Raw genomic sequence first — 1,153,433 nt, 5'->3', positions numbered from 1 at the left:
AGCCCAGGGTTGACCCTACTTAGCTTCCGAGATTGGACAACATTGGGTTTGTCTGGGCTATACACTGTAAGAAAGCAATCAGAATCAAGTGTACTATTGCAAGAGAATATTTGGTCTCTTACCTCCCCTGTCTGGTTGTAAGAACAGGAGGAGGAAGAAAGTCCTGATCTGCTGCTTCTGTTTTCACACTGAACTTAATACCTAGATAGAAATAAAAGGCTCCCCCCACATTTCCAGAAACATCCTTTGTGATTTCTTTTGTTGTTTTCACATGCTTTGTACTTTGCCACAAAGCAACAATTAGCAATATGACTCCAATGTGCTGGTGTTTTCAATTTCTGCTTTATAAGCATATGCTTGCTTTCATCCCTGAAGCACACAGCCTTCCTGAAATCATTTCTGGAAGGGAAATGCCCCTGAACTGAAAAAGAACAAGAAATTGACAGCACATATCCATGTTGTTGTGTGAACAAGGGCGTCATAAGTCTTGAGAAGCTATACATGGACGGTGGGTAGAAGAATTCCCCACTCTAATTAGCCACAAAAATGTGGACGTGATGTTAACAGTTAGCAGTGAACTCACAAGATCAAGAAAAATACTGATTTGAAGGTGGGAATTGACAGCACTTAGAATAATTATGAAAGTCATGCATACACAACTGCTTTACACAAAAGACTTCACAAACTGATAAGGGATTTTCCACACTGAGGTTTTGCTAATGCCTGCCTTCTAAACCATACCACCCCCTTTTTTACACAGTACTGTTTACATGTGTTTATTGGTTATATATTTTTGTACCACCTTTTCTCAGACTAGTACAGTAAAAAAATCTGGAAGAAAAACCAAGAAAGCAATGTCTGGCAAATGATATTGTGTGGGGGCAGGATGGGGAATGATGCAGTTAAGAGTTGTAGCAAATGCTTGGCATGGAAAAGCCCATGGTGAAAATATTTTCATATTCTCACAGGAAGAAGGTCACAGCCAAAGGAGGGGGGGCAGAAACAAAACATAAGAATTTTTTACCCCAAAAAAGAGAAGAAAGAATGCACAAAATGACAGCAGTCACTTGAAGTAATAGCAAGGGACAGTGGATTCAAGTAGTTCCTTTATCTTTTTCATTGCTTCAGCTTTTACACTTTGTGAAATTGTTTCAAGTCAACATTTTAGAAAGTTTGCAAGTGGAACGAAGGAGCAAAAACCTAAAGTGGTAGGCGAGGCCCGAATAGTGTATCAATATCCTATAAAGTAGCGATCCCCAACCTGTGGGCCATGGACCACATGTGGTCCTTCGACTAATTGGAGGTGGGCCCCGAAGGACGCCTTCTCCCTCCCGGCCCTTTACTTCATCCCCCCAGCCCTTTACAACACACTTCATTGTTGTGGCGTGTCTGTATCTTATTTTGAAGGGATATTTAAACATTAACATAGCGATCAGAGAGCGCTAGGGCAGTGGTTGAGAGTAGAGGAGTAAACTACCCCCCCCACCGGGCCTCAGTAAAAGGCATTGAGTGGTCCCCGGTGAGTGGTCCCCGGCGTTGAGTGGTCCCGGTGATAAAAAGGTTGGGGACCACTGCTATAAAGCATGAACCGCCCCCATCACTGCCTTCTGATTCCGCAAAAGTTTATCCTTGAGTTTATGGGATCCACATGGATTAACAGGTACATGGATAAGGAGGCTGCTCTGAGGAGGAAGAGATGGGCAAAATGGCTGCTTCTTCTTCCTTCTGCAAGCAGAGCTCCCCTGATGGAAGAGAGATTTTGTTTCTTCCCCCCCTTGTGAAGAAACTTTGCATTTTAAAATGTTTTTCTCTCTGGGATGAGAAAAAGTAAGAAGCATGAAGTTACTTCAATTGCTTTTCCAGACTATTCTCCGCTACCTTTTTAGAAATGCTAATAGGCCTAGCTAGAGACAACAAAATGGTCAAGCTTCTCCCCTACAAGCAGGGAACAGAGATTTAGAGGATTTAAGACAAGAAAGACTTCAGGAAGAAAGTCCTGGAAACTTCAGGAAAAAGTTCTCTGACCCAGCCTGACCTGGTGGATGGGTGGGAAAAGAGAAATGGTAAAACTCCTGGGAACGCGGAGAAAGGGGCTTTGGATGGTGATTCAACTGAAGCAGACAGAACTCTTAATGGAGGTCTGGGGAAGGCAACTATTGTCATGTGCTGGTATGCACACCTGAAGGAATCTTGAAGGTAATGGAACTCCTGTAAAATTGATAACTTTCTAAGCCAAGGAGACTGCCTTATATTTAGCATCTGATAGAGCATGTATAGAGGGAAGGGTAGAGGAACAGCATTTGCCATTTTCTTTTGAATCCTTTGCTCAATTTGGTGCTAGGCTAAAAGTGTGCCTTTGAATACTTTTTTTTAAAAAAATAATGCTTTATAATGTTTGATTCTGGTAGTGGTTCTCTGTGTCATATAGACCTTCACCATCTTGAACATCTGTAAACAGCCCGTGGCGCCACGGGCGCCACGGACTGTATAAAGGAGTAAGGGGTAGTGGGGAGGAGTTAGGGCGGGACCGGTCCGGGATAAAAACTCGGGGGGGGCCAATCAGGAGCCGCGAAGCGGCTCCTGATTGGCCCCTCCGAGTGTCAATCCCGCCCCAAGCAGACAATGGGGAGCCGCGCGAAGCGCGGCTCCCCATTGCCTGCTTCACTCGCTCGGAAAATGGCGGACCGCCTGGTGAGAGCCTCGGCTGGGGGGTGGGCCGGGAAGCCTTCTCTTGGCCGGCGGAGCGGCCTCGCAGCGTTGTGGACGCTGCGAGCCCGCTCCGCCGGCCGAGAGAAGGCTCCAGAGAGCCTCGGGGGGTGGATGGGTGGGGGGGGGGGAAGGGAAGCCTTCTGCCGCCGGCCGCAGCGGGCTCACAGCGTCGTAGACAGAAAAAAAAACCCTGTAGGAGCCTTTCGCAGATCCAAGCAGCAGAAAACAAAACCCTGAAGGAGCCTTTCCCAGCTCCAAGCAGCAGAAAAAAAAACCCCTGTAGGAGCTCCAAGCCGGCACGCCCACGAGAGCTAGCAGAAAAAAAAAACCCTGTAGGAGCCTTTCACAGCTCCAAGCAGCAGAAAAAAAAACCCTGTAGGAGCCTTTCCCAGCTCCAAGCAGCAGAAAACAAAACCCTGAAGGAGCCTTTCCCAGCTCCAAGCAGCAGAAAACAAAACCCTGAAGGAGCCTTTCCCAGCTCCAAGCAGCAGAAAACAAAACCCCTGTAGGAGCTCCAAGCCAGCACGCCCACGAGAGGCAGCAGAAAAAAAAAACCCTGTAGGAGCCTTTCCCAGCTCCAGGCAGCAGAAAAAAAAAACCCTGTAGGAGCTCCAAGCCGGCACGCCCACGAGAGGCAGCAGAAAACAAAACCCTGTAGGAGCCTTTCCCAGCTCCAGGCAGCAGAAAAAAAAAACCCTGAAGGAGCTCCAAGCCGGCACGCCCACGAGAGGCAGCATAAAAAAAAAACCCTGTAGGAGCCTTTCACAGCTCCAAGCAGCAGAAAACAAAACCCTGAAGGAGCCTTTCCCAGCTCCAAGCAGCAGAAAAAAAAACCCTGAAGGAGCCTTTCCCAGCTCCAAGCAGCAGAAAAAAAAAACCCTGTAGGAGCCTTTCACAGATCCAAGCAGCAGAAAACAAAACCCTGAAGGAGCCTTTCCCAGCTCCAAGCAGCAGGAAAAAAAACCCTGTAGGAGCCTTTCCCAGCTCCAAGCAGCAGAAAAAAAAAACCCTGTAGGAGCTCCAAGCCAGCACGCCCACGAGAGGCAGCAGAAAAAAAAAACCCTGTAGGAGCCTTTCACAGCTCCAAGCAGCAGAAAAAAAAACCCCTGTAGGAGCCTTTCCCAGCTCCAAGCAGCAGAAAAAAAACCCCTGTAGGAGCCTTTCCCAGCTCCAAGCAGCAGAAAAAAAAACCCTGTAGGAGCCTTTCCCAGCTCCAAGCAGCAGAAAAAAAAACCCTGTAGGAGCCTTTCGCAGATCCAAGCAGCAGAAAACAAAACCCTGTAGGAGCCTTTCCCAGCTCCAAGCAGCAGAAAAAAAACCCTGTAGGAGCCTTTCGCAGATCCAAGCAGCAGAAAACAAAACCCAGAAGGAGCCTTTCCCAGCTCCAAGCAGCAGAAAAAAAAAACCTGTAGGAGCCTTTCGCAGATCCAAGCAGCAGAAAACAAAACCCTGAAGGAGCCTTTCCCAGCTCCAAGCAGCAGAAAACAAAACCCTGAAGGAGCCTTTCCCAGCTCCAAGCAGCAGAAAAAAAAAACCCTGTAGGAGCTCCAAGCCAGCACGCCCACGAGAGGCAGCAGAAAAAAATTAACCCTGTAGGAGCCTTTCGCAGCTCCAAGCAGCAGGAAAAAAAACCCTGTAGGAGCCTTTCGCAGCTCCCAGCAGAAAAAAAAAAAAAAACCCTGTAGGAGCTCCAAGCCGGCACGCCCACGAGAGCTAGCAGAAAAAAATTAACCCTGTAGGAGCCTTTCGCAGCTCCAAGCAGAAGAAAAAAATTAACCCTGTAGGAGCCTTTCGCAGCTCCAAGCAGCAGGGGAAAAAAACCCTGTAGGAGCCATTCGCAGCTCCAAGCCGGCACGCCCACGAGAGCTAGCAGAAAAAAAAACAAACCCTGTAGGAGCCTTTCACAGCTCCAAGCAGCAGAAAAAAAAAACCTTTAGGAGCCTTTCCCAGCTCCAAGCAGCAGAAAAAAATTAACCCTGTAGGAGCCTTTCGCAGATCCAAGCCGGCGCTCCCACGAGAGCTAGCAGAAAAAAAAAAACCCTGTAGGAGCCTTTCGCAACTCCAAGCAGCAGAAAAAAATTAACCCTGTAGGAGCCTTTCGCAGCTCCAAGCCCACGAGAGGCAGCAGAAAAAAAAAAACCCTGGAGGAGCCTGTCGCCGCTTCAAGCCGGCGCCCTGGGAGCCCCGGCAGCCGCCCACAGCGCTGCTGCTGGCGGCTCCCTGCCCTCATGGCCCCAGAACACAATGGAGCCGCCGGGAAAGCCGCAGAAGAACAAAAAAATGCAGAGGAGCCGCCGCAGCCCAGCGCACCACACCTGGTGCTCCTCGGCAAAAACTACGAGACGCCGAGGAGCCGCCGCCCGCCTCCTCTTTCAGGTAGCCTGTCCCTCGCTCTGTCCCTCGCCTGCCGCTCGCTCTGGTCCCCACCTGCTAGCGCCCATTGTCTTCTTCATACAATGGGCTTTTTTACTAGTGATATTATAAAAGGAGTGCCAGGAGAAAGACAAGGGCAGTCAATTGGCAAGTGGCTACTCCCCCAGTGATGCACCAAGCTGTAAGATCCCATGGTGACCAGACACTGGTTAATGGAAAGCACAGAGATAAGGGTTCAGAACTTGGAAGGGAATTGTGACCCTCTCTGTGGGCAATTTCTACAAAGGTCATGCAGCAGTGGCAGTTGAACAGAGAAAGAGAAAAAACAATCCAGGTGTTGTAAAAATGTTGTAGGGCAGGGTGGAACAGAGGTTGCAGGCCAGAGCATTCTACCACACAGCTAATTACCTTACTTTATATAATTAATTTTCTAGGGGGGGGAGAGAAACCTATGCTATGAAGTCAAATTAAACGATCTTGTTTTCTAGTTTCAAGAAACTTATTTCCTTAGTTAATATTTGTTTGTGGTAAAAGGTATTGGCTGAAAGTGTGCTGATACCCTGATTAATTCTTTTTTTTTGCTTGATCATTTATTGAGCCTCAAAAGTTAAATTTTTGTCATTATAATGAACTCAGGAAGGAAACTAGATTACTGATTTGATATATTAGACATTATTTTAATAATCTATTTAAGTCTTCCATAATATCTGTCTTTTGTGGCTGGAATCTGAAATGATCTCAACAAATCAAGAGGTTTGCTTTTCAGATGAACTTCCCTGCAAAAGTTTTCAATTTTAACTGATTACTGATTTTTAAAATGAGTGTCAGAATCTGATCCATGCTGCTTCTTCCCTGGACTTTTGGCAGATGTTCTCTGAATCTAAAAGTATGTGATGGAGAATGCCTTTAGTTGTCCCCTTTTCTATGTTCCGGGGCCATCTGAGGCCCTTGAGAACTATAGAGGTGCTGGTCTAACAGTGACCCCATAATGTTAGAAAGTGGTTCTGGGGGGCTATTGAGATAAATAATTAAATGTCTCCAAATAAATAGATGCATTAACTATTTAACAAAATGAGTGACTGTTTTACCTGTATTGATCATATACCTAAACTGATTATAAGAGATATACAATGAATTATCCAAAATATTCTCTCTCTCTCTCTTGCTAATTAACCTTGAAATTATCCAAAACTATGTTTTTGGTCATCACACCATCTTGTCCCTATACTAAAAGTTGTTGTTCTTCCCCCACTAAAATTTAAAATGGATTGCTTGGCACTGTAGAAAAAGAAATCCTTGCTCAAGAAAGCTGCCTTGGAATCTTCCCTGAGTGCATATCTCTCACATGAGAGTGGTCACCAAGCAAGCCACTCATTTCAGTAGGTATTCACATAAATATGAGTTTTCATATGAATTGGCCCTCTGTTGTCAGCAGGCAAATAAAATAATCCTGAAGTAACATTAAGATTTCTTTGCCATTTTCATAATGGGGCGCAAGATGACTTATGGCTGAGATTCATAACCATTACATCCTTGGGGTGGAAGATACAGTGAATAATTCTGGTGATTACTCTTTGTGTATATCTTTTGTCTTTTCAGCATTGCTCCTGACAGACTGGCATCTCTGCTAATGGTCCTACTAGTAGCGTTCATTAATTACTATGTGAAGAGTGCTTTGTACATTTTCTGTTAAATGTCAACAACAAAAGAGTTTAGACAGAAATGTTGTAATGTTGTCGAAATGTTATAAGTGCCTCCAATTCATAGCTTTAAGTCTGCTGATTAATAGCCTAATTCTAGGCTTTCACTGGTTGCAAATACAGTTTTGAGAGAGGATAGCAATTGCTCTGGAGGTACAGTGTAATACTACTAAGACATTGTGCTGCTATTGCATGAATGTTATTTTTGTAACAACCAAGTTAGCCGGACAATCTGGGCATTTCAAGAGACAAAGGAGCAAAATACAACCAGGACTGACAGGAAACCATCCCAAGCCCATTATGGGGAGGAGCAAAACAGAAAACAAACAAACAAACAAATAAATAAATACAGAAATAAATATTAACCCTAAATAGGGATGCTGCAATTTTTGCCACATATGTGTTCAGCATGTTTGAAGCTGTGTCAGAACTGAGTTGATCATCCAGTCTCTTTGGTTTATGCTGAACAACTGCAAACACCTGCCAAACTGGATTGTATTGGCTATTTTAAATTTTTTTACAAAACTAATATGCAAAGACACTGCCAGTTCAAGCTGATTGGTGGCCATTAGCATCACTAAGAACTTCTTAGACATGCACCGAAGAATAGAATTTTATTGAAACACAGCCTATATTTATAAGTGATTTATATGGTGTGTGAGAGTGATCTAATTGTCTATTCAAACTATTGCCAGCTAAGTGGAGCAGTTATGCAGTAAAAATGGGAGGGGGGTCGTGGAATATCATGCTGTGTGATAACATGCGAAAATCAAATTACCTTATACTGCATGGTTAGGAAGGAATACAGTGAGGCAACCTGTCAAACACCAATGAACATACCAATGAACTATGAACTGTTCATCAAAAAATCAGGTCCCTGTTTGGAACTGTTGAACAGGATACTAGCTGAATTAGCGTGCTGAATCCTAGTGGTTTTAAAGATATATAATTCTATGTATGATTGCACTCAGAGTTTATTCATGCTTATCAATTGTCTTTTTCCATAATTATTGCCTATTGACAGTTAAAACCGCTTCTAAAATTTTCATATACATTTTTATTTACTTATTTATTTATTTTATTTATTAGGTGTTTATACCACCCTTCCATACATCTCAGGACAGTTAACATATAATGTTATGGGAGGATACATGAAATGACCTAACATATAATGTTGTCAAAAATAACATAAACAATAATCCTACAGTGGTTCTGAATCTTAATCAACAACAATATAACAGGAATGATAACTTAGATAGGCCCCCAGAGAGGTCAGCCTGGTTCTGGCTAAAGTTTCTGGGGGGGGGGAATAGGGGTGATCATCCATCAGGAGGAAGAACTGGGTATCATCTGCATATTGGTGGCAACCCAGCCCAAACCTCTGCGCCAGGTGAGCAAGAAGGCTCATGAAGATGTTAAATAACATAGGAGAGAGGACTGCTCCCTGTGGGACTCCACATGTGAGCTGATGACAGTTGGATACCCTCTCTTCCATTTCAACCCTTTGTCCATGACCCCAGAGGAAGGAGATCAGCCATTTGAGGGCTGTCCCCTATATCCCAGTGTTGGCAAGGCAGTGACCTAGGAGCTCGTGATCTACAGTATCAAATGCTGCTGACAGATCTAATAGTATAAGCAGCACTGACCCGCCTCAGTCTAGCTGGCAATGGAGGTCATCCATCAGGGCAACTAGCACATTTCCATCCCATGGCCAGGCCAGAAACCCAACTAAAATGAGTCAAGGGTTGAAGTTTTCTCCAGGAATGCTGATATTTGGTCCGCAGCTAACTTTCAATTAACTTCCCAGAAACACTAGATGTGAGACAGGGCGCTAGTTGTCAGGCTTCTGCAGGTCCAGGGATGGTTCTTTGAGCAACAGGCATACCACTGCTTCTTTTAGTCCTTCCAGGAATTCTTCCATTGAGAGAGATATATATGCAATTTTTTAAAAGGTAGATGTTGTATTGTGTAGAGATAGGAGTTTAAAAGGAAGAAAGGTCTTGATTCATGGACACGTGATATCAACACAATATGAGCTTCAGTGGGAGGATGTATTTGCTTGCTTCTTTATCAAGCTGGTCAATTTCAATGACCCCAGTGAAGCAGATTCAATTGGGTAGCCATGTTGGACTGAAGCAGCAGAACAAATTTTGACTCCAGTAGCACATTTTAGTTCAACAAAATTTTATTCAAGATACTAGCTGCATCCATTCCTAAGAACAGCCCTTGAAAGGGTCCCCTGGCCAGGCAGCTTAAGGTGGCTTTGGGCCACAGCACACAGCCGGATCAAGTGGGGCAGGTGGGGGCTGGCCGGGGCTGGCCAGCTCATTAGCAGGCCCAGGACAGAGCTCCTTAGCAGTCAGTCAGCAGGCTGGGAGGCCCTCGTTAGCAGGCCCTTTGCCCAGGGCCCTCTCCCCTTACCTGCTGCTGGCCCCAGGGACTGAAGCATGTCTGAGAGCAAAGAGGCTAGAGTCCAGGGACGGAGGGCGGGAGCTGCAGGGGCAGGGCCAATCAGGGCCTGATTGGCCCTATTCCATCTTGGACAGCTGGACATGTTCCACCCCCCAGGCTGTTTCACAAATATATAGAGGAACCATGGATAAGGATGAGCTTTCGTGTGCACACACACTTCATCAGGTACAATGAAGTAGATAAAGAATAAGAATGTTTGCTAATTAGGACACGAGGGACAGGAACTCCCTTTTCCACTATACATCTTTTCATCCTCCACACCTAAGAAATAATTTGCCTTATGGGCAATGTTTAAGATTAGATGGAAATTCTTCCAACCTGTTAGATTCCCCAAAAGCTGCTCATAAACTGAGTAATCAGTTAGAAGAACATGGCCATTGATAGAGTCAATATGATTCCTAGAGAACTAGAATTTGTGAGCATAGCTCCAAAATCAGGAACAAACAAGTTGAGGATCCTTTTTGGTTAGCCATTATTTAGAAGCTGGCCATAATGAAAATGATACCCACTGTAATTTGGGTTAACAAACTGCACTCCTTTAACAGACTGGACAATAAGATTCAATTCCTGAAAAAAGAAGCATTTTTGATACACAGGTTGCAGACATTATCGCCTTCTAATTTAAATTCAGCTTGGGACCTTGGATGTTCTTCATAAATGGTTTCTTGTACTGACTGGTTTTCTCTTTTTTGTAAGACACTGCATTAATGAACTGTCCCGTTAAAATTTTATACAAGATTTTTGCTTTAAGAAACTGAGCTCTTCCTGCACTGTTTACACATCACTGCCTGTTTGCTTGCTATTTAAGCTTGTAAATTGGTATTGTAGTTTGAAGGGCATGAGCAATTGCCACTGCATGTTCCTAGAGACAGAGAGAACTAGAGCATTTGCCAAATATATCTCTTTTTGTCCATTTGTGAGGTTTGTAATCTCTTTTGGAGAGCAATTTAGTATCTTTAGTGATAGCTGCATCCCCATTTCTTTAGACTTTTTGCTAATGGTGGAATATTCATTATCTTTTTAAACATTTTGATACAGATTGTATTATACATTGATGATGAAGTATATCAAAACAAGGGCAACTCACTGGGACTTGTTTGTTGAACATTGTATTGTTGAAAATGGTGTTGAATTTTGGTACTCTCCAATTAGGAGGGTTTTTTTCCTGTTAACTGTTTATTGAGCCTGCAGGGATTCATTTATTTACTTGTTACACAGGAATCTGTGTAACCATTACCTCATAGGATGGCCTCAGGATAACAGAAAGAAGCCCTCTAACAATAATTAAAACATCAGTCTGTCAATCAGAACATTCAGGTAAGTTGAATACTGCAGTGAGAACGAAGCTAGTGTAAAAGCAAACAAGGCTGTTCTGTTGCATGTCATGGTTTGGATAACCCCTGCAGAGTTCAGCCAATCCAGAATAGATGGTTGATTTCTGTTGGTTTCATAAATCTAGGTTGGGTTGGGTGGGGTAAAAAGCTATAGAGTAAAATAAATAAAAATAAATAAAATTTATAAGGAAAGTTGGTTGTGGGATTTGAACCCCTCTGGACAAAGCCGGTTTTGGCTCCACAAATGTGTCCAAAGATTATCTATAAATGCCATGCAGCAAGATGTCTCAGGCTGCAAGATGTCTGGGAACATGCCATTATGTCTCTTGGGTTGGAAGACAGCCCATTGATGATGACACCAGCTAATGTGTTTCATGGGTTATGAGTGATTGGCTGTTCGTTTTCTTGTCCCCATGAGGCTATTCAGCACCTCTACACTTAGCTGATATGTCTCAGCCTATTAGAGAATATTATTCAAGGTAGGCCAGGGCTTCTAGGTATTTTGTAGTTGTCTCTGTTAGGAAAGCAACTGAAGCAGAAAGCATGATATAGGACTACAGGGACAATTTTGGCTTCTGATCTAACATAAAACCTAGGAGAATTCCAGTTGTGAAGACTTCTTACAGTGCAGGATGGGTAGTGATAGATTGTTAGGATCTTGGTTGTAATAGATAGGTCTGAACAGAGCATATCTGTTCTTTTAAAGTATCTGGTTGAACCGATTCTTTTAAAGTATCTGGTTTAATTGCTTCTCTTGTGCACTCAGCTTGTGGTATGTGGAGTTTTTGCCTAGTCTGATGACACAGGGAGAAAGAGACAAAAGCAGCTACAAGCCATTATCTGTTATTTTCTTGGGCCTAGGTTTCATCAGGCACCTCTCCTTGTGGATTTTTTGCTGGTTATTTTATAGATAGTATGGCTGCTTGCACAGAAGCACCATTGCTAATGCCAGTATTAATAATTTCTGAGAAGCCCATAAGCATCGCTGTGTGCATACCACCATTTCCCACAGATAAAAATTCAAAATGTGGCATTGAGGACAAAATTGAATGGTCTAGACACTGAATTTTCATTTTTGTAGCATTTAACACTTATCTGTCTATTTGGATTTTTTGTTGACCAGGTGGAATTTTATTCCTGCAGAAGAAGCTATAAAGCTTGCTTACTTGCACAGTTAAAATAATTTATGCCCGAGACTCAGTGCTCCTATAGAGGGAGTAGTCCTTGGTGGCAACTCAATTGTAAGTAGAATAATTTATTATCACCAGTGATAAATGCCAGTGTTTTCACACTCTGACACCTCAGCATGCCTGACGATGCCTCTGTGCAAAAGCATCCCTAGGGTAGTGATCATATTGATGGCCATAGAACATCACATGTATCACAATTTACTGAGGAAAGAATTAAACTAGCCTCAGGTCTGTCTTGTCAAATAAAACCCTCCTCCTTAAAAAACAAACAAAACCTCAGACTATTGTGGTTTCCGTCTCATAAAAATCTATATACAAGAACCACAACAAAGTTAGATTTTTTCTCCTTCTCCTTCATAATCCCATGCAAGAAACTGAGCTTTCTCTTATTAATCACTATTGCATTGTAACAATAATGCTCACATCCCTAACTGCAGAATGATTATGCCACTTTTGAAGAAAAATCCATACCGTATCATGAACCTATTCTGGATGTTCTCTGTGCATGCAGGAGCCTGGTTTACACAAAAATCTTTGATGTGTGACAGATCTTTTCCATTCAGTGCTATAGCATGCTCTCTCTATATGTCTCATTTTAGTAGAAAAAGCAGGTATCTTGGACCATGTAGGGGCATGTAGGAGACATCCTCCTTCTGAAAGAAACACATAAATCCACTATCTCCCATGCATTCTGCTAAGGTTACCATTACATGTACTATCAAGGACCCTTTTAAATCACAGAGGTCTGTATTTCCATTCAGGCAGGGGTACTTTAATCTCTTGAGATCACTCCCAGCCTACAATAGCTCTGAAAACACCTCTGCACTACATGTATCTCCAAAGGCCCTAGATATTGTGGAGAACAGGAAAGGCCATATATATTCTATATATTTCTATATATATACACATATATACCCTGTGCTGAGACTAGGGGTATGTAAAATAAATTGGATTTTCAGGTTCAGATGTATTGGACCCTGTATTCAGAGCCAGGATTTTTTCGGAATCCCAATTCTTTTTTGCTCCATTATACCCTAAGAGGATCATCATAGTTAATGGTCCCCATAGACCCTGGGGGTGTTTGAGATAGAGGCATAAAATTTGCAGCATAGCTAAAAATACCTCTTATCAAAAAATCCTATATTTCAAAAAGACTGAACCCAGGGGTCCAATTCTATTGGCCCCCAAAGAAGGGGCCCCCATCCTTTATTGTTTTCAATGGAGAGGAAAAGTACATTTAAAGCAATCATGCTCTTTTTAAAAACCTCCTGCAAACTGTGATTGAACTCAAAATACCTTCTCCAACAGGATATTTAACTCCACAGGCATTTAGAGAGACCAAGAGTCCTTTAAAGGCCCTTTAACTGTGACTATCCAGCATTCCCGGAATGGCCAAAAATAGAGTCTGATCAGTATTTAGCTGAGAAAATACCAAAGAAAAAAAATCAGATAAGGTATTTTTGTTTTTTTCTAGCTCAGATATAACTGAATACACATCCTTAGCTGAGATATCCAGATATCCCCCAAAGGAGCTCACATCAATCCAAGTAAATAACCACTTGTTTTTAGGCTTATCACCTAAAAATGCAAGACATTGAAGGGAAGGGGAGTAAAGGGAACAGGTAGAGGAATTCAGTCATGTCCTGTGAAGTGAGCATTAATAGGCCATTCTTACCTAACTGATCTTCTGGGATGTTATTTTCCTTAATAGGGAGGAGGGAAGCTCCACTCCACACTACTTGGTCCTTTTTTCTGTTTGCACCATGAAAGAGGAAGGAAAGTGAACCGAAATGCTTCGATGGTCTCTTTCATATCTTTTCTTTCAGTTGGTTATGCCACTGCCACCAGATGAAGGTCTATTTTTTTTCTTGACTACATTTTCTTAGCATTTTCTTTCTTTGTAACTGTATATGTTTCTTGGTTTCCAACCAAGTCACAGTTGCCAGATAGAGTGGGGTAATTTTAAACTGGTTTTAGAGACTTACAGTGCCTACTTAAGCAAAGCTACACTCCCCTAAGTCCCCTGCAGTCAATTGGTTTAAAAGGGTGTAACTTTTCTTAGAACTGCATAACAAAGTGCTTTTGCAACAAGGTCACTTTTGTACTGAAGATTTTTAAAAGCATCAAGGTACATCTTAAAGCTGGAAATAAGCATTTGTAAAAATCTTAAGAACATTAGGGGTAAGAAAACATGGGAAATGGCATCCAGCTAAACCTAACTATACTGTTCTCTATCCTGGAAGAGTCTGAAACAATTTCTTTTAAATCAACTTGCTTCTCTTCTTAGGTCAACTTGTTGCTTTTCTTCTAGCAGTCACATTTTCTATCAAATAATTTATTTTAGTTCTCTTTTCTGGTGGTCTGACTTGTCCTCTTTCTCCTTTCTCCTTAAATTCTGGTTAGTTTTGTTTATATAGGTTATATATGGCATTCATTCCCATATCTTTAACAATCAGTGATGACAACCCAAACTTTCAGTTGACTGTTTATACACAAACCTATTATCTAGACTTTGTTTTCTAGGCTGACCTTATGAGTGGTGGCAGAACCTGATCAAAGCCATTTTCCTATAAAGACAACATTCTAAACAAATCCAAAATTGAACAAATGTTTCCATGCTTTTGTAGTCCTGGCTCAGCCTGACTGTGGAGGTTTCTGATGGGGGGGCGTGGTTCCCAAGATTGTATGGAAAGCAGATAATGTCCTGCCTCTGGAGGGCCACAGTTTTTGAACCAAAGTATCTCAAAAGAACTGTGGTGGAATGGGCCTGCTTAAGCCTGCAGGCCCTAGTCCAACCCGCCCACTCCAAGTAATTTTTGACACCTGGAGAGACTAGTCAGTTTCTTTTTTAAGGGTAACTTTGCTGCCACCACTTTAGCTCTGGGTGGAATTGCCCACTGAGTGGGTCAGGACTCCCAGCTTATCTTCCAAATTCTGAGGTCTCCCACTGCCCAGTGCCTGTTAACAATGGGGACAGTTTACTGCTCTGTGTGGCCTTGGAGGAATAACCACTTGCCAACTGCCAGACTTTTTCCTGGCACCATTTCAATAGTGTGTCCCAAACAAGGGAGGTCTCACGTGGTAAAGAGAACCATTACCGGGAGACCTCAAGATGGCGCCATAAGAAAGCTGGACTTTAGTTCAGCTCTTAAGCCATGCCGAGGGTCAGGGGCTTATGCACCTGGCTGACCTGAACAGATACGCAAATCTGCTCACCGGTCGCCCCAGGAACCGGGAACGGTGACCTGAGGGTCCTACAGATCCGTAGGGAGAAGCAAGACCTCCCTGGATTAATAGCGGCTTGAGCTCAAGGTCAAGATGGCGTCTTTGTCGCAAACAACTTTACAAGCTTGAAACGACCAGCCGACCTCACATTCTTCCCAGACCATCATTTACCAGATCGATAGGAGCAGAAGCTGACAGAAGCTGGAACCTACAACAGTAAGAATTGAAAGCTTTCTGGCTTTTCTCTCTCTCCTCTCACAAGCTCTTCCCTCCCCCCCCCCTCAACCAATTTACAAGCGAATTCCTTCTTTCCCCGAGTGAGAGACTCCCAGCTAATTACACCCATTAACCAAACAAAGAGAGTGCTTTGAAGATTTATGGGTGAACGTTCAGTGGGAGAATTTGACTTGATACGGAGATCGACAAACTGATAATTTGGGATCGCTCGTGCTCCCGCGAGACCTCACGAGACTTTCTGTTTATAGTTTGTGACTGCCTAGAACTATGGAAGAATTAACAAAGACACAGCTTTTCCATTTGTTATGCAAAGGAAACTCAGAGATACTGAAAGCAGTCAATAAGCTGGAAAAGGAAATTCGTGGGACTAAGGGGGAGTTTTTGGATGGAGCCCAAGATCCGGAGAGACCAGCTGATGACGCAGCTCAGCTAACAGTAAATCAAGTGAAACTTCAGGAGGGAGAGAGTGCCAGAGATGTAAAAACCCAAAGTATCTTTAAAGAACCCGGGAAAACAGATTCATGGAAGGAAAGTACCAAAAACCTGGAAGTCTATTCAGAGCAGGAAATGACTTGGATCAGCAAAATAAAAAGAGTCTACTCAAAAGCGACAACAACTAGGAAGCTATCAGGAGAAATTTCTGTGCGATCAGAGGAAGAGATCCAGATTGACAAAGGACTCAGAGCCCCCCCAAAGGCGACTACAAGCAAGAATCAAGCAAGAGACTTCTCTGGCCCTGACAGAAGGACAATCAGAAACACTCTACTATGGAAAAAAATACAATTTCATTTTCTGCGACCACCTGAAAGATGAGCTGAACAATGGAGTATTCTCCTGGCTTCTTGTGAGAAAAAAAAAAAGCAGTAGCAACCTTTAGGACAGGTCTAATATATGAAGGGAACTGACTTTATATCACTTAAGACAATAATAGAATATATCCTTATAATAGATTATACCTTCCTATGTAACAACAACTACTGTGTTAAGAAAGATGGTAATAACCCCTAGATCAGGATTAATATGCGCTGGGAATTGAATATGTATGTTAATATGTATGCCAAAAGAGGATGACAAACTATATTTTATAGGCATTAACAAGACAACAGTAGTAATTCGTGGGTTAGTGCCAACTTATGAAGGAGACTGACCTAATATCATTTAAGATAATAACAGAATGTACTCCTATAACAGATCTCATATGTATTAATAATCACTTGGCTAAAAAATGTGGTAAAAACTTCTAGACTAGGAATAATATGTGATGAGAACTAAATATCTATGTTAAAAGAGATGGCAAACCATATCAACTGGTCGCTTTCTCAATACAACTTCTCTGTAAATGCTCTATATAATAATAAACAATAAAATTATTATTAAAAAAAAAAAAGAGAACCATTACCAGCACCAAAAATTATAAAGAATTTATTTAAAAGACAATGTTTATTTAAAATAATCATACTTTTAGCATAACATCAAATTGAGCAAAGAAGCCCAACGAATTATGTAAAAAGCAATTCCTCTGTCCTATAAATGCCCTATAAGACCTTAAAATATAGAACAGGCTTTTATTTTTTAGGCAAATATATTTTGTAGTACCATCATCAGAGGCCCAATGAAGTAGATGAGAATGGAAGATCCATAATGGGATTTCACAATGTTTTTATTTCTTATTAAAAGCAGTTGTGACAGAGTGTAATTGGATTGAAAGTTTGACTCTGAAGGAGATGCTCTTCCCCCCATTCTGTTCTTTTTTTATATAACCTAAATGGATATTTTATCCCAGAAAGGAAATAGTAACTTGGAAGAAGATTATTTAGATCAGGCAAATTTCACTTGGAGGAAGGATTCAGTCCTCATATTTAAACATAATGTTTTCAATTGAATCTACCCCTGCTGTGGTTGAATCTACCCCTGCTGTTTTAAAAAACGTTAACCTGGTTTACATGTTACTGGGAACACCCAGACCATTTCTGCACAGAGGGGTAAAACACGAGTAGCTTTCTGCTTGCAAACACGGGATTGTAAATCTCGCATTTGCAGCCCTCCTCATGGGGAGACCCCTCCTGCGTTTTCCCTCTGCATTGTCATGGCTTTTTACCTCCTGATGAGGCTGCAAGGGAAACCAAGCCGAACATCTCCCTCTGCTCCTTGGCTTGTCAATCACAACAAGCCACCAATCACAGCCCAGCAGTTCATGCAATGGTCACTTCTGTAACTCACAGTATGTGGGCTGACCTTTGTCTTTGATCCAGAAACTTCAGCTGATACAGAATGCAGCTGCCAGGGTCCTTACTTGGAGGGCCCACATTCAGACTGGCCTGCTGATTTTGGTGGCCGAAAGCCACCTTAATCTTCCTGGCTGGGGGGCCAGGGGAGGGGACCCTTTCAAGGCCAGTTATTAGGAATGGCCTTTGAAGCTAGTAAATAAAAACACAGTGCTCAGACCCCTATATGATTGGGAGAAGGCTGCCTGATCACCCTCCCTCTCTTTCCTAGCTCATTGCCCACTTCCAGAAAACAGAAAAGGGGCTGGGATTTGCCTGCCTAATCCCAAAAAGACCATGGACACTTTAAAGAAGATTTTATTTTACCTTTGACAATGTAGGTTTGTGGTCGCATTGCCACACAGACCGTGCCATTTAAAATTTAAAAAATTATTCAGAGTAGGAAATGGAGAGGGTAGAGTGGGTGCAAAGGCAGGACAAAGTAGCAAAGACTATAACAAGTTTTCCCCTCCATATGGGCTTATCCTTGGTTGCTCACCGATGGGACGCGTGATTTAGGCATGTAAATTCAGTTTTGGCAATTCCCAAAACTGCAAGTTAAAAACGCCCAAAACTTGACTCAGCTACTGGTCAGCTTCAGGATGCAGGCATCATCATGTGGAGGGAACTGTAAAACCTGCCAACACCTGGAGGCTGACCAGGAACAGATTCCTTCTGTGGAAATGGTAATATACATCCTGCACATGAGTATGTTCTTTTCTGTGTTAGTTAAAGGTAACACATCACAAATGAAACTGGGTAACACATCACAAATGAAACTAAGGATAGGCATGAACTGAACTTCATAAGTCAAGTCAGAGCTAAACCAGAGGAAACACCAACCTCCTGATGCACCTGGAATATGACTCCCTAGGACTGCTATTATAAGGGCACATACTAAATTATTGGCTGCTTGCCATCATTTTCCAGAAATTATATATTCTGATTTTTCCTTAGATGCAAGTTTTTGCCCCTTCCCCAACACTGAACAAAGTCCAGAATCCTAAGAGTCCCTGGGATACGGAGGATTAAGAAGTAAGAATAATAACTGCACTCTAATGTGCTAGAGTAGGAAGGTGGTGGTGGTGGGGGGAAGACCATAGGTAGTTAAAATAGCTAGTTGGTACTAGATTGTTGATATTGATATTTAATTCTGAGTAAGATTATTTTTGATAGAGCCAGGAATAGGGAGGAGATGTCAACTGCTTTAAAATCAAAGGCTGGGAAAGGTGGGTAGGGGTGGTAGATGGGGGGAGAGGGAGGTCCAAAAAGAGCCAGGGATCCCAGCCTTATGGGGGTATGTTGATGGAGAAGAGTGATCAAATGAAAGGGCTTGAGGTAAGGATATGCCTGGACCCCACGGATGTCCTGTGGCTGGGTAGGAAAAGGTCAGATGAGGAAGCACGCCTCCCCTGCCTCAACCGAGTGCAATTAACAACATCAGAAATTTGGGGTGATCTTCAACACCTCCTTAACACCTCCACCAGGCTGAACTAAGATCAGAATTGTGACCACCGCCGCTATATGTTATGTTATATGTAACTTTTAATTGGGGTTTTTATGGGGATTTTATTGTGTTTTAACTATTTATGTTGTAAACCGCCCTGAGACCTATTGGGAGAAGGGCGGTCTAGAAATTAAATAATAATAATAATAATAATAATAATAATAATAATAACAATGGAGGAACAGATCTCTAAGGTAGCTCACTAGGTATTCTTCCATTTTTATTAGGCAAATAAATTGACCCTGGAAGTCCCTTCCAACTCTATGATCCTATAAGTCTATCATAGAATCATAGAGTTGGAAGAGGCCATACAGGCCATCTTGTCCAGCCCCCTGCTCAACGCAGGATAAGCCCAAAGCATCCTAACGCATCCAAGAAAAGTGTGTATCCAACCTTTGCTTGAAGACTGCCAGTCAGGGGGAGCTCACCACCCCCTTAGGCAGCCTATCCCACTGCTGAACTACTCTGACTGTGAACTTTTTTTCCTGATATCTAGCCTATATCGTTGTACTTGTAGTTTAAACCCATTACTGCGTGTCCTTTCCTCTGCAGCCAACGGAAACAGCATCCTGCCCTCCTCCAAGTGACAACCTTTCAAATACTTAAAGAGGGCTATCATGTCCCCTCTCAACCTCCTTTTCTCCAGGCTGAACATTCCCAAGTCCCTCAACCCAACTTTATAGGGCTTGGTCCCTTGGCCCCAGATTATCCTCGTTGCTCTCCTCTGTACCCTTTCAATTTTATCTACGTCCTTCTTGAAGTGAGGCCTCCAGAACTGCACACAGTACTCCAGGTGTGGTCTGACCAGTGCTGTATACAATGGGACTATGACATCTTGTGATTTTGATGTGATGCCCCTGTTGATACAGCCCAAAATGGCATTTGCCTTTTTTACCGTTGCATCACACTGCCTGCTCATGTTTAACTTACAATCCACAAGTACCCCAAGGTCTCGTTCAAACACAGTGTTACCTAGAAGTGTATCCCCCATCCAGTAGGCATGCTTTTCATTTTTCTGACCCAGATGCAGAACTTTACACTTATCTTTATTAAATTGCATCTTGTTCTCATTTCTCCATTTCCCCATTGTGTTCAGATCTTGTTGAACTCTGTCTCTATCTTCCGGAGTATTTGCCAGTCCTCCCACTTTGGTGTCATCTGCAAACTTGATGAGTAGTCCCTCCATCCCTTCATAGATCACTAATAAATATCTTAAATAGTACCGGACCGAGCACCGAGCCCTGAGGTACCCCGCTACTCACCTCCCTCCAGTCTGATGAAACACCATTGACAACAACTCTTTGAGTGCGGTTCTCTAACCAATTCCCTATCCACCTATCTGAAAATCCAGAATGCAGTCTTTCAATTTATCCATCAGAACATCATGGGGAAACTTATCAAAAGCTTTACTAAAATGACATCAACTCTGTGGATCTATTGACCTTAACCCAGAAACTTCAGGTGGTACAAAATCCAGCTGCACAAGTTCTCACTATGACACTACAGAGGACACATATTTGACCAGTCCTTCAGCAACTGCATTGGTTTGCCAGTTGTGCTGGTTTTAACTTTCAAGGCCTTGCACAGTCTGGGTCCTGCATGTCAAAGGGATCGCACTCCCAATATACCCCCAGATGAACTCTAAGATCTACAAATGGTCCTAAGGAAATGCAGCTGGCCTTGACCAAAGCCAGGGTCTTTTCGTCCCTTTTCCCAGCCTTATAGAATATGTTGCCAGCAGAAACAAGGACCCTAATGGAACTACTGAAGTTCTACAGGGCTTGCTGCTATTTCACCAGAACAGAAAGCAAGAGTTTAAAGGGATTCCAAATCCCCTTAAACCCTTCCTTTCTGTTCCCCAGTCAAGATGCAGAAAGAACATAGCTGTTTCAGGCTTTCTTGAGCAGTCCCTTTAAACTTTGTGTGTCTATGGCAACTTATGAACAGTGCTAGTTTGTACTCTGTATCTTGTGAACAGAAGATTTGATCATAGATATCCTGAATTCTATATTTTGGTCTTGAAATTCATCGACTGGAGATGCTGCTGAAACTTCCTAGCATCTCCCTGCATGCACAGACTGTTCCAAACATTAGGAGATTTAAATGGATTAGGACTGGAAAGAATTAGGGAGCAATCTGAAACAAATAAATTCAGAATAAAGTCCCACATGATTTTGTGGGATTTACTCCCAGCTAAAGGTCCTTAGGATTGTAGCCTTGGTCACCTTGATACTTTATAGCAGGGATTCCGAACCAGGGGTATTCAGGATCTCTGGAGGGGGTCTGCAGCCTTTCCCTTCCTACCATAATGGACTCAGCCACAAGCTAGAAAACTGACCACTTCCACAGCTCCTCTCCCCCCTATATCCCGAGCATGAGTTCTCTTGTAGTTTCTGTGCCTGGGAAGGGGCAGAGCATGCAGGCCTACTCTCACCTTAAACTGCCTCTCGTATCTCCCTCCCTCAGTCCTCCTTGAGCCTACCTGCTAACACGGTGGTGATGTCGCTTCCAGTGACATGTCAATTCTAGGTGCATTGCAGGTAGGTGTGGTAAGCTGAAATCACTTCCAGGGTTGCTCAAAGCCTGAAAAAAATATTTCTCCTCCTCCATGGTCAAAATGTTGAAAAAGGCTGCTTAATCTTTTGCTGTGCAACATCTGCAATGCAATTTTGTGAAAGAATTGTGAACCCATGATGATGGGGTATAAGAAGCAATGAAAGTGAGTATTTAAAAAACAAACAAACCTCCCATTATGTGTTCCAGCTACTTTAAGGTTAATGATGATCCAGACTGAAATGTTATGCTAGTTGTTTCCTCCTCTGGAGATGATATGAAGAGTAAATCGTATCACCTCTATGATTTTGTATAGACATCAGACAAATCTGTTGGGAAAAGAGGTGCAAAGTTGTTAAAACTTTTGTTTACAAATGCACTTGGAAATACCCTGTGTTAGTTCTATGTGTTGCACATTGTAAAGGAGCAGCAAAAGTCCACTGACATTTGACTTAAGTAGCCCTGAACATAAAGCCCTGAACATTTTCTAAGTATTAATGAGAGTCTGTGAGACTGTTAAGAGCCTGAGGTGAAACCTTAGGCCATTAACCCCAGCTGGTCATTAAACCTCAGGAAATGCCCTGGGCCGAGGTCATTACAATTATTTTGACTCTGCAAGGTATCCCACCCTCAACACTTCTATGTTTTGCTTTAGTATCAGCGATGTTATTCCTTCAGTTTGCTTATTTAATTTGATTATATTACTGTCATAGTGAAGAATGATAGGATATTTCATGGTTTGTAATGCTTTCCATGTCTCAAAAAAAAAAAAAACTCAGGGAAAGTTTGTTCTGACAGGTATTTCAGAGTTATGTTCTATAAATTGGAAATAATTCTGAGAATGCTAATTTGGTAGCAAATAGATAGCTTGGAAAAGTTACAAGATAATGCCAGCCTTAGAGACTGAAAGGTAGAAAAAGGAGGATTTTAGGAATTTAAATTGAACAAGGGCAGTGATTAAAATAGAGTCCAATAGCACCTTTAAGACCAACAAAAATTTATTCAAGGCGTGAGCTTTCGAGTGCAAGCACTCTTCCTTAGATGTTATCACTGGAAGGACCATGCAAACTGCAACAGGAGGGTCTATGTTTCTACTTGAAAGTTTGGAAAATTGGCTATGCCACCCCCCCCCTAATATCAGATGCTGGTACTGGGCTAGACTCTATGGCTGTTTCCTTCTCCAGGATTGCCTTAGGGGAGAAACCTCATAAAAGGACTGGGGCTACATCATCCTCTACCTGGTTTCCTTAGATTATCTGGCCATTTATCTCCCAGGATACACCCCCGGTCTGGGGACGGTACCGGGCTGTGGCTCCTCCTCCTCCCTGGCTGCTGCCTCAGGGGCTGCCCTGCCACTCTGCCACCAGCTCACGTTTGGTGCTCTCTCTGGCAGTTGCCATGGCTGGGGCTCCCCCTCAGCGTGGCACTGTGCAGCTGCTACTGGTAGCGCTCCCCAGTGGGCCGCGATCAGGGGTGCTGGTGGGAAAGCAAGAGGAGCAGGGGCTCAGGTGGCAAAGGCAACGTCCCTCAGCAAAAGACTACCCCCTGGGCCTTAGTAAAATGGTCAAGCATTGAGCGGTCCCCGGTGATAAAAAGGTTGGGGACCACTGTTTTAAGGGATTGCCTGGGGTGGGAAAACTCTGCCTCATGCTTCAGTTGCTGGTCAGCCCCTGACCTGCCTGGCATTTGGAGGCATACTGGCAAGCTGGGAAGCTGCTCCTGTAGCATCACATAGAGGTTCTGCAGCCTCTGTCTCATTGGAACTAAGTGCAGGGCTGGGAAGTCTGATCCTGGGCAACTCCTATCCCAGAATTCTAGATAGAAAGGGAGGTCTCACGTGGTCTCACCCCTGACTTTGGCTGTGGTCCACAACACAGCAGGTTCTCTCCTTGTGACTCCTTTGGAACAGGGAGAGAAGAAACAATGCCTAACTCTGCAAAGGCTTTCTTTCAAATTATTTGCAAGTTGAGAGCCTGACTAGGCAAAATGGTCTTCAGCATATTTCAAGGTATACTTCTGATGCTGGGAACAAAAGGATTCTTTCTGCATCCTATCTGTGTACCTTGATCCCAACCGATGACAAAGCTCCGCAATAGTCTGGAAAGACCGTATGCCACCATAGCATAGTATAGACAGGTTCTAAATTGATTATTCAAAGACCTATTAACTGATTGGCACTTAACACATTAAGCTTGAAAATTGTACAGTAAGGTTTTAGGAGGTGAACAGTTGAAAGCAGCCCAAAATGCTGAAAATTTGCCAGGTGATTGGGTCCTATCATTGGTAAATGGCTGAATAGGGAAGCAATGTTATAGCAAAAAAACTGATTGGCTTCAACCCAGGATCATTTAGGTCCATTCTGCATAAGTTTAATGTAGCAGAAGGGTTGCAAATTGTAATCGCTACTAATATGCAGTTATGCACAATGTCGTACACAATGTGCCACACTCCTGAAAGTCCCGCTAAAAGCAATTCGTTGAAGCCCTTCTAGGGAAATCCCAAAAAGTGGATTCACCCTCCAAAAAGCGCTACACTCTTGCAAGCAATCTGCAACACTAGCGAAAAAGACCTGTGCGTTAACATTGTTGCGGTTTCAGCAAAGTCCCTCCCCCTGGCTCTCTCCTCTGAACTTCCGGCAAACTGTTCGCCATTTTTTTTTCTTTGCGGGCACCGATACCAACGAATAAGCGAGGAAGCGCCTGGCTTTCCAGCACGATCTCATTTGGAAATTGTGCCCGAAAAGCACAATAGTATTTGAAAAGCACCGTACCACACACCGACACAGCCCCAAAATATGCTCGTAGCGCCAAACCCTGTCCACCATCAGCCAGACCTTTGGGTAGCAGAGTCACCATTCACTGAGCATTTTAAAAAAATTATATCTTTGTGTATCAATGAATAATCGCTGACTGCAGTTTACCATCTTGGTCTGCCTTATGTTTTGCTTGGGGGGGGGAATAATGAGGGAGTGTTTCTGTGCTGTGCTTGTGCTTGCCGACAACTTAGAACCCCTGCCACCACTTCCGTCCGGCAAAGTCACCATTCACGGAGCATTTTTAAAAAATTATATTGTTGCATATCAACAAATTATCGCTGATCGCAGTTCACATGCTTTTTTTGTCTTGAGTTTTGCTTGGGCAGGCGAATATGATTAGGGAACTGTTGTGTGTTTTGGTTGTGCTTGCTGTGGATAGACCACCGGCGTGCATTTGTGTAATGGCGGACAGTTCAGTAAAATGGCTGCTGCTGCATGTCCATACTGCTCTTCTCGCGTGTAAACGAATCTGCACATGCAGTAAGTCAAACAATAAGAGCGCCAAGCTGGCCACTAGAGACGGCTCTGGTTCCCGCATGAGAAGTTTTGAACGTAACATGTGACCTCATGTGGCCAATGCCCCCGACTGCCCCCCATCCAATCAGAAGGCAAAAAGTCCTTTTGTCTTTGTGTGTGGGAAGGTATATGTCCTGTGGCACACTGCACCTTCCACCTCCATTTTGCTTAGCCACTTGCGAAAGCAGTATGGACTCCACTTCTCAGTCGTCGTCCATCCAGGTAACCGGCAGGGGACCCACATGGAGGGATGCGGAGATCTGGGACTTGATGGCCATCTTTGCCGAGGAGAAAATCCACTAACCATGTGCTCACTAGGCCTTTTGGGGAGTATTATTGTAACTAATAGGAAAAACCCACTAACCATGTGCTCACTAGGCCTTTTGGGAAGTATTATTGTAATGAATAGGAAAAAAACCACTAACCATGTGCTCACTAGGCCTTTTGGGGAGTATTATTGACACTAATGTTTCAAATTCTGTTTTTTCCACAGAGGTTCTTTCTTTCTGAGGAGGAAGCCCCCCTGGGTCCTGCCAGCCCCCCCCCCATGATGTCCCTAGAGGGGCACTGCCAGCAGAGGAGAGGCTACAGAGGGAACGCACGAGACAGAGGCGTGTCTCCCTTCTGACCAATGTTGGCCAGTGCCTCCTGGAGAAGTGCGACTAGTACATGCGCTGTTCTGCCGCTTTTGAGCAATCCATGATGGATCTCGAGCTCCAGGAGGGAAGGCACATGAGGGAAGTCTTCCGTGAGACAAACGAACCCCTCCGTGAAAGCGTGCAGGAAATGCGTCTCATCAGGCAACTAGTAGAGAGGGTGGTTGTGGTCATGGAGGCGAGAGAGGACAGGGAGAGCACAAACCCTCCTCAAATCAATGTCACCATGACCCCCCCACCTACTCCACCAACCCCCTCTCAGAACGCTGGTACCCAGACGCATAGGAGGACAATTCTGGGGAAGAGGAAAGTTCGCACAGCGAACAAGTACTGTCCCTCTTAGCTTAAATAAATTCCTAAAATGTGTTATCTTGTTTTGAATGTGTTATCTGTTGGGTTTTGTTTAACAAATAAAGTTTATATTTTTGCTTATGTCTCAGTGTACCTTACTGTAGAATTAGGCAGGCCAAAAGCGGCCTTTCTAGTGAATGTGTTTAAACTGGTTGTGTGGTGTGGGTGTGTGGTGAAAGGGGTGTGAGTTCAAGGAGTCACACTGGAGCCTTTTTTTAAAACAGTATAACACAGTTTATTTTTAATAAATAGAAAACAAACATTAGCAAACAGGGAATGTAACTTGGAGCCCCCCACCCCCACCCCACCCCAACTCACAAATCTAAACACCCCTCTCCAGCACCACCTTCTTCTTCTTTGGGTCCCCCTCCCCATTTCCCCTTAAATTTTCCCCCCTCATTTTTTCTTGCGGCCACCTTTGGCTCTGAGGGACTTTTTCCTCCCCCCTCCTTCATCTCCCTCAGCTGGCGCCCAAGCCGGGACATTGTGCCCCGAGCTTTCCTCCTCCATTGGTCTTCCTCCTCTTTCTCCTCCTCCTTCTTCTTCACTGTGTAGGGAGGAAAAACCGTTACACATTAATGCCACAGATATTTTTTAGACTTGAGTTTACATGGTTTCCGTTTTTAGGGAACTTAGCCGCAGTGTGTGGTAGTTTTTTTTTTGGGGGGGGGATTCAGAACCTTCATTCCTCTTCCTCCTTCTGCCACATTAGCTGCCTCTGACTCTCCAGCTTCCCTCTTAGTTCTGCCACGGCTGCCTGCCCTGCAAATGGTTGGAAAACAGATAGTAAGCCATATACATATATATAGGCATTAGGAACACAACCCACACCACAGCACTGGTTCACAACTCACACTCTTTCCTGTGTCTCTCCAAGAGCCCCTCCATGGATGCCAGCCTGGCCTCCATTTTCTGCATCTTGGCCCTCATTGTGTCCTCTATAAAATACAAATAAAAGGATCACAGCAGGCTCCATTATGGCTTTTTTGGGTGTACACACACATGGGTCTCCCTTAAAGAATGATAGTTCGCACCTGCTGCTTTGGTAGAGGTGGAAGGACCCTCCTCCTCCTCCTCCTCCCCACCTTCCTGCTGGCTGGCTGTGGCCTGGGAAAGTTTTACTGGGGACTGTGTGGCTGTGTAGAGGAAAGAAGATCTCATAAATTTAAGCACGCCAACCCAACATAACACAAACTTGAAGACTACACTGCAATCAGAGCCTTGAGGATTATGGCATCAGCCCTATGGTAAAGTCTTCTAGCAGTGCATTAACAAAGAAACATGGTTTTAGTCTTTTATTTTATGGTTTTACATTAATGGCTGGCAATCTCTGACAGCATCTTAATGCTGTCTCAAAGTAGATAGAAACAGTTGTGGGAAGAAGCTTCTAACAGTCAAGTCATTTGTAAGAGCAAAAGTATAAGCAGAAGAAAGTTAGAACTCACCCATATGTCTTCTCATTTCGAGGGAGGGCTACACAGCCTTCTCCCAAATCTGCATCATCAGGTTGTGGAAGACTGTTCTTCCACTCGGCTGCGGAAACCCCCCCCCCCACTGTTCAATACTATTTAAAAATCAAGCTTGATCTGCTTGAACTTTGTCCGGACCTGCTCCCACGTCCGGACGTAGCCCCTCTCCCTCATCCTCGTGGCCAGCACCTGATATGCCCCCTTGTGTGGCAGTGGGTGCTGGCCATAAGGCGGCCAATGCTTTTGGACTGGAGAACCAGCTCCAAAAGGGCCTCAGCCTCTGCTTGCTGCCAGAATGATCCCTTTCGTGGCTTCGACATCTTTGGAATGACGGTTAGGCAACGAATATGCGTTGCTCCCATCAGCCTCCAAAAGTTTAAATGTATCAATGCTGTCCAGCAATGGAATTACTCCCTGGAACATCAAATACAATCAGCGCCTCCTCCAGTGTAATAGGTGTCGCTAGCACTTCCTCCCCAACCCTTGCCTGTAAAGTGCTTCCGTATTGTGTTTGTCAATTTCACTGGGGAGTTACTAAAGTGAGGCGGTGAGGACCGTCAAAGTGCTTTCGGACCAGAGAATCGCCGGTTGTTAGATGGCTACTTAGTCAAACAACACAAAGAAAGTGGCTGCATACAAGGTTGAACAAAGAACATTAAACTTTATTTAACACATAACACATTAGGAAAAAATCACAATTAAAAACGTCTCCTATTTCTGTAAAGGTAACAGCTATAGCATCCCGAACCTTGCACCCCTCCGCATAGATCCTTTTTCCCCTGGCTTCAGGGATGGCTGCTGCATCCTCAAGGACTACAGGTTCTGGTTCAGCCACAGGGAAGGGGATGTGGTGTCCCTTGTCCTCGCAGATGTTGTGCAAGATGACACATGCGATGATCAATGGTGTCACATTGTCTATATGCACATGTAGTCTGGACATCAAGCAACGGAACCGAGCCTTCAAACGGCCAAAGGCACGCTCCACAACATTCCTTGCCTGAGAGTGCCTGAGGTTGTAGTAGCTCTGAACAGTTGTCCTTGGTCGCTTATAGGCAATCATGAGCCAGTGGCGTATGGGGTAGGCACCATCTCCGAGCACCAATGCTGGAACACGCACTCCCTCTATGGTGGCGGTGGGGTTGCCAGGGACAAAGACCCCTTCGTCTATGGTTGCCCTGAGGTTCAACTCACGGAAAACAAGGGCATCATGCCTCCTCCCACTCCACCCCAACTCGGCATCTATAAACTGCCCAGAGAAGTCCACGGTTCCTTGAAGGAGAACAGAACAAAAGTCCTTTCTGTTCCCGTACTCCTTTATGCTTTCCTCAGGTGCTCGGATTGGGATGTGGGTACCATCAACCGTGGCAAAACAATGTGGGAACCCCAGCTGAGCAAACCCATCCATACTCTAAGGAAAGAAAAATAAAAGAATAGACACCAGGGATCAAAGTGAACGTACGGCACATCGAGTATTCATTGCTCACCTGTCAAAAGTAAAAAAAAATAAAATAAAGGGCAAAGGGAATATAAGGACACCCACTGCTTCAAGCCGGTCTCCAAGGCACACCACTTTGCTGTACAATTCAGCCTCCATGGTGAAGCAGAACTCCAGCAGGATCTCGCCAACCATGGAGACTCCTAATCCGAATTGCTGGGCAACTGTCCAGAAGTACTGTGGGGTGGCCAAGTACCACAAGGCATCTGCCACCCTTTTTCCCACAGGAATAGGGCACCGCATGCCAGTTACTTGCCTCGCCATACCAGCGTTTCCTGGCCGCCACACGTGCCTTTAGAGATTTGTTTCTAGTGATGCCCCTCCTTCTGTCCACACATAGTCTGTAATCCGAGTAAGTAGACCTCATCCACGACACGGAGGCACGGACACGCTGGGCTATGGCTAGCATCTTAGGCAGCAACATAAGAATAAGCTTCTCCATTGCTACGTTTAGCTGTGCGGTGGCCACGAGGCTAGGAGACCAAAGAGTGAGGCCGACCACATGTTTGCCTAGGTACCCATAGGCAGGTAATCTGTGGGTGTGTACTGTGGGCGTGTACTTTGAAACTTTTTTCATAGGAAACATTGTAAACCCTGTCCAATGCACCAATGATGTATCGATGGTTCGTTGCTACATGTTTTCCGGTTGTTTTTTTTTAAGGGAAACCCCCCTATTGCGGCTTGTGGGTGGAGGTCAAAGGTGTCCCAGCTGTTTGATTGATGGCCACGGGAAGCCAGAAGCGCTAAAAAGGGACCTCCTTTGTGGCGAGAAGACTGAGTCTGGAAACCTGTGGGTTACGAAAATACCGCAAAGTGAAAGTGACAAATTCAGCAAAAACCACAGCTGTGCGTAACTGACCATTTTCGCTACTTTAAGTAGTGATTTCAAAAGCGGCAACCAAGTAGCCACTTTTAAGTTTGTGCGGAATGGACCTTAGTCTTCCTACATTTCACTGCATTTCAATTATATGATAACCCATATTTTGACTCCAGGCTTCTGTGCCTCTGCCTGCATTTCTCAGGCATGGTCAACAAGGCCATAGCTGTCTTCCTTAGTAGGTACGGCTGCTGCCACACTTCCTGTTGGGTCTTTTATGAGACGAAATAAAAGGAACACTTATTTCTCCACACCCAGCAAGGAAGTGTTTACCATCCAATCCAAGTGTATCTATTTTGTTTATGCATTGTTAGTTTGATGCAACAAAAGCCACTATTTTCAGTTCAAAAGTCTATAATCATTACTTCTGTAAAATGAATCTCATGAATTATTATTTGGCCCATTGAAACTCTGCATGATGTTCCATCAATGGGGCTTACACTTAGGAGAGTACACGGAGGACAGCATTGCAAGAGTGATGGCAAAAAGCTGCCTTCTTTGATAGGCAGAGTTGGTCAGTGGAAGGAGTTAGGAAAATTACCATTTTGGAAGGAGGTGCCAGTTGTTTTTAACTAGGAATCATTGTGTTTTTTAAATTTTTTAAAAATAGGAGCTGTTATGTAAATAATATATTTAAATAATAATTTCATGACTAAAAAACCCTTAATGTGAATCGCATGAGAGTTGACGTGATTGTCTAGTTTTCAATTTCTTTGAGTCACTCACATTAGCATTTAATGCCTGGGAGTAAAATTTCTATTCCAAGTCCTGGTTATTCAGCTGGGTTCCAGAAATCATAGTGAGTATAGATTCTGAGAATGCAAGCTTAAATGGACTCCGGGGAATGGTAGAGGACAGGAAGGCCTGGAGGATCATTGCCCATGGGGTCGCGATGGGTCGGACACGACTTCGCACCTAACAACAACAACAACACCCTTTCCCGGTTTGCAAAGCATCATGCAATTTTAGGATCTGAAATGCTCAAAGGATTTTCTGGCAGAAAACTTTCCATATCTGTACTAAAAAGAGAACTTTAGGCCCCTGAGGTAACCTGTCTAGACAAGCAATAAAGTACCTAATGTGCCCTTATAAAGTTAATTAAAATGAATTTTACTAAAGGGCTCAGATTAACCATGGCCAATACATATTAGTATATATAGTGAGGATTGTCCCTCAGCCTCAGAGGTCTAGTATGCTAATGAAAGCCAAGTTGTATAATTAGGAAATATATTGACTGTTTAATTTCTTACACAGGATGATGCCTATCATGAAACTGGAGAAGCTGTCTGAAGATGCCCATATGTAATTTAAGTATATTGATTGAATTAAAGAAGCAGCTGGACCAAACATTACCAGTTTTCTTCCTAGGATTAGTTTCCTCACATAAAATGCACTTCAAGTGGGAGGTGTTAGTTGGAAGACCAAGCACAGATAATCATATGCACTGATTTTTGACTGAATTTATACAATGTGTAGGAAGGGGCATTCAAGAAGAAGAAGAAGAAGAAGAAGAAGAAGAAGAAGAAGAAGAAGAAGAAGAAGAAGAGTTGGTTCTTATATGCCACTTTTCTCTATCCGAAGGAGTCTTGAAGTGGCTTACATTGACCTTCCCTTTCCTCTCCCCACAACAAACACCCTGTAAGGTAGGTGGGGCTGAGAGAACACTGATATTACTGCTCAGTTAGAACAGCTTTATCAGTGCTGTGACAAGCCCAAGGTCACCCAGCTGGCTGCACATGGGGGAGCATGGAATCAAACTCAGCTTGCCAGATTAATAGTTCGCACTCCTAACCACTACACCAAGCTGGCTCCTACACCAATTTCCCTCCTAGAGGAAGTATATAAATACAAACGCACAGGGTGTTGTTTTTTTGTCATGTATGCTAATGTACATCTGAGTTTGCTATTTCCCACAAGGAAGTTATTCCCAAGGAAACTGAGAATGATCAGAGCCCAAGGGTCTGAAGCAAAATCCCCAAAACTAAAAACAAAAAATGAAATACCTTGATTAAGACTAATCAAATACCACAAAATAGTGTACAAGTTTTTCAGAACTCTTCAGGCTGGATGGAGGAAGGTGATAATGAAGTGACTTTTAGTACTGTAAAAGGAGCCTCCTAATTTACAGAGTCTGGTAGAATTAGAGAAGTAATTATCAGGATGGTGGTCTGTCCTCTCCTGAAAAAACAAATGCTGGACCTGCGAGACCCTGCCAACTACAGCCTAGTGTTGGATCTAGCGTTCCTCAGTAAGGTGGTGGAAAGGGCCATGGCAGACCAGCTCCTGGCATTCTTGGAAGAAACTTCGGCACTCTATCCATATCAGTGTGGCTTCCGTCCTGGCCACAGGGTTGAGATGGTATTGGTCGCCCTGCTGGATGATCTCCATTGCCAGCTGGATAGAGGCGTGCTGGTACTCTTAGATCTGTCGGCGGCTTTTGACATCGTGGGCCATATGTTATTAGTCCACCGCCTCACCGGCACGGGGATACAGAACACAGCCTTGCACTGGAGCTTTGGGCTGGGTTGCCATCAGTACGCTGATGACACCCAGCTCTATCTCCTTATGGATGGACTCTCCCCCGGAACCATTTGTCAGATGTTTGGAAGTGGTGACAGAATGGTTTGAGCAGAGTCGCCTGAAACTCAACTCCTCCAAGACGGAGGTCCAATGGCTGGGAGGTAGGGGGTGGGACAAGGAAGTGCATTTACCCACCCTGGCAGGGGTGCAACTTACCATCGCATCCCAGGCCAGGAATTTGGGTGTGACCATTGATGCCTCCCTGACTATGGAGATGCAGGTAAAAAAAGTAGCCACCCAGGCATTTTTCCATCTCTGCCAGGCCTGACTACTAGCACCTTACCTGTCCCCCGGACACTTGGCCACAGTGATCCATGCAATGGTCACCTCCAGAATAGATTTCTGTAACTCGCTTTACTTGGGCCTACCCTTGTCCTTGATCCGGAAACTCCAGCTAGTGCAAAATGCAGCTCCTAGGGTCCTCAGTGGCACACCTTGGAGGGCCCACATCCAGCCTGTGCTGAGGCAGCTGCATTGGTTGCCAATTGCTGCCCGGATCCAGTTCAAGGTTTTGGTTCTAACCTTCAAGGCCTTACACGGGTTGGGACCCACATACCTGAGGGACCGCCAATTGCCCCATGCCCCCCACAGGGCTTTGCGCTCTGCGGGTGAGAATTTATTGGTTGTTCCTGGCCCTAGGGAAGCACGCCCAGCCTCAACCAGGGCCAGGGCCTTTTTGGTCCTGACCCCTGCCTGGTGCAATGAGCTCCTGGGTGAGCTGCGGGCCCTGCGGGATCTACCAGTGTTCTGCAGGGCCTGAAAAATGGAGCTATTCTGCCAGGTCTATGGTTGAGGCTGGGGTTGGTGAGGTACACCTACTGCCCCCCCCCGGGCTTTTGGAGTGAGCTCCTTCTCTACCCCCATTAATATTAGGGGGTAGGAAGGGGTTTTTCCACCATGTTAAGATGATTTTAATGGGAGTTTTAATGGGGTTTTAAGACATTGTGACCTGCCACGAGCCATCTAGGGAGTGGCAGGAAATAAATAGAATAAATAAATAAACAAACAGAACAGAGCTCATGTAAGCAATGCCATTTTCAGTATCTGACATTGGCAGAATAAGGCCTATGAAAGCAATGAGTAGATGTCTTATTTTAAAAGCAAAAGAAGATGCCAAACCCTTCTCACATTGGTTTCTCATCTTCCTGTAGCTTTCCTCCCTCAGCTGTTTATCAGATGGGTGTCATTTTGGATACCTCCCTTTCAATGGATGCCCAGGTTAGCCCACATTGAAATTTACCAGGTGAGGCTACTAGTGCCCTACCTGCCCTTGGAATGTACTTGGACTGTGATCCATGCAACGGTCACCTCCAGATTAAATTTCTGTAACTCGCTCTATGCGGGTCTACCCTTGTTTTTACCCAGAAATTATGGCTGGTACAAAATGCAGCTGCCAGAGTCCTCATGGGTACATCTTGGAGGGCCCATATTCAGCCTTTCTTAAAGCAGCTGCATCGGTTGCCAGTTATGGCCTGGATCAGATTCAAGGTATTAGTATTAACCTTTAAGGCCATCTACCTGTCTGAGGGACTGCTTGTATGCTTATGCAGGGTAGTCCCCAGCCCCAGAGAAGCATGTCTGGCCTCAACTTAGGCCAGGGCTTTTTCGGTCCTTGCCCCAACCTGGTAAAATGCGCTACCGGAAGAGCTGAGGGCCCTGACGGAGCTGTCTCAGTTCCGCAGGGCCTGTAAAATGGATCTCTTCTGCCAGGTCTTTGGTTGAGGCTGGGTTTCATGGGCAACTGGGGCCCTTCCTCTGGCCAATGCTATTCCACTCTGTGAACCTGTACCTGTGATTGTTTGACTGTAATTTGGGGAAGGATTGGGGATTATGCTGCCGTTTTATGGATTTTTATGGGTTTTAAAGTTATTAGGGAATCATGATTGATTTTAATGGGGTTTTAATTTGTTTTCAGGTAACCCACCATGAGTCTTTGGAGAGTGTCAGGATAAAAATTAAAATAATAAATAAATAAAATACATAAACCCAGTAAGAATAAATTTGGCACAGAGAGACTGCACGGGCAGGGAAGGGTGGGCCAGCAGTTATGCAGGATGCTGGTGCTGTCTGTCAGCCCTGGCCTGTTTTAGGGCCTCTAATGGGCTGTGGTAAGGGAACGCAAATTCTTCTGCATTCTATTTCTTGCTGCGGCAGCCATCAGAGGCCTGGTCGAGCCAGACCCATGCATCCTCCCCACCTACGGTGTCCCGCCAGGGACACGATATGCACTGTTCGGCTTCATGGTGCTACAGAGCTGAATGGGGTATTTCTACACCCCCTCATGATGGTGGGATAGCCGCATGCTGCTATCCCACTATCCTGTGGTGGCACTCTTGTGCCCCTCCCCCTGATGCTGCTGTGAGGTGTGTGCGCATGCCCCAGAGTGGTGTGTGCGCATGCACGACTCTGGGGTGAACTGTGTGCACTGGGGGATTTCATCCCCCATGCGTACACAGGAAGCAGTGGGGCACGGTGCCCCACCGCGAGAAACTGGCAGCAACCTGGTGTGGCTGTGGCCATGCATAATTGGTCAGAGAGAAGTGAGAAAGAAATTAGCCAGCAAAGGAAGAGTTTGGCACTCTCACTCTCTGCTGTAAAAATCAGACACTCTTCTTTGCTAACTGATTTTGTTATTCTGTGTTTAAACATATAGAATTGTTGCCATCAAGTCTTGTTTGTCCCTGAGTAATTCCACAGTTGGCAGCAAAAATAGATTGTGACTTAAGACCATAAACAAGAAAGCACAGCCACAAGATCCTTTCATTTGCTGCATTTCATGAAGCTGATAGTTCTGCAGAACAGCCTGAGCAATCCACCTCCAAATCCTAGATACGTTTGAGACCCGCAAATAAGCCTCTAGAAGAGTTATATAAATAACAACCAGTCTTCCAATCTTGGACTAGAGGAGATTTGAACAATATTTAATGTTTTGCTTTTGAATTGATTCTGATTTTATACTTTTAATTTCCTCTTGTCCAAATTAGTGCATATTGTTTTGTAGACTAAGAATAGATTTCCTTTAATGGTTTATAATTTCAACAAAATCTCTCCATTCATCCGGAGACTTGATTCCAGTGTTGCCATCACAGAGTATTATTTCCTGCTTTGAGCTGCCCCCGCCCAACTCTTTGGAAGATGTGTTTAACAGTGCCTTTGTTTTTTTGGGGGGGGATGAATGTAGCAATCACAAATCTTTGAGCATGGTAAGCTTCACCCCCCCCCCCATGTACTATTTACCACCTGAGGGTTTTCTTCGTTTCTAGAAGATGCTATTATCTCAAATGGCCTATTTCTAATTGTGATGGATTTAATTGCCTGGATACACAAGTCTGTTGCTAGCTGCACAGATTTCAGAAATAAAGGCTATCAGGGTACACATGTCTCAGGATGAAAAGGGAATGCTGCTTATTGCTTCTGTCCTTAATGGCGGTGGATGTCACCAGGTTTATGACACCATTTCTGGAATTATTGTTCCCTTAAGAAGTATTTCAATTCCAGACCATCTCAGTGGGAGATCTTTATAAAGAAGCTTCCTTTGACTGTTTCTTTCCACACTTTGTGCTTTTTGTGAAATGTGTAGCATCAGGTCAGCAACTTACTGCCAACCAGTGGAGCTTCAACTGATTTTGGAAAGCTGACAACAAAAGCACATATGTCAATATTTCTTGCTTTGGGAAAAAACAAAGAAGTGTAGTTCAAGTAGAAGAGTCTGCATTAAAATCCACACTGCCATTCCTAAACTCCTTAAAAAGAATGCTGTCAGAGCATGGTTACTTACTTTAAAAGTTTGGTTTCCTTGTTGTTTTGACTGCCTGTAATCTGTGCATACATTCTATGAAGATTTGTAAACAGCCCAGTTCATGAAGGATGTACACAGTTTGCACATCTTATTTTTTAAAAGAGCTGTATATTGTTTTTCTTATGTCACAGGGTACTTGTGGAATATATGCAGTCATATTGTATCATGTGAAACGGTTTGTAATTGTACCGCTGCTCAAGCCAGTTTTAGGATAGTTCACAAACATGCATTGATCTCCCTGTTCAAAATGGAAAAGCTTAGCATGTTGCCGGCACATTGGAAAAGAGTCACTATATTAAAAGCTGTAATGTGAACTGGCCCCAGATCAAAGGCTTGAACAGGATTAAGCCATAATTTACCTGGCTCAAATATCCTTAAGAAGAGCGGAGAAGAGGATTTAAGCAGATCTTAGACCAGCACTGGGAGACTTTCCATTGTCATCCAGAGAACTTGGTCCCATGGAAGTAAGCAATTAGCAGCAAAATTCTTCATGATGTTGCTGCCATGAAGATGGGAAAAAAATCCAAGCTAGTAAATCTGTTTGAGAACCATGACTCCTTGTTTATGAGCTCTTTTGAATTTCTATTTATCAGCTGAAGACTGCTTGCAGGATGCTGGGTGTTACTTTTATGAGGGAAGGATCTGATTGTCTTTGCCCAGCTGTGATTATGCATGAAAAACAAACAAACATGCAGACAGGAACTGACAGTGTTTTAAATGGGCTTTACTGCCTTTGCAAAACCAGAAGAAAACAGAAATACATCTGTATTGTCATGCACAAGAAATACAGCCAGTGCATGTCACAAACACTGACTCCTTCCTATTTTTACAATGATCTTCTATAGCATAAATGAGTTTTTGATACTTTTCATTTGCTACCAAAATCACCAATGCAGTTAAAATTCCTAATTTAATGATCTATTACTGTTATCAATAAAATTGGAGATGGCTTCTAATCATCATCATATATTTTAATAGTAAGTTCAGCCACACCTGAGAAGTAGAGTTGGTTTTTAAACCCCACTTTTCACTACCTGGAGTCTCAAAGTGGTTTACAATCTTCTTCCCTTCCTCTCCTCACAACAAACACCCTGTGAGGTAGATGGAGCTGAGAGAGCTCTGAGAGAGACTGCTCTGGATCCATACCTGGACACACACACTAAAGAAAGCCAATATGATCAAAGGAACTCCTGTAGTTTTAAGAAATTGGTTTCTTCAGTAGCTGCTACTAGGCATCCGCAGCATTCCAGGCTTGTTGTTTGTGAGTAAAAGGCTGGGGGCATGGCAGGGTCCCTTCTCAAGCTTAAACATAAAGGATCCCCTGTGCAAGCACCAGGTCATGTCTGACCCTTGGGGTGACGCCCTCTAGCGTTTTCATGGCAGACTCAATACGGGGTGGTTTGCCAGTGCCTTCCCCAGTCATGACCGTTTACCCCCCAGCAAGCTGGGTACTAATTTTACCGACCTCAGAAGGATGGAAGGCTGAGTCAACCTTGAGCCGGCTGCTGGGATCGAACTCCCAGCCTCATGAGCAGAGCTTTCAGACTACATGACTGCTGCCTTACCACTCTGCGCCACAAGAGGCTCTTTCTCAAGCTTATTTTTGTCTTTGAGAGAGAACTGATTAGAGCCCCAACTGCCAGCAACCTCGGGGTGACTTGATACCATCTCTTTGCATGATTCAATTAGGCATTGATGCTTGTTATTATTCAACAGCTGGCACCCTGTGAAAGCTAGTGTTGTGTAGTGGTTACAGCAGCCTTTCCCAACTTTGTTACCCTTGAGAACCCCCTGAAACATTCTTCAGTCTTCAATAAATGCCAGGAATGGCATGATCATGCAAAATATGGTTGGGAAGCATAGCTGTATATATGCCCACCTGGGACAACTCCCATTCCCACCCCCTCCAGTCCCATCATTGGCCATTTTGGGAGGGGTGAGTCAACATGACCATATATGGTCATACCTCCCAATTAATGTGTGTGTGTGTGTGTGTGTATACTCCCACCCATTCATAAAGCCCTTCCAGGGCTGCCAAGAAACCCTGGTTGAGAAAGCCTAGGTTAGTGCTTCAGAGTAGGGACTGGGATATACAGGTTCAAATCCCCCATCCCCAATAACAGACCAGGGTTAGAAGACACTGGTGCTGCCCTCCTGGGACAGGACTCTGTGAGGGGACTGGATTTTTTACTTGGAGACAAGTTTTCCCAGTTCTCTGTGGGGAGAAAGCTTCGCCCACCCCCTCACACAAAGAGTACCCCTTCCACCCACTTTCATGCTTGTAGTGTTCACTGAGCCCCTCTGCTCAGCATTAATGCAGGAAGGACAGAACCAGATCCCTAATTCCAGAAAACTCCCACACTTCCACAGCAGGGAGCACACCAGATTACTAACAAGAGAGAAGGGATAGAAAGGCACATAACAGCTAAGTCTCAGGGCTCAGTGTGAGTATAGGAAGAGTAGGACTGGATCCCTAGTTCCAGAAATTCCACCACTGGGAGCCTAGCAGCTTAGTAGCAGGAGGGGTGAGGAGGAAAGCCACAATATCTAGGTACCTGTGCTGAAAGTCAGAGCTCAGAGTCTACCACGGCACCATAATCCCAAACCCCAACAAGAGATAGCAGATCAAGCAAAAAACAGCAAAATGATGAATCAGCTCTGCTAGCTCCTTGTCTGTCTTTTGGTTCACCAATCAACCAAGGAGGGGGATGGAGGAGAATTCACACAATATAAAGTATTCTGTCTCTACAGAGCACAATGGGAACTATGTTCCTGGCAGCCAACAGTGCTTGTCCAGCTTTGGGAGACTCCTATTGATGTTTCCAAGACTAGAGGATTTCTGCCCATTGTTGCCTTGAAGTTTTCTTAACAGATTAATTTATTGGTGCCAGTCTGTCTGCACACATGGACTGATACCAACCACCATGAACTGTGCTCAAAGTTCATGAAAAATTGTGACAAGGACTCCATGGACATTGCTTCATGGACCGCCAACTGACCATAATGCGTGACAAACATTTGTTTATGAACTGATTTGTGTCAATGCTTAATGTCAATGCACAATTGTTATCTATATTTATTTTATTTTGAGATTTTTATATCCTGCTCTCATGAATGGTACATCCAGATATTGATAAGATTGCAAAGTATTCAGTCCATTGGGTTACTGGAGGTGGACATTTATCTCTCCAGTGTTGTAATATAAATGTTTTAGCAACAATAAGGGCACCGAGGATCCATTTTCATTGACCAGCAGTTAGTCTCCAGGAGACAGACAAATAGTTTAAAAATACATAAGCAACTTCATAGATCAATGAATATTCTAACATAAAATTGATATGAGTAATTACTTCCCCCCAAAGGACTACATTACTGGACAGGCCCAAATCACATGTTTAAGAGACACATCTTGTAAACTACAGAACTAGCAATTAGATACTTTACTTAATCCTTTACTAAAAAGCCACTGTCATGTCCAGTTATCCTAAGCAGAATTTTTTGCTGAGGTGGTCACATAGAAAAAAACATTAAAAATTTAGGGCTGTATCACATTGCTTTGACAAAACAGGACAGTTTAGTTCCTTATTACTTTCATTTCTGAGACTTTGCACATTATATTTAATGACTGCAAGCATATATTTATTAATAAATATTGTCAGTTTCTTCTTATGTATTTATTCAATGAATGTTTAATTATGGGAATTGGAAGTAGCAGGCATACTAAGGGCCATTCTGCACAAAGAAAGAGCAAGGAGACTCTTACCTTCTGCAGATGCTTTTTTTGGTGGTTTTAAACGATGCTGTCAGCCTCCTGCCTCCTCCCAGTGCTGATCTCACTATATCTTCCAATTTGTAGCGAGATCAGTATAAACCCAAAAAGTGGATTCCCCTGGGGAAATCCCGCCAGCTGCCATGAGCAGCCAGCCAAGGGAGAGTCAGGAGGCAAGGGTAGTAGTCATCACGCAAGGAGATGTCCCGCCCTCGCTTCCTCCCCCTTCATTTCTGGGAGTGGGGTTTCGCTATCTTTTAAAAAAATGGCATAGCCACAGGAGCAACTAACAGGTGTTTGCAAGGCTGCAAGATGGTTTAAAAACATGTCCCAGTTCTGGAAGTGGGGTTTTGCTGTCTTTAAAAGAAAAAAGGCAAAGCCACTGTAGCAATGAATAGGTGTTTGCAAGGTTCCAAGGTGGTTTAAAAACAGGTCCCAACAAATGCATATGTGACTAAATGGATTCTTGTTTCATCACATCATTCATATTTATTTTAAAAAAGAATCCGCGGAAAGCCACAGGGATTTAAAGTGCCATGCTGCAAGGTGATTGGTTGTCAGCAGTGATTGATGGACGCAAGCTGGGGGAGGCACTGGAAGATCATAGTGTGTTCCTCACTCCTTGGAAGGAGGTGAGGAATCCTGCAAATGCTACCATTGCAGAGAGAAAAGCAGGGAGGGCTTTCTAGTGTAAAATGAAGGTAGGACACTACAAAATGTTGCGCTGGCCCATGCAGTGCTGATCACGTTACTTTTCCCTTTGTGCGGAATGGCCATAAGAGTGTGGGGTTAAGCAAAAAGACAAACACAGGGCCAGTGCTGGATGGATTCCTTTACAAACCAGCCTTGAATTTGGATGGGGGGTTGAGCTCAGCTAATGATAAGTTTGGTGTTGGGGGAGAAATTCATTCCCACCCCCCAACTCTTTGTATATATTAATATCTAGGCTCCTGAACTACCCAATTGTATCCAGAGCATACATACTTATAACAGTCACACCTATAATGACACTAAGCTTACTACAACAACTTCTTATTCTTGGCCAAATATTTGCATGTTTTTCACATGCATCAGTAATCCATCTATATCAGTTTCTGGATGCAAGCATGTAGGTGTTAACTGTGGCAGTTAGGACATTCAACTAAGACCAGGGTGACACTTTCAAATCAGCACTTGGCTATCGGGATTTCCAGGTGATCTTGGGCTAGCCAATGTGTCTCAGACTAACCTGTCTCATGGAGTCACTGTGAAGTTAAAATGTCAAACCATGTAAATATACTGTCCTGAGCGATACAAAGGAAGGTCAGGATACAAAGAGGATATTTTTTTAAAAATCTAGTGCTCCATTAGCTAGATTAATACCATTGTGTGGCAACATTAATTTTTAAACTTCTTTTAGTTACTAACATTAACACTATTGCTTTCAGTAAGCATTAATGATCACTCTACTGTATGAAGAGGAGTTGTCTCTTAAGGTCTTTCTCAATGAAATAAGCAGCCAAAGCTTTAACTTCTGAAAGATGCTTTAATATACCAGCAGCTATTCTTCCTTTTCCAACACCACCACTACCCTGAATTTCTATGAGAAGAATGCAAAATGTATTATGTTTGGAAAGCAATGGCATTAGACTCTTGCTACCGAGACATGTTGTGATATACAATGATTTAGATGTCTCTTTGCAATTTTAATCTTGCTTATCTATATATCTTCACATATACCCTCCTCCAAAATAAAAGCAATGAAGTATGTACATCCATAAAAACATCTCTTTTGCCGTATTAAATAAACCACCCCTCTTACATCTGTAATCAGAACAAAATTTAAATGCTGCCTTCACTTGATGAAAAATATTTCCACTTTCCTCCTAAGCTTGGTGCCTTTTAACTGTGAAAAGACAAGGGAAATGGCAGTTCCAAAAACAAAGATTAAAAAAAAATGGTGTTAAGGTCACAGAGTTTCGATATGTGTGCTAAATGTTGTGTATTTCAGGGAGTTTCCAGTTCCATAAGAGAGATTCCTTTAAAACCCACACATACTGTTTTTCCCAGGTGAGAAGCCATGTTAGTCTTCTGCAGCAAAATTAAACTGGAAATGTCTCTCAACATCACCTTGTGTGAGTCAGTCCTCACTTCATTCCACATCACCTTTTGTGAGTCAGTTCTCACTTCATTTTACCGTGATTCAGAAGAAGCTGATGGTGGAATAAATTGTGTTAGTCTTTAAGGTGCCACTAACTTCCCATTTAATGCTGCAGACATACAGTGGCCCTCTAAATAACTGAACATAGGATATTATGGGATATAAAGACACTAAGATTGAGTACATTGTGTGATATATTTAAAGCATGAAGCCAACTCACTAGCCAGTCCTTTATTTTCTCCATGCAATCAAGCCTGTCAATAAGATCATGTGGAAGTCTACTGCCAACATAATCGTAGTTGAAGGCATGGATTCCTCCTGTTCAGAAAACAAATTGGAGACATCTAGAAGGTGACTCAACAATTCCTGATATTGTTAAACTTCAGGTACGCCCCAACAAAAAAAACTGAAAGGATACTGACATTGGATCTGCTCAGCAGTCTCAAACTGGTCCTGCACTGAAGTATGGTGCCAAGATCACAACTAATTGAGAAGAAAGGCTTCAGCAACCTCAGTGAATGCACTTAACAAGAGGAGGGATACACTGAGGAGTGGGAATTGAGTAAAATCTGTAAAAATAAAAGTTCTACAGAACGCCCTGAGCTGCACTGATCTCCAGTTTTTTCAATGGCTTCTTCATGGGAACCTGCACAATGGAAAAATGGCAGAAGGGGCAATGTATATGAATAAATGCCATGAACACTCTAAGCACGACCCTAGTGGATGACAAACCAAAACTGGTAGGCTTGATAAAGAAACATTCATTAAAAATATAATTCATACAAGACTCCATCCTTAAAAAAAATCAAATGGACTCAAATAGCATGAGATTGGTTTAAGGTAATATGGGTTTCTTAACCTGCTTCCCCTTTCTAAGCCTCTAGCACATGTAATCATGATGTTCTCAAGTATATCCCCACGATGGCAGGAGAACAGAACAGACAAGGTTCACTGGATTTGAAACTTTTGTCCTCATCTAAAATGCATGCATGCATTCAAAGGTAAAGGCAAATATCCAGAAAATCAGCACAGATGCTGTTTTCCAGTTGCTGATGCCCCCCCCCCCGACAAGTTCTAAATAATTCATGAGCATGTTGCTGTTGTCTTCGGGAAAGGTGGTATCCATGAATGCCATCGCCTTATTTTTCAAAGTAGTTATTCAATATCTGACATTTCACTCTGTGCTGGTTTTTATAGCAACAGATACAATTGTGTTGAATGCCCTTTTAAAACAGAAATTGTTCAACAATTATATTCCACATGAGTTGGGAGTCCATCACATACAGCAAGCAGTCCCTTTTGATCGTTCCCAGGTAAAAGATACAGAGAACTTTATTCACGTTCCTCATATTCATTTCACTATTACAGGCCATTCTACTATGGAGTAGATGGCATAAAGGGTGCCATCCTATGCTTACAAAAACCAATGGCAAAATTTCCAGTAATTCAGACGGACAACATCTTCAGGACAAAGTGAATCAATATAAAAAACACAATGACCTGAAGAAGAAGGCAGATAGGTGCTAAAGAATCCCTTTGTGATCCCTTTGGTACCAATGCATTATAGTAAACTCGATATTAAGCCTGCTGTACAAAAAATACAGCGAGCGCTAGCGGAGTGGGTGGATGGATGGATGGATGGATAGAAGGAAGGAAGAAAGGAAGAAAAGTAGAAAGGCAGGAAGGCAGAAAGAGAGCAAGTGCGAGGGAGAGAAAGAGGCAGATAGAGAGAGGCAGAAAGGATAGAGAGAATTTGAGGAAGGAAGGAAGGAAGGAAGGAAGGAAGGAAGGAAGGAAGGAAGGAAGGAAGGAAGGAAGGAAGGAAGGAAGGCAGGCAGGCAGGCAGGTGCCATGAAAGGGGACGGGACAGGGGGGGAAGGAAGGGGGGGAAGGCTCCACTGGGTGGGGGGGGAGTCATGAGGGGGGAAAGAGTTGGGGGTTGAGAAGGGTGGGTGGCTGGGTGTTTGGGGCGGGGAAGCGGTGGCAGTGGAGCAGGGGTTGAGTGGCGAGACGGGGAAGAGTTGGGGTTGAGAAGGGTGGGTGGCTTAGTGTTTGTGGGTGGGGAAGCGGTGCTGACGGAGTGTGGGGTTGAGTGGCAAGGGGGGGCGGGGGGAAGAGGGCAGGATTGAGAAGGGTGAGTACCTACCTGCCTTGTTGGCAGGCAACCGCGTAATGGCAGTTGTTGGCTGAAGGTGGTGCAGCTTGGGGGTGGACGTGTTGGGAGGCGCTTTGCACCTCCCAACTTGTCAGTCCAGGGGCAAGGGCCAATCGTTGCCCCCCCCATCCCGGACTGAGCCCGCCCCCACACTCCTTACTGCTTTATTTATACCGCTCCCGTGGAGTGGTGTAAAGATGTCAGAACAGCCTTTTATGTGCCATAGCAAAGTGGCATAATCCTCATGGGGGGATGTGTGTCTGGCTACATACAACCCTCATGTATGTGGTCTATGCTGTGTTTAGAAGGTGCATGATGAAACAACCTTGTTGAAATAAAGCTGGTTTGGGTCTAAATGGCAGGCCCTTGTGAACCTCATGCTCATTATATTGAACACTCTGGCAGAAGAGCAGCATGTATGTTTTCTTTCTTCTTTTATTCTTTAGCTGGCGATTGGTGGAGCAGGTTGTTCTCATAAATCAATCCATCAACAAATGTAGTCGAGCAACTCCAAAGGCACACTGATCACAGACTTACAGAATGCCTTTCCTTTCATGAGTTAAGGTCTATCATTTCCTTCACTACAACTGCTCATAGCAACGCATCATTTGTTCATTTCTAGGCATTTACAGCACCCTTTTAACCCACAAACCATCCAGTCTTTTGCCCCGACAGACAGCAGGTAAATAACACTGTGCCCCATCTGGAACAATATTCCATTTTGACTCACATTATTCTAGTAGCCCAACAGGTTGCACTTTTTCGAAGGATGCTATATTGCAACGATTGGATTGTACTCACCTGCACATGACCCAACAGTTACAACCATAACAGTGAGGTTAAGAGTGCTGCATCCTTGTGCTTCTTTGGAGGATGTTTCAAGAGGAATTATGTGGGTGTTCTCTGCATTTGTCCTTTATCACTGTATGAACTCTGTGGTTCTTGCAGAAGTAGCTTTCAGGAGCTTTGTTCTACCGAAAGAGTCCCACAGCAGATGTGATTACTCCAAGTTTATACTCCATCTCTGGATGTTCAGTTCCACTGAAGGTTGGGAGAGAAATTATATTCCAGGGAACTCCTAGGATCTATTTTTCAGATGGAATGCTTATTAAAAATAATTTTTTTTCAAACTACTCAAACCAAGTAGTTTGAGTTTCAAACCAGATTAGATTGTGTAAGATCATTACTAACATCTTCCCAATGTTTTAAAAATTTAAATAGTACATACAGGGTTGCAATTTTGACTGGGGCCACCTGAAAACAGAGGGTTCACAGTTTTCTCTTTATAGTTACTTCTCCCTTGCTCTTTTATTATCCCTTCAAGGAAAAGAGATGGGATTTCTGTCTTTTCCCTTTGAGAGCTAAACCGTAGAGCTGGTCAGGGGACTTGGTCAGTTAGGATTAATGGAACTCCGCAGGGGGTGGAATCAAGTGCCCTTTTGTCATGCTGTGTAGTCCTAATCTGGATTGTGCCATTTGATGATGGATCTTCTAGCATCTTGTCTGTTTTGACCCTGGATTTTCAAGTCAAGAATTATAAATGATAAAATAGCTGAACAACTAAGAAGCTCTGCTTAGAGCCTTTTAACAGAATGCTTACATCTCTGAACAGAGAGAAGAGGGTTATTACTCTAGCTAATGTGACTCCATCAAGGTCAGTGTTGTGTACTTAGAGTGGCAGCAGTTCACCAGGGTCTCAGGCAAAGGTCTTTTACATCACCTTCGGCCTGGTCCTTTTTTTCTGATAGAAGATTGTTGTTGTTGTTGTTGTTGTTGTTGCTGTTGTTGCTGTTGTTAGGTGCGAAGTCGTGTCCAACCCAACACGACCCCATGGACAATGATCCTCCAGGCTTTCCGGTCCTCTACCATTCCTCGAAGTCCATTTAAGTTTGCACCGACTGCTTTAGTGACTCCATCCAGCCACCTCATTCTCTGTCGTCCCCTTCTTCTTTTGCCCTCGATCGCTCCCAGCATTAGGCTCTTCTCCAGGGAGTCCTTCCTTCTCATGAGGTGGCCAAAGTATTTGAGTTTCATCTTCAGGATCTGGCCTTCTAAGGAGCAGGCAGGGCTGATCTCCTCTAGGACTGACCGGTTTGTTCGCCTTGCAGTCCAAGGGACTCACAAGAGTCTTCTCCAACACCAGAGTTCAAAAGCCTCAATTCTTTGACGCTCAGCCTTCCTTACGGTCCAGCTTTCACAGCCATACATTGCAACTGGGAATACCATAGCCTTGACTAAATGCACTTTTGTTGGCAGGGTGATGTCTCTGCTTTTTAGGATGCTGTCTAGATTTGCCATAGCTTTCCTTCCCAGGAGCAAGTGTATTTTAATTTCTTTGCTGCAGTCCCCATCTGAAGGGATCTTAGAGCCCAGGAAAATAAAATCTGTCACTATCTACATTTCTTCCCCATCTATTTGCCAGGAATTGAGAGGGCTGGATGCCATGATCTTTGTTTTCTTGATGTTGAGTTTCAAGCCAACTTTTGCACTCTCCTCCTTCACCTGCATCAACAGGCTCTTTAGTTCCTCTTCGCTTTCTGCCATTAGAGTGGTATCATCTGCATATCTGAGGTTGTTGATATTTCTTCCTGCTATCTTGATCCCAATTTGTGATTCATCTAACCCCGCCTTTCTCATGATGTGCTCTGCATACAAGTTAAATAGGCAAGGCGGCAGTATACAGCCTTGCTGAACTCCTTTCTCAATTTTGAACCTATCAGTGATTCCATGCCCAGTTCTCACTGTTGCTTCTTGACCTCCATATAGGTTTCTCAAGAGACAAATAAGATGCTCTGGTATTCCCATCTCTTTAAGAACTTGCCACAATTTGTTGTGCTCCACACAATCAAAGGTTTTAGCATAGTCAATGAAGCAGAAGTAGATGTTCTTCTGGAACTCCCTAGCTTTCTCCATGATACAGCGTATGCTGGCAATTTGATTTCTAGGTCCTCTGCCTCTTCAAAATCCTGCCTGTACTTCTGGAAGTTCTCGGTCCACATATTGCTGGAGCCTAGCTTGTAAAATTCTGAGCCTAACTTTGCTAGCATGAGAAATGAGTGCAATGGTGCAGTAGTTTGAACATTCCTTGGCATTGCCCTTCTTTGGGACTGGAATGTAAACTGACCTTTTCCAATCCTGTGGCCATTGTTGAGTTTTCCAAATTTGGTGGCACTGATAGAAGATGTAAGGGGTTAAACCTGGGAGCTTCTGCATGCAAAGCAGAGGCTCTTCCACTAAGCCATAACCCTCCCTTTTCACATGGAACTTCCAAAATGTAAACCTTTACTTGAGACTTAGAAATACTATAAAAATTTCTTCAGGGTAATATTTTAAATATTGGCAGGACTTGTAACTGATGTTCTACCCTTTGGTTCTTGCAGGCTTTCTCTGGGACTGGTCTTATTGCCAGCCTTTCATTAAAAGGGCATGTAGGCAGTTTAAAATGAGCCAGTAGATATAAAAATAAATAAATTATGCCCCACACTATGTCATTTTAAAATAAGCGCTGCAGAATCTGTCCATTAGTGTTAGACCTGATTCATGAGACTGCCGTATCTGGCTGATTTGAAGGGTGAGGTGGGAGCTGCTGTGTTCTGAATTAGGACTACTAGCCTGGAGCACTCAATGCACACCCAAGTGAGTGATGCTGGCAGGCTGTCCTGAATAAAAATAAAGAGTGGAATGTGAAACTACAGGGAATATTTGTTTGTGAACAGACTAGCCTGAAGGGATACCACATGTTAGGACTTGAGGATGTAAATGTGGCTTATGGCACAGGACACAAGGGACTTTGGGGCTTTTATGCCAAATCTTGGGGCGGGCTCTAGTTATCTGTTCATTCCTTTCTAAGCAGATGTCACATTCTTTCATGGGGCTGCATGTACAGTGGGGGCTAAGGGAACTTTGAATGTATGCAATAAGAATACCCAGTTACAGTGAGCTCAGGATACGCTTTTCTGAAATGTTAAAGAATTTGGGGATTTCTTGATACATTTTCTGATCACCCTTTAGTTCATTTTAAAAGAAGCCTAACCACTGATAATGATGATAATATAATTCAAATAGATGTCTATTGAAAATTTCAGCAGACAATAAATTCTTTTAGAAAAGAACAGACTGGGTGTCGGATAGAAAAAGATAGAAAAAGGAAGATGAGAGAAGTGGAGGAAAAAAAGCAGCTGAAAACAATGAAGGTTACACGTATCCTGGGTTTGTGAGCAAAGGGAGCCGAGATAGATGAACAGTGTGCATTCCTTTCCCAGTGGCATTTTGCAAAATGTAGCTCATGATTAAAAGAGAAAAGGTTTTATGCAACTCCTTTCTGTCTCCCCAGAGGTATGCCTACATTTAATCTTATTTTCACACAAAGTGAATGTCTCCACATTCTGAAATAGCTAAAGGGTACAAAGCTAAAGAACAGTATGTGGGCTATCCAAAAGATGGGAGACAAGAGGAACAATGATCATGAGGCAAGGCTCTTGCCTCTAAATGAACTTCATTCCCCAATGTCTTTCTTTGTTATCAAATCTAATTGGTAGATATCTAACATAACTAGCGATTTCAGGTTTTCATTGTCTACTCTTACCAACAGATACTGTGTCACCAGTATTTACAGTGGTCAAAAACAAACCAAGAAGCATTGTGTATTTACGGAGGTCCAGGGCTGTTAGGTGGGGAACATGAAGGTTACAAAATCCCTCTGCTCAGGCCACTTGGAACAGGAGAACCCAAGATATCCACCTGTTTTGCTTTGTTCTAATATTCTCACGCAACTGAATGCCTATAATCTTGATGTCTGTTTAGGAGTTATCGTCATTTTAAACCTTTTTTGCAACAAAATCATAGCAAGTGAGCAATCTAATAATCTAATAATAATTAGGGATTGCTAAGAAGACTTTTTAAATAGACATTCCACCAAAAGATGCCTTGCACCATTATTAGCTGTATCTGTTGGAAAGCCATCCATTCAAAGCTACAGATTCCTTGGCCAGTTGTCCAGTTTTCAGTGGGGGGAGATGAGTACCTTCCCTCTCTCCCCTTCTTTCATTTTCTCTCTTTGTCTCCTTCCCTCCCCTTTACAAACATGAGGAACCCAGTTGAATATTTTTCAAAGGGACAATGCTTCTTAAAGTCTAGACATACTGATGATTCTAGCTACACTATCTTACAGGACCATTCTCACCACAATCATGCTATAGGTTCCCCCCTCAATGTTATCAGCACCAGGAAATTGAATCACCAGCCTAGAGATTTCTCAAGACAGCTTACTTTGCATTGGTTGAGCTGCTGTCTACATTGTATCAGTTTCAACTTACGCAATATGCCATATGTTACCCTTGGGGCTCTGCATGTTGTACAGCGCTCCCCCTCCCCCAAAAACTGGAGTTGAATCCTCCTTTGCACAGGCAGAATTAAGAATGGAGAGAAGTTTCTTTTGGTGGAATGGTTATAGGCCACGGAAAAATACAATCATTCATTAAACAGACTTGTGCAAATCTATAGTGGGATTTAAGCAGTTTTTCTGCTGTTGAAAAAACAGCTTTTGGAAAGGAAGAAAACCAGTAGCATGCTTCTTTCCCATTCGAAGTGTGTGTGTATGTGTGTGTGTGTGTGTGTGTGCGCACATGCGCATGTGAAATATGAGGAAGACTGACAGAACAGGAAGGGTGCAGGTGCCATAATTTCCCCATCTAAAATAAGGTCTTTCCGGCACATAAAGGAAGAGAAAAGCTACTGCTGTAGCTAAGAAAGTCCTTACAGCAGCACTGGGAGAGCAGAGCTCCTTTCAATGGCTTGGGTTGTGATTGGTGACCTTCAGTCTACCATCACCGTGGGACACAAACAGTGCAATCCTAAACTACTGTGGTATAACCGTACTTAGGACTGCACTGCTATGTAGTCAGGACGGTGTGCTCCACTTATCAACCTATATAATTACAAAGCCATTTAGGACATCCTGGGAGATAGTCGTACACCAGAGGAAGTACTTGCCATAACTTCTATAATTTGATTCTGCAGCTCAATCTAGAATGGAATGCTGAAGCAGGATGATCTTAAGAAAGACACAAGCTCCATCCAGATCTCTGCACTAGTCAAGGGCTCTTCCATATATGGCTGCAATTATTTCTAAACATCCACAGAGACATCCACAGAAACATCCACAAAGACTACATATAATTTCATATTTTATCAGAATTTGGCCCAGGAGGCCATCCTCTCTCCTGCCTCTTATGCTAGCTAGTATTCACTGGAGTGATGTGAATATCTGTAGCTTGCAAATGAGGTTCAATTTTACTCTAAATTAATATGTGCAAATTGTTTTAAACATTGATTGCCAGTGTTTGCATGGTAGAATCAAAATTGATAATTTGCCGAATTATTTGCCCAACTCTTGTAACGTTTTTCACTCTTAACATTTTTCAGGAAGAAAATCCTGATCAAATATAAACTGCACATAGCTTTCCCCTTCAGAATATTGAGCTGTCTTATCTCACACTGATATTCACACACAGCTCTCATTAACATTAATGGCAGTTACATGAAGATATCAAGGGAACAATATAAGTCCTTAAATGATAGCACTTCATGCTCTAAACAGATGAGGCTATTAGCAGAATATATGTGATTTTCTTCATATTCCTGCTTTCTGATTCTGGAAATACAGTCATTTTCCTTCATAAGGTACACTCATCTGTCTCCTGTGGTTCTTAAATGTGCCTATATGTGACTATTTATTAATAATCAGATATGTAATACATGCATATATGTGTTAAATAAAAAAGAAAACCTCCTTTGTTAATATGAATGAACCATATTCCTCTATGGATACACTCTTCAACTGTTTATACATACCAAGCACGTTCTTATTTTATGGTAATTATCCCTATTTTGTCTACTGGGTACATTACTTTTTAGAAAGTTTGCTAGTGAGCAGAAGACATCCAATAGAGTACTTCAAATTTCAGCCACCCTTCCTAAGTTGTTAGAGGCTAAAGTCTAACAGGGAAACAGGGAGAGTAAAAGCATACAGTTTCAAAGTCTGGTCTGCAGTAGCTCAAGATTTTTAGAGCGGTTGTCCCCAACCACCGGGCCTCGGTCTGGTGTCGGGCCGCAAAGGCCCTGGCACTGGGCCGCGGCTCCCTCTCCCCGCCCCTCACAGTAAGAAACTTCCCAGGCCGCAAGCAAATCGGCCGCAAAAGCGGCTGATTTGCTTGTGGCCTGGCAAGCTTCTTTTTGTGGGGGGGTGGGGGTGGAGAGGGAAGCAGGGCCGCACATGGGCAATGCACATGTGGCATGCATGACCAAAAACGTGCATATGCAGCACTTTTGCGCATACGTGCATGCACGGAAGTGCCGCACATGCACATTTTCGACCACACACTGTGCAAATGTGCATGCACGGCCTGGCTGTGCATGCGCATTGCCCATGCACGGCTGCACATGCGCTGCTCCGCAGCCAGGCGATTGCTCTCCCCGCTGCTGCTGGCCCGCAGCCTATAAAAGGTTGCGGACCACTGTTTTAGAGTGTATGCTTTCAAAAGTCAATGCCCCCTTTGTCAAATATGAGTAGAAATAAAGCTATAAAGCTGTGGTCCTCAACCTTCCTAATGCCATGACCCTTTAATACAGTTCCTCATGTTGTAGTGACCCCCAACCATAAAATTATGCAAGTGTTCTTTCACAGAAATTAAACCGAAACTGACCAATGGCGTGAAGATCCATAGTTCATGATTGTATATAAATTGGTTTTTTTTCTGGGGTTTCTCAGTTCGGTTCTGCCTCTTGTCCCACCAAGCTGTGCTGCCACCTGGAGCGCCTGGGAGGAGACTGCGCTGCACTGGAGGCACTGCTGGAGCGGCTGGCAGCCAAGTGCGGGCGCCTGCAGGAGGAGCGGCAACAGTGGCAGTGCCCCCCCACCTGGTCAAGCTGCTTGCTCTGCCATGACCCCTGTGAAAGGATTGTTCGACCCCCAGGTTGAGAACCACTTCTATAAAGGTTTGGAAATCTTCATTCCTACTTGTATTTTATGAAGAGAGTTTTGGCTCTATAAACTTACACACTCAAAATCTTGTTGGCTTTTAATGTCTCATTAGAAGCAAATCTAACTGCAGATACATACAGAATCTGGTGCAGTTCCATGTTCTGTTTTTTTCTTGTTTGACTTTTAAAAATATTCATTGTTAGGGCTTTTGGGGGGGAACAAGGTTTCCTTTTCTTTCTTGGAGCAGGGTTTTTTTTTTTGCTGAGTTTGCTGAAAAAATCTAAAAAAACTCATTGAATTCCTGGTTCCCTGATTTCGATGTTCTTGATGGCCTCTGACTCACAAGCCCTCACAAACCTACATTTTCCAGGTTTGTTCACACCTTTAATTCTTACCATCATTAGTTATTGCCTAACCAGTTTAATGACCAGACATATTTATACCATGCACCCCAGAACAACATGAGGCAGGCAAGAGTGATCTGTTACCTGGGCCACTTGGGGGAGATCCAAAAAGCCCTGCCCAAACCTGAAGGTAACCAGTAAAATTCATATTGTTTTTTTTTTTTTGGCATGATGGTTGAACCAGCAGCACATTAATTTTATTTATTTAGGAATTTATAAACTGTCCTTCTTAGTTGTACTGGGCGGTTTACAGAACCTAAAATCTAAATAAAACCAATATATTCCACAATCTAAAACAAATTAAAAAATTTAGAACCACAAATTAAACACAGTTGCATCAACCAAGATTACTGGAATTGATAAAAGTTGGTGTTAAATATTAGGACTTGGAAGAGGAAGGGAGGGCAAAAGAGGTGGGAGGAAGACCTGAGATTTAGATAGGCCTCAACCATCGGCCCAAGGAAAGAGTTCCATCTTGCAGGCCCTGGAAAACTCAGAAACCTTTAGTAGGGCCTAGTTCTTCCTGTGGCCCATTATGCACGGTCACATGGAAAACGCGGAGGGGGAAGACGCGAAGCACACCGGTTATGCATGGGACAGGGCGCGATGGCGGCAAAACCCAGAGTAACCGATTATGCACGAGGCGATCCGGGCGCCGCTTCTGGTTGCGCCCCGGTCACCCAGAAGCTGCGCTTTCTTCCACATTTCGCGAACGCGGCTTTATCGGTGGCATGCACCGAAGCTGCGGCCGGTTGCAGCCGGCACCATGCGTTATCGGTGATTTTAGTCGCTGCCATTCCACCCCGAATGTGTGCTAAAACCCCGTGCATAATGGGTCTCTGTCAGGAAAGCAGCCCCTGCTTATATGGTTACCTCTTCAAGTCCTGCTTTTGGATGGACAACCTTACAGCACCTCCAGTAGCCTCTCATATCACATTTGACCAGAGGGGCACAGGCCCAGAATATATTTGCAGTATAAATGAATGGAGCAGCAAAAGTGTAATGGGGATGAAGAGGATAACAGCAAATGATGCTTGATGTGAAATCACAGATCTTATAAGCAAAGCACACAAGAGTGTACTTATTTAAATCTCTGAAATATTGTGTGTGTGTGTGTGTATGGTGGGGTAATGTAATGAATTTAGCCATGAACCACCATGAGGGAAGGGTCCCAATCCAAACAATGCCATAAAAAACTGTATGTGATTAGATATAGATGTCTTGCACAGTTGCCTCAATTCATGGTTGGAGTCCATAGTCTATTTTTGCTATGTACAAGTCTATTTTTGCTATGTTCAAGAACGTGAGTATGTCCACCAAACAGATGATCAGTTCTTGCAGGGAGACACACTGTGGTGAGAAATGCTCTTTTATTGTAATGCAGAGAAGCATTTCCCTAAAGACATATCCTTCTTGCATGCTGAACTGTAAGTGCTCAGCAGGGCATCGGTCATGCAGCTGCTCAGGAAGTGCCTTGGAATACAGCACATCAGCATTATATCGGTTCAACAAGAAAGTTTTAACTGAAACAAAGGAATGTGGAAATAATTTTTGGATTTGTCAGAATAAAGAAGAACTGTATTTTTACTATCCAAAAGAATCTCAGACCAACGTACTCTTCCTCTCCCCACAACAGACACCTTGAGAGGTAGGAGGGGCTGAGAAAAGCAAATGTCAAAACGGAGTGTGTGATGGCACAGAAGGTCACATATTCTAGCTCCTTCCCCCAAATGGACCACTACACTTCACAATAAGTACAAAGGGTAGATTGAAAATAGAGAAAACATGGGCATCGGGTGAGAACTGAATTTATGCATAACAATGATTGCCAATAAAAATCAATAACCAGTGGAATTAATACAATCATATAATTGACTATCATAAAACCATCCAACTGTGTTAAATTATAAGGTAGGGAAAGTGTGCTATTATTGGAGGCCAAAGGGACTAGAAACGTTCAAACTGTCACCTTTTACCTCTTAAATATCATAGTTTCAAATAAATGTTCTAAAAGAGGAAAGCATCACCCACAAGTTCATGTTGGTTATTGATGATGCTTCCAAGGGTATCTCCTGCAATTTGGGGCATGTGAACTGCAGCACTACAGAGAAAGTTCAAGAAGTTAACCAACAACTTTTTGAAAGCAATTACAAAAGACTATTGAAAGAAAGAGGCTTTCCTGGCTTAATATGTGTAGCCAGAAATGAACACTTTTTTTTTTACTGCTTCCTGATTTGATTGGAGCGGCCTTCACTTAGCATCTCTCACTTGACTGATTGTGTGATGGATGTGACCACACAGATTTATTTGGGGCTCTGCTGTGTTAATTTGGGGCATCTGATCCTCACCCAGTACAAACAATTCATCTACATTAATCTCCTGGCTGTCTTCAGGAAGACTGGCTAGTGGGGTCAGTGATGGCAGCACTCTCCATATATGGGAAGAAGCCAGTATCATCCTTCCTCCGACATGCAATGTGGTTCCTTATTCAGGCCCCGCTTTCAATTTCAAAGATGTAAGAAAACAATTTCCCTACAGATACTGTTCAAAATGTGTTTTAGGATACGAATGGAAACCTTTTAGGATGGGAAACTTAATGTACATAATGAATGAATAAGAATTTGAGAAGAGCCTTTCTTGATCAAACCAAGGGTCTCACTAGTCCAGCAATATTCTCCTTCCCCTCACAACATATGTTCATATTGTTTCTGGATACAGAGTTCCATTTTATAGTTGCTGTTACTGCCAGTTGATAGACTGAAGCATGCTTATAACTACAGGACTGGAGTTCTGTGGCTAGAACCTAGAAAGCAACTATGGACTCCAACCATGAATTGAGGCAACTGTGCAAGACACCATGCCATTTCCTGACCATAATTGTCCCCAGTAGGGAAAAAAGATGGTCACTCATTCTCTCGATATCCCTAATAAATCTTAAAGGTGCAGAAATGAGAGACATTTTGCCTGATAAGGCAGCAGTGGTGGAAACACTAAACCCTTTCTCCAGCACTGCAGTCTTACTGATGTCTGTGCATCATTTTCACCTATCAAGGGAAGCTGTTCAGGAAGTCTGTCTCAATACTCAACTAAAAGTCAGCAGTAGGGATGCACACATATTTGTACTGTTTCACTTTCAAAATCTTTGTTCTGTTTTATGGATTCAGTTTTGTTATTCAAGTCACATTTGTTTTCATTGATTTCATAAAGACACATGGGGGATGCATAGTTACGTAGCAGTGTTGGAATATGCAAGATCTGTAATGTGCATGCTGGCACCGAATATGAATAGTGTCCTGCAGAGGGCATTGGAGGAGATGTGTATTTAGCATAGTTAGATTTGGAACTTCCTGGAATTTTTCAGATACTCTTCTCCTGTGTCCTATTTTGTTCATCTGGAGGCTTCCCGCTCCATTGAGCATAATTCCTCCTTGCTTATTTCCAGAATGAAAGCAACAGAATAATTGGACACCTAGCTAGGACTCCCTTGCTCTTTTCTTTCTATGCAAAGTTGTTTTCTCCTCATAATAAAACTATTTATTTCTTTTAAGCAACCTGGTGCTGTGGCCCTCTTTGCATATTTCAACTCGGCCAACAAGCGGCACCCAGTACTTGTGCTGACAAGCAGCATCCCTCCATGTACTTGTGCCAGCAGACTTGTAGCTACATAGGATTATAACCCTAATGGCTCTATTTTTGCCTCCTGAAGTCTCTGATTTCCTAAATTCAGTTTCTTATAAGCCAATATAGTGGCTAGATGGTGATAGGCAGAAATATACTATACTGCCACTAAATTTACACACAACACAATCCTCCCTGTATTTTAAAGAACCCCTTAATTTTCAAACAGATTGAACAAAGTGGATTACAAGAAAACTCCAGAGTGACAGTTTCCAGGGTGGAATGATGGTCCCTAGGCCCAGATAAAATGCTCTGGGATTGGAATGACAGTGTCCAGAATGTAACGGCAGCTTCTAGGTCTAAGACTGCATTCAGTGCTTTGAGGGATTTCATTCCAGTGTCTGAGCATATATACTAGTCCAAGGGGCATCATTCCACTGGGGGAGGGGGGGCATTATTCTAGTCCCAGGCCATATATCTTGACCCAGGGACTGTCATTCCAGTCTGGCTTTATTCTATTTTTTAAACTCTAGTAGCTATGATTTGTAATCAGTCTCACACCCCAGTTTAGCCTGACCTCCTCAGAGCCTGGAAGCTAATAAAGATTGCCCATGGTGAATAGGATAGGAGACCACTAAGGTTGCTGAGGAGAGGAAGATGATGGCAAGCCACCTCTGCTCAGCTCTTGCTCTGAAAACCTCATATTCCTGGGTTTACCGGAGGACACATTAATTTATTAATAATGTGAATTGTAAGCCTCCTTGAAGGAGCCTCCGTGAAGGAGGAGAGTGCAAAAGTTGGCTTGAAACTCAACATCAAGAAAACAAAGATCATGGCATCCGGCCCTCTCAATTCATGGCAAATAGATGGGGAAGAAATGGAGATAGTGACAGATTTTATTTTCCTGGGCTCCAAGATCACTGCAGATGGGGACTGCAGCAAAGAAATTAAAAGACGCTTGTTCCTGGGGAGGAAAGCTATGGCAAATCTAGACAGCATCCTAAAAAGCAGAGACATCACCCTGCCAACAAAAGTGCGTTTAGTCAAGGCTATGGTATTCCCAGTTGCAATGTATGACTGCGAAAGTTGGACCATAAGGAAGGCCGAGCGTCAAAGAATTGAGGCTTTTGAACTCTGGTGCTGGAGAAGACTCTTGTGAGTCCCTTGGACTGCAAGGCGAACAAACCGGTCAGTCCTAGAGGAGATCAACCCTGACTGCTCTTTAGAAGTCCAGATCCTGAAGATGAAACTCAAATACTTTGGCCACCTCATGAGAAGGAAGGACTCCCTGGAGAAGAGCCTAATGCTGGGAGCGATCGAGGGCAAAAGAAGAAGGGGACGACAGAGAATGAGGTGACTGGATGGAGTCACTGAAGCAGTAGGTGCAAACTTAAATGGACTCCGGGGAATGGTAGAGGACAGGAAGGCCTGGAGGATCATTGTCCATGGGGTCGCGATGGGTCGGACACGACTTCGCACATAACAACATAACAAAGCCTCCTTGAACTGAATTGGTTGGGCCAATAATGTGATCCAGAAGGCATCTTCTTGCAGTCTTTTCACCCTGATTCATGTAAAAAAGTGTGACATTTTAATTCAGTTTTTTCCATTTTGGAACAGATTAAATAGCATCCCTTAGGAAGATGTTGCTTAGCAATATCCTGGACTCCCTGCTGGTATCCTTGTTTGGTTGAGTATTATGGCTCTCACAATGGAAGAAAGAAAAGGAAATCTAAATAAAGAAGCAAATGGGAAAAAACCAAAAGATATATTTTGGTATTTTGAGTACAATGCTTGAAAAACTTTAATGTCAGTTTTTATGGGGGTTTTCCAGAAATAAATGAAAAATGTTCTGAAGAGAAATCGAGAAGATATTAAGTCACGGTTGCCACTGACGTAAAGAATCTGTGATCTTATGTTTCTGCATACAATGACACAGATTAGATGCTATTGCCCTAACATTCTGTTGAGGTTGGCCACAAATGTCACTTTTCTGTGACTGGCAAATACTTTAGCCTAGTAGGTAAGCTAGTGACAAATATTTATTACCTATTGACTATGCTAAAGCCTTTGATTGTGTGGAGCACAACAAATTGTGGCAAGTTCTTAAAGAGATGGGAATACCAGAGCATCTTATCTGTCTCTTGAGAAACCTATATGCAAGTCAAGAAGCTACAGTGAGATCCGGGCATGGAATCACTGATTGACTCAAAATTGAGAAAGGAGTTTAGCAAGGCTGTATACTGTTGCCTTGCCTATTTAACTTGTATGTGGAGCACATCATGAGAAAGGCAGGGTTAGATGAGTCACAAATTGGAATCAAGATAGCAGGAAGAAATATCAACAACCTCAGATATGCAGATGATTCCACTCTAAGGGCAGAAAGTGAAGAGGAACTAAAGAACCTTTTGATGCGGGTGAAGGAGGAGAGTGCAAAGTTAGCTTGAAACTCAACATCAAGAAAACTAAGATCATGGCATCTGGACCTCTCAATTCCTGGAAAATAGATGGGGAAGAAATGGAAGTAGTGACAGATTTTATTTTCCTGGGCTCCAAGATCACTGCAGATGGGGATTGCAGCAAAGAAATTAAGACACTTGCTCCTGGGGAGGAAAGCTATGGCAAATCTAGACAGCATCCTAAAAAGCAGAGACATCACCCTGCCAACAAAAGTGCGTCTAGTTAAGGCTATGGTCTTCCCAGTTGCCGAGTGTCAAAAAATTGATGCTTCTGAACTCTGGTGTTGGAGAAGACTCTTGCGAGTCCCTTGGACTGCAAGGCAAACAAGCCAGTCAGTCCTAAAGGAGATCCCTCCTGACTGCTCCTTAGAAGGCCAGATCCTGAAGATGACCACCTCATGAGAAGGAAGGGCTCCCTGGAGAAGAGCCTTATGCTGGGAGAGATTGAGGGCAAAAGAAGAAGGGGACGACAGAGAATGAGGTGGTTGGAAAGAGTCACTGAAGCAGTCGGTGCAAACTTAAATGGACTTTGAGGAATGGTAGAGGACAGGAAGGCCTGGCTTGTAGGATTTTGAGCATAACTTTGCTAGCATGAGAAATGAGTTCAATGGTAGGTAGTTTGAACATTCTTTGCTATTGCCCTTCTTTGGAATTGGAATGTAAACTGACCTTTTCCAATCCTGGGGCCACTGCTGAGTTTTCCAAATTTGCTGGCATATTGAGTGTAGCACCTTTACTGAATCATTTTTTAAGATTTTGAATAATTCAACTGGAATGTTGTCACCTCCACTAGCTTTATTGTTTCTCAGACTTTCTAAGGCCCATTTGACTTCACATTCCAGGATGTCTGGCTCCAGGTCAGTGACTACCCCCTTGTGGTTATCAGGGATGTTAAGAAGAAGTTGGTTCTTATATGCCGATTTACCCTACCTGAAGGAGGCTCAAAGCGGCTTACAGTCACCTTCCCATTCCTCTCCCCACAACAGACACCCTGTGGGGTGGGTGAGGCTGAGAGAGCCCTGATATCACTGCTCGGTCAGAACAGTTTTATCAGTGCCATGGCGAGCCCAAGGTCACCCAGCTGGTTGCATGTGGGGGAGTGCAGAATCGAATCTGGCATGCCATATTAGAAGTCCGCACTCCTAACCACTACACCAAACTGGCTTGTATAGTTCTTCTGTATACTTTTGCCACCTTTTAAAAATTTCTTCTGCTTCTGATAGGTCCCTACCATTTTGGTCCTTTATCATACCCATCTTTGCATGAAATGACTACCAAGAGATATTCAGCTTTAAAGACCTGTCTGTATAAAAAAACAGCTACTTGATTGTGGTAAATTATTGTTTATATTTATTAAAAATTACCTTGTTCTTGTTGCCCGTTCTTCTAAACTTGATACCTACCTGAACATTTCCCTTCAATAGTGAAATAAAGCAGTTTGCTAATTTTGAATTGCCGTCAACTTCTCATGGGCCACTACTAAACAAAGGAAGGATTTTAGTTGGTCTGTTAGTTCCCTGGGCTGGGTCAGCATATATCTGTAGACTAGGTGGAACAGACACTGAAACAAAGAACAGGAAAAATAAACAAAGAAGAAAAAGAGACAAAAAAGAAAAGAAATAGAACTGGGGAACAGAATTAGGGAATTGGGGGAATTAGGTAACTAACCTTGGGGAGTGGTGAAACTAACACCTATTGGCCAGAAAGTGAAAGAAAGATTGCACCTGGAGATAACCTCAGAGATGTTCAAATGACTGCACAGTCATCTATGTGTGGTGTAAATTATGTTATATACCTTGTCTCCTCCCTTGTTTGTATTAACATTAGCTATGCAATATTTATGATATCGTAATGCCCAGGAAATCCCAGTCACAGTGCCACCATAGATTAAATACTATTGACTATACTGACCATAATTTGCTAAGGTTTTAGAACTGAAGATAATTTGCTTTTCTCCCCCATGGGGTCCACATGTAGTTCTGGAATAGAAGGCACTCATCAATAACAGGTAAAATGCTACTGGTAAGTGGAGTGCCTGTTTGATCAATGCAGCAGGAGTCTCTCTGTGTTCTGAAAAAATTCTTTCGCTGACATTTAGAAATGGTACTGTTGAGACAAGGGTTCTTGGGAGCAGTTACTTATGTTGTGTTCCAAATGTGACATAAAACTCTTAATAAAGAGTTCTGTAAGTTCAGTTTATCCTGTCTTAGTTGTGCAAAGAGCACCGTAGAATCATGGGACTATGGACCTGAAAAGAACCTGAAAGTTTTCTAATCCAGCCCCCATAATTTGAGAATGAAGCATTCATATCTAAGTATCCCTAGTAGATTAGATTGTGTAACATATTGCTGGAAGAATTCAGATTATATGGCTATGAAATATGTAAAGTGTATTTGTAATTCATAGAACAAATTTAACTAGACTGCCATATGTTACTATTATTTCAATACCTCATTTGGGCCATCTTTCTCACTGAGACAATGCAATAGGAACATTTTAATATGTACAAGCTGTGAAGAAATGCCTTTTTTGGGAAGTTTGAAATGAGCAAAACCATCACTGAATTTTAAAGCATTGGTCTCTCTCTCTCTCTCTGAGCAGAGAACAGGCAGGAGGGGTGAAATCAGTTCACTTGCTTTCCAGAATTACCTCAGTCCACTTTTATTCAAATGCTAATAGCTCTAGGAAAAGGCAATGGGTGAGCCAAGTTCCTCCTCCTCCCCAGCAGGGAACAGAGATTTTGAGTCATTAAGACATCAGGAGGTAGACTTCAGGAAGAAACTCTTGGAGACATCAGGAAAAGCTTCTTTGACACTACCTGACCAGGGTGTAAACTGCACGGAGCTTTTATTCCACTCCCAGGTCGATTCAGTCCCTCCCGTCTGCACTGAAATCGATTTCCAGTTTGATTTCCATCAATGGAAATTTTTCATCTGCAACCGTCATGCCTCGACCCACATTCATCGTACCTTTGCCTCGGAATATCAGGGAGCGCTTATTTTCCGGAATATCCACCAATCCGCACCGGATGCACCAAAGCAGTGGTCCCCAACCTGCGGGCTGCGAAGGCCATGGCGCCGGGCCGCGGCTCCCTCTCCCCGCCCCCCCCGCAGTAAAAAACTTCCCAGGCTGCAAGCTTGCGGGAGGGCGGGGAGAAGGAATCGGGGCCGGGCCGCGCCCATGCAGGCGCGGCTCGCGGGCGCGGCCCGATGCGCGGGCACGGCCTGCGGGCGCGGCCCGATGCGGGGGCACAGCCCGCGGGCGCGGCCCGATGCGGGGGCGCGGCCCGCAGGCGCGGCCCGATGTGCGGGCATGGCCCGCGTGGGCCGCGGGCCGCGCCCCAATGCCCTGCCGGTCCCCAACCTCAGAAAGGTTGGGGACCACTGCACCAAAGGATCCATGTGTAGATGTCCTCAGCACTCGGATTAACCGGCATTCCTCCCCCCGCTCCTCCCCAATGGTGACGTTATGGAACTGTCTTTTGCTGATTGGTCAACCAACCCCCGCATTTCCAATGCTGACCTTGCATGGTTCTCTCCTGCTGATTGGTCAACAACCCCCCTTTTCCAATGCTGACCGAACGTGTTTATCTCCTGCTGATTGGTCGACTCGCGGAGTCGAAAGAATGGGAGAATAATTGTTTCACGGTTAAATACGCTGTTCAGCTCTGTTTTGATAGCTTAGATTGTTTGAGACAGCACAGAAATGGAAAAGTGTACAAATACGGTAAAAAAAAAAACATATCCAGGCATACTCTGATGGGAAGTACGTCAGAACGTTAGGAATCGATTAAAACTAACATGATGCAGATGACGCAAGTATGTTAAAGCTGTTTCGTTTCGGAAATAATGTTTGTTGCAGATCACTCATAATGCCCGAGCCCGAATCGGGTGGAGATTGGCAAGAATAAAAGCGGGGAAATCAAGAGATGCAGAATAGGCCCTAGTCAGTGGTTGGGGAAAGAGGCAGATAAAACTCCTGGTAGAGAAGGAGCAAAGCCTCTTTTGTGCTGATTTCATTGAGCCAGACAGAGCTCTTAACTGAGGTCTGGAGGAGGCAGCCATTGCCATTCTGCTGGCTTGCAGATTTGAAAGAGGCTTGAAGATAATGGAGCATGTGGTAACATTCTAAGCTAAGGGTCCTGCCTTATAGTTAACTAGCTTCAAAGCCCCTCTCCCCTGGCCAGGCAGTTTAAGGTGGTTTTGGGCTGCAGCTCGCAGCTGGATCAAGTAGGGCAGGCGTGGGTTGGGCAGCTTGTTAGTAGGGCGGGAGGCCCTTGTTAGCAGGCCCTCCACCCCATTCTGGTTGCAAAATTATTTAGGATTTAATAAATCTCAAGAAGACACAACATTTTGCCTATTGGTTTCGTTTGCTTTGGGTGATCTATTATTAAATAGGGCTTTATTTGGGGGCACTTCTGAAACACAATGTTTGAGCAAGATGCATCAAGCAAAGTTTATTGAAGTCACATTTGTTTTGGTGACAGGTAAGATTCTGTTCAAGATGCTAGTCAAGTGTCATGCTCTTTAGAAATGGTAGCAAATATCAATATGTCATTGCTTACATTAGTAATTCCTATGAATCAAGACAGAGCTTCACCAATGTCATTTGGAAATATTTCTGTTGCTGAAGAAATACCAGAATTGAAATAGTTGCAATGGCAAAGGTCCACAGGTAAAAAAAAAAGTTGTTTATATATGATCAGATTGATGATAACTAAGAGTTAAGTTAAATTTGTCCCCTAGTTTTTGTTTGCTTTGTTTCTGTTTGTTGTTTTTGGCTATTTCTGTACTTATGGTTCTTTGCACTTTTACCACTACTGTCTCTATCCATTATAAACATCAATGGGTCCCAAGGTTTGACTATTAAAATTGCTAAAAAAACAGTAGAGATCTTAAATTACTCCCATAGCAAATGCTGATTCGACTAAAAATGCTTCAGCTTCATCCTCCAGAATTTCTTGTAGCCTAGCAGTCCTCTAGATGATCTGGGGTGGACTTGCCTGCAACCCATGTCTTCAGGAACCATGGCTGGAACTTAGGTAGGAATCAGTCATAAATACTTCAGAGTCTTCTATAAAGCCTAGAATATGGACTTTAGTGAAACCAGATGTGTTCATGTTGTTAGGACAGGCTATCTAATAAAGTTCTCCTTCTCTAAAAAGGGAGGTCAAGCATTTCTGCTCAGGAGCCCTCCAAATAATAGTTAGCTAAAGACTGAGCATTCTGCTGCACAGTCAGCACAGAGTGTAAATTCTAATGTTGGTGGATGACTTGTTTTTACAGTCTTTGGTTGAAGAAACTATAGAGCATGTAGCTGTTAATAGGAAACACTATAATGGATTAATAATTTATGTGCCAGGTGAGGTAATAGGCTGAGTACATCCAGACTCAAGGAAGAGAGGGACATGTCTGCCACTTGTCCTACAATATGAGAACGCTGTAAGTACTATTAAAATTAGATTGTTCTTTAAATGTAATAGCAATTAAATATATGGTTCCTTGCCATTGACAAGTAATTTGACCTCCACAAAATGACTTCACTATATAATTTTATATCAAAATTGTAGGCTATGTAGAATAATAGAATTGGAAGGTAACTCCAGGATCATCTAGTCCAATCCTCTGCACAATGCAGAAACTCACAACTACCTGCCTGCCCAAGGTGACCCTAATTTCATGCCCAAGTGATCCCTCCACCAAAAATCTCCAGAATTCAGCCTGGTTTGGAGGAAATTCACCTACCATCCCACAGTGGCAATTAGCATTTCCTTGGATATGCAAGGAGGGGCCACAAGAGACACACTGGCACATCCCTTACTGCCCACCCACTCACAATCAGCACTAAGTTCATAAAATCAGCATTTCTGTCAGAAATGTGTCTTTGACTGTTTACACACTGGGAACTTCAGTGCCCCAGCTCCTATACAGGAGCCCAAATCAGGGGTAGATGAGATCCACCAGGCCAAATGCTCCCCCGTGTGGGTGCAGGAAGAGGTGGGGCAACCTGCCACAACTAAAACTCCAGCCTGCAGCCCAGCATGAAACCCCCAGTGTGTAAACGGTCTTTGAGAAAACATCCTGGTGTAACATTTGATAATGATATGTCTATGGCAACAGCATAGGGTATCTTTTGTCGCTGTACTTCAGAAATAAAAGGCTTTTTCCAGTTATGCCATGTTTTGAGGTTTTTTTAATCCAAAATCTTTGAAATTTAACTTGCAATATAAAAATGAAGCTTTCCAGTAAATGCCATTCTTCCTTTTATATCATCGGAGAAAGAGGTTGCTGCTTGGTAAAAATAAGAAAGCTTTAAAAAAGCAAATCATCTGTCAGGGTTCTGCATCCAAAACAAACAAAATATAAAATAAACCACTGCAAAATCTCCTATAGCTGGCTATTGAGACATCAAATCAAGTCACCATTGCCAGTATTAATAAAGTTCAGGAACTGATTTGGCTGCAGGAAACAACATGCAAGGTATGTAAATATTAGTCCATTTGATTTTCTTTCTCTCTTCCATACACACACACACACGCATAGCATTGTACTTGAGCACTTTGAAAACATCGTTAAGCTAGTCTGTCCACCCCCCCCCCCAATTCTATGTAGAATAACTCTCTCAAAAGACTCTGCTTCCTATTCATTGCATTTGGCAGTTCCCACCACATAGTAAATGATCGCATTATATGCAGCATCCTAATGTTGTGCAGACTGTAGATGCCAGGGAGGATAATGAATAGGGCAATTGGTGAACCAAATTACATTTCCTACTTACAGCCCTGATCAGCCCTAGTTAGCATACTCATAAGTAAAGAGTTAGTTATGGGAAGGGTGCTGGTGATTAAATGAATGAAGAAGCCCATCTGTTTCATAAAGCGGAAGGCAGTGTAATAAATGGCAGCCTTGGACAGCACTCCCAGTGGGCAGAAGTGGGTTCTGCGGAAACTCTGTTCAATGAGAGTCATAATTTTGTTTGTTATTAATAGCCTCTTTACCATTTCAGAGCTGCTTATACATGCAATCCAGCATTTCTTCCCATCTGTTTCCCCTTAATCTGCAGGGTCTGGCTGAATACTGTCAGTTTCAGAATATTACATGTATTAATGGCTTACATGTTGTTTCTAGCTAGTGAGGTATGGGGTGAAGTTTTCTTCCACTGATCACATGATGAAACAGGGTCCCAGTTTTCCACACGGCCAGGAATGTAAAAGGAAACTGAAACGAGCCATATCACAGGATATAGTCACATGACTTTCCCATTTGAGTGCTAAGGGTGAACAATTCAATTTTCAGCCAGAAACCAAAAGGTTGAGCAAAAAAAAAGAAGAAAATTAACTTTTATTTTTAAACGAGTGTACATAATTAGGATTAAAAACTACATACAAAAATATCATTAAAAATTTTAATCAGGTTTACAGCAACCAGGAATATGTTGGCACATCCAATTCTAAAGGATCACATTAATGGTTACACATGCTACATCAAAAGACCCAATGCATTTTGAACCCAAGGGTTTTCTTCAACTGTCACAATTAGATTACACATAAAAACAATAATGATTCCAACATAAAATATCTTTTTAGGGCCAGGGAGGTAGCACATGAGTAACAAAAGAGAAGCCCCAAATAATGGCTGTAAACCAATTCTCATTTGTTGTTGTTATGTGCGAAGTCGTGTCCGACCCATCGCGACCCCATGGACAATGATCCTCCAGGCCTTCCTGTCCTCTACTATTCCCCGGAGTCCATTTAAGTTTGCACCTACTGCTTCAGTGACTCCATCCAGCCACCTCATTCTCTGTCGTCCCCTTCTTCTTTTGCCCTCGATCTCTCCCAGCATTAGGCTCTTCTCCAGGGAGTCCTTCCTTCTCATGAGGTGGCCAAAATATTTGAGTTTCATCTTCAGGATCTGGCCTTCTGAAGAGCAGTCAGGGTTGATCTCCTCTAGGACTGACCGGTTTGTTCGCCTTGCAGTCCAAGGGACTCGCAAGAGTCTTCTCCAGCACCAGAGTTCAAAAGCCTCAATTCTTTGACGCTCGGCCTTCCTTATGGTCCAACTTTCGCAGCCATACATTGCAACTGGGAAGACCATAGCCTTGACTAAACGCACTTTTGTTGGCAGGGTGATGTCTCTGCTTTTTAGGATGCTGTCAAGATTTGCCATAGCTTTCCTCCCCAGGAGCAAGCGTCTTAATTTCTTTGCTGCAATCCCCATCTGCAGTGATCTTGGAGCCCAGGAAAATAAAATCTGTCACTATCTCCATTTCTTCCCCATCTATTTGCCAGGAATTGAGAGGGCCGGATGCCATGATCTTTGTTTTCTTGATGTTGAGTTTCAAGCCAACTTTTGCACTCTCCTCCTTCACCCGCATCAACAGGCTCTTTAGTTCCTCTTCACTTTCTGCCATTAGAGTGGTATCATCTGCATATCTGAGGTTGTTGATATTTCTCCCTGCAATCTTGATCCCAATTTGTGACTCCTCTAATCCCGCATTTCTCATGATGTGCTCTGCATATTAATTAACATTAATTAAGCACAATACCTAATTCTGTCCTAGGCCAAAGTAAATTTCTGGTGTATGTTCTTGTGAGCAAGCAAAAAAGCAAGGTGATCTTTGTCTTTCACATGAGAACACACTCTGGGAGTTTAAGTTTGGCCCAGGACAGAATGAGTTTCTTAATGAATATGAGCTCCTTAATTCAGGCCTGGTTTAAGAATTTGTGGGTCCCATTGCACCAGAGCCAGCGGGGTCCTAGCAGAACACAACTGGAGCTGTTATTTGCACTGCACAAGTAACAGCGGGGCACCCTTCCCAGGGATAGTTGGGAAGTTGGGAAGCAACGGATATCTTCACTTTGCTGAAAACATTTACTAGTATTATCCTGAAGGCTAAACTTCCTTAGCATAAAAAAGAAAACCACCTACTTTTTAAAATTTGAGTATGCTCAGGGACTGTCATCCTCTTTGGGAACCGTAATTCCAGTTCCAGAGCATTAATGTCTCTCCCAGGAATCTTTTGACATGTGCTAGCTACTCACTGTAGTTCAGAGGGTGCTGTCCTGTCTCAGCTGACACCAGCAGCTCCAAGCTGCCCACAGCCTGGCCTCCCAATGCCTTCAGCTTTCCCCTTCAGTGGCCATTCCACATTGGGGTGGGTGGGCTCTGGCATTCCCTTCAAGAGCTTTCTTTTGGGGCAGTCCGTTTCTTTGGCGGCGCATTCCCTCCCCCTTTCTCCTTTGTGCTTTGTGCCTGTGTGTGTGAATGTAGTAAAATGGATGGCAAAGAGTTAACTGAAAGTTGATTAGGAGTAGAGGGAAACTGGACCCCCTGTGTTCTTTTTTCTTAGCTTTCAGTTCTTATGTGAATTGGAGTTGGGTTGCAATAACATTTTGTGTTCTGCAGCTCCTGTGAGTACACTGAGGTGAAAGTGGAGCACCTAAATATGGGGAGGAGGGGAGGGTTACTTGCAAAAGGAAGGCTGCAAAGCCCACCTGCTGTAATGAACAAATCCCCTCAAAGTGATTGATGGGCTAGAATCCAATGACTGCTCCAGATCTGGCTGGCTGATTCACCCACCCCTCTCACCTGCCACTGCCTCCTACTCTGCAGCTTGACGATCCAGGTAATGAGGATCCTTGCCTCAGTCAAAGCTGGTGAGACAGAAGAGTGCTAGAAGCCCCTGACCAGCTGGGAACTCACTGGACACTCTGGAGGTGAGGAAGGCATCAGCTGTGATACAGAATGACCTGCCCTGGCCACAGGAGGTTGTGAAGAACCCTGGGGAGCCAGGCAAAGTGCCACAGGCTCATGATGACAGTGGCAACTCCTGGTAGCCCAGTGTTCCAAAATATGGCATGGGAGCACCGACAAGAGCTACAAGGACAGGAGGGGGCAGGATGGCAGAAGACACCAGGAAGTGGGGTGGAGGTTTTGTACCCTCAGTGAGGTGGGACTGAACATAGGATTGATGGGAGGCAGGCAACTATGAAAAGGATGAGGGGAGAACAGGAGGGGGTTGGACACATGGAGAAGAGAGGAGTGCAGATGACCTCAAGGAGATGAGATGAAATATTGGGAACACAGACAGAGTGGAGTAGAGTAAACTCAGAGTGGAGCAGAGGAGTTGAGCGGGGCTTCCGGCTGGGCATGGCCTGATGCTGGAGCCCAACCAGAAGGTACCCTAGAGGCTGAGCAGGAGGAAGACAAGAACAACCCCTCTCCACCACCCATCCAGCACCCTCTGGAAGGGCGAGTTACCCTACAGCTGTTGGGGTAGGCATTAGGGGGAGCCTTAGTTTCCCAGGCAGGGGAGGGGCCCTCACAGACATATCATGTGATCCAACTCATTGGAGAAAGCAATTATGCTAGGATTCGTATGTGGAAAAAAGAAACCAGGCCGACAGAGGGTATGTTGGTTGGAAGCCATCTGAATGGACACCGGCCAGAACATTGCACGGTTTAAGGAGGCAGTGTGAGATCGGGAATCATGGCAGTGGCTGTGCCTTGGGATCATCAAGAGTTAGAAATAATTGAATGGCTGACAACAACTGTCTAAGGTGAAAGAGCAATAGGCATGGTATCTTTAGTATCAATTTTGTGGTGAGCTAATTTAGTACTGAAGCAGTAGGTGCAAGCTTAAATGGACTCCGGGGAATGGTGGAGGACAGGAAGGCCTGGAGGATCATTGTCCATGGGGTCGCGATGGGTCGGACATAACTTCGCACCTAACAACTACAACAAACTTAGTACTCCAAGGGAAATTTGAAAAGATAAACTGATAGTCTATTGAGGTCACTTGAACATGCCATCATTGGTCTTTGGTTATGATTGGCACTAAGTTAACACTCTCATACCCTTGGTTATCTTCCCTCAATCCGTTAATTCATTTTTCTCTGTATTCCCTATCTCTGGCCATTGGGAGCAGATTACCTTTGTCATGGTAAAGCTTCAACATATTTACATGAAACAATTTACATTGCTCCCCTTCAGGATTTACATTTACTAAATAGTTCTCTCTTGAAACTTGGCTTATAATTTTGAAAGAATCCTCCCAAGCTACTTCCAGCTTGTGCATTCATCAAGTTTTCAGTACAAGGCTTTGGTCGCCTGGCTTAAAGACTCTCTCTCCACTTTTGGCACTGTACCAGGTTCTTTGTTTCTGCTGAGCTTGATGCATGTTTTCTGCAGCAGCAGTTCTTTGTAGCTCCTGTTGGTAGGACACTGCCTCTTTGCTTTCAATGTTCTCTCATTGCACCCATGCTTCTTTTAGGATATCCATTAGTCCCCTCACAATACATCCAAGCAGTAGCTTGGATGGATTGAAACTGAAATTTTCTTGTGACATGGCTTGATAGCCAAATAACAGATGCTGAAACCTTTGATCCCAGTCATTAAGATGTTTCACCATGTAAGTTTTCAAGCTGTGATTCAAAGTGCCATTGAATCTTTTATTGTGGGTGATGAACTGTGGTGGTGAGATGTTTCATTCCACAAGCTTGCAGCCAGTTCTTTATTGAGACATGAAGATTGTTCCTAAAGCTATGATTATTTCTTGAGGAAAGCCTAGCCTAGTGAACACTATCTGCTACTGCTTCTGCTTCAATGTCCCTTAAAGGAATGGCTTAATGACATAATTCACAGTTGTCAATATATATTTATTCCCCTGCTAAGTTGCTCTGGTGACTGGTCCTGCAATGTTTGAGAATGCTTCTAACATTAACCCTTGACAGTCCATCACGCCTACCTTATCTATACCTCCTTTAAGGTTCTGATCTGCAGCTCCACACATATTTTTCAGTATTCTACGTTTACCTTTCCCCCAGTTCTTTCTTCCAGACTTATTCTTCATCTGTACTGAAGCACCTGAATTGTATTGGTCTTATATGAATCATGGTCACCAGTAAAAGGTTCAGGTAACTAGTATATGGGTCTGAAAAATGAATAAACTGTAGATTCTATTCACCCATGTTCTGCCTGAACCAGATCCTGGATAGGCCTAATTCTACCTTGGCTCTATCACAACCTGCTAGATTCCATCTTAGATAATCATCTGACCTTGCAGATACTGCTCGTATTTTGTCTTGGCTTAATTTCCTGGCATTCAGGCTCATTTTACTGTCTTTAGAGTAGTTAGAGACTAGTTAGAGATTACAGCCCATTAACTAATGCAAATACATTCAAGAGAGCAAATTTAGCTATTTTTTAAACATTGCTTTACCAATATTTTGTTCATTTCTCAGTTGGTGTTTGTCTGAAGAAAGTTAAGGAGCATTTCTATAGGTGAAAGGAATAATGTAAGTATCTTTGAGTAATTCATTATACCCATTTGCTGAATTTTCACTGCTATACTGCAATATAAGGTGTGTCTTTCTTAACAATTCAGGCTTAGTCAAGCAACTGAGAGGGAAGAACTAGGGGGCACAAAGTACCATGGCTCTGATAGCCAAGGGAGGCAGGAAAGGTGGTTACTGGTATACAGTATATTTCTGGCTGATCTCTTTGTTAGCTAACCTATCACACAGGGTTGTTCTGAGGATGAGATGGGGAATTCATGAATGTAGCACAGTGCTCCTTGGAGGAAGGCTAGTGAAATATACATCTTAGGAACAGAATGGGGGGGGGGGCAGGTGAGGAAAGGCTTCACCTAGAAATAATCCATTAACATGCTAACAGCCAGTGTGGTGCAGTTGTTAGAGTAGGATGGAGTAAACTGAGTTCAAACCAACCATGTTCATTGAGTGCCCTTGGGTCAGTTAGCTCTAGGGAAGGGTGCAACTGCATTTTTGTGATTTGTTTTTCGTTTGTGGTTGAATCACAAACCCAACCATTAACCCATGTGAACTGGGAGGTTGGTTCACAAACCAACTTTGGTTAGTATTGGTTCGTGAATCATTTACAGTTTAAACCCATGATTTCTGTTCTCCGTGGCTTTTTGCAAGGAACACAAAGCTCTTTGGCTTAAATGACTATGAGCAGAAAGCAGAGGTTTCCAAACAACTCATGGTGGTTTAAAATCCTGGGTTTTGTTCTTCACAAACTGCCATGAACTGCAGCAAAATTAGTGGAAATTCATAGTGGTTCTTCAGTCTGCAAACTTCGCTTCATGAACCATGCACTGGTCAAAATTCATATTACCTAACCTATCACACAGGGTTGTTCTGAGAATGAGTTGGTGACCATGGGAGTTGGTACCACTGAAGTCCAAAGTATGTATGTGTGTGTGTGTGTGTGTGTGTGTGTGTGTATGTATGTATGCATGTATAAATAAGACACATATTTCCCCTCAGGTTCTTGTAAGGGTATAATGGGACTGAGATGCCATGCATAATGCTTCTTGAAAGAGGAGTTGGATCCAAATTTAATCCATAAATGGCATTTGTTTGGGCTATGTCTGAGTAGTGTGAGTTGGGAAATATTTGTCTGGATGCCCTGTGCAGCCTTGGGTCATGTGCATGGGTTCTCAACCTTTTAAAGCCTGTGGGCATTTTTTATAAGGGGTGTTGAGTGCCACTGTAAAAATGGCTGCCACATCAGGTAGAGCTAAACCCAAAATAGGTTCCATAGGATACTGAGAAAGAGAAAAAGTGAATTTTTTTAAAAAATGAAGGAAAGCCTGTGTTGTGGACCTACCTGCTAATATCTCCTTAAATGAAGAGGAGATGGAAGAAGCTGGCGCAAGCCCTCAAATGCTGTAGGAAGACCCACCAGTCTAGGTGAAGACTCTATTAGAACACCTATAGATGGTGCACTGATTGAACAAGAGACAGATCAGATGATTGCTGTTCTTTTACTGGTTCACCTTCCCTATCCCAGTTCACAGAACAAGCAATCAGATGCTCTCTCTTGAAAGCTGGCCGGTTTGTCTCTTTTGGGCCATTAACTGGTCATAATGATTTCTTATTATATTGGATTCCATATTTATTTATTAGATTCACCCCCCCCCCCTGCAGCCCATTCTCTATGGAACTCAGGATGGAGAGCAGGGTCTTTTATACCTACAATAACTCTATGAGGTAGATTGGGGAGGTGGGGGGGGGAGAGAGAGACTCTCTTTATGGCAGAGTTAGACACCTGATATAAATTACAAAATCTTTGTGTTTGTTGGGAAACAATATGAGGGCTTCATATCCCAGATGCATACTGTCTCTTTTCTGTTTGCAGCCACAGAACTTATTGGAATGGGATTTTTTTGCCTTCTCTGTCTCACTACAGCCTGATGTGCTCCCAGAAATGCTGTTCCTAGGAGACAAGACATCTCCTGCTGACACCCAAGAAGGATAAGGGCGAGTCAGTAGAAAATGGAACTCAGTGAAAGTCACCCCCTTCCTTTAGCCAAATCTATTGCTAAATCTATTGCAGGGTCTCCCCTGTCATACTCCAGCTACACGCATACTGAATCATGCATCTTGTGAAGAAGTGCCTTCAGTTTTGGCTCACAAATCAACTTCATGTGGCAACCTCAAGTTTTAATGTAATAAAAGAGGAGAACAAGTAGATGATCCACTCTTTCCATAGCCTTCATCTTTAAACTGCCCGTGGCGCCACGGGCGCCACGGACTATATAAAGGGCTAAGGGGTTCTAGGGCGGGATGTGTCCGTGATGAGGAAGGGTCCGGATTGGACCCTTCCTCTGGACAGACAATCGGAGGGACCAATCGGCGCCTCTCGCCGCGTCAGGCCGCCGGGCAGGGAGCCCCCAGCAGTCGCGCGGACCGCGGCTGCCGGGGGCTCCCCGAAAGAAGGCTGCATGAACGTCCGCGCCTCTCCAAGCTTCAAGCCCGCCACCGCTTGCCCTGAAGACAACCCGCTCTTCAGCCCCACCGCCAGCCTCCCGTCGCCATCTTCTGCCTCGCCACCAACAGCACCGCCGGCCTGCGCCGCTGAGACGTCGACGCGGCAACTGCCGCCCACAAACAACGCGGGGAAGAGCCCGCGCAAAGGACGCCCGCCAGCCGCGCCGCCCGCAACGGCCTGCCGCCCACCAACCTCTCTCCCAGCTCACAGCCCGCTCGCCCACGCCGACACCGGCGCTCCGTGCCCACAGCCAGCCACCCGCTGACATCTCCCTCACCCCAATGACAGGTAGGCGTCGCAGAGAAGACGACCCGCCTCGGACACGCGCGGAGGCGGCTGCGGGGGGGGCTCCCTAAGCCTACCACCAGCCCCGGAAAGCCTCTGCCGGCTGCTAGCGCCTGCTGCATTTCGAGGGCAGCGGGCTTGATTACTAGTCATTTTGTAAATTTCTTTTTTCTCCCCAGTTATCTTTTCCCTTAGCATCAAAACCATTAAATATTTTACTCTTTCCTTGTAGACATCCAGTGCAGCATGATTTCAAATTATGAAATTTACCTGCACCAAAAATGTTTTCCAGCAAACAGAAGTATGAATTTGTAGCTACCACATGGTTTCAAACAGCAAATCTAAGTCCTTCTGTCTCAGGGCTACTAGTATCTATGCAACGATTCCTAATAGTATAATTGTAATTAGAAGCCCAACTCCCAAGAGATAGATTTGCTGAACTATGTTACTTACTTAACCCTGAGCTGAAATGTAGTTGACCACAATGACAATCAATTGGCATCCCTTTGCTGAGAAAGTCTGTTTGCAGCAAGAGATATACAGAGCTTTTCTTTAACTGGAATATATTGCTTCGTTTTGTGACAGCCCTCTGTTTCCATGGCAATGGGCACCTCTGTGCATCCTTATTTAACTGACCTGGAATCTAAAGTTGGGCTGCAAGGAAGAATGTTTTTAATCAAAAGCAAACCTCTAACAAGGGGATAGAAGACTGCTGTTTTTTCCTTTCATATGACTATTTGTTTACCTGTTCTTAAACACAGGTGCTTTATAGAACCATTAATAATTCCATTCCTTTTAAAACAGTCAACTCATGGGGTTTATTCCCTTTCATACTATAGCTGAATGAAATGTAGTTTTTCTCCTTTCTTTGTTCTGTTGTTAGCTCAAGGTAACCTGACGTCAAGATCCAGTTCATAGAACTTCTGATATGAACAAATTAAGGTCTTAAATATTTTTCTCCCTCCTTATTAAGGCTTATAGGTCAGTGTTTAATATTTTCCTGGTCTAGGACTAGCAGCAAGAGGATTTTTAATTGTGGTAGTATGTACATAGTTGCTGTCAAATATTTGAAAGCACTTCTGTAAGGAGGGATGGCTTCTCTTAATATTTCACCTATTGACTATAAATTGAAAAGAAACTTGCCTTTGGTATAAACACATGCATCAACTATCAGAACACTGTTTTGGCCAATTGTCCATTACACCAAAACAATAAGAAGAACCATGGTGGATCAGACCAAAGGCCCATCAAGTCCAGCAGCCTGTTCACACAGACCCATTCAGCACTGGCAGCAATGCACCAGGCTGCTGTTGGGTGTTTGTGCTGGGGTAGGTTGCTGGACCCAGGCTGCCCTGGATTTGTGCCTCCAGATGAGGCAGCTGGGGCAGCGAGGTTCTGCCATGCTGTGGGGGCTGATTAAATTTTTAAGAACGTGGTATTGTGTTACAATGCAACACGCTGTTCTTAAAAAAAAAAAAAGCCCAGGTGGCTCCCCTGCACTGTGTAGCAAAGATGCCCGGTGTATTTTGTGTCCCTTGCGGGATGCCACAGTTATTGGCACCAGTGAGGAGGAGCCAGGATGGTCCAACTCTTCCCTTCCCCATAACCCAGGCCCAACATAGGCCCCATCAGTGTTCAGGGCACAACAGGGAATGTGGATATATCCAAATGAGGGCCTGAGTCAGGCCAGGCCTGGGATGGTCCCAGCCTGGCCACAACATCATGTGGAACTGAGAATTTGCCCTGCCACTGGATGAGTGGTAAGGTTGGGAAAATTCCTGGTATGTACAAGGTCCCAGTGGTCAACCAGTTACCACTAGGAATTGTACAAACAGGAAAGATTGCAACAGCATAATTAGTACTATACCTCTTACCTATTTTGGGGGGTTAGTGTCATGTATATAATTTCTATTAAAGTCTTAAAAGAAATGGAAACACACAGTATTGGCAAAAACAACAACAAAAGGTATACGTGAGTGACAAAAGGGGGCGACAGCAAGGATGGTAGAAAAATGGAACAAAATTAATTGAAAGAAAGCATGTATTGCAGTAACACATGAATAACTTGTGGAGCTCTACCTGTCATCCGAACACCTGGCCACAGTGATCCATGCAATGGTCACCTCCAGAATAGATTTCTGTAACTTTCTCTACACTGGCATGCCCTTGTGCTTGATCTGGAAGCTTCAGCTAGTGCAAAATGCAGCTGCTAGGGTACTCACAGGTACACCTTGGAGGGCCCATATCCAGCCTGTACTGAGGCAGCTGCATTGGCTGCCGGTTATTTTCCGAATCCAGTTCAAGGTTTTGGTTCTGAACTTTAAGGCTTTAGGTGGTCTGGGCCCGGCATACATGAGGGACCACCTGTTGCTCTATGCCCTCTGCAGGGCTCTATGCTCTGCGGGTATGAATGTACTGGTTGTTTCTGGCCCCAGAAAAGCGTGCCTGGCCTCGACCAGGGCCAGGGCCTTTTCGGTCCTGGCCCCGACCTGGTGGAATGAGCTCCCGGAGGAGGAAGTTGAACAAACCTTCAGTCAATTGCCAAACAACAAGGCCCCAGGCATTGACATCATAACCATGGAATTATTGAGATGTGTACCAATCAAAACCATTATAGCTTTATGCCAGAAAATCTGGGAAACTAATAACTGGCCAGATGAGTAGAAACAATCTGTGTTCATCCCACTACTCAAAAAGGGTGACTAAAAAAATGTGCCAATTACCATACAATAGCTCTCATTACTCATGCTGGTAAGATTCTGTGCAAAATCATAAAACAATGCATATCAACAACCATTGAAAGAGAATTACTGGATGTTCAAGCTGGCTTTCGATGGGGGTGTGGCACTCGTGATCACATAACAAACTTGTGCTGGATTTTGGAAAACTCACAGGAATATCAGAAGGATGTCTACATCTGCTTTATTGACTACAAGAAAGCTTTTGATTGTGTGGATCACAACAAATTATGGGAAGCCTTGCAAAATTTGGGGGTGCCAGTATATTAAATCAAACTAATGCAGTTACTCTTTGCTAACCAAGAAGCCATTGTATGTACACCATTTGGTGACACAGACTGCTTCAAAATATAGAAAGGAGTGTGCCAAGGTTGTATTCTTTCCCCGTGGCCTTAGGTATGAACCCATGCATCAGCTATCAGAATACTGTTTTGGCCAATTGCCCACTAGAGCAAACATAAGAAGAGCCATGGTGCATTGTATGCTGAGATCATTATGAGAGAGATTAAACTCAAAGAATCAAACACTGGAATTAAGATTGGGGAAAGAAATATAAATAATCTTAATAATAAATAATCTTTAAACCGCTCCGTGGTATTAAATAAAAGGATAAAGGGTAAGTGGGAGGAGAGTGGGCAGGCGCTGTCTGGGATAAAAATTCGGAAGAGTGAATCAGGAGCCGCAAAGCGTGATTTGCGCCTCCCCATTGGCTACTTGGCCCATCTCCCGAACACCCCAACGGCTACTCTCCAGTCCTCCCGAGCTGCCATCTGAGCTGCTACACTCTCTGGATGGTGAGTCGCCCGCAGACTTCGGCCGAGGACCGGGATGGCCGACGGGGAGGAGGGTTGCCCCACGCCGCTGGACTCAGGGAAACCTGGTTTCCCTCCACCCAGCGACAGCTCTTGACTGCCCAGGGACTTCACCGCTAATCCCGCTGAGCCTCCCCGGCCACCGCCACCACCGCCGTTCCCACTCCGACCTCGACTGTCCCTTGGGGGCCCCCGAAGACTTCTCCCCACCCCGACTTACACTTTGCCGGTTCATCCGCTTTGCCGCCTGTCCCTTGCCTTTGCTGCCAGCACCGCGCCCAGGCCGTGAGGGCCGCATGGCTGCTGCCATGATGGCAGCCCCAACCACGCATGCGCAGCCTTCCATGTGCCGTCCCGCTGCTGCCCGCAGCGCCCCCCAGGCCTCACCGCCCCGCTGTCCACGAGTGGAGGCCGTGCCCGCGCCTGCCAAAGCCGCCGAGCCACTGCATTGCCAGCGCTGCGCCTAGGCCTCAGGGGCTGCACCCCACCACATGTGCACACGCTTCTGCCCTGGCCTCCTTTTGCCCGCTGTTGAGAATGCCCACCAGACCCAGTGAGCCTGCCGCAAGTGAGTTTGGTCGGGAAAAGGGGAGAGGGTCCCCAAAGGGACCGGCCGCTGCAGCAGCGCCCATGCCCAGCCAGACAGCCGCCCGGACCCCCACACTACGGTGGCTAGCGCCCTCTGTATTTACAGCACAACGGGCTTAATTTATAGTCCCCAAATAATTGGGGAAAGAAATATAAATAATCCTCCTGTCAGAAACTAAGGAAGGCCTAGAAGAGCTGATTACAAAGGTCAATGAAGTAGTGTGCTAGTAGCCAAGCTTGGCGTAGATAAAAAAAAAAAGCCCGGCTGGCTACCTTCTTGACCTGAGCCTTGAGTGTTACTGGGCGCCAGCACAAATACACTCCCTGGATGCAAAAAGCAATTAGCAGGCAGAAACTTAGCAAACACCAGAAACTTTAACAGCTACTAGATGGTTTGACTGGTCTATGATTTTATACTGAATGTTATCCCCGGCCCTTTCCCCCCCAGCGAGCCTGTGGCTTCCCTGCAGCCCTCCAAGCACACCCGACGCCATCCCCCACCCCTTTGCCCCCAGCGAGCCCACAGCTTTGAGGCATGAGTGTGCCTGGTGGGGCACAGGGAAGTCATCCCTGGCCCTCTCCCCCATGAGGCCACAGCCTCCCCGCAGCCTCCGTGGGTGGCGGGGAAGCCATTCCCGGGCCGGGCACATGCCCTCCTCACTGGAGGGCCCATGGTCCATGTGGTGTCTGGGTGGCATGGCTGTCCCAATCCGGAAGTGTCCAGCTTCACTGGGTGCATCCAGATTGGGCTGCACGCTGACCCAGATACCACCCGGACAGGGTGGCTATCTGGGCTCGGACAGGTCCGCCTACATAGCTCTTTTAACTTTATTTAAGGGCCAATGGTTAAGATTACAGACAATGGAAAATGTTGTATGGTTTAAAATGTTGTAAACCACCCCAAGCCAGCTATGCAGGGAGGGGTAGTTATAGAAATAAAGTAATAAATAAATAAATATCTCACTGGCTACTATGGGACAGAAGATCATAGATTTAAATCTGTCTGCACAGACTTGGGAAATTCCTCTCTATTCATGGAGCAATTATTTAATTATAAACACTGTAGCAGGATAGCCATCTTCCCCTTGTTCAGACAAAGAAAAGAAGGGTCTTTGGAAGCCCTTCTGAATCACTCTGTATATCCAAGCAATGGAAGAAACTTGAGTATGTAATAGAATTTGGGTGTTTTATTCCGGGCAGGTAAATAGTAAATCTGATTTGCTGTCCTTCGTGTAAGGTGATGGCTGTTTTAGCAGGGATTAGGACACCATTAGGCCACCATTTTGCTTTCCATATTCTTATGATGATAATTTCCCTAGTGGCTGAGGAATATCTAGCATATGCCCTTGTTCTGACTTAAGTGTTGTTGTGCAGAGTCAGGTTTGTTTTTCCTCTCAAAGGATGGCCATAGTTGTGGAAGAGTTTTGTGCAGCAGCAATATTGCTGTATAGTTACAGCCACCCTGATAGGGCAGCAGATATCATGATTATAGCTACAGGAATCTGGCAGCCATATAATTAAACTGCCACTTTTAAAATATGTGCGCCCTCTACATTCCTTTTCCATTTGAAGGTTTAATTCAGATGCTAAAAGTTAATTTAAAATTATGTCTTGTGCATCAATTTCCCTTTTCCTCTTGAAAACTAATTTTGTTAATAAAACATGGCAAAAGCAACCAGCATCAGATGAAAGCATAGGTTGGATACTAAATGGCTCAAGGTATAAAATAGATTTTATGATTATTTTCCTCCCGCCCATTTTAAAAACTTTCTAATATGAGTTTTATATCACAGTTAAGGTTCCAACTATTTTTTCTTTTTTAGCTCACAGTGAGAGGCTCATACCTGTCAGGATCAGTACCTGTTCCTGCCATGAGTTGACCTGGGTTTCTCCATGTTTGTTTGACTTGCATTTTACCTTTCTTTTATTGGGGCCTCTTTGTAACCCAGGGCCCATATATTATGTTTGCATGCCTGAAATCGAAACTGTTTTGCTGCATCCTGTTATCTCAGAGAGCTGTGAAGTGTTTGTCTTTTGAACCTGCCGGCTGGGTCTGCCTTTTGTAACCATAACATCTTATCTTGTCCGGAGACGACCAAGGACGTGTAAGAAGTAACACTATAGTTTATGGCACCTGGTGCCCCTCTTCCCCCTTCCCTGGGAACTTTCAAGGTTTGGGCGGGAGAATGCTCTTGAAAAGGGGTGGCAGTTGTGATCTCGGGCAGAATTGACTTTCTTAGCTTAGGTGTCTGAAGTAACTTCTCAATAAACGCTTTCCTTAATAAAGAAGCTTGTTGTGAGTTCTTGCAACGCTTGACAATACCATCCCCATTCAATCTGTTCCTTTCAGATCTTTTTCCTTATACCTCCAAGGTTGATAATAATGCCTATGCATGGAATCACAGGTGCATAGTGCTTTTGAATGCCACTTTCAAGAGCCACGCTTTGTGCCAGAGGTAAAGGTAAAGGTATCTCCTGTGCAAGCACCGGGTCATGTCTGACCCTTGGGGTGACGCCCTCTAGCGTTTTCTTGGCAGACTCAATACATGGTGGTTTGCCATTCCCTTCCCCAGTCATTACCATTTACCACCCAGCAAGCTGAGTACCCATTTTAGCAACCTCGGAAGGATGGAAGGCTGAGTGAAACTTGACGAAAATAACACAACTGTGGGAGAAATTATGCTAATTGACCTATAATGGTAGTGCTACATGTTTTATTTTGTTTTGGAGATTCTAGATGTCACCACAAATTTGATGTATTATTACCTTAAAGACCAATAGAATTTTTACCAGGTATAAGCTTTTTTGAGTTCACTTCAACAGGTAAGGTGTTACTGTACTCTGATTTTGTTCTTCTACTACAGACTAACACAGCTACCCATCTGAAACTATATCAGATATAGCTGATCTCAACTCTGTGTGCGCCTGATAAAAATACGTTGTATTGTCATTTAGGCATTGTAAGACATTTTTTTTAATGATGCAGAAAAAATACATGAAGCTACATTACTATATTTCTCTGTAATATGGGACAGGTTAGATGTTGCAGGTAACATGCTTCATTCTGGAAATATACAAGAAATTCTAAACTGAGGGCCATTTCGCACGGCTTCAAAATAGCACAATGGTTGCTAATTGGAAACGCTACTAATTTGCCATAACCCACGACGTCGTAGACAATCTGCAACAATCCTGAAACCGACCTGCAAAAAGCGCTTCGTTGTAGCGCTTTCAGGGGAATCCAGAAAAGTGGATTCACCCTCCGGATAGCGATACACTCCTGCAACCAATCTGCAACAGTAGCGCTAAAGACCTGTGCGTTACCATTGTTGCTGGTTCTTCGAAGTCCCTCCCCCTGGCTCTCTCCTCCAAACTTCCGGCGAAGCGATCGCCATTTTTTTTTCTCCGAGCGAGCGGGGATAAACGCACCAGCGAGCCTCTTTCTGTTTAGAGGCTTCCCTGGCTTCAGTCCTTCACCTTTAGTCACTAAGCACAAACCACATAAAAGCCCGTTTGCTGAAATAAAGTCCCTTTATTTTTTACACATAAATTCAGCCGAAAATCGGGCCCGTGAGAGGGGGGGAGGATTTTTTTTTTATCACTCGAGGCAGCGTGCAAACGATCATACAATCAAACGACAGCTCACATTAGGCAGCTGGATGGGTCTCTCCGTAGCAACGAATCTACCTAGATTAATTGCTATGGGTCGTTTTTTTTTTTAAAACCTTTCTTAAAGGGAAAGGGGCTGTTTGGGAGCATGCTAACGGCTGCCCATTGGCTGCTTGACGGCCAGGGGTGGGACGAGCTTGGCAATAGCGCTTCCTTTCTAGCGATTTCTGCCGAGACCGGAAGCCTGTGGGAAACGCTAAAAAACGCAACTGATTCCACTACAAAGGCAGGTATGCATAATGACGAATTCCACTATTTTAAATGGCGATTTTTAATTCCGCAAACAATTTGCAACAAAGATCCCCGTGCGAAAAGGCCCTGAAATTTGGAAGGGGGAAAAAGCTCATCATGAAAAAAACTGCTAAACCTATTTCTCGCTACTGCCATTTAATACACTGCAAAGTCATAAACTTACTTTTAGAAAGTCATTTTCTCAGTTTATAAGAAATGAATTCTGAATGCAGAAGGTAAAAAACCTAGTTAACCTAGCAGGAACAACAGCTGTTCCTTTCAAGTGCTCAGACTGGACAGACATACATCTTTTTTAACAGAAGGTTTCCCTTAATACAGATGTCAGGATAGAATTGTAAAAAGAATGCTGTATTGGGAAAATGGTGAAGTTACAATCCCTAAACGAAACAGGCCTGAGTATGTTAGACAGCACTGAAGAATTCCTTGTGACATTATCTGATTTTTCAAAGGTTCTTACGATTCCAAGTTAATTAATGTCAGTGTGGTTAATTTAAAAAAAAAGAGTTGGCTTGCCAGCTTTTGTGAGACGGCATCTTATCTATGTTACTAGTATGTTCAGTTATTAGAACCAAAGCCCACATTTAACCCGCCCCCCACTAATTTGCTTTAGAACACTTGTGTTGCTTTTACCTTTGAGCCACACTCATTTTGAAAAATGAAAATAGGCACTATTCATTTCAGTTCTGTCTCTCAAGCCTTAGTTGCACAAATAATTCCCCAGGAGATCTTGTCCCACTCTTGCACCATCTACAGAGGGAAATGAAGTCATTTGATTTCAGTGAGAGTTCCTTTGGGGCTGTTTAGAAGTGAGGATTGAAGGATCAGCCTGTTTTATCTATTTATCATCTCTAGGTACTGCCTATGTTTGTGCCTATGATGAACAAAGAAAACATTATTGAGCTTTGTGCAATCTTATTAGTATCTATTTAAATACTGGATTCAAACTAATTTGATTGCAACCTCAAATATCTTTTTTGTTCTTTAAAAGATGCAATCTTAAACAGATTGATTTCTTGATTCAAGAAGAGAAAACCCATCCAGAGGCATGGGATTTCCATGGAAGGGATTTATTTGCTTCTCCCTTCACAAAATGTCCCTTGAAATGCTGCTCCTGGTGAACAAGCCCCTCTGCCCATGAACAGTATGCAAGATCTGCTATGGGAAGGAATAATGGGTGGAAATTGTACAGAAATCCTTTATAGGATTCAAATGTACCCTATGTATACAGCCAATGCAGTGCAGAGGTCTGAATGTCAAACTAGGGAATAAGGAAATCCAGGTTCAAGTTTTCACTCTGTCATAAAGCTCACTGAATAATTTGTTCCAGTCACTTTTTATTAGCCTAACCAACTCATAGACTTCTTGTAAATGAACATGGATGAGAGGAAACTGTGTATACTGCTCTGGGCCTTGGAAGAAGGCTGGGATAACAATGTGTCAGATAGATAAAAAGATCTAAGCTTGAATTGTGATTCATACCTCAGTGGGGAATATCAACAGATGTGGATGACTGTGTGGGTCTCCATCTTTCTTGCAAGCCAAATCTGAATCTCAGTGTCAGCCTGTAGGCTATTGATATTATGTATCCATCCTGCATGACTCTGTACTGGGAAATTATATTGAAAAGAGGCTTGGGAGATGATTTGCAATCATCAGACTTTTTCAGATCATACAATTGGGGGGAAAAATCAAAAGCATTTTTTCATTCTAGACTAATTTGTTCCTAAAAATCACGCAGCAGATAAAACGACTGCTTTTGATTAATCGGTGGAACAATTTGGCCCCACATGTGATAGCTAATCTAACCTGTCCACCTACATTGTAGCCTTTAAATGTCAGTTTAACTTTAGCCCATTATGGCCGGTGTTGAAATATGGATACAAAATATAAATGTGATTATGTTCAGATCACCAATGACTGGATGTCACTTTATTTCTAGCAAAATAAAATTTTAAAAAATTCACAAAAGTCTCTATAAGTACTAAAAGAAAATTACTATAACTTCAAAATGGGTACAAATTCAATCAATTTCTGGTGGGTAGTGTCAGAGTTCTCACTGTCCCATCTAACAGACTCCCAATAGCATTCTACTACACTAATGCAATTAGAGCCTGATTGGAAATGTAGAATGGATCACAGGAATTACTATTGATGAGTATTGATGAAGGCGATCTTATGTAAACAGACAAGTGGTTAAAGACTGCCCAACCCCCCCCCCCATTCAAAGCATAATATGACAGGTAAATATATCAGGGATATATCACAAAATAGGCAGTGCTAAGGCTTGTCCAAAGCAGTTCCCCCAACTAGATACATCCCCTGTTCCCATAGCCAGGTGCCAGGGGCTTTATTTGTTCCTAACCAGCAAAAACTAAATAAAAGGTTTTGAGATAGGCTATAGTTTCTCTAAACAGCTTTAACAGTGGAAAAGAACCATTAGCACAACATCAGGGATACATCTCATGACTGTTAAATAAAAGGAATAGATGTTTACACTAAAACTAAAGGTCTCCGAGATTATACAAAAGGCTCACCAACGAATAACATCTCGGAACTCATTAAGACTTCAACTAACTTTGCTTCTATAATAACTAAATGATTATTTAGCTGAAATAACAGCCTACAAATATCCAGACCTTCAAGGCACATAAAAGGAAGGGAAATGACTTAATCTATTAGAGAAGACCCCCTTCAAGGATCGCTGCCTTGTTGTGGCAAGGGGGCTTGCATAGTTCAGTGAAGCTATGAGCTATGCCGTGCAGGGCCACCCAAGACGGACAGGTCATAGCTGAGAGCTCTGACAAAAGGTGATCCACTGGAGAAGGAAATGGCAAACCACTCCAGTATCTTTGCCATGAAAACTCTATGGACAGTTCCAAAAGGCATAACGATATGACGCTGGAAGATGAGCCCCTCAGGTCGGAAGGTGTCCAATATGCTACTGGGGATGAGCAGACGGCTAGTACGAGTAGCGCCAGAATGAATGAAGCGGCTGGGCCAAAGCCGAAAGGACGCTCAGTTGTGGAAGTAACTGGTGGCGAAAAGACAGTCCGATGCTGTAAAGATTTTTATTCCATAGGAACCTGGAACGTCAGATCCATGAATCAAGGCAAGCTGGACGTGATTAAACAAGAAATGAGAAGACTGAACATCGACATTTTAGGAATCAGTGAACTAAAATGGACAGGAATGGGTGAATTTAATTCAGATGACCATCAGGTATACTACTGTGGACAAGAATCTCGCAGAAGAAATGGAGTAGCCTTCATAATCAATAAGAGAGTAGGAAAAGCAGTCTTGGGATACAATCCCCAAAATGACAGAATGATCTCAGTTCGAATCCAAGGTAAACCATTCAACATCACAGTGATCCAGGTCTACGCCCCAACCACTGCTGCTGAAGAGGATGAAGTTGATCAGTTCTATGAAGCCCTACAACACCTTCTAGAAGCAACGCCCAAAAATGATGTGCTTATCATCATGGGGGATTGGAATGCTAAAGTAGGAAGCCAAAAGATAACCGGGATAACAGGCAAGTTTGGCCTTGGAGTACAAAATGAAGCAGGGCACAGGCTGGTAGAATTTTGTCAAGAGAATACAATGGTCATAGCAAACACTCTTTTCCAGCAACCCAAGAGACGACTCTACACATGGACATCACCAGACGGTCAACACAGAAATCAGATTGACTATGTGCTCTGCAGCCAAAGATGGAAAAGTTCTATCCAGTCAATAAAAACAAGACCAGGAGCTGATTGTGGTTCAGATCATGAGCTTCTTGTTGCAAAATTTAGGCTTAAATTGAAGAAAGTAGGGAAAAGCACTAGGCCACTCAGGTATGAACTAAATCATATCCCCGACGAATACACAGTGGAGGTGACAAATAGATTTAAGGAATTAGATCTGATAGACAGAGTGCCTGAAGAACTATGGACGGAGGTTCGCAACATTGTACAAGAGGTAGCAACTAAAACCATCCCAAAGAAAAAGAAATGCAAGAAATCAAAATGGCTGTCTGAGGAAGCTTTACAAATAGCTAAGGAGAGAAGGGAAGTGAAAGGCAAGGGAGAAAGAGAAAGATACACCCAATTGAATGCAGAATTCCAGAGAAAAGCTAGAAGAGATAAGAATGCCTTCTTAAATGAACAGTGCAAACAAATAGAAGAAAACAATAGAATGGGGAGGACCAGAGATCTTTTCAAGAAAATTGGAGATATGAAGAGAACGTTTCATGCAAAGATGGGTATGATAAGGGACCAAAATGGTAGGGACCTCACAGAAGCAGAAGAGATCAAACAAAGGTGGCAAAATTATACAGAAGAACTATACAAGAGCGAGCTTAACATCCCTGATGACCACAATGGGGTAGTTACTGACCTGGAGCCAGACATCCTGGAATGTGAAGTCAAATGGGCCTTAGGAAGTCTGAGCAACAATAAAGCTAGTGGTAGTGACAGCATTCCAGTTGAACTATTCAAAATCTTAAAGGACGATGCAGTAAAAGTGCTACACTCAATATGCCAGCAAATTTGGAAAACTCAACAATGGCCACAGGATTGGAAAAGGTCAGTTTACATTCCAATCCCAAAGAAGGGCAATGCTAAAGAATGTTCAAACTACCGCACCATTGCACTAATTTCTCATGCTAGCAAAGTTATGCTCAAAATCCTACAAGCTAGGCTCCAGCAATATGTGGACCGAGAACTTCCAGAAGTACAGGCAGGATTTCGAAGAGGCAGAGGAACTAGAGATCAAATTGCCAACATACGCTGGATCATGGAGAAAGCTAGGGAGTACCAGAAGAACGTCTACTTCTGCTTCATTGACTATGCTAAAGCCTTTGATTGTGTGGAGCACAACAAATTGTGGCAAGTTCTTAAAGAGATGGGAATACCAGAGCATCTTATTTGTCTCTTGAGAAATTTATATGCAGGTCAAGAAGCAACAGTGAGAACTGAACATGGAATCACTGACTGGTTCAAAATTGAGAAAGGAGTTCGGCAAGGCTGTATACTGTCGCCTTGCCTATTTAACTTGTATGCAGAGCACATCATGAGAAATGCGGGATTAGAGGAGTCACAAATTGGGATCAAGATTGCAGGGAGAAATATCAACAACCTCAGATATGCAGATGATACCACTCTACTGGCAGAAAGTGCAGAGGAACTAAAGAGCCTGTTGATGCGGGTGAAGGAGGAGAGTGCAAAAGTTGGCTTTAAACTCAACATCAAGAAAACAAAGATCATGGCATCCGGCCCTCTCAATTCCTGGCAAATAGAAGGGGAAGAAATGGAGATAGTGACAGATTTTATTTTCCTGGGCTCCAAGATCACTGCAGATGGGGACTGCAGCAAAGAAATTAAAAGACGCTTGCTCCTGGGGAGGAAAGCTATGGCAAATCTAGACAGCATCCTAAAAAGCAGAGACATCACCCTGCCAACAAAAGTGCGTTTAGTCAAGGCTATGGTATTCCCAGTTGCAATGTATGGCTGCGAAAGTTGGACCATAAGGAAGGCCGAGCGTCAAAGAATTGAGGCTTTTGAACTCTGGTGCTGGAGAAGACTCTTGCGAGTCCCTTTGACTGCAAGGCGAACAAACCGGTCAGTCCTCGAGGAGATCAGCCCTGACTGCTCTTTAGAAGGCCAGATCCTGAAGATGAAACTCAAATATTTTGGCCACCTCATGAGAAGGAAGGACTCCCTGGAGAAGAGCCTAATGCTGGGAGAGATCGAGGGCAAAAGAAGAAGGGGACGACAGAGAATGAGGTGGATGGATGGAGTCACTGAAGCAGTCGGTGCAGACTTAAATGGACTCCGGGGAATGGTAGAGGACAGGAAGGCCTGGAGGATCATTGTCCATGGGGTCGCGATGGGTCGGACACGACTTCGCACATAACAACAACATTAGAGAAGAAATACCATAGAATATATCTGCTACTACTTTATAAGGATATAATCATATAAATAATACTTTCTACCTGCTCAGCCCCACAGGGGAGCTAACCCACGCCCTGTGGGTTGGCCCCCCAAACACCATGGCAATGGCATCCTCATGTCAGGCTCTCCTTCCTATACAACCTTTTGAGGCCATAGAAGCTCAGGAGATATCAGTAGGCTATCCATTTAATTTCTTGTTTGAATTTTGTGGGAGACAATACAGCTATTTGCAGCTTTTTTCTTTTTCCAAACCAAATTCCAAAACTGGTATCCTATTTCAGCTATTACCACTGGATTTGCAAGAGATTCTGAAGTTCAATGCCTTCCCTCTTAAATCCATGAACCTTGGTCTGCTGTAACTTTCCCTTTTCTCAAAACTTACCTGTGGGTGGTGGAAGAATCTCCCAGTATTCTGCCATGATAATTGTGATTGATTCATTTATTCACCTGCCTGATCAGCTGGTGATGTATTGCAGTTCCTAAACTGCCTGGTACCTCAAGGACAAACATGCTTTCGGTTCCCATAGCTTAGCTCATCTTCCCCAGCCTCCCTGTCTCCCGTGCTTTGGTAGTATTTGTTTGCACCGAATGTTTAGGCTCCTTTGAAATGCTGGCCATCACCTTTCCAAGGAAAAGGGGAATGAGGTAAGCTTGGGTTTATCAGAGGAGTCTTTCCCTTGATTCACCATTCTTGTCTATACCTTGTAATGATGTCTACCTCTCTGAATAAAGAAACTTGCTCTTAAAGAAGTTTTCCGATTCAGTTTATCGAGCACTCTTGCAAGTGGCAGCAACAACAATTAAGTCATTTTTAGCATCGGATAGAAAGAGAATGGAGTGTCTGGAACAGCATAGAGACAAGATGGTGGTGGTAAACCAATTACATTAGAAGTCCAGATTAACTACAGCTTGGATTCTAGTAATTATCAACTGGACATAGCTCAATTTATAGTTTGTCCATTTCTAAATGTTGGAACCTCATTAACTGCAATATGCTAAGATTAGTCCCAGCATAAACTAAGTCAACACCACTGCATGGTAAAAGTTCCTGTCCTGACAGCTAATAATCCATCCTGTCCTCTAACTAACAACTGACCATTGAAAAAAAGAACAATGATTAAAGGAAATAATTTCATTTCCCCTTCTTTCTGGAAATATCCTCCTTGAAATTAAAAACATCTCAGTACTCTGTATAAATTGGATTGCATTATTTGCTGACAGTACTCTTAGGAAGAAAGAAGAATATATTTGTTCCTCTCTTGTGGTCTGTAATGGCTTTGCCCAATGAATGACCCTACACAGCAGTGGAAACCTTATTAAGGCATATTTTAATGAATGTCCCTGAGATGTGAGTGCCCTGCTAACAAATGAAAGCGTCAGACACAGTATGACCCTCAAATAACACTAAACTCTGCCAAGATCCATTGAAACATTTACCTCTGGTACTATCCCATGACAGCTTCAAGTAGTGATACAATTATCATGTGCGATGCTGCAGAATGAATTCTTTCATCAGAGAAGGAGGGTGAAAACACCGAGTAAAAATGAAATGTTGTCATAGAACCTTATGATGTACCCATTTCATTAACTCTGAGGACAATTCTGGGGAAGAGAAACAGTGAAACTCTGATAGATACTCACTCAGGCATATCATTTTGTAAAGAGAAAGAAGCAACAATCGAAATCAGGATGAACATCCTTCTCTTTCCCTTTGTTTTAAATGGATAAGCCATAAGCTTCTCATATGAGAAGTGGACATCTCCACTTTGTTCCAGGATTGCCACAAAAGACTTTTTCATCATTACTTCTAAACTGCTCCCCTGGCAATTTTTACATGGTGAGTGGGGGCAGTTATTACTTCTCGCCCAGTGTTGGATGCAACAAGAAATATCAATGAAAAAGTCATAATCATAATGATAGCGGGCCCAAACCAAAGTAATGATAAGCAATAATAATAAAAACAAAATTGCATTTCTCTTCTTTAGGATTTGTACCTCTCTGATTCACTTTAATGCACTCAGGGTGATGGCATTGTACATCCAGGCTGCCACAGTAATTGCAACTCACATTAGTGCCTCATCTATAGATTTGCCCATAAGATTAGATGCTTACGATGTGATCTCTACAAGATAGCAGTAAACATAGGAACCTGTTCCACAACTCACAATAGAGTATGAAAAAACAGTGCTCTACCTTTAGCAGACCCTGTTGTAGATTTGAATGTGAACTACTATGCCCATCTTGTAGTGTGATCCATAAAAGTAGAAGGTAACTACTTGAAGCACCAGCTTAACTTCTGCTGGCAAAAATACCTAAAGGGGCACCAATGATCATCTCAGCTGGCAGCTCCCTCAACTTCCTTCATAAGGAATAATGTGGCCCCCTCAGATTCCCATGAATCACACCATTTCAGTCTTTAAATGTCAACTCTACCACTTTGAATAGTCTGCAGAAACAAATTGGAAATCAATTACACTCTTAGAACACCATTTAAACACTATATCTTCAGTGTGGCAATAGTAGCAAAGGAGAATAGCACAGGTTTGGCCAGTTCAGGTAGGTGGGGAGTGCCTGGTAGTAAGAAATAACTCCACAGACCTGCCCCCCCCTCAGTCTCCACCATAGGCTTTACCAAGAAAACTGAGCAATGAGAAATTATTATTTTCTTTTAGTTATTAACTTTTATTTCTATAATGCTCAGATTATACTTCATTGCACTGAATGCAATCCTGTAGGACTGTCTTTTCACATGAACATATGAAGCTGCCTTATACTGAATAAAATCTTTGGATCCATCAACATCAGTATTTTCTACTTAGACCGACAGCAGTTCTCCAAGGTTTTGGACAAAAGCTTTTGCATCACCTGTTATCCGCTACCTTTAGCTGGATTGAACCTGGGCTTTTCTGCATACCAAGTCAATGCTCTACCACTGAGTCACAGCCTCTTCCAATTTTAAAAACAGTCTCCTGCAGTTCCTGTATGAAGCACAAATCAAGTGAGATTTCCCTCCCCTTTCCAATTTAGCTGGAGACAGTGTTTTATCACAGGGCACGAGAGAAACTTGGATAGTAAAAAGATAGCACTGGAAGAAACAATTGTCCCCTAAGGAAATTTTGACATTCCTAAAAATATGTGATGCTTACATGATGGAGAACATCAGCACATTTAACATGAGCCACTAAAGGGTTATAAATTGGTAATGACTACAGCAAGTCAGAATTTTCATGAGTGACCTGGAAATGAGACTCTTTGTACAGCTATCAGTCTCAGCTACCATTCTCTTGGGCTATGCATTTTCTTGTTATAGTGATAATTACTGTATTTCAATACTCACTGGTAGATATACATGCCAACTGCACTATATTATATTATTTATAAAAGGGCTTTCTTTCCTAAATTTAGTATATAATTATTATTTTGACTTGCTAAGGCTGATTTTACATAATGGACAAAATCATGCTGAGATTATAAAAGTATTTTTAAAATTAAGGGCTTTTCCACATATCTAAAAAAATAGCATCTAGCCAGCAAAATTGCATAATACTATTAAAAATTGCGCCCCCTGCCATTTGTCACCTTCATGCGCTCCCACTTTCTTCTGTTGCTTTTTGCTGCTTCCTAGCACTCTGCACGGCTGCCTGAAATGGCGAAGAAGAGGGAAGCACTATACACACAACTCTTCCCCCGCCTGTCACTCATGGCAGGCAGCCAATCACATTTCTCCTTTTTTTAAAGGAACAGTGACGCAAGCTTTTTTAAAAAGTGAAACTTCTCCGTTGGGATGCCTATATATCTATTCATAGATGCATAGTAGTCATTTTAATGTCACCCCCCAGCCTTGAAGCTCAAGAAAAAAAATGGGGGGGGGGATCTGGGAGGCATGCTTTGTGCAAAAACTGGTGGGGAATTAAAAAAAAATCTGCTTAGGTTAAGCAACAAGTATTCATTGCTCCAGGCAGTTTGCTCCTCCCAGAAAAGCCACATTCCAGGAAGAAGGGAGAGGGAGGCAGGTTCGAGGGCAGGCACTGGAGACAGAGATAGTGCTACTTTGCCCATTTTGGTAATGCACATGTCCTTTGGCTGTGGCTTGCTGGTTGCTCTCTTGCAACTCTTGCAACATGGCTGGGGGAATCAACTTTTTGGGATTCCCAGATATCACTTTAAAATATATAGCGGCCGGTTTGCTACTGGAACACTGGATGTTAGTGATGTTGTGCAAAATGGCAAAAATATGGCGTCTGCATAAGGTGAGTATTTCACTTTTTTATTGGGTGCAGAAAGGCTCTAAGAAACAGTTTGAGCCAACAGTGAACCAATTTCAGGAACAGTATTTGTATTGTGTGTTTATGTAAAGTGTGTCTGTGTGTGTATGTATGTGTTTAGATAGTCATGAGAATAACAGGAATAGGATCAAGTCATCTTTCTATGAAAGAGAAAACTACAGATTGAGGATCTGAAATCTTTCAGCATCTGTCATTCCTTGTAAAAGATTTTAGGTCCATTTAGGTCCATTTCACCTAATATATATTTACCTCCTCCCAATTTGTATTAGATTCCAGTAAGTGAGAAAGAAAGCAAACCCTTCCCTTTCACCTGCAAAGAAAACATAAAGTGATGGGGGAGAGAATTATTTATAAATAAGCTTGTCCGGGGAACTAAACCCTTTGGATATTTAACATATTTCTGTTCTGTACACTTTTTGGTCGAGTCTGCCTTTTGCATTTCAGAAGAGATTAAATTTGGAAGTTGCTTTTCTTCCTTAATGAAGCTGGATACAGGAGCTAAATAAAATGGATACAAGAGCTAAATAAAATTGACTTTATTCTGCCTAAATTTGTCAGTTTTCAGAATTTAATTCTGTGATTTCCTTGAGTACTCCAACCAAAGGTTTGAGGTGGACTGGGTTGTAAATAAATAAGTAAATAAATCAATAACACAAAAACCTTTGGACAGAAGGAGAGAAATACAGAATATTAGAAGATATTACTCCTCCTTGCATGGTCCGATGGATAAAAAACTGAAATTATGTCTCTCAAGGAAGAAAGTGATTTTTACTTTCTAGGCCAGAATGATGTTCCTTATAGATGTTATTTTTTAAAATCAGACTTTGCTATACAGATATGAAATCAGTTATGTAGCTAAGTTATGGGTTCAGACTAGGCTCATGAAATATGCATGCTTTGTACATGCTGCATTTCATTCAGTGTTTATGAGTTGCATGATTTCACTTTCATGGGTAACAAAATGCCAATATTTTTGAGATATATAGTGATCTGGTCTCAATAGTAGCCTTAATGGGAACACTATTGCCAAGTCAATATTACCTACCCTAAATGATCTTTTTCGGTCTCAGATACTCAGGGTAGAAGGTATTAAATAATTACTAGTGTCTAACTATATCAAAAAGGAGCTGCATCTGGGAAGTAAGAGATTACAGAATTGTGGCTGAAGTGTTTAAAGGTCATCAGACCAAGAAATGCTGCTGTTGTGATCACAGGAGAGAGGACATATAGCAAAGCACTTCCTAAAGAAAATCTGTATCCTGGTATAATAAGGTGACCAGATTTTAACATTGGTAAAGCGGGACACCATTGACCGGGGGGGGGGGGGGTGGGTCTTGATTTAAAATTTGGTCTATATGGAGCAACAAAAAGTTTCATAGAACACAAAATTGTATTGTAATATATATATTTCAATATAAGTACAATTTGCCAGGTGCCCCAGATGTCCCTCCAAAAGTGGGACAATCTGGTCACCTTATGGTATAATGAATACAATGCTACATCTACTCTAATTATTTTCCTTGAATACAAAATTAGGAGACAATGTACTTTCAAAGTATTTGAAGTATATCCTAAAAACAGCACTGCAAGTGCAAGAATTATAGAAGGACTGAGGGGTATATCATATCCAAAACTCCGTTATTCCAGGCTTTGAGCCGCACTGCTTGGAAGAGCTTGGAAAGAATTGATTAAATATTGTATTTTCAGAATGGGTCTACCTCTCTCCCCTGTTCTGTCCCCCTGCTGCTCCAGTTTATCTCCTGATGTCAGCACACTAATTTTTATGCCTTGAAATTTAACTTTGTTTTTATTTTCCGCTCCCATTTTTTTCTCAGCTCTTTTGAGACTACTTTTACCCCAATATGTTTCTGGAAACTGACTTTGAATCATTCTTCTCCCCCGTGTGTAATATTTTTATCTGTTTTATTTGTCCCACCCACCCCCAGGAACATCTACCATAGACTCTGGGATGATAGGAGGTTTATCCTAACTAATAAGATCACACTCTTGGACATTATGTGAACTACCCAACTTGTACTTAATCAGAGCATCAGTTTGGCACTTGAAGACTCAGAGATAAAAGGGAGGGGGGAGGAGATGTAAAACATTGTTAAAAGCCTAGGAAGTAGAAATCATCTTGGAAAGTTAATTTGTCAGAAGGGGAGGTTGTCACAGAATCACCATTGGAATAAATGGCCCATCTTCATTATCATCATCTTGCCGTATACAGCTAGAATGGTCTGAAAAACGTGTACGATGTAACATGTACAATGGTTGTGTAACGTGTACAATCTTGTTTCCCATATGCCAACGCTAAGAAATATTGTAGTCTGTAAGGAAATAAATGTAATTAAATAAAATTCAGAAAGTAGTAGATACAGAAACTGGTAGATATAGAAAACAGTAGATACAATGGTCCTCCAAGAATTAGTTATTACCACAGTTAATTGCTGCTTAGATTACTAATGATGTATAACCAAAAATTGCTGGTAATGAATGGTTTCATGGGAATCATTGCTCAATGAATGTTCCTCTACCTATCCCTAGGTAGTTTGTGCAGGCAACCATTTTACTGTCTATTTTAAGACACTAAAAGTCAATTATTGCAAATATTTAAAAGTCTTCTAATCAGATGAAATAGATAATTTTCTGGTAATATAATGCTCTTCTGGGGAAAAGCTATTAATTTGTACTTTCATTCAACAGCCAGAAACCCTGTCATATACCTTAAAACTACTAAATAAGCAAACTGGGGGATAAAGGATTCGATTTCTTGTGGAACAGAAACATGGATTGGAGGACTTAACTTTTTTTGAACTGCAAGCCTTAAAACCAAGTCTGGTGGGTATGGAGTCTCAGACCAGCAGAGAGAGAGAGCTTTTCACGTTTCATTTGGATACCATTTACCCAAAGGAACTCAATTCTACGATGGATTTTACTTGCTTCTTGTAGACCCTTTTTACTCCCTTTGCCCCTTTAAATCAGTATATTACCAACAGCTGGGTTGTCAGGGTGTGCTTAAAATGTGAAGTGGGTGACAAACAGATTGGGCATAATTGAAGAAGTGACCCCTTTACTGAAGAGCTATTGCTAATGTGATACGCTTTACCTTTAGAATTTAAATTAATTCTGGTGATGTTAAATCTTTATATTAAGGTAGGTTGACTATGGATATTGATATATTTTTGTGTAGAATTTATTTTAAAATGAAAGGGTGTGCTTTACTGGCTACAGATGAAAGTATTATTTTGTTACTTTACACAATGTTGTTGCTTTATTATAGACTACAATTGCAATCAGTGAAGAAGTAACAGAAAGTGGGATTGAATACCTGGGATCCCGTTCTGGTTGCAAAATTATTTAAATAACCTAGGACTGCATTTAATAAATCTCAAGAAGAAACCACTTTTTGCCTATTGTTTCATTTGCTTTTGGACCAACATTTTGACAGATACAGGCTATATTTTGTAATGTAAAGTCCTGAGAGTCCTCATATCTGAGTTTTCCCACTAACTTAGAGCAGCTTTGGACTCTTCTGAAGAACCTATAGCCAGTTGAACTCTCATTCTCTGCCTCACTTTGCTGATGGCATTTCTATTTTATTTAGTGATTTATTTAGGATATTTATTTAGGAGAAGAGAAGCTACAGAGAACTAGTCCACGATTCTCTTCAAGTGTTACAAGATGTACTGTGGAAGAACATGTTAATATATGGAAGTTAATATATATTTGATTTTGTGAAGGTGGAAAACCACTTTCAGCTTCATACATTAACAGGTCATTTCCTCCCTTGGTGGTGGGGCATTACTGATATGACAATAATCAATACTATATCACGAGCTTATTTCAAATGTAACCTGAATGATATGGAACCGTCATATCACAGCAACTTCCAATAATTAATTATTTCTGAGGTTGCTCTTGACAGATTCATATACTAAAATGTAACTGTATCCTCCCTGTTAGTATCTTCTCTATTTCCATTGTGTTTTATATCGCAGAGTAAACAAAAAAGAAGCAGTCATCTGCAAGCTAAAATGAAGACTGCTTTTATAAACTTCAGTGGACCATTGCTGAGAAACCTCATTAAAATTAAAAACCAAATACTTTTCATAAATGAGTCCTTATATGTTTGGTAGTTATCTGTTTCCATGACCATCCAAGGAGATTATTACAAGATTCTCTTCAGTAATGATCATCAGAGTCTTCTGATCACAAGCCTAACAGTATCGATAGGCAGCTTATATCCCTGTGCTCTTTCACCCCTTCCTGCTTTCATCTAAATTGCTTTGTGTGGATAAAAATGTGCAAGGGTGTATATTTAGGCTCACAGAGCTGAACTTGTACATTGCCTTAATCTAAGGCATGTTTCTTTTTGTATTAAGCAAATAGCTCCATCATTTGCCTTGCAAAAGGTGTTTCCCCTTTCCATGTATGGTCACTGTTGATTCATTGTCAGTGAATATTTATTCAGCTGATTACATTTTGTATTTAACCACTGAAAAATATAAAGGTAATGTTGTGGCTCTGTTTTTTTTTAACAAAAGGGAAAGGAAGACCTATGTACAAACAGATGGCACATCCTCTGATGAAATTAAAAATCAAAATTAGAAAAATTAAAAACCATCCTTCACTGTCAAACAGAAAGTGGGGGTCATCACACAATAGGATTGGTCTAAGCATTCCTTTGAGCATTGTTGCTTTCACTCAAACACATTCTAGCCACCAAAGGACAATTCTTTAATTTTTAGTGAAGGCCTACCATCTGTGTACACTTTGGACCTCATTCCTCTCTATATAGCTGGGCAAGTGGTATGAAATCAGTAAAAGATCTGTGAACAAATAATCCAAACTGTTTGAACCTTGCTGATTAATAATCATGAATAAAATTATATCATCCCTCTTATTTTAACTATAGCCAGATTTATAATACCTTAAAAATATTGAAAAGCATACAAGAGATTAAATGGACAGTCTGAATTCAGGATGCATTCATACATGTATTGAAAGCACCTAACAGTATGGAATCAATCAACAGAAATTTTCTTTCCAGCAGATAATGACTCAAAATAGGCTTTAAAAACTTTGTCAGTTGAGTTTAATGTGGATCATTCAGGATAAAAATGCAAATGCTAGTTATTTGCACAGTGTTACTAGTTAACACAAGTGCCTCTTCTGGCACAGAATGGTAAGGCAGCAGACATGCAGTCTGAAAGCTCTGCCCATGAGGCTGGGAGTTCAATCCCAGCAGCCGGCTCAAGGTTGACTCAGCCTTCCATCCTTCCAAGGTTGGTAAAATGAGTACCCAGTTTGCTTGCTGGGGGGGTAAACGGTAATGACTGGGGAAGGCACTGACAAACCACCCCATATTGAGTCTGCCATGAAAATGCTAGAGGGCGTCAGACATGACCCGGTGCTTGCACAGTGGATACCTTTACCTTTACTAGTTAATACGCAGTCCTTGAAGAACTTATTAGATTCACAATAACTTGTGGCAGCCTTTTCATTAAAATATCAAAGCAAGCAGATTACACAATGTATCTTGAATAGGCATTATTTATTGTATTGTGAAGCAAATGAAAGGCAAAAGAAAACATAAATTAGCATTATGCCCTAAAATAAAGTAGAGGTTTGTGGGTGGTTGTCAGGTTTTCAAATTAAAGGAAAATCTACCAATTTACTACACATATACTTAGGTCAGAAGTGATCTACGTAAAAATAACATGCAATCTCTTCACAAGAGACTCCAATCAAAGAGGTTACATCTCAGTGGGCTTTGCCTGGAGTAAGTGAATGAGACTTTTGAAAGCTTATATCCTGGAAATACTGTTGATCTTTAAAGTGCTCCAGGAATTGAAATTTGTATAGGGTTGCACTAGAATACAGTTTGATTCCAGTGGCACCTTCAGTGCCATAGGGGTATCACAATGGAGACATGAGTTTATGAACATGAGTCAGCAGTGTGACTCGGTAGCTAAAAAGGCAAATGGGATTTTGGGCTGTATCAAACAGATACAGATCACGGGAGGTGATGGTACCGCTTTACTCTGCTCTGGTTCGGCCTCACTTGGAGTACTCCAAGTACTCCTCACTTGGAGTACTGTGGAGTACTCCAAGTGAGGAGTACTGTGCTCAGTTTTGGGCACCCCAGTTGAAGAGGGATGTAGACAAACTGGAGCATGTCCAGAGGAGGAAAACAAAGATGGTGATGGGTTTGGAGACCAACACATATGAAGAAAGGTTGGAGGAGCTTGGTCTGTTTAGCCTAGAGAGGAGATGACTGAGAGGGGATCTGATAACCATCTTCAAGTATTTAAAAGGGTGCCATACAGAGGATGGAGCAAAATTGTTCTCTCTTGCCTTGGAGGGATGGACCAGAGCCAATGGGATGAAATTAATTCAAAAGAAATTCTGTCTAAACATCAGGAAGAAGTTCCTGACAGTTAGAGCGGTTTCTTAGTGGAACAGGCTTCCTCAGGAGGTTGTGGGTTCTCCATCTTTGGACATTTTTAAACAGGCTGGATAGCCATCTGATGGAGAGGCTCTGTGAAGGATCAAGGGGGTGGCAGGTTACAGTGGATGAACGATAGGGTTGTGAGTGCATAGTGCAGGGGGTTGGACTAGATGACCCATGAGGTCCCTTCCAACTTTATGATTCTATGATTCTATGAAGTGTTTAAAAGAAACTCTGTGGAAGAGCATACAGTGAAAAAAAAGCAGGGGGGAGCAGTACTCTTTGAAATGAGCATAGCATTTCAGAGATGCCTCATTCATAGAAGGAAATGTACTGTATGAATCTCTAATCCCTGTATCATTTGACACAAAATAAGGTCAACAATAAATAACATCTGGTTTAGAATAGTAATGTGAAAAACTTAAAAAACCAAAAATTGTTACTGAGGAATTATACAATTTTAAGTTTGATGATAAAAATGGACATTGTTGTTCTATTCCTTGGTTTCACCTTCGGCCAAAAGGGAGATATCGAACAAGTAGTAAGAATGAGATTTAGAATGGGATGGGAGCTATGAAGGAACCAGCAAAGATCCTTAAGTGCAAGGATGGACTGCTTACAAGCAAGAACAAGTTAATTCATGCCATAGTATTTCCCATTACTAATTATGGATGTGAAACTTGGACAATGAAGAAAGCTGGCAGGAATATATTTGATTCATTTGAAATGTGGTATTGGAGAAGAATTTTATGTATATTGCAGACTGCCAAAAAGACAAATGTATGGGTTTTCTTTCAAATCAAGCCTGAACTCTCCCTAGGAGATAAAATGAAGAAACTGAAGCTATTATCATACTTTGGTCACTGGACAAGAGTCACTGGAAACACATAATGGATTGGCTTGATACAGGAGGCCACAGCCCTCAGTTTGCAGGACCTGAGGAGGTCATTTGAAGGTCATTAGGGCTGCCATAAGTCAAAAGCTACTTGGTGCTTTAACATACACATGCACACATGTAAAATTCAATATCTCAGCATGAAAGGATTAAAATCATCACATCAGTTTGAAACTTCACAAGAGTGCAAAAAGTTAATGAAATGCGGCAGTGCTTGTTTATGCTAGCAATACTAATGAACAGAATAAACCAAAGCATGGCTTTTGGTTCCACATTTCTGCAAATTCCCTAAAAGTTATGGAAATGCAATATTTGACCTAAATTAAAGGTTTTTCTCTCCAATTTTGTGAGCAAAATATATTAAAAACAGTATGATAAAATGGATGGTTGTAGTTAAAAGTGGGGTGTTCCAAAGGCACTTCCTGGTTGGATGCCCTGCTCTGTTTGATTATCGTTCATTTGTGAGCCACAAGCAATGTGCAAGTCCTATTCACAATCCCTGTAATGAAAATAAGCAAATGTTTGCCTCTGCACACAAACACAGTATGAAGCAAAACGTGTTTAGAAGAAAGACTGCCAATTACGCTATGTAAAGTGCAGTGCCCTCCTAGGGAAACATAAAAGCAGGTGATTGGCTGAATGGCTTTTATATTTGTTTGCTTGATAATACCCTTTTTGTTTTAAAGTGAAAACAAATTACTTCAGGGATATGAACCAAAATGGTTTTCCTTATTTGGATAATTCACATTGGAAGGAGAGCCATCCAGAGAAAAGGGAAGAGCTTTCAAAATTTGTTGACAGTTGAGTGGAAAAGGATAGCTAGATTTGTCTTCTCTTGAGTAATAGGGGAGCTGTTTGTTTGGCAACAGCTGTTTATGATGTGATCAGGAGTGAACATCATGGTGGATCCCAGGGGAAATTCTAGCTCCCACCACTGAATGTTACTGAAGGTAAAGGAGGTTGTGGTTTCCTCACCAGAGGACATCAGGAGATGGTGACAGAAATGCCATCACAGCAGCATCAATGGCTTTCACAATCAGGTGCCAGCAAATGATAGATTGTGCTATACATTCGCTATGTCTAGGTGTGTGTATTCCAAAAGTTCTTAGCTGAAACTATACATGAAAATAGTTGTTTCAGTTTGCTACCATGACTTTCCAGAATATTAAACACAGATTGGGGATTCTCCACCTGTGCTACCCTTATCAGCAAAATCAGCTTTTATGACTTTTAGGGCCATTCCATTAGAGGAGTCACAAATTGGGATCAAGATTGCAGGGAGAATTATCAACAATATGCAGATAATACCACTCTAATGGCAGAAAGTGAAGAGGAACTAAAGAGCCTGTTGATGCGGGTGAGAGTGCAAAAGTTGGCTTGAAACTCAACATCAAGAAAACAAAGATCATGGCATCCGGCCCTCTCAATTCCTGGCAAATAGATGGGGAAGAAATTGAGATAATGACAGATTTTATTTTCCTGGGCTCCAAGATCACTGCAGATGGGGACTGCAGCAAAGAAATTAAAAGACGTTTGCTCCTGGGGAGGAAAGGTATGGCAAATCTAGACAGCATCCTAAAAAGCAGAGACATCACCCTGCCAACAAAAGTGTATTTAGTCAAGGCTATGGTCCCAGTTGCAATGTATGGCTGTGAAAGTTGGACCATAAGGAAGGCCGAGCGTCAAAGAATTGAGGCTTTTGTACTCTGGTGCTAGAGAAGACTCTTGCGAGTCCCTTGGACTGCAAGGGGAACAAACCAATCAGCCCTGACTGCTCCTTAGAAGGCCAGATCCTGAAGATGAAACTCAAATACTTTGGCCACCTCATGAGAAGGAAGGACTCCCTGGAGAAGAGCCTAATGCTGGGAGCGATCGAGGGCAAAAGAAGAAGGGAATGAGGTCGCTGGATGGAGTCACTGAAGCAGTAGGTGCAAACTTAAATGGACTCCAGGGAATGGTAGAGAACAGGAAGGCCTGGAGGATCATTGTCCATGGGGTCGCGATGGGTCAGACACAACTTCGCACCTAACAACAACAACAAGGGCCATTCCACACTTGTTAAATAAAGTGAAATCATTACCGTTTGTAAATGCCATTTTTTTGGTGTTTTGCATGATGTTGTGAACATCCAGCATAACATCTGCAAACCAGCTGCTACATCCTCCATTTTATAGCGCTTGGAGGGAAATCCACAAAACTGGATTACACCTGCCATGTAGTGCTAGCAGGATGAGAGCAGCCAGCAAGTCAGGAGCAAAAGAAACGTGCGTTACCAAAGCACCGAGATCTCCAGCTCCAGTGCCCGCTCTCAAGCCCACCCCCCTATCTCTTCACCCGGAATGGGGCTTTCAATTTTTTTTAAACTGCCTGTGGCAATGAATAGGCACACAGTCGCCCAGGCAGAGAGAGAAAAAAAACTTTCCCCACCAGTTTACACTTAAAGCATGCCCCCCCCCCAATGAGAAAAAAAAACAGTTTCAAGGCTCAGGATTCCAAGAGGGGTGGCAGTAAAAAAAGCCCTATGCATCTATGAATAGATGAATAGATGCACAGGCATTTAAATGGAGAACATTAAAAAAAAAAAACATTAGCTGGCCTCATGGTCCCTTTGAATGAGGGAGAAAGGTGATTGGCTGCCTGTCTTGATTGACAGGGGGAAGAGAGGAGTGTGCATAGCATGTTCCCCTCTTCTGCCATTTCAAGCAGCCGTGAAAAATGTCAGGAAGCGCGAGATGGCAGCAGAGGAGCCAGCAGGTGAGGAATTCTGGGTGGTGTCTTTTTAATTAGTGATACACCATTGTGCTAGCATAAGGCTTTTTTCCTGTGCAAAATGGCCCTTCAAATTACCTTCCTGAAGCTGACATGTGACTGATCAAAGGGGCAAACCTGAAAAAAATGTGTAAGTAAACGTATTGTGTACCTTATCCCCCAGACTCCCCCAGACTCCCAATCCTTGGACATTTTCTGCTTTCCTTTTGCGGAATTTCTTAAATAGACATAGTAACAATAAGATACTAATTGAGGTACCTGGACTTGCAGCATGAAGATGTGTCTGATAGCAGTCAGATGATTGAGTCATCAAGTCACACATGCATTTGTTCTGTTTTTGGGAAAAAATGAACCATTTTCAAAGACTGCAAAGACAGAGCATGATACAGGAGATTTTCTGAAAACAACAAAGAAGAGCAGTTTTCAGTGGGAAAGTATTTTTTTCCTGTTAATAATATTTTTATTTTTGTTATATATAAGCACTTACAATGGCATCCTCATGTCAGGCTCTCCTTCCTATACAACCTTTTGAGGCCATAGAAGCTCAGGAGATATCAGTAGGCTATCCATTTAATTTCTTGTTTGAATTTTGTGGGAGACAATACAGCTATTTGCAGCTTTTTTCTTTTTCCAAACCAAATTCCAAAACTGGTATCCTATTTCAGCTATTACCACTGGATTTGCAAGAGATTCTGAAGTTCAATGCCTTCCCTCTTAAATCCATGAACCTTGGTCTGCTGTAACTTTCCCTTTTCTCAAAACTTACCTGTGGGTGGTGGAAGAATCTCCCAGTATTCTGCCATGATAATTGTGATTGATTCATTTATTCACCTGCCTGATCAGCTGGTGATGTATTGCAGTTCCTAAACTGCCTGGTACCTCAAGGACAAACATGCTTTCGGTTCCCATAGCTTAGCTCATCTTCCCCAGCCTCCCTGTCTCCCGTGCTTTGGTAGTATTTGTTTGCACCGAATGTTTAGGCTCCTTTGAAATGCTGGCCATCACCTTTCCAAGGAAAAGGGGAATGAGGTAAGCTTGGGTTTATCAGAGGAGTCTTTCCCTTGATTCACCATTCTTGTCTATACCTTGTAATGATGTCTACCTCTCTGAATAAAGAAACTTGCTCTTAAAGAAGTTTTCCGATTCAGTTTATCGAGCACTCTTGCAAGTGGCAGCAACAACAATTAAGTCATTTTTAGCATCGGATAGAAAGAGAATGGAGTGTCTGGAACAGCATAGAGACAAGATGGTGGTGGTAAACCAATTACATTAGAAGTCCAGATTAACTACAGCTTGGATTCTAGTAATTATCAACTGGACATAGCTCAATTTATAGTTTGTCCATTTCTAAATGTTGGAACCTCATTAACTGCAATATGCTAAGATTAGTCCCAGCATAAACTAAGTCAACACCACTGCATGGTAAAAGTTCCTGTCCTGACAGCTAATAATCCATCCTGTCCTCTAACTAACAACTGACCACTTACAAAAAGAAAGAAAAAAAGAAACAACCAGCTGAGCAAATAATTATTGATACATATAAAGGTATAGTCTGTTATTATCTTAAAGAAGGGAGAAAAAAGAAAGAAGAAAAAAAATAGCCAAGTAATTAATACTTATAAGGGTACAATCTATTATTTCCCCAAATAATATATAGTCAGTTCCCATCGTATATCGGCCTTAACCTAAAGGTTACTGCTGCGTTTCCTAAGAGAGACCAAGTAAATGCTCACATTTAGTGGGAAAGTATTTTTTATTCTCAGTCAATCATGGTTAGACTACATTTTAAAAATGGATGCAACAGTTTTGGGTGTTTTTTTTTTATGCTTGTGGCCACAACTGACACTCTCCTGCCATGCTGCTGCCATTCATTTTCCTCCCAGAATAATCAGTGGAGAAAAGTGCTCCAGTTCTGAGAAGCACCTAATTCTGAGGTCTGTAAAACCAAAGCCCTGTGTTCACTGTGCTTGAAATATTGGGGAGGGGGGGTATTTAGATTAGAGAAAGGACTATGTTCTGTGAATATCTGGTACCAATTTCTTTAAAAACAGCTGTCCCACCCTTAAACCCTCAGTTTGGTTCTCTATTGAAAATAATGTTCCTGAAATTTTGAAATCTGAAAACAAAACAAAACACCCATGTATTTGAATTCCAAACCAGTAATGTCTTACCCCAGAATTAGTAAATTCCACCTCTCCCAATCCTGGATTTGAAATATTTCCTCCCCCTCTGTGCATGTCCCTACCTGTGTTCTATTTCTGCTTCCTGGTGTACTTTAGCATCACACTCCCCTCTCTTTTCAGCACCACTCAGTATTGTGATGTGGAAACTCTCTATACTGACCGTCATAAAGTCCTTACTGGTAGGAACATAGTAGGGACATGACCACTAATAGCTTTGCAGCAGAATCCTTCTGTTGTGGGCTGAAGCTAGGTTCCACCCTAGGCCTTTTCTTTCTTATTCCTTAGAAGTTTTATGTGAGTGTTTTCTTTCTGATAATTACATATTTAGGTTTTTCTCCTCTCAACACAATTAATTTGTCCATGAATCCAGAAGCTCTACACAAAGTACACAACGGACAATACTAACCTTGTAATGTAATTGTGTAGCTAATCTTCAGGGTTGGCTCCCCATGAGAGAGATTTAAGTTCATGCCTGGAAACAATACTTTCTTATGTGGAAGTCATGCACTTAACTTTCATCTATGCTGGAGGTAACTGAGTGAATGGTACCCAGGACACCCTTGGCACTCTTGTTTTTACTATTTCCTGGGAACTGTATTAATCCCTGGGGATCTCCTGGCCTCATATAAAGCCAGCCCCTTTGAAGCTTCCATTAAAGATGTAGTACAAAGCTTATTGGGGTTTGTCCGCACCCCCACCTCAGACTTTTGCATGCAGACAAAATGCTCCTGCCATTGGCATGGAGTTTTCTCAGGACTAGTTTCTGCTCCCCCACTCCCTTGTATTGCCTGCTCCTGCCATCTTCTAACAATTAATGCAGGTGGCAGGAACTGCAGAGTTCCTTCACACTCACTCTCCCATTGTCACGCTCAGCATCCCGCAAAACAAGATTACTCCTGCTGTTAGTGGCCTAGCATCAGTAGCACATGCCAGAGTAGCTGTACAAGCAATGGACAGAGTATTGAGCAGGCAGTGCTGGTGGAGATCAGTGGGCTTTGTATGTCAGCTGCTCACCTTGTTTCTGAGCCACAGTGCAGCACCAGAGTTTCCTGGCAAGCCATTAATATAAGCAGCCACCTTGTGCCTGTGCCCGTGCCTGTGCCTGCCACTGCCTCCCTCTTCTTATCTCCGTCAGTGGGCAGTAACAGCAGCAGTACCTTTCCGGCCCAAGCTGTTTTCCTGGCTGTCTCTCAGGCAGCCAGATCTTGCCTGTACAGCTGTCCTTCCTTCAGACTGCACAGGAAAGATCCACAGCAGCCCGAGAGCAAACAGTGCAGCCAGAGTAACAGAAGACTGCTGTCCAAATATTGTAGGTTGCTACAAGCGTGTAGCAGCAGAGCCGGATCTCTTCTTGCCAAGAGCTGGAGAAGTTGAATCGAAGCCTTTGGAAGGAGCATTATCTCACTGTTTCCTGCACTGGCAGAAGCAGGTTTATTGCAGGTGGAGGGGGGCTTCAATCCATATGTTCCTTCATTAAGATAATTACACATGAATTGGCCCTCTCTGTGCACAAAAAAATGAAGCAACAGCACAGGAAATTATCGTACATAGTGGTGGGCAGACACATGGTTATAAAAAAGCAAAAGGAAAGGGAAAGGTTGGCTGGAGGGCCATTACATTGGTCAGGTTATTTATTTCCCCCTTTCAATCCTGGTCTCTTTAAAACAAAGTGACAAGCTAGATATTCTTCCTTTGAAATTGCACACAGCGCATTCATTTTTTAATCTACCAAGGATGTATCTTTCAAACACTGATTACAGGCTTGCCTGATTGATTTGGATGACAGACTTGCAGCTATTTCTCTGAGAAACCATTCTTAAATCTTCATTCTTTTCCTGACAAGTAATGCCAGATTGTTGCAAATCAATAATCAGTCACTTTGAATATAGCCATTTACTGAGAACCGTTAGGGCTGCCATCCTGGTATTAATAGTGACAACAGCTAAGGTTACAGTTTTGAAGTCTCTGAAGGCCAAGGTGTTTGATGGCTGCTAAGTATTGAGTCTGACTCCCACAATGAACACCAGCCGAGCCCACACTTTATCCACGACTTGAATGATTGATGGTGAAAAGTCAAAAAATGTCATGCAATCCACAGCACATTTGGGTATCTCCTTACTATACTAAAGCAAAGCAACTAAAGCAAGTAACCTATAGGCTGATATCCTCTTTGGGAACAAACTGCATTTAACTCAGAGAGATTATTTTCTGAGCAAACATAAAAGCCCATCAGTGGCAGGAGGAGTAAATGGCCACTATAGAATGGGGTCAGGGTAAATTGCTGCCATGTGTGCAGGAAAAATTGAACTTTCCTACCCACATTGCAGCCATCCAGGATTTACTGTGATCTTTCCTGAAACTTTGAGAAAGATCAAACAAAACCTGGGAAAACCCAGGAAGCTGTAGTAGTATACCACAATACTGTGGGGAAACATGAAAATAAGTCATAGGGGAAAATAACCCATGTGGAAATGGCCTTTCTCTTCCTTTCATGGATAACAGGTTCTATTGAGTAAAGAAATAGCTTTGAAAGGCAGAAGGGGGAGGAGGGAAGTAACTACTTCTTGGGTTGCCAGCTCAGTGCAGAAGGTTGCTATGGCTCAGTTGGTGCTAACAGTGTCATCACTCCCACCACAAACCAGAAGTGAGGTCATAGCTTTCACATGTTGTTCTAGGATTCACCAATCATTCTATGGGAGACTGCTGTGGGGTGGACAAAGACTGCCCAAGCTGATTCACTATTCTCCTCCTGCTCACTCTCTGCTGTGGGGGTAGGAGAAGGAGAAACTGTAGCTTCCTCTCCCTGCTTAGGATTTTAACACTCAGCATGTAGGAGAGAGTTGTGCACCAGCCTTTTTCCCATTCCCTTCTGGCTTCTCCTTTCCTGGACTTTTCCAGAAGATTTCCTGTTGCCTGTCAACCATTGCACTGCTTTTCCAGCAGCACCATAGGCTGGGTAGCCAAGGTAGTCATAGCGTGCTTCTCCACCACTTCTTCTTGGCCCCAGGCTCAATGTGGGGGAATGCAGTAGCACCCCCAAGATCATGGATGCTGGCTTCAGCACTCCCTGTGCCACATGCATTTCAATGGGTTTGTTGGCTGGTCTTGGGGGAACTTGCCAGGATGAAAAAGTTTCCCTTGAGAAGGGAAGTGGTTTAGTGGAAGACTGATCAGACTGAACATGGAAAATAGGCAAGGATGAATATTTTTCTCCTCTCTCCCACCCGTGCTCCTGTAGATAATACAGACATAAATTGCAGTGAAGTTAACAAACACAGAGCCCTTTTGTCATTCAATACGAGACCCTTTTCTCTTTAATTTGGCATCCTAATAATACTTGGAGTCCCTTCCTTCCAGCAAGTCCCTGGCAGATGCTTTATTGTGTCTGTTGTTTTCCCCCTGGGGCTGTACATTAGGTTAAAATATCGCAAATAGCTGCTATTAAAGTGTGAATCACAGTAGCTATAATTTTTCACGACAGTCAACGGAAATGTGACAGGTTGAGGAAACCCTGCCATTGATACTAACACTCTGATCTCCAGGCAAGTGTTTAATGACATACTCAGTATGCTGTGCAAACTTCACTATCTAGCCAACAAAAGGTTACCACTAGGAAGCTATAAATATTTGGAAATGTCAGGGGACAATCACAAAAGAGGCTCTTTATTTCCTGATCAGTGAAGACAAGATGACCATCAAATCCCACCTGCCTCTTTCCCATTCTTTTTGGTCCATTTTATAAATTGCATTGTATATTACTTGGACCAAATCTTCATGTTTGTTGTAGCATGACTGAAATCATCCTAGAGTTGAAGGAAATACATTTCTAACATAAGTAGTAAATCAAATTTAGGAACAGTATTGCTGTCATTAATGTTCCCCAATTGTTGCGGGGGGGGGGTTGTTACACTTTTAGTTGATGTGTTCTATGAAACTGTTTTGTCTTCTTAGCCATCTTGAGAACCACTGGTTAGAAAGGAGATTTTTAAAATCCCCATGAGAAATAAATGTTCCCTTTATTTCTTCTATTCCCCCATAATACATAATATTTTTCTTTGTTAATTTCACTAAAAAGACAGCATTCTTCAACTAAAAAACATTAGGTGAAGGAGTCAGAATGTCTGTTTCCTTTCACAGTTGTAGAACTTGTTAATATGTCTTCTTAAACTTGGATCACTTTTGAACTGTAAGCACAGCTATACCCTAGGTTTATTGTCTTTTTGACACAGAATACCAAGCAGCCTCCATGTTGTACACATCTTAGGGAGCACTCCCTGTATCAGGGTAAACTTCCCTTATGGATACTGAAACCGATGGCATACCCAGACTCCTGCTGGTGTGGCTCACTATCTGTTTGTTGTTCATGAACGGGGAGCCGATTGTTCAGCAGTCTGTTTTCTGTTAATGAGCAGTTTGAGCACATTTGATGAGTTACTTTGCAAGTATTCATTATGAGTACAGTACAGTACAGTATAGAATGATCACCAGTGTTTCCTTAATGCACATTCTCACAGAGCCCTAGGGCAGTATAGTCCTACTTTCTCCCTCACACTCTCTCACAGACCTTTTGACACTAGACACCATTCAAAACCAACATTATAACTAAATAGCAAACAAACCAATTAATCAGTCAGTGATTATAAATAAACGCTCAGCTTAAAAAAATGGTCAGCCTCTTGTGGAGATCTTGTCTAGAGTCTTTCTGAAGCCATCAATGTCTACACCACAGGGTTAGACTTGGGGGTCGAGTTTCCACCTTCATTGACTTGGGTTGTATAGGGACATCTGGGGGCACCTGGCAAATTGTACTTATGTTGAAATTAAAATATATATATTACAATACTATTTTTGCGTTCTATGCATTCTATGAAACTTTTTGTTGCTCCATATAGACCAAATTTTAAATCAAGAACCCCTCCCACCCCCCGGTCAATTTCCCACTTTACCAATGTTAAAATCTGGTAACCTTAATCTTGGTGTAATGGTTAAGAGTGGTGGCTTCTAATCTGGCAAGCCAGTTTGATTCCCCACTCCTTCACATGCAGCCACCTGGGTGACCCTGGGCTTGCCACAGCTGACTGAGCAGTAATATCAGGGATCTCTCAGCCTCACCTACCTCATGGGGTGTCTGTTTTGGGGAGAGGAAGGGAAGGTGATTGTAAGCTATTTTGAGATTCATTCAGGTAGTAAAAAGCGGGGTATTAAAACCAACTTTTCTTCTTGTTGTGGAGTGGGGGGTAGGGAAACCAGATACTTCAGGATAAAGTGCCAGTGCCAGTTTAAAAGTGGAAGTAATCAAAGAAACCTCCAAAGTAGAGCAGCTTACACTGAAATATCCCCTTGATATTGTGATCCTTTTAAAAAATGTAGTGCTGTTTCCCAACATAACCCAACAATGAAATAGGTGGAGCATAACTTCATTATTACCATACATAAATAATTTGCACTAGAGACAGAATTCATACAAGTATTACAGCTTTCTTACATCAAATTTAGCCATACCAGAAACCCATGAAATTCCATGCAAGCCCCTAGGAAACAATGGGGCCCTCTGAAAAGCTCCCTACAGGCCAACAATCTTCTTGCAGTAAAGCACAACAGAGGAAGATTGACAGACGTTTGAGAATTACTGTCTGAAATGACATCAATGCAATGTGAGATGCAAGTCTTTTTTTTTCCTCCTGGAAGCATAATAAAAGATAATGACTGAAGTTGGAGCAGCTTTAAACAAACATTCAAACATACTTACTGAAGTAGACAAGAGACTTCAGGTGTTTGAAGGCAAGGAACTAAGAAATGGATGATCTGATGTGTGCCAAGAGAAACCCTAACACAAGACAGAAAAACAATCCTCAAAAGGGCTGGCAGGAAACAAATATATTAAGCCTTGACTGTTAAATGGAAGAAACATTGTGTGGCGAGAAAATATATCACCCATTTGTTTCACTGGACTAGACTGCTAGAGTCATAGGAACATGCTGTTGCATGAATTGCCACAATCTGGCAGAGGCCCATTATGCACGGAGTGGAAGGTCCGCATTTGGGGTGGAATGACGGCGGCTAAAATCACCAATTATGCACGCTGCAGGCGGCAACCGGGCGCAGAGTCAGCATATGCCGCCAAAAAAGCCACGTTAGCGAGATGCAGAAGAAAGTGGAGCTTCCTGGGACCAGGTTGCAACCAGAAGTGGCTCCGGAATAGCCACATGCATAATCGGATACTCTGGGTTTTGCCGCCATCACATTCCGTCCTGTGCGTAAGCGGTTTGCTTCACTTCTTCCGCCTCCGCATTTTCCATGCCGCCATTTCAGCGGCTGTACATAATAGGCCAGAAAGTTGTAAACCACAAGATCGGACTTCAGATTCATTCTTGGTCAATGGGAGGACTCCAGTATGGAGGATATGAGGACAGTAGCACAGCAAAATTTAAGTCTAATAGCACCCTTAAGATCAACAAAAGTGCTACTGGACTCAAATGTTGTTGTGCTACTTCAGACCAACTTGGCTACCCACTTGAATCTATCTTTATGAGGACAGTAGATGAGTTAGTCTTATGATAAGTCAACTGTAAAGCTTGTGTAACTTTTAAACAACAGGTACAGAGTAAAAAATGTCAGCTGTTCAAAGACAGAAAAGCAATGTAAAACTTTAACAGGAAGACTAAGAAGCAAGGATAATGTACCTAAGTAATGGCATCTTTATAATATTTCAAGCCTGTGAAAAATATCTTCAGCTTCCAGTTTTACTTGATGGGCATAATCAGGATGAAGTAGGCAATTAGGGCCAAATTTATTCACCATTAAGGTATCATTCCTTTACTTACCTCTTATGAGCAAATGATATTCTTGAGCAATGACAAAAAAGAAAATTATTTACTAAAGAAAAATGTGCTAGACAGAAATTTAGAAACCAAGTAGGCTATGCTTGGGTTACTGTCTAGTTTAATAAACATTGGATATATTAAAAGTGTTGTGATCCAGTGTTTTTAAAAAATGGTAACAAAACAATATTCCAGTATTTTGTGAGATAGAGTGTCTAGTTTACTCTGACCACAAGGATACAGACAATCTGAATATGGAATACAATGGAAGCTGTAAGGTGGGCTAGCATTAAGGTGGGTTAAAGCAAATACTTTAAAAGTTTAAAAGGTTGGGGGGCTGTTAGGTGTCATGTATAATGGCAGAGTCTCAGGAGGTAAAAGACCAAAAGAATAATTTGAGCAGATTCTGTAAGAGATGTTATAATCCATTTCTGTGATGCTGTACAAGCAAAACCAAAAGGGCTTGTGTTCCCTGGCCCCAAAGAAACATGTCAAATCTCAACAGGGGCCAGAGCCTTCTCTATCCTGGCCCCCACCTGGTGGAATGAGCTCCCTGAAGAGATCAGAGCCCTCCCTGAACTCCCACAATTCCACAGGGCCTGCAAAAGGGAGCTCCCCCACCAGGCATTTACTTGAGGCCGATCAGCTTAACAACATCCACTGGTTCCCCTTCCCCACAGAAGTATCCATGACCTGAGCCAACCTGATCTCCCTGTAGGGTTCTATTAAAAGTTGTCATTCCTGTTACAGTATTCTTTTGCCAAACCTATAGTAATTACTAGGGAATAAAGCCCATTTATAAAAATGGGCAGAGGTTGGGCATAGTGAGAATGGGCTTCGGAGCGTTTGTTCAAATGGAGGTAGCGGCGCAGGGTGGGCTGGGGGGATGGGGCGAGTCATCGGGAGGCGAAGGACGCGTGCTCGGGTATCCGGGCATGCGTGCAGGAGCATGGGGGCAGGGTGCTTGGGGGGCGGAAGTGCGTTGGGCTCTGCAACCAGGCATGCGCGTGAGTCCGCGCATGCCCGGGTCATTCTAGGGCCGGTGGAGCAGGCGGGCAGAGCAGGGCGGCTGGGGCCAGCGTCGGCGAAATGGGAAGGAAGGGGCCGGGCTGCGGAGGACCAGGAAAGGTGAGCGTGGTGGCGGCGAGGGTGGATCGGCATAGGAAAGGGGTGGTGGGGAAGGCCAGAGACAGGAGCTGGGAGTTATGTCGCGACTGGTTGTTTGGACCTCGTGTCGGGGTGGGAAGGGGTCTGGGTAGTGTGGTGGGGTGATCGGTCGGTGGCAGGGTGGGTAATTGTGTGGTTGGGGGGGGTTCTGGAAATGTCGGAAGCGTTAGCAGGACGGGAAGGGGTCTGGGGAGGGTGAGAGGGTGATCGGATGGTGTGGGCGCGGGTGAGTGTGTGCGCGAAGCATGGGAAGTGGCGGCGGGGTGCGGGGAGGGTGGGGGGGTTAGCGGGCGGCGTGCAGGAGGGTGAGTGTGTGGACAGTTGTTTTAAGGGTGGAATTGGCGGGGACGCGGGAAGGGGGGCTGGTCGGCGGGCTGGTCGGCGGCGGCGAGGTTCTTTCGGCGGGGGCGGGCTGACGCGGCGAGAGGCGCTTCGCGCCTCTCGCTGTGTCAGGCCGCCAGGCAGGGAACCCCCGGCAGCTGCGCTTCACTCCCTGGGTCGCTTCACTCCCTTCGCTCCGCTCCCTTCGCTCCGCTCCGCTCCGCTTCGCTCCGCTCCGCTCCGCTTCGCTCCCTGGGTTGGCGGCCTGACGCGGCGAGAGGCGCTTCGCGCCTCTCGCCGCGTCAGGCCGGGAGGAACTGCGAGCCGCGCGCAGTTGCTGGGGCTGGGAATCGGAGGGACCAATCGGCAGGCGCTTTGCGCCTGCCGATTGGTCCCTCCGATTGTCTGTCGTGAGGAATAATAATCAAGAAGATATCTTCTGTAAAAGCCCTAGCTGCCTTAATCTAGTATCTACTGTCCATTAATCTAGTATGGTATCTTGCTTAAGATAGTACAGCAGACCTTAAGCTTTTTAGGCAAATGTGATCCTTAACCTTAGCTGAAAAGTACTGAGCTTTTAATGACTTTTGGGCATGTTCAGCTCCGAGGAATATATCTGAAATGCAATAAGAGACTCTTATTGACTGTTTATGCACTGGGAATTTCATTGCCCCAGCTCCCGTGAAGGAGCACAAAATGGGGGCGGATGAGGTGCACCAGGCCAAATGCTCCCCCATGTGGGTGCAGGAAGAGGTGGGGCAACCTGCCACAACTAAAACTCCAGCCTGCAGCCTGGCATGAAACCTCCAGTGCATAAACGGTCATTAGCTTTCATTTGAACTGACTTAGGAATGATCAAAGATTTTGAGATCACCAAAATCCTGATAGTAACTGGGGTATTATTTTGGAGTTGAATACCTGGATTGCACCAGAAATATATCTTCCTCCTCATGGGAAGAAGAAATTAAATATCACTCCAGAATCAAGCTAATCTTATTCAATGCAAACTTATGCTGGTGTGATCAGGACTGTTTTCTAAATAGTAGACTTACCTTGTTTTAGCTTCACTTTAGATTTCCTTTAGATGTTGTGAGTCAATTCTAGCCTTCCTGAGAGCCAGTTTGGTGTAGTGTTTAGGAGTGCAGACTTCTAATCTGGCATGGCGTGTTCAGTTCTGCACTCCCCCACATGCAGCCAGCTGGGTGACCTTGGGCTCGCCACAGCACTGATAAAACTGTCCTGACTGAGCAGTGATATCAGGGCTCTCTCAGCCTCACCCACCTCACAGGGTGTCTGTTGTGGGGAGAGGAAAGGGAAGGCAACTGCAAGCCGCTTTGAGCCTCCTTTGGGTAGAGAAAAGCAGCATATAAGAACCAACTTTTCTTCTTTCCTCCCCTCGTTTCCCAGGCTAAAATTTATGATATACCTTCAGCACTTGGACCTACTGTGGCAGCCTCCCATCATGCTTTTCTCATTTGCCTTTTTTCAAATGTGTTTTCCAGAAATTGGTGCCTGCTTGCACCTTGTTTTTATTGTGCCCCTTAATCCTACCATTCTGTGCTCCCTTCCCTCCAAAATGTCCTGAATGTAATTTAAAAAAAATCCCTAGGTTTAAATGTTGCTGTGCAAGATGGCTTTTTTAAAACTTAGGGGGCTTTACGCACGGGGATCTTTGTTGCAAATTGGTCACTGAATGAAAAATCGCCATTTAAAATAGTGGAATTCGTCGTTATGCATACCTGCCTTTGTAGTGGTATCCAGTTGCGTTTTGTAGCGTTTCCCACAGGCTTCCGGTCTCGGCAGAAATCGCTAGAAAGGAAGCGCTATTGCCGAGCTCGTCCCGCCCCTGGCCGTCAAGCAGCCAATGGGCAGCCGTTAGCATGCTCCCAAACAGCCCCTTTCCCTTTAAGAAAGGTTTTTTTTAAAAAACACACACCCATTGTAACGAATCTGTGTAGATTCGTTGCAACGGAGAGACCCATCCAGCTGCCTAATGTGTTTGAGCTGTCGTTTGATTGTATGATCGTGGCCACGCTGCCTCGAGTGAAAAGAAAAAAATCCCCCCTCCCCCCCCTCTCACGGGCCGATTTTCGGCTGAATGACTGTGTTAAATGTGTGTGCTTAGTGACTGAAGGGGAGGGACTGAAGCCGGGGAAGCCTCTGTTTGAGCTGTCATTTGATCGTGGCCACGCTGCCTCGGAGTGGGAAAAAAAAAAACCCTCCCCCCCTCTCACGGGCCGATTTTCGGCTGAATGACTGTGTTAAATGTGTGTGCTTAGTGACTGAAGGGGAGGGACTGAAGCCAGGGAAGCCTCTAAACTGAAAGAGGCTCGCTGGTGCGTTTATCCCCGCTCGCTCGGAGAAAAAAAAATGACGATCGCTTCACCGGAAGTTTGGAGGACAGGCTCAGGAGGAGGGACTTTGAAGAAACCGCAACAATGTTAATGCACAGGTCTTTATCGCTAGTGTTACAGATTGTTTGCAAGAGTGTAGCGCTTTCCGGAGGGTGAATCCACTTTTTGGGATTCCCCTGAAAGCGCTACAACGAAGCGCTTTTTGCTGATCGGTTTCAGGAGTGTTGCAGATTGTCTACGACGTCGTGCGTTAAGGCAAATCAATAGCGTTTCCAATTAGCAACCATTGTGCGATTTTGAAGCCGTGCAAAAAGCCCCTTAGAAACAGCTTTTTAAAAAGGCAGATTTTAGGTGAGGGAGGGAGGGGAATGAAAAGAGGGGGACAGTGATGAGGAAAGGGGTGTGCCCAAATGACTAAAAAGATGGGTACAGTGAAAAATCCAAATCCATGCGTTTCTGCATTTCAGCAGTCCTGATTTAGACCTTGTTAGACCTTGCTTGAAAAGATGAAATTGGATTTTCTGGGGATTCCTTTGCTGTGGGACAAGTGAAAGGGCAATTAGTGTTTGTACTTGAAGAAGTGGATTTCAGTGCAGAAATGGATGAAAAAGTCACCCCTTTAAAAAAAATGCAAATCTGAATGATATCATTAGTGTGGAAACAGTCCAGGAGAGTTTTGAAGCAAAAATAAATCCCTATGTAGCAGAAATTCTTGATGTTCAATATCTGAATTTGCTATAGCCCATCTGGAAAAGCCCCAGGTTGCCACCTTTAGTGAAAACCAAGATTTTTGATTTGTTATAGTTTATTTGTTACTCTTCATCTAGGCAATAATTTTAAAAAGCATTTCTAGAGTTTCTTCAGACCACTCTTGGGGTGGGAGATAAGAATCAAATTATCAGCATGTAGCAGCAAGTGTATTTCTTTTGAAGCTAATCTGGGGGCATGAAACTCTAGAGAAGAAAGACATCATTGAGATATAAATTAAAGAGGAGACAAGCAATCAGACAGCCTTGCCCCACCCCCTATCAATGGTGAAGCCCTTTGAAAGTTGCCCCTTGGCACCACAGCAGATCTGAGCCATAGTATTAGAAGAAGAAGAAGAAGAAGAAGAAGAAGAGTTGGTTCTTATATGCCGCTTTTCCTACCTGAAGGAGGCTCAAAGCGCTTACAGTCGCCTTCCCTGTCCTCTCCCCACAACAGACACCCTGTGAGGTGGATGAGGCTGAGAGTGCCCTGATATCACTGCCCGGTCAGAACAGTTTTATCAGTGCCGTGGCGAGCCCAAGGTCACCCAGCTGGCTGCATGTGGGGGAGTGCAGAATCGAACCCAGCATGCCAGATTAGAAGTCTGCACTCCTAACCACTACACCAAACTGGCTATTAGTGTACAGGGTCTTGATTAGCCATAATAGACTTTTATCAATGGATAAGCCTACCAGTTTCTCCTATAGCTTGCGTTGGCTAACTGAATCAAATACTTCCTTATGGTCCTTAAGGCCTTCCTTAATACTTCCTTAAGGCCACATAAACCTAGCTGTGTATATTTCTGCTAGATGTATATTTCTGCTAGATGAAAAGAATTTAACAGTGATCAGTGTTGGGAAAACCTCTCCTAAAGCCAATTTGTTCCAAGCCCAGGATCTTATTGGTCTCAATCCATTTCAGTCATCTTTGATACAGAAGGGAAGAATATAATTTCTCAACAGATGATAGGAGGCTAATTGGCTGAAAGTTGGCCTGATCAAGCCTATTGCCATTTTTTAAAATGAGAAAGATCACAGGGTGCTTCCAAACTGGGGTAATTTCTCTCATTTGATTTATCCTAGAGAAAGCAGATGCTAGAATTCTTCCCCACCACAAAGGATTTAGTTTGAGAAGGTTAGTCGGGACCTTGCTAGATCTCATTATTCATGTAATGCAGTAGTTTTTATTATCATTGTAACCTGCCTTGAATTTTGTTTTGGAGAAACGTGGGTTTAAAAAAAATAATAACCCATCTTAGTTATGACAGTGATGAGTCTCTCTCATCTAATTTATTAAATGTGTACCTCAGTTTTGTTGATCCTAGTCTACTTAGAACTTGGAGGAAAGGAAGATGATGAAATTGTGATATATATTCAATGATAATTTAGATAAGCCCAGTGTAATACCTGTGAGGGGAAAAGGATGAATAGATCTGGAATGAAATAATCAATAAAGCCAGCCTAGAACTTCAGCAGTAATTAAAATATTCCCTGTAGGAGATAATTGTCTAATTTTTTAAAAAATGAATTGGACAAGCAAACCAGCAAATATTTAACTACAGGTCAATGAATAATGTACTTCCCTTATAAATGTAACAGATCCAGTATTAACTATATGTAATTAAATAAAATTGTGTTACAATCCACAATGAATGATAGGTAGCAAGCTACTACCTACATCAAGAGTAATTAAAGTGATTATGAAGTCTAGATGAGCTGCAATTACTAAAAATATGCAATTTTAAATCTATGGTATAAAATTCTTTAATTTTATATAAAATTCTTTAATTTTATTATACTGATCTTCCATATAAAATTCTTTAATTTTATATGGAAGATCAGTATAATTATTTAAACAAATGGGAAATTACTTTGGCTTGAATGTCCATTATTTCAACAGTAAATCTAAGGAGTGGTCTCCTTTTTCTTTCCTACAGATGATAGTTACAGAAGTACATGGCTATCCAGGTGCTGATATGGTACATACAGTATTGTGTAGGGAGAGATCATGTTGCCAGTGTCGCCAGATGATTATTACAGAGGAGACAACTGGGAATATGCTTCTACAATTGGTATGGCAAAAAATCATGCCTGACCAGATTACTGCAGGAGAACAATGACTCACATACAGCATTGTAGAACCAGTCTGAGCAAGGCAGATTCCAAAGATTTATAGGCTGCCACATGGGGAGAAAAATTACTTTCTGTGACTGTCAGCAGACAGCTGCAACTCTGTAATTTCTGCAGGATTTCACCTTCCTTAGAAACTGTGGGTGTTTCTGCAGTGATTTGAGGCATAATCAAGATAGTAATGTTCATAAAAATATGCTCTTATGGTGAATCTCAATCCACAGATTTTGTAATATGATTCTGGAGGAAAAATGAAATATTAAATAAGGCAATGTCATATTGGGAGGGTAGTACTGAAATTTAATAAATAACAATTCAAGTGTGAGTTGATAGAGCTAGTTAATGGTTATATATTATTGTCATGGATATATGAGTAAAACCACACAGTAACATAGGCACCATGGGAAGCTGAGCTCAAACTAACCAGTAGGAGTTGTACTGCAAAGAATTATCAGTAAAGACACTTGAGAAAAGACAATTGGAAATGTCTGCTAGAGATGACAAAATGATTTAGCCTTTAAAGATAGTTAAGAACCAATGCTGGAAATTCTCTGCACTTTTATAGGCCATTCTGAAGATCTACAATGGAAAAAGCCAGAGATTTCACTGTAACTATATAGACTGTCCTAAGGGAAGGCACTTTCTTAAAACAAGCTCCTGAACAGCTATCATCATCATCATCATCATCATCATCAAACAACAAGAACAACAAGAACAAAAACAAGAACAAGAACAACAAGAACAACAACAATGTTATTTTTCTAACTCGCCCTTCCTAAGAGGCTCAGGGTGGGTAACATCAGTTTATAAACAATCATAAGCAGATAAATCTATCTGTACAAGCACCAATTGATTCAATCACCAGGGGGGTTCTCTTCTTTGGATGATATTTTTCTTTTGATGTTTCCCCTCAATGTTTGAACAGGAGTTCTACCAGAGAGGCTAACCAATCAGATGTTATGGATGTATATTTCTGGCCTCAACCATAGGACTGACAAAATAGCTCTATTTTACAGGCCCTTCAGAACTGATTAAGATCCTGCTGGGCCCTGATCTCAGCATTCTACTAGGCCAGGGCCAGGGCCAAGTTGAGGCCCCAGGACAAGGAAACCTGAGCAAGTTTTGGTCTGCCAACCATAATGTTCTTTGGGGAACATAATGGGAGAGGCAGTCCTACAGATACACTGGTCCCAGACTGTTTAGTGCTTTGAGGATAACACCAAAACCTTGAATCTGATCTGATCTCCAATTTGGAGCCAATGCAGTTAGGCAAGTACCAGTATTATATCTGCCTTCCACTTGGTTCCTACAAAAACCTGTGCTGCTATATTTTGAACCATTTGGAGTCTCTGGGTTAGTCTCAAGGGAAATTCTGAATAGAGCATGTAACAGAAGTTTAGAGTGGAAGACCTTTGCATGGATCACCCTGTCTAGATTGGATGCCAAAAGGTAGGGTGCTAGTTATCTGGTGTAGATGTAAAAATGCCATGGGATGGCATTCTCAATATGGACCTCCATTGATAAGGAGGAGTCCAGGATCACACCCATGTGCTTAGAGGAAGTCACAGATGTCAGCTGGACCCCATTCAGAGCTGGAACCCTCACCATCTACATCATGGCATGCTAGCCCAGCCAGAGGATCTCAGTTTCAGCCAACCCCACGAGCCACTCAACTATGGCCGCTAAGCAGCTGGTCTGTGAGTGTTGATGGATGGCCATCCATTAACATAAACAGCTGAGTGTTGGTAGCAACCCTGCCTGAAACTCTGGATCAGCTGAACAAAGGGGTGCATATAGATGTTAAATAACATCAGAGAGAGTAATATTTTCTGTGAGACCCCACAGTTTAGAGCCTGACACTGGGAGATGCTCCCCCTATTGTCACCATTTGTCCCCAACCATGGAGAAAAGATGGCAGCTATTGAAAGGCCATGCCTCATATCCCCATGCCAGCTAAGTGATGGCCCAGAAGCCCATGATCAACTGTCGAACACTGCCATCAGATCTAACAAAAACAACAGCACCAACTTGTTTAAATCCAGCTTTCTCCAGAGATCATCTGTCAGGACAACCAGGGCTATTTCTTCCCTACGTGCAGGCCTTTAAAAGTAGTAACCGGCACTTTGAACTAGGCCATCTAGCAAATAGCAGTGCTGATGCAGCACTGGAGTTATATGCTCTGAGCAATTGATTCCAGAGACCAACCTTGTGCCACATTTTGCACCAAATAGAGCTTCTGAGACATCTTTAAAATCAGTTCCATATACAGCATGTCACAGTAACCTTATCTGAATGTTGCAGTACTATGGATTGGCATAGCTAGAACAGCAGAGTCTAAATAAGAGCCCTGTGTAACTGAAAGAAAGTACACCTAAGCAACAGTGGTATTTTGGTTTATTAATTAATAAAGGTGGACCAAAAGCACCCCCCCTCAAGTTCTTAACTTGATCTACCATGGAAAACTTAACCCCATATAATCCCATATATGGTTGGGATATTTCACAAGCATCCTAAGGCAACTATTTATGGATGTGTGTGTCCCAAAACAGCTACTCAAACCAGCTTGCCAAAGCACCAAGTGGGAAGTTGAAAAGCACTTGCCCTGTTGATAGCACCCTGGGGTAAGAGTGGCCCATGGCATGAGGACCATATCTGGAAATGGGTAGGGTGCAGAAGGATGCTCTCTTGAGAGTTTGGAGGAAGGTGCCAGGGAGTGTGGGGAAGGGCTAAAAGAGAGGCAGAAGGATTGGTTGGGGAGGAATGAGGCTTGGAGATGCCCAGTGAAGTTGGGATAAGTGGAGCTGACCCTCCCATTCTGAGTTCTTGCCAAAAGACCTCCCCTTCTTACTCCCACAATGTCAAGAGTGGCATTCCTCTGAGTGGAGGCAGTCCTGGACCCAACGCAAGGGTACAACTTTTTGTTTGAAGTCTAGTGCTCTCCTGTGTGGTGGGGTTGTGATAGAGGGTCACATGCCTTTTTCAGAGTACAGTCAAATTATGGCAGGAATACAATTCTGATCTTGGAGTCCTGGTGAGAAGACAAGTAGTATAGATAATAGGGCAACCCAGTAGACAGAATAAGCTGTGCTAATGGCTGGATGGGGTCTGGGAACTGCACTGAACTCTGACCTGCCCCCATTGGCAAAGCTGCCTCCTTGGAGCCGGCTGGGACTCACTCTCGGGGCAGTCGCAATGAGACATGAGTATAAATGAGGCCAAGAAGAGTCATCCATTCTCTGATGGGCCCAGCAGCAGCCAGGGCTATAATTTAGTGATTTAATAGTTGGAAGTGTACCTCATGCTAAAAATAAATGAGACTTTTCAAAGGTAGAACTAATCACATGAGTTGGACACATAATTATAAGAGACTACAGGAGATGAAATTCATATCAGGGACTCCATGCTCATAAAATTCCTGCTGGAACCTCCTAAAGTCACCTTGTAAAGGTCTATTAGAAACTGGCAATTTCTTGATATAAGAAGATTTAAGAAAACTTTATATGGTGGAGAAGATTATTATGGTAGTAAGAAAGACGAAATCTTAACTAGAATAATGCAAGAAGTAAGAACTGAAAGAATAGTTCACTATCTTCAATTCACTGTTGATGAAATGAAAACTATTTAGTATCAAAGGAGATCAGGGATGAGTGAATGTTACAGTTTTAATTATATCTGTTAACTTTTCTGTCAGCAGTACATAGATTAGTTTTGTAGATTAGTTTATATATACAACATTTATATGTGTGCTGAATAACATTTGTAAGCATAATATATGTACATAAGATTTATTGTGCACAAATAAAATTGCTGTCTTTTATGCAAAAAAAGCAGTTCAGTGAAAAACAGTTGTGTAAAAACAGAATCAGAAGTTCAATTACTGTAAAGGAGACACAAAATCGAAATAGAGATTTGGGAGTCAAAACAGATAGTGTTGTGACAAGTATTTAAGGAATAAAAATATTGCTAAGAACCAATACTAGACAAGATATTCTAACTATGGCGTTATGTGTACACAGAGAGAAAATGTTGCTGATGCACAGTGTGTAGTTGTTCTAGGAAAGGTATGGTATAATCCTAAACAGGGTTATATATTTGTAAAACCATTTATTTTAATGGACATAGAAGAGTGTAATGCTTCAGAATGCAATGTTGGTACCTAAATTCATTATTTGGCTTGAAATACAAGAAACAACTCATAGAGAACATTAATACTACAGCACAACTCTGAATCTTCCACCCATCAGCTTCAGTGGATGACACTGGGTACCAGTATTATGAGATAAGCCGTGCGCTCTGTCATTGCCATGCATAATTTTATAAACCTAATGTCTCCCCTTATCTGCCTTTTTTCTTAGGGTAAAAAGCTCTAAACATTTTAATGGATCCTCATAGGCAGCTGCTCTAGCATCCTGATCATTTTGGTTGCTCTTTCTATACCAAACTGATCAGGAGGCTAGAGCAGCTGCCTTATGAGGATCATTTGAATTGTTTAGGTCAGTTTAGCCTAAAAAATGTAAAGAGAAACATACTGGAGGTTTATAAAATTACACATGGTACAGAGGGAATGGACAGGAGCCAGCTTGGTATAGTGATAAACAGCTTATAATCTAGTGAGCCAGGTTTGATTTCATGGTCCTTCATGTGCAACCAGCTGGGTGACCTTGGGCTCATCACAGTACTGATAAAGCTGTTCTGACCAAACGGTAATATCAGGGCTCTCTCAGCCCCACCTACCTCACAGGGTGTGTGTTACGTGGAGATGAAAGGGAAGGTGATTGCCGCTTTGAGACTCCTTCAGGTAGAGAAAAGCGGTATATAAGGAACAACAGAAGTAGCATGTCTCTTTAAATCAGTTCCTGGGGAGTGCAGACAGGGTTCTGCTGCCACAGTCTTTCTGTTTGTGGGCTTCCTAGAGGTAGCTGGTTGGCCACGATATGAACAAACTGCTGTACTAGATGGGCCTCTGATCTCATTCAACATTGTTCTTTTTTATGTTCTTATGTTCAAATCCAATTTTCATTGTTCTCATATGTTTTTTGAATTACCATACAGCACAGGCACTATAGCTACCTGCATATTTTCTTCTTACTAAACAAAAATGGTTTGTCCTTGTTCTCTGTGTTATTGTTGTAATATTGTTTTAATAGGAAAGAAACTTCCACTAATAAAACATAAGTGATAAAAAAATTCAATCAGTGCTACATACACTGTGACCTCAAATAAAATGTAGATCAAATAAAGATAATTGAGTTCATGTAGGTCTTGAGACATATAAAGTCTGTGAGTTGCTCAGTGCTTTAATGTTAATTAAATTATTAACTCATTAGAGAAGCCTGACACATAAAAAGGATCATTACTGCACACATACTTATATAGTCCATCAAAACATAGCAAACACTTTCTAAAATTGTCTCTCCAATCACTTAGCTTCATATTATCTTAACATTTTACAGGGCAGTTGAAAATATAGAACAAGAAGGAAACAAAGCAGAATTGTCATTTTAGCAGTTCTTCTCCATAGATTCTTTGGGTAATTAATACAACATCTGCTTCTTGTAGTTACATTTTACTTTTTCCTTATATTTTATTGAGGTGGGAGAACACCCCATTTTACACCTTGATTTTATTTGCAAAGGTCCTGGTCAAAACTGTAGGACATGCTGCTATAAGACGTGGGTGAGAAGTATATTTACAGTATTACCAACTCCCTCGAGGGGTTCCACAAGGCATAATACTCTTTATCATCTTCATTTGCATATTCTGGCTGCATGGGTAAAATACTTAGGGCCATTTCGCACGGGGATCTTTGTTGCAAATTGTTTGCGGAATGAAAAATCGCCATTTAAAATAGTGGAATTCGTCGTTTTGCACACCTGGCTTTGTAGTGGAATCAGTTGCGTTTTTTAGCGTTTCCCACAGGCTTCCGGTCTCGGCAGAAATCGCTAGAAAGGAAGCGCTATTGCCAAGCTCGTCCCGCCCCTGGCCGTCAAGCAGCCAATGGGCAGCCGTTAGCATGCTCCCAAACAGCCGCTTTCCCTTTAAGGAAGGTTTTTAAAAAAAAAAACAGACCCATAGCAACGAATCTGTGTAGATTCGTTGCTACGGAGAGACCCATCCAGCTGCCTATTGTGAGCTATCGTTTGATTGTATGATCGTTTGCACGCTGCCTCGAGTGATAAAAAAAAATTCCCCCCCCCCTTCTCACGGGCTCGATTTTCGGCTGAATTTATGTGTGAAAAATAAAGGGACTTTATTTCAGCAAACGGGCTTTTAAGTGGTTTGTGCTTAGTGACTAAAGGTGAAGGACTGAAGCCAGGGAAGCCTCTAAACAGAAAGAGGCTCGCCGGTGCGTTTATCCCCGCTCGCTCCGAGAAAAAAAAATGGCGATCGCTTCGCCGGAAGTTTGGAGGAGAGATCCAGGGGGAGGGACTTTGAAGAACCAGCTACAATGGTAACGCACAGGTCTTTAGCGCTAGTGTTGCAGATTGGTTGCAGGAGTGTATCGCTATCCGGAGGGTGAATCCAGTTTTCTGGATTCCCCTGAAAGCGCCACAACGAAGCGCTTATTGCTGATCGGTTTCAGGATTGTTGCAGATTGTTGACGACGTCGTGCGTTATGGCAAATTAGTAGCGTTTTCAATCGGCAACCATTGTGCTATTTTTAAGCCGTGGGAAATGCCCCTTAATGTAAGTAACTGGAATTTCTATTGAAGTATCCATTTTCTCTAAGAGTGTTGATGTCTTTACTCTTGATATGAGCTGTAATTCCTGAGATCCCAAGTTCCTGCATGGAGGCTGGCATCCCTAATGATCTTGCCTTCTGGCTCTGGGATTCAGAGGTCTAGTGCCTCTGAATGTGGAGGTTCTCCTTAGTCATCATAGCTAGTAGTCATCCTCCGTGAGTCAAGCCCCTTTTAAATGGGGCTTCTGTTTATTCCTGTGGCCACTGAGAAGTGGCAAACAAACAAAGAAACATCTAAATAAAATCTGGCAGCAAATTACACATTTCAATCATTCTCAGGGACCATTTCTGAATTAGGAGACATACTTTGTTTTAGCCTCACTATGGATTTCCTTTCGATGATGAGTCAACTCTCTTCCTTATGCATTTGGGCTTTCCTCCTCTCATGTCTTAGGCTGAAATTCGTGATATACTTTCCACACTGAGTTTGACAGAGGCAGCCTACTTTGCTCCTTTCCCCCTTTCAATTTTTTTTTTTTTGCAAAATGGTGCCGGTTTGCATCTTTGTTTTTGCTGCGCTTCTTAATCCCACAATTTTGCATCCTTGATCACCTCCTCCCTTCACCCACAGTGTCCTGAATGTTTTTTTTTAAAGCTCTGGGTTATCTGTAAACTGCGTTTCTCAGTATAAATAAAAGGCTAAGGGGTGTGGGGGTGGGCTCAATCTGGAATGGGGGGGCAACAATTAGCCCCTTGGTCCCGGACTGACAAGTGGAGGGGCCAATCAGAAGGTGCAAAACGCCTTCCAATTGGCCCTTCCACTTGTCAGTCCGGGGCCAATCCGGAGGCATGTGCAGCCAGGGGCCAGGGGCCAAGGGGCCAATCTGATTGGGCCCTCACCAGGACAGACCAGAGTTCCATCCAGTCAGAAGGTGCAAAGCACCTCCCGACCTGCCCACCTAGCCCAGCCAGGGCAATCTGGAGACATGGCTGCCAGTCTGCTCCCGACCACCGCAGGGAGAGGAGGTCAGTAGGGCTGACAAGGGGGATGAGAACAGAGGCTTGGACAGGCTGTGCCAGCCCTTTTCACCCCAAGACTGTCCTAACTGTCAAGTTAAACTGTAAATTGCCTCAGAACCCTGACAGAGCTGGCAGGAGGCTGGTGAGTGCGCTCCCTCCCCCTCCCTTTAGGCCTGCTGAGAAGCAGCCTCTGACAGGCCCTGACTGAGGGGAGGGAGGCATTTCCAAGAGCAATGCAGGGGAGTCTGAGGGCATGGGGGAGGGCATTCCTTTTAAGGGGGGGAGTGTTCCCCTTCTGCCAAACAGTTGGCTGACAGGGAGGCCACAGAAAAGCTCCTTCTCACTTAAAATACTGTTGTGGCCAGCCATGCTGCTGGAGGGAAGAAATAGTCAAGCAACTCTCTGCATATTTGAGACCTACCACACAGGGCTGTTGTGCAGGTGAAACTGGAAGCTGTTGCAGAGGGTCATTTGCCTCCTGTTTCATCTGCACAACAACCGTGTGCAGTAGGCCTCAAGTGATTCAACTCCACAACAACCTGCGTGGGAGACCTTAAATGTTTCTTCTCCTCATCCGTGTCCAAACTTCATAGGAGCCCTTTCTGCTTGGGCAGCTGATATTTATACTCTGCAGATGAGCTGTAATTCCAGGAGCTCTCCAGGCCCCAGCTGGAGGTTGGCTACCCCTAGGTTGGAGATATTCCTAGAGGTTTGGAGGAGGGCCTTAAAATCGTACAATGCCTCAGAGTCCGGCCTCCAAAGTAGCCATTTTTGCCTGCAGAGCTGATCATTATAATCTAGAGATGAGCAGCAATCTAGAGAGGATGGTAGAGGCTCACAGACTGTGGTTGGGGTAGAGTGGTTGTGGGTGTGTCCCTCCTGGGTTATGGGCTTTGGCCAGCCCTTACCAGCAACTGTTTGTATTTTGGGGTGCAGAGAGACAGACAGACAGACCAATATCAATACTGTGTCCGGAAAGTTCAGGAAGATCTAAATAAAGAATATTTACAGACTGAAACTGTAAATAGTGAACAAGTAAATGGCTGGAGAGACATGGGAACTAAAGTGACTTTTTTCAAGCTTGGCTTGGTAAATAAAAACTCCTATGAACTCAAAGACATAAGTGGCCCAGAATTTCAAGTGCATTTAGCTTTACAGGAAAGTAGACAGTGAGACTTTGGTGAAAACTAAGTGTTCAACCTTTATTACGTAACGACTTGGCCTTGCAGACAACAACAGGGACCGCAGTTGCCAGCAGTAGGTCTAAGGTTTCAGAAGGGCAGCCATGCAACCAAGTGGATTCTGGGGCCATGTGCATTCCCTTTGAAGGAGTGCATGAGAGGGAGGAGAGCTTTCTTCTTCTTCTAAGGAGCAGCTGTGAAAGAAGCATTTGGCCACAGAACATTTTATCAACAGTAAAAAAATGGAGACAGAAGAAGCAGGGTAGACACCTGTGTACTGTGACTACTCCACGTGTATTAGGGCAGTGGGACAAGAAGGGAAATAATGCTGAATGGAGAATTGGGAGGAATTGGTTGCCATGTAATTTCCCCCTAAGAAGAGTCTCCAGTCTGATTTCCCCTTCACTTATCTCAATACATGGCTCTGGAAAGCTCATCTGTAACCGCTATGCAGCAATTCCCAAGGGTCAGTCCTCTCCCATACTCAGTGAACATTCCACACCACAGGTTCTTGACACCCATATCTCCACACCCGTGTTCTTATTTGTTACCACGCCACCACAGCCTCCCACACAACACACATTCAACCCCATGCCCTTACAGACTGGACAACTCCTCCCCTTCCTCTTCCAACTGCCAAGCTCTTGCACCCGTTGTAATCTTGGGCTTTGCCTCTAGTAAGGTTATAATGCTGCTGTGCAAGAGTACTTCTTTAAAAACTTAGAAACAGCATTGTAATGCAATCACCTCTATTTTTCAGAATGAAGGGAGGGAAGGGGATGAAAGGAGGGGGAGGGAAGATGGTAACAAGGAAAAGGGCATGCTCAAGCATGTGGGAAAAGTGAGGGTCCAATTTTTTTGCTTTTTGAAGAAAGGATCTCTGAAATATTGGGAGCTAATAGCCATATTGATACTTTAAGTGTGATTTGCTTGATGAAAATTCTACCATTAGGAAGGTATAAAGATTATTGTTTTTCATTTTATAAAGAGTGCCACTGAAGAAGATGTGAACATTGAGGGCCATTCCGCACCAGGATCTATGTTGCAAATTGGTTGCGGAAAGAAAAAACGCCATTTTAAATAGTGGAATTCATCGTTATGCATACCTGCCTTTGTAGTGGAATCGGCAAAAATCGCTAGCCTGGAAACAATATTGCTGAGCTTTGTCTTGCCCCTGGCTGTCAATCAAACAAGCAGCCAATGGGCGGCCGTTATCATGCTCCCGAAAAGCCCCTTTCCCTTTAAGGCAGGTTTTAAAAAAAACACGTTGCAACAAATCTGCGTTGATTCGTTGCAATGGAGAGACCCATCTAGCTAGCAGGTGGTGTTTGAGCAGCCATTTCATTGTTGCCACACTCCCCTGAGTGAAAAAAAAATACCCCCCCCCGCACGGGTGCAATTTTCAGCCGAAAATAAAGGGAAAAATAAAGGGAAAATAAACCAGAAAATGGGGCTGTGTGGTGCTTGGTGCTTGGTGACTTAAAACAGCTCTGGGGAGGGACTGCAGCCAGGGAAGCCTCGCTGGGTAAACGAAGGCTCGCCGGTGCGTTGATCTCCGCTCGCTCCGAGAAAAAAAAATGGCGATCGCTTCGCTGGAAGATCAGAAAAGAGAGCCAGGGGGAGGGACTTTGCAGAAACCGCAACAATGGTAACACAGAGAACTTTCCCGCTAGTGTTGCAGAATGGTTGCAAGAGTGTAGCGCTTTCCGGAGGGTGAATCCACTTTTTGGGATTTCCCTGAAAGCGCTACAACGAAGCGCTTTTTGAGAATCGGTTTCAGGAGTGTGGCAGATTGTCAACGACGTTGTGCATAACTGCAAATTAGTAGCGATTTCAATTTGCCACACTCCTGCTACAAAGAATCTCTGTGGAATGGCCCTGAAAATCCAGAACCTCATTTTAGCAGTTGTACTGCTTTTGATATTTTGTTTGAATACTTATATTCTACATATCTACATAATAAAACAAGAAAGAGTCTTGGAATGTGAAGTTTGAACATATATTGACTTTGCCATATCCTTGAACCTTTTTTTTCAGTCTTCACTCTCCGGGTGGGGCCTGGACTTTCCCCAGAAGTAAGCATCAACTATAGTGATCAGTTTCTCTGGAGAAAATTGTAGCTTCCGAGATGCAGTCATATCACATCTTTACTGAGTCCCCTTGCTAAATTCTGACCTCCTCAGGCACCACTTCCAACTCTTCCAGAATTTCCCAAGCCAGAACTGGCAACCATAGGCTCAGCAGGTGTCTGACTATGGCCCTAAATGGCTATTGTGGAAGGCAATGAAGTTGCAAGCTAGCAAGAACTACTTCATCAGGGATAGAATGATTTCAAATGACATAAAAGTGACCAAGAGCACTGCCCACATTTAGAGAGGATGTTAGCCAATATATGTTAGCCAATAAATAATGACCCAAATCAAAGTGCAAGCTGACTGTAATATGTATTTTTTCATCCTTACAGTAACTTTGCAGAATGGTATACCTTAGCAACAATATGCATTTCTGTCTTTTCAGAAAATTACTCCCAAGTTCCTATAGAATATATCATTTCCTTATAATGAAATACTGGCAGAAACAAGCTGATACCTTTGAACATTCATTTTGTCCATTAAGTACTAGTAAGGCTTGTCTGTCTATAGCTGACTGCTTACGAGGCAGCTTACGTGAGAAAAAACTATTTTCTGCCTTTGCATTACAGCATGAGATTTTTATTTTTATTTTTTACAAAGACAGTCTGTGCCCTTTTGTTGCTTTGAAAGCAAAATGTTTCAGATGGCGACTTGGAACTAGTCTTGAAACACCCTATCAAAGGTCCCATGTTCTGAAAACAGTGCCATCAGTGTAACAACTGGAAATACATCATGATTTGACTATGCAGATGTTACTATACTTTACAGTTCCCCACTGCTGCAAACTAGCCATTCTCTTCAAGAAGTGAGAACATGGGAGGGGGCAAGGAAAGGGGGAACAAAACTCTGTAGAAAGAATAGCTGTAGCCATAAATGTGATGAATGGCTTGCTTGAAACTACATTAAATAGCAGCAATATCAGTTCCAAGATGAGATCTGCAACATTCTTATTGCCAGGCTGTGTGGCTGGATGATTCACTGTGTGCTCACTTTTCATGGTCATCTTTTAATGGTATGTCCCGTGTCACTAGTCATTTGCACTCATACTGTGGAAGAGTCATGTGCTGCTGCCTACCATTCCATCACACTTTTCTCATTTGCCAGAGTGTTATTAAGGGATGGGAAAGAAAATTAGGAATAAGATAGGTTGTGCTTTCCATTTCTTCCATTAACATAGGATTTATTCTCAGCCTTTTTTCTAGCATGGAATTTGGGTTTCTCTGGTGCTTTTGCCAATTAACTTATTTTTCTCTGGTCTCCTACACAATTTAATGTATTATATCACAGCTATCTATAGACAGAAGCTTACGTTTAAGCCTGGCAAACCAGATGTGTCATCTTGGAGGTATGACTTCTTAAAAAATCACTGAAAAGTTCAAATGTTTTAACAGTTCTGATTTTATTGGCTTTCAGAATCAATTTTCTACTCTTCAGATTGTTCATGCGGATCCAGTTAGAGACAGACCTTGTTCATATATTACAGTGAATGCACATTATATCCTACCTGGGACCAATACCTGGATAAATGTGTGGTATGTATAACATGTTCAGCTGCACATGTGTTGATTGCTTTAGGATGCTTAGGGCTAATCCTGCGTTGAGCAGGGGGCTGGACTAGATGGCCTGTATGGCCCCTTCCAACTCTATGATTCTATGATTCTATGATTGTAACATGAAAATTGTGCAATGCCCATATAAAGAGAAATCATGTGTAAATTATATATGGACTGTATGTGAAGTCCCTTTAACTTATAAACAGTCTACAGGGCTAGTAGTCATGTTCCAATGAGACATAGTCATAATTAACATCACATGAATTAGGACTGGTTCATATCACTTGCACACAGTTGTACAATATGTTGCCATTTATCAGAACTCAGAATGTTAAAATTCCATAAATCAGCTAGTGATGATGATGATAATAATCACTTTGCTTATCTTATATTTGAGAAACAGCTTCCTGGGCAGAGACTGTCCAGGACCAGTCCAGGCTGTCCGGACTTTACTTCCTGTCCTGGGAGGCCATTGGCTGGCCCCACTCAGGCCTGCCCCCCACAAACCCAGCAATGTCATTTACCTTCATTTCATTGTTGGATGTCACCGGAGATGGAGGTGGGCTTCTGAAAGCCTCCCAGGGACAGCAGGCAAAGACACCTTCCTGCCCCAGCCCAGCCCAGCCCAGCCCCTCACACTTAAAATATAGATAGCCACTTCACAGAAATGCTGATTTTATTAACTTAGGCAGATTTTATTAACCTAGGCAGCAACAAAGATGATCTGGGGCCAAGGGACCAAGCTCTATGAAGACAGGTTGAGGGACTTGGGAATGTTCAGCCTGGAGAAAAGGAGGTTGAGAGGGGACATGATAGCCCTCTTTAAGTATTTGAAAGGTTGTCATTTGTAGGAGGGCAGGATGCTGTTTCCGTTGGCTGCCGAGGAGAGGACACGCAGTAATGGGTTTAAACTACAAGTACAACAATATAGGCTAGATATCAGGAAAAAAATGTTCACAGTCAGAGTAGTTCAGCAGTGGAATAGGCTGCCTAAGAAGGTGGTGAGCTCCCCCTCACTGGCAGTCTTCAAGCAAAGGTTGGATACACACTTTTCTTGGATGCTTTAGGATGCTTAAGGCTGATCCTGCGTTGAACAGGAGTTTGGACTAGATGGCCTGTATGGCCCCTTCCAACTCTATGATTCTATGATTCTATGATTCTATGATTGTGAGTAGGTGGGCAGGAAGTATTTGTCTCTTGTAACCCTTCCTTGCATACCTAGGAAATTGCTGCTTGCACTGTGGAATGGTAGGTGAATTCTCTCCAGGCCAGGCTGAATTCTGGAGATTTTTGGTTTGTGAGGCATGAAATTGGGTTCACTGTGGTTGGACAGGTAGTTGTGAGTTCCTGCATTGTGCAGGAGGCTGGACTAGAGGGCCCTGGAGGTCTTTTCCAACTGTATGTATGTATGTATGTATGTATGTATGTATGTATGTATGTATGTATGTATGTATGTATGTATACACGCACAATGTATACTTCGTTCCCTTACTGACTCTCCTCATGTAACAAGAAGACTGCCTTTAAAGAAGAGCTGATAGAAGAGCTGTTTTTTGTACCCCATTTTACTACCCAAAAGTCTGGAAGCAGCTTTCAATTCCCTACCCTTCCTCTCCCCACAAGAGACACCCTGTGAGGTAGGTGAGGTTGAGAGAGCTCTGCAAGAAATGCCCTCCCATGGTCTCAGGGTTGCTGTCACTGCTATAGGTATCAGTGTTGCATTATTATTATTTGTAGATTCAAGTTTTAATATTTAAATATGGAAAGCTTCATTATTTAGAATATTGTGATTCGGAGCTGAAATCACCAGTTAATCATGCTGGTGATTATGGAGTACCATTCTCATATATATTGTAAGTCATCACTTACAGTTTTTCTCCTATTTAACATTTGACCTAGGTGATTTATTTTATTGCTTAAGCTGCCCTTAGACCCATATTTTCACTTATAGAAATAGGCCAAACAAAGTCACTAGGGGCTGCAAAATCCTGAAAGGACTTGATTAACTGCTGGAATTATATTTAAAGCTTTTAAAATAAAATTCCTCTCATGGATTTTCTCGATTCAGCCAATAATTATATCATGATAATTCTGATTTTTGGTATTGTTGAAAATTACACAGTAAATCAGCAGGGCTATTTCAGCTATTATAGGGCTGCATGGATATAATTTGATTTCTAACTACCACTTAAAAAAAAAAGCACAGCTTCTTAGAAAACTACTTGGGCTTTAGTGTATTTCAGAAGCTTGGTGCATTGTGAAAAACTGATATTTATTAAAATATTCCCATCCCTCCTAATCCAGAAGAGGATCAAGGTAGTTCACATACTATGATGGCTCCCATCCACTTCCCTCCCTGAGAGGCCAGATTTTCCCTCTGTTTTTCTTTCCCTTTTTGGCTTAGCAGCCATAGTGGTCTGCTTGGTTCTTTCAGGAAAATATCAGAAAAATATCATACTGAGACAGAGTGGGACAGCCAGAGTTTTTCAGGAAAGAATGTATAAGATGAAAAAGCATCCGTGACTTACCGGCAGCCGCCGGTTGATGCAGCAGGCGGCGGGTGGCAGGAAGACGCAGCCGGCGTCGGCCCGCATGCCCCAGAAGGCTGCGAGGGCGAGGGGGCGCGTGAACACGGCGGGGCGGAGCTAGGCGCCTTAAAAGGAGCCTCGTGTCAAGGAGCCGCCATTCCGCCGCCGAGCGCCGCCCGAGACAGCTTCCCTCCCTTCCCCCCCTATGTTGCAAGTTTTGGTTTTGGTTGTTGTTACTGCTATTTTTCGTCACAGTGGCGGGAATGGGCACAAGAGAGACCATTGGTTCAGGGCCCCAGACTGCGAACTTTGGCCCTGAGGGTAGGGGGACCCAATAAGTGCCCGGCTCAACAACGGGTGCGGCCTGCCCAGCTGGGCAGGTCAGGGGCCCGGAGCCAGGCAGGTGAGATGGCTGAATGAGATGGGCGTCCGTCATCCATCTTTGCCTGCTTCCCTGCGGGGACTCTGGGGGCAAGGAGCTGCCCTCCTGGCTGGGAAGCGACAGGTCCAGGGGCCCCCAGAGCAAGTATTGAGCAGCTGGATGGCTGAGGGGTTTTCGGTCTTCTCATACCCATCGGGCCAACCCTCTGGCTGGGAGGAATGTTGGGTTCAATAAAAGCTGTGGCCTTGTTAATGCCAGAACTTGTGTTGCATCATCAGTAGCCCACATGCTGCCCTGCTAATCAATTTGTTTCACATGTGAGGATTTAGTTTCAATATTTCCATACACCTTTTATCTGTTCCCTCTTAATAAAACAGTAAGGGGTGTTGAGGTGGGTTGTGTCCATGATCAAAACTCCCGGATTGGCCCCTTGGCTGACAAGCGCCTTCTGATTGGGCCCTCACCAGGGCAGATCAGAGTTCCAGGGCAATCAGGAGACATAGCTGCCAGTCTGCTCCTGACCACCGTAGGGAGAGGAGGGCAGTAGGGCTGCCAAGGGGGATGAGAACAGAGGCTTGGACAGGCTGTGCCAGCCCTTTTTTGCCCCAAGGCTGTCCTAACTGTCATGTCCAATTGTAAATTGCCTCAGAACCCTGACAGAGCTGGCAGGAGTCTGGTGACTGTGCTCCCTCCCCCTCCCTCCCTTCAGGCCTGCTGAGAAGCAGCCTCTGACAGGCCCTGACTGAAGGGAGGGAGGCATTTCCAAGAGCAACGCAGGGGAACCCGAGGGCTTTCCTTTTGAGGGGGGGGGACTTTACCCTTCTGCCAAACAGTTGGCTGACAGGGAGGCCACAGAAAAGCCCCTTCTCACTTAAAATACTGCTCTGGCTGGGGGTTAGACACAGCCAAGCCATGTTTCTTTCTTCTTTGCAACTCTCTGCAGATTTGAGGCCACTGCACAGCGTTATTCTGCAGACGAAACTGGTCATTTTGTCTCCTGTTTCATCTGCACAACAACCCTGTGCAATAGGCCTCAAGTCTTTCAATTCAACAACAACCTGTGTGGGAGGCTTTAAATGTTTCTTCTCTACCACAACCCTGTCCAAAGTAGCCCTTTCTGCCTGGGGAGCTGATTTTTATACTCTGCAGGTAAGCTGTAGTTCCAGAAGCTCTCCAGGCCCCACCTGGAGGTTGGCTACTCCTGGGTTGGAAATATTCCTGTAGGTTTGGAGGTGGGACTTCAAAATCGTACAATGCCTCAGAGTCCAGCCTTCAAAGGAACCATTTTTTCCTGCAGTTGGGAGGGAGTGGTGCAGGTGTGTCCCTCCTGGGCTGTGGGCTATGGCCAGCCCTTACCAGCAACTGTTTGTATTCTGGGGCACAGACAGCAGACCAGCATCAGTCCTGTTAGTCTGGAAAGTACAGGAAGATCTAAATAAATATTTACAGCCTGAAACTGTAAATAGTGAACAAGGCTGGGGACACATGGGAACTGACTTGACTTTTTCTAACCTTGGCCAGGCAAATAAAAAAACAGTATTAAAAAACCTTACTAAGGTCAAGACTTCTGTGCATAGAGAGTCTTCCTCTTAGGGTTGCTATCTACCCTGTGAAGCTCTCTACCCCACCTCCCTCATCGGGAGTCTGCTATAGGGAGAAGAAGGTAAGATGATTGGAAAATGCTTTGAGACACCTGAGGCCTGCTGGGTCACTGCGACCCATTCCCAGTTCTTCTCAGACCTCTCACAGCCCCACATAACTCTTCCGCTAAGAAGAATCTCCAGTCTGATTTTCCCTTCACATATCTGAAGACATGGCTCTGAAAAGCTCATCTGTAACCACTATGCCGCAATTCCCAAAGGTCAGTCCTCTCCCATACTCAATGAACATTCCACACCACAGGTTCTTGACACCCATGTCTCCACACCCATGTTCGTATTTGCCACTACGCCACCACAACCTCCCACACAACACACACATTCAACCCCATGCCCTTACAGACTGGACAACTCCTCCCCTTCCTTTTCCCACTGCCAAGCTCTAGCACCCATTGTATTCTTGGATAGGGGCTTTGCCCCTAGTTAAAAATAATATGTATATGTGCAAACTTAAGCCAATTCTTATCAGAAACAAGGTGGAGTAATATCACCTTGTTCTGCCATGTTGGCTCTCTTAGCATTCTTAAACTGTCTGATATAAGCTCTGAAAAAGTGGTGGCATCCTCAGGTCCAATCCTCAGATGCTATAACATCTAGTTTAGGCAGATCTATTTACTGAAAAATCCAGAGTATGAAAATTCTACATGCTTTTTCACTTTTTACTCACATTGGAAGCAGATATTGCGATAGCTAGGGAGAGTGAATGTCCCCCCTTTTGTGCCTTTTTATAACCATGTATGTTTTTCCAGTGCTTTCAGTTCTTTTTTTGTTGGTGGTTTTGTAGATTGTTTGTATTGTGTTTGCTATATACTTATGCAATATATATAAGTACCCATTTGTCATTTAAAAGATTAATTGGTTTTTATACCCCACTTTTAACTACCCAAAGGAATCTTAAAACTTACAATCACCTTGTCTTCCTCTCCCCACAACAGACACTCAGTGAGGTAGGTGGGGCTGAGAGAGTTCTGACAGAACTGCTCTATGAGAACAGCTATAACAGGACTGTGACTAGTCCAAGGTCAGCCAGCTGGCTGCATGTGAAGGACTAGGAAATCAAACATGGTTCTCCAAATTAGAGGCTGCCACTCTTAATCCCCTACACCAAGCTGCTATCATCATCATCATTTCTAAACCACCTCTCTCCCATGGGGCTTATATGTACAATTAATAATAGTAATTTACTGATGCAGAAAAATGATGAAATATGTTATATAGACAAACACAAGGAAACCAGAAAATGACATATGTGAAGAATCATTGGGCTGATTTGAACAAATAGCATTGAAATATTTGGGATGAAACAGCAGGGAGGAAGCATTTGAAAGTATCAATTGCTGCATAAATAATTTTAGGTATTAAATACCTGGAGATGTTATTGATATCAGCAGTATTTAAAAGATGATGTTTCTCTGAACACAAAGGCTGGAGATCACAGTTTGCTGAACTTTTTTGCAGTATCCAGTTGGTCCCTGTTGATGAACAAAATATTGAACCAGTAGAACATCTTGTCGGATTCCTTTCTAATCATGCTGCAAGATTACATTGGTTGTGAGAAATATCATCTGGGAAACTGATAAAAAATACCACTTTGTTCATTTTTAATACCAAATAGCCAAAATCCTAGGTATAAACAATAATGAGCTATTCAGCAATGGTTAGCAAAGTAACATACCTGCTTTTTCTTTACCATCTTGACTCAAAAGGCAGGAACTCTTTGTTGATGAACTCTACTCGAAGACTGAAGAAACTTGTCAGTGGTTACTGTCCCCAGTGATACGGCAAAGTAATAGGTTTTCTGTTGTTGACAAGAATATTTTGACATCTGAAATTTAGAACCTTGTCTGAACTTTGTATAATGTTATTGAGGTGGTATATTAGTTCAAGGACCAAAATACTGTTGAAATCCCCAACACATTGTGCACCGCTGTGTGGCCTTCTTAAAGTATCACTTGGTTAAGGAAATTTACCTCTCTTGTGTGACCTCCTGTGAGATTAATACACTGTAATGGTCCATGATACATGGCAGGGTATGTTTGTGTGGTGGTCTAATGTGATCTGCCTGTGTTGACAGGCCATTAAATGATTAGAAAGCCTCTATCTTCGTAAACCATATGGTAGGTGATATGAAAGCACTTAAAAAAAACCTGTTTCTTAGAGATGCTCTTCTCCTGGTGTTCCTTTTAAATCTTTGACCTGATCTGCAAGGAATGATCACTCTGACTGCCTTCCCGAGAGATTTCTGCAAGTTATAGTAATACTTTCAAAAGCAAATAGCAAAGGGGTCTATATTTAGCTTGCAGATCCAGAGACATACTGAGAAAGCTATAAGACCTTTTTAACTCGCATTGCTATGGCCTTTACTTATTGATCTGGGGGTTATTCAGGTTTTCAAGGAGTCATTCTGGGCTGGAGTTTCTTTGAAAACATGTGGGCTGCTGAGAAAGATTAATGCTCTCTTTCTTTTGTAACATTTTTCTAAAACACACACATAAACCTGAATTAAAAATATATAGCAGGAAGCTAAGCCTGAAGGTGAACACAGATAATTGACAAAGTAGTAATTTAGTATGTTGGACAGGTAACCCAGCTTTTTACAAGTGATTTGTAATGTTATTGTTGGATAATTTTGAAAATAAAATACATTATAATTAAATAGCAAGTTTGAAAGTTTTTAAAAAATCTTTCTCTGTGTTTATGTTACTTGTTATTCCTGCAGCAGTCAGCAATATCCACAGCATTTTGTTGTGATAATTAAAAGAGATTTCTTGTCCCTAGCATATCAGTCTCACTGTGGTTGTGTTAACATGAAACATTACACAGCTCTGAGGCCTAGATATTGATTATTTCCAACTATACATCTGCTAATATGAGTTTTGTTGTTGAACAGATTAATGTGTTTATCCACATTACATAGAAACAGATGTGGATCCTACTTTCATAGTATAGAGATTTTTAAAAGAATGAGGAAGGGGAAAAGAAGAATTTAATGACACTATTAAGCAGTTTCTTTCTTCGTATCTCTTGCCTTCTTTTTGTCCCTTTGACTCTGTAACTTACAAGTCAGCAGCATGTAGTCATACTTTCCCTTGGGAAAAAAGAGCATGGAAAAAAGAGCATGTTCTTTGCAGAAGAAAGACAGTTTATAAGATTTACATTTAAATATATATAAGTAGAAGATAATCTGCAGATAGAGAAGCCACTATGTCTATTTTGCTGGTTGTTAAAGAGTTTATACCGCATTAAATCAACTCCGACGGGTTTAATTTTTCAGTGCTTTTACAACCACTAACCTTTCTTATTGAGAAGGTCAATAGGCACAATATGAAGTCTTGTAAATCATAGTCTCGCCATGCCTTTAATATCTAATGTGACCCTCCTCAGTTCACCTTAAAAATTATAAAACCCAGCACATGTTGTATATCAAACAAATAAATCAGGTGCCATAAATATAAGCTTCCTTTTTGCTCTAGACAGAATCATTCACCTGCATTTCCCACATTTGAAATTGTTTTTGGGTTCTTTGGCAAGGGCCCTCTTTTGTATTCAGAAAACAGAGCTCCTGGCTTTAATCTTTTAAAACACTTAAGAGAATCAAAGTGACTCCAAAGCAGTTTTTTAAAAAATGACCCCACTTAAGTTCTTAATGAGTACACACATGAAAGAAATGAAATTATTCCATTGCGATCATTCTTAATTTAATACCTGTTTTTTTTTAAAGGTTAACATTTTAGTTGTGGTAGGTATCTTGATAGTAAGAAGGAATTAAACACAAAATTTTGACCTAATATTCTATTCCAGTATCTCAGGAACAACATTTTTTGTGTTACATTTATAAGAGATTCTTCACATGTAGACTCCAAGCAATACAAATGCACCAGCCTTTTATATGGATTGGTTCAGGGAATTAACTCTCCCACTCTACTATTTGTTTGAGCCAGCTGCTACCACTTGTATTGTAAATCTTCTGTTATACTATTCAGAGTAAACTTCATACTTGGATGAACAAATGCGGACAATCTAAGAGCTTGCTAACATTAACAAAAAATACATTGCTCTGGGACCAATTCAAGGCCACATAGGCCAGTGCACTCTTGTTGCAGTGGAAAATCTGTCAAGAGGCCTATGATCATTTTCTCATGCTAATGATGTTTTCTACTAAATATGTTTCCCCTTCCCTCAACCAAGGTTTATTGCTTGAAAGTGGAGAACCAGTGCAAACCATACTGAAATAAATGAGATTTGTATGGCTGATACAGCTTGAGGATTAGTTTGATAGTTCTAGAACAGTTTCCAGGAGGAGTTATTCCTCTGGGTACAATAGTATAAGGTGACCAGATTTTAACATTAGTAAAGTGGGATACCATTGAGCGGGGGGGGGGGGGTTCTTGATTAAAAATTTGGTCTATATGAAGCAACAAAAAGTTTCATAGAATGCACAGAATGCAAAAATATTATTGTATGTAATATTGTATTTTAATTTCAACATAAGTACAATTTGCCAGGTACCCCCAGATGTCCCTCCAAAAGTGGCACAATCTGGTCACCTTACAATAGTAGCTCTCCAAGAAAATGGTCCCCTGATGAAATTATTACCAAATCCTCTTAAGAAGATTCCCAGAACTGGGTTAGGCAAGGCTTCCAACTGAAATGTTTGAGAGCTAGATATGAAACATGTGATCAATAAACATTGAGCTATCTGGGACAACAGGTTGTTCATCTTCTCAAATTTTAACCAGCTGTAGACTAATCACAGCTTCTATACAATTTCCTACTAAACAGTTTCACACCTTGTGCCTTATATTAATGGAGATAATTTCCAACACTTTCTTCATATAGATATCACCATTCTACACAAGCCAATGGGTGTTTCTGTGCTGTGAAAATTTACAGTTCAGCTCATATGGTAGATTAGTAATACGACACTGTAGTTAAATCAATATCACTGAATGCTGAGAGTTTGTGAAAGCTGGAGTTAAGTGTATTGGCTACTCTGATAAATGCAAGGTACAGTTCTTTCTCTCCAATCAGGATCCAGATATAATTGATAAAGTGGCTAAATTCTTCCAAATGGCAATTAAGCTGTGTGAATTTAACAACTAACTGATTGTATTCTGATTTGTCTTATTTTTATGCCAATAAAGGTTGTTGATTGAGAAGGCTGGAGTTTCTTGTCCCTCGAGACACACTGCAGGTCCAGTCCGATGCTGCTGGGGCCAGCGGCTTCGGGGTGTATTTCGCAGGCGCTGGTGTGCGGAACGCTGGCCAGGCGACTGGCCACCAGCAGTCCTCCGGGACATGACGTTCCTTGAGTTTTATCCGATTCTGGTTGCCATCCTCCTTTGGGGAAAGGAATTTGCAAATAAGAAGGTGGAGTTCCTGTGCGACAACCAGGCAGTGGCTTACATAGTCAATCGACAGTCATCTGGTTCAGCTAGGGTCATGCGCCTCGTGCGGCATTTTGTCCTGGCCTGTTTATTTCACAACTGCACCTTCAGGGCCTGCCACGTGCCGGGGGTTACTAACGAGCTAGCCAATGCTCTCTCTTGGTTTCAGGTCAAGAGGTTTCGTCAGCTTGCTCCCGGGGTGGCCAGGGACCTGGAGGTTTGCCCGGCGGAGACATGGTGTCTTGGAGCGGAGTGATTCTCAACGGCGTCCTCTCTTCATTGTCAGAAGTGACAAGGCGGGCTTACCGCCAAGCGATGGCCAGTCAAAAACCAATCAACGGGGCAGGGGCTGGCACGTTCGACTCCCATCCTTCCGGGGGTCCCCTGATTGCTCCCGCCAGGCTTCCATGTATGGGGCTCACTCATTCCGCATAGGGGCAGTCACCCACGCCTATATGGCGGGCGGCACCCAGCAGGACATTCAAAGGCTGGGGAGGTGGTGTCCTGATGCGTTTAAAATTTACATCCGTCCATGGTAGGATGACTAACATGGTTTTTTCAGGCATTGCTTTGGCAGCATCGGTGGCTATAGTGGGGCACAGCATACCGTTCTGGGCCAGCCGACATGCATCATCGTCAGGGTGGTTACCGAACCAGGGACTGGAGGACTGCTGGCGAATCGCATGGTGGGCTAGACACGGGCTCAAGTGGACGTCCCTGCTGGAGGTCGTGGCCAACGAAGTCCATCGCAGTGGGGTTCTAGACGTTCTGGTCATCCACGGCAAAAATGATTTACCTGCGATGACCGGGCGGCAGCTAAGCCTGAATATAGCAACAGACTTAGCCGTCCGGTAGCAGCGCCTTCCCTGGTCCACGTTACTGTGTGCCGAGATGCTTGACAGATTGTCTTGGCGTGATGCTGTCCGGCAGAAACAGGTGAACTGAGCCAAACAGAAAGCCAACAAGGTGGCCAAAAAGACAATATACGCACTGGGGGGCAGGGTTATTTCGCACCCCGGGATCACGTTCCGTTCCCCGTCCCTTTTCAGGGCTGATGAAGTTCACTTGTCCACAAGTGGCTGTGAGCTCTGGCTGTCTGATGTAAAGGAGGGGTTGTTGAAAGTTTTGGTTTAGGGTTGGCGGGAACAGAAGTAGTCACACCTGTTCAGTGGCGGTTATGCTAGGTAGGGAGCCTGTTGGCAGGGAGCCCGTCTGCGTACGGGACTCCCTGAGGTGGGGGTCTCAATAAGGAGACCGGCATTTACCCGGGTGCGGCCTACCTGGCTGGGAGGCCAGGGGCTCGGGAGCCAAGCAGCAGGGGGACTCAATGGAGGTGGACACCTTTTGGGTCCCTTGTGGCTGCTTCCCTGGATTCCGCGGCGGAAGGCGTCCCATCCTCCTGGCTGGGAGTGAGGCGTGGAGCCGGAGCACCGTGGGGCATGGCAGGCAGCCAGATGGCTGAAGGGACAGGCTCCCTCACCTGCATAGGGCCAACCCTACGTTTGGGGTTGTTTGTTAATAAATGGCTGCGGCCAAATTTGCCAAAAGCTGGAGTCGTGTCATTGCTGGATCAGTCGCCACTTGCCAGTCAACAGGATCTATCAACGTAGAGTAATAAAACTTCATCCTTCTATTGTCTCAAAGTTGCTTCAAGATACAATAAGACCTGCAGCTTACCATGGAGAAATCCAATCTTCAGGTTTTCCTCCTTATTTCTTTAACTTTTCTCTATCTTAGAATATCTGTCAGTTTGTTCCTGTAATTCATAACCTTGCAGTTGGTAGTATAAATTGGACCCTAAAATGTTGCTCAGATGAACCACACTATAAACTGCTGAACACCAATATTTTATGACAAAGAAAGAACAAGTCCCATGAATGATGGTCCTCTAAATATAGACATTTGCACCATAAAGTGAATACCTATTTTCTCTGTGCACAGACAGATATGATTAAAGATACCATGGACAACTTCACCTGTGCTTAATTTTTTTTTGTTACAAACGTGTTATTTTCTCCAAATCCGTATATCACACAGATCAAGCTCATTTCACCTTTAGAGGGTTAGGGAATTACATGGATTGAAACACGTTTGAATAGTTTGGCTAACTAAAATTTTAAAAATCCTAACAGAAGGATGTACAACTAAAACCACTCTGCATGTGGACCTTCTGGGAACAATTGAATAGTGCTACACTGTGATATTAACCCCAGAAACACATTTTGTCACACTTAGCTCAATTACATTTTATGTAATCATACATGCAACAATAGGTGAGTATATAAGAGAAGCCAAGTTAGATCAGGAGAATGGCCCATACAAACAGTGTCCAAAGCCCAAGTGCCATTAGGAGGTCCTCAAATGGTAATGACAATTCACCACCTCATTCACCCCCATAAAAACACTAAGAACATTGGAAGGCCAATGGCAAACAAACCTGAACATCATTCTTCCTCTTTTCTCTAAGTTCCCTACCACCATCAGAAGTGATTGTCCAAAAGTTTCTAATTATTGGGTTATGATTAAGACTCTCAGCAACACATATAGGTCATATTCAATAGAAGCAACCCTTGAGATTCAACACATTATTCTCTAAATCCAAGCTATAAAAAAACACTACCCAGCCACCATTTACCTGGGTACTGCGTCAGATACAGCTTTGGTATTTGTAGAGAGAGAGAGAATCTTTGTCTCTTCTGAACTGTTCTGTAAAGTCTGGAATGCTTCTACATCAGAATATAGGCCATAAGCCATTAGCCACATTGGACAAACAATATTTCTCAGGTAATTCTGAAATATGACATCCCAGGGACCAACAATGGGTTGAAATTAATTCAAAATAATTTTCAGCTAAATATCCAGAAGAATTTCCTGGCAGTTAGAGCTGTTCCTCAGTGGAACAGGCTTCCTCAGGAGGTGGTGGGTTATCGTTCTTTGAAAGTCTTTAAGCAGAGGCTAGAAAGTCATCTGACAGAAATTCTGATTTTATGAACCTAGGCAGTTTGTGAGTGGGTGGGCAGGAAGGGTTGCGTCAGTGTCTATCTCTTGTGGCCCTACCATTGAGGGATGGTAGGTGAATTTTGTCCAGGCCAGGCTAGATTCTGGAGATTTTTGGTGGGGGTGATCACTGGGGCATCAAATTGGGGTCACTATGGGTGGGTAGGCAGTTGTGAATTCTTGTATTATGTAGGAGCTTGGAGTAGAGGTTGGACCCTGGTGGTACCTTCCCCTCTATGATTCTAAGGGGAAGCACTGGGATTGATTTTATATACACATTTGCCAAGAAAAAAAATTCAACATCAGTGAAGTTGTCCATAATATTGCTAATCATATCTGTCTGTGCATAGAGAAAATAGGTATTCACTTTATGGATCAAATGTCTATATTTAGAGGACCATCATTCATGGGACTTGTTCTTTCTTTGTCATAAAATATTGGCGTTCAGCCGTTTATAGCGTGGTTCATCTGAGCTCCCAAGTCCTTCAGTTTTTTTCTCAAGACCATGTAGTCTCCACACATGAATGAGCAGAAAAGGATATCTGTCATTGGGCTTTACAAGTCTTTCTACTCTTTCTCTGACACTTGATTCTCGCACCAGGCAGACAGCAAACTTCTCAAGTCCAGTTGGCACACTTTGGCTTCTACTTCCCTCAATAAGGAATTCCCTATTAGCAGCATGTGTCTCCTAGTACTTATAGGTTGAGGAGCAGAAGAGCTATTCTTCTAATCCGCAGGTACCTGTAAAACATCTTCTGAACTTCGAGGGAGATGGGGGAATAGCCCCTGTGGTCCAGAGTTACTATCTATGGGTAGATCCTGGATTTCTGAGGATCAGAGGGATGATCCTCAGAAATCTCCTTAATTTTTGATACCTCTAGGTAACACTTTTCCATCTGCTGTCCTCTTGTTTTGTGTTCTCTTCTGATTAGTTAGACACCTTTCCCACTTCTTCCAATTGCCCTCCAAAAAGTGCCCCATGAGTTCTTTCTAAGAACTCTTCACCCTCTGTTTTGGACATGCAGTCTTCTAGCTCTTGTACCTTTTCCAGGAGGAGCACTACTAACTTGCACTTGGTGCATGCATATGTGAGGCAATCTTGGGACCCCATCCTGGCTTCCTCTTTCTCTGCCGTGATGTGGGCCTTCCTTCGTTGCTTTTGGTAAAGACACAAAACTCACACAGCTCTCCACAGCAACAGTTTATTCAGCATCAGTTCACACACCCAAGTGTTTCCTCCAAACTGTACCAGCCACCACCCTTTCCTTTTCCCCTCCTTATATTCCCCTGTGCTGTCTCCACCCCCTATTTAGTTACACTCCCTTCCTTCTGACCTCACCCACCTGGCTCTAAGCCCCACTGTGTGTCTTTCCCTCAGCTGTGTTCACCCTTTCTTTCTCTAGCTGGGCATTCAGGTAAGTCAATTTTACTGTCTTCCAGGTTCCATCGCACTCAGGACCTCGGTCTGCCCTTCATGAGAGTGGCAGAGCCGGGGGGTCTACTGTAGTTTTCTCCAGCTCTTCACCCAGCTTGTGGGCTGACAAAGAAACCTCTTCCCAAGCCTTCCTACAGCTCTCCAGAACAGCCTGTTCCCCTTGGTAAGTATTCTTTGCTCTACCTTTATCTTTCTCTCCCTTATTCTCCCTCTTACCTTCCCAACTTCCCCTCTATCTGTCTCTTTGAGTCCGGGCGGGCTTTGGAGCTTTGGTTGCACAATGGGGGTTTTCTCTCTGGCTACGCCCATCCCGCCCAGACAGCGTATTTAAAGTTACCCTGAGATAAACATACAAACATGCCACAGACAGTGCATGTCACCGCCTCAGGTCCATTGTCACGTACACCACTTTGATCTATTAGTGGGAAGAACCAGACCCCTTCTGCAAACTCTGGAATACTTACACTGTCCCATGGATCGATCCACAAGCCAAGAGCCCTTTAGCTCTCATCCTTCAGCATGTGCCAAAGGTGAGCACAAGCTTTTTATAGCATAAAGGCCCACCCAGTAGAGGGTGGAGCTAGTAGTCAGTCCCAAACAAAACTGCCACTTAATGCAAATCAGTTAATATGATTAGCTGTAGTCCCCCATCACCCAGCCGAGGAACAGACAAAAAACAACCTCAAACATCCCCCACTCTCCTGCAACATGTATCATCTCACACACTGTAAGAAAGAAAGCAACTTTCACCAGTAGCTCCCAAGCTGGCTCTTTCTCCTTCTCCCTGCCCATCTGCCCCATCATATACGCAGCAACCTATTTTGCCTAGTTTTTGTGCCAAATAAAAGGACAAGGTTAAATGAGAGAGATTTCTTACTGATTTACCTACCAAAGATTGCTGATTTGAATAATCAAATAGGATTTGGGGTTTAGACTATAAAACAGAACTGAAGCAAAATTAACTTGTCCAAAGTACATGAACTTCTGTGGACAATACTTTATTGTGCTATGGCTTATAATGGAACATAAAAGTTTTGCTAAAAATTTATTTTATGAACATTCTTTTACTGCAGTAGCAGACTAAGCCTTGTGACATTACACAATAACTTTCTTACAAAAATCTCCAAATAATAAACTAACATTTTGGCTGGCTATATAAACTATGAAGATCCAAAATGTCTCTAACATTCTGAAGAACATACTTACCTTTATTGCCTTTATGCATAGATATATTTCATAAATTAGAATGTGATTTTCTCTTTCAAATATTTCAGTGTAACAAATGGTATATCACTGTCATATTGGCTATAGGAGGACTGCATAGAGAAGGTCAAAGAAGTAGCTGTCATTTTCATTTTTTATTTGCTTTCCTTTGCTATGAAATTTTATAAGCTGGATATTCTTTTAAATTATCATTTCGGGGCCCATACTTAAGGGTTATGTATATAATACTGAGTGACATTTACAGGTTAGAAAACACAAGCTGTCTTCAAGATTAAAATTTCAAGCTCTGGAGGACAGCAAAGAAGAACAAAAATATTTCCCAGCTGGAAAAGGGAACCTGTTTGGGATATACAGTAAATGTTATTAGATAATTTTGTGGTTTCAAAATATATTTCGTTGGCCAAGCTGTTCTGCCTCTCTGAACACTAATTCAAGGGATGTTAGATGTTAAAAGAATTTAGTTGCTTAGGAAAGGCTGTATTGATTGCCCATAAGAGTCTTTAGAGACATTCCTCAGAAGTTTAATCAAATGACAGATTTCAGGCAAGGTGAAATGTCACATACATTTTCTTGGGATCAAAGATCAGGTACTGATTTAACATTATTTTTAAAGACTCAGAGAAGGATTAATGTATGGTCCAGAAAAAACTTTGTTGAGAATTCATCAGCAAGCATTTTGAACATGTATCCTAAGTCTCCACTGAGCAAAGCCTAAAAGACTTCCTTCAACCTAAAGGAGACTTCCTGCAGTAGATGAGCTATTTAAGTTGGAGGAATAGTCCTTAGATTGGAGGAAGACTTCTTAGGTTGGAGAATTTCCCCCCAACTTAAGGTAGGATATATGCCAGTAATTGTTATGGCTACAGCTGGATCAGACTGAAGAGTAACACAATTAATTTTTTAGTATCATCATAGTTAATAACTACTGACAGACCCCTATTTTTTGTTGCTTGTCACCCATCCACCGTCTTAAGATTTTATTAGTAACTAGAAATTAAGCCCATTTTATGCCTGAATAAAATGGGCGCTAGGAGCCTGTCTTCTCTCGGCGGCGGGAGCAGCCTCAGGGCGGTGAGGCTCTTCCTAGGGCCGAGAGAAGTCAGAGAGAACCCTGCGGGCCCCTCCCCCCCTCCCGAAAGGCGAAAAAGGCCTCCTGTCGTCCTGGAGGCGGGCTGCCGCGGCCCCCCCGTCCCGAAAGGCCAAAACAGCCTCCTCTCGACCCGGGGCGACAGGAGGCTGGCTGCCAAGCCCCCCCTCCCAAAAGGCCAAAACGGCCTCCTCTCGACCCGGGGCGACAGGAGGCCGGCTGCCGAGCCCCCCCTCCCAAAAGGCCAAAACGGCCTCCTCTCGCCCCGGGAGCGGATTCACCCCTCCCGGGGTGACAGGAGGCCGGCTGCCGAGCCCCCCCGTCCCGAAAGGCCAAAACGGCCTCCTCTCGTTTCAGGGCGTGGCACCGGTAGGTGTTCTGGCTGCGGCTGCCGGGCGGCTCCTGGGCCTCCGGTGGCTGCGGCGGCTTCTGGGGCCGATTCCCGGCCTTTGGAAGGGAGCAAGGGTGCTGGGCGGCTCCTGGGGCTGGGGCGGCGGCGGCAACTTCTGGAGACAATTCCTGCCCTGGCGACTGGAGCAGCTTCTGGGGGCGATTCCCGCCGGGCGGCTCTCGGGCGGCGGCGGCGGGTTCTGTGGCGGGCTGAGGCATCGGGTGGCGCTTCGTGGCTCTGGCAGCGGCTGGCACTGGGCCAGCGTGGCAACTGAAAGCAGCGGCGGGTGGGCGGCAGGTGAGTGTGTCAGCGGGCGAGAAGAAGCCGTTTGGGACGGCGGCAAGGCGGCCTGCTGGCGACAAGAGGAGGCGCAGCTCCAGGGCGGCTTCGCGGCTCCTGATTGGATGCCTCCGAGTTTTTATCCCGGACTGGTCCCGCCCTAACTCCTCCCCATAACCCCTTACTCTTTTATATAGTCCGTGGTGCTCGCGGCGCCACGGGCGGTGTTCAGATTTGGTTATATTCTTGAATCTAAGGCCTGGTTCATGCATATAGGAGAATGAAGTGACAACAGAATTTATTTATTTATATTTTGATTTATATATTGCTCCCTCTCAAGCAAGTCATCTCAGGGCTATGATATGGAAGTAATGTGAAAGAATGGACAATACCAATTCAGACTAGAGTTTCTTAATCCCCATGTTAAAAACTTCCTACAATTAGAAAACAAGCATAACAAGCAAAAAAGTGTGGTTAGAATTATTCTATTTGCATATAGAAGTTTTATATGAAGAAACATATGAAACTGGATTCTACCACTGATAATCAGAAGTCATGCACTTCGTTTTACCACTTCAGTGCTCTGCCATCTCATTACACTCAGTGCTGGCTCATCACAAACCTACCAAAAGTGACAGCAAACTACACAAAGGCCCATTATGCACAGCCGCTGAAATGGCGATTTCGGGTCACATGGAAAATGTGGACGGGGAAAACATGAAGCACACTGGTTATGCACGGGACAGGGCGCGATGGTGGCAAAACCCAGAGTAACCGATTATGCATGCAGCGATCCCGGCGCCGCTTCTGGTTGCGCCCTGATCACCCAGAAGCTGCGCTTTCTTCCGCGTTTCGCTAACGCAGCTTTTTTGGCGGCATGCACCGAAGCTGCACCCGGTTGTAGCTGGCACCGTGCGTTATCGGTGATTTTAGTCGCCGCCATTCCACCCCAAATGTGCGTTATTCCCCCCGTGCATAATGGGTCATAGTAAGGATCTGAAATTGTTCAGAGATGGAGGCTGTAAGTGGGCCAGTTCAGGGCCAAAAGGTATCAGATTAGCAAGGTAGCAGTCTAGTGACACATTATGGGATTGGGCTAGTAATATATTTCATCCAAGACAGAAAGCTTAAATTTCAGTCTAAAACTACAAGCCTTTAATAAACTACTAAGTTATTGGGGAACATTAAAATAAGGAAGATTCCTTATTTCGATGCCTGGAAATAAGGCATTTAAAAAAGCATTTGTTTAAATGATGATACAAAATTGGAGCATGATCTGAAGACCCTGATAAAGAGACTAAAGAAGAAAGTGAAAAGTTGGAACTGTATCTAAATATCAAAAAGATCAAGATCATGACAACTACTAACAGTAGCACCAAAGTCACGATTGACAATGAGAACATTGAATGTATTGCTGATTTCATCTTTCTTGGCTCTATGATCAATCAAATTGGTGGATGCAGCCATGAAATCAAATGGCAAATAACACTGGGCCAGAACGCAATTTTAGGCACGAACCGAATATGGAAGAGTAAGGATATCAGCCTTAATACAAAGTGCCGTCTAGTCAACGCCGTTGTCTTCCCCATAACAAACTATGGATATGAAAGCTGGACTCTGAAGAAGGAAGCCAGGAGGAAAATAGATGCTTTTGAATTATGGTGTTGGAGATGAATGCTGTGAATAGCATGGACAGCCAAAGTTACCAACAAGATAGTTTTAGAGAGGAACAAACCAACTGTTATTAGAAGGCAAGATATTACAGCTAAAGCTCACTTACTTTGGGCACATCATGCAATCAAACTCACTAGAAAAATCATTAGTGCTCGGCATAGTCAGCGGCAAAAGGAAATGTGGTTGCCAAAGGATCTGCTGGCTCAACATGATCAAAGCCAATATAGGGGTGACCATGAACCAACTAAAAGAAGCAGTCAGAGACAGGGGCACATGGTGAAGACTTTCCTATAGAATGGCCGAGGGTCAAACATGACTGAATGGATAACATCATCATCATCATTTATAATGAAAGACAACATGAAATCTTGGTTGTGCACCCCATTTCTTTCTGCTTGGGAAATGCCTTGATGATCTGTGGCCTGTACCTTTAAAATTTCCTTTGTCTGCTTTTCCAAGAAAATCTGTTATAAAAAGCACACCAAGGTGCACTATGTTATATTTTCTCATCCTCAGAGGAAATGAGATTTCCTTTGCACATCTGCCTCTTTCATACAGCTGTATAAACAGGAATTCTGTAAGATGCAAATTGCACAGCTTTTCTCCTCTCATGCCGTATATACTTGTGAAATAATTAGCTGTTTCTATTGTGGAACATAAACCAGCCACATTACAATGCTTCAATGAATTCAAGCATTAATATATTTGTGCCTTCTGCTAAGAAAAGGTTCTGTGTGTTTGTTATAGTGAGATGTCGGCTTCTAAGGAATTCAAGAATGCTAGACTTCAGAGATGCTGAAGATTATTTACCTAAACTATGGAAAGGTAATTCTGTTCATGAAGAACAATAAAGTGCAGAAATTAAGTGCATATTACACAATGAAATTTGAAAGACCTGCAAACTGCTTTGATAAGTGACTGTCACCAGCCTAGCCAATTTGGGAGACAGGATGAAAGCCCTGTGAAAGACAGATTGATGCATGGTAGACAAGTCCTAGGGACAGGAGCCAGAAAGATGCTCACATAACAATAGATTCGAACGGAACCATAGTGGAAGACATGAAACCAAGACAACATCAAAAGGTTTTTCCAAAAAGAAGCACTGATCTCTCACATCTTGTCTTATTCAATGCATTTTTATTATCATATCCTCCTCCTTACTAGGTCAACTTTGCCCAGAGACAGAACCATCTACATCATTAGCATCTCTGAACAGAAGACCCAAGTGTCCAGATGGTGGGAAACAATGGTAGGAAGCTATCAACCTCCATGGACAGCTGCACTTTTTCTTCTGGGTAGGTCATTCTTGCACAACTGGGTAATGAATGTATGACTTGCATACTCTGGATAATGAGTGTATGACTGGATAATGAGTGTATGACTTGCAGGATAGTTATTCCCTGGTGTCCCAGACAAGCACAGCTGATTCCCAAGGGCAGGTTGGAGATCCACCCTGGGCTCCATACCCCCTCTGGTCAGCCTTGGACTGCCAGAAGACAAGGCAAAGCTGCATCATACTGTTGAAAGGAGCAAATCCCTGATGATAATAAATATCTGTAAATTGCAACTTCTCTCAAAACAGGCGAGTTCTACAATATTTCATGTTCTGACAGCAGAAGTGGGACTCCACACCAAACAGAATAACAATTTTCCTTTTCCTTACTTGTCATATTTTAATGGAACCTACCTGGTCAGATCAACCTTAAAACTAAAAGTGATACAAAAGGTCATTTCATGTCTTTAAGTCTTTTGGGTTTCTTTTGTTGCCTTGCCACCCATATTCTCTTTGGCTACCCCAAATTATTTATGACAATTTATGGATGTATTCTGCAAAGTGTCCTTGGGAAATAAAACAACATGTGAAACACATTTTTTATTTTTCAGCAATCTTCACAACAGTTTGTGATTTCATCTTCTCAATGGATTTTGAGATTATCTTACATGTGAGAAACGACCTTCTAACCTATGTGTGACAGTGGCTTGGCTTTTATTAAGTGCTTTGCTCACTAGCAGCATTGGGGCATTACTCATATATATTTGTGTGTTACCTCAGTCAGCTATGGAAAATTATTTTTATATTGTCTCTTGCTTTTGCTACATATCATTTGAGTCCATGAGAAAACTTGCCCATTCAGCTTTCAGAAGGTGATGAAAGAAAGATGGGATCCCTTTTAATATGTATTTTAAACTTGTTTTCAAAATACAGCCTGTATAATGATGCATTGTTACTCCAAGGAGTTCACAGCAGCATTCATTGCTCTCTTCTCTGTTATCTCCTCACAACAATCTTGGGAGTTTGGTTAGGATGGGAGAGTGTTTACTGGTCCAGGATCACCCAGTGAGCTTCAGAACATACTGGGGATTGAATCCGAGCCTCTCTGATTTTACTCCAGCACTCCAGCCACCAGACTGCACTCATATTCTACCTATGCAAATTTACCTATTTAGAGACCTGTAAAGTAGGTTTAAAGAGATGAAGCTATGCCCTCCCCGACTTGTGGTTGTGCCCAAGGAATAATGGATCAGTTTCAACTTCTACAACTTCTAGTTGATAATGGATCAATTCCAACTTCTAGACTTCTACCTAGAGGCAGTGATTTGACAGGAGTGATAGAACTTGTTTGGGATCACCTTCCATCCTTCCCATGCAGTTGCTTACTGCCTGGACTGTACCAATGGCATCTCTGAAGGCTTAACAAGTCTGCACACCATCCCATGAATGACTGTGGTCGTATTTCAGATTCAGAGGGAGTTGTAAAGACTTAAATGGAAAGCTTTATAGCCAATAATTCTGCAAAGGTAGCAAATCTCTCCCATTTTTTACTAATAAGGGCACAATGAGCCCAGTGATTAAATGAAATCATTATTATTCTAAGCTAACAGTAGAAAACAAGAGATAATACACTAAATGTGATTCCCATATTATTGAAAGGCAGAGTGATAAGGTTGCTACCACAAACACAAAGCCAGTTTTATGTAGATCAGTTTTGCAGCTAATTTATATTTCATGCTTTTTAATAAGTAACATCTAATGAGAATTACTTTTAAAAAACTCTACCTTATCAGGAGTTGCTAATAACCAGCTACGCTCTTTTGCATGCAAGTTGCATCTTTCATAACATTTACAGGAGCCTGAGACTTACCAAATAAAGCTGTCACTCAAGCCACATTTCCCCTCTGAGTATACGGAATCAAAATGGACAGTGAATTAATGCTGCATATTGCCTTTTGTTTGATGAGGTCCCCACAAGATCTTTGTTCTGTCACCTTTAATGCACTCTGCTTGAAGGACCTCCTATCTGATTTCTTATCAGATTCATGAAGAGCTGAATATTAGAAAGCTGTTATGAGCCTTATCTAATTTATGCCTTTGAAATGTTTTGCAGGTGTGATAGGAAGCATGTACAAAAACAATGCTGAGGTTTCAATGTTTCTTTTTTCCTCTGGAAGTATGTAACTAAAAAGTTCATTAATTTAAAAATGTATGGACTTAATACACATTTATCTGATTTCTTGAAATTAAAATTAAAGTAATAACTGAAGTGAAGATTACAAAGCCATTATCACTCTTTCCTTCATACAGTAATCAAGTACAGGCATCATCAGTCAGTCTCATGTTTGCTTATGGAAAATAAGTCCCACAGAGTTCAATGGGAATTATTTTCAGGCTAATGTAGATTGCAGCATTAATTCTGATCAGTTTCTTGCTTAGGAGGTGGTCTAATATTTAAAAACAATGGCATCTTCATGCAAATAGGCTAGGTCCCCAGTCTACCAGGAGTAAAATGTATATAAACATCCAAAATACATTTTAGCAGTTATTATATCACAGATAGCCACATTTGACATTGCTTTTGTCTTGTATATTTGCTACATGTGTTTCATTTGATTAATTCTGAGCACACTTTAAATCAGATCCCACCAACTAGTTTAAGATGGATTCATTTTGACCTCACAGAAGCTTATGCCAGGGATCATGGGATCAGAGCATACTAATAGCCCTGCTGAATCAGACTAATGGTCTATCTTGTCCAATATCCTGACTCATACAGTGGCCGACCATTCCTCTGGGCAGCCAACAACATGGCATAGAGGTCGAGGCCTTCCACTGATGACACCTCATGGCTCTGGGATTCAGAGACTTAGTACGTCTGAATTTAGAGGCTGCCCTCAGTCACCATGGCTACTGACAGAGCAATCCTCCATGAGTCTATCTAAATTTTATTGTATTATGGGGTTTTTATTCTATAACCCACCACAAGTCGGTTTGCTGAAAGTGGCGGGAAATCAATTCAACAAACAACAACAACAATAATAAATTCTCTTTAACAACTATTCCTGTGCCCATCACTTCAGCAGCTAACACCAAATTTAATCACTGACTGATCCACATGGGTAAAAGCCTAAAAGGTAGAACTGAAACAGAATTAAGCAAGAAACACTGATAACATCTCAATCCTTTACACTGTGCAGACAATCCACTGTGTTTCCAGGACACAGGCCAAGGAGTAATGCTCAGTGTCTTCAATACTGTTAATTTCAGAAGAAGAATTATCTATTTTCTCTGTATTGATGGTGGGGGTAATTATAGTGCACCCCTCCCCCCACTTTGTCAGATGTTGGTTAAACTGACAATATGTTGAGAAGAATGAGAAGGTGAATATTCCATTTGGCTTCCAAATAAACCAAAGCTGTCAGGCTTTCTTATGATAGTCTACCTACCTATAGGAAGATTTCCACACGTCCTCAGCAGATTGCCAGTTTGAGGAAAGGCATGTACCTTTGATGCGTCTCAACAAAATGGAGTGTAGTTTATTTGAGATGACTTCTAAAATTCAGTGAAGAAAAGGTTAGGTTTGTAACATCAGAGGATATTGTGATGTACTCCTCAGGTTTCATTGCATTGTTACAATGGTTGTTGCAATAAGATGAAGGGAAAGGAGTCTTGCATGGAGTTTAAATGTTCTTCCTTCTACTTTACATTCCCTTCTACTAATTAAGATGTTAAGTACAGGAGAGCTTTAGACTCCCTTGTGGGGTCCCACAGGGTGCAGTCCTCTCCCCCACACTATTCAACATCTTTATGCACCCTCTGGCCCAGCTGGTACATGATTATGGGCTGGCATGTCATCTATATGCAGATGACACCCAGCTCTATCTCCTCATGGATGGCTGCCCTGACTCCCCCCCCCCCCTGGAACTGGAAGATGTTTGAAAATAGTGACTGAGTGTCCTGAGCAGAGCCGCCTGAGATTCAACCCCTCCAAGACGGAGGTCCTGTGGCTAGGGGGTAGAGGAGCAGACTAGGAAGCGCATTTACCATTCCTGGCAGGGACGCAACTTACAAATGCGCCCTAGGTCAGGAACTTCAGTGTGACCATTGACACCTCCCTAACTATGGAGACTCAGGTAAAAAAAGTAGCAGGCGTTTTATCATGTTCGCCAAGCCCAGCTACTTGCACCCTATCTGTCCCCTGAATACCTGCCCACAGTGATCCATGCGATGGTCACCTCCAGAATAGATTTCTGTAACTCGCTCTATGCACACCTGCCCTTGACCCTGATCCGGAGACTCCAATTGGTACAGAACGCAGCTGCTAGGTTCCTCACTGGAACACCATGGAGGATCCATATCCAGCTTTACGCTCTGTGGGTGAAAATTTATTGGTCATTCCCGGCCTGAGAAAGGCATGCCTGGCCTTCACTAGGGCCAGGGATTTTTTGGTCCTGGCCCCAACCTGGTGGAATGAGCTCCTGGGTGAGCTGCAGGCCCTGAGAGCCCTTGCTGTCTTCCAGAGGGCCTGCAAAAAGGAGCTCTTCCACCAGGTGTAAGGTTGAGGCCAGGTTAGTGCAGGAAGAGCAGTTGGGGTCCCCCTGTTGCCAACAACGGACACCATCTGATTTGTGTCTCCCCTCTCCTCTCTCTAGTAAATGAATGGGGGGGGGGGGTTGAGGGTTCCACCATCTTTACTTGCTGTTGATTGTTGCTGTTATTGTCCTTTTAATGGGGTTTTAATAGTTTTTTTAGTGGGACATATGTAAACTGCCACAAGCCTTTGGGAGTGGTGGTCGATAAATTGAATGAATGAATGAATAAATACATACATACATACGTTCAAACATATCTCTAGACCAGTGGTTCTCAACCTTCCTAATTCTGTGACCCTTTAATACAGTTCCTCATGTTGTGGTGACCCCCAACCATAACATTATGCAAGTGCTCTTTTACAGAAATTAAACCGAAACTGACCAATGGTGTGAAGATCCATCGTTCATGATTGTATATAAATTGTTTTTTTTCCTGTTGTTTCTCAGTTCAGTTCTACCTCTTGTCCCACCATGCTGATCTCGCTCTTTTCCGCCTGCAGGAGGAGTGGCTACAGTGGTGGTGCCCCTCCAGTCAAGCTGCTCTTCCTACTGCAACCCATGTGAAAGGGTCGTTTGACCCCCAAAGGGGTCCCGCCCCCCATGTTGAGAACCACTGCTCTAGACTGTCTCCAGACACCCCCCCCCCACACACAAGCTAGTTAAGATGTTTTTCTGTATCTGGATTTGTTTGTTCCTTCCTCACCATCACTCAAGAAATAAAGGTTGTTGCAAACTATATTTGTGGAAATGCATAGCTGGATATTAGACCCAAACCATACACTTCGGTTTTCTACCATTTATGCAAATTAGGATTCCAAGCCAGGGTTAAATGTTATTTCAAATTAGGGGTAGTAGGTGCCTGGGGGGAAATACCATGCCATGAAAAAGTTCAGCTGATCATTTCCATAAATTAAACCTCTATTAAAAGGACAGGTATTATTCTCCAGAACTGCTGGTTATTCTCCAGGACTGCTGGTCATGTCACAGGACATGACATGACATCTTCATTGCGTTCTATCTTTCCCAACCATTTACCCTCAAATCTCCAGAAATGTACCTAGTTAATGTTGGCAACCCCAGTAGTAGTGAGTGTAGTAAGGAGAGGGATTGAGTGAATGAGTGGGAAAATTCTGAAGGGATCAGGGTTAAAGCAGAGAAGAAGAAAAAATAAAAATTTTAAATTATGTATTAAAGCAAGGTCTAATGCCACATAGTCTGCCCTCCAGGGTAGCCAGGCTGGAATATATCTAGTTTGCACCAGCCTTGACGTCGGCAACCCTAGGCTGGATCCAATATACTGGATGTAATATCATGGGAATTGCAGCATACATATAGTTTATAATATTACAGCGATTATCATGACATTTGGCTAAGACCAAAGATCTATAATAAAATAAATAAATATATGAATTGAAGAATAGCCATCAAATGGCTGCCTTGGGAAGACAGGATATGGTGGAAAGTACTGTCAAATCACAGTTGATTTACGGTTTCCAAGGCAAGAGATGTTCAGACGTGGTTTGCCATTGCCTGCCTCCACGTTACAACACTGGTATTCCATGGAGGTCTCCCATTCAACTACTAGTCAGGGACAACCCCGCTTAGCTTCTAAGTTCTGATGACACTGGGTTAGCCCTGGGCTCTCCCAGTCAAGGCAAGACAGGATATAAATGTGCGAAATTCATTAAAACGCTACTGTTTGCTGGTACAGCACAAATTATGTCCAATGTCCTTGTCACTGGTTTATCTCCCATGTTGGCATATTTCCACCCCCCCACTCCCGCTGGAAAACCTGTTTCTTGCACAATTAATAAATTGCTAGTCAGGGACTGTTATTCAAAACTTTGGAATCAGTATCCTTAAATAAATCCTTTTGTTTGGTTCTCTGTTGCTGCAGGCATCACATTTACCCATTCTGTACCTAGCTGGGACTCAGCTTCTGTGAAAACATCAGCCTGCTAAATGTAGGAATGGAAAGTGCTGGAGTAAGCATACTCTAACCAATGTTGTGAATTAGTTTTTAAAAAAGATCCACTTAGATCCTGATTCAGGGAGGTTGAAAAACATTTCTGTAGATAACCATTAGTGCTGAGAATACTTTTCTGCAGATATAGCAACTTCTTATATTCTGTTCCCCCCTCGTAATCATAATGAAAGTACCTCTAAAGGGGGGAGGGGATTTCATATGTCTAGAATTTTTTTAATGGTAAATAACCAATAATCGTAATTTACCCAAAGACTTAAGTACGTGCTGAGCATCCTTTTCCAGGCATTTTAACTGCCCACGAGGCTGGGTTTTAGCTATTGCGTAATTGAAGGGAGACAGCATTTTAAAAAAAACAAAACAATAAACTAGCAATATGAACCAGAAAAGATAAATGTTGCATTATTTAATGCTTTTATTTAATATTGATTTTTTAAAATAGTAACCATAGCTGGAGTTACAATGTGAGCAACTTGTATGATATGAAAATATTTGATGACATAGGGCTTATCACTAGATAATGCATATCAGGGGCTTTGTTAACCACCCTGAGTTTTGCTTCCAGCTGTGTAACTTCTTCAAAGATATTAATTTCATATGTTAATGTCTCTATAATCAAAGGGTCTTATTTACAGACTGGGACTCTCTTAATTTGCACACTATGCTTACCAGCAGAATTTTAAAAAGTTTCAGGCATTAAATGAAGAATTTAGTTGCTTCATAATACAGAAAAGCTTTGTGATAAAGTTCATACTGGCTTGCTATAGGAATATAAAGGATCTAATCATAAAAGGCAGCTTGAAACACTACACAGAAAGGTACTGAGGTAACCCTTTTGTTACTGGATTCATATGCACTATGAATTAATGGGCAGTGTATTTTTATGAATATGCAGTATCCAGTATTCCATGCTTCACCCATGAACACAAAACCAATCACAATGTCTGTATCCATGGGTTAATATTTCCCATCATTCCTGCCTAATAGCCCTCCTTTCATCATAGCAAAAGCTATTTATATTTATTTATTTATATTTATAATTTGATTTATATCCTGCCTCTTTTGACTGGGTCGTCTTGAGGCAGCTTACAAGCAATAAAAACAACATACCCCATAAAACTAGATAAAAGTTAAAAACCCACCAGTCCATACAACAACATCCATACAACAACAGACAAGTAAAGAAGGGGGAAGTTGTAGTAATATATGTTAAGAATCTTTACACTTGTGAAGAAATACAGATGCCTGAGCACGAAAGCCCAGTTGAGTGTATTTGCGTAAATATAAAAGGAGTAGGAAATTAGAATGCTATTATTGTGGGGGTCTGCTATAGACCACCAAGCCAGTCAGAGGACTTGAATGAGATACTCCTAGACCAAATTACACAGTTCTCTAAGAGGGGGGAAACAGTGGTGTGGGTAACTTCAATTACCCGGATATCTTGGAAGACCAACTCTGCTAAAAATACAAACTCCATTAATTTCTTAACTTGACTTGCTGACAGCTTAATTTCCCAGAAAGTAGAGAGGGGAACCAGGGGATCTGCTATTTTAGACTTGATTCTCATCAATAGGGAAGAACTGGTGGATGAGGTGGAAGTACTGGGCACACTTGGTAATAGTGACCATGTGATTTTGGAATTTTCAATTGTGGGAAAGAGTAAACCTTTACGTAATCAGACATATAGACTGGACTTCAGAAAAGCAGATTTTAACAGACTTAAAGATATGTTGGGTAGAGTCCCGTAGTCAGAAAGACTTAAAGAGATGGGAGTCCAAAAGGAGGGCTGGGAGTTTCTTAAAAGTGAAATACTGAGAGAGAGAGAGAGAGAGAGAGAGAGAGAGAGAGAGAGAGAGAGAGAGAGAGAGAGAGAGAGAGAGAGAGAGAGAGAGAGAGATGCTTCAGAAACCACATGCAAGTTCAGGGATACTGACTGCATGGTTCATAATGAAATGTTCCCGTCTAGTAGTTGGGTGTACTACATGGTATCTATCGTATAATTACCAAGTCATTCTGAACTGTGCTAGAAAGAAGGAGCAGGGGCTGGATTCAAGATCCTCTCCTGTCAGGAACAGATAACCAGTCCTTATTGAATTGCATTTGATCATGAAAAGTGCAGTCACACTTTAATGGGTTGGATAGAGGCAGTGAGAAATGTGAGCATAGCTTGATCTGGCATTGGACTGTCGAGCCTTCAAGTTCTCCATGGACCTGCAACTGAATTTGAATGTGAGAAGTGATTACCCGGAAGAATGCTGGAAGCAACAACAGATGTTAACTGGATGATTGACTTATGTTGTATACTGATTTTATTGGTCTACTACTATTATTCTACTTATTTTAAATGTGTATAATTTTAAATGTTGTAAACTACCCCGAGCCAGCTATGCTGGGGGGAGCAATTATATAATAAATATATAAACAAATAAAATAAATGCATATATGAAGCCACTTGATGGTTAACTAGGGATGGAACAATTTTCAAGAGCGAAAGGAGGGGACATTAGACTAAACTGTTCTATCTGCACTGGTCTATGTGGATCTGCTAAATAACTCTCTCTTAATTTGGTACAGCGATTACCTTTGTAAGCAAATGCTTACTGAAAATAAGAACCGGACATGTAATATTTATCTGAGTCAACAGTTGAAATAAGAACTCTACATATGAAGCTCCCATTTTAGTTTTGCAAAAGAAAATATTCAGTCTGAACAACATGCATTATTACAAATACAAATTTGCTTATGTTGTAACTAACGAATTTCTGAAAAATAGCAGAAAGAAGAGGCTTTAAAAAATACAGGAAAAGAAGTGTTTCCTTAGGCTTTCTTCTAATGAAGAAAAAGTGTTCCAAATGTGAACTAATGAAGTACTAAGTAATGAATATTTAATTTGTATAATTTACTGAAGTGTAGTACAGAACTAGAGCTACATTCTTCACAAACATAATGTTCATTAGGCCCTCAGTACAGACTGCATGCAATTACTAGGACCCCCCCCCCCCCGCCGACTATGGTAGTATTATGGAACTGCAAGGGAAGATGAATCTTCCTCTAATGTACAGGTAGCAAATAGCAAAGGGCAGCAGTAGTGTCCACCTAAAAGAAATAAACTACCTGTTTTCACTCATAATTTTAAAAGGGATAAGCAACCGTCAAAGTCAAAAGAAAAATAGAAAAGGTAATAAGGGCTTAGCTTAGCAGGCTTTTTGCCTAGCAGTGAAAACATTATTAAATTAGCTCCACTGATGGAAGAAATCACACAAAAACAGAACAGTATGATGGCTTGGTGTGAGACGGTAACAGTATTAATGGTGGGGAGATAAGTGCTACCAAAACTGTGCAGAACAAACACATCAGACAGAGGCGATCACATTTTTCAAAGCTCTGATGTGATGTGAATTTTAATATGAGTGTGAGGAAAAATGAACATCTAAATAGCACAGGACGCTTGTGGAACAAAGGGGCAAGCTTTCATAGGCTGCAGCTGGAATGGTAAATATCAAGCATAATTCGCTTTTCTATTGAAAAGAATGGTGTTTTGCTCTGCAAGAAATGCCTTGCTTACTAAGCGTGGAGGCTGGCATCAGATTGGATCTTTGCATGAAAGGCTGCTTCATATCTCAGGCAGTCACAGGAACCATGGATTCCTAAAATTGATATAAGCTAACAGACAACAATGCATTGATATTTGGCTTTTCCCATTCTGCTCAGGGTCTGGCATTTCTCTGCCTTCCCCTGGTTAAGATTGTACCAGGTTGCTTGAGTTGTTTCTCCTAAGTTTTAGAATTGCCTGACATGTGTTCTTTGTTTTCATCAAAGCTTATTTAGTAGATTTACAACTTATCTTCCTCACTGGATCACACAGTATAAAACATAACACTTCTGATCAACAATGCCATAGAATTACAAAAGTTAGAAGAACCGAGCAAGAAGCAAACAGTACCAGACATGATAGATCATAAACAATGCAGAAAATCAAATTACAAAAGTAGAAGACATTGCAGGAAGAGCCTAACACATACAATAAACTCTGGAAGTCTAGAGTCCTATTCCTTTTATAAAAATTGTCATCTGTGACTATTCACTTACACTACAGCCCTATTCCCTTTATACGAATGACCTTCTGCTAACAAAGTTTTAGAATGATAGACACATGCGATCCTTCCTGACCTAGGCAGGCCATTCCAAAATGAGGTAGTGACTACAAAGAACGGTATTTGCCTGATGGTCTTATTCATTTGTATGGTAGCACCTTCAGAAGGCTTTGCTTAGGTGAGTTATGGAAATAGGCAATGAGGAAAGAGGAGTTGCATAATGGAAAGGGAAAAGCAGAACTCCCCTGGATAAACTGAAAAATAAAGGCAATCTTGGCTTACTTTCCCCCCTTACTAAGGAACATAGCAGGGGAGCCAGTACTGCAGATATATGGAGCCAAACTCATGAAAGATGTTGTAGGTGGTAAACATTTCCTTGAATTTAACTCGGGAACTGATAGGTAGCAAATGGAGTGACCGCAGAATGGGTGTGAATGCAGAAATGATATTAATAGTGCATACTTCACCTAGGTCCCAATAGTAATCAAGTTGTTACATTCTGTACCCATTGGAGTTTGAGTTGACTTAATGTAGAATTATTTATAGTAGTCTAAAGATCACCATTGTATAATTCCACAAGGCCAGACTGGCCAAGCCAAGATAGAAAGTCATCTTCCAGGCTAACCAAAGATGGTAGGAAACATTGTTTGCCGCCACATTAACTTGCTTCTCCAGCAATAACACTGGGCAGAAAATAAACATTTGAAAAAATCGGATTGTCGCAAAAGATTTTGTGGAAACATCAAACATATAAACAAAACACGTCCTCTGTCAGTCTTCCCTCCCTTCTGTCACCATCTTGTCCCTCCTCCATCTGTCTTCTCTCTCTTCCCTGTCAGTCCCTTGTCATTCCTCTGTCTGTCTTCTTTCCTTCCCTGTCATTCATTCCTCCTTCTTCCATCCTTGCTCCTTTCTCACATCCACTCACCAATATAGACCAAAATAATACAAAAATAAAGTAACAAAACATACTAAGAATAACAAGCCAGGTATATTGACTAAATAAAATCAAAAGTTAAAAGGCACACCAAAGAAAGCTGGTAATCTATGTACAAAGGTTAGTACTGAACAGTCAACATTAATGAATCATAAACTGATTATATGTTAACTTCTTTATCATTCTAGCAGCTAGCCAAGCAAATCTAGCTACTTTGTTAATTCACTGTTTGAATCCAATAGCAATAGTTGCAGATTTTAGTTTCTCAGGCCACAGAGGCAATCTATAATCAATGGTACTAATACTCCTGTATATGTATATAACTCACCCCACCACTGTGCGGTGGGGGGCCCATTCCTCCCCCTCACTTCCTCGCTGTTGCTGCCTCCAGGCAGCGTGTTAGGCTTTCCAGCCCCAATATTTTGTGCCTGTGCATGCTACGCTGGGGCAGCCCGCAAACTCCAGGGGATTCCTCCCGGCAGGGAGGCGGTCACTCAGGTACTCTGGGCCCTGACCATGTATGAAGATAATTACCAAAACCTTTAGCCTGATCTGGAATTCAACTAGCAACCATTGCAAGTGATGGAGGATGGGCCAGATGTGGGATCTCCATGGTGTTGCTGTGAGGATACTGGCCGCTGAGTTTTGGACCAGCTGTAGCTTCCAGGTCAAGGCTAGGGCAGTCCTGTGTAGAGCGAGTTACAGAAATCCAGTCGCGTGGATCACTGTAGCTAGGTGTTCCGGGGCCAGGTAGGGTGCTAGTAGCTTGGCTTGGCAGAGATGGTATAATGCCAGCCGTATAATGGTATAATGCTACCTTTGTAACCTGGGCTTCCATTGTGAGGGAAGCATCCAGAATCATGCCCAGGTTCCTAGTGGAGTGAGCTGTAGAGAGCTCTACACCACCTAGGATGGGCAGATGCGCTTCCTCACATGGGCCCTTCCTACCCAGCCACAGGACCTCCATCTTTGAAGGATTGAGCTTCAGACAACTCTGCTTGATCCATCTTGTCACTGCTTCCAAGCAGCTGGCTAATGCTTCTGGGGGAGAGTCAGGGTGGCCATCCATCAGGAGGAAGAGCTGGGTGTCACCTGCATATTGATGACAGCCCAGCCCAAACTTCTGTACCAGTTTTGCAAGAGGTCACATGAAAATGTTAAATAGTATAGGAGAGAGGACAACACCTTGTGGGACTCCACAAATAAGTAGTTGGCAGTTTGATGTTTTCTCTCCTATTGCAACCCTCTGTCCACAACCCTGGAGGAAGGAGATCAGCCATTGAAGGGCTGTCCCTCGGATCCGGGAGTCGATGAGGCAGTGAGCTAGTAGCTCATGGTCAACTGTGTCGAATGCTGCTGAGAGGTCTAGCAGTATCAGCAGCACCGACCCACCTCAGTCTAACTGGCGATGGAGGGGTAGTGCTGTCTCTACCCCATGGCCAGGCTGGAAGCCAGACTGAGAAGTAGTTATCAGGCTCTCACAGGTCTAAAGATTTTTTTTCAGTAATGGGTATACCACTGCCTCCTTCAGTTCCTCTGGGAATTCTCCCATTGTGAGAGATTAATTATAACTGAATAAAAAGGGATGCCAGGACAGATTATGGTATAGTTTCTGAAAAGGAAAAGCAAGAACAATTGCCTCTAAATCAAGCTTTTTGCCATCTGCAGCTGAAAATGAGGACCGGTATCACTGAGCAGGAGATGAAACTCTGACCCAAGAAGGCCTGAATTACCATAGGAACTATCGTTGCCTAAGGCTGGCACAGTAATCTAATAAGGTATTAAGAAGAACATGATTTTGACAAATTATACATTCTAGGGGTGTAAATAGGCATCACGCTGTGTGCTGCATTTTGTCTCCTGTGCAGCTGAATGAAAGGGTAAAAATTGCCCTTGATATGGGTCACAGTCACCAATTTGCATTCCTTTCCTCAGCACTGCAAGTGAGCAAAAGTACTCCAACAGAAACCATTTCTGGACAGCTGGCAAGCGCCATCCACAGAGAGGCCCCCTGCCTGGCTGATCTAACTTATGCCCGTTGGAAGACAGAGTGGGCAGATAGTTGTACATCATCCAAAAAGATCAGCCTTGGTAGCTCCAGGTATCCACCTATAAAAAGCTTGGCAGGGTTCTGAACTGAAAGCTCCGCCATTTAGCAAACCATTTGCTGGAAACAGCAGGAGGTAAGTTGTCTTCAGCCTAAGAAAGGCAATGGAGACCAGTTCTGCGGTATAAGATCTCAGTTATTTGGGACAGGTTACAGTATGCAAATCATAAAAACAAAAAAACAACAACAAATAAAATGTAGATTAGCAGTGACAATGAGTGTGTTATTATACACATTATTAATTAAATGGAAATAAATGCCTCTGACATGAATTCACATTTTCTAGTAAGCACAATTGCAATTAGATTGCAAACTGCCAACAAGACACATATTGCAAAATAAAACAGAAGTCTGGTGGGCAATTTAGAGAATAACAACATTTATTCCAGCACGAGTTATAACATCTTAATAACAGAGGGAGAAATGGTTCCTAGTTTGCATACTATTCTCTTGTCATTTTGCTGTTTTTCAGCACAGAGTTTACCAGATTCTTAATTCATAGCTTAGTACATATTACAACTGTGTTCACAGGCCAAAGGCAAACCATCTGCAACCAGTTTCACTATCACAGCTTCTCTCGAAGGACTTTGAAATTACAACTTTTAAAGAGAAATTGCTGTGACAGACTCTGCACAGAAAGACCTTCCAGTGTTCATCTGGGAGAGTGTAAAACAGGGCAAACAAATTGGCTGCAAAAGGAAAGTCCAAAGCTGTTTGATTCATATAACAAGAACATAGATCATGAGAAGTGTGAATCAAGGTGAGCTCAAAACTGTAAATCAAAAAATGGAATACTTAAGCATCGCAATCCTGGACTGGAGTAGGACATTTTCAGTAAGGAAGTTACAAAAGCATCTTACTCATGAAATGACAAACACGACAACAGTAGTAGTAATAATAAAAATTAACCCACCCTTCCCCAAAGGTTCAGGGCAGGTAACAACATGTATAAAAACAATAACAATAATTTTCATATTAAAATATGTTATAATCAGATGCCTTTAATTTCCCAGTGTGGTGGTGCAGATAACAACTATGGTGAAAGCCTGATGTTTTGGCCAGGGAGGACAGAGTTATAGTGTCATTTCTGGCCTCAACTTCAGACATGGTGGAACAGCTCTGTTTTACAGGCCCTGTTGTACTGTAAACAGAGTTGCTCTAATACTGAGGTGAGCTGTAGCAGAAGCAGTCAGGGACAGTAGTGCAAAGTCTGACCAAATAATATCAATCAGACCATGGAAAACCTTCAAATAATAATGCTAGGAAAAGCTGAAAGTAGCAGGAAAAGAGGAAGATCCAACATGCGAGAGATTGACTCAATCAAGGAAGCCCCTACCCAGAGTTTGCAAAATCTGAGCAACAAGAGGACACATTGGAGGTCTTTAATCATAGGTCAGAAGAAACTTGACAGCACAACACACAAATTACCATAGGTTTGCACATAGACTTACCTCAAATTGCACAATAACACATATGCATGAGAGTCTTAACAGATTTAGCTAAAGACATAATATTTACTGAATTTGCTTAGAAACCTGCTTTCCCAATCTTACATAGAAGACACAGGCAGCACAAGAGCATAGGGAAAGCAGAAAGACAAAGGAAAGGGAAGGGTGCAAGATTAATTTTAAATAAACCAATTTAAAGCTGTATGTCAAAATAAAATTATTCATTGCATGGTTATTTTTTGTTTTCTCTCTGTTGTTGGTACAGACCACTTCTCCCAGTTTCCATTTCCATTCCTAAGCAATTATAGCTTATCTTTATGGATAGATTTGCATAAATATTTTCCATCAATTGGTGGCCATCTTGCTAGTGATCAGTAACATTTGCATTGGAAAGTCTGCATTGTTTTGGAGATTAGAGAAAGCCACCAGGGCCCAAAGTCACTACAGGAATTTATTGCCAATACAAAAATTGCATGAAAATAATTACATTTGCTAGTAATCTCTTTCTTTGATACTGAACTGGGAAGCCTGAAGTCAGATTGCTGAGGAGAAAACAGGAATCTCTCACATCTCTCTCTCTCAAACACACAATCCCTATTGCTGACAAGGTTTATTTATTTAGATCTTTATACTAAAGTAGTTCACAACATTGTTCTCCCTTGCATCCTGCATCCACCTTCATAAAAACTCTGTGAGGTGGGTTAGACAGAGACAATGTGATAGACCCAAGGTCACCCAGTTTTAAAACCTGGATCACCCCTGTTTCTGGTCTGACACTCTCACCACGACACCTGCTGGCTTTCTGAGCATTGGTTAAGAACTGTTGGACTATCAAAACAAAGGAAAAATAGTTATTATATACATTATATACATTTTGGGATGGGTTAGGTTTATTTTATATTTTTTATTTTATTTTTATATTTATAATACCACCTGCCCCCAAAGGCTCAGGACGGTTTACAGGAAACAGATATACCGTATTTGCCGGCGTATAAGACGACTGGGCGTATAAGACCACCCCCCAACATTTCCACTCAAAATATAGAGTTTGTTATATACTCGATGTATAAGAATACCCCCTCTTCCACACACCAAATAAAACGTAAAAGAGCATCAGAAGGGGGGGGGGGAGAGGGAGAAAGAGAGAGAGCCATAAAAAAAGAAAAGAAAGCAAGAAACTATCCTCAGATTAGTGATTACCTCCCTTCCCCCAAAAAAGGAGGAGAGGGGTAACTCTCTCTCTCTCTCTCTCTCTCTCTCTCTCTCTCTCTCTCTCTCTCTCTCTCTCTCTCTCTCTCTCTCTGAGGCGGCGCCTCTGTGCATTGAACTGAAACAGCTTCCTCTGCTTATTTAACTGCAAACAAAGAGGGAGCGAGCAAGCGAGCGGAGGGCAGATCACGGAGCAGCATTCCCTGTGTGCCGGGCTGGCCGCATGTGCTCTCTTCCTGAATGGGGGCGGCTTCAAAACACCAGAAACTGTGAAAGGGGAAGGGAGGGGAGCAGAGGCTGGTACCTCCCCCCCAGCATCCTCCTCATTTCCACTCCTTTGCTACTGGCTCACCCGGCCAGCCCTTCGGGAGCTTGCTCTTTCTCCCCCCTCCCGCTTCAGAGTATTTTGTGGGAGGGAGGACCCGTCGCTGCTGTGGCGAGGTGGGGCGTGCACGCAGGCACATGTTTGGCGGGCCCAGTGAGTTCCGAGCCGGGAGGAGTTCACAAGACAGCAGCAGAGTTGGTGAGCCCAGTGGGGGGGGGGGAGCACCGCCTCCGCCTCGGCATCCCTTAATTCTGGCCACCTTATACTATGGGTACCGGGCGAGCATCGGGAGCCCACTATGGGCAGCTATGTCTATCCCAACTGAAGTGCACCTGGCGTATTAGAGGCATGTTTTTCAGGGGGAGAAAGTTGTCTTATACGCCAGCAAATATGGTAGATAACATATGATAACACATGTGATAACAGCAATAACATTATAACAATAACCTTAACATGATAACAGCAATAATACGATAGAACTGCAAAGGAGCCCCAGCTGAACTCTTACTGGGACCCAGTGAGTTAGGCAGATTAGTGGCAGTCATAGTAGGAGGGGGGGGTTGGGGGCCAATTAGAAGTGATGGCTTGGGTGGACCTCAACCAAATGTCTGGTGGAAGAGCTCCCTTTTGCAGGCCTGCAGAACTGTTTGGATTCTGTCAGGGCCCTGATCTCCTCTGGGAGCTCATTCCACCAGGTTGGGGCCAGAATGGAGAAAGCTCTGGCCCTGGTTAAGGTCAAGTGGGCTTCCTTGGGGCCAGGGAGCACCAGGAGGTTGGAGGTAGTAGAGCGCAAGGCTCTTTGAGGGGTGTAGGTGGAAAGGCGATCCCTCAGGTATACTGGGCTCAGATCGCTTATGGCCTTAAAGGTGATAACCAGAACCTTAAGACTGGTCCAGAATTCAATCGGGAGCAAGCGCAGCTGCTGAAGGATGGGCCGGATGTGGGACCTCCGAGGTGTTGCTGTGATGACCCTGGCAGCTGCGTTCTGGACCAATTGCAGTTTCCGGATCAAGGATAAGGGCAGGCCAGTGTACAGTGAGTTACAGGAGTCTAGCCTAGAGGTGACTGTCGCGTGGATCACAGTTGTGTGTGGATACAAGAATAGAGGTTGCCTAGGCAATGAATTCCAAACAAAATTAGTTCATCTAAAAATTGAATGGTCCGGGCTAAAAAAAAGGTATGAGAAAAGGTTACAACTTCTTACACAAACTCTTGTACTCAGAATTAGAGTATGAAAGCAAAATGTAAAAGGACTGATATGTGTACAAATGATTAGCAACGGGAATTTTATTCCTTCATAGTCCACACTGTATTTTAAAGAAACCATCAGTTGACTATGAAGCCACAGATCTGATGCATTCATTTCAGAGCCAAATACTTCTTTGAACATTGCCTCACACACCTAACATTTTATATTCAAGCGAGTGCTTTATTTTGCTGGTTCTCTCTGATAGTTGCTGTAAGCATTATTACAGGCTCAGGCTCTTGAGATTAGGAAAATTAGACAATTTAAAACAAATGAAGCCGTTTAGTGGTTTTTCTAATTTGTACCTAGAGTTATGAATCAGACTTTTCTTCAGTGGAGAAACTCTTTGCGCTTGCAATGATCATTATCTCTGTTTCCCTTCCCTTCTCTTTCCCTTCACACTTTCCTGCCTTGTTCCTGCCTTCTGTTCTTCACATGTGACTGCCCTGTAGGAATTTCCAGTTTATTCTTATGGGCTTCATTCCAAACCTCGTCTCCATAGGGCAAACATGATCAGTTGCTGCAGTTAATGATACATGTAAATGATCATTACCAGCTTTTGGAGTGAATGCTTGAATGAGAATAACAGGGGTTGCTGAGCTGGCCTGTTCAGAATATCATCAGGCATCACCATGGCATGCATTTGCTTGGGAAAAAAATTGGGAAGAAGAGATAAAAGCAACTTTTTAAATTAAAAAAAACTAGGCCCAACGGCCTATGAACTACTGCCATGAAACATAGAACCATAAGGTATGGACATCAATGACAGCCACTGGCAGAGATATGTCAGCATTTTCCCATACAGAGAGTTCCATGCAATGGGAGAGGACAGCCACACTTCAGTATATGCATCTTTTATCATTTCTTAAGCTAGAAATAGCAACCAGATGGCTTGACTAATGTCCACTAGATGTATGTCCAACCTTTCCAGTACACCCATGATAAATTACTCATATTATCATGGTTCCCACAGTCCACACTACAAATGCACAGTCAGCATGAAGTCAAAACAAGCCAAGTGGCCTGAACGAAGCAGGCAATATCAGTGCAGGAGAAGCTCCAGAACTGCAGGCTTTTAAAATAATTTTTGAACATTGCTACTCTGCTAATAGTCACAGTATAAACTGAAAGAGCATGGTATGATATTTGGTGCTTACAGAAATAGCAGTATTATCTAGTAGCCTTGTAAATGAGTGAGGAGCAGATTGGTATCAATCCTTGGTAAAATGTATAGTAAGACATAATAGGTAGTGATTGCTGTTAACAGAGGACATTCTTTGGTTGCTGTGAGATGTGGTAATGAAGGAATACTAGAGCTCCCAAAAGGAAAAGAGCACCGGGAGGGAGACCTCATCAGGCTCGTCATGTGAAAGAGAAGCTAGAAATGCTCCTGCCATTTCAGCCATTGGCACAACCTACAACTGATATCCACATGAGCATCCATTGTGCATTTAGGGAGTTTTCAACATAAGTTCTCCCCACAACAGTGCAAAATGCTTGTAATTTTCTAATGAGATAATGTAGGAATCCCAAAGTCTCTCAGGCATGGCACTATTGAAATAATCCATAAACAGAACTCTTGAATGCTAGTTTATAGTCACAGAAATGACTGCCGTGTTACAAATACCAACTTCTGAAATAGTTTGTAATGACAGGCTACTAATATCTTGAATGTACACAACCAGGGTTTGTCTCTCCCTTTCCCTGCTGTTTCTTCTAGTTTGGTATGGTGTTCCTTGCTCATGCATAGCCTAAAATCACCCACCTCATTGATATTAACCTTGCAACAAATTCATCCTTCTAACATCAACCCTTTGCAGTGTTGTTAGAAAACTCCATCTTGTCATTATAGAATCGAAGGTGTAGGAAAGAAAATAACCATAGATTTTTCACTAAAACTGCCATCCATGCAGAATTTCCCAAGAGTAATTTCCATAGGAATAACAAAGTGTTTTTAATCTCCCTATCAATATGAGACATTTCTCCAGCTTATTCTTATCATTTGTATGCATATTCCTTCTTCCAAGGAGAAAATTATTTTTTCAATCTAGCCTTTTTATTTGATGGAATTATTATTCCTTTTGTGCCTCCCCTGCTGTTTCATATCAGCACTGAATGTTTGTTAAGTACAATCAAATTAATGCATTTCTTCACCTGGTTTTGGGGGGAAAGCTTGCTTATTCAGCAAATGGGACTAAAGATGTTACGAGATGATAAATTATGCTATGAAGTGATAAATTAAGAAGTGATAAACTTTGAGCACTGATTCTCTCAAGACCTGAGTAGCCTAAACCACCACAGTGGAGCATGAAAGTCTTGGACACCCATGTACAAAAGGAAAGCCACTCAGCATCATTTAATTTTGTAATCTGCCAGTGAGAAAGGTAGATACTAAATATATAAAAACTTGAAGCCAGCTTGTAGGACTTTGTGAAGCTCCATAATTATTCAGGTTCTACAAAAGCATTGCATTATTATTATATTTATAGATTGCTCATAATCAAAATTTTAAACATCTTATAACTAAAACTCACAACCCAACCCCCTCCCCAACCATTTTCCATCTGACATGCAGACTGGATAGGAACATATGTCCAGCCAAGAAGAAAGGGGGGAAATGCTGTCTCAAATATGGTGGACTGAGCTCCCAGGAGAGATCAGGGCCCCATTGAAACTCACAGAAGTCCACAGGCCTTCAAAGCTTCCTCCAAGCTTATGGTTGAGGCCAGCAATAAAACTGACTGAACATCTTATCCAGGCCTGCTTCCACCCTCCCCTTTTCTCTCCTGTCTCTCTCCCCATGGGGCTAGCAGTTTTAAGTAGAAATAATTTCTAATAACAGTTTATTATGTTAATATTTTTATTGATAACTTATACCTGGTTATATGCATTGTTATAAATTTTGTTGTATACCACCCCAAAGTAACTAATCACAAATACTGAGAGATAAGAGATCTACTTAGGGAATTTTAGGGAGAAACTAAAACAAAAGATAAATTATACTTAGTTATAAAAATATACACCCCTAAGCTTGGTTAACAAAATCATAGAATCATAGAGTTGGAAGGGGCCATACAGGCCATCTAGTCCAACCCCCTGTTCAGAGCTGGATCAGCCCTAAGCATCCTAAAGCATCCAAGAAAAGTGTGTATCTAACCTTTGCTTGAAGACTGCCAGTGAGAGGGAGCTCACCACCTCCTTAGGCAGCCTATTCCACTGCTGAACTACTCTGACTGTGAAAATGTTTTTCCTGATATCTAGCCTATATAGTTGTACTTGTAGTTTAAACCCATTACTGTGTGTCCTTTCCTCTGAAGTTACTCATCATCTAATGTTTAAAGGTTGGGTTGTCTCTCTTATCTGTCTTTTGTACAACAGTTCTGGGGAAATCTCAACCTGTTTCTCTGTCACTGTTTCCACACTGGAGGTTTCGTGCTGGGCTGCCGGCTGGAGTTTGAGCCAGGGCAGGTTGTCCTGCCTCTTCCTGCTCCTGCACAGGGAAGCATTTGGCCTGGTGCACCTCATCTGCCCTGGATTTGTAATCCCACAGGGACAGTGAAGTTCCCAGTGAGGAAACAGTCTCTGTCTCTTTTTTATAGCAAACTAGAGGCAAAGTCCATTGCACCTAGGGAGACAACAAGCGCTAGGATGCATACCTGCACTGGGGACTTCCTGGGGGTTGACTACATGGCAAAAGCTCCTGTCCACCCCTGGACTATTGAGACCCCACCTCTAAACCTTGAGAAACATTCCTAACCCAGGGGTCACCAACCTCCAGGAGTGGCCTGGAAATCTCCTGTAATTGGAAGCCATCTGCAGATTATAGATATCAGCTCCCCAGGGGAAAATGGCTGTTTTGGAGGATAGACTCTGCAATGACAACTCATCTTCAGGCTCCTGGAGATGAAAGGGCTTGCTTTGAAGGGAGAAACTCTGTGGCACTGTGCTCTAGGGAGGTTACAGGATGCCAATCTCCAATTGGGACCTGGGGATTTGCTGTAATGGCAGATCATTTCCAGGCAACAGAGATCAGTTCCCCTGGAGAAAAGGGCTACTTGGGAGGGGAAACTCTCTGGATTTGGATCCCATGGAGGTGAAGGGATGTCAGGCTCCAGGTGGGAAACAAAGAGAAATGCTGTGTGGCAGTAATTGCTTATAATTGCTTATAACAGTAAACATCAAATAATTCATAAACTTATCACAATTTCTTCCGTCAATGAAAATATTTGCTTGAAGAACTAAAACTTTTCAGTCTGTATGTTCTTCAGTTGAGTTCAATATAAAAGTAAATCAAAAATAGTTGTATGTTACAATCAAACTTGAAAACATTGGTTGGTTAAAAACTTACAAAGGGTTTCTTGATTACTGCTTCTACAGTATTTGCTGGTGTATAAGACTACTTTCCCCCCCTGAAAATCATGCCTCCAAGTGGGGGGGTTGTCCTATACGCCGAGTGCACTTCAGTTGGGATAGACATAGCTGCCCATAGTGGCCCATAGAACTGTAATGTAATGTAACAAGCTCTATATTTTGAGTGGAAAAGTTGGGGGGTCGTCTTATACGCAGGCAAATACGGTATGTCAGATTTTCTTAACTGTTTCCTCAACATTTTTACCATTGAGAACCCCCTGAAATATTCTTCAGCCTTTGAGAAACCTCAGAACCGGAATATCCAGGTCTAAGATAGAGGCTAGCATCCCTGCCACTGTTCAGGAATGCCAGCCTCCTAGTGGATCTGGAGAATCCCCAGAATGAAAGCTCCTCTCCAGACTGCAGAGATCAGTTCCCCTGGAGGAAAGAACTGTTTGAGACAGGGATTGGGGCTGTGTAGCACTCCAATCTACACGTGCGTGTGCGTGTGCACGCACACACACACACACACACACACAGAATACAGAAGAGAAAAACATTCCTTCATTCTCAGATTGCAAACCTTATTAGCCACATAATCACCTCTCCATCTAGGAGTACCTGAGTGTCTCCTTCCTTAGATTGCTCTGAGACGGCATTGGCCAGAAGGTCCACATTTAAAGGAAAAGAATCCTATAACAGTCAAAGATTTACACCATCCTCCTGCAACAATTTCCTCTGCCGATGCTCTTAGGTACATCTCTTAGGCAATGACAATTTATGCAGCTTGTTGTAGTGATTAAGAGCAGCAACTTCTAATGTGGTGAGCTGGATTTGATTCCCTGCTCTTCCACATGCTGGGTGACCTTGGGTTAGTCACAGTCCTGTTAGAAACTATTCTCACAGAGCAGTTTTTCTCAGAGCTCTCTCAGCCTCACCTATTTCACAGGGTGTCTGCTGTGGGGAGAGGAAGGGAAGGTGATAAGCCACTCTGAGACTCCTTTGGGCAGTGAAAAGCAGGGTATAAAATCCAACTCTTCTTCTACTGGGAAGGTGCTACTGGGAAGCAGTGTCTCCCCCCTCCACATGTACCCATGGCCTCATTGGGCTTCTGTGCCCCATCTATAGTTTCCCCATCTTCCATGCCATTGGTCACAAATTTGCTTTGTTGTGATAGTCTTGGAAAGACTGCAGCAAGACCAAGGTGGTATCCATATGGAAAAGGGAAAGTCTACATCTTCCCAGTCCCACCTACATCAACATTATTTTCCCTGCTGTGATGGTTACCCCCAAAGCATTCCTCCTTTCTCAGACTGCAAATTGCAAACCTCACATAACTTACTCATGACTAAATGTTTCCAGGGTAGAGGCTTTTCCTGGCCACCCTGGGTCCCAGAGAGCAAGCAGGAGGCTATATCTAGGCCTCTTGCAGCCCCCTCCAGAAGGGAGACAGAGGCTGCCCCAAGAGACAGCTCATTCCCCATCCATATCCTGTAAGTTGAAAGAGCTCAGGAAGCCAGAGCAACTTACTAGAAGTGGGGCATGCTCTGAGGCTGCTAGTCCACCCAGGAAATTTCTGAAACTTGCAGGAAGTTGGAGGTGAAGAGCTGACACCCTTATTAGGCCTATCCAGATGAAGCCTCACTCCTGATTGGGTCTAAACTACCAGGGCAGGCCATTCCCAGCTGAGGGCCATCTCCTATTGGGGGAATATTTTCAGCGGGACCAATCAGGTAAGGAGTGAGTTGTCTGCATGCAATTTGAGCTGATTGGCCCTCATTGACAGAATGCAATTGGAACTGATTGGCCCTCATTGGCAGAGCGCTCTCTCTATTGTCAGCACACCTCCAGGGTCCCCCCCCCTCCATCTTGGCCACATGTAACTTTTAACACACATATTACTGCACATTGACAGCTGTTATTTATATGACTCCAAAGTAAAATATATAATTCCCTTCTTTTATACCCTCCTCTGCCATGAGTTTGTATCCATCACATATAGGGCCTCCTTTACTATTTCTTTTCATTATCAGTTTGGTCATTTCTCATCCTGTGAGAGTTCACCTAAGGGCATCTTGGTTCTTTGAATGGGTTCAGAGCTTGACTGCAGCCATGATGAGATGCTAACAAGAGAATCAAGAGCTGCAGGCTGAAAGGAGACAAAATCAAAAATGATGTGTAAAGGAAAACATGTAAGAATTAACAATTTTTGAACTAATCAAAGTAAAAATCATTTAACAGAACAAAATATAAAATATATTTATATATTTTAAAAGAATTTTATTTTGGCAGTTAGATTAAGAGATTTTTTTTATTGTTAGATATGTATATTGGGGTGGGGTGGGGGGGTTGCTGAAGGAGACCAAAAGTGGCTTGCAACACCATTCTTCCCCCCTCCTCTATTTTATCTTCACAACAATCACCCTGTAAGGTAGGTTAGACTGAGGGACAGTGACTGACCCAATATAACCCACTAAACATCCATGGCACAGTGATTTGAATCCAACCCTATGTGATCCTAGCATCAAAATGCAAGCACAGCCTCATACAAGGGCTTCCATTCCACAAAAATACATTAAACAAATGTCTGCCAATTTTATTTCCTATTCAAAGGTTCTCAAAACTTACATTTTAGGTTATTCCCTCTAGTAAGTTTAAAAATATATTCCTAAGAGTAACTCATTAATCTTGCCAGGTTTTTAGAGATTTTCGTACAGTGTCAACCATTAATTTTCTGTTGTTGAATTTTATTTGAAGGTTTCCATCTTCATTCATCATCATTAGTCTTTACCTGTCATTCCAGTGATGATCCAGTGGCTGAATGAATGTTCTCCTCTCATTGTTTCTTATAAATCTCAGTACCTCCTCCCAAAGTATCATTTCTATCTGTTAATGTTTTCTTTTATTTAGTATTGTTTCTCTTCAGAGTAAGTATCCATTATGTTTTCTGTTTTCTTCCTCAACTGGACTATTGATTGTCAGTTTGCTAATCATTTATAATTTTACTAAGGGCAAAGCCCATTGTATCCAAGAATTTCCTTTGGAAATTGTGGCATAGTGGTTACAGATGAGCTTTCCAGAGCCATGTCCTCAGATATGTGAAGGGAAAATCAGACTGGAGAATCCTCTTAGGGGAAGATTACATGGCAACCAGTTCCCCCCAGTCCTGCGTCATTTCCCTTCTTGTGTGAATTAGGCCACAGACACCAAAATGCCCCTCTGCCCTAATACACATGGGGTAGTCACAGTACACAGATGTACACCCTGTACCTTCTTTTCCATTTTTTCACTGTGGATAAAATGTTATGTGCCCACATGTTTCTTTCATGGTTGCTCCTTAGAAGAAGAACAGATTTTTGTACCCTGTTGTTTACAACCCAAAGGAGTCTCAAAGCGGTTTACAAACACCTTTTCCATTCGTCTCCCCACAATAGCATTTTCCAATCATCTTCCCTTTCTTTCCCCATAGCAAACTCCCCATGAGAGAGGTGGGGTAGAGAGCCTCACATGGAAGATGGCAACCATAAGAAGAAGACTCTCTGGGCACAGCAGTCTTGACCTTAGTAAGGTTTTTTATACTGGTTTTTCATATGCCAGGCCAAGGTTAGAAAAAGTCAATTCAGTTCCCATGTGTCTCCAGCCATTTACTTGTTCACTATTTACAGTTTCAGGCTGTAAATATTTATTTCGATTTTCCTGAACTTTCCAGACTCACAGGACTGATGCTGGTCTGACTGTCTGCAACCCAGAATACAAACAGTTGCTGGTAAGGGCTGGCCATAGCCCATAGCCCAGGAGGGACACACCTGCACCACTCCCTCCCAACTGCAGGCAAAAATGGCTCCTTTGAAAGCTGGACTCTGAGGCATTGTACGATTTTGAAGTCCCACCTCCAAACCTACAGGAATATTTCCAACCCAGGGGTAGCCAACCTCCAGGTGGGGCCTGAAGAGCTCCTGGAATTACAGCTCACCTGCAGAGTATAAAGATCAGCTCCCCAGGCAGAAAGGGCTACTTTGGACAGGGTTGTGGTAGAGAAGAAACATTTAATAACACAGGTTATTGTTGAATTGAAAGACATGAGTCCTACTGCACAGGATTGTTGTGCAGATAAAACAGGAGACAAAAGAACCAGTTTCTTTTGCAGAATAATGCTGTGCGGTGGCCTCAAATCTGCAGAGAGTTGCAAAGAAGAAAGACACATGGTTTGGCTGTGTCTACCCCCTGCCAGAACAGTATTTTAAGTGAGAAGGGGCTTTTCTGTGGCCTCCCTGTCAGCCAACTCTTTGGCAGAAGGGGGAAGTTCTCCACCCTCAAAAGGAATGCCCTCAGACTCCCCTGTGTTGCTCTTGGAAACCCCTCCCTCCCCTCAGTCAGGGCCTGTCAGAGGCTCCTTTGCAGCATGCCTGAAGGGAGGGAGAGGGAGGGAGCACACTCACCATCCTCCTGCCAGCTCTGTCAGGGTTCTGAGGCAAAGTTACAGTTGGATATGACAGTTAGGACAGCCTTGGGGCAAAAAGGGCTGGTGCAGCCTGTGTTCTTATCCCCCTTGACAGCCCTACTGACCTCTTCTCCCTGCGGTGGTCAGGGGCAGACTGGCAGCAATGTCTCCACATTGCCCCTGGCTGGGCTGACTGGTTGGAATTTTGTTCTGGCCTGGTGAGGGGCCAATTGGAAGGCACTTCCCAACTTCTGATTGGCCCCTCCGCTTGTCAGTCCAGGGCCAAGGGGCCAATTCTTGCCCCCCCTCTCATCCCGGACTGAGCCCACCCCAACACCCCTTACTGTTTTATTAACAGGGACAGATAATCAAGCAGCTCAGTTCTTGTTTTCCTGCCATTGAAGTATTCTAAATCTGTTATTGCCCAGGCCCATTGATGAGCAGGCTGAACTAGCAAATGCAAAAGTAGTATGTACAGATAATGGGTTACAGTCTACAGTAGAAAGCTTGATAGAGTCTGTCTGTATCAAGTACTGAGAACAGCAGTTGATGGTCATTACAGTAGTTAAGGTGGAAGGGGAGTGGCAGTACAACCCTTAAAACAGAGCAGCTCCACACCCTTCTGTCATATTCATACCATAGCAATAGCTAGATTTTGAGAAGACATGATAAAGAAGACACTAGATCAGGGGTAGTCAACCTGTGGTCCTCCAGATGTCAATGGACTACATTCCCCATGAGCCCCTGCTAACGTTTGCTGGAGGACCACAGGTTGGAGGACCACATCTGGAGGCTGGAGAACCACATCTGGAGGACCACATGTTGACTACCCCTGCACTAGATGACCTTTTCATAGAGTAACTATACATCACCTTCTCCATTCACCCAGCAAGGAAGACTGGATCAATTGGTCACTTCAATTTTTCCTTAGCAGTGACAGGCTTTCTATTTTTACAAAGAAAGGCTGTCCACAAATGGCTCATCAAATCCATAAATCCAAGTTTTTATTTTGTTGAATGGACTTAGTACATTTTAAGTCCCTTCAGTACTAAATTCAGAAATGTATCTTGGGACTCATAATGAGGAAAAGGTGAATACTGAATGACAAATAGTTGGATACTAAGCTTTATTCAGTTCATGAAAGATTACTGCTGATTTTTCCCTCCCACTGCAGACCTCCATGTTATATCCCATGCTCATCTGAAGAGTTATAGGAGTCATATTGCACAGTGGCCCCCAACTTTTCTATCACCAGGGACTGGTCAATGCTTGACAATTTTACTGAGCCCCGGGGGGGTAGCCTTTTGCTGAGGGACGTTGCTGCTGCCGCCTGAGCCCCTGCTTCACTTGCTTTCCCGCTGGCACCCCTGACTTCCCGCCGCCCGCTGAGGGGTGCTGCCAGCAGCAGCTGAGCAGTGCCATGCCGAGGGGGAGCCCCAGCCATGGTGGCTGCTGGAGAGCACCAAAGGTGAGCTGGTGGCAGAGTGGCAGGGCAGCCCCTGAAGCAGCAGCCGGGGAGGAGGACGAGGAGGAGCCGCAGCCTGGTACTGACTGATTCACGGACTGGGACCGGTCCCCGGACCAGGGGTTGGGAAGTACTGAGCAAGCTGCTATGGGAAAGTTGAGGTCGACAATTCCATTCCTCAAGCACAGCACTATTCTCAGTGCATTGGAACCAATCCAGAAAATTATAGGTTCCATAGGAATCAAAAGTATTGGTGGGTCCTCATGACTTTTCTTTATATCACCAACATGATAGATAACTTGTACTTTTGAAGATGAGACTTGCATGAAAAGGTGTTTGACATAATATAATTAAAATCTACTGTGCTTGGGTAAACATGTAAACACAAAGGCATATTTGTGTTTTAAATGAACCACTTGTCAGACATCCAAAACTCTGAAGAACAAAGTGGAAATGAAAAGCAAACTCTCAAACCCAGAGAGAATCATAAGGATGCAACCCAACCAAATGGTAGAGCATAATCCCAGGGAATCAAACAATATGCAGATTGAGGCAATCAAGAAGGATAACAGGGAAGTGTGATCAAAGTTAAATACTCCTGATATCAATGGCAGTTCTGTTATTATACAAGTGCATGAACACCATGTAACAGCAATAAAAGAGCCTCAACAAAGTAACAGAATCAAAGAATATGGCTCCAAAGGAAGGACTGCATAATAATGTAACAAACGGGAAGCCAACTCTACCTCCCGCAAGCAAGCAATTTGAAGTAGTGCAATTATCAAGACACTGTCAATTAAATTTCCTAAAAGCCAAGTTTTTAAAAGCACTTTTTAAAGGAATTTAATATTGCATTATAAGAATAATATATCCCCCAGGAACAATGCTGCTGTCAATATAATTTCATAAATATTAGTTGGTAGAATTTTGGTGGGCTTTCTTCTTTTTAATATCATAATTATCTTTAGGTGCCATCCTGAGCTACTTTTCAAATGTCCAGTTGCGTTCTGTAGGCATTAATCACAGGTTAGTGTGCACAGGATTTACAGCCAAAGACTTCCTTATGACTCATATATAAAAACTGATAAATTCATGGCTGTGAATGCCTATCAACTGAAGCATAATTACGAACAAGAATTTTATTCATCCTTGGCTCCTTCCTCATCAAGAGTCAACTTTTCAGAACTATCATAGAATTTTTCATTATAAACACTGAACTTTGAAACATTATATTTTTGCAGCCATCCACAGTCTACAAAGTGGCAGCCATTCATGATTTAATTCTGGATGAGAGGGCTGATGTGGTGCATATAACTGAGACTTGGCTATAGGAAGGAAGAAGTGTTAACTTTTTCCAACTCTGCACCCAAGTTATATATCTACATAGGCCTGGCGGACATGGATGTAGTGTCACTGTAGTCTGTTTAGATTCTATCCTCCTTGCTCAGTGCTCTGACTGGAAATATGCTGGGTTTGAGAGCGTGTACCTGCTGGTGGGAGTGCAAGACAGGACTGGGATTCTGTTAGCATACTGCCTACCCTGTGTCAAGAGTTAGACCATGGAGATTGCTGATGAGGCAGAGGACGAGGAAGAGGAGCTACAGGTGAGCAACAATCAAGAAGCTATCAGCAGGAGGGAGCCATTGGAGACTGGCAAAGCTCTCAAGTAATGATAGCATAGGCAGAGACAATCCCTAAGTCTTAGATAGGGAAATATATGGCTAGCTGCTCATTACAACCAAAGATTGGAAGATACACTTAAGTCTTCACAAGATGAAAATTGAAAGGCCTGAACCCCCTCTGTGAGTCTTTGCAGGTGCTGCACATATTCTCAGGCTATGCCTATTTGAGGTCAAGTCACCAAGTGTGCAGTCTGGGTGCAACAAGTGAGACTGCTGCCACATCCACATCTGTGTGCCTGGAATCCTGCCCAGCCTGATTTCCTGCGTAATTTTGATCTGGATTGCCCATTACCTCATTGACAGTCACCTGCCCTTGACTCTTGGACTGCTTTACAACTATGCTGCCTGTCTACCTGCCTGCTGACCTGTGGACTGCCTATCAACCTGCCTGACTTCTGGGTGCCTGCTCACAGACTGGTAAAAAACTCTGTTGCATTTTCAGCTGCTGGCTGAGACTCTGCACACATTGTTTTGCTTTGCTGCTGGCCTCTATCCAGGACTGATAGCAGCATAGTTGAGAATTCGGCCTGCTCAAAGATCAGGATGGGCCAAGTCAAGCAAGCATCTCCAGCCCAGCCCCGGAGACAAGGGATGGACCATCACACCCTGCCCCACAACTGTTTCCCTGTCTGAGCTAGTGTCTTGAATATGGTGTTGAGGCTAGTTGTCTTGGAGGTTCCGACAATCTTGTTGGAAGTGGCAATCCAAGTGGGTAACAAGACAAAGATTTTAGGCTACCCAATCATTTTAAGGCGGTGGGCATCTTAGGAATTTTGGTACAGCATGGTGGGCACAGTCACAAAATGACTGCCACAGCTTATCTTCAGTCACACAGTGAAGATCCTTGAGGTCTGGTGGTAGCCATTGCCAAAGCAGCTTTATTAAGAATCTATACAGCCAATCAAACCTCAAATGGCCAGTCAGAAGCCTTGCTGGACAACTCCCCCAACTGGCTTCTCCCACTTTCTAAAAACAATGGTGAGCACCAGGAAAGGTGCCCATAAACCACACTGGAGACCCTGGAGACCATAAACCACACTGGAGACACATTAGTGATATGTGACCATAGATTCCTAAAACCATGGATTGGGGCATGCTAAACAGATGTTTCTGCAAACTTGTGGCCCTCCTAAGTTTGCAGAAAATTTTGACTTAAAAATACTGAGAACTTTAAATTCCACCCACACAAAAATGTGTTCTTTGTGCATGCACAGGGCTGGTTTGATTTTGAGTAACAAAGAATCATATAATTGGAGGAAGGGGCCACTTAGGCCATCTAGTTCAACCCCCTGCTCAACATAGGAGTTTCATATAGTGAATTTCCTTCCAATAATGAGCCATCTCTGAAGTGTTATTGTCAAACAGTGCCACTCTCCCCCCACTCTCTTTCCCCACATGACCTTTCTTGATTTTTTAAAAATATTGTGCTATAGTGCTAAGCAAATATAGCACTTCTGTTCCTCAGCAACAGCACTGAGATGCCTTGACTCCATTCACTCCATAGTGCTCAACTTAGAATGTTTAAAAAAGGGTTGCAGAAGATTTTGTGGTGAAAAAGAGCAAGGAAACGTGTCATTTGAGGGAGTGCTATACACATTTTAGAGATCACACCATAGCGAATTAGACGTTCAATGAAAGGGCAGAAAATGGAAGAAAGCGGCTCAACCACGCTTTGCTAACCTGATGGAAGCAGGTTTGTATAAACAGGTAAATAAACCCCACTAGCAGCCAGCTACTAAAACAAGTCTCTACGACAGAAAAAAAGCCACTAGCAACCAGTTCCTAAAACAGACTACAAAGGCCCCTTAAAATGGTTATAATAAGATTCATCATTCTATTTTTATTGCAAGGAAGAAGCACAGATCTTTTGAGCAGCTTGGCACAAATCCCGAGAAGCCTAGCTTTGTCTGACTTTACTACTGTCAGGCACAGAGGAAAAGGTGACACACATAGCAGATGCTACTGACAAATACAAGAGACATCAGAAGAAGAAAAAATAGTGGAATGTTCAGGACTGTGAGAAGCAAAACACATCAAGAGTCTAACATATGTGTAATGAAAAAAAAATAAATTGTTGTTGAACCAGAAAGACCTGATTCCCAGTAACCTTGCAGTGATTGCTTTAAGGATGATGTCTGCAGGAGATGTACTGTGGAAAGTCTTACTAATGCATGGAGCCCTGAAGTAATTTATTAACTAACCAAAGGTGTTTACAGTAAATCAATTAGCAGTGTGCAAGTGAATGGGAAACTGACACCTCTGCTTAAAACCACAGTGAGAGTGAAGAATGGATGTAATTTGGCACCTGACCTATCTCTCCTCAGAAAGCCTAATGACAAAGGCATTACAGTCAGTGAAAGCTGAAGTTAATAGCAGTCAGAAGTGGTTTGTAATTTCAGGCATGTGGATGATATAGAATTAATGACCAAGTCTTATCAACAACTGTAAGAGCTTTGCAAATTAAGAACAAAATACACAATTTGGGCCCAGTCTAAAAGAAACCCTAAAAATAACTAACCAGATGGTTTCTATGGATAAGAAATGATACCTCAAGCTGACAGAAAATAGCAAAAGTGTGCCCTGAGCTTTGGATTTCACAAGGCTGCTGACAGGTCACACTTGCATGCTTCTGATTCCCAGAGTGCATTTACCTGTGCCCACAAACATAATGTTTAGTAAAGGAAAAGAAATCAATTCTAAACTTATTTTAGCCTTACTTGCCAAAACACACTAAGGATAAAATGAGCTGTAGAAGTCCACTGTCAGGGAACTAGGCCCTGCAACAGCCCCTCCATATTAGGAGCATTACGGATTGCGTGCCAGCTCCTATCTTTCTTTTTTCGGGGGTGTGTCCTCTTGTTGTTTCCAAACAGCCTAGCTCTGTTGCAACAATAATAAACAGGGAACTTGTAGCACTAATACAATGTTATTCCTATGTATGCTGTCAAAGGCTTATACTGGGTAGAGGTAAGCTTATGGGGGTGTTACGTAAGTGTTGGCAAACCATACTGGAACAAAATTTTGATAGTCTTCAAGGTGCCACAAGACTCTGTTTTAGTTTCCCCAGCTGCACAGATTTATATATAAGCTCCATATTTTCAAAACAACAGTGTCTTCCTTCTCCCCTCTTTTGGGACCTGCAAGTATGTTATTTCTAGAAGAGAACGGCTGGTTATTTGTATCCCAACTTTTACTATCCAAAGGAGTCTCAAAGCAACTTACAATCCCCTGCTCTTCTTCTCCCCACAACAGATGCCCTGTTTATTTTTATTTATTTCATTAGATTTGTAGGCTGCCACTCAGCCAGCCAACCATCTTGCAGCAGTTAACATCACAATTTCAAATCCAGAATTAAAGCAAATAGACACATAATATAGTAAAACAGTATTCAAGCCAATAGCCAATAGAAGAAAAATGCTACCTGGAGAAAAATGCTACCAGGGGAGCAATAGAGGAGGAGGGACCCACAAAGTCCCCTCTCTCTGCATGGCCTCAACCAAAACCATGCTGGAAGAGCTTGCAGGCCTTGCAGAACTGCATTAGTCCCTGCAAGGACCATAGCTCTTCTTGGAGCAAATTCCACCAGATAGGGGCCAGAGTTTAAAATGTCCTGGTTGAGGGCAAGCAAACCTCATGTAGGCTGGGGATCACCAACATGTTGGTATTTGCAGAGTGAAGCAACATGCAAGGAGCATAGGGAATAAGACAGTTCCTCAGATATGCTGGGTCCCGACTGTGGATGGCCAAAACAAGAACACTGAAGTTGATCTGGGATTCAACTGGCAACCAATGTTGCCCCAGCGCATGCTGAACATGGGCTCTCCATGGTGTTTGAGTGAAAACCCTGACAGATGCATTTTCCACCAGCTGCAGTTTCTAGGTCAAAGACAAAAAGGCAAAAAAGGTAAAAAAGGCAAATGCCATTTTGGGCTGTATCAACAGGGGCATCACATCAAAATCACAAGATGTCATAGTCCCATTGTATACGGCACTGGTCAGACCACACCTGGAGTACTGTGTGCAGTTCTGGAGGCCTCACTTCAAGAAGGACGTAGATAAAATTGAAAGGGTACAGAGGAGGGCGACAAGGATGATCTGGGGCCAAGGGACCAAGCCCTATGAAGATAGGTTGAGGGACTTGGGAATGTTCAGCCTGGAGAAAAGGAGGTTGAGAGGGGACATGATAGCCCTCTTTAAGTATTTGAAAAGTTGTCACTTGGAGGAGGGCAGGATGCTGTTTCTGTTGGCTGCAGAGGAGAGGACACGCAGTAATGGGTTTAAACTACAAGTACAACGATATAGGCTAGATATCAGGAAAAAGTTTTTCACAGTCAGAGTAGTTCAGCAGTAGAATAGGCTGCCTAAGGAGGTGGTGAGCTCCCCCTCACTGGCAGTCTTCAAGCAAAGGTTGGATACACACTTTTCTTGGATGCTTTAGGATGCTTAGGGCTGATCCTGTGTTGAGCAGGGGGTTGGACTAGATGGCCTGTATGGCCCCTTCCAACTCTATGATTCTATGATTCTATGACAACGAAAGGCCCACATAGAGCGAGTTACAGAAATCTAATCTGGAGGTGACTGTTGCATGGATTGGTATGGCTAGGTGGTCTGGGACCAGGAAGGGTGCCTTGCCTGGTATAAATGGAAAAATGCCAGCTGCATTGCTTTCTTGACCTGGGCCTTGATAGTCAGGGAGGTATCCAGAATCACCCTCAAGTTCCTGGCTGTGTGTAAGGTTTTAATTACATACCATCCAGGCTGGGCAAGTGCATTTCCTTCTCTGGACCCTTCCTTCTCAGCCACAGGACCTCTCCCTGGGAAGGGTTGAGTTTCAGCTAACTTTGCTTGAGCCAGATCATCACTACTTCCAAACAACTGGCAAATGATTCTGGGAGGAGGCCAGGGTGGAAATCCATCAAGAGAAAGAGCTGGGTGTTTTATGGGGAGGGAATCAATAGAAATCTTCTTTTTACTGTTTTTGAAATATATTGTGGTGATGGCAGAATGCCATCAAGTCACAGCTGACCTATGGAAACCCAATAGGGTTTCAAGGCAAGGGATGAACAGAGATGGTTTGCCATTTCTGGGTGCTACATAGCAATCAAAGTATTCTCTACTGGTCTCCCAGTCAAATACTAACCATGGTCATTACTGCTTAGTTTCCAAGATCTGATGAGATTAAATAGCCTGTTCCATCCAGGTCAGGGCTCTGAAGTATGCAATGTACTAAATACTGAGTGAACCATTTTTGTTTCCAAACCATTGTTCCAGGTATTTTTGTTTCTTCCATTGTTCCAGGTATTTCATGATTTATGATGCTATCTTTCAGAACAATCAAAAGAATTTATATTTTTTTTATCTGATGAGGGTGTCCCATGAACCAATCCAGTGTCCTGGATTGGGCTGCCTGGAAAATTTCCTTAACACAACACAGTATTTAAACTAGTTACAAAAAAAAACGTCAAGACAGAATTGAGGTCCATTCCGCACAGGTTTAATGTAGCAGGAGTGTGGCAAATTGTAATCGCTACTAATATGCAGTTATGCACGACGTCGGACACAATCTGCCACACTCCTGAAACAGTCCCGCTAAAAACGCTTCATAGTAGCGCTTCCAGGGAAATCCCAAAAGTGGATTCACCCTCTGGAAAGCGCTACACTCTTGCAAACAATCTGAAACAGTTTCGAAAAAGTTCTGTGCGTTACCATTGTTGCGGTTTCAGCAAAGTCCCTCCCCCTGGCTCTCTCCTCTGAACTTCCGGTGAAGCGATCGCCATTTTTTTTTCTTGGAGTGAGTGGAGAGCAATGACTGGCGAGCCTTCATTCACCCAGCGAGGCTTCTCTGGCTGCAGTCCTTCCACAGAGCTGCTTTAAAGCTCGCCTCAAGTCACCAAGCACAACACAGCCCCGTTTGCAAGTTCCCTTTATTTTCGGCCGAAAATCATGCCCGTGCACAGGGGGGGGGATTTTTTTCACTCGGGGGAGCGTGGCAACAATGAATCGGCAGCTCACAGGACAGCTGCCAGCTAGATGGGTCTCTACGTTAGGAGGATGCAAGGAATCAAGGAATCAAGGCATATTCGTTGCAACGTGTGTTTTTCTTTTTTTAAAAAACATGTTCTTAAAGGCAAAGGGGCTTTTCCGGAGCATGGTAAGAACCGCCCATTGGCTGCTCGCTTGATTGACGGCCAGGGGTGGGACAAAGCACGGCAAAAATAGCTTCCTTTCTATTTTTTTTTTGCCGAGACCGGAAACCGGTGAGAAACGATTGAAGCACAACTGGATTCCACTACAAAGGCAGGTATGCATTACGCCGAATTCCACTATTTTAAATTCCGTGTTTTCTTTCCGAAAGCAATTTGCCTCATTGAACTTGGTGTGGAATGGGCCTGAGTATTGGCATTCACCTGCAACTTATTGAATCTTCCTAACTCAAAAAATGCCCCATGAGTTGGTACCTGGGACTCAGCTGTGAAAAACAGCAAGCTATATTCCTGATAGAAACTTTGCTCAATATTTTGTATCTCACACTCAGTTGGCAAGCACACTCTTTTATGCTCATGAGCCTTTGATTCTGAATACGTCCTAGAATAGTCTGACAAGTGGAGCTTCAGTACCAGTTTTCCAAAAGTGTTATAGTGGACGCTGTGAAGTGTTAATGGCATTCTTTTAAAGTAACTGCACAGAGAGAAATAAAAAGAAAACTCAATTTTTCTGTTGTGAAAAATGCACAGATTCCTTCTCTATGGCAGTTTGTATCGATACTCTTAAATCCTTGGCATGGATACTAATAAGGTAGGGATACAGAATGCCATTTTTTCACATATCACCACTGAATACATAGCATCCTTATGGTAGTAAGGTAGACGATACGGTAGTTTGTTAATTTGTATAGTTGCAGCCAACTACCTGACTGATTTGCTGTTTCAATGAATGGTACGGTAACATTTGGAAAATGGAATTCTGTAACCTGCCATACTCAAACACTGACCATTTCTGCAGTAGCAATCTCATTTGGATTTGCCTTTTTAAAGGGCCAACTTTTTCTTCTGTTTCTACCTCTACTAAAATCCACCTTTCCAAGCACAGACCTAATTGTCCTCTCACTTACCCCACAGTTAAGGATTTCCCAGTTCCAGCAGTTTCATTTTTAAGGTAGAATCTAATTAGGGCTGCCTAATGAAGAAATGCTTGCATTCAGGTTTTTCCTCCTGGCTACCATTTTGATTCAGCAGCCAATGGAAATCCAAAGTGAGGCTTAAACAAGGTATGTCTTAAATGTGTATGTGGAAATGGTGTATTTCACACACATTTTTCTATTTTGTACAGGGAAAATCTAGCTGCAAAAGCACATTGAAATTGTGAGACATGAGGTATCATGACATCATGAGGGGTGGTATAGATGCCTCAAAATGAATAAATAAAATGGAAGTACTGTTTCATAGGAACTTCTTCAGAAAAGAAATTGTTTAAATTAAATGCTGGGCGTGATTTAGGGCAAAAGAAGAAGGGGATGACAGAGAATGAGGTGGCTGGATGGAGTCACTGAAGCAGTTGGTGCAAACTTAAATGGACTCCGGGAAACGGTAGAGGACAGGAAGGCCTGGAAGATCATTGTCCATGGGGTCGCAATGAGTCGGACACAATTTTGCAATTAACAACAACAATAACTTTCATAAGATTTCTACCCATCATTTTCATAGTGCATTCTTTGTGTGTGTTTCCTATTGGCATTAGATATGAGAATCCTGGAGAATTTATTTTAGTTTTGTCCCAAGCATGGTTTACAGTGGATCATCAGATTATCAAAGCTAAGCATGCAAACCACATTTTATCTTATTTGTAAACCAGATTGTATAATGTCTCAGAGGAAAAAAATAATTATTTGAAATTTCTTTTTAATCCTTTAAAGATAGAATTAACAATTCCTTTAATATAGTTGGGATCCCTTTATATTTTGCTAAAGGGCTTAAAATGAAATACTTGAAGTAATGTGAAACTTAATGTATTTTATTGAAAAGAAAACAGTCCAATGAATAATGGTAACACTCTATAAGGAAAATTAGTGACTGTTACTGATAACTAGATACGATTTATAAGCTTGAAGGGAACCCACCAGGAGGGGGGGAAGATAAATAATCCTCAGGTGGAACCATTAAATAAGGATCAATTGTGACACGTGCAGAGCAGCTTTCCAAAGCTCTGGAGGTGTAATGCCTTTCTCCATACTAATTAAAGATAGTCAACAACTATTACAGAGTTCAGTTGTTTGAGAAGATTCATTTAATGTCTGTTCTTGCAAATATTGCTGCTCTGAATCACATTACTTTTGGGATTTTTCTTGCTTTTTAAAGTAAAAGCAGAACTCACAAATGAAATTTTCCTTTGTCTCCTTATTTGTAGGCTTCTTATGTAAAGTTTCAGGAATCTCCCCAGCTTACTGATACGAATGGTTCAAATTTTACACAGAATGCTTATAGACATTTGAACTTAACCTTTAGACTTTAGGGAATATTTTGAATCAAGCATCTCTTTGACTATTGAATAGGTGTTTCTACAGGATTTCCTGAAATAAGCAAATAGTTAATTTATGCCACAGGGAAGGTGAAGGTTGTGCCTTGGTACAAAAGCTACATTTATAACTTATATATGACAGTTTGTGGTAGCTTTATGTGTTTGCACAGTTAATGCACAGAACCTTCTCAGTTACCATTTAACTCATGCATCTACTAGTCTGATAATTAAAGTGATGTAATATAGCACAGGTCACTTGCAGTTTGCCCTTCCTTTCAACCTGCATAGTCAGAATATACAAATTACCTCCAGTGTACGCACTGCTTTTTGCATCTATACGATTGGTGACATTCATTATCTGTTAAAATCACAGTTTCAGTGAAGCAATACAAAAAGGTGCATGGGATTTCCCCAGACCCTGATGGTTAACAATTTCTTGTTATTAAATAATACCAAGTCAACAGCCACTCACATCTGTAAATCACAAACTATGAAACGTTGAAGAACATGTATCAAGACATAGTTACAGGTCAAGCAAGGGCAAAACATATAAGACTGGGGAATGAATCTTCACTGCCTAGGATAATGAGCCACCATCAGCCCCCGCCAACTAGGAGACAAAGGGACAGAGTCTCCAACACAACTGGGCATCAACAGATCAGTCCTGCAAGTCAAGTTGGGAGTTGTAGCCAATATAGGCCAAATTACTGGATTTAGATTGAAGCTGCAAAACCCAAGTAACACCACAAAAGTATAATTATCAAGTTTTCTTACAAGAATGATATAAATATATGAGCAGTTCAAAACCAGGAAAATTCTAAAATCTAAATAGTTAAAATACTAATGCAGGCATTGGCCATCTGGCCCAGATGTTACCTGACCAGACTGAGACATAGAGTCCAAGTAAAGCTTCAAAGTCCATAATCCAAGAGCATGCATTCCAGTCATGCAATGTTTAATAAAATAAACAATGATTAGAAGTGGGAAAGAATGAAAGATCTTGCTTTATGCTAGACTGCCTACAGCTGGTATGTTTGGCCAGTCAGGTGTGTTGACATGTGACCATATACTTCTGTATATATTACCTGCTTAAAGTCAAGCAACTTACCCCACCCAAGATTACTTTCACTAATAAGATGGAAAGCCAGATGGAAACTCCCTCTTAGTCTCAGCCTTGAACTTCATATGATCTTATTTGCACTTGTGTCCATCTTATCCCCAATCTGTCTCTATGAACTTGCTAGTCATTATGACATTAGGTTCCCAGAGATGGACCTTCTGCAACTTTTAATGAATCCAAAATCCAGAACCAAATATTTGAAAAGACAAGAAACTGCTAAGCAAAACCAATTTCTTGATATTTTTCCCATTAAAAAAGATAAAATAGGGGATCTGTCTCCAAATTTTATCTTCTAAAGCACTTTATTACATACAATAACATAAAAAGATATGGCATGTAATAATGTAGAAGAAGGGTACTCAATAACACCTTCAAGATAATAAAAGAAGCCATGTACCCATCTTAACTAGACTACAGAAACACGACTGACTAAAACAAGGGGAACAGCAGCACTATATGAATGCTGCAGTATAAAATAGGTTTTATAGACTGTTCCATGTATTGTTCTTATGTTATTATGTAAACGGCCCTGAGCCCCCGGGGGAGGGCGGTATATAAATAAATAAATAAATAAATGCAAAGCAGCAAATAATACAAAGCATAGATAGAAAAAGATAATTATTCAGGAACAACATAAGCTCTTGAAAGGTCATCAGCAGGAAGGTTGCCTTTCCATCTCACAGGAACAAGATGGAAGTAAAAATCTTGCATGGCTAAGCTCCAGGGTAACAAATTTTGATGGCGTTTTTCACCTTAGCCTACCAACGTAAAGAACAGTCAGTTAGCAATCAGAATTTTGTACCAAGCCTAAACCATTCCCAGAGACTATTTCTCAACTGTAACTAGATTCATTTCTGGATAACAGCTTCTTACTCAGGAAAACTATAGGATATAATTCTTAATCAAAACCCATTTGTATGAGGATGGCATCAACATCATTGCTTTCTACCACAGAAAACCTGGTCAAAGTAAGGAGCAGGAAAAAACTGACTAGATTTTAAAGTACTTGGCATTTCTGAGACCACTGAACTTTCACAGTTAAAATGTGGGACACATCTTCTGTAATAGACTACCAACCAAAGGAATGATTGGATTTGACAATTAGTCATAAAAATGGGTCGTTATTTAACGTTATTTAACTTTGGGTCTTAGTCTCTATAAGCTTAATAGAACCTTATGGCCTGGATAAACCACTTGACCCAAACTTTTATACTTTAACAATAAGCCCAGCAGCTTGAATTTTGTTGAGGACTTAATAGAGATAAATCAGATGGTCTTCCCAGGTGTCACTGTAAATAAGAGGATCACCAGACTAGGCACCAGCAAGCCTTGCCTTGTAACAAAGACTGATTCTGCATGGAGGCATAAAATGCTCTACAGAAAACAGCGCACTTGCATGCTTCCTGATAGGAGACCCCTCCCATGTTATCCCACTGCCTCATTGTGGCTTCTTGCCTCCTGATAAGGTGGCAGCGAAGCAGGAGGTATGCACAATCTACACTTCTCCCGCTCCTCAGGTTGTCAAACCACCAGTCACAGTGGTTGTTTTGGGGACTCAACCTTCACCCCCCAAGAGTCTCAAGATTATTTTTTTAAAAAACCATAGTTCCACATTGCTATAGGTAAATGCCACAACAGGAAAACATTTATTTTTAAAAAACTTGCACTTCCGCATTGCTTTGGTATCATACCACAAAAATAAAACATTCCCTTAGATCTCTTTTTGGGATTTGTTGTATAATGGTATCTCTGTTTAGTTAGATTTCTGATGGGCTGGCCATGGTAACTGGACCCCTATGACTGTGTATTCACAATAAAGATTTAAAACAAAGAACATGGATGCCAAGCTAATAGGGAGAGGGCTCCTGGATCACTCCCCTCTTTCCCTGTTCACACCCCACTGCCAGAAAACACAAACAGGAATGTCTTTTCATTTCCCAATCCTAATATTACTGTGCTCACTGAAGAAAACATTTTATTTGAAATGAGGGCATATCACTTTGTGGTCCTGTAGCAACATGGACCACAGAATTAAAAAAAAAAAGATAAGGAAATAGAGAGGAGATGGCGGGTGCAAGGGTGAGCAAAACTCTACTGAGGCTGTCACATGTGAATTTCCTCCAGACCTGGCTGGATTCTGGAGATTTTGGGTGAGGGGGATGAAATTGTGGTCACTGCAGGTGGGCAGGTAGTTGTGAGTTCCTTCATTGTGTGTGTGGGGGGGTTGGACTAGATGACTCTGAAGGTCCCTTCTAACTCTACGATTCTATGAGTCTATGACCAGTGGCACACTGGCCACTAACACAATAAGGGTGTGATATAACAGGTGGTTCTTCCCTAGTACAGATACTGTGTATAGCAAAGTTGTTTTTTCCCAGTGGCTTGAAAACACTGCTTTAAATTCATTCTAAACAGCAAGTAGCTAGATCTCTTGGTCAACACTGATTTTAGGCAAAATAAAAATGTCTTTAACCCCACCTCCTTGTCAACTGTGTTCTGTTTCCTTGGCAACAGTCTGCACTGAGAACATGTTAGAGATTCATTCAAAATATTTTTTCAAAGAGTTCACATGACTGATTTCAGGATTGATATGCTCCTTGGGAAAATAACAAAATAATTTACTGGATTCAGCTTCTTAGCAAGAATTCCAATTGACTGACATGCTATTCAAACAGACAGGTTTAAGCATCAGGACTAGGAAAAAACTCTGTCTCTTTATCTATATGAGCATAGAAGTCTCTCTATTTAAACTGAATGCCATTTAAATTTTCTTGGCCTGGTTGCCACATATCTGTTAATGTGCTCTTTGAGAAGACTTAGGGGACTTCTGACTTGTCTGCCAAGTTCATTAGGCAAAAATCCAAGACTTCCTTTTGGTGTGTCATGATAGGTAAAAAGCAAATAAAACACAGCTTGGCCCCAGTCTCCAGGATGGTCTAAAGCATTTTTTCAGCATTTGGACCAAGGTCACATTGAAATGGTCAGTGAGGCCATTGATCCAGTGACAGTAGATTAAACTAACTAGCTATTGGATGGCAGCAATTTCAGACTTCTTTAGCATTAGCTGAGACAGAAACCCAGTTCCCAAATCAGAAGAAGTGTTTTTAGGAAATCCCCAGTGGCAGTAGATAGTCAGCAAAGTCTTGGCCAGACCGGAAACAGTGTTGCAGGCAAGGAGGGAAGAATCACAAAAATGAGAACAAAAGTCTCTCAGCCCAAATAGAACACTTGCCAGATCTCCCTTAAAGAACAGAGTGTATGGTGGTCTTAAGGTGATCTTTGTCATGACCTAATAGCACACATCTGACAATAATGTTTCACATGGATATCGGGCCAATGAAACCATCTAGAAATCTTAGCCAAACTATGTTTAATCCCAAAATATTCAGTTAGGGAATCTTGTGAATCAGATGCAAAACAATAGCTCAATAACTTTGTGACACCACTAATTGTCCCTGAGGGCACCAGTCTGGAGCACATTCTTAGGGGAAAACTCCTGGTATTATAACCTTTGCTCATAAAGAAAGAAAACTCTTCCCATTTTAGATAGAACGGGTGGATCTCCATTTGTTTCATGACAAGATTCCAGAATAGGATCAGCTTTCTGGGCTTCTTTAAATTCAATTGTAGAAAAGTCTTTCCCCTCTTTCTCAGAAGACACAGTCAAAACATTTATATCTTCAGTGACTTGTTTACAAACAGGCTCAAAAGGAGTTTTCTCCCTTTGACTCCTAGTAATTCCAAAAGGTTTTCATTTTCACAGCAGTGGCTTGAGTCAGAGAGGGAAGAATGTATTCTTTGAGAATTTGACAGAGTTAAAGTGTCGGTTGTTATAGGCTTCTTCAGGACCTCAAGCTGAAACAGCCTAAAAGCAAGGTCATTCCAGTTAAAGCAGGGGTAGACCCTTGTCATGAAGTAGCACAGGTAGTTCCCCTTCAAAGTTTTGATATTAGATATGAATTTGAGCTACATCAACTTTCAAGGGATCACAAGCATATGGGGTTGATTCAAAATTCTTTACCTTGTAACCAGATAAAAGCAATACCAGCTCGATTGAAGTCATGTCACTTCCAGCATCACAGCAGACCATCACAGCCACTTTATTGTTTTGGATTGCATGGATAAATAGCATGTTAGCCCCAATCAGCTTGCCTTAGATCAGTCAAAGGGACACTTACTGTCTCTGTAGTTTATAGCTCCCTTTTCTTCAGTGCTTTAGCAATATCACTGGCAGCAGAAGACATGTTCCTGGTCAACACTTGTAGAGTGATAGTGGAGCTGGATGAAGCAGTAGAAGTCTTCTTGATCTTCAGATATCATGGTCTGAGGTGCATCTGCAGATTTTACAGCTCTCATTTCAGGTCAGATTATTTAGGGCCTAGGGCAAACAGCTGATGGGGAAGCAACAGCGATTAATGGGAAACCACACAAAAGCAGCATGATATGTGCATGCTCAATTTGCATTTTCACATACATGCTTTTCAAACACAGTGAAAAGTTTGTTGGACATTTTAAATGCATTTATTCAAGCTTGCAGTTAGATCATAAAGACTGATAATTGTTCATTCTAGTTAGTCTGCCTTTAATAAAGCAGTTTCATGAAACCTGTGTTGAGAGAGCCTAACCTAGACAACCTTATCTCCTTATTTGTTGGTGCTCTCATCTTTTGATAAAGATTTTCAGTATGATTTCTCTACATGTCCTCCCCCCCCCCCAATTTGTTTGTCTAATTAGGGTAAGAGGCTACTGTATTATATATATTTCTATCTGTGGTGATTTATTTGGCAGCCTGGATTAAATGTACAATGTGTAAAGTAGTTTTTAAAATCTCAGTTTTTACAATACTTCAAAAATGAATTTACCCTCATGAAAATGACTTCACACTGTAAGTTAAACAAAAGGTAGCTACACAGAAAAGTCTCTTCAAAAGTGTTTTGAAAACTAGTACGGCATCACTAGAGACACACATAGAGGCTTCCATTACAATTTACTATCATGGGCAACATCAATGGTAACCAGGAACTTATTTCCAGGCAACAAGTTCCAGTCTTATGATATGGTGGAATGCATACTGGGGAAAAGGGGAAGAATTAGAGACCACAGAATTTGTTACTAGACCACATACTGGGGGGTCTCTTGGTTGTTGAACAACAGTAGCTCAAGTGTCAAACAAAGAGGACAAAGACAGGTTAGAAAATGATATGTTAGAATGTGAATGAGGTCCCACTGGAATCATGTTCTGTAGGATCACTGGTGTCATCTTACATTCCAACAGCTTAACAGCAGTGGCCCTGGCACAGGAGACAATGACAGATGCATCATATATGTGACCTTCTCCCAGGTCTGTACCTCTGCTGCTTTGGGGACCCAAGCAGTTGCTTGGGAGATGAAATGATTTGACTATAGGGTGACTTCCACTCTTTATTATTCATGTAACTTCCCCAAGAACCATAATAGTAAGGATTGGTCCAATAAACAAAGCATCAGCCTAGAGACTGTTGCAGTACATATTTGGTGGTTTGCATAATATATTATTTGCATTGGAAAATTTGTACGATGCTGTGTTTTGTTATTCTACATCAGCAATACTGTAAGAGTCAGCATTCCCCATCCTCGCTAGCATATTGAAGGTTAAGACCAAGCCAAAATCGACATAGTCTGATCCATATTCGTCCATCACAATCTGCTTATTAAAATGTCAAGCAATGGTATCCCTCTCTCTGCTTCGAAATCATGATACAACACTGCAAACAGTCTTTTAAACTAGCCAGTTAAACATCTTATGCACCAAACCCCCCTTTAATATATTTTCTGTGAAGTCTGGATATGTATGATTGCCAAAGTATTAAATCCATTTGCATCTTTATTTTTATCCACAGATGATTTCTCCTGCATTTCAGTGTTTTAGATGAATGATATATTTACTGTGTTTAGCAGATGTTAAAGTGTTTGTTATGGTCTGATGCAGATTAGCAGGTTTCATTTTTACTGCCATGTTCCTTATTCTTCTTTTGAGCTGAACAGTTTTTATTTTCTATTACAAGGAAAAAGTCAATCGTATCAGGAAAATATTCTCCCACATCATGCATAAATTTCCATATAATACTTCAAAATGAATTTTAATGCATATGTTAGTTTCATTTCATGTCCCATTAAAGAGCATGAAAGCTATAATCAGACAAATGTCTTGATTCATTTCTAGGGAAAGACATATAAATTGACATAAATACTAATTTGTACTTTGTTATGCATTATGATCTTTTTTTCTCCTCAGTAAATATTTCCTGCATTTAAAAGCACATTGTCTTCTGTACAAAGGAAAAAGGACTGAACCAAACAATGCATTTATATGTTGCTTTTTGCTCAGCTCAAATTAAGGAGTTGATATAACATCTGGAGGACAATTTGGTGATCCAAGGAAGTCAGCATGGATTTGTCTCCAACAGGTCCTGCCAGACCAACCTAGTTTCCTTTTTTGACCAAGTAACAGGTTTGCTGGATCGGGGAAATTCGGTTGATGTCATTTACTTGGAATTTAGTAAAGCTTTTGACAAGGTTCCCCATGATGTTCTGATGGATAAGTTGAAGGACTGCAATCTGGATTTTCAGATAGGTGGATAGGGAATTGGTTAGAGAACCGCACTCAAAGAGTTGTTGTCAATGGTGTTTCATCAGACTGGAGAGAGGTGAGGAGCGGGGTACCTCAGGGCTCGGTGCTCGGCCCGGTACTTTTTAACATATTTATTCATGATCTAGAGGAGGGGGTGGAGGGATTACTCATCAAGTTTGCAGATGACACCAAATTGGGAGGACTGGCAAATACTCCGGAAGATAGAGACAGAGTTCAATGAGATCTGAACACAATGGAAAAATGGGCAAATGAGAACAAGATGCAATTTAATAAAGATAAGTGTAAAGTTCTGCATCTGGGTCAGAAAAATGAAAAGCATGCCTACTGGATGGAGGATACGCTTCTAGGTAATACTGTGTGTGAACGAGACCTTGGGGTACTTGTGGATTGTAAACTAAACATGAGCACGCAGTGTGATGCAGCGGTAAAAAAGGCAAATGCCATTTTGGGCTGTATCAACAGGGGCATCACATCAAAATCACAAGATGTCATAGTCCCATTGTATACGGCACTGGTCAGACCACACCTGGAGTACTGTGTGCAGTTCTGGAGGCCTCACTTCAAGAAGGACGTAGATAAAATTGAAAGGGTACAGAGGAGAGCGACGAAGATGATCTGGGGCCGAGGGACCAAGCCCTATGAAGATAGGTAGAGGGACTTGGGAATGTTCAGCCTGGAGAAAAGGAGGTTGAGAGGGGACATGATAGCCCTCTTTAAGTATTTGAAAGGTTGTCACTTGGAGGAGGGCAGGATGCTGTTTCTGTTGGCTGCAGAGGAGAGGACACACAGTAATGGGTTTAAACTTCAAGTACAACGATATAGGCTAGATATCAGGAAAAAAATTTTCACAGTCAGAGTAGTTCAGCAGTGGAATAGGCTGCCTAAGGAGGTGGTGAGCTCCCCCTCACTGGCAGTCTTCAAGCAAAGGTTGGATACACACTTTTCTTGGATGCTTTAGGATGCTTAGGGCTAATCCTGCGTTGAGCAGGGGGTTGGACTAGATGGCCTGTATGGCCCCTTCCAACTCTATGATTCTATGATTCTATGAAGGAGCTAATAGAAAACAGCTAATAAGCAACTTGGTGGTATTCTTAAATTGATAGTTTGGCATTACATTATCCATTCTATATTTTGTATCTCTCTCACTCTTAAACTTTCCGAAGGTCACATGAGTGCTAATTCTTGGAGAAAACAGAGTTAGAGTATCCTGTTTGACACTGGAAATGGTTAGAGACAATGATAAGGTTAGAATTAGTGTAACACATGGTAAAAATGCATCTGTGAAATATGTTGGGAGGGATATAGTGTACATATTTTAAAATATTTCACAGCTTAATTTGGTGCTCTGGACTGATTGAGTGAGAAGTGAGAAGTGAATTAGGTCATGGTATCTTAATCCCCTCCCAGTCTTTATCATTGTGTCTAGAGGATTTAATTTGCAAAGAGATCATGCTTACGGTGCCATCCTAAACAGAATTACTTCCTTCTAAATCTCCTTAACCAAGATTTAAAACAGGGCTACCTTGCTTAGGATGGTACTATTAATATGCACATACAGAAAATATATATTGATAGTTCACTTTCATTCACAGTATATAGCCCAGAATCATATAATGAGTTTCATAGTTGGGTAGGGATTTGAACCTGGTTCTCCTCAGTTCTAATCCACCACTCTAACCACTGCACCATCCTAGTGCCACAATAATTTTTCTGCTAAAGTTGCCTGCAGTTGGATTGTGTGCTTTGCAGGAGGACTGTTAGTCCCACTTTGATCAGATAGTTGATCTAGATGGAAAAGGACGGGACTTACCCAGGCCGCCCTTTGACGCGGCAGCGGCGGCCGAGGAGAGCGACGTCCGGCTGGCTGGCACGGGCCGCAGCGGCCTGTGTCGCGTGCTCGGGGAGTGCGCAAGCCTATATAAGGCGACGCACAGGGTCCAACGGCCTCTTCGCGCCGCAGCCGGGGCAGACAGACAATAGGCGGGTTATCGGACGAGTGCCGCCTGCTCAGACCAGCGCGGGTCCGATCCCAATTTAAAAAAAACCAAAAAAACGTTGGCGTCAGGGGCGGAGAGCAGCGCGAAGATGCCGAGCCGACATAGGGTGGCTGCGAGGCCATTAGGAGCAGCGCCAAGGGGTGGGAAGGCAGGAGCCACTCCCCTTCCGGCAGCGGGTGCTCGCTTGTCCTCCGATGAGCCCAGGGAGAGGCGGGCCAGTGCATTGCGGGCACGCAGCGCTTGGGCCCTAGCCATTCCAATATCACGGGCTACAATGCAGAGAGGAGAAGGGACATCTGACGAGCTGGAGGGTGAGCCAGGAAGGAACAGGGGCTCCAGCAAGCGCACCGCATCGGGCGGGGCGGGAGCGGAGTCCTCGGACCATGAGGAGAGGGGAGTTACGAGGCCGAAGAGCAATCAGGGGAGGGCCCGAGTGCGGGTAGCCAGAGGGCCAACATCTGGCTCTCGTAATTCACCTTCACAGAGCCCAGTGAGGAGAGGCACCTCAAGGCGAAGGAGTGGCTGGCCTATGGGAAAAGGGGGGCGAAATACCCCATCTCCAGACCACCATAATAGGAGCAGGCGACAAGGGTGTGGACAGCGCAAGTCAAGAGGAAGGGTGGCAGCACCTGCCCCTAGGGCCAGGAGCAGGTCCCAGTCTTCATCTTTAGAACGGACAAGCACGGAAAAATCGCCTGGCTATTGGGAGGGTTATTCGAGAGCAGTGGCTCAGTTCACGAGGGGAAGAGCTTCCAATCGGGCGTTGGCTTGCCCAGTGTCCTCATCGTCAGCCACTGGGGGCAGCAGTTCCGATTCGCTTGTAGCTGAGACAGGATCTGAGGCTAGGGGAAACAGACGTCGGAAAACGCAGAGGAAGCTGTCCCAGAAACGCCGGCGTACATTTAGAGGCAGTCCATCATCTGGTGAGTCATCCTCGTGGGATGAGGGAGATTCCCCAATTCACGACGGATGGTACTGGCTGGAGGGGGCATATGTCCCTGGTCTCCCTCATTGGTTGGCGAACCGAAGGAGAGAGGCCAAGCGGTTCTTGGACGAGGCAGGGGTCAGTAGACGGCACAGGGAGCCCCCCATGGGAATTAAGCTCGGTGAGGCGCCCCCAGGTGTTCATCTGCCAGTTAAAATCAGAGAAAGGGCCCTCGATGACTATTTCGTGGACTTCTTTGAGATGACAAGGGGTCACTCGAAGCCGGATACTGGGAAAAAGCGCGATAGGGAGAAGACCAAAACATGCGACAAGACGATACTCAATTGGTTCAAAGGTTTTATTGAATTTCAAGGCTTGATTTGCGGTGCATACCCAGAAAGGGGGTGGCATCTCAATCGGCATCTGAAGCATGTTGTGGAGGCCTGGGAGACGGCAGGCAAAGAAGCGGCCATTGAATATGACCGGGAATTTAGGGAGCTAGCATCGCACACTGCCGATGCACGTTGGGATCTAAAACTTCACAAGGCTTGGATAGTGCAAGTTGGTCCCAGCGTGCGGCAGAGTAGGGAGAGGGGAAAGTTTAGCACAACCATCCCAGTAAGGAAGCAGACAGGCTTGGTGTGCTGGGATTTTAATCGAATAGGGTGCAAGAGAAGGCGGTGTCGCTTTGAGCATCGATGTGAGTCATGTGGCGGAGGTCACTCGATGGCACATTGTACACAGGCAGGCGGGTCAGGACCCCCTGGCCCATGGATGAGGAGGGGAAAGTTTAGCACAACCATCCCAGTAAGGAAGCAGACAGGCTTGGTGTGCTGGGATTTTAATCGAATAGGGTGCAAGAGAAGGCGGTGTCGCTTTGAGCATCGATGTGAGTCGTGTGGCGGAGGTCACTCGATGGCACATTGTACACAGGCAGGCAGGTCAGGACCTCCCTTTCGAGGGTCCCGATCTTCCGGGAAGAAGGACGGGGGATCGGGGACAAACGCACCTTCAACAACAACTAAGGCTGCATAAGTGGGACAGCCGGCTCAGCAGCTTGGCGCCTACGCCAATCCGGCTGGGTCCCTTGTTATTGTGGTTAAACGGTTATCCAAATAGGGAGGCAGTCGACTATTTGGCCAGGGGGTTTCTGGAGGGCTTTAGGATACCTTTCACTGGGCCCCAAATGGCCACCTCCTGTGGCAATTTAAAATCTGCCTGAGAATTGCCCGGGGTGGTGGCAGCCAAGATTGAAAAAGAACGCTGTGCAGGTCGAATAGCTGGCCCCTTTGAACACCCACCGATGCAGAACTTAAGAGTGTCCCCACTTGGCGTGGTGCCAAAAAAGACCCCCGGCCAGTATAGGCTTATTCAACATCTCTCGTATCCACACGGGGAATCCGTGAACGATTATATTGCACCGGAGAAGTACGGTGAAGTACACATCCTTCGATGCGGCGGTTGCCATGGTCAGAGGGTATGGGAAGAATGCTCTGCTTGCAAAATGTGACATACAATCGGCCTTCTGGCTGCTACCGGTGCACCGTGACGACTTCAATCTGCTGGGCTTACACTTTCAAGAACAATGGTATGTAGACAAAGCCATGCCAATGGGTTGTTCAATCTCATGCGCGGCTTTTGAAACATTTAGTTCGTTCTTGGAGTGGTCAGTGCGGACCAAGGGGCAATTTCAGGAAATTGTCCATTAACTTGATGATTTCCTGATTGCAGGTCCGGGCGGCACGGAAATGTGCTGTGACAGGTTGCACCTCTTCCAACATGTTATGGAGGAACTGGGAGTACCCTTAGCGTGTGAAAAGACCGAGGGTCCAACAACAAGACTTACCTTTTTGGGCATTGAGATAGACACGATAACTGGCACTTCAAGGTTGCCAGAGGATAAGCTGGCTGTTCTCCGGGGACTGTTATCAAGCTTGCTGGCAAAAAGAAAATGTACTTTGCGGGAAATTCAGGTGGTCTTAGGACATCTGAATTTTGCATGCAAGGCGGTGGCACCGGGTCGGGCATTCTGTGCGCGTCTGGCTCACGCAACCCGGGGGGTTCAAAAACCAGCTCATCACATACGTTTGACAAAAGAAATAAAAGGGGATTTACAGGTCAGGGAAACGTTCCTCAATACTTTTAATGGGGTCGCCATATGGCAATCTCCATGGCAACTACGAGATACCCTTCAGGTTCACTCTGATGCTGCGGGTAGCAGTGGCTTTGGAGTATTTTTTAATAATCGCTGGTGCGCTGAGCGATGGCCTTTAGAGTGGTCAGCTGCGGTCCGGCGCGACTTGACCTTTTTAGAATATTTTCCCATCCTCGTGGCCATTACCATGTGGGGGGACATATTTTCTAACAAGAAAGTGGTGTTCTGGTCAGACAATCAGGCCGTGGTTCAGATACTGAATAGGCAGACATCCAGGTCATCCAGGGTTATGCGGCTGGTTAGGCGCATGGTGCTGACCTGTTTGTCTCGCAACATATCATTTTCCGCCCAACACGTGGCGGGAGTGCATAACCAGATAGCCGACGCTCTCTCTCGATTTCAGGAGGAGAGGTTTTATCGGCTCGCTCCCTTCGCGAATCCAGATCCAGAAGTGTGCCCAGAAGAGCTTTGGTGTCTTGGAGTCGAATAGTCATCGGCGGGGTCTTATCGTCTTTGGCACCATCGACTCGCCGAGCCTATGAGAGGGCTGCCTTGGGGTTTCTGGATTTCGCCAAGCGTGCTGGAAGATACACAGCTTGGCCCATGGATGAGGAGATGGCATTAAGCTATTTTGCTTATCTTAGGGGGGAGGGGTTGTCCTGCAGAACATTGAAGGTCACACTGTCAGCCCTGTCATTTTATAGCAAGGCCCTAGGTTCCTGGGACCCGGGGAACTCATTTTTGGCTCGGCGAGCTATTATGGGCTGGGGGCGGCAAACTCCCGCGGCAGCAGATGCCAGGAGGCCGATCTCATCAGAACTGTTGGAAGCCATGTCGAACCAGCTGCCAGGCATTTGTTATTCGAAATATGAGGTTATTTTATTTGAAACCGCTTTCAGTTTGGCTTTTCATGGCGCCTTCAGGGCTAGCGAGCTGGTTGCTTCATCTCGTGCCTCATGTGGGATCAGGGCTCTGGCAATTGCTGACATCGATATAGGAAGCAATTGGGTGTCTTGTACTTTGCGGGCATCAAAGTCTGATCAGTCGGGCAGGGGCTCCTTAGTCACAATACCGGCGGTTATGGGTTGCGGAGTTTGTCCACTCTGCTGCATCACTTCCTACATACAAGTGCGCCCTGGCTTACCAGGTCTGTTGTTCATTCATAAAGACAGTTTTCAGTTTGTCGCAATAATGCGAAAGTGCATCGAACGTTTAGGTTTGCAGCCCACATCATACGGGTCTCACTCATTTCGAATTGGGGCAGCTACGGAAGCATTTGCTTTGGGAAAATCTCCTCAACAGATTAAGCTGTTGGGGAGTTGGAAATCTGAAGCCTATAAGAGTTACATTCGTCCCATGATTTGCAATTAATGTCTGGTCTCCGCAGGTCCACCTAAAGCAAGGCCATCAGTGATTATCGTGGGGCACGGCATCCCTTTTTGGGCCAGTCAATACGCCTTGAGTTCAGGATGGGGTGACCAACTTGGTTTGGAAGAAGCTTGCACTATAAGATGGTCTGGACACTGCGGTTTATGCTGGCCGGCGTTACTTGAAATCGTTTCAGTTGAAGTTTTCCGTTACAAGGCACCCGACTTGCTGGTGATTCATTTGGGCGAAAATGATTTGCCGTTTATTTCCGGGCGCCAACTTAGCGTGAACATCATCACTGATCTGACCCTCTTACATCAACGGCTGCCTAAGACTCGTTTACTGTGGTCAGATATGTTGGACTGATTGACCTGGCGCTCTGCAACTCGGCCAGAAAAGGTCAACTGGGCAAAGCAGAAGGCAAACAAAGTCGCTCGCAAGACAGTGCTAGAGTTGGGCGGGGTGGTTATCCCACACCCGGATATTACTTTTCGTTTACCGTTCCTATATCGCAAGGATGGGGTACACCTCTCTGAGTAGGGGTGCGATCTGTGGCTTGGGGATATTAGGAATGGGTTGTTAGAGTATTTGGTCCCTGAGGGTTGGCGGGAACGGGGCAAGTGGGGGCCCGTTCAGTGGCGGTTTTGACCAGGAAGGAGCCTGTTTGTAGGGAGACCCGTTTGCGTACGGGACTCCCTAGAAAAGGGGTCTCCTTAACGAGGCCGGTCACGTTAAGGGCGCGACCTACCCGGCTGGGAGGTCAGGGGCCCGTGACCAGGCGGCCGAGGTAGTCAGTAGAGGTGGACGCCCGCTGGCCGTCAACAAGTCGCCTCCTGGGCAAGTATTTTGTGTCGCGGTGTGACCTGCCCTCCCGGCTGGGAGTGGGACAGGGCCCCCGAGCGACACGAAGTACAATATGCAAGCAGCCGGACGGCTGGGGGAAATTTTCAGACTCACTTACCTGGTCTTGGGTGCCAACCCTCCGTTGAGGGGGCAAATAAAGGCTGCAGCCATTTCACTGCCAGCAGGAGTCGCTTCTTCATTGGTAGCTCGCCGCTTGCTAGTCAATTCATTTTGGCAGCTTCCAGTATTATACTTCTGAGTCATGTTACTGTCAAACATTGGTGCTTATTGCACATTTTACACCTCAAAAAGTAATCTATAAAGTTGATATAAATTCTAAGTGACATCAAGACTAAGGTATTTTTCTTTTCTTTTAAAGCCACACACAATTGGTAGAACAAACCACAGATAGCTACTATTTTAAGCAAAAGCCCTGGGGGCAAAATGTATCCAATGTTACTTTTCCCATTTGAACTGTATTAAAACTGGCAGCACTTTCATCGTGGTCACCTGATTTTCCAAGTATTAAGATTTTGTATACCATAATGTAATACTATAATGTAATAATATATGATTTTTGCATTAATTGGAATGATTAAGCATTGTCCTCATAGCATAATAATAATTTTGTACAACTCTAGGTAAAAAGTGTTTTAGAAGGATGACACAGCACCCCTGGGCATTGTAGCCCTGTACATATCTACATTGCTCTAGATACATATTTGTGTTATATTTTTAATGAATGGGAGCTTCTCTCTGACTTCTCCCCATGCCCTCTGTCCTACTCCTCCCCATGGCTCTGCAAGCAGGAAGATGCATCTCTAGTTCAGTTTCCCCACTGAAGGCTTTGCACTGGGCTGCAGCCTAGAGTTTGAGCTCAGGCAGGATGCCCCACTTCTTCCTGCTCCCGCACAGGGCCTGGTGCATTTCATCCACCCTGGATTTGTGCCCCACGTGGGAACCAGGGCAGTGAAGTTCCCAGTGTGGAAATGGTCTAGGTCTCTCCTGTAGAAGCTATGTACTCTGACTAGAGTATATGGCATGGGAACTCTAGTCAGCCTGTCAATCTTTTGGTTAAATAGCCATTTAAGATAATGTTCTTTAGATTAGGCTTTTCTCTCGCCTTTTACTGCAACATGGATGTGAACAGATATCTATCTCAATAAGTGTCACCTTTTTTGCTATATATATATTTGTAGTTTGCTATATAGTTTGCTATAACCATATATATATAGTTATAGTTATAGTTTTAGTTTTAGTTTTAGTTTTAGTTTTAGTTTTAGTTTTAGTTTTAGTTTTAGTTTTAGTTACAGTTTTAGTTACAGTTTTAGTTACAGTTTTAGTTACAGTTATAATAGCTATAGTTATAGTTATATAGTTATTTTACTGCATGAAGCAACATGCTTTTAAGACTGAGTAATTCTGCTATATTATTAACTAATATAAATCCCCAATAAAAAGAGTCTAAGACTTGAAGAAATTGCAGTGCAAGATACAAATGGCTTCGGTGCATTTGGGGTTCTCCCACCTCCCCATTTCCAAGCAATCTAATTTAGCAGAGTCACTGATGAAAAATTGGCGGGTTATACTTATTCTATGAAGGTTTTTTCTTTTTAAAAAATTAAGGTTTAGATTTAATGAGTTTAAGTATTGTGTTAATGATGATGAGCTTGAAAACAAGAGACCTAGGGCACTGAGATGCTCAGTACAAAAGCCACTTAGCAACATTCTGCAATCAAATTTGTTTGCATGGATCCCTGTGGCTGATGGATTTTAAAGTATGCCACATTTGTTTTTCCCTTGTTTTCACAGCTTGTGTTACAATTGTAGTGTTGTTTCAACCCTAGGAAAAGTTGTATCCTCTGATTATTTTTACTAGGTGTAGAATTCACTGGAAGGTGTCAGAATTTGGACTAAGACTGAAAACTCACAGAATATTTTCTTAAGATCATGAAACCATCCTGAGATAGTTCCATAAAGACATAAAATAATCTTCACATTTAAACAACCTCAACCATCATCTGAACCAGTAGATTTATATACTTAAAGGTAAAGGTAAAGGTATACCCTGTGCAAGCACTGGAGCATGTCTGACCCTTGGGGTGACGCCCTCTAGCGTTTTCTTGGCAGACTCAATACGGGGTGGTTTGCCAGTGCCTTCCCCAGTCATTACCGTTTATATACTTAGCCACTGGTAAAACTGAACTGTCAAGAATGTTCAGCTAAAAATCTGAATTCTGCCTACATGTCTTATAAAAACTGTTAAAGTACATTAGATACAATAGAAATAGCTCTTTTAGACATAAACCTTTGGGCAGACCTCGTAGGGGACTTTTTCACTCTTTCCAGAGCCTTATGCTATACTATAGAGCACAGTTTTATGAATAAACTGAAAGGTGCCACTGACCTCTAAATCTAGAAACAGTTTATAGCAGTGGTCTCCAACCTTTGTATCACTGAGGGCTGGTCAACGCTTGACTATTTTACTGAGGTCCGGGGGGAGGGTAGTCTACTCCTCTCCTCTCGACCACTACCCTAACGCTCTCTGACTCTGGTCCCTATGGTAATGTTTAAACATCCCTTCAAAATAAGAGACAGATATGGGGGTTGGGAGTTGTTACCTAAACAACAACAAAACCAGTCTGTCAGGCAAGGAAGGGAAGACTGAGAGATACCCAAAAACACCACTGGAAAAGAACAAGACTCCACGATCACTCTGAAAGACTGGCCAGATTTGTGGCAAGGGAGGAGCTTTCATGAGTCACTGCTCACATCTTCAAGGGACTTCCAAAAAGCTCCTCCCTGGCCGCAAACTGCGTTAGTCTTGAAGGTGCTCCTGGACTCTGGTTCTTTTCTCCTGCCATAGACAGATTCCCACGGCCACCTTCAAAAACATCACTTCCTCCCAACACCATGGCCATCTCCACGGCCCTCCTTGTGACCAAGGGAGGTTTGGCAAGTGTCTGTGACCAGTGCCAGGGGAACACACTGCCTCTCCCCCCCCCCCGCAGACTCCTGAGACACTCAAGACTGTGCCACATGCAGGGTTCTGGGCCATACACTGATTTGTCATAAGCATCAGCCTTTCTTTCCCCAAGGATCAAGATCATTTCCCTTGTTTTATAATCTCAGAAGAGGACCTGTCACAGCTTGTCCTCCACGCAGAATTTGTTTGTATCTTCCAGCTTCAAAACAGTTCATGTATTCGCATCCAACGCCAGGAACAGGTCACACTTCTAAAAATAAGCACTGACCTGCAAGTTCTCCTTTGTGCTTCCAACTCCCCCTCCCCCCAGGTTTTTGCTTTTATGAACTTTGGGGAATTAAGTACTGCGTGGAGGGGGGGGTGGAACCCACCACCAGTACAGGGATGGGTCCTGTTTGCCATCAAAATGGGGTCCTTGTGGCTCGTTTCCTAGTGAGGGGGGGCACACACAGCTCCTTGGCCATGTCTTCTCTTCACCAGTCCCCATCTGGGCTACACTCCTTTCTGTGGCTTCCCACCGAACCCAGGAATCGACCTTCTCACAACCAATGCCTGGCTTTCAGCCTCCTCCAGGGGATGCTGGATGCGTTGTCATGAGGACCCCCAGACGTGAGACATTTCTGGACATCTTCATATTCTATTGGGGGGGGGAGATACTTGTCCATCCTCTCTAGCCCACATGCCTGATGGAGAGCCTCCTGGGCCCAGAGCAGACGAAATGGCTGGCTTCAGCACGTGAGCCAAGCCACGGGTCGCAGGTGTCCCCAACCCCCCCAAACCCCTTGCTTCCTCCCTCCCCTTGTGGCTAAGTGGGGAGGGGGGAGAGGGGAGGCCCCTCCCATCCATAGGCCCCAGAGCCGTATAGCGCCAGTCCCTGCCCAACCGCTGATCCTCAGGCTGCTAGGCGGCGGCAGTGGTGCTCCCTGCCGTGGCCTCTGAGCTCCACCAAGCAGGTGCAGAAGAAGCACCTCTGTTGCCAGCTAGCTGTCGGGCTGCGTGGATGACCCACCTTTCTGCAGTCTCCTTCCTGACTCCCTTCCTTCCTTCCCCACCGGGACCTCTGGGCCACCTGCACAACACAGGGGCATAGCAGGGCACAGGGGCAAAGCCGGGGTGGGGCCGGGGTGGGGCAGAGAGGAGCAGGGAGAGGAGGAATGTTGTGAGACAGAAAAAGTCTCCTGGCCCCTCCCTGCAAGGTGGGCAGCTCATTGTGGCTCAGTAGCGACCGGATCCATGGACCGCTACCGGTTTGCGGCCCAGGAGTTGGTGACCACTGCTCTATATTCCAGCTTTGCTGCTGGATCAACAACAACTCCTTTAAAAGCATTAGGTAGAATTATTCAGGCCTAGAGAAGGATGGATCAAATTAATAATTCCATCCAGTCACCTCCTGCAAAAGGAATCACTTTTTAACTCATGGTAAAATCAGCCTTATCTTTGCTATGGGAACTTGTCTTCCACTTTTTTGAAACACCCTTTAAAATCTGGGAACATTATCTGCATGTCTGGCCCATTCATCAATATTCTTTTTTCTAGGCCACATTACAGTACTAGCTTCAGCAAAGAATTTTTCTCTTAGATATTTTTTTGGGTACAAGTTAAAGTGCTGTTTTTTATTTCTAATGCTATAAATGGCTCAAGGCTAGGAAAGAACCTCTTTTTCTCATACTGTTCAGCCCACCAGTTAAGATCCTCCTCACAAGCCTTGGTGTCTGTTCCCAGCTGCAGATGCAAGGTGTGAGACAACCAAGAAAAAGGCTTTGTAGTGGTGACCATTTGCTTTCCCAGTGCCCTGCCTTTGAATTGATCGATGCTTATCCTGGGTGTAAAGTGCACGGAGCTTTTATTCCAACCCCAGATCTATTCAGTCCCTGCTCTCTACACAGAATGCGATTTCCGTTTGGCCGATTTTAATTTTCCTTCCGCAGCAAGTAGGATTGATCCGGAGTGACCCTACCTTTATTGTGCGATATCTCAGACTGCTTTTAATCCTGAATATCCAGCTTGGGAAAGAAAGCTCCGTGATAGAGAACCTCTGATAGGCTACACCTGGTCATGTGACACGCTTGCCTTAAAGGAGAAGCCCCTAATTTCTCTCAACTTCTGTAGGTCCTGGATTTTTCCTCACTCTTCTGCCTTTTTCAATCTTCTCCCCCTCCCCTCCAAGAAGAGAAAGAGGCTCCCTGCCTGGCTCCTCTCCCCCCCTTCAAGAAAAGAAAGAGCTTGACTCCCCCCCACCTTCTGAGCCTCCCTAACCACGTGCAGAACACCTTCCTGTTTCAATGGGGAAGGGGGGGGAGAGAGGAAGACTCAAATTTAAAGTGATCTGAATTCAACAGGATTGACAATGGAATAAAGAAAATAAGTGCAGACTCTGCCCTGGACTCTTTTAGCAACTAGACCATGGGATGTTAAGAATCTAGGCTAAGAGGGATAGATCCTTTAAATCAGTGGTCCCCAACCTTTTTATCACCGGGGACCACTCAACACTTGACAATTTTACTGAGGCCCAGTGTGGGGGGGGGTAGTTTACTCCTCTACTCTCAACCACTGCCCTAACACTCTCTGATCGCTATGGTAATGTTTAAACATCCCTTCAAAATAAGATACAGACACGCCACAACAATGAACATAAGGAACATTTTATTTTCATGGAAATTTTAATTCATGACAATGACAAATCAATGGGAACCCTGAACTTGTTTCTCTGCAATGAGAGAGTGATGGGAGACAATGACACCCAAAGTGTGTTGTAAAGGGCCAGAGGGGGGATGAAGTAAAGGACCGGGGGGGAGGGGAGAGAAGGCGTCCTTCACGGCCCACCTCCAATTAGTCGACGGACCACATGTGGTCCATAGCCCACAGGTTGGGGATCGCTATTTTATAGCACAAAGGCCCACTCAGCAGAGGGTGGAGCTAGCAGTCAGCTCCTGAGTTTTTTGTTCATTTCCAGACTGAAATGCGCCTCTTTTGGCACAGACCCAAATTGCCCCCTCACTTGCCCTGCAGCAAAGGAAACCCCAGAAAACGGGTTTTCATTTTTTAAAGCAGGGACTAATATGGTCTAATTCAGGATAGAAATGTGTTCAATTGGCATTTTCCCCACACCCACCATTTTGAGTTGCTTGGGAACACCCCTTTCCTTGTTGCCATCCTCCCTCCACTCTCCCTCCCTCCATTCCAAAAAAATTGCCTTTAAAAAGTTTTTTTTTTGAAAGCACTGTTATAATGTTACTAGTAGTAGAGCCCGCTGAAACCAAAATTCAGCGGGCGCTAGGGGCCTGGGGAGCTTTTTTCCTCCCCCCCCCATATTGAAAAAAGCTCCCCAGGCCCCTGGGAAGGCGCTCCGCAGCTCTGCGAGCCGCGGATCGCCTTCCCTGCAGCCTGGGGAGCTTTTTTCTCCCCCCCCCATCCTCCAAAAAGCTCCCCGGGCTCCAGGGAAGGCGCTCCGCGGCTCTGCGAGCCGGGGATCGCCTTCCCTGGAGCCTGGGGAGCTTTTTTCTCCCCCCCCATCCTCCAAAAAGCTCCCCAGGCTCCAGGGAAGGCGCTCCGCGGCTCTGCGAGCCACAGATCGCCTTCCCCGGAGCCTGGGGAGCTTTTTGCTTTCCCCCCCGATCCTGCAAAAAGCTCCCCAGGCTCCGGGGAAGGCGCTCCGCGGCTCTGCGAGCCACGGATCGCCTTCCCTGGAGCCTGGGGAGCTTTTTGCTTCCCCCCCCCGATCCTGCAAAAAGCTCCCCAGGCTCCGGGGAAGGCGCTCCGCGGCTCTGCGAGCCACGGATCGCCTTCCCTGGAGCCTGGGGAGCTTTTTGCTTTCCCCCCCGATCCTGCAAAAAGCTCCCCAGGCTCCGGGGAAGGCGCTCCGCGGCTCTGCGAGCCACGGATCGCCTTCCCTGGAGCCTGGGGAGCTTTTTGCTTTCCCCCCCGATCCTGCAAAAAGCTCCCCAGGCTCCGGGGAAGGCGCTCCGCGGCTCTGCGAGCCACGGAGCGCCTTCCCTGGAGCCTGGGGAGCTTTTTGCTTCTCCCCCGATCCTGCAAAAAGCTCCCCAGGCTCCGGGGAAGGCGCTCCGCGGCTCTGCGAGCCACGGATCGCCTTCCCTGGAGCCTGGGGAGCTTTTTTCTTCCCCCCCCGATCCTGCAAAAAGCTCCCCAGGCTCCGGGGAAGGCGCTCCGCGGCTCTGCGAGCCACGGATGGCCTTCCCTGGAGCCTGGGGAGCTTTTTGCTTCCCCCCCCCGATCCTGCAAAAAGCTCCCCAGGCTCCGGGGAAGGCGCTCCGCGGCTCTGCGAGCCACGGATCGCCTTCCCTGGAGCCTGGGGAGCTTTTTGCTTTCCCCCCCCGATCCTGCAAAAAGCTCCCCAGGCTCCGGGGAAGGCGCTCCGCGGCTCTGCGAGCCACGGATCGCCTTCCCTGGAGCCTGGGGAGCTTTTTGCTTCTCCCCCGATCCTGCAAAAAGCTCCCCAGGCTCCGGGGAAGGCGCTCCGCGGCTCTGCGAGCCACGGATCGCCTTCCCTGGAGCCTGGGGAGCTTTTTTCTTCCCCCCCGATCCTGCAAAAAGCTCCCCAGGCTCCGGGGAAGGCGCTCCGCAGCTCTGCGAGCCACGGATGGCCTTCCCTGGAGCCTGGGGAGCTTTTTGCTTTCCCCCCCGATCCTGCAAAAAGCTCCCCAGGCTCCGGGGAAGGCGCTCCGCGGCTCTGCGAGCCACGGATGGCCTTCCCTGGAGCCTGGGGAACTTTTTGCTTTCCCCCCCGATCCTGCAAAAAGCTCCCCAGGCTCCGGGGAAGGCGCTCCGCGGCTCTGTGAGCCACGGATCGCCTTCCCTGGAGCCTGGGGAGCTTTTTGCTTTCCCCCCCCGATCCTGCAAAAAGCTCCCCAGGCTCCGGGGAAGGCGCTCCGCGGCTCTGCGAGCCACGGATCGCCTTCCCTGGAGCCTGGGGAGCTTTTTGCTTCCCCCCCGATCCTGCAAAAAGCTCCCCAGGCTCCGGGGAAGGCGCTCCGCGGCTCTGCGAGCCACGGATCGCCTTCCCTGGAGCCTGGGGAGCTTTTTTCTTTCCCCCCCGATCCTGCAAAAAGCTCCCCAGGCTGTGCGCGGCTGCTGATTGGCAGTTTGGGGCTGGACTGACAAGCCTCCCGATTGGGCCCTCTGCTTGTCAGTCCAGGGGAAGGGGCCTATCGGCACCCTTCCTCATCCCGGACAGGGCCTGCCCTCGGGGCCCTTACTGTTTTATTTCTTCCGCTCCGCCAGGAGCGGTTAAAGATGGTGGGACAAACCTATTGTCTTTAAAGGGATTATAAAGAGGAAACTGTTCAGGAAGTGATGACTTTGGGTACAATCCATTGAGGGTGTGTCCAAGCAAGCACCATTGAAATGGACAAAAACTGTTTTAAAAGTCTATTAGGATTTGCATGGCTATAATACAAGAGAAATTGAAGTCATAAACTGAATAGTGCCTTGTGATTGAGAAATATAACACTATAACATAGTCTTCATTGCTTTGCAAGGTGATGCTGAGAATTTTGAATCGAAAAGAGCTCAAAATAAATTTTATTTGAAGCATACTATGTTTGAGGCGTTCAATGTACATGCTTGGTAAGTTTCCCCAAGTTCTGCCTTTTAAACTCTTTCTTTAACAGCAGAGCAAATATTTTGCCATGTTTCAAGAACAAAATGTTATTTTTTGAAGGATTGTGTGACCGATGGGGTTGAAGCTAAGCTTCTTGAAAAATCCAATGTGGAATAAATTGCCAAATGGGCTTTGTTTTACTTTAGAGAATAACCTCTCTAATATTTCATACTATTTCAATTACGATTCCCAGAACCCAGACTATGTGAATTCTTGTGAAAAATTTAATCAAGCACTCCTTCAAGGTGGAAAAGAACATCTCTTTAGAACTAATGGAAAGAGACAAATGAAATCAGTCCTGTGGATCTTGGGTCTGTCCATTGTATACTGAAGAATGTTCCATAGTCAAGACCTTCAGCAACAACTGAAGCCTGAAACTGGATAATGTAAAAACTTAAAACCATCAGGTATGAAATCTATGAAAAATGGTACACTTCATCTAGACTGTAGAATCAACAAGAATCTAATAAAGTTAATCAGATCATCACCGTTCAAGTGCGCATCAATTTGAATTGTTTCTCCATTATGAAGTGCTTGTCTGTAAATTATTGCAGAGAAAGCCATTTTCAAATTAACGTTTGAGCCATTAGAAAATACAAAGGGCATTTTCATTAATTAGAGACAGCTTTCCCCCCTCTTTCCTTTCATCATTACCTTTGCTACCCAGAATCAGTTTAGAGCTCAGATTTATTGACATATATGATTCAGTGGCATTATTTGCTTATAGTTCACCCTATACCTGGTGGAATAAACTCATTAAGTGTAAATGAATAGTTATGTAGTCATCATCTGAAATGAGTCACTGCAGTTCTCTGAAGTCATTATGAACTGCCTGAACACAGCTGGAATAAAAGTCCCTCTGAAGGTTATTGCTTTCATTCTCCAAGTTTAGCCAACATTTATCTCCATTATTGTCACAAAACAAATCCTAGGCTCCTAGTTAAAGAGAAAGGGGTGCTCATTTTATGAGTGGTGGGTGGTCTTCCATTACATAAAGGACATAAAATCTGGAGGGACCTGGAATTTCTACTACATCCAGCCACAAACAAACAATTGCCATTGGCAAAGTCAATAGCACAGAACATTTGTTTAGTCTGGCATGGAGGTTCCCTGATACATTGATGAGAAACAGTACTTGTTTCTAGATGCAAGCATGTGACTGCATCTAGGTACCAATGTGCAGAGAAAATCTACACACAGGAGCTTCGTACTATAAATGAATATATTTTTCTAGATCAGAGCAACAGGCTATTATCTACAGTTATTCTATCTCATCCTATGACTTTAAGAAGCAATTAGGAAGGCATGAAGATGATAAATAAATACACAAAAATAAGAACAATTTAAAAATGAAAAATATAGGTATTTGTTTGATCTAGCAAAAAGATCCATGATAAAAGGATGCTTCCGCATGGACCGTTTATGCACTGGAGGATTCATGCTGGGTTACAGGCTGGAGTTTTAGTCGTGGCAGGTGGCCCCACCTCTTCCTACACTCACACAGGGGAGCATTTGGCCCAGTGCACCTCATCTGCCCCCTATTTGTGCTCCTGCACGAGAACTGGGGCAGTAAAGTGCCCAGTGCATAAACGGTCATGGCGAACTCCCTTGATGGATTAAGAGCACTTGTTTAAAAAGATATTTATTTATTTATTACATTTGTATACCACCCTCCTCTGAGGCTCAGGGCGATTCACATGGAATATAAAGAACAATACATTGAACTTAGTACCTACACATATCCAGTAGACATACAGAACTGGTTGTGATTAAATCCAGTAAAGACAGATTTTTCTGATGATTGAATCCACTATTAGATATTATGATTGTGCTTAAATACATTAATCAGAGCTGGGTGTTCAATATTGATCTCTGGGCTAATGACTAAAGATTTTGGAGGGAAGAAGATTTTGCTTTCTTACTCTCATTGAAAGGTATTGTCAAGCTGACAATGACAAGTGGCATATTGTTTCAGTGGCATATGCAGAACCCTGTGCAAACATTTCTGGATTGGATACACTGTTTTCATAAGTGCAAAGATGTCTGAATAAATATTTGCATCTAGCCATTTAGCGATTTCCCCCTTTTTAATTAGGTGTCATGAACAACTGACATTTGTCAAGGGGATCATGGAATGTTCTATTTACATTTTATTATTTCATATTATGATTCTAAATAAAGCCTGAAAAATTCTTACAAAATGCATACATCTTCAGAATATAACTTTATGTAACTTTGCAAAGTGGCTTTGGAACAGATGATGCCAAAGGTCCCTGGTTCTAATACAATTAACATATTTTAATAGTGCTCTCATAACTTGTTTCAAGTAATTCAGTTTTCCACTGAGTGATCATTGAGTATTATAAAGCAATGAAGCTTTGTGTCAAGTCATAGATGCTGCTACCATCTGTTTTTTCAGAAATCAATCTTATCATCTTCATTTTCCTGTTAATGGCAGACAGTCTTATGATCACCATACTAACATTTCATTCTTTCTTCACTAATATCTTCTTCAAAATACTTAACAGTATGCTGATAAGTCCCAAATAGGAGGAACAGGAAAGTCTACTGCAGCATATATGTGCGGTATAAACGTTTTGTTGCATAATACCAAGCCAACCCAATGATGTCTACTATGACTAACAAGCATTTATTAGCGTCTCAGGCAGGACATCTTCTGGTGGACGGTGCCGTCAAATCACATCTGATTTATGGTGACCCTAAGTGTTTTTTTAAGCAAGAGACGATCAGAAGTAGTGCTATTGCCTGCCTTTGAATAGCAACCCTCGACTTCCTTGGAGGCCTCCAATTTAAGTACTAACCTAGGTTGATTTTATTTAGCTAACTTTCGAGATTTAACGTGATCAGGCTAGCCTAGGCTATTCAGGTCATATCAAAACACCTAATGCCTGAAATTATTTAATCTGGATTGAAGTTGCGACCATCTCCCCACAAAGCATGTTTCTGACTCTAAATTAATCCTGTCTTACAACACCAACCCAAAGGAAGACAACCTTGAATTGTAAGATTCTATTTACAAATATTGTATTACCAAGTGTAACTGTTGCTTGTATGTAAATTTAAGAAGGCCTACTTTTTGGGGGAGATGTGGAAAAATGCCTAGGGAAAAAGGATAATTTTACAAATATCCCTATAGTTCCAAGCCTTCATCTCCCTCCCTGTATAGATCTATTATTTACCTAAGCCTTTCCCCGCTTTGTATTGTATATAACTGTGGTTTCAAATGTCCAACTTTCCAGAAATTTCGTGTGCTCACAGATTATCACTGAGAATTTATGGCATGTTCTTTAGTGCTTGTACATTTCACATGGATGGGTTCCACTGTTCCCTAGAAAGAATGACCAAGGAAATGTTCTGCCATGATAGACAAACTGGCTTTCAGGGAAGCTTGTACATATTCTGTGTTCTTCATGAAGCAACCCCAGAGAACCTTCCATAATTTCTCAGAAAAGTGGTATTCTGGTAAGATAGAACAGGCATTTGTGGGTTTGTACATCTCAAATACCCTTCATCTTCTATCAAAAAGAATAGTAATTGTGACCCTGGTAGACACAAAGCTAGATAAACAGGCAAATACAACCTGAAGTTACCTTCATTTTGAGGCAAATTATTTATAAAACCTAGACTGCAGTTAGCCGCAAGAAGCACAAGGTTGAGAAGCATTATAAGAAATCATGGAGAGAATTCTGTTTCAGGAAGTACAGTCCAACCAATGTAGAAGAAACAGGGTCTGCATATCTTTGCTTCTGTGCATGAGCAAATCTAATTAGATTTGGATCACTATGACTGATTATGCACAGGTAGGGAAGGACAGGCTGGTGTCTGCAGGGCTCATCCCTGCTTATGCATGACCCTGACGCCATCAGGGCCCCCTCACATCCCTCCACATTCCATTGCTTGTCATGGTGGGCATCAGCTTCTCCCCCCACTTACAATGTCCCTGCAGGGACACAAAATGCCCAGTTCAGATTTGTGGTGCTGTGGAGCCAAATGGGTGTTTCTACACCCTGCTTGATGGTGGGATAGCTGCATGCTGTTATCCCACCATCTTGCAGTGGGACCCCTGGGCCCCTCTCACCTGCTGCAGCTGCTGTCAGAAAACACAGTGGGACCTTCCAGCCCCAGAAGTGTGTGTGTGCATTCACAACTCAGGGACAGACTGTGCGCGCTGGGGGATTTCAACCCCTTTGTGTACATGGGAAGTGGCAGGACATACTGCCCCATTGCGAGAAGCTGCTGGCGGTCCAGCACAGTTGCTACTGTACATAATTGGTCTTTGGCATTAGAACACTGTATTCAAGATATTAATACAGGCACAATCATTTCCCTGATATAAACCTGCTCTATAGTTGTCAGAAAACCTTCCTTTCCTCATCCAACTGCTTTTCATGGCCATTTCTTAATCCCCGGGGGAAGCAATATTGTTTACAACCCATCCTTTGTGGTTCACATATAGCAAGCAATGCAATCAATCTCATTATGAAAAGCTGACACATGACTGATACCAGCATTATTTACTTGTAGGTTTTTTTTGCCCTTGTCAGGAACAGAAATGAAAAAAGTGGTATGCCTCTGATTATGCTATTCTTTCATCATGCTCAAAATTTAAAAGTAGTTCTTCAGGAATATGATACATATCTAGTGATTTACAATCATTAGGAAAATAATATTTCCATACTTTTTTACTTGGCATGCCAACTCATTTACATAAAGAAATAAGTAGGATAAACACAATCCTGACTTTTAGCCAGCATGTGTTAGTTGGCATGTTCACTCACAGGAGTGTCATCCCCTGATTCAAACCTCATTCTTCTTAATTATGACAAAAAGAGATGTAGTCCAGTAAGTTGGTTCCTGGGGTGGGGGTACTAACTTGGATGGACTGACATGCCTGAATTTGTATGCACAGGTATATGGAATAAGATTCCTAGCAAGAGAAGAGGAAGCCCAATCCCTGACTTCTCTTCACTGCATTTATAAATAGGTTTTACATTTTACTAGAGGCAAAGCCCATTGCACCCTACAACAGGCTCTAGCACATAAACCTGCACTGTGACCTTCCTGGGTTCTTGACCTCCTCCCTCCCTCCCTCACTACTTGATCTTCCTGGAAGGAAGGAAGGAAGGAAGGAAGGAAGGAAGGAAGGAAGGAAGGAAGGAAGGAAGGAAGGAAGGAAGGAAGGAAGGCAGGCATCAGTTCTCCTGGAGAAAGCAACTGCTTTGGAGGGGCACTGGCCCTCCTACAGGTCACCACTATCCCTACCTTCCCATCCAACCTCACATCTTCCAAGGGTCAGGCAGGCCATGGATAGGTGTGCGACCACCTTCCTGCCCCCCATCTCCCAAAGGCTAACTTGATTGGGGAAGGCCATAGGGGATGGTCTGCCTCCTTTCCACCCTATATCCCTAAATACTGGCCAGGCAGGGAAGGCAGTGTGTGTGTGGGTGGGCTACCTCCTTCCCACCCCCCACATCTTCCAAAGGGCAGGCTGCATGGGGAAGGACACATGGGGGTGCAATGCCTCCTTTCCTCCCAAATCTACCAAAAGCCTGTCCAGCCAGGAAAGCTTGCGAGCAGGGGGTTGGGCTGCCTCTTTCCCACAGACCAAAAGGCCAGGCTGTTCAAGAAAGGCCAAAGGGGGTGGGATGCCAGCTTCAGACTCCTGACATTTCCCAAAGGCCAGGTCAGGCAAGGAAGGTTGTGGGGGAGGCTGCCTCTGTCCCCCTCCCCCACATCTCACAAAGGCTGGTTCAGGGAGCAGCCACCTTTAGGCCTCTCCCCACATCTCACAAGGTAGATCAAAATCTGGTTGACAGATCATTCCCAACGGGTACTAGTTAATGGTTCAGCATCCTCTTGGAGAAGAGTAACAAGTGGAGTGCCCCAGAGATCTGTCCTGGGGCCTGTGTTGTTCAACATGTTTATAAATGATATGGATGAGGAATTAGAGGGGGTACTTATTACATTTTCAGATGATACTAAACTGGGAGGAGTAGCAAACACAACAGAAGTCAGAATCAGAATACAGGATGATCTTAATAGGCTCGAGAAGTGGGTTAAACTGAATAAAGTGATATTCAGTAGGGACAAATGTAAAATTCTGCATTTAGGTAGGAAAAACCATATACACCAGTATAGGATGGGGGAGACTTGTATTGACAGTAGTATGTGTGAAAAGGATCCAGGAGTCTTAGTAGACCATACATTAAACATGAGTCAGCAGTGTGACTCGGTGGCTAAAAAGGCAAATGGGATTTTGGGCTGTATCAAACGGAGTATTGTTTCCAGATCACGGGAGGTGATGGTACCGCTTTACTCTGCTCTGGTTTGGCCTCACTTGGAGTACTGTGTTCAGTTTGGGGCACCCCAGTTGAAGAGGGATGTAGACAAACTGGAGCTTGTCCAGAGGAGAGCAACAAAGATGGTGAGGGGGTTGGAGACCAAGATGTATGAGGAAAGCATGGTCTGTTTAGTCTGGAGAGGAGATGACTGAGAGGGGAGCTGATAACCATCTTCAAGTATTTAAAAGGCTGCCATATAGAGGATGGAGCAGAGTTATTCTGTCTTGCCCTAGAGGGATGGACCAGAACCAGTCAGATGAAATTAATGCAAAAGAAATTCCATCTAAACATCCAGAAGAAGTTCCTGACAGTTAAAGCGGTTTCTCAGTGGAACAGGCTTCCTTGGGAGGTGGTGGGTTCTCCATCTTTGGAAATTTTTAAACAGAGGCTAGATAGCCATCTGATGGAGAGGCTGATTCTGTGACGGTTGAAGGGGGTGGCAGGTTACAGTGGATGAGCGATAGGGATGTGAGTGTCCTACATAGTGCAGGGGGTTGGACTAGATGACCTAGGAGGTTCCTTCCAACTCTATAATTCTATGATTCTATGGGCTAAACTAGATGGGGAAGCTACAGGGAGGTTCCCTGTTTCTCACTCAGCCTCACATCTCTTAAAGGCCAGGCTGCTTATGGAAGGCCATAGTGGATGGGATGCCTCCTTCCCACCCACCCCATCTCCCAAATGGCAGGTTGGGCAGGGAAAGCCATGGTGGGGGCTGGATCCTTCCTACTCCCCAAATATCTGAAAAGACATGCTGGGTAAAGAAGGCAGTGAGGGGGTGGGCTGCCTCCTTCCTGCCCCCCAATCTCCCAAAGGCCAGGCCTGGCAGGGAAGTTTGCAAGGGTACCACCTCCATCCCATCCCCACATCTATCAAAGACAGGGTGGACAGATAAGGCTATGGATGGGGGTTGCCTCCTCCCAATCTTCCTCCCAAGGGCCAGAGAGCTGCTATATCCCCCCAGGCCCTCTAAGGAGGAGAAGGGTAAAGAAAAGCTAAGAATTCTCCAATGGCCAGCTGCAGGGCCATGGGGATGTTCTGTGAACACAAGTCCTGTTATTAAGGACCAGCAGAGGTGAATGGAGCTGCAGCAAATCAGGGAATAGATTCCATAGTTTTTGCAGGAGCTCTTCATTCCTCTGTCCAGCCTCCAACTGCAGCTCCCTGTCTTGTCAGTTCATCTGGCTCATGAGTCTATTAAGTAATGTGCTGGAAGAGAGCTCTAGTCTAAAAGGCACGACACCACTACAGAAAACTGTGAGTTATCACAGAGTGGGAACTGAAAGTCTACTGACAGCCTATATTAGCTTGAGGTGGATCTTCTTGAGTTGTGGATCTTCTCCTTCTGCTGATGCCCTTGGACTGCCTGATCGAACCTTTGACTCCCTGGAATGATTTAAGACAGTGGTCCCCAATCCCCAGTCCAGGGACCGGGACCGGTCTGTGGATCAGTTGGTACCGGGCAGTGGCTCCTCCTTGTCCTCCTCCCAGGCTGCTGCCTCAGGGGCTGCCCTGCCATTCTGCCACCGGCTCACCTTTGGTGCTCTCCAGTGGCTGCAACAGATGGGGCTCTCCCTCGGTGTGGCACTGCGTAGCTGCTGATGGCAGCGCTCCCCAGCAGGTGACGGAAAGTCAGGGGCACCAGCAGGAAAGCAAGTGGAGCAAGTGGACATTCATTATACTCTGCCTGTTCCTTGGCATTCTGTTTTTGAAAGACTATTTCTCTCTGCTTACTTGTATCAGTTGATCTGTGCTTCTTTCCAGAAGAGAGATGAAACCTGAGACCAACACAGGAGACAATGAAAACAGCTGACTTCCTTCCCTTGCCTGGGAAGGATGGAAGGTAGGAAGAAGCTGAGGATGGGACAACTTACCAGCAGCAGGACCTTTCAGAAAGGTCAGCACCTCTTTCACCCGGCAAGCAGCAAGAAGGTGAAGAGGAGGATAAATAAGCCCTATGATTGGCTCTAATTGGGAGACTGCTTTCTCCCTATTGATGGCACAACCTCAGGGAGGGCCAATCAGGTAGAGACTGAGTTTTCTGCATGCAATATGAACTGATTGGCCTTCATTGGGACAGTGCTTTTTCCCTATGTGCACAATTTGAACTGATTGGCTTTCATTGGGATAGTGCTCTGTCCCTATCTGCATGCAAATTGCACTCTTATGTTTCTTGCTACAGAATTATGTTCAATATAATCAAAATGTATCATTTAAAATTGTAGGAATACATTTATCTAAAATAATAACACTCTTCTCCTTTATTCTCCCTATGGCAGTGGTTCTCAACCTTGGTGTCAGGACCCCATTTGGGGTTGCCTGGCCACTTCCCCAGGGTTGCCAGGTTGTCAGCCACCATGGCGGCAGCAATTGTGGGTGGTGACGCTGGTGGGCAGTGGGTAGCAGTGCCGTCGGGTAGCAGGGTGCGGTGGTGGAGGCGGAGGCGGCAGCCAGCAGAGGTGGGTGGAGGGATGGCAGTGGCTGTGCATTTATTGTTGTGTGCATGCACACGCACACGCACACCACCCACCCCTCCCCCCACCAGCTGCAGGTTGGCGGCTCTTGCCTTCTAGTCGGGTCTGTTTGCCGGCTTGTGTTTGTTTGGTGCCACTGCGTCACGTGAATCTGTTCTGCTCTCACTAGTAACCGAATAATATCCAGCCTTCCCCACTGTGAGCAGAACAGAAAGGAGACAGGGCAGGCAGAGGACAGCCGCTGCTGATCTTCCTCTGCAGCTTCCTGCATCCCTTGACTTTGCAACCCAGCCCCAGCTCGGCTGCCCCTGTGCAATCCATCTCAGCCGGCAACCCCCTCCCAGTTACACCGAGCCCTCCAGCGAGGCAAAGGTAAGCGTGGTGGGACTGATGCACATGACTCCCTGCGCAGCCAGGGCTGCCCCCCCCCGTGCGTTTCCTCGACAACAGCCCGCCTGCCTGCCCGCCTGCTTGCTCACTGCCACCTGCACACCCCATCCGCGTGCGCACTGCCGCCATACCAGCAGCTGCCAAAGTTGGGGTCGCGGCTAAGTAAAGGTTGAGAACCACTGCCCTATGGTTATAAGAGCCAGACCTAGAAATTAAAATTGTGCTGGAAGTTGAACTAACACAACGAAGATTCTCCCTGGGAGGGGTTATCAACTTAGAACAGTTGGTGACACCAAATGGCAATGATACACAGATGGTTATTCCTTTAGTTAATCAAATTGTTTTCATTCACCATTATAGAACTGCACAGAACAAAGAGACCATCTAAGCATTTTTTCAATGATCTCTTCAATGCCTTTTCCAGCAGTGCCTTTCTTTTTACTTTCTTGCAAACTGCTTCGGTTACTCTGGGAGGGAAAGTGGCTTAATATGTTTACTTACATAAAAATATAAACCAACAATCTAGATCAACAAAAGAAAGTAATACGTATTTGGTTGCACTGAGTTCCAGTGAGAGCTGGTTGTCAGTGATTCCTTTGTAAGAGCAGTTGACTAATATGCAAAAGAAGGTCCTCTTACTTTTCTAGGAATGGGGGGAGATTATCGTCTCTCTAAACATGACTTTAGTAGCAGATTATCTTCCCTTCCTTATTTACATGAGTAGTAGATAGTACAAATGTATACATCGAAGTCTTCTAAAAAGCCATAGAACATGTAAGCTAGCTGATGACCCTGAAATTTCAGCCTGCTGTCCTGAGGACCTCCTTGAGTTCTGCCAGCTCTAGAAAATGCCCACTAATTCTTGCTACCATTCAGTGTCAGTTCAGTCAGTTCAGTTGGTCAGGAGGAGGAAAGAGTGTAGAATTTTGTTGGTCTTTCTCTGCCCTCCCAGCTGAACAGGTGGGCCCTGATGAAGCTGATTCAGTTCTGCATACCCTGTAAGACAGAGTTCTTCTGCCAAGTTTTTGGCTGGGGCCGGTTATCTCATAACATCTAATAGCCCCCTTAACCCCTCCTCATATGATGCACCAACAGGTCTACTGATAAGAGATTGTGCTAGAAAAAATACTTATTGCTGATGTTGCTCCTAGATGCAGATGCTGATCTAAGTGGTTTTTAAGTAGTTTTAAACTATTATTAATTGTTTTTAATTTATATTATTGTTACTGAATAGAATGTTGTATTCCACTGCTGAGCTGGGTTGCTGGGAGGGTGGCATATAAATAGAACAAATACCTCAGTCATGCAACCTTCTGACCTGCCTAGCTGGCAATTTCATTTATCAAATGGTAGATGAACCGACAAGAGGTTCAGCCATACAGGACTTAATATTGACCAACAGGCAAGAGTTGGTAGACGAGATGAAGGAGGTGGGGACCCTAGGGGAAGTGACCATGTCCTTATAGAATTCCTTTTGAGATGGGGGAGGGGCAAGGAAGCTTGTAGCCAGACACGGATGTTGGATTTTCGTAGGGCAAACTTTAATAAACTCAGAGACATGATGAGTGTCATACCATGGACAAGAATGCTGGAAGGGAAGGGAGCATGTGAAGGGTGGGTGCTACTCAAACTAGAGCTATTGCATGCTCAATCCATGACTATCCCAAAAAGATGAAAACACTGCAGGAGCTTTACGAAGCCTATTTGGATGAACAGAAAACTTCAAGAGGAACTAAGAAAGAAAAGGAAAATGCTCAGGAAATGGAGGGAAGGACAGAGCTCTAAAGAAGAGTACCTACAGATTACTAGGCACTGTAGAGCAATCATCAGTAAGGTCAAAGCTGAGAGTGAGCTAAGATTGGCCAGGGAAGCCCACTGTAACAAGAAAAGATTTTTCAGTTATGTGAGGAGCAAACGTAAAGGAGGCAATAGGCCCACTGTTGGGTGCAGATGGACAAACTCTAACGGAGGATGCAGAGAAAGCAGAAAGATTCAGCACCTATTTTACATCTGTTTTTTCCCACAGGTCAAAGGGTTTAGGCACATCATGAGATGGCAGTAGCCAAGAGATAGTGTCTGGGTGGCAGGTTGACATGGACAGAGAGGTTGTCGAGAGGCATTTAGCAGCACTGGATGAGTTCAGTTCCCCTGGGCCGGATGAAATGCACCCAAGAGTGCTCAAAGAACTTTCCGGAGAACTTGCAGAACCCTTGTCCATCATCTTTGGGACATCTTTAAGGACTGGAGATGTCCCGGAGTACTGGAAGAGAGCAAATGTTATTCTGATCTTCAAAAAAGGGAGGAAGGAAGACCCGGGAAACTACAGACCAGTGAGTCTGACCTCTGTTGTGGGAAAGATAATGGAGCAGATATTAAAGGGAGCGATCTGCAAACATCTGGAGGACAATTTGGTGATCCAAGGAAGTCAGCATGGATTTGTTTCCAACAGATCCTGTCAGACCAACCTGGTTTCCTTTTTTGACAAAGTAACAGGTTTGCTGGATCGTGGAAATTCAGTTGATGTTGTTTACTTGAATTTTAGTAAAGCTTTTGATAAGGTTCCCCAAGATGTTCTGATGGAAAAATTGAAGGACTGCAATCTGGATTTTCAGATAGGTGGATAGGAAATAGGTTAAAGAACCACACTCAAAGAGTTGTTGTCAATGGTGTTTCTAGTAGCTCGCTTAAACATCTTTCCCTCTTCCTCAGGAGAGATACTGTTTACATGGACGTAGTGTCCCTCACACGTTGTACCATATACTTCTGGTGTGTCCTAAGTTTGAAGTATTTTGTCGCCCGTTAGCTAATTATCTGAAGAAATTGAAATTCAGCTGTGATAACACTGGATTAAAATGATACTAAATGTGAAGGACACAGCAACTATTATAAAAGTAGCAAAGTTTTTAATGGCAATTTTAAATGAAAATCTTTTATGATAGATTTTACATCTGAAAGTGTTTGAAATTTTCATTTTATGCTTTGCAATTTTATGCCAATAAAGGTACTCTGAATCTGAATATGAATGGAGGGAGGTGAGTAGCGGGGTACCTCAGGGCTCAGGGCTTGGTCCGGTACTTTCTAACATATTTATTCATGATCTAGATGAGAGGGTGGAGGGACTACTCATCAGGTTTGCAGATGACACCAAATTGGGAGGACTGGCAAATACTCCGGAAGATAGAGACAGAGTTCAACGAGATCTGAACACAATGGAAAAATGGGCAAATGAGAACAAGATGCAATTTAATAAAGATAAGTTTAAAGTTCTGCATCTGGGTCAGAAAAATGAAAAGCATGCCTACTGGATGGGGGATACGCTTCTAGGTAGCACTGTGTGTGAACGAGACCTTGGGGTACTTGTGGATTGTAAACTAAACATGAGCAGGCAGTGTGATGCAGCGGTAAACAAAGGCAAATGCCATTTTGGGCTGTATCAACAGGGGCATCACATCAAAATCACAAGATGTCATAGTCCCATTGTATACGGCACTGGTCAGACCACACCTGGAGTACTGTGTGCAGTTCTGGAGGCCTCACTTCAAGAAGGACGTAGATAAAATTGAAAGGGTAGAGAAGAGCGACGAAGATGATCTGGGGCCAAGGGACCAAGCCCTATGAAGATAGGTTGAGGGACTTGGGAATGTTCAGCCTGGAGAAAAGGAGGTTGAGAGGGGACATGATAGCCCTCTTTAAGTATTTGAAAGGTTGTCACTTGGAAGAGGGCAGGATGCTATTCCCGTTGGCTGCAGAGGAAAGGACGCGCAGTAATGGGTTTAAACTACAAGTACAACGATATAGGCTAGATATCAGGAACAAATTTTTCACAGTCAGATTAGTTCAGCAGTGGAATAGGCTGCCTAAGGAGGTGGTGATCTCCCCCTCACTGGCAGTCTTCAAGCAAAGGCTGGATACACACTTTTCTTGGATGCTTTAGGATGGTTAGGGCTGATCCTGCGTTGAGCAGGGGTTTGGACTAGATGGCCTGTATGGCCCCTTCCAACTCTATGATTCTATAAATAAAATAATTGCCATAATTCAATTTTCCCATTGGGTACATCTGTGGCTCTACAAATGTGCATGTACAATGTGTTCCATCTGTTCCATCAGAATCCTAAACACACTGGTACCATAATACTTCACTGAAGTGCCATGATTTCAGCTCAAACAGGCATGTTTGGGAGCCTGTAGGACTACCCATGGGCTTGTAGCCCAGGGAGCACTGTGGCATTATTAATGGATGATCCAGTACCACCGTACACCTTCTACTGACTGAATGACTATTGCACAGCTTAGAGTCCACTTCTGTGTTTGTGTTTCCAGAAATGTATCACAAGTCTAGCCCAAAGTCATGTGGCAAAACCTTGATACAAGACTACCAATTTCTTATTGCAGACAGACATTTTTTTCACAACCTGTGTTGTAAAACATAATATAACAGTCTACTTTAACATCCTAGAAAACACAAAAATTAATAGTCTTGCTGAGTATCTATTAAAGCTGTCATAGTAAGCAATTCAAATTAGGTATAATGTCTGTCTTTGCATTTATTTGCAAATGTGTACAGATATGCTTCATGCAAATTAATCCTCCCCCAGCATTATAGGGAAGGAATTATGTTGTGTGGTCAAAAAGGTGGGGTAGAGGTAATCTGATTTAAGCACAGCATGTAAAAATTAATTGAAAGTCAGAACTCCATAGTATTTATTATAAAGTAATTTCACACCAGCTCAGGATTAACATAGTCACAGGTGACAATAGTTGATTACTATGTTAATTGAAAGACAGCATGCTTTAGTAAAACAGGAAAAAACATATTAAAACTCTTTTATATTATTTGGGCATTCAGTAGTGGTTCTGTTAAAATAATCCTTTTCTCATTTTTCTTGAGAAGAGTTTGGATGTGGGTATTCTCTAGAAATGTCAGACATGGCTTGTCTTAAGGCATGCCTACTAATTTCTTGCTCAAAGACATAGCTGTGGATCCCCTGAATCCTAAAATATAAGGTTATGTTCATAGTTACAAACAATAATGTTTTAAATTATGTTGTATTGTATTTTATGCTGTATTACAGATATACTGTAAGCTGCCCCAAGCCGGCTTGTGGGGAGGAGTGGACTACAAATAGTAATAGTAATAGTAATAGTAATAGTTTCAAATTATGATTTGAACAATAGTACATCAGCGCTATTCATTTCCTTGAATTCAGCAAGAAGTGACATTTACCAGTGAATGGAATAAGGTAACAGAGTGCAGCTGAGACTTGGCTCATGAAGATCCCCATTAAACAGCTATGATAGGTCATCTGGGGATTCAGAGTGAGATACCATCCATATGCTGATAATGCTCCGTTTTGCCTTGTCAACAGAATCAGGTCCGTAAGTGGATAGTTGGAATAAGTGCCTGGAAGCTGTAATGGGCTAAATAAAGGTTCATACTTGACAGAACCACTCCAGAATTAGAACAAACAGGTCTGCGACTATCTTATAATTTGGTGTACTTTAGAAAAAGTTGGGAGGAACTTACATTCCAAATATTTAAAATTCTTTCAGAAGAAGAAAAAAAGCTAGAGATACCCTGAGGGACAGGATGGGGGACAACTTAAATCTGAGGAAGAAATTCCTACCTATATTGAAACACATCCCAGGTGGCTAATAAATAGGAAATCCTATTATATTGCAAAAATAAAATCCTATTACATTGGCAAACAACTGCCTGACATTGCACCAGACCATGGGTCAGTCTCATTCCATTAGGCATTGTCTGCCCAAGATAGGTAGGGTACGGGATGTCAAGCACATGTCTCCGAGATCCTGTTGAATGAGGGTGCAGTGCCTCAAACCTGGAACACCTTTTGTCAGTGAACTACAGCCCTTGCTCAAAAGCTGTCCAGTAACAGAACAAGCTTTGAAACTAGATACCAGTAGAAAATTAAAACCATGGTTGAACAGGCACTGGTTGGAGCTTTCACTGTGTATAGAACATCTTGGATGAAATAGTCCTGTTGAGCTGTTTCCCTCATGCAGCTTTATGATTTGACACTGCAGTTCTAAGGTAATGAGTATCTGCATGCGAAATAGTCCTATCCATAATTCTAGATCATTCTTACAGACAACAGGAAAATAAGCATGCTTTTCTCAGTACAGGAGGAAACTGCAGCAAAAAATAGCAGGGCATGTGTATTTGTGTGCAAGGGAGTTTCACAGACAGCATGGGCTGACTTGGGGTTCAGAAAGGTTATCAGGTGGGCATTTATTAGGGTTTCTTTCCCACAAAAGAAGAGAATGCCATCAGTTTGACATTTCTGTCAGAACTGGCATTTGAACCACTGGATGATTCTGACAAATGCCATTGCTGTCATCTGCTTCTCAGCTTTAATTACATCCGACTGAAGCCTTCAATGGGAGCCAGTAGAAAACTTAATTAGCTACTGTAAAGACTGATATACACCACTGGAAGCCTTCAAGCTGCTTTGGAGAATTCCTAGAGTACCTCGAGTATTCCAGTTTTACAATCTGATTATATGAGTAAGAAGGATTGATAGTCCTACACACACAGTATTTTAAGGATGTCAGTCAGAATATATGTCGATAAGGAACACAGACTCCAAAGCAAAACATGTCAAGGAAGTTGCAAATTTGAGTTGTAGATCACCTTAGTTTATAAGGAAGTTTCTGTGCTGGCAGCTTGGGTGAGTCAAAAACTAATGTTAAAGATATGAAGGAAAATACCATACAGTAAAAGGAGCTTCCCTGGAATGAACAGTTATTGCCTTCAAGAGAACATATACCCCTTCAGCAATGGAACATTTGAAAACCCTGAAAAGCTGGCATTTCTCAGTCACCTGTATTCAAATAATCAGCTGTAAATAATCAACAACTGAAATCACCTAAGACTTTGCTGCCAAGGTATTAATACAATGATAAGTCTCCATAACATTTTGAGGAAGAAAAAAAATCAAGCATTAGCAAAGTGCCTTGTGAAATTGACAGTGTGCTAATTCTCACAAGCAGCAGTGGAGAGGGTGAGCTGTGTCTGGGCCTGGTTGAATGCTCCTGCATTACAAGATAATTCCTTGCACATAGACGAAACTTAGAACCTAGTATTCTCCTTATACAGTATGGAAATTCTCTACCTGATTAAGTACATGCATCCAGAGGACAAATGAGGCTTGATGTTACAGGTGGAATAAAAAGAAGCTTTAAAAGATGGCTTCCCACAAAGATAAGGCAACGTGGGGCCATATTCCACCAGTGCTGAAACAACTGCATTGGTTACCATTCTGCTTCTGGATCAATTTCAAGGTTTTGGTTTTGACCTTTAAGGCTACATGTGGCCTAGGTACAACCTATTTGAGGGACCACTTATCTGCTTATGCCCCGCACAGGGCTCTTTGCTCTGCGGGTATGAATTTGCTGGTTGTTCCGGTTCCCCGGGACATTCGCCTGGCCTTGACCAGGGCCAGGGCCTTTTCAGCCCTAGCCCCATCCTAGTGGAATGAGCTCCTGGAAGAGCCAAGGGCCCGGATGGAGCTATCTAGACAGAGCTCTTCCGCTAGGCATTTGGTTGAGGCCAGGGGGGATGACTGGAGTTACGAACTGGGTGTCCTGCCCTATGGGTGTCCTGCCCTATTCCATGCCAAATGCGGAAGATCAGAACCCAGAGTTTACATCATCTAGGATCATGATATTGGTCCTGAGGTTGGCACAGTTGAGTTGGTTTGGGGAAATATTTGTAGAGTTTAAACTGCCATCTTGATGAATGATATGGATTGTGGGTAATTTTTAATTTTTTAATTGGATTTGTATGGGTTACTCTGTTTCATTGTAAGCCACCTTGAGATGATATTTGAGAGAGAAGTGAGATATAAATTTTAAAATAAATAAATAGTAAATAAACAATCCTATCCTTGAGACCCAACATTTATGGTTAGCGGTTCATTGTAGCAAACTCTGATCTGGATTACTGGGTTTGAATCCCTCTCCTTCACATGCAGCCAGGTGACTTTAGGGTAGTAACAGTTCTCTTAGGGCTGTTTTTGTAGAGCAATTATGTTACAGCTCTCGTACCCTACCTACCTCATAGGTTGTCTGTTGTGGGGAGAGAAAGGGAAAGGTGTTTATAAGCCCCTCCAGGACTCCTTTGCGTAGTGAAAAGTGAGGTATAAAAAACAGCTCTTCTTCTTTTCCAAAGTACATATTATATTATATTATATTAGAAACATAACTTACTTCTAGTGAGGAATGTCTAGACCAAAGGATAATAGCAGGGTTCCACAGAGTTGGGAACTGCAATCACTTTATTTCCATTAATCTACCACTACTTTATGGATACATGGATATTTCCTTAATATAACTTATTATTTATAACCTGAGCAGCGTATTTTAGGGTTTTTTTTAGCAAGTCATCTAGTGATCTATGTAACTAGAGGAAAGTAAGATTTCTTGTTTTACCCACAATCAGACCTACCTATTTAGTAAAATGAATCCAAATAATTATGACTGCATTCCATGCTTTATATTTCTTTGGGCAAAACAGTGCAATGATGGCTGTAAGATGTCAGATTGCTTATTACACACACACACACAGTATTTCTGCCCTACTTTGCCGCTGAAAAGCCTCATTACTGTTTTCTCTTTGAGTAGTTGTGAATTGCTTATTGAAAGAGGAAAGTCAGTCAGTGTTCAAGCTCTGCCTTATTTTACCCATAGGGTGAATAGTTGAGGTTGACTAAACTGTTTTTTGTGGCTTTCTGACTTAAAAAAATATTCCTACTTCAACATGCATATTCAACAGCTCCTAGGAAATTGGAATTCAGGAATTTTGGTCCTACTGGCACTCCATTATTCTTTAGAAAGTTTAATCATATAAAAGGTAAACAAGAGCTATAAAAGTATTAAAAATATCCTGTGGTCCCATTCCTTGATAATGCAGTCTAATTTTTGGAGGAGAAAAAGTATATGCAGAGTCATTTGATATCCCATGACTCCCCTCCCAGCTAAGTCACGGCAGGCAAAGAATCATTGTATAAAGCTCATTAGACAATGATCATTTCTTCCCTTTGTAGTGATCATTTCAGAAAAAATCTCTAATCAATTCTTACTTGTCTACGTACTGCATGCTAGTGAGCAAAAGTGTCAAATAAGTCCTTTGTCTTATTATGGAAGAAATGGGATGACAGGGGAAACCATACTCAGAATTAAATGGTGTGCTATGTCGTGGAGCAAGTGACTAGAAAGCCTTCCAAATAAAAATGTTACAGATGACATGGAAGTACAGAAAAAAATAGTTACTAGCATGAATAATTCACCAACTATTGCCTGGCATAAGTCACCAACTAATGTGCACTGCCTGCCATTTAATAGTGGATATAGCTGAAGAAATATGAAAATTGGAATACTTTAATAACTTTCTATATGAAAGATGATGAGACTGCCTAAATGATTAAAAGGAAGATATGTTATAATGAACTAAAACCACTCGAGTGTAAGGTAATTTTAATTCAAACCTCCATCTGCTTATGTATAATTAAGACTCATTTAACAAGTTAATGCCTTACAGAAAGAACTGATAAGTTTAGTATTAAAGAGCTTAAGAGAAGTAAATTGAACTGTCAAGTTGGAGGAGCTCTTATTTTAATTTCCTACACCTGAAACCTCAACGTTACCTTCCAGGGGGCATTTCTTTACTTTAGCCATTCGATTAAGTGGCAATTTTGAAAAGAAACAGGATGGAAATAAAACTGATTGCCCCCCCCACACACACACACACACTTTTCTTTCTTTTTAAAATTCTTGATACAATTTCTTATCAGGGGCCTGACTGTATTTTGACAACTTGAATCTATATGGGATAAAGGAGATACTATGCATGACAACAAGAATAGTTATGCCTTGCTGATATTGCCAGTGGGGTTAAATAACCTATGAAAATGTGAGATATACCTTTGAAGTACAAGAAAAAAGTGAAAGTCAGATTTTGATCTCTGGTAAATTCCATGTGATATTCCCTTTGCATAACTTTTGATTTATTCTTTCTATACATAATCTTCTTTAGGAGGTCCAACAGTCAAAATAGTAACTTGAACCTTTTCATCTTCCATCATACAATTTTAATTTTCTTCTTTTATTGGAGGGAAAGGAGACTTGTCTGCTGTGATGAGAATTTGTTAAATTTACTCCATAATTAAAACTCTCTCTGCCTTTGTCTGCAGAACCAGACATTTACTTGCTTTGCTATTAGCCCTTAATTTCAAAAATGTGTTTGCAAAGCAAATATGAAATCTGTGTGTCCAATTTTAACTGCTGGGTTAATGTTTTTGAATGACTTAAGACAAAAAGTCCAGTTTCTGAAAAGTAGCAAAATGTCAAAAGTGAAGGAACATTTGGATGATTGAGCTCCATCTAAGACAAAAGACTTCAAGACAAATGTTAGACTCAAATTCGTAATCCAAAATGGATGGGGGATACGCTTCTAGGTAACACTGTGTGTGAACAAGACCTTGGGGTACTTGTGGATTGTAAACTAAACATGAGCAGGCAGTGTGATGCAGCAGTAAAAAAGGCGAATGCCATTTTGGGCTGTATCAACAGGGGTATCACATCAAAATCACAAGATGTCATAGTCCCATTGTATACGGCACTGGTCAGACCACACCTGGAGTACTGTGTGCAGTTCTGGAGGCCTCACTTCAAGAAGGACGTAGATAAAATTGAAAGGGTACAGAGGAGAGTGACGAAGATGATCTGGGGCCAAGGGACCAAGCCCTATGAAGATAGGTTGAGGGACTTGGGAATGTTCAGTCTGGAGAAAAGGAGGTTGAGAGGAGACATGATAGCCCTCTTTAAGTATTTGAAAGGTTGTCACTTGGAGGAGGGCAGGATGCTGTTTCTGTTGGCTGCAGAGGAGAGGACACGCAGTAATGGGTTTAAACTTCAAGTACAATGATAGAGGCTAGATATCAAGAAAAAAATGTTCACAGTCAGAGTAGTTCAGCAGTGGAATAGGCTGCCTAAGGAGGTGGTGAACTCTCCCTCACTGGCAGTCTTCAAGCAAAGGCTGGATACACACTTTTTTTGGATGCTTTAGGATGGTTAGGGCTTATCTTGCATTGAGCAGGGGGTTGGACAAGATGGCCTGTATGGCCCCTTCCAACTCTATGATTCTATGATTCTATGTAAGGTAAAGGTAAAGGTATCCCCTGTGCAAGCACCAGGTCATGTCTGACCCTTGGGGTGACGCCCTCTAGCGTTTTCATGGCAGACTCAATATGGGGTGGTTTGCCAGTGCCTTCCCCAGTCATGACCGTTTACCCCCCAGCAAGCTGGGTACTCATTTTACCGACCTCGGAAGGATGGAAGGCTGAGTCAACCTTGAGTTGGCTGCTGGGATTGAACTCCCAGCCTCATGGGCAGAGCTTTCAGACGGCTGCCTTACCACTCTGGGCCACAAGAGGCTCTTCTGTATGATTCTATGATTCTATGTTAAATGGGTGCAATACTTAAAACTACTTAATTCCATTGAATGAAAACTTCTTCACACAAGTCAACCTTCATATTTAGTAGATTACAGCATGATCTAAGCCTCTGACCAACAAACTATTTCAATTAACCATTTATAAACCTAGGGAAGTAAGGGTTGATGTCTGTCCCATTCTGTGCTTGCAAGGAATAACACTGAATAACACACAAAGTTTCCATATACTATGTTTATATCTAGGTAAAAGACTATGATCCTAAAGATGCAAATGCAAGGAATATGCATATTCACACAGGGCCTTTTACATAATATTTCTTTACGGTACCATTCTAGCATAAAAAGTGAATAAAGAGTGATTATTCTATTGATTATTCTAACTCAAATTAGTTCTGAGACAAGTTTTGCTTTGAATCTGTAAAAGTACTACTACTTTTTGGGGGGTGCTGGGGTAGAAGAATCAGGATATTAAAAATACTTTTATCATGAACTTTGAGAAAATGAAAATCTTTTTGATGTTTTTGACAAACAAACCCCATGAGAATAACTAGTAGCTATGGAATAAAATATTGACTGGTAGTTGCTTCAAATTAAAGCAGGAAGGAGAAATCTACAATGGAACATTTGAGATGTTTGTATGGGATAAGTCACCACTTAAATATCTAAGATACAAAGGCATATGGTTGCATGTCTCATCTTATATCTAGGGAAAACTTCCTTTGTCAATTGTAAAACATGGAACCATGGGCAATTAATACTCACTCAACCAGAAGAAGACTGCAATACATTTATCTAAAAGCTCTGAATGCCCCTTTACCACAAAAATTGCCTTACAAACATGATTCATACATGTAAAGACTAAAATAGATATATTCTATTGTGATTTAAAACTAGAAAATGAATCCAAGATGTACTAGAAATCAATCAAAAGATGGTGGCAAATATAATTATTGTCCCCACAAAGACACAAAAATGTTTCATTGTGTTACTAGAAACAGAAAATGGAGCCAATGTGAACATACTTTAAAGTGATAATTCCAGACTGAGTGCCACTCCCATATCCCTTCTTGATTATCTCATATTTGATAGTGTATGTAAAGAAGAAACTTTGATGATGTGCATGTTGCAGTACATGGGCTATTTCATATGGGAAAGGTTATTAGAGGTGTAGAAAATTCAGCACTGAATTTAAAAGAGTAGACCAGCACTTTGAATTGTGCTCACAGTACTTCTTGAAGCCAGTATGGATCTTAATCAAATGCATAATGTGCTCATATTGTCAAAGTCAGGTTAAGCAATTGCTGGATTTAATTTCCAAATGCTTCCAAGGTCGCAGCACCAGAGAAAGAATACTATATGACCCCTGAGATTCCAGCAAGGGGGTAGGAGCTGGGCTTCAAGTGAAGATGGAGTAGCTTGTGTGCTCCAGCTGTAGTCTCTGAACAGGGACTTTCTCATGGTCAGCTGGCCGTGGGATGGCTGGATCTGCTCATGTTGTGCAAATGTTCCTTGCCATGGGGTGTGCTTGCCAATAATGCTTTGGTCCAATTAATTGCCCAAAGATTCACGTGCGTATCCTCCTTTTAGGCCTCCAAGCATGTCCTGCTGAAATGCAAATGTGGCTATGAATTACCGGACATGCAAGCACTGTAGCCAGTCCAGAGGGGAAGAGGTCAGGAGCTGACATGCAGATTGCCAGCCCTAGGCCTTTCAGGGCTAACACCTGTGCAGTTCACTGGCTGATTCCAATGTGTGCACATGTTGGGTGCACCAGCCTTCAGCCTGGCCTCTTGCCTCCACCAATGACCTGGCTTCCTTTTTTTGGCCTCTAGTGTTCTGTGGGCCACAGTCTTGCAGCATTAGGTGAGTCATGGTCATTTTCAGAATGGAGGGAGGGGGAGGAAGGGAGGGAGGATGGTAACAAGGAAAGGGGAGTCCCAAATGATTCAAAATGGCAGGTGTGGCCAAAAAACCATGAATGAGACCCTGTTAGACTTGAAAAGATTAAATTAGGTTTTCTGCGGATTCCTTTGCTGGTGAGCAAGTGGGGCAATTCAGGTCTGTGCCTGAAGAACTGGATTTCCGAGGAGAAACAGACAAAAAAGCAGACCCTTTAAAAATGCAAATCCAAATGATATCACCAGTGTGGAAAATGCTTGCTGAGGAAAAATCAGCATGGCTTCTGCAAAGGGAGCTCTTTGAGAATGTGAACAAGCATGTAAACAACAGTGCCCCAGTAGACATTATATACCTAGACTTTTCAAATACTTTTGATAAGGCACATCACCAAAGACTCCTGAGTAAACCTTTCTTCCTTTCTCCTATTGTAATTCCTGAGTAAACCAAGCAATCACAGGATAACATAATGGGTTGCCTTATAGATAAAAAAACTGGTTAAATTACAGGAAGCAAAGAGTAGGAATCAATGGACAGTTCTCACAATGGGATGGAAGCAAGCAGTGGGGTCCAACAAGGATTGGCATTGGGGCTGGTGTTGTTTAATTGATTCATAAACGATCTGGAACTAGGGGTAAGTGTAGTGTAGTGTAGTGTAGTGTAGTGACACAAAATTATTCAGAATAGTGAAAACCAAGGCTGATAGCTAAGAGTTCCAAGAGGACTTCTACAAACTGGGTGAGTGAGGGACAAATATGGTCATTAAAGTTCAATGTTGTTAAGTCCCAACTTCAAGTATAGGCTAATGAGGTGTAATCATACTGAGACTCAGAGGAGAAAAGATCTTGGGGTTGTAGTGGGTAGTTCAATGGCAGTGTCATCCCAGTTTGCTGCAGCAGTGAAGAAGGCAAGCTCATTATCAGGGAATATTAAGAAAGGGATTGAGAATAAAACAGCCTATATGGTAATGCCCCTGTATAGATCTATGGTGTGGCCTCATTTGGAATACTATGTACAGTTCTGGTCACCATAACTCCAAAAAAACATTGGAGAGTTGGAAAAAGTACAGAAGTTGGAAACCAAAATGATTAATGGGTTGTAGCACTTTCCCTATGAGGGGAGGCTGCAGAGTCTGGGACTTTTCAGTTTAAAAAAGAAATGATAAGAGGGGATATGATAGTTTATAAAATTATGCATGGGGTCGAGAGAATTGAGGGCCATTCCACACAGTGCTAATGTTGCTTAAGTCTAACTGTTGTCTAACACTATTTTTTTAACATTAAGCATGACTTCATACACAATCCGCAACACTCCTGCAAAAATTGCTTCGATGTAGCGCTTTTTGGGGAATCGTAAAAAGTGGATTCCCCTTTAAAAAAATGCTTGACTCCTGAGAACAACCTGCAATACATCCGAAAAAACATGTGCAGTCTCAATATAGTGGTAGGAAGAAGGTTCCTCTTTCGCTCCCGCCCCCAAGCTTCCGGGAGACGGGGAAGGGTAAATCTAAACAGCTACTAGCCATGGTGACTGAGGGGAACTTCCACATTCACTAATCCTCTGAATTCAAGAACCAGGAGGCAACATCAGGGGAAGGCCTCAGCCTCTATGCTCTGTTGTTGGCTATCCAGAGGAACTGGTTGCCCTGTGTGAGACAGGAGGATAGACTAGATGGACCATTGGTCTGATCCAGCAAGGCTCATGTTCTTATAAATTTGAATTCATTCTATAAATTCTTGAATATTTTAAAATATTGGTTAAAATATTATAGCTTTTATTTAAACAGGGCACAAAATGCAATTAAGATATAAGGGCATATTACCACTTTTTAGATTTGCAAATGTTGGGGGAAAGTACTCTCGAACACTCCAGTCAACAACAAAGGAGTGCATTAACTTGCTTTCACATTGTCAAGTGTATCCATGCTTAAAACAAAACAAAACATAACAAAAAACAGATCTTCCATATGTCTTTAGAAACGTCTCAGCTTAGTGGAGAACTACCTTCTTGGTCAAAACCTGAAACTCAAGAGAATTACTGATAGGATATTTTCCTTAAATCCAGATGGTGCTCCATAAGCAGAAATTGTTGTATTCTGGAAATAAATTTCTAATTCTGAACTCCTGTTTTAACCATAGTTGCTAAAATAGAACACAGCTCTAAACAAGAAACTTTTTTACTAACTACTTTTAACACAAATTGTTACTTTTCTTTTTTCATCTAACATAGTAATAACCCACATCCCAATGCTCTGAGTTTGAAGCAGATGCTTAGATTAACTTTGTCACAGCCTGACAAGCTCTTTTTTTGCACCTCCCCCATTTAAGCATTTAATTAACTAGAATAGAGGAAGGGCCATAAAAATCTGTATTAATTGTTAGAAAAAAGAAGCCCAAAGAAAATACAAACAACTCTTTAAAAATTCTTGCTATAGCTACATGATGCTTCCAACATTAAAAATGCCCCTTGGATACAGCTGTTTCTCCCAAGGACATTTTTCCATGGCAAAGGCCACCTGTCCCTTACATTGTTAACTCTTGATGCAAAGAGGCTGTTTATACATTTTAATTCTAAATGGCAGAGATAGGCAGTTCTGCCATAATCACAGCAATATTGTAGGAAATTTACTGTGATCTGTCCATCATTTATGTCAGGTAGCAGCTAAAGGTGCTGGAGTCTCTAGATCAGGGGCCGACAAACTTTTTAGGTGTTGAATTAAAACTGGTTTCAGAACTACATGGATAGCACAGGTTGTCAACTAACTTAAAGTGACTTCAAGGGATTTACAGGGGTGTAAATAACACTCATAAAGAGCCTCTTGTGGCACTGAGCCTCTTAGAGCCTCTTGTGGCGCAGAGTGGTAAGGCAGCAGACATGAAGCCTGAAAGCTCTGCCCATAAGGCTGGGAGTTCGATCCCAGCAGCCGGCTCAAGGTTGACTCAGCTTTCCATCCTTCCGAGGTCGGTAAAATGAGTACCCAGCTTCCTGGGGGGTAAGCGGTAATGACTGGGGAAGGCACTGGCAAACCACCCCGTATTGAGTCTGCCATGAAAACGCTAGAGGGCATCACCCCAAGGGTCAGACATGACTTGGTGCTTGCACAGGGGATACGTTTACCTTTACCTTACATAGAATCATAGAATCATAGAGTTGGAAGGGGCCATACAGGCCATCTAGTCCAACCCCCTGCTCAACGCAGGATAAGCCCTAACCATCCTAAAGCATCCAAGAAAAGTGTGTATCCATCCTTTGACCCGGTGCTTGCACAGGGGATACCTTTACCTAAATAACACTCTTAAGATAGTACTGTCTATGGTAGCAAAATCACATTATTTCTCATCATTTTGCACTCTCCCTCCACCCATATTTCTGTAATCACTTAAAATACTCTTTTGGATAAATTTAACATCATCATTTTTTAATATGAAAATGTTACCTCTAGAAGAAAAAAACTCTTAAATTCTTCATTTGTGCCATAAATACATGTCTTTGTCACATTACTGCTATTACATAGAGAACAGAAATTTTATCTACTTCTCCACAAATTGATAACAATAATTAATCATTAGGAATTTACAAAGAAGGTTTTTATTTTGTTTTTGGATTACCAGTGGTGACATTCATGTAACTGCATTCTTACTCTTCTGATGCTAGGGGAATCCTTTTGCAATGTGTTTTACACACAGCTGCCTTTATATAGGATTTGGAAACTGAAGTTGGTGCAGAAGTTAGGCAGACTTCTATTTAGTGTCAGCAAGTGTGAATTAAATATATCACTATTGAAACAATTGTACATGTTTAATATTTGCTTTGAGAGTAAGTTCAAAGTGCTAGCAATAGTCTTTACATCCTAACAATGCTCCATATAAACTCACTCCTACATGCCCCAAAGTAATCCTGAGTGACTCAAGGCATTAGGGAGACCAGGCATGACAGAACAGTCTTCAGAGTTGCACCACGGCTCTGAAATTCTGTGTTTGGGTCCAGTTATTACAGGCATTCTGCAAGGAGTGAAAACCTGTTTTCCTAGGCTTTTAACTGATATGAATGTTTTAATCTGAGTTTATGACTGGTTAAATACCTATTTCACATTTCAAACTTGTTTATTATTGTGGTTTAGAAATGTCTTAATCTCTGTTGAGTTTTATGATTATTTAATTTTAGCAGCAGCATGATATCAACATTCTGTAAAACAGCTTATAGCAATGAAATTGTTCTGTCTTGCTGCTGGTTTATGTAGTGAACTAATCGATGCAAAGAACAGAAAATGTATAATGAAATGGCTAACAAGTAACCTACAGATATGACATGCATATAGTCAACAACATTTTCATACAAACTCAGCAATGGGAATGCCTTGAGCCACAAAGTCACAAACTAGGCTTAGAAACAAAGAAATACTGCCTTAATTTTGTTTTTAATATTCCATTTGTTCTGGTCACAGACATTCATAATTCCTTAACAGTAGAACATAGAATCAACACAACTTTTGCAGTTTCTTTCAAAGCATTTCCCCCAAACAACCAATGTTGATTTTTAATGCTGAACATAACACTTTTAGCATAAAGATCTGTTAAAAAAGAAAAAAAAACATGACACATTTCATGTTACCATTGATCTTATCTGAAAAAAAATGGAAGGCTTTTTTGGCAAGCAAAAACCCATTTTCCTCCACGAAGATATAGAAAAAGAAAAATGTTATTCAACTGGAAAGTATATCTTCTTTTTCCAAAACATTTCTCAATTACATATTGATGTCTATAAGTTATTACAGAATGAATTTTCTTTTGGTGTGGCAAATTTTGCTAGAGTTATCAGTTCATTTTCCGATTGCACGTGGCTCATTACTGGCATAGGCTGGAAATTAAGTCTGCCAACAATTTGAGAAAAAAATCACATTATTTTCTCATGCCTTAGCACTCCCCACTATAATTCTTCCATTAATAAGTGATTTTTTTTTCAATCCTGGAAGACTGGATAGGCTGTTTTACACACTACAAGCCAGAAACAGAGGTCTGCTACAGCTAGCAATATATAAGTTTAATGTACTTGTGTTTCCAAGCCTGCTTTCCACATTTTCACTTTACAAATTTAGATGTGAGCACTACAATTCTTAGATGTACATCTAGCAAAGACAACCCTTAGCTAATGCACAGCATCATATGAGTAAATCAAGTGGTAGATGTTAAGAATGAGATGCTTACAGGTAATGAAGATGTATGAAAGCGCACACCAAGCTTGGATCAGATCCACAATTTATAGTACCAATTAGGAACATTTGTGTTTCATAGAGCTAGGTCCAGGTTACCTGAAGCCATGCAACTTTAAAAAAAATGAAGACACGTTAAAATGGGCTGGGAATGCCACAACAGAGGGCGGAAACGCTGCTACATCCTTCCCAAGCCATTTTCTACTGCAGAAACAGCATGAGCTAGGAAGTATTTCCCCTGTTTTTTATGTTCTTTGTGGAGCATACAGTGCATGTGGAGTGGCAAAAAAGGTACATCACTCCCCCCCCCATGCAAGGAAAACAGCTTGGGAGGGAGAGAAGAACTTTTCTTTCTCAATGGTGGCATTCTGAGCTTGTTTGGGCTAGCCTTTTTTTAAAAAAGCAATTTGCAGCTGCTGTGTGGCTGTAGTGAATCTGATGTGGGTCTGGGGAACTTGGATCCTACTCCTTAAAAGCACAAAAGTAGTTTGGCTACCAGAATTCACACCTTAATATGCTATGAAGGTATCTCTTGATGGTTGCACGGGCTCATCACAAATATATGTAGTGACAATGTGAGAATCCAGAAAACATGGGGCCATTCCGCACCAGGATCTATGTTGCAAATTGATTTTGGAACGAAAAAACGCCATTTTAAATAGTGGAATTCGTCATTATGCATACCTGCCTTTGTAGTGGAATCCAGTTGCATTTCTATCGTTTCCCACAGGTTTCCGGTCTCGGCAAAAATCGCTAGCCAGGAAGCGATATTTGCCAAGCTTTGTCCCGCCCCTGGCCGTCAATCAAACGAGTAGCCAATGGGCGGCCGTTATCATGCTCCCGAAAAGCCCCTTTCCTTTTAAGGCAGTTAAAAAAAAACATGTTGCAACGAATCTGCGTTGATTCGTTGCAACGGACAGACCAATCTAGCTAGCAGGTGGCGTGTGAGCTGCCGTTTCATCGTTGCCACGCTCTCCTGAGTGAAAAAAAATCCCCCCCGCCGCACGGGCACAACTTTCGGCCAAAAATAAAGGGACAAATAAAGGGAAAATAAACCAGCAAATGGGGCTGTGTCACCACAGCTTGGTGACTTAAAACAGCTCTGGGGAGGGACTGCAGCCGAGGAAGCCTCGCTGGGTAAACAAAGGCTCGCCGGTGCGTTGATCTCCGCTCGCTCTGAGAAAATAAAATGGCGATCGCTTCGCCGGAAGATCAGAGGAGAGAGCCAGGGGGATGGACTTTGCAGAAACCGCAACAATGGTAACACAGAGAACTTTTCCGGGAGTGTTGCAGATTGGTTGCAAGAGTGTAGTGCTTTCTGGAGGGTGAATCCACTTTTGGGGATTTCCCTGAAAGCGCTACAATGAAGCGCTTTTTGCGGATCAGTTTCAGGAGTGTGGCAGATTGTCTACGACGTTGTGCATAACCACATTTTTGTAGCGATTTCAATTTACCACACTCCTGCTCAAAGAATCTGTGTGGAATGGCCCATGATATTATCATCAAAAGCAGGAAGGTATACATGGGTTATTTCAAAAGATAAATAATAAAAATTTGTTTTGAGATTTGCTTGGTCTACAAAACTATATTGTTTCCAAGACTAACACCACCTTCCCAATAGCCTTTGTTCTGCAACCTACTTCTGTCTCCAGATTATATATATACTAGAAATTAAGCCCGCTGTGTGAGAAATACAGCGGGCGCTAGGCATGGGAGAGAGTGTCGAGGGGCCCTGAAGTCAGCGGAGCAGAAGAGTGTTTGGCGGCGGCGGCCAATGCTCCCATGGTCACGGGGGGTCTTGAGGCAAGGGAGGTTGGGGCTATAGTGTCCCCGGGCGCGAAGGTTGCTGGCTGTAGGGCGTGGTCGCTGAGAGTGCAGGGTGGGGGTCTGGGCAGGGAGGGGGCGGAAGAAAGGCGCAGCGACGTGGGAGGATGCGCAGGCATTTTGGAGGTGTGGGGCGGGGCGGGGTAGAGGGGTGGGCATGGGGAGGAGAACCAGGCATGCGTGGACGTCAGCGCATGCCTGGTTCAGTGTCTGTGTTTGGCGTCGGCCGTGCGGGTCGCGCAGCGGCTGTCCGCGGGCATGTATAGGAAGGGGCGTCACAGGGGATGAATGGGTGGCAAAAGGGAAAGGGTAAGTTGGGCGAGGGCATGTTGGTGGGGATTGGGGTGTGGCGACGTCCAAGGGGATGGTGAGGAGAGAGCGAGGGGTGAGCAGTGGGGAGTCGTGGGAGTGGGTGTTGGGTTTCTGTCCCGGGAGAAAGTGTCGGCCAGGGAGTTGGCACGTCGGGGACGTGGGTTTGGGGGATCGAGGTAGGGAGTGGGAGAGTGTTGGCGTGTGGCGGGGAGGCTGGCTGTCGCTGGCGGGTCTCCGTGAGGGCTGGTAGGCGGCGGTTGGAGGAGGATGCTGGCGGTGCTCGGTGGACGAGGTTGAAGCATGTGCCGGGGAGGGAGCCTGTCGGGAGGGCAGAGAAGGCTGGGCGGGCACCACCGGCAAGGCTCGCGGCTGGCGTGGCACGCAGGAGCAGGGCCTGGGTGTCGGGGACACAGGAGGGCCGCCGTGAGTGTGGGCGCCTTCTCAGGAGATAAGGGCGATGGTTCGTCATCGGGAAAGGAGCGGGCCCGCCGTGTCAAAGCCCCGCTCCTTTCCCGGCAGTGAACCATATGGGAACGGAGTGTGGGCAGCGAGTTCGGGACGGGCCAAGTGGCCAATCGGGAGGCACGCTATGCGTGTCTCCCAATTGGCCACTTGGCCCCTGAGTGGCACTCAGAGGGGCCCAATCAGGAGCCGCTTCGTGGCTCCTGAATGGCCCTCTCTGAGCTTTTATCCCGGACGGGTCCCGCCCTAACTCCTCCCCACCAGCCCTTAGTGCTTTATTTAGTCCACGGCGACCGTGGCACCGCAGGCGGTTTAAAGATATATGTATGTGGAACATAGTTGTACTGTTGGAAATCTGCTAAAAACCTAGGTAAAGGTAAAGGTATCCCCTGTGCAAGCACCGAGTCATGTCTGACCCTTGGGGTGACGGCCTCTAGCGTTTTCATGGCAGACTCAATATGGGGTGGTTTGCCAGTGCCTTCCCCAGACATTACCGTTTACTCCCCAAGCAAGCTGGATACTCATTTTACCAACCTCGGAAGGAGGGAAGGCTGAGTCATCCTTGAGCCAGCTGCTGGGATTGAACTCCCAACCTCATGGGCAAAGCTTTCAGACGGCTGCCTTACTACTCTGCACCACAAGAGGCTCTTGCTAAAAATCTAGGGACAAACAAATAAGGATTTAACATGAATATTCATTATGTAATAAACAAATATCTAGCCCTCAAAGATCATGTATGCAGAAGTAATTTAAACTGAAATCAAAGCAGCCCTCAATATTTGTTCTTAAAGATAAGAAATAATTTATTTCTCTTAGATCTTCACAATTAACACAGAGTATCTAGCTACACGACCAATGCCATTACATATCACAGGAGAATTGCTCACCTACACTTTACTTGGACTAAGACAATTGCAATTTAAAAATTAAATGAACTGTACAGTGTGTTATTGGGCAAAATGTCATTCTTAAGCCTCATGAGGTGAGGTATGTGATTTGTGAACAAATGGCATCTACCATGTAAAAAAATTAAACTTGCAATTAGCAAGACAACAGTATAAATCAGTTTTGTTTTGGCATTGGAGTTTTAGTTAAGTATATATAAAAAAGGAAAACTAGAGGAAAAGACCCGGTTCTTAACTTCTGGTACATAAAATTGGTTACGAAAGTAATCAGTTCTTCCCTTTTTGGATTTTTCTTAAATAGAAAGGAATATTATGAATATATTGCAGTATAAAGAAAGACTGCAAAATTACCAGTTAAAGAAAATACTATTGTATGAAAAACAAATGCAAAATTACCAAGCAATTTGCTTACAAAAAAGATCAAACTGTAAACAGTCACAAAATATATAAAAATGCCACTTTGAACGAGGCAATCGTACTCTACCGAAACAGGTAGCAGACTTTTCCACCCCAGAACAGTAGATTTCATACAGTAGTAACTGATAAAAAAGCATTGTGCACTCTTGTGTCATCTGGAGATTTAGCACCATGTGTCATAAGTTCCTGGATGGTCATCCAGTTGTCCAATATCTTCTTATTCCTCTTTTTCATCATCTTTTTGTGACTGAGTTCAATAATATTAATTTCCTTTTTGCCCTCATTGCCACTTTGAGGGCTTTCCTTAAGACACTCTAACCTGCTACGCATCATGAACTCCCGGCGCCTTCTCTGCTCCTTGGCTCGTACTAGGTGCTGCTTCCGTTCCTCTTTGCTCCAGTAACGACCCATCTTCATTTCACTCATTGTATCGTCATCTGTTGTCATTCCACTACGTTCCTCTTTAATCTTTAAGGCACGTTCCTTCAGGATTCTGTCTCTTACTGGTCTTTTTGTAATATACCTTGTCCCATCACTCCTTATTTTCACTTTCCATTCCATCTTGGGCTCTGTACACTTCTGTGACTCTTTGCACATATTCACTAAACTAAGCTGGCTCTGGGCATACTCCACTGCAGATTTTTGTTGGATCAGCTGCATATAGCTTTGATAATGCTTGGCGTGTGCGGGTATGTTCCCAAACCTGTATGAAGAGCTATGGTATGGGGACAGATAAGGAATATGCTCGGGACTTTGCCTTTCTTGCTCTGTTGATTTGCCACTTTCTGAAACCGTTTCCTTTTCTTCAAGAGAACTGTTTTGCTCAGTGGCTTTGGTTTTGTTTGAGGTTGTATCCCTGCTACTGTGTCTTGAAGACAACTGGTTAGCTACAATGGTACTCCTCAGATTTTTCCTATTGGTAATGCTGATCATTCTCTGGAGAGAACTATCAGGAGATCGATCCACATTTAGTGGAGTGCTTCTGCAGCTCTCTGCTGTATTGTAAGCACTGGAAGTGTCTTTGTCGGATTTTTCTGGGTGCTCTATAATGTCATCCAGTTTTCCTCCTTGAAGGTCTATACTGTTATTAAAATTCCTGAATGTACCACTGTGCAATGACCAAATGTCCCCATACTGGTCTTTCACTTTTTTAAGCCGGTGAGCCTGCATAATGTTCTGACACTCCAGTTCAATGTTCCTCAGTTCCTCATTAAGCAACTGCAATTCATGTTCAACCCCACCTTTTTGCCTTCTGTTACATTCTATTGTACTACTTGAGTAATATAGGTCGTACTCTCCATGATTTCTGATCTTGCATTTAAGCTCCAGCAGCTGGCGAAACCTTTCACAGTCCTCGTTCTGGTTATCAATATTATCTGATTCAATATATTCCTCAGGTACTAGGCTCTCTTTGCACTGGAGTTCAATGCTCCCCAAAGTATCCTGACTCTGTCCAAGCTCCTGTTGGCTCTGCAGAGTTGTGGTATTCTGCTCTTCTGGAACATTCTCTTGTTCTGAGCTTTCGTCATTGCGCTGACTCTCGTCGGTGGGTCCTACTCCACTGTCTTTTTCATTGTTATTGGATGATGAGGTAGCAGTGTCTGTGGTGCCCTCTTCTTCCTCATGTTTCTTTGGCTGGGAAAACAAAAGGTTCACAATCACTAAATAATACAGGGTTGTTGTTTTCTGTTTTCTCACATTTAAAAAATTATCAACATCTGTATGCTTATGGGAAATAACTGGAACTGTGGAGTGTGAAAAGGGTACTAAATTTGTCCCGGCAGGAATAGGACTGAGTTCAAATATACATTTATGGGTTGCAAGGTACATGATTTCTGCCTTAGTTGTTCTTCCTGCAAAACAGTAACGAGTGATCTGTCTTCTTAATAAGGTAAAATAAATAAATAAAAGCATTAACCTAACAATTCTATGTTTCCCCCCGTTTGGTTGTATTTCTGCATAATACAAATCAAATTGCTGCATCTTATTCTTTCTAAATGGGGCACAGCTAGTAATATATTCCCAATGAACTCCCTCCTTTTTCTTTTACCTACCCACTAAGAAAGAGGTACACAAATAATTACAGCTTCATGAGTTTTTAAACAGGACATTGTTAACTCTGTGACTCCCTGTTTACTTACAGTTCGGCCTCAATTACAGGTACACAGCAGACTATGCTCAGTTGCACATGTGCTATATGGCACCAATCCAGATACCAATGTTAGCCTTATTGCCTATCCTAGTGCATAAAGGAAACGTTCTTTACAACTCCTTAACACAGTGACCCAAGGATTAGGATTGCATGTGTTATTCTTATATGATAAATGAGGAACAAAGCCCGCTACAGCCTTAAATGCAGCAGGTGCTAGCTGGGCAATGGGTGGGTGGGGGAGGTGGTGGGTGCATGGAGAGGCAGCTGTGGTCAGGCACAGTGTAGCTTCCCTTCCCTTCCCTTCTCTTACCAAGGCAGCGGGGTGCACGCACAACAGCCTTGGGGCTGGCACTCCTCAGCCTGGATGCCTCTGCCTCCTCCTCACCGCTAACATTGCCTCAATGCTGCTGCTGCCTCACTGTGGCACCGTTGCTGCTGGTGGCCGGGTGCAGCAGCAGGCTGGGGAGGCCTCGGCATCTGGTGGGGAGTATGTGGCTGCGAGGCTGTGCGTACAGGTGCTCCAGGGGCCTGTGGAGCAGAAGTGGTGTCCGGACACCCAGACAGGCCCCAGGCACTGCTCCACCCATAGTGGCTCTTCCCAATTATATAGAGCCACTATGTGGTAAAGATATGTATGACCACCACAACTGTAGACATTAAAATGCCTTAGAGTGGATGGTTTACTCTGAATTTTAATGTGAAGATAAGAATTATGTATTTTGTTTAAACTGAAATAAGGTAGTTCTTGGAAGTAGATTTATTTATTTGTTTATTTATTTATTTGGATTTTTATACTGCCCATTCTCTGCAGCTCTGGGTGGTTTAGATAAATTGCTGTGCTTTGCTTTGGATTAACAATCCATTCAATCCATTCAGATTTTATTGTACTAGTCGGTGACTTCTGTAATAAAATGCATAGATGCAGATTCCACATTTCAAAAGTATGCTAAAAATATTTTTCTAGTACATCTTCATAGCAATCAGATTTAATTCATTTTGCTACATTCATGCCTGAACTTTGCTACTGTCAAGAAAACACAACCCAGACTTCCTAATTAAGAATATTAATCATTTCTGATAAATGTGGACCAATAAGATATAATAGATTAAAATGGAAGGTAGACATTGTACATGTAGATGGAATACAAAATAATGCACCAGGTCTGACATGAAACTATCCTCATAAACACAACTTGTTTTCTATTATAATAGGGACCAACTCTGCATGAGGAATTTGCCCCCAGGACAGCCTCTCGTTGGTCTTGGGTTTAGTGATTCTTCCACATGTCATAGGCAGCAACCTGGAGTTTTCAAGTGGCTGGTGCAAGTTTTAGACAAATTTGCTGCACAATGAGGGAAATCGCCAGAACTCGATTTGCCACTTCTTGCTGTGCAGTGATCCTGGGAGCAAACAGGGGCGAGCCTGTGTAGAGGGAGAAGTATATAACAGTCTCGGCAGCGTTTTGCCCGCTATCACTTCCGCCTTCCTCTCTCTATTTCCGAATAATGATTTTTTAAAAAATGGCACGGTCTGTGTTGCTGGGAGACCATGTAAAAATAAAATGTTCTCCTCACTGTGCATGGTCATTTTGGGATTGGGCAGCCAAAGCACATTCCTGTTTGCATTTTCTGATGTAGGGTATGAACAGGGAAAGGGTGTGTGTGTGTGTGTGTGTGTGTGTGATGAAGCAGCCCTCTCTTGATCAGCTGGACATCCATGCTCTTTGTTTTTAAACCTTACAGTGAACACACAACCACTCATTGGGGTCCAGTTACCATGGCCAGCCCATCAGAAATCTACCCAAACATAAATAGAGACTATTACCCGAAGAATCCCCAAAAGCGGGGGTAATGTTTCAGTGTTGTGGTGTTTCTCCATAGCAACGTGGAAGTGCCCTTAAAAAATAATTTCGGGGCTTGGGTGAAGAAGGAAATTTGAGTTCCCGATACAACCACTGTGCAGGGATTGGTAGCTTATGGTGATTGACAAGCCAAGGAGTGGGGGGAGAAGTTTGCGGGAGTCAAAAAGGTGGTGGGAAGACATGGGAGGTCTCCTTTTAGGAAGCATGCAATTGCATGGCTTCCAACTGCATGTTTGCAAGCAGGAGGTGGCGTGAACTTTATGCCTCTATGTGGAATCAGTCATGGTACTGGACAAAACCCTACAAAAAGATATGGAGTATTTGCTGAATTGGATGAGTGAAATCTGTATCTTTATTTCCAAAGCATTTCTTGCCTCAAAAATATTGTGGACAATGCATATGTATATCCAAGTGAAGTCTGATGTCACTCATGTAACTCTTATTGCCATGCAGGGGAATACTTTCTCACCACAAAGACCCAGAACAACAATTTTTTGGCATTAAATAGGCCACAACTTTAATAATCATAACAACCGAGCGTTGGACAGCATGGGATAAAGGAACCAGCCCTCTTGTGGCCCACTGGCCACAAGGCAACCAAATATTAATCCAGCAGGCATGCATGGGGCCCTCTGGTACCCCACCGAGCTCCCCGGGCCCCCAATGGCCTGTTGGATATTATAGGGAGGTGACTGAATTCTGGGAACCCATTGAGGCGTGAACTTCTGCTGAGTTCCGAGCCGCACGGAAATGCGGATCTGCCATCAAGGCACATCCTCCATGAGTGATGGCCACCCGGCTCCACTTACCCACAGCCTCTTATGGAGGCCCCCTCACTAGAGCAGCAAGCACACAGGTTGGGGTCTTTTCTGCCCTTTTACTATAAGGTGAGGGCAGAGGAGGCTGGGAAGAGCCGATCCAGCTTCGTCCACCCCCAGCCTTCTCTTCTGCATAACTGATGCCACTCCCAGGGACTTATGGGACTTGTAGTCCTTAATCTGTGCCTTCTTCAGGCGATGACATAACTGAACCCAAGGAAAGGCTGTAGTAACCACTTATCCCACAAGGAAACCAAACCCTGTTTTCCCATTGGGCATTTCAGATACATTAGGAATGCATTCCACAATAGAAGTAACTACAATGTGTAATGATAATAGGGATAATATTTGTCCTTTGTTGGCTACTACAACGAATATTGCCACTAAATCTGGCACTGTATTAGTATACACTGGCAGAGTGGGTTAGCTTTGCTAAAAATCAAGTCTAATTCAAGCACTAGCTACAATAGTAGTACACACCTGGCAGTGATTTGTTATCTGTGCTTCAGGTGCCATGCGTTTGGGAACATATGTGGTGTCGCTCATCTACCAAAATGGTAGAAGTTACATATTTTGCAGTCTGGTTAAGGAGTTATTGATCCATAATTTCTTGTTAATGTAAGTTCTCTGATTTGAATAGCCAAAAATTGAGGTTGTTATATGTGTTACTGGATTTTCTACAAGGAAAATGTAGAGTTAAAAGTTAAATTCTGGTTTCCAATAGAATTAAAACAAAATGGTCTGCCTACTTTGGTCATTATGTCAAGCATTTTTATAGATCCCTTTTAACTCACCCTGGATTAATTGTACTTATTTATCGCACCTTTTAATGCAGAGAGCACTAGTTGTCAGAGCACTGAAGAGGTGCAGGTTTTTCTTTTTTCAGACTGAGTTGAAGGTATTTTTGTCCCATTTCACTTACCCAGTTTCTCACCCAGAGTGCACACAGCCTATTTAAAATAAAGCTAAATGCGCACAGCACCCAGCAAATGTGCTTTCTCCTTTAAGAGGTATAATTACATAATTAAGCATAATGGCTAGTAATAATAAAATGTGATGGGGGAATGCAGTATACTAGTAACAGGAAACCAAATTCAAAGAGGGTACTCTGTTCGTAATTGCTATTTTCCTCTATCTAGACACACAGTGACGGACAGAGGTGAGGGAAGTTAGTAACATACACACACAAAAGCCTCATTATTACCTTCAAGAGTGCAAGCCCATCAGCTAGTCTTTTATGCAGAGTTGTTAGAAGGGATTGATGCCAATAGGTCACCACAGTTAGAATAAAAGCAATTAAAGTATGTTTGAGTGTAAACTAAATTAAAAATGAAATCAGGAAGTCGGCAAATTGTGGCTACGTGATAACTTCCGCGAGGAGGAAACACTTCAAGGTATCTATCATCAACTCTTCAGTGCCAAGCTACAATCTACTCTTCATGGCAATTTCCACTATTGTGCTGGCATGCATTGGCCTCTCTCATGCCACCTCTTTCAACAAAACAAGACTCTTGAGATTCTAACATGAGAGTTGGCAGGGATAATGTTTGTCTACAACTTTACTGTACCTTCCATCCTGAAAATCATTTCCTCTTAAAGTGTGCACTGCAGCTTGAGCCCTGGCATTAAGCTTCTTTTGAGAATGAATTGTATGGAACTCAGTGCAAAGCAGTCCATGGCAATTATCATATATTGGACAACCATACTGCTACCAACAAGTGGAATATTACTGCAAATGCACTGTACATGAAATGTTAATCACCATTTGATGGAAGAAACATGATCCTCTCAATCTGCTATACAGAATTTAGCACTGCTAGAATTATCTACCAGCTATAGCATAAAACTGATATGCTAGAAGAAACTCTTCAATACTGGGTTATCTTTTCAATGAAGTCATTTCTGTTTCACATACATTGCTCTCACACTCACAGACATAGAGAGTAGAGAATAACAAAGGGCACTCTAACTTATTCTGCTAATTCTCTCCCCCCCCCCAAATATGGTGGCTGTTCTAAGCAAATTAGGCATACTATTCAAACAATAGAACTATAGGTTTACCATAAGTTGCTGTGAATTGACAGGTGCACACGTGCACACATATACATGAGCACACATACACAGTTATTAGATCATTACTAGGGATGTACAATAAGGATCTGGAAGTATTTGAAATTCACAGAATAAAGTATATTTGAAATGTACTGAATGCTTTAAAATATGAATTCTGTGATTCCAATTAAGGACGATGGGAAAAAGATGCAGAGGAGTCATCCTCTGGTTTTGTCAAGGAAGAGGAGATAGGGGTGAGCACAAAGCCCTTAACTGATGTCTGTTGGTACTTGTGGAATCCTGAAGCAAGCACTGACATGAAAAATCACTTTCTCGTTGGTCCTTTCTTTCTGAAGGGTGTGCATAGCTATGTTATAATTTCCCTGCTTATCCACTGACTACTTGCTAGCAGTTAATACCATGCATGTGGAAACAGTCCTTCTTGCCCCCCTTCCTAACACCTCATCCTATACAGGGAAATTTTACATTTAGTTTATACCTCTTCTGATGCATATTGGTCATGATAAGATTTGTTTGATTCATAAACATTATGTATTTAGTATGTGTATGGTGAATGAATGAGTGTGTGAAACACAGAGAGATACATTTTTTGCCTCTCCATGTTCTGATGCAGCTTGAGCACAAAATGTCTGCATGTCTTATAAGTATAAAATATAGATATGGCAGAAGGGATTGGCACATGAGGAAAGCTATAGGATCGCCAACTACACACTCTGTCCAGACTGCTTGGGCACTGCTGTCTAGCAACTGTAGGTGTTGCTATGCATGGGACTGACACAGGAACTAAGAAATGATCACAGATCTGAGACAAAAGTGGCCGTCCTGTTTTTAGTAGAAAACAGCTACATCCTATGGATTTCAATGGAATTCCAATTATTAGGAAATTACAAATTTTTAAAATTCTGTATCTAAATTTTGGTACTGTTGCACATCCTTAAAATAAAGCATCATAATACTAATACCAATGGAAATATATCATTAGATGGAAGCTCAAATTTAAGATTTGCACTCTATCTGTAGTAAAAATAATTTCTATGAATATAGCAGAATGATATTAGACTAAAATATTTTCAGGGGGGACATACCATATTAATTCAGCCTTATGTGAAATTATTCATATAATGTTTGCTACTAGTATTGCACAACCCCAGAGAAAAAGAACTTTGGCATGCTGCAAAGTACATAATTGTCCCAAAATCCTTTAAATACAAGATACCTGTAATACCTGGAACATTGGAATAGCATCCTGATTATATATAGCATTGATGTATGGGGGAAATACCCACACACCAAGGAAATCAGGTTCATTTTTTTAAAGTAGTTAATGCATGCTTCATTACTAAAGATGTGGTATGCACATAAACTTAATACAAAAGAAAACATTTGTGACATACCAAGACATTACTGTGGAAGGCATGGAAGGAATAAGCCAAATTAATGTAGTGAGAAGTCACAATAATAGGAATGCCATGAGCGAATGAAAAATCTTACTCTCCTCTTAATATTTCATGTTTACTTTCTAAATATTTCACTCTCATTTGTTACCATTTGTGCATCTTAGTGGAAATGTTCTAGTGAAGCCTGGGAATACTGTTTCTTATTTTCTTTCATTGCATTGTCTGTTTATTAAAAACATTCACTTCAGAACATTTCAAGCTACACGTCTTATGTCGAGCCTACCTGCTCCACTCCATTGCCTGTGTACTGCACTGCTTCATTATGCTGCTCTTCCAACATTTCTAAGTTTAACTCCTCTAAGAATTCATTCCTTTCATCATCCAGCCATCCTTCTTCCAGCTGTAAAGAATACATTAGTACATTACATGAGGTTAGTGGAAATGCATGCTTAAAATAAGGGAAACCCAAATGGCAATGCCTCACTAGTTCTTTTTATAATAATGACTCTCTTCAGAATACTGAGGTCTTGGGGCTCGCTTTTTGAAAAGGCAGGGGGGAAAAGATGATTAAAAAAATTGGACTCTTAGGCTTTTTATCCTTTCCTGAACCAGTATCACTGATTTTTCTCTCATAATGAGGGAGATTGTACTCCTAGAACATTATTTCCTTTCAAAATGTGCAGAAGACATACCGCATAACCCTGAAACTGTCATGTTCTTTACTTCTGAGAGCATCAGCTTTAAAAGAATCTAGAGCTACTAATATATGGCAATGAGACAGTTGGTTTCTTTCTCCTTAATAGTCTCTACACCAGGAACATGTCTCGCTGCTTGGATTCCCAACAGCACTCTCATCGTATATTTCTATTGCATTTGTCCTACTGATTTCTTTTCAGGTAAACTTCTAGTAACAGCAGCAACAATGGAGCAGAGCGGACTTACCCGTGCCGCTTGTTGGCTGGGGGAGGGCAGGCGTAGGAAGAGGCGGCTTGGCGCACGTGTGCCGGCAAGGAGCACTTGCCGCGGCTGCGGCGTGCGCACATTTGGTGGGCGGGGCTTCAGCGTCTCGTTGGGACGCTGGGCTGTCGCTTTCCCGCCTCTTCGGTTTCATCTGGGTGGGCAGTCAGCGGATTGCTTAGGTAAGGCTCATTCCCCTCGTGTAGCGCCAACCCTCCGTGGGAGGTTTTGATTAAAGCTGTGGCCATTTTAAGCCAACATTCGAGTTGCATCTTCCTTCCACCAGACTGGCCTCATACCAGCCAATACCAACAACAGAATTATTGAATGACAAGGTACCCACAAGGCACACTTTGTTTTTCAACTATTATTTAGGGAGTTCTTTAAAAAAAATGACCAGAGAGTATTCCCTTCAAATATGTTGACTATTTTGTCCACCACAGAATGAGGCCTGTTTTAATAAAATTAACCAGCAAGACATTTACACAGACAAATCTTCATTCTGGATTTGGAATAAGTAAAGGTAAAGGTAAAGGTATCCCCTGTGCAAGCACCGAGTCATGTCTGACCCTTGGGGTGACGCCCTCCAGCGTTTTCATGGCAGACTCAATACGGGGTGGTTTGCCAGTGCCTTCCCCAGTCATTACCGTTTACCCCCCAGCAAGCTGGGTACTCACTTTACCGACCTCGGAAGGATGGAAGGCTGAGTCAACCTTGAGCCGGCTGCTGGGATTGAACTCCCAGCCTCATGGGCAAAGCTTTCAGACGGCTGCCTTACCACTCTGCGCCACAAGAGGCAACGCTTCTGTATAATGAACAAATGTCAAATGAGAGTTGCAGAGAGGGGTACCAGTGTCATCATCCCTTGTTTAAAAAAGCAAATATGCTTTAAGTTTTTAAACTTGGTAATACTGTCTAAACTCTCATCCAAAAAGCGTGTTTTGAGTTCAGCATTTCACCTGCCACCACTGGCCTGTCCATACAGCATCATTATGGATCAAGATGGTACTTTAATAATGTGGTAGGTAGTGAAAAACTGTTTCTGAATGGTAGAACTCCATGCTACAATGATAATTAGGGCTGCCATCTTGTGGTTGGAAAGTACCTGAAGATTTTGGTAGAGTCTGGGAAGGGTATGGGGGAGTGCAGGGTGTAATGCCATACAGTTTACCATTCAAAGTAGATGAACAAGCCTACATTTTCTGGAGATTAATAATAATTCCAGAAGATTTCTATACTATACCTGGAGTTGACACCCCTAATGGTAATGACTGCAATAATGAACTGCATGATTCAGGTGGCTGGCAAAGTAATTAACAGAGCAATGGGACACAACCTGATTAAAGAATAAAGGTTTATTTAGGAAATAGCATACTTGATAGAAAAAAGGAAACACAGGGATAGGTTCCTAACTATGTCCCTAGTGGAGAGGGTCAAAATTAGTGAGTAACTACTGAGAAGAAGGAGGAAGCTACTCTGAGAATAGCAATCTGGAGACAGACTAGGAATACTGTCCTCACTATACACTCTAATTGTCTTCTTGATGCCCCCCCCCCCAGTCAGAGTCTTCTTCTCTCCTTCTTTATACATCAAACATTGTCTTTTCCAACACTTCTTCTCAAGGTCCACAAGATTCATCTTCTTATGTAGAGTTTCCAACTTTCCTCAAGAAAGTCGCTTGGTGAGTGTATCTGAAATCACTGCATCTGTGGGACAGTATTCCAACTCAAAAAGCCCTTTTTCATGTTTCTTACTCATATCCATGTGTTTAGTTCTGGAGTTTTATTTTCTCCACCTGTGTTCATTGTAACCATCCTTGGTTGTCTTTAAAGAGTTGTACTGGTTTCCCTAACCCAAAGTCTTAAATTAGTTACAGTATCAATTTCAGTGTTCTGTATGTTTCTGCTGCAGATACGTACCAACTTCAGTTGAGGATACAGCTAGTGTTTTTTTGCTTCCTAGCACTCCAGTTGACAGCTCCATTGTCATAGAAGAATAAGTGTCACAGAAGATAACTCCATTGCCATAGAAGATAACTACCTTCTGTCTGTAGTTATCTTTTGTCCAGTTAAGATCCATGAATCCCACCAGTCTGGGATTGTCACTTGTGGTAACTTTAATTTCACACATGCAGTGCCATGCAGATACTTCTCCTTTGACTGTATTTCAGTCCCTTCTGCTCAGCGATTTCATCTTTGTGCATAAAATGTCCACAGCTATGGTGATATCAAAAGGCATCAATGTGCTTATGTACAGCAGTCTTCCAATTGCTCTCTATATTTCTTGTTGTCAAGAAGAAGTTCACTACTTCATTGCTGGTTCAAGTAGTTTGTTCCCATAGGAGTGCTTGTTGGCTTAACTCCTTTCCTACTAGCATTCCCATGGTGCCTGGACACATGTGCACCTGAAAACCACCTCTGATGGACTTGGTTGTGTTTACCCTCTTGGAAAAAATCCCTTGTCCCATGGATGTTCTCTTCCCCATGTCTGGTGGTCCAGATGATCCCTGCCAGCAAGATGGGCCTGCAAACATTTGACTCAGTCCTGCTCCAATTGTAGAACTGTGGCTGGGATCCACTGTCCCCCCGCAAATGATGGGCCTGAAGGTTGCAGAGTAAAACCACCCCTGGCATAATTGTTGGAACCTCTGTGTTTGTGTGGGGGGGGGGGAGGGTGGAAGTCTCCCCCACCAAGACCCCCCCTCCTCTATCAAGGTGGACAAGTCCACAGCCACCCATCTTAATGCCCCCAGCATCCCATGAATCGGAGAGGGTTCTGCTGCTGCTGCATCATGAAATGAGCTTGTCCCATCCTTGGATCCAAAGGCCCTGGAACCAGTAGCCACCACCAGCACAGCATGGTTCATCGGTAAATGGGGATTCACTGCCGTGGCCTGCCCCAACCTGCCACCTCCCCCCCCCCAGCATCCTTTTTCTGTGCCATGGTTGCTTGTTCCCCTCTTTTTTTTTTGAAGGGGTAAATATTCCTGCCAAAACAGTCTGTGAGAGGCTTTGTTTTTGTTTTTTTAACAACAATGTCCTGCAGCATGTCTAGCATCCCTTTTCCTTCAAAAAAATAATAATCGCTGGGTTTCCCTGATGTCGCGAGGTGGTTGGGCCAGGAAAAGTGACACATCTTCGAGCAACCTGAGAGGGAAAAGAGACTGAGCAATATCAGGCCATCCTTTTAACAGATGCCTGGCTCAGCCACGCCCCTCCATTACCATGCCAATGTACCTGCTGCCCAGAAGATGCCAGTGCAGGGAATTCTCTCCCACCAGCCAGATCTCAGTTGGCGTTCCTGTCCCGCAGCAGCAATGGCCCCTTTAAATAAGTCCTGGGGGCTTTTAAAAAATGAAGTAGGGTTTTTCTAGAATGTTCTGCTTTTGGTTGAGGAGATTGCTTCTATTTTCTTGATTCAGATGTTGAACTATTTCATCATAGTCCTCCTTGTCGTCATAGCATAAAATCAAAACATCCACATGTCAGAATGTAAGTTTATTTGCTGTCTCTATATCTAGAGTATAGATGATGTTCTGCCTTGCCTTTCTTTGCTCAAATCCTTCCTTGATTAGCATTTGAAGTTTCTCATACCAACATCTTGCAAGCCTGTTTCAGCCCATAGGTGCTTTTTTTTGCAGTTTGCACGTGTGTTGCTTGCTATTGGATTATTCAGATTCTGATAGTTGTTCCATGTAAACATTTTCCTTCATTTCTCCATATAAGAAAGCTGTCTTTATGTCCAGATGCCCCACATGCATATTCCTTGCTTCTGCGATGCTCAAGAGCATTCTTATTGAAGTATGTCTCACAAATGGTGTGAAAATTTCATCATAGTCTTCTCCATACTTCTGAAAGTATCCTTTAACAACTAATCTGGCATTGTATATTTCTACTTTCCTTTCTGTTTCGTTTTGAAGATCTATTTGAATCTTACTGCTTTCTACCCTGGAGGCAGTTCTGTAAGCATCCATGTTTGATTCTTGATCAGAGTACCTGTCTCTTTTTCTGCAGGTTTTCTCCATTTTCTGTTTCTTCTGGTGGCATTCTTACTATGTTTTCCCATGTCCTCTAGGCCAGTGGTCCCCAACCTTTTTATCACTGGGGACCGGTCAAACCTTAACAATTTTACTGAGGCCTGGGGGGGGGGGTAGTCTTTTGCTGAGAGATGCTGCCACCTAAGCTCCTGCTCCACTTGCTTTCCCGCCGGTGCCCCTGACTTCCCGCTGCCCGCTGGGGGCACTGCCAACAGCAGCTGTGCAGTGCCACACCGAGGAGGAACCCCAGCCATGGTGGCCGCCGGAGAGCACCAAAGGTGAGCTGATGGCAGAGTGGCGTAGATCCACTGATACCTATTTTATCCATGTTGCTTGATTTCTCCTTTTCATTAATGTAGACCATATTGTAGAATTGTTTCTGGGTAGAGGATTTTGTATCCTTTGCATCCCAGTGCAAACCTGACAAACATGCCTTCTTCTGCTCTACATTTCATCTTGGTCTGCTTTTCTTTAGCAGTGTAGGAAAGCATTTGATCCAGGCTGGATTTGTGCCCATACTACAGTTCAAATGGTGTACTGCTTGCACCTTTAGTAGGCAATCTGTTTTGCAGGCAGGTAGCAGTGTTGACTATTTCTCCCCAGGAAACAGATAGGAAACAGAAGGTACTGACCTACTATCCTACTATTCTCAGAGAACATACATTTGTACATTTCAGTGAGAGCAATTTTTCCTTTCTGCTGCACCATTATGTTATGGAGTGTATGGGACTGTTAGTTGATGCTCTATTCCTTGTTCAGTCAAATCATTTTTCATTTCATGTCCCACATATTCCCCGTTATTATCAGGGCAGATTGTTAGAGGCTTTCCTTGAAATCTGTTACTATTGCCCTGTATGCTTTAATTTTTTTTCAGCACTTGATTTTTTCATTAATTAGGTATGTCACAGTGTATCTTGAGTAGTCATCAACTGAAATCAACACATATTTATTCCTACTATGGATTTGGCCAATGGATATCACTGAGCATCAGCTCTAGGGGCTGATACATCTCCTTGTGCCATGCTACTTGTTAAAGCTAGGACTTGTCCCCTTCACTGTGACACATCACACACATTTTTCTTCAGCATATCATCTGCTCATTAGTTAAGTTCTGGCTTCTAGGTTGACTAATGACACAATTGTGCCTGTGTTCCAATCACCTGTGCCTTGAACAACCTTTGTGTCTGCATTACTTTGCAAGATTTGCTTTCTGCATCTAAGCATCAAGAGCATACAAATCCTGATTCACAACTCCTGTTGCAATTAATCCTCTTTTCTGTCTGATAAAACATTTGTTCCCAAAAGATGATATCATTCATTGATTTGCAAGTACTCATACAACGTTTATTCACTAGCTTTGGGACATTGATAGTTTGTAATGTGGACTTGTCAGGTTTCTCCATTTGAGAGGTTTCATTTTATTGTTCTGGAACCCATGCCATCAGCCATTATAGAGCATCCATCTGCAGCACTTAATTTCTCTGATTTTTGCTCATCTAATGTTTCAAAAAAAAAAAAAAACTTTGTGAGCATACAAGTGGGCCATGGTCCCATTATCTGTAAACCAAATATCACTTTTTGTGGCTCCTGGTGATAATATAAAACATTTTTTATTGGGTGCTTAAATTTGATCTGCGATTCATTGCCATTTCCCCCTTTTGCTTTGGGAAAGGCTTTCCTCTACTTAGTGATAGAACAGTCCCCCCCAACCAGGGCGTAGTCTGCACAGGGCTTTTTATCCAGTCCCAGTTTGAATGAATCCCTACCATCTACACTGAATTCAATTTTCATTTTGATTTTGGGCACTTTAAATTTTCCCTCTGCAACATCCATGACTAATTCATGGTGAGCCTACCATTCCCTCATGATATCCAGAAGTGTATATAAGCCTCGATATTTGAAAAATCAGCATCAGTAAATGTGCAGCTCTCTTCTTTCTGCGAATTAACTCTGCCTCATGCCTCCAGTCCTGTAACAAAGCAGTCTTTCCCCGACTGGCCAGGGAAGAACATCTTGGAGGACCCACATCCAGCCAGTGCTGCTGTAGCTGCACTGGTTACTGGTTTGCCTTTTTGTCCCTGACCTCAACCTGGTGGAATGAGCTCCTGGAAGAGCTAAGATCCCAATGGAACTACCCAGGTTCTGCAGGGCCTGCAAGATGGAGCTCTTCTGCTAGGTGTATGGTTGAGGCCAGGGGAGGGGGATGACTAGGATTAAGATTAAGATCAGTGGGTCCTGCCCTATGTTGCCGTATGTCAAACCTGCAGGTCAATATTGGTATTACAACCATGAGGCCATGCCATCAGCCAGGCTGGGACAGCTGAGTTGGGTTTCTGGGCCACTAGAGTTATACCTCCATCTGGATATTGTGCATATTGATTTCTTTTTTGTACTGAACTGTATTTTTAGGGATTTTAAAGTTTTAAGTGGTTTTATGGGGACTTTGTGATCGTGTTTTATATTGTAAGCCTCCACAAGGCAACATTGTCATGAGTGGCAGGGTATAAATTAAAGCATAAATAAATAAATAAATAAATAAATAAATAAATAAATAAATAAATAAATAAATAAATAAATAAATAAATAGATAGATAAATAGATAAATAGATAAATAGATAAACAAAGAAACAAAGAAACAAAGAAACAAAGAAAGAAAGAAAGAAATGCATCAGACTGAGTATACAAAGGTAAAAATACATGATTTTTTTCTTTTACAATGCTACACAGATGTATGTATCTGCTATTGTTTATGCTGTGAATTATAATTTTAATTCTGTCAGCATTTAATTTTAAGATTAAGAATTTTAAGATACATACTTATTTAGAAGCAAGATCTAATGAACTCAGTGGAAAAATGCATAAGGTTTTTCTGGAAAAATGCATAAGATTAAGCTGTTTAAGAATATTATTGTGTTCTCTGTATGCATTTAGTAGCATTTACAGTTGAGTCTCTTGTGGCGCAGGGTGGTAAGGCAGCAGAAATGCTGTCTGAAGCTGTCTACCCATGAGGCTGGGAGTTCAATCCCAGCAGCCGGCTCAAGGTTGACTCAGCCTTCCATCCTTCCAAGGTCAGTAAAATGAGTACCCAGCTTGCTGGGGGGGGGGGTAAACAGTAATGACTGGGGAAGGCACTGGCAAACCACCCCATATTGAGTCTGCCATGAAAATGCTAGAGGGCGTCACCCCAAGGGTCAAACATGACCCGGTGCTTGCACAGGGGATACTTACCTTTACCTTTACAGATGTTCATTGTTGGATGACTATCATGAAGTTACTTTACACTGTCAGAGCAGTGGATTCTGAGGGCCATTCCACACATCTAAGAACACAGTGTTAAGCTAGTGCAATTGCTTAACGCTATTAAAAATTATGCCCTCCTCCATTTCTCACCTCCTTGTGCTCTCAATTTCTTCTCCTGCTTTGTTCTGCTTCCTGGCACTCTGCAGTGCTGATTAAAATTGTGGAGGAGTGGGACTCAATATTCCCATGAGTCCTCCACTGTCAATCATGGCAGCCAGCCAATCACCTTTCTCCCAGATTTAAAGGGCAAGCGATGCAAGCAATCTTTTTTTTAAAAAGTGAAAATTCTCTGTTCCTATGCAAACTCTGGCAGGGGCTCATGGAAATTGTAGTCCATGAACATCTGGAGGACCACAGGTTGACTACCCCTGCTCTAGAAAACAGCAGGATTAGACCTCAAAGAGAAACTGAAAATACCTCCAGGTGCCACTTGCAGCAGCAGGAATCTGAATATGATGTACTTCAAAGAAGATATACCTTTACTTCTGTTCCCGGGAAAGGATACTGAAAGTCATATCTTAGAAAGTATGCTCAATCCTTCTATGTTAAGACTATCTTTTCATATTAGCAAGGACAGACTTATGGCAGACTGTTTGTTATATATTTGAATCCACAAAGATGTATCTCATACTAATATAAAAGCCCTTAAGTCTATAAGCAGGGCTGTTTCAGCAACCTTTATAGTTTGGGAGAGTTATCTAAGCCTACAAGAGCCATATCCAAGCAACATAAACCTGCAGTGAATTGCTTTCCTCTGCTTTGGTATACAGCCTCTTTTATTGGGGCCATTTAGAATGTGCAGAACCATAAAGGAAATATATGCTTCAAACGGTGATCTTGTATAACTACTATAGTCAAGGAAGGATTCTGGGTGACACTGACTTATATTTACTCTATGTAATTTATAGAAATTGTGGAGTTATTAGGTCTGAAAGATATCAGATCAATAACATGATGGACAAATAGCAATATAACTAACTTTGCCTAAATCAATGATAGAACATAATATACTTTTTGCTTTGTGGAAAAAATAATATAAAAGGAAGTCCAAACAATTTTCTTCTGCAACTATACCTCCTTTTTATAAGCCTAATATTTCCCTTTGCTCAAACATACACAGAAATCCATATTGATGGTGCTGCAGGAACATTCTGATTCTGTAAACTGCAGAAAGTCACCTTTTGCCAAATGGGACACAGACACACAACAATTTTTATTGTTTCGTCTCATGTAGAAATCTAAATCTTGATGCAAACAGAGTTGCAACAGTGTTATTTTAGTTTTATATAATTCTTAACCTGGTTTTACCTTGGTGAACTATTGTTTTATCGGGTTTTTAGACAATGTAAACCACCTTGAGAAGGGCGGTATATAAATTGTGAAATACATTAAAAATATTAGTGAAATGCCATACAAAAAAGCCACAATCACATACCAGTCAATTTCTAGAACAACAGACTCTGAATAAGGACAGCTAGATTTGAGTCAAGTAGCATGTTAAAGACCAATAAGGTATTTGGAGTAGAAACTTTTGAAACTCAAAGCTCCTTTCAACAGATCTACTGTTCTACTACAGACCATCATGGTTAACCTCTGAAATTAAACAATACAGACTTTAGTAAAATGCAAGACTAGGCTTTCCCCTCAAGTCTGCCATAAAAAAGAGGTACTTTGCTTAAGATGGCATATAAATTACAGTTATGTCAAATAACAATAATATGTTCGTGTGTGTGTGTATAACATTGATGGGATCTTAAATTCAGGGTCATCTTTCTTTCAAACAAATGCAGTACCAGCAGGCCCAGTGATGGAAAGATTAGCAATGAATTTATAACCATGCACAAGCAAGTTTTGTGGGTTTCACTTTCTTTTTGTTAAGCATCTCATTAACTTTAGAAAATCAGATAGATAACTTGTAGGTGAATTTGATTTTAGAGACTCATTAATAATCAAGTTTTCATTAATATTGTTTGCTTCTAGTTATGAAATGGTAAGACTATTTTCACTTTCTCCACATTGACACGAATCTCTGTATTGCTATTTTTCAGCTGTTCATTATCTATGGCGACAAAACAGTCTTGTCTCAATGCATCTATTTACTCTTACCTGCATCTCTGGTCTTGCTACCAGCAACACAATTTTCTTGCATTCATCACTGGAGAGCAATGCCACTGCCTCCTCCCTGTTCTGGACATCTTGGCCATTTATCTAGAAAACAAATGAAAGTGGCACATTAGGTTCCATTTCCGCAACACAAAACACAATATAGAGCAAATATCAGCTCATTTGTGGTAAATGTATGGACAATGAAGCTCACACAATGGACTCATCTCCAGCCTCCCTCAGTGGTAAGTGCCTTCACTCAATTATGCGCTTACTGTAAGAGCAGTATCGATCGTTGAAGGATGGCGGACATCAGAGGAAGCAGTTATGTTCATAAATGTCCAACCTGCACCCTGGCAACATACATCTAGCAACACAATTAACCAGCCCTTGACAGGTGACGTTCATCTTTCTCCGTTCAGAGTAATGGAAGTGTCAGTCTGAGATAATAGTGCTGGTGGAAGCAAGACTGGTAAAACTACAGCTGAAATCAGTCACACCAGAAGCTTAGAGAGAGCCAATTAGAGGTCTACAGCATTATCTCTCACTAAGCAATACTTACAGTCCACTGCTGATTACAGTTTCATTTAATTATTTTATATGTGTGCAAATGCAAATGCACACATATACTACCATCACACATGTGTGGTTGAAGGCCAACATTTATTTTAAAATGGAGGTAAAAAAGGCACCTTCAATAAAAATTATAAGCCATGTTTTCTTCCAACTTCTGAGTGTAAGTTTTGATTGTGCATCCACTCCCTAAACCTTCTGCCAAATCCTTTCCCCCAAATTATCCTTTGGGATGACATCAGGCTTGTACAGAACATTTACAGATATTTGGGTTCACAGCCCAATAGATTGGGACAAAGAGCATCTAGACTCATATTGGCACAAACTGGGAAATTGCAGTTCAGTTCATGGCATGCATGGTTTGCAAACCATGAACTGTTATGAAATTACAGATGTTAAACAAATTGTGATGTGGTAGAACATCCCCGCTCAGTGTGCTATTGAAGAAGAGCTGGTTCTTATATGTCACTTTCTGTACCCGAAGGAGTCTCAAAGCAGTTTACAATTGCCTTCCCTTTCCTCTCCACACAACAGACACCCTGTGAGGTAGGTGAGGCTAAGAGAGCCCTGATATTACAGCTCTGTCAGAACCGCTTTATCTGTGCTGTGGTGAGCCCAAGGTCAGCTGGCTGCATGTGGGGGAGTGGGGAATTAAACCCGGCTCGCCAGATTATAAATCCGCACTCTTAACCACTACACCAAGCTGGCTGTCACACCAAACCCACAGGGATCTCTGGCTGACACCTCTCTAACTGCCCTCCAAGTTTGGTGAAGTTTGTATTTAGGGGGTCTGAGTTATAGTCTCCCAAAGAAGGTGCCAGTAGTAACGTGCTTTCTGGGGAAATGACAAGCACAGGTTCAGGAGTGTATAGAATGGACCCTGTGCTAGCTAGAGACATCAAACTTGCAGGAGACCTCCTCCTCTACATGATTTCCAAGTTATGGACAGATTAGACTTAGGGGAACAGAGTTATGCTCCCCCAAATAAGTTGACCCCAGGAAATGGTTTTTGGGGAAAATATTAGGCACAGATTCAAATGTGTATAAAAATGGACCACATGCAAACTACACAAACCAAATGGACAGGGAACCCCATCCTGCCACCTGCTCCTCTAGAATTTTTCTGATTTGTGGGAAGATTACATTTCTGGAGTCCCAGTTATAGACCCAGAATTTCCCCAGTGCTCTCCCTGGAAAAGACAGCTGTAGTCAAGGGACTCTATGGAACAGCTCAGGAACAAGCCAGTGATCAAACTTAGGGGAAGCTTCCCATGGGCAGGACCCGTTTCCCAGTCAGACAATGGAAGCAAGGCAAGAATCCCCCCAATGCTCACAGCCTCCCAAGTCTCCAAAGGCAGGATCTGAATGATGGAAAGGTCGACATCCCCAGAATTCTGACGGGCTCCCCAAAGTAACCCATGATAGCTTGGCAGGCACTCTAGACATACAATGTGACCAAGGGAAGCATGTCCACAACTTTCCCAGCCCCCCCCCCCCCTGCAGCTGAAACACACAGGTCCAGAGCACACCTATCAACTGTGGAGATCTGAGAAGTGGCCCCCAAAGAAGGTGCCCCCAAGCACAGTTTCAGCAGGGGCACTCAGTAGCCTAAGCCCTGATCCTGTGGCATGAACAGAGAGATGGGGTGGCTCAAAGATTATTTGCTCAATAATAAATCACAGCTTTAGAGTGCGGGCTCTATTAAATAAATAATGTCACTGAATTCCTATTCCCCCACATCTTCATCCTCTTCAGTTACCACCCTCAAATCTCCTCAAATTTATCAAGGTGGAGTTGGCAGCGCTTCTTGTCATCCTATTACTCCCATCAACCTTACTGCAGCCTGATGACATCACTGAGAGTTCTAAATTTTTCAAGTTTGGCTTTCTGCTCTAATAAAATAAATGTTTTGACTATACAGAAGAAAACTATGTCTAAAACGGGATTTGAAGCAAGCAGAAAAGTGGATTTTAGCACAGCAGACCTCTAGAGCAGCTATCATGACTGTTGGGGGATGGCACAGGCCCCAGGAGGAGATAGTATTGCTACTGGGCTACAAAGTGATTACACTGCATAGGCAGGAGATGGATGCAGATGACATGCCATAAACATTTCTGTCATGATACAGAGAAGTCTGAGGAAGTGGGTGGATAGCCACAACATCATTTGTGGCTACATGGTTATGGATGCCGGTACTGACATGTTGGCAGTGGTGAAGGCTGTGCACCTCAAGGGCATGATCTGCCTGGTACATATGCCTCACCTTGTGGTAAGGATGCTCTGGGGTTGAAAAGCACTGCCAAGGTCCCCTGGGTCACTGCCTTCCTCAAGATGCAGTCCTTGGTTGAGACCTGCCAGTGCCTGGCTGCCCACTTCTTGTGCAGCATTAAGTCTTCCCACCTGCTGCATTAGAGGCAGGGGGATTAGGAACTCTACTTATGCCATAATTGTTTGTTTGGTGAAGCAGAAGATTACAGTGTAGGAAGCCATCTCCTTCATGGCCACCTTACACAGGGAAGAGGAGCCCAGAAACAGCTCCAATGGATGGCTGACCCTCTCCCAAATGGTGCATTGTCCTCAAGCCCTTCCAGGATATGTCAGAAGACTGAGGGATTAGATACTCTATATTAGGAATGTAACACAGGCTTCGCTCTAAATGAAACATAACCTGATAGTCCACTTGTTTTTTCTCTAGCTGGGTGGAGCATAGAGGTGCACATGGAGTGTCCTCCAAAAAGTTGTAATGAATGATTAGTACCATCACAAAAACAAACAAAACAATGCATCCTGTCACATCAACATGGACCACATTGCTAGGTTTAGTAAAAAATCTCTGACTTAGTATTTTTACATATTCAGAAATATGTAAAGGTAAAGGTAAAGATATCCCCTGTGCAAGCACTGGGTCATGTCTGACCCTTGGGGTGATGCCCTCTAGCGTTTTCATGGCAGACTCAATATGGGGTGGTTTGCCAGTGCCTTCCCCAGTCATTACCGTTTACTCCCCAGCAAGCTGGGTACTCATTTTACTGACCTCGGAATGATGGAAGGCTGAGTCAACCTTGAGCTCCCAGCATCATGGGCAGAGTTTCAGACTGCATGTCTGCTACCTTACCACTCTGCGCCACAAGAGGCTCTTCAGAAATATGAGGGTAAGTCAAAAAGTCTTGCTACAAAATCATAGAAACCTTTATTAAACAACAATATCAAAATCTGAAGCCATATTTCTTGACATATTGTCCAACTAGGTCTATACACTTCTGAAAGTGGTGTGTCCATCTCTCTAAACCATCTCTGAAGAATTCTGTGTTCTTTGATTTACACCACATAGAAATGGCAGCTTTGGCATCCTTGAGGCTCAAATCATGTTCCTTTTAAATGTTCTTTGAGTTTTGGGAACAAAAACAAGTCTGAAGGGGGCAATATGTCCCAATGTAATTCTTGTAGTACAGCCATTACTTATGCTATTTATTTATACTTTCAGTTTTTATCCTGCCACTCACAGCATTGCTGGTCCACGGCAGCTCACAACAAGCTTAAAATAGTATGCAAACATTAAAACCATATCATAAATTAAAATAGCCCAATAACAGTATCATCTTACAGACTTAATAAAAAATAATTAGGTATACTTCACAACCAATTACATGATTTTATCATCTGTATGGCAATGGGGTGTCTTAGTTTAGAGGAGGGGCCCAAGATGACATTTATTTGCGGATCCTGCAGGCCCTACAGAACTGAGACAGCTTCATCAGGACCTTGAGATCTTTCATGAGCTTATTCTACCAGAGGGGGCCAGGTCTGAAAAGGCCCTGGCCACGGTCAAAGTCAGGCAGACTTCCCTCAGGCTGGGGACAACCCTTGCAGAATGAGCAGGCACATTGTTGTTATGAGAAACAAACAAACAAACTCATCAGAACTTTCCTGCCTTTTTCTCACCAATGCAGGTTTTGATTTTCTTAAAATGTCTTCATAATAAGCCCCTGTGATCATCTTGCATCTTGGGGAAATCATTACATCTTTATCCATGGTTCCTCTATACCCTAGGGGGTGGAAAATGTCTGGCTGTCCAAGTTGGAATAAGGCCAATGATTGGCCCTGCCCCTGCAGCTCCTGCCCTCTGTCCCTGGACTCTAGTCTCTTTGCTCTCAGGTGCACCTTGCTGCCTGGAGCCAGCAGCAGGTAAGGGGAGAGGGCCCTGGGCAAAGGGTTGTGGGGGAGGGCCTGCTAATGAGGGCCTCTAGGCCTGCTAAGCAGGACCTGCTAACAAGAGCCTCCCAGGCTGGGGCTGCTGACGAGGGTCTCCCGGCCTGCTAAGGAGGACCTCTTGGCCTGCTAGGCTGGGCTTGCTAAGAAGGGCCTCCCGGCCTGCTGACTGCCTGCTAAAGAGCTCTGTCCTGGGCCTGTTAACGAGTTGGCCAGCCCCCACCCGCCTCACTTGATCCAGCTGCGAGCTGTGGCTCAAATCCACCTTGAGCTGCCTGGCCCGGAGCCGGGGGAGTGGACCCTATCAAGGCCCATTCTTAGGAATGGCCTTTGAAGCTAGTTCTGAATAAACCCATGCATGTATGAACTGGAACCTTAGTAGCAATACTTTTAAAGTTACCTTGTATAAATGTGAAGTAAAAATAAACAAACCATGAACAACAGTTAAATAGTTGGTTCATTTAATACCACCTTTGATCACAGTCCTGTTAATAATAACTTTTGATACTGACACCACTACACTACACCCAGCCAACGTGCTAGGAACAGAAACAGAGATGACAGCGATTCTACACAAGCAACGGAACAAACATAGGCATCTGTAGATTCAAACTGGATCCTACATGGCTCTTCATTGCTTTATTTTTAGTTGTAATTCAGATCTACCAGAACCACTGGATTCCCCACCATCAACTTCAAAGGGACTACTGAACGGCAACCATTATCCTCCTAATGTACAAATATTTAAAAAATTACACATTATACTGCAAAAAGTACTACATAAATCATGCTAATGGTAGCTTATAAGGAAAATAGGAAATATTTCATTAGAACATCCCATAAAGAAGTAACTTGGTTTTCAGAGATTTCAACTGGCTGTATCAGTAAAATACTGCGATTACTTTAATCCCTGCAAAATAAAATTGCCATATTTTATTCCTCTGATTTTACTCAATGCTAAGCAAGGAGCCAGTACATTGTCCAGTGTGAAAGACATCTGCTCGCCATTCATTGTCATAATCAGACTCCAGGCCATATAGCAGCCCAAATGTATTATTTGCCAAAAGCCATGTCTCTTCTAACAGATTTTTCCATATGTGTTTTTCTCCATCATTAGTTCCAACAGATTATTTAGGCATCAAGTCACATTATAAAAGGTATTCAGTATATGCTGCACTGAATTTGCAATACATTCAAGGACAATCTCATGGGATGCGCCTATACCTACACAAACTACAATGTCCAAAACTTGATATTCCATAAGCACAAGCACACAAAAAGCCCACAGAATTTGGTAACCATGGCAGAATTCAATATGTCCACTTTCATTTCAATATTTCCACTTTCTTTTTTAAAAAAGAAACAAGGTGCTAGTCCTATGCTCTACAAAAATCATGTATGTGGACAATGTTTAACGACTCAAAATGCAAAGAAGGGTCAGAGCTTCTCTCTATAACATGCAAATGTGTGAGACTAGGTTTAGTTTGCATAATTTATACTGATTGTTTTGCCCTGGTATAGATGATTATTTGGGTATTATTTTTAAAAGGACAGTCTATATAAAGCCAATACCTTAATATTAAAACTTGTGCAGTGACACAGACAGATCTGTTAAATCTCCCGCTGCTTTTCAATACTGGTGCATCTGAAATTCATATTACTCAAACATCCAATCAAAGTAGGATACTGAGATATAAGTAATTTTTGCTCCTGTAATTTGTATACCAGGAAGTATTTTTTCATATTATCTACAAGACAACAAATTAAATAATATATCCCAGCACCAGCCATGAAACTCAACCAAGGTTTATTATTTGCATTCGAAGTAAGGGCAATTTCAGTCAGGTAACTTGTACTTCTTATTGTGATCCAGAGATTTGTTTGATTCCCTGACCTGATAGTGCAGCAAGAAATAAAACTATGTTTTCAGCCAAGATGTTTCCTGAGGAAATGAAAGAACTGTTGGGATGGAATCAGATTGATCTGGAAATGTTCAGTGGGCTTTCATGCAAGGTGTATTAATGTATAGCAGTTATAGGAATGTCTGTACAGAACCAACTTGCCATTGCCAACAAACATTACTGGATAAGTGAATGAAAAATGACCCAAGCATCTCCCCTAAAGAATAATTGGCATGAGTATTGGTTAGGAGCAAAAATGAGAAGTATTATATTGCTTGAGAGAAATTCTAAATTTTATGCTTTTGACATCAGCATTGCCAAAATACACGAAATAAGCATGTATAGGTTTTTTAACAACAGTCCTTCCATCTTCCAGCATATTGAGTTCTCAGCCAGCTGTGTAGCAGAGTAAACCGTACTGAACATTCTTTTCAGGATATTTATTGCTAGTAGACCTTGAAAAAGATCTTGTTAGAGAAAACTGTATTACAGTCTGAAGCTTTTATATGTTTCATTTTGCAGGCATACTTTCTAGCTTTCTGGGATCTTCAAATGCAGTTTTTATAGCTTGTAGCCAACCACGTTTCTCCAAAGGCAACAGAAGTGAATGGATCAGAAACAAACTACCATGAAAGTGCTGGTTGCTGCTCCTGGGTATAAACTGCACGGGGCTTTTATTCCAACCCCAGATCAATTCAGTCCCTGCCCTCTACACAGAATGCGATTTCCGTTTGGATTTGGGGCGATTTTAATTTTCCTTCTGCAGTAAGAAGGACTGATCCGGAGTCACCCTACCTTTATTGTGCTTTATCTTGGAGTGCTGAAAATCCTGAATATATTCAGAAAATCGCATTGTTTTGAATCTGGGCTCTTCTCCGTGGTAGAGGACCCGTGATTGGCTACAGGTGGTCATGTGACAAGCCTGCCTTAAAGGAGAAGCCCCTAAGTTCTCTCAACTTCTGTCAGCCTTGGATTTTTTTGTGTGCCTTCTTCGTCCCCCCCCCCCTCAAGAAAAGAAAAGATTTTTTTCCTCCCTCCTCTGACTTCTTGGATCCTCTCCCCCCTTCAAGAAAACAAAGAAAGAGTCTCCATTTGCCCTTCTGAGCCTCCCTAACCACGTGCAGAAGACTTTCCTGTTTCAATGGGGAGGGAAGGAAGAGGAAGACTCGAGTTCAAAGCGATCTGAATTCAACAGGATTGACAATGGAATAAAAAAGTAAGTGCAGACTCTGCCCTGGTTAACAGGAGTAGACAGCTAGCTAGTTCACTACCCAGCACTAAAGAAGTAATGCTTTGGTTGGCCTGGTGACAGGAGCAACTTTCTCATTAGCCACTGCTTGAATTTGGACAGATGGAAGATCTCACAGAACATGCAGGGTTTGATATGTTCTATCAGAAGTGCGGTCTGGCATAATGGCTAGACTGTTGGACCTTAGAAGAAGAGTTGGTTCTTATATGCCACTTTTCTCTACCCGAAGGAGGCTCAGAGAGGCTTACATTCACCTTCCCTTTCCTCTCCCCACAACAGACAGCCTGTTAGGTGGGTGAGGCTGAGAGAGCCCTGATATTACTGCTCAGTCAGAACAGCTTTATCAGTGCTGTGGCGAGCCCAAGGTTACCCAGCTGGCTGCATATGGGGAAGTCCAGAATCAAACTCAGCATGCCAGATTAGAAGTCCAGGCTCCTAACCATAACACCAAACTGGCTTTATTTATTTATTATTTTTATTTATTATATTTATATACTGCCCTCCCCAAGGTTCAGGGAGGTAACTGTGAGATACCAGTTCAAATCACTACTTAGCCATGAAATTACTAGACCACTGACCCTTTCAGTCTCTAGTCTAAGGTTGTTGAAAATCTAACATTGAATGGGAGGGAAAAAATCCTATGTACATCATCTCTAAGCTCTCTGGAGGAAGTATGGAATAAATATGTACAAGATAGATGAAACAGAAAAGCCTCAGCATTCAAGGGAAGGGGCTCTTTAGGATTGGTTTCCTTATTTATTCATATGTCATCTGCTTTTTGAACCCAGACTGTCAACTCCCTACTGCAGGGCCCCCCAAAGGCCCCAGAGGGTCAACTACCTTCCCTGGTACCTGCCAAGTGTTTTGAGAAAGTGGGTGTGACCAGCAGGGCTTCTAATTAGCCACTGGAGATCTGATTGGATGTGTAGATTTTTTAAAAGTTGCTACAGCAACAGCTGCCACTATGGCACAAGGAACTTTACCACATTATTGTGCGTACATGAATGAAAATACTTTTAAACAATATGTTTATTTTAAAAGGCATCCTATTAAACAGAGCTTCTGCCTGAAATGCTGCAAGCATTCTTATCAAAGTTATTCATAATTTCACTCCCTGACATTTTGTGGTTGGCTTCACCTTTTATGGCAGACATTTTGTGATTGACTCTGCCTCCAGTACCAGCCATTTTCTGTTTGGCTCCAATTCTTGCAGCAGCAGTTTGTGTTTGTGCCTTCCATACTGTGTCAGACTTCCAAAGATGCCCTCAGGCTCAAAAGGATTGGGGATCCAGCTTGATATAACGTCAAAAAAGTAAGGTTAAGGGAGGGAGGTTGCAGCAAGAACTTTGTTATATCTTCAAACTGAAATCCAAGCAAACATGACAATCATATGCTTTGTTATTAGTACTGGTGACTAAAATGGAAGGGGAACTTTCACAGGCAGCAGTTTTTCACTCTATGATTCAATAAATTAACAGAAAAAGCCTATATTTGAAGTTTAGTTGAGATGGTGAATAAAATTCATATGAAGTACCCAGTGAAAAATATGATCTCAAATACTAGATATATCTGGTAAAAGCTTATCTATGGAACTTTGTATGTGTTAAGTGCCATCAAGTTGCTTCCAACTTATAGTAACCCTAAAAATTAATAACCTTCAAATCATGTAATAATTAACAACCGTGTGCTGGTTTTGCGAACAAAAGGCCATGGCTTCCTTTATAGGATCAATTAATCCCATATTAGGTCTTCCTCTGTTCTTGCTGTCTTCACCTTTTCCTGGCATTATTGTCTCTTCCAGTAAAACCTTATACCATTGTAAAATAATCAGTCTCTAATGGTTATAGAACTTCTCTATGCAGGAACAGATATTAAGACAGAAATGCTTATTAGGTATACATAAGAAATGTCAAATATACTATTTGCTAAGCACTGGAATAGGAAACAAGGTTTATAGTAACATACCTGTAATATCCGATCTCCTTCGCGGATTCGTCCATCTCGGGCAGCAATACTGTTTGGATCAATCTGCATAGGGCAAAATTTCAAATATTAACTCTAAAAACTTGGCAAATATCTGTCACCTTTGAGAAATTACTCAGGTCCTAAGTTACATATTAATTTCAAGTCAGGTAAATACCTTGTTTCAAAACTCTAAACTTTACTTTAAATCACACTTTGGAAAAACAGTATGGCTTTAAATGGGGTTGCCTTCTCAGTATTTGAGTTGCTGCATTAAATTCTGTCATCATTATTTCCTCACCTCAAGTTTGGTTCTTTAATTTTCCACAGGGAAATGGGCAACAAAATCTTCCCTGCTCTATTTGAGCTGGAAATGTGCTTTCGAGAAAGAAGAGGTTACGAATCAAAACCATACAAGTCTTGTGAAATGCAGTATCAACGGCAGAATTCATAGGCAAAAGATTAGGGTGATACTTGAGAAGCAATAATAGGTAACAGATACTGCTGCCTAGCTACAGTTTCTGCAAGAAGCAGTTTTTCTGTTTTTATAAAATATTTATGGACCTCTATTTTATCTAGCAAAATAAACTCATGGGACCTTAAACACAAAGTAAAATGGAATGGTAAAGCAATTCCAAACTCTTTGTGCATTAACTATTTCATACTAAGTCATAGAATCAGGGTCGTCACAGCAACACCTGGAGGTCCCACATTCGGCCCATGCTTCAACTGCTCTGGCTTCCAGTTGAATTCTGGATCAAGCTTAAGGTTCTGGTAATCACCTTTAAGGCCATTTTGGGTCTGGGCCCAGTGCACCTAAGGTAACCACCGCTCTCTGCCTACACCCCTCAAAGAGCCTTACTCTCTGCTACTACCAACTGCCTGGTGCTCCCTGGCCCCAAGGAAGTTCATTTGACCTCAACCAGGACCAGAGTTTTTCCCATCGTGGCCCCCACCTGGTGGAACGAGTTCCTGGAGGAGATTAGAATGCTAGCGGAGCTTAAACAGTTCTGCAGAGCCTGCAAAAGGGAGTTCTTCCACCAGGCATTTAGTTGGGGTCAACCTGAATTCAATCACAGTCCATTGGCCCCTGAGCCTTCTTCCCATGAAAACCACCACCCACGGGGCCATCAGTATATTACAGTTCAACAGATGTTCTCACTATGTTTTCTTCCATTATTATATTGTCCTGCTGTTAGAACAGGGTGTCTGTTGTGGGGAGAGGAAAGGGAAAGTGACTGTAAGCTGCTTTGAGCCTCCTTCGGGTAGAGAAAAGCGGCATATAAGAACCAACTCCTCCTCCTCCTCCTCCTCCTCCTCCTCCTCCTCCTCCTCCTCCTCCTCCTCCTCTCTTCTTCTTCTTCTTCTTCTTCTTCTTCTTCTTCTTCTTCTTCTTCTTCTTCTTCTTCTTCTTCTTCTTCTTCTTCTTCTTCTTCTTCTTCTTCTTCTTCTTCTGTATTGCTATTGTTCAATTTACCGTGTTATTTGTACTGTTTTTCTCCTGTTCCATATAAACCACTATGAGCCTTAGGGGAGGGTGGTATATAAATATAATCAATAATAAAATAAATAAATTTCCAGAGAGAAAATTATTTTGAAGTGTTCAATCAGTTATGCAAGACAGCATAATTGCACACAATTAAATGAGGAAGAAGAAGAAGAAGAAGAAGAAGAAGAAGAAGGAGAAGAAGAAGGAGAAGAAGAAGAAGAAGAAGAAGAAGAAGAAGAAGAAGAAGAAGAAGAAGAAGAAGAAGAAGAAGAGTTGGTTCTTAAATGCCACTTTTATCTACCCGAAGGAGTCTCAAAGCGGCTTACAATTGCATTCTCTTTCCTTTCCCCACAACAGGCACCCTGTGAGGTAGGTGAGGCTGAGAGAGCCCTGATATTACTGCTCAGTCAGAACAGCTTTATCAGTCCTGTGGCAAGCCCAAGGTTACCCAGCTGGCTGCAAGTGGGGGAGCATGGAATCAAACCCGGCTCACCAGATTAGAAGTCTGCACTCCTAACCACTGGCTCTCTAAAGGGAAAGACTTACCTGGACTAAACTATAATATGGGAATGGAAACCTTTTAAATCTATAAATACAGAGAGGATTGCTTTATCAAATGTTAATGAATGACCTAAAAGGACAATATTATTGGTTGTTTGTCTATTTAATTCCCTTTCAGTTGTATTCGTTTTACTACATTTTTTGAGTTTATGTGCTGTCATTTACAAAAGGCTCACCAGAATGCATAAAAGTCTTTCAGACAAGCTCATTTAGAAGAAGAAAAAGAAGAAGAGTTGGTTCTTATATGGCGCTTTTCCCTACCCGAAGGAGGCTCAAAGCGGCTTACAGTCGCCTTCCCATTCCTCTCCCCACAACAGACACCCTGTGAGGTGGGTGAGGCTGAGAGAGCGCTGATATCACTGCTCGGTCAGAACAGTTTTATCAGTGCCGTGGCGAGCCCAAGGTCACCCAGCTGGTTGCATGTGGGAGAGCGCAGAATCCAATCTGAATGCCAGATTAGAAGTCCGCACTCCTAACCGCTACACCAAACTGGCTGCATGTGGGGGAGCACTGTACAAATAGTTGTACAGTTCTTGTAGAAACCCAGTTTAGATTAACCTCTTGGAATTCTTCTTACCCTACTTTCTTTTCACTATCCTGAATAATCCAGTATCACCATTCAGTTCAGATTTTGATCATTTCTGAACAGGTTAAGAAGTTTGCCCACAGAAACCCACCATTTCCTCCCTCCTGTTATGACATATGGCCATTACCTTATACTTCTTGGTAATTAAACAGTGACTAAACCACCAGGTTGTATATCCTCTTATGTCATAACATCTAGGAATGCTCAATATCTGGCAAGATACTTTGTCAAAAGCTTTTTGGAGATCTAACTGTATCTCTACCCTCATTCCTCTTCATATGCCCAAAGAACTCCAACAGATTGCTAAGGCAGACCTTCCCTTTTAGAAGCCATTTACTTCAGCATACCTAACAAATCTATTTTTATTAATGCTTTCCGCCAATTCACTTGTAACCAAGATGAGGCAAACTATGCTGCAATTTCCAGGATCCTCCTTGATTCCCAATTTTATTTTATTTTATGCTTATACTTTCTAATGCTTTGGTAAGAAGACAAATATTATTGACCAATTATGTATATATTTGTTTGGAGATCAACGATTTCACACTTTCAGTTTTCAAAGAAAATCTGTATTTAAGAAAATAACTTTTAATTTATTAGCTTCAGGCAGAAGGCTGACCATGGACACTGGCCAATTTTTTCAAGCATTCCAGAGATTTAAGACATAAAAACAGAGGCTCTAAGCTATTTGAATTTCAGGGAACATGCAAACATGCATTTTTTTCTTAGTGCTGCTGCTATATTTGAAGCATTATATTAAATGAACATGCTAGTAATAACAGTTATATAGCTCAGGTGACATAATTATACCTGTCTATTTCAATGGACAAACAGCCAGAATTTTGTAGTAAAAAAAAGTTATTTTTCTTTATGCCACCAGATCTTTACCTCACTGATATAGATTCCTGTGTCTTCCTCATCATCTGTGCGGTAACATACAGTCAACCCCAGTTTTTCTTGGCTCTTAACACGACAGAGTTCAATCTCCTGTAGGATAAAATACAATGCACTGAGGCACCTATTTTGGCAACAAATTTTGCAGCAGTTTTTTGATTCAAAGATACTTCAGAATAAGAATAGTGAAAGCTACTTTCCTCAGTATTGTTGTACTTTCTGTTTTATCGCCTGTTGCCTGCTTTAGACACATGTACCCAAAATATATAAAAGTTGGAAAAAAGCAAAATCTGGCACATCAAAATCAGGAATGTTTGTTGAATTTGCAGGGAACCATTAAAAAAAAAAAGGCTGACAATTTCTCACCCAGTCATTGTATTTCTATCACACCAATGGGTGATTTATGGAACAGGAAAAAGTATTCATCAATCAGCCATATGCCAGTGTCAATCTTCCATCAGCCTCAGAGGCTATAAACCAAAATCAGAGTTACCGGCATATAAGAACTAACTCTTCTTCTTCTATGGTGATCTTGTCCTCTTCCTTGCCTCACACATAGCATTTTCCATTTGTTTCTTCTTGCTTGCTTGCTGATCTGTCCTATGTTTTTTCTTATTTGTTAGTCTATGGATATACCTCCCTGTCACATTATTATATATTTTGTTGCTGAGCCAACCCAGGTATTTGGGAGAAGAGACAAAATCATCTGCTGATATTCTACTTCTGTAATTGCACATGTGAGGCTTTTGAAAGTTTAAAATTAAAATATTTAATTTAATGAGGGGAAAAGGTCAGATGGAATCAAGAGTAGGATGTATGATGTGAACTGATAATAAAAAAGTGAAGTAACTTTGTAATAATGCCTAATCCAGCTAATATGTTGCCAACAAGTAAATGTTTTTGCTTTTCAACAAGGTCATTGAAACTTTGAGAAGCTGGTATATTATTTTTATTTTTAAAAATCCCCACTATTATGCTACTGTAAAAATAAAATACCAAAAGACAATGATTAGTTCAAATACTGTACAGTAAATCCTCAGAATCAGAATGGATAATACAAAGGCTAATGTTACAGTCGACTCCATGTTGCTTTTATACTCGAACACCAGAATTTGCAGTGTCATCCTAAACAGAACCAACTGACCTCAAAGAACTTAGAAGGGTATGATTTTGTTTATAATCACACTGTTGGATAACAAAATATTCTGCACTTTACTTTGCAGTCAGCTTAAATGGCCCAGGATCTTTGGGGAGCTCTGTTTGAGAAAGATGAGAACCATGTTTCCATTGCAACAAATCCAGACATTTTACCTATACTGTAATTTAAATATTTTGTGCTTGAACTGAAAAGGTACACTTTGAACCAGTTCCAAATGATCACTACCCTGTTCTTTACCTGCAGAGCTGTCTAATGTACAGTTACTCCAGTTTATTGACTTCAATAGGCATAGACTGGTGTAACTGTACTAGATTTTTAAAATTTATTTCTATTTTAATTTATTACCAATGCTATCTTATGCCAGTTTACATTTAAAATATTAGAATACAGCAGAATACAGTGCTAGTTTAAAACAATAAAAAACCCTTAATGAAAACATAATACAATCCAGTATAGTGACAGAGATTTAATCATTAACAGTTTTCCCTAACAGCAAACTCTGGCTCCACAAACCTCATCACCAGACCCCATTCCTGAAGGCAGGTGGTTGCATGATGTAGCGATGTCTGAGATGTCCAAGACATCAAGAAAGGTAGAAAAACAAGGATCTTCTTGCCCTAGCCTCAACCAACCACCTGGTGGAAGAGTTCTGTCTTGCAGGCTCTACAGAACTGTGATAGCTTCAACAGGTCCCTTAGCTTGTCCGGGAGCTCATTCCACCAGGTGGGGCCAGGACTGAAATGGCCTTGGTCGAAGCAAGGCCCTCCCTCATGTGGGCTGGAGATCACCAGTTTTTAGTACACACAAAGTGAAGAGCTCTGTGGGGTGGGGACATAGGGAAATAAGCAATTCCTCAGATATGTTAGGCCCAGACTGCAAAGGGCCTTAAAGGTCAAAACGAGAACCTTGAACTTGATCTGGAACACCATCGGTAACGAATGCAGCTCTTTCAGCACTAGCTGAATGTGGGACCTCCAAGATGCTCCTGTGAGGATCTCAGCAGCTGTGTTCTGTACCAGTTGGAACTTTGGGTCAAGGCCAAGGGTAGGCCCACATGGAACGAGTTACAGAAATCAAGCCTGGAGGTGACCTGAGCCTGTGTAGATATAGAGGCATCAAAGATCACCCCCAAATTCCTGGAAGAGGGTGAAATTTCTAATTGCACCCCATCCAGGCAGGATAAACATGCTTCCTGATCTGACCCTTTCCGACCCAGCCACATGATCTCTGTCTTGGATGTGTTGAATTTCAGGTGACTCTGATTGCATTCTTGATGTTATTGAAGAAAAGTATGTTTTTCTTCCCACATACTGATTGTATCCTATGGAATGATAAAAGGGAAGCCACGTGAAGCCTGGCTTTCTCCCCTCTTCTCTCCACCAAGTTTCCCATGTTCCATGGAAGGCATTCAGCTAGAAAAGCATTTTTTAAAAACAAACTTCCCTAAATAGTACCTGTTTTAATGCCTTTTTCAACAAAATGAGATGTATATATTTATGTGATATTAAACATTTGGGAATTGGACTTGATGGAGATCTATGCTGACCTTCATAATACAGAATAAAACAAAAAAGAGTTCAGAATGCAGATAACACATATTTTTAAAACAGAAAATGCTGTTAGGTAGTAGCTCTGTTTTTGATCTGCTATATATTCAGAATAATTTATTTGCTCTTAGAAATGCACAAAATCAAGTAGGTTGGTTATTCTTTTTCATTACATGATTATATACATACAGTACTATGAAGAAACGTGAAACCACAGTAAGGGAGTAATCCTAAGTAGGTCTATGGAGAAGTAAGCCTTATTTGATCTAAGGAAGTTTATTTTTAGGAAAGTGTTATGAATTGTTATTTCCAAAAGAAAGAAATAATTAACTGGTAGGGTACAAGGTGAGAAAGAACTAACCAAAAAGTAGGCTTATTCAAAAATTTTAATAATTGAAGTCTGTATCTCAGTGAAGTGAATATTTGACTACAACGGTTAACATTAGGATGAAATTTCAGTAACAAAAATGGCTTCAACTACAGTAACAACATATACATTTCAGAAACAAAAAAAAGCTTGTGACCCCTTTGAAGCCTATAAGGAAGTCTACATATGCGATGAAGGACAGAGACAGAAGCCTTTAAATCATAGCTAACAAGAAATAGCACAGTGGTCCCCTACCCCCGGGTCACGGCCTGGTGCCGGGCCGTGAGAGCCTCAGCAGTGGACCGCGGCTGCTTCTCCCTGCTCCCCCCACAGCGAGAAGCTCACCAGGCTGTGAGCAAATGGGCCGCCAAAGCGGCTGATTAGCTTGCGGCCCGGCAAGCTTCTTGCTGTGGGGGGGGGGGGAGAGGGAAGTGTGGCCGTGGCATGCCGGCAGCGCAAACATGGACGTGCGGCAGTTTCGCACATGCACGCATGGTAGAGCCACCGCGCATGTATGCTTGCACCCCCGCAGGGAGCACAAACGCGCATGTGTGGCAGGTCTGTACATGTGCGTTGGCGCGGGCCTCCAGTCACCCTCTCCCCCACCCCTTGGCAGCAGTCCGCAACCAGAAAAAGGTTGTGCACCGCTGAAATAGCATACAAGCTGAAATCCATATACTTCTGCTGTCCTGTAAATAGAAACTCCTTCAAAGGTAAAAGGAAAAGGTCTGTCTTTTTGTATATCAACATATGTGCTTGTGAGTAATAATAATTCATTGTATGTGATTGCACCGTGGTGCGCTTTCAAGGCCATTCGTTATAAAAATGTTTCTTCAGACCAGAGTTGTGTTAAGAAAAGTTGGCGGGGAGAACGACTGAAGATGGCGCCGTACTAGCTAGGCTTCTGCCCGGCTCTTAAGCCATGCTGAGGGTCAGGAGCAATCGCACCTGGCAGACCTGAGCAGATACGCAAATCTTGCTCGCCAGTCGCCCCAGGAACCGGGAACGGCATCCTGAGGGTCCTACAGATCCGTGGAGACTGAGTTCTCCGGATCGCCGTGGCATGTGCTCAAGGTCATGATGGCACCCTTGTCGTAAATAACTTTCTAAGCCTGAAATGACCAGCTGACCCTACATTCTTCCCAGATCATCTTTTACCAGACTGACAGGAACTGAAGTCTGCAACAGTAAAGACTGTGAGTGTTCTGGTTTTTCCTTTCTTTTCCTCACAAGCTCTTCCCCCCCTCCTCAACCAATTTACAAGTGAATCCTTTCGTTGAGTGGGAGCTCCCAGCTAATCACACCCATTAATCAAACAAAGAGAGAGCTTAAAGAAAAGAGAGACTTTAAAGATTTGTTGGAGAGAGTTCAGTGACTTTATACGGAGATCGACAAACTGATAATTTTGGATCGCTCGAGCTCCCGCAAGACCTCACGAGACTTTCTGTTTATAATTTGTGACTGCCTAGAACTATGGAAGAATTAACTAAGGCACAGCTTTTCCATTTGTTATGCGAAGGGAACTCAAATATACTGAAAGCAGTCAACAAGGTGGAAAAGGAAATCCAAAAGACTAAGAAAGAGCTTTTAGACAGAACCGACGGTTTGGAAAAAACGGCTGATGAAAACACAACTCAGCCAACAATACTTCAAATGAGAATTCAATGTCTGGAAGTTAATCAACAGGAGGGGGAGAGAGCTAGGGACGTAAAAATCAAAAGCACCTTGGAAGAACTTGGGAAAACAGATTTAAGGAAGGAAAGCACCGAAAACCTGGAAGTCTATTTAGAGCAGGAAGTGATTTGGATCAACAAAATAAATAGAGTCTATTCAAAGGTGACAGCACGCAGGAAGCTATCAGGAGATATCTCTGTGCGACCAGAGGAAGAGATCCGGATTGACAAAGTATACAGAGCCTACTTAAAGGCGACTGCAAGCAAGAATCAAGCAAGAGACTTCTTTGGCCCTGACAGAAGGGCCAGAAATACTCTATACAGGAATTATCAGGCGACACTATGGAAAAAAATACAATTTCATTTTCTGCGACCACCTGAAGGATATGATGAACAGTGGAGCATTCTCCTGGTTTCCTGTGGGAAAGACAGCAGCAGTAACTTTTAGGTCAGGGCCAATATATGAAGGGAATTGATTTTATATTACCTAAGACAATAATAGAATATATTCTTATAATAGATTATACTCTCATATGTATCAACAATTACTCTGCTAAGAAAGATGGTAATAACTTCTTGATCAGGATCAATAAGTGATGGGAACTGAATATGTATGCTAATATGTATGCTAAAAGAGGACGGCAAACTATACTTCATATGTATTAACAAGACAGCAGTAGTAACTCTTAGGTTAGGGCCAATATATGAAGGGGACCGACTGTATATCACTTAAGATAATAATAGAATATATTCTTATAACAGATTATACTCTCATATGTATTAACAATCATTTTGCTAAGAAAGATGGTAAAAACTTCTAAATTAGGATTAATATGTGATGGGAACTGAATATGTATGTTAAAAGAGGATGGCAAACCATATCAGCTGATCGTTTTTTTTTTCTCTTTTACTTTTCTGTAAATGCTTTTTATAATAATAAATAATAAAATTATTTTAAAAAAGAAAAAAAAAGTTGGCTTACTTACTTACTTATGTATTTATTTAATAGTTGGTTTGTATCTCACCCCTCACAAAGGTGGATGACAAAATAAGGGTTTACAATAAACCTGAACGTGGAAAAAAATAGATAAAAAGTAAAACAGGAAAAAAAATTCATACAGCTTCTCCATAAAAAACCACAATCAACCCCACTTCATTGGTCCCAGCATGGGCAAATCGGGTGATTCAGGGGAAAGTTGAAAAATTCTTACCCCGGAAAATAAGAGAGGGCAATGTTACATCTATATATGTAGGGGAATGCAGACATAGTATGTGCATGTAGAGGAAGGCTTGACAATGAATGCTATATGCAGCAGGTGTGTACTGACCTCAGTCAAAGGCTTGGTTGAAGAGCTCCATTTTACAGGCCATGCAGAATTGCTGGAGTTTAGGCAGGTTTCTGATCTCACTTGGGAGCTTATTCCACCAAGCCTGGGACAGGGCCAGGCATACCTCTTTGGGCCAAGAGACCACCAGCCTGTTTGCACTGGCCAATGCTCATGGCGGGGCATACTCATATAGGTGGTCCCTTAGATATACTGGACCCAGACTGCAGATGGCCATAAATATCCTGCTTTTCCTTACCCAAAGGAGTCCCAAAGAAACTTACAAACAGATTTCCCTTCCATTCCCCATATGGTTAAAGCAGAGTCACCTGAAACTCAACCCCTCCAAGATGAAGGCCCTGTGGCTAGGCAGAAAGGAGGTAGGACAGGAAGCTCATTTATCTATTCTGGCTGGGATGCAGCTTAACATCATGCCCTCAGCCAGAAATGTGGGTGTGATTCTAGATACCACCCTTTCAATGGAGGCCCAGGTCATAGGTATTAGCCTGCATGGCATTCTACCATCTTCATTGGGTGAGGCTACTAGTGCTCTACCTGCCCTTAGACTGTCTGGCTACAGTGATACATGCAACAGTCACCTCCAGATTAGATTTCTGTAACTCGCTGTATGTGGGACTACCCGGAAATTACAGCTGGTACACACTGGTACATCCTGGAGGGCCCATATTCAGCCTGTCCTGAAGCAGCTGCATTGGTTGCCAGCTGTGGCCCAGATCAGATTCAAAGTTTTGGTATTAACCTTGAAGGCCATCCGCGGCTTTGGCCCTGCCTATCTGAGGGACCGCTTGTCTGCTTATGTCCCCCCACAGGGTTCTTCACTCTGTGGGTACGAATCTGCTTGTGGTTCCAGGCCCCAGAGAAGCATATTTGGTCTTGACCCAGACCAGGGCTTTTTCAGTCCTGTTCCTGACATGGTGGAATGAGCTCCTGGATGACCTGAGGGCACTGATGAAGCTGTCTCAGGGCCATTTCGCACGGCTTCAAAATAACACAATGGTTGCTAATTGAAAACGCTACTAATTTGGAATAACCCACGACGTCGTAGACAATCTGCAACACTCCTGAAACCGACCCGCAAAAAGCGCTTCGTTGTAGCGCTTTCAGGGGAATCCCAAAAAGTGGATTCACCCTCCGGAAAGCGATACACTCCTGCAACCAATCTGCAACAATAGCGATAAAGACCTGTGCGTTAACATTGTTGCGGTTTCTTCAGAGTCCCTCCTCCTGAGCCTGTCCTCCAAACTTCCGGCGAAGCGATCGCCATTTTTTTTTCCCCGAGCGAGTGGAGATCAACGCACCGGCGAGCCTCCGTTTAGCCAGTGAGGCTTCCCAGGCTGCAGTCCCTCCTCAGAGCTGTTTACAGTCACTAAGCACAAGAAGCCCGCAGAAGCCCGTTTGCTGATGTATTTTCCCTTTATTTTTCACACTGTTTCGGCTGAAAATCGTGCCTGTGAGGGGGGGGAGGGGGGGATTTTTTTTTTTCCACTCGGAAGCAGCGTGGCCACGATCAAATGACAGCTCAAACAGAGGCTTCCCGGCTTCAGTCCCTCCCCTTCAGTCACTAAGCACACACATTTCACACATTCCATTCAGCCGAAAATCGGGCCCGTGAGAGGGGGGGGGATTTTTTTTTTCACTCGGAGGCAGCGTGTTAACGATCAAATGATCAAACGACAGCTCAAACACCCCAGGCAGCTGGATGGGTCTCTCCGTTGCAACGAATCTACCCAGATTCGTTACAATGGGTCTGTTTTTTTTTTTTTTAAACCTTCCTTAAAGGGAAAGGGGCTGTTTGGGAGCATGCTAACGGCTGCCCATTGGCTGCTTGACGGCCAGGGGCGGGACGAGCTTGGCAATAGCGCTTCCTTTCTAGCGATTTCTGCCGAGACCGGAAGCCTGTGGGAAACGCTAAAAAACGCAACTGATTCCACTACAAAGGCAGGTATGCATAACGACGAATTCCACTATTTTAAATGGCGATTTTTCATTCAGTGACCAATTTGCAACAAAGATCCCCGTGCAAAAAGGCCCTCAGTTCCGCAGGGCCTGCAAAACAGAGCTCTTCTGCAATGTCTTTGGTTGCGGCCAGGTTACAGGGACAACTGGGGCCCCTCCTCTGGCCAGCACTATACCACTCTGCGAACCTATACCTGTGATGGTTGACTGTAGATCGGGGAAGATTGGGAATTATACTACCATTTTATAGGTTTTTGGGGTATTGGGGAACATGATTGATTTTACTGGGGTTTTAATCTGTTTTTGTGTAACCCGCCACAGAGAGTGGCGGGATATAAGCTAAATAAACAAATAAACAAACAAACAAATAAATAATACCCTGTGAGGTAGGTGAGGATGAGACAGCTGTAACAGAACTGCTCAGCAATAGCAGCCCTAAGTGATCTGTGACTAGGAAAACAAGAGAATCAAACCTGGTTTGAGTCTGGCATTTAACTGTGGAAGAAAGCCCATTTGATTTATTGAAAGGTTTACCTCCCATGAATGTGGGAAAGTAACCCAAGATGCCTCAAAATGTAGCCACATTCTTCCCCCCAGTACAATTTATCTTGATCTTCCGGATACATTGTGAAACAATGATAGTGCTTTAAATAGGCTGGACAATGTACAAATTGAAAGCATGGCACCCAAGAGTAGACTGGGAAGTGAAAATGGTCCTGCAGCATGTGAAGCTGAGTGGTTCCTAAAGTGCTATAAACCAATATTGCAATGTTCGGCACTGCAAACAAGTGACATTAACTTGTTTCCTTTTGCTAGCAGTATTATTAGAAGAAATAATTGGTGAGGTGACAATTACTATTGTTTATGAAGGGTCAGACTCAAATGGCTACTAAAGCACTGATAGAGTTGTTGGATTTATATTTTTTATATCCCACTCTATTTTCATGGGACTCAGGGTAGCATTCATGGTGTTATGGTTAGGATCAAGTTGAATGCTGCTTCCTCTTGATCTGAATCCAACATACTGCCTCTCCACTTATCTAGATACTTGGGCTGAAGAGTTTGACTTTCTGTACTGCTCTATGCAGCTTGGTGAGCATAGTAGTTTCAGTATTTGGCCACAAAACTGACCTTTTAAACAATTAATTAAATGACTGATTTATCCTATGAAAGATGAGAAACTAAGTAAAGGTCATCTTTGAACTGGCAAAGTATGTAAAAGCTGAAGAGGTTATACTCTCAAAGGACAGGATAAGAGGTTAAATTGCTAATCCTCCAGGGTGATGGAATCATGGGTTGAAGACCATAACCTTCTATTACTAGGTTAGAAGTCGTTATTCCCTTCAGCAACTGAGTTAATACTGCAATTTTTTCAGCTGATAGAAGAGTAGGTTGTAAATGTCATCCACTGTGTTAAAAGTTTCCTTGACTTACTTCTTGAAAGAAGACGATTAAGTGCTGTGGTTTGGGATTCTGTAAAAGTTTGCTTTCAAATCATGGTAAAACGCATTAATTTCATGTTAGCAAACAAGAATGTGTGCAAGTAAACTGTTTTAGAAGATACTAGCATCTAGATTCTCTGTACAATTGTCCTGTGTAGAAATGCAAAATCCAGGATTTGCTTATTAAAGAAATATTTCTTTCAAATATTGTTTTAAAATCCTTAAAGGTCAAAAGTTAGGGCAAAAAACCATTTGTAGTCCTGCTGAAACCCAGTGTGACAAAGGCAATTAAAATGGAATTAATGTGAGAATACCTCTTTAGGGAGATGTGATAGTGGTATTCACATTTGCTGGTTGTGTATTTCCCATAGGATTTATTAAATGTTAAATTACTTATTAAGACTAGGCATGGGACACTGCTATATTCTACTAATTCAGACTTCTTTCATTCTAGGAATATATGTAGATAAATTGGATAACTATTTATGTGACCTGACTTATGGTATATTTAATTTTCCATTGCCATAGCAATGGAAGAAAATTCTCTTCAGACTAGGCAGGAAAATTTGTATTATGTATCTATGACAGGTTTTCTCAAATAGGGTTTCCCTCAGTCTTTCCTCATAGGGCTTGGTCCCTAGGCCCCAGATCATCCTTGTTGCTCTCCAATGCACCCTTCACAATTTTGTCCACGTCCTTTTAAAAGGAAGGTCTCCAAAACTGCAAACAGTATTCCCAGTGGGATCTGACGAATGCACTATACAGCGGGACTGTGACATTTCATGATATCAATGAGGCCTCTGTTGATATAGCCCAAGACTGCATTTATCTTCTTTACTGCCACATCACACTGTCTGCTCATATTTAATTTACAGTCTACAACTACTCCAAGACTCGTTCATACATTGCTACCCACAAGTGTCTCTCCCATTCAGTATGCATGCTTCCCATTTTTGTGCCCCAGATATAGAGCTCTGCACTTCTCCTTATTGAATTCCATCTTGTTCTCATTTGCCCACTTTTCCAGCATGTTAAGATCTTGTTGAACTTCTGGAATTTATTTATATTTATTTATTTATAATTTGATTTCTAGACCGCCGCTCCCAGAGAACTGGCTCGTGGCTGTTTACAACATATATATAAAATATCGTACATAAAATCTTACAACAATAAAATCCCCAAATTTTACTCCAATAAAATAAACTTAACAATAAAATTGCCTCTTGTGGCGCAGAGTGGTAAGGCAGCAAACATGCAATCTGAAAGCTCTGCCCATGAGGCTGAGATTTCAATCCCAACAGCCGGCTCAAGGTTGACAGCCTTCCATCCTTCTGAGGTTGGTAAAATGAGTACCCAGCTTGCTGGGGGTAAACGATAATGACTGGGGAAAGCAATGGCAAACCACCCCGTATTGAGTCTGCCATGAAAACGCTGGAGGGTGTCACCCCAAGGGTCAGACATGACTCGGTGCTTGCATAGGGGATACCTTTATCTTTACCTTTACCTAACAATAAAATACAATAAGGCAAGATGGCAGTATAACTGAAAGATCTCCCCAGCCTCCAATACAGTCAATTTGGTGGGCTGGAGTGGCTAGGGGTATGGACACAGCAGGGTAGTTCTGTAGGTCTAATACCCAAGAAATGGGGGGGGGGAGTTTGAAATTCCCCAGTACTCATTGTACCCAGCCTCAACCAAGCGCCTGGTGGAAGAGCTTCATTTTGTGGACCCTGCGGAACCAACAGGGTCCACTGCTCCTCAGGGAGCTCATTCCAACAGGTAGGGGACAAGACTTAAAAGACCCTGGCCCTGGTTGAGGCTAGGCATGCTTCCTGGGGCCTGCATGGATCACTGTAGCCAGGTGTTCCAAGTACAGGTAGGTTGCTAGTAGTCATGTCTAGTGCAGATGGAAAAATGCTGTCTGGGCTACCTTTGTGATCTGAGCCTCCATGGTAAGGGAGGCATCAAAGATCACCCCCAGATACCTGGACAGTGGTGCAGATGTCAGTTGCATGCCATCTAGGCAGGGTAATCATGCTTCCAACTCCTGCCCTGTTCTCCCTAGCCACAGGACCTCCATTTTGGAGGGATTGAGTTTCAGGCAACTCTTCCTGATCCATCCAGCCACTGCTTCCAAACAACTGGCAAATGTATCTGGGGGGAGATCCGGCTGGCTGTCCATTAGGAGATAGAGCTGGGTATCATCAACAAACTGATGACATCCTAGCCCATTAGTATGGACCAGCTGGGCTATAGGGCACTACTCTTCCCAATTTGGTGTCATCTTCAAATGTAATGAGTAGTCCTTTAACTCCCTCATCCAGTTCACTGATAAAAATGTGGAAAAGTAACTGTGATGGCTTGTTCCTGGCTAGGCTGGAAATCCAAGCTTTCTCCTGGTGGGGCCACGAGACACTGTCTGTGCTCAGCTGCACTGACCCTGGAGCTGGCAGGATTCCGTGCTGTGGTTATCAGTTCTGGCAGGAGGCCAGAAGTACAGTGAGAGTCTTACAAAGTCCTGGCCATCTTGCTGGAAACACACAGAGACAAACAGTCTGTTACTAGCAAGCCAGAGCTAAGTTGGTACACAGTCCATAAGTCAAAAGGAAAAAAGGAAGGCAGAATACTATCATGCAGTCCAAGAGGACAAGGCAGGTGGTAAGGAGTCAAAGTCATGGTCAATATGGAGTCAGGAATGGCCAGGAGATCAGGATGGGTAGGAATTTTAGTGTACAGATGTGGACAAGGCAATTATTCCACTTGCTGCACTCAGATTGAGCACTCCATGCCTCAGCCTCAAATAGGCATGGCCAGGGGATAATGCAAGCTCCTACAAAGACATACTGAGTTTGCAGGTCTTTCAATCCTCACTCTGTGAAGAATCAGATGTGTCTTCCAGCCAGAGTTGCCAGAGCAACTGGAGCTGGCAGCTGAGTCAGCTATGGCTGAAGAGGCTGAAGAAACAGGGTATTCTGGCAGGGACACTGGAGAGGGCTGCTCAAGTCAGCCGGGCCCGGCATATGAGAGATCATGGACACTGCCACAGCAGGAGTCTGAATCAGATTCTGATGGATCACCCGAGCGACTCAGACGAAGCCGTAGGGTGGGGTTGGCAGAACGCGGAAGAAGCCAGAGGCTGCAGGCACTCTGCCTTAATAGATGGGGTCCAGCTGGGTTAGCTCCGGGGAGGATGGGTGAGTCACCCCCCAGGTGCAGCTAATTAGCTGGGCTGCATTTAGGAAAACAGAAACGACTTTTCAGGCATGGATGCAATCTATGCAACTACCCCCCCCCCCGGACTGGCTCTGTTCCTGTGAACGTCTCTGGCAACTGACCCCTGGCTTCGTTCTTAACTACGGCATTGGTCAAGTGAAGTGGCTTTGTTTGACTATCGCATTCTCTGGACTTTGACCTTGGGACTGCTCAACTATTCGTTGCCTTGCTCTGCACTGTACTTGTTTAACTCCCTGTGACTTGGACTGAACTCTGACTCTGCTCCGGCTGGGCTTGCCGCCAAGGCTTCTCCGAGACAGCTGCTACTGTGTGTGGCCAGCTAGGGCAGCACACAGCCTCTGGTGATAACAAGCAGCCATCCAGGTACTCTTCCTCCTGCAACGTAAGTCTTGCCTCTGCTTTTGCCATTGTTGCTCCAAAGGCTCCCTTCTGCTAAAGGCTTCCTGCCTGGTGCTTGGTTGAGGCTCATCTTTCTCCACCTCTGCCTCATCACCAGCCTCATCTCCATGGATTGACTCCTGACAGTACTGGACCCAGTACTGCATACCTCCCTCCAATCCGATAAAATACCATTGACAACTACTCATTAGGTGCAGTTTCCCTATCCACCAAATCATCCAAAAATCCAGTCTGCAGCCCTGACAAAAGCCTAAGTGAAATCTAGGTGAACAACATTCACTGAGTTTCCATGATCTAACAAGTAAACCAAGTTGATCTGGCATAATCTGTGGAGATAAATCTGTGCTGACTTCCCCGGATCAACAAATGTCTGTCAGATGTTTGCAGATTACCCCCTTTAAAATCTGCTCCATTATCTTCCCTGCAATTGAAGTAAGATTTGCTAGCCTGTTGTTTCCAAGGTCTTCTTTCCTCCCTTTTTTGATGATTGGCATAAAATTTGCTCCCCTCCAGTCTTCTGGCACATTTCCAGTTTTCTGGCACATCACCAGTCCTCCAAGAAGTCCTAAAGATGATGGACAAAGGTTCCACAAACTCTCCAGAAAATTCTTTAAGCACTTCTGGGTACACACCATTTAGCCTAGTGGAGTCGAACTCATCCAGTGCAACCAGACGCCTCTCAGCAATCTCTGTCAATTCACCACCTAGACACAATATTTTGCCTACTACCATTCCTAGATGTATCCATATTATTTTGAGAAAAATCAGAGACAAATTAGGTACTAAGATTTTCTGCTTTCTCTCTGTCATCTTAGCATGTCTACTGCCTTCTTTACTTTACTAGGGGCAAAGCCCGTTGTACCCAAGAATACAACGGGCACTAGAGCTTGGCAGTGGGAAGAGGAAGGGGAGGAGTTGTCCAGTCTGTAAGGGCATGGAGTTGAACGTGTGTGTTGTGTGGGAGGTTGTGGTGGCGTGGTGGCAAATGAGGGCATGGGTGTGGAGATATGGGTATCAATAACCTGTGGTTTGGAATGTTCATTGAGTGTGGGAGAGGACTGATCTTTGGGAATTGTGGCATAGTGGTTACAGATGAGCTTTCCAGATATGTGAAGGAAAAATCAGACTGGAGACTCTTCTTAGGGGAAGATTACATGGCAACCAATTCCCCCCCAGTTCTGCGTCATTTCCCTTCTTGTATGAATTAGGTCACAGACACCAAAATGTCTCTCTGCCCTAATACACACGGGGTAGTCACAGTACACAGGTGTCCACCCTGTTCCTTCTGTCTCCATTTTTTCACTGTTGATAAAGTGTTATGTGCCCACATACTTCTTTCATGATTGCTTCTTAGAAGAAGAACGGATTTTTTACCCTGTTGTTTACTACCCAAAGGAGTCTCAAAGCGGTTTACAAACTCCTTTTCCATTTGTCTCCCAACAATAGTCCTGTGAGGTATGTAAGGCTGTGAGAAGTCTGAGAGAACTGGGAATGGCCTGTAGTGACCCAACAGGCCTCAGGTGTCTCAAAGTGTTTTCCAAGTCTTCCCTTTCTCTCCCCATAGCAGACTCCCCATGAGGGAGGTGGGGTAGCGAGCCTCACAGGGAAGCTGGCAACCCTAAGAGGAAGACTGTCTGTGCACAGCAGTCTTTATCTTACTATGGTTTTTTATACTGTTTTTTTATTTGCCAGGCCACGGTTGAAACAATTCATTACAGTTCCCGTGTGTCTCCAGCCATTTACTTGTTCACTATTTGCAGTTTCAGGCTGTAAATATTTATTTAGATCTTCCTGCACTTTCTAGACTCACAGGACTGATGCTGGTCTGCTTGTCTGTGCCCCAGAATACAAACAGTTGCTGGCCATAGTAAGGGCTGGCCATAGCCCATAGCCCAGGAGGGACACACCTGCACCACTCCCTCCCAACTGCAGTGAAAAATGGCTCCTTTGAAGACTGGACTCTGAGGCATTGTACGATTTTAAAGTCCCACCTCCAAACCTCCAAGAATATTTCCAACCCAGGGGTAGCCAACCTCCAGTAACAATTAGGAAGGCTAAAGACCTAGGTACTTAATTTCCATGTACCACCAGGGATTTCAGTAGATGTTAAATATTTATTTTCAGTACCATTCTCAAAGATACCGTTTTCAAAGATACCATTTGTGAGCCTTGCGAGAGCTTACTGTGTTCTGCAGGGCCTGTAAAACAGAGCTTTTCCACCAGGTCGTTAGATGAGGCTGGGCTGCAAAGATCTGCCCCCCCCTTATAGCAGCAGTAGCGAAGTGCAATCGGCACCCTCTGTCTCCCATCCCCCCTCTAGAATGGGTAACCTTGGGGTAGTATAGATTAGACTGGAGTTTGTGTTTTTAAAGTCCCCACCTCTCCAAAATCACAGTGCTGATTTTTGCATTCAATATACATTCCATGCTTCTTTCATTCCTTCACACTTGATCATGGCATACAACTAGCTCTGAGTAAACACTGCCCCAAACATTTGATGAACTTGTTTTATTGTGGGAAATGCTGAATCCTGTCTTCACATCACAATTCCCTCCTGTCTTTATTCTCAGTATGTGAAATGCATTAAATCCAGCTCCACTGGATTTGCAATAAAACTAAAATATTTATTTCAATTAGCAGACAAGGGATGTCTCTTGTTTTCAAAACATTCTTCTCCGTGACAAATGGAAGGCCCATAATTGTCAATGCTATCATGTATAATACATGGAGTTCTAGACTGAAAGACGCCTGAGAAGGTGTTGTCACAACAAACTAGCCTATCATATTAGACCTATTATCTCTACAAGAGCAAAGAGGAATCTTCCTTTATGAATTAATAGTTCAAAAAAATAAACACAGCATATTTATATCAAGATTCTGGGATAACCTGCTGGAAGAAGTTTTCCTACTGCTTCCAGACCAACTAGCCTACTGGTACAGGAACTGAAGATTTGTCTTTTTTATTGATATTGCCAAACACTGGCCTTTTCTCTAAGCAATGAAAAGGTCAATGGACAAAGAAGCTTTGGGCATAATTTTGTAATGTTTGTTTTATTTTACATATTTAGCTAGAGCATAACTGGCACAAAGTGCACTTCTGTTAGATACATGTGAGGGAGTACAGAGATTGTGATAGTTACTTTCTGCTGTTTAATGCTCTAATCATCATCAGGTGTCATTTTAAGGCAAAACCACTGCAATAGACCCATTCACAGTAACATGACAATAAACTTGCAAGAATATGAAGAATAGTACAGGGGGTAGCCATGCTCCGCAGCATTCTGTGTTCCCATGGGGGGCTCATTTCAGTGCCGGATCTGCTCCAGCACTGAAATGGGTCCCATGCAATCTTACCTTCCTGCAAAAGAAATAAAAATGCTCTGGTCCACCCTGTGGTGCAGCAAAGCATTGCAAAGCCAACAGAGGCATTTTTTGCCCCCTCTGGGCTACCGTAGGGCAGGGAGGAGCCGGGCCTAGGAGGCCCAGCTCTTCCCTGTCCACATGGGCCTGCCACATGACAAGGCATGTTGAACCCTGCTGCTAAGGGGATGTAGATTTTCTTGTGTTCCCTTAGCCTGTGGCAACTGAGGGCCTAATCTGTCGTAGGCCCAGGAGGGGGCCTGCCCAGTGGTTGCATCACGTGGAAGTGGGGATTAGCCCTTCTTCCCTCTCAGCCTTTTCCACCCGTGCAGAATTGGCGCACGTTAACCTAGATATACACTTGCTCTTAGACATTTTTACTATAGAAGGTAATGAGAATTTTAGGATTGTAGCAGCTCTCATCCTAGTCACCCCTGGAGCTTTTCTGTTTTGCAGAATTTATGACCAATCCTGCTAAAATGTCTATGGTCAGATTAAAGTTCACCCTTTTAAAGCCAGTGAAATCCCACACACGTCAAAATAGCCTAATGAAATACCCAGGTTTTTCCTCTTTAACACAAATTATTATGTAATGCAGATTTTGTGAGTATTTGTATGGAAATAGAAAAGCAAGACAGTCTAGATGTAAACAAGCTGGGACTGCTAGCATCTTTGCAGTTAACAAAATAAAACTGCACTCCCCACTGATTTCTCAGATATAAGTTTTGACAGAGGACGATTCTGGCTTCTTATAAGCAGCACGGCAAAAACAAATCACACTGGGTGCCAATTTTGGCAGAACTTATTTGGTTAGCTGCCTACCAAAAAGAAATAGAGAGTTACAACACTGTAGAAGAAAGATAATTATATCCATGAATTTCTGTCTTAAGATGCAATAAATGTAAAGGTAAAGGTAAAGGTATCCCCTGTGCAAGCACCGAGTCATGTCTGACCCTTGGGGTGACGCTCTCTAGCGTTTTCTTGGCAATACAGGGTGGTTTGCCATTCCCTTCCCCAGTCAGTACCGTTTTACCCCCCAGCAAGCTGGGTACTCATTTTACTGACCTAGGAAGGATGGAAGGCTGAGTCAATCTTGAGCTGGCTGCTGGGATCGAACTCCCAGCCTCATGGTCAGAGCTTCAGACAGCAAGTCACCTGCCTTACCACCCTGCGCCGCAAGAGGCTCTTTAGGATCCAGTAGCCTACCCCCCAAAATTTAATCTGCTTACATTTTCAGTAGACCAAAGACCTGAGATTCTAGAAAGAATCAAACACCAGTATACTGTTTTCTAACTAGAGTTATTAATATGTATGCACTTCTTATCATTGAATCTGGAAGGCAGGAAAAAATAAGCACTGAAGAGTTAAATTTCCCTGTAAATTATGTACTGGGCCTGGAAGGGATTTTATCAATTTTGACAAGTAATGTCTCATGTTATTTGGCAAGTATATTCAATTAATCTTAGGGGAAGTATATGAGGGCTCATGTTGGCTTTGCCTTATTGCATATACAATGGCTTTTGAAGAAAGCAGATATTCCTATTAGATGGGCTGCATTTTGTCCTCTGTGCATTCAGCTTTTACTAAATGCTTTCTATACAGTTAAGTTAATGGGGTGTGAGCTCACATGATATTAATGCCCAGGAAAACTCAATGGGTTGGCTTGACTTTGCTGACACTATCTTTTAAAGTATACTTAAGTCTTGAGCTTATAGATAGCATGGAAGATTCTTTAAGGAGAATGTCTCATAAGTAAGAAAGCAAGGAAAAGATTCCTTAAGGATTATAGACTCCCAAGCTACAAAAACTTCAGCTGCCACCAGCACATCCCCTACTAAGTCACAGGCATCATGAACTCCACTATTTCCTCCCTAATTACTGTGAATGTTCAAATCCTTCCTGAGAGATTAGCATATTATAAGGACAAATGGATATCCTTAAAATAGTGAACCCTCTATGTTTAACAAAAACAAAACCATATCCTATATACCATATATTTCTCTCATCTGAGGCTTTTCTCCATTATCTGAAACTGTTTGGTAGTTCATAGCTCCAGAAATATTTCTTCCACTCTATTTTATCTATCAGTTTATTTTCCTTCCTCTACATTGCAGCATTACTAAAAATGGAGGTATGTTTTCATCCTGACTCCACGACAAATACACAGGTCCATTCCGCACATCTGCCAGTGTTGCTGGATGTCTGCGGTAGCCCGAACCACTACAGTCTGTAGTGGAATTTTGACATTTCGCACAGTGCAAATTGTAGCACAATATTCATGCACCCGTAGCACTTTTTTGGTAACGCACATGTATCCAATCTTGCAGGAATTGCAAACAAATTCAGTAAAGAATCCACCAAGAAAGAATACTCAATCACAACAATACAGTAGTCTATACACATGTTTACATGTGATAATATCTTACAAAAACAAGAGAATGGTATGCATTCTGACAGCACCTGCCATGAATGTTGAGTGCTATGTGAACTGGAATATTTAAAATATAGCTTGATAATTTCCTGAGCATGATAAGGTTCACATATATTACATTGTAAGCCCCATAAGAAGAGCTGTTTTGGTTTTTTTTTCTGTACCCAGCCTTTTATGACCCATAGGAGAAACAGCTTACAGTCACCTATCCTTCCTGCTCCACAGTGAGCGTGGTAAGGCTGAAAGAGCTCAGAGAAAACTGTGACTCGGCCATGGTCACCCAGCTGGCTGCATGTGAAGGAGTGGGGAATCAAACCCAGTTCTTCAGATTAGAGACTGCTGCTCCTAGCCACCACACCAAGCTGGCTCTCATAATAATGTTGTATTGTCATCTTCATAGTAGAGGTTTAAGCAATACCTAATAAGGTCATGGAAGATTTGTGGGGATTTGAACCTGACATTTCCAGATCAGTCTCTTTGGGAGAATGTAGTTTAAGAACAACCAAATAACAAAACAAGAATGCAGTAGCCTGGTTTGGGGATTTAGGGAGCTATAAAATTCTAAATAAATATTATCACCCCAACCGTTTTTTTACCCTCACTGTGAAAGAATGACAAGTAATAACTTGGGAGTGGGAATTCAGGGTATAGAAATGAGAAAGAATCAGTTAAATATTCATACTTCCTACATACCAGTTCTTCTCTTTTAACATGTAGCCTTTACAGCTGTTGAAAATCACCTAAAATGTTGGAAAATTATGGAACTGCATTCTCATACAAGTTCTACTGTCATCCAAGAACCAAACGTTGTCCAAAATTTCCAGCCTATTTTAAGCAGCAAACTCAATTTTCAAGATATGTCTTTTTGTAGACAATAATGATCTTTAGTTACATACAAAATCTCACTTTCAGATCTAATACACTGAACATCAATTTGACAAGTTATAATGGCTGCAATAATTTATGTTTCCTGTGTGACCCCCACCATGTCAATGATTTGTACTTGGCTGTGTAAGCATTGTTAAAGATTTATTTGACTCATCGCTATACTTTAAACATCCAGCCACCCAAACAGAATTTAGGGGAAAAAACAGATGTGCTAACATATGCTCTGAGGAACATTTGTCTAGTGAACAGGGTACATAATGACAATTTCAGAACTGCTACAGTTGCTATAGTTCCACATATTTGAGCATCCTTGAACTAAAATTCTGTGAAAACTATTTTGGCATGTTAATTAAAGTCAAGTTGTAGAGCACAGCACTTGGCTGCTAGACAGCTGTTGGAAACCTGATTATTTGCCTGAATAGCATTTTAGGGCACTTGTACATGACAAATGATGAGAAAGCACCAGCCTAATGGCCACTTCAATCTTTACAGCCTCACACATAGGTCAGTTAAAAAAAACCCACTTCCATGTTGTGGGGGTCCTCACAGCAGGGTCATAATATGCTAAATAGAGAAGGGCATGAATGGTCTCATGAACTAAAGTTCATCACAAATTTTGGGAGGTTCGTAGTTCGAAAAGCAATGTTCACAAACTGAAGAGCTACCATGAACTACCATGAATTTTAATATAGATCTTGGTGGTTCATGAAGAGCAGAAAACAGGGTCTAAATGGCTCAAAGCCATTTCTACTCTTCACAAAAATAGGTTTCTTGGTTTAAATGTCTCAAAGCCATTTAAGAAGTGTCAAAATCATATACTTTGAATAAAACTTTGTTGGTCTCTGGGCTTGAACTTTGTTCAAACACTTTAATCTTAGGGATGAGAAGAAATTGCATTTTTGTGAAGTTCGTAGCTGAGCCATGACCTAATAGATGAATACATAAACCAAACTGGTTTGTATCATTTTTTGAAGCATTTAAAGTTTAGACCCCTGCTTTCTACTCCCTGCATAAAGTAACAGGGAGAAGAAAGCAGGAATTTAAATAGCTCTGAGCCATTTAAACAGCCAGATGAAGTTTCATGGTGCACATGAAAAGCCACAGCAAGAAGAAAGCAGGGGGTAAAATGCTTCCCAGCCATTTTACCCCATACTTTTTGGTCGCTGTGAAATATTGTGGTGAGCAGAAAGTTGGGAGAAATTACTGTCATTTCTGCTTTATGCTCCTTTCTGCTTTTTTAGTTTTAGGTGCTACTCTGTTGGTTTTAAAGGTGCCACTGGACTCAAACTTTGTTCTGCTGATTCAGACCAACATAGCTACCCACATGAATCTAACACAAATGCTTTTCAGTCATTTTTCTCCTCAAGGCTAGCTGGCATTTCTGCAGCACAGCTGAGCATGTCAGAAATAAAGTAGGCATGGCTGGTGTTGTTGATGGCATGGTGGTAAAGAAAATGATTGCAACCTTCTGATTGATCATACAGTTATTAGAAATTGACTATAGATCTGCATATTGGCTTAACTGTTTTTGACATTTAGTTTTTATCAAGATAGTGATATGTTCCTATCTGGAATGCTGCTTCCCCATGAATCGGTGAAGGGAATGTTCTGAACAGAATCAAGCTGGTCTTATCTTGTGCATGAAGGCTAGAAGGCATGATTATGCCATTACAATGTGCAAATCTTGGGGGCTGGAATTGATGCCACGTGATGATCCAGATCCCTGCCAGTAGTTTCTGAAAGGCTGGATCGGGAGCTGCAGGGTGGTCCTGGAGATGGGACAAGGGGTGGAGATCCCAGGTTATTGGCCTGGCCCGTGAGGGCATCACCTTTCCCAGCTTCCAAGGAAAGGGTATTTGTTGCTGTAGTAAATAAATATTAAAAGGCTTTCCACTCAGTGTGATTAATTGGGAGTATTGAACTGGACAAAAGAACCTTGATTAGGTCACAGGGACATTATTGTTGGGATGTATGTGCACATCACGATATGCTGTATATCAGTGGCAATTTTAATCTAAGAACCAGTTCTCTGGTCACCATCATCAGGAGTTGACTTACCACCTTCAGCTCGTTATTTAATCCTATATTTACAGAATTCACATATCCTAAAAAGGCCCCTCTATTAGCTGATTTAACAGAATCTGTATAACACATAACAATAGTGTTAAAGTGTGACTTTTAAAATACAACACATACTTTATAACATTTCTAATACAGTGCGTATCCAATGCATTTGAACCCACAAAAGCCCTGCCTGAACTCCCACAGTTCCGCAGGGCCAGCAAAAGGGAGCTCCTCCACCAGGCATTTGCCAACTTGGAACATCTGCTGGTCCCCCCAGACACCCTGCCATGACTGAACAATTTGATCTCCCCAGCGTTGTTGTTATTCGTGTTGTGTTGTAATTGTTACTGTTAGATTGTGATGTTCTATTGAAAATTATAAAATGGTATAGATTGTTGTAATGTTCCATGTAAATTTATACAGTGTTTTAAGGCCCTCCTCCTTGAGGCCTACTGCACAGGGTTGTTGCCTGTGGGGGGCGACAGCAGAGGAGGAGGCAGTGACAATGGCAGTGGCAAGGAGAGGCAGAGGGCCCCAACCTCCCCCGATTGCTCCAACTTTCCTCTCCCCTCTGTGTTAGATCACTTTTGCGATGGGACTTCCATTACAGAGGGCAAGGGTACCGCTAAAGACATTCTCATATCAAAAATGGAATACAGTTGACTTGGGCCCCAGGAATTTTGTGAGGTGTATGGGTGACCACCTCCCTCTTAAGGTGTGACATGGGGAGGTGCACAGGTGACCACCTCCTAGGAGCAAAGGGGAGATGGGTGTCCCACACCCAGAAACCATGTCCACAATGAGATGATGTAGGGGCTCCACAGTGAATAGCACACCAGGAGACCACCTACTGCACAATGAACCCAGCAAACTGGACTGGCCCATGAACATGGGGGTGGGGTTTCATGTAAGTTTGGGGTTCAAGGTTTGTGACCCCACGAACACCCACAAACCTCAATTTTTCAGGTTTGTGTCTACCCCTTTTTTGAACACTGTGTACAGTTCTGGTCCCCAGATCTCAAAAAGGATATTGCAGAGCTGGAAAAAGGGCAGAGGAAGGCAACCAAGATGATATGGGGGTTGGAACACTTTTCTTATGAGGAAAGTCCGAAGAGTCTGGAACTTTGCAGTTTAGGTCTGATCCAGCAAGGCTCTTCTTATATTCTTAACAACAGGCTTCTTCCTCATGGAAAAATAGATCAAGGTGGCATAGCAGTGCCCAACAATGTCTGCAAAGTTAAGGTCACCTTTCCTCTATGAGGGAAAAATAATAAAACCCTATTTTGCATCATTGACATACAAATTTTGTTTATCTTTCTAGTGAAAAGTGGAGTAACCCTGTGCTCACTTCATGCAGCAAAACTAACTTTATTTCCTTGATGTACTCTGTTCCTAGTACTAAGAAAATGATTAGTGATAACGGTGATGGTTTTGTCAGTTTTGTGTCCTTTTTGCCTCAACCCTAGAGATAATTTCCAGTGAGGGAAACAATTCATGTCCATAAATTGGGATATTCATTATCAGTGACAGCTACAGATGACATCTTATCCACTTTGAATGCCAGTCCTCCCCCCCCCCTCTTTTTATGATAAGCACTTCTAAACAGACATAAAGATAAAGAACAAACAAGCATGACAGGAACTGACCTGATATCCTGACTCACCTCAATGACCCACTTATCCAGATTAGATCAAAAAGAGAGTGTGTGATTTAGTAGCCTAAACATCTGAGACAGCTGGTAGAATTGCTGGCTTGCCATCTCCATTACCAGCTAGGTCTGTGACCTTAGGCAGGTCTCTTAATAGGCCTGTCCTTTGCTGACCCACTTGAAGCACTGATAACAATGCATAAATACATTATATAGTGGTACTGAGTCTCCTTAATGATTATAAAATGAGTTCTCCATTTTAAAAAGAATACACAAGCACTATTATAGTAATAAAAGGCCAACTTACATATTTATGGCCCACTTGTACAACAGTATTTCATATTATCAGGTCTAAAAACAGGGCTGGATACCTCTCATTGGAAAATCCCTCTGAGTCAGCAAGAAACGCAGCTCGGCAGAATAAGATGGATCAGACTGATGGAGTTTGTAATAGTGCCTTTTTGGGGGTGGGGACCCATTCCTACTGATTTTGTTAAGAAACAGCATTTTTTAACAATAGGTTTAAAGCCTTTACACAAAAATTATGAGCTCATAAATGTTAACATAGTTCTGGTGCTTGTGATCAGTATTCTAGTCATGCACTTGCCCCACTCTTGTTATGACCCTGCTTAAATACTCTTAGCACTGGTGTGAGGTCATGGCTTCTTTCTCTGTGTAACAATTATTATAAATAAAATTGAGAGTATTGATGTAGCAGCTGTTATGGCTTTTGTGTGTTTTGATACTACTTCCTTATCTAACAAGCATGTTTTCTTTCCCACTAAAATGTATTTATCAGATTCGTATGGTCTCCATGCATTTGCCATATTGATCCCTTCGTCCTTCACTCCAGTCTTCTTTCTCCTCAAATGTTCCAGGTATAATTGCAGTGGAAAATTACAGCCCTGTTCATGGCTTTCATGACTGTTCTAGGCTATAACAAATATGTCTTTTATTAGGACTGTGGTTAGAGAGCACAATATTTCTTCAAGGCCTTTATTTTAAATTATTTCTGTGGCTGCTGAATTCGGAATCTGACTTTAACTTGCTCAGGGCTCCTTCTGATTTATTTCAAGTTTTAGAAAAAAATGACCTTAGTTGGATATAAAGAAAAAGACTGCAGTTTTGAGTATTGTGAACACAGAAGTTTCCTACAGTTGCCAACTGTACACTTGATAATAGTAGGGGCTGTAGCCAAAGTGAGAAATTCAATGGGTTGTTTCTAATACATAGATGGACAGGCAATTTGTTTATCATTGGAGGTCAAAGTTCTGGTTTTAGAGGTGGCCAATGGGAAGATAAAGCTAGTTTGAAAGACAAAGCTAACTTGTTACTTGCAAAATAAAAATGTCTTGGACTCTAATTTTGATATTTGACAGCTTTGGAGACAGCTGAGGTAATCAGAGAGTAACTGATACAACATTTTTATTCATTTACAAAAATTGTGTGCTACTTTTCTGCCTAGTTAGTCACTAAGGCACCTCACACTTTATGCAAAATATTGTAAAAACATATCAAAACAATCAAAACAATTAAAACTAAAAAACATAACTAAAATATTAAAAGCACACAGAATAGTAATTTAAAACATAGGAATCACCACGGGCAGTGGTCCACAACCTTTCTAAGGCTGCGGACTGGCAGTGGTGGGGAGGGCGATCGCGTGGCCGTGCATGCGCAGCAGGTCCACGCATGGTGCAGCTGCACCATGTGTGGCCGCAAACACGCATGCGCAGCATTTCTGCACATGCACCAAACTACCACACATGCGCAGCCCTGCTTTCCTCTCCCCCCTCCCACAAAACGAAACTTGCCGGGCCGCAAGCTAATCGGCCACTTTTGCGGCCGATTTGCTTGTGGCCTGGGAAGTTTCTTACTGCAGGGGGGGGGGGGGAGAGGGAGCCGCGGCCCAGTGCCAGGGCCTTCACGGCCTGGCACTGGTCCGCAGCCCTATGGTTGGGGACCACTGACTTAGGGAACACCATATGAAATTTTAAAAAATTAAAAAGTCTTCACTCATGGAAAACAGTCATAGAAGGGGATAAATTATTATCTCTAGGAAAAGAGTTCCATAGTCCTGGTGCCACAGCAGAGAAGGCACATATCTCAGAATGTGGGGCATCTTAAGAAGAGTCTTGGAAGATGATCTTTGCAGTCAAGTATATTTCCAGTGGGATAATAATTAAATGAGAATCAGGCAGGAATAAATAAGGAATATTAAATAAGTCTTAAATTATTAAATAACTAGAGGCAAAGCCCGTCGTATCCAGGAATACAATGGGCGCTAGAGCTTGGCAGTGGGAAGAGGAAGAGGAGGAGTTGTCCAGTTTGTAAGGGCATGGGGTTGAATGTGTGTGTTGTGTGGGAGGTTGTGGTGGTGTGGAGACAAATGAGGGAATGGGTGTGGAGATATGACTGTCAAGAACATGTGGTGTGGATTGTTCATTGGATATCGGAGAAGACTGACCTTTGGGAATTGAGGCATAGTGGTTACAGATGAGCTTTCCAGGGCCACGTCTTCAGCTATGTGAAGGGGAAATCAGACTGAAGACTCTTCTTAGGGGGAGATTACATGGCAACCAATTCCTCCCAGTTCTGCATTCAACATCATTTCCTTTCTTGTCCCCCTGCCCTAATACACATGGGGTAATCACAGTACACAGGTGTCCACCCTGCTTCTTCTGTCTCCATTTTTTTACTGTTGATAAAATATCATGTGCCCAAATGCTTCTTTCACAGTTGCTCTTTAGAAGAAGAGCTGGATTTTTGTACCCTGCTGTTTACTACCCAAAGGAGTCTCAAAGTGGTTTAAAAACACCCTTTGCCTTCATATCTCCACAATAGACAACCTGTTAGGGATGTGAGGCTGTGAGAGATCTAAGAAAACTGGGAATGGGCTGCAGTGACCCAGCAGGCTTCAGGTGTCTCAAAACAGTTTCCAATCGCCTTCCCTTCCTCCGTGAGGGTGGTGGGGTAGAGAGCCTCACTTGGAAGACGGCAACTCTAAGAGGAAGTCCCTCTGTACCTTAGTCAGGTTTATGCACACCTAGGTAGTGTGGAATTCCAGAAGATGAATCTACACCAATCTGGCAACCTAACCTCCTCTCTGCAATGTTTTCTTGACCTAAAATAGGTCAGGGTGTGCTAGGTAGCTGTGGGGGCATTACACACTTTTGAGGCCCTAGTTTCAGGCTTCAAGGAATATGTTCAGACCAAGGACAGCCAACCTCCAGGTGGGGCCTGGAATTGCTGCTCATCTCCAGACTATACAGACCAGCTCTGCAGGCAAAAATGGCTACTTTGGAGGGGTGACTGTATAGCATTGTATCCCCGAGGTTTAGGGATGCCAGCCTCCAGGTGGGGTCCGAGAATCCCCTGGAAGTACAGCTCGTCTCTAGGCAGTTAGGCTTAAGGGAAAGCTCTCCCCTCACATGCATCCCTTCAAAAGGAATGCACGTGGCCCCAGAATCCACATGGTTGCTTGGCTGGTGATGTCTGCCCTTCGAAGCCTGAGACCTACTGCTGGCAACTGCAGTCCCTGTTGTTGTCTGCAAGGCCAAATCGTTGCCTAATAAAAGTGCATCACCTAGTTTTCCCCAAAGTCTCAATGTCTATTTTCCTGTAAAGCTAAATACACTTGAAATTCTGGGCCACTTATGCCTTTGAGTTCATAGGAGTTTTTATTTACCCGGCCAAGCTTGAAAAAGTCACTTTAGTTCCCATGTCTCTCCAGCCATTTACTTGTTCACTGTTTACAGTTTCAGGCTGTAAATATTCTTTATTTCAATCTTCCTGACCTTTCCAGACTCGCAGGATTGATACTGGTATGTCTGTCTTTCTGCCTCTCTGCATCCCAAACTAAAAACAGTTACTGGTAAGGGCTGGCCAAAGCCCATAGTCCAGGAGGGACAAACCCGCAAACACTCCACCTCAACCACAGTCTGTGAGCCTCTACCATCCTCTCTAGATCACTGCTCATCTCTAGATTGTTCAGCTCTGCAGGCAAAAATGGCTACCTTGGAGGCCGGACTCTGTAGCATTGTACGATTTTAAGGCCCTCTTCCTTGAGGCCTACTGCACAGGGTTCTTGCCTGTGGGGGGCGACAGCAGAGGAGGAGGCAGTGACAATGGCAGTGGCAAGGAGAGGCAGAGGGCCCCATCCTCCCCCAATTGCTCCAACTTTCCTCTCCCCTCTGTGTTAGATCACTTTTGCGATGGGACTTCCATTGCAGAGGGCAAGGGTACCACTAAAGACATTCTCATATCAAAAATGGAATACAGTTGACTTGGGAATTTTGTACTTGCCCCAGGAATTTTGTACTTTCCCCTCAGTGGCCTGGACTCTGGGAGCCTCTGAACAGCACCATCCTATATTAATTATGTGATACAAACTTACTAATTGTTCTCACTTTTGGCAAATATCCAGAATTAAAATCTGATATCATGATTGAACTAAGCAGTTTTTTTTGGCAAAGTCTGGGTATACAGTTCAATACATCCAGAATCACGTGATAGATGGATTTCTTCATGCAGAAATCCTCTGAACTTTTGTATCAGAAAAGACGGCTATAATCACAAGACAAGTATGGACAATGCTCTGGAATGCAAAGGACTGTGCTGGTGTCTTCGATATCATATCGCTGCTTTTCTTGAATCTCTTATCTTGTATGTTTACAAATCTGAATCAATGAATTATGTAGTTTTATCACTTCCTTACAACAGATTTATGATTATTCTGAGGTTATGATACCATGGTAAACATATATTATAAGGTAATACATTTGTGCAGTGTAGTGCATACACCTGGAATATTAAAATCTACATGCATACATAATCACTGCCTTCTATTTTTACAGCAGAACATACACAGAAGCTTGTGGTGGAAAGAGATATTCATTATTCTGATGTCCCAGAATTCTTGTTGCTTTGACATGGGATGGAGATGGTTGCAGACTTCCCACAGAACAAAACCATCTTCTTTTCTATTTAAATTTCATGTAAAATATTCTTTATTTCAGTCACTTGGTGGCTTTGCCTTGTGCTACTTAATCATCGCTGACAGAAAATTAATGACTAGGATGGTGTGATTAGTAGAGATTACAGGCTACTGAGAACCTACCTGATCATTTACCACTGTCATAATACTTATGCTAGCCATTATTAGGGATTAATAATAGAGATAAAGAGGATATGCTGCCACTGTACTAAGCTCTCTGTGAAATATATAGCTGATATATTGATTACATGGGGGGGAAATAACAAAAAAATAAAACATCTGTGCTTTTTAAAACGTTATTCTAAAACCTTTTTCACATAAAATGATATGTATATAAATGCACAGCCAATTACACAGTAAATGAACTAAAATCAGAGCTTTCATTAGTCTGGTAGCTTTTCCTTGGTCTTTGTAATGCAAGTTGGATTGGGGGAATCTGTTTTCCTACCAATCCCTTAACGATTTATTCAAACAGTTCAAATAAAACTTTATCCTGGATAAGCTTCAGTGAGCCAATGTTATTTCATTTTCCTTTCTCTTTTGGGAAGAACTATAGGCTTCTGCAGTCTTTTAAAGAATGTTTTGTAAGAACAGGATGGGAATATCATTAAAGAGATCCATTTGCCTATTTATCAAGTCCCTGTGAGTGTATTTAGTTTCTAAATATCAAGCAAGGTTTCATTACAAATTTTGAAGGCAGACCAAATAAAAGGAAGATAAATTGCCTTTTCTCCTAATTCCAAGAACTATTGAATGAAACCTACTTAAAGAAAAATAAAAATATCCTATTTGTAGTTTAAATCCATACAAAGCATGAACATATTATATTCATAAACAGGCATACTTGCTTTTTTGCCACTGTGTTTAAAATAAAGATAACAATCTAATGACTGTCAAATAAAGGGTGGCTTTGGATAATGAATATCTAATAAAGGGACACCATTTCTAAAACTCAACTGTTATTTGGGATAAAAGAATGATACATCACAGCTTTTAATAGTGTAGATACTTTAAGGTGTAATAAACAAACAACAGACAGATATTCATGGCAACACATACAATTTGTTCTCATTGTACTATGTACCAAAAGTATTATATAAAAGAATGTTAAAAGCCCTCTTATTCTGAAGCCTAAGCCTTGATCTGTCAAGAACCCTTCACAAGATGCAGTTATAATGCAATACAATAGAAAATGCCAGAATGTTTCTGCTTTTTCACCTTTGAGAATTAACAAAATCTCTAACCCATTTTTAAAAACTGGCTGAATATTTCCACTTCAGAATCATAGTGAAAATCCAAAACCAAACACTCACGACAACATTCTACTTCTTTTATATATAATTCAACCCTTGAGAAGTATAAGACATTTCACACGAATGACAAGTTAGAAGGAAGCTTAGTATTTTTCTTTTTTAAAAAGATTTTTCCTAATTATTATATGTCTCAAAAGTTTTTGATATTAGCTGGGACTATACTATATCAGATATGTATATGGGGGTGTAGTGTGGTGGGCAACATTGTCTTACCTCACACTCAAAGTCCTCAGTTCTGTCTGCATCAGTGGGCAGGCTGGAAAGATACTCATTACCTTCATAAAATTCATGATCCACTGGATGAAGAGAATGGCAGCTATATGAAACAAAGAAGATTAGGTTAGGTATTTGAATCCAGTTTTTCAAATTTAAAAAAGTATTGTAGAAACTTGTTGCATTAGGTTTTTAACATACAGAATGCTATTTGAAATTACTTGAGAGCATGAAATATTTTGTTCCTAACTGTAAAAATGTATTATAATTCTGTCAAGTAGCAGGAAGTACCTATCCAAGAAATGTTATATTTGTTTAATCTTGACTACAACTTTTTAAATACAAAAAAAAACAACTGGACTTTACTTCAGAACACATTCAGAAATTTGTAAGGAAATGTGTATGAAAATGATGAGGCAGCAGACTGATGGCAGTCAACAGGGGTCATGCTTCAGGGACATTGGAAGCAAAACAGCACTACCCAGATCTCTAGGCCTCTAGCGTCAATAGGACAGAATGCATCCTCTGTAGTTCCTTAAGCAGTCTCAAGATATCTCATAGATGATAGATTCTGTGGTCTGTACCCTGTTAATCCTCTCAGAAAAGTCTGAAGCCTTTCCCAATGAAAGGACCTTTTCCCTAACTTAAATGGCTCTTCTGTCACAAGTAGGATCAAGACCTATTTGTTCCATTGCTACCAGTTGTTCGGAAGTAGCGCTATCTCTGCCTCCAATTCCTGCCCTCCCACCCGCCTCCCTCTCCCTTCTCTTAGGGATGTTTTTTTTTTTTAAAGCAAACTGCCTGGAACAATGAATAGGCATTCAATTGTGCAGGCAAAGCAAAACAAACAAACAAGCAAACACCCCCCCCCCGTTAAAACACAAATCATGTCTCTCTAAAGACCCCTCCTCCCAAAATCGGGAATGAGATTAATTTTTAAAAGATTCAAGGCTCATGATTCCATAAGGGGTGGCATTAAAAAAAGCACTATGCATCTATGATTAGATGCAAAGGCATTTCAGTGGAGTAGTTTTACTTTTAAAAATTAGCTGGCATCATGGGCCCTTTTGGGAAAGTGATTGGCTGCCTGGCTTGATTGACAGGAGGAAGAGAGTCACGTGCAAAACACATTGCTCTCTTCTACCATTTCAAGCAGTCATGCAGAATGCAAGAAGTGCAAGAAAGTGGCAGACGAAAGTGAGAGAACCAGAAGGTTAGGAATGGCCGGAGGCGCGATAATTTTTAGTCTTATGCCATTTCACTGACATAACACTATTTTTTTTCAATGTGCTGAAATGTCCTTGGTATTGTCCCTCTTGGAAAAGCAAGACATTGTAGAGGTCCCCATTTAGCACTTAATAGCAGCATTTTGATTCAGAAAATTGTGAGGGGGGAAAGGTTTAAACATCTTTAAACAGTAAGGAGGAAAATGATTAAACACCCATTCCCCGGTACATGTAAAAAAGAAGACCCTGATCATGAATATCTTGTATTGTGATACTATATTTCATCATTTGTCAGTTCAATAGGAAAAAAAATCATACCTGTCTGAAAGCAGGAAGGGACATATTTCAGGTACAGGAGGTGTGGTTGGTCTTAGCTTGGCCAGAGCCATAATATGCTCAAAGGTAATATCTGTCTGTGTGCTAGCATCCGTGAGCTGAACATCCTGTGAACTCCCATGTGCTTTAAGGAGGGGTGCTCTTCGTAGAACTTGAACTACAATGGGTTCCTTCGCATTACGAAAAACCTCCACTGCCTCCTCATGAGTAGCTTTGGAGAGATCTCTTCCATTAACCTTGGAAGAAAAAAAATACTTTCTAGGTTAATATTATGAGAATTGTAGAATATTGAAATCAAACAATTATAACATTTATCAGGTAATTTAACATGTCTTCTGTGTTAACAATAGGGTAGCTAGGTGGAATTGAGCAAGCAACAGGAAGATTTGGGAACATAATCCAGGAGCTCCCCAACATTCTGACATCACATCAAAATGACTTCAGCACATTGGAGATGTTGGGGGCGATGCTATGCCTTTTGGGCAGAGCTTTGTCCAAAAATGCAGAGTGGATGCCATGCCTCCCATCTGCACCCCCCTGACCAAAATGCCACCTGGCACCCTCTTGCCCCCATCTGAAACTTGCAGAGCTGCTGATGGTGTGCAGGGTTTGTGGCAAAGCCACAAATTGCAGCTCCACACATTTTGGGTATGGGGAGCAGGTATGATGGCAGCCGGGGGAGAGGTGCCAAAGTGGATGATTCTCGGCCACAATGGGATCTGGCATCACTAGGTGTCAAAGAAAATAGGTAGAAAATTGTCAGATGAAAAAATAATTGATGTTATGATATTTCCAGAACATATAACATGTCTCTCAAATTAGAAAAATGTCCAAAGCAAAATAAATAGCACAAGTTGTGAGAATCATAGAATCATAGAGTTGGAAGGGGGTCATACAGGCCACCTAGCCCAACCTGCTCAATGCAGGATCAGTGTAAAGTATCCATGATAAGTATCTGTCCAGCCGCTGCTTAGACTGATGCATAGGGAAAAAAGCTTTAAACATTACAAATCATTTAAAGGGTTTTATTTCAATGTAAAATTACACTGAATATAAGTTATAAACTTGTGCACCAATTTAGATCATCACACAGCAACACCCCCCCTCCCCAATTTTCTTTCACAGTGTTATGCAACAACCTGAACTTAACTATGGTTCTAGTCCTTTGGAATGGGCTCCCAGAAGAGGTCAGGAGGTACTCCACTCTAGACCACTGAGGAATAAGTAGTGGGTTTTTATCCATGGCTTTTCACAACCCAAAAAAGTCTCAAACCAACTTACAATTGCATTGCCTTCCTCTCCTCACAACAGTCATTCTGTAAGGTAGATGAGGCTGAGAAAGCTCTGACAGAGCTATTCTTTGAAAACAGCTCTAATGAAACTGTGACTAGCCCAAGGCCACCTGGTCCAAGGCCACATGTCTGCACCTACAGGTTACTAGGCACTGTAGATCAATCATCAGAAAGGCCAAAGCTGAGAGTGAGCTAAGATTGGCCAGGGAATCCCATTGTTACAAGAAAAGATTTTTCAGTTATGTGTGGAGCAAACATAAAGTAAAGGAAGCAATAGGCCCACTGTTGGGTGCAGATGGACAAACTCTAACGGAGGATGCAGAGAAAGCAGAAAGGCTCAGCACCTATTTTACATCTGTTTTTTCCCACAGGTCAAAGGGTTTAGGCACATCTAGAGATGGCAGTAACCAAGGGATAGTGTCTAGGTGGCAGGTTGACATGGACAGAGAGGTTGTCGATAGGCATTTAGTTGCATTGGATGAGTTCAAATCCCCTGGGCTGGATGAAATGCACCCGCGAGTGCTCAAAGAACTTTCCTGAGAACTTGCAGAACCCTTGTCCATCATCTTCAGGACCTCTTTAAGGACTGGAGATGTCCCGGAGGACTGGAAGAGAGCAAATGTTATTCCGATCTTCAAAAAAGGGAGGAAGGATGACCAGGGAAACTACAGACCAGTGAGTCTGACCTCTGTTGTGGGGAAGATAATGGAGCAGATATTAAAGGGAGCGATCTGTAAACATCTGGAGGACAATTTGGTGATCCAAGGAAGTCAGCATGGATTTGTCCCCAACAGGTCCTGTCAGACCAACCTGGTTTCCTTTTTTGACCAAGTAACAGGTTTGCTGGATCGTGGAAATTTGGTTGATGATGTTTACTTAGATTTTAGTAAAGCTTTTGATAAAGTTCCCCATGATGTTCTGATGGATAAATTGAAGGACTGCTATCTGGATTTTAAGATAGTTAGGTGGATAGGGAATTGGTTAGAGAACTGCACTCAAAGAGTTGTTGTTAATGGTGTTTCATCAGACCAGAGGGAGGTGAGTAGCGGGGTACCTCAGGGCTCGGTGCTCGGCCCGGTACTTTTTAACATATTTATTCATGATCTAGATGAGGGGGTGGAGGGACTACTCATCAAGTTTGCAGATGACACCAAATTGGGAGGATTGACAAATACTCCAGAAGATAGAGACCGTGTTCAACGAGATCTGAACACAATGGAAAAACGGGCAAATGAGAACAAGATGCAATTTAATAAAGATAAGTGTAAAGTCCTGCATCTGGGTCAGAAAAATGAAAAGCAAGCCTACTGGATGGGGGATACGCTTCTAGGTAACACTGTGTGTGAACGAGACCTTGGGGTACTTGTGGATTGTAAGCTAAACATTAGCAGGCAGTGTGATGCAATGTTAAAAAAGGTGAATGCCATTTTGGGCTGTATCAATAGGGGCATCACATCAAAATCACAAGATGTCATAGTCCCATTGTATACGGCACTGGTCAGACCACACCTGGAGTACTGTGTGCAGTTTTGGAGGCCTCACTTCAAGAAGGACGTAGATAACATTGAAAGGGTATATTGGGGAGTAATGAGGATGATCTAGGGCCAAGGGACCAAGCCCTGTGAAGATAGGTTGAGGGACTTGGGAATGTTCAGCCTGGAGAAAAGGATGTTGAGAGGAGACATGATAGCCCTCTTTTTGAAATATTGTTGCTTGGAGGAGGGCAGGATGCTGTTCCCATCGCCTGCAGAGGAAAGGATGCACAGTAATGGGTTTAAACTACAAGTACAACGATATAGGCTAGATATCAGGAACAAATTTTCGCAGTCAGAGTAGTTCAGCAGTGGAATAGGCTGCCTAAGGAGGTGGTGAGCTCCCCCTCACTGACAGTCTTCAAGCAAAGGTTGGATACACACTTTTATTAAATGCTTTAGGATGCTTAGGGCTGATCCTGTGTTGAGCAGGGGGTTGGACTAGATGGCCTGTATGGCCCCTTCCAACTTTATGATTCTATGATTCTATGTGGAGGAGAGGGGAATGAAGCCCAGCTCTCCAGATTAGAAGCCACTGCTCTTAACCACTATACCAAGCTGGCTCTCATTGTTGGAAACTGTAAAGTGGCCTTGTTTAAAATGACCTTTGCTACTGAGCAATATTTGGTATTACTGTCTAGCTTGAGCATGAGCTGCATATTACTGTTGGAGGTGCTTTGAATTGCTATAGTGCTTTGAATTGTTATAGTGCAGGTGATTACTGGTTTTAGTAAAACAGCTTGCATCACCATTGGTGATGGAAAAGGTGAGATATAATTGTAAATGCAGCAATAGCAGACAAAAAAGAGAGAAATAGATATAAAAATTAATCTATTTAAAAAGGAAAACATGAAGCATGAAATATTTAATGCTGAACCTATACTTTGGCATGCAGATCATAAAAGTCAAAAGCTGGGGCCAGGCTCAGATTTGGGGGCATGTTTGTACAAATCTGAGTCAGGCCCAGGTTTAACAAAATTCTTCCAAATGATTTTTTTTAATTACACATATAGTAAAATTAATATGTTGTGAGATCTCAATCACCATTTTAAAGGTTGTTTAGAAACAGTCCAATTATTCAAACCATCCCAAGTGCTGAAGGACACCGCTGTAACTAGTAGGAAGAGAATGATGGAGTAGCCTTCAGCCACCATCTGAGCTAGGAAGGCAGATAGGGGAAACAGTGGGAGCTGCAGCTACCCTCTACCAGAACACCACTTGATTAGCCAGAGTACTGGATGCAAAACTGTTGCCACCTCCCTACTGTCACATGAGATAGGCATTGGATGAGCTGCAGGCTGCCTGGGTGGTTGGATCCCTGCCACCACACAAGCCAGGCAGATGGAAGTTCTGTAAGTACGCAGGGTGGCTGGTGAGTGGGTGGCCTGGTGAGAGAGTGAGAGGGGGGTGAAAAAGAATGGGATTACACCTCCCCCCTACTACCAGCTTTGCAGGTTTCCTGCTTAACTTTTCATATTATTCATGCATGTTGTAAAAGTACAATATGCCAGAAACAGTCTGGGATCTGACACCCATGTAGCATCACACTCTGCCTCTTCCATGCTAGTGCTAGATAAAAGACTCCAGGGGATGTAGTTTCCAAAGACAATAGCATTTTGGCATCTGAAAGGTGATACCCTAAGTTCAGTCCTGTTTAACTTGGTGGCCATTGTCATGCCATGCATCCCCCAATAAAATGAGTCCAATATAGCCCAAATAAAGATTCTTATTTCCCATGACCTGCATTGGTAAACTGACTATTTGTTTAAAGAAGTAATGTTGTACCATCTCAGATGTTCCTATCTTTAACAGTTACACAAGTTACCTAATTATATATACAGTAATTAAAATGCTGCTTATATGTGGATACATTGCCTTTCACAATTAGAATGGTGGTTGCCAAAGCCATCCTTCATAATTTTTTTTAAGTTTAAAAATTCCTATGGCCTTTATAATACTTCCATACTCTTATGAGGAAATCACATTGAGTAAATACTTAGGATCAAAGTTCCCTACTCGTAATCATTTTTGAAGTTCCTCAACAGATTGGGTTATCCTGATTGAAGGTCACCAGTCTTGTAAATCATGCCTGTTTCTATATAAACATGAGATAACAGCTACACTATAATAGCAGCCAAGAGGGTACATTCTTTCCCCACGGAACACTGAATATGAATTTTAAAATGTTAACATTTAAACAAAAACTTGTTTAATGATATGGAGTTAACAACATTCCCATTGAAGCTTGCATCATTTTGGTCCTGAGAGGGAACCATAACCATCAACTTTTCTACCTGTTAGCAAATGTCACCACAAATGCTGTTCCTACCCTAATCCCTTGAAACTTGAGCCATGGAGACATATCAGTTCATACCCACAACAATACTCTGCATCTAAGTCCCGTATCTTATAATGGCACTGATCTAAGATGCTTCTTGCTTACAATAACATCCTTTGCTAGTGTGCTTTGGAGGTAAGTTGCCAGTCTTTATAAGTAGAGTTCTGTACTGAAAGGAGATTGCGTTTCAAAGCCAGGAGGCAGACACATAAATAAAACCTCTTAGCTGCAGCTGAAAAGAACAGAGCCCTCCAACCAGTTCAGTGTTATACACGGCATACATCAGTGTAATAAACAAACAAAAATAATTTAAAAGGTGTAGGGATATTGGCCTGTTATCTTGGTCTCTTTTATCTCACAAGAAATAACATTTGTTGGAACAGATGGGCTAATTAATCTATAAGCAATTTGTGAATGTTAAATAAAGCACATATCTCTTCACATGAAAACATACCACTGCCTTGTTTAATACAGCTTATGTTTAATGAACACTCTTCACTTTTTAGATAAACTGTGAAATCTGGGCCACTTGTCAAAAACTTCCCCAGAGTGACTGGTGACCCCTGCTTGGAAGTAAGCCACCCCACTTTGATTATCTCTCTAAATCCAGCCACATGTATAAATTCATCAGTATCAGAAAACCAGTACTTTTTTTGTCTTTGATGCACACACATTCACATAACAACAAGCTCATATTGGCGAGCTGCCATTCCCAAAGGCAGTCACTTTTCAGCCATATCTTTGCCAAGCCCACACAGAAATTTGCAAAATAAAGCACAATAAAGGAAGAGTGGATTATAGACAGATTATTTAAAGACTATAGATAAAATGACTAGCCAATGCTAATTCAAGGTCACTTACAAAATAATCTCACCGGATTTCCCTGCACCGGTCATAATGGCTTACTTGAATTTGGTTTTCTGCTACTAATGTCTTTGTTTGTCTGTTTATCATCGGAAAATTTGCTGTTTCTTTAAGGACTGATGATTCCCGCTAGTCCTAGGGAGCAGAACCAGGAGGAAAACTATGCTAGTTTACATCAAACATTGATCTTGCATTTGGAATGCAAGCAGTTTAATTTGGAAACTATCTCCAATTTAATGAATTAGTGATAAGCAGAACACAACTATTTTCATGGACTAATATTTTAATTTATTTATTTAAGTTATTTTTTATAATTCTTATATCCTATGTTCAAAACTTTTACAATACCATAATATAGGAAAGTTCAGGAGAAAAAAACCCTACAATATGTTCAAATAATATGCAATAAAATGTCAGCATCTGCTCAAAAGAAATCACATAATCTCAAAAATAAATGTAAGGTCTGGAACCTCTTGCAAAATTGCAATTTATTTTTATACTACATTTTTAGCTTGGGGCAGCATATGTGATTCTCTCCGCTATCCTCACAGTGGCTCAATTAGATAGGGTAGGCTGACAGAGAAACTACACGGCCAGAATCCAACAACAATGACTTTCATGCTGGGTCTCACATGTCCTAGTCTAATGGTGTAAACGTCAGAACCCCCCAGGTTCTGCTATGAAATATATATCATATCAAATGTAGTTAAGGGGCTTAGAATTTGGCCTTGTGTAAATTAGAGCAGCCTGTCTCTGATGTGTCGTTTATAGCAGGGGTAGTCAACCTGTGGTCCTCCAGATGTGCATGGACTACAATTCCCATGAGTCCCTGCCAGAAAATGCTGCCAGGGGCTCTTGGGAATTGTAGTCCATGCACATCTAGAGGACCTCCGGTTGACTACCCCTGGTTTATAGGGATCCCATTCCTTCCCTTCATTCCTTCACGTCCCTCCCTTTCACCTTGCACCATCTCCTGCATTTCCCTGCCCCTGTGTCCTGGAATCTTATTAGAATGTTTTGACTCTGCAAAGTTGTCCAGTTGTATGGGATTCCCACAGGAAGGAGAAAGACCAGGGGAACATATATGCAAAGACCTGTAAATTGAACCCCAGTTTCATCAATGCCTTGAATACGTGTACTTGCTGGCTTAATAAATGTAACTTTTGCTTACATAAAGAGCCTGTGTTTTGGCCTAAACAAGATCCCTACAGTAACCACTACACCACACTGACTGGCTATAAAAGAAAGCTGGATTTCTTGACAACACTGGGAAGAGAATGTTTGCATGCTGGAGGAACAAATGAAAAGGTCTTTATTCCACCTTCAACCTTAATTGATGGAAAGATGGACCCACCAACTATCCTTGCTGGATAAATCTTAATCAGTAAACTAATTCATATGAAGAGGAGTTCAACAGAGCTGCCCCAAAAGGCTCCAGAAAATTCTGACTGAACCTCATATAACCCCCTTCCCCATTTTCCATCTTATCTTAACCATTGGCCCTTAAATAAAGTTAAAAGGACCATGTAAGTGCCCCTGTCCGGGCCTGGATAGTGGGCCAATCCGGATGCGCCCAGCAAAGCAGGATCAGCCCTAAGCATCCTAAAGCATCCAAGGAAAGTGTGTATCCAACCTCTGCTTGAAAACTGCCAGTGAAGCAATACTGGGCAGGAGTTGACTGGGACAGAAGGATCCAGGCCATTATTTTTGGGGCCTGACCATGGCTTCTTTTAGTTTTTCTGAGAATGGCTCTGAAGCATGGGGAAAGTTGATAATTTCCAAGAGAGGAACCCAGATCTCCTCACTGCTGGCTTTCACCAACCTTGAGGGACATGGTTGGCTGGACAGCTGCTAGGTCCTTGTTCACATCAGACAAGGAGAGTGGACTGAAGTAGTTCAAAGGAGGACCAAATGGTCAAGGGGACTCTAGTTCACTATCTACATATAGCTTGGCAGGATGGTCCTGGAAGAGCATCAAGATTTACTCTATGAAAAAGCTCATAAAGGCCTCACAACTAATGTCCAGTTGGGTAATTTGGGATGATTCTTTAGATAAGGATGTCAGAGATCTAATTATTTTAAATAATTGAGCTGGGCACAAACTTGTGGAGGCAATAGAGGCTGTTACTTTCACTGCCTTTGTATAGGCATTTGTAAGTGTCTTACAAGATGCTCTTGAGGCTTTTCTGCCAGACTTGCTCTAGTTGTCTCCTGTTTGTCGTTCGCAGCTCCAGTGTATATCAAGAAGCTAATTTGGATAGAAGAGAGGGCATCAGGGGGCAATTTCATAACTGGCTTTGAAAAATCAGAAATGCCAATCTTCCACCAGCTCATTGACTGAGTGACTGCGGGGGGGGGGGGGGGTGGCACTGGATCCTGAAGATCCTGAAGAGCATTCCAGAAACCAACTGGATACCTAATTCTCCTTGGGCAAGCAAAAATCCACTTTTTGCCTTTACAGTGGGGGAGTGCATTGATCTAAGCACTAATTGATTGGACTGGACCAAAGATCACATTTTGGGTGTGGCCTGCTTGGTGTGTGGGACCAGTAATAAATTGGGAGAGTCCCAGCATTGCCATGGCTGACACTAGATCCAAATTCTGTGAGGAGTCAGTTTTTTCCACATTGATGTTGAAGTCCCTCAAGACCAATAGTTTGGGGACCTGGTGCTAAAATTAAAAACAACTGCTGAGAGAAAGACAGGGGCTGAAAATTTCAAGAAGTGATTGTGGCTCACAAGAGACTAGTGTACATTTTCTGATTCCTTAGTTCATATTAGATATCCTGTTATAACAGCTAGTTTTCAATGCTTTGTTTGTATTTGATTGTGTGACAGCACTTCCATGCTGTTGTTAAACAAAATAGGCTGTTGGAAAACTGGAATATATGTAGGATCAGCATATATCGCATCCGGATGATAATCCAAACTCTAGTCTTTCCCAGATGGTGGTTTAATGAGCCTGGAGTGTACTTAATATGCAAATTGCATGTTATATTGACCAACTGATTTTTAATTACTGCAATTCTGCCTTATGGTGATATGGACTCAGCTAGCTGTATTATACATAAAATACATGAAGTTATCATTTAGCATAATTAGAATTTCGCAGTTAATTATTGCAAACTTAAAAATGCTTTATTTTGCTTGGTACTCTAAGCTCCTATATATTGTGAAACCATCACAAAATCTGACAAACAATATTGTCACAAGTAAGAAACATGAATGCATTACAGACCATTTCTTTGTAAGATTACACTTTTTGTGCTTTACAATAAACATTACAATTTCTTTTATGATTTTATTAGCAAGTTGCTAGATAGGTGCCTTTTAGAAGTTTAGATCCAATTAGGAATGTGCAACTGATCTCTAACAGATGACACATTTCACTGCTTTCATGTTCTTTGTATGACCACTTCATCAGAAACATTTCCTCTGTCTCGCCTTTAAAAATAAGTCTCTTTACAACCAATACAGAGATGACAAGCATAGCCATATGAATGGGCCACTTATCACTGTCAAAACAATTCACCCTATTTCCAGTGGTTGAAACTTGGATCTCCTCTGAACTAAAGCAGTTTTAAAAGATAAATGGTTGCCTCCTGGCTAATTGTGGGAGTCTTTTCATTACTCTAAAAAGTCTTTTTATATCTCAAGTGACTTTATAAGCAGTGAATAATGAGACAAAGTCTTTCAAAAAAGAGTCCACTGATCAAATGCTAGGGTAACTTATGGGCATGGTGACCTTTTACTCATTGAGTTACTCCAAACTGCTGCTGTTGGCACATTATTAAAATTATCCATTTACGGAGAGCCAGCTAGCCATGAGGCATTTTTTTCTTTTTTAAGAGAAATATCAATTTGATGTAGTAGAGAGCTAAAAAGAAGTCTTGCATACCTACAGTGACACATCATCCACTTTGCTGACACAAAATGGCACAGGAAAGCCACAAATATCACCAACAGCTGGGCAAGATCACTTGGCACCAACACACACTAACAGTGCCAGCTCCATCACATAATCCTAAGAGGAAATGTGTTACTAACTGTGAGCATATCCATGCCTAGCAATACTTTGTCTTATTCAGCAAGATTACTGGAGCAAAGGTTACATCTGTCAAGCACTGTCACTGTTCCCTTTGGCCATGTCAGAATCCTAGAAGTGCCAACAAATTCTATTCCCACACACAAAGCAACACAGAAGTACCTACAAGGCCTTCTAAAACGTCTCTATTATAGCATATGTTAAGAGAATAAACTTTGAGGCTGGATATCCTTGGTTCAAATTTAGTGCAGCTATGAATTCACTGAGCTGCCTTAGGGAGATGCTTCTCTCAGCTTCAGTGCCTCATTTATAAGATGGATAAAACAACACTGGCCAACTTCAGAGATCCATTACGAGGATATTCTATATATGAAGTACTTTGAATATGCTGAAAAAGCACTATTAATAATAAGGATGGTGCATTTTCACATTTTGGATTATCAATTTCTTAAGCAGGAAGACTACACATGAAATTAGTATGTTAAAATATGTTGAATAGATTGATACTTAAACCCAATCCATATCTTACCCAGGGATTCTCAGCCACATTTTGATACCACTTTTGGCTGTAACAAGGACACAGTAAATGTGATTCAAGTTATTTTAAATCAATCCACTTAGTTCATCATATGCTAAACAGACCCGTTTACTCATGATTTTAATATGGTGATCTAGTCATGTGAATTGGCCCTTAATACTCTCATACAAAATCCCATACCAAATCATCTTTACCACCTTACTGGGATCTGTTATATCAATCATCATTGGCATTGTTTAAACATCAGTTTTGCTGACCACACAACTTTACAATTAAGCCTGATTTCAAGAAAACAAGTATAGCAAGCAGCAGGATCTAGAAGTTTACAAATGCACCCATACCAGGAGGTTTCTCTCTTTCTTCTAATGCCTTTCCTTCATTTGTTTCCCTGCTGTGCCCACCTTTATTCTTTCCTTGTCTCCCTTCTCCATTAGTAAAGAACTCTTGTGTTCCTTTCATGTGCTTTCTGTATGCCCTTTCTCTGCATGATTTCATCCTATTTTTTGGCCTCTACAGGATAGCAGAAGCAGCCACTAAGCAAGGCCACTTTGAAAGAGCAGCAAAGGAGACCTGGTATTAGTTTTTGGACTACGTATAAAAATGTCTTTATGTTGCTGCCAGCATAGCCGGATTCTTTCTGAAAGGGGAACAAATTAATTGGAGAGATCTGATGGTGCTAACTAATGTCTATGACTACTGTTCCAAAACAGGACTTCATGAAGTTCAGTTTCTATATAGTTTAGCTGCTTAATGCCAATAATAAACGCATTGCTGAAAATCATGAGTTGGTGTTCAAAGGTTTATTTCAGATCTTCTCCAACTATCTCTTTTAAAATATCATCAGTTCCGATTCAAATCAGATTATTGCCATTTCAATAATCCCTATTCACTTCATCATATAAAATAATAATCTGGTTTTAGACACATCAGGAAGCTTTCTGTTAATTTTATTTGGAACAAAGAAGAGATTAAAACTTGCAACATTCAGCAAACAGTGCTGAAGAGTTAAGACTCAAATGATCATCACATTAATACTACTGATCCCAATTATGTACATATTATAAGCAAGAAGCCCTCAAAATTAATTTTGAAAAGAGCTAAGTTAAAGAATTGGTGCATTCATGGGAACCATATCAACCATATAGCCTTTCCATTACAGGTCCCCAGATCCCAGCAGTACCCTAGGGAGACCACTGCCAGGTCTTAACTGGGAAAAGTTAAGTGGCTGGCATGGGGGACTCAATGGGTGAAAGCCTCTATCTGGTTCCCATGGCCACCTGGCACTGTGAGCCCCCTTGGCTGCACAACTGGGTTGGCCTCAGGTCACATCCCTGTTGCCTCTTAGGAAGGCCCCAAAGATGGTAAGTCTGATGCACAGAAACCAACAGGTCCCATCCCAGGCCAAAAACTGTCAGCTGTGACAAAAACCTCTAGGCTGGACTTACACAACTCACATTACATGGGCCTTCCCTTGCCCTGGAAATTCTAGCTGGTGCAGAATGCAGCTGCTAGGGTCCTCACAGGAACATCTTGGAAGGCCCATATCCAGCCAGTCCTGAGGCAGTTGCATTGACTACTCATTGCAGTCTGGATCAAGTTCAAAGTTTTGGTATTAACCTTCAAGATCATTTGCAGTCAGAGCCCCACATATCTGTGACCGCCTAACTCCTTATGGCCCCTGCATGGCTCTTTGCTCTGCAGGAGCAAATCTGTTGGTGATCCCCAGACCAAAAGAGGTTCACCTGGCCCTGACCTGGTGAAATCAGCTCCTCTTGACAGCTGAAGACCCTGATGGAACTTTTAAAGTTCTGTGGGGCCTGCAAGATGGAGCCCTTCCACAAGGTCTTTGATTGAGGCCAGGGCAATTAAGATCATTGGTCCTCCACTAGGACTTTGATTGAGGCCAGGGCAATTAAGATCATTGGTCCTCTCCCTGAGTAGTTGGCAAATCAGGCCATCTTCTATCAGACTCCCTGAGACACAATGGGAGCTGCCTGTTGAGTGAGCTGGGGGGGGCATACACCTGTTGTTTTGCTGCGGGAAATGTATTATTTTATACTGTGATGTTATGGGAATTTTATTGAGAGGTTTTTATCATGTCATCTGCCACAAGCCATTTTATGGGTGTGGTGGACTACAAATTAAATAATAAATAATGTGACTGAAACATAAAAACAACTATAAACAGCAATGCTACCAAAACTGTTAGAACAAGGTGAGTGGGAAGCTCCCCACTGTGGCTCAGGGGAGGTAAGAGGCTAGGCAAGCACATGCTGCACCTTTTAAGGAGCCTTAAAGTAGCTTGCACCTTCCTCCCCCCTGCCCTTATGGCACTAGAACACCAGTGCACCATACACAGCAGGACCATGCTGCTGCTGCTACTGGTGCAGCACATCCTCTGCCGCAGTCTGCACCTCTGCTGTGACAATCTGGCAGAGTGCGAGACAACGTTTGTGTTTCTCTTGGATATACTGCAAATGGTCTAATGCTGTAGCACTGATGAAACCCTCCCTATGTTCCTGCTCCCCCCAGACTCCCCCCAGTTGGCATCTCTACACAGAGTAGACTGCAAGTTTCACATGAAGATACACATTTTCAAAGATGTCCTACTTCAATAATTCTTTGTAGCTGAAATACTGCCATCATGGAGGTTTCACAATCATGTGTTATTTTATACATGTAGGACATTTTTAATATGAGAACTGTTTAGTATTACATATCTATACTAGATATTAAGCCCGCTGTGGCCAAAATACAGCAGGAGCTAGCATGGTGGGTAGGTGGACGGATGGGGCGAAGGAAGGAGGAAAGGGAGAAAGACAGAAAGAAAGGGAGAAAGATAGAGACAGAAGAAGAGGGAGAGAAACAGGTAGTGAGAAAGAGGCAGATAGGAGAGAGGAAGGAAGGAAGGAAGGAAGGAAGGAAGGAAGGAAGGAAGGAAGGAAGGAAGGAAGGAAGGAAGGAAGGAAGGAAGGAAGGAAAGGACAAAGAGAATGCTGGGGGGAAGGGAAGGACAAAGGGAATGCTGGGAGGAAGGGAAGGAAAAAGGGAATGTTCAGAGGAAGGCAGTAAGGGAGTCAGGTAGGTAGCATGAAAGGGGACTTTGTGGGCTTTGCGGCCTTCTGCCGGGTCCAGGGGCAGGCTCGCCTGTCCAGGGCCTGGCAGATGGCTCCGGACGGCGGCGGCGGGCTTTGCGACCTTCCCTCAAAGCCTCAAAGCCCGCCACCGCCGTCCAGAGCCTTCTCCAGCAGAAGGCGCCGGACGGCGGTGGTGGGCTTTGAGGCCTTCTGTCAGGCCCAGGGGCAGGCTTGCCTGTCACAGGGCTTGGCAGAAGGCTCTGGGTGGTGGTGGCCTTTGCAGCCTTTTGCCGGGCCCAGGGGCAAGCTCGCCATTCCCAGGACCTGGCAGAAGGCTCTGGACGGTGGCGGTGGGTTTTGCAGCCTTCTGCCAGGCCCAGGGGCAGGCAGGCCAGAGGACTTACCACTGGGTAAAGCTTCTTCCTCTGAGCATGCGACTCCCCGGCTGGCCCAGGCAAGGCCGGGCCAACTAGCCAATGGGGAACCGTATAAATTGTGGCTCCCCATTGGCTGCTTGGCCCTCGAGTGACACTCAGAGGGCCCAATCAGAAGCCGCTTTGTGGCTCCTGATTGGGCCCTCCGAGTTTTTATCTTGGACAGAACCCGCCTTATCTCCTCCACTTTAGCTCTTACTGTTTTATTTTATCCGCTCCGCAGGAGCGGTTAAAGATTTATTTATTTAATTTATATCCCGCCACTCCCGTTAAGCTTGTGGTGTGTCGCGATAAAAACCTCCTTAAAACCCCTAGTACAATAAAACCCATCTAAAGCCCATTACCCCACAACCTACCCAACCAATCCAAGTGGTGGTAGCACTACAGCCCAAAAATTTCTCGAGAGGGAATAAACAAACCAGCATCAGATAGTCCTCTCCCCACTCCACCTGCCATCTGACGTATAGCCCATTTTACTACTGCATTAGGCTACAAGTGTAGGCCAGGTTGTCCTGTGTATCTTTTTAAGGACCTTTCACGAGATGAAACGAAATAGTAGGATGGCTTACAAGGAAAATCTAGGAGAACAGTGATATTTTTAAAATGAAAGTGACCATGGAAAAAATTAATGAGTTTTTAAGTTTCATACAAATATTGTGGACCCAAGTGTGATATTTTAATCTACTGAGAAAAGTTTGAGTCTAGTGGCACACTGCATAAGTGTGCATGCACATGGAAACTTATACCTTGAATTAAACTTTCTTGCTCTTAAAGGTGTCAATGGACTCAACGTTGTTCTGTTGCTTCAGATCAAAACGACTACCCACCTGAATCTTTTTCTTTACTAATACTCCATTCCCCTATCAATGATAGCACAGAGGAGTGCAAGTGATAAACATAGAACTCTGAAAGATGAGAAATGTCTCACACTGGTTTGAAATGGCAGCACAAAATCTGAGCAAATGCTCTACACCTAAGGAGAAGAAGTCTATAAATCATTCTCGACAATCAATTCTGCTGTTTGATTTTGCCCTGACACTTGTTGGGTATAGTCGCTGACATAGAACTGCTGTAAAAAGGCCAGGCCACCAGGGAAATCTGACAACCTCAACATCGGACAGTGAACTAGATGACCTCCTCGCTTCATCCCCCTTAGTATTATTTTTCATCCTTAGCATAATAATATGTTGTCTTCTATGCCTTTCTATAAGATCAGTGTTTTCTGTTACCATTGCCAAACTAGAAAGTATGAGATGGAAAACTATCTTGAAATCAAATTCAAGTTCCTACCATCTGTTCCTTTCAATTGTAGATGTTGGGGAATGAACCTGGGACCTTCTATATGCAAAGCAGCTGCTCTACCACTGAGTCATGGCCCTCATGCTATTTTTTTTAACAAGACTGACTACATCAGGGGTCCTCAAACTACGGCCCGCGGGCCAAATCCGGCCCCCGGACGATTTTTATCTGGCCCGCCGGGTGTTTTTCCCTCCAGCCGCCTGTCAGCAGCCGACTCCCTGCGGTGCGCATGTGTGAAATTTGAGCTGCAATCTCTGAGTCCCGCCTTTTCTCCGTCTCTTCATTCTTCCTCTGTCTCTGGCGTGATTGGAGGGATAACGAGTGTGCCTGTGGAAAGCCAGCGGCTGCCTGATCGAGGTTAAAAACAAGCTAGGATTTTTTTTTTACGTTAGGAGAGCCTTTTTTCTTAAGTTGGTTAGTTGGCTTGAGCTTAGAGTAGCAACAGGAAAATGAGGTTTACAACGCAGCGCAGGGTCTGCAGCGCACAGCGGCTGCCTTAGAAAAACTGCTCTTGCAAGGATTTTAATCTTTACCCCCCCCCCCTACCTTCCCGTCGGATCTCTTTTGCCAAGCTCTTTTTGCTGCTTTCCTCCGAAGAGAGACCCGCCCCCCCACCACGTTAAAACAATTAGGATTTTTTTTTAACATAAGGAGAGCCTTTTTTTGAAGTTGGTTAGTTGGTTGGGGTGGTTTCTAGGTGGGTGGCATAACAATGATAATGCAAACTGTCAGTGCTCAGAGGAAATGCAAATGGTCAGTGCTCAGTGTTATTGCATGGGAACTTAATCCAGCTCTGCAGACAGCGAAGGAGTAGGGAACCCAATTTAATTGACAGTAGAAGAAGAAGAGTTGGCTCTTATATGCCGCTTTTCTTTACCTGAAGGAATCTGAAGCGGCTTACAATCCCCTTCCCTTCCCCACAACAGACACCCTGTGAGGGAGGTGAGGCTGAGAGAGCCCTGAGATTACTGAAGAAGAAGAGTTGGTTCTTCTATGCTGCTTTTCTCTACCCAAAGGAGTCTCAAAGTGGCTTACAGTCACCTTCCCTTTCCTCTCCCCACAACAGACACCCTGTGAGGGAGGGGATGATGAGAGAGCCCTGATATTACTGAAGGAGAAGAAGAGCGGGTTCTTATATGCCGCTTTTCTCTACCCGAAGGAGACTCAAAGTGGCTTACGGCCGCCTTCCCTTTCCTCTCCCCACAACAGACACCCTGTGAGGGAGGGGAGGATGAGAGAGCCCTGAGATTACTGAAGGAGAAGAAGAGTTGGTTCTTATATGCCGCTTTTCTCTACCCGAAGGAGACTCAAAGTGGCTTACGGCCGCCTTCCCTTTCCTCTCCCCACAACAGACACCCTGTGAGGTGGGTGAGACTGAGAGAGCCCTGAGATTCATGCTCAGTCAGATCAGCCTTTATCAGTGCTGTGGTGAGCCCAAGGTGGCTGGCTGCATGTGGGGAGTGCAGAATTGAACCTGGCATGCCAGATTAGAAGTCCACACTCCTAACCACTACACCAAACTGCATTTATATTCTGATTGCTATTCAGTTGTGTATGATGTTGTATGCTGTGTGCTGTGTAAGCCCTGGTTCACACTGTTGTGATCTCTGAGCAGTGCGAGTTCAGCCATGTGCTTGTATGGCTGAACTCACATTAAATTTGGAAGAAAAAAGGCATATGTGCCTTCTTTTTTCCTGCAGTGGAATCTGATTGCATGGGTCTTAATCTCACCTATGCAATCAGATTCCTATGCGAGTTCACAAATCGCAGTGCAGTTTGCACAGGGTAGTGTGAACTGGAATGGTGGTGGAGGGACCGACTCTGTAATTGTGCCGGTTCCCACACCACACCAGTTTGAGCCTGAAATAAAAGTGGAGTTCCACCAATATGGGCACTGGTGAGGCTTCTTCATTTTATCTTCAAAATAAGATATGTGCAGTATACATAGGAAATTGTTCAGTTTTTTTTTTTTAAAAAACGATAGTCCGGCCCTCCAATGGTCTGAGGGACAGTGAACTGGCCCCCTGTTTTAAAAGTTTGAGGACCCCTGGACTACATGATCTGAATGGTTATATTTTGGCATCCCCATTTAAAAAGGAACTCCGTTCATAGGGAGATCGGATGCATCACTTTTAGGCTGTTTTCACACATACTGAATAATGTACTTTTAGTGTGCTTTAAGTGACTATTTGCAAGTTGATTTTCACACTGGAAAATCCATTTGCAAATGATTGCTAAAGTGCACTGAAATTGCCTTATCTAAACTATGAAAGAAACCCTTTGTAAATTACAACAAGATGAGGAGTTGGTTCTTATATGCCGCTTTTCTCTACCAGGAGTCTTAAAGTGGCTTACAATCACCTTCCCTTTCCTCTCCTCACAACAGACACCCTGTGAGGTAGGTGGGGCTGAGAGAGCCCTGATATCACTGCTCGATCAGAACAGCTTTATCATTGCTGTTGTGAGCCCAAAGTCACCCAGTTGGCTGCATGTGGGGGAGTGGGAAGTCAAACCCAGCTCACCAGATTAGAAGTCCACTTCTAAGCCTAACCACTACACCAAGCTGACTCTCAAGCAGAGTGGGAAGAAGGGATGGGGAGAGCCATGGCCAGCAGAGAGGAAGGGTGAAGTGCCCTCTGGGAGGCATTTCAACCATTCCTGTCTGCTGGCTGGGGAAAGGAGACAGTTTACCTCCTATTTTTGCTCCCCTCTCACTTTGAAGTAATAAGGAATAAAACCAGAGGGTTTAATGGCTCAATTTAAACCCTCCTGATCTTCTCCCGGCCACTTCAAGGGGGAGGGACCAGAATAGGAAGATTTAAGTAGTTTAAAGTCATATAAACCCCTGCTTTCTGCTCTCCGCTGCTTTCACGGGGAGTGAAAATGAGAGATTTAAACTTTAAATGTCTTAACAATCTACATAAACTGGTTTGGGAACTGGCATATCAGTTCATGTAGATTCATTGTTCAGTTCACAGTTCAGCCATGAGCCATGAACCAAAGAGCAAAAATAAGGCTTGTGTCCATCCCTATTGAGAGGATAAGTTCAGAAGAGGATAGGAAGGGGTTCTTGACTGGTAGAGGGATAAGTAAACACTGGGATGGAGGAAAATGGTAAATCTTATTTTTTTAAAAAACCCTTACTGGGCCAAATATTTGTTGTTTTAATATTACCAAGGAATGTGCAATGTAGGAGGCAGCTGTGGGAAGCAGTTTGGCCAACTGGAAGGAAGTAACTTGCTTTTTGTTTCCTTCATAATGACACCAAGGTAGAGAAGGCATTGCAGGCTGACATGTGTATTGCAGCAATTTCCAAGCAACATTTCCCCATATAAGATCCTTTCACATTAGATAGCTTAAAAGTTTGGGGATGACATTGGAAATGTGTTATCAGAGACTAGCTTGATGTAGTGGTTAAGAGTGGTGGCTTCTAATCCAGAGACCTGGGTTAGATTTTCTACTTCACATGCAACCAGCTAGTCACAGTCCTGTTAGTAGCTCTTGTTACAAATCTCTAAAGTTAAATAGGCAAGTTAAATAGGCAAGGCGACAGTATACAGCCTTGCCGAACTCCTTTCTCAATTTTGAACCAATCAGTGATTCCATGCCCGGTTGCTTCTTGACCTCGAGACAGATATAGGTTTCTCAAGAGACAGATAAGATGCTCTGGTATTGCCATCTCTTTAAGAACTTGCCACAATTTGTTGTGCTCCACACAATCAAAGGCTTTAGCATAGTCAATGAAGCAGAAGTAGATGTTCTTCTGGAACTCCCTAGCTTTCTCCATGATCCAGCGTATGTTGGCAATTTGATCTCTAGTTCCTCTGCCTCTTCGAAATCCTGCCTGTACTTCTGGAAGTTCTTGGTCCACATATTGCTGGAGCCTAGCTTGTAGGATTTTGAGCATAACTTTGCTAGCATGAGAAATTAGTGCAATGGTGTGGTAGTTTGAACATTCTTCGGCATTGTCCTTCTTTGTAACTGGAATGTAAACTGACCTTTTCCAATCCTGTGGCCACTGTTGACTATTCTAAATTTGCAGACATATTGAGTGTAGCACTTTTACTGCATCGTCTTTTAAGATTTTGAATAGTTCAACTGGAATGCTGTCACCTCCGCTAGCTTTATTGTTGCTCAGATGTCCTAAGGCCCATTTGACTTCACTTTCCAGGATGTCTGGCTCCAGGTCAGTGACTACCCCCTCATGGTTATCAGGGACATTAAGCTAGCTTCTATAATTCTTCTGTATAATTTTGACACTTTAAAAAAATCTCTTCTGTTAGGTCCCTACCATTTTGGTCCTTTGTCATGGAGGTCAGCAATCCCTGGTCTGCGGCCCAGTACCAGGCCACGAAGGCCTTGGTACCGAGCTGCCAGCGGCCATGCCTGCCTCTCCCCCCTGCAGTGAGAAGCTTGCTAGGCCACGAGCTTGCTAGGCTCCCCCACCCCCAGATGCGGTCCTCAACCACAAAAAGGTTGGGAACCGCTGCTTTATCATACCCATTGCTGCATGAAAAGTTCTCTTTCGGCTTTGGCCCAGTTGCTTCATTCATTCTGGTGCTACTTGTACTAGCCGTCTGCTCATCCCCTTATTGGACACCTTCCGACCTGAGGGGCTCATCTTCCAGCGTCATATCATTTTGCCTTTTGAACCTGTCCATTGGGTTTTCATGGCAATGATAATGGAGTGGTTTGCCATTTCCTTCTCCAGTGGATCACCTTTTGTCAGAGCTCTCAGCTATGACCTGTCCGTCTTTGGTGGCCCTGCACGGCATAGCTCATAGCTTCACTGAGCTACCCAAGACTCTTCACCATGACAAGGCAGCGATCCTTGAAGGGGGGCTAATAATATATTGAGATATTATTCATTATATGGGGCCTAAAATGGGAAGAATGCTTTCCACAAGTAGCACAACTGAATGACTTTAGTTCCATTAAAATGGGTAAACCCTGTTGTAAGACTGATGAAGACTGGGTTGAATGCCGAATATAGCGGAAAAATAAGTGATATTACCTTACACTGCTTGCTATGCACAGCCTTACTGTAGCTTTTTAAAAATGTCACATTGAGCTGAGGGTTTTCCCTTCCTTTAAGAGCCTCAAGAAAGATATGTAATTGAGCTCTTACCACAGTCAAACATTTTAGATGGTAGATAGGCTGTTTTTCATTGCTTAAACATAGGTTCACAAACATTGAACAAAATATTTTCTTGGGAAATGATCACTGTTTGAGGCTCGCTCTCAAATGAAAAACAACACTACTAGAAATTTCCTATGATGCTCTTATTGCAGCAGAAATAGTGTGCAAGGCATAATCATAAATCTGTACCAATTCCTGCCTGACTCTGCATTAAGGTTATATCTGTTATCTGCATAAATACTGCTAGGCAAGGGTAAAAAGATAGAGAAGTAAAGAAAAGAAATGATAAACAATTCTTTTTCAATATGTAAACAGTATCACAAGAGAAAAAAAACTTGAGGATCAAGGACTCTCTGGCCATTCTCTCTATACTTCCAAATGTTCCTGTAGCTCACACTTCAGAAGAGTCAGGTAATCATTCCAGAAAGGTACTCAGGACAAAGAAGGGAAAGTCACATCCAGCCTTCTTGTTTCCATGAAACATTCGGAAAGATGTAAGCAGGCATGGTGGTAGGGACCTACTAGCCAGTGCTAAATCAATCAGGAATTATATTCTCTCTTAGATGTATTCAAGTGGGCAGCCGTGTTGGTCTGCAGCAGCACAAAAAAAAAAAAAAAATCAGAGTCCAGTGGCAAGAAAGATTTATTCCAGGCATAAGCTTTGAGGAAGAGTCCTTGCACTCGAAAACTCATGCCTTGAATAAATCTTTGTTGGTCTTAAAGGTGCCACTGGACTCTGATTTTGTTATGGTTCCTCATGGCATTTAAAACACAAGGGTATACTAGGAGGCATAGCCATTATTAAGAAACTTTTATTCTAAGACGGTGGTCCCCAACCATTGGGCTGCAGCCTGGTGCCGGGCTGCGGAGGCCCCGGCACCGGGCCACTGCTCCCTCTCCCCCCACCTGCAGTAAGAAACTTCACAGGCTGCAAGCAAATCGGCCGCAAAAGTAGCCGATTAGCTTGTGGCCCGGCAAGCTTCTTTTTGTGGGGAGGGGGGGAGAGGGAAGCAGGTCCGTGCATGCGCAACAGGTCCGCACATGCGTGTTTGCCTTATGCACGGCCACCAACGCGCATGCGCGGCAGTTTCGTGCATGCCACATGTGCGTTTCTGGCCGCACATGGCGCAAAAGCGCACGATCGCCCTCCTCACCACTGCCGGTCCGCAGCCTTTGGAAGTTTGTGGACCACTGTTCTAAGACACTTTGAACATATACTCAAAATGTGTCATATAAATACAGCTTAAGGTACATGAAAATGTAACATGAATGACAAATTTACATATGTACGTTGTCTCAAAGAAGGTTATAGATCTCCTTTTTGAGACATGTTTTAGTATTAGCCAGTTTTATTTCACTTTTTGCATGATCGTAGGATCAGAGGAAGAGTGCTTGCACTCGAAAGCTCACACCTTGAATAAATCTTCGTTGGTCTTAAAGGTGCCGCTGGACACTGATTTTGTTGTGCTACTTCAGACCAACATGGTTACCCACTTAAATCTATCCATGAGGAACCATGTTAGATATTTAAAATAATTGACACTATTGATGTGGTACAGAAGGATTTAATGTATGTGTGTACATTTTTTTTAGGGAATCTAATAACATACGTGGATTTCACACAGATGAATCTGTAACAAGCAATACTGTTTATAGTTTCAGATTATTTTTAAATAATTTGAGTTTCTTAGGGGGGGAATTCTAAATGCAAAGACTTAAAAAAAACACACGTACAAAGCAGAAAATCCAAACAAACATCAAGAACAGAAATGGAATTCTAAGATTCTGCTGTCAGTTTTGTTTGTAATTCATCCAGGTGTTCAAAGATATCTCCAGGGTCTAGTATAAACATTAAGAGTATGGCATGCATTGCTGTGTGGGGCACATTTAACGCTATAATGTCAGCGTTTAACAATGAACTTGCTTGCTGATGCCAAATTTTCTTCAATTAGAGAAAAGCACAGTACTGTCTGGTCACCAGTTGGCAGACACAGTTGGCACTGCAGATGGACCTGGCTTCCAGATGCAGATTCTGGAGAAAATAAAATCTGCAAAGAAGAACTCCCATAGGATTCAAGCTTAGTGCAGTTCCTACTGGCATAACCAGAAGGATGCTTCTTTTTGGCATGGGCTAGAGAGATGCAGTCTGGAGACCACCTGAGTCCCCATTTGGAAATTCATCTCTTGTAATATGAATAATACACAGTTCAGTCAGGTACTCTGTTTCTATACTTTGCTGTCATAGAGATAAAATATAACATAAACTTCACAAATGGACAGTTGTTAATGCCCATAAATGGACAGGTATTAATCACAATGTTACATGATCATTTTTAATGATGGAAGCTTCCCTTTGTCAGAGAAAATTCATATACCTTGTTTCCCAAATTTCTTATAGAGATATTAGAAGCTGCACTAATAATTAGAGCTTAATTTGTACTGGGATGCACTGGTATTCTATACAGGCACATTTTCAGCCTGCGGAAATTTTGGCCGCAGTCCAGAGGCCAACTGAGATATTCCATTATCAGTGGGTGCAATCCTGGGGTGAAGGGCACAGGAAAGGGTGGGGACAGCTAAGATGTAGCCCCAAAGAAAAGACAGATCAAGCCATACCACCTGGGCAATTGTGAAATTACCATATTAGATTTTTCTTGACAAGCACAAATATATATATAATGTATACAAAACAAACTGTAGTAAGACAAAGAAAAAGAAAAGCCAACCTCTTGACAATGGTCTCCCTAGCCATGCTTTCTGTTTTGTATGCTTTCTCGATGCTGCTGTTTTTGCTATGTTTGGCAGGTATGCTTTTTATATGTCTGTTTCATCAGAATAATTCACATCTGAGGCCTTTGGAAATTATTTTCAACAGTAAACAATCATGCCAAGTCCTAATAAAAGCTCTCCACTGTTCCGTATCTGCACAAATTACACTGCATTTCAGATGATTTTTATGTACATTTAATCACTAAAGATTAATTAGGTGGCATACACAAGCCAGCAAAACTTCACTTTAAGTGCACATGCAGCTAACTTGAGTTTTTAAAGAACAATTTTAATTAAAACTCCTGAAAAAAAATCACCCAGCTGAAAATATTAGGCGCTTTGGGATGGGCTTAGCATAGTTAATTAATTGTATATTTAATCAAAGCAGCCTTTGGCTGTAATTAATAATCTATTTTGCTCTAGTAATAAATATATTAATTCTGTGAAAAAGTATATGTAATTTGCATCATGCCAGGTGTATAGACTATTGATACATAATAATAATAATAATAATAATAATAATAATAATAATAATAATAATAATAATAATAATAATAATAATAAAGGCATCTCCAAACTTTGGAGTCAAGATGGTTTCACTTTTAAATAATTAACAATGTTTTAGAATTGAGTTCTAAATATCCTATTGGAACATCAGCTTTTCAAATAGATTCTTTCCAGTGTTATCAGGAGATCTAAGCTGGCAATCAACATGTTCTTTCTTAGAGACCAATCCTTAAGGAGTCCCTCCTTTGCTTTAGTCAGTTTCCAATGGAGCACCAATCACATTCCTATCAGACCAACCTGAACAATCCTACCAGCAGGATAAAATCTTGTTGAGCAACTGCTGATCAGTTTTGAGAAACCACTGTAACAGTTTAATCAAATAGTCACACATTCTGATAACATATACTAAAAAAACAACTAACAACTGCTTCATAACAAACAAAACAACCTACATAGCATTAACTCACATTTCAGCCTGCTTCAAGGATCATGCAAAATTGTACCTATTGAGATTTAAGAATCTAACAAATACTAATGACCCACACATTCATTAACCATAGAGGGATTTTTCAGGAATAAAAAGGTCACACTTATCTGTTTCACATAATATATTTCTGGTAAGGCCTTGGAGGAGGAGTGTGTCTCATGGCTTAAGTGCCACTCAATGCTTAACACCCACTCAGGGCGGCTGTCCCACCCCTGAGTGCCTCCTCCTCCAACCAGCTTGCCTGTCTGTCCACAGCCAACCAATCGCCTTCCATCCCCAACCACTGACCATCCTTTCCTCCTTCTACTTCCCTCCGATGCTCAGAGACTGCAGATCCCTGCTGCGTGAGAGCTGCCCTTGTTGGTGAGTTCCCTTCCCAGGGGTGTCCAGCCTGCAGCCTTTCCAGGGTGTAAACTGCACGGAGCTTTTATTCCAATCCCAGGTCGATTCAGTCCCTGCCCTCTACACAGAATGCGATTTCTGTTTTGATTTGGGGTAATTTAAATTTTCCTTCTGCAGCAAGAAGGATTGAGCCGGAGTGACCCTACCATTATTGTGCGATATCTTAGAGTGCTTTTAATGCTCAATATATTTTAAAATCACATTGTTTTGAATCTGGGCTCTCCTCCATGGTGGAGAACCCATGATTGGCTACAGGTGGTCATCAATGTATCTGAAGATGTATATATGAAAATGAAGGCTTTTACCCAAAATTAAATTGTGTTGGACTTAAGGGTAGCACAGGACTCAAACTTGCACCTATATAGTCGAATAGAATCCCTGAGACTGTTTACGCACCAGGAATTTGGCCCGAATCACCACTCGTTGCGGATCAGTCCAAATTCCTGCTGTCGCATGATGTTGGTGCCAGTCCAGGGTGGTCCCAAGCCTGGGACCATTTAGGCCCTTTGTTGGCCCATGGAAGTGAATGTGGATAAATCTGCATCCCCTTCTTTGCTGTGGGCCTCATCAGGGCCTATGTCAGGTCTGGGCCATGCATCTGAGGAAGAATTGGGCCACCCTGGCTCAGTTCCAATCCACCCACACCCAAGTATGATGTCCGGGAAGGAAACAAGAAATGCCCCAGGCAGCTCCACCATGCTGTGCAGTGCTGCGGAGCCATCTAGGGCATTTTTTTGTTTGTTTGTTTTAAGAACATGGTATTGCATTGTTACGCCATACCACAGGCCTGTGAGAGCTGGAAGGATCCCAATAAGACTGTATAAGATAGAGCAAAGAAACTTAAATGCTACTGTCAGAGTGAAGCTCCAGGTAAAGACTTTGTTTAATACTGACTATGTTAGAACAGCCCCAGAAAGAGGGACCATGGAGCCATCAATTAATGCCTACTGCTAAACTGGCAAGCACAAAAGTTATGAGCAAGATTCACTCATGAAAACTACTTATTATTTCCTACATTCTTTTAGATTAAGTTTCTGTATTTATTTTCCTCACTGAAGTTCTTATTGTAACTATGTGTCAACGCAGCTGCCGGAGCCCACTCAGGGTGAGAAAGCAGCTGCTAGCCCAGAAGTGCCTTCTGCATTTGGCTCAAATCTAATTTGCTTATGCATGCTATATGTTCATATTGTTTTTACACTTGTAAGGTCACTGTAAACTGATTAACTATTGGTATCACTGCAGCTGCCAGACATGGATCTCATGATGTTTCCAAATTGCTACCAATATTTCCCACACAAAAATCCTGACACTCACCAACCCTCCACAAAATAGCAAACCTCATTAAAATATAGCTAAAATACCATATATACTTGCATATAAGCTGACCTGCATATAAGCCGAAGCACCTAATTTTACCACAAAATCTGGGCAAACTTATTGACTCGCATATAAGCTGAGGGTGGGAAATGCTCCATCATCACAGGATCTCCCATCCAGCCTCCCCCCCAACAAGTACAGAAAAGTCAAGAGGATGAATAGCTGCTGGTTTTTGTACTTCGTTTTTCATTAACCAAAGGAGTCTCAAAGCGGCTTACAATAGCCTTCCCTTTCTCTCTTGATGCCGGACACCCTGAGAGAGCTCTGACAGAACTGTTCTGTGAGACCAACTCTGGCAGGAGAACCAAACAGTGCCCCCCAGGACAGCAAACCAGAGAAGAACAACAGTACCCAAATTTGGCAACCCACTACAACAAGTACAACAGCTACCAAACTGGGAGAATGGACAGCTCTAACTAAACTGCAGTGTCCATCCCCAAACAAAACACTGAAATGAAGAACTGTAAAACTGAACACAAAGAAAGAACTGTAAAAGTCAACTTTTAAAAGAAACACAAGTCAGAGCAAGCTCAGCTTGCAATACACATTTGCAAAAGGCAATGCAATGATTGGCTGGAGCAGGCATTTATTTCAATTACCGTATATACCCGCGTATAAGCCAAGGAGGGCCTTTTCAGTGTGAATAATGGTGCTAAAAACTAGGCTTATATGCAAGTATATAGGGTACATTTTAAAACATATGAGAACAAAACTAATTAAAACACAGTTCAGGAAAGTGGGATCCCTAAAACTATTTCCATATTAGGAGACATACCTTGTTTTTGCCTCATTTTAGATTTTCTTTGGATGCTGTGAGTCAGCCCTAGCATTTCTGCATTTGGGCTTTCTTCCCCTTGTTTCCCAGGCTGATATTCACAATATGCTTATTGCACTTTGTCTGACAGTCCCATCATGCTTTGCTCCCTTCCCCTTTTCAAAAAGTGTGTTTTGCAAAATGGTGCCTGTTTGCACCTTTGTTTTTATTGTGCTTCTTAATCCCATTATTCTGCGTACTTGATCACCTCTCCCCTTCCCCCCAAAGTGTCCTGAATATAATTTTTTAAAACCTGGGTTATCATGTTATAATACTGTTTCTAATTTTTAAAAAGCATTTTTGCAGTCTTACGCAGCAGTGCTGTGATGTTATAACCTTTAAAAAAATGAGAAACAGCATTGTAACACAATCACCCCCATTTTTTTTAAAAAAGGCAGATTTTTCGGAATGGAGGGAGGGAGAGGGAGTGTAACGGTGGGAGGGGGATGGAGAATGGCAACAAGGAAAGGGGCATGCCCAAACTGCTAAAAATGCTGGGCACAAGGAAAAATTCAATTGCATGCATTTCTGCATTGGCCAGCCACAATTTAGACCTTGTTACACCTCACTTCAAAAAATGAAAACCGGATTTCTTGGGGATTCCTTTGCTGTGGTGAAAGTGAGAGGGTAATTTGAATCTGTGCCATAAAATGTGAATTTCAGTCTGGAATTGGATGAAAAACTTGATCCTTTAAAAATGCAAATCTGAATAGCTCTAGTCTGAGAGAAACAGAAGTCTTCACCTACTGACAGAAAACAGCAATAGGAGACAGATAAATTTTCCTGGGTAGAGTTTGACAAAATCTTTGATGCCACGACTAAAAAGGCCCACTCCTGGATTGCTATCTGCATAATCTGTGAAGCCGGGAGCACTCAAAACAGACTTGGTTCATAAGGGAGTAGATGATCTTTCAGGTATGTTGGGCCAAGACTGAAGTGATATAGAATTTATAACTCACTGTAGTCAACATACAAACTGTAGTATTCCATATCAACTGAACTTTCTGAACACTTTTCAAGGGCACTCTCACATGGAGTACATTGCAGGAATCTAATCTAAATGTTACCAGGGCATCTATCAGTCTCCAGGTCTTCTCTATCCATATGTATATACAGCAGGAATCTTATAAACAAAGAATCAGCAAAGAAATGTCACCAAGATATTATTGTACAAACTTCCTAGAAGTGCACCAAGAAAAATATGTGAAAAGAGCTACTAGGATGTTCATAAAACAGCCTCATCTGTTTCCCTCTTAAATTGGTCAAGATAATCCAAATCCATTTTTTCAAGAGGCTGGAAGCTTATTTTATTTTCTCCCCTCTATTTCATAAGAGAATCTGTGAACATATTGTGAAATGGGTAATTTTCTGTGTCAGACACCCACAGTAGCCTTTCTAGCAAAATATCAAAGCTGTTGGAAATCTTTGTTGACCTTGATGGGTATAAACATAGGCAATAACTTGTATGTATCAAATATAGACCATAGATGTACGAGTTCAAATTTACTTTCATAGGCATTCCCCATGCTTCTGAATGGCTGCCTTTATTCTTCCTTTCATTAGCTATAATTATAATTAGCTATTACTAGACAATCTAGTCCCTGAGACTGCATCCATGGGTAATCTACAAATATGTCTCTCATATCAGAAGAAGGAAACAATAATAATGAAACAAGAACTTGGAAGTTTCTTAAGAAAGAGAAGGAAAATTAGGTGTAGAGCTGCTCTCTCCACAACAGTGAGGGAGATGGGAAAGAGAAATTCCTTTCATAATGGTCTCTTGGTGAATGAGGAGACAAAGAGGTGATGGTGGGAGATAGGGAGAGGGCATGAACGAAAGAAGGTGTGCAGGACAGGAGAGGGAGGAAAGGGAAATCCCTATCCCCCTCCCTGCAAGATCCTTGTGCATCCCTGCTAGATTGTCTGCAGAAGAGCCAGTGAATATTGAGGATCAGGTCAAGGGGTGTAATCCTGCACCACCAACCATACATTGATTGTACCCAGAGTTTCAGTTACTTGTTATTTCTGTTATATGTGGCTTAGGTCCAGTGCAAGCAATAACACAAAGGCTGAAGCAAAACAAAATGCTTCAGTTTGATTTTTGTTTTTCTAATGTGCATATGGAAGGATGGAATGTAGCACAGATGGTTTGTATGATGATGTTACATTTGTTCTTGAAATTCTATCAGAAAAAAGACCTCATAGAATGTTTTGCACATGCAGAAAAGATAGTGTAGTGGAAAAGCAAATATATTTATTTTCTTGTTCAGTAAAACATTGATTCAGGCCTGCACCTCCCACCTAGGTCCAAAACTCTGATGTGATTTTAAAACAATATTCTCCAATTAACACTAAGCAGAGTTGTCCTTGCACCTGAAGTCAACAACTGGCTCTGGGGTGGATTTTTGTAGATAAATATTCTCTTCAGCTATTGCCAATTAGCAGTAGTCCTTGATGGTATGAGAGTCTGATCTATTGCAGATGAAGTGATGTCAGCTTTTTAGCCTAGTCCCTGACTGGTTATTAACAGTAACTTGTCGCCTTGGCTACAAGGATTTCATTGGACTAATCTTTAATATATGATTTTGACTGGGCCTTGTTAATTAATTCCGGGTGGGAATTTGTCCATAAGTATCCATCTTTTGCCTATATCAATTGTCTTGCCTCCTTGGTCTTAGCTTTTGGTGACCCCCCCCCCTTTGTTTTCAGGAGCTTTGTTTGTATGTTTGTTTGTTTTTGATCCCTAGGTTTGACCATTGTGTTATTTTGGAACTCTGCTTGTGAGTCTTAAGTATGACAGTTAATGGTATTAAACACCTTTATTATTTTATTCAATGACTAGTATAGCTTGTGTATATTGCACCTTAATAAATATCAATTGTTTTTTTAAACCTTTTGTCTGATTCTTGGAAGTGCTACAGGAAAATACCACCCAATGCCTTCTTGGTTACTACTATGTGCCTATGTTTTGAAGTCTCTCTGCCCTGGACTGGGATTGAGACACTTTTCTTTAGTTTCCTGACAGACTAAGAGTTACCCCTGGACTCTTAAGGTTTGGGAATATTTGGGAATGGTGGTGGCAGCTACCATACAAGGAGTGTGGGATTAAACCTGGCTCTTTCCTTGGTAACTTTGACCCTCCCAGAAAGGAACCAGGGACAGGGGAGTCTGGGCAGATTAAATTCTCCCCCCCCCCAATGGGTTTCTACAGATAGTCAAATCAGAAATACCTTTACTTAGCACAGGCTGACTGGAAGACTTTTTAGCTATTTTGCTTGCAGAAGGACTGCTACAAACATGGAAATCTTCCTTAGGATCCATCCCTGTGTTTACACTTGCCATAATTTTTAGCCTATCATAAGGATTTTTCTTTCTTTCATAAAACAATATTTCCTAAAATAAGGATAGATTCAAATGGGTAGCCGTGTTGGTCTGAAGTAGCACAACAAAATCAGAGTCCAGTAGCACCGTTGTAGTTCACAAAAACATAGGACAAATCAAACTGTCTATGTCAGTGATCAACGACTCCCGCCTTGAATAAATCTTTATTGGTCTTAAAGGTGCTACTGGACTCTGATTTTGTTGTCCTAAAATAAGGGTTAGTGGAGAAACCTCTTATACAATTTATCATTTATTTTTCTTTGCTGCTGAAGAACATCCAAGCAGTTTAATCTATTAAAAGGAAAGAAAAAGGTACACCGATTATGCACAGAGTGGAATGCCCGGGCTGGCAGTGACAGGGCTGCGGGGCTAATCCCTGATTATATCTGACATCGCCGCCATCCCAGCTGCCGCTCAGCCCTGACTCGACTCAGGCCCTCAGATGGCGAGCGGTATGTGAACGAGGATTCTTCTGCATTCCCTGAGTTGCTGCAGGTGCCATTGGGGGCCAAGTCAGGCCAGTGCTGTGCATAAAGGGTCCGGCTCCTCCCCTGACTTACGGTGTCCCTGCAGGGACACCACATGCCCCTGTCAGCTCCACAGAACTTCCATGCTGTGTAACCAACTCCATGGTGCGTCTGGAAACAGATATGTTAATGGTCCAAGATAAAATCTGCCTGCCAGCAATAGGAATGTGGCTGAAATTAATACATAACCCACAGGGTATAGTTTCTTTAACCCTGAATGACAACTTCCAATCTTCTTGGACTAAGGCTGTTCATAGAGGAATCCAAAGTCTGGGCTTATGCATACACTTATTATCCAAATTAGCTCATGATCATTAGTTAAGCAGCGGATACAAGACAATCGACATCAACTGGACCTGAGTAAAGCTCCAACTCTTTTGGCTCCAGTTAAAACTAGATATGTTCTGGCCCCTGCCACTTATCTGTCTGAGATGGTAATAAGTAAGCAAAGAAGGGCATTTACCCTTGCCTTCAGCTCTTGCAGAGGGTCATTATAAGAACATTCCCCTTACACTGAGGCAATGTTTTTGTGGGAGTTGCGAAATTGATACAAGAGAGCATATATTGTTCTACTGCCCTGCTTATGTAGACATTCATAGCAACTTGATTGAACCACTCCTTAAAAAGTTGCCAGAACATCATGATGTAGATCGAGCAAAGAGGTTGCTAAGTGAAGAGTCCCCCCAGGCGACAACTCAGCTGGCTAAGTTTTGTGCCCCCGCCATAAAAATCCGATGCTCTAAAGTAGCATAATTTTAAGTTCTATTTTATGATATGTTTTAAATTGTATTATATCAAATGACCATATTCTTTTAATGTATTAACTTCATATAATTTGGTCTGAACGACTGTAATAAAGTTAGAACTGAACATCAGACTTCAGTTTGGGGCCAACTGAATACTTTTAACATGTCAAAAGTCTTCCCAGTAATCTTGGATATTTAGAGGGCCAACCTTAGAGATGTTTAGAGCAAGCCATAGTTAACCAACTGACAACACAATGACCACTGATAACATTAAGACGAATCACAGTAGTCTACAGTAGTCTACTGTTACATGCTTTCAATGACGATTGGTTATATGTAATAAACTGAAGAGTACATGCACTTGAAAGCTCATGCCTTGAATGAATCTTTGTTAGTCTTAAAGGTGCTATTGGACTCAATTTTTATTGTACTGCTACTACTGTTACATGGCCTCCTTATCTACCACAGCTCTCAGTGACTTTTTATGCAAGCTTTTGCTAGTCTTTCATATTTTGGAATACTTTAATGTATCAAGACCACTTCCTCTTTTCAAGGTTTCTATTGAGGTACATTTTTTATTTAGTATAATGATGACAACTGTCACTTTACTACACATTTTCCCTTACCAGTATTTTTCTACAAGCAAAAAAGATGTTTTACATCCAATATATTTGGTAGATATCATTGTTAATCTGTAGGGCAATACCTTTCCCAAACAACATGAGATTAACTCCTAAAAGTAAATGACTGCTTCAAGCATCAATGGATAAAATTCTATTGATTCCTGTGAGGACTAAGAAATCCAGAAATGACATCTGATGTAATATAATGCAAGGTACAAAACAGAAAATTGTTATGGAGTTATTTTACTGAAACCAGAGACTTCAGATATGAATTTTAGTATATTATTGATCACCATGGACCTTATAGAATTAATGGCAAGGCAATGTTTTGCAACCCAGTGCATTCTTAGCTTCTGATAATGACAAGAACAGCATTTAATGCATTTTTTTTCTTGAGCGGTGTTAAAAATTTTAAATCCTCCTCATTGTTAAGGTACCCAAAACTTCCAGGACACCAAAGAATAATTTAATTTTCTCAAGAAGAGGACAACTAGAAATAATTAAAATTAACTCTATTCTATCAATTTGCATAATGTAGTCTGTCTCCAAAGACTAATGTATTACTATTAGCATGTTTTATTTATATTTATATTTGTCAATCCTAGCACAGCCACTTGAGAGTTTGCCCAAGAAAATTAGATGATGAGAAGAAGGCACCATGTCACCTACCATTGGACTGGCCATTTGAGTTCAAAGGCTGTCTCTGGAAGAAGTGAAATATTGGGCTGAAGTGTGGCTTTAGAGAATGAATAGAGAACCTTTCTAATTCAAAACAGGATTATGTGTATATCCTTATCCATTGTTTCTCTTAATATTTGTGAAATAGCCCTGGGGGTGGAGAGTGTCCTGACTGTCTGAGATGGAATAGCAAAGCTGGTTGCACCCTGATTGGTCCTCCCTCTCCAGCTCCTGCCCTCCTTCCCTGGACGCTAGCCACTTTGCTCTCAGACGCCTGAGAGCAACACACAGAGACACAGAGAGCCCTGCTAAACTGCAAACGACCCCTGATTACCTGCTATGGCTCCTGCTGCAAGGGAGAGAAAGAGACAGACAGAGACAAACTGCAAACGAGCCCCAAACTCCAAAAAGCCCTTGCTTCCCTGCAACAAGGAGCCCTGATTCCCACCTATGGCTCCTGCTGTGATAGACAGACCTGCGCCTGCTGGTGTTCCTTGGGTCCTAGCGCCCATTGCATCCCATTGCAATGGGATGTCTTCTTAGTGTATGTGTGTGTATGTATATGTGTGTGTGTGTGTGTGTGTGTATACAAGATCACTGCAGATGGGGACTGCAGCAAAGGAAGTAAAAGACGCTTGCTCCTGGGGAGGAAAGCTATGGTGAATCTAGACAGCATCCTAAAAAGCAGAGACATCACCCTGCCAACAAAAGTGCGTCTAGTCAAGGCTATGGTCTTCCGAGTTGCAATGTAAGGCTGTGAAAGTTGGACCATAAGGAAGGCCGAGCGTCAAAGAATTGAGGCTTTTGAACTCTGGTGTTGGAGAAGACTCTTGCAAGTCCCTTGGACTGCAAGGCGAACAAACCGGTCAGTCCTAGAGGAGATCAGCCCTGACTGCTCCTTAGAAGGCCAGATGCTGAAAATGAAACTCAAATACTTGGGCAATATATATATGAGGCTCTGGAGGCCTATGTCCATTGTTTTTTTCCCTGTCCTAAGCATTGCCCTTGTTGTCTTCTAGCTCAGTCTCATAATTCAGAGAAGCATACACTGCTAGGTCATCTGCTGAGCTCAGGAAAGTAGCCAGAGCCACAGTTGGCTTCTTTGGTGGGAAGTTGCCCAGCATAAACAGGCTGGATTTCAGCCAAGAACACTTCCTTTCCAACTCTGTAGCCAACAAGCTGGACAAAAAGCTTGTATTTCGTGGGAATGGGTAATGTGTGTGGCCGTGTTTCAAGGTTTTTGTTGATTGCCATCTGTGATTTTTCTTTTCTTCCCTGAATGATTCATTCCAGCAGAGTATATTTTTTCTCAGCACTAGGAGTTTAGTGGTGTCCACTTGGACTGTACCTCTAATGTGCACTAATGGCTTGCCTGCCTTATGTCCTTTCGTTCCAAGCTGCAGTGTAAAGTGAACAGAATGTGAAGGCTAGCCAAATATAGTTACTATAAGCAGCAGTTTGGAAACGAAATTTAACAGTGGTTTATTTCAGGGTGGATGAACATCTTCTATGAATATTGATCAGAAATACACATGATAGCCCAGACATCAATCTGGGTTGACCAGGGCTACATAGGTTTGAGGGGAAATTTGAGTAAGAAGTTGTAAATCTACTGTGTAGATTCCATCTTTTATTTTGGGGGATGGGAGATCTAACATTCTTAAATTGTACTATTGCACAGAAGTAAGGCTGATTTGTTCTCAGACATCTTTAGAAATGAGTGAATCCAACGGTGGGCCAGTATTCCAGCTAGTATCACAGACTTGCTAGCTGCATGAATTGGTTCCTTCATGTGGAATTACTTAAACTGGAGTAACCACAAGAGGGGAATGCTGTGGGCATAGTTTATCTTGATTTCAGTAAGTTTATCTTGATTTAAGTAAGGCTTTTGATAAGGTTCCACATGATATTTTTATTGAGAAGTTCGTAACATGCGGTATGGATCCTATTAGTGTTAGGTAGATTGAGAACTGGTTGATAGATCACAGCCAAAGTGTGCTTGTAAATGGTTTGTCAAACCAGACAAATGGTTTATCTCCTCTCCAAGAGAGAGGAGTGATGAGTGGGGTAGCAAACACACCAGAAGACAGAATCAGAATCTTGACAGGCTAGAAAACTGGGCTAAATTGAACAGTAGTGACATTCAGTAGCTAAAAGGGCAAATGGGATTTTGGGCTATATTTTAAAAAGTATAGCAGGGGTAGTCAAACTGTGGCCCTCCAGATGTCCATGGACTACAATTCCCATGAGCCCCTGCCAGTATAGTGTCCAGATCACATGATGTAATGTTACATCACTATGTTACTCCACTATGCTAAGATCTCACTTGGAGTACTGTGTTCAGTTGTTTTCTGTCGCCCCAGTGGGTCAGACCAGAACCAAGGAAATGAATTCAAAACAATTTTTGACTAAAATGTTCCTGACAGAGTGGTTCATCAGTGGAACAGGCTTCCTCAGGAGGTGGTGAGTTCTCCTTCTTTAGAAATGTTTAAGTAGAGGATAGTCATCTCAGAGAAATGTTACTTGGGTTTTAGTAAAGCTTTTGACAAGGTTCCCCATGATGTTCTGATGGATAAATTGAAGGACTGCAATCTGGATTTTCAGATAGTCAGGTGGATAGGGAATTGGTTAGAGAACCGCACTCAAAGAGTTGTTGTCAATGGTGTTTCATCAGACTGGAGAGAGGTGAGTAGCGGGGTACCTCAGGGCTCAGTGCTTGGCCCGGTACTTTTTAACATATTTATTAATGATCTAGATGAGGGGGTGGAGGGACTACTCATCAAGTTTGCAGATAACACCAAATTGGGAGGACTGGCAAATACTCCAGAAGATAGAGACAGAGTTCAACGAGATCTGAACACAATGGAAAAATGGACAAATGAGAACAAGATGCAATTTAATAAAGATAAGTGTAAAGTTCTGCATCTGGGTCAGAAAAATGAAAAGCATGCCTACTGGATGGGGGATATGCTTCTAGGTAACACTGTGTGTGAACGAGACCTTGGAGTACTTGTGGATTGTAAACTAAACATGAGCAGGCAGTGTGATGCAGCGGTAAAAAAAGGCAAATGCCATTTTGGGCTGTATCAACAGAGGCATCACATCAAAATCACAAGATGTCATAGTCCCATTGTATACGGCACTGGTCAGACCACACTTGGAGTACTGTGTGCAGTTCTGGAGGCCTCACTTCAAGAAGGACGTCGATAAAATTGAAAGGGTACAGAGGAGAGCGACGAAGATGATCTGGGGCCAAGGGACCAAGCCCTATGAAGATAGGTCGAGGGACTTGGGAATGTTTAGCCTGGAGAAAAGGAGGTTGAGAGGGGACATGATAGCCCTCTTTAAGTATTTGAAAGGTTGTCACTTGGAGGAGGGCAGGATGCAGTTTCTGTTGGCTGCAGAGGAGAGGACACGCAGTAATGGGTTTAAACTTCAAGTACAACGATATAGGCTAGATATCAGGAAAAAGTTTTTCACAGTCAGAGTAGTTCAGCAGTGGAATAGGCTGCCTAAGGAGGTGGTGAGCTCCCCCTCACTGGCAGTCTTCAAGCAAAGGTTGGATACACACTTTTCTTGGATGCTTTAGGATGCTTAGGGCTAATCCTGCGTTGAGCAGGGGGTTGGACTAGATGGCCTGTATGGCCCCTTCCAACTCTATGATTCTATGATTCTATGTTGAATTTATGAATTTAGGCAGATTGTGAGTGGGTGGGCAGGAAGGGATGTGCCAGTGTTTCTCTCTTGTGGCCCTTCCTTGCATATCCAGGGAATTGCTGATCAGCACTGTGGAAAAGTAGGTGAATCTCCTCCAGACCAGTGCGGATTCTGAAGATTTCTGTGGTGGTGGGGAATCACCTGGGCAATGAATTGGGGTCACTGTGGCTGGGCAGGTAGTTGTGAGTTCCTGCATTGTGCAGAGGGTTGGACTAGATTACCCTGGAGATCCCTTCCAACTCTATGATTCTATAATTCTATCTTTTAATTTGTTGTGTGTATCCACATGATCCCAACTATATCAATGTTCAAACAATAGCTCCATATACATCTGAAGTGATTTATGCACCAATCACTAACACTAAGCTAGTACAAAGAATGTAATTAAAACTACAACAACTATGGAAACCATTTTGGATTCCTCACTACCATATTTCCTTTGACCTTAAGGAAAGACAATAAAGACACAGTATTCTTTCTACTGCCACTTCAGGGTTGACTGTGTTACTTATATATTGGAATGTTTTTTTCCAAGTCCAAAATGTAAAATGTGGATAGGTTTTTAGAATAGAACACAACGTTTTAAAGCAGACCTGTGTTTCATTAGCAATAAAACACCAGGAAGTTCAAATTTCATATATGGATCTTAAGACTTATTTATTCATTCAATGTGGCAGTATTCAGAACCAACCAGAACACTACTGGTTGTCCTGGGCCCACGGGATGTTCGCCTGGCCTCAACCCAGGACAGGGCCTTTTCAGTCCTGGCCCCAACCTGATGGAATGAGCTCCCAGAAGAGCTAAAGGCCCTGCAGGATCTACCAGCTTTCCACAGGGCCTGCAAGACGGAACTTTTCCGCCAGGCATATGGTTGAGGCCAGGGCAGCTCTCCCACTAATCCATTGGAGTAGCGATCCCCAACCTGTGGGCTACGGACCACATGTGTTCCGTTGACTAATTGGAGGTGGGCTGTGAAGGACGCCTTCTCCCCCCCCCCAGGCCCTTTACTTCACCCCCCCTGGCCCTTTACAACACACTTCGGGTGTCATTGTCTCCCATCACTCCCAGATGGGACTATCTCGTTGCAGAGAAACAAGCTCAGGGTTCCCATTGATTTGTCATTGTCATGAGTTAAAATTTCCATGAAAATAAAATGTTCCTTATGTTCATTGTTGTGGCGTGTCTGTATCTTATTTTGAAGGGATGTTTAAACATTACCATAGCGATCAGGGAGCGTTAGGGCAGTGGTTGAGAGTAGAGGAGTAAACTACCCCCCCCCACCAGGCCTCAGTAAAATTGTCAAGTGTTGAGTGGTCCCCGGTGATAAAAAGGTTGGAGACCACTGCATTGGAGGATCCCCTCCAATATTGAGATCTCTAACATCGAGATCATTGTTAGATCTATTGCATTGGCGCCACTCTTTTTCTGAATATTATTCTCCCCACCAGGCTGAACTTGGGGGAAGTTGGGTAAATATGATTAGAATTGTGACCACAGCCGCTTATATGTTATATGTGACATATTGTTTGACGTAAATTGGGGGTTTTATGGGGATTTTATTGCGTTTTAACTGTTTATGTTATAAATCCCCCTGAGACCTATTTGGAGAAGGGTGGTCTAAAACTATAATAATAATAATAATAATAATAATAATAATAATAATAATAATAATAATAATAATAATAATAATAATAATAATAATAATAACCATGCAACAGGACCAATACTTGCACAGGATAACAGAGGGTACCAGCACTTCCGTTTAACTACAAAGACCAGTTGTGGCCAAAACTCTTTTAAAGGTATGGACTATCTGCTGTTTACGTTATTTGAAATGTTGAGCACTTACAAAAAAGATCTTCACCACTTAAATACATACACTGTTGCCAGAACCAAGTACAGAAGCAAACCCCTCTGTAATCATTTTTACAGCACCAATTAGATGTAATTTTCAGTTTGCAAACACCAGCTTAGTCTAAAATCTGCAGGGTTCACAGCTTTCTAGTTTCTACAAAAACATGATACCAGTTGCTTAGAAACTCAGTCTGCTTTAGGTGCCTGCACCTAAAGCATTTCATAGAGGCTGCAGTTTGCATACTAATTTAAACAGAAATTTCCAACACCCATAACATTTAATATACACTATAATCCTCCTTCCCAAAATCATTTGCTGGCATCTCATGCTCTAGGCCTGAGAATGGTTGTACTTCATTGAACCTAGGTCAGCTGGAATTCACTGCACTGAAACATGTGAAATACAAGAGAGACATTTATATTCGTTCAGTGATATGTTAAACTCTGTATTTACAAAAAAATTACCATATGGCAGTAAAAGCTCAAGATATCTTTGGTGAACTGAGTAGAAAGCTATTCAGGTTTTAGAATGTTATAGTCTAAATTGGGCTGACTTGCCACTGATAGGGAGAATGTCACACTTGTAATACTGTGTACTGCTCTTCCTTTTTTCTTGCCAAAAAAAGAGAGCATAGAAAAGGTAAAGAAAAGCTTCTGCCAACCAAACTGATCCAGGGGTTTATATACCTTTGCTATGAGGAAAGGGTAAAACATATATATTGGGCTTTTAAAGTTTTTATATTTTCAGGAAAAATACACGAGGAACATGAGACCTACAAAAGTGTCAATGATGTGGAACACTGAACAGAATGGTAAAACAATGAAACTAAAGGGAATAAATATAGATAGAAATAGGGCACATCCAAATCGAGGCAAGAGTCATAAATTTCAATAGTGTAGAAGCATTTCTGGAGCAGGGGCAGAACCTAATGCTTCCTAGCAGCTTCTAGACTTGAATAAAGCAGAGATGACCCGTCAGCCGAAGATGAATAAACAGAAAGAAATTTCCAAGCTGGTGATGGCAAAAAGCATTCTTCAGAACGAGTTCCTAGGTATAAAACCTCATTTTCATATTTTACTTTCTTACTAAACTTATTTCTGTTTAGGGATGCAAACAAAGTCTTCAACCCACTACCTAATTCTTATATTTTATATACCATATATTTTATATTTTAAGCCACAGCAAAGTGGTACCATCATTTCCTATGATCTGGACACAATACTCTGTTTGATAAAGCCCAAAATCCCATTTGCCTTTTTAGCTACCTAGTCACACTGCTGACTCATGTTCAATGTATAGTCTACTAAGACTCCTAGATCCTTTTCGCACATGCAACTGCCAAGACAAGTCTCTCCCATCTTATATTGGTGTAGATGGTTTATCCTACCAAAATGCAGAATTTTACATTTGTCCCTATTCAATTTCATTTTATTTAGTTTAGCCCACTTCTCAAGCCTATCAAGATCATCCGGTATTTTGATTCTGTCTTCTGTTGAGTTTGCTACCCCTCCCAGTTTAGTATCATCTGCAAATTTAATAACTATCCCCTCTAATCCCTCATCCAAATCATTTATAAATATGTTGAACAATACAGGACAGATCCTTGGGGTACTCAACTTATCATTATTTTCCAAGAAGATGCTGAACCATTAACAAGTACCCTCTGGGTACGATTTGCCAACGACTTATTGATCCACCTGACAGAATTATGTATTATGAAGAAAGGTTGAGGGACTTGGGAATGTTCAGCCTGGAGAAAAGGAGGTTGAGAGGGGACATGATAGCCCTCTTTAAGTATTTGAAAGGTTGTCACTTGGAGGAGGGCAGGATGCTGTTTCCGTCGGCTGCAGAGGAGAGGACACGCAGTAATGGGTTTAAACTTCAAATACAACGATATAGGCTAGATATCAGGAAAAAAAATGTCATAGTCAGAGTAGTTCAGCAGTGGAATAGGCTGCCTAAGGAGGTGGTGAGCTCCCCCTCACTGGCAGTCTTCAAGCAAAGGTTGGATACACATTTTTCTTGGATGCTTTAGGATGCTTAGGGCTAATCCTGCGTTGGATGCTTAGGGCTAATCCTGCTCCTTCTTGAAGTGAGGCCTCCAGAACTGCACACAGTACTCCAGGTGTGGTCTGACCAGTGTCGTATACAATGGGACTATGACATCTTGTGATTTTGATGTGATGTCCCTGTTGATACAGCCCAAAATGGCATTTGCCTTTTTTACCGCTGCATCACACTGTTTAGCTTACAATCCACAAGTACCCCAGGGTTTCGTTCACACACAGTGTTACCTAGAAGTGTATCCCCCATCCGGTAGCATGCTTTTCATTTTTCTGACCCAGATGCAGAACTTTACACTTATCTCTATTAAATTGCATCTTGTTCTCATTTGCCCATTTTTCCATTTTGTTCAGATGTCGTTGAACTCTGTCTCTATCTTCTGGAGTATTTGCCAGTTTTCCCAATTTGGTGTCATCTGCAAACTTGATTAGTCCCTCCACCCCCTCATCTAGATCATTAATAAATATGTTAGAAAGTACCAGACCGAGCACCGAGTCCTGAGGTACCATGCTACTCACCTCCCTCTGATGAAACACCATTGACAACAACTCTTTGAGTGCGGTTCTCTAAACAATTCCGTATCCACCGAACTATCTGAAAATCCAGATTGCAGTCCTTCAATTTATCCATCATAACATCATGGGGAACCTTATCAAAAACTTTACTAAAATCCAAGTAAATGACATCAACTGAATTTCCACGATCCAGCAAACCTGTTACTTGGTCAAAAAAGGAAACCAGGTTGGTCTGACAGGACCTGTTGGAGACAAGGCCATGCTGACTTCCTTGGATCTCCAAATCGCTTCTTGGCCTTTTGGCTAAGATCAAGTGTGGATCATCAAACTGTCTTCCAGATGTTTGCAGATCACTCCCTTTAATATCTGCTCCATTATCTTCCCCACAACAGAGGTCAGACTCACTGGTCTGTAGTTTCCAGGGTCATCCTTCCTCCCTTTTTTGAAGATCGTAATAACGTTTGCTCTCTTCCCGACCTCCAGGACATCTCTAGTCCTTAAAGAGGTTCCGAAGATGATGGACAAGGGTTCTGCAAGTTCTCTGGAAAGTTCTTTGAGCACTCTCAAGTGCATTCTGGCCCAGGGGATTTGAACTCATCCAGTGCAGTTAAACGCCTCTCGACAACCTCTCTGTCCATGTCAACCTGTCACCCAGATGCTATCCCTTGGCTACTGCCATATCTAGATGTGCCTAAACCCTTTGACCTGTGGGTCAAAGCTTCCCCAACCTTTCTTCATATGTCTTGATCTCCAAACCCCTCACCATTTTTGTTGCTCTCCTCTGGACACGTTCCAGTTTGTCAACATCCCTCTTCAATTGGGGTGCCCAAAACTGAACACAGTACTCCAAGTGAGGCCGAACCATGGCAGAGTAAAGTGGTATCATCACCTCCCGTGATCAGGACATGGCACTCCATTTGATACAGCCCAAAATCCCATTTGCCTTTTTAACCACCGAGTCACACCACTGACTCATGTTCAATGTATGGTCTACTAAGACTCCTAGATCCTTTTCGCACACGCTACTGTCAAGACAAATCTCCCCCATCTTATATTGGTATAGATCGTTTTCCCTACCTAAATGCAGAACTTTACATTCGTCCCAATTGTACTTCAGTTTATTCAGTTTAGCCCACTTCTCAAGCCTATCAAGATCATCCTGTATTCTGTTGCTGTCTTCAGTTGTGTTTGTTACCCCTCCCAGTTTAGGATTGTCTGCAAATTTAATAAGTATCCTCTCTAATCCCTCATCCGAATCATTTATAAATATGTTGAACAATACAGGCCCCAGGACAGATCCTTGGAGTACTCCACTTGTCACTATTTTCCAAGAAGATGCTGAACTATTAACAAGTACCCTCTGGGTACGATTTGTCAACCAGTTATTGATCCACCTGACAGAATTAGGATCCATACCGCATTTTACCAACTTGTCAACTAGATTATCATGTGGAACCTTATCAAAAGCTTTACTGAAATCCAGATAAACTATGTCCACTGCATTCCCCTGATCCAGCAAGGTAGTCACTTTCTCAAAAAAAAGGGATAAGGTTGGTCTGACATGTCTTGTTTTGCGAAATTCATTCATTCATTCATTCATTCATTCATTCATTCATTCATTCATTCATTCATTCATTCATTCCATTGCATACTGCCCTCCCCTGAGGCTCAGGGCAGTTCACATGGAACATAAAGAATAATACATTGAACTCATTTTTGTGTCAAGTAAAATACAGCAATAGTAACAACAACAACAACAATGGAGAATAACTATTTAACAGAACAATCAAACAGGTCCATGGTTCAGTTCAAGTACATGGATTCTTGGGAGGGAGGTTCAGGGGTTCAGCGTTGTTACTGGTTCAAGTCAATCTCAACCAAATACCTGGCAGAAGAGCTACCTTTTGCAGGCCCTGTGGACCTTTCTTAGTTCCATTAGGGCCATGATCTCTTCTGGAAGCTCATTCCACCAGTTAAAGACCAGGACAGAGAAGGCTCTAGCCCTGGTTGAGGTCAAATGGGCTTCTTTTGGGCCAGGGATCACTAGCCAGTTGGAGGTGGCAGAGCACAAAGCTCTTTGACCCATTATGCACGGGGGAAATAAATCACATTCGGGGTGGAATGGCGGCGACTAAAATCACCGATAACGCATGGTGCCGGCTGCAACCGGCCGCAGCTTCGGTGCATGCCACTGAAAAAGCCGCGTTCGCGGAACGTGGAAGAAAGCACAGCTTCCGGGTGACCGGGGCACAACCAGAAGTGGCGCCAGGATCGCCGTGTGCATAATCGGTTACTTTGGGTTTTGCCGACGTCGCGCCCCACCCCGTGCATAACCGGTGTGCATCGCGTCTTCCCCCTCCACGTTTTCCATGTGACCCGAAATCGCCATTTTGGTGGCCGTGCATAATGGGCCTTTGAGGGGTTTAGGTAGAAAGACGGTCCCGCTGGACCCTGTGTATGGACTTTAAGTTGATTACCAGAACCTTTAGCCTGGTAAATCTCTGTACATAGCTCACTTTCATGTCATTTGTTCAGCATACAACGTGAACTTTCCCTCTTTACAGTAGAAAGAATACAAACAGAGGAAGTGTCATCTTATTCAAGTGCACAAATAAAGATCTATCTGACCGTTTATGCACTGGAGGTTTCATGATGGGCTGCAGGTTGGAGTTTTAGTCATGGCAGGTTGCCCTACCTCTTCCTGCACCCACATGGGGGAGCATTTGGCCTGGTGCACTTCATCAGCCCCCGATCTGTGCTCCTGACACGAGGGTGGGGCAGTGAAGTTCCCAGTGCATAAACGGTCTCTGGAACACTAAGTAATTTGATAGATCCCAAGGGTAATGTTAAGAGGGATGAACTTGGTTCTGTACAAACTATTTTCTGTGGTTGTGTGAAATCACTGAATATTTTACAAGTACAGAATAAGACATTCCTTTTCAAATGCATATTCTTTAAGAGACTGAAAGCAGTATTAATGTATCTTGACTGAACAGTACTTCAAGAAGGATTAAGTATTTAACATTTTATGTCAAGTTTTTTTCCCCCATACCTTTCCGTCGTTGAAATTACAATATTACCTGTACTTATTTTGAGGTATCTAAGATAAAATTTCGTTGCACCAAGAGCTGCAACGGACAGTTCTTCAACACTCAGCTATATAATCACAGAACTCTTTCTGGTCTTCTCAAATTACTGTAATCTAGTTTCAAGGTTTGGAATTGCAGGATTTCAGTTTTGCCAGCAATCAGTATTTTCTGACTACATGTGATATGAACTTCTTCTTGCCTATCTGATCTCAATCTGAAGTAGATTTTTATACAAACATTCATTGTTTAAAAGTGCTCCTCATACCCTGCGCATCTGTCTACTTTATTATATGTTCATAAATACATAGAAAGTTCCCTTCACCTGTCAATCCGAGTGGGCTGCTAGTGGATCTGTGCCTTGGGGCTAACTCACATCAGAGGAATTTGGAGTCGCATTTCTGTCGCATGTATTCAGTGAACATTTGTTTCCTCTAGAATTCAAACACATTAATTGCTGTGGAAACAATAAATGCTTATGCAATTATGATTTTGTTTTCTTTTTCATTTCATGATATGCCTTAAGTCCTGTTCTGTGTCACTGATGCTCAGACTAAGAATGAAGAAAAGAAGTTTGCCATCTACAGATTCTGTGACCTTGCCAATTTCAACTTTCTTTCCTTTATTCACTGATATGTGCCAACATTTCTTGTAGACAATCTCACCTTCAATTCTGCAGAGGACCTACCCACTAATAACCATAATGAAACATGCTTTATGTGAGAGCCTGTTCATTTATTTTCATTCCCGCGAGTGCCTTCAGAGACCAGTGTTGCAATCACGGCTACTTACTATTTAATTCCCAGCCAAATTTATGGTCAAATTGAAAAATGGATGCAGGTTGCCTGATGCAAGATGTTTTTTGTCTGAAGCATTCCTTGTGGAATCATTATACTTGCATTAATCTTTAATCTGCAATTAAACAATCAGATCTATGTAAAAGATAACAGAAAATTGATCTATGAATGTGTACTGGACAATATATCTTAATGTACATATATGAAGGCAAAAGGGTGGATGAATGCAGAGATAAAGAAGTTGATAATTAGAGAAGAATTCATCATTAGGCTTGGGGTCAATGGAAGGTTATGAAGGGAGACAGAATGTTTATTATTGAATGCATCTACTCTGTATGTTTCCAGTACTTAACAGGTTTATCTTTTCCCCCTTCCATGGAGTGGGAAACACATAGAGGAAGAGCATACAATAGATGAAGGCATCGCATAACTGATAAATCTATCTTGGCAGAATATGCAGCCCACTTTGAATCTGCTTCTTTCCAATTAAGAGCCCAGCTTCCAGCTCTAGCAGATGCTTAATTGGTGGCTGAAGCTGCCAGGCAGGCAACAGCACTACAATCATTAACAGGTAGTTTGAAACCATTAAGGTGCTCGTGCCTCTCAATTTCCTTCCCCTCCACTATTGTCATAAACCACTTTCCTCCTAGAGGCCAGCTTGTCTTGCTGAGAGAAGCTACATGCAGTTGAAAGCTCTGCCTCAATGCTGAGGCTTTGGAAGTTATTAAATTAGGACCTAAGGCTTCAGAAGCAGTAGGCACATAAACAGGACTTCTTGTCTGGTTCCAATGTAATATCAGCATGGCACCAAATGGCAACAACAGCAGGTGACCAGAAGGGCTTCTGTTACTGAGAATAGACAAAAATTCCATAATTAAATCTCAATAATAGAGAAGCACAAACATCTGTTTGAAGAGTTTCTTACCAGTTCTGCATATAGCTATGATACCAATTTAAAGAATATAGCGCTGTAAGCAGTGAATAAAATACAGAAGCACGAAGACTGTTCAGTGCATACATGGACAGTATTGTGCACTTAAGGGCTATTAAACAGAAATCAGCCACCATGTAAATGTGATTCATTACTGTTAATCAAACAATGGACAATCTCTCCACTCCTAGCTTTTCTTCCCTTTTGAGATTATTATTTTGTATTTTGAATTTACTTAAAGTTCAAGTTAATTTACTACAGTAAATGAAAATGCAACTTAATTTTTTTTTAATGCTGGCCATCTAAAAGAAAAAAATAACCAATTAATTTAACATTAAAGTACCATTGAATGTTGTCACTTTATACATATGAAAAAAGAAGAGGGTGTTGATATCTGGGTTTCATTGGCAGGCTGTTATACAACCCTGGGACTACCAATGAAACATCCCAGGAATAGGATACTGCCATCCTCACCATTTGTAAAAAGAGCCAGTACAGAAGAACTGGCACTATGATTGCAGTTGTACATAAGCTCAGAGACCGGGGCAGCTATTCAGACAATTATCATTATTATTTCAATTTTTATTGCCCGCCACTCCCAAGACCAGTTCGTGGCGGGTTCCAATTGTCAACAATTGACCCCCCCCCAATAAAACCCCATTAAAAATTACAAAGGGACAAAAAATTACAAAACATAGATCAATGTACATGGTGGTATAAATCCACAACAACCCCCCCATAAACATCATCCAATAGGGAAGTGGCAAGAGGGGAGCCATAACCCCACCATAGGTAACTCTGGTTTACTGCTGCTCAGCATCAGGGGTGCCCCAATCAGATCTTCTACTCAGACCCTGGGCCTCAACCACAGACCTGGTGGAAGAGCTCCAGTTTGCAGGGCCTGAGGAAAGCAGAAAGCTCCTGCAGGGCCTACACCTCCACTGGGAGCTCATTCCACCAGGTAGGGGGAAGGTCAGAAAAGGCCCTGGCCCCAGTTGAGGCCAGGAGAGCTTCCCTGGGGCCAGGCACAACCAACAAATTAGTACCTGCAGAGTGCAAAGCTCTGTGGGGGACACAGGGCGACAGATGGTCCCTCAGATATGTGGGCCCCAGACCACAAAGGGCCTTGAAGGTTAAAACCAAAACCTTGAAACAGATCCGGGCAGCAACTTATAACCAATGCAGCTGCCTCATCACAGGCTGGATGTGGGCCCTCCAAGATACTCCTGTGAGGGCCCTAGCAGCTGCATTCTGCACCAGCTGCAATTTCTAGATCAAGGACAAGGGCAGTCATGCCTCGTAAACATAGAAAACTGAATATAAGGCTTTAATGGTTAAAATTGATACCTTGAATTGAGCACAGAATAAACAAACAAATAAATAAAACAAATACTGTTTTAAAATCAGGATTTTTATTTGGAGGTCTTTTCTGCAGTGTGTGTGTGTGTGTGTGTGTGTGTGTGTGTGTGTGTGAGAGAGAGAGAGAGAGAGAGAGAGAGAGAGAGAGAGTTCTTGCTTCATAGTGCTCTAGAGTTTTGCATACGTTTTTGTGCTTTTAGTTTTCATTTTGTTTTTGTTTTTTTCCTGGATCTTTTCTGTTTCTTTTGAGATCATTTTTACCCTGCTACTTTACTGGAAGCCAATTTTGAGTCATTTTACTCCTAGCTAGCCCAGTTCTACAGGACCTGCAAAAGAGAGCTCTTCAGCCAAGTTTTTGGTTGAAGCCAATGAGCCAATGTCATCGACTGGGGCTCCCTAGAATCCTCCCCCACCAGACATGCCACCTGATACAACACAAGGCACCCCAAGTCCAGCCAACAAATCAAGTGACAGTTTATATGGTTCATATTAACTGCTGGATGATTACAATGTTGCATTTTTAAAATAAATTACAAGTTAATGAGTTTGACTGTTATAATAATCTACAAAAAAAACTGAACTGTATATATTGAAAATCACCCTGAGCCTCAAGGGAGGGCAGTATAGAACTGCAAATAAATAAATAAATAAATAAATAAATAAATAAATAAATAAATAAATAAATAAATAGTTTGTAATATTTCTATTAGTTTTCTTTGTCCCACCCACTTCCAGCCCACTTTCAATTATTGAACTATCACCATTAAAACACTCCCTCCCCTCAAATAGAGTGATTTGAGGGGTCACCCCCCATATGGTCCTAAAATATTGATATATGACTGTAGCATAATGATTGGTAGGTTCTCTAATGTCCAACTTTCATTGAAAAGATAAGCAAGACTTCATCCCCTTCATATTTCTGGCGGGAAAAGCTGGAGACTTCCTTTTTATAAAAATGAAAGCTTGGAATGCAGATAACTGGCTTAAACTATTATTATAACAGTACATGGCATAATAAAATTAACTGATTCCACAACTGTGAAAAATACCCAGAAAGGCAGAGGTGTGGAAGAACCATGCTCACACTGATTCCAATGATTGTGAAAAAAATTCCAAGAAAATCAAAAGTAACTTGAATATGCAGAAATGGCCTGACCTGAGACAAATTTCTGAAAAACATGCTGTCCCAGCTGAAAGGGGACAGTTGACAGATTGCGTAGCATAGTGTGGTGTAGTGGATAGTGTCTGGCTAGGATCTTGGGAGATGCAGATCTGAATCATCACTTAACTGTTTGTTGAAGGGCACTTTGGGAAGCTTCCAGGATGACCTGATAGTCATACACACTGGCCAGAAATGTTACCTCATTCTTTCTCTCAATGTGGTCAGCATTTAATGATAGAAATAAATGTACACATACAATGTGCTTATCAGTTTTCTCAAAAACTCCAGATGGGGTTAATAAAATGTTAGGCTACGAACAAAATATGCTGTGGGTTAAAAAAAACACCAGCCTTCCTCTTTTCTTTGTTACAGACAATGGGTGATTTACACAAGTATTAAAATGAATAGTGTTGCCAAAACAACATGACAATGTGTACACTTCAACAAACACTGTCGTTGCAATATAAAGAAAAAATTATATGTTTTGAAACACTCATTTTGAGGGGAAATTAATTTGTACTGAACTCCCTATAAAAGTAAGGCTATTATGTGTAAAACAGAATATAAGAGGTTAGATTTTGAAATTTCAAGCTTGAAATAAAAGAAACATAATGAGAAGTGAAATTGTACTTATTACTGACCTGAGACATGTTGGTCATGACACTCAAGCAAAGCAATTCATAATTTAATATCAAGCTGCCTAAAACCCTCAGTACAGTTAAACAGAACAGTTAAAGTTTTCCTATATTTGCCTTATTCTGAAATCATAACTATTTTATTTATGTTGCAATTTATATCCCACCACTCTCAGCAACCTAGCTCATGGTGGGTCACACTAAAAATCCCAATAAAATACAATATTGACCTATTAAAACACCCATTAAAAACCTCTATGGCAGCGACAAATCAATTCCCATGGTGCTAACTTAAAATTGGTCATAGGGGGAACCCTGAGCCCCTCACCCACAGCAATGGCCAGCTAGTGGGGACTTCTAAGTCATGATCTTCATTCTTCTATCATCCGGGGGGGTTTCAGATCTTCCTTGGCTGGCCTCAACAATCGACTTGGAGGAAGAGCTCTATCTTACAGGCTCTGCAGAATGCTGAAAGCTCCTGCAGGGCCTTCAGCTCGTCTGGGACCTCATTCGACAAAGCCTCGGCCCTGGTTGAGGCCAACTGAATTTCCTGGGTCCTGGGATCACCAGCAAGTTACTACTCACAGAGCACAAGGCCCTGTGGGGGGCATAGGGCGATAGGCGATCCCTCAGATATGTGGGTCCCAGACCATGAAGGGCCTTAAAGGTTAAAACCAAAACCATGAACCAGATCCTGGCAGCCAATGCAGCTGTCTCAGCACTGGCTGAATATGGGCCATCCAAGATGTTCCAGTGAGGACCCTTGCTGTAGCTGCCTTTATTATATTTGCATATCAGGATACTTGTTAGCTTTCAGATCTTTATTTACAGCTTTATAACCTGGTTTGTCCCTCAATGAGGATATCCTTCCTCCTCCATTTTATCCTTATAACTACACTGTAAGGCAGCCTAAGCAAGAGTGAGTAAGTGGTCTAAGGTTACCCAGCAAACTTCAGTGATGGAGTAGGAATCTGAGCCTTAGGACTTCCAGACGGAAGTATTACATTCAAACTATCACACTATGTTGAGTGTTTCAATGGGAGAATTCCCAGACTAAAAGAAGCAGTGGTGAGCCTGTTGTTGAAAAAACCATCTCTAGACCTGCAGGAGCCTGACAACTACTGGCCAGTTTTGCACTTAGTGTTTCTGGAGAAGTTGGTTGAAAGGGCTGCCACAAACCAAATATCAGTATTCCTGGAGGAAACATATTTATTTATCTACTAGAAAATAAGCCCACTGCAGTCTAACTACAGCGGGCGCTAGCGGTTAGTCTGCCCCCACCCGCGGAACAGCCAACCTAAACTGTAGAAGTGAGGTTGAGCCGAGAGCCATTCTGAGGCATTCTCCTTCCCCCTCAGAGCTCCGTCCCGCCGGCTGCCCTGGCCGCTCCTTGAGGACTCCTCAGGCTCTTCTTCCCGCCCTCCAGAGTGGGTGCGCAGGCCACGTGGCAAGCCCTGCGCCCTTGTCGAGCGGGCGGAGATTGGCTGGATAACGAGCGGGTGGAGGAGAAGGAGGAGGCCTTGGCGCAGCGGCAGGCTGAGGAAGCGGCAGCTGCAGAGCTCATTGCAGCAGCAAGAGGCGGCAGCGGCATAGCTGCTGGAGGCGGTGGCTTCGCCGGCGGCGCGGACACCTCTGCCGGCACCACTGACGGCCCCAGCGGCTTTGGCACTGCCACAGAAGCCTTCGCCGCCACCGCTGAAGGTTCCGCCGGTGCAGGTAAAGGCTGCGCCGGCTCTGCCGCTGCCGCTGGCTGTGCTGCCACTGGCTGTGCTGCTGCCGGCAGCAGCACGCTGCAGCCCTGCTGCTGCTGGGCCAGCCGGCGACAGCTGGCTGCATGGGGCGGCGTCGAGGCGTTTTTGCGGTCATGGGCGCAGCCGCCGCCAACCTTCCGTGGCCAAAGCGAAGCAGGTAATGGCGGTGGCTGGCCGCATGGGTTCGAGCTCGGAGGGAGGGCGGATTGGGAGGCGCTTCGCGCTTCCCGATTGGTCAGTCCGGCGGCAAGGGACCAATTGCGAGCCGTTTCATGCCTGCCGATTGGGCCCTCCGATTGTCAGTCCAGGGGAAGTGGCCTATCGGCACCCTTCCTCATCCTAGACAGGGCCCTCCGACAGAGCCCTTACTGCTTTGTTTTATCCGCTCCACGAGGAGCAGTTAAAGATTTTCAAATTTATACTACACCTCTCATGACAATATCACCTAGAGGCAGCTTAGAGAATAAAATTATACAAATAATATGTTCCATTAAATCCCATTTAAAACAGCAACAGTATAAAACCCCATCACCCAAAATCATAAAATGGCGGTAATAATAATCTCCCCAATCTAACTCTGCTGATCCCAGTCAAACCAGTATTATTTATGATCTTAACTAAAAATCTTGGGATGCTTAGATAGCTGGTCAACCACCCCTGGCTTCAAGCTCCACTGCGGAACGTAGTCAGATCCGTCAGAGCCTTTAGCTCTTCCGGGAGCTTGTTCCACCAGGGTGGGGCCAAGGCTAAAAAGGCCATCGCCATGGTTAAGGCCAGGTAGATATTGCTGGGGCCTGGGACAACCAAAAGATTCCTACCTGCAGAAGATGGCAGAGCAAATGCTCAGCCAGCCTGGATGGAATGCATCAGTAGCGTGGATGGAATGCATTAGTAGCTCACACCACCAGAAACCTGACTGTGATTCTGAATGCCTTCCTCTCCAGGGAGGCACAAGTCACAAGATTAGTGCAGCCGGTCTTCTACCACCTATGCCAAGCCAAGCACTCTACTTGGCTTCAGAAGACCTAGCCTCAGTGATCCATGTGATGGTCACCACTAGAATAGACTTCTGCAACTTGCTCTATGCAGGCCTACATTTATCCTTGCTCTGGAAACTACAATTGGTTCAGAATGTCGCAACCAGGATCCTCACAAATACATCCAGCCTGTACTTCAACAACTCAGCTGGCTCCCAGTCAAATTTCAGATCAGGCTTAAGGTTTTGGAAATCACCTGAACCAAACTGACCACCCTAGGGGTTCTTGTTAAAGTTGTTCTTCAAATTAATCTGTTTTAATATTCTGTTAATTTGGAACCACTGTTGTGATTGCTGTTGATGTGTTTATGTTGTGATTATGATGTATGCCCGCAATGTTTTATGTAAACAACCCGAGCCTTACGCAAGGGCATTATAGAAATTCAAGATAATTAATTAATTAATTAACGCAAGAATTTTCTTATATATTAATTAATTAATAATTAATAATTAATAATTAATTAATTAATTAATATATAAGAAAATTCTTATTGAGTTTTTGGTGATAGTGCCAAAACGTGATAACTTCTTCCTGAGAGAGCCAGCTTGGTGTAGTGGTTGAGAGTGGTGGCTTCTAGTTTGGAGAGTTAGGTTTGATTACCCGCTCCTTCTCATACAGCCAGCTGGGTGATATTGGGCTAGTCACAGTACTGTTAGAGCAGTTCTTACAGAGGAGTTTCTCTCAGAGCTCTCTCAGCATCATCTGCCTCACAGTGTGTCTGTTGTGTGGAGAGGAAGGGAAGGCAATTGTAAGCCACTTTGAGGCTCCTTTGGATACTGAAAAGCGGGGTATAAAATCAACCTTGCTTCCTCATTCATTTCACATTTGTATTTTCATAGGAGGACCCTTTGCACTGCCTATTTAAAGGTAAGCAAATTGATAATGCAAGAAACTACAGTTGCAAATGTCTGCCATATTAAGCAAGGCAAAAGGCAGCAGATATAGTCAGAATTAGATGCCAGCTGGTATACTATGGCAGCCACCATCTTTTCTGGGGTTGTTCACTTCTAGAAAAGTGTCCCATTTAACAAGTAACCATAAAAAACAACGCATTTCAAAGAACCTATAGTAGGTATATAAATTCTGTAACAGTAATATATGTGTAAATCATGAAATCTCAGATTATTGCATCACATACACAACAGAAATAGAAAGGAAAAAATGAAATCTCGATAACAAGTCTGCTGGTGCAACTTGTACAACACAATATGCTTTTGGCAGAAAGTAGCCTATAAGGTTTATTTTTTGTTAATATTTAAATTAAGGACATTTTAGAAAAAGAGTAAATGGTAATTACATTAATCACTCTTTTGTGGGTTTCGTTTTTATAAAATGACAACTGCCCGACAAAATTAGCAAAATTTACCACATTTATGATACTGCAGACAAAGAAAAGAAATTCTTCTTGCCTTGTCTTGCTTATTTTTGTCACTGAATATTTTTAAAATCCTACCAAATAAAATGCAATATAAGCCTTCAATAGCCTAGATGGGATTGGTATTATATTTATAATATTTGTAATAAAATATGACATTCTGCCATTGGGAGCAAAGCTATTTTGCACAGAATTGTAAATGACTGTATTCATCATAAGAGCTTTGTTGATTATTCTTTGTGTTCCTTATCATTCCTTTCCAAAACCCCAGTTCTTCTGTGGCAAGCACAGAGGTGTGTCAACAGCAGTCTCAGCTACCGTAAAAGGCATCCTTATCAGAAAGCACAGGGTGCAGTGGGAATGACCTGCCAAGACATAGAATCTGGTCTCCTTTCTGCAACATTTTGTGCAAAGCATGAGTCTTTGTCCTCATGTTGCAATCTGTCTTTTGACATAGCATAGGGTGCACAGAGCCTCTCAGTCAAGAAGAACAATTCAAAATGGTGTGAGTTTTGAAAACTTTGTATTCCTTATCACTCTAGCTCTGACTGAGGAAAGATTATACTGGAATAAATTATGTTAGTCTTTAAAGTGTCACAGGACTTCTGTTTTGTTTTGCTGCAACTGACTAAAATGTCTAATCCCTCTAGAACATTGCAAAAAATAATGTGAAGACTAAGTTTACAGAAGATTTTAGTAAATCTTAACATCTATACTGACAATGTAAAGTGGAGCTATTCATAGTTTTGATAAATAGGTACACAGATTTTGGCCATAAATGTTGGTTTCTTAGTTCTGCCCTACTCATTTGCAGGGCTGCTGAGAGTCACCATGAACCCCAAACAATTCCATCTGCTCCCTTCCATGACCTTGATCCAACCCAAATATCATAAAACAAATCACTTGGCTAGCTGTTAATATCCTTATCCATTGTTCCTCTTAATATTTGTGAAACAGCCTGGGGGGTGGAGAGTGTACTGGACATCTGAGATGGAATAGGGCCATCTGAGATGGATTGGCCCTGCCCCTACAACCCCCACCCTCGGTCCCTGGAAGCTAACCACTTTGCTCTCAGACACTCCTGGAACCAGCAGCCGGTAAGGCAAGAGGGCCCTGGGCGAAGGGTGGTGGTGGAGGGGGCAAGCCCTCCAGGCTCCTAACAAGCTCCTCCTGGCCTGCTAACCAGTACCTCCCAGTTTCTTGATGATCTCCTCCCGACCTGCTATCACGCTCCCACCAGGCCTCCTGACGAGCTCCCACCCGGCCTGCTGGCGAGCTCCTCCTGGCCTGCTCTGACCTCCCACCCAGACAGCTGACTGCCTGCTAAGGAGCCCTGTCCCGGGCCTGCTAATGAGCTGGCCAGCCCCCACCCGGCTGCAAGCTGCTTTTTGACTCTGGTTCACCTCTTACTGGAATGCATGGCCCAGAGTGGGTAAACATGACAATAATACAAGCCGAATCTCATTAAAAGCACAAAAACACTAACACAAAATCTGGCTTCTTTTGCTAAATTGTCAACACTTGACAATTTTACTGAGGCCCAGGGGGGTGGAGTGTAGTCTATTGCAGAGGGATGTCGCTGCTGCCTGAGCCCCTTCTTCACTTGCTTTGCCGCCAGTGCCCCTGACTTCCCGCCAACCGTTGGGGAGCGCTACCAGCATCAGCTGCGTAGTGCCATGCCGAGGGGGAGACCCAGCCATGGCTGGAGAGCACCAAAGGTGAGCCGGCAGCAGAGAGGCAGTGCAACCCCCGGGGCAACAGCTGGGGAGGAGGACGAGGAGGAGCCACAGCCTGGTACTGACTGATCTATGGACCGGTACCGGTCCCCAGACTGGGGTTGGGGACCACTGCTATAAAGGATTCTTATAACTTTACAAATATTATATGAAGGGCAGATACATTTTCCAGAGCCGGAACAATCCCTCCACCTTCTTCATCAGAACCTATCCATGAGGAGACAGTAATTTGCCATATGGTAGACACTGATCCTTTTAGAGGCTCATTGATAAAATAACCAGGTGGTGACTTTATTATTTTTTTATTATTACATTTTTTACCACCAACTCCCGGACCATCTGGCTTGTGGTGGTTCACAACAGAGTAGAAACATAAGATGGCAAGATTACCACCTTGCTGATAATACAAAACAATAAAATAAATACCATTTAAAAAGAAAAGATGGCAGGCATAACAATTCCTAGTAGACCCATATTCCTCATTCACCTATTCCCAGCAGTGTCCAACAGATATAAAGCTGGGGCAATGGATAGCCCCAGGGGGATCCAGTTGCCACAAGGGCAGGTGAGGACCCAATCTATAGCCCAATATTCAACCCGGCCTCAACCAAAAGCCTGGCGGAAGAGCTCCATCTTGCAGGCCCTGTGGAACCCAGAGAGTTCTGACAGAGCCCTCAGCTCGCCTAGGAGCTCATTCTACCAGGTAGTTGCCAGGACGAAGAAAGCCCTGGCTCTGGTTGAGGCCAGGCGTGCTTCCCAGAAACCTGGGATTCTCAACAAATTCATACCCATACTTGATATGATCAGCATAGTGATTTTTTTCTCATTCCATATATGGGGAAGGATTTAACATGTGCCAGGAGCTCAACTGTGCCAAAAATATATATTTTCCATTAGAAAAGGGCGAAACATGTGGAAATTCAAACTGCTAGTCTCTATGCCCAATGAACATGCAGTATTTCACCAAGAAAACTAAATCTCTCAGACACAACATAAAAAGCACATCATAATGACATACTGTTCCATTACAAAAGGTACTGAGTGCATAATTAACCACTGCTAGTACTTAGCTCAGCAATTGAAATTCAGGTGGGATATAAACTATTCACCAAGCTGCCAGAAATATATAAATGAAAATGTCAAAATAAAAGCATTCACTAGTTGGGCTATGTTTGTGATCCCCTGACATAAGATATATAAATAGGAAAAAATTACCACTCATTCACTTGAGGCTAATGATGCAGAACTAAGATCACATGCACACAATCACTCAAGTGCAAGGCATTTGAAACTTCTCAATTTCATATGGAAATGCTTTGCTAAAATCACATACCCTGAAACAATGGTCATTTTCTCTCTCCTTGCTTCTGTCTAGCTCATAAACTATAATTGGTCCAGAGGTTTCATTTTTCTTAAGCTAATGTTAATTTGATGACTATTCTTCCTACATTTGTAAATATAATGGATGGTATCTGACATAAATACTATTAATCCATTCCATGCAGTATGCTATACCAAGAAAATTGGGAGATTACATCTGCATTGGACTAGCGTTACAACGGCAATTCAGAACACAGGTAATATTCTTAACTTCTGAAATAAATGGAACTCAAATACCATAGCTGAGTAACAGCACATGCTTGGCATTCAGAAGATTTCACATTCAAGCAATGGTATCTCATTTAGTTACATTATGGCAACTATGAAAAGAATTAAGTTTCCAAACAAGAGAATCTTTGCTTTGGACAGTGAACTTGAAACAGGAAATTAGTAATCAAGGATATGCTTTAATTCTCTGCATGTTCTTTTATATTTCCGCAGACAACAATTCTCTATTGGCTAAAGCAGAATAATATGATATTGCATAAGAATTGCTCACATTTTTATAATTAACCCATTACAATTGAGACCATATTTATGATTCAGCAACTTCTCTAGTAAACGACTACATTTAAAAATATTATTTCATTTATTTTCTGTCTATCTCACCAAGATTCAAAGTGAGTGACATAATATAAATGAAACCCATATTATAACACATCTAATAAGCAATGTAATATAATTATGATTGCAGAAATCTGACACAAGTCAAAACCATGATATGTTAAATAATGCAAAAATGGCATTATAAAGTAAAAGAAACATTAGTAGGATAATATATACAGCAAAAAGATGCTGAGCACTGGAGATCCCAACACAGAAAATGTTAGTCTTGCAAGGTGACCCTAAGCAGAGTTGCACCATATATAAAATATTTTATATATAAAATCTCTATAAAACACAAGCAATGAAACATAAGTGCTGTGGCTACACACCATCTTTTCTCACACCCACAAAGAGACCTGAGCCCTCAGAACCAATGTATGTTTTCCAGAAAATTTACTGATCCAAATTTAAATAAACAATTTTAAGAATGCTAATGGGACATATTTAACATGTACAAGCACTGTCTACATTTCATACATATCTGATGTAACAAAACTAATTCATAACCCTGACAGCTATAGATAAACAAGATTTTATTTACACATGCAGGACAGAAAATTTTCCATGGAAAAATATAGCACAGGAAATTTTCTGCAACATTTCTACCACACATCACCAACCCTCAATATGCATTCTTACCATCAGCCTCCATTAACGATCACTGGAAAAATATTAGCAAACTAAATGCCTATGAACAAAATGATAACCTTCCAATTGGAAAAGTAACCCATGATTAACATCCTTTCAGGATGATGATCCACACTGCTTTTCTGGGCAGTCTGGCCAGCTGGGAATCTCCAAGAGAGTCCCAGGTGAGTCGCCTCTCAGCTCTTTTTAGCAGGTTTGCCACTGCTTTCCCTCCACCTTCATTTTCCAATTCAGGTCTATTGGAGCAGAAAAAAACTGGATTAAAAAAATCCAAATCCAAGGGGCTTTTTGCACGCCTTCAAAATCGCACAATGGTTGCCAATTGGAAACGCTATTGATTTGCCATAACGCACGACATCGTAGACAATCTGCCACACACCTGAAACCAATCTGCAAAAAGTGCTTCCTTGTAGCGCTTTCAGGGGAATCCCAAAAAGTGGATTCACCCTCCGGAAAGCGCTACACTCTTGCAACCAATCTGCAACACTAGCGAAAAAGACCTGTGCGTTAACATTGTTGCGGTTTCTTCAAAGTCCCTCCTCCTGAGCCTGTCCTCCAAACTTCCGGCGAAGCGATCGCCATTTTTTTTTCTCCGAGCGAGCGGGGATAAACGCACCAGCGAGCCTCTTTCTGTTTAGAGGCTTCCCTGGCTTCAGTCCTTCACCTTTAGTCACTAAGCACAAACCACAGAAAAGCCCGTTTGCTGAAGTATTTTCCCTTTATTTTTTTACACATTCATTCAGCCGAAAATCGGGCCCGTGAGGGGGGGGGATTTTTTTTTTCACTCGAGGCAGCGTGGCAACGATCATACGATCAAACGACAGCTCACATTAGGCAGCTGGATGGGTCTCTCCGTTGCAACGAATCTACACAGATTCGTTACAATGGGTCTGTTTTGTTTTTTTAAAAAAAACCTTTCTTAAAGGGAAAGGGGCTGTTTGGGAGCATGCTAACGGCTGCCCATTGGCTGCTCGACGGCCAGGGGCGGGACGAGCTTGGCAATAGCGCTTCCTTTCTAGCGATTTCTGCCGAGACCGGAAGCTGTGGGAAACGCTACAAAACGCAACTGGATTCCACTACAAAGGCAGGTATGCATAACGACGAATTCCACTATTTTAAATGGCGATTTTTCATTCAGTGACCAATTTGCAACAAAGATCCCGGTGCGTAAAGCCCCCAAATATTCTACCGTTATTGAGATCCCAGCTTTGGAGGGGAATCACAATTTTTTTCTGGGTACAAAAAAATACTAAGAATATAAATTCCACATTTCTATGGGTAACCCTATGCAGCATTACATAGATATATATCAGGCTAGCTGACTGAGTCTTCTCAAGATTGAGACTCCTGAAAATACTCTCACATTTTTTTCCTGGATTTTCTAGGAAACTACCAGTTGGCAAGCTATCAGTAGTCCCTAAGCTACATATCAAAACCCCAGTTCTAAAGTGATGAGCAAAATGCACTTGTTTAATCTTCCTTAGCAATGCCTATTTTTTATTTCTCCTCTGTTTGACATTTCATCTGTATGTTTGTATTTTTGATGTATTAATATTTCCTTTCTCCTGCAGCTGCATTAGAATTCAATTTAAGTGCTTACAGATCTTCATTTTTATTGACCATCTCTTTTGTTTTATAATTTCTTTTGATTTTATTTTTTGTTTGTTTTAGTGCTGTTGACTCTTCTGAATTGTTCCAGAAATGTTTACATTGATGGAATAGTGTATAAATATCTTAAATAAATATATGATTCAATAACTGCAATCCTCCTTTTGTGAAAAGATCTCTAATGTGCTTCAACATTGTGTATATAATACAGCAGTGTTATCCACCAGATATGGCAGTATTGTGCTTTTCCTATGTACTTCTGGGCAGGGAGCCATTGCTCTGAATATGCAACAGTAGGAAATTATTCAGTGATCTCTATTAATTCTAGCTTTTTAAGCACAGAAGAGCAAAAAGCCAAGTAGTACATGTAAGAGAATGAGTACTGCTCTGAATTCAGCCAGAAAGAGACAGCCAGCCAGAATGGGCCATCTCTAAGCCAGACTGTAACTACAAGTTTATGGTTCTCTTTTATTTTGAAAGCTAGTCAATCTTTGGGATGGATCCAACCACAACATTTACATTAATGAAAGGGTAGGATCAATTTCTGCCAATGTTCCTTTCTCTCTTCATGTCATAACTCTGGGTCTCCTATTCTCCAGAGCAGCATTTTGCGGGCAGAAGTGGAAGGAGGAAGGCAGGAACACTTCATTCAAGGATGGAACTTTCAGTCTGGATCAAACCCTTGTCTTCTTCAACTGGCTTTTAGGTCCAAATAAAGAGTCCTTCCATGTATTTTAGAGTTGCACTGTATGAATCACAGCAGATCAATTTTTATTTATTTAAAATTATTATTTTCTCTGCAGTCCTCTGAGGCTGAGAATGAATGACTCAACCCAGCAAGCATCATAGTTGAACAGGGATCTCTCTGGACTTACTTCCAAACCATCAAATAGAGGCTCTGCACTAGTCCCGTAATCCTATCTGCTTTCAACTTTTATATCTTTTTTTATTCACTAGAAAGTTTAAACTGGCATACACGGGATTTACAGTGACGTGGTCCACCTCTGTTTGGTTTCAACCATGGTGCATGTTCTTAGTTGATTAAAAACTGATTAAATATTCAACCAAATGAATTTTTTGTATTGTTGTTTTGTTTTAATACCGTTTTAATAGGGTTTTATTCTTGTGGGACTTCTATGCTGTAACCTACCATGAGCCAGTATGCCAAGAGTAGCAGGTAAGAAATATAATAAATAATAATAATAATAATAATAAATCTGCAAATTCTATAACAGTAGTATGTAAGGACTGGGATCCAATCTAATAGCAAATTTCAGGAGTTAAAAAAATCCCTCTTGAATAGTATTACAGAAGTAGATTTTAAGAACATGGAACTAATATTTTCCCAATGTGTGAATGACAATTCTTCATCCTATATTGGAGATTATTTTGAAGGCTCCCCAAGTTTTGAGATTCTTTTCTTGATGGAAGATGGGAAGGTAAGGCTCCAAAGTCACACTGCACATGTGGAATCACACATACTGGCTAAGCCTGCAGTCCTGCTTACAGTTACATCCCACCTACCACACCTCTGATAACTGTAATGGCTCCATAAAATCAGAGTCCAGTAGCACCTTTAAGATCAACAAAGATTTATTCAAGGCGTGAGCTTTCGAGTTCAAGCACCCTTCGTCAGACTATGATCTTCTTACATGACAGGGAATATATAGCAAAATCAGTTCTGTTACATCTGTGTCACAACCAGATACAGGCAATGATAATCCATTGTCAAAACAGTCAATCAATCCCCTACAATTCAGTGTACTTTACAAAGAGAAACTAAAATGTTGCTGGTAGAGAGATCAAAGGCTATCACCTCTCCATGGCCCATTATGCATGGCCGCCGAAACGGCGATTTCGGGTCACATGGAAAACATGGAGGGGGAAGATGTTAAGCACACCGGTTATGCACAGGACGGGGCATGACGGCAGCAAAACCCAGAGTAACCGATTATGCACGCGGCGATCCCGGCGCCACTTCTGGTTGCGCCCCGGTCACCCGGAAGCTGTGCTTTCTTCCGTGTTTCGCTAACACGGCTTTTTCAGCGGCATGTACCAAAGCTGCGGCTGGTTGCAGCTGGCTCCGTGCGTTATTGGTGATTTTAGTCGCCGCCATTCCACCCTGAATGTGCGTTATTCCCCCCGTGCATAATGGGTCCATATGTTGCTTCCTCCATACAACTGTGAGACATTCCTCCCAGGGAATTGCTGGTCACTTCCCAAGGACAGTGAGTCAAACTTAAAATTCCATTACAATGCCATATCTTACAGTCATATTATCACAAATAAAATACATAGTGAGGAATATGGATACACAAGTTGAACAAGGTTAGCATGAATAAAAAAAAGCCTTTGTCTCTATTGAGTCCTGGGTATGTCATAGTATTGAGTTTTGTAATAACAGTCACATAATCCCAATTAAAATAAATTGTGAGGAATGTGGATACAAAAGTTACATAAAGCTAGCATGCATAGTGAGATAAAAAACCTTTGTCCTTGTTGAGTCCAGGTTATGTCAAAGTATTGAGTGTTGTAATAACTTGCATTTCAGCCTGGCATGAAACCTCCAGTGCGTAAACAGTCCATGCCAGGCTCCGGACAAGCTTAATACATTATAGGGTCTTTTGGAATCCATGGCCAACAGAAAAAAGTACACATTAAAGGAGTTACAAGGTCTGTTGGGATACCCCAACTTTAGTTGTAAAGTGGTTTCCCTTTGTAGAGCTTTTTGTGCTTACCTTGTCAGATCCGCCACTAGGATCAGAGCTCCACATCACCACATCAGGATCACCAAGAGGATCAAGGCTAATTTGGCCATGTGGCAAGAGCTTTTAGACAAATGTAATGGCGTATCAATCTAACAAATACCTCTTAATCCCGGCGATGATCTCAAAGTTTATCCTGTTGCAGCTGGAAGCCTAGGCTTTGAGGTTTTCTACAAGAATCAATGGTGTGCCCCCCACTGGCCATGTACCTGGGGGCCAAGCTTGCTTTTCTTTTTGCTACTTTTACCTTGGCCTTTTATGGTGCTTTTTGGAGCAGCAAGATTTTAGCAGCATCCTGATCACAACCAGGTGAGGTTGCTTTAACACTGGATGATAGATTCTTCTCTACATCGGAGCTCCAAATACGGCGTTGGGTCATCAGACATTTTGTTTTAATCTCCTACTCATTTGCCTTGTCCAGTGCACAGTATGTCTGAGTTCTTAACTCTATGACCTGACATTCCTGGCCCCTTATTTGTGCATGCCAATGGCACTTGTCTTTCTCACTATCAATTTATGGCCATCCTACGTATGTGCTTAGCAGGTCTCTGTGTGTAGGCAGAACATTATAGTACACATTCCTTTCACACAGGGGCTGCCACCAAGGCTTTTCATTATGGCACTTCTTCTAAAAGATTATGACTTTAGGGCGGTGGAAGTCATCTACTTACAAATCTTATGTGCGGCCTGATTTCATCACTAACATGTTTTCCTTTCAGCTTTATTTACAAGAGTACATGTTTTGTTTTGTTTTTTGTGGGACACAGCATAGTTTACTGAGTGGTCAATATGCTGCCAGGCCGGGTTGGGACAAGGATCTGGGCCTCAGGAAGCACATCCTGCTTGGGTCATCAGGGCATGAATTCAGCATCATTGCAGAAGAAATCTACCCAGCTGGACCTCTATCGGCTATCTTTAAATAGGACAGGGTCCTATTAAATAAAAGAGTAAGGCCACCTGGGGAGGAGTTAGGGCGGGCCTTGTCCAGGATAAAAACTCAGAGGGCCCAATCAGGAGCTGCGAAGCGGCTCCTGATTGGGCCCTCTGAGTGTCCATCCAGGGCCAATGGAGAGGCGCGCAAAGTGCCTTCCTATTCGCCCCTCACCAGGACAGACCAAAATTCCATTCACCAAGCCCAGTCTGGCTGCCAGTCTGCTCCTGACCACCGCAGGGAGAGGAGGTCAGCAGGGCTGCCAAGGGGGATGAGAACAGAGGCTTGGACAGGCTGCCCCAGCCGTTTTTGCCCCAAGGTGTCCTAACTGTCATGTCCAACTGCAAATTGCCTCAGAATCCTGACAGAGCTGGCAGGAGGCTGCAGAGTGCGCTCCCCCCTCCCTTCAGGCCTGTTGCAAAGGAGCCTCTGACAGCCCCTGACTGAGGGGAGGGAGGCATGTTCCTTCAAAGACCAACGCCGGGGAGCCCTGAGGGCCTTCCTTTTGGGGGGGGGGACTTTCCTCTTCTGCCAAACAGTTGCCTGACAGAGAGGCCACAGAAAAGCCCCTTCTCATTTAAAATACTGCTCTGCCCGGAGGTTAGACACAGCCAAGCCATGTATCTTTCTTCTTTGCAACTCTCTGCAGATTTGAGGCCACTGCACAGCGTTATTCTGCAGAGGAAACTGGCTGTTTTGTCTCCTGTTTCATCTGCACAACAACCCTGTGCAGTAGGCCTCAAGTCTTTCAATTCAACAACAACCTGTGTGGGAAGCCTTAAATGTTTCTTCTTTACCACAACCCTGTCCAAAGTAGCCCTTTCTGCCTGGGGAGCTGATCTTTATACTCTGCAGGTGAGGTGTAATTCCAGGAGCTCTCCAGGCCACACCTGTAGGTTGGCTACCCCTGGGTTGGAAATATTCCTGGAGGTTTGGAGGTGTGACTTCAAAATCGTACAATGCCTCAGAGTCCAGCCTTCAAATGAGCCATTTTTGCCTGCAGTTGGTAGGGAGTGGTGCAGGAGTGTCCCTCCTGGCCTATGGGTTATGGCCAGCCCTTATCAGCAACTGTTTGTATTCTGGGGCGCAGACAGGCAGACCAGCATCAGTCCTGTGAGTCTGGAAAGTGCAGGCAGATCTAAATAAATATTTACAGCCTGAAACTAAATAGAGAACAAGTAAATGTCTGGAGACACATTGTAACTGAAATAGTAACTGGCAAATAACCTTGGCCTGGCAAATAAAAAAACAGTATTAAAAACCTTACTAAGGTCAAGACTGCTGTGCACAGACAGTCTTTCTCTTAGGGTTGCCAGCTTCCCTGTGAGGCTCGCTACCCCACCTCCCTCATGGGGAATCTGCTATGGGGAGAGAAGGGGAAGACGATTGGAAAATGCTTTGAGACACCTGAAGCCTGCTGGGTCACTGCGGCCCATTCCCAGTTCTCTCAGATCTCTCACAACCCTACATACCTCACAGGTTGACTATTGTGGAGAGACAAATGGAAAAGGTGTTTGTAAACCGCTTTGAGACTCCTTTGGGTAGTAAGCAATAGAGTACAAAAATCCGTTCTTCTAAGGAGCAACCATGAAAGAAGCATGTGGGCACATAACATTTTACCAACAGTGAAAATATGGGAGACAGAAGGAACAGGGTGGACACCTGTGTACTGTGACTACCCTATGTGTATTAGGGCAGAGGGGCATTTCGGTGAATGTAGCCTAATTCACACAAGAAGTGAAATGACGCAGAACTGGGGGGAACTGGTTGCCATGTAATCTTCCCCTAAGAAGAGTCTCCAGTCTGATTTTCCCTTCACATATCTGAGGACATGGCTCTGGAAAGCTCATCTGTAACCACTATGCCACAATTCCCAAAGGTCAGTCCTCTCCCACAATCAACGAACATTCCACACCACAGGTTCTTGACACCCATATCTCCACACCCATGGTCTCATTTGCCACCATGCCACCACAACCTCCCACACAACACACATGACAACCCCATGCCCTTACAGACTGGACAACTCCTCCCCTTCCTCTTCCCACTGCCAAGCTCTAGCGCCCGTTGTATTCTTGGAGACAACGGGCTTTGCCCCTAGTTATCATATATATCTGAAAGTGCTTCTGTGCTGATTTTCCCCTTGGCCCATTATGCACGGCCGCCGAAATGGCGATTTCGGGTCACATGGAAAACGCGGAGGGGGAAGACGCGACGCATACCGGTTATACACGGGGCGGGGCGCGACGGCGGCAAAACCCAGAGTAACCGATTATGCACGCGCCGATCCGGGCGCCGCTTCTGGTTGCGCCCCGCTCACCCGGAAGCTGCGCTTTCTTCCGCGTTTCACTGACGCGGCTTTTTCGGCGGCATGCACCGAAGCTGCAGCCGGTTGCAGCCGGCTCCGTGCGTTATCCGTGATTTTAGTCGCTGCCATTCCACCCCGAATGTGCGCTAAAACCCCCGTTCATAATGGGTCCTTGTTTCACTTCCAAGCCAAAAGAAATTCAAAAGCATCCAGACTCATTGGATTCCCCCAACCCAATCTTTTACTGTCCCTTGAAGGACCCTGGAGATTTCAAATTGCTGTTCCATACAGAAGCTGGAGCAGCAGTTTCATTTTATAAATTTTTAAAGTTGGAAAAAACCAAAAAGCCTTCTATCTTCCTATAAAATCTTAGAATACCACAGATAACTTTTTTCGAGGATATACTTAGCATAGTTTATGAGCCATTCAATGGGCTGTCTGAAGAAATATTACCCCCCAAAATTTGAAGCTATATGCCTATTCTAAAGATTTCTCCTCTATTGTCCATTTTTGATAATGCAGTCTTCTACTAAAAATGATAATCTTAGTTTTATCATACTTAACATTAAGTAGGTTTTCTTCAGTAGGAACTGAATTGTCTCAACAGCTTTCTACGATCAATTTGATTATGGGAAGTTAGGTGTGTGTCATTTACATATAGCAAAATTGAAATGGTTGCTCCTCCTACCTTAACTGGAATGAAATGAGACACAACAGGAATTCTACCATATTGTTTATATATATAGATTATAGAGCTGTGGGGCTAAAATACAGTCTTGGTGGGCCTCTTTTGTGGTATTAACTGAGCTAGACAATTGACCATGGACACCTATAATCTGACCTTGAAACTGGCCTTTTAGAGTAGCCTGTTATCAATTAATTTTCTCCATAATAGGTTTTTTGAGATGGTATCAAATGCTGCTTTTGGATAGATATTATTCTCTAGATCAGTGGCTCCCAACCCGTGGGCTGCGGCCCGGTGCCGGGCCGCGGCTCCTTCTTCCCTCCCCCCCGAAGCGAGAAGCTCACCAGGCCACAAGCAAATCGGCCGCCAAAGCGGCCAATTAGCTCGCGGCCCGGCAAGCTTCTTGTTTCGGGAGGGGGGGGGGAAGAGAAGCTTGCTGAGCCGCAAGCTAATCGGCCGCTTTGGCAGCCGATTTGCTGGCGGCCCAGAGGGGCTGGGAGGGGGAGCCGCGGCTGTCGGCATGGCGCGTGTGCAGCAGTCCGACCACGAAATGCAATCATAGTAAGGGACAGTCTTAGTATGAGCAGTAGGGCTCAAGTGCAGTTACTGTTGTCCCAATAAAAATGTTGCATCCCAAACATGTGGTCTCATGACTCATAAGAAGAGGTCTGCTTTATTTATTAAACATCAGTTTATTTAATAACATGGTAAAAGACTTAAATAGACATTGGCTAATTTAATAACATGATAATGGGCTTGTGGCTCAAACAAGACAAAACAATATCTTTGAAGTAAACTAGATTCTTTAATTTCTATTTTCCCTATCTTTTAGATAGGATTAAGTTTATCTTAATCATTTGTGATACTATAACTTCCATGAAATGAAATATATTGAATTATCCCTCCTGTACTTTAGTTACAGCTCCATTTAAGTCAGGGCAGAAAATACATTGCAAAATATACATTTTCTCGGGACTTTTCGGTAGACTCTCCAAAGTTTTTTAAAAGACCCAGGAATATAATATAACTTACAAAATAAATGAAATAAATACATAACATAAAATATAGTCCTGCTGGTTCAGAATAACATTTCATATAGTATGACTTCCATTTAACAGCATCTAGCAAGATGACCCCTCACAACAGAGCTAGTGAGGGCAAAAACTTTCCTGTTACCCACCTAGCAACTGGCATTAAGAGGTAATGGCCTATGAGCATTGGTCATTGAGAGGCCCAACTTCAATCTAATCCCCTTTCAAAGACCCATTATGCATGGCAGCAGCCACACCAGGCTGCTACTGGGCATTGCGTCAGGGAAGCCTACCCTGGTGTTTCCCACATATACACAAGGGAGGCAATCCCACAGCATACGTGGACTGCCCTGTCTGGAAAGCCCAGTGCACTACCCGGTGGCAGCAGCAGGGGAGAGCAGGGAGCTTGGAGCCCCCACCACATGGTGGCAGGGGAGCGGTGGGGGTGGTGGAACACCCCGGCCAGCTCCATGGCTCTGGGGAGCTGACATGGATGTACCGTGTCCCTGCAGGGACACCGTAGGTTGAGGGAGGGTTATTCACAGTGATTATGCATGCTGCTGGCCCAACCTAGCCCCCACTGGCACCTGCCCATCCTAGGGAATGTGGAAGATTCCCTTACCATGGGCCTTCCGGGGTACTGTGCCAGGCCAGGGCTGGGATGGCAGCAGCGTAGTGCACAGTCAGGGATGCCCTGCTGCCGCCACCCCAGATTACCCATCCCATGCATAATCGGTCAAAGTCATCTAAGTTAGCAATTATTATCACACACTGTACCAGTGAGTTATACAAGTTAATTATAATTTTGTGAAGTAATTTCTTGGAATTTAATCTTGTTGTTGTTGTTGTTGTTATGTGCGAAGTCGTGTCCGACCCATCGCGACCCCATGGACAATGATCCTCCAGGCCTTCCTGTCCTCTACCATTCCCCGGAGTCCATTTAAGTTTGCACCTACTGCTTCAGTGACTCCATCCAGCCACCTCATTCTCTGTCGTCCCCTTCTTCTTTTGCCCTCGATCTCTCCCAGCATTAGGCTCTTCTCCAGGGAGTCCTTCCTTCTCATGAGGTGGCCAAAATATTTGAGTTTCATCTTCAGGATCTGGCCTTCTAAAGAGCAGTCAGGGCTGATCTCCTCTAGGACTGACTGGTTTGTTCGCCTTGCAGTCCAAGGGACTCGCAAGAGTCTTCTCCAGCAGTTCAAAAGCCTCAATTCTTTGACGCTCGGCCTTCCTTATGGTCCAACTTTCGCAGCCATACATTGCAACTGGGAAGACCATAGCCTTGACTAAACGCACTTTTGTTGGTAGGGTGATGTCTCTGCTTTTTAGGATGCTGTCTAGATTTGCCATAGCTTTCCCCCCCAGGAGCAAGCGTCTTTTAATTTCTTTGCTGCAGTCCCCATCTGCAGTGATCTTGGAGCCGAGGAAAATAAAATCTGTCACTATCTCCATTTCTTCCCCTTCTATTTGCCAGGAATTGAGAGGGCCGGATGCCATGATCTTTGTTTTCTTGATGTTGAGTTTCAAGCCAACTTTGGCACTCTCCTCCTTCACCCGCATCAACAGGCTCTTTAGTTCCTCTTCACTTTCTGCCATTAGAGTGGTATCATCTGCATATCTGAGGTTGTTGATATTTCTCCCTGCAATCTTGATCCCAATTTGTGACTCCTCTAATCCCGCATTTCTCATGATGTGCTCTGCATACAATAGGCAAGGCGACAGTATACAGCCTTGCCGAACTCCTTTCTCAATTTTGAACCAGTCAGTGATTCCATGTTCAGTTCTCACTGTTGCTTCTTGACCTGCATATAAATTTCTCAAGAGACAAATAAGATGCTCTGGTATTCCCATCTCTTTAAGAACTTGCCACAATTTGTTGTGCTCCACACAATCAAAAGCTTTAGCATAGTCAATGAAGCAGAAGTAGACGTTCTTCTGGTACTCCCTAGCTTTCTCCATGATCCAGCGTATGTTGGCAATTTGATCTCTAGTTCCTCTGCCTCTTCAAAATCCTGCCTGTACTTCTGGAAGTTCTCGGTCCACATATTGCTGGATCCTAGCTTGTAGGATTTTGAGCATAACTTTGCTAGCATGAGAAATTAGTGCGATGGTGCGGTAGTTTGAACATTCTTTGGCATTGCCCTTCTTTGGGATTGGAATGTAAACTGACCTTTTCCAATCCTGTGGCCATTGTTGAGTTTTCCAAATTTGCTGGCATATTGAGTGTAGCACTTTTACTGCATCGTCCTTTAAGATTTTGAATAGTTCAACTGGAATGCTGTCACTACCACTAGCTTTATTGTTGCTCAGACTTCCTAAGGCCCATTTGACTTCACATTCCAGGATGTCTGGCTCCAGGTCAGTAACTACCCCATTGTGGTCATCAGGGATGTTAAGCTCGCTCTTGTATAGTTCTTCTGTATAATTTTGCCACCTTTGTTTGATCTCTTCTGCTTCTGTGAGGTCCCTACCATTTTGGTCCCTTATCATACCCATTTTTGCATGAAACGTTCTCTTCATATCTCCAATTTTCTTGAAAAGATCTCTGGTCCTCCCCATTCTATTGTTTTCTTCTATTTGTTTGCACTGTTCATTTAAGAAGGCATTCTTATCTCTTCTAGCTTTTCTCTGGAATTCTGCATTCAATTGGGTGTATCTTTCTCTTTCTCCCTTGCCTTTCACTTCCCTTCTCTCCTTAGCTATTTGTAAAGCTTCCTCAGATAGCCATTTTGATTTCTTGCATTTCTTTTTCTTTGGGATGGTTTTAGTTGCTACCTCTTGTACAATGTTGCGAACCTCCGTCCATAGTTCTTCAGGCACTCTGTCTATCAGATCTAATTCCTTAAATCTATTTGTCACCTCTACTGTGTATTCGTCGGGGATATGATTTAGTTCATACCTGAGTGGCCTAGTGCTTTTCCCTACTTTCTTCAATTTAAGCCTAAATTTTGCAACAAGAAGCTCATGATCTGAACCACAATCAGCTTGTTTTTATTGTCTTGTTTTTATTGACTGGATAGAACTTTTCCATCTTTGGCTGCAGAGCACATAGTCAATCTGATTTCTGTGTTGACCGTCTGGTGATGTCCATGTGTAGAGTCGTCTCTTGGGTTGCTGGAAAAGAGTGTTTGCTATGACCATTGTATTCTCTTGACAAAATTCTACCAGCCTGTGCCCTGCTTCATTTTGTACTCCAAGGCCAAACTTGCCTGTTATCCCGGTTATCTTTTGGCTTCCTACTTTAGCATTCCAATCCCCCATGATGATAAGCACATCATTTTTGGGCGTTGCTTCTAGAAGGTGTTGTAGGGCTTCATAGAACTGATCAACTTCATCCTCTTCAGCAGCAGTGGTTGGGGCGTAGACCTGGATCACTGTGATGTTGAATGGTTTGCCTTGGATTCGAACTGAGATCATTCTGTCATTTTGGGGATTGTATCCCAAGACTGCTTTTCCTACTCTCTTATTGATTATGAATGCTACTCCATTCCTTCTGCGAGATTCTTGTCCACAGTAGTATACCTGATGGTCATCTGAATTAAATTCACCCATTCCTGTCCATTTTAGTTCACTGATTCCTAAAATGTCGATGTTCAGTCTTCTCATTTCTTGTTTAACCACGTCCAGCTTGCCTTGATTCATGGATCTGACGTTCCAGGTTCCTATGGAATAAAAATCTTTACAGCATCGGACTGTCTTTTCGCCACCAGTTACTTCCACAACTGAGCGTCCTTTCGGCTTTGGCCCAGCCGCTTCATTCATTCTGGCGCTACTCGTACTAGCCGTCTGCTCATCCCCAGTAGCATATTGGACACCTTCCGACCTGAGGGGCTCATCTTCCAGCGTCATATCGTTATGCCTATTGGAACTGTCCATAGAGTTTTCATGGCAAAGATACTGGAGTGGTTTGCCATTTCCTTCTCCAGTGGATCACCTTTTGTCAGAGCTCTCAGCTATGACCTGTCCGTCTTGGGTGGCCCTGCACGGCATAGCTCATAGCTTCACTGAACTACGCAAGCCCCCTTGCCACAACAAGGCAGCGATCCTTGAAGGGGGGGTCTTTAATCTAATGTCTATCAATTTTATTGGTTGCTCAGAGTTCCAGCATTTTGCAAGAGGAAGAACATTTTGTGTCTGCACTATAACCATCACATCCTTAATTTCACAGAGTTCTGTCATGACCTTCCTTAATCATCTCTTTCAAATCATGTTTGTGAAATAGGATTTTTCATTTGCAGAAGGTATCCTGAATCTTCCTTTTAAGAGCTTGTTCCTTTATGAACCTGATATTTCCTACTTGTTTCTACCAACTGACCTAGCAAGAACATCAGCATAACTAGCCTGTAGTTCCCTACATCCCATCTGCATCTGTTAAAAAAGACAAGAATATAAACCTGGCGTTACATTTTCCACTTCCCAGTCTTCCAAAATGGAAGCTGTTTTTAGTGACAAATGGCATACTATTGTTAGATTAACAAAATACTCACCAACCAGGCACTGCACATCCAAGGCCCCCCTTTTCAGGTTCCAAGTGGCTACTTCAGTCAGCTGGAGGCCATCCCCATGAATATCCTACCACCTGAGCCACACAAGAGAGGAGTCTCCCTCCCAGAGTCAAGCTGCATGCCCTACTTGCCTGGAAAGGCAACTATTGGAATGCTGTGCCTCACTACCCCTGCCAACACACATGGCTGATACCACTGAGTCTGCACCCCCTCAGATGAAGTTACTGATATTTTGTTTACCCACTCGTCTATTGGGGGGTTAAGATGGTGGTCACCTAGCCAATCTGTGTAAGCTCCTATGCTTTATGGTTTAAATGCCCAAGCTTCACTACTGATAAATTGTTCCCCAGATCAACTGATAGTTGGAACACTGAGAAGGTGACTGGTAATTCTCCATGGTTAATTGACAAGCAAAGTGGAGTCACTTGGCAACTTTAAGCAATCTTTAAACTTTAAACAACTGTAGACTTTAAACACCATGCAACTTTAAACAGTCAGCCAGGGCAGACTCTGGTATGGATTCCCAACCCATAGGGCCCTCCCTCACTGCCCATCCATCTCAAGGATGAAGCAATAGGCTGCTGAAAGGGCAGACCCCAGATGCCTCTTGATGCAGGTAGCCCTGCCCATGTGGCTCACAACCACATTGACTCCTGAGTCCTAAGCCTTTTTTTCATGAGGCCATAATTGCAGTCCTGGATAAGTCTGAGGGTTGCAGTTTATTGCTAGATCAACATTTTCACATTTTACTTTTCTAGGAAACCATGCTGAATGCTATCTAATGTCTTCCTAGTTTGTCAATTAGCTTTCAGAGTAGCCCCCTGCCCCTCATAACCTATTCTTTAACTTAGACCTTAAATGATTTCTACTGAAAATAGTGGTTCTAGATTGGTAATAGTAGAAACAGGTACAAATAATTGATTTGGTTTCTCTTTAATCTCCTTATCATCCTTTAGTAAATATTTCACTCCTTTAGCTTCCACTGGCCCAATTTTCTAGGTCAGTTTCTGGTTTTTCATATATTTAAATAATTTCTTGTTTGCCTTCACATTTTTAGAAAAATGCTCCTAACACTCTCATTTTCTTTTCTTACTGTCAACTCATATTTGTTTACCAGAGTTTATACTCCTTGCTATCCTTGTCTGATCATGATATCTACTTTTTAACACTTTATTTCACAGCTCCCTTGACTGTGCTATTTGGCAACAATGCTGCACTCTTAATTTTAATGTTAGATTTTCTATTTTTTCTTCTTTTATGCCAGAGCTTTTCTTTTCATCCTAGACTCCCTTAATTCTTGTATATGATTTGCTTTTCATGCCTACTAACAGCTCTTAAAAGTAAGTTACCTTTAAAATACATTGCAATCTTTTCAACACAGTCCCTATTCCCCCAACAATAAAAACAATTAAATTATGTAATCTTATCTTAAAGTTGCAATGGGTATGTCTAATAGAAAAATTTAAACATCCACCATGTCCTGAAGCTTCATCTCTCTCTATCACACAAACAAAATGTTGACAATATTTCTCTTAAATCTCTCTCTCCTCCTCCTGTACTACCATGTTTCAATTCTTGCTCACATATACTTCCTTCTCAGCTAGATTTTTCCTGCTTAATTATTATTTATTGAGAGAAATCTATATCCGGGGGAGTTCACCAGAGATACAAGGTCAACCTTTTAAATTTGCCTTTCACAACTTTTTAACTTGTCCTTCAAAAAACCAGCCTCAGCCTAAGCAATTCATTGATAGACATCCAGCTAGAGACAAGGGAAGAGAATGAAAGCAAAAGGGCTGTCACTGCCAGCTGAGATTACTGGCAGCTTCATCATTGCTTTCCTGAGTGTACTCAAAGCTCTAGTGAGGAAGCGCCTGGGCACTGGCTGATTTGTACATGCTGAAACAAAGGGGAAATCCATCTGAAAAGACTAGGCAGCAGGGCCCAAAGAAATGAGTTCATAGCTGCCTTTGTTAATTATTGATTAATATTATAATATACTTAAATTGTGAGCTGCTGTGAGAAGGAATGGCTCAGGATTTAGACAGATGTGGTATGTATGTAGGGTGCATCCCCTAGTGGCAACTTCTGTTTTATGATGTAGAATCAATACTATCCACTACAGAAAAGTCACCTTCTGCTTCTTCTAGATAGCTTATTATTTCCGTACTAAATAGAATACTAATAGGATAAATAATCTTGATCTTATCATTAGAATTTTCATGACCTGAATAGAGAATGCAAATCAGAATTATTGACTAATGGACTGACTGATTGAACTTGTCTCCCCCATTCCCAGACTAGCTGACTCATGGCAAGTTACAGAAAAAAAAACCACAATAAAACCCCATTTAAAACCCACCCTTAAAATCCTCCCAATGAAAAAAATTAAGCTCCCTCTCAGCAGCTCAACGAGCCCCCCCATGTAGAGGTACCCTAAGAATATTATAATACAAGGATCATCCTGCTGCAGTAGTTCTGTGTGGAGCACCATCTCTTCTCTGCAAGGTCAAACCACTGAGCTTCCTTCAAAATTCTGAATTAAGAATATTTTATTAGCAATATGTTGGTCAGCCATTACCTTAGTTTTATAAAAGAGCTGGGACATTAAAATTTTGTGCACATCTTTCAGCCTTCCCATTGATATTCTAACTCTCTGGAATGCCTATAACCCATCCTAACATGTCAACCTGAATGATAAAGAATCAGCAAAATAATCCAACCAAACAGCATACAATCTGGTGGATATTTGAGTATGACTAAACTGGACAAAAACATCTCAGCAGTTAGTGGATTCATGCAATATTTCCTTTCATGTGAGTTATGGTTCTGCCTTGAGAAAGGCAGTCTATAAATGGAGTAAGTAATAAGTATACATGATATTCATTACAAAATTCTGCAACTGTACAGTAAAAGCCATTTGAAGGTTATCTCAAACCAATACAAAATCTAGGCTCCCAATGCACATATAATCTAATAAAAATATGAAACCTGTGAGCAATCAAATTGGTTTGCTGGCAGAAGTGAACAGAAAAGATCAAAGTACACTGTCTTGGAAACACAGTGGAAGAAATGTGAGGTAAAAAACAGGTGGCATATAAATTTTTGTAAAGTTTTTTTTCCCCAAATAAAAGTTGTACAAGACAAGGAATATGTTTTGGTCCTAATGTAGCCTGGGAAGATGTTGTATTTAGAAAAAATATAGATACAGAAATCTTTATGTTGTAAGTGAGTACATTTCTAGTCTACATATTGCCCTCCAAAAATGTTTAACTTCTAATTGCCTTGCCATTTAATCAACATTACAGGTAAACTGAGCACACATATACTATAAATCCTGACTCAGATCAATAGACAATTTACTGAAACAGTGAAATTTTAAGAAGACAATAACAAAGTCGGTTATGCAATTCTGAATCCATCCCTAACATGGTTCAGTTCTTGTAAATTATTGGAGCTTGATATTAATATTCATTTTTTAAATTCTCTCTTAAAATATACAATATTGGACACCAAATTGTTTCCTAACTGCTACACAAGTGTACTTTAAAGAGGGAAGCTATGAAAAAACATTATACGGCCAATTCAGATGCTATGGACATACATGGACATTGTGCTTCAGTATGTTTCCTAATGCCAAAAGGAAAATGGAAGCTCCATGTGACAGATTTGTAAAAAAAGGTCCCTGTAGCTGAGTCATAAGAAAAAATCCTCATATACATTGCTAAATAAAGCTGACATAGAATTTAGATTGTTACCAATCAATTAATTTATTGATTGATACTAATGATCAACTATCAATTTAAATAAATAAATAACTGCTCAGTCTAAAGTTGAAGAGTCTGATTTGTTCCTTCAAAAGGTAGGATCAATAGAAGGGCACATTTTTATTCTCTTTGTTCTTTTCCATCAATTTTAATGGGTGCAGAACATCACTCACATCTAATATAATGAGACAAGAAGATGGATGAGTACATTTGAAGCTACTAGTCTCTGGACAGAAAACATCCTGAAAAAGTGACTCTGGAAGCTTATAGAGTACAACGATGCAGCTTGGACAGTAGAAGAAACTTCATTACATTATTTGATATTCAAACTGAACAAAATCCATTTTCTGATATTATTAATCATATCAAGACACTAAATGGCAGTTTTTCTATTGTGGATTATCAAGTAATGAAACAAATTGAGAACAAAGAGATAAATGGTAAAGATGCTATGTATTAAACAGAACCACTTTTGCTAGTCTTATACAGCAGTGGTCCCCAGTCTGGGGACTGGTACCGGTCCGTAGATCAGTCAGTACCGGGCCGCATCTCCTCCTCGACCTCCTCCCCGGCTGCTGCCTTGGGGGGCTGCCCTGCCACTCTGCCGCCGGCTCACCTAATGCTCTCCAGCAGCTTCCATGGCTGGGGCTCCCCCTCGGCGTGCACTGCACAGCTGCTGTTAGCAGCACAGCCGGCGGGAAAGCAAGTGGAGCAAGGGCTCAGATGGAGGTGGCTACATCCCTCAGCAAAAAGACTAACCCCCTGGGCCTCAGTAAAATTGTCAAGCATTGACCGGTCCCCGGTGATAAAAAGGTTGGGGACCACTGTTATACAGTACACATCTGGAATTCGAAATGCATCTCAGTCATAGAGCAGACAGAAAAAAAGAGATCTAAAAAGAGGTCCAGATATTAAAGTACAAGACAAAAAATCTTCCCCATGAGGTCAACCCCAAATTATGACCAAAGGTTACTACACAACACCAAAATACTAATTTTAGGGCTGTCCGTTTGATCAACCAAATATGAATAGATAATTGAACAGGCAAACTGTGTCAAAACTCTTCAAGTAATTCAAACATGTCATAATCCATACACAATGACTAGTTATAATGTCAGTTTTGTAGGGATAGAAAGCACAATGAGACAATTATGAAGGTAGGTTGCTAGCTATATTAAAACATTCTTAGATTTACTGAATTGGTTTAAGCTAATACAAGTGCTCCCTTTTCTTCTTGGTATAGCCTCCCAGCTTTCCACAAGTGATCATCGAAGTTACTATGAAGAAAGGTACAAAATAAGAGCATGGAGACCTGTGACAGCCAAATACATCCCAAAGCATACCTTCCCACTGCAGGTGATTTTGGAGTAGGTAGGAAATGTTCCTGCACATGCTCCATATTGCCTCCCCAATCGTCATTTGAAGCTAGGGACTAATTACACATAAATGTGAATAACATCATTAAAAAAATAGATTGATTTTAAATAGAAGCTCACATTTAATACAAGCATGTTGAAGCTGGAGCTTACATTAATAACTCCTGTAGAAATCATAGTAATATAAAAATATTTACAATAAGGGAAAGTACTCAACTTTTACTGAACTGTGCCCCTATTCTACTATATAAAGAACAAATACCTGTCTCTTGGGAAGAAAGCAATGCCAATATTTATTTGCTAGGAGCTACATGCCACCATTCAGAGGCTACTTGGCTAGCTGGATAAGATCATATTCTCATTTTATGCCTTTGATCTAATTTTGTTAATTGGTTGTTGCTAGTTAGTTCTACCCCCTTCAAGGATCGCTGCCTTGTTGTGGCAAAGGGGCTTGAGTAGTTCAGTGTAGCTATGAGCTATACTGTGCAGGGCCACCCAAGACGGACAGGTCATAGCTGAGAGCTCTGACAAAAGGTGATCCACTGGAGAAGGAAATGGCAAACCACTCCAGTATCTTTGCCATGAAAACTCTATGGACAGTTCCAATAGGCATAACGATATGACGCCAGAAGATGAGCCCCTCAGGTTGGAAGGTGTCCAATATGCTACTGGGGATGAGCAGACGGCTAGTACAAGTAGCGCCAGAATGAATGAAGCGACTGGGCCAAAGCCGAAAGGACGCTCAGTTGTGGAAGTAACTGGTGGCGAAAAGACAGCCCGATGCTGTAAAGATTTTTATTCCATAGGAACCTGGAACGTCAGATCCATGAATCAAGGTAAGCTGGACGTGGTCAAACAAGAAATGACAAGACTGAACATCGACATTTTAGGAATCAGTGAACTAAAATGGACAGGAATGGGTGAATTTAATTCAGATGACCATCAGGTATACTACTGTGGACAAGAATCTTGCAGAAGAAATGGAGTAGCCTTCATAATCAATAAGAGAGTAGGAAAAGCAGTCTTGGGATACAATCCCCAAAATGACAGAATGATCTCAGTTCTAATCCAAGGCAAACCATTCAACATCACAGTGATCCAGGTCTATGCCCCAACCACTGCTGCTGAAGAGGATGAAGTTGATCAGTTCTACGAAGCCCTACAACACCTTCTAGAAGCAACACCAAAAAATGATGTGCTTATCATCATGGGGGATTGGAATGCTAAAGTCGGAAGCCAAAAGATAACCGGGATAACAGGCAAGTTTGACCTTGGAGTACAAAATGAAGCAGGGCACAGGCTGGTAGGATTTTGTCAAGAGAATACAATGGTCATAGCAAAAGATGGAAAAGTTCTATCCAGTCAATAAAAACAAGACCAGGAGCTGATTGTGGTTCAGATCATGAGCTTGTAGTTGCAAAATTTAGACTTAAATTGAAGAAAGTAGGGAAAAGCACTAGGCCACTCAGGTATGAACTAAATCATATCCCCGACGAATACACAGTAGAGGTGACAAATAGATTTAAGGAATTAGATCTGATAGACAGAGTGCCTGAAGAACTATGGACGGAGGTTCGCAACATTGTACAAGAGGTAGCAACTAAAACCATCCCAAAGAAAAAGAAATGGAAGAAATCAAAATGGCTGTCTGAGGAAGCTTTACAAATAGCTAAGGAGAGAAGGGAAGTGAAAGGCAAGGGAGAAAGAGAAAGATACACCCAATTGAATGCAGAATTCCAGAGAAAAGCTAGAAGAGATAAGAATGCCTTCTTAAATGAACAGTGCAAACAAATAGAAGAAAACATTAGAATGGGGAGGACCAGAGATCTTTTCAAGAAAATTGGAGATATGAAGAGAACGTTTCATGCAAAGTTGGGTATGATAAGGGACCAAAATGGTAGGGACCTCACAGAAGCAGAAGAGATTAAACAAAGGTGGCAAAATTATACAGAACAACTATACAAGAGCGAGCTTAACATCCCTGATAACCACAGTGGGGTAGTTACTGACCTGGAGCCAGACATCCTGGAATGTGAAGTCAAATGGGCCTTAGGAAGTCTGAGCAACAATAAAGCTAGTGGTGGTGACAGCATTCCAGTTGAACTATTCAAAATCTTAAAGGACGATGCAGTAAAAGTGCTACACTCAATATGCGAGCAAATTTGGAAAACTCAGCAATGGCCACAGGATTGGAAAAGGTCAGTTTACATTCCAATCCCAAAGAAGGGCAATGACAAAGAATGTTCAAACTACCGCACCATTGCACTAATTTCTCATGCTAGCAAAGTTATGCTCAAAATCCTACAAGCTAGGCTCCAGCAATATGTGGACCGAGAACTTCCAGAAGTACAGGCAGGATTTCGAAGAGGCAGAGGAACTAGAGATCAAATTGCCAACATACGCTGGATCATGGAGAAAGCTAGGGAGTACCAGAAGAACGTCTACTTCTGCTTCATTGACTATGCTAAAGCCTTTGATTGTGTGGAGCACAACAAATTGTGGCAAGTTCTTAAAGAGATGGGAATACCAGAGCATCTTATTTGTCTCTTGAGAAATTTATATGCAGGTCAAGAAGCAACAATGAGAACTGAACATGGAATCACTGACTGGTTCAAAATTGAGAAAGGAGTTCGGCAAGGCTGTATACTGTCGCCTTGCCTATTTAACTTGTATGCAGAGCACATCATGAGAAATGCGGGATTAGAGGAGTCACAAATTGGGATCAAGATTGCAGGGAGAAATATCAACAACCTCAGATATGCAGATGATACCACTATAATGGCAGAAAGTGAAGAGGAACTAAAGAGCCTGTTGATGCGGGTGAAGGAAGAGAGTGCAAAAGTTGGCTTGAAACTCAACATCAAGAAAACAAAGATCATGGCATCCGGCCCTCTCAATTCCTGGCAAATAGATGGGAAGAAATGGAGATAGTGACAGATTTCATTTTCCTCGGCTCCAAGATCACTGCAGATGGGGACTGCAGCAAAGAAATTAAAAGACGCTTGCTCCTGGGGAGGAAAGCTATGGCAAATCTAGACAGCATCCTAAAAAGCAGAGACATCACCCTGCCAACAAAAGTGCATTTAGTCAAGGCTATGGTCTTCCCAGTTGCAATGTATGGCTGCGAAAGTTGGACCATAAGGAAGGCCGAGCGTCAAAGAATTGAGGCTTTTGAACTCTGGTGCTGGAGAAGACTCTTGCGAGTCCGTTGGACTGCAAGGTGAACAAACCTGTCAGTCCTAGAGGAGATCAGCCCTGACTGCTCTTTAGAAGGCCAGATCCTGAAGATGAAACTCAAATACTTTGGCCACCTCATGAGAAGGAAGGACTCCCTGGAGAAGAGCCTAATGCTGGGAGCGATCGAGGGCAAAAGAAGAAGGGGACGACAGAGAATGAGGTGGCTGGATGGAGTCACTGAAGCAGTAGGTGCAAACTTAAATGGACTCCGTGGAATGGTAGAGGACAGGAAGGCCTGGAGAATCATTGTCCATGGGGTCGCGATGGGTCAGACACGACTTCGCACATAACAAAAATAACAAGTTAGTTCTAATTAAGAAGGAAGACTCTGATTTTGCAGGCAAAAATGGCTCCTTTGAAGACTCTGAGGCATTGTACGATTTTGAAGTCCCACCTCCAAACCTCCAGGAATATTTCCAACTCAGGAGTAGCCAACCTCCAGGTGGGGTCTGGAGATCTCCTGGAATTACAGCTCATCTGTAGAGTATAAAGATCAGCTCCCCAGGCAGAAAGGGCTACCTTGGAGAGGGTTGTGATAGAGAAGAAACATTTAAGGCTTCCCACACAGGTTGTTGTTGAATTGAAAGACTTGAGGCCTACTGCAGTGGGTTGTTATGCAGATGAAACAGGAGACAAAAGAACCTCCACAACAGCATCCAGTTTCATCTGCAGAATAACACTGTGCAGTGGCCTCAAATCTGCAGAGAGTTGCAAAGAAGAAATACACATGGCTTGGCTGGGTATAACCCCGGCCAGAGCAGTATTTTAAGTGAGAAGGGGCTTTTATGTGGCCTCCCTGTCTGCCAACTGTTTGGCAGAAGGTTAAAATCCCCCCCCTCAAAACGACTGCCCATACCCATGCCTTCAAGCTCCCCTGTGTTGCTCTTGGAAATACTTCCCTCCCCTCAGACAGGGGCTGTTAAAGGCTCCTTCCCTACAGGCCTGAAGGGAGGGGGGAGGGAGCACACTCACCAGCATCCTGCGAGCTCTGTCAGGGTTCTCAGGCAAAGTTACAGTTGGACATGACAGTTAGAGCAGCCTTGGGGCGAAAAGGGCTGGCACAGCCTGTCCAAGCTTCCGTTCTCATCCCTATTGGCAGCCCTACTGACCTCTTCTCTCTGCGGTGGTCAGGGGCAGACTGGCTGTGATGTCTCCAGATTGCCCCTGGCTGCGCTGAATGGGCAGGCCCTGTCAGAACTTTGGCTTCATGCCTCCTAACTGGCCGGAACTCTGGTCTGTCTTGGTGAGGGTCCAATTGGATGGGGCTTTGTGCCTTCCAATTAGGCCCTCACCTGACTGGCTAAAACTCTTGTCTGTCCTGGGTGTAAACTGCATGGAGCTTTTATTCCATTCCCAGGTCGATTCAGTCCCTGCCCTCTACACAGAATGCGATTTCCATTTGGATTTGGGGCGATTTAAATTTTCCTTCTGCAGCAATAAGGATTGATCCGGAGTGACCCTACCTTTATTGTGCGATATCTTAGAGTGCTTTTAACCCTCAATATTTAAAGGCTGTTCTGAATCTGGGCTCTCCTCCATGATAGAGGGCCCATGATTGGCCACAGGTGGTCATGTGACAAATTTGCCTTAAAGGAGAAGCCCCTAATTTTTCTCAACTTCTATTCGTCTTGGATTTTTTTTCTGCCTTCTTCGATCCCCCCCCCCTCTTCAGGAAAAGAAAGGATTTTTCCTTCCTCCTCTGACTTCTTTGATCCTCCCCCCCTTCAAGAAAACAAAGGGTCTCCATTTGCCTCCCCCCCCTCTTCTGAACTACCCTAACCATGTGCAGAACACTTTCCTGTTTCAATGGGGGGGAGAGGACGACTCGAGTTCAAATCTATCTGAATTCAACAGGTAAGTAAGTTCAGACTGCCCTGGTGAGGGCCCAATCAGAAGGCGCAAAGCCTGGCCCCGGCCTTACCTGGACCGGCCCCGCCCACTCTTCGCCCACTCTCTTAGGCCTTAGCCTTTTATGTTTATACAGCGACATCGGTATAAAGATATATACTTAATATATATCTCAAGTACAAATATAAAGTTAATTTAAATAATAATTGTTAAACAAAAATCATGCACAATGAGAGAGATTAAGCAAGATATGATGGAAAACATATGAAGAAAACATTCTTGGCATGAATTATTTAAAACACTGATTGCTGGAAATTCCACAATTGTGCCATACATGAAAATATATTAACAATCCATTTTGACGTACTAGTTTAAGTAGAAAGAAATCTGGATTTGATTTTACATTATGATAATTGTTCAGGGTCTTCAGGCCACTATACTGAGATCCTGACTATAATTCCCTAGTATATAGTTCATTAACCAAGTAATGTTTGTGCAGTGCACAGGAAATATTGAAAGCTTAATGGATGTAGTTCTATTAAGTGAGCTTTCAAAATAGATGAATTTATCTCAGCTTTGGTTTATATGCCAGTAGAACTAACTCAAAGATCCTTAGTTTCATGAGTTGCATCAAATAAAAAAATACACTGACAAGATGGAACATTCCCAGGATAAGCGAGAGGCAACAAGAAACACAATGGTGTTTTGCTAGCAAACCTTAGAGCAAAACTGTAAGATGCACAAACAAACGAATATGGTTTTGACTATAACAGCTGCAGAGGGAATAAGTATTTAAGCCTTTTTCTACCCATTGCCTTTTCTTTCTTTTCCCCATTGTTTCCCAATGGGAGAGGGAGGTAATGAGGGCAATGATATCATACTAACCTTATGCTATCACTCGTAGCAAATACCTGGAAGTGACATCATATCACAAGCATGACATAGGTAAGTGTGATGCCCTGAGATTTTGACAAAACACAAAAATTTTGTCCAAATCATAGAGCACTACATCAATAACATGCTAGTAAAATGCTAACACTTCCAGGTATCTGACAGAATGACATTGGTGTTGCACCACTGGGGAAAAAATCTGGGCTAGAAGGCAACAGACAAGGAGATCTCCTTAAGTTTCTCAATATTACTTCTCCTATGGAAATCCAGTTTGTATATATCATTTGAAACACATGTGTAAAACTGGTGGATGGGGGTGGGGGAAAAGGTAGAAATGCAGGACACAGTTCTCTTCCTTTCCCCACATTCACTTTCTACACTCAAAATACAGCTCTGTACATTTGTTGCCTATATATATTTATGTCTATTTCACTTCTGCAGATGCCCAGTACGTTGTTTCCGAGGGTCCAGGCTCTCTATTTCTGGCTAAAAAAAATTCCAACATGCAAACCATAATCTCAAAAATCCAACTCTAATTATATGACTTCTTCCTTGTGTTATAATCTTTTTAGATGATTTTAATCCATAAATAATTGGGTAAGCCTTCATCAAGGACTGCTGATTCTAATTTTACTATTGTCTTTAGTTTTTAATCTAGTCCAAAATCCAGACCAGGCCTGCTGGAACTGCTAATCCTTTTTTTCTTGTAACATTTTATAGCTTTTCGTTTGTTTGTTTTTGCCATTCCATATACATTAATTTATCTTTCTCTGGCACTCTTTTAATAGTCTTTATTCTATGAATAGAGGTAACATTTGGAAGTTTAGTTTTGGCAGTACATTCACACTGATTGCAGAGATTCTTATCAGATTCAAAACTCTTCCCATCTAGAAAATTCTGCTTGTATAAATTTCTAGTAGTTGAACATATTCTGGTAGCTCAGCTGGTAATTGAACCTTTAATAGTGACTATTTTTGAAAAAGGTTGCAGTTTTTCCCAATCATATTTATTCCCAAATATTTAATGGGATCATTAGTTACTCTATAATCTTTTCTTTTTGTATTAAAAATTCCATTATCATTAATACCAAATCATCTGCATTACTTTTCATTATGAACTCTACCTAATCCACTTTTATTCCCTTAATTCTATCATTAATTTATACTTCTTAAAGAGATGGGAATACCAGAGCATCTTATCTGTCTCTGGAGAAGCCTGTATGCAGGTCAAGAAGCAACAGTGAGAACCGGGCATGGAATCACTGATTGTTTCAAAACTGAGAAAGGAGTTTGGCAAGGCTGTATACTGTCACCTTGCCTATTTAACTTGTATACAGAGCACATCATGAGAAAGGCGGGATTAGATGAGTCAGATATGCAGATGAGTCCACTCTAATGGCAGAAAGCAAAGAGGAATTAAAGAGCCTCTTGATGCGAGTGAAGGAGGAGAGTGCAAAAGTTGGCTTGAAACTCAACATCAAGAAAACTAAGATCATGGCATCCAGCCCTCTCAATTCCTGGCAAATTTTCCTCCAAGATCACTGCAGATGGGGACTGCAGCAAAGAAATTAAAAGATGCTTGCTCCTGGGGAGGAAAGCTATGGCAAATCTAGACAGCATCCTAAAAAGCAGAGACATCACCCTGCAAACAAAAGTACATCTAGTCAAGGTTATGGTATTCCCAGTTGCAATATATGGCTGTGAAATTTGGAGCATAGGAAAGGCCGAGCGTCAAATAATTGAGGCTTTCGAACCCCGGTGCTGGAGAAGACTTTTATCACCTTGGACTGCAAGGTGAACAAAGCAGTCAGTCCTAGAGGAGATCAGCCCTGACTGCTCCTTAGAAGGCCAGATCCTGAAGACGAAACTCAAATACTTTGAAAAGGAAGGACTCCCTGGAGAAGAGCCTAATGCTGGGAGTGAATGAGGGCAAAAGAAGAAGGGGACGACAGAGAATGGGGTGGCTGGATGGAGTCACTGAGGCAGTTGGTGTGAGCTTAAATGGACTCCGGGGAATGGTAGAGGGCAGGAAGGCCTTGAGGATCATTGTTCATGGGGTCACAATGGGTCGGACATGACTTCTCAATGGACAACAACAAAGGAATTAAATTCTTCAATATATTCAATTATATATTGTAATTATTTTTGGAGATTGAGGACTGTTAAAGACCATGTCATCTGCATAACTTTTCATTTGGAATATTATATCATCCATTTTATTGCCTTAATTACATAATGGTGAGAGGGGGCATCCCTGACTTGTTCCTTTTTTGGTTGAAATTGCTTCCATTAATATGGTATTAATAAAAATATTTCCTTGTTGACTTGCATAAATGACATGCATCCAGTTCCAGAATTCAGAACCACAATCCATGTTCTGTAGTACACTGAATAGTAAAGGCCATGTTAAAGTGCTGAGCACTTTCTCTCCATTCAGAAATAGACATGCTGCTTTCTTTTTCCATTTGGTCACAAATTCAATGGCATCTGTTATAAATCATATATTAGCTTTCATATTCAACTTGTAAAGTTTTTAGGCCTGTCTTTGAAAGCTGGTATCCTATGTCTATGCTTGTTAAAAACTGCCTGATTGCCAGCCTCCTGCCATGGCCATTGTGTATATTGTCATCTGTCTGGGGGTTGATGATGAGTCTCCTTGGGAAATTCCTTGTTTCAGATTAACTATTCCAATTGTGAAAATGTTATTACATTTTTTGACGATGCTTGCAATTTCTAGTGTTCTCAGGATCCATGTATGTGTGACTCTAATGTCATCTTCAATCCAAGTAACATATAGGCTGGTTTTCTGCCTTTTATAATTTTGAAAGACCATTTTATCAATCAGTAACTGATCTTTAGTGCCTCAGAATGGGTCATTTCTTTTTATTCATATTGTAAAACTGATTTAAGCTGTATATATTCTTGAATGGGATTGGCTGCAATTCCTGTGAGTAGTTTAAAATTTGTTGGGAGGCAGGTAATGTGGCAGACACTGCTCCTTTCTCTTTGTTATACAGAATGAGTTGTTAGCCAATCTTCTACTACTTTGGAACTGAGCACATATTTATGCTGTTGTATCATTCATGAAAGAGCCTCTTGTGGCGCAGAGTGGTAAGCGGCAGAAATGCAGTCTGTCCATGAGGTTGGGAGTTCGATCCCAGCAGCCGGCTCAAGGTTGACTCAGCGTTCCATCCTTCCGAGGTTGGTAAAATGAGTACCCAGCTTGCTGGGGGGTAAACGGTAATGACTGGGGAAGGGAATGGCAAACCACCCCGTATTGAGTCTGCCAAGAAAATGCTAGAGGGCGTCACCCCAAGGGTCAGACCTGACCCGGTGCTTGCACAGGGTATACCTTTACCTTTTTATCATTCATGAATGAAGACTTGTCACCTATTTAAGCCAATAGCTATGGACTTCATCTCTCCCAGGCATTATCCATTTATTCACTTTCTTCAACTGATTTTGCAGGCTTTCCAGGGTTGCTATAAGAGCCTTCATTAACTTTCCTTTTAGTTTGTTTTCCATATCTGTGATCCATGTCGGTTTTTTTATTGTATTATTTTGTGTTTTCCTAGAGTTTTATTCTCAGAAGGTTGTTGTCCTTTCTTTTCTGGTTTTACTTCAACTTTTTCATCTCCCTCTAGTTCCCTCTTTGATTAGTATGGAATTGGAAGTTTGTATTACTGGATCTTACTTACTGTTATACCTCTTGATCTTCTTGGATATTGCAATAAATCTAGCAACAAGGATTCTTGCTCCTTATGTGGAACACATTGCTCATAAGGAAAGGCGGCTGGTGTGGCCTGATGCTAAGCACCACTCATTGTGCCACCACTGCCGCCCATCTCCTTAGGTCATCCCTGCACTCATGAAGCTGGGAGCAGCTCTGTGAGATGGACGGCAGTGGTACTCAGTGCAGAGCCTTGACAGTCGCTACCACCTCCACCACCTGACTTGTGAGGCTGTCCCCTATATCCTGATGGCAGGAGTGGCCGTGGGAGATGGGCAGCATGAGTGGTACAGTGGGGCTCAGTGTGGAGCCTTGACAGCCACCTCCACCACTTGACTTGCAAGTCACCTTTATCCTAAATGTGGGAATGACTGTGGGAGAGAGGCAATATTGGCAGCACAGTGGGGCTTAGCATGGAGCCTTGGCAGCTGCAGCTGCCTCCACCACAAGGCTGTCCCCACTCATCTGACTGGGACAGGTGGCAGAGGCAGTGGTGTGCTCCCTGAGGTGGGACAACGGATGTTGCATCTGTTATCATTTCCATTACAAGGAGCGCAGTGGTAGATTTGTTCCATGTCAACAATTCTTTGTTTGATTTTTTCTGCAACTTGGGCTATTGTTTTCATATATGATATTTCTTTCTGAGGTTTGTTTTTTTCTTTCAATCTTGAGTTTCCTTTTATTTGTTATTGTTATTGTTATTAATTGAATGTTTCTGTCTGTCCTAGACTATCTATGACTTCTATTTTAACCAAAACTGAGCTGACCATAAGCACATTTTTATTCTTTGAGATTTTGTATATAACTTTGTAAATGTATATAGAGAATGGGAGAATGAGAATTTACCATTTGGACCATGGCAAAAAAAGAGACATTTTCCTTGACCCAGTCATGATGGAAACAAAGAGAACCTTCTAAGCCTATTGTTATGGTACTCCAGCAATGTACCTATATTTCAGTGTTCTTGTTTTTTTAAATCACTAATCTTGTAAGGCGGGATGACCATAAAAATCCAATAAATGATCAGTGGGCTGAAGATGAGTGGGTGTGGGCATGACAAAGAAATTCAATGCATGATGAAAAGCTGACTTAGAATGAACCTCCAGTTTCTTGAAGAATCCATGAAAGACTACTTTTTCATGCCAAAACCTGAAACTTACAGAAATTTGGTACAACACCCATTTTTATTCTTCTTAGTGCTACATTATATTTCCATATAGAACTTATATAGCTCTTTATATTTGTAAATTATTTGATCAGTATTCCATTTGATCTCATACCAACTTTATGAAGTAAATCACATTTATTTCCATTATATAGATGAAGACACTTGCTTATCCATGACCAGATACTGCCTTCAATCCAAAGATGTGCAGGTAAAAATACTTGCATGAGACCTTGTGTGACATCTAGTGCTGTCTTCCCAATATATTATATTCCTCAAAAATTGGTTATACAGGCTTGGACAAGCAGAATAAAATCAGGAAATACAATATTTTTTGCAAGTGCCTACAGAGTCCCTTCCCTCCCTCCCTCCCTCCCAATTTCTTTTCTCCCCCACTGTGAACCCAGTGGCTTCAATAATTGCCCAATAATTGCCCAATTGCTCTATTTTATCCTCACAACAAGGCTGGAAGTTGGGTACACAGGAACATTGTAACTGGCTCATGGTCTCCCAGCAAGCTCCCCTGGTCAACTGGGGATTCAAATCTAGATCTTCCAGCTCCTAATCCTAACCACAACACTACATCAGCTTTCTATTTTTTCTTGTGCTTCCACTTGTGCTTCCACTGGCAAAAGTTGAAAGTTTTGTGACGCACTGAGTCCCAGGCAGGATTCAGTCTTGAACTTACGTCTTGCAGATCAAAATTCTGATCTTTATTCAAAAGAATGTGCTCTTCTTAACAAACATAAACTTTAAAAGTAAAATATATAATTAAAACATTGGTAGGTGAGACCCATAGTTTCACTGAGAAGCCGCTCCTTAACAGCAGCTTAAAAGCCTTTACATCATTCATTTTCTGAAAAATACCTTCTAGTTCAGAAAAGATATTCAGACAAAGACCCACAAAGACCCACAAAATAATACACTCTTCCTCATTGACATGGATTCCATCTACATGTGTCTTTCTGTTCCATCATGCATGCCCTAGACAAGTTACTGGTATGGAAAATATGGTGGGGAAAATAACAGGATTGTTTTTCTTGATTATAGCAATTCACCTGTTCTCTCAGTCTGATATTTTACTGATACAGTCATTTTTGTTATTTTGGTGCGGCGAAATGTAGCCCTCTTTTGTGACATCAGTTGCTATCCAGGAACACCTGCCAAAAATATGCTGACATGTGATCACAAAGATGTACAAATACCAGAGCAAAACCAGAAACTAACTGACAGCTCCCCACAAGACCAGCTATACTAAGACACGTCATTGCTCTCTTTAAATACCTTTATCAGCGACATTTCCCCACACACCCCAGGATGCAAAACCTGAAGGTTTGACACAATTGCTCTTCTGGAAAACTCACTCAGATTCTTCCAGGGATTATACCTTATCAGGTAAATACCAGGGTTAAAGCGAAAGTGGTAATTCATTTCCCCTCCTCTGTCATTTCTTTATCACTTAAGCTGCAACTCTGCCCAGAGGAGGAAGCAAAGAAGTAAAAGAATGAATACCTCTGGAATCCTATCAACAAAAGGCAACTGCTATTGTATGCTTTAAAAGCTTTAGTATTTAATATCATTTCAAGCAATTCACAAAATGAACTTAAAATACCCTCTAGCTCCCAAGCAGTTAAATTGCCTTATGAAAAATCCAAAGATAGACTTCATCTGTTTTCATAGCAAAGTCTTGGCTTCTTTGATCTGCTTCACTGCAATCTACTGAGCTATTTACATTTTGTGTTTTTGGTTCTTCTCGGCCAGAAAGGGGGGCAGGGGCATGATACAAACTGAGACTTTCTATACTCTGTACTGGAAATGGGAGCTTTTTACATCAAAACTGAAGGAAAGTGTTCCACCTAGAGTCCATTTTCTGCAGCCAAAAGCAGCTGAACAGGATATCTGCTGATGGAAATTATTTTTAGGATTGTTGAAATTAGTCACTGCTACTTTTCTATCTTTAAAAAAAAGCAAACCATGAAGCAGAGGTATTGTCCCAGTCATAATTGACAGTGTTAATCTCCCCCCCCCCACGGTGATAAAGAGAGTCATTTTTATATTTAATTAATTCAGAGGATCATTTTGAAAACGGGCTAATGAGGCTCTGATCACATTACCATGAAAATGTGCATTAACACTGCCACTGAGGAGGATGTTTCATGTGTAGACAATCCACTTTGTAATTAGTCCACTGTGAAATGAATCACGTCAGGAAAAATTTGAAGAGGTGTAGTGTAGAAACAGTAGGCAATGCGTATTTAAGCAATTGCTGTGCCAACAGACCACCAACATTCTAAGCTGTTTTGTCCTCTGCCCACTGTCAACAGTGCAGTCAAAATGGGAAGTGTTCAGCCTCTGTCAACAGAGTCACGTCAAAGCAAGGATAAATTACAAAAGAGGAAAGGAACAGATGATGGAAGGCATGGAACTTTCATCTGCCAGATTGCCTCAGCAAAAGACAACAACAAAATGCTGCAATCGGACTTATACAAAATTGCAAGGTGTTACAGTAACTGTTTTTATCATCACTCTCGCTCTTTCTCCATCTTATTCCAATTACATGCCAGGGACACATTTTAACAGTTTACAGTAACATTCCTGCTGCTGGATTATGTGCTGTGAAATAAGTAGATGGTAAAGTGAAGGTCTCCTTCTCACTGGCAGTATAGGTAAATAGTATAAAGGATAGAATGACACCTAGTAAAAGCATCGCCCATTGGAAAAATAGAAAATTCAAATAAATATTCAAGACAAGAATTTATTGCTAAAGAGGCAGCAGCTGTTAATTAAAAACAAAAAGAACCCCAATCTTTGTTATCTGTTACTGATCTATAAAACTTCTTTCAGTAAGTTGAACATACCTAAGAGCAAAGACCTGTTATATCCTAACAGATGCAGAAGCATAAGTAGAACTGGCAGAGGATCCAATTACCAAAGCAAAAGAGATTCTCTATACACATTGTGGACATGGTTCAATGATAAAGCAGGGTCACTCACTGAGAATTTGGCAAAGATGCACAGAAATCTTAAAAGAAGCACGCAGGAAGTCATTTAGGGTAGGAGTGGTGATGGACTTGAACAATAATAACTAACCAAAAACATGCCAAAGCTTGCATGCACACATCTACAAAGGGAAAATAAACATCCCTCTTTTTCAGTAAGTGCTTTTCAAAACAGCACAAATTCATATCCTAGAACTACTAGGAATATCTTCTGCACTCACCTGAGAAACTTCATACAGCAGTTTGTAGTGTTCCTCCCTCTTCTGAAAACTGCACAGATTGCAACCCATTCTAATAGGAAATAATAGGAAAGGAATGCTCCTAATTTCCCAAAGACTGAAAAGCAAATGCACTGACAGGGAAGCACCCTCCAGACTTGACTACTGTTTTTCATCAGTCACTCCAGTGCAGCAACACAGACACGCCACTGTTAGCTGGAAGCACAAGCCAAGGTAGCGTGTGTAAAAGCAGCATGCTCTTCTTCCTCTTCCCTAAGTATCTTACACTCACGAATACACACAGACATACACAGAGTTTCATCTCAGTTCGCAGTAACACTCCCCCTGTCTCCGCATCAGTGCACATGACTACACAGATTCCAACTCATGAATATTAATAAAGCCTCATTGATTATTTATGACAGAACATGTTAGCAGGGGAGGGGTGTCATAGCTGCTGTTGATAACAGATGAATATTCACTAATTAAGAAGCAAATGTAGTGTGGTTAAACAAAATATACGTGTCACTAACACCTTGGTTTATTAAAGATAGAGGGCATGGAGGTACTTTATAAAATGTTCCTTCAATTTAAGGATAATATATGAATAGTAATTTCTAGGAAATAACTTGGGTCGGCACAGGTCACCACTTTGAGCAGTTACAATTTATAACACTTGCTTTTAATAGTTTTTAATTTTTTTAAGTTAGTGTAAAACTGGGTTATTTTTCTTAAACGTTGAAGCAAACAAGCAGGGAAAGTAAACAAATCCAGATGGCTGTACTAGGCTGTTGATTTGCATAGCACCACAAAATTCATTGAAATTCTAAAATTAGAAGGAGGGCAATTCTAACACTTTGCAATATGTGGCTGTTATTATTACTTTTGGTTAGATTTTTAACACACTTCCTACCCAAAGCTGTCAAAAGACACCATGTGTCTGAAATTTCAGTTAATAATTTGCATATATTCGGCTGGATCCAGCATCAAATTTTAACTAGCACTAGAGCTCTGGCACAAACAGAAACACAAGAAGAAGACATGATAGTCTCTGCTCTAAGGCAGAATTATATCCCCAGTGGCATTCCTACTTGCAAAGGATCTTGTGCAAAAGATTTCTGAGTGCTACAATACACAGGTAGGAAAATGGTAGGTGTTACACAAGACCTTTACCAGCAGAAATGCCCTAAATCCATTTATGCTTCCACTTGCATATTTCTAAATCTAAGCCATTAACAGGATATATGCAGTTATAAATACTACATGATATACTTGCTGAAACTTTATTGTTAGTACATTAACTTTAATTTAATTTATTTATTATTCAACTTCTATCCCGCCACTCCCAGGAAATGGCTTGTGACAGCTAACAATGTATGAGACCCCACATTAAAACTCGCCATAAAACCCCTTACAACTAAAAAACATAACCAATTCAAGACAATAGCGGCTAACCCTCCCTCCCCCAGCTCATACAGAGGAATGACACCTCATGGGGGTTAACGGGAGCTGCACTGATCTAATTTGCTCAAGTGGAGGAGCCTGGCAGAAGAGCTCTGTTTTGCAGGCCCTGCAGAACATGGATGCACTTCCATTGATTCCAGTAGAACAGTTCCCACCAAGTAATTACAATTTAAGATTCTAGAAAGTCAGTGCAGTGTCATGGTTAAGAACGGTGGCCTCTAATCTGGAGAACTGGGTTTGATTCCCCACTCCTCCACATGCAGTCAGCTGGGTGAACAGTTCTTAGAACAGTTCTTTACAGCTCTCTCAGTTCCACCTACCTCACAGGGTATCTGTTGTGGGGAGAGAGTGTAAGCTGCTTTGAGACTCCTTCAGGTAGTGAAAAGCAGGATATAAAAACAATTCTTCATCTGTATTACAGGTTTTAGCAGTTCTTCAAGTTGATGTGTCATTTGATTGCCACTTTAAGACCATTTAAGCAAGAGTTTCTTCTCATCCCAGCTTTATATGTAGCTTTGTGACTCCTTCCGGTAGTGAAAATTGGGATATAAAAACTAACTCTTCTTCGTAAAAGCATGGATAATACACAAGTAGAAATACTATTCCATCTTTGGCTTGCTCCTCTGCCTGCCTCAGTAAGACCCAGTAGGAAGGGAGAATCCCAAACATAGAGCTAGTAGTGGTATAGTGCAGTGGTCCCCAACCACCGGGCCACGGCCCGGTGCCGAGCTGCGAAGGCCCTGGCACTGGGCTGCAGTTCCCTCTCCCCGCCCCCCCCCACAGTAAGAAACGTCCCAGGCTGCAAGCAAGTGGCTGATTAGCTTTCAGCCTGGCAAGCTTCCTTTTGTGGGATGGGGCGGAAGAGGGAACAGGGCCATGCATGTACGTTTGTGGCCGTGCATGGCGCAACTCCACATGTTGATCAGGATTTTCAAAACATGGATTCACAAGCACACATCCATGCAATCATTCCCCCTACATGGTACAGTTCACATGGAGAAAGCATACACATATAGGTTCTGTTCAAACCAAGTCAATGTGCAAAGGTCAGATGCTCATAATCACTCATATATTAGGCCCCACCATCTGCACAGAATGAGAGTCAATTGTGATCACCTATGATGGAGTGAAGGTTTATATCCATAGCCAGATGAGAAGTATTCTCTCTCCTGCCTCTAAAAACTGACAATGCGATTACAGTTGTTTTTTTCTGGAAAATATATTTATATAGTGCCGGATGCATGGTGCCAGATGCACCTTTATGCATGGTGCCAGATTCCGCACGGTGGCGCCATGCCGTTGTGGCAGGGCACAATGCCCAGCCATTTCCCATGAATTCATGGGAGCAGGGCATGCTGGGTTGCCCCAGCGTAGCACGCGCACGCTTTACGCCGGGGCTAGGAGGCCTGGCTGAGGTAAGTGAAGCGGTATGGGCGGGGGAGGTGGGGAGGGGCTGGGAGAGCAGGGGGCAGGAGGTTGCCCCTGTCAGCTCTGTGCTGCCATGGAGTCCACAGGGGTGAGCGGTGTCCCTTAAGTGACACCGCAGGTCGAGGCTGGGTGGCCCGACAAGCCTGGAACTGTTGATTATGCAAAACGCTAGGCCGCCACAGCCCCAGCTTACTCGGGAAGCTCCAGAAGATCCCGCGTTTGCTTAACACGGGTCCTCCGGAGCCCAGGGCCGGGAGGCACCCACACTCGTGGTGGCAGTGTGCGTTCTCAGAGATTTTAACCGAAGCGCTGCTGCTGCCAGTGCGGGCCTTATGGCCCATGCATAATGGGCCTTAGAGGAGACATGCATAAAACCTGTTGCTGCATGTGAAGATCTTTGGATCAAGCTCTAAATTGGCAGACCAGAAATGAAAGAATGAATAACCTGGCCTTTTTCACTGAAAGTAACTTTACCCAAAGTACCAGTTTTAGAAAGCTAGTGGCTTGTTCTGCACAGTAGGACATATATTTTACCATAACTGGAGACAGGAATACAGCCTTAATGTGAATATGAATGGAAGCAATTATGTATAGGTTCTTTATTTTTAAATATTTAAAAGCTTTTGTTAGTGCTTGCCTTAAAGCCTAATTTTACTATTTGTCAATTAGATGTTAATAGTTCTATAGTTCTCATTGTGTGCATAAAAGCAAGAACACATTTAAAATTAAGCTTAGATATTAAAAGCAGTGGAAATTCTTCACATTTAAATACGTTCATTGTATCATGTTTTAGAGCATGCAGTTGATCAGTGTCCTACTTAAAATTAAAGCTCAAATCCATGGCAGATCCTCAGTTCTTTTCCAGAACTTCTTTGCTTTTAAAGGATACCATCAAACACATTCACTAATTAACGATAGCTAACTCTTGTTCTGCAACATCTTAAAACTTAATGAGATGCCTGGTGGAGTTTGATGGTAAAATAATTTACTGTATGGTCCGTGAAATCGGTCTAGTGAATCCAAACATTTTTTTATAAAATATTTCTAAATTGATAAAGCACTGCTGAGTTTTTTCTTCTTCTTGAAGTGCTTTGTAGAATTTCCTCCAAAAAAGTCAATGCCAGGAAATTACCCTAATGGGCACTAATTGTGAACAAATTGGCTTTGCATCTAGCAGAACATCAAATACCACCAATGCAACATGATAAATAGATCCACAGTTATCTATAGCTTATAATTTCTTCCCTTTGGGATATAATAATGTGATTTTCCAGACCCTGATTCTAACCTACGATGCTGGATCAAAGCCAAGTAGAGTAACCTACATGGAAATGGCATCAGTACTTTCAAAACAGTTCAGTAGAAACTATGCAAAAAAAAATCACACATCACAAATGAAATGGTAAAAAGTTTAACTTTAATCTCTCTTAAACAGAAACTTGGTGCAGAGGACCATACATTGGTGTAGAGTCAGTTTGGTGTAGTGGTTAGGAGTGTGGACTTCTAATCTGGCATGCCAGGTTTGATTCTGCACTCCCCCACATGCAGCCAGCTGGGTGACCTTGTGCTCGCCACAGCATTGATAAAACTGTTCTGACAGAGCAGTGATATCAGGGCTCTCTCAGCCTCACCCACCTCATAGAATGTCTGATGTGGGGAGAGGAAAGAGACTGTGAGCTGCTTTGAGCCTGCTTCGGGTAGAGAAAAGCGGCATATAAGAATCAACTTCTTCTTCTCCTTCTTCTTCTCCTTCTAAATCCATTAATCCTGAACCATTCAATGAAAACTGTCCATGTTACAAATATTAAAACAGAGCAAGTTTCCTCTTCAGGCATAGCCAAGAACATTGTTCTCTAGCACTGCAATCCTAATATGTTACACTCTTCCAAATCTGAAACAACTGCAGTACAGGAAACCTTATTTGAAGGGATATTGTTTAATCTAGAACATAGATTTAGAGCATTTTACCTTACCTGTCCTCCGGAGATAATTTAGGAAAGCATACATGGATTTTTGTTCCTTACATCATCTTAAAATAGGGTAAACTGGGAAAGAATGACTGGCCTGAATTCACCTGGCAAGTTTCATGGAAAGTGGCTGGCTGCCTTATAATTGCCTTATAGTAAAAGACAATCTGCATATGGACAGAGTGCCTCACTACACTGGGGAGACCCAGTACAAATCTCTACTCTTCGATGAATCTCACTGGCTGCTCCATTATACCTACCTAAAGAGAGGAGAACCACAAACTCCACACTGAACTCCTTGGGGAAAATGAGACAGGACAGGATAGGACAGGACATCTCAGAACTGAATAGACAAATACTGAGAAATATGAGAAGTGACAGTGAATTTCCATTTATTTTTGATGTAGGTGAAAAGGGGAGAAGATGACCTGTTCCTCGGAGAACAGGTGAAGTGCCAGATGATTGAAGGCAGGCAAATGTTATTCCCATCTTCAAGAAGGGGAAAAAGGAGGATCTGGGTAATTATCAATCCATCACCTTGACATCTGTAGCTGGCAAAATTTTGGAACAAATAAGCAAATATTTGTTCCTTGAGCAGCTGGAATTGAGAGCTGTGATTTCTAAGACTCAGCACCGGTTTCGCAAGAACATGTCAGACCAACCTTATCACTTTTTTTAGAGAAAGTGACTACCTTGCTGGATCAGGGGAATGCCGTGGACATAGTTTATCTGGATTTCAGTAAAGCTTTTGATAAGGTTCCACATGATAATCTAGTTGACAAGTTGGTAAAATGTGGTATGGATCCTAATTCTGTCAGGTGGATCAATAACTGGTTGACAAATCGTACCCAGAGGGTACTTGTTAATAGTTCAGCATCTTCTTGGAAAATAGTGACAAGTGGAGTACCCCAAGGATCTGTCCTGGGGCCTGTGTTGTGCAACATATTTATAAATGATTCGGATGAGGGATTAGAGAGGATACTTATTAAATTTGCAGACGATCCTAAACTGGGAGGGGTAACAAACACAACTGAAGACAGCAACAGAATACAGGATGATCTTGATAGGCTTGAGAGGTGGGCTAAACTGAATAAACTGAAGTTCAATAGGGACGAATGTAAAGTTCTGCATTTAGGTAGGGAAAACGATCTATACCAATATAAGATGGGGGAGATTTGTCTTGACAGTAGCGTGTGCGAAAAGGATCTAGGAGTCTTAGTAGACCATACATTGAACATGAGTCAGTGGTGTGACTCGGTGGCTAAAAAGGCAAATGGGATTTTGGGCTGTATCAAATGGAGTGCCATGTCCTGATCACGGGAAGTGATGATACCACTTTACTCTGCCATGTTTCGGCCTCACTTGGAGTACTGTGTTCAGTTTTGGGCACCCCAATTGAAGAGGGATGTTGACAAAGTGGAACGTGTCCAGAGGAGAGCAACAAAGATGGTGAGGGGTTTGGAGATCAAGACATATGAAGAAAGGTTGGGGAAGATTTGACCCACAGGTCAAAGGGTTTAGGCACATCTAGATATGGCAGTAGCCAAGGGATAGCATCTGGGTGACAGGTTGACATGGACAGAGAGGTTGTCGAGAGGCGTTTAACTGCACTGGAAGAGTTCAAATCCCCTGGGCCAGAATGCACTTGAGAGTGCTCAAAGAACATTCCAGAGAACTTGCAGAACCCTTGTCCATCATCTTCGGGACCTCTTTAAGGACTAGAGATGTCCCGGAGGTCGGGAAGAGAGCAAATGATCTTCAAAAAAGGGAGGAAGGATGACCCTGGAAACTACAGAGCAGTGAGTCTGACCTCTGTTGTGGGGAAGATAATGGAGCAGATATTAAAGGGAGTGATCTGCAAACATCTGGAAGACAGTTTGGTGATCCACACTTGATCTTAGCCAAAAGGCCAAGAAGCGATTTGGAGATCCAAGGAAGTCAGCATGGCCTTGTCTCCAACAGGTCCTGTCAGACCAACCTGGTTTCCTTTTTTGACCAAGTAACAGGTTTGCTGGATCGTGGAAATTCAGTTGATGTCATTTACTTGGATTTTAGTAAAGCTTTTGATAAGGTTCCCCATGATGTTCTGATGGATAAATTGAAGGACTGCTATCTGGATTTTCAGATAGTTCGGTGGATAGGGAATCGGTTAGAGAACTGCACTCAAAGAGTTGTTGTCAATGGTGTTTCATCAGACTGGAGAGAGGTGAGTAGCGGGGTACCTCAGGGCTCGGTGCTCGGCCCGGAACCTTTTAACATATTTATTAATGATCTAGATGAGGGGGTGGAGGGACTACTCATCAAGTTTGCAGATGACACCAAATTGGGAAAACTGGCAAATACTCCAGAAGATAGAGACAGAGTTCAACGACATCTGAACAAAATGGAAAAATGGGCAAATGAGAACAAGATGCAATTTAATAGAGATAAGTGAAAAGTTCTGCATCTGGGTCAGCATGAAAAGCATGCTACTGGATGGGGGATACACTTCTAGGTAACACTGTGTGTGAACAAAACCCTGGGGTACTTGTGGATTGTAAGCTAAACATGAGCAGACAGTGTGATGCAGCGGTAAAAAAGGCAAATGCCATTTTGGGCTGTATCAACAGGGACATCACATCAAAATCACAAGATGTCATAGTCCCATTGTATACGACACTGGTCAGACCACACCTGGAGTACTGTGTGCAGTTCTGGAGGCCTCACTTCAAGAAGGAGGTGTATAAAATTGAAACAGCACAGAGGAGCATGACAAGGATGATCTGGGGCCAAGGGACCAAGCCCTATGAAGATAGGTTGAGGGACTTGGGAATGTTCAGCCTGGAGAAAAGGAGGTTGAAAAGGGACATGATAGCCCTCTTTAAGTATTTGAAAGGTTGTCATTTGGAGGAGGGCAGGATGCTGTTTCCGTTGGCTGCAGAGGAAAGGACTCGTAGTAATGGGTTTAAACTATAAGTACAACGATATAGGCTAGATATCAGGGAAAAAAATTCAGTTAGGTAGTTCAGCAGTGGAATAGGCTGCCTAAGGAGGTGGTGAGCTCCCCTCACTGGCAGTCTTCAAGCAAAGGTTGGATACACACTTTTCTTGGATGCTTTAGGATGCTTTGGGCTGATCCTGCGTTGAGCAGGGGGTTGGACTAGATGGCCTGTATGGCCCCTTCCTACTCTATGATTCTGTGATTCTGTGAGCTTGGTCTGTTTAGCCTAGAGAAGAGACGACTGAGAGGAGATCTAGTAACCATCTTCAAGTATTTAAAAGGGTGCCATATGGAGGATGGATCAGTGTTGTACTCTCTTGCCCCAGAGGGACAGACCAGAATGAATGGGATGAAATTAATTCAAAAGAAATTCCATCTGAACATCCAGAAAAAGTTCCTGACAATTAGAGTGGTTTCTCAGTGGAACAGGCTTCTTCGGGAGGTGGTGGGTTCTCCATCTTTGGAAATTTTTAAACAGAGGCTCGATAGCCATCTGACGGAAAGGCTAATTCTGTAAAGGCAAAGGGGTGGCAGGTTACAGTAGGTGAGCGATTGGGATGTGAGTGTCCTGCATAGTGCAGGGGGTTGGACTAGATGGCCCATGATATCCCTTCCATCTCTATGATTCTATGATTCTATCTCTTTCAAATCATGTTTGTGAAATAGGATTTTTCATTTGCAGAAGATATCCTGAATCTTTCTTTTAAAAGCTTGTTCCTTTATGAACATGATATTTCCAACTTGTTTCTACCAACTGACCCAGCAAGGACATCAGCATAACTAGCCTGTAGTTCCCTAAATCCCATCTGCATCTGTTAAAAAGGCAAAAATATAAACCTGGCATTACATTTTCCACTTCCCAGTCTTCCAAAATGGAAGCTGTTTTTAGTGACAAATGGCATACTATTGTTAGATTAACAAAATACTCACCAACCAGGCACTGCACATCCAAGGCCCCTTTTTCAGGTTCCAGGTGGCTACTTCAGTCAGCTGGAGGCCATCCCCATGAATATCCTACCACCTGAGCCACACAGGAGAAGAGTCCTGCTCCCAGAGTCAAGCTGCATGCCCTACTTGCCTGGAGAGGCAACCATTGGAATGCTGTGCCTCACTACCCCTGCCAACACACATGGCTGATACCACTGAGTCTGCACCCCCTCAGATGAAGTTACTGATATTTTATTTACCCACTCAGCTGTCTGTTGGGGGGTTAAGATGGTGGTCACCTAGCCAATCTGTGTAAGCTCCTATGCTTCATTGTTTAAATGCCTAAGCTTCACCACTGATAAGTTGTTCCCCAGATCAGCTGATAGTTGGAACACTGAGAAGGTGACTGGTTGATCTCCATGGTTGACTGACAAGCAAAGTGGAGTCACGTGGCAACTTTAAACAGTCTTTAAACTTTAAACAACTGTAGACTTTAAACAGTCAGCCAGGGCAGACCCTGGTAAGGATTCCCAACCCATGGGGCCCTCCCTCACTGCCCATCCAGCGATATCAGGGTTCTCTCAGCCTCACCCACCCCACAGGGTGTCTGTTGTGGGGAGAGGAATGGGAAGGCGACTGTAAGCCGCTTTGAGCCTCCTTCGGGTAGGGAAAAGCGGCATATAAGAACCAACTCTTCTTCTTCTTCTTCATCCATCTCAAGGATGAAGCAATAAGCTGCTGAAAGGGCAGACCCCAGATGTCTCTTGATGCAGGTAGCCTTGTCCATGTGGCTCACAACCACGTGGACTCCTGAGTCACCAGCTATCCTTAGCCTTTTTTCATGAGGCCATAATTGCAGTCCTGGATAAGTCTGAGGGTTGCAGTTTATTGCTAGATCAACATTTTCACAATTAGGTTTCAGAGTAGCCCCCTGCCCCTCATAACCTATTCTTTAACTTAGACCTTAAATAATTTCTACTGAAGATAGAAGAAGAAGAAGTAGTAGTAGTAGTAGTAGTAGTAGTAGTAGTAGTAGTAGTAGTAGTAGTAGTAGTAGAAGTAGTAGTAGTAGAAGAAGAAGAGTTGGTTCTTATATGCCACTTTTCTCTACCCGAAGGAGGCTCAAAGTGGTTTACAGTCGCCTTCCCATTCCTCTCCCCACAACAGACACCCTGTGGGGTGGGTGAGGCTGAGAGAGCACTGGTATCACTGCTCAGTCAGAACAGTTTTATCAGTGCTGTTGTGAGCCAAAGGTCACCCAGCTGGTTGCATGTGGGGGAGCGTAGAATCGAACCTGGCCTGCCAGATTTGAAGTCCACACTCCTAACCATTGCTCCAAACTGGCTCTCAAAATAGTGATTTGAGATTGGTAATAGTAGAAATGCTACTATTACTATTACTATTACTATTACTATTACTATTACTATTACTATTACTATTACTATTACTATTACTATTACTATTACTATTACTATTACTATTACTATTACTATTACTATTACTATTACTATTACTATTATTGGCCGCCACTCTCATGTCTGACTTCTGGTGGGTTACAGCTTGTCTGAAATAAAACCCCATTAAAACTATACCAGACTTATCAATGTATAAAATGGACTCCAAATAATTAAAAAACAGAGTGGACTATACCCTTCTAACACCTCAAGGAAAAAAAACCCATTTAGGAACTAGAGGAGGGAACACATATCACTAAGCGAGTACATGCTCTTAACACTGGGGGGGGGAGTCCGTCAGCTCTTTCTTGCCACACTGGCCTCAACCATAGACGTGGTGCAAGAGCTCTGTTTTGCAGGCCCTGCAGAGCACCGAAAGCTCCCGCAGGGCCTGCAGCTCCTCTGGGAGTTCACTCCATCAGGTCGGGACCAGGGCCAAAAAGTCCTGGCCTTGGTCGAGGCCAGACGTGCCTTCCTGGGGCTGGGAATCACCAGTAAATTATCATGTACAGAGTGTAAGGCCCTGCAGGGGGCATAGAGCGAAAGGTGGTCCCTCAGGTATATGGGACCCAGACTGCGAAGGGCCCTAAAGGTCAAAACCAAAACCTTTAACTGGATCCAGGTGGCAACTGACAGGCATTGCAGCTGCCTCAGTACAGGCTAGTTGAGGGTACCACAAGATGTCTCCGTAAGAAACCTAGCAGCTGCATTCTGAACCAATTGCAATTTCTGGATCAAGGTCAAGGGAAATCCTATATACAGCGAGCTACAGAAATCTATTCTACTGGTCATTGACCTGGAGCAAGACATCCTGGAATGTGAAATCAAATGGGCCTTAGGAATTCTGAGCAACAATAAAGCTAGTTGTTCCAGCATTCCAGTTGAACTATTCAAAATCTTAAAAGACGATGCACTAAAAATGCTACACTCAATATGCCAGCAAATTTGGAAAACTCAACAGTAGCCATAGGATTGGAAAAGGTCAGTTTACATTCCAATCCCAAAGAAGGGCAATGCCAAAGGATGTTCAAACTACCACACCATTGCACTCATTTCTCATTCTAGCAAAGTTATGCTCAAAATCCTACAAGCTAGGCTTCAGCAATATGTGGACAAAGAACTTCCAGAAATACAGGAAGGATTTTGAAGTGGCAGAGGAACTAGAGACCAATGCTGGCTGTCAAGGTTACTCTTGCCGATGGTAACTAATACAGATTTTTACCTAATACTTTTGCCAACCACCATCTGCGGATATTAACCCTGAGTTACCATAGTACTGGAATGAAAAGATAGAGAATGAATACTTATTTGTTTGAAGAGAAAGAGTTCAAGAGTGTGAAACAGAACTATTTCATTTTTTCTAAGTAAACCAACCACAATCTGGGATGAGAGTATTAATCCATCAAAACAACAGGATTAAAAGGAAAAAAGTCAAGAGCTGAATAGCATTCAGGCTCAACTCTGACAATTAGAGGAAGCTTATCAGCCAAAACAATCCAAACAAATATGGAAACAAATCTTAGCTTTCAGAGTAAAAAGAGAAATCATTGAAATTGAAGAGATGAAAAGGAGATTGGACTTTTTAAAACAATTTTTTTTGAACATGCAGACAAACCAGGGAACTGGCTTGCTTAAGATACAAAAATGCTCACAGAAGAGCTCAATCTCTAAAATAAATCATAATGCTAAAGACTACTTCTCTGTAAAGGATATTCAAGAGAAGCTAGTATCATTGTTTCAAACTTAGTTTATACCACTCTGAAGAGTCAGAGGCGAGCTTAGAAGAACTAAAATTTCTAGATAATATAATTATAAAGAAATTCTCAGATCACCATCAGAAAATATTAAATAAAAAAACACCTACTCAAGAAATTAATGATGGAATAGGAGCATTGAAATCCTCCAAAGTAGCGATCCCCAACCTGTGGGCCACGGACAACATGTGGTCCATCGACTAATTGGAGGTGGGGGGAGAAGGGGGGGAGAAGGACGCCTTCTCCCCCCCCCTGGCCCTTTACTTCATCCCCCCCGGTCCTTTACAACACACTTCCCATCACTCCCCGATGGGACTATCTCGTTGCAGAGAAACAAGCTCAGGGTTCCCATTGATTTGTCATTGTCATGAGTTAAACTTTCCATGAAAATAAAATGTTCCTTATGTTCATTGTTGTGGCATGTCTGTATCTTATTTTGAAGGAATGTTTAAACATTACCATAGCGATCAGAGAGCGTTAGTGCAGTGGTTGAGAGTAGAGGAGTAAACTAACCCCCCCCCCACCGGGCCTCAGTAAAATTGTCAAGCGTTGAGTGGTCCCCAGTGATAAAAAGGTTGGGGACCACTGCTCCAAAGCACGTGGACCTGATGGCTTGCTAGCTGAATACTATAAATCACTGATCCATGTGGTTACTCCCATTTTACTTTGATAGACAAAATAATTGACTCCTCAGACAAAATTATTCTGGAATTGTGGGAACAAGCTTCAATAACTCTCATACTAAAAGTAGGAACTGTTTTGGCTTGCCACTATCTTACAGACCAATTTTGTTATTGAATGTTGATTGTTTATTTATTTTATTTTTATTTTTTAGTTAGCTATTTTTATTCCACCGCTTTCTTTTCTTGTTTTTCCCTATCTGTAATCCAATAAAAGCTGGTGCAAACCAGCATTTTTTAAAAATGAAAAGGTTTACATTATACCATGCCAATCAATTTACTCTTAATTTCTTCCCTTCTCAAGAAACATGAAATTGCACATTTATCATCGAGCTAGAAATATACCATGGAAGCGTGTTTTCACATACCGTATTTGCCGGCGTATAAGTCGATTGGGCATATAAGACGACCCCCCAACATTTCCGCTCATAATATAGAGTTTGTTATATACTCGACATATAAGACTACCCCCTCTTCCTCACACCTTCCACACACCAAATAAAACATAAAAGAGCATCAGAAGGGGGGGAGAGAGAGAGAGAAAGAGAGAGAGCCATTAAAAAAGAAAAGAAAGCATGCTCGGATTAGTGATTACCGTACCTCCCTTCCCCCAGAAAAGGCGAGAGGAGGGGGGTAACACTCTCTCTCTCTCTCTCTCTCTCTCTCTCTCTCTCTCTCTCTTGCAAGTTGAGGCTGCTTTTGTGGACGGCGGCACCTCTGTGCATTGAACTGAAACAGCGTTGTCTGCTTATTTACGTAACTGCAAACAAATAGGGAGCGAGCAAGCGAGCGGAGGGCACAGCAAGGATTAGCGTTCCCTGCGCGCCAAGTTTTGCTCTCTTCCTGAATGGGGGCGGCTTCAGAAACCATGAAAGGAAAGGGGAGCAGAGGCTGGCACCTCCTCCGCCCAGCATCCTCCTCCTTCTTCACTCCTTCGCAACTCGCTCGCCCGGCCCTTCGGGAGCTTTCTCTTTCTCTCTCTCTCCCCCTCCTGCTTCAGAGTCTTATGTGTGAGAGAGGGCCCGTTGCTGCCGCGGTGAGGTGGGGCGTGCACGCAGGCACAAGTTTGCTGGGCCCAGTGAGTTCCGAGCCGGGAGGAGTTCACAAGACAGCAGCAGAGTTGGTGAGCCCAGTGGGGGTGGGGGGAGCCGCCTCTGCCTCCTCCGCCGCCACCTCCTCTGCCTGGTGTCCCTTAATTCTGGTCACCAAGGCCACTATGGGCAGCTATGTCTATCCCAACTGAAGTGCACCCAGCGTATAAGACAACCCCCCCACTTGGAGGCATTTTTTTTAGGGGGGAAAAGTCATCTTATACGCTGGCAAATACAGTATATGTAGATCAGGGCACATAGACCTAACTTACAGGTTAGGCTCAAAATCATAGATATTATATATAATGAAAACCCTCACCCTGATACAGGTTGATAAACCAAAATTCCATAACTTTTATCTAATTCTGACATAGATTGTGCCTTCATTCTGATCTGATATTCTATATGTCCAGGGTACTGAACTTCTAGGGTAACATTAGAATTTTACTTCATAGACATTGACTGTCTGTTCTGGACCTCTGCCCAATTAATTCTAGAACAGCAAATATACTTCTTCCAGCCTCTTACAAAAAGGCTGGAATTACTGAATACACCTTGATCATCTCACTTGACCTCTACTTATTTGTCACCTCTGTTGTTCAAAATATGTTGAACTGCTTTGTATTCCCCGCATTATTTTGTGCTGAAAGACACAGGTCTGAAAAATCTCAAATATAGATCTGCTATATGAATTGAAGAAGTGATCAAGTTGTAATACATACCCTGGTTGTGATCTTCTGTGGTTTTACCCTGGATGTTATTTTCTGTCATTTAAAGCTTGTGATAGGCACTTTTGAAATGACAAGGGATCTTAGTGTGTGTATCCCTACCCGCATATATGCTATCTTACAGAGATTTCTTCTTATACAGGAAAGAATGAAAACAGGAAATAAAACAAATGGATTTTGATGACACCTCAAAAGACTTATTTTCTTAAGGCTAAAAAAACTACAATGGATTTCTCTGTCATTAAAGTTCAAAATTGTTTCTAAGCTGTGAGTAGCGATGTAATGAAAGGTAATTTACTTGCCAAGATGTAGAAGCACTAACAACACAGCCAGTTCTTTGATAAGCTTCAGCAGACACCTATATTTCAACACCAATGCAGTCTAAATCTCACATGCAAGGGTAAAGATAAATAAAAACATTCTGTTCTTTCATGCCCTGTTATGACTTTTTGTCATTTGAAAACTAATCTGACACACTATATGGGGCTGCAAGACACAATTTGGTTTCTAGCTAATAACTGAATGGGATGATGGATGCATGGGTGGCACAGTACAATGCAGCAAAAAGGAATTGTGCAAACAGTTTAAGTGTCTGTCAGTGAGCTAGTTTGATATAAATTTACAATTTGAAGAAAAATCAGCTCTATTTCTTGATGGCCGTTAAAAAAGAATTATGAGTACCATTCATTTTGTTGTAGACAAATATCCTGCAATGACCAAAGACTTCCTTTCCCTCTACAAATCCTTGCAGCAATAAAGGCTTACTTCAGCCACTATATAGTTTTTCAAAAACTTCATCATTGCCAGTGCACCTGATTTTCAGAAGATCATTAGGTGTAAATCCCAATGTACTCCAATCAACCTTGCTTTAGTTGCCCTACCGTCTGTTCTAGAAGAAAATTAATGTTATTAGATCCTTTTTTTCTGTCGAGATTGGCTGGTGTTTGGTTACTCTGCCAGCTGTCTGAGAGGTGCTTAGGTCTGTTCAATGCTGACCCACCTTATTGTCTGGGCACAGCCCAAGTCCCAACACGCTAACATTAAAGCCACAACTAAAGCCTCCACCAGCTGTTTAGCTATTGTACAGGTACTTAAAAGGATTACAACATTCTAAACCACAAGCTTGGCAGAGGACCTGAGTTACGAAAGAAGAGCTGTGCTGGCTCTTCTCACTTCAGGACACCAGGTTGAGATTTGGCTTACAGTTTTAAAACAGTATAGCTGGAACATGAGAAGGCAGAAAGTCACATTAAAAACTTCTGTGGGGCCTCATAGACCGCAATGGATTAAATCAAACAAACCTTTTTCTTGAATTACATTTTCATGTGAAAGATTCTAATTACCATAGAGAATTTTGCTATATGTCTCAACAAATAAATGAACCTTAATCTGAGCTCTGTTCTTTCCTACACAAACAAACATACACATCCCCAAAGATGAGCCCAGTTGAGTTCTAAGCAGGGATTTGTCATGGTTCAATAATTCTAGTTATTGGACCTGGTGTTTGCCTGTTGGTGATTTCAGAAAATGGTCATTTTATTCTTATCTTACACCATATCTCAATCACACAAAAACCAATTTAACTTTTGCAATTGTATTCCCAAATCAAGGTTACTGTAATAAAGTTCTCACTTCTCTGTTTGCAATATATTAATACTTCAAATATTTGCCATATCTGCAGTCAGCATTATGCAATGAAATTATTTTCAAACAATATGCCATAAATCAAATGAGTTAAAGACAAAATACAGCTACGAAAAATAAGTACAGAAATTTAACACAGATATTGAAGATGAGTGCTGCTATCCAGATTTAATGTTCCAACTGTATTTTAAAACTGGTTCAGTTACATGTTTTGAACTACAATTCAAAGTAGAGAAGGTTGCAAATAGACTTCCATTGAAATTATCAATATTTAAGAAAAAATGAAGCATACCCTTAATCATGTGTTGCTATTTCTATTAACAACAAAGCAGATCCAAAATAAAAACAATTACCAGTTTCAAATTGTTAATGACTGTGGCTTAGAAAGGGACAGAAAAATGATGCAAATAAATGACAGGGAAAGGTTTGGATTTTTGGACCATGGCTTACGCTATCATGATGAGGCTCTTCTATGGGAAGATGGTTTGCACCTCGCAAGGGTAGGAAAAATGTGTTTGAGATGAGCCTTGCAGGCCTGGTGAGGATAGTTTTGAACTAAATCCCTGGTTGAGGCTAGGCATGCTTCCCTGGGTCCAGGCATAAAGCCCTGCGGGGGGCATATTATTATTATTATTATTATTATTATTATTATTATTATTATTATTATTATTATTATTATTATTATTATTATTATTATTATTATTATTATTATTTAATAATAATAATATCCCGCCTCCCCCTGGAGGCTCGAGGCGGGTCACATAAAAACCAATCCCCTAAAACAATAAAGCACAATAAAACATAATACAATTAATACAAAAGTTACGACAAGAATGGCAGCAAAATTCAATATAGCTAACCCAATTCCACACCCCCTAAGAAAGGAAAGGGAGGGGGCAGATGACAGAAGCAACCATCACATTTGTGAGGTGGGCTACATCTTCTTGCTGGCCTCAACCAAAAGTCTGGCGGAAGAGCTCTGTCTTGCAGGCCCTGCGGAATGATAACAATTCCTGCAGGGCATGCAACTCTTCCGGGAGCTCATTCCACCAGGTTGGAGCCAGGACTGAAAAGGCCCTGGCCCTGGTCGAGGCCAGGCGAGCTTCCTTGGGACCGGAAATGACCAATAGGTTAGCCCCCGCAGAGCATAGGGCGATAAGCAGTCCCTCAGGTATGTGGGTCGCAACCTGTGTAAGGCCTTAAAGGTTAGAACCAAAACCTTGAACTGGATCCGGACAGCAATTGGCAACCAATGCAGCTGCCTCAGCACAGGCTGGATGTCGGCCCTCCAAGATGTTCCAGTAAGAACCCGAGCAGCTGCATTTTGCACCAGCTGGAGTCTCCAGATCAAAGACAAGGGTAGGCCCGTGTAGAGTGAGTTACAGAAATCTATTCTGGAGGTGACCGTTGCATGGATCACTGTGGCCAAGTGTTTGGGGGACAGGTAGAGCGCTGGTAGTCGAGACTGGCAGAGATGGAAAAATGCCTGGCCGGCTACTTTCTTGACCTGCGCCTCCGTAGTCAGGGAGGCATCAATGGTCAAACCCAAATTCCTGGCCTGGAACACGATGGTAAGTTGTGCCCTTGCCAGAGCGGGTAACCGCACTTCCTGGTCCTGACCCCTACCTCCCAACTACAGGACCTCCATCTTGGAGGGGTTGAGTTTCAGGTGACTCTGCTCGAACCATTCCATTACTGCTTCCAAACATCTGGCGAATGGTTCTGGGGGAGAATATGGGTGGCCGTCCATAAAGAGATAGAGCTGGGTATCATCAGCGTACTGATGACAGCCCAACCCAAAACTCTGCACCAGCTGTGACAGAGGGCGCATGAAGATGTTACAAAATGTGGGGGAGAGAACTGCACCCTGAGGGACTCCACAAGGGAATCTATAGGAGCGTGAGAACTCATCCCCCACTGCAACTCTCTGGGTCCGGTTCTGGAGGAAGTACATGACCTGTATCCCCGTGCCAGCAAGGCAGTGGACCAACAGTTTGTGGTCCATGATGTCAAAAATAGCTGACAGGTCCAGAAGAACTAACATGGCTGACCTGCCTCTATCCAGCTGGCGACGGAGATCATCCAGCAGGGCAACCAACACTGTTTCTACCCCGTGGCCAAGACAGAAGCCAGACTGATATGGATCGAGTGCCATATCAGTTTCCTCCAGGAATGCCAGGAGCTGGTCTGCCGCAGCCCTTTCAACTACCTTGCCCAGAAATTCCAGATGCGACACCGGGTGGTAGCTGGCCAGGTTCTGCCGGTCCAGCATTGAGTTTTGTAGGAGATGACAAACCACAGCCCTCTTCAGCTGCTGAAGGAACTCCCCAGAACTCAGGGAGAGGTTAATAATGTCCCTGAGCTTGCCCCCTATCCCCTGGCCACCTACCTTGGGGAGCAAAGATGGACAGGGATCAAGGGGGCACATGGTCACCCTAACCAACCCCAGTAACTTGTGCTTTAAGCATCTTTTAAGCATTGTTTCTGAAAGAGGCTTTTCACCGATTTTTCACTCTGGCAATCTATTAGTTATGCAGAGCTTCAGACGTGTTATTAGACTCCTTCCATGTCTCAACGCACACCAATAGGCGGTGTCCCCCCACTCCATTCCCTGCCAATGAGAAAAAAGGGTTGCTGCTTTTTGATATATATTTGATTATTTCAAACAAGGAAACAGCCTCAGGGACTGAGTTGAATGCCTACCCTTGGTGGGACAGCATGATTGAATCCTGATCCTGTGCTCTGTCTAACCATTGATATTTTTAATGTTTTCAATGAGTCGCAGAGCTGCATTTTTCCTTCACCAATCTCACTGGCAAAAGCTCCGCTGTCACTGGGTAAGGAACAGAGATTCCTGTGCTGCAGGGGAGCTCCTTGTTTATGCAGGCTAGTGACTACATTAGAGAACAAAGCATGTCACTGAGTTTTTAATAGAGTAGCAAGTGGAGTTGGCAAAACTACAGTGGGCAGGGCTATTGTTCCATGAAGAAATCACTGCAACGTAGTTTTTCAACATATATTCAATGCAGAACGATTGTAGTATAATAAAACGGTCTAAAAAGGTTGTTTTTTAAACTCTTTTATTTGGCTCCATGCAAAATACCTCTGGGGAAGACAAAAGGCTGTACATAGTCAGACATATAGGCTGGACTTCAGGAAAGCAAACTTTTAACAAACTTAAACTTATGCTGGGTAGAATCTCATGATTAGAAAAACTGATGGGAGTTCAGGAAGGACATTTTGAAACCAGATTCCTATTTTTAAAAAGAAGTAAAGTTTGTATAAGGACCAAATTAACTCAATCTCATTCATATGAATTAAGTTCTGTAAGCTACTCTCAGAAGTTTTGTTTGTAATTCAAATGAAAAATTGCACACTATTGCAGTACTTTTCAATATTTTTAAATGATCTCGATGATGGGCTACTCATTAAATTTGCAGATGACACCAAATTGGGAGGAGGAGGAGAAGAAGCAGAAGCAGAAGCAGAAGCAGAAGCAGAAGAAGAAGAAGAAGAAGAAGAAGAAGAAGAAGAAGAAGAAGAAGAAGAAGAAGAAGAAGAAGAAGAAGAGTTGGTTCTTATATGCCGCTTTTCCCTACCTGAAGCGGCTTACAGTTACCTTCCCTTTCCTCTCCCCACAAGTAAACGCATCCGAAGATAGAATTCAATGAGATCCGAAGACTTGAAAAGTGGATGGATCAGAATAAGATGCAATTCAACAAGGATATGTGCAGTTTTGTATCTTGGTAGCAAAAATCAAAAGCATAAATGGGGGAGACACTTCTGAGTGGCAGTATGTGTGAACAAGATATTGGGGTATGGGTGGACGGTAAGCTAAATATGAACAGTCAGTTTGATGTAGAAGTTATGGATGCCTCACTTCCAAAAGGATACGGGCCAAATGGAATAGGTGCAGAAAAGAATGATGAAGATTATCAGTGGCTTTAATCAGTGTTATAGAGTGCCATTCCTCTGGTCTTATATCCTCTTTTTTTCTTCAAACCTTTCTGTTGCTATTATCACAGAATCATAGAGTAGGAAGGGGCCATACAGGCCATCTAGTCCAATCCCCTGCTCAATGCAGGATCAGCCCAAAGCATCCTAAAGCATCCAAGGAAAGTGTGTATCCAACCTTTGCTTGAAGACTGCCAGTGAGGGGGAGCTCACCACCTCCTTAGGCAGCCTATTCCACTGCTGAACTACTCTGACTGTGAAAATTTTATTCCTGATATCTAACCTATATCGTTGTACTTGTACTTTAAACCCATTACTGCATGTCCTTTCCTTTGCAGCCAACGGAAACAGCAACCTGCCCTCCTCTAAGTGACAACCTTTCAAATACTTAAAGAGGGCTATCATGTCCCCTCTCAATATCCTTTTCTCCAAGCTGAACATTCCCAAGTCCCTCAACCTATCTTCATAGGGCTTGGTCCCTTGGCCCCAGATCATCCTCATCATGCTCCTCTGTACCCTTTCAATTTTATCCACATCCTTCTTTAAGTGAGGACTCCAGAACTGCACACAGTACTCCAGGTGTGGTCTGACCAGTGCCGTATACAATGGGACTATGACATCTTGTGATTTTGATGTGATGTCCCTGTTGATACAGCCCAAAATGGCATTTGCCTTTTTTACCGCTGCATCACACTGCCTGCTCATGTTTAGCTTACAATCCACAAGTACCCAAGTACTCGTTCACACACAGTGTTTCCTAGAAGCATATCCCCCATCCAGTAGGCATGCTTTTCATTTTTCAGATCCAGATGCAGAGCTTTACACTTATCTTTATTAAATTGCATCTTGTTCTCATTTGCCCATTTTTCCATCGTGTTCAGATCTCATTGAACTCTATCTTCTGGAGTATTTGCCAGTCCTCCCAATTTGGTGTCATCTGCAAACTTGATGAGTAGTCCTTCCACCCCCTCATCTAGATCATTAATAAACTAGTAATCAAGCCCGCTGTAGCTGCAATAAAGTGGGCGCTAGCGGGCCAGGGCCCGGGCCCCCAAGCAGGCAGGCCGGGGGGCCGGGAGCTACATGAGGGCATCTTCATTTCCGACCCGGGCACCCCGCTCACCTTTCTGTGCGGGCGGCCGACACCGCTGGCTCTCGTTGTTCCTGGCGCAGGCCCTGGTGACGGTAAGGGGGCTGGCCCCTCTCCCTCTCCACCTTCCCGGTCCCCCTCCAGCTCCCGTGGGCGTTCTTCGGGTCGTTGGGCTCCGGCTCGTGTGGGCGTTTTTCAGCTCATTGGGCTGTGGTCTGATGCGGCGAGAGGAGCTTTGCGGCAAGGGACTCCCTTGCAGGCGGCCTGACGTGGCGGGAGGCCGCCGGCAAAGGAGCAACTGCGAGCCTCACTGCGCGCAGCTCGCAGTTGCTCGGGGCTGGCAATCAGAGGGACCAATCGGCAGGCGCAGATGAAGGGTACAATCCGGACCCTTCCTCATCCCGAACACATCCCGCCCCAGAACCCCTTACCGCTTACCGCACCGAGCACCGATCCCTGAAGTACCCCACTACTCACCTCCCTCCAGTCTGATGAAACACTACTGACAACAACTCTTTGAGTACGGTCTATACTGTCCTTACTGTCCACCCCTCCTTACTATTGCTGACTTCTCACTCCCTCTACCAATTTCCCCTGCTACTGCTTTAGATATATGATATATGATAAGAGAGCCAGTTTGGTGTAGTGGTTAGGAGTGCGGACTTCTAATCTGGCATGCTGGGTTCGATTCTGCACTCCCCCACATGCAACCAGCTGGGTGACCTTGGGCTTGCCACGGCACTGATAAAACTGTTCTGACCGAGCAGTGATATCAGCGTTCTCTCAGCGTCACCCACCCCACGTGGTGTCTGTTGTGGGGAGAGGAATGGGAAGGAGACTGTAAGCCGCTTTGAGCCTCCTTTGGGTAGGGAAAAGCGGCATATAAGAACCAACTCTTCTTCTTCTTCTCCCCCTCTCCTCAGTCATCCCTTACTTTTATTTTTTTTAAATACAAAGTTATTTTGTTCTGATAGGCAATCCTATGCTATATCCTGACATGCTAGACAATCCTATTCCCTGACTTGGATGGCCCAGGCTAGATCTATCTCATCAGATCTTGATTGATAAGCAGGACTGGTCCTGGTTAGTACTTGGATGGGAGACCAAACACAGGAACAGGCAATGGTAAACCACCTCTGAACATCTCTTGCCTTGAAAACCGAATGGGTTCATGATAAATTGGCTGCAACTTGGCAGCACTTTCCACACCAGAGAATCCTATGATGTAATTTTGACAGTCTTTTGACTGTAATTTTGACAGTCTTTTTAAAAAGCTATATTGTGTGTGCAGGTGAAAACATCTTTCTAATTCCAGGGATTTTTACATCATTTAATTTTTTACATAAAAGATATGGGGTTTTCCTGGTTTCTAGAATCATCTCCTTTCTTATACTTCACCCCATTGTGCAGATTTTTTTGAGCTCCAGTCAGAGGCCAAATTGAGATTTAGATATATGATATTTAGTTAACTGCAAAGGACAAGGTTCAATATAAACTTCAGTCCAAGATTTCATACTATAACAATGACACACCTAGGCAAAGTTATACCCTTCAAAGCACATTTATTTTAAGGGACTTAGAAGTATATAACTCTGGTTAGAAGGTCACTAGAATTATTTGTCCTCTGATGGAGACCAACACATTTTAAATCTTGCTAGCTTCTCTGCTGGATGTATCTTCTTCAAGTTTCTAGTGCAGGGGTAGTCAAACTGCGGCCCTCCAGATGTCCATGGACTACAATTCCCAGGAGCCCCTGCCAGCATTCGCTGGCAGGGGCTCCTGGGAATTGTAGTCCATGGACATCTGGAGGGCCGCAGTTTGACTACCCCTGTTCTAGTGGAACACAGGAGTATTCCTTACTTGGCCTATTTCACAAAGACCTTTGTGGAAGAAACAGAAGGATTTTGTTATCAAATAAAATAACTCGTAATAAAGATTTAGAACTCTGTTCGCCAAAGAACAAAAAAGAAAATGAACTTTTGCATTACTATATATAACAATGACTCAATTCTCCTTTCTCATGCAAAATTATAATTAAACTAGCATAAGCTTTTTTAATTAAAAGGACTATATTTCAAGTCTTCCCTCTTGTATGTATAAATATGAAAGAAGAGGCTCTTGCACTGTCAACAACCTGCCATCTCTTTCTTTTTATTTTAGTCAACTAGACCAAATCAATTTACTTTCTATTCATTGTTTTAAGGACACTAGGATTCTATATATCAGACTAATTCAATGATAACAAATTCCATAATATAAATCCTGCCATGTGGGACAACTCTGCCAAGATCTTGATCGTAAAAACAAATGAACAGACAGTCAAATGTGACATACATAGCATATACTTTGCATGATATATTAGTTCTCAAAAAGCAGGCATGCATAGTGTAACGGGATGTTAAAGCTTCTCTGGCAAACAATACATTCCCCACTCAACTACTAATAAGAATATTCTGAAAGAAAAAAAAGCCTCTAGAAAGAAATAAACAACAAAGAAGCCTTATGTAGTTAAAAGGATCTCTATATCTGACAGAGCCATGCTTTATTTTAAAACTTTTATATATACACCTCTAGAACTTCTACAACAAATATGTTGATGTTAAATTGGGTGATACGTTCTCTCTAGGGATGTGCACTTTAAAAAAATTGCAAGAATTGTACATCTTAAAACGAGAGAATCTGTCCCAGGCTATCAAAATCAGTTAACAATATATTTATACAATCTCCATTTTAATGATAAACGAAACAACCAGAATGGACTAGATTTTGTTTCCTTTTCAAAGTAGACCTTTTATCGCTGGTTGTTTCCTATGTGCAGAAAGTCACAAAAAAATTACAATCGGTGTAAATTCCACAATGGTATATAAATTAACAAACCAAGTTTGCAAAAGAAGCATACCTCCTATGATTTTGAAACTTATCCTAGAAGTTTTCAATATTTCAATGTATAATAAAATATAATATAAAGAATGTTTGCCAGCTAGAAAACATATTTAAGGTTATTTAAATTTTTATAGGTCTTGAAAAGTCATCTTACCAACTCAAAGTTGTTATCAAAATTCTATGCATATAATGCCAGCCTTCAGCTCACAGGTATGGGAGAGCTTTGTCCAGATGCCACTCCCACTGTATCATTGCCAGGGTGCAGTAATTATGCTCAAGCCCCAATTGAACCTCAACTACTCCTAGCTTATACTTAAAGGTATAGCTTTATAAAAAGCAAGAAAGCTCCAAACTAATATTCAAACCCCTAGGTATCAAAGTGTCCAATGAGTATATATAAAAATTTTCTATTTCTCTCAAAATTCTGTTAATATCCAATTTATGTTGTCCAACTTGTACAATTTGCTCAATCCTGAAGAAGTGTAGATCCTCTGCCGTTTGTCCTTCTTTAAGGCAGGGCTTGTTGTCCCAGTTGCCAAGCAGTCTTGTACTGGGGCAACAACAACAGGGGTTTGCCATGGCTGGTTTGCCAGGAAACTTGGCCATGGTGGGTCATTTTGGTGCTCCTTCTCTAAGCCACCAGGGGTCATCTACCTTAATCCAACCGCAGATTTCACCTGCTTTGAATCAGATGCGGTTGGCATCTGCCTTGCACCGGCCACAAATGTCATCGGAGGGGCGGCAGCCCTCCACTTCGGGTCAAATAGAGCCAGGGGGCCTATCTCAGGCCGGCACTGCTCAGCCACAAGTAGTGGCACAAAACCTGGTGCAGGATTCGGCGCAGATTCCATCGCAGATTCCAGTGGAGCCGGGGAATGCCGCTGCCTCCAGTGTGGCTATGGAACACGGGCTATTGGCGCCAGCACCGGGGGATGCTGAGCCTGCTGACCCTAAGGGCAAGAAGCGCAGGAGGCATGGCCAGGGCAGGCACTCCAGGGCACGCTCTCCTGGCACCTCATCCAGTGAGTTATCTGCTTCTGAGGATGAGACTGCAGTGGGGCAAAAGGAGGTGGCTTATTGGTTACAGGGAGCCATGGTTCCAGGCATCCGTGCTTGGCTGGCTACCTTTTGGGAGGCAACCAAAATATATTATAAGGAGGGCGCGGGAAAGGGACAGCCCACTCAACCCCCAGTTGGTTTCCCTGCTAGGGACGATCCAGGGACTCATTTATCTACTAAGTTGCGCATGCAGGCCCTGACAGGGTACTATGTAGATGTATTTGAGTTTGTACAGCCAGATGATGATGCCCCCAAAACTGGCTCGAAAAATAGGAGGGGCCGCAGGGACCACAAACCGGTTGAGAGAACATTTACCAATTGGATTAGGGGTTATGGGGAGTACATGTGCTTGGTGGTGGGGGCTTTCCCTGACAGGGCCTGGCATTTGATTCGACACTTCACTAATGTGATGAAGGCCAAGGTGATGTTGGGTGATACAGCTGCAATCACCTATGACACCAAGGCTAGGGAAAAGGTGTCGAACAATGATCAGGCCAGGTGGGACTTGAAAGAAAGGGATTCATGGATGGTGAAGGTGGGCCCATTCGTGCAAAAGCTGGATTCTGTTAGGTGCTGGTCCAGCAGCCAGAAGGATTTTAGAGGTTTATGTTGGGATTTTAATAGGGGTTCTTGCCAGAGACGTCGTTGCAGGTTCGAACATAGCTGTGAAACCTGTGGGGGAGAACACGCAAAGCAGGATTGTAACCGATATGGGTCAAATCGGCCCTTTCATTTGGCTGGCCCACCGCTAAAAAAGAGAGTGGGTCGGCGAATTCTGGTGGATCAGGGAACCAAAAAGCTGAAAAAGCAGAATGAGATTCCAATAGAGCTTACAACATTGGCCGTTTCCCCTGTTAAAGTTGATGCCCTGTTGGCTCTGTTGCGGGACTACCCCAAAAGGCTGAATACCTTGCTTCTGGATTCTCTGGGGGTTTCGTATTCCTTATGAAGGCACGCGGGTAGTCCAAATCTAAAATCGGCTGTTCAGTTGCCTGAGGTGGTGGCAGATAAAATTAGGAAGGAGTGTGAGGCTGGCCGTATTGCTGGTCCGTATTCCTGGCCACCTTTATCAAATTTGAGGGTCTCACCTTTAGGAGTTGTTCCTAAAAACACGGCTGGACAATATAGGCGGATACATCATTTGTCGTACCCAAAAGGCTCATCGGTGAATGATGGAATTGCTCCAGAGCTTTGCTCGGTCACATACACATCCTTAGATCAAGCAATATCATTGGTATGGGATTGTGGGCCTGGAGCCTTGCTAGCAAAGTGTGACATTAAGTCAGCATTTCAGCTGTTGCCGGTGCACCCAGATGATTTCTGCTTATTAGGATGCTATTTTCAAGATCATTGGTATGTTGATGCTGATGGGATGTTCAATTTCATGCTTTGCATTTGAGTCTTTTAGCACTTTTATAGAATGGGTGACAAAATGCCGCACTGGGAGCCCTCATATCACTCATTATTTGGATGATTTTCATTGACGCAGCAGGCTCGGATGCCTGCCTGAAAAACTGGCAGCTTTTCAGGAACTGGCAGTGGAGTTGGGAGTCCCGTTGGCGGCCGAAAAGAATGAAGGTCCAGCTGCCGTTTTGACTTATTTGGGGATTACTCTGGACTCTGAGGCTGGGTTATCTAGGTCAGAGGTCTCCAACCCCTGGTCTGCGGCCCGGTATTGGGCCATTAAGGCCATGGTACCGGGCCGCCAGCAGCCACGCCTGCCTTCCCCTTCCCCCGCAGTGAGAGGCGGGGAAGACGCAGGCGCAGCCGCTGACACGCCAGCGATGCAAACGCGCACGCGCAGAGCTGCCGCGCATGTGTGTTTGCGCCCCCTGCTGGCAAAAATGCGCACGTGCGGCTGTGGCGAAAACCTAGTGGCGAAAACCTAGTGGTGAAAACGTGCATGTGCGGCAACTGCGCGTGCGCGTTAACGTGCAGCTGCTGTGGCTGGGCCGCTGGCTCTCTCCCACCCTCGGAGGCGGTCCCCGACTACAAGAAGGTTGGGGACCGCTGATCTAGGTTACCAGCAGATAAGGTTCTGGCATTTGAAATGTTGCTTTGGGACCCATTGGCAAAACGTAAGTGCACCTTGAAGGAGATGCAGAGTCTCCTGGGGCATTTGAATTTTGCCTGCAAGGGTGGGCTTTTTGTGCCCGTTTAGCAAGGGCTACTGCAGGTGTTCATGCGCCGCATCCTCATATACGGCTATCACGGTCTCTTAAAGAGGACTTGAGGGTATGCAAGGATTTCATTGATAGTTTTAATGGGGTTTCCATATGGCAGATGCTGGTCTCTCCTGAAGCATCTTTTCAGGTCCACTCAGACGCGGCTGGGAGCATTGGTTTTGGGGTTTTGTTCCGAAATAGGTGGTGTGCTAAGAAATGGCCGCAAGAATGGGTGGAGTCACCTATACTCCGGGATCTAACCTTTTTGGAGTTATTCACTATAGTGGCAGCAGTGGTTATATGGAGGGATTTATTCCAGGACAGTAGAGTTCTGTTTTGGTGCGATAACCAAGCGGTGGTGCTCATCATAAATAGTCAATCTAGCAAATCCCCACGGGTCATGCATTTGGTGCGGCATCTTGTCCATGTTTATTTGGGAAACAACATTACATTTGCGGCTCACCACGTTCTGGGCGCTACTAACGATATTGCTGATGCTCTGTCCTGATTCCAGGAGCAGAGGTTTCGTCAGCTGGTGCCAGAGGCGAACCCGTTGCCGGACCAGTTCCCGGAGGAATTGTGGAGGATTGGCTGGGATCGATCCTAGAGGCAGTGAACTATTCCTTGGCACCGACTACTCGTCGGGCATACTCTGCAGCCATACAGGGTTACATCGAGTTTGCAGAACTTTTGGGGGGTTTGAGAGCTTTGCCTACAACTGAGGAGTTAGTTTTACGTTATCTGGTCCAATTACGGTCCCGAAAAATGTCCCCAAGAACAATGAATATTCATGTAGCGGCCTTGTCATTTTTATGTAAGACAAATGGATGGTGGAACCCATCATATTCCTTTTTGTCCGTAGGGCCATTGCTGGCTGGAAGAGAATTAGCCCTGCTCAGGTGGATGCCAGGCGGCCTATTTCATTGGACATTTTGCGGGACATTTTGGGTTCTTTACCAGTTGTATGTTGTAGTCCCTATAAGGCAACACTTTTTGCAGCAGCATTCACTCTCGCCTTCTTCGGTGCATTCCGGAGTGGTGAACTGTTGCCAGAGTCCCGTGCGGATCCGGGTGACTGGGCTTTGGCAAAGAATGGTGTGCAAGTCACTAATTCTGAATTGCTCATCACTCTGCGTCGCTCCAAGACAGATCAGCTGGGGCGGGGCTCGCATATAGTGTTAAAACAAAGCAGTAAGGGTACTCCATGCCTGGTGGGATCTGTAAGAACCTACTTGGCAATTCGCCTAGACACTTCAGGCCCATTGTTGATTCATAATGATGGCACCTGTTGGTCCCGTTACCAATTTGGGGTGGTGTTAAGGAGCGCATTACATCGGTTAGGTCTACCAGCGGAGCAATTTGGCACCCGTTCTTTTCATATTGGGGCAGCAACTGAGGCAGCAGCTTCAGGTTTGCTTCCAAACCTGGGGCGATGGCGCTCGGCCTTGGGGCGATGGCGCTCGGTTGCTTATAAACAGTATTTGTTGCTATAATTTGTTGCTATAATGATTGTGCCACATTCCATGTTACAGGTGCAGACCAGGGCTCCCCGAAGGTGCTGGTGATCGGGCACAGCATTGTACATTGGGCTGCGCGTTACGCAGTGAAGTCGGAGTGGAGCAGTAACCTTGGTATGGAGGGTCGTTATCGCATTTCCTGGGCAGGTCGTCGAGGAATGTGTTGGTCCTCACCTCTCTCTGACTTGGACACAGCAATTCGTCGTACCGGCATTGCTAACATTTTGATTGTACAACTTGGGAGAAAATTATCTCACCAGCACGATGGCGTTGGGATTAGTGGATTCTATTAGGCGTGATTTCGAAAGTATCAACTGTTGTTTTCCAGGAATGCAGATTTGGTGGTCATCCCTGTTGGAGCGTCGTGTGTGGAGAGGGGCGATTGCACCAAAGAAAGTTGATGTTGCCCGAAAAAAAGTTAATAAAGCTGTTGCCAAGTTTTTGGTTCATAAGGGAGGTGCATCCATTCAGCATCCTGACATCAATCATCGGCTTTGGGCTCTGTGTAGGGCTGATGGGGTGCACCTTTTGGAGTGGGGAATGGACTTGCGTCATGCTTTGTTGAGCAATGACAGGCTTTGAGCGTTGGCGGGAGCTGGGAATGGAGTTTACCATTCCATTGCTCTGTGGCGGTTTTTGGGGCATGGGGAGGAACCATTTGTGAGCAATCCCAGCCTCTGTGCGGGCATGCTATAGGAAAGGGGGCCTCTGTAAGAGGCTGTGGGTAAGCGGACTTGGGCGGTTATCTCATGGAGAATACGCCTTTGAGGTTAGATCCGCATTTCCGGGTGGCTAGGGACCCGGCAGAGATTCACGCCTCAATGGGTTCCCCAAAAGTTGGTCACCTCCCTATCGTAACCAACAGGTCATTGGGGGCATAGGGGGCCTGGTGTGGGCCGGATGGTCCTATGCATACTTGTTGGTTTAATGTTGGCTTCCTTGTGGCTGGAGGGCCACAAGATGGCTGGTTCCGTTATCCCCATGCTGGTTCAATGCTCAAGGGTTCATTAAAGTTGTGGCCTGTTTAATGCCAAGAAAAGTGTGTTTGTGTTTTTGTGACGAGAGTATTCACCTGCACAGCAAGGACATTTTACACAGTATATAACATTTTTACTAGAACAATTGATAAATCGGTTCACCTTAAAATAAAAGCCATTCATTGGCACATTAAACTTTTTAATTGAGAGCAAAAACTTACAGACTTTGCAGGAACCACGTGTTGATGTTAAACTGTGTGATGCGTTCTCTCTAGGGATGTGCACTTTTAAAAAATTGCAAGAATTTTACACCTGGCTTTCAAATGGAACACTGTTTTTGTTATCCCAACTTTTTCAAAGCAGTACTAGTAGGATTTGGGAGATTTTTTCCTCAGGTAGTGTTGCGGGGTGGGGGGCAAAAACATTCAGGACTATTATTTTTGTCACTCTCCTTCCCCTACAGAAAAGAAACAGTAGGAAGGAAAAGAGAGAGATCCAGCCCTGGACTTAACATACTGTCACTGGCATTGCTAGCAATTCAGTCTGCCTCAATGCAGGAGAACTGGGAGCCCACTGCCAGGCTCCTGGACTCCTGTGAGGCTTTGCTGCTGCAGTGGCTGTTTCTCCTCCTGTCACTGGGGGGAGGGTTAATTTTTTTATTTATAAAATTTCTAAATTTATAAAATTCATATTCCACTTCTCCAGACACTATCTGAGGCACCAGATAAGTATAAACAATAGAATAAAATAATAATAGTATCCTAAGAATCACAAAAAGGAAAAATCAGAGACATAAACCAGTGCAAAAGAGCACTCAGCAGCAACCCAAAACAATATTTGTAAAGCAGTCCTTATGCTAGAAGCAGACTATAAAAACAGCAACAAAAAGATGGAGCCGTTCAGGTAATTTGAATTATGCACTGTAGACCTGTCAGCACAAGATGATATGATCCCTGTTTCCCAATACTTCAAACTTTCAGCTAGCAAGGAGAGTCCAATGTATAGCACATAATAATAATAATGACCTGAATGGAATCAGACTATAGATCACCATTTCAAGGTTAAGTGTTCTAATGAAGAGGTATAGCTAGCATATGAGCCAAAGTTGTCAAAAAGCGCTATGGAAATCTGTAATTTTCAATGATAGGCCAGGCTATGAACAGAGCAAAGTAACCTTCTTAATATCAGTCTGACTCCTCAGTCCTCATGCATCATCATTGACGAACTGTACCACAACCTTGTCCGAACATAGTTTCAGTTGGCTGGCCCTCATCTATCCCACTACATATGTACCTGTTCAAGGCTCCAACAGACCCACTTGATTTGTTAAGGAGATACCACCAGTAAACAGGTGTCATCTGCTTGTTGGTGATACTTCACTCTAAATCTCGGAATTCTCTCTCCCATTGGTTTCATGCAGATGTTAAACAGCATGGGAGACAAGACTGACTGCTGCAGGACCTCACAGCATAAATTCCACAACCCTGTACAGATCTTCTCCAGTAACATCATCTGGAATCAGCCATCAAAGTCACAACAGAACACAGTGCCCACTCACAAGTTCCACTCCAGTCAGACTCTCAAAATGATATTTAATGACATCAAAGCTACCAAAAGAATCAACAGTATTCCAGGATGAATGCCAATTTCTGCCTGAAATCAATGTATAAATTAAAATTACAACTGAGAATTTTTGATATTCTTGCATCATTATTATCATTCCGGTTACCTGAAAAAAGTTGCCTATCATGATGTTGAGGTAAAATTTTTAATTTATATCTGATTAATTGGGGCTATGGAATAATTTGGTATAGTCTGTCAAGGAAAGCAGTGGCACCCCTCCTCTGTTTAATCACTTTCCTTGAAAACCTTACGGGGTCACTAAAAATTGGTTGCAACTTGATGGCACATTAGTCACAAACACACACCTGATTAATTAATTGCAATACAAATGCTTAATCTACCACAACATCTTCAATCAGTTAATAGCACTAATTAATAGCAAAGTAAGAAAGATATCACAAACACAAAAGAACGAGGGAAGGTATGGTTCATGAAGAAAGGTAGGAAAAGGCAGAACTGGTGTTGAGGATAGGGAAGTAGTCTTCAGCCAACAAGTCAGGACACTCAGTTGGGTTACAAAACTCTACTTGTGGGTCATGATGCCTTACAGAACCTTCATTTAAAAAAGAGAAATATCAACACACCTCTTGCCTTTCTTTGCAACCATGGGGAGAGAAAGAGGAAAATGATGAGCTGAGGTGACCTTTGAGGCAGGACTCTTCTCCTTATAGGTGGCTCCAAACAGCAAAAAACAGGAAGCTAATCAAAACTTTTGGGGCCCGTATACAGATAATGAGCCCATTATCTGTATACGGGCCCCAAAAGTTTTGATTAGCTTCCTGTTTTTTGCTGTTTGGAGCCACCCTGGGCTAAGCAAACCATTAGTTAGGCAGGCTTGGAATTGGGAGAGACAGAATAAAATGAAGAGTGCCAAACATGCTAGACTATTACTATGACTGAAATTAATGTTAGCTAGCTAATGTTGCTCACAGATACACAGAATGATATTTGGCTATCCAATACTTAGCAGTTGATTTCCGCAGAACACTCAGGGGGGGTAAAATCAAGCCCAGGGCAGCTGTACATCTATTGTACAAAATAAACCAGAATAACTCTGTCACCCACTTAATGGATTTTTTTCTTTCATGCCACTTCAGAAGTCATCCTGATCAATGCTATTTCACACTCTCCAGTCAAAATTTTACAGCTCTAGGCTTTGAGTAAAAATAGATTCATCAAGCAAACACCAAGGGAGGCAACAATATATCTTACAGAGAACACAGCTACTGTCACATTACAACTTTCCTGTTTGCTCTTCTCTTGTAGAGCAGAGAGGAGGATGCAGGATTCACAGTGCTGAAATGAGTGCAAATGTTGGTGGTGGAAAATTATGCAGAGTATTTATCCACTCACATTAAGTATGGAAGAGGCAGTATCTGTGCATGCTCCCTGCAGTACTTTTGCAAATTTGTTTCCACTTCCATCTTCCAGCATATGACAAAAAGTAGCAGTTACTGACAAATGCTAGAGGAAAGTACAAAATCTGAATAATAAATAATGTCTATATCTGTATTTATAAATCTCCCTTCATACCTAGGCAAAAGCAGGTATAAGAATTCTCATGCAGCAGAAGATGATGGAAAACACAGGCCACACCCCAATGGTACAAGGTTGACTCAGCCTTCCATCCTTCTGAGGTCGGTAAATGAGTAATCAGCTTGCTGGGGGGTAAACGGTAATGACTGGGGAAGGCACTGGCAAACTACCCCATATTGAGTCTGCCATGAAAACGCTAGAGGGTGTCACCCCAAGGGTCAGCCATGACCTGGTGCTTGCACAGGGGATACCTTTACCTTTACCTTAAAATCCCACTAATTGTGCAATCCCTACACTGCTTCATTTAGGGAAGTGGTTCTCAACCTGGGAGTCATGACCCTTTTGGGAGTCGAATGACCCTTTCACAGGAGTCACCGGTGGGTGTCTGATGACAAGAAGCCCCTCCCTTCTCTGGGCCTCATTCACTTCTCTGCCCGCAGGCTCCTCCTCCTCCAGTTCCTCCCCCTCCTAACACACGCCTCCTGATGTTTTATGCATGTGTGCCCCATGTAGGTTTCATGCTAGTAGGCATCACAGAAACTTGGTGGAATGATTCTCATGACTGGAATGTAATGGTGGATGGATATGAACTGTTCAGAAAAAACAGAATAGATCGAAGAGGTGGAGGAGTGGCACTGTATGTGAAGAAAGGGCTTACCTGTCAGGAAATTCTAGTGAACGAGAGCATATCTACAGTGGAAAGCATCTGGGTGAAAATAAGCAAGGGGAAAACAAACAGTGTGGTGGTTGGTGTCTGCTACTGACCGCCTGACCAACGAGAGGATGTGGATGCTGCACTTTGTGAGCAGCTTGAGAAAATATCCAAACGGCAGGACCTTGTCATCATGGCTGACTTCAATTTCCCAGATGTGTGCTGGGAAACAAACTCTGCGAAGCGTCCTCAGTCATGCAAGTTTCTGACCTGCCTGGCTGACAATTTCATTTATCAAATGGTAGATGAACCCACAAGAGGTTCAGCCATACTGGACTTAATACTGACCAACAGGCAAGAGTTGGTGGATGAGGTGAAGGAGGTGGGGACCCTAGGGGGAAGTGACCATGTCCTCATAGAATTCCTTTTGAGATGGGGAGCCAAGGAAGCTTGTAGCCAGACGTGGATGTTGGATTTTCGTAGGGCAAACTTTAATAAACTCAGAGACATGATGAGTGTCATACCATGGACGAGAATGCTGGAAGGGAAGGGTGCATGTGAAGGGTGGGCACTACTCAAACAAGAGCTATTGCATGCTCAATCAATGACTATCCCAGAAATACGAAAACACTGCAGGAGCTCTAAGAAGCCTATTTGGATGAACAGAGAACTTCAAGAGGAACTAAGAAAGAAAAGGAAAATGTTCAGGAAATGGAGGGAAGGACAGAGCTCTAAAGAAGAGTACCTACAGGTTACTAGGCACTGTAGATCAATCATCAGAAAGGCCAAAGCTGAGAGTGAGCTAAGATTGGCCAGGGAAGCCCATTGTAACAAGAAAAGATTTTTCAGTTACGTGAGGAGCAAACGTAAAGTAAAGGACACAATAGGCCCGCTGTTGGGTGCGGATGGACAAACTCTAACGAAAGATGCAGAGAAAGCAGAAAGGCTTAGTGCCTATTTTACATCTGTTTTTTCCCACAGGTCAAAGTGTTTAGGCACATCTAGAGATGGCTGTAGCCAAAGGATAGTGTCTGGGTGGGAGGTTAACATGGATAGAGAGGTGGTCGAGAGGCATTTAGCTGCACTGGATGAGTTCAAATCCCCTGGTCCAGATGAAATGCACCCGAGAGTACTCAAAGAACTTTCCAGAGAACTTGCACAGCCCTTGTCCATCGGAACCTCTTTAAGGACTGGAGATGTCCCGGAGGACTGGAAAAGAGCAAACGTTATTCCGATCTTCAAAAAAGGGAGGAAGGATGACCCGGGAAACTACAGACCAGTGAGTCTGACCTCTGTTGTGGGGAAGATAATGGAGCAGATATTAAAGGGAGTGATCTGCAAACATCTGGAGGACAATTTGGTGATCCAAGGAAGTCAGCATGGATTTGTCTCCAACAGGTCCTGCCAGACCAACCTAGTTTCCTTTTTTGACCAAGTAACAGGTTTGCTGGATCGGGGAAATTTGGTTGTCATTTACTTGGATTTTAGTAAAGCTTTTGACAAGGTTTCCCATGATGTTCTGATGGATAAGTTGAAGGACTGCAATCTGGATTTTCAGATCGTTAGGTGGATAGGGAATTGGTTAGAGAACCGCACTCAAAGAGTTCTTGTCAATGGTGTTTCATCAGACTGGAGAGAGGTGAGTAGTGGGGTACCTCAGGGTTCGGTGCTCGGCCCGGTACTTTTTAACATATTTATTAATGATCTAGATGAGGGGGTGGAGGGACTACTCATCAAGTTTGCAGATGACACCAAATTGGGAGGACTGGCAAATACTCCAGAAGATAGAGACAGAGTTCAACAAGATCTGAACACAATGGAAAAATGGGCAAATGAGAACAAGATGCAATTTAATAAAGATAAGTGTAAAGTTCTGCATCTGGGTCAGAAAAATGAAAAGCATGCCTACTGGATGGGGGATACGCTTCTAGGTAGCACTGTGTGTGAACGAGACCTTGGGGTACTTGTGGATTGTAAACTAAACATGAGCAGGCAGTGTGATGCAGCGGTAAAAAAGGCAAATGCCATTTTGGGCTGTATCAACAGAGGCATCACATCAAAATCACAAGATGTCATAGTCCCATTGTATACGGCACTGGTCAGACCACACCTGGAGTACTGTGTGCAGTTCTGGAGGCCTCACTTCAAGAAGGACATCGATAAAATTGAAAGGGTACAGAGGAGAGCGACGAATATGATCTGGGGCCAAGGGACCAAGCCCTATGAAGATAGGTTGAGGGACTTGGGAATGTTCAGCCTGGAGAAAAGGAGGTTGAGAGGGGACATGATAGCCCTCTTTAAGTATTTGAAAGGTTGTCACTTGGAGGAGGGCAGGATGCTGATTCTGCAGGCTGCAGAGGAAAGGACACGCAGTAATGGGTTTAAACTTCAAGTACAACGATATAGGCTAGATATCAGGAGAAAGTTTTTCTCAATCAGAGTCGTTCAGCAGTGGAATAGGCTGCCTAAGGAGGTGGTGAGCGCCCCCTCACTGGAAGTCTTCAAGCAAAGGTTGGATACACATTTTTCTTGGATGCTTTAGGATGCTTAGGGCTAATCCTGCGTTGAGCAGGGGGTTGGACTAGATGGCCTGTATGGCCCCTTCCAACTCTATGATTCTATGATTCTATGACTTTCTGGTGCTGGCACCCTCCATACTTACCTTCCCTCAGAGTGTGAGAATGTGCACCCAGTCCAACAGCCTGGTTCCTCTCACATGTTCTCTTCCCTGCCCCACGAGGTGCTTTCATTTTTATTTGTGCCACATGCTTGCCTTGCCAACCCGGCCTTCCTCATGCAAGAGGACAGTCGGAGGAGAAATCCCATTGGTTGGAGTCCACAGGCCCCCCCGCATGTGCCCCCTCCCTTGCTTTGACAACAGCGAGGGTGGACCAAGATGGCGGCTGCAGGAGAACTGATACTCCTCCTGATGGCAGCGGCATTGCAGTGAGGAGGAGCCTGGCCCAATGTGAACAACAATAGGAGCAGTGCATGAGAAAAGTGAGCCAAGCACAGTCACCACGATGGGCAGCCAGGTCTAGCATTGTCGGGAAGTAACAATGCCTGCCACTGTCCACTGCCCCAACCTGACCATGTCTGCCCCATCAGCTGCCAGCATGGGTGAGAGGCTGAAGCTCTGGTCCAAGTCACCCATCGAAGCTGAGCCGGCCCTCTACCCCTGGCCCCTGCCTGTCTATGTGACTGGAGGAGAGGGGCTGGGATGAGGGATGGGGGTCATGTGTGCCCCCCCTAATGTGGTGCCATGAGGGGAACTTGGGAAAGGGCTGTGTGTGTAAAGGGGGTGCCTCAATGAGATATTTATGGGGCAATGAATTGGAGATGGTCTTTTTGGTGGGCTGCTAGTACATTTCATTTTGTGGGGTCATGTTTGTTGCCTTCTCAGGAGGGGTTGTTATGAGGGAAGCGGTTTAGTGTAATGCAAGTGGAGTGGTGGAGGAAGAGGTTGGGATGCTTTACCCCCATGTTACGAGAAGGCACAACTCAGTAGTGCTAGGGAAAGTTAAAGGCAGCCTTGAGGAAGACCTTGATGGGATCCGTGGAGGAAGCCATGGCCCTTCCTTTGCAAGACCTGAATGTGGCTCAAGTAGGCATGTTTGCAATACACCATTTTTGGAAGCAGTTCATGCATGGGGGCAGCTGAAGTGTTATGGGGAGAAAATAATTTTATGGTCAGGGGTCACCACAACATGAGAAACTGTTTTAAAGGGTTGCAGCATTAAGAAGGTTGAGAACCACTGAGTTAGAGGAGTTTTGCAAACAGAACCAAACCCTCAAAAACTGACTTGGCAATGGTAAAAATATTTTATTAGCAATGATGCCAGAGTGAACATTTCTGCATGATCCAGGCTAGCCCAATCTTTTCAGATCTCAGAAGCTAAACAGGGTCAGCTCTGGTTACTATTCATATGGGAAACCACCAGGAAATGCCAGGTCTCTCTGCAAAGCCAGACAATGCCAAACTATTTTTGTTAGTGTCTTTCCTTGAAAATCCTATGTGGTCTCCATAAATCAGCTGCAACTTGAAAGCATTTTACACACACCAGTTTGAAATTCATATTATCATCATTTTATAATAAAACTAGGTCATGCGGTACATTTGAAATATAATAATAATAACAATTATTATTATTATTTAATTTATATCCCACCTCCAAACAAATAATCATAAGAGTTTTCTTTTATGATTTTCTTTTTTCTTTTCTTTTTTCTTTTCTTCATTACCTTGCAGGAGTGCAGTTTCTGACCACAAAGAGGACACACAAATGATACTGCTAGCTTGAAATTGGCCCCAGCCTTCACTTACCCCCCCCCCAGCAGGTGTGTCAACAAATAATGGGAAGGACCCCTATCATCTTCTGATCAGTGGACTGCAAGGAAGCCCTGGTCCCTATAAGCGGGAGGTATCTGTTTGGGTCCCCAAAGCCACCCTATGGTGTGAGCCTGCCTGCCTTCCCAGCCAGTGTGGTGCTGCGACACAGCATCCCCTCATCTCCATGATTGAGAGTCCAGTGTACAGATGCAAACACCCCCAAAAGAATCCTCCCCAGTCCCCAAACTGCCAGCTGTGACAAAGTATAGCAAATATAGCTACGTTTGTTTGTGCAATAATAACTGGCAACATTTTAACATTGACTGATTATGCGTGGCAGTGGCTGCACAGGGCTGCTGCTTGTTCCTTGGGGGGGGGGGTAGCATGCCCCGCCACTTCCTGAGAATGCACGGGGGAAGGAACTGCCTGGTGCATGCAGACTGCCCCAATGTTAAGTGTGAGCACATGAAACGCCAGGGCTGGAAAAGCCCATTGTGCCATGTGGCGGCGGTGCCAGTGTGTGTAGGGGAAAGAGGGCATGGGAGCCCTACCACACAATGGCAGGAGAGCAGCATGCTGCTAACCCACTGTCGTAGGGGTAGGATGATGACCTGTTCAGTTCCATGGTGCCATGAAGCTGCCCAGGGCATTCGGTGTCTCTGCATGGGACTGGCCCGGTAGGGCCATGGATGGCAGCCAGCCACAATCCCTTACTGCAGGCCATCCGAGGCCCTTCATTAGGCCAGGGTTGGGAGGCGGCCGGGATGGCGGTAACTTTGTGCATAATCAGGGACTGGCCCCGTGGCCCTTTCACCACCAGCCCAGTCTTTCTGCCCATGCATAATTGGTCATTAATAGCCATCTGAAAACAGGTTGGGTAGGTGGAAAGCTTCTTGCAAGTACACTGGGTGGCAAGAGGTCATGTGCCTGCTTATTTTGAGAAGGCATGGCCATGCCCCTCAAGTGTGCCACCAGCTATGCTCCCAGCTGGACACACCTTTACCAGCCAGCATCACAGTTCCCCACCAGCCTCCCACTCATGTTCTCCCCTGTGACCCACAATCAGCAGCCTCTTGATAAGAGTGAGGCCACATTTGCCAAGCAAGAGTGCATTTTCTGGTCACAAAGAGGACACACACAAACGACATTGCTGGTTATAAAATAAACATCCTTCCCAGTCTACCTTAAAAGTGTTTTATTTCAGTTTATAGTGTTTTGTAATGTTTCAAAGTTTCTCTTACAATCTACAAATATTACTAGCTCATGTTTTCTTCTAAATGTTTAAGAACCGCCAAGGCAATTGCAAAAATTATATTTCCCTGCATAATTATCCAAGAACTCTACCATGATTAAACTACTGACAACTATAAAATAACTATTTATAAAGTCGTGGGGTACAAGTTTTAGGAATTATAATTACAGTTCTGAGATTGCTTTATAAACTTTCAGGTAATACAGCCTTTATGATAAGCAGCTTTAATTAGAAAGGTAAGATAAGGTAAAATGCCTTTTAAGGTTATATAATTTGTTCACGCTGGTCATGTGGGTTACTTTAGCACACCATTTCCCTTGACAGTTTAAAAATGTGAAATACTCTTTTTCAACTTTAGTTTCCATATAGTGTAACAACTGCTTCTTATGCCAATGAGTTCGCTCCCTGTAGTGTATGTCAACACCACACTTATAATTAGATTGCAAATCTCAACCTGCCTTTAATCTTTCCACCAATCCAAACAAATAAGTTCTGCCTTGCACCCCTATACCGGCATAAGCAGTGCAAGACAGACACAAATGTTCCCTGCTGCCAACAGTGTGCTTACCCCTTTCAAACAAACTGTCTCAGAGGATGGCCATTGATTTCCTCGTTATTATGAACATGAAATTATTGAATGACAGATGATAGAGTGTTAGGTCCTACAAGTATATTCCCAAATGAGTTATCTAGCCAAGGTTGTCATAGCAACTGTGCTGTTTGACAGAGCTTATATGACAAATAACTCTCTTCTCAGAATTACTACAAAACAGCAGTGTGCTTTTTAAATCTTGTACCCAGGATCTGAAAGTGTTAAGGCAGGGGCACTTCTCTTGTCAGCTCTGAAGGCAAAAGTGTTTGAAGATATCATCTGAGCAAAAGATAGCTCTTGGGTACTTGCAGGTCAGGAAGCTTTACGAAAGTCCCTCCAAAGATAGACAACTGCACTGTTAACCAAACTTATTAATTCCCCTGAGCTGAATTAATAGATCAAAGAACATTGAGTCTAGAAGGACCACATGTTGTGAACTATCAAAAACAAGTGGTACAAGAAAAGAAAGACAATGTACACATGCAATCTGTCACTAGCAGTACAAAAAGTTACTTACTTTCTCATTGATATTACTTATATAAATTGGGGGTCTGCAACATAGTGTTTGGAGATTGCATCTCCATCGAATGGGTTTAAACTACAAGTACAACGATATAGGCTAGATATCAGGAAAAAAAAATTCACAGTCAGAGAAGTTCAGCAGTGGAATAGGTTGCCTAAGGAGGTGGTGAGCTCCCCCTCACTGGCATTTCTGGGCTCAGTTTAAAGTCCTAGTTTTGAACTATAAATCTAGGAAACATGTATCTAAAGGACTATTTCTGCCTGTAATTACTTAAGTACAAGTGACATTTCTCCCAGCAGTGTGTTCAAATAGTCTCCACAATTAGGGGCGTGCGTATAAAATAGCCTAGTTCAAGAATGGTTTTTGTAATTGCTCTGACACTCCTGTATGGCTTCCATTGGAAGAAAGAAAGTCCTGTCAATATTTTTAGCATTCATGTCTGTGCCATCAGCTGCCACAGCATTCACCTCATTACAGAGAGAATATATTTGTGGGCTACAAAATAATCCCAAGTAAAAAAATAACAGAAATTATGTCAGATTATTTTTTAAAAATTGTAAGAATCATAAACATCTGTTAGTTGTCTCTTAGGTTCACTGGCTGGAATCACTCATTGTGAAAGTGACACAGACCTGGGATGTAAAGGATTTTCCTGAAGACCACAAGAAGAAGATCTCTGAGCCTTAGGGGGTGTGAGCAGGCAGAAGATATACAGTCCCTTGTTATAGAGCAGCCTTTTCCAACGTTTTTACTGTTAAGAAACCCTAGAAAAATTAAGCAGGCTTTGAGAAACCCCAGACGTGACACAATCATGCAGAATACGGTTGGGAAGCACACCAGGGCCCCCCTTCCATTCCCACCCCCTCCAGGACAATCACTCTAGAAGGACTTCCAGAATGGATGGGAATTAATTTTATACACACACACACACAACACACAAACACATATATATAATGTTAAATATTTATTGGGTGATATGACCATATATAGTCATGTTGGTTTATTCACCCCTACCAAAATGGCCAATGATGAACCTGGAGGTGGTGGGAAGGGAGGGGGCCCAGGTGGGCATGTACACAGCTATGCTTCCCAGCCATAGTCTACACAACTGTGCCTTGAAGATTTTTTGAAGCCTGAAGAATGTTTCAGGGGTTTCTCAATGGTAAAAAAGTTGAGAAAGGCTTTGGAGGAATAAGGTCTCACTTCAGGGCTCCATCTTGGTAGCTGCACTGCATTACTGGGCAAGCAAAGGATTGGTTGCTCTTACATTTATTTATTTATTTTTCACATTTATATACCACCCTCCCCGAAGGCTCGGGGTGGTTTACATGGAACTTAGAACTATATAAAGAACCATACATATAAATAACTATAACATTAATATTACTAACTGATAACAGGGTAACAGAACATGGTAAAGGGAAACATTTAGAATACTGTAACTTCGAAGAGTTACAGTATTCTAAATGCTTCCCTTTAAGAGCCTCTTGTGGCCCAGAGTGGTAAGGCAGCCATCTGAAAGCTTTGCCCATAAGGCTGGGAGTTCAATCCCAGCAGCCGGCTCAAGGTTAACTCAGCCTTCCATCCTTCTGAGGTCGGTAAAATGAGTACCCAGCTTGCTGGGGAGTAAACGGTCATGAATGGGGAAGGCACTGGCAAACCACCCCGTATTGAGTCTGCCATTAAAACGCTAGAGGGCGTCACCCCAAGGGTCAGACATGACCCGGTGCTTGCACAGGGGATACCTTTACCTTTACCTTTAACTTCGAAGATGAGAGACCTTGCCTTACAATAAATCCAGCTATGGCATGGTCAGAGGTGAGGGACAGGGGACACAATGTTTTTACCTTCCTTTTGTAACCCTTGCTCCATCACTTGCTTTGAACTATACATAAGGAAAAATGCAGAAAGGCATTCTTTAGATATGTTGGGCCTAAGTCATCAAGTCCCAGCAATTTGAGAGCAAGTGAAGGGACCTCAGAATAGGAGCAGTATAGTCCAACTTGCAGCCCCTCATAAATTGGCTTTTGATTTTTAAAAAAGGTTACTATAAATAGTAAACAGTTTTAAGGAAAGTTGTTAACAGACTCAGCATTTGTATAACTTAAGAACTTGGCAGAATTGATTACATAAAATAAACTTATATATCATCTAATCTATGCTGTATTCAATCCATTTAGAATACAGCTGACAATACTAGTTTCTAACAATTTTAACTACTGCTATTAGAAGGAAAGCACTGCTTTCTGAAATACATATATCCACTACTTAGGATACTAACTGGAAGGAAAAAGCTATCATAAAGTTGTTTTGTATAATCAAATTTGGCACATGGAGGATGGACATGATGTATCTGTGGAAGAAGCATGGAAATACAGCATGAGGTGTATGGTTCCATTGTTACAGTTGCTTACTAAAAAGTTCCAATCCATCGGCATTGCAAAGAAAACCTTGTTTATTTATTTAGTTCTTTTGAAGTTACTTATTTAAAAAAATATTTTTGCATATTACACCTGTTGCTCACATAATACAGAAGAATTTAATAAATCAATCAACAAGTAAGATTAACTGTTACAATACTTAAAAGTATCCAACCACTAAAGTGACTGTAATGATCATTGGAACCACATACTCTCAAATATGATCAGGATTGATTTCTAAAGTCTCAGCACCATGTCTAAAGGCAAGTAGACTGGAAGTAAGGTTAGCCTCCAGAGAAGGGAGCTATTGCTGGGCAAACTCTGTCCTGAACACATTGGCCACTAGCTCATTGGTTCTATAGCTGTCTTGTAGAAATATAAAAAGAACTTTTCATATTCCTTGCTGTGATTCCAAATGCATTGGTTGAACAGGTCACGTTAAGCTGCAGAAAAAATATTCAATCAGCATGCATAGCAAACTTCTCTGAGATGTTCTTCTACATGTGCTCCAAGTTTAGTGTCTCTAGCTTGCACAGGATTCATCCTATACACTCCTGAAACTATGCCTGTCAAAATGACCATCTATCATCTCTGTGTATAGAATCCCTCCTGTGCAACCTAGAGACATCAAACCCACAGAGGATCTCTTGCTGACTCTCCTCTACCTGCCCTCAAAGTTTGATGAGGATTGGATTTATGGGGGGCTCCAGAAGTTCTTTCTGGGTAAATGACAGGCAGGGCATATCACGAATCACAAAACAAATCACATTTCTCTGGTTTGTGCCCATCCCTATTAACTCAACCCTATTGAATTCTTGTGGCAACTGAAACCTGAGAACAAAGCAAAGTAAGTACGTGATGAAATAAACTAGACTAGTGTTTAGTGGCTTCTCCCCCCCCCAACCCAACATAAAACATTTAATCTATAGTTCTAATAACTTGGTGAGGGGAGTCACCATAAAACAACATCTGCTTTAGCAGCACTTTTATAGTGCATTAACAATTAGCAGAGGCTTTCAATATCTGCTTGTGTAAGTTGTTTTGTAAGACACAATAAACAAGACGAAAGAACACACTGAGAAGTTGAGTTTATACAGTGCCATCAGCTCCCTATGTCGTATTTTCTCCTCCAGTTCTCTTCTCCTTGCCATGAATAGAGCTGTAAATGTTTTAGGACTGTGTGATAGTCCCAGAGAAGAACAGAGAACATATGTAGTATATTTTCACATGGAAAAAAAATGAAAACTTAATTTCTAAAGTGTGTCTCCTGTTCAAAGCATACCCTTGACACTTATTCAGCTGTAGTGCAAATCATTTAACACAGATTACTCACCCATAGACAATACAAAGGCATCAGCATGAGTATATTAGTCAACAATTTCATATAAAACCCAATTACATGTTTTCTATATCATTCCCGAACTACCCACTAAAATTCTGTTGATATTAGCCCATTCAAAGGCATTTCAGGGACTGGGAACAAAGATAATCATCTAATATATGGCTCCTGTCCTGCCTAAGTTAAAAACACAATAAGGAGGAAAAAATTACTAGAAAACTGCAGGTTTAGTAACTGTGGGAAACCAGGAGTGGGTATTGGTACACAGGTGCTTTTGCTTACATGAACAATGAGGTATTTTGTTTTGATGAAATTCTGACATTAAAAACAAATTTATGCTCCCCCCTCCCATAAAAAACAACAGCAGCAGCACAGAAAGGCACAGAGGAACTAGCAGAAACTGAGAATAATGTGCCTTTTATCATAAAACTGTACAAAACCATCATATTTTGATTTCAATACTGTGTTGGATACTATGAACTGCCAGGGTTAGATGTAAGCAGAAACCATTTCCCCCCTGCCTTTCCCTTCACCCAGCAGGTCTCCTTGAGAACCCAAAAGGCGATGCCGGTGCCCAATACGCTCACAACTTGCCATGAACTCATTTATACAGATTATATACATGACAATTTATATACTGAACCTAAATTACTTGTAAAATACCAGTAAAGCTCATTAGTTTGAATTCATGCTTAGCCACTGCAATTCAATACTGTCAAACACCCCTCAAAGAGCCTTATTTGTAAGGCAAATCTAGACAGCATCCTAAAAAGCAGAGACATCACCCTGGCAACAAAAGTGCGTCTCGTCAAGGCTATGGTCTTCCCAGTTGCAATGTATGGCTGCGAAAGTTGGACCATAAGGAAGGCCGACCATCAAAGAATTGAGGCTTTTGAACTCTGGTGCTGGAGAAGACTCTTGCGAGTCCCTTGGACTGCAAGGCGAACAAACCGGTCAGTCCTAGAGGAGATCAACCCTGACTGCTCCTTAGAAGGCCAGATCCTGAAGATGAAACTCAAATACTTTGGCCACCTCATGAGAAGGAAGGACTCCCTGGAGAAGAGCCTAATGCTGGGAGCGATTGAGGGCCAAAGAAGAAGGGGACGACAGAGAATGAGGTGGCTTGATGGAGTCACTGAAGCAGTTGGTGTGATCTTCAATGGACTCCGGGGAATGGTAGAGGACAGGAAGGCCTGGAGGATCATTGTCCATGGGGTGATGATGGGTCGGGCATGACTTCGCAACTAATAACAACAACACCTACAGGAAGCTTGAAAACACCCAATGTGTTTACAAAAGCTTGGAAAGTACATGAGGTGTGTTGCTGTACAGGCAACAGGACCTTTCAATGCTACTAATTATATATCACTGACAGGTGCTTGTTTTCCAGATTGGAAAGCTTTCAAAACTGTCCCAGTTCACAGCACTGCCATCCTGCACACATTGGTTTTCTTTATCCCTATGGATATGGTCATCCAGAGTAGAAGTGACCATTTCAGTGGAGAAGAACTACATGAATCCAAGGGCCCGATACATTAAGGCTCATGTGCACTAGTCTCCATAGATTAATGTACACATGAAAACTTAGCTTTCTCCATTCCTTCTTCAGGCACTCACATGCTTTAATTTCTACACTGGATACTATAGACACAGGCCTTTTAACAAGCACTGGATAAGCCATTTTCTACAATAAATAAATCAACTGTAACAATGAGCTAGGCTTGCTTCCTTAGCTTTCCCCCAACAATCCATCTAAGTTCAATCCATCTTTTAAAAATTGCTCTATTCTGAGAGCATTTAAATTGGGCATTTGCCTCCCTCCTCTTCCCAGCAAGGCTTGTCAATCCTATTAGACCAAAGTCTAATTAAGGGTGGGAAAGCAGTTGTTCTCTCTGCCAAATGAAAATAATTTAGTGCAAGTTAATGAGGACAGCCATATAACTGATTAGTCATTTTGATTCCTGCTAGTTACAATGGCAGAAATGCTTACAAAAATGTAACAGTATCAGGAATCTTTTTCACACATTCTGTAAACAAAGAGACTTTCCTTTCTAATGAATTTGGGTACACAATTTAACACAGCAAGAATATGATCTAAACCAACGGTCCCCAATCCCTGGTCCAGCGACCGGTACTGGTCCGTAGATCAGTTGGTACCGGGCTGCAGCTCCTCTTCATCCTCCTCCCTGGCTGCTGCCTCGGGCTCACCTTTGGTGCTCTCCAGCAGCTGCCATGGCTGGGGCTCCCCCTTGTTGTGGCACTGCGCAGCTGCTGTGGGCAGCACCCCCCAGCAGGTGATGAGAAGTCAGGGGCACCAGTGGGAAAGCAAGTGGAGCAGGGGCTCAGGCGGCGGTAGCAACGTCCCTCGGCAAAAGACTACCCCCCCTCCGAGCCTCAGTAAAATTGTCAAGTGTTGACCAGTTCCTGGTGATAAAAAGGTTGGGGACCACTGATCTAAACAACGCCCCCTCTCCCCCCCCCCCCACCTCCACCCTAACCCGTATCAAGTAATGGAAATACATTTGTTTTGGAAATATAAATATGGCTGATTCAGTATTTTTCTTTATATGGAATTCACACCTTGCTCTAAAAAGGATCCCACCCAATCCTATTCAACTCTTTTGACAGTTCCATCCATAATAGCAGTTTGCAGGAACCCTGTTTTAGATTTGGACTGCAGCACAAGGGCACTAAATTCTCTTTTCACTCCCTGATATCTGAGAACCTAATCCAGCCCCAGTATCTGCAATTTGCCCTAAAAAAGAAGCCATGCAGCTTTTCCTCAGTTCAATTCTCCCTTCCTCTTTTTAACATGCTGCAAACTGCCACAAATCTGTTCCCAGAAATAGGTGGTTTATAAATTTAATAACAAATAAATAAAATGTGTGCACTTCATTCTCCACTCCTCCACACAAAGCTTGCCAGGTGCTTTCAGAACTCTTTCAGTTCCACCTTACTCAAAAGATTAACTGTTGTAGGGAGAGGAATGGAAGGCAATTGTAAACTGCCTTGAGACTCTTTAGGATAGAGAAAAGCAGGTTACAAAAACCAACTCTTCTTCTTCATTCTTCTATTTTACCTTATGAAGTTAGGCTGGAAACTAGACCTTTTCCACAGTGGGAATTTGCCCCACCTTACTGGTCGTCTGGTGGTGGGAGAAATTTCCAGTTCCAGACGATGACATTGTCAGGCTGGGGCTATCCGGGGCCTGGCCTGACTGTTTGCTCCAGGGCAAGGGAACACAGATAAATCCACATTCCTTTTTTTATTCTGGGCACCAACAGGGCCTATGTCAGGCCTAGGCCATGGGGAAGGGAAGGTTCGGTCCATCCTGGTCCAGCTCCTCCCCAGCCGCATCCATGAATATGCTCTCCCAGAAGGGACAAAAAATGGCCCAGGTGGCTCCGCTGTGCTGTACAGCATGGCAGAGCCACCTATTGCTTTTTTATTTTTAAGAATGGGGCTCCCATCACCGCACAGTGCAGCAGAACCTCGCCGCCCAGGCTGCCTCATCTGGAGGCACAAATCCAGGATGGACAGGTTGCCATGGGGAAAATGCTCCCCCATCTGGACCCAGGAAAAGGCAGGCCAACCTGGTCTGGCCCAAACACCCAGTGGCAGGCCAGCATAGTGCCGCCATAGTGGAATGGTTCCCATGAGCTTTCAAGGCAGAATGGCAATTCAAACCTGGGATTATAGTCTGTAACTACTGTACTACAATGGAATATATGGAGTACTGCTGTTAAAAAGAAGCAAGCAATCTGTCCTGGTTGAGTCATACAAGTCATGCGTTAGCAAGTTGCCCAGTGGAAACTTCTATTATTTAGATGTTAATTCTACAACTTTTTTTCTAGATTTCAGATTTTTCTGCAAACCCTAGGGCATTTTTCAGATTTGCAAAAAGGTCTATTTTATTTCTTAACTAGGCTTCAAAGCCCGCTCATAAGAGGTGGCTTTGAAAGGGGGGTGGGGAAGCCATCCCCTCCCCCCCACCACTGCTGGCCCTGGGCCTGTGGAGCGCCGCCATTTAAATCCTGCTTTCAGTACCCTGTGGCTTTCTGCAGGAACAGAAAGCAGGGCTCAAATTGCTTGAAACCATTTAATCACTGCTGCTTTCTGCTCCGTGTGACTATCCACCAGGATAAAAAAAAAAAAAAAACAGGAATTCCCCTGCTTTCTGTTCCCTGGGAAAATCTGTGGAGAGCTGAAAGGAGGATTTAAATGGCTCACAGCCATTAAAACCCTTATTTTAGCTTTTAACATGGACCAGATATCAGGGCCTTTTAAATGGCTCTGCTTACTGCTTCTCCTGAAAAGCCACAGGGAGCAAAAAGGTGTTAAATAGGAGGCATGATGTACCTTCCCTAGGGCACTTCACCCCCACCTTTCTGTTGGCCAAAGCTCACTGTGGCCAGCAGAAAAGTGGAAGGGAAGTCTCAGGGGATTCCCCCCCCCCCTTCTGTTGGCCGAGGTTCTCAGGCCAACTTGTACAGTCCTTTTAAAGAAAGGTAGGAGAAAAGTCCCTTTCTCCTATTTATAGTTAAGCCACAAACTACAAGCCGAACCACATTTCATGCCCATCACTAGTTACAGTATTTGAAACATTCATTGTGTAAGTAATACTGCAATAAATGGGCATATTTCATTTTAAGAAAAGAGGAAGTTTTTATATAAGACTACTAGAGAAAAGTTTTAATATATTAAAACTAGCAAGAAAGCCCATTGCAACCAGGAATCCAATGGGCACTAGGACCCAGGGTACACCGGCAGGCGGAGATCTCTTTCTCTCCCCATTGCAGCAGGAGCCATAGCAGGTAATCAGGGCAAGGAATAAGGGCTCATTTGGGTGGCTCTCTCTCTCTCTCTCTCTCTCTCTCTCTCTCTCTCTCTCTCTCTCTCTCTCTCTCTTCCTCGCAGCAGGAGCCATAGCAGGTAATCAGGGCTGGTTTGCGGTTTGGCAGGGCTCTCTCTCATGTGCTGGCCCCTGCAGTGAGAGCAAAGTGGCTAGCATCCAGGGAGGGAGGATGGGAGCTGTAGGTGCAGGGCCAATCAGGGTGCGGCCAGCTTTCCTGGCTGCACCCTGATTGGCCCTATTCTAACTCGGACAGCCAGGGCACTCTCCACCCCCAGGGCTGTTTCACAAATATTAAGAGGAACAATGGATAAGGATATGTATTATAACATATTAAACTAAACGGCAATATTTGCTAGAATCAGAAAACAGATCAAATTTCAGCAATGCAGAAAATATTTCTTAACTTTATGAAATGGTTTACAGTAGTACATCTTATAAGGATATTCAATCCCTAAAATTCTAAATGGAAAAAAATGCAATTTTTATAACAAAATCACTAAATCACATAGAAGGGATGGTGAAATTAGTGTTTCCCAAAACAACTTCATTAATTTTGCCTAGTGTACTATAGAAATCATTTTATTTCTGAATCTTTTCACTTTGTAAAGTATCAGATCCATAACCCTGTAAACTAGCAAACAGTCCTAAACGGATTTACTACCCTTCTTAGCTCATTGAGTTTACCAGATCTCAAAGGATTTATCTCTGTACTTTAAATTCTGAAATCACCATGACATCCATCCCAGTTAAGTATGAACTGACAGTCCAAGAAACCAGCCTGGTAAGAAACTAGAAATTTATGGTTAGTTTGCTAATCAGGGAATTTGAACTAATTGTGGGCTGCTGTGATCTCAAATGACATACCACAGTTTGTTGAGTAGTAACAACCTTGGTTATATTATATATCTCTAGGGGAATTTTTTTACAGCTTTGCACTTATTGTTGCTGAACTTGTATGCCTATACTTTTGCTGTTTTAGTGTTATAAGCTGCCTTATTGTCCAAGAACAGTAGCATACAAATATTTTAATCATAAACAAAACAGAGAGAATGTTCTCCTTGTTCAGAAGTGCAAAGGGGTCAAGCAGATAAACTGGGGTAGATATACTGTGTAAACCAGGATTTCTTATTTTTATTAAGTATGCTAACTATAGTTTGGTGCTCAAACCACAGTTTATATTGGTTTCTCAGAGCAAATAAACTTATCATTTCCAGACCTTTACTGCACGGGAAGCTCCATGTCAGGCTGCCGCCTGGTGTTTGAACTGGGGCAAGTTGTCCCGCCTCTTTCCACTCCCAGACAGACAAGCATTTGGCCCACTGTAATTCATCTGCCCTAGATTTGTACTTCCTCATGGCAACTGGGGTGGTGAGGTTCTGCCATGCTGCAGGGCCATGGGAGCCTTCTTAAGAACCTGGTATTGCACTGTTTGGCCCATTGATGCTTGGGGCAAATAAGGGCCTGAGTCAGGCCAGGCCTGGGATAGTCCCAGATAGTCAACATCATGCAGAACCAGGAATTTGTCCTGTGACCAGACGAACAGTAAGTCGGGCCAAATTCCTGGTGCGAAAAAGGTCCAAGGATTACAATTGAGTGAGAATCTTTTAATAAATGCAACATTCCAATTTGGAACCCTTCAAAGAATAATTTAAAAATAAAATGTTAGAACATATATTTTCAGTCGAGAAATATAAACATGAGCTTCATAGATTTTAATTTGAAATAGGATCCCTGAAGCACTTTGCAACTGAATTGCTTTTAATATGATCATAAGCAGATGCTACTCAAGGGCCTTCTCATCTTCCTCACTTGTTTGTTTTGACCTTGACATTTATACAATTAGAAGTGATTTGCCAGTCATGCACAACCTATTCTAAAGTCAATTTTTTCACACTAGTGAATAGCTCCCCTCCAGTTAACAATGATTTAAAACAAAGCCAGAGAAAAACTACAGAAAGACAGAAGCATTTCAAATTGCTGTAGTCATTTCCCAATATGACTTTCAAGAAATGTTACATAAGCCAACACAGAGTATTTAAATCAGTTTCCTCAATGGAGAACAAATTTAAAGTTTGTTCAAGCAGGATTTGCTCCACAGTTAGCAACCCTCCTCTTTTACAGGTGGGAGAGAACAGAGGAGAGCAGAGAATTGGTATCACGTCTTTGTCACACATTGTGCACCGGGAGAGGAAGACTTGTTAAGATTGTCAAGTACCATTCACAAATTTATGCCTGTGAAGTCTTTCCTTCTGGAAGAGAACCAAATAACTCATACTTTTTGAAAATTGCTTATGACAGCTTTTCAGTCTGCTTCAGGCTGGCTCTCAATAGTGATTTGTATTTTCATACACTCCTCATACATTAAGAAATTTACACCTGTCAGACCCTGACAGAGTGCCTCCATCCCTAACCTTTTCATGGAGGTGGAGTGGGAGAGAATATTCGCTTGAAGACATTATCCAAATAAGTTTCTATCAGAAGTACTAGTGACATAACACGTGGAAGAATAAGAAATATGGAGCAGACCTGTTTAGAATTCTAATGAGACAGTGAGGGCCTGTACTATTATAAAAAGGATGAAAATTACTACACTGATCCCTGACACTTCAAATTGAATGTCAGGCCCATAGGCTAATCATAATGGAAAGGCATGAATACTGCACTACAGAACTTGCATTCTTCTCTGTTTGAAAATCATGTTAAAAGTTCAAAGGAAGAGTTACAGTTTAAAAGAAGCCCTTTATGAATTAATAGTTACATGGATACTATTGCTATGTTTATTTCTGAATGAATAAAATAACTGCACATAACATTAAAATTAATAGACAATAGACAAGGGCCCCAACACAAAGATAACATTAATTATTCTTTTATAGGAATAGTGGACTTGGGTAATATCATTAGTATCTGCTGTAAAAGAGAACTGGAGTTCCTGTCACAAAGGCATGGCATGACAGGTATCAGATCAACACAGGTGAAACAAGAAATGGTGTTTCTACCTGGAAATGATGAACTCTAAATAGGATTGCCAGTTGCTACAGAATAAGGTTTTTCAAGAATATTAGGGTGTATTCTAGACCTTGGATTTCTTACAAATCATATAGATTTTATGACTTTGGTTTTGTCCACATTTATTTTTAAGCCATAAGATTGGCCGATGCAGTCAATGACAGAGGATGTTAGTAGCCTCTGCAACTGTATCGGCAAATATGGTGCTATCATCTGCAAACATTAGATCTGTCAGGAAGTTGCTTTGGCCATTTTGAACTCCATATCTATTCTTCAATATTTTTCTCATAATGGCATCAAATACAGTGTTAATAATTAGGGGAAAGGCCATATATCCTTGGCGCACTCCAGTCTGGATGGTGAACTCCTCTGATAGCTGATTTTGAATTCATACTTGGTTTATTGAATCATCATATGCTGTTTGGAAGAGTGTGATTATTTTGGGGGGGCACATTTTCAGTTTCTAGTACCTTCCACAGAAAGGGCCAGTGGACACAGTCAAAAGCAGATTTGAAGTCAATAAAGATGATGATAGTTCTCTTTCCATACTTAATTCTTTCCTCTGCTAGTTGATGGATGGTGAACATTTGATCAATACAGTCCCGATGTGGCCTAAATCCTGCTTGCGCTTCTCTACTAATCCATTCACAATTCTTCCGTAGCTTCTAACTTTTATCCTCTAGAGTAAAATAGTGTCATTGTTTCATCAATCATCAGTGTTTGGATAGTCAGCATTCCAGATCCAGTGAGGCACAGTTCAGATAATATGGCAATTGAAATATTGCATTCTGACAATTCCATAGCTATATTTTCCTTTTGTCCAACATTATGTTCAGTTCATTCATTCCAGGTGGCAATATGAATTTCAGATTTTGGTGTCATTAAGACTAATTTTTGGCCAGTAGTCCTCTTCTTACCAGCACCCTGGTTTCCTATTGCTGGTGCATCAGCTGCCCCAGATGCAGTAGCATTATTGATTCAATTTATTTGAATTTCCATGCAGTTTTTTGCCTGGTCACTTCAGCAGAGTGACCACCCTCCTGTTTTTGCAGCCGGACTTGGGACAGTACTTGTCAGAGTTGCACAATGACAATAAAACATAGGAGTCGTTGTTAGGTATCCATCATGATTGCAAGGGTCCTTTCAAACAGATCCCCATATGTATAGAAGAAACCCATATTGCTGTGCTGGTACTGCACAGGAAACCTTTACAGAGTATGACCTTGATGCAGTTCACTCTCTCAGTTGAGTCTGCAAAAAATATGGGTACAACAGCACAGGGAAAGTGGGGTAAAATGACAAATAAAATAGAATCACAAAGTTTTGCCGCAGCAAACCAACAAGATTATGCATCTTTACCTGTCATAACATAAATTCAGGCTTAAAACCCTGCGTTACAAGGAAAGCAGCTTCATCTTCTGTTCTTTGTGTACCATCTGTTCAAGCATTAAGGATGGTTCCTCAGCACAGACTGCTTAACTAAACTTAAAAGGGCTCATTACTGACTAGTTCAGGAAAAGTTTAAAACACTTAACGCGTGTTTTTAATTTTGGTTTTTCCTCACTGATAGCTGAACAGCACGTTCAGTGAGATCACAAGAGGTTCAGCCATACTGGACTTAATACTGACCAACAGGCAAGAGTTGGTGGATGAGGTGAAGGAGGTGGGGACCCTAGGGGGAAGTGACCATGTCCTCATAGAATTCCTTTTGAGATGGGTAGCCGAGGAAGCTTGTAGCCAGACGCGGATGTTGAATTTTCGTAGGGCAAACTTTAATAAACTCAGAGACATGATGAGTGTCATACCATGGACGAGAATGCTGGAAGGGAAGGGAGCATGTGAAGGGTGGGCGCTACTCAAACAAGAGCTATTGCATGCTCAATCAATGACTATCCCAGAAAGACGAAAACACTGCAGGAGCTCTAAGAAGCCTATTTGGATGAACAGAGAACTTCTAGAGGAACTAAGAAAGAAAAGGGAAATGTTCAGGAAATGGAGGGAAGGACAGAGCTCTAAAGAAGAGTACCTACAGGTTACTAGGTACTGTAGATCAATCATCAGAAAGGCCAAAGCTGAGAGTGAGCTAAGATTGGCCAGGGAAGCCCATTGTAACAAGAAAAGATTTTTCAGTTATGTGAGGAGCAAGCGTAAAGTAAAGGAGTCAATAGGCCCACTGTTGGGTGCGGATGGACAAACTCTAACGAAAGATGCAGAGAAAGCAGAAAGGCTTAGTGCCTATTTTACATCTGTTTTTTCCCACAGGTCAAAGTGTTTAGGCACATCTAGAGATGGCTGTAGCCAAAGGATAGTGTCTGGGTGGGAGGTTAACATGGATAGAGAGGTGGTCGAGAGGCATTTAGCTGCACTGGATGAGTTCAAATCCCCTGGTCCGGATGAAATGCACCTGAGAGTACTCAAAGAACTTTCCAGAGAACTTGCACAGCCCTTGTCCATCATCTTCAGAACCTCTTTAGGGACTGGAGATGTCCCAAAGGACTGGAAGAGAGCAAACGTTATTCCGATCTTCAAAAAAGGGAGGAAGGATGACCCGGGAAACTACAGACCAGTGAGTCTGACCTCTGTTGTGGGGAAGATAATGGAGCAGATATTAAAGGGAGCGATCTGCAAACATCTGGAGGACAATTTGGTGATCCAAGGAAGTCAGCATGGATTTGTCTCCAACAGGTCCTGCCAGACCAACCTAGTTTCCTTTTTTGACCAAGTAACAGGCTCGCTGGATCGGGGAAATTCGGTTGATGTCATTTACTTGGATTTTAGTAAAGCTTTTGACAAGGTTCCCCATGATGTTCTGATGGATAAGTTGAAGGACTGCAATCTGGATTTTCAGATAGTTAGTGGGGTAGGGAATTGGTTAGAGAACCGCACTTAAAGAGTTGTTGTCAATGGTGTTTCATCAGACTGGAGAGAGGTGAGTAGCGGGGTACCTCAGGGCTCGGTGCTCGGCCCGGTACCTTTTGACATATTTATTAATGATCTAGATGAGGGGGTGGAGGGACTACTCATCAAGTTTGCAGATGACACCAAATTGGGAGGACTGGCAAATACTCCGGAAGATAGAGACAGAGTTCAACGAGATCTGAACACAATGGGAAAATGGGCAAATGAGAACAAGATGCAATTTAATAAAAATAAGTGTAAAGTTCTGCATCTGGGTCAGAAAAATGAAAAGCATGCCTACTGGATGGGGGATACGCTTCTAGGTAGCACTGTGTGTGAACAAGACCTTGGGGTACTTGTGGATTGTAAAGTAAACATGAGCAGGCAGTGTGATGCAGCGGTAAAAAAGGCAAATGCCATTTTGGGCTGTATCAACAGAGGCATCACATCAAAATCACAAGATGTCATAGTCCCATTGTATACTGCACTGGTCAGACCACACCTGGAGTACTGTTTGCAGTTCTGGAGGCCTCACTTCAAGAAGGACGTCGATAAAATTGAAAGGGTACAGAGGAGAGCGACGAAGATGATCTGGGGCCAAGGGACCAAGCCCTATGAAGATAGGTTGAGGGACTTGGGAATGTTCAGCCTGGAGAAAAGGAGGTTGAGAGGGGACATGATAGCCCTCTTTAAGTATTTGAAAGGTTGTCATTTGGAGGAGGGCAGGATGCTGTTTCTGCTGGCTGCAGAGGAGAGGACACGCAGTAATGGGTTTAAGCTTCAAGTACAACGATATAGGCTAGATATCAGGAAAAAAAAATTCACAGTCAGAGTAGTTCAGCAGTGGAATAGGCTGCCTAACGAGGTGGTGAGCTCCCCCTCACTGGAAGTCTTCAAGCAAAGGTTGGATACACACTTTTCTTGGATGCTTTAGGATGCTTCGGGCTAATCCTGCGTTGAGCAGGGGGTTGGACTAGATGGCCTGTATGGCCCCTTCCAACTCTATGATTCTATGATTCTATGATTCTATGATCAACTGAGAGCACTTTAATACCGTATTCATCTTAGTAGTGAAGAGCCAAGATGACAGACACTATGCTTAGGAGACCCCTAGGGAGGGGAGGGAAGCAAAGGGAAAAAAGAGGCAATAGTTTAACACTGGGATTTAATACCAAGAACAACATATTGCAAGTTGTATCAAATCAAAAGCATAAATGATTAACCTTTGGCTTTGTTGTAGCCAATAGTTGGTCTAAAGTAAATCTTTGCATACTTCAATACTGCAGCACTGCCAGGCAAGCATAATTCTTAACTTTAGAGTTTAATAAATTAGAGTTTAATAAATTAATGTATTACTACTAGCTTTAAAACAATACAATGTGTCAAATGTAAAGAAAAGCTATTCAAATTAGATGAACCAATAAAGCTAGCTTTTAATGCCATTTATCTAAACAAGATTCACCATCCTGGGTTTTATAACTAATGCAGTATACAAACTGCTGAATTACAGCATAGCTTTTTAAAAATTCAAGTTTATTATACTGCCTCCTGTTGTACATTATAACAATCTGTCATAGCCAGCTCCTTCAAATATAGGCTCAGCTTAAAGGGAAGAGAGGGGAATGACAGAATGTGCAATCAACCATTCGTTTTAGCAGATTCATTTTCCTTCTGGGGCAATAGTTTTTGTACTGCTCTGCCACTAACCCTACTGGGAGCAGAAACAGATCTATGATGGGCATCAGGATAGCTATTTCTCTTTATTGAGGGGTGGGGAAGACCACATAAACTCCCACTGTACAGGCACTGAAGTTTACAGAGCACATGGTTTGATTTAGCAGAAATACTTAAATACTTTACATGGTAGGAAAAGGTCACACTAGTCCTAAAGGCAGCCAAATCAATTCCATAAACAGAAGCATCATCTGCCACTGTTGGCATCACTTTGCCTGGGAGATAAAGAACCTTCTTCACAAGCAAATCAAAAACTTTCCTCAAATTTCTGTACTTTAGTTAATGATTTTCTGAGTTGTGTTTCTCTCATATGAATCTAAAAACAACAATTATGTGAGTTGGAATGAAGTAATGACCATAAAACAAGGATTTCATTCTGTATACCACTATTACAAATAGAACAAACAGCATGTTAATACAATCTAAAGGAAACAAAATAGAAAACTCAGTAACACAATTCAGTACTGGATGGATATAATGATGAACTTCATGTCATGGATTTTCTGACATGCAAATGAAGCTTAAAATATAGCTGTGTGAGAAGACTACTTTGGGATTGGGACCCAAATTCTGGAATGGTTAACACTTCAGTGCAAGCCAGAAATTGTTCTTTATCTATTTCTTCTCCAACTACTATTAGCCATTGCAAGGAGAAAAAATAGGTTAAAAATGGGATAACCTCATGTGTGTGTGTGCAACAGTTCTGATATCAGAGAGACAGTTTGCTGACTACAGTGAGTTGTGGGGACCATATCAAACCAGCCTTAGGCCACCTACACTCAGTGATATATATCTAACCTTTTGACAAGTGGGTGCATGGGGCTTAGTGATGCAGGGGTGTAGGCATGGCCTTCACAAAGAAACACCTGCCCATAAATGCTCCCTCTCTGGTTCTAAATGTCTCGCCAATCCAACCAACAGTGGCAGCACAGGGGTAGGCCACCTTGAGCCATGAGTCCTTTGGCTCATCCCTGCCATTGGGAAGGTGGGACAGGGGACTGGCAGCCCACAATGCCACCTATGCCAGAGAGAAGGCTGTGGGGGCTCATACTGGGTAGCCATTGGGCATCATGTTGTTACATGAAACATGAGCCCTAGCTGCCACGTCCTAAATATGCTGCTGTTTCTGGGCACAATTCAAATTGCTGATTTTGACTTTCAAAGTCCTGTACAGTTTGGGATCAACATAACCCCGTATGAACTCATTTTGTTTGCATTTTTTAAAATATGTGTTTGGGAGAGTTTATTTTAATGGTTTTAAAGTTTTAATTTATTTTTGTTAGCCACCTTGGTATAACCTATAGGGGCAGAAAGGTAGCATATAGTTTTTGTAAAAAATAATAACTAATGTTTTTATGTAAAGTGAACCTTGAAGAAGGGTTGACTTGTTTTTATTTCATTAGACTCCTCTGGGTTGTTTTAAGTGCAAAATGTATCCACGGAATCCAAATAAAGGATAAAACAGACAATGTAGATGAGAAATTCAAATGATACACAGTAGAGTCTTTAACTTCTTATCCAGTAATTTCCTTCTGTAAAAACAAACAAACAAAATCCAGGTAAAACTGGCCTATCCATAGCAACTCATTTGGTAACTAGGGGTAGGAAAAAAGCAACCACAAACTAACAAGCCATAAAATGGCTTAGAAAATTACTTTCATCATCAACCTTTAGAACTAAACCAATTCATCATTTTAAAAGATACATATATATATATATATATATATATATATATATATATATATATATATATATACACACACACACACACACACACACACACACACACAAGCCAATACATAAGAAAGCCATTGAAGGTAGCAGTAACTTTGGCTGTATTCCATCTTGCATTTATACTGGCACAAAACCGTAGCACAAGGCATATTTCAGAAAAGCCTTCAATGATTTTCTTTGATCAAAAATATTTCACTTCCAAATTATGTATCAAATAGCCTTTTGCCTTTTGATGTAGTGGTTAGGAGTGCGGACTTCTAATCTGGCAAACTGGGTTCAATTCTATGCTTCCCCACATGCAGCCAGCTGGGTGACCTTGGGCTCGCCACAGCACTGATAAAACTGTTCTGACCGAGCAGTGATATCAGGGCTCTCTCAGCCTCACCCACCTCACAGGGTGTCTGTTGTGGGGAGAGGAAAGGGAAGGCAACTGTCAGCCACTTTGAGCCTCCTTCGGGTAGAGAAAAGCAGAATATAAAACCAACTCTTCTTCTTCTTCTTCTTCTTCTTCTTCTTCTTGCATATTGCAATACAGATCTGTAAACAGCCCGTGGCGCCACGGGCGCCACGGACTGTATAAAGGAGTAAGGGGTAGTGGGGAGGAGTTAGGGCGGGACCGGTCCGGGATAAAAACTCGGGGGGGGCCAATCAGGAGCCTCCGAGTGTCAATCCCGCCCCAAGCAGACAATGGGGAGCCGCGCGAAGCGTGGCTCCCCATTGCCTGCTTCACTCGCTCGGAAAATGGCGGCCCGCCTGGCGAGAGCCTCGGCTGGGGGGTGGGCCGGGAAGCCTTCTCTCGGCCGGCGGAGCGGCCTCGCAGCGTTGTGGACGCTGCGAGCCCGCTCCGCCGGCCGAGAGAAGGCTCCAGAGAGCCTCGGGGGGGGTGGATGGGTGGGGGGGGGAAGGGAAGCCTCCGATTCCCAGCCCCAGCAACTGCGAGCCGCGCGCAGCGCGGCTCGCAGTTGCTCCCGGCCTGACGAGACTCCAGCCGGCGAGAAGCTGAAGAGAAAAAAAAAACACCCCTATAGGAGCCTTTCGCAGCTCCAAGCCGGCACGCCCACGAGAGCCAGCAGAAAAACATTAACCCTGTAGGAGCCTTTCGCAGCTCCAAGCCGAGAGCCAGCAGAAAAAAAACCCTGTAGGAGCCTTTCGCAGCCCCAAGCCGAGAGCCAGCAGAAAAAAAAACCCTGTAGGAGCCTTTCGCAGCCCCAAGCCGAGAGCCAGCAGAAAAAAAACCCTGTAGGAGCCTTTCGCAGCTCCAAGCTGAGAGCCAGCAGAAAAAAAACCCTGTAGGAGCCTTTCGCAGCCCCAAGCCGCCACGCCCACGAGAGCCAGCAGAAAAACATTAACCCTGTAGGAGCCTTTCGCAGCCCCAAGCCGAGAGCCAGCAGAAAAAAAACCCTGTAGGAGCCTTTCGCAGCCCCAAGCCGGCACGCCCACGAGAGCCAGCAGAAAAACATTAACCCTGTAGGAGCCTTTCGCAGCCCCAAGCCGAGAGCCAGCAGAAAAAAAAACCCTGTAGGAGCCTTTCGCAGCCCCAAGCCGAGAGCCAGCAGAAAAAAAAACCCTGTAGGAGCCTTTCGCAGCCCCAAGCCGAGAGCCAGCAGAAAAAAAAATCCTGTAGGAGCCTTTCGCAGCCCCAAGCCGAGAGCCAGCAGAAAAAAAAACCCTGTAGGAGCCTTTCGCAGCCCCAAGCCGAGAGCCAGCAGAAAAAAAAATCCTGTTGGAGCCTTTCGCAGCTCCAAGCCGGCACGCCCACGAGAGCCAGCAGAAAAACATTAACCCTGTAGGAGCCTTTCGCAGCCCCAAGCCGAGAGCCAGCAGAAAAAAAAACCCTGTAGGAGCCTTTCGCAGCTCCAAGCCGAGAGCCAGCAGAAAAAAAACCCTGTAGGAGCCTTTCGCCGCTTCAAGCCGGCGCCCTGGGAGCCCCGGCAGCCGCCCACAGCACAGCTGCTGGGTGCTCCCTGCCCTCATGGCCCCAGAACACAATGGAGCCGCCGGGAAAGCCGCAGAAGAACAAAAAAATGCAGAGGAGCCGCCACAGCCCAGCGCACCACACCTGGGACTCCCGCCTCCTCTTTCAGGTAGCCTGTCCCTCGCTCTGTCCCTCGCCTGCCGCTCGCTCTGGTCCCCACCTGCTAGCGCCCATTGTCTTCTTCATACAATGGGCTTTTTTATTAGTTTTAAATAAAACATCATCGATCTATCTTACTGTAGGTCTTATACAATATCTTGCATAAACAGAGCTGCATTAAGTAAAACATGCTTTTTACTTAACCCATAAAAAGCACAACAAATAAAATTATGTCTCTGGTAGCCATTACTCTTGATTCTGAAGTGAAGGGGCACAGGGCAGACCCTCTGAAAAATAACTTTGTCATCGCATAGGGTACATGGAAGAACATGCAATTCAGTCATTAAGGCTTTAAAAGGTACACACCAACACTTATATTTCAACAACAATCTGCATGCATTCATCTAACATGCATCTGTTAGTCACATTATCAACTAGCAGCATATTGGTCACGTTTAGACTGAACTTCAACCGTATTGATGTACACTATGGTACAAATATACATAATTTCTGAATCAAAGATGTGGTTGTCATGTTTTTAAATATACTTTATACTGAGAAGAGTCAATTATTTTGCTTTGCTCCTGACCAAACAGTGCCCCCATCTTAATTCCCATACTAGCATCTTTACACACTCTGACAGCCCTGGTCTTCTCACACATATAAGAACATTACTACATAATAAGCACATATGCAAAAAATAGTATCAGACAGAACAATGTATCCAAATCTAGGTTTATATATCACAGTTTGAGTCCTCTTTCCACAAGGGTACATGTCACATGTCAGGACTTTGTTTACTCTAAGTAAATGTAAAAGAGATAAACAACAGAATCTGATGGGAATTATTATAATACTCCCTCACCCCCAAAACATCCTAAAATCACAACGGGAAACTACTGACAATTTATACATAGACTGCTATAACAGTGAAATGGAAAATTCAAATTAGGAATGTTTAGGAAAGCGACTTCAGTACTAGTTTTCACTTAGCAAACTAGTGTATACCTAAGACTACACATGTTGACTCACAAAATGAACTATACTCCCTGTCTGGTAACCCACTTGAAGGGATTTCCATTTGCAGAGTAGGGCTTTTCTGCCTACCCCTTTGTACTGCAACATAAAATGCCCCCCACAAAAGCAGCTTCTGGAGGACACAAGAAACAAGGGGAAGTCAGAGACCTTAAGATCCCCAACAGAAGTAGTTAAAATCGCCTCTCTTTCCATTAATTGAAATCTTCTCTATGTAGAAAACTATCATCCTATAAACCCAACATGTGTAAAAGCAACATATACAGAAAAGAAATAAGATTGTATATAATGTATATATATGTCAGAAAGAGATTCCACCCAAAGCTTTAATGCAATGAGGAACCATATTTTCTTGATAACTGCTTTCTACTATTCAGGTTTTGTGCTATAAGTCCAAACATTCTTATTTAAGTAAAGTGTTTTCTTTTTCTTTTTTTCCAGTTTGAATAAAATTGTGATTAGAATAGTATTTCTTCTCTAACAGAAGACCTCTTGTAAATGTCCATTTACACAAGTATTACAGAGCATTCTTTCTATTCTCTTCACCCCGAGACAAACACAAGCTGCAGAGGTATCGTAATGACAGCACACATTTCAATGAAGTGATAATTTACATCATTTTTGCTACTATAAGAAAGTGATTGTGAGTGGAGCTCTTTCATCCAATTGTAATTGCAGTTTCTATCTAACTGCCTCCTATTTATGCTCTGTCAAATCTGGTAATGCCCATTTTATTGCTAAAAATCTTACAAAAAGAAACAAGCTACCAAAAAGGAAACACTATGGTCTATTCCATTAAACACGGTAAAACTTTAAATCTTGCATAAAAATAGGTCATCCAATTACATGGTAAAAGCATCACTTTTTCATTGTCCAGTACACAATATATTTACAGGAAAATTACCAGAAACCTCTCAGCTGTATCAGAACTCTACCTTATATTTAGATGCAGTCATATATTACTGCTGATAATGTGATGTCAGTGAATAGATTGGAATTTTTCACTGTCCTTTATCAAGATAAATTGTTCTGTCAATAGCAAATGGCTGCCACGTATTAACACTCTGCACACTATATGACTTTTCATTCCAAGCAAAAATTGTATTTAATGCTTTGCACAAAATCTACGGCCGTGACTATCCCTATTACCTACTTAACTACCTTTTAAAAGGAGGATTTATTTCTGCAAATTAGGACCTAGGTAACATGATAGTAACATGCATCATAAACTTTATGTCAATACAATGCAGGACCTTGCAGTTTGAATGGGGAAATACCTTACTCTCATCAGTTCAACATCCAATAATATTATCAAGATGTGGTGGGAGCAGCTGCTGAGAGCAGAACTTTATCTTGGCTTCCTTCCATCTGCACCACTATAGTGTCCCATAGTAGCAATTTACTCATTTGTCTATTACTTTCAATAGGTATTCTAGTAATTGGCTATTTCACACTTGTAAGGCTTGAACTGGCAGAGTGCAAAGGCCAGGCAACCTGCCTGTCAGGGTCTAGAAAACTGGTCATTCATCAATTATCATCATCTCTTACAGGAACCAAAGTATCTTCTGAAATCTTGTTGGCTTAGATCAGCTACGATGCCGGAGAAATTCAACCCAAAACTGTACTAAATCCTTATATGAATGAGGATGCCAAAGAGTGACTTATATGTGTGTTACCTGGAAAATGTTTAGAACTGGAGGAGAAAGAATGAGGAAACAGATACCAAAGGCCTTTTACTCTTAGAGGATAATGATTTGTACAGGTTTCTACTGCTATCTTTTGTTCAGTATACAATACCATTACCACTTCTGAATACTATTCAGCTTAGTTAAGAATAATTTCCTATAAGGGTCTATTCTATTAGAAGACAAGAACATAAATATACATAAATATCAATGTAATTCTATAATCAACTCGAAGAGGTTTTTTTTTATTTTGCCCACTATGAAATGCTAAACATAATGTGTAAGTTAACTGTTAGAATTCTTATTTTGCAACCCCATAACATTAAAAAAATTATCCATGCTGAATGCTAATAAGGACTTGAAACCAAGGTTTGAATATGATTATTAAACCAGAACTACAAGGGACTCCTCAATAGAAAAGGAAGGCAACTTGCACATATTGGGTTGAAATATGTGATACTAATCTACTGAAATCTTAACCTGGCTAAGAAACCAGGAGCATTACTTCTTTCTAAACCAACCACCAAGAAGAATGTTTGTGCTCAAATAAAAGTTTTGATACATTATTTCTTGTAGAACTGCACTGTAACTTAATGATACTATGTTTAAGATACATAGTATCATGACAGGCCTGCGTTATCGGAATGTGGCAACTTCCACGGTCCCCAGGATACCGCCAGCACTGTGGATAATTGACAGCACCGGGCCTTTTGGCCTGCCTGGCCCCAACCTATGGTGCCCCTGTAGGGACACTGCACGCCCCTGCGAGCTCCACGGAGCTGTGAAGCTGGCAGGAGCATCCCTCTGCCCCCACAGTAGTGTGCAGTAGGGGCCCGGCCCCTCCCCAATCACCCACGACTACTGCCACGGCCAGGCAGCATCCCAATCTTCCCAACCCTGGTGCACAGCACGTGTGTACACACTATACCAGGGCATTGACATACGCTGGGAAACCCTGCCCCGTGCATACACAGGGAATGCCGGGGCATCCTGCTCCGCTGCAACAATGTGGCGGCCGCCCAGCGTACCAGCCACCGTACATAATAAGTCTTACAGGGTCAAATTTATATGTTGCTTTTATGATATGATACTGAGGCTGAACAGATTCAAAATATATGGTGAGATGGATGCTAACTTTTGATTGAACTATTTTATTAGAGGATTGGGAGCTATGGATGCAAAAGCTGGACCCTGACAAGAGAGAAGACGGGAAGAAAATAGATGCTTTCGAATTATGGTGTTGGAGACTAATGCTGCGAATACCATGGACAGCCAAAGTTACTAACAAGATAATTTTAGAGAGGAGCAAACCAACTATGTCATTAGAAGGCAAGATATTACGGCCAAAGCTCACTTACTTTGGGCACATCATGCAATCAAACTCATTAGATAAATCCTTAATGCTCGGCATGGTCAGCAGCAAAAGGAAACGTGGTGGCCAAAGGATCCAGTGGCTCGACATGATCAAAGCCGACACAGGGATGACCATGAACCAACTAAAAGAAGCAGTCATTGGCAGAAACATATGCTGAAAATTTTCCTATAGAATCACTGAAGGTCGGACATGACTGAACAGATAACATCAGCAATGGAATAAACAGTAAAACATACAAAATGTCAATTGTTAAAAGAAAACTGGTATAAAATGTTTTACAAATGGTATTCTACACCTAAGTTATTTGCTAAAATTTCTGGAAAATGTGTTTTTTGTTGGAAATGTAAGAAAAAGATGGGCTCCTTTTATCATAAGTGGTGGACTTGTAAAAAAAAATGCAGAAGTTCTTGGTGAAAATCCATGGAACATTAGAAGCAATATTGAACATTAAATTTCCACTCCAGGCTGAATCAATGTTATTGAGTATATTGCCAGATAATTTTCTTTGGCAGGCTGAAGACTTCTTCTTTTATGCAACAATGGAGGCGCAGATGGTGGCAGCAAGAGAATGGAAACAACAAGAGGTACCGGATGTGACTGGATACAAAAATTAGGGAAGCTGGTGAAGATGGCAAAACTAACCAGCATAAACAACAACAGAACCTCAAGTGAATTTCAAGATCACTGGAACTATTTAATAATATTTAATACAGCAAGGCAATACTTATAAGCACTGTTTGATATATTTTGTGATTTCTTCTGTATCCTTTCTTTGGAAAAAAAATTTAATAAAAGCTGGCTTGCCAGTATTAAAAGAAAAGAAAAGAAAAGAAATAGTACAGCTTGGTGTAGTGGTTAGGAGTGCAGATTTCTAATCTGGTGAACTGGGTTTGATTTCCCACACCCCCACATGCAGCCAGCTGCGTAACTTTGGGCTCGCCACAGTACTGATAAAGCTGTTCTGACGGAGCAGTGTTATCAGGGCTCTCTCAGCCTCACCCACCTCACAGGATGTCTGTTGTGGGGAGTGGAAAGGGAAGGAGATTGGAAGCCACTTTGATACTCTTTCTGATAGAGAAAAGCATTTATTTTTCTTCTTCTATGGAGGTTGTTCCATGTTGAAAGTCATCTTTATATGGCTTAAAGGTAAAGGTATCCCCTGTGCAAGCACCGAGTCATGTCTGACCCTTGGGGTGACGCCCTCTAGCGTTTTCATGGCAGACTCAATACAGGGTGGTTTGCCAGTGCCTTCCCCAGTCATGACCGTTTACCCCCCAGCAGCAAGCTGGGTACTCATTTTACCGACCTCGGAAGGATGGAAGGCTGAGTCAACCTTGAGCCGGCTGCTGGGATCGAACTCCCAGCCTCAATGGGCAAAGCTTTCAGACGGCTGCCTTACCACTCTGCGCCACAAGAGGCTCATTTATATGGCTTACCATACAGCAACTGATAGTAATAGGTGTGACCACTTGATGAAATGTACTGGAACTTTACTAAGAGCTGTTCCATGGTCAAGCAGTATGCCAAGTTATGCTAGCTTATATCTACATGATTCTTTCTTCAAGCAGCTCACAAACTACACTGAATGGGTGAATAAGAGCTTAATCATTACTTTATCAGTGACCATATACTTAAGCCTTTATCTGCTTTTTATAGCCATTACTGGTTTAGTTCATTGATCCATCTTATAACAGAACATTAGTTATGTACCAATAACTTGACAATTCAGCTTGAGTAAGAACCCTGAACATAAACAACACAAAATTAAATCTGCTAATGAAAACAATGCACCTCTAAATAAAAGTATATAGGGAAGGTAGTTATTTATAAATCTGTTTAAAACAACGAGTTTGGAAAGGACATAACTGAGGCTCTTAATAAATTTGCCTGCAAATGGACATTGTTACTATCTGAATAAATGACATGACACTCAAGGATATCTAATTGGAATACATCACAAGATAATGTGTCAGTCCCCAAGTGTTCAAGCCCTGTCACCCGACTTCAACCGTGATTTATATATACACTTCATTGCCAATGAAACCCCTATGAAGTATAGTATGAAATCTACAGGCTGTAGCTTTGCCATTAGACCAATATATCCCAATGTCTTTCAAAGTGAGAGCCAATACAGAAATTGTTAATTACAGAGAGAATTGGCTGTGATAGAAACAAATATGCCAGGGTCATAGAATCAGCAATCATTGTGCACTGGACTGAAGCATCTTCCTGTACTTTGGCCAGGAACAAAAGTGCAGCTTTGTGAATTCTGCTGCCCAAGCTTTCTTTAATCATACAACCATGACTTCTCCTCCTGTACACATCGCTTCTAGCATAAACGTAACTGAATAGCTTTGGAAACATCTGTTACAGTAATAGGAAATCTAACTAATGGAGCAGGTGACTTTTTTTTTTTTAATTCTGAAGTTGCCAAAGATGTGTGAAGGGCAAACCAGTGGTCATATTTAAAAACAATCATGAACCAAAAAGTTTCAGTTCAGCTAGCACTGCAAGAAAGCTTATCCTGTTTTCTTAGCTTAGTCTTCCTTCATACGTAGTGCTACTGTTCTTTTAGAGTGGTTGGGAAAGAGCAAACCATCAGAGCATACATTGTGCTGGTTTTCTAACTGAAGGCATACCTTAAATGTCTTTTTAAAAATCGTATCTTCAGAATAGCTTTAACACAGAGAAGAAAACAAAACATACACTTTAAAAAACATTTTGACAGTTCAGTCTGGACTTTGCCTCACTCGAGAGGGGGCAACAAAATCTGCTTCAGGTATACAGTACTAGAAAATTAAAGGTCCTATAAATTAGATGGCTATACTCTTCTTTCAGCTTTATTATTTAACAATAAAATCTCATATAACATGCTGTCTTCCAGATAAGGCAGCAGCTGCTATTTGGTTTCACTGCAATTTTTTTTATGTTCTATAATTTTGCCACCTCTAAGTTGCTGATACTGTACTTGATTTAGTACAACATCTCTTTGGATAGACATTGGAATCTTGAAGATCAGGTGACCCGTGCATGTTTATTACTAGTAAATTCCATGTTCAAATGGATGGTTTACATGCATTTAAAAAGTAACTGTGATATTATATCACCAATATTTTTCAACTGGTAAAGTTTGAATGTTTCACTGAAAGTCATTGAGATGCTGAATTCTGTACATACAAACATACATGCATACATACATATTTTGATTTTCCCGCCCCAAGAGCAGGGAACGCTTAAAATTTAAAATCAGCATTCAATAAAATAAAATACAGTAAAATGCCACTTTCATCTGGCTGACAATTTTTCTTCTGTTTTGGTAGTAGTGGGCGGGGGGCCCTATAATAGGAGGAAGGAAAGGTAAGGGAAAGTACCAAGGCCTGATGTGTTTCGGAACTGCCCTGGCCTCAGCTATAGGCCTCAAATATTTGAATCAGTCCTTAACTTAGCCAAAATTTCTGCTTATCTCTGAACATACATGTTAACCTGTACTCACTATGGGAGAGAGCCACATTCACAGTTATCATCAACTAAAAGCTACAATCATGTATGCTCATACATCTTTTTGTTAACAGCAAAGTACTGCAGTTTTTAAAAATTCCAACTTGTATTAGAGAAATATCATTCATAAAACAAAAGGCATCTTATTTTCCCCAAAGACCCAAAATTAAAATTGTTAAGGATATCAAAAGAACATGAAAAAGAAAAAAAAACTCTTATTTCATTTCAAGGACTCATCTGTTTAACTAGTTCCAAGAGTCCTTTTTCTGATCATAATAAAATTATTTGCCATATGGTTCAGATGCCTGTGATACTCATTCAATGAGAGGATTATGCATGAGCTGTAATGCCTACTGTAGCTGCAGCCAAGCACACAGCTGGCTCAAATAATGCCAACAAATGGCTTCATCTATCTCAATGTCACGTAGGAGCTGGTGCGATGAGAATCAGCCCAGAGTACAATTAAAATCTACATCATCTGTGAGAAAGGTGATGGAGGTTCTGACATCAGAGCTGTGCCAGATTCATCGTCTTCCCATTGCAACAGAAGAAACATGTTGCCCCTTTCACCCTGTCACACTAATGATGTGCTCAGCACATCCTTCCCCAGGCACATAAAAGCCAATAAATCAGGAAGATTCTTCTTAAAAAAAAAAAAAAAACTATCTTTATCTGGCATTCAGTAACAAGAACAACTTCTGAATTTAAGTGTATTCCTTAACTCTCGGATGAGATAAAGCCATTGAAAGCTGCAAGTGGTATACAAATAGACTGGAGTTTATGAACCATGTCTTCCTTGCCTATGTGACAGTGAGCAAGCATTTACTTGTGTTTTGTTACAATAATAAAAACAGGTATACACATCCATTTGTTCCAGAAGGACAAATTTTATTGCAAACATATTCATAATTCACAGCAAACAGGTCCAACACCACTCTCTTCCTCCCAGCTATCAAGGAAATCACTGTGTAATGATTTTCATTTATTTGTCATATTTATTAAAAGGGAAATCCACAAATATATCTTATTATCATTTCCAATGATTCAGCATAGATACTCAGCAGCAAACTTGAAAGCAGGGGAGAAATAATTGCAAGCAGCAGATTCAAGAAAACTGTTTTTTAAAGCTTTGAGTGTTTGAAATGTTTAAATCATGGTGGTATTTTTTAACTTCAGTTTCTACTCTTTCTGTCAGAGCTGGTGGTTGATCTAATCCCTGAATGTATAGCGGCCCCCGGTGAGGGTGTATCCAGAGATCAGTTGAAAGTGGTGTCGAATAGCAAGCAGTGGACCAGGATGAGTGGAGGCAAGTCAGGATGGGCAGGCAGGCACACAGAGAGATAGGTGTAAACTGCACGGAGCTTTTATTCCAACCCCAGATCAATTCAGTCCCTGCCCTCTACACAGAATGCGATTTCCGTTTGGATTTGGGGCGATTTAAATTTTCCTTCTGCAGCAAGAAGGATTGATCCGGAGTGACCCTACCTTTATTGTGCGATATCTTAGAGTGCTTTTAAACCTGAATATATTATAAAATCGCATTGTTTTGAATCTGGGCTCTCCTCCATGGTAGAGGACCTGTGATTGGCTACAGGTGGTCATTTGACAAGCCTGCCTTAAAGGAGAAGCCCCTAAGTTCTCTCAACTTCTGTTGGCCTTGGATTTTTTTTTGTGCCTTCTTCGTTCCCCCCCCACCTTCAAGAAAAGAAAGGATTTTTTCCTCCCTCCTCTTACTTCTTTGATGCTCTCCCCCCTTCAAGAGAACAAAGAAAGAGTCTCCATTTGCCTCCCCCCCCTCTTCTGAGCCTCCCTAACCACGTGCAGAAGACTTTCCTGTTTCAATGGGGGGGGGGAGGAAGAATCGAGTTCAAAGCAATCTGAATTCAACAGGATTGACAATGGAATAAACAAAGTAAGTGCAGACTCTGCCATAGTCAGCACTAGCTTGGTGTAAACTGTACAAACTGCTAAGAGTGGAAGGTCAAGGTGAAGCATCATTTAATTCCCTGAATCACCGGACAAGCTACTAAGGAAGTAGAACTCAAAAGCTTACCATGGAAAACACCTAAGTTTACAAGAGCCTCAGGCAGCAGAGGGAATGTATTAGACCAGTGGTCCCCAACCCCCAGGCCGGGGACCAGTACCGGTCCGTGGATCAGTCGGTACCGGGCCGTGGTTCCTCCTCATCCTCCTCGGGGGCTGCCCTGCCACTCTGCCGCTGGCTCACCTTTGGTGCTCTCCAGTGGCCACCATGGCTGGGGCTCCCCCTCGGTGTGGCACTGCACAGCTGCTGCTGGCAGCGCCTTCCAGTGGGCAGTGGGAAGTCAGGGGCACCAGTGGGAAAGCAAGTGGAACCAGCAGGAAAGCAAGGGGCTCAGGCGGTGTTGTCCCTCAGCAAAAGACTACCCCCCTGGGCCTCAGTAAAATTGTCAAGCATTGACCGGTCCCCGGTGATAAAAAGGTTGGAGACCACTGTATTAGACAACATAATCCAATGGAGGCTTCGCACTGTGTTGTATCTCCTCTAGAATTGTGATACATCAGGATACAAGAAAAGACCTTGGAAGTGATAAGTTCAGACACTAATTCTCTGTCCTTGGATCTTAATAAACTCCCTTCTAATTTACTTACATAATTCAGGATCCTTTTGAACCAGGTAGTATGTATTTATGTATGGATTTAGGTATTGATCTACTGCTCTTTCTTATATGATTAGAAAAGTGTTTATTTTTAATGGTTTTATTTTTTTATTATTGGATTCATAGGACCGCCCCTCTCAGCCCAACCATCTCAAGATAGTGTACAATGATTTAAAACTAACAATATAATAAAAACAAAATGTTTACTTAAAACCACCTACGACAACAATCAGCATCCTTTGCTCCCAGGCCCCATCAAATTACTTGCTATATCCAGAGTGTTACAAGGGAGAGTGTTTTGAAGGAGAAAGGGGGGTGTTCTTAGATGTTTTTGATTGCCTATCTTCAACTGAATGCCTGGCGGAACAGCTCCATTTTGCAGTCACTGCAGAACTAAATGAGCTCTAGCAGGACCTGTATCTATCCTGGCAGCTCACTCTACCAAGTGGGGGAGAGAACTGAAAAGGCCCTGACCTTGGGCCAGGGACCACAAGCCTGTTGGAACCGGCAGAGTGTAACACTGTTTGGGGAAAATAGTCAGAGAAGCGGTCCCTCAAGTATGCTGGGCCTGGATGGCAGATGGCCTTAAAAGTAAAAAACAGCATCTTGAAACTTATCTGGTATTCCACTGGGAGCCAATGCAACTGTCTAAACACAGGGCCCTCCATAAGAGCCCTCCACAGTGTTCTAGTGAGGACTGGCAACTACATTTTGGACCAGGTATAACTTCCAGAGTAGGAACAAGAGTTACAGTGAGTTACAAAAGTCTAATCTAGAGGTGACAGTTGCATTGATAACTGTGGCTAAGTGATCTGGGACCTGGTAGGGTGCTATTAGCCTGGTGAAGATGAAAAAATGTTTGCTGAACTACTTTGGTAACTTGAGCCTTCATAGAGAGGGAGGCATCAAATATCACCCCCAAATTCCGGGCCATCTGTGTAGCAGTAAACTGCATACCATCCAGGTGCAGTAGACTGGTCCCTTCCTACTAAGCCATAGGACCTCTGTCTTTGAAGGGTTCAGCTTCAGGAAGCTCTGCTTTAAGCAGTCAGCAACTGGTGAGTTGTTCGGGGGGGGGGGGGTTCCAGCTGGCTGCTCATCAAGATATAGAGCTGGGTGTCATCTGCATATTGATGACACTCAAGGCCAAACCTACAGACCAGCTGGGGGTATAAAGATGTTAAACTTGGTGTAGTGGTTAAGAGCAGCGGCTTCTAATCTGGTGAACAAGGATTGATTCTCCACTCCTCCACATGCAGCCAGTTAGGTGACCTTGGGTTCATCACAGCCCTGTTAGTACTGTTCTCACAGAGCAGGGCTTCCTCAACCCAGTCTACCTCACAGGGTGCCCTGTTGTGGGGAGGGGAAGGGGAGGAGATTATAAACTCCTTTGAGACTCCTCCTGGTAGGGAAATGTGAGGTATAAAAACCAACTCTTAGAATCATAGAATTATGGAGTTGGAAGGGACCTTCAGGGTCATCTAGTCCAATCCCCTGCACAATGCAAGAACTCACAACTACCTAACCAGCCACAGTGACCCCAATTCCATTCCCGTGATCTCCCTCACTAAAAATTTCCAGAATCCACCCTGGCCAGGAGGGAATTCACCTACCATTCCACAGTAATGATCAGCAATTTCCTTGATATGCAAGGAAGGGCCATAAGAGACACTGGGACTTCCCTTCCTGCCTACCCACTCACAATTTGCCGATGTTCATAAAATCAGTATTTCTGTCAGATGACTATCTAGCCTCTGCTTAAAAACTTCCAAAGACAGAGAACTTGCCACCTCCAAAGGAAGCCTGTTCCACTGAGGAACCACTCTGTCAGAAACTTTTTCCGGATGTTTAGTCAAAATTTCTTTTGAATTAATTTCTACCCATTTGTTCTGGTCCAACCCTCTGGGGCAACAGAAAACAACTCTGCTCTATCTTTTCTATAGAAAAATATAGACACACTGGGAAACCAATATGGCCATAAAATATCCAAATTGGACTTATAAAGAGTCTTCTCTCTTCAGTAATTCTTTTATTCTTATTGTTTCACACAAGTCCTGACGCATTTCGCCTTACAGCTTTTTCAAGGGACAATGGTTCTTGGGAAATACAAAGGTAAAATTAGTGGTTGTTCAACATTGATATTAACAAGTAATGGTCATGAATACATACTTTATATTTAAGGACCAACTTCAACTTATTAAGGAATCTCTTGATAGAGTATCTAAAACAGAAATACAATATTCAAATTATTCTGAAAACAGAATAATACCCCTCGCAAAGTGCTTCATTCTGCGGGTACAAATCTGCTAGTTGTCCTTGGGACATTCGCCTAGCCTCAACCAGGGCCCTGGCCCCAACCTGGTGGAATGAGCTCCCAGGAGAGCTACGGGCCCTGACAGAGTTATCAATGTTCCGCAGGGCCTGTAAGATGGAGCTCTTCTGCCAGGCTTTTGGTTGAGGCTGGGGATGAAGAGCTGTCCCAGGGAATAAATAAATAATTTACGAACTGGAAGTCCTGCCTAGTAGAAAATCTTATTTGGTTGTACCAGAGCACGGATGTAGTTAGGATAGGTGATCCACTGACTGGTGTAGAGGAGGAAGTAGAGGAGGTGTAGAGGAGGAAACACTGCCCTGAGAGCTAGAATCACAAGCAGTGCTGATCTGCTTTGGTCCTCCACCCCATAGCCAGGCCAGGACTGAAATGGATCCAGAATCAAGGCTTCTTCTAGGTACACCAGGAGTTGGTCTGCTGTAGCCTGTTCCCAAGAATGCAAGATGCAAAATGGGGTGGTAGTTGGTGGGGTCCCAAAAGTCCAACAATGGCTTCTTCAAGAGAAGCCAAACCACATCCCCCTCCAGAATTTTCCTTGAAGAAAATGAAAAATTGATAATATTTCAGATAGGACCTATCATCCACTCTTTGGTTCTTTTTAGAATCTATGAGGGGTAGTGTGATGGCCTATCGCTGGCTGGGCTAGAAGTCCAGGCTGTCTCCTGGTGGGGCTGGGAGATGCTGTCTCTACTCAGCTGTGCCAGACTTGGAGCTGGCAGCATTCACAGCTGTATGTATCTAAATATTTATTCATAGAATCATAGAGTTGGAAGGGGTCATACAGGCCATCTAGTCCAACCCCCTGCTCAACGCAGGATCAGCCCTAAGCATCCTAAAGCAACCAATTGCATCCAAGAAGTGCATCCAAGAAAAGTGTGTATCCAACCTTTGCTTGAAGACTGCCAGTGAGGGGGAGTTCACCACCTCCTTACTCTGTGAATTTTTTTTCCTGATATCTAGCCTATATCGTTGTACTTGAAGTTTAAACCCATTACTGTGTGTCCTCTCCTCTGCAGCCAACAGAAACAGCATTCTGCCCTCCTCCAAGTGACAACCTTTCAAATACTTAAAGAGGGCTACCATGTCCCCTCTCAACCTCCTTTTCTCCAGGCTGAACATTACCAAGTTCCTCAACCTATCTTCATAGGGCTTGGTCCCTTGGCCCCAGATCATCCTCGTTGCTCTCCTCTGTATCCTTTCAATTTTATCTACGTCCTTCTTGAAGTGAGGCCTCCAGAACTGCACACAGTACTCCAGGTGTGGTTTGACCAGTGCCGTATACAATGGGACTATGACATCTTGTGATTTTGATGTGATGCCCCTGTTGATACAGCCCAACATGGCATTCGCCTTTTTTACCGATGCATCACACTGCCTGCTCATGTTTACTTTACAATCCACAAGTACCCCAAGGTCTCGTTCACACACAGTGCTACCTAGAAGTGTATCCCCCATCCAGTAGGCATGCTTTTCATTTTTCTGACCCAGATGCAGAACTTTACACTTATCTTTATTAAATTGCATCTTGTTCTCATTTGCCCATTTTCCCATTGTGTTCAGATCTCGTTGAACTCTGTCTCTATCTTCCGGAGTATTTGCCAGTCCTCCCAATTTTGTGTCATCTGCAAACTTGATGAGTAGTCCCTCCACTCCCTCATCTAGATCATTAATAAATATGTTAAAAAGTACCGGGCCGAGCACCAAGCCCTGAGATACCCCACTACTCACCTCTCTCCAGTCTGATGAAACACCATTGACAACAACTCTTTGAGTGCGGTTCTCTAACCAATTCCCTATCCACTTAACTATCTGAAAATCCAGATTGCAGTCCTTCAACTTATCCATCAGAACATCATGGGGAACCTTGTCAAAAGCTTTACTAAAATCCAAGTAAATGATATCAACTGAATTTCCACAATCCAGCAAACCTGTTACTTGGTCAAAAAAGGAAACCAGGTTGTCTGGCAGGACCTGTTGGAGACAAATCCATGCTGACTTCCTTGGATCACCAAATTGTCCTCCAGATGTTTGCAGATCGCTCACTTTAATATCTGCTCCATTATCTTCCCCACAACAGAGGTCAGACTCACTGGTCTGTAGTTTCCCGGGTGATCCTTCCTCCCTTTTTTGAAGATCGGAATAACGTTTGCTTTCTTCTAGTCCTCCGGGACATCTCCAGTCCTTAAAGAGGACTGATGGACAAGGACTGTGCAAGTTCTCTGGAAAGTTCTTTGAGCACTCTTGGGTGCATTTCATCCGGCCCTGGGGATTTGAACTGATCCAGTGCAGCTAAATGCCTCTCGACAACCTCTCTATCCATGTTAACGTGCCACCCAGACACTATCCTTTGGCTACTGCCATCTCTAGATGTGCCTAAACCCTTTGACCTGTAGGAAAAAACAGATGTAAAATAGGCACTAAGCCTTTCTGCTTTCTCTGCATCTTCCGTTAGAGTTTGTCCATCCACACCCAACAGTGGGCCTATTGCCTCCTTTACCTTACGTTTGCTCCTCACATAACTGAAAAATCTTTTCTTGTTACAATGGGCTTCCCTGGCCAATCTTAGCTCACTCTCAGCTTTGGCCTTTCTGATGATTGATCTACAGTGCCTAGTAACCTGTAGGTACTCTTCTTTAGAGCTCTGTCCTTCCCTCCATTTCCTGAACATTTCCCTTTTCTTTCTTAGTTCCTCTTGAAGTTCTCTGTTCATCCAAATAGGCTTCTTAGAGCTCCTGCAGTGTTTTCGTCTTTCTGGGATATTGATTGAGCATGCAATAGCTCTTGTTTGAGTAGCGCCCACCCTTCACATGCTCCCTTCCCTTCCAGCATTCTCATCCATGGTATGACACTCATCATGTCTCTGAGTTTATTAAAGTTTGCCCTACGAAAATCCAACATCCGCATCTGGCTACAAGCTTTCTTGGCTCCCCATCTCAAAAGGAATTCTATGAGGACGTGGTCACTTCCCCCTAGGGTCCCCACCTCCTTCACCTCATCCACCAACTCTTGGCTGTTGGTCAGTATTAAGTCCAGTATGGCTGAACCTCTTGTGGGTTCATCTACCATTTGATAAATGAAATTGTCAGCCAGGCAAATCAGAAACTTGCATGACTGAGGACGCTTCGCAGAGTTTGTTTCCCAGCACACATCTGGGAAATTGAAGTCACCCATGATGACTAGGTCCTGCTGCTTGGATATTTTCTCAAGCTGCTCACAAAGTGCAGCATCCACATCCTCTCTTTGGTCAGGCAGTCGGTAGCAGACACCAACCACCACACTGTTTGTTTTCCCCTCGCTTATTTTCACCCAGATGCTTTCCACTATAGATATGCTCTCCTTCACTAGAATTTCCTGACAGGTAAGCCCTTTCCTCACATACAGTGCCCCTCCTCCACCTCTTCGATCTATTCTGTTTTTTCTGAACAGTTCATATCCATCCACCATTACATTCCAGTCATGAGAATCATTCCACCAAGTTTCTGTGATGCCTACTAAATCATACCTTTCCATCAGCGTGAGAAGTTCCAGCTCTTCCTTCTTATTGCCCATTCTTCGGGCGTTAGTATAAAGACATCTGAATCCTTTTACTTTTGGTTCCCTATGAGCTGGCCTTGCTGGTTGGGCTGCCCCCGATCGTTCTCCTTCCTTACACTCCCTATGTTGATCGTCTCCTTCCCCTTGTGGCTTCAGTTTAAAGCTCTCCTGATGAATCTCCCCAGGTTCCTGCCAAACACATTCTTCCCCAGCTTCGATAAGTGCAGTCCATCAGGTGCTAGTAGGCCTTCCTCAAGAAAGCCTATCCCATGGTCCCAGAAACCAAATCTCTCCTGCCGGCACCAACTACGCAGCCACTGATTCACCTCCATTATCTTCCTCTCCCGACGCATTCCTCTTCCCTTGACAGGCAAGATTGAAGAGAATACCACTTGTGCCCCCATTTACTTGAGCTTCCTCCCCAGATCTTGATAGTCTTTTTTGCTTGGTGTAGTGGTTAGGTGAGCTGGGTTTGATTTATCACTCCCCCACATGCAGCCAGCTGGGTGATTTTGGGCTTGCCACAGCACTGATAAAGCTGTTCTGACTGAGCAGTAATATCAGAGCTCTCTCAGCCTCACCTACCTCACAGGGTGTTTGTTGTGAGGAGAGGAAAGGGAAGGCAATTGTAAGTAGCTTTGAGACTCCTTCAGGTAAAGAAAAGTGGCATATAAGCACCAATTCTTCTACTACTACTTCCTTTAGTATCTAGAATCTATGCAGGATAATTATTTATAAGATCTTCTCAACCTTTAAAAATGGCGTGAGTACACAGTTGGGATAGTATTATCTCTGGTTTTTGTTTTTATATATTTATTTATGTTTATATTTACATACCACCACTCTCAAATGTCTTGCTGCGGTTTACAAAATACAATAAAATCCCCTAAAAAAAACCCTTAGTACAAAATAATAGCATAGCAAAACAATAGCATAGCAAAATGGTGAACAACAAAATACCAAACGACTCCCCTATTCAGCGTTGATCAATAACTCTCTCCCTGACTGACCTTAACTTAGAGATCCTCAGGGTAACACCGGGTACCACTCTGGCCTCAACCATATGCCTGGCAGATGAGATCTGTCTTGCAGGCCCTGCTGAAAACTGACAACTCTGACAGGGCCCTTAGCTTCTCCAGGAGCTCATTACACCAGGTTGGGGGCAGGGCTGAAAAAGTCCTGGACCATGTCGAGGCCAGGCATATATCCCAGGGCCCCAGGACAACCAGTAGATTCATACCCACAGACCAAAGAGCCCTGAAGGGGGCATAAGATATTTTGCCATAGCTTAGCAGTTTAGATAAGAAAAGAGTTGTTCTTCTTTAAGCTTGCCTCACTGTTTCTGGAACTTTAGCACTTTTTCCCCACAGGAGAGATTCAATAAAATTAATCAATTGACATTAGTATGAATATTGATATTGACTTCAATGGGATTTGGACTGTACTCTTAAGACTGAACAAATGATTGTTTGTGATTATAGGAGCACCAGTGATTATAGAAGCACCATAACAGTCCTTCTAGCAGAAGTAACTTCTTAACCTGTTTTAGTGTGATGTAATAAATGAATTGTTCTTTATGCCAATAAAGGTACTCTGAATCTGAATCTAAATAAATTGTTCCTAATTATCTAAATGAATGGAACCGTACAGACAGAAGTTCACTCTGAATGATACCACATATTTTTCCTCTTCTTTACATACATGAAAAGCTAAAAAAAAATGCCTTGAGAATCTCATGAAATCATATGGCCTCTTTCATATTAAAAATCATGTTAAACCAGTGGCAAATTGAAGTCTGGAGACATTAAAATTCTATGAATATTCTAGTCTTTCTAACCCATTATTTTTGTTTTAATATCTAATATATTATATATTATTAGTATCAAATTATTTGGGGGGTCTCATTAGCAGGACCAATTTAACATAATTTATATGTGAAAGTGCTTTCTTGGAAAATGAGAGGAATTATTAATTAGGGGAGCAACTGAAAGGCAATTTGTCTGTGATATGTTGAGAAGCATCGAAACCTACTTGAAATTCCATAATATATAGATACTTGATACCGCCTGTTTCCTGTTCCCTTCCTTTTTCCCAAGTTCTTTTGCTGTGGCTTCCATTTGTGGTGAATGAAGACTATTAGCAATGCTAACCAGCCCAAATGCACAAGTTAAATGCAGCAGATGCTATGCATGAAATGGTTAAGATATAATTTGTCTAATGCTCACCAAGAAAGAACACTTTCTGTGCTACACATCATCAATACAGCATCAATCATTGACTAAATGGCTTGGCAAGTCTAATCACAGTATTCTACAACTAATCTCATTTTCTATACAGATGGCTTTATGGATAACAGACATAGTTTTATATTAGTGCAACTCCTAGTTTTTAAAACAAGAATGAAAAAGACGTTAAAAGACTAAATATGCTTTCAGGCACCTTCAGCCTGTATCATGAATCCAGGTATCTATCTGTAGACAATTATAGAAACATCTCTAAATTATCAAAGCATTGTTTTTTTCATATATAAAATGTTGAGTGTCTTCATTAACATGGTGATTATCAATACTTGAAAAACATGAAGCCAAAAAGCACTATGATTTAATTGACAATGAACAGGAGGGAAAATCACACATGCTATCATCATTTCCCCCTCCCAATCCCCATCTGATCCCAATGGAATTAAATCCAATCCCAGTTTGGTCAGTTATCTGTGGTGTGCAACCCAGACACCATCCATTATATATCCACGATGAGTGACAGCATGAATAGCAGTCTTTGCCAGTTAAAACCTTGATAAGGGCTAGTTTCTGTGAGAAGTTTCTGCTCCAGAGCAATCGCCATTGTTACAGCCATCAGTTCTGGCAGGACAATTGATAGTTGAGATAAGAAGCTGATGATGCCAACATTTTTACCCCTCCATAAAAATCATGGTGAACTAATCAGTTAATCTGCATTTAGAGAGATAGCCACCACTTCCCCCACTACCACCACAAATCATTTACCATTAGAATGTGCTGTAACAGAAAATTGTCAGCTCCAAGGAATAAGACACAAAGACTATCATGTATACTTTGTGTGTCAATGTATTGAGGGGAAAGAGTTATTTTATAATTAGGAATATTGTTGCCACAATGATAACACAGTATAACTTCATCTGCCTGTGAAGAGTTTTGTGTAGCTTTAAGGAAAATATAAATTTGAAAATACTTTAGCAGTTATTTGAAAGCAATGTATTTTCTGAACAATTCAAACATGGAATATTATTCCTAAATCAGTTAGTGCTATATAATTTCTGTAGGCTCAGCCTCATTGAACACAATTAACTTCACCTTGATCAATAAGTGTTTTATCCTGAAGCAGCTTTATATTATGTTGCATCTTTCTTGCAAAGCAAGTTTACATAATCTGTAGCATCTGAAATGTAGCATAAATGCTCATTCCCTACCACAAATCGGGGTACTACTATACATGCAGTCTCTCTGTGCTTTATTTGCAAAGAAAATATGAAGTCTCATTAACACATGAATAAAATATTATGGAGCTCAGAACATGTTATAGTTTATATCCTTTAGTCCAGGGGTAGTCCACCTGTGGTCCTCCAGATGTCCATAAACTACAATTCCCATGAGCCCCTGCCAGCATTTGTAGTCCATGAACATCTGGACTACCCCTGGTCCACTTCCACTAGCACAGACAAGCACTAGCAAGACTATCCCTTGGGACAATAATCCACCCATCCTAAGTATCCTAAGGCATCCTGTGTAAGCAAAGTGGCTAGAATAATGGACTAGGGCTTGAGAGACATAAATTTAAATTCCCATCCCGCTATTAAACTACCTTGGAAATCACAGACCAATCTGTCTCAGCCTCAGGTGTAGGGATAAAGCTGAGGACGGATAAAGGAGCAGGTTTGGGGATAAAGCTGCCTTGATCTCCTTGGAAGAAAGTTGGGGTAAAATGCAACAGACAAGGTAGAGGAAATCTGGAATCAGATTTGAACATATAAATGACAAGGTGCTAAATTTCATTTATGACATCACATGTGCTAACCTTCTTTCTAAACATTTTAAAATTACAGAATACTAATGGCTAGTCTAAATGTTACCTTATAACATGAAAATATTGGAAAGTGATTCTGTGAAATGGTTTTTCTACATCACTGCCAGATTGCATGCCTTTGTTCATCACATGGTTCTTCTGCCTGGTATGGAAAGTTTCAAACACCAGTGCTAGGAACTGACAGAAAAAGGTGGCACTGTGATCTTTTACATGAAAATAGGTGGTGTACATTATAGCATCAGCAGGGGAAAAAATATGCAGCCACTCTCATCCTTGCAGCAAAATAACTATATCAAAAGTCCTCTTGATTAATATAATTTTCAACTAAGTGGTTTCAGTATGGTATATTATATACTGATTGCCTCAAAAGAATTCAAGCTCTGGAAAAGTTCTGCAAACAAGTGTATACACTCATCTTTATCTGATGATACATTTTTCCCCAGTTGATTGACACACGGAGCCATAGTTAACTATTAGCTATTGAAAAAAATGTCTTAAAGTACAAAGATGGCAGTCTGAGAAACATTTGTCTACTGCAGCTTCTATGTTGTTGCTAATTCCTCCCTCCCACAGCCCCTATATATGTGCACCCCAAAAGACAGACTTAGCTGCCGGAGTGCCTGGATAAAATGATCCAGTTTAACATCAAAAGGGACCAGGAGCAATTTCCCCTGGATTCTCTCACGTGGATGTAGTCTGCCTGGATGAATGCAGAGAACTTTAATTAAAACCTTTTTGTCCCCAGCTTCCAGAAGCTCCTCACACCGAGGATTAATAGACTCAATATAGCTTGAATCTATGGAATCCTCCTCACTGAAATTGCCTACCCTAATAATTCAATCCTAAACTCAGGTAAATGTAATCAAGTTACTAGTCTTTACCTGGTCAGCCCAAGCCAGTCCACCACCTCAGTAACTCGATAATTCTATTTATATGTACATCCAGGTGTACCTTCTCCAAAATCTATAAAAGGGCACTGTAAAATTTCCAGGTTCACACTTGAATATTCCCATGGACTTCCTTCTCCTCCTTGCTCCTTGTGGTTACCTTGAATCCTTTTATCATACTCCAGCCCTCCATCTCACACTTGGGTAGTGAACTTCATAGTTGGTTGCAGGGTGTTTTTCCCCCCTTACTCTGCTTTGGATCAACTTTGCTGTCTCCTGCCCCATATCCAGAACACACCACCCTATTCTCTTCAGGGCAGGAAATATATGATATCCCCTTTTATTTCCCCTTAGATTAGATTCCCCTTTGTAAGCCTATTAGGCAACAACAAAAAGTAGCACTGCTAGGATCACATTTGCTATAGTGAACATTAATTTATCCTTTTGCTTTTCCCTTGCATTTCATGTTCCTGCACTGTATCTTCTTATTAAGAGAATAATAATGTTCTTATTTGAGATTCTCTTTCTGTCTTGACTTTCGAAGGACATTGTTCTAGAAACAGATTTGTATATACAACAAACAGGAGAGACGGGCAAGATGGCTGCTTGAGCAGTTCTCTGTCCGTACAGGGGACCTAACATATCTATGTCTGGCAGAAGCAAGCAAGGTACGCAAACCTTGCTAAGTTCTCTTTATAAGAACGTCTGAAAGCTCCAGGGCTCTAAAAAGGCCTGTTGCTGATCTGCAGAGAGTGATTCTCAAGATCGTCAAAGCTGTACGTGACCAAGGTCAAGAAGCAGTCTGCAGTCACAGCTTTTCCTAACAAGGATTGTCTTTTCTTTCTCATTCCTCTCATTTGAACTGTTTTGAAGAGACTCCAGAATTCTCTAACTTCAAACGTCTGCTATCAACAGTGAGTAACGTTTTAATGACACTAAATTGTTTTTGTACACCTCCCCCTGTCTTGTCTATCAGGTTGCGGCAGTTGAGTTCATCCTTCTCACAAAGACTTTCCTGCTTGTTTTTCTTGTCTTTTTTAAACTCTGGGGGAAAGGTGTAAAATATGAATAATTTTAAAGATAAACTAAGGTCTGTTTATATTTTTAGAGATTTCCCCTGATAACGGCTCTCACGATATCTCTGCTACTGTCAGAACTTCTGTGGGAGGATCTCTCCTGGCTGTTTGAAATATCGCACAAGACTGGCTGGTGCTGGCTTTTAAGTCTGATTTTTAATATGGATATTTTGACTCAGATGGTTGGTCCATCTACTAGCAGAACAAAGAGAAGATCTGAAAGCCTTCACAGAAAGTTTGTTGCAAGATGTCTTTAAGGAGATCCAAAATGGCAAGAACAGGAATGATGAACCAAATGATAATGGTAATATTAACCAACAGGAACAAAAAAATAGCAAGAGTGAAGAATTACAAGATTGGAAATCTTCAGCGGAAGAGAATTTTGAAGCACTGGAGATGGAAAGGGGGATATCAGAGTCCTTTGGAAAGCAAGACCTGCAACAAGAACTTATTATCATCACTGATCGAGTTCCCCCAGATGAGGTTACCTTTACTGAAAAGATATACTTCAAAGCAGAAGCACAAAAGAACCAGCCAAAAGACACATTGGTTTGTCCTGAAAGTAATTATTCTAAAAGAGCTTTCCAGGAAAAAAATGGTCCTGACACACCCCAGGTTGGAGACCAGGAGGTGCAGCTGTTTCAAGATTCATTGGTGGATACTCTGTGGAAAAGAGCACAACTTAATTTCCTAAGCTTCGAATTGAGACCTCCTTAAGAAGATTGGGGGGAGGCATTTTTTCTATATTCTGTTTCTGTATACTTTTATATAGATGGCATTAATATTTAAGGTAACTGCAAAGATTTTAAAACAATTTGAATTGAAGAATTTAAGAGCTGCAAATGTTATGATAAAGTGGGTTTCTTTTTTTCTCTTTTTTTAAAAAAAATACTGGGATAAAGTAGCTGCAAAATGTCATGATAAAGTGGGTTTTTTCTTTTTTCATTTCTTTTTATAAATACTGGGTTAAACTTCATATTGTTTTATAAGAAATGCTTAATGTTAGGTACTTTAAAATGTTGTGAACAAGTGCAGGAGCCAGCTGATTTTCTAGTTTAAGGATATGCCTTGGTTCAAGTTTAAGGGTAATTTTTATAATACCCAAGGTTGACTGTAAGTGGTGAAAATGTAATGTTAAAGTGGGTTTTTTTGTTGTAGCTTTGTTTTTATATTTACAGGCAACAGACATCTAGAGCGGGGGTCATCAACCCCCAGTCCGCAGCCCGGTGCCGGGCCGCAAAGGCCAAGGGACCGGGCCACCGGCAGCCGCGCTTGCCTCCCCCCGCCCACAGCGAGAAGGAAGGGAAAAGGCAAGCACACTCAATGTGTTTATAAGGATAGTATTATAATTTCAAACTAACCAAAGTAACACAAAGCAGTGTTTCAGCTTTAAAAAAATTATATTCTGATTTGTACAAATAAATATATGGTCTTAATAAATATCATTACATGGCTTTATTTTTGGATTCTTTTTCGTTTTTATTTTTTGCACCAACAGAACTATCTGTAATTATTTATAATGACTATGACTATAAGTGCTGAATCAGAATATTTGGAACCCAAAATGTGAGCCAGCTAAACATGTAGCTGAACATACGATAGATACAAAACCACTTATTCAGCAATCATTGTTCAACCCCTATAGGCAACTAGAAATAATAACAAAACTAGATGGCTAAGCACCACTGTAACAGATAAATGCATCTGCTGTGACTCAGGACCATGGGCAGAATCATAAACAGAGCACAAAAATCAATTTGGCAGCAGTTTCTGGTTGGGAAGTAATCAGTTGTTGCTTCAGCAAAAATGTGAACTCTCTACAGAGCCAGATGGGAAGTTTGTACACCAGATGTAATCTGCTCAGGCCTTCGGTTAATTTACTGTAAGTTTTTGTGGTACATAATAACACGTCAGTATTTTCCAAGTATTCCAAAGTAATAAACACAGAGATTTAATGAAAAAAGATAAAGACATTTTTTACCATTTATTGAAACAAATTAACAAACAGTACAGTTATGATTAGGTCCTTTTCCTCCCAAGAAACAAATGCAGGTCATATGGGATGTTATGGGGAACCTAAATCTGTATAGAGTTTCCATATCCCCATTCTAGTGTATGTTACTAATCTGAGAGTAAGTAATTTATACAAAATGAAAGGAATTATTAGGAGGGAATATGTCCCATTCTTCCTAATAATCCTCAGTAAGGATAGGCATACCCCCAAGCATGAACACAAAACCCCCGGGTCATGGCATGTCTGCTGCATCTGGGTTGGCTAGTGCCATTCATGTTTAAGGAAAGTGATAGGGTGGACTTTCAGAGCCAAGTGTGGCCTTCTAGAGTTGATAGACAGCCTTGGCCACTGATAAGGCAGCTCTCATTTTGTTATAGGAGCAGAATGGTAAATTCCATCTCTTTGGTAGTAGGGGAAGTGATCCAATATGCTGAAAAGCCTTGCAGCTGTTTTGGCATGACAGCCTATAGGTCTTGTGTGCCCCACTGTTAAACTGCAAAGCTTTTCAGAGTGCCATATAGCTTCATTTGGAGGGGGGGGAAGAAATCCAGTGCCTCTTGGCTGTCAGGCCCAAAGGGCTGCAAGCCTTTTCAGCCCCCCCCCCCACCGCCATAGTGCACTTCCCTCTGCTTCTAAGTGGGCAGAAGGGAACTGGACCAGGCTGAACCAGATCAGTTCATATAGGGAAGATTGGGATGTCAGGGTTCAGAAACATCCCAAACTAAACCCAAATTTTCTGGTTTGTGCCCATCGCTAGACCTCAGCACTTCAGGTTTGTATGGGGGGATACAGAGGGGTCTATTGAGCCTGTGAGAGTCATCAGCATACTGGCACTGTGCCAACTGTGTCATCCTCCAGGATAATTTTTTCAACAATACTGACTTGACCTATGTTGTTCTATCATGCTAGAAAAAAAATATTAGTAAAGATTTATGAAAGGGCAGTACATTGGAAATGATATTGAGAAATTTTACTTCGTGTAGTAAATATACCAAATGTCATATTAGGTCACAAAGATACAACTGTCATATTTAGAAAGAAAGGGTATTCCTAACCATGATAACTTAAATAGTCATTCATCATACTTTAAGGTATAAGAAATAAACTGAGAGTTTTAAAAAGGTATTCTACAGAGCAGTACAAATAGACAGGAGTATTTCACAGTTTGAAATACAAGGTATAACAGTCACTATCCAGGGAATATTCTAGATAACAGAAATCAGTATCAGGATCCATTGTGACAAGTGCTGAATTTCATGAGTTTGGCTTTGATAGATAACACATTCTACTGAGTATTGTGGTGCTGAATTCAAATTAAAACCACATTTTCTAAGAAAGAATAGCTTTAAGAAAGATATGGGGACAGAACTGTTAGCCAGTAATTATAGAATCCTACACTAAGAATGCTGGAAGTAATTATTTTAACATAATTCTTTACAGAAGAGATGCCAAATTAGCACTATGTTATTGCACAACAGAATAATGACTATAGATATAATTTACCACCCTGAACTACATAGCAAAATTGATTGCTGTAAGATCAGAGGATGTTTAAATAGAAATGGAAAGCATCTGTATAGAGCTAAGGAAAACACATCTGATTTCAACTTCTAGATACTACTAAATGAATCATACGGCTAAGCTTAGAACAGCAAATCAAACCACCTGGTAACTTAGCATCTAATTATTGATTAGCTGACACAATGTTTACATAACATTCAGGAAAAAGTTCTTTGCTGCTTGAATTAATCTTAGCCACTATGACGGTTTATGCACTGGAGGTTTCATGCCGGGCTGCAGGCTGGAGTTTTAGTCATGGCAGGTTGCCCCACCTCTTCCTGCACCCACATGGGGGAGCATTTGGCCTGGTGCACCTCATCCATCCCTGATTTGTGCACCTGCACGGAAGCTGGGGCAGTGAAGTTCCCAGTGCATAAACAGTCTAAGGGCTTTTCCACATGTTTTTTTAAATATAAGTTCTGCCCCCAAATTGCTTCAGTTTATCCCTTGACTTCTGCATTCAGTTTTGTACCTTTAGTTTCCATTTTGCCTCACACAAAGATCAGGATCCAAGAACACATGTTCCGCATCAGACAACCCATACTGGATGCGCCCATTGTCAAGAAATTCGTTGAATTGGGACACTCAGCAGAAGAATTCCAATTTTGGGGGGATTGAACAAGTGTAACCTGAACCTCAACAGATAATGGACATTAACAAAATGCTAAGAAGGAGGTTCTGCTTCTACATCTATTCCTTGGACTCTCTGAGCCCACAGGGCTTGATTACATCTTTAGGGCGTTCGTGTTTTCTTTAAAACTGGGTTTTTTAAAACTTTTACATTTAAGCATTTTGTAAAACAGCTGTTGGTCAGGGGAGTGCTTAGATAACCATATTACTAATAGTGTGTTAGGGAGCTGTCTACAAATGTCTTTAGAACTTTTGTGCTTTTTAAAAAATTGGTTCTTTAAAACTTTACCTTTAAGATAAGCAATTTGTAAAACAGCTGTTGGTTGCGGGAGTACTGTAATAACCACATTACTATCAGTGTATTTGGGAGCTGTCTACAGATAAGCATCCCCATATGATATGGAGCTGTTGGCCAGATTATATATTAAGAATTCTTTTGCATAATTAAGGTAAGGTTTATAATAGGTTGGTATTGGGTTAATTTTTAAGTTTTTGAATTACACATATTTTATTGACAATTTTTTGTAGTGTGTTGCCCTTTTGCCCATCACCCCACCCTCTGTCAGCCATCTTGTCCATTGGAGAAAAACCCTGAGACAACAGTAAGTGCATCTTCAGCCCCCGTTTATTTCGTTTCCATCCAGTCCTTTTCATTCCTCCTTAAGGATGATCTGGGTACTCATTTTACCGACCCCCGAAGGATGGAAGGCTGAGTCAACCTTGAGCCGACTGCTGGGATTGAATTCCCAGCCTTATGGTCAGAGCTTCAGACATGTCGGCTGCCTTAACACCCTGTACCACAAGAGGGTCTTTAAAATATTGATATTGTTACTTTATTGCAAGCCTAAGGGACAGGTTTACTTTTCTGCTCAGTGTATAACTACAAACTCTTCTACTTCTCTTCAGACAGCATGTCGGCTGCCTTAACACCCTGTACCACAAGAGGGTCTTTAAAATATTGATATTGTTACTTTATTGTAAGCCTAAGGGACAGGATTACTTTTCTGCTCAGTGTATAACTACAAACTCTTCTACTTCTCTTTGCAGTAATGTTATGTCAAGCAGGTTCTCTTAATTCCCAGCTTTTATTTTAAAATAATCTTTACCCCCTTACTTTGCAGATATTTAAAGAAAAAGGCATATCTCCACAAGTGAAGGGACTAGAGCCTTATTTTCATTTTGAATGAAAGCTAGGTATTCAGATAACCTGCTAGATGTACAGTAATAGGTTGATATATCAATATTTTAATGCCTTTTGAAAATGCAACCATTATATTGATATAAACATGTACAAAATAATTAAAAGGGGGATGCTGTGATGCCACCAATGAGATCACTGATGAGGACAACACCCTATCTTTAAAACACTGATTATTAAAGGTAAGTGCAGACAAAAACAACCTGACTCCATAATTACGGAAATGCAGAGGGAGAACAGACATGCTGAATAACCATGCAAAAACCGATTCCAATATTTGAAGATTGATTGCCAAGAAGCTGAGAAGTAAGCTGAGCAAGCAGAAAGGTTGTAGATCCAGTGTGATACAGTAGTCAGAATGTTTACAAGGGGCCATTGCACACGGTGGTGGCTGCATTCGGTCTGCTGCTGAAATGTGTCCCTGTGGGGGACGTAGCCATGGCAGAAAGGTTTTGCCATACGGGGCTGGGGTTGGAGAAAGGTGAGTATGCAATCCCACCTTCCTGCCAAAAAAAAAAAAAAAAAGCCCCATTTGGATGCACGGCACCACAAAGTGCTGCAGATCTGAGTTGGGGTATGTTTTGCTCCCTCTGGGCCTCCTTAGGATGGGGAGGAGCCGGGTCTGGAAGGCCCAGCTCTTCCCATCACACAGGCCTCCACTGGGCTAGGCTCTATTGGCCATGGAATGCTTAAGGGAACATGGAAAATATCCATGTTCCCTTAAAGTGGGGCAATGGCAGCCTAACGCACGTCAGGCCCAAGAGGGGTCTGGCCCAGTAGCAATGTCATGTGGAACAGTGGTCCCCAACCTTTCTGAGGCTGGGGACCGGCAGGGCATCGGGCCGCGCCCGCGCATTGGGCTGCGCCCGCCTGCCCGAGCCGCGCATGCGCGATGCGCAGCCCGGCCCTGATTCCCTCTCCCCGCCCTCCCGCAGTAAGAAGCTTCCCGAGCCGCAAGCTTGCGGCCTGGGAAGTTTTTTACTGCGGGGGGGGGTGGGGAGAGGGAGAGGGAGCCGTGGCCCGGAGCCATGGCCTTCGCGGCCCGGCACTTCGCGGCCCGCAGGTTGAGGACCACTGATGTGGAAGTGACAATTAGCCCCCATCACAAAGAAATGTTAAGAAAGGGTAGGATTAAAATTAATAATCATAAATGAATACCTACTACATAAAATGATCTTCTACAGCCCATTTGATCAGATGTGGACAGTCCACTTTTATGAACATGGTACATTGACTCATATTTTTAAAAGAATGACAGCAAATCACCTCATTGTTGTGGTTTAATGCCTGACTTGATTACTATGTCAAGCAGCTTAGTGCCTGTAGGGCAGCCACTTGTATTACAAAATCATGGTCCAGTCAAATTGCATAGAAGTGAGGAGTCTGATCAAGGTGAGATTGGTTAGTGAACTTGATCACATCCACATTCTCAGCATTCCTGCTCCAAAGAGACAGAAAATGTTAGTACTTGTCAGAATGTGAAAATCACAGAAAATTAGTTTAATATAACTCTGCATGATATGCACATTTTCATCAGGTAAATATTATGTTATCATAAACAATAATGTGTCTTATTATTTTCTTAACAGCATATCAGAGAAATAATAAAGTTGATCTCTTGAATTTTTTCTCCTTCCATTAAGCTGTTGTTATATCATTGTCAGAATGAAGGATTTGAATATGTCCTCTTCTTCAAATTGCATAATATGAACTTCTTCAAAATCACAAGTCTGTTTGAATAGAGGAATGCTACATGGGCATATAATGCAGAAGTTCTTTTTAAATTAATTGACATTCAGTGAAAATTCCTTTGGGGCAATTTAGAGTGCTGATGCATTGTCCTTCTGATTTAGAAAAATAAGTTGTTAACAGACAAAACAAACAATATCTAACAAGAAGTATGTGGTGATAAATTATGGCACTCAGAAAGGAAACCATGAAATGCCAACCAGAAAAGCCCAGAACATGGCAGACAGGGTTCAAATGCCATTTCACTTATTAGTACCTGAGTAAACAGGATGCATATTTCATGTCAATTTTTCTCAGTTCTTCATATCTAGGCTTCAGTAGTTTTCCATGGGTCATATTAGAAATATAATGGATAAATTGATCTCCCTAGGAGCTGTCAATATTAATAGCATTCCAGGTATTATTAAGGGTTTGTATAATCCTTGGGGCAACATAAAAAACTTCCCAAAAGTCAGAACTCATAAGAGCATTCTGAGGCTTGGACTTTTAAAAGTATTTAGTACCCATTACAAAGATAACTGATTTTTCCTATCCGTTCCCCACACTATAAAACAACATAAGTTGGTATCTTCCAAGTTGGTCTCTTTCCAAGATGGTCATTTGGGAAAACACCTGCACTGACAAAACCTAATCTCTTCCTAACAATGCTGATCTGAATCCTTCCAGAGCAACCTCTCACATCAAGTCTTACAGCCGTGTTAAAGCAGTGAGATTAGAACTACATTAAGGTATTAAGATTTAATTATTGTATTAATGTTTTATGGAAGCCTGGGAAATAATTCTCTCATGTCTTTGAAAGGAAATTCACTTAAGAAGGATAGGTGCCAAAGGAGTAGATTGTTAAAATAAAGCAAAACTCTCTATAACTACATATCCAGGCAGATTCCAGGCAGAGTTGGACTGAGAGGAAAAAGGGGCTCTACTGGAAAGGGGACAAAACTCTGCTCAGCCAGTGCTTTGGTCAAGTAAATCCTTCCCCGTGCTATGCAGGACTCCAGTGTCCCTAGATCATGGCAGTTTGCAACAGTCTAGTACACATCAAAAGTCAAACTGCACTTCAATAATGCAACAGGGAGCAGCCCCCAGGCTACTGGCCCACTGGAAATTTTCTATCAGGCCTTAATATAGAATTTACCCAGCCCCTGCCCCAGTTCTAGACGTCACTCCAAAGGTAAGAGTTCAAACATCCAGGCACTGCCAAGGGGAAAAGGACTGGTAAAAATTAAGCTGGGGGCAGATTTTGGGTTCAATTATACGAAGGTGACCAGATTGTCCCACTTTTGGGATATATTACAAAATATATATTACAATACTATTTTTGTGTTCTATGAAACTTTTTGTTGCTCCATATAGACCAAATTTTTAATCAAACACCCCCCCCCCCATTAATGATGTCCCGCTTTACCAATGTTAAAATCTGGTCACCTTAAATTATAGGCCTAGTAGTTGGAATTAAAACAAGCCATTATTTCTTCCTAGGCTTGAAAAAGAAATGAAGGACAAAGGGACAGAGATTGGCTTATGTGAACTGACTGAAGGGGAACTGAAGGAAGATCCAAGACCTGAAAATGTTTCCAAATGAGGAATAGGGGCGTGTGTTTGGAAGCAGCCTCAATTACTTCATTGAACTAGAGTTTGGGGGTGGGGCTCAAACAGCCTTAAGCAAACTTTTGAAAAAATACAAACTTATTAATAAGGCTGAAAGCTAATATATCAAGATTCATTTGCGGCTAAGTGTCCTGATAAATTGCTGTAAAGTGTTGCTAAATGGTAACATGTCAAGTTTTATTTGCTCTGGAATTCTATTGTGCTCATTGTGATAATACTAAGGCACAGTTATTCTCTCTGCTAGCCCTTGTTTGTCTGAGGTAGTAACATCAAGAAACTCTGTTTCCTCGTTTCAAGTAGTTAGTAGGGAGAAGCGGTCCCACGTATCATGAAAAAAAGGAAAGGTGAAGGAAAGGATTGTTGGAAACACCAGCCGCTACAGATAATCCATTTGTTAATTCCTCACAACCACACAGCTCAGCATGGCCTATGTGGATGAAGTGATCCTGTTTCCCTTGCTACACTTTGCTAGGTAAAACAGGCTGACAAAGATTGACTGGCCCAAGGTAATCTGGTGATTTTGTTCTCCTAGCACCAATATGAAGCTAGATCTCCCCAACACAAACAACTTTAACGTATTAAAATCAGAGTCCAGTAGCACTTTTAAGACCAACAAAGATTTATTCAAGGTGTGAGCTTCCAAGTGCAAGCACTCTTCGCCAGACTGGACTCTGATTTTATTGTGCTACTTCAGACCAACTTTAACATACATGAAGTTAATTTATATTGAATCAGATCTGTATTGTCTACTCAGACTGTTTTCCACATCACATGATTCTTTTAGCTGGTGATACCAGGGATTGAAACTGGGACCTTCTGCATGCTAAACAGATGCCTTCTCCCTTACTTGAATTGTTATGCCACAAATGGATCTTTTTTCATTTATATTTGCTATAAAATGTGGTAATAGAAGTGGGATAGAAGATGTAAGAGAGTAAGAAGCAAGCAAAACAGAAAAGGAGAAGAAGCAAGAGAAAGGAAGCAGAGGTGGTAGATACTGCAGCTTGTTATAAAGGTGGAAGAGTTTTATGCCGCTGACAATAGTTATATTGCTTTAGGATAATCTATTCTGTAGTAACAGCAGAGAGATAATAATGGATGGTGAATAAAAAATGCTCAGGTGGCTCTGAGTCCAGCAATGAGTTCCAGAACAGTCAGGACCAGATTGATGAATGGGCTGAAGTTGAATCCAAGACTGAGTTCCTCTGGTTAGGCTGGCATATGGAGAGACAGGTGATGCATCTCCCAGCCCTTGATGGAGCCCCACTAATACTGGTGTCTTCAGTCAAGAGCCTGGGTGAGATAATGGGAGGTCCCTTTCAATGGAGGTCCAGATCATGAATATTGCTTATCTGGCATTTTGTTCATCTGCGCCAGCATAACATCTTGCTTCCTATTTCTCAGAGCTTTGGATTCAGCCGGTGATCCATGCAATGGTCACCTCTAGATTAGACTTCTGCAATTCGCTTTATCAGGGCTTCTATTGAGACTGCTGCAGAAACTCCAACTGGTTCAAAGTGCAGGGCCTCACAGGAACTCAATGAAAGACATATGTCACTGGTGGTTGCTCAGCTGCACTGGCGCTAGAGACCAGATCAGGTTCAAGGTTTGGTGTTAATCTTTAAAGCCCTAAACAGTCTAGGATTGTTATATTTACAGGAACACCTTTCGCCTTACATCCCCCCAAAAGCTTTACGATCAGCAGACCAAAATCTCCTTAGGCTTCCGAAGCCAAAGGAGGGGATATTGGCCTTGACCAGGACCAGGACTTTTTAGCCTTGGTGCCAGTCTGGTGGCCACGCCATCCCCGGGCCCTCAGAAGCCTTTCTCCTCCCGCGTGCGACTCTGGAAGGCTTCTGTGGGCCCGGTAATCAGTAATCAGTAACATTATTATAAAATCAAATATAAATACAATTAAACCATTCTACTTCTAAAACCCGCAATCAATTAAGGTTTTAATGGAAGGGTCCAATCTTTAGAACAAGGCTACCCTCAATTTATGGCAGTGAGGCCAGTATTTGTGTCAGAGTCTCCAACCTTAGGCCTGATGAAACTGCTCTCCTCTTGACCACTGCCCTAACACTCTCTGACTCTGGTCGCTATGGTAATGTTTAAACATCCCTTCAAAATAAGGTACAGATACGCCACAAAAATGAATATAATGAACATTTTTAATGAAAATTTTAACTTGCGATAACGACAAATCAATGGAAGCCCTGAGCTTGTTTCTCTGCAATAAGACAGTCCCATCTGGGAGTGATGGGAGTCAATGACACCCAAAGTGTGTTGCTTATGTCCAGTCTACTCTGTTGTTTTGTTATGCAGAAAACTGCAGAAAACCCCACTTCACATAGACAGGATGTTAGCAGCAGAGTGGCAGGGCAGCCCTCAAGGCAGCAGCCGGGGAGGAGGAGCCATGGCCCAGTACTGACTGATCTACCGACTGGTCCCGGTCTCCGGACCGGGGGTTGGGGACCGCTGGTATAGGAGACCACTGAGTAAGTTCAGGATCACAACACAGAGGTAGGCTATGGCAAGCTACCTCTGAATATCTCTGGCTTTGAAAACCTCACTGTATCATCATAAGTCAGTTGTTACTTGCTAGCAAAAAACAAACACACCCACACATTATAATCTTCCCTTGGATTCAGAGGACAAACTTGAAACTTACCATCACTATAAACAAACAATATCAAACCATATCAAATGCCTTAAAAGCATCTTTCTGATAAGTTATTTTACTTATATGACTTCACAAGGTAGTTGAACCAATATATGTTTTAATTGTCTCATGTCCATGTTCCTATAAAATACATAGAACTAAACCGCATAAGTGATAATACTACTGGCAAACTGTGTTGGTGTCATTGACCAATAAGAATTTTAAATACCTCAAAGAGAACGAAATTCTCTTATGCCAATCCTTTTATGACACAAAATAATATGACATCATAATAGCTATATAATCAGCTATAATAAAAAATGAATTCTCCTGACAGATATTACCCGTAAGTGCAGCCTGTAAATAAATGATTAATGCATGTTCAATTACAAGAGAACGATGTGTATATAAACTGGAAAAAAACTGCAGTACTGGGACAGCAAAGGAACCATCCAAAGCAGAATTAAAATGCCCTCCAGCAGAATTTTGACCACACTTAACTCCATTTATAATACATAACACTTTAGCAATGTTAACAATCCACTAACAGACATTAGCAAAGCTTTCCATGTAGTTCTTCCCTGGAACCCAGATTTGAATGTAAGCTTGATGTATCTTCTGATGGCAGATGGTGCTACTAAGTTATAATAATATGGGGTAGTGAACAATTTCAATTGTCACGTCTAAGTCAATATTTCATCTCTGCCAAGCAATACAGTCTTGGAAGAAGCCTTGTCTTTTTCCTGAATGGCGCAATTGTCCTTAAGGAACATCCTGACAACAGACACCAGTTTGGAGCAAAGGTCAATTATTATACCAGCATGGGAATCCCATCATTGAATCTATATGTTTCATCAGTAGAATGCCACAACTGCAGGCCCAGAAAAACCATATAATATACCATAAGGCTCTTTTTTATCCAAAACAATCTTATTTATTTATCATCTTGGCATGGAATTGGGGTCAATTTCGGTGGACAGGTAGTTTTGAGTTTCCTGCATTCTGAAGAGGATTTGATGATCCTGATTCTATGGCAGTGGTCCCCAACCTTTTTATCACCGGGGACTACTCAATGCCGGGGACCACTCAACGCCTTTTACTGAGGCCCGGTGGGAGGGGGTAGTTTACTCCTCTACTCTCAACCACTGCCCACTCTCTGATCGCTATGGTAATGTTTAAACATCCTTTCAAAATCACTGGGAGTGATGGGAGACAATGACACCCGAAGTGTGCTGCAAAGGGCCGGGGGGGGGGGGAGAAGGCATCCTTCGGGGCCCACCTCCAATTAGTCGAAGGACCACATGTGGTCCGCAGCCCACAGGTTGGGGATCGCTATTCTATGGTTTATTTTATTTTAACATCAGCCACCTTTCTTCATTGTAGAACTTATTTATACAACAGAAACACTATCAAATAAAATCTCCCAAAACAAAATCAGTTCTCTCCACGTTTCATGTTGTTTTTTATGTTAAGTTTTAATTAATATTTATTTGTAATTCTTTAGCCTTTTAAAGTATTCATTGCTTAACCACTGTAATGCTTAGCAAGTTAGTACTAAATTAAGTTTCCCAATATATTTTTCACATTTAAGGTAAGATATGCAGTCAGAATTGGCTTCATTCTTAGTAGCTACTAAGAATTAGCAGGGACAGAACTGCAAAAGAGGAAAGAGAAAACCTGCTTCTCATTACAGACACTAGGCTCACCAGGGCAGCAGATTCAGCCATATTTGACATGACCCTGAGTATACGCTTTCATTTTTCACACTCATAAATAAATAGCTGTCATTAATTCCTATAGTGGAAATTGACTGCTGTACCTGGGGGTAGTTCTGCAGAAGGGAAAACCTGCCTACCAGTTCTGATATTAAGCTCCCTAAGTTTTTTTTTATGTAAATATTAGAAATGCCATTACAGAACATTTTAAAGGAACTCAGAACAACATCTCATTCACATTTACATTTTTATCCTGGATCTTCTAAAATAATGCAGAAATTAGATCTTAATAACGTAAAGTTCTAGAATACTGAAGCATTCATCTTCAAGAATTCCAGCTGTTTCTTAATTTCTTTTTAAAGAAACGTGTTATAGTGCAATTTTTTTTTAAATTACAGTTAGGCCTTTGAAAGTGTTAACAAATGTTGTTTCCATTAAAATTAGATATAGTCTATTAACTTAAAAGGCATAGAGAATACATTAAAAACAAATTCATTGAATATTTGCAAAAACAAATTCAATGAATGTTTGCTTAAGGAATGAATCTTCAGCTATGGCACTTTTGCATGAATAAAGCAAGATTTATACCCCACATTCCAAAAAGAAAGCATTCACACAAATTTAGAGCTTGGCTCTAACATCAACATGGCAAATAATTAAAATTAGCCAAAACATCCAATATGGAATTGTAATAACTGTTTCATATTTTTTAATTTTAGGTCTATAAGTCACCTTAGGTTTGCTCGTGAAAAACAAGATAGATAAACACACACATATGCAAATAGTTGAATACATAAAAGGTATAAGCTCTGACATTTATAGCATAACTTGAAAATTCACCTTCATACCACTAGAGAGGAAAAGGTGGTACGCATCTGCTTAGAATTCAGAAGGTCCCAGGATCAATTCCGAAGTTTAAAAAACAAATAAGACCTATTACACACAGCATAATTTTTGCACAGTTAGCATTGCCAGGCAGAGCCTATAACTGGCAGGTGGACTTACCAGCAGAGAGGTATCCTACAGTAGCGTAGCCAGCTTTTAGGTTGGAAAACCCCTGAAGATTTGAGAGTAAAGTCAAGGGAAGGCTGACTTGGGGGAGGGGCCTCAGTGGGTTATAACCATAGAATGAAACCTCTACAGCAGTCATTTTATCCAGGGGAATGTCCCTTAGTATTTTGTTTTTGAAATACTGATTGTCTCTGCCATCCTGGCAGCTTGTCTATGCTTCCTCCCAGCAGAGAGCTGAAACCTGAGATCAACACAGGAGGCAAAGGAAGCAGCTGGCTTCCCTGTCTGAGGGTGATGGAGTGTGGGAAGACGCTGAGGATAGGGCAACTTACCAGCAGCAGGGCTTTTTAGAGAGGCCAGCACCTCTTCCACTCAGCAAGCAACAAGAAGAGGAAAAAGAGGATAGATTAAGTGATATGATTGGCCCTCACTAAAAGAGTGCTCTCTTTTTATTGGCAGCACACCCCCAGGTGGGGTCAGTCAGGTAGGGAGGGAGTTGTCTTCATGCAATTTGAACTGATTGGCTCTCATTGGCAGAGGTAAATTTGACTTGATAGGACCTAATGGGCAGTACTCTCTTTTTATTGCCAGCACACCCCCAGGGAGGAACAATCAGGAAGGGAGTTAGTTGCCTATAGTCAATTTGAACTGACTGGCCCTCACTGGCAGAGTGCAGTTTGAACTGATTGGCCCTCATTAGCTGAATGAGCTCTCCCTATTGGCAGCACACCCCAGGGAGGACTAATCAGGTAAGGAGTCAGTTGTCTGCATTCAATTTGAACTGATTGGCCTTCACTGGCAGTACTCTTCCCCGATTGGCAGCACATCTCCAGAGAGGGCTAATCAGATAGGGAGTGAGTTTTCTGCACACAACTTCAATTTTATAATGTTTAGTGATTAGTGATTAAAAAAATAAATACAAATATGACTATTGCTAGCTCACCAATAGCCCAGTCTTTTGCATCTTTATTCCAAAAAAGTTGCAATTAGTTGACTAAGGTTCCTATAAAATGTACTTAAGAACTGATACAACTTACCCGCCACCACATGGTTACACAATAAGCAAACCATGGGAAATTCCCTCCCATGAGAAGCATACTCTCTTCCCTGTCTTGTCTCCTCTCAGACTCTAATGCTCACCAACATTATTTCTTGTTTTATTTTTCTCCCTCTGTATAAAATATTGGCCAGGCTTTCTCCACCAGGGTTTCTAACCAATTATCCTTCCCAGCCATATTTTGCACGATCGTACCACTTCTGGGGTTTCTTGAAGCCTAATGTATGTTTCAGGGATTTCTCAAAGGTAAAAAAGTTGAAAAACATTGCTATAAACAATAATCAACTCTTATCGAACATCCACCTCATACTATATGCTTCTTTTAAAAGTAATACTAGTTATCACTCAAAATGCAAAATTTACTAGAGTACAATAAATTGTTTTGAAGATTTCAGAGCAATGTGTAAATTGAATGTTTTTATGTCCTTTGGTGTTCATTTCATTTTTCCAATTACCTGTAACTGATGATCAAGTTAATGCTGAAAAAATTCTGTAGCAGATAACTGACTCACTGAAATGTTATTAATGCCTATGGGACAAACTGCACAACTGAAACCATGACTTGGGGAAGCAGGATAGGGGGTAGTGTTTACTAAATTAATGTGAAAATTAAAAGGTCAGCCTAGCCTCCATTATGGAATAATAGTTAAGGATTGTGTGTTTTTTAAAATTCAGGTGCAGTACAAACATGAAGATGTTAGATGGCTGAATCCAGGGGTTATTCAAATTTTGCAGAATTCGTTTTTGAAAACTGAGAATCCTCTTTTGCTCACAATTTGCTGTATTACTTGGATTACTTATGCCACAGTGTCATCAGCATAGATCATGCATTGCTTGTGCGCTTGGAAAGGGGTTCACACGTTATCAATTGGTAACATTAATTGTGCTGCTACATCATCCAAACTCACTGGATTGACAGTACAACCAAGTAACCAAGAAAACAAAATAGAAGAAGAAGAAGAAGAGTTGGTTCTTATATGCCGCTTTTCCCTACCCGAAGGAGGCTCAAAGTGGTTTACAATCGCCTTCCCATTCCTCTCCCCACAACAGACACCCTGTGGGGTGGGTGAGGCTGAGAGAGCCCTGATATCACTGCCCGGTCAGAACAGTTTTATCAGTGCCGTGGCGAGCCCAAGGTTACCCAGCTGGTTGCATGTGGGGGAGCGCAGAATCGAACCTGGCATGCCAGATTACAAGTCCGCACTCCTAACCACTACACCAAACTGGCTCTCTACTGGCCACTACACCAAACTGGAAATACAATATTTCCTGGAAAGGTACAATAAAATCAGAGTTCAGTAGCACCCTTAAGACCAACAAATATTTATTCAAGGCGTGAGCTTTCAAGTGCAAGCACTCTTCCTCAGACTGGACTCTGATTTTATTGTGCTACTTCAGACCAATATGGCTACCCATTTGAATCTATCCTGGAAAGGTATTAGTGGTGGATAGTTAATAGCTCAATAACTGAAGGAAGTGTCATTCCTATACAGAAACAACAAAATCAGCCAAACCTTGGCCAGTGACTAGGCAAGACATTTCTTTATACAAAGGTTTACAAAAAAATGTGAAATCTTTTTTAAAAAAATACATGGGGGAGGGTAAAAAAATCAAATTATAAATGGAGCACCTGTAGTTTTAACAAACATCCCTGTAGAAACTGTTGTTATGCGACCTCAGAATTCCAAATTGAGTTTCTGAGGGGAAAGGGCCTTTGAGGGCTAGGCCTGATGGGAGTTGCCAGCTCTGGGTTGGGAAATGCCTGGGGATTTATGGTGGTATATGAGGAGGGCATGGCTTGGAGATATCATCCAATAACATCCAACTTGCATGATTCAAGTAGGCCTGGCTCCATGCTACTTCTCAATAGCAGTCACTTTATGAAAGCCAGTGTGGTGTAAGAGGTTGAGCTTCACAGCTGGCTCCAGGAGAGCCAGGTTTAAATCCCCATCTTGCAATGGAAGCTTACTTGGACCGTTTATGCACTGGGAACTTCAGTGCCCCATAGACCCATAGACCCATTATGCACGGGGGTTTTAGTGCACATTCGGGGTGGAATGGTGGCGACTAAAATCACCGATAACGCACGGAACCGGCTGCAACCGGCCGCAGCTTCAGTGCATGCCGCCGAAAAAGCCGCATCAGTGAAACGTGGAAGAAAGCGCAGCTTCCGGGTGACCGGGGCGCAACCAGAACCGGCGCCCGGATCGCCGCGTGCATAATCGGTTACTCTGGGTTTTGCCGCCGTCGCGCCCCGCCCCGTACATAACCGGTATGCGTCGCGTCTTCCCCCTCCGCGTTTTCCATGTGACCCGAAATCGCCGTTTCGGCGGCCATGCATAATGGGCCATACAGGAGCACAAATCTGGGGCGGATGAGGCACACCAGGCCAAATGCTCCCCTATGCAGGTGCAGGAAGCAGTGGGGCAACCTGCCACAACTAAAACTCCAGCTTGCAGCTTGGCATGAAACCTCCAGTGCATTGGTGATTTTAGAAGTGTCAGATATTTTCAAGTCTCAGCTACCTCACGGGTTATTATGGGGATAAAAAGGAGGAAAAGAGAATAAAATACTAAAGTGAAAAATATAGCATAGCACTATTCTCAGAAGATTATAGTATAGATCAGAAATTCTCAGACTTGCTGCAATGATTCTTAGCAGTTCAAGAATAAATCTGTTGAGCCTTCAGCTGCATATCAAAGATTGTTTTGCATTCTGTATTATTGCCCTGTGCCTACAGCAAAAGTATCACATTTGAAAAGCTAAGGAAAACAAGGTTGCAATCTTGGAACATCTTTTAAAGATGAAGAAAATTTTAAAAAAACCCAAAATGTATAGATTTAGTTTGAATTACTTAGTTATTTTCCTAAGATTTACCACCATCCAGTCAGTTCACCTGTCATCATCTCTACTTGCTCCCATGCAGGGGCTGGGCTGTGTTCCCAACCTACTCTCAGCTTCTTGAGTTCTAGTCTTGGACACTTTATGTGGCATTATGCCAGAGCAAGTGCCAATCTCCTCTTCCTTATGGTTTCCTTGGACAGGAATGATACTGTTCAAGCCTCAAGGAAGCTTAGTACTCCCAAGCCTGAAAGGAATCCCAAATCAATACAATAAAATGTTAAAATTCCCCATTAAAACCCCTCACAGCTATACACAATACACAAAACAACAATGGCGATACAATATAAAATACTATTTCCCAGACATACTCTCTGGATGGTCCAAAAAGCTGGCAGATGGATAATTGGAGATGGAAGGATTGATCTGGTAATCCGGGCCAGTCTAGTATAGCCCTCTGTCCCTGGAGAGGGGAACTGGGCTAATGCCTTTCTTAGGGGTGTATTCTACCCCAGGGGTAGGGTGCTTTGAGGTTTGACATGCCTCCACACCACTTTGAAATCACTGCTGGACCCTCAGGCTGAATCCTAATTTAATATAAAAAGTTTTTAATGGTTTGAGTCATAAACTACTTCCGATCACATCAACTTGCTCAAGTTTTATGACCCAGAGATTATGCTTGCCTATTGAAATCAATAACAGTTTGGTCAGTATTCATTATAAGAGTCGTTGCAGATGATGCTCCCAAACTCTAGAACACCCTTTCCCTAATGAAAAGAAATATAATATCCATAAAGTCTCTTTTGGATCTAATTATAATATCCCTAAAGGCCCTTTCAGATCCAATTTTTGGTTTGGAAGGCTGAACTGGTTATGTGATAACTCATTTTTGCTTTAACATACTTGATTTTTTTTTTCATTCATGGGTATTTATTTATTTATATACCACCCTCTCTGGAGGCTCAGGGCGGTTTACATAAAATGTATAAATAATGCATGAAACAATCCATAACATACAAACAATAATACTAATAACTGATAGTTGTAACAGTGCAAACAGTACAAACACTGCAGCAGTGCAAACAGGTCCAGAGAGCACTGATGGAGTTATGGGAGGGAGGGAGCAGGGGCACTTTAGACGCTGTTGGTTATGCCTGGCGGAAGAGCTCCTTTTTGCAGGCCCTGCAGAACTGTTTTAGCTCCGTCAGGGCCTTGATCTCCTCTGGGAGCTCATTCCACCAGGTGGGGGCCAGGACAGAGAATGCTCTGTCCCTGGTTGATGCCAGGCGGACATCTTTAAGACCAGGTACCATTATCCAGTTGGTGGTGGTGGAGCGTAGAGCTCTTAGTTTCTGAGATCTGACAAGATCAGGCTAGCCGGGGCTATCCAGATCAAGACATTTTTTTCAGGGGGGAGGGGGAAACAATATGAGGGAACAGACGCACGTACCTACTGTAGCTGAAACAAATCTCACAAGTGTGTGAATTATGTTCCATGATATTTTTATTGTTTATTTACTTTGGAATTTATATTCCACCCTATCCTTGGAAACTCAGGACAGATTACAGTAATATAAGATACATGTACATTTCACAAATATAAAATAAAATTGAGCATTAAAACACTGCATTAAATATTAAAATAGTAAAATTGCCCATAATACTATCTCTTACATGGGCCACTGGAGAGAGAGGGTTGTACAGAAAAGACCTCAGAAAATTTTTCAAGCTGGTGGATTCGGACAGAGAGGCCAGCGGTTGTGATGTTACTTCTGACTTCAACCATAGGCCGGATGGAATAGCTCATTTTTGCAAGCCCTGAAGAGCTGTTGAAAGTCCTGCAAGGCTCTGATCTCACCTGGCAGAGCATATCACCAGGCCAAGGCCAGGTAAGAAAAAGTTCTGGCCCTGGTTGAGGCCAGTTTGATCTCCTTGGGGCCAAAGACCCTGAGCAAATTTTGAGCTAGCTTGGTGGAGTGGTTAAGAAAACAGACTTCTAATCTTGCAAGCCGGGTTTGATTTCCCACTCCTCTTCCACATGCAGCCAGCTGGGTGACCTTGGCCTCGCCACAGCACTGATAAAGCTGTTCTGATCGAGCAGGAATATCAGGACTCTCTCAGCCTCAGCTCTCTCACAGGGTGTCTGTTGTGGGGAGAGGAAAGGGAAGGAAATCATAAGCCGCTTTGAGACCCCTTTGGGTAGAGAAAAGTGGCATATAAGAACCAACTCTTCTTCTTCAGTAATCTCAGGGCTCTCTCAACCTCAACTACCTCACAGGGGTCTGTTGTGGGGAGAGCAAAGAGAAGGCGAATGTAAGCTGCTTTGAGACTCCTTTGGGTAGAGAAAAGCGGCATATAAGAACCAACTCTTCTTATTATTGTGCCTCCCCCTCAGTTGCCCCCATTCCAATTGGTTTGACCTGAATTTCCTCAACTGTTCAAACATATACACATACACATACACATACACATACACATACACATACACATACACATACACATACACATACACATACATATGTGTGTGTGTGTGTGTATCCTGCTAGCCCATCTACATGAATAAACAAAAAATGGCAAGATACAACAAAAGCCCAGTGGCACCTTATTGACTAACAGCATTAATTTCAAGATCAGGTTTTCTGAGTGATAGCTCATCTTCAAATAAATGTTGTTAGTCTTTAATGTTGTTAGTCTTTAAGGTGCTGGTGGACTTCGGTTTGATATTTCTACAGCAGACCAACCTGGTCAACCCTTTGCAACACTCATGACTAGTATTATAGAATCTTAGAATCATAGAGTTGGAAGGGGCCATACAGGCCATCTAGTCCAACCCCCTGCTCTACGCAGGATCAGCCCTAAGCATCCTAAAGCATCCAAGAAAAGTGTGTATCCAACCTTTGCTTGAAGACTGCCAGTGAGGGGAGCTCACCACCTCCTTAGGCAGCCTATTCCATTGCTGAACTACTCTGACTGTGACATTTTTTTCCTGATATCTAGCCTATATCATTGTACAGTTTAAACTTGCAGTTTAAACCCATTACTGCATGTCATTTCCTCTGCAGCTAATGGGAACAGCATCCTGCCCTCCTCCAAGTGACAACCTTTCAAATACTTAAAGAGGGCTATCATGTTCCCTCTCAACCTCCTTTTCTCCAGGCTGAACATTCCCAAGTCCCTCAACTTATCTTCATAGAGCTTGGTCCCTTGGCCCCAGATCATCTTCGTCGCTCTCCTCTGTACCCTTTCAATTTTATCTATGTCCTTCTTGAAGTGAGGCCTCCAGAACTGCACACAGTACTCCAGGTGTGGTCTGACCAGTGCCGTATACAATGGGACTATGACATCTTGTGATTTTGATGTGATGCCCCTGTTGATACAGCCCAAAATGGCATTCGCCTTTTTTACCGCTGCATCACACTGCCTGTTCATGTTTAGTTTACAATCCACAAGTACCCCAAGGTCTCGTTCACACACAGTGTTACCTAGAAGCGTATCCCCTATCCAGTAGGCATGCTTTTCATTTTTCTCCAGTAGGCATACTTTTCATTTTTCAGCTAGGGTGCATCCCAAATAGACAGATGCCCTTATGTGTAAGAGATAAGAGATGCTAGATGAAGACAGGCTTCTTTCAGAGCCACTCAAACATTCTGATAGCCCTATATAAGATCAGATTACTTTGGGAAGGGAACGCCAAAGTCTGTCTTGAACAAAAACATGAAAACATACACATTGATTGCCTATTGATTATAATACTATGGAAAAGAAACAAGAAACACATATACTATTTCTGTTACAGAGGCCATGGGAGAAGAATAAAGGAGAAGCAAGAACAGTAGAGGTATCATAAGAAAAGGACACAGGCTATGACAAAAGAGAGCAATCTAGCCGGTTCATTTGATACCAGTGTTTGTTTTCAGGATTTACACAATAAAGGAGTACAGATCACAATTACATAATCCTTTTATAAATGTAATAAATAAAATAAAATCAATGTACACATGAGTGATGTTGTAGGGCCAAACGACTGGCTCTCATCTGAAAATTGAGAGGGATCCCAAATACCAGTTCTCGACTGAGAGTCAGTGTTCCACCCTCCATTATCGTTTCTTGCTTGACCCAAGGATCAAATAAGAAGGGTTTCACTTCCCTGGAAGAGTCTCAATTGCTGGTGTCCTAACCCTGTTCCAAAGCATTCTAAAGCTGGAGTTTCACAATACTTAGCTTTTTTAATGAGCTAATATATAGCCTTCTGAGATTTACACCATACAGTCTTCAAATGTTGAGATTCTGGATTCTGAAATATATGTCAAAACCCAGAGTATCAGACACTGAGGCCCATTATGCACGGAGTGGAAGGTCTGCATTCGGGGTGGAATGGCGGCAGCTAAAATCACCAATTATGCACGCTGCAGGCAGCAACCGGGCACAGAGTCAACATATGCCGCCGAAAAAGCCGCGTTAGCAAGATGCAGAAGAAAGTGGAGCTTCCCGGGAGCAGAGTGCAACCAGAAGCGGCTCCACAGTAGCCGTGTGCATAATTTGATACTCTGGGTTTTGCCGCCGTTGCATTCCATCCCGTGCATACGCGGTTTGCTTCGGCTCTTCCTCCTCCGTGTTCTCCATGCCGCCATTTCAGCAGCCACACTGATTCTTCATCAGAATCACAACCCACACACAGCAGGAAGCTCTTGAATATCTAGATATGAACAATTTAAATAATTGTTAACATAAATTAACAATTAAATGACTATTTGGTAACATTATTATCTGCCTTGGGTGCATATAAAATATGAAAATGGAAACAAAATGCATAAGGTACAACCACCTTGGCAACATCCTCCACCTTATCTCTTTCCTATCACTTACAATAAACACTTTGATTATAGAAGATCCTGAGTTCAACCCTAGGATCTTCAGATCACCATCAGTCTACAAAGCAATATTTGAAAACTGCAATTCTTAAAGTTACACCTCTGAGTACATACCGTATCTAATGTTGGCCCCTGTGGAAACCAAACAGAAACCAGAGTACACAAAAACATGAGATATTATAACAGGTCTGCATATCCTATCTACTCCACATTACTGCCATCTGCAACAGTAACTATCTGGTATAAATATTTGTGCAAATATTGTCTAGTTTAAGGCGAAACAATTTGCCTAAGAAATCAGTTTTTAAGAGGGTAAAAAAATCAAGCAAGAGCCTTTGCCTATTTGCGGGGGAGGAAGGAATGTATTCATGAGGAGGTTGTCACTCAAAACATTTTCATAGTGCTGCAGGGCAACGTATTTTCAAAAGTCTATCAGAGAGGCATATATTGAAAATAAAGACACAAAATATCATGGAAGAGCTACAGTTCCAATTAGGGCAAAATCAGACACTCTAGGCAATAAAACAACAGGAGACATCACAACATCGATACCTGAGAAACACTGCCACTTGTTATCTAACCATATCACTCAGTAAAAACATTACCCAAGAGACTCAGAGCTAGTCTAAACACTTCAGAAACCACCCAGTACCGTATGGCATGAGATTCTTTCATACCTCAGGAGTGAAAGTTAGCCAGACCCTCCTGACAAACTAAAATGATTTATTATCACAAAGCAGAACTAATGCATTCTGTTTTACAACTCTCCTGGTAGTCTACAGGAGACGCTGTATTTATTACTTACAATGCATAATGCCCATTGCAGAGCTCTGTATTATTCATAAGGCTGGCTTTTTTGTGCCATCATAATGCTGATAAATTATGGAAAAATGCATATTTTATTTCAATTTCTAGAATATTTTGATATACATATCGATACATCATGTTGCTGCAGGAAAAATAAGCACCACTGCTGACTGTTCTTGACATGATGACCTCAATAAAAGCAAAACGGCTGATGAGATAATTCGGACTCACTTCTAGCATTTCACATAAAAGCCCAAGTCTTCTTCCTTTAATATTTGGATGGAGATATGTAGGAATGTTAGTGCTAAAAGAAAAAGTGGGATGAATTGCGGGAAAAGGGAGGGTCATCAAAATTCAGCAAATTGCACTCACAGTGAGTAGACTGTCAGTCAAACTGCTGGCTGACAAGTTCCAATAAAACCGAAATGTTCACATTATTCTCACCCTGCAGGTGACTGTCTACTTTTTGGGTTCCTTAATTTGCAACTACAACATTTCTTGTGGGTGCCTACCCTAATTTGGAACACTCTATTTTTTGTGGGACCCTACCCTAATAGACTGCATGAGAGAGATTTTCTCTTAGCCTCACCATCTGAATGACAACAAAAGAAATATTATCAAGAAATACTAGAGGAGGAGAATGACAGTCGAATTGAAAGTATCTGAGTGAAGATAAGTGAGGGAAAAACAGAGTGGCAGACTGACCAGGATGAGGAAATGGATGCTGCCCTCCTTGAGCAGCTTGGTAAAGTATCCAGGCATCAGGACCTTGTAATTATGGGTGACTTCAATTTCCCTGATGTCTACTGGGAAACGAACTCTGCTAAGCATTCAGAGTCATGCAATTTTCAGATCTGGCTGATTTAGAAGAGGCTCGGCCATACTTTAGGATGCTTAGGGCTGATCCTGCGTTGAGCAGGGGGTTGGACTAGATGGCCTGTATGGCCCCTTCCAACTCTATGATTCTATGATTCTATGATTCTAACAATACAGCAGGCAAGAGCTAGTAGATGGGGTGAAGGAGGTACCAACCCTGGGGGAGAGTGATCATGTATTCCTAGAATTCCTTTTGAAATGGGGGAGGGAGGCTAAGGAAGCTCATAGATATGTATGCTGGACTTCCATAGGGCAGACTTCAATAAATTCAGAGGCATGATGAGAGTTGTGCCATGGACAAGAATGCTGGAAGAGAAAGGAGCAAGTCATGAGTGGAAAGGGAGGGAAAGACAAGCCTTCAAAGAAGAGTACCTGCAGGTTACTAGATACTGTAAGTCAGCCTTCAGAGAGGCCAAACCTGTGAGTGAGGTGAGACTGGCCAGGGAAGTCCACTATAATACGAAAAACTTCTTCAGGTATGTGAGGAACAAATGTAAAGTAAATAAGGCAATAGACCCACTGTTGGGTGAAGATAGAGAGACTCTGACTAAAAACAGAGAGAAAGCAGAAATGCTCAGTACCTATTTTGACTCTTTTTCCCCAAGAAGAATATGGACACATCTAGGTATGGTATAGTGTCTGGGTGGTGGATTCACATAGACAGAGAGCTGTGGAACAGGCTCGACAGGGCAACCCAGTAACAGCAGACTGGAGCAATATCTGAACAGCTTTGCCTTGCTGGACTATCTTTTGGACTATCACAGCAAGATGCTGAGCTACAGCCGTGAAGTGAGATGTTCTAAAGAGCTAATGCCCTACCAGAGTAAATGTGCTGAGAGGGCTCTAAAAGCTCACTGCTCTGAAAAGCACCATAAAAGGCAAGTATGAAGGCTGTATTGATCAGGATTATCTAGAAAATTGAATAACAAACCTGTGGTAAAAGCTGTATTATGCCCTGTACCACCTGTATAATGATGGGCTTATGTGAGTTGGGTACTGCTGGAGAAGCCCTTCTCCACCATTCAGTTACATGGTAAGTAATAAAAGAATTACAGGGAGAGGGAAAGCCTAAGTCCTTGCTATAAAAGAAAACTGCCACTAGGTGTAAGGATATGCTCTTTAAGATGTACAATTGTTAACTACTCTCTTTGGGACTTTAGCCACTAGCTCAATCCACGGTATCAGTTAGGATTTTTTTTGGTGACCCAGGAAGCATTTTTAGTTTAGGAGCAGTGGATCTTATGCTTCGCTGGGTTGTGGCTTTATTTCTATTGGGAGGCCCCTGCTGAGCTTTCCCCCTTGTTCATGGCATGCCTAGGAGGCATATTATGCTGTTCTGAAACTTTGCCTTACACTAAATCATAACCTGTGAATCATGTTATAGCTTAACCAAATTTAACTGACTACTATAGTGCAACCTATTTAATTTAAAGCCAGTGTTCTTTTCAATCCCTCTTTCTCTTTTTCCTTTTAAAAAATAAAACCTGCTTTAGCTGAAGCTAGAAGCCACATAGTATATATAGTATATAAATATTGATAAACCTCCATAAAACCAGTCCAGCTCAGTCCTAAAAGAGCAACTAGATTTAGGAGGAAAATATCCACCACATTGGAGGGGAAGCCTGGAGGGGAAGAACATTGCAGAGCCAGAACATCCACAAAACAGGAGAAAGCACCCTGCTGTAGTGGGTCAAATACTTGTAAGAGAACTCACCAAGGTGACCACATCACTGCCATCCCATATCAGCCCCTGCCAATCAGGCACCAGTTCCATGTAGCTTGCACACATTGCTGCCAGCAGAAAATGGACGCCTTCTCCTGCTCTTTTCCAGGCCTAGGTTACAAAACTGGCACTCAGATTCTGCACTTATTAGAGGATGCTGGGCTGCCCTATCTGTGGATGCCTCTGGGAGTGAGGGTGAGGACCTGTAGTAAGAAATGGTTATGACTCTCTGTAGATTTTAAAGGAGACAAGAAGGGGGCAAGGTTTATACCCTGACCTCCTTATAAACCATAGCCTGAAGAAGAGAGATGGTATAAGGAGATAGGCACTCTGTGTGAGCAGACAAGTGTCACAGATGCACAGCCAAAAATAGTTCAGTGGATTGTCTAAGCATTAGGTGAGTCTGCAAGGAACTGCATTCCTTTGGAGTACAGTTCCTGCAAGCCGGAACTCTAAAAAGGAAATACTGAATTTCTCTGATATTCCCATTTGTATTCTGAAGCACAACAAAGCTGCTCTGAAACAGAACCATAAATATACTTGGTCTCAAGAAAGGATATGAATTTTTAGTCAAGATTTCCACCCTGCTAGCAAGTGCCTTGTTAAAGCCTCCTTCCACTCTTAAATAATAGCAGGCTTTCTGATTCAAGGAAACATTTAGAATTAATACAAAGCTACACAGCCTAGGTTCTTTCAGTCCTTACTCTTTTCCACTGTGACAGTAAAAATGGGAAATGCTACAGGTCCCAGTACAAGTATAAGGGTGCCACAACTACTTTCTTGATTGCCAGGATGTCTGTGTAAAGCAGGCTTTCTCAGCCAGGGTTTTGTGAAACCCTGAGGTTTAATGACAATCCTGAAAGGGTTTCCTGAATAGGCATGAGTTATTTTTTATATATATTTGTTTAATTTGTTAAACATTTATTGGGTAATATGACCATATATGGTCATGTCGACCTGCTCCTCCCCATGGCCAATGATGGGCCTGGAGGAGGTGGGAAGGGGAGTGGCCCTTGGTGAGTATGTACACAGCTATGCTTCCCAGCTATATTCTGTGCAATTGTGACACTTCTGGAGTTTATCAAAGCCTGAAGAATGTTTCAGGAGTTTCTCAATGGTAAAAAAAGTTGAAAAAGACTGGTGTTACACAAATGAATTATGCCAAACAGAAATAAAGGTTTCTAGTTGTTCAGTGCAGTGGAAAAAATTACTATATTTGTGCAGGAGGTGATTCTGATGCTTATACAAGGACTCTTTAAGGATAAATGCAACATGTCCGCTCTAATCCAGTAGCTAGAATTATTCAGTAAATTTCATCCTGCTATATATAGTTTTTGCTGCTACATGTTAGTAATTTATTGTGTGTTTGAGAGTGATGGTGAAGTGGCTAGTGTTGAGCTAGATCAGGTTCAACTTCTCCTTCAGCAATAAAATTCAGTGGGTAACCTTGGGTCAACCACTTTATCTCAGGCTAACCAAAGATAAATGCTATGGTTTGGTGGAAGATCCTATGGATTGCATGCCAAAGGTGCACTGCCTGGTTAAAATACCTCAGGTATCAGATATTGGGAAAGATCATCGTTCCCTGAAGCCTTGAAGAGAAGCTGTCAGTCAGAGAAAAGATTAACGGTAATAAGGTGCTATTAAATGGTACAGCTTCCTCTGTCTCTTCACTGTGTCTCAGAGACCGATATATAGTTATAGTGAACTAAAATATTCAATACCTACAACAGAATAAGAACGAAAATCCATAACTATACATTTATAGATACATACACACTACATTTAATGGTTCATATTTAGTTTACATGACGATGGCTGAAAAAGTGGGAAAAGTACAGCCTTGCAGCTGTGTAAACTGTCTAAACTCTGTTCTGAGGGTGGCTAGAAAAGGACATGATTTAGCTCTCCTTTCCCACATGCAGTGTTTTAGTTTAAAAATACACCTTCCCAAACTTGTTTGAGTATGTCAGCAAAGAAAAGGGAAAACGTGACTTTCATTGAGAGTCATGCTTTCATGTGTCAGCTCTGAAAGTGAGAATTTTAGTTGCCTGTAAAATGGAGACACTCTACTTTTTTGCTGGAATTTTGGTATGGGAGAACCCCTTGAGAGATCACGTCGCCTGAAAATTTCATTCCAGTTTTGATGGGAAAGTTGAACCAGGAAAAGTGTTTCTCATTGAAACCACTGAGTATCAGACTGATGAAATAGCAAGGCTATCTTTAAATATCAGAAGTCAGCTGAACTGAGAAAAAGAATAGCTCTCCTTTCCTACATGCTTCAATACTATTGAAGAGAGAGCCAGTTTGGTGTAGTGGTTAGGAGCGCAGACTTCTAATCTGGCATGCCGGGTTCGATTCTGCACTCCCCCACATGCAGCCAGCTGGGTGACCTTGGGCTCACCATGGCGCTGATAAAGCTGTTCTGACCGAGCAGTGATATCAGGGCACTCTCAGCCTCACCCACCTCACAGGGTGTCTGTTGTGGGGAGAGGAAAGGGAAGGTGAATGTAAGCCGCTTTGAGCCTCCTTCGGGTAGAGAAAAGTGGCATATAAGAACCAACTCTTCTTCTTCTTCTATTTAGGTCCTATTCCTACTTTTCAGTACATAAATGGATGATGTTGCCTGTCTTCAAAGCAAGCCAGTTGCCTAAATGGGGGGACGGAGCACTGTAGCTGCTTCCTCTGCCTCCCCTCTCCCCCAGATCCCAGCAAGCACAAGCAAAACTTTCCTCTGGCTGGCTAACACATTTGCAGCCCTAGCTATTTTAAGCAGGCAAGGAGGACTAGTACTTACTCAGAATCCAAAAGCTCATCAAAGCTGCAGTTATGGTATCATATTTTGCAAAAGAGTAGGAATGCAGTCCTCAGACACCACAATCATAGTGGGAAAGATGGACTGTTCTGGTTGGCTAGTGTTATCATCAGGCACTGTTGAACAATACTCTCCACCCTCCCTTACACTTCTGCCTCCCACTGTGTGAAGGTGTCAAACCAGACAATAACTGGATGCCTTCTACACTCACTGGTCAGATTAGAAGACTTACGGTAATTACATTTCTGAATAGAGTGTGGCTCAGGCCAGTTCATGATTGCAGTATTCAAAATGGATGTCCCTAACTTTAAATGTAGCATCTGATAAAGTGTGCATGCAAATGAAAGCTTATACTCAGAATTAAACTTTGTTGGTCTTAAAGATGCCACTGGACTCAAAGTTCAGACCAACATGACTTACCCAACTGAATCTGAATCATCCTTAATATGACCCCCCCCCATTTATTTTAGGATAGTCTGCCCTCTGGTGGCAGAATATTAAGCATGACTCTATAGTTTTTAATCCATTAATGTCTAGGAGGCTTTGAGACCTTTGACTTATGGTCACTGAGTCATGTGTGATTCTACAGAGTTCAGAAGAGAGGGAGAAAACCTTCAAACAATGAAATATATCATTCAAATGCATGTAAATATTGAAAGGGATAACTTCTTTTTGTATTTGATGATTACATGTAAACATGCTATCATAATAATTGTTAAGTGCTATACATTCAAATGTTTAGATACTTTTACTGACACTATGAGATAATATGAGTCTGATACTTTCTGTTTCAACCATTAGCCTTTTAGGTCAGCATCAGAACAGAAATATTGGACAGTTGTGTAGATAAAACCCAAGAAAAATAGCAAATAATGTAATTTCATCCTGCATACATAGAAAAAAGAAAATTGCAGTTGGTCGACAGGCATTATTGGATGTATAACTTGATAGTATCCCAGAATCAGCTTTGCATATTCATATTTTAAATGAACAAAGAAACAATGGAGAATGCATACATATTATCTGAATGCCTAGACATTTTGTACAAAGCATGGTTATTCCAATGTGTACCCATATATAAAAATTGTCAGGCTAACTGTCAATTACAGGCAGCTGACAGGATGGATCCAAATCACTCTTCTAAGGTTAACCTGCAAGCATGCTATATGCAGAGTTAATTTCATAAGTGTCCATCCATCTCCTTTCATTTATACTCTGAAAGGCAGCATATTGTTAGTGAAATGTCGTAGTAGTAGCAAAGAAATAGGCTTTTAGCCTATTTAGCCTATTGAGGAATGTAACTAGGCAAAGTGTAATTATCCACACTGGAATTTGGCCAGGACACTGGGGATAAAACCTGTGCATCCTGTGAAAACTAGTATAGGCTTTTAATTAGCACAAAGGGTCAGGATCTTCATTTCATGTTTAAAGTGAAAGATGACACCAGCAACAATACAATGTTCTCTTCTACTGACTGGCTCATAATACTCTCAGGAGGGAAGAATGTCACTTTCCAAGAAGAAATTTATAGTTCAAAACTTAAGTGCATAACATCAAATTAAGCTAATTTTTCTTCACATTACGACTTGGTAAACAACATATTTGCATGTATGTTATGAATCTTTTATAAATATATTTTCTAAGTCACCAGCTCATTTGTATATGCCGGTATAAATTCAAGCTCTACTTCAAAGCACTGTTAGCTTAATTAGACAACACACAAGAGCTTTATATGTTTGCTATAGACACACACACAATCTATCCCACATTTCATGAAAACCTTGAGACATAAAAAGTACCAAGATAATGAAGCACACAGAATGGGATGTCAGCAAAATAGGTTTTTACATTTTACAAGGTCTTCAAACTGTTTCTGAGAAGATGATGAAGATCTTTGAAAGCTTCTCAGGGGGCCTCTCTTGAGCCAAAATGTTGGTATTCTTCCTTGAAACACAGCAAGCATACCACTACTAATTTCCCTTAAAATTTACAAATGCAATAGAACACTGACTGCTTTCTAAAGCATTCTATCAGCTCACAAAGGGGTAATAGTAAGTACAGACAAGCATAAACTCAGGGTTGTTCTCTATTAGCCTGGTTATGGGAACTCAGAGGAGAGGGGTTCCCTACCTTGGCCTGGCCCTGCCCACTCTCCACCCACCCAGCTGGCCAGGGGCTTTCTGCCGCCATTGTGCTAGAATCTCCCCAGGACACATGTAAGTGCCCTAGGGATGGGGGGGCACAGGGATGGGGCAATTCCCTTTCCCTTCACCCCTCAAAGCCCTCTGGCTGCCTCGGAGAGCCAGATAGAGGGTGTCAGGGTCTGAAGGGAAGTGGAGGTGGGGGGCAGAGGATTCTTTTCCCTTCAGCCCCCAGAGCCCTATGGAGTCTGAAGGGAAGCGGCTGCGGGGAGGAGTATTCCTTTCCCTTTGGCACCCAAAGCCCTCTGGGGTCTGAAGGGAAGTGGCCATGGAGCGGCGCTGGATGAAGGCTCAATTCTTCCAGGGCCTGTAAGCTGACTCCTTTACTCCACCTGCATGTCCTCTTTCCTCCCTGCCTTTGTGTATGTTGTATTCACGGAAGAACACTGCTGAGCTTTCTGTGTGTGTGTCCTAAGCACTGTGATTGCTGTCTCTCCTTCTCTCCCCACCTCTGTGAGTCTGTCTCCAAGCATAACAATTTTGGAGTCCAGCGGTATCTTTAAGACCAGCAGTTTTATTCTATGTGCCATTCCGCACAGATTCTTTGTAGCAGGAGTGTGGCAAATTGAAATCGCTACTAATTTACAGTTATGCACAATGTCGTTGACAATCTGCCACACTCCTGAAACTGATCCGCAAAAAGCGCTTCATTGTAGCGCTTTCAGGGAAATCCCAAAAAGTGGATTCACCCTCTGGAAAGCGCTACACTCTTGCAACCAATCTGCAACACTAGCGGGAAAGTTCTGTGTGTTACCATTGTTGCGGTTTCTGCAAAGTCCCTCCCCCTGGCTCTCTCCTCTGATCTTCTGGCGAAGCGATCGCCATTTTTTTTTCTCGGAGCGAGCGGAGATCAACACACCGGCGAGCCTGCGTTTACCCAGTGAGGCTTCCCCGGCTGCAGTTCCTCCCCAGAGCTGTTTTAAGTCACTAAGCACCACACAGCCCCGTTTGCTGGTTTATTTTCCCTTTATTTTTCCCTTTATTTTCGGCCAAAAATCACGCCCGTGTGGGGGGGGGTATTTTTTTTCACTCGGGGGGAGCATGGCAACAATGAAACGGCAGCTCAAACACCACCTGCTAGCTAGATTGGTCTCTCCTGCTAGCTAGATTGGTCTCTCTGTTGCAATGAATCAATGCAGATTTGTTGCAACGTGTTTTTTTTTTAACCTGCCTTAAAGGGAAAGGGGCTTTTCGGGAGCATGATAACGGCCGCCCATTGGCTGCTCGTTTGATTGACGGCCAGGGGTGGGACAAAGCTCGGCAATATCGCTTCCCGGCTAGCGATTTTTGCCGAGACCGGAAACCTGTGGGAAACAATAGAAACGCAACTGGATTCCACTACAAAGGCAGGTATGCATAACAATGAATTCCACTATTTAAAATGGCGTTTTTTCATTCCGCAACCAATTTCCTACATAGATCCTGGTGCGGAATGGCCCTACATATTTCCTTCTCCAGACACACTTCCTCGGGTATTTTGTCACAGTAATTGCCATTGTAAGCTCTGTTTCTCTCTCCACTCTCTCTGCATAGGCACCAAGGTGCATGGAACTCACTGCCTTCCCTTCCAAGCCAAAGCTTTGTCTTGGAAGGTGGGGAGGGGTCTTTTTAATGCACTGGCTGATGCTGGCTTCTGCTGCAATGGATCCCACCCACGGTTCCATTGCAAACTTCGGGGGGGGGGACAACGACAGCTGAAAGAAACCTTCACCTTGCAGCAGTCTGTGACAAGGGAAGGATCCAACGGTGTTTGAAGCCTCCTGTCCCAGGAAGTCAGGCACTCACTTCCCCTCCCTTCCAAGCTCATTCTTTGCCTCAGAAGCTGTGTTGCCTGCACCTGTTAGCTTTCCCTGCACAGCCCTTTTGCCTTTCCCCCTGCTTTCGAAGAACAGCCCCTTTAGAAGAAGAAGAGTTGGTTCTTATATACTGCTTTTCCTACCCGAAGGAGGCTCAAAGTGGCTTATGGTCACCTTCCCATTCCTCTCCCCACAACAGACACCCTGTGAGGTGGGTGAGGCTGAGAGAGCCCTGATATCACTGCCCAGTCAGAACAGTTTTATCAGTGCCATGGCGAGCCCAAGGTCACCCAGCTGGCTGCATGCGGGGGAACGCAGAATCGAACCTGGCATGCCAGATTAGAAGTCTGCACTCCTAACCACTACACCAAGCTGACTCTTTAGAAGCATGTGCAGGGGGGGGGGTTCCTGTAAGAATTGGTTTCCTTCCCTTCCAAGCCAAAGCGTTGCCTTGGAAGGTCAGAAGGGGTCTTTTCCTGGCCCATCTGATGCTGCCTTTTGCTGGGCTGGTTCCAGCAAATGCAAGGCTCCCTTCTGCTTCTCTCCCAGCCTGTGTGTGTCTCAAAGAGAGAGAGAGAGAGAGAGAGAGAGCTCAGGCCACATGACACTCCCTCCCCTCCCCGCCAAGCCACAGTTTTGCCTTGGAAGGTGGGGAGGGATCTTTTCAAGGGCCCACTGCTGCCGGCTTCCTCTGCACTCAACAAATATCACAACTTTAGACACTGCATCATGGTTTTCCCTGCACTCTCAAACTGCAGCCTGGCCACTTCCTTTCGAGGTGCCTCCCTGAAATTCAATTCCTCCCCTCTCTCTTGCCTCTCACTTTAACATAGTTAATTATTCCCTTTACTGTTGACCCTTACAGTAAAAGAGGACTCCTTCACCTGGTCTGCAAACACCCCATTTTCCATCCATGCCTTGCTGTCTTTGTGCCAGCTTTTCAAAGTCTCTCAAATACAGTTGCCATTTTCTTGGCAGTGGCTGGAGACCTCCAGGAATCACCAATGATCTCCAGACTCCAGAGTTCCATTCATCCCCATCCCCTTGCATGCGGGACAACCCTCCCCTTCCTCTTCTCACCCCAAAGCTCTAGCACCTATTGTATAACTGGATACAACGGGCTTTGCCCCTAGGATTTAACATAAAATGGGAGACCACCAGGACCTCAAATGTAAGCTACTCTAAGTTTCCTAAAACAACAGCAACACAATACTATAAAAGGAAAACACAGACATCATGTAGAAGGAGCTATTGTTCACACCTCTTCAGCTACATTATGAGCTCTTCTTCACAACTGGACTGGGCATTTAATGGAATTGTTTTTGCATTGGTATCAGTCTTTCACATATCTGCCCAACTCTCCATTCCTTAATGCAGTCGTCTTTTTCTGTTCCAAGTAAGAAAAGCAAACAAAGCATTGTGTTACACCTATCTAAATCTGTTCTTAAGAGAGTATAATTCTGTTTAACACTGCATTATTGCAAGCTGGTTTGTTTACTTTCCCCAACTGAGTTAGGAAGAGGCCAAGCGAGAGGGAAACTAGGTAAATTGTGCTATCCTGCCAGGCCATACCTAGTCAATCTCTTTGCATCCGTAGCCAAAAAACACAGAGAAAACAAAGCCCTAGAGTGAGATTCTTCTAGCTCCTGTAACGTTGTTCCTTTATTCCGCCTGCAAGGCCCAGCCTACAGTCAAACTGGAAACAAGTAAACAGGTGTAGGAAGCACAACAAGTCCAAAACCATGCCAAAGGTCATTACACGGAGGAAGTCCAGGAGCCAGGAGAGTACGCGGGAAGAGGGACACTAGAGCAAGTATTTCGGAGCTGGAGGAGCATCGGGATAAGTCTCAGGAACAGGAGTAGGGTTACTGAAGAGCAGAGTCATAGGTCTGAAGAGCAGCTGAGATTGAGGTTCAGGAGTTCAAGCCAGCAGAGCTTTACCATAGCGCAATAGGAACAGGAGTCCAAGCGAATGGGCAGACAATGGGATGTTGCACCCATGGAGAGCCTAAAGATCCATTCCACCTTAAATGCAGCCTGAAATGGCCGCTTTACTTCACTTTCGCCAGTTCACTGCTATGTTCAGTCTTCATCTGTGCAAAGGTCTTCAGCTGCAAGCCCTCAGTGAGTTGCCAGTCTTGCACTTTGCCGGCAAGCTATCAAATCTGTCCACTGGCTCTGGTTACCCTCCAGATTGGATGGACGCGGTAGGGTGGGCCCTGAAGCCTCTGGTGCCCCTAGCTGAGTCAGCTCCTGCCTCAGACCATAAATGCTAAAATATTACTAACTGATTACTAAATATCTCCCATAAACACATGTATAAGCTTCTAAACACGTAGCAATATTTTTAAAGGGTCATTACATTGTAAAATTCAAAGCAGCCTACATGATTTAACACTTCTGCCAGATGTATGATGCATTACATTAACAACATGTTTAGTGTTCAAACAAGTTGATTAGGCAAGTCTTAAAATCAATTGATATACTTGTTGCATTTTATGCACCAAGCATGGAATATGTTAATTAATAAATCACCACTCTACCAATAGCATGTTTTTTGAGGTATGCAGAATCCCTCAGAGAACAGGAAGAATCTCTTCACACATGAACAGTGAATCAGATCCTTCACAAATCATTATTGTTTTATTCCTACTGACAGTGGTTCTTTAGGGTCACAGTCTGAGTTTTTTTTACCTAACCTATTTCCCGGTCCTTTTATCTAGAGATGACTGGGATTGAACCTGGGACCTTCGGCATGCAAAGCAATGCAGATGTTCTCCCACTGAGCCATAGCCTCTCTTCATGGGTTGCAACCTTAATTTAAACAACTGAACAGAATACCATCTGGGGAAAATGCCACTATTAACAGCACAAAAACAGCTTCCTTTCCTACAATTTCCATTTTTCTACCTTTAAGAGAAGTAACAGAATTACTAACTTGATTGCTTGCCTTACATTTTTGGTGGGATGCTCCTACTTTACATCCTCTATATATAGCACTACCATTTCTTTCTTCTGTTAATCCAAATTGTTTTCAAACTTGGAATCAGCAATGCCAATGGGTCAAATTTGTTTGTGATTGTAGTAAATGTTTAATAAACCCTGTATAGAAAGAGAACTAATAGAGAAAAGAAAATGAACATGGGTCTATTTATTTAGTTTATATCTTGCTTAAATTATGGCAATTTTTAATTTTAATAGACAGTTTAGGACAGTAATTACAAAAGTGGGAATGACTGTCAGTTCAGAGAAAGCAGTTTACTAAGTGTATAACTTAGGATAGCATGGCAAAGGGAAAGTATAGAGATGTTTCTTAATAATTATATCAAAAGACCAGCTATTCGATGAACAGGAACATTCCACTGAAGGATCTTCTTAGCAAAAATATTAGAAAACCACATTCCACATGCCACTCATGAGAAATATTTGAACCTAAGAGGAACCATGATTAAAAATTATCAATTTGATCTGTAGAACTGAACAACATTCATAAAAAGCATGTGCACTGCAAAATACAGGTGTATGATTGCACACTTTAATGCTGTTCTTTATAGAAAAAGCCCTGCAGATGGAATGAAACCACACCAGAAAAAACAAGAACAGAATTATTCTCCCTAATCCAGGCTTTCTCAACAGGGGTTTTATGAACCCATGGGGTTTCTTGATGGCCCCAAAATAGTTTCACTGATTGGGGAAGCGTTAATTAATTTTTATATGAAAAAAATTAAACATTTATTGGATGATATGATATGTGGTATGATATGCTGACCTGCCCGCCCCTTCACAAATGGCCAATGATGGGCCTGGAGGGGGTGGGAAGGGGAGGGGCTCAGTTCATAAAAATCTTTGCTGGCCAAGGCTCATCATGGTAGTGACTGGAGTCAAGAAAGGTAAGTACTCTTATTTCAATTTAACTGCACTGGGGGAGTGAGAGGGGGCTACGGAGTGGCGGATGCCTATCCCAGCCCTGTTCTTGGCCCAGCGGAATTGGTTGCTGGCCCATTTCTGGCATTGGGGAGGAGTGATGGAATGTGATGTCACATCCACTGGGAGTGTCTGAGTGATATCACGTGAGTGACGTGTGACTTCTGGGGACGTGTGGCTTGTTGATATCACTTTTGAAGTTTCTCAGAGTCTGAAGAATGTTTCAGGGGCTTCTCAATGGTATAAAGATCGGGAAAGGCTGCCCTCATCTGTTGCCTTATGTAGAGAGCTCGGGATGTATGAAGCAATCGAAAGCAATACCTCACCCACATTCTGAACAAAGGCCTGGGAAACTATTATCTTTTTTAGCAATAAATACTGACCACTGCTTATGGCTACAAGTATGCTAGATGAAGGAATCCTGAAACTAGAACTTGTGTTTCTGAAAACAAAAGGCAATATAACAATAATTGACATGGTGTATGAATTAAACTTCCACAGCCAACTACCGAAATATTACTCATTATGCATTCTATAAACATCTGGCAGGTTAATGACAAAAACTTATTTACACGCAAAATACTAAGGGATGTATCACTGTCAATCTTGATTAAGCTGCTATGACAGTCTCTGTCCACTCCCCTCTTTCAGAGGCAAGAATTTCCCTCTGCTTTTCATTCTCTTCTGTGAACTACCCTAGCTATCTGTTTTCTACTTCCCTGAAGAATTCTGGCAGTACATCAGTATATCTTGAGATTTTAACGGACTCTGAAGGTCTCTACAGGCAGTCTCTAACCACACTAGACCTGCCCTCTAACACCCTTCAGAGGTAACTCCCTTTTTGACTGGGCATAGAATTTTCTTCTTCTCTAGAAAATCTATCCCCTTTCCTTGGCCTGAATGACAGAAACCACTGGCAAACTTTGGAGAAAAAAAATTATCAGAACAAAGGCAGCCATGGCTAGGCTGCATAGCATAGTCAGCCCTGTTAAATGTTAGCATAGGTAGTATTAATTAATTAATTAATTAATTAATTAAATCATCCATCCATTCATTCACTTTTTAGATCACCCTCCCAGCAGACCGGTGTATAAGTTGTGGGTAAAATACAATAGTTAAACAAATAAGAATGTTAATTTAAAATTAATAATTTATAGATAACAGATTAAAATTCAAGATACAAATTAGTAACAATTTCTCCACAGAACGAGTATTACTGTTATCCCCCAAAAGTCAGGCTACTCTGGAGGTTTACAGATGGATAGAAATGGAATAGAATGGGTTGGATCATAAAATATGTAGCCTCCCCAAAAAAGCCTGATGGAAGAGCTCCATCTTACAAGCCCTGTGGAATTGCCCCGACTCTGGCAGGGCCTGGATGTGCTCTAGGAGCTCATTCCACCCAGTAGGGGGCAGAATGAAAAGTCCTGGCCCTGGCTGAGGCTGGATGTACCTCTTTGGGGCCAAGGACCAACTGACTGGAGTTGAATAACATAATGTTCTTCAGGGGGTATCGATAGAAAGATGGTCTCTCAGATATGATGGACCCAGATAGCCTTGTGGGTAATTACCAGAACCTTAAACTTGATCTGGAATTCAATTGGAAGCCAGTGCAATTGCTGGAGCACAGATCGAATGTGCACTCTCCAGAATGTGCTCGTAAGAACTTTGGCCTCTGCATTTTGGACCAGTTGCAATTTCTGGAATAAGGCCTGCATAACGTCCAACCTAGAGGTGACTGTCACATGGATAACTTTAACCAGGTGTTCCTGGGCCAAGTCAGTGCTAGTGTAAATGGAAAAATACCAGCCATGCTACTCTTGAGACTTGTACCTCTATAGGTAAGGAGATGTCAAGAATCACTCACAGATTTCTGGCTGAAGTGGCAACTGATAGTTGGACCCAGTCCAGAATGAGCAGGCATCAAATAGATAATTTTAATAAATTAGTTATCCCCATGCGATCGTCTTGTATCTTTACTTAGGGTCCCAGGGCAATACTAATCAGAGATCTGAGGAAATCAGGTTCGCCTGGGACATCCAGGTCAGGGCATCATTTGGCATTAAGATATATTAATTTTAGTGACAAATTCAGTCTATTAATAGCATATACTAAAACTGATGTAGAACATATCACACCTTAATTTCTAGGTAACAAATTAATGATAAAAGGGGCTCACTGGGGCTCTGATGACTGTCACTACCCTCATATGATGAGCTACTACTTCTTTTTTGCACAATGGAGAGGATCAGTGATAGGTTTAAACTATGTAGAGAATGATATTGGTTAGATATAAGTTTTTAAAAATCTCAGCAGTGGAATCGACTGCCTAAGGAGGTGGTGAGCTCCCCCTCACTGGAGCTCCCTCTCATCAAGAAGCAGCTGGACAGATACTTAACTTGGATGCTTTAGGCTGCTCCTGCATACAGCAGGGGGTTGGACTAGATGGCCTATATCACCCCTTCCAACTCTATGATTTTATATATACAAAAAGAATGGGGAAATTAGTAACACAATGTTAGCATGTCTCTGTACGAAAGACAAATTTATGTCTCTGTAAGAAAGTCCCATTGCACTTAAGTTTGCTTTCCTAAGCAAGACATCCATTATGTTCATTTTCACATTTAGGATCAGAATGCAATTGTTTAATCATTGGTCAGTATTTCTATATCCTGCACAAATCTGATTTTTCTCATTTAAACAGTTGTGTTATACTGCCCTCTAATGCTACAACTGTGCAATTTCACTCCTTACTGTTATACAGTTAATACAGAAAAACAATGTGCAGAAATAATTTCTAAAATTGTTTCCTTTCTACCCTTTAATGGACACTGACTGGTCGAGTAAAGGGTATCACCTTAATGGCAAGGTACTCTGTTAAACCAAAGTTTCACCTCATCTAAAATTGTTGCGATTCCTTAGTCACCTTTTAAAAACGATTTTATGATTAAATTAAATCCTGATATTATTTTACAACCCAAAAGCAGACTTGTTGATTAATTCACTTTTATCACCCCACAAACATGAAACCATCACAAAGCGCCATGATCAAAGAGCAGGAAGCTCAAGGAGGGGCTGTGGCTCAGTGCCCAGCACGGTCAGCTCAACAGATCAAGTGGTCAGTGATGTGAGACCCTGGAGAGCTGCTACCAGTCTGAGCAGACAACAGTGACCTACATGGGCCAGCTGTCCAACTCAGTATAATATAGCTGCACATGAAGCAGATTTCAGACATTCATTTCTCATCAGTAGTTACTTCATCTGAATCATATGCAGTTTTAGTAAAAAATTATTGTTTATTAAAAAACCTTTAAGTAGTAAATTGTAAAAAGCAGCAACAGTTTCATTAATGGAAATGTTTTTTGTTTGCTCCAATTATATGAAGATAGTTATCACTGGTGAAAATACCTAGAAGAAGAACAATTCCCTTCATGCTGTATCTTCACAACAAATAATAACATTCTAAAGAAACAGAGATGAACAGAATGCAATGGACAATGGATCAAATACAAGACATATACAGGTAACAACAGTTGGAACAATCTTCAGGACACATGTATTTAGAACTGAATTTGAATAATTTAGGGTTTTTAAATATTTATTGGCACTCCTAATTGAGATTTTAAATTGTGGCCTTTTAAGGGCGAGGTATTTTTTGTTTTTATAAAAATCATTTTATTTACACTGTAAAGTGTTGTGGGTTCTGCAACATAGAAAGGTGACTAAGAAATGTTTAAAACAAGTGAATAAACCTGTAAATAAGGAAGGAACAGGGGACTGCATGTGCAGGAGGTTTTTGTTCTCAGTGTATTTTTAACTCAACATTCTTGTTAGTATACTTTGAACCAGTCAGTACTGAATGAACTATAGAGAGACAGAAAGAAAGCAGTTTTAATATTTTGTCTGAAACCAGTGTTGAAAAACATGAAAACATGCCTTTCAGCTGCTGCCAAACATGACAGCGCTCTCAAAGTTCTATATTTTATGTATGTGTGCATGTGTGTCCAAACACTGAAAATAATACTAAATTATGGACTTGCTTTGATTTTTTTATACAGAATTTTTTTTTATTTTCCAAAGCTAAAGATAAAACAGAACGAATAGTATACATTGTTAATAGAGAAAGATAGGTTATGCTCTTCATTTGATACGCTTAATTCCCCGTTTCAGTCCCCTTTTTGGTTTATTTTCTTAAGTAATTCAGATAAGGGCCCCATTGTTCTTGAAAGGCCTCTTCTGTTTTTCCATTAACTATCAGTGTCAATTTGGCCATCTTAGCAAAGTCCGCTAGTTTGTTCAACCAGTCTTCTATCGAAGGTAGTTCTTGCGTTTTCCATTTCTTGGCCAGTACTAGTCTTGCTGCCGTCTTCGCATAGAAGAATAAACTTTGGGTATGAGCTGTGAGGCACTGCGGAGGTATACTTAGTAACATAGATTCAGCTTTCATAGGAAATCTAAGACCCCACATTTTCTGCACAATGGTGTGTATTTTTGCCCAGAACTTATAAACTTTTTCACATTCTCACCACATATGAAAAAAAGAACCTAGTTTATCACCACATTTCCAGCATTTGTTATCACAATTTTTAGCAATTTTGACAATCACTTTTGGTGTCATATACCACCTGTAAAACATTTTATACCAGTTTTCTTTAAGTATTTGACTATTAGTATACTTAGGTATTCTAGACCATGCTAGTTCCCATTGTTTCATTGTCACATTTGTCTCAATATTTTGCATCCATTTAATCATACATGGCTTAACCCGTTCCATTTCCATCTCATACCTTAATAACAGTTTATATTTTTGACCCTGCAAGTGAGGCTTATCTTGGATTACCAAATTTTCAAATTCTGGTATTGGAGCCTCTGGATTTAATGGTTGCTGAAACTCTGCTTTAAATCTAGATAATAATTGGTTGTACTCTAACCATTGAATTTCTACTCCTTCTTTCTTTATTATTTGCATATCCTTAAACTTGCCAGTTTTTAATATTAAGTCTTTGTACTGGAGACAAGTCAGTCTTTTCTGTTGAGCTTTGCCAAAATATGCTTCAATTGATGATTTCAGTATTGATGGTGCTGGAGATAGTCTTTTATTGTATCTTGACCACACATTCAAAAGTCCACTAATCCAGGTATTTGATATTGCTTTTTGTTTTTGTTTTCCTGCTGGCCATTGTCTTTCATGGAAGCTATTACCTATGGTTTTTCTTTCAAATACCAGTTCTCTTGATTGCGGTTCCCGTATCCAGTCCACTATATATGTAAGTGCTGTTGCATCTTTGTATAATTTTAGATTAGGAACACCTTGACCTCCTCTCTCCTTCACATCTTGAAGTATTTTAAAAGCACCTGACTTGCTTTGATTTTACATATAATTACAGGAGCATTAAGAGCCTCTTGTGGTGCAGAGTGGTAAGGCAGCAGTCATGCAGTCTGAAAACTCTGCCCATGAGGCTGGGAGTTCAATCCCAGCAGCCGGCTCAAGGTTGACTCAGCCTTCCATCCTTCCGAGGTTGGTAAAATGAGTACCCAGCTTTACCGGGGTAAATGGTAATGACTGGGGGCAGCTGCAGCAGTCGGAGGGGCTGAGCCAAGCATCCTTATATGGGATGGTGCAGCGTGGCTCAACCTCTTTCCCCTCTCAGTGCCCAAAGATGCATCCCTCCCTCCCTATTGTTAGATGTTGGAGTTGATATTGGTTTATAAGAATTTGGAATTGCTTAGAGTTGATTGTTACAGCTGTCGAGTTAGACACATGGGGCAGATCTTTTGTCGGGTGATCAAGCTTACGCACTGGCCTCACCAGGTTCGGGGGCCCCTATAAGGGGCTGTGCAGATGCTGAGCCTGATTGGGGGCTTGTATTTCTGGTGGGCAGGTGAACTCAACAGACACCCAGTTGACTCCCCCCAGTTGCTACCTCCTATTAGTCTGTAGGCCAGGTCTGGCTTTCCAGGCTAGCTAGCTAGTGCAGTGGTCCCCAACCTTTTTATCACCGGGGACCACTCAACGCCTTTTACTGAGGCCCGGTGGGGGGGGTAGTTTACTCCTCTACTCTCAACCACTGCCCTAGCGCTCTCTGATAGCTATGGTAATGTTTAAACATCCCTTCAAAATAAGATACAGACACGCCACAACAATTAAGTGTGTTGTAAAGGGCTGGGGGGGATGAAGTAAAGGGCCGGGGGGGGGGGGGAGAAGGCGTCCTTTGGGGCCCACCTCTAATTAGTCGAAGGACCACATGTGGTCCGCAGCCCACAGGTTGGGGATCGCTAAGCTAGTGAACCTGCTGAGGGAACATGCTGACAAGTGCTGCCTTGTGGTTGGCAGACTACAAGAGGGCTGGATCTGCCACATGTGCTAGCCACACTCAGGTAAGAATAAAAGCTGTGGCCATATCCATGCCAAAGTAAAAGAGTCCAGTGTCCTTTCTGAGGTGGTCAGTATCTCCCCATGCAAAGCAATAGGTTCTACTGACAATGAAATATTTACAAATTCTTGTTGTAGCCTTACTAAACAATCCCCATTTTCAAAGAAATAAATTTGTTTTTTCTCCCTAATATCGTTGAACTAACTGAGCTTAATTTGCATGTATTTCAGTTTTCATATTTCATGTTCATTAGGGGAGGCACATTCAAACAAGTATGCAAATAATGAAAACAACAAAACAATTTGTTACCTATCTCCTGTACTGTTCATTTTAAAAACTGATAGAATGAATAATTATTTGGTTCTATTCAGGGTTTTTTGTTTTGTTTTGTTTTGTTATAGTACACAATGGTACTGAGTACCTTCTTGGGGTACTTCCATATCCAGATGGGAGGAGGGAAATTAGCACAATCTTATATGAGTGCTGGCACTGTTATTGCTTGGTTTGGTTCTTGTTCTACCAATTTCTGCAGAGACTCAGAAGTACTTCGTGCATCACAAGATACAAACACATGGCAGGAAATTCTGATTAAAAAAGCAGTGCCAGAAACATGTATACATTAAGTCAGTGTACACATTTTCCATTTAATTAACCTGCTCTCTGTACAGCTGGGAGCAGAAGTATTCATGATGAAAGAATGAAACAAATGTGATGACTTTCTTTTCAAACCTCTGCATGTTTTGTATGTTTTAAGCAGAAAGTTATAAGGTCTCACAATTATCTTGTATCTTTCTTTGCTCAGATTATCACCACCAGAACATTACTTTCCTTGAGGTCTGGGATGTGGAAGTCCTCCACTGTGGTAACCTACCCATCAACTATCTTTCAATGTTTTAGTACTTCTATGCTTGGTTTTTATTAATTTTTTAATCAAAGCACTGTGAAGTCCAATATTCATCCCTTTTACAGACCCCCTCCCCCTTCTGCATTCCAACAGTTGGAAAACAAGCAAATATCTGTCATAATGAAAAGCAGTTGAGAGGTATGTCTGGAAGTACTCCAGCATTATAATTATATATCTTCATATGTAATGACCTGCTAGGGTCTAACAATATGAACAGCTATCTTTTAACTGGCATCCCTTTAACAGACACAAAAAATTGCAACGAGATTCTTCAAGACTTTTGCAGTCTGGTTCATATGAGCCATTTCCTGTTCCATACTTATTGCCTAAAAACAAAAGGCCTGTACAGTTTGCATCTGTAAAATCTTTCACCATATGAGCTAATGCCAAATTCCTGTGAGAGTGAAAACAGCCCATGACTACAAAGCCCAAGAGCCCCTTAAAATTCCAGAAGTTTTGATTACATAGGCTACTTTCCACTCAGTTTATGCTGTATGGTCACTATTTTAAACGGCAGGTTTTGAGCAATAATTTTTGTGCTGCTCTGCTTTTGTTTTCTTTTTATGGTTTTATTTTAACTTTTATAAGCTTCCTCACAATGTTTTTAGCTGATTATATTGGGTAAAAATGTTTTTTTTAAATTGTCACTATTATCTTGGGAGTACTTTTTACCGGGTCCTTTGCAACTTCTACTGAAGATCAATTTTACTAATATTTTAATCTCTTAGGAAAAATCCTAAATTAATGTCTGATAGACAATTATCTTGGCTACTGATTTGAATGAAAATAGATATAAGATATGAATTAAACAAAATAATTGTCATTTGATCAATATATCAATAGAAATGGTAGATATACTGAAAATACAGTTATTCTGCAAAATATATTGTATCTTTTAGTTATTCACATTTATATCAGCTTTCATACACTATTTTATCATCATAATAACTCTGATAAGATAATTAATGGTCAAAGCCAGCAACAGGTCCAAGATTGTATAGTGTCCACTGCCAAGCAATTTGAATCTAGGGCAGAGTCTGCACTTACTTTGTTTATTCCATTATCAATCCTGTTGAATTCAGATCGATTTGAACTCAAGTCTTCCTCTCCCCGCCATTGAAAGAGGAAAGTCTTCTGCACGTGGTTAGGGAGGCTCAGAAGAGGGGGGAGGCAAATGAAGACTCTTTCTTAGTTTTCTTGAAGGGGGGGAGAGGATCGAAGAAGTCAGAGGAGGAAGGAAAAAATCCTTTCTTTTCTTAAAGGGGGGGGGGAGGATTGAAGAAGGCGGAAAAAAATCCAAGACTGACAGAAGTTGAGAGAAATTAGGGGCTTCTCCTTTAAGGCAAGTTTGTCACATGACCACCTGTGGCCAATCACGGGTCCTCTACCATGGAGGAGAGCCCAGATTCAAAACAGACTTTAAATATTGAGGATTAAAAGCACTCTAAGATATCGCACAATAAGGGTAGGGTCACTCCAAGTCAAGTATTATACCCGCTGTATTACATCTTACATTATTATGATCATGTGCTATTACAAATTAGTGATGTTCTTTGCATTCTTGCCATATTTGACATCATCTCAGAGTTATTCAAATGAAGAGCTTCTGGTCACACAAAAAGTATCACAGAATTGGATCAAATAGTGGGCCATTAAGCAGTTTTCATACTATATATGTGTTTATATGAGCTGTTTAATAGCTTAGATTTGTAATCTATGAATACAAACAAGAATGAGGCTTCTTTTTCATGTTCTGGATGACAATGGTAGGGGAGCAAGGTCTTCCAGAGGTCAGTCCTGATGCTTGGGAAACAACAACCCTAAACTTGAGAGCCCTGACCTAGGAAACCTAGTCTTCAACAACAGTAGCAACTAATGTGGGGTCAGACTGCATCAATATACACATTTGTTCTGAAAAGAATAACTTTAGTTTCCTTGCCTAGGAAATAAAGCACAGCCAAGTAATACAAGGGTATTACTACAAAGATAACTACATCTTAGCATAAGTTGAAGAGGTCCGTTTTCTGGAGGCTTTTGTTAATAAATTGGCAGCAAACTATTGCACCTAAAATATCTGAATAGAGTTGAGTCATTTTAAAAAACAAAACTTTTGTAAGCAGTGTGTTAAAAGTGTGCTCTTTCTTCCCATACAAAGGAGTCCCCACACGTATGATGACCCTTATTTGAAGGAATTTTGATTTAAAAGAGAGGATGCCACCATATTTAATAATGTAATGGTTGCATAGAACATAATGCATTATTCATATACAAACTGCTATATTTTAAACTCTGTAATGAGAAGTAAATCTGTGTGCACGAAAATTTGAAAAACATATATTCTTTGTTTCATATTTAATACTTGCTTCTGATGTGGTTAACAAAAATTGTGTTTCTACCTTATATTAAGTAAAAAGTTATATTTTATTAAGTAATTACAATGAAAACATGTGTCATAACTTAGATGCTGACACACACAAAATTCAGTCTCACAAGATGTGGCATTGCAGTTAACAGTGGCTTTCAATTTCTTTTGAATTAATTTATTTTAAATTAATTTCATCCCATTGGTTCTGTTCCATCCCTCTGGGGCAAGAGAGAACAACTCTGCTCCATCCTCTATATGGCAGCCTTTTAGATACTTGAGGATAGTTATCAAATGCCCTCCCAGTCGTCTCCTCTCCAGGCAAAACAGAGCAAGCTCCCCCAACCTTTCTTCATACGTCTTGGTCTCCAAATCCCTCACCATCGTTGACACGCTCCAGTTTGTCTATATCCCTCTTCAACTAGGGTGCCCAAAATTGAACATAGCACTCCAAGTGAGGCTGAACCAGAGCAGAGTATCTCAATATCGCAAACACACACATACACCTCTAAAACTTTCAGATGCATTAGTCTATCAATTAGTCTATCAAAATACTCTGAATGATAGCAGCTCCAGTGTCTCACTTAGCACCTGACCCTTTGAACTAGAAATGTGCATGAATTGCATTTTTTTGGCTCAGTTTGACTCATGGTTCATGCCTGAACCATGAACTGCACAGAACAGATATGCAGAATGGAGACTTCCCCATGCCAGCCCAGCTGTCTTCACTCACACAGCTCATTTAAAGGGGCCATGCCAGGGAGCACAAGGCAGCTGAGCCAGGGAGAGGTTTCTTTGCACAAGCCTTCAATTCTTGGACTAAAATTCATGGTAGTTCATCACAGTTCTTCAAATCACATACTTCAATTCATTAACCCCAAGCAGACCAAAATTCTTCAGTTTGTGATCATCCCTACTTTGAACTCCAGATGCCAAGGACTGAACCTAGAACCTTCTGCATGCAAAGCAGATCCTCTTACAACTGAGCCATAGAATACCTCCCCTGAAGCAGAGGAAGGCTATTGCTTTCAGGTCCTGCTGCAGAGCTGTCTGGGGCCATCTGGTTAACCACTTCAGTAAAAAGGACCTTGGTATTTGGACTGTTCCAGCATAATTCATGTTAAATTCACATTACAGGATCATTGGATACAAGTTCTACTATCTGTCTCCAGTTTTTACAACCACTACTACAAATCACAGAGTAATAACAACAACAACAACAACAACAACAACAACTTCTTTTCTGACAAGCAGCTTCTTGGCCTTTCTGTAGAACACATTCTTCATAATGTGGAAATCTAATCTAGAAATCTAATCTAGAGGTGACTATCACATGGATCACACTAACTAGGTCTGGCTCCAAGAGGTATGTTGCAAGCTGCCTCGCCTGCCACAGGTGGGAAAATGCCAGGAGAGCTATCTATGTGATTTGGATCTACAGCGACCAAGGGCCCCTGCTCCCCCCCACCCCCCCTCAGAATTCAATCAATAAGCCACCCCCCTCAGAATCCCATCAACAAGCCCTGGACCTGTTTGTATCACAACTGTTTACTGTTATACTGTGTTGTGTTGGTTGCAATTGTTGGTTATCAATGTACATGTCCTACAGACTGTTTTATGTAAGGTTCTCTGTTATAATGTAAACCGCCCTGAGCCTCCGGGGAGGGCGGTATAGAAGTATGGTAAATAAATAAATAAATAAACCATTGTTAATGAAGGATCCAAAATCACACCCAGGTACCAGTGTTGACAATAGATACCTGTGTTAACTGTAGCTCATCAAAAGCTGGGAGCTGTATGACCCACATCTCTACATGCCAGCCCAGCCAGAGGACATCTGTCTTGGCTAGATTCAACTTCAGTATATTTTTCTGCAACCATTAAACAGTATAAATTAATAATAAATTATAAATTTCTTTATTATTTATTATGAATAAGTTAGTAAACATAATAAAAATAAACAATGGAATATTAGAATCACAATTTTTTCACATCAATATATCACAAAATATCTGGTACACAACCGGGTATTTAAAAAGAGGCAAAATTGTCTATTTTACTGTACTTACAATATTTAGAAAAGCCTTTGGCTATTCTCTAATCACCCCCAAAAACCTACCAACTCTGACATAGTTTTCTGGCAATCTTTATCTGTCAAGCAATAGTAAGTGTATTGAGTTTAAATATGCTATTAAGTACATGAATGTTAGATTATAAATGGGTTTGTGTTCACTACTTGTTATAAAAACAAATATTTCCCCACAGGAAAGGTGGCAGGAACTAAATTAAGCCAATACAGCAATAACAGAACTAGGCATTTTAGGTATAAAACAAAGCATTGTTCTCTGACACTGATTTTTTCCCCTGTCCTTTCATACTTAATGGAAATGGCTTTTGAAACTTGGACTGCCAAAATTAAATTAATTGTTTCAACAAAGGATTCATTTTAAACAAGTATACAAAGCACTGAAACTATTCATACATAATATGAATAGCCTGTTTACCTGCGGGACCACTTGGTTGCTTATGCACCCCGCATAGCCTGTTTACCTCCCAAATAGCCTCTTTACCTGCAGGACCACTTGTTTATCTGCGGGACCACTTGGTTGATTATGCCCACCGGAAGGCTCTTCGCTCTGCAGGTATGAACTTACTGGTACTCCTGGGCCCTTGGGATGCTCGCCTGGCATCAACAAGGGCCATGGCCTTTTTATTCCTGGCCCCAACCTGCTGGAATGAGCTCTCAGAAGAGCTAAGGGCCCTGTCGGAGCTGTCAACTTTCCACAGGGCCTGCAAGACAGAGCTTTCCACCAGGCATATGGTTGAGACCAGGACGGGGCCCGCTATTCAATCTGAGATCCCCCATATCCATCGTGTCTGTCTGTTAATAAATAGATCTGTCTCCCCACTCTCACCAGTAAGATAGTCAGAAGGCTGGCCCTGGCTGGTCAAGGGGGTGAGCTTAGTTTCATTTGCTGTCTTGTTACCTTTAGCAATTGCAGTTATGGGTTTAAGGGTTTTATTGTATTTTTATTCTTTAATTGTGTAAACCGCCGTGAGCCCAATCGGGAACGGCGGTATACAAATTTAAATAATAAATAATAATGCTAAAACAAAGTGTAGAGGGAAGTGCATAAAAGGCTAAATCCTGCAAAAGAAGAGGTGGAATCCTTATTAGCTTCCTCAGTGTCCTACTGCCCTAGGCAACATCACCCAGTCATCCAAAACCAACATTTCCAGTTCATTTGGTTGATTATGCCCACTTGTTCAATCAAGAATCACATGTTTCAGGATTTTGGAGAAAATGGGGAAAGAAATCGCGATGTTTTGGATAACTAAAATCTACTGTTGCGATGTCACAATCCAAACATTCATAAATGACCCCAAAAATCATTGAGCAAGCAGGTGATGATGTTCCTCCTACCTGTTTCATCCACTTCCTCCCCCAAAGAAATATTGGGTTGGAAATTTAATCTTGCTTCATATCCCCCTTTTGTAATTTTAAAGGGTTTAAATTCCTGTGTGAAGGACAGTTTAGCAGCCCTATTTAATTCTCCATCTTTTGTTTGAAATAGCTCTCTCAGGTCAATTTTGTACCAGTGGTGTCACTCCAGGATGCTGCTGGTGTGGTACTGCAGAACTGCATGCTCCACAACTTTCTGTCCCCCCATGGGGTAATTATCTCAGTGCCAACTTGGCTCCAGTGCTGAAATGTGTCCCCACTGGGAATTACATTTTACCAGGGCACCCTATCCGCCACTGAAATTTGTCTCCCCAGGGGATGTGGCCATAGCAGACAGGTTCTGTCATGTGAGGGTGGGTGCAGGAGTTTGTTATTTTGTAGGAGGGTGGGATTGGGCAAGAAAGCAATCCCACCTTCCTGCAAAATAAAATAAAAAGCCCCGGTCTGCCCTGTAGCACCAGAAATCACCACAAAGTGGACTGGAGAAGTTTTTGCCTCCTTCCAGTCCACATGGGCCTGCTGTGGGACAGGCCCTATTGACCTCTGCAGTGCAAATAGAAAATGCAGAAGAATCTGCATTCCCTTAGCACAGGGCTACAGAGGACCCAATCTGTACCAGTTCCAGGTAGGTGCCGGCCTTGCAGGGACACCATGTGGACGTAGGGATTAGCCCTACATTCATATGAGCCCCCTCTCGGCCTTCTCCGCCCATGCAGAATCAGTTTAAGAAACAGTTATTTCCATTACAGTCTGGTCACATTGGCCCATTTCGCACCAGCACTTCTACTCTGAGCCGCCGCTGGTTCTTTATGATGGGGGCGGTTAGTCCCATCTTTTCCTGGGTTCAGATGAGGGAAGATTTTCCTTGCCAAACCCAGTCTACCCCAGATTACTACCCATATGAGGCAGCCAGTGTGGAGAAGTTCCACCATGCTTCGCAGCAGTATGTATGGCGAGGATAACAACACAATCCGACCTTTGTGAAAAACTTTTAAATGCCCCAGTTGGCTCCATGCCATGGCAAAGTACCATAGAACCATCTGGGGCATTTTTTGTCCTTTTCAGGATGCCCTAGGCAGGGGAGGCCCAATTCTGCCCCTTTTACATGGGCCTGGCCAGAGATAGGTTTAGTTGATGACCAGGGTAAAAAATGGTACAGAGGACCTGGCCAAGGCCAGGCCAGTACCAACACCATGTGGAAGTGGGGATTAGCCTCACTTGCAGACAAGTGCTGGCCCAGCTTTAATCCTTGTGGACAAAAGGTCATTGTATGTTATGGATGAAAAAATAATGGATTAAGTCAAACCAATCAGATCACTTGAAGCAGTCTGTTATTCAAGACTTTGTTTCTGTGAAGAATTAACCCTTCACAGTCCTGCTGCTGTTTGTACAGCACTTCTAAGCTTTTAAAAAGTGCAGTCTGGCACAGCATTTTAACCTTTGGCTTAAAATTTTAGTTTCTAACTTTATAACTAGACCATAGTTAAAGTACCACTTAAACTCCTCTCTGATAATACTAGCTGGGTTTTCTACAATGATTAAGATCTCCAAAGTTAGTGGGAGGAACATTTTTTTTCAAAAACCCACACTACTATGTTAGAAGGGACATCTTATAATTTTCAGGAGATTGATCACTCAGATATATCAACAACCACATGTAAGAAGTCCCTCCTTAAAACTGTAAGCTAGGGAATACAGAAAAATAAATACAATAGTCACCATTTTTTCAGATGTCACCAAATTTTCTGAAGAAAATATGGGATTTCATTTTAAACAATAAAGACTTTTGCTTTATCTAACCTCATGATGACTTTAAATAGAGCATTTCTTGAAAACAGAACTTGACCAGTGTACAGTTGAGCTGTACATATATTTAACAAGTACCAGTTCTGCACTTTTGATGCATCTGCCAATTGCAATTCTCATCTACAAATGCTTCCACATGTGTCAGAATATAGAAAACCAGAGAATATATCATGCTTTCTTATAAATTTAAAACACCTCCATACATAGAAGAGATGAGAGAAAAAACACTTCTGCAAATTTCTATTCTAACTACAAGAACTCAATCTTAGGAGTCATTTTTGACATCTCCAAATATCTCATTGGTTTCACCATCTCCTCTCAAACTGCAAAATTCGAAAGCAAAATATTTGACAGAGATTATTCTTAATAAGCCATGATGTAAGAACAGAAGCAGACTTAATATTGGCAATAAGGAATCTTAACACCGGCGCCTGCCGATTGATCCCTCCGATTCCCAGCCCCAAGCAACTGCGAGCCGCGCGCAGCGCGGCTCGCAGTTGCTTCTTTGCCGCCGCAGCGCACCTGCCGGGGGCTCCCTGACCTCATCGCCGCTGAAAAACAAAACCTCCGAGGAGCCACCGATCACAGGAAAAAAAAAAACCCAAACCGCCGATGAGCCGCGTCAGGAGCCGCCCAGGAGCACCCATCCTCCGATGCGTGCGCACAGGGCGGCTGCAGGCTCCTCCCTGCCCTCATCGCTGCTGAAACAAAAAACACAGCCGAGGAGCCGCCGAAAGAAAAAGAAACCCGCAAGCGTCGAGCCGCCGAGGAGCACCCATCAGGAGCAGCATCCTCTTACAGGTTACCTTCCGCCCCTCGCCTGCCCCCGTCTCCTAGCGCCCATTGTCTCCTTTATACAATGGGCTATATTACTAGTAAAGTTATAAAGCAGGAAGGAGTATTCCCTTCACTAATTAATATTTTAACTCAAAATACGAACAATGCAAACCAAAAAACTTTTCAACAGTACAAGGCTTTAGTGCTTCCTCTTTGTTGTCTTCTTGTGGAATTAATCAGTCATTCAGCTAATGTCATATGGATCTAAAGTAAGCTCTATCAGATTTTGAAAGAATCAAAAAAGAAGCGCTCAGCCTAACTATTGACCTAGAAAACTAGGATATCTAATTAAAGTTAGCCTGGAGCACACAAAGCTGAGTTATGACCTTCCCTACTGTAACTGTCAGATCATTATTTTGACATGAGTATCAAGAGATTCTGATGAATGTCTGCCACTGTTCAGTTGACTAAAAGAGAACTCAGAAATGTCCTAACTTTGCTATTTCTTACAAGCAGATGAAGGAAGGGATGGTTAATGGGTTTAAATATTGTCCTTAGATACAGAATTCAGCCTGTCTGGCACCATTCTTTGTGTTTGCTGGAGTCTAGGCTACTGTCTGATCTCATGATATTTTTTTTGAAAAGGGAGAGCTTGTGCTGTCATTTTTGCAGATAGATGATATCTTTAACTTCATTCTAATTACTTTATGGTAGAACAAATCATTTTAACTAAAAACAACTCACAAAGTAAAAATAATATATGTATTCTTCCTTCTCTTACAAAAGAAAAAATGCTTTATCTCAGCTCTGATATTCTTAGAAAATTTAAAAAACACAAAAAGATTTCTCATGATATTTATGTACATGGGTTATTCTATAATAAGGCAAAGTGAGGCAATGGCCTCAACTGATAAATTTGGAGGAGAGGAGTAACCTTGTTATTTCAAGAAATGTTTTGTTATTATCAGAAAATACTCATCGCTTCTCCTAAAGTCTTCAAGAAGCTCTATGGGACATACGCACCTTGTTTAAAAAAATATCTAAGGCCATAAATCAATCCTTGACAAAAAAAATTTTGGCTCAAGGAGCTAGTCCAAAATTTTAAATCCAGCCTCATTTTTGAACCTTTAGAGTTTCAGGTTTTGCAGTGCCATCCTAAACAGTTACACTCATCTGATTCATTTGACATCATTGCATTTAGAAGAATTAACTTTATTTAACATGGACTTTTAATGGCATTTTCTTATTATTGCTACCACAAAACCTAATTCAGATCTCTGCAATAAAATTGTTGCTGAAAATACTACATGCCACAATGAAATTTCTAGGAATCATGGCAACCCATTGCCTGGGATGTGTTGAACCCTGTCACACAAGTTTTAAAACATCCCTTTCTTCTGTATGTACACAGACCCTACCATTTCTATGTGTGCATGTGCATATATCAGGGGTAGTTGAACTGCGGCCCTCCAGATGTCCATGGACTACAGCGAAAGCTGGCAGGGGCTCATGGGAATTGTAGCCCATGGACATCTGGAGGGCCACAGTTTGACTACCCCTGGCATATATAATGTAACGTCTTAAAGTCTACCACTAATAAAGTCAGTTCCTGATTGCAAAAATAATATACTGGTAAAGGTCAAACTCATGTACAATATATATTGCTTTTTGGAATGAGAAAATGAATGAATAATATATGATAAATGAATGAATATTATATTAAAAGAAGAAGAGTTGGTTCTTATATGCCGCTGTTCTCTACCTAAAGAAGTCTTAGATTCACCTTCCCTTTCCTCTCCCCACAACAGACACCATGTGAGGTGGGTGAGACTGAGAGAGCGCTGATATCACTGCTTGGTCAGAACAGCTTTATCAATGCTGTGGTGAGCCCAAGGTCACCCAGCTGGTTGCATGTGGGGGAGCACAGACTCAAACCCAGCTCACCAGATTAGAAGTCCACACCTATCCACTACACCAAACTGGCTACCCGAACAACTATACCAAGGAGAAATCCTGAAGATATAAAGAAAAAAATTGTACACTAGAGCAGTGGTCCGCAATCTTTTACAGGCTGCGGACCGGCGGCAGCAGGGAGGGCGATTGCCCAGCCTCGCATGCTGAGGAGGGTGAGAACAGAGTCTTGGACAGGCAGCACCAGGCCTTTTTACCCCAGGGCTGTCCTAGGAAGCAAGGGGAGGAAAGACCAAATGCAAAAAGTATCAACTCACAGCATCCAATTGAAATCCAAAGCAAGGTTAAAACAAGGTGTGTCTCCAAATGCAGAAACAGTGTCCTCTTCTCATTCTCTTTGACCCCAGAAATTGAGAGCCATATTTAAGTTATATTTTTTATAAAACCCCTATTCTCCCTAGTTAGCAAGTACCTGTTCATTGGAAAAATGATCTGCCCAACATGTGACCAAATCAAAGACACAGTCTAGCACAAATGGCAGTAAGCAGCAGTTAATATAAGGAGCACAACATCTTAAAATCTAGACTAAATTACATCATGTCTCCTGAGCAGGCTTTTCAGCATTTGTCTCTTTAGGTTTGCTTGTCAGCTACAGCCAACATAGTGCTGAGAGGATTAAACCCCACATTTCACAAAGATGGAAACAGAAGTCATTATTTACACCCCAGAGCTTTCACACAGTATGTGAAAAATTAAACGCTTCATGGTACTCAAAGTTTAATAACTACCCAAGATTCCTTTATTACTATGCTATTGTATAATATTAACAAAGGACCTATTCTAAATATATGTATTTAAATTCCACTAAAGAAGCTGCATACAGGAAGACAGGCTGCAAAACTGTGAATAATACATCATCATACTATTTATTGAACCTACCACCTTATAAGTAAAAAAGCAAAAATTGTTCAGCTTTTGTTCAGAAAGTAATATTATAATTACACTTAAATCATTCATGCAGCTGTACTCAAAAGATAACATTTTAAATCTGTTTGTCTATTTTATTCAGTCTTCATAACTGCAACTATCTGATGGGCCACAAAGTATCCTACCTTCAGTTAAATTTGAGGCTTTCCTGGGCTTAATTCTCCATGGATTAGGATTCCAAGGGACTCTGTAGTACAGTTGCAGATAGTGCCTTTGCATGTATTTTTAAGCATGAACACTGGAATGGTCCTGAGCACCAGGGGATACCTTACACAGAGTATAATTTATGCAAGAAATGCTCCCATATAGCAAGCTCCACACACTATTGGGGCCATTTCGCACGGCTTCAAAGTAGCAGAATGGTTGCTATTTGGAAACGCTACTAATTTGCCATAACCCACGACGTCGTAGACAATCTGCAACAATCCTGAAACCAATCAGCAAAAAGCGCTTCGTTGTGGCGCTTTCAGGGGAATCCAGAAAAGTGGATTCACCCTCCGGATAGCGATACACTCCTGCAACCAATCTGCAACAGTAGCGCTAAAGACCTGTGCGTTACCATTGTTGCTGGTTCTTCAAAGTCCCTCCCCCTGGCTCTCTCCTCCAAACTTCCGGCGAAGCGATCGCCATTTTTTTTTCTCCGAGCGAGCGGGGATAAACGCACCGGCGAGCCTCTTTCTGTTTAGAGGCTTCCCTGGCTTCAGTCCTTCACCTTTAGTCACTAAGCACAAACCACTGAAAAGTTTGCTGAAATAAAGTCCCTTTATTTTTTACAAATAAATTCAGCCGAAAATCGGGCCCATGAGAGGGGGGGGGGATTTTTTTTTTATCACTCGAGGCAGCGTGCAAACGATCATACAATCAAACGACAGCTCACATTAGGCAGCTGGATGGGTCTCTCCGTAGCAACGAATCTACCTAGATTCGTTGCTATGGGTCATTTTTTTTAAAAAAAACCTTTCTTAAAGGGAAAGGGGCTGTTTGGGAGCATGCTAACGGCTGCCCATTGGCTGCTTGACGGCCAGGGGCGGGACGAGCTTGGCAATAGCGCTTCCTTTCTAGCGATTTCTGCCGAGACCGGAAGCCTGTGGGAAACGCTAAAAAACGCAACTGATTCCACTACAAAGGCAGGTATGCATAACGACGAATTCCACTATTTTAAATGGCGATTTTTCATTCCGCAAACAATTTGCAACAAAGATCCCTGTGCGAAAAGGCCCTTGGTTTCTTTGTTTGGGTTCATTTCTTCAGTTTCTATACCGCCCCTCGCAAACAGACTAAAGTATTGTTAACCAGAAATTGTAACTAACTGCTGGACTGCACTCATTGTTAATGTTCTTGCAAATATTGTACTATTTCTGAGCATAGTGAAAATCTGGCAACATCAAGGAAAGCAGGGTCAGATGGAAAATTTGGAGCCATTCCACACTCGATAAAAAAGTGAAAAAATGCCATATTTTTTGGTGTTTTGCACAACGTTGTGAACATCCAGCGTTCTAGCAGCAAACCAGAAGCTACATCCTCCATTTTAAAGCACTTGCAGGGGAATCGCATAAACTGAAGTGCGAGCAGGAGGAGAGCAGCAAGCAAGCCACTCACAAAAGACAAGTGGCTGAAGTAGTGAGATCTCCAGCTCTGCCTGCTTTCAAGCCTGGAACAGGGCTTTCTACTCTCTTGATTGACAGGCAGAAGAGAGGAGCGTGTATAGTGCATTCCCCTCTTCCGCCATTTCAAGCAGACATCCAAAATGGCAGAAAGTGTGAGACGGTAGCAGAAGAGCCAGCAGCTGAGGAATTCCCGGAGGTGCATTTTTTTCAGCGTTACGCCATTGAGCTGGCATAACGCTAATTTTTTTTACTGTGCGGAATTTCCCTTGGTATCCTCAAAATCTTTAGTTTGTAATTTTTCCATTTCTGTGATTACACAGATAAGCTGCAAAATATATGACCAATGCCTGGAGCAATTTTGAAAGCCAAAACAGGCTGAACAAGACTGAGAAACTACTGTCAGGATTTTAAGACAGGTGACACCTTCCCATTACACCCCCTTGAGCAGTTATTTGAATATGAAAAGCACCATATATATGTTTTACAAATTAAGAATCATTGCCTAATTCAAATATCACTCAAAATATGCCTCAATTTTTTTGTGGACTAACTAAACTGCCAAAAGACCTTAATGCTGAGTACTAAGCAAGGGAAAGGAAATTTGATTCCTCACCATCAACTGAATACCCCCACACTCCAAAGGGAACCCGCCTCCTCGAAATGCATATATTCTGCAAAAATGGAATGACTTTCTAGACTTCCAACATACACAGCTGTCCATTCATTTTAAATAGCATTCTATAGTTAAATTTAGCAATCCTTCCTCACTTGGGACATTCTCGCGTGCATGTCTGCCCTTTGTTTATTTAATCTATATCAGTTTTCTCCCAATGAGGATTCAAATGGGTTTAGATTGTTCTCCTCTCTTTCTCTACAATTAATCCTCCTAACAGCCTTGTTATACAGGTTAGTTAAGTGTGGGTGACTGGGTGACGAATGCTCCTGTAATGGGAGTTTTCTGATGCATTTTGGGCAAACTTAAGGAGGACTTTTGGCTGGTTTGGCTGCTTGGGGCCAGCCATTTAACTTTTAAATTTTGATCTATACCACTTCAAAGGAAGAAGTAAAGGCAAAGGGATAAATAAAGCCCCTTCCAGGATGATACCAACTCCCTATTTTTCTGTCAATGGCAAGCTGTAGCCAGGAGACAAGGTGAAAGCAAGTCCTTTCCAGGGCAATCCACCCCCTTTCTTCTGGCGGCAAGGAGCTGCAGCGCAGAGAAGGGGGAAACCAAATGTGCTAGACTGGTTCAGTTTGGGTGGAGCCCATTCTGTTCAGACGCCACCTTGACTCCAAACCAAACCATCTTAGGTACATGCCAATCCCTAGTGAAAGTACCATTTGCAGCCAAGTTATGATGATCCCATATGGTTCTCAGGTCAGGAAACAGACAGGCAAGTTCCTAATGCATGCCTCACATAACAACCCTGGGTTTATGCCATTAATCTCTGTCTGTATCTTACAACCATGTATTTCCTTGGGGGCCTCCATCTACGTACTAAGAAGGGCTGATCCTGCTTGGTTTATGAGATCAGATTAGCCTGAGCAATTCAAGTTAGGTTTGGATTAAAGTTACTGAACTGTTGTTTTCATGATGAGACATCCAAGTGTAAATGGAAACTAGTACAGGAGCAGACAGACCAACTAGAAATCAATGAAACAATTAATATACGTGTTTGCATAAAATGCAAACTACTCTTCCCAGATCTGGATCAGTAAAATATAAAGGTAAAAGGTAAAGGTATCCCCTGTGCAAGCACTGGGTCATGACTGACCCGTGGGGTGACGCCCTCTAGTTTTCATGGCAGACTCAATACGGGGTGGTTTGCCAGTGCCTTCCCCAGTCATTATCGTTTACCCCCCAACAAGCTGGGTACTCATTTTACCGACCTCGGAAGGATGGAAGGCTGAGTCAACCTTGAGCCGGCTGCTGGGATTGAACTCCCAGCCTCATGGGCAAAGCTTTCAGACAGCTGTCTTACCACTCTGCGCCACAAGAGGGTCTCAGTAAAATATGATAACCATTAAAAGACAAATACTTTTTGATTTCACATCCACAAAGTATTTTTCTGGATCTGAAAGCAACTTTGGTAGACATTTACATAGAAACCAAATGACAAAATATCATCTTATTATTCTCTATTTCATCATAATATAGAACTACTAGTATCAAAGCCCATTTTAAAAATGGGCTTTGAAAGAGGCGGCAGGTAGGAAGGTGTGAGAGGGTGGCTGCGGCTCCCTTTGGCCCACAAAGCTCCCCCCCCCCAGCTACCTCCCAGCAAGAGCGTACCTGCGGGGTGCAAAGATCCTGTCACTGGCTCTCTCCTTGTGGGCGACAATGGAGGCCGCAGCCACAAGTCTTCTAGGAGGCAAGGAGGGAGGGTGGGAGCGGGAGGGGGAGGGGGAGGGCCAGTCAGGGTGGACCTGGATCGACAGGGCCCTGGACAGTCTCCTCCCAGGAGGCTGTTTCCCAAATATATAAGGTAGTGAAATAGTGTTAAGGATATGCTGTGTCCCAATATACATACTTTGCTGGATGTATTGCTGACAAACAGTTGTGGAGAAGGAAACTCAAAACAAAACTGAAAAGTAGTAATAATTAGCCAGTAATTTCTTGGTTTGCCTACTTAAATCACCTTTTAATTTATTATAATTCAAAATATGAAAGCTAGTTCCCTGCACAATATTTAATACTTTTTCTGTATTGAGGACTGAGGGAACAAAGAAGGGAGTGAGGTTGATAGGAAGAGTACAATCAGACAACATTCACTTGGAGACAAAATGGCCACAGCCTTTATTGAATACATTTGTAGGAAGCAAGGCATAGGACACAGATCCAGAACTGGGTCACCTGCCTGTCAGCCAGTCACACAGCCATTCACCCCAGCATGCCTACTGGGGGAGCTGCAGGAAGAAAAGTACAGGATCAGACATGAACATACTCTACCATGTGAAGGTTACAGCCAGACACCAGTCCTTGAGTTGGGCATAATGTGGGACAGCTTAAACTTCAAGACCCCTTATGAAGGGCCCCAGATCAGGAGAAGTAGAAACACACCCCAAAATTGGATCTGGTCCAATGCTCCAACTGCAACAAAGGCATGCAATATAACCCACATACCAAATGGAAAGCCCAGAACCAACTGATCCAGCCACAACTCCTCAAATAATAGGAGCAGACCAGAGTGAACAATTCTGTCTTTCAGGCCATCCTAGAAGCCCAGCCCCTCCTCACTAGCCACCTGAGCTGTAGCCAGGGCCACCCACCTGCTGAGAAGCCAAAGGGAAAATTCCTCCCCTTCACTAACTTCTGAGCCCTACAGCTGCAAAACCACTGAAGAAAGACTGGTGCCCTCTCTTCTTGCAATGCCTCTACATATGCAGAAACATTGTTTCAAAGAATCTGGAAGACAAACTCTAAACCTTTCTGGGTCTTTTATTATTAAATCTTTTAATTAAATGATAAATGAAATAGCAGAAGTAAATGCAAAATCCTGTCATCTGTTATTAATTCACTTGACTAAAAATGATAAGACTATGAACTTTTACAACATTTGCATTCTACTAGCTTTTTCCAGTCAACTCAAAGTAACTAGATATTCCTTAGAAACTTAATTAACTTGTTAAAAAGAATCAAAATAGATTGAAGGTGCTGAACTACAGAGACTTTGGATTGCAACATCTACTACAATTCAGGGTTTAGGAGGATAAAATATTTCTTTTACACAATACATGGCATCTGTCTCTCCTCTAATTGTAGAGTTGTCGCAGTCCACAATAAAGGACACAAGCTTACATAAAAGGATGAAATATGATTCCATTCATAGTTCTTTCAGAAAACACACAAAAACTTACCAGAAACTCAGCATGACCTGCAAAAACTTTCTTAAAAATCTGAAGCAAAACATTGTATGCATTTTCTTAAGTATGACTGTTGACCCTAATGATTAATAATTGCAAAGGATTTGCATAACGTCCGGGAGCCATTTGTTTGATAATCACAACATTTCTGTTTTGCTTTGAAATCACTCAAAATTAGGCCCAAAAGCTATAAATTTGATAAATATGATATGCTAAAGCATGAATTTTGGATAGTGATTGTAGAGACCTGCAGCACAGGCTAAAATTGAGAATATGCTTCAGACACTGCAAAGAGCTTTCTCCTTATAGGCACAACCATGTACAATTCTGAAACAGAGCAGAGAACATTCTTCTCTCACACAACCATGGATGCAAAGCCAGATGGTTTTAAAAAACAGGAAAGAAATTATCCCTATATTGATATTGGCTGAGATAGATATGGCACAACTGTGTATAGGGCCATGAGAAAGAAGGCAGTGCTTGATCATAAACCCACTTTTAACCATGATTGGAGGTGTTACCTATCTATGCACTGCCTCTGAAACACTCCCCATGGAGATCAAAAGTAGAGCAAACAACCTTAGAAACAGAAATTAAACTAGAGGCTCCTTGGCCACCTTTGGACTCCTCCATTGAATAGCTTCAGATGTCTCTCACTAACCCAAGTGAACGGCGAGGCCCACCACTTGCTCCCTAGACCCCTTGCCCTTTGTGGCAGATGCAAGAAAGGGCCCCCCTCTCCCTTTCAACTGGAGAGTTCCTGGAAGGGCTGAGGGAGGCAATGGTCCAATCTCTGATTAAGAAACCATCCCTGGATCCGCAGGAGCCTGCCAACTACCACCCTGTCTTACATTTGGTGTTGCTAGGGGAAGGTGGTAGAAAAAGCTGCTGTGGACCAACTAACTGCATTCCTGGAAGAAACTTCAGTCCTAGACCCTGCTCAGTCAGGATTCCGGCCTGGCCACAGGGTTGAGACAACATTGGTCACCCTGATGGATGACCTCCATTGTCAGCTGGATTGAGGCGGGTCAACGCTACTAATACTACTCGATCAGCGTTTGACACAGCAGACCATGAGCTCACTGACTTGCTGATGCCAGAATTTAAGTGACAGCCTTTAAATTGCTCCTTCAGGGCCTCAAACAGAGGTTAGCAATAGAAGAGAACCTATCCCATTGCTGGCAACTTCAATGTGAGGTACCACAAGGAGCAGTTCTCTCCCCAATCCTATTTAATATCTTTATGCACCCTCTAGCCCAGTCGATAAGGGGGTTCGGACCAGGTTGTCATCAATACACCCTGCCTGGTCCCAGAACACCTAGCCACAGTGATCCAAGTAACGGTCACCTCTAGGCTAGATTTTGCAACTCACTCTACACAGGTCTACCCTTATCCCTGACCTGGAAACTTCAACTGGTGCAGAATACAGCAGCCAGGGTTCTTATGGGGACACCTTGGAGGGCCCATATTCAGCCCGTACTCCAACAGCTGCACTGGCTACTGCACCGGAGCAGGCTTAAGGTTCTGGTAATTACCTTCAAGGCCTTCTGGACCCTGAGTATCTGAGAAACCATCTCTCTACCTATGCCTCCCAAGCCACTAACCACAAACCAGAACCCCCCATAAACTACATTAACAGAAAACAGACCATGGTGCACACAGACCAGGGGTAGTCAAACTGCGGCCCTCCATATGTCCATGGACTGCAATTCCCAGGAGCCCCTGCCAGCGAATGCTGGCAGGGACTCCTGGGAATTGTAGTCCATGGACATCTGGAGGGCCGCAGTTTGACTACCCCTGGATTAAACTGTTGCTTGTTATTGAGATATGTTGTTGTAACATACTGCTTGTTACTGTTGTTATTGAATACTGGTGTTTATTACACTGTTTGACACAAGTATTTTTACTGTCAAATAAGTTCTATACTAAATGTTTATTGTACTGGACCTTATAAGAGTTATAATGTAAACCAACCTGAGCTGGAAGGGAGGGTGGTATACAAATATAATATACAAACAATGTTATACTTTCCTGTGAACTGTTGCTTCCAGCCCAGGCCATCCATTCTAATGTACATACATACAGATTATATTGCTGAAAACTATGGAAGAGAATTATATTTAGCATACAACTCTGCTTCTGGTTCTCATTACCAGAACTATTATCAACAGCATTTAAGAAAACAGGAATGTATTTCACTTATCTATATACTTCAGCTACTGTCAGTCTTGTCATACCTCTCCAAAGGAAGGCAAAGCAAAACATTAATATATAATGAGGCACTAATTTCTGGAACACAGTCACAGTTTTACAGTGAAAAACTATGCTTAAAGACCCCAGCTGCAGTGCAACTGAGCTCTTGAATTCTATTGTCATATAGCATAGCGAGTGATTACTTTTGCCCCCTAAAAGTGCAAATAAGGTCTTTACACTAATTTTTCAGTATGTAGTACTTTATTAAGTTATACACTATGCCAGGTTAGGGCCACAGAATGCTTTTGAATTTATTCCTTCTTTTCATGATATTCCCTTCACTTGCCCAAAAAAGAAAAAAAAGAATGATTCTGTATGTGGACAAAAACTGACATAATAAAAGTTGATAATGTAGCTCTCTTAACAGGTTTTGATTCTACAAAAGAAAACATCAGGCACTTAGCAAATGGTTCAGACACAGAAAGAAAAATGTAATTCTTAGCTGTTCAAAGATATTCCCAAACATCACCTGCCATCCAATACCTTTGAAGTATCCCAAGCACAGCAGCTAGCATTTTAAGTACATGTTTAGGGCAAATACCATAATTGTTGAAAGTCGCTGATTATTTTTAGGGTGCAGAATGTCATTTTTCAATCTGTATATCTTCCATAGCTTGGGAGAGAAAACCCAGGAAATCTTTCCACTTACCCATTTATTATACCTAGTATGTAGTACTTAATTCCTCCAAAACCTTTTTGGGCAGACTGATGATACTTATTTAACCATGTTTTATTGTGGGATGAACATTTTGTTTCTCTAATTAGTAAGAATATTAGTAAAACAGTAGCCAAATAAACTGATATGCAATTTTAAAACCACATATTTGTCTTCTCGTGCAATATTGAATGTATGTTTTTTATTATCCTTACCTGTATGATCTTGTCATTAATTTGCAGACTATCTGTTTTGTCAGCAGGTCCATTTACCAGGATTCTGGATACATAAATCCCTTCTGCTGACTGCAGTGGATCATCCTAGGCACAAATAGACACACATTTTTTAAAACACACTGGTGTTGCACATGTGTGTCATCAAGGCACAGCTGAATTATGGTGACCCCAGCAAGGTCTTTCAGAGCCAGAAAGAGGCAGAATTAGTTTGTCATTGCCTGCAGAGTCTTCCTTGGCATTCTCTCTTCCAAATATTGACCCTGCTTAGCTTCTGAGATCTGATGAGATCAGACTGTACCATGGCACATTCACTAGGCATATTATTACATGATAAAAATATACTTTTCTAAATCTTGCAGTGTATATGTCAATGAGAAACACCATTCACTTTCTGGCTCCATAATTCATTGGTATTTTGAATGCAATACCCAGAAGAGCCATCAATCAAACTGACAGTAGTAGCCAGTTATTTCAACAGGTTTGACAAAGTTATTTATTCCAGGTTATTTTGGTCTATATTAACTGATTTTAGATATACTATTGCTCATACATATGAGTTACCGTTTACTGTTCATTATCTATTTAAAAATAAGAAGCACTATTTTTCTCCATTACTTTATTCACCTTGAAAATAACATCTAGTTGAGCATTTCATATTGTGTGATTATAACAGTTTATTCATAAGTGGCTGTAAGCTTAGGCTGGATCCAGTACAAGGATTGTGGTTCCGCTTGGATTTCCCTTCTCACTCAGCAGTCCTTTTTGATCCAAGGAAAGTTATTTTCTGGGCTTGCAGGATCCACATGAAATAATAGCCATGTTGGTCTGGAGGCTTCATGAAGGCAAACCCTCCTTCGTCTACCATTAACAGAGCTTCACTCACACATGAGACAAAGGAAGTGATTTCTTCATCTTTGCTGTCTTCATTGCAGCTTCCCAACCAGCATAGCTATTACTCCACACAACTCCAGATTCTAAATGGGGAGGGAAAAGAGGAAGATCACCAATCATCCATGCTTTTCTCTGACAGTCATGGGATAGGACCTTGAAGGTCAGCCAAGGACAATACAACATGACAGTTCATCTGTACAAATTTCAGTTATGCCCTACTTTTTTCCCCCCAAATCCAAACATTCAAATGCAGGGTTAGAAAAAAAGACATCAAATACTACCCCCACTATAGGTGAGATGCTAAACCATTTGATATTTTCAGAGGGCAAAGTGTAGCCTGTCAAAAGTGTAGCTTCAGGCACTTGGGCCTCATGACAAGCTATCTCACTCTGGTCAGTTGTATATATATTAGAAGTTGCTAATACAGCGACCAGCACAATTCTTTTTTAAAGTCTGAAGTACTAGAAGCAAGAAAGAGCTTTTTAAAAAGGGCATTGCATTGACATTGCTTGTTACCTGACTATGCCGTCCTCCAGTTATGTTAAATCCAAGAGTATCATTTTCTCTATGTAGCATTATGGTTAAGATCTTAGACTGTTCTCTCTAGGGGGAAAAACACAACACACTATTAATTTTTAAAAATCATAGTAACAAGAGTATATGACAAAAAGCTACTATAGTCATTCAAATTAAGATAATGGATACTAAAGCAAGAATGCAGAGCAAACCCATGTTACAATACAATACAAAAGCTTTTGTTGGCATTAAAATGAAGTAAAAACAAATACAATAGGTAAGAGCGAGTTCATTAAATTCATTATAAACATAGAGTTAGCTGTAAAGATGGTGCCTCAAAACACTGCAGTGCAGGAGGTTGTTGTGCGAACAGATCCATCGAACCCATGTTAAACCAGTTCACCATCAAAGAGTTCCATTTAGAAACCGTGCTATCAGACTGGACATAACACACAAAGTGTATAGCTGATCTTTCTTATTATCTATGTTTAAACCACACTGAACAACGTGCAACTTACATTTGTGTAAAACAGAAAGAATATTAGAACACTATAATAAACTATATTTTAATGTACTCAACAGTCACCTCTCAGTCTCTGTAACAGCATTCTAATGAAGGAAAGATATATATGTTTTGAACAATGCCTGCACTTCAAATAGAAATTATTTGCAGTAAGGCTCTGTCTGTCTGGAACTGGCAGCCTTACAAAACACATTTAGGGTAGCCATATTGTGATCAAACTAATTTGTGTCCCAATGAGACATTCCACTGCTTTATATGATTTATACATACCTGCATTCATTTTTGTTTGTTAGTTTACAAGCACCACTGCAAATAAAAAGGTAAAGGTAAAGGTATCCTCTGTGCAAGCACCGAGTCATGTCTGACCCTTGGGGTGATGCCCTCCAGCGTTTTCATGGCAGACTCAATACGGGGTAGTTTGCCAGTACCTTCCCCAGTCATTACCGTTTACCCCCCAGCAAGCTGGGTACTCATTTTACCGACCTCGGAAGGATGGAAGGCTGAATGAACCTTGAGCCAGCTGCTGGGATTGAACTCCCAACCTCATGGACAGACAGCTTCAGACAGCATTTCTGTCGCTTACCACTCTGCACCACAAGAGGCTCCCACTGCAAATATAGTACATTTAATACACATCATCAAGCATCCATAGATCCATAGGTTACATAAAAGACAGGTGCCTATTCCAACAAAGTACAGTAAACAAGTTGCTCAAATGTATGCCTTTCTTCTGTTGGATATGCTGTAACTCAGTACAGTAATTACGTTTCCTGTGATTCTTAGACAATTATGGGGCTACATACATAGTCTCCATTTTGTCTTTCGCAGTATCAAATACCTGAGGGAAGTCAAAGAGAAAGTTCCTCCTACCCCTGTCCCAATGACAATTCCCACACTTAGTCAGTTTTCCTCTGAGGGCCAGGTTGGACTAGGATCTGGGAGACCCAAGTTCAGATCTCAGTTCCACAATAGAAGCTTGTTTAAATATATTGCTGGGTCACATCTCACACAGCCTAACCTAACTTACTGGGTTGTTGTGAAAATGACACGGAGAAGGGGAGAATGACAGCACCACTCTGAGCTCTTTGAAGGAACCAAAGACTTCATAAATAACTCAAGGATATGTGGTAGGAATTCTTCCTTCCTTCCATTTTACATTGCCATTCCAAAAGGCTCAAGGCAGTTTGTAGTCCTGTAGACTACAACCAGATGATTCAATAATTTTTCTCTGAAATGACTGGTAACACTTACAGCAGCCTTCCTCCAACATAGTAATAATCCTAGATGTCTCATGTAGTACCATAGTATTATACCTGGCCTCAACACACACAACAACAACCTCTTTCTAGAATATTATGAATGAAGTCTAGACCTCACTTAGTGTACTGTGTTCAGTTTGGAGAACCACAGCTGAAGAAAGATGTAGACAAACAGGAGCATGTCCAGAGGAGGGCAATACAGATGGTGAGGGACTCGGAATCCAAGCTGTATGAGGAAAGGCTGAGGGAGCTTGGACAGTTTAGCCTGCAGAGAAGACAACTAAGACGTGATATGATAACCATCTTCAAATACTAGAGGGGCTGTCATATAGAAGATGGAGCAGAGTTGTTTTCTGTGGCCTGAGAGGGTAGGACCACAACCAATGTATTGAAATTATTTTAAAAGAATTTTTGGCTAAACATCCAGAAGAAGTTCCTGACAGTCAGAGCAGTTTCTCAGTAGAACAGGCTTCCTCAAGAATTGATGAGTTCTCCTCCTTTGGACTTTTTAAAGCAGAAGCTAGATAGCTATCTGACAGAAATGCTGATTCTATAAACTTAGGAAGATTGTGAATGGGTGGGCTGTAAAGGTTTTGTCAGTGCTTGGCTCTTGTGCCCCTTTCTTGCATGTCCAGGAAAATGCTGATCGCCACTTTGGGGTCAGGAGGCAAATTTTCTCCAGACCACAGTGACCAGGGATTCTAGTTTTTTTTTTGTTTTTTTTTTTGGGGGGGGGTATCATCTTGGCATGAAATTGGTGTCACTGTAGGCAAGCCTATAGTTGTGAGTTTCCTGCATTGTGCAGGGGTTTGGAGTGGATGACCCTGGATGATCCTTCCAACTCCATGAACCTATAGATTCTAAAACACCCAGAAACAATGTTGCAGATAGTGCTTAAGAAAAGAGCCTCCAGTAGCTGTAATCACTGCCTTTTCTTAGAAATATGAAATACCACCAAAGACAACAGGTGAGTATACGCAGAATGATCACCAGCCACCTCCAACTTCCACAAACCCGAGACTAAGGGGGCAAATTCCATGACAATAGTTTTACCTTCTAAAATTAAAGTCTTGATACTCAAGGCTTCCTGATACTCAATACTTTCTGAGCACCCTTCTAACTAACCCGGAATGTTTGGATTAGGTAATGGCAATGGGGGGGGGGGGCAGGGGAGACGCTGCCTCAAAGTGCAGCAAGGGGCGGGGAGAAGAATAGCACTCCGCCAGGTCTGGTGCTCACCTTGCTGAGCGGCCCGCTCCCCCGGTCCCTGGGAACGGTTCCAAGGTGGCTCAGGTACTGGCTCAACGTGTGCTGGAACGCGAGCGCCGTCAGCTGCACCTCGTTCTGCAGTGCCGCCAGCAGCGTCTTCTCCCGCCTCTTGAGCTCCTGTCCCTGGCTGGCCGGGAGGCTTCGGCGGGAGCTCAGCGCACGCGGGCAGCAGGAACTGGCTGGGTCCCCCGCGTCGTTTGCCTCACCGCCGCCAGGCTGCCGCTTTCTTCGCACCACTGTCCTCCCGCAGCCCTCCGGGACGCCGCTGTCGCGCGTGCGCAGCTCCCGGTCGAGCCCCTCGGCGCAGTCCTGCCCCGGGCGGTGTCGGCACCTGGCCGGGCCGAAGGCGCAGTGCTCGACGTGGGCCGCCAGCTGGCCGAGGAGCACGTGCCTTTGGCAGCCCCGCGCGCGGTAGTCGCACTTGACCGGCAGCCGCTGCACGAGGTTCCTCAGCGGCAGGACCCGGTGCAATTCCTGCACGCAGATAGGCTGGCAGCGCAGGGGGCAGCGCCGCTGCCGCGCCGCCCAGGGCAGCAGGCAGCTGGCGCAGAAGACGTGGCCGCACGGAGCAGAGAGAGGCTCGTCCAGCACTTGGCCGCACAGCTGGCACCTCAGCTCGGCATCCACCGGCTCCGCAAAGCGCTCCGTGGCCAGACCCATGGCGGGGGCGGACGGGCGACTTTGAGGCGGCCCCCTGAACTTTTCTCCTGCGGCCGCTTGCCCCGAGGAGGAGGCGGGCACGAAGTCGGCCCACAAAGGGAGGAGGGAAGGGGAACCCGCCGCTCGCAGTGGCTTGGCTTTGGGGTTTTCTGCGGCTCGCCAGCCCAGCGGATGCTGCCGCGTTCCCTGAGATCGGCGCCGCCGTCCACTAGCGCTTGTCTTCCCGCACTGTCAACACCTCCGCCCTTTTAGGGCTGCCGCTGGGAGGGGAAAGGGGCTGGCTCCCTCTGCGCTGAACCGGGATGGCAGCCCGACGCCCCAGGTTGCAATGGGGGCGGGGAACAGCGGGAGAGAGAGCTGCCCTCCCTCCCCCCCCCCAGAAAAGCCCACCGATGGGAGAGCAAAGGCAAAACAGCAATTGCCTTTACCTGCAAATCGGAGTGCCTAGGATGCTATTCTTAATCTCCCTGCAAGGCTAAATTTGGACCAGAGATGGCTCTTGGTACATGCCAGACAGAATGTCACTGAATATTTTATTACTACTCAATAGAAGAAGAAATATACTGCTGGGGTTCCTCCCCTCCTCCACTCAGGATAGTTTGGTTTATTTTTATCTGTTGACTTAACAAATACATTTGTTAATACATCATATTACACTGTGCTTGTGACTGGGATGAGAGCAGGGCCAGCGAGGATGTGCAGAGTGCTTTCCCTTCACTGATCTCTTAGAACAATCTGATCCTTTCCCTCTGGGAGGGAAAAGTTGCCAGGATTTTTCACCATAATTGAGACCATCATTGTTTTTGCAACTTAATCAGTATGTCATTGTTTCCGTGGTTTTGGTTTGGACACTGTTTGATTTCGCTTATTTTTCTTGCTCATTTGAGATGTTGGACAAGAGTTCTTTCTGCCTGCCTAATCTATAATTTCCACAAATGTTTTTCATCCACAAATCAAGAAACAGGAAAACATTTGCTGAAAGATCAGTCTGGGAGCTGATGTAAGCAGCACATGTGGATAAGAAAAGGAAGGGAAGGGCTGGTCCCTCTGCAGGAAAAGCAGAGATTCCCACCTCACTTGGCCCGCTGCTCTCTCTCTGCGGCCCTGCCCCACACAAGCCTCTCATTAATGGGGTGGGTTGGTCTTTAAATCCCAAATGTATGCACAATTATTTGGAAGGTAATGTCCTAAAAACACACTAGGTTATTTAAGGTTACAGCATGAAACTAAAACTAAAAACATGATGCAGTTATCATTTTTTCCTCTGGCTCTAGTATTGATGTTGTTGTGTTTAGTTAAGAGATTTTCTGTACCCCATCTTTCCAGTAAATTGAAATCCAAGCTGCCTGACAAACATTTTTGAACAAAGATCTAATTAAAGTACAATATAAATACCGTTTTGAAAGCAGTACTAACCTCATACATCCAAAACACTTTACAGTGAAAGCATTTGTAAGTTTGCTGTCTAATGGAAATCATTTCCAGAAAAATGCAGGACAGGGGTCATTCTGGAACTAAGGAGCTATACCAGAAACAGCTGTGGTGGTGGTAGCTATCCACAGGTTATCCAAGCAGTAGCTGCAGTAGCTATCCACTTCACATGGAGCAGAGCCTTCCCATGTGATTTCCAGATTCAGGTAAGACTGGGTGGATTTTTACATGTGTTTTGGCACTCTTGTTCAGTGTGATACATGAGGCAAACCATAGTAAGGACACTCAGTTTACCACAGTTTGGGCTCAGAATGTATTTAGAGTGCCAGAATTTGGTTTACACAGAATCATAGAGTTGAAAGGGGCCATACAGGCCATCTAGTCCAACCCCCTGCTCAACGCAGGATCAGCCTAAAGCATTGACCAATATAGGAGATCTTTTTTCTGGTAACATACAAAAACAATTTTACTTCACCAATTATATTCCTGGAAGAGGGCAGTATGTTTAGACTGGCTTGAGTCTTGGCACCACTAAATTTGCTCCAGTGGAGAAACATCACCATCATTATAGTTTCTCTACCAAAGCAAATAGTGACTCCCTGGGGCTGTTTTGAGATATGAATACAGCATACGGGAAGGCTGTTGCATTCGCAATCCAAATTGGGACTACTTAGTTTATTCCATTGTGGATCCTGCTGAATCCAGATGGATTTGAACTCTGGTCTTCCTCTCCCCCCCCCCACATTGAAACAGAAAAGTGTTCTGCACATGGTTAGGGAAGCTCAGAAAGGGAGGGGGAGCCAAGCACAGGAGGAGCCTCTTTCTTTCTTTTCTTGAAGGGGGCGGGGAGAGGATGGGAGACAGCAGAGGAGGGAGAAAGAAACCAAGAGGCAAATCTCTACTGAGAGTTTAGGCTTCTGGAGCTTCTGCTGGGAAAAGTTAGGGCTTCCCCTTTAAGGCAAGTTAGGGCTTCCCCTTTAAGCCTGAAAACCAGAAACTGATGCCCTGGCCAATCAGTGCTTCTCTACCAGGAGCTCAGCAGCAAATTTGGAACACGCAGATCTCTGCATGCTTTCTCATGCTTTCTCAATCCAATTCTTCAAATATTGAGGGTTATATCCACTCCAGGGCTGATTCTGCACTTACTTTGTTTTTTTCCGGTGTAGATCCTGCTGAATTCAGATCAATTTCAACTCAGTCTTCCTCTTCCCCCCCTTCCACAAATGTTCCCCATTGAAACAGAAAAAAACCTTGTTCTGCACATGGTTAGGGAGGCTCAGAAGGGGAGGGGGGAGCCATGCCTCTTTCTTTCTTTTCTTTTCTTGAATGGGGGTGGGGGAGAATTGAAGACAACAGAGGAGGGAGAAAAAAACCATGAGGCAAATCTCTACCCACAGAAGTAAGGGCTGCTGCAGCTTTTGCAGAGAGAAAATTAGGGCTTTCTCTTTAAGAAAAGCTAACAGCCTGGGCAGCCTTGGCCAATTAGGGCTTCTCTACCATGGAGTCAGCTGGCCAATCAGGACTTCTCTACCATGGAGTCAGCTGGCCAATCAGGACTTCTCTACCATGGAGTCAGCTGGCCAATCAGGGCTTCTCTACCACAGAGCGAGTGCTTTCTTATGCTTTCTCAATCCAATTCTTCCAATATTGAGGGTTATTTCCACTCTTAAATATTGCAGGGAAAAGGTACCAATAACTCGTGGTCCACGATGTCAAATATATTGATATCATTGTTATGTTTGTGTCCCATATTAGAGTCCCTTTTCCAGCAAGGACACAGATACTGGTAAAGCAACCATTCAACCAAGTATACATTACCATAAAACCAAGTTGTTTGCCAGGCTATGCCACACTGGCAATATAATTTCAGCAGACAACATTTCTGTAAGTATCCCAGTGTCTTATTGTAAGTATGGGAAACATCTGTTGATCTTCTAGTCTAGTTAGCTGCCCTCAGGGCATCATGAAGATCTTACCAGCAAACAAGGAGCATCCGGCAAGTTACATCTGCAGAACAAAGAATGTCTTTACTAAAAGCATTCTTTAGTAGTGTTAAATTACAACTGGAAGATCAAGCTCTTGTTTACTGTTGGAATTCTTCCTGGAATTTTGGAATAAGATGTTGCTGGTAGTTGTTGGGTGGAATATACTCTTATACATGCCCCAGTAGTTCCTACTGTCACTATGGCGGCTGATAGAGAAATATAGAAATCATGTGAAAGAACTGGCATCATGTGGAAGATAATCAGGTACTGGGGAAGGAGAACTGTGGAAAAGGCTATGGGTAGTCAAACTGCGGCCCTCCAGATGTCCATGGACTACAATTCCCAGCGTTCATTGGCAGGGGGCTCCTGGGAATTGTAGTCCATGGACATCTGGAGGGTCGCAGTTTGACTACCCCTGGGCTATAACATCACATGATGCTGCTTCCCACATGATAGCTGGGGTATTACTCATTATCTGAGTAGAAGCTGCAATTGTGCCAGTTGACCATTAGGGGTTGCTACCTAATCCAGTTTAAGTAATCTAGCAATTTTCAAGAATATATAGAGAAGAATTATGACCTGGATAGCCCAAACTATCAGGGTTGCTATGCAGAGGCCACCTCTGTTTGTTACCTATAAAACATTTTGGGATCACCATAAATCAGCTGTGACTTGCAAAAAGGGAGAAAGAGAGAATAAGTATTTATTGAAATAACATTTAATTGTACTATATAACATTTATAATGAAAACCTGGCCTTAATGATTCTGAATTTCAAACACAATGCATGCATGATGGAGAACAATACATTTTGGTGAGATAAGTTTAATGTTTAAGATTAGTAAGAAAGGAAGTAATGAGACAAACTAGAAGCAAGAAACAGCTCTCTTGTGGACATTGGAAATCCTGGGAATTTTAATTATTAAATACAAGAATTAATGTAGAAGGATGATCTTTGTATGTAACTATTTTTTTTCTTATCCATATATTACATATAATATTTAAAAGACTTTCAAAATATATTTCTACATGACCATGATGAAAGCACAATCAGTGACATGATCATGTAACTTGACATTCCCAAAATGTCATCTATTCACTACGCAAGATCTATGCATCATAGAGATTTTTTGGGGGGAAAGAAAATGATTATCTTTAAAACTTACTCTCTTGGCTAGGATATAAGAAGTATTTTCTGACATAAGGGCAAGTTTCCGAATTCTGTAAAACTATTTAGATAACAAAAGTGTAATTGTGCTCCCCCCCCAGTAATATACAATATCTTTGTAGCTGTCAATAAGCTAATCATCATTCATAAATCATCATATCAACAGAAAAATAAATTGGTAAACCACGTAATGGGCCATATTCCAAGTGGTGACTGGTCTACATCAGGGATTCCTGAATGGTGGATTGTTTAGATTCATTTCAATCTGGTTTTAGGCCTGGTTATAGGACTGAAATGTCCTTGGTCATTCTTATGCATACCCTGGTAACATTTAGATTACATTATATCTAGCAAAATGTGCTACATGGGGATGCCTTTGAAGACTGTCTGGATACTACTGTTGTAGCCAGTTGACTAGAACGATTCATAGGGACCATATCACTTCAGTCTTGTTCTCAAGCTTTAAAGATTAATATCAGCACATTGAATTCAGGCTGGATGAAAATTGGAATCCAGTGTAAATGGAACAAGATTGGAGTGATATGGTCCCTATGAACCACTTCAGTTAACACAAGGCATCTTTGCAGGCCCTAGTTTTATCCCCTACCCCCACAATCTGAGACAACCTGAGAAAGGGTTTTCTTGGTTGTGGCACCAAAGTCATGCAGCTACATAGGAAAGAACCAGGTGAAGAAGCATGCCTACCTTGCCTGGGCAATGGTCAGCTTATAGCTGTCTAAGAAGCCAGGAATCTAGGTGTGATCATCTTTGACACTTCCCTTATGATGGAGGCACAGATCATGAGAGTAGTAGAGCTGGCATTTTTCCAACTCTGCCAAGCCAAACTACTAGCAATCTACCTGGCCCTGGAGTACTTAGTCATAGTGATCCACGTGATGGTCACCTCTAGATTTCTGTAACTTGCTCTATGTGGGCCTACCCTTATCCTTGACCCGGAAATTGCAACTGGTCCAGAATGCAGCTGCCTGGGTCCTTACAGGAACATACTGGAGGACCCATATTCGGCCTGTCCTATGGCAACTGCACTGGCTTCTGATTGAATTCCAGATCAAGTTTAAGGTATTGGTTTTTACCTTTAAGTCCATTTATGATCTGGGCCCAGTGTACCTAAGTGACCACCTTTCTTCCTATGTCCCCCCGTAGAGTGCTTTGCTCTGTAAATACCAATGGGTTGGTACCCCCTGGCGCCTAGGAAATATGTCTGGCCTCATCTTCAGTCCTGGCCCCCACTTGATGGAATGAGCTCCCAGAGGAAATCTGGGCTCTGACGGTTCACTGTTTAAATCCTGAGTCCTTTTCCTAGTCCCAGATGCTTCAGGAACAGGACTGTTGCTTTCACACCAATTTCTGAACTACCCAGAGTTATTTAGCCAGCCAGAGATGCAAACAGAACACTGCACTAACTGAAACTTTATGACAATGTTGGGGTTGAGCGTGGCTTTCACAGCACAAATTCTATGGTCCACTTTTATATTCAGTCCCATAATCTCTTCTGTTAATACAGTGCAGTGTCCTAGACTGCATTAGTCTAACAAGTAAAGCTGCTTTCCTTTTGAGCTACTGCAAAGGTCCTAGGTATTTGTAATCCTGCAGCTGTCTAGATTCCCTGTTCTTTTGAATGTTACTTGACAGCCCAATTAGGTTACATACTTCATTAATGAGCATAGTATGTTGTAAGGACTTAATCAGAGCAACTAATGTAATATTATTATTGTAAATCATTTTGATTTCCTCAGACAAGAAGTAGGACTGAGCAACTGGGTAATAATCTGGCTTCTAATTATTATTCTAAAAAGAAGTCATTGTTGTTGAGAAGAATGATGAAATTGTCATATAGATGTTATTAAAGAGATAATACTTTGGGTTTTTTACAGTGATGACTACAGGTAAAATAATTTTATCATTCTTCTGCCTGTATTAAAGGAATTTTCCATGTTCATTATTTATTGACTTTACCACCCATTTTGGGGCAGGCTCCCACATACATGCACCCACACATTATTTAATTGCTGATTCAACTATCCATGACTCCAAAAGGAAAGGAAATGGAACTCCACCACCGCAGCTACCATGCAGCCTCAAAGCTGTCTGGTAACTGTTTGCCTTGGACTGCAGCAAGGCAAACAGACCAGTGTTTGGCTCATGAATGACTGTAGCTGTTCAATGTTTTCTCATGAGGTTTGTGGTATCCATACACAGTACAGATTGAGGGCCTTACTACATTTTCCTTGCATCCTTCCAGGATCCTGGGAATTAGAAAGGCAATGCAAATATTTGGAACTCAGTTTGCAGGCGCACACGGGCTAATTTGGATCAGGACCACACCATGCAAGCAGAACAGTCTTAAAGCCTTTTCCTCAGCACCATTTTCTCAAAACAGCCCAGGGAATGCTATTTTCTCCAAAGGGGACAATTGATGTGTAGCTCTTCAGTAGCTGTATTCTCAGAATGGCAAACAGCACTTCTCAGGACCATTTTAGTTTAGGGAAACAGTGGGGAGCAGGGCTCAATTCCTTTCTCCCCACAAACCATAGTCCCTATCAAAATTAACCCCATGCATCTGAAAACTGAGTTTCAGTTGAGCCTGGAACTCACAGAACATGTGATTGCCAAGATCTGGGAAAGACGCAATGAAAACCTAAGATGTTGTTAGGCCCTACAATCCAAGAACTAGGATTACAACTGTTCGATAGCATGGCCAGCTGTAAAACACATTAAATTTATTATATGTCCAGTGCTGTTTATATGTTCACATTTTATGGTAGATAAAGTACATTTCTAAATAATAGAAACAATATGGTTTCAGCAGGCTGTCGTTTGTGATTGTAAAATGACATATTCTAACTCTTTGACCATGTAGGATTGATCCTACTCCCACAGTGAACTAAAATACTAGCTCAAATTATCTTGAAATACAACAAGTAATAGCTGTGTGTTACCACTGATGGCTGCGTTTCCATACAAGTAATTGTAAAACAACACCAGGACAGCATCACTCTAAAAACAATATCATTCTCTGAAAGTATGGGTGAGCGAATGCAGATTAATCTAATTATCTTGTGATTTGTAAAAGATAGCACATTTTCCATTGTAATGCTAGGAGATTAAATACTGGGATGTGTGATTCAGTTCAATTTTCCAAGGGAAAAAAGGGTTTTCCTAAACTGAATCACAATTCCCCATAGGAATGCATTACCCAAAATTGGCAACCAATGTAGCTGCCTCAGCACCTGCTGGATGTGGGCCCTCCAAGGTGTTTCAGTGAGGACTCTAGCAGCTGCATTCTTCACCAGCTGCAGTTTCTGAGCCAAGGATGAGCCTGAAGAAATCCAATCTGGTGGTGACCATTGCATGGATCACTGTGGCCAAACAGTCTGGGGGCAGGTAGGGTGAAGATGGTAAAATGCTGTATGTGCTAATCCTGTGACGTGGGACTCTGTCTTGAAGGGGTTGAGTTTCAAGTGACTTAGTTCTAATCATTCTTTAATGCTCTAATCACAATGACAAAACTAAATTATGTTTATGTTGTATTTTGTTTAAGAATTTAGCCATCCAAATTCTATTTCTCAATTTTTTATCTGCAAGTGTATCAGATAAAATTGTTTATTAGTTCACATATTGATGCTTCTGGTTTTTAGTCTTTTAAATAGGACTCACCAGATTAGCAGTCTCAGAGCTAACCAACATAGGTATAAACATAACCTATTTTATAAATTACTTTTCACATCTTATCTTTGCTTGAAAGATACTCATTTGGCTGCCTGGCAGCAGCTGGACCGAAGCAGATCAGCCATTCTCAAGCTTTTAGATCAGTTGGAAGCATTTGACGTGGTTGACCACAAGATATTGGCCCACTGCCTCGCCAGGGCTGGGATTAGGGGGACTGCACTACAATGGCTGGTCTCCTTTCTCTGGAACCAGACACAGAGGGTTGCAGTGGGAGAGGAGTTATCAGCCCTCACTGGGCTTTCATGTGGAGTGCCATGCTCTCCCCCACACTTTTTAACATCTATATGCGCCCTCTAGCCCAGCTGGTCGGGGGCTATGGGCTAGGTTGTCATCAGTATGCAGATGACACCCAACTCTAGTTCCTAATGGACATTCGGACATACTCCCCCTCCAGATACATTCTCCAGCTGTTTGGAAGCAGTGGCTGGATGGCTCAGCAGAGTTGCCTGAAATTCAACCCCTCCAAGACAGAGGTACTGTGGCTGGGTAGAAGGAGGGGGGGGGTCAGGAAGTGTGCTTCCCATGCCTGGATGGGATACAATTAACACCAGCCTCAGCTGCCAGGAATTTGGGTGTGACCTTTGATGCCTCCCTTTCTATGGAGGTTCAGGTCACAAAAGTAGCCCGAATGGCATTTTTTTCATCCACACTAAGCACAGCTACTAGTGCCCTACCTGCCCCCAGAACACCTGGCCACAGTGATCCATGCAACGATCACTTCCAGATTAGACTTCTGTAACTCATTCTACATGGGCCTGCCCTTGGCTTTGATCTGGAAATTACAGCTGGTACAAAATGCAGCGGCAAGGGTCTTCACTGGAACATCTTGGAGGGCCTATATTCAGCCAGTGCTGCATCATCTGCATTGGTTTCCAGTCTGTTTCTGGATCAAGTTTATGGTATTGGTCTTAACTTTTAAAGCTATACGCAGCCTGGGTCCTATCTATCTGTGGGACCACTTATCTGTTTATGCCCCCTGCAGGGCTCTTCACTCTGGCTATGAATCTACTGGTTTTCTCTGGCCCCTGGGACGTCCAGGGCTTTTTTGGCCCTGGCACCAACCTGGTGGAATGAGCTCCAGGAAGAGCTAAGGGCCCTGTTGGAGTTGTCAGCTTTCCGCAGGGCATGCAAGATGGAGCTCTTCCGCAAGGCATATGGTTGAGGCCAGGGTGGCATCTTGGTGTCACTATCTGAGGATCTCTAATGGAGACTAACTAGGATCCTCACTCACAGTGAAATAGAGTTATTGACCCACATGCTGAATGGAGGGAAAGGGTTGATCTTTTTTATTGTTCATCATCTTGTTTATATTGTTAGATGATTTGTTTTAAGGGGTATTGTTAGGCAATTTTATTGTTCTTTTATTGATTTCTGTAAACTGCTGCGAGGCAGTTGTGAGTGGCGGTATACAAATATAATTATAAATAAATAAATAAACCACTGTAATTTTCCTGTTCTAGCATCTCAAAATTGACCATTGATTGTAAACTTGAGTCCCATTTAATGGGACCATCTCTCCTTTCTGCGGATAAGAATCAAATATCTGCCTAGTACAAGCAGTAAAATGTTAAATTTATTTATGTTCAAAATATAATAAACTGCAGTAGGCTTATTCTGTTTCAGATCTGACCACTATTTCTATAGCCAAGATGAAAGGATATACATCAAAAACATTATTTTACTTAGAAAACAGATTTTTAGTAGAAAAAAGAATTTTACAACTTCATTTGAGATTGACTTTATCCCATCGTCCAGTAACAATGTTAACAGGTGACCCTCTGCATATTTTCGATAGCTATTCAAGGGCTTAAGCCAAGAGCAGGCGGGCATAATTCCTTTCTTACTGCCACAGTGAAGCAAAATATGGGAAGTTGTCTCTATAGATTCTGCACAGAAACAGTACCGTGAGTGTGAAGGCTAATGAAAATACTTCCCATACAACACTATTGAAGGAGGAGCCTCCAACCTTGCTCTATTACTGGGATTTTTAATATTCAGTAGATAAGGAGCAATGTCGATGTTTGGTCATGAGTTTAGGTTAAGATAAGACCTTAGCATCAGGAAAATATTTGTGCACTTGACAAATTTGTACAGAATATTTAACAACCAAAATTGCAAATAATTGTGGGGGGGGGAGGAGGACTTTGGTTCTGGTATAATTTACATAAACTGTGTTCTAACTCCAGGCAATCCAGCAAGAAGGGTCTTCCTTCATAGCCTGAAGCTGGGAGGGAGAGCACAACTTTTGGAATATTGCAAACTGGTTGATCCAGCAACAGTCTCCTAGCTCAAGGCTAGACTGAGAGATAATCAGCCCCACCAGTTCTGAAGGCAGAACCTGGGACTCATTTTGCTTTCAGTTAACTGGGACTAGAATTCTGCAAGGGATTATGTTCACTGACACAAAAGCCTGTCTTAAGAATTGGATCTTGGGCTGCAAGTCTGGCAGTGCATGTCTGCTGGGTTGCTTACCTAAGAACCCACCACCTCATCTTGACTGCTCTTTCCGAGGAGAAGTAGAAACTGGGGGGCTGGTGGCCCTGGACTACCTGAGGGATGGATGTCACCAGACCTGCAGTATCTACTCTGTTTTCCAGAAAAAAAAGATCAATGGCAGGCTCCTGAACCATGGGCTTAAAAGTCAAAGATTCCAGAACTCCCAGTAGTGAACCGTTGACTCTTGGGGCATGACCTTGGGAGCCACAATCCCAGGATTCCTCTAGGCCCCCTGATCTGACCCCTACAGTATTCTTGCCTCTTTCTCCAGCCTATTTGGTTCCTGCTCTGATGCATCTGAAGGTGGTTCAGTGGAGGTCATCACAAATACCTTGCAATGGAAATTTGAAAGGGTATGTGCGAGTGATTGAAACAGGAAACAGTATGAGCCATGCACTGGTGTTGGTGGTGCCACTTGTCCCGCACAACACTATTACTGTAGTCTGTGTTTATGAGGATAGTAAAAACAACATTATGATTGTGGACACTCCCAGGGGATGAGGCATATGGAAAGTACCTTCCATGACATCACAAACAGCTAGATTGAGAAATCTGGGGGGGGGGAGAATTATAGGCAGCCATCCACAGATTCCTTCATTCCAACACAATGAGAGTCCTGCTTCTGCCTAGTCCACTTTGCCCACTCCTTGTTCTACTCCCTTTCACTAGTAGCCCATTCCTTCTCAGTTTTTCCTTCCTTCCTTCCTTCCTTCCTTCCTTCCTTCCTTCCTTCCTTCCTTCCTTCCTTCCTTCCTTCCTTCCTTCCTTCCTTCCTTCCTTCCTTCCTTCCTTCCTTCCTTCCCTCCCCTTTTACTGTAATGACCAATGTCAGTTCAAATTAAGAGGAAGAAAGTAATGTTCCTCCTTAGTAAAACAGGAACAGTTCTTCCTTTTACTTTATTAATTTATTTCTTTATTTATATACCGATTTCCTCATCAATGAGGACCCAAAATCATATAGCACATCATTCTCCCATCCTATGCTTTATCCTCATGAACCAGCAGGACCGGCTGAAAGTCACCAGTGCTCTTCCTTGGCAGGGGGTGGGGATTCAAGTCTGCCCCCCCTAAATAGTCCATCAAGGTAAACACTGTAGCACACTGGCTCTCATTTCTAGGCTGGATTTAGGTAAGTGCCTTTAACATATGAACATACCTAATACTAAGTCAAGCCACAGGTGCCTCATTGCCTATCCTGTCTGGCATGAGGATGAGGCTTTTCACAGCAGCTGAAAATGGAAAAACTGGTAATTAAACCTGGGAACTTTTGTATGAATAACATATGTTCTACCTCCTAGCCGTAGTCCCATCCCAACCATTTGTATGTTACCAGTTTATAATGTTATAAACATAAAACTATCAAAGTGTCGCATATCTTCCAAAAGCACCACAGGTCCACATATAAAAGATTCTCTGTTCTCACATCAATACCATCTGAATGACTTGGCTCCAGAGTTCTCCAAGGTGAGCAGGGCCCTTTGCATTTTGATCCTGTAATGCCCTCATCACCACCAACGCCAGTAGCTTTGAAAATCTGCACCATGTTAGGAGGCTCATTTTATACAGAAAGAATTGTGGGAAAGGAGAGTTATGTACATTCATAAAACGGAGGACAAGAATCTAGAATCTAATTCACTATGTTATGAAGCTTATACATGTGAAACCTGTTCCTTCCAAATAAACATTTAGAGGTGAAATGAGGACACATTGCTCAGTTCTGTGATTCCCTGCAAATGATATCCATAGTTAGTGCTACTTGAAAAGGTGGTCCTTGTGGCTTCTAGCACAACCAATGTTATCTTAAAAAATTATCATCTATTGCATGGCCATTTCAAGAACAATATTCTGTTTTTTTCTTCTGTATCATTGAGATTGTTTTCTAAATGTCGGGGTTTGAAAAGGCACTTGAAACTGAAAGTTTTTTTTATAAGAATTGGTTTTTATATGCTGCTTTTCTCTACCAGAAGTAGCCTCAAAACGGCTTACAATTGCCTTCCCTTTCCTCTCCCCACAACAGATACCCTGTGAGGTAGGTGAGGCTGACAACCCTGATAGTACTGCTTGGTCAGAACAGCTTTATCATGGCCATGAGGAGCCCAAGGTCACCCAGCTGGCTGCATGTGGAGGAGCAGGGAATCAAACCTGGCTTGCCAGATTAGTAGCCACCACTCTTAACCACTACACCAAGCTAACAAACTTTCTCCATTAATGTCAATAATTATCAGTTTCCCAAAAGCTGATCTGACAAAAAGATTTAAGCATCCACACAAAGACGCACCTTGAAAAAAGAGATTGTTGGTAATTAAAAATGAGCCAATACAGGGTGTGCATCAGTGCAGACTATCAGTTCAAGCCTGGAGCTCACTGCATTCATTCAGCAAATTTAACATATACACTCACCTCATGTGGTTTATGCAATTAGAGCAGTAGATTATAGGCTTTTGAAACCCATCAGAAATCTCGGAAGGCTCATCTTCCATGAAGATTAGCACTGACAATTTAATCATGGCATGGCTAGGAAACCTGATGTTAAAATTTATGCTGACTTTGCCAAAAATAGAAATAATTAAATAAATCAGTCCCCTCCCCCGCACACACACTTGTACCCATAAAGTTCCAACGGGTCACAATCTTCAGTTTAGCATGTTGTGTGGCCAGGTCATGTTATCTCGCATGAATATTAGGGTACAAGGACATGTTTAAACATAATGTTAGCTCCACATGAGTTTTCTCATGTTAGAATAGCAAATCTGAGGATTCTTAAATTCGATAACTGGAGATATGAATGCGCAAGACCGATGGTTCTACAAAACTGAAAAAATGTCCCAGGTTTGCAGAAAAATATGAAAACTTTAAAAACACCAAAATGATTAAAGCAGCATCTGAAGCACATATTCCATCAGTGCCTGCTGCCAGGCAACCACATCATTTCAGGCTGGGTTTCAGTGAGTAAAAGGTAGGGGGATAGGGTTCTCTTTCCAAGGCTGATTTTACTTTTTAGGGAAGACTCAACAGAGCCATACCTGGCTAAGGTTGCCAGGTCCAGGTCAGAAATTCCCAGAGATTTTGGGGTGTAGTCTGAGAAGGCATCATTTGGGGGGGGGGAGGAGCTTCAGGTGGATATAATGCCATATAGCCCACCCTCCAAAGCAGCCATTTTCTCCAGGGGAAAAGATTTTGTAATCTGAAGATAAGTTATAATTCTGGGATATCTTCTGGTCCTGTCTGGAAGCTGGACACTCTAGGTCTGACAGCAATCACTGAGTGATTTGATACCACCTGATTTACATGATTCAAGCAGGCCTAGCTATGAAAAGCAGTGTGGTATGGTGGTTAGAGTTTTGGAGTAGGGTCTAGATGACCCAGGTTCAAATCTCCCTCTTCCAGTGAAAGTTCACTGGGTAATTTTAGGATAGTCACATCCTGACCTGTCTCTCAGGGTTGTTGTGAGGGTAAAATTAGAGGAGATATAAGTTGGTTTCATCCTTGGCTGACCATACATACTCTTGAAGGAGACAGTACCCTTTATTTACATTTCCCATCCGTCCTTCCATCGTAATGAAAATGTCAATTTTGTTAGCTTGTTAATAAAAAGTATACTTACTGTAGCATTAATTGGTGCTATGGAATATGAGACATTTTATGATGGAAGTGTTGAAAGACCAAAATTTGCTGCACAAAATTATTTCATTAAAAAAATATTCATAATATAATGGTGGTGAAAAACAGTCACCCTGTACTACGTCTATCTAAATGTTTGTATGAGTTTTGTCATTGAAGAATCTTAAGTTCAATATATTTATAAAACCTTTTTTACGGTCTTACTTTCATGAATACAGAATATTTAACTCCTGTCGTGTTTTTGTCATCCCAATGTCCCCTTTTTGTATCAAGGAAATATGTTCAGCCTATTTCATCCCCACTGGGGAGAAAGGTCAGGGTATAAATGAATAAATAAATAATAAATATAGCTGAACATGGCAAACAGGTTAAAGAGAGATTGGTGAATCGCTGAGAAGGAGAGAATGAGGAAGAGAAGTTGAGAGGATATGGAGGTTGCCAGATTGAAGAAAAAGGAAAATACTGTGGACTGAAGGATAAAAAGAAGAGACCGCTCCATGTTTTTGACACCTACAAGTGAATCCTAACTTATTTTGTCAGTATTTTATTTTCACCAGTCAATATACCAGGCATCTGCCATGAGGAGAATGAATATTCACATATGGATGTTTATATCCACAACATTTTGGACAATACAAAACAATGACTTTTTTATATAACTACATTTTAATAGATGGTGTTTTCCATAGATAATCACCACTGCATAACTCATTTCTTTCAATGGCACATGTTCAGGGATCTTGTTGAGAGAACTGTGCCCAACATAATGTTCAGATATCATCCACTTTATTAGCTGACTGATGAAGATCAACCAGCCATTTTAATAAATTCATTTGCAACAAGACAGTAGAATAAGTCCCTGCATGCTCTGATGCAGATTCTCACCAACCATAAATGGTAAATGATGCAGAATGGAAAATGTAAGGTACATTTTTTTTCTGGGGATGGAGATGAACCTTAAAATTCTGTTTCAGTTTGGAATTTGGTGCAGCCCCCAAACTGAACTGAGCCAAAATGCCTTGAACTGTTCAAATTCAGTTGTTTGGGGGATTGTCCAGAAAGGGTTAAATGGATGGCAGACAGCTCTCTGGCAGACCTGTGCCATGGCACCTAGGGAGCTTGCCCCACTCATGCCAGACAAAACCAGGTAAACAAAGTGTCAGGCCTGCGGACCCTTCTTAGACAGGTGCCAGCAAAAGGTGAAAAGAATGTGGGGCAGGGGAAGGCCAATGCTTGGCATGGGGCAGGGACTCTCCAGCCACCTTGGGAGCTCTCCAGAAGTTGTTGGCTTAGTGAAGAACATAGAGGAGTCACACCTAGATGTCCAAGACATCTCCAGCTGGCCCACCCACTGTGGAAAAGTCAGGCAGATGGCGCTGGGTGCTTGTCCGGGCACAATGCTACCAAGTACCCCAGGTAGGGAGGGACATTTTTTTTTGGCACTGGGAGGAGCTTTTTCCCAACACCCTTGTCCAAGGAGCAGCAGTGCAAATGGAGCAGCATAATTATTGGCTGGTGCGATACATAGCAGGGATTGTGGCATGGCTCATATGGCTCACAGGAAGGGAGTGCTTGAAGCCCAGTTCTTCCAGATGACAGGCATGACTCAATTCCAAGCCATCCACCTGTTGGGGGTGCCAGGGTGGGGGATCTTTTTGGCTTAGTCTCGACCTGGCGAAACACTCTTCCAAAAGAGATCACGGCCCTGCAGGAATTTAACCTGTTCTTCAGAGCCTGCAAGACAGAGCCAGTCCACCAAGCCTATGGTTGAGGCCAGACAGAACAACAAAGGTCCTGACCTCAGTACCAAAACAGAAGGAAGACCTACCTCTTGAAAAAGAGCTGGAATCCCCCCCCCAGGTTTCTTTTCTTTCTTTTTTTACAGAATGGGGCTAATACAATGTATATAATGTTTTAATGAATTTATTGGGTTTAAAATAATTTGATTTCTTAACATATGTTGTCACCTGCCCTGAGTGACCAAGAAGGGCAGAATACAAGAATAAAGATATGTTATTTTATTTATTTACACAGGGGCCACAGCAGCAGACATTTGCCTGCACCTCCTGAAAGACTGGCTGCAGTGACAGAGTTGAAAGCACCGATATTTGAGAACCTCAAGACCATACCCTGCCTATCTGCTTTGGTTCTCAGTCCTTTCCTCTTTCTCTCACACACACTTACATGGTCTTTTTCAGTATTAAGTTATAGGGTAACATCCCCAAATTTTCTATAAAAGCCACTGTGAAAAGCAGTCTAATTCTAAAAGCCCAAACCTTTGGTCTGACAACTGTCAGTTAGCTTGACTCCACAAGAGAGAAGTTATTATTGTGGATGGTTCAAACATGCATGCACACAGTGGTCCAATCCAGCTCAAGGTTAGTTATGACCAAATGAAAGATATAAAATGTAACTTGACCTCTATCCACATAGTGCACACTGCTCCGACTGCTGAGTTCCAGAGAGCTGGCGTCCAAGTAAGATTGCACAGAATTAACAATTCTAATTACAAAGTACATACTTCTACCAGCAGCACTAAATTAATCCTACTTATAGAGCAGCATAGTATAACCACATACCTGATGAAATAGGCTAAGGCTCACAAGAGCTTATGGCACAACAAATTTGTTAGTCTGCAGAGAGTCTCTGGTTAGCACTTTATGAATCATACAAAGAGATGTGTACAACTGAATAGATACCAAATCTGGCAAATATGTATTTGGCGCAGATTAATAATAGGAAGGTTTCTTGATTTATTGAAGTTTATTGATTCTGAAGTTGAAAGATGATGAATGGGTACATCAGAGAAAGACTGCAAGACAGTGTGTAGCACCATGTCATAAGACTGGTTCATGCATGCGAGTTACTGCTTGAGGATGGGCAGCGCAATGTGTGGATGGGCTCCACCCCAACGCATTATGTTTAATATCTGTGAAGTAATATTGAAGCTCTGACTCCGGCACCAGAACTGCAATGACTCATTCTCATATGTGAATAATAATGTTGTATTCATCACATGATCAATATGCTCACACAAACCAGCCAGTAAGGGAGTGGTGACAATATAGGGTGGCAGTGCTTAGGGCCATCAGTTACGGAAACTGAAGGGGGCACTCTACAGGGCATCAGTGCACAGATCTATGATCCCTACAAAACAGTATGAGTACCTCCAAAGGTGGCTTGAAAAAAGGGCACATGTCTTAAATATTTGGGTGCCTGAAGAAAATAGCTACAAGAGGCTAAATTTCCTCAGCTGGAGTCCACCTCCAGCTAGAAGTACTTCTTTGTCCTAAATGGAAAAACTGTTTCATCATAGGAAAGGCTACCATTTATCGTGATGAACTAGTGGGATGGAGACAGCAAGGCTGGGAAGATCTCATCAGTCTGAATCAACATGTTTTGCATCTTGTGGTGAATCCCTATGATATGATTAGCATAAGTTCATGGACCACCACATTCTGGCAGGCTCCTGCAATGAGGAGGCTCTAGCCCAGCACTTCCAATGTACTGGGGGGTGGGGAATGGAAAAGGAGATTATCTTGCTTTGTGTGCATGTGTGTGAGAGACAGACAGACATGGCACTTCCTTCTTGCATACACCCATTTGTTGCAGCCCACAACTGGGAGAGGGGGGAGAGAGCAAACGCCAAGTAACTAGTTTTCAAGTCAAGTTAGAAATCTCACTCTGTTTTACTTTATTTCTTAGAACCTGTATCCTAACTCTGTAGCCTGTATACCTTCAAGAAACATTGACCAAGGAATAAAGCTCTGTGTAGTTTAAGGAATAAAAAGATGGCATGATCCTTGCTTACAAACCTTGCTATAACCATTTCACTAAACAGGCCTGTTTCTCATAGCATCAAACATGAAAAGGATGCAACTCAGGAGATGCTGCCAGCTGCCAGACAAGAAAGCCTGCCTCCCAAAAGCTCTTAAAAGAGTTGGGGAACAATGAGGAATTCCTATAGGGAAGGCTGGATTTTCTTCAGCAAAACAAACAAACAAACAAACCACCACCCTTGCCTCTGGGTCTTTCATCTGCTTGCAGGCTCATTGCAAAAGTGGAGAGAGGAACAGAATCCTGGGAGCAGCTGTAGTGAATTGATACAGTCTTAAGACAGTGACTGGTCTTAAAACAATGAGATTCAGTCAATAGATTACAGAGGTAAATAAAACATCTTACTGTTTTTGCATATTGTGCCATGGTTGTCTAACATTTTTCACCTCAGGCTAGAGCCATGGATCAGTAAAGGAGGAACTAGTTTGCATGCATATGATCCCAATTTCAGTCTCTGGCATCTCTAGTTAAAGGTAGTAGGTGATATGAAAGACCTCTACCTGAAACCTTGAAGAACTGGGCCCATCAGAGTAATTAATACTTATCTAGATAGATCTGAGTCAGTATAAGGTGGCTTCATGGGCCCCTGTGGAAAAAAACTAGCTTGTTATACTCACTTTCAAGACATTTTAGATGTCAGTTATAGTTAGTTAAATACAAGAGGAGAGCCCATTAGACTCATGGGGGGGGGGAATTCTGCAAGGGACAGATCTGACCCACAGCCGTGCTGCAGAAGTTGTGGTGCCTGGGAGCTGCTCTGACCCTGGAGCGGCTCCCAGAGTCCACCATCACAGCTGGGCCCAAAGCAGTTCCTGACATCTGCCACTGCTGCTATCTCTATGGATAAGTACAATTATATTTTGAGTACAATTATATTTTGTATTTCATTTGTGATTTCAGATCTTTCTGCAAACCTGAGGCATCCACCAAACTTGCAGAAAAATCTGTTTAGTATTGGTGTGGGCCTGATCTGTAGATTTAGATATCTGCAGTGGGGAGCCACATGTTACTATTAGGTATATAGAGATATTTTGAAAACCACTAACAACTTTGTTGAAACATGAACACATTTCTATGAGTCATACTGCCAGAAGGCGGCAGGATGGCAAAATGTATCCCAATTAAGTGGCCAAAGTTAAAATGACTTTTTTTGCCCTATTAGCTAGGGACAAAATCCAACTGCATTAAAACCCATAAAGCAGGAGGTTCCGTGATATTGCAAAAATATATAATTCAAAGAAAAGCATAACTACTGTGAGCAGTGCTTATGCATGTTACATACAATATATGGTTTAAATCTTTACAAGAATATTATATGGCAGAATGTTGCTATTTCCATATTATGAATCAGAGGAGACAAATGAGAGGCCCAACAGGGGTGGCCAAACTGTGGCTCTCTAGATGTCCATGGACTACAATTCCCATGAGCCCCTGCCAATTGGCCATGCTGGCAGGGGCTCATGAGTATTATAATCCATGGACATCTGGAGAGCCACAGTTTGGCCACCCTTAGACATCTGCTCAGTCTTTCAAAGTGGATGTGGAAATGGAGTGTCTATGTGGAAATAGAGTGTCCTTATTCTCAAAATATTAGTTTTAAATTACAATTAACAGTCTGTTCTTTTTACAACCTTTCAAAACACCAGTAGGTATAGCTGTTATAGTGTTGTACTAGGACCACGGTTAAGGGGCCTTTGTCCACTTTTTTACCATTGATAACCCACTGAAACATTCCTCAGGCTTTGAGAAACCCCAGAAGTGGCGTGATCATGCAGAGTATGGTTGGGAAGCATAGCTGTATACACGCCCACCTGGGCCCCTCCCCTTCCCAACACATGCAGACCCATCAGTGGCCATTTTGGGAGGAGTGGGTGGGTGGGCCTACGTGACCATGTGTAGTCATATCATCCAATGTGTTTAACAAATTTAAAATATATATTAACAATTAAGTCTCACCCATTCAGGAAACCCTTTCAGGGCTATCAAGAAACCCCAGGGTTTTGTTGAGAAAGCCTGACTTAGAGGTAGAGTATCTATTTAGCATGCAAAATATCTCAAGTTCAGCCCCTTGAATCTTTCTAAAGTTAAAAGGATCAAGTAGTATGATCCTTTTTACTGGAGGAAGCAGGAGATAACTGAAAAAAGACCTGTATCTGAAATCCTGGAGTGTCATTGCCGGTCTTAGACAATGCTAGCCTAGATCAATCAATTGTCTGATTCAAAATTAAGCAGTTTCACATGGTTTGCTGGGTTACCTCGGGCAAGTCTCTCAGCCTCATCTACCTCACAGAATGGGTGTTAGGATAAAATACTGAATGGAGAACCATGCAAACAGTTTTGTTTCTTGGAGAAAAGTAGTATAAAAATGGGACAGATAGAATTAATGAGTTTACCACAAACATATTTTTGGAGTGTATAGCTGGGTTGCAGCTTCCTGGTGTCTACATCCACAGCGAACTGATCACTGCATGATGTGTTGTAGCATCTTAAAATGTAGAAGATCTTAGGTTTAATCCCTAGCACTACCAATTAGAAGGACCAGGCACTATGTGGTGTGAAAGACCACTGCCTGTGACATTGGAGAGATGCCACCAACTGAGGAGACAATGCTGGCCTCAATGGACCAAGGGTTTCTTTCGTTCAGTATAAGGCAGATTCATTGTTCAGGTCTCCAAACTGGGGTAAATTGGATGCCACTTTTCAGGATCCTTTTATACTTGTCATCTTTCTTAGTTGTATTATGTCCCTACACCTCTGAATATTTTTTCCCAGGAGAGAGTTGAGAACTGAACCTCAATTTTTATCCCCTTTAATCCTCTGGCCAACGGAACTTCCCAGAGAACCACTTAGCAGGAAGGGGGATTACAAATATTTCTTGAATAAAAACCCTTCTAAGAGAATCCTTTGATACCCTTAGGTTTCCCAGAAAGCTTTCTGTGTTCTGGACGGGCACATTGCCTAAGGCCAAAACAGCATGTACTATTTGCCAGACTAATTAATAGGTTAATGAAGCCTCCTCTTTGGCCTATGCAGCAGTTTTGATCTTGTAAAAACATGCACAGGTTTACCTTAACATACCATGCAAAGTCAGTGGCACTGTAATAGCAAGAAAACTTGTACATCACCACGTGTGCTGATGTACCAAAGAAATTGGTGTAGGTGGAAAGGCAATTATAACCCAAAGAACAGCCAAGACTTCAGAGAGATGTTAAAATCTCAGTATCTGCCTTTTTATGTAAAACTCAATTTAAATATTATCCCCAAGCGACTTTCATATTTAGTATTACTTTACAGTTGTTGTTTTTAACAAATAGATAATTGTCCCATGAACAATTTGCATCCTTAAAGTTCAGTGCCCTGGATGCATTGTAAACCTTCCTCATTCTAGCACACTCCATTCTGTGCTGTTTGGTGCTGGCCCTCTGCAAGTCACACAGTCTTCTCATGAAATTAAATATCCCAATAGCTTCTTTATCAGGCCACCATTCCATTTTCCTTTCTCTCCTGTTCAAATCCAGGGTGGAGACCTGATTTATTTTTTATTCATAGTATAAAGCATTCCTAAACAGCCCTTGCAACAAATTTCATAAAACAAAGAGGAAATTTGAGTGTATCTAATTTTCATCAAAGCCCCATCTATGGATCCTTAAATCCTTTAAAAGACAAGATAGAGCATTCTACAAACCCCTGGTTTAAACAAAAATCTGAACTCTAAAAACAAACAAAAAACCCATTTATTTTGCGCAACTTTTTAAAAAACGTTAAAGTTAAACACACACAGAGCGCATAGGCCATTGTTGAAAAGTTATCCTGTGCACTGTAAAATCTCAGGTCTTAGACCTGATATGTTTTGACACTCATTGGGTCTTCCTCAGGGGTCTAATTATGACACACATCCAATGATAAAACATAAAATACAAAAAGAAGCCAGTAAAATCATCATCATATATAATAAAATGTACACCATGGCTGCCCACCCACCTCCCTGTCGGGTGTGCGGCAGTGCTGCCATCACACCAGCAACACTTCTGCCTCCCAATCCCCTTGTGGTCATGGCTGTTGCATAGGGGGCAGGGGCTGCTGTGTGCCCTCCTGTATGCAACCTCACATGCCCCAGGCCTCCATATCACTTGGCTACCTCCCCATGCACCAAGGAGTAGTATCAGTGCCATGGCATATTCACTGTCATGCGGGGCCACAAATGCTGCCAGCAGCACCTGCCCACCACCATGCTTCCTGCCCTGAGATTGCATGATGTCAGATGAGGTAAATAAATAAATTATGAGAACTTATTTTTTTAGGGTAACAAAATCAATGGAGCTGATGGAATGTGTCCATTTATCAGTTAATAGTCCCCTTCTTTCAGGCTGCCAAGAAATTCTGTTGTAATATAGCCCAGGGGAGGTAGATCACCCCATGGCTCCAGACATGGTCTAGCACCCCATCCTGGAAACCAAGGGTCTGTGTAACCTGCTCTTATCACCCCAAGATCACCATCCAATCTCAACCAAAAGCCTGGTGGAAGAGCCCACAGCTCTTCTGGGAGCTCATTCCACCAGGTAGGGGCCAGGACTGAAAATACCCTGGCCCTAGTCGAGGCCAGGTGTACTTCCCGGGGCCCCGGGACCATCAGAAGATTCTTATCCACAGAGCAAAGTGCCCCACAGGGGGGCATAAGCAGGTAAGCGGTCTCACAGGTAGGTGGGACCCAAGCTGCCCAAGTGGTCTCATAGGTAGGTGGGACCCAAGTCTTAAAGGTCAAAAACAATACCTAGAACTTGATCCAGAAGCAAACTGGCAATCAGTGCAGCTATCTCAGCAACAGCTGGATGCGCGTCCTCCAAGATGATCTAGTGAGGACCCATGCAGTCGCATTCTGTACCAATTGCAGTTTCCTGGTCAAAGATAAGGGTAGGCCTGTACACAGTGAATTACAGAAGTCTAACCTGGAAGTGACAGTTGCATGGATCACTGTGGCCAGGTGTTCAGAGGACAGGTAGGGTGCTAGTAGCCATGCCTGACACAGGTGGGAAAATGCCACCTGGGCTACCTTAGTGACCTGAGCCTCCATAGATAACAAGACATCAAAAATCACCCCAAGATTTCTGGCCAGTGGTGCAGATGTCAATTGCACTCCATCCAGCAGGGAAGATGCACATGCTGATCCTGTCCCCTTCAGCTCAGCCACAGAACGTCTGTTTTGGAAGGGCTGAGTTTCAAGTGACTCTTCCTTATCCATCCAGCCACTGCTATAGAAAATGTACAATAGAAACAGAGACCTGATACGCTTTTTGCTTATGTGTGGAACAATGAGCACTTTTACAGCACACTTTAGATTCAGTTTTGGTAGAGCGTGCCATGAGTTTGTGATTTCTAATCTGGATTAATTATGGCAATGCTCTAGGGATGGAGGGAAGAAAAAATAAGACAAAATCGAAAATGAATCCTTGCTTTGAATTAGGGAACTTTGCTTTCTAAGCACAGGAAACAGTAAAACAGTCATTCATCCATTCATAAAGTATAACGTGAACAGTGTTGACAGCAAGATGGATATACTATGGACTTGATGGATAGTCACCTCTTAATACTAGCTGCTGTAAATGGATGTTATAAAGAAAATAAGTAGGAACTGTAGTGTGAAGATGATTTTTTTATTTAGAGCAGGAGTTCTTATTCAACAAAATTAAAAGAAAACTACTTGTGCATTTCACTCGAGGATATTTTGAATTTCCGTCTACCTTGTTTTTGTTTTATTTGGTTTGGTTTTTGCTTTTAGCAACAGCAGGTGCAGCAGGTCTTTAATTTCTTGTCCCTAAATTTTGACTAGCAGAGCAAGGACATACTGGGATTGCTACCATACTACTCTACCATATGCACACTAATGCAAACAAATTCCCTCACCCTCTAAAAATTACTGTTGCATTACTTTGATTTTTATCTTGAAGAGTTATATAGGTCTTCCTATCCCACTGTTGCAAAGTAGCAGAAAAATATAAATTATGCAAAGAAAAAACATATCATACATTTCACATTCATGGGCTGGCCCTGGTTCCCCTAGTCTGGATCAGTTAAGGCCACTAGGGCAGAGTCTGCACTTACTTTCTTTATTCCATTGTCAATCCTGTTGAATTCAGATCGATTTGAACTCGGGTCTTCCTCTTCCCTTCCCCCTCCCCATTGAAACAGGAAAGTGTTCTGCATGTGGTTAGGGTAGTTCAGAAGGGGGGGGGGGGAGCCAAGCCTCTTTCTTTCTTTTCTTGGAGGGGGAGGAGAAGATGGAAAGGCAGAGGAGGGAGAAAAAATCCAAGACTGACAGAAGTTGAGAGAAATTAGGGGCTTCTCCTTTAAGGCAAGCTTGTCACATGGCCACCTTTGGCCATTCAGCGTGTCTCTACCACGGAGGTTCAAAACAGCCTGCTTTCTCAATCCAAATCTTGAAATATTGAGCATTAAAAGCACTCTAAGATATTGCACAATAAAGGTAGGGTCACTCCGGATCAATCTGTACTGCTGCAGAAGGAAAATTTAAATAGCCCAAAATCAAAACAGAAATCTCATTCTGTGGAGACGGCAGGGACTGAATCGACCTGGGATTGGAATAAAAGCTCCATGCAGTTTACACCTAGGTGTAAGATATGGCCTAACCATCACGTGCCAAGACTAAAGCTCCTTCTAATGTTTTTTTCCCTACTGAAAGGAGCAGTTCATTTAACTGCTGTAATCTAAAAATGGGCAGTGTAAGTCCCTGTGGGGCTCCAGATTGCTGCTCAGCAGGAATTCCTGTTTTAATGAACAGGTGCTCATGTGCACAGCTTATAAGAAAAACTGGCCAGGACCCTTTCAACCTGTGTCTAGACCAGCTTTTCCAACTTTTTGACCATGAAGTAACCCCTAAATTATTCTTCAGGATTCAAGTAACCCTGGAAGCGATGCCAGCTGTCCACCCCTCCCTGCCATATCCCTGGAAACTACGTGTTTGCAGTGTGCATGGCATCATTTTTGTGTGTGCAGTACCATGCCTGAGCAAAATAAGGAAGCATTCATCTCAGCTAACATAAAGCCCACTATGCAATGCAGGGGAAATGATCACCTATAACTGACAAATGTTAAAATTTAACTTTTAACCCCAGTAAGCAAGGAGCCAGAATCCATTGTTTGTCATTTTTCTATAAATTCAGACATGAATAAAATAATCCAGCAATATATTGAGAGCCAGGAAGACCAACTGACTTGCAGGGGTTCCATTGAAGTCAATCACAGCATTAAAAAATGTTGCAAATGATATAGATTATATAGATTTGTGGAACACAATTGAGAACACAAATACAGATTTGTGGAACACACTTTAGACACAGTCTGTCTATGGTTTATTTTTAGGTCAGGCAGAATGTATCTTGAGTTCATTGTGGCACTATGTGAATAGTTATTTCTTTGTCTCTCAAAGTAACCTTGAGTTTGTCAAAAGCAGATAGCTCCTGAATGTAGCATCCCTCCATATAAAGGAATGTATTCTTTGAAACATAGAGCGAGAAAATTGTAATAAGATATATAGCCATCCGTGATAGGTCAGATTGTACGCTCTTCGTCGTTGACCTGATTGGTCAAAGGGACAGTGAGGGACTGAGCGTCAGGATACCTCATGATGACGTATCAAGGTCTTAAAAATGAGCTGCACTGATGCAGACTTCAGAGAATGCACCAATTAGCTTTCTCTCCATGCTTGCAAACATGTATCCTAAATAAATCCTCTTGCTGCTTAGCTGTCTTTGTTGTGGTCTTGTAAATTTTATACTGTATGATCCATAACACAAAGAAAATACAGAATAGATTTTGAAAGAAGTTCTCTGGACCCAGATAGACTGTTATTGAAGGGAATGATGACCCCTGAGAGTAGCAGATTCTATTCCTAGGGACCATCATTCCTCTCTGGGTGCTGCCATTATAGGCCCAAGATATTCTGCTATTCCCTTTATTCCACTCGGGAAGTCTGTCATCCCAGTCCCAGACTCTTCTGTTTCTCCCAGGGACCATCATTCCATTCTGAGGCCTTTTATTCTAGGCCAAGAATTCAGGTGTTTTTGGATTACCAAAACCTGAGGTTACATTCTAAGGTAATTTTGCATTGCAGATCTATGAACAAACACTAAGAAAATTCAATTTTCAAATACATTTCAAAATCTAACCTTTGTCTTAATAAATTGAGTATTTTTCTATTGTTTTGGTTTATGGCCCATTCTATGTATGAACAAAACATCCTGCAATCACATCATTTTCCATGCTGTATGAACAGTGATTAGTGAGAATCACTTGATGATTGTGTTGGACAGACCTTTGTGGCTAAATTTTAAAATTTCATCACTTAGACTTATTCTAGGCTCAATGTGTAATCTTGACCAAGTCAACAGAGCTTTTTCTAACCTATATCTGAGTTCTTTTGAGATACATATTTACTTCATTTATGTCGTCTCTTTGTTCCCAACATAGATTCAAAGTGGGAAAGTGGGTCTACAAAAAACTTGAACAGGCCCACACAGGTTTGCAAGGGCAAAGGCTACCCCAGTCAAGTATTTTAGTCCCCATAAAAGCAGCTAAGTAATTCCTACAATATATACCAACACGTCAAGTTCTACCAGACTTTTTTCTTCATTATCTAACAAAGTATGTGAGGGGGAAGAATTGAGGTGTGTCAGAGCTTTTACTATTGTAGGATGTCACAAACATGATGCTCTAATAAGCAAGCCTTTGTTGACAGTTCAGAAATCAAAGCATGTGAAACAAAGGAGGGTGGAACAGCAGTTTAAGGCATCTGGATCCTATCCAGCACAATTAACACCACATAGATCATAATATTCACCTCAAGCCATAAACCAGTGGAACAAGCCTATATTTTAAAGGTTGGCTTGATCATCAGAATGCCAAAATAGTAAAAATTAAGGATAGCTTAGAAAACTTATAGCAAACTACGCATTCTGGAGTGGCTAACAAACCTCTTCATTACTTTACAGCTGTCCCTCCAGTGTAGTATTCCAGTACTGTTTAATGTTAGGATAAGTCATGTCACCAATCAATACATTTTAATTATAGAATTAGAAGGAACTAATGGAGTTCTAGCCTACCCAAAAGCAAACTTATCCACCCACCAGAAGCCTCCAATATATAAATGATCCTGCACAGTTCAGGTGTCACACAAACAGAGCACTGTTCCACTATAAGAAAGGCAAAACTCTCAATACAGCAATATGTCCAGGCTTAATAAAATTCATCAACTAGGGCTGATTTACGCAAGCATTTCATTACATAATATGTCATTGCCTTAGTATCACTCAACACTCAGCTGATTGTGTGAACTGTTTTACTGAAAATCATTGCATTTGAGATGTTGTTAGGTAGAATTAGAGTTCTGTTTGTAATTTTTGTTCTGCAATGGCAGATTTGTCCATGTATAGCAACATTTGTCAGTATAGCCATTGAGTGAGAAATATGTATGTATGACCCATTCTAAGAGCCATTTCACAAGAACAGGAACTATGGTGAGAAGAGATACGGTTGGTCTAGCACTCCCTAGGGCATGGTCTGAGGCCACACACACATTTTGCAAAGTCAATTATTACAGAATGGATCCTACAATACTTTTCCGGGACATGGCATTTTCATCTGCAACAAGGAGACTTCTACTAGTACAAGAGGCCCCAAGGGTAGCACAAGTCTCCTTCCTTCTACTCAATTTCAGCAGCAACATTAGAGGAAAAGATTCATAGTATTGAACATCTTTAACCGCTCCTGTGGAGCGGATTAAATAAAAGGGTAAGGCCACCTGGGGAGGAGTTAGGGTGGGCCCCGTCCAGGATAAAAACTCAGAGGGTCCAATCAGGAGCCGCGAAGCAGCTCCTGATTGGGCCCTCCGAGTGTCCATCCAGGGCCAAGCAGCCAATGGGGAGGCATGCAAAGCACCTTCCTATTGGTCCCTCACCAGAACAGACCAAAATTCCATTCACCCAGCCCAGTCTGGCTACCAGTCTGCTCCTGATCACCGCAGGGAGAGGAGGTCAGTAGGGCTGCCAAGGGGGATGAGAACAGAGGCTGCGCCAACCCTTTTCGCCCCAAGGCTGTCCTAACTGCCATGTCCAACTGTGAATTGCCTCAGAACCCTGACAGAGCTGGCAGGAGGCTGCAGAGTGCTCCCCCTCCCCCCTTCAGGCCTACTGTGAAGGAGCTTCTGACAGGCCCTGACTGAGGGAAGGAGGCCTTTCCAAGAGCAACGCAGGGGAGCCTGAGGGCCTTCCTTTTGAGGGGGGGGGGACTTTCCCCTTCTGCCAAACAGTTGCCTGACAGGGAGGCCACAGAAAAGCCCCTTCTCACCTAAAATACTGCTCTGCCCGGAGGTTAGACACAGCCAAGCCATGTGTCTTTCTTCTTTGCAACTCTCTGCAGATTTGAGGCCATTGCACAGCATTATTCTGCAGAGGAAAATGGCTCTTTTGTCTCCTGTTTCATCTGCACAACAACCCTGTGCAGTAGGCCTCAAGTCTTTCAATTCAACAACAACCTATATTAACAAGCCTTAAATGTTTCTTCTCTACCACAACCCTGTCCAAAGTAGCCCTTTCTGCCTGGGGAGCTGATCTTTATACTCTGCAGGTGAGTTGTAATTCCAGGAGCATTCCAGGCCACACCTGTAGGTTGGCTGCCCCTGGGTTGGAAATATTCCTGGAGGTTTGGAGGTGGGACTTCAAAATCGTACAATGCCTCAGAGTCCAGCCTTCAAAGGAGCCATTTTTGCCTGCAGTTGGGAGGGAGTGGTGCAGGTATGTCCCTCCTGGCCTATGGGTTACGGCCAGCCCTTACCAGCAACTGTTTGTATTCTGGGGCGCAGACAGGCAGACCAGCATCAGTCCTGTGAGTCTGGAAAGTGCAGGAAGATCTAAATAAATATTTACAGCCTGAAACTGTAAATAGAGAACAAGTAAAATTCTGGAGACACATAGTAACTGAATGACTTATTGGCCTGGCAAATAACCTTGGCCTGGCAAATTAAAAAAACAGTATAAAAAACCTTACTAAGGTCAAGACTGCTGTGCACAGAGAGTATTCCTCTTAGGGTTGTCAGCTTCCCTGTGAGGCTCGCTACCCCACCTCCCTCATGGGGAGTCTGCTATGGGGAGAGAAAGGAAAGACAATTGGAAAATGCTTTGAGACACCTGAGGCCTGCTGGGTCACTGCAGCCCATTCCCAGTTCTCTCAGATCTCTCACAACCCCACATACCTCACAGATTGACTATTGTGGAGAGACAAATGGAAAAGGTGTTTGTAAACCGCTTTGAGATTCCTTTGGGGAGTAAGCAATAGGGTACAAAAATCCGTTCTTCTAAGGAGCAACCATGAAAGAAGCATGTGGGCACATAACATTTTACTAACAGTGAAAACATGGGAGACAGAAGGAACAGGGTAGACACCTGTGTACTGTGACTACCCCATATGTATTAGGGCAGAGGGGCATTTTGGTGAATGTGGCCTAATTCACTAAAGAAGGGAAATGACGCAGAACTGGGAGGAATTGGTTGCCATGTAATCTTCCCCTAAGAAGAGTCTCCAGTCTGATTTTCCCTTCACATATCTGAGGACATGGCTCTGGAAAGCTCATCTGTAACCACTATGCCAAAATTCCCAAAGGTCAGTCATCTCCCACACTCAATGAACATTCCACACCACAGGTTCTTGACACCCATGTCTCCACACCCATGCCCTCATTTGCCACCATGCCACCACAACCCCCCACACAACACACACATTCAACCCCATGCCCTTACAGACTGGACAACTCCTTTCCTTCCTCTACCCACTGCCAAGGTCTAGCGCCCGTTGTATTCCTGGATGCAATGGGCTTTGCCCCTAGTAACTAAATATGTCAGTAGAGCGTTAAAACAGTCAGTCCGAAGCAACAAAGATTGAGAGCAGTGGCACCTTTAAGACCAACAAAATTTAATTCTGGGTATAAGTGTTCATGTGCACAAATTAAACTTTGTTGGTCTTAAAGGTGTCACTGGATTCAAACTTTGTTCTAGTAATGGTCTTTGCACAGGATTAGATCTTGCATGACAGGGCCTTTTGCCAGCCCACAGAAACATGCCTTATTAAGAAATACAATATCCTCATCATTTTTATTATCATCAGATAAATCCTTTTAATGTGAAAGTTGGAACATAAAGACGGCCGAGTGTCAAAGATTTGAGGCTTTTGAACTCTAGTGCTGGAGAAGACTCTTGCGAGTCCCTTGGACTGCAAAGCAAACAAACCGGTCAGTCCTAGAGGAGATCAGCCCTGACTGCTCCTTAGAAGGCCGGATTCTGAAGATGAAACTCAAATACTTTGGCCACCTCATGAGAAGGAAGGACTCCCTGGAGAGGAGACTAATGCTGGGAGTGATTGAGGGCAAAAGAAGAAGGGGACGACAGAGAATGAGGTGGCTGGATGGAGTCACTGAAACAGTCAGTGCAAACTTAAATGGACTCCAGGGAATGGTAGAGGACAGAAAGGCCTGGAGGATCATTGACCATGGGTCGGACACAACTTCGCACCTAACAACAACAAATCATTTTAATAGCTATGCTTCTATCCAACCCATATGAACTCATGAAACTGATTCATAACGATTCCACTGGTCTACTAAGATCAGTATTGTCAGCTCTCCAGAATTTCAGGTTGTGTTCTCCACATCATCTTCTCCACAGTCCTTTAAATTGAAGGTTATTGGACCTTATGCATGCAAAGCCAATGCTCTTGCACTGAGGTGTGATTTCTCTTCCAAACTAGTTGAGTCTTATATCCCAGTAATGCAAATTGAGTCCCCAAGATAGAAACCGTATAACTGGACATGGTGGATGTGTGCATCTGTGTGAATAGAAACTGGAAATGTTTACCTTTCAAAGTATATACTCCATCACAGGCCTATGAGCCTCCCCAAGGTCTCAGTCCAACACCCAAGTTACTATTATTCTTCATTGATTGTGACCCAAATCAACTTGTATTCACAGAGCTAAAATTATTAACAGATCCTAGAGTCAACTAAAGTTGACTCAAGCTAAAACAGAGGTCCTCTGACTAGGGTGTAATCTGCACGGGACTTTTTATCCACTCCCAGATTGACTAAATCCCTGCTGTCTACACTGAATTCGTTTTCCAGTTTGATTTTGGGAGTTTTTAATTTTCCCTTTATGATTAATTCATGGTGACCTTATCTTTCCCCTGTGGTATCCTGGAGTGGATATAAGCCTCGATATTTCAAAAACCACCATGAGTAATTGTGCAGATTTTTGCCTGTTTCAAATTAACTCAACTTGGAGCAAAGCAGTCTTCCCTGATTGGCCAGGGTGTCAATTCAAAGACTTCCTGGTTCCTGATTGCAAGGCTTCCCTTAAAGTGACTGCGCTCCAGAAACCCTAACTTCTCTCAGCAGAGATTTGCCTCTTATTTCCCTCCCCTCTGCTGTCTCCAATCTGCTCTCCCCCCTCCCATTCAAGAAAAGAAAGAAAGAGACTCCTGCTGCAATTGGCACCTCTCCCCATTCTGAGCTTTCCCAATCAAGTGCAGAACACTTTCTGTTTCAATTGGCGGGGGGGGGGGGGATAGAGGAAGACTCAAGATAATGTTTTTATATGCCATTAAAGGTTTTTTGAAATTTGGCTCAAGTTCAAATCGATTTGAATTCAGCAGGAACCACAATGGAAAAAACAAAGTGCAGAATCAGCCCAGGTTGGCATAACTCATGGCTATTCAGTTAACAACTTTAAATACCGTCAAGAGCCTGGGTATGATCCTGGACTTCTCTTTATCAGGTCACAAGAACTGCCCACCAGGCATTATACTACCTCCACCAGGCATGGCAACTAGCTCCTTACCTGTCCATGTTTGACCTGGCCACTGTAATCCATGCAACGTTCACTTCCAGATTAGACTACTGTGACTCACTCTACACAGGGCTACTCCTGTATCTGACCCAGAAACTTCAACTGATCCAGAACATGGCTACCTAGCTCTTTACAGGAATCAGATGGAGAGCGCATATTTGACTAGTGCTCTCCCAGTTGCACTGGCTCCAGATCAAATACCAAATCATGTTCAAGATTCTGGTTCTTACCGTTAAAGCCCTGAACTGTCTGGGACTTTCATACCGGTAGGACCACCTTCTCCACTATAACCCTGAAAGAAACCTACATTCGAAATGCAAAATCTACTAAAGATTCCTAGTCCTAGAGATGTCAAATTGGCCTCACTTGAGCCAGGATCTTTTAAGCTCTTGCACTGGCCTGGTGAAACGCTCTGCCAAGCAAGATCAGTATCCTGTAGGACCTCAAACAGTTCCTCAGGGCCTGTAAGACCAGATCTGTGGTTGAAGCCTATAAAGACAACATCATCAATACCTGGCCTCTCTGTTCAAGTCAACAAATACCTATATGCCATTAAGGAATTATTAATAACTAGTAGTAGAGCCCGCTGAAACTAAAATTCAGCGGGCGCTAGGGGCCTGGGGAGCTTCCCCCCGATCCGGAAAAAAGCTCCCCAGGCCCCGGGGAAGGCAATCCGCGGCTCTGCGAGCCGCAGATCGCCTTTCCTGGGGCCTGGGGAGCTTTTTTCCTCCCCCCCCAACCCAGAAAGGAAGGAAAAAAGCTCCCCAGGCCCCAGGGAACGCGATCCGCGGCTGGCAGAGCTGCGGATGGCCTTCCCTGGGGCCTGGGGAGCTTTTTTCCTCCCCCCCCCCGACCCGGAAAGGAAGGAAAAAAGCTCCCCAGGCCCCAGGGAATGCGATCCGCGGCTGGCAGAGCCGCGGATCGCGTTCCCTGGGGCCTGGGGAGCTTTTTTCCTTCCCCCCCCGATCCGGAACAAAGCTCCCCAGGCCCCGGAGAAGGCGAGCCGTGGCTCTGGGGGCTCCGTGGGGCGGCGGCTCCGTCTCACGTCGGCTGTCTTCTTCTGAGGTGGCGGTGGCGGCAGGTAGGCCCCGGCAGCAGCGCGTCGCTGCGACTGCCAGGGGCTCCGTGGGGCGGCAGCTCCGTTTCGCGTCGGCTCTCTTCTTCTCCGACGGCGGCGGCGGCGGCGGCAGGTAGGCCTTGGCAGCAGCGCAAAGGAGCAACTGCGAGCCGCGCTGTGCGCGGCTCACAGTTGCGTGGGGCTGGGAATCGGAGGGACCAATCGGCAGGCACTTCGCGCCTGCCGATTGGTCCCTCCGATTGTCTGTTCGGAGGAAGGGTCCAATCCGGACCCTTCCTCATCCCAGACACAACCCGCCTCAGAACGCCTTACAGTTTTATTTAGTCCGTGGCGCCCGCGGCGCCACGGGCGGTGTTAAGATAATGCATTGTAACACACACACACACCCCGCCAGAAAGAAGGCAGCAATTTAAAAAAATTCTCAATTGGTTTTGGAAGTGGATCACTTTAAATGTTGGATGTTAATTTATGGTTTTATTGTTGACATGTTGTAAGCTGCCCTGAGCCCTTGAAGAAGAGTGGCATATAAATTGAAAAATAAATAAATACTCTAAAAATCCAGAAGCACAGAATCATGCATATTATGATGGATGGGGAAGTGAATGGACAGATGTAAACATTGTGCTGAAAGAGGAAAGCAGAAATCAGTAGGCAAGATAGGAACTGCTATCCATTTCAGAATACGGAACAACGCAAAATTCCCATCTGGAGGAACATTCAGAAATCCTAGTAAGAGCTGGCAAGAGTTCTTCTTGACTGAAGATGTTAGTCACCTAATAAATCTATCATCTACTAAGCATAACAACCAAGACAAAAATTGAATACATTACCCAGGTGCAGAAAACACCAAATTGGATCTATTGCTGATGCTAATTCTGTTTCCAGGTGAATGAGGTTATATGAGGAAAGGGTAGATCAAACTGATACAGTTGTTTAAAAGCCATAAATTTTGTTGGCCCATGTTTCGTTTATCTGGCTAATGGTGCAAGGCATGTGCTTAAAAATTTCATTTAGTGTAGTTTGTTATCATCAACAATTTAACATTCAAAAATATATGGATTCATATTCTTAATCATGTGTACCGTATCATAAACTACCCTGGGTCCATGTGTTCTTACATGTGTGTAACATGCCTGAATGTGTATAAAGGGTATTTTATACCCCAAGTAAGAAAATCCAGTACCAGTTGGGTAAGAAAACCCCAAGTAAGAAAATCCAGCCTCTTACACTACCAGTACTATATAAAGGCTGCCTCTGAGCGAGTACAAATGGCAGGGCTTTCCAATTACTTCAGCCCCTGCTTTGTGCTGGTATATGAGCAGGGCAATTGATATAAAGCATCATGGAGAAGAGATGAAACACATTCTCCTTTCCTCAACAGAAATAATGTTATGAGTATAAGTTAGGCCAGAGCATATACATAGAAAATAGCTGTCAAGCCTAGTGGCTACAGAGCTAAGGAAAATGTCATAAAACATAAGCTGACAATACAGGAGGGTTACCTTTGACAGCCCACCTGCTAATCCTGGAGCAATATTGCTTCCTCTAGAGGAATTTGGCTCCCAGTGTTTGGTTGCAGCATCTGGGCAAAGCATGTGAATCAAGAGCAATGGATGATTCAGCCTTTAAAAATTTCCTACCTTAACTGGCAGGAACCTCTCCCAATCCTGCCCCCCATGGGATGATGTGCCCCAAACTCCTTTCAGTCACATGTAGTGCACGTTGCACACAACTTTGTACCCAGATCATGCTTGACAACAGCCATCCATCCTGTCTGTCTTGCTGATGAACAAACAATTATTTCCGAGTGGAAACTCATCTCTATCAGAAACTCCTGCTCCTTTCTGATCTCTTGGCCTGTTTAATTGCTCTCTTCCCTGAGAAAATGAATGGCTCAAAGCACTTCCAAGCACCTTATATCCCTGATCCACAACTCTATCCAGGGTTTTATCATGAATACAGAATTCCCATATGTTTTAACATTAGACCAAATAGATCGTAGGAATAAGGTTAAATCCTGAAAAAAAATTAATTTCCCTTCCCCCTCTGAAGTACATCCTGATTACAGACATGCAGCTGACAGACATAAATAGTTAATCAGAATACAGTTCCAAGGGTCAGAGACCCATCAGACATAACTCACAGCTTCAGGTCCAAAGGAGAATCCACAAGCAGAGTGTCTAAAATACAAGTTGGGTTAGAAACCAGATGGGAGGAAACACACACACACACAGCCACTCCCTTACTGGCTGCTTTTAAGCATCACATTAAACACCTGCCAGCACCTTTGGCCCTGCTACTGTAAACACTTATCCTTCTCATTGATGTGGAGCTGGTGCTGTGCTGTCAACCTGCCACTGCACCTTCTGTCTTGTATTTCCCTTCTTATCTTCCTCCTATGTTGTTCCCAGGGCTCTGGTGACAGGGTAGGTGAACTGGCCAGCAGATAGATCTACCTGTTGCCATCTCAGGGCTCGGGAGCTATTCCACTGGTACTTGGCTGCGGATTTGTGTCTGGCTCCTCAGAGATTGTCTCCTCCTGCAGTGTCTCTATCGTTGGCTGTGCTCTGGGTCAGACCCACTGGCAACATTTTCCTCAGAAGAGTCCTCTGCATCTCTTTGCTCTGTTGGAGGTGGCTAGCATATGACAGGGGCTCTTGACCTTTTAAGCTCCTTTTTTATACAGCTTATGTCCAGATCATGATGTATCCTTCCAGAAATTAGCTTCCTATAAACAAGATATTAGCTCCAGTAAACAACTTGCATTTCACACCCAGGGAACTCCCAAAGTAATCATCACTCCCGAGTACACTATGTTATTTCACTGACAATATCTTATTTCACCTGTATTTTTGTCCATATCTTTACACTTAATCAGATTCTGATATTTTTAAAGAACAGATAAATGTTAAGAATAGCATGCATATAATGTCAAGAAGCATTAAAATATCTCAGTGTGTTGTGTTGCATGTACAGACATATTTCAGAATGAAGTTGGCATCTAGGAAATCTGGATTAATTCCAACTGCATTCAAATTATCTCATTTGGAAGGAGTGTGATTAATACAAGATCTGAACAAGACCTCTTATTTCTCCTTTATTATGGTCCCAAACAGGTTATTTATTTATCCTGTCAAACATAGGAGGTGTAATTCCTATTAACAAGAGACCCATCCTATGCTCTAGGCAGCCTGGGAACTGTGAGAATCAGTGATTCCTCACCAGAAAGGAACAGCAGTCTTGTAGTTGTACTGTTCAATCATGTTCATCTGCCAAGTTTTCTGTATGAGCAAATCACTAAATTTCTTTGAGCTTCAGTTGTCATATCTTATTAGCTATCAATCCTGTATTTGATATAATTATCTTAAATGTCATTGGGGTTGGACTACATGACCCTAGAGCTCTCTTCCAACTCTAAGATTCTAGAGTGTACAGCATAACTAAATGTTAAAATCATAAGGATTTAAACAATTAAAAGCATAGAAACATAATAAGGCTAGCATTGTTTGCTAAGGAAAGCCCATTTTTATTTAATAACTTAGTTTACATACATTCTATATCTCAGCTCTCATTCAGTACTTTATTTTTACTCTTCCTAATAACCTCTGCATCTTGGCAGGACTTGTGCCTAAAGACTTTGTGCTGGTGTGTTCTTGTACAGATGGCAAATTCCATTGTGACATATGGTGCTGAAATTAATATTTCCCTAGTTAATCTGGAAGATAATCAACAATAGGAGACAGTGAGAAAAGGTGCATTACTGAGATTGGCTGGTACATGTCTGGCACGACTGATTTCATGACATAGAGCTGAGAGAGCAAAATATGTCATTGTTGTCAAGAAGCTAGAAGAGTTCATATATACAAACTACAAAAGGAATCAGCCTTGCTAACACTGCTATGATAGTAGGAACCCTTGCTACAGGTTCAGAGAGCCCAGTTAATTATGAATAACATGTTAAAATCACAAGTGCTGAGAAACTAAACAAATAAACAAATCTAGATGTTGTGTTTGATTTGGGAATTTGTGGGAGAACACCTCACTATTAATGATGCAGAGAACTCTGATGCAAGTGTGATTTGCCAGAGCCAGTTCCAGGTTTTTGTAGGCCCTGGCTGAAACAGTATCACTGGGCCACATTTTCCTTAGGTTCCTGTTGGGAGGAAAGACAAGGTACATATGCAATAAACAATTATCTCAGGGAACTCCGAGAAGTAGCTTAGAAATAGCCCTAGTGACTCAAACTGTTTCTGCAGCCACAAATACTGTAGTAGTGGCTTTCTTATTTGTTTGTTTGTTTGTTTATATTTTTATTCCGTCCTTCCCTATGGCTCTGGGCGGTTTGCAGAAAACATTTTGGAACATTTACATGGAACAGTATCGGTATCAATATAACAATATAACAACAATAACATACCAACTAGAACTAGAACAGTATTTCGACAACAATAACTTTGACACTCCCTTGGTAGGTTCAACCTCTTAGTCTGGGGGGGGGGGGCTGTAGATGTTATGGGTCAGTCGGGCTCAAGCAAATGCCTGGTGGAAGAGCTCCTTTTTGCAGGCCCTGCAGAATTGTGGAAGTTTTGGCAGGCAGGGCCCTGATCTCTTCGGAGAGCTCATTCCACTGGGTGGGGGCTAGGGGTGGCATGACAGGAGGTGGGACCATCCACTCTCTTGATAAAAATGCAAGTCCTGAAAAGTCCTGACCAGTGACAGAAGAAAATCATAGATGCAGAATGCAATATGCAAATTTGGAGTCTACATTTGGAATCCAGTGTGGTGAAAACACACTGGCAAATCATAACTGCAGAATTAGTCTTGGTCAAGATCACATAGGGAGCCTAGTTTAAGGATGTGATGAAATTATTAGAACCTAACACTATTATCAAGTGGTTCTCATTAATCACTTTTCAGTTCCACTATAGCACATACAAAAGCTGGTAATTACTGGACATTTTTATAATGATATGGAAAAGAATGTAATTTTTTATTCACACAGAATGTAATAATTAGGTCTCATGGGCTATGCTAATTTAAAAGGATTAAACAGATGCAATAGAAAAATGCCCAGTTAATTATGTCTAAAAGTCACAAGAAATAAAAAGACAGAGAATTTGGGAAACATGTTATAGGTTTACCGAGGTAGGCAAACATCTGGTAATTGTTGCTGGCACCTTCCAAAGCAATTATCAGGATAAAATGTTATAAAGTCCACCCTCCAAAGCAGCCATTTTATCCAGGGGAACTGATCTTGGTCATTCTGCTAGAGTTCAAACTGCCCTCCACACCTCCCACCCTGAACTAGGGAGAGAAGCCTCCCCTGGATCAGCTGGCTGTCGAGCTGTGTAAGGGGTGGATGATTTGAATTCCACCCCTGCACAGCCAAAGTTGATCTAGGGAAAGAATGTGGACTTCTCATCTGGCATCCCCCACATGCAGCCAGCTGGGTGACCTTGGGCTCGCCACGGCGCTGATAAAACTGTTCTGATCGAGCAGAGTGGTTGTCAGTGGTATTTTATAAGGGCAGAGGGAGGTGAGCAGCAGAGTGCCACAGGGCTCGGTACTGGATCAAGTACTTTTCAACATTTTTATCAGTGATCTGGATCTGGATGTGGGGGTGGGGGAATTATTCATTAAATTTGCAGATGACACCAAAATGGGAGGAGTATTTTATATCCCGGGGGGGCGGCGGGATATAAATTAAATGATAATAATAATAATAATAATAATAATAATAATAATAATAATAATAATAATAATAATAATAATAATTATTATTATTATTATTTAATATATTTATTAAAATTGATATACCGCGGGCTCATGGTGGTTCACACAATTAAAGAAAACATAATAAAATCCATAAAAAAACATAATTACAATTACTAATTGTAATTGTAAACCCATAAAAACCCATAATTACAATTACTATACACCCCTACAGGGGGCATAAGCAACCAAGCAGTCCCACAGGTAAACAGGAACCAGACCACACATAGCCTTAAAGGTCAAAACTAAGACCTTGAACTTGATCCAGAAACAAACTGGTAACCGGTGCAGATGTCGAAGCACCGGCTGAATATGGGCCCTCCATGATGTTCCAGTAAGGACCCTGGCAGCCGCATTTTGTACCAGGTGTAACTTCCGGATCAAAGACAAGGCATGCCCGCATAGAGCGAGTTACAGTAGTCTAGTCTGGAAGTGACTGTTGCATGGATCACTGTGGCCAAGTGGCCAAGAGGACATGCCAGCAAACACCTCAGAACAGTGGTCCCCAACCTGCGGGCCGTGGCCTGGTGCCAGGCCGCGAAGGCCATGGCGCCGGGCCGCGGCTCCCTCTCCCCGCCCCCCCGCAGTAAAAAACTTCCCAGGCTGCAAGCTGGCGGTCCGGGAAGCTTCTTACTGCGGGAGGGCGGGGAGAGGGAATCAGGGCCGGGCCGCGCATCGCGCAAGTGCGGCCCATGCGCGGGCGCGGCCTGCGGGCGTGGCCGGTCCGTGCGGGCATGGAACGATGCCCTGCCGGTCCCCAGCCTCGGAAAGGTTGGGGACCACTGCCCCAGAAGATATAGAATTTAGAGATATCTGAACGTGCTGGAAAAGTGTGCAAATGAGAACAAGATTCAATTCAATAAGGTATAGAGTTCTACATCTTGGTCACAAAAATGAGAAGCATGCATACTGGATGGGAGATACAGTTTTGGATAGCATTGTGTGTAAATGTGATCTTGGGGTAATTGAGGACTGTAAGCTAAATAATAGCAGTCAGTGTGATATGGCAGTAAGGAAGGCAAATGCAGTCTTGGGCTGTATGAACAGAACCATCACATAAAAATCACAAGACATCGTAGTACCACTATCTGCCTCATTAGTCAGATCCCACCTGGAGTACTGTGTGCAGTTTTGGAGGCTTCACTTCAAAAAGAACATGGACAAAATTTAAAGTGTTCAGAGGAGAGCAACAAGAATGATTTGGGGACTGGAGACCAAGCTCTATGAGGAAAGGCTAAGGTACTTGGGAAACTTCAGCCTGGAGAAGAAGAGATTGAGAGCACAAGATTGTTGTCTTTATGTATTTGAAAGGTTGTCACTTAGTAGCGGGCAGGGAAAGGATCCTGTTGGCAACAGAGGATAGAACTTGCAGTAATGGGTTTAAAATACATAGAAAACAATATTGGCTAAATATCAGGAAAAGAAATTCACAGGGAGAGTAGTTCAGCAGTGAAATCAACAGCCTAAGAAGGTGATGAACTCTCACTCACTGACAGTCTTCAAGAAGTAGCTGGACAGACACTTATCCGGATGCTTTAGGCTGATCCTGCATTGAGCATGGGTTTGGACTAGATGTCCTGTGTGGCCCCTTCCAACTCTATGATTCTATGTGTGCTCATCATCATACAACTTGGAAGTATCAGGCTCCTGAAAGATTTGCTTGGCTCCCAGTAGGGCAAGAACCTTTTCCACCTTGGCTCCATCCTGGTCTAATGCCTTGCCAGATGAGGTTTGAGTCCTATGGGACCTTCTGAGCTTCCACAGGACTTGCAAGTCTGTCCTATTCAGGGAGGCCTTCTTCTGATCTTGTTCTGTTGGCCCTCCTGGAGAGGGTGATAAAGATAGGTTGGCTGGTAGGCAGAAGAGAAAAAATAGTGGGGGAGAGGGAAATCAAATTCACCCTGCAAGTGCTTGTGAGTAGCCACTTGTTTGATAGAATGAAATGAAATAGAATCTGCCAAGCAACCTCCCCCCCACACACACACACCAAACACACACACATACACACACACACACACACACAAAATTTGCCAGACATAATCCTTTAGAATGGGTTAATTTAATTATCAAGAATTAATCTGTTGGTTCCATGAAAAGAAAAACTTGCACACAGATAACTTTTCTGTAAATGCTCTGTTACCTGTCTTCTCCATCAGAAAGACATCCCAAATCCCTTAAACCCCTATTGAACTCAAATGACAATTATTGCATATGGAGTACCATTAATACATTTATTTAATTATAATTTATTTTTCAACCATAAAACGGACAATTCATGGTCCTGGTCTACTCAGTAGGAAAGAAAATGATAAAAAAGTAACTTAAAAAAATCCCCAAATCACTAATATCAAATAATGCTAATATCAAGATTGCTTGAAATACAAAGAAACAACCAATATGTCTATCTATATAAACTTTTTAATTAAGAACCTTGCATTGTAAAGCAGATGATACAATATAGTTAGTTGTGCTGACAGTTGCTGGGAACTGAATGTCCCAATCAAACTGGTACAATTGTGGGAAACAATGTAAATCATAAATTTGCTAATTAGCATGAATGATGAAATCTAGGTCACCTGTGTTGCAGATTAAATTTGAAAGAATCTTTTTGACCTTCCAAGTCATCTTCATGCAGAAACTGTCTCATTTTGTTCCATCATGTAGAAAGAAATTAAAAGCTAGCTATATGCATTTTGGCAAAAGTTTTAGTTGTGGTTATAGGGCATATTAAAATTATCCTCACCGAATTTCACCAAAGGCTTTCCAGGGTATTATGCACAAAGACATCATACATTCTTTCAAATAATTATATACTTTAAAGACCACAATAACACTTCTGTAGATTTTGATATTCTGTACAGGGAAATTACAATTTTTAAAAAGGGAAATTATAATTTTAAAAAAGTTTGTACCTGTAACAAAGCTCTAAAATCAACTAAAACAGTAGTGTTGATACTTTACCAATTAAGAGTCCAGACTTTTAAAATGTAAATATATAGTACAAAAATCATTAATGAAGGGTGTGTGTGTAAAGTATGGACAGATCTGTTCTTGTTTCATGTAAATAGCATTCTTATGGAAATCTACAGTTATCAGACCTAAAAAGTTAAAGTCTATCTCTAAGCAGCTAGCAAGGTTGTGCTAATAAAATATGATTCAAAGCTTATAGTTCTGAAGCATCAGAAATTGCACTATTACTTGAGCCAGCTGATTCAATATCACTGGGGTTATTGTATTCAACATTCACACCAAATTCCCAGCATACCATGGATTCTGAAAGAAATATGTATTTTTTAAACAAATTTAAATACAGCACAGACACAGTCAGAACAAAGACATTCTGGTACCTCTTACTGTGTTACCTCCAGTGTTGCAAAGAATATAAACTAATAACTAAGAGCAGCCAGATTGGCTGGGATTTGCTTGAAATTTCATAACATTTTTATTTGTTGGGAACGATAAATAGGGAAATAATTTTGGCTTTTAAAACTCTTATTTACAGCTCTAGAATGTAGAACAATATCAATTTATTGGAAAATGCAAATCATTCTCCTAAAGGTTGTCCTTCACTAAAGTAAGGCAATATATGTGTCACAAAAAAATAAATCTCGGGATCATTCTTGCAATGTGCTATTTTGTCATCTTACTGCATATTCCATTTGTTATTACTGTAAATGACCCAAGCTTTTTAAAAAGGTAAATACTCTATCAATTTTAATATTTGATGCTCTATTGAAACATTGTATTTCAAATTTTCACCAGGCCATTTTATTGGCTGGCATATATTAGGAGGCTTATAACATGGGGATTCAAGCCACATAATGTTAGAACTGGAAGTAATTCAATTGTGGCAATAATCCTGGATACAATGACATATTTTAAGTAAATTTGCTTATATAGCTATTGATATTACTCATAACAACAAAAATAATATCTCTGTGGCTGAGGAAAATTACACTTGGCTTACCTAGCATCTTTTCTAAAACAATGTGTTGAGTGAAAGAAAATAATTTTGAACTAAGGTGCTAGAAAAGAAATCATTTACTCTTTAATATTCACCGTTAGCTTGTCTAAATTCATCTAAAGTAAAGTTCATTGGTGATGAACTTTGCTTTCAATATTGTCGACTAATATTTAGTCACTTCAAGAAGAAAAGCAATAGAATGGAGAAGTTAAATGTTTTTGCTTTGACTGTATCTCTAAAAACCTGAAAATGTCTTATATGATGGGGCCGTTCAAAAATATGCAGTACACAAAACAGATAGGATAGTACGGACAAACGTAGTTACTCCTACATATACCACATACAATCAACATTTCAATTTCTATTATGTTTTCACAATTTGTTATTAAAGGTAAAGCACCTATGTGTGGTGGTTTTACTTTCACTGTACAGGCTATGTTATTGGATTTTAACACTGTAACTTGCCCCATTGGACCAAATCATGCAACAGTTGCTGATCAGCACAGAGTGCTTTATAAGGCATCATTGGAACAAGTTATAAATCATTACTCAGACTTTCTAAAGTTGAGATGCTTGATGAAGGAGTTCCTGGATGCCTCAGTCTTTTTTTCTTTTATAAGTCCATAGTTAAGTCAGGAGGGTTTTGCTTGGAAATTTAATTTATTTGGCTCAGGATGGTGCCACAGGAATAATAATAATAAAAAAAGGATTGAAATCCTCTCATGTTGGAAAGTCCTTTGCACTAATTTGAAGACTAGGTAACTCCAGCTACATTCAGAATTCCAAGTAGGAAAGGATACCAATGACAGGCAGCAAAATACCAAGAAAACTAGATGATGTTCCCGCAGCAGCTCCTAGAAGATAAACAGATCAAGCCTCTTAAGCATCCATTATTTATAACATGTACCCATTTTGGCCGATTAAAAAACTGCTTTCTGAGCAGAAGAGTCTTAAAATATTATGGATTGCTATGGATTAAAGAACCACTGTACCAGTAACAGTTTTGTCCTCTGCTTTGAAAATATGGGCTCAGATTATATAGAATCATAGAATTATAGAATCATAGAGTTGGAAGGGGCCATACAGGCCATCTAGTCCAACCCCCTGCTCAACCAAGGATCAGCCCAAAGCATCCTAAAGCATCCAAGAAAGGTGTGTATCCAACCTTTGCTTGAAGACTGCCAGTGAGGGGGAGTTTACCACCTCCTTAGGCAGCCTATTCCACTGCTGAACTACTCTGACTGTGAAATTCCCCCCCCCCCTGATATCTAGCCGATATCGTTGTAGTTTAAACCCATTACTGTGCGTCCTTTCCTCTGCAGCCAATGGGAACAGCATCCTGCCCTCCTCCAAGTGACAACCTTTCAAATACTTAAAGGTGTACTTATGGCCAGAATATACTTTTCTTGACATCATCCTATCCTTTTCATTGTTCAATGTAGTAGGATATATGAGTGATAAGCCACCTTGAAACACAAGAAAAGGCAGGATATACATGTTTTAATAAATATATAAACACATATGCAGAAATGTGTTTTGGGGTAATTAACCACTTTTGTTCCACTTCTGCATGGTTTGTGGGCCATGCAAAACACTGACTGACTGAATATAACATTTAATAAATGATTTGAATGAAAGAATAAAGGGAGTGCTTATTAAATTTGCAAATGATACTAAACTGGGATCAGGATACAGGATGATCTTGGGCTAAAATGAATTATATGAAATTCAATAGTGATAAATGCAAAGTTTTGCATTTAGGAAAAAATAAATGTATCATTATAGGATGCAGGAGACTTGGCAGTAGTATGTGTGAAAAGGATCTAGGGGTCTTAGTAGACTATACACCGAACATGAGTCTGCAGTGTGACTCAGTGGCTAAAAAGGCAAATGAGATTCTGCACTGTATCAAAAGGAGTATAGTGTCCAGATCGTGCAAGGTGATGGTATCACTTTACTCTGCTCTGGTTAGACCTCATTAAGAGTCCTGTATTCAGTTTTGTAGACCATAATTGAAGAAAGATGTGGGCAAACTGGAGCTTGTCCAGAAAAAGGCAGTGAAGATGGTGAGAGGGTTGGAGACCCAAGTTGTATGAGGAAAGATTGAGGAAGTTTTGTTTGTTTAGCCTGAAGATAAGAAGACTAAGAGGTAATATGATAGCCATCTTCAAGTACTTGAAAGGTTGTTGCATGGAGGATGGAGCAAAGTTGTTTTCTGTGGCCACAGAAAACAACCTGAACCAATGGACTGAATAGATTGAAATTAATTCAAAAGCATTTTTGGCTAAATATCTGGAAAAAGTTCCTGACACTTAGAGCAGGCTTTCTTAGGAGGTGGTGGGTTTTCCTTCTTTGGAAGTTTTAAACAGAGGTTAGATAGTCATCTGACAGAAATGCTGTTTCAGTCAACTTAAGCAGATTGTGAGTGACTAGGCAGGAAGGGTTGGCTCTTGTGGCCCTTTCTTGCATGCCTAGGAAAATGTCAACTGCCACTTTGGAATTGGGAGGTGAATCTCCTTTGGGCCAGATTGGCCAGGGATTCTGGTTTTCTTGGGGGGGGCATCACCTGGGCATGGAATTGGGGTCACTGTGGGTGGGCAGGTAGTTGTAAATGTCCTGTATTCTGCAGGGATTGGATGACTCTGGAAGTCCTTTCCAACTCTATAATTCTATGGTTCAATGTTAATACAGACTTTTAGTGAAAGACATTTGCTAACAAAGTTTCTGTGTAAGTTTCTTCTGTAGATTCTGGCTAAATATTTTTGAATGTTTTCAAAATATTCACTCAACACTTGATCTCCCAATGTTTTACATTCAATGACATTGGTTGTTTGACAGTTGGCATTTGGCAGAGTTTGAGAGCTGTCATGGCACAATATTTAGCATCTGACAGTTGGCATTGTGACTGTTTCCATACTTGGGGTATCATTTGGGTTTGCATTTCTAAAGGGCTGAGTTTTTGGCCCGTTTCTGCACTGAAATTCACCTCTTTGGTTGTAGACCTGAATTGCCCCCTCACTTGCCCCACTGCAAAGAAATCACCATAAAACCAGTTTTCATTTTTTAAAGCAGGGACTAACAAGGGCCAATTTGGGGCCGCTTGCAGCTAGGGACTAAAGTAAATGGGTCTAAGTTACCTCCCCCTGCTTTATCCATGAATGAAGAACATGCTGGCGGAATACAAGAACACAACATTGTTATCAGGAAATTCTGAAGATATTTCAGCAACTATTCTATTCTGTTCCTATAATGATTGTGTCCAGGGTCAGCACCTGCATCCCACTGAGGACTCACCTTGCCCTTAAGTCTCAATGCAGCAGGAACAGCCAGTCCAGCTGCCAAAGGATGTAGCCTTGGCAAAGTTGGGTCTGAAGGCAGCCAGTTGGAAAGAACCTGTCTAAATCACAGTCACACACTAGGGGGTGGGATCTGAGTCTCCAGGGCTGATGCAGTGCTGGATTAGGTCCCTGGAAGGCTCAATGGAAGGCAAGAATGCCTAGGCCATCTGCTGAAGCAGAAATCACAGGAAGTGAAGGGGACAAGAAAGAGGCCAGCCAACCAGAATTCTTGTCATAGATAGCCCTGGCTTTAAGGTCCAAGGAAGTTCTGGTAGAAGGAGGGAGCAGGCAGCCCTGGACCTCTGAGGGCAGCCCAGGCAGGATTGTCATCCCTTTGAAGAGATCAAGGCAGAAAGGCCAATTGGCCTTGAGCTCAAGACAGAGATCCATTGACCCAGGAACAGATCACTCCTCAGAACTGGGGTGGGGAGGCAGGATTGCTCATGAGGGAGCATTTAAGAGTTAATTACCAGGAAGGTTTAGCTAGAATTCAGATGCATAATAGTTGAGATAGGATTGAGGCAGTTATCAGAATCTTGCAAATGGCTGTCTATCAGCCTGCAAATGCAAAAGTTGACAGAATTTTGAGTTCAGTTGTAGCTCCAAGGTCAATAAGTTCAACTCTAGGTGCAAATAAACATGAGCTGAAAGACTAGCGTGTGCTGTACACTCCTTCAGCAGCTTTTCTTAAATGTTACGTATAGGAAGGATTAATAAAAATAAAGTTGTATAAGTTTTCACGCAATAAATACAGCTAAGACTGGAACAGTACATTTGTTAACACATTTAAATTGGTTTGCAGATGATAAAGGAATAAAAAACAGATGTGGGAATGTGAATACTCTCTCCCCAAAAAACCAACACATTCAATTTCTGGGTATAAGTGAGTCCTGAGTGGTTTAGGATGTGTGTCTCCAGAGGACAGGCTTGGAGTCAGCCCCAAACTAGCAGTCCAGCAGACCTCACCAAACTGCTGACCCTGTGGAGAACAAGCTCTGCATAGGATAGGCTAGGACTGAATATTTGCAACCTAAATTTCAAATTCAGACATATGTTATGCCCACCTACCTGGAATTTTTACTTGAGCTACTTCTCCATCTCCTCCATCACTGTGCACTCGAACTTCAACAACATATTGACCCTTAGCAGGAGCAGGAACCTCTATATAATGTTTACCAGTCGTAACCAGTGTACCATTAAATTGGCCATCAGGTCTATAGAGCACCTTTTAAAGATAAAATATGACATGATACAAGCAGTAAATCCACATTATGTCAAATTTTCATTCTAGAAAAGAATTACAGACATTGTTTAACAAAGAAAAATGTTCTCATTCAGTAATTGCACCATTAAAAGTACCTAGATTAGTTAAAATATTTGCTTGGTACAGCAGCAATAAAACTATAGCAGTAAAAGTAGATAAGCAACAAAAAGGCAATGCAGAGAAAAAACACACAATGCAGCTAGAAATGAGAAAAAGGGGGGAAATCAACCAAGATATGTTTTCACTTGAAGCTTAATATATTGTACCAGGTAAACAACTGTGTGAAAGTATTTTCTAGCTAAAGGCACTGCACTGAAATAGGAAATGTCTCTGGTCATTCAAAGCAACTCTGCACTCTGCACTCAAAGCAACTGAGAGAAACAAATCACTAGGAGAAGATGGTGTAACTTCCAAAAGAGCTTTCTACATCTAAACTGCTTTGTTGCAATGTGGATGCTAAAGTCATTATACTGACCTGTAGTTTTAGCCATTTTTAGCTGCACACCCTCACTTTTCAGTTTTGCACTACAAAAATAAATCTTTGGGGGGGGGCAAATTATTAATCCACAGGGATTTAATTAAGAGATCAGAGTGCAAATACATGAAATATCATGGTGTATTACAAGAAAATGGTAGACAAATAAGTATGAATGCAATTATAAACCAGGATAATTCTTCTTTTTTACAGGTTTTAGAGTTGCAGTAAATGAAAATTAGCCATACTTTGCAGCTCACTAAGATTTGGTTGACACATTACTGTCACATAATTTTAAACCTTAGTATAGGCAGCAATGAATAAAGGACCCTCCTAGACTTTATGCATGATTCCCAGCTACTGCTTGTCAAAGATGGGCAGGAATACAGCACACAGGGTGAAGCATTAGCAGGACAGCCAATCCTTTTCTTCATTTTTAAAAACTGTTGCTGCCTACATGGATGAGTAGGTAGATGAAACTAGTTATAGTGACCTGAAATCTGGTGAGCTACCTCTTCACTTGTGGTTTTATATTAAGGTGACCAGATTTTAACATTGGTAAAGCGGGACACCATTGACCGGGGGGGGGGTGTTCTTGATTAAAAATTTGGTCTATATGGAACAACAAAAAGTTTCATAGAATGCATAGAACGCAAAAATGGTATTATAATATATATATATATTTACTTTCAACATACGTACAATTTGCCAGGTGCCCCCAGATGTCCCTCCAAAAGTGGGACAATCTGGTCACCTTCATTTATATGGAAGGAAGCAAAAGCCTGGCTATTCTATTTTACCTCCTTGTTTGAGCAATCTAAGATCCTTCTATTTTCTTCCCTGGCTGGAAGGAGACAAAGGCCATCAGAGATCAACAGCCATTATCAGTAGCACCGGCTAACTGAACCTGAGGCCTTCTACAAAACTTCAGAAATAAGTATTAAAAACATAGATTCTATGATTTTTTTCATTCTGAGTAACATAATTCTGAGTAACATAATTGTACTGGCAGTTGACTGATTTGTATTGGATGACTGGAAGGATGATGGGTTAGAAAGATTAATACTTGTTTTCATGTTCTGTCAAGAATTGTGCTAAGACAACCATATCTATGTTAACCAGCATCACTGGTAGGATACGGTAAAGAAAGTTTTCATCACTATATAGAAGTGATGAAAAGATGACAGATCTTTCAAGAATACTTTGAACCCACAATATTAGAAAGTAAAGTGATATTGCACTCAAAGCAATTGAGAGAAACAAAAGAAGGGATAACAACTCAGCCACAGAAACAGAGTACATAAAAATCTTAATAAGAATATGCCAACAAATACAGAAAGGAAACAATGGCCCATAGACTAGAAACTTTCAATCTATATTCCATGCTGAGAAAAGGAGATTCAAAGATGCAGAAGCTATTGGACCATTGAGTTCATTTCTCATGAAAGCAAAGTGATGCTCAGAACCTTACAATAAAGCCTGTTGCCATGTATGGAACAAGAAACATCAGAATCTGAATTCAGAAAAGGAAGACACACCAGACATCATATTACAAATTTACATTGGCTACTGAAACATGTGAGATATTTTCAGAAGAAAATCATTTTGTTTCATAAACTACAGCAAAACTTCTGATTGCATAGATTAGGTATGGGCATAAACCGGGACATGAACCAAAAATGCCATGACATTTCCTTGGATTATCCTCCCCAAACCAAGGTCCAGGGGAGGCATATCCACAGAATCGTTCATGTTTTATTGGTTTGGTTCAGGGTCCAACTGGCAGCCATTTTAGGCTGACAGGAGACGGATGCAAGTGCCCCCCAAGCCATTTCGGCATACCAGTTCACTTCCCTTGTTTTCAAAGGGAGGGAATTGGTGCAATAAAATCCCCAGCAGCCTAATAGAACCCAAACCACTTACATGGTGAGCTTGCTCTCCATAAAGTCAGCTGTTTTGTGGGGTGTGCTGGACTGCTAGGCCCACAACCAGGCAGCTCAGCACACCTCAAATTGCTCACACAGGGAACTTGCCCTCCATGTGACCAGTTGCTTAGCAGGGTGTACTGGGCAGCCAGGCCAATACTGGGCAGCCCAGCACACCCCAAGCCACTCTCCACAAAATAAGTTGCTTGGCAGGGAGTGCTAGGCAGTTGGGTCCACACCAGGCAATCCAGCACATCCCAAGCTGCTCATGCAGGGTGTTCACTCTCCATGAAATCAGCTGTTTGGTGGGGTATGCTGGGTGGCTAGGCCCACGCCAAGCAGTCCAACACAGCCTAAGCCTCTCGTGCAGGGAGTTCACCCTCCACATGATCAGCTGTTTGGCAGGAATCCATTCTAGCCGGCCATTTGGCTTCCTCCTGCTTTTAGGCAAAGAGAAGTGAAACAGATTGGCACAAAACAGACCAGTTCATTTAGAGAATTGGGTCATTGTGGGTCAGGGGCTCAGGAACATCCTGAATTCCAAATCCTGAACCAAACTGAAATTTTCCAGTCCATGCCTTCACCTAGTGGATAATGAAAAGTTATGATCAGTGTTAAAAAAAATTGGAGTGCCTCAACACCCAATTGTTTTGACATACAATTTATACTCTGGGCAAGAGGTTACTGTTAGGACAGAATATGAAAAAAACAGAATACTTTCTATTTAACAAAGCTGTCAGATAAGGTATTTTCTTCCCCCTTCTGTTTAGTCAGGGCCATTCTGCACTTCTAAAAAAATAGCGTTAAGCCAGCACAATTGCTTAATGCTATTAAAAATCTCACCCCCCCCCCCCCGCCATTTCTCACCTCCTCGCTCTCTTTGTTTCTTTTCCTGCTTGCTCACACTACCTGGCACTCAACATGGTTGATTAAAATGGCTGCAGAGAGGGACTCACAATACCAGCGAATCTCCCCCTGCCTGTCAATCATGGCAGGCAGCCAGCCAATCAGCTTTCTCCTAGCTTTAAAGGGAAAGCAATCTTTTTTAAAAAAGTAGAAATTCTCCATTGCTATGCCTATGCATCTAACCCCCCCCCCCGATTTTTTTTTGGCAGGGGGTTGAGAGGCATGCTTTGTGCGGCAACTGGTGGGTGGATTTTTTTAAACTCTTTTTTTGCTCTGCCTGGCTTAAGCAACGTGTATACATTGCTCCAGCTTGCTACCACAATAATAATAATAATAATAAAATTCCTGTTCCAGGGAGAAGGGAAAGGGAGATGGGCATGAGGGTGGATCAGACTAAAAGTTCTGATAATTACCTTCAAGGCCATATGTTGTCAGGGCCCAGAGTACCTGAGGGACCGGCTCCCTGTCTATGCCCCCAAAAGAGCTCTGCGCTCTACCGCTACCAACCGGCTAATGGTCCCTGGCCCTAAAGAAGTCCGCCTGGTCTCGACCAGGGCCAGAACATTCTCTGTTCTGGCCCCCACCTGGTGGAATGAGCTCCTGGAGGATATCAGGGCCCTGACGGAGCTTAAACAGTTTCACAGGGCCTGCAAAAAGAAGCTCTTCCGCCAGGCATTTGGTTGAGACCAGGCATAACCAACAACGACTGAAGGGCCCCTGCTGCCCCCTCCCTCTCACATAGTGCTCTGGACCTGTTTGCACTGTCGCATTGTTTATACTGTTATATTGTTACAACTATTAGTTATATTGTACCGTTATTCATATGTTATAGACTGTTTCATGTATTGTCCTTATGTTCTATGTAAACCGCCCTGAGCCTCTGGGGAGGGTGGTATATAAATATAAAAAATAAAAATAAAATAAAAATAAAAAAATAAAAAAATAAATGTAGAACCTGGCTAGGATGGTTTAAACCCGTGGTCTCCAACCACCGGGCTGCAGCGTTTTCATGGCAGACTCAATACGGGGTGGTTTGCCAGTGCCTTCCACAGTCTAAAATATGCAGATGATACCACATTACTGGCAGAAAATATTAAATGCCTGAAACAGCTACTGATAAAGATTAAAGCAGAAAATGCAAAAGCAGAATTACAGCTGAACATCAAGAAGACTTAAGTACTGACTAATATAGAATTGAAAACTGATGATGAAGATCTTGAAATTGTTTAAGATTTTCTATTTCTTGGGTTAAACATCAACAAAAGGGGAATCAACTCCCCCAAAGCAGAAGGAGATTGAGATTAGGAAGGGCAGCCATGAAGGAGATCAAAAAGATCTTTAATTGTAAGGCTGGGTTGCTGGAGACCAAGAGCATAATAATTCATACGACAGTCATCCTCATTATTATGTATGGGTGTGGGAGTTGGACAGTAAAGAAATTCATTTGAAATGTAGTTTTTACAGGCAAAGTATATGAAATACCATATCAACTAAAATTACACAGAAAAGTGGAAGCATTTTAATATAGATCTTACTTTATATCCTTTCACATCTGATTCATTAGAATCTGACCGTACATGGTCCCAGGTGATGATGTATTTTGAACCAGATTTAACATAACTTGTAATTTTGGGTTTTTGTCTTGGAGCTGAAAAATTAACACACAACATTTATTTCCTCTAGATAAAACATTTGTTACTGTTCAATTGTAACCATGATTCCCCCCCTTTCCCCCCCCCCCCTCTCAATGCCCAGATCATTTCTAGGAAAATTCAACTGAAGTCTTTTTGAAGTCTTTATGCTTAATGTTATTTTTTAAATTTACCAATCTTTATAATTCCATTACAAATATAAAGTTTAAAGCACGAAAGTCAATGAGATTATAGAAAATTGCAGCTTGAAAACAGAAATGTTTTTTTTCTCTTTGGATGAACCTTCTGTGATTTATCTCAAACAATGTAACTATCTGAACTGAGTAAAACTATACAACTAACAGATGAAAAACAAAGCACAAAACAACTAAGAATTAGAGTCCCCGCTTAGCAGTGTAAAGTACTCTACTGATACTAAGGCATAAAAACTTCTCTAATAGTTAAAATTTTGTTCTCGGTTTTCATTCTTTATTACATTTTCAGTACCATCTGAAGCATGGTTCTAAAACCATTAAAGTCAATGGATTTAGAAATGTGAAAGTCTTTTTAGGATGGCACTGTTAGTGATTCATTCTGTGCACAAGGCAAATGGCACTACATTTCTTTACTAATGTTCACTAATTTCTGTAGAACACTGACCAACGGAGTTAAGAACAAAGTACTTTACTTACGTGCTTTTTGTGTCGTGAAGTGCAATCGATTACTGGAAGGGCTAAAGCCTGCACTGTTAAAGGCATATACTTCTGCAGTATATCGCGTGTCAGGCCTCAGGTTTTCCAACCTTACTGAAAAATTCTGATTGCTCACTTGTACTCTGTTTGCAGCTATTTCTTTTTCACGAGCAGACCAGTAGCGAATCTATAAACATGAATGCAAAGTGGAGATATTGCATAACCCTTTCAGAAAGATCATAAACATTGTTTACAGCCAATAGCAAGATAAAATAACATGTATGAGACCCAAATCATTCTTCCATTCAGTACCTCCATGACTTTAAATTAATTTAGACCTAACATTGATCCATTGGGTGCCTAGTGAAATGAAGCATCTCTGTTGTGGCAGCTACGCTCTTTGTCCTGTTGAAGGAATACAATTCACTTGTTGTGCTTTAGCTTACCTCATACCCATCAATCTGCTGGGTAAGCTGCTGCCAAAAAATTGTGACTTCGGTGGCTGATCTGACTTTTACATCCACTCTTTTTGGTTTCTCAGTAGGAGCTGAAAACGTGAACACGAAAAATACAAGTTACTTCAAATAAAAGAACAAAGGCACACCATGGTGTAGCCTGCATGGGGCTTTTTACCCACTCCCAAACAGACTAAATCCCTGCAGTCTATGCTGAATTTGATTTCCATTTTGCCTTTGGTGCTTTAAATTTTCCCTCTGCAACATGATTGATTCATGGTGACTCTACCTTTCCCCTGCGATATCCTGGAGTGTATATAAGCCTCAATATTTCAAAAACCACCATGAGTAAATGTACAGATTTTTGCTTTTTTCAAATTAACTCACTGCTCTGTGCTTCAAAGCAAAGCAGACTTCCCTGATTGGCCAGGGCGTCAGTTCAAAGACTTCCTGGGTCCCAGTTGCAAGGCTTCCCTTAAAGTGACTGTGCTCCAGAAGCCCTAACTTCTCTCAGCAGAGATTTACCTCTTGTTATTTCCCTCTCTTCTGCTGTCTCCAATCTCCCCCACCCTCCATTCAAGAAAAGAAAGAGACTCCTGATGCAATTGGCACCCTTCCTCATTCTGAGATCCCCCAATCAAGTACAGAACACTTTCTGTTTCAGTTGTGGGGAGGATAGAGGAAGACCTGAGTTCAAATCAATCTGAATTCAGCAGGATCCACAATGGAAAAAAGAAAGTAAGTGCAGAATCAGCCCATGTGCAGTTTGTTGTTCTGTGGTTCTTTATCATACTAATAGGACGGTCTAATAATAAACCAATCAGAGAGAAACAGACCTATCTACTGGCAATATGATAAATATATGATAAATAAATTGATAAAAAAAAGAAAAATGTCCTATTTTTGTAGTTTTCCTAGTTTCTTTATTCTTTAGGACTTCTGTCAAAACTGGTCTGTATTGACACGTTCCCCTGTATTGACACATTCAATACAGACCGGTATCCCCATACCTATGTGAGCCTATGACCACATAGAGCCTATTATACTATTAATATATCTGACTTGCCATTGATTAAAGAATCTCACTGAAAACGGATATTACCTGGATTCCGTTTAACTGGCTGCTACAAAACTCCTGATTTAAAAAGATTCTGAATGAAACCTGAACTGCTTTCCCATTGAGACAATTTTCTGTGCACTTCTCCTTACTGCTGCAAATTTAGAAGCATTTGGAGCTGCTGGAGAACATCCATGTGCAAGTTGCCTCTACATTTTACTAGCCTTTGCTCTCCTTGGCTGCCTTTCCCTTCCTGCCACCATAGGACTTTTTTCAAGCTTTTCTTTATATAAAAAAACAATAATAACGATCTCTTACAACAATCCAAGTGGTTTTTTTTAAGGAAGTCTCTAGCCCTTTGGTTATGGATTTGTAAGGAGGAATGTGCAGCCTGATTGTTATAACAATGTAACATAAGAGTGATCCAGCTGTTACAGATTTTTTTTTAAACCCTGTGGTTGGAGCAGATTATTAAATTTAGGGGGAAAGGTGTCAATGAAGACCTGAAAATATGTGGACTTTTCCAACTTTCACAAAAATGAACTGCGCAATGGTCATCTCCAGACTAAACTACTGTAACTTTTGCTAAGCAAGGCTGCCCTTGAAATTGCTCTGGAAATTCCAATTGGCCCCAAATGCAGTCGCTTGGAACCTTATTGGGACTCAATAGAGAGCACATATTCTACCTGTTATCTCCCCAGCTGCACTGACTCCAGATTGGAGACCAAATAAAGTTCAGTTCTGGTTCTTATCTTCAAAGCCCTAAACAGTCTGAGACCTCATATCTATGGGATATCTATCTCTTCTACTACACCCCCCAAAAAAGCCTTGAAATCTAGTGATTAAAAATGCTCAAGATCCTTGGCCTCGAGGTAAAACTGGCCACAGACTGGTGGGATGCTCTGCCTAACGAGCAAGACAGAGCTATTCTGCCAGCCCTATGTTTGAGGCCTGGAACTAACATCAAGAAATGCTGGCTTCCCTGCCGAAAATACACCTAATTAATTAACTAAACCATCCAAGATCTAATATGTCCTCCAGATAATTTTAATTCTGGGAGAGAAGGCAATTTAAATTATATTTTTGATTTAAATGTTTAATTTATGGTATGTTTTATTTATCTGCATTTTAACATTTATCTGATCCATCCTGAGCCGCCAACAGAAGGACAGAATACAAGTATAATAATTATAAATTAAAAAATAAAGAGTACATCAAATGACATTTGGGAAAGTTCTTAGCAAAGCAGGGGAGAACAGGTCCTGTAGAATTGACTCTTGTAGTTTATATCCTTGGTATTTTCACAGGCAAAAGCCCTGTAGTCATTGCTTAGCCAGGTATGAAAAATGCTGCCTATAAATATTGGCCATTTGCCACTTAACTTGGTAAACTATAGATTTTGCTACAGCAGAAGTACTGTTACATCTTTTAACAGCGAGCATGTTTATGCCTGGGGGGAGGTGGCACGGTATAGCCCAATCTTGCCAGATCTCGGAAGCTAAGCAGAGTTGGTACTCTGGTTCCTCTTCCCCAGTTTTTAGTGGTTTGCTTCTGTTCTGAAGTCTATTTTATGGACAGTTTTATGCTGGTTATGTTCCTGGACCATTTTAATGGTGTGTAGTTTTTATGTTGATAATGCATTATTTCAGTACACTCTGAAATAATAATATACACCAAAATACTACTGGAATCAACTTTTAACTTTCACTGGACAATTTCTACTCACCATCTTCTGCTGAAGAGATGGAAACAGTAATGCTGTCAGGTCCTTCCCCTTTGTTATTAAATGCTCTCACTCTTACTTGATACTGTGAGGAAGGGAGCATCGACTCATCCTTGTGGACATACCGACTAGCATCTGGCTGAGGAACTGTAACTCTCTTCCAGGAGTTTTGATTAAAGGGTGTGAAAGATACTATGTATCCAAAATTATGACCAAAGTGATACTCTCTTGGCAAAGGCTGAATAAACAAAGAATAAGTGTTATTTCTGGATCAAATGATTAGGGGGGGGGGGGAACTGAGCCATATAATATCACTGTGATATGTTTGTTTTAAAGCTCTCTTTGCAATTCTACCTATGTTCACTTATTTATTTAAACATGACAATGGTGAAAATAATGCACAACAATAAACAAAAGTTTCATGGGGGGATCTATGGTTGTACCACTTTTTGCTACAGTCCTCTGAAAACAAGCTTAGTAGAGTTGCAGAGAGTAGATGTAGAAATTAAGGATGGCCCCAACTTACTGAAGGCTGCACCACTGCAGATGTAGTGAGGCGGGGCCCGGAACAATCTGCAGCCAGAAGGCTCAGTGCAGATACAGGCAGCCAGAGGTGGCATTTGTGGCTGACTAGCCCTGTGCCCAGTTGGGGGTGGAGAAGAGGGAGCAGGGTGAAGGCCCCTACTTAAGGGGCTGCCCACATGTGTAGCTCCCTATTCCCTCCGGCTGGTGGTGTCACTTCCCACATCTTCCCTGTATTTGGCTCTACCTGGGTCAGTCATCTGTTATGGTTATGCTTCTTTTGTCACAAGTATTGGTTTTGGCATGGGAAGAACTGTTTTGGTGGGCAGTCTGAGTCTGTGCACCAGAGTGCCTGAAATGGGAGCTTCCTTAAGAGCTGGACACATGGTGAGTGAGGCATGACCTATGCAGTGCCAGGGAGCAGTGGGTGCCACTTAGAGGCTCATGCCCACTGGCACCCAACAGCTACTGTCCCCAAGGTGGCTCCAAGATGGCCGAAGTGCAATGCACTGCTTGCTGACTGAGTGTGTACCTTGGTGGCAAGTGAGACCTCTGGAAGCAGAGGGCCTGGCAGTCCACTGACTGCCGAAAGATCACTCCCCCCATGATGCGCCCTACTTCTGTAAATAAAGTTGTGGCCTGTGTCTGAGTGCTCTTTTGCACCCTACCCACCTGCTATGCAATGTTATACTAATCCCAAATTTTACTATCTTAATCTAACACTTCAAAGAAAATACAGAGTTTAATTGCAAATAATTTGAAATTGCTAACCCAATTTAAACAGGGATTGTGTCCCCAGGCTCCCCCCCCCCACCTTTGATCTGTTTAGCTTACAATGAAGAGGCAGAAAACACATCCCTCTCAGAAGCCTAAGCCTTCCGTACATTAATTTTGTTTTTAACATCAAGGCTTGTGAATAGGGTGTTTTCCTTTTCTTCTGTCCCTTAACTTGCTCCAGTCTCTGTATGCTGGGAAGGACAAGAGCATTTGTTAAACTCTGCTATAAATAGAACAAAGTTTGAGTTCAGGGGCATCTTTAAGCCCAACAAAATTTTATTCAAGGGGTATTTTATTCGTGTGTGTGCACACTTTCTCAGACACCATGAAATGTCCAAAACATTAATGGAGGTGCAGTTCAATCCTAAATAGAGTTAAAGGTTCAATGAACCTAGAAGTGTATGACTGTGTTTAAGACAGTATCATTGGACTGCAATGGAATTTACTTATGAGTAAGCCTTATTGAACAACTTGGGACTTACTTTTGAGTAAAATGCACAGACATGCTTTCTACCAAAAGCACATAATATTCATGTTTCTCAAAATAATACACAAACATTAAAAGACACTCAATTTATAATATATCATAATATTTTAAGCTATATACTAACAAATTTCAGTTGATGAGAAGAAATCTATTGTTCAGCTTCTAAATCAAGATCTTAAAGAAGTTTGACTTTGGGGGTTAAAGAACCTTAATAAATCCCGTAGGTGTGCAATCTACTTTTCATTATCTTCTCATGTCATAGAGTATGAGCATCTCACAGAACCAAACTAATCCTTGGTTTACACTGAACAAGAAGATACTGAAATGTCTGTTTATTTATTTTAAAGGTTCTAGCTATACATGCAAGAGGTACATCAAGAATTACTTTTACAAAATCACTGAAATAAAATCCTAACCATCAATTTTTCACAGATTATATGAACCGCCCATTACAGAACAGAGGAGAAAAACTCCCATTAGCTGAGACAAATAATTGGTACATAAATCTGTTTGGGTCCATGTGAAAGAACAAAGTGATCTTATTTTGGTACTCTCTGATCTTGCATTAGTCACCCTCCCCCTTGTTATAATTTTGAAAATTTAGTCACAGTTGGATATTATCCATATCTTGTAATGCCAGCATAGCTATGGATATGAGTCTTTACACGCAACACAAGATGTGTCACCGCAGTTCACTCTTTTGGAAACGAACCATTATCAATATTTAACAGTTTGTGGAATACATTTTAGTGGACTATTTTTGTAATTCACAAATCAAGATGGCTCAACAATAAGTTATATGCTTTTCTAAACTACTTTGCAGAGAGAGAAATTCTAAAAGACATTCTTATTATAGAATATTTAAGTCTTTTTCAGTAGTAGTTATACTATGTAGCTATATGATTGCTTGTACTTTGAAAAGATGGAAACATTAGAAAGGCACTGGAGTAAATATTGTAATGATAAAGGTTATAGGACTTGGACCATTTTCTCCCATATTGTCAAGCTTAAGATATACCTTCTAAGACCTGCTCTCCATAGAGTTGGGGTGGGTGGTGAGATATGGTTTTTACAGTTGTGGTACCTTACCTGTGTTTATTGTGAATGCTATTCATATTAAAACAAACTTTTTAAAAATTCAGTACTATCTAGGGTTTAAGCTACTATTCACTAACAGCTGCCATTCTGTTTTCAGTGCAAAGGTTTATTTGAAAGTAGGAACTCAGTAAATTTATATCCTGAGCAATGGTGCAATGGAATAGCAGAAAAACATTGTACAGATTATTTTGTGTGTGTATTTGCTGGCTAATCCTAAAGCCAATATTCTTGTGTTTATAAAACAATATACAATCCTTATATTTATTAATAATAAGACAATTTAGGAAGCTTCTTCTGCCATGTACTTGTTCATCAAAATCATACACATCATCTTGAAATACCCATTAATCACAACTGAAGAAAATGTGACTAAGAAACAATACTTTGGGAGTTAAGAAAGGATGCATGGCTTTATATAAAAAGTTAAACACTGCACTCAAAACACAGACTCCAAAGGTATCAGTCCAAAGGTATCAGTATTGTGTCACAATGATATACTGCTTACCATGTTTCCCCCAAAATAAGACCTACTCTGAAAGTAAGACCTAGGTACTAGGCTAGTAAAAGCCCTCCCCCGAAAACAAGACCTACCTCTAATTGGCCCTGCCTCAGTCAGGCCACACCCACTCCCCTCCACCCAGCCGGCCAGGGGCTGTCTACTGGCATTGCGGGCAGTTTGCCCCTGGACACTACCCAGGACACATATAAGTGTCATTTTAACATGGTGGCACCATGTTCACAAGACCGGGGAAGGAAGGGAAGCCTTCTTTCCCCAAGATTGGGGGTGGGGGAGAGGGGGAGGTCCTAATGATAAAGCCAATGCCCCTGGAGGGCAAACTGTGGGTCGTCTTTGCTGGGGAGCCCATGTCCCCCTTGTTCAAACTGATGGAAGGATGCCTGCAGAGAGTAGCTGGAGCTTGGCTGCCAAGAGGAAGCTGGGCAAACTCTCCATCTCCCATCTCATTGGGACCAGAAGGATTTCAGTGGAGAGCATTGGATCCAGCTGGCAGGGGAGGATTCCTTCCCCCTTAGGCTGAGAAGAGGTGGCATGAGTGCTTCCCGGCCCAACGGGAAGCCAGCGAGGGAGTGGGGGGGGGCTTTCCCTTCCCAGAGAGCCCAATGACAGTCCCAAGTCTGGCAACCCGGTGCTGCAGAATGGACCCCTTATGCCCACCCCCTGCACGGATCTCAAGCACCTGAGCTCTTGGGGGAAGAAGCCTCCAGCTGCCAGGATACATACCATGGTTTCCCCTTCCCTGTTAATTACAATTGTATAGGCCAAAATATTCACCTTATGGTGGGTGGTAGAAGGATGCATGCAGGTCTGCAATTTTGATAATGAATATATTCCCCCAAATACTAACAGGTAGAGTTGAGTGTACTATAAGCAATATGAAATCATAGACACCAGAGCTGCATCCATTCAAGCCTACTAACCTTATTGGTTGAAGAGTGTAACTTTACTTAGGATAGCACTGACAGTGAACATGACTACCTTAAGACCACTAGAAGGATCAAGTAATTTACAAAGTTTGGTATAATACTAAAATACAAATTCAGACATCACAACAAATCAGTTTTTGAACTATAATTAGATTAAAATCCAAATTAGTGTGATGTCTAAATACAGGCTGCCCAATCAACTGTGAGTTTTGATAGGTGCTAAACAGGTATTCTAAACCATGCTTTGTGCCTAGCTTTTAAAATGTGATTTATACTCATTGTGGTTCAAATTGATGTCTGAATGCAGAAATCCCTGTTTGTTCCTGCATATAGAAAGGGGAGTACAAACTGCCGTGGGGGGAGGCACTGGTGCTGGCATGCCAGCAGGCGCAAAATGCACAGGCGCAGCAGCTCCACACCTGCATGTTTGAGCCCCCGGGCCTCCCTCTCCCCCCCAGTCCCCGGCCCGAAAAAGGTTGGGGACCACTGCTGTAGAACATTAAGCTCTGCAGTTTATTATGTGCCCATGGCGGACACATTTCAGCACTGGATCTGCTCTTGCACCAAAATGTGTCCTCATGGGGGACACATTTCTGGGGGACACCTGGTATCCCACTGACATGTGTCCCATCCCCCCGGGAAACAAAGCAAAGGCGGAATAATTTTCATAGAATCATAGAATCATAAAGTTGGAAGGGGCCATACAGGCCATCTAGTCCAACCCCCTGCTCAACTCAGGATCAGCCCAAAGCATCCTAAAGCATCCAAGAAAAGTGTGTATCCAACCTTTGCTTGAAGACTGCCAGTGAGGGGGAGCTCACCACCTCCTTAGGCAGCCTATTCCACTGCTGAACTACGCTGACTGTGAACATTTTTTTTCCTGATATATAGACTATATCATTGTACTTGTAGTTTAAACCCATTACTGCGTGTCCTCTCCTCTGCAGCCAACAGAAACAGCATCCTGCCCTCCTCCAAGTGACAACCTTTCAAATACTTAAAGAGGGCTATCATGTCCCCTCTCAACCTCCTTTTCTCCAGGCTGAACATTCCCAAGTCCTTCAACCTATCTTCATAGGGCTTGGTCCCTTGGCCCCCAATCATCCTCATTGCTCTCCTCTGTACCCTTTCAATTTTATCTACGTCCTTCTTGAAGTGAGGCCTCCAGAACTGCACACAGTACTCCAGGTGTGGTCTGACAGTGCCGTATACAATGGGATTATGACATCTTGTGATTTTGATGTGATGCCCCTGTTGATACAGCCCAATTTTGCCATGTGGAGGGTGCAAGGGGGGTTATATTGCAGGATGGTGGGATTGCGTTCTGCACAATGAAACTGATTGCCTCAGTCCGCACTGTATCGCGGCAAAACACTGTGAACCTGACCAGACATTCTTTGCCCCCTCTGGGCCACTGTAGGACAGGGAGGAGACTGGAGGACCAGCTCTTCCCTGTCCATTTGGCCTGCTGCAGGACAGGCCCTGTTGGTCCCCAGAGTAGCTAAGGAAAGAAGAAGAAGAAGAGTTGGTTCTTATATGCCGCTTTTCCCTACCCGAAGGAGGCTCAAAGCGGCTTACAGTTGCCTTCCTATTCCTCTCTCCACAACAGACACCCTGTGGGGTGGGTGAGGCTGAGAGAGCCCTGATATCACTGCCCGTCAGAACAGTTTTATCAGTGCCGTGGCTAGCCCAAGGCCACCCAGCTAGTTGCATGTGGGGGAGCGCAGAATCAAACCTGGCTCGCCAGATTAGAAGTCCACACTCCTAACCACTACACCAGACTGGGAGAAACAGATTCTCCCACATTCCCTTAGCCCAGGACAACTGTTTTATTCAAGGTATGAGCATTCATGTGCACATGAGGAAGTGTGTATGCACTTAAAAGCTTATGCTTTGAATAAAACTCTACTGGTCCTGAAGGTGCCACTGAACTCAAACTTTGTTCTCCTCCTTCACTAATAGTGATGAGTCATTAAGCAGCAATGTGCTTCAGAGAAAGGAGGGACAAGGTCTTAAAGATGTGTTTTGTTTCAGAGCATAAATGTAAGGGATTCATAAAAATCACTGGTCAGCAAGGGAGGGAGGAGATGCTTATTCTTAGCAAAGAGGGAGAAGGAAGAAGGAAGAAGTGAGGCTGTAGGAAAAGCATAGCAATGCCAAGGAGATCAGGATAGCCTCTAGGAGATTCTGCGTGGAAGCCAGAAGCTCAGTATTTACAGAAACTGGGTTGGATTCAACCAGCTTTTCTACTGACCAAAGTGGGATGAAGGGACACAGTGACTACCCAAAAGGTTATGTTAGGGATCATGAGCCTTACATGAACAAAAGGCATGTGCCACAGGAGATGTAATAAGGAATTGGTGATACTGACCAAAAAGCTTGTCTGGATCCTGGTGTAAACAATCCACAATTTATTGTGATTTCTGAATGCATTTTCTAATCTCATTTAGCAAACTGAGCTAGAGAAATGACACAATTCATAATACAGCTCAGCTAATAAGCTGAATACATTTTTATACCCACTCAGATGATTATAAACACTACCATCAACAGTTGTAATCTTCAATACAAGTTCACAGAAATGATAGGGAGAATTATTACTTAACCTTTTTAATAAAAATAATACATGTATGTAAAATGAAGTATTATCTTTTAATATTTAGCAAGCTGAATATTTCTGAGTTGACCCAACTCCATGATGCTAACAAGAAATCCCCTGCTGATTCAATATACAAGAACACGATGCTTTGTAACATAAAGTACAGTAAGTATTGTTCTGTTACAATACCCACCATCCATGTTATTGTCAGTTCTCTATTTCTGCCACCCCCTCCTCCAACTTCAGAAGGAGCCACATTAGGAGCTAAAATAGGAAAGAAACAAGAAATATTTTCTTTGCTTCCATGCAATAAAGAAACTGTTATTCAATTTCCCCTTTTATTAGGATTGCCAACATGCACATATGGCCCACACAATTATAGTAATGATAGCCTGCAATATCTGAAAAAAATTGGTATTTGCCAAATGTAAAGCATAAATTGCTGCCAGAGAATGTATGTCAGTTTCCCTTCAATTATTGCAGTGAGGCTTGGCTACAGCAAATCATTTTTCTTGAGTATATTACTTCTCTCTCTCTTTTTAAAGTGGACATACAGAGGATTTATTGCACTTGCCTCTGAAGGGTCTCTACTCTAGGATTAATGTCTTTATGGTTCAAAGCATAAGCCCATGCTTAAAATATATACCTTATATAAAAATAATTATGTGCTACAACTAAAAGCCACAGTTCACTTCTGATGATATAATCCTTCAGGTCTTAAAGAAGGTTCTGCAGATACAGATCATTTGAACTGAACAAGCAAAAACAGTATATACAAAATATGGACATCCTGCTTCTCTATGTGAGGCTGGTCTCGAAGGCAAGTAACAATACAATTAAAAACAATTAATCAAATTCAAGCTGTTGAATGTAACTGAGGAACTGAGTATACAAAGAGATAAAACTGAGCAGGCAGTCAATCAAATCAAACCTGAAACAGAGGTTTATAAATGACATTTAACACTTAATGATGTATAGTGCTATCAAAATCCTTCAGATGTTCTGAATATATGTACCATGAAAGAATTGGGATCACACTTTCCTGCCTTTCTTCCATTGATTTTCTCATCTTGCCTCATTTGTTCACTTGATTTCATGACTGCAAGGAAGCTTATGCAATCAGAACCATGTATATAATCTCGACCAGGGCCAGAGCATTCTCCGTCATGGCCCCTACCTGGTAGAATGAGCTCCCGGAGGAGATCAGGACCCTGGCAGAGCTTAAACAGTTCCGCAGGGCTTGCAAAACGGAGCTCTTCCGCCAAGCATTTGGTTGAGACCAGACGTAATCAACATCGACTGAAGGGCCCCTGCTCCCCCCCCTGCCCCCCCTCAGAACTCTGGACCTGTTTGCACTGTTGTATACTCTGGACCTGTTTGCACTGTTGCACTGTTGCATTATTTATATTGTTTATACTGTTATATTGTTATATGTTTACAACTATTAGTTATTATTATTGTATGGTTATTCACATGTTATAGACTGTTTCATGTATTGTTCTTATGTTCCGTGTAAACTGCCCTAAGCCTCCAGGGATGGCAGTATATAAATATAATAAGTAAAAATAAATACATAAATACATAAATGTTCTGCTCACAGTTTGTAAGAAAGAAGTCAACAGTTCACTGAGTTCTTGAAATACATACAGGTAAACTAAGATGAATACAATTAGAATTACTGCATTGTGAAATATGATTACACTGCAAGCTTACATCAGTCATCCCCCCTAATCTGCCACTGCCAACTTGACTTTTTCAGTACACTTTTCAGTACACTATTCAGTACATCAATGAGGATGCAAAACATCCTTGCTGCCTTTCCTTTACTTTCAGGAGAAAAACAAGATCCTATTGGAAATTAGCAAATCCTGGTATTAGACCCAAGGATTTTATCAGGTCTTCATGTATATAACATCTACAAGCCCACAGGACTACTGAACTAAAATTCAAAGCTCAAATTATGGTTTTGATGAGATATTTTTTCTGTTCATTTAGAAAATTCTGGCAGAGATTACAGGGCAATGTTTCTATTGATTTGGGGCCTTCAAGTCTTGGTGTTTGTTCTGTATCTGACCTATGCAAAGCTTACTTGCAATATTTTTAATCCGTATTTTTTCAGTTCAGATGTATTGATCCGGAACAAATTTCAGGATTTCCAAAAAATCCTGGATTACAATATTATTTCAGTATTCAGATACTGGATTTTTCAGAAATCCCTATTTTGAGGTAGTCCAATAAACTTAAGAATACAACTTTTTTAAAAAAAGCCAGCCTGTTCCTGGATTGCTTTGACTTCTTCTGGAATCCAAAACGGGTTGCAGGAGAAGCCAAAACAAAGCTGAGCTGGTGAGGAACTCTGTTCCTCATAGCCACAGCCAATCCTGAATGAGTTAGCTTCTCTTGAAGTCTGGTTTAAACTGGGCTGCAAGAGAAGCCATCCCTAGGAGTTGCTGTGCCATGTGGAACACATTGCTCCTGGTGGCAGAGCCAATCCTGGCTGGCTCACTTTTCCTGCAGCCTTCAAGATAAATCAGTGCAAATCCCAGCCTGCTCTTGGCAGTACAGATGATCCTGGTGGGAGCAGTCTACTCCCCTCCAGCACAGCTTATCCTCAGGCTGTCTCCCACCTCTCCATTGTTTTCGGATCTATCCAGCATTTTTTGAGGATTCCCCCCCCCCCATGTAAACCCAAATTCTACCCAAAAAATACCAATAAAGTATTTTTGGCTTGGGTAAATCCAAATGAACACCCCTAGTGGCCAATCCATTCTATTATGATGAGGAGGATTATTTAATTTGTAGGTTAATTTGTAGGTTGCCCCTCCCCACAGACAAGCTCAGGGCAGTTTACAGTATATTTAATACTAACATCAATAAAAATATTTTTAAAACATTACAGTTTAAAATCATCGCTGTTCCATTATTCATAGTTCCACTGGCATTTCAGTATACAGTTGTTCCAAAACCTATGGTGGGCAGATCTTTCTGTACACATAGGAATGGTATAACCAGAGATGTTGGGATGGGAGAGGCCATATTGCCATATTGCACTTGTACACTAGTGAGATTTCCGTAATTTGTATTTTAGTACTGTGAAGAGTTAGCATTGAGGTCAGATTTGTAAGGATATACTGGGCTTTTAATTTCAGGATCTGGTTCTTTTGAGTTGAAGGCCTAGTAGAGAATTTCCTGTTTAGAATTTATTTAGAGGATTTTTTTTGTATGGAGATGGAATCTATCCTTTTAGGACCAATGCCTCTTAGCTTTTGATATCTTCGGAGATCAAACCAAGGTCATCCTGGTCAGAGTGCATCTGCTGTACCTCTCCACAAATGCTACTATCGTGAGAATGTTCATTCATGATTTAATACATAATGTCCTAACTAGAAGAATCTTGACTTCATTATAAAATACAATAATTTTTTAGACCAGCCTCAGGCATGATTCAGACATGATGGCAGAGATAGTTTGCCCAGTGATGCAAACAGTGATGCAGATCTCAATCTTGCATCTCATCTGCCATTTTGTGTGGTGAAGTTGTCAATGTACTTTCCCTACAAAACAGGATTCCAAACAAAGATCTTACCATATTATGTAATCTGGTTTGTAATGAAGTAATGTTTCATGATTGGATTTAACAAAAAACCTGTAATTTGCTGCATAACTTTAGAAATAACTTATATATTGGCTAGAGGAGCACAGGAGAGAGAGAGAGGAAAACATCACATGCATAGACCCGAAAATATTCAATTTGTATTTATTATATATCATGTATAATATATATACAATTATACAGTATAAAATAGGCATTTTAGAATTCGGATGGTTTAGCATGAGGAAGGGATGATTCAAGCAACAAATTTTTATCTAATGTGCAACATGCATTGACTTTTGCAATTATGCATGGTGGGACAATGTATGTGGTTGTTGTCACTTTTATAGATTATACACTATATAGTTTCAAATAACATTCCAATCATCAATTTCACCACACTGAAAGTGCAAAAAATAATCACATTGCAGAAGAAATTGTTGACTGGAATCCTCAATAATATTGTTCATATTAACTGTATTTGCAAAAAATCTGCAAAAATCTGCAAGTATCTCCCATGGTCATCCAAAATATGTCTATTACTATGTAATTATTTTATGTTCCACATGTTAATTAAATCAGTATGGCAAAAGAGTATACATACGAGCTCCCTCTGTTCGAATCTTTTTTGATGGTATACTAGGGTCTCCTATTCCTAAAGTATTAGTAGCCATTATCCGAAATTCATATTCCATCCATGGTATTAAATCAATCACTTTGGCTGATTCTGCATTTCCTTCAACTAATGTAGGATCTAAATGAAAACAAAAAACATTCGTTAAGCAAACACGAGATCCAAGATTGGCACTTACAAGTTTTCTAAGTGATTAGTAGGAGTATGTATTCAGTTTTTAAAAAGTGTAGTAAATGAAATACAATTGGTCAAGGCACCCAAACCCAGTTTATCCAACAATTAGGAACACCTTGTGAGGACAGGAGCAGAGAAGCTGTATAAAGAATGGGGAATAGATGTGAGAGTTGTGATGTCACATCCAGATTTTCCTGAAAGTGATTTCATGTTGTCAGCCATTTAAAAAAAAAGAAAAAAAAACATTTTTCTTCTGCCATCACACAGAGCAGCAGTGGAAGATACCATCTGGGGGGGGAGAGATTTCCTCACCCAGCCCAAGAGGGCTGGCCACCCCAGACAGAAAAAAACATTAATTTTTTTACTTAGCACTAGAGCTTCTCAAACATTTACCCCCTATAGTTTAATCTGTAATGACCTTCTGCTGAATACCAGCATGCCTGAAGTTCAATAGCCTTGCCACTAGGAAAAAAAGTATCTCTCATGGCCATGCCAGGTTTTTGTATGGACTTCATAGATATCTCTCTGGGGGAGAGCAATCTCAGAAACCATGCCATGAAAATAAACAGAGGGCCAAATTAAACTTTACAGTTTTTCAATCAGTTTCAATTAGCTGCTCAAGAGATTTGTTAGGGTCAAAGAAAACACTGCTATTACCCTTTCCTGGGTTTTTAAAGAACTGGGATCAGATTCTCTGCAGTCACACAATGACTTCAGGGAACAGCTTCTCTCTCTCTCTTTTAAAATAAATAAATAAATAAATAAATAAATAAATAAATAAGTAAGTAAGTAAGTAAGTAAATAAATAAGTAAGTAAGTAAATAAATAAATAAATAAATAAATAAATAAATAAATAAGGTGCTTCAGGGAAGAAAATTCATGTGACATCTTTAAGCTTGAGAAGTGGGGAACATCCACTGTGGAGAAGCTGTTATTGTTCTGCTTTCATAAGATTAAGTAGGTATATATGATGATAAGAAAAGCATAATCATAAACAATATGATGTTTTACTTTTGCTTACTCGTAATTTGTTTCATAACACATTTTCTTGACATATATGGCTTACCTGCCCACTCCCAAATTTTTAATTGGGTATTTTTCAAGCCAGCAGCTATTAGCTAATGTTTTTAATATTATTCTTACCTGTTTTGGCATCTTTCCAATCATCATGTAAAGGAGTTCTTGACTGGATAGTATAATTTGAAATAGGACTATGATTGTCTGTTCCACGGCTCCACAGAATAGTCACAGATGTATTTCTGATATCTTCAATTCTGAGTCCTCCTGGAGGTCCTGGAGGTCCTGAAAAAACATTTTAGTGGCACAATTTTATTAAGAATTCTTATGCTGATAACAGCAATATATGTTTCAAAATCAACGCACTATAATCTCTTTAGGCATTGCAAGTGCGTTCCGATTAAAAGGTGCAGTTGTACATGCTATGGAATGATGTAAGAACTTTCACACATCCAATAACAAACTGCAAAAATAATGTTTTAATCATTAGAAGATGTATCTGCAATAGAGACTGCAGTGTGATTATTCAGGCTCCTTTCACAATACTTCAGTTGGTAGTCCAAAATGGATATTATAAATCATAATCAGTCTTCTGTTATTTTGTACCACCAGCCTACCGCAGTCACATTTTAATTAAGCTATTTGTTTTAACAAGGACATACTTAATAAGTATGCCTTATTCAGCTCAAGCAAGCTACATGCAGGCTTACGAAAGCTCTGAGCATGCCACCGCATATTCATTACATATGAATTCTATCAATCTGAAGAGCAACCAGGAATGGTAAACATGTACACATCTTTGTTTTTCTGGTAAAAATATGAGGAACTTCAAGATTTACTAAGGTGATAACACATCTTAGAGGCAAAACAATTTTTGAGTCCAGTAGAACCGTTAAGGCCAACAGAGTTTAATTCAAGGCATTTCTTCAGATACAATGTCATGGAAACATCTCAGAAGCAGTCCACTTTTAAAATATAATCTCTTGACATGTATGTATATGCCTGTCCCAGCAATCCACTGGAACTGGTGCATGCAGTATAACATTGTAACAAATTTCACCTTAGGTCTATCCTGCATGAGAATGTTTCTCAGTGACTGTGGATATCCCCCTCAGTATTCAAGCAGCTCATCAGGACTATTGGGGAAGTTGACCTCCCCTGTCAGCTAACCAGACTAGGCAGATGGGTATCAGTGTCAATGAAGAAGGGCAGTTTGAATGCTTGAAGAGACACGGAGGGAGGGGCAGAGAGCTATGTCTGAGCTGAAACACCATAAAGTGCAGGACACCCCCTCCCCCAAAGGATCTGATATGGAATACTGGACCTGTTGTTCTATGAATGCCCCTGTGCCTGCATCTGTGTTCTATCTGTATAAATAAAGCAAGTGCTATGAAAGACCATAAACTTCAGATATTCTCTCTTTGAGAGACCCAAACTAACAACACTGTGGTTGGTGCAGTGGCCTGTGTTCAGACAATCAAATAATTAAACCATAGTCTCACATTACATCTAACCCTAAGTCTGCTATCAGCTTCTCATAAAACAGCAGCTTCAATGTATTCCACATCCTGAGCTTATTCCCAATTGAAGGTAATGTGAATTCTTTTCATAGCAAGTCAAAATGGTTATTGTTGCATTATACCTTACTACACATGCTATAGATTCAGGTAAAAAGCAAACCCATGTCTTAGTAGCCATTATGCTCAACTCTTGTTTTCCTGTTCCCCACTATGTCTGGCACTCAGGCACAGAATGCTGAAGGTGCCTTTCACAATACTATCTCTTACTCTTTATTTTATGGCTCCAATGAGTAGTTCTGGCTGCCTTTGGGCCACTAGGTGTTAAATAGTAGATTTTGCTTTCTTCTATATGTCCTTTGAAGATAAAAGCTCTTCTGCTGTGAGAATAGCTAATGGCAGGGAAATTATTTATTGGTGGGGAAAGGAGGGTGTCTATATGTACAAGACTGATCAAGCCAGTTGCTCTTAGCAATAGACTTCTATCGTGATATTTCCAGATGTACCTTCTTAGATTTAATAAAGCAACTCTGAACTCTTTTCTAAAAGAATGTTCCAGTTATCCTTCCTCTTACTAGAGAGTACCCTTGGTTTGTGACAACACTCATTTTATATGAATTTGTTTACATGGAATTTTGTTAATACACATGATGTTAGAAGTACTAACCTACTATAAACAGGTTCTTACCTCTCACAACAAGATCAGCTGAAGCTGTGGCATTATCAACAATTGTCTGAGCAACACATGTATATCTTCCAGCATGTCGCAGTTGTGCATTTTTTACTATAAGTTCACCATTGTTCTTGATCTATGCAAAATATAGATGACTGAAGTCAGCAATTCTTTTCTGTATTCATATAATATACTTACACACGGTCCAGGCTACTGTCACACAATGCTGTGCGATCAATGTTGGTGCATTCCTAAAAACTAAGAAATGAAACAATGCCATGACCTACCACAAGATTGTTGAAACCAGAGGAGCGTAGTAACAATTTGCTGCATTTTAAAAGTTTCTGAAGACAAATTTCTCTGTCCAACATGGTACCTGATTGGAATTTTGAACATAATTCCACATAATTAAAATCATTCTAAAATTAGTATTTTTCTATGTACTGATAAGTGATAAAGGAGTTTGCAGTATATTTTGTATATCTACAAAATCAGGGAATCTGGTATTATTTCACTTTGGACTGATTCATTAATTACATTTTAAATAAAGTTTCTATGTTTATGGAATTTATTTTAATAGCTACTATTTACATATTGCATCATATTGTCTTTCTCCAGATAATCAGGAAAACAATGGTTTGCTGCTGTATAAATGAGGCCAGGCAATCCTCAGGGTCATGCCCATCCCTTCCGTTTTCATATGCAATCACATAACTAAATATTACCACTTTTGCAGCATATCATAACATGTACTTATGTCCAAACTGGCAAATCACAGTTTGATTCCCCTGAAGCCTGGGATTTCTAACACAGATCAATCTATTGCTTAGTATACTGGTTTACATGTAAATCTGCAATTATAGTTTGGTGGTTCAGGCATAGTGGTAAAATATAGTTAATTGTCCAAACACTAGTATCCAGTTAATTCATTGCATGTAAGAGGAATGGGAAGAAAGTAGGAGAAAGCAGTGCCACTAAGTAAGTAAAATATTCCAGTAACTATTATTATCTCAAATAAAAAATTATTGTATTCACAGAGCCATGTTGTCTTATACTCAAGAACAATTAAAATATAGATCTAATTTCAGTGCTGCACTCTGGTGGTTGTCACTCTAACAAGCTTCTTACTGCTCTACTGCTATTCTCTGCTGAAGACATACTGCAATCAGTTCACTGAGTTACACGTGCTAATCTTTTAAAGTGATTTCTATGAACTCCTCAATCATCCTCTTAGAAAGATAACACAAAGCACTTGCATGTTTGGAAAATCAGTTTCATAGACATCATACCATCTTGGAGTGATGAATACTTTACTCCCTTAATTCACTCCAGATTGTTCCATCTTTCACTTCAGCTAGTTCTGTTCTACAGACTCCCAAAGGATAAGGAAATCAGAACTTTTGTGAGGTGTTTCACTAGTTTACAGAATCATTATGATGGACTACCAGTTACAAATGAATCAGATTCCTAATAGTGAAAACCGTAACAAAATCACAATGGAGAGACCCATTTCTGCTTGAGCTCATATGGCATAGAAGGTGCATAATTTTTCAAGTGTTTAGATTCATCTGAGTTTTGGAAAAGTAACATATGAAATAGAAATTATATTATCTTAGTGGTTTTATATCTAATCTGAACATGTATGTTCTTATATATGAGCAACACTAACAGTACAATCATAAACAGAGTCAATCTAAGTGCAATGAAGCTTATTGGCTTAGATGACAGGAACTCTATTTAGGATTGCACTTTAGTTGTCTAAGATTGACCAAAGAATTTAGTTGGATCTATAGAAATCATCAGTAACAAATCACTTCAATTTGACACTAAACAAAAGCACATTTTAAAGAAGACACTGTTCAATAATCTTAATATCTGGATGGCATCAGTTTGTATATGAAACCTCCACTGAATCGAAAAATTCGTGGCTTTACTTAGTGCTTAGGTTAAAAATAAATAAATAAACCTTGCCAAATAAATAGCAAGCATGGTCAGCAACAAGTTTCAAAAACAAAGATATGTGCCTAACTATGTTTTCACTGAAAACCTCGAGTCTGGCAGAATTACAAACTACAGGGAGAAATGATTCATGGAAATTTTGATAGGAACAGGCATAGATGTTCCAAAGCATATATGTGATTAACTCATAGAGATTTCCTGTAGAAGAAAGCAGAACAACACCGAGAATAGCCCATTGTTCTGGCCCGTAGAAATATATACTAGTTCAACATTTCGCGATAGACGTATCTGTCAACTTTTTCCTTATGCAAATTTGTGTCAGTAGGTCTATTAGTACACATTCTATGTTAGGACTAAAGCATTTTCATGTCAGTAAAATGTCTGAAAAATATAATGTAGGAAATATAGAAGAAACATAACCCCATGTAAACTGTATTATTTACTTTTTTATTTTTATATTTTTACCTACAAAGAAGACTCTCAGCCTTATCCAGAAGATGTTTACATAGGATCTTGGAATGTGCGTAAAATGGCTAAATATTTTTGCAAAATTCTGGGTCTCTCCAGTTAACTAGTTCAATATATCTGAATTGATGAAAATATCAGCCATGTTATGATGCTCATTAACAACCATGACACTTTTAAGACCAATGACATTTAATTTGGGGATAGGTTTTATGTGCACACATATGAACTTTTATACCCAGAATGAAACTTTGTTGGTATTAAAGGTGTGACTGGACTTAAACTTTGTTCTGTTGTTTCTAATAGGGCTACTGACCTGAACCTATGTTCATTAAAATTGTTATGGTATTGTTTTGTAAACATAGTAAGAAATGAACTTACTACAGAGTACCGTATATACTTGCATATAAACCGACCCGCATATAAGCCGGGGCACTTAATTTTACCACAAAATCTGGGCAAACTTATTGACTTGCATATAAGCCAAGGGTGGGAAATGCAGCAGGCTACTGGTAAATTCACAGGGTGGCCTAAGTGCTTAATACATGCTCAATCATCATAGGCTTTCCCATCCAGGCTCCCTCCCAACAAATACAGAAAAGTCAAGAGGATGAATAGCTGCTGGTTTTTGTACCCCACTTTTCACTAACCAAAGGAGTCTCAAAGTGGCTTACAATTGCCTTCCCTTCCTCTCTTGATGCCAGACACCCTGAGAGAGCACTTACAGAACTGCTCTGTGAGAACAGCTCTGGCAAGAGAACCAAACAGTGCCCCCGAAGCCAGCAAACCAGAGCAGAACAATAGTACCCAAAGTTGGCAACCTACAACAACAAGTACAACAGCTACCAAGCTGGGGCCTACAGTGTCCCCCAGAAGAAAACACTGAAAGAAAGAACTGTAAAACTGAAAACTGAAAGAACTGTAAATATCAACTTTTAAAAGAAACACAACCCCAAGAAGAAAAGGCAAACAATGCTGCCCCTCAGATAAAAGAAGAAACACTGAAAAAACAGTAAATCCCAAAGCACCCCCAAAAACCACCCCACCCCCAGAAACCAAAAGAATAATTTGGATAAAGTGATTAGGAAAAAAAGGGGGGAAATATCAGAATCCCTCAGTCAAACCAATGATGTCCTACAAGCTGCCAGAGTAAGCTTTCAAGATATTTGCAGAAGGCTATGATTAGCTGGGAGCAATTAGCTCACTTGCAAAGAGCTTAGTTTTCAAGATCTTTGCAGAAGGCAAAGGTTAACTGGAGGCCACTAGCTCACTTGCAAAGAGCTCAGGTTGCAGTTGCAATGCTGCAATTGGCTGGCTGGGGGCAAGCTGTTAATCAATTACCCGCCTATAAGCCGAGGTAGTCTTTTAAGTGCAAAAAACTGTGCTGGAAAACTCAGCTTATATGTGAGGATATACGGTAACTTTCAAAGGAAACTGGAATGGTAGCATGTGTGTGTGTGTGTGTGTGTTTGAGAGAGAAAGAAAGAAAGAAAGAAAGAAAGAAAGAAAGAAAGAAAGAAAGAAAGAAAGAAAGAAAGAAAGAAAGAAAGAAAGAAAGAAAGAAAGAAAGAAAGAAAGAGGGAGGGAGGGAGGGAGGGAGGGAGGGAGGGAGGAAGGAAGGAAGGAAGGAAGGAAGGAAGGAAGGAAGGAAGGAAGGAAGGAAGGGTGATTCCATATCAGCGGTGCCATTCCAGACTGCCGCGGTGTCCTACTAAAAGGAGTCCCCCCAGGAAATGTGGTGGCAGCAGATAGATTCCACCACATGGAGGTGGTGTTGTAGTGTGCTGGATCCGCCTGGTCCGCTCTGTGTTGCCAGGAAGCGTCGCAAAGCCATCCAGGGCATTGTGTGTCTCCTGCAGGCCTGGAAGGCCTGGCTCTTCGCGTCCTAATGGACCTGCCATAGGACAGGCCCTGTTGGCCCTCGTAGTGCCAATGGGGAACACAGAAGAATCCGCATTCCCTTAGCATGGGGCTTCTGAGGTCTAATCTGCGCCAGGCCCTGGAGAGCGGTGGTCTGGTGGCAACATCATATCGACACAGGGATTTGCCCCGCCTCCATATGGCTGCCCTTTCAACCTTTTCTGCCCATGTGGAATGGACCAGAGAGAGAGAGAGAGAGAGAGAGAGAGAGAGAGAGAGAGAGAGAGAGAGAGAGAGAGAGAGAGAAGACGAAGAATCCTTAAAAAAAATCTGCTGAAGTCAGTGCTGCACTTTGATTACAAACCAAGTAACAGAATTCACCTTTAAATACTAAAAAATTGCTGAACCAGCATTATTCAATGTTTAGAAAAATAAATGCAAATCAATTTTTGCGCTGTCTATAGAAACAATCAATCAATTTAATCTATGCTTTCAGAAAATGCCTTTATCATGCCATAATAATAATGCATGGATATTAGTCCAACTTTGAAAAAATCAGGCTTAATCAAGAAGAGTATATTTGTTATTTTTGTCCTTATGACAATTCACCATTTGGAAAGTTTGATGCATCAGAACTGGGCCTTCCCTTACCTCTAGTTATAATAAAACCAAAATAGAAATTCTAATGCAAAGGTGCCACCTAGTGGCTATAGCCTACAATTCCAAGTTAGATAACAGGACTGGAGAATTTTATTTATTTTATTTTTTGACGTGTGTCCCACCCCTCCCAGAACATTACCTTAAGCAACTGTATTTTTCCACTATAAAATAGTTAATTCCCATCAAATTAGAAAGTTAAAAGAATTGTCTTTTTGATATGCAAAAAGTCTTACCATGATGCTCCTTTCATAATGATCACTCTCTCTATCAACGTCTATTGGGTATCCATTGAGCGTCCAAATAAAAGTCAAGTCTAAAGTGGGATCATGTTCTGCAAGACACTGCATGGTAGCATTGTATCCAACAGTAACGTCAACATTTGTTGGTGCTAAAGTAATCCTTGTAGAATCTATGGTTAAAAGGAAAAGTGAAATTGTATATAGCAACAAACTGATTTATTGACAACAGCTCTCTGCTTTCCCATATACATAAAGAAAGGAAAAACCATACCACATCAGCTACTTGTCCACATCAGCTACGAAGCTGCTATATTGTTCAAAACTTGTAGAAAATGTGTCAGAAAACTGATCCAGAAATTCTAATGCTGATCTGAGCATGTTTTGGGAACATTAAACATTACACTAACAGCAGCTAATGGAGGCTAAATGCATTCATAAAGCATACTGAAGGCCTTCGTGATACCTTCAGCACGTTTTGTGAATTTAGCCTCTATTATAATAAAGTAATTACCTGTGACTACAAGAGTAGAGGAACCATTAGCTTTTCCTTTGTTGTTTTCAACAAAACATGTATAGTTGCCTGCATCAGCCCTTGTGACATTAATAATTTCCAGACTTCCATCATACCAAATACGCATCCTATTAAAATAAAATTTATAGGAGAAATTATTTCAGAAGAAACAATGCCTGTCCAAAAGACATATCAAGTGTCCCTTAGAAATGCTTTATTATAGCTATAAAATAAAACTGTTAAGAAACAAATACTTTCAGAATTGAAAACAGTAAATAATTATGAATCAGGACCCAGACTTCTTGAACTCAGGATGCTGCTTGTAATTGCTCATTATAAGACCAGCACTTTCTACTACCAGTCCTCTCTCTTCCACTGGTATTGTATTCCCAAAATTTGTCTTGGAAAGGTGGGAACACAATAGAAACTTAACCCCTCCAAGATGGAGGTCCACAGCCTGGGACAGAAAAGGGAAGACCAGGAAGCACTTCTGCTTGTTCTGACCAGGGTACAACTTAACATCTCACCCTGTGCCAGGAATTTGGGAGTGATCCTGGATGCCTCTCTTACTTATGAGGCTCAGGTCATGAGAGTAGCACATCTGATGTTTTTCCATCTTCACCAGGTGAAGCTACTAGCGCCATATCTGTCACTGGAACACCTGACCATGGTGATCCACAGTCACCTCCAGAATTGATTTCTGCAACTTGTTCTACATGGGCCTTCCCTCGTCCTTGATCCAGAAATTACAGCTGGTGCAAAATGCAGCTGCTCGAGTCCTCTCAGGATCATCGTGGAGGACCCATATCCAGCTGATGCTGAGGAAGCTGCATTGGTCACCAGTTGCAGTTCGAATCAAGTTCAAGGTTCTTGTGTTATCCTTTAAGGTCCTTCGTGATCTGGGACCCACATATTTGAGGCACTGCCTATCGCCTTATGCTGCCTGCAGGGCACTGCACTCTGTGGGTAGTTCCTGGCCCTGGGAGGTTTTGCCTGGTCTTGACCAGGGTCAGGGCCTTTTCGGTCCTGGCCCTGATCTTGTGGAATGATCTCCAAGTATTACTGAGGGCCCTGCAAGAGCTTTCACAGTTCTGCAGGGCCTGCAAAATGGAGCTCTTTTGCCAGGTCTTTGGTTGAGGCCAGAGCATGATTGGGGGGCCCTCTATTGGGGGGCCCTCCATTATCAGATGGAACATATATATATATATAAAACCTATATGTTCCATCTGATAAGACAGACACCCCTAGAATTTCTCCTTGAGGCGCTGTGTGTGTAGGTGTGGGCGTGAGCGGGAAGGGAGGGAGTGAGGGGCTTTTCTGCCATGGGGTAAATTTTAATAACTGTGGAGGTTTTAATTGTTTTAGTTCTTAATTAAATAAATGCTAGAGACTCTGAAGCAGCATCACAGACTGATTTTTAACAACTGTCTACTGATTATTTCTTCTATGTATACCCAGATTGCTGTCAAAGTGCATGGGAGTCAGTGGACTCAAGGTATTTCAATGGTGGCACTATAACACTAGCCTTCATAAAATAATTCCATCCTAGTCTGGTGCTTTATTTTTTCCCCTTTTATCAATATGTTTATCCATTACAATGTAGTCTCAGAGTTTTCTGTACTATGCCACAATGCCTAGCTTTTGCATTTTTTTTAATAAGCTGTTATTCTCACCATAGTTTATACCAATGAGTTAGAATCAAATTGTAGTAGAGAGGTTCTGTGTTTAATTTATGATAGCAAGGTGTGTCATTTTTGTGTTCACTTACTGCTGACTTCTTTATGTATCACACCAAAAAACAGTTATATGAATTGACATAGCCATCACATATGTATCAAGATGTCTATCTCTTAGTGATTTCAAGTTTATCACTAACATCCCTTAACTTTACATAAATAGTTTTCACAGGCCCAGATGTAAAGCACCTTTCACAACAATCTATAAATAGACTTAGGTTTGTCTCCCAGGAATCCTTGCAACAGTTCTGAAGAAGGCTACAGACCATCATTCAACATTTTATGTAAATCAGGTAACAGATTTTTTTTTAGGGCCTGCTGGTCTTGGCAAATCACTAGTAGCAGGTTATCCCATGAGGGTATCATGAAAGAGTCACCCTGTAACAACAGTTCAGGGAGTATAAGAGAAAGAGATACTGCTGAAAAGGCTAGCTGAATCTTTTCTAGAGGAAATTTATTAGGTTGGAGAGGCTTTTATGTTATGTGTATGGGGTATGTGGGGAGAGTGATGTATGTTGCAGGCAGAAGAAGATTTGGCAGTAGGTGAAGGACAGGCCAGGTCAAAGAAGGAAGCTTGTTCCTGTGCCATGATCTGATTCTTCTTTTAATAAGGGCAAATGGGACTTACCCTGTGTGGAATTGCTGCTGTGGGGAATCCCCACAGCACCTGAGGACCTGAATTGACTGACAGGACAGCTGTCCCACAGCTACATGGGCATCATTGCATGTGTGGGATCTGTTGGGAAGAGAGAGGGCTGGGCTACTCCCCCTCCCTTTATTATTATTATTATTATTATTATTATTATTATCATCATCATCATCATCATCATCATCATCATTATTATCATCATCGTCATCATTAATATTATTATTATTAATGTTAATGTTGATATTGATATTGATATTGATATTGATATTAATGTTAAAATTGAATTGTTATTGTCACAACTTGCGGGAATTTAGCATGGGAAGGATCCATCTGGGAACAGACCACGCTTGCCCGCTGGGCTGCTCTACAGAGGGGGCCTCCTTAAAAGGCTGTGGGCAAACGGAGCCAGACAGCTCCCACTGATGGAGGAGCGGGCCTTGATGGCAGAGCCACATTTCCAGATGGCAAGGGAACCCATCAGAGGTTTGCGCCTCAATGAGTTTCTAAACACTTCCATCTCCCTGGTAACCAGCAGTCCACTGTCGGCACAGGAAGCCTGGCAGGTTGCCAGATGGACCTCGGCATGCTTGCTAAGATAAAGGGGCTGCCAGGGGCCACAGGAAGGCTGGATCAATTTCCCCCATGCTGTGCAATGCTCTGTATTAATAAAGTTGTGGCCAGTTTTAATGCCAAAGATGTAGTCAGTGTCCTGATTATGTCATGGAAGGTGTTCCCCTGCAAAACGATAAGGCCTGTGCAGTCATTTAAGTGACCCATTGTGTTTGAAAATACTATTGCTGAATGGCAGGTCAAGTACCAGAAAGGTTATCCTAGGGAACCAGGCCTCTCTGGACAACATTTAGAACACTGGGACACAGACTGCATAGTCCTGCTCTAACCAGCAATACTGACCGGGTGGAGTTTACAAGAATTTCTGTCCCTCTGCTCCATGTGATCCTAGGCCTAGGAGCAGCTCTAGGCTTGCATTCAATTATAGCACGACCTCCCCTAGCAGCTAAGACTTTCTTCTTCATGGGATAGAATTCAAAGGTAGGAGGTAGAACTGCAGAGAAAAACACACATAAATATTATTAGATATTTACAAATTTATTTTTTATGTGGCAGTGACCAGCCAAACAATGTTAGAATACAGATAAATATAAAAATATATTAAACAATTGAGTAAAATATATAAACACAAACACAGACACACAAACAGGGAGGAGGGCCAATGAAAATTAGTTGAGGGAACTCCTAACAAAAAGTCTTCATCCACTGATAGAAGACAATGATAGAGGGAGATATTTATGTATTTATTTATTACATTTGTATACCGTCCTCCCCTAGGGTTTAGGGCAGCTCACATAAAACGTAACAGAACAATACATCACACTCATTGATTATAATGAATGAAAGGTAACCATATTAACAACATTAAACAGGGAAAATAACATTCAAAATAGTGAACAAACTAACAGGCCCATGGTTGGTGTGATCTGTCACATGGGTTCAAGGGAATGAAGATCAGTGCCCAGTAGATGTTACTTAGTTTTGGTTGACTTCAACCAAATGCCTGGTGAAGGAGCTCCTATTTGCAAGCCCTGTGGAACTGTTTCATTAGGGCCCTGATCTCCTCTGGGAGTTCATTTCAACAGGTGGGGGCCAGGACAGAGAAGGCTCTGTCCCTGGTTGAGATCAAACAGAATTGGGTACAGGGATCACTAGCCAGTTGGAGGTGGTGGAACACAGAGTTCTTTGAGGGGCATAGGCAGAGAGGCGGCCCTTCAAGTACACTGGACCCAGTCTGCATATGGCCTTGAAGGTAATTACCAAGATCTTAAGCCTGATCCGGAATTCAACTGGTAACCAGCACAGTTGTTGGAGGATGGGCCGGATGTGGGACCTCCACAGTGTTTCTGTGAGGACCCTGGCCACCATATTATGGACCAGTTGCAGTTTCTGGATCAAAGCTAAGGGTAGACCTACATAGAGCGAGCTGTAGAAGTCTACCCTGGAGGTGACCGTCATGTGGATCACCATGGCTAGGTGTTTCGGGGTCAAATAGGGCACTAGTAGTTTGGCTTGGCAAAGGTGGTAGAAGGCCAGCCGAGCTACTAGTGTGATCCTGGCCTCCGGGATCACACCCAGTTTTCTGGTGAAGTGAGCCACTGATAGCTGCCCAACTTCCAGGTTGGCCAGATGTGCTTCCTCACTTGGAACCTTCTTGCCCAGCCACAGGACCTCTGCCTTTGAAGGACTGAGTTTAGAATTACTCTGCTTGAGCCACCTCATCACAGCTTCCAGACAGCTGGCTAATGTTTCTGGGTGCGAATCAGGGCAGCCATCCATCAGGAGGAAGAGCTGGGTGTCATCCACTTATTGGTGATAACCCAGCCTGAACTTCTGTACCAGTTGGACAACAGGACACATTAATATGTTAAATAGGATTGAAGAGAGGACAGCTCTTTGCAGGACTCTGCATGTGAGTTGTTGGTGGTTTGAGAATCTCTCTTCTAGTGTTACCCTTTGTCTGCAACCCTGGAAAAAGGAGATCAGTGATTGAAGGGCTGTTCTGCAAATGCTGGCATTGGTGAGGCATGAGCTAGAAGCTCGTGGTCAACTATGTCAAACACTGCGGACAGGTCTAATAATACTAGCAGCACCGACCCGCTTTGGTCCAACCGGTGATGGAGGTTCTCTGTCAGGTAGCACTGTTTCTACCCCATGGCAAGGCCTAACCCATTTCTAGAGGATGGTAGCTCAGCATGGACTTTAAAGTCCCCCAGAACGAATAGACTGGGAGACTGTGGTGTTCATGCCACCACTGCAGAGCTGGCATGGCATCTGGAGGTACATTGGACATGTGGTACACCAGCCAGATGGCCACACTAGATTGCTCACCACCCAAGGCCAACACTCAATACCTGGGAATGACAGCATGGGAAGAGCCCTGAAAGAGAAATCTTCTCGGATTAGGGTTGCCACCCCTCCTTCCCACCTTGAAGTCCAAGACTGATGGGGGGCAGAGGGATAGTTCTTTAAGGCATGTCAGGTCCACTCTATGTTCTGCAAAGTAGGTTTGCAGGGTAGAGGATTTGTTGCTTATTGCACAGCATCAGCATCAGAGGTGAGTTATTCACCTTTGTCTCTACCTTAGTTTCCCAAGGAATGGGACAGAGATTGGAAGAGACCTGGATATTATTGTATTTTGGGTCCCTTATCGTGTCCCACCTCCTCCCAAAAGGATGGTATCACATCCTCGTTTAGTATGCTAGGTATTATGTGCAGCATAACCCAGTCTGTTCAAATTTTTTGGTTAATCATCTTCATTTTAATCAATTTATCAAATCATACAATTGCACCTTATTAAAACATCAATATAAATGACATTTTGGAACACTGAAAGAAATATGAAATATAGCTAATTAACAAAAGAGAATCCATTCCCTATTGGAATCCAAAAAGCCTCAAAAGAAAGCAAATGTGCTTTTAAATAACTTATTGATATTCATCCTTGTTGACTTAGCTTTATTTGAGGAACATGCTGGTTAAATCAACCATACTGTGCTTTGCATTTTTATTTATTTAATGGAAGTGGTTTTAAACAATACATATATTTCCACTAACCTATAATTTTAAGCTCAGCATTTGAATAGATGATTCCATGTATGTTTTCTGCTACACACTGGTACATCCCAGCATCATCAAACTTCAGGTCATAAAGTCTCAGTTCTCCTTTCCAGTACTAAAAACCAAAATACACAATTAAGGCACCAAGAAGTTTAAAGGATTTAGAAAATCTAAATTCTAAATGTTACCTTGTGATCAGGATTCTAAATGTTACTATGCTGTAACTTCCATTTAAAATAATCTTCCTTATTGTCTAGGTTTCCTGCCTGAGACATCTGCAGATGTGAGCTGGCTGATTTGTGTACCTAGCTTATGATCAGCATAACATCTTTAGCAGTGCCCAGAACTAGTTTTGAGGATGGCGTGCACTAGTGCCAAACCCTAGTCCTACATGAACTTAGCTAGAGAACATATTACTCAGATTCAGTGATCCCCATCTCTGCAACAAATGACCAGCTTTATGAAACTCACTGGTGGTGCTGATAATAAAAATTTTGCTATAGGGCATGAATCTTCAAAATCAGTAACTGGATAAGCAAAACAAACTGATTTTAAGCATCACACCAGGGGATCAATATATTTGCTGTTGCAAGAGAATTTGTATGAAGAAGCCTCTTTGGTGCTTGGATTCAATTGCCTTTGGGGAGGAGGGTGTGATGATAATCTGGTTATAAAAGACACAGACAACATCTATCCTTTCCAGTGTACTTTTTTTGCATTTTTCACCATTACTATAGCCATTGGATAAAAATAACTTAGTTCAGTTGAAGAACACACTGTCTAAAGAATATAATCTCTCACGTCTCCAATATCTCTGCACTGTAGTGGGTAACTCAATCACTGCTTCAGATTTTGGCACAGCTGATTAGACAGGAATGAAATAAAACCATTTTTAGTATGGAAACAGACAAACAAAAATGGGATTGCAAGATTCAACTCATCTTCCATCATATTTAAATGGCATAAGTATTTCATGTGTGCTGTTCATCCACATAACAAGTCTATTGCAGAGAATATGTTAGAATGCAATTCTAGTATATATACTCTAGCCCCACCACCAAGTATCACTAACAGAAGATTAAATTCTGGTCACACGTTCAAGAGGTCCAACTGGAGTTTGAAATTATTGTTAAGGCTTGTCCAGATTTATTAAACTTATTAAGACTGGAAATTTGGGGAATATTGTGTAAAAGGAGAGTAGGTTTTAGTCCCCCAGTAGTTGCTGGTGTTCACAAAATGTTGAAACATTTCACTTATTAGGTACTTCTCCCCCCGCCCACTTCTTGGATGTGGGAATTCTTCCGTTCCCTCTGGTTTCCTTAGGTCTCCGGCATTGCTGCCACCACCTTTCTACTCCCTCCCCCTCCTTGGATGTGGGACTTTGTGTACTCTCTTCCTGTACCTTTAAAATGGTAAACTAGTAAATTTGTGTAGCTCTGATGAAGCCATCTGGCCAGGCTCTCCCAGGTTCTCCCAGTCTGCTTGTCTTTAGTGTTTCCCATGGGAAAGGGTTTTCTCATGTTTCTGGAAAGGGGGGGGGCTACTCATGTGTCTATAACGCTCAGGTCTGACCTCGTGACTTTGTCACAGTCAATTCTTCTGTTCTATGTGTTACCTTGGCAAGGTGACCCGCTTATATGACTTTTATTCAATAAACTAACTTTTGGTTAAATGCCCGAGTCATTGTATTGGCCGCGTTGGAGATTGAGAAAAGATCAGGGCTGTCTAGGCCCAGTTCTTTCCCTGCCTACAGTATCCCAGAGGGATACAAAAGGCCCCATTCACCTTCATCGCATAGAACAGGGCATTGGTTGACCCCCCACAATGGTGGGATAGCATTACTATGCTATTCCAACCATGTGCAGGAACACGCCCCTGCCCGTGAAGCCCGTGAAGCTTCTTACTGCGGGAGGACGGGGAGAGGGAATAAGGGTCGCGCCGCGCATGCGCACATGCGTGCTGCGTGGCCGAAAGCATGCATGTGCGAAAGTGCCGCGCATGCGCGAAAGTGCCATGCATGCGAGATTTTGCCCACGCAGTGCGCATGTGCACATGCACGGCCATGCATGTGTGCTGCACGGGCGTGGCCATCGCCCTGCCGGTCCCCAGCCAAAAAAAGTTTGGGGACCACTGCCTTAGGCGAGGGCTGCTGCGAAGTCTTTTCTGTATGCACAGGCCCGGCCCAGCAAGGGGGCTGATGGCATTCATGTTAAGAATGGGAATGCATCGGGGGCCCTAAGGCAGGCCAGGGCTGGGAGCAAGCTGGGCTGATGGTGACATTGTGAGTCTGTAGGGATTTGCCCTACTGGCCCAGCTCATCCCTCCCATGTGAGGGCCATGGCATCCTTTATTGAGTCACTCCATCTGTTGTTGGGTCTTCCTCTTTTCTTTCTGCCTTCAACTTTGCTTAGCATTATCATCTTTTACACTGACTCTTGCCTTCTCAGAATGTGATCAAAGTACAATAGCCTCAGTTTAGTCATTTTAGCTTCTGGGAGAATTCAGTCTCAATTTGATCTAGAACCCTCTTATTTATCTTTTTGGAGATTCATGGTGACCATAGAACATATTTGTCTTTTTGGAAGTCCACTATACATGTAAAAAAACTTCTTCAACACTACATTTCAAAGAAATCATCTTAACACCGCCCATGGTGCCGCGGGCGCCACGGACTAAATAAAACGGTAAGGCGTTCTGAGGCGGTATGTGTCCGTGATGAGGAAGGGTCCGGATTGGACCCTTCCTCTGGACAGACAATCGGAGGGATCAATCAGCAGGCGCAAAGCGCCTGCCGATTGGTCCCTCCGATTCCCATCCCCGAGCAATTGTGAGCCGCGCACAGCGCGGCTCGCAGTTGCTTCTTTGCCACCGGCCTGACGCGTCAAGCCACCGGCCTGGGAGCCCCCGGCAGCCACGCAAAGCGCGGCTGCTGGGGGCTCCCTGACCTCATCACCGCTGAAAAACAAAACCTCCGAAGAGCCACCAATAACAGAAAAAAAGAGCCCAAAACCACCGACGAGCCGCGTCAGGAGCCGCCCAGCAGCACCCGTCCTCCGACGCGTGCGCACAGTGCGGCTGCCGGCACCTCCCTGCCCTCATCGCCACTGAAACAAAAAAAACAGCCGAGGAGCCGCCGAAAGTAAAAAAAACCCGCAAGCGCCGCCGAGCCGCCGAGGAGCACCCATCAGGAGCAGCATCCTCTTACACGTAGCCTTCCGCCCCTCACCTGCCCCCGTCTCCTAGCGCCCATTGTCTCCTTTATACAATGGGCTTTTTTACTAGTATATACAATAATTTGTTTGGTGGCTTGAAACATGCTTGCAATGAACAATGTTGTCTCCACAGAATTCTATGAGTCATTCTCCTGCTTCATGTCATGCTTCTAGCCCAAGTCTTCCAACAATATTTGATTCTGCTTTGTTCCCTATTTTGCATTCCCATTACCTATGATCTAGTCTAGGTATGTGGTAAATTTCTTCTGAGACATTTTCATAAAAGCTTTCAATTTCTTCCTCTTTAGCATCTGTAAATGGGGCATGAACCTGAATGATGGTTATACTGGTAGGCTTTCCATGAAGTTTGATTGATACTATTTGGTCAGACTCTTCAGATGGCATAAATCTTTCATCCTTAAAGACTTTGTATTACAGCCCCCGACTTCTTGTGCTATACCTTACCTTATGATGGCACTAACTCAATTTCTCCTGTGTTTGTCATTTCCTGAGTAAAAGTATTGTCATTTTAGGACTGAAACTGTCCTAATTTGGTAAGCCTTTTTAACTTCAAAATGATACCTTATAAATACTACAAACAACATTCCAGTGGGTAGTACAAATAAAAGGTGAAACTGGCAGAGACAGTATGAGTTATTTTAAGAGTAGGACTGGTGAAAACTTTACTACACAAGCAAAGATGATATGAGACAAGCATGTATTTCTCCTATATATATATATATATATATATATATATAAAATAGTTCAGACATAGATTTTCTACTTATACATTCACTTTCTGTTGCTATATTAAAAGAAATATGTCTGCATTGCATAACCTATAATTTAAGCCTACCGGTAATCCATTTTTCAACCACCGAATTGTTGGAATTGGCTTGCCAGTAGCCGTGCAAACCCAGTGTAAATCACTGCCCAAGTCTCTTTCTGTATCATTGATATGTTCCACCCATTCTGGCATTGCTGAAAGACAAGCACAAATATTATTGCATGCCTGATTAATGCCAGTTTGTTGTGGTGGTTCTTGTCAACCATTCCATCATGTCCGACTTTTGGTGATCCCATGGCACAGCCATTGCCATGATCCAGCCATAAACCCAGCCATGCATACCTGAGCATGCTGGTCCCAAGCCAGGGTAAATGGAGAGGGTTAAGAAAAGACCTAGCAACCTACCTTGTAAAAAAATACCAAGAAATGATTGTGTGTTTGGGTAAATGTATTTTGAATCTAATTCTATAATTATTACCTCCAAGTCAATAGTATGTTTCTGTAGAAAAAAATGTGCCTTCATATTATCCTTCCTAGCTCAGAGGTCTTTCACAAACAGCAAATGTATTATCAATAATAATAATTAATAAGACAATATTAAAATCTGGAGGCCCAGACATGAGCTAGAAATCATTTCACCAAGTTTTCTATTAATCATTTCCTAAACTGGCAGTAGAATCAGCAGAATGTCCATCTAAAAACTAAAACTGATATGAAGCTCATCCTGCCCATGGAGATAATCAAACGAAGAAAAAGAAGAAGAAGAAGAAGAAGAAGAAGAAGAAGAAGAAGAAGAAGAGTTGGTTCTTATATGCCAGTTTTCTCTACCCGAAGGAGGCTCAACGCGGCTTACATTCACCTTCCCTTTCCTCTCCCCACACAACAGACAGACTGTGAGGTGGGTGAGGCTGAGAGAGCCCTGATAACTGCTGTGTCAGAACAGTTTTATCAGTGCCATGGTGAGCCCAAGGTCACTTAGCTGGCTGCATGTGGCGGAGTGCAGAATCGAACCCAGCATGCCAGATTAGATGTCCATACTCCTAACCACTACACCAAACTGGCTCTCACCTGGCTATCAAAATATAGACTGAGAGTTTAAAAAGCAGCATAGCATATTCCTCACATCTCCATCTCAAAGGATCAGATGGTAGGTGATGATCCCTTTAGATCCTAGAAAGCCAGTGTCATTCTGGGTAGACAGTACTGAACTTGATTATCAAGAATCTGATTCAGCATAAGGCAGGTTCATGTCTACAATGACCATGCCATATGACAGAGGCCTTATATTAAATTAGTTGGTAAATCTGTGTCTGGGCTGTGAGACTTGAAATTGAAAGTGGCTGCAGTAAAGGGAAAGCTAGGCTGGAACCCTGGTCTTTAACATATAATTTTCTATGCACAAGGAAGTACCTTCATCCAGGTTCTGAAATAGCATGGAGCAGGCCCACGTTTAGCACCTCATGGAGAACTAGGCCAGCAACACAGGCCCTTACAAACACCTGAATCCTTTAAAATGTTACACAGACATACTTTCTGCCTTTCATACCAAGGAAAAGCCAATTAGGACTGACTCTTGCAAACTATTAAAGCAGATGGAACAGCCTTATTTACATCCTATTTGACTAATTCTTGACAAAGTTGTTTAAAGCCATACTGTAGTTAAGCTTCAAATACATTAATAAAGATATAAGCAACTGCACTGTACTCTTTGCACTTGGATTTCACATATTTCCTAACTGAAACATAATATTTTCAAATGATGATATAAAATGCAACAGATGGGAATTGTGAAAAGTTTAGCATAAAATCTGGAATGATTTAATATGTGAAAAATCATCCTACCTTGAACATAAACGTTTGCCGAATGTTTATCCTTCCCTCTGTGGTTTTCAGCTTCACATTCGTAAGTCCCTTCATCTTCAAACTGGATATTGAAGATCTTGAGAACTGCACCAGATGCACTTATCTCAGCAGCGGTTGGCATGGGTTCACGATACTTAGACCACCTAAGCTCAGGAACAGGGCTTTGGAGAAAACAGAGCTTATCAATACAGAAGACGTTGCCTCCTTCCTTGTGGTCTGCTGGCCGCAAGAGGGCAGGATTCACCTATGCTCTGCCTATGCTTTGTTACCCTAATAAAGCTGTGGCCAATCAACACCAAAATAAGTAGAATGGTGTATGCATGCTCCTTTAGGCACAGGAACATTTTTAAAAAGAAAATTCAATTTCTATGACCACCTCTCTCGGCATAGCTGTCTCAGGGCAATTTACAAAAACTTGATAAAATAATTAAATTCCATAAACAATAAAAACAGTAAAAACAACTTAAAATTTATGTTGTTGTTGTTGTTGTTGTTGTTGTTGTTGTTGTTGTTATTATTATTATCCTTTAATTTATATCTTGCCTCCCCCCGGAGGCTCGAGGCGGGTCACATAAAACCAATCCCCTAAAATCAGTACAATAAGAACAATAAAACATGGTACATTAATTAAGACAAGGCAAGAATGGTGGCAAGGTTCATTAACTGCCATGTCCCCCCTGACATTAAAAACATACTTACTTTCCAAGTGCAAAACACTCTAGTGTCACATTCTGCCCCAGAAGTGCATATGTGTCTTTGAACTTCACTCTGATATCTGGCAGATAGCCTTTTGTACCTAACATGAAATAAAGATGCAAAACTTCTTTCAGGCCATTTTACCACACACACATATTTATATGTGGCTGAAAAGCCTCCTTAGTATTTAGCAATACAATACAGAGTAAGAAGTCGGGAATAAACTGGATTAGATGCAAAGAGTTCCACAGAGTTCCCACTCTCTATTAAATTTTAATCACTAGGCATGCAGGAGCACAATTCAGATCAGTATAGCAACTCCTTGGTCCATCTCAAGAAACAGAATGTGACAGAACAATCTTCTCCTTGCACTACAGTCCTAAACGGATCTGGCTGACATCAGTGGTGATTTTGTTCTGTTCCGAGCCAAGCTCAGAAAAAAAACCAGGCATGCTTCTTTGGGGTATGATATTCATGTACAAAGAGCCTCTTGTGGCGCAGAGTGGTAAGGCAACCATCTGAAAACTTTGCCCATGAGGTTGGGAGTTCAATCCCAGCAGCCGGCTCAAGGTTGACTCAGCCTTCCATCCTTCCGAGGTCGGTAAAATGAGTACCCAGCTTGCTGGGGGGTAAACGGTAATGACTGGGGAAGGCACTGGCAAACCACCCCGTATTGAGTCTGCCATGAAAACGCTGGAGGGCGTCACCCCAAGGGTCAGACATGACTCGGTGCTTGCACAGGGGATACCTTTACCTTTACCTTTATTCATGTACAAGTAAAATTAAGTGTTACAATGAGTGGAGTCTGGGAACCCTAAATCACATAGAAGCTCCAGAAAACTGTATTTTAAAGAGTCACAGGGAACCAGCTCTGACTGGAAACACTGTGTGCATTTTTTTTTCCTGAGCTGTTACAGACCGAAAGAGAGATGTTGTTTGTCCCATTTCAAAGCTTTACATCCACTGAATACTGGAGAATTTGGATCACATTCATTAAAAGTAGTAACATCTGGTTTGAAATTAATATGTTGTTTCAGAACTCGTGAGGTTATATGCATGGGATATGATGGGGTTAAGCAAGTTCCAAGTCATACAAATGAAGTTCCAGATTATGCTGGGCACTGTGGTTGCAACAAAAGGTTTAAAAAAATTCTAAGGAAAATTCTTCAATGGAACATGCAATATCCTGTTCACATTAGTGAGACCTGAAAGGACCATCTTGGGAAGCAATTACTTCTGTTGAAATTAGTCAGGTCAGGAACTTGGGAGTGACCACTGATGCCTCATTAACTCTAGAGGCACAGGTCAGGAAGGTAGCTTGCCAAGCATTCTTCCATCTTCACCAGGCACAGCTACTAGTGCCCTACCTATCCTCTGAACACCTGTCCACAGTGATCCATGTGACAGTCACCTCCAGAATAGATTTCTGTAACTTGCTCTACATGGGCCTAAGCTTGGCCTTGATCCAGAAACTGCAGCAGGTACAGAATGCAGCTGCTAGGGTCCTCACAGGGGTATCTTGGAGGGCTCATATCCAGCCTGTGCATCGGTTGTCAGTTGCTGCCTGGATCTGGTTCAAGGTTCTGTTGTTGACCTTCAAGGCACTTCATGGTCTTGGACCCACATATCTGAGGGACTGCCTTTTGCCCTATGGCCCCCAGCAGAGCTCTACGCTCTGCGGGTACTAATTTATTGGTCATCCACAGCCCCAGAGAGGCACGCCTGGCCTAAACCTCTATATAGATGTTTTAGGTGGGGTAGGGGGTTGAAGACTGCCATGGTTTTAGGAATCTAATTTTATTGTATGTTATGTCTGAATTGTTTTATTGGGTTTTAATAGGGTCTATAGGGTTTTTATATGGACAAATTGTAACCCGCCATGAGCCAGTTCAGGAATGGCAGGTAATAATAATAAAATAAATAAATAAATAATAAACAAATAATAAAATAATAATAAAACAAACAAACAAATAAAAATATCGTGTGTATTGTCAGATTCAGAATGGTGAAATCACAACAGCTGCAAAAACAACCAACTGTCCCAAACCTAAAGTTACCACCAGAAAAATAATATTTCTACTTCTTCACTTTGCCAAATTATTACAGTTTAAGTTTGGAATGAAAACTACAATAAAAGATGCATGCACAGGTTTGAGTAAGCTAGGACAGAACATGACATACCAGGAAAGAGGTCAGAATCCTGCTCAAGAGTGGCTAGAAAGATATATCCACGCAGAAAGCTTTCCCTTGATATTTCCTTCTCAGCAACAGAAGTAGTTTCCAGTTTCATTCATTCATTCATTCATTCATTCATTCATTCATTCATTCATTCATTCATTCATTCGGAAGTAGTTTCCAGTTTTACCAGAGTACAATGAATACATTGCATCATTCATTTATACATGCTGCTTCCCTGCACTCAAAGCTGAATATTTATGCCTTTCAGTGTGTCTCCTCTCTTCTGTTTCTTCTAAAAAAACCCTCAGTTCTGTGCTAGCATCTTAAAGGCTCCTTGAAGTCTCCATGTTCATTGAAGGAAAACATAAGGAGTTTGCATCATGGGTTTGCTGGGAGATTTATGCCTCCCAGATAAATACCAGCTCTTTTCTGTTTGCAACCAAAGCAGGTGGGAACAAGCAGCGATAGCCTCTGCCCATGCTGTTTTCCCATGCACAAACCATCTATCCGTGCAGCTATTGGCTTCATTTTGAAACTTACATGAAGCTATATCTATTCCATATTTTCATAATGGAGTCAATAGCAACACAGCGTAGTTTGTAAACATGAAAACAGCATGGGGGATAAGCTCTTGCTGCTGCTTCTTGTCTACTTTGACTGCCAAAAAAAGTTGTTGTTTGGGGAGTACAAAACTCCCATCATACATGCAATGCAAAGTCCTTGCATCTGCCCTCAACAAACACAAGGACTTCGCAATTTGCAGATGGTGCCACACATATAACTCAGAGTAAACTCAGATTTGTCACGAAGTACAGAAACAGAGAGATCTGATGAAAGATCTTTTGCACCTCACCTACTTGCATCCTAATAGTTAATCATTCCTGACTTCTTGATGAGTAAAACCTTTATGATGCTTGTGTCTCAAAACAGGCTACTCACACTCATTTTACATTCTAGGGAACACTTCAAACAACTTCTCTTTTTTTGGGGGGGGGGTGGCTCCTGCATCTTTCTTTTTCTTTTTATTATTATTATTATTTTAATTGTAATTAATAAATAACAGACAATCAACAGAAACAGCCCACCAAAAAACAAAGTTCACCCCAACACTACTCTGTAGCTTTCTAAACCGTTTGAATCCTTCAAACAACTTCTGTACCTGCATATGTCAAAATGTAATGTCAGAAGAGACTTGGAGCACAGGAAAGGAAACACTCACAAGAGGAAATACTCTGGAAAAAGCTGCTTATATACTATATTCAATTTCTTTAAGATTTCTCCAACTTTTCCTTATAAATGTGAAAGTAAATATTGATGTAAAGAGGACACATGGTCTGGATAAAATACTTACGATCTGGTTGTGGAATAAGAGGAATGAAACTGCTGAATACACTCTTAGCTATTGAGTTGCTGGTCACAAAGCAAGAGTAGTTGCCCTTATCTGATGCTTCTACTTTTGCTATGTAGAGATTGCCATTTGTCTGAGACACAAATCGTCGCTTATCCAAAGTAATAAATTCAGGGAAATCATTCAGAACCCAGCGATAACTCAGATCATCTGGAAAGAGAAAAAATGCTTTAGTTAAAATGAATAAGGCTTGGGTGGTCAAAGGGATATATGAAAGCATAAAGAAGTGCTGAATAAACTTTCATGAATGAGGCAAATTATTTAGATTGCTTCCAATCTGGGTTTAGGTCTTGGTCACCTTACAAGATGGGAAGAAAGTCTGATGTTGGACTTAAGTTGGCACCCATTCTTGACAGGGCTGTTCTTTTTTTGAAAGAAACAGGTCCATAGTCAGGGGGTGCTCTTAAACACAGGCCTCTTGTTGAATAAGCAGGTGCCTTATGGCCAGGAGTGTCTTTCAACCGCTTTAACTGGCTAGCCAGCTGTGCCTTTTTCTGGGCAGAAAAGATCTCTTCACATTGGTGCATGCCATGGTTACATCTAGATTAGAATATTGCCATGTGCTCTACCATGAGGCTGCCCTTGAGTTCAGAAACTTCAGTTGTTATAGAATGTCACAGGCTGTAAAAAGGGTTGTAGGGACCTTAACACTCTAGACCTGGACCATCTATACTGGCTCCCATTTTTTTTCTGAGCATCGTTCAAGGTTCTGATCATCCAAGATGATTGATATACCTGAAGAATTCCCTACTCCCTTATGAACCTGCTCGACCACTACTGCACCTATCCCTTCTGATATTAGGTAGGTGGCAGCCTGGGAGAGGGCTTCTTTATCATGGTAAAAAAGCCTGGAACTCTCTCTCCAGGGAGACAGTCTACTTCTTCCATCTTGCTTTGTTTGATGCTCCTCCAGCAACCCTCTTCTCCTTATAAAAAGCTCTGGTTGCTGTTTTTATGTTTGTATGTATTTTAACACTTTTTAATTGTTTTAATAATGTATGTTTGTGCTGGGAGTTGAATTAATGGTTTTAATGTGATTGTTTTGTGTATGTTTTAAATTGTTAGCTGTCTTGTTAGCTGTCTTGGTAGTCCTTGTGAGAGCAGAAAAGCAGGATAAAATTTGTGTAACTAAAATAAAAATAAAACAATATTAATCCAGGACCACCTAGCTATCACATTTTTAACTTTACATTCTTCCAGAAATTGCGAGCCAGCCACTGGAGGTAGGCAACGTCATCTGGAGGGGCAGGAATATGCCACCTGCCTTCAGGGGCTGGGAGGCCACATACCTGGTATGCAGAAAAGCCCCTTGTCTTCCACTCTACTCTCTGCACCACACTGGTTTTCTCTGTTTCATTGAACACTAGGTTCAGTCAACAAAGTACTATGTAGTTTAACTAAGAGTGTCAGGATGAATGGTTTCTAGCTTTTCACTGACACCATTTTAACTGTAGATGATAATGACTTGAACCCAGAACCTTATACACACAAAGCATGTGCTTTGTCATGACCTGTAATCTCTAAAGTTATTACACATTCTGCAAACATAAAATTCACATTCTGTAATCTGAATAAAGTATGAACATATCAGCAATGACACATATTGTTTTACTAATTGCTTTAAGAATCATAGCAGAAGCAAAAGCTGAGTTTGAGAGGTTTTGCAAGGGGATAACAAGTGGAAACGGAAGGATAAAATTGTTAAAATGAGATGTATAGGGAGAATGTGACAGAAAAAGTCATCCTAACAACTTAGACCTTGAAACCACAGAGGAATTCTTTCTGCATTGATAGAAAGCTTAGCAATAATACACCCCATAAAGAGGACCACAGTTTAGCATTCTTGTGACATCTTGACTAGCTGAGAGGATTTATTTTTTAAGTTAATTTGTTCTCACATTGAAACCCTTAGTTGCAGCATTACATTAGGATAGGCAAGCATAGTATTGGAAATTAACCGAACGAAATATAGGGGAAAGATAAATGTCTGGCTACAAATAATTGCTAACTGACTGACATATGAAAGCTTTCAGGACTGAAATTTGTTTTCATTCTTGTATTGTGCTTTGGGGCACAGAAATTTGAGACATAAGAGCTATAATATAACTGCCAAGTATATACTTGAACAGTCTTCTGTCAAAATCAACTCAGAAACAACACAGAAAAATATGTTTTTAATGGTATTCTCAAAGTTTTCTTCTCAGATGCTATCTGATTTGGTCAAAATGGCCATAGTGGTAGAGACTTTCTCTGTTGTCAAGCATTTTATCTACACACTAGAAATTAAGCCTGCTGTAGCTGAAATTCAGCGGCCATTAGAGCAGTGCGCATGCGCGGCGCGGCCCTTACTCCCTCTCCCCCCCCCTCCCGCAGTAAGAAGCTTCCCGGGCCGCAAGCTTGCGGCCTGGGAAGTTTTTTACTGCGGGGGGGGCGGGGAGAGGGAACCGCGGCCCGGCGCCCTAGCCTTCACAGCCCGGCACCAGGCCGTGGACCACAGGTTGGGGACCACTGCACTAGAGCATAGGGAAGAATAAGGGAGGAAAGGAAGGTTGAAGAGGGAAGGAGGGATGGGAGTGAGAAACGAGGGAAAGGGGTGATTGAAGGGATGAACAGAAGGAAGACAGGAATGAAGACAGGAAGTGTGTTAGAGAGGAAGGGGGAAAGAGCAAGTGAGAGGGAGAGAGAGATAGGCAGGAAGTAGATGGAAAAGTAGAGGAAGTCAGGAAGGAAAGAAGGAAGAAGGAAGGAAGGCAGGCAGGGAGGTATGTGGACTTGGAGGGGACAGGGGTGTGTGTGAAGGGGGGGAGTGGTGAGGGGGTGAATTGGGAGGGGGAGTTGGGGAGAAGAGATCAAGAATAGAGGAAGCAAGGGAGAAGGAAGAAAGGCAGCCAGGGAGGTAGGTGGACTTGGAGGGGAGTGGGGGAAAAGGAGGGGGGTATTTGAAGAGTAAGAGCCTCTTGTGGCACAGAGTGGTAAGGCAGCAGTCATGCAGTCTGAAAGCTCTGCCCATGAGGTTGGGAGTTCGATCCCAGGAGCCGGCTCAGGGTTGACTCAGCCTTCCATCTTTCCGAGGTTGGTAAAATGAGTACCCAGCTTGCTGGGGGGTAAACGGTAATGACTGGGGAAGGCACTGGCAAACCACCCCGTATTGAGTCTGCCATGAAAACACTAGAGGGTGTCACCCCAAGGGTCAGACATGACTCGGTGCTTGCACAGGTGCCTTTACCTTTACCTTTATTTGAAGAGTCCATGGGGAGGAGTCATGAGGGGAGCACGAATTGGGAGGGGGAGTTGGGGGGAGGGCCAGGAGGAGGTTTTTGGCCGGGGGGGGGGCGGTGCAGCCTTCTGCCAGCCCCAGTAGCTCCCTAGCAGCATCCAGGATGCTGCAAAGGTGTCCTGGGGCCGTCAGAAGGCTCCGGAGCAAGGGATCTGGGGCGGGAAAGGATCAGGGATACCGCGTCTTCGATGTGGCGTCCCTGTTCCTTTTCCTAGTGGGAGGAGAACCCAGGTGGAGGACTCACCGCGCGGCCATCCTTCTGTGGCTGCTTGGCCCTGGATGGACACTCAGAGGGCCCAATCAGGAGCCGCAAAGCGGCTCCTGATTGGGCCCTCTGAGTTTTTATCCCGGGCAGAGCCCGCCCTTTCTCCTCCCACATTGCCCTTATCCGGAAGCGGTTACAGATTGCTTGGAGCATCTGGAGTTCTAGAAAGGGGGTAGTTTCAGAAGATGCCTCTTTAGGAAGCTGCTAGCTCTGGAAGCAACCTGGGGTGGAAATTTGACTCTGCCCACATTATATGCTAGAAACTGGTTATGTCATCAAATTAAAAGCTTGAACTAACTTTTATGAACATATATTAGGCACTGGATCAAGTAGTTACCTAACCCATCTTGTTGGTTGGGGCTGCTACCGTGAAGAGAAATAACAACTTGCCTTAATTGGTCACTTTATCTAACTTTCCAGTTCCTTACAGAGAATATGTGGCACAATAGTTTCTCCCTCAATTCTCTTGCATCTTCCTGCTATCCATAATAAGGTCATTCAGGGTCCATAAATTGGAGAGCATTATAAACATTAATAATTAAAGATACAGTTAAAATTAGGAGACAGTTTAGTTAAAAACACATAAACAGCTATGTGCACAAACTGGAGAAATACGGCTTGGTTTGTGGTTGGTGGCATGCCTAGTTCATAAATCAGACTCCAAAAAGGTCTCTCACATTCATACCTGCCAACCCTTTCTGAGTGTGATCACCCTTGGACTGCTAGGTGAACAAACCGGTCAGTGCTAGAGGAGATCAGCCCAGCCTGCTCCTTAGAAGGCCAGATCCTGAAGATGAAACTCAAATACTTTGGCCACCTCATGAGAAGGAAGGACTCCCTGGAGAAGAGCCTAATGCTGGGAGCGATTGAGGGCAAAAGAAGAAGGGGACGACAGAGAATGAGGTGGCTGGATGGAGTCACTGAAGCAGTCAGTGCAAACTTAAATGGACTCTGGGGAATGGTAGAGGACAGGAAGGCCTGGAGGATCATTGTCCATGGGGTCGCGATGGGTTGGACACGCACCTAATAACAACAACAACAAGGGAATAATACAGTACATGGACCACTTTTTCTGTATTAAAAAAGTGTGTATGCAAATCATTGGTGCACAGCTGCTGAGGTTCACCTAACCTTATTGATGTGATCTTTAAACAGCAATTTTGGTTCTTTAATCTGAAGAGAACCAGCCATTCTAGGATGAATTAAAACCATAAAAACAGAGGTCAAACTGCACTGATCTTATTAGAAGCTTAAACAGCTTATAAGACTTATATAGTTGTATTCAAAGATAGCAGTTCTATAATCCCATTAAAGCTGTTACTATCCTGCCTCTCTCATGAAAGCTGAAAAATATGAAGAACAGGTTAATTTACCTGGATAATGACGTGGAGGGTCACAGAGTAGCACTGCTCCCACACCTTCCCGAACTTTTACCTCATGTCTTTCTTCAGGAGTAAATGTATTTAGATCTGATCATGACAATAAGAGGGAAAGAAGTATTATATGAATACACATCATAAATATAACCACATAACATATTAAGTTGAGGTTTCCAGATATTCACTATATTTTGACTGAATAATAAAGATGACTTATTCAAGTATTACATTCCTATTCTCTCTCAAAAAGCATTACATTCCTACTTTATCTCAGAAAGATCATGATGAACTACCATTTATCCTGTCCATAAGGAACCAAAGTGAATTTGGCTACAAGTAACTGCCTATGATATGACATAGAAAAAAATAATAGTACAGTACTTTTCTTATACACTGACCCAAGAATGTAATATCAGGGTGCCAATGTCAAGGGACGGGTTAACACAGAAATTGCTGTGGCCCTCTGCATTACTTCCATTGCACAGCTGATAATATATGCTTCGTAAATCCTTCAGGAGTAGGCAATACAGAAAATCTGGGGTAAAAACCATATGGACACATTTTCCCCTTGCCCTGTCCCATGCTGCAGCCACTTCCCCCTTGCCATCAGGGGGATTTTTTTTAAGTGGCAATTTGACATATCATGTAACACAATCACAATTTGTTGCTTACCAGTTTAACAAAAGAAGAAAAAATAAGGAAGCCTGAGTGGTGGTAGAGGATATTTCATGGGTCCAGGCTGGCGAAAATATGGAGAAACCCATAATGAGGAAGCTCTGCTGCACTTAATTGGCAGCCCCTGCAGCAATGAGGAGACTACAGAGAATCATCACTGTGCGGAAGATTCCAGAATGCACAGCACAGTTTCCTAAAACAGTGTCATCATAAATAATCCATAGGGAAAGGGAGGCAACGCTTGCTACTTGACTGACAGTGTTCAGACAGAAACCATTCAAGATTATCAAGAGGACAGTAAGAAAAGAGGCTGCCTCACTGCCCCTTATTAGTGAACACATAGTGACAAGAATCCTACTGTGTGGTGAAAAGGAAGGATGACCTGTCTTTAGAACAGCTAACAATTATGTTTTTCAGTGGCTCATAATGTTATAATTGGTACTTCTACAAGCCATGACACTGTGGAGTAGAGACCAATATTCCCATATTAGTCCACATTTCTTTCCCTTCTGCCAAACACATAAATGTGCATATTTGTGTGTTTGGCAGAATGGAAAGAGATTTGGAATGGAGGCTGCAGGAAACACAGGTCTGACTTAAGCATCTGCCTTGGTGAGAAGAAGCCACAGTGTCAGGAAAGACATGTTGTTTGCTTGAGGAAAACTCATGCTGCTTTACTCCATGGATGTTTTCTGCTCAATATGTGTTTTGTAAATAAAATGATGGAAATAAACAAACAGAAAATGGAAAGGATTGCCCTTTCAGCAACTTGAAAAGGTATTACAGACATCTTCCTTTTCTTTGAGTCCTATGGATATATAAAACATGTATATTAACATGTTATGCTTTAGCCAGTAAGACCCAACATTGGAATGGCATTAAGACCGTGATCACCAGAAAGTATAAACAGGTAAGTATGGCTTACATCCAAAGTTTAGATTTGCTTCTCGGCTCCGTATGATTCCATGTATGTTGGATGCTATGCAGACATATGTTCCTTCATCCCTTGATTTCTCAGGGTTAGTGATTTCCAAGTTACCTCCTACCATAAGGTGGCGCCCCCTTGTAATTTCAATATCCCAGTTGTTAAGTTTCCACCTATTAAGAAATGCAGGTTTAATTATTTCTAATAATCAAAGGCACTTTTGACATTTCCTAGTAATGCTACGTTTACATTAATTTAAAGCATGGTAACTTATTCTCACATTAAGGGAAAGGGCAATCATCTTGCCACAGAAGGAAACCTATACCCCAGCTGGTCATCTTTAAGAAATCAGAAGAAATGAGCACTGGAAAAAGATTTTGTGCAACTTTACTTATATTATTTCTTCCTATGCAAAGGGAAAATGTCCATGGAATCATAAAGCATTACTGTGAGACAAGTTATGCTGGAAAATGCTCATCTTCATAAAAACACATGGAAAAATTTAAAAATGGAAATAAAAGAAGTTAAATTGTACTCATAATTGCACAGGCAACCCTATGAATTAATGTTCTCCTAAATGTCCTTATCATTAACAGCTTTCATGGTTACCCTTCCTAGTCTCCTGATTTCTTGGTTTTAGTCTCCAAGGAACCAAAACTCCTGAACAATTTCAATATTTTCCTCATCAATCTTAAAATTGTATAATTCTCCAGTACTCACTACTTTTGTCTTCTTGATATTCAGCTGTAATCCTGAGTGGATGCCAAATGCTGAATTCAATGTGGATGGAGTTGCAGCAGCATAAAAATATTCCAATCTGATTGGATACCAAGTCCAGCACACTGTGGCCAGGGTGGATACAACCCAGTGGCTAGAAGTCTGCATAGTCTTTATGACAGCTGAGGCTATTAGACGCTCGTAGGATCATGCCTATCCTAGTATTTTGGATTGCCTTATGAATACATTCCATTATGAGAGTTCATTTTTTTTTAAAAAAGTAAAGTACCATTTCGGCCACCAGGAGGAGTGTGAAACCTGCTATGCATCTAGTAGAAATTTAACCAAGCAACTAAAAAAACCAATATTGTTACAACCCCTTTTTGGTGAAGGGTGAAACTCAAAATAATGTATGAAAATACAGCAGGGTTTATAAAAAAATTCCTAGCACAGTTCTGAAAATTATAGAATACTAAAATCTTGCTCTTTTTCCCCTACGATCACCCCTTTTCCTTGTCAGTCTGGATACTGAAAGCCAGGCCAAATAAAAACTCCTGACACAAAAATATCAGGTGATGTTAGTTGCCCAGGCATTCAGTATCAAAGTGAGATAGGTTAAGTACAATTAGTAATATATTATTATAAAACAACTCACACAAATGGTAGAGGCAGGTTACTAATTAAAATTCATAAACAAAAAAGTGCTTTAAGAACCTGCCTATCATTGCTCTCCCTTGTGGCGTTTCTTCCTGTCAGCATAGTTGCTCCTCTGTGCCTGTCCCACAAGCCCCGCCATGATCTTTTCAGGGGAGAGGACTACAAGAAAGGTTTCCATCCTGTGGAAGGCTTTTGACTTAGAGTTTCTTCCTTATTTATTTAAACATTTTTTCCTTTTGCACATGGGATAGCTTTACCATGAAGAAAATGGTAAATAAAACAGAAACAAAGGGGGGAAAAAACTTTAGCATTGTCCCTTTCTGCCATTTTTCTCACTGGAAAAAGCCATTTATTTTGTGCCCGCCCCTGAACAGGAATGAAATCAGCTCAGCCATGGCTGTCTCCAGGAAGAAAATGACAGAGGAAGATGGGTTAAAGTTTTCATCTCTGCCCAAGCTCCGCTCCTTCTTAATAAGGCAATCCTAGCAAATACATTAGGAAAAGAAAGAAAATTCCTTTAAAATAAATATGGAAAAACTATAGCATGCACTTGAGGCCTTAAATCAATGGTAACTTCCTACAAATCAGAATAAATAAGAACAAAAAGTGGCTTACTTGTAAATAGGGGCAGGGATTCCTCTGGCTCTGCAATTCATTGAAACTCTTCCATCTGAGGATTCTTCTGGGTAGATTGTATCAATAGGTTGTTCTTCAAAAATTGGCCCATATCCTTTTAATTCCTCTGAAGAGAAATGATTAATCAATTAAATCATAGCTTTAAAAATATCAGCTTAGCATATGTGGTGAATGCAAAAGTCAAAAACCCTAAAACACACACAAACACTTATTTTAGTGAGCCTAGTGGAAACAGTTCAAATGCTATAGCTTCCAGTTCTCCTCTGCATTCTTGTCAATGTATTCCCCTACAGAAACAGAGTGCAAACTAGTTACATTTCCCCTGAAGGCCATTGGCTTGCTGCTGACACCGTCAACAACCCTGCCAAGTGGTGCCAGATTTAGTGGTGGCATTTGTGACTTGCACATCTGTCTGTCTGAAAGACACATGGAGGCTCAAATCTCTTACACAGACCAGCAAACAACCACCAGATTGTGGTGACATCTGATGTCCTCTGGCTTGGACAATAAATGGGAAGCTGAAATGGAAAGGTTAGTTTCATGAGCAGTATGCTTTCTCATCACATAATGCAACTGGAATTGTCATTTGATCCTCTTGCTATATTGCTTTTAAGGCTTCAGTCTTCTCCAGGGCATTCTTAGCCTAGCCCAAGCAATTGGGGACAATACCAGATATTGGTGCTGGAATGCACGTAGGTGGGGGAAGATGAGTGTCTCTGGGCATAAGCAAAACATCCATCCCTCACTACTAACATTGCCATTCGATGCTGATTTATTCTACTCTGAAAGTCCATGGGAATCAGTGAATTTATATGGCAGTAAATCTGCACAGGATTATATTGTACGGAATGATGGCATATGTTCCTAGGATGTGGGAAAGTTCTCCAGATGACAGATTGCATCGGAGCAGGTTTTTTCCAATCAATCTCATATAATACCCCCACCTTACTGCAGCCACCAACATTTTAGCAAAAGTAAGTGTTTTCATGCCAACAAAATAATAATTGTTACTAGAAAGGAAGATCATCCTTTGATTTTGGATGATGACACTGTTCAGACAATGGTGATGGAAGGTTTAAAAGCAAGATAGCGCCACTTTTCTGACACAACAAAATATAATCCATTTCATATTATCAATTGAATATAACCTTGTAGTTCTACATTCAAGGTATAAGCTTTTGGGTGCATGTACACTTCTTCAGATATGATATAAATACAACTGTCTTGGTCCTAAAGGTGCCACTGGACTCAGACTTTGTTCAATTAAATCTGTATGTTATCAGTCATATTCTCTTGTTCAGTTTGTCCTGCCTTTAGGCACCAGAAGGCAATTATTTCCTGCACAGAATATATTCACATCAGCAAGATGTAGTCTTTAAGATAGTAGTCTTGCACATGGGAGGCTTTCCCACTTGCACACTTACCTGGCAGAGAGAAACATACAGAGGCTCAGCCCCTTGACTGGACTAATGGTACGGGACAATGATGACTGAGGGAACGGCAGCTAGAACACATGAGGGAATCACCAAATCCAGAACAGCTGCATACACAACTTTCCTGGGAGATAGTCAATGCCAACAGAAGTTGGTGCCACAGGGCAGAGTAGGGTGGTAAAAGAGAGGGCTGAGACATTGAAGTTGGAGCCAGGGCACAGAGGACAGACTCCCAGTTCCCTACTAGATGTTGATGGGAAGAGTAGAGGAGGGTGCAAAGGACCTCATCCTTCTTGAGCAGGCCAACTGCACAGGCCCCTGAAGATTCAAGGGGGTGGCGGGGTGGTGGAGCCGAACAAAGGGGAAGGGTCACAAGAGGCACTCTTTGGCCCGGGATTCTCTAGGCAGGAGGTTCGGACTTTGTGGCCAAAGGGATTGGGAGGGCCAAGGTTGTATCACCCTCAGGGAGTCAAGGAAGAACAAGGCTCATCCAGTGAACCTGATTCTAGGCCCACATGGTGGAAGAGGAGAGAGAGTTGGGTAAAGGCAACTCCATCCCCCCTTATGTTAATGAAGCTCCTGGAGGGCCATTACAGCTAAAAAGGAAGATCCAGGAGGGCACCACAGCCACCATGGAAATGGACATGTCTAGGCTTGTCTTTGTCCTGAAAGCCTTCGTCTATGTAATGAGCACTGAATATCAACAAGATATTCACTTTGAAAAATGGCAATATGCTTGCTTTCAGAGTGAAAGTAGCATCCCTTGCAGAAGAAATCAAAACAAGATCCCAAGAGCTCTTAAATCACACATTATGCATGGCGCCTGCATGACAGCAGGGCCAATCTCCACTTATGCATGATGCTGGTGTCATCCAGAACCCCTCCCAGCCTTGGCCTGCTTTATGGCCTCTGATGGCCCACGGCAAGAGAACACTGATTTTTCTGCATTCACTTTCTTGCTGTGGCAGCCATCAGAGGCCCAGCTGGGCTAGGCCCATGAATCCAAGCTCCTCCTTCCCTCCTATGGTGTCACCACAGGGACACAAAATGCCCACTCAGCTTCGCGGTGCTGCAGTGTTTCTACACACACACCCCTACAAATTAAAAGAGGAAAAATAATTGATTGCTCTTTTCTGACTTCTATATGTATTTGAATTCTGATTAGAGTTAAAAATTGATACTTCAGCCAGTATTTCTTTTCAAGTGAGGGCTAGCAGTAGCCACTGAGGAAATTTAGGCTGCGAGTGAGGAAAGCACAGGAATAAAAGTTAAGTGCCTCCCACCCACTGATATACTGTGATTTGACAATCTAGGCTCATTCCCTCACTCAGACTCAGGATTTCCCTCTTTTTTTCTCTTTCTTTCTGACTCAGCAGTCCATTTATTTTATTTTATTTTTCAAAAGATCTATGGCTTTCCTATCCTTTATTATATTTTTATGCTGGCTCAGACTAGGAAGGTGAGGAAGAGATAAGATCATCCTTTAAACTTAAAACTTCTGAAAATGGCACATTAGAATCTTTAGAATGTTCAAAAATTAACCATTTTTTAAATTCAACACAAGTGAATTTAGATGTAAAATGTATTAGGTTAATAATTTATCATAATCACAAACTTCATTCCCTATCTTCCCAGCAAGTGACAGTTCTTAAGGCTTTCACAAAGTCTTAGAATCTTAGAGATGAAGACCTTTGGTTTCAGAATTTCCTAAACTCTCCAGTTCACCTTCTTGAGTTTAATTGACTCTCCAGGTTTCAGAAGTAAGAGATATACTACCAAGTGCTCAAAATCCTTCTCTTAACACACCAGTTCACTTCCTTACATTTAATTCTTTTGGATTTCAGAAGGTAAGGGTACACAATTAAGTACCCAAATTCTTATCAAAACACACCAGGGCTCTCTCCATTCTGAGGATATTGTACATATACTGAGAAAACATCACACTCCACCCAGGGACCTAGGGATCTGGTTTTTAGACTGTTTTTAGATTTTTAGAATTTTTATCATGGTTTTAGCATGACAAAACTATATTATGTATATGTTGTCCACTGCCCCGGGTCTGCCTTTAGCAGGGAAACTGGGTTACAAATTCAAAGAAATAAAAATAAATAAAACAGAAATATTCCAATATGTCACTCATGAAATTTTGACATAGCATTGGTGAGTCTTCAGATTTTGGGAAAACCCAGTTCATTACATTACTTATCTATGTATGGTACAAGCATGTAGTTAGCTGTATCCATCCACAGAAAAATTCCCCAAACAAACTTATTAACCTTTGCATCTGTAACTAACTAAAACATCCTGAACTGGTATGCAAGCTGTTGAGTTCTCCAGAACTCTTCGTCAAGCTAGCTGATAAGTGCCAAATAACTTTCTTCCCCACTTCATTTGTTTTTGGTTTTTTGCACTATAAGTCTGCTATTATACTGTTTGCATATGCATTTATGCATTTTTGACACAGATTTATTAATTAACTATGAAATGCTGAAATATGATTAAGAGATATGCTGTAAGAAAAGAATGATAAGATATCACTGAGAAGGTGCCTTATGAACACCTTTAGAGAACTGGGAAGCTAACAATCCCTTTATTCTTAACTGAGGAATTTGCTCCCTCATTTCACCTTTCACCAAGAAGCATGCACCATGAAAGCCACATGCCAAAGAGAGATGGGTAAGTGAAACAGATTTCCAGAAATGATGTATCTGAAAGACAAGTAATTATTGCTTCTCTAGCTAACTGCTGAAGCCAATATGCTCATCCAATCAGTTATAGATTTCTCACTGACAGCTCTTATGAGATTTTCAAATGAACTGCGACAAAAATTTTTACTACATGACCTCAATTTTGCAGTGTTCTTGCCTGATCAAATTAAATTCATATGAACATATGCCTTGCATATCATCAGGTCTCAAGACGTATCAGTGTCATGAGACAGCATGCTAAACTGGAAAAGAATGGTATACTTGTTTATCTCAAGCACAGTTCAGATGTAACCCTTTCCAATATCTTAATCATGGCTACCATCTCATGGGCGGACCCTCCTGTCTCCTGCATAAATGTCCCGATCCACAGACTAACTATTTTGTGGCACACAGCTGCAAGGAAGTTGACACTCATTATAGTTTCTATATAACAGTTAAATCCTTCTATATGTTTAAAGATAGTCATGATTTGTGCATATATGTTATAGCCATCAGTGGAAAAACCAGAAGGGGCAATTGTACAAGAAACAAGCAAATGTGTGAGATGAGGAAACATAATATCTGCTCTGGGATTGAGTCTGTCCTTATTTCATATGTTTAATGATATTTTTGTCCCGCCCTTCCACCATGCAGAGCCTGCAGGGTGAACCAAGCTGTTTCTGTGAATGTGGGTGCCAGCATTTCCTTGATCTCTCCCTCCTGTTTTGAAAGAAGAAATCACATACAGTGGGGACCTACACTGACTGGTCCTCTTACAGAAGGTTTTGTTTAAAGTGCAGTACAATCTGCACTGTGTATAAATAATAAAAATGTATTAGTAGTATGTTATAAACCACTGCTATAGCACAATGACAAACTATCTCCATCATCTTTGTTTTGGCTTAAGTCCAAATCCTGTATTTTCCACAGTTTCTGATTTATCCAGGCAAATTATTTCCTTGAAGCTTATAGCCATGAAGGTGCAACCCACAAACAACTCACCAAACAAGAAAATTCACATAATCAGCAATAACTTTCCTTTTCTTATAGCAACAATACTCAGTGTCTCATGGACAACATGTGGCTCTTCTGAGTATAGTTCCCCAGTGTAGCCTTGCTTCATGTTTCAGAAAAGTGAGATGGTCCGGACCTGGTGGGGATTGTGTTTGGCAGTTGATCCCATCTTGAAACAGCCACTGCCAGAGGAACAGGTGAGCCTCCTAAGGTGCAAGGATGGATGAAAATGTGGCTCCTTTCTTTGATGGTAACTTTGAAATGTGTCTGTTGCCATGCTGCAAATTGAATATCACTGTCCTATAGTGTCACTATCCTTACCATTTAAGTGAAGTACTCTGGAGATGTATAACTCACAGGGTTATTTTGGGAGCAATTCTAAGGGCCTTTCCGCACATCAGAAAAAATAGTGTTATGACAGCGCCATGACGTAAAGCTATAAAAAATCACGTCTCCACTCATTTTGTACCTCCTGGATTTCTCGCTTCCCGCTGCTGCCTTATCATGCTTCTAATCACTCCGCACGCCTGCTTGCGATGGCAGATGAGAGGAACATGCTACACACATGACTCTCCCCCGCCTGTCAGCCAATCAAGCCATGCAGCCAATCACCTTTCTCCATGGTTTAAAGAGCCCACGATGCAAGAATTTTTTTAAAAGTAAAACTTGTCGATTGCTATGCCTATGCATCTAATCATAAATGCATCTTTCTTATTTTACTGCAAACCCCTTTGGATTTATGAGCCTTGAAGCTTGAATAAAGTAATCTTGTTCCCGATTTTTTTTTTTGGGGGGGGGTTAGAGAGGCATGCTTTGTGTGTTAACTGGTGGGGAATTTTTTTTTTTTTTTGCTTTGCCTGGACAATTTAATGCCTATTCATTGCTCCAGGCAGTTTGGTTTTTTAAAAAATCCATGTCCCCAGGAAAAGGGAGGTGAGTGCAGCGCGACTTCGGCTCAACACATTTCCTTCACATGTGGCTTGCTGGTTGCTTTTCTTTGCTCACGCTACATATTTTGGGGAATCCACTTTATGAGATTCCCCAAGTCACACTTTATAATGGAGGATGTTGCTTGAGGTTTTCTGCTGGGATGCTGGATGTTGATGACGTCATGTAAAATGCCCAAAGAATGGCATCAGTAAGATGAAAATATTTTCTAGGTGCAGAATGGCCCTAAGTATTTCTAAGAAGAATGGGCCTCATTCCCAAGAAAAGGTCTTTAAGATTGCAGCCTTAGTCAAGCTATTATATTCTAGCCTAAATACTACATTATTAAAGAAATGTAATAGTTAAGTGAAAGGGAATCATGACCATGAAATGTTTAAAGGGTAGAAACTTACCTTGCATATGAACTCTATGTCCCTGGAATGCATCAAGTACTTCAAGCACATTTGAGAGACAAAGGAAAAGAAAGCAAGGAAGAAAATTACTTGTATTGGTCTCATGAACAGCCTTTGTTGCTTTGATGGCATGAAATGCAAGTGGCCAAAACTGCATGCAGAAATGTAAGAAAAGCTTAGTCTGTGATTTGGCAATCAAAGTTATGTACAGGATATGTATTTCACATCTAAAGTAACAACACAGGTTCAGACCCACTTAGAAGATGATAACTTTGATTGCTCACTTCCTCGTGAAAATTAGGATTGCAGAACACTATGCCAGTGATTTTGGGTTTGGGACACTAAATATCAGATCATTAGCATCATGTATGTTGGGACGGAAGCCTTAACATTCTTTAACAAAAATGAAACTCTGCACCAAATATTTTGCCAATAAGAAATATTATGAAGACTGTCAAATGTTTATGTAAGTTGTTTACAAACTCTGTATAGAATGAACATGTAGCCTTAAAAAATAAACAATAAGCTTGACTTAAAACTAAATACTGAAGACAGTTGATGGTGAAGGACACAGCATAGAATTCTGTAAATCAATATATTATATGCAAATCTGCGCACCTTTCCTTTTGAATTTGAACTTTGAACATCCAGCCAAAATTAAGCACTTTAAATTCCTATTATTTCAATGGAAGATTTATTGTTCTGCCCCAAACCCTACGCAGAGGAATCTGCAGTAACCAAACCTGGAACGACATGGTGGCAGCCCCACCCCATAGTGGCAAGACTCTTTACCTCCCCATCAGCCACAAAACCATTCTACACAGCAGGCAGACAAGCAGGTCAGCTGCTCAGGAACCCTCCAGCAGAGCTGGTTCCTGACAGCTCAAGGCAGGCAGAAGGGGAAGGAAGCCCTCCAGGATGATATCTGCTGGCAGCACCAGCTGAAAGAAGCCCAGAAATGGCTAGTGGCACTAAGCTGGTAGAAGCAGGACATGCATGCACCTGAAGGCACAGGGCTGAGAAGGAGGCAGAGGCTGCCCTATGAGTGTTCTGGTTAATCCATTGTCAGATGACAAAACTTTTATTCTACCAAGACAGGACCAGGGGAAACTGATGGAAAATGCTTTTAAACCATTAGAGAAGCATATAAGTGGCTATAACAACATTTCACAGACAGTATTCCAGACATTTCATTCTAAATAAGAATGGGAGGGGGGATACAGGTGGTGATTGTCAGAATTCTATGCCAGATGCTGCCAAACCCTCTGCAAAATTCCATAGTTACAGATACCCTAATCGTAACTGCATGAGTTTGCCTTGAGGCCTTTGGCATTCTGGAATTTTGACTCCCAGCCTTGAGTTAATCAAAATCTCATCAGTCTCATGAGCATGGCACTGCTTAAATTTGTGCAGAAGCAAACTGGGAAGTCTGTGACTGTCACATCACTCACCAGAATGTCGCACAGCACTGCAGCACCTTAGGCCTATTTTCAATAAAAGAAGAGCAAACATATACTGTCATAACAAAAAGGACAATGTTGTTCTGTCTGCTTCAAAGATGGGCAGGAATTGTGGGAAGGGAATAGAAAAAGAAAACAATAAGTCCAGATCATATTAGGTATTCTTTTCCTACTGCCTTCAATTCTTCCTATTTAATACCTGCTTTTAATATTTTTACCCACCTGAACTTTTGAAGTGGGGCTGAATTTACTTTAGAATTTCATCAGTGCAGCAGTGATTCTTACTCAAAAGCTGTCCCTAATTACCATGCATTTGCATTATTCAGCTTCTTGTTTCGTAAGTGTGAAATTTTACAAACAATATATTTATCAAGGCCAGGCATGGGGTCAGAGATTTTGACTTCCCTCTGGATGTGCTTTACTTCTTAAATAAAGAATCATTTCCATTGGTTAGTTCATTATTTTGTTATTTCATTCGTTCGTTAGTTAATGATTTTTATACTGCCCCTCTTGGTTGACCATCTGAGGGCAATTTACATGGTCTAAAAATTCAATAAGACAATAATTCCCATAGATAAAACCAGATTAATAAATATATAAAACCACAATTTAACACTGTTGCATCAGTCTTAATTAAAGAGATCAAGTTATAGCCAGGAAGATGTTTGTTATTTGGAGGGGACAGGAGAGGAAAGGAGGGCAGAGGCGGTAGGACAGAGGCCCAATATTTGCTATAGCTGTTATCTAGCTGTGGCTACAAACTTATCCTACTAATACCCCTGTTGTCCGCATAAGAAGCAGGACCACAAAAAGTGGCTATCAAGATGTTTTACCCTCTACAACAGCCCTCTGAGATATGTTAGGCAGAGAAACAGTATCAGGTTCAAAATCATTCGATGATCTACATCACAATGTAGGAATCTGAATCAGTCTCCTCTGTCTTAGTCTAACATTCCAACCACTACACTGTAAGCATCGCACTGTGCTTTGTTTAAATAAACAGAGACGAGAAACACAAGTAAAAAAAAATCAAAGTGTTTTGTTAATCAATATTTTTTCTTTATGCATTTTAATGTTGATTCAATGATTATGTAAAATAAAAAACACTTAATAAAAACGTACTAAAATGAAATGTAAAACAAATTCCCAATAACAGTTAAACTGGCATATCCCCCCCCCCACCCCCGGAACAGCAAGGATCATTTCAGCATCCATAAGTAATTAAACTTAGAGGTCATCTTACCTGCCAGGCAAAAGAGGGAGCAGACTGCAACAAAATAACTGATTAAGGGCTGCAGCTTCATCTTCAGATCTGTTTATTTCACCAGGAATTTTGTCTTTCAGATTAAGAACACCTGACAATAAAAGGAAAAGGATTTTTTAAAATTACCTTACTATTTATATATTTTTTCATTTAATGTATACCCCCAGCATTCTGGGTACTAAAAAAACCTTTCCACCAGTGAATGACTTGGGACCACAAGCATTTCTCCTGACAGAATTGTTTCAGAGGGCATTTTGGCCTACAGCAAGAAAGTGAAGAGGAGAAAATTATAGTCCGTGGGCGGAAATTGTTCAGTTTGCAGAAGTCACCTACTGGATCCCAGGCTACCTCTGGTGGTAATATTCATAATAATAACTTGAAACTGACCTCCATAAGTGAAATATTTAAATATATAAAGACACATGCACCACTTCCAGGAATTTTACCTCAATTTAAAGAGTACTAAAGAATCCTTGACAGAACCAGAAACGTGTCAATATAAACTGTCTTGTATTTTTCCACACCACTTTCAACTGATTGTGTGACTAATTATCAAAAGGTTTTGTTGTTTATGTTTTGCTTTGTTTTTCAGACCAAATCCTTCCATATTCCAAATTTTAGTATGGCTTAGCAGGAGTCTGTTTTTCAGTGTCTCCTTGAAAACATTTTCACAGAGGTAGCATGAATTTAAAAAGGTGCAAAAGGATGCACTTGATTAAGTTGTAGTAATAGAATAACTCCACAGGAAACCAATGATAATTATGTATGATTGCATGCCAAATATTATAATCTGATATAAAGTCATACTACCTATTTGGAATGCGGTTTTTGTTTTTGCATTTACCTAATCTGGTTCAGTTTTGAAAGGCTTTCCCAATGACTTTTTCCTTGGGATTTTCCATGATCCCATTACCAAGAAATCACTAGGAAACTGGTAGAGCTAGTCTCCATATTCTAAATGCCCATTCACAAATTTTCAAAAGGGAATTTTTGAAGGAAGATGATTGTTGCCTTATGTTCCACTATTTCAAGGGAGCAGATGAGCTAGGCAAGAAGCATGGTTCTACTAGTGAGGAGTTTTGATAATATTGTTCTGACAAAATGTCCTCAGAACTTTCTGCTATTAAATGAGGAAGCACACAAGTTGCTTCTGCAATACTGTACTGTGACTGGGCAGAATATTTCCCACTCAGATGCTCATACAGCAATTCAAATTGATCTGAGACAGATGCATGTTCAAAGGATAGGATTTGGATGTTCTGTGCATGCCTTAGGTCTACCATTTGTTAAGAAACAGAAGACCTTTTTTTCCTTTGAAGTTCAGTACTTCAGCTTTTAGTTGCACTTACAGAAAAACTGGCTGTTATTAGACACTAGCAACTTACAGACGTTTCATTGCTTTTTTCCCCTTTGCCTGGTAAAATTTATTATTTAATAAATGTCTATGCTACCTCTCCAGAGAACCTGCTCCTGGTGGCTTACAAAGTAAAACAATATAAAAATAAAACTATTAAACCCATCATTAGTAGGAAAAAAACAGAGTCCAACAATGGCATAAAAGACTGAACAGCTAACAAGTTGCATAAAAGAAGTCTAAGCCTGCAACCAGAATATAGAAAAGATATTAAAAGATTAGCCTCCTTAGTTATAAGCCTGGATAAAAAAGGAATGTTTTGTTGTGGCACCTAAAAGTCACAAAGGTGGGCATTGGGCAAGACAGAAGGGTAAGGGCATCCCATAGATGGGGTGCCACCCTGACTCTGATCACTACCCATCTTCCCTTGGAAGATGGGGGTACCAAAAACAGGGCTTGTGAGGAAGGTTTAAGTTGGTGGCTGGACAGAATGTGGGGAGATAATCCTCAAAGCATCCTGGACCCTAGTGATTCTAGTATAATGCAACATAAGACATGATATCATGGAAAGGTGTACTTGTGTAAAATAAAACTAGGAGATGGGAGAAAGTTTCCAAATGGAATTGGTCTTTGAACCAATTCCTCTACCAATATATCCACCCCAAATGAAACCCAGTGAGGACCTGGCAACCCTAGGTTGTGGTGAGGATAAAATGGAGGACAGGATAATGTTGTAAGGCACTTTGGGGTCCCCCTCTGGGGATAAATAAACAGATAAATAAGTCCCAACTTTTGTTTCTTATTTATTACTACTGAGGCTGATTATTTATTACTATTTATTACTATGCAGTTTAATTGGACAAGACAAGGATTGAACCTGTGATCTTCTGCAAGCAAAACACAAGGTTTATTACTAGGGCCAGGGTCTTCCAGGAGATTTGCACCCACAGAGGTAACTTTGTAATCACACTGAATCTACCTAATATATTGCCAACAAGTAAGTGTTTTTGCATTTCAACAGGTTCAGAGTGTATGCTTCCTAGCAACTCTCTTTTAAACTGGGTGGCTTTTTCACATCAATCTTTTACTTCTGTTGAGAATGCCTATAAACACATCTTTTATCCTCTGAATAAAAGAATATGAATTAGACAACAAGTCAGTTGCAAGCTATAAAAGAATAAATCCAAGTCTTTCACTGATGTTGGATAAATGCTATTTATGCTTTTGTTTTAAGCCTTTAAAAACCTATTTGTTGTTAACAGATTTACATGGAAAGATTAAATCGTCTGAACTCTGAACAGATGAAATCATGTATAATGGCCCTGTCCAATTCTCTCAATCAGAGGCAAGACTTTTCCTCTGTTTCCATTTCCCTTCTTTGACTGAGCTACCCCAGTAACATGTTTTCTACTTCCCTGAAGAACTATTGCAGTCATACCCTGCATCAGCATGATATTTTACTTCCTACCCAGGAACCTGAGGGAAGGCTCCAAAGTCCACTTTAACTTAAGCAACTTAAATGGCACTTTAGGCATTTTTATATCCAAAATAACAAAATATTTGAATGTAGAGCAGAAAAGTCAGGTGTAATCAGGGATTAAAATTTCTGCGGTAAAAGCAGTACAAGCACAGACTTTTTTCTTAAGCTTTTAACAGTAACTTAAATCTTTATGTTAATTGATTATGTACAGCAGCAGACGCACTGAGCTGCTGCTGATATGTTACAGTGGAACAGCATGCTTCACCATTTCTTGTGTCCCCACAGGGGATGCAATTTAGTGAAGGAGATGGTATGCCGCTTGCTGCGTCCCTGTTGGGAACACATTTTGATGATGGAGCAGCGCTACCACCAAAATGCATCCCCCCAGGAAATGGAACCATGGCAGAAAGATTCCACTGCATGGTGGGTAGGAAGGTGGGATTGCATGAGAACACAATCCCAATTTCCTGCAAAATAACAAAAAGAACCCCATTCAACCCCATGGCACTGTGAAGCACTGCAGAACAGAGTGGGGCATTTTCAGTGCCCTCCTGGCCCCTGTAGCATGGAGAGGAGCTAAGCATGGAAGGCCCGGATCTTCCTTTGTGCATGGGTCAGCCCTGGCCTGGCTGCTCATGGCATCCAAAGCAAAAAATGGAATGCTAAAAACCAGTGTTCCCTTGCCACTATCCATCAGAGGCCCTAAAGCGGACCAGGGCCAGGCTGGCGCAGACATCATGCAAAAGTAGGGATGAGCCCTACTTTCATGCAGGAACCAGCCCAGCCTTTCTTGCCCATACATAATCAGTCATTGAGAGGTTTTTGGCTGTCAGTACTCACCTCAGTCAAAGCAGAAATCTGACAATCTCTCCTCAACAAGCAACCCTCTCAAGTCTTTCTCTGCTCAGCTGATGCTAACCAATGAGGTTGCTTGGAGTAGACTGTCACTTATGACCATCTAGTTTTGTGAAGAATTAACTTTTCATATTCTTTTACTGTGTTTGTACATCACTTTTAAACTTTTAAAAAATGCAGTCAATCACATAATGCTAAAAATGAGTATTCGTTCATGTCTAGCTGCACTTTGATATAGCAAATATTTATTTTCTTTTGGAAAAAAAAGGAATTGAATTTTTATATGGAATATATTGATACATTAGTCAAGAATATATAATTTAGAAGATTATTCATAGAAACAGAAGATCTATTTTTCCCCTTTGGAAAGAGAAGGGGGAATCATGGTGCAGTAAGACAAATTCAATTTTTTATTTTAATTTTAAAATATTTTCACTTGTTGTTTAACAATGGATTGAGCTGAATTATAATGGCTACAGATGAGTCGACAATTTAGTTCGCAATTCTTTCTGAGTGCAAGAGACATACAATCTGAAGTGAGCAGCTGGTAACTCCATAGGGCCCATTTCTGCCAGCAACTGGATTGACTCAAAGGCTGCAGAACTTCAACAGCAATGTTTCAAAGGGAAACTGCCAGACAAAAGCTACTGAGTTTGAATTTAGAGCAGCTCTGGTACCACTGGAGTCCAACTCAATAGGAACTTGGAATGATGAGTGCACTAAAAGGTAGTCGTTCTTCCTTACAACTTTATGTCTAACATTCTGATACATCCTGTTTTGCTGATATATTTGGAGTTTGAAGTGCTCCACACCAAGTCTACATAGATCATTTAACTGTCTGAATCTCATTAACAATTGGGCTTGTTTTTATGTACCTTGTAATTTGACTACTGGTCTACTACCGTAATAATAAAGACTTGACTTGACAATTGGGCTTGCAATGTAATGTAACACAATTAGGTACTGTGAAACTGGACCTTTGGGCCTTCGTAATAAGTCCTCAGTGTGGTACAGAGTTATGTTTTTCTAAGGCCATTGATTTCAAAAGATTTAGAAGGATATCATTCTGCTTTGGACTGTGCATTGGTTACAGCCCAACTTTAAAGTTGCAGAAAATAGTATACTCAAGTGAATATTTAACTGAGTAGTCACTGTGACTGATTCTGCATGAGAAATTTGCCCCATGTCATGAACCCCAGCTCCTGACCCGCATTTCTCCTGTGTCCTCCCAGTCTGTTGGCCATAAAGCCATAAATTGCCTATTAGCTCTTTCCCTCGCTTTGCATTCCAAAGCATCCCCCCCTTATCGCTTCCTGACCTTGCTAAGAGCTGTGAAGCCTCAACATTTGCAACTCTTTAGATCAAAGTAAGGGCCAGATGGCTCTCCTGAGAACTATTGTATTTTCCTACCTTTGGGAATCCCTTGTCCCCCCTTCCCTAGCCAACTCCAGGTATAATAACCCCTGTAGGGACCATTAATCCTTTGTCTCTGCCAAAGAGTTTTGTTCATCAAACATTTCCTATTGATGCCTTTCTGTATTAGTCTCCAGAATAAAGCTTCCTTTTGGATTTCACTACAATAGTGGCCTCGAGGAGTTGCTTGTTTGAATGACTTTACTAGGGTGTCTTCTGCCTGTTTCCTGATAGCCCAGGCCAATGCTCGTCTGGTTACAAGGCTAATGCCTACTTCCAGCTGACATTGGCACCAGCCTGGGGTGATCCCAGGTCTGGCATGACTCAGGCCCTTGGTCCACAGCAAGGGAGTATAGATTCTTCCATGTTCCCTTCCTTGCTGTGGGTGTCACTGGGGCCCATGTTGGGCCAGGGCTGTCTGGCAGGGAAGAGGCGGGCCATCCTTATCTGAATCCTCCCCACCTGCAGCCAAGTACATAATCTCAGAAGGGACAAAAAATGCTCAGGCAACTCTGCAATGCTGTGCAGTGCTATACAGTGTGGCAGAGCCACATGGGACATTTCTTTTTATTTTCTTAAGAAGAAAAAGAAATGCCCCAACAGCTGTGCCTTATGGCAGAGCCTCACCAACCCGTCTGCCTCATCCAGAGCCAAAAATTCAGGGTGGAACAGGTGCAGCAGGGAAAATGATCCCCTATATGAACTTGGGAAGAGGCAACCCAAACACCTGGTGGTAGTGCAGCACGCCAGCCTGAGTATGGAAAAGGTATTACAGCAATGAACTGCTGTAATAATTTAAGATCCTCTACTAATTTAGTATGCTGGACACAGAAATTACCTTAACTATATTCAACCACAAATATATTCAACAGTTTTTTAAAGTGTGCACTGAACCACTTGGAAAGCGATACTGCTGCATCCTCCATACACCTTCATTTTATGTTGCATGTTTTTTTCTTGAAAATAGGGCAGGCTCCTCTTTGTACACTCTACTCATAAATTAAATATCCCTGCCAAGCACTGAATGCATTTTACATAGAAGGCTCTCTATTTCAGGAAATTCTGAAAAAACATATATATTTCAAGGAGCATACATAAAGGTTAAAGTGACATCTATCTGTACATGTATATACCAGTTATAATTGTTCTTTAAACATTTGTTATTACTCTTTGTTGACCCCAAATCCACGGTCCTTGACAATTAAACTCCACAAATCATTATGAGCTTTAGCAATGATAAAAATGGCATAGCTTTCCCTGTCAGGCTAAAAATACACTCAATTTTCAAGCCAAGAAGTCTATTCATCTTGTTGTTCCATGTGGCAGATAATTTCACAGATTTATAAAATCGTTATGGGAATCATGTCAGTCTCGCAGGAAAAAATTGGTTTAGTTTCCCCCCTCTCTCTGAAGATTGCCGAATCCAATAATATTAATGAGATAGGCTTTAATTTCAATAGAAAACTAATTAATTGAAGCCCAACCATTTATCAGTAAACTCACAGAAGTGGAACACATTGCATGCCTGTCAGATCCTTCCAGTTGATAAAAGTTGCATCTATTCATATCCTGGCTGAATTTTAGAAATGAACGCAATAGGGCTGCAAACTAAGATGCCATATGTCAAATCTGTTAGTTCCTTTCACTACCATTTACAGTCAATGTGACCATTCATATAAGACATCTTATACTCAGTAGACCCCGACTCTACAAATGAAATTAAGCTATGGAAATTAATAGAGATTCATGCAGCTTTTGTCCTAACCGGGAAGACAGTTTATAAATAGTTCTGAAATTTGGCAGAGTACAAATGAAACAGCTGTAGTACAAGTTGCTGTCTGAGACTCTGCATATATATATATACTAATTTGCATTAGTGATATTATATAGTACTGTTAGTCTCTTTTCATTTGTACCTTGCTGAGACTCACCGCAACTGCCATTGATGCAGTGGGGTGCGGCCAAAGATGACAGCGATGAGCCGGTGCCGCTGGTGCGCAGCGTGTGGAGGAGGCAGGGCATGGGGCCTATATAGGCGCCACGTGCCTCCGGCTTCCTCCTCTTCTGCTTCACAGCCTGAACTGCTTCCCTTCCTTCTCGTGTTTTGTTAATTTTATTCAATGGGTTTCGGTTGTTCATCACAGCTGCGGATTAGACATGGTTGGAGCCTTTTCACAGGGATCCCAGTTTGTGCACTGGAATCCCTGGGGGGTTTGGGTCTCTTTAAGAAGACCGGCAGTGTACAAAGTGGCCTATCCAGCTGGGAGGCCAGGGACTCGTAGCTAAGCAACCTATAGGTACCAGAGTGAGGTGGATACCTGGTGGGCACGGATACGATTGCATCCCGGTGAGGGAATCTGCATGTGGAGGGTCAGCTCTCCCAGCTAGGATGGAGCAGGCCTCGGAGCATCTATGGACCCTCTTGTTTAGCAGCCTGATGGGTGACTGGGTCAAACTCCTTTCCATGCTGGAACAACCCCGTTGGGTTGAGTATGAAAAAATGGCTGTGGCCATTTTAACGCCAAAGCTAGTTGTATCTTCATTGGCAAAATTGTCACTCTGCTAATCAATGTTCAGAACTATTTATAACATGTCTTCCCAGTTAGGACAACGGCTGCGGAAAAGTAACTGAAATTAAGAAGAGGAACTGCCACTACCTGGAACCAGGTACCACAGTTGGAGAACGGATATGTAAAAGAGATTACTTTGGCGAAAGTCGTCTGATATTATGAGTTTGGATGGAGAGAAAGACTGTTGTTCTTTAACATGTAGAAGAGAGCAATATGAGCAATGTAGTTTCCAGAACGACTGCTAATTGGCATATCTATACAAGATTCTAGTGGTCTAGGGTAAAAATAATTGAGAATGTGAAAACAAGGCTGGAGAGTTAAACTCCTAACAAAAGATCTGAAAACCTCTGTAAATGAGTAAGCTTGGAAAACTATTCACCTCCAACATAGAATAGAATTGCATGTGGCAGCCACTGTACCACACATTCTACATTTCTGTCTTTATCATTGGATTCTGCTATGAGTACATGTCACAGAATGGCCAGAAAGGGTTCTTGTCAACCTAACTAATGTTGTATTTTTTTCTATTTACCAAAGCACAAACTTGATAAAAAGAAAGTAGAAACATCTGGAAGTTTGTCTTCACATACATAAAGAAATATCAGAAGATACCAGTAGTTCCTTATTGCCTTCTTTGCTTATTCTTTCCTAAAAGACTCTAAAAGAACTGCAATACTAACAAAGGACACTATGATAAAATGACAATTTCTCCCATGGTATCAAACAATCCAATATACTTCTACAGAGATTCTGACCTGAGGGAACTACAACAAGCTTTTTGAAACTAAAATACCCACCTGATGAAGTCAAGAAACAGATTAACAAAACCAGAATAGTACCCAGAAAAAAGAAAAAAAAAACTATTGTAAAACAGATCCAAAACAGAGAATAGCAGAATACCAGGAGTGGTCACATACAGCTCTCAACTCAAAGCAGTTCGACCAATCATCAGTGATTTATAATCCCTACTGGATAATGATAGTTTTCTTTGACAAATACTGGGGGGGGGGGGGGCTTTTTTGCACACAGACAGCTCCTTATCTTAAAAATCTCCTTATCCATAATAATTCAACATCTAATTTGAACATAGAACAGAGTTTGTAATAAACCCAGATGCCATACACCCAGACAATGCAATATCACCTACAGCTCATCTTGTAACACTGTATATACCAATAAATGCCATCAATGCCCTTTAGTTCTTTATATAGGGCAAACAGGTCAAACCTTATGCCAAAGGATAAATGGGCACAAACTGGACATCAAGAATGGATGGTTTAGATGGATAGGGAACTGGTGAGAAAACTGATCCCAAGGAATCATTGTCAATAATATTTCATTGGAGGGAATTGAGCAGTGGGGTGCCACAGTGCTGAGTTCTGGGTCTGGTACTTTTCAACATTTTTATCAGTGATTGGGAAGAGGGGGGTAGGGGGGGCTCCACATTAAATGTGCATACATACTGGATGGGAGATACACTTCTGGGTATCAGTGTGTATGAATGTGATCCCGGGGTACTTGAAGGCTGTAAGCTAAATATGAGCAGTCAGTGTGATATGGCGATAAAGAAGGCAAATGCAGTCTTGGACTGTATCAACAGAGGCATCACATCAAAATCACAGGATGTCATAGTCCTACTGTATACCACATTAGTCAGATCCCCGTGGAGTACTGTGTGCAGTTCTGGAGGCCTCATTTCAAAGAGGACATGGACAAAATTGAGAGGGTTCAGAAGAGAGTGAAGAGGATAATCCAGGGTCTGGGGACCAAGCCCTATGAGGAAAACCTAAGGGGAATTTTCCGCCTGGAGAAGAGGAGGTTGAAAGGGAACATGATTGCTGTCTTTAAGTATTTGAAAGAGTGTCAGAGGAGGGCAGGAAAAGGTTCCTGTTGGCAGTAGATAATAGGAACCACAATTATGGGTTTAAAATACATGGAGAATGATATCAGCTAGATATCAGGAAATAAATTTTCATAGAGTAGTTCAGCAGTGGAATCAGTTACCTAAGGAGGTAGTGAGCTCCCTCACATTGGCAATCTTCAAGCAGCAGCTCGACAGATACTTATCCTGGATGCTTTAAGCTGATCCTGTATTGGGAAGGGGGTTGTACTAGATGACCTTCTTATCCTGGATGTTACACTGAGCAAGGGGTTGGACTAGATGACCCCTTCCAGTTATATGATTCTATGAAACTTGGTACTACAGAGGGTGGAACTTCTCTTAAAGAATCATGTCTACATACTATCAGGATCTGGCCTTGCACATAGATACTGAAACTGAATCCTAGATAAACACAATCTGGTCACAATTATTTATGTCTTCTTAATTTCCATAACAGATTTGCTTCAATGCAGTTTGTATGGGCCAACATGAACATGGTTCCTAAACTTCAGTTGGTTCAGAGCATAGTAGGTAAACATAATAACATTTACCACATCTCATCAATACTGAAAGGCATTCACAGAATCATAGAATCATAGATTTGGAAGGTACAACCATGGTCATCTAGTCCAACCCCCTGCACAATGCAGGAAATCACAACTACCTGCTGACCCACAGTGGCCCCAATTTCGTTTAATGAGCATCATTTTGTTTCCACGTCCAAATTCAAATTGCTAGAGTTGATCTAAGATGAGTGAAATACTATGTGATCATAGGAACTCATATGAATAAATAAGTAAATGGTGATCACATGTCTACCTATGGAAAGAAATCTATTGTGGTTAGAGGAATGCATTTTATTAGAATCATAGAATCATAGAATCATAGAGTTGGAAGGGGCCATACAGGCCATCTAGTCCAACCCCCTGCTCAACGCAGGATTAGCCCTAAGCATCCTAAAGCATCCAAGAAAAGTGTGTATCCAACCTTTGCTTGAAGACTGCCAGTGAGGGGGAGCTCACCACCTCCTTAGGCAGCCTATTCCACTGCTGAACTACTCTGACTGTGAAAAACATTTTCCTGATATCTAGCCTATATCGTTGTACTTGAAGTTTAAACCCATTACTGCGTGTCCTCTCCTCTGCAGCCAGCAGAAACAGCATCCTGCCCTCCTCCAAGTGACAACCTTTCAAATACTTAAAGAGGGCTATCATCTCAACCTCCTTTTCTCCAGGCTGAACATTCCCAAGTCCCTCAACCTATCTTCATAGGGCTTGGTCCCTTGGCCCCAGATCATCTTCGTCGCTCTCCTCTGTACCCTTTCAATTTTATCTACGTCCTTCTTGAAGTGAGGCCTCCAGAACTGCACACAGTACTCCAGGTGTGGTCTGACCAGTGCCGTATACAATGGGACTATGACATCTTGTGATTTTGATGTGATGCCTCTGTTGATACAGCCCCAAATGGCATTTGCCTTTTTTACCGCTGCATCACACTGCCTGCTCATGTTTAGTTTACAATCCACAAGTACCCCAAGGTCTCGTTCACACACAGTGTTATCTAGAAGCGTATTCCCCATCCAGTAGGCATGCTTTTCATTTTTCTGACCCAGATGCAGAACTTTACAGTTAGAGAATACATTTGAACTCAAGTTGTGGGAAAAACTTAAACATTGACCCACAAGTCAGCCATGTGTTTCACAAAACATACATATAGAAATGCAACACCTTTCACCATTCCTTATAAACCATGACACAGGCAACTAAGGTACAAGAATGGAAAGGATAGGTAGAAAGGAGTTAGTGAGATAATGCTACTAAACTAGAGATCTGCAGGCTGAACACAGCTCTTAACCATGTGTTCTTCATTATAATGCTTGGTACATAACTGAACTTGACTGGCCATATAACTAGAAATTAACGTGTCACAATGTTTAACATTCTAATTGGAACACTTGGTCTAGTACATATTTAACCCATCCTTTGGGTGCAATTTAGTGCGGTGCACACGATTCTCACTTCCTGCAATTTATCATCAACAACGCTGTGATATGGATCAATCTTGACAAGGAATGACTGGGTTAAGATCACACAGTGAAGCTTCATGGAGTGTTAGATTTGAACCCAGTCGTCCTTGTCACAGGTTAATAGGCAAACCATTTTTTTAAGTCCCAGATTCATGTATATGATGAAACAGGTACAAGCCTATGAAAGCAATTTATACAAAACTAGACTAGATGTAAGGCCCATTGTATGTGATAATACAATGGCCGCTAGAAGGCCTCCCCCCTGCCCCCTCCTGCCTGACAGCTTCAGCCGGGCAAAGGAGCGTCAGTGATGTGGCAGGGCTGCCCCTTTGCCTGCCCTAAAGGCTTCCCCCCAACCCCCTCCTGGGCAAGTCCAGGGCTTGGGGGGGGGGCAAAGGAGGAGCCCTGCCGCATCTGCGACGCAGCAGGGCTGCCCCTTTGGCCGCCCTGAAGCCTTCCCCTCGGCCCCCTCCCACGTGACTCAGAAAGCTGCCCTGGCTGGCCGCCTACCTGGCATGCCGGCGGGCAGCCTCGCGGAGTAATGATGGCAGGCAGCCGCAGGCAGGTGTGGGAGTTGGTGGGCTCATCAGGAGGCACAGTCTGGGCTTTGGGGGCTTCGCACCTCCCAATTGATTCCTCTGCTTGTCAGTCTGGGGCCAAGGGACCAATCATTGCTCCCCCATCCCGAACAGAGCCCACCCCCACCCCCATTAGCGTTTTATTTATACCGCTCCTGAAGCAGTTTACAGATAACTTTTGGGTAAGCTTGCTAGGTGACAGTTTATGGTTGGAAAACTCCCAGCCATTTCAACTACTGCTCACCAACACTCAAGTAGTTGGTGGGCAGAAGCAGGTTAGCCAAAAGATGTGTGTGTGTGTGGGGGGGGGGGGTTAGCAATCATTACATCCTTGCAATGACATTACTTCCAGCATGTTCCAGAAGCACCAGGATTGAACCAGGACAATGTAAAATACATTGTCTTTGGGTTATACATTTATTCTCACTGACTATATGAGTTGTCTAGAAAATATGTTCCTGCAAGGGAGGGTTCTGGATGTGGTAATACCCATCCAAGACAGGAATGAGAGATGGAGGAGGAGGGTACTTACTGCAGGAGGGGGAGAATTTAATGAACTGATTAATCAATGTTTACACTTATATCTCACTCTTCCCCAGAGCCTCAGATATGCAACAATGTCACGTCTGGTACAGCCCAGATGTGTTGGCATTGCACTTCTAGAACTTGGGGTGATGGTGAGTGCTACAGCATTGTACTTGCAGAGGGGAAAGGGTGGGGGAGGCACAGGGATCATTGCTTCTAAGCAAAGCAACCGTCAAGCCAATTGAAGAACAACAAGAAAGCTATCCAAACATGTTCTCTTTTGTGCTGGAGGCAAACTTCCTGCATCGTAAAATTACCCAGCAACTGCTCACTTCCAAAATACTCCTGTGCCAAGACACTTTGCTCCACTTGCAGTAAGCTCCTGCAAAACTAAGATACACAGATGTTCATTTCATTTTCTACACTTCCCTGTTGAAGAGCTTCTGTCAAAGCCTCTAATGCGGACCCTGATTTTTTAAATAATGTGTTTCTACTGAATTCTTTTGAGGGCAGGAGAGAGAAGGACTGTTTTTGTACTAGCAATTTCATTTATATTTGCATTTTTAATGGATTGACTTTTTTATCTGTTTCCACACTAAACTTTCCTTCTTCTGGTGCAGTCCCAAATTGCCTCCTCACTTGCCCCGCAACAAAGGAATCCCCAGAAAACTGAATTTCATCTTTTCAAGTGGGGTCTAACAGGATCTAATTTGGGACTGCCCAGTGTAGATGCATGTGATTGGGTTTTTTAATGCGCCCACCATTTCGGGTTGTCTTCTCATCGCTCTCCTCCCTCCCTCCCCCTCTCTCCTTCCATTCTGAAAAATCTGCCATTTTTTGTAAACAGGGTGGTCACATTACTACACTGTTTCTAAGTTGTAAAAAAAGCAGACTTGCACAGCAATGTAACAATGTTATAACATTATAACCCAGAGTTTTGTTTTGTTTTTAAATTACATTCAGGGCCCTTGAGGGGGGGGGGAGGGAGGTGATCGAAGGTGCAAAATGGTGGGATTAAGGGGCACAATGAGAACACTGGTGCCAGCACCATTTTACAAATAAACAAAACAAAACATTTTTTGAAAAGGGAAAGGGAGTAAAGCATGATTTGAGGAATCCAAAGTGAGGCTAAAAGAAGGTATGTCTCCTAATGCAGAAACTATCAAGGAGAAGACCAGATGTGCAGTTAAACAGAGCAACAATTTCACGATAAACAGGGAAACAATTTCATAATACATTTGCTTTGCTTTGTTCATGATAAGGAAAGGAATATGCTTTGTTACAGAGGCCAGAAACCTTAATTATAGTATTGGTTATCTCCAGATTAGGGTTGCCAACTGTGGCCTGGACAAACTGTGGTACCAATGGATTGCAGAATTGGATGTGTGTGTGGAGGGATTTCACCTAGAATCTATAGTATTCCATATAGTTTGCCCTCTGAAGCTATCATTTTAATGGAACATCTGGAAATCAACTTTAAATACACCTGATAGTTGGCAGCTATATTCTAGATGACCATGGGGGAGCATATTGAAAGACTAGGTCAGGTCCAGCACTGTATTTTACGGCAGATCAAAGAATCAACTGCCTGGGCAATAACGTTGAAGAATTAAGAAATATCTTTATAGCTCAGTCTGTGTAGCCAAGCTGAAGTCACAATATTAGCTTCATTCAGAAATGTTCTTTAAGCATGAATTAATGGACTGGAATACCAGAGTGCAGCATAGAGCAGAATTTAACTTTAATAGGATTAAAGCAAGCTTAGAGATGTAGGCATGCCACACACAATCCAAGTCAGTCCACAGATTAGCCCACAGCAATATAAAATACACACCTTCTGTTAGTTAGGTTCAGGAGAGCTACTAAACCAGCACCATTTCTTAGCTCTGTATCTGTAATTCTTCAAGACCAAGTTTTTATGAATAAAGAAAAAAAGACTAGAGGACATTTCAGACTTATTTTTCAAATCTGAATTTCTTTAACCTGTACTTCCTCACTGTGATTGAATAGAAAGTACAGATTTGGCCTGCACAGTGAAAGCTTTCAACATGTTGCATTCTCTTTGAAGCCATTATCTGCAACTTGAAATCTAAAACTTTTATTCAGCAGGCTCCCTTGAAATGACTTTAGCCACTCAGCCCTAACCATGTGGACATGGAACCAGTCCCAAAAAGATTGATAGGGTGTATCCCCAAACACAGGACTGCAGAACAAGGCTCTCTCAGCAACTGTTGTTGCAGGTGTGTTAAGACTAAAAATTGCCATATTTTAGCTTGATACAGGCTATTAAAGGGATGACCAGACAGTTGACTCCTCCCCATTACTTACTCTGTTATACCCGCTCCTACCAGCTGACTGAAATCGACAGTTGGCATGTGTGGAGAGTCATACCTGGAAATGTACCTGCTAAAAAAGGCCTATGAACTTCCTGTTCTGCTCACTAGTGATAAACGCACTCAACACGTTAATTAGATATATCACTTTCTCCAAATTAAATGTTTCCCAGCCCCAATACTATGTGTGTGTGTGTGTGGGGGGGGGGAAGCAAAGAGACCCTTATCCCAGAGATGGTGCTTTGCTTGAATTGACAAAAACAATGAGCACCAACACAATACTAACACTCCAACTATGTAGTTTCTCCAACTTTCAGAGAAATCATTATTTCTGCAGATTCCCCTCTCCCATTGTAGATACCTCCTCCCCACTTCTTCTTGCTGATCCCAAGGAACTGCTGATCTTCAGGAGCAAAATTTGGATAATGGCCGTAGAAGGCTACAGAAGATGGCAAGTGCTACTCTGCAAAGTTCATGAATATATGCTGCTGGGTATTGTGGGAGTGGGGGAATACTGAATAAACATTCAGAGTAGTTTAAACATTTCTGAATAAATGAAATATGAACACTTGAATCTCTTTTACATGGAGTTCGATTGTTTCTACCTAGACCAGTATTGTTAAGTCTAGCTTAAAGTAGGAGGTCTTTTTCAGTTGTATTGCTCTGTATACAAAGCTCACTATTGAATTGTTTACCAGTTATATGCTTTGTGGCAAAGAATGCAAAAAGGCTGTTCAAAAATGATACAGAGAATATAAGGACAGATGACTTCTGCTGGAATATGCAAGATCTGCAGTGTGCATGATTCAAAAACATTTGAAGAATATCCTACAGGGGTCATTGGAGGAGATGTGCATTTGGCATAGTTAGATTAAGAACTTCCTGACATTTTAAAATAGTTTCCTCCTATATCCTTATTGGCTAATTTGGAGACTTCTTGCTCCTTTGAGCATACTTCCTTACAGTTTACCTCTAGAACAGACAGAATGAATGTAGAACAACAGCTAGTTAGGACTCTCTCTCCTCTTTCTAGATAAAGGGTTTTTTTTGTTTTTGTTTTGCTCTTCTAAATTAAAGTGTTTTATTCTTTAAGCAGCTTTGCACATTTAAACTCTGTCCACAATTTCAACTCACACCACAAAGTTTGGTGGACAGACTGTTCTTCTATCTATAAAACAAGTTTATCCGTCACAATGGAATAAACTGAATGATGCCAAAAAAAGTTTTTCATCCTAAACTTGATGACAAGTGTCACCTAATTTGCTGTTGCCCTAGCTGTATAGTGCTTTCATATAATCAATCTAGGGAAGCTCTCTGCAGCCTTGATCTACTCTGTAATTCCAGACTTGGCGATTAGGCCTTGGATCTCATAAAAGTATAATTTACTTCTATGAAAACCATTTCTTTTTTCAAACACTCAGGGATCTATTGATCATAGCAATCAGACACTCAGACTCAGAAGTAACTCCCTTATACTGGAGTTATTTCAGCTATTTCAAAATGTTAAATGACAGAAACCATCACAACTCTAAAGACTACTGCAGTCTTTTACTCCTATAAATCCTTTAAAATCCTGTTTAGTTTGTAGGATGATGAAAATCTGGTAATAAAACAAACCTCTTTTCATTTTCCTTTATTATATTTTATAATCACAATTTGTTATGTAAGGCAGGAACACTTTCTATCATATTGGAATCTATATTTTTATTCATTACTGTCACCCAAAGCCACATTCAATTATTGTCACTCTAAGCTACTCAAGGAAAAAATGCAATGAATACATAGTGGCCATTTTCAAACTGCCTTTGCATTCCGTTTTAGCAACTGGTTGAGAATGGATTTTTCCAGGCAATACAGACAGTAATGGGTGGAATTTATTAATCTTAGTGGAATTTATTTACCTGTTGTGTCAGATTAGCAAAGCATGGTTGAGCCACTTTTGAGGGAAACTGCTTTCTTCCCTTTTCTACTCCTTTGTTGTATTTCTGAATCCCTGTGGCATGCCGTTTGCCTTCTTCCACACACCCTTTTCTACCATACAATCTTCCACAGACATTTTTGGGAACATTTTTTTTGGAAGTTGAGCACCACTGAGATGCCTTGACTCCATTATGCTGTCCTTAAATTGGTTTAAAATACAATTTTCTATGCAATTACTCTCCCTTCCCCCAGGTGGAAATAATCTCTACTGTACCATTCTAGGGACCTGATTGTCTTAACAATCTTTCCTTAATATGTGCATTAATTGTTTAAAAAATTATATGAAGCCACTGTGTTATACAGCATCAACATGATTATATGAAATTTCAATAGCTTCCATTTTTCCATGATATTCAGATAATTATTTATGCCTTATTAAAGTAATCCACTGAGGTTCATATCTGGAAAATAATGAAATGTTTTGATAAAACCCACAGATTGGGTTTTATGTAAAATGGCACTTATTTATTAAAATCCTCTTATGGATAGAAGTAGAGTTTTAGAGGGGGGAAAGTTTGGATGGGATGGAGTGGTATCAGACCAACAGTTCTTTTGTGCCCAAGGGTGACATTCCTTCCTGGCCCTGTTAACTAGTGGTCCTGTGCATACCACAAGGATGATAAGCAAGACTAAATTTAAAATATAAAATATGGAGTCAGATGGTGGGTTTTGCTGGCAGAGGAGTCTGAATGCCAACCTGCCTGCAGTCCTTTCTTGATGGCCAAGAATGACCTGGCAACCCTAGTATGCAGTGGTGACCAAATTAGAAAGCCTGCAGAAAACAGCATGTTGCCTGGCTGTAGCTAGTACCTGGCACAATTGCCCAGAGACCTTCTGCTCTCTCCCCATCTTCCACCCAGCACAACAGCGATTCCGTAGATGCTTGTTTAATTTCCACCTAATGCCTGTTACAATAAGTAGACATAAAAAAACTGTACAGAACACATGCAAAGGGACAAGCCAACATGCAAGAACTGGAGAGCAGGAAAAAAACATGTCAGCCTTATTGTAGGTTCACAGCTAAGCACAAAGTCTTTGCATCCATATATTTGCCTATATGTGAGCATAACATTTGTGTGCACATTAAATGATTTCTGCGTAAGCTCTGTCCCTAGTTCGTCGTTCCTCATCAGGGGGGTACACTCTAGAAGCATACCATTTGTGCACATGGAAAGACTGTGCTCTTTACTGGAGACATCTGGAAGCTGCACCTAGGCCTATTAAGCACGGCCGCTGAAACGGCGGCATGGAGAACGCGGAGAAGGAAGAAGTGAAGCAAACCGCTTACACACGGGACAGAACGCAATGGCGGCAAAACCCAGAGTATCCGATTATGCATGCGGCTACTCCGGAGCCACTTCTGGTTGCGTCCTGGTCCCGGGAAGCTCCACTTTCTTCCGCATCTCGCTAATGTGGCTTTTTCAGCATCATAGGTTGACTCTGCGCCCAGTTGCCACCTACAGCATGCATAACTGGTGATTTTAGCTGCCGCCATTCCACCCCGAATGTGTACCTTCCACTCCGTGCATAATGGGTCCTAGTGGAGAATAGTGCTGTTTGTTTCTTAATACAATTACAGAGAGCAGGGCCGGATTTACAAGAAAAGAGGCTCTAGGCTATTCCACTTATATGGCCCTTTCACCACCCATTTTTGGGTTTGTAAATTACATGAGAGATAATAAAATACATCATTACTGTGATATATATCAATATGTTAAATGAAACACGTTGTGATTGGTACTAACCTTTATAAAAAATGTGGAATATAGGCCCTTCTTGATCTTGAGGCCGTAGGCTGAAGCCTAGTTAGCCTATAGGTAAATCCAGCCCTGACAGAGAGCATGCCACTCTCTTCTTGGTCTACTGCACTGGGTCCTGTTTGCTTCCCAAGTGCTGGTGATAACTTTTAAAACTCCAGCATTGTCTCAGAGAGCACCGCTGCCCTTTTGTTATGGAGCTGTGGTTGTTTCATACAATGCTGCTTCCCTCCCGCCCCCCACCATTTTTTGCTGCTCAGTCTCCTTCAGAGTGGATTTTTTTTGGGAGGAGGGGTTAGTAAATGGAGTCAATCTCAATGGTGCCACTACAGAACTCCAAAAAATCCACTGAAGACTGTGTGGTGAAAAAAGGTGGGGGGAAAGCAGCATTGTAGAGGAAGAAGAGCCGGTTCTTATATGTGGCATTGTAGGAAGCACTATGGACATTTTAAGCAGAGCACCACAATGATCCAAAAGTGCGATGAAGGGAAGAAAGCAGTTTTAATCAAAAGTGGCTCAATCACACTTTCCTAACCCAACACAAAAATATTTGTATGAACAGGTAAATAAATTCTGCTAGCAGTCAGTGACTAAAACTAATACAAAGGCAGTTTGAAAATGGCCAGTTTACCTACAGCTTTATCTGGTTATGAGTTCATTTTACATGTTGGCATTGTCTAGTCAACAGTGACATGTTAATTATGACAAATGTCTGACTGTTTTTTTAAATTATTTTTTATGGTTTTATCATTTTATGCAGTGCTTAGATGCTGATTGACTATTGAAATGCAGTCCTTAAAATACTTAAAAGCAAATAACTCTGATCTCTAGGATTACCAGTCAGCTTCCATGCTCACAAATACAAAACCAAATGAAGAATGAAGCTGATTGTGGCATAGGCTGGAAGCCAGTTTGGGACAAACCCCTAGGTCTTAATTTGAGTTTTGTATAAAATAGTTAGCAGGAAGATAGGACTGGGAATGTGTACTCTAAACTGCCTTCCTGGAATGCTGCATCCAATCCTCACATCCTCTCTTTAAGGACTTGCAGAGCCACACTTAAGCAAATTTCAGTCTACTGCTAGCTTAATGTGACCAGATTAAAAAAATGGTAGAGCGGGACACGGGGGAAGGGGAGTAACGGGCGGGCCTTGCTGGCAGGGCATCCTCTGCCGCCCCCCCCCCGGGTCCTGTGTTACCATTTTTTAAATCTGGTCACCTGGTGGCCTGGCACTTCTTGCGGAGCTCCTGTGGGGGGGTCTCCTGAGCAGAGGCAGCGGTCTCACCCTGCCTCCCCACCCCTATCTACCAGTAGAAGAGAGATGCACCTAGGCAGGCATCCCAGTAGTTGTGGCAGCAGTCCAGTGTGTGCAGGCAGTCTCCAGCCAGTGCTCACACACACCAGGCTCCGACCTGGGCAGCAGCGGCCCAATGGGCGCACTTGCTCTTGACACCTGGTGCAGCCAGGAGCCGCACACTTACCGCAAGCAGTGGCCAGCAGTGGGGTCACCCTGGCATCCTGGCAGTGGCACCTCTCTCCCACCACTGGGTCCCCAGCTGGGAGGCATAAAGGAGCCCTGCTGCTCCCAACGTCCGGACAATGAGCAGAGCTACTCTGCCGCATCTGCAAACTGTGCAGGAAGGAGTTGAGCGAGCCCTGCAGGACTTGCAGTGCATTGCAGGGGGAGCTGGCCGGCCGACCAACCGCTTCAGGACCCCCTCCCTGCCTCTGCCCTAATTGGCCCCACCAGAGGCTCCCAAATCAGACGCTCCCTGCTGTGGAGATGGGGGAGGGGGTGACCAGTAGGACAATTGGAGACCATGGGCGGGGCGTGTAAGATTTGGGGGGAATCCGGGGCAGTCCTGCCATTTGCGGGATGGGTAGTCATGTTATGCTAGCTGGTTCTTGTCTTATCCAGAGTTTTAGACAACATATGCTATTTATTGCCTCATACTGCACTAGAAAGCTTGAATTCAGTTCATTGTTCAATAATGTCTTTTTGAACAAGAGGAAAATGGGCTGGGATGAGACTAAACCTCGCAAGTTGATCACAGACCACCATTCTTTAGGGACATGTCCTAATTAAGAAGAAAATATCTCTGCTGCAGATCGGCTGTACAGCATAAAGTTTTATTACTGTTGTCCATATGAATATGCCCGGAATGTGTTTCTGGTTTAAATTTTGTTTTATGTATATCAAATCTTTTGCCAATAAAGGTATCTGAATCTGAAATCTGAATCTAAGAAGAAAATAATGCTAAATCATTTTCCTTATTGGTGAATGTCTCCTTACAGTATTCAAAAGTGAAAAACAATTGACAGTATAAAGGAATTTGGTAAGTTCTGGTAAGGAAACCTACTAGAGTCAAGACAAATACCTTCTTCAGGTCCATGATATTGCAAAAAGTGCAGGAGAAAACAACTCAAGAAAAGTCACCTTGAACAATTCTGAAATAGCATTCATCTTCTCATGGAAGGGTGAGAGAGGAGAAAACACAACATTTGCCACACACTTGCCCACAGAGAAGGATGGGTGAGAAGAATATTGTCTGTGCTGATTTCTATTTTTAAAGCTGTATCACCATTTATAACTCTCCCACTCATACTATCTTTAGACAGGCTTTTTAAGGCTCTGACAGACAATCCCAATTCAGCCCCTTTTCACTTCTTTAAACTGACAAAAGTGACAGATTTGGTAAGTGGGCCAGGTCTAAAGAAAGCAAAGCGATGTCTGAGCTGAAAGATGTATTTGTGAATTTTGATACTGGCAAACACTATAAAAAAGCTAGAAGAAGCAGTTCTGTGACAGGTCTTGTGTAGTTGTCTGCTCATTGGACTTTTCTTGACATTTGCTTAAGAAGCCATTCTCTCACTTTAGAATTGGTAATATTTGTTTCTGAACTCTGCCTGCATTACAGAATCCCTATAGAGGCCTTTTAGTTGCTGCCACAAAGTACCTCAGTCAAATCCACCCTACAGAACAAATAAGGAAATCATCTGCATGTTGCCATATGAAGTAGTATTATCCGACACTTCCATCTTCCATTGCAAAGTTGATGGGATGCTAATTACACACTCCAGGTGTAAATTAATGCAGTCTCAGTGTTTTATTTTTTAACTTTACCCAGGCATAAAACAATCACCAATATTCTATCCCTCAAAAAAAAAAAGACAAAATTTTTAAGGTTATTTCTTATGTTAATTTAGTTGTTTGATTTCATTTTATTCAACATTTCTAAATTCTAAAATGTGCCCATTCTAAATACTCAAGGACAGAAAACTGCATAATGTCCTGGCTCTAGACTGTATGAATATCCTTTTTTTGTTAGACATGCCTGCTGGTGACATTGCTTAACCTTGCCCTCAATAAGGTTTAATTTTCTATTCTTCATCATTTTTTTCTGGTGATATATCATCACAGCATGAATATCCTTCTCTTCACTGTCTTAATAACTAGCCAGGCCCTTCTGGTAAAACAAAAACACTCAAAATTAACATACAGAATAATATATGAGGAATCTGAGCATGAATTTTTAACTACTAATTATATGTAAAGAAGGCAGCCTAAATAATATTTTAAAAGGTAAGATGAATTTGTTCCATAGAGGTTTGATTTCAAGCAGGAAGAAGAAGCAAGATAAAAACAAAGCACGTGCCCATTATAAAACACAAAGTATTTTATTACATTCTGGCCACAATGATAATAAATTTATCTGATGTCAGGTAGGAAGTTAAGTGCAGTTTGGAAATAAGACCACAGTGTATGGCATGCCCACAGTAATAGATAGCAATCAGGATATTTTTTTAAAGGGAAAATAGTACCCTTTAACAGATAGTATGGTTTCCAGGTAATTCAAGAAATCAAAAAGAAGTTAATGAAACGTTCTGTAAATCAAAATGTGTACTAAGGACAGTGGCCATTTTGAATGGCTCACAGCAACCTGAAGGATCGTCAGAGTAGAATGTTGATGGCAGCAGACAGAAAGAGGCATTGAGTACAGTTGGAAACCAGAACCATGCTGATGGCAACCATGGTGTGCAGTATGATCCTTATTGCATTGTATTAGGAACTGAGAGTGGTGGTGTAAACTGCTGCCAAGTCACAACTCACTTATGGTGATCCTGTAGGGTTTTCCAGGCGAGAGACCTCCATAGACCTCTCTACCTCCCTATCACAGTCTTTGGTGGTCTCCCATTCAAATGCTAGCCAGGGCAGACCCTGCTTAGCTTCCAATCAGGCTACTCTAGGCTACACAGGTCAGGGTGATCTCTGTCTCCAGTGTCTGCCCTCGAGTTCCCTCCCTCTCCCTTCTACCCAGAATGGGACTCTTTTTTTGGGGGGGGGGAGCAAACTGCCTGGAACAACAAATACTTGTTACTTAACTTATTTTTCCCCACCAGTTGGCGCACAAAGCATGACTCCCAGACCCCCCCCCCAATAAATCATGTTGTGACTCTTTTTTCTTGAGCTTCAAAGCGGGGGGGGGGCATTAAAATGAGCACTATGCATCTATGGATAGATACATACGCATCCCAACTGAGAAGTTTCACTTTAAAAAATCTGAACGCTTGCATCACTATCCCTTTATAACAGGGAGAAACGTGATTGGCTGCCTGCCATGAGTGACAGGTGGAGGGAAAGTTGCATGTATAGCACTTCCCTCTCCTCCACCATTTCAGGCTGCTGTGCAGAGTGCCGGGAAGCAGAAAAAAGCAGTAGAAGAAAGCAGGAGCACATGAAAATGAGAAATTGCAGGGCGGGGCTGATTTTTAATAGCATCACGCAATTTTGCTAGATGTGCAGAATAGCCCTGAGAGACCCACAGTTAAATCTTCTCTCTGTCATGGAAGCTTGCTGAGTGACCTTGGGGGCAGTCAGTTGGGAGACTTTCAGCCTAACCCACCTCACAAGATGCTTGTTGTCAAGGATTCTCCTAATGTTTCTTTCACTGCCTTTCCTTCATCCCATAGGCATTAGGCCTTGAGCAGCCTGGACGGCTCTGTTGGTACCTGCTTCTGCAAATCCTCCCTTCTCTTCTATTAATTAGTACCTTAGTTTTACATTAGTTCCACTCTTTGAAAAAAACTGCTAATTGGCAACTTGCACACCAAGACATAAACTGGCAGAGATTTTCTCCAACAGAAATGTGGGTCAGTGGGAATGGTAACACGAGAATCAGCAAACACTTTAACCAATGCATTTCCCTTTATTAACAACTTTTGTATATGCAATGTTATTTCAGCTCACCCAATATCTTTTCATTTAACACTTGGAGATAACACTGCCAGAAGGGTGTTACAAACCACCACTGTAAACTTAACAATGTTTTTATGCTGGCTTGCCAGCTTCATGTTTTCCAGCGCAAGAGCCACTGAATATCTGCAGGCAACTGAGCAGAGCCCAAAATGCTCATGACTCAGCATCCAGGAGGCCTTCAAAAATGCAAGCAACCAAGTTTGCCTCACAGACACTGTGTATCAGCAACCATTCAATGAGTTCAGAAACCCAAATGAAAGAGACAGACCGCTGAATACACCCTTGCTATATGGCAATGGAGTGCTCTGTCACATTGGTTGGATGGGTGGGTGGGGTTTAGAGAGGAGAGGGACCTCAGCAGTGTATAATGCCATAGACTCCACCCTACAAAGCAGCCATTTTCTCCAGGGGAACTGATCTTGGTTGTCTGAAGAGCAATTGTAATAGCAGGAAATCTTCTGGAGAGTGGCAAGCATAGAATTAGATTCGTTTGAACCTCTTGATTTATAAATCTAAGTACTAACTGTCTGTATCCCATAATATTCCAGGAGAACTTGTCATGCAGTAACCTTGATCAGAGGTCAACATTAACTCCAGATCAGGATTGTACAAGTTTATCTGGAAATAAAACATGATACAGAATCTATTCAAACAGATACTATTTTGTAACAATAATGTTATCCAGTTTACAGAGCAAGTCTGGTATAGTGTCAGACGAGAACTTGGAAGATCTGGGTTCAAATCCACATCAGCAATAATTTTGGATGATCTCTTGCCAGTCACTGTCTCGCAGCCTACTTTACCTCACAGTGGTGACATACAGATGAATTTCATGGGTGGTGATCTGCGCCTCCTGAAAAGGAGCATCCTGTACCATATTCTCTTTACTCTCCCATTCAGCGCTTAATTTATCTTAAATGTTATGCATCATGTCTTCTCAAATGAACATCACAGCACATAACTGCTGAAGTATGCAGACCCATAGAATAATAACATTGGCATGTAAATCCTATAAGATATATTCATTTTAATGTGATTACAATTGTATACAGAAACAAATTATTATAAGAATTAATAACATATTGGGGTAATTGGGTATTGAACTCAACTTTGCCTTGTTTTCTTCAGGAAGACAAAGTTTTGTTTTTATATAAATTGATCATCTTCAACATTTTGTGTGCAGTATCAGTTATGGTTTTAATTATTTAGGTATCAGTTTTAGCCACCTTATTATGATGTCATTTTATTTTTTTATATCTTTAAACTGCACGGGGAGTGGTATACATAATTGGTTAAGGGCTAAGTGGGTGGAGAGTAGGCGGGGATGGTCCAGGTGAGGGCCCAATCGGAAGGCGCATTGCGTCTTCCGATTGGGCCCTCACCGGGACAGACCAGAGTTCTAGACAGTTAGGACACAAAAAGCCTCAGACAGGTCACACCCATTCAGGACTTTGGTCCAATCATTGGGCCAAAGTTCTGACAGGGCCCGCCCAGCCCAGCCCAGCCCAGCCAGGGGCAATCTGGAGACATCACTGCCAGTCTGCCCCTGACCACCGCAGGGAGAGGAGGCCAGTAGGGCTGCCAAGGGGGATAAGAACAGAGGCTTGCGCTAGCCCTTTTTGCCCCAAGGCTGTGCTAACTGTCATGTCCAACTGTAACTTGACTTAGAACACTGACAGAGTTGGCAGGAGGCTGGTGAGTGTGCTTCCTCCCCCTCCCTTCAGGCCTGCTGCAAAGGAGCCTCTGACAGCCCATGACAGAGGGGAGGGAGGGAGGCATTTCTGAGAGCAACGCAGGGGAGTCTGAGGGCATGGGTGAGGGCCTTCCTTTTGAGGCGGGGGGGGGGGGGAGATTTCCCCCTCTGCCAAACAGTTGGCTGACAGGGAGGCCACAGAAAAGCCCCTTCTCATTTAAAATAGTGCTGTGGCCGGCCATACTGCTGGAGGGAAGCCAAGCAACTCTCAGCAGATTTGAGACCTAACACACAGGGTTGTTGTGCAGAAGGGACTGGAAGCTGTCGCAGAGGTTCTTTTGTCTCCTTTTTAATCTGCACAACAACCCTGTGCAGTAGGCCTCAAGTGTTTCAACTCCACAACAACCTGCATGGGAGGTCTTAAATGTTTCTTCTCTTCAACCCTGTCCAAACTCCACAGCAGCCCTTTCTGCCTGGGGAGCTGATCTGTATACTCTGCAGATGAGCTGTAATTCTAGCAGCTCTCCAAGTCCCACCTGGAGGTTGGCTGTCCCTCGTCCGAACATATTCCTAGAGATTTGGAGGAGGGCCTAAAAATCGTACAATGCCTCAGAGTCCGGCTTCCAAAGTAGCCATTTTTGCAGAGCTGATCATTATAATCTAGAGATGAGCAGTGATCTAGAGAGGAAGGTAGAGGATCACAGACTGTGGTTGGGGTGGAGTGGTTGCCAGTGTGTCCCTTCTGGGCTATGGGCTTTGGCCAGCCCTTACCAGCAACTGTTTGAATTTTGGGGTGCAGAGAAACAGACAGGCAGACCAAGATCAGTCCTGGAAAATTCAGGAAAATCTAAATAAAGAATATTTATAGCCTGAAACTGTAAATAGTGAACAAGTAAATAGTTGGAGAGACATGGGAACTAAAATTACTTTTTCAAGCATGGCCTGGTAAATAAAAACTCCTATGACCTCAAAGGCATAAGTGGCCCAGAATTTCAAGTGTAGTTAGCTTTACAGGAAAGTAGACAGTGAGACTTTTGGGGGGGGGGGAAACTAGGTGATCCACTTTTATTAGGCAACAACTTGGCCTTGCAGACAACAACGGGGACTGCAGTTGCCAGCAGCAGGTCTCAGGCTTCAGAAGGGCAGACATCACCAGCCAAGCAACCAAGTGGATTCTGAGGCCACGCGCATTCGTTTTGAAGGGATGTATGTGAGGGGAGAGAGCTTTCCCTTCAGCCTAACTGCCTAGAGATGAGCTGTATTTCCAGGGGATTCTTGGACCCCACCTGGAGACTGGCATCCCTAAACGTCAGGGGGATACAATGCTATACAGATACACCTCCAAAGTAGCCATTTTTGCCTGCAGAGCTGGTCTGTATAGTCTGGAGATGAGCAGCAATTCCAGGCCCCACCTGCAGGTTGGCTGTCCCTGGTCTGAACATATTCCTTGTAGTCTGAAAGTGGGGCCTCAAAAGTGTGTAATGCCCCCACACCTACCTAGCACCCCCTGACCTATTTCAGGCCAAGAATTATTGCAGAGAGAAGGTAAGGTTGCCAGATTAGTGTAGGTTCATCTTCTGGAATTCCCCACTACCTAGGTGTGCACAAACCTGACTAAGGTCAAGACGGCTGTGCACAGAGGGACTTCCTCTTAGGGTTGCCATCTTCCAAGTGAGACTCTCTACCCTACCTCCCTCACGGAGAGTCTGCTATGGGGAGAGGAAGGGAGGGCGACTGGAAACTGCTTTGAGACACCTGAAGCTTGCTGGGTGACTGCGGTCCATTCCCAGTTCTCTCAGACCTCTCACAGCCCCACATCCCTCACAGGTTGTCTATTGTGGGGAGATGAAGGAATAAGGTGTTTGTTAACCATTTTCAGACTCCTTTGGGCAGTAAACAGCAGGGTACAAAAATCCAGCTTTTCTTCTTCTAAGGAGCAACCATGAAAGAAGCATTTGGGCACATAACATTTTATCAACAGTAAAAAAAAATGGAGACAGAAGAAGTAGGGTGGATACCTGTGTACTGTGACTACCCCATGTGTACTAAGGCAGGGGAACAGGAAGGGAAATGATGTTGAATGCAGAACTGGGAGGAATTGGTTGCCATGTAATCTCCCCCTAAGAAGAGTTTCCAGTCTGATTTTCCTTTCACATATCTGAAGACATGGCTCTCGATAGCTCATCTGTAACCATTATGGCACAATTCCTAAAGGTCAGTCCTTTCCCATATTCAATGAACATTCCAAACCACAGGTTCTTGACACCCATATCTCCATATCCTTGTCCTGTTTTTACTCCACGCCACCACAACCTCCCACACAACACACACATTCAACCCCATGCCCTTACAGACTGAACAACTCCTCCCCTTCATACCCTGTAATTTGGAGAATTTAGAACCAGAGTTGGGGGGTGGAGATGTGGTTAAACTGGGGTCATGAACATCTGGGTCAAATCTCACTCTGCTATGGGCCTAGGGATGACAGTTCTCCCTGGGTTTTTTAGCTTGTCTCTAGGTGACAGAGATCAGTTCCCCTGGAGAAAGTGGCTGTTTCGGAGGGTGGATTCCATAGCATTATACTCCATGGAGGATTCTCCCTGCCCCCAAATTCTGCCCACTCACCCTCACCCCCAAAGTCTTCTAGTATTTCCCAGCTATGCATAACTCTTGTAGCCTAAATAAGGAAATGGGACCATGTATGCCACTTGAAGCCTCTTGGAGGAAGGTTAAAATGGGCTGAATAGATTTTATTTGTTGCTACAATGGGCTTTTTGGTATTAACATGTTTTGATACACAGTTTAGCATACAGAATGTCAGATTAAGACAGATTAAGCTCCAACAAACTTGTTTTGTAACCTTGGGCCACTCACTATGTATCAACCTCTCTGCATAATATAGTCTGCATAATATAGTCAACCTGTGGTCCCCCAGATGTTCATGGACTACAATTCCCATGAGCCCCTGCCAGCATTTGCTGGCAGGGGCTCATGGGAATTGTCATCCATGGACGTCTGGAGGACCACAGCTTGTCTATCCCTGATATGGGACATATGGTTTAAACATGTAATTATTATTACAAAACATGGAACATTTCTCTGTTTTAACTGGATCAAATTTTACACACATAACAGTTTATGGACATATCATTCTAGGCCATTCTCACCTTAAAATTAAATTTTTCAATTCAACAAATGCAAAGGAAATGGAAGAAGGACACTAATCAATTGCTTCCTTTCAATAATAAATACAAAGGCCCATATCAATGACTGGGGTGGGAAGACCGCTTCATATAGCCCAATATTGTCAGATCTTGGAATCTAAGCAGGGTGAGACTTCCAAAGGAGATTCTGCAGAAGAAGACCATGGTGAACCAACTCTGGCTCACACTTCCCTTGAAAGCTCCCTGCTGGGGTTGCCATAAATTGGATGCAACTTGATGGCATTTTGCACACAAACACAAACACACACACACATCAATTACTATTCCTGCTACTCTTTAACGCAAAGCTGTTAAACATCTCTAAGTTCCCAATTTTCATTTTTAAAAAGTCTCTAGTGCTTTCCATTGCAAAAACATGTTATTCCGCTGGGAATTTGTTATAATATTATATCAATATAATGATATTTTAAGCCAGTGTAAAAAAAAAAAGTATTCTGTGGTAAAGGAAGGCAATGGTCTTTGAGACAATCTTAAGAAAAATTAGCTTTCATGTGGGTAGGGAAAACCCACACTATTTCCGCACGGAGGTGCAAACCTTGTGCTGCCTCCTGCTTGCAAACATGTGGTTGTAAGCACGTTTCCTGACAGGAGACCCCTCCCACATTTTCCCTCTGCCTCATGACAGTTGTTTGCCTCCTGACAAGGCTGCAAGGGAAAACAAGCTGAACTTCTCTCCGGACTCCTTGGCTTGTCAATCACAGCAAGCTACCAATCACAGCACAGCAGTTATCTCGTAGACTGAAACTCCCCCCCCCCCAAAGCCCTGAATTTTTTTTAAAGGCACATTTGCATTGCTATGGAGAAATGCAAGGACAATACAGCACCCTCCCTCCTCTTTTTTGGGATTCATTCTGTTTCAGACTCTGTCTGGGTAATTTTGTGAGAGGCTGGAAATGGTATCTGGACCCCAAAAAGTGATTTTGTGTAAACAGTGGGCTTAAAAACAAAGTGCACAGATGCCTGCCTGATCGGGAGATGGCTCCTTCATCACACTCCCACCCTTCTTTCTCCGTTCATTCCCCACCACCACAAATGGGACTGTGTTTTGCCTACCTGATCACGAAAAAACCTGTGGAAACTTTATAGAAGATTTTATTTTACCTTTGACAAAGTAACTTTGCAGCTCCTCAGCAACGCGGACCATGCCATTTAAAAAAACAATGTTCTTGGAGCAGGAAATGGAGAGGCTTTACTAAGATCTTTTCCAAAGTTTGGAGCAAAGCAGGTTTGAGATGTGCACAAAAACTCACTTCCCAACCCTTAAAGTAATGCAGGTAACGCATGAGGAAGTCATGAAGAAGAAAAAGAGTGGGGTTTTATATCCCACTTTTCTCTACCTTAAGGAAATTCAAAGCAGCAAATAATCTCTTTCCTTTTGTCTCCCCACAACAGTCACCTTGTGAGGTCGTTGGGGCTGAGAGAGTTCAGACAGAACTGTGAGTCCTAAAGTCAACTAAGGCTCAATTTGGAGGCGAGCCCAATAAAACCTTGTTCTTCAGATCAGGGTGGTTGCTGTTAACCACCACACTGCACTGTCATCATAGAGTGGATACTTTACAACAATGAAGCTAAGATAAAAACTTACCTACCCTGAAATGCTGCTACACCCTTCAAGCCAATATTGGAGCAAACTCCCCAATGTTATTTTCAAGTTTTTTTCTCATTCCTTTTCACTGCTTCAAAATCTTTAACAGGTAAAGGAGGAGCACGAGCACCATGTCCTATTGCAATATGCACACGGTATTAAACACTGGTGAAATCTATTATTTGATAACCCACCTCTTTTCTTTTATTGTTTCTTGCCTAAAGAACAATTTTTCCCTAGTCACGGTATCAGGAAGCCAATCATGTGATTTATTATGATATTTGGTTTTAATCATGCTTATATGGGGAGGGGCAGACAGAATCTTTGTTCAGTGGCCTATGGTGGCTCTCAGGAGCCCTACTCCATAACACACACATAACTACATAATTTTCCCCCTGGTGTTTTCTATACTGTAACAGGCAATTCCACGTGTATTTTTCAAGATCATACATACTCATTAAGGTTGCTATAAATGCATATCATAATGTTTTTAAAACATCTACTTGGAAGGTTTCTTTTGAAGGCCAACAATGCAAATACATGTATTTCCTGGACTGTCCTTTATTAAGACTTTTAGCCAATCTTACCATCTAGTCATTGCAAGCCATTTTGACATTAGCCTACCGTGTCTACACTGGAAGCCTTAAAAATGTTTGCTCTATGTACACTACTACAGAAACCAAAGTCCACAATGCTCCAATGGTATTGGAGCCCAGTAGGGCAACTAATGAAACAGATCATTTTTTCTTATTGATTCAGCTCAGCTACTGTATTGCCCCTCCCCATGATGCAGTTATCAACAGCAAACATACTGAACAAAAATACATATTTTAGGGTGGGGGAACAAGCCATTTGTCACAACACAACTATTACAGGGGAGCCTTATGCATAAGTAATTTTCAGAAATTCTCTCAATACAATACATTGAGAAGAGAAAAAAAAATAGCTACCTTTAAAAGCCTCCGGTATGGAGAGTGCATATTACAAGTGCTGCATCACCATAAGCCTGTCTCTGCACATTCTTTTAGCTTCCGACACTGTCATATTTAAGAGGTAAAGAATCATTCATTTATTTACCTGAGCTGCAGAGTTCCTGTTGGTCGTTCTGTCCATAATAAGTATCTCAGATGTATGCTTTGAAACACACATGCAAGGCTGCACTAATAAACTTCATAGATCCTTTCCTGCGGCAGAAAGCGAATTAAAAGAGAGAGAGAGAGAGAGAGAGAGAGGACTTCAAGCTGTGATCTCAGAGCAAAGCAGCCCCATTAGCTTCCCTCAGCCATCCTTCTGAAGAAAACAGGCTAGACAGCAGAGAAGCTGGCTGCAACACTCTCAGATGAAGACATTCTTTGCACTGTAAGATCAGGGATTTATATCTTCTTAAAAAGGCTGTCCCACTCAGTTCTGCCCCATGTGCCTGGCAATATGACTGCAGTCACATTGTGCAAAAGATCATCCAAGTCATCTTGAGATCCTTGTCACTCGGCTCAACTACAACAACGAGCACAACATGCATAATACACATACTTAAAACCTCCAGAGCACTTCCTGCAGCGAGCGCTGCAGCCAGTAATGGGAATTTATTGATCAGCTCACTAAAATAACCAAGAGGAAGCACTGACTCACTGCAGCAGTTGTACCAACCCATACCAGGAGCAGATCTAGGTTTCTTTTTCGACAACACTGAAATGCAAACCCAACATGCAAATACTGAGTTTTCTATATTCCAGCCTTATTAATCTGGGCCATTCATCTCAGCCTTTTGGGATAAAAGAAAATGCTACATCACCTCCTTTTCATTTATTCCAAGCACACACTATCTGCACTGCCTGGTTAATCTGTCTGAATTCTACAAGATGACAACACAATTGTATTCCTACATAGTAGCTGACTTTATAGTAGCCTAGATTCTGTTTTGTCTTTTGCTTGTGAATTTCAGGAATGCTAGAAACATACATAGTCTGGAACTGGGAACTTGTGATAACTAACCAAAATTTCCCCTTTCAGGATTTTGTTTTGGGGTTCGAGAAGGCTAATTTCTCTTCCTTCACCACCTTTTCACATTAACAATTATTCTGTCTCTTGAGTATTTTCATTCAGCACCTTCTGTTAAGTGTCATTCTTTATCTGTCTTCAGATCGCTACTCTTAGGATTTAGGTTAGAGTTATTAATATGCGGCTCCAAGCCAGGTACAAAAATAATTAAAAACCCAGAACAACACTGTAGTTATTGTGTAAAAAAAATAGTAAAATAGTAAAAAGTTGTAAAAGTAGGGAATTTAACTTCATATTAAACAGGAATGATTTAAAAAGAGAAAGTACATTACCAAAATTCCTGATGAGTTTCCAGTACTAACATATGTTTGCCATAACTTGCAAGCTACAGCACAATATTTGGCTACCTGTTTAGCGATGTCAGTGTTTTCCCCTGAGAGGAGCATTTTGATTTTTCTCTTCGAACAATTTTCCCTTTCTTCTTGGAAATGACACACTCTCAGCTAGAGATGTAAGTAGAACCTATCTCCATCTCTCCTCTTTCTTATCAGGTATGATAATTCCTAAATAAATCTTTATCTACTCTTTAATCAGGCTGTGCACTGTTGCTGTATTAATTACTCTTCCAACATATGCCAACCAAGTGGGAAAGTCTTATGTTGGTAACGTCCACAATTCTGTTTGATTTCAAAAGTAAGCTGCAAAAAAACCTTGTTACCAAAAGTGGAATTAAGACCTGGGAAATATGAATCAATGTATGACAGTATTTCTTTAAGAAAAAATTCTGCTTTCTCAGTAACATTATTAAGAGAAAAAGCTAGAAAAATGATGATAGAGTGGCATTTAAAAGATAAAGGTATCCCCTGTGCAAGCACCGAGTCGTGTCTGACCCTTGGGGTGACACCCTCTAGCGTTTTTATGGCAGACTCAATACAGGGTGGTTTGCCAGTGCCTTCCCCAGTTGTTACCATTTACCCCCCAGCAAGCTGGGTACTCATTTTACCAACCTCGGAAGGATGGAAGGCTGAGTCAACCCTGAGCCGGCTTCTGGGATCGAACTCCCAACCTCATGGGCAGAGCTTTCAGACTGCATGACTGCTGCCTTACCACTCTGTGCCACAAGAGGCTCTTACTCTTCAAATACCCCCCTCCTTTTCCCCCACTCCCCTCATGGGCAGAGCTTTCAGACTGCACGTCTGCTGCCTTACCACTCTGTACCACAAGAGGCTTCTGAGTGGCATTTACTGCCTCCTAAATACTGCCAACATTTGCACACACACACACACCATCTGGTTAAATGTAGCGCCTCTTTAATCTACCTCTGGTGTCTAGGGCATAGTCCTATTGGAATGTCATGCCTCAAAAACCCTCCAAATGTTTACATGTATTCCAACCTTGGTTTCCTGATACCAAATAAGGCTCAAATTATAAGCTTTAATATTTTAACAGCAGCTTTCCTGGTTTAGGTTCTTTTTTGGGAGATGGATTCCATGAATGATTGGGGGAAATCTTTGATTAGGTCACTGCTTTGCAATAAGCTCAAGTTGTTAATCAATCAATGTTGCTCTGAGTTATGGTAGTGCCTTTTCCTGTAATATTGTAAAATATTTTCCATTTATGTAATCATTATGCAAAATTATTTCCTTTCAGTCATCCAATAGTGTGGAGATTGGCTGCCATGTCCACTATCACCCTGCCTGAAAATGAACCATGGTGACCAGCTGATAAATGGAAATATAGTAGGATGGATGATCTCCCAGCTCCCTCCTCCAAGTGACAGCCTTTCAAATATAAAGAAAGCAATCATGTCCCCCCTCAACCTCCTCTGTTCCAGGCTGAACATTCCCAATGCTTCTTATTCACAGTCTTTTCTCTATTCAATAAAATGTTGCACATTTGTCAAGGCCAATTTCCATTGATATAACTTTGCTGAATATTGAACTGCAAGGGCCATTCCGCATGACTTTAATGTAGCAGAAGGCTTGCAAATTGTAAACGCTACTAATTTGCAGTTCCGCAAGACGTCGCACACAATCTGCCACACTCCTGAAACAATCCCGCAAAAAGCGATTCGTTGTAGCGCTTAAAGGGAAATCGGGAAAAGTGGATTCACTCTCCGAAAAGCGCTACACTTTTGCAAACAATCTGAAACACTAGCGAAAAGACCTGTGCGTTCCCATTGTTGCGGTTCCAACAAAGTCCCTCCCCCTGGCTCTCCCCTCCAAACGTCTGGCGAAGTGATCGCCATTTTTTTTCTCGGAGGGAGCAGAAAGCAATGAACCAGCAAGCCTTCATTCACCCAGCGAGGCTTCTCTGGCTACAGTCCCTCCACAGAAGTGCTTTAAAGCTCCCCTAAGTCCCCAAGCACAACACAGCCCCTTTTGCAAGTTCCCTTTATTTTCGGCCGAAAATCGAGCTCGTGCAGGGGGGGGGTTCTTTTCACTCGGGGGGAGTGTGGTAACAATGAATCACCAGCTCAAACGCCAGCTGCCAGCTAGATGGGTCTCTACATTCGGCATATTCGTTGCAATGTGTGTGTGTGTTTTTTTTAACCTGTTCTTACAGGGAAAGGGGCTTTCCCAGAGCATGATAACAACCACCCATTGGCTGTACATTTGATTGATGGCCAGGGGCGGGACAAAGCACAGAAAAAATCGCTTCCTGTCTAGCGATTTTTGTGAGACCGGAAACCTGTGGGAAACGAATGAAATGCTACTGAATTCCACTAAAAAAGCAGGTATGTGTAACGCCGAGATTGCACTTTTAAAAATAGCGTTTCCACTTTGCGGGACCAATTGTCAACATTGGTCCTTGTGAGGAAAGGCCCCAAGGATCGAATCCCTGATGATGACATTCTATCCTAAAACTGTGCTGTTGAGAATACTGGTGAGTGGTATTAGGGCAATGACAAAGAATAGCCATGATAGTGAGTCTTCCTCATTTGATAGTGACTATTCAAATTTCTTCTCCATTCAGCCTGGTGTTTTACTATTATCATCACCATCATCATACCATACCTATTTTCAGAATACTCAAGGCATCTCACAACATGGCGATAATTAAAATGTAGGTATCATCTTTAAACCGCCCGTGGCGCCACGGGCGCCACGGACTATATAATTCGCTAAGGGGTCTGAAGGTGGGATTAGTCCGTGATGAGGAAGGGTCCGGATTGGACCCTTCCTCATGACAGACAATCGGAGGGACCAATCGGCAGGCGCAAAGCGCCTGCCGATTGGTCCCTCCGATTCCCAGCTCCAGCAATTGCGAGCCGCGCGCAGCACGGCTCGCAGTTCCTCCTGACCTGACGCGGCGAGAGGCGCTTTGCGCCTCTCGCCGCGTCAGGCCGCCGACCCAGGGAGCCCCTGGCAGTCGCGCGAAGCGCGGCTGCCCGGGGTTCCCTGCCTGGCGGGCTGACGCGGCGAGAGGCGCTTTGCGCCTCTCGCCGCGTCAGGCCGCCGCCTGGGGGAGCCCCCGGCAGTCGCGCGAAGCGCGGCTGCCGGGGGTTCCCTGCCTGGCGAGCTGACGCGGCGAGAGGCGCAAAGCGCCTCTCGACGCGTCAGCCCGCCCACGCCGAAAGAAGCTCGGACCAGCCTGCAAGAAGGCCGGACCTCCACCGCCGCCGCTGCCTGCCGCCGCGCCGCCGCCTGCCGTTCCCCCGCCGCCGCCGCTGCCGCCGCCCGGCTCTCCCCGCCCCGCCGCCGCCGCCGCCAAGGGGCCGGGCCCGCTGGCCAGCAGGGGAAGGAGCGGCGGCATCGGCGGACAAGCGCCGGCCGAAGGGGACGCGCAGGCGGCCGGCAGGAGCAGCAGGAGGAGGCGGCGCCGGAGGAGGACCGAAGCCCCGGCTCGCCGCCGCCGCCGAAGGACCCGCAGACCAGCACGCCGAAGACCATGGTAAGGTCCTAGCGCCCGCTGCATTCCCCTGCAGCGGGCTTGATTACTAGTTACTATATAAAAAGAAAACAATAAATCACATGTAGTTTAGAAAATCAAACCTCATCAAAAGTTTCATGGCCTGGTAGATAAAGCAAAAAACAAACAAAGAAACAGAACTCTATCCCAAGTATCCCATAACTGCACCTCTGATAGTGAAGGTTTGCAAAGAGAACATCACCTACTGTTCTCAGAAACACTATTAGCAGGACCAGCATAAATCCTCTTGCTTTGTCTTTCTGGACCAATATGACAGTTAATACATGATTTATTTTAAAGAATAAGAATACATTTTTATTTTTAAAAACTAGCTTCGGCACAAATAGCAAAGATACAGCATAAATTTTTCAGTTAATAACAAATCCTCTGTCTGCACATTTACCTGTGTTGCCATCCAAGCAATTCACTATTTGCATTTGAGGTCATTATGACATTAGTAGCTAATAGACTAGCCCACTCCTTCTGCACTACTTGCGCATTTATTGTGGTAAGTATGAAGAATAATGGCTCTAGGTGGACATGCTCACTGATGGATGATATTTGGCAGGTAAGTTGCCCACATTGAGTAGCCTTCCCAAGTCTCTTTTGCGAGATGTTAGTGGCTCAATGTCATCTTGGGCCTCCAGTCCAAACCTCTAAACCTTTAAATCTTTAAACTCTAATCATAATATTCGTCTATGGCTAGAGAGAACATTGAGTCAATTGCAAACTGTTATTAATGCTCAGTGGCACCTTTAAGACCAACAAAGATTTATTCAAGGTGTGAGCTTTCGAGTGCAAGCACTTGAAAGCTCACACCTTGATTAAATCTTTGTTGGTCTTAAAGGTGCCACTGGACTCTGATTTTGTTTTGTTGTGCTGCTTCAGACCAACACGGCTACCCACTTAAATCTCTTATTAATGCTCTTAGATTCATTTTATAGTAGTGAGTTATTTTTATTTTATCCAAATACTAGCCTGGGCTGTTCGGCAAGGCAGTATACTGTTGCCTTGCCTATTTATCTTCTATATTAAAGTTCTATGTTTGTATCAAAACATAGAAAAGTTAGAGAAAAGTCCTAGCATACATCAGGGCTATGTTTAATGTATAAATTAGAACTCACACCAACAGCAGCATTTGGGACAGGGGTACTTTACAAAAAGCTGTTGCAATCCTGTCACATTATAGAAATTTTAAATAAATTACCTCCATCATTAAGGGCAAAGGAAGTCAATACTGTACTTTGAGCTGGAATGTTGTCAATTTACAAACATAGAAGCCAATCACTGGGTTGTTCCATGATGTCAGCCTTCATCCTTGTCAATGATATCTGTGTCACCAAAGTTTAAAACTGTGCTAGCAGCAAGTTAGACTCCACTGTAATCAGTGGCTAAACAACTGTATAATTAGAGCAAGGATTTTATGTTTCTACTTGTGTTCAACTTTCTGGATACAAGAAATATACAACCTAAGCTATTTATTTAGAGTTCATAGAGGGGAATGCTGCTTTTGTAATGCAGACCATGTTGAAACAACATATTAAAACAATTTGAAAAAAATACAAAGTATTTCATTCATAGGCATTTTTTCTGTCCCTAAATATTCAAGGCTTCATTCAGTTAGATATAAAGCTAAGCCATGGTTTGCTGCAATGGGCACAAATGCAGCTCTCCTGTGCTCCCCTTTCAGCATCCTCTTCTGATTAAAGTTTCCTGGATTGCTTCCCATGGCATACGAATGCAGGCACCCAGCTGAAGAAGGCCATCTGTTTATTCCTTTAAACTGATTTTAAACCAAGACTGAACCCATAGCTTACAATCCTGGCTTCAGCATATGAAAAGAGTCCTTATAATCAAGGAACATATATTTGTATGTCACAGACACTGATTAAACAGATAATCTCTAATCATATTCCACATAAGAGACAGAGCAGCAAAGGGCACACATGGACTTAAGAAATAAGCGACAGTCATGCCTGTCACAGCAACCCATGGCTTTTGATGTCTGAATGATGTTTACGTGAACATCAATAAAGACTAAATCAAAGAGACACCACTGAGGTTTCACAAATGTGCATGTGAAGTGTTGTCAAGTTTCACCCAACTTTTGGCAACCCCATAGGGTTTTCAAAGCAAGAGACACAGAAGTGGCCTCTGCAAAGAGAATTTGGACATCCTCAGCTGTCTCCCATTCCAGTACTAACCAGGGCTGATCCTGCTTGGCTTCCAATATCTGACGAGATCGGGCTAGTCTGGGCCATTCAGGTAATGACAGATTTACAAATAATAGTTCACAAAAAGGTGTCAGGATGAATGGAGTACTGAATGACAATCAACTAGGATCTTCAGTTGGTATTTCCATTGGTCTACCTGTAGGGAGTAAAAACAGCAATAGCTCTATATCAGTTAAACATTGTTGATGTTTAACAGAGAACTTGCACAGCCCTTGTCCATCATCTTCGGGACCTCTTAAAGACTGGAGATGTCCCGAAGGACTGGAAGAGAGCAAACGTTCAGCAGTAGTTCAGCAGTGGAATAGGCTGCCTAAGGAGGTGGTGAACTCCCCCTCACTGGCAGTCTTCAAGCAAAGGCTGGATACACACTTTTCTTGGATGCTTTAGGATGGTTAGGGCTGATCCTGCGTTGAACAGGGGGTTGGACTAGATGGCCTGTATGGCCCCTTCCAACTCTATGATTCTATGATGCTTGTGAGACTTGTTATATCTCGTAGCATGTGTAAACACAGTATTGGTCTTGCAACTGAATTGTATATTAATATTGACCCAAATTAAAATTGCCATTAAGAGACGAGCTGTCAGACCTACTGTTTAGTTTGGCCAACATTAATTATTGCACTGAAATTAAACAAGAACTCTAATGAACGTATGAGAATGAATCACCTTGTTCAGTTGAAATAAATCAGTTTCCTGAAGGAAATAAAAACACTGAATTGAAGCTTGGTACTATTATCTCAAAAATAGGCATCACGCATTACTGTTCTCCCCCCCCCCCCCAATAAACTACCTATTTTATTCCCTGGTAAATTTGAGAGAAGTATAGTTTATGTAGTTTATGCAGTATTATACACACTGTAGGAAGAAAAATCAAATGCAATAAAGGAACTCTGTAGGAATTCCATGATCCACATGAGGGTCATGACTCGTGCTGGAAATAAATGTTCTAGGAAACTCCACATAAACAGCTGTCTGTTACCCAGCTGTACCTGGTTTGTAGAAAAAGTTACGTGAATGTATTTTCTATTTCAGTCTATTGCTACTAGTAAATAGCTATATTTCAACAGTGCCAGGAAATGGTAAAAATATTTGTTTACACATTTTTTCTTTAAAAGACAGTATGTTTTTTTCAATAGCAGAATAAGAAAGTAAACATATATCTCTATCTGGAGTGCTGAGATTCTTATTCCAAAAGAATAAGAGAGAAGTTTGGTCTTATGGCCAATTCCACACTAGTGGTGCCATTCTGGGTTGCCATCAGTGTGCTGCAGAGCTGCACATTCCAGTGTGCTGTGTCTCCATGGAAGAGTGGGGATTTCAACCTGGGTCTTCTAGATCCAACACTCAATTTCCTATGGCTGTTAAGCTGAGCCATTGTAGTTTTTCTCTCATAAGAATGGCAAAACAAATACTAGTCCTTTTGGAAATGCTCATTCTTTTCCTAAGAGAAGGAGTCCCATTGTGAAATGTGCAGGCATATGTGTTACAAAAAGCAACCCATAAGACAGACTGGAAACAATAATATCAATCATAATTGCAATTATTTCAATTGCAATTATTTCATTGCAATCCATCGATTTGGGTGTGAAAACAACATCAGATTCTATTAATTCATATTTTGACTTCCACTTCCTACTACGTGGACATATAGGACATTCTTGCATTGTTTTCCTGAGGAGCAGAGAGTAGTGGAGATTTTAAATGCTTGTGCCATTATCATTTTATTTGCCAATATACAGGCTGAGCAGAGAGAAGTATGCTGACAACCAGACAGGCAATTTTGAAAGAGCATCACCCTTACAAGGAATAACTTCTTGTTAGCCAGTTTCAGAAGCTCAGCATTTCTTTCTCTGGTCAGTTTGGCACGTCCCCTCCCAGGCGGAACACCAGCCTCAGTCCACATCCAGACAAGTAACTATGACTTGCATTACTGGCAGACTTTAATGGTCTGTTAATCAATATTCATGGCTAGTGGTTAGAACCTAAAATAGTGTGCTGCTTAGTGCTGAATTTCACAAAGATGATTTAGTTGGAGACAAACACGTCCACAATCAAAGTAAGTGCCTGAACTAATAATTCCACATGCCATTTTAAAACTGTAATAAATGCAAGCGATAGAGGGGGAAAGACTATTTTCTTTGCAAGTGCATAGTATGATGGTTAAACCTCAAACAACCCAGCTTGAGATGGTTTGACTTGTGGCATTTCTCGGCAGATCAAGCAGATGCCTGCAAATTATCCTTAAGTCTTTTTTTTTTTTTTATATAATGATTTTTTTTATTTTCATAAAGATAGAAATATAATCATCATTTGAGAATATACGACCCCACATTGACTCCACAGTGATATAAACTTTTGCCCAAAACTCTAAGAGCCGTGAGTCTAAGAGCCGTCCACATTTCCACTACATTTAAAAAAAAAAAAAAAGGCCTGTTTAGATATACAAAAGAAAAGTTATTATTAGTCAACTTACTTGAGAGATCGTAGACCTCACATTAACTGCTTGATACAATCTAAGAGCTATCCTAGCAGATATTTCTAGGTTTGAGTTAGATGCTTAACATTAAACATTTCTTATAGCACAGTATGAGTTTTGGCCCTGTATCAATACCCTGATGAAGGGAGAGGAAAGTAGGGCTTTGCCTTAAAGATGTACAAAGAAAAAAAATTACAAAAGGATTTCATAATTTCTCCTTATCCTTAATACAGATACATCTACAAACCATTTATACTTGACCCATTCTAAGAGCCATCCTGACAGGTATAAGTTGAGAGCTTTGCATTTTCTACAGATCAATATGGGCTTTGGCCCTATAACAATACACCAATAATAAAAAAAAATAATAAGGGGGGAAAGCCCCATTTTATATTTCCAACGCTAACGATTATATTACCTATATGCCTACTAAGAAAAAGAAACAAGAGAGAAAAAAGGCACTGCTTCCCCTTTTTCATAAAAGTAGCAATGTAGAATACAGTATATGTTGTTAATACAGAGAATAATAAGATTTCCAGGTTTAGATTAAATGCTTAACATTAAACATAAAACAATATAAGCTTTCAGTCTTCTATAGCTTCTCCTTATCCTTGGTTCTGATACATCTACAAAACAATTTATGCTTGACCCATTCTAAGAACCATCCTAACAGATATATTTTCAGATTTAAGTTGAAAGCTTAACATTAAACATTTTCTACAAGTCAGTGTAGGCTTTAGTCCTAGGACAATACACTAATAGAAGAAAGAAAAAATAAGGGGGGAGAACCCCATTTTACATTTTCAGCACTAATGATTATATTACCTATATGCCTACAAAAGAAAAGAGACAAAAAAAAACAAGAGAGAAAGAGACACTGCTTCCACTTTTTCATAAAAATGGAAATATAGAATACAGTATAACATTAAACATAAAACAATATGAGCTTTCGGTCTTCTTAAGGGGGTCTCATCTCGAGGCTTGCTACATCTTGTCGTTCCCGTAAAATTATATTCTGTCCCATAGGCCTTTGGCGTAGAAAGTGCAGTTGTACTCTTTCCCGCAGAGTATGCATCGATAAATCTTGAGGCCGTTGCACCTCCTGGACTCCAGTATCAATACAATTTTTTCCCCAGAGAGATCCTTTAAATCGGTTACTTTCACTGCAGATCCATATTTCTTTTGATTGATTTTTGTACACTGTTGCTTTGAGATGGCTGTATGTCTTTTTAAAAAGGGTGTCCTTATCTGGGCTGCCGAACTCCGGCATCCCATTTTCCGTCTCCAGAATTTCAGATTTCTCTTCTACTGTTGGTTTTCCACCTTGTTTAGAGCTGTCATCAGCCACTGTTATTGATCCATTATTCCTGTTAAAGACGTCTTCCTTGGCATCTTGGATCTCCTTGAAGATATGAATTTCAGATTTCTCTTCTGCTGTTGGTTTTCCACCTTGTTTAAAGCTGTCATCAGTCACTGTTATTAATCCATCATTCCTATTGAAGACTTCTTCCTTGCCATCTTGAATATCCTTGGAGATATTTTTGATCAATCCATCTAAGAATACTTTGTAATCTTGGGTTTGTATCTCTATTAGATGAGCCAATCTTTTTAACATAGACATGATTTTGACTTTAAAAAAACCCGGCCTCAAACAATTTTACAAGTGGCCAGTAGAGGTCCTCTGTTTTATCCTCTAACTAGTAAAAAAAGCCCATTTGTAAAAATGGGCTTTGAAAGGGGAGTATGGGCAAGGGAGACAGGCGGGCACAGGAAGCCACCCATCCCGATCAATGAGAGGCACCCTGGGGGGAGTGGTCTGGGCGGGCCTGGTAAGGAAGGGTAGGCGAAAGGCGGCAGCGACTGACCTTGCAGGGACCCTGGGTGCTGAGGCCGGCGCGGCAGGCGGGCAAGTCGCGATTGCAGGCGGGCAAGTCTCGGCGTCGGGTGTGGTCCGGTGTCCATGGCGGGCCTGGGGGAGGCAGTAGCGAGGCTGAGGGGTGGTGGGCAGCGAGGCGACGGGGAGGGCGGCGCGGTAGCGGGATGGCGCGCGTGCGTGTTAGAGGGGTGGGGCAGGGCTGCGTTGGAGAAGGGAACCAGGCATGCGCCGGAGTCCGCGCATGCCTGGTTCAGTCTAGTGCTGTGGCGGCGGCCGTGAAGGACGCGCGGCCTAGCCACAGCGCTATCGCCAAGGCAGAAAAGGGCGTTGGAGGGGCAGGAGGAAGGTAAGGACGGGCGGAGCGAGTGTGTTTCGGCCGGGGAAAGGGACGGGCGGGGTGGGGGTGGGAAAGGCGGGGATGGCTTACCTTTGAGAGGGCTGTAGCGACGGCGGGCAGCTCCTTGGGCGTGTTGTTCGCGGCGGGCGGGTCCTTCGGCGGGCAGCTGTTTCGCGGCGTGCGGCTCCGGAGGCTCCTTTGCGGCGGGCAGGGTGTCTTGTTCGCGGCGGTTCTCTCCCCGTTTTTTTTTTTTTTTTTGAGTCTGGGAGTCCCCCTGCGGTGGGCCGAGCGGCGGTTCTCGCGGTTTTTTTTGTCTTTGAGTCCGGGAGTTCCCCCAGGCGGCGGTCGGAGCGGCGCGTCTCTGTTTGTGTTTTTTTTGGTGTCCGGGAGTCCCCCTGCGGCGGGCCGAGCGGCGGTTCTCCCCCCGGTTTTTTTTTTTTTGAGTCTGGGAGTCCCCCTGCGGCGGGCCGAGCGGCGGTTCTCGCTGTTTTTTTTTTCTTTGAGTCCGGGATTCCCCCAGGCCGCGGCCCGAGCGGCGGGTCTTTTTTTTTCTTCAAGGCATCGGTGGGTTCCCCCAGGCGGCGGCCTGAGGCGGCGGGAGGCGCTTCGCGCCTCTCGCCGCGTCAGGCCGCCGGACAGGGAGCCCCCGGCAGCCGCGCTCCGTGCGACTGCCGGGGGCTCCCTCAGGCGGCGGCCTGACGCGGCAAGAGGCGCTTCGCGCCTCTCGCCGCGTCAGGCCGCCGGGGGCTCCATCAGGCGGTGGCCTGACGCGGCAAGAGGCGCTTCGCGCCTCTAGCCGCGTCAGGCCGGGAGCAACTGCGAGCCGCGCTGCGCGCGGCTCGCAGTTCCTGGGGCTGGGAATCGGAGGGACCAATCGGCAGGCGCTTCGCGCCTGCCGATTGGTCCCTCCGATTGTCTGTCATGAGGAAGGGTCCAATCTGGACCCTTCCTCATCCCGGACTCATCCCGCCCCAGGACCCCTTACTGCTTTATTTAGTCCGTGGCGCCCGCGGCGCCACGGGCGGTTTACAGATGTTCCGGCACAGGCATGTGACGTATTAAAGTCAGTTAAGGCACAGAGTTCTCGTGAGATTTTCCCATTCACAGCTCTTATCTTCTTATCTTCGAAAACCAAAACAATTACAATAAGAGCTTTTGCCAATTAATTCGAGTTGATTTGAGTCCTTCTTCTGCTTAGTTAGGAGAATTAGCCTGCCTCTTAACGAGGTGGCTTCAGGCAGAGCAGAGTAAGAGGAGGGGGGAAACAAAGGGCTTTGATGCAGGAAGAAAGACGAAGAAAAAAAAAACGAGAGATACTTGCAGTAAATGATGTTTTGGAACTCAGCCGATGTCCTCCCCTCAGTTCAAAGCGTTCATTTGTGGTAAATCATCATGTAGGGTTGAAGCAGATACTTTAAGATTAAAGAAAGAAAAGAAAGTCCGAGGTAGAAAATGGCAGTCGTCCTCTGGACCTGGAACGCTGACAGCCTATAATCCAGGGAGATATACTCCCTAAAGGATTGGAGACGGCCCCAAGAACTTCCTGGGTAGAAAGGTGAGGTGGGGTTTGCGTACCCCTCCTCTTTTCTGCCAATTGCTTGCACAATTGACCCCTGTCAGGCTTCAGAGATAGCAGAGCAGATGCCCTGCCACCCTCTCAGGACGACATCTTTAGCCACACCTCCAAATTATCCTTAAGTCTTGACTCACACAATGGCACATTAGTACCACTCATTTAATTAAAACTGTGCTTTTAAGCTTTGGGCTGGATCCAGTAGCAGATTTCCTCTAAAAGAAGTCAGGAAATTTTTGCCCAGTTCCACCTCAACACTAGATGAATGCATCATGCTATTCCTGGTAGGGTTTGCTGTCCCCCAGGAGCAAGGCTTTGGAGAGCACTTTGAGCTGCAGGGAGATGGGGAAGGTAAGAAAGTCCCAATATAACATATTTCAGGTGTTTTCATTCTTTACTGTCCATATGTGTTAAAGATAATTTAGGAATTGCTCTATTTGTTTTCAAATGTTAATACTAATTGGCCTATTAAATGTAGCTATAAGTGCTACACTCAATATGCCAGCAAATTTGGAAAGCTCAACAATGGCCACAGGATTGGAAAAGGTCAGTTTACATTCCAATCCCAAAGATGGGCAATGCCAAAGAATGTTCAAATTAACGGGCCATTGCACTCATTTCTCATGCTAGTAAAGTTAGGCTCAAAATTTTACAAGCTAGGCTCCAGCAATATGTGGACCGAAAACTTCCAGAAGTACAGGCAGGATTTCGAAGAGGCAGAGGAACTAGAGATCAAATTGCCAACATATGCTGGATCATGGAGAAAGCTAGAGAGTTCCAGAAGAATATCAACTTCTGCTTCATTGACTATGCTAAAGCCTTTGATTGTGTGGAGCACAACAAATTGTGGCAAGTTCTTAAAGAGATGGGAATACCAGAGTATCTTATTTGTCTCTTGAGAAACTTATATGCCAGTCACTTCGCTGACCAAAGTGGACAGGATTCTAGCGACAACAAGACCAACTACATGCCCACTACATCCTTGCCCATCCTGGCTCTTGAAAACAGCTGGCATAAAGATAATGGGCCCCCTCCAGGAGATAATCAACCTATCTCTAACAACAGGAGAATTCCCGGAGGGTTTGAAAGAGGCTGTGGTACGTCCACTGTTGAAAAAAACATCTCTAAACCCAAAAGAGCCTAACAACTACAGGCCCGTCTCGCACTTAGCGTTTCTGGGCAAGATGATAGAAAGGGCAGTCGCAAACCAACTGACAGAATACCTGGAAGAAGCTTCGGTCCTAGACCCATCCCAGTCAGGCTTCCGGCCTGGCCATGGGGTAGAGACAATGCTAGTCGCCCTGACGGACGACCTCCGTCGCCAGTTGGATCGAGGCGGGTCGGCACTGCTGATATTATTAGACCTCTCAGCAGAGTTCAACACAGTCGATCACGAGCTTCTAGCTCGCCGCCTCATCGATGCTGGAATACAAGGGACAGCCCTTCAATGGCTGATCTCCTTCCTCCAGGATCGTGGACAGAGGGTTGCAATAGCAGAGAAAACATCAGGCCGCTGGCAACCTTCTTGTGGAGTCCCACAAGGAGCAGTCCTCTCTCCTATCCTATTCAACATCTTCATGCGCCCTCTCGCACAGCTGGTACGGAAGTTTGGGCTGGGTTGCCATCAATATGCAGATGACACCCAGCTCTTCCTCCTGATGGATGGCCGCCCTGACTCTCCCCCAGAAGCATTAGCCAGCTGCCTGGAAGCAGTGATGAGATGGCTCAAGCAGAGACATCTGAAGCTCAATCCTTCAAAGAAAGAGGTCCTGTGGCTAGGTAGGAAGGGCCCATGCGAGGAAGCGCGCCTGTCTACCCTGGATGGCGTGCAGCTCTCTACGGCTCACTCCGCCAGGAACCTAGGCGTGATTCTAGACACTTCCCTCACAATGGAGGCTCAGATCACAAAGGTAGTGCAGCTGGCATTCTACCATCTCCGCCAAGCCAAACTACTAGCGCCCTACCTGGCCCCGGAACACCTAGCCACAGTGATCCATGCGATGGTCACCTCTAGACTGGACTTTTGTAACTCGCTCTATGCAGGCCTGCCCTTAGCCCTGACCCGGAAACTACAACTAGTTCAAAATGCAGCAGCCAGGATCCTCACGGCAACACCGTGGAGGTCCCATATCCGGCCTATTCTCCATCAGCTGCAATGGTTACCAGTTGAATTCCAGATCAGATCAGACTAAAGGTTCTGGTAATTACCTTCAAGGCCATACGCGGTCAGGGCCCAGTGTACCTGAGGGACCGCCTCCCCGCCTATGCCCCCAAAAGAGCTCTACGCTCTACTGCCTCCAATCAGCTAAGGATCCCTGGCCCTAAAGAAGTCCAGGGCCAGAGCATTCTCTGTTCTGGCCCCTACCTGGTGGAACGAGCTCCCAGAGGAGATCAGGGCCCTGACGGAGCTTAAACAGTTCCGCAGGGCCTGCAAAAAGGAGCTCCTCCACCAGGCATTTGGCCGAGACCAGGCGTAATCTACAGCGATCAAGGGCCCTGCTCCCCCCCCCTCAGAATTCGATCAATAAGCCACCCCCCTCAGAATCCCATCAACAAGCCCTGGACCTGTTTGTATTACGATTGTTTACTGTTTACTGTTATACTGTGTTTGGTTGCAATTGTTGGTTATCGATGTACATGTTCTACAGACTGTTTTATGTATGGTTCTCTGTTATAATGTAAACCGCCCTGAGCCTCCAGGGAGGGCGGTATAGAATAAATAAATAAATAAATAAAATAAGAAGCAACAGTGAGAACTGAACATGGAATCACTGATTGGTTCAAAAATGAGAAAGGAGTTTGGCAAGGCTGTATACTGTCGCCTTGCCTATTTAACTTGTATGCGGAGCACATCATGAGAAAGGCGGGATTAGAGGAGTCACAAATTGGGATCAAGATTGCAGGGAGAAATATCCTCAGATATGCAGATGATACCACTCTAATGGCAGAAAGTGAAGAGAAACTAAAGAGCCTGTTGATGCGGGTGAAGGAGGAGAGTGCAAAAGTTGGCTTGAAACTCAACATCAAGAAAACAAAGATCATGGCAGCCGGCCCTCTCAATTCCTGGCAAATAGATGGGGAAGAAATGGAGATAGTGACAGATTTTATTTTTCTGGGCTCCAAGATCACTGCAGATGGGGACTGCAGCAAAGAAATTAAAAGACGCTTGCTCCTGGGGAGGGAAGCTATGGCAAATCTAGACAGCATCCTAAAAAGCAGAGACATCACCCTAGCAACAAAAGTGCGTTTAGTCAAGGCTATGGTCTTCCCAGTTGCAATGTATGGCTGCGAAAGTTGGACCATAAGGAAGGCCGAGTGTCAAAGAATTGAGGCTTTTGAACTCTGGTGCTGGAGAAGACTCTTGCGAGTCCCTTGGACTGCAAGGTGAACAAACCGGTCAGTCCTAGAGGAGATCAGCTCTGACTGCTCCTTAGAAGGCCAGATCCTGAAGATGAAACTCAAATACTTTGGCCACCTCATGAGAAGGAAGGACTCCCTGGGGAAGAGCCTAATGCTGGGAGTGATCGAGGGCAAAAGAAGAAGGGGACGACAGAGAATGAGGTGGCTGGATGGAGTCACTGAAGCAGTAGGTGCAAACTTAAATGGACTCCGGGGAATGGTAGAGGACAGGAAGTCCTGGAGGATCATTGTTTATCGGGTCGCGATGGGTCGGACATGACTTTGCACCTAACAACAACAACAACAATGTAGCTATATGCAATCTGCTTCGATGACACTGCCCCATGAAGAACCCAAGGAAGGGCCTCTGGAGCCCGTTATGGTCCTCCCTCCCAGTGGCATTACCCACAGTAGAAGAGGCAATGGCAATTGTGCAAACTGCCTCTGCTGCCTCCTCCTGTGTCATTACCCCATGATGCTTTGGTGCCTCAAGTGGCAACTTGAGTTGCTAAGATGGCAAATTGGCCTGTCCCTTACCTGTCAACTCAGGGCTGTGGTACTGGCTGGAGAAAAGTCCTATGGTATCCTTGTTTGGTGTGCTTATAATATTCTCTCATCCGAATGTCTCTTTCACATTTTGTGGTGCTGAATTGCTCAATCTACATGTGCTAAGTCACTCAGTTCTTGCTTATACCCAGAATTAAACTTTGTTGGTCTTAAATGCACCACTGCATTGAAACATAGTTGTCACATCTATTTGTTAATTCTTTTGTTTGTATGCTAATTTGTAGCTATTTACACAACTTACCAACTGCCTTAATCCAATTTTAGCTATATTTATCACCCAGTTACTTATGCATCTTGACTTTAACTAACCCCTCCTGGCAACCCCTCACCCACCACCATCTCTTGACCAATATATAAAACTTGAGGAAGCCTGTTTCAATATAACTGAAGAAGTGTGCATGCACACAAAAGCTTATATCCAGAATTAAACTTGGTTGGTCATAGCCAGCTTGGTGTCATGATTAGGAGTGATGGCTTTTAAGCTGTCATGCCAGGTTTGATTTTCTGCTTCTCCACATGCAGCCAGCTGGGTGACCATGAGCTAGTCACAGTCCCGATAGTGCTGTTCTCACAGAACACTCCCGTCAGAGCTCTCTCAGCCCCAACTATCTCAGTGTGTCTGTTGTGGGGAGAGGAAGGGAAGGCAATTGTTAGCCACTTTGGGATGCCTTCTGGTAGACTGATTATGCACAGGGTGGAATGCCTGGGCTGGTGGTGAATGGGGCATGGGTCTTATCCCCGATTATGTCTGATGTCACCACCATCCTGGGAGGCACCGAGCCCTGGCCCAACTCAGGCCCTCAGATGCCCTGCAGTAAGGGAACACGGAGTCTTCCACATTCCCTTAGATGCTGCAGGTGACATTAGGGCCTAAAGCAGGCCAGCCCTGTGCACAATCTTCACCCGAACGTTGGTGTCCCTGCAGGTGTCCCCTACCATAGCACCTCCCCCCCGCCACTGCTGCTGCCACAAAGCGTACCCAGTGCTTCCAGCCTTGCAATGTGCCTGAGCAGCTGTTATGGCAAGGCAGGCTGCATATGCCAGGGAGCTCCTCCCCCATGCATACACGGGGAATGGTGGGTTATCCCACCCCACCGCAGTGGCATGGCTGCAGCCCAGTGTGGCTGCCGCCATGTATAATTGGTCATAGTGAAACAGGGTACAAAACCCAACTCTTCTTCAAGGTTTCACTATATGCAAACTCTGTTCTATTGCTTCAGACCAACATGGCTAATCACCTGAATCAACTGATCATATGAACCTTTTAAAATGTATAGACTATACATGAACAAGGTACCTAGAAGTACACAATCAAAAATATTTTATACAGTTCATCATTACATGGCGAGCTTCCTCATTAAACAAATAACCTTTCATTACTTGTTCTTAGTTGTAGGGAAAAGCCAACACTAAATTAAACATCTCATATGCTTTCTTTTCAGAAATGAGAGTTGATACAGATCTGAAGAATATCACTTACCTGTGATTGATTGGTATCTAGCATTTCTCATTTCTTCCATCATGCCCTCCTTTGTGCACGGGAGGAAGACAAGCACCAGAATGATGAGGACATTATTGGGTTTCCAGATACTGTAAACTGATGTAAGACTCTAAACTGTATGAATGCTAAAGTATATTACACATCTATGCAATATAACTTCATTCCAGGAAACCTTGCTATAAAGGACATTCATAATAATAAAGAACTTCTTACCAAGTAACTAGATAACTCACGCTGACTGAATTGGACAGGATACTAGCAACAGCAAGGCCAACCACATGCCCACTGGACCCTTGCACATCCTGGCTCTTAAAAACAGCTGGCATAAGGATAAAGGGTCCCCTCCGGGAGATAATCAACCTATCTCTCACAACGGGAGAATTCCTGGAGGGATTAAAAGAGGCTGTGGTACGCCCACTCCTGAAAAAAACATATCTAGATCCATGAGAGCCTAATAATTATCGACCCGTCTTGCATTTAGCAAGATAATAGAAGAAGAAGATAATAGAAGGGGAAGATAATAGAAAGGGCAGTTGCAAACCGAGTGATGGAATACCTGGAAGAAGCTTCGGTCCTAGACCCATCCCAGTCAGGTTTCCGGCCTGGCCATGGGGTTGAGATAGTGCTAGTTGCCCTGATGGATAACCTCCGTCGCCAGTTGGACTGAGGTGGGTCCACACTGCTGATATTACTAGACCTCTCAGCAGCGTTAGACACAGTCGATCATGAGCTACTCATCGACGCCTCATCGATGCCGAAATACGAGGGACAGCCCTTCAATGGCTGATCTCCTTCCTCCGGGATCGTGGACAGAGGGTAGCAATAAGAGAAAGAACATCAGACCGCCAACAGCTTACTTGTGGAGTCCCACAAGGAGCGGTCCTCTCTCCTATCCTATTCAACATCTTCATGCGCCCTCTTGCACAATTGGTACGGATGTTTGGGCTGGGCTGCCATCAATATGCAGATGACACCCAGCTCCTCCTCCTGATGGATGGCTGCCCTGACTCTCCCCCAGAAGCATTAGCCAGCTGCCTGGAAGCAGTGACGGGATGGCTCAAGCAGAGTCATCTGAAGCTCAATCCTTTAAAGACGGAGGTCCTATGGCTGGGTAGGAAGGGCCCATGTGAGGAAGCACATCTGCCTGCCCTGGACGGTGTGCAGCTCTCTATGGCTCACTCCGCCAGGAATCTAGGTGTGATTCTGGACACTTCCCTCACAATGGAAGCCCAGATCACAAAGGTAGTGTGGCTGGCATTCTACCACCTCCGCCAAGCCAAGCTACTAGTGCCCTACCTGGCTCCGGAACACCTAGCCACAGTGATCCATGCGACGGTCACCTCTAGACTGGACTTTTGTAACTCACTCTACGCAGGCCTGCCCTTAGTCTTGACCCAGAAACTGCAGCTGGTTCAAAATGCAGTGGCCAGGATCCTCACTGCAACACCCTGAAGGTCCCACATCCGCCCCATTCTTCATCAACTGCAATGGTTTCTAGTTGAATTCCAGATCAGACTAAAGGTTCTGGTAATTACCTTCAAGGCCATACACGGTCAGGGCCCAGTGTACCTGAGGGACCGCCTCCCTGCCTATACCCCCAAAAGAGCCCTGCACTCCACAGCTACCAACCAGCTAAGGTTCCTAAAGATGTTCGCCTGGTCTTGACCAGGACCAGAGCATTCTCTGTTCTGGCCCCTACCTGGTGGAACGAGCTCCCGGAAGAGGTTCAGGGCCCTGACGAACTTTAAACAGTTCCACAAGGCCTGCAAGGAGGATCTCTTCCGCCAGGCATTTGTTTGAGACCAGACATAACCAAGAGCGACCAAAGTGCCCCTGCTCCCCCTGCCCCCCCTCAGAACACCACCTATATACCATGGACCTGTTTGCATTGTTGCACTGTTGTTTTGTTTATTGGTTACACTACTATACTGTTATATGTTTACAATTATCAGATATTATTGCACGTTTATCAAATGTTTTATGGACTGCTCCATGTATTGTTCTTATGTTATTATGTAAACCGCCCTGAGCCCCCGGGGAGGGCTGTATATAAATTTAATAATAAATAAAATAAAATAAATAAAAATAAGAAAGAGAGGCTGTTCTGGAATAAAGAATACACGGAGGGAAATTTTAGGTGGAACCAAGTGGAACCTCATAAAATTATTATTACTGTTGTTGTTACTGATGACAACAATAGCTCTTTCATGGATCCCATGAAAACACTAGATTTGCTGACAAGATTGAGATTTATGATGTTCCCTGTGAAGAGAACCTGATTTATTAAATTCATACCCAGTTTTTAGTGGATACAAAATAACTCACAATAAGCATACACCACAATAATCCTTGCTATATTTTATACCCAGTTACTTGTGCATCTTGACTTTAAAGTAACCCTTTAAATATATATGTTTCTGTTTTGTATGCTTATTGTCGTAAGCCACCCTGAGACTGTTGCCAGAAAGGTGCAGCCTAGAAATAAAAATATCATAATATCATGAAAAATATCATAACAACAACAACACAAAACCAATGTGTTCAGACAATGTAGTATGAATCAAATGTTATATGCTCCCCAAATATATATAAACTAGTTTCAAAGCCCCTTTATAAAAAGGGGTTTTGAAAGGGGAGAAGGCGTCAGACCGGCAGGGAGGGAAGCCCCAGCAGCCGTGCTTCGCGGGACTGCTGGGGGTTCCCTCGGGCGGAGGTCTGATGCTGCGAGAGGCGCTTCGCGCCTCTCGCCGCGTCAGTCCGGGAGCAACTGCGAGCCGCGCTGCGTGCGGCTCGCAGTTGCTCAGGCTGGGAATCAGAGGGACCAATCGGCAGGCGCTTTGCGCCTGCTGATTGGTCCCTCCGATTGTCTGTCGTGAGGAAGGGTCCAACCCAGACCCTTCCTCATCACGGACAAAGCCCACCTCTAGGGGGCTTAACGAATTATTTAGTCCGTGGCGCCCGTGGCGCCACGGGCTGTTTAAAGATGCTTGAAATATAAAATGAGACTATCTATAACCATGGGATCAGATCCAAAGCACGAGAAGTAGAGCTTCTCAGAAACAGAAACTTGCTGCCTCCCCACAGTACTATTTCAGAACTACAGTCTTTGTAAACCTGCTGCCCGGGAAACACAATTAGTCTCTTCACTGGAAGTGTGTACATTTTGTAGATGGGAGAGATGGAAAGTCTGTATTTTTAGAGCAGCTCTGTGGTGCAAGAAAAGGTAGCCTTGGGAAATCTGAATTACTAAAATCCTTTTGGGAAGTACATGATACAAATATAACAGAGCATAACCTCCAAAACTGCTCTAAGAATCAAAGGTGTAGCTGAATTTAAAAAATTCTTTTCCACACCTCTTTAACCAAACTCACCTGTTCTTAGACATCAAAAATGCAGTTGGAAAGGATTCAGAACTTACAACCCAAAACTTCCAATATATGTCACCAAATGATAACCAAACCAACATCCCTTTTAAGCATGATTTAAAATGGGAGTTCAGTTTAAACAGGTTAACAATGATCCAGTCTACAGAATTCATAGAAAATGGGGGTATTTACAGAAAACATTGAGAAGGAGAGAGAACAGACTCTTTGCTGCCCTCCAGATCCCTTAAACATTGCTAGCATTTTGTTTGTATAGAGCCTCTCACTCCCTCTTTCCCCCCACTAAACAGAAGAAGATGCCAGCACATACTGGCACTAAATGAAGTGTGATCATCACTCCATAACAGATAGTACTGACAACTTGATACCTGGCAATGCCTTCCAAAAACAGCTTACCATCAACCGAAATCTGAAGACCTCATTCACAATCAGGTTAAGATGACCAAAAATAACAAAATGCTATATCAAGCCTTAATTCTTATAAACATCTTAACAAAAAAGACATCTCCATGGTGAAAAATGTACAAAACACACTTGTGGGGGATCACCTGTGACTAATGCACAAATATTTCTCGCTAAGCATACAAATGCTGTCCTTGGGTCATAAAGTCATTGCCAATCCTAGCATATGTACATCCAGGACAAAAATGTTTAAACTTAGAAGTGACCAAGTCAGGGCTCTCATTGTGAGTTTAATCAAAGTGAGAAGAACATCTTACTTGAAAAATAAGGAGTTTTTCAGATTTATTTCTATTCCCTTTATAAATTGTGTATCCCACTTACTCGGGCTTCCTTTATGGGTCTCCTCTGTTAAACAAGCAGTTCTGGTTTGTTTTATTTCTCCTCAAACACAAGTCTCATATTTTACAACCTATGGTGGTGCCTTGCCTATTGACCACAAAAAGAGGCTCTTTGGGATGTTTGTGCTTAGAGCTGTGGTTTCTCAGGGCAATGGCAGAGCTTTCCAAGTCAACAGCCTGAGCTGTCACTCTTGGAACCCGGATGCCTTATCTATCAGAAGTAGAGTTTGACAGAATTTCACTGAGCAAAAATAGCACTGAAAGGGTTTTTTGTTCATTCAGCCTACTGAATGCACATTATTTTGCTTTTGTTCCTTATTGTTCTTTGTTCTGGTTAAGTTGTGTGTACCAAGCTAAGCAATTTGTTTAAGAGAAAAGAACTTAAATAATACTTGGCAGCTATTTTTTAAGAATTTACTTTACTGTACTTACCATGCTGTTGTAAGAATAAACATATCAACAACTAATTATCTATTACATTCCTACACATATATTTTATTATATGTGTGTATGTGTGTATGTGTGTATGTGTGTATGTGTGTATGTGTGTATATATATATACATATATATTATACAATTAAATTTACACTAATATGAAGAAATACTTGTTTAGAAATTGACTATATTCTATGTATGTATCCAAGGGTAGATGATATCTCTGACTGGTTGACATTTACATCAAGCACCTCTAAAAGAGGGATCTCTGATGTGATACCTGTGAGTCCCATGTCATCTGTTGACACCTTTCCTGGTGCCCACCAAGTGTTTTGATAATGTGAATGGAACCCAGTGGGACTTTGGCTAGCAAGGCTTCTGGCTAGCAGGGGATATGATTGGCTGTGCAGATTTTTTTAAGGTTACTTTGGTAGTAGTTGTCACCATAGCACAGGGATCCTTGCTATATGGTAGAAATTACGGTAAGCTCTATGCATTCCAGAAAATATTTTGTGTTCATTTAAAAAGGCACCCTATTATATAATGCTTCTGCCTGAAATGCTGAAGTGTTATTATTAGCATTATGTATAACCACACTTGCTGATATTTCGTGGTTGGCTCCAGCTCTTGTCCTGCCAGCTGGTGGTTGTACCTAACATCCCATGTCAGAATTCCAAAGGTACCTGCAGATTTGAAAAGGCTGAGCCTCCTTGCTCTAGAGCAGCCTTTCTCAATATCTTAACCATTGAGAAACCCATGAAACATTCTTCAAGCTTCAAGAAACCCCAGAAGTAGTGTGATCATGCAGAAAATGGTAGGGAAGTATAGCTATGTATACATCCACCCAGGGACCTTCCCCTCCCCACCCTCTCCAGGCCCATCATTGGCCATTTTGGGACAGCAGTCAGGTCAACATGACCATATATGGTCATGTTGTTGTTGTTGTTGTTGTTAGGTGCGAAGTCGTGTCCGACCCATCGCGACTCCATGGACAATGATCCTCCAGGCCTTCCTGTTCTCTACCATTCTTTGAAGTCCATTTGAGTTTGCACCAACTGCTTCAGTGACTCCATCCAGCCACGTCATTCTCTGTGATATGGTCATATCACTGGATAAATGTTTAACAATTATTAAAAAAATATTTTTAAAAATTAATTAACTCCCACCCATTGAGGAAACCCTTCCAAGGCAGTCAGTAAAACCCAGGCTTTTACAAAAACCCTGGTTGAGAAAGCGTGCTCTAGAGTTTACATATCCAGCAATTATTTCACTACTATTTTTCCAAGTTAGATGATATGCTATGGAAGTGGATGGAAAATGCAGTTCAGGAGAAAAAAAATCCAGTTCAGGAGACGAATAATTGCTGTAGCACAATGATGGTGCAACTATATGTAGATGCAGACCACAACGCTTTTGGTAGCCAGGCTCAACATCAGTTAGCAGCTTGGCCAGGGGGGTGCTGCCACTATTGCCGCTCCTCTTGCAAGCGCCCGCGCTTGTCCACCAGCCACTCCAGTAGTGCCTCAAGCACAGCGTAGTCTCCCACCAGATGCTCCAGGTGTCAGCACAGCTCAGTGGGACAAGAGGCAGAACTGAACTGAGAAACCTCAGGAAAGAAACAATTTATATACAATCATGAACTATGGATCTTCACGCCATTGGACAGTTTTGGTTTAATTTCTGTGAAGGAACACTCGCATAATTTTATGGTTGGGGGGTCACCACAACATGAAGAACTGTATTAAAGGGTCATGGCATTAGGAAGGTTGAGAACCACTGAGTTAGATTGTCCCTGTTATTACTTTTTTCCTTTAGCCTTCTTCATTGCCAGAATATTTTAATAGCACACACAGACCTGTCACCAACTGACAGAACATTAATATTTTCTAATCACATTTAAAATCACATACAAGATGTTTTATACATACACATGAAAGTATAATATGCTAAACAGAAGCAGGGAGATAGCAGATTGCATTTCAGCAGTGCCACTGTTTAGTCTGCCAAAGTCCATAAAGAAAAAGGCATAATTTGCATTTATAATGAAACTTAGAATTGTGATTTCCCCCTCTCCCCTAGGAACTTCAGGGAGAAAGCTAGAAGTAGGAGCAATAAGATCTTCTCTCGTGAAATGCAATTATAAGGACTTGTTCATCACAAGATTGGGGATCATACTGCACTATGCCTGGTCAATTAATAATGAATGTAAATGTAAGGAAGTAGAAAATGCTCATTTAATTTTAAAGAATACACTGGCTAAATATGAAGTGCTAAATAAATTTAGACTACAAAAATTTCAAAAAGCCATCAAGGCAATTAAGGCCTCCAAGTGTCTGACAAAAGCAGGGATGAAAAGGATTAATAAACCTATGAAGGGTACAGAATTATAAATTCCTAAATTCATATTTTGCTTTCAGTGTAGACCCTAAGGCATTTATTTAGATCATCATGGCTTTTCCCACATACCCTTCTTATCTGCAATGGACAACTAAACCCACTGGTCAAGAGTCAGTTTGGTCTGGTGGTTAGGAGTGCAGACTTTTAATCTGGCATGCCAGGTTCGATTCTGCACTCCCCCACATGCAGCCAGCTGGGTGACCTTGGGCTCCCCACGGCACTGATAAAACTGTTCTGACCAAGCAGTAATCTCAGGGCTCTCTCAGCCTCACCCGCCTCACAGGGTGTCTGTTGTGGGGAGAGGAAAGGGAAGGCTACTGTAAGCTGCTTTGAGCCTCCTTCAGGTAGAGAAAAGCGGCATATAAGAACCAACTCTTCTTCTTCTTCTTCCTTGCATGGTGAAGCTGTGTGGGCTGAGATAAACATCTTAACAGGGTGGACTCCTTGCCTACCTAGAGCTTACCCAGAAATCAGTGAGGCACTAACAGAAGTTATTAGGACTACAGTTAATCTGCACATATTGTTGCTATGATTTGATTTGATTTGATTTGATTTTGTATTGCATGTTTTATACTGCAAACCAATTTGGGACCCCAATGGAGAGTCCATCCCATTGGATAGAATGGAGCAGATGGGGTCACCCTCATTCAGAACCCGTGGATGTGGACCCCGTGGTCCAATTGTTGTGAAATCCATAGGTACATCAGGGAAGAACCTTCTAGAGCTACCCTGAAAGTTTGGAGGCTGTAACCCACCCATCCCCCAGGTCCCAGGAAAGACGGGAACACCGGAATTCCCATTAAAGTCAATGACATGAATGGGTGCCGAAGCCTAATTGGCCTGGATCGGGCCCCTGGCGCACAAGCCTAGATGGTAGTGAGGAGTGTGTACCTCAGGAACATCATTTGCCTGGTGCACAGGCTGCACCTGGTACTGAGGGATGCAAAATGAAGCCAGGGATACTCTGGAATGCAGCCCAACCCCATCAACACTCCAGAAGTATTTGGCCATACACCATGATCACCATAATGACCTTGCCATCAGGCAGACTGAAAGATCATGGTGGCTCCAGATTTCCCATCTCTGATTATCAAGATATGCGCCAGTCATTATGTAACCAACCAGGGTCATAGATAATCTTACATTGTCATAACTTCCAGTTTGGGAGCCATACAAGTCTGTTGTAGCAAATACAATAAAGGTTCTGTTAGACTCTAAGGTGCCACACGACTTTTTATAAAATTCATTAGTCATTGGCAATCTATACTATCTTCACATTAATTCAGCTGCTTTAAAGCACTTAACAATAGCTCACACATAGGTCTTAGACCCTGACTAAAACAGATCAATTAAGCTTTTGCTTAAACACTTGAATGCAGACTTTCTTTGGGTATCACTGCTGAGAATTTATCTACTCATTATGGTTTCTAAAGCACATATAAGAGGTTTGCTGGAATTAAGCCTAAATATCACTCCTTGGAAAACTTGAGAACTCTGACAACAGAAATTGCATAATTGAGATTTTAGGCATGAGTGTCTCAAATATAGTTTCATTACTGAATTTATGGCAAAGAAATGAGAGCAATGAAAAGAGTCAAGATAACACTCAGAACATAGTCCCCATTCATTCTGACAAGAGTCTTGTATCAACAGAAGAGTGCATAAAATGGCCAGGCCATTCACCTAAAAAAATCAAGAGGTCTTCTAATCAACATAATACTTTTCTTACAGACTTGATTTTAGCATATTTTAAACTGCTATTCAGAAAAAAGTGCATGAGGAGAATTTACTACTTATTGGTTTTGTATTTTAAAATTGTTTTTGTACGTATGTGCTAGGGAAGGAGACGAGGGCATTTTATAAATACAAGTCATGTTATGATGACTCTTTCTTGGGAAACCCATAAACATAAAAGATAAAGCTCTAAATACAACCACCAGAAATAATAATACTAGCAATAGTGATATTTTCATATAAGTCGTTTCAAACTGTGGGATTACCCTTCTACCATGAAATACTGGCTGAAATGTACACGAAAGAATTCTGAAGTCATCAGCAGTCAAAACCTAGAGCTCACGGCCATTACTGATAGAAACCATCTAGCATACTTAAATAGTATTATCTTACATTACTCTATCCCAGACGATCTAATCAGGCCTGGAAGCTCAGTGAAGGAACTCCGGAAATGGATCCATCAAATGGACGCAGTATTAGATGGTGCTATAATTGCTCGGTCCACAGCTGCCCCTCTTTTTAAACATTTCAAGATAATTCACTGCAGATCCTCATATCTGGAGAGCTTGCCATCCTTAACACTCAGGATGGCATTTACTCCAATCCTTACCCATGGCAGTACATAGTGGTCGGTTCTCCCAACTTCCCCAATCAGAAGGCATCTGTAAATGTGATAGGGGGAGTGATTGAGGACCTCACACGCTATGTAATGGACTGTCCCCTCTATGATGAACCAAGAGGCAAGTGTATTAAAAGTATACTCCCTACCACCTCAGGCCTCTCAAAAACTGAGTATATGATCTTTCTATCATCTGATATTGATGCCTAAGTTACCAATAGAGTTGCACTGTTTGCTCTCACCCCTAGGAAGTCCAAATTGTGCAATCAGGATTAATACCTTAATCATTATGGTTCCTTTTTATCTGTGTAACTTTTTATTACCATGTAGGAACTCAATTGATAACTTTTAAACTCCTTGTGATATTTTCAGTTAGATGTCTTAATTTTAATTGATTTTGTATTGAACAGTCAATTTGTTTGACATGGCCAATGGCTGTCTAATAAACTGAATATAAATCTGAATCATTATTTTGCATCCAACTCATAGTTAAAAACTTCTCAAACTCACTCAAAAAAAGAGTGAAGTGAATGTGAAGAAGTCTTTTTTATTTTCTACTTTTCAAAAACTGAATAATCAAAACCAGAATTGCCATTCCCCTGCCCCAGCAGGCACTTACCCACCACTGTTCAGCTGGCTAATGGTGTGTGTGTGTGTGTGTGTTTGTGGAGATGGCGGAAAAGGGGAGGGACGTTGGCAGCTTCTACAGTGCATTGGCATCACTCCCCATGTGCTTGGAAATGACATCAGTGTGAAAAATGTGGACACGTTGAGAGTCTTATCAGTGATTCACTGATTGTACTTTGGGGCACTAGCTAAAAAGTAGACCTTTTCCAGGTGTAAATAAATGACTAGGACTCCAGCTGCTCACATTATATTAATAAAATACAATAAAACCTCAAGGAGAAAAGCAAACAGCCCCCCTCCCCCCGCAGGCTCTCATTGGGATGGGAAGCTTGGGCTTCCTGGCCCAAGGGGGAAAGCAAACACCCCCTAACCCACACCAGCTCCCATTGGGATGGGAAGCCCTCATGCTGCCTCAGGGAAGGCCGGGGGAAGGAGGGAGGCCTCCCTCCCCCCCCCCCCCAGCCTTCCCTGTCACTGTACAATGGTGCCACAGTCAGGAGCCAAAGTCCTGGCTGAGCGTGGCCTGTCCGAGGCAGGGCCCAATTGGGACATGCAAAAGGCCATGCCCAGTCTCCACCCACCCACCCCTTAGGCTGTTATTTTTACAGCAAAGGGCTATTAAAGATGTCAGTCTCTACCCACCCCCTTGTCTTGATGGTATGCCGGGGGGGGGGGGGAGGGCAGGAACTAACATTCCTGTTGAGTAAATATAGTCTATAAAGTGTGACTCATTTTGATTTTTGAATTATTTTAGCTTTTTCATTTTAATAATATTTTAACAAAGCATTTTTACAACACACAAATTTTGATTCATGGGCATTTTAGGCAATATTCCAATCTACCTTATTACAGCTGTGAAAATTTCTGCATACTTGCATGTAAGAACCAATGAGCTAAATGTGGTTTACCTCCCCCTTTCCTCTCCCCCATCAAGTTTCAGCCAACTTATGGCAACCTTGTATGGTTTTCAAGATATATTATGGCTCTAAATAACCCTGGTATTCCTTGGTGGGCTAGCCTGGCTATCCAGGTCAGGGTATACTCCATAACATACTATACTAAATATCCATAAAACTGCAGTTTTAAGAAAGTATTTGTAGAAAGACAGTGACTACACATTGGAAGAGCTGGAATAAAACAGTCAAAATACTCATCCATACAATTGTAATATTTTTAGATATGCAAAATGTTATATGATTGAATACAATGCATTTTTTGTCTTTGAGACTTTCTCAGAAAGAAAGAAAGAAAGAAAGAAAGAAAGAAAGAAAGAAAGAAAGAAAGAAAGAAAGAAAGAAAGAAAGAAAGAAAGAAAGAAAGAAAGAAAGAAAGAAAGAAAGAAAGAAAGAAAGAAAGAAAGAGCCTCCCCAAGGGCCAAACATGGCAGGGAAGGGGGTGGAGGCTTTCTGGCCTAAGGGAGAAGGGAAAGCCCCACTCCCCTCACTGGTTCCCACTGGGCTTGGAAAGTTTTTGTTCAAATAATGGCATGCAACTTTTCAGCGCCGAGGTCTCTTTAAACCAGCTTCCCCAAAACACATTAAACCAATACCTGATATAATATACACAGAAACATCCAACACTCTGGTGCTGTAACTTGGGCATGGCCTGTACAAGGCAGGGCCCATTCTCTGCCCATTAAGCCCTTAGGCTGTTATTTTAACAGCAAAGCGCTGATAAAAGATTAGAAACATTTGGAATTTCACAGCCTCTTAATATTTGATTTCTTAAAATTGAATTCATCTTAGAGTGATTCAAGTTTCTAGTCACTAGAAAGTTATTTATTTATTGGTTTTGTATACTGTCTCTCACTGTGGGGCGGGCTCAGTTTATAACATAACGTAAGATCACAATACAACTGTAATTAATTAAAAGATCATAAAAACAATTCAAACAGTTCAGTGCTCCATTGTGCTTCTAGATGTTCTGCTGGTCCACCTACATGATATAGGTGATGTTTAATTTTAATTTGAGGGAGGGGGAATACAAAGATGAGTGGAAGCAAGCCTGTAGATTCTGTAGGCACTCACTCGTTCTGGCCTCAACCAAGGGCCTGGTCGAAGAGCGTTGTCTTGCAGGCCCTGCTGAACTGAGATGGTTCTATCAGGGCCTAGATTTCAACTGGCAGCTTATTCCACCAGGCGGGGGGGGCCATGGCCAAGAACCAGAGATAGGTAAGGGAAAATCACCCTGAATGCCTCTTGCATCCTTTGAAAATCCCATGAGGTTGCCATAAGTCAGTTGCAATTTGACAACACTTTCCATCACCAATTAGATGTGGCCATTATTGCCCTGCTTTTCTCCCAGAAAACCAAAAGTGTAACCTGCTACCAGCTCCATCTAGCATTTATTGATGCAAACATGCTTGGCCTTTTTTAGAATGGTAATCAATGGCCTTAAGATCATGGCCAGAACCAATTTTTTCTTTCTCATATTTAAGATCCAGGCTGATCAAGAATTCTGGAGAACTTGCATGTTATACTCTTATTTTGGTTGAACTTAATGAATGGTATTACATGGCTTATGTAGTAATACATGTAATATTCCTTTGTTTCCTCACAACAGGTATGCTCAAAGTAAATATGCTCACCTACTGCACTTTTAAGATGCCTCATTTCTTCAATTCTAAAAGAAATCATGTTCTTTTGTGGCTGTAACTACACCAAATACACATTTGGGGGTACCCACATCTTGTTTACAAGATTAACAAGATAACTGTAAAATGAAGTAAGTTTGGAAGGGGGGGTTGAAGAGAATGTCAGAAATGGGAGGAATATAAAGTATCAAAGTGGCAGTAAGCCTGCGTGCAAGAGTTCCTGACACATGTGAGCCATATGAATGCTTTAGAGAAAGCATATAACTAAATAACTATAAATAACTGGGGATATGGCCTTTAGATCCCATGACATTCAGCCAACAAGTTTTTATTATAAGCAAAACTTTGTAATGAAGCCAATGCAAAGGAAATCTAAATACAACTGCATATTTGGACTCAAACAAATACATGAGGCTTCCTGCAGAAACTGGGACAGGAAGATCAAAATAATTTGTGGTAGAGGTAGGCCCATCCTTATTTTAGTAAACTATAACTGAAGATTTGGGTTTTTTTTTAATGCCTCCACATCTTTATTCCAGCTAATGTTCCCTAAATGACAATCCAGAAAAGTACAAAACTTTCCAATTACCATTTTTTCCAGAGTAGCCCTTATTCCTATATGTACCTGCAGTCTATCAAGAGTAATATGCTCCTCAGATACAGTTATAGAGAGCGATTAAATCTTCTTTGAAACTTCTTCAACCCACCTTGACCTCCTTCATGCAGTGGATTTTGCACAGCTAGTAGTTTCTTCAATGCAAGGAAAATATTGGTTAATATTGGAATCTATCCAAGTGATCTCATGGGTACTTACACACAACAATATTGTACAATTATGTTATTATCTTAGGCTGCATTATATAAGAAATTGATTTTTTTTCACAGCAGTGTTTCTAGAAAACACTCAGTCATTATATTACTCAATGATAACACTGGAAAACAGCAGAAATAGCAGTTGAGTAATTCATCTCTCTTCAGACAAATAAGATGCAATTGCTGTCACAGTACAGGCTGGCACGAACATTTCAACAACCATCTACTATTTAGAAACAGACTTTCTCTAATACTTTATGATTTTTCAAAGAATATCTCTTAAACTTTCTGAAAACTATGAAGATTCAAGGAATCAATCAATTATTGATTCACACTCGCCTCCCTCTTGATACATTTTACCATAAATATTTTCTTTTATATCTTTGTATATTTACATTTAATTGTCTTAACTAGTGTATAAAAGGGGTAACAAACAGGGATTCTCTATGCAAATGTATTATTTGTTGCAGTATTGTCATAAATTGCCTTTACTGTGGTCAAGGGGTTGGGGGGTGAGATAAAGCTTCCACACCTTCAGGGTAGCTCTGGGAGGCTCTTTCTTGACTCCCCTCCAAATTTCAAAATGATTGGTCCAAGGGGTCCATGCCTATGGGCTCCCAAAAAGGTTGCCCCCATCCCTCCATTATATCCAATGGAGACAACTCCATTGCCAATTAAGCAATGCCAGCTATGTGCTGGAAGAGAGCTCCAGTCTAAAAGGCACCACACCACATTAAACAGACTGTTGCTTACTACAGAAAACTGAGAGTCATCACAGAATGAAGACTGAAAGGCTGCTGACAGCCTATATTAGCTTGAGGCTTGGCAACCTGGGATTTGAACCTGTTCCTTCTGGCTGATGCCCTTGGACTGCCTGAACAAACCCTTGACTCCCTGGACTAAGTTAAGACATTCATTGTCTACTCTCTGTCTGTATACTCATCCTCTGCCCAGGTGAGAAAAAAGCTTTGAGGAGACCTTACAGGGAATACTCAAAGCCCCTCCCCCCCAGCAAAAATATTCAACCATTTGGCTCAGCCTATAATTAATGCCTATAATTACCCAAACATTTGTAGTTTAATACTAATGTATTTTCCTGATTAGATTGAAACTATCCTTGAGTTAGACCATGACTTAAAATCAGGTCCTATATTGGTTTTACTACTGGGAATTTAACTGGTTCAAACATTCAGAAAGTATAAATATCAGGTTGCTAATTTAAAAGGTACTGAGGAAGCTACTGCAATGTGATGCTAATAGTTTTGAACTTATCTGCATTTATTTAATGGACTGGGAATATCAAATAATAGCCAAAGCAAAAATGTATCAAGCTAGAAAAAGACTCTTGGGGAGGAAACCAAACGCATTAGCACTTTTTAGAGAAAGTTGCTAGCTTTAGCCAATATATAAAATCCTGACAAAATGGCCAATTTCCATCAATTCTTCCTTTCCACGGAAGATCCCCTTCGTGCCATTCCTCAGCATCACCATACTCAGTAGAGCAGGATTTCGTAGAGATCAGAGGGTGGGTGTGTGTAGGAGAAATTGTTCTTTTTCATTATAAAAAAAATTTAGTCTGGATAAAGACCTAGAAATCTCTACTATCCTATAGCTACAGAAGAAGTCGGGTGCTTCCCCACCCCAAATGTTATTCAAGTTCTAACAGTTCCAAAGGTTCCTAATCTTTCAGGCCTTTTTTCTCTTTATATCCATGCAAAACTAACCTTCCTCTGTTGATTTTTTTGTGTCTCTCATTGTAATCATTCAACATAGTTTTAATTATAACCAATGGCATTTGCTTACATATATATCCTGCCGCCTTCATCTTTCACAATGCCTTCCTTCGTTCTCTCTCCATTGCTGTTTGTTACTGTATGCTCTATGGATGCAGGAACCTTTCTATTATTTATTGAACTCTGTAAGGTACTATTTACAATGAAACCATCTAATATCCCTTTACAAACTAATAATACAATCTAAACTTTCAATTTAAACTTAACAAAATATATTTATTTATACATTTTATCTTCTCTTTTCTGATAGAGAAAAAAGCTTTGTGTTTTTAGTAATGCCACCCTCAGCAAGAATTTACTCATTTCAGGTATGGAACATAAATCTATTACTTATGGTACAGTCCTGAACAGATTCATGCCCTTCTAAACCCATTTATTTATTTGGACGGAAGACCTTAATTTTCCTATGATGGCACTGTTAGCATGTTACTCTGGAGTCCCATAAGCCACCACTCTTAGAGAATTAATTCCCAGATCCCAAGGTTTTAATGCAGGCAGAGGTATAGGGAGGCTGCATATTGAATCAAACTAGAGAATCAAGATCAAGCCTACATGCCATTGAGTGGTTCCCCTTGGAAAGACACTAGACTCCCTCGTCAAGGGTCCCAGGGCATTAGGAATGACTACTGATTACAGAACAGGCAAACCATGACCTAACTTTTTCCAATATTTAAACAAAACCTAACCAACTAATTAGCCGCCAAGTTAAATACAGAACATCTTCCTTATATGGAATCTTGTCAGGAGCTTATAAATCTCCTGTTTATATACTACCTTCACAGGAATGCATAAACAGGGTAACACGGTAGCTGTGTTCAGCATGGAAATTTTGCAAGCACAATCTACGTATTTCCATCTCAAGACATCCAGATTGCAGTCAATTTATTATCCAAATATTCCTTTAAAAAGCTCAAAGAAGTTTACAGGAAGCTTTCCAGGGTCTCCCTTCTGGGCACTGAACAAATCTGCAGTCCTCAACTTTGCTGCTGCTACATACCTTAGAACTTGCAGTGCTGGAGCCCCACTGAACTGTCCTTTTCTTAGTTTTGACGCTTTCCTACTTGTCTTTCCCAGACCCCTGTCTCTTCTACATTTTCACTGAGGTTTCTATATCTAGCCCTCTATAAACCTTTCACACATTGCTTTGGCCAGTCTGCTTTTTTGCTTCCTGGTTCACGTTCAGTCTGCCTACTTCAGTGGCATAACACACACCTCCTATTCCTAGAGGTGATCTAAGATTTTAGTTCCAGTCAAACTACCCACAACAGATTGCCCATGAAGATAGATTCAGGTGGGTAGTCATGTTTCATGTTGTACATACACAAAAACGAATACCTTGAATAACACATTGATGGCCTTCAAACTGCCCGTGGATATGTTGTGCCATTTTACCAGCATTAGAATAATTTTAAATATTCTTTTAACATTAGCTCAGTCGATAGGGTGATGACCTGTTCAGGATACAATGACCATGTACACTGTATATCAGTGGTCCGCAACCTTTTTCAGGTTGTGGCCCATTGCCAAGGGGTGGAGGGAAAGGGCGACCCAGGGCCCCACGCATGCTGGCAGCCCCGCGCAAACATGCATGCGTGGATCTGCTGTGCATGCGCTTTTGCACCGCCAGTGTGCGGGTGGCCACGCTTCCCTCTCCCTCCCCTCCCACAGCAAGAAGCTTGCCAGGCCCGCTTTGGTGGCCGATTTGCTTGTGGCCTGGTGATCTTCTTGCTGTGGGGGGTCGGGGAGAGGGAGCTGAGGCCCGTTGCCGAAGCTCTTGTGGCCCGGCACCAGGCCGCAGACTGGGCGTTGGGGACCACTGCTGTATAAGAGTGCATTATATAAAACTAGATATTAAGCCCGCTGTGGGCAAAATACAGCGGGCCCTAGCATGATGGGTGGGTGGAGGGATGGGGCGAAGGAAGGAGGAAAAGAAGAGAGACAGAAAGACAGAAAGAAAGGGAGGAAGATAGAGACAGAAGAAGAGGGAGAGAAACAGGTAGCCAGAAAGAGGCAGATGGAAGAGAGGGAGGAAGGGAGAAAGGGAAAAACAAAGGGAATGCTGGGAGGAAGGGAAGGAGAAAGGGAATGCTGGGAGGAAGGGAGGAACAGAGTAAGGTAGGTGGCCTTGGGACCTTCTGCTGGGCCCACAGGCAGGCTCAGCTGCCCCAGGGCCTGGCAGAAGGCTGGGGACGGGGGCTTCTTCCTCTGAGTAATGGGTCCCCTTTAAACCCATTACTGCATGTCCTCTCCTCTGCAGCCAATGGAAACAGCATCCTGCCCTCCTCTAAGTGACAACCTTTCAAATACTTAAAGAGGGCTATCATGTCCCCTCTCAACCTCCTTTTCTCCAGGCTGAACATTCCCAAGTCCCTCAACCTATCTTCATAGGGCTTGGTCCCTTGGCCCCAGATCATCCTCTCCTCCGTACCCTTTCAATTTTATCTACGTCCTTCTTGAAGTGAGGCCTCCAGAACTGCACACAGTACTGCAGGTGTGGTCTAACCAGTGCCGTATACAACGGGACTATGACTTCTTGTGATTTTGATGTGATGCCCCTGTTGATACAGCTCAAACTGGCATTCACCTTTTTTACTGCTGCATCACACTGCCTGCTCATGTTTAGTTTACAATCCACAAGTACCCCAAAGTCTCATTCACACACAGTGTTACCTAGAAGTGTATCCCCCATCCAGTAGGCATGCTTTTCATTTTTCTGACCCAGATGCAGAACTTTACACTTCTCTTTATTAAATTGCATCTTGTTCTCATTTGCCCATTTTTCCATTGTGTTCAGATCTCGTTGAACTCTGTCTCTATCTTCTGGAGTATTTGCCAGTCCTCCCAATTTGGTGTCATCTGCAAACTTAATGAATTCTAAATGAATTCAAGTTGTTTTAACAAACTAAGCTATGGATCTAACCATCATCAGAAAGAGAGCATTATTAATGTTGTGGGATTCAGCTATAAGAGCAAAATGAAAGCTCTCCGTGGTGTCTAACATGTAATAAATATTAATATTCCCCATCCCAGTGAATACTGCAAGGCTGAAAGCAATTATTCTTTAACTCGCTCTCCCAAATAGAAAATATGCTTTCGAAAACACTAGTAAGGATCTTGCCTGGCACAATTCAGTCTCTTACCGCCCTTGAGGAAGGACGCCAAAATTTTAGTCTAGAATTGGACTGTGAGGCATTAGCGAGGTTTCTTGCAGATAAAATCTCAATGTTCTTCAATGACCTTCTGGCCTCAATTGATACAGTAAGTGAACTGGAAGGCCCCTTGGTCATCTCAGGACGGGGTATTTTATAGCTTCAGGTGGCTCTCTTTAACCAAAGTAGACAAGTTGCTGGGCTCAGTAATGGTAACCATTTGCCCCCTGGATCCTTGTCAGACTGGAGAACCCCTCAGGGATATTGTAAATCTCTCCCTCAGATCTGGGGAGTTTCCTGAGGCACTGAAGGAGGCAGTAGTTCACCCATTGCTCAAGAAACCATTGTTTTATCCACGGGATCCAGCCAATTACAGCCCAGTCTCTCATCTTGTGTTTCTGGGGAAGGTGATTGAAAGGACCACTGTAGATCAGCTCCTGTCATTCTTGGAGACAACTTCAGCACTTGACCCTTTCCTCTCTGGCTTCTGTCCTAATCATGGGGTGGAGACGGCACAGACAACCTCTGGTGTCAGCTGGATATAGGCAGGTCACCCATCCTCGTTATGTTCTATCTGTCAGCTGGGTCTGACATGGTTGACCATGAGCTGTTAGCTCACTGCCTCACTGGGATTGGAATCTGTGGGACAGCCTTCAAATGGCTGATCTCCTTCCTTCAGAACCGAACACAGAGGGTAGTGGTGTGGGAGGATATGTCACAACCTTATCAACTCCTATGCAGAGTACCACTCTTCCCCAATTCTCTCCCCCACATTTTTTAACATGTTTATGCGCCCTGTCACCCAGCTGATCTGAAGTTATGGGCTGGATTGTCATCAATATGCTGATGACATCCAGCTATTTCTCCTGATGGACAGTAGGTTTGACTCCCCCTGAAACATTTGCTGGATCTTTGGAAGGAATAACAGTTTGGCTCAAGCAGAGTTGTCTGAAACTGAACCCTTCCAGAATGGAGGTCCTGTGGCTGGGTTGGAAGGTGCTTATCAGGAAGCGCATCTCCCCTATAAGTGCTTGCTTATCAGGAAGCACATGACATGATTGGATCTTTTTTTAATGTGGTGGTCCTGTAAAATTATAGATAAGTTTTGGGTAAAAGTACATAATAAATTACAAAATATTTTAAAACTTAAATTCCCTTTTTATATATTAAAAAATAAGTTGTTAAGTGTTGTTCCTGCAGACTTATCAAAACAAGCTAAGGAGGTTTTCTTCCATGCGACCTTTGCTGCTAGACTTCGGATTGTGTCAAGGTGGAGCAGCAAGAGCCTTCTGATATGGACTCTTGGAGAGTTCATGCTAACAGTCAAGTTAATGAACTTGATTAATAGAAGACCCCCAGAAGACTTTAAAGATTTTTGGGATTGTTTTATGAAATTGTTTTGTTTTATGAAAGCCACCCCCCTCAGAATCCCATCAACAAGCCCTGGACCTGTTTGTGTTATGATTGTTTATTGTTATACTGTGTTGTGTTTGGTTGCAATTGTTGGTTATTGGTGTACATGTTCTACAGACTGTTTTATGTATGGTTCTCTGTTATAATGTAAACCGCCCTGAGCCTCCGGGGAGGGCGGTATAAAAGTATGATAAATAAATAAATAATAAATAAAATAAATCTCTGTAACTTGTATTTTCATGACTAATTTTCTATGTTATAAAATAATACAATCTACAATCTACAATTTTACTGCTCTGAGAAAATGAGATCACTGTTCAATGTGGAGGGGAGGCTATGTAGAGCTCCATCTTGGGTACTGCTGTTCAATATTTTAGGAGTAGAAAGAATGAGCTCAGTTATGGTGGGCGTGTTCACTTAGAGGCAAATTTAATGCTATACTTACATTTAATGCTATACTTATTCAATTTCAAGCTTAAAAGATAGATAAAACTAAATTAATAATTGATAACATAAATGTGATATTTTGGTTGGTGGTACTAAAGAAGAGCTGGGGTTTTGTACCCTTCTTTTTACTAACTGAAGAAGTCTCAAACCTGCTTACAATCACCTACCTTCCTTTTCCCACAACAGACACCTTGTGAGGTTGATGAGACTGAGAGAGCTCTGTGAGAACTGTGACTGACCCAAGCTGGCTGCATGTGGAATAGTGAAAAATCAAACATGGTTCTCCAGCTTAGAGGCTATCACTCTTAACCACTACATCAAGCTGGCTCTCTTGGCTATTACAATTAAAGTAATAAACATCTGGAAAAAATGACACAGAGAGTTTTCTGGATCCTGAACTTAAAAAATTTCCCCAGAAAAATACAAACTGAAAATTGCTCTAGAATTTACTACTGAGAACCAGTTTCCTCTAAACAGTTCCTGTAAATCACTTTGAATATCAATATAGTAAGCTGGGTGTATGCTTATTCTGACATAGCTTCTCATGACTGAATCCCCACACCATTTCCATTCATTTGTTAATGTCCACCTTGGACTGAGATAGCAAATTGGATAGTGTACAAATAGGGAAATGATCTAAAGTGAAACCCCTCCCATTGGGGTCTGTTACAATTGGTATCAGAGATTCAAAAACTCCCCTTCAAACTTACCTGGGAGAGAAAAAAACATCATAGGGAACTATATCAGTCCTTGCTGAGTCAAGCTTTGTTTAGCCACAACATCCTACTTATTTGTAAAATTAAGTACTTTATCAAAGAAAAATGTATGGTTGATTCTCTTTCAATATTTTTAGGGATACCTAGATGGTTAAAAGGAAGTTTACACCTTTTTGAAGCTTTCAGTCTGGATATAAGAAACAACATAAAACTTGTTCTCATTTGAGCAATTGTCAGCCCCAGGATCCTTGTGTCGGGGCTTTATAATAGGGGTGGGAATGGGACTTTCACTTTAGGTAGTGTAATCTTTTTTGTACATGCTGTCTCTTCATATGGAAATCATACAGAAGGGAGGGGGTGTTGTAACACTCATAAATGCACACACACACCTATTCTGGGACCCCAAAGCCCATTACTCCATTTGCCCAGAAGCATCAGCAGGCAGGATACCCATTAGGCATATGGATAAACTATATTATAAGCCTTTACCAAATGACACTAGATAACAATGGTGTGCTATGGCATAAGGGATCTTCAGAAATTTTAGAACACAGATTGGGGGTGGTGACAATATTTGGTCCTTCATGATGCCTGTAGTGCGCAAATATAGATATTTACTAAATATTTCTGTTATCTCATGATCTGGACTGTGTACCTTCAACTTTTTACAGAATCACTATGGCCACCTTAGAACTTTGTATGCCACACCAATATCTTTCCCTCCAAACGGAAAACTTCTAGGAACAGTAGGGGCATTTCCGCACATCAGTAAAAATAGTTGCTTCTCCCAGCCACTCCTCACCCTTTTGCTTTCTTGCTCTAGTCTGCTGCCTTTTTATGCTTCTCACCCTCAACAACTGCTGCTGCAAATGGTGGAAGAGAGGAACACACTTTATACGTGACTCTCTTTCATCTGTCACTCAAGCCAGGCAGCCAATCCCCTTTATCCATGTTTTAAGGGTCCCTCAATGCCTGCTAATATTTTTTAATTCATACTTCTCTGTTTCAATACCTATGCGTAGATGCCATCTGTATAAATAAAATAAATTAAATAAATGCCTATGCATAGAATCATAGATGCATAGCCCTTTTGAATGCCAGTCCTTATGGAATCATGAGTCTTTATACTTTTAAAGATTAATCTCATTCCTAATTTTTTTGGGGAGGGGGGGCGGACATTAGAGAGCCTTGCTTTGTGTCACAACTTTGGAAAAAAACACTTCTATTTCAGGTATCACCTACACACTTTTCATTGCTCCAGGTTGTTCTCCATTTTTAATATGCATTTCCCATCCCCCATAAGAAGGGAGAGGGAGGTGGGTGCGAGGGCAGGTCATTAGAATCATAGAATCATAAAATAATTAGAGTTGGAAGGTTTGTATATCCCCCATGATGGTGAGTTAGTGACATGCTGCTCTCCCACCATCATTTGGTGGGACCCCCATGCCCCCCGCCTCTTGCTGCCACTGCCACTGCCACTGCCACTGCCACTGCGAGGTGGCCCAGAGTTGCACATGCACATGCACAACTCCAGGGCATACTGTGTGGATCAGAGGATTTATTCTATTGTACATACATGTGAAGCATGCCCCATAGTGAAACAAATATGTGCAAAGTGCTTTAATCACAAATTCCAGACCTGGAAATATTCTCTCTAGCAACCTGGCTATATACCTGATGCATGAAGTATGGGACAGACTTCAGATATTAACATTGAAACAACATACAAATGGAGAACACTTAGCTTCCCTTTTCCCACCACCCCTAACTTCTTTCCATGATTGATCACCCAGACTTTTTTTTGGCCAGAAAAGCTCCAATATTAATAGTGAGTCAGACTGGAAGAAAAGAGAGTTTATAGACTTTTTGATGTTAAATTAAATCACCAAGCATATGCATTACTGGCAAATAAATGCAAAAAACAAAACAAAAACCACTCTGCCATTTACTTTTCTTTTTACCAATGGTAACGATTGCTGGAATTACTGATTGGTTCAAAATTGAGAAAGGAGTTCGGCAAGGCTGTATACTGTCGCCTTGCCTATTTAACTTGTATGCAGAGCACATCATGAGAAAGGCAGGGTTAGATGAGTCACAAATTGTGATCAAGATTGCAGGGAGAAATATCAACAACCTCAGATATGCAGATGATACCACTCTAATGGCAGAAAGTGAAGAGGAACTAAAGGGCCTGTTGATGTGGGTGAAGGAGGAGAGTGCAAAAGTTGGCTTGAAACTCAACATCAAGAAAACAAAGATCACGGCATCTGGCCCTCTCAATTCCTGGCAAATAGATGGGGAGGAAATTTAGGTAGTGACAGATTTTATTTCCCTGGGCTCCAAGATCACTGCAGATGAGGACTGCGGCAAAGAAATTAAGAGACGCTTGCTCCTGGGGAGGAAAGCTATGGCAAATCTAGACAGCATCCTAAAAAGCAGAGACATCACCCTGCCAACAAAAGTGCGTCTAGTCAAGGCTATGGTCTTCCCAGTTGCAATGTATGGCTGTGAAAGTTGGACCATAAGGAAGGCCGAGCATCAAAGAATTGAGGCTTTTGAACTCTGGTGCTGGAGAAGACTCTTGCAAGTCCCTTGGACTGCAAGGCAAACAAACTGATCAGTCCTAGAGGAGATCAGCCCTGCCTGCTCCTTAGAAGGCCAGATCCTGAAGATGAAACTCAAATACTTTGGTCACCTCCTGAGAAGGAAGGACTCCCTGGAGAAGAGCCTAATGCTGGGAGCGATTGAGGGCAAAAGAAGAAGGGGACGACAGAGAATGAGGTGGCTGGATGGAGTCACTGAAGCAGTCTGTGCAAACTTAAATGGACTCCGGGGAATGGTAGAGGACAGGAAGGCCTGGAGGATCATTGTCCATGGGGTCACAATGGGTCGGACACGACTTCGCACCTAACAACAACGATTGCTGATATGAGTGTTTTTCACAAATGTGAGATTTTCCATAATAATAAGTGCACCTGCTTTTTACATCTTTAGGAATCTGAAATTTTAAAAATAGAATTGTGCAGCACAGTAAGAAGCACTTGGAAAAGAACATGTCCACCCAGCCAGATTGTGTTAGGCAAAAGAAGTCTTCTGCATGATCCTCATACTGTTCCAGAAAAGCAGAAGCCAGCACTCCTCTGGTTGTGGGGCTAATCCCTGCTTCCAGATGACAACTTGTGCTACTGATTCATAATATAAATGTACTTGTAACTCTTCCATATTAAGCTAATGTGGAACACAAAGTTGTGACAGAAATGCAATCTGAATGTACTGCAGAAAGGAGATGTAAAGCAAACAAGAACACTATTCGGATACAAAGGAACAATCAACACAAACCTATTTGAGTTCATATGTAACCTTTAGGCACTATCAATGTTTCATCAATGGTTACATGATCACTATGGAGCAATAATGAGCCAAAATTAAATGCTTTTCTTGAGAGAGAAACTCTAGAGAGCTACAGAGCACAGAGTAACAGTTTAATCTAATTACAGTTTGGGGGGTAATTGGAGCTCTATACATGAAGGGGGGGAAAGATAAGCATTTTATTTTCAATTAAGCTTTTCTTAATGTGCATCAGTATGCTTAGAAGTTTCAGGAAAAGTAACATTAGCTACAGAGAAGCTTGAGGTGGCTCTAAAGGAATGCTTGTTCACATAAATACACTTATCAACTGAATTCCGTCACTTAATTGCCTGAAATCAAACCAGTTGACATTTGTGGACATATGATCATAGAGCAGGAGACAAGTTACTTTGGCTGTGTGACACATCTCTTTCACCATTTCAATCTCACATCAAACAGAAGAAATTATATATCATATAATAACTCTTTTCAGACTTTGCAGTTAAATATTCGATAGTATCTTATGACTTAGAAAAGGGTCTGAGATGGCGTTCTAGCTACCACATTCTATGCTGACTACTGAGAATACTTGGGAAAGTATTCATGTTACATTCATGTAACATATGCATAGCCAATGTACATTAAATGGTAGTAGTAGATGCAGTTTGCTTAGGAAGTAACATTTGGTGATTCCTTGAGAAGGATCCAGTGCAAAAATTCATATTGAGTTAGAGCTCCTGCAACAGCAGAAACACAAGAAAAAAAAAACTCCAGGGCTACTTTTGCTGACAAATTCAGCATATTCCCACTTTCAAAACTGAGTACAATCACTTTCTGGGCATTATCATACATAGACCGATAATGCACAGGGCGGAAAGGCTGCACTGGCTGTGTCAGAGCAGCAGAGCTAACCCCCGATTGTGCACAATGACAACAACGCCATACTGGCCACCACCCAGCCCTGGCCCGACCCAGTGTCTTGGATGGCCCATGGTAAGCGAATGCAGATACTTCATAGAGAGAAAAACGCTAGATGTTGCACAAGATTTTGTACAAAACGGACCTACACCAGGGGTTTCTTGACCTCCCTGGAAGGTTTTCCCAAATGGGTGGTTAATTAATTTATATATATGGAAACATTTTAATGCCATCTTTCCACTTCATTGAGGGTTCTCAAAGTGGGCAGTCAAACACATTAAACAAGCTTTAAAAATCACCACATATACCCCCTGGTGGATGACTGTGGGGAGGTAGGAGGGTTCATATAGCCATCTGATATTTATTATAATTGTGAGACGTTTAACTTTTTAAAGGATTTTAAGGATTGGGGTTTTTATCCTCCTTTTTGTCCCTGGAGGAAGGTGGACTATAAATTCAAATAATAATAATAACAATATCAGCTAAAACATGACAGAATTGTGTCTCCTAGTCAGAATCCAAATGGTGGTCCACAAGGAGTTAATGATACTGAAAAGCTGCTGAGAGTTCCAAAGGAACCAAATATTACTGCCTGGTTTTCATACTTTTCTAATAATAAAATTCAGAATAGAAGTATTTGCCACTTTTGAGTTCAAGTTTGTACATACTCATTGAAAAAGCCATTTCAGCTTCATACTGACTTTTAAACTTGATGACATAATTTATCCTGAGTTGATGCTAACCGTTATTTACTAGATATTTAAGTCACCACTCACCCAAAGGGACCTGTGGATAATTACAATATTAAAACAAGGAAGTAAAAAACAACCTAAAATGAATAAATATAAAATATTAACGAAGGTAGTAAAATATTAAAATACGATGCTGTCACCATATTACTGTTAAAACAGACCAAACATGTTGTTACCTTCCAAAGGCCAATATAAATAATTTAGCTTTGCATGCCCTGAGAAACTAAACAAGTCCAGCAGGACATGGGTGTCATCCATGAGTACATTCCACAAGACAGGAGCCACAACTGAGAAGGCTCTTCCCCTAGTGACAGCTTACCAACACATCCTAGAGCCAGGCACCTGCAAGAGGCCCCTAAACAATGACTGAAGGGAGCAAGTGAGGGGGGGAGGGGTGTAACAGAAGAGGCATTCCCATAGGTATAAGGGTCCCAGACTGTTAGGTGCTTTAAAGCAGTGGTCCCCAACCTGCGATCCGCGGCCCGGTGCCGGGCTGTAAAGGCAAGGGCGCCAGGCAGCCAGGCCGCGGTTCCCTCTCCCTGCCCCCCCCGCAGTAAAAAAACTTCCCAGGCCGCAAGCTTGCAGCCCGGGAAGCTTCTTACTGCGGGAGGGGGGAGAGGGAATCAGGGCCGCGCCGCGCATCGCGCATGCGCAGCCCGGCCGCGCATGTGCGATGCGCGGGCGCGGCTACGCATGCTTGCTGCGCAGGCGTGGCCGTCGCCCTGCCGGTCCCCAGCCGAAAAAAGGTTGGGGACCACTGCTTTAAAGATTAACACTAACACCTTGAATTGGATCCCAAGAATAATTGGTAGCCAGTGCAGGTATTGCAGAATTGGATAGCCCTATGTACAAGGAATTGCATTAGATACAAACAAATGTAGCATGAGCAATCTCTAAGCCCGTGGCATTTACTTCTTTTACAAATACAGTTTTTGGAGCTGGACAGAACTCTTTCTACTGTGCAACTCTTATATCAAGCAACTTTAAAAGGGGATTAGACTAAATGAAACTTCCCTATTCAAAGGCAGTAAACATCTGAATAACAATGTCAGAACTGAAACCCAATTTGGTGTACTGGTTAAGAGATGATCTTTAGTCTGAAGAACCATGTTTGATTCTCCAGTCCCCCACATGTAGCCAGCTAGGTGACTGTGGGCTAGTTACAGTTCTCTCAGCCTAATCTACATCACAGGGTGTCTGTTATAGGGAAAGGAAGGAAGGCGATTGTACACTGCTCTGAGGCTCCTCTGGGTAGTAAAAACCATCACACCAAAAACAACTCTTCAGAAGGCCACTTCTCCCCTGGAGAAAATGGCTGCTTTGGAAAGTGGGCTCAATGGCTTTAATTCCTGCTCCCTCCCCTCCTGAAGCTTCACTTCCAAAAGCTCCAGGAATTTCCCAATCTAGAACTGGCAACCTAATGAGGTCTTGTTGTCTATGTTGTGTTGTTGACCCTTCAGTGGGTGGCTACTGACTGCTTCTGTACAACGGATTTGACTGGCCTCACCGCCTGCTGGGGATCAGGACTAGCTTCTGCTTCCAGACAGAAGTAGACCAGATCCAAGGCAGTCTCAGGCTTGGCATGACTCAGGCCCTCAGTTGCCGCTTTTCTTCCTGGGCTTCAATAGGGCATATGTTGGGCCTGGGCCGTGCGTCTGGCTGTTCCCAGTTGGGGCATTGCTCCTACTCTCCCCACCCCATGTCACTTCCATGATTTACCACTGCAATCTTTAAAAAAAAACATACACACACACACACACACAAATCCGATCGCGCTACAACATGATTCCAAAGTAATGAAATAGTAAACACACACACACACATTTGGTTTTATTGACTTTAGTGAGATTGGGAACAGTCTGCATGTGTATTTGGGAATGGCATGGTAAAACAGCTCATTTTTTAAATCTCTTTGTGTAGGTTGTAATAGTTTTGCGTTATAATGCAATCCTGGTAATTTAAAGAAAATTGGACTTGGATGGGGAGTGTTCAAATGGTGCCGGTGACAGGGATTGACTATTTACATGAACAGTTGGAAGTTTCCACTTCCTGTCCATCAGCCACCTTGTTCTATAGCCAGGTGGACACAGGCCAAATGCTACCCCATGTGGTCATGGGGAGATCTGGGGTGACTAGCCTCGGACTGAAAACCAGGTAGCTTCACAATTTTGCGTCCTCCATGCAGTAATGGTCTGTGTGAGACATGCTGCTGCAACATGTGCATCACTGATCTGATCTAGCAGGGCTGTTCTTATATTAAGCAAACTGATAATATGAAAAAAGACACTGTATACTATGTCAGTAACCTCTATAACAGACTTCAGGCTTTTAAAAAATTATCTTTGCCTTTTAGCTTTAATAAATGGTCATTTAATCAGTAGGATTTTTATAACAGTTAAATAACTATGCAGCCTAACAAGGCAACATTTGTCCAGGGCAATCTCTGTATGTATAAAAAACTTCCCTGGACAAAGCAACATGTAAATTTTTAAAATTTACAATCTAGATGTTTTCAAGGTTAATTGACACACAATGACTTCTTTGGTTCCGTTTTCTTTTCTCCACTTCTAATTTGGTATTCCAAGGAGGTGAAAAGCATCTTTTCAGCTGATCTAATGAAAACCCTGCAATAGCAAATGAGTAACTAACCTGTATGCAACAGAGTGCAGCTGGAAAGAATGCTAATTCTATGCTTCAATGCTGCCTTCAAAGAGATTATTCAAGCCTTCCTCTGACACGGAACACAGTGATCAGCCAGCAACCAGTGCACATGAAAATAACCTTTATCTTCTTCAACAAAAAGGTAAACTAAAAAGGCAGTTGGTCATGACCTAATTATTTACTTTTAGCTCTGGAAAAATTGAACTTCTATTTCAATTAAGACTTGTAATTGGAATTATTAAACTAATTTTGTTTACAGTATGGGTCAAAAATAAACATTTTTTTTCCTTTGGTAACACATCTGTGGTGATTAACCACTGAGAATAAAGACATAGTTAAACTATAAATTTTCAACAGAATGTATGGATGCCATCCCCCAGGTAGGACCTGGAGATCCCTGGAATTACAGCATCAGTTCCATGGGAAAAATGAAAACTTTGGAGGGTGAGCTCTATGGCAGCAGTCTGCAACCTTTTTTCAGTTGCAGACCGCTGTCAAAGGGTGGGGAGAGGGTGACCCGGGTTCCCGCGCAAGCACACAAGCGTGATAGCCCCTGCGCAAACATACACATGTGGACCTGCTGCGCATGTGCGTTTGTGCCCAGCGGGGCTACAAACATGCATGCGTGGCAGTTTCGTGCATGCACGGGGCCTGTTGTCCATGTGCGTTTGCACTCCCGGCGGGGGCGAAAATGCACATGCGTGACAAGCCCGTGCATGTGCGCATGCACAAAACTTCCACATGCATTTGCAGCCATGCCAGGCGCACGTGCGCATGTGCAGCAGGTCCATGCATGCGTGTTTGCACTGCCGGCATGCCGGTGGCCGCGTTTCCCTCTCCCCCCCTCCCGCAGAAAGAAGCTTGCCGGGCCGCCAGCTAATCGGCTGCTTCACAGCCTGGCACCGGTCCACGGCCCGGTGGTTGGGGACCACTGCTTTATGGTAATGTATCCTACTGAGGCCCTATCCTCCTTGGGCTACATCCCCAAACCTCCTGGAATTTCTCAATCTGGATCTATGCCCACATTCTACACTTGTGGCCAAGTCAGACCTGGCAACCCTGTCAGAATTTCAAGCACCGAGCATCTCATAAATGTTTGCCAAATCTATCAAGCAATTAAGACAGTGGTCCCCAACGTGTGGTCCGTGGCCCGGTGCCGGGCCGCGAAGGCCTTGGTGCCGGGCCGCGGTTTCTTCCCTCCCCCGCCCGAAGCGAGAAGCTCGCCAGGCCGCGAGCAAATCTGCCGTCGAAGCGGCCGATTAGCTTGCGGCCCGGCAAGCTTCTTGTTTCGGGCGGGGGAGGGAAGAGAAGCTTGCCGAACCACAAGCTAATCGGCCGCTTTGGCGGCCAATTTGCTGGCGGCCCAGAGGGGCCGGGAGATGAAGCCGCGGCTGCCGGCATGACGGTGGCGCAAACGTGCATGCGCGGACTGCCCCGGGCGCAAATGCACATGCACAGCAGTCCGCGCACGTGCGTTTGCGCTGGGGCTGCTGCGCGTGTGCGGGCCCCCGGGCCGCCCTCTCCCCACTCTCCGGAGCAGCAGTCCGTGGCAGCCAAAAGTTTGCGGACCGCTGAATTAGGACATTAGAAATCAAAGAACCCAAAACACCTAACTGATTAATAATCGAAGATGTCTATTCTAAAAATTATCTGTGGTGTAGATTGAAATATTCAGAAGTCAATCTCATGTTTTGCATTAGTTCTATGATCCAAAGATTTGGAGTAATAGCACCCTAGGTTTTAATGACAACTCTGGCTGAACAAGCTAATCGGGGTCTCTCCTTTTGTTCTGAATAGAATTTTATTTTATTTACTCAGCTAAGTTTCCAGCATATTCCTGAGTGTTGGAGACAGAGAAATGGTAAGCACGGTGATATCAATAAAGCCACAGAGTTCCTAGAACTAACATTATCACTTTCAATAAGGTTTTCCAGTAAGGAGCGAGAAGAAAAAGAGCTTTTTTGTATCCTGCTTTTTTACTACCCAAAGAGGCTTATAATCTCCTTCATTTCCCTCTCCCCACAACAGACACCCTGTGAACTAGGTGGGGCTGAGAGAGCTCTGAGAAATGTGACTGGCCCAAGGTCACCCAGCCAGTGTGGAGGAGTGGGGAATCAAACCTGGTTCTCTAGATTAGAAGCCGCCGTTCTTAACCACAACACCCACTGCCACTCCAAGTAGTGCCAGGCAATGGGAGCTGGGAGCAGTTTTGCAGCCCTAGTTCCATCCACTGCACAAGTATGCTTAGCAGACAGAAGCCATTTGCTTATTTAAGATTCATAACAAAGATTATTTCAACTAAATATTGCGATACAAAATAACTAATTTTAATTAGTCAGGCAGAAGGGAAGTGAAATCCAATGAGAGGAACAGAAAGTACTCATGTAAAGAGAACATGGAAGTCATAAAACGTTACATAGATAAGCCAAGATTTTTATTTCTTCCCTTGAACCTCGGTAGTTAGCTGTGATTGCTATCTGAAAAGTGTCATTTGACAGCCTATTGAAGGAGATACAAATTTAAAACAAGGTCTAATGCATTCTACAACTGATTTGAAAATCAAGATGCTGCCTCTCTGACAACTCTGCCAGAAAATTCCTGAAGCACCTGACAACAAAATAATAGGTTGCCAATATGGCATGATAAATATTTCAAGGACAAGATTTGAATCCATATTTGTGGACTATGCAAACACAGCTTTCACTTTTGACTTTCAAACATTAACTCTTTGTCATACAAATGTTTACTGTTCTCTTAAATTTTAAAATATTGAGGCAACATCCTTCTAACGGAGGATGCAGAGAAAGCAGAAAGGCTCAGCGCCTATTTTACATCTGTTTTTTTCCCACAGGTCAAAGGGTTTAGGCACATCTAGAGATGGCAGTAGCCAAGAGATAGTGTCTGGGTGGCAGGTTGACATGGATAGAGAGGTTGTTGAGAGGCATTTAGCTGCACTAGATGAGTTCAAATCCCCTGGGCCAGATGAAATGCACCTGAGAGTGCTCAAAGAAATTTCCGGAGAACTTGCAGAACCCTTGTCCATCATCTTTGGGACCTCTTTAAGGACTGGAGATATCCTGGAGGACTGGAAGAGAGCAAATATTATTCCGATCTTCAAAAAAGGGAGGAAGGATGACCCGGGAAACTATAGACCAGTGAGTCTGACCTTTGTTGTGGGTAAGATAATGGAGCAGATATTAAAGGGAGTGATCTGCAAACATCTGGAGGACAATTTGGTGAACCAAGGAAGCCAGCATGGATTTGTCTCTAACAGGTCCTGTCAGACCAACCTGGTTTCCTTTTTTGACCAAGTGACAGATTTGCTGGATCGTGGAAATTCGGTTGATGTCGTTTACTTGGATTTTAGTAAAGCTTTTGATAAGGTTCCCCATGATGTTCTGATAGATAAATTGAAGGACTGCAATCTGGATTTTCAGATAGTTAGGTGGATAGGGAATTGGTTAGAGAACAGCACTCAAAGAGTTGTTGTCAATGGTGTTTCATCAGACTGGATGGAGGTGAGTAGCGGGGTACCTCAGGACTCGGTGCTCAGTCTGGTAATTTTTAACATATTTATTAATGATCTAGATGAGGGGGTAGAAGGACTACTCATCAAGTTTGCAGACGACACCAAATTGGGAGGACTGGCAAATACTCCAGAAGATAGAGACAGAGTTCAACGAGATCTGAACACAATGGAAAAATGGGCAAATGAGAACAAGATGCAATTTAATAAAGATAAGTGTAAAGTTCTGCATCTGGGTAAGAAAAATGAAAAGCATGCCTACTGGATGGGGGATACGCTTCTAGGTAACACTGTGTGTGAACGAGACCTTGGGGTACTTGTGGATTGTAAACTAAACATGAGCAGGCAGTGTGATGCAGCGGTAAATAAGGCAAATGCCATTTTGGGCTGTATCAACAGGGGCATCACATCAAAATCACAAGATGTCATAGTCCCATTGTATACGGCACTGTCAGACCACATCTGGAGTACTGTGTGCAGTTCTGGAGGCCTCACTTCAAGAAGGACGTAGATAAAATTGAAAGGGTACAGAGGAGAGCGACGAGGATGATCTGGAGCCAAGGGACCAAGCCCTATGAAGATAGGTTGAGGGACTTGGGAATGTTCAGCTTGGAGAAAAGGAGGTTGAGAGGGGACATAATAGCCCTCTTTAAGTATTTGAAAGGTTGTCATTTGGAGGAGGGCAGGATGCTGTTCCCACTGGCTGCAGAGGAAAGGACACACAGTAATGTGTTTAAACTACAAGTACAACGATATAGGCTAGATATCGGGGGGGGGGGGGAATTCACAGTCAGGTAGTTCAGCAGTGGAATAGGCTGCCTAAGGAGGTGGTGAGCTCTCCCTCACTGGCAGTCTTCAAACAAAGGTTGGATACACACTTTTCTTGGTTGCTTTAGGATGCTTTGGGCTGATCCTGCGTTGAGCAGGGGGTTGGACTAGATGGCCTGTATGGCCCCTTCCAACTCTATGATTCTATGGTAAGGAATAAAAATGAAGGTATAAAAAGTATATATATTGCCTATTCAATATTGTTTCTAGAAAAGCTTTTCCATATGGAACATTTAGTTTGTGATACAGAGGGGCAATCCGAAAGAAGATCTATGGTACAGTTCTCAACTGCAGATTTGGAAATTCCTGGAGATCAGCTGTAGCTCCAAGAGAACTACAGGCCCAACCTGAAGGTTGATAACACTGGACTAAAGATCATTTTTGTGTTCTTGAGATAGTAGCCACAGTCACTTAGAGATGTCTTGAAATCTTGAGGGAGAATATTCCCTGGGTTTGCTTGGAAAACACTGAACATTGTAATTGGATTAATTACCCCCCCAAGCACTTCACCTCTGCTCTAGGGTGGCCAACATTCAGGTGGTGGCTGGGGTACACCTGAGATTGCAGCTGATTTCCAGGTGACATAGGTCAGCTCCCCTGGAAAAAATAATGGAAGCTTGGAAAGTGCCTCTGAAGTCTCTCCCTTCCCCCAAATACCGCTCTCCTCAAGCTCTACTCCTAAAATATTCAGGTATTTCCCAATCAGAAGCTAACAACCCTATGCTGCTCTAATCAAGCTGATTACAATATACACTGTACCTTCCTTACAACATTTGGCTACTGAATTACATTACCAAAGACTCCAGTTTTGCTTATCATATTTTCAATAGTCCCTATTAATTGCAGACACAAATTAACCAAATTTAAAACAATAAACATACCCTTCAAAATATCTCTATGACAACTGCTATAGCTTGCCTGACATTAAAATAGTCGTTTTATAAAGTTATTAGAAAGCATTTTGAAAGAATAAAAACTTATTTTTCCATGTATCCTAGGGCAGAGGTCTCCAACCCCCTGGCACGCCAGCGACGCAAACGCGCACGCGCGGAGCCGTTCTGTGCATGTGCATTAGCACCACCTAGTGGCAAAATGCGCCTGTGCTGCAACTGCGCATGCGCGTTTACGTGCAGCTGCTGTGGCCGGGCCGCAAGCTCTCTCCCACCCTCGGAGGCGGTCCCCAACTACAAGAAGGTTGGGGACCGCTGTCCTAGGGGGAAACTCCAAGGAGCAAGGCCAATTTCCAACACAATTTTCCATAAACAATCCTGGTGAATTACCCTTGTTTCCATGTGCTTCATCAGTGTACACTATAACAATCAATGGACAAAATGAGATACAATTAGCAAATGCTCTGTGTTCTCTCCATCTCAAGGAACATGCAGTGGCAATTCACTGTTATAGTATGTACTGATATCGAAAAAGTATATCGAAAAAAGGGTAATTCACTGGGACTTGTTTGTGGGAAATTGTGTTTAGGAGGTTGGCTTATTAAGTTAGATTCAAATGAGTAGCCATGTTGGTCTGAAGTAGCACAATAAAATCAGAGTCCAGTGGCACCTTTAAGACCAACAAAGATTTATTCAAGGCGTGAGCTTTCTAGTGCAAGCACTCTTTGTCAGACTAAGAACTGACCATCATAACAGTAGGAATACATAAGCAAAAGTTATTCCTGTTACATTAGTAAACTGTGTCATAGCATCCACACACAGCCACATGATAATTCCCTGCCAAACCAGCCAATCAGACCCCTCAAAGCTGTTTGTTGAGCCTGCATGGATTCATTTGTTTACCTTTACATACTGTGTACTCCTTTTATTGGCTGAACTCTATGAAACAAATATATATTACATACTAGATATTAAGCCTGCTGTACCCAAAATACAGCAGGCGCTAGCGGGATGGATGGATAGATGGGCAGGAGGAAGGGAGGAAGGAAGGAAGGAAGGAAGGAAGGAAGGAAGGAAGGAAGGAAGGAAGGAAGGAAGGAAGGAAGGAAGGAAGGAAGGAAGGAAGGAAGGAAGGAATCAATACAGGGAGGAAGGCATGCAGGAAGGTCCCATGAAAGGGGAAAGGGCAGGGTGGGAGGAAAGGGGGGGAAGTTGGGAGAGGGGCAAGTAGCGATGGGTGGGTAAGAGTGGGGGTTTAGGAGGGTGGGTGGCTGGATGGGAAAGCGGTGGCGGTGTTCAGTGACAATGGGGGGGGGCTTGGAAGATCGGACGGGGGAGAAGGAGTAGGAGGAAACCAGTGGCGGTGGTGAGTGTGGATGGGGGAGGAGGTTGAAAGATTGGGGGGAGGGCTTGGAAGACGGGGCTTTGAAAGGGGAGAAGGGGGAAAAGGAAGGGACGGAGGAGGGATTTCTCCCCACCCTGGCTTACCTAATCCAGGCATCCCAGGCATCTGCAGTTGGTTTCTTCAGAAGCAGCGGTGTGTGCAGGTGGGCGGCAGGTTCTTCGGAGCTTCTGGCAGCCCCAGGGACAGCCCCACCACCCGCACAGCTTGCTCCGGGATTCTGGTGGGCCGGTGGTCCCTGGGCCCAGCAGAAACCCCCGGCTGCCCATGCAGCCTGCTCCAGGCTTCTAGCAGCGCTGCCCGGGAGGCTTTGAAGGGCTTTCTCCCCCTCCCCCCAGGCCAAAGGCGTTCCCAGCCGGCCGGGCTACGCTGCCCGGGGGCAGCTGGGGATGTCTTTCCCCCTTTCCCCCCAGCTCCCTCACCTCTCGGGCTGACAGAAGCTGGGGGCCCCTCACCTCTCATGCTGGGCCCTGCTCCTTTTCCAGCAGTGAAGGCTCTTCCCCCGGCCCCCTCACCTCCCATACTGACTCTTGGAGGGGCCAATCAGGATCTGTTTTGCAGCTCCTCGTTAGCCCCCGCGAGTTTTTATCTCAGACTTGCCCACCCCTTTCTCCTCCCACATTGTCCTTAGCCTTTTATTCCTACCACTCCCGTGGAGCGGTTTACAGATTGATTTTTTTTAAGTATGAGCATTTGCCTCTTTCTAGATACTAAAAATAACTAATAAAATCAAGCAAACAGAGGAAACAAGCATCAGAATTTATCAGAATCACATAGAGCTGGAAGAGGCCACGAAGGGTCATCCAGTACTGTACCCCAACCTCAAGGACTTAAGTCACACATCGCTGACATAGAGTTCATTTGCACATTAAAATTAAGAACTACAGTTTCTCTGCTCAGCCGTCTTGTTCCCTGTCCTAATTCTTGTGCCAAGCACAGAATCATAGTTGGAAGGGAACTCCTGGGTCATCTAGTTCAACCTCCTGCACTATGCAGGACACTCACATCCCTATCGCACATCCACTGTAACCTGCCATCCCCTTATGCCTTCACAGAATCAGCTTCTCCATCAGATAGCTATCCAGCCGTTTAAATAATTCTTAATTTTTTCTTAAATAACAGTAAAGAACATTGTTGAAAATGAATGCAATTATTATCCCTAGCAATTAACTGCATTTCTTCTCTCAGACAGGAGTCCCTGTAGTACCATAATTATGCATTGTCTGTCTATTTATAGGCACCAGAACTTTATAAGATAGTAACGCCATATTTTAACCAAATATGTTCATATAAATACAGCAGCATAATTGCAAACAGGATCAGTATCTTCACTGGATCACTGTGTTCAAAAGATATTAGATTAGATCAACAATTTAAATAAGAGTTTACTTTTCTGTCTAACACTTATTGTAGCATGCTTCAAAGATACAATAAGATCTCCCAAATGAGATCACTAGATCTCATAAGTATGTAAGGTACAAAAGTATAAAAATACAGTCAAATTAAGCACACACAACACACACAAAAAATGTAATGCTTCTTAAAACAAAAATATGAGAAGTCCACATAATATTATAATGAATCAATTTCACTTATCTCACAGTGCAATTCTTCACCAGTGATGCCACTTGGGATACCGCTGATGTATTGTGGCAGAGCAACATGCTCTGCTGTTTCTTGCTCAACCACCCCTGGGGACTCAGTTGCGACAGAAAGGTTCTGCCGCAAGGGGTTGCAGGAAGGTGGGATTGCATGAGAACACAATCCCACCTTCCTGAAAAAAAATACCCCATTCAGTCCTGTGGAGTATGAGGCATTTTTAATCCCCTCTGGACCTCTGCTGAGCTAGGCCCTTTAGCTCCAAAAATGCTTAAGGGTGTGGGATCAGTCCCACTTATATGAGCACCCTCCCAACCTTTTCTGCCCATGTGGAATCAGCCATGGTGAATAATGTGTTTCTTTCTGCTTCAACCCTCCATATCCCTTCACTACTGCCTTCAGGGGTTAGGATTGACTGTGGAGTTAGGGCAACAAAGATGGTGAGGGGTTTGGAGACCAAGACACATGAGGAAAGGTTGGGGGAGCTTGGTCTCTTTAGCCTGGACTGAGATGACTGAGAGGAGATCTGATAGCCATCTTCAAGTATTTAAAAGGCTGCCATATAGAGCCGTGGTCCCCAACCTTTTTATCACCGGGGACCAGTCAACGCTTGACAATTTTACTGAGGCCCGGGGGGGGGTAGTCTTTTGCCGAGGGACGTCACCGCTGCCTGAGGCCCTGCTCCACTTGCTTTCCCGCTAGCGCCCCTAACTTCCCGCCACCCACTGGGGGGCACTGCCAGCAGCAGCTGTGCAGTGCCACACCGAGGGGAAGCCCCAGCCATGGCGCCCGCTGGAGAGCACCAAAGGTGAGCCAGCGGCAGAGTGGCAGGGCAGCCCCTGAGGCAGCAGCCGGGGAGGAGGACGAGGAGGAGCTGCGGCCCAGTCCCAACTGATCCACGGACTGTTCCCTGTCCCCGGACTGGGGGTTGGGGACCACTGATATTGAGGATGTAGCAGAGTAGTTCTCTCTTGCCCCGGAGGGATGGACCAGAACCAATGGGATGAAATTAATTCAAAAGAAATTCTGTGTAAACATCAGGAAGAAGTTCCTGACAGTTAGAGCAGTTTCTCAGTGGAACAGGCTTCCTCAGGAGATGGTGGGTTCTCCTGAAACTGGATTTCTGAGGATTCCCTTTCTGCAGGGCAAGTGAAGGTGCAATTCAGGTCTTCACCCAAAAAGGCAAATTTTGTTGCAGAAATGGACAAAAAATGCAACCCTATACAAATGCAAATCTGAGCCGAAACCCTAGTGGGAAAAGTCAGTGACTCATTAAACTGTAAACAGCTAAGCAGCTATGTTTGGCAGTCCAACCAGGAACCTGAAAATCTTGTCATGTAAAAAGAACAGGATAACATTTGTTAAGCACACATAGCCACAACACAGAGCTGCTGGCTGACTGTTTTCGAACTGGCTGTGTAAACCTTTCCACTGTAGTTTTGTCACCTTTGCAAGTCAGTCTGATTATTCTGAATTGCTTTGCCAGCATAAGCATGAGTGAATGTTAGAAAGCTTAAAGGAAAGATACTAGAAACTGTTGTATGGTTGATATTATTTATTGTTATTTATTTGATTTTATACCGCTCTCCCAGCAAGCCAGCTCAGAGTGGTGTATATCATATAAAATATAGCAAAACAATTTAAAACCATTAAATTAAAATGTTAGTTGCAGCTGTTTCTTATGATCCTGTAGAACTGTTCAGAATAGCACCATTTATCCCTGCTTCAAAAGGCATTGGTGCTCTTTAATATCAACAGCTACTGTTCTAATTTTCACATTCATTTCTATTTACATGCCTAGCAACCAACACAGCTTGTATCAAGGAACAGGGCAAAAAGTAGTGAAGATTTGTAGATAGCAGCAGCAGCAAGGTTTTTTTGTTTTGTGCCTATTGTCTGTATTTGAGTGATTTCTGATGTGCAATATTCTTTAGAAGGCAAAATGTTCACTCTGATAAAGCAAAAGGGGGTGTACATCCTGCCTGCCTGACTCTGTTTCAACGTCTAGAGTTGGAGATAGGGTGGCTCGTACTCATGCGGGTGGTATCTCAAGCCAGACTACCCATAGGTCAGTTCATTTCTGCTTGATAATATCATGTTCATCCCCTATCAATCTAAGAACAACCAGTACCAAGGTGAAGCTCACCCCCACATTATTCTTTTCATTAGAGCACTTCTTATAACATTTAGATCACGCTAGGCCTCTGCTTTAGAGCCTCTTGTGGTGCAGAGTGGTAAGGCAGCAGACATGCAGTCTGAAAGCTCTGCCCATGAGGCTGGGAGTTCAATCCCAGCAGCCGGCTCAAGGTTGACAGCCTTCCATCCTTCCCGAGGTCGGTAAAATGAGTACCCAGCTTGCTGGGGGGTAAATGGTAATGACTGGGGAAGGCACTGGCAAAACACCCTGTATTGAGTCTGCCATGAAAACGCTAGAGGGCGTCACCCCAAGGGTCAGACATGACCCAGTGCTTGCACAGGGGATACCGTTACCTTTACCTTTTAGACCTCTGCTTTACCCTCTCATTGTTGGGTAGCAAGCAAGAATGGGCTGGCTGGCAGAAATGGGATTAAACTACAGATTCTGTCCTCATTATTGGGTTGGCTAAGCATATTGTTGTGCCCTCTCCTGTGGTTCTCTCCTAATACCTCAGGAATACTCTCTCTCTCTCTCTCTCTCTCTCTCTCTCTCTCTCTCTCTCTCTCTCTCTCTCTCTCAGGAATAGTGTTTTTGGGGTTTTACCATTATTTTAAATTACAAAAGGCACCTATCACTACCTATGGTGGTCAATTTAGCTATTGTTTTAGAAGGCTGTCTATGTTCATGGGCTTACCTCTCTATTATATCTCTCTATGGCTGCCTTCTATCTCAGTTGATATTCCTTCCCTGGGTGTGTCTCTCTTGAGTGACTATAATGAGAGGTATTTTTGTTTCTGGGCCCCTCTTCCTAAAAGCATAGTGAGGGGAAAAAAAGAAGACGGACAGTAGTACAGGGTTTAGACTTTTTATCTTTTGTAGGGATGGGCACGGACTGGAAAATTCTGGTTTGATTCACATTTTAGGGTGTTTCTGAACCAATCCTACAAACTGAGCTAAAAGTTCCAAAACCAACCAGCTGCTTCAAACCACTGAAATGGCTGCCAGTAATTTAAAACTAACAGTTTGGCAACCAGTGTAGAGACTCAGAACAGGATTAACATAGTCCCATCAGTCAGCCCCAGGTTGCCACATTTTGCACCAGCTTCATTTTTCAAATAATCTTCATGGGCAAGTCCAGTGCAGAAAGTGTTATAGCAAAATACAACATGGACATCTGTAAAAAGGGGGCTAAACTTATGGACCCCTGTTCTTCCAGCAGGATCTAGCAAGACCCCCCAGGCTCATACTTGTTGTTGTTATTGTTAGGTGCAAAGTCGTGTCCGACCCATCGCAACCCCATGGACAATGATCCTCCAGGCCTTCCTGTCCTCTACCATTCCCCAGAGTCCATTTAAGTTTGCACCTACTGCTTCAGTGACTCCATTCAGCCACCTCATTCTCTGTTGTCCCCTTCTTCTTTTGCCCTCGATCGCTCCCAGCTTTAGGCTCTTCTCCAGGGAGTGCTTCCTTCTCATGAGGTGGCCAAAGTATTTGAGTTTCATCTTCAGGATCTGGCCTTCTAAGGAGCAGTCAGGGCTGATCTCCTCTAGGACTGACCAGTTTGTTCGCCTTGCAGTCCAAGGGACTAGCAAGAGTCTTCTCCAGCACCAGAGTTCAAAAGCCTCAATTCTTTGATGCTCGGCCTTCCTTATGGTCCAACTTTCGCAGCCATACAATGCAACTGGGAATACCATAGCCTTGACTAAACACACTTTTGTTGGCAAATGCACTTTTGTTGGCAGGCTCATACTAGTTTTTACCAAAGATGTACATCATAAATAGTAGATATAATCCTATTTAAAGCAGTTGCCTTGCATCATGTTATCTACCATTACCTCAGTTTTCAAATCAAAATGTTGGACAACCTGCAAAATATCAACTAATAGAAAATGTATTCTCCAGGCAATTGCATGCAGATGCTTTCATATAATCATAGAGTTGGAAGTTACCTCCAGGGCCATTTGGTCCAAGCCACTGCACAATGCAGGAACTCACAACTACCGGCCTACCCACAGTGACCCCAATTTCATGCCCGTGACCTCCTCCGCCCCCCCCCACACACACAAACACACAAAAACTCTCAAAAAACAAGCCTGACCTGAAGGAAATTTACCTATCATCCAACAGTGATGATCAGCAATTAATTAAACAAATCCTGAATATTAAAAATTATTCCCCCCCTCAACAGCAGAAGGAGGTGGGCATCTAATGTTATAGTCCCACTAAAGTCAACCTATATGATTCAGTTATTTCTTTATTTCTTTAATGGTTCAAATATTCTCTCCATTCCATTTTCATTCCTATTAGGTAATTCAATCATACACAGAAATGCACCAACATGCAATTCTTAATCCTTTTGACCTAATGTCTGATATCTATAGATAGATATGTATGAGCACCAATACACTTATACTGCTTATGCATCAAGCTTATTTTAAATTCAAACTGTTCCTCTTGACCTATAAAGTCCTTCCATGTTTTAATTATCATTATCTGTCTATAGCTGGCTCTGCATGCACAAGATGACATAAGTCATTTGATATGCTCATAGTCTCAATATGATAAGGTTAATGCTGATGCTGACTTTGCAAGTACAGCCAAGCTACAGATGATTACAGGAGAAATACACAAATATAAAATTGTGCCCCTTTTAAAAATCCAGGAAGCTGATTGTGTATATGTAATAGTTTTACTGTACAATCCACAGATTGTAACACAGCCTTGTACATCTCCTATTTATTTTATCAGATCTTGCGCTTGGAGATGTTCCCAGTAGATTCAGTTTTGCCAGAAACTATTGATTGCAATTGTCTCCCAGGTTTATATACCATTTTATCAAGAACAATGCTTTCCTCCAAATTTAAGTGAAACTTTTTGTTTACTTGTCATGTGCACATATAGGAAACAGAAGCAAACAGTGAAGGTGCAAATGCAAAAAAAGCATATATCATGATTCTGTTTTCCTCTGCTTCTTGCAGAAGCTTTGTGTATTTCTCCCATTGGAACACATAAATGAATTCCACGTGTATTTGGATCCTACATGTCTTCTCATGGGAGGAATGCTCAAGTCTCTTTTCTAGTGTTTCTATTAGTCACGGTTTTCCACACTTGTCTGGCCACTCTTTGGCACATTGCAGCATGGATTGAAACCTATGGACTAAAATTATCATTGAAAAAATGTTTACATTATTTATAATCCATCTTTATCACTGATATTAAAGGCAGATTACATAGTGTATATCAATAGGATGAGACATCTCATAATAGGATTAGGATTTAAGGAAGTTGGAACAAGGTTAGTTGCATGAACCTGGCCGTCATTCTTGTCTTGCCTTGTTGTGATTGGTGTACTGTGTTTTATTGTTCTTGTTACGATTTTTAGGGGATTGATTTTATGTGACCCGCCTCGAGCCTCCGGGGGGAGGCGGCATATAAATTAAAGGATAATCATAATCATAATCATAATAAAAAGGTATAAGTATTAGACATTATGTGTTAAGAATGCAGAAAATGGTATTACATAAATAGAAAACAAAGAAGAGCAAGATAATACATGCTGTACTCTGTTGTCCTGTTCCTCTTATTAAAACACCTTCCTGAACCTCTACATTATAATAAAGCCCTATTACCTTCGTAAAAATGTCCCTTGAACCATTCTGTTCAACAGAATGTTAATAGTGCAATTGGGTAAAGGTAAAGGTAAAGGTATCCCCTGTGCAAGCACCGAGTCATGTCTGACCCTTGGGGTGACGCCCTCTAGCGTTTTCATGGCAGACTCAATACGGGGTGGTTTGCCAGTGCCTTCCCCAGCAATTGGGTATGCTTATCTAATTTAAAGGAATGAATTTCCTGAAAATCTTCCAACTGTAGCTAAATATATATACTACAAAAATCAAGGGAGAAAGCATTTAATACTCACTTTGCTAGACCAATTCCACATGGAGAAATAAAACGTGCTCTGCCTCCTGCTTGCAAAAGTGCAACTGGAGGCTATGCATTTGCAAGCTTCCTGATGGGAGACCCCTCCCCAATTTTCCCATGGCCTTGTCGTTCCATTTTGCCTCCCGACAAGGCAGCAAAGAAGCCAAAAGAGAGAATAACCTGAACTTCTCTCCCCACTCCTCAGCTTGTCAATAAAGGCAAGCCACCAATCCCTTCACAGCTGTTGTTTTGGGGACTCAAACTTCCTTTCTCCCCGAGCCCAGAAGAGGATTTTGTTATTGAGCCACTATGTTGTGATGGTTTTAAGTCTTTTAATCAGAGTTTTAATGGGGTTTTAAGACATTGTAACCCGCCACGAGCCATTAGGGAGCAGCAGGAAATAAATCAAAATAATAATAATTATTATTATTATAATTATTATTATCATCATCATCATCTCTTTTTGGGATTCTTATAATGCTCTCTCTTTATTTTGGGGTATATGATAGACTGGCCAAGGTAACTGGACCTTGATGACTGGGTGTTCACAGTACAGATTTAAAACACAGAGCATGGATGCCAAACTAATAGGGAGAGAGGAAGGTGGGTATTGTAGTGTGGCAAGAAGTTGCAAATCGTGATTTTGCTATTTTCTCACACCAGCCCCTACACAACGTCATGTGGAAGCAACACTAAAGCCTGCGAGCAACGAGAGGCTGTGCAAGGGGCAAATTCTCGTGCAAGGGGAGAGGCTGTGCAAGGGGCAAATTCTCGTGCAAGGGGAGAGGCTGTGCAAGGGGCAAATTCTCGTGCAAGGGGAGAGGCTGTGCAAGGGGCAAATTCTCGTGCAAGGGGAGAGGCTGTGCAAGGGGCAAATTCTCATGCAAGGGGAGACGCTGTGCAAGGGGCAAATTCTCGTGCAAGGGGAGAGGCTGTGCAAGGGGCAAATTGCAAGGGGCAAATTCTCGTGCAAGGGGAGAGGCTGTGCAAGGGGCAAATTCTCGTGCAAGGGGAGAGGCTGTGCAAGGGGCAAATTCTCGTGCAAGGGGAGAGGCTGTGCAAGGGGCAAATTCTCGTGCAAGGGGAGAGGCTGTGCAAGGGGCAAATTGCAAGGGGCAAATTCTCGTGCAAGGGGAGAGGCTGTGCAAGGGGCAAATTGCAAGGGGCAAATTCTCGTGCAAGGGGAGAGGCTGTGCAAGGGGCAAATTCTTTCAGCCTCACCCACTTCACAGGGTGTCTGTTGTGGGGAAAGGAAAGGGAAGGCGACTGTAAGCCACTTTGAGCCTCCTTCAGGTAGAGAAAAGCGACATATAAGAACCAACTCTTCTTCTGCTTCTTCTATTTCAGCCTAACAGCTATTTCAGCCTATAAGCACACTGTCCGATCTGCTGGTTCAGTTCAGGAAAATTCCAGTTCAGTTCAGGCTTCAGTTCAGGGGTTGTCTGAACCAGAATGTTTAGGTTTGTGCCCATTCCTATTAATTAATCCCAACGCTGAAAAGATATTCCCGTGGCAAAAATTTTTAGGATGGAACTCAGATTGCTTAAGAAAGGTCAATATGTTCCTAGTGTTTTTTCCAAATTTATTATGAACAATAGCCCTTATTTATGAATACTGAGTTTTTTGTATGAAGAAATAAAATGTAGGTATCCACACATATATTTTCGCAAACATTCAGAATCTGCCATCACTGTTCTACAGCCTTTGGCTCCAATTGCAGCACTTTTGTAAACATTATCATGATATTAACTATGTCAGTTGCCTACTACGGGGTTTGTGGCTCTTGAGAGCAACATTAGCATTTACTGAAATAAAGTGTAAGATTCCTTCTTAATTATCAAGTTACTATGGTTTTTATTGCCAATTTTTTATTCCTAGACCCATTATCCATCATGCCAATGTGATTTTAATTGATTCAAAAAGCAAGAAGTCTCCCATGAGTAAAAGCAGCAAAATCATCCAGAATATTTACTCTGTTTTGAAGAATATGGCTAATGTCTTAATAAGTAACATATATTATTTTCCTCTTATTCATTTTATTTTCACAGCAGCCCTATGAGATAAGCTAAACTGACAATAAATACCTAGCCCCAGGCCATTCAATCATGGTAGAGTAGGGATTCAAATCTGGGTGGATCCCAGAGATCTTCATCTGACAAATTTACCATTACATGATAGGTGGAGGCTGTCAAATAGCAGTGAGTTGTCAGGTGGAAGCTGTTGAGCCTGGGTGAGTTGTGTAAGTCATGTGTCACCTTATGTTTGCTGTCAGGCCTGGCCCCAGTGCATCTTCCCTGGTTGGGGGGGGGGGGGGGGGGTTGAGAGCAAAACATCCTTATAAAGGGCCCAGCCAATGTCAGCATTTGCCTGTACAAAATAGGTTGACACAGTGGTGGCTGACATGGCTTATTTTCGTCTTTTACCCACCTTCAACAATGGGACAGGTGCCTTCTCACTGACCTCCCCTCTATCAACTTGTTCAGCTCTTACATGTCCTAAGCAGAGAATGTCAAGTCAAGTAAATTTGACCTCCATCAAAGCTAGTTTGAAGAAGCAGAATGATTTCCATCCTCATACTTTTTTCTTCTGAGCTCATCTCACAACTAATTGTAATAGAATGGGGACCAGGCAAATTATGTTCTGGGATATTTTTTAGTCACCCCTCATGTTAGAATACAGTGCAGTTGTATGTTGACAGGACAATATAAGATAAGCAGTTGTTAGCAGAGTTACATTGTTCTAAGATTTTTGAAGTCAATGGATATAGAAAAGTATAATGTTTGCTAGGTTTTTACATAGAAAGCTCTAGGATGTAAATCATTGTGAAGTTCTGCATTAGGTTTTTTGCCTGCATATACTCATTTAAAATTAATTTCATGGATGTTTGTATGAGATATGTGTAATAGGTATTTCTACAGCAATCCATTCATTTGACTGAATTGATTTCAAAGTATTCTTAGAGAAAGGTGTTCTGGCTACTAAAACTAATTTGGATTAAGTCCTACAGGGCTGAAAACAACTTGAGAGTGAAATTCTGAGATAACATAGGGTTCAAAGGAAGAATACTATCTCTGTGACTCTGTGTAAGAAAAAAAAAAAGATATGTAGCAACTGGGTGACTTCCCAACCTCCATTACCTTCCTGCCCACAAACAGCTAGTAGGGTGGGAAATGGTTTTATAAATCTTGTTGCACCAACAGAGCAAGGTTGCTTCCAGCAAATGTCCAGAAGTGGCATCACATTACTAATGTGATGTCAACATGATGCAATAGGATTCAGGCAAAACTCTCCCATTTTGGCAGAGTTTTTATACATCCTAGAATATCCTGTCAACATCACACTAGTAGCATGACATCATATCCAGGTATTCACTGGAAGTGACAGCATGCCATTCGCATGATGGAGAAGAAGAAGAGCTGGTTCTTATATGAGGCTTTTCTCCACCCAAAGGAGTCTCAAATCGGCTTACAGTCACCTTCCATTTCCTCTCCCCACAACAGACACTCTGTGAAGTAGGTGAGGCTGAGAGAGCCCTGATATTACTGCTTGACAGCTGGCAACACCCCAACCAATTGGGTTTTTATAAGCCCATGTAGCCAAATGTGTAATTTGAAAGCAGTTATATTGTTTAAAAACTAAATCTATTTCTCAGAACTGTAGCCATCATTTTAAGAATGGTGGATCATTTATTTTCCCTTAAGTACAAACCTGGTACAGTTTTACTTTTAATAAGCCTTTTTGTTGCCAGGCAACAATAGATGCCAGTAACAGAATGACATTATGAAACCTTCCTAACAGCCTGCTCAATCAAGGATCAGACAGCATTATAAAATTATAATAAAGGATATGTTTTTTTTTAAATGGGGGAAATGGCAGATAAATAAAATTAATATTTTACAATAAATGTCAAACAGCTTCTAGAACCTTCAAATTCTTTTCTATAACATCCATTTCCTTACTTTCCTAGACATATATTAGACATGGATCTACATTACAAACTAGCCCCATGGCTGCTCATTCTATTCACACACAAACACACACATATATATCTAGAAATAGACGGAAAAATTGTGAGCAGCATACGTTCTCAAAACTAATTCTCAAAACCGACTTACCTGCGTGACCGCTTGGTTACTTATGCTCCCCACAGGGCCCTCCGCTCTGCGGGTATGAATTTACTGGTTGTCGAGGGCCCCCGGGACGTTCACCTGGCCTCAACCCAGGCCAGGACCTTTTCAGTCTTTGCCCCAACCTGGTGGAATGAGTTCCTGGAAGAGCTGAGGGCCCTGCCAGACTTGTCAGCTTTCTGCAAGATGGAGTTCTTCCACCAGGCATATGGTTGAGGCCAGGGCAGAGTTCCAGCATTCCAAGGATCCCCCCCCCCAAGGTCCATCGGACCTGCACCCACTCCCAGTGGAAGAGAACTTGGCTTCTGGCTGAACAAGGTGGGATAGGATTGGGTTAATTAGAAGAATATCTGGCCACTTGATGCCTATGTCGTAATTGGGGGTTTTATAGGGTTTTATTGTATTCTAATGATTTATTCTTGTGAACCACAGTGAGATCATGGGAGAAGCAGCGGTATACAAATTGAAAAATAAGTAAATTGAAATAATGATAATTTCCTGCACAAAATATTATACATGCTTAGGTGTTATGTTGCTTTTTTATGCAAAATATTTTGCAAATCTTTGTCCGTTAAAGATGCCACTGTGCAAAATCTGTCTAGTAGATGGCAGGGCAGTGAACAAAAAGCATCTGTTCTATAAGAATTATATTTGAATATGAATAAGAAATCACATAATCAACAGTCTCTTTACTCTCTCATAAATCTCAGTCATGCAAATATTTAATCAGGGGTATGTCAGACCACTCTTTTGACAATATCACCATCAGTCAATGATGCCCTGAGGTTTTAATACATACTTAGTTTAGTGACTGATAAATGCAAAGCAAGACATTAAGAACCAAGAAGTAGGTCATTTCCTTTTAGAGTTTGTACTTATTGCTTCAATGGATATATCCGTAATATTTTTCTCAAGGGACATATCACTAGCTTAAGTGAAGAAACAGAAAAACAAACAGCCCTTCTACTCCCAATGCTACAATTACATCTCTGTCAGAAGAGACATACCACATAGGACCCATCTTGCCTTTTATTTAGATTGCTCTTATTTTATAAAAATAAAATTAAATAATCTAATTCTGCATCCTTTTATAATAGAACTAGGAATAAGGCCCATTGTAGTGGGAATACAATGGGCGCTAGCAGGCGGCGCGGCTTCCCATGGGGTGCTGGCAGGGGTCTGTGGAAGTGTCCGTGGAGGAGCAAGCCGGAGTAAGCGAGGGGTCCCGGGGGCAGAGGGAGGAAGAGGGGAGGTGAGGTGTAGGAAGGGAGGAGAGAGTGCAGGGCAGGGCGAGTCGTACCTGAGTGAACAGGTCTGTAGCGGCGTGGGCCGCGGCTCGGCCGTGGCTTGCTGTTGCGGCTCAGTGGCGTCTGCAGCGTCTGGGGAGTGATCTGGCTGCGTGGGCGGTGGCCTGTGCCCTGCGTCTTCGTGAGCACGGGCTCGTCGTCGTTGTCGAGGCCTTGTCCGCCATCTTGTAGCGTGGGCGGCGGCCCGTTTTCGGGCGCGCTGTCTGCGCAGGCCCCAGAAGCGGCAGCGAACTGTCTTACAGCAGGGCAAGCAGGTAAGGGGGGCGAGGAGTTCGGGGCTTGTGGCGGCTGCGGCGGGGATGTTCCGGGACCTTGGGGGAAGCGGTGAGGCGCAAGTGGGGTGGGGTTGGGTTTGGGTGGGGGAAGTGTGCGTGCTGTGGCAGGCATCCAAGGACATCGAGAATGGGAGGTGAAGGGCAGGGAGGGGCGTCCGGGGTGCGCGGCGAAGCGGGGAGTGGGAATGGGGGGGAGGTCGCGACCGGTGGCACTGGTGGGCGATGGATGTCTGGGGTGGGGGTGGACACTTGGCCCTGGAGTGGCACTCGGAGGAGTGGCACTCGGAGGCTCCTGATTCGCTCCTCCAAGTTTTTATCCTGGACAGAGCCCGCCCTAACTCCTCCCACACAGCCCTTACTCTTTTATTTAGTCCGCGGCGCCCGCGACGCCGCGGGCGGTTTAAAGACTAGGAGCCAATCAAGCTCATTGCATACAGGAATACAACAGGTGTTAGATTGGGGGGGGGGATGGAAGAAGCCTCTCCATCCCCCAGGACTTGTACAGTCCTATGTACAGCCTCCCCCTCCCCCAGGACTTAGAAATGCTGCAGGCAGCTGTTATGAAACTCACCAACAGGGGTAGCTTTCACATGGCAGGGATCTGCAGCCTCCAAGCCTCGGAGGGAAGTGGAAGGAGGAGGGGGTGGTCAGGGGTGGAGGAATGGAAAGCAATTGGCTGGCTGCTGAACAGACAGGCAAGTTGGCTGAAGGAGGAGGCACTCATTCGCAGGACAGCTGCCCTGAGTGGATGTTAAGCGCTGAGTGACACTTAAGCCATGAGACATGCTCCTCCTCCAAGGCCTTACCAGAAATATAGAGTGTGACAGATGTTCATTTTATTCAGTGTAGATGCAAGAGCTCACGGCGTTCCACAGGGCCTGTAAAATGGAGCTCTTCCGCCAGGTCTATGGTTGAGGTTGGCGTCAGTAAGGTAGATCTATGCCCCCCCTCCAGGTACGAATATTGCATGTTACCTCCTTCCCCCTCCCCCCTCTAATAATGGAGGTCAGGAGTGGGTTTTCTGCCATGTTGGGATTTTATTAATTGGGGGTTTAATGGGGTTTTAAATCTTTGTAACCCACCACGAGCCGATCCCAGGAGTAGCGGGGAATCGATATAATAATAATAATGATGATGATGATGATGATGATGATGATGACATACTTAATAGAATAATTCAAAACCTCAGCATTTGGCTTGTTCTTTATCTAGTGAAATGCTGAGCCCATTTAAAGATTATTGGCAGGTACAGGATTTCCAGGCATCCAAAGTATCTCTGTAATTTTTCAATATTTATAAAGCAGCTCAGGAAATACAGCTGAAGGCATACCTACCAAGATTCTAGCAAATAGTCTGGGATTTTACAGTACTTTTGGAAATTATACATAACAAGCATTAATTACAGTGTTGTAACTAAGTAGTTCTTATTTTTATGCTCATATTTTTCTTAGACCTAATTTCTATGCATGGTAGCTCCTTTTTTTCACTTCCTTACATTCTACTTTAAATCCTACAATCCATTTTCACTGGTTCAAGAATACATCCACTTGGATGGGAAGACTATTCTGGCCCTCTCCACTGTAGGTCTTCACATCACACTTAGGGATCTTCTAAACCCAAGGAATAACAATTCAGGGGCAAAGGAAAGAGAATTTCATCCACAAGTTGAGGTTCTAAATAACAGACATTTTCTCCAGGGGAACTGATTTCTGTAGTCTAGAGATGAGCTGTAAGTCCAGGTCCCACTTGGAGGCTGACATCCCTAGTTCTCTTATATATTGTATACAATACAATACCACCCACATTTTCATTTCCACCAATTTTACCACCCTTCCCATTTTCATGTTCACAGTTTTTGTTTGTTTGTTTGTTTGGTGTGCTGTCTAATAAATGGCCCTTGTTTTGTTGATGTTTGTTTTAACTCCTTATCAAAGTTTTCAGTCATCAGGTATTTTGCCTATTTGGTGGTCCTTGGAGATAAACTAGTTGTTGTTGAACATAACAACTAGTATTCATAAAATGACCTAATCTCATAGATCTTGTGGAGGCTAGGACTAATCTGCAACAGTTTTATGATCAATACATCAATATGAGATACCGCCATCATCAAAATCACCATGACCATATCCACATACAGGCAGTTTCATGGTACCATTTTTCACATATACTTTATAACAAAGAGAGGAGGTGGCAGTTTTCAAAGAAAATAAACTTGTATGCATCAGCATTTTGTTTATGATGTATTTTATTTCACTTACACACAATAGCATACACACAACAGTGACTAAAGTTCTACTGGCATAAACATTCCCAAAACAGAGGATAAATAGGAACTCATATCGCTTCAGAACTCTTCTTCTAACCTCAGACACTAGCTACCCTTTTCATTGCATCAAAAAATCAAATATTAGTATTCTTATCTGTAAAAATCAACTTTCATTTCAACCTTCAACCTTTTTCTTCATAAATTGTCCTTTGTACATATAACCCTTGATGTACTATAACCCTTGATAAATATTGGGGGCCATTCTGTACCTGGAAAATATAGTGAAAGGCTTAACTTTTGCTGATGCCATATTTTTGGCATTTTGCACATTGTCAGCAGCCAGCATCCCAGCAGCAAACTGAAAGCTACATCCTCCATTTTAAAGCACTAGTTAGGGAATCCACAAAAGTGGATTTCCTCAACTATGTAGCATGAGCGAGAGGAGAGCAACCAGCAACCACATCCTAAGGAAATGTGTGGAAGTAAAGTAGCGCTATCTCCTCCTCTAGCGCCCATCCTCATACCCGCCTCCCTCTACCTTCTCCCAGGATTAGGGCTTTTTTTTTGGGGGGGGGGGTTGAAGCAAACTATGTGGAGCAATGAATATGCGTTAAATCATCCAGGCAGAGCAAAATAATTTTTTTCCCCACCAGTTAATACACAAAGCATGCCTCTCTACCCCCACCAAAAAAAAAATTGGGAACAAAATTCCTTTTTTAAAACTTCAAGGCTCATAATTCCAAAAGGGCAGTAAATTAAGCACTATGCATAGGCATAGCAACAAAGAAGTTTTACTTAAAAAAAATACCTTGCATCATGGGCCCTTTAAACCTGGAGAAAGGGGATTGGCTACCTGGCTTGATTGACAAACAGAGGAGAGTCACGTGTATAGCACGTTCCTCTCTTCCGCCATTTCCAGCAGGGGTGCGGAGTGGCAAGAAATGCGAACAGGTGGCAGAGGAAAGCGAGAGAGCCAGGAGGTGAGGAATGGCTGGAGGCATAATTTTTTATAGTGTTACACCATTGTGCTGGTGTAATGCTATTTTTTTTGATGTGTGCAATGGCCCTGGGAGATATACAGAGACAAAAGGAGCTACCTTTTCCAAAGTCAGATCACTGGTCTATTTAGCTAAGTACTGTCATCTGGTTCACAGGAGCTCTCTGGAGTATCATGCAACAGTGAAAAACTTGTCTTAATATATGGGCAACAAATATCAAGTGGTCCTAAGGATTTCAGTTTTCAATAGGGTTGCCAGCTCTGGTCTGGTCTGGGAAATATACTTGTGACTTTGGTGGTAGAGCCAGGATTGGGCAGGATTTGGGGGAAGGAAGGACCTTGGTGGAGTACAAATGCCATGGAGTCCCCCCTCCAAAGCAGCCATTTGCTTCAGGGTTGCCTGGAGATGAGCTGTGCCTGTGGACTAGCATCCCTAATTTTCAAGCTAAAGCCCTGTTTTAAGAAAGAGTACAAGACTTCTACTACCAAAGACAGTATGGTACTCCCATACTGAAGTTCACAAATTGTAAGGGTATAACTTTGTTATTTATTCATTTATTTCCACTGTAAGTAAAAGAAAAGAATGTCAAACAGCTACCTTGAAAAGTTACTTCAGAAAAGCAGCAGAGCCACCCACTTGTCAGCTGGCCTAGATGAGCACATAAAGTTCCAAGGCTTGATGCTTCCTTGTATCTGTTTTTTTGCAAAACAGAATAAATCACTATTTTTCCCCAAAGGGAACATAACAAGAACTTGTCTTTCAAAGACAATATTGTACTGTGAGGAAAAGGAGTGATGTCCTTCACAAAATCCTATGCCAATTCCCAAGGAGCACTGCTCACAATTCTTACTTCTTTGGGCATTTGGGGAGGAAGCACCTGCCAATTTTCACTAGATAAATAAAACAGCACAGAAATACAGCTTTGTGAGGGGTGCAAGTGTGTCCAAGCTCCCAGCTTAGCAAATAAAACATAAAATGAAATTCTTATGCTGCAAATCAAGTACAGGAAAGGGTTTTAAAAAACAGAAAACAGTTAACGGTTAAAAATTACATTGTGAGATAAGCAATGACCCTAAAATCAGCATGAAAGAGGCCTAAAACTAAAGGCTACGACTTGCCAGTTTTGCCATAACTGACTTATGCTGGGATTTATCAGTTCTGTTTATGTGAATTCTCCTTTTCAATTCTCCTTTCATTCTGCAGTGTTAGGATTCATTTAATTCTAGTTTTTGCTTTTTCTATGTCACAAAAGAGTTCAAACAAGACAGGATTGGTTTAATGTTCTGAGGAGCCTTGAGTAGAGTTTGTAAGCCCCCACCCCATGCTTCCTTCCCTATGAGCCTTCCATGCTCCTGGTCACAACCCTTCTCCCAACAGAACTAGGCAATGCAAACAGCCAAAAGCATGGGTAACAGGAAGGCTGTCACAAGACTCTGAAATGGGGGATGAGAAGAAGAGCTTTTGTTTTTTGTACCCTGATTTTTGCTACCTGAAGGGGTCTCAAAGCAGCTTACAATCGCCTTCCCTTCCTCTCTCCACAACAGATACCTTGTGAGTTAAGTGGGACTGAGAGAGCTCTGAGAGAACTGTGATTAGCCCAAGGTCATTCAGCTGGCTGCATGTGGAGGAGTGGAGAATCAAACCCAGTTCTCCATACTAGATGCCACCACTCTTGTGTCGGGGTCAAGTTGGACTGTTGCCCAGCAAGTCTTCTGATTGTCTGTGTAGGTTTTTTTTTTAAGTTGTTTCAGCAGCAGTTACCATGACAGCACAAGAATATTCATTGTGTGGCCAAAGGTAAACTGTATCTCTGCAAAAAAAAAAAAAACTTTGAAACAACATGTTCATTTTAAAAGGCATCCTGTTAAACAGAACTTCTGCCTTAAATGTTGAAAAGTTATTATTAGAATTATATCTAACTGCCCTCTTGGACATTTTGTAGGCGCCTCTGTCACCCGCGACAACTATTTTGTAGCTGAACAAACCAGGTTCTTCTTTCCCATGCAGGCTGTTTTCCCCCCTGGGCTGGCCCACTCACCCACTGGCCCACCAGAAGAAGTCCCAGATTACAAACAACTGTCCATTAGCAGTATTAATATAATCATGGATTGTTGCTTATATACACCTACATAACCATGACCATTCTTGGATGTATTTTAAAATTGTATTATCCAGCCTGAAAGAATCAGTATTCCTTTTCCAAAGGGAAACATAATGTTTTTGTTAGAAATACCTAGGTCTTTCTCTGAAGACAATCATGGGTAAAATTATAAAACAGCAGTGCCTAGTGGATTCTCGGATACCTGGTTAATATTTGATGTGCAAAGTATTTAACTCATTTGCTACGTTATCCAGTAATAATGATGAAGTTTTTTTAATGCTTTTGTAATCTGTTCCACATAATATATTTCTGGTAAAGGCATGGAGAAGGAGCATGGATTATTGTGGGGTAGGTTATTGAGTTTTAATGGGGGTGGGATTTTTCATACTTTTATGTGGGTTTGTATGGGGATTTTAGATTGTGACCCACCACGAGTCACTTTGTGAAAGTGGCAGTATATAAATCAAGACATCTGTTCCATATAATATATTTCTGGTCAGCCCTTGGAGGAGGAGTGTGCCTCATGGCTTAAGTGCCACTCAGCGCCTAGCACCCATTTAGGGTGGCTGTCCCACCCCCCGAGTGCCTCCTCCTCCTCCAATCAACTTGCCTGTCTGTCCAGCAGCCAGTCAATCACCTTCCATCCCCCACCCCTGACCACCCCCTCCTCCTTCCCTCCAAGGCTCAAAGGCTGCAGATCCCTGCTTTGTGAGAGCTGCCCCTGCCAGTGAGTTCCCTAACAGCTCCCTACAGCCTTTCCAGGTCCTGGGGGGAGTAGGAGGCCATCTGCAGAGTCCACCTCCACCCCCCCCCCCCAATCTAGCGCCCATTGTATTCCTGAATGCAACAGGCTTGGCCCCTAGTTCCTGATAAATCCTGTAATCCAAACATCCTGAGAAGTTACATCTTAATAGGACTGGAGCAGGAACACAGCTAAAGTCTGTGTTTGCTGTTTGCTTCATCAAGCTCCATTCATAAAGATTTTCTGAACTTCATCAAGCTCCCATGGCCTTTGTCCCCAAAGTTACTCGCTGAAGGGAAAGGAATAGAAGAGGTTACCAATATAGAGTTTAAAGGGTATTAATATAAATCATTATGAGGCCACATTTTCAAGAATGATATTTAAGTAAAACAGAAATATTGATCAATGAAAATACAACTCTGTGAGAGCCCTTACTTTAACTATGGATATTCTCCATAGCCCTGTAAGCTTCAAGACTGACAATCCCTCTCAGTGGTTTTAGGTTGAGTGTCTACATGGATAACCATCACAGACTCTCATATTGTCTGCATACATAGAAAATAGTCGTCATGGTGCACACAGGTATGATTTTACAGGGGTGAAACTGAAAAGGGGAAGGGAGCAAAGAATGATGGGAAGCTGTCTCTGTCAGAGTCAGATGTAGAAAGCATATCACAAATTTCAGCAGATAAGAAGTCATGTTAAAAAGCAGCACAAAAAAACCCAGAAATGTCAATAAAGGCAATAGTACAAAAGAACAGCAGACTAAAATTTTAGGACAAGCCCAGTTTTTAACACATCAACACAGATTTTATATAAATAAAATAATCTTCACCTGGCAAATAAAATAAGTGCCGACCAAATCTGTGAGAAGGGAATTTCACAGTTTAAAGCTGGTTTATGTAGTAAGAGCTCCCAGAGCACCCACAGTGCACACTGCAGCTATTACAAATATTTTTGAAGACCATTTACCTGTTGATTAATCTCTATGAAATTGTTACCCTCAGGGTCTAAATGGTTCATATTGTTTTAAATTTTTATAAGCATTATGCAAACAGAAGCAGCTGATAAATGGCCTAGATTAAGAAAATGTAAAAGATGGATTTTTTTTGTTATCAACTATTTTTATCTTTGCTTCCAGAACAAGATCAAAGGTTCATTGTTCAAAATAATAATTGGTATAGGTATATACCTATTCGAGCTCAGTGGCAGAAGTGGAGCATGGGAAGGATCAATTTTGGGGAGGCCAAGCTTGCGCGCTGTCCTCCCTTAGATTTGGGGGGCCCCTTAAAGGGCTGCATGGATGCAGAGCCTGATTGAAGGCTAGCATTTCCGGGGGGCAGGAGAACCCAACAGAGGCTGGTGCCCAGAGGGGTCACTCCATGGTGCCTCCCCCCCTGTTTCAGCCTGCCATTATGTCCGGGTTTTGGGGCTGGATAGCCAAGGCAACCCGTTGAGGGGCAGGCTGTGGTGGGCTTCCTTGTGGTAGGGTAACCACAAGACGGCATGATTCTCTTCCCATGCTTGCCACGCTCAATGTTGAATAAAGGCTGTGGCCAAATATTTTATGCCAAAATTATGGTTGTCAGTGTCCTCATTAGGCGGTCAATATCCCCCTGCAAGGCAATGTTCATCAACAGCTTTGATTTTTTTTATAGCCTGTTCTTTGGTTGTCAACCAATACAAATATATTCGTGTCACAAAACTTATGAGGATGTTCAAGTGTAATTATTAGAATACATTTTTTTTGCTAGCCATTAACCAACAATATGCTGAGATATATATTTGCCAGCACAGAATGACTTACCCTTTATATTCAAAAGACATTCATTTGCATTGTTATTAAGGACCTTGTCACCAACAATAACTATCCTTAAAAATAATAAGTGTATATAAATGTAGGTTATCTTTCACATCAATTCTGATGGGATAGTATCAACTGTCACAAAGGCTCCCCCTAAACATACTAGCATTAAAATCCAGGCAGTCTTTCTGACTTCACTGCTTACACATGCTTCAGGGAATGTAGATTGCCTCATTTCTACTCTTTTGACATGTGTCAGCAGCTAGACAAACTGCCTACTTAGACTCAAGGAGCCTATGTGACTGGCATCTGCCATTACTTTAACAGGGATCACCCAAAGGGCATGCAAAAGCAATCCTAGGAATGACAGAAAAATAAATATACAGTAACTAAAGTAAGGAAAGAAAAAGGAATGCCTTGCATATGTCAAAAAAGGGTAAGGATAAAGCTTAGGTCAGGAGGTCCTCAGTCCTGCTGCATATGGAATGCTGAAAATGGGAATGGGTATCACCACAAATGGCTGCAAGGGAACCATCACAGAATGTTGGAAGGCTGCAATCCAACAGTCCTCCTATAATGGAAGTAGCTGTTTCTGAATGAATGCTTTCTGTAGGCACAAAGATGCAAGGTTCTTCAGAAGCACCTACTCTTGTTAGGAAGAGGAACTCTTCAATAAGAAAGAGCCAGGACTGTTTGTTTGCTTTGGGGGGAATATGGATTGGACAAGAAGCAAATGGACTCCAGGAAGCTCTTTGGCAGATACCACATGGCTGGGCTGGAGATGCAGACAATCTCTTGGGAAGGTTGGGAAACACTGGCCGAGCTTGGCCTTATGCCGCCTTGGAGCAGAGTACCTAGCTGTGCTGTTATCAGTCCTGGCTGGAGGCCACCAGTGCAGTGAAATAATGTATCAGTCAGAAGATAGGACACACACAGAGTCCAGACAGTCTTACCAGTCACAGGCAAATTGGTACAAGGTCTACAAGTCCATAAGGAGGTGGTGAGGCAGCATAGTCATAAGGTAGTTCGAAGGTCAAGGCAGGCAGCAATCAATCAAGGTTATGGAAAATCAGAAACAGGCAAGGCAGGAGTCTAGGCATGGGCTAGGCAGTAGGCTCACTCCTTGCACTCAGTGTCTAAGCTGCAAATAGGCATGACCAGAGAATGAAGACTGCACCTGCAAGGACTTACTCAGAGAATCCAGGGCTTTCAGTCCTCATAGGTGTGTCCTCCAGCCTTTGGTGGTAACAAGCAGCTAGCCGGGCGCTTCTTTTTCTGCAATGTAGGTCCTGTCTCTGCCTTTTCCATCATTCCTCAAGAGGTTTGCTGGTCCTCTGTGGCTCCCTTCAGCTCAAGGCTTCTTGGTGGATGCTTGGCTAAGGTTCCTCTTCCTCATCACTAGCCTGCATGGACTCCACAGCTGACTCTTGACACATTAGCTTAGGTGATCTAACCTGCCATGGGATTAATAACTGGATGGGAGGGGGGGAGGAATCTTTCTATATGGAACTATAATATAGTGGCAAATTGAAATAATGGAGCAGAAGAACTGACATGAATGTCATCTACAAGGATGCTAGCTATCTGTTTTTTGTCAGCAAGTTTCAGGCATCAAATTATTATACTTGATATTACAGGTCTGAAGTTTCTATAACAGTCACTCCACCATACCACAGATTCCATAGCCAAGTTATTTCTTGAGAAAAACAATGTTCACATTAAAGAGAAGTACTTTGGTTTGTGACTTCTTGGCTGAAATCCAAAATATAGTAACTGAAATCCAAAATATAATCTAATGTTTGGGAGGGAGGCTGTTACTTTAGGCATTGGATTAGTTTAATTTCCAAAGCATCATAAAGCAGGGGTAGTCAACCTGTGGTCCTCCAGAAGTTCAAGGCAGGGGCTCATGGGAATTGTAGTCCATGAACATCTGGAGGACCACATCTGGACTACCCCTGTCCTAAAGCATCCAAGAAAAGTGTGTATTCAACCTTTGCTTGAAGATTGCCAGTGAGGGGGAGCTCACCACCTCCTTAGGCAGCCTATTCCACTGCTGAACTACTCTGACTGTGAAAAATTTTTTCCTGATGTCTAGCCTATATCATTGTACTTGTAGTTTAAACCCATTACTGCGTATCCTTTCCTCTGTAGACAATGGGAACAGCATCCTGCCCTCCTCCAAATGACAACCTTTCAAATACTTAAAGAGGGCTATCATGTCCCCTCTCAACCTCCTTTTCTCCAGGCAGAACATTCCCAAGTCCCTCAACCTATCTTCATAGGGCTTAGTCCCTTGGCCCCAGATCATCCTCGTCACTCTCCTCTGTACCCTTTCAATTTTATCTACGTCCTTCTTGAAGTGAGGCCTCCAGAACTGCACACAGTACTCCAGGTGTGGTCTGACCAGTGCTGTATACAATGAGACTATGACATCTTGTGATTTTGATGTGATGCCCCTGATGATACAGCCCAAAATGGCATTCGCCTTTTTTGCCACTGCATCACACTGCCTGCTCATGTTTAGTTTACAATCCACAAGTACCGCAAGGTCTCGTTCACACACAGTGTTACCTAGAAGCATATCCCCCATCCAGTAGGCATGCTTTTCATTTTTCTAACCCAGATGCAGAACTTTACACTTATCTTTATTAAATTGCATCTTGTTCTCATTTGCCCATTTTTCCATTGTGTTCAGATCTCGTTGAACTCTGTCTCTATCTTCTGGAGTATTTGCCAGTCCTCCCAATCTGGTGTTGTCTGCAAACTTGATGAGTAGTCCTTCCACCCCCTCATCTAGATCATTAATAAATATGTTAAACATTACCGGACCGAGCCCTGAGCCCTGAGGTACCCCGCCACTCACCTCCCTCCAGTCTGATGAAACACCATTGACAACAACTCTTTGAGTGCAGTTCTCTAACCAATTTCCTATCCACCTAACTATCTGAAAATCCAAATTGCAGTCCTTCAATTTATCCATCAGAACATCATGGGGAACCTTATCAAAAGCTTTACTAAAATCCAAGTAAACGACATCGACCAAATTTCCATGATCCAGCAAACTTAAAGAGGTCCCAAAGATGATGGACAAGGGGTGTGCAAGTTCTCTGGAAAGTTTTTTGAGCACTCTTGGGTGCATTTCATCCGGCCCAGGGAATCTGAACTCATCCAGTGCAGCTAAATGCCTCTTAACAACCTCTCTGTCCATGTCAACCTGCCACCCAGACACTATCTCTTGGCTACTGCCATCTGTAGATGTGCCTAAACCCTTTAACCTGTGGAAAAAAACAGACGTAAAATAGGTGCTCAGCCTTTCTGCTTTCTCTGCATCCTCCGTTAGAGTTTGTCCATCCGCACCTAACAGTGGGCCTATTGCCTCCTTTACTTTACGTTTGCTCCTCACATAACTGAAAAATCTTTTCTTGTTACAGTGGGCTTTCCTGGCCAATCTTAGCTCACTCTCAGCTTTGGCCTTTCTGATGATTGATCTACAGTGCCCAGTAACCTGTAGGTACTCTTCTTTAGAGCTCTGTCCTTCCCTCCATTTCCATTTTCTTTCTTAGTTCCTCTTGAAGTTCTCTGTTCATCCAAATAGGCTTCTTAGAGCTCCTGTAGTGTTTTCGTCTTTCTGGGATAGTCATTGATTGAGCATGCAATAGCTCCTGTTTGAGTAGCGCCCACCCTTCACATGCTCCCTTCCCTTCCAGCATTCTCATCCATGGTATGACACTCATCATGTCTCTGAGTTTATTAAAGTTTGCCTTACGAAAATCCAACATCCGCATTTGGCTACAAGCTTCCTTGCCTCCCCATATCAAAAGGAATTCTATGAGGACATGGTCATTTCCCCCTAAGGTCCCCACCTCCTTCACCTCATCCACCAACTCTTGCCTGGTTATTGCCAAGCCTCCAACAAGTCATTTCTCAAAAAGCCAAAACATAGTTGGGAAGGAACCAGTCCCCTTCCCCTGCCTTTTATTAACAGGAATCAAGCACAGATTGTAGTGGTTGCCTAGCAACCACCACAGTTTCCATTTCTCAAAGCTGCTGGTGGTCCTGTTATCATTTTAGGATTTTTAACCTCCCCTTTTCTTTTTTATGAATGCAGGTTTTTCACGTTTGTAGAAAGATCTGTCTTGTCCTTTCACACGACCTGTGACCCATTCCTCATACACAATCATAGAATCATAAAATAATAGAGTTGGAAGGGACCTCCTGGGTCATCTAGTCCAACCCCCTACACTATGCAGGACACTCACAACCCTATCGCTCATCCACTGTAACCTGCCACCTCCTTGAACCTTCACTAGAAGGTAGTGAACCTACTGTTGAGCTTCTGTAACTATATAGTCATTGCCAACTCTCAAGTTTCACTCAGATTTGTGGTGCTATGGAAAGCCTGGTCTAGTAAACCAGTAGTCCTTACTATGCAGGGCTGTCATTATGAGCAACACAACATTAAAAGAAATACAAAAAGGCTGATTATCTGGTCCTGAATTTCAATTTTGTTTGGAAGGCATGGTGGGAAAAGAGGAAGTAAAAAATCCAGCTGTGCATTTTTAATAGTGATGTAACTCTAGATAGCAAATGGCAGCAACATTATATGCTTCTATGGCCAGATGCTTTGAGAGAAGGATTCAGAAACAGAGCTCATCACTTCCTTTGAGTTCTTCAAATAAGATGCCAGTACAATGTAGGTTTTTATAGTTCAATTGCACTTAAGGACTGGGTCAGCTGCTAGCAAAAATCCAAAGAACATTTGACAATAAGAGTGTGTGAATGGAATTGGAACAGCTGTGCTGGATCACAAACCAGGGGCTGTTTGAGCAACAAACCTTTCTTTATGCTGGTAAATTGTGTAGCATTTGGTGAAATGTATAAAATGTCTTCTTATTTCAAGACGTATGCTTCAATCACATCCCATTTGTTTTTTATTCCATCCCCTCCTCATAATGAAGGACAGATTCATTTATTTTCCGAATATAGTTATATTCTCTATTTACAGAATTTATACTATGTCTTTCTGCCCAGATTAGGGCTACAAGAGAGTCTTCTCACCAAAGTAACAGTTTTAAAAGGGAATGTACACCTGTCCGAGTATGGAAACGTAATCAAGTGTTCTAAAACAGAAGCCTGGCTTATTATTTAGATGGAAAAGAAAATGACATATTGACAGTATGCTATGTTCCACGCTTTCCACTCTGTTTTTATACAGCATTTCTTTATGCATTTTCATGGACAATAAGTCACACTGAATTCAGTGGGCCTTGCTCTCTCATAAGTGTGATTAACACACCCAACAGTTTTCAGTATAAACTATTTATTATGCTACTCCATCAGGAGAGAAACAAGCAAAACTATTGTAATAACCAGAATCCAATTTAATTAATTAACAATTTAATGTATCGGCTGTGAATTAAAGTTCTGTTATAAGGGCTTGAAGTTTAGGAAAAGAATATTGGGATATCAGGACAGGAGGTTACCGTTTCACCTGCTATTTGTTGAAGATGGAACTATTTCCAGAACCTTATGGTGAGGATCTCCCAAAATTACAATTCAACCAAGTCTATAGAGATCAATTTCCCTGGAGAAAATGGATGCTTTGGAGTGGACTCTACGGCATTGTGCCCCACTGAAGTCCCTATCCTCCCCAGGCTCCATCCTCAAGTATCCAGGAGTTTCCCAAGACAAAGATGGTAACCCTCTACCCACCATAAAGTAATCAGGTGGACCTGGCAACCCCACCTTAAGGAGACCTTCCCCATTTATTTATTCTCTATATTGCTGCTGCTGCTCTAATCCTTTTTGCTGTGCCTCCTCTGCTTTCTGGACCCTTACTACCTGACTCCTTATAGCTTGTAAGTCCCAGGGAGGGTCAGATGCTACAGCAAAGGCCAGTAGAGCCTAATAGACACAGTGCATTGCAAAATAATGATCTGTGGAAGGGAACAGATGGATCGACAGGCTCCTATTCAATGAGCTAAAATAATCTCATTTATTCTTCTCCCCCACCTTATTCCACCACACACACCTTGCTCTGCTACTCCCTGATGCCATCTATTTGTGACCCTAGGTGGCCAAAAGTGAGACAGCCGGAGCTGATGCTACCCCTTGTATGGTTTCATCCCTTCAACAACCAATTCCATCACAAAGAAGGCAGCATTGTGCTACCCAGCTCTCCCCTCTGCATGCTGAAGAAAATCATGATCCCTTCCAATGTCTCACTGAATTGTGGGTTCAGAACCTGTCTAATAAAGCAATCATATTTTGAACACACCCTTCTCGACTATATGAACCTGAAATTAGCCACTTGAGTGAGTACCTTGACACTGATTTACAAGTAAAAGTGAACATTACATATCTCCACCCTGGAATTGAAGCTAAGCACAGGGCATTTCTATACCATTAAATATAGTGAAATGCTTAACTTACATAGTTATTATATTCCGGCCCCTCCATATGACATTGCCAACATCCATTGCCTAGGCAGTAACCGGCTGGCTACATCCTCCATTTTAAAGCACTAGTTGGGGAATCGCATAAAGTGGGTTCACCAACTTATTTAGCGCTAGCTAAGGGAGAGCGACCAGCAGAGGGATGGTATGGAGGCTCAAATGCGCTAAAGGTGCCTGCCTCATCCTGCCCTCACACCCACCACCCTCTCCCTTGTTCCCAGGGACAGGAATGTCTTTTTTTAAATGGCTAACTTCCTGGAGCAGCGTATAGCGGACAAGTTTGCAGGTGATGCTAGAAATAAAAGAGTTTTTCCCAAAGTTATAATACAAAGACTAAAGTTCCCCTCCCCCCAAAATAATCAGGAACGAGATTAATTTTTTATAATACCAAAAGACTTGTGATTCCATAAGGGGCGGCATTCAAAAAGCGCTATGCATCTATTATTCTATGCATAGGCATTTATTTAATTAATTAATTTTATTTATATCAGTGGAGAAGTATGAATTTTTTAAAAAATTAGCAGCCATCGTGGACCTTTTAAGCATGGAGAAACGGGATTGATTGCCTGGATTGATTGACAAGCGGAAGAGAGTCGCATATAAAGCATGTTGCTCTCTTACACCCTTTCCAGCAGCCAATGTGGAGGGTGAGAAGCGCAAAAAGGCAGCAGGTGAAAGTGACACAGCAAAAAGGTGAGGAGGGGTTTGGAGGCACGATAATATTTAGCGCTATGCCATTCAGCTGGTGTAATGCTATTTTTAGTGATGTGTGGAAATGCCCACAGTTCTGAAGTCAGAGATTCATCTCAAGATTTTTTTTAAAGAACTAATGGCTCTAATTTTCCATTAACAGCATTTTTAATGATTAAGAGTTCTTAAGACCAAAGTGTGATCACACACATACACACACTTAAAAACAAACAAACAAACCAGGGAGTCTTCTGTGAAAGACTGGAAAGCTGGGACACCATTTTATGCTATTTTGGCTCTAATAAATGATATTCTATCAGTGACCCTATAAATGATCCTTGAAACACAGAAACTAGTACTACTAAGCAATTTTTTCCTACCTGAACTCAATGGAGAATTTACAAATGAGATAATCTTCCCATTTTGTCTCCCTGCCAGTCAGCCTTTGCTTCAACAAAGGTAGGAATATATTCTCTACTTCAGTGGCCTCTTTATTATAATTCCTGTCTAGCAGAATTAGCTATCCATGAGGAAATTCATTTATATCATCAATGAAGAGCCAGCATAGTGTCGAAAGAATGTTGGTCCAGTAAGCAGCCTTTAGGGAGTCTCTATCTAATCTGCCCACAGGGATGCTGTGAAGGTAAAATGAGGAAACCCCAGTACAGCACCCTGAGGGCATTAGATATGATACATATTTCAGAAGATCCTAAGAATCTGCTTGTGCTATATATCAGAGACAACAGTGATACCTCCTCATAAATCTTCAGAAATATTAACCAAAGAGTAATCATAGTGCTACAACCTGGAAAACTCCCCAAATACACAGACACAATACACAAAGAAACCCAAAGTCATTACTGTCAGAGATGGGATGAACCATATGCTAGAGATACTTATTTTTCTTCTTCTAGTGATTAATTAACAGTAACATCTTCATAACTAATACAGAGTAGAATGTCCACTTTCTATTTAAGAGCTGGAAGCATGCAAAAATCTACCGAGTTAACTATCCTGCCTGTAAGAAGACCTGATTAATCACTTATATTAATTATTTCAGTACAGAAGCTGATGGGTTAGGGCTTGCTAGATACTGATCAAATTAGCTCCATGTGATCCTTTCCTAAACCACAGATCGGTGCATGGGTTTTGTTTCTTGGGATAATTCACAGCTTGATAGAATTATAGAATCATAGAGTTGGAAGGGGTGATATAGACCATCTAGTCCAGCTCCCTGCTCGGTACTGGATCAGCCTAAAGCATCCATGATAAGTATTTGTCCAGCCTAAGGTGACCAGATTTTAACATTGGTAAAATTTCAGCATAAGTACAATTTGCCAGGTGCCCCCAGATGTCCCTCCAAAAGTGGGCCAATCTGGTCACCTTAGTCCAGCCGCTGCTTAAAGACTGCCAGTGAGGGGGAGATCACCACCTCCTTAGGAAGCCTATTCCACTGCTGAACTATTCTGACTGTGAAAAATTTAACTGTTGAGTTAATTGAATTTAATTAGTCAATAACTCAATTACATCTGAGGATTTTTATTTGTTCTTGGTGTCTGGAAGATGTCATATTTTGAAAAATGGACTATCATAATAAAGGCAAGGGAACTGGTACATATTCATGATCCTTCTTTGGGGCATGTAGTAGTAGTACCAGATTACCTCTTTTAAAGCTGGGATTATTAATTTTCTTTGCCTAGTCTAACAGAAAAGAATTTAAGACAGCACATCAACTTGTACTGAACATCAAGTAAATGTCAGTTTCCTAAAAGTCACAATACATTCCTTTCAACATCACCAGCTATGCCAGTCTGTTCACTGATGGACTCGCTCTGTATATGATATCTGTATATTGCTCCAATTCTCTCAACTACACCAAGAAGATCTGAACAACTTTATGTCTCTCTCCTCCTCGCTGACTCATCCCAGGAGATTTTTAAAGTTGCTATAGGTATGTGGGATACACAAACAGAGAATTAACATCCCATAATTTTGCTCATCTGTTCACGGGGATTATTATTATTGTTATACTTGGGGCCCTTTCTTTATCTCCCCCCTTACTTTCTGTTCATTGTTTTGTGCTTGTTGCATTGCATGTGTTTTCCTTTTATTATTTTCTGATTCTCAGACCTGATCTTGTATCGAACAAAGTTTTATTTGGATTTGGAAGCAAAGAAAATGGAAGGTCACAATTTCTTCCTTAATTATCATTGTGTCACAGCTGTGACCAATGGCAGAAATAATCAGACACTGTCAGAATCTTGAGCCATGGTAAATCCTTAGATACCGTCCATGTATTTTGGTAATCATTGTACAGTGCCAAACCATTTTTTTTTAAATTATAGCTATATATTGTTTTAAAATAATAAATGTAAAGATTACTGATTTCACTCTTACTTCCTATTGGTCTCAACAGAAGGATAACAATAAAAGCAGGGGACCTATGGCATTCTTAACATAGCTAAGGACATATTTATTTCATTATGATTTTTGCTAAAACCAGCAGAATGTATTTATTCAGTATTAGGTTATTATCTTGTGCTCCATTAATGGTGGAAAATTTCAGTCCATTTTCTCTGTCCTTTCCATCAGGTGTTACTATAACCATGACAAAATGCTGCAACAATGTTAACTGGAATTATTTTACAATAGTAACTGTCTTTAAGTTGTAGCCCTGTATAAATATATGAAACCATTTTTCATCAATGAATGACAAACAGAAATGGACCAGCCTAGTTTTCTGAATGCAAACAGCCTTTACAAGATAACTTCAGAACTATTACCACAATGATAGGTACTAATGGCTGTATCAGACAACATCCTGAATCTTCACTCATTATATTGGGCTGTCCTTTGTTGGCTATTCCACTACAAGTCTATCTAAAACAATTTAAATAAAGATCATGAATTATTTACCTAATGTCCTGTTTTCAGTATGCAGTACTTTTAAAGGAACCAGTATTGTGTAGGGAGCTGGACCAGGTCCTGGGAGACTCAGGTTCAAATCAACCCTCAGGCATGGAAATTTGTTGAGTGACCTTGAGCCAGTAATTCTCCCCCCCCCCCATCACCACTTCATAAGGTTGTTGAGAGGATAAATGGGGGAGATGAGGTTGTAAGCTGCTTTGGGTGCCCATTTGGAATAAAAAGCAGGGTATAAATAAAATATAAAAAGAAGTCACATTGAAAATTCTTGCTAGAAGCCTTTTTTTCATCCTTTTACATCCTTTCCATAAAATGTAAACTCGGCTCTAGTTCTTACAGGTTCATCTTTGGAAATATACATGATAAATGAATAAAGCAAATCCAAATGAAGGTTTCTTAATAAGCTGGTACAACTTTGTATACCAAATCTTAGCATGCCTTATCCTCTTTAATACACCTCATAGGAAGATGAGTGGGGGAAAATCTATTTCCTACCAATGGTTTTCACGCACACAGCTGCAAAGTGGGAATCTTTCAGGTCTTCTTCCACTGTCAACAACGTCATTAGCTCAGACCCCACGAATTGCATCCAGATTAGTGGTGCTTATGTGAACCACCATCCTGAAGAAAATGTCACCCCTGTGCAGCATGCATCTTGTGTAACCAAGCTACCTCTAGGATCCACCATGGCTTCTGACTGCAGCAAATCCATACAAGCTGTTTGTGAGCCGTGGTGCATCTTATGAAAGGGGCAAGGGGGGAAATACCCTCCAGCCCATTTTCTTGGCAGCTTGCAGAGACAAACAGGAGCTTGTTTTCCTCACCAGACTCTTGAGAGGACACCCAACCATCGCCACCCATTCGTTCAGATCACCTCCAACCCACACTGCCCTCCCCCCAAATCGATGAGATTCAAGTCTCTGCTGCAGCTCCTGTCAAAATCGAACCCGCTGTTTGCAAAAAAGAAAAAAAGAAGAAGCCACCAAAAATATCAGTCCGAAAGTTGATTCTGTTTCCCCTTCGGCGGCGCACCCATTACCTCCTTGACACCGTCACGCCCTTCCCAGCGCGCGTCCCGTCCCCTCCCCGTCCCCCCGGGCAACGGCCTGCAGCCTCGGCGCTCCTTCCAAAGGGCGGGCAGGGCTTTCGTGCCGTGTCATGGAAGCCGCCCAAAGCCCCCCGCCCAGGGACGCCAATCCCCATCCAGCGCCGGGTCCTACCTGTGCTGGCTGCTGCCCCGCTGGACTGGCGGCAGGAGGCTTTTCCCCGCGTCACCTGCACACACCTGGGAGCGCCCTGCCTGCCCGCCCGTCCTCCCGGTCGCTCTCTCCTGCCTGACAGCTGCCCGCCCTTTCCTCGGGATCTCTGGGCGAGCCCGGTCGACTGGGGCAAAAGCGGCGTGTGGGGGAATTGGGGGGCAGCGTCAAGCCCTGATTGGCCAGGGGTGATGTCACTCTTCAGCCGGGCAAAGAGGGGGTCAGGCGGGGTGGGAAGAAGCCACCGCCTCCCCCGCAAAGGAGCTGCAGGCGAGGGCGGGATGAAGAGCCAGGGACGCCGGCTGGCCCACGGCAAGACGCCTGGAAAAGCCGCCCCCCCCCCGGCAAGCTAGGAGGGTGGCAAGGCAACCGGCGCGCTCCCTGCCTTTCCGCCCATCTCTTCTCTATTCGCAGTGACACATTACTGCAGGTGCAAAGGCAGCGCAGCAGCCAGAGCGCCGGCTCACTGGGCATGTGCGTATCTCCCGTGCACATGCCCAGTGGCGACTTGAAGCCCCCGTGAAGCCGCTTGCCCTTAGCTCGACCCTCCCCTGAAATTCTCTTTGAGGTCCCTTTGGGTCCCCGGCCCCTATTTATGAATGATGAAGAGGGAGGGGAGGCCTAAGGAAGAGGCTCTGAGCGATGCAAATGCAGTGATGTGCCACTGAGCAGCGCTGCTAGAAAGTTGGGAGAAGAGCAGGATGGAAGAGGATTCCCTGTGAAGAAAATCCAGAGTGATGCTAACAGGAATGACTATTTGGGTAAATTTAAGGTATAAGGGAATAACTATAGGAACATACTGATCTGTCCATAGGGCAGTGAAAAGCATGAAAGTGAAAGGGTGCTGGCAGGATCTCTAGGCACAGTCTGAGTAGGTGTGGATAAAAAAGTCATCACTAGATGATTTTAAACAGATCCTCATGAATTCATATGATTTTTACATTGAAATGAAACAAAATCACCATTATATTTAGTCTATAGACAGCATCACAAACACATCCACGGCATCACCACGAGCCGCAAGGGAGTGGTGGGCTATAAATCTAATAATAATAATTATCATCATCATCATCATCATCATCATCGGGAAGTAATGGCACAAAAACTAAGCTGAAATAAATGGCTCCTCATAGATCCTCATGATTTTGGCACTAGATCATCCCAAACTCACCATAAGATCACCTTTTATATAAACAGGCACAGCATACAACACAAAAATAGCAGAACCACACTTTCATGGCTATGCCACAAAGCAAAAACATGATTTTGACAGATGGATCATCAAGGATTTTTTGCATCAGGCTGCCCAAAATGCACCGTCTAATCCCATATGGCCACAGCTCCCACCACAAAAATCATGGTTTCAAGCCTTCATGGCAACACAAGGGAGCAAAACCATGGTTCTGAAGCATGGATCCTCAGGGTTCTCCAAACTCACCATAAGATCACCTTTTATATCAATAGCCATAGCATGCCCAACAGAAATCATGGATACATGCCTTTGTGGCAACACCAGGGAGTCAAACTATGGGTCTGAAGCATGGATCTCAAGGATCCTTAGGGTCACATATTGTGCTCATGGCTGCAGCTCCCACCACAAAAATCATAGATCCACACCATTATGGCAATGCCAGGAGCAAAATCATGGTTTTGAAGTATGGATCCTCATGGATCTTCATGTTTTTCACATCTAGTCACCCCACACTCACTATAACATCACCTATCATATTGATAGCCACAGTAGACACCACAAAAATCACAGATCCATGGCTTCATGGCAACACCATTGTGCTCATGGCTGCAGCTCCCACCACAAAAATCACAGATCGACACCTTTATGGCAATGCCAGGGAGCAAAAATATGGCTCTGAAGCAGAGATCCTCATGGATCCTCAGGGTTTTTCATAGGCTCACCCCAAACTCACCATCAAATAACATATTCTTGTCCATGGCCACACTTTCCACTACACACAGGACTCTTACAATTCTGTGGTGAGTTGCCACTCACCATTTAGAAATGGTGGGTTAAACTAATTACATTAGACAGAAAACATAGCAAATATAATTATATATGGATCTGGATATTCAGGTTCCTTAGCTATCTATAGGGCCTTATCTTCACAGCTTTATAAAGCAATGCAGGCAACAGTACTAGGTGTGATTTACTTTGAAGAGTACCAGTCTATCTTGATAATATCTAATAATATCTTGATAATATCTAAGATCAACATTTTCCAAACCCCACAGCCATAAGTGAATCTGTTTAACAAATTTCTTTGTAACATATTCTATGTAACCTTTTCCTTATAAAATCTATATGCTGCTTTCAAAGACCTTCTGTAAGACGGTTTGGTTTCACCAAGTAAAAACAATGCAATAAAATCTTTAAAACAACAGCTCAATCAATAATAACACAGGATGCATTAAAACAATATTCAGTAGACAAAAACAAGACCATAAAAATACAAAAAGCCTCCATTTAAAACCTGGATAATATAGTGCCTTTTGGTATGCTGCTTAAATAAAAGTATGATGGGTGTCAGGCAAGGTTCAAAGAGATAGTGAGGGATTCCACAGGTGAAACACCCTGTTTCTAGTTATCATCTATGTGCTACCTCTATAGGTGGGGACTCAGAAAGCGGAGCTTAGGAAGGGATCTTAATTGGCAGGCTGGCCTATACGCAAAGAGGCAGTTCTAAAGTAACTTAAAGGTAAAGGTATCCCCTGTGCAAGCACCGGGTCATGTCTGACCCTTGGGTGATGCCCTCTAGCATTTTCATGGCAGACTCAATATGGGGTGGTTTGCCAGTGCCTTCCCCAGTCATTACCGTTTACCCCCCAGCAAGCTGGGTACTCATTTTACCGACCTCAGAAGGATGGAAGGCTGAGTCAACCTTGAGCCGGCTGCTGGGATCGAACTCCCAGCCTCATGGGCAGAGCTTTCAGACTGCATGTCTGCTGCCTTACCATTCTGCGCCACAAGAGGCTCTGTAAAGTAACTTAGCCCTAAGCTATTAAGAATTGCTGAGATGTGTACCAATCAAAACCATTACAGCTTTGTGCCAGAAAATCTGGGAAACTAATAACGGGCCAGAGGAGCGGAAACAATCTGTGTTCATCCCATTACCAAAAATGGGTGACTCAAAAAACTCTTCCAATTATTGTACAATAGCTCTCATTTCTCATGCTAGTAAGATCCTGCTTAAAATCATACAAGAATGCATAGCAACAACCATTGAAAGGGAATCACCAGATGTTCAAGCTGGCTTTTAATGGCGGCATGGCACTTGTAACCACATAGCAAATTTGCTCTGGATTTTGGAAAAGTCACGGTTGTATCAGAAGGATGTCTACATCTGCTTTATTGACTACAAGAAAGCTTTTGATTGTGTGGATCACAACAAATTGTGGGAAGCCCTGAAAAATTTGGGCTACCAGTGCACTTGATTAAACTGATGTAGTAGCTCTATGTAAACCAAGAAGCTACTGTACATACAGCATTTGGTGACACTGACTGGTTCAAAACAGAGAAAGGAGTGTGCCAACGTTGTATTCTTTCCCCCTTCCTATTTAACTTATATGTTGAGATCATTATGAGAGAGATTGAACTCAAAGAAACAAACATTAGAATTAAGATTCAGTATGCTGATGACACTACCCTTCTGTCAGAAACTAAGAAAGACCTAAAACAGATGATTACAAAGGTCAATGAAATAAGTATTTTGGCCTTTTCTTAAACACTAAAAAGACAAAAATATTGCGCACTTCAAAAAACAGACATGTCACAATAACAGTTGATGGTGACGAGATCAAATGCATTCAAGAATTCATTTTTCTTGGATTATAAATTGATGTGAGTGGTGACTGCAGTGTGGAAATAAAACGTCAGAATGCTCTGGGTCGCTCAGTAATGACGAGCTTGAACTGAACATGGTAAAGCAAGGACATAAGCCTAGCTACCAAATATAGATTTGTTAGATCGATCATATTTCCAGTAGCCACTTATGATTGTGAAAGCTGGACAATGATGAAATCAGACAAGAAAAGAATCAATTTGTTGAACTATGGTGTTGAAGGAGGCATCTGCAGGCTCCATGGATGGCAAAAGTCACAAACAAGGAAATAGTATAGCGTATAAAGACTGATATATCACTGGTAGGCAAAATCACAAAACTCTGGTTCACTTACTTTGGCCATATCATCCTATCCAACTCATTGGAGAAAGCAATTCTGTTAGGATTGGTCAGTGGAAAAAGGAAACCAGGCTGACGAAGAACATGGTGGTTAGATACGCTCAAAATGGACACTGGCCAGAACATTACACAACTAAAAGACACAGTGCAAGGCTGGATATCATGGCAGCAGTTGTGCCATAGGAATGCCAAGAGTCGGACTCGACTGAATGGCTAACATCATCATCATTATGATTTTTGAATTTTGCCAAAAGTAGACAGCTAGTGCAGATCTTTCAGTATAGGGATGATGGTTATCTGGCCCCTGACAACAAATGCCCCATTTTCAATTAACTGAAATTTCTGGATAGTTCCCCCATGTTACTATGATTTCCTATGGATCTGATCAAAGCTTAGATTACCCTGGTGAGCTCATGCCTTCCAAGGAACTTCTATAGTTGGATTATCAGCCGAAGCTGATAAGAGATGCTACATGACACAAAGAATAGCTGATCATAAGCTGAGAGCCAGCAACAGCACTGAGCTGTAAAACTGCCCCTTCAGGGGGAATGCAGCTCTTCCAGGATAGGCTGACTCCTCAGTTCTGAAGCAGCTTTGTCATTGACCAACAGTCTGGTCCCATCTGGTTTGAACTTCAGTTTACTGGCCCTCATCCTTCCCCAGGCATCTGTTTAGAATTTCTATAGACCCACCCAACTTATTCACTTTTTGGTAACACCTCAAATAGACAATCTCTCTTAGGAAGTCTAAGCAACAATAAAGCTAGTGGTGGTGACAGCATTCCAGTTGAACTATTCAAAATCTTAAAAGATGATGCAGTAAAAGTGCTACACTCAATATGCCAGCAAATTTGGAAAACTCAGCAATGGCCACAGGATTGGAAAAGGTCAGTTTACATTCCAATCCCGAAGAAAGGCAATGCCAAAGAATGTTCAAACTACCGCACCATTGCACTCATTTCTCATGCTAGCAAAGTTATACTCAAAATCCTACAAGCTAGGCTCCAGCAATATGTGGACCGAGAACTTCCAGAAGTACAGGCAGGATTTCGAAGAGGCAGAGGAACTAGAGATCAAATTGCCAACATACGCTGGATCATGGAGAAAGCTAGAGAGTTCCAGAAGAACATCTACTTCTGCTTCATTGAATACCAGAGCATCTTATTTGTCTCTTGAGAAATTTATATGCAGGTCAAGAAGCAACAGTGAGAACTGAACATGGAATCACTGATTGGTTCAGAATTGAGAAAGGAGTTCGGCAAGGCTGTATACTGTCACGTTGCCTATTTAACTTGTATGCGGAACACATCATGAGAAAGGCGGGATTAGAGGAGTCACAAATTGGGATCAAGATTGCAGGGAGAAATATCAACAACCTCAGATATGCAGATGATACCACTCTAATGGCAGAAAGTGAAGAGGAATTAAAGAGCCTGTTGATGCGGGTGAAGGAGGAAAGTGCAAAAGTTGGCTTGAAACTCAACATCAAGAAAACAAAGATCATGGCATCCGGCCCTCTCAATTCCTGGCAAATAGATGGGGAAGAAATGGAGATAGTGACAGATTTTATTTTCTTGGGCTCCAAGATCACTGCAGATGGGGACTGCAGCAAAGAAATTAAAAGACGCTTGCTCCTGGGGAGGAAAGCTATGGCAAATCTAGACAGCATCCTAAAAAGCAGAGACATCACCCTGCGAACAAAAGTGCGTTTAGTCAAGGCTATGGTATTTCCAGTTGCAATGTATGGCTGTGAAGGTTGGACCATAAGGAAGGCCAAGCGTCAAAGAATTGAGGCTTTTGAACTCTGGTGCTGGAGAAGACTCTTGCGAGTCCCTTGGACTGCAAGGCGAACAAACCGGTCAGTCCTAGAGGAGATCAGCCCTGACTGCTCCTTAGAAGGCCAGATCCTGAAGATGGAACTGAAATAATTTGGCCACCTCATGAGAAGGAAGGACTCCCAGGAGAAGAGCCTAATGCTGGAAGCGATCAAGGACAAAAGAAGAAGGGGACGACAGAGAATGAGGTGGCTGGATGGAGTCACTGAAGCAGTAGGGGCAAACTTAAATGGACTCTGGGGAATGGTAGAGGACAGGAAGGCCTGGAGGATCATTGTCCATGGGGTCGTGATGGGTCGGACACGACTTCGCACCTAACAACAACAACAAAAAGTTCAGAGTGCATATATGTATTTGATGAAGAAAAGAAGGTAGACATTAGACATAGACTAGAGAAAGAATGCTCCATGAACATGAACATCTCAATGAAAACTTTAGACTAGGCATTTTTCTATTTTCTGAAAAAAATAATCTTTTGTCTCTTCCCCCCCCCCCCCAATTCCTAGGTACAGGGTGGCAATTAATCACTTTTGCTTTGATGTCATAATCAAAGCAATGTATTTATTACGTACATCAAAGTTAACATATTTTCTTTGTGCATTCCATGTCTTTCAGTTCCTGCTAGCAAAAAACATATATTGCCAGGAGTTAATATGGCTGACAGGAATATTTTAAGGAAGGGTTTTCTTTTAAATTACTTTCACATGTATGACAAATACTTTCTCTGCACTGCATAATGTCATGTCTCCCAGTGCCCCTCCTATCAATACTGTTACTATAACTCAAACTGCTTCTTCCAGAGTAAAGGGCTCCACAAAATGCAAAACATAGGGAGCTAATACACAGCACACTGTGTGCCTTGAATTTACAATATGCATTATACTCACACTGCACTCTAGCTATTTCTGCAGAAATTGCTGCAGTACTATAGACTATGGACAGGGACCACATGCTCACTCATTAATATTTTAGGAAGTACTTACTTGTCTGATGGAAAAATTCAGAAAGGAAGGCAGAGGTAAGACCTGCATGTGAATCTGTCTGTCCTGAAGTATAGCAGCACAGTGTGCTAACCTCCTTTTAACACATCCTCTCACAAATAAATGCACTTGCCTTCACATGAGACTGGAAAAGGGGTCATCCATTTGTTGTTATTACAACATAACAAAGGCACAAGCCAGAAGCAGCTTTATTCGTATGACACAATTTCTACAATCTTTGAGAGGATTAATAAGATTAGAAGCCCCCATTGTTTAGTTTAATGGCTGTTTATTGGAACAGGGGAAGTTATTTGTAAACAGTGAGAAGTAGCCTTATGTTAGTCTCCCCTTGGCAGTTACCACAAACATTATGGAAAAGCAAAAGCTCATACACCTAAGTATAGAATATTTTATATTTATATTAGAATATTTTATATTTCAGTCAGATGTGTTAAATGTGGTTCACAGTGTGTTCTCTTAAAATACTGCATATTTGTTTTAATTTTTTTTAATTTATAGTTATATTTCTAGCCCACCACTCCCACACAGTGGCTAGTGGCAGGTAACAGTAATACATCATAACCCCATAACCCCCATAAAATACACATTAAAAACTATAAAAACCCATCTAGACAATGACAGAAACTCCCTCCCACCAGCCCTACAGACTTCTTAACAGCAGTCTCGGGAGGGCAAACACAAGGTAGCCTGATGACCAAGCTAGCTTCAGGGAGAGGCCCAGATCTTACTCTCCCTGGCTTCAACCAAAGACCTAGCAGAAAAGCTCAATTTTGCAGGCCTTGCAGAACTGGGAAAGTTCTATCAGAGCCCTTCACTCTCCCAGGAGCTCATTCCATCGTGTTGAGGGCAGGACAGAAAGGCCCTGGTCTGGGTCGAGGACAGACATACCTCCTTCAGGCCAGGGATCTTCAACAGATTGGTACTTGCAGAGAAGAGTGCCCTGTGAGGAGCATAAGCAGGTATACAGCCATATAAGCAGGCCCTGCAGGCATGCAGCTATAAGAGTTAGACAATGCTCAAAAATGCATCTGGACACTGTTTTTAAAAAGTATATCATTAAATAGGAAACAAAAATAATATGTAAGACTTAATTCCTGTGAACTAATTCAGTTTCATCATTTGTTCAAATTGTAACCCTTTATTTGCCTTGGTTTTGTGTGTGTGTGTATGTGTGTGTGTGTCCTTTAAAGTAATGAAATATACATAAGAGAGTAATGAAAATTGCTTGAGCCAGATGAAAATAGTCAGCCAATCAAAAGTTTGAATTAATGTGTGCTGCCCTACCCAGCCACACCCAATGACAGCCCTGATAAATATGCTCTTGTCCGGTAAACCAAGCCCAAATCATAAACTGCTTAGCAGAGTCAGAGTCCAGTCCGGGTCTTCACACTAACTGTGGCAACCAAAGTCCAAGGGAGAACGAGGGGGTGTCAAAATGCCAGCAGAGGTCAAGGTACCAGGAAAGCTGAGTCAGGAATCTAAACTAGTCAGTTTACCAGAGTTGTTGTCTAAGAGCTATGAGCAGGAGTCAAAACCAGGGATCAAACTGGCAGAGCTTCACTGTTGCGAGGGTGGGTCAGGAACAGGTGATCAGACTGATGGGAGGGTTTTTATGCAGTTGCACCCACACGGATGAGCCGACTCCACTCCTCCTTAAGTACTGCTGCTGATCAGCTTCTAAATGTCTGCACCTGGAGCATTAGGTGTTCCAGCGATGCTCTGAGAACTCTGCCCGTCTTTGGCATCTTCTGCACTCTGGTGAGCTGTCTGGGCTGTACAGGGGTGCTGGTATGGTCAGGGTTGGGTCTAGTGGAAGAGGCAGTAGGCCTGTTTGGCCAAGTCCTGGTTGTTTCCCGGGATTGGGGCTTAGATCATGCCAATCTCCCTCTTGCCCTTCATTGCTTGGCCCTTCCCCCTCCATCTCCTGTTCTGATATTCTTGGAGGAGGCAAGGCCAGCTGCGCAAATGCACATGGGCCTCAGGCCATGGCAATGGTGCAGAGGCCAGAAGTGGGAGTGGGTCCGGAGGTGGAGGCAGGGGCAGTTCCAGGGCAGGGGCATGACATAACAGCTGTGTCACTTACATGGAGTGAGACAAAGAAAGCACACCAAGAGAAAATTTATACAACCAGGACATTCAAGTTTGATTTTTAAAAATTGATTTGACTAGCAAATTTGGCCTAGATATTAGACCATGATGAAACAATACACTGAAGAACTATACAGAAGTGGTGACAGGATGACAGATTCTTTCCAAGAAAAACATTTCAAGGAAGAATCTGCAATTTTAGAAAGTGAATTGAAAACTGTACTCAAAGCAATTGAGGGGGAAAACATCACCAAAAGATGATGAAATACCCACAGAGATGTTTTAAAGCCACAGAGACAGTCTATCAAAATCTTCACAAGAATATGTCAACAAATAAGGAAAACAGAACAATGGCCCACAGACTGAAAAAGCTACATCCCAGTTCTAAAAAATGCAACAACTATTAATATCACATCAATTTCTCATGTGAGTAAAGAGATGCTCAAAATCTTACAACAAAGAATATGTCCATATATGGAATGAGATATGTCAAATGTTTATGCTGAATTCAGGAAAAAAGAGGCACTAGGTATCATATTGCAACTCTATGTTGGTTACTGGAGCAGATGAGAGAATTTCAGAAGAAAATCAGTTTGTGTCTCATAGATTACTGCAAAGCTTTTGACTGTGGGGATCAAGAAAAGCTATGGCTGATTTTAAAATAAATGGGTGTGATGCCAATATCTGAATATCTGTGCATCCTGTACTCTAGATGTGAAGCTAATGTTGGGACAGAGTACAGAGAAACAGAATTGTTTCAGTTGGCAACCAAGTCCAACATGGATGTATTTTATCCCCCTGTTCAGTCTGTATGCAGAACATATAATAAGAAAGCTGAGTTAGATTTTGATGAAGGTGGAGTGAGAAGTTGAGGAAGGGACATACAATTTGATATATGCAGATGACACCACATTACTGACAGAACATAGTGAAGACTTGAAACAATTTTTGGTGAAGGTTAAAGCAGAAACTGCCAAAGCAGGCTTTCAGCTGAACATCAAAAAGACAAAAGAAATAACTTTAAGGTTGATTATGAAGAAATTGAAATTAAAGATGTTCTATCCCTTGGCTCTGTCATCAACCAAAACAGAGTCTGCAACCAAGAAATCAGAAGGTGATTGATACTGTGAAGGGCAACCATGAAGGAGGTAGAAAAGATTTTTAAGTATAAGGATATATCACAGTTGACTAAGATAAAAATAATTCATACCATAGTATTGCTAATAAGTATGTATGGTTGTGAAAGCTGACAGGAAGAATGTTGACATTTAAAATGTGTTGTTGGAGGACAGTTTTACAGATACTATGGACTGCCCAAAAGACAAATAAGTGGGTTCTTGATCAAATCAAGCCTGAAGTCTCCATGGAAGCTAAACTGGCTAAACTGAGGCTATCATGAGAACATAAAATAAGCCATTTTATATTGGGCCAATGGCTTATCCAGTCCAAAACACATTCTGGCAACACAATGGCCATAACCAGGTGCTATCAGAAGGTTTACCAGTGGGGCCTCATATTTTTTACTACATTAAGAGAAGACAAAAAGTTACTGGAAAAGTCAATGATGCTGGGTAAAGTTGAAGGCAGCATGGAAAAAGGAAGACCCAACATGAAATGGATTGACCCTATCAGGGAAGCCATGGCCCTCATGCTGCTAGTCCTGAGAAGGCTGTTAACAATAGGACATTTGGGAATTCATTAATTCATAGGATTGGAAGCAACTAGACAGCATTTAACACATACTCATACATAAATTCTTTAAAATATCTTTGTCTTATTTTACAGCCGCACTTGAAGGCCCCGTGGGTAGGTTACTCTCAAACCTTGTTGGAAGCTACTGCACAGTAGTAACTGAAAAGTAGATAATATGCTCAAGAGCGAGGGGCAGCTATGAATCTCTGTTATGAGAACCATAATTGTTGGACAGGTTCATACTGGGAGAAGGTCCTTCAATATACGCATAAAGGTAACAATATTCATCATTTTCAATTCTTCTCTCGTCTATTTATTTTTAAGAAATTCCATATGCCCAACTGCACAAAAAAGTGTAGCGCACACTTTTTGACACTGCATCGAACACATCTACTAATATGTTAGCCTCTATGCTAGTAGGTGACACTGTGTCTACTGGATGATTATTGGTCTACTACATGTCCATTGATAGCTTTAGTGAGGGTTGGAAGACAAATGAACCTTCGGAGAGGGCAGTATATAAATGTGAAAAATAAATAAATAAATAAATAAAATATATATCCAATTATTTATAGAGGAAGTCCATATTCAGCAAACAATTTGAGAGGAGGGGAATGTCCATCAGTCAACAAAAACTGACAGAAAATGTGTGTCCTGATGGAAACAATTATTTATGCCTCACAGCAATTATATGGATAAATTTCCAAATTTCCCCCAAGTCTTAACCAAAGGTATTTTGCTGCTCTGCCAGTAGAAATCCTTCATTAGATGATATATAAGGCATTGAATACATCAGTGGTCCGCAACCTGCGGGCTGCGGCCCAGTGCCGGGCCGTGAAGGCCTTGGCGCCGGGCCGCAGCTCCCTCTTCCTGCCCCCCCCGAAGCAAGAAGCTCGCCAGGCCGCGAGCAAATTGGCCGCCGAAGCGGCCGATTAGCTCGCAGCCCAACAAGCTTCTTGTTTCGGGAGGGGGGGGGAAGAGAAGCTTGCTGAGCCACAAGCTAATCGGCCGCTTTGGCGGCCGATTTGCTGGTGGCCTGGAGGGGCCTGGAGAGGGAGCCGCGGCCGCCGGCATGGCAGCGGGGCAAACGCACATGCGCGGACTGCAGCGCACCCACGTTTGCGCCCCTGCCAGGCGCAAACGCGCTTGCATGGCAGTCCACGCATGCGCGTTTTTGCTGGGGCTGCTGCGCGTGCGCGGGGCCCCGGGCTGCCCTCTCCCGCCACTCCGGAGCAGCGGTCCACGGCAACCGGAAGGTTGCGGACCACTGCTCTACATGCATGATGATGTGATCTCAGCATTCTTATTTGTTAGCAAAACACTGTCGTTCAGATGTTTGAAGGAGTAATTTTTATTGCCAGCACAGTCCACTGGGGAATTCTATGCAAGGCTCTTCTCTTACTTTGCTTGGAAATTTATCCATATAATTGCTGTGAGGCATAAGTAATTGTTTCCATCAGGACACACATGAAATTTTTCAAGTGTGTGGTCTGCAAAGAACTGGCTAGTCTCCTAGTGCTAGCTCTTCATATCCAGCTGTTAAATTCCATTAAAAAGCCAATCAAAATGTCATTCAACATTTTCCTTCTAATATCATTGTTCAGTGTCAGCAATTAAAGCAATTGTTATAGAATTGCTGCCCCCTTCAAGGATCGCTGCCTTGTTGTGGCAAGGGGGCTTGCGTAGTTCAGTGAAGCTATGAGCTATACCATGCAGAGTCACCCAAGACGGACAGGTCATAGCTGAGAGCTCTGACAAAAGGTGATCCACTGGAGAAGGAAATGGCAAACCACTCCAGTATCTTTGCCATGAAAACTCTATGGACAGTTCCAATAGGCATAACGATATGATGCCGGAAGATGAGCCCCTCAGGTCGGAAGGTGTCCAATATGCTACTGGGGATGAGCAGACGGCTAGTACGAGTAGCGCCAGAATGAATGAAGCGACTGGGCCAAAGCCGAAAGGACGCTCAGTTGTGGAAGTAACTGGTGGCGAAAAGACAGTCCGATGCTGTAAAGATTTTTATTCCATAGGAACCTGGAACGTCAGATCCATGAATCAAGGTAAGCTGGACGTGGTCAAACAAGAAATGACAAGACTGAACATCGACATTTTAGGAATCAGTGAACTAAAATGGACAGGAATGGGTGAATTTAATTCAGATGACCATCAAGTATACTACTGTGGACAAGAATCTCGCAGAAGAAATGGAGTAGCCTTCATAATCAATAAGAGAGTAGGAAAAGCAGTCTTGGGATACAATCCCCAAAATGACAGAATGATCTCAGTTCGAATCCAAGGCAAACCATTCAACATCAAAGTGATCCAGGTCTATGCCCCAACCACTGCTGCTGAAGAGGATGAAGTTGATCAGTTCTATGAAGCCCTACAACACCTTCTAGAAGCAACCCCAAGAAATGATGTGCTTATCATCATGGGGGATTGGAATGCTAAAGTAGGAAGCCAAAAGATAACCGGGATAACAGGCAAGTTTGGCCTTGGAGTACAAAACGAAGCAGGGCACAGGCTGGTAGAATTTTGTCAAGAGAATACAACGGTCATAGCAAACACTCTTTTCCAACAACCCAAGAGACGACTCTACACATGGACATCACCAGACGGTCAACACAGAAATCAGATTGACTATGTGCTCTGCAGCCAAAGATGGAAAAGTTCTATCCAGTCAATAAAAACAAGACCAGGAGCTGATTGTGGTTCAGATCATGAGCTTCTTGTTGCAAAATTTAGGCTTAAATTGAAGAAAGTAGGGAAAAGCACTAGGCCACTCAGGTATGAACTAAATCATATCCCTGACGAATACACAGTAGAGGTGACAAATAGATTTAAGGAATTAGATCTGATAGACAGAGTGCCTGAAGAACTATGGACTGAGGTTTGCAACATTGTACAAGAGGTAGCAACTAAAACCATCCCAAAGAAAAAGAAATGCAAGAAATCAAAATGGCTGTCTGAGGAAGCTTTACAAATAGCTAAGGAGAGAAGGGAAGTGAAAGGCAAGGGAGAAAGAGAAAGATACACCCAATTGAATGCAGAATTCCAGAGAAAAGCTAGAAGAGATAAGAATGCCTTCTTAAATGAACAGTGCAAACAAATATTATTATTATTATTATTATTATTATTATTATTATTATTATTATTATTATTATTATTATTATTATTATTATTATTATTATTATATTTATAGCCCACCACTCCCTTGTGGCTCGTGGCAGGTAACAATATCGCAATTCCCCATTAAAACCCCATAAAACAATAATAACATTGCCAATATTGCCGGCATGGCAAGAATGGCAGCTCAACTCCCCCCCCCTCCCTCCCACTACTAGCGGGTGGAGAGGAGGTCCTGATGATGTTTTGCTTCGGGTCCAGAACCCGAGTCCCCGGGGGAGGCAGAAGAAAACAATAGAATGGGGAGGACCAGAGATCTTTTCAAGAAAATTGGAGATATGAAGAGAACGTTTCATGCAAAGTTGGGTATGATAAGGGACCAAAATGGTAGGGACCTCACAGAAGCAGAAGAGATTAAACAAAGGTGGCAAAATTATACAGAACAACTATACAAGAGCGAGCTTAACATCCCTGATGACCACAGTGGGGTAATTAGTGACCTGGAGCCAGACATCCTGGAATGTGAAGTCAAATGGGCCTTAGGAAGTCTGAGCAACAATAAAGCTAGTGGTGGTGACAGCATTCCAGTTGAACTATTCAAAATCTTAAAGGACGATGCAGTAAAAGTACTACACTCAATATGCCAGCAAATTTGGAAAACTCAACAATGGCCACAAGATTGGAAAAGGTCAGTTTACATTCCAATCCCAAAGAAGGGCAATGCCAAAGAATGTTCAAACTACCGCACCATTGCACTAATTTCTCATGCTAGCAAAGTTATGCTCAAAATCCTACAAGCTAGGCTCCAGCAATATGTGGACCGAGAACTTCCAGAAGCACAGGCAGGATTTCGAAGAGGCAGAGAAACTAGAGATCAAATTGCCAACATACGCTGGATCATGGAGAAAGCTAGGGAGTACCAGAATAACGTCTACTTCTGCTTCATTGACTATGCTAAAGCCTTCGATTGTGTGGAGCACAACAAATTCTGGCAAGTTCTTAAAGAGATGGGAATACCAGAGCATCTTATTTGTCTCTTGAGAAATTTATATGCAGGTCAAGAAGCAACAGTGAGAACTGAACATGGAATCACTGACTGGTTCAAAATTGAGAAAGGAGTTCGGCAAGGCTGTATATTGTCGCCTTGCCTATTTAACTTTTATGCAGAGCACATCATGAGAAATGCGGGACTAGAGGAGTCACAAATTGGGATCAAGATTGCAGGGAGAAATATCAACAACCTCAGATATGCAGATGATACCACTCTAATGGCAGAAAGTGAAGAGGAATTAAAGAGCCTGTTGATGCGGGTGAAGGAGGAAAGTGCAAAAGTTGGCTTGAAACTCAACATCAAGAAAACAAAGATCATGGCATCCGGCCCTCTCAATTTCTGGCAAATAGATGGGGAAGAAATGGAGATAGTGACAGATTTTATTTTCCTGGGCTCCAAGATCACTGCAGATGGGGACTGCAGCAAAGAAATTAAAAGACGCTTGATCCTGGGGAGGAAAGCTATGGCAAATCTAGACAGCATCCTAAAAAGCAGAGACATCACCCTGCCAACAAAAGTGCGTGTAGTCAAGGCTATGGTATTCCCAGTTGCAATGTATGGCTGCGAAAGTTGGACCATAAGGAAGGCCGAGTGTCAAAGAATTGAGGCTTTTGAACTCTGGTGCTGGAGAAGACTCTTGCGAGTCCCTTGGACTGCAAGGCGAACAAACCGGTCAGTCCTAGAGGAGATCAACCCTGACTGCTCTTTAGAAGGCCAGATCCTGAAGATGAAACTGAAATACTTTGGCCACTTCATGAGAAGGAAGGACTCCCTGGAGAAGAGCCTAATGCTGGGAGCGATCGAGGGCAAAAGAAGAAGGGGACGACAGAGAATGAGGTGGCTGGATGGAGTCACTGAAGCAGTAGGTACAAACTTAAATGGACTCCGGGGAATGGTAGAGGACAGGAAGGCCTGGAGGATCATTGTCCATGGGGTCGCGATGGGTCGGACACGACTTCGCACATAACAACAACAACAACATAGAATTGCTGAGGATCATGTAAGGTTGTGGAGGTGATTCAAGTGTGATTCTCCCCCCTTCAATAGAATTTATTCCTGTCATGATGAAGATAGACAATTAAAACAATTTCCTTCAAATTACAATTATTTAACAGCTACAATTTGAAAACTAGCTGTTCAGCAAGGGGGCTCAGTTGGTAGTGTTGGTCTTTCTTAGTCTAGCCTACCTTGCTAATTTGGGTGTGACATGACACCTAGATGTTTTCCCATTGGATGAAAGTCTAGTGTAGCATCATGGGGATCCATGGGGGAAGGGATGTGGATAGAAAAAGCCACATTTGCTTGGATCCCACAGACTTGTGCTGGCAGAAGAGGCAAGTTTTGCCAGTGTTCTTTTTGTATAGGCCTTTAGTTCTCATTCCAGGAGCAGCATTTTGGGAGATATTTGGGGCTGCAATGGGACATAGAAGGCAAAAAGTCCCCTCAATTCATGGAAATTCTCCATAGGATCTAACCTATATACTATATATAGGTGCAAAACTGCAAAGAAATGGGCGGTATAGAAATCTAAATAAATAAATAAATAAATATTTGTCTATACTTCTATATTTAGAGAGAGGGAGGTTGCAAGAGGGCAGAGGTGTTACAGATTTTTACGTAGCTTGGACCCTTACTGAAATGTACTCAGTAATTTTGTGTAACAATTATTTACAATGCTCTTTAACTTCTGTACTATCAACTTTTGTTGTTTTTCCTGACACAGGCTCTATATCTCAGCTTGGTGAGGGGAGATTTTCAAAAATTACTGCTTTATCTCACACAAAAATCCAGAAATATGCAGAAATCAGTGGGATTTTGGCCCAGTGATTCTCCTTGGTCCAGTGTAGAAGATCAGACTTATTTGTTCCTGTTTTTCATGTGACTTTAAATTCTTCATAAATAAAGGCAATCACAGAATCATAGAGTTGGAAGGGCCATCTAGTCCAAACCCCTGCTCAACACAGGATTAGCCCAAAGCAGCCTAAAGCATCCTAGAAAAGTGTGTAACCAACCTTTGCTTGAAGACTGCCAGTGAGGGGGAGCTCACCACCTCCTTAGGCATCCTATTCCACTCCTAACTACTCTGACTTTGAAAAACTTTTTCCTGATATTTAGCTTATATTGTTGTACTTGTAGTTTAAACCCATTACTGCGTGTCCTCTCCTCTGCAGCCAACGGAAACAGCATCCTGCCCTCCTCCAAGTGAAAACCTTTCAAATACTTAAGAGGGCTATCACGTCCTCTCTCAACCTCCTTTTCTCCAGGCTGAATATTCCCAAGTCTCTCAACCTATCTTCATAGGGCTTGGTCCCTTGGCCCCAGATCATCTTTGTCACTCTCCTCTGTACCCTTTCAATTTTATCTACATCCTTCTTGAAGTGAGGCCTCCAGAACTGCACACAGTACTCCAGGTGTGGTCTGACCAGTGCCGTATACAATGGGACTATGACATCTTGTGATTTTGATGAGATGCCCCTGTTGATACAGCCCAAAATGGCATTCACCTTTCTTACTGCTGCATCACACTGCCTGCTCATGTTTAATTTACAATCCACAAGTACCCCAAGGTCTCGTTCACACACAGTGTTACCTAGAAGCTACACTTATCTTTATTAAATTACATCTTGTTCTCATGTGCCCATTTTTCCATTGTGTTCAGATCTCATTGAACTTTGTCTCTATCTTCTGGAGTATTTGCCAGTCCTCCCAATTTGGTGTCATCTGCAAACTTGATGAGTAGTCCCTCCACTCCCTCATCTAGATCATTAATAAATATGTTAAAAAGTACCAGACCGAGCATCGAGCCCTGAGGTACCCTGCTACTCACCTCCCTCCAGTCTGATGAAACACCATTGACAACAACTCTTTGAGTGCGGTTCTCTAACCCAGGGGTAGTCAACCTGTGGTCCTCCAGATGTTCATGGACTACCATTCCCAAGAGACCCTGCCAGCATTTGCTGCCAGCATTTGCTGGCAGGGGCTCATGGGAATTGTCGTCCATGAACAGCTGGAGGACCACAGGTTGACTACCCCTGTTCTAACCTATTCCCTATCTGCTTAACTATCTGAAAATCCAGATTGCAGTCCTTCAGTTTATCCATCAGAACTTCATGAGGAACCTTATCAAAAGCTTTATTAAAATCCAAGTAAACGACATCAACCGAATTTCCATGATCCAGCAAACTTGTCACTTGGTCAAAAAAGGAAACCTGAGCAGGCCTGCTGAGGCCTGGAGAGCTGCAGTGGGACTTCTCAGGGTGGGGGGAGTGCTAGTGCAGACTCATCTCCTCCCCTCCTCACCCCAGGCAGTCCCACCAAGGCCTAGAGAGGCTGTGGTGGGCCTTTTTGGGGTGGGGGGAGTGCTGGTGTGGGTTGTGGCCCTCCCCATCCCCCACCTGCCAGTGAGACCAGGGCTTGCCTCCCTTCCCTCTCAGGTCCCAGTCCCACCTTCAGTCATAGAATCATAGAGTAATAGAGTTGGAAGGTATCTCCTGGGTCATCTAGTCCAACCCCTTGCACTATGCAGGACACTCACATCCCAATCGCTCATCAACTGTAACCTGCCACCCCCTTATGCCTTCACAGATATCCAGCCTCCGTTTAAAAATTTCCAAAGATGGAAAGCTCTGGAGGAAGCATTTTCCACAGAGAAACCACTCTAACTGTCAGGAACCTCTTCCAGATGTTGAGACGGAATTTCTTTTGAACTAATTTCATCCCATTGTTTCTGGTCCGTCCCTCTGGGTCAAGAGAGAACAACTCTGCTCCATCTTCTATATGGCAGCCTTTTAAATACTTGAGGGTGGTTATCAAATCCCTTCTCAGTCATCTCCTCTCCAGGCTAAACAGACCAAGCTCCCCCAACCTTTTTTCATATGTCTTGGTCTCCAAACCCCTCACCGTCTTTGTTGCCCTCCTCTGGACACACTTTAGTTTGTCTACATCCCTCTTCAACTGGGGTGCCCAAAATTGAACACAGTACTCCAAGTGAGGCCGAACCAGAGCAGAGTAAGGCGGTACGATTACGTCCCATGATCTGGACATGATACTCCATTTGATACAGCCCAAAATCCCATTTGCCTTTTTAGCCGCTGAGTCACACTGCTGACTCATGTTCAATGTATGGTCTACTAAGACTCCTAGATCCCTTTTGCACATGCTACTGCCAAGACAAGTCTCCCCCATCCTGTATTGGTGTATTTGGTTTTTCCTACCTAAATGCAGAACTTTACATTTGTCCCTATTGAACTTCATTTTATTCAGTTTAGCCCACTTCTCGAGCCTATCAAGATCATCCTGTATTCTGATTATGTCTTATGTTGTGTTTGCTACCCTCCCAGTTTAGTATCATCTGCAAATTTAATAAGTATCCCCTCTAAACCCTCATCCAAACCATTTATGTTGAACAACACGGGCCCCAGGACAAATCCCTGGGGAATTCCACTTGTCACTCTTCTTCAAGAAGATGCTGAACCATTAACTAGTACCCTTTGGTTACGATCTGGCAACCAGTTATTGATCCACTTGACAGAATAAGGATCCATACTTATTTTATCAACTTGTCAACAGGAATATCATGTGTAACCTTATCAAATGCTTTACTTATCAAACGTCCCAGGAACTCCCTCCTCCCCTCAGCTTGTGCTCGCTGGCTGCCTTACCTCTCGCAGGCAGTCTAGTGGAGCAGGCTGGCAGTGGAGGAGGATATGGCCAGGGGTGGAACGGCCTACTTGATTGACTGTTCATTGGACAGACAGCCAATTAGGGGCAGGACAGCCTACCTGATTGGCCATTCATTCGACAGATGGCCAATGAGGTATGTGATGAGTCCCAACTCCTCCCACCATCCCTGTCTGGGTTTATTTATGGTACAGATTTGTCATTAAAATTACTATATCTCCCACTATACATATTCTGTAACATTTCTTGTTGGAATATGAACTGTTATATAAACAGATGTCCCTTATATCTATGGTTTACAACTCCAAAGCAACAATTTTATCCAGGGAACTGATGTCTGTTAACTGGGGATCAGTTGTAATCCTGGGAGATTCCCAGGTCCTACCTAGAGGCTGGCAACCCTAATCACATCACATCTGCTGTATATAAGAACAGGTGTGTGTGTATAAGTATGTGTATAAGTATGTACATATCTTGCTTCTTTATAATTACAAGTGATGCATTTGTTCAGTTGCTAAGGCATGCCTTTACACACACACACACACATTTGGCATGCCTTAGCAACTGAACAAAGGTATCACTTGCAATTATAAAGAAGCAAGATATATACATATTACATATTCCTTACAGGAATAGGAGTAATTGTTTACAGTAACAAGATGCACTTATAAGATCTGTTGGAATGGAAAACAATTTAGCAGATTCATTTTACTAAAGGTATTTTATTGCTCTTATCTCTGTTTACTGAACAGGAAACACTACATTTAAAGACAAGTGGGAAAGCATTTTACAGGTGCCACTAAGAATTGTATTGATCCATATAAAAGTACAGCTTTGCTGGTAACATTACGTACTTCAATTTATTGAATGATTGTTTCTGATGGCATTTAGAAACATTTGCATATGAATATTTCAGAAGAGTAACACTGGTGTAAAGAAACTTAACACAATGAGAACAGCAGCACGGAAAGCTGGAACTCATCAACTTTCTATTCTATGGGAACTGTAGAAGTCAGGTGACTGATAATATTATGACAAATTGTGCAAGAAACCCTTTCAGCTATGGGCCAGAAACCCCTCAAATATCAGCTCAGCTGTGAGTTCACTGAATGGCTTTGCGTAAGTCATATTGTCATTTTACCCTGTTTTGTAGTATAGGAATGATGATATAATAGGTAATTTTTCAAGATTTCTGTAAAGTTTACTGAGAGGCTGTATGCAGTCTGCTTTTAGCTGTAATGAAGAAAGGCACTAATGTATACTATTATAACTAGATTCCATCATTTCATGACAATGGTAAGCATAGCAGAGATCACTGACTGATTCATGCAGATCTGTGAAAATAAGAATAATAATCATATCCAATTCTCAGTGTAGCCACATCTGTGGATACTTAAATCGAGAGACTGAAGCCTTAAACAGAAAAACCTGGGAGGTGGGGGGAGGTTCTACAATCTACAAAAACAACAACAACAACACCCCTTCTGGTAGTTAAAATCCTTCAAAATAACAGAACAGCTATCATGAAATGTTTATGATTCGACCAAGTGTGGCTACGTGGTGTCATTCAGCCTACAAACAACTTGAACCTGTTGACCAAATCCAGCAGAGGCTGGCAAAAGACTCACCTGAGTGACTTGCTACTGCTACTTTTGCAACTGGGCTGAACTTTCCCTAGGCAAAACTTGTCAGGAGGAGGGAAGAAGGAGAACCTGAGAGACAGTGTTGTGTAGTAGTTAGAGGTCAGACTAGAATCTGGGAGATCCAAGCTCAAATTTATATTTTGCCATAAAATCTTTCTGGGTTAGCTGGTTCAAGTTACTCTCTCTTCACCTAATCTCCCTCACAGGGTTGTCCTGAGGATTAAATGGAAAAGAAGAGAATGATGTAAGCTGCTTTGAGTCTCCACTGAGAAGAAAGGTTGGGGGGGGGGGTTAAAAGTTGGGTGGTGAATTGAAAGGAAAGGAGGAAAGGAAATGGAGGCTGCCAGGAAGGAAAGAAATAGGGGAGTTAATTTGGCATAGACCAAGCCAAAAAAATACCTGGAAAATGCATTACCAGTATTTGTGAATTCCTGCATTGTGCAGAGGGATGGAGTAGATGGCTTTGGAAGTCCCTGCCAACTCTAAGATCTTATTTTTTGTATTATTTAAGAACAAGAAGCAGAAAAAGAAGAGTTGGTCCTTATATGCCACTTTTCTCTACCAGAAGGAATCTCAACACAGCTTACAGTCGCCTTCCCTTTCCTCTCCCTGTGAGGTGGGTGAGGCTGAGAGAGCCCTGATATCACTGCTAGGTCAGAACAGCTTTATCAGTGTGGTGGTGAGCCCAAGCTCACCCAGCTGGCTTTATATGGAGGAGCAGTGAATTTAACCCAGCTCACCAGTTTAGAAGCTGCTGCTCTTAACCACTATACCAATTAAACAAATTACAGATCAGAGAATCTGATCAGCTACCATTATAGCTTGAGTCCAAATAAAAGCCAACAATTTTAGGCTTTTATTTGGGAATATTCATCTATACCAAAGATCAGTTGGGCAGCAGAAGCTAAGAGCTCCACATAGCCTTGGCTGGTGCTGGCGTCCCTTGTAGCTCAGTTTAACTGCAAGAGAAGCCAACCAAGGATTGGCCAGGGTGGTGGGAGATGACAGCTCCACACCACCTCAGCTGGGCTGTGTCTTCTTGAAGTCAGACCAGGGCTGTGTCTTCTTGAAGTCAGACCAATTGCATGGAGCTTTTATTGCAACCTCAGGTCGATTCAGTCCCTGCCCTCTACACAAAATGCAATTTCCGTTTGGATTTGGGGCGATTTAAAATTTCCTTCTGCAGCAAGAAGGATTGATCTGGAGTGACCCTACCTTTATTGTGCGATATCTTAGAGTGCTTTTAACCCTCAATATTTAAAGGCTGTTTTGAATCTGGGCTCTCCTCCATGGTTGAGGACCCGTGATTGGCCACAGGTGGTCATGTGACAAACTTGCCTTAAAGGAGAAGCCCCTAATTTCTCTCAACTTATTTAGGTTTGGATTTTTTTCCCTGCCTTCTTCGATCCCCCCTTCCTTCAAGAAAAGAAAGGATTTTTTTCCTCCCTCCTCTGACTTCTTCGATCCTCTTCCCATCTTCAAGAAAACAAAGGAAGAGTCTCCATTTGCCTTCTCCCCACTCTTCTGAGCCTCCCTAACCACGTGTAGAAGATTTTCCTGTTTCAATGGGGGGGGGAAGGAAGACTCAAGTTCAAATCGATCTGAATTCAACAGGATTGACAATGGAATAAACAAAGTAAGTGCAGACTCTGCCCAGGATTGGTCATGGCAGTGGGAGCTGAGAGCTAGGTGCCACGGGGAGAGATCTCTCTACTGCATGCAGATCCTAGGGGCAGCTTCTCCTGCAGTTTGGTTTAAACCATGCTGCAGGATCAGCCAGTGATTGTAGCAACCAACTACATGGGTGGGCTGGCTTTTTTTAAATTGGCAATTTTCTTCTTAGGTCTATCGGGATTTCCGAAAAATCCTGGATCTAAATAACATACCAATACTAGAATCCGGGAAATGTAGTAAATCTTTTTGCTTTTTCATAATATCTTTGAAACCTTGAGAAGGCTTTCTTTTCAAATTCTGATTTATTTAACAAGTTTTAACCTTTCCTGACACTTCACATTTAGAAGGCAGGAATATAAACTAAGGGCCATTCCGCATGACTTTAATGTAGCAGAAGGCTTGCAAATTGTAAACGCTACTAATTTGCAGTTCCACAAGACGTTGCACACAATCTGCCACACTCCTGAAACAGTTCCGCGAAAAGCGCTTCGTTGTAGTGTTTAAAGGGAAATCAGGAAAAGTGGATTCACCCTCCAAAAAGCGCTACACTCTTGCAAACAGTCTGCAAGACTAGCGAAAAAGACCTGTGCATTCCCATTGTTGCCGTTCCAACAAAGTCCCTCCCCCTGGCTCTCTCCTCCGAAATTCCGGCGAAGCGATCGCCATTTTTTTTTTCTTGGAGCAAGCAGAAAGCAACAAACCAGCGATGCTTCATTCACCCAGCGAGGCTTCTCTGGCTACAGTCCCTCCACAGAAGTGCTTTAAAGCTCCCCTAAGTCCCCAAGCACAACACAGCCCCGTTTACAAGTTCCCTTTATTTTCGGCCGAAAATCACGCCCGTGCAGGGGGGGGAGGATTTTTCTTTTCACTCAGGGGAGCGTGGTAACGATGAATCGCCAGCTCACACGCCAACTGCCAGTTAGATGGGTCTCTCCGTTGCAACGAATTAATGCATATTCATTGCTACCTGTGTTTTTCCTTTTTTTAAAAACCTGTTCTTAAAGGGAAAGGGGCTTTTCCGGAGCATGATTGGCTGTTGGTTTGATTGACGGCCAGGGGCAGGACAAAGCACAGAAAAAATCCCTGGCTGCAGTGCCAAAAGGAGATGGGGGTGGCATGCAGTGCCTTAAATAAACCCATGTGCCCTGCCCCTATGATTCTCATGCACGCTGGTGTGGCGTGCGTGCCATTGTCACCTCACGTCTTTTCCAGCCACCACCTGCGTCATCAAAGGCAGCCGAGTGGGGGGTGAGTCTCAGCTGCAGCTTCTCATTGATCCACCCACTCCTTATTACAAAATTAATCAAACCAGGGACTAAGTATTAGTCTAGTCAGTTCACAGCTGCTCTATTACCAGCTGCAGTTGTACTAAGTAGTCAAATACTGCCATTTTTACAGGTGCTGCACAGGAATTGTACACTGAAGGAAAGTGGAACATGAATTTCAGTATGAAGTAAAAAGCTGAAGATACATCTCTCTGACAACATGTGAGTTTGTGGCTGTGATAGCTAGTACAATGATGTGACTGTTGCATTGTGAGGTGCTTAGTTCAAATATAATATGAGCCACAATGTTACTGTGGCTTTTAGACAAGTCTTTCATTTCTTAATTGTCATCTACCCACCAACCTTTTGAACCTCAGAACTCTATATATTATTAGCTAATGGCTCCATCTCCTGACAATACATTGCCTTTTCACTTTTGGAATTATCTGAACATTATAGATGTCCAGACCTAAATACATTCTAAAGTACAGTAAGCATAGTGGGTGGGCACCACCATTACAAGAATTTGATTTTAAAGAGTACAAAAGAAAGGTAAAACCACATAAGCTTTTCTCCTATAGTTAGAATAAGCTGTTCAGCATTCCTCTGTGGTCATTTGAGCTGATGAAACAACTAAGAAAATGTTAATTAGGTCCACCAATTTCTTCAGAGAAATTGGAGAAAATACCTACCACTTTTAGGATTGCCAGCTCCTAGTTGGGAAATACCTGGAAATATGGGGGAACATGAGGAAGGCAGAGTTTAGGAGAGGGATTCAATGGGGTACACTGCCTTTGAGTCCACCGTTATCTCCAGGGGAACTGATCTCTGATGCCTGGAGATCAGTCTTAATCCCAGGAAAACCTCATCCACTGCCTGCCCCCCAGGCCAGTGACCCCAGCTCTGGGCTAAGAAATGCCTGGAGATTTGGGGTGTGGAGCCTAAAGAGAATGGGATTGAAGCCTAATGCCAGGGACCTCTTTTCACAGCAGTCATTTTCTCTAGGTGAATCTGGAAGGGCAGCAGGAACCAGACCAGTTCCCTTCTTCAGCAGTGGAGCCTGTTGGCAGCTCCTCCTTGTCTCTGCCCCAGGAAAAGCACAGCAGGAAGGAAAAGCACAGCAGGAAGCCACCACAACTGACCCAAGCCAGAGAACTGTGCTTCCTTCCCTCCTCCTCTTTGTCTTCCTTGGGGGTCTTGACATTTGCTGGCTGGGGTGGGTGAAGATGGCCGGGATCTGGCCCTCCATATGTTAACAACAGCAAGAAGGAATTTTGCTATAGTTTGGAAGAATAAGAATCCACCCAATTTGAATACCTGGGGTAACAGTTAAAGAAACTTATACTTTGATTAAATTAACATTATATCAAAAGAATAAAAATACAAAGAGAGATTTGACAGTATCTGGGATCTACTATGTTAAGAATGGACAGAGTGTTAAATGCACTAGATTTTAACAATAGGAATGTATCTGACTAGGGTTGAGCTTGTTATTAATGGGATGAAATTAATTCAAAATAAATTCCGTCTTAACATCTGGAAGAAGTTCTTGACAGTTAGAGCGGTTTCTCAGTGGAACAGGCTTCCTCGGGAGGTGATTGGTTCCCCATCTTTGGAAATTTTTAAACAGAGGCTGGATAGCCATCTGATGGAAAGGCTGATTCTAGTGAATGGTGGCAGGTTATAGTGGATGAGTGATAGGGTTGTGAGTGTCCTGCATAGTGCAGGGGGTTGGACTAGATGACCCAGGAGGTCCCTCCCGCATCTATTATTCTATGATTCTATGTTTCTAACTCCCAACCACTCCATCCACATGTCAAATTGGGTGGAATGCCACTTGTAGTATGGGAGCCAACTGCCCAGACAGGATGGGCACCTGAGGATTGGACATCTGGCTACATGGGTTTCAGTATGGCTTGGGGACCTTTTTAGAGCTGTAGGCACATTGGCAGAAGCTAGCCGGGAGAGTGTCCGGAACTTGAGGTAGTATCAGCATGGGGTCAAAATCATTTTGGTAAAATGTCCTGCATCCTCTTTGGCTGACAGGCCTTAGTTCGCTGACCATTTTTCCTGGCAGCTTGGGAGATGCAACAGATTACCCACATGGCTCAGGTGGCAAGGGAAACCATTTGGGGTGATAGTCGTTGTGGAATCTGACATCATCTCATGGTTTTCCCTGCATCCCTGCAGGTAGGCTGGGGGTGAGGGTGGGGTATATTGATTGTCAGAGGGGTTGCCAGGATCTGATTACCTAATGCTGTGCCAAGACTTTTTACAACTGTAACCCATAAATGTTGTGGCCAATTTATTCCCAAACATTGATAATGATTGTATTTATTAAGGTGCCGCATAGAACAGATCCTTCACTTGTGCTGCCTTCTCCCCTCTCCTTGGCACTGGAGCTGCAAGCAAAGATATGCTTCTTTTATTCCTACTGAGTTTCACGTAACCTGGCTTTGACCACAGAGGAGATTTAGGTTGAGCAGCCTGGATCTTCCCTTCAGCTCCCTAAATAGGTTAGAAAGTAATACTTAGGAATAATTGCAGAGCTGTCTGTGACACATGTATGCTCTACAATATATCATCTGTGCTATTCCACTTGCAGTTTAAAACTACAGGCTTGTCAGCTCTTATGATCTGATTGTCCCACAATTGCCCATGTAGTCACAAATCTCCAGCTGTTGTAATAATAAGTATCTCCGCTTCCCTAAAAATAGCTTTCTGCCTTTCCTGATGGAGAAGATAGTTCAATGGAGTCTGAAGAACTAGAAAATCACCATTTCACAACACATGCTTTTATATTTAAAGTATTTGTAAAGTGCATGGCTGTTATAAAATAATATCTGTAAAGGTAGACTGTATTTATTTGAAAATAGGGCTCCCCATCCCAACTTTGAAAAACTGACAGATTTATGTGTGTGACTTTTATCTCCACATTTTTGGTGCTCTAAATACTAGTAAGATAAGTTAAAGGACTGGAGCCAGTCATATTCTTCTGCTAAGTGATGAGCCTTCGGCCAGGGAAACACTTTTCCCTCAGTGGAAGAGAGTGGCTTGATACCAGAGTTGCACTCACCTGTCATTGATAGCCTAGGGCCTGGCCTGGGCATTTTGGGATCGTTTGCCTAGTGTGCAGTACCCAAACAGAGTGATCACTAGACTGGAAAACCTTTTAATAATTTTATTCAACTGCAGCAGAACAAAATGACACAGGGGGGTTGTCCCAAAAAAGCCTGTGTGTCGAACAACAGAGATACATGAGATTAAATAACTTGCCATTGGAGGTGGGTAAAGGTGATGCCCTTACGGGTCAAACCAATAAACTAAAATCTCCACCCTTCACACATCCCACCTGGACCACCCATTGCCAATTTGCAAAGACACCGAAAACCCCCCAAAAGGCAATGTTCCATTCCCCTCAGCCCTCCGCCCAACTCCAATGGTTTAATATCAACAATTCTAGTAGCTTCCACTGGCCTTGGAAGTAGGCCAGCCTGGTTCATAAACATTGGCACTATTTGGAAGTATTTCAAGAGATGGTTAAGTACATCCTCCTCACAAGGCCAGAAGCTAAGTTACAGAGCCAAGATACAAAGACAAAACATTACAGAACTTTGCATTGTCACAAACAATGTTTAGCCATTGAATGGGCACCTTAAGAAGTTACAGCATTTTCATAACACAATAAAAGTAAAAAGTGAATTACAGCACTTAATGGTAAAATAAAATGAAAAGTTCAACCCCTGCTCCATCAATTCCCCCCTTGTGGGACTTTGGGTCCCGTAGGGACAAAAAAACGTCCCATACTCCTCTTGCTCTTAAATGCTGACTAAAAAGGGGTACCCCCGAGGGGTAGAAGGTACTACAGCCATCAATACCCTGGCGTGGGGGCTTGTTTTTCATGGACAGCAACTTTACTTAACCAAAGAATAGCAGGCAAGCATTGTAGTGCACAGCAAATCATAATACCTATTGCCATAAACAACAATAAAAACAAAAACAGAGATTTTAACCATGTTAATCTAGGAAGCCAGCCGGTCAGCCAAGATAAATCAAGTCCACTGGACCTTTGAATATCATCCACCATTTCTTGTAGTTTCTTAATCTTTATTTCAACTTTAGCACTGTGGTCACTTAAATTAAAACAAGACATGTCCTTAAAAGAGGAACATCCCAATGCATGTTGTAGCAAAAGATAGTCAATTGTGGCTCTGTTTTGCAAAGTTGCATCTCTCACACTACTTATATCCAAATTCAGGGCATGTATGGCTTGGGAGGTATAATTCAAGCTTTTTGCTAAAACACAGGCTAAAACATTGATGTTGAAGGCATTTTTAATTACTTCCCTGATGGTTCCCACTATTGAAAGTGTAATGTAAGCAAGGAAACATTAGAATCACAGTCTGAAGGGAGTAGAAGTGTGGAATGCTTAAAGCACCCTTGGAAGTCTGGGTCAGGAGTAGGCAATACCACAGTGAGTCTTCCTATCACACAGGGCCCCCCTATGGCATTTGCCGTGATATAGGGAAAGGCTTGCCACCCGCACAACAAAAACCAACCATTTGGGAATGCATTACTGGCCTCCACGGGGGCGAATGATCTCTGTCTGATTACATTGGAGATCAGTGTTATTGACATTTAAACTTTTTTACATCCTGAAAAATAAAAACGTTCCTCAGCTTTGGTCACATTTCGAACTTGTAATCGGTATAAGTGAAAATCTTTTCCCTCAGGGGCCTGGTCCCATTTAGATGAAATAAAAGGTTGAAGAAACTTCAAAGGAGTAGGGACCCCCCATAAACAAGTGGTTATAAGAGAATCCACTGACCCCCCCCCCCGGAGGCAGAAACGGGAAGTATTAACTATTTCTTTCGCCAAATAAATCCAGATGTTTTGATCAGAACCTAATTTGCGGAAAACTGGGGGCTCATATTCAAAATTGGCCCCTAGCATAAAACCAGCCATTAAACTTAACATACAGACCAAATCCATTTTGAAAGGCACTTCACAATACAACCTGATAGGTAACTGGAAAGTTTACAAGGTAAGAAGGGGGGAAACAGCTAGGACAGATTAAGGGATGAACCCACATAGGACTCCAGAGGGACTCTATCTCCTGTTCACTCATGTAAAGGAGAGTTGCCTGGGGGGGGGCCTCTCCACATACCATTCTGAGAGGGATCCCAGGAGCTATGAACAAAAAGAAAATATTCCTTTTGTAGAGGAGGGAGGATCGAACCTAGAGGCTGGGAATCCCAGAAAATGACAGTTGCTATCCTGTAGACGGGATAAACAAATCTAAAAAATTCACACACTCTATAGGGGGCACAGGCGACCACAAGTGGCTCTCAAGCTAGTGGTGTCTCCTGGTGTCTTCTCACTTCACTATCAATATTTTAATGTGTATACTCAGTGTATTCCAGCTGCAAGTGAGAGTTATTGAAATGAACCCAGGATCCAGTCTATCTTTTAGATGCTCTGTCATCTCAGGGCCATTACAATGTTATGATAGTATCTCTTTGAATATTCCCATGAGTTGGTTTTATTTCTCTCAGTGTGTGTTGCTACTGATCTCTTATTTGAAATCCTTCCAGCAGCCATAATTTATTTCCTTCCAGACTTACTCAGACAGACATTGCATTTCTTTCACTACATTTCCATGTATTTTTGAGTTCTATTTAAAGCCATGGACACAGTTTTCATGCTACAAAAATATAGATTGCTTTTTAATATTATAGATGGCTAGCACATGGCATTAATTTCTCATCGTCAGCTCCAGTATTCCACTATGCTCATGTCCTGAAGCATTGTGTGTAGACCCAGTGCTTGTATTGATTGTCTACATTCAAAGCAATTGGTTGGCTCCAAAGATTCTCTTCTTGCTTTGGCAGAAGGAAATGCTCTGTCAACAGGAGGCAGTTAATGCATCGAGACCAATACTAGGAATAAAATGTAAGGGCACAATTATATCAGACTTATAGCTCAGTACAAAGAACAAGTGAATGATCAAGTCTGCCTGAACTGAGACAACCTAGTCATAGAGCCTAGCTATGCTGGTCTGCAGTAGTATGGCAAGATTTAAATCTGGTAAGGTAAAGGTAAAGGTATCCCCTGTGCAAGCACCGAGTCATGTCTGACCCTTGGGGTGACGCCCTCTAGGTAGCAGCACCTTATAGACAAACAAGATGTTCAGGGCAGGACAGCCAGCGTTATCTTTTGAGCTCTTTGTATTTGTTACTGTGAGCATATTAAAGAGATTCATATGAAGCCATTTTTGTATAATGAAGATGATACGGAGAATGGATTTGACGCAAACTATTTTCCTGTGTCAAAAAACAATTTACTATTTCCACTGATATAGATACACTTTCCAGGCTGTCAAATATGAATTGTAAACTGTCCCCAAATGATGCAATACATAAATTGTATCAATTGCCTGTAACTGAAAACTGTGAACCCCTCCTTAATAAGAAATGCCAAATATCCTTAGGGATATACTGTTATGGATCATTCATATGGCATTTTATCAGGAATGTGTGTAAAAATATCGTAAAACAAAATATTTCATTTAATTTTAATGACAGCCAACTGAATCCCTCCAAAATGTTTTCTGTTGGTGGAAGGGGAATAATTCTTGCCAATTCTCCCCACTGCAGAGACACTCAAACACTGACTGCCCTGTTGTCCAGATGTATTTGGGGGAGCGCAGTTATCTTCAGTAAGAGCTTTAAACTGAAGCCACAAGGGGAAGGAGAAGTCCAACACAGAGATTCCAATGGAGGAGAGCAAATAGCTGTGTCCTGCCTAGGAAGAATGGGTCAAATGGAACAAAGGGTAAGAGGCTTCAGGGGCCTATATACCAATGCCCAAAGCACGGGCAATAAAAAGAAAAAGCTTGAGTGTGGTAGTTGGCATCTGCTACAGGCTGCCTGACTAAGGTGAGGATGTGGCTGCTGTCCTCCTTGAGCAGCTTGATAGCATATCTGGGCATCAGGGCCTTGAAGTTATGGGAGACTTTTGGATTCCATCAGTCAATACTTTGAAAAAAGACACATTAGCGTTAGTCCAAAATCCTCAGCCACTTAAAACCTCCCATTAAATGCAATGACCATATGCAGAGAATGACACATGTAAAACTGTAAAATGAGGTGATCAGAGAAATGCCTATGAAGCAATTTAGCATGCTTGTTACCGTCTGGATCCCACTGAAAATCTCCCCTGAAAGAAGAATTTCTAGAAGCACAATGCAACTTTGCCTCCCCCTCTTCCTGTAGCCCAAGATTCCCCTGAAAATGCTGCTCCTCAGACTCCCTCCAGGAACAGTATTAAAGGGCTTTTTGGACGTTTGCTACAGGCAGGGGAAATTGACACAAATCCCACCTCCCTTCTGTCAGCGAGAATTATTAAGGGGATTCAGCCCTGCCTAAGGAAATCTCAGTTTTCTACACAATGTGGATGTTGTACACTTGGTATGTGTAATATGATCACGAATTAAACAAACCTAAGCAGAGTTGATAGTGGCTAGGGAAAACAAGGGCCAAAAGTGATGACAGCATCAAGGAGATTGTTTGCCTAAATCAGTGTACTCCCATTATCTTTCGGACAGAAGTCAAGATAGGTCTGATACCCCTTGCATTTCATTTTGTGCCTGTGCTTTGCCATTATTTTAGCATTATTGTGGCATAATCTATTTTTAAAGGTAGCACTGCAGCTACAGTTCTATGAGTGTTTTTTTTCCAGTCCAACAATGGAGACAATCATATTCTGTTAGTTCAGAGTGATTTGTGCCTCCCTCACATATCTTTCATGGTGATGAGCTGCTCGGAAGGTCCCTCTGGCAAAGTGTGGCCTTTGAACAGATTGTCTCTGGCAGTGTGTGAGGAGAGGGAAGACACAAGGCAAATCAGAAGGAGGCTCTAAGGAAATGTGAAAATGACTGAATTTTCAAAGAGAAGCATTGAGGGGGTTTCATTTAAATATTTTTCTGATGTATTAACAGGCAAGAACACTAAGAGTATCAAGAATTCTTTTAACATAAACAATAGAAAATAAATATTTATAAGGATGGTCAAACAGGACCCAAAGAATCCTAGAAAAAATGGTATTTTAAAAAAAATAGCCATCATGGAATTATAGAGTTGAAAGGAGGCATACAGGCCATCTAGTGGGGGGGGGGGGCTCAAAATCATCCTAAGCAGTTAATTCCAGTGCTGAACTTATCTTTGGGGGGGATTCCTAATATCTAGCCAGTATCTTTCTGCCTATAATTTAGACCCATTATTGTGCATCCTATCCTCTGCTGCCAACCCGCTGTCAGTCCCAATGGGGCCCGGCTGAGGCTTCTTCCTCAGATGAAGACGATTCCCAGCTGCAAATCCTCCAGCTGAAAGCTACTCCACCAAGCCAAAGTGTACTTAGGGAGAGGCTTGAGGCAAGCCTGTCTGTGGGTGCAATACATACATTCCATGTTCATCTGCCTAGACATAAGGTGTTCCTGGTCACTGTGGTGAAGCTCTGCTCACTTGATTCCTGATTCAGGACTTCAGCTTAGACTCCTTGACTTTGTTCCTTGTTCCTGACTTTGGCTTTGACTCTTGATTTCATTCCTGATTCTTGACTTTGGCTTGGCTTGACCGTGTTCCTGGTTCCCAACTTGGTTTGCTCCTTGACTCAATTCCTGGTTCTTGGCTCCCAATTGGCCTTTGACACTACTCCTAGTTGCTTGACTGCAATATAGCTTTGAACTTTTTTTGGTAACGGACTCCAGCCCATCTTTTGATTCCACTGCCTGCCCTGCCTCCTTTGGTGGACTGACTCCCTTGGCTTCTGACCCTTAGACTGGACTTTGGACTCTGAACTTGCCTAAACATTTGGTCTCAGCTTCCCAGCTGAGGGAGTAATTAATCGGTATCTAGTCCGCAGCCAGGCCGGGTAGTACAACATGGCTGGATCCCATCTGTCAGATCTAATCAGGTTTCAAGTGAAACTGCCCAATGGCAGGAATCTCCTATTGTTCCCTGCTGTATATTTTTGGATTTTTTGGGGGGTGGGGTCTCAGTTCTTGTTCACTTGTACCTTAGGTTTGGGGTCAATAAAGAGCTGAAATGAACTTGCAGTGTCCATGTCTCTGAACCCACGGATTTAAGAGGTATGTCCATCACTCCACTTTTTGAAATTTCTTTTTTCTTCCTTAGCTCATTATGGTGTTCTCTGTTCATCTATATTAGCTTCTTGGAACCCCTACCATGTTACCATTTTGTTGGAACAGTGACAGGTTGAGCTTGCAGGAGGGCTCACTCTCTCTTTTCTGTATATTTTTAAAGGAAAAGCCACCCTTCAAGCATCCATCAGTGACTCTCACCATACCTCTGAGTTCATTACTCTAGTAAAATATAGCATATATGTCTGGCTACAAATTTCCTTGTGTCCCCCCACAGCAGTGGTGCAGAGGAGGCAATGGGTTAGCTGACATGGTCAGCATTGCCACTTCAAGGTCCAAGTCAAGTACTTCTGGGGCTTGGTTCTGCTTGCTTCCAATTGCAGTGGCCCACCAGGGAATTTCCCTATTGTCACTGAGATCCAATCTACTGGTTTTAAATTGCACCCTTTTTTGCTAAATTATCCCAAGGATAAATACATAGAAAAACACACACAAGGCCTACAATGAGGGGGAATCACCAAATATTTCCTCATAAAGCAAAAAATGAAACCATCACTTCCCAACCCATAGAAGTAGACATTACTAATAGCATCCAAAGAAGCATGTTCCCCTCAAAAAATCTTATTTCACACATAAGAATCTACCTTATGCTAAAAGACCACTGGTCTATCAGGGTCAGTATTGCCTGCTCAGATTGGCTCGAGTCTCCATGGGCAAAGGCAGAATTGGGTAAAAGCAGCAGGTGTGATAATCACATTGTTGGTACAATGTATATTGGACCAGTTAAACAAACAGTTATAATAAAATTACACATACTCTCCTGTTATATTGCATATGCTAAATAAGGAGTTTCAAATGCTCTGCTCTTGTACCATACTGTGCCAGAAACCATCCACTTACTGTAGGTGCTCCAGGACTACCAGAAATGATCATCTTTACACTGCTCCACGGTAGAAATAAAACAGTAAGGGATGTGGGGGAGAGCTCGGTCCAGGATGGTGAGGGGCAACGATTGGCCCCTTACATCGTGCTTCCCGACCCACCTACCCCCCAACTTGGGCTGCCTTCAGTTGACAGCCGCCAGCATGCGGCTGTTCACAGACGAGGCAGGTAGGCAGCTGCCCAGCCTAACCTGCCAAGCGGTCCTGGGGGAGAGGGCTCAGGCCGCCCGGCCAACACTTCACCTCCCCCCACCCTCCTTACCCCCCTGCCCCATCGTGTTCACCTTCCTTCCTTGGCCCCTGCACTCCGCCACTGCTTTCCCACCCCCAGACAACCACTCACCCAATCTTCTTACCAGCAAACGTTTTCCCCGTGGTCCCCCTCCCTTCTCTACCATGCGCTCTGCCGCCACTTTGAGCCCGCGCTTCGCAGCCACTTTCCTGCCCCAGACTACCCTTCTCACCCCCAAACTCTTCCCCCCCGCTCCCAACTCACACCCCCACACACTTGCCCAGCATAACCTAGCCCCCTTCCTTCCCCTCCTGCCCCATCAACCTTCCACTCCACCTACCTGCCTGCCTGCCTTCCTTCCTGCTTACTCTTCTTTCTCCCCTACTCTCTCTCTCTTCCTCTCTCTCTTTCTCCCTTTCTCTCTGCCTGCCTGCCTTTCTTCCTTCCTTCCCTCCCTCCCTCAGCCCCCCGGGGGGGGTCTCCCATGACCACCCACTGCCTCCTAGCGCCTGCTGTATTTTCCATACAGCGGGCTTAATTTCTAGTATTATAATAATAGCTATTAGTGTACAGAGCCACAAACTCTTATTTCCCAGATCTTCAAAAGGAAAAGCTTGGGGCTTGGATTCAGACTAAATGTCCTGCTAATCTAATGTAGAAACTATTTCTGATGATTCCCCCTTCTTTTCCAGGCTCCTGATTTTCTCCTTGTGTAGCATGAGAGTGTCCTGGGCTGAATCTGTACTTACTTTGTTTATTCCATTGTCAGTCCTGTTGAATTCAGATTGATTTGAACTCGGGTCTTCCTCCATTGAAACAGGAAAGTGTTCTGCACATGCTTAGGGGGCTCAGAAGGAGAGGGGGGGAGGCAAGCACAGCCGGAGCCTGTTTCTTTGTTTTCTTGAAGGGGGGGAAGAGGATTGGAGGAGCCATGCACAGATGCAGCCTCTATCTTTCTTTTCTGAAGTGGGGTGGGGGGAAGAGGGTTTTAGACAGCAGAGGAGGGAGAAAAAAATCCAAGACACAAATCTCTACTGACAGAAGGCTTCTGCTGAGAAATTAGGGGCTTCCCCTTTAAAGCAAGCTTGTCACCTGAGCAGCCTTGGCCAATCTTCTTTACCACGGAGCTCCAGCGATCTGCATGCTTTCTCATGCTTTCTCAATCCAATTCTGAAAATATTGAGGGTTATTTCCACTCCTAAATATTTCAGGATAAAGGTAGGGTCACTCCGGATCAATCATGCTTGTTGCAGAAGGAAAATTAAAATCAGACAAAATCAGAATGAAAATCGCATTCAGTAGAGATGGCAGGGACTGAATCAACCTGGGATTGGAATAAAAGCTCCATGCAGCTTATACCCTGGTGCCCAGGAGCAGCATTTCATTGACATCAGTGGGCTGCAACAGAAAAGATGTTCTATTGATAGAAATGTCTTCCATTAGCAGGAAACATCTTCCATTAGTTTGGATCTAACCTTTGAGGAAGGATTGGATTTCTTTCCCATGAGGAAAAATAAATAGTTATTTTAATGAGATATAATAATAAATATTCACAAAGGTTTGCTTGTCACAGAGACATCAAGGTTGAGCGAAGGTTTCCACTCAGACTTCAAATATTCAGTCCCATTATAGTCAAAGCTATTAGACTATATAATCCACCTGAGAGTTGCCATCTTTTTCCTGAGTCTATGTGCTTTAAACAACTACATAAAAGGCAGTGATGCAACAGACACTCATGGCCTCCATAGCAGAGAAATCTACTATTGAATTTTTGTCCTTAGCACTGAGGCTATAATCAAGCCTCTCCCATAAACCCTGGCACATAACACAGATGTGCGGAATCTCTGCCCCCATACATCTGCAGATTGCAGAACCAAGGTACAAAGACATCATTGCGGGGTCATGAATCAACAGTGTCTGTATCTGGAAGTCTTTGCAAGCACACTGTTCCTTAAGGAAATCTAATATGCCTCTTTCTTTTTAAAAACAACACATCCACAACCATATTAGTGCATAGAACCAAGACATTCCTTATGGCAGTGGTCCCCAACCTTTTTATCACTGGGGACCACTCAACGCCGGGGACCACTCACCGGGGACCACTCAACGCCTTTTACTGAGGTCCGGTGGGGGGGAGGTAGTTTACTCCTCTACTCTCAACCACTGCCCTAATGCTCTCTGATCGCTATGGTAATGTTTAAACATCCCTTCAAAATAAGATACAGACACGCCACAACAATGAAGTGTGTTGTAAAGGGCTGGGGAGGATGAAGTAAAGGGCCGGGGGGGGGGGGGAAGAAGGCGTCCTTCGGAGCCCACCTCCAATTAGTCAAAGGACCACATGTGGTCCGTGGCCCACAGGCTGGGGATCGCTACCTTATAGCATGCGCGCCTCAGTTATGGTTTTGATCAGTGTGATTGCACCTAGAGAGCACAGTCCAGAATAAGCCTATTGCCAGCACCTAAACCAACTGGAAACATTGTGATACTCTGTGGTAATGTTCTATCACAAATGGGCAAGCTGTAGTGATTGATTGCTCATTGTTCCATCTTATTATTCCCAAAGTATTAAAATGAGAGAAGAAATGACATGATAAATCAATGAGTCAGCCTGTGAGTTAAAATAGTTATCCAGCTTGGTGAGTGGTTAAGACTGATGGCCTCTGGAGAACCAGGTTTGATTCCCCACTCCTCCCCCACATGCATTCATCTGGGGGCCCATGGGCCAGTCACAGTGCTTAGAGTTTCTCAGCCTCATCTACTTCACAGGGTGTCTGTTGTGGGGAGAGGATGGGTAGGTGATTGCAAACTGCTTTGAGACTCCTTCGGGTAGTAAAAAGCAGGGTACATAAAAAACAGCTCTTCTTCTCTTAGTATGCAATGCGATACATTGTACTATTTGTTCCTAGGCAGATATTTCAGCTCTCTTGCTCTATTCTGAATGCTCAGTGTAGCTGTTTCTCCCATTTCTAATTCCATTTATTCATGGCTCTAGTCATATAGCCTTGCATGGTTGGGGCCATTGTCACATTTCATTTTCTGACCAAGTATTAAACAGGAAACTCCAGGAAAATCCTGGAAAAAGGATCTCCTTTATCACCAAGAGGAAGAGAGGGTTGCAAACATGTTGCAACAGATTGTGGCTGCCTACATTCCTGTGTTTAGGTTGTTGTCATAGTAACAAAGGAATCTCCCCTGGCAACGTATTATCCCTCCACTTGTGTTGCTTTGTTCTGGAGGATCATACCCAGAGGCCCTAAGTAATTACTTGTATGATGTGGACTGCTGTTATTACGAATGCATTAATTAACTTCTCTTGATAAATCATCATAATAATATAACTTATAATGTTGTTTTATTGGTATGAAGTCGTAAGTTGTTCTTGGTGCACACAAATGTTCAGTGAAAGGATAGAACATATGTTCTTAAAAACTGGGAAGGTCTTATTCATTGGGGATAAAACTGGTCTCGCTTGCAGTAGCTGCTGCCGGAGCCTGTTTACTTATCATCAAGGCATTGTATATTGTGTAGGGTAGGCTGCATTTTTAAATGTTAAGTGGTTTTGGTAGAGAAAAATAAATCCATACGGGGTATATTTAAGAAACCAATCATATTGATTTGTTTTAAAAAGTTAAAGGTATCCCCTGTGCAAGCACCAGGTCATGTCTGACCCTTGGGGTGACGCCCTCTAGCGTTTTCATGGCAGACTCAATACAGGGTGGTTTGCCAGTGCCTTCCCCAGTCATGACCGTTTATCCCCCAGCAAGCTGGGTACTCATTTTACCAACCTCGGAAGGATGGAAGGTTGAGTCAACCTTGAGCCGGCTACTGGGATTGAATTCCCAGCAGCTGGGATTGAACTCCCAACTGTACCTCTCCCTTCTTTGTCTAATAAAATCTTTTATATGTTTGTTAGTAAAAACACTTCAGTGCCCTCCTGACAAGTTAAAAAAAAAGAAAGAAAAAATAGCTTTTCACATTCCCAGAATCGCCCATGGCTGAATAATGCCAATGAGATCAAAGAGTGATTGGGTGGGCCAGTGAGCTTGGAGGGTGTAGAGCAGGGGTGGCCAAACTGTGACTCTCCAGATGATTACAATTCCTATGAGTCCCTGCTAGCAACATTCTGGCAGTGGCTCATGGGAATCATAGTCCATGAATATCTGGAGAGCCACAGTTTTGCTGTGCCTGGGGTAGAGCACTATCAGCTGAGGGCTCTTTGTGACCATTGTTAAATCCATAAACCAAAGATGGGGATTGACACCTTGTTTGCAGGTGCATTTCATTTTTATATGTTGTACTAGAAAGTGCAATTCATTGCTAAGTACTTGTTCTGTAGAATATAATAGCCATGTTAGTTTATTTAACTAGCTTGTTACAAAACCATCAGGCAATGAATCGGATATTGATTATCAGAACACTATTGCAGGAGCACACAGAACATGCTCTCCCATCTTTTTTGATATCTATCCCCCAGCAAGAAGGATCCCGGAGTACTTTACATCTTTAAAATCAACTTCCCTGAAGCGATTTTTTTGTGCTAGCAAGGCTAAACCTTCTACCAACGGCAGTGACTAGAGGTCGATATGCTAAAATCTGATATGCCAACAGACTCTGCTCATGTCCTGCCAAGAAACCTGAGTCAGTGGAGCACATTTTTCTCTTTTGTGAGCAACACAACCAACTTAGAGAACGCTCCCTATATCCCCTTGTGTGGGTGAGCAAGTTTCACGGTCCCTCAACAGTTGTGCACTCTCTTTTACTGGATCACAATCCTCAAGTAACCGAAGGCATTGCAAAATTCCTCCACGGGATTTTCTGCAAGTGATCAGGGATTTGAATTGCGTTGTCTTTTATTTACATGTTTTGTTATTATGCCAATAAAGGTATTTGACTTGATTGACTAGCTTGGTGTAGTGGTTAGTAGCGTGGACATCTAATCTGGTGAGCTGGATTTGATTCCAGCTGGGTGACCTTGGGCTCGCCACACACTGGTAAAGCTGTTCTGACCAAGCAGAAATGTTAGGTCTCTCTCAGCCTCACCCACCTCACAGGGTGTCTGTTGTGGGGAGAGGAAAGGGAAGGGGATTGTAAGCCACTTTGAGACTCCTGGCCAAGAAAAGCTGAATATAAGAACTAACTCTTCTTCTTCTTAATTTATTTATTTTATTTATTTTTTATTTTTGACCACCCCTCCCAGCATAGCCAGCTCAAGGCAATTTCCAACAAGTTGCAATAAAGCAATTCATCAAAAACTAAGAGATCAATCAACCATTAATTTAAATAAGTAATTAACTATTTAAATCAATTAAAATAATTAATTGGACCAGTTGCTGCTTTATTCATAGAGCTGTTATAGTATAGTTCAGATTCCAGAATTTGGGGGAGAAGCAAATCCAAAGCAGTTACTTGGCTTTTTTAAGGTTTGTTTTAATTAGCTACTCAGTTTTGCCCTTCTGAACATTCACTTAACTTTTCAAAGGTTAAAAAATAATAAGTCAAACTATCTTTGAAATTAGTCCAACCTTTGTTTCTATGTACAAAGCAAATTAAATAATTTAACATTTTTGTTTATACACGTTTTATCCATATTGATATATAAAACATTTTTGTACTTTAAAAAAATGTCCTGAATTTCATTCTCTACTCTTGCATAATGCTCAAGGCTGACTAAAATGTGCTTTTTTCTAGAATCCGTTAAGCTTTGCAGAATGGTAATATCTCCCCTTCCCTCCCCCCAATTAATATCTCTCTCCCTGTGCCACCATTAGAAATTCCAGATTTGAGAGTGATAAACCGTGAAAGCTGTCCTGCCTAAAGCTTGCATGTGATGTTGTTTTTTTGATCCCTGATTTGTGAGTTTCATATGATGTTGCATTTTTTCAGACTTCCATTCATAATTCACTTTGCTGCCAGGAAAACATACCTTCTGAACATTCCTTTTCAATAGTTCTGTATATCTGTAAGCTATCCCTCTCCTCTCAAGAAAGAGCCAATGATCCTTGAGACCGAGCAATGGCTGCTCTACAACATCCCAGCCACCAGAAGCTGCTAATAGCATGCCAAAGTTAACATTGTGTGATCAATAGGAATAACTGGGATGCCTTTATTTTATTTATTCTGTGTCAGTTAAAAATACAATTTTGTAAATTATTCACAAACATTAGTAATTATTTAACATTTGCATGAAAAGAAAATGTGCAAAGAAATTGATGAAGGAAACATTGCTAGAGGAACGAAATCTCCCTTTCTGGAACACTCTTAGAGTGGAAGACTGTCAGAGTAAGGCAATCACAATTCATGTGACACATTATAATTAGTCTCCTGCATTAAAAAAATGTCTGTATTTTGCAGAGGCCTCTATGAATCCCATGCAAGGGAATGGGAGTGACACAAGAATCTTATTAATCTCAGTGGTGTTTAAAGAAGAAACAGCTTCTAGCATTCTGCCTAATTTCTGTTTTCCCAGCAGACATAATGAAATATACAGGAATTCCAGAGCCAGTTCTTTTGCAAAAGTAAAATGACTTTCAGAAATATTTTTTTTCAAATTTCCATGGAGAACCTCTTACTCGGGTGTAAAATGTTATTTGTAAGGCTTTGAAAATCACTGTTCTGTCTCTACTGCCAGACTGTATTCAGCATCCAGCTAGGGAAAGGGGAAAGCTGTATCACAACTGAACATGTTAGTTGCAGCTTGACTGCCCTATGTGTTCATGTTTCTTTAAGGCCAGAAACTTCTAAATATACTACAACTTATTTTCAGGTATTTTGTATGTCAGAGAGAAATTGCTTATTGTATAAACTATGGCATACACTATATTAATTTTCATTGACAATATTAAAACAAGAAAAAAACCTGTTTCTAATTAGCATAAACTATATAAAATAGGACAAATGTGCAGTTAATAATCCCAGTTTGAATTCCAATGAAAAGAAACACAAAACAAAGTGAAGGTCACAAGTGAATAATGCAAGATCCCCCACCCCTTTTCTGGTTACTAAATTTCCCCTTGATGATTGCTACCATGCCTAGTCTGCATCTAAATCAAAGGTAACTTGTCCTGGGCACTGAAAATAATACTGCTGTTAGTGTTGCTTTTTGCTGGGGTCCTGTTGTACTTAATAGACTTCTCTGACACACTTTCAGAAAATCCTCTGTAAAAAGAGACAGGATTGCTCAGTGTAGGATATAAAAACCCTGAAACAAATCAGTATTTTCAGGTTACTGAAATCAAGTTAGCACCACACTTCTTTCTTTATCCTTCACTACAAATGGGAAAAAAACTTCACACATGTAATGTTAATACTCAAAATACTGTAATGATTTACAGTTATGTAAATCCATACTAAACTGTTTGTTCAGTGGATGGATATCTAACGATGTAGTTATGGGGAAAAAATATACCATAAGCTAATGGAGGTATTTCTACTGCTCTCAGTTGGATGGCTGGTGCCCCTTTTGACCAAATGGTTCCCTAAGCTATGCATCTTGGTATGCTGTATGAGGAAAATGTTGTTGATCAACAGTGACCATTTATGTGTTAAAACTATTTTGCTAGGAACTTTCAGAAAGTCCTGAAGCAAGCCAGGTTGGTAAGTAACTTGGTGAGAGACAGCTTGGTGCAGTGGTTATGAGTGCAAATTTCTAATCTGGCAAGCCAGGTCTGATTCCGCGATCCCCCACATGCAGCCAGCTGATTGACCTTGGGCTCGCCAGAACACTGATAAAGCTATTCTGACAGAGTAGTAAAATCAGGGCTCTCTTAGCCTCACCTACCTCACAGAGTGTCTCTTGTGGGGAAAGGAAAGGGAAGGCGAATGTCAGACGCTTTGAGACTCTTTCAGGTAGAGAAAAACGGCATATTTCTTCTTCTTCTATTTCCCACCAGTTCCTGATGAAGACACACATCACTGTTCTATTTCTCATACACACACACACACAATGCAGTTGTTAGCCAAGCCACTAAGCCCTTAACAGTGTGACCCTTCAACATGCATAATGGGAGGAGGAACCCCATAGAAAAATATTTCATGAGACAGGGCCGATTTTGCATGAGGCCCTGGACAGCCTCTGGTTGCTGGTGGGTTTTGGTGCTGCTTCCACATGACATCGTCAGCAACCCAAGGTTGTCCAGGGGCTCGAGATGAGGGAAATCGGCAAAACTGGATTTGCCACCTAGTATCACAATTCACATTAGAAAGCAACCAGGGGGAAGCCTGTGTGGAGGGAGAAATATGAGACAGTTCCAACAGCATTTTGCCTACCCTTGCACCTGCCGTCCCCTCTCCATTTCCTGCTTGATTTTTTAAAAATTTTAAAATGATGCAGTCTGCATTGCTGCAGGACTGCAAAGCTACTTTGCCTATGTTAAAATAAAACGTTCCCTTAACTGTCCATGGTCTTTTGGGGATTGGGCAGGCAAAACACAGTCTCTTTTGGGTTTTCTGGCTGTGGGGAACGAACGGGGAAAGAGCGGTGCACGTTTGATGAAGCAGCCCTCTCCTAATCAGCTAAGTGTCCATGCTCTTTGTTTATAAGCCTTATTGTTTACACAAAATCACTCTTTGGGATCCAGTCACCATTTTCAGCTTCTCCCAAATTTACCAGAGCACAGAGATCAAAACAACCTGAATCCCAAAAAGAGGGGGTGAAAACTTATAAGTTGTGGCATTTCTCCATAGCAACGTGGAAATGTTTTAAATTGAAAATGTTTTAATGTTGTCATGTTACTGCATAGCAACACGGAAATGCACTTAAAAATTAATTTGGGAGCTTGGAGGGGATGGAAGTTTGAGTCCTTGAGACAACCACTGTGCTGTGATTGGTGCCTTGCTGTGACTGACAATCCGAGGAGGAGGGGGGGGAGGTGAGAAGTTTTCCCTTGCTGCCTTGTTGGGAGGCAAAAAGCCACAATGAGGCAGCAGTAAAATGCAGGAGGGGGTCTCCCATCAGGAAGTTTGTAAATGTGCACCTTACAGCAGCATGCTTGCAGGCAGGAGGCAGCACGGGTTTTGTGCTTCTGTGCAGAATCGGTCAAGCTGACTGCAGAAAGAGGGGAGAATTGGGTGAAATCTTCTTTAAATAAGTGAGATGAAACAACCTTTTAATTTGCACATGCATTAATTTCCCTCTCCCCTCAGATACATGGCATTTTGTTCACAAGGGTCCTACAGTCTCCAACATTATCTTTTGTATGAAGCTTGCAGCTTAAGGTAGGTATAAAAATGTGTGACCACAAGGACCTTAGGAGAAATCCTCTGTTCACCCTCCCCCAGGTCATTCATACCTCTCTTCTCAAGATAATTTACAGATATGTAAACCAGTGATCCCCAATGTGTCATCTGCTAATATTATTCCCGGCACCCATTTACTTCTTTGACAGAACACTGCTTCCCCAAATCAAACAACCAATTGTGATTTACTCTACTGGAATAGGAGAGGCTTCAGAAGAACCGAGGAGATGACACTTTTGTCTACAGGGAATGTTCATGCAGACGCAGGTACCTCATAAAAACGGCCTGGCTGAATCAGATCAGCTCTACGTCTAGTCCAGCATTCTGTTCTACACAGTGGCCAACAGATGTCCCTAGAAAGCCAGCAAACAGGGCATGGAGAACTAAACATTCCCATGGTTACCCCTAGCATTGTTTACTACAACTGGATATTTAGGCATTTGAGCAACCTGCAATTGTTTGTTTTTCCATGAATTGTCAAAAGGGAGATCTGCAAATTTGGTGGGTTGTGATGGTGCCGGCTGTGCTTGCCTCACTGCCATGTCCTCTTCCCAGGCCAGCCCTCCACTGCAGCAAACAGCAGTCACAGGTAAGACATGGCTGCATGAGATGTTACAGCACAACCTTTCAGGATATGTTTGCTTAGTTTATTGATAGTCTGGTCTGGAAGCACCCTTTCTATGCAATTAAATGAGAATGTATTTCCTCTGAAACATTACACTGTAAAACAAAACTATATTTGTCGGCAGTCTGCCTCTATGCCTATGCCTGCCTTTTGTTGTTGTTGTTGTTGTTGTTGTTGTTGTTAGGTGCAAAGTCGTGTCCAACCCATCGTGACCCCATGGACAATGGTCCTCCAGTCATTAATATCTCGCTTTTCACAAAATAATGGCAAATCTACATTTTGATATTAATTTCTAACTGCTATTAGTGACAAAGGGGTGAAAAGTTGTACTGCAACATCTGCTTGAACTGTTGGACTTAGGTTTATCCAAAGCTCCTAATAATAAATTAGATGGTTATAAAGTAACTAAGCGTGGCAACAAGCAATGACATATGTATGTGGGCTGAGTATGACAAACAAGAGCATCATTTTTGCTTCCAGGCTATGATGTCCATGGTGACTTGGACTCAATTTCACACATATGTGTTTTTTCCCCACCCTTTGTGACCTCTCAGGCTAAGACCTCTGAATAGTTATGGCACTTTTTGAAACAGATGAAATGTGATTGCTGTGTGAGATGGACTACTGACCTATAAATTGGAAGTTGTGCCATAACTATGGAATTGTCATTTTTATAAATACTTCTTGAAGCATTACCTACAAGCAAATATTCTGAGGTCAGTGGATTTTCAGTGAACTGCAAAATTGGACACAAACTCAAAATCTTAACTGAACATATCTTTTTCCTGGACTGTTTGCAGCCACAAATTCTCTGCGACACACAATCATTTGACACAAAAATGAATTATAGTTAGAAAAGTGCTTGCACAGCAGAATGCTAGGACTCCACTTAAGCAGAGCTTGATTTAAAAAACTAGAAAATCACTTTTTTAACAATGTTATTTATAGTCCACCTTTTTCACTGGGACTCCATGTGGATTACACAGAGTGAGTCAGTGCAATCAACAAGATGGGACTTTCAATAAACAATAGAATAACATTTGGGTTGTAGATCCAGCCAGAAGCCTAAAAAAACAGAACTGAAGCAAAGCATAAACATGACACATGAAATGACCCAAAATTATGCAGTGGGAGCCAACCCACAGCAAACTATCAACAAATGGATCACAGTCCCTGGTAACTTATACAGTAACTTTATGAAGCCCACTTTTAACAGTGCTACCTATTGCCTGCACAGAGAAGCCCTCTTGAATAATTCCATTTTTCGCAGCTTCTAGAGAGCCAGGAGAGAAAGGATAACACACGAACATGAGCCACACAAAAACCAGGAAGACATACTAGGATAATAGTAAAATTCTTTTAGTCTGGATCTTCACTCACATCAACTGCTGTTCAGATCAAAACCTGATCTATAGGAAGTCTGAAGGGATTTTCACTTTGAACCCCCCCTTCCCCCCCCCCGCTCCCTGGTGTCTGAAAAAGTTTTTTTTTGGGGGGGGGGAGTGTTAAGAGTCCGAGACTTTAAAATTGAGCCAATCTAGAGCAAAGCACATCTGTATGTTGCAACATGAAAGCATCACCAAAAGCAATGAGTAAATCTCTTCAGGGGTTTTATGCTAAAAAGCCTAGTCTTAGCGTGTGTGTTGGTACACAGTGTTTTGACAGGGTTACTCAATTTTGTTTTGCAATATGATATGTGTACGCTTTGCTCATGTTCCCCAGAGAAACTAGGTTGTAGGGGACTTTATCTGTGGTCTATGTGGTCTCCGCAGAAACAGGGACAAATGTTCCCTCTTTGCACCTTTGATATTGCTTCTCATGTTCTCTTAAATCCAATGGAAGTTTTGAGTGAAATTTCAGGAGTAAAAGTAAACAAATCTCAGTTGTGACATATCTGGCAAAATCCACTAGCCTTAAGAAATGCTTGGATCAGGCATGTTCTCTAGAGTTCTTCCAAATGAATGAGTCATCTGATAGCCTGCATTGTCCATTGCTTTGGAATGGAATACCCAGGATTTAACAGGGATATCTCACTTCATATGCTAACCTCATTCAGTCCTTATATCTACATTCTTAATAATCTCCCAGAAGAGCCATACATCCTCTTAATTTTGTTTCTTAAATAGATTTGAATCATATAATGTAACGTATGTGGAATGGTAGATTGGAATGCGTTTCTCTGGTCTGGGGACAGAGAAGATAACTCTCAACAGGCAATTACCTCACTTCTAAAACAATGCTATAAAGATGCCTTTATGCCTGAGAGGAGATGGATGGAGCATAATTATTCTCAACATTCTACAGTTAGGGACACATCTACCTGTTGATCTCAATCTTGACATTTATTTCCTTCACTGTCCTCCCCCCCTTCATTTAACCCAAACACATGGTAAGCTTACAAACTAAGCATGTTATTCCTGCTTGCTCCTTGAATCTTTTAAATATCTTCATTATTCTGTATGCTAATTTATTTCTCACTCTCAACCTATATGTATGGACTGGTAATTCCCATTCCATGGTAGCCGAAGAAGCATGCATGCATGCATGCCTTGAATAAAACTTGATTGGTCTTAAAAGTACTACTGGATTAAAACTCTGTTCTGTTGCTTCAGACCAACATGGCTACCCACTTGAATTTATTTAGAATTATATACTCCCAATTCCCAAGAGTATACATTAATCTGTTGTATATCCTTATCCATTGTTGTTTCTCTATATATTTATAAAACAGCCTAGGGGGTGGGACGTGTCTGGCTGTCCAAGTTGGAATAGGGCCAATCAGGTTGCAGCCAGCTTTGCCCTGATTGGCCCTGCCCCTGTAACTCCCGCCCTCCATCCCTGGACTCTAGCCTCTTTGCTCTCAAATGCCTCAGAGCCTGGAACCAGCAGCAGGTGAGAGGGCCCTGGGCAAAAGATTGTGGTGGAGGGCCTCCTAACGAGGGCCTCTTAGCCTGCTAGGCTGGGCCTGCTGACTGCTCATTAAGGACTGCTAAGGAGCTGACTAGCTGATTGCTAAGGAGCTCTATCCTGGCCCTGCTAATGAGCTGCCCAGCCCCCACCTGCCCCCCTTGATCTGGCTGCAAACTGCCGCCAAAGGCCACCTTAAGCTACCTGGCAAGGGACCAGGGGAGGGGACCTTTTCAAGGCCCGTTTTTAGTAACAGGCTTTGAAGCTAATTATTGTATAAAAACTGAACAGCAAGTGAAACTTTAAAACCACATTTATTTTCATACAAAATGTGTTGCACTATTACAGAAGTGATTTCTCTGTGCATTTTTCACATGCATGGATAAATTTAGCATCTATATTTAAAAGATAAATGAATGCTTGTCTCCAATACTGTTGGCAAATCCTAGTAGGAATGTATTCTTACTTGTGCTTAGTAATCAGTGCTGTACAGCTGATTTTTTTTTTGCTATCTTTTGTAAAAGTGTGACCTATGAGAAATGATAAATTTCTTGCTAAGTTTTTGGGATGCCTGTTAGCTGATTAATGCAAATTTGTGCTTTAACTACAGTCTGTGCATCAAAGCTCCAAAATTGGATTGTGATCCAGTGTCAGTTTACTGATACACAGACATATTAATAATATTGGGCACAACCCACTAAGTGCTGTTGCTGGTACAACCTCCATTCGTTTAAACAGGGCTCATATGGATGCAGATAAAATGAATGGAAGCTGCACAGTAGCAGATATTAGGTGATTGGCACATGACCTAAAAAGCTGCAGCCAGAAAGCAGAACATCTCATTATATCAAATTTTCATTTCATAAATATTTAATAGATGCTTTAAAATACCATGCACTCCACTGGCTGTAGTACTTCTTACACAGTACAACAAAATGGATTTTTATTTGTAACACCTAGAAGCATATAGCATCTACACTTTAAGTGTATTTACAAATTCAACAAAATATCTACATATCAAAAGCTTACTTAAAATTAAACTTGATGCAAGTTATGAAAAAACCAATTTATTGGCAAATGAAATTGAGCATTCCTTCAACCATAGGTTGTTATATAAAATTTCATATTTGGAGGTAAACCATTTCTGTGATATATATTTGTGTGTGTGTTTGTGTGTGTAATTTTCTAACATATCGCAATGGTTGTGACTAAACTTGCTTTCAAATTGAATGCCATGGCTTCATTGTGAGCTACATGCCTGTTCATGTCAGGCATCATGTTAAAAGCTGCTTTATTAAATAATCAATGTGACTTGAGTTTTTGAAATAGTGCTATTGTGAGCATGGGGGTTTAATGTATTATTGGAAGAATTTTTATTTTGCTTCTTTATGTCATGTTTCTTCAGTACCCAAATTCAGCCATTTGTCTGTAAAACTGCATAAGGCAATAAAAACAGGTTGCGTTAGCTTCTCTACTTAGCAGTTTATATCTCCATTACTGAAAGTAAATCTTAATGAGCACTGTATAACTTAAATACTTACTCTTTTTTTCAACCCAACCATTTTACTACCATATCTGGACATCAAAAAACCCTCAACAAACTGGATTACTTTGGCAATGATGGCAGTTAATTAGTCATAAGCTATTGTACTAACTGACTGAACAGGGGTATGATCCATTGGATACCTTTCCTTGTCAAGCCCCACTAAAATGCATGAGTACATTTGCCATTCCCCTTCATTTCAGTGAAACTTGCATGGGAAAAATTCCAAATGGGTTATGCCCAACTACAGTACATTATGGAATGCACATTATTTGAAGGCACTGAATGTATTCTGCCCTGTATGTTTCTGGAATCATTTTTAATCTCACTTTAAAATTTCACTTCCACAACTGTACAAATTCAAAATGCATTACAATGCATACTGTATTATGCCCTAAAATACAACATACATAGGATGATCAAAACAAAACAAAACACTGTACTGCAGTAATACTTGATAGATTAAAAAGGCTATGAAGTAAGAGGAGCAAAGAGCAGATTTGGGGGATCTCAGTAAGCATCAGCAAATGCAAGTGGCATACTTAAAAGTCATTTATCAATCATATACTGTACATACTGTTCCTAACTGTCTTGCAAAAAAGACATAATGATAGCTAGACATTAAGTCACCAATTTCACAACAATGTCCACAAAGACATTGAAGTTCTATATAATACTACCAAACACTCTGACAATGAAAATTGACTTCATATCCAGGGATTCAATTAAGGACTGCCTAATGAAGTATCAAAACAATTTCCAGTGGCATAGCCAACTTTGTCTGTGTAATATGCAGCTCTTTGCATGCATTATAATGTTACCTTCAACATTCTTTGTTGATGTTATTCTGTTCTAATTTTTAATATAAAATCAATTTTGTGCAAAATGCTTCCAGTTTTGTATTCTAACTCATACTAATGTATCACTGTTGCTATATAGCATAACCATTCAACCTCTGTGTACTTAGAGCATAAACACTTTTGTTGCGTAGAACAGTGGTTTCTGTCATGTCCAATAATACAGAACATACAAGTGCTTGAAAAAAATGATGAAAATGTTGGAAATGGGCACGACTGTTGCCGTTTTCTTCATTTAGACAAATGAATTCATTGCGTTGACTGGTGAAGGAGCCTCAGAACTTTCATTTCCTTCTGCAGGTTCTTTCTCTTTTTTACCACTGTATTGTCCAATAAAGGAGCCATCCTCATTGAATTGCCCATTGACACCTTCTCCATAGTCAACTAAACTATCATCGCTGTCCTCTTTTTTCACAGTCCTGTCTGAAGGTGTCCTGCTTCCCTTTTTTAGAGGTTTGTGATCATCTGCATCACTGAAAAAATAAAGGGGTTTTAAAAATGCAGTTAGCATAAGATAATTTGCAATGACAAGTGCAAAACAAACTATGCATGCAGATTTTGGGGAGGGGAACATATGTGGGTCTCACTGCCCTTTTAGTAAACTCAGTCATATGGAAGAGACAAATTAAAATGATGTAACTGGTATGAATATATGATGCAGTAAATGGTTTAAACGCAGAATGTCTCCAACAGAGGAAGTGCATTTTGCCCATCGTGCATGGCTTCTTGGTAGCAAAAACTTCAGCTCCCAGTTTTGAAGCAATGTAGAAAAATTTGCAAGCATTAAAAGGGGCCACTTTCTTTCTCCAAAGGAAAAGCTTGTGGTGTACTGTGAAATTAGTCTGTTAAACTTCTTAATTCTTGATTCCTGAATATGAATGGGGAATGAATTTGATTAATGAAAACACCGATTCTCTTCATTATTAGGAATACATAATGAACAGAGTTGGAGTAATTTGTTACATTACACACACCAGGCTGGAAATAATTAACCTTACCTTTCAAGAGACCTATATATTCCATTAAAAGGTTGCAGAAGAAACAAATGAAAATAGCCTAAGAAGAAAAGCAGAATCCATATCCTGATAGAGATCAGTACTAAGTTAAATCAGAACCAGAGCTTGACCAAGAGAATGTTCACTCATGCTCTGTGAAGATCGCAAGTTAACTTCAATATGGGGATTTAGAACGAGTTACTAAAAGTTGAGGAAGAAATGGTTTATTAGATCTTACTTTGATGGACAATAGCATTTATAAGAAAAAGGTTTTTTATTAATTTATTAAAAATTATATTCCACTTTTCCTCTGGTTACAATAAAAGTTAAAACATCCCCAGTTAAAACTAAAGATAAATAGTAGTTATATATATCTCAAGTGAAACCTTGGTATAAAGTCTACACAAAGAATATGAAGAAGGTCCCAGTTTCATAGTGTTCCCTTGAGATACCCGAGTGCATACAGAATTACAAGTCTGTCCCTATCAATGTGAACAATCAGTCTTGCAGGATTACCAGGTCCTCTTAGATGTCCTGAGAAGCCCAGGCTACTTCCAGCTCTTGAAGTCACTGCCCATTTTCAAAAATTAAAAACTAGCACATAATGAGCATAAAATGAGTTCTAAAATTGATTGAGTTCCCTTCCCTCAATTTATTTGTGTCTAAATGTGAGGGGGCCTGCCAAATGACCCCTGGAAACCTCCCCTTGATTAGCCCTCAGAACAAGACACAGAAATTTAATGTACAACCATTTAATTCTATCCCTTCCTCTATCTCTTCCCAGCAAGCTAATTATTACAGGGTTATCATGAAATGTTTTGAAGCTTGATAGACACAGTATTTCATAGAAGAACTACTCAGTAGTGAGAAAATGGGAAGGCCATATCATTAGCTTTTAGCCTGTGATATTAATTTCAAGATAATCTGTCATCTACTTTCCCACGTCAGTTACTCTCCCACTATTCATGAAACAGAGGGCCTAATCATTCTCTGAATCTGAAGAGCTGTCTGGTTCTAAGGGCCAAGCAATATAGTGATTTGTATTCCACTGTGAAGTGTTTTTGTGGCAGAACAGAAGTCCAGTGCACTTCAAGGAACTTCTTGAAGTATTCACTGTGGCATGGTGGAAAACTGTGGATTGGGAAGTACTTTCATAGCCAATATAATAACCTGGCATGCTATAAAATAATAGTATTGACCCAATACTAGCATTGTAATTAATTAATTGCTAATGCAAATCTACCATAGATGATTTGTAGACGGAAAATAAAAAACCCTCAAAGAGGTAAATTTGATAAACAACTAAGCACATTGAACTTAACAGTCACACATTATGATTAATAGTAATGAAGCATAGGAAGAAAAAACAAGTTTATAATGCAGTCCTAAAAAGGAATCGCACCAATTTAAGTCCATTGATGTTAACAGGCTTAAAATGGTATAATTTACCTTTAGAGTCTAGGCTGCAGTGCTGGTTTGGTCAAAGACTCAAAGACTATATCAGTAGATTACAGCCACAGTTACTAGAAATAAGCTCAGAACGGGTGCTTCTAATTTTGAAGCTCTGGGCATAGATTAATTTTAAGGGCAAAAAAACCCCACTGATCCCAGCAGTTTCCGGGGGGGGGGAGATGATCTCTAGTTAGAAGAACATGCAGACATTTCCAGTCCAAATTGCTTGTTGCACCACCAAAAGTGTGTTTCATTTACATTTCACCATACTAAACATAGTATAACGATATTAATGATGAAAGAATACTCTGACCAGATATGGGTTTTCCTTTTCACAAAACCATTAACAGCTTTTCACTGAACTACAGTTATGAGGGAGCTTATTGTTTTTATTTAAGACAACAACATGCTATACAAGTACTTTAAGAAAAGTTACCATTTATATTCCATAAAAGCTTTTTCCATGCATAAAGTCTGAACAAAAAAAGGAAGCTGCCATACAAAAGTATCCTTTCAGCTACCTTGTACCGACCAATAGCAACGTAATGAAATGATGGGGATATTATGCTGCCCTTAGCTTATTATAGTGGAAGTCACAATTGGCCTGAAGTCTTATGGGCCTGTAAAATAAAATGCATGCTGCTTCAAATCAGATAGTTCCATCTCAAACATAGCATACACTTTCTAGTCACCCTAAACCTCATAACAATATTGCTGTGCCCATGAATAGCACTTGTACATTTGCCTAGTTGCCTGAGGAACATTAGGAAATATGATCAGCCCTATTTCACAATATGCATCAACATTCAACTGTAATAACATCTAAGCAAACATAATGTAATGCAAAGAACACAACTTACAACTGTGACAGATTTAAGGGAAATGTTTTGATAAAGTGTTGCATATGGGTTTTGACCAACCAAAAAGATAATGGACTGGATTCAATTACTGATTAGTGTCACTAGTGTTAGAACCTTAATTCAATGAATGAATGAATGAATGATCTAATATTCTACTGTGTCACTTCAATTCAATAAACCTTTATCGGCATACTGTATAAATAGCTGTTGCAATGGCAAATGCAAACTAGTAAAGTTCTTATGTTTATTTAAATTTTTAAAAAATTGATTGTTGATAAAATATAGAAATAAAATTAATACAGACAATGTTCTGAAATACAAACTACAAATCTATTATAAACATCAGTTATCAAAACTCAAAGTTAATTTCTCATTCTAGACTTGAAAGCATTCAATTTTCCAAATTTATCATACATTTTGAAGAAGAGTTAGGGTTTTTTTACTCTGCTTTTCATTACCCCAAGAAGTTTCAAAGAAGCTTATAATTGTCTTATCTTTCTCTCCCCACAATGAGTACCCTGTGAGGTAGGTGAAGCTGGGAGAACTCTTGACAGAACAGCTTTGTGAGAACAGCTCTAACAGGATTGTGACTAGCCCAAGGTCACACAGCTAGCTGTATGTGGAGGAGTGCCACTAACTTCTTTAGGAGGGAATTCTACATGATTTAAGAAACAAGATTCTAGGGGATAATGGTAGCTCTTTCCTTTTTCATTTAAAGATAAGAGTATTAATCACACTCCAGAACTCTGCTGCTCTTCCACCAGATGTGTATAAAATTAGCCCCACATACACAATTCCCATTAGCACCTTGATATATTTTTGCTAATCTACAGGGAGATAAGTGCCACTGATATAGCATTTTTATTAAATTTTATTTGGCAGAAAGGTTTATAGAGGTTTAAGCCACTTCTTAACACTGATGACCAAACATCTGAGTTTATTGAGGCTTTCAAGTCTTTTGTTCAGAGTTTTACAAATGTTTCCTACCATTTACCATCAGCATCTAATAGAAGATTAAAGCATATATTCCTTTCACCATTTACAGGTAATTTTTCAAAACTCGTCAATTGGATTCTTATTTTATCTTTACATAGTAATGTTTATAGAAGACTTTAACCTGTAGATACTGAAGCCAAAGTATTTGCCTATTGCTTAAAACAAAAAGCAGAGTTTCCCACAATCCTTTCCTGTTATACAGGTTCTTCAGACCCTCAAAACAAGTCACAGAAGTTGCAAGACTTGTGTAAAGGTTCCCCGTCCCACAAATGCAGTTCAACTGGAAGGAGGAGACACTCTCTTCCACTTGTCCCCTTCTCATTACAGTCTAGTGACCTGCTTGGTTCTAGTTCATGTGGATCCCATGGCCCCAGCAGTAATCTTTCTGATGATTAGAGGACTGCATAAAAACTCTATATGCCTTCTATGTTCAAATGCAAGCCAATAACATCCTCACCTGAATGAATTTTATGTTTTCACAACTATTTTGCTAACTCATTTTCTAAGATGAAGGATCTATGAACGTACTCCATTAAATAAGGAACTCAAATTTTAAGTAGAAGACAAAATATACAATACCTATGAACATAATTAAAAATTCCAGCAAGCACTATATAAGATTGAAAAGTTGATTTTTTTAAAAAATGGCATCCAATTTACTTCAATTCAAAGAGATATCAATTAAATATTCATATTATTAATTATGTAACCATCCATATTACACAATATACATTTTGATGGTAATGTAGAAAAGCTATCTATAGTGAGTGTTTTATACATCTACAGTTCCAAATATTTTGTGAAGTCTACTTCCTCTTAAAACAAATCTTTTACAGTCTCTTTTTATTTTGGTTTTGAGAATAGTAATTTTCACCAAGATGAAATGTGCTGAAACAGCACATAAAACTTTGATGGATATATTTACTGCTTTCAGATTATGACTTCTTCCTCTTCTTAAAATTTATTATTAGCACAAAATATTTGGATTTAGTTGGAAAAAAGTAACCTGAGCAGTAAAAATTATTTTAATCTGGAATATGTTTTTCAAAATACTTTATGTAACTATGATTAATGGCACTGAAATATTTGTTTTGTTTGTTACCACAGAAAATAAGGTGTTTTCTTTTTAACTTCAAGGAAATATGCTTGTCTTTTTCTTCCATTCTGATTCCCTTTAGGTTCAGTTTTACAAGATTATCCAAATTTATAATCTAAATAATGAAAAAATACTTACACAGTTGGCTGCAATGTTTCTGTGATTTTTCTATATGCTAGTAAGGATGCAGATTCTAATGTCTGTATAATTAAAAAACAAAAAACAAAAACAAAACTGCAGATTTACACAAGGGTGTACTCCTGCACAGAGCTGGGCACTGGTGTGCATGCACCAGCTACAGCATATGCAAAAATCAAACCTGGCAATAAGGTTTCCTAACTTTCTGTATCATAAAAAAAGAAAGTAATGTTGCCACACAGACTGCAGCAGATGTTTAGTCAGTTTGCCAGCAGAATCTTTCTCAACCAGAAAGGAATGAGTTAAAAGCATCATGGCTTTTATACCAAATATATTGTTTTTTCTGACCCCAGATAAATGAATCCAGCATTTCTGGGCACTGAGAAATAGAGGGAAAGAGGGGCACAGGAGAAATCAGGACCCACATTTGAGTAAGACAAATTACTGTGTGTCACCTTGAAAATGAACATAGGGAAAATAGTGGCCATCTTGAGAGGAAGAGAGCAGGCAGTCATCAAGAATTATTGCACCACATGCTAGCAAAACTCTGAATTTCTAAATCTGTTAAATAAAATAACAGAATGCAGAGAACAAAAACATTCCTAAACACTGAGCAGTTATACTATAGAAGGAGAGTTGCCAGGTAAATCCCTTTCATCTTTGAAGTACAGCAATAGGAGCAGAATTTCTTGTACTAGTAGAAGCTCTATATGGTGAACCTTCTCCTCCATGTAAGCCTCCTACATGGCCTTGGGCATTTTAACCCCACAGGAAGTAGTGGTGGCCCACAAAGATGGCATTAGGACCATACTTGGTGGCAGAAGTCCAAGGAACCTACACATGGAAGGCTCAAAAGGAACAGGGAGTCCCCTTAAAAGCAGGCTGTAGCTGTGCATTTGAAGCAGCAACTAATAGAGGACCCATATTAAGACCAGCTGTGCCACTGGTGTTCCCATTCCAATGAGATAAAGTGCTTATTCAAAGGATTTTAGGCTGCAGTCCTATAAAATTTAGCTGATGTCCCATTCACAAAAAATAGCACATGTGGATCAAGACTGCTTGCTCCTAAGTTCTGTTTTTAAACAGCGCTTCCCTTGGGAGCAAATGAACATGGCATATTCCAAGGTGTAAGTTATATTGATTTTAGAAATCCTAAATCTAATACATGAAAGAGAACTGTGAAACACTTTCACCAAAACATAGACAGAAAAAGGAAAACCACAGTCATGCAAACATGAAAAATCCATTTTGCTAACTGTAGTTAAGTGTCTATGAAAAACAGAGATGAACAAGGGAGTAAATTCAGTTATTTACAGGGACTTGCGGTTTCCATTATAAAAGGACTTAATACATTGACTTGGATGCACAATATTACATTCCACCACTCGTCTAGGAAGATGAACTGTGAAAATTAACCTATTCTCTACTTCAAGATGGTAGATTCTCCCTGTTCGAATTTCTGAAATTTTGGAAGCTAAGTGAGTGGATTTTTAAAAAAAATTCACAGGAAAAGTATGGGGATTATTGTGCTAATAGCGACACCTGCAAAATAAAGGCAGAACTCTCACTGAGAAATGAATAAATTGTTCATTGGTCACTAAAATGAATACTACTACTACAGAAGACAAAGCAACTGTCTCGTGGGGAACTTTAAAGTATACAAGAATTGTACACTCATGTCTCTAGGATTTTAATAATTTTATTATACTAACACTACAGTGAATTTCTAAACAGGGTTATACACATATAAACCCATTGAATTTAATGGGGTAGAAAAGCCCAACTTGGTATAGGACTGCACTGTTAACAGAATGCTGTGAATTGTTACTCTTCCTTCTCATGAATCTTTTAAAAACAATTCTGAAAATACAATTTTGTTAGTGACTATCAGATGCATACTTACATAATGGAAACTTTAAAAATTAATATCAGGATGGTGGCCGACAAATGTTCATCAATATTGAAACAGGGCATTCTGAATTTTTTTTCAAGCATATTACCTGTCTTCAACATTAAGACTGGAACAACTTCAAAGGGAACATATATATATTTCAGAATATATAATGCTACAATGAGATGAGAAAACCACAACAGTAAATTCGGTCAAGTTCTTGCTATTTGGAATTACAAAACCAGTTTCATAATAAGCTAATAAATAAACATTTAAAAGCTCAATGATGGGAACTTTAGTTAAGCAGCCTTGCTGAGTTAGGATTGCCCACTTTTTTCTTATGTAGACATATTTGTACTTACTTTTATTGGTTTTGTGCAACAAATAGCAACTTGAAACTGACAGATGAAATTCATGAAAAAGGGATAAAGAAAGAAGGTTTAGACCAAAAAAAAAAAAAGCAACAGTACAGTAAACTAAACAAATCAAGAGGTTTTTAAATGCAGATGAAACAGGAGGCAAAAGAACCTCTGCAACAGCTTCCAGTTTCACCTGCACAGTAACCCTGTGTGGTAGGTCTCAAATCCGCAGAGAGTTGCTTGGCTGTTTCTTCCAGCAGCATGGCTGGCCACAGCAGTATTTTAAGTGAGAAGGGGCATTTCTGTGGCCTTCTTGTCAGCCAACTGTTTGGCAGAAGGGGAAAGCTCCCCCCGTCAAAAGGAATGCCCACCCCCATGCCCTCGGACTCCCCTGCGTTGCTCTTGGAAATGCCTCCCTCCCCTCAGTCAGGGCCTGTCAGAGGCTCCTTCGCAGCAGGCCTGAAGGGAGAGGGGGAGGGAGAGCACTCACCAGCTTCCTGTCAGCTCTGCCAGGGTTCTGAGGTCAAGTTACAGTTGGACATGACAGTTAGGACAGCCTTGAGGCGAAATGGGCTGGTGCAGCCTGTCCAAGCCTCTGTTCTCATCCCCCTTGGCAGCCCTAATGACCTCCTCTCCCTGCGGTGGTCAGGAGCAGACTGGCAGCCATGTCTCCAGATTTCCCCTGGCTGGGCTGGGTGGACAAGTCCGGAGATGCTTTGCACCTCCTGACTTGATGGAACTCTGGTCTGTCCTGGTGAGGTCCCAATTGGATTGGCCCCTTGGCCCCTGGCTGCGCATGCCTCTGGATTGGCCCCTTGGCCCCAGACTGACAAGTGGAGGGGCCAATCGGAAGGCACTTTGCACTTTCTGATTGGCCCCTCTGCTTGTCAGTCTGGGGCCAAGGGGCCAATTGTTGCCCCCCCATCCCAGACTGAGCCCAGCCCCACACCCGTTAGCCTTTTATTTATACTGCGGAGTGCAGTTTACAGATATTCAAAGAGGAATGAATTTAAGATGGCATGGCTGGTGTTGTTATTGCATATTGGATATGGGGACAGAATTGGTACCTTGGTTTATCCTAGAGTCCACGTCCATGTTAGAAAATTAGATGCAGTTTAAAGAAAAGGAGTTTTCCGTGGGCAAGAAAAGGTTTTTCTCTCAATGTCTGTGAGAGGGGAGTATTATTGTCTAGCATAGGTTGTAAGTCATTAATGATGCATTGAAACAGTTTGAGATGACAGCTGGTATCACCTTGGTATCACTCTGTTGATCTGTTTCCTTAATACACCAGATGGGTATTGTAATTCCAAGAATGTCTCTTGTAGATCCTGCAGGTGAAAATCTCTGTTTGAGGGATCAGACCAGTATGACTGTAGTATAGAGCTTGGTTGTGGACAATGGATAGTTTAGTGTTTAGGATGATTGGAGACATGTAGATGTATTTGGTGATAAGTTTCATGCTTCCATTATATATTTGTACAGTGGTGTCTAGAAAATGATTTTTTTGGTGGGCTAGTTCATAGGTTGATGGTGGTGAGGAATGTTGAAGGCATTGTGAAATTTCTCCAGGGCTCATTTCCCATGTGTCCAAATGATACAAATGTTATCAATATATCTCAGGTACAAGAGGGGCAACAGGTGAGATCTGATGAAGTGCTGCTCCAAGTTAGCCATGGAAATTTTGGTATATTGTGGTGATATTTGGATGCCCATGGCTGTCATTGAACTGAAGGAATAAATCTTCACTAGATCTATAATCATGGATTAAGATAAACTGGCAGGGCTTGGTATCGAGGTCAACTGTGGTGTTTTCAGAGATCATGCCCCTAAAAGCTTGTAGTCCATCACTGAAAGGGATGCTGATGTATGGAGACTCACCATCCATGTTAGCTAGAATAGTGTTTCCAGGAAGATTGTTAATAAATTGTACTTTTCTCAGGAAGTCTGTGGTGACTTGCATGTAACTAGAGACTTTGATGGCATAGTGTTTAAGAATAGCATCCACATATCCAGACAGCTCTCCAGAAATGAATGCTTATGTCTGAGACAATAGGACATCCTGGATTATAGGATTTATATATTTTGGGCAGATATTAAAAATGTCTGTTCAAGGGTCTTATGTGGTGTTTATATAGATCTGTTGCTGTGTGTGCAGGTAAGTCTAAATTGCTACTAGCCTTTTAAAAGATTCACTACTGCGATATTTGATATTCTGTATATATTTTTAGAAAATATTTGAATATAGACGTTATAAGACAATTAGCCAAGATTATGTGTTCTATTAACTGGAACACTTAATTTTCATTAGAAATTATTCAGAAAAACCTATAAATATGGGTGTCTGAATTAATTATCAGCGTCTTCTTAGAGGAGGTTCCTGACTTATGATCTTCTTTGGTAAGACATATAATTGTTCACTTTTCTAATAATTTCCTTTGCTGAATTAAAGAATGATGACATTATATTATTATATCTTAGCCAAAGTTAAAGCCGTTTAGTTGAGGCTAGGTGGGAGCCCTGGGGTATTTGATCGGGTCCCCCCCCAGCTCCTAATGCAGTGCTAAGAGCCTGATTCTTACTTTTTCCAGCTGGTTATATTCTTCTATATTGAGGCTAATGGTTGGAGTACGTGGTAAGATCTTTTTAGGATGTTTAATATACCATCATTTTGTACTTGTATGTGTTGGAGTTGTTTTAATGGGATATTTTAAGTCAGGGGTCCTCAACCCCCGGTCCGCAGCCCGGTACCGGGCCGCAAAGGCCATGGTACCGGGCCACCAGCGGCCGCGCCTGCCTCCCCCCCACAGCAAGAGGGGGGGAAGAGGCAGGCACGGCCACCGGCACGCCAGTGACACAAACATGCATGCACAGAGCTGCCGCGCATGCGTGTTTGCGCCCCCTGCTGGCAAAAACGTGCACACGCGGTAGCTCTGCACATGCGCGTTAGCGCCACCTAGTGGCGAAAACGCGCATGTGCGGCAACTGCACGTGCGCATTTACATGCAGCTATGGGGGCTGGGCCGCCGGCTCTCTTCCACCCTCAGGGGCGGTCCCCGACAGCAAGAAGGTTGGGGACCGCTGCTTTACAACACACTTCATTGTTGTGGCGTGTCTGTATCTTATTTTGAAGGGATGTTTAAACATTACCATAGCGATCAGTGAGCGCTAGGGCAGTGGTTGAGAGTAGAGGAGTAAACTACCCCCCCACCGGGCCTCAGTAAAAGGCGTTGAGTGGTCCCTGGTGAGTGGTCCCCAGCGTAGAGTGGTCCCCAGTGATAAAAAGGTTGGGGACTACTGTTTTAATTGATATTGCTGTATTTTTCTTGTTTTCTGAACTCACAAGCGAGTTTCTTGGAGCGGCAATATAAAAATGAAATAATAAATAAATAAATAATAAAGAGATTAATAGTTATTTTTAAAGGATCTAATGAAAACAATTTTTTCAATATTGTTTACTTGTAACAGTACTTACAAAGAACTGGGGTATGTCTTTGGTTAGGAGATTAATGATTCAATACAGAATTAATGACTGACTACAGGAAAGCTAATCAGATGCATAGGGATTTTTTTTGAAATACCAAAAATTTTTGCGGGTTCCAATAGATGTGAATTAAAACATACTGACTTTTTTGCACACCCCTAGTAACAACTATGCTTTTGATCAATATCAGCTTAGTCTGAAGGGTTAAGTATATGTTGTTCCCTAACAGGGATGGAAGTCTGCTCCTGCAATAAACATACCTAGATCATACAATAGCCCAAAGGGAATAATATGTCTGAAATTTATTTTTTAAATAGTGTAGCTTTTAATCTTTTGGTAGATCTCTGCAAATACAAGGCACTGTTGTCAGTGGTAACATCAGTGAAATAGGACTTCTTCACCCCCACTCCTGCCCTGAAATGCAAAATCTCACCCAAAATGCTGCTTCTGAGAGAAAGGGAGGAGCACACTGAAAATCTGCAGTAGGTGAATCAACAAAAACTATCACACTCTACCTTTAGCAGAAATTTACTGCATGTAAGTCAACGATTTCTATATCTCTGGTATAACAACGGAACAGGCCTTTAGAAACACAGGCTCCGCAACTGTTTTGATTTGTTTGATGATTATTATTTCCATGTAGTTTAAACTTAGATGAATAATTGATTGTTATTAAAACTGATGCTTAGAAATTCTGGAACTATTAAAGAGAATGGTTTAAGAGGTTTGGAACAGGTGGATCAATAAGGAAGTTTCAACCCTGAAAAGCTGCCTTGTGAGTATTCCAGGGCAGAAATCAAAATATATAGATGTATTTGATATTATGTGCTATAATGAGTTAAATAAGTTTGTGTGTATGTACACATGCCAAACATATACATATGAAGTTAATTCTTATTGTTCTGGTGAAAATGCAATGAGGAATGGTGATCTCTTTGAGCATCATAACATCTGATATTGTTCACATGTAAGGACTGTAAAGCTCTTCCTCTTTTTAACCTAGTGGGTAAACAATAGGATGTACAACACCTGTGAGAATAACAAAGAATGGTATTTTTGCCATTTGAAATGATATAACAATCACTTATTTCGGATGTAATCTTTGAAAACTTGCTCCAAGCAATCTTCAAATAAAGTTCCTCCAGTATATGGTAGGGATACAGCCAATGTTTCATACATATGTCTAAGAGCCAATTACATAGCCAGATGGCCCTTCTGGCTACAGTGAGACATGCTATGTTTTTGACTGTGAGTCTAAGAGAATCCTCAGCTGCATCATGGATAAAATCTGCTGCAGTTCTAGATAGAGTGTTCTCCACGCATGAAGAAGCACTTAGTGTCTTTTCACCACTTACTTTTTCCTTTTCAAGCCAAGCTAATAAAGCTTTATAAGCAAATGCAGAATATAGGCAGATTCTAAGTTATGCTGCGACTAAACTGAAAGATCTCCTGATTGCAGCCTTAACCTTTCTATCAACTGAATCTTTATGAACAGGGCCACCAGCATAAGACACACATGGCATTTCCACTGACTGCCAAAGTATCTACCTTGGGTAAGGTTCCCCATAAGGCAGCTTTGTCCACTGGAAAAGGATATAGTTTATGCAGATTTGCTGGAACTACATGTTTTACATTAGGGTTATTCCATATCCTACAGATTAGCTTCTGGATTGCTGAATGGACTGGAAGGGATTTATCTGGCTTGTCTTCTTTTAAAGGTTGTTTGGATTTGTGAGACTTTAATCTCAGTTGCTTCTTAATAGGTAAAGGTAAAGGTATCCCCTGTGCAAGCACCGAGTCATGTCTGACCCTTGGGGTGACGCCCTCTAGCGTTTTCATGGCAGACTCAATATGGGGTGGTTTGCCAGTGCCTTCCCCAGTCATGACCGTTTACCCCCCAGCAAGCAAGCTGGGTACTCATTTTACCAACCTCGGAAGGATGGAAGGCTGAGTCAACCTTGAGCCGGCTGCTGGGATTGAACTCCCAGCCTTATGGGCAAAGCTTTCAGATGGCTGCCTTACCACTCTGCGCCACAAGAGGCTCTCTTCTTAATAACAAGAGGCTCTCTTCTTAATAGGCTTGAATAAATAAATTTGGTTTCCCGTTGTTTGGGGAATGCTCACTATCTTCTTCTACATCCAATGAGGAAACACAGGATTTCACCCTCCTCTGGAGGTGATTTATCTTCTAAGGTCCAATTAAACATAGGTTTCTTTTTTTTGTAGAAGCCGCAAGCTCTTTCAAAACATTCACCATTTCAGGGATCTGGGACTGATGCCTAGTTACTTCAGGGGTATCAATAATTGTTCCATCTGGTGCTTGAGAAGGTCCAGCATGTTTGGTAGCTAAAAGAGTAGTTATGGTCACAGAGGCATCCTTCAAAATGGCAGAATTCTCAGGTATTGCAACAGACCTTATTTGTGATTATTTTGTCAGATTTGGAGTAATTACTAGTAGTGGAAACAGATGGTTTTACCTTATTCAGATGGAACCTGTGGTTCTTTTCTGAATGTGAGCTAATGTTTACAGTGTTATCGAATGACTGCTGTAGATAGGACGGTCCCTTGCTGAATCTTTTTTGAAGTGGGAAGTGCTTTCTTAACTGAGAATCTGACCCTTCATCCAGTTCTGTTGTCCATTGTTGTGAAGGGTAATATCTAGAATCACCTTCAGACTGCCATTCAGTTGATATCTTTTTCCTCTGACAGAGTGAAGGGGAGATGGAATTAACATTGAGCATTCTGTAGAGTGACTGACTCTCCTAATGGAGGTTTCTGGTCTTGTGCTGAAGGATTGATCTCCTGACCTTCTGGGTAAGCGGGATCTACCAGACCATACAGAGCCTACTTTGGTAAAGACAGGGTCTGCTTCAGGAAATCTGGTGACTTCACTACATTCTCTCTTCCATCCTTTGTCCATTTTCTTTATTGTCCACCGAGACGTGGATCTGAAGTGATGGGAAAAAGTTCAAGATACTTGCATTCTTGAAGAAAACCAAAGTTTCCCTCAAAAATGCATCATATTGAATCATAAAGCTGCCTGAGGCAGCATGAACCAATTAACTGATTTGACTGTAGCAATGCTGAGCCACACAGAGTATAAACTCATCTTCCATGATTTGTCTGCATCTGCCTGTCTCTAGAGAGAAAAGAGTCAAGCCCTATTACTGATGAACTGGAAGTTACATATGTCTAAAAGGAGATTTTAGCTAAATTAATTGGATGAGCGACTAGCATTACTTCCTCAGGCTATAGTGTTCAGGTTCATGCAATTGTTTCCTTAAGTATGCAAACCAAATGAGCAATGAAAAATGGTTTTATGAATTAACATGCTAATCTTTTCAAAACATATGCTCAAATCCTGGCATAGGATTCATGTTAGTATAGATGTGATGATCACATCTAGAACTGAATTGTCCAACTCACAAAATGTCCACAACATTGGCTTATTTCTGCATGATGTCAAGTAGTCCACAGATAGAAAGAAATCAGAAGTTCAAGTTATTATTTTAACAATCTCTGTGTGAACTACTCTAGAATTTGCTGTAGAAACTGTAATTCACTCATACCTTTTATAATTATTAATGTTTAACCACAAACATTGTTAAAGAAAATCAAATAATCTTAAAATAATTCCTATTAAAATAACCACAGAAAAATACAGAAGCTACTTTTTGGCATTCAGAATTATTAAACAACAGTCAGATTAACAGGACTGCAATATTCTGTGGATAAAAACAGATCCAAAAATATACTGAATGCATTGTTTTTTAAAAAGACATTCCACACACTACAGTAACTTATAAATGAGAACTAAAATAAGTCTTAAGGTGGTACAACATATATTGACATATGATACAATATGAAATCAAAACATGAAGACTGGATCTTCTAAGAAAACAATTTTTTGTTCAAATCTGATAGGTTGGATCAAAACAGTAAAGCTTGCTTGAAAAGATATTTATTATAAATTAATAAGTTTGAAAGCAGGATTTTGTGATGCAAGGCAATTTTGTAGTAATAATGAACCGACTGTAAAGATGGAAAAGAACTGCAGCTAGTGTGAGACTTGTCAGTAACTGAACATTATACTGTCTAAAAAAAGCACTATCCGGGCACCACTGAAATCAATTACATTGTCACTATTAAGTCTGGATTTAAGACAGTACATTTATATACTCTGCTTTATTCCTGCCTTTAAAGGAATAAGGCATAAAAAGTAAATGATAAGGGGGAGGGAGAGAAACACACATGCACAAAAAAAATCCAAAAACAAATCACAGTGGATACCTGAGGTCAATATACCAGAATCATGAATGAGGTAAAACCCTAGATCCAAATGCTTTAAGTATCAGGATGCCAATACTGTAATTTGGATCTGTAATTTACTTAATTGGACTTATCATAATGAATAATTCTTGACTTTGAAAGTGACACAGAGTCCTCATGGGAACAGGTATACCAATAAAGGCAGGAGGCAAGGCTGTACAGCTTCTTATGATCATGAAAAATTTATATACCAATGAAGATGTGGTAATTTCTTCCTATGCATTTTGCTGCACTATGACTTACCTGCACCCATGGCATTTCCAAATTATTCTTATAGTCAATTAATTACTAGATATCTGTCTGTGAACTGAATTACAATGACAAATGGACCCATATACCATCATATCTGTCTGTGATGCCAGCATTCCTTACAATATCCATATTGTGTTTCAAAATGTTGTGTTTCAAAATTGTGTTTCAAAATATTGTGTTTCAAAATGCTGACTGGGAAAGCCATTAATTTACCTAGCTTTAGCTGTTTTTGAGTTTTGCGCAGCAGGTCTTAACAATGGAACTATTGTTATCCATTGTAATGTCAAATCCAAGTTGACATGACAAGTAACAATAAACAAACTTGCTTACCTGTATTCTCCGAGAGTTCCATCATCTTCTTTCATAGGCTGTATTTCTGGATCACCATGAGCGTCTTCCTTCTCTTTCACTAGAAAAACCCAACATATTGTTTAAAAAATACAATTCGGATGACATAATTATGAATAATTACTACATACAGTTGTGTAATAATATATTCTGATAGGATTTTATGTTTTACCAATGCAGTTCTTTGCTTTGCTACCAATACCAAATAGGGACAGCTGAATGTCCACTTGTTTGGCTGTTTGCCAATCTTGAAAAGGAAGACATTTTTATAGACTTGCAAATGATTGTTTCAACTTTTTTAGTTCAACTATTCCTTCCTAACTACACAGTACAGATCAATTGGCTTTCAGTGCATGGAAGTTCTCACACAGCATGTTGAAGTTCAACTTCCCTTCACCTCCCACCCAGTCCTCCCTGCACTGATGTCTGTTCTACAGGCAATTGTTTAAACAGCCCATTAAATATATCACAAATTGTATAAACCAACCACTCCAGTTTTTTTTTAATCCTAATATTCCGTGTTTTTAAATAATCCTTAAAAATCCTAATATTTAAATCGTAATATTCCATGTTTATGAGCCTCTTGTGGCGCATGGTGGTAAGGCAGCTGACAAGCTGTCTGAAGCTCTGACCATAAGGCTGGGAGTTCGATCCCAGCAGCCGGCTCAAAGTTGACTCAGCCTTCCATCCTTCCAAGGTCGGTAAAATGAGTACCGGGATAAAATGGTAATGACTGAGGAAAGGAATTGCAAACCACCCTGTACTGACTCTGCCAAGAAAATGCTAGTGGTCGTCACCCCAAGGGTCAGACATGACTCGGTGCTTACACAAGGGATACCTTTACCTTTTTATTCCATGTTTAAGTAGGCCTCAGCATGTTAACAGATCGGCAGTGATTTTGTGCATGTTTTGAAAATGTCCCTTGGAGAGCAATTTGATTAGACACACTATCAACACAGTATCAAATAAAATATGAGATAAATTTCAGTTGCCCCAGATCCACATTCATGTAATCTATTTGAGCAAGGAGCATAATAAATCTAATAGTAAAATCACTAGTACAAGAAAAATAAGTCCCCAGTATAGCAAATAACAAATAAAATACTACTGGTTGACACAAACTGAACCAAAAGTGAATGAAAATAAAAAATGGTTTTGCCAATGCAATCCTATGTAGGGTTGTTCATTTCTAAAACATTTGAAGTTAATGGATTTATACTCCCTGGAATTGTACAGTAAAGTTGTTAACGTTCCTGGGGGGGGGGATAAACTCCCATGGTTTAGTTCCCCAACAGGAGAAAACTGATCATCACTCATTTTACCTAAGGCAAGGTGCGATTAGAATTGATCTCGGAAACAAACTGGGAACCTTTAAACATTTTTTAAAATAGTCTTCAGATATTTTTGCCACTGCATCTTAAACTAAACTGGTCTTAAAAGGACAAATTAGAGCACTCAAACTTTGATGTGACCACAGCATGGATCCAAGAGCACTTGGAATGTCATCCATTACAAATAAAGGTTCTATTTGCTTTAATATAATTAAATATTTTAACTTACAATTATAAATATAGTACCTGGATATTTTCCACCTTTATTTCTTCTTATGAAACAAACAATCAGCAAAATCAAGATGAGAAGAACAACTGCACACATAAGACCAATGAACCATCCTTGAGTTGCAATGTCCACCTGCCGACTTGCCTTTGCTAGAAAACGGAAAAAATGAAGCAATATACTCAAATTACTACTATATTAGGCACCTTTTTCACAGCAACAATGTAGGTTATTCATTTACACTTTGACTACAAATATAGATTTATAAGTAATGTGGTGTCTAACACCATCCAAAGACATTTAACATCTGATCGCATTTGGACCAAAATTGTTAGTGGTATTTAAAGCTCTTTCATGCCTTTCCCCCCCATGTTCAAAATGTGAAGATTTGCAAGTATACATTCTCTAATAGAATATTTGACCTGTTTTATTAATGGATACCTATATTTGAAGGTGGCAATGGTAACATTTTTGTGATGGGTGAAAAGGGTGCTTAGATCCATAATATGTGAAGATGCATAGCCAATGTATAATGTCTCTTAAAACAATGTGTGCTAGACATAAGGACAACAGCAGCTGATGATTAAATCAGGTTCCCCCCTAAGTGTGTTAAGATTAAATTACCTAAATTTCTGCATTAGCTCATCTGCATATCAAATCATCTGATCTGTGGATGTAGGCATCACTTATATCCATTAGACATCCTTTTACATAAAGGAAAATGCAATCAGATTCATAAAGAAGATGCAACATTTGCATCTTTCTTAGACTCCACTAGGATACTGTATTGTACTTTTGAAAGTGCACTCTAGAAAGTATACTTTCTAGACAAATAAATGACAAATACTTGGACAGAATAAGAATGTATATATAAAGAATTGTGAAAGGCATTTTAAAAAATAAATGGGCTTAAGGAACGATGTGCCTAGTTTTTGAAAAGTCAAATATGTAATATCTGGATTTTTATTTTGTTAGAAAAATTCCCCAATATAGTTAGAGATTTAGTTTTCCAGACATGCAGTTATGAGGAATTAAAATATTAGTGTAGAACAGCATAGGAAGCCACACACATTTAACATTCAATATCGAATGAAATTTTGTGCCAATTAAATGAAACAATCCATGCATGACACATGCCAAAAATATGTGGTAAATTACTTACGCAACTTCAGGGATTCTTTATATTACAATATATCCTCATTATAGGTTTTTAAAGCCTAGAATACTGTTTTTAAATGAAATAAAATGTGGTAATTGTGCTACAAAAATTGTTTCAAGTATATTGCTTAGTTTCTTTGGAGAATGTAGAAGCTGCTACTGCATGCAAAATCTGCCTCACTGCACTTAATTTGCAAAATAATGTCATGTGAAGATGATATATACAAATCCTTTGAAAGGTCACGACACACTGTGTTTCCCACAATATGCTTCGAGTATAAATTTTCCCATTTATTCCATTTTATTTCCCCTTATTCCTTGTCACTAAACAAGGATTTAGGTGTTGAATTATTCCATACTAGAAAATAAGCCCGCTGTAGTCTAAATACAGCGGGCGCTAGCTGTTAGTCCCCCCCCCATGGTGCGGCCTACCTGTCCGACCAGAGTCCGAGCGGGTCTGTGTTTGGGTGGGCTCCTCCACCGCTGCCGCCGCCACCGCCATCGGGAAGGCCAGGCAGGTAATGGCGGTGGGCGGGCGAATGTGCAGAGATTAGTCAGTCCGGCGGCAAGGGACCAATTGCGAGCCGCCGTAGGACTGACAATCGGAGGACCCTGCCGATTGTCCCTTTCAATTGTCAGTCTGGGGGAAGGGGACTATCGGCACCCTTCCTCATCCCGGACAGGGCCCGCCCTCGGGGCCCTTACTGCTTTATTTAATCCGCTCCGCTAGGAACGGTTAAAGATATTTTAGCTAGTTTCAAGTCCTGCAGCACCTCAGAAGCCAACAAGATTTTCAGTGAATGAGCTTTTGATAGTAAAAGCTCTCTTCATTAAAGGTCTTAACTGGACTTGAATCTAGCTGTTCTACTGCAGACAAGCATAGCTACCTCATGATATTATCACTATATATTTAAACACTTTGTCCTAGGCAGGAATGTTAACAGAATTTTACTTCGATGCAGAAGGATCAGAAACTATGCAAAACTTCTCTTTGTATATTGTGTCATGGTGACTAAAGGAAGTCTCCTGTATGTTCACCTATCAGAAACCCTGCTCCTCATTTCCTAATAAATATTAACATTGGTGAAATTCTGTGCCATACTCTCTTGAATAGAAACCTCTATAGAAATATATCATGACCTCCTGAAATCCATGACAGGTTCTATTAAAGTAGAGAAGGTCTTTGAGTATCTGACAATCCCAGCAATACTGGACAAAGAATCTAGACATTGACATGTACCTGTGAATGTACACTCCCATTACAATGTTCATATTCAGTAGCATTCAGGTCTCTTTACAAGCTGGGTAGTGGTAGGCCAACTAAACTGTATCAGCTATAGTCTAAATTTCTCTACAGGAAGTAACTGATCTTCAGAAGACAATGAATGATAAACACATTCAGGTAAGCCACCTGGTTTTCAGTTTTAAGAAATCTACCATAGGAATAAGATACTTTGTTCAAATCTGGTACTCAGATGTACCTGTGTAACTCCTCCCCCAGTTAAACCAATACCTGAGAACATTGGCTTCTGGAGCAAGTTTCAACAGAAAAGTGTCTTCCTATCTTGTAGTTCACATCACTTCTACACAGAAACTGTGAAGAGATACTACTTACATTTCTTCAACACTGCAATAAGCATAGAATGTTGTAGAAAAATTTATATAAGACAATGCAATACATTTGGCTAATAAATCCAGACCGTTAATTTCATCTACCTATTTTTATACAAAGCTCTAAAAAGTAATCCTTGTTCAGCTAAAGGTGTGTCAATTTGAGAGGTTTTTCTATAATATAAATGCTAGGATAAACTTCTAAGGTTTTTCTGGCACTTATTCCTTTGCAAAGATGAGGGGTTTAGGAGCAACTGTACCACTGAAATCCATGATATTATTTTAAAACAGAAACTAGCAGATTACAATAGTTCAGGAGGGAACTTCAATAATGGGACAGGATTGCAGTCCACTGCAATGTTTATGGTCGGTATTACTTGCTTTTAATCCATTGTCTTTTCCTTATAACCCACTTTTTGTATTGTTTACTGTATACCCTGCCTTAAATACATTGTTGTTCATATTCTGTATGTAGGCTGCCCTCAACAGCTCTCCTATCCATCATATTCCTTCTGTTCTGCTTGGTCTTGGCTAGCCAAAGAAGAGTTTGCAGCACTAGGTTCTTCCATTGGATCTATCTTGCACAACCAGGAGAAAGAACCCAACCACCTCCTCACTGGTCTGCTTCTAGGCCCCATATGAAGCTAGTGCTACACATACTCAGTCAATCCCCCTGAATCTCACTTCAATTAACACTCTTGTGAGCCTTCAGGGAAATTTGGGGCTGCATCTGCAGCTTTTTTCCCTCCCACATTGACCTGGTCAAGCTCAATTGCCAGTAGGTGTTAGCAATGACTGAAGTAGACCCATACTGGGTCTACTGTTGCAGCATTCCTTTCTGCTGACATCTTGGCTGACTTGGCAGTTGGTGAGTATGATTGAAGTGGGACCTTGCATATCCTTCTCAAAAATGCCTTGCCTGTTGTTTCGTATTAGCTACAACCACAACCACTAGGTACAAACTATAACCACAAAGTATTGCTTGATCATTGACTGTGGAAAAGTAATTTGCCTCTGTCTGCTAAGGTAACTTAGATGAAATTTAGCAAATACAAATTATGCTTTAATTATTTAGAGGGTTTTTTAAAGGTTCTTCAGTGAACATATCAAAGACACTCACCTCAGAAGGTCAGCTTAATCTGCTTTCCACCTCTACCTGTGAAATTATCAGTGAAATTATCATTTTCTTAACCAAGCATGAGGCTTTCCCTATTCACATTTGGTTGCTCCACTTTCCTGTTCAGGTTGGGTGAAGAGAAAAAAGTGGATGGTAGGTATTGTTCTACTGCTCTATACTTCTCTAAGATTAGATGGGAGCTAGCAGTTGTAATCTATTACATTATATGTTAGCTGGGAAGGGAAGTACCAATAATTCCCAAGGAAGCATTAAAAGCACCCAACAAAAGGGAAGCCATGCTTAGAATAACTTCAGAATAACTATGTAAAACTTCTGCTTTCTAATTTGAACACCATATGCAAATATGATAATAAAAATACTATGTAAAAACTTTACAGGTCAAATAAATATTCCTTAGTAAATAGTGACAGAATTCCACAGAGCAATGAGGTATATTAAGATCACTAAATATGTTGCATTACAAGGACTTTACAAGCTCTAGCCATTCAAGCTACATGTAGACTCCACACAGAAAAAACACCTGTGCCTCTCAGTGAGTCCTAATTCTGATCTCATACCTTTATGAGTCTTTCAAACATTCTGAAATTCTGCTGATCAGCTGATTGGAAGGGGACTGGGTTCGGTCATACTGTTCATTCCATGCCAAACAGCTGAATCATTGTGACTGTAGTTATTAGGTGGCACTTAAGCTCCATGTATACTTCTATGGGCAGAAGTGGTTAAAGTAATAATAAGTGTTGTAACTAGGATTTTTTTAAAGAAACGTCTTGAACAGATAATTTTCTAGTTGTGGTGGAGTAGCTCATATGTCCCTTAGAGACTGCAAGATGGAGCTCTTCTGCCAGGCTTTTAGTTGAGGTAAGATGGACAGAAGATCTTGCTCCCCTCTGGAGTGGAGTTTGGAGTCTCTCATCTGCAGCATCACCCCAGGGGGAACCTGGTGGTCTGTATGTTTTGATGTTAGCTGTCACGAGATGGCAGGCCCAAGAGCAGTAGCATACAAATATATAATAAATAAATTAGAAAATGAAAGAAACATTAATAAAAATATTTGCTCTAAGTTTATTTTTAAAGTCTATTACTCAGCTGATCGTGTCATTTCTGGTGTTCTTCCTAGTTTATATTCTGTTTCTGGGGCAACCCAAAATTTGGTAATATTCCAGGAACAGGGGAACATATTGGGATATTTTTTTACTAGAGGAAGTGCTTATTAATGAAAAGGTTGGCAATCTGTCCTAAAATAATACTTTAAAACAGCATCATATCAAAGAATTAAACATTATTTGGAGCACTGATACATATTTATTATTTCAATGTAACTTATGCTTGTGCAGCTATTAAAGAGACAGATAATATTTTTAAAAATTTGTCAATTTGGGGCCATTTATTATTATTAAGTATTTTGCAATGTATTAAAAGTATTAAGAAAAAATATTGAAATATCTGCTGCCAGTCACACCATAGTCAACATAAGTGTTCTCATGAACCAGATTCTCTTATTCCCAACTAACATTGGCATAGACTTCATCAGTAAATTTCAGATCCTTGGATAAATTGCCAGCATTGTACACACACACACACACACACACACACACACACACAAAATGAAATGAAAATGATGCTACCTACATCCAGTATAATCCAAATCTAATTACTTCACTAATCTGACTCTTTAAAAGTAGAATATTATTTTTGTTTCCCACAGGGAAAGTTAATAACTACAGGATTAGTAGACATTATTTAAGAAGTAGCCACGACCACAAAAATATACAAAATAAACTTAAGGAAGAAATCCTATGGACATTCATGTCAAAGGGTAGTCAGTGAATACTTGAAACTTGCATACTGACTACATGTCTATTGTTGAAATCATATATGCTACATAAAGACTTTGGGTTCTTCTGCAGCTGGCCCTTGACTTTACTGTAACAGCCCAGCAGGGCTCTACTGGGTCACAAATAGCTGTGAGGAGATCAGTGAATAGTCTGCCCCATACAGATTCAGAGAATTCCAGGCCTAGATGGGCCAGAGGTTTGGAACCCTCCTTCCCCAAGATACATTGGGATAGTGGGGTAAGAATCTCCAATGCTATCAAGGGGTCAATCCAAGCTGGGGCAGCAGTGCAGCAGAGCATCCCCCCCCCCTCAAATCTCTCTGGGGCCTTTACTGGAGGGTTCATCAATTCAGGAAAATTCATATAGAGTGGCTGCTCAGGTTTTCCCCGCACTTTTTCTGCCTTCCCTCTGCAGACTGGAGTCCACAGGACTTTAGTCCAGCCTGGGGCTTCTCCAGTCCTGTACAGATGCAACCAAGAATCATGTGTAACCATAAAAACGCTAGCACCAGTGACACCAATCTTTAAGAACTAATCAAAAGAGATGTTCCCTTTCTCTCTCACCATTCATGTCAGACATGGGTTCAGGGGTGAAGGAGCTCCTTTAAACCATATGACAACAAGCTCTGATAAAGAGGTAGGAAGAATGGTCAGAAAATACTCCTAGGCACATCCTAGGGAAATTCAACTAAGCTTTTACAGCTGGAAGAGATTAACAAGGTGCCTTTTTTCCTTCTCTTAAGGGGGAAGGGCTGTGGCTCAGTAGAAGCACACCTGCTTGGCATGCAAAAAGTATACCCAGTTTAGACAATAGAGGTTTTAAGTGATCATCGAAATTCTTTGATTTCATGCTAATGGCCGAATGCCAGTTCATGCAATAGCTCCTTCTTGCAGATGGGGGGGGGGGAGTCTACCTTTCCAGCAGGTAACATGCAAGACCTCAAAGTCCTTCTGTTAGACATTCAGGAGCAGTTTCTGACGTTTTGTGCACATAAGGGGAGTAGAGTGGATGTTCTTAGAACACCATTTCCATGAGATTTATTCCTTTCTGTTTGTATTCCCCAAAGCATTTGAGGACTGTAAAGCAAATATAAATTAAAGAAAGTTAAAACTATTGGTAAAGAATCATAGAATCATAGAGTTGGAAGGGGCCATACAGGCCATCTAGTCCAAACCCCTGCTCAACGCAGGATCAGCCCAAAGCAGCCTAAAGCATCCTAGAAAAGTGTGTATCCAACCTTTGCTTGAAGACTGCCAGTGACGGGGAGCTCACCACCTCCTTAGGCAGCCTATTCCACTGCTGAACTACCCTGACTGTGATTTTTCCCCCCTGATATCTAGCCTATATCGTTGTACTTGTAGTTTAAACCCATTACTGCGTGTCCTTTCCTCTGCAGCCAATGGGAACAGCATCCTGCCCTCCTCCAAATGACAACCTTTCAAGTACTTAAAGAGGGCTATCATGTCCCCTCTCAACCTCCTTTTCTCCAGGCTGAACATTCCCAAGTCCCTCAACCTATCTTCATAGGGCTTGGTCCCTTGGCCCCAGATCATCCTCGTCGCTCTCCTCTGTACCATTTCAATTTTATCTACATCCTTCTTGAAGTGAGGCCTCCAGAACTGCACACAGTCCTCCAGGTGTGGTCTGACCAGTGCCGTATACAATGGGACTATGACATCTTGTGATTTTGATGTGATGCCCCTGTTGATACAGCCCAAAATGGCATTCGCCTTTTTTACGGCTGCATCACACTGCCTGCTCATGTTTAATTTACAATCCACAAGTACCCCAAGGTCTCGTTAGCACACAGTGTTACCTAGAAGCGTATTCCCCCATCCAGTAGGCATGCTTTTCATTTTTCTGACCCAGATGCAGAACTTTACACTTATCTTTATTAAATTGCATCTTGTTCTCATGTGCCCATTTTTCCATTGTGTTCAGATCTCGCTGAACTCTGTCTCTATCTTCTGGAGTATTTGCCAGTCCTCCCAATTTGGTGTCATCTGCAAACTTGATGAGTAGTCAAGTGAGAAGCACAAGTTCAGGATTGTTTCACTTCACTGCATTCTGTACGGTATTCATCAGGACTAACTCACGTCGTCTTTAGGTCTTCAAGATGCATATCTGCATATTCCACCTTTCAGACCTTCGGCATTCGATTTTCAGAGTCAACATTTCCAACACAAGGCTTTCCCTTTGGATGGGCATAATCCGCAAGGCTGTTTACCAAGGTACTGATAGTTCAAACTACCTATAACAACATGTAACATCAATGGCGCTCTCCTAGCCCACGTGATTAGATATTGGTAGGAGGGTTGAATTGGGTTTCGCCATCTGTGGGTTTTTTTGTTTATTGTTGGATGTCCTGTTTTTAATGGGGTTTTATCTGTTTTTTTTTAAATGATGGACCATTGTAACCTGCCATGAGCCAGCTTCAGGAGTGGCAGAGAATAAATCACATAAGAACAACAACAACAACAGGAATCCATCTTTATTCTTGCCAGGGTGATATCCTCTGCAGAGCCAAGGAGGCGAGCTAGGACACCAAGTCCATCATCTAATCTCTTCAGGCACACCACTGCCTGATCTGGGTTAAAATAAACAAATAAAAAGTCATTGTACACCTTTCAGGGACATATGGGCCAAGATTCAGACAAGGATGCCCAAAGTATTTCTGCCTACAAAGAAGCAGATAAAAATTACTGGAGGGAGTGAAAGAAACCCAGTAGAAGTCAGTAGACCTCATGCAACAGTACTGGGACTGAGGATGTAGTCTTTGGGCCTTTATAATGGGCTCATCTTCCTTTTCAGAATGACACACAAACACACACACACAAAAGAAAGCACAAACAAATCAAGATACTGCCCTCTCCCCAAAGAAGTCAATAAGCTAGAAGCCTTCACAATCAAATCTGACAAGGAGAGCCAGTTTCTCTCAGCTTCTTGCCTGATTATGGCCACCAATAGAAGGGGCTGCGGAATGCACTGAAAGGATTAGATTGTCCAAGGCAGATTGAGTCTGTGGGAAGAAATGAACTGGCTGGAATTTGGTAACCTCAGACTAGCACTGATTGTTTTCCAGAACCTTGTCATTTTCCAGGAATGACATGCTCGTGCACACAGACACAATGCACAATGGCGAAGACGCACTTCAATTGACAAAGAGGCACCAGATCAATGTTGCTTCTCTGGGAGTCCAAAATCCTGTTCAATTGGACCAAGAAAAGATTGGCAGGTCTGAAAGCAAAGCATCTATTAGGCACCCCCCAAAAATCTGGGCCATTTTGGATTTGGAAGAACTCAGTTTGGACCATTAAAGGGCTGTCTGAATCAGCTGATTTGGATCTGGCCTCGGCTGAATCACTTGGATGTCTCCAAAGCAATTTGGCCAATTAAGTAAATGGTGCCATTGACTTTAATGGGAATTTTCAGACTTCCAACTTTCCCATGGGCAATTATTTCCAATGGTGAGAATTTATGTTCAGAACACAGAGTCTGTTTGTTCTCATCATTGGATATAATGGGAATAGGTTGGAGGCACCCATTTTGGGAGCCCCTAGAATTAGACCCCCTGGGTTGGGGAGTCAGAAAAGAGGCTCCTAAAGCTACCCTGAAAGTTTGAAACCTCTAACACAACCACCACGCCCCAGGCCATGGAGATAGCAGAAACCTGAAAATTGCCAAAGCAGGGAGGGGACTCTCTGTCACTCTCTGATCTAGCATGCAGATGCCACCCTCTAAGCAGGAGAAAATGGGAATATACAGGAATTGCATCTCATCTTCACAAAGAGAGCAGTTCCCATAACCTCCCCTGGAGAAAAGGGTTGCATGCCAGAGCTGCAGGGGAGGGCTGTGGCTGGCTACCCCAGCAATGCTTAGGTTCCAGCCACCAGGTGAGAACTGGAGACCTACTCAAATCATATCACAGTCCACCCAGAGTTCACTTGTGTTCCCCCAGAGAAGAAAAGATGCCTGACAAAGTGTGTTTGTGTGGGGGTGGGATCTCACTTTACAAAGTATTTGGCCAATTTGTGTCCGAACCAGCCCTGATTCGGACATTTTTTGGCTGAAGTGGTACAAAGAGCACATGCCTAGTATCTATACGCTCTTACAAAGCTCCAAATCTACTGGCTAAGCAGGAAAGATTTAGATGCAGGAGAATGGAAACTAAACATATAACTCTTCTGACAAGATTACAATTTGTTTCAGGATCTCTATCTTGGATCTTTTTTACAACATCAGACAACAATCAAGTTGCCAAGTTTCTACCAGTTTCTACAATTCTAGGGCAGAAGGTGAGAATGCACACCCTTGCCATTTACTGTGGGGTATGCAATACACCTTCCTCCGAACTGCTCTGTTCAGCTGAGGCCTGAACATAGTGTCTAAGGAGGCAATAGGGGTGAGGGTCTCAGAGCTAGTGAAGATGTCAGTATCACCACTGTGGAGATCAGGTCAGAATATTTTTACTGGCATAATTGATATTTTCAATAGTAAGACAGTGGAATATAGAGATACAATATATAAGTACCAGCTTTAAGAACAACTTCATCTCTGAATTATTTTATCACTATTTGATTCATATACAAAACATTTTCTCTAGAAACGTCTAACAGAAACAAAGCTATCCTCACAATACAGGTAGAGTTCTCCTCATTCAACACCTTGCTTATAACAAGTTTCTCATTTACACTCAATTTACATTTCTTTAAATAGTCTGAGAGGGCTAACAATATTTTGAGAATTTAACATAGTCAAATAGTACCTGGTACTCTACATCCATGAACATATTTCCTGTAAGGGAGTTTGTCAAAATCAACCTTTGACTGAGGGAAATATGTTAAACTGTGCCTTAAGATAGGCCCTTTTAGTTGACAGTCATCTAATACTTATGAATATGGGGGCAAACATTTGTATTTTGGCAATGCACTCCATTGCCACGGAGAACATACACTTGTAGTTGTTGAAGCTAAGAATTATCCAGATCCTCCACCCTCTGAGTTATTTGCTTCCTGACTGTATGTTCCTCTTGTGTAACCAGAAAGGAAATATCTAGCCCTGTGTATTATAGTTTCTGAAGGGCTATTTTATTAAATCCTTCAGGGAAGTTCAGGTCACTCAACAAATCTGGTAGCAACAGATAGGGTTGTTGGTGGAAATGTATCCAAAAGTATACAGCCATACTCTTGTTTGTAGTTTCTGTTGTCCAAGTTATAAGAGTCTTATTTGATATACAATTAGGAACTTCTAATAATTCCCTAATTAAGGAAAATTGAAAGTTTTCCAATTCATTGGTAAAAGCTTCAATCCAGACTGGGATTCCTCCACTGTGGAGATTGTCAAGCAGCTGTGTTCTTCTTGTTCAAGAATCATATAATCACCCAGAGTCTATTTGATTGCAGTTGACAGTTTAGAGATTAAACTGGCAGGTTTAGAAGGATTGGGCCTTCCAAGATAAGTAGTTACACAGCTACACCTTGGAGGACCCATATTCAGTCAGTGCTGAAACAACTGCACTGGTTACCAGTTATATTCCGGATTAGGTTCAAGGTTCTGGTTTTGACCTTCAAGGCCACCCGCGGTCTAGGCCCAGCGTATATGAGGGACCGCCTTTCGCCCTATGTCCCCCACAGGGCTTTACGCTCTGCGGGGGCTAACCTACTGGTCATTCCCAGCCCCAAGGAGGCTCACCTGGCCTCGACCAGGGCCAAGGCTTTCTCAGTCCTGGCCCCAACCTGGTGGAATGAGCTCCTGGAAGAGCTGAGGGCCCTGAGGGAACTTTCAACATTCCGCAGGGCCTGCAAGACGGCGCTCTTCCGCCAGGCTTTTGGTTGAGGCCAGGCAGCAATGAAGATCTGGCCCCCCCTCACGAAGCGATGGTTGCGTATGTCAGCAGCTCCCCTCCACTTCCCTTTTAGTGGGGGTAGAGATCAAGTTAGTTATTGAACCTTGCCACCACTCTTGGTATGCTATATGTATGTTGTTAAGGATTAGTTGTGGGTTCATGCTTTTATGATATTGTTTTAATGGGATTGTTTTATGTAACCTGTCTCGAGCCTCCGGGGGGAGGCGGGATATTATTAATAATAATAATAATAATAATAATAATAATAATAATAATAATAATAATAATAATAATAGTTAAAATTATGGTGTGGTCCAAAAAACCAAACAGAATCGGCTTCCAATTGTCTCTACTCAAAAGTGGACTAGCACTAAAAAGCTGGATCCACTGAATCCTTACAAAGATACCATTCCCTTCCTACATGAAAGCTGAAATCAGGTACTAAGAATCAGGTACCTTAGAAGACAGTCTGCATCCCTGGCCACTACGCATAACAACAAAAGACTGCCTAATTTTTCTTCTCACAGGCACATTAAGTTTCCCTCAAAGGATCCATACAGGTGGCACTTCCCATTAGCTATAGGTTGCCTACTGGGAACATTTCTAAAGTATTACAGGCCTGAGCAAACATCCATTTGATCTTTTTTCAAATAGTCAGAATCTAAAGCATTCTTCTTAGACGTCACCCTTATTACTGAGGAGATGACTTTTGCAAGAAGGTATTCTGAATTAGGGACTTTATTGGTCAGGAAAGAATTGTGTATATTTCACAAAGTCTTGGTGGTACACAGGAGGGATCCTTCCTTTGTGCCAAAGGTATTTTCCCCTTATCATGTTTACCAAGAGTTGGTAATATATTCCTTTTGTTCTAGACCATTATATTCCAAAGAGAGAGTCTGGCACAAATTATATGTGCACAGCTACCATTGAATCCCACAATAAGATTGGCCAAGCAACATCAGCATTTGCCACACTCAAATGGTGCCTCTGGAAGAAGACGAATGTCTCTCTCATGACCAAAGTTTATCTCTTCCGGACACTAATCCCACCAATCCTCATATGGATGGGAAACATGGACCTTACTAAAACATGACATAAGCAAACTCGAGACCTTCAAAATGCAATGTGTGAGGCAGATTCTGGGTATCTTTCTATGTGTTCATAATCAAAATGAGACAAATTGGACAAAATGTGACAACCAGCCACAAATTTAATAACAAATCCAAAAGCTCAGACTGCAATGGTTTGGCTATGTCTGCAGAATGAACACCCGCAGACTGCTTCATAAACTACTCTGGCGAGAATGACTAACTAAATGGAAGATCAAACAACTGGTGCCAAAGAAAACATGGCTTAAACATACCGAGGAAGACCTCAGAAACCAGTGATGTGGCCAAAACTACTGCCACCAATCATCAAGAGTGGAAACATAAACAAGGCAAAAAAATCCTGCAGCACCTACAGCAATGTATTGGCTGAGAGAACAACCTGCTCCACCAATTGCCAGCTAAAGGATAAAAAGAAGAAGAAATGTTTACAGGTGCATCTAATTAAATGGGGCAGTGAAGAGTAGGCAAGAGATTTTCTTCCTGTGCCTCACAGCTTTAGATAAAAAGTTCTTATGCCATGTACCAGAAAGACATGTAAAGCAGCGGTCCGCAAGCTTTCCGCCACTGCGGCGGAGTGGGGGGAGAGGTCGGCCTGGAGGCCCGCACACGCGTGGCAGCCCCAGCGCAAACGCGCATGCGCGGACTGCCGCGCATGTGCGTTTGCGCCCGGCAGGGGCAAAAACGCGCGTGCACGGCAGTCCGCACATGCGCGTTTGCGCCGCCGCCATGCCAGCGGCCGCGGCTCCCCCTCCCGGCCCCTCCGGGCTGCCAGCAAATCGGCCGCTAAAGCTAAAGCGGCCGATTAGCTTGCGGCTCGGCAAGCTTCTCTTCCCTCCCCTCCCGAAACAAGAAGCTTGCTTTGGCGGCCGATTTGCTCACGGCCTGGCGAGCTTCTCGCTTCGGGGGGGGAGGGAAGAAGGAGCCGCAGCCCGGCGCCAAGGCCTTCATGGCCCGGAACCAGGCCGCGGCCCACGGGTTGGGGACCACTGATGTAAAGGACAGGCCTGGGACCTCCAAAGGATGTCATGGTCCACTTCCACCAGATCTGCAGCAAGAAGAGCGACTTTCTACTGGCACTCTAGTGGAAGAAACTAGTAGAGCTGCAACCTGGCCTTCTTTTATAACTGTGTGAGACATTATAGGTGGAATCAGTTAAAATCTGCAGAAGCATCACTTGATAGAAAGGTGTGCAACATAGTGGTGGAACAGAATAAAAATAAAATTGGTTGTAGCTTAGGCATGTAATCAGTTTGGATGACTTCTCCCACTGAAGAAAAACAGAACACTGAAACTTACCTGAAGGTTTCTTCTCTTCAGTGGGGTGAAGTCATCCATATCCCACCACATAATAACAATAATAATAATTGTAAAATCTAGTCAAATACAAAATCTGTTATGGAGCTGGGCTAAAGTAAAAGTGAAGGATTAGCCTCGCTCTGAGCTAATACACAAATTTCCATAACCGTGTCTGGAGCAAGAGGAGGCGTGACCCAACCAGTTTAGATGACTTAGCTCCACTGAAGAGGAGATACCTTCAGGTAAGTTCCAATTTTTCATTCTAAGCAAGTTCCCTGAATATCATGAAATGTAGGAAAGAAGGAAAATGGAATTAAAATAGAATAATAATATACTTCTATTTTGGCTGGAAAAATAAACCGCATCTATGAAATTTAATTAATACTGAAGTTGGAAACAACCAGTGAGATAAATGGATCTTATTCCCCACATATAATTATTCTTAGTTTCTGAGTTGCCATGATGGAAGAAGCATTGGCTTAATTAAGATACTATTCAAAATCATTGTTGAGTAAATTTAAGTACAATCTGGCAAAGTTCAAATGTAAATGTCACAGATCATGATTAGCTGGAGAACAGAAATAGAAGCCATAATTTATAGTTGGTATGCAAACCATGGTTTGTGTTTATTACAATTTGAAATGATGTCTGAAACCGCCCTGGGACGTATGGGAGGGCGGTATAAAAATCTAAGAAAATAAATAAATAAATAGATAAATAAATAAATAATCCATTGTTAGGACCATTTTCCTTTTCCACAGATCACTACTGTCAGAAACACTGAGCAGACCAAAACTGAATGGATTCATGGCCCTGATTTGCCTAGTTGTTTGAAAGGTCAACACATGGTTTGGATGATAAACTATTTAGCACAAATTATGGTTGAGTAGGATGTCTGCAAGTACTAAAAGGATATATGCAAGTACTAAAATGGGTCCCAACAATGGGCACTCATGCACAGCACAGTAACAAAGAGAACTGAAACAGGAATGTATTCATGGAAAATACATGCTAGTGTTCCTATGAGACAGATGATTTATCTGCACTTCAAAAATAATAAATAAATGTTTAAGTATTGTAGTTTCAGCACTTAACACATCACAATTCTGAATGCAAGGCAGAATTGGTATGGTGTGCCTCACCTGGACCTGTCTCAAACACAGCCTCTGAACTGCTAACACCAGAAAGAGCACCAACCCGGACTTTATATGATGTTCCTGGTGTTAATCCCTTTAATACAAAGAAGCTCCGGGAACCATTTACATTTTCTTTTTTCAATTCTTCTTTGCCTACAAAATTTTTAGGAACACAACACATTACACATTTAAATTTACGGTCTTAAACTCATTTAATACAAACTAAATCTTGTATGTCCTTCTCAAAAATGTTTTGTCTTAATAAGAAATGTCTTAGTAAATTGCAGTCCCAAGTGTTCTCTCCTATTTATTGTGGTAAATGTTTTGCTAACTAAGATGAGATTTAACAGACAGAAATTGCTATGAACAGATTGGATTATATTGTTATTTCATTTTCTTATTCATTTATTTATTTATTATATTTATATACTGCCCTCCCCGAAGGCTCAGGGCAGTTAACCAGCTTTTCAAACTCTGAATGTGGAGAAAAATTAATTTTGTACTGAAGTTTTCTTTTGATCCTTTTGTATTTTTATACTTCTAACTAAAAGAAATTTATACTATATATTAAACCATTAGATAATAAAATCCTAGATTATAAAAAAAATAATTGAAACATCACAGATCCTCATGATTCAATCTAGAACAGGTTGTCTAGCAGGACTAAGTATTCTATATTATCTAAATTAGCACAATACACATTTGTCCCAACCAAATAGACTTCCTCATACCCTGCAGGATGATAAATTTTCTGTGCAAAAATATACATGAAAGGTTCTCCTCTAATAGCTAGGATTATATGTGTCTTTCAAAAATTCTCCTGATCACCTGTTTGGGAGAAGGAAGATAATATGAATTTAATGACTTCCACTTCCCAGTGAACAAGCAAACTGGCAGGATTTGGCGCATGTGATTCTGTTGTATTCCTGCATGCATTCCTAAGGGTGAGTGAATCTGAAACCCTAAAGTGTGTGGTCAACCACAAGTCCAGACAATACATGCAAACAAAGGTCTATAGGTTCGTGTTGTTTTAGTATTAAGCAATTAATACTTCAGATTAGAATTACAGGGATTGTTATTTAAATGTAATTCATAAGAAAGCATTTTGTAAAAGCAAAACTAGTTTTTAAAAAACTAGGTCAATGTTGGACCATATTCTCATATTAAATGCTTTGAAATGCATTAACAGTATTGAAAAGAATTCAACAAAATATCTTCTTACTGCCTGCCACACCATATTCAACATAAATGTTCTCATGATCTGGACCCTCATACTCCCAACTGATATTGGCATAGGTCTCAGCAGCTGCTGCAGTAACATTTCTGATCCTTGGATTAACTGGTTGCACTGAATGCACAAGAAAAAAAAACACAGAGCAAAATATGAAACTGTGTCTTCATGTTTCAAAAAATCCAACTTTACCTATTCTAGTAATATGAATTTTATAAAATGCAATACTATTCTGGTTTTTATCATGGTAAATTAGTGACTACAGGGTTAGCAGGCATTGAAATAGAAATAAAATAATGAATATATTACAACGAATCCTATTCACTCCTCACAATAGGGTTTATATTCAGGTATAAGTTCAAGTTGTATGCTTATGAAAGTTACTGCTCACTTAAAAAGGCAAAGACCTGAACTTCTCTAGATTATGGAAAACAGCCAACATCATGACAAGAACATGACTTCCTGTTTTTATGCTATTTTGCAAAATCCACAATTTCCCTTTTTTGTAGAAGATTGCTTTTCAGATGTTTTCATGGTGCTTTACACTGATAAAATAAAAAGTAATACCCTTATAAAATGTTGGATGGACGGGATGCATTATGCGGGAGGTTTCAAACGGATTCTCTGAATATCCTTCATCAGAGAAAGCAGGAAAGAAGAAAAATAGAGAGTAAAAATATTTGCACAGTACAAAAGGTTTACAATCAGTCAATACTATTTTACCTGTTATGTGAAACAATACATGCATAATCATATAGTCATGCTGGTTCTTAAAAAAAAATACTAGCTATAAAGGGTTACTAACTGAAAAGATGTATGAATTTTGTATACAACATTCAAGGTACCTGGATATGAAAATCACCAATCATTCTCCATCCTGTCCAAATAACATGAACTTTTAATTCTGGGAGGAATCTTCCAAGTACACCTACTGTTCAACCTCTGTTTTTAAAATGGTATTCCTAGGAAGTTGTCATAAATACCTTCATGGAGCAAACTATATTGTACATATATTGTACATGGAGCAAACTATATTGTACATTATTCTATCATAACATGCTCTTAGGGAAAGTCTCCATTTGCACAGCAAATTATGCTGTGAGTTGATTTGTCCCAGACTCCAACTCATATCAAATCAAGCCCAAACCTTGACTGGCAGCAGAAAAAGCATATCATTAGCTTATTGAAATAAGCAGTGATGGGGCTCTTCTGCACTCTCATTTTCAATGCTTGTGTGCCCTTATTGCTTTGGGAGGAGGTATACTTTTCTGCTTGCATTTTTCTCCTTCTAGTGGTTAGTTCAATATTGTATTGCTGTATCTCTGGCATATTTCCCTGAATTTTAAAACTACAGCAATGTAATATCAAAGTGACCACTATAGGGAGCAAAACTCAGCAATGAAAATGTGTGTGGAAGAGTTCATATTTCAGTCATTAATTATGCTGAATACTGTTTAAAAAACTAGTTGAGGCCACACTTGGTCTTCTCATTTGGAGGGTGCTGGGGCAAACTGAGGTTTTAAAACACATTTAGTTCTTCACTTAGGCCTAAGAAACATAGTTATACATATTAAAGTGTTGCTATAGGAGGAGATAACTGCCTTTTGAACTTGCCTCATCAGCACTAGTATAAAATCAGGAAAATATGCTTTGCATGATCTAAAATGACCATCTATACAGATTATAAATGATCTAAAATGATCCTCTGTACAGCTTAGAAATTAAAAATGTGCTAAACTTGCTAAAGCTTAAAGCTATCTGTTGAAGTTGAGGGATCTGCTGCAGGATCAATCTTCTTTGCGCATACTTCATCTTCCCACAATTAAACCACTTAGGAGTCTCATCTCATTCTTATTAGGATGCTAAAGAGCTTTTATAACGTATTTACTGAAATGTTATAATTTGAGATACTGCATCACCATGCAGCTGCATTAAGTTGCAGATTTGGGGTGCCATTAAACATAGCAGCTACAGTCCGTTCTGGATTGTAAGGAACAAGCCACCAGGGAATTCTGCACAGATCTTGCTGAAACAAACTTTTGTACTTTCTTTCTAATAAGTATGGCTGATTGGCTATATCTGAAAAGAATGCTAGCATCTCATGCAATAAATTTCATTCTTAAGTATATGAAGCTCTTCTGCCCTGCCTGTCATTCTTTCCTGACCTGAAATCACCCTAACCTATTGAATTAATATAAGAAGTATTCCCCTATGTCAATATGAACAATGGTGGAAATGAGCAAAATACAAACTAACCTATTTCAAAGAGCCTAAAATTCTTCTAATGATATTATTTCTACTGTACTCCATGGCAGTTTATAATTGTCAAACATTTCTAAAACGTATTAAGTTTCCTTATTTATATGGCATCTCTTTTTATTTTATTATATGCATACAGGTTACCTCTTCCCCCCATCTTTAAGTAATTTAATTGTTACCCCGCAGAAGTACCTTTCTTGCCAGGAAACTGCAAAGCTAACAAAAATACAGTAATGCTTTAGAATAGTGGTTCTCAACCTTGGGGTCCCAACCCCAATTGGTGTTCCTAGCCTCTTCCGTGGGGTTGCCAAGTTGGTGGAGCCATGGCACTGGCCACCTCTACGCCACCCCCAGATTGTTGTGCACCTGCACGAAGCTTCCTTTTGGAGACACGCTAAGATGATGTGCGCATCCATGGCTCTCTTGGCCTGGAGTTCAGTTTTGCTTTCCCGCAGGACTTGCCTCAGATTGCCCTGGTCTCCATCTTCCATTGGCTGCGAGGGTGTCAGTCTCCCATTCTGGCCCGCTCTGGAGATGGGACTGACACACCACTGCCGGAGCAAACCAGAGTTGTGTGCTGGGAGGGGGGCATCACTTCTTGGCCAGTTTTGAAACAGTCCCCAAGCTGTGATCTCTAGCCCAAGCGGTTCCTTTTGTCTGGCCAAAGTTCTTCTTTCAGATGGATATTCTGCCATACCCATATTTTGTTTTTGCTTTTTTATTTTAACAGTTTTAACAGCTTTTTAATTTTAACAGTTATTATAGAAAGTTTTAGAATAGAAATTCCACAGGCAGCGGCCGGTGGTAGCAGGCAGCAGTAGTGGGTGGCAGCAGCGGAGCCATGGCACCGGCCACCTCCAAACCACCTCCACAGATTGCTGCCCGCATGCCTCCCCCCCACCACCACCATAGTTGGCATTGCGGAGCATCACCGGTTGAGAAACACTGCTTTAGAAGAAGAAGGGAAAGGGTTGGTTCTTATATGCCGCTTTTCTCTACCCAAAGGAGTCTCAAAGTGATTTAGGATTGCCTTCCCTTCCCTCTCCCTGCAACAGACATCCTGTGAGGTGGGTGAGGCTGAGAGCGCCCTGATATTCCTGCTCGGTCAGATCAGCTTTATCAGTGCTGTGGGAAGCTCAAGGTCACCCAGCTGGCTGCATGTGGAGGAGCACAAAATAAAACCCGGCTCACCAGATTAGAAATCTGCACTCCTAACCACTATACCAAGCTGGCTCTATAGAACTACAGAAGGAAATTTTGTCAAGCAAAACAAAATTCAAAACTTTAGAACAAAATGCAGTACTTCTAGGCACACAGTATGGATTTTCCTAAAGCTGCTAATTAACTGCTTTTGTATCTGCAGCATCAGATATTTACAACATATACTTAATCTATGCCAACATTCATTAAAGACATCTGTCATTTCCTACTGGCTCTGACCAGCACTGTTTGAAATATCTATAAGGAAATATAATATATATAATTGAGAAAATATCTCCTTCAAGGAAAAACAATGTAAGATTATAAAGATGTTGGGGTGACTCTACTATTAATAATGTCCATAGGACACCAGGGATGAGGTGCGTTGTTTCATCACATCTATAGGCTGTTTTTTTAGAAATACTTCAGGCTACAGGGGTCAAGCATATAATAAATGTCCTCTTATAATTCTCAGCATAATTGAATCTAGTTCACTGTATGCTCCTTGTTCAGAATCAGAACGACTTTTTTCTAATTTCAAAAACCTTTCATGAAGTCATTTGTCAACGTGCTTTATTTCTGTTAATTGTCTTGGTTATTTCCACAGCTATGAAAGAAACTGAGAACTCCCTAAATGAGCAATGTTGCTAAAATACTCGTTTGTACATTCTACAAGTTAAAATATTTATTATTTTATTTTATTTTTATTTATAATTGGTTTTATATACCACCATTCCCTGGTGGGCTCATGGCGGTTTACACTAATAAAAATAAAAAGCACAATAAAACCCCATAACATACTTTAATAAATACTAACAGTCAGATGTTATCAGATGTTACCAGAGGGGGATCCTAGATCGAATATCAGAACCCAGCCTCAACTGTATGCCTGGCAGATGAGCTCCATCTTGCAGGCCCTGTGGAAAGCTGACAATTCTGGCAGGGCCCTTAGTGTCAGGAATCAGGCTGAGCCCAGCCTGTGGAGCCTCTGGTGAAAGCGCATTCGAAATCCAACAGCCGGTTGCAAATTTCAAAAGTAGCTTTATTAGGCAAAGTCCACAGTACGCTTAAGCAGGCCAAGATCTTCCTAAGCAAAGATCTTGATAATAACAAAGTACAGGGGGAACGAGAGGGGTAGTTATAGGGTGCACCAGGTAGGGGCGGGGGCCAGGGGATATTTCGGCGGGAGAGTAGAAAGGTGGCAAAAACAAGCCGGTTCTCAGGCGGCCAGATGGCCAGGGACCTTATCAAGCAGTTGGCACTTTGTTCAGACTTTGGGCTGTCTCCGCAAGGACACTTACAGTAAGATTGATACATTCGGACGGAGCCCTCTCCCGCTGGGAAAGGAAGGGAGTGGAGTTCTCAAAGGACAGGTTTATTGCTTTATGGCCTTGGCCAGATGCGGCCAGGGGAAGCATAGAAGTGTGAGAATATGCAGGGATGGATGGAGCCGGGATGGCATGAATCGGGGTTCATGACACTTAGCTCTTCTGGGAGCTCATTCCACCAGGTTGGGGCCAGGACCAAAAAGGATCTGGCCTGGGCCGAGGCCAGATGAACATCCCGAGGGCCCGCAACTACCAGTAGATTCATACCCACACAGCGAAGAGCCCTACGGTGGGGGGGGGGCATAAGCAACCAAGTGGTCCCACAGATAAGCAGGACCCAGACTGCGTATAGCCTTGAAGGTCAATACCAAAACTTCTAATGATAATGCCTAATGATAAGTGTACACCAAGAGCTTAAAGGCAGGATACCATGGCTCCAGTTGAACTAACACATTTTTACCACAATACTAGACACATTTGTCTGGGAGTAAGGTAATAAAGTAATCAAGCCACTGGAACATATTTATCTCTTTGAATTCTAATTTTAGATAAATGAGGACCCATTCTTCAACAGTACCTATATTCCTGATGTCTGGTAGTTAAACTTCACTTTGTAAAAAACAAAAACAAAAAAACATATTGCTCATTAGTGCAAATGCAACATGATTGCTTATTAAGAACTTGGGACCTGAATTTTCTAATTAATAAAACATAAGGAATTTACAGTGCACTTCTAAACAGACTTGAAGTCTGTTTTTGTAAGTCAGTGGGCATAGAAGAGTGTAACTCTGTTGAGGATTGCAGTGTATATGCTGGTAAAGAGGTAACTTAGAGTACTACAACAGATGTTTAAAAGCTGAAGCAAATATTGAATATCACAGAGAGTTAAAAAAAAAAAAAAGACCAGAGGCTGAATTTAAATCAAAGCCTTCTGAATATTAACTGTTGATGTCAAAAATAGCAGTTTACAGTGTTTAATACATAAATTGTAATCTGTATAGACTTATAGGAGGCATCTCATTTTCCTCTCCCCTACTATTTCCTCTATTCTTTTCCTGATAGACCCCACAGCAGCTCACCTTTTCCTGCTTCCTCCTAAGATTGCCAAACTCCAAGTGGAGCCTGAAGATCTCCTGGAATAACAGCAGATCTCTCACCTACAAAGATCAGTTCCCTAGGGTTGCCAACTCCAGGTTGGGGAATTCCTGGAGATATGAGGGTGGAACCTTGGATTGCTGGGATTGGGGAGTGAAGCAACCTTGGCAGGGTATAAGGTCATAGACCACCTTACAAATTAGTAATTTTATTTATGGGAATTAATCTCTGTCATCTGTAATTTGAGGTAATCTCCAGTCCAAACATGGAGGTTGGCAACACTGCTTCATATGGAGGAAATTAGTGCTTTGGAGTATGGAGACTATGGCATTTAACCCCCCCCCCCAGGTCTCTCCCTTCCTCAAACTCCACTTTTCCCAAACTCCACTCCAATTTGGAGCTAGCAAGCCTAATCAGGCCTTGCCCCCTGAGTTCTCCATCAAATACCAAAATAGGACTGGAAAAGTCTTTCCCGCTCCTGAATTTTTACTGATAGAAACTGAAGCATGGGATGTTGTGGTTGCCTAATAATATTTATTTGTTGCTTAATGCTACAGGTGCTCTTTTTATCATTTTTGGATTTTTTAAGCTGCCCCTGTATTTTTTATCTTTTTTAGATTTCACCTTTTTTGGAAAACCTGGGGCCCTTCATAGGCTTTTTGAAAGATCTATCCTGCCTGTTCATAGCTCCAGTCACCAGATTTAAGTATCCAAATATATTCCAACTTTGTTGTTATAAGACAATGTTATCAGTGAATTTATTTTTGCAATGGCTTTCATGGCATAAAGTTATGTGTATGGCAACTGCAGGCCTTGATACAGTTATTTAGATTTGGGGATTCTTCAGTCTGAGTGATCCAGCATCATCAGTCCAGTGTCAGCAAGTTATTTCCATTTTCTGTACAATTTTCTATTTAAGTACATGAAATAAAAGTTATAAAAAGAGGAGAAAAATGGGAAATTCCAAAAAGATTACAAGGACCAGGACATGCTAGTAATAGTTCGGTTTCAGTTAATGAATCCACAGAGCTTCTCATTATCCAAGTGAAATAAATATTGGTCAGTAAATAGGCAAAATATCAAAAATATATGAATCTATTTTAGTAAAGACCATTCTTTCTTGCAGAAAACAAAACAGTTACAATACTACTGCAGCAGAGTAGTGCCAAATTCTTTTTGGTGCCAAATTCCACACACCTGCATGGCTTGGCATAGCAGTGAACATAGCAACCATCAACAGTCACTGAACATAATACACCTATCACATGGTAAGAGGGAGGGAAAGTGCAATCTGATTAAGTAATGATCACTTCACTTTGTAATGTTCATGCGGAAATAAAATAGACTCATTTAAAAAAACATTAAGGCAGATACCATGCTAAATAAATGAATGTCTTATAATTTCCCTAGCTAATGTTTCAGTAAATTATTCCTTTGTAATTATTCTTTCTCTTTAACTGCTGTATTCTTAAAATTTAGAAATAAAAAATTCAGACAAATAATACTACCAATGCTACCATTTATTTTACCTTTACTGACACCTATATTATGTAGGCAAAAACGGTGTTAATGGAGGGAAATCAAAACAGCACTAAGTATTACAACAAAAGAAATGTTTATCTCCATGGAAAGCATAAATCTACACATAAATCCACACATATAAACATGCAGTTAAATACAAAAAGTATTAGAATTAGGGAATACAACAGCAAATAGTCAACAGTGAGGATAACATCCTATGTTAATAATCATGCATTTGGTTTATTTATACTGGTTAATATGCAGTTTCAAAAAATTAGTAACATTCTTGAATCTGAATCTTACAGCTGATTAACCTGTCAGTCAACAGATATCATACAAACATATGCAAAATGCCTTTCAATAAACAGTGCTTGAAGATGTGTGAAACTTTGCAAAACATTTGGCTTTATAATTATTGTTTAATACTGTTTACAATAACAATGGGCTGGTTCCAAATATCCTGAATGCACAGAGTTGCAGAGTGTTTTCTACTTTCTCATAACTTCCTTTCATCCCTGGCAAGTCACTGGTTGAGGATTTGGTGACTTTTCTGAGCAATATGCCTCACCTTTGCAAAGATAGAGACTATTCCACGTGTGGATGGCAGTGATTCCCCACCCAGTCTTCCCTTCATTCTGCAACTCTCTGAGATATATGGCACACTGTTCAGGAGAATCCTTTTACTCTGTGTGCCAGACTTGTTGGGGAGAGGCAGGGGGCATGAAAAATAGTGAAGAAGATGTCTTTAAACTATGCACTCTATGTCCTGGAGATTGAATTCCATTCAACAGATTTCCCATAAAAATGCCATACCAGAAAAATTCTATTTAAAGAAAACTTACTTTCCCCTTTGGTAACCTGTCATTGTCCACAATATTAAGTAATTCTTGGACCCACCTTTTCAACAGGTATGTGGGGCATACATATTTACTTAAATAAATGTAGTATTTGGTTCTGATTTTAGTCCTATTTCTGTGATATTTGTGTGATATAGTGTGCTTGTGTGTGTGTGTGGGGGGGAGTATGTTAAGAGCCAGCTGCTGTAACTTATCTTAAGCATCAACATTAGTTGCTACTTTTACAAAATCCCACTTTCTAGGTAAAATCACATTTATATAGTTAGACAAAAATGGACAATTTTAAAATTTTAAGTGAACCCTCTTTATACATACCCATCTTACCTTCATCCATAATTGTTACTGCCTCCTCTGTTATTTGATTTCCAGATCCAACTGATGTTTTTGCATAGAAGTAAAACTTGTATCGAGTGCTATAATTTAAGTTGCTTAGTATCATGGTTGTCTCATTGGCTGGAATGCTTATCTCTTCCAAGTGGCCTAATTCATGTGTGCTATTAACTGTAATTATAAAACAGTACAAAGAATAAAGTTAATATCTAATTTGGTCCTTACATTAGGCAATAACAGATGCTGAATCCAAAAGCATTTTGCTGCAGTCTAACCCATTAGAGAATTATTCAGTTACAGAATTATTCAGCTACATTCCGCTATGATATTTGCTCTTTTCTATAACACCTGTATTCTGAGTTGGACCCAAAGAACAAGATTTATTCTAAATAAGGCAGTTATTTTCTCCTAAATGTAAAAATAAAATTTATTTAGAAGGATAACATCCTTTCTGCATTAGGAGACATATCTTGTTTTAGCTCTAGATTTCCTTGGATGCTGCGAGTCGACTCTAGCATACCATTCATTCGGAACACTTTGGGAGGAAGGGGGAAGGCAATCAATGACACAGAATGGAGGGATTAAAGGGTGCAATGAAAACAAACGTGCAAGCAGACACCTTTTTTTTTAAGGCAGATTTTTCAGAACGGAGGGAGGATGGCAACAAGAAAAAGGGCATTCCCAAACAACTCAAAAACCCAATGGCATGCAACTCCACATTTGGCAGCCCCGATTAGGCCCTGTTTATCCCTGCTTTAAAAAATGAAAACCAGCTTTCTGGGGATTCCTTTGCTGTCAGGCAAATGAGAGGGCAACTTGGAACTGTGCCCGAAGAGGCCAAGTTCAGTGCAGAAACATACAAAAAACTCAACCCTTTAAAAATGCAAATCCAAACAATATCCCTACTGAGGAAACAGTTTCAATATAATAGTTTCAGCAAAGTTCCTAAGTGTAATGGTGAAGATAAATACAATTCTTTCTCTAAAGTTCTTTAGAGAACACAAAGGTTTGTTTTTTCATGCCACTTATGCTAATACTTCCACAAAGAACACAGATTTCTCTCCACACTTCATCCAGTCAATGCTCTTTTGACTACATACGCACTGAACAAACTCCCTCTCCAGACCAATCAACTGCCCCACAAGGAAACAGGCTACCATACAATCATGGCAACCTTCATCCATCCAGATGCCTTCTTTTTTACTCTATAGGCCAGTGTTTCTCAACTTTTTTACCACTGAGAAACCCTTGAAACATTCTTCAGGCTTCAAGAAAACCCTTAAGTAGCATGATCATGTTGAATATGGTTGGGTAACACAGCTGTCTCAGATGCCCACCCAGGGCCCCTCATTTTACTACCCTCTCCAGACCCAATGTTGGCCATTTAGGGGAGGGCAGTTTGACCTGACCATATATGGTCATATCACCTGATACATGTTTAACCAATTTAAAATATATACCAAAAAATTAATTAACTCCCATCCATTTAGGAAATGCTTCCAGGGCCATCATGAAACCTTGGTTGAGAATTAATAGGTTTTTTTTCTCCAGATTTTTCTCCAGGTTTTTTTCTGAAGGCTGCTTCATATCTTTTATTTCTGCCTTTACAAATAGAAGAAGAGCTGTTTTCTTATGCTTCGCTTTTCACTACCCAAAAGAATCACAAACACTATTCCCTTCCTTTCCCCACAACAGCTACCCTGTGAGGTAGGTGTGGCTGAGAGAACTGCTCTGAAAGAAGTCATTTATTTATTTATTTAGATGTTTATACGGCTCTGGGCAGTTTATATGAAAGATTGTAGAACATTTACATAGAACATATAACAATACATAGAATACCCCTAAGAGAACTGTGACTAGCCCAAGGTCACCCAAATGGCTACATGTGTAGGAATAGTGAATCAAATCCGGTTCTCAAGATTAGACATGCTAAAATGGGCTGATCATATGAACCCTTTTTTTCCCTTTTCCCAGCCATCCCCTTATTTTAATACAAATGTCAATTTTGTCTCCTTTTTAATAAAAAGTATATGTTGCTGTAGTGTTAATGTTTTTACTGTATGTTAATGTATCCCATGTCATTTTCTTTTATGCTTGTTTTTTATTTAGAATTTGGGCCTAGGCTGCACAAAGGCATGGAGAATGGGCAGTTGGTAAACGTGCAGTTGAATGAGTCTCACATCCTTAACAATTCTGGCCTAGAGAGAGAGTGAGAGGGGGGGGGGTTGGCCAAACTGTGGCTCTCCAGATGTCCACGGACTACACTTCCCATGAGCCCCTGCCACTTCCCATGAGCCCATCTAGCATGCTGGCAGGGGCTCATGGGAAGTGTAGTCCATGGACATCTGGAGAGCCACAGTTTGGCCATCTCTTCTCTAGGGTGACCACTGCCAGCACTGACATATATATGGAATTGCCCGCCTTGCCTCTATCTCCTGCTACACAGTGCTTGACTACCACATGGACAATTTACTGCCTGGTGCATCCCTGGAGGAATATCTACTTGCCAACTGCTAGCCTCCCTCCCTTTCCTTGAGCTCCCCTTTATAATAGCATGTCCAAGACAGTGGAGGTCTATGTAGTATAGAAAACCACCAGCAGCATGAAAAGTTATAATTTATTAAAAAGAAAATGCTTACACATGGATATTTAGCATAGCACCAGATTGAGCAAGAGATTCCAAAAGAAACTGGGTAAACGCTCAAATACTGCTGATCCTCTTGCTAAACATGCCCTTCCAGATGTTAAAATATAGGACTGGCTCCTTAAGCTTAAGCACTTATAGATTCCTGTACAGTTCCCTTTACTTTAGAGCTTGCTCCAGTCCTTCAGAAGACCTCATGGCCAATGGCTACCTGACTCACACCTCAGGTTTATCATGAACCTCGATTCATGCCAGCTAAGTTTCGCTTTCTCACAAACCTTTTGGTCTCTCACCAGCCGGCCCAAGCCAAGGCTGTAAAACAATAAATCTGTCTGCTAGCTTCTAACCTCCCTTTGATTTCCCAGCGGGAGAGGTTCCATTGCTGAGGTATCAATCTTACTATAAATGTCCTTGTGGAGACAACTCAAGTCTCAACAATGCGCCAACTGCCTAGATAAGATTCCGAGCCATCTGGTCACCTGGGAATCAACCCACCTTTGCCGCCCTCTTGCTCTCCCGCCAAAATGACTATGTGCCCCCTCCCTTATGTGATGGGCTCTATATCTGCCCTGGGTTTCCTATTGTACTTTATTATCAAGATCTTTGCTTAGGAAGATCTTGCTTTGCCTTAGTGTTCTGTGGACTCTGTCTAATAAAGCTCTCTTTGGATTTGTAACTGGCTGTTGGATCTTGGATATGCCTTTATCACAGACTCTGCAGGCTAGGCTCAGCCTGATTCCTGACAAGGTTATAGTTCTTATTTCCTGAGGGATTCCATATCAAAAGAGAGCTTCTTCCTTTTTCCCCTGAAAGATTTAACCTCTTTTCCTCACCCACTTTGGCCACCTCATGAGAAGGAAGGACTCCCTGGAGAAGAGCCTAATTCTGGGAGTGATTGAGGGCAAAAGAAGAAGGGGGCGACAGAGAATGAGGTGGTTGGATGGAGTCGGAGCAAACTGAAATGGACTCTGGGGAATGGTAGAAGACAAGAAGGCCTGGAGGATCATTGTTCATGGGGTTGTGATGGGTCGGACACGACTTTGCACCTAACAACAACCTCACCCACTAACCTGGGCTGAAGCACGAAGCTTCTATTGCAATCCTAGATCGATTAAATCCCTCCCGTCTGCACTGAAATCGATTTCCGTTTTGATTTTGGTCGATGGAAATTTTCCATCTGTAACCTCCATGCCTCGACCCTCACTGACCCTACCTTTTCATTGGAATATCAGGGTGCTTATTTTATGGGATATCCGATTAAAGCGCTCCGGAAGCCCAACAGATGAAAGTGCATGTGTCCGCGGCTTCAGGATTAACCGGCACTCCTCCCAACACAACTTTTGTACAATGCTGTAAACATGTTTTCAATGCTGATGTAGCATGTTTGTCTCTTGCTGATTGGTTGAGTCGCGGACTCAAAAAGAAAGGGCTATCCTTTGGATCCTTTGCTTGGGATTGTTGAGAGACTAATAACAGTCCATTATTCACTGTTTTATGCTACACTCTGCTCTCTGCTCACTAATCTGAACATACATTTTACAGAGCCTTTTCTTTCTTTTTTAAAGAAAAATTATTTAAGGGGCTTGAGGCATAATATATTCTTTGTCTAAATAGAAACTCAGTTTTCTGGTGACCTCTCCTCTGAGCTCCACCTTACCGCCATTTGCAAACTCCTCCCCCCTTTGGCCATGCATTTCATAGGCTCACTCTGCCCCGGGGCCCTTACATATTGTTATGCATGGGGGAGGGAGGGAGGGGTGGGGGGGACTGATAAGTGTAAAGTACTTTAAAGTGGTGCAGTGGGCGCTAAATTTCCTGGTAGCCCATCACAAACTGGGGGAGGGGTGTGTGATCGAGAAGCAATAAGGAGGGCTACAGTTGGGTGGGGGAGCCCACCCAGATGCAGATGGCGAAAGCGACTGAAGGCTATTTCGGTTCGGGGAAACTTTGTTGCAGATCACTTACTATGTCCGTGCCTGAATCGAATGGAGAACAATAAGAATAAATGCGGGAAAAATAATTCATTGCAGAATAGGCCCAGTTGAGTTGAGTCAAGGAGCAACTTCATGGCAATCTCCTGGAATCTCTGGAGGCTAAAGTCCTCCAAACCTTTATCTCTGCTTGGGGTTGACAATTCCATTGCCTTTAGATAGACTGATGTGCATTTGTATAAAGTTGAGCTGATGTGAGTCTGGAAAGCCACAGCCCAACCCCCTCCTCTCCAGTCCAGAGGGGGGGGGGGATGTTCATTTCAAACATCATAGAAAAATGCACTTCTTCATTGTATCTTCACAACAACCTGTGATGTAAGTTAGGCTGTGTATGATTAGCTGTCCAATGATCTTCCATGGCAGAAGGGGATGTGAACCTAAATCCCCCACATCGTTGTCCAACATTCTACTTACACCACACTGATTCTGTATGCACTACGGCTACACAATGTAAGGATCTCTGAGCGGTTTGGAGCTTTCTGAAGCTTGTACCCATGTAAGAAACACATTTTTTTTCTGATGTAATGTCAGGTCCTCTGTGAAGCACAAAAATAAAGCCTGTGACCAAGAAAGTTACTCAGTTCTTCTTGGACTAAAATGATGTAACCATGATACTTAGTTTATTCTATTGACAGAAGGCTGGAGAGACTGGGCTGTGGGGGGGGACCCCTGAGAATGTGTGAAATTAATTGTCAGGTTGTGACTTAGCTGGTTCAATGTCATGAAAAGAGCAACAGAGAAAGAATTGCTTGCCTTCTATGAATCAGCATTCTGCTATATGCATTGTGTTTACACAAAGACAGCAGAATTGTGGCTTAAATCATCACTCTCATTAACAGTTATTTTGATTTATTTCAGTGCAGATCCAAAGTGGTTTACAAAACTGTTAAACCGTCTTCATTTTTATTCTTGCAACAACCCCCTGAGGTAGTTAGGCTCAAAGAGAGTGAGTAGTCCAGTATCAGCCAATGAGGTTCTATGACTGACACCTGAAACTGTGTTTCCCTTGTCCTAGTCTAAAACTCACTGCACCACACTGGTCTACTCTATGGTTGAATGTATCCTTCAGCCTGTACATTGCCTCTCCCAAGGAAGGTTATTCCCTCAAGTTGAACACAACGTTTTCAGCAAAATGCATATTTTGATTTAATGTCATTTGCTCTCACTTGAAAAGCTGATTTAATGTTCCTTCCCATATAAAGAAATCTTGTACTCAACCATACTAAAAGCTACAATTCCTTTTTAAGTGAATAGTTTTTGTATAAATAAGAAACTCAGTGTACTTACTTGGCTGAAATTTCAACGTATATCCTATCAAAACACCATTTGGATGAGTAGGTGGTCCCCATTCCAAAGTGAGTGAGTCCAAACTTGGGTTAGTAATCTTCAGAAAGGAGGGCACACTAGGAACTTTTAAGAAGATAGTATGAGACATTTTATAGATAACGAGAAAAAATAAAATTCAAACATGATATAATAAAAGAAATTACATTTATTTACATTTCCCCTTGAAGAAGTTGTACTGGTGACCTACATCCTAATTCTATCCATATCTGATTTCAATACATATGCTTACTGTACAAAGTTACAAAACCTTTCCTTCAAATAGACCTCAGTAAGGATTCTGAGCACTGTAAGAACTGTAGAAGAAGAAGAAGAAGAAGAAGAAGAAGAAGAAGAAGAAGTTGGTTCTTATATGCCGCTTTTCTCTACCTGAAGGAAGCTCAAAGCGGCATACAGTTGCCTTCCCTTTCCTCTCCCCACAACAGACACCCTGTGAGGTGGGTGAGGCTGAGAGAGCCCTGATATCACTGCTCAGTTAGAACAGTTTTATCAGTGTTGTGGCGAGCCCAAGGCCACCCAGCTGGCTGCATGTGGAGGAGTGCAGAATCGAACCTGGCATGCCAGATTAGAAGTCTGCACTCCTAACCACTACACCAAACTGGTTCTGTAAGAATTAGTATTATGTTGCTGTATTATAATCAGATAAACATTTTAAAAAGCCTTTAAAAGTTGTGATTAAAAATGCAATATTAATACTTCTTTTTCAGGCGGAAGTAAATTTTTTAAAATATAGGCTTTGTTATTACATTTTACCTAATTTATTTATATAATAAATCACAATTTTATGAGATTAGCAACAATGTTCACTGTTATATGTTAGCAGTAATCAGTCTAAATACTTCAGCTGTATTGAACAGTTTTCTAATTGCATACCTCCTTCAGGCGTTGTAAATTTCTTGTCAGGGGTTGATGGTCCTTCTCCTTTCCCATTAAACACTTTAACATTCAACTTGTAAGAACTATATGGCTCCAGTCCTGGCAACATTCCTTGAGTCTTATTTCCACTGAAAGTCAACACCTGTTTGTCCACATGCCGCTTACTTTTCCCAGACAAGCTTTGTACTTTCCAGTAGTAAATCTGGACATCAGACATAAGAATTTATCAAATCAGGATGTACACTATGGTAGGATTTTGGTTTACGTAGATACATATTTGAAATATTAAAACATACTGTAATAATGCATATTATTTCCTGAACTTGTTGTTTTCATGAAAGTCTCATTTAATTTAACGGCATATATAGTCCAGTATCATGTCTTCTGAAACCTGTCTCATGGAATTAGATTACTGGTCCCAATACAGATATTTCCAATTGTCTTTAAGAGTAGCTATCCCCCCTAACATTTCAAAGAGTAGCTATCCCCCCTAACATTTCACTAACTGTGGGCTGCAGGATTATTTAGTCAATATTGACTGTAAAACATTTATTTTAGACTTTATTTCCCCCCCTTACATTTGAAAAGGCTACATAAACTTCTACCTTAAATAGTGTAGCATTATATGACTAGTAACTGTACTGGTTGTCAATATATCACACTTGCCAATTTTATCTAAAACATTATTTGTATATCATCTGTTATGTTGTTATGATAAAAATAAGGATGTCCTAGCTATTAGCAGTGAAAACTATAGCAGCGCTAATATTGTTGGGAGAAAACATTATAATCCAAAATTCACAGACAGATGTTCCCTTTTAAACACACAATTGATTAAGAAATTTCTGTGAATAACATACATTGTACCCCTGAAGATGGCCTCGGACAAGGTTTAGTGGAACAGGATCCCACCGCACTTTTGCTAAGGTGCTGTTTATAACATGTACTTCCAAATTTTCTGGTGCAACCATTGGTACTGTGGGGGACAAAGGTAACAACATTCAGGTTAGAGCCACCCACATTCACTTATATAATATTTTGGGCTTCATGAATTTAGAGATCTGGTGGGGTAGCTATGTAACAAACATTGGGTTACAATATCATTTTGGGTTACAATATGATTTTGAAGTCTTAGATAAACAGAGCTTCTATATAAATAGCCAAAATAATTGCAAAAATCAACTTGAAAAACTTACAGTCTTCCCCAGAATATCCAATTGCTGCTGAAGGTTCTGGTGCAAATCCCAAATCATTTAATGCCTGTACTTTTATCTCATATGGAACAAAAGTTGGTGTACCAGACACAATATACTTAGATATGTTAGCAACTGTAACAGATGTCCACTCATCATCAACATCCTTTTGCCGCCAACTGACTTGATACTGAAGTCCTGGACCGTTAGACTGAATACGCTTTAATGGCTAAAATACAAAAAATTATCAGCAAAGAAAAATACGCAATCATTTATATAAAATGAATGGCCTTGAAAAATTGTCCCAATATAACCACTTAATCAGATATTATTACTGAATTAATTAATTTGCCTTCCTTTTCAGCTGTATCCAAGTATGATACATTCTAACATGAGTCTAGCAGTTCCTGTGTTGAGTAACTTTATTCACATTTCAAATGTGCTAACATCTTTACACAAGCATTATTTGGGGACAACTACTAGAATATAAAAATCCTGAAAAAACAGAACTTTCAAGATTTAGTTTATTTTAATTTATAGTTTAGTTGCATTTACCAGAAAACTCTGTACATCTTGGGTGGCTAATACTTGTAACATGTTATGCATTGGCATAGATTTAAATCACACTTTGTTATTTTTAGGTTGATGCAAGTGATCATAACAGAATCACAAGTTACCACATAAAATTATACAGTTGTCTTTTCAACCATAATGAACAAATGAGTGACATTAAATAATGTTCAATAATGGTTCTGCTTTTCTAGGTGAGAATGTATATGTACTTTTCTACATGTATGGGAAATACAAACACTGGTTTTTATTATTTTATCAAAGTCCTTACCTCCCACATAATCACCAATTTATCAGGTTCTGATCCATTCCCTTGAATGACAGTTGGATTTTCATCTGGCTCTGGAAGGTAAATATTTATAACAATAAGCTATTTTCCCGAATAATTCAATACTATCTTCAAACTAAGCTGATATTGATAAGGGATAATGTTCATTTACTTGCAGATTCTGTCAAGTATCTTTCAGAAGGATCACTTGGCTGACTCTTTCCAATTTCATTAACAGCTATTACACGAAATGAATAGTTCACATATGGTGACAGTTTCAGTTGTACAGTTGTCTGCATCCCATGGACATCCATATGGTAGTGCCATATCCCTGGTTCATGCATGGCATCTTCATATTCAACGATATATTCTGAACAAAAAGTGAAAAATATTTGGTTTCAGAAACCATAACTTTTCCACGGATTTTTTTAGAACTGAATGTATATACAGTACATTAAAATGTAAGCCCTCAACGGAATGTAGTGTAAAGCAGCATTCTACAAAACATGAAACCTTTTCTAATCCTTTATAATTTTTCCAATATTTTTCAGTTTTTAAAAATTTTATAAATTGTACAATTGTTGTTAGGTGCGAAGTCGTGTCCGACCTATCGCAAGCCCATAGACAATGATCCTCCAGGCCTTCCTGTCATCTACCATTCTCTGGACTCCATTTAAGTTTGCACCTACTGCTTCAGTGACTTCATTCAGCCACCTCATTCTCTGTTGTCCCCTTCTTCTTTTGCCCTCGATCGCTCCCAGCATTAGGCTCTTCTCCAGGGAGTCCTTCCTTCTCATGAGGTGGCCAAAGTATTTGAATTTCATCTTCAGGATCTGGCCTTCTAAGGAGCAGTCTGGGCTGATCTCCTCTAGGACTGACCAGTTTGTTCGCCTTGCAGTCCAAGGGACTCGCAAGAGTCTTCTCCAGCACCAGAGTTCAAAAGCCTCAATTCTTTGACGCTCGGCCTTCCTTATGGTCCAACTTTCGCAGCCATACATTGCAACTGGGAATACCATAGCCTTGACTAGACGCACTTTTGTTGGCAGGGTGATGTCTCTGCTTTTTAGGATGCTGTCTAGATTTGCCATAGCTTTCCTCCCCAGGAGCAAGCGTCTTTTAATTTCTTTGCTGCAGTCCCCGTCTGCAGTGATCTTGGAGCCCAGGAAAATAAAATCTGTCACTATCTCCATTTCTTCCCCATCTATTTGCCAGGAATTGAGAGGGCCGGATGCCATGATATTTGTTTTCTTGATGTTGAGTTTCAAGCCAACCTTTGCACTCTCCTCCTTCACCCTCATCAACAGGCTCTTTAGTTCCTCTTCACTTTCTGCCATTAGAGTGGTATCATCTGCATATCTGAGGTTGTTGATATTTCTCCCTGCAATCTTGATCCTAATTTGTGACTCCTCTAATTTTGCCTTTGTCATGATGTGCTCCGCATACAAGTTAAATAGGCAAGGCGACAGTATACAGCCTTGCCGAACTCCTTTCTCAATTTTGAACCAATCAGTGATTCCATGTTCAGTTCTCAATGTTGCTTCTTGACCTGCATATAAGTTTCTCAAGAGACAAATAAGATGTTCTGGTATTCCCATCTCTTGCCACAATTTGTTGTGCTCCACACAATCAAAGGCTTTAGCATAGTCAATGACGCAGAAGTAGATGTTCTTCTGGAACTCCCTAGCTTTCTCCATGATCCAGCGTATGTTGGCAATTTGATCTCTAGTTCCTCTGCCTCTTCGAAATCCTGCCTGTACTTCTGGAAGTTCTCGGTCCACATATTGCTGGAGCCTAGCTTGTAAAATTTTGAGGATAACTTCGCTAGCATGAGAAATGAGTGCAATGGTGCGGCAGTTTGAACATTCTTTGGCATTGCCCTTCTTTGGGATTGGAATGTAAACTGACCTTTTCCAATCCTGTGGCCATTGTTGAGTTTTCCAAATTTGCTGGCATATTGAGTGTAGCACGTTTACTGCATCATCTTTTAAGATTTTGAATAGTTCACCTGGAATGCTGTCACCACCACTAGCTTTATTGTTGCTCAGACTTCCTAAGGCCCATTTGACTTCACATTCCAGGATGTCTGGCTCCAGGTCAGTAACTACCCCACTGTGTTTATCAGGGATGTTAAACTTACTCTTGTATAGTTCTTCTGTATAATTTTGCCACCTTTTTAAAATCTCTTCTGCTTCTGTGAGGTCCCTACCATTTTGGTTCCTTATCATACCCATCTTTGCATGAAACGTTCTCTTCATATCTCCAATTTACTTGAAAAGATCTCTGGTCCTCCCCATTCTATTGTTTTCTTCTATTTGTTTGCACTGTTCATTTAAAAAGGCATTCTTATCTCTTCTAGCTTTTCTCTGGAATTCTGCATTCAATTGGGTGTATCTTTCTCCCTTGCCTTTCACTTCCCTTCTCTCCTTAGCTATTTGTAAAGCTTCCTCAGACAGCCATTTTGATTTCTTGCATTTCTTTTTCTTTGGGATGGTTTTAGTTGCTACCTCTTATACAATGTTGCGAACCTCCGTCCATAGTTCTTCAGGCACTCTGTCTATCAGATCTAATTCCTTAAATCTATTTGTCACCTCTACTGTATATTCATCGGGGATATGATTTAGTTCATACCTGAGTGGCCTAGTGCTTTTCCCTACTTTCTTCAATTTAAGCCTAAATTTTGCCACAAGAAGCTGATGATCTGAACCACAATCAGCTCCTGGTTTTGTTTTTACTGACTGTATAGAACTTCTCCTTCTTTGGCTGCAAAGCACATAGTTAATCTGATTTCTGTGTTGACCGTCTGGTGATGTCCATGTGTAGAGTCATCTCTTGGGTTGTTGGAAAAGAGTGTTTGGAGGCCATGGCTCCGCCTTCGAGCTCCTGTTCCACTGAGGGTCAATCGCTGCTGTGATTGACAGAATTGGGTTTTGGGTACGCTAACCCACCCACAATCTTCTCAGAAATTCCTTGTGAATCTCTGGGGCCTCTCTGTTTCGCAGGGAAATTAATCTCCCACTGGAACGTAAGCTCAGTGTGCACAGGGTCCAGCAAGCGCCGTCCGCCATTTTAATATCCTTTCCTCCCTTTCCTCCTTTTTCAACTCTGCAATCTACAAAGCTTATTTTAATCTACAAAGCTAATTGGATACCTCCCAGCAAGACCTTCGACTCACCACAACTCCGGAGTGAAAACATCTGGCAGACATCAGATCGAGCCTACAAACAGTGAGTGAGGTTTCCCCCGGCACCCTCTTCCCTGGAATAAACTCTCGGCGTGGAAAGTTGCTTTCTCTAATCCAAACAAGCTAGAGTGACAGGAAGACAATTTATTGCAACTGAGGGGGTGGACACTGCCAAATTCCAAGATATTGAGTCATTAATCAACGCAGAGATGCAAGTGCTCTTCCGCTTCTCCGTCTCTACTTTTTCCCCCGTTTCTGGCTCTGCTTGATGCCACCTCATTGACCCATTATGCACGGGGGTTTTAGTGCACATTCGGGGTGGAATGGCAGCGACTAAAATCACGGATAACGCACGGAGTCGGCTGCAACCGGCTGCAGCTTCAGTGCATGCCGCCGAAAAAGCCGCGTCAGTGAAACGCGGAAGAAAGCGCAGCTTCCGGGTGAGCGGGGCGCAACCAGAAGCGGCGCCCGGATCGGCGCGTGCATAATCGGTTACTCTGGGTTTTGCCACCGTCGCGCCCCGCCCCGTGCATAACCGGTATGCGTCGCGTCTTCCCCCTCTGCGTTTTCCACGTGACCCGAAATCGCCGTTTCGGCGGCCGTGCATAATGGGCCATTATGAGGCAGGCTAATTTTCTTTTCTAAGTAGAAGATGGACTTAAATTAACTCAAACTAATAAGTAACACCTCTTATTGCATATGTTTTGGTTTTCGAAGATAAGAGAGATAAGAGCCGTGCCTGGAAAGATCTCGCGAGAACTAAACTCCAGAGACATTGCTTTAATATCAAAACAGACTGTTGCTTTCGTTAGGACTCTGTAGGACCTCTACTGGTTATTTGCAAAATTGCAAATATATTTTGGAAACAACATATGCATAATTGATTAAGTCTAACAAAATTCCAAGCCTGGAACATGTTTTCGCTTAAAAAATTTGCATATCTTCTAGAGAAACAAACACAAGACCTGAAAGAATCTATAAATGGCTCGCTTAAAAATATGCTCATGGAGTTTAAAGGCATTAAGGAAGAAGTTTCTAACAGGAATGATGAACCAACAGTAGTGGCTGATGATATCTCTAAACAAGGTGGAAAATTACCAGCAGAAGAGGAATCTGAAATTATGGAGATGGAAAAGGGGATGTCAGAGTCTTGCAGCTCAGATAAGGACACCCTACCTGAGAAGATATACAGCCACTCCAAAGCAACAGTACACAAGAATCAATTAAAAGACATATGGATCTGCAGTGAAAGCAATCGATTGAAAGGAGCTTCTTGGAAAAACATCTGTACTGATATTGGAGTCCAGGAGGTACAACTGTTTCAAGATTTATCGATGTATACTCCGAGGGAAAGACTACAACTGTACCTTCCTAGCCAAAGACCAACAGGACAGAACATTAGTCAATGGGAGCCACAAGACGTAACAAGCCTCAATATGAGACCCCCTTAAGAAGCTTGGGGAATGGAAATGTAACACAGTGGTTGAAATTCTTTTCCTCTTTTCCCTCCTTTCCGTAGCTATATAGGCAATATAACTAGTTAAGAAGTTAATCTGGGGTCTAAGATCTTCTAAGTAAGCTGAATTTGTATTATTAAATCTAATTTCGTAGTGTCTACCAGCCCAAAATTAAAGCATAACTAAAAGGAGACACCTAATGGAATGGGCTTACATTATAGTGTGGGGTTTTAGATTTCCTATGATAGCTGAATTTGAATTATCTAACATATCTCTGTAGTGACTTTCAGCCTAAACTTAAAGCATAACTAAAAGGAGGTTCCTAACTGAGGAGGTGTAAATGTAACTAACGAAGAATTTATTCTATTAATTAATGAAGACTCCATTTTATCATTTCTGGTATTAATAATGTACACTTATATAACTTAATAACCTTAGCAACTCATAAACATATATTTGTTTCTCTTCTTTCCGTACAACTAAGCAGGCTTGTTTTTTTTCCTTTTTCCTTTTCCCTAGTGGAAATGTGGAGGGCTCTAGGACCACGTTAAGTATAAACTGTTTATGATTGTTAAAATTGTCAGAAACTATGCAAACAAATGCTGAAATGATGGTAACAAAGTAGACTTCTCTTTTTAAATGTGGTGCAAACGTGAAAAAGTCTATAAAAAGTCTATAAGCTTTGGGTAAAAGTCCATAATATTGTAGCCAGTCTTATAATCTTAAATGAAGAGAAGAGGGTTTTTAAGATTGAAACGGGGAACTAAAATGTTTTTCCGCAGTGCCTCCCAACCCACATACAGAGCTTCTTCTCCTATGCGACGACGACAGCAAGACTAGAATTGGCCAAGAAATGGAAAACGCAAGAACGACCCTCGACAGAAGACTGGCTGAATAAACTAGCTGATTTTGCCAAGATGGCCGAACTGACACTAGTAGTGAACGGAAGAATAGAAGAGGCCTTTCAAGATCAATGGGGCCCTTACCTGAACTATTTACAAAGGGGATTAAAATGGGGAACCAAGTGTATCAAATGAAGAGCATAACTCTCCTTTTCTGTATTAACAATGTAGATTGCATGTATCTCACTGTCTTTAACTCTGGAAAATAAAATAAAAACTCTCTATAAAAAAAAAAAGAGTGTTTGGAAAAGACCATTGAATTCTCTTGACAAAATTCTACCAGCCTGTGCCCTGCTTCATTTTGTACTCCAAGGCCAAACTTGCCTGTTATCCCGGTTATCTTTCGGCTTCCTACTTTAGCATTCCAATCCCCCATGATGATAAGCACGTCATTTTTTGGCGTTGCTTCTAGAAGGTGTTGTAGGGCTTCACAGAACTGGTCGACTTCATCCTCTTCAGCAGCAGTGGTTGGGGCATAGACCTGGATGTTGAATGGTTTGTCTTGGATTCAAACTGAGATCATTCTGTCATTTTGGGGATTGTATCCCAAGACTGCTTTTCCTATTCTCTTATTGATTATGAAGGCTACTCCATTTCTTCTGCGAGATTCTTGTCCACAGTAGTATACCTGATGGTCATCTGAATTAAATTCACTCATTCCTGTCCATTTGAGTTCACTGATTCCTAAAATGTTGGTGTTCAGTCTTGTCATCTCTTGTTTCACCACGTCCAGCTTGCCTTGACGTTCCAGGTTCCTATGGAATAAAAGTCTTTACAGCATCGGACTGTGTTTTCGCCACCAGTTACTTCCACAACTGAACGTCCTTTCGGCTTTGGCCCAGTCGCTTCATTCATTCTGGCGCTACTCGTACTAGCCATCTGCTCATCCCCAGTAGCATATTGGACACCTTCTGACCTGAGGGGCTCATCTTCCGGTGTCATATCATTTTGCCTTTTGAACCTGTCTATTGGGTTTTCATGGCAAAGATACTGGAGTGGTTTGCCATTTCCTTCTCCAGTGGATCACCTTTTGTCAGAGCTCTCAGCTATGACCTGTCCGTCTTCGGTGGCCCTGCACAGCATAGCTCATAGCGTCACTGAGCTACGCTAGCCCCCTTGCCACGGCAAGGCAGCGATCCTTGAAGGAGGAAATTGTACAATATCATGTCATTTAATACACTTGCAAATTAATGACATCAGAATCTGAAAAAAACACATTCCATTTAAATGAACATTGTGTCTTCATAGCTTATACTGGAACTTCATTTCAATATGGCAAAACCATACTTATGACAGGGCTGTTATTGTCATCTCCTGGTATCCATGTGAGCTGAACACTTCTCTCTTGTTTGTCAGTCAATTCCAAATCAAACGGAGGATCAGGACGATCTGTAAGCCAAATAAGCACAGAGAAGATTAAAATATCCATTATGTCTCAAGAACATTAAAACTGCTTTTAGCATGTAAAACGGATTTACTAATCACACTCACTAGCATGCAACAGCAATGAAATGTGACAACCAATGTTGCTGGAAATCAATGGCAGGAAAAAAAAAGCTAGAATTATTACATGAATCCAGTGCCAGATTTTCTTTCGTATTATGAAATAACTGACACTGGGAAGTAGAAAAGATGAAATGCAATGATTCACCAGCAGTTTCAATGTATGATTAATGACCATGAATATTACACTAATCTGTATGAAAGCCAATGTTCCCTTACAATAAAAAGGGAAATAAAAAGGAACACAAATATGTGCTGGGGGGGGGAAAGTAGTAGTAGGAGAACTGTTTCAGAATTACAGTATCATTTTGATCAGCCATTTTTCTTATAATTGGAATCAAAACCACAATAATCATCAGTTCTTGGAGGAAGTCATTTAAACTAGTTTATCCTTAATTTCTTTGCACACTGACAACTATGTATCTGCTGATCCATGGAGAATTTGAAATTTGTGCTTGACTGAAAGATTGATTTCCCTGTTTGCCCACCAAACTGGCTCGCTCTTCCAGGCCTAGCTGGTCCCTTGCAAGATAAGATGCACAATGAGAACAACCACACTATATCTCAACATTCTAATGGCACGTTTAATTTGATTTTACTGCTGCATGGATAAGTTTGGAAAGCTTATTTCAGCAAATGTACAAGTCTCCATCCCCTACCATTGAAATACTGTGATGTATGACATGGACATAAATACTGCAAGTTAATGAAAGATCAGATTTAAAATATATGACCAACGCAAAAGGCTATGCCTATGATTGATGAACCCTTATCTGATTATCCCAAGCTAGACCCATCATAACGGATCTAGGAAATTATCAGTTCTAGGAAACTATCATGCCCACTGCCAGGGATTTAGCCTGTATCTGCCAGAACTCAAGCAAGCCAGCCTAGGATCTAGGCCGTGGGTAGTATTTGGATGAGAGATCATCAAGGGCACTGAGCAGAATAAGGCCATGGCAAGGCACCTCAATATCTCTTGCCTTGAAAACCCAAGGATGTCAACCTCATCATAAGTTGTCTGTGAACTGATGGGAGTAGCAGTATTGATGCATGCTTTACAGTGCAATCTGAATCAAAGTTAGACCCTCCTTATTGAAGTTAATGGGTTTCAAAGAGTATAAATTTATTCAGGATTGCACTGCAAAAAACACTAAGAATCATCTTCCAGTGGTTATTATCAATAGTCCTGAAGTAAAAGTTTGCAAGAACAGAACAGAAAATATTTTTACTTCATTATTCAGTCTGATAAAACATCTATTTGGATACTTGAGAGGAGTTATATAGAGGCATTTTGTTTTCCTAAGATGAGTAACACCTTTGTAAATCCATTGAATAGGCTTAAAATGGTGTAAGCTCTGGTCATAATAAACATAGGCTTTGGACCTATATTTCTTAGAATACTTACAATGGTTTCACTCTGGGTACAAATATTCACCCCAGGTTCATAACAAACACTTTGGGGCATATGGGAAAGCAAATAGTGCATTCACAAGGAAAACATTTAAATATACAGAATTTCATAACCAAAGATGACATTATAAGATTAATGTAGTCTAATGTTTTAAACTGCACTGAGGACAATATGAAGTGCTTAGGTGTGGACAAACACTTTTGATATTATAGTTTTGATATTATAGTTTCAACATTTCTACATAATCTTTTTAAAGGCTTCAAGGAAATTTTTAACTTTGATTAGCTACTAGTAGATTTTTTTACAGTTGAGATCATGTAACAACCATTAGGGAAAGGAATAGTGTTGAACACACATTTGGATACAATGTTTACTCCCAAATATAAATTGTGTTAAACCATAATAATGAAACAGTTTAAGCATTTGCTCATAAGAATAATGGCAATACAAGGCAAAAAGATTCAAAATAAGTTTGCAAACTGTAACAGAAAAAAAAACACAAGTTGATAGGCGGATATGTATATTTTATAGATGAACGCAAACAAGACTTTCCATTAGTTTACCGTAAACAACAGGTGGAGTTGTTGGAGGAGCTGCAAAAGGATATTAATATGAAGTGTTTAATCACCGTTAGTGTAAAAAACACAAAAGTGTAAATTTATTCTTATCTGAAACACTGTAGAATTTTAATGATGATTAGTGGTCTTACTCAGTGGCATATCTAGTCTATTTGGTGACCAGGGTGAGTGGGTGGGTAGGGCTAGGTGACATAGCAGTGGGCAGGGATGCCAACCTCCAGATGACTGCCCTGACTTGAAGCTGGCAACCCCCTATCCCTTGCGGATAGTAATGGGGGAACTCAGAAACCATACCAGTCAGCCAGCCACTCCCCCCCCCCCCCAGGCCAAAGCTCACACAGGCAACAGTGCCTCCCATTTGTTGGTGGGGCAGGCAAAAGATGGAGACATTGGCAGCAGCATGCAGGGCAGGCAAGGGGGAAGGGCTCCTCCATCATTGATGTCACCAGCTAGTTGGGGCTGCTTCTGATGTGGCTGGCTGGGCCACCCAGGAGGAGGTTCTGCATGATTGTCTGACCCAAGACACTGCAGGAAGTGGCTGTGTGCAGGTGCAGCCAGAGAGTGGTCAGCTCACTGGAGGGCTGTGTGGCACCCCATATCAAGTGGCACCCAGGGAATGTGCCCTGGTCTCCATAACCTAGATACACCAATGGTCTTGACATAAAATTAGCAATGCTTGTTTGAGGTTTTAGATGTTATAAGCTGTGTAAGTAATTACAAAGACCAAAATAATATTGAAAAGATTATTAACAAAAGAACTTAATTAGTCACACCACAATAATAAAATTTTATTTCATCAACAAATGATGAACTGAAATGTCTGTCTTTCTCTTGCTATGTCAAGTTACTTCACAATAGACGCAATCTATAACTGCAACAGAAGCCTCCTGCTGAGTTTGCATCCTCCCAGAATAAAGCTGTTATGAATGTGGATTTATATGGATGAGCCCATTGGCTATGCCAAAGCTTTTTTCCCCCTTGTCAGTGGCCCTTGATCAAGGGAGAATATTTTTATTGAAATAGCATTTGTCTGCTGCATGGTAAATTTAAAGCAAAAATAATTAGAAAAAGACCACAGTTTCAAGGACCCATTCCCTTCAATTAAGAAATGTTCAAGTATTTACTCTAAAGCAGAGGTAAGCAACATTCTGATGCAAATCCTGAACAAAATAGAGTCTGCCACAGGTGGTGGTCATGGCAGTACTTGTCACATGAGCCAAACCATCTAAGGATGTTGTGAGGGTAGAAGCACTGATGGCTTCTGTACTTCATAGGGGCAGCAGCACTGAACATGCAGCTAGGGACCTCCAGTGCCTGCCTCACAATCTGAGCACTTGTTGTTGTTAGGTGTGAAGTCGTGTCTGACCCATCGCGACCCTCTGGACAATGATCCTCCAGGCCTTCCTGTCTTCTACCATTCCCCAGAGTCCAATCTGAGCACACTAATCAGCAATATTGCCCAGCCTGATTTGACTGCATATCTGAAAGGCAGATATTGTGGCAAACAAAATGATGTGGTCTAACCAGTACAGGCAAACAAAGATTTTCTCAGTAAGAAGAAATAATAGTGGGGTACAAAGTATAAATAAATAAATGCTTACAGGACCTGATCCATAGTACTTCAAATTGGAGGTGAGATACATCTGTAGAAGGCTCAGTACGAAAAGAAAGGAGAACTAGTGTATCTCAGCTATTTCCCTGCTATGCTGTCTTTCTGTCCGCATAACATTTTTAGCAGTTCAAAACACAATTCTTCACCAACAGTCTGAAATAGTTTAATCTGTAATATTACATGATTATATTTGCTTGATACAGCTAGAAGAAAACTAACCAGATTCCTGTATGGTCAAAGAACCTTATAGGCAAAATCCATACACCTAGAACTCCCAATTGTGAATCTGTGCAGGATCGTATCTGTGTGTCCAGCGTTACCATTTCTAGAGCTTAGGAGACCTACATTTTTGCACTTTCTTTTCCCCTTAACAGATAGATTGGGGTGGTGAAGGCACGAAATCACCAGTAAAAGGAACATATGGGAGGTTGTTGTTGTTTTAAAAGGAATAGCTCAAAACCCATGGTCTGTTCAGTGGCAACTTGAACATCATTTTTCAAACATGAATTATGGAATGTACAAGAAAATAAGGTCAAGTTATTTGTATCCTCTTTCTAACTTTTCCAAAAGAAGCTATAGCACAACTTCAACTTAGAATGAATGTATAGTCCTGCAATATGGATATAGTTTCTCCTTACTAGCATATCAAGAGAAATCTTACCAACAACAGTAAGCACAGCACTTGCAGAAACACTGTCCAGAGTAGTATTAGCTAGGCAAGTATACCTTCCACCATCCTTATCAGTAACATTCATAATGGTTAAGTTGTATTTACCAACAATAAACCTGCAATTACAATAATTTAATCACTACATTGCTTCATAACATATAATACACACAGTGAAAGAAATGAAAAAAATCATCTAAATTTGCTCCCTAATCTTAAACCTGCATGCCTCAGGCATAAAACCACATCTGGATCATACATCAATCTTTTACAAAATGCTCCTGTCATCTAAATTACTCCATACCATAAGCAAGAATAAATGAGTATCATTTCAGTGCATTTATATAGACAGCTCATGGTAATTTTTATGAAGTAGTTATTACTGAGCTATTACAGAAATTCAAGTACTAAGATATCAATATTACTTTTTATGTGAAAGTAATTCAGTAGTTGCCAACTTCTAGAACATTTATCTACATTTTACTGGGGAACAGATGCTTTTTAAATTAGGGCCTCATGTACTTAAATTTTCTCAAGCATGGCTCCTATGGAGTTTAGCAAAAACAAACAAACCAGAAACCCCAAACATGTGAAAATCAATTAAAGGTATTTGCTAACGGTATAGAGATTACTACAGACTGCGATCATGATTACCTTTACATAAAGTGATACTGAGTTAACCTCTAACCACCAGATCTGATGCAGACCTACCAGCCAAACACAGCTCACCTGCTAATATGTTTATTCAACTTCTTGGATATTTTTTTAATTGCTGTATAAGTGAGGGAGGGCTCTAATGACTCTGCAAAATGATGTATTGGGGATACCTTGACAAAATACTTCAGCGGGCAGGAAGATCAGATGAGACTGGTCCCCTCCTTCCCTTTTACACAATCGGAAGAAGTGGTAGGATTAAATCCCTTGTAACTGATGCCTTCCTGACACTGCTTATGCACTGGAGGTTTCATGCCAGGCTGCAGGCTGGAGTTTTAGTCATGGCAGGTTGCCCCATCTCTTCCTGCACCCATGGGGGATCATTTGGCTTGGTGTACCTCATCTGCCCCTGATTTGTGCTCCTGCATGGGGAGCTGGGGCAGTGAAGTTCCCAGTGCATAAACGGTCAGAGAGGAGCTGGCGTGCATCAAATAAACTACAATACATGGCTGGTGAGCTAAAGTTTTTTTTAAAATATATTTTATTTTAAGATTTTTACCCTGCTATTCCCCAGAGGGCTCAAGACAGGTTACAACAAATTTAAACTACAATAATTAAATATATATAAGTTTTAAAATCTAATTTCAATCTTAAAATATAATCCTTTTAATTAAAAATATCTTCTTGCATAGCAAATAAAATTTACCGGGGCCATGTGAAGCATGTGAAGTGGTGCCTACTGGTAGACAGGGAGGCCAGTATCTTCTTGGTGTGACTTCTGGCATCAACTGTAGGCCTGGTGGAACAACTCTATCATACAGACCCTGTGGAACTAGCTAAGGTCCATCAGGGGCCTGATCTCATTAGGCAGAGAGTTCTACCAGGCCAGTTTCACCTCTTTGGGGTCGTGTGACTCTGAGCAAATTCTGGTTGTAAGATATTGACGCTCTTTGGGAGGCATAATGGAAGTTTGGTGGGTTACAAGTTGCACAGATCTCTTGGCAAGAATCATAGGACATTTTCTACACTACCTTCTATAAACAGCAACAATAAAGAGTATTAAGAGAATCCCTTAATTTCTGCATGATCCATTTAATACACCATTCAATTAAATATAAGGAAAATTGTCTACACGTATTCTTGGTGATGGCATTTTCTGCCTAGGACTGAACCCACATGAAAGTGGTTATCTTGTACATACCTTTCATCATTTGATAATTCACCACTGTCTTTCAACCATGTAACTGTGGGTATTAAGGTAGGATCATACTTAATGGTACATTCAAAGGAAACTTGTCCATTCCTTTGTATCATTTTGTATTCAGGTTGCTTAATAATCATAGTTGGTTCTGAAACATAAAATCACTGTTAAGATATTTAACAGCTGGAAATTCTTACTTATATAGGATCTAGGAATTTTGTAACTAAGGATTGATTTCTTACCCTTAATTTCCAATTGAACTTCATTTTGTACTTTTCCTAATTTATTTCCTGCTACACAGGTATATGTGCCGCTGCTATCCTTCTGGGCCACAGGAATTTCCAAAGTTCCATTGTTATGGAAAACATAGTGTTCTCCCTGAAGAATACTACCTTTTGCTCCTTTAAACCTAAGTATTAAAAAAACAGGATTATATTATCCAACATTATGCAGCTATTGTAACTGAATTTGGGATCAAGGGGTGGCTATTAAATACATAGATTCACTCAAATTCAACAGAGCTAGACCAGTGCTTACTAAAGTGTAAAGAATAATTGTCAGAAATGCCAGAATCCAATACAGAATGTGTGTAAGAACTGTATTTCACTATGTATGCCAATGTGCTTCTTTAAGGAGCAACAAAAAAGCTACCACAACCCCAAAATGTTATGATTTTATAATATGGGTAAAGCTTTGTTAACTGTCTTTCATAGGGAAAAGGATACCTAATCAAATGTGCTCAAAAATACTTCATAGCAACCGAACCAAACCCCACTGGGAATACCATGGCAATATCTCCCACATCTGGGAGAACACATTCCCACCACTAAGTCACACAATCCTGCACAGTAGGTGGACAAGGAAGCCACATACCCAGGAGCTCTCTCCATCAGAGCTGGCTCCTGGCAGATTGAGGGGTAAGGAGAGATCAGAGTATGTTAAGTTGGCAGTGCCAGCTTGCCCTTTTGGATACGTTTTTACACTACACCTCCTTAAATTATTGCTATGAATGAAACAGAACCTCTTATGCACTGCAACTGATTTACCATTCGATTGAAGGCACAGGTGAACCAAAAAAAGCACAATGTAGCAATGCAGGTTTGTTTGCAATGACTTGGTAGAGTTGATTTCGAGGAGTAAGAATTCTTGGTGCCACAGCTAAAAGACAAAATTGCATACACAACAAATGATAAAAATCACAGTGCATAAAATTATTTTTCTTCTTTTTATTATTATTTGGCATTTAATAAAATAAAAATAACAAAACAAGGAGGCCACAGAGTATGGCCTTGGCTCTGAGCACCATCCACCTCACTTCAGTGAGCACACAGCACAGCTTTCATGTGCTATTCTTAGTGGGGAGGGGCAGCTTGACACAAGGCAAGATTACAGCAGTTTGAAACTGGAATATTATGCTTCCTGACTGTAGCTTAGGCCAGTTAATAAATTTGTTGCTGCATTCTGTAATATTTGATATTTCTGTTATGTTTGAAGGACTAAGAACTTGGTTCGCTATGTGTAATCTGCCTTGAGTCCCTGAGAGAAAGGCAGAGTATAAAAAAGTAATTAAATACATAAAACAAAACTTCAGAAAACTGACATGCTAATTCTGAGCCTTTAGTTTAAAAAAAAGATTCAGAAAAATGTCCAGGTATACCAGAAAGAGGAGACAAGATTTCTTTCTCTTCACAAGTATGCCTTTTTAGTGTTTGTTTGCAACTAGGAGTGTACGCTTGGCTAATCCAAGCTGAAATAATAGCTCATTTTTACTAAGTGAAGTGTTTTCTATTGGAAGATTTCTTTCACTAGAGTAGTGGTTCTCAACCTTCCTAATGCCGTGACCCTTTAATACAGTTCCTCATGTTGTGGTGATCCCAACCATAAAATTTTGCAAGCGTTCTTTCACATAATTTAAACTGACCAATGGCATGAAGATCCATTGTTCATGATTATATATAAATTGGGGTTTTTCCCGGGGTTTCTCAGTTCAGTTCTGCCTCTTGTCCCACCATGCCAATCTTGCTCTTTTCCAATGCTCCAGACAGATGAACGCTCTATCTCGATCTACACTGCAAGGCTGTTGTGTGAATGCCCCCCCCAACCAAGCTGCTTGCCCTGAAAAGGTCATTCAACCCCCAAAGGGGGCCCAACCCCAGTTTGAGAACCACTGCACTAGAGGAAATGTCTTCTACTAATGAAAAATATCACTTAGCAGAGGAAGAAATCACAAGGTGCAGTTCAGTAATTTAAAAAATAGGACACTAAATGACAGAAATTCAGAAGCCACATACCTTGAGAAAAGAATCTCAAATTTCACATTAATAAGACTTGTAGGCTTTCTCAATGGCTTAACTGAAATGAATGACATTCTTCAAAAAGATGTTTTTCATTATTAAATAATATCTGCTACTTTTAAAGAATTTAAAAAGGATATTTCCCAAGAAAAATTCCATCAGAAAAATACATTCCATGGACATTTAACCTGGGGTAGACTTGCTGAATTAATTGGATTCATTATTCAGATATAATTGACAAACTTCTTCCAAATTCAAGACACACATGCATTCAACAGTCAATTTTCAAGTGTTTTTTAAAAGTGACCTTACCCAAAACATTCACAAATGCATTTGCCAGTAGATATCCATATTCATTAGAGGCATTACACTGATAAACAGCACTTGAACGTTCTTGTACATCAGTGAATATAATTGTATCACCATCCACTCTTCTGCTAGGATCTTCAGGTGCAACTGTTTGGAAATATTAAATGAATATACATAAATACACACACACATCTGGTTTTATGGGGATTCTGTTGCTGTGGGTTAAGTGAGGCTGCAATGCACCTGAAAAAGCAAATTTTAGTGCAGAAACAGACAAAAAAGTCAACCCTTTAAAAATAAAAATCCAAACAACATTACTATTGTGGAAACTGTGCGTGTGTGTGGGGAGGGGGGCTGTTCTTGGCCTCAAGTCCCTTTTGGAGCTGGTTCATGGCATCTGAATGAAGCCTATAAGAGTCAGATTTACTTTTCAAAACTGGTCTAACACACACACATATTATATGCACAGGCTAGATAACTGGGCTATGTTCAGGAGTGACATATAACTATTTCTTTACAAAAGAATTGCAGCATTTTATCCTCTACCTTCTTGCCTAAACTGATGTCTTCACTAAAAACATAATTGTTTATTTGACATGCTAAATTTTTACTAGTGTCTATTTGTAAAGTATGGATCTGCATTTCCCTCTGAATATTTAAGCATTAATTGCAGGATATAGGGTAATAAAATGAAGCTTAATCCTCATGAAGAGCACAAGGTCTGACCTGGGTTTTAAAGTGCCTTCAATTCTGTACTTCCCTTGGACTTCAAGCCTATGTTAGATAAGCAGGTGGCAGATGAGACTAGAAGTTTCCTTTACCAGTTTCAATAGGTTAATCAGCTGCAGCATTTCCCAGGCAGAAAAGACCTGGCCATTGTGGTGGACATACAGTTCCAGAGGAAGGCAGAAGCTCCATCTCCTTGTATGCTATGGCCACAATCCTTATTACATTTGCAAATTAAGTTCATATGAGGAATTCACATATGACATCTTGGACATTAGTCCCTGTGATGCTTGTTTTACATGTAATGGGTAGTTCTTTTTTCAACTGGACATACCAGGTTGAAGTTGAGACTCTCTGAACACAAAACAGATACTCTATCTTTGAGTTACATTGCCAGTATCTCTCTGAAGCTACTAGCTGCCTTACATACATTAATGGAAACTTAGAATCATTCTTAAATTATTAGTTTTAATAACTGACCTTCAAATATAGTAATTAATTTTGTTTACAAATTCATTTAAGAAGATGCTGTCTGACATTGCCATCAAGCTATTGATCTATATAGCTCACTACTGTCATCTTTGATTGGCTGCAGCTCTCTAGAGGATGAGACAGAAAAAGGTTTTTCCCAACATTTGGTATTTATAATCCTGTAACATAGATTGGGACCTTCTTCATGTAAATATTGTGCTCTACCTCTAAGCATCTTTTTTAAAAATACAATGCTCCAAACTCCACATCATGACAGGTGTAAGGACACATGCACAGGAAATCTCTGTTCTTTAAAGTGTGCTTGCTGTGCTATGACTCTATCAAAAGACAACAAAACAGTGTTTCCAATTTGAAATTTCTGATAGAAAATTAAAACAGGATATAATCTGATCACTAGACTGGAGAGACACACTGTGAAGTCTTTGGGGACTATATGGCTTTGAAATTCAAATTTCCTTTGAAATGATGCGGTAGGTCTACATCTTCCAGCTCTGAAAAGCCACACTTCCATAAACACTGTCCCATTCCATTTCACATCAAATAAAGTTTTGCTTGTCAGGCAGACTAAATAAATAATGAATATGCAAGGCACAGTAAGTAACTCTTATGTACTTTTCCTAAAGAATACCTTAACACTTCTTAGTTTAGCCTTTAGCCAAAGTATGGTACACATGCATTTTAGGCACACAGACAAGATTCTGCCAGATTGAAGCTGACAACACTTTTTTCTGTTCCACCTTCATATCAACACCATTCTCCCTTTTTCTCCTCATATCTCCTAATCAGTGCCATATAAAATATTCTGACATATATCACAGAATGATAAGGTTAAATACACATAAGCAAACAATAATTTGTACCAATTATATTCTGTTTTTGTATATTCCAACATAACTACTCTGATTCAAAAAAAGCTCAAACTACCCCCGGATCATCACCACCATGTCCATTTCTATATTAACCTGCTTAAAGTTTTTCACAAATATATACATAAAAGACATTTCTGTTTTACTCAAATGTTGACATTGGATGTGAAGAACTATGGTTCTCACAGTTTCTGAAGCCAGGGAAGTCATACCCTGGTAACAACAACCCATATAGGGGAAACTCCACATAATAGAGGTGACTTACTTCTCCCAGTCAATATGCTCACCTTTTGTTCAAGGTAGCAAAATAATATCCAAATCAAACTGGACACTTGGCTGCATTTATAACACTTTAATTTTCTTCTTCCAAAGTCTTTACAAGGTCTTATCAAAATGAGCACGGGTTTAAATAACATTTTCACCAATGTTTCTTCAGTGACAAGATCAAAATGACAGCTGTTATGTAAAGACAAGCTTTCCTTCAAATAATTACAGGAGCTTATCATTAGAAGTTTTCCAACATAGTAATAAAAGGAACATTTGGACATAGCCTGCTGCGCTTTTAACTTGGTTGCCTATAGGCACAGGAATAGTTCCTGTGAACGAATACACATCTGAAGTCATAACCTCACATCAGATTTCTGAACCTCATAGGCTGCACTATGTAGTGGAACTCTCAAGCCTCTAAAGCCGGTTAACCTGAACCAGAGTATTTGGGGTGGTGTATCAACTGCAAGTAGTAGGCAGGACTTTGGTACTATATATGGTGATGGACTGGGTGACTGAATGCTCAAAAACAAAGTTTGGCTTAAAGATGCTAATTTGCGGCTCCAACAGAGCTAAGCAAAACCTCCTAAGGAGATTTTTGCTATTGCATGGTGAAAAAGGCCAGGTACCTTTGGCAGGATACAAGATGTGAATCCTTGAGCTTGTCTAACTGAGTTTGGAAAAACATCTCAAAAACATAAAGGGATTCTGCATGTTGAAAAAACTATTACAGAAAAGCAAAAATTCATTGAGGCTCTGATTTAACCAGAGACCACATGTTTTTTCCACCCTGAACAATTATCCTAGCCAGAAAGAGCCATATGGCATACATATTTAGTTTACCAGGAAAGTGTTCCTGAATGTGTGACTCAATGGGGCTGTGACAGACTGCACTTTTAAGAAGCTTAGAAGTGCTGTACAAACAGCTGAAGAACTGAGAAGGATTATTCACAGAAACAGAGAGCCTTGAGTGACAGGCTGCTCCAAACAATCTGATTGATTAGCATCGGCTGAAAGACTTGAAAGCTGCATGCTGAGGACAAAGTCAATCAGATTTCTGCCTTGACTGAGTGAAGTCTGATTTCACGCAGAGAACTGGGAGAAAGTTGACAGGCTAGACTTCTGTAACTTGTTCTATGTGAGCCTACCCTTGTCCCTGACCTGGAAACTGTAACTGATACAAAATGCAGCTGCTATGGTTCTAACTAGAACATCCTATAGAACCCACATCTGGATAGTACTGAGGCAGCTGCACTGGTTACCAGTGGAAGTTCAGATCAGGTTCAAATTAAAATAAATTTGAATTTGATCAGGTTCAAGGTACTGGTTTTAAACTTTAAGGCCATTTGCGGTCTGGGTCCAACGTATCTGAGGGACCACCTGTCTGGCTCCGCTCTTTGAATACCAACAGGTTGGTCATCTCTGGCCTGAAGGAAGTCCGCCTGACCTCAACCAGGGCCAGGGCCTTTTCGGTCCGGGCCCCTACCTGTTGGAATGAGCCCCTAGGAGAGATGAGAGCCCTGACGGAGCTGGTCCAGTTCTGCAGGGATTGTCCCCACGTGGTCGAACGAGCTCCCAGACTCGCGGGGGCTTACAATAAATGAATAAAACAACCCAACCCATAAAATCCCCAATACATTAAAAGATGGTTGTTCAGACACCTCAAGTGTCATTTAAGGGCCCATCTTTCAGGTTCCTGTGCTGAGCCAGCAGTAAAATACCATACTGTGGCAAGGTGGAATGCCAGAGTTCTCCATGAAAGCAGAAACAGATAACTAGAGAAATTCATTCACAAAGGGAAAGAAATACCAAGGAACTATCTTGCCTCAGAGAGGGAAATGGATAGATATGTTACATCATTTATTTATTTATATTTTAACTTATATACAGTTCCACAGGGCCTCTGCCAGGGATTTGGTTGAGTTCGATCTAAACCACCGCTTCCCATTGGCCCCCAAGCCTCCCTCTGTTGACAGTCAGTACAAATCCACCCAACCCACTGGGCCTCAGTATGAGTTGATTAATGTTCCCTAGTATTCTACTGTTCCACATACTGTTTAGTGTTATCACTACATCATTGTTACTGTTATCACCACATTACAAACTGGGTTATCTTTATCATTTCTGTTTCATGTAAACTGCCCTGAGCCTTTGTAGAGGGCAGTGTGTGTGTGTGTGTATGTGTGTGTGTGTATATATATAATTTTTTGGATGGTTTTAGTATTTATATATGATTGTATGTTATTTTAAACTTGGTAAGCTGCCATGAGCTGGCCTGGCCGGGAAAAATTCAATAAATAGATAAGGGTATTTGGGAAGTAGGTGGTGGTGGGGGGGGAGAAACAGAGAGAAAGAGAGAGAGAGAATAACCTACCTAGTCAAATACGGAGTTTAAAGACTGCAGAGATCCCTGCCCTGGTGTGGTTTGCCTTTTGAGACCTTAAGCATCAATTAAAAACTCAATACAAGTACTGGTATTTCAAGAGAAGGGGTTTGGGTACTGCAAAAAATTAGAGAATACTCAAAGTGTACTGGTTTGAGGCAAACACTGGAGAAAAGACTCTTGAGTATATAAAGATTTAAGACAATGAGAAAAGCTTAAGAAATTCTCTGTAGCCTAAAATATAAGAACTCTTCCCCATAACCCTTGGTAGAGCTATGAACAAAAGCTGCAGAGTTTTCAATGATCCTGAAAGAGATGAATTGCGAAAACCTTTGATGAGACTACTTTAGAGATATTCAAAATAGTCCTTACTTGCAATGGAAACTCCATTTGTCAACCAACTTATGTTGGGTTTGGGATTGCCATTAGCTCTGCAGATCAAGTTACCATGTTCTCCTGGGGATAACACAAGGTTTGTAGGTTCTCTTATCCAGTAAGGTGCAGCTAATTTTAACAAAAAAATAAAACAATAGTCAATAAATACACATAAACACGTACACACATATATTCTATATAATAGCATTTTCCAAAAACAAGCCAAGATAGTATTACAACATAGAATATTGACAGAAATTCCTTAAGGATATTGCCAGAATATCTACAGTCAGTCTTCTGAGAGATAAAGAAATGCTGCCTGTTTGGTTGAGATTATGAAACCTTGCGCAGAATCTGGGGGATAGGGCTAATTTTGTGACATTAAAATAAGAACAGTGAAGAAGTCATTGGAGGTTTGAGAGCTATGAGGTATGAAACCTAGAAATAAAGAGCAGCCCTTCAGGCTTACTAGAAAATTTCATTGCCAGTTAAATGACCAGTGTGCCCCTGATGAAATGATAAAAACAAGGATCAGAAGAAAACCACTTTTACAGTGAAAATGGGAAGCTAAAAGTAAATTAGGTTTCTGGACTTAAATTTAGAAGTCTGATGAAAATTCTGTCAGTTCTACTATCATGGCAGACCTGTAATCAGATAATCTTAAGGATTAATCAATACTAAGAAATCCAGGCTGAGGAGTGACATTGAATTCACACTGACTTGAAGCAACTATTTGAATCTTTTCCTGCGAGCTTATTATAAAATTTACTAAGCTATGACTAACAAATATAAGTTTATTTGGCTTTGTATAAATATATGTTATACCAAACTCTCAGTGTAACAGTTTATTGCATTGCTTGTGTGGTACAGCAGGACATCAGGAGTACCCATGCATTTGGGGACTGTGGACATCTTTGGAGTTATGACATGAGATGGTGGGAGCAACCACAAGGCTACTAGAAATGGTGCCAACCAGAGGTGAAGCCATTTACAGACAGGAAGCCACAGTGCAGGGGAGGAAAGGGTAATTAAAATAAACTGAAAAAGAGGGATGAGGGAGAATAAAACATAGTGGTTGCCTCTGAAAATGCCTGCATCACCAATTATACCTATAATGGCCAATCAGAAGTACATCTGGGTAAGAGCCCCACCAGCTTTCTAAAAACGGTGAGTATCAAGAAAGCAGTTGATGGGTGCCATGATGTCCCCAGGCACCATGTTGGGGACTCTTGAGGTAGAGTGTCAGACTCAAGGCTCAACAAACGTAGGCTCAAATTCTGACTCAGCCCTAAAGTTCTTGGGTAATCTTGGACCATTCACATACTCTCAGTGCAATGGATTTCTCTGGGTAGTTATGAGAACATAATTTAGGAGGGGCAAATCATGTACATCTTGATCTCCTTCTGTCAAAGTAGAATATAAATGTGATGAAGAGGGAATGGTCAGTTTCATTTGGGTTCTAGATGCAGGGTTTGTTATTCAAAGAATTCTTAGTTATCAAACCTGGAATGAACTGGAAACATCTATTATGTCTAGTACATTCCAAAGAATCCCTACATATCACTAGATTCTGCATGTTCAGAAGCGTACATCATATTAATACAGCTATCCTTCCAGAAGTACATCAATCTTAAAGGTAAAGGTAAAGGTATCCCCTGTGCAAGCACCGGGTCATGTCTGACCCTTGGGGGTGACACCTTCTAGCGTTTTCATGGCAGACTCAATGCGGGGTTGTTTGCCAGTGCCTTCCCCAGTCATTGCTGTTTTACCCCCCAGCAAGCTGGGTACTCATTTTACCGACCTCAGAAGGATGGAAGGCTGAGTCAACCTTGAGCCGGCTGCTGGGATCAAACTCCCAGCCTCATGGGCAGAGCTTTCAGACTGCATGTCTGCTGCCTTACCACTCTGCGCCACAAGAGGCTCTTACATCAATCTTATGTAAGGTAATTACATCATCTACTCATATGATGTCATGAAAGGTCCCCCACACGTGCATAGCATGGTGTAAACCTTCACCTATATTTCTGATCTGGAAATTTTGCAGACTAAAAATCAGTGAACCCTTCTACGTTTCTACATGTCATATACGTTTCTTCCCCTTCCTCTTAGAAACTCAGGATGACATACATGTTTCCCCTTCTCTCCTTCATATTATTTTCACAGCAATCTCATGAGGCTGTGAGAGACCTAGTGCCAAGTCACCTAATAAAGATCAGTGAGTAGAGTTTGAACTTGCATCTCACAACTCCTACTCCAACTTTCCTTATGGACTACAGTGATTTCTGGTCTTTTAATATATTAACAAGTAGACATAAACTTTACCTTTGACATTGACTGTAATAACATGATGTGTAGAACCTAATCGATTTCTTGCTAAGCATTTGTATTTTCCAGAATCAGCTTCTGTGATATCTCGGATTTTGAGGGTTTTTCTAAAATTTTCATAGAAGGTTCTATTGGCAGGAAGCTCACCACCTTCTTTAATCCAGCGGATAACTGGTGTAGGTCTGGGGAGAACAAAAGCTGAGACTGAAGTTACCGTAGCATTGTTAAAAAAATTAATAATTATAAAGACAATTTGCATAAAAATATTACTATGACTAAAGTCCTTTAAAATACTTATGCTAAGCATATGATGGAACACTATTCTCAGATGTAGTAATTATGAAAGGAATTATTTTCTGCTAGACAGAGTACAATTTATGATTCAAAATTACAATTTTTGACCTATTTTATTCTAGTTTTATGAATAAGGGATTGTTTCCCCCCTCCTACCTTATATTTGCTTCTATATTTGTGTTTAATTGCTCTGGTCTAAGACAGTCTAAATAAATAAATAAATATTACAATTTAAGAAGAACAAAAGCCCAGTTCTTGTCAGAACACAGGAAAATAGAGTTGCCAACATACTTGGAGAAAAATATACTGTTAATAGACACTTATGCAGAAATGGCTAGTTTAAGTTTTTCATATAATGTCATGTGGGTAAATAATACCACATGGTACCAATAACAACATATTAATCCTCTATTACAAGTACATTATTTTTTTTCTTCAGGTGGTTAGCAACCTTACAGGAGAAGCATGTTTATAAAAAGGAGTATTTTGAAAGTGCTTTTGAAAGGCTTCTCATTTAAGCCAGTGATTGAGATTCCGTGTCTTCATTCTGGGATGCTGGGACAAGTTCTTCTTTGAAGAAGAAAAGTTGCTTCTTATATGCCGCTTTTCTCTACCCGAAGGAGGCTCAAAGCGGCTTATAGTTGCCTTCCCTTTCCTCTCCCCACAACAGACACCCTGTGAGGTGGGTGAGGCTGAGAGAGCCCTGATATCACTGCTCAGTCAGAACAGTTTTATCAGTGCTGTGGCGAGCCCAAGGTCACCAAGCTGGCTGCATGTGGGGGAGCGCAGAATCGAACCCAGCATGCCAGATTAGAAGTCCGCACTCCTAACCACTACACCAAACTGGCTCTTTGGGCATTGAGAACTAGCTAAAGTGATGCTGAGTTGCTGGTTTTGAATTCCCAAGACACTCTTGTTATAAGCATACCAGAATTAAAACAACTATCAGCTAAATCAGGTTGCAGTTACATACTTATTTAGTAGTGGGGGCCTTTAGCATAATTTCATAAACTTCATTGCCAATGCAACTCTATGCAGTATAAGAATACAATGCAACATGGTCACTATGGCGATCTTCCCCTCTTCCCTCATTCATACATAGGATTTTCCTGCCCTTTTTTTCTTTATTTTTGTATGAGCAGCCCCTTTATCTATTTTCTTTTTATTTGAAGCTGTCCCACCTGTCACATTATAGTATTTTGATGCTGGCTCAGTCTAGGGACTTAAAGGAAAAAACAAGATCCCCTGCTTAAACTATACTTCTATAAGACTTACCTCAGAATGACCAACAGCATGGGTATGAAAATGGCTGGAGGAGGCTTTCCCACTTTTGTAAAAAGGCCAGGACAGTCAGGAGCCTCAGGAGACCTGGCCAGCACCATGTCATTTGGGGGCTAACCTGATCAAGTGAGGGAAATTTTTGGCAGGCTCTGCATTAGTGGCGATGTACAGCTTGACTGGCTGGCAGTGTAGTTTTTCATGGATCAATGCAGCTCTCCAATGGTCTCCCAACTTCCTGCTTATAGTTTTGCCTCCACATTTGGGTATCTCTGGAACAGCTAACCTGCATAGCTCCTTAATGGCTTAAGCTTCCATCTAGTCAGTTCAGCTAAACTCTGGTGCTTTCTGATCCTTCAGTATGGCCAGGCTTATCAACTGGGGCTCATCCTCAACTCAGTTTTTTTCAATGCCCAAGCAGAGTTTCCAGGAGATTGAGGCATTGTGGGAACATAACCTAGTGTAATGTAATGGTCTGGCCAGGTGTGGGCATCAGATTGCAGTGATTCTTCCAAATAACCAACACCAAGAGAGGAGACAAGATACAAAGTTGTTTTAGTCCAAGGTTCAAGATTCCAGAGATCAGGCAAGCACAATAATCCAGTCCAAGAAGTTAAGGCTTTCAGGATTCAAATAAGGAGGTAGCAACATCCATCAAAATGCCTTATAGTTAAATGCCATCACCACTTTCAGCCAGCAGCTGATGTCTAGCCACAAGGTGAGCTCTTCTCCTCTTAGACTGTAGCTGTACTCTAAGCCTGTGCCTTCACCTCTCTAATGGTGGAGATCCTGGAGGGCTAGAAACAAGCAGCTGGTTTTCATCTGCTAAATCAGAACCGAGAGGTGAAAGTGGTTCTGTACAAGTTCTTGGCTGTAAGTATTGGCATGCTTGCACCTCCTCCTCTTGTTTGTTGGCTTCTGTTGCCTCTGGCCTAGGCTACACTGGTATCTTTCTCCTCTGAGAAGTCCTCAGTATTGCTGAGATCTTGCTGGCCCATGACACTGGCCTGTTATTCTGCTGTGCACATGTGCCAGAACCTTTAAGGTTTGTTACTTTAAACGAGCTAGAGGCTGCATACAGATGAGCGCTTTACTTTCAAAGCCTAGGGGACTAGAAAAGGAGTCAGTTCCCAATAAATTTTGATATCTTCCCCCTGTGGGAAGAATGCCAGATTATTTTTATTTGCTGACCCCACCCTCTCTGAGAAGATGCTTTATGCTGGCTCACTTAAACTCACTACCAATAGCATTCACGAAAGGCTGGTTTCTAACAGTCACTTACCTAAAGAGAATCTGCACTTGCTCAACTAAACAACCTGAATCCATTGAGCATGCCTTTTTTTTACTGTGACCGACACAACCTCCATAGGGAACGACTCTTGATACTATTAATGAGAAGAGATGACTCCCTCAATACGAAAGAAGGTAACTAGTTAATTTCTTCAAGATTGTCAGGCTATTCAAAAATCACAATACATCCTTTGGACTCTGAGTTTGAATTTTGATTTGATTTACTTTATTTTATAGTCTAGTTGTATTGTTTTAACTATGTCAATAAAGGTATTGAATTTGAAAAATGAGCCAGTTATCTTATTTAGCATCCTCAGCCAGTTGGGTGAGTACTTCTTTTTATTGGGGCTAAGCACAGAGGAAAGAGAGAGTGGGGTTATGATACATTGTTAAGCTGTGTTTTTGTTTTTAAAAACTCCAAATTAATCTGGTTTTAATTTCAAGGGAATGTATAAGTAGGATTTGGCAGGGGGGAAGTAACTACAGCTGGGTAGATATTTTTGGGGACCCTGATTAATTGATATTAGGGGTAATAAGTATTGATTTTTACTCCTGTGTGTTTAGTTGGTTCAGACATTGACTACCCTCTCTGCTGCCAACCTTGGAGTACTATTTAAACTTTAATAAGGCAGTTGTGTTCCATGGCCCTGCATGTGGTTTGGTTTATAATATGCAGCATCATTTTCATTTAATAGGTTCATCTGAGTTCATTTGCTTCATTTATATAGCTGCTGAAATTAGATAAGCATTATCTAGTTGCTAATTTTTTGCAACCAATTTTCAGTGTGTCATGAAGGGAAGACTGACTTTAGTGCTAATTTTATATCTGATTTTAAATTTGGGATATTTTTCTGGTGAGATCCCTTCAAGGTGTTCTGCTTCTGCTCTGCCCCCTGCAAAAAATGCCAAATCAAGGCCACCGCTACAGCAAAAAAGCTGGTTAAAAAGTCAGCTAGGCCTTCACTACTGCATAACCTGCCCCCACTTTAAGTGGTAATAAAAAAGTACCCCAAATAATAACACTACCTGAGTGTCCCACCCTTTCAAAATCTCCTGTTTCTGGCAATCTTCATGCTACCTCTGCAATTGATGATTCAGCCGTCCTTTTAGGATTAGCACAGACTCTTGAGCAGCTCTCAGAGTCTTTTGATCAAATGGCAAACAAGCATCAGCAGCACAGGAGACACCTACACACAAGAGCACAGTCAAGAGGTCACTTTCCTCCACTGAGCCCAGCTCATCCAGTAGTTTCAGTGAGGATGAGATCCAGTGTGGTCCTCTGTGCAAGAAGAGGTGCACCAGGAGGCACAAGTTTAATTCAACATGGGAGAAAGAAAATGCTGGTGATGCTGGGGTCAAGTAAATTCACCTCTGATGAGGATTCAGAGCATGTATCAGGATATTACTAGTAAAAGGAGCTCATATTCCTAGTCTGCCACCTTGGGCCTGGAAGCATAGAGGGGAAGAATCAGGACCTGGCACTATGGGGATCTGAACTGCATGGCACTAGCAGTGCTACTCTGGCCTTTAGCATTAAAGAAGGACCTCTACCCCCAGCATTCATTTGCCTGGAAAGATCTGGGATTATATTCTGGAGGGATATTATGTAGATTAATTTTTATTATTTAAACAGGACATGGATGAGGATATGTGTGGACCTTGCTCAGAAGCAGCAATAAGTGGCCTTACAATGTAATTTCATTAACTAGAGTGTAGTCTGCACAGAGCTTTTATTCCAGTCGCAGGTCTATTCAGTCCCTGCCATCTTCCACTGAATGAGATTTCCATTTTGATTTTGTTCGATTTAAATTTTCCCTCTGCAACAAGCAACAAGCATGATTGATCCGGAGTGATCCTACCTTTATCCTGCAATATCCTAGAGTGGATATAACCCTCAATATTTGAAGAACCGGATTGCGAAAGCATGAGAAAGCATGCGGAGCTCTGCCTGTTTCAAATTTGTTCCTGAACTCCGTGGTGGTGAAGCCCTGATTGGCCAGGGTGTCAGTTCCTGGTTTCCAGGCTTAAAGGGAAAGCCCTAGCTTGTCTTAAAGGGGAAGCCTTAACTTCTCTCAGCAGAGGTTCCAGAAGCCCTAACTTCTCTCAGCAGAGGCTCCAGAAGCCCCAGAAGCCCTCTCAGCAGAGGCTCCAGAAGCCCTAACTTCTCTCAGTAGAGATTTGCCTCTTGTTTTTTTTCTACCATACTGTATAAAGTGTATCTATTTTATCATAGCCCACTTCTTCCACGTTTTATCCTAGCAAATAAGTCAGTTCCTAACATTTCCAAGAGAAACATAAAAGAAATAATGTATATTATCTGTCAATATTAATGTGGTTTCCTACTTCTGTGATTTCTTAACAATAATATTTTAAAGTTTGTACATATTCACATCATTTTTAAATGCAATATTTTGTTAAATCATTCTTTAAAATTGCATGTAGATATTTCCATTATTGGTGACTGACTGTAAATGCAGTCCTTGTACCACTGAACTTACACAAAAGAACCAGTAGATGCCACTACAAATTCCATCCACAAATGAAACTCAGCAAAACCACAAATCAATGTACAGAGGCTAAGTATCAGACAGAAGGGAACCTAAAGTTTCAGTATGAATTCACTGTATTACCTTTACTCTAAATCTCTGTTCTTATTTAATGCCTGTTTGGTTTCAGTAACTTAGTAAGGACAGATTCTCAAATGTTATACATAAAAATATCCAAGCACAAAATATATCTGATTAGTCTTATGCATTATATTATTCTACTTTGATATGCAAAATATATATGAACAGTGGTTAGGTGTGTTCATTCCTTGATGTATGTTTTATGCCTTTGGACATATTATTGTTCCTATTATAGGAGAACAAAATAGTTTTGTTTTACACAAGAACATAGCTCAGGCATCTAGCACCAGAAACACAAAAACAGACAAGGTAAGTTGCTGCAAAAGTTTGTCTGGGTAGGAACAAACAATGAGGAGAGGTTTTTAATGTCTGCCCCCAGTGCTGTTCTTACCTAAAATGGTCCTGTAGAGCTGCTATTTGCCCTGTTCCCATTCCAAATTACTCCACAGGATGTTTGTATATTGCCACAATGAGACACATGAGACAAACTTCTAAGGCCTATTTCAGGACAGGTAAAACCTACACTCTCCTATGCTATGATACTGATTTGAATCAGGTCCCACGTGGCTTTTTTATTTCTTTGTTTTTAACACCTGGGAGTTAATTTACAATACTTCCAGTGCCTCACATAGTAGATATCTCATGGGTTAACTACAGATACATTGTCCTGGAGTTCCCATGTTTATCAGATGTGCACTGGGAGTTGCATATTAAAAATATGATTCCCAGGTTCATAGATCAAGACAGTGGCCTGCAGAAACATATACTTTCATCCTACAGTGATTGCCTGACATGGACTCAAGAAGCCGCTATTTTCCACCCTCTTAGAATACATATGTATACTGATTAGCCATAGGTAAGCTTTTCCAGCAGTGCAAAAAGTGGCCTGATGGGATCATTTCAGGTCAGGAAAATGGTGTGGGGAAGAAGGTCATATATACCAATGCCCCTGGGAATTTTTCTGTACTGAACTACAGATCACATTTAGTCTATAGGACTGGGGCATAGGGACATGAGGTCAAAGTAAAATATCAAATACAAGAATAATGAAAACAATTTTTTTCATGTTTACTATATTTACATGGTATGATTATAATGACAACTCACAATCCTTCTGCAATACATTCCAACATAAGGGTGTTTCCTCTTAGCTCTATTTTGCTACTTGTGGTTCCAGTAGGAGTCAAAAGAGTTGGCCGTCTCTCTATGTGTTCTGTGGCTGAAATAAAAGAAAATGGTATTCAAAATTACTACAATACATATCTAATTCCAAGCCAATAGAACCCTACCTTGTTATAAAAAAAATTTCCACAAAAAACTATCAAAGTTGTATCTTTTGAAGCTATACATTCATCAACTATACGTGCTATTCATTGTAGTTAGTGAAGGCTTATAGTGAAAGAGAAGAACTTTTACGATGGATCTGGGAGGGGGGAATTCCACTTTCAATAGAGCTCATGCTCAAGTGGAAGAATAAGAAAAAGACCATATTAGCTAACTCAAACTTATTGTATCTCTCCCCCCCCCCCCCCGCCTGCATTGTCATTTGTAAAAGACCTTGTGCAACCAATGCTTTAGTACAGGGGTAGTCAACCTGTGGTCCTCCAGATGTTCATGGACTACAATTCCCATGAGCCCCTGCCAGCATTTGGGGGAGTTACTTTTTGGTGTGCTGCTAAAAGTCATGTTTTGGGGACCATTCCTACAGTGAAGCCTTTATATACACACACTTTCAGAATATAATTTGCAGTATTTCCTGGGAGCAAAAATGAATGTTAAATCAACCAGTTTGCAGTACAGACGGGCCCAGAGAGGGATACATTATATTACTGAAAGCAATACTTTCAGCTCTTATCTTCCATGTATTCCTATGCACACACAGAGCTCCAGTGAAAGCCAATATTCCCTTTCCTTTAAATGAAACATATGTACTGAGTTGCCTGCTTCTGGGGAAATGGGGAAATCATACAGTGCCCAAGGAATCAAAATATTTAGGCTTCCATAAGCTTTTTAAAAAATTGCAGATAAGATACAAAATGACAAGAATCTATTTAAACCCTGTTTTATGAAAATGAAAACAAAGCAGCAGAAATCAATTCAGTCTTGTAATTTACCAGGTGCCTGATTATCACTGCCAGGCAATAACTATTTCAAAATAGCTAGAATATACAAACACATTTATCTTTCTCCTTTACATGAAAAGATCATTAGCTCAGCTAAGAAAAAGCAAAGAAGAGCCCTGTATGCAGGTCCTATGACAATGCTCTACACAGCTCTTTCACTTGCTTCCCTTTCCTTGGAAACAAAATGCCTCTGATCACTTTGGATATGGTCACTTTCTAGGCCCAAAGCAAGTTTCAGCAAGAAATTTGTCCCTGGCTTTAGCTAGTCCAGCAGCAAATGCACAGTGCTGTTCTAAGCAGCATTACATCCTTCTAAGTCCATTGAAGTCATGGGCCAAGGAAGTGTGTGAATTCTGTGTAGAGTGGCACTGGTAGGGACTGATTTTGTCACCCATCCTTTAGAATACAGCTGCTGGTTTTAATGGTTCCCAGATTGTACTCTATAAAGTAGTGGGTGTCTGTGCCTGCAGACAAGAACTAATGGGTGTTTTTGTTTGTCTTGAACCTGAGAAATGAAAAGAGGAGTCATTCAACTCAGGATGGGTTGATCAATTATGTATGCTCCGATAAAGCATTTTTGTTTGTTCTGCAAAGGTTGCACAAAGTGATTTGGGTATACATTATTGGGAACTACAACAGTACAGCCAAACCCACAGCAACATAGTTGATAGTGTTACAAAAATCTCTTCCCTTGAAGAGACTAGGGGGAAGAGGGAAACATATTAGACATTTGTGTTGGTATCAGTATGTTGAGTAGATATGTTTTGTAGGACTTATACATTCAACTCAAAACACTTAGGCCAGGTGTAAGCAAGATGAGAATTCTGAGATACAGCGTGCACTAGTGACTAGTCCCAGTGATAATCAGCTAATTCAGAAAAAAGCAATAAAGTAAATATAAATTAACAAATCAGCTACATGGATTCATTTGTAAAAATGTTAAGATGCTTTACATGCAAAAGCTCCTGTTGTTACTTGTAAATAAAAGCTCATTCTTTACAATTAATTTGTATTACCACTAGTAGTACTACTATATAGATATAATATAGATATAATAGAATTGTAAGGGGAGTAAAGTTAAGCAGCCATGGAGTGAAGTTAGTTAACTAAACTCTACAGTGAAAAGAGGAATGCCAGACTGGATCTCTAAACTCACCACCATAAAAACCAGAGTCACTCATATTAGCAGCTATAGTTTCATTCAATGAATCCACTGAAATAAACAGAATATCATAAAGAATGCAGTCTGGCCTTTACATGTTAATCCATATATCAATGTCAAAAAAGATATAACATAAGCCTATTAATTAGGGTTTCCAGTGAAATAATGGAAATTTGGGGGTGGAGCCATACAGTATACCTTCCAAAGTGGCAATTTTCTCCAGGAGAGCGGATCTCAGTCACCTGGAGATAAGCTGGAATCCCAGGAGACCTCTAGCTAATATCAGTAGGCTGGCAACCCTATTATTAACGCACTGATAACCAGAAGCTTAGCCTTTGTCTATTTATATTAATTATTAGTCACATTTTTAAGTAGAAAACTTACAGAAGAGTAGAAAGCATACAAAACCTACACTAAAGTAAAGGTTGCAAACCTGAATACAGGGTGCATAAATGTCACTGAAATCTGCAAACTAACTAACAAGCAAACTCTTCAGCATGTACTATTTATTAAGCTTGTTTTGCCAACTATTTAAGTTCCCCATATTCCAAAAATAGACACATTATGTTAAACTAACAGACATAGGAAAACATAATATTGCACAAACTAATTTAGAAAAATTAATACCAACCTGGTTCAACCTTTAACGAAATTGGTTGCTTCTGTTGAATAGTTTGCGTATGATTAAATCTTGCATAACATATATAATCTTCACGTGTGTCCTCTGGTTTTACATTTGAAAAATAAAGGTCTCCATTTAGACTTTGAGAAACTCTATCATTTTGAGGTAGCTTTTGAAAAGCTGAGGCAGGGGGAGGAGAAACAAAAAAAAATTTATAATGCCACTAAGTAAAGAGCTACTTCAAAGATGTCGCCTAACTACTCTTTCTTTGGGAAGTATTTCCTTTCACAATATGACACGGAGAAAGTTCAGTGCTAAGTGGGACATTATTTGAGGATGGTGAATTATCAGTTTTGTGAGGAGGGAGGCCAGCATTGTCTTGGTGTTAATTTCCTGGCCTCAACCATGGGCCTGGCAGAACAGCTCTGTATTACAGGCCCTCCAGAACTGTTGAAGGTCCCAGAGTGCCCTGATCTCATCAGGGAGAGCTTTCCATCAAGTGGGAGTCAGGACTGAAGAAACCCTGGCTCTGGTTGAGGCCAGTTTTATTTCTTTTGGACTGGGGGTACTGAGCAAGTGCTGGTCACTGGATCTTAGTGTTCTTTGGGGGATATAGTGGAGGAGGCAGTTCTGTAGATACAGGGGTCCCAGACAGGTAAAAGCTTTGAAGGTTAGAACCAAAACCCTGAACCTGTTTAAGTCTCTGATCTGGAGCCAGTGTGGCTGGGAGGACACCAGTGTGTCATGGTGGATAGGCCAGAGGCCAATAGGCATGGCACAAGCTGTCAGGCCTGGCAAAGGTGGTAGAATGCATGGCAAGCAACCTTTGTGATCTTGGCCTCCATGAATATGGAGGCATCCAGAATTATGCCTAGACTCTTGATGGAGGTTGAAGGTGTTAGAAAGACCCCATCTAGCAATGAGAGTTGCCATATCTTCTTTAGCACAGCAGAAGAAAGAACCTACCCTAGGCAATAATTAACAATTAAATAATTTAACAATGAATAAAAATAGAAATATCTTCTCTTCTTTTAATAGTAATCACCAAAACAGCCTCCAGATTTGTACCGTTTTCAAAGTGGCATTTTCATCAGTGGTTGTTTCCTATTATTCTTCACTCAGATTTTAACAAATTGGCTCAAAGGTATGGGGAAGCTTAGTCAAAAGACTGTTCCCTAGCACTGAGAGTTGCCGTATCTCCTTTAGCATGCTGGCCAAGCCAAAGGACCTCCGTCCTCCCTGGATTTAATTTCAGTTGTCTCCTCTTGAACCAGTCCACTACAGCTTTCAGACATTTGGCTAAAGAGTCCGGGGTGTGGATGGCTGACCATCCATCAACCGAAATATCTGGGTGTCATCAGTATATTGGTGACAACCCAGCCTCAAATTCCAGACTAGTTCTGACAAGGGGGTATATATAGAACAGCTCCATGCAGGACTCCACATATTAGGATTTGCACCTGCGATATTCTCTCCCCTAGTGTAAACCTTCTGTCCCCAATTTCGGAGGAATTACTATAGCAATTTTAAGGCTAAACCTTTGATCCAGACATTGGCTAGGTGTTGGGCTAGTAGCCCATGGTCTACAGTGTCGAATGCCGCTGTCAGATCTAGCAAGAATAGCAGTGCTGACCTGCCTAGATCGAACTCCCTTTGGAGATTATTTGTGAAGGCAACCAGCGCCGTCTCCACCCGTGGCCAGGGCGGAATCTGAAATGGAAAGGTTGAAGGGCTGATGTCTTCTTCCAGGAAGCTCTGTAACTGTTCTACAACTACCCGCTCAATCACCTTGCCCGGAAATTACAGATATAAGGCTGGGCAGTAATTGGCAAGTTTAGATTGGTATAACCCTGATTTTTTCAGAAGTGGTCTAACCACAGCCTCCCTCAGTTTCTCCTGAAAGGTCTCCATGCTCAATAACAAGTTAATAATCTCCCGGGAAAGGTTCCAGATCTTCTCATAGCCAGTTTTTATCAACCATGAGGAACACGGGTCACGGGAGCAAATGGACTGGACTGCTATCAAGGCCTGTCCATATCAGCTGAAGAGAGTGGGCTGAAATGGTCCAAAGTGGGGCCTTGAGATGATGAAGGGGTCTTCAGTTTGCTATCTGTATCAAGCTTGGTCATGGTGGAGCATCAAGATTTTGTCTGTAAAACAGCTTGGGAAAACCTCACAGCTAATCTTCAATTAAGTAATTTCTGACAATCCCTAAATTAAGGATGTTCATGGACATGTCCATGGAGGCAATAGCAGTCATAAAATTCTCAATTTTTGTGGTTTTTACTGTCATCTCATAAGATTTCATAAGCATCTTATAAGATGTTCTTGTGGCCTCATTATAACTTTTCTTCCAAACTTGTTCTAGCCGTCTCATTTCCTGTTTCCATTTGTGCAGCTCTGATGTCTACCATGGAGCTGGCTTAGGGCAAGAATGGAGGGGGCATTGGGGTACAATCTTCTTGATGGCTTCAGAAAGACAATCCTGCCAGTCTTCTACTAATGCATAAACTGAGTCACCAGGAGAAACCAATTGGATCCACAAGTCTCCTTGGCCGAGCGTAAATCTGCCTATACAGGGAGAGGCCAGGTTATCGATCGGAGCCTTAAGGGCAAAGTGGTCCAACCATGGCACCCTATTTGATTGTACTGGACCAAAGTTTATTTCCATCCCAGAAATCAAGTCCAATGTGTGGGACCTGTAATAAATTAGGAGAATCCCATTATTTTCATGGCAGACATTGAGTCCAAAATACCTATATCACACTGCCTCAGCAACTGGATCAGTACTGCCATAAGGAAAACACCTGTGAAAACTGGCAAATTACAAAAAACTATTAACATACAATAGGTTGAAAAGTGTAATGGCAGGAGAAAGAAATGTGGTGGTATAACTATGTGCCATCACATAGCTAGCGAGGGTTAGCCAAACACACACAAAAATCAAATAATATGACTTTTGTTTCAGTTCTTTATAAATTGTAAATGAAACTTACAGTTATCCATCCAAAATATTATAGGTGGAGGTAATCCCACTGGAGGCCTACAGGGGAGTATTACATATTGACCTTCAATTACTCTTATTGGAACTAGGGTTTCCTTAGTCCACAAGGGGGACCCTGTAGAAAAATTAAAATAAATGGAATTGTTCAATAAGAAACATGGTAAACCCCAGGAAAAAAATGAACAACATGTAACACAAAAACTGCTATCTCATGAACTTTATCACCCTTTAGTATGAACATATTTCAAGTAGTTACATTTTTAAGAGGAAATTAGAAAAAGAATATCCTGTGTTAACAATTTAGTTTTCAACTGCTAAATAACAGACAGAAAGGAAAAAGTTTCTTGAACTTTCCTAAAATGAAGAGAAGAGTACCTTTGATAATGTAACTCTGGGTAATGCAGGAAAGCAAAGCAATTTTATAAACGAGTTTTAAAAGAAAAAGGAAAATGGATTCCTTTTGAAACATTGCAGTCTAAGAATAAAGTATAGATTTTGCAGTATCTATCTTTTAAATGTATAAAATACTAAAAAATCAAAATATTTTTTCTCTAATTATGATGCTTTATACAATACCCAGTTTTAAACATAGTAGGAAAAAGAAGGGAAATATTGCGTGCTTTAAGTTACTAAGAACTTTGGAGAAAATAGGCAGTTTTTCATGCAATATATATGCTAAAATATCAAAAACTGAACCATTACCTTCTAACAAGATTGCTTTGATGAGTAAAAAGATATCTTTTTTAAAAGGAAAAAAGAAGACAAGTAAATAAAGAAAAGTAAATAAAGAAAAAGTTAATGACAAGTAGTAGTAAGTTATTTATGTTTTAGTGATGTCAAATAGTCAACTTACTGGATGAGCGAACAACAATATTATTGGAAATTGCTGCTCCACGTTCATTTTGTGCTGTGCACTGATAAACTCCTTCATATGCTTCTGCCTTTCCTCCATTTTCTTCATTTATAATATTTATAATAAGAGTTCCTGACTGTGGCTTCATTCTTACCCGTGCATCTTTATCTATGTCAAAATGAGTTCCGTTACGTGTCCATGAGAAGCTATCAATTGAACAAATGTGTTTTTTTTTTAAAAACAACACTTCTTGAACAAAACTTATCTCAGAATTACAATATGAATGCAATGCATATCTAGGACATACACTTGCTCTGCTCTAAACTAAGCATACTTCAGGGTTCTTAGGGAAATGAGGAATTTCCATTATCTACTTTCATAAGGAATAATGTCTGCATGCACAGTTTTCCACAGGAGCCAATGGAAATCTTATGCAAAGATCAAGATTATATCGATTGCCTGGAAACATTTCTGAGAATACTTGAACAGTAAAATATTGCTAATCTCAAAGTTGCTAGTGTCTAAACTAGTATTTTTATTTGTAACATATAAAATAAGCTAACTCTTTAACAAAGGTTACTACATACTCTATCTACAGATGTACACTAATCAGTTAGGACTCATATTGTTAACATTGCATCAGTAATTCCATTATGTATTCCTTTGTTAACCTGTCTGTAAAAATTTGCTCTGGGCTAAACTATGTCATATCAAATCTCCACAGGAAACCATGTCCTAATTGCTTTCCCTATTTTTTAAAGCCACTGAAGTGAGAAGGGTCCATAGTTTGTACCAGATTGCTATTAACTACATCAGACAAATAGGTTTCTGAGACTGAAGCTTTTTTCTCTGCTATTCACTAGTAAGCATGCTACCCTATTTTGTTTACTGAAATGAAAAACACTAAATATTCTGTAGGTTATCTACTATGATTAGGGTCCAAACATTCTATTAAGTCACAAGCAAATAGTGCTTCTTCATACACATGGGAGAGGGGTATATTTTGTTCCAGCACTGTCCCTCACATCTGATGAGGTGCATTCTGAAGCATCTTGATCTCAAAGGACTCTTCAAAGGGCTGCCACTGGAATGGGGGAACTGAAAAACACCATACATAAGTAAGCGTATCTTGGGCAACACTTTCAATTCCATCTGTTGTGGGCATGGGTTTTTTTAAAAAGTCTATCTGATCTATACTAGAGGTCTTAATTTTGAAATGAACTTAGTAATGATAATCATTAAACATTACTTTTGAAGTGTTCGAAGTACACCTCATCTTGTTGCAGCCCTTTCAACAATCCTATAAAGCAGAGGAACATTATATAATGACTGAGCTGGAAGGTTTATGAATCCATTAATAGCAATAGAAAAAAATTAAATAAAAAAATCAGCCATTTAGCTGCATCACTCCAGAAGCTTATGAGTTGTATCTGAAATGGTGATGCAGAACCTTTGATGTGTTCTTTATAGCTGTTCTGGTTTTAAACAGCTATTGAATACTGTTGACTAGATTTTATTTGTTTATTTTATTTCTGGTTGCCTTTGTTTTAAAGTGTTGTTGTATACCTCCGATCTAGTTTTAGATAGTTAAGCCTAATTTTGTTTGCCAACCATTTTGTGCTTTTAGAAAAATGTTACACTAATAAATGCACAAACTAAACACTAATAAATGAACAAACTAAAAAGGGCCCAGGAACTCCTGTTTTTTTGTTACAAAAACAAAAGTCTGACAGATACTCAAGCAGCAATAGAGACTCTTCAGTCCTGGATCACTAGATCTAGAAACACAATTGTTTTTCTTGCTGTGAAGCATAAAGAAGCAACAATCAGCAGTATACTTGCCTATTCAAACAACCTTATCAAGCTCATTTCTCGATAACATGGATACAGGCTTTTTTTAAGGATTAAACTTCAGAATAATAAATTCAGTACATACCTAGGAGGTGGCTTTCCTTTTGCTTCACACTGTATTACAATGTTCTCCCTTGGGTCAATAATATAATCTTTTGGAGACTGTTGCATTATTGTTGGAGGCTGTGGCACTTTTAATGAAAATATAATTCAAAAGAAAAGAAAAATTAATTATTTTTTCAGAAGAATTAAATCCTGAATTTGTAACAAGTAGAAAAAAGTTAAAGCAAAAAAGTTAAAACAAAATAACAAAAAGAGTGATGACAACCATAATTGCAGCTGCAATCATGAATAAATGTTCATGGAAGTAACATGTCCTAAAATCAATGAAGGATCATTCCAAGGTACGCCTGGAAAGCTGCAGCCTAAGTTGACAAAACCAAACCCTTTACTCCATTAATTTTATTCACAATGCAGCATTAAGCCATCTGTACATCGAGTAATACTGCTTAACATTTCAGCTTCAAATCTTTTCTTATTATTTATTCATTTAATTTATATAGTACCCCAACTGCTTATATCAAAAACTTTTCACAAACAAATGCTCTTGCACTGAAATAACCAATACAACATGAAAACACTGCACTGCCAAATACCACTCCTTCTTTACATTACAACTCTGTAAGCCAAGCTTCTCATTATAAGCATTCCGCTGTTAATTACCAATTGGTTTGGAAGGCCATGCAACTCCATAAAAACAAAAAGAGTTACAGTTTTATATTAAAATATTTTATATGAAAATGTTTTACCATATACAGGACAGCACCCACACATTAGTAGATATTGCACTGTTGTTATATTATAGTAATTGTTCAGAACAGGGTCATTTTGTCCACAAGTAACTGGCATAGAGCATTAATATTGCCGCCAGTATTTCAATGAACTTGTGGTCTCCTAATGCACCAGTGAATTTGTTACCACAAATAGAGTTCCAATATGAACTTTAAAAGCTTTGCATTCAGAACTCATAGGGAATGGAGACTGCTGATTAATCAAATGTTCCAGACATAGAAGCTTAGTGCTCTGGCCTGGATACAACCCAGAGGAATCTGCAGTAACCAAACCCCCTTCACTGAAAACACCATGGTGTCACCCTCAGTCCTGGAAGAACTGTTCACTTCCTCTGAGCCATGGAACCATTCTAAGCAGCACACAAACAAGGAGGTCAGTTGCCCAGGACTACTTTGGCAGAGCTGGCTGCTGACAGCTCGATACAGGCTTAGAGGAAAGGAGGCACCTCAAGATTGTGTTAGCTGGCAGTACCAGCTGTCAAGAAGCCCGGCAATGGACAGAGGCAACAAGCTAGGCAGCTGCTGAGGTGGAAGCAAGACATGCATGCACTCAAAGATACAGGGGTACAGTGACTAAGTCAGAGGAGGTTGCCACTGGGTGATGCCAATTAAGAATGCCAGATGTCAGAAGCATCGAGCGGGCAGAACAGAGATGTGGAAGTGGGACACTTATGTGCCACAGATGTAGTAGCATGGTAGCTGAGGGGAAGAATCCTCTCTCAGCAATGCCAGGTAAGTGAGCATTCTGTATAATCAAGTGCCAAATAACAAAGCTTTTACCGCACATATGTCTGAACCTGCTTAAAGACGTTCAGGGCAATAGTTGTTTCTAACATACTATACAGCTTTGATCAAGGAGCTTTCATTAATGTGTTAATAAATGCCATTCTCTATAGGAATAACATCTTTCTATCCTCCTTGTAGAAAGAAATGCAATTAAAAGTCATCAAAAGTGAATTCTTCCTGTACTTATTTATTGTTTTATATATTTACTTTATATCCTTCTTTTATCCACAATGGGGACCCAAAGCAGCTAACATCATTCTTGTTTCCTGTTTTATTCTCACAACAACCATGTGAGGTAGCTTAGGCTGAGAATGTGTGACTAGCACAAGGTCACCCAGTAAGCTGCCGTGGTCAAGTGGGTATTCAAATCAAGTCCTCCCAGATCCTAGTCCAACACTTCCAATACCTCAATAAGTGGTTCTCTTAGCCATCCCCTTTTAAGTAGTATTTACAACAGCCAGCATAGATAAATACCATCTGAAGACAGAATAAGATCCAATTTGTTGCAAAAAATACTATGACCAAAGCTAGGTCATGTCTGAGAAAACAGCCTAGAAAACTGGTAGTCTAGGTTTGTGGGTACAACAGGGATTCCCAGCCAGAGTTCTGTGGACCCTCAGGGGTCCACTCCATTGGATAAAGAGCCGTTCCCCTCCTGTATTAATGAATTCAACCACAAATTAGGGAACCAGCCGCTTCCATTCCCTTTCTGCTAGCTGAGCATGAGTGAGAACTCGCATGGTTTCTGTGCCTGTGAGGGGACAGAGCCTGCATGCCTACTCCCACCTTAAACTGCCACCTGTCTCTCCCCCCTGTACTGCTTAACATGGGTGGTGATGTCCCTTCTGGTGACATGTCAGTTCTGGAGGCGTAGCAGGGCAGCATGCCCAATTGACATCACTTCCAGGGCTCCTCAAAGCCTGAAAAATTATTTCGAGTGCCCCTCCAAGGTCAAAAGGTTGGAAAATGCAGGTCTACAGTGATAAAACATTCAAAGGACTTCTATACAAATTCCTTGTGATTTCTGAAACTAAAGGAGTTTTATACAAAACAATCCCCAAGGAGAGCCCAGCTGCTTTGATGAAGACAGCTTGGATTTCCTTACTTTAGGGCCCACGCCCATTTACTCCTACTAAAGTGGTGGAAGAAAAAACTCTTCTGCAGACTTTTTTAAGCCATCAGTGCTTTAACTCTGCTACATTTTCTGTCTTCATACAGGTACGCTTTCTGCCTTTATAGTTGGTATCACTTAATATTATACTGTGCCAGATGACTTACTAGCAGAAACAATAAAGACCTAAGAGAGTAGGCTTTCCTTCAGGACACAAAAACAGATCTTTACTTGAGCAGCCCAGATGTGCTCCATGGTTCAATATCTTTTAAAGAGATCACAGCGGAGCCATGTATTTGATCAATATCAATGTAAGTAAGCTAAGGATAGCAATTTCAGCTCTGAGATTTCAGTCAATGCCTTATTCTGTCCTGACTGGGAGATATGCTAAAATCCCTTCACAATGTTTTTGTATGAGTGGGGACCCAATTCTTGAAGATCTTCCTCATTATCTATTGGACTGTGCACTCTACACAGACCCAAGGAGAAAATTTCTAAATAAAATGATTCCAGAGGAATTATCTTCAGTTCATGACAAGTTAAGATATCTGCTTTTGGACATGGATCCATTTGTGACACAAAGGGTTGCCACTTTTGCATTGGCTGCAAGAAAGATTCAAGCCGAACTTGTGGCAAATACTGTCGACTTCTTAAACAGCTGATTTGCATGGTATATGGGTTAATGCAAGTTTTATTCTTTTAGCTGACAATCATGATTGTCTTGAATTTGTCTACTGTTCTGTACTAGGCATGTGCGCTTCAGACTGCTTCATACAAATATGTTCCAAAGTGGCAAATGCCATAGATTTGTATGGCTGAATCACAGCCTTCTAAATCATCCAAATCATTATTTGGACATGTCCAAAGCTATTTGGCCATTACAGTCAATGATGTCATTAAAGTCAACGGGAATTTCTCCATTTCTGTCTTCTTTGAGACCTGGAGGGATGGGAGTTAGAATTAGAGACTCAAAACTTTCAGAGTAGCTTGAAGACACTCTTCTCTAAGGACTCCACAGGTTTCAAGAAGATTGGAACAGGGTGTCCAATTCTAGGGGCACTAAAACGTATCTTATGGTTGAAATTCAGACTCTCTAGTCTAGTCTCACTCCATTGGATACAATCAAGGATTATGCTGGTTTATGACCATAATAAATTTAACTACTACTAACTACTAGCAGGGAGGGGAGGGGAGATCTCTAACATGCAGATCTCTAACATGCAGATGCCGGGCAGGAGATTATGGGAATAAACAGGAATTACAGTTCAAGCGTCACACAGAGTTTGTGGATTTGAAAAATATTGAGGGTTAAAAGCACTCTAAGATATAAAGGTAGGGTCACACCAGATCAATCCTTCTTGCTGCTCTCTCTCTCTCTCTGTTATGGTGTTTGGTGGGCCTCCAGGTTCCCCTTGGAGGATGGCATCTCTTGACTCATAGTGGTGCTGCTATATCCCCCCCCCCCCGTCCACTTGTCAGGCATACCCTCCTCTCCAGGGGAACACAGGTGAGCTCTGTGAAGACTGTGTTGTGATTTCAGTGGGTCTCCAGTTCTCACCTGGAGACTGGCACCCAAATGTTGCTGGAGTAGTCAGCCACCACCCTCCCCTGCAGCTCTGGTATGCAACCCTTTTTTCAGGGAAGGTTATGGGAACTGTTTTCTGTGTGAAGATGAGCTTTAATTCTTGTTTATTGCCATCCTCTCCTGCCTGGAGGTGGCATCTGCTTGATAGATCTGAGAGTCCCCTCCCTGCTTTGGCAATTTACAGGTTTCCACTGTCTCTGTGGCTGGGGGGGGGGGTAAATTAGAGGCTCCAAACTGTCAGGGTAGCTTTAGGAAACTCTTCTCTGACACCCCCCCACCCAGGTGCAAGAAGATTGGACCAGGGGTCCAATTCTAGGGGCTCCCGATCCTACCTCTATTATATCCAATGATGAGAAAAACAGTCCCTCTGTTCTGATAATAAATTCTCACAGCTGGAAGTAGTGGCCCATTATGTCCTATGGTGATGATTCAAGTTCAGAATAGACAGTCTATTTTTTCTTATCATTGGATATAATGAAAGCCCCTATAATTGGACCCCCTAGTCCAATCTTTTTGAAACTGGGGGTGGGGGGGTCAGAAAAGAAGCTCTTGAAGCTACCTTGAAAGTTTAGAACCTCTAACTCAAACACCCACTCCCTTAGGCCAAGAAAGTAAGAAACCTGAAAATTCTTATTGAAGTCAATATCACCATTGAGTTTAATAGCCAAATTGCTTCAGAGACATCTGAAATGATTTGGCCAAAGCCAGTTCCGAATCATCTGATATGGAAAGCCCTTTAATGGTCCAAATCATGTTTTTCTGAACCCAAAATGATTCAAATTGTTTTGGGGGTGCACATGCTTATTCTGTGCAGTGTTACTGTGCACTTATTTGTCTGTCTGTCTGTCGGTCTGTCTGTATGTCTGTCTGTTTATTCAATTTGTATGAAACCGTCTTGAGGTGCTTCACAATAATTTACTACAAATCAATACATTAAAACCATTAAAATCAACGACTCAGTCATAATGATGGCAATTAATAACTATTCCTACACAGGTCCAGTGGATGAGAAGAAGGGAGCGGATGGATAATTGGGCATGGGTGGAACAAACTAAGGAACCAGTCCATTCTAATACTGGCTCCTTCCCCCGGGGAGAGGGGCCCGATCTTAGCCCCTGGGCCACCCCCTGGCCTCAGACAAATGCCTGGTGGAAGAGCTCCATCTTACAGGCCCTGCAGAACATTGATAGCTCTGACAGGGCCCGCAGCTCTTCAGGGAGCTCATTCCACCAGGTAGGGGCCAGGACTAAGAAAGCCCTGGCCCTTATCGAGGCCAGGCATGCCTCCTGGGATCATCAGCAGATTCTTTCCCGCAGAGCAAAGTGACCTGCGGTGGGCATAATGAGGTAGGCGGTCCCTCAAGTAGGCACGTAATCTTGCAATGCCCTATGGCCTAATGTAATAAACTTTGTACTGTCCTGTACTGTCCAAGGCAAAAAAAAAAAAAAAGCATGGACTGTGTTCAAGTATGTGCATACAATCTCTGGATTGCAGTATAAGCCAAAACTGATACGATAACATGGTAGGGATCTGAACCTCTAGCAGCATTAGTTCCCCTGCTATAAAACTATACTTTTATTGCCCAGTTCAAAAGTTTACAAATTATATGCTTTGATCCTTTACCTTGTGGAGGGGGAAATTCCAACATTAACAAAATCCCATTTGTATCCCCATTTCTTATACAAGAAAAGAGATAGCAGGATGGAAGAGAACAGAAATTAAGAATTTCACCCTGCTGCCTAGTCTAGCACCTTCATTCAAATAGGTGAGGGAATAAGAGTGTGTTAAAGTCAAATGGATCTTGTATTTGAGGAAGGAACAATGGGATCATGAAAGAGTCACTATTTTGGAAGGAAACTGTTAATTTCCATAGTGTATATTTGAAGATGGATAAATATACATATGGGTTTGAAAACACAAATTAAGAATACATGCCTGGAAATCATGAAAACCAAAGGAAAAGTTAGCAGAACACACTATGCTGTGTACAGATGGCTATTTCTCTGGACCAACAAGAATGAAGTTTCACTTATGGATATTGCAACACTCATCCAACTTAACTGTAAAATGAAAGAAAGCCGCACAGGAAAATGCTTCAACTGCAATGGTTTATCTTTATTCCAACTGCATAGGGAATTTATCTCAAGCAGGTACTAATAGTCAATTCCCCTTATTAAAAACCAGGCTTACAAACATTCTAAAATATTCAAAACTACTGAGAGAGATCTCCCCCACACAGAAGCTCATGAGCACTTCTGTGAAAATGGCAAGTACTAAACAAAAATATAAAATGAATAAATAAACAAATAAAAACCCATTCCAAAATTACCAAACATTAGTTGTTATGGTGTCTACACTATCAGGTTAAAATAATCATCTGCACACAGCATTATATTATAGGTTGCCAACTCCAGGCTGGGAAATACCTGGAGATTTGGGGAGTGCAAGACAGGGCTTGGGGATCGGAGGGACTTCAATAGAGTAAAATTTCAAAGCAGCCATTTTCTCCAGGTGAATGTCTCTGCAACCTTAAAATCAATTGTAAATCCAAGAAATCTCCAGCTGTCACCTGGAGGTTGGCAACCCTATTTAGTATGAGCACACGATTGTATAAAAGACACACATTTGGTCTTCACACACAATGCACACAACAGAATTTTCATTTGGGGCAGCACTTACATTCTTCAAGAAGTTTTGCTTTTTCCCCCCCATCAGATTCAGCAGGTGAATTGCAATTATGGATTAAAGAAAATTATTTGTTAGTATGAAGTAAAAGTGAAATATTAAAAAGTACTGAAAAAAACATCCTAGTTATCTGCATTAAAGATTTTTTATAAATGCCTAGCATTCCAGTACTAGATATACTGAATTTTTTTTTTTAATGTCAGGAGTTGGTGTAGCTTGTGAGGAATCTTTATCAAATGCTGACTTTTCAAGTTCAAGAACTGCATGTCAGTTGGGACTTGCATTATCCAGTAAAGGATAATGCAAGTCCCAAGGGGAGAATAAATTAATGTAATTCATTGTTTTCACACTAGAGTCAAAATTATTACATATATATTTATGGAAGATGAACTAAACATCTAAGACTGTTGTGCAGTTTTTAGTTGTACTGTTACATTATTGCCAAACTATTTACTCTGATTTTTTAGAATAAATCTGCTAATCTCAACAGTAGCATTTGTAATTTACGCAATAGAAATATGGCAAATCCCCCACGCCCTTTTTCTGGTTTTATAGATCTTAGAAATGGGGGGGGGGGATCTACAATGGATTACTAAGTAATTTGCTCTTGGAGATTTAAAACTGAGTCTGCAAGTCAAAGGAATTTACACAGAAAAATGAATATTGCCAGTGCAATGTGATCTCCCTTTTTTATGCAACTAATCCTGCTCCAGAAGATGCAAGCCACTATTCAATCTAAAATGCAGTTTGTGGTCTTTTTACCCTCTAGGCTTCTTGTTTGGGTGGTATCCTCAGAAAGTTTCTCCTCCTTATTCCTCTATCCATATAACAGGCAAAATTTTAAAACCTGTGCAATGATGTTAATTTCTTTCAGAATAAGAACAAAATCTAAGCCTCAGCTATTATTTAATGTACATTTTCATATTTATCTAAAGTTACTATTACATCCAAAATCCCATTAACTAAGTTTGCAAAACAATCTTTTTCTCCTTCCAGCAAACTCCTGTGCCTGAAAGTCAGGAAACTATTCTAAACAATATGCCATGCAGTGTGGAAGACCACCGCAAGAAGGGGAAACTATACGAAATTGACTCCCTAATATACACCTGGCTTCTACAAATAGCTTCTAAGAGCTAGGACTAATATTGATTGTATATGTTCATGCCTCCCAAGTACTCAGCTTGTATTTGTAGACAATTTATTGCAAACATCATCACAAAGCACAAACTAGATATGACAGTGGTGTACCCATTGTGTTTAAATCCAGGTCTGCCATAATCACAAAATAAATAAGGCATATGAGAGAAAAGAGCTTAACAAATCCTACCCAGCCATTTGCCTTCTTATAGCCTCTTTCTCCAAGGGCTTAACAAAGTGCTAAGAGAGAGCGTGGGGAGATAAGCCATGGACAAGGAAAGGGCTGGCATCCCCTGTCAGGAATACTGGCTCAAAAAAAAGTAGAATTCCATCATCTGCTTTCAATACGATTGGAGAACTCAGGCTGCCAAGAAATGAATGTGTTACCTTCATGTCTTGTATAACTCTATAAGTCTGAGCAGGTCACAGGGACCATAATAATCCAGGTCTATTATATCTATACTGCCTTTCAGTTAGCTTTTGGGCCCAGTTAATGTGCCAATATTGATGATTGACCTTTAAGACTTGGGGACAGCATATCTTAAGGTTTCTCCATATTCAAATTAACCTAGCCAACTACTATGGTCATTTTCAGGGGTTCTGCTTTGGGTGCCAATCCAAGAAAAAGCCTTCTTGGTCTTGGCATTATAACTATGGAATCCCCTCTCTAGGGATATTCATTTGTCCTATCACCTGGAGGTGGAGACTTTTTCTGCCTTGTTTAGTCTTCCCTCACTGATTCATCTTCCTGTCTGTTTTTGTTTGTTTAATTGGTGTTCTGATTTATATTCATATACTTTAAAAGCTGTTTAATGTTCTTGATTGTTTACTGCCTTGGGTATCCTAAAACAGCATAAAAATAAGTTGAAAGACAGAATAAAAATGTTTTAAATTAATAAAAAATAATGCTGATTTCTCCAAGAAGACGAATTCTGGGAAAGGCTACCTCTGAAATGCCAATAACTAAGAGACGTGGGAACATGAAAAGGTGCATACTAACAGAAGCAGTTTTTAAAACCATATAATAAATTTTGTTTTATAGTGTGATTTTTAGTTGTCAAGATTTTTTTTCTGGTAATCTGGCTTATAAATTCACCATTGTTTATTTATTTATATCCATATTCTTAGCCACTTATTGTTTCTTTAAGCTAAAAACTGTTAATACTTACGATCAGGAGGTACTTCCAGTGCAATACTAATTTGGCAAAGAAATAAAACCAAGGGAATTCTGCTTGCATAGATATTGCTCCTTTCCATCCTTATTCCAAGAGTCACTGAAATTAATGCAAGCTTAACTTTTGCTTAATATCAAAACAGATTTTGGGAAGCAGTTGTGTGAATAAAGTTGTGCAATCTGGAAAAGAAGTAATGCCAAACCATAAAGAATTGAATACTATGAACAAACAATCATACTACTATGATGCTTATACTGCAACTTCTTCAATCATTATAAAACTGAATTCACCTGATATTTGCATGTAAATTGTACTGAGCAATAATTGTGCACATACATTTTTCCCTACATGAATAACTTCTGTGTAATCTTCTGTAAGGCCCATTATGCACGGCCGACGAAACGGCGATTTCGGGTCACATGGAAAACGTGGAGGGGGAAGACGCGACGCATACCGGTTATACACGGGGCGGGGCGCGACGGCGGCAAAACCCAGAGTAACCGATTATGCACGCGCCGATCCAGGCGCCGCTTCTGGTTGCGCCCCGCTCACCCGGAAGCTGCGCTTTCTTCCGCGTTTCACTGACGCGGCTTTTTCGGCGGCATGCACCGAAGCTGCAGCCGGTTGCAGCCGGCTCCGTGCGTTATCCGTGATTTTAGTCCACCCCGAATGTGCGCTAAAACCCCCGTGCATAATGGGTCTAACTGTGGAACAGAAGTACCATAGGACTGCAGAGAACAGGAAGTTCCATTTTCAGTCCTCTGCACTGAATATTTATTTATTTATTTATTTAAGAAATTATACCATCATGTTATGGTGATGCTCTAACCAGAAAAATAAAATTAAGAAGTTATATAAACCAGCATGAGAAAAAGCATGAAGAGCTACAATGGAAGAAAGGAGAAAAGGGGAGTGTGGGGTGCTCCCATTCAAATTGTCTGAGTCTTTATACAACTTTAATTCATTCAATTTTTGAGAAAAAGTATCATCTAATATAACTATTTATATATTGCCTTATTAAAATTTGCAGGCTAAGATGTCTGATCATTAAATAAAATTCTTTAATGAACCATAGTCTGGAACATTTATTAAATAAATTATAAAATTATTCCAAATTATCTTAAACTCATCTTTCTTTTTTCACCATTTAATTAATATGAATTTATATGTTAATTTTTCAAGTGCCACTATATTATTTTGTTTATCCAAGGAAATCCCTTTAACATTCTTCCAATATTGAGCACTAAGCAACCTGGCTGCTTTCATTGATAAATAAGTTGAGCAGGGCTAATTCAATGGTAGGTTTTATTTGTTCCTATTTTAGTAATCTCTGCATTTGCTATTTGCTATAACTGGAAAAAACCACCATGTATGAATAAATGTCCCTATAATTCTATTTGTGTTCATTAATGTTATTAGATAAAGAAAAGAATCTCTGCATCTGGAACCATATTTTTTTTGCTTAAACACATTTTGGACAGTACACAATGGGGATAAATGGAGAAATACCTGAGTATCAATGAAAGGTTGAAAGCGAGTTCACTTTAATTTTTTTTTACAAAAATAAAGAAGTGAAATCCCCCCCCCCATACACACACAAATACATCTTCAAATTAACTCTAGCTAACCTATTTCAATGGGAAAGGAAACAGGGGATTAGATGTCTCAACTGTCATGCATCATAATAAAGGGGGATATTTGGAATACCCTAACCTCCTTGAATAGAATATCTTAGGAGTTTTGCCATTCTTGGCCTTTTGGAGTTTAAAATAATTTGATGTAGTGCTAATTGCCAACCCTTAAAAATCTTGTCTGAAAGATGAAGCGGTAACACAAAATAGACCATTTTGGAAGAACCGACATTTTAATCATAGCAGCATGAGTAGTCACAGTGATTTCTGCTTTGCACATCTAATCAGATCTATTTTTATCTTTTCCCATATTTGTATAGTTCTATTGATACATTTTAATCACAGGGTTAGGAAAGGACATTCCATTCCGAAACTTTTATATATTAACGGTATATTTAAAGTATGAGAGGATTGGAGGGGGAATATTACATCTATAATAATAATAATAATAATAATAATAATAATAATAATAATAATAAACCTTTGTTGGCATAAAACAAGAAGAGGCAAATACAGCCGAGCAAGGTAAAAATATAATAGGATAAAATAAGCTCATATTATAAACTAAAACAGAGTTAAGCTGATTGATTAAAACATCTTGGTTCTGGCTTGATAAACAACCATTAAAAATTCAGCTACACACAATGTAGTCTCTGCAGAGAGACCACTGAGCAGGAACTGGAGTGTAGCTTCGTCATTATCTAAACCCCTGGGATGAAGTAGAGGATCGAGAAGTTTTCTGCGAAGATTCATATGAAGTTCACCATCTAAAATAATATGTGAAGTTGAGTCAGGACAGTTCGCAGAACACGGACACAATCTTTCCCACCTTGGGACATGCTGGTATCTTCCTGCTAGGACGTTCAAAGGAAGACAGGTCATTGTGGCCAGCATGAAAACTCTATGCAGGGATGGATTAATAAGATTATAAAAATAATTCACATTTTTCCCTTGATTTGATCGGATCCCCAGGGCAGTGGGAGAGGGAATATTACATCATAGCATATTAGATTCAGTAAAATTTACCCCGAGGCCAGAAATTGATATTATAAAAGTTCTACCTTTACAGAATGTATAGGTTCTGTTAAATTTATGAGAGATAAGCATATATCATTTGTGTGCATGGTTAACAGTACTTTTCTTCACAAACAACGAAATACTACAGTGCGTAAAGCCTAATATATGGGCTGGAAGGCAAAATCATGACACTCTGGCTCACTTACTTTGGCCATATCATGGGATCCAACTCAATGAAGAGAGCAATTATGCTATGACTTGTCAGTGGTAAAAGGAAACCAGGCCAACAAACAAAACAGTTATTAGATACAATCAAACTGGCCAGAGCATTATACAACTAAAAGAAGTGGCAAAGAGCCCTGTGGGGTGCATAAACAGATAAGCAGTCCTACAGATAGGTAGGACTCAGGCCGCATATAGCCTTAAAGGATAAAACCAGTACCTTAAACTTGACCCAGAAGCAGTCTGGTAACCAGTGCAGATGTTGCAGGACCAGCTGAATACGGGCCCTCCAAGATGTTCTAGTGCGGACCCTTGCAGCCGCATTTTGTACCAGCTGCAATTTCCAGGTCAAAGCCAAGGGAAGGCCCATGTAGAGTAAGTTATAGAAGTCTAAACTGGAAGTAGTCATTGCATGGATCACTGTAGCCAAGTGTTCTGAGGGCAGGTAGGGCGCTAGTAGCTGTGCTTGGTGGAGGTGAAAGATCAGTGTTCAGGCTACCTTCATGACCTGAGCCTCCATAGAAAGGGAGGCATCAAAGATCACTTCCAAATTCCTGGCAACTGCTGCAGGTGTTAATTGCACCTTGTCCAGGAATGGGAGGCAAGCTTCCTGTCCCCTTCTACCCAGACACAGGACCTCTGTCTTGGAGGGGTTAAGTTTCAGATGACTCTGCCTGAGTCATCTACCCACTACTTCCAAACAGCTGGCAAATGTATCTGGGGGGAGGGAGTCTGGCCAGCTGTCCATTAGGAGGTAGAGTTGGGTGTCATCCGCATATTGGTGACAACCCAGCCCATAGCCCTGGACCAGCTGGGCTTGAGGGTCCATATAGATGTTGAAAAGTGTGAGAGTATTGCCCCCTGTGGCACTCCACGTGGGAGCCCAAAGGGACCTGACAACTCAGCCCCCACAGCGACCCTTTTTGTCCGGTTCTGGAGAAAGGAGACTAGCCATTGCAGTGCAGTTCCCCTAATCCCAGTCCCGGTGAGGCAGTGGGCCAATCGACCACATCAAACATGGCCAACAGATCTAAAAGCACAAGAATGGCTGACCCGCCTCAGTCCAGCTGGCACCAGGTATCATTCATCAAGGTGACCAGCACAGTTTCCACCCCCTGGCCAGGACAGAAGCTAGACTGGTATGGCATGGATCAATTTCCTAAAAATCTTGACTGGTATGGATCAAGGGTTGATATAGCCAAAATGACATTATTAAATGTATTTGCAATTTCATAAAAATGCAATATCTTTCAAAAAATAACTTCAATTAACTGAATCAAAGGCTACATAGAGATCTAGAGCTATACTATTAATTCTTTTGGGGATTGGAGTCAAACAATGTGCACAGCTTTTCTAACTGTATCCAAAATAAAATACTTAGGAATCAATCCCTATTCATCTGGACTTACTAATGCGGAATACAAATTCTCAAATTGAAACCTGATATATTATTAAGATTTTAAAATTTGCATTCATCAAAAAAATTGGGCGATAAGATTCTCTAAATGTGGGAGCATCATTTTGCTTTAAAATTAATTCAGCTTCCAACCAAGAATTGGGGATCCCTTCATGATCTCGTTAAACAGATGGTTGGGATATCATTATAATGTAAAACTCTGATGGGAACCCATCTAAACCAGGTGCAGAGTCTATTTTTCATGAGTTAACTGCTACATTAATCTCTTCCAAGCTTATACTTATCCCCTAAACCAAGAATCAAGAAGGGGAAAACATGCCAATATTCATTAATCGCTAAGGATTGAATTTTAATTCCTTTATAGAGATTATTTTAAAAATTTGCAAAGGAATATCACTTGGCTTATTAACCATTGCCTCTCTTGAATTTTTAACAACCATGATCAATTTTCTTTGCTGAACTATCTTGGATGTTTTTTGCTAACAGTTTAGTCTTCAAATTCATAATACCTTTGTTTATCATACAATGATTTCAATTTTGTTCTATTAGTATCTAATAAATCTAATTCCTCTATTTTTCTCTCTAACGTTATTTTATCTAATGGGGATTCCAGTCTTTTATATATTTCTGTTAACCTAGCAATTTCAGCTCCCATATTATTAATTTATTTCATTTTTTGTTTAATATTGATACATTCTGAATACAGGACCTCTGCATCACTGCTTTCATTGCTTCCCAACAAAGAGTGGATAATACAGAAGCATCTGAATTCTCTTTAAAGTATATTTCCATTATTGTTTTAAGATGCTGCTTGTTATTGTCCATCAATTAAATTGGGTTAAATAACTATGTATGTTTTGAACTTTCTCAAATCAACTGCTGTAATGACCCAGGATTTTTACCAATCTAATCAACATTTTAAACCAGTGTAAAGCATTTTTCAGTACAAGAATCCCATAGTCTTGCAAAGGTACCATAAATTGAGGAATAGAAAGAATGCAAAAAATATGATGGATGTAACTCTGCCCATAGTTCACATAAACCATATAGGTAAATTATCTTGAGAGGACCATAAGACTTATGGAGCATGGGAGTACATCCCCTTTCTATTTTTATTAAACTCATGACAATTATGAAATATCTTTGGGGATATTCCTTGCAAATTAACATTCATATCCCCCTTATTAATTTTATAAGAAAAAAATTCCAATTTCCTAAAAACCTTGACAGCAAAATCCAATTGGCTATAATTTGTGATGCAAGGGTAACTACTTGGGAAGCTTCAAGTGTACCTTCTACAAAATTAAATCTACCATTACAATCTCTCAAAATCCTTTAGGGTTTAAAATCAATCTGAATGTACTAGAATCACAACACCTCAGCTTTTTGTAGATCCAGGTGCCACAAATTTATTTTCCCAATCTGGGATGAAAGTATATGTTTGCTTGCGTTGATGTGCTGCTTACAAAAAATAAAATACCTGCATTTAAAGTATACTCCAGTCCTGGCCCCTTTTTATGGAATCAGCTGAGTCTTTAACATTCAAGTATCTTGCCAATGAATTAATATTACTATTCCCTATATAATTAGACATGGATATCAAGATCAAGACAGAGGAAGCACAGAAGAAACAAAAAGAACACACACACACAAAAACATAATAGAGAGAACAAACACTCAGGTGACATTGTGAACTGTCCTCCAATATTGTTAACTGTTCACTTCTAAATTGCAACTCTGAAATGAAACAATGGTCCTTACAGCAATAAACCCCAAATTATTTTTGGTTGTTATGCAAACAGACATCTAAAATGCAACCATGTTGAAAACAATTCAAAGTATCCTACATAGTTGTAGTGAATTTTTCTCTGTCAACATTATTTTTGGCCTGCTCCCTGCTGAGAGTCCACAACTGCATGTTAAAAAGGTCTGAAACTTTAAGCTCCTATGTATATATATTTCATTTGTTATACTTCTCTCTGACGAAGAGTGCTTGCACTCGAAAGCTCACGCCTTGAATAAATCTTTGTTGGTCTTAAAGGTGCTACTGGACTCTGATTTTATTGTGTTCTCTCTACCAATTTATTCTTAGGGTGGAAGGGAAAAAATCCTGACAGGCCAAATGGACATCTCAGTCAGGTCTTCCTCATTCCAGGTCCAACACTAACCACGACACCATCCTTACTCTCATACATAATATACAACGTTTACAAATGTTACAGTCAAAACTCCGCACAGATAGCTTAATGAGAGGGACAAAGCTTTTGAAAGTATACTCTGCATCTGTTCACTTCTAAATTGCAACTCTGAAATGAAACAATGGTCCTTACAGCAATAAACCCCAAATTATTTTGGTTGTTATGCAGACAGACATCTAAAATGCAACCATGTTGAAAACAATTCAAAGTATCCTACATAGTTGTAGTGAATTTTTCTCTGTCAACATTATTTTTGGCCTGCTCCCTGCTGAGAGTCCACAACTGCATGTTAAAAAGGTCTGAAACTTTAAGCTCCTATGTATATATATTTCATTTGTTATACTTCTCTCTGACGAAGAGTGCTTGCACTCGAAAGCTCACGCCTTGAATAAATCTTTGTTGGTCTTAAAGGTGCTACTGGACTCTGATTTTATTGTGTTCTCTCTACCAATTTATTCTTAGGGTGGAAGGGAAAAAATCCTGACAGGCCAAATGGACATCTCAGTCAGGTCTTCCTCATTCCAGGTCCAACACTAACCACGACACCATCCTTACTCTCATACATAATATACAACGTTTACAAATGTTACAGTCAAAACTCCGCACAGATAGCTTAATGAGAGGGACAAAGCTTTTGAAAGTATGCTCTGCATCTATTATTTTAGTAATCCTTAAATCTCCCCTATGAAGCCAGTCACTATTTTTATCTCCTTATTGCAGATATGCAGCTGTGGCTGAAACACAGTGGCTTCCAGCAGTTTAGGCATATGTAATCCACAAATGATGAAGATTTCTGGACTGTGCAGCTGCAAGTTTCCTTGGTAACAGTCAAACATCTAACCCACTGAATCATCTCTATTCACATTACCTGTTTTTCATTATCCCTAGCACAATGATCTGAATATAAATCTACTCTTACCTTGTCATTTTAATAAACACAAAGGTATGTCACTATGTGATATTAGGGAAAGTATTAAAGAATATGAATGTTGAACTTGCAGCACTTAGTATTAAGTGTCATGCTTTATAAACATAAAATAATGAAATACTTCAACTGATTCACTATATGAATTCAGCATTTTCAGGATGAATTGTGACAACATAAAAGCAATAAAGAGTTCAGTTTCTGCCAAACAAAACAGTTTTACACACTATAATAGACTAGGGGAAAAGCCCATTTATGAAAATGGGCAGAGGTGGGGCATTGGGGGACGTCCTCTCCCCGCCCATTGGTGGTCTCGGGGTGGGTGGCAGCCGTGGGTGTCAGGCAGGGAAGCGGTGTGGCTAGTGCCAGGGGGCAGCGCAGGTGACAGGACGGGTAGGGTGCATGGGTGGTAGTCTGGCCATGCGTGCTGGTAGTCCGGCCATATGTGCTGTAGCATGGGGGCAGGGCCGCGGTGGGCTGTGGAACCAGGCATGTGCGTGAGTCCGCGCATGCCTGGTTCATTGCAGCACCATAGTGGTGTCCGCACAGGCCGCGCAGCCTAGGGACGGCACTGGTAAAAGGGAAGGAAAGGGCCAGCACGACGGGACGATGGAGAGAAGGTGAGTAGGGGCTCTGGGAGTGGGGATTGACTGGGGAAAGGGGCGGTAGGGTGAGAGGCATCCGGTGGGTGTGGGGGCATCATGGTGGCGGCATGGGAAGGGGTCTGGGGAGGGCAGGGAGTGAGTGTGTGTGTGTGTGGCTGCGTGTCGCTTCAGAAGCTGTGGTGGCTCGGGAAGGGGTCTGGAGAGGCTGGGGGGGTTGGAGGCTGCGGGCGGGTATGTGAGTGTGGCTGTGTGCAGTGTTGGAAGCGGCGGCTCGGGAAGGGGTCTAGGGAGGCTGGGGGGTTAGGAGGTGGCGGGCGGGTGTGTGTGGCCCTTGAATGTGAGTGTGGCCACTTGGCCCTTGAGTGGCACTCGGAGGGGTGAATCAAGAGCCGCTTCACAGCTCCTGATTCACCCCTCTGAGTTTTTATCATGGACAGGGCCCGCCCTAACTCCTTCCCATTAGCCCATAGGGCTTTATTTTATCTGCTCCGCAGGAGTGGTTAAAGATAGTCATCAGTCTCCCAATACAAATCCTTTAAAGCAGGGGTAGTCAGCCTGTGGTCCTCCAGATGTCCATGGACTACAATTTCCATGAGCTTGTGGGAATTGTAGTCCATGAACATCTGGAGGACCACAGGTTGACTCCCCCTGCATTAAAGCATCACCTTCCCTTAAATGGCAACATGAGAAAACAAAGATGCATTTAATTATTTTAGGACACCATCATTTAGGTAAGAAAAAAGTGGGGGTTCATGATAAACTTGCTAACAGCGGCAGATACACAATCTTTAACATAACATAATTACAGAACCACAGGATCAAATGGCCAATTTATAACACGTACCATACAATTTTGTCCCCCAAAGTTTCTGTTTTAGAATAACTCCAAAGAACAAGGGATAAATTTGTCTGACTCATAACATCTCCAAGTCCTATTTGGGAATACCTAGAAATTTGGGGTTGGAAACCAAGGAGAGTGGAAAATGAAGGAGAGACCCCAGTAAGACCCCATATATATATAAATCCCTCCCCAATGTTGTAATACAATGGTAATGGTAATGTAACAAAATTTTGTTTTTACTGTAGATGTCTTAAATATTGATTGTAAACTGGATTGTAAAGAATTTGTGGCCCTAAAACCAGGAAATATAAAAACAGAATATATAATTTTATTTATATGTAAAGTCTAACTTGTAAACTTTACTTCTCATTTGAATCAACAATATCACAGTTATTGAGATGCTTTGTCAACTCTAATTGGTCTTGGTCTTAGAATTTTGCTTGATAAAAGACTGTAGGCTTCTCTAAAAATTATTCTGAAATTAATCTCTGATCTTTTATCATCTTGATTTATTTGAATATATATTGGAAAACACATTAAGCATGAAATATATGCCTTGGATTTTATTCATGAATGTAGATGATACTTTTTGAGTAGGCATTTCCTATTTCTGTGAAAAACTTACTATATTTAATTTGTCCTTCTACCTCCAAGCTTTATTTGAATACTGCTCCATTAATATCAATATATAAATTTCCATTTAATAGCATATGAATGTATCCATAAAATTAGAAATATAAGCCTGAAAATTCTGTAAATGATTTTATTTATTTTCACTAAGAATAAATTAAAATTATAGCACTATCTTTGAGAAATATAAAACAAACCGTATGAACCCACATATGCACTGACATAATTAAAAAAGATCTGAATGGTTAATGTTGCCCACATAGTTTAATTATTCTTGTACACACTACAACCAAGTTCAATAGAACCATCTAGAATCAGCTCCCATGATTATTGGTGAGGATTTGATTTGTTAGGATCACACATTGTGAAAAGAGTCTCAAACATTGATCATATGAGACTATGTATACTGAAGATACAAACAATTCCTTAGATGTAAATGATGTCTATGTAAGACAGTGATCCTGAATAACTATAAGCTATTCGTACAATAAGCAAGTGCCTAATCACTGGGAACAAGATCCTTATGGGATGATCCTAAACCAATCCCCCTAAACCCATCAAACTCCACAGATTTAAAATATAAATCCTAAATATAATTCTATTTAGGATTACTCTGTTTCTTCACTGAAACATCAGGAATCATTCTCCATTTCAAAGACTCTTACAAACTTTTTAAATTGGCCATGTATTTCACACTAACCCTGCAGATTTCTTTTAAACTAATTTTAGAAGTGCAATATATGTTTGATTTTTTAATTACTTTAGTTTGAAAATCTGAGCACAAACATAATACTAAATTGAACCAAAAAATTCATTGAAATTCTAATTGTGTTCAGTGTTAGCGTGTCAACATGTGAATAGTTTTCATGTAAAATCAAACAAGAAAAATTAAATCATTTCATGTGAAAAATCAAACAAATACTACTTTGAGATAATAGGTTATACATTTTCCTGGGTCTTCAGTAAGAAATTGGACTTTTTGGCTTATACAATAATACTCTTTGCCAAAGCCTTTGGTTTAATTATTAGCCAAAGGAAGTAAACCAACGTGTGAAATATTTGTGCCAAATTAATTGTGTTATTTGTTATGAGCTCTAACACCATGAAACATCCTTTAAGCCATTTTCCCTTTAGAAAGTCTGGAATTTTCCCAGTGACATTTTAAACACTTCCTGGCCAAAACAGCTGATTGGTACAGACTTCAGAATAGCAACTGCCAAGTAAACCACACAATATAATACATCACCCTTTGCCCCTACTAAATTTCTGTTTTTCATGGAAGAGGGCTAAAATTGCAAGCTGTTTCATAGAAGAGGGCTAAAATTGCAAGCTGTTTCTTATAAAAATTACTTTTGGTTATTTTTTTAATATCTGGCCCCTTTAACTAATTAGTTACACCTGGAACTGCTTGCTTCTGTATAAATGCTAATTGGTGTTAGCCTTCCATAGGCACCTTTTGAAAATCCCATACTGTAATGAGCATCAGCCAATGTGATACACATTATTATTCTTAGTTTTATAAAGAAACTAGATATTGAAGGTGAGGATTTGATTTGTACCTTTGATATGTTTATGTTTAAATATTATTCATATATTTTTATGTATTTTTTTACATTGTAGAGCAACTACTGATGAAGACAGGCAGAAAGCAGGTAATTTAACCTTGGACCCCACTTGGGTTGACTCGAATTTGTGTTAACCTTAAATATGTAGAGAGGAAACTACTATACAACATTGCCTTTGTGGTTCCTGTTTTTGTTTGGTTGGCTGCCCAACATGCATTTGAATTTGAAAACATTCAGGAAGAACATGCCTGTCAATTTGGGATTCTTTTTGGTTTCTTCAATGTTCATGGTGCCTCCCAAAAGACACAAGTTCAGAATTCCTCTTAATTTCAGTTATTCTATGCCTGCTATATAATATGTTAGATAGATGTTAGTTTCAGATCAGATGGGTAGCCATGTTGGTCTGAAGCAGTAGAAAAAAATCTGACTTTAAGGCTAACAAAATTTTATTTAAGGTATAACCTTTTGTGAGCACACATACTTCCTCAGACATGATGGAATGGGAATTACAAGTTCACACATTTCGACAGAAGGTGAACAATGAATTAGCACACATCATAATGAAGATGTTTAACAAATATCGTAGTGAGACTGACTGAGGTAGTCTCAGAGTGGGCATTGTGCTTCCTGCAACTGACAGTACTTGAGGAATCTCAATGTCCACATCAGTAGTGTCCTATAAGAATTCATCCTCAGATTTCATGTCTTCCATAGTAGCATTAGAAGTCTCCCAGATTGTTTTGGTTCCCACAGACAGAAAACAGGCGATATGCTAGATTTGATTTTTGATACAGGGAGTGATCTGGTAACTGTGGTTCAAGCAGAACCAATGCCAGGTATGGATCATTACCTCCTTAATGCCAATTGTGGATTGTGACTCCCTTCTGCTTGAGTGAAAGGATGATGTCCAAAACTTATGGACCCAACAGGCTTCCAGATATTCTAAGAGATCTAAGTATAGGCTCTGTTGGTAATTACCCCAATACTTGAAGAAGAAGAAGAAGAAGAAGAAAAAGAAGAAGAAGAGTTGGTTCTTATATGCCGCTTTTCCCTACCCGAAGGAGGCTCAAAGTGGCTTACATTCGCCTTCCCATTCCTCTCCCCACAACAGACACCCTGTGGGGTGGGTGAGGCTGAGAGAGCCCTGATATCACTGCCCGGTCAGAACAGTTTTATCAGTGCCGTGGCGAGCCCAAGGTCACCCAGCTGGTTTCATGTGGGGTGGGGTGTTGCAGAATCGAACCCGGCATGCCAGATTAGAAGTCCTAACCACTACACCAAACTGGCTTGGGCCAAGAACTACTTCGTTGGACTTCGGGATGCCATTGATACCATCACTCCCCAGTGCCCTCTACATCATCACTCTTTCTTAGGTCCATGGTATTGAGCTGAGAGATGGAAAAGTTGCTTAGATGGCTTGAGTGAATCTAGAAACAGACCAGGGAAGAAGTGATGAGAACAGGCTGTATAGAGCCCAGATGAGGGCCTATGAGGTGGCAGTGAAGGTGGCAAAAAACTCTTATTTCTCTGCTTCCATTGCATGTTAGTTCATATCTTTTAAATCTTCTAAATTTCAACAGACACTATATGCAATTCAGTATAAAATTGTTAAAAATTGATTTTCTCATGCCTTTTAATATCACAATTTGTGACAGTTTTCTCTTCAGGCTTATTTTCTTTTTTTTGTAGCCTTGATTAAATCCTACTAACTGGACCTTGTAATCAACTTAAGTTCATTAAATATGTGCATATTTCCAAACTTTTACTAACATACTTATTTTCAATAGACATTTTGACAATAGAAGCCTATTATCTTTCAAAATATTTGTACTGGTTCAACATGTTTTGGTAATATTCCACTAACTAATGAATGAACTGACAGACAAATTTCATAATTGTATTATTAAACATGTTCCTTGAATCGCACTTCTTGCAAGTTGAACAGCAAAGAATTCATTCCAAAATGGTAAGAGCCAAAAAAAAAAAAACCCCACATGAATCATCATCATTTTGGAAACTAGACAGCATCACTATTTGAATGTCTATTCTTTTGTCATCCTAGCACTGACAATACACTATCCATTCTTTCAGCGGGCTTTAGAAACTACTGATAGTCATCAAAATTGTACGAAGCAACAAAGCGTTACAATATTACTAGACCATGTAAAATACAAAGGGACACTGAGCTACTGCAAAATAGAGTAACTGATTCCAGATTGATGACATTACCGGATAAGGTTAATATATGGACCTGCTTAGTCTTATAAATTCTGTAATGGTGCACAAATCTCACCACAAACACATTCACTTCCACATTGAAAACATGTAAAAAACAATGATTTTTTCTGAATACCACTATCTTTACACTGATTAATCATGACATGAAAGCATAAATAAATAAATAAATAAAAAGTATCTTTATTTTGTAACTATGCCATCCCTGAGTTGTAAACTGAAAGTACATCTCAAATTGTAACAGTTAAGACTCCAGAACCTGTGTACTGATTATTTTCTATTATATCTTGGCAGCAAGACCATCCCCCAATATTTTTAACAGGAAACATTAACTTTCTTTTTGATTAATTTGGGTCTATAACAATAGTCTTTCTCTCAACAGCTTATTCATCAACTAATGTCATCCAGCTTTGTTGGCTGCTGACCAAAAACTCTCCTGCTTTTGTAAAAATCACTTTAGTAATCTGTTTTGAGAGGAAGGTACCAGTTTATTCAATGTATTTTAATTTAAAATGAGATGCTTTCAACAATGATGCCAGTTTTTAAGAAATGAATTAAATTAAGGATCATGGAGCTGTATCCAAGAATCATGAGCCATTACAATTCAGACAGAGGTGAAATCTGCACAAATTTAAGAAGAACATTTCTAATAGCTCGCTTAAACATCTTTCCCTCAAATGTCACCCGAGGTAGATTTTTGAAAACCCCTCCTCAGGAGAGATACTGTTTATATGGATGTGGTGTCCCTGACACGTTGTACCATATACTTCTGGTGTGTCCTAAGTTTGAAGTATATCGTCACCTATTAGTTAATTATCTGAAGAAATTGAATTTCAGCTGTGTTAATGAGAAACATTGGATTAAGATGATACTAAATGTGAGGGATTCAGCAACTATTATAAAAGTAGCAAAGTTTTTGCTGGCAATTTTAAATGAAAATCTTTTTATGATGGATTTTACATCTGGAACTGTTTGAAATTTTCGTTTTATGCTTTGCAATTTTATTCCAATAAAGATACTGTAAATCTAAATCTGAACAATTTTCTGCCTTTCATCCACTCTCACATAAGTAAAAGTATACTTCTATGCAACAATAGCATTGATCGGTCCTGCAGTTTACAGTTCTGGGATGGCAACATTACAATATAACCTGTTGATAAAAACAAAAATAATAATGTATATAAAGGTAAAGGTAAAGGTATCCCCTGTGCAAGCACCGAGTCATGTCTGACCCTTGGGGTGACGCCCTCTAGCGTTTTCTTGGCAGACTCAATACGGGGTGGTTTGCCAGTGCCTTCCCAGTCATGACCGTTTACCCCCCAGCAAGCTGGGTACTCATTTTACCGACCTCGGAAGGATGGAAGGCTGAGTCAACCTTGAGCCGGCTGCTGGGATTGAACTCCCAGCCTTATGGGCAAAGCTTTCAGACGGCTGCCTTACCACTCTGCGCCACAAGAGGCTCTTAATAATGTATATAACCATCACCATTTCTACTGATTTATCTAGTCTGTTTTTTATTACTTTCCACACTCTTCTCTGGGTTTTTTAAAATTATTATCATGATGATGGTGGTGATGAAAAGTAAGAAGAAATATCACAGTGAGATATTTGACTGGTAGATGGTGTTCTACAATTTTAGATCCAGCCAAATTCTTTCAAATTGCAGATGTATTTTCATAGGATTCTTACTGTTCCAAGCAATATTGTCTTCTGGAACTAAGTTGGTGTTATTTGCTCAATGCCAAAGTATTTCTTGAAACTTCTAAGTGACTCTCCAGGGGATCCAAAATGACAACTAGCAGGATGGTAACCTTCTCCTAAAGTTGTTGTTGGTATTCCATTATCTTCTCCTGGACCATTTCTGCACTGATGGCTCACCCAGCCAGCATTTTTCAATAATGCCTGTTTTTAAAGTTCAGGATCGCACCCCAGACAATTTCCAAGTTCCACATTGGGAGCATATGTCCCCCTTTTCCTTTTTTTTGACACCAAATTGAGCCTAACAACTCATAGCCGCCAATGTAAAGTGCAGCTGACAGGTCTAAAAACATGAGGAGTGCCGACCCACCTCTATCCAACTGGAGCTGAAGATTATCTATCAAGATGACCAGAAACATTTCCACCCAATGGCTGAGATGGTAGGGATTAAGCCAGACTGGTAGGGATTAAGGACCAAAGTTTCCTCCATGAATGCCAGGAGCTGATCTGCCCCAGTCCTTTAAATCAGTGGTCCCCAACCAGTCTGGTGTAGTGATTAGGAGTGCGGACTTCTAATCTGGCATGCCGGGTTCGATTCTGTGCTCCCCCACATGCAACCACCTTGGGCTCGCCACAGCACTGATAAAACTGTTCTGACCGAGCAGTGATATCGGCACTCTCTCAGCCTCACCCAACTCACAGGGTGTCTGTTGTGGGGGGAGGAATGGGAAGGCGACTGTAAGCCGCTTTGAGCCTCCTTTGGGTAGGGAAAAGCGGCATATAAGAACCAACTCTTCTTCTTCTTCTTCTTCATCATCATCATCATCATCATCATCATCATCACCGGGGACCACTCAATGCTGGGGACCACTCACCGCCTTTTACTGAGGCCCGTGGGGGGGTAGTTTACTCCTCTACTCTCAACCACTGCCCTAATGCTCTCTGATCGCTATGGTAATGTTTAAACATCCCTTCAAAATAAGATACAGACACGCCACAACAATGAACATAAGGAACATTTTATTTTCATGGAAATTTTAACTCATGTCAACTGACAGTTTAACTCATGACGGGGGGGGAGAAGGCGTCCTTCAGGGCCCACCTCCAACTTGTCAAAGGACCACATGTGGTCCGTGGCCCACAGGTTGGGGATCGCTATTTTAAATCACCATCCCCAGGAATGGAAATCCATTTTTGCAATATGATGCAGCTGATCAAGCTCTTACATCAAAAGCACTGCACTAGATGGATGTCAGACAGGAAGAGGAAGTGCCTTGCTTCCTTGCTCCAAGCCCATTCTGCAGGAGCCAGCTGTGACTTGGATTGGGGAATGGAAAGCAAGGGAACCTTGGTGCTTCCCCTCCCCATCTGACAGCCAATCTATGCAGCTTCAGAGAGGCATGAGTGGAATTCTCTCTCCATTCCTGCCTCCTTCCCCCACTCTTCAGAAGCCTTCTGCCTTCTCCAATCCTCCAGGAATGGAAAAAATAGTCTTGCATGTTATAACATGCCAGCATTGTAATGCAATAACCTTTTTTTAACACCTTGGAGGGGGAAAGGGGGAGGTGAGGATACATCGAATTAAGGGGCGCTATTGGAGGAAAGAGATGCAGTGCATATGGAAGAGGGAAGCACTAGAGAACCTTTCTCATGAGGGGGAGGAGGAAGGGAGGAGGAGGGAGAATAGCAATGAGGAAAGGGGTGTGCCCAAACGCTCAAAATGTCAGGTGCCACAAAAAAATAAATGCATACATTTCTGCATTGAATAGTGTCGAAATAGACCCAGTTAGTCCCTACTTCAAAAAGTGAAAAACAGATTTCTCAGGATTTCCTTGCTGCGAGGCACCTGAAAGGGCGATTTTCAGTGTGGAAATGGACGAAAAACTTGACCTTACATAAATCCAAGCCAAACCCCCTGTGCAGAAACAGTCCTGTTCTTCCTATTTTATTCTGTTGTCTCCTAGGATTGCAATGTCAATGATCCAAACCCAATTTTTCATTTTTTCTTCTAATGTGATATCAGGGGTGTTATCCTCTAGGTTTGGAATGTTCCAAAGAATCTTTGTTTCATAATTCTTCATTATCTTGTTTGGTTTATGTTCCTATGAATACTTCTTGCAAAGATTCCAATGCAACGTAGCTGCAACTGTATTGTGATATTCTTTTATAGTTGATTGAGCAATTTTACTGCAGGCACTGACTACCATGTGGTCCACTGTTTCATCCTTTCATCCTTTGTCTTGCAAAGTATACATTTGCTGTCATCATTAGTCTTCTGAATCCACAATGAGGAAAAGTGAATGCCATGCAGTAGCAACAGTAACTCCAAGCAGGGTGAGATGTCCAGATGTCAAGGTCTGAGCCCCCCCCCCAACATCTTTCACAATCTTTTCCAGTTTACTGGTCATCTTCCTCCTTACCATGTCAACCATTTCTGGGCAGTTGGCCTCATGCCAACAGTTGGCCATGGGCCAACAGGGCTGGTCTAGTCAATCTAGCCAGTTTTTTAATTAAGGCAATTAACAACAAAGTTGAAACTGGATTGCCCAACAGAATCCACCAAGGTGCTGATACTTTGGGAAGAACTCATGCAACCTGGCTGGGATGGCTTAACTAGCAGTTTAAACAGGGCTGCACGAGAAGCCAGCCCCATACCAAGCTAACGGGAACAGTCTGCTCCCCCTAGCACAGCTGATCTGGGGGTGGGGGAACTACTGTTAATTCTCAAATATATCTTGGATTTTCTCAGGATTTTTCTTTCCAGTTTTCCATTTGTTGTTGTTGTTATGTGCAAAGTCGTGTCCGACCAATCGCGACCCCATGGACAATGATCCTCCAGGCCTTCCTGTCCTCTACCATTCCCTGGAGTCCATTTAAGTTTGCAATATCCAAATACATTCAGGAAGCCAAAATATATTCCAAAACACTAATAAGGTGTTTGGGGGTACAATTTTGTCTCAGGTAGACCAGAATGCATATCTCTATATCTAACCATGAAATTCCATCATAATTAATGGAGATAAATACAGGCATATGTCAATGCGATAAAACAGTACAAAAATAGTACAAAGAAGGCATCAGGAAGCATCTGCCATCAGCTATTTAAATGGCTGCAGGGAATGCTGATACTTTATTTGTGTCACAACTCCTCCCCAGGCTGAGCTCCACAAGTAGGCAGCTGCTGCTGATTGGCTGGTTGGTCATTCAAATGCTGCTGAGGGCAAAGCCAGAGCCTTGTTAGCAAATAGCCACATGGCACTACAAGCTCTGAATGCCTTCTTGTGCTCATCTCTCAGCGCAGCCTGCAAATTCAGCCCTCAGTACATTGGGTTCATTAAATGTATGTTGTTTATGCTGAGATTATGCACTGGAACTCCATTCTAGCTTGGTGCGCATGTTTCTAGAGAGTGAAATTGCTTAAGCATGAGATCTTTTATGAGCTTTGCCCCATATTAGATATGCTGCTGGCAGCACAATATGTGTAACATCAGCAACAATTTTGTGAGTGAATAGAAAAGGCTGAATGAGTTTGTCAACCCAGGGGACTTACTTGCTACAGGAGTAGTTCAAAGCTGGACCCTGTTTCAAGTCTAATCATGTTTATATTAACAGTCGTCATAGCTCTGAAAAGGAACAAAAGCTGCCAGAGAGACTGACAATCAGAGTTAAAAGGACTTTATTTGAGGGACACAATAAAACATCAGTCTTTGAGAAGGAAACAAGGCAAGGTGTTGTGTAAAGAAACAAGGCCTCTTACTTTTCAGGCTAATGCAGCATTATAGTGGCAAGTGGTTTTGGCCTTATCTATTCTATTCCTTGCATCTAAGCCAGAAATAGGTTGCTTCCAGCACACATTCTGACAATGGCACACTTAGGACCATATCTGTGCCCAAGCAACAGAAGCATGGGCAGCACTGCTGTTACCAGCTGTGTAGAAAAAAAACAACAGGCAAAATATATGCCTGCTGTTGCCTCCCTCTCCTTCATGACCACCAGTCAAATCCCAGAAACACTAGGAGCTCCTCTGAGATTTGGCTTATTCCAAGTACATCTCACCAAGCATAGTCCTCACCTGACACACCCCATTTTGTTCGCCAGTACCAACATCTTCACAGATAAAAGTTGTCTTTTTTCACTTTGATGCAAAAGATCTAAGTGAAACATCCACACGGCAGTGTTATTCTAGAAGCCACCACAGTGTTCTACGACCAATATTAGGCAAAGCTGCAGTAAAATGAGGAAGAAATTACACTTTAATGACTTACCAAAACTTCAGAGAATGCATCCTCTGTCAGTTCTTCAAGAAAATAAATGACTTTTCTTTAAAGTCAGAAATGTAAAAAGGGTGAATATCGGACTCAGACAGATCAAACTTCTTGATTTGCTCAAAAGATGCAAACTGCAGACTTGTTTTTCCTTATGGGAGAGGGGGAGAAGTTTAACTCTTCACCTTCTGCTTGGTTCTCGCTATTTGAAACCAGCTTGATATTAGCTTTGTTGTGCTTACTCTAAAAGAGAAAAGACTTGTTTCAGTATAATGTGGATCTCACAGAAATGATCTCTAATTCTTCCCATTTTAGCTCTAAAGCACCACACTCTAATTGCAGAGTAACTTATCCTACTTGCTACAGCTATGGATAAATATTGGCAATTAAAACTTGCATCTAACTTATCTACTAATTTAAAATGCTTAGTACCAAGTCCTCATTATAAAAATAATTAACAATGAGAACTCCATCCCCACCAGAAGAGTACTGATTTGTTTTGACTCTTTTTACTGGATTATGTTTTCATCATCTCTCTGCAATTAATGTTATTCACCTATGATTTGAAATTCTGGTTCTATGGCCTACATTCTGTAATAATTCCCCTTTCCACTTTATGTTTCTTCCCTTATGAAATAGTTACAAAGTTAGATAGATCTGCTATCTGAGTGCAAAACTACTGATGAAGTGAGCTGTGAGTCATGAAAGCTTATTCCATAATGTCTCTGGTAATCTGTAAAGGACCATAATTCTCTTGTAATATTTTGCTTGTAACTCACGTTTTTCTTTTTTTAAGCAACTGTTTGGCATCTGCATCCAGATGTAGGCATGCACTTAAACCAAAGGAGTCTAGTTAACATTCCCAAATTAATCTCAGCAAGAACTTCACTTTAATAATGTTTGGTTCGGTTTCTGTTATAGTACAGAAGTAAAAATGTTATTTTTAATAGTTACTAGTATGTTTCCCCAGTGGACCCCAACAAAAATTTTACTGCACAAGTAAAGGTGCCTACAGTTTAGGAGTTGTGCAATTATACTATGAAGAAATTCATTAGGATGTGAATATTATCTAGTGGCCTAGGCCCTTACCAGCAACTGTTTGTATTTTTATTTATTTATTTATTATTTAAGCTTGCATACTGCCGTTAACCAAAAGGTCTCATGGCGGTACACAGTAAAACATTAAAACCACAATAAAACCCCATAAAACTCCCATTGTGCATCTTACAATAACAACAACGATGGCGCTTTAATCCTATTGCCCCCCACTTGTTCAGTGCGAGGCCATAGTAATTGGTTTCATGAGAGAGGGAGCTGGCTGATGGATCTAGGGCAGGGGTAGTCAACCTGTGGTCCTCCAGATGTTCATGAACTACAATTCCCATGAGCCCATGCCAGCAAACTCTGCCAGTGGCTAGTGGGAATTGTAGTCCATGAACATCTGGAGGACCACAGGTTGACTACCCCTGATCTAGGAAATCTAAAGATGGAACCCGGGCTCTGCCCTGGCCTCAACCATATGCCTGGCGTATATCCTGGAGTGAATATAACCCTCAATATTTGAAAAAGCATCATGAGTAAAGGTGCAGTTCTCTGCTTTCCCTGAAATAACTTGCTGCTGAGCCTCCAGTGCTATAGAAAAGCCCTGATTAGCCAGGGCGTCAGTTGATTCCCTACATTGCACTACGTCTTTTAAAGGGGAAGCCTTAACTTCTTTCAGCAGAGACTCCAGAAATCCTAACTTCTCTCAGCAGAGATTTGCATCTTGGATTTATTCCCCCTCCTCTGCTGTCTCCAATCCTCTCCCCCCCCCCATCTTCAAGAAAAGAAAGAAAGAGGCTCCTGCTGCGCTTGGCTCCCCCCCCCCCCAAGCTTCCCTAATCACATGCAGAACACTTTTCTGTTTCAATGGGTATATATATACACACACACACACACACATACACACACACACATTGAAACAGAAAAGTGTTCTGCATGTGATTAGGGAAGCTTGGGGGGAGATATATATACACACATTAGCTTGAAAGGGCCTCCTTTCCTGGCCAGGCAAGCCAAGGGCCCTCTCCCTGTACCTTCAGTTGGCTCCAGGCTCTGAGGCGCGCCTGAGAGCAAAGAGGCTAGAGTCTAGTGATGGAGGGTGGGAGCCGCAGGGGCAGGGCCAATCAGGGTGCAGCCAGCTTAGACAGCTGGACACCCCCCAGGTTGTTTCACAAATATATAGAGGAACCATGGATAAGGATATATATAGATATAGATATAGATAGATAGATAGATAGATAGAGAGAGAGAGAGAGAGAGAGAGAGAGAGAGAGAGAGAGAGAGAGAGAGAGAGAGAGAGAGAGAGAGAGAGAGAGAGAGAGAGAGAGAGAGAGAGAGAGAGAGAGAGAGAGATAGAGATAGAGATAGAGATAGAGATAGAGATAGAGATAGAGATAGAGATAGAGATAGAGATAGAGATAGAGATAGAGATAGAGATAGATATAGATATAGATATAGATATAGATATAGATATAGATATAGATATAGATACATACTAGATGATGGATGGATGGATGGATGGATGGATGGATGGATGGATGGATGGATGGATGGATGGATGGATGGATGGATGGATGGATGGATAGATAGATTACATACATACATACATACATACATACATACATACATACATACATACATACATACATACATACATAGAATCATACATACATAGAATCATAGAGTTGGAAGCGGCCATACAGGCCATCTAGTCCAACCCCCTGTTCAACGCAGGATCAGCCCTAAGCATCCTAAAGCATCCAAGAAAAGTGTGTATCCAACCTATATATATATAGAGTTCGGACACTGCATTAGAGTTGCTGAGGTTTGCCCCTGGTTGCCATCCTGGGTATTGACCATCAACAACTGGTTAACATCTAGGCCAACTGTTGGAGGGCTGAAGCACAGGAAGCATGGGAAGAGTTTTATCTTGTATTGTTTGCCACCATTTTTATGCTGGAATTTTTTTTATTGGGGTGTTTTTATGGGAGATCTGTTTTATGTTTTATATTATGTTGTGAACCACCACAAGCCTGCTTGCTGGGAGAGGCAGTTTTTAAATCTAATATATAAATATATTTCAAGGTTCCATCCCAAAATCTCCTGGAATTTCCCAAACTGGAACTAGAACCCTAAGGGGAATTGATCCCTGTAGCTGGGAGATCCACTGTGACTCCTGGAGTGTTGCCACCATTGCCATTGCTGCTATGAGGAAGGTGGAAGCAATTGGGCAGCTGGGAGCACCACTGCTGCTGCTGTGTGAGAAGAAGCAGATGAGAGGATGGAAGAATGATAGGGGGTGGGTGGAAAGGGCGAGTCATGGGATAGGGGCAGAAAGTTGGAGATAATAATAGTTTGAAGGGGAGAAACAGAGAAAGTGATAAAGTGGTGAGGCAGAAAACCAAAGAATGATGGGAAGGGGAATAGAAAGAGACAGGAAGTGACAGGTATGGAGGACAAAGAGAGTAAGAAAATGGATGGTAGGAAGGAGAAAGCACATGAAAGAGATGGAGAGGGGGAGGAAGCAAAGGTGAAGGGAATGGGATGCCCCCTCCCCCACAAGTTTCTTACAGGTCCCCACTTGTAATAACTAAAAGCCTGCTTACTTTCCCATCTCTACCCAGAAATCCAGTTTGATACAACACAGGCACAAAAGAATATGTTGAAAAGATCCCATGTGGTCTCCTCTTTCCACATCTACTACCCACCCTGCCCAGCTGTGCTATGAAGTGTAACTGCAACAAAAGAGTTGTTTTTGCTCAGATCTTCCCCAATTTTTATTTGTTTTAGAAAGGCTGTCACAGGAGGTATTAAACCACAAAACAGGGAGATTCAAATTGTAAAAGGGGAACTGGAATATTAGACCCTAGACATCAGAAAGGTATCTTACAATAATTCACAGCAGGAACAAAGAATAACGGGTAGAGAGAATTCAACTGGACTACTCTTGTCCTATGATTTTTATTTCACCATTTTCTGTAGCACCATAAGATTAATATGGAAAACCAATACATTTGTGCTTTTAACAACTGTATTTTGTGGAAGTTGAGACTTTTCAAGTGAACTTCAATAAGATCAGTAACAGCAGACAGATTCCCAAAATACCCACCTTCTCTTGCAGTCTAAAATGAAATACGCCAGTGAATTCTAGAGCACACATTCAGTTCATGTGAAATACAACTGAAGTCTAGATGGGACTTTCCTTAAGCTATAACCATGAATTAACAACTTGCTCATGTCTTATACAACAGACACAAAACCATGCAAGAGGAGAGAAGACGATCCTCTATGCCTAACCCTTAAATATTTGCATAAAAACCCTTATGTGGGACAGTAATACTATGCTGCAGAAGCCTCAAGAGACCTCATGCAATTGCTGCTTTAGAAATGGCAAGTGTTTGATTTAGTGTCAGCAGAGATATACATAGGACCAGGGAGCAACTAAAAAAAATCTGTCAACATCATACATTAAAAAATTCACAGCTACCAGAAAACTACCCAAAACAAAAAAGATAACTAAACAAAAACAGTCACCAATTTGGATAAGATCTTTTTCCTTGATAGCCCATTCCATGAGAAGTAGCAAAATTTATAAGAACATGAAAATGGTTTACCTTTCTTAATGTTCAGTTTTAATTAGTCAGACTTTTCCCCCAAGGACTTCAAAAAATTACCGGATCTGAAAGAAAAAGTAAATATTTCAGATTATTGATTACAAAGGAGACAACATTCCCAGATTCTGTTATCTTCATAAATGTCTCCTCCCTTCCAATGCTGCATTTGGTGCTTGCTATGGTATATTTAGTATATGGTATATTTTTCTATGGTATAGTACTAGAGGAGATCAGCCCTGACTGCTTCTTAGAAGGCCAGATCCTAAAGATGAAACTCAAATACTTTGGCCACCTCATGAGAAGGAAGGACTCCCTGGAGAAGAACCAAATGCTGGGAGCGATCGAGGGCAAAAGAAGAAGGGGACCACAGAGAATGAGGTGGCTGGATGGAGTCACTGAAGCAGTCGGTGCAAACTTAAATGGACTCCGGGAAATGGTAGAGGACAGGAAGGCCTGGAGGATCATTGTCCATGGGGTCGTGATGGGTTGGACATGACTTCGCACCTAACAACAACAACGGTATATTTATTTATTTGATTGATTTGCATTGTATACCACCCTCCAAGCAAGCCAGCTCAGGGCAATGAACAACAATAACACTAACAATAATGGAGATTAAGAATTAATAACATTATAACATTAAAACAGGATGAAACCATTTAAAAACTACATTCCATATATTAGCAGCAGCATCAAATTAAATATATTTCTAACATGCTCTCAGTTCACATGTGGGGGTGTTTTTTTTTATAGGGGAGGCGCACCGATGTTGTAAGATAACGGACCCAACCAAATGCTTGCTGGAAGAGCTCTGTGTCTTGCAGCCTCTGTGGAACTGAATCACTTCCATCAGTGCCTGGGTCTCCTCCAGGAACTCATTCCACCAAGTAGGGCCAGGACTGAAAATGTCCTGGCCCTGGTTGAGGCCAGATGTACATCCAAATACCAACTGGTTGGAATTTGCAGAGTGCAGCACTCTTCAGAGGACATAGGCAGAGAGGCGGTTCCTTGGGGCTGCTGGGCTGATACTGTGAATGACCTTAAAGGTAAGCACCAAAACCTTAAAACTTGATTTGGAATTCAATTGGAAGCCAATGCAGCTGGCTGAAGGTCAGGCCAGATGTGGGCTCTCCAAGATGTTCCTGTGAGGACCCAGGCTGCTGGGTTCTGGACCACTTGCAGTTTCTGGGTCAAGAATAAAGGTAGGCCCACATAGACTGAAGTGACTGTCACATAGATCACCATGGCTAGGTGGCTCTGGGGCCCAGTAGGACACTAGTAGTTTGGCTTGGCAAAGATGTAAAAATGTCAGTGGTGCTACTCTCATGATCTGCACCTCCATAGCAAGGGAGGCACTGAAGATCACATTGAGGTTCCTGGCTTCATGTACTATCCTGTAACTCTACACAGCAAAGGTTGTACAAGGAAGGGGTAATTGGAGGAGCGGATCAAAATCTGCAAGTCTGCATGGCATCATACAGAACATTTTCAGTGACAGAAATGATTGGGACCGGTATTTAAAAAGTATTTTAGAACACAATACATTACTATTGGCTCCTGGCTTAATTGAATTTTTATTACCAAGTGAGAAAGGATGCCCTTAAAATAATTTTAGGTACACAACTGAATCATTGTTATTGGAAAGTGTATCTGACCATGGCAATGAGCTCTCAAGAATGAAGCCTCTGATTAATATCTTTGCCTTTGGTCACAGTCAATAATAAGTTTTAAAAAATTCATCTTGGTGAATTTATAAGAAATGATTGTTTTATTGTGTCAGGAACTGTTTCTGTAACATCATTTGTTTGATCACTGAGGAAGGCCTGTGCACCAAAATGCATCTGGTCAGGGTCAATTATGATCATTTCTGGTTGTCATTGTACAGTATGAATCTTAATTGAGACTATCACAAGGGCCGATATATTTACTTTGAAATAAATATATGAATATATTTGTGTATCTGTTAATATTTATTAAATTTAAATATAACTAACTAAATAATTGAGCCTATATATCCACATCTTCTTAATTTTTTGGTACTTAATTAAGTACAACAATATAACATCTATGATTTTTTTTTCCTAAGGGAAAAAATACAAACATGACCATTCAACTCAGGACAGATACGTGCTAATTGGGTTGTCAATTTACAGGTGGTAGCTGGAGATCTCCTGGGATTATAACTGATCTCCAGGTGATAGAGACCAGTTCACCTAGAAAAATTGGCCATTTTGGCACAGGGACTCTATAGCATTATATTACACCAGACTTTCTCAGCCAGGGTTTTGTGAAACCCTGGAAAGTGTATCTGACCATGGCAATGAGCTCTCAAGAATGAAGCCTCTGATTAATATCTTTGCCTTTGGTCACAGTCAATAATAAGTTTTAAAAAATTCATCCTAGAAGGGTTTCACCAATTGATTAGGAGTTCATTTTTAATATATTTCTTAAACTTCAGGTGATATGAGCACATATGATCATGTCAACCCACTCCCCCTCCCAAAATAGCCAGAAATGGACCTGGAGGGGGTAGAAAGGGTAGGGGCCCTGACCATACAAATCTTTTCAGGCCAAGGCTCATCACACATGGTAGCAACTGGAGTTCAGACAAGTAAGTATTTATATTTTATCAACTGCAAGCCCTGTTTCTGAAGGTTTCCACTGCAGCCTCCGATTGGTAAATAACAGCAAACAACCCAGACTGCAAATATGGTACTGTTCACAAATCATCTGAAAATATTTCTGTGCTGTCACTTCCTGTTTTATATGAGTGGCCTGGTGACTGGGCAGTTACTTCTGGTGACATGAGACTTCTGGGGGCATGACAGAAAGGTATGGCCTGCTGATATAACTTCTGGGGTTTCTTGAAGACTGAAGAATGTTTCAGGGGTTTCCTCAATTATAAAAAAATTAAGAAAAGCTGTATTACACTGAAGTCCCTCCCCTCGCCAAATCCTGTCCTCATTTGGTTCCACACACCCCAAATTTCCAGGTATTTATCTACCTGCAGCTGGCAACCCTACCAAGTATAGAGGGACAGCTTGATTTTTTTTAAATTGCTTACTAGTAGGAAGATGTGCTTGTTTATTTTTTAATAAATTCTGAGTTTGCATGCTTTTAAGAAATGAATAGGTAAATCTCTGTTTACAGATTCTAACAGGATCAAGACTATATTCAAAACCTGATTGTTTATTATATGAAGCTTATTCAAAGGCAAGCCAGATGTGATATTGAGTGTTCTAGTAAATCCCACAATTTTCCCCTTTAAATATCAAGTGAACAAAACCCCAGATACTTTTGCGGGTATATAGCATTGTACTCCAATGAAGCCCCTGTCCTTCCAAGACTCCACCACCAAATCGCCAGGAGTTTCCAAACCAATCTGGCAATCTAACCTCCTATCCCTAACTGGTGGATGGAAGGATCTGACAAATCACTGCAGACCCACTTCAATAGACAAAGGCTATTTTTCCTTTGCCTGTTGGCTCATCTGATCCTTCTGAGGATAAAAGTCTAGAAGGATTTATCAGAATCAGTAGGAAAGCATTTAATCCATGAAGAACTCTTCCAGCAGGAATTCAGGTGAAAATCCTTCTGGGGGTATGTGTGTCATGATAGGTAAACACCCAACAGCAATTCTCCCCTCTTTCCAATAGTATAGGTAGAGGGAAAGAAAAATACCCCTTCAACACTTTAGCAGTCACTGAGACCAGAATCTCAAAGACTTATAAATTAACAGCCTGCCTCAGACAACTTAAGGAAATTATGATAAATTACATTCCAAAATGTTTCCCTCTTTAAACAAAACATATTGCAGGGCAGGGGAGGGAAGAGTGATCGAGTGTACAAAGAACACAGAGACAAGAATATATATTTGTTGCATGAATAAGGCCACAGCTTTTATTGTTATGTACAAGAGCATGGGCTCTACCATCCCTTCCATCCATTTACCATCCCTCTCCTCCATGAAGTCAGCTAACTTCAGGATGGTGGGGGAGGGAAAGCCCACCAGCAGACCCACCTGTGGTGTCCGAGTGATGTGCAGATTTAGATCCCCCTACCCATCAGGCCTGCTAGGCCCTGGGAAGGTGAAGCACAGAAGAAGCCCCATAGGTGCCTGACTCTATTCCAGCTCCTCCCAGTTGTAAGGCAACTGTCCTCCACTGTGGGAGGATGTCATTGCCTAGCACATGCCCAGCCTCTTAAGGAGGCCCCTGTAAATGGATGAGCCCAGAACGCAGGCACAGACTCTGCCCCCAAAGGATCCATCCCCAAATAAACCCACAACTGTGACAATATGTTGAAAACAAATTATATAAACAACACAGATAAAACAAATACAACCATACAAATATAACTGGAGGGAGAGTAAGTTATTCTTTGGCGCACCTGGGCTGGCTTCTCCTTTAAGCTGGCACAGGCAATGCACTCCACTCCATTCCCACAGCAACTTTCATGCATCACAATGACTTGTTCCCAACAGGCTGAGCTGTGCGGGAATGATCCATTCTCCTGCATTCCCCTCTCCCCAGTCATGCAACGGCAGCCACCAGTTAAAGACAGCGGCTATTCTAGCAGGGCAGGGGTGAAAGTGATTGGGCATACAGAGAACACAGACAAAAAAAAATCTTGTTTGGCATTAATAAGGTCAGCTTTTATTGTCATGTAAATGAGTGTGGGCATCATATGTGCCCACACTGTGCTTTTGAACTCTGGTGCTGGAGAAGACTCTTGCGAGTCCCTTGGACTGCAAGGCGAACAAACCGGTCAGTCCTAGAGGAGATCAGCCCTGACTGCTCTTTAGAAGGCCAGATCCTGAAGATGAAACTCAAATACTTTGGCCACCTCATGAGAAGGAAGGACTCCCTGGAGAAGAGCCTAATGCTGAGAGCGATCGAGGGCAAAAGAAGAAGGGGACGACAGAGAATGAGGTGGCTGGATGGAGTCACTGAAGCAGTAGGCGCAAACTTAAATGGACTCCGGGGAATGGTAGAGGACAGGAAGGCCTGGAGGATCATTGTCCATGGGGTCGCGATGGGTCGGACACGACTTCGCACATAACAACAATAACAACAATCATATGTGCAGCTCAATAAATTATCCCTCGCCCCCGAAGTCAGTGAACCTCAGGGTGGTGGGGGGAGGGAAAGCCCACAAGCTGGCCTGCCCACAGGGTCTGATTGATGGGCACATCATAGGCATGGTGGGCCCTGGGAAGGTGAAGCATAGAAGAAGCCCCATGGGCATCACCCTGTAGTGGAGTTCCTCCCAGCCACCTGCCATGCAAGGTAGTTGTCCCCCAACTCTGGAAGGATGCTGCTGTCTGGCATGTGCCCAGCCTCTGAAGGAGGCCCCTAAGCCTGGCTGAGTTTGGCACACAGACATGGACTCTGCTCCAAAAGGATCCACCCCTAAATACACTGCCACAGAGTGGGGCAGAGCTCCAAACCCAGCCCAACTCCCACCATCACTCATTACCCAATGCAGCCCCAAAGAAAAGCATGAACCTCAACAAGCCACAAAGTCCATACCAATTCTGACAGATGGACTCCATCATTCCTGAACAGGGCCTCCTGCCAAAAGATAATGTCCGGATGCCTCAAAGCAGTACAGCAATCAGGCACACATGAGTCCAAAACAGTTTTGCAAACCTTCCGTCTTGCCAAATCCACTTTCCTGGGAGCCACTGCCCCCCTCTAGGGATGCTGTTCCAACAACTCAGACCATATTATAAGTGCACCTGGGCATTTGTCTTGGATAATGAGCAAGTCCCACATAATGGCCAGTGACAGATCCAATCCTGAGCGCGCCAGCAGATCATCACCACCAAGCGGGATAAGAAGAATAGAAAGGAAGACGAACTTGCTGACCATAACATCAAAAGAGTCTACAAGGATAGACCACCGTAAGGGAAGACCACCCTCCCCCAGTCACCTCCCCCAGCCAGACTATGCTGTATTCTTCACTGCCCAAAAAATATGACCAATGACAAAATTCTGTTTTCATAAATTTGAAGTTCCTGCAATACAACATAATCAAACCATGTATGAGCAGTATGCATTAGAATGAGAGCACCCAGGAGACTTTATGAGATCATGGCCAATTCAAAAAGAGTGAGTGCTGAAACTGCCAGCTGCAAGCCTAACTCCAATGCTACCATGATGTGAAACCCGGGGCTGAGATTTGGGGGACAGCCCTTCAGTTGCTGAACTTCTTTATTTGGAACTGGACACAAAGGGTGACAGTACGGCAGGAGCTGTCGCATTCTTACCAACTCCCTTGTGGGGTTCCACAGGGAGTGGTGCTCTCCTCTGCATTGTTTACCATTTTTATTCTCCCTTTGGGCCAGCTGGTCCACAGTTATGGGCTGGGCTATCACCAATATGAGGATGATACCCAGCTCTATCTCCTGATGGATGGCTTCCCAGTCTCCCTTGGATACATTTGCCAGGTATTCAGAAGCTGCAGCTGGATGATTAGAGCAGAGGAATCCAATCAGATCCATAAGTCTCTGCAGGCAGGCCAAAATACGCCCACTGCTCAAGCAGGCTGGGGTGGGGGAATCCTTGAACCAGGCTTTCAGGGCATGATTATCTGACTATATGATGACCTTGGTAATCATCAGATCCACCTCTACCTCACTGGGGAAATAGAAGGGGTATACTTGAAGAAAATAAATAACTTGCATAAAAAATATTCTGCATGTCAATACAATGTAAAATAAATATATAACCAATTTCCAGAATACATTGTAGAATTTCAGAACATGGCAAAAAGTAGTGTTTTGGTCTACTGGTTTGAACACTAGTAGCTCAGTTGAATGCAAGATAGTAATCATTATGGTTAATGTTATATCCTCTATCCATAATTATTAAAATATGTGATTCAACAAAGTGGGAAACCACCCTTCCCATTGCTACCACCATACAATAATGGTAAAAAACCTAAATGAATCATAAATTGCAAAGAATTGTCTAAATTAAAATTTCCCAGATTTCGAAGTATGTTCCAAAGCACAGTATAATTTTAAAAGCTAGCAATTGTAAACAGGCATGAATAACACAAGTGTTTGTCAACAAGTGGAAAGGCAAAATATGAACATACTAACTTTTGTTCAATTGACAAAGCATAAATTACAGTATTTACTTCTAATTAATTTTTTAAAAATTTACAGTAGGAAACCATATGTTTCTTTTCATGTTTCCATCTGGACCTCTCCCTCTATATTTTCATGTATTTAGTTTTCTAAAGATTACATTTTTTTTCTAGACACTAATTCATTAACTTTTAACACAACTGGAATCTCATGCCACATCTTTAACCCGCAGAGCGGATTAAATAATTTGCTAAGGGCCCCGGCGGCGGGCCCTGTCTGTGTCGAGGAAGGGTGCCAATAGGCCCCTTCCCCCAGACTGAGGGCCTTTACGCACGGGGATCTTTGTTGCAAATTGTTTGCGGAATGAAAAATCGCCATTTAAAATAGTGGAATTCGTCGTTATGCATACCTGCCTTTGTAGTGGAATCAGTTGCGTTTTTTAGCGTTTCCCACAGGCTTCCGGTCTCGGCAGAAATTGCTAGAAAGGAAGCGCTATTGCCAAGCTCGTCCCGCCCCTGGCCGTCAAGCAGCCAATGGGCAGCCGTTAGCATGCTCCCAAACAGCCCCTTTCCCTTTAAGAAAGGTTTTAAAAAAAAAAAAACAAGACCCATAGCAACGAATCTAGGTAGATTTGTTGCAACGGAGAGACCCATCCAGCTGCCTAATGTGAGCTGTCGTTTGATTGTATGATCGTTGGCACGCTGCCTCGAGTGATAAAAAAAAAATCCCCCCCCCTCTCACGGGCCCGATTTTCGGCTGAATTAATGTGTAAAAAATAAAGGGACTTTATTTCAGCAAACGGGCTTTTATGTGGTTTGTGCTTAGTGACTAAAGGTGAAGGACTGAAGCCAGGGAAGCCTCTAAACAGAAAGAGGCTTGCTGGTGCGTTTATCCCCGCTCGCTCGGAGAAAAAAAAATGGCGATCGCTTCGCCGGAAGTTTGGAGGACAGGCTCAGGAGGAGGGACTTTGAAGAACCCGCAACAATGGTAACGCACAGGTCTTTAGCGCTAGTGTTGCAGATTGGTTGCAGGAGTGTATCGCTATCCGGAGGGTGAATCCACTTTTCTGGATTCCCCTAAAAGCGCTACAACGAAGCGCTTTTTGCTGATTGGTTTCAGGATTGTTGCAGATTGTCTGCGACGTCGTGCGTTAAGGCAAATTAGTAGCGTTTTCAATTAGCAACCATTGTGCTATTTTGAAGCCGTGCGAAATGGCCCTGACAATCGGAGGGCCCAATTGGCAGGTGCAAAGCACCTGCCGATTGGGCCCTCCGGTTGTCAGTCCAGCGGCAAGGGATCAGTTGTGAGCCACGCACAGCACGGCTCGCAATTGGGCCCTGGCTGCTGGACTGACTAATCGGGAGGCGCATCCACCCCCCTTCAAGGTTGCCCGCGCCCGCCTGCAAGCCGCCATTACCTTTCTCGCCAGCGCCACGCCAGGTCACCTTGCAGCCCCAACATGATGGCCCGACGCCTGCGGCCCTGGCCCCGCCGCCACAGCCTGCAGACCTCGCCCCCTGCCCTGCACAGCGCTCGCCGGCCCACGACGCCACCCGTCTACAGCCGTACCCTCACACTCCAAAGCCCTGCTAGCGCCCACTGCATTCCAAGAGCAGCGGGCTTATTTACTAGTTGGTAATAAATTGATCATATGTAATGTAACAACCTTACATTACATATCATTCCCAAATAATTTACTACCTTTCAGATGTAATTCTGCTCTCTGTTTCATTTTCTGATATAGAAAATTAAGATTAAATAATATCCTCTCTTTGTAATCCTGTTGATAAATCTCAGTTATACTGAACTCTGCTGCTGCTGGATTGCATGCAGGAAGAAGTACAAAACTGTCTGTTTTGAAACAGCGAACCCCATCCTATTTGGACTTCCCAGAGTTTTGCTGTGAGATCAACACAGCTTTGTAGTAGTACAATAGGAGTTAAGAACTTCCTTGTATTTATTTAGAAGCCAGAAAATATGTATAGTTGCTTGAACTTCTTGTGGTTGTTTTATTTTTCCATTGCAAGAAATATTTCTTGCAAAAATTTAATTTTTTCCATTCCTAATTCACAGATCTTATTTCAGCATTTTTTACTGAGACTTATTCCCATGCAGGTCTCCCACTATCTTGAATCTGTGTTCCATCTGACTTGGCTTTGGTTTCTTATTTAGCAAATCTTGTTGTAATTTAACCTTAGCTCTCTGCTATAGTACCTGCTTATTAGAATCATATTTATTTAGGACCAGGAACATCACAACATCATCTTTATGATGACAAAGAAAGTTCTCAAGTCCAGGAAGAAAAAATGTTCCCCAAATCAGGATGGATTAGAAGTAATAACACATAAGATTGATACGCCAGATTTATTACTCGCTGCCCATTGGTTTTTATAAGAAAATGCCTTGACACAATTAGTCAAGAACAATGATGCCTTTCAAACCTTGCTCTATGGAAAGATATGACATCTAAAAACACTACATCTCTGCTGACAGAGCACACAATGTAAATTCTAGAAAATTCAAATCACAGCCATTTTGTATGGTCAAAACAATAAGATGTGTTCCTTTGAAGCCCACTTAGTTTCCCTGAAGTCCAGTTCAGAATCTTCACAAAAGCACAATCACCATGTAACATAATCCACTTCAAAGCATATTGTCAGAGAAACCTAACAATAAGCACAGCCACATGAACTCTATCCCTAACACAGGAGAATTAGAGTGTACTTTAACTGGCTATTCTAGATGAATGATGTATCATCAGCTTCAAGATTATGACTTAATTATTGGAAAATACTTATTTTAAAGCAAGAAAATATTTTGTACAATTCCACACATATATTCTATTATTCAACATCTTTTAATAGCTAATGCTGACATTAAACTGAAGTAAATACTGCAAATTAAACATGTTATAATTGGTACTACTTTAATTCTTTCAAAAGCCATAGTGACAAAAATCTATCCCACAGATTTGAGTGAAGGGAAGTAAATATATTCTAAATACATCAATTTACAGCTTCTCAAATCTAGTATTTGTTGTTCTGCTAACTGTGCTTGTAATGAATCTATTTTTTCTCCTTTCTAACTCATGACATTACAACTACTAAATATGCAAAATATAAATGTATGATATATTGTGTTTTGAACTAAAGTTCCTGAAGTTTCACTCTGAAATATAAGTTTCCATGAAGCGGAGATGGACATATCTGATTTTGTTGCTTGATTGACCAAATCTAATCAGAATTATTTCTGCACATCGCTTCACTACAGCAGTGGCCCCATTAAACACTAAATGCTTCTGGAAGCTCAACCCTTTTGAATCCCTACTGTGAGTCAATATATTTCAAACAGTAGCTACTCAGTGGGCTACTCAAAACACTCATGAGATAAAGGTGCTGTACTTTACTAACATCTCAAAAACCGTAACAAAATCTGTCACGTTGTCTGGGAATGAAAATCTCATAGTCATCTAGAACCTGTATGGCAAAGATTGTTAATAATAATTAAGACTGCTGAACTAATTCATCATAATTAAATGTTAGGTAAGGTTAAAAATAACAGCTAGTTTTTTTTGTGTGAGATCAGTACTATGTTTCTAAATGAGCTGGCTGTGCCACAATTGGTGTTATACAAATGAAAAAAATAAGTATTTATTTATTTATTTATTTATTTATTTATTTATTTATTTAATATGCCACTCTTCCCTAGAGGCTAAGGGTGGCTCACAAAAGTTAAATACAATACAATATAACACAGATAATATGAAATTTAAAATCCAGTTATCATTTTAAAATTATACTCATAGTAAGTTTAAAGAAATCATTGAAACCATTTCTGCATTAAAAATATGTTCCTGGACAGCCTTCGAATGATGGCAGCTTTTAGAGCCCCCTCCAAATGACATCACCAACATACCAAAGCTGTACAGTAGCAGGGTTGTGATTTGGCAATTTTTAACTCACGATTTCATGAATCGCCAAAACTAGATTAACCACCCTAAATCTTGCGTCCCCCTAAATCTTGCGTCCCACTGGTGAGGAACCAATGAGCAACCAGGGATAAGACTGTATGGAGGGGAAAATGCACGATAGTCTCAGCAGCTTTGTCCCACCCTGGCACCCTTTCCGGCTTAAAGTAATTTTTTTTAATGGTGTAGTCCATGTTGCAGCGTGACTGCAAATCTACATTATAAAAGGTGAAATAAAATCTTTACAGTGCCCACCTTCTTTTTGATAACTGTAAGGCAAAATACAACCCCTTTTCTATATTCTGGTGGGGGGGGATGAACTGGGAAAGAGGGGGGCGGGTGATTGGGCTTTCTCCTGATCATACAGGGGTCTGAGCACCTTATTTTAAAGCCATCGATTTACACAAAATGTCTTTTTGGGCTCCAGGGACCATATTCAGGGCCATTCCGCATTCATCCAAAATAGAACAATGGTTACTAATTGAAATTGCTACAGTTTTGCCATTATGCACAACGTCGTTGACTATCTGCAACACTCCTGAAACCGATCTGCAAAAAGTGCTTCGTTGTAGCGCTTTCAGGGAAATCCCAAAAAGTGGATTCACCCTCCGGAAAGCGCTACACTCCTGCAACCAATCTGCAACACTAGCGGGAAAGTTCTGTGCGTTACCATTGTTGCGGTTTCCGGCGAAGCGATCGCCATTTTTTTTCTCCGAGCGAGCGGAGATCAACACACCAGCGAGCCTTCGTTTACCCAGCGAGGCTTCCCTGGCTGCAGCCCCTCTGTTTAAAGTCACCAAGTACAAGCATCACAGAGGCCCGTTTGCTGGTTTATTTTCACTTTATTTTTCACACTGTTTTTGGCTGAAAATCGCGCCTGTGAGGGCGCCTGCTAGCTGGATGAGTCTCTCCGTTGCAACGAATCAATGCATATTCGTTGCAATGGGTGTGTTTTTTTTTTTAAAAAAAACCTTCCTTAAAGGGAAAGGGGCTGTTTGGGAGCATGATAACGGCCGCCCATTGGCTGATTGACGGCCAGGGGCGGGACACAGTTCGGCAATATCGCTTCCTGGCTAGCAATTTTTGCCGAGACCGGAACCCTGTGGGAAACGATAGAAACGCAACTGGATTCTATTACAAAGGCAGGTATGCGTTACGCCGAATTCCACTATTTAAAATGGCGATTTTTCATTCAGCAAACAATTTGCTACATGGATTTTAAAAAATATATTTTGAGGCGGGGGGGACAAAGTTTCTATCAACGAGAGAACTGCTGTGCTGTGATTGTCATTGTGAGGAGGGTTGCAAAAATAGCTGATAGGCAAAGAGCCATGAGCTGCATATGCACTCACCTGCCCATTTACCTCCCTGCATGCAGAAAAGACTTTTCCCAAACACGTGGCTGCACTACAGACACAGATGATGCAGCGGTCCTAAGGTGATGGTAACTCCTTCAGGCAAAGGAGGCGCAGTACCAGACAGTCGTATGGTGAATGAACCCAGTGAGGAGAAAAGGAAGAAAAGCTGACAAGTGGCAGAGGCTGAAAGCATCCAAAGGGGCCAGCTTCTGCCCTTGCCCTTTTATGCTGTCACTGCAGTGTCACTCCACCTCCCAAAACTGGCATGCAAATCAAGCGCACTCCCTGTTTGCACACACCTGCATACAGGTGCAGTTCCATCCCGGCATACCAGCGCTCCTCTGCCAGCTACTTGCTTAGGGTACAGGCAGCATTTATTAAAGGAATGAAGTTCTAGAATTCATGACATTAACATGCCATGTTTTTATAAGTCATGCCATTTATGTTTTAACATTTTATTCCTATTACTAGTTTTCAAGCCTGCTGCAGCGGGCGCTAGCGGCAAGAAGAGCGCGGGGCGGGCGGGGCGGGGTGGGAGGCAGGCCACTCGCTGGAGGCGACAAAAAGCTATGTCATGCTCTGTGGTGGCGGGGGAGGGTGGGAGCGGGCAGCGGCATACCTGAGGGTGCAGTGAAGTACACAGAGTGGACTCTGGCATGCGGGCTTCAGTGGCACTGGAGACTAGGCTTGTGCAATTCGGCCGCTTTGGCGGCCGTTCCCTCTGGGCGCAGCCAGCGCCGCGTTGTGGTGGGGCGGTGCCGGCAGCAGCATGAAAGCGGGCGCAACCACTTGATCTCAAGTAGGTTGATTATTAACAACACGGAATTCCGTGCCTGTGTGGTTGTGCCCGCTTTCATGCTGCTGCCGCCACCGCCCTCCCCCCCCACGGCATGCCGCTGGCTGCGCCTAGAGGGAATGGTGGCTAAATCGCACAAGCCTACTGGAGACATCAGAGGGTGGCGTGGCTTTTGAGAGGGTGGTTGCAGGGCCGCCTCATACTGATGATTTTGGTGGGCTCCATATGGCACAGTGGCACCTCATAGGCGTGCCTGCGGCAGGGTAGATGTCTCCGGCTCTCTGCCCTTGCAATTTGAACATAAAATATACTACACCATTTCAGTTTCATCTTTAACCGTTCATGCGGAGCAGATAAAATAAAGCAGTAAGGGCTAAAGGGGAGAAGAATGAACGGCCCCTGTCAATGATAAAAACTCGGAGGGCCCAATCAGCAGCCGCGAAGCGGCTCCTGATTGGGCCCTCCGAGTGTCACTCCAGGGCATTGGCTGATTGGCCCAGCCGGGGAGTCACCACACAGATGGAGAAGCCTCCTGATGCAGTGAATCCTCTGGCCAGCTTCTCCTCCCCCTAGGAAAAGGCCCAGGGATGCTGTACCGAAGACGAGGTGTCCTTGGGCCTTTCCCGTCCGCGGCCCCTTTCTACTAGGGAAAGGAGCAGGGACGCTGCGGCCCTGCTCCTTTCCCTGCATGGACGACTTCATGCCCCACCCGTTGCCTTTCCCTGCTGACCCCGACCCCGACCGTCCCTTTGCCGCCCCTGCCAATCCCTTTGCGTCCCCGCCCGCCCTTCGCCCAGGGACCTACTAACCTTTCTCCGATTCGCTCCCCTCGATGCCCTTTCCCTTCGGTCGCTGCCACCCCCACGACCTACCTACCTCTCTCCTGGCCGCCTGCCCACCGCCCCCATGTCGCGCCCATGGCCACAGCTTGCCTCTCCGCCCACCCCGACCCTGGCCATTCCTAGCCCCTCCTTACCGTTCTGGCCATCCACCGCTTTCCGGGCCCTTGACTCCACTTCCACCCAGTGCCGCAGCCTGGCCACGACACTGAAATACACCGCAAATGCGCCGAGTTCTGTGCATGCCTGCTTTTGATCTCCGCCCCACTGACGCCTGCCCTGTCCCCCCAACCCTCGCCGTGATGCTAGACCATGCATGCGCAGAGTTCTGCGTAAGCCTGGTCGCAGTCCCCGCCGCCTGCAATGTCCCCCAGCTCTAGCCGTGCCCCTTCCCGCGACCTGCCCGCCCAGCCGCCAGCCTGCATGACTCGGCCCCCCTTGCCTGCCAACAGAGAGAAGAATGCGCTGACCAGCCGGCCTCTGCCCATTTTTATAAATGGGCTTTATGTCTAGTAATAATATAATATAGTACACCATTACTGTCTCACTGCCCTTAAAAACAGGATTGTTCATTTATTAAATATGCTGCAATGTTAATACCAGTTAATGGAACTCAATCTATAGCTGTACAATTGCATTCCATCTAATTGTCAATGTAGTCTCAGTAAGTGCCTGAAATTGCAGTGGCCTTGAGAAAGTCTTCATTTTGCTGCTTCTAAAATGGATAACAGCATGTTAAAAGTAAGTAATCCAGCTTTGAAAACATAAATTTCTTCTTGAGCCTAAGCCTAGAGCATAGCCCCCAAATTTCTTGCAACATCACGACTCTTCCTGTGAAGATGCTGGATGAGTCTTCAAGCTTTTTTGTTACAGCGCAGATCTGTACTTGGGTACTGATTTCAGTGCAGTTCAATCAATGAAGAGTTCAACTGTCAGCAATTTCTGCTATTCAGCTCTTTCCAGTTACTGCAGCTCTCCCAGGAGGACTGTTTAATTCTTCATCGCTAACTATTTCAGGGCTGTCTTTTCTGACCTTCAGAGCTTCTCAATGAATCTACCCTTCCTGTCCTTTCAGCGAATCCAATGCTTTTTTATACCACCTCTCCCTGTCATGGTGGTGCTTTCCAAAGGATACCCCATGAGCCTTTGCTAAACATGTGAATTGTCATTAGTCTATTACACATCAGTTATCTGCTAGTCCAGTCTGGCCTATGGTCTACCTAACTGTAGTCTATGAATCAGACCTAAGTATACCCCACATTTTCCCCCAGTACCGGCTAACATTTGACTAGAGTAATTCTGCATGGGGTTGTGTTAATATTCTATGTTAAGACTTCACTCTTTTCCTGTCTTCATAGACCATTCCCCTATTACTCAGACAGATATGGCTGGACACTAGCAAATTCCTTCATACTAGGAAAACAAACTAGAGGCAAGGATTCTCGCCCCTTATGTGTAATATATGAGCAGCTCCATACTCATTTTGACATATGCCTTACTGAAACCATTATTCAATACAAGGTATAAGCTTGTACTAGTAGATGTCTAAAGGCCTTGGTTACCGAGGCATACAAAGCATTCCACTGGCCATCATGGCCCATTTGGTCTGGAGCGCAGTAGCCAATGCCACTTTTGCTAGATAGGCCTCTGTCAAAGAACTATGCAAAATAGAAACCTGGACCTCAACTTCTACATTTGTCAGGCACTACAAAATTAATCGTTATTTTTATGTAGATGCAACACTGTGATGCTGCTACATGTGATAGAGCTGTCAAAGAACTATGCAAAATAGAAACCTGGACCTCAACTTCTACATTTGTCAGGCACTACAAAATTAATTGTTATTTTTATGTAGATGCAACACTGTGATGCTGCTACATGTGATAGAGCATGATGATGATAATCCTCCGCAAAATTAAGGGGCCGATCTAGAATGTCCCATCAAGATGTCCTCTGCCTCAGAGGCAGAACCATTGATTACTCACTGAGAAGGGTTTGTCTCCTCTGAGGACAGGATATTTTGTCCCTCATAGAATCATAGAATTAGAAGGGGCCACACAGGCCATCTTGTCCAACCCCCTGCTTAACGCAGGATCACCCCAGAGCATCCTAAAGCATCCAAGAAAAGTCTGTATCCAACCTTTGTTTGAAGACTGCCAGTAAGGGGGAGCTCACCACCTCCTTAGGCATTGGATACAGGCCACCTCCTGCTGAACTACTCTGACTGTGAAAAATTTTTTCCTGATATCTAGCCTATATTGTTGTACTTGTAGTTTAAACCCATTACTAAGCGTCCTTTCCTCTGCAGCTAATGGAAACAGCATCCTGCCCTCCTAAGTGACAACCTTTCAAATACTTAAAGAGGGCTATCATGTCCCCTCTCAACCTCTTTTCTCCAGGCTGGACATTCCCAAGTCCCTCAACCTATCTTCATAGGGCTTGGTCCCTTGTCCCCAGATCATCCTCGTTGCTCTCCTTTGTACCCTTTCAATTTTATCCACGTCCTTCTTGAAGTGAGGCCTCCAGAACTGCACACAGTACTCCAGGTGTGGTTTGACCAGTGCCATATACAATGGGACTATGACACCTTGTGATTTTTTTTATATACAAGTTTTTTTTTATTTTCATAAAGATAGAAATATAGGATGCAATACAAGTTGTTAGTACAAAGAACAGTAAAATATAAAATATAATCATCATTTGAAAATGTACGACCCCACATTAACTACACAATGATATAAACTTTTGCCCAAAACTGAGTCTAAGAGCCATCCACATTTCCACTACATTTTTAAAAAGGCCTATTTAGATATACAAAAGAGAAGTTGTTAATAATCAACCTACTTGAGAGATCATAGACCTCACGTTAACTGCTTGATACAGTCTTAGAGCTATCCTGACAGATATTTCTAGGTTTATGTTAGATGCTTAACATTAAACATTTCTTGTAAAACAGTATGAGTTTTGGCCCTGTATCAATACTCTAATGAAGGGGAAAGAAAGTAGGGCTTTGCCATAAAGATGTACAAAAAAAAAAAAAAATTACAAGAGGATTTCATAGCTTCTCCTTCTCCTTAATACAGATACATCTACAAAACAATTTATACTTGACCCTTTCTAAGAGCCATCCTGACAGGTATATTTTCAAATTTAAGTTGAGAGCTTAACATTAAACGTTTTCTACAGATCAGTGTGAGCTTTGGCCCTATAACAATACACTAATAAAGAAAAAATAAAAAATAAGGGGGGAAAACCCCGTTTTATAATTCTAACACTAACGATTATATTACCTATATGCCTACAAAAGAAAAGAAACAAGGGAGAAAAAAACACTGCTTTCCCTTTTTCATAAAAATAGAAATATAGAATACAGTATATGTTATTAATACACAGAATAGTAAGTTTCCAGGTTTAGATTAAATGCTTAACATTAAACATAGAACAATATGAGCTTTCGGTCTTCTCAAGGGGGTCTCATCTCGAGGCTTGCTACATCTTGTCGTTCCCGTAGACTTATATTCTGTCCCATTGGCCTTTGGCGTAGAAAGTGCAGTTGTACTTTTTCCCGCAGAATATGCAATGATAAATCTTGAGGCCGTTGCACCTCCTGGACTCCAGTATCAATACAATTTTTTTCCCAAAGAGCTCCTTTAAATCGGTTACTTTCATTACAGATCCATATATCTTTTGATTGATTTTTGTACACTGTTGCTTTGAGATGGCTGTATGTCTTTTTTTAAAGGGTGTCCTTATCTGGGCTGCAGAACTCCGACATCCCCTTTTCCGTCTCCAGAATTTCAGATTTCTCTTCTACTGTTGGTTTTCCACCTTGCTTAGAGCTGTCATCAGCCACTGTTATTGATCCATCATTCCTGTTGGAGACTTCTTCCTTGCCATCTTGGATCTCCTTGAAGATATTTTTGACCAATCCTTCTGTAAATGCTTTGAAATCTTGGGTTTGTTTCTCTATTAGATGAGCCAATCCTTTTAACATAGATATGTTTTTGACTTAAAAGACAACAGCAGCCTCAAACAATTTTACAAGTGGCCAGTAGAGGTCCTCTGTTTTATTCTCTAACGTTCTGGCATAGGCATGTGACGTAATGAAGTCAGTAAGGCAGATATTCTCGTGCTGGAACAGAGTTCTCGTGAGATCTTCCCATTCACAGCTCTTATCTCTTATCTCCGAAAACCAAAACAATTGCAGTAAGAGCTTTTGCCAATTAATTTGAGTTGATTTGAGTCCTTTTGCTTAGTTAGGAGAATTAGCCTGCCTCATAACGAGGTGGCTTCGGGCAGAGCAGAGTAAAAGGAGGGGGGAAACAAAGGGTTTTGATGCAGGAAGAGAGACGGAGAAAAGGAAAACGAATGATACTTGCAGTAAATAATGTTTTGGAACTCAGCCGATGTTCTCCCCTCATTTCACAATGTTCATTTGCAGTAAATCGTCGTGTAGGGTTGAAGCAGATGCTTTAAGATTAAAGAGAGAAAAGAAAGTCCGAGATAGAATATGGCAGTCGTCCTCTGGATCTGGAACACTGACAGCCTATAATCCAGGGAGATATACTCCCTAAAGGATTGGAGACGGCCCCAAGAACTTCCTGGGTAGAAAGGTGAGGTGGGGTTTGCGTACCCCTCCTCTTTTCTGCCAATTGCTTGAGCGATTGACCCCTGTCAGGCTTCAGAGATAGCAGAGCAGATGCCCTGCAATCCTCTCAGGACGACATCTCAGCCGGAAGTCCGACACCTTGTGATTTTGATGTGATGCCCCTGTTGATACAGCCCAAAATGGCATTTGCCTTCTTTACCGCTGCATCACACTGCCTGCTCATGTTTAGCTTACAATCCACAAGTACCCCAAGGTCTCGTTCACATACCGTATTACCTAGAAGCGTATTCCCCATCCAGTAGGCATGCTTTTCATTTTTCTGACCCAGATGTAGAACTTTACACTTATCTTTATTAAATTGCATCGTATTCTCATTTGCCCAGTTTTCCAGCCCGCCGCCGCCGTCGGTGAGTCCTAGCGCCCGCGGCATTTAGCTGCAGCGGGCTTGATTACAACAGAGATCAGACTCACTGGTCTGTAGTTTCCCGGGTCATTCTTCCTCCCTTCCCCATCTTCATACATTTTATCATTTCAAAAAATCTTTGTGTACATTATATATCACTAGTTTATTTGATATGTTATAGTCAGATTGCTTCTGCTTCCTGTTTCTCCTTCACTTTTTCTCATTAATGGCAGTTAATCATTAGGTGTTACATGCTTACCTATTTTCTACCAGTTGATAAAGTTATAGTTTAGGGCAGTGGTCCCCAACTCCCGGTCTGGAGATTAGTCGGTACTGGGCCACCGCTCCTCCTTGTCCTCCTCCCCAGCTGCTGCCTCAGGGGCTGCCCTGCCACTCTGCCACTGGCTCACCTTTGGTGCTCTCCAGCGGCCACCATGGCTGGGGCTCCCCTTTGGTGTGGCACTGCGCAGCTGCTGCGGGCAGTGCCCCCCAGTGGGTGGCAGGAAGTCAGAGGCACCAGCGGAAAAGCAAGTGGAGCAGGGGCTAAGGCGGCAGCGACATCCTTCAGCAAAAGACTACCTCCACCCCCCAGGCCTCAGTAAAATTGTCAAGTGTTGACCAGTCCCCAGTGATAAAAAGGTTGGGGATCTCTGGTTTATGGCAGTGGTGCCCAACCTTTTTATCACCGGGGACCGGCCAATGCTTGACAATTTTACTGAGGCCTGGGGGGGGGTTAGTCCTTTGCTGAGGGACATTGCCGCTGCCACCTGAGCCCCTGCTCCACTTGCTTTCCCACCAGCGCCCCTGAATTCCCATTGCCTGCTGGGGGGCACTGCCAGCAGCAGCTGTGCAGTGCCATGTTGAGGAGGAGCCCCAGCCATGGTGGCTACTGGAAAGCACCAAAAATGAACCGGCGGCAGAGTGGCAAGGCAGCCCCCTAGGCATCAGCTGGGGAGGAGGACGAGGAGGAGCTGAAGCCCAGTACCAACTGGTCCACGGACTGGTAGTGGTCACTGAACTGGGGGTTGGGGACCAGTGGTTTAGGGTATAGCTCTCAGAGTACCAAAACTTAAGGATGGGTGACATCCACCACAAGAGGCAGCAAGAGAAAGAAGCTTAGTTCGTTCCTCCCTGAGTGAATGCTGGGAATTACCCAACAAGATGTTCTCCAGATCAAAAGCATTATACTTTATGCAGCCTTAAACCTATTAATAAATCTCATTCTCAACATGGACCCATCTGTGAATATTTATGGACAGAACAAAAAACAGATTTTTCTACAAACCTGAAAAAAGCCCAGGTTTCAGGAAAACATGATTTAAATAATAATAAAAAAAAACCACACTAAATAATAGAAGTGTGGTGTCCACTGAGGAGTTAATAGGCAATGACAACAATATTGTCAGCCTTCTTAGTTTTTTTCAGTAAAAAATAGAGAGGCAGAGGCTAGGCCTCACAGTATCCACCAACTTCCATGATTTACCCATTACTCTCCCCTACACTTTTTAACATCTATATGTGACCCCTAGCCCAACTGGTCCAGGGCTATGGGCTGGGATGTCACCAATATGCGGATGACACCCAGCTCTACTTCCTAATGGACGGCTGGATTCCCCCCAAAAAACATGTGCCAGTTGTTTGGAAGCAGTGGTTGGATGGCTCAGACAAAGTCGCCTCAAACTCAACCTTTCCAAGACAGAGGTCCTGTGGCTGGGGAGAAGAGGGCAGGACAAGGAAGCATGTCTCCCATGCCTGGATGGGGTGCAATTAACATCTGCACTGGTCACCAGAAATTTGGGAGTAACCTTTGATACCTCCCCTTTTATAGAGGCTCAGTTCACAAAAGTAGCCCGGATTGCATTTTTCCATCTTCACCAAGCTAGGCTACTAGCGCCCTACCTGTCCTCGAACCACTTGGCCACAGTGATCCATGCAACGGTCACTTCCAGACTAGACTGCTGTTTAGAAGAATTGATAAAATACAATAAAGTCCCCAACAATACCCTTAAATAAAAATATAACATCATACTAACAAGATGGAAAACCATAAAACATCAGCCTTCCCCACCTCCCCCCATTCAGCATATAGGTCAGGAAACTGGGAGCGAGGATCCTAGCTGATCTTCATTGGTCTCAGATGGAGATCTCAGATCGTAACACCAGGGGTGCTGCCCTGGCCCCAACTGTATGCCTGGAGGAAGAGCTCTTGAAATCACTGTGGAAAGCTGACACCTCCAACAGGGCCCTTACCTCTTCAGGGAGCTCATTCCACCAGGTTGGGGCCAGGCATTGCACTGTCACTGTTCTTCCCAGGCTTCACCCCCAGATTTCCAGGAGTTTCCTAACCTGGATCTAACAACCCTATTTCCTGTACACCAGTCAGTGGCCAGGGGGGACCAGGCAGCCTTTGAAGGAAGCAGAAAAAGGGGAGATGCTATGAGAGTTTTCAGAAAAGGGGAAGATGAAATAGTGTGGGGATGGAGAATTGAGGTTTTACAGGATCCCTGCTTGTCCATAATGCAGAACAACCACAAAAGAGACATATATAGTAATATTCAGAATCCCTTGTTGTTGTTTGGTGCGAAGTTGTGTCCGACCCATTGCGACCCCATGGACAATGATCCTCCAGGCCTTCCTGTCAAAAGCCCTAAAGGCCAAAAAAAAAAAAAAAAAAAGGATACTATGAACATATTGACATGTAACTTAAAACTGCTAACGACTGAATGGATAGACACATGTTATACAGAAACTCAGAGCTAAAGATTGGTAAACAAACCCATAAAAGAAAATTATTCAGTGTGGCTTGTGCTTGTCTATTTTTATTTTAGTTAAATAAAATAAACTTATTAAATTTTGTTCACAATAGCAATTTGTTTTATGGCAAGTATTTTCATGTCTCCCAAAAACCTATCAAATAAATAACACTGAATTATGCATGTTGCTTAATGAAGATTATAAATATGTCTGCCCAGGATACAAAACAACATGCGGGTGAGTATAATCAATTCACTGTTTATGAACTAAATGTTCCCCTGAGTACATAAAATGCCTATAATTCCTGAGTGATAGATTTTAAATTTGTATCAGTGATTTGGCTAAGCTGTGTGAAAATACCACATGTAGCTTGATGGCTCCCTATTGAGCAAACATTCGAAGATACTCATTAGATGTGTCTATTTCAAACATAAACCACAGTCTTGAAACAACTCCATATATGTGCCACTTTCAAGTAAACATTTGTAGTGCGTCATAGCTAATGTAGTGTAATGGTTAGGGCAGGGCCGTCAACCATATAGCCTACAAACCATATAGAAATGAGTAAAATTTTATTATCCCCGAAGGCTCAGGACAGGTAACAACAATCATATATAAACAATAAAAATAATATAATAACAATCATATCAATATTATCAACAATCATATTAATATTATAATCCTTAAATAAAATGTATATTTCAACTTAAAATCAAATCATTCCAGAAGCTGCCTCATTCTCTCGAGTGAGAGGAGATAATATAAACATAAGTTTAAATAATTCAACTGGAGGCAAGAATTTTAGCATTATTTCAAGCTTCAATCATAGAATTATCAAAGAAACTCTTTTGAAGACTGTTTAGAAGACCTGGTATCACCAGGTAGAGTGTTCCACCAGGCCGGTTGAAGCCTGTTTGTTTGTTTATGCATCCATTCCTGGGGACCAGAGATATAGAACAAGGTTTGCTCACTGGATTTTAGCCTTCTCTGGGGGACATAGTGGAGGGCACTTAGGCAGCAAAGGGCATTTACGCAGAGCATAGTTTCTGTCAGAACCACAAAGATTAGGCAGTTGTTCATGCTGCGCTCCAATCTCCTGATCCTCTACTTCAAGATGAATCTTCTTCAGGATTGGGGAGAGGAAGCAGAATACATGCAGCAGCCCCAGTCACAGGAGCTTCTTTGCAGGTTTACTTTGCTGTTGGCTGCCATAGAATTTGGGTTGCCAACCTCCAGGTAGAATTCTCTTCCAATTGTGATTGGGATCTACACTACAGAGATCAGTTATCCTGCAAGAAATGGCAGCTTTGGGGGATGAACTCAGTGCTTTTTTTAAGCTTCATTTATATCTCACTCCCCCCCCCATGGGGCCCTAAGGTGGCTTACAACATTATCACCTTCTTTATTTTATCCCCAAACCACTCTGTGAGGTAGATTAGTCTGACACTTGCCCAGTGTCACTCAGCTCGCTTCTACAGCAGGATGCTCCAAGATTAAAGTCCAACAATTTAATCACTGCACCAGGTTATGACCTATAAAGTCCTAAGAAGACAGAATATTAGCTTCAGTAAGGCTGACCACATGCCCACTACACTCCTGCTCCTGATGGCTACTCAAAGCTGATGAAAGGATAGGAACCCTCCTCTGGGAGATAATCAACCTCTCCCTCTCAATGGAAGAATTTCCAGAGGGGCTAAAAGAGGCAGTGGTACATCCATTGCTGAAGCCATCACTGGATTCACAGGGACATGCCAACTACTGACCTATCTCACATCTAGCATTTCTGGGGGAAATTGTAGAAAGGGACCAAATATCGCACTCCTGAATGAAGCTTCAGTCCGACATCCATCCCAGGTTCCTGGCCTGGCCATGGAGTTGAAACAGCATTGGTCACCCTGACAGACAACCTCTGCCACCAGCTGGACTGAAGCGGGTCAGTGCCACTCACATTACTCAACCTTACAGCAGCGTTTGACCTAGTCGATCATGAGCTTCTGGCTCGCCACCTTGCCAACACCAAGGTACAAGGGACAGCCCTCCAATATCAGATCTCTTTTCTCCAGGGTTGGGGACAGACGGTAGCAATTGAAGAGAGACAATCGAACTTGTGGAGTTCCGCTTGGAGCGGTCCTCTCCCCAATCTTATTCAGTATCTTTGTGCCCCCTCTTGCCCAACTGCTACAGACGTTCAAGGCTTGGGTGCTATCAATATGCTGACAACACCCATCTCTTTCTCCTTATAGATGGTCACATGGATTCACCCACAGAATCTTTAGCCAGATGCCTGGAAGCAGTGACAGGATGGCTCAAGCAAAGTCATCTGAAGCTCTTCAGAGACAGAGGTACAATGGCTAGGCAAGAAGGATCCAAGCAAGGAAGCAAGACTACCCAACCTGGACAGGGTACAGCTGCCAGTGGCTCACTCTACCAGAAATTTGGGCATGATCCTCGATACCTCCCTCTCTATGGAGGCACACATCACAAAAGTAGCATGGGTGGCATTCTTCCACCTGTGCCAAGCCAAACTACTAGTGCCCTACTTGGGCCCGGAATACCTAGCCACAGTAATCCATGCAATGGTCACCACTAGAATGGATTTCTGCAACTCGCTTTATACAGGCCTATCCTTAGCCCTAATCTGGAAACTACAACTGGTCCAGAATGTCTTGGAGGGCCCATTTCTGGTCCACGCTCCAACAGCTGCAATGGTCGCCAGTTGAATCCCGGACCAAACTTAAGGTCTTGATAATTAACTTTAAGGCCACACTCTGTTTGGGTCCAGTGTACGTGAGAGACCAAATCTCTGCCTATACCTCAGCCAGTACTAACCAGAAAGTGATTCCTGGCCTCAAGAAAGCATGGTTGGCCTCAATCAGAGCCAGGTCATTCTCTATCCTGGCCCCCACCCCCAAGTATCTGCTAACAGAAACACAAGTTTTCCCTGGACAGATTTATCATTTATCCCATCTAGTAGGCCAGCAAGAAACTAAGGCTCCACAAATACAGAAACATTAATCTTTTGGTGTTTTATGGTATTGCCCACTCAGTACAGCTGTTGGCATTGTTTGAAATCGCATGGAGGTAAAAGCTACTCTGAGACTATGAGTTGAAAGATAGACTAAATAGGAAGATCTCAAGTAATTTGTTTTGATTAGTTTGTACTAGGGTGAACTTTTAGATTGCAGGATTAATGATCTATCAATTAAGGCATCTGAGATAAATACCCAGTCTCTGAGTTGGTTATTATCTACTGAAGGGTTTAACAGGTCATCTGAGATGGAATAACGTGACAAAATGTTGTTTAAAAAACTAGAGCGAGAAGGATCTTTGGCCATCAAAAGCTTAAAAGATTGTTCACTAAGTGAATTTGAACTTGATGTTCCATGCTGCCATTTCTTGCATACTTTTACAATGGCCAAATGTATGCGAGTCCTAATTGAGGGCAGACCAGTTTCTGCTATCATAATTGCTGCTGATGTCCCCTTTGGAAGGACTAAAACAGGAGCGGCCGGGGGAGAGGGGGGACAGGGATGGCTTTGCCGTGTCGTAAAGAGCAGGCCTGCTCCTGTTGCCGCGCTGAAGCCCGCACATCAGGGGGAGAGGGACCGCCTGTGACACTGCAGTGGGGGGGCGCAAGCAGCCCTGTGAGCCCCCCCACCCCACCGGCATCCATGCTAGCGCCCACTGTATTTTAAAATACAATGGGCTTTGCCCCTAGTGCCAAATGAAGCCCAGCCAAAGAGCTATACAACACTGGCTGTTTTATTTTTAATTCCTTTCATAATAATCCCCTAGTATGGAACTTAGCTTCTTTACCACTGCCACATGACAAAGCAACATGAGCACTTGTACCAGGACTGATTCCTGTTGTATCCTACTATTCCTTCCATTGCAAGATCTACTTATTTAATCCTATTCCCCACTTCCTTACTTTCAGCCAGTTTCTTATCCATAAAAAGACCCATCCTATGAATGCTAAATTACTCAGCAGTCTTTGGTGGGAGAGCATATCAAATGTTTCTTGGAAATCCAAACACAAAATATTAAAATATCTTCAAAGAAGTATAGAATTGAATTAGAATAAAAAAGAGGAGGGGTAATGTCCAATTTTCTTGATTGGTTCACTACAAAAATATTTTTGATAAACACAAATTTGAATGTTCGTTCTTCACAATTGTAGATGGCTTCTTATCAAATTATGTTATTCCACAGTATTCATGATTCTAGAATGCAGAGATGAAAATCCATTTGTATATTGTTTCCTAGAGTTCAAAGAATGAATGACACATGTCTCTTTCATCTAAGAATAGAGCACATGCAGGATCATTTTTAAAGCACAAGTTCAATTTTTAAGCACAGGCAATGAAAACAAGACATATGCCAATATATATAATTATAAAAGGCAAAACAAGTAAGAGTACATGAAACTTTCATAATACTAAGAAAAGAAAAAAAATGTAAGATTTGTGTGGCCTTATGAAAGCAAAACGAAATAAGGCTTTGATTCATAAAGCAATGCTGTCATTATTCAACTATTTTAATACAGAATTTGGACAAGAAATTACCATTTTATTCTTTGTGCTCAGTCAAGAATTCTTAACTCATGATAGCACACACCAAAAATATATATTTCCATAAACTGCAAACAATAAACAAACAAAACTGCCTTCATCTCAAGGCCATTTTAAAAACTGTCACCAATTAAGAAAAGACACAATGTTTTATTTCTGTATATTTAGTGATATGGGTTTTCAATGCTAACCACTCATTCCACACTCAAACAAATCATTCACAAGACCAAACCTGATGTCTTCTCTAAAAATAAAATATCTTACTTTCCATATCAAGGCCAAGTAGAAACTAATAACAACTGATTAATGTTATTACTCAAGAATCGCTGAGGAAACATTGTGCTTTGCTTCTCTCACTTTGAACAGTAAAAACCGTGATATCTAGCCGCTGGTTAATTTGTAAATTGAATTGCCCCACCCCCATAGAAAACCTCCATGAAAACCATCCAATATGTTTCTACATTAGAAATAATTGTTACTACACTGATGACACTGCTGAATGGAAATTTAATTATGAGATGTAATTTTAAATGATTTTAATGTTTTAATGTTAATTTATTTGCTTGTTATTCTTACTAATGTACATTGCCCTGACCCAATATGGAAGGCCAGTAGATAAATAAAATAAATCTATAATAATAAAAGAGAAGAAAAGTTGGTTCTTATATGCTGTTTCTCTCTACCAGGAGTCTCAAAGCGGTTTACAATTGCCTTCGCCTTCCCTTTAACAACAACAAGAACAACAACAATAATAATAGAGTTAACTGGAATGCCACGTGCTACTTGATCTGCCACTGCCTTGTCTAGAGGGAGATTAAGCGAGGGAGTGGTATGCAAGTCCATCATGGGTGCCAACTATTTGAGCTGCTGCCAAGCAAATGACAACCATGTCTGGGAGCAGGCCAAACATGTTCTATGCTGTTGATAGTAGAGTTGCTGCTAGTAGCTCTTGCAGTAAAACAGGTAGAAAAGGGTTAGGAAGAAGTATTTAACCCCAGGAACTACCCACTTGCACTGCTGTTGAGCAAGCAATGCTTATGGCCAGAAGTTGGCTGGGAGGCCCTGCTATCTTCCTCCTCCCCCCCCCCCCCAACCCACCACAAGAGTGGGAAGAGGAAGGCTAAGCTGCACATCCCTACAAAGTCCCTGATAAGGCTGTGCAGGTGGCAGCAGAGATGGATGTGTGTTTTGGCCATGGCTGCTGCCCACTCACTCAGCAGTGTTGGCTTGTTAAAGCCTTGACTAACCAGCATTTTGGCTTAACAGGCTATCTCCATTCACTACTAAAGTGCACTAAATTTGCTCATTGTTATTTCACTTTAAAAAGTGAAAATTTCTTTATCACACAGAGTAGTATTAAAACACCATGAAAGGTACATAGTTCATTATGATTAACATTCATAATGGAAATTAAACAGGGGGTAATATTAAACATCTCCCCCTGCATTGTTGCTTCTCCGTTTCACCACAATTCCAAACTGGGCAATCCCCCTCCCCTGAACCATACACTACTTTTAGCATTCTACAAGAAGTGTACAAGAAGGACTCTTTGGCTACAAGTTGCCTATTTGCAGCACTTATTCTGATTTCTCAGGGGCTAACTCAAAATATCACAATAAATAAAGATGAGTGCTGGAACAAGAGGTTGGCATACTGTTAAATGCGATTTTTGAAGGATACTTCTCTCTAAGCTAGTAGAAAATCTAACTAGTCATCAAAGTTTAATAACTGGCTGAGTATTTCTTTTTCATAATAAAAAATTTACCATCACACATCATACCACAAGAATAATGACAAAAAATGCTTTATAAATAATTTGCCTTTATATGGACCAAAATAAGAATAAAACAATGGGTTCGGTCAAAATTAAAATTTCCAGTGGAAGATTGGAACTTTCTTGCCTCCCCCACCAACAGGAATCCACTGATTTCTACGCAATGCTGGTTTACGGGGATAAGGGCCCTGAGAAATAACATTGGAAGGTTGTAGCAGGAAGCAGGGGATCTGTGAAGCTGCAGTCTTCCTACAGAACCTGTGTGAACCAGCCCCTGCCTATGAATTTATTTTAGTTAATTTCTGAGGGGGGTTGTTGAAATCCCACTTAATGAAATTGTGTATTCTTGGTGTTACTTGATGGTCAGTTTGCATTCTTAAGAAGTCTTAAGAAGCATTCTTAAGAATTCTCTCAACAGATACTTGACCAAAAAGAACTTTTTACATTTTTATATAGGTATGTACATTTCTAACAAATGTAGAATACTGTGCTGTTAAATAAACAAAGCATTCATTATATCAAAGAGTACTTATTTAATTCAGGCTTCACATGTCATTCAAGTCCCATCCTGGAATCTTGACCAACACAAAAATATCAGTTCTCTGCTTCACAGATAACAGTGTTAGGATGTATATACAGTGTATTCTACTAAAAAGATACCAAAAGCTTTGACCAGTACTATATATATAACAAACAAAATATTCACAGACTGATTAAATGACCAAACAGCAGAATATTCAAGTCACCTCCAATTATTAAAACCTTACCCTATTTGAATTTTCAGGCTGTCCATCCTATTCTTTTGTAGCTATGGTGTCATGCTGAAACAGCATCCTTCATGAATTGTATAATCCTTCCGGAAAAGCATTTATGCTACTGTTCATGAGAACATTCTGTGGCATTGAATACCACGGGCTCAATTATGTGTTGCAAGTGGATGTATTACCTTTTGTTTGTCTTAAACCCACTGTGTACCAGTTTCAAAGCATGACCCCGGGACGATTTTGTGATATGACAGAATGAATCATTATCTTTACCTCTCTTATAAATCCTTAACACACCCTTTCAGTTATCTTTTGTGTTTAAAACCTTAGTTACTTATTTAGTCTTTTATATGTGAAAGATGCCTTACATCTTTAAGCATTTTTATTGATCTTCTGGTAACCTCTCCAGCTTCAATGTCTGTCTTTTGAGATGGACCAAGTAGAACATTCTAAACATAAATACAACACAGATGCGTAAAATGAAATTTTGATTGCTGCTCTTTTGTTTTCTCTTTTTTCTAATAATTCTTATCTCTGTATGTTCCCATTCCACTACTTTTAAGGAGCATAGCACAACACTGTATATAGCTCTCATTTCTCATCCCCAAATACACTAACTCTACAGCTGCTGTTCACATTGGGTTTCATTATCCTGAATACTTTGGTATTAGCAGTAAAGCAATCCCTCTCATTCTTTATTCCTGTCTCCAGGTTTTTGTATGGATTCCTGGCCATTTGTTTTTGACTGAGTACTGAGTAAGGGAAAAAGCTCTTTGTAGATACTCTAATGGTACAATGTATATATGATGGGGGACTGCGTGTATTATTAAGAGAATAGTAATTTATATTTTTTTGATTTTTAAAAATTGTTTTCTAACACCCTTCTGGTGTTTAACTTGTATGCAGTGCTTTGTGAATAAAAGGTAACTGATGAGACCATGTATACAAATAAGATTGCTGAGTTTGTAATATGACTTTAACATGTTTGGAATTATGGTGGTGCACTTTAAGGATACCACAAATTGGCTTTGCTAGCTTAGTTCAGTTAATGATTGGAGCACAGGTGTATGCTGTGGCAAGCAAGACTCCTCAGGTCCTACATTAGTGGAAAAGAAGAGACATTCCACAAGTTTCCCTGCATGAACTTTATTTCATGTTTGAAGTATAGCGTCAAAACAGGTGCTTGTTTTTGTTCCTCCCTGTTTTCCAGAACTTTTTGCTGTTTTCCCATATGCTTGCTAGCATCCCATATTCTGAGGTTACTTCTTTTACTAATTTGCTTTTAAGCAAAGTTATGTTTCATAATAATTATCATTCTACACAGTATATCATATCTGAGTAATACAATATAAATATTAAGCATAGGAATCAGTCTCATTATCAAACTACAGTTTATATATGTCTTGGGAAATAGCTGCGAGAGGACAGCACACCTGCCTCACCAGAAAATGGAAGAGAATTTTACTTGCCCTGTGTGTATAGAGGAGGGGGAAATAGCAGTATGTGAATGGTAGGTGAGAATCAGTTCTAATTCTTGGAGATTTCTGGGGCCCACCCTAGAAGCTGGCAACCATAATCAGAACAGCAGTGTGTGTGTGTGGGGGGGGGTGCTTACCTTTTTTTCTGTGCACTTTTGAATGTCAAAACTGATCTCTCTCACACAAATACTGCTAACTTTGAAAGAGAAAAAATATGAGCACAAAGTTCTACTATCAAAACTGTTAAGTCACCGAGTGAGTGAGGATGAATGGAAACTCTCTGCTAGGGTAATTCTAATCTTAGACCCAAAATGTCTAGATTCTAGAGCAGATAGCTGTGCACTATTTTGTACTAGTAAACAGAGTTAACCCTTAAGGGCTGCTGGATTTCAAGGCTGTAACTATATTTAGAACTGCACTTCAGATGTATCAAGCACAAATCTTTCACATCAGTCTGACATTACAATTCTCAAAGATTATACTGGAACAATACTATCAAAGAGTTTTTTTTTTAATTAAGCTTTCTCTGCGTAGGATTGAGAAAAAAATTCTTAGGGATCAGCATCACAGTTTTGAAAGCTTGGGTAGCCAGACAAATGAGATTTTCTCAGCCTTGGGGCTTACGCAAATGCCTTTGAACATGGGAAGCCCATTTATAATAACTTTTTCTGGGTTTCAAGGTTATCAGTCTAGAACAATAGAACAGATAGCTCCAGCAACTGTTTTTCCTTTGTGCTCCTACAGAAACAGGCACAAAGTTGTGCAGGCATCTCATTTCATATAATTATTGCAAATAATCCACAGAGTTGAAAAACTAGTCTTTGCAAGTTTCTAATTCTTTTATAAAACACATAGTTCCTTGCTGCTTGCTGTAATCACAGCTACTATGCTCTGGCACACAATCAAGCCCCATGACTACATACACATGTGATTATTTTTACAGTTAAAGGTATGACAGTCTGCCATCTGCAGAAACTGCAGGATATACAATTAATTTGCATCACTTGTTGAGATACTGGAAAAATCTGAACAGGCCACTGGACAATTTTTAACAAACAGAATGGAAAAACACAAGCTAAAAATAAACCCCCTTCAGCATATTGTATTTGAAAAAATATTTCTGAGATTATTAATTATTTGCCAAGCTTTTTCAAAAGTACATATTTGCTACAAGATTAGATAACAAGTTGGGGGAGACAGCAGGTGATTAAAAATAACAGGATTTTTGGCCTACGAAACTGAACTTGAGAGAGCATGATTTCTATCAGATTCAATCCCCCATTGATTCCCAGGAAAAGAGTTGACAGCACATTCACAATCCAACAATATGTGTGCTGTGTTTACTGAGAGCCTGTGGAGAGACTTGCAATCCTGAATAAAACCCTTGGGCTGGAATAATGAGAAGTGCCTTCAAAACTGTATCATATACTGGAGGGGTTTTTTTTGTTTTGTTTTAAGAAGTGCTTAAGTATGCAGAAAGATAAGGTTAGAAATGAAAAGTGAATTGTATAGCACAATTTTTCTTAGCCTAACCCACCAGTTTCTAGCACACATGGGAACTCCAATGTCTGGTCCCCATCCAGAAGAAGGGCAGAAAATTCTGAGGGCAAAAATTAGGACAGGAGCCAGTCGGGAGCTGTACAGTGTTGTGCTTTTGTCTCTAAGAATAGGCGGCCCGGACTTACCCGGGCTGCTTTTTGGAGGGTGGGCAAGTGGGCAAGGAGGCAGCACGAGCGGGCCCAGCTGGAGGGGCCTCGCGCGTGCTGGCAAGAGGCGGGGCCAGGAGCGGCCGATTTAGGACGCTGCCTGGGGCGTTTTCCCGCCTCTTGCCGAGACGGCTCAAGTTGAACGGTTGCGTTCCGCTTCGCCGTCTGGGGACGTGGTAGGCCAGCCGGAGTTTTCTGCGGCTGTCTTTGGGAAATGCCATTGGTTTTTTCTTACTCACCCCCCCCCCTGCTGATTTGAGGGAGAGAGACTCGGGGAGGATTTAAAAAAAGAGAGAGAGAGAAGGGAAAAAACGCCCCCCCCCTCTTGCCTTGAGAGAAATTTCTCTTCAGGCAGAAGAGGACGGGAATGGCCGGGAGAAGGCACGGCGCTCCGAGGCGGGCAGCCAGCAGGACCGGGAGACAAGCCCGGACGGCAGCAGATGGGGGCGAGGGGAATGCAGGCCGTGAAGGCTGCACCCCTCGTCGAGCAAGCGCTTCACGGGCGCGTAAAGCTTGGGTAGCCGTCACGCGGGCTTCAAGGGTCAGAAGGGGCCATACACGGGGGGGTGGTCGGACTGGGAGGAGTTCTGCCCGCAGGCCCAGAGACAGCTCTGGGGAAAAGCCAAGGTCCCGGGGCAGCACATCTCCAAACAGGCAGGAAGGCCTGAGAAAGCGTCGGGACAGGAGCCTGGTTGCTTCTCGGGCTGACAGGCAGAGAGCCACAGGAGGGCGCTCCACTGGGAAGGATCAGAGGCCGAACAAGGGAAATTCAAGGAGAGCGAGGGCTCAGGCTGAAGCACTGACTGAAGCCTCCTCGAGGGAGAGTTCTAGCAGCCCTGTTGTTTTAAGGAGAGGGGCCAAGGGACTCGAGAAGCAGAGGAGTGGGCATCAGAAGAGGGGGAAATCGAAACCAGCTCGCAGCAGGGCTCCAAAAGGGAGTCTTCGCAGGGCTGCTGCAGAGTCACTAGCTAACAGTCCTGCTTCATTGAGCACTGATGAGCAGGATTCTGCACAGAGTGATAGCAGCTTAGAAGGGCTCACCCAGGCATATGGCAGACGAGCTTCATCAGCTAGCACCACCCAACTGGACACTTATTGGAGGGGTTATGATCGGGGTGTACAGCATATGTCCAGGAAAAAAGGAGAACTCGGGTCCAATCGAGGACCTGATGCTGATGAGGTGTCAAGTGATGCAGGGAGCCTTACTTCTGAGGAATCACCTAGGCCACTGAGGAAGTCTGAAGCCAAACAACGCCGACATCACAGTTCAGTGGGAAGCAAGCGGAAACGAGTTGTTCATTCCAGCCCTTGATCGGGTGAGTCCACCTCTGGGGATGAGGGGAACTCAGTTCGACAGGAGGGCTGGTACTAGTTGGAAGGGGCATATGTGCCCGGCATTCCAAAATGGATGAATGAACGTCACTTGAACTCCAAGCGTTTATTGGATGAGGCTGGGATCCCTGAAAAGGCCAGAGCCCCCCCCCCAGTTAGGTACAAGGCGAATGAAGCTCTGCCAGGGGTGCACTTACCAGCCAAGGTTCGGGAACGAGCCCTGGAGGGATATTATATTGATTTCTTTTCCCTGATAAAAGGGTAGACGCAGGGGGGGGACACTGGCAGCCAGAGGGATAAAAAACGTAAGAGGGATTCTCCCCCAGTTGAACAATCCTTCGATAATTGGATGAGGGGTTTTGGGGAGTATTTCACGTTGATTGTGGGTGCTTACCCGGAAAGGGCATGGCATTTTGGCCGATACATGTGCCACATTTTAGAAGCAAAGGACCTGGCGGGAGAAGAAGGCGCCATGGAATATGACCGAGTGTTTCGTGAGTTGGCATCACAAAATGAGGATGCTAGGTGGGACTTAAAGCACACAGATACCTGGATGGTATATGTGGGCTCCAGTGCTCATCGCCCTAGGGAGAAGGGTCAGCAGAAGACACCAGGCAGGCGCTATTCCTCGCTCCCTTGCTGGGATTACAATAACAAGGGATGTCGTCCGCGCAGGTGCCGTTTCAACCATAAATGTGAGGCATGCGGGGGCAATCATGCGCTCCCGGTTTGCATGCGAGGCACTTCCCAGGCGCCCTTTCGTGGGGCCCGATCCTCCGGGAAAAAGGACGGGGGATCGAGAACCTCTGCACCTGCGGGCACTTCCAAAACAGCTTAAGAACTCAGCTCACTCACTTACCTGCATGGCATGCTCTCCGGTAAGTTTATTGAAATTGAATGACTGGTTAGATCAGTATCCAGACAAACTTGCAGCTGGATATTTAAGAAGTGGTTTTGGGGTTGGTTTTCGAATCCCTTATGTAGGTGAGCGGGTAGCCACTCAATGTGACAACTTAAGATCAGCAAAGGAGATGCCTGAGGTGGTGGCAAAAAAGCTAAAAAAGGAATGAGATGAAGGGCGCATTGCTGGGCCATTTGATTCACCTCCCATCTCTAATCTTCGGGTATCACCATTGGGAGTCGTTCCTAAAAAAGCTCCAGGGGAATTCCGCTTAATACATCATTTATCATACCCCCGGGGCAGTTTGGTCAATGATGGGATCGCGCCAGAACTATGCTCGGTCCGATACGCCCCCTTTGATCAGGCAGTTTCGTTAGTCCGGGGGTGCGGAAAGGGAGCGTGGATGGCCAAATGCGATATAAAATCTGCATTTCGGCTCCTCCCAGTGCATCCTGAGGACTTTAATCTGTTGGGGATGCAATTTCAAGGTAAGTGGTACGTCGATAAAGCTATGCCCATGGGCTGCGCGGTGGCATGCGCTGCCTTTGAGGCATTTAGCACATTCTTAGAATGGGCGGTTAGGAAAAAGGGATAATTTCAGGAAGTCACACACTATCTGGATGACTTTCTTTTCATGGGGCCACGGGAATCCCAGGTCTGCAGTAACCGCCTGGCTACATTTCAGGCGTTGGCCGCTGATTTGAGGGTGCCCCTTGCAGCGGAAAAAACAGAGGGACCGTCTCCTTGTTTGACTTACCTCGGAATCGAGCTGGATTCAATCGCAGGTCTCTCAAGGCTACCCCACAGTAAGTTGGAGGCTTTACAGGGCTTGCTCAATGAAATGTCTTGCAAGAAAAAATGTACATTAAGGGAAAAGCAATCCCTAATTAGCCATCTCAATTTTGCCTGCAAAGTGATAGTTCCGGGCAGGGCTTTTTGTGCTCGCAGGGCACATTCAACGGTAGGGGTTAAAAAACCTCACCATCGAATACGAGTAAACAGGTAGACAAAGGAAGATATCGATGTTTGGCGGGAATTTTTGGTAAAATCCAATGGGGTGGCCATATGGCAGTCACAGCTTTGTGTAGGGGAGTGTTTACAAATTCATTCAGATGCGGCAGGTGGAATGGGTTTTGGAGTATTTTATGGGAATCACTGGTGCGCACAACGGTGGCTGGAGACTTGGGGGAAGCGGTCCGCAGGGACCTGTCGTTTTTGGAAGCTTTTCCCATTTTGGTTGCAGTAGTTCTCTGGGGCCACCATTTTGCGAATAAGAGGGTGACATTCTGGTGTGACAATCAGGCCGTGGTTCTCATAGTAGACAAGATGTCTTCGAAGTCCATGCGGGTCATGAGAGTGGTCCATCGTTTAGTGTTGACCTGTCTATCATTCAACATTACGTTCCGGGCCAAACACGTGCCCGGGGTCAACAACGAGGTGGCCGACGCCCTCTCTCGTTTTCAGGACGAGAGGTTTCGTTGTCTGGCTCCCGAAGCAAACCCAGATCCGGACACCTTCCCGGAGGAACTTTGGGAGCTTGGCAACGAGTGATTATCCAGGGCGCATTGGAGTCACTGGCCGACTCTACACGGCGAGCTTATGAGGGAGTGGCACAGAGATTTCGAGCATTTGCCGCGGCCAAGGGGCACGGTGATCGATGGCCCATGAAGGAAAGCCTTTTATTATGTTACCTGGTCTACCTTAAGGAGACTGGCATGTCCCCAGGACCATGCGTGTTCAGCTAGCGGGACTTTCTTTTTTCAGCAAGTTCATGGGGGGTTGGGACCCTAGTTCGTCGTTTCTAGCTCTACGAGCAATAAAAGGTTGGAGGTGAACAAACCCAGCTCCCAAGGATGCTAGGTATCCCATAACATAAGAGCTATTAGAAAGTTTGTTGAGCCAGTTAACACACGTGTGCTTTGATAGTTACGAGGTGGCTTTAGCAGGCGCTGCCTTCACCATGGCCTTTTTTGGGGCTTTTCGGTGTGGGGAACTGGTGTCCCCATCACGTTGCGGCCCCGGGTACAACACATTGCAGCTGAGTGACATCACGGTAGCCAAGGATGGGATCTCAGTGTGGCTACAAAAATCCAAGATAGATAAAACAGGTCATGGCACATCCATTTTTCTTCATAGGGTTGAAAATAGAAACATTTGTCCAATACATTATTGTGGCCTGGACTTGGGGGTCCTTTATTCTTGCATAAAGATGGGTCATATTTTTCTCATTTCCAGTTTCTTGCAATTTTGAGGGCTTGTCTTACCCGATTGGGAGAAAACCCTTTAATCTACGGAACACACTCATTTAGAATTGGAGTGGCCACACAAGCCTTCCTGGACAGGGCTTCCCCTGCCAGGATTAAAACGTTGGGGAGGTGGCGCTCTAATGTGTATAAATGCTATGTTCGACCGGAAGCATTGGACTGATCAGTTTTTCGTTCAAGAAACATCGTCCCAAGTTCGCTCAGTTTTGCTACTGGGACACAGTATTGTCCACTGGGCTGGTCTGTATGCTGATTCCACCGGGTGGGGCCGCCACCTTGGGTTGGAGGATGGACTGCAGCTCACTTGGAATGGCTATTGCGGCTTGAAATGGTGCTCGCTTTTGGATGTCGCTGCTCAAGCTGTTCATCGATGGGAGATGCCTGATGTCTTGATTATCCAGTTAGGAGAGAACGATATTCCCGGAGTTCCAGGTCGTCGTTTGATAAACATTATGAGTGATGATTTAAGAACATTGCGCCAACGCCTCCCTAAAACGATGTTAATGTGGTCTGAAATGTTGAGCCGTCAGTGTTGGAGGAGTGAGAAACGACCAGCAGTTATTAACCGTGTTAAGAGTAAAGTTAATCGTGTTATTGTTAAACTGATGTTACAATTGGGGGGAAAAGTGATATGGCATCCTGATATTGATAACCAGTTGGATGCTCTTTATCGCCCGGATGTGGTGCACCTCTCTGACTGGGGTCATGACCTGTGGTTACATGACATCAGAGGCGTACTCCTTCAGTGGTTAGTTGAGGCCGGGGGTTGGCGGGAACATCAGGACATCCGTTCTGTGGCGGGGTCTGCACTGGATAATGAGCCTGTTTAGTGGGGAGCCAGTGTGCGATTGGTCTCCCCACAAGGGGAGGGGCCCCTTTAAAGGGGTGGTAAGTCACAAGCAGGCCTACCCGGCGGGGTAGGTTAATGTGGCTCGTTATTGACCGGGCGGCTCTGGGGGATGCCAAGGAGGTTTGCGCCCTTTGGCTCCCCCAGTAGGGTCATCTCCCATTTAGATGATCCACATAAGGAGCCCCGTATCCCAGCGGGGAGTAGTGATGGGCTCCTTATTGGTGGCTCTTGGGGTAGCAGCCGGCTGGCTGCTCAGGTGGCTCATTGTCCAGGCAGCGCCAACCCTCCTTCTGGGAGGCATGTTTGTTAAATAAAAGCTGTGGCCTATCTAAACCAAACAAAAGAAGTGTTGCGTCCTTATTCCGCTAACACTGCCCTCTTACCTGCCAATAGGTGTTTCACCACAGTAGCTGCCCACCTACTCCACAAATGCAACATGGAGGTAAATGCTTGTTTGCAGGCAAAAAAGGAATAGTCTAGGCCTTTCTCAATTGGTCAGGAGCTGAACCTTTCTGGATTTGTTCCACATTTACTTAGATGGCAGACACTTATAAATAAGCCTGATCCATATGGCATTACATAAGCCCCACTGTTTTAAAATATTTTGCTACCACATATTTTGCTATCATAGGTGTAAGCCAAGCCCCAGTGGTGGTGCTCGCAGTGGCTAGCAGTGGATATTTAATCAATGGTGCTTTAATTGGTTCTGATTAATTTAATCATCTCATATTCCTTTCTGAATTGTGTGTTAGGCTTCTGTCACTGAAAGAAGTACTATTGCTTTTTGCTTCAAAATACCTCTACACGGTGTCTATGGCATTATATTACCAGAAGCCTAAATGAAGAGTAGAATTATGGTCTGAACAAATATAATTGATCAGATGGAACCAAATAGCCAGAATTAAATCCAACTTAATCAGGCAAATATGTACTTTGTTTTTATTAAAGTGACTATTACTGATTTAATTGGCATCATTTTCTGACTATTTTGTGGAATTGTTATTGAGTCTTTTGAAATGTCCATTAAATAAAATGAATGAATTCCTCATTTATTAAGCCACATTATTCAAAGAAGCAAAAAATTATAAAACTAAAAAAAGAATCATGATTTCTACCTGGCAATTTAAATTTTATTACCTATGATACATTCCTTCTGTGATTTTTGTAAACATATAACCTTTATAATTCATATTTTGACTGTTAGGGATTTGTGGAAATGTTTCCTTCAGTGAAAATGGCAGCACTTCTAATGGTGTAAGAACTAGCAACTAAACCTACTATAGAAAATAATGAACAATGCTGGGAACTAAGAAAAATCATTTTCGTATTCTTTAACTGAAAAACACAAGTGACATTCTTGGGTGATAAAGTACTAGCTTTCTTGATACCAAGGCTATGCCCACAGCTTCACATTCCCCAAACAGCTGACGCAGAGAAGGGATCAAAAGAAATGAAACTTTCGGGTAAAAAGAAACTTTCTGTAAGTTCCAAAGGAACAAAGAGTAATACAATTCTTGACTCTTTCAGCTGCAATTCCCAGTTTTATGAAAACTGCAAGTTTAGCAAGTATACAAAAAGCAGAGGGAAAGTTTTTAAACACTTGTGAATACTCCAAGAAACTTTGAAAACAAGGCTTTATGCTTAAAGGAAGACTGAGAATGCAAAGAACTAACCACCTGAGTATTGAAAGCAGACCAATGAAAGTATATGCAAAGACAACCAAAAGTAAAAGTGAAGCAGCCTAAGAAATTAACCATACTTTCATACATTCTCATGAACAGGATACTAAGGGGCTTTCCACACAAGGACCAATTTTGCTGAAGGGCGAGGGAGGGACATTCTTTCTACCGCTACATTAATAACGCACATGTCTTTTTCGGATGTGTTGCAGGTTGTTCTCAAGAGTCTAGCAGGTTTTTTAGGGGGAATCCACTTTTCTAGATTTCCCGAAAAACTCTACAACGAAGTGATTTTTGTGGGAGTGTTGCAGGAATGTTGCAGATTGTGTACGACGTCATGCAGAACGTTAAATTAATAGCGTTTACCAAAGGTAAGACTTCTGCTACATTTAAGTCATGTGGAATGGCCCTAAATACTTTGATTTTAATAGGTCTGCCTGCACATTAAAAATACAACCATGACATGGTGACTTCTTCCTCTATCAGTCTTACTCATCCCTGGAGATAAGTCATTACTGGTACAAGAAAAAAGCCAAATCGCAGACTTTTCTTATGTTACTTGAACATCATGGGAAGATCACACACTTATACTATCTATTGCTTATACTGGGCAAAACAATAGAGTGTAATAAGAACTTAACATGAGACACAAGAATTAACAATTAGGGTCAAACACATTCATTGCTATGGCCATGTTACTCCTCTTTTGTGCTTTCTTTTACTTCAATTGAACTAGAAGGTGTAATTCTGCTTAGGACTGAACTGAAAATAATTCTATTTAAATGTATTCTGTTCTCATTCTCTCACTCCCAATTTATCTATCTACATCAGCTTTTAGCCTCCATTCTGTACCATATAAGCCTCTCTACTATCAGTACACTCTGTTCTTTCCTCCCACTTTAGGACCGATTTTATATGTATCACTTAATTCACTTTTTGGTCTCTCTCCAAAGGACAGGGTGCATATGTTAAAATTCAGCATGCAACTTTAAAAGAACTTCTATCAACTTTTCAAATCAATTAGGATGATAGAGGTAGTTGTATTCACAATTGCTTCTCTGCCAGTGTTTTTGTTGTTCCTGGTAAAAGATACAATGATTTATCCTAAATAAGTGTTTGGAAACTACTGTCAAGTAGATAAGGGTGAATAAGCTGTAACTGAATCCAGGCAAGGCTGAGGAGATGTTGGTAATACAAAATACAGATATGACATTGACAGATGAAACAATGCCAACTGGTTGTGCTCTTGGGTAAAGCTTGGTGGATAGATGTTATTGTTAAAACCATTTTCTATTATCTCCAGTTAGTTCACTGATTATTTCCCATCTGATCTGGCAACGTGGAATCATGCTTTTCTAGTCTCAAAACTGGCTGACTGTAACCCAGTCAGTCAGCTATCCTAAAGTATTCCAGAAATCATCCATTCCTTAAAATTTTAACAATAATGCTCTTTTGATGCGCTTTCATAGACTGATGAGGGATTCTGATTGAGTTTGTTGAGGATGGTAGGTACTGTAGAATGTTTTGATTTGTGAATTTTTATTTCATTTATTTATAACATTTATATCCCACCTTGTTTTGTTGGACTCAAAGATGCTAATGAGTTATATTATGTTTTGTTTTTTTTAATCTGCTTTAATTTCATGAAAAGGGATGACGCTTCAGAAAGTCCTTTGAGCTCTCCAGGCTAGCAATTAACATAACAATGGCTTTTCAGGCAGAAAAATCTTGTTTCACTACAGTTAGTCCTAACTGGACAGGCAGTTTGCAGGATAACCTCTAAACAGCTGTGGTGTACAGATAGGACATTTCCCACCAAGGCTATAACTTTAATTAACTCATTGATTTATCTGAATATTTTTGTGTTCCTCAGGCCAGAAAGGGTTTGATCTTCAAACTATTTTTCTTTATTTTCCTGAAAAACCAGCAATCAGTCAGTCAGTCAGTAAGTAACCTTTTATTGGCATAAAAAACCAGCAATCATATGTTTCTATTAAGTAAATTATATTATACTAGCAATAAAGCCTGTTGTACAAAATAATGCAATGGGCTCTAAATAAAGGTAGACAGAAGTTCAGAGATGACATCTGCAAGTTCTTTTAGTACCCTTGGATGCCATTCATCTGGCCCAGAAACTTTGTTTCATTTAAAGAAACTAGGTGTTTGTAGACTGCTCCAACAGTGATCCTGGCCGCCATTCCCGTCCCCCATGTTGTGTTACATTTTTGCCACATTGATCACTATTTCCCTCACAAGAGAAGACAGAGGAGAAATAGGAGTTAAGTAGTTCAGCCCTCTCTTCTTCCATCATCTGTTATAATTTCACTTTCTCGGCTGCTGCGTAAGAGTTGCCCCTGCCAGAGAGTTCCCTAACAGCTGCCTGCAGCCTTTCCAGGTGCTGGAGGGAGGGAGAGGCCATCCACAGAGTTCTTCCACTATCACCGCCGCTGCCACCTCCCCCCCAATCTATCTAGCACTCATTGTATTCTTGAATGCAACAGGCTTGGCCTCTAATAATATACATAAAAGCAAAAATAAATAAATAAACCCTTCCTCTAATATGTAGCACAATTCTATCTTACCCTTCCTCCAAGAATCTCAGAATAGGATACATGGTTCTACATTCCCTCATAAAGCCTCCCCTTATGTGTGTTAGTCTGAAGGGGGGGGGGAGAGGGAGAGAGAGAGAGCGAGCACAAGGCCACTCAGTCAATTTCAGATCTGAACCCGCTTCTCTATAATAGGCTTGCTCATCCATGGATCAGGGCAAGACATGTGATTTGTTCTCATAGGACAGCTGAGAAGGCTCATATGATGAAAAGGACATCATAGGACCTCTTAACAAGTGGCAGGCTCATGATGTCCTTGCCTGGGAATAGGGATGGTAATTTCAGGTTGCGAAATTCCTAGTGATTTGGGTGGTGGGGCCAGGAAAGTGTAAGGACTTCAGAGGAGTATAACACAACAGAGTTCACCCTTTCAGAATAGCCATATTCTCCAAGGAAACTAATTTCTGTCTTCTGGAGAGGAGTTGGAAGTCTGGGAGAGTTCCAGTCCCTACCCCCCCACACACACACACACACACACGGTGGGATGGCAGACTTCCTTTTGCTTCTTCCTCCACCAAGTCTCACATGAACCAAGAACTTGCCCTTTGCAACCCCAAGGCTCTAGGCAGCGAAGGGCAAGGATGCTGTACACATGAGCCTCAGAAGCAGGCAGGACAGGCTTGAATTTTCACACACTTCTCCATCCAGCCAGAAGCACAGCAAAGGCACCCAAGACCTGCACACACTTGAAGGAAGGTGGCTGGTCAGTCAGTCAAATCTCCTGCCAGCCCTGCCATCAATCTCCTCCCCTGCCACAGCTGTCCTCCCCTCTCAGCAAGCAGCACCCATCCTCACCTCAGGCCTCACTGATTGCAGCTTGCCTTATCAAGAGCATGCTGTCATTGGCCTCAGCAACAGTGAAGGTCCCCACCACTTTCACTGTTCTTAATATTTTAAAAAGCAGTCTTCTGCATTAAATTCTGGAGTGTTGTGATGCGAGAACCTTGTTTAAAAAACCCAAACCAACACCAGGGAGGGAAGTGGGGAGGTGATCCAGGGCATAGAACGGTGGAATGGAGGGGCACAATTAAAAGAAAAGTGCAAGCAGGAATCATTAAAAAAAAACATTTGGTAAAGGGGAAGGGAGCAAAGCATGAGGGGAGGCTACCTCCTTCTGCCAATGGGGAAAAAATATGACAAATTACAGCTTGGAAAATGAGGGGTGGAAAGTCCAAATGTGGAAAGCAAATTTTAACTCACAGCATCCAATCGAAATTCAAAGCGAGGCTAAAACAATATATCACTTAATGTAGAAACAGTCCCAGACTTTAATGTGGGTGGTTCATGAGTTGTTTCCATGTTCCTTAAACATAAATGGAAGAAACTCCTTGAACATTCCCCCCCCCAAGAGTCATGTTTCTTGAAGTGTAAAAAATCATCAGAGCATCATGATCAGCTATGTGATAATCAAGGACTCAGACAATAAAGGTACACAGGTCACCACTTTCCCCACCTTCCCATCAAACCCCACATCTTCCAAAGGCCAGGCTAGACAGGCCATGAACGGGTGCGCTACCACCTTCCCACCCACCCCCATATCTCCCAAAGTCAGTGAAGGCCATATGGGGTGGCCTGCCTGATTCCAACTCACCCCCATCTCCCAAAGGGCAGGCTGAAGAGGGAAGGCTTGGGGCAGGGGGCTGAGTCCTTTCCACCCACCCTACATCTCCCAAAGGCTGGCCAGGAAGGGAAGGCTTGGGGCAGGGGGCTGAGTCCTTTACACCCACCCTACATCTCCCAAAGGCTGGCCAGGAAGGGAAGGCTGTGTGTGGGGGGGGGCTGTCTCTTTCCGGCCTCTTCCCCCACATTTCCCATCTCACAAGGGCTAAGCTAAATGGGGAAAGCTACGGTGAGGCTGCCTCTTCCTCACCCAGGCCCCACATTGCCCAAATGCCAAGCTGCATGTGGGAGGCCATAACTGATGGGCTGCCTCATTCCCACCCACCCCATCTCCCAAAAGGGCAGGCTAGGCATTAAAGGTCATCGGGAAGTTGCCTCCTTCCCACACACCACATATTCTATAGGCCAGGTTGTGTAAAGAAGGCTGTGATGGGGTGCACTGTCTCCTTTCTGCCCCCCCCCCCAGGCCAGGAAGTTCACAGGGGTACTGCCTCTTTCCCATCCTCCCACATCTCCCAAGGTGCAGACTGGGTGGGGAAAATCCCCCAGGCCCTCTGAGGAGAGGGAGGGTAGAGAAAAGCAAAGAACGCTCCAATGGCCAGCTGCAGGGCCATGGGGAGGTGTTGTGAACCCAGGTCCTGTTATTGAGGACTCCTCAGAGGAAAAGCCTTGTCAGGAGCTCCCAGCTTCACCCAAGCTTCAGATGGATAAGAGATTAGCCCAGCCAGATGTTCAACAGGCAGAGATCTCCAACCATCAGGAGTGAATGGAGCTGCAGGGCATAGATTCCACTGTTTTTGGAGGAGTTCCTAATTTCTCTGCCCAGGTCCAGCTGCAGTTCCCTGCCTTGTCTCATCTGAGCTAATTAAGCAATGGCATCTCTGTGCTGGAAGAGAGCTCCAATCTAAAAGGCACCACACCACACTAAGAAGACAGTTTATGACCTCAGAAAACTGAGTAATCACAGAGTGAGAACTGACAGGCTGCTGACAGCCTATATTAACTTGAGGCTTGGAGGCCTGGGTTGTGGACCTGATCTTTCTCCTAATGCTTGAACAAACCCTTGATTCCCTGGACTGAGTTAAGACATTCATTGTGTCCTGTCTGTCCCTTGACATTCTGTTTTTGAAAGACTGTTTCTCTCTGCCTTCCTGAGTCTGCTCATCTGTGCTTCTTTCCAGCAGATAGCCGAAACCTGAGACCAACACAGAAGGCAACACAAGGAGCTGGCTTCCCTCACTTGCCTGGGGGAGATGGAAGGAAAGAAGAGACTGAGGATGGGGCAACTTACCAGCAGCAGGGCCTTTCAGAGAGGACGACACGTCTTCCACCCAGCAAGATGAGGAAGAGAAGGACATATAAGCCCTACAATTGGCTCTAATTGGGAGAGTGCTCTCTCCCTATTAGTGGCATATCCCCAGGGCAGGCCAATCAGATAGAGAATGAGTTCTCTGCAGGCAATTTGATCTGATTAGTCCTCACTGGGACAGTGCTGTCTCCCTATCAGCACACAGTTTGAATTGATTGGCCCTCCATTGGGTCAGTGCTCTATACCTAACTGCATGCAATTTGAACTGAATGGCCCTTATTGGGACAGTGCTCTCTCCCTATCTGCACACAAGTTGAACTGATTGTCTCTCATAGGGACAGTGCTCTCTCCCTATTGGCAATACACACCCAGGGAGGACCAATAAGGTAGGGAGTGAGCTGTTAACTTGAGCTTTATGTTTAGTGATGATTATGATTATAATAGTGATTATAATTCAATTGTACCATTTTTTAACTGGACTCTTTTCTTGTAATATATTCTTCTATTCATAGTTATATCTATAATCTTCTTTTATGTGGTAATATTTTTATATAATCATAATATAGTTGTGTTCATGATGGGTTGGACACGACTTTGCAATTAACAACAACTACATTTTTACCATCTCATGCAAAAGTAACATCACACAAAAATATGATCAGTACTTGGATAGAAGACCTTTAGTAGGCCCAGATAAGGTATCTGAAGTTTCCAAAAAAAAGAGGACATTCAGGAGCTCTCTCCCTGCAAAAATCAACTTTCCTACTCTATGCTTTTGGATTTTATGCTATATCTGCAAGAAATTGCTGGTTAACTGGGCTAGGATGGATTTTACGCAGGGCTCTGATGGGCTAATAGACAGGGCCAATAGGCTAAGTAGGCTGAAGCCTAGGCCTCAAAATCTACAGAGCCTCCAATCAAAGTGGATAATATTTTTGACACTTCCATAGACCTTTGTTACACATGCTATCACACACTGCTGCAAATAACCCTTCAGTAATTTTCCTTGCACCCCATTTCAAAATACTGGCATCAGGTTTACTCAATTTTTTTCAAACATTTTTTACTCTTTCCTCTTTAGTTGTGAAAGGAGGTAGGGGATTGGGGTAGGGGATTGCAACTGGAATAGCCTAGGTTCTCTCTTCATCTAAATCTAGAACTGCTAATAAATTCCAGTATTTTTGCCTTCCCAATAGTGAAGAGTATATACTGTACACAACTTTAAAAGGCATAGTTAGAATCATGGATTTGGAAGGGGTCATACAGGCCATCTAGTCCAATTCCCTGCTCAGTGTAGGAACAGTTTAAAACATCCAGGATAAGTATGTGTCCAGACGCTGCTTGAAGACTGCCGGTGCGAGGGAGTTCACCACCTCCTTAGATAGACTATCTCATGGCTGAACTACTGAATTTTTTTTTCCTGATATCTAGCCGATACCATTCTCCACATAGTGTAAACCCGTTACTGCAGGTCCTATCCTCTGCTGCCAACAAGAACTTTTCCCTGCCCTCCTCTAAGTGACAACCTTTCAAATACTTAAAATCAGCAATCATGTTGTGCTGCCCTGCCAGGCTACACCTACACAGCCAGGTAGTTGTGCCAGAGCAAAGAGCTTGCCCTAAAGTTCAGAGTCCAGTCCAGAAGGCTGGAAAAGACTGAGTTCACGGGAACGTAGGGTGGGGAGCAAAGTCAAGCCCAGCCATAGTCAAAACCAGAGAGAGTGGGACAAAGGCAAAACACAACCCAGAATCAGAGTTGCAAGCCAAAAGTTGAAGAGCCAGAGCAGGAATGTCAGATAAGCCAGAGGTCAAACAGTCAGGGCATGAACATCAGCAAGCCAGGAGTCGCAGGAACACAGCTTCTCCATGACAAACCAGAACAAGAGTCTCAGGAGACGGGCATGGTAGCACGCACATTGATTCCCCACCCCATGAAGAGCCTTAACTCAAGGCTCTGAAAAAGCCAGAAACTGGGTGAGGCAGCCCTCAGCCAGAGAGCCTGCAGCTGGAGCTAATCCTCATCAGAGGAAGGAGCTACAGCTGGACCCCATCTACACTGACAGCAAGCTGCCAAGCATGCTGATCTTCTGACAGCTGTCAGGAACAGCTGCCTCCTCCAACACTGCAGTTCAGGGCTTTCTGGGACCTTTACCAATAGTCTCTGAAGCTGCTCCTCTGGCAAGTCCTCTGGACTGGTAGCTGCCTTGTCTAATGGCTCAACATAATAAGTCTTGGACTCCGCCTGACTGGGCCCAGGCTGGTCATCCTCGGAGGAAACAGGTAGGTCTGGTTTGGTGACTGACTGGTCTCCTGGCAGCTGTGAGAGATCTGCAGCCTCCAGAGTGCCCCCTGGCACCAGATTGGCAGGTGTGGGCATAGCACATGTTTTCTTTCACAACTGGCTGCCGGCTTTTAAGCACCAAATGTAGAACATAGAACAGCATGGGCAGGGTAGATTCCCTGAATGCCTAATGGAGAGGGGGTCCTCTTAAAGGGTCCTAGGGACATGGCATGCACAACAGCCACTCTCAAGGCTGATGCCTTGACCACAACAAGGACTGTGGTGGGTAGGAATAGCCATTTCCACTGCTTTCAGGCCTAATACCATCTCTCTTTCCTCAGTTATCCCAACATGCTTATGGGGGTAGGTGCTAACAGCAGTTGAGCTGGTCACTGCGACTGTAGTTCATTGCCTACGCTGTGTCAAGACCTGAAGAATGTGTAACTAATAAAGTTCTGGCATTTCTAACAGTTTGCCTATGCCCCCACTACAGGCAGAAATTGCATGATGCAAAAGGATATTCTTCCCAATTCATCTCTGTGCCCACATTCATTCCCCCCCCCCTTTGTTGTCTCCCTTTACCCACATTTAAGCTTGTAAGCTTCTATTTCACTCCTAAATGTTAGTGGGTGAATGACTGTATTGCTGTTTCAAAACATGAATTTGCATGTTCTACCATACTCTTTGCAATAGGAAACCTTTACAAACCAAATTATTAACCAGTTTTGTTCTAAAATAATCTCACTAATAAACACAGTACAAACTAAGAACCGTGACACAGGAAGAATTATTTTCCTATACTGCACTTTTAATAGGCTGTATACAAATTTGTTCTTATTCTAGAAAATAAACAAAAATAGCAGCTCAAATATTTCCCCTGAAAAAGGGGAACAGCACAGCTCTAGCATGCCTTTCCTTTTCTTATTTTAAGGTCTCATCAAAATATTCAGTACTGTCTCATGCATAATAAACAACTATGTCTGTAGCAATCAGAAGCCAGAATACCAATTCAATTCTCAGTCACCATCATAATATAATAATGTACATAGTACTGGATTTTTAGCTATTAGATTCAATGAATATAATAATAACCAGCAATATTCATGGATATTTCTTTACATGCACAAAATAATGATTAGCCAGCAATAATTAGAGTCAGTTTGGTTTAGTGGTTAGGAGTACAGACTTCTAATCTGGCACACCGGGTTCGATTCTGCACTTCCCCACATGCAGCCAGCTGGGTGTCCTTAGGCTCACAACAGGGCTGATAAAGCTGTTCTGACCGAGCAGTAATATCAGGGCTCTCTCAGCCTCACCCAGCTCACAGGGTGTCTGTTGTGGGGAGAGGAAAGGGAAGGCGAATGTAAGCTGCTTTCTACATCACTCTTCAACTGGGGTGCCCAAAACTGAACACAGTACTCTAAGTGAAGCCAAACCAGAGCAGAGTACAGCGGTACCATCACCTCCCATGATCTGGACATGATACTCTGTTTGACACAGCCCAAAATCCCATTTGCCTTTTTAGCCACCGAGTCACACTGCTGACTCGTGTTCAATGTATGGTCTACTAAGACTCCTAGATCCTTTCTGCACATGCTACCGCCAAGACAAGTCTCCCCCATCCTGTATTGGTGTATTGGGTTTTCCTACCTAAATGGAGAACTTTACATTTGTCATGACTGAACTTCATTTATTTCAGTTTAGCCCACTTCTCGAGCCTATCAAGATCTTCCTGTATTCGGATTGTGTCTTCAGTTGTGTTTGCTACCCCTCCCAGTTTAGTATTGTCTGCAAATTTAATAAGTATCCCCTCTAAGTCCTCATCCAAATCATTTATAAATTTGTTGAACAACACAGGCCCCATGACAAATCCCTGGGGTACTCTACTTGTCACTCTTTTCCAAGAGGATGCTGAACCATTAACAAGTACCCTCTGGGTACGATCTGTCAACCAGCTATTGATCCACCTGACAGAATTAGGATCCATACCGCATTTTACCAACTTGTGAACAAGAATATCATGTGGAATCTTATCAAAAGCTTTACTGAAATCTAGATAAATTATGTTCACGACATTCCCCTGATCCAGAAAGGTAGTCACTTTCTCGAAAAAAGAGATAAGGTTGGTCTGACATGACTTGTTCTTGCAAAACCCACGCTGAGTCTTAGTTCCAGCTGTTCAAGGACCGAGTGTATGATTATTTGTTCCAAAATTTTGCCAGCTACAGATATCAGGCTGACTGTTCTATAGTTACCTGGATCCTCCTTTTCCCCTTTCTTGAAGATGGGAACAACATTTTTCCCCCTCCAATCATCTGGCACCTCTTCTCTTCTCCAAAAGTGTCAAAATAATTGACAGAGGTTCAGAGATGACATCTGCAAGTTCTTCTAGTACCCTTGGATGCAATTCATCTGGCCCAGTAGATTTTGTTTAATTTAAAGAAACTAGGTGTTTGTGAACTGCTCGAACAGTGATCCTAGGCAACCATTCACATCCCCCATGTTGTATAAAATTTTTGCCACATTGAGCACTATTTCCCTCACAAGAGAAGACTGATGAGAAATAGGAGTTAAGTAGTTCAGCCCTCTCATAATCTGTTATAATTTCACTTTCTTGTCCTTGCAGTGGTCCTACGGTGTCCCTATTCTTTTTCTTACTTGAAATATAACTAAAGAACCCTTTCTTGATATATTTAGCATTTCTTGCTAGCCTAAGCTCATATTGAGCTTTAGCTTTTTTTAACTTTCTCCCTACAATTATAGGTTTATACTCATCCTTGGTAATAAGGCCTTCCTTCAATTTCCTAAATTACTCTGTTTTACTCCTCAAATAATTTGACAACTGCTTATAGAGCCACCTTGGCTTCCTTAGGCTCCTTCCATCATTTCTTCTCAAGGGAATTGTTGTGATTGAGCCTTCAGTATTTCACTTTTAAGAAACTCGCAGCTCTCTTGGACTCCCATCTTTTTAAGTCTTTCTGACTCTACCCAACATACCTTTAAGTTTATTAAAATTGGCTTTCCTGAAGTCCAGTCTATACGTACAACTACGTAAAGGTTTTCTCTTTCTCACAATTGAAAATTCCAAAAGCACATGGTCACTACTACCAAGTGTGCCTTGGTACACTACTTCCACCTCATCTACCAGTTCTTCCCTATTGATGAGAATCAAGTCTAAAATAGCAGACCCCTTGGTTTCCCTCTCTACATTCTGGGAAAAGTTTCTTCCAAATACATTAAATAAGAACAGAATAAAGAAGTATAGCAAAAAAAACTATCAGTTACATAATGCTGTTAAGGTTTTTTGTTTGTTTGTATTGTTTTGTTTCATACTGCAGTTTAGGATCAGCAAGTTTAGGATCAGGGTTAAAGATTCAACAGATTTGTCCCACTAAATATATGTTCAATTACAGCCATGGCCTTCAACAAGTAACTATCTATTGACTTTAGTCCCCCCCAGGAATAAACAAAAGGATATTGTAAGAATTTATTATATTAGATAGCAAAGCAGAGCTAGACCAGATAATTAACATGCACAAAAATCCCATTGATTTCAGCAGAATTTATAAGCCTGTAAACAGAATTGGTCCTTAACTTGGAACAGCAAGTAACTGTCATCTATAAAAGATTTCTAAGTCCCTGAATTCACTTGAAATCTATTTTTAATACACTGAAATCAGACTAAAGATAATTAATTTTAATTTGTAACTCTTAGGAGAAAGGCATGTATTTAACACCTGAGAGAAAGGCAAAGTGGATAGTATTGATTTCTTTAATTAAAACCAGCAGATATAATGGATTCCTTTGCTTGCTTGCTTCTGATGTGTAACATTTTATATTAATGGCTTGAGCACAGGCCAGTGATCAAATGTATTACCTCGCATATAATTCCATTGCTTTTATTGACCTGTGAGAATAATGACCTCAAGCAATTACAGATTTAAGAGCAAGAGAGATATGGACAATGTGAGCCCCAATTTCCAGTCCAGGGAAACCAAGCTGAATTGATATAACACTATAAACCACAACACCCAACTCACTAATGTTAGGGCATTTCCGCACCCATTAAATGTAGTGAAATTCTTGCCTTATGTAATCATTATATTACAGCCCCTCCATATGAGGTCACTAATATCCAGTGTCTGGCCAGTAACGGGCTGGCTACATCCTCCATTTTAAAGCGCTAGTTGGGGAATCGCATAACGTGGATCCACCAATTTATTTAGCGATAGCTACTGGAAAGCAACCAGCAGAGGGAAGGCATGGAGGCTCAAATGTGCTAAAGGCACCTGCCTCATGCAGCTCTCACACCCGCCTCCCTCTCCCTTGTTTTTGCCGATGGGGATTAAAAAAAAACATTTAACATCCTGGAGCAACTAATAGGAGGACAAGCCTACAGGCAATCCCAGAAATAAAAGAATTTTCCCCCAAAGTTGTAACAAAGCATGCCACTCTAAAACCCTCCCACAAATCAGGAACAAGATTAATTTTTAAAAGTATCAAAAGACTAGTGATTCCATAAGGGGCGGCATTCAAAAAGTGCTATGCATCTGTGATTATATGCATAGGCAGTTAAATAAAGAAGTATGAATTAAAAAACAGTGGGCATCATGGAAACTTTAAAGCATGGGTTAATTGACAGTAGTAGGGAGGCATCAGTGGTCACACCCAGATTCCTGGCCTAGGGCACAATGGTAAGTTGTGCTCCTGCCAGGGTGGGTAAGCGCGCTGCCTGGTCCTGTCCTCTGCCTCCCAGCCACAGGACCTCCGTATTGGAGGGGTTGAGTTTCAGGCAACTCTGCTTGAACCATTTGGTCACTGCTTCAAAACATCTGGCGAATGGTTATGGGGGGGGAGTCCAGGTGACCATCCATGAGGAGATAGAGCTCGGTGTCATCAGCATACTGGTGGCAACCCAGCCCAAAGTTCTGTACCAGTTGGACCACAGGGCGCATAAAGATGTTGAACAACGTGGGGGAGAACAGTGCGGCCTGTGGGACCCCACAAGGGAGTCTATAGGATCGCGAAAACTCTTCCCCTCCCACGACCCTTTGGGTCCGGTTCTGGAGGAAGGAACATATCCAGTGCAAGGCTGTGCTCCGTATCCCCGTACTGGCGAGGCAATGGATCAACAGTTTGTGATCCACGATGTCAAAGGCCACTGCCAGGTCCAGGAGAACCAACACGGCTGTCCCGCCTCTATCCAACTGGTGAAGGAGGTCATCCAGAAGGGCAACCAGCACAGTCTTAACCCCATGGCCAGGATGGAAGCCCGACTGATATGGATCGAGTGCCGAAGTTTCCTCCAAGTATGCCAGGAGCTGGTCGGCTGCAGCCCTCTCCTCCACCTTGCCCAGGAACGCCAGATGCAACACTGGGCAGTAGTTAGCAGGGTCCTGCAAGTCCAGCATTGATATTTTTAGGAGAGGGTGAACCACTGCCTCCTTCAGCCTCTCAGGAAACTTCCCCAAACTCAGGGGAGTTGATGATGTCTCTGAGCTAGCCTCCTATCTCCTGGCCATCTCCCTTGAGGAGCCAAGAAGGACAGGGGTCGAGGGGGCAAGTGGTCGCCCTAACTGGAGAGCCAGTTTGGTGTAGTGGTTAGGAGTGCAGACTTCTAATCTGGCATGCCGGGTTCGATTCTGCGCTCCCCCACATGCAACCAGCTGGGTGACCTTGGGCTCACCACGGCACTGATAAAACTGTTCTGACCGAGCAGTGATATCAGCGCTCTCTCAGCCTCACCGACCTCACAGGGTGTCTGTTGTGGGGAGAGGAATGGGAAGGCGAGTGTAAGCCGCTTTGAGCCTCCTTCAGAGAAGGAGAACCAACTCTTCTTCTTCTTCTTCTTCTTCTTCTTCTTCTTCTTCTTCTTCTTCTTCTTCTTCTTCTTCTTCTTCTTCTTCTTCCTTCTTCTTCCTTCTTCTTCTTCTTCTTCTTCTTCTTACCAATCCCAGTAACTTGTCCACTTCAGAGAGAGAGGGCCTCCTGAAGCCATCAAACCTCACTGCCAAAGGCGGCCAACAGGTCTCCAGTTCGTTTACTGTATTAATTGTGGCGGGAAGGTTGCGGCGGAGTGACAAGATTTTATCTGCAAAATAGCTCACTAATTATCTTGGATTTTGGCGCCCCTCAAGGGCGGTAAGAGATCTAACTACCCTAAATAATTGGGTCAGATGAGAGCTTGCAGACACGATTTCTGTGGCAAAAAATTCTCATTCTGCCACTTTCACCGCCTTCTTATACACCCTCATAAGCGTGCAATAAGATGTTCTTGTAGCTTCGTCATGAGTCTTCCACCACACTCGCTCCAGTCATCTCACTTCCCTTTTCTTCTCCCGGAGTCCCTCCGTGTACTAGGGGGCCCATTTGAATTGAGGGCAGAGAAGGACATTTAGGGGTGATCTCATCTATAGCGGCTGACAGGCAGGACTGCCAGTCCTCCACCAAGATCGCCAGTGAGTCACCAGGAGGCATCAGGTCCTGCAGAGCATTCCGGAATCCAATAGGATCCATAAGTCTCCGTGGGCGGGCAAAAATCCACCCACCGCCCAACTGGGAAGGGGTGGTATCCTGAGCCGAGCATGCAGGGCATAGTGGTCTGACCACTGCACAGACAGGGCTGCATCCAGATCCACCTCTATCCCAGCACCGAAAATCAAGTTGAGTGTGTGGCCGGCGTGATGAGTGGAGCTGGTAACAAATTGCGAGAGCCCCTGTGTTGCCATGGAAGATAACAGGCCTCTGCCAAGTCCTGAACATGGTGCATCCGCATGAACATTGAAGTCACCCAGGATTAGAAGCCTGGGGAACTGCAACGCCCAGGTGGCAGCCGCCTCCAGCAGGTGAGGCAGGGCATCTGGTGGCGCATTGGGCAGATGGTATACCAGCCAGATGGCCAAGCTCTCAACCACGCCCATCCAATATTGACACATTCCACTCCACTGATTTCCAGCCCTGGGAGAGCCCTGTAGGAGAAAGCCTCCCAGATCAGGATCACCCCCCCACACACACACCCTCTTGTGGATCCGGGATTGGTGAAGGACCAAGTAACCTGAGGGGGGGCAGTTCTCTCAAGGCCACCGACTCTCCCTCCTTCACCCAGGTCTCAGTCATGCACGCAAGGTCGGCCTTCGGCTCCGCAAAAAAGTGCTGCAGAGTTGTGGCCTTGTTCTTAATTGACCTTGCATTGCACAAGACCAATGTTGGACCCTTTCCCTTAGCCCTCCACCCTCACATCTCTGGGGATGGGATGGAGGTTAGAAGGGACTTTGGATTTCCTTTGGATGATGCAAGTCAACTCTTCCTCCCTTTATTACCCAGGCTGAAATCCACAACATACTTTCTGCACTGAGCCCAATGGAGGCAGCCTCCCATCATGCTTTTTTCCCTTCCCCTTTAAAAAAAATCTTTTTTATTTGTTTGTTTGTTTTTTTGCAAAATGCTGCCTGCTTGCATCTTTGTTTTTCTTGCGCCCATTAATCCCATCATTCTGGAACTTGATCCCCTCCTCCCTCCTCCTCAAAGTGTCCTGAATGTATTTGTAAAGTGAGTTTATGATGTTATAACACTGTTGTGTAAAACTGCAAAACTGCTTAAAAATAGTGATGCAATCACTTCCTTTGTTTAAAAAAACAGATTTTTCAGAATGGGGGGGAGGGCAGTGATGAGGAAAGGGGCATTCCTAAATTACTCAAAATGATGGGCACAGGGAAATACCCATTGCAAGCATCTCCACACAGGGCAGCCACAAATTAGACCCCACTTGAAAAGAAGAAATCCAGTTTTCTGGAGATTCCTTTGCATCAGGGCAGGTGAGGGGGCAATTTGGGACTGCGTTTGAAGGAAATTTTAGTGCAGAAATAGTAAAAAAAATCAACCCTTTTAAAATGCAAATCCAAATAATATCTCTAGTAAGGAAACAGTCTCAGAAAAGAGCCTACTAGAAGGATGTCAATGGTTTTCCACTACAGGATGTATATCATAGCATGACTATAAGCTTCCTTTTTCTCTCTTAAATAATCACTTAAATTTTCTGCAGCTTTAGAGCCAACTCAATTACAAAAAAATCCTAATTTGAATGCAGCTACCTACTTATATAAAAATTAGCAACTTGATAATCAGTTTAGAAGTAGGCAGCAAAACTATCAAAAAATTCAAGATGGGCCAGTCAATTGTGAGATGCTATAAAAATTCCTTCCCCAAACTGACAACTAAAGAGTGACATAATACATCAAAAAGTGAAACTGTGTTTCAGGACATAGCAAAGTTCAGAACATTCATAAAATAAGGTACCCAAAAAGCAATCAAATAAAACTGCCCTTTGTGCGAGCTGAGCTCTCCCAGAAATTTCATTCATTAAAAAGGTCAAGAACTCTGAGTACTGGAAGAGTTTGCAGACAATATATGAAGCTTATTACTCATGACATTTACTGTGTATTTCCATCCAAAACTAACATTTCACTGATCTTACTTACTGAAAGTCATTTTATATAGATGGTCCTCTATATGCAGCATACATCTGCACTACCACATTAATGTTTTGGAAACTAGTGAGCAGCCATGTAGTTTTGTTGCTATAGGGAGGGGGGAAAGCCCTTAATTTCTCATCTGTAACTATAATAAAAGGCCTAACGATCTTTTGGGCCTCATAATGACCTCACAATTTAAGGGCCCCTGAATGCTACTGGCTGTTTCATCCTGCTGCCTGAGTAGCCAGCGGCCCAATGGCCAGCCGCCCAATCCGGATGCGACTCCCACCCTCGTGTCCAACAACTTCACTCATTTTGCCTCAGACTGCTGACTGAGCTAGTGGGTGCCTGGTGAGTGAGCTGCCAGAATTGCATGGGGGCCCTTCAGGTTGGGCTGGTCTCATCTATTCTCCTCTCAGGGCTCTCCCGCCTCAGTTCTAAAAGCACAAACAAGGTCTGAGGGGCCATTTCGGAACTAACACATACGTCAGCAAGTTTTTTGAATATATTATCAAATATTGCCTGCACTTTTCCTAATAAAATATGGACTTTTCATAATCCTCACCCTCTGTACTTCTGGCCTTGAACCTCCCCTTGAACTTGCTGTGGTCTAATTTTTTCATATCTCCTACATGGACCGTCTGCCCAGCAAGGAATCACCCAAAGAAGTCGCATCTACAGAATAAAAATGGTCTGTCCCCAACATGCCCCTAAGAAGTTTGAAGGGGCCTTTAAAACCCTGGAAGCTGCTCTCAGCGAGGCTCCCTTCAACAGAGAGCAACCAGAGCCAATGAGAATGTGGGGAAAGGAGTGTTAGCCAATCGAACAGAGAGCCCTCTAAGGCCTCGCCTCCGTGTGCTGTGGGAATTCTGAGGAGAAATCCCTCTAGTTGGGGGTGACTTGAAGATTCCTTGCAAAAGATTTAAATGTTGGACTTCTTGCCAGGACGAAACAGCTGGGAGCAGGAGAAGAGCAACTTTAGCGTTGGTATCTGACAGCCATTGTGAGGTAACAGTTAAAGAACGGTGGCCTTTAAACTGGAGAGCCAGGCTTGATTCCCCACAGGCAGCCGGACAGGTAACCTTGGGACAGTCCCAGTTATCTCAGAGGTCTCTCAGCCCCACCTACCTCACAGGGTGTCTGTCATGGGGAGAGGAAGGGAAGGAGATTGTAAACTGCATTGAGACACCTGAAGCCTGCTGGGTGACTGTGGGACATTTCAAGTTCTCTCAGAACTCTCTCAAGTGTACCTCCCCCACAGAGTGTCTGTTATGGGGAGAAGTGGAGAAGGTAATTGTAAACTGCTTTGAGACACCTGAGGCCTGCTCTGTGACTGTGGGCCATTCCCAGTGCTCTCTAAGCTCTCTAAACCCTATCTCCCTCACAAGGAGTCTGTTATGAGGAGAGGAAGGGAAGGTGATCATAAACTGCTTTGAGACACCTGAGGCCTGCTGGGTGACTGCGGGCCATTACCAGTTCTCTCAGAACTTTATCAGACCCACATCCCTCACAGGTCTATTGTGGGGAGAGGAAGGGAAAAAGGTGTTTGTAAACCTGCGTATCTAAGGGACTACCTATCTGAATATGTTCCTCAAAGAACACTCCAGTCAGCCATGGCCAACAAATTAGCAGTCCCCAGCTCCAAGGATGGACCTTGACCAGGACCAGGGCCTTTTCAGCCCTGGCCCTTGTGTGGTGGAATAAGCTCCCAGAGAATATCAAGGCCCTGATGGAGCTGACTGTGGGGTTATGGTGGTCTCTGGGGGCTTCAGCATTTGTGCCAAGCTCCTCCCACCCTAACCACCCACTGTGGCTTGCATCCATCTCCATTTTGTTGGCAACATACTTTCTCCCTCTACCTCTAGGCTCTTCTCTCACTCTCCTTCTCCTACAGCCACCTCCTCCTTACCAACTTCACTGTTACTGTCTCAGTCAGTCATCAGCCCTCCATTGCCTCTTCTGCCTCTGATCCCCTCCTGTTCCAGCCCTCTGCCTTTTATCCCTCTTGCCTACACACTCTCCCTCTGAAGTGAGAGAGCATAGTCTTGTCTCCCACTTAGCTGTGGCCTCTCCCTGATTGCTTGATGTCTGTGGTCAGCTGCTGCATGAATGGGGCTGGGCTCTCTCTGACCTCTGTCACACGGAGGACTTGTCCAGCTGTTATGCTATGGGGTGGCCCTCCCAATCTTTTCCTATAACTGTACAGGAAGCCCTTGCCCCATTTCTGCATGTGATAGCTTAGGGACAGGAAATCAAAACTTCCTGCTGTTTCTTTTACTTGTCAGTCATTGTCAGGTGACAAAAACTCCACAATCATCTTCCAGTGCCATTCTGTCACATTTGAGCTCCCCCCTCCAAGTCTGAAGTATTTTTTTTTAATTACCACAATCAAATTGTAACATGAAACTATAACAACACAAACAAGGGGGAACCTTTCGTTGTACCATCCCCCCCCCCCGCACATATACACAAACTGTGCCTGATCTCACTAAAACCAAGCTGAATCCTAAAGAAAAAAGAGAAAGAAGAAAAGGTGCTGACCAAACATGGCAGTGGGTGAGTGGGGGGTTGTTATTTCATTACACTGGAATTGCATTGTAACGTGATTAGAATTTTTTTTTTTTAAGGCCAGGGAAGTTTGTGAGAGTAGACGACATAAGTGATGTGGGGAGAGGGGGGGTTGGAGCAATGCCTGACTGGGGATGGCTCGAGTTTTTCCACTTATGAATGGGCAGCCCCAACATATATTCCGTTGTATCCTGTGGCAAAAAAGGGAACATGGATTTCTCCATATTCACTTGCTGCAGAGCAACTGAGGGGGCAAGTCGGGCCAGCCCTGGGACCACCCCGAACCAGGCTCAATTCCATATGTAACGAGGAAAACAAAGATACATACAAACAAGTGGTGATCTGAGCCTAAGCAGGCATGAGGAAGAAGTCCCAATCAGGTCTGCTGCTTCACTGCTCTGCAATCTGACCTGCCCCTCTTCACCCATGGCTTCTTGCTGTCAGCTTGTTGGTTTTTGCTGTCCCACTGGGTTGATAGGAGTCTCTTTGCTGAAGGAGAAGGTGTGTGCCCTGTTTGATGCAATTGTCTGTCTCGTGCCAGCATCCTCTGAGTGGCTGTGATAAGGCTTGTGTGCCAAAATGGCTTGGTGATCTCCCATTGGGTCACCTGGGAAGGCCGACTCTGGCTGCTTTCCCAGAGGCCAGTGTGGGGGTGCAAGGCCCTTGCAAGTCCAACTCCGCTGCAGGGAACCCGAACACAAACACAGCGTTGTAGGGCCTGCAAGACAGAGTTCTTCTGCCAGGCTTATGGCTGCGGCCAGTATACCTGGGAGAACGAGAACATCACATGGGTCTCTTCCTCCTACTCTACTAGCTATAGAGACAACTGATGATGACTCTGTTTTAAACTAATTCAAAGAACGATTGTACTGATAGCTTCTATTGATTTTTTAATGTATTTAATATATTAACGTATTTATAGTATGGGTTTATTATATACATATACTTCTATAAACTACCCCAGGGTGATTGGCCCAATAGGGGAGGCAAATGAATGAATGAATTGATTTATTGATTAATTAATTAATTAATTAATAAGAACATAGCCACAATGGGTGTGGGAAGAACAAGTCATCTGAAGAAAATGGTGGTGTTAGTGAGGGTTTAATGCTGAAAGTCTCAAGAAAGTTACTCCAGTCTAATCCCTTTAATTTCAATAGGCTTAGGCTGGAATAACACTCTTTAGGATTGCATGCAGATAAGAACATGCAGACAATATTCACTCTAAATACTTAGTAAGTAATACATCTATTTCTTGGTTGTAGTGTCTAGAACAATAAATGCAACAATGACTGACAAGTACTGGCATATTTTATTAATTTCAATAAAGTCAGTGAATGTAATAGTGTACAGTGTGTCTGCCAATGTATCCCTAAGCTCCGCATCATAAAACTGTCATAAAAAAGAATATCTAATATAACAGGGTTATCATTTTCTAGCATATTTGTATAATTCTCATAGCTTTTTTAAGATTCAAAATTAGGTAGACAAACCCAACAAAAATATGAAATGTAAATTAATGAGCTTTTAAGCACACATGCAGAAAGATATAAAGTTGGAGATGGCTGTATATGCTGATTATAATATGCTCCTTAAGCTATTTTAATTAATTTGATAATAAATATTTAAAGATACGAGCTCCTTTCCTCCAAGAACACATGCCAGCTGGTTTGCCAGGATTTTCCCGTTAAAAACATCACATAATGATGGCTAAAGACCCCTTAGGCTTCAAAATCTAGATCCCTCCTGAGTAGGTACTAAACCCTAGAAGAGTTACAAGTTGTCCTACATTAATTATAGTTGGGTTAATTGACAATTTCAATTGCTAATTTTTTTCTAAGGTCAACTTGAAAAGTTATATTATCATCAGATACTTGTTTCCTATTCAGAATGGACTTAAAAAAACATGGCTTATATAAACAAAAAAGATATTTGACTGCTGAGCAAAAGCTGTATTACTATTTCCCCAGATAATCATTATTAAGAGGAAAAACAGCAATAATCTCTGAAGCTATGAACAAAAAATTACTTTATATAGTGGGGGGGGGTTGAGGAGGGGAGAGTTGGCTTCTAACTAATTCAAGGGCAGCACCAAATAAAAACATTACATAGTTTCCACATTAGCACCTCTATTTTTATGCACCATATCCTATCACATGGAAAAAATCAAAGTAATAGATATAAATAACAAAATATTTTATTGTATGACATATGCCAGACCTTATACCTAAATCATATTACATAGAAAGAATCACAGAGTTGGAAGGGATCTCCAGAGACATCTAGTCCAATCCCCTGCAGAATGTAGGAAATCATAGAATAGAATCACAGAAGAAATGAATGTCTAACCACCCACTTATTATTTTTAGAACGTTGTCAAATAACTAGATTTTTACTGCATTATCTCAATCAGGAGCAGAACACGTTTCTATCTATGCAACATTCTATGTGTTGGTTCATCACCATCTGTCACTTAAAGCTTCTCCAGATAACAAAAAATTCAATTCAAATAAATGCACTCAGCACTCAAACTAAGCTATCATTCAAATTTAGACATGAGGCTTGAATTCCTTTTCAGTGTTCTTCAACTCTGACCCAGCTCTACCCCCTCCTTCACTGAAAAGGGCAAAGACAACAGCCCAGCAAGTGGGACAGGCAAAACAGACCTCCTTTGTTCACTTTTTCCTTTTCAGTTTTCTATTGAGGTAAATAACTGAAAAGCTCAGTCAGTCCTCAGTGCTTCTGAAGAAAGCAATAAAGCTAGACTGAAACTACGCCTACTGATCAACATATAACAGTATTATGACGCTTGTGGGGACATCATGTTAGGCTTGCAAAAGAATGTATGAAGGTTAATACTGGTTTTAATTGGTAGAGTGAATACATATTTACTCATATATTCTAAATGTATTTTCAAGGTGACAACACCTAAATCATTATATTTGACAATAATTAATATAGTATTATTTATTACATGTACTGAATTTTTTGAATGCTGTCTGCCCACTCAAGAAGCCAAAGGCAAATTCAATGCATTTTAGATACGAACTCCTACATTATTCTCTCCGTTTACAGGGTTGGAAATGACTTAACTATGTTGATTGCAGCTTGCTATTTCCTACTTAATTTTTACTGCAGAATAAAAAACTGAACTAAAAAACTGAACACCTCCCCCCATGTGTCATTTTTATATTCCTTATGTTTGCTTCAGTTGTATTTTTAGAAATTCTATTTGCCAAAAATATGAGGAGCATAACATGCTAATTCACAGAGTGATCTGGAAAAATTTAAGGATTTACTATACTGGATTTACTTCTTTTCTTAGTTGAAGGTATGATTGAACTGTTTAATAGCCTCAGCCAAACTTTCTCACTATGTATTTCTAATATTCAGGCCATCACAAGACAGACCACAACCACCACATACTTCCAAAGGAATTGCTCATATGTGAGGACATATCAACTATATGTACTTTGCTAACAATTCTAGTTAGAAAAGCAGCACATTGTTATCAAATAATCATAGAATCATAGAATTGGAAAGTATCTCCAGGGTCATCTAGTCGAACCCCTTGCACAATGCAAGAACTCACAACTACCTGCCCACCCGTAGTGACCCCAATTTCATGTCCAAGTAATCAACAGAACACTGTAAGACAGTTCAACAGATACACAGATTTAACTGATAATCTGCTTTCTCCATTTGTAAATTACAAATAAAAAAAAATACAAACTTTAACCCTTTCACAACTTCTGGCTCTGAGACCAAGTTCCAAAAGCATTGGCAGAGCTTTACATGTATCAGAGCCTCCTAGGAAATTACAGTGCGAGAGCCAATGGGACCTATTCCGCACCAGCAGTGCCGTGCTGGACTGCCACTGGGTGTTTGGGCCAGGGCACGTTGACCTGCCTCTTCCTGGGTCCAGACAGAGGAGTATTTTCCCTACTGCATCCAGTCCATCCTGGCCTGATTCTGCACTTACTTTGTTTTTTCAGTTGTGGATCCTGCTGAATTCAGATCGATTTGAACTCAGGTCTTCCTCTATTCCCCCCCCCCCAACTGAAACATAAAGTGTTCTGCACTTGACTGGGAAAGCTCAGAGCAGGGAGAGGAGACAAGTGCAGCAGGTGTCTCTTTCTTTTCTTGAACAAGTTGGGAGAGGATTGGAGACAGTGGACGGGGGGGGGGGGAATAAATCAGAGAAACAAATCTCTGCTGAGAGAAGTAAGGGCTTCTGGGGCACAGTCACTTTAAGACAAGCCTTGCAACCAGGAAGTCTTTGAACTGATGCCCTGGCCAATCAGGGAAGACTGCTTTGCTACAGCATTAGAGGCAGCAAGTTAATTTGCAAAAAGCAGAGATCTGCATATTTACTGATGCTGATTTTTTTTAATATAGAGGCTTATATCCACTTCTGGATATTGCGGGGGAAAGGCAGGGTCACACTGGATCAATCATACATGCTGCAGAGGGAAAATGTAAAACACCCCAAATCAAAGTGGAAATCAAATTCAGTGTAAATGGCAGGGATTTATTCAAGCTGGCAGTAGGTAAAAAGCCCTGTGCAGATGACACCCTGGATTTGTGCCTCCAGACAAGGCATCCAGGGCAGTGAGGTTCTGCATGCTGTGTGGCAGTAGGGTCCCATTTTTTATTTTTAAGAACAGGTATTGTGCTACAATGTAATACGTCATACTTAAAAATAAAACAAATGCCTCAGGCAGCTCTTCTGCACTGCGCACCATGGTAGAGCTGCCTTGGGCATTTTTTGTCCCTTCCAGGATGCTGTAGTCACAGCTGAGGGTGGGAAGGAGCCAGGTCAGGATTGCCCAACTCTTCCCTTCCCCACAGTCCAGGCCTGACATAGGCCCCATCAATGCTCAAGGCAAAAAAGGGAACGTGGAATTATCTGTGTTTCCTTGCCACAGGGCAAACAAGGGCTGGAGTAAGGCCAGGCTTGGGACGGCCTGAGCCCAGTGATGACATCATGTGAAACTGGGAATTAGCCCCATGACCAGAGGAGTGGTAAGGCAGGGCAAATTCTCAATGTAGAAAAGGTCAGCGATACTGCTCCCTAAATTGAAATCAGAGTGAAAGAGCTCAAAAGCACTTTATGCCTGCTAATGATCCCACATGCATAAGGAGTCACTGCATAAAGGCACCTGAGTTTACAATAAGCTGATACATTGTTTAATGTCAGAAATCAGTGATCCTTTTCAGACCAGTTTAAGCCTCAAACACTGTCACACCGTTTTAGAAAAATCACCACTCCAGTTTCATTCTACCAACTCCCACTTAGCTCTGAAGATGCCCCCATATCTTGACTCTGCACACCTGGCCATGTGGTGCAATGCAATTGGTTACTTCAGAGCTAGAGTATTGTAATGCACTCTGTGTGGAATTACCCTTAAAGATAACTCAGAAACTCCAGTTAGTAAAAAATGACATGGATTGGGTACTATTAGGCATTAAGCAGAATCTGCACAAAGCTCCTGTTTTAAAGACACTGAAACTGGACAGTCTTCAAATCACCTACAAAGCCCTTGTACCCTCATAGTTGCAGGATCACTTCTTCTACTAGGTTCTCCTGTGACAGCTCCACTAATCTGAGAAAAGCCTTCTGAAAGTGCAACTTGCAAAGACATAAAATCAGCAACTTCCTATTCATGTGGTGGCATTATTTCCTACTTTATGGAATAGCATGCCTGAGGCTAAAAGGAAAGCCCACATACTTCTATTATTTTTCAAAATATGCAAAACAGAATTGTTCAGGAGGGCATTCTTATAGAAGGAGAAAGTTATGATGTAGTGGATCAACTCAGGATATGACTTCATTAGAGATAAAGGTTTTCCTATCATGCTGAAGGACAGGTTCATGGGGGTGCACAAACGGAGTTCTTAGTCTGAGAAAGAGTGCTTGCACTTGAAAGGTCACACCCTGAATAAATCTTTGTTGGTCTTAAAGGTGTTACTGGACTCTGATTGTGCTACTTCAGACAAACATGGCTACCCATTTGATTCTGTATTGTTACTGTAAGCCATAAATGTTTGTTTGCAGTGTCTCGATTTCTTATTAGTTTTACTAGGAATAGGTAAAGGTAAAGGTATCCCCTGTGCAAGCACCGAGTCATGTCTGACCCTTGGGGTGACGCCCTCTAGCGTTTTCATGGCAGACTCAATACGGGGTGGTTTGCCAGTGCCTTCCCCAGTCATGACCGTTTACCCCCCAGCAAGCTGGGTACTCATTTTACCGACCTCGGAAGGATGGAAGGCTGAGTCAACCTTGAGCCGGCTGCTGGGATTGAACTCACAGCCTTATGGGCAAAGCTTTCAGACGGCTGCCTTACCACTCTGCGCCACAAGAGGCTCTTTTACTAGGAATACTCATTGTGATTATGATGATGATGATGATGGTGTCTTGCCCTATATTAAAATCTCACTAATGCCAGCCAGTGAGAATAAAATAATTGGCATACTGGAAAATAAGATATTCTAATCAACTGGCAAGTAGATGAATATTTCCTTCCATTGCTCAATAAAGAAAAAAATGAATGCTTGTTGCAGATATTTGTTGTACAGTAGAAGTCAAAATCATGATAGGTTTTCTAATTAGCAGTTTTAAATATTAATTCAAATGAATCACTTTAACAGCTGAATAAATGGACAGCAACTGAACAACAAACTGAACTTTCTCATATCAAAAGGGCATCTCCACATGCAAAAGCATACTCTGCTAATTGAAAAACTGTTTTGTACCTTGTACTAAGCCTTGTACTAGAATGGTGCACAATAAAAGCAAAACAAAATCCAAATATGTTTTCTTGTACAACGGTAAAAACAGATAAATGAGTTGTTTTGATCAAGATATAGACAGATTATAATTCCATAATAACAGATAAAAACTGTCTATTTGCATTAAAAGCAATCTTCCTAATGTACACAGAAATTAATTTCCAAACAAGTTAAAGAATAAACTCTTATATAACTCCTGTTTCCATTTACTTCAAATAATTTATATATGTGAGCATACATGTGATTTGGGGGATCATACTTATATCCATATCACATGTAATAAGCATATTATGATTAAGTTATTATTTGCATGCATTAGATATGACAAACATTATCCAGAAATATGCAAATTAAAAGGGAACCCTTTGATTTTGTCAGTCTAGCATCACCAAAGTGGCCAGAGGCAACACAGGAGGGTTCTTTCAGTTTCAGGAACACTGTCTTGACTTCCCAGCACCACAGATAGTGTACAAACCCATCATCACATATTAAAAGTGCAAAACGGACTGTAAAAACAGCAAAGAAGCAAATAGTTGTGAGAAATTAAAGAGTATCTGAGTAACGCCAGTTTCACAGTCTCTGTTTAAGGAAACTTTGAGAGAGTAATAATAAAGGCTCTACATATACATGAATCAAGGACCTACTTTAGGTGCACCTAATAGAATTTAGAAGTTTTTTCTTTGGACAGTTGAGTTACTAGTGATTTTATATCTTTTTATGTTGAACAAACACAACTGCACAGCCCTCTAGAACCCAGAAACAATTTACTATACATTAGTCAAACACTATGACTTGTATGATATTAATTTTAGAATTCTGACCGAAAATGTCAAATATTTTCTTTACATAATCAGTTTAAAAAGATATTATACACATGACTGAGCTATACGAATGCAAGTAATAATCAAATAATATACCCCACTACATTAATCTGCACTTCACTGTGTGATTTGAAAGACTCTTCTATCCTCAACAAAAACTTTTTTTAGGCCCAGATTTTCTTATTAGGCTTATGAGTACCTGGAGCTAACACAAAAATCTGTTGCATGGCTGTCTTTCATGGACATTTTCTGCACAAGCTTCAATGAAAGGAAACAGAGTTTTTGTAGAGCATCTCCTGTGCATCTGACAGCTTCACAGTCAATTCCAGTTATATGATTACACACAACCTCTCTGGCTGTAACTAGCTTTGCAAAACACTATTAACTACTGGAATTTTAAAATTCTCACTTTGGATTGCTTTTAATAATAGATACTGACATTCTTTTTCTGTTATACCATACAGTCTCTCACACAGTCATGTTTAAGAAAAAAAGACACAAAGAAGGACACATGAAGCTCATGAGAGAAAAAAATAAAATATGCACTGACAATCCTGCTTCTAAGATCCCATTCACAGAGGGGGATAAAACCCTATCAGAAAACAGGCTACTACCTACCTGTCTGACTTTCTTCAACTAGGCACCTGTCCTCTCCACCCAAGTAGTCTACAACCTGATCACCCACCGCTGTGGATCAGCCCTCTCCAAAGCAGTACACCGAGTACTCATCATCAAATCTGTCTAGCACAGATGGAGATGGGAGGGAGTTCTGTCGCCTACATGGGCCTCTTAAACCCCTAATCCTCCTGGGCCGAGTTTGCTTGTTTCAGCATAGACAGCTCCTTTCCCAGCACACGCAGCTGCAGCGGCAAGCAAAGCAGGCGGGCAGGCGGGCTTCTGCCCGATGCGCAGCGGATTCCGATTTGTCGGAGTGGAGCGGGCTCCACAAAAAGCATGAAACCAGCCGGCGGCCTGTTACCCTCCTAAGCACGCCTGTAATGGCTACCCTGCACGCCCTCCGCCTGGGTGGGAGAGCCTGAGCTCTGCGTGCCAGGAAATCCCGGCAGGCGGGGCTGGCTGCCGCCTTGCTAGCTCCCCATCAAATCAATAGATGCATTTCCAAGGCTGGCCACGGGCGCTCCCAACCCCCGCACGCCTCACTCTTCTCTGCCACCCAAGAGTGATCGGCCTGTCCCCAAAGCCCAGGTCCCTGCCGAGGACGCCCGACTGGTCGCCGCAGGAAGGCTCGCAGCCACCAGAGGATCCACGCACCTGTAGCTCACAAAGGTCTGCCGCCCGGCTTGGCGCAGGAAGGGCCAGCGCAGCAGGCTCTCCTCCAAACCACTTCAGCCCTTGGCATGCCAGCAGGGTGGGCTACTGCATAGGCGAGGCTGGCTGTCACACGCGCCGGGTGGGGTGGGGTGGGGTGGGGTGGGGTGGGGGGCTGTGCTACGCACGACAGAGGCACACCCACACCGTCAGTCGCCGAGAGATTCAGGCGGCCAGTCCAAGAGAGAGCCGCCCCTGCCCTCGTTCAACAGAGGAAGGGAAGCAAAGCCGCCCCTGCACAGTCTGATTCAAAGCCTTAAAAAAAATTTTGTAGCAGTCCAAGCACATCAAACCTACCGCTTGTAAATCGAAGGGGGGGGGGGGGGAAGCGTGCCCCGCTGTGCAACCGGTTCCTGCGCCGCTGCTCCACACAACGACTGCTGCACAGGGCACCGGGGCGTGGAGACGGGACTGCGGGCGGGTGTGTGCGCGCGCGTGGGCCCCACGTTGTCCCCCTTGCGACCTTTATTGTGCTCCACCTGCCTAGCCCCCTATCATTACACCCGCTGGCGGCAAGGGATGGGCGGCGGCCAGATCTCTCGGGATTGCCTTCTTGCCCGGCTGAGGCTCCGGGGGGGGGGGGGGGGCGGCGGTCCTCGCAACCCGCGGCAGCCAGTTGCCATGGGGAGCCGGGAGGGAGGAAAGAAAGCGAGCCGATTCGCCACAGCCGAGGCAACCTCAAGCTCCTGCGCGGCAGCGGCGGCGGCGGCGTCTCCCAGCCCCTCCGGCCTGCCTGAGGGTGACAGCCACCCCACCTCCACTCCTCCTGGCCGCTCCCGTGGAGGGCATTCTCCGCCCCGCCCCGCCCTTCCCGGATTGACAGGCTCACTCACATGTCGCCGTCGCCTCGCCGCCGAAGAGCGGGCCAGGAGCCGTGAGGGACGCGCTTCGCTCTCCTCGTTCGCCTCCCTCAAGTCCGGCAAGCATGCGAGAGAAGGGCTCGCGCAGGCAAGGCAAGGGCGCGCGCGTCCCCGAGCGTCTCGCCTTCCCCGCTCCGCTCAACCAGCCGGGCCGGGGGGGGGGGGGGGTGAGCGCGTGCGCTTTTCCGTGTGGCGCGTGCACGCAAGTCTCAGTGCCCCCTCCGTCCCGTGTCTCCCACACACACACACACTCTCTCTCTCTCTCTGCCCTCGTTAGCCGAACCGCTTGCCGGTATAACCGAAGATAACGTATCCTGAGTGCACGGGAAGAGGACAATTTACACGCGCTATACTCACATGCACCTTGTCTATATCTGTGACAGACCGGTGTCCGGATCAGGAAGTGTAGCGAAGGGCCGATGAGCTCATAGAGTTTGCGCTCCCTTCCCCAACTGTGCCTGTTGTAGTGGTTAACTTGCACAAGTAGGCCACAGGAAGCACAGCCTATGGGACCTTTAAAATTGTTTACATAGAGGACACCTGCCAATTAGTATCAGGTAGGGACTTATTTTGAATTTATGTCGGAGATGTAACTTGATATTCTTTATTCAGAGTATTATGCTTTATTTTTCTCCATATAACATATTCATTCCTCAAGGTCACACAGCAAGCTTCCATAATGGTGAAGTTGCCAGCTCTGAGTTGAGGAAACACCTGGAGATTTTGGAGATGGAACCTTTGGAAGGCAGGATTTGGTGAAAGAAGGGATCTCAGGGTAGACTACCCTCCAAAATAGTGATATTCTCCAGGGGAGATTGCTTAGAATAGCAGAAGATCTTCAGGTGCCACCTGGAGGTTACCAATTCTATGGTGAGGAGAGTTGAGCTTGACTCTCCCAGATCCAAATCTAGTGGGTTTTTTTTAAAAAGGGTGCCTGTTCTGCCATAAAACATCAGTTTCTATCAGTTACCCTTATTTATTTATTTATTTATATATATACCGCCCTCCCCGAAGGCTCAGGGCGGTTTACATAAGAACAAAGAACAATACATAAAACAGTCTATAAACATGTGAATAACCTTACAATAATAATAACTAATGGTTGTAACCATATAACAATGTAACGGTATAAACAATATAGACAATACAACAGTGCAACAATACAAACAGGTTCAGAGCATATTGGTGAAATTCTGAAGGGGGCAGGGGGGAGCAGGGGCCCTTCAGTCGGTTATGTCTGGTCTCAACCAAATGCCTGGCGGAAGAGCTCCTTTTTGCAGGCCTTGCTGAACTGTTTAAGCTCTTTCAGGGCCCCGATCTCCGGGAGCTCGTTCCACCAGGTGGGGGCCAGAACAGAGAATGCTCTGGCCCTGGTTGAGACCAGGCGGACTTCTTTAGGGCCAGGGATCCTTAGCTGGTTATCCTTAGCTCTGACAAAGAAAGTTGTTTTTTATACCCCGAAGGAGTCTCAAAGTAGCCAATTGCCTTCCCTTCCCCACAACAGGTAGGTGAGACTGAGATAGCCCCAATATTACTGCTCAGTCAGAATAGCACCATCAGAATTATGATGAGCCCCAGGCCACCCAGCTGGCTGCATGTGGAGGAGCAGGGAATCAAACCAGCTAACCAGAAGCTTGCCCTTTCAAAAAGGTATCATTGCAAACACCCTATTCTAGCTACGCAACACTTATTTCTAATACAGTAGAACTCTTGCTTAGTATTTTTCTTGCTGAATTACTCCCCCCACCCAAAAATATCCTGATAAAACAGGATGTCAACTTCTCAAAGAGGAAAAGGGAGATAATGTCAGGCACTTTCATGGAAAGACAAAACTGGGCACCATAAATTTGGGGAGTGAAAAATATTATTGTTCATCAGGTAGCTTCAGATTCCTAAAACTGCTTTATATGTCTGAAAATAAAATATTCCAGTATAGTGCTGGAATGTTTGCACCTGCTAAATCCAGGTTGCTGTGGTAGCACTCCTCCCACCTACGCTGTGAATAAAGACAAGTGCTTGGGTTACAGTAAGGCACAATTTAGAATTCTGAGACTGCAACCCTATGCCTTCTTGTTGGAAGCAAGTCCCATTGAACTCAGAAAGGCTTGCTTCTTAGTACAAGGGTATATGATATGATACTTCAAAGTAGTGTGAATTTGTAATATAATATAAAATTAAATAGAAACCTCATACAGAATCAGTGGGGATCTTCCGTGGTATACTTCAAATAAGAAATCTAACCCTAAGGTGAAAAATTCACCCACAATACAGAGTATAAATATCAGATCAACAAGACTAAGAAAGTTATAATAATTGTCATAGACACAGAATACTCCCACTCACACCAAGCCACAGATCTTACATCTTTTTTCTACTTCCAATTACTACTCTAGCTATCATATCCTTCCATTGTAGTTTTATTTCCAATAAACAATATTGGAATTTCTTCACAGTTTGCCTTGAAATCCTTATGGGGTCACACACTCTTTTTGAGGATTTTTCACTGACTCTCTTACGAAATTTCTATTCTGCCCTTTAACAGTTGTATCCAGAACTGTTAACAGCTTTACAATATGCCAGGCAAAGCATCTTGAAACATCCCCACCTTTTTTTCTTTAAGAGTTACAGCTTGGTGTGTGAAGATGTCATCAATCAATGGATGTTTACAATTGACACAGCCTGGATAGCCACTGGAAGTTAAGCTGGGTCAGCCCTGGCTAGCACTTGAAAGGGTGACTTCCAAGGATTACCAGGGTCATGATGCAGTGGCTGGAAATGGCAAATCACTTCTGAACTTCTCTTGCCTGTCTGCCAGACAATCTTAGGATACCCTGGCTACAAAACACACATGTAATACAACCAATCAATCAATCAGATGTTTACAATTAGAGCCTGGCTGAGGCTGTATCTGTTATCTTTTCAAGCCAGATCTCTATTCTGATTAATTGCTCATGAGAGTAACCTGTGAACTAGGTTTGGGAGGTGGGAAGAATGCAGGGTGATATACTCTCAAAGTTTCCATCAAAGTAGGCAACTGATTGGTCCTGGGCAGGGAAAGATGATAGAGTAAGAGTTTACTTAAAAATAAAACAAGGTAAAACTGCCTGGCTTAAAGGAAGTAGTTATCAGGCTGTAAGTTAGCATTTTATTGTTTTTGTGTTGCATGTTTTGTGGATTCTATGCTGTAGTGAAATAAAAATAACTTGATGTTTCTAATGTAAGCCACTTGAAACAATATCCCTTTGTAAAAGTGGTATATACATCTCATAAATACTAGATGTAAAACAAAAACACACCAATTTATTTCATAACCCATAGTGTCAACAAGGTCCTCCTGGACTGGTCAGCGGAGAAGATCTCATCTTTAAACCGCCCGCGGTGCCACGAGCACCGCGGCCTAAATAAAGCGGTAAGGGCTGGTGGGGAGGAGTTAGGGCGGGCTCTGTCCGGGATAAAAACTCACTTCGCGGCTCCTGATTCGCTCCTCTGAGTGTCAATCCTGGACCAAGGAGGCAATGGGGAGGCGCAGTTCGCGAACTGCGCCTCCCCATTGCCTCCTTGGCCGCCATTGCCTCTGCCTCAATGCGGGGAAAGGAGCAGGGCCGCCGCGTGAAAGATGCATCGGCCCTGCTCCTTTCCACCCACACACCTGCCCAGCTCTGCCTTCTCCTGGCCGCTCCAGTGGCCGGGAGAAGGATGCCGCGAACGCACAGCCTTCTGCTGGCGCTTCCCCACTTCCCCCGCACTTCGCCGCCACTGCGGCAACAGCCTTTGGCCACCCAAAATGGTGCCACGGACTCCGGAGCCGCCACCCAGCCAATCTACGCTCACCCGGCCCCCGAAGCCTCACCCCCCCAACATGCCGCCGCTGCATGGCCGCCCGCTCCGGAGCCTGCACTGCCCACCCATCACACCAAGGCCACAGGCCCAGGACACGGCCGCTGAGCTGCTCCGTCGACACTGCCATGCCTGGCCTGCCGCCGCCGAGAGCCACGTCGCCGCCTGCCTCGCAGCAGCCACCGATCCACCAATGCGGCACAGACGGTAGGCCCACTTCCCCGACGCAAACCCCGGCCCCGCAGAACCCTTCCCCAGTCCAGGTGTGTGGGGGGGAACAGGAGAGACACTTCTGTAGCCTCACAGACCCGCCCCAAGCCATCTAGCGCCCATTTTATCCTGAAATAAAATGGGCTTTTTATCTAGTTTGCAAGAATATTCCGTAACAAGATGGCCTCTGGATTTTAAAAAAACCCTAGTAACTAAGGAGGCTTCAAAAGACAGTGGCAGCCAAAGAAATGTCTCTATGCATATAACAAGAAGAGAGCTACGTGGGAGAACTGTACTTTTATTTCCAAATCAATTACTTGTAAGTTCTGTATATAGTCTTTCAAGTCTTGCAGATGTTAACACAATACATGATTATTTCACAAATTAAGCAATGGAACAGTTTCTTAGGCCTCTTGCTGAACTCCACATCATTTTTAGTTAGCAGATATGCTCTAAAGACAAAACTGAAATTTAACCATTAGTGTTTTACTTCAGTGGATCTTAATGCCAGTACTGGAAAAATGCAGTTTTTGTTATTTTCAGTTGATTCAATAATAATGGTGGTAGAAAAGATATTAATGAAACACAGAAAACAAGTTGCAACTCTTTCTATGGAATATATAGAGACTTACATCTTACAAAGGTTTGTTTTTTAAAAAATCAAAGGGTCTTTCAGAATGCTGCACTATTTGGTATAATGAGGTCAGGTTTCCCAGCATGCCATCTAGGATATACTGTTCTGATGTAATGTGTTCAAAGAACTTGTCTTTAAAAGAATCTCAGTGTAGGCTTTTTAAAAAGTACACAAAGATCACTCTGTCTTGTCCAGAATTGGGCACTTGAAAATAATTACCTAATTTAAAAGCTTTAGTGAAAGCCACTCAATTAAGCCAATCAAGCCCACAGAAATGGTAGCTCAGTCCTAGTTCACTAGCAATGAGGACATCTTGTGCAATGGGGCAAGGTTCTGGAAAGTGGGCAACCATCATGCAAAGTAAGGACCATAATGTTCTAACACAGGGAATTTAGAGACTGTTCACAAGAACAATCTCACTGATTTTTAAAATATTTACAGGGAATCTAATAATCTCAATAGGTAGCTGAAGGAATTGTGAAGCTCTATAAGTAACCTTACTAAATAGTAGTCTGAGGAAGAATGCTTGCACTCAAAAGCTCGCACCTTGAATAAGTTGGTCTTAAAGGTGCCACTGGACTCTGATTTTGTTTTGTTGTGCTGCTTCAGACCAACACAGCTACCCACTTGAATCTAAATTGTAGTGTATTAGACTCTTGAAGCCTCCACCTGGATTGCCCAGAATAGTCCAATCCCATCAGATCTGAGAAGCTAAGCAGATTTGGCCTAGGCAAGTATTTGGCTGAGAGACTTCCAAGGAATAGCAGGATTGTGATACAGGAACAGACAATGGCATACCACCTCTGGACTCTGCTGCCTTGAAAACCCCATGGGATTGCCATAAATCAACTGTGATTTCACAACACTTTCCACCACCACCAGGCTCTTGAAAGAAATCATCATCACCCACATTAACCAACCTTTACAAAAAGGAAAGAAATGACGAAGGGCAGCTAATTGAAGTGGCTGTGGTTGAGCGTCCCCAACACCCGGTCCGAGGATCAGTCGGTACCGGGCTGCGGCTCCTCCTTGTCCTCTCCGGCTGCTGCCTCGGGGGCTGCCCTGTCACTCTGCCGCTGGCTCACCTTTGGTGCTCTCCGGCGGCCACCATGGCTGGGGCTCCCCCTTGTCATAGCACTGCGCAGCTGCTGCTGGCAGTGCCCCTCAGCAGGCGGTGGGAAGTCAGGGATGCCGGCGGGGAAGCAAGCGGAGCAGGGGCTCAGGCGGCAGCGATGTCCCATGGCAAAAGACTACCCACCCCCCAGCCCTCAGTAAAATTGTCAAGCGTTGACTGGTCCCCAGTGATAAAAAGGTTGGGGACAACTGATCTACAATGCGAAGGCCGCGAAGGCCATGGCGCCGGGCCGCGGTTCCCTCTCCCCGCCCCCCCCCGCAGTAAAAAACTTCCCAGGCCATGCATGCGCGATGCGCGGGCGGGCCGGGCAGTTGCCCTGCCGGTCCCCAGCATAAAAAAGGTTGGGGACCACTGATCTACAAGACATGCCGATTTCAGGTTCAGACCTTGACAGTTAAAAGGCAGATAGCAAGTGAGACCCTGGATTGCTGTTGTTAGTCTGATTAGACAATACTGATCTTGATAGACCAAGGACACTGACTTAGTATAAGGTAGCTTCCTGTTTTCATCACTGTATCTTGCTCCAGTGTGGTGTAATGGTTTCAGTGTGAAACTGGAATCTGGGAGATCCAGGTTTGAATCACCACTTTGCTATGGGAGCTTTCTGGGTGGTCTTGAGCAAGTCACACACTCTCAAGCCTAACCCTCTTCAGAAGATTGTTGTTATGAAGATAAAAAGAGGAGTGGAGAATGATGTAAACTGCATTGGGGAGAAAGGCAAGGTATAAATAAACTCCAACTTCTATTTAGTGACTACCTAGATAGAAAGGGCTTTTTTTCTTCTTCCTAGAGAGCCAGCATGGTGTAGTGACTAAGAACAGCGGACTCTGATCTGAAGAACTGGGTTTGATTCCTCACTCTACCATATGCAGCCAGCTGGATGACATTGGGCTTGTCACAGTTCTCTCAGACATGTTCTTGCAGAGCAGTATCCTCAGAGCTCTCTCAGCCTCACCTACCTCACAGAGTATCTGTTGTGGGAGAGGAAGGGAAAAGCAATTGTAAGCCACTTTAGGATTCCTTCAGGTAGTGAAAAGTAGGGTATAAAAATCCAGCTCTTCTTCTTTCTTCTTCTAAACAGACTAATGCATATTTCTAATTCTAAGAAATATTATTGCTACTGTGGACACGGTGCACTTATTATGTTGTGTATCAAATAACACCAGAATGGAGGGTTTTTATTAACTATTTGGCAGTTCACTATAATAAGAACATAGTTTCAGGCCACGGCGCTTATATCCACCCATTAACACAGTAATACTTATCATAGAATCATAGAATCATAGAGTTGGAAGGGGCCATACAGGCCATCTAGTCCAACCCCCTGCTCAACGCAGGATCAGCCCTAAGCATCCTAAACTTCTGTCTAGCCTGAGATGCAACAAAATTAACATTAAGGATGTCAAAAATATCACCATTTCCAAGAGAAACATAGGCATCTAGCCTGTCTGGGGGGAAAGCATCCCATGAACTCAGGAGGCCAGAAAAAGCATACTTTAAAAGCTGTGGAATATCAGTTTAGATCACTATTTTCCCAGATAGAATCCTAGACTGAGCACCCCTGGCCAGGCAACACAAGTTTTCCAAGCTGGAGAGTCTTAATACTTATACAGAGATTCTATTTTACTGATAGTAGATGTACAGAAAGCAGATGGAGGCCTAAGAACTTCCTTTGCAAGCAGTTCATTTGTTATAGCATCTATCAATACTATAGAATAAGAAATACAGGCTCAGGATATGGTTTTATCTGAAGCACCTGCCTATTTTAACCCAGCTGCAAATGTATTTGTGCTAGAATTTGTTTAAATGGCAAGATGCTGATAACATTGTAACAGGAACCCTTTTCCATGAGAGCAGCTGGCTAACAGACAGGACCTTACACCTTGCAATACAGAAAGAGCTGCATGAAACTACCATTTAATTCAAGTTAAATGAGGGTATTTAACCTTTCCCCCTTTTAGCACTAGACAATTAGGTTTGTATCATTAGAACATAAGACTGCCACCAATGATTTTCTAATTGCTATGTTACATAGCACTGTAATTTTTGTATGGTGAAAGTACTGGGATCTAAAAAAAATGCCAGGCAGGGAGGCTTAATTCTTCCCACAGTGATACTAATACTTAAGTATTCGTAGAGAAAAAGTTCTTACCAAGTAAACACTAACATGGGATTGTCAATGTTTAGCTGATCCCTGAACAGTTATACCAGAAAAGACTCAACCAGGTCTATTCCTTTGTTTTATACAAACTAAATTGTGCATCTTTATCATTTTCAACTCACATTGGTGATATTTATAATCAAAATGAAAAAAGAATTTTTTTAAACCTATATTTAAAATAAACCCCACCCTACAATACACTGGCAGCTAAACCCTGTTCTCTATGCGTTTGTGTCGTTAGAAACCCGTCTGACAAACTGTGTAAATTAAAAAATTAATATGCAGCACATGAACCAACAAAGAGGAGGAGAAAACAGGATTTCTATGGATTTACAGAAGAACTTATCAGGATTGTAAATTACTGAAATAGTATTTATTGTTTAACTTTTCCAATGTTTTGGATATTTTTGTAGATATTTTGTGATTGTTCCTCATATGAGACTGAGTTAACCCTTCCCTCTGAATGGTGCTATGAGTTAGACTAAGGATATTGTACTTTGGTCACATTCTGAGAAAAGGCACTGGAAAAGACAATAATACTTGAAAAAGTTGAAGTAAAAAAGAAAGACTCATGAGATGGATTGATTGATTTGATAAATGAAGCCACAGTCTGACCAAGGTTATTAACTATAGGTCATTTTGGAGGTCATTAATATCATAGATTTGTCATTAGAAGTGACTTGATGGCAATTAATATGCATGCACACAAACACAATAATTTCCTTTAATTAATTTGTAAAAGGCATCCTGCTAAACAGAGCATGTGTCTGAAATGCTCAAGTTACTGTTAGTGTTACACATAACCCCATCCCCAGACAGTTTGTGATTGGCTTTGCGTCCTGCAGCAGTCATTTTATGATCGCACCTACTAGTTGCGTCAAAATTCAAAAGTAGCCCACAGGATAGAAAAGATTGGGGACCTCTGAGATAGACTATATACCTATAGGATAAGTCTTTTTGCAGGATTGTGTTCTATGCAGGGAATCCATGCATGTTACAGCCTTAAACAGTCCACATTAAGTTCATTGGTACATATTATGCATACACCCATTTGGCTCTCAAAAATCTATATTAGTCTGTTATAATTCACCCAAATAAGGCAAATAAATTTTTTTAAGTGTGCTGATTCCTCTATGGTTCCCATCATCAGAAAAAAACAATAGTCCGGTGTCCAAAGTCTTCTAATTGTTGTTATGTGTTGGGAATTATCAACAATGATACTTTAATAAATAATACATAGGATAAGAAAATAAATCATATCTTCTTGTTGGGCCATCTATGTATTGTGCTTATATGCTGTGTTACAACAAAAACAAATGTTGATCCTTTTAAATAAACATTTTTCATCAGAAAAAAGCACATGCGGGGGAGGGGGATAACCCATTGTTTAGTCCACAGAGAATAATCCACAGATAAGTGCAATCAGATAAAATTTATCCAAAAGATGAGACTGCAGATCACTAGTTTCTGCATCAGATATTTCCACTTTAAATTGAAAGTAGTTAATTAGACACAGTTCAGTAGTTCATCTCTGCACTGTCATAAATCTGTTCTCTATAATTTGTAGTCCATAAATTTTCAGAATTTCTCTTGCTGGTGGCAGTCTGCCAGTCTTCCAAAATAGGTTGTCATTCCAGAGTGACGCTTTAAAAATGAGCCGGAAAATTATACATGTATAAAAAGGAGGGAAAAAAAAAAAAAAAAAGAAGTGCTGGGGGCTCCAGGCTGCTATAAGCAAAAGGGAAAACAAGCTTCCTGAGAGGTACTACTTTGAAAACTCCATCCAGAATATTCATCGGTGGTTGTGTAGTGGTTAGGAGTGCGGACTTCTAATCTGGTGAGCTGGGTTTGAGTCTCTGCTCCTCCACATGCAGCCAGCTGGATGACCTTGGGCTCACCACAGCACTGATAAGGCTGTTCTGAGTCCGAACAGTAATATGAGGGCTCTTTCAGCCTCACCTACCTCACAGGGTGTTTGTTGTGGGGATAGGAATGGGAAGGTAATTGCAAGCCACTTTAAGACTCCTTCAGGTAGAGAACCAACTCTTCTTCCTTCAGCACATGCATGTGAAGAAAGGCAATAGTAGTCAGTCTTAAGTTAGGAGCACAATAAAAATTATCTCAGATGTACATTGGTTCAAGATGCTTTAGGTTTTAAAAAGTTAATAACAAAACTGTAACAAGCTTGAGTAGTTTGTGTTGTGGGTAGATTGAGTAGTTTGTGTCATTGATATAAAATTGGAGAACTTTGGGTCAATGGTGGGTCTCATTGAGCCACTGTATATTGTACCAGTGGGAATTTCCAGAGGCAGTTTCAAGCACAGCAACTTATGGTAATGTAATTTGGATACTATCAGGGCATTTGTAGCTGTGGTCAAGAACAAACACAGCTGGTGAATCTAAATTGGTACAAGTAGCCATTCTTGGACATCTCTGGTTCTCAAGCACTAGCACTCAATTACAGCCCGCCCTATTCAAGAACAGAAAAATAAAATGTCTCAAACAAGATGTGCTCTGAAAGGACTTCTTGAGTATCATTGCCATTTTCATTCTTCCTCAATAGAACAAGAGGGAGAGATATAGAAAAACACACTCTGAGATTGCTCATGGGGATAGCATTCTCTTATTGGATAATATTTGCTCAGCAACATAGTTCACTGAAAATTTCCAACTCAATGTGCACAAAGATCTGCTACTTCAACAAAAAGTCATTCTGTGTCAATACATACAGTACAAAACTTTAGCACAAATTGAACACAAGACCAGCGTCAGGAAATGAAAAACTGATAAACTTTAAATCTTCATCTAATGGATTTTAACATTTCGCAATGGATTTCACAAGATATATAGATGGTTGTCAGGGGAAATATCCATTTGAACATCACTAGGGAGATTTAATCAACATAGGATAATTTCCTCTTTGTGGTGGATAGTGATGCTGATACAATACATAAGATGATGTATACTTAAAGCAATCGAAATCGGTACAGAGTTTTCCACAATTAATGAAGCCAGGAAAATATTCTAGCAACTGTGACTTAGTAAATTTACTACCATCACCATACATTGATTGTATAAGTCTTTGGAGATCAAACAAGCTATGTTACAAGTGTCTAATAATGTAATTAGAAAGGTTAATTGCACAAGCCCAAGTACAGCATTTTATCAGGCTTTGAACAAGAACTGTGACTGAATAAGCAGTCAGTTAATTTGAGATAAGAAGTCTAGAGACACCACTTTCACTTTAGATAAGACAGCACCTAATTCTAACTCTGAACTGCAATATAATAGAAACAATATTTGGCAGTATATGGCAATTCCTTATATGGTCATGGAATTGTTACATATCAGACTATCTACTATATAATAATTATTCTGCAAGAATATAGCTTCTCAAATTGCACATTATTCATACCACCTGTGGAATATTTAGATATGAGAGGCCTATTACCTGGAACATAGAACTAAACCTCTGTAGATCTCCACAGAGTACCATATATACTCATGTATAAGTCAAGTTTTTCAGCTCGCCTTTTCACATTGAAAAAGCCCTCCTCGGCTTATACACGGGTATATGCAGTAATTGAAATAACAGCCTTCTCCAGCTGTGGAATGCAGCCAGCCAATCATTGCATTGCCTTTTGTAAATGTGATTGCAAGCTGAGCTACTTGTTCTGGCAGCTTGTAGGACATCAACAATTTGACTGAGGGACTCTAATCTTTTTTTTCCTTTTCTTCGCTTCCTGATAACTTCTTCCAAACTATTATTTTGGTTTCTGGGGCTGTGGTGGGTTTTGGGGGTGCTTTGGGGTTTACTGTTTCTTTCTCCTACTGTTTCTTTCTTCCTTCTGAGGGGCAGCATTGTTTGCCTTTTCTTCTTGGGGTTGTGTTTCTTTTAAAAGTTGATTTTTATAGTTCTTTCAGTGTTCAGTGTTACAGTTCTTTATTTCAGTGTTTTGTTCTTGGGGGGGGCACTGTACTTATATAGTTAGAGTTGTCCAGTCTCCCAGTTTGGAAGCTGTTGTACTTGTAGTAGGTTGCCAACTTCAAGTACTGTCGTTCTGCTCTGGCTTGCTGGCCTGGGGGGGGGGGGCACTGTTTGGTTCTCCTGCCAGAGCTGTCCTCACAGAGAAGTTCTGTCAGAGCTCTCTCAGGGTGTCTGGCATCAAAAAGGAAGGGAAGGTGATTGTAAGCTGTTTTGAGATTCCTTTGGTTAGTGAAAAGCGGGGCTCAAAAATCAGCAACTATTGATCCTCTTGACTTTTCTGTATGTGTTGTGGGGGGGGTGGATGTTGACCCTCTTCGGCACTTACAGAGCTAGTTTACTGTTTTTCTTTGAAATAAATATTCAAAAACATTTAACTTACCGATGCCTCAATTAATGTAAATTTACCAATAGCTACTGCATTTCCCTGCATATTCAGGACCTAGACTCCTGAGAATCAAACATGGTGAGAAGAATAACAGTAAAAGGGAAAAGGCTATGTAAATTGCCTGATTGAATCTCAGTAATTTGTCAACTGAATCTCATTTGGCTTCTCAAGCATAATCATTTTGGTTAACAATTATATCTGACTTGTACTAAAGGAAATCAATGGTCTTCTTTCCTCATATTGTTAGTGCTTGCTAATAGCAACCAAAATCTTTTATTCTAGGCCTTCCTACCTACAAAGAACCTTAACTAGAGATGTCAGCAATTCAAATAAAACTTTGCATGTTCCAACATATTTTATAACTGAGAATAATCTATAGCTGCCTCACAGAAAAGGTATTCTCAGTTACCTGCATGCAAAGATTTCAAAATATTTGTTTTAAAAAATCATAGCTTGAAAGGCCCCCAAACAATACCAGTTTAGTACATCAATATATAACCAGGTGCGAAAACCATGTCCCACTAAGTACATACACAGAAGTCACCCTGACTTCTTTAATAAAAGATTTCAGTCTTTAAGCCTATCAAGGACAAACAACACAAATATTTTATTCACATTTTAGATCTGTTGGAGCATCAATGAAAAAACTATGCTAATACATAACAAATAATTTTAAGAATTTATTTTCTTCCTTGCAAGACATACAGAAGTTTAAGGTACGTTTTAGAATTACATTCAAATAGGAAATTACCTTGCAACAGAACTGATGACAAGACATTAATGTTTCAAACAAAATACAGGATGATGTTACCCATTTTAGACTTCAGTGTGATCAGCTGAATATTGTATTGCAAAAACTTGTGTATAGACCCAATGTATATGATACACCTTTCAACATGCACAAATTTTGCCAGAAGGCAATATACATCTCCCTTAAATAGAAAGGATGATCCTGGCAGTGCCATTAGCTTAATGCAGTCCAAAAATTTACAATAATTGCAATTCAATCTTTAACCCTGTTAAAACTAAGAAAGTCATAGATTTAACACAGTTTTATTCCACTGGTTTCCATGGGCTAAACTGGTTTTACTAATTTTGGTTCAAGTGCAGAGCAGGATGTCCAATTTGACCTACTCCAACTCCAAATGGTAAACATGTTATGGTTGTGTCAACAGCATGATTTTGGAATACGCTTTCTGAATATAACAAATTAGTCTTTCATCATTATCACAAATTTAAATAGACCATAACAAATAGCAGATAAAAATCCAAATTATTCAGTATATAATTTTAATTTGTACTGTCATCAAATTTTGAAAACAGTGACTCAGTAAAATCTTTCAAAAAACTGTAAAGGAGATCAAGGATTCAAAAATCCCACAGAGGAATGTACTTCTGATCAGGCAACACCTTCTCAAAGGCATTTGGATCTAGAAAATTCAGGGAGCGTTCAAAAGCAAATTTTCAGGGGGCTCGATGGGGACGGGGGACCAGAGAAACAATGTGAGCAAAAGTGTGGGGTTATTTTCATGCAGGAGAATCTTCAGATCCAAGGCAACAGGCTTGCCATCACCATCACCATTCCTCCATCCTGTGAATTTATAAACAGCTACTCATAAGAAATTACAACGAATACCATTCCAATCCCTTTTAATACAGTTTTTTGAAATATGTTTTATATGGAAATGGATAACTTTTCATGCCTTATATATTTATAATTTGGAAAAGAATGGTAGTCCTTCGTACATGTCAGTCTTCAACCTGATCCAGTCATTGAGTCTTTGCAATGTTGTTTTTTCCTCTGTTAATATTTTGGCAGCTTTCTCCAGCTTCCCTTCATTCCGTTCTAAATATCGAATGCCGTCTGTCCGTAATTGATTAAGCTTTTCTTTACGATTTTCATCTAGAGCTATGTCTTCATTCATCAGAGGGTTAAATCTGAAGTATGTGTCTGGAGGTAAAAGAGCATCCAGCATAGTGTGGACTTCTGGTTTTAAGAACAAAAACAGTAAAATTGTTAACTCAGTTTTTGCAGAAAAGAAGTTCCATCCCTTCTTTCATGTCCTATTGATCTGTTTATCAGTATTTTTCATATATAAAATACTGAGAGCCAGCATGGCATAGCACTTAGAGTGTCAAACTAGGATCTGGGATCACAGGGTTCAAATTATTTATTTGTTTGATTTAGATCCCACCACTCCCCGCAGGCTCGTGGCGGGTAACAACAGTCATTAAAAAACCCCTTTAAAAAGTCCCCATTAAAAGACTAAAAATTCATAACATGGTGGACACAAAACTTACCCCCCCACACACACAACAGGGCATTGAGGAAAGGAGCGAGGATAATGTCCACTGTAGGTCCGTATAGGCCCCTTGGCCTCTCTAGGGGGGGCAGTAGATCTATTCCACTGACCCCAGCCTCAACCATAGACCCGGTAGAAGAGCTCCATTTTACAGGGTCTGCGGAACGTTGACAAATCCCGCAGCTCACCCAGGAGCTCATTCCACCAGGTATGGACCAGGACAGAGATGGTCCTGGCCCTGGTTGAGGCTAGGTGCACTTCCCTGGGGCTGGGAACGACCAATAGGTTTCCCCCCCCGCAGAGCATAAGGTCCTGCGGGAGGCATAGGGTGATAGGCGGTCCTGCAGGTATGTGGGTCCCAACCCGCGTAAAGCCTTAAAGGTTAAAATCAATAACTTGAACAGGATCCGGGCAGCAATAGGCAACCAATGGAGCTGCCTCAGCACAGGCTGGATATGGGCCCTCCAAGATGTGCCAGTGAGGACCCTAGCAGCTCCATTCTGCACTAGCTGAAGTTTCCGGATCAAGGACAAGGGTAGGCTTGTGTAGAGCGAGTTACAGTAATCTGTTCTGGAGGTGACCGTCGCATGGATCACTGTAGCTAGGTGGTCGGGAGACAAGTAGGACGCTAGTAGCCGAGCCTGGCAAAGATGGAAAAATGCCTGGCCCGCTACTCTTTTGACCTGTGCCTCCATAGTCAGGGAGGCATCGATGGTAACACCCAAGTTCCTGGCTTGGGGCACGATGGTGAGTTGCGCTCCTGCCAGGGTGGATAAACATGCTTCCTGGTCCTGCCCCCCTACTTTCCAGCTACAGGACCTCTGTCTTGGAGGGATTGAGTTTCAGGCGACTCTACTCGAACCATTCAGACACCACTTCCAAACATCTGGCAAATGGTTCTGGGGGAGAGCCTGGGCAGCTGTCCATTAGGAGATAGAGCTGGGTGTCATCAGTGTACTGATAGCAACCCAGCCCAAAGCTCCATATCAGCTGTGCCAGAGGGTGCATAAAGATGTTGAACAGTGTGGGGAAGAGAACCGCCCCCTGTGGGACCCCACATGGGAGTCCATAGGGACGCGAGAACTCATCCCCCACTGCCACTCTCTGGGTCCGGTTCTGGAGAAAGGAGCGTATACAGCGTAAGGCTGTGCTTCCTATCCCCGTGCCGGCAAGGCGGTGGATCAGCAAATTGTGGTCCACAATGTCAAAGGCCACCGGATAGGTCCAGAAGAACCAGCACGGCTGACCCGCCTCTATCTAGCTGGCAACGGAGGTCATCCATAAGGGCGACCAACACCATCTCCACCCCATGGCCAGGACGGAAGCCCAACTGATATGGATTGAGTGCCAAAGTTTCCTCCAAGAAAGCCAAGAGCTGGTCCGCTGCGGCCCTTTCTAGCACCTTGCCCAGGAACGTGAAGCGCAACACTGGGCGGTAGCTGCCAGGGTCTTGTGGGTCCAGCGTTGATTTTTTCAGGAGAGGGTGAACCACCGCCTCCTTCAGCCACTCAGGGAACTCCCCAGGATCCAGGTAGAGGTTAATAATGTCCCTGAGCTGGCCTCCTATCCCTTGAATCCCTCCCTTGAGAAGCCAAGAGGGACAGGGATCAAGGGGGCAGGTGGTTGCCCTGACTGACCCCAGCAACTTGTCGACTTCAGAAGAAGAGAGTCATCAGAAGCCATCAAACCTCACTATCAAAGGCGGCCGACAGGCCTCCAGTTCATTAACTGTATTAATTGTAACAGGAAGGTCATGGCGGAGTGACAAGACTTTGTCCACAAAATAGCTCGCTAATGCCTCACAGCTGAGTTCCAATTGGCTAGCATTTTGGCTCCCCTCAAGGGCGGTAAGTGACCGAACTACCCTAAATAATTGGGCTGGGTGAGAGCACCCGGACGCGATTTCTGTGGCAAAAAACTCCCATTTTGCCACTTTCATCGCCTTCCCATATGCCCTCATAACTGTGTGATAAGATGTTCTTGTAGCTTTGTCACGAGTCTTCCTCCACACTCGCTCTAGTTGTCTCAATTCCCTTTTCTTCTCCCAGAGCACCCCTGTATACCAGGGGATCCGTTTGACTTGAGGACAGAGAGGATGTTTAGGGCAATCTCATCTATAGCGGCCATCAGGCAGGACTGCCAGTCCTCCACCAAGGCCACCAGTGAGTCTCCAGGAGGCATCGGGTCCCACAGAACATTCCGGAAACCAAGTGGATCCATAAGTATCCGCAAGCAAGCTTAAATGCGCCCGCCACCCAACTGGGTAATTTTTAAAATTACTTTTAAAATGTACCTTAAATCTGAATTGACCACTTATTTCTACACTAATAAATAAGTGATCCAATTGGGAGCAGGCTGACTAGAAGAGAAGTATATTTCTCCTTCTCTGCTCATTCATTACTACCACTCCAAATCTCTGAAAACCTTGCTTGATTTATTATTTAATTCACCCCAAAATTCCTGCATTAAGAGAGTGATAGCCTTTCTTCATGCCACATCTCTGTATCTCTAAAACCTAATCCCATTATGGCTACACTTTTCAGATGTGATGTATTTATTAGTGACAACTCAGTAGTAGTACAATCATGGTATAGTCTCAAGCTATTAACTTAATAAATGGATATTTTGCAAGATTTATCAGCACCACATTTTATTGACTATCTAACAATATATTAATCAGAGAAAAAGCTTACTTCTTAAAATGTATCACAAACTCAAACAATCAGTATTAATTCTCTCTTTGTATGCTACCTTTGTATGTGAGCAGAACCCAAGTCCTTCTATAGATGGGCAGGAGATGAGATCAATAAAATAATCCCAATTCAAATGAAAATTATGAAATATGCCCTATAAAGAAATAGAATATTCTTTGATAATGTTAATGGTATACTAGCCCCCTTTATTTCTTAAATTCTATGTTTTTACCTCAATATAGCTTCTGTTATATTGCTTCTCAATAAAAATAATTTATCCAAGTACTGTGAAGAGCTACAAAACAACATCAATCACTTGAAACCAACCTTCAGTATCAGTGGCACTGCTGATCACATTAGTCAGCTTAGCTTTCAGACTTGTATATGTGACATTGGTCTTCCCTTCGCTTTCATATCGGCCAGTTCCCAAAGATATTACACACTGTAGAGGCATATTTGGCCAAAGACATTTGCACTCATGCACTGCTAAAGCTGTAGGATTATTCAACAGTAGCCCTCCATCCTGTGAATTACAAGAGAGAGACAGAGAGAGAGAGAGAAGTCTGAGTAATCAGTATTTATAGATACAGAGTTAAAATACTACAAGATACAAATAAAGTAGGCACTGTATAAAATCCATTTGGTACAACACACACCATTCATGTTTGAATTTGGTGCTTGACTGTTAAGAAGTCGTCTCTTCAGATAGCAAAATAAAATAGAATACATAATGACGGAAAGCTACATGAATAATATCTCTGCTGCTTCCCCAAGCAAACATTCTGAGCAACAGCCAAAATAAAAGGTCACCTTTACACAGGCCGTATTAGTATAGTACAGCAGATGGTGAATTTAACTGGTATCTTTACACATAATTCTGAACAATGGTTCGAGAGTACAAATGAAAACATTTGCACAATGGGCTCATGTACAGATTCAGGAGATTTCCCTATACATGCATATATACAATCTTTTGGGGGCAATCTCTCGGATTTGCAGAGAAATCTGGAAGGAAGGGAACCTGCACAATTGAGGGAGTCGAAGTCCCCCCCCAAATTGAGAATACTTATAGATCTAGCATGATTACTATTGACACTGTGGAGTTGCCTAGCAACTGAAGCATGGGAGCCTTAGCCCTCACAATCCTGGTATGACTGCAGGTTTGGGGGAAAGCAGTGGCAATGATAGAAAGAAAATGCAGAGAAAGGAGTTGGAAAACAGACAGTAGATAATGAGCTGGAAAGGGAGAGAATAGAGAAAGGGCTGGGAAGCGAGTGTTTGTGTAGCAGGATTCTGTTTGTGGGGTTGTATTTCCTTGCCTTGTTATTCTTAAAAGACACTAGCTTGTTATTCTATATGGCATCTGGTAAAGTTCTGGTACAAATGGCACACAAGATTTGATCAATCATATTATAAATTAATTTAATAGCACCATAGTACAAATGTCTTCATTCCCAGACAACCAATCTCACGAGTCTTTAGAAGAGCATAATACACATTCAAGGAAACAGATAACAACAGTACAGCAATCTGAATCTGCCATATATCATCAAATAATACTTGCAGTTACATAGCCTTGTCTGATTCTAAAAATGATCTATTTCATTTGAAATCAGAATGTAAATCAGGAAGAATGTGTTTATTAAATGAGAAGATTCAATTTATGAATAGATAAAAGTTAAAATGCTCTTGGGATCAAGATTGCAGGGAGAAATATCAACAACCTCACATATGCAGATGGTACCACTCTAATGGCAGAAAGTGAAGAGGAACTAAAGAGCCTGTTGATGCGGGTGAAGGAGGAGAGTACAAAAGTTGACTTGAAACGCAACATCAAGAAAACAAAGATCATGGCATCCGGCCCTCTCAATTCATGGCAAATAGATGGGGAAGAAATGGAGATAGTGACAGATTTTATTTTCCTGGGCTCCAAGATCACTGCAGGTGGGGACTGCAGCAAAGAAATTAAAAGACAGCATCCTAAAAAGCAGAGACATCACCCTGCCAACAAAAGTGGGTTAATCAAGGCTATGGTATTCCCAGTTGCAATGTATGGCTGCGAAAGTTGGACCATAAGGAAGGCCGAGCGTCAAAGAATTGAGGCTTTTGAACTCTGGTGCTGGAGAACTCTTGCGAGTCCCTTGGACTGCAAGGCGAACAAACCGGTCAGTCCTAGAGGAGATCAGCCCTGACTGCTCTTTAGAAGGCCAGATCCTGAAGATTAAACTCAAATACTTTGGCCACCTCATGAGAAGGAAGGACTACCTGGAGAAGAGCCTAATGCTGGGAGCGATCGAGAGCAAAAGAAGAAGGGGACGACAGAGAATGAGGTGGCTGGATGGAGTCACTGAAGCAGTAGGTGCAAACTTAAATGGACTCCGGGGAATAGTAGAGGACAGGAAGGCCTGGAGGATCATTGTCCATGGGGTCGCGAGGGGTCGGACACGACTTCGCACATAACAACAACAAAATGCTCACTTTATGCGTAAGGTGACAGAAAAAAGAGCAAGGAGGAAGATTTTTGCCACATTTCATGAGCACACTGGTTTTTCAGCTTCCCCTTTAAATCATAGCTTTTAGAAGATCCCTTCCGAAATACTGGAAACTTCCTAAATTAGGATAATGGTAAGCATGAAGGAATGATGTGTCACCTCTTACATAGGTACACACTGATTCAGGTGGGTAGCCATGTTGGTCTAACACAGCAGGACAAAGTTTGTGTCCAGTGGCACCTTTAAGACAGGTAAGTTTAAATCAAATTATAAATTTTTATGTGCGTGCACACTTCTTCATATGCAATGAAATGGGAAATACCAGGTCATACATAGGGTGAGCAGTAAATTATCATACAACAGATGTTTAACAGATTCAAGAACTATACAGGAATAACAAGCTAAGTTTATAAGGTTATCATTTGCTATACAAATGCCTCCATGCTTGAGAGGAAACAGATGAAGTGTAATGTCAGGGTCGCTGTTAATTACTCTTAATATTCCATAATTATGGACTTCTGCCCATTAATCACCAATTTGGATATATTTATTGTCTTCTTAATGTTTTCTCCCAGAATGAAACCCAAACAAATGATGCCTACAGATGGCAGCTACAAGACAGAAAGTTCTTTTAACTGGTGTGGCCTTCGAAAGTAACAAATAGGACACATACTTTTCTGCAGAGCAGAAAATGGTGAACAAGTGTTCTCTGTGAAAGAAAAATATTACATTGCAAACTCTATACAAATTTTGCAAACATGTAGGAAACAACCTGTCATACAGATGCCTAGGCTTCCAAATTTGCTGCTCCCTTTACACAAAGAAAATTTTTCATCTTGCATCATAGTTCTTTGAACACAGAAAAGTACAGTGAAGCTTTCTTCTTTCATGAAGAACATGATTCTAACATTAACTACAAAACATAAAGGTTGCTAACCTAGCTGTAGTTTATCAAAACCTGAAAAATTCAGGAATTAAAACCTAATTGGTCTTTCTCTTTCCCAAACTGCCAGCCATGCCTTAAACATTTAAACTGTTACCTGCAGTCCTCATAACAAACCTTTCACGTTTAGTGCAAGCCTGTCAGAATGCTATGCTTCTGCCATGACTGATAGAATATTTATTTATTATTTATTTAATTTATATCTCGCCTTCCTCCTTGGACTCAAGGTGGGTTACAAAGTATAAAATCCATAGATCTGTAGTAAGCCATGTTTTATTACCTTGGTTCTGTTCTGGTTGTTTCCTTTCACTTTTATACCTCTCCCGCATCCACCTCCATTCACCTCAGAATGCAGCCTTGGGTATCACCTATCTGGCTGTTGTACTATCTGAAGTCTTCTCTCACTGAGGGTTTAAATGCTGCCTGTTTGTCTATGCCTCAGTTTCAACAAGGTATTGTTGCATTATCTTGCTTGCTCTGAATAAACAAAACCTTTTGCACCAAGTCAGAGATCTGCATGTCTGAGCAATTGAAGAAACCTCACAGATCATCGAAACTCACAAATCCAGACTCATGTCCCCCATTCAACCAACATGTCTACAGCAGAGGACTCAGAATCCAAAGACCACTGCAATGAGGGTGGGGCTGGGGCGAAGCAGCCTGGAGCTCAGCTGCAATGGATGGTGGAGTGCCAATGGGCATTTCATGACTTATAGCAGCTGTTTACAACTGAGTATTATCCACCATGCCAACCCCTCGAAGCCCTTCATAGTGAAAGTAGATCCTAGTGAAATGACAATGGAGGCAGTCCTCCTCCAGCAGGGTTAGACAGGCATTTGTATCCCTATGCCCATTTGAGGTGTGGATGAACCACAAAAATCTGCAAGTCCTCTACTAGCCAAAAATATTATTCCCCAAGTCAATTTGGTGGATGGAGTTTTTACTGGGCAAGCAGAACTTCCTGGCCAAAGCTCTGTTATGCCTCCTGCAACATGACAGGAGGCTGGAGCCGGTGGTTGACTCTGTGTTTTCACCTGCCCACTTCCGTCTCTTTGCGGTGACACACCACCATACAACCCCTTCCACTGACTGGCTCCTTAGGGATTTGGGGGAAAATAATGAGTTTCCCATGCTCTGTTTGAGCCTGGAGGAGTGGGATGGACTCTTCTACAAGGATAACAGACTTTACAGTCCCACAGCCACTCAACCCAAGGTCCTGAAGATATGACATGTTTTGTGGACAGCAGGGCATTTTGGGTTTTTGAAGAACCTCCACCTGGTGAATAGGCATTATTGGGGGCCTAACACACAAAGATGTTGAGAACTAGGTTCAGGGCTGCCCAGTGTGCATCACAGCTAAGCAGGTGGGGGGCAAACCGTGAGGACTCCTGTGACCCCCTAAAGACTCCTGCAGCCCCTTAGCAGGATATCTGAATGGATTTTACCGCCGACCTTCCTGTAAGCCAAGGGAAAACTGTCTTGTGGATAGTGATGGACCTGTTTTCCAAGCAAGCCTATTTTGTGCCTTGTCCATCCTTTCCTAGAGCCCAGAAACTCACACCACTCTTTGTTCAAAACATGTACCAGCTCCACAGCCTGCCCTGTAAAGTGGTGTCCAACTGGAGTTCTCAGTTTGTTGCCAAGTTCTGGTAGGAATTTAAGTTGTTGGGGGTGGAGCAAGCATTGAATTCGGAAATGAACTGTCTCTTCCTAAAACATATACGAATATCCATTCTGTTTTTCATTGTAGCATGCTGCACTGTGCTCCTGAAACATAAATGGCATGTTGCTCCCCATTTACCTTGATAAACACACCCATTTTGAACTCAACAAGGACTCCCAGGTGCATCATGGAAGGCTCTAGTATCTAGTATATTGGAAGTTTTCTATAGGGGATCAGGAGTGGGTGGAAGCCACCCACATTTGGTCACCCAGGCTGGCCCAGGACTTTCACTGAGCCTACCCCTTCAAGCCTTCCCTAGGGTCTGTGGTGGCTGGGGGCTAATACTGGAGCAGCAGGATGTTTCTGCCATGACTGATAATAGCCATTAGATCTTTTAGTAAGCCAGCCATTTGGGCATGTTTTATTACCTTGGTTCTGTTCTTTAAATTTTTTAAAAATTTTGTATAGATATAGAAAGAAACAAGGAAATAATACCTTTGGTTACAATATCATCCTCACCCCTACCCCTACCCCCAAAGTCCCCATTTGCTTGAAGTTTCATTTTGCCAAATACTCCAGATAAAGATCCCACTATTCTTGAAATTCTTAAATTGGTTTTCTGTTGCCTATGGATGTCAGTTTTACCTTTTTAAATAGTTCAACAATTTTAACTAATACTTCACCACATAAGAAAAACAAAACAACAACAAACCACTTTAACATGGCATTTCCAGCACTTACAATCAACTTTAGGTGTTATGTACCATCTATATAAGAGTATAAAAAGAAGAAATATCAAGAACCATGATCCTTCTTCCCTTTGCTCGTCCCCCCCCCCCCCAGTCTTTTCTTTCTTAGTAAGAAAATCCAAATAAAATCTCCACTGCTCCCAACATTCTTCATCTAACTAAGTATAAGTTTCAGAAAATTTCAGTTATTCCTTCTTAAGGAGGTCTCATATTGAGGCTTACTTCACCTTGTTGTTACCGTTATACTTGAGCCAAGGCATATCCTTGAGCTAAGGGATCAGCTGGCTCCTGCACTTGTACACAACATTTTTTAAAGTATTTAACATTAAGCATTTCTTATAAAACCTTTTGAACTTTAGCCCAGTATCTATAAAAAAGAAAGGAGAAATGGAAAAACCCGCTTTATCATGACATTTCCAGCTCTTAGAATCAGATCGCTTTAAAATCTTTGCAGTTACCTTAGGTATTATATACCATCTATATAAAAGTATACAGGAAAAGAATATAGAAAAAATTTCAAACATTGTATTCCCCCTTCCCTTTGCCCCTTTTTGCCTCGCCCCCTATCTTCTTAAGGGGGTCTCAAAGGCCCATTATGCACGGCTGCGGAAAGGCAATTTCGGGTCACATGGAAAACGCAGAGGGGAAGACGAAGCAAACCAGTTATGCACGGGACGGGGTGTAACGGCGGCAAAATCCAGAGCGGCGGGCATCGAGGCGTCAATGCGGAGCCAAGGGGAAGCGAGGCAAGCGCGTCGCTGTGTCGGCAAGCAGGCACCGTGTTGGAGGCGGACACCAGGAAGGGCGACTGCAGCCTGTGCAGGTGCAGCCCTGACGGGTCCGACGGGCATGGAGGGAGAGGGAGCAAGCAAAGGGGAAGGGAGCAAGCGACTCCATTGCTGCCAGACCCTCCCCAGTGCCAACGTGAGCTGCCGCCACGGATGCCGCCGTCCTGAAGCTGGACTTTGGGGGGGTTTCTGGTGTCCGCGCGTTCCCGTCCCCTTAGTCTGTTCCCAGTTCGCCCCTCCCCTTGTTTGCTGCCCCATTTCCTCCGCCCCCTAGTTCGTCCCCTTTAATACTGTTTACCCCTCGCATTTTGAGTTTGTCTTGCTGTTCACACTTGTTTGTATTACTGTTTTGTGCTGTTTTATACTATTTTACTGTTTTATAAAGTTTGTCTGTTAGCATACACTCCCTCGCCTGTGCTGTCATTTGTGGTTGGGGGAGGGTTCGGGGATTGGTGGGCCATCGGTGCGGTGGCCTCTGTGCCGTCCCTAGATAGGGACATGCTGCCCTCTGTTCCCCGGCCTGATGCCTACGGTGCTCTTCTGATCCCCCTCCCCTTTGGGCTCCCCAGCCGCCTTTCTGTCCCCATTCCCTTTGGTGCCCTCCTGCCTGCCACGGCGTTCCAGCAGCCACTTCGATTGTGGCTCTGGCACTCAATGCAGAACTCCCCGGTTATGTACGCGGCGCCTTTGGCACCGCTTCTGATTGGGCCCTGGTCGCCAGAGAAGCTGCGGTTTCTTCCGCGTTTCGCTAACGCGGCTTTTTTGGCGGTGTGCATCGAATCTGCAGCCAGTTGCAGCCAGCACCATGCATTATCACCATGCATTTAGTTGCCGCCATTCCACCCCGAATGCGTGCTATTCCCCCCGTGCATAATGGGTCATATTAACCCTGGGAACTTCACTGCCCCAGCTCTCATGCAGGAGCACAAATCGGGGATGGATGAGGTGCACTAGGCCAAATGTTCCCCAGTGTGGGTGCAGGAAAAGGTGGGGCAACCTGCCATGACTAAAACTCCAGCCTGCAGAACGGCATGAAACCTCCAGTGCATAAATGGTCATTGAGGCTCGGTTCTGTTCTGTCAATTTCCTTTCACTTTCACACCTTCCCCCATTTCTCCCCCATCCATCTCCATTTGCCTCTGAAATGTGACCTTGGGTACCACTTATCTGGCTGTTGTCACTATCTGAAGTCTTTACGCATTTCACGGGTTCTCACCAGGGGAGGGGTGCGGGTTGAGAGTTTATATGATATGTCTGTCTATGTCTGTTTCAACCAGGTATTGTTTGAGTTATCTTGCTTGCTCTGAATAAACAAAATCCTTCACACCAAATCAAGGGTTTGCACTTCTGAGCAATTGAAGAAACCACACAAAGACTTAAATCACTTCTGAGCAATTGAAGAAACCACACAAAGACTTAAATCACTTCACATTTCCCACAACAACATGTCAAGAATTACCAAGCTGTAGTTTGCTAGATGGGTCTGTTGAAACAGAGGTTCACAGACACAACAAAAACAAGCAGTGTATGCTTGAAATAGTTCAGTATGCAGGTTCTAGGCACACAGATGATTTGGAAGAGGGAAAAAGCTAATTGCATATTTGAGTTGCTCAGTAAGATGTACAGGAAGTAGGGAATGAGCCCTGCATATCAGGGCCCATCAAAAAGGCAAACATTTTCAAAGACTGGAGGTAAGTTTTCAGAGCACTAGTACTGCAAACCACAGTGAAACATAAATAGCCCAGCAAAACTGTATGTTTTAAGGCAGTGGTCCCCAACCTTTTTATCACTGGGGACCACTCACTGGGGACCACTCAACGCCTTTTATGAGGCCCGGTGGGGGGGGTAGTTTACTCCTCTACTCTCAACCACTGCCCTAGCGCTCTCTGATCGCTATGGTAATGTTTAAGCATCCCTTCAAAATAAGATACAGACACACCACAACAATGAAGTGTGTTGTAAAGGGCCAGGGGGGGAGAAGGCGTCTTTCGAGGCCCACCTCCAATTAGTCGAAGGACCACATGTGGTCCGCAGCCCACAGGTTGGGGATCGCTATTTTAAGGAAACAGATGAGACATTAATTGACAGGATATGAAATCCTAATCGCAAACCCTAATTGTAGGAAAGAAGTTTCTTTCCTTTCTGTTTCCAGTGTGAAAAAGAAAACTTTCACTGCAACTTTAACTAGGAAATGTTATGTAGGTTGGATTTAGGTCATTGATTTTTCATATCAAAAAGACTATCAAAATCATACAACACCTTATTGGGAAGACAACAGCACTGATTACAAAGCCAAAATGAGCACAAGAAGGAAAGGAAGAGAACCTAAACTGCTGCAAGCACAGCATTTTGTTAAAGGGCTGTCATTTGGACTTCATTTCATTCTTATAGCTTCTAATGCTAAAATATTAAAACAAATCAGGTTTTATCTGTTTGTAAAGCTATTTTTGAACAGGTGTTCCATGAGATTAGGAGACCGTGTTGTGGTGTGACAGGACTACCTAATTCACATCAACAGTCAACAGTTAAAAACTAATGTGCAAAGCAAACCACAGCAAATTGCATTCTCACTCAAAACAAATTCATTTTTTAAAAACTACAGCTGCAGTAACTAAAGCAGTGATGTGGATCACTGCCTTGATGAGAAAGTCCTTTGATTAAGCTTTCAGTACAATCTACAAAAGCTTTTTGAACTCTTTCTGGAACACTTAATATACTTTGCCTACAGCAGAAGTAAGAACAGTAGTCTCTCAGTGCACATTATTTTTAATTTTGGCTAAAATCAGATGGCATCCTAACATGATAGAGTAAACACTGTGTTGCTTGATGAATGAGTCTACTGAGTGAAACTAAATCTCAATAGTATCTATTTGGGTTAAGAACACTTTATATTAATATACTAGATTCATTAAACTGAAATCATGGGATGAATCCAGGCGTTTCCCCCCCCCCCCCACTCTCTCACCTAACTGCCCATCTATCTATTGCTCATGGCCTACATTTATTGATTCATAAACCCCAGCACAGCTTTTCTGATGAACAGGGGACTGACCCCCACCCCTCTTTCTCACTATAGAAAAGCTAGGGTTGCCAGGTGTCTCGTATAGACCTGGATTGCCTAGTATCTTCATTGATTGTTCAGGAAAAAAGCTGGGGTAAATACTGGACACTTAAATGCCTCATATTTTAGGGTTGCAAAGTTGGGAGGCCCAAGTGGCATTAGGGCTCTCTGGGAGAACAAGTCAGAAGAGAAGAAAACCAAGCTTGGGGAAATGCTGGGATGCAAGCTGCCTTCACCCTCAAAAGATGGCCACTGGCCATAGGTAGGAAGCCAGTGGGCAAAGGAGGTACTGTGGCAAAAGTCCAGGACTGAGGCAGGCAGCACCAAGCAGCTATGGTGGCTATCCCAGAACTGATGCCACAACTATTTAGGCTTAGAAGAAGCAGCACAGAGCCAAAACAATGCAAAGCAGCAGCTGTATAACCCAGCCTGCATGGTCTAACAGCACATATTAGCAAGGTCTCTTGGGAATTGTAGTCCATGGACATCTGGAGAACCAGAGTTTGGACACCCCTGGTCTAAAGGTTTAAAATGAACACTGACAGTCTGTGACACTTATATGACTGTGCTAGAGGAATGTTATTAAGCCTGAAACCTACGCTCAAGCGCGAGGTGTGTCAGAATATTTTGTGTATGTGTTGGAACACATCATTGTAGCGTGGATCTGATTGTTCATTGTGCTTTATGGTATTTTGAAGTTAATAGTTAAAATTCATAACATATGAGTAACTACAGCTCATGAAAAGTATTCCACTAAGCTGCAGTCTTTCCCCTTGAATTTATTTTTCTCAAAACAGCTTCTAAACGTGCATCTTAACACAGGAATTTTCAAAGGAAGCAGCAATTGTCATGAATTTCATTAAATGAAAACATTATTTGAATATCATTTTGCTCTTGGTCCCCCCCCCCCAATTTAAAGCATAGGCTTGAATAGCTATCTTATGTAAAGTCGACATTTGTTTAAGCTTCAAGCTGCTAGAAGATTAAAACAGTTTAAAAAGTTTACAGAATAGACTGCTCAGTAACATCTTTAGTAGCTTTTACTCTTAACATGTTGAAGGACATAAAAATGTGAAGTAAAGCTCCTTAGGTAAAAGCCATTAGGATGTACATCCTCTCTATAAAATGAATGATGTATTAAACAGCCGCACAGAGTATATAATAAGCCCTGGATTTCACTGACCTGGATGGCAAGTGGCCAAAACTGACAAGTACTTCATTCTATTTATTCTCCCTTCAGTTCTCATGTTGCCTTTCTTTGCCCTCTGTTTTGTGTTCTCTTTGCTCCCTGTTTATTCTGACTCCAACTGCAAGTTTCTCTCTTCACTGCTCCCCAAATATACATGAGCCATCTCTGCCTCTCTTTGTACTCTTGCATTCTTACATTGATCCTTTGCCCTGCTGTTACTATTGGCACACTGGAACATTTAAAGGATTTAATCTTAATGGCGCTACTTTTGGTAGTAAATTATTTAGTTTACTGGAAAGAGAGAAAGATAGAGAGAAAAAGCAAGGAAGAAAGAGAGACAGCTATTATGTCAACAGAGGTCTTTGATTTTCAGGTTGCTTTTAGTTTTAAAAATATGCTTAGGTTTACAGTAGAATGTCTAAATGTTAGTTTTGTAACTGCCAAAGTAATTTATCTATGGAACTTGTTTGAAAAGAACCCTTTAAAAAAGTGTGAAGGAAACAAGTAATGGGGAAGAATACTGGCACTTGTCACTTGGCTTTGATTATTCCTTAAAAGCTTAAGGGTGAGTTTTTTTCCTTTTTCTTTTTAAAGATCCCCACTGTGTTTTATCCAAAAGCCACATGTGGAAGTAGTGAGAAAAAGTATAAGCCTTCCTCAGTGATAAGCCTCATCAAAATGAACTGTAAAATTATGTTGTGTATTTCTGCTTGACTTTCTTTAGCAGGAAGATTTGCTACTTTTGTCAACACTATTTTCATGTCTTTGGAAGTAACATAAATTTACTTCTGTTTTTAGGATTCCATTGAGATCTTGAGGCCAAAGGACTAATTTTTATTCCTTGTGCAGTTCAATATCTGATGCCCAGGACAAATAGCAGTGCTTTTAAAAAATGCTTTGTAGCTACCAGAATGTTGGCACTGCTTAAAGTGGTACAGAAGTGGTCAACAATACCAAAGAAAATTACTTTCCCATTGAACCCAACAGGAGGCTTCTAATTCAAAGCTTTTCTTCCTGTTTTAACAATACTGTACATTTTCACACTCTCAAAATTTTCGCTTCATCTTTAAGAAATGCACAACAGCTGTCAGCCTGTACACAACACTTTTAAAAAACCCTTGATTCACACAGTAAGTTATGTGAACTCAGTATCATGTACTGAAAGATGCGATTTAGCAAAGCCAATTCCAATACTTGGAGTCTGCTGGCTCCATAGCAACCATTTCACCTCAATGCCTGTGCAGACATGCTTTGCATTTCTAGTTCATTTTCACAGACTTGCTCTGTTGTTTACCTTCATTGTGTTTGTGGAAAAAGAAAAAAACACTGAACTAGCACAAGCAAATCACAAAAGCAAGCAAAGCTGTAAATAAACTTGTCACGTGCCATTCCCCCCCATTTAAAAACCTAACAAGCAACCTTAAAATGTTTGCTACATATGAAAGTGATCTGAGAATGTGCTTGCCTTTCGTTAAATACATGCTTGAGAAATAGTGCAGCTGTCCTTCACTGTTCTTCTGACTGATGATGTACATCCAAACTTAAAATATTATCTGCAATCACTTCTGGGTTTTCCAATGCAACCAAGATGAATGTTCAGTTCTAACTTTGAAGAGAATTCACTGAGCATAAATAAATGTGTGATTAACTTTTTCCTGTGCACCTAATGTGATCTAATAGCTACTATTATTCATACTGAATGAAGTACATTCAGAAACGCAGAAGGAAAAATATAACTGTATACAAACTTGCTGGAAGTACACTCCAAGTTTTTAACCTCAAATAAATTAGCTGAGTCTTCTGAATCCTGTTCTGTAGCTCTAGTACATAAATGGACAATAGTTAAAATATCTTTCTTTTTATCCTTTAGTTGGCGACTGGTGGAGCAGGTTGTCCTCTCAGCCAATATACTGCTGTAGGTGCTGCTGGATTTTTGCCTTGTTTATAATATGTTTCCACTCTTGGTAATTGGGGGCTATAGTTTTGGACATATGGATAGTCAATCACTGGTTTCTAAGGCCTTCCTTGATCTGTTTAAGCCATGTGTTCCTTGGCACCCATCGCTGGATCTTCTACTCAATTGGTGGTTTTCGCCAGGAGTTTATGAGGCGGTCTGCTGGTATTCATTCTGCAGACATGGCCAAACCATTGCAGTCTGCACTTTTGGATTTGTACAGACTGCAATGGTTTGGCCATAAAATATAAACTGATGATATCTATCTATATATCTCATAGGACATGTTATGCTCTTAAATACAAAGGAATTTAAGAATATCTGAATCCATGGATCAGGGTCACATGCTAAAGAGCTTTTTCCGCAAACTTGGGTGATCTTGTTTGTTTTTTTGAAAAGGTGGCTCTATACCTTCCCATAAGCTCCCAAGGTGGAGTGAAGCCTAAAATATCTACTAGTGACAGGGTGAGTCAGTGATCTTTAGTGAGCTTTGGAGGGAAAAGTTACCTCAATGTTGGGAAGGGTATAGAGAGCAATCTGTCATAGTGGGAAGCAAATAAAAGGTAGGTTTGTTGATGACTGGGAAAGAAAGCAGGGAAAGGAAACTGTTTGAGGTGGGAACATAGGGGAAGGTGAGGTACCTTCCACAAATCCTTGCAGGTTCCCCATCACACAGCTCGGCTTGTCCCAACAAACATGGTGAAACCTGGCCAGAGTTTTCGTGGGAATAGACTGCCAGGAAGGAAAGGAAGGAAAGCTGAACACAGGGACATATAAGTGTAGGCTGGCTGGTAGGTAGTAAAGAAAGAGGCCATGAGAGCTTTCATGGTAAGGAAAAAGGAAAAATTCACAAGACACATTTTTTTTTCCTGCATATATTTTTAACATATCATAAGGTGACCACATTGTCCCACTTTTGGAGGGACATCTGGGGGTACCTAGCAAATTGTACTTATGTTGAAATTAAAAATATATGTATTACAATACTATTTTTGTGTTCTATGCATTCTATGAAACTTGTTGTTGCTCCATATAGACCAAATTTTTAATCAAGAACCCCCCCGGTCAATGGTGTCCCGTTTTACCAATATTAAAATCTGGTCATCTTAACATATCACCACAAATTAAATATTTTCTGCTAAGAAGCAAGCATAGGACAGCATCTGTCACTCCATGCTCTAAGTTCATCATTCTATTATGCCGCTGAAATACTTCACATATGAGGACAAGAGGAAAAAATTAGTGCTTCTCAAAGACAGTTGCTACTACACCACTCAGATGAAGAAGAGATGGAGGAAACTGGTCCTAGCCCTTGAATGCTGCAGGACGACCAATCAGACAAGGTGAAGACTCCAAAAGGTGAACATGAGGAGTCTCAGATTGTAGTCTGTGTCTCATGCCTTCAGTCCTGCAGCCTGGGATTGGAAGCCAAAACAAAAGGCCCTGCAGCCATCAGCTACAGTCACCAGAGAATGTTTCCCCAGAGGGTGGTGCAATAGTGGTGCTGCTGCAGTTCACAGGTGGCAGCTCACTGCTTGTGAGTTGGAGTCATTGCAGGATCAGGGCTGACAGTCCTGTGTGCTGCTCAGCCATTGAGGACTTCCACCTGGCTTTAAATTACTTCTGATAAAGCAGTCAGAAAAGGGAGAAGTAGTGTGGAAACAACTTGTTCATTACCCTTGTATGCTTTGTATTTCTCTGTGTGTGTGTACGTAGACCCTTCTGGATCGTGACCTGACTTGTGCTTTTCCGATATGCCCTTCTGATTTGATGTTTGGACAACAGAATAGCTGTACTTTGACCCTGGAATGTTTTTGGACAATGCCTATTGCAGTTGCCTGCCTGAACCAGGACACTGTGAAAGACTAATAAGCTACTGCAAATACATTCTTTTGACCAAAATCACTGTACACATCAAAGTAAAGAAGGCTTTGAAAACAGTCTATCTTCTACTCTAAAGCTCCAGTTCAGGTATAGACAAGTGTTTTCATCTCCTGCTTTTAATTGTGACTGAAAATCAACTAGAGGTGATCCCATGTATTTGCCCTTTTTCGCTGCTAGCCAAACATGCCTTGAGACACATTGTCCTAAAATGGGTTAGATTCTGGTTTATCGTTTCTGATAAACTGTCTGAGGCAATTGCCACAGCTTTACCAAGAAGCAGCACAGCCTATCATCCTCATTTTTATACCACACTGAATTGTGTATGAACTCATAGCTAATAGTGCCTCTTGGTTTGAACTTTCAACCCCAGATGCGTGAGAAAATGTAAATTAAACTTCAAGAGTTTGCCTGCATGACAGTTGATGTCCGTCAAAGACAATCTTGGGAGTTAGACTGTTGCTAAATGCCAGACTATGAACATAAGAATAGTTCTAGAAATCCCCAATACACTGAGAGTTTGCAAACACACACTTTAAAAATCTTGTTAATTCTAAATAATTCCACCCCAAATTCCATGCAGCTGGGTCACCTGATTTACTTTCAAGGAAACTATGCTGAAACAAACATTTCCCTGGATTAGCTCAAATGATTCCCTGTCAGCATGAAACTCATTCATTCAAATATTTCCATAACTTTCACATATTTCCCATTTTTAAAAGGAACTATCCCTTCAAGAGCAGTGTTGGGGTTACGCAGGAGAAAAGTTGTGGAAAACCAAGACATTTGGAAAGTCAGATTCTGCAAGTAGAAATCTCCCTACTATCTGAATCCAGCTATACATTTATTTCCTTTATCATATCCATCATGAAAAAATCAGACAAGAGAAGAACCAATTCATTTGAACTCTGGTGTTGGAGAAGGCTTTTGCGGGTTCTGTGGACAGCAAAAGTCACAAGCAAGGAAATATTACATCACATAAAGTCTGATATATCATTGGTAGGTAAAATCAGGAAACTCCAGCTCACTTGTTTTGGCCATAACATGAGATCCAACTCATTGGAGAAAGCCATTATGCTAAGATTGGTCAGTGGAAAAAGGAAAACAGGCCAACAAAGAACACAGTGGTTGGACACAATCAGAACATTGTACAGCTGAGGGAGATGGTGCAGGACTGGGGATTGTGGTGGCAGCTGTGTCATGGAATTGCCAAGAGTCAGACATGACTGAATGGCTGACAACAACACTACTACCACAAACATTTGAGTTGATTTTAACTAATGTGCTTTCTTCTAACCTTTGGTTAAATGATTATTTGCCTTATGAAGGTTTCTGTAGAAGTTCATTTCTTTAAGTGGCATGAAATGTCTATGTAGAAATGTAAATATGGAACAAGCATATGTATACTTGGGGGGGGGTGATAGAAAGTGCTTGTCCTGTAGCAAATTAGAAAATCCGAAGCAGTTCTCTTAGTCTCTCTGAATTCTGTCACACATCAAAGAACTAGCATACTTAGATGGCTCATTAGTGAAAGGAAGAACCAAAGACAATGAATTTTTAATGCCACATATCAAAGGGCTCTTGTATCCACTAATTAGCACCAGCACACAATCTCCACTGCAGGCTCCTTGCTGTTAAGGTTTGTCAACATAGTTTGAAACATGCAGAATGTTGCTAGAGAGCATAGCACCATAGCATCATTATAAATGGGTTAAGGACATCAGAAGATGACTACAAATATCCACGATGTTGTACAAAATTAACTAAAAAGTAATGCAACCAACTAGCAATGGCCAATTCTCTCTGGCTTACTTTAAGGGGTGAAAGAGGAAGCAGGTCCAGAGCCTCATAATGTCTGAAAAATGCAATTGAAAGTTTACAAGTACTTGAATTATTTGTAAGTGACAAACATATAGAATACAGGAAGCTCTCTTTTTCAGCAGAGATTTTATACATAGCACTTGAACAAACCCAAGAAATACAGAGCCAAGATCTGCAGGTAGTAACGGCTTCTTGAGGAACTTCTGTGGGTATGGTGCAGTGCTACAATTGTGAAACTAAGACTTGCCTTAGCAGTATTTCAGAAGTCAAAATATTGAAATGGAAATGTCACAACTAACCTGATGAAGGTCATTGCCCAGAACATACTCCTGGAAGTAGCCTGGTGCAGCAGATGATGCACGAATTGCTTGCCATAATTTATACTGACAACCTCCAAGATAATGAGACTTGACTCCAGGTAGGTGATTGTAATTTCTAAATACAAAGGCTTTCAGTGGTGTTCCTCGGTTTACAATAGTGCTTATTGCAGCAACCTAGCAACAGAGAGAAACCCCCCAAATTGAATAATCTCATTATTACAACTGTTTTTCTACAAGTTTAATTTGGTACAAACTGAATGTTTACAATTCACTTTTGTAAATTACATTCTGACTTAATTTCCTCCTGTTGAAAACAATAAGCTACCTGAAACCAATTTCTTATATTTTAGCAGACAATTATGAGTATTTTCAGGCTTTACAAAAATTAGCCCACACAAACTACTTCATTGATATATAGGAAGATATACTTAAACAATTACACAATGTCTGGATGTTCTTGGCCCTTGATAAATAAACGGTGACTGAGAAATGTGGCCTACCAATAATATTTGTTGTTATAATGTTATTACTGTTATCATCTGTTACCATAAGTTATCTTTTCCTGTTCTCTGTAAACCATCCTGAGCCTTCGGGGAAGGGCGGTATATAAATATAATAAATAAATAAATAAATAAAATATTTTGACAACATAACAAGTAATGCTTGATAGCGAGTAACAGAATACTGATCTAGAAGCTGCTACAGAGCTGTTTTCAGAAAAGTTTAGACATCCTTAACATTATTTCGCTACCTTATATTTGAGAAATAGCCTCCTGGGAGGAGACTGTCCGGGGCCCTGTCCGTTCAGGTCCACCCTCATTGGCCCTCCCCCTCCAGCTTCCACCCTCCCTCCTTGCCTACTAGAAGCCTTGTGGCTGTGGCCTCCATTGTCGCCCATGAGGAGAGAGGCATCGACAGGGCTTTGCGACCTACAGGTACACTCCTGCTGGGAGGGAGATGGGGGGGGGGAGTTTGGAGCCTGCCTGCAGGCTACAAAGCCCTGTTGCTGGCATCGGGGGGTGGGCTTTCCAATCCCTTTAGCCCACTTTGCGGGCCCAAGGGAGCTGCAGCCACCCTCTCACACCCTCCTGCCTGCCGCCCCTTTCAAGCCAATTTTTAAAATGGGCTTTGATACTAGTCAATACATAATGTAGATTCAACCTGAGTTAATTATTCTCAACAGAAGTTCACACAAACTTCAAACTCTTTAAACATTCTAAGTCTTTCCTCTCATGTTCAGAAATGTTTAAAATGCTAATAGGTGCTTAAAGGATCTATTAATAATTAACCAGAATTCAACTGCTTAGTGCTATTACAATATCCTGATTGGTTGTGCTCGCTTAAGTACATTTAGTAGTTTAAGAGGTAGATTGCTGAACCTATAAAACGTGTCTACATTCCTTCATAGTCAGATTTCCTCCCAACCCCATTATTAAGGTAGCCTTTTAAGATGACTAGTTACAAGGTATCCTTACCAGCAGTCCTATACTGTAAATTAGACTATTCCATGCTTCTACACTTTTAAACTGATGCACATTAAGACCAAATTTTATTTAAATTCACACAGACTTTTTAGCCACTGTATAAGCTATGCTTGCTTCAAAAAAGCAGCTTTCCCCATAAAATTGAACTGCAAATTGGTTCCTGGGTCCATATTTCACAAGTCAGATATCCCTAAACCTTTTGAGCCTCTGGGCCTCCGTGGAATTCTTATAAGCACAGTCACAAAATGGTGAGCCAACCACAAGGTATCGGGATGAGATGATGCGTAATTCTAATTGCAGCCCCTCAACATTTCAGGTAGAAGCTCTGTTATAATGTAATGACATTTAAATATTTATTTTAATTTATAACTCGCCCTTTGCCAAGGCAGACTCAAGGTGGTGGACAGCATGTACACTGTAATACAATTAATCACATTTAAACCATGTTAAATTTCTAAAGTCTGAAAGTCTAAAATCTAAGATCCAGAAGTCTACAGCCAGGACCCTAGATAGGGTGCGATGTAGCGTGTGATATAGGAGGGAAACCATAGGCCTTCTGGAAGAGTTTTAGAGGCCCTGCAGAATTCAGTGAGCTCCAACAGGACCCTGCTGTTTTCTGGTAGCTCATTGCACCAGCCAGACTTCTTTGGGGCCAGGGACCACAAGCCTGAAAATATTGTTTTACAAATGAACATATTGTTTAAAAATATCTTCTTGCATACACATAAATTAAGCACACATTCTAAGCTGTGTCTTCATTTTTCAGGCATTATACAGACTTATGCAACTGCAAAAAAAAAAAAATCCTTCTCCCTAGCTACCCTTACCTCAGCATTTATCTTAAAAAGACCAGCTATTTTCATTCTGCATGATTCCTTGTAATAATGACAGTTGGAGCTGAAGGGCTGGTGAGAGCTCCTTGCACCACTATACAGTGCGGCATTTTGGCCAGGTTTTGATAGGAACATAAAGAAATGTTAGAAAAGTGAATAAAATACATCATGATGTTATTCTCAACTGCTACCGAAGTTATAAAAAATACATTCCAATTGGAGCAAACTGATGACTTCAGTAGAAATTCCAGTTAGATGCATTAAGCATTTTAGCCATGCAGCCCTATCATGTTTAGTCAGAAACTAGTCTCACTGTATTTTTAGACTATCACACCATTGTTTGGGACCTGTTAAGTAAAGTAATTTACCCAAAGTCAATTGTGACTTATACCACAAACTCAGATCAGAATCACAGAAAAAAACTTAACAGGTCCCATCTGGCCCTATGTGCTTTCTAGGAAAACTTGGCAAGCACCAGAAAAAGTGCTGACAGGCATAACGGTGGCCATATATGCCACGTTGTGGACTCTGTCATAACTAACATCTCTGACTAGATATATCTACTAATATTTTGGGGACACTATCACTAGGAACCTGTGGAGTAAGTACTCAACCAGCTAGAAAAAATGTAGCTTGATATTTAAAACTCCTCCTTAAATGCCAGTATAATGTTTAGAGTTCTCACTAAAACATATTAGTATGTTATTAGTAACTTAGTTATAGATCTTCTACAAATGAAGAAAGTTAAAGAATCCTTCATTAAATTAGCATTGATACTTAGGAAAAGGACACTGTCCTTTCTCTATTGATACCAAAAAAGCAAATTACACATAGAGAATCAGTATAATCAACAAAATGGGACATTAGGATTTTAGAAGTCTGGAACCACTCGAAGATGCTAAAGGGTTGTTGATGTAGTCCTTACATCATTTTAGCAGCTAGGATGGGCAAGGATCAATAGAAGAGTTACTGTTTTTCCATTTTTAATCAAACCCATTCTCTTTCAGAATTGGAAATGACTGCTGAAATGACTCTCTTTATCTTGCCCCAGCAAGAGATAATTTCATCACAGCTACAACAGGTGAAGACAGGCTACCTTACTAGTTAAGGCAGCTCAGCAGTTTCTATTGGGAGATGACTGGTAATTGCTTTGAAAGATATCCACATTATAATGAATTCATTATTCCCTTCCTTCCAAGAATTTTGATAGAGCCTTAGCTAGTCTTACTTAGCTGCCTCAAAATTTTTGTGATGACAGGCAACATAAAATACATAGAAGATAAATGAAAACTAGGCTATAGACAGAGAATAGTTTTTATTTATGTGCATCATAACCCTTCTTTAGCTATGAACTGAGCCATAAATGACATCCATTTGAATCACTAGACCTTAAACCCTAATCTGTTCCCAGTCAGACTTTACACACATAAACATTTTCACTTGTTATTTTTGTTGCTCAGTGTAGAAAAAGAAATACATGTCTGAATATGTCCCTCATAGAGTGTTATGATCAGCCAATGCCAACTGGCTAAATGTCCCTGGCCCCAAGGAGGTATACTTGGCATCAACCAGAGCCAGGGTTTTCTCAGCCCTGGCTCTTGCCTGATGGAATGAGTTCCCAGAGGAGACCAGAGCCCTGATCAAGCTTACTCAGTTCCACAGGACCTGCAAAATGGAGCTCTTCCACCAAGCTTATGGTTGAGGCCAGCAGAAATACATCTATGCCAGCTAGTTAGGTCTCCCTCACTTGCTTCCATCACACCTCCTCTCTCATTTAGAGAACCAGAATTGATACCAACTGTTTACCGACATTTAGTGATACTCTTAAACTGTTTTAATAGTTTTAATTAATTTTATGTATTTTATTGTTTTAATGTGATGAAACTGATATTACAAATTAAATATACACTACCATGAGACTGCTTGTCTTAGGGGGGGAGCAGTATAAAAATTGAAATAAATAAAATTTAAAAATCTGTTATCACCCCAAGTTTGGAATATGAAACAATATTTAAACCTGACCCTCAGATCTAAGGAAATCAGGATATTTAAATCCTACCATAATTTATTACTGAGTTAGAAAATAATGGTGGAGATTCCAATGACTACAGCCACATTGGAAGCATTTGTGACAGAACAGCGCTAACTTGGTATAACAGTTAAGAGCGGTGGCCTATAATCTGGAGAGCCAGGTTTGATTCCGTAGTCCTCTACATGCAGCCAGATGGGTGACCTTGTGCAAGTCACAGTCCTGTTAGAGCAGTTGTCTCAGCCTCCCCTACCTCAAAAATGTCTGTTGTGTGGAGAGGAAAGGAAGGCAATTGCAAGTATATTTGAGATTTCTTGGGGTAATGAAAAATAGGATATAAAATGCAACTCATATTACTATTATTTCTGTTTCCATTACTATTTATTTCATTTATGCCCTGGTTTTCTCCCTGAATGGAACTTAAAACAGCTTAAGTTGTTTTCCATTTTATTCTCACAATAACCTCATCAGGGAGGTTAGAAAAAGTATGCGACTGGTACAAGGTTACTTAGGAAGCTTCTGCTATGTAATTTTTAAAATGTATCTGGCAACCATGGAATTTTAACTATTCTAAACTTTCTCATCAGTTCTTAGAAAATTTTATTTTTGTTGTACAGAGCTTATTACCAATGGTTTATCTGGCTGCAATACTGTATTAATTAAACTTGACTTGACAGTATCATGTTCTCAGAATTTAGCAACTCATCTTAATATTTTAAGAGGAAGCACCCCACTATTCTCTGAAGACATTAAGCTTGGCATAAATCATGAACCTAGATTTCCAGTTCCACTAGTAGCCTTTGATGGTAATACAGTACATAAAGCTAACTTTAGTGGATAGTAATTTTAATTGGAGGGAAGCTGGCATGATATAGGCCCATTATGCATGGGCTATAATGCCTGCGTTGGCGGCAGCAGCGCTTCGAGGAAAATCCCCGATAACGCTCGCTGCCGCTGCCAGCACCTCCCAGCCCAGGGCTACGGAAGGCCCGCGTTAAGCAAACGCGGGATCTTGCGTAGCTTCCTGCGTAAGTCGGGGCTGCGGCAGGCCAGCGCTGTACATAATCGCCAGTACCAGGCCTATCAGCCCGCCCAGGCTCGACCTGCAGTGCCCCTGCAGGCTCTGTGGAATCACAGAGCTGGCAGGGGCGATCCCCTGGCCCCACTAGTGTGTGTGGAGCGGGCCTGGCTCCTCCCCCCTCCCCCCCGCTGCTTCACTTACCTCGGCCATCAGCGATCCGGCCCTCCTGGCCCCGGTGTAAAGCGCGGACGCACGCGTTACGCCAGGGCAACCCAGCATGCCCTGCTCCCCTGCGTACACGGAAAACGGCGGGGCATTGTGCCCCGCCACAACAGCACGGTGGCAGCGCGGGGAAGCTGCTGCCATGAATAAAAGTTCATAGCCTGATCTTGTCAGATCTCAGAAGCTCAGAAGCAGGGTTGACACTTGGGAGGAAGACCACCAAGTAAGACCCTGCAGAGGAAGGTAATGGCAAAACATTTCCGCTCCCCACTTGCCTTAAAAACTATGACTTGATGGCACTTCACATGTACAATTCTATTTCTTAGCTTTCTTGTTGTCTTTGTGGCTCTCATTACCATCACCAACCTCTAAAGCCATTTAATTCTCTTTTGTCCTTCTGCTTTGGATCCTGGGAAGCCTTTTCAAAATACTCCCACAGAAAAACAGCTAGAGAATTACTGAAACAGGACTTCCATCTTTTAACTAGGAAAGCAAGGGAAGGTGAAACCTGAATAGTGTCAAGAATGTGTCCAACACAGTGGAAGACATCTGGAAGATTTTGTATTGTATTCTTTCATCTCACAGTTGGAAAGCTTTAAATAAAATGGGAGGTGGAACATTAAAATATGTACCCACAGCTGTCAAAAATTGTAAGATGTAATTATCTTACAACTTTTCCATATATAGATGCACTTTGAATTTCTTTTACAAAGCAATGATAAATTTGCAAACTATTCAATAGCTATGCATTAGAAATTCTTAGCTAGATACTAGCCTTTTGTTCTTATATGTAAGGGGGAAAAGTAATGTGGCAGAATATGAAACCAAGTTGCTGCGCAATGCGTCGGGGGGTGGAATTAGGAAGAAAGAATCACTCCCACACTTAAACATTCACCATTAACAGTAACCACTAAAGCATGCTAGTTGTTTTCTGCTGAAAAGGGTTTCTTTTTTTAGCCAAGACAGATACTAAATAATTATACATACCAGGCCAGTGAGAGAATAACATAAAACAAAAGACATGCTTCAAAATTAGTTTTAGGGGTGAATCACTGTACCCAGCAGTAAGCTGGCTGGCCTCAGCACAGCATGTCAAAACTGTAGCACTGGGCCAACCACAGATAAGGTAGGGATTGCACTATACCTAGGAACACTCCAGGTATGCAGAAAAATAACTTTAGAAATTGTCTGCAAGTTAACCACACAGGGACTTCAAGAAATATTGGATCCAGGAACAATTCCAAGCTGCAAGGCAAATCTATGAGAGGGAATGTGGCAGTATACATACTTTATTAATCCACAATATCAACCAAGTGTTGGCAAAAACTCAGTGGAGAACCCTATCCCACCTCTGGTTTCCCACCACTGCTGACCAATGCACCTTAGAATAGTCATGATTCATTCACAAAGGTAGTTGTGTTGGCCTGCTGTAGATGCGCTGAAGGCCAGTAGTACTTAGAGACTAATAATATTTTTGAAGTATAAACTTTTAAGAGTCAAGTCTCTCCAAAGAATGGAGCTTTGATTCTTGAAAACTTATCCCTCTCCCCACAACCAAATCTAGTTGATCTCTAAAGTTGTAGTGGGCTCAGATATAGTCTAGAACAATCAATAACTCCTTTTTGGCTGTTTGAAACATAAAATTAAATAACACTCCAACATCACTAGGAACAAAATGAAGTTTCAGTGTCTAACAAATATTTAAAATGGGCATTTGAAGCTTTTAACATAAAAAGTAGCCTATCCTGAACTACTGAAGATTCAAACTCATATTGGATTAGATGTAGTCAGCTTTACAGTATTTCAGTCCCCCACCCTTACTACAGTCCTCACACCACTTGACTTTTGTACATACAGATCGGATGATTCCCAGCACAATCCTATTTGGTCATAAAGGAATTTCTCCTTTTTTTCTCACCAGCACAAAAGCTGGTTGGATCCTACCCCACTATCTTATCTGCTTGGAGGACAGTAAAAATTGAAAAAGCACATTTACCTTAGGGCACCTTGGGTTTCTTGCTGTTTCAATCATAACATCTGATCCCATTCTGTCTCTGAAGGAATTGGGAAAAAATGTAACTTGAAATATATTTGAACAAGCTATATGTTTTATCTTATTCCCCATTTTAATTAACTTACTCTGATGATCCAGCTAAGAACATGATTCTACCACGTTTGTACATGGGATGAGGAATGACAACAGGTGCTGATGGTATGGTTGTCAAGTCAGCAGACAAGACAGCCTGTGAGTGCAGCATGCTAGTCCCATCAGCTATCTAGGCGTGGGTATGCAAGGAAGCAAGACTGCATTCAACCCCCCCCCCCCCAAAATGTCTCCCTTCAATCCCCACACAGATAACTGGCAGTAATCTGTATGCTCAGCTTTGGCTACTGGGTGGTCTTTGTCTCAATGGCTGCACAACTGGAAGTGCTTTGAGTAGAACCCCTCTGTAGCTTAAAATATTTACTAGTCTAAGCTTGTAGGTAAGCCTGAAAAGTACAAAATTTTTAACACCCTTTGCACTACAACGAAGCCTCAAGGGAGTGCCTGAGGCTTATTAGTGGAGCATTTGGTTTTTATTCATAAAGTCCTACATTCTGTCCCCATCACCTCCAATTAAAATGTTTTCCTAAAGAAGCACAGTTAGACAAAACACATCAGACCTGTTTTGAAAATGTGTCCTTTACTATGTTAGAAAGTTTCCCGCCAGGCTCCAATCTTCTATTCATGGGCAACGTGCTAAAAGTCAATTGTTGTTTCTCAGCTTCAGGGGATCTTGGAAGAGATTGGTTTTCTGGACACATTTCAAATTGGCTTTATGCCAGGATTTGGGACAGGAACTGTTGATTGCCTTGGTTGACAACCTCTATAGAAAACTAGAAAGGGGGAATATGACTGCTAGTGCTGCTGGATCTCTCAGTGGCATGCAATACTACCAAAAAGTAGTATGCATCCTACAAAGCCCTCTTTCAGTACTGGGAATAAGGGGCACTGTATTTCAGTGGCTCAAGTCTGATGGGTGGTGGTGGTTTCAGCAGACAATGTTGGGGGGGACTCTTGCTTCACCCCATGGCTGTTGACTTGTGGGTTGTTACAGGGCTCCATGTCATCCCTCATTCTACTTAATATCTATATGAAGTCACTGGCAGAGATTATCAGGAGGTATGGGCTCCAATGTTACCAATATGCAGATGATACCCAGCTCTAACCTTCTTTTCTACCAAATTCCAAGGAGACTGTCAATGTTCTGAACCTGTGCTTGAAGGCAGTAATAGGCTAGATGTGAGTAAATAAGTTGAAACATAATCCTGCCAAGTTCTTTGGGTTAGTAGAATGGAAAACCAGGAACTTCATATCTCCCCTGTCTTGCAAGAGTTATAACACCCCTTCAAAAGCCACATTCACAGTTTGGGAGTGGTCACTTTAGAAAGCCAAGTGGATACTGTGGCTTGGAGTATGTTTGTCCAGTTCTGGCTTGTGTGTCAACTGTGTCCATTCCTAGAGCAGTTAGATCTAGCCATCATGATCCATGCTTCAGTTACATCTATACTACTGCAATACATTCTACCCTTGAAGACTGTTCAGAAGCTGCAGCTAACACAGATTACTGTGACTAGTCTGCAGGTCAGGGCCAGATTTCAGGAGTATATGGCCCCAGCCACTACAGCAATTACAGTGGGTACTGATCTGCTCGGGAGACATTTCAAGGTTTTGTTTTGTTCTTTGAATCCCTATATATCTTGAGAATAATATCTGAAGATCTGTCTTTTCCCATATGCTCCTGGCCTTGGAATTAAGACTGACTGAGTTGCCCTCCTGACTGTCCCATCAATTAGATGCTCAGCCGATGAGTAAACAAGAGAGGGCTTTTTCCATGGCAACAGCCATGATTATGGACAACCTTCCCAGGAAAGTGTGCCTGCCCCCTCAGGAGCAGTGAATTTTGACTCATTCAGTTTTTATTGCTGGCAGTTCCAACTGCTGTTTTAAACTGACTTTTGTTTTATAACTGGTATATCTTTATTGTATTCTTTATAATGTTTAAAATAAATGATAAACCAAAGGTTTGTCTCAATATAAGGCAGTTAAATGTGCTTGTCTCCATGCTGAAAGTTTTTTTAACAGGCACATTTATACTGAACAGATTGGGATACCAGAAAAATCTTTACTGGAAATGGGTCCATGAACTTTTTGTTTGAACACTGAATCAGATCACTAGTCTATAAGATATGAAGGTCAGACAATTCTTGACAAAGACAATGGAACAAAAACCTCAGACATTAAAAAGTTAGCTAGAAACATGGATTTCATATTGGACTGATAAGTATACTGAGAAACAAAAAAACAAAAACAACTATTTGGTCAAAGTTTCATGTAATAGCTCATCCTTTAAAAGCCACTCCTGAAGTTCAGGAGAATAATCAGGAAAGTGGCATGGGGATGGCAGACAGGCATGAAAAAACAATGAACTTGAGGATAACCCTATGTTCTGACTTACCAAAGTGCACCTTTGGATCCAATCCTTTATAAATGTAGCAGTGCTGACTGCTGAAATCTAATAATAATGGAGTCAGAAAGCTTCTAAACCCATTTTTCTCATCAAAGATTTAAATCTGGTCTCATGTGGGTCTTACCCAAAGCCATGTGCAAGAAACCCTTGCAAAAAGGTTGGTTTATCAATTAATTAAACTATATACCAGTTTCAACATGGTCTTAAATGGTTGAGTGTGCAAAGGTTCCCACAACATCAAAACATAGAACACCAGTCAACACAAGGATTAGCCATAGTTTAGGATCACTTACTACACTTTTCCCCAGCCTTTGTTCATGCCTCTAAAACTTTCCCTTTAGACACACGACCCCAAAATATTTATATAAAATTTTATAAGCTCATTTTTCTTCCAAAAACTAGGAGAAAGGCAGGCTTATAAACTTCTAATTCAGTAGAAGTTAGTGAGAGATGTTAAGATGGGAGAATTGAGAAGTAGAGGGAGGCCCAGAGTTTTTCCTTCTTCATCCTGACGTCAGCCATGAGACTGGTAGAGTACCATTTTACAGGCCCTGCAGAACTCTGTTAGTTCTGTCAGGGCCCGGAATTTGGTTGGTATTTCCAGGCAGGATCCAGGGCCGAAATGGCCATGACTATGGGTGAGACCAGGGATCACCAGCAAATCTGTATATGCTCTTTGGGGAACATGCTGGGAGAGACAGTCCTGTAGGTACACAGGATGCAGACTACATATTGCCTTAAAGTAGTGGTTCTCAACCTTGGGGTCGTGACCCCATTTGGGGTCTCTTGGCCCCTTCCCCGGGGTTGCCAGGTTGCCTGCCGCCCTGGTGGCAGGCAGCGGGGGATGGGGTGGCAGAGCCATGGCAATGGTTGCCTCCATGCTGTTTCAATTGTTGTGCACATGCTGCTGCTGCCACTGCACCAGCTACTGCTGAGTTGGGGTCGCAGAGGAGGTAAGGTTGAGAACTGCTGCCTTAAAGGTTAATACTAGCCTCTTGAGCTTGATCTGGAATGCCACTGCTAACCAATGCAACTGATGGAAGGCAGGTAGAATATGGGCCCCTCCATGGAGATCCCTGTCATGACCCACACAGCTGCATTTTGTACCTACTGTAACTTCCAGATCATAGCCAAGTGTTGGCCTGCATGGAATGAGTTACAATAATCCATTCTAGAGGTGACCATCACATGGATCACTATGGCTAGGCCTTTCAGGTAGTAGGGTGCTAGTAACTTTCCCTAATGTAGACGACATACAAGTTGATTAACCAAGAATGTTTGGCTGTGACAGAAGTTAATGCCCCAACATTAATGCCAGACAGTTTTCAAATACAATTTTTTGCAAGAATGAAAATAGAAAGATGACTACTGATATATTTTAAAATTTGATAATTGATCAAGTTTTAGTAACTAAAAATAAATTTATAATACTTTTGTTCCCATTCAAAAATGCTTCAGTAAGATGTTTCTTTATTCTACAATATTATGAGTTTTCCTAGCTTTGAGGAAAAGAGCAATGGCAAGAACATGTTATAATATAACAATTGGAAAGATAAGTATACATAGGGAGTGTACCACAGATGAAATTCTTACAGCAAAATTTTTCAGTGGGTGACATATAATGGCAAAATGAACTGTCATGAACAGTGCTATGGAACAAATAAGTAAAGTTCCCCAGCTCACTTTATTCTTTAAACCAGAAAACATAGTTTTCAAATAGTTGGGTAATCTGTATATGAACAACAATGATAGTAGCATCACATATCCAATTGCAATTTCGCCATGTCACTGCAATGCTACTAATATTTTCTAATACTGTGCATCAGCCTAAGTACCGTCATGCAAATCTACAGATGATGGGAAGGCATCATTAGAACTGTTTTATGTTCTGAAATTAGAAAAGCCAACAATTTGTCACAAATATTTAAATAAGTTTAACTTACTTAAGCATCTTCTCCCAACTTTCACTGTCATAAAATGCATGGCTCCAGCCCATTTTAACAGTGCCAACAATGACATTTTGCTTGAACACATCAGTTCCTAGTTTGCGATACAGTTCTTCACACTCATCCAGTGGGATATGAAATATCCCCAACATAAATGCTAGTATAGCACCTAGAAATATTTACAAATTTGAAGCAGGTTATATGATAGCCAGATGGGTAAACATACAATTCCACACAATGATTTGTATAATGTGGGTATTATTATTATTACTACTAATAAATAAAACCAGTCACATATACACAAAATCAAATCAGAATTATATAAATAAATAAATTTATAGCAAGTTTTGTCAATGTTAATGAGTCAAGTGTATGTATAATTTTTAGGGGATTGTCTTAAAGTTAGAGTCATCTTCCTTTTGGTAAGTACAGTACTAAGTTTAGTTAATGAAGTTTTAAAAACATACGAATACAATAAAAGTGACTTTACTGAACACAAGTATTTTTAAAAGGTGCAGCTTTATTTTTTATTTTTAAAAGGCATAAAGAAACGTGTACCTTTATATATTTTATATATATATTACTATTGATTTTTAGTTAAGCATTCTTTTACAGCACCATCTAGTGTTCAAGAAAAAAACATGATTGAATTATTGGCCCTGCATACATGAACAAGGAAATTGTCAGCAAGGCAGGGCAAGATTTATGGTTCCCTGTTAGTGCATTGTTGTTGCTCAGCATTATACCATTCTGAATTTCAATTTCCTTTACAAATTAAAGCAGGAGGACAGAAAACTTGCAGATCTGATATTGTGACTCAAGTCTGTGGCCAAATTGAATCAGGTTCTCCTTTCTTGTTTGTTTCTTTGCGGTCATGCTGCTCTGGGACTGTATGAGTGCAGAATTTACAGGAGATTTTAAGAAAATATTAGACTGGCAGACATGCACTACGTAGGACGGCATTCCATTATCAAGGTAAAGAGATTGAAAAGCAGATATAACGGAAGAAAAGCCTTAAATGGTCTGTAACCAATGCCAAACCCTTGAAGCACTCACAAACTATCCCCTTTCACAAGACCCTAATAGAGGTGGCCTAATAAGTTAGTAACACAATTTAATATAATTTAATTTGGACAGTTAAATTCTTATCAACTGCTATTAATGTAACTTTATTGCATGTACATGCCTATATTTACCCACCCTGAGCCAACGGGGAAGGGCAGGCTATAAAAATAAAATTGTTATTACTATTTATTATTTAGAAGTCAATCTTATTAAAGAGTAGGGCACTCTAAACATAGGTATTTCTAACTTTGTAGGAAACAAATACAATATTTCTAGCACTCATGGGGAACATTGACTCTAGGTATTACAATCTGAAGAGAAACCAATGTGGCATTGGTAATATGAGTTGTGACCAGCATTGGGAAAGCAACTGCTAGATTCTTTTATACCCCAAGGGTAAGGTGACCAGATTGTCCCACTTTTGGAGGGACATCTGGGGGTACCTGGCAAATTGTACTTATATTGAAATTTTAAAAATATATATTACAATACTATTTTTGCGTTTTATGCATTCTATGAAACTTTTTGTTGCTCCATATAGACCAAATTTTTAATCAAGAACCCCCCCTGGTCAATGGTGTCCCGCTTTACCAATGTTAAAATCTGGTCAACTTATAGGGGCAACAGGCACCCTTCAGTGCTCAGAGTATTTAAGGTAGCTGGCCATTTGTTATAAGAGGTTGGTGTATGGACAAATGCTGTAACTGAGGATACTGCTAATTAATGTTCTTCATGGTATATTGGGGGCCCCCAAATGTGTACTGACAATGTTCTGAGAGTTGCTGTCAGTGAAGTTTCTTAAGAAGCTCCTTCTTAAGAAGGAGAAAGGCTTTTAATTCAAAATAAAATGAAATCAGAAGATTTATTCAAGGTGTGAGCTTTTGAGTGCAAGCACTCTTCAAAGATCCTGCAATCAGATCCTGAGCTAAGTTTGCTTAGGTTTATTAAATTAGACAAACATAAGAGCAACTAGAATAAACTGGTGAATGGTACGCTAATGTGCCTAAGGATTTCAACAGAACAGATGAGGAGAGTAAATATTGATGAACATCTGACTGGAATTCATTTGAAACATCTAGAATATAAAAGTACAATAATATGGTCAAGAAAATGTTGCTCTATCTTCATTTCCCTACGTTAGCATCCCAATGTATTTTTGTGATCAAACGTATCCTAATGTTGGTGCATCTTAATGCTCTATCATCTGCAGTCTTGGCAAGCAGATATGCTGGTATTCTGTATTCAGAGAGAACATACAACGGTGACCTTAACTGCATTGAATCCATTGACTTTTAAGATATCATGAATGTCTAAAAGCCAGACAGGAGTTGATTTCCCTATTTAATAAGGATTCTGCTTCTTCAATTGTTGAGATTTCTAAGCAAATAATAAAGATGAATGGGTAACATACCAGGTCAATATATCTTTGGCTGCCATTGTGGAAATATGGAGTCATTCTAAAACAACTGCATAAGCCCTATCATATTTTGTTGGTACCTTTCCATTAGTTGCTTAAACATAAACTCTTAGTTGCTCCACACTACTGGGTTGAATTAGTAGCAACAGAAAAGGGGCAGGGGGGGAGGGAAGACACTAGGTATTACTAGCAAGACAATGCAATCCAAACATGCAATTAGAAGACATTAACATAGCACCATAAATCTGAACATTAGTACTCCAAACGGAAGATCAGACCTCAAAATAAGTTGAAGGACAATATGCGGGAGGGGGGGGGGATTAGTTCCAAAAGATGGTTCTCTCAGAAAAACTTAATCCACTGTTAGTTACAAGGGAGACTGAAGAATCCGTATAAAATCTTAACAAGCCAGTCTCTTGTCCATCAACAAGATCAAGATTTGCAATTTAAAGCCTGTTTTAATTAATTTATGCCACCTAGCACACAGTGCTGGTTGGCATATTTTATGGCATATTTCACAATAAATTAGGAATGCTTCAGATTGGGCTCAAACACACCCTCCCACTAACAGGCTTCTTCTAAGAAACTTTCTCATTAGCAGGAAAGAACCTTTGGAACTCACCCAAAGTATTCGTTGAGCACTAGAGGAATTTACCAAAACAGAAGTAATGACTTAAGAAAGAGATACAAGCTATTTCAAGATAGTTTATCGACCATTGCTTTCCTAAAAAATGTAAAGTTGTTTTTTTTTTTTACAGTGGTTGGCAGGTACTTATACAAGCTGCTGAGCAGATAGATGCTTAAGAGAAATGTTTAATTGTTGTGCCAGTGCAACAGTTGCCTGATGGAGCTCAGCACTGTAACAACAAATACAGCACTTGTACCAGACAGCATGGAGAGAACGTGGAAGCAAAAGAACGAGTACAGCACTACCGGAGTCCATCAGCCATGTCAACTGAGTGTGCTTGTGGATTTCACTAATAATGCTGCTATTTACATGTAGATTTACATTACTTTTTGTGACAGCTAATAAAAATTAGAAACAAACTCCATAAAACCGGAAAGCCTCGGCCCTTTAAATCCAGGACTGCATTCTTGTGTCTCTGGGCTTGGCATCTAGTGTGGTTTGTACCTCCCCATCCCACTTAGCACTCTTCCCTACACCATCAACAAAGGGGAAGAAGAATATTTACACTACTAAAGACATTATATAAAAGAGGATTACATGAAGGCCTTCAATGGAAAGGGCACACTATTGACAAGGAAGGGCCTAATGGGTACCCATTCAACTATAATCTCATGCTTTGCATCAAGAAAACATGCTCTGAACGTGTTCAAATATGCCTTTTCCACTGAAGGCAAGGCCACTGAATACTCAGTGAATATTCCAATTGCTATACCAATGTTGGAATTCTGTCTGACGGTGGAAAATGGTGTCAAGTTACAGCCAACCTGTAGAGTTTTCAAGACAAGAGACATTCAGAGGTGGTTTGCCACTGCCTGCCTCTGTGCAGTGTGTTAGTTCTGACAAGCTCAGGGTAGCCTGGGCCATCTAGGTCAGGAAAGAAAGTGATCTACAAAGTTGTATAATAAGATACTCACTTTTCCAGTTTCTTTATCATAAACAAACAGAAAAAGACTACTCAAAATGGCTTCTATTACAAATCAACTGGTATACAAATGAACATAACTCTAGGGAATGTCTACATAATCAGCAACAAGACTTTTCTAGGCTTCTCTTAAACAGCAGCTCCACCCAATACTGCAGGGTGCAAATAATGCACAGATTGCTATCAGCTGGCACAGGGGAGTTTTAATATCACAAGTATAACATACTTCCATTTCATTTCTGGAATATTTACCTGTACTCACTCCACAAATATAGTCAAAGAGATGATGAACAGGTTTTCCTGTAAGCTCCTCAAGTTTACGAAGAGTCTGAAGTGCCACTAAACCCCTGCAAGATAAAAAGGAGCTGATTTATACAAGTTACGTTATGTTGAGAAAAAAATGGACTACATTAATTTACAGCATTATTGGTCAAACTGTTGGAAAACAATGAAAAGCAGCCCTAATATTTAAAAAAAAACCCATGGAATAGTCATATTAAAGAAGAAGAGCTGGTTCCTATATGCCACTTTTCTCTACTTGAAGGAGTCTCAAAGCAGTTTACAATCGCCTTCCCTTTCCTCTCCCCACAACAGACACCCTGTGAGGTGGGTGAGGCTGAGAGAGCCCTGATATTACTGCTCGGTCAGAACAGTTTTATTAGTGCTTTGGCAAGCCCAAGGTCACCCAGCTGGCTGTGTGTAGGGAAACGCAGAATCAAACCCTGCTTGCCAGCTTAGAAGTCTGCGCTCCTAGCCACTATACCAAACTGGCTTTAATTTTTTAAAGGCGGTTTAATACACTTTCTAACAAAGGAAAAAAGAAGTCTCAAGCACAGCCAAATTTACTTCATTTGTTCCTCACCCTTCTCTCCAACAGGAACACAGACAGAGCAGCTTACTTTGTTCTTCTCTCTTCCATTTTATTCTTACAACAACCATGTGAGATAAATTAGGCCAAGAGAATGTGACTGGAGCAGTCACCCAGCAAGCTTTTATGGTATGTGTGCATGTGCTGGGATTTGAAACTGGGATATGGCAGACGTTTGTATGATACTCTAACACTACCTGACAGTAGTGGAAGGTTGGACCTTCAATTATGATACTCAATTGAAATAATTGATCTCTCTGCTACTTTTATCTATATTCATAACAAGTTCCTGCAAGACAGAAGACACCCAGTGAAAACAATAACAGGCCATCAAGATATAAATATTTATATATATTTTAACTATAAGAAGATCAAGAGAGACCAGGGTCTTAAAGTCATATGTTATGGAGCAGCATTAACAATGGCTGTGTCGGTATGTTACATGTATATTTAAAACGTGTTGTCTTCCTAGCAACTTAAGATATGCATCAGGAGTATAAGGCTACACATAAGAGGAAGACAAATTAAAGGTAGTAATTTCTATTATGTATGCTGGTGTTGATCAACCGGAACTTTGGGCAAAGACAACCAGCGTGGTTAATAATTTTCAACATTTGTCTTCACTAAGATTCCCAAAGCTTCACACTAGCTCTACAATGCATTACCAACATGCCATATAAGATTGAATCAGTAACATTCTCATACAGTTGTTTAACAAGCTAGGGCAAATTGCCCATTTACTTTACTGGACAAAATCCACCTGACCCAGAGCACCCCATCGCTGAAGAAAGTTGTGTCCAACTTTGCCCTGAGTTGTCCTAGACACACTGCAGCTGGTGATGAGGGACATGGCAGCTCCCAGCTTCAACCTGCTAGACCAGACTTAGTGGTCATAGAATCATAGAGTTGGAAGGGACCATAGAGGCCATCTAGTCCAACCCCCTGCTCAACGCAGGATCAGCCCAAAGCATCCTAAAGCATCCAAGAAAAGTGTGTATCCAACCTTTGCTTGAAGACTTCCAGTGAGGGGGAGCTCACCACCTCCTTAGGCAGCTTATTCCACTGCTGAACTACTCTGACTATGAAATTTTTTTTCCTGATATCTAGTCTATATCATTGTACTTGTAGTTTAAACCCATTACTGCGTGTCCTCTCCTCTGCAGCCAATGGGAACAGCATCCTGTCCTCCTCCAAATGATAACCTTTCAAATACTTAAAGAGGGCTATCATGTCCCCTCTCAACCTCCTTTTCTCCAGGCTGAACATTCCCAAGTCCCTCAACCTATCTTCATAGGGCTTGGTCCCTTGGCCCCAGATCATCCTCGTCGCTCTCCTCTGTACCCTTTCAATTTTATCTACATCCTTCTTGAAGTGAGGCCTCCAGAATTGCACACAGTACTCCAGGTGTGGTCTGATCAGTGCCATATACAATGGGACTATGACATCTTGTGATTTTGATGTGATACCCCTGTTGATACAGCCCAGAATGGCATTTGCCTTTTTTACTGCTGCATCACACTGCCTGCTCATGTTTAGTTTACAATCCACAAGTACCCCAAGGTCTCGTTAACACACACAGTGTTACACAGTCATCTTTCCTGGCTGCACTGTGGGGCAAAGCTGGGAGCTACCATGGCCATGTCACTTTTCATGCCCCAGCCAGCAGGGCTAAAGTACACACTACATGATCCTTGTCACATGATCCATGCTGACACAGGGAGAAGCCAAGCACCATTATACCCATGCTCATCATCCCAAGGCATTGCCATGCTTCTCCTTGTCAGCTGCACTGCAGGACAGTAGTGCCTCTACTCTTACAGTTAAATCTTTAGCCCTCATCAGGTGAGTAGGGAAGAGCCCTTTTCCTGTTCCAGTCCACTCCTGAAGTAGGCAGCCTTGTGCCATGATGTCACTTAACAGTTTTTGGGCAGATCTAGTTTGGCAACCTCAGCCCTCTTCTGCAGTATCAAGAAGCATGAAAAATGGACTTGATTAATATTCAGAATGTCATGAGAAAAGACTGACAGTGGATACCTAAGCAGAGTTACACTCTTCAGTTCACTGAAAGGCTTTGAACAGTGATTAGGAGGACTGCACTGTCAGTTTCTTGAAGAGGTAATTGTTCCATATATTTTATATAATTTTGAATATCGCAATGAAAAGTGTAAACACACTGCATTGCTTTGTCCTGTTTGCTGAAATGAAAAAAAAAACTTGTGTACTGGATAAGCAGAGCTTTGAGAAACTTCACTTATACAGCTTAAGAAATCAGTTCCATCACAGTGAAAGTGAAAAGTTCAGAGCCTTTGAATGGCCCAGAAACAGAGAGAATAGGGTTGCAAGAATGCAGTTGCTTAGGAAATTGGAAACAAGAATACATTACTGCATGCCTTCACAGTTCACTGATTCAAAACAAGACAGGATGGTAGAGATTACAAGTAATTATTGCTTCCAGGCAAGTCTGTAGTTTATGAGCAATTAATTGGTTAGTGTTAAATTTAAGTTATAGTTGACAGTTGGCAAATTACACCAAAATATCCCTGTAATTGGCAAACTAAGTGGTAAACGTAGGGGGAAACGTGAACTATGTTTTACAGAGGTAGTCAGGTTACCAAGAATAAACTTTGCCAAATGCTGCTAGCTGCCTGTTCACTCAACCTAAAGTAGAGACTGGCCCTCAAACACGAGCGCAAAGCATTTAAAGTCTCAAGCTCCAGAAGCGATGCTGTTATCTCACTGGAGACAGATACCATGGTAATGTGTGGAATAGTACCTGCAAATTGGCTGGCATTTCCACACAGAGCAAAAGCTGGCTCTGGATTATTAGCACAATGAAGTAAGCACATTTATGGCAATGAAAAATTTGGCAACACTAGATACATTCAGAAGTGTTGCCAAAAGCCAGTATGTTCCTTAAACAATATTTTAATTGCCCCTTATGTTTCTTTTTAATCTGCCTTATGCTTAGATTTTATTGCTAGTTTTATGAGGGTCCCAGAGTAAACAAAATGTCAGCATTCAAATCCATAGCAAATTTAAACTGATTATCATTGCTTTTTAAACAAATTTAGAAGCTATTTCTGGAGTGAAATGCAAAGAAGCAAGAGAATAAGAGGCAAGAGGATACATTCTCTCTTCAGAAATTCCTATGGATGAACCAATTATAAAAGTAACTTTCCAACTTGCTCACATCCTGACAATGAACATGGCAAAAGCGTAATTTATATACAATTTCCTTGCCTAGAAGAAGGAAGGTTTAAGAACATAAGAAAAGTCCTGCTGGATTAGACCAGTGGTCCATCTGGTGTAATATCCTGTCTCACACAGCAGCCAAAAGGTTTCACACAGCAGCCAAAAGGTTTCAATCTCAAATTACCAACAGTCCAGTTTTAAGACTTGCTAACCCATGATATATTGTGAGTATTGGACACAACAAGCATTGTATCAATAAAAACAAAACCTGCAGGTACTCGAGTAAGATATGCTAGTTCAAATTGTATCATCTATATATCTGTTTCTCAAGTGTGAATCCCATCTGTGAATGCCTAAATACATTGATCAGGGCCACACCCCAAACAGATTTTCCTTCAAAGTTGGGGATACCTCCCTCCCCCACACTTGTAGAAAAATGTGCAATTAAAACAAAAAACAAAAACCCAGGGTGATTTATTCCCCCCAAGTAAAACAGCATTCTCTGTGCAAATGTAGAGAATGTACCTGCCTCTGGCCATTGTCAGAAGATGCTGGAAGTTGTTCGGGGCCCAGTCAGAAAAGTGTGGGGGGGGGGGATTCCCCTCTTGCTAGTCTTGTTGGCCCATACTTGTATATAGCAAAGTCAGCCAAATTTGATTATACTTAAACACGGTGATTGGAGCTATGAACAGGCAAGACAGATTCGTTCTGCAAATCTGAAAAATGCTCCAGGTTTTCAGGAAAACTGTGACATCTAAACAAATACATTAAGGGTGGGGGTTAAAAACAACTCCAAATAATAATGCCTATAGCATTAAGTGAGGGTTTCCCTCAGTGGCTGTTGCTAGGCAACCATACATTCCAGCCTTGGTTCTGGTATTAAAAGTCAGTGGGAAGGGGTAGGGCCCTTTCCAGGACTGCTTTGGATTTTGAGGGAAAACTCACTGGTGCCAGGCCTAGGGCTTCCAGACTGGGAAGTTTCTGAAGATTTTGTGGTGAACTCTGGGAAGGAGAGATGCCTCTGTCAGATATAATTCCATAGAGTCCACCCCACAGCCATGATAGATCTCTTATTGTCTGTAGTTCAGCTGTAATTCCAGGATATCTCCAAGTCCCACATGGAGGCTGGAAACTCTAGACCTGGCAACAACCTCTAAGTCACTCGATACCTCTCGACTTGCATGACTATTCTAGGACTGGCTTCTTGCTACTGTTCAACAACAGCCATCCAATGAAAGCCAGTGTGATATAGCAGTTAGAATTACAGAGTAGGATCTGGAAGGTCCAGGTTCGAATCCCTATCTTACTGTGGAAGTTAACTGGGTGATTTTGGGTTAATTGCATACTTTCAGCCTAGCTAAACTCACAGGGTTGCTGTCCAAGAACCAGGTTGGTGTAGTGGTTAGGAGTGCAGACTTCTAATCTGGCAAGCCGGGTTTGATTCCGCGTTCCCCCACATGCAACCAGCTGGGTGTCCTTGGGCTCGCCACAGCACTGATAAAGCTGTTCTAACTAAACAGTAATATCAGGGCTGTCTCAGCCTCACCTACCTCACAGGGCATCTGTTGTGGGGAAATGAAAGGACAGGTGATTGTAAGCTGCTTTATGACTCTTTCTGATAGAGAAAAGTGGCATATAAGAACCTACTCTTCTTCTACATTTTTTCTCTCACTTCAGAATGGCAGAACGAGTGGCATGGATCTTACATGCAGTTCAGAAGACATGTGCAGGCACTTAAGTCTTCAGAAAAAGATGCAGTGATTTTCACAACTTCCCTAACCCATGCACTGCAGATCTTCATTCTGCCTCCAATGTTTTTTTACTGAGCATCAGTCTGACCCTCAAGAAACAAACTTGCAGAGGGAGCAGTGGACTGCTATGGGAAACAAAGGTGGGAAAGCCCCATTCTGCAATGTCCGTAGACAATTGGATATACCTCAATATAAATCACAGAAGTAACATACTCTGACCTACCTTGTTCCTCCACCATCGATACTGAGAACACGAATGCCCCAACCTTTTACAGGATCTGAATATCCAATTACTGCCAATGCTTCCCTAACAGCAGCCTCAAGAGCTTCATCGCTTGCTTGTCTGAGACGCAACAAGCAGGGAATGATTTTTTCCTAAAAAATAAAATAAAATTTTTAAATCTAGAGAAAACAAATTTCTCAGCTGAGAAAGCCCAAAAAGCATCACAAAACTCAGCAGTGCTCCCCACTGCTCAAGCTGTTTTTGGGGCTTTCTTGTACATGTCCTTTAAATACACACCACCCCAAGACATCATAGTGAGGGGCAGTATATAAATTGAATGAATAAATAAACTTCAAAGAGACTGCACAAGACAGCTCCTGCTGCTGAGCTGTTTCAGGGACCCCTCGGATAAAGTCCCTTAGTTAATAAGATTTATTTGCATATGGCCATAGGCCTTTCCAAGATAACAACAATATAAACAACACATTTACAATATGTATATGATAAAATAAAAGGCACTATATAAAAATCATATAATATTAAAAGCAGCATACAAAAAATCCAAAATTAAGCATTTGCGGTTGTACTAACAACCTTGACTCTTATTTTCCTTGCTGCCAGGGCATATGATGACAATTTATGTCACACAGTCATCAGACAAGAGATAATCATCTTCTCAGTAGCAGAGTATGAAACCAGGCTAGATAATATCTCAGGAAAAATATGGCCCTAGGTTGTACATAAAGTGGACAGTCAATTTTGTAGTAAGGTAAGTTTTCCAAGGTTTGCATGCTACAAATAAAAAAGCGTTGACTCTTGGGTATATAGCCTGACAGAACTGCCATTGGCATTGTTTCAAAACGCAGTAATGTAAAAGCTGCTCTGAGATTCTGATTAGGTATCTGGATTAAATATAAAGATCTAACAGTGATAATTTTTAAATTGTTTGAACAAAGATCCAGACATAATTAACAGAATTTGAGAACTGTCCATTAAAGCATGACATTTGTAAATCCAATCTTTAAACTGGGAATTATTTACTGAGGGAATTAGAAGGTGATTGGGAATGGAGTATCTTTTAAAGTTAAAAAGGACTGTATCGGACAGCCCAAAACAGCTCAGCAGCAGGGAGCAGGGTGCTTCCTGCCATTCAGCTGTTTTTGCAGCTTTTGTGGGGAACAGAAAGAAGGGGTTTAAAGACACCACAAACTGTCACACACTGCTTTAAAAGTTCATGGAAGTTAGTGATGGTAGATCTTTGTTTCAGAAACCACAAAGAGCAGGGCAAATTTGTGATGAATTTTGCTTTGTGGTTGGGTTTGTGGCTGTCACTAACTGGAAATCCACTGCCAACACCCACTTCCATTTCTGACTTGAAAGACAAGGGCAAATCATAGTTTGCAGATTCACATGTAACCAGTTTCGGGAACAAGGAAGTCCAGAGGCCCATGACACATTTCCTGTCTTCCACATTAATACTTGGTGTATCTGCAATATATTGTGCATAAGCCAAGATGTGCAGCAAAGTGCATACTTCACATGTAATAGTTCTAGAATTAGATTTCTGAGCAATTATGATCATCTTCCTTGTTCATTATCAATTTTTAAACAGGTTATTTGTACCTTAATAGCTACTCCTCTACTTTCTGGAAATTCCAAAAGATGGTATGTTAATTCTTCAACCCTGTTGATACAGACTCTTCTGTTGGATGATCGTCGTAATGCTTGAGCTAATGCCCGAGTTCTATTATCAATACTTACCCTTGCAATAATCTAAGAAAAAACAATGGAGATGTGTGGTAAATTTCTTTGCTAAAAATATATTATTATAATTCCTTAAATGGCACTCATTTATAGATGAAAAGATAAACTGAAGCCCAAGCTTTTACTAACAGACTAACTCAACTATCCTGCTAGAGTTTGTATATACACTTGGGTAACCACGTCATGAATCTGATGAAGAGCGCTCTGGCCTTTGTAAACTTAAACTACTTTTTTTTACTCCAACAAGCCAACATTGCTTCCGGTATGGAAATAAACATGTACTTTGAAACCGGATGTTATTTTCATATCTTAAGTGTGTAAATAGCAACATGATATCAACTTCCCAGCTGCCATGGATTGAAAACCTACGGTAGATATTAGTATCTGTCCAATCTGTCTGCATAACCTGTCCAATCTGTCTGCATAACCATTGTACCTACTTGGCTACATATTTTATATTAATAAATGTTTCCTGTGCATGACAAATTGTTTTATTTATTATTTATTTTACTACCAAATAAATAAATTCACTTGCATAGTCATAGTAAACATGAAATCTATCCTTAATCTAACCGAAGTCAAGGAACACCTTAACATTTAACATTTATTTTGCCATGAGCTCCTGTGAGTCAGAACTCATTGCTTCAGATACTACCAAGGGCTGAGAGAATATTACATTATGGCTGAGGGAATTACATTGGGACCCCTCCATAGTATTCTTAATATAACACGGGATTCTACACAAAGGCTTAGTTTTAAAACACAAATGATTAACAGAAATACGTATGATAAGAGATATGCTAACCAATACTTTTCAAAATCTGCTTTTGTGTAATCAATATTTTTGTATTGTAGAAAAGTGGTGAACAAGTCACTCCCCATAATTTCACTTAGTGTTCATATGCTCCTTTACAACTCTGAACATTTCACATAAATGATTGTGGCAATTCTTTAAAATAATAGGCCTAAGTCATGGAATAGAGCTAGCTGCTCGCCTGTGGCAAGTAACAATTGTTCCCATGTGAGTAGAATTTTTTTGGGTTTTCTTAAGATAATGGCTCATTCTTTATTTTAGACTGTTGATATGTCATACAATCATGGTTACATATCAGCAGAGCAGCTGTTGCAGACTATTACAAACTTGTCCCATAGTAAACAGAGCACTACTTCATATTTAAAAACACTTGACTCATGCTCATTATAAGCTAAGTCTCTCTATATGTACTTTGCCACATCAATGGTTTCAAACAGCCCTAGCTAAAATAATTCATCTTCCTTCAAATATTTTAAATACCTAGGGCAGTAAAATCAATGGCCACAGCCACATTGCAGGAAATCAGTGGCAAGCAGTTTTTCCCATGGGCTTTGTCTGCCTCCCAGTAAAATGGTTTTATAAAAGGTTAAGGGGAAGGAAATGCAGATGGAACTTGCCTTTTCCCTTTGAAGAGAAAGCCTTTTCTCTTTTTCTTCAGCACTTTTGGTCTCTTCATCATCTTTCAAAGTTTCCTCAGGCTCTTGTACACTATTCTTTTCTTGCAAAGCAGATTTTGTATCAGAACGCAATCTGGGAACCAGCCCTCCAATGTAACTGTCCACAAAGGCCTGTACACTGTTACTGGGGTAAGAAAGAAGACTTGCAATACTTTTTTTGCTGGAAGCTGGAGGAGCGGCACTGGTCTTTGTAGATTCTGGAGACTGTGCTGAAGGAATTAAAGCTGATGCTGCATTCAGCCTGTTTTCATTACTTAATATGTCTTCTTCTCGTGAATCAAGTGGTTCTCCAGTTAGATTCGCTGGCTTGGGCGGGAATACATTCCCTTTCTTCCCTTTATCCATAACACTCGTACTAAAATACCAATTGATGTGACTAGCAAGGAAGTTGTAAGTTTCTCCAAAGTTTGTAGCAAAGTAACTAATGTGAAAAAGGCTATTTTTGAGATCTGCAAGATCTTTCAGTGAATCGTGACTAATGCCACCTGGGCCTAGGTCTCCAGTTGCCAAGACAGGCTCCTTTATATCTAAGCTATCACCACATTCTTCCTGAGAACTGATGTTGGCTTGTCTGTCACTTTCTACAGTAACATGAAAAGTATTTCCCTGCCCATTTTCCTCAGACGATTTGCTCAAGATACCAGAATGAGGTTTTAGACGAACTATACGTGAAACCAGTTCACTGTGAGTTCCAGACACAGCTTTTGAAACTGATTCTAAAGTGTTCTTGAATCGTGACATGCGATTGTTTGTTAATTTCTTTGAAGTGCTAAGTTTTGAAATCCTGCAATGCAAAAGGTCATGACAGTAGAGGTACTGATGCCACAGTCTTTTACCTCTACTCCATTTACAATGTGGTTTGTTTGTGTGGAAAACTCTAAGAGGAATAACGTAGTTTATCCTCCAAAAAAGCGAAGATCTATACAAGTAGTAGAGTTGCAGGGTCCTCGGCCAAGCCCAAACGTTTTTTGAACTAATTATAAAGTACAGGCAGGTATTTAAAGGCCACCGAACTGACATTACTTTTAAATGCTGAAGTAATCAAACCCTTCTTTCCCTCCAGAAATCTTATTTTAAACAGAAACATCACTTTGCACAATGATACCTGGAACAGAAGAAAAAATTCAAGCAAGAATATAAATTTGTTGAAAAGAACATGACTGACAATACACAAAATCTGCCTCCCATCCCCCCCAGGAATTACTACTGTGATATAAATATAATAAATAAATAAATAAATCATCAAACTTACACTCATGAAAAAGCCAAAGGAACAAATATAATCAACACTGGACCTATCACCAGAAGCATGATATGCTTAAGAAAAGCCAGCTAACATATGATACATTACATCCAAAACCATTTTCTACAAATTTAACAGTAATATATAACAAATATATAAATCACTTAAATTCTATTTCTTTAAAAAGTGTACATTAATCAGCGAACAACACCAATAAGGCATGCAGCAGTTTGTTTAGACCTGTCACTTCCATCAACTCTTGCAAGGAAATCTGAGGGCCATTCCGCACCTCTAAATATATAGCTTTAAACAACCGCAATTGTTTAACTCTATTGAAAAACGAGGGTGGGTGCTAGAGACTGAGATCACGCTACTTCTGGACACTTTGGTCACGCACAGCCATTTTGCAAGTGGTTGCTGGTTGCTCTCCTCCCGCTCATGAAGTATGCGATTTATGCGATTCCCCGACTGCTGCTTTAAAATGGAGGAAGTAGCTGCCGGTTTGCTCCTGGAACACTGGATGCTGAAGACGTCGTGTAAAACATTTTTAAAAAGCGTCTGAAAGAGGTAACCTTTTCATTACATTTTCTGGGTGCAGAATGGCCCTGATAGTTGTAGCTTTCTTCTAAATGAAGATACAAAGAGCTCATATGGAAGTCTTCATTGTCTGCTGGAGCATGCTTAAATCAAAAGGATCACTTTCGGTTCCCACCAAAAACAACAAAGTGTAACCGGTATAGATTTTCATTAAATGTTCCCTATGTACAGATGCCAGGCCCTCAATTATTAGCTTGATGGTGGGTATCAAGACCCAACCTGATCTTACCATCTGGAGCAAGGCAAACCCTTGTTTTTCCTCCACCATGTCAGCAGGCAGCTCTTGTGCCACCAATCAAGCCATAATCTGTTGGTATTGCACCAATCGCTCTTGCTTGGTCAGCACTGGGCCTGGCACTACCCGCCTGAGCCACAGCACAACTGGGGGGGGGGAGTTGTAGGGAATGAGTCTACAGATAGATCGCAGGGATTGCTCCTCAAGAAAGAGGCAACATATCAGGCATCTCTAAAGTAAGAGGTAGCCCTGCAGTCAGGTGGTTGGGGAACAACATCTGGCATCAAGCCAGATAGATGGTGGCAGAAGAAATATGCCCATGCCAATGAAAGCACTTCTCTAATCACCAGGACTTCTAGGTAGGGTCAAAATGGCCAAGATTGAGTGGCATCCCACTGGTTATTTAAAGAGGATCCAAATCATGCTCAGAGTGCTGGGGAGCAGAGATGACTGGAGGATCCTGCTGTTGCAACCCCATCCCCGCCCAGTGGTCTACTGGCTCTGGAACAGTTGGAGCTGTCACAACACCTAGTAGGCCAGGAGAAGGAGGAGCCCACATCTAACTATGTGTATACAGTTACATTACTCATAAAATCATAATGGGGATTAAAGTACTGCCCTGTGAGTAATATTTAAAGAGATGCTTGGAGTCAAACACACATCAGATCACTTAATACCAGACACTTAATGCCAAATATTTATAGCAGCAAGCATATCAATTAGCATAGGAATAGCAAATCTCTAGAAACAGAATCAATAGCACTGTATACATTTCTAATGTGCTCAAAACTGATATGGTTAATACATGTCATGACCGATAAGCTGCTTATCAAAACCATGTTTACTGATATATAATAGCTATGACACTCCGTTCGTGCTCAGGATGCTTCTATGTTTAGATCTCAGTCAGTTCTAACTGGTCTTGCCTAACTGACAACCATCAGCTTTCCATTCAGAACCTTCAGTGTATCATTTAAAGACATACTACCACCACATGGCACACTGAGCCCTAAGACTCAGGCTGTGCCCTCTGGGTTCCTGGGACAAACTGACAACCAGGTATTTTCAGTGGAGTGAAATACACCTGTCTTTTACGTATATGTAAATTCTAAAGACTTGGAGGAAAGGAAACATCAGAAACTCATGTTTATATAGGGATGTTGGATAAATGTATAGGATGCTACTGATTCTGTTCCACTATTCATCATTCATTATTCTAATACTGATGAGCCTTCCTAGAGAACACAATGATTTTGCAGAGGCCAATATATATTGCAGTACTGCCACAACCCCAAGGCATTCATAGATACAGATCTTTCCCACTCACTCCTCCAAATATCCAATATTGGGAACTGAGAGCATCTTGAAGACAAAAGCCACACAGGATGGAGGAAATCTACCATGAGAAGAAGGAATTTATCTCTCTACTCATTTTCATCTCTGATTTACTGCAAAAATGGGGCCAAGGAAACTCTCCATTTGTGATTACTCCACTCTCTGCCCTTATTGCTGCCCTTTCTCTGTGTACAAATCAGTTCCCTGTTTTTCCCCTTTCAAATTCTGTCACAGCATACCCAATACCAGCACACCAAATTGCATAATAGAATAAACAATTCAGGATCCTGTTGGAACCACGATTTACATAAGCTTCTATGCAGTGTGCTGTGATATTTAAAGATCTATCACCATAGTGAATATAACAAAACAGACCGATATGATCAAATTTTGGAAACAATGTATGACACTGGGTTTTTCAAGACTACTTAAATTCACTATCTTAACTAATCAAGACTAGTCATGTAAATGTTTGTTTAAAAAAACACACAAAAAAGCTAACATACTTTAAGGGGTGGGGAGGAACCAAACTCAATAAGATGCCCCAGCTGAAATGAATGTATGGGTTTCATCATCATCATACAAATCATAAAGTATCACCAGGAGCATCCCATAACAAAGCAAAAATAAACATAACATTTTATTTTCTCTTAAGAAAGGCAAACCAAGACCTCACATTTAGATTCCCATATATTCTATGGGACCCAGACTCCAGGAGGGATATGGGAATCCCCTGGAATTACAGCTACCCTACAGATTATTTTTTTAAAAACAGTTCCCCTAGAGAAAATGGTTGCTTTGAAGAGCACTATGCCCATATCACTTCTGCCCCTGTCCTCCATCACCAAATCTTCAGGAGTTTCCCTACCTGGATCTGGGAACCCTCCCCCTCCCCGGTGGCCAGGCGGAAGCTGACAACCCGTATACATATGCAGAGAAAGTAAAAGCAAACAGAAGAATATTACACTAGACGAGAACATCAGAGAATATCAAATCGGGTCGGCAGACCCCACTCACCACCTGTCGATGTCAACAGGTCGCAATTACAGACTTGCAGCTTCCTGCTGAAACGCTGAACTTCAGACCCAGAATCTTGGCCGCATCAGCCATTTTCCCTAGAGTTGATGAGCATGCGCAATCTCCCTGTTTGCGGACCCGCTTGCGAATCGAACTTCCGCCTATTTAGTTAGCGCGCGTGCGTGTGAGCTTTACGCTGCACGCATGCGCTATTGGAATACGAAGCCGCTTCTTTTGGACGTTCCAGTATCTCTTAGAACTTTTCCCGTTCTTCGAGAGACCGCGGGGGCTCACGTGATTAAGCTGTAGTTGAAGATCTGGTGTGGAGGTCTTGTCTTCTGTAGTCGAAAATACCGCTGATGGGGTGTTACTCAGAAGCGGCGCTTAGGAGCTAAACCTGTGGTTTGGTTGCGTGGCTAGCTTAATGGTGTAAAAATTGATATTCTGCTCATCTTCATTTGCTGAGGAACAAACCCAGGGCGGAGGAGAGGAGGGGAAACGGCTCTGGAAAGGGACCCTGCAATCTCCAATGTGTCCGGGAATATATTCTTGTATATTGAAGCGTGCAAGGAATTCAGAAGTAAGGTTCAAGTTACCATGCATTTAGGAGAGATTCTGATACTATCTTGAATAAAAGTAATACTGCTTTGGTTAAATAACATGTATATCTTGTTTCTGGTGGGTAGTCATGCTGGTCTGAAGCAGCAGAACAAAGTCACTTTTAAGACCGACAAAGGTTTATTCAGGGTATAAACTTTAATATGCAAGTACACTTCTGCAGACACCTTTGAGTCCAGTGTAGGCTTGCCAGCCTTCAGGTGGCTCTGGTCATCTTCCACTATTACAGTTCAGATGTCCAAGTTCAGTTTACCTGGAGAAAATAGCTGCTTTGGAGGATGCACTCCAAGACATTGTACCCTGCTGAGGTCTGTTCTCTCCCCCAAACCCCACCCTCTTCAGGCCCTGCCCAAAAATCTCCAGGTATTACACAAATCAGAGCCGGCAATGGAGCCCAGTAAAGAAGTATCTGGTGAAGTGTGTTTGCAAGTGAAAGCTTATACCTTGAATAAAACTTAATTGGTTTTAAGGGTTCCACTGGACTCAAACATATATATCCTGGGTTATTGCTCTGTGGTAAATAATCTTTTCTGTTTTTTATTCAAGGTTTAAAAATATAAACAACTCTCAAACTGCACAAATGAATGAACAATGTAGTAGGAGTAGGATTTCAGAACTGGAAAGCTGTGCAAGCAACTCAAAAAACCTGTTTAAGGCATCATCATCATCATCACCTATTATAATGCAGAATGCAGGTTACAAGTTTAAAAAATGCAGTAAAAGCAAAGTGATGCCTATGTAAACCTGAGTCCACTAGAGCAGTGGTCCCCAACCTTTTTATCACCGGAGACCACTCACCGGGGACCACTCAATGCCTTTTACTGAGGCCCGGTGGGGGGGTAGTTTACTCCTCTACTCTCAACCACTGCCCTAACGCTCTCTGATCGCTATGGTAATGTTTAAACATCCCTTCAAAATAAGATACAGACACGCCACAACAATGAACATAAGGAACATTTTATTTTCATGGAAATTTTAACTCATGACAGTTAAACTGACAGTTTAACTCATGACAGGGGGGGGGGAGAAGGCGTCCTTCGGGGCCCACCTCCAATTAGTCAAAGGACCACATGTGGTCCGTGGCCCACAGGTTGGGGATCGCTACACTAGAGGCAGTTAAAAAGTTGGGGCATCCCTTATTAGGAAAAAGTACAATTTTCCCTGAGGGATTGGAAGGCCTGATGCTGCAGGGAGAAGCACTCTCACCTACATATTAATTTAGATATACCAGAAACTCCTGTAAGAACAGTGGACATCCCAAAGCAAAGCATACCTGCAAGTTTGTGTGTCTTCAAGGCACTGGCTAGACAGAAATCAGAAAAACGGAGACCTATTCTGCTCAAATGCAACAGGCCTGGATGGTTACATGTTGATCACGAGAGGAAGAGGGAAGTGAGATGACTAGAGTGAATGTGGAGGAAATCTCATGACAAAGCCACAAGAACATCTTATTGCATGCTTATGAGGACATATATGTGATGGCAGTGAAGGCTGCCAAATGCAAGTTTTATGCAGCCTCTGTTGCATCCACGAACTCATGCCCCACTCAATTATTTAGGGTAGTTCAATCTCTTACCACCCTACTAGCGTCCTACCTTACCACAATGATCCATGTAATGGTCATCTCCAGACTAGACTCTACACAGGCATTCCCCACAGTCCTTGACCTAGAAACTTCAGGTGGTGCAAGATGCAGCTGCTAGGGTCCTTACAGGTACATCATGGAGGGCCCACATCAGCCAGCACTGAGGCAGCTGCATTGGCTACCAGTTGTATACCAGATCAAGTTCAAGGTTCTGGTTTTGACTTTTAAGGCCATTTGTGGTCTGGGCCCAATGTATTTGAGGGACCATTGTCTGAATTCGGAAATTGACTTCCATCAATACTAGTAGACAAAACATTTAAATCATTCTAAAACAAATTTTATATTCAGACACCAGATGGCAGCCTAAAATCATGAAGGTAAATTGTTTTCATAGTTGTTTACAATATGATATTGTATACTAAAAATGTGTAAAAGTTAAGAATGAAGAATATTTAACAGAAATAAACTGGTCTTTTCTACATGAATAACCTTTCCTGCTTTTATAATTGCGTATTTATTAGTTTAAAAAATCTTATTTGCTTCTGTTGTATCCCATTTAATCCTCAGCTTTACTTCTACCCTTACCAGTTCAGCAGAGTTAGGAACAGAAATCCATGGTTTAATATGTTTGCATAACCAAGGGCTGCAATCCTGAAAATTCTCCCCTCTTTCCCCCACCAGTCTTGGAGCCAGGTAAAAGGCTGAAGGATACCCCTCCACACAGAGAAAGACACACACAGAGAAGCTTTTTTCATTCAGTTCTTATTGCTGCCACAAGATTTAAATGGAAGTCACATACGTATATGAATATTGGTGTTCAGGCCTTTTCCTATATAAATAACAGAAAATAACAGTCTCATTCTGTGTCTGAGGGTAAAATGGCCATGTGTGGGGAAACACCCCCAAATTCATTCTGTTGCACAGGTCTGATTCTGAATGGTGTGTGTGCGAAATGTTAAATAAACAGGACGCTGATCTGCTGGGGCTTTTGGTAGCTGTAACATTTCTCTGTCTGGGAGTCCCAGGTAGATGAGATTTTTTTTTTCTTTTCATCCTTTCTCCCTGGGAAAGAAGAAACACTGAGAAGTCTGGTCTGTGACTTATGTATCTTTTGTCCAGTCAGGGACTCAGAGTGTGTTGTAAGGATAGTTTTGGTTGACATAATAAGAGCCACGACTTACCACAAGGCTCTCCATTGCTGACACAGAGGAGTGAGCCCGGCAGCAAAGAAGATACATGTATTTCATGACGTGCCTCTTAGGGTGTGCCTCTTTAGAGGCTCCTTGAGGCTCATTGCACCTTGTTGAGCAGGGGGAGGAGTGGGCATTGCCGACACCTTTAAAAGGGGCTGGGCATGCACGCTTAGCTTCTTTCCTCGCCTATGCTGCTGAGGGAAGCTTCCCACCCTCCTTCCCTCTTATTCTATTCTGTACGCGGTCGAGTATGTGTTAAACTTTAATGTTAGGGTTTTATACAGTGACTATTGTCACACTGACAGGTTGGCATGGGGAGAATCCTTTTGGGAGAAACAGGTTTGCATATCTCTTTCCCTCCATCTTTGGTGGTCTCATTATAAGATTGGCGTGTATGAGAGCAGAATGCCAACCCAACTGGGTAGGCAGACTTGCCTTGCCAGGTGGTTTGAGGAGACAGACAGAGGCTTATGCCTATTGGACCCCTGTTAAGCCATTTTCCTGGGGCTGGTTTCAGATGGCAAGGCTGGTGCATAGGCTGGTTCTCCAGGGTGCCATCTGAGACCTTGGGTTATTTATGGTCTGCTGACCAGTTCTTGGTTGGATTCTTCCTCATGCCATGCCAACTCTCCTTGCTAAGAGGGCAAGAAAGCTGTGGCATTATTCCAAAAATTCTTGTGTGGTGTTTTCTTCCTGTGGACTACACCTCTGCCCTCCTGCCAGGCAGTATGAAGCCCTGAGGTACCCATTGGTGTAGTCTCAACAAGAGTACTGAAATTCCTTTCCACACATAATCAGCAGCAAATCTACATTGCCTCTTGGTAGTTTGGTTCTTATAGCTACTATAATGATTTACCATCCTGTTTTGTTTTTAATTATCATCATAAATTATTTATATCCCACTCCAAGGTGGCTAACAACATTAAAACTCAGACAAAATTTAAAAAAACTATAACTAGAACCCTTAGGATAGGTTTCTGGTTCTAGTATTCACCTTGAAACCGTCCTATTTTGCTCTTGTAGTATCTTGGAAGCTAAGCAGGATTGGCCCCGGTTAGTTTTGGGATGAGATACTACCAAGGTATTCCAGGGTTACACAGAGACAGGCAATGGAAAGCCACCTTGGATTGTCTCTTGCCTTGAAAACCTTATGGAGTTGCTTGTGAGCTTCCGTGTGGGGTTCCGCAGGGGGTGATACTCTCTCCTACACTTTTCAACATCTACATGCGCCCTCTAGCCCAGCTGGTTCGGAGCTATGGGTTGAGATGTCACCAATAAGCGGATGACACCCAGTTCTACCCCCCTCCGGATACATTTGCCAGTTGTTTGGAAGCAGTGGCTGGATAGCTCAGGCAGAGTCACCTGAAACTCAACCCCTCCAAGACGGAGATCATGTGGCTGGGTAGAAGAACACAGGACCAGGAAGCCCACCTCCCATGCCTGGATAGGGTGCAATTAACACCTGCACCAGTCGCCAGGAATTTGGGGGTGACATTTGATGCCTCCCTTTCTATGGAAGCTCATTTCACCAAGGTAGCTCGGACAGCATTTTCCCATCTTCACCAAGCCCGGCTACTAGTGCCCTTCCTGTCTTCAGAACACCTGGCCACAGTGATCCGTGCAACGATCACTTCCAGACTAGACTTCTGTAACTCGCTCTGTGCAGGCCCACCCTTGTCCTTGATTTGGAAATTACAGCTGGTCCAAAATGCAGCTGCTAGGGTCCTCACTAGAACACCTTTGAGGACCATATTCAGCTGGTGCTTCGCCATCTGCACTGGTTACCAGTCTGTTTCCGAGTCAAGTTCAAGGTTCTGGTATTGATCTTTAAGACTATACGCGGCCTGGGTCCCATCTACCTGCGGGACCACTTGGTTGCTTATGCCCCCCGCAGAGCACTCCACTCTGCGGGTATGAATATGCTGGTTGTCCCGGGCCCATGGGACGCTCGCCTGGCCTCGACCCAGGCCAGGGCCTTTTCAGTGTTGGCCCCAACCTGGTGGAATGAACTCCTGAAACAGCTAAGGGCCTTGTCTGAGTTACCAGCTTTCCGCAGGGCCTGTAAGATGGAGCTCTTCCGCCAGGCGTATGGTTGAGGCCAGGGAAGTTTTTCCCGTAGTCCATATGAGGATCCCCTCCAATGCTGAGAACTCTAATATCAAGATCGTTATATTAAATCTACCAGATTGGCGCCCACTATCTCTAAATGCTTAAATGTTATTTTCCCACCATCATGAACGTAGGGAAATCGGGATTGGAACTGTGATTACAACCGCTGTATGATGTGTGATATATGTGCAATTTGGGGATTTTATGGGGGATTTTATTGTATTTTAATTATTTTATGCTGTAAACCGCTGTGAGACCTAATTAGGAAATGGCGGTCTATAAATCAAATAACAATAACAATGACAATAATATGTTTGCTATGATTTGGCAGAACTTCCCACCACCAATTACTATTCACATTGTACCTAGAAACCAGATCATTCAATTAACTTTTTACATATTGGTGTAAGATTACTACAATCAATATGAATAGAGTGAGAGCCCTTAACAAAATAACTATGAGTATTTCCTGTTTGGGGGCTAATTGTTAGGAGATAGTTCCCAAATTGCTTTGTTCAAGTACTCATGAGAGGTTTGGGAGAGGAGCCAGATGCTTATTAAAGGGGTGTCTGATGGATCTCTCTCTCTCTCTCTCTCTCTCTCTCTCTCTCTCTCCAGGAATATGATGTGGGGCAGCAAGTCTGTTGGAGGATTGTTTTCTCTCACCATTTATGGTCTACTTGTATGTTGTAAATAAGGCCAATATTACAAGACTACCACAGATGTCTGGTGTCCTGTCTTCTAAAGCTAACACATTCAGGAAATGATGCTCCTTGAACATCACTGCTTAGGGAATCAGAGATCCTGTAACAGCATAATCAAGCATGCAAGTATACAATTATTTGGGGAAAGGTTAAGTATGACTGCTAAATCTGTGGGTTCAAGGAAGCCAGGACATTGAGAGTTTCATCAGCTCTTTATTGTGATCTCAGCATGATGCTATAAGAGCCGAAACTTAACTGCAAAAAACCCCACCAACAGCCCCAACATATACAAATATAGAACAAAAGGAACTCTTTGCCCTCATTGGTTTTATTATGTGGAGACCTTTCTTTGGCCATTAACTCTGGCATTTCATTCGATACAGGACAGCAGCATTCCTTGTTTTCCATTGGCTGTGCTTACACTCCTCAGCTGGGATCTCAAGCTACTGCTCGGGTGCCTTATGATCCCAGCTCGAATCTCAAGCTCTGACCTTTGGGGAACTGCATACACAACAATGACCTTAGAGATTCATAGTATGGCAGGTAGATATCTACAAGCACACCTGCACTTGAGCCACAAAAATTATGCCATATAGTTTTAAGTAAATTCACATTTGGAGCTGTTTAGTGGAAAATATGACTGTGATATTTTAGAGAATATTTAACATTGTTCCTCTATAGCTCTGGATGCAGTGCTTGTAAATATTATTGTTTCTGTAATTCTGCAATTACACAGATGTACATCTGGTAGTAATCATTCCATTCCTAGACAGTGGTATTTATCTTATAATAATTACCATGAAATACCCTAGATATTTGAAGGTCTATTTTTAGCCAAGCTGTAAAGGAAATTTAATTTTCCCCAATATGATTACTTTAGTATGTTACATCAGTTTTTTTATCAATATTTTTTTCTTTATGGAGAAATGCAGAAAGACTATTTTATATTGCTTGCTATGTTAACTCAAGCAGGGAGCCATAGAAGAAGAGTTGGTTCTTATATGCCGCTTTTCTCTACCCGAAGGAGGCTCAAAGCGGCTTACAATAGCCTTCCCTTTCCTCCCCCCACAACAGACACCCTGTGGGGTGGGTGAGGCTGAGAGAGCCCTGATATCACTGCTCAGTCAGGACAGGAAGGGCGGGAGCAGCCTGTGCAGGCGCAGCCCTGCCGGGTTTGTCAGGCACGGAGGGGGAGGGAGCATGTTTCCCCTTCCCCTTAGCTTACTCCCAGTTCACCTCTCCCCTTCTTTGCTGCCCTGGTTCCTCTGCCCCATAGGTTTCCCCTTTATATTGTTTCCCCTACTTTAAGCTTTGTATTGTATTGTATATTTGTGCTTTGTTCATTCACACTTAGAGACCTCGCCTCCGTTCTCGTTTGTGGTTGGGGTGTTTGTTTGGGAATGGGTGGGAGGTGGGTGGCCAGTCTCTCTGCTGTCCTTAGCCGCGGCGATCTCCTTGCCCCCCTCCACTGTGAGCTCTCCAGCCGCCTTTCCGTACGTGTTCCCCCCGGCCTGCGCCGCTGTTCGTTCTGGCAGCCACTTGAACGGTCACACCGCCTCCGACCCTCCGGACTCCCCGATTATGCACGCGGTCAATTCGGCACCGCCTCCGGTTGCGCCCTGGTCGCCCAGGAAGCTGCGCTTTCTTCCGCGTTCTGCTAACGCGGCTTTTTCGGCAGCGTGCACCGAATCTGTGGCCGGTTGCAGCCGACTCCGTGCGTTATCGGTGATTTTAGTTGCCGCCATTCCACCCCGAACGTGCGCTAAAACCCCTGTGCATAATGGGTCTATGTAAAGCTTTCCTGGGGCGGAAAGCTATGGCAAATCTAGACAGCATCCTAAAAAGCAGAGACATCACCCTGCCAACAAAAGTGCGTTTAGTCAAGGCTATGGTATTCCCAGTTGCAATGTATGGCTACAAAAGTTGGACCATAATGAAGGACGAGCGTCAAACAATTGAGGCTTTTGAACTCTGGTGCTGGAGAAGACTCTTGCGAGTCCCTTGGTCTGCAAGGTGAACAAACCGGTCAGTCCTAGAGGAGATCAGCCCGGACTGCTCCTTAGAAGGCCAGATCCTGAAGATGAAACTCAAATACTTTGGCCACCTCATGAGAAGGAAGAAGAGCCTTACGCTGGGAGCGAATGAGGGCAAAAGAAGAAGGGGACGATAGAGAATGAGGTGGCTGGATGAAGTAACAGAAGCAGTAGGTGTAAACTTAAATGGACTCTGGGGAATGGTAGAGGACAGGAAGGCCTAGAGGATCATTTTCCCGGGGTCGCGATGGGTTGAACACGACTTTGGACCTAACAACAACAACAACATGTAAAGCAAAATGGAGCAGCCCAAGTCCTCACAGGGACTCAATGGAGGGTGCATATAACACCAGTGCTCTCCCAGCTGTGTTGGCTCCAGATGAGAGACTGGATGAGGTTCAAAGTTCTGGAGCTAACCTTTAAGGCCCTGAATGGTCTGGGACTGGTGTATCTATAGGGACAATTCCTAGAACTACCTGTGCCAGTTCTGTTTTTTACCAGAAGTGACATGGTGCTGCAGCAAGCATCACACTCCCCCATATTCCTGCCCACGGCACTTCTGTGAGTTGCTAGATAGTCCAAAATAGAACCATCGATTCCTCCAAAAGTCAATCAATACAACCAAAAGTCAATCAATACAACCAAAATCAGAACAAGCTGCAAAATAAAGTTCTACTATGAAATCCAATAGTTCTTTTCTTCAGTGATTTATTAGATGCACATAAACAAGTGTAACCATGAAGTAACCTGGTACAGTACTTGTTCTCAAAGGGAAACCTCCTTCAGTGGTTACCTCCTGAACAATGGTAAAAGTCTATGATTCTATTTATTGATATTTAATAATTAACTCAATTCTACATCACATTGGCATATAGCTCTTCACATACATGGGTCCTTTCAAACAGCAACCCCATTCACAAGTAGAATCATAGAATCATAGAGTTGGAAGGGGCCATCTAGTCCAACCCCCTGCTCAACGCAGGATCAGCCCTAAGCATCCTGAAGCATCCAAGAAAAGTGTGTATCCAACCTTTGCTTGAAGACTGCCAGTAAGGGGGAGCTCACCACCTCCTTAGGCAGCCTATTCCACTGCTGAACTACTCTGTCTGTGAAATTTTTTTTCCTGATATCTAGCCTATATCGTTGTACTTGTAGTTTAAACCCATTACTGTGTGTCCTCTCCTCTGCAGCCAACGGAAATAGCATTCTGTCCTCCTCCAAGTGACAACCTTTCAAATACTTAAAGAGGGCTATCATGTCCCCTCTCAACCTCCTTTTCCCCAGGCTGAACATTCCCAAGTCCCTAAACCTATCTTCATAGGACTTGGTCCCTTGGCCCCAGATTATCCTTGTCACTCTCCTCTGTACCCTTTCAATTTTATCTACGTCCTTCTTGAAGTGAGGCCTCCAGAACTGCACACAGTACTCCAGGTGTGGTCTGACCAGTGCCGTATACAATGGGACTATGACATCTTGTGATTTTGATGTGATGCCCCTGTTGATACAGCCCAAAATGGCATTCACGTTTTTTACCACTGCATCACACTGCCTGCTCATGTTTAGTTTACAATCCACAAGTACCCCAAGGTCTCGTTCACACACAGTGTTACCTAGAAGCGTATCCCCCATCCCGTAGGCATGCTTTTCATTTTTCTGACCCAGATGCAGAACTTTACACTTATCTTTAAACAGCCCGTGGCGCCACGGGCGCCACCGACTAAATAATTCGTTAAGCCCCCTTGAGGTGGGCTTTGTTCGTGATGAGGAAGGGTCCGGGTTGGACCCTTCCTCACGACAGACAATTGGAGGGACCAATCGGCAGGCGCGAAGTGCCTGCCGATTGGTCCCTCCGATTCCCAGCCTGAGCAACTGCGAGCCGCGCGCAGCGCGGCTCGCAGTTGCTCCCGGCCTGACGCCCCAGGGAGCCCCCGGCAGTTGCGCGAAGCGCGGCTGCCGGGGGTTCCCTGCCTGGCGGACTGACGCGAGCATGCCTGCCTGCTGCCCAAAGAAGCCTGCTGCCGCCGACAACGACAACGACGACGACCAGCCCGCCGCCGCCGTCAGTGAGTCCTAGCGCCCGCTGCATTTAGCTGCAGCGGGCTTGATTACTAGTCTTTATTAAACTGCATCTTGTTCTCATTTGCCCATTTTTCTATTGTGTTCAGATCTCGTTGAACTCTGTCTCTATCTTCCGGAGTAATTGCCAGTCCTCCCAATTTGGTGTCATCTGCAAACTTGATGAGTAGTCTTTCCACCCCCTCATCTAGATCATTAATAAATATGTTAAAAAGTACCGGGCCGAGCACGAAGCCCTGAGGTACCCCGCTACTCACCTCTCTCCAGTCTGATGAAACACCATTGACAACAACTCTTTAAGTGCAGTTCTCTAACCAATTCCCTATCCATCTAACTGTCTGAAAATCCAGATTGCAGTCTTTCAACTTATCCATCAGAACATCATGGGGAACCTTATCAAAAGCTTTACTAAAATCCAAGTAAACGGCATCAACTGAATTTCCACGATCCAGGAAACCTGTTACTTGGTCAAAAAAGGAAACCAGGTTGGTCTGACAGGACCTGTTGGAGACAAATCCATGCTGACTTCCTTGGATCACCAAATTGTTCTCCAGATGTTTGCAGATCGCTCCCTTTAATATCTGCTCCATTATCTTCCCCACAACGGAGGTCAGACTCACTGGTCTGTAGTTTCCCGGGTCATCCTTCCTCCCTTTTTTGAAGATCAGAATAACGTTTGCTCTCTTCCAGTCCTCCAGGACATCTCCAGTGCTTAAAGAGGTCCCGAAGATGATGGACAAGAGCTGTGCAAGTTCTCTGGAAAGTTCTTTGAGCACTCTTGGGTGCATTTCATCCGGCCCAGGGGATTTAAACTCATCCACTTAACCTGCCACCCAGACACTATCCTTTGGCTACTGCCATCTCTAGATGTGCCTAAACCCTTTGACCTGTGGGAAAAAAACAGATGTAAAATAGGCACAAAGCCTTTCTGCTTTCTCTGCATCTTCCGTTAGAGTTTGTACATCCGCATCCAACAGTGGGCCTATTGCCTCCTTTACTTTACGTTTGCTCCTCACATAACTGAAAAATCTTTTCTTGTTACAATGGGCTTCCCTGGCCAATCTTAGCTCACTCTCAGCTTTGGCCTTTCTGATGATTGATCTACAGTGCCTAGTAACCTGTAGGTACTCTTCTTTAGAGCTCTGTCCTTCCCTCCATTTCCCGAACATTTTCCTTTTCTTTTTTAGTTCCTCTTGAACTAAGTAAAAACTAAGTAAAATAGTTTTAATTCAACAAAATGGAAAATTTTAAAAGAACCTTGTATACGCATGTATAAAACCTTCCTTTATCTTCTTCTTTCTCAGACCCTTTGAAATTCTCTCATACTCTGTTTTCCTGGAGTCTGGTTGGCTCTTTGTCATGGTGCTAGTGTTGGTCTTAGAGCTCTTGGTGCTGCTATAGAACTCCAGATGCTACAGCTCTCTTGAACCTCTCCCCAGACTACACTCCTTCCCTTCATAAATCTCTCTTCTCATTCCTCAGGTACCTCGTCATGAAAAACAAGCACAGGGGAAGAAGAAAGGCAGATTTCTGCCATCACTTGGACCTGGCTGTCTGGAGTTCTGGTAGTTGGCTTCCAGCAGCAGAGATAGCTTATACCCATGTGATACAGAGTGAGGGCTACCTCTCATTTTGCCCTGGCCCCTGTGGGGTGCGGGGAGGATAGTAATTTTGGAGCCCCATTCTGACCTATTATCCAGAATCACTAAGACCTCCCCTGAGATTTGGTGAAGTTCTGTTTCCCTCTACCTTCAGCTATAAACCAGGTGGCATCCAGAGGCAGGGCTTTTTCAGCTTTTGCTCTTCCCCTATGGAATACTTTCCTCCTTAGACTTGCTTGGTGTCCACCCTACTGTCTTTTGCCATGCTAATACCACTACTTAGTTAAGAGCCTTATATTTCAACATAATTTTTATATTCTGCTTTTAGCCTGGGTATTGTTTTATGAGACTTATTTTAAGCTACTCGGTGTTCTGTGCTGTTTTATGCTCTAGCTGGTTTTTAAAGCTAGGTTTTTAATTCTTAACAATGTTATGTTGCAAGCTATATTAAAGAGGTTATCTGGGGAGATGGTACTGAAAATTTCCCAAATAAATAAATATACAAATATTCTCTTCAGAAATGGTAAAGAATTTGTTATATTTCATTGGTGGTAAGTTATGTCTGCATAGTAACATAACTAGTGTTAACAGCTTAGTCTTTTACATGAGAGGTAAAACAGGCTATGCAGAGGATTTGGTGAAACAGCAATTGTTGTGGTCCCTGTAACAGAAAACTGTAGAGAACAATTCCCCCCCCCATAAAATTTTGAATCCGCGAGCAGACATAAGTGCTACTTATGGCTCACGTCCTTGTCCATCTGCAGATGCAACATGCAAAAATGCAACATATCTGGATTTGACCAGTAGTCAAATATGTGGAATATAAAACAGACTTGGGAACTTGGCAAGTAATTCAGAATGCCTCGACATCAGGAGAGGGGAGTACTATATCATTCTAAATTTGTATACATATTATCTCCTTGAATGGGATGTCTCTCTGTCTTAAGCTGGGAGCTGCCTTCTGACCCCTCCTCTCTCTCTCTGTATGCTTCTTTCTTTCCCATTCTCTGCACAGCTCTTCACAGAGCCATAGGAGTTACAAGTCTCTTCGGAATGCTGTCATGCTTCCATACACATGATGCCAGATTATTTGGCCATTTCTGATAGGGAAAGTACTCTTTATATTAGGTTTCTTTCTCTCCTTTTAACTGCAACATGAATGTGAGCTGAATCTACTCTAATAAATGTCAGTTTACCCCTTTGCAATGTACTTCTGGGAAGATTTATTTATTGCAGTAGGTATCATACTTCTATGACTCCACAAAACTCTGCTGTATTAACCAAATATTCCAGCTCTTGGTTGGTTGATTGGTAGATCATGCACATAGCTGGCAGCCTGAGTTCAGTTTGGTGGACCATATGTTGTGGAAGCCTGTTTTAGGACTTCAGATTAGTCCAAAATTAGGCTTTTAAAAAGTCATAAAACATACAAACACTGTGTAGTAGATCTATGGAAGAGAACCAAGAAGGATATTGTGTCCTTAGAGACACAAAGAAAAAAGACTCAGGATGTCTCACTCTATGGCATACTGTTGTTCTCTTGCCAAGTCTGTGGCCCAATCTCTTCTTATTTTCAGCTACTTCACCATAAAATTTTAACCGAAACAACATTCAATATCTAACATTCCACAAAGAAGAAATACAAATTTTACTGTTTATTTTACAAGTCTTACAAGTTTATTGTATTATGTTTTATACTAAAATGAACAATTTGGTGGAATTGCAAGAATAGTGAAGGTATCAGAACTAGCAGTACTCTTATCAATTATTCTTAAAAATCACATCAGAGCAAATTGTGTGTTAGCTGGAGAACTGTTTTGACCCAAGAAAATCCAAAATACGTAGAGAGTGTTCATGAGAGCTGATACAAGGACATCCCCTTTTCTTCCAGAACCAAGGCTGGAGAAATGCTTTATTTTCCAGCCATTCAGCTATTGCTGGGGAGCTGTAAGCAGGCAGGAGGAATAGTTACTTTGAAGAATCAGTGAATTTTACTGTGCAAATACTGATCGGCTGGACTTGACAACAGTTCAGCAAGCTAAGTAAGTATTCTAACTTTTTCTAATGAATTATGGAGCACTTAGCTTGCAGATTGCTATGTTCAATATATCTTAGATTTGTGAGAATAGGAAGCAAGAGACATTGTGTGTTCTAGACTTTATAAATTCTATGTGGTGTTGATGGTGGAAGGGACCAATTGAATACACATATACCAAAATCCTCAGCACAGTTACTTGTTAGATGTGTGGGATTCTTCATCTTTGTTATCAGCAGGGCAATACATTACATTTGCTCCTGAGTGTATACTCAGGAGATCTCTGTGCATTTCATGGGTGAATGTAACTTTGGTGAATGTAACTACAGAAAACAAATGTTTTCAAGCACTTTGTGCTTTACATCGCCTTTTAATGTATATACTAAAGCAATTATAAGAAGGATACACACCTTAGAAATGTGAATGTGTGAAGAGAGTTCTTAAAGCAATAGCATTTTGTCTACTCTGAAATAATATAGCCCACACCAAGAAAAGCAAAGACTAGACGGCTTTCTTTAAACTCATCCAGCAGTTTTTCAGGCTGTAGCCAATAACAACAAATACCATTTATTTCTTCCTCTGCACTTTTGATGACATTTTAATTTTTCCCACATTAAAAATCTGAACAGGCTGTGCAGTCCTCCTTAGATAATCCTTTTAACATGAATTTATTACGAAAGAATCCCAGGTGACCTTTTCTTTCCAAGAAAAGAAAAGGGAAAGATTATTACTTTTAGAGCAATTTTCTTATTCATTGTCAGTGAACTTTTTTTTTAAGAAAAAGAAATAAGGAACTATGTTCCCTTTCTTAAGAGGCTGACTTTGGCCTATTTTTTATCTCTTGAGACTCAAGAATCTTTTATCTTGAGGAATCCAGTCCCAAGGGCACAAAAGAGAACAGGTATTAAGGTAAGGAACACAGTTGTCACAAAGATATTTGGCAAAGATCATTTTAATACATACACATATATTTTGGCTGCTTTTGCTTTCTTTTAAAAAACAAATTTTGATGCAATTGGATGGTTCATTTACTTTGCAGGTATTTGTTTCTTTAAATATATTTTCTCCTGATTTGGCAAAGACAACTACTGTGTCTCAAATTATATGAAGATCTGCATATCAACTGAATAGAGGGTGTGGTTCTTTTTGCACACATTCACATATATTGAGAAACATGGAAACCTAAAACACAAGTGGATTATTTCCCAACTTCTTCCACATCATCTTCCATAGCTGCTACCCAGATTCAAAGGTAACCATCTTAGAAAATAGCTTGTGTACACTATGAAGAACTTCTCTTTTGCACTTCAAGATGTTATCCACCAGTCTGGTACCCCTTTTCACAACTCAACAAATACCACCGGTCTGCCTGAAAGGCAACCCAGAGATGAGCAGTTAGCTCAAGTAGAGATTGCTGTGCTAGGAGTGTTATTTATGGCAGCTTCTGCAGGCAATTTCATTCTCATCCTGGTGTTGTGGAAGAGAAGAATGAAGCTCTCTAGGATGTATGTGTTCTTGCTCCATCTAAGTGTTGCAGACTTGACAGTTGCATTTTTTCAAGTTCTTCCTCAGCTTTTTTGGAAAATCACAGATGTTTTCATGGGTCCAGATATCCTGTGCAGAACCATCAGCTATCTCCAGTTGTTGAGCATGTTTGCCTCCACTTACATGATCGTAGTTATGGCACTGGACAGACTCCAAGCAGTGTGTTACCCCATGGTACCCTTCCAAAAGAAAGGAGCTCTTTGGAATGCTTCCATCTGCACAAGCTGGTTTATTTCTTTGGTTTTCAGCATTCCCCAAATATTTATCTTTCAGAAAAGTGAAGTATCTCCAGGTATCTTTGACTGCCAAGCAGACTTCATTTTGCCCTGGGGCACTAAACTGTATGTAACCTGGATCTCGGTAGCTATTTTCTTCCTGCCTGCAGCCATTCTAACAATATGCCATGTTAGGATCTGCAGAGCAGTCCAAATGAACATGAGCTTGAAAAAGTACAGTGAATTTCAAGTAACCAACCAGAAACAGATATTGCCATCCCAGGCAAATAATGTGAACTGTATGTCCAACGCTATGATCAAGACTATAAAGATGACAGTGGTGATAGTTGTTGCTTACGTTGTCTGTTGGTCACCTTTCTTCATTGCACAGTTGTGGACTGCATGGCACCCAAGTGATGCCAGAACTGAAGGTAAGATCATTCTACTTCATGAAGGATTTCACACCTGATATTTTATTGCTACACATTGCCACTACATTCAATCAAAAACAAAGATTTGTATAAGTGATTCCCCCACCCAAGACTGTGCATAATCCTTTCAGATGTAGTACATTTGCATCTCCCCCCTTTGTATATATGGCTTGCCAGTAAGACATTTTTTGGCTCATGAAAAAGTTATTTTGATATTAGTAAAGAATATTAGAAATGTATTCATACAATAGGGATAAAGAAGGAGAGTTGGTTCTCATATACCGCTTTTCTGTACCAGAAGGAGTCTCAAAGCAGCTTATAATCACCTTCCTTTTCCTCTCCCCACAACAGATACCCTGTGGTATAGGTGAGGCTGAGAGCCCTGATATTACTTCTCGGTTAGAACAATTTTATCAGTGCTGTGGCAGACCCAAGGTTACCCAGCTGGATGCATTTGGGGGAGCAAGGAACCAAACTTGGCTCGCCAGATTAGAAGTCTGCACTCCTAACCACTACACCAAGCTGGCTCTCTTGACATTTTAATTGCATTTTTAAAAATATGAAAATTAAGACTTTTCATAAATTGATAAAACCTATTGCACCCATTCTGACATGTAGCTGGTTGAATATTTAGAACACTGATATATTTTCATTATTTGCCCTAATTATTACAACAGTGTGAAAAATTTATATAAGAATATCATTTTGAGTTTTTTTGGCAGCTATATGGCTCAGTTACATGGTAGCTATAAATGAATAATGTCCTTTGAAAAATTGGAGAACATGGAAATATTCCTTAATTCACTAATATTTCCAATTAGAAGTTGTAAGTAATACTTGGAAAAAAGCTACAATGGTCTGACCAACAACTTATTCTAATGATATTTACTTTGAATTTGAAAATTGGTAAAAGCATATATATTTAGAAAGTCTCCCTCAAAAGCAAATTACAATAACAAATTAGTAAATGAATATACTGAACAATGGAATTACTGAAGATCAATTCTTGCCAATGTATTTGAGTGCCACGTGTGAATGACTTTTAAATTCTTATCCTTCTAGGTCCAGTAATAGCTGTTCTTATGCTCCTGGGGAATCTTAATAGCTGTGTCAATCCATGGATTTATATGTACTTTTGTGGTCAAATACCTTACTGTTCAAAGAAAAAAATGGACACCGCCACTGCTCATGAGGAGTCCACTAATACAGGCAGTGTTAACTTGGGAGAGAAAGAATCTGAAGACAATGTTACATCAGTATAACTGCAAACAACTTGTATCATACGTCATAGTTCGTGCAGGCACATTTCAAAAAAATATTTTTCTAGCTTGAGTAAGTGCATGTGTAGTGGAAAAGGTAGTTTTCAGTATATAATATGCACATATTTTAAAGTCTGAAGCAAATACAGAGAGGGTTAATAAAGGACATTGAGCATGAATAAAAGAAGGGTTAACCCCTAAAAAGAGAATTTGGACATTCAGGTGCAACATTCAACACTTGATTTGCACATTTCATTATATCCATTTCCAGGCCCTTCTCAATGGTCTGCAGGCTCTAAAGTCCTGATGTTTCAGACATGATAAGTGCATATCTGGAACTATCCTGTTTTCACAAATGATGCTTTACAGGCCTTTGAATAATAGTCAACATCCATATAGTGCTTTAGAATATTCAATATTGAATACATTTTATATGCATTATCCCAGTAATGTTGCCAGTACCACAGCAAGGTAAGTCTGTACTTTTGGATGTTGACGAGAAACTGTTGCTGCATAGCAAGTGCTTGTCAGAGGTGTGCTTTGAACCATGACATTCTTCATTTTTAACTTTTAGCCACTGTGTGATATTTAAGGCTATGGTACATTGCTTCAAGCTATAATTGACAAATACAGGAAATTGGAATGCAGTTCTTAACCGCGCTTGTGAAAAAATTGCAAGAAAATAATTACCAAACCTGTTAGCTGATGCATTATAAAATGTGACGTATGTGGGAAACAATCAGAAAGAGGACAGGCCATGCCAGACCATGCCCTTATAAGGAAGAAAATCAGATACATTTGTCATTAAATCCAAATTCTTCTGTTAATCAAAAGTTGTGTCTTCTGCTCATGGAAACATCCCTTCGTGTAATGCAGGCTTTCTCAACCAGGGTTTTGTGAAACCATGAGGTTTCTTGATGGCCCTGGAAGGGTTTCCCAAATTGATGGGCATTAATTACGTTTTTAAAAAACATTTATTGGGTGATATGACCATGTCATGTTGACCTGCCCCCCCCCCAGTGGCCAAAGATGGGCCTGGCTGGGGTGAGGAGAGGGAAGCTATGTTTCCCAATCATATATATTCTATATGATCATGCCACTTCTGGGGTTTCTCAGATCCTGAAGAATGTTTCCAGAGTTTCTCACCAGAAAAAAGTTGAGAAAAGTTGCTGTAATGGAAAGTGATTTTGATTACAGATCAACTCCTTTCTCAAATAAAAGGGCATATTTGAATCTAATTATGTGGTTTGGATCAAATTCAATTGGTTTTTCATGTTTTAACCCAGTATGTAAGAATACCTGGATTTTTATCCTGATACTGCTATATAAAGCAAGTATAATCAATTAATTAGTTTCTTCAAGCCACCTCATGGAACTAGATCATATCAGTTTACACAGTCACAAAATTGTGGAACCACTCTACAAAGATTACTACACCAGGGCTTAGTGCATTATTTCTTGGAATCTCGCAAACATTGATTGGCTTGATTCATACTGATTTTGTGATGCAATCTGTGCTGGCAATTTCTCTTGCTTAAATTGTTCAACAAACTTGGGATTGCTTCCAGGTATTAAATTACTATGCAATAACTCCATTGCCTCAGTGGTCTGGGAGCAAAAAATAATTTAAGAACCAGATGTAGGCTGAAGGCTACTTCATGCTTCAGTTGTTTTAACAGCCACATTACAGACATATGTTGTATACCTGCTAAATACATAAATATATATACACCACCTTTATGAAAATTTTGTGTACATAACAAAAAGACAATATTGAGTGGGAAAGTAGGTGCAAAGTGTGCTTTGCTTTTCATGGAAGTAGAAAGCAGGGTTTAAATGGCCCTGGTTTCTACTCCCTGTGAAAAGCTACAAGAACAGAAAGCAGGATTTAAATGGAAGTGGTGAAGTGCCTTCCTGGGTTCAGGGGACTTCCCTCACCTTTCTGCTGACCGTGGCTTGCCATGGTCAGCAGAAGTCCCTTCCCATGTTATCTTCCCCCTTTCTGCTGGACTGGTCTCACCATGCCCAGCAGAAAGGTGGAAATGAAGTCCCTTCCTGGGAGCCAGGCCCCAAGAAGATGGCTATCCTCCCACAGGGCAAAGAATTGACAGAGGGACTGTAGGTGAGCAGCACCACCAGTTGGGATCTTCTCTCCAAGAAACAAGGGTAGTGGCTGGCCTGTATCTGTAACCCCTGGATAAAAGGCTGCATTGCTCTCCTGAATGCAGAGCTTATGCAATGGAAGGGACAGCTCTGCAAAGAAATGTGGAGGCTACAGTCCAACAGACATGGCCAGAGGAAACAGCAGGTGAAAGAGATTGGAGAAGAGGATGAGCCACAGGCCAGCACCTCAGCGTCAAAGAACCCAATGAGGGAGAAGTCACACTACCACAGTTAGTGGTGAACTGGGAAGTCTGCAGTGGTGGAGATGTCCAGATGTGCAATGATAGAGGATTCAGCAGAGATGATGGTGAGGAAGTACCTCACCAAGTCCCCTGAGCCTGCTGACTCTGATCCCCTGGTAATGCAAGGCTATCATCTGACCCAACCTGTCTTAAATGGTGATGAATCTCTTCTCCTGCCTTCTTACCAGTATTCAGATACATTCTCATGACTACTTGATGTAAGCAGAGAGATAGGGTGGCTCAGAGCACTCAGTCCACCTATTATTCAAACCCTAGCAGGGGAGAGGCTTTCACAATCATCAGGAGGATATAAAATGTGGGTTCTCAGCCAAGACACCTCTCCATTTGTTGGGGGGCTCTGAGTACTAAGTACATCTACCACACGAATCCCAACAGGGGAGAAATGTTCACAATCAGGAAAACATTCTGAGCCAACAGATGAGAGGCTGCAGAGCTCAGCGTACATATAGCATTCTGATCCCATAGACCAGAACAGGAAGTCTGTTATTGGCATCTAGAAGTGCCTGTTACTTTTTGGAGTATCAACACCCATGTTGCTTTGAAGTTTTGTAAACATTTTAATTGAATGGAGACAGTCTGTCTGGAAATGCATCCATTCACAAACCACCATGAGCAGCTTGAACGTTTGTATTGGTTGCCCTGCCATGAACTTCACTTTATGAATCTGCCAAAATTTATCACAAACAATTTATGAGCCAGTTTGTGCCCATCCCTGTATTTTAGGAAGCAAACCTATACATAGAACTGTCAGCTTCCAGGTGGACTGGAAGTTCTCCTGAACTTACAGCAGATTTCCAGGGTATGGAGTTCAGTTCCCCTGGAGAAAAATGGCTGCTTTGGAGGGTGTATTCGATGGCCTATTGAGGTCCTTCCTCTCCAAGTTTGCCTTCCCTAGGCTCTATCCCCAAGTATACAAGAATTTTCTAGCCTGGAAATAACAATCCTATTTGGTGAATGAGAATTCTACCACTAAGCAACTTAAACACTCATATAAATACTAAGTTCACCATTGACAGAACTGCATATAGTACCTAGGTCCAGCTATTTAACAACCAGGCTATGTGGGGTCTTATAGCTTCTTCCCATTCTACAGCGCTCCAGGTTTTCAAAGGACAGCAGTAAGTAGTCCTGTTCACAAGTTACAGTGAATGCTAACACATCCTGCCTGAACGTCAATAAATCTCTTTGTAAGAAAGAGCCAACATAGATTCACTTGACAAATGAAACTGGGGACCAGTACACAGATAAATGTGGGGATTTGTTTCACATGTTCAGCTGTACATGTATTCCGTGTAACATGAGGATTACTCCGTGTACATACAAAAATAATCAAGTATAGAAGGACTGTTCATAAGTTCACTGTAACTTGTCAACAGGTCTCCAGTGGTCAGAACTGGCTGACCCCACTATGAAGGCTACAACTTCTCAATAAAGCTTGGCACCTCCCTTCCACTTGTGTATCCTTCTCTTTTCATTAGACTTCCTACTTTCCCATCTCTTCCAAATTCCCATTGCTCCTTCTTTCCTGCACAGGCAAACTACCCATATTTTGACTTTTTATAATCATGAATCAACTATTGGCATTATCCCTTGAAAAACTTGGGACAGCTTTTCATTTCTTGACATTGACCTTTGGCTCTACAAACATGTTTTGTAATATTTGTTTTCTGTCTCTTGGCTATTGACTTACAGCACAACTTATTTTACCCATGTCCCAGAGGATGCAGTTTAATTATCTTTGGTGGTCTTCAAACTCTTGTTTTAATATTGGAAGCTAAAGCAGAGTTTATACACATATACACAAAATCCAAGGGCACCACAGGATTTTAAAGAGTTGTATCTGGGAAACTTGGATCTGACTCACTGTATCCACATAGCAGCTGCTTTTAAAAACTGCAGGAGAGGCAATTTGGCTCAGGACTATGGCGTGGGTAGAGAGCTCCTGCCTTCCCCACCTGCACCACTTTCCTGAGCCAAAATAGCCCCAGTGGGAGAGTTATTCACCCCGTTTTGAAACTGCAAGGACAGTATTCCATATTGCATTGTGCAATTTTGCCTCAAGTTCACTGAATTTAGAAAGGTGCAACTTTGCTTAGGATTGGTCAGTATATTGGTTAAGCCTTATGGCATTAGCTAGAAATGGCAGAAGTTGCTTATTGTGGTCCTTCTGGGGTTTTTTTTTACTAGAATACATGTTATGTGCATGTATGAGAGCTTTTGCTCTTCTAAATATATGAAGTGTATATATCTTTAGAGAAATCTAAAGGTCTGCTAGATTTACCTTTATGTCTACATCTTCTCTATATTCCGTCAATACCTACATTTGTCTCTTAATAGTCTGTCAATATTATAGTTAGCAGGTCATTTTTAAGAATGTGACCTAAATGTAGAAAAAAAATAGATGGCATTTGTTTTATTGTCATGTGCAAGGGTGGCAAGATAGTGATGAATAAACAGCTTCATCTAGCAGCTCTGCTGTTTTAGTTAATTTCTGCAGTACATTGTTTGAAAAAAAATTCTCACGTGTATTAAAATAATATATCACGTAATTATCTTAGATTCTGTAAGTTTTTAAAGCTATGTTGATATTACTGCCTAAGAAACAGATATAGGTGGTTTAAAGTGCAGAACATGCATATGGCTGTATTTTCTACAAAAGAAATCAGCCTTTGTCTCAAGCTGTTGCTTATTTTGTGCCCAAAAGGGTTTATTTCCCTGAAAGATTCATGTTATATTTTACCTCTAAAAGGTATAGTGTTACTCTCACTTGAATAAGCATAACTAGGCTCCCAGTTTAATGGCCATCCTAATCTGTAGCTGTCATCTTTGTAGCCCATCCCTCCATCAAAGCACCGAAACCTATTCACCATAGATGTGTAAGTATGCTGGTTACCATGCCTTTTTCTCTTACCCAGAGAAGGACGCAAATGCATATACTTCTCTGTCACATTGCTTCTTTTCTCATTCATTTACAGATGCCATGAGGTACTTTTCAGAAGAAGCAAAATGGTGGCTGGACCATTACACAGCCACTCTTCTGAAGGTCCTCTTTAGAGCCACTATGCAGCTCTTTCCTGTAAGTGACACAAACCAAGATCAGTGTTCTTGCTTTTTACTGGTGTCCATTTCCTTTACGCAAGAGGGCATTTGTCATGTAATGTTCTGAAGGGTAATTTTCTTTTATTTCAACTAGTTTTATTTTTCTCGATTCATGTTAACAGCCCTAAATGCTATCAAGGGGCCTCATGGTGGTAGAAAGTGCCTTCAAGCCGCAGTCAATGTACAGTGGCCCTATAGGCTTTGCATAGCAAGAGATGAACAGTGGCTGTTTAGATAGGTCCCATTGTTGTTGTTAGGTGCGAAGTCGTGTCCGTCCCATCGCGACCCCATGGACAATGATCCTCCAGGCCTTCCTGTCCTCCACCATTCCCCGGAGTCCATAGATAGGTCCCATACCATTACAATAATGTATAAAACAAGGTATTTAGAAAATATTATCAGAAATCTTTAGAAGTCCTTCATATACTGAGGCCCTTCATTGTAACTTACTTATTTCATATATAAATCCAGATCTGATGCTGGCCTTTCAGCATGAATGTAACTGTATGTAAATATACCATAATGCAATTGTTTTTTGTTTCTGTAACTGATCATACAAAGCAGTATGTTATACCTGCCTGAAGATTTAGCTATGTTGTCAGTTTTCTTTGCAGTATATCTAACCTTATATAACTTTTTAATAATATCATGGCTTCAATAAACAGTTTGTGTAACAGCATAAACTCTGCTTCAAAGAAGTCATACCAATTAACATATGCAGGACTGTACTGCAGGACTGAAGCACAAGACTTGGGTCTTGTTATCCCGCACAAAATAAAATATTCTGGAACAGAAAATTTCGTAATGAAATGGCTGGTGAATTCTTACACTGATGAGGCTCTAGAAGAGGTACATGCACATTACATAAGTATTCCTCATTTGTGCATGAAAACCATCTGGGTGTAGTCTGCATGCAGCTTTTTACCCACTCCCAGTTTGAATGTATCCCTGCAATCTACACTGAATTCAATTTCCACTTTGATTTTGGGTTAATGTGACCATGTGTCCCGGGAATGCCAGGACAATCCCGGGTTTTCCTGATTAGTCCCACGTCCTGGAGCATTGTTAATTTGTCCCTCGTTGGCATGTGCCTCACAAGATGACGTCCGGCTTCTTCTTCTTTGTCTCCTGGTGCAGTCCTCGGCATTTGCTTTGCTTGCCTTGACTGTGCATACAGCCCAACAGCCCTGCCCTCCAGCGCTGGGCTCAGCTCCTCCCACCACACATGTTCTGCCATGCGTTTTGATTGGCTGCTGCTCGGACTCCGCCTTCTTTGTTCAGTGGGTTCAGATCAGAGCGGCAGCACGTGGAGGAGGCTACGGAACGTGGAAGCTGGCTCCTGGAACTGTGAGGCAGAATGAGGCCTTTTTCCTTTGTTCTGCCTGGCTGCCTGTCTACCCTGGTGAGTCTCTTCCCCCCTCCCCCTCGCCCAGGCAGCCAGGCTGGACCGAGGCACTCCAGCATTTAAAGAAAAAAAACCCAAAAAACGCTGTTCGTGTTCTTTGCTCTGTGCTCTCTGGTGAGTCTCTTTCTCCCCCCCCCCAGGCAGCCTGGCTGGACCTAGGCACTCCAGCATTTAAGGGGGGAAAAACCCCAATAATGCTGTTTGTGTTCTTTGCCCTGTGCTCTCCGGTGAGTCTCTTCCCCTCCCCCTCCCGGCCAGGTGAAAGACATTTTAGAAAGGAAAAAATGCTGTTTGTGTTCTATGCAAAATTTTCTTCCGTATTGAACCCCCTTCTTTACCAGTCTTTTAGTGATAAAGGGGAATGTGGTGAATCCGGATCTCCAGGCCACAGCTGGAGGTTGGCAACCCCCGGGTCAGTGCTGTCCCTCTTTCTCAATCTTGAAATCTGGTCACCTTAATTTTGGGTGCTTTAAATTTTCTATGCATGATTGATTTGTGGTGACCCTACCTTTCTCCTGTGAAAGACCACCATGAGTAAATGTGTAGACGGCTCCATTTTGGAAATTAACTTGCCTGGGAGCAAAGGTGTCTTCCCTCAGCCCTAACTTCTCTCAGTAGAGATTTGCCTCTTGGATTTATTGCCCCTCCTCTGCTGTCTCCAATCCTCTCCCCCCCATTCCATTCAAGCCTCCTGCTGCACTTGCCTTCCCTTTCTGTTCTGAGCTTCCCCAATCTACGCGGGCCTTCCTTTGGCCTTGGTCCAGAAATTGCAGCTGGTGCAGAATGCAACTGCTAGGTTCCTCACGGGGACATCTTGGAGGGCCCATATCTAGCCTGTGCTGAGGCAGCTGCATTGGTTGCCAGTTGCTGCCTGGATCTTGTTCAAAACTCTGGTTTTGACCTTTAAGGCCCCCCATAGTCTGGGTACCACATATCTGAGGGATCGCCTTTCGCCCTATGCCTTCTGCAGGGCTTTACACTTTGCAGGCTTTAATCTTCCAGTCATTCCCAGCCCCAGGGAGGTATGCCTGGCCTTGATCAGGGCCAGGGCCTTCTCAGTCCTGGCCCCTACCTGGTGGAATGAGCTCCTGGAGGAGCTGCAGGCCCTGCGGGAGCTTTCAATTTTCTGCAGGGCCTGCAAAATGGAGCTCTTCTGCCAGGTTTATGGTTGAGGCCAGCACGGCGAGGAAGATCTGATGGGCCTCCTAGTGTTAAGAGAGTAAGCATTCACTACTCTCTTTACTCACTATTATCTACGCTTCCTCCTCCCACTACTGTACTAGATTTCTGGGAGGGTTACTTGGTTGCAGACTGCCATGGTTTTTAAAAGTTGTTAGGAGTCTATTTATTATACATGAATGGATGTCTGGAATTGTTTTTAATGGGGTTTTAATGGGGCTTTTAATACGGACAGTTGTAACTCACCACAAGCCGATTTGGCAGTGGCGGGAAATAAGTCTAAACAATAAATAAATCACATGCAGAACAGTTTGTTTCGATGGGGTGGGGTGGTAGTCGGGGTAGAGAAAGATCTGAGTTCAAATCGATCTGAAGTCAACAGGATCCACACCTGAAAAAAGTAAGTAAGTGCAGAATCAGCCCAGGATGCAAAACAGGGAATCTAAGATCCCATGAGCAAAATTTGCTCAAGATCTCCAGTCCCAAAGAGGTTAAATTTGCCTCCATGAGGGCCAAACATTTTTGATCCTGGCCTGATAGAATGATCCACCTGGTTAGATCGGGGGCTGTGGAACCTCAGACGATTCCGCAGAACCTGTAAAGCAAAGTTGTTCTGCCAGGCCTATGGCTAAGACCTGAAGTAATACTGAAATTCTGGGCTGCCTGCCCAAAACATCAGTCATATTACCCCCCTATCAACCATCAAATAGGCTTTATGACCCCTCTCACCAGAGAGAAGGCGACATGAATTCAATTTTAAGCTCAATATAAACTATATTTTAGGATTTTACTTTAACAATTGTTTTGTTTTTACTCTTACTGTATTATTTCTATTGTTATACTTCTGTTTTTACCTGCCCTGAGCATTCGGGGAAGGGCAGAATATAGATAAAATTGTATAGTACATTACATTTTCTTTGAGGAGTGCATACATATCTTTTGATCTCCTCCAAGAGAATCATCACAGCCATCTCTACACACAGTTCACCAAACAAATAGCTGAATTAACAGCCACTGTTACTTTTCAGGCAGTAACTATGCATCTGGGGGAAAAACATTTCACACAAATACATGCAGATGACATTTCTCCACTGCTTTCTGAGCACCCAGAGTGATGTTCCAAGAGTAAGGAAGTAGGAATTCCAAGTCTAAGATGAAAGTCAAACCATGGTGCACACTAAAACAAGCCATAAATGATGTATGTTGCAATATGTATTCTGAATAAAGATATTGGATTTCTTTTGGTGCCTGACAACAAATTCACAACAGCAAATATTTGACACTGAGCTGCATGTTATGTGGAGAGCTATATGCTAGGAAATCTTTGCGTTTTGTGCTAGTGCAACAGATCCATGCAGGCAGCAGTACAAAAAGAATGAGGCAAAGCTGTCTGAACAGAGATTTTGTCTATCCACTTGATATCTGAAAAAATCAGAGTGTCATAATTCACACACCCATAAAGGCTACAACTTTTTTGTTCTCTGTTTCTTGCACTGTTCAAAATCCTACAAAAATTCAACTAACCCAGATGATGACAGCCCAGCCTGTACCATTCCATGTATTTTGTAGAACTTCCAGTCCTTATTTATTTGTGCAGGAAGGGACAGAGAAAAATTCTATTGACTCCAGCTGTGGATTAAAGTCTGCAAAGCATTCTTCTTGTGTCCCCTACCTTCCATTCTACAAGTAAACACAACTTTATTTATGAAAAGCTAGAGTGTAGCGTTTTGCCAAGTAAGTCAAAGAAACTTAACACACTGGCTTGGATCCAAAGGTCCTGCTCTGCAAATGAAAGGCTTATTCTGGGGGAGGGAAACTCCAATATTCAACTATCTGCAGCTTCTATTACCCTAAGCAGGTTTGGAATATCCCCTAATTTTCTGAAGCCAGTTTTTTGGGGGGGGAGGGGAGAGGGAGGGCTTCAAAGAGATGCAAGATCCCCACCTGTACTAGTAGCCATGTCTCTTTCTTACACACTTTGGACTTTTGATATAAGCTCTTGTCCCTTCTGCTTTAAGTTCTAGAATGATCATTTGTGAACAAATTTGACGCTTAACATTTCAAAATAGACTGTCATAGCAGCATCAGATCAACAACTCTACATCTATTCTGCTCAGCTGATAGCAGTACAGGCATTACCAGGGACTACAAACAACAGACAATATTCATGGAAACTGTTTTTCAAGTATGTAAGCCATAAATATGCACCCCAGTTATTAGGCTGGGGTGCCTCCTTCCCCCTCGATCTACATTAAACTGTCAGGAGCCAGCCCTGCCATAGAACTCCCAGGTAGCTGACTCATTTGTTTACAGGCTGTATCACAATTGCATGGTTCTGTGTAGGGATGCCAGTCAAATCCTGCCCACTCTCAACTGCACCCACATAGTCTCCAGGTATTTTCCAACCCAAAGTTAGCAACCCTAGCTTTGTGGCCTGGGAGGAAGGGGAAGGCTTCTGCTAGGCATGGGGGCTGTTGCCATGGCATTGCTGTGGATCACCCTGGATGGGTGAGAGGTGTGGCATAATAATAAGTTCAGCTATCCAGTACATTTGATCAACTGGCAAGTTACATTACTTATGAGAACAAAACTTATACTGAGTAGAAAACAGGAGACTTACTTGGCATGAGGTCCAACACGAGAATCCCAAACTTTGCACTCCGCACTGCAAAAGACTATTATCCATCTATCAGTCACATTTTATCTGACCTTTTATTCAAGACATACATGGCTCTCATCTCATCCATTTCTCCTCACTCACTACACTAGGCTGAGAAAGACGAATGACTAGCCTCAGGTTAGTGAATTAATGGTGTCAAGGAGTTGAGTCAGACTCTTCCAGGTGTTAGTTCAACATTATAGCCATTATGCCATATGAGTTCTCCGAACCAATACTCCCTGAATAGTTCCTTGGAGATTTAATTGTAGTGGTTTTTTTGACATGAACTATGAAAAGCATAAGCTAAGCACAAGAAAACAGTATCAGCAAAGAATGCATTGCTGAATTGCTCAACAGTCATTTCATAGCAATAAGAAAGGTTTCTAAATTCAGTTCTGAAAGTTGTCAAGTACTATTGTTTTTCAGAGAAGTGAGATACTGAAACATAACAGAAAGAAAAGTAGGCAGCTAGTCAGGCATTTCTGAAATTTGCACTTTATAAATGACACATGCTGTTCACCTTTGCCTCCATCTCTCAGGTTGAAACTTCAATAATGACTTATGTGGAATTTAGGAGCCACCATTCTCCTACCCTTAGTAGTGCCAGCCTCCAAGTGGCACCATGAGATCTTTCTGGCCTCAGAGATCAGATTTCTTGGAGAAGATAACTAATTCAGAGGGTGAACTCTATGACTTCATACCCTGTGAAGTTCCTCACACACCCAAGCTCCACACTGCCCAGGTTCGACCCCAACATCTCCAGGTATTTCCCAAACCACAACAGACAAACCATGTCAGTAGCTTTGTTATGCCCTTTTCTTACTTGCCTGGCCTTGCAGAACTTCAGACTTGGAGATGGGAGGGGATTTGTAACACCTGAATACTGTTTCTCCTCTCCACTGGGTCTCTCTTGTCTAACCTGTAAAGAGAACACAACCATGAAGCTAATAAAACAGATGGCAAATGCTCAGTCAATTCCCCTGAAGTCTTGTGAGACCTCAAGAGAATTTAGGCTGTATCACAGCCTCCAACTCCCTCCCAATTTGGCATGTCAATTCCCAGTGGGACCTGGGGATCTCTTGGAATTACAGGTCATCAGACTCAAGATATCGGTCCCCCTGGAAAAAATGGCTGCTTTGGAGGATGCAGTTCATAGCATTATACAACACTGAGGTCCTTCCATGCCCCAAATCCTGCACATTCCCACCTCCAAAGTCTCCAGGTATTTCCCAAATCAGAGCTGGCAACCCTACTCCTAATGTCCTGACCATGCTTAACTGCAAGCAGCTGTTGTCAGCAACTGAAGAAGGCCCATACTGTGCTACTATTTTCTCCTTCTTTCTGCTGTTCTGGCTGGCTTGGCAGCTGGTGGATGTGGTTGACTGTGTTGCTGATGTTGCAGCATTCCTTTTTGTTGCTTGCTCCATGAATTCCAAAACAAGGATCTGATGACTCCTATGTAAGTCCAAAAGAGCCTCTGGCAATAGGAGTGGGCCTGCTTCTGGAGAGGAGGCCACTCACAGAGCAGAAGTAACAAATGGGAGAAGAAGCAATTAACCTTTCCCCTACCAGCCATTTTTCATCCTCATCCCCGCCATCTGCCACCACCTAGCTGTTTCCCCCTAGTATACTTTTTATCAAAGTTATAAGCGATGCCCTTTGTAGAAGATTGCTTGTGAGAAAGGCAAAAGGTTATCTTTGTAAATCTGATCATACAAAAGAAAAATAACAGGAGGGAAAGAAATCAATGATAAAGAACACTCTTCTGTGAAATTAAGCAAACATTTAAAGTGGATAATACTAGGGCAGATGGGTGTCCGTATATCACTTTTAGCCAACACTGTGCATTCAAGTTACAAGTTATGTGGTGAGATTGCTGGAAACTTAAAGCAATAGGAAAGGAGTCCACAACAGTCTGCATGAGATGAGAAGGAGACAGCATGTCTGTGCGTGCACTTCGCAGAATGTAGCTCCAAGAAAAACTAGGAAAGTAATTTGACCAGGGTGACTCACGGAAAACATGCCTGGGAAACAGAACACAAGTGGGTCTGCAGGGAATACAGCAATCACTTAGAGAGATGGGAGGGGAAATAGCCCACAATTGCTTCCAACTGACCCCTAAGATTTATGTTCACACACACACACCGTTCTGCAGTCATGGGAACACAAGAATACATATGGAACATATGAATAAACTAGATTTCTCATCCTCTGTTGGTGAACTGATCTCAGCTGTAATCTCAGGAGATCTCTGGCTACCACCTGGTTGGCAACCTTATTCCAGAGACTAGCAGGATGCTTGACTATGTGGATGACTGGTCTGATCTAGCAGGGCCCTTCTTATGTTCTGTCTGTATTTACAATCACTATGCTCCCTGTGTACAAACTGTTACTGTGTATTTTTTAACTGTAATCCTGTATCTTCAGGGAAGGATATCTTCAGGACCAACCTCCAGACGGTAGCTGGATATTTCCTGGGATTACAATTGATCTGCAGATGACAGTGTTTAGTTCTCCTGGAGAGAATGGCTGGTTGGAAGGTGGACTCTATACCATTATGCCTCATTGAAGTCTCTCCTGTCCACAAACCCTACCTTCCTTAGCCTCCACCTCCAGGTATTTCCCAACCCAGAGCAGTCAACCCTAGTTCAAGGACTTGAGTGTCAAGTCTGTAGAGAACTGTAGTCAATGGCTTAGATTCAGCAGAACCTTTCCACTTGTACTACATTTCTTGTGCAAGTGGAAATGCAAAGAAAGAAATATGTAGCTGCTTGTGTTAAGTCCAGTGTATTGTATGCCAGCTTGTATTTCTGCTAGTGTAAAATCCTATACAACGAATTTGTATAATAAATAGGGAAGATAGTACTAGGTGCTGCACAAGATTTTGCAAAAGGAGAATTGTGCTGTCACTTTATGTGACATTTGCATATCACGGTGTCCAAACCAATATAGGTCATTTCAAATATCTATGTTCCCAAAAGGCCCTGTCTTTGACATTTTGATGCTTGTCTCTTTAACTGGACCCAAGTTTCCTTTTTCCCTTTTGGTGATCAGTCCAGATGACCTTGATTTGTAAATGGATTTTACTGTTGGTGATTCAGACAATGAAACATTTATTCTGGTGTAGATCAGCTTTTGCAATGTATGGCTGCGAAAGTTGGACCATAAGGAAGGCCGAGCGTCAAAGAATTGAGGCTTTTGAACTCTGGTGCTGGAGAAGACTCTTGCGAGTCCCTTGGACTGCAAGGCGAACAAACCAGTCAGTCCTAGAGGAGATCAGCCCTGACTGCTCTTTAGAAGGCCAGATCCTGAAGATGAAACTCAAATACTTTGGCTACCTCATGAGAAGGAAGGACTCCCTGGAGAAGAGCCTAATGCTGGGAGCGATTGAGGGCAAAAGAAAAAGGGGACGACAGAGAATGAGGTGGCTGGGTGGAGTCACTGAAGCAGTAGGTGCAAACTTAAATGGACTCCGGGGAATGGTAGAGGACAGGAAGGCCTGGAGGATCATTGTCCATGGGGTCGTGATGGGTCGGACACGACTTCGCACATAACAACAACAGATCAGTTTATCCTGCCCTCTTTTCTTCAGTGATCTTGTTTTGGTTTCCCAGCTGTGGATCATTCGTCATTTGCTACTACTACAAGCGGGAATAAAGGATTTCATAGAATATGTCCACCTTGTTGGTTTTGAAACATTTTTACTGCACCATCTTGACTATGTTCTGACCTATTTTATTGTTTGTTTTGCTTAGTCATTCATTCTATATCACTAAAAGCACTGTAAAGCTTTACAGAGCAGCATAGGTGCCAAATGTTTCTCAGAGGATGGTCTCTGACTTCTTTGAGATGTGTCACTCTGTGGCTCCAACACCCACTGGAGACCCACTGGATGTCAAGTAATTCCCTGCACCAGCATCAGGAGTCCCAGCCAGTGGCACATTGCTGAGCAATGCTGCTGCCAGCATAGCAACCAGAACTGGTACATTGAATATAGGAAAGGAGGAATCTAATTCAGTTGGTGTTCTAAGTTTTCTCCCCCCATCCCCACCGCAGTAACACACTGATGCAGCTAGGGTTGCCAGCTCTGGGTTGGGAAAAACCTGAAGAGTTTTTGGGGTGGAGCATGCTGAGGGTGGGGGTTGAGGGTGGGAGGGACTTCATCAATAGGGTATATAATGACAAACAGTCTACCTTCAAAGCAGCCATTTTCTCCGGGAGAACTGAGCTCTGTGGCCTGGAGATGAGCTGTAATTCCAGGGGATCGCCAGGTCTGGAGGCTGGCATACAGCAAAGAAAGTGGCATTTTTAAAACTACCACTAAGTGAGAGACAAAAATAAGAACTTGCCCCTCACCACCTCTCACTCTGCCTGTGTTGCTGTGATATACCACCGAGTTTATTTACTTCATTTATATCCCACTTTCCTTCCATCAGGGGACACTCTCTGCATCTCCATTTTATCCTGCTACCTGGGTGGCCAAACACAGGGCACCAGTAAAGAGAATATAAACCCAAGGCAGGAGCCCATAGTTCAGATGACAGTGCATGAGGGACAGGGTTACTTCACTCTGGCCTCATGATGTGCAAACACACAATATGCAAGCAAGGACTGCTGGTAAAAGTGTCCATTGCCTAACAGTCATGGGTGATGACAAACCCAGGTGAATCTCCCCAGGTTCCTGCCAAACACATTCTTCCCCAGTTTCGATAAGTGCAGTCCATCAGGTGCTAGTAGGCCTTCCACAAGAAAGCCTATCCCATGGTCCCAGAAACCAAATCTCTCCTGCCGGCACCAACTACGCACCAACTACGCAGCCAGTGATTCACCTCCATTATCTTCCTCTCCCGGCGCATTCCTCTTCCCTTGACAGGCAAGATTGAAGAGAATACCACTTGTGCCCCCATTTGCTTGAGCTTCCTCCCCAGATCTTGATAGTCTTTTTTAATAGGAGCGATGGTATTCAGGGACATGTCATTCGTTCCCACATGGACCATCACAAATGGGTAGCGATCCGTAGATTTGAGGAGTTTGGGCAGCCGTTCTGAAACATCTTTAATTTTCGCCCCTGGCAAGCAACACACCTCTCGGGTTAGGGGGTCAGGCCCAGCCACATGGCGATCCATTCCTCTTAGCAGGGAGTCTCCAATTACCAGTACTCTCCTTTTTTTTTTCTTCTCAACTCCATTTCCTTCTGTCCCCATGGCCTCTTCCCTTTGTCTTGGACTTTGTTTTGGGACCTCTTCCCTTGTTGACCCTTTCATCTCCTCTGCAAGGGCCTGAAATCTATTCTGGAGCTCCAAAGGCCCCGAGAACTGTCTCACTCTTCGCCGTTGAGTCTTTTTCCGAACTGTCTACAGAGGCTCCCTATTGTGGTCAATCTCCTTATCCTCTTCAGGACTAGTTGTATTGTCTTTATTCCGAGTTGCAGGGCTCTGGTCTATGAACTCCTCCCCTTCCTTACTTTGGGTCAGAGTAATAATTCTGTTAATAATTCCTACTACTATGTTTTTATGACTGATATGCCAATTAAAGTAACCGATTGATTGATAAACTGGACCAGAAATTGTTTTGTAAAAAAAGGCTTTTAATGGGAAATCAGTGATAAGTGCCACCATCTCAAAAAATGATCACCCTTTGAAGCGGCCTGTTATTTCAAGGAGCATTATTTCAAGGAGAATTGACAGCCAGGCATGGTGTCAACAAATGGGGATAATGATGATGAGAATTGCTACAGGAATATCAAATGTCTGTCATTTTCAAAGATTTCTAATCATACTCCATGGATCTGAAGCACTTTCCTTGCCCAGTTGGCTTCTTAACTGTTTCCACTTGTGCTGTGAATGAGAAATTGTTCTTGGTTTCATTTCTCTTTCTATTCATTTATATTTTTGTCAGCAGTTTCATTTCTCCTTTCTTTGCCCTTGGTTTTGTAGGTGTTCTACAAAGTGGTCTTCTAGCCATTCCCAATGTTGTTGGTTGATCCCTTAATTTAATTTATGATTTCTTGTGAAGATTACATGTAACATAGTGCAAAGTGAATTTTTATGTAGTATTTGTGTATATTGCTCAAAACATTTGGAAGGATACATCTGTCTGCATAAAGGTGCAAATGTCAAGGGGAAAAGTAGGAATGCCAGAAAGCTTAATATTCATGGATTACGAAAAAGGGAAAAAAACACACCACTAAGCACCTTAACACCAAGGATTTTCAAAAGGAGCTTAGTTGCTGCTGCCCTGGAGATACAAGGCCGAGTGATAAATTGCAATGTAGTAATATCAGAAATCACGAACCAAAGTAATCCAAACTAAACAGCTGACAGGACAGACTCTTAGAAGTATCAAATATATCCATATAACAAAGGCAAGAATGTGCCTTCCTTACAATGTCCAATATGGCTTATTTGTTGAAGAGGATCTCAGTCTGACTGAACTAGTCCTGAAGGCACCTCTTCTAATCGAGTGACACACTTACATTGCGTGTGTGCTAGCAGCCGATAATGATAATCTTCAAACTAGAATGAATTTTGTTTCCCCCAGGATGTGGTCCCGAGGGCTTCTTTGGAAGTTGTAGGGAAATGGAATGCACTTTCACTTCAGCCTTTTCCATTTCTGCTGTAATGCACAAAATGGAACTCCCAGATCTCATTTACGTTGTGGGTCACAAGCTCCAGAAGTCATTGGAGGGATACAGATCTCAAAAATACAACAGTAAGCTGTTTCATATGATGCAGGGGAAATAGGTGTAAGCCTACTTTAAACAGAGTCTTTCCTTATTTGTTCCCAGTTAGGCCTTCTCTTGCAGTCTTCCCTGCTTGTTGACTGGCTTTCTGTAGTAAGTGCTGCTGTTGATCTCAACAGGCTAAAGCTTTCTTTTACATTGTAAATGTAAAAGATACTCTAACCCTGCACCACACTGACTCTCAGCTTTTCCTCCTTGCCTCCCCCCTGGCTGCCTCTCCCTGGGGAAAGTCTAGCTACATTGAAAATGTGTGGTGGCCACTGCTGCAACCAGGGTTGCCAGTTTCCAGGTGGTAGCCGGAGATCTCCTGGGATCTATTAAAGTCCCTCCCCTCCACCCCGCCCCTCAGGTTCCACCAGGCCTTCACTCAAGGGTAAGGTGACCAGATTTTAACATTGGTAAAGTGGGACACCATTGACTGGGGGGGGGGGGACAATCTAGTCACCTTACTCAAGAGAAGTAAGCAGATCCACCAACTAGATCCCAGAGGTCCCTTCCATCATGAAATAATTTCTATTTGACACAAGTTCCTATTATCAAACTGTTTCATATGTTCAAACCAGTATGTTTATTTACAATCTACTGTTTCATGAAAATTTCATATAAACTGCCCTGAACCCCAAGAGAGGGTGATATAGGAATATATAATAAAATACATAAGAAATAAATAAAATCTCCAGGTGTTTCCCAACCCAGAGCTGACAACTCAAACTGGACCCAGAAAAGTAACACTGGGCTGAGGTGAGGTGTGCTAGATCAGTTAGAAACCATTAGTGCACCTGGGTTCAATGTGTACATTGCAAAATGGCAAAAGGCCTTGCCACAGCACTTATTGAGTCCTCCCTCCAGATCAGGCTTTCTCATCCAGGATTTCGTGAAACCCTGGGGTTTCTTTACAGCCCTGGAAGGGTTCCCTGAATGGGTGGGAGTTTATATATATAAACTTAGATGCAGCATTTCTTAGATGTGTAGATGTGTATAAGTATCAAGTTGGGTGATAAAATCTAAGAAATAAAAGAATTAAAAACTATGGTCATGTCAACTCACCCCCACCCACCACACAGTGACCAATAATGGACCTGGAGAGGGTACATGTGTACACAGCTATGCTTCCCAACCATATTCTGCATGATGACACCACTTCTGGGGGTTCTAGAAGCCTGAGGAATATTTAACAGGTTTCTCAATGGTAAAAAAAAGTTGAGAAAGGCTGCTCTGGGTCATGGGGATAAGGAAGCAGGGGTGGACTGGGAGATCAAGATAACCACAGAAAGAGCTCTCCCCTTGTCATTCACTGACAGAAGCTAAGGTTTGAAGGCAGGCAATATAATTGTGGTTGCCAAGTAACTCCCACACTGGGCACTGAGATCTCAAGGGAAATTTGTTTCTTAAAGGCACTGGCACTGTTTTCCTTATTTGGGGGTGTTAGATCCCACATTTTAATTTTTTTTTAATCTGTGGTTTTATTGCAAATATGCAGCATTTCTTAGATGTGTAGAAAATTACCTTTGTCTTTTCTTGGCTCCAGATTTCAGTATCAGTGGATGGGACCATGGGGACTTAGGTATATTGACTGTAGAACAAAATAAATTATATAGTTATGAAATTATGAAGGATATAGAAGTAAAAATGTAAAGATGCTATTGTATCAGTAAAGGCTTGAATTCAAGGTCCACTAGTGAAAGTTAGACTCGGGATGAATAGAATGAAGTATATTTTCCCATAGTGCATAACCAACCTTTGAAAGCCATTGCTTGAAAGTATTGATATGCACATGGAGCATTATAGATATATCAAGAACAATAAGCCACAATAACTTTTTAAAAGTGCTATATTCCAAGGCAGTATACCCATGTCATGGGGGTGTTTAGGTGGATCACAGAAGATGGTTCATTATTTTCAGCCTTCAAGAACTTTGGCTGTATCCATGCATTGTTGAATTGTATCCATGGACTATTATTGTGCTAAAGTAATAATTTGTATCTGGATTTTCTGTGTTGTCAGGAAAACTCAGACCAGGAACATAGGGTCAGTAACAACACAATATTTAGCCGTATGTGGATGTAGCCTAACTGCCCATTCTTGCTAGACAGGATTTAATTTTGGCTTGATCCAGCAAGGTACTTCTTAGGTTGATTTTTTCCCTTATTGCACCAAAGGAACTTGTGACCTTGCAAAACGATGTTCTTATATACCTCTAAATAAATAACCTGCTGAAAAAAGTATTGCACATTTCTCCTGGTGATATATCAGTGTTTCTAACCCGAGTCATGGGACAGTGCCTTCACATTTGTTTTCCCCAGTGGAAAATAATATTCATGTAAATAATTTTTCACAACCCACTGCCCTTCAGTGCCTGAAACCTCAAAGAGAAAATTGCATTTATCTCAATGGGAACTCTTCTGCTATTAGCCAAGTAAACATGGCCTGTGACTGAAACCTCTCCTACAGAAAAAAAATATATTTTTAACAAACCAAAATCTGCAAGCAATTTTCAGTTGTTAAAAACACAGCGTGCTTGTTGAGCTTCCTCAATACTTTTATGTATCTGTACTCACTGTTTGCTACATCATACTATACTATCCAGTTCTTCAAATTGTGGTACGGAAGCATTAATTCATGCATATTCAACTGTCAAACAGTTCTTGCACCTGGTATCTTCAATATTATGGGGCTGATTTTAACATCTGGTGGCATGTGCACAATTTTGGGAGGCATGAGGGGCCACTGGTGGTTTGTGCTACATTCAGGATTCAATAAGGATATACCCAGTATGAACTGGTGCCTCCATGGCCCATTATGCACAGGGGGAATAGTGCGCATTCGGGGTGGAACGGCAGCGACTAAAATCACCAATAACGCACAGTGCTGGCTGCAACCGACTGCAGATTCGGTGCATGCCGCCGAAAAAGCCATGTTAGCAAAACATGGAAGAAAGCATGGCTTCTGGGTGACCAGGGCGCAACCAGAAGCGGCGCCGGGGTCGCCACGTGCATAATCGGTTACTCTGGGTTTTGCTGCCATTGCATCCCGTCCCGTGCATAAGCGGTTTGCTTCGCTTCTTCCCCCTCCGCGTTTTCCATGTGACCCGAAATCGTCGTTTCGGCTGCTGTGCATAATGGGCCAATGAGGGAACAGTGGATGTAGTTTCTGCGATCTATGGGATTGTAGCATTCTTTTCTGAACCACTAAATTTGTCCAAAGTGATTGCACAATCCTGCAGAATGGAATCAGCTTATTCAACAGTACCTCTTATGTGAGCCGGACTTGGACACGTGTCTGCTGCCACTGGACACTTTTCGGGGGACTGTTGAGAGGTATATGAAATAAGTATTGCTTGGAATATCTGCAGGTTTGGCATCAACACTGTGTTTTTAGGAAGTGGTGTGGAGTTGAAAAGTAGTCTAAGCCTGTGCTTGTTCACTTTGCCTTATGTTGAGTCAGAGGTAATTTCTAATCTGCTTGCATATTCTCTCTGCAGATGTGATAACTGTTGATGTCAAATCATACTTTGCTAATCAAATTTGGTTCTATGATGGTATCATGGAAAAAAATTCATTCATTCATTCACATTTATATATGAATGGCACAAAGGGCAATGCTTCCCACCTTTATTCCGAATGGGAGAGCATTTTTGCCTGTCTGGAGCTTCCGCTCTTGAAAATTCACTAAATGGCACATTTTCGCTACCCAAAAAAACTATGGAAAACTTTTATCTTCCTTTTTGGCTAAGTACATTGCCAGATTATGAAAGGGTGCAGGTGATCAAAGGGAGACATATATTTTATCCAGAAACCAACAATATGCTCTTGTGTCAGTGTGTCAGTATGCCTCATATTTTGGGGGAAACAACACTAACTAATTGCTGCTTCTTTCTTTGTTTCTTTTGCAGAATATAGAGGCAGAGGTTCTCTCTCTTTTGGAATAATCACTCTGCTGTAATGCAGACAGGTCTGCTGATAGTTTGGAGTCCAAGTTAAACCAAAAGAGAGATTTAATCACACCATACCATAGCAATAATTTCACAGTTTACACCCAAACCATACTTTACTGAATCATGGCTTGATGTCACAAAGTTCTGTACAGTTGTATTGGATGAGAATCAGCAGAAGGGAATGGTAGCAGAGAAGCATAGTCTTCCTCATTAGTCTTGTTACTACCATCTCATAGGTTTTTAAATTAACTCTGTGGTATCTTTTATATGATTCATGCCAAGCCTTCTGCCACTCATGCTCTTTAGCTTTTTCAGGTCATCAATAAATCACTGTTCTGGAACCCTATCTGAGAGAAGGAAAAGACCCCATCAGAAATCTGGTATCTATAGATCCCTACAAAGAGTCTGTGTTGAAGCTCTTGAAATCCCTCAGATCACTCTGAAGACCAAATGGATTCATTTATCTCTAATGGTGGATTGGTCTACCACCCTTAAAGGGAAAGAGTGACAAAGCCAACCATATCTTCAGAAGATAATGATCTAACCATGCAAAGGACTTAATCTCTAATCATATCACCAATAATTGCTTGCTATAAAAATGTAGTATGTTCAGCCCATAATAAGGACAATACTATTGTTGCCATGATGTCCTGAGCTTGGCACAACACATGCTACCTACTGATTTATCAGTAAAGACATCTGTAATGGGACAATGTCCACTTTGAGATTTGTCAATCTTTTGTCCAGTAATATCTCTAATTCGTCAATTTTAAAGCTATACTTACATAATAGACTGATAACAGCAAAAGAACACAAATTTACAATATCTAATTCAGCCATTTTCATATAGTGATATACATTTTTGTTACTGCAAATAATAGACTGAAACACAAATGATCTTTGCTTTGACAGACTTCCTGACATTCGGCTGTCACGAGTTGGATTTATCAAGAATACACAGACCTTGTTTGCTAATGGAAATTAGGCACAACTAATGCAGTAGCAATGAACAAATGGGGCAGTTTCCCCCAGGGCTTATAAACACTGTTGCCTGGTTACAAATCCATTCAAATGACTTTACATTTGAAATGATGAAGAAGGCGTGTTGGAAGCCATTTGTTGTTTTTATAAATGACAATTCTTAACAGTGCCAGGTCATGTAACAAACCACATTAACCTTCTATTGGATTTATCATCTGTGCAATTTCACCATGATTATGATAACACCACATGTACAGTGCTGGATGATTTCCATGGAAGGAAGTACAAAGCCACATCTTTAATGCAGACTTTTATTTAGGATTGTACATTTCACAACACACAGTAAACTCTGTGTTATTACCTCATTTGTTATGTTGGTAGAATTAAAACAAGAGAATTAAACAGCAAACGTGTATGATTTGGGGATAAACATGCTGCACCTATAGTCCTAGAAAGAGTTGTTATCCAAAAGAACTGCAAGCATAACATTTTTATTCTTATGATTTTGCAAACCAAGAAAGCACAGTACACACAATCTTCTCAATATGTATGTTCTCCATTTTGTGTGAACAAGTCAACACGCATTTTCTAGCTTCAATACTCGCAAATCCAAAATCTAAGTTTCCAATCACATGTACCAAAGCTAGAAAATAACTCAAAATAGTGCATGTATTAAGAGGATTGCATTCACTGTACTCTCCCTCGAACATGCAAGGTAAGAGCACTCAAACTATGATTGACAAGAACTACATTGGACCGGGCTTGCTCACTGTGAATTACCAGTCTGAACACAATCTACCTTCCACATATTGTGGTCTAGCAGCTGCTTAACAATCTTAGACAAGTGACAAAAAATGTTTTTTGACCCCATAGTGGGCCACTACATATCATTGGCAGGTTCTATTGTGCTTTGTGAGTTGTAAGTTGCACAGTCTACAGAGTTGCAGTGTGTCTCCCCTAAAGTGCCATAACACTCAATACTGTTATAAATTCAGAAGCTTCAGCAGTCATCCTGCATTGTTGTATTTCACACCAAAACGTGGAAATTTGAATTCACACAAAAAAACCTGCATATCCCTATTGGCATACAGTAAAAGATTAACAATCTACCCAGTATCCAGGACTTGGTTCATATTTTTGGCAGCCCATACACAATCACCTGCAATCTCTATCACCTACAAATTTGTGATCCCTAAACAGCTGCCAAGCCCACGGGTGGTCCTATGCATGATCATGTGAGGGCCGCTCAATATATGAGCCAAGCCCAACTGGTGACGCTAGTGGGGGCATTGCTTGAGTTTTGCACTGTTGGAGTCTAACAACCCTTTTAGGTTCTAATATTCAGATACTCCAGCAAATGCTCCTTTAGAAGTCAGAGCAAAGCTTGCATTCACCCACTGACGGAAAACACCAGCTATCATTCTCTAGCTTATAGCCTTCTGATAACAACCTTATCAGAGGAAGGAAAAATCCAAATGCTCCTCTCAGGGGTAAACACTAACATCTCTAAACAAGTAACTAAATATTGTGCTGCAGCTTACAAGTTACATCAAACATGTGTTAGCACTGGAAACTTGTCATGAATTTTGGTAATTGAATTATTTTTAAACCATTCCTGTTTAATATTATTTTAAATTCCCAATTTTATGACTATTTACTACTTTACAATATTTTGTATTAATTACAGTGTTGTTCTGGGTTTTTAAGTGTTTTTATACCTGGAATGGAGCCATCTCTCTCTCTCTCTCCCTTTCTCTCTCTCTCTCTCTCTCTCTCTCTCTGAGAACAACTTGCTATTCTATACAATTTGAAGGAATCAAATGATTTCATGGAGCACACCAGTGGTGCCATCAGAAGCAGAGCTACTAAGTAATTTGATTTAGGACTGCACTGTTCAGTATCTGAATCTATTTCTAGATAAAGAAGATATATAGACCGTTTCCACATTGAACGGTAAAATGCATGTGGCCTCCTGCTTGAAAACGTGGGATGATAAACCTCACGTTTGCGGCCCTCCTCATGGGAAACCCCTCCCATGTTCTCCTTCTGCCCCACTGTGGCTTTTTGCCCCCTGAACATCTCCCCCCTGCTCTTCAGCTTGTCAATCACAGCAAACCTCCAATCACAGCACAGCAGTTCTCTCATGGACTGAAACTTTCTTCCACCCTCTGAGCCCCGAAATTAATTTTTTTTAAGGCACTTCTGGATTGCTATGTGATAATGCCACAACACAGACACATTTTAATAAAAATCAACACTTCTGCGTCGCTATGGAGAAAAACCAGTATAATACAGCACCCCCCCCCACACACACACACACTTTTTGGGATTCATGTTCTGTTGGACTTTATCTCTGGGTGGATTTCTGGAATGCTGAACGTGGTAACTGGAACGTAAAAAGTCATTGTTTGTAAACAGTTCACTTAAAAACAAAGTGCTCAGACCCCTGTATGATTGGGAGAAGGCTGCTCACCCGGCCCCCTCTTTCCCAGCTCATTTCCCACCTCCAGAAAACACAAACTGGGCTGTTTTTGCCTGCCTGAGCTGTGCAAAGGCTGGACCTAATAACTGAATCCCCAAAACACTTTTTTTTTTTGTAAACGGTTGGCTTAAAAACAAAGGACTCAGACCCCTGTGTGATCAGGAGGAGGCTGCTCGATCATCCGCCTCTCCTCTTTCCCAGTTCATTTCACACCTGTGTTTTGCCTGTCTGATCCCAAAAAGACCATGGATACTTTGCACAACATTTTATTTTACCTTTGACAATCTAGCTTTGCATTTGCATTGCAAAGCAGACCGCACAATTTTTTTATATTTACTCAGAGCAGGAAATGGAGAGGGAAGGGTGGGTGCGAGGGCGGGGCAATGCTACAGGGACTATTGCACCTTTTCCCCTCCATACAGGCTTGCCCCTGGCTGCTCACCAGTTGCTCACTGATAGGATGCAAGATAAAAGGTGGCAAATCCATTTTTTTTAAATTTCCTTCACCTCAAGCAAATCTGGGCAAAATGTGAGCCAGTCCCTGGACAGCCTCGGGGTGCAAGGGACGTCATGTGGAGGGTGCTCTAAAACCCGCTGGTGACCAGAGGCTGTCCAGGGACAGATTCCTCATGCAGAAATGATTATAATTTCTTCATATTCCTTGTAGTTTTTTGTTATGCCCTTTTCTGGCTACCACAAGTAGCAGACCCTGGGCTTCCAACTGGAATCACAAAGCTTCTAAAGCAAGCAATAAGTTAATTGACTTAAGTTTGTGTAAAAGATTGGTATTGTAAGTTTCCTGGAGAAGATTCTCTGAAGAAGTGGCATACACATTTCCTAACTACCAAAATTGTATTTGACAATACTGGCATGCTACCTGCATTCCATAGCATCACAAAGAAGCTCTATATGTTCCAGTTCTTACAGTACTTTTGATCTCTAAAGCAGAATTAATGTAATCCCAGCTGACCTGACTGGCTTATTTGGAATCTCAAGGCTGACTCTGAGCCCTGAAAAAAGCTGGGCACAGCTAAAGAGTTCCCTTGCTAGGCTTTAGCAGTTTTTTTTTTAACATTGTGCACAAGAATAACACGGCTTCAAAGATAAGTGATTCACTCCAAAAACTGAAACCCCATTGCTCATCATGACATTTGGCAAGGAGGGGAAAAGCCAAAGGAAAAAATCCATGTTTTTTTTTAAATAGCAGTGGTAAAGATTTTGCAGTGACTGTGGCAAGAGAGAAAGTACTGAGTAAAATAATAGGTTCACTTATGTTTTAAAAATATAGTATCAAGGTCGGTCTACCGTATATAATCAGGTATTAGAGTGGAAGAGCAAAACATGTGGCCAGGTAGGAGGTAAAACTACATACTTATTATGAAATGAGAGATTCTATGGAGATTCTAGAAGTAATCACATTAGTGCTGCTCTTGGCAGAATTCTACTCGTATGGGGCTAGAAATTATCCAAAGTTTCAAAGAAAACTCTTTGTTATTTAAGAGCACGACTCTTGTCTTGACTGATAACTGCTTTCTGCTTCACCAGTCCTGCATTTTGTGACAAATATAATTATCTAAAGTGTTTCAATTTTTTTCACCCAGCGGTTGAACCCACATGCTACAGCAATAATTGTACTACAGAGAAGATTGGCTTTTAACCTTCATGATTCAAGTGCTACATTTTCTCTCTGTACAACAGATCTATTATACTTTCTCAGTTTTGAATATGGCAATACACACATTACAACCTGATATGAAATGATTGTGGCAATTTATAACTTTCAAAAGAGTGAAAGGCTGAGAGAATTAGAGGAGATGCCTATTATCAGAACCTTGTTCTTCACATCTTGGTTGCGAGACAGTGGGGAGGCTCCTGCCCGCTTTCCCTCCCAGATAATTACTTTTCTAAAAATAAGAGTCAAGGCAATATAATATCCATTCAAACCCATAAACCATAGAGTTTTGGATGCATGCTTACTCAAAATGTTAGTGAACAAATTTAGAGTCCAGTTTGTTCTGCTGCTTCAGACCAACATCGCTACTCACTTGAATCTATCAAAGTGATGTTGTCACTTCCAGTACAAGCATCACGTATCTGGTGGGACCCCCCCTCTCCATTTCCCCAGTCATTATCCTCTGCCACCCAAGTGGGCAGTGGCAGGAAGCACTATCAGTGGGTAGAATGTCTCCCACCAATGTAAAAGATCTGGTATCATTAGATGAACCTCTGGTCTATTCCACCAGGGCATAATTTATCCTCTCACATGGTGAATTCTCTGGAAGTCTGATCAGTCTCTACCAGAAAAACAAACCAGATGAAAGGGGCTAGTATTCTAAGATCTCTTCTTTATCTGCTCTACCTCTGGTGTTGTCCATTGCTATCCCGGCTATGCAAGCTCTGAGTTTACACTAGCACAATACTAGCACATATGTGGGGAGGGGGGACCATGCTGACATGTGCTTCAATGCATCTCCAGTTGTTGGACATCCTGACTGGTTATAGGATCATTTTATAATGTCACACTTTCTCTTACCTGGATGTTTTTGTTTTATTTGCCCTGTATCATTGTGGTATGAACTCAATAAAATAACTAGAATAGTCTAAGCAGAATATATCACAGATGCTGTACTTCAAGATATCTGTAATATAGAATAGTGATTGGGGGCACAGTTTTGCTCTTTCCCAATGAACCTTTTAAATCCCCTTTAAAATAAAAAAAACCTTAATTCCCGAGCATATCATGACAGAGTAAATTTGCATTTACAAAAATCTGAGCCCTAAGGAAAGGATTTGAGTTTAAAGTCCCACAGAACGATCTTTCTTCCTTTTCAAATCTAACCTGCTGATACTATTTCAGATCTATAAATAGTTCAGAGTGGATGGAAATGAATAAGAGTGATTATTTTGCTGATGCTACCCTCTAGATCAGCCATTTTCAACTTTCTGACCATGGAGGAACCCCTGAAATATTTTTTAGATTTTGCAGAACCCCAGAAGTGGTGACATGCCCCTTCAGTGAGGTGGGCGCAGAAGTAAGATGCGGAAGCCAGCCAATCAATCAATAGATCATTTACCATTTTTCCATTGTGAAGAAAGAGACAAGGCCTGTAGAGCAATAGGGGAAGTGGTGATGTCCAGTGGCCATCTGAACTTCTGGGAAAGGCCACGCAACCTCTGGGGATCTCTCGCATAACTCCAGAATTCCCCAGAACCCTGGCTAGGAATCCCTGATCTAGATGATTGGCTTTTGTCTTTCATACTGATCTAAAGGAATCTCATTATAAACAGAAACAAAAGGAAATTGGATTGCTTCAGAGACAGATTTACCAAGAGCAGCTGGCATCTGGAACGAGCTGTGCAAAAAGGAAGTCTTCAGGTGCTTTTGAGGGTTCATGGAGATGTCATGACACAGGCTTTCTTCCCAGAAACAGGATTCCTTATCCTGTAGAATTCAGAGCACCTTGTCCCAAGATGATACCTAGAGGCTGAGAAAAGGTGTTAGGGTGGTACATTATATTTTAACATAATGCATTTTTAAAAAAAATCCAAAGAAACCCTATTCATTCATGTCATTATTGTAAGAAAACCAGTGGAATCACAATGAGTGATTCAAATCCATTCATTCTGTTGAAAGCCCTCCTTATACACCATAAAATTTCTGTGTTTGTTGGACAACTTTGTAGCAAACTATCAAAGAGAGTTTTGTGCCTCCCAGACTCCCATGTACTCTTTTCTCCTTGTGACTGGGGCACATGGGAAGAAACAGCTCCAGCATTCCCCTCTACCCTTTCCCTGTTCTTTAAATGAACCCCCCCACCACCACCATGTAGTCACTATTGACTATATGTCACAACTTAAGTGTAGCCATTTAAGGAACATAATTTTTCAACTGGAGACAGTATCCAGGAGCCAGTTAAAGGCGGGAAGAACTGCACAGTAGGCAGACTGTGGCTGTGTACAGAAAAGGCAACAGATACCTATTTTTGTCTGCTCTTCTAGGATTTTTGAATTTGTTCCTCTATGTCTGATATTCAGCAGGGTGGTCCCTTGAGTGAGGGGTCCAATGTCATCTCAATTGGATGGGGAAAAGGCATCACTAGAACAGCGTCTGGCAATTATTTGCTAATAATACTGGCCTACTTTCTCCTCTGTCTGGCATTCAGTGGGCAAGATACCTTAGATTAAGGTGCAGTTCTTGAAATGAAAACGTTATAGCTGGAAATATATTTTATGTTGAAATCCTAATTAAAACAAAGCAAAATAATTGTAATAGGGGATGAACCAAAAGGGTTTTTTTAATTAATGAAAATAACGAAATAAGACCATCTTTTCATTCAGCTGAAACGTATGGTGGGATCAGGTTGCTCTAACTCTTATCCAATTGAAGGCATTCTAATATGTATTTTAATAAAAAATGTAATTGAGACTTTTTTGAAAATTGCTTGTAACAAATCTTCCTTAGTGAAAATTAGCTCTCTGCGGATGCAGAAGTCTTGAAATACATTATCAATAGAAAAGCATTCTCAAAACCTCATAAAATCAGGTAGCAATAATTCAAACCCAAAAACATATCATGATTTGCTGTTGTAGGAATGAGCACATGTTATAAGGGCTTTTCAAGTTTTAAAAAATTCAGCAAATGCTTACTGTAATATTTAAAACTAATCACTTTTGCTTTGACAACAAACCACCCTTAAACTGGGGCTGGAATCCTGGCTGGAAGAGAGGAACATAGACAACAGCTTGTGGGTCAGACTCTTGGTTTGCCATAAAACTGAAAGGGATCAGTTAGCGAACTGCATGGGAAATAAGGGAGGAGTCCGAGGATCCCTAAACTAATTCCCACAGAAGCAAAGCATATCTTTATGTCTTCATAAATTAATGTATATGGATCACTTCAGTATTCTTGGAATAGAATATCTCATATGTATTAAATTCATTCTCTAACATCCACACTAGCTTCTAGTTGATCAGCACAACTCAGCTCCTTTTGATTATTAAAATCCTACTAAATCCTAAAAGGACTACTTCAAGTTACTCTAAGAAACAGCAATATTCAACAATTGCTGAAATAGGTTTTAACTTGAAATGCATGCTAGCTTGTTCATCACCTTGTTTTCAGCCACCTCTCTAGTTATTTCTATACACTAAATCCCCCCCCCCTTCATTGTGGTTTTAGTCACTAGGTGCCACTGCAACTAGTCAGATAGGAAGAGGAATTGGAAGTTTTCTGATAGCCATTCTTTTGGTTTCTTCCCCATTCCCCAGGTCAGTAAATCTGATGTTTAGCATACTGAAGACTATCCTCTCAGCTTTCATACCTCCTAAGGGAAGAAGTATGGCTGAGTGGTAGGGTATCTGAAAAAGGAAGAAACAGTGTGATATACTGGTCAGAAAGTCAAACTAAGTCCTCTCAGACCCAGGTTCAAATTCCCATGCTAGCACAACAGTTGCTAGGCATCCTTGAGCTCATCACTCTCTCTCAACCCAACCTACCTCACAGGGGTGCTTTTCAGATAGGGATGGGTTTATGTAGTTTTCCAGTTGCTGCTATAGCAGCTGATACAGCAGCGGCAGGACTTCCATAGTTGGTTTTCCCTCCCTAGTCCCCCTGGCAACAGTCAGTCCCCATCACGTTATAAGGGCTTTTCAGGTTTTTTTTTAAATCAGCAAATGCTTATTGTAATATTGATATAACACTAGTAATTAAGCCCACTGTAATAACAATACAGCGGGCGCTAGGCAAGGGAGCGGGCGCTAGGCTTCGTGCTTCCGCCGCCGCGTCAGGCCGCCGGCAAGGGAGCAACTGCGAGCAGCGCTATGCGCGGCTCGCAGTTGCTCCCTTGTCGGCAGGGCGGGAATCGGCGAGGCCAATCAGCAGGCGCGATGGTCTGTCTGGAGGAAGGGGCCAATCGGCACCCTTCCTTATTCCGGACAGAGCCCGCCCTAACTTCTCCCCCAAAGCCCTTACGGCTTTATTTAGTCCGCGGCGCCCCTTGCGCCGCGGGCGGGGTTAGGATTAGAACTTTCTGTGTATCGTTTTCTGTGAATTCCTGCTATCATTTTTTTAAACCAAGTATTTAGCCCATTTAACTGCAGGCAAGGTATCCTTTTATCACAAAGGGGCCATGAGACATCCATTTAAAAAAAAAAGGAAGCTGGGAATGACAACCTGATCTAAAACTGTATAGAAATAACAACATTCATTTTGTGATTTAAAAACACACACAAGAAAGCCCCCTGATGGCAGACAAAGAAAGGGCTACCACAAAGACAGCACGGAAAATGGCTGCCATGCAGGACTGAGACAATCCAACATTTGTCACCCATAAGGCAACTATCCAGACTCTGCTGCACTGTTTGACTAAATTTTACAGAAGAACAGTTTTGGGAACGATCAGAGGAAAGCTGGGCAGGGGGGGGGAACACAATGACCTCCTTGAACCCTGGAGGGAAAAGTCCATAGAACAGAACAGCATAAACAACACTGAGCACTTTGGGAAGGACAGGATAAAAATGTACTATATTTTTAACAGAGATTTTGTACCATTGTTTACAGTTCAGATATGACTGAAAGCTTCTTTATCCAATGCCCCACCAAGCTGCAAAACAGCTGACCACTGACAGAGATGAAGAAGTGGTAGCCAGCTCCCAGATGGATCAGGCGGTCTGGCAGAAAAGCCCCATCATCTATTTCCCCCAACCCTTTTTCCTCCCAAGAACAGGATCCAGGAATGTCTGCTGCCCAGATGGAACTCACCTGTGGCACTCACCTTTGCACTCACCAGACTATTTTGATACTTTCCCCCTAGTCATGGCCTTTTCTATTCAAACAATTTTTTATTTTATAAAATAAAGAAGGGAAACTTAAAGAAGGAACTTCAACCAGCAATTGAAGGAATGCTCCTAGCCCTACTGTGCAGTCCGCTATCACCATCTAGTGGTGTAAAGGGGTAACAGTGCTATCCAAAGATGTCTCAACACAAAATTATGAGAATTAAATATTTTAATCCATTACCGTGTTACCTTTTTATTCAACTCTCTAATATGATACTTTGGAATACAAACAAGCGGCATTAATAAATGGATAAAATCACTGCATTGATGAACATGTGACAAATCAATATATCTAATTCTCAATGTGGTCAGAGAGTGGACCTGTAAACGAACAAGCCAGATCCTTCTACGAACCTGGAAAAAACCTAGAAAAGGGCCTTACGGCTGGTTCACCACAAAGGAAGGAAGAGGCAATCTGCCTTCAACATGTGGAATTTGGGCACCTGCTCCCCCATGCTGTGTAGAGGCCAGATGGACCAGAGGGCACACCAGGGCCATGTAGGAGGTATCTTTGTTGCCTTGGTGGCCAATTCACCACTGGCTGTAGGAATCATGGCCCTAACTCTAACCCTAGTCCCAAGCCTGGCTGCTTCCACAGCAGCCACACCATAAAACCTTGTTTTGTACAGTAGGTAGAGTTTTGGACTAGTATCTGGAAGGCCCAGGTTCAAATATCCACTATGCTGTGGAAGTTTACTGGACAAATCCCTTTCTGACTGAGGCCAGGCTGGTGCTTGCATGGCAGTGGGGCAAATTCCCACTTGTGCACATCACTGACACTGGTCTGGCCCTCTCCTGGCCCTGGGCCACTTTGGAGCCTCCGATGTCAAGCAGCAAGGGAATGCTGATTTTTTTTTTTTTGCGTTCCCTTTTTTGCCATGGCCACCATTGGTGGCCAGGCCAGTCCAGTCCAGGAAAGAGCTGGGCCTTCGTGTCCCAGGAGGGACAAAAAATGTTGTTTGGCTTCTTGGCACCACAGAGACTAACAGGGCATTTCTAACCTTCCACAAAAGGAAGAAACCCTCCCCTGGCCCCCGTGGCGAAATGTACTGGAACCTTTCTACCCCAGAGTTGTGTGTGCCATTGCCCTGCATAATCTATTTCACCCTAATGTACCTCATGGAGTGTCTGTGAGTTTCCCTTGGGGAGGAAGGTGAGATATACAGTAAATTAAACAAATACAACGGAAGATGATAGGCAAATAAAGGATTGTTGCTTTGTGGCTAGGAAGGAAAGATGAAATCAGGGGAAGGTGTGGATACAGAGGTTGCTGGAAGGAGGGAAAGAAGAAATATTGTGATGAAGGGCATACTGGAGAAAATGAGGTGCCCCCTGTAGGTCCTTGAGGGTTCCCCACTAAGCAACTGAGCCTTGCCTGGTGGCCAACATTGAACAGGGCCATTTTTTCTGAGTTGATGCTGCCAAATAGATGCAAGAAGAAAGATTACGAGGGCTGAAAAGTAGGCTGGCTGATTCATGGGAATGAAAGAAGCAGAAAAGAGGGAAGAATCTGTGAAGGCTTTCATGGAAAGGAAAGAGGAAATAGCTGGGGACAAGAAAATGAGATGCTCCCCACAACTTGTTCCAGAATTCTCATACTTAATATCAAGCAAAAATAGTGACAGACAGCTGTTTAAAATGAAGGAGACTTTGATGAAAAACTTGGGAACAGCTTTGGAAGATAGGATAAACAATTTTAGGAAACAGAGCTGTATTACTAACCAGTGGTGGATTAGATTTTCAACATGCTAAAGGCAAATTTTCAAAATAGCGCTCGTTGTGTGATGTGCCCTTAAGTTGCTTCCGACTTATCGTGGCCCTATGAATCAATGACCTCCAAAACATGCTATCACTAATAGCTTTCATTAGGTGCATAATATAGCAATATATACATGGTCATGTTTTCAATATTTTAATATTACATAAACAAGAACCACCTATAATTTTAAGGGTTCCACTTTTCAACTTCTCTATTAGGCACAACTACCAGAAGTAAATAATACAATAGTTCCATTCTTTCTTTCTGTTCAAAGTAGAAATCTTTCTTCTAAAAATCAGGCTAAATTGTTTCTGAATCAGTAAAACTCTATGTGTTGAATTGCAAATTTCTGTACACTTGATACAAAAGTCATAGTCCAGAACATAGGGGATATGTCAAAACATGTGGTCAGAGCAAAACCACAGAATTTGCCCAAAAGATATACATCCCATGAAGGAAGAGGTTCCATCAGCTGGAGCACAAATGCTTCTGAATTTCCATTCTGAGTACCTTGGCCCAGATTGGACAATACCACACTAGACCAGCTCAACTAGCAATGAGTAACATGGTAATGGGAGGGGAAGCAAACAGTGGGAGGGCTTCTGGAGTTCTGTCCCTGCTGGTAGATCTCATGATGGCATTTGAGTTTGGGCCAGAGTACTGGACTGGATGGGCTACTGACCTGATCCAACATGGCTTCCCTTATATTCTTAACTGGCATTTTTCCCAGGGAGATACTGGCAGCAGGAATGAGGGAAAAGCTGAAAACATGGAGGTATGACCAACAAAGGCTGACTGATGATTGAAGAGAAGGAAGCAGGAAAAGGTAAGAGGCTATAGGAACCTTTGGGAAAGGGAAAGATAAAATAGTAGAGGTGGGCATGTTAACTGTTTCTTAACCAGGAAATGTTTTGATATCGTGAGCTTCAGGATGCCCTGCTTATAATCTTAAAGTGGAAAAATTTAGTTAGTGTTTGAGGTGCCATGGTACTTGTTTTATTTTTTAAGTGGCCACATTTCACTAACATTCTAATACTGGATTTACCTCAGGAGTGCTAATGTCTAAATGGTAACACAACTTAGCAATAAACTCTGGAAACCAAAGCACTGAATGTAATACAATGGTCACTGAGGGAAAAGGATCTTTTCCCTTATGAAATATATCTTATGTCAAAAAATGAGTGTAAACTAAAGAATGGTCAAAACTGAAATAGGACTTTCAGGACTACGAGTACTTTTCTGAAACTAATGGTGAAACAGTTGCACGTACTCCTTTGTTGAATAACGGAAATCATCTTTTCAATTTTTCAAAATTGTGCTCTCAATTCAAATACAGCTTTTAGATTTATTCAAGCTTGATAATTATTTACAATGTGGACTTATCTTAAATCCATACACTTAATTTTGAAACTTTTCCCAGGAATTTTGATAATATGCTACCATGGGTCTTTAGGGCACAGCACACTTTTTGCAATTTGTTTCCCTCTGAGAACTGCAAAGAATTAGTTGAAACCATCACTTTAAAGCTTTTATTGTATCATAGTCACTTCAAAAGTTGTGAAACAGTTTTCAACAATCTTGAGTTTTTCTTCAGAAAGAAGATTTTCCTGCTTCAGCTTTGCAATAAGTGCTTCCAGGGATTTGAGTCTGCCTAAAGTTTTTCGCTCCTGTACTTCTAAAAGTGCTATTTTTGAGTGCAGCTTTGTAATTTTTTGCCAGAGTTGCTCCCTGTCTATATCTTGCCTACAATATGAATGCTCCATTTGTAGCACTTCAAGACCATTGTCACTGATTATGTATGTAGATGTTTCAGCTTCAATGTCAATCAATTCCTGGTCCACTGGCACAATTGAGCCCTCTAATAACAAAGGGTTTTTTGCATCCTCTGAAGGAACTATAATGGTGATAACAGACTCTTTAACTCCACTAAATTGTTCCAAAGCTTGTGATACGGTGTGGAGCAACAAGTTTTCGCTAGGTGGCTTGACTTCCACTGTACAGTGTCCCATGTGAGACCCTAACTGATCAGGCAGAAGGGCACTAACAGGTACAGTCACATTACTAAATCCCAGAGATGGATCCAAGTGTTGAAAATCTGCAGGCTGCAAAACTGTAGCTTCAGGATCTGAGACGCACTCAAGACATGATTGAAGATTGTGAACTGTAGCTTGCAAAACTGTGGTTGTACCACTAAAGAGATGCTCTACAGCGCCATTAAAGCTCAGGTTTTCTGAGGGGCAGCAATCACTGGCTGCTACAGTCTGTGCATCAGTTGTTAGCACCACAGGGCTTGTTTGTTCTAAAGTTTGCCTGGTGGAATTATCTGGATATGCAACGACATCTTCGGATTTCATGGCATTCCGAATTAATGTTTCCTGTTCAGAATATTTGCTTAAAGTTGTGCAAAGTGCTTTCCTGTAAACTCTTTCTTCAATTATATTATTCCTCTTTGGTGAACAAGGTGTTAAAGAAGTAGTTACTGTACCCCTTGGGTTCTTTTCTTTGTCATCTTCTGTTCTTTTTTCCTCTGCCTTTTTCCGGGAGATCCCTTTTTCCTAAAGAAGCAATACATTTTATTTTATTAAATAATTGTTTACTATAAGGCATTCTAGAATGGAATCTTATTGCTTTGTACATTAAGTAAGTTGGGTTGAAAGGAAATAGTTTAATCTATTTAGTCTATTAGAAAAAGGAGTCTCTTCCTCCAACAGAAGAAGGAAACCTTTGGATCCAATCTTCTGCGAACTGAACCTCTGGAAAGGGTTCTTGGTCTTCTTTCCCTTTTCTTCCAATTAACTGCCTGCGTCTCCTGAAAAGTGGTTCCCAAAGGTCAGGGGTAGTGGCGATAGAGAACCTTGGGTAGTGTCATATAGTATCATGGGTTGCACTGGGAAGCAGTATTCAATGGCAATCATATTTCAGGATGTACCCAGGATAGTGCATAAACTCCCAGTTCATTTGTCATAAAGGTTTTGCATGTTTCTATGTGTAAGAAATCCTGCCATTTGCTCCTTCCCTCTATAGGCCCTCCCTGTCACATCAACAACTTTCCTGAGGGGTATCCTGACTCCAGAAGCAGCTTTTTCCAGGAGACTAGGGCTGGGGAATGAAGGAAAGAGTCTGGAAAGATGACATTTGCAAGCTTTGCTCAACTTGCAGGCGATCGTATTACTCAAAGAATTCTGGCAACTGTGTTACTAACTAGATTTACAATGGACCATTTATAAAATATATACAATTGAGTTTATACAGAAGTAACTGTCATAAACTTCGTTTATGAAAATCATAAGATACATCCTTATCCTTATCCATTGTTGTTCCTCTATATAAATGTGAAACAGCCTAGGGGATGGGATGTGTTCGGCTGTCCAAGTTGGAATAGGGCCAAACAAGGTGCAGACAGCTTTGCCCTGATTGGCCCTGCCCCTGCAGCTCCCGCCCTCCGTCCCTGGACTCTAGCCTCTTTGCTCTCAGACGCCTCAGTGCCTGGAGCCAGCAGCAGGTAAGGGGAAGAGGGCACTGGGCATAGGGTCGTGGTGGAGGGCCTGCTAACGAGGGCCTCTTGGCCTGCTAGGCTGGGCCTGCTGACGAGGGCCTCCTGCCCTGCTGACTGTCTGCTAAAGAGCTCTGTCCCAGCCCTGCTAACGAGCTGCCCAGCCCCCGCCCACCCCACTTTATCTGGCTGCGAGCTGAAGCCCAAAGCCACCTTAAGCTGCCTGGCAGGGGGCCAGGGGAGGGGATCCTTTCAAGGCCCGTTCTTAGGAATGGGTTTGAAGCTAGTACTTTGATAAAGCCATCAACATTAAATAAATTTGTCAGATACAGAATTGGATCCAACCAACTTTTCTGCTTTGGAAAAAGGGAAGAGGCAGTCTCCTTTCACACTCCCTCCCCCTCCAAATTACTACACAGGAGGGGAAAGGATAGCAGTGTGTGAAGAGGGTGGAAAATTTTACACGTTACATGCAACAGCCAAACTTTGGCAGTAACTTTTTACACCACAAATCAAATGATTTTAAAAACTGTTTATAGTCTGAAGTTAAAAACTTTTCATATGCTATGGAGCAGTGGTCCCCAACCTTTTTATCACCGGGGACCGGTCAAAGCTTGAAAATTTTACTGAGGTCCAGGGGAGGGGTAGTCTTTTGCCGAGGGATGCTCCCGCCGCCTGAGCCCCTGCTCCACTTGCTTTCCCGCTGGCACCCCTGACTTCCTGTCACCTGCTGGGGGGTGCTGCCAGCAGCAACTGCACAGTGCCACGCCGAGGGGGAGCCCCAGCCATGGCGGCCGCTGGAGAGCACCAAAGGTAAGCCGGCAGCAGAGTGGAAGGGCAGCCCCTGAGGAGGAGGAGGAGCCGCGGCCCGGTACCGACTGATTCACGGACCGGTACCGGTCCCCGGACCGGGAGTTGGGGACCACTGCTATGGAGAACGTGTAAATATCAGAGATTACAGACGAGTTGGAGCCATCAAAATATAATGTTAGGACCAGATTCACAAAAGGTATGGATGCCACTCTCGCCCACTCCTTCTCCAATCCCCTACAGATCATTTGGTAGCACTGAGAACTGGCAACAAGGGACTAATTGTTACCAGAGCCAGGTGCTGAGCTACATTTCCTTCTATATTATGAATAGGCAAATTGTCTGCATATGACACAATGAAGAGAACTACACAATTGGTTCAGGAGTTGTGTGTGCATGTCATATGCCCTGTGTTCAAAGTCCATTAAATTAAACCGGTGTGTGGGATGCCAATGCTAGCTGCACACAGTATATCTACTAGCTTGTGCTCACAGCTCTATAAAAGTTTGGCTTGACCACAGAATCAGTTTGCATGGCTGCAATAAAATCCTGTTGGCACACAAATTCCTTTCTCTTAATTAAAATAAATATCAGTAAACATGACAGAAAATGGCTACAAAATTGACCACGTTAAACTGAATAGTCCTACTTCTGAATATGAGAGTTCACCTCATGGCAGAATATCTATCACACAAGGAATTTCCAGTTTGCTCTGTTGTAGTTTACCTGATTATCAGGCATTGAAAAAATAGTTGGCACTGCAGTCGTTTTCAAATATCGAATACCCCATCGTACATCAAGGGAGTCTGGTGTGAAATGGTCACTACAGAGGACCTGGTGCTTGCTGGGAATCCAAGTGTCACGTTTCATGTTCCGTAGCCATTTCTCCAATCTTTCTTTGTCGTGGAGAGGAAATCTGCATCAAAAAAATTTGTATGAAAGTAAACAATAAAGACAAAATTAAAAATACATACATACATAAATAATTAAAATGGAACACCAACAAGAGGAAGGCTCAATGATAATCAGTGAGGGAATGCTAGACAAAACAAAAAAAGTCATATTTTAATGGAGGAAGATTTTGATGGAAGGAGAAAGGGAGACTAGTCTTTGTGGGAAGGGAATTCTGGGACACTTCGGTTCTGGGCTCAAACCAATGTATCTGAAAATGGTCTCAAGACATGGCCATATTTCTCACATGGATAAGAACATCCTCACATTCACAGGCACATGTGAACTGTATATGTACACATACATGCACAAGCTTTTGTTCTGCAAAGTGTGCCTGGGGGATCAAGCCAAGACTTCAGCTTGCCAGTACAAAAACAGAGTGCGCATGTTTTGAAGTAGTACACTTCAACAGCTTTTCTCCAATTTTCCCTGCTCCCACTTGGCATCAGAGACTGCCCTTCTAGAAAACATTGTTTTTGAGACTATGAAAGCATTCACCAATTGCTGACATGGAATCCACAGGATCTGAAGCTTTGGCCAACTAGTAGGCTTAAAACTCCGGATGGTCAATGTGTGTCTTTTATCTGTTTTTGTTAACCAGGCCACTATAACAACAGGAGGGCCAGGTTTCCTCTATAAGCCAAGTTCTATTCATTTAAAAATCCCATTCCTAGCCACCACAGCTAAAACAGAAGTAATTACTAGGAAACCTGAAATCAATGATAACATTGTCTAGGGCAATTCTGCACATTTTAAAAAATAGGGTTAAGCCAGCGCCATGGCGTAACGCTAAAAAATAACGCGCCTGCGGCCATTCCTCACATCCTGGCTCTCTCACTTTCCTCTGCCCCCTTCTTGTACTTCTTGGCATTCCACACGCCTTCTTGAAATGGCGGAAGAGAGTGATGCGCTTTACCGCGTCTCTCTTCCGCCTGTTAATCAAGCCAGGCAGCCAATCACCGTTCTCCATGTTTTAAAGCGGCTGCAATGCCAGCTACTTTTTAAAAAGTAAAACTTCTCAGTTGAGACACCTATGCATCTAATCATAGATGCATAGTGCTTTTTAAAATGACAATCCTTTTGGAATCATGAGCCTTGAAGATTTTAAAATGTAATCTTGTTCCTGATTTTTCTTTGGGGGGGGGATTTAGAGAGGCATAATTTTTGTTTTAACTGGGGGAGAATTTTTTTTTTGCTTAGACTGCACAATTTAATGCCTATTCATTGCTCCAGGCAGTTTGCTTAAAAAAGAAAACCCGTCCCCGGGAGAAGGGAGGTGGGTGTGAGGGCAGGCACTGGAGGTAGAGATAACGCTACTTTGGCACCACACATTTCCATGGCATGTGGCTTGCTAGTTGCTCTCCTCTCCTCACGCTACATATTTTGGGGAATCCACTTCATGCGATTCCCCCAAATAGCGCTTTAAAATGGAGGATGTAGCTACTGGTTTGCTGCTGGGATGCTGGATGTTGACATTGTGAGAAACGCCCTAAATATGGCATCTGCAAAAGGTTATTCTTTCACTATATTTTTCGGGTGAAGAATGGCCCCCAGTTTAGCCCACCCAGCCCTAAAATTCCCCAGCTCTATTCCACAAGGAGATGACTGTATAATCATCCAGTAGACAGAGTACCAAATACCAAAGGTGATATTGTCTCTATAATCTGTATATATGATCAAGCCTTCTGAAGATGTCACAAGCTGTTTATGTGTGAGCTTTATCACTACAGCTCCCACCTGGTGGAAGAACTTGCTTCATTAATTAATTAATTAATTAATCCATCCATCCATCCAACCAACCAACCAACCAACCCTTACTGTGACATCTCGGAGCGGCGTACACAGAACAAAAAAACCCAAACAATCATTGTAGACAACATCAATCAAAGTTTAGGAATATTGTTCATTTGGGTAATTACAACGGTCTAGAGGGGAAAACAATTGCAGCTAGGGACATGTTGTGTGTTAAGAGCTGCCTGACAACTGGACCAGGTTGTCGGAGGGTCCCTGTCACTGGCCTCAACTAAAAGCCTGGCGAAAGAGTTCCATTTTGCATGGCCTGTTTTGAGTTCCGATATGCCTTGATTTCATTGGGGAGCATATTCCACCTGGTCAAGGCCAGGTGAATTTCCTTGGGGTCAGGGATCACCAATCTGCTTGAATGAATAGAGCTGGTCAATCTTTGGAGAGTATAAGCAAGCAGACAGGCCTTAAGGTATACAGGACCCAGACTGGGTATGGCCTTGAAGGTGCGTACCAGCACCTGAAACCTGATCTGGTATTCGATTGGTAGCCAAGTGCAGCTCACCACAATGTTCGGGTGAGAACACAAGCAGCTGTATTTTACACCATTTTTATTATCTGGAGCAGGAATAAGGGAAGGCCTGCATAGAGTCGCAGTCATTCAGCCTAGAGGTGACTGTTGCATGGATCACTCTATGGCAAGGTGTTCTGGGGCCAGATAGGGCACTAATAGCTTGGCTTGGCTGAGATGGAAAAATGAACTACACTGGTGATGAGCTTCTGTAGTTAAGGAAGTGTCAAGGCTCACAATCCCATAACTTTTTATAGAACACATATCCTTTGATACGACATTTCTCAAATGGATATATTTATTTAACAAATTTAGATATTAATATCCCACTTAAAGAAACTCAGAGGTTTACATTGTTCTTCCCGCCTCCATTTTATTCTCTCAACAACCACCCTATAAAGTTAGACTGAGACTGACTGGTTCAGGGTTACCCAATGAGCCCCAATGGTTGGGTGGAGTTTTGATCCTCAGCCTCCCAGGTCCCAGTTCAACACTCTACACCATGCTGACTTTCAGTACAAAGGGATGCCTGAAAACTCACTCAAACAAGTGACCCAGCTCCAGTTTAGAAGCTGAGGTGGTAAGGAGCCACAAGCAGAGCCTGGCCTCGAATCGCAGTCATTTGGAAGTAAAGTTAAAAGGCATTTGCAGCATGACCTCATGACTGCCATCTTCCCAACGCCCTACTGGTTCGCCTAAAGCAGTGGTTTTCAACCTGGGGGTCAGGACTCCTTTGGGGTCAAATGACCCTTTTGCAGGGGTCACAGCAGGCCGAGCAGCTTGGCCCGGGGATGAGGGGGCGCTGCCACTGTTGCTGCTCCTCCTGCAGACACCCACGCTCGGCCGCCAGCCACACCTGCAATGCTTCCAGCGCAGCACGGTCTCCCACCAGCACTCCAGGTGGCGGCACAGCTCCATGGGACAAGAGGCAGAACTGAACTGAGAAACCCCCCGGAAAAAAAACAATTTATATACAATCATGAACAATGGATCTTCATGCCATTGGTCAGTTTTGGTTTAATTTCTATGAATGAAACCTGGCATAATTTCATGGTCTGGGGTCGCCACAACATGAGGAACTGTATTAGAGGGTCATGGCCGAAGGGAGGTTGAGAACCACTGGCCTACAGCGATCAGCACGGCCGAAGGGAGGTCCATCGTTGCCAACGCCAGCTGCTTGCCGCCCATCCTGCCTTACACAAGGCAAGCGCGAGAGCTGGGCGTGCAGCTCAGCCCCAGAAACAGAAGGGCCACCGGTGCGTATAGGGCTCTCGGCGGACGAGAGCAGGGTGCGGGGCTGAGCGGTGCTAAAGAACCAACCGTGAGCGCCCGTGGGAGAGCCCGTCGCACCGAGAGCGCCGGACTTGCTTCCTCCCGAGCAATCGTGCAAAAGCTCCCACGGACCCGCGAAGCCAGCAGCCCCACGCTCGCTCCCGGCCGCACTCACGGGTAGAAGCTGAGCTTGCGCTGGTCTCGAGCACTCTGCCCCGCTCGGTTCCTGCAGCAGGTGGCCGCACAGTAACGCGGCATCCCGGGGGTCCCTCGGCGGCCGCCAGTTCCCGCCCAGCTGGTACCTCAGCGGTGGCCCCGCCCCCTTTCGCTCCTCAGGCACGACAGCCGCGAGGCTTCCGCTTCCGGGAACGCGCAGGCTCGTCCTCCCGAACACCGGAAGGCCGTTGCGATCCGACGGCGTCATTCAATCCCTGGAGTGACTCGCGGGGCAACAACAGCCTTCCACGTGCGCCCAAGCGGCTGCGTCGCATGACGCCGGGCAGCCAATCGGAGAGCGCTTCGTGTAGCACCGTCGCCCCGCTTCCTCGCGCCGCGCCTTGGAAGGGATGTTCTAAGCGGAGCTTCGAGGGAGCCGACGGAGGCCGGTTGGCGGGTCTCGGGCGAGGCGAGAGGGGGCAGGTAAGCCGCGGAGCTCTCGTCGGGGAGCTCAAGGGATTGGCGCCGTGAGCGTGGCTGACCCACCGGCGTTGGGGAGGGGATGCCTGCCCGGTGGGCTCAGCCTTCGCAGGCGCCCTCGGCCGCCAAGGTCTCTAGCTACCGTTGTGTGCTTCGCGATAAAATCCCAGACGTACAGTCGTGTGGGTCGGCTGCAGCCGCGGATTAGTGGGCATCCCTGTTGAATCCGGGAGGGTTGGGTTATGCCTCTGCCAAGGTTTTATCCTTGGAATACATTGTTTGTGATTTGGAGCCCAGGAAAGTTTATGCTGACATAAAACTGTGTTCAGTCTTGAAGTGCCTCAGTTATTTGTGTGAGTATGGGGGGGGGGGGATGTAGACGTGGAAGGGTTTAGCTGCTTTCTTGAGTTTCATAGGGGATTTTGGATTAAACGTTCATAAACTTCCTGCAAGTTTTTCTTTTAAGTCCTGGGAGCAAGGCAGCTCTAGGTAGTGTTGGAGGGTGGGGCCTTGTCCAGTGTTTTGTGCTCTGATATGGACAGGAGGTCTGTCTCTCTGGTTTATGTTATTCTAGTGTTTTTGGAAGGTGGCTTTCTGCTTTGCTTCTCTGCTTGAGGCATCTTTTGTGGACATGTGTGACTGTAGTGCCTTTCAGCTGTTGTTTTATAGTTAAATTTCTGTTGTGCAGATACTGTATGGCTAAACTTGACCAAATGATGAATTTTCTCTGTCAGAGCAGAAATGGAAACAACAACAATCAGGAACAGAAAGTGTGTGGTAGTTTTTATTAGGACCAACCAAATTCCAGCTGCTATAAAGCTGGAACCTAAAACAAAGCACAAGATTTTGAAAGGGATTAGTGAAATAATCCTGCATTTGTTTTTTCCTGCATCTCCCTTTCCTCTATTACCTTAGTAGGAAGAATGGTTATCCTATGAACAGCTGTTATTCATCATGACCACAACACCTGCTTTCCCCTAAGGCGTCAACAATTTCCCCATTTGCTATCCCAGTATAACAAAAACAAAAGTCTTTAAGACGTCACAGTACTTACATTTTTGTTGTAACAGAAGAATTTGGCTGCTCCACAGGATTTCCTTCAAATTGTGGAATAGCTTCCCTGATCAACATTCATGGCTCTCTGAAGAACTTTTTGGAATCATGTCTTGCAAAAATTGGTTCTGTGAGAAGTTGTAAGGCTTTATAAACTACTATATACATTAGTTCCTCCTATTTGTGTGGAATACTCTTGTGCTTTTCCTCCATGCTGATGTCCAAAGTGGTGAGTCTTATCAAAGCAATGACAACTCATGCTTTGTTGAAAGGCTGTATATGAACTGTCACATGAAAATTTATGGTTGGAAATGCTCAAATCAGTTAGGCCAGTATCAGCAAGCCATGCTTTATTACAGTTGTTACAAATAGTTTAGTTCTGGTTTTCCTTTTAGTAGACCCACAAGGTAGATCCTTTCTGTTAATAGTAAAACAAATGATCAAAGTTCAGTTTTTATGGTTTCAGTCTTTTATTTTCTAGAGCATAGTTATTGAGTTTGATAGGTGTATGAAATAAGTACTCTTAAGGTGGCATACAGCCATTTAATGAAAACTACAGAACTATATTTATGTAAAAGATTACACTTGCAAGAAATCTCCATTTTATGTGACTTTATAGTTGCATGTATGTCTATGTTTTTGTATTTTAATGCACTCTTAAGGCTAAATTTCTGTGACCTGCAAAACAGAAAGTTAGACTGTAAATATTAAGCTGGAATAGTTGGTTTTGTTTTGGGTATCCACTGTTGCTGTATACAGGGACCAAAGAAACATATCCAGTTTATTTCTGAGTATACATACTATGAATTTGCTCCTTCATTCTCACTATACATTGTCAACAAATGCTTGAAAGCATGTTTTTATAGATTATACCTCATGACCGTGAAATTGTATGCACATCCATCTCAAATGACCATGACATTCTGTACTTGAATTGAACCGTAATGGGTAACTAATATCACACTCTGGCCCTGTTGCAGACTTGGTAGCCAAAGTCAGTGGTTGCTCTTGAATTTCACATAGTAGACTAACCAAATTCCTTGTCTTATTCAGGTAATATTTTTCAACCACCAGCTCTGGAGAAGTTAGACTAACATCAAGAGAATTTGACAGGTTTTTTTTTTAGTTACTAGCACCTAAACAAGCCTTTCTCAACTTTTTTAGAGTTGAGAAACCCCTGACACATTCTTCAGGGTTCAAGTAACCTCAGAAATGGTATGATCATCCAGAATAAGGTTGGGAGGCATAGCTGTGTACATGCCCATCCAGGGCCCCTCTCATCCCCACCCTCTCCAGGCTCATGATTGGTCATTTTGGGAGGGGGGGTCAAGTCTACATTGCCACATATGGTCACATCACCCAATAAATATTGAACAAATTTTAAAAATATATTAAAATTAATTAACTCCCACCCATTTGGGAAACCCTTCCAGGGTCATCGAGGAACCCCAAGTTTTGATGGAACCCTAGTTGAGAAAGCGGGATATAAATCTTTGAAGTATTTTGTTGTACAGTATGACTAGAATTTAGTTTCCTTTTTTGCCTTAACTATATTATTTCATGGTAGCTTCTGATTTTAATTTTTCAAATTATAAGTCTTTGAGGAATATGTGAAGTCTTGCAGCAGCTAAAATTTAGCTTAGTCTTCAACTTTATATTAAAACTGCAATCAGAAGAAGTTTGGCAGTTCTGCAGACCTGTTGTTTAAATGGGGCAAATTACTATGACCCAAATGCGATTGTAGTGCAGCCTGACAAACTATTTTTATTTGTCACAGGAATGTGAGTGTTGTGCTTTCCAGGGAGATGTGATGGAGCTGTTTGTACTCTCCCCAGCTGCAACCAAGGAGATTGAAAATGTAGATATTAGTATTTAGAGGGAGTACCCAATCTTTCTGCATGTCTGTTGTATTTACTTGGATACATATTTTATATTGCATGTTTACTGTGTGTAACTGTCATACGTTAAATAACTGCAATCACAGGTGCTTCAGTCCTGTTATTTGTATATTGAATGCTCAGGCAGTATATTTTCTAAACTGTTAAACCATGCGAGTTCTTAAACATGATACTTAGCATTTCTGAGAATGTTCCAAGTCAATTCTGAGAATTCTTGGAACCTTAGTTGAATGTCATTAGATTCTGGCCTGTATTTAGTCTTTGGTATTGTCCCATGCTGATCTGGACCATTTTCTACTTATTCCTTTTAATTTTTCCATCACAGCTTAGCTTCCTAAAATAGACAATAGGTTATATAATATTTTAAAAATATAAAATGGGTATGCTTTTTTCTTTACTATTCCTGATTAGTTTTTTTTTCTCTTGGAAACTTTAGGTCCCTTGTACTGTTTTATCCTGATTATTTCATAGGGTTGTTGTTTAGAGGACAAAAAAAGGAAGGAAAGGGAAACAGTTTATAAGTTGTTTGGGATCCACATTGGAGAAAGAAGCAGAGTGTATATCTAAATATCAATTTAGTAATGGCACATTTTCTAAGAATGTAGAAAAGACATGCGCAATGATTTACATATATGAAGGGGTTATTAATGGTGACGGTAATAGTATACATATTGGAATCATTGTTTGTTTGGAAGTGTTGACAGTTTCGTATGAGAGAAGTGTTGGCAGTAGTAAAAGTATAGGCTTAAACCTATGTGTTAATAATTTGATTTTGGGGACAGTGTTTTTTTATGACAAAGCAGTTATTTTTATGGTTGGGAATAGGAATTTCAGTTATCCTTTTGATGGGCTGGTCTGGTGCTATATTTCATTTTTATTTTCTTCATTGTTCCTGAATTATGCATCTCTGAACAGAAAACAGAATTTTCCTTGAAAGTCATCGTGGATGACTACAGTTTATAAAGATAGGTTGCAGAAGCATCATGGAAACAGCCAATAAAAGATCCCAGATTTGAGAGTGGACATCCATTAAAATGAGTGGAACTCAGGAGTGTCTAACTTTGCCTGGGTTGTACTCATATACAAGTATCTTTTAAAAAGTTAGAATTCTATACATGTGTCAGTATAATAGCAATTATTGAAATATCTGGTTATTTTCTCAATCAAAGGGGAAATAGGTTGACAGTAGGCGCGCTCATTTTTTGAACAGTAACATCCTCAAGCTACTTAAAAGTAAAACTGTTTCTTATCTAAGCTTTTAAATGTATAGCTAAAACTGGTACGTAGCATTAAGTAAATAACAGAATAGTGAAATATAAGTTGAGGAAAGTAACTTTAGTGTTTTTTTCCCTAATCCCCAGGTGTGATTTAACAATGGCTACGACACAATCTGTCTTCATATTTGCCCTCTGTATTTTAATGATAACAGAATTAATACTGGCTGCAGAGAATTATTATGATATCCTGGGTGTTCCCAAAAATGCGTCTGATCGACAGATCAAGAAAGCATTTCATAAACTAGCAATGAAGTATCACCCGGACAAAAATAAGAGTCCTGGAGCTGAAGCAAAGTTCAGGGAGATTGCAGAAGGTAAGCATTTCATTCAATTTCGCAGCATTTTGCTACTCTTTTTATCATTGTCTTTTTCAATGGTTTTTTTATTTCTATGACAAAACATGTCAAAGTCATTCAGTTATTTGTGCTAGGGTATCTGTGTACTGGTAGCACTCGGTCCTCAAGGGGACTAGTACTTTGTGAACATAAATTGTAGCCTTGTGCCTATAGGGAATGAACATTAACTTCCCTGCTGCTAACACTGTTGAGTCATCTTTGGAAACTGTTACATAGACTTTAGTTAGAGCTTATGTCATCTGTTCTTGTGTTTTCTGGTGATCAGTAGTTATGGTGGGCAAAGGTTAATTGAGATTAGTTACTGTTCTGGGCTGGTCCCTTCAAGCATGTTGAGTTTAGACATTTGGAACTGATTGGTGTATGCTCTCTCTAAAGGCTATCTCTTTTATGTGTTTGGGGAGTCCCCAGCACCATTCTGGCAGGCCAGCTATTGTTTTTTTTTCCCCACTGGATTTTCTTGCTCTTGTGCTACTAATATTGTCTAATTGCCCCCCCCCCCCACTGTCTGTCAACCCACAGTAATTCTTTGTGTGTGTAAATCTGTGAATCATTGTCAGAGTTTTGGACATATCCAGGAAATGTTTTTGCTTTTTAAATTTCTAGTTAAATGTAATTAACTGTAAATATTTGATGGGAATAGCAGTAAACTTTGTGCTTGACTACTACTTCTCAAATTTAGCTTTTTCCTACAGAGCTGTATTAGAGTGGAGATTATTTGTGATAGTACAGTATTGTGAAAATGTTCTGGAATTCTGCTAGAAAGACATAAATCAGGTATTAAAAACTGAAATTCTTGTTCTTGAATGAACTTAGCTTTTGTAGCTGTACTACCAGAGAGGCTTTTTAAAATGCCAGGTATGGGTATTCACACAAAAAAAATGCATTGCTACTATGTTACTTTCCCCTGTCCTTCTTTAAGATTGTAAAAATGTGTCTTGCATTGTCTTGCAGCCTATGAAACATTGTCAGATGAAAATAAACGAAGAGAATATGACCAGTTTGGGCATGGAAGAAGCAATGGAAACACTTTCCAGCAGCCATTTAACTTCAATTTTGATGACTTGTTTAAAGACTTTGATTTCTTTGGCCAAAACCACAATGCACAGGCAAAGAAACACTTTGGACATGATTTTCAGAGCACTCAGCAGGCACATAGCAGGCAAAGACGTTCTTTCCAAGAATTTTCCTTTGGGGGTGGACTGTTTGATGACATGTTTGAAGACATGGAAAAAATGTTTTCCTTCAGTGGATTTGACAGCACACACAGGCATACAGTGCGAACAGGCAACAAATTCCATGGCTCTAGTAAGCACTGCAGAACTGTCACCCAGCGTCGAGGAAACATGGTTACTACATATACAGACTGTTCTGGACAATAATATTTCAGTTTGCTTGGTTTTGTGTTTAATTACTTTTTGCTATTTGCTGATAAAGCCCAGAGGATCTTCTGTGAACTGTGTGAGATTTATAGTTGAATCAAAATAACAAAATAATTTAGCTGCTGCAAAGAAGCTGTATCTAAACTGATAACTTGCACCAGAAATGCAGCAAAGGCAGAGTGGATGAATTATTCTATTAACTATCTATAGAACTTACATGTGGGGGAAAGTCTCCATATGACAGTGTTAGAGTCTATTTTAATAACATAGAACAGGTTACCAGATTACCTCAATATTATGCTTTTACTTTACACCTGGCGAGAAATGTTAGTGGTCCACTAGATATTATTGTGTTCAGACTCCTGCTTCCATACAGTGTTTATTAGGGACTGCTCATGTTTTTGATTAGCACAGCATTCACCTGCTGTAAATTTGTGTGTTGTCAATAATGACTTAAAATACAGCAGTGAACATTAAAATTTGATCCCATTTTTATGTGCCATGATCATTTAAGGTAAACTTTAAATAACATTTCTTGGTTAATATTCCATACAGGGTAAGTGGATATATTAGCGGAAACCTGATGTGTAGTAGCCAGCCATACATCATGCTACTGCCGAATATTTCAGGTTGCACTGTGAACTTGTTGGAAGCATCATAACAGCAAATAAAATAATATGCAGTTAAACTATTAGCAAAATACACCTGATCACCTAATGGGATTGTTTTCTAGGCTATTATTTCAGCTAGAATAACTGCTTAGGAGAAACTGATAGCCTGCATACTTCTCTTTTGCTTCTAATCCATTCACTTTGTGGTCCACTTTGTGGTTCAGCTGCCCTGCAGATGCTCCCCTTTCCTATCTTGTGACCCTATGGTGAACCACCCCTCTCTGAAGAAGCCATAAACATGTAATCATTGTTGCAGGTGTGCCACATAATTGGTAGTATCCCAGGAGGCATTACAAACTGAGCTGTTCTAGTCTGCCTCAGTTTTGTTTCTCCCCGGAAAGTTCTGCTGAAGACAGTCCCTCCTTTCTTGTTTTGATGGTTTGCTTTTATGCCACATTGAGTTGCATAAGGGTGTATAAGGGCTAGCTGGATATAAAGCCAGCCTGTACATTCATAGCTCAGATGTAGAGCTTTAAATCTGATATACTGTATTTGCTGGCGTATAAGACTACTTAACCCCCCCCCCCCTGAAAAACATGCCTCCAAGTGGGGGGGGGTCGTCCTATACGCTGGGTGCACTTCAGTTGGGATAGACATAGCTGCCCATAGTGGCCTCCTGATGGCCGCCCACCTCATTCTACATACCATCCAGTATTGCGTGGTATCCAGCGTGGCCGCGGCGGGTCATCAGCAGCAAGACAGGGGTGCCAGCCTTTTCAGCGTGACCAGCCCGTTCTGCTCAGCGGGAAGCAGCAGCACTCCGGCCTGCCCCTTGTCTACTTAGAGCTCGCACATGCGCACTTGCGCACTGGTGCTGGTCACAGGGAGATGCAGGGGTGGCCAGGTATATAACAACTATATTTTGAGTGGAAATGTTGGGGGGGTCGTCTTATATGCCGGCAAATACGGTACATATTAGCCTAAAAGTACCATTCTTTTCATGCATTCATCTGCTCATTCAAAATAGAAAAATCAAGAGATGTACATGATTGTGTGAACCACATTATCTGTACTTTAAAATCAGTTACGTTAAAATTTGAGTTGCTTTTGCACCTTTATTGTTGGCAACATCAGCTGGTACATTCATGTTGGCATGTGCTCAGAATGTCCAGAATTAAATTGCAGTTCATAGAAGAAAGGGTAAGAATGAATAATAGTTCTTTACTTTGCCTACCTACCAAGGATGAAAAATTAGAGACACAAGCTGCCCAGTTTTCTCCTTCATACTAGGACTAAACTATTTAGTTTTTTAAAACATGTAATGAGTGACAGAAGAATAGTCAAAGGACTGTAAGATCTACATTCACAAAATATTCACATGTTCATTTCTGAATGAACATGGCCATCCCTGGGAGAGAACCCCTGGCTGTTTTGACACTCTAGGAATTTTAAGAATCTGTAGTTTTACCACAAATACTTTGAAATTGAATGTGACATCACTTCCTGTTCTGAATAAGGAAATATTTTCTCCCAGCCCTCAATGGAGAAGGGACAGGAAACATCATTGGGAAGGTCCCCTGCCGTTGTTGGGTATGTGGTAATCATAGTGATCTACTTGGCTTATTTTCCCAGTCTGCACCACAAACTGCTTCAATTTCTTCTTTCCCATTTCTTACTGCATTTAGGGTTACATACTACTTTGCATCAGAGTTAAAAGACGCTGAAACTACTAATAACATACATCAGAGTCCCACTATATAACTCAGATATCTGAAGTATTCACAAATTGATAGGCTTTTTAGTGAAAATTGAGATTTCATAACATTTTATGATTGCTATAAGAATTTTAGTTTGGGGGGTCTTTCAAAGTCTTGAAAAGCTGGCTTGTAAGGATACATTCTTACAATAACTTGTTTTGGGGTTTTTTGGATTTTGGTCTAAGATTTTGCTGTCATTTTGGTAAGTCTCAAAGTGATTCGATAGTTCACTGCAATTGTCACCCTGTACCACTGCATAATTTGTGTTGTGGATGCCTTTTACTTGGCATATTTTACTCCTAGTAGATAATTCTTCTAATGCTGAGTTACGTCTGTCTTCCTTCCCCTGGATTCTGACTCTACATACCTTTTCCTAAGATATTTTTTAAATTCTGCAACTCATTTGCCTTTTTGAATAACTTTCTAGCTGTCAACCTTTCTATTTCTATCTTTACTGAAAGCACCAAGGACAGTTCCTCCTTTCCTCAGAACCTGCATCAAATCCCTCCAGTTAAATGC

At 42.1% G+C, this 1,153,433-nt stretch overlaps 7 protein-coding genes, 3 long non-coding RNA genes and 2 pseudogenes across 53 annotated transcripts; 4 read left to right on the top strand and 8 right to left on the bottom strand.

Moving 5' to 3' along the window:
* Positions 1-238,753: 238,753 nt before the first annotated feature.
* Positions 238,754-586,121, bottom strand: PDZRN4 (PDZ domain containing ring finger 4). Of its 3 annotated transcripts, none has more exons than XM_077338568.1 (10): positions 586,048-586,121; positions 546,925-547,011; positions 545,497-545,601; positions 308,201-308,454; positions 306,657-306,759; positions 276,615-276,713; positions 273,094-273,156; positions 263,200-263,301; positions 253,084-253,200; positions 238,754-246,133 (listed from the first exon to the last, which is right to left on the bottom strand). In XM_077338568.1, exons 2-10 carry the CDS (start codon positions 546,982-546,984, stop codon positions 244,607-244,609), a joined length of 2,430 nt encoding a protein of 809 aa, XP_077194683.1. In that variant the 5' UTR covers positions 546,985-547,011; positions 586,048-586,121; the 3' UTR covers positions 238,754-244,606. The 3 variants fall into 3 exon arrangements, with proteins under 3 accessions (XP_077194683.1, XP_077194682.1, XP_077194684.1); XM_077338567.1 differs by lacking the exon at positions 586,048-586,121 and adding an exon at positions 549,946-550,658; XM_077338569.1 differs by lacking the exons at positions 545,497-545,601; positions 546,925-547,011; positions 586,048-586,121 and adding an exon at positions 398,808-399,119.
* LOC143837965 (uncharacterized) lies at positions 289,584-305,737 on the top strand. Its single transcript, XR_013231152.1, has 3 exons — positions 289,584-289,726; positions 300,934-301,012; positions 304,991-305,737. It is a non-coding gene; the product is annotated as an uncharacterized LOC143837965 (long non-coding RNA).
* Positions 586,122-590,478: 4,357 nt separating the features above from the next.
* Positions 590,479-779,880, bottom strand: CNTN1 (contactin 1). 2 transcript variants are annotated; one of them, XM_077338565.1, is made up of 25 exons: positions 779,418-779,880; positions 661,201-661,312; positions 659,949-659,981; positions 658,498-658,536; positions 652,003-652,129; positions 650,014-650,186; positions 648,408-648,503; positions 643,436-643,642; positions 639,910-640,006; positions 639,190-639,371; positions 637,417-637,541; positions 633,346-633,463; positions 630,631-630,781; positions 627,334-627,461; positions 626,817-626,992; positions 621,655-621,775; positions 619,576-619,734; positions 618,229-618,378; positions 614,226-614,296; positions 607,110-607,344; positions 604,318-604,418; positions 603,872-604,058; positions 603,084-603,196; positions 598,047-598,203; positions 590,479-591,499 (listed from the first exon to the last, which is right to left on the bottom strand). In XM_077338565.1, the coding sequence occupies exons 2-25, from the start codon at positions 661,259-661,261 to the stop codon at positions 591,282-591,284; spliced, it is 3,225 nt and encodes a 1,074-aa protein (XP_077194680.1). In that variant the 5' UTR covers positions 661,262-661,312; positions 779,418-779,880; the 3' UTR covers positions 590,479-591,281. The 2 variants fall into 2 exon arrangements, with proteins under 2 accessions (XP_077194680.1, XP_077194681.1); XM_077338566.1 differs by lacking the exon at positions 590,479-591,499 and adding an exon at positions 591,717-594,494 and having other exon boundaries at positions 779,418-779,879.
* Positions 779,881-823,180: 43,300 nt separating this feature from the next.
* On the top strand, positions 823,181-824,710 carry LOC143839084 (uncharacterized). Its single transcript, XR_013231595.1, has 4 exons — positions 823,181-823,252; positions 823,423-823,540; positions 823,758-823,862; positions 824,453-824,710. It is a non-coding gene; the product is annotated as an uncharacterized LOC143839084 (long non-coding RNA).
* Positions 824,711-827,100: 2,390 nt separating this feature from the next.
* Positions 827,101-1,020,282, bottom strand: NRCAM (neuronal cell adhesion molecule). Of its 40 annotated transcripts, none has more exons than XM_077338528.1 (34): positions 1,020,113-1,020,280; positions 952,339-952,403; positions 948,463-948,516; positions 947,684-947,926; positions 928,429-928,613; positions 926,117-926,134; positions 919,190-919,295; positions 917,254-917,459; positions 916,393-916,515; positions 913,406-913,576; positions 912,769-912,825; positions 910,597-910,708; positions 903,998-904,182; positions 901,673-901,804; positions 896,570-896,713; positions 895,010-895,121; positions 894,206-894,372; positions 893,964-894,111; positions 892,103-892,227; positions 889,815-889,844; positions 887,622-887,723; positions 880,967-881,164; positions 880,798-880,868; positions 879,960-880,185; positions 879,624-879,739; positions 878,761-878,965; positions 877,831-877,953; positions 871,894-872,079; positions 863,886-863,951; positions 863,310-863,435; positions 862,094-862,240; positions 846,980-847,111; positions 845,385-845,463; positions 827,101-829,678 (listed from the first exon to the last, which is right to left on the bottom strand). In XM_077338528.1, exons 5-34 carry the CDS (start codon positions 928,514-928,516, stop codon positions 829,441-829,443), a joined length of 3,939 nt encoding a protein of 1,312 aa, XP_077194643.1. In that variant the 5' UTR covers positions 928,517-928,613; positions 947,684-947,926; positions 948,463-948,516; positions 952,339-952,403; positions 1,020,113-1,020,280; the 3' UTR covers positions 827,101-829,440. The 40 variants fall into 40 exon arrangements, 39 of the variants coding, with proteins under 39 accessions (XP_077194643.1, XP_077194645.1, XP_077194640.1 ...); XM_077338530.1 differs by lacking the exon at positions 1,020,113-1,020,280 and adding an exon at positions 1,018,569-1,018,947; XR_013231151.1 differs by lacking the exon at positions 948,463-948,516 and adding an exon at positions 834,743-834,804 and having other exon boundaries at positions 829,539-829,678; positions 1,020,113-1,020,281.
* On the bottom strand, positions 834,922-842,357 carry LOC143837962 (lamina-associated polypeptide 2-like; annotated as a pseudogene).
* Positions 835,070-843,435, bottom strand: LOC143838813 (uncharacterized; annotated as a pseudogene).
* A 12,874-nt stretch (positions 1,020,283-1,033,156) lies between the features above and the next one.
* Positions 1,033,157-1,084,366, bottom strand: PNPLA8 (patatin like domain 8, phospholipase A2). Its single transcript, XM_077338524.1, has 10 exons — positions 1,084,201-1,084,366; positions 1,079,714-1,080,878; positions 1,078,142-1,078,291; positions 1,076,519-1,076,670; positions 1,070,737-1,070,831; positions 1,066,390-1,066,561; positions 1,061,932-1,061,989; positions 1,054,326-1,054,520; positions 1,037,813-1,038,008; positions 1,033,157-1,034,476 (listed from the first exon to the last, which is right to left on the bottom strand). Exons 2-10 carry the CDS (start codon positions 1,080,791-1,080,793, stop codon positions 1,034,202-1,034,204), a joined length of 2,373 nt encoding a protein of 790 aa, XP_077194639.1. The 5' UTR covers positions 1,080,794-1,080,878; positions 1,084,201-1,084,366; the 3' UTR covers positions 1,033,157-1,034,201.
* Positions 1,084,367-1,097,992: 13,626 nt separating this feature from the next.
* Positions 1,097,993-1,108,106, top strand: LOC143837956 (mesotocin receptor-like). The gene is made up of 3 exons (XM_077338521.1): positions 1,097,993-1,098,161; positions 1,099,194-1,100,345; positions 1,101,408-1,108,106. Exons 2-3 carry the CDS (start codon positions 1,099,439-1,099,441, stop codon positions 1,101,605-1,101,607), a joined length of 1,107 nt encoding a protein of 368 aa, XP_077194636.1. The 5' UTR covers positions 1,097,993-1,098,161; positions 1,099,194-1,099,438; the 3' UTR covers positions 1,101,608-1,108,106.
* Positions 1,108,107-1,112,047: 3,941 nt separating this feature from the next.
* On the bottom strand, positions 1,112,048-1,130,285 carry LOC143839083 (uncharacterized). The gene is made up of 3 exons (XR_013231594.1): positions 1,129,839-1,130,285; positions 1,120,621-1,120,687; positions 1,112,048-1,113,291 (listed from the first exon to the last, which is right to left on the bottom strand). It is a non-coding gene; the product is annotated as an uncharacterized LOC143839083 (long non-coding RNA).
* A 6,155-nt stretch (positions 1,130,286-1,136,440) lies between these two features.
* THAP5 (THAP domain containing 5) lies at positions 1,136,441-1,144,334 on the bottom strand. Of its 2 annotated transcripts, none has more exons than XM_077338519.1 (3): positions 1,144,123-1,144,334; positions 1,140,137-1,140,326; positions 1,136,441-1,137,662 (listed from the first exon to the last, which is right to left on the bottom strand). In XM_077338519.1, the coding sequence occupies exons 1-3, from the start codon at positions 1,144,203-1,144,205 to the stop codon at positions 1,136,637-1,136,639; spliced, it is 1,299 nt and encodes a 432-aa protein (XP_077194634.1). In that variant the 5' UTR covers positions 1,144,206-1,144,334; the 3' UTR covers positions 1,136,441-1,136,636. The 2 variants fall into 2 exon arrangements, with proteins under 2 accessions (XP_077194634.1, XP_077194635.1); XM_077338520.1 differs by lacking the exon at positions 1,144,123-1,144,334 and adding an exon at positions 1,143,996-1,144,122.
* Positions 1,144,335-1,144,378: 44 nt separating this feature from the next.
* On the top strand, positions 1,144,379-1,151,038 carry DNAJB9 (DnaJ heat shock protein family (Hsp40) member B9). The gene is made up of 3 exons (XM_077338522.1): positions 1,144,379-1,144,586; positions 1,148,896-1,149,125; positions 1,150,119-1,151,038. The coding sequence occupies exons 2-3, from the start codon at positions 1,148,909-1,148,911 to the stop codon at positions 1,150,544-1,150,546; spliced, it is 645 nt and encodes a 214-aa protein (XP_077194637.1). The 5' UTR covers positions 1,144,379-1,144,586; positions 1,148,896-1,148,908; the 3' UTR covers positions 1,150,547-1,151,038.
* Positions 1,151,039-1,153,433: the final 2,395 nt, after the last annotated feature.

This window comes from Paroedura picta, chromosome 5 (assembly GCF_049243985.1).
Source record: "Paroedura picta isolate Pp20150507F chromosome 5, Ppicta_v3.0, whole genome shotgun sequence".
Taxonomy (NCBI): Eukaryota; Metazoa; Chordata; class Lepidosauria; order Squamata; family Gekkonidae; genus Paroedura; species Paroedura picta.
This window is presented reverse-complemented; position numbering and strand designations above follow the sequence as displayed.

What these genes read in the sequence shown, in the direction of transcription:
- PDZRN4 (XM_077338567.1), bottom strand. Translation starts at nt 550,635, where the DNA reads ATGGGTCTGGCCACGGAGCGCTTTGCGGAGCCGGTGGATGCCGAGCTG. An exon ending in CTGGAGGACGGCATAGTCAG is followed by an intron (nt 545,602 to 546,924) that starts GTAACAAGCAAT and finishes ATTTGTGCCTAG; the next exon opens with GATGATCCACTGCAGTCAGC. An exon ending in CAGGCAATGGAGTGGAGCAG is followed by an intron (nt 246,134 to 253,083) that starts GTAGGCTCGACA and finishes TTGTTTTCCCAG; the next exon opens with CCAAAGAAACATGAGGAAGA.
- CNTN1 (XM_077338565.1), bottom strand. Translation starts at nt 661,261, where the DNA reads ATGAAGCTGCAGCCCTTAATCAGTTATTTTGTTGCAGTCTGCTCCCTC. An exon ending in GGCAAACGTTTATGTTCAAG is followed by an intron (nt 637,542 to 639,189) that starts GTAGGATGATTT and finishes CTTGTCTTTCAG; the next exon opens with CAATGCCAGAATGGGTGGAA. An exon ending in AGCTGATCTTGTTGTGAGAG is followed by an intron (nt 619,735 to 621,654) that starts GTAAGAACCTGT and finishes ATGTTTTTTCAG; the next exon opens with GACCTCCAGGACCTCCAGGA.
- NRCAM (XM_077338528.1), bottom strand. Translation starts at nt 928,516, where the DNA reads ATGGAAAGGAGCAATATCTATGCAAGCAGAATTCCCTTGGTTTTATTT. An exon ending in TACGTTGAAATTTCAGCCAA is followed by an intron (nt 872,080 to 877,830) that starts GTAAGTACACTG and finishes TTATAATTACAG; the next exon opens with TTAATAGCACACATGAATTA. An exon ending in TATGGATGAAGGTAAGATGG is followed by an intron (nt 863,952 to 871,893) that starts GTATGTATAAAG and finishes TCTCTGATGAAG; the next exon opens with GATATTCAGAGAATCCGTTT.
- PNPLA8 (XM_077338524.1), bottom strand. Translation starts at nt 1,080,793, where the DNA reads ATGTCAGTTCGGTGGCCTTTAAATACCTGCCTGTACTTTATAATTAGT. An exon ending in ATCGATGGTGGAGGAACAAG is followed by an intron (nt 1,070,832 to 1,076,518) that starts GTAGGTCAGAGT and finishes TTTATCTTGCAG; the next exon opens with GGGTTTAGTGGCACTTCAGA. An exon ending in TATTTGTGGAGTGAGTACAG is followed by an intron (nt 1,066,562 to 1,070,736) that starts GTAAATATTCCA and finishes AAATATTTCTAG; the next exon opens with GTGCTATACTAGCATTTATG.
- LOC143837956 (XM_077338521.1), top strand. Translation starts at nt 1,099,439, where the DNA reads ATGAAGAACTTCTCTTTTGCACTTCAAGATGTTATCCACCAGTCTGGT. An exon ending in AAGTGATGCCAGAACTGAAG is followed by an intron (nt 1,100,346 to 1,101,407) that starts GTAAGATCATTC and finishes TTATCCTTCTAG; the next exon opens with GTCCAGTAATAGCTGTTCTT.
- THAP5 (XM_077338519.1), bottom strand. Translation starts at nt 1,144,205, where the DNA reads ATGCCGCGTTACTGTGCGGCCACCTGCTGCAGGAACCGAGCGGGGCAG. An exon ending in CGCAAGCTCAGCTTCTACCC is followed by an intron (nt 1,140,327 to 1,144,122) that starts GTGAGTGCGGCC and finishes TTTTTGATGCAG; the next exon opens with ATTTCCTCTCCACGACAAAG. An exon ending in TTTCAATGCCTGATAATCAG is followed by an intron (nt 1,137,663 to 1,140,136) that starts GTAAACTACAAC and finishes TTGCTTCTTTAG; the next exon opens with GAAAAAGGGATCTCCCGGAA.
- DNAJB9 (XM_077338522.1), top strand. Translation starts at nt 1,148,909, where the DNA reads ATGGCTACGACACAATCTGTCTTCATATTTGCCCTCTGTATTTTAATG. An exon ending in GTTCAGGGAGATTGCAGAAG is followed by an intron (nt 1,149,126 to 1,150,118) that starts GTAAGCATTTCA and finishes ATTGTCTTGCAG; the next exon opens with CCTATGAAACATTGTCAGAT.